Below are 1,130,061 nucleotides of genomic sequence, written 5' to 3' on the forward strand. Positions count from 1 at the left end.
ATATCAAGTTTCTCTTTTTCCATATCTTGGCAATACTTGGTATTTTCTTTTCGACTATTCTAGTGGGTGTGTAATGATGTTGCTTCGTAGTTTTAACTTCCATTTTTTTGATGCCTAATAGTGTTAATAACTCTTTCATGTGCTTATTATCATTTCTATGGCTCTCATGTTGAAATACCAACTCTTTCACCCATTTGTAAATTGGGTTTTAAAATTTCTTATGACTGAGTAGTAAGTGTTCTTTATATATAGTTGGATACACATCCTTTATAAGTATATAATTTGCAAATATTTTCTCACAGTCTGTGGCTTGTTTTCATTTCCTTCATGGGGGTTTTGGAAGATCAAAAGTTTTTAATTTTAATGAAATCCAGTATATCAATTTTTTTCTTTTCTATCTCATGCTTTTGGTATTTCATATGTAAGCACTTTTTGCTTAACTCAAGATTTAAAAGATTTTCTCCTAGAAGTTTTGTAGTTTTAGTTCTTACATTGATGTCTATGGACAATTTGAATTAATTTAGATATACAAAGTAGGTCTAAGTTTTTTGTTTTCAAATAGATTCTGTTATTAGTTTCCGATGGCCTCTGTAACAAATTAGTGCCAACTGGTGGCTTACAACACTAAGACTTGATTTTCTCACTGTTTTGGAGGCCAGAGTCTGAAATCAAGGCATCAGAAAGAGATGCCCCCTTGAGGGCTCCAGGGAAGAATGGGTGCCTTGCCTCCTCTACCTTCTGGTGGCTGTTGGCATTCCTTGGCTTGAAGTTGGTATCTCCTATTTCTGCCTGTTTTCACACTGCCTTCTCCTCTCTGGGTGACCCCATCTATGTCTGTGTCACCTCTTTCTGCCTGTATCTTACAAGGACTCTTTGATGGTATTTAGGGCCTACCAATGTAATTCAGGGTAAGCTCATATCAAAATCCTTAACCATCACACCTACACAGATTCCCTTTTTTCCAGAGAAGGTAACATTTACAAGATCTGGGGATTAGGACTTGATTCTTCAGGTGGCCATCATTTAACCTACTACAATATCAAATTCTCCCAGTGACGTCTGTTAAGAAGACTATCATTTCCTTATTGAATTGTCTTGGCACTTTGTTGAAAGTCAACTGGCCCTAAATATAAGGGTTTATTGATTTCCAGACGCTCGATTCTGTTCCATGGATGTATCCTTGTATTAGTAAAACACACTGTCTTGCTATTGCAGTATTATGGTAAGTTCTGAAATCAGATAACGTAAATTCTCCAACTTTGTTCTTTTTAAAAATTGCCATTGACTACTGTAGGGCCTTGTATTATATTTTCACATACATTTTAGGTCCAGCTTATCAATTTCTGTGCAAAAATTTGCTGGCATCTTGATGGGAACTGAATTGAAACTATAAATTACTTTGGGATATGTTCTAGTCCATGGAATGGCTCTCCATTTATTTAAATCTTAATTCTTTTTCTTTTTTTTTTTTTTTTGAGATGGAGTCTTGCTTTGTTACCCAGGCTGGAGTGCAGTGGCGTGATCTCGGCTCACTGCAACCTCCGTCTCCCAGATTCAAGCAATTCTCCTGCCTCAGCCTCCCAAGTAGCTGTGATTACAGGTGCTTGCCACCATGCCCAATTAAATTTTTTTGCATTTTTAGTAGAGACAGGTTTTCACCATGTTGGCCGGGCTGGTTTCGAACTCCTGACCTCAAATGATTTGCCTGTCTTGGCCTCCCAAAGTGTTAGGATTACAGGCATGAGCCACCACGCCCAGCCAATCTTTTTTTTTTTTTTTTGAGACAGAGTCTTGCTCTGTCTCCCAGGCTGGAGTGCAGTGGCGCCGTCTCGGCTCACTGCAGCCTCTGCCACCCGGGTTCAAGCAATTCTCCTGCCTCAGCCTTCTGAGTAGCTGGGATTAGAGGCGTGCACCATCACACCTGGCTAATTTTTGTACTTTTAGTAGAGACGGGGTTTCATCATGTTGGCTTGGATGGTCTTGATCTCCTCACCTCATGATCTGCCCGCCTCGGCCTCCCAAAATGATGGGATTACAGGTGTAAGCCACCATGCCTGGCCTGCCAATCTTAATTCTTATAGCAATGTTTTGTAGTTTTCAGTGTATAAGCCTTATATATTTTTGTTAAATTAATTATTATTTTATTCTCTTTGACATTATACATAGAATTGTTTTTTAAACTGGATGCTTTCCAATCTGGATGCTTTTAATTTTCTTTTTTAGCTTTATTATATAGGCTAGATTCTTGAACACCGTTTTGAAAAGGAGTTAAAGATATTTGTGTCTATGTTCAGGAGGGAAATTCATATGCAGTTTTCTTGTAATTTGTCTGGCTTTGGAATCAACATAATAATAATCTCATACAATGAATTGTGAGATGTTGCCACCTTCTCAATTTTTCTGAAAGAAATTTGTGAGTGATTAGTACTACTTTTTCTTTAAATATTTGACAGAATTCCCTAGTGTCTACCTGTACATGGATATTTTTGTGAAAATATTTTAAATTATTAATTCAATTTCTTTAGTTGTGATAGTCTATTAGATTTTCTATTTATTTATTTATTTTGAGACAGGGTTTCAATCCTGTTGCCCAGGCTGGAGTGCAGTGGCGCCATCTCAGCTCACTACAAGCTCTGCCCCTCAGGCTCAAAAGTGATTCTCTCTGGAGTTGCTGGGACTACAGGCGCATGCCATGGAGCCCGGCTAATTTTTGTCTTTTTAGTAGAGACAGGGTTTCACCATGTTGGCCAGGCTGTCTTGAACTCCTGACCTCAAGTGATCCACCCACCTCAGCCTCCCAAAGTGCTGAGATTACAGGCGTGAGCCACCACCCTGGCAGATTTTCTTTTTATTCCAGAGTTTGATAATTTGCGTCTTTCTTGGAATACATTCGTGTCATTTAAGTTGTCTAGTTTCTGTGGGATTGGTAGTGATGTTACCTCTTCAGGTCCTAATTTTGGCAATTTATGTCTTCTCTGTTATTTTCTTGGTTAGTCCAGTTAAAGGTTTGTCAGTTTTGTTGATGTCTTTTAAAGAAAGTCTTTTGATTTCATTAATTTTCTTTATTTAAAAAAAGTCCTCTCTTTCTGCCCTCCCTCTCCCACATGCTGGTCTGCAGAGCCCTCCTCCCAAGGGGTAGGGCCCTGGGTGGAGCTCAGCAGAGTCAGCCCACTACCCACGCTGGCCCATACAGGCCTCCAGGAGCCCTGAGAGGGACCAAGACCCCTAGAGTGTGGTGGGTGCCGGCCCTGCCTGAGGACCAGTCGGGGATCTTTATGCAGATCTACCTCTGGTTCAGCGCACGCCCCCTGCCCTGAGAACAGGAAAGGGCCCGGAAGGACTGGCTCACACGGAAATAGGATGCACTTTATTTACTGGTGCAAAGGCAAGTGAGGGTGCCTCCTGTGTGACTGTTGGCCTTCCTGCCTGGTGGCGCTGAAGGGAAGGAGCCAGTGAGCCTGACCCCAGGAAGGGCCGTCCCCGTGTGCCCTGCTTGGCGGGCCCCAGGCGGCTCCCCCAGGCCCGGGTCAGGGGCCCCAGGCTCTCCCCTGCCTCGCGGCCGCGCGTCCTGTGCTTTGGGTTTCTTGGTTTGGGTTTTTTTAATGCTAGTTCTCAGTACATAAGCGCATTTTGAAAGAGGTTCCAGCCATCACTTGTAACCATGTATATATACATATATAGTCTATCTACAAAGTGTTTATTTGCAAGATGTTTCGACGGTGAACTCGGGCCCCGCCCGCCTTGTGACCATCTGTCCCCGGTCCTCGTCCCCGCCCCGTACCCTGGTCCCGAGTAGCCTGGGGACGAGCCATCACTGTATGTATTAAAATGACTGTATCAAATAAATGTTTATTGATATTTTTCCAAAAAAAAAAAAATCCTCTCTAGGCCAGGCACGGTGGCTCACCCCTGTAATCCCAGCACTTTGGGAGGCTGAGGCAGGAGGATCACAAGGTCAGGAGATCGAGACCATCCTGACTAACACGGTGAAACTCCGTCTCTACTAAAAACACAAAAAAATTAGCCGGGCGTGGCGGCGGGCGCCTGTGGTCCCAGCTACTCGGGAGGCTGAGGCAGGAGAATGGCGTGAACCCGGGAGGTGGAGCTTGCAGTGAGCCAAGATCGCGCCACTGCACTCCAGCCTGGGTGACAGAGCGAGACTCCGTCTCAAAAAAAAAAAAAAAAAAAAAAAAAGCCTCTCTAATCTTTATTTCCTTCCTTCTACTTGCTTTGGGGTTTTACTTTAAGGCAGAAGCTTAGGTTATTACTGGGATGTTCCTTTTCTGATACAGGCATTTAAAACCTGTATAAATTTCCTCTTAACCACTGCTTTAGCTGCCTCACATAAACTTTGATTTGTTGGCCTGTGATGGCAGCACGAGAGCAGAATATGAGCTGTGGCTGCTACAGGAGTCATGGCAGGACCAGCATTTGGAAAGTTTCTTCCACTCTTTGGAAGAAAGTATTGGTTGAAAGGCAAATATTGGTTGAAAGGAGTGCAGCAGAAACTGTAACCAAAGGAGACATTAGGCTTCCAGAAAAATCTAAAGGAAAAGTATTGCAAGCAATAGTAGTGGCTGCTGGATGAGGCTATAAGGGAAAAGGTGGAGAGATTCAACCAGTTAGCATGAAAGTCAAAAATAAATTTCCTCCAGAATATGGAGACACCAAAATAGTTCTAGATGACAAGGATTGTATCTTATTAAGAGATGGCAGACATTCTTGAAAAGTATGTAGACTGAAACAAATCACTATTGAAATGGCATCAACATGAAGCTGCCCACTGAAATTCTGTAATCTTTCATCATGCAAATAATGTTTTTTATAATAAAACTAGTAACTACATTTTTTTGATATATTGCATTTAATTCATTCAGTTCGTAACATTTAAAAACCTCCTTTGTGTATTTCTTTGATCTGTGGGTTATTTAGGAGCATACCAGTTAATTTGAGTGTTTTCCAGTTGCCTTTCTACTGTGGATGTCTGATTTAATCATATTGTGGACAGATAATATACTTTTTATGACTTCAATCTTTTTAGATTTACTGAGACTTGTTTTATGGCTCAGCATGTGGTCTATCCTGGAGAATATTTCATGTACACTTGAAAAGACTATGTATTTTGGAATCTCTGGGTGAAGAGTTCTTTCTTACCACACCCAGCTAATTTTTGTATTTTTGGTAGAGACAGGGTTTCTCCACGTTGGTCAGGCTGGTCTTGAACTCCTGACCTCAGGTGATCCACCTGCTTCGGCCTCCCAAAGTGCTGGGATTACAGGCGTGAGCCACTGTGCCCAGCCATGTTTAGCTTTTCTTGTCTCTTGTATATAGCAGAGTTTGTGTTTTGCTTTGTGAACCAATTTGAAAATTTTTTCTTGGAGTAGAAATAAAGTGCATGGGCCAGGTGCAGTGGCTCATGCATGTAATCCTAGCATTTTGGGAGACCGAGGTGGGCACACTGTTTGAGCCCAGCAGTTTGAGATCAGCCTGGGCAACAGAGTAAAACTCTGTCCCTACAAAAATATTTAAAAAATTAGCCAGGCATTGTGGCCCACACCTGTAGTCCGAGCTACTCAGGAGGCTGAGGCAGGAGGACAGCTTGAGCCCAGGAAGTTGAGGCTGCAATGAGCTGTGATTGCACCACTGCACTCCAGCCTAGGAAACAGAGTGAGACCCTGTGTCAAAAAAAAAAAAAAAAAAAAGTAAGTGGATGCCCATTCACTGTATGATTAATATGCTTAGTCTCACCTCATGCTATTTTGTTGTATTTTTAAAAATTTTTTATAGATTCAGGGGGTACAGTGCAGTTTTGATACTTGGGTGTATTTTCTGTGTGTATTGCATTATATTTATTATTTTTCCCCTGTATAGGGTCTAATTTTGCTTTTTTTTGAATTTAGGAAGTTTTATGTTTTTATTCTACTAGTTATCTTTATAATACAACTTCCTATAATGTACCTAATCCCGTTTTTGTACTTCTAGCATTCCATTTGTCTAAATATTTTTCTACTGTACCCCACCTATTTACATAATACACTATAAGTAAATTATTTTTTTTCAACTTTTAGATTTAGGGGTACATATGCAGGTTTCTTACCTGGGTATACTGCATGATGCTGAGGTTTGGGGTACAAATGATCTCATCATCAAGGTGTTGAGCATAGTACCCAATGGTTTTTCAACCCTTGCCCTGCCTCCTTCCTTTCCCACAGTCAGTATGTATTGTTCCCATCTTCACGTCCATGAGTATGCGGTGGTTAGCTCCTAAGTGAGAACATGCTTTATTTGGTTTTGAGTTAATTCGCAAGGTATAATTTACACACATTAAAGTATTTTACTTTTTAAAAACTCCAATCTCATGACAGATTATCATTCTGCTTTTTTTCTTTGAGACACGGTCTCACTCTGTTGCCCAGGCTGGAGTGCAGTGCTGGAATCACAGCTCATGACTGCCTTGACCTCCTAGGCTCACATCATCCTCCTGCCTCAGCCTCTCAAGTATCTAGGACTACGGGTGCACACCACCATGTCTGGCTTTTATTTTTGTAGACATCAGGTCTCGCTATGTTCCCCAAGCTGGTTTCAAACTCCTGATCTCAAGCAGTCCTCCTGCCTTGGCCTTCCAAAATGCTGGGATTACAGGTGTGAACCACCATGCCCGGCCTTGCATTTCTTAATCAGATGCTTTCCCCTAGTGGTTCCCTCAGGAAGGGCTCAAAAAGAAGTATTAAATTCTAATTTTAAATTGTTTTTCTATAACTTTGTTACTTGAAAGACTGCTTTGTGGAAATAAAATCCTTGAATCACATTTCCTTCTTCCTTCAAATCTCTAGAAAATGTTGCTGTCGAGATGAGTTATTTTATCTGTGTTCCATCATCCTTAAGCTTCCTACTCCTCTTCACCAGGAAATAAGTAAGGAAATGAAGTTTAAGCATCCTCCATAGCTTAACCCATACTGTTAGGTGTACGTTATGAATGTTTTTATTTGATGTCATCATAGGGACAGTGTTTTGGAAAGATGCATGGAGATATTCAGATTTACATGTTGGACATCTCTATCTTCTGGGACTAAGGTTTTATGCCCACAAGGAAAGATGGCATGAGGCCCACACATCAGATGATTATTATTTCATAGACTTAAAGATACATCTTCTCTACCCACATTGTAATATCTCTAATATTGGAAGACATCTTACAGCATAATACAGATAGAATTATTTTCTTCTAGTGGTACATAAAAAAAGTACACATGGTACAATTAGTGAAGTACTGAATTTGATGAAATAACTGGTGTATTTTCTGTCCCAACTTGCCCCAAAGCCCTACTTTTCCTGAAGTTAGAATTTAGTCACAGACAATAAAAAGGTGGTGTGGTTCTCTTCTTCCCTGCGGACAGTCCTGCTGAGTGGAAATGGGCTCCCAATGGTCTCTACACTGCTCACCCCAAGCCACTGCCTTTTAAAACACAGATCATTGGTAGAGCACTCTGGAAACTTCTCACTCTGTAAAAGAGGAATTTGTAACTTGGTCCAGATTTGAGATGACTGTACTTTCTCAGCATTTTGCTTCAGTTTGATCCAAATTTTACTGTTTCTAGTAGACATTTCATCGTGGTGTATATTACTGGATTGTGGTCACTCTATAATTTTAACACAAAAATTTTACTTTTGGTTCCTTTCGTTTACAATGTTGGTTTTAAGGACTGAAATAATGTGCCTGATCCGCCATCTTTCCCAGAAACTCCTGATCATATTTTCAAAAAGTTTATTACAAACATTATTTTGATGTTGCTATTTTCACTTAGAAAGTATTCTAAAAGAAGCTGAACAGTTATTTATGAAAATAATGGCCATGATATTTTTGTAGTCCTATGAGGTCAGCAAGAACCTAGGAAACTTCAGATACTATATATTCTTTGGTTGGATGTGAAAAAAGGAACTAAGAAATTTAATTGTTATTTTCTAAAATAAGACCAAACAACAAAGAATACTACCCCAGTGCAAAAAAGTTAAAATTAAGAGACTATTCTGTTGGATATATTACATATGCAAATAGACTAATAATCAGGAATATAGGTTTATTTCATTAAAAAATAAAACAAAACAAACCAGACTCATCCCCCAAAGAGTACTTTATCCTTTAAAGCAGCAGCAATCACAAGGCACATATGTACAAAATACCTCAAGCAAAATAGAAACTGAACATTCAAAAAGTATGTGTTGTTTAAAAAGATGTTGAAGACCATTTGAGTAATAAGCACAGGTTATAAAAATCACAATTTTATTCTTCTACCTTTAACAAGAGAAGGAATGATGGCATAATATTTATATGCTATATTGTGGCACGTATAACAAACCTTTACACCACATAACCTGGTTTGCTAAAGAAAAAACAGGTAAAGTACTGCTTAAAAATGGTATTTTTAGTGCTTTCACATCTTTTGTAGATATCTGGAATTTGTAAGATGAAAAGAAAAATTCTCTTTTTCCTTGGCTTAGTAAAAGCCTGTAGTTACACGTCCCTAGGCAAACCCACCATACAAAAAAGGAATACATTTGAGATATTCTAAAATATAAAGGATATGATTTATATTATGGGATCAACATAATAACCAACTCTCTTCCTAAAACAGATTAGAGGTGAACACATAAGAAATGTAAAGAAAGGTTAATTACATTAAAATAAAATAGCTTCTGATTTAAATTATTGCTCACTTAGGAAGTATAATGAATATTCTCTGGCTAAGGATGCTCAGATTAGAAATGGTGTGACATCAATATTTAGTGTGTACAAAAGTTCTAAGATTCAAATACAATGCAAAGTTTATAATAATCACACAAAAAGTGTTCCTTTTAGCCACCATTTAGCTTCACACAACGAAGACTGGAAAATACGTGGTTTATTTAGATCTTCAATATAAATTTGTACCACATATGTTGAAGTGTTCCTCTTAGCTTTAATGTTGCAGTCATTTTTCTATGAAATACTAAGGAGTTAAGGAGTGCTTACTGAACCATTACTATTAGAGGGAGGGAAGAGACACTGAAGCTCCAGTTTTAAACGACAACAAAAGAATATAAAATACTAGTATAAGAAAACATTTAAATAGTACTAAATGCACAATTTAAACATCAGTTATACACTGTCATTAGTTTTCCTCTTAAAAAAATCAGTTCCTGGGCTTTTAGATGTGTTTTCTTTTTAAAAAAAATAAGCATCCTTCTCATGGTCACACAATTGGTCCATACTGACACCATTTGGTAACAATCCTATCAAAGATCCACATGTTCTTGCTCTCTTTCAGGCCACTCCATGGCCAGCGGGAGTCTTGAGTCCTCTCTGCGTGTTGTGTGGCAGGAGGCCATGGTCCCGGGACTCTGCCTAGAGCAGGACGGCCTGGGCTACCTCCTTGATGGTGGACGCAGCTCTCTCCAGTTCTTCCTCTGTTTGTTCCACCGTGACCACAACCCGAATGCTGAGAACAGTAAAGGACACAAAGAATTATCTTTGTGGGCCAGGCGCAGTGGCTCACGCCTGTAATCCCAGCACTTTGGAGGCCAAGGCAGGTGGATCACGAGGTCAGGAGATCGAGACCATCCTGGCTAACACAGTGAAACCCCATCTCTGCTAAAAATACCAAAAAATTAGCCAGTGTGGTGGCGGGTGCCTGTAGTCCCAGCTACTTGGGAGGCTGAGGCAGGAGAATGGCGTGAACCTGGGAGGCGGAGCTAGCAGTGAGCCGAGATCGCGCCATTGCACTCCAGCCTGGGCAACAGAGTGAGACTCTGTCTCAAAAAAAAAAAAAAACCAAAAACAAACAAACAGAAAAAAGAATTATCTATGTGAGGTGAGGAACTGCACTCACAGTCAACCATATATGGCCTGAGAGCCAAATCCACTGCCTATTTTTGTAAACAAACCTCTCCTGGCAGTCCTCCCAATAGGCCTGTCTATTCATGTACCTGCTGCCCACAGTCACTTTCTCACTACTGTGGCAGGTGGGTTGCTGCGGCAGGGAATCTGCAGCCTGAAGGCCTCGGCCTACACCACACCAGTGCACACCCAGTCAGAGTGAGTTTCCGTGGGCTCTGCCTCAGAAGCTGGGAAATAGCATCCTGTCCATCATGTACTGCTTCAGGCAGTGCCAGGCACAAAGCAGGAATTCCATCCTTCTCAAATCAACGACAGTTTGATTGTTCGTATTTATGTCAATAGCAATGTGAAAGCTCTGTAATACTCTAAGGCATGGCAGAAATTTTCAAGTTTTCAGGAAATCAAAGAAATAATAGCTTGAAAGGACAATGCTACCTCTGTCCCCCAGAGTTCATCTGTAAACATCTGTTTCATGCATTTGACACATATTTATTGAGCTGTACTATGCTGTGCATGGAGTCCTGAGGGCACAAAACCAGCACGGCTCCCGTCCTCATGCACCTACGGTCTTACTAACAAGTAAACGTAGGATGTAGGATTACACCTTTGGATGAGTGCAATAAAAAATGAAGGGGGCAGCCCAGGCTGGAGTGCAATGGAGTGATCTCAGCTCACTGCAGCCTTGACCTCCTGGAACCAGGTGATTTTCCCACCTCAGCCTCCCAAGTAGCTGGGACCACAGGCGTGCACCACTATGCCTGGCTAATTTTTACAGAGATGGGGTTTCACCATGTTGCCCAGGCTGGTCTTGTACTCCTGGGCTCAAGTGATCTGCCCACCTCGGTCTCCCAGGTGTTGAGGTTACAGGTGTGGGCCACTGCACCTGGCTGAAAAGGGCAGGCTCCTTAAGGTGCTTTGAGCTGCTACCAGAGTGATCTTCCAAATCCTGGTCTGGCACTGTGGGCCGGCAGAGCATTCAAACTCCCCAGTGGGCTCTCCTGCAGCCTCCCTGACTTGGCACCTGGCCTCAGGACCCTTCTCTCCAGCTCTTCTGCGGCTTGCACTCTGTACTCCCAGATGAACCTGGAGGTCTCCAAGCCACTGAAAACCCTGAGCAAAGCACACACCACCTCATCTGATGGAAAGCCACGATGCCCACAGGATGCCCGACACACACACTTCTCTAGTTTTGGTGTAGACATCGCCTGCTCTCAAAAGCCTGAGCAATGCCCCAGGGCAGAACTGACCATGTCCATGCCCCCTGCTGTGACTGCCTGGCCCAGTGCTGTGGTGGGATGGCCAACTCCTTGGACTACCTCGTATATGCTTTGTGAACAGAATCCAGTCTCCTTAAAAGTAAGACATTAGTCTTTCACTTTTGGTGTTTTTTCTTGATGCTGTACATTTTCCCCACTGTTGCTTGTTTTTTCTCAAATGTTACTGAGTGTTGCTGACTGAAGGAGCAGCAGAGGCGCATGCCCACCCCCACCCCACACTGCCGATCTTCCCTGCAGGACGGTCCTTGTGGCAGGAACTCCTGGTGTGGCATGTGCCACCTTTCAGATGTGGCAGATATGAGCTGATGGAAACTCAGTTTGCCCAAGTTCATTGCTGGGCTCCCAGACATTTCTCTGAGTTAACTGAGAGGGTACTCAGTGAGTCCTTGGGAGCTTTTCAGTTAAAATTTTAGAAACTTCTAGTTTAAGAGCAGAAGACAGGTAATGTACTATATTTTAATGACAGATATTCTTCCATAGCCTATGATAGTCTTTCAAAATTTTTCAAAAGATAACGTATTTCATAGAGCTCAGAGTAGGGGAAAAAAATAAGGTCATATTTTAACGTCAACTGACCTGGGAGGAGGGAGACACTTCTCTTCTTTCTCCAAGTAGCGCGCCTGAGTTAATGCAATACTTCTGTTCATGCACTGTAGGAAGAAAAAGAAGACATCTGCAACCTGGACTTCAGACATGGTGGTAATTAAACTGGGGGAACGCTGAAATCCTGCAACGGTAGCTTTAATTCACTTTTCCAATTATAATTGCTAGAAGATATCACCAAAATACTACACCACCACCTTGGCAGCACTGTCCACAGAACTTTCTGCAATGACAAATACCTCTGTTGTGTAGTGCCCAGCAGTCGCCATGAGCCCTGTGTGCCTGCTGAGCACACGGAGATATGGCTGGTGCTACTGAGAGGTCACAGTTGCACCTTTTCTTATTTCCACTTAGTTTAAATTCAAACAGCCATAGCTAGCTAGTGACTACCATTTAGACAAAGCAGAGTTAGCACATGAGGAAGTGGTGCGAGCAAAGTCCTGCAGGCTGGACTTATGACCACCACCACCAGTAGAACTGCGTCAGAGAAAAACCACTGCACTTCAGATATTAGCAAAAACGATGTCCACATGTGGCATCTGGGCATGGTGCCACTGGGCACTGCAGAATCTGGCGTTAACAAAGTTTTACCCAGCTTTCCTATATATTAACCATCTGTCAACATTAAGAAAAAATGAAAACAATCTCTACTAAAATAAAGAAAGCACAAACACCAGAGCAAGGTAATAGGCTACAGGGGTTTCTTTCTGGAGTGATGAAAAAGTTTTGGAATGAGATAGTAATGGTTGCACAACCTGCTGAATGTATGATACTAAAAGCCACTTAACGATATACTTCAATAGGGTGAATTTTATGGTATGTGGTATGTGAGTTATATTAAAAAAAAATAGCAACAGAGCAAAGGGCAGTGTAAAGGAAAGAACAATTATTCCATGTCTCTGGCAGTAAAAGTATCTGCCTGAAGAGGGGTCACGTCGTAGGCTGCGAGGAAGAGATGGAAAAACCATACTAGGCAATGACAACAGCCTCCCGCTGACTCTAGGCTCTGGAAGTGTACTTGGAAAAGTGAACTCCTGCAAACATCTGGACTGGCTCTGTTTCTAGCCCTGGCTGGTTAAGAGACATTATAAACAATAGCTCAGTTTGTAAAAACAGTGTCCTGTTGAGCAACTCAACATAAACTTGGCAAAGCCTCTCAGATCTACAAAGCTTAAATAAGAGTTACAGCAGCATGGTTCTTTTCTTTCCTTCAAATATTGAAAAGATGAGGGGAGTGGAACAAAAGATTCGGAAGATTTTAAAAATGGAAGCTGTGATGATGCACAGAAGCGGGAAGATATATGTATTTTTTCTATCAATGAAGTTTCTAGATAGTATTCTGTTCCCTACCCCAGATTGTTCTCTTCTCACTCAACTCTCAAGAGGATTTCCTTAAGAGAGCCAGTATCAAACCAGGCCCACAGACAGGAGTTTGGGATCTGTGAGCTGTCCACAGACTTTTCGTTTCCTCTTTCATTACGTGGCTAATTCCTGTAAGCATGGTATTTTAACACCGAGTTGCTTCATTCGCACGTCCTCCTCTGCGTCTCTTTGGTACAAAGCAGTAGTAAGACTTTAGCTGTTGCTATCTAATGAAAAGAGAACAGAGGTGGATTTACTATGCAATGAATACACTGGCATCTGAAGGAGGCAACTGTCCCTCAACATGAAGCATGTGTGGACAACTGTCCTGATGCAGTTCGAGAAGAGACTCAGTGAGAACGGCGGAGCCATTACTCAGACCCAACACCAGCGCATGCAGCTCATGAGCCTGCTCTGTGAACACAGCTCTCAGCTGTCCCGCTGGGGCAAGTCCATTGAAAAAAACAAATTCACCTGCCTCATGAAGGTAATGAAATGAATGGGAATTTTACTGGCTTGTCCATTTAGTTTGTATTTAATGTATAAATGCGTTTTAGTTTTCCATTTGTATGAGAACTCTAATCACAAAGATGTCATACTTAGTTTTGTGTTTGTCTGTATTTAAGGAACGTTACAATACAAACAATGAGGCAGTAAAGCAGGCAGTGGGATGTTTTTCCCTGTCTAGAGAGTCTTCATGTCCACAGAGTTGTGCCTGAGGGGACATCAGCTGCATTTCCTCACCTCACAAGATAAGTAGCTCCAGCCTGATCATTCATAATCTGACATGTTTCCTTAGGAAGCTCAGATCCTGGGGCTTTTTATTTATTTTTTAATGTAATTGACTCTAGAAGACCACAAATTTTATGAAGTTCTCCACAAATCTGTTATTCCAGATTACGTGGCTCAAACATTTGGGACATAGGACAGCTGAAGCCAGCTAGGCAGCAGAGGCTGCCTGCACACCCGGTCTGTATACTGCACAGCCATGTGGCCTAGAAGAGCCTGCCTGAGAGGCTGTCTAGGCGGATGAGGCTCAGGACAGGGCCTGGCCTAGGAAAGGCACATGACAGGTGGTAGCTGCCATTATGACCCCAGAAACCTAGTAGCATTGCTCATAGCTACAGCCTCTGGACAAGGAAGCAGAATCATGCCCATTTTCATTCTCAAATACATACTAGGTATATGTCAGATTCTTCTCAAAGGAGCAGCAGCAGCCCACATAAAAGTCCAGATTCTTCTGAAAGCAGATGTCCAGCATCCCAGGACTTGGAAGAGGGGTGCAAGGTGGGTGGCATCCCACTGCCCGTCCTGAGTCCTTCCTGCCCAGGTTATTCCGCTGCTCTTCCTCCCCCTTTTAAAGAAACTTCTGTTGGCTCTGAACCACTGTAAACCCGCGTGCCCAGGGCAGGAAGCACTCTGGAGGGGTAGTGCTACTGGATGAAAAGGGGCAAGCAGTTTTCCCTGGTGATGTGTTTCTTAGACAATTAGTAGTAAAATAACTTTTGGAAGATAAAGAAATTTAAATAAATCTCCCCAAATTAGGTATGTTATAAAAAGCGGTCTTCCTTTCCGTTTACAAGAGCATCCTGACTTCAGGGTGACTGTGAGTGGACTGTCCCTGAGCTGTGCTGCGGGGACAGCCAGCCGTCCAGGAATGTGTGCTATGCCCACACACAATGCCTCCCCCAACTACACATAGGAAAGCCTGGCTTTGTAAAATGGTGAGCAAGTGAGTTTTCTGCAAGGCTAATTTTTCAGAGGAGAGGCCAAGTATATTTAAATGCAAAGTGGTACAAAACACAATATCTTTGGAGGGAGCCACACATTGACCCAATGGGAGGGCCTGCTGCCTGTTACCATGGCCAGAAGCTAGGAAGGACCTGGAGGATTAGGATTCCATGTCAAGAGCGGGTCACCAGCATCTTCCTTTCTACCCTCTTCTCTCTCAGGGCAAAGAGACTTTTCTTAAAAATTTAACATTAAAAAATTGCTTGGGGCAAGGGCAGAAGTGGTGTGGGGGGATGCCTCAAGTCAACGGATACTTACTTGATCTACAATTTCCTGAAGCAGTCTGACATCTTGCTCGCGAGACCCAGTGCTCTCTTCCAGTTGTAGGTGAAAGGCTGGAGAAAGGGACTCCCCCACCACTTTTAATCCAGAAATGCTGAAGAAGGGAAACACACACACAGCTGTAAGTCCCTTCCAGGCTTGAAGATCGCTCACGGAGAAATAATGTTAGAAGTCCACAATGTCAAGGCACAGTGAACGTACAGAAGCTTGCGACTGATGGGAAGCATCATTCCAATTCCAACAAAGAAAGGGAAACGAGGCACTCTGGGCAGTGCTTCCTCATCTAAAAAAGTCTGCCTGCAATGTGGCTTCCTGAGTGCAGGACCGGGTCTCATGGCCCCAGCCTCCCACCAGGGAGTCTGTGCCTCCTTACAGGCCCTCTGGGCCCCACCTTGGCCTGTCATTCCCTTGCCATGTGCTCCCTCGCCCCCAATGTTTGTTCTTCCCTGTGTTGGCTGCATGTGCCAGGGCCCAGCTCCAGCACTGCCTGCTGCTGGGGCCTTCTTCATCACCCACTTTAGGGAAGGCTCTGCTCCATCATTTGCTATTTTTCATCCTGTCTGGATCCTTCACAAGCTACTCACTACAGTTTATGTTATGCTTCCTTGCTTATTATCTATGTCTTCAGTTTTTGTCTCTCATAAATTACAGGGATGATTTCTAACATTAACAACATTATACCCCATCTCTACAAATAAAACAAAAACAAAAACAAAAAACAAAAAATTGGCCGAGTGTGGTGGCTTGCGCCTGTAGTCCCAGCTAGTTGGGAAGCTCAGGTGGGAGGATCGCTTGAACTCAGGAGGTCAAGGTTGCAGTGAGCTGAGATTGTGCCACTACACTCCAGCTTGGGTGACAGAGCAAAACTCTGTCTCAAAGAAAAACTCAACAAATACCAAACATACCTTATATTTTGACTAACAGCAATATGTTTAGATAGAAAAACGTCCTTATTTGCATGTTAAGTTTTAGATTTTACTTGGATTAAAATTATTTTCTTTTTACTTAGGATTAATAGCACAAAAATCTGTAGCTTCTCAAGGAGAAAGATAGATCTTTAGGGGCCAAATCCTGTATTTTTAAATTAAATTAAATTTAATCCTGTATTTTTACTACAGCTGCCATGAGATGCTATGTCATACTACTATTATTATTATTATTATTTTTGAGATGGCATCTCGCTCTGTCACTCAGGCTGGCTGCAGTGCAGTGGCACGATCTCGGCTACTATCTAGTCAGGTTCATTTAAAGTCTATTTTATCCTATAACAACAAATATTATTTGACTTTTGACCTACCTCCTAGGACACAAATGTGATATATGTCTATTTGAAACTGAGCTAAACATTTTAGATTCCTTTCATTTAGTTTGTTTCACCTAAAACGATTTGTTTTTCCCTCAGAATGAAATGACAATAAAAAGTACTAGGTAGCACAATGGCATCTTCCCAGTTTAGGACTCAACAAGCCTTTACAGAATGACTACTGTGTGTTACAATAATGTGAATTCTGGAAACTCATCTGACCTGGCCTTCCAATCACCCTTGGAACATTATTAATTAGCGTCTCCTTTCTTTAAATATAAATATATCATGCTAGATCTCTCAATAAAGCAGGCTACAGGTCTGAATCATGGAATCTTGAGCATGTGGAATGTGGGGGAACCTTCTAGATTAGTTCTTTACTAATGTAGAAACTAAGCAATACACTTTGAAAACCCATTTCCTGTGTAAATTCTGACCATGTTAAACGCATATATCAAGTATCTTTTTTTTTTTAAAGGTCATGTATTCTCACAGTATTAAAAAATTGCTTTCAGTCAGGTGTGGTGCCTCACGCCTGTAATCCCAGCACTTTGGGAGGCCAAGGCAGGTAGATCACCTGAGGTCAGGAGTTTGAGACCAGCCTGGCCAACATGGTGAAACCCTGTCTCTACTAAAAATATAAAAATTAGCCAGGTGTGGTGGTGGACACCTATAATCCCAGCTACTCGGGAGGCTGAGGTAGTACAATCGCTTGAACCTGGGAGGCAGAGGTTGCAATGAGCTGAGATCGTGCCACTGCACTCCAGCCTGGGCAACAAAAGCAAGACTCTGTCTCAAAACAAAAACAAAAACAAAAGCAAAAAACAAAAAAAACAACAAAAAAAACTGCTTTCCAAATAGCATTTCATATGAATCAAATGGCCTCAATTTTCCTCAAGAAATACAAGGCGCGATGGCTCACACCTATAATCCCAGCACTTTGGGATGCCAAGGTTGGGGGGATCACGAGGTCAGGAGTTCAAGACCAGCCTGACCAATGTGGTGAAACCCCGTCTCTACTAAAAATACAAAAATTAGCCAGGTGTGGTGGCACGTGCCTGTAATCCCAGCTACTCAGGAGGCTGAGACAGGAAAATCGCTTGAATCTGGGAAGTGGAGGTTGCAGTGAGCTGAGATCGCGCCACTGTGCTCCAGCCTGAGTGACAGAGCAAGACTCTGTCTCAAAAGAAAAAAAAAAAAAAAGAAAAGAAATACAAGGCACCTGAGGTCCAGATCTAACTTGTGCTTTTTGATCAAATGGTCTCATTTCACATGCTAGTGAGAGAAGGAATTAAACAAAATGCCCTGTCTCTGGTTGCCTAGATGCTGAATGTCAGATGAGTTTAATTAAAACCAAACGGACACAGTTATAGCTTGAGTTCAGCGAAGCCGTGTTTCAGAGTCTATTATACTATTCCTTAACAAAAGACTTTGCCAAACATATCATCTTATCCCAGTGGATAAACGAGCACTGGGCTAGCTCCCAGGGACAGAGCAATCACCAAGGTAGCCACGGTCTCCACTGTGTGCTTACAGTCTATAGGGAGAACCTGACACCAATAACTATCTCTATTACAATGAAAACAGAGGCAAACCAGCATAGGATGTTGACTTCCTTTCCCAAACTCAATCTCAGAGATGAGAGAAGTGAGAAATTAGAGAAAAATTGAACAAAAAAATTACTCAGAACTAAACATTGAAGATACTGCCTTTGAAAATATTTATCTTTAATATATTTATTGGAAAATACGAAATAAAACCAAAAGCTAAATGTAAGAAGCTGAAGAAGAGTAAGAACACAGTGCAATGAGACAGTGCATAAAAATAAGAAAACACACTATGATGAAAACACACAAAACCAAATTTACATAAATAAAAAGTTAAAATAATATAGATATATGAGAGATAATCAACAACTATTCCCAAACCAAAGGCCCCAAGCCTAGATGGCTGTAAAGTGGGAGACCTACTCTCAACTTCTGAAGAAACGATCAAGCCTTGTTTTACTCAGTGCTTCCATGAAGCAGAAAGAGTGGAAAATAGCCAAATCATCTACCGAAGCTACCCTAACACTGACTCCTATGTTACGTAAAGTTGGTACAAGGTTATAGATCCATTTAAATTATAAACAGATATAAAAAGTCAAATTAAAATATTAGCTAAATAAATCTAACAGTGTAGAAAAAGATATTATAATGAAGTAACGGTTTTCTCAAGAATGCAAGGATGGTTTAACATCAGAAAATATTTCAATGTAATTCAGCCATAAGACAAATTTATGATTTACCTTAATAGATGTAAAAAAAATGGATAAAGTTCAACGTCTATTTATGATTTTAAAAAAAGGCCTTCAAATTTAGGAATCATTTAGCCAGGTGCAGAGGTACATGCCTGTAGTCCCAACTAGTTGGAAGGTGAAGGCAGGAGGATTGGTTGAGTCCAGGAGTTTGAGGCTATAGTGTGTTGACTATATCTGTGAATAGCCACTGCACTCCAGCCTGGGCAACATAGCACAATCCTGTCTCTTAAAAAAACCACAAAACAAAACAAAACTAGGAATAATTCAATAAAAGCTACTCACCAAAAACCCATAGCATGATGTTTTATACTTAATGAAGAAGTGCTTCTATACTGGGAATAAGGAAGGAATGTTTGCTATTATTGCCACTGTTCAATACAAATTAGGGACTCAGACCAAAGCAATAAAATAAGAAAATGAACTAAGACGCAAAAGCATTAGGAAGGAAAGAGAGAACACCATTATTGCAGATAACAGGACTTCCATGCACATCATCATAACACAATGAAACAATTACTGGAAATACTAAGAGTTTAGAAAGACTCCTGGATATAAGGTCAGTTTAGAGAAAATAATAATATTCTTATGAATCAGCAATAATCAAGTAGAAAATATAACAGAAAAGACAACCCCATTCATAACAGCAACAAAATCTATAGGATGTCTGAAAATTCCCTTTAAAGGTTCCATAAAGGTACAAGGGCTTTATAGGAATTCCATTAAAGGACACAAAGGGAGATTTAAATAGAGAGCTCATGTTCATGGATGACATTTCCCTCCACATTCATCAGAAAATTTAATGCAGTTCCAATTAAGATTCTAGCAATAATTTTGGAGAAACCCATATTCCAAAACAGTGATAAAAACAGACACTAGTGATAAACCTGTATTCCAAAACAGTGATAAAAACAGACAAAATCAAAAGAGTCTGAGGAATGAGCAAATATACCAATGGAATGGAAGAGACAGTTTAAAAACAGATCTAGGTACAAATGGGAACCTGGTATATGATACAGTACTGTCAACCAGTAGGAGAAAGGATGTTTTATACTTAGCCAGATGTTATTCAGAAATTGATCTCAGTAATCTTAAACTGAAATATTCTTCTCTTGACCAATTTCTTTCTCCAGCCACCATCTTGTTTCTTAGTCCCTCTTCAGAGAAAAACTCCTCAAAACAGTCATCTAGGCCGTGTCCACCTGTCTGGAACCTCCTTCAAGCAGGCATTTTACCCCACACTCCCCTGAAACTACTCACCAAGTCATAATACCTCTACATAACGAAGTCAAAGGATCAGTGTTCTGTTATCTGGTCTGGCCTGTCAGCAGCGGCATGTCACAGGCTGACCTCCTACATAAGCAATTTCTTCCCTGGTTTCCAGGACTCTAGGCTCTTCCAGCCTGCCTCTTCCTCACTGGCCACTCTTTCTCAGACTAGTCTTTGCTAGTTTCTGACCTCTTCACACTGAAATGCTTCATATAATATCCATACCCCAAGACTCAAACATTTATCTCTAGCTCAGTACTCTCCCTCACACTTCAGACTTGTATATCCAGCTGCTGCTCTGCACTCCATGTCTGATGGGCACTTTGGGCTTAACATAACCACTGCTGACCTTCCCCAGAAGGTATTTCTCCACAGTTCTGTCCCTCTCACTCATTAGCAACTCTACCTATTTACTCTGACCAAACCCCCTGAGCTCTACCTGGAGTCTTCTCTTTCTCACTCACCCTGCATATGAACTTCTGCTAGATCCAGTGTGCTCTCCCTTCAGAAGATACCCAGAATCCAGACACTTCGCAGGTCATGGCTCCCAACATGGTCAGAGTCACTATCACCTTTCACCTGCGTCAATCTCCTAACTGGTCTCCCTGCTTCTGTTCTTACTGCTGTTCAATGTATTTTTTCACACCATGCAAAAGTAATTTTGCTAGGGTATCAGATAGGCTGTTTCACTTTTTTGCTCAAAACCATGCCAGGGCTTCCTCTGTGTGCCAATGTCCTCATCACGGCTCACAAGTCCCTGTGTGCGGATGGCCCATGACCCAGCCCTCATCTTCCACCAGATTTCCCACTCCTTTCCTCCTGTCACATTGGCCTCTTTGCTATTTTGTTTACTGTTCTCTGTAACCATCTAGATACCAGCACGGTTTGCCCCTGCGACCCTTATGAATGTGTGTTTACTGTGAGGTGCCATGGAGTCTTCCAACTGTGGATACTGAGTAGGCAACTGGGTGTGAGACCTGCAGCTGCAGTGGTCCAGGGTGGTGATACGAAGCTGGGAGCTGTCTCTATACAGGTGTCATGAAACGATGTGGAGCTCCAGGTGTGGGAGAAGGCAATTCTTCAAGAAGGTAATGAGAAGAAAAGAGAAGCACAGACAAAGCCTTGAAGAGCAAGGTGTTGAAAGAAAGCCTTCAGAGGAGACCGAGATGGAGCCATTCAAAGATGTAAAAGGAAATCCAGGCGTGCAGTGTAGCAGAGTCCAAAGAAGGAAAGAGTGGTCACCTGTGCTGAAAACTATGGGGACATCAAGAAGATGAGCTCTGAAGATGGTCCACTGGATTCAGCAGTCAGTGGAGACCTCCACAAAAACAGTCCAGGCGAAGGGCAGTAGCAGAAGCCAGGTCTCAGAGCTGCCAGTGTAAGTGAAGACGTGGAGATGATAGCTACTGAGAGGAGCAAAGACATGGGGAGTTGCAGAGGGAAACGTCAGGTGACAGGCAAGAGGAATTTAAAGTGGACATGACTGCTAATCAAATAACACAAGAAAGGGGACAGGCTGATGACAAAGTAGCAGGGACAAGCAAAGGCACTCAGTCCTTAAAAAAAGGGCCTGTGGTAGTTGGAGCAACATTTACTGGTCTACAGGAGGGAAGACTGGTTCAGATACCCACAGGTGTGTAGATTTGTCAGGAAATATGACAGAGTCCCAAGTGACAGCATAAGGCCAGGCTGTTAGCTAAAAGTGAGGGGAGTGAAGACAGAGGATTAGGAATTTTGGAAAGAAAAAGTGTGATACAGCTGGGGTAAGTGGAGATTAGACTTAGAAAAAGGCAGGTTAACACCATAGAGTGAAAGGCATGTAAGGCTAGCACTGATGCATTTCCAGTGACTCCAATATGCTAGGCTGTGTTGGCATATTAATATTTCACAAACCAATGGAACTGGAACCAATACAAATATATCTCTCTACCATAAATCATGCAAGAACTGCTGTTACTATCACACAGACACACCCAGAACTTTAATGTCTCTGCCCCTTCTTTATCTGGAACAGCTGTGATGTACTCATTTATCAATTGTCCTTTTCTTTCAGTTAAGTCTCCAGTTTCCATATCCGGAACACAGATAGGACTTTCATGACCAAGAAAGCATGTTTAACCTTAGGAAAGGCAAAAAGAAAGACCTCGGGCAATGTGAAATCACTTTATATAAGACCAGAAATGTGCCTGGAGATATCACCAACCTCCATTTTTTTTTTTTTTTAACTACAGAGGAATCTTAAAGAGTGACTCTTCTAGATGACAAGTTAGTGGGTGCAGCACACCAGCATGGCACATGTATACATATGTAACTAACCTCACAATGTGCATATGTACCCTAAAACTTAAAGTATAATAAAAAAAAAAAAAGTGACTCTTGTGTAGTAAAAAAAAAAAAAAAAAAAAAAAAAAAACACTGATAAAATTTCACTTGTTTCTTTTTCTTGTGTTAAAACTTAGTAATTTATTAAAAAGTAACACAGATGGTATGAACCCAGTCATCTAATTACATAATATATAATGGCATCCCTGTGTGTGCAGACATGGAGAGATGCTTCAGTGTTTACCCTGGTTATTTCTGGTGGTAAGATGTTGGGTTGTTATTTTCATCTTTCTATCTTCTGTACTGCTGTAATATTTTATTAATGAGTTTGTTTCATTTTCAGAAAAACAAAGTCACGATTCTTTAAAACAGATGATCTGGTTTTACACAAATAAACCAATGTGAGTGAACTAAGTTTTTGGTTTCTTAGCTGCAATCTGGTCAAACTGACCCAAGCCTAGAAATTTAAAACTTTCCATTAGTTGTTAAGTGTGGTGCAGATAAACTTTATGTTGGTTGAAAATATATAAAACTCACCCTTGTAAAGCTTTATGAATTTGTCCGCACTTTTCCTTCAACACTGCAAAAATACCTAGATGAAAAAAATACGTTTGAGAGTCTATTTGAAACTTATGATAGTACTAACCTAAAAATATTTTTGAAGACCCAGATCAAGTTCATCAATTTAAAATGCTACAAATCCTTCTACATACTAACAGAGCCAAGAACCCATACTCCCCTGAAGGCCCAAGCTTTGTCTCTGGTGCGTGCTAACTGGCCCCTTCTCACCTCAGTATCCCACTTTCAACAAACCTGGAATGATGCTTTCAAGAACAATCAATGCCTCTTGTTCTCATCAAGATCCTAATCTGGCTAAGAATCAAAGGGTACAAATTTATTGCTTATTTCTTTATCCTAAACAATTTGGTAAAAAATCAACTATAGTAAAGTAATTTTTACAATCTTTTCTTGATATTTTCCTTTTTTATTCAAGGAAAATCCCAAAACTAAAGTATCTGATCAGAAGGTAGGCGTGCCAGGCCATCTGAGAAGCAAGCATATGAATGAGCACAGAGACACACATTTTCTGGTTCTCTGAATTAGTATCAGTGATGAAGATTCAGAAATACTGTACCGGGTAGGGCCTGCTGCTCCCTTTCCGTTTTAAGCTTTGCAAAGGTGGCACTGTCATAGCCAAAGGCCACATTTTAAATTCTTAGTAGACTTTTTATTTTTCCCACTGAGTAAGTTCTTTGCTGGTAAACCCGGCTTGGCCTCAGTACCAACTGATGATTCAAAGGCTAAAGGTGAAAACTCACAATATTTATAAAATTGCACAGATAAAAAAGCAGCATGCTTCAGCTGATTTCTCAAAAAACTATTAACCAAATAAAGACTGGCTTATTTACACCAATGGAACGTTTAGGCCCAGAACTGGCTGAGAGCCCCTCGTCCTCCCAGCATCTCCACCCACTATCTGAGCTAGCCTTGCTTTGGCTCTGGCTCTGGCCCCAAGCACAGGAGAAAAGCTCTGACCCCAAGTCCTTGGGGCAGGAATAGCTTCTTCACTGCCATTCTTCCTATGAATGCCATATAATGTAACTGCAAACCAGTTTTGTCTGGCAAATAATTTCTCCAGTAAGTAAATCAGTAACACAACTAACGTAACCTGAAATCTCTTTGATTCCTTGGGTTTTTAAAGGGTTATACCTGGATTCTCTTCCATGATGTTGAGGGCCTCAATTGCTGCAGCAGCTAACAGGGGAGGTAACGAAGCTGAAAAGCAGTATCCCTGGCCGGAAAGTCGCTGAGAAGAAACAAATGAAGACATATACACATTCTCTGTCCTTTCTAGGTAAACATTTGAAAGGCACCAGTTCTCTAGAACAACTACTGAACAGTGTGTACATGTGGTGAGGGGGGTAAGATCCAGCCATAAATAAACATTATACGTGTAACAGCAACAAGACTTTTTGTTAAATGTGAGATCATTTCTAAATAGAAATATTTTGAGTGATTCTTTAAAAATTGACATTTAAATAAAAATTGTGTGATAAACTAAGTAAAATTTCGTATTTCAAAATTATATTTTGAGGTGACCAATGGAGAAATTAGTTTCAGTTTTAGCTCCTGTTTTTAAAAAGAACCCACCTGATGGTCAATTACAAAAGACCTGCCACAGCAGAAACCTCCAATAGAAGCAAGTGCATTCTCCATGTTGGCACTGATAAGATCAATATCATCAATCTGCCGGAAAAGGAGGAGTGACAGTTATTCCACAGTTTAAAGAAAAAAAAGGCCAACTTCAAGCCTAGAGACAAAATTTAACAGCATTAAACTGTCTGTTAATATCTGGATTCAAACTACCTATCTACATGAAAATAAAAAATAAACCATATAACATCTATCGCTGAATGAACTGTAGTCTCATGGCCCATCTGAAACTGTCTCATTTTATACATTTTTACCATTTCATTATACATGACAAATTAACTCACAGCAAAGACAAATAAATTATAAGAAAATAAAACCCAAAGCTGTTCGATATTAAAAGTAGTCACAGGTACAAAATAAGACTATTTCCTCGCTAAAACAGTGGTCTAGCTGGCCTTCCTCATGGGATGCACTGAGATAAATAAAAAGTCTATCGAAGTTTTGAGCACTTTATTCTTGTATTCAGTTTGCCTCTCAGCATTTCATAAGTCAATTTATCCAAACGTCATGGCGATGGAATCTTTGACCAACTGGACAGCAGAAGAACCTAATGTGCTCTAAAATGACCTAATGGGCTTTGAGTCCTACATCTTTCTGACCACTCAGAACTCCTTCGGTCCTCATCTTTGGGTCCAGCCCTCAGCACCAAGTTCCATTCTGGGCACACAGTAGGCATTCAATCATTACTTACTGATGGCCATGTTAATGGATTGTCAGAACACAGCTAGTGTTTTCCTTAGTGTTTCATAGATCCAGCAGAGTTTTGAGAAACTCTGCACTCCTGCCCTTTTTAAAAAGCATGTTTAAACCTTTCATTATGAAAAATTTCAAGCCTGAACAAAGTAGAACAGAACAAAGAATCCCCATCACCCAGATTCAAACATTATCAACTCAAGGACAACCTTGCTTCACCTATATCCCCTACCACCCTCATCATTTCTTTGTAGTGAGTCCCAGACTTCATGGGGTTTCATCTATAAACATTGCACTGTGTATTTCTAAAAGATAAAAACTCTCTCAAAACATAATCACAAAACTAGTATCATACTTAAGACATTAACAATTTTTAAATGTTAAGTTTAAATTTGATGTTAAATATATTCAAATATTCAGTGTTCAGATATCTCTGATTGTCTCACCAAATTTTCTTTTAACAGCATTTGTTTGAATCAGGATCCAAATAAAGCCCGTACATTCTGCTCTCTACTCTCAGGCGCTTGTGAGTATTTCCTCACAGTATTTCCCAAAGTGACAACTGCTGGAAGCATTCACAAAACTACAACAGTGAAGTTCAAGTTTTTTCCTCCATAAAAATTTTCATGCCTTAAAAAAGGCTGTAGTGTACTGCTAAATCTGCTTGAATTACACTTCCATTTATCTTTCCATTTATTCCATTTACCTCCTCGGTGCATGTAACTGCTGAATGTCAGTCTGCCTTGGAGGAGGTGCTTCCATCCAACCTCCCGGGATATTCACTCTGCTTTACATTTTTCTCTGGGACTATATGGTTAGCGGGATGTCGATAATGTAAGGCAATTTTACGTTTTATAGTTCAACTCTGTAACACAGGTTGCACAGCTCTTATGCGCATGTTTTGGAGAAAAAGCTTTCTGTAACTCTTCCCATGGTGGTTGGTAAGACAGCTGTTCAAGACTGGCTGACTTCCTCTGCCCTGAGGCTCCAGGAGCAAAACCCACTAGGCACTGCGGGCAGTCTGGGTCCATTTCCCTCAGAAAAGGAAACATGACACCTCATTCTGTTTGGGACTTTAAGAGGTTTTGCTGAATGCATGCCAGTGGTGTTTCTGACACACACACACATGCACACACACACGCACGCACGCGTAACTGTATCTACCTCCCACAAACACATTATATAGAATACAGATTTTTAAACACCAGAAACAGTATCCTTTCTCTGCCGTCATGAATACTTCTGAAAAGACCACTCAGGAAATTCCTAATGATTTTAAGAAATAATTGGAAGGCAAAATTTAACCATTTCTAGAGAAGAGACACTAAAAGTCTATTCGAATGAAACTTTGCAAACAGAGCACAAACCATGACTACCCACTCCGAGTTTATAAGTGCAGAAGGAAGATGGGGTTCCCTGGTCTGGCTGACTAGACTCATCCTGGGCTCACTGAGGTGACAGACACCAAAGTTTCGTGACCCTTCAAACTGATAAGGAACACTGTCTTGTGCCTATAAAAATATAGGCCTAGCAGAATGGAACTACATGTCTCCTATAAGAGGGGAAACGTTCTTAAAAAAGGGGAACTTACATTGATTCCATAGTGTTCAGTGACTCCTCGGCCATGCTCTCCTAGGACTCCAAATGAAAGGCTTTCCTCCAGGAAGATTCTTGCTTTGTATTTGTATTTTAACTTAACCTAAGTGTTATATAAACGTTAAAATACTAATGATTAGCACCATATAGAACATATTATGGAGAAAAAAATTAAGATTAAAAAGTATGTACAGCTGACTCTCAATACTTGTGAATTCTATATGTGCAAATTCATCTACTTATTAAAACTTATTTGCAACCTCCATATCAATACTTTTTTCCTGTCATCACGGATATGTGCATGTGCAGAGCAGTGAAGAATTTGAATTACCTGACACGTGTTTTCCCAGGTGAGGGTGAACAGGCGACTGTTTCAGCTCTGATCCTGTGAACAACTACCCTTTTCATGGCCTATTTACTGCCACTTTTTTGGACTTCTGTGCTTTTTGTTGGTGATTTTGCTATTTAGAGTCGCCCCCAAGTGTCATGCTAAAGTGCCGTCTATTACTCCTAGTGCTGTGATGTCCCTTATGGAGAAAATTTGTGTGTTAGAGAAGCTTTGTTCAGGCATGAGTGGTAGTGCAATGAATCAACAGACATTAAATAAGACACCTTTAAACAAAAATACACATAAAGCAAGTTTTGTGTCAACTGGTTGATGAAAATGTTGTAACCAGAGGCTCAGAGGAACCTAACCCTATTATTTGCCCTAGCAGCAATAGTTTAGTATTTCTTATTCCAGTGTTCATGGCAACTTTATAGAATATAAGTAGGGTGAATGATGAGAATCAATTGTCCTTTAGATGGTCTAAAATGATTCACTTAACAAAAGACAGCACAATACTGATTTTTTTTTTTTTTTTTTTGAGACAGAGTCTTGCTCTGCCACCCAGGCTAGAGTGCAGTGGTAGGATCATGGCTCACTGCAGCCTTGACCTCCTGGGCTCAAGTGATTCTCCTACCTCCGCCACCCAAAGTGTTGGGATTAAAGGTGTGAGCCACCATGCCCAGCTTCAGTGCTTATCTACACTTGAGCTGTTCCTACACTTCATCTTTAGTTTCGTATCTGTCCATTAGCACTGCTTCATTACTGTAGCCCTATAATATACGTCCTAGTATCTTCTGGTTCACTACCTCCCTCCCATTATTCTATCAACCATTGACACTCTTACAAAAACAAAAAGAAGAAAACAAATACATCTCTTCTATTGATACTTAAAATATATTTAGATTTCCTCAGAAATAGTGAAAACATTTAAAAACAACATATGGAACCCTTATTTTGAATCCTTATTCAATTAATAGACTCCTAGATTAAAATCTCAATGGCCGAATGCAATGGTGGTTCAACATGGAAAAATCAAATATGTATTACATACACATTAGAAGAATGTAGGGGGAAAAACCCCACATGATCATCCCAATAAATGCAGAAAAAAAATTTGACAAAATCCAACAACCTCTCATGATAAAACACTCAATAAATTAAAAATGGGAAGGAACTTCCTCAACCTGATAAAAGGTTATTATAAAAAACTCACAGCTACCATCATACTCAATGGTAGAAGACTGAAAGCTTTCCTTATAAGATCAGGAACAAGACAAAGATGCTCATTTTCGCCACCTGTAGTCAACACTGTAGTCGAGGTCCTAGCCAGGGCAATCAGGCAAGAAAGATAAAGGGCATCCAAATTGAAAAGAAACAAGTAAAATTATCTCTATTCACAGATGGTGTAATCTTATACATAGAATAAGATCCACAAAAGTATTATTTGAGCTAATAAATTCAGCAGAAGTTACATTATGCAAAAGCAATACACAAATATCTGTTGTATTTCTATAAATAGCAGTAAACAATCTAAAAAGGAAATTAAGGAAACAATTCCATTTATAGTAGAATAAAAAAATCAAATACTTAGTGATAAATTTAACCAAAGAGGTGCAGGACGTATATACTAAAAATCACAAAACATTGCTGAAGGAAATATCTAAATAGATGGAAAAATCCCAAGTTCATGGACTGGAAGACTTAATATCATTAAGATGGTAATACTTCCCAATGTGACTACATATTCAATGCAATCCCCACCAAAATCCCAACAATACTTTTTACAGAAATGGAAAAGCTAATCCTAAAATTCAAATGGAATTTCAAGAGACCCCAAATAGCTAAAATAATTTTGAAAAAGAACAAAGTTGAACTCACATGTCCTGATTTCAAAACTCACTACAAAGCTACAATAATTGACACAGTGTGGTACTGGCATAGGACAGATATATAGAAGAATGAAACAGAATAGAGTCTAGAAATAAACCCATACATCTATGGTCAATTAATTTCAACAAGGGTGCCAAGACCAGTCAATGGGGAAACATTAAACAAATGATGCAGGCAAAACTGGATAACCACTTGTGAAAGAATAAAATTGGACCTCTTCATCAACGCATACGCAAAAATGAACTCAAATGAACTACAGACCTAAATGTAAGACTGAAAACTATAAACTCTTAGGGGGAAACATAGCAATAAATCTTGATAATTTTGGATTAAACAAAGATTATTATTATTATTTTTTTTTTTTTGAGACAGAGTCTCGCTCTGTTGCCCAGGCTGGAGTGCACTGGCGTGATCTCGGCTCACTGCAACCTCCACATCCCAGGTTCAAGCAATTCTCCTGCCTCAGCCTCCCGAGTAGCTGGGATTACAGGCGTGTACCACCACACCCGGCTAATTTTTTTGTATTTTTAGTAGAGACGGGGTTTTACCATGTTGGCCAGGCTGGTCTCGAACTCCTGACCTCAAATGATTCACCTGCCTCGGCCTCCCAAAGTGCTGGGATTACAGGCGTGAGCCACCGTGCCCGGCCAGATTAAACAAAGATTTTAAAATAAAACACAAAAGCACAAGCAACAACAAAACACATAAACTGGACATCATCAAAATTTTTAAAAACTGTGTGTCAAAGGACAGTATCAAATAAATGAAACAAACCCCCACAAAATAGGAGAAAATATTTGCAAATCATGTATCTGATAAACATCTAGTATCCAGAATATACAAGGAATTCTTTTAAAAACAAAAAAACAACCCAATTTAAAAAATGGGCAAAGCACCTGAATAGATATGTCTCCAAAGGTATACGCATGGCCAAACAAACAAACAAACAAAAAAAAAAACAAGAAAAGAGGCTCAGCATCATTAGCCATTTGGGGGAAACAGGATCAAAACCACAGTGAGATACTACCTCATGCTCACTAGGGTGGCTAAAACAAACCAACAAAAAACCCTGGAAAATATAAGTGCTGACAAAGATGTAGAGAAACTGTAACCCTGGTATATAGCTGATAGGAATGTAAAATGGTGCAATCGCTGTTGAAAACAGTATGTCAGTTCCTTATTAAGTTAAACACAGAATTACCATATAATCCAGCAATTACCCTGCTAGATATATACATAAAAGAACTGAAAACAGGAATTCAAACAAATACCTGTACACAAATGTTCACAACAGCACTATTTGCAATAGCAAAAAGGTAGAAAGAACCCAAATATCCATCTGTGGATGAACATATAAAACAAAACGTGGTATTATCCATGCAATGGACTATAACTCAGCATTAAAAAGGTATGAAATACTGATACATGGTATACAATGTTAATGAACTTTAAAAACATCAAGTGAATGAAGCCAGAAAGAAAAGGTCATATATTATATGATGCCATTTATAGGAAATAACCAGAAAAGGTAAATCCATAGAGACAGAAAGCAGATTGGTAGTTGCTGGGAGCTAGAGGGAGAAGAAAATGGGGAGTGACTGTTTAATGGGTTTGAGGTCTTCTTCGTGAGTCATGAAAAGGTTTTTGACCTAAAGTTGATGGTTGCACACATGGTAAATGTAATAAATGTCACTGTCCTGTACAATTTAAATTGGTTAATTTTGTGTTATGTGAATTTCACCTCAATAAAGGAAATCTCAATGGTCATGGTTTCTAAAAACAGTTATGCTGCTTTCACTATTAAAAAGCTAAGTTTTGGCCATGCGTGGTGGCTCACGCCTGTAATCTCAGCACTTTGGGAGGCCAAGGAGGGTGGATCACCTGAGGTTGGGAGTTCAAGACCAGCCTGACCAACATGAAGAAACCTTGTCTCTACTAAAAATACAAAATTAGCCGGGCATGGTGGCACATGCTTGTAATCCCAGCTACCTGGGAGGCTGAGGCAGGAGAATCACTTGAACCCAGGAGCCAGAGGTTGCGGTGAGCCGAGATCGTGCCATTGCACTCCAGCCTGGGCAACATAAGTGAAACTCCATCTCAAACAAAAAACAAAACACAAAAAAACAAAAAAGCAAGCTATGCTTTCATTCATATGCAATTCTACAAAAGGTAAAACTAATCTACAGGAATAGAAAGTAGATTAATGGCTGTCTGGGGCCAACATGGGTACTCACTACCAAGAGGCATCAGGAAGCTTTCTGGATAAAGTTTTCTTTCTGGATAAACATTGTCTTACATAAAAATATTCCGTATCTTGACTGTGGTGGTGGATGGCTGCAGTGATACAGATGTATATACATCTGTCAAAACTTATCAAACTTTACCCTTAAAGTAGGTGTATTTTATACGTTGATTTCACCTAAATAAAGCTGGATCTTAAAAGCTACGTATGGCCGACTCAGTGGCTCATGCCTGTAATCCCAGCATTTTGGGAGGCCCAGGCGGGCAGATCATGAGGTCAAGAGATTGAGACCATCCTAGCCGACATGGTGAAACCCCGTCTCTACTAAAAATACAAAAATTAGCTGGGGGTGTCTGCGCACGCCTATAGTTCCAGCTACTCGGGAGGCTGAGGCAGGAGAACTGCTTGAACCTCGGGGAGGAGGTTGCAGTGAGCCAAGATGGCGCCACTGCACTCCAGCCTGACGACAGGGCAAGACTGTCTTGCGGGGGAGAAAAAAAAAGCTAAAGCTAAGTTTTGGCCAGGTGTGGTGGCTCATACCTGTAATACCAGCACTTTGGCAGGCTGAGGCAGGAGGATCGCTTGAGCCCAAGAGTTTGAGAACAGCCTGGGTAACGCAGTGAGACCCCTACTCCACAAAAAAGGGAAAAATCAGCCAGGTGTGGTGGCATGTGCCTGTAGTCCCAGCTAACTCAGAAAGCTAAGGTGGAAGGATCACTTGAGCCCAGGAGGGTAAGGCTGCAGTGAGCTGTGTTCACACCACTGCACTCCAGCCTGGGCAACAGAGCAGTCTTGATTACTCTTTGAAGGCCAGCACTGGCATTCAGTGTTGTTCTTCTTCCCTGATCTGAGCAAAATATGCTTATGAGGCCTAATGCGCAAAGCAACGCAGACGTTATACACTAAAAGCGGTCATAAACAAAAGGCACATCTGTCAAATAGTCCAAATATTAAAATTACAGCTGAACATGGTTGCTTACCAATTCTGGAAGAGGACAAATAGTTCCAGTATTCATATACAATCCTTCTACTACAATGAAACGCCGAGTTACACGAGCCTTGCGAGGATTCTTTAAAAGAGAAAAAGCAGACATCTTACATTTCAGTAACTCTGAAGACAAGATCTGTTACATATTCCCCAGCACTTTCACCTTACAAGATTTATTCCTAAAAAAATATTCTGAATGAATTGAAAGCTCAGTGTTTGTGATGGGTTATTTTGAGATGAACAACAGTACTATCTTCTCTCAGACGTTTTTCAGCTCACAGCATTAGCTAGGTGACCCGCCACACACACAAACTAATTAGGCCCTCTGAGAATATTAAAACACAAACAAAACCCTCCAAACCTCCAACTGGGAAGGGGCCTAAGGGACTTTCTAAAGAAATGGGAATGTTTTACATCATAATGGGGCTGACATTCCTGGGTTACATGGGTATAATCACTGGTCAAAATTGTATGGCTGCATTCATGTGATTCAATGTCTGTCAATTTTACCCAAAACAACTATAATGAAGGTCATCATCATGAAGATGGGGTGAGGAACAGATGGCACAAGAATGATGTAATGCTGATAACAAAGCTGGGAGAAGGGTACAGGGGGCTTCACTATACCACTGTGTTTCCTTCTTATATGTTGGCATTTTTCCATAACAAAAAGTTAAAAAACTCAAACCGTTTTCCTTCACCTCCCAAAAAAAGGGGCAACCCTGTTCCCTCCTCACTCCCCACTGATGTATTATCGGATCAAGTAAAATTTGACTATGAGCTTGTCCAATGATGTTCCCAGGTGGTGGGGTAGAGAGGTCTCCTTTTCTTTTTTTTGAGATGGAGTCTCACTGTCACCCAGGTGGGAGTGCAGTGGCGCCATCTCTGCTCGCTGCAACCTCCGCCTCCAGGGTTCAAGCAATTCTCTGCCTCAGCCTCCCGAGTAGCTGGGATTACAGGCACCCGCCACCACGCTCAGCTGATTTTTGTATTTTTAGTAGAGATGGGGTTTCACCATGTTGGCCAGGCTGGTCTTGAACTCCTGACCTCTTGATTACTGACCTCGGCCTCTCAAACTGCTGGGATTACAGCTTTGAGCCACCACGCCCGGCAGAGATCTTTTCAAAAAACACACACCTTCACACACTCTGCTCAGAGCAAGTCACTAATAAATCTCCCACATGTATGAAACTGTACATGGTTCAGGTGTGTGGGACTGCAAAAAATACTGAGATCCACAGATAGAGTTTGCCATTACCTTCTTACTCAGAGATCTCTTGCCTCTAAGTTTCTGCTCCAATGGACAATTAGAAATGATCAGAATTAGAAAGTATCAGAGCAATGCTTTAAGGGGTATTTTACAACCCACAGCAGTAGCACTAAAAAAAAAGTTTGTTGAGGAATAAAAAGTACATATCACTGATGTTGCTCAATCATCTTTACTCTGTCAACTCACAACTGAAAGCTGGGGAGCTAGCAATATGTTAGAAGTGATGGATGAAGAGATGCCACCCTAATTTCTACACAGGGCATGCTACCTCTGCCTGTCTTTAAGGAAAAACATTTTCTTAGATTTAAAAATATTCAATGTAGGATTCTTGGGAAATGGAAAAGTACAAAAAACAATTAAATAAATCAGCTAATCATACCACACGGTGATAATTTTTGTCTTTCTTGTATAAACATATAAATTACTTTGTTCAGAATCAGGATTTTACTGTAGTTTTAGGACCTGATTTTAAAAACATTATGCTGTGAGCATTTCTAAATTATTTCGGATTACATGATTTTAATGGAGACGTTCTGCCTGTGAGTATACCATAAACTACTTATTTCCCTAATGTTGGATTTAGTTGTTTCCTTCATTTGCTTTTTCATATCACAATATGAATATCCTTCAAAATGTGACATCATTTCTCGTAAGTTTTTAAAGACAGCACCACAGGAATGGGTCAAAGGGCATGGAATTACTTGGATCCTGGAATGTATCTGCCCATTTGCCTTCCAGAAAGGCAGTGCCAATTTAAACTCCTTCCAGTGTCATAGGAACACTCTTTGTCTCACCACATCTGTGTTAGCACTGACTATTACTATTAAAAACATGCCCTAATTTAACAGGCAAAACTCCTAGCCTAATCTCCTTAATTATTAGTGAGGCCAGGCTATTTTTCACTTGTTCATAGTTATGTGTATTCCTTTTATGAACTACTGTTCATATCCACTGACCATTATGGGAACCCTGTAGGAAAGGGGATAAAAAACAATTCATGAACCATGGCGCTTGGAAAATGGACAAAGAAAACATTCAAAGTGTTAACGACCAGATTATTTATGTGAAAATGAAACTGAAAATGAATATTTCTAAAAACCAAAATGTAGAGTTACTTAGAAAGCCTGCTCTCAGCAAGAAAAATATAAATTAGTAAAAAAGTAAAAATTATAAAGTAGAAATAAGTTTCAAGATATTTAATTTTACTTCTTGTTGCTCATTTAAAAAAAAGTTCTATGGCTTACAGATCTTGTAGAAAAAGAGCACATACAAAACTTGAATCTGATGTTTTCCAAATTTATACAATACTAGGCAAAACAAATGGCAGCAGACTGCAGTTCTAGTACTGAAAACAGACTAGCTTTCTATTACTGCATCATCATAAGAAACATCTTTTTATACTTTGTAAAAGAAATTAATCAGTGGAATGGGCTGTTTTCAGATTTTGCCTATAGATTTTTCTAAATTGTGTAAATGTGAAATGTTAGCCTAGAGCAGAGTTAGTATAAAATGGCAAGATCATGCATATTCATCATGAGAATGTGTATATTCATGAAGTGATGCACTTAGGCTGACACCTAAACAAAGATGACAGAATCCTAAATGAATAATGCAAATATTTGGAAAATTGAAAATTAACACAAAATACACAAAATTAAGAAATGTGATGAGCATTTTTATCATTTATTCTAGTTATGACTGAGTTGCACTGGCAAAGTCCACTTGAAACTGTGTCTGAGATGAAGACACACATCATGGTGTCCTGCTCAGAACCACAGACCTGAGCTACTTTACTTACCCATGTCATCAGGGGAAAATAAATTGTAATTTTAACAATGATGCTCTGAACACACTTCCTCTGTTTCACCCTAATCAGAACACCAAGGAGCTACTTCCAAACCACCATCACCTGGGTTATGTTAGGTTCTCGAGAGGAAACAGCTGAAAACAGGGCTGCAAGCTGGAAGGAGACCATGTTAGGGGCAGTCATTTCCCACAGGCAGTAGCTGCTCAGAGCAGGATACAGGTGGGGTGGGGAGAAAGGGCTTCACTTTGTTCATATATTAATATAATAAGCTTGCTGCCATTCTTTCCTCATGTAATTGATACATGATTTATTCTGGTATGAATAAGCCTATTCTGAATTCACTAGGTACATGTCATTAAAGGCCTAGTAAGTTTTGGTGTCATTATGCCCAGCTATGAGTAGACATCTCCCTGCCTCACTAAGCACATGCTGTTTTTCAGCCTCTCTTGATCTCTCAGAAAGCTGCTTGGATTACCTCCCTCCAATTTGCTATATGTAATTACGGCAATGACAAGGCAATTACAATCAGACTTGGCTCTCCAACACCAAGTACATTTAATAAGCAGGAACACCTTAATATCCAAATGTGATCCACAGGCAAGTTTTCATGACAAATTACCATTTCATATATAATTTAGCTGGTTAGAAAGTACAAAAGAACTGTATAATTTTCTTCAAAAGAATCATACCTTTTGATCTTCGATCTCTTGTTCTTTTAGTAGTCGCTCGAGGTCAGCCATGTCATTATGCTTAAATAACTTAATGTCACTACGGGATGCCTGTAATCCTTTCTGAATAGCAAAGCAGGCAGCTCTATCTCTGCAAGGAAAAGAGATCCACCAAATTGGGTTTAAAGGGTCTTGTCAACATTCTCAAAAAGGAATGCTTGTTTTTGTAAGCTGACCAATCACTGATTGTTAACATGAGCATAGCAAATAAATAAAACATGTTTGAATATTTATACATCATTGTTTGCTCTTCATCCATGAGTCCTTTTCACATAACTACCATATTTAATCTATTCCAAGAAGCACACTCTCACTATATATTAATCTCTCTGAAATTAGCATGCATCTTACTATGGATGACATATCAGTTTATTCACATACTTTTCTCTTTCTAAGAAACATAAAATACTGGTGTGCCTCACCATCAGTGGCATCTCTGATATGACTGACACATTACTCTGCCATTATTTTGCCCTGAGAAGTAATACTGGCAGCCCAGCTAGACAGAAAACTTTTAGACAATGACTATTCTACTGTAGCCAAACACCACAGAAAAAAATGAGGGGTACCCAGCCCCATCTATGTCAGCAAAGGCTGAGAAGGGAACTTAGACTTTGACCCTCGAGAGGCTGTAACAAGGCGACACACCTCCTAGGGTGTTGTCAGGGAAGGCCAAGTAGGAAGCTGAGCCTTTTATTCCTATCAGTTGGTAACAAGTGGACCCCCTCCACCCCCACTGTGGTGTCAGCAAAGAACACATGGAGAGCCCTAACTTCCACCTGCACTTGGGAGTAGTGGGCACCCTCCCCATCTCCTCCTGGGCAGTGTCACAGGAGGGCGAGTGGAGAGTCAGGACTATTAGCATCACCCAGCAGCAACAAAGAAACCCCCAACGATGTCAATGGAGGCCGAGTAGGGCCCCTGAATTGTTCCTCCTCCTGGCAGTATGAGGCAGCAGTCCCCTAGCCCCTTCCCCTGTTGGAATCATGTCAGAGAAAGCCAAATAAAAGAGATGGCTTAAACTAGACATGGACTACAGCGGCACAATATGAAAGTGTCTAGGTTTCCATCAAATATCCCTTATATCAAGAACCAGAAGATATCAAGTAGAATGAAACAACAAATGCCAATAGTGAGATGACAGAGATATCAAGATTATCTTACAACAATTTTAGAGCAGCCACGATAAAAATATTTTAATGAGCCACCATGAAGACACCTGAAGCAAATGAAATAATAAAAAGCCTCAGTGATGAAATGGAAGATACAAAGAAGAGTCCTACAGAGATATCAGAACTGAAAAACTAAATTACTAAAATAAGAAGCTTAGTGGATGGGCTCAGCAGCAGAATGGAGGCAGAGGAAGGATCAGTGAACTGAGACAAGCAATAGAAATTATTCACTGACAGCCGGGCGCAGTGGCCCATGCCTGTAATCCCAGCACTTTGGGAGGCCAAGGCGGGTGGATCACGAGGTCAGGAGATCGAGACCATCCTGGCTAACATGGTGAAACCCCATCTCTACTTAAAAAAAAAAAAAAAAAAAATTAGCTTGGCGTGGTGGTGGGTGCCTGTAGTCCGGGTTACTCGGGAGGCTGAGGCAGGAGAATGGTGTGAACCCGAGAGGCGGAGCTTGCAGTGAGTCAAGATGGCGCCACTGCATTCCAGCCTGGGTGACAGAGCGAGACTCTGTCTCAAAAAAAAAAAAAACAAAGAAAAAAGAAATCATTCACTGAGCACAACAGGAAGAAAATAGACTAGAAAGAAATGAACAGAGTCTCAGGGACCCATGGGATTATAATAAAAGACGTAACATTTGTGTCATTGGAATTCCAGAAGAAGAGAAAGAGGTGGGGAGCTAAAAAAGTATTCAAATAAATAATGGCTAAAAACTTCCCAAATTTGTCAAGTGGTTTAAATCTACAGATTAAAGAAGCTGAGCAAAATCCATACGGACTAATGCAAACAAATAGTTGCCAAGGCACATCATAGATGACTTCTGAAAACAAATGACAAAAAAAATCTTGAAAGCAGCCAGAGAAAAATGACACCTTATACATAGAGAAAAACAATTTGAATGACGGGAGATTTTTCATCAGAAACCAGACACCAGAAAAAAAGCATCACAATGTGTTTCTAATGCCGAAAGAAAATAACTGTCAACCCAGAATCCTATAACCAGCAAAAATATCCTTTAGGAATGAAGGTGAAATCAAGACATTCTCAGTTAAGAAAAATGAAGAATATTTGTCACTAGCAGACCTACCCTAAAGAAATGGCCAAAGGAAGCCTTCTAAATAGGAAAAAAGCCATAAAAGAATACTGTTAGATTATCAGGAAGGAGGAAGGAGCACAGTAAGTAAAAAATATGGGCAAATACACTAGGCTTTTTTTCTCCTCTGGAGTCTTCTAAATTATTTTGGACAGTTAAAGCAAAAATTAAAACACTGATGTGGTTCTCACTGTATGTACAGGAAATATTTAAAACAATTATAATGTAAATGAGGCAAATAAAGGAATGTAAAGGAAGGTAAAAGTTTCTACACTTGAATTGGTACAATGACACCAGTAGTCTATTATAATATATGTGTAATGTAACACTCAGAGTAATGACTAAAAAAAGCTATACAAAGAAAAAGTAAATTCTAAAAACATGTTCAATTAGCCCACAGAAAGGCAGAAAAGAGAAAATAGAGAAACACAAAGTAGAGTGAACAAACAAGAAACAAAAAGCAAAATGGCAGACTTTGTTTTAACAGACTTAAACTCTACTATGTCAATAATTACATTAAATGTAAATGTACAAATACATGATTTAAAGACAGGCAGGTAGAATAAATTAAATAACATGACCCAACTATATGCTGTCTGTAAGAAACTCACTACAAATATAATAATATAGGTAGTAAAAAATACAGATTTATACACACAACTATGTAATATAAAAAATAATAAAAAGGGTATCTGACAAAGTAAACTTTGGAAGAAAGAAAATTATCAGAGTGTTTGCTTTGGCAGCACATACACAAAAAGTGGAAAATTATCAGAGACAGAGAAGAACATTATGAAACGCTAAAAGGGTCAATTCATCAAGAAAACTTAGTAATCCTAAATATGAACTAAACAAAAAAGCTAAATTTGAGATGCAACCACTGATAAAACTGAAAGAAATAGACAAACCCACAATTACAGTTGGAAACTTCATTATCCTTCAACAACTGATAGAAGAACTAGACAGAAAATCACCAAGACAGAAGAACCCAAAAACACCATCAACCAAAAAGACTTGACATTTATAGAACACTCCACCAAACAGCAGCAGAATACACATTTTTTAAGTGCCCATATAAGATATTCCAAAATAGACTACCGTATTAGCCATAAACCAAACTACAACAAATTTAAAGTCCCCAAACACCTGAAAAGTAAACAATACACTTCTAAATAATCCATAGGTCAAAGGGAAAGTGTAAGCTGGGCATAGTGGTGTGTTTTTGTAGTCCCAACTACCCAGGAGGCTGAAGCAAAAGAATCCATTGAGCCCAGGAGTTCAAGGCCAACCAGAGCAAAATAATGACACCCTATTTCTTAAAACAAAACAAAAATGAACTAAATACAAATGAAAACACAACACATCAAAATTTGTGAGACACAACTAAAGTAGTGTTGAGAGGGCAATTCATTGCACTAAATGAACATTCAAGAAAAGAGAAAAAGTTTCAAATTAATAATTTAAGCTCTTACCTCCAAATCAAGAAAAAGAACAAAATAAACCAAACGTCAGCAGAAGGCAGGAAATAATAGGAGAAATCAATCAATGGAACTGACAATAAAAATACAATAGAGAAAAACAATGAAACAAAGAGCTGATTCTTTCAAAAGATCAATAAAATTGACAGACCTCTAACAAGACTGACAAAGAAAACAGGAGAAAAGGCACAAATTACCAATACCAGGAGTGAAACAAGGTATATAACTGTGGACTCTGCAGACATCAGAATAATACGGGAATACCATGAACAGCACCACACATGTACATCTGACAACTTTTAAGAAATGGACCAATTCCTTGAAAAACACAAACTACCTCAATTCACTCAATATGACAGATAATTTGAATAGCCTGATAACTACTAAGGAAACTGAATTCAGAATTAAGATACTTGCAAAAAAGAAATCTCTCCAGGCCCAGATGGTTTCATGGGAGAATTCTACCAAACAATTAAATAATTAAAAGTAATTCTATACAAATAGCTCCACAAAATAGAAGATAGAACGCTTCCCAATTGATTCTGTGAAGTGTTATTCTGCTACCAAAACCAAAGTAAGTATCAAAAAAAGTGTATTATAGGACAATCTCCCTCATGAACACAGATTCAAAATCCTTAACAAAAGACTGGCAAATCGAATTTAGCTTTTTATAAAAAAAAAATTATACCCCATAACCAAGTGGTATTTATTTCAGGTATGCAAGGCTGGTTCAATATTTGAAAATAAATCAATGTTATCCACCACATTAAGAGACTAAAAAAGAAAAATCACATGATCATATCAACCAATACAGAAAAAGTAGTTGACCAACCAAATTCACATTGATTTGCAATGAAAATGCTCAGAAAAAAAAGATGAGGTGCAGGAAAGTGAATGTAATAAAGAGCATCTGTAAGAAATCTGCACGTAACATTATACTTATTGGTGAAAGAGTAAACGCTTTCTAATATCAGGAATAGGGCAAGAATGTCTTCTCTTACTACTTTTAACACAGTCCTGGAAGTTCTTGCCAGTGCAATAAGGCAATAAAAGGGAATAAAAAGTAAGTAGATTAGAAAATAAATAAAACTATTTACAGATGACATGACGACTGTCTACATGGAAAATCCTAAGCAATCTAGAAAAACAGTTCCTAGAGCTAATTAAGTGAGTTTGGCAAGGTTGCAGGATACAAGCTCAGCACACAAAAAATCCACTTCATTTCTATATTTTAGCAATGAATACGTGGACATCAAAATTTGTATTTGCAAACCACATATCTGATAAAGAACTATGATCTAGAATGTATAAAGAACTCTCAAAACTCATTAGTATAAAAACAAATCATACAACTAGAAAATGGACATGAAAAGACATTTCACTGAAGAGATGGCAAATATGCACATGAATGGATGTTCAACATCATTAGCCATCAGAAAAATATAAATTTTTCTATACACCTATCAGACTGGCTAAAAAAGTAGTGATAACACCAAATGCTTCTGAAGATGTGGAGAACCTTGATCATTCATATCTTGCTGATGGGAACATAAAATGGTATAGACACTTTGGAAAATAGTTTAGGAGTTCCTTTAAAAACTATGCAATACTATAAACATAGCAACTGCATTCCTTGGCATGTATTCCACAGAAATAAAAACTTATGCTCACATAGCATGAATGTACATGAATGTTTAGAGCAGCTTTTTTTTTATAACAGCACAAAGCTGGCAACAACTCAGATGTCTTTAAAAGGTAACTTCAATAACAGTGGTACCTTCATGCCATGGAGTAATACTCATCAATCAAAAGGAACCAACTCTGGATACAAGCAACAACTTGGATGAACCATCAGAGAATTACGCTAAATGAAAAAAGCCAACCCCAAAGTGTTGCCTACTGGATGATTCCATTTGTATAAAATTCTTAAAATAACAAAATTAACAAACAGAACAGATTAGTGGTTGCCAGGAGTTAAGGAGTGGGCAGATGGGAGGAATGTGGATGTGGCAACATGAAGGATCCCTGTGGCGACAGAAATGTTCTGCATCTTGACAATGACAAAGTCAATATCCTGGCTGTGAAACTGTTCGTTTTGCAAGAGGTCCTCACTGGAAGAGACTTAGTAAAAAGTACAAAGGATTTCTATATTATTTCTTACAAGTGCTTTTGAATCTACAATTATCTGAATGTAAAAAGTTTAATTTTAAAAAGATCTGTGAAGCAGCATGAACACATACTTAGTGGAGTGATAGGACAGACTTAAGTCCATGAATGACCACTGTGCTGAGCCCCACTATTGGCAAAGCATTAACACTGTTTACTGAAAGGAAGGAAATGAAGCATCACACAGTGTCTATGCCTGACAAATTTATCAAAACCAATTTACCAAACACCATGTTTACCTCTAGCACTCCTACATTCAAACACATTTCAGGTAGAGTATTTAAAATTACGTAGCAGAATAAACAGGTTAGCAACTCACTGGAAATGGAAATTTTAAGACACTGGGCATAACACATGGAAGTGAATTTAGCCTATGTTTCCTAGCAGTTAAAAAAAAAAACACAATGTAGTATTTATCAAAGGAAGCATAGGAGTTCACCAGTAACCATCAACTTTTTCTGGACTTTAAAAGAATTTATAGTGGGGTGCTTGTGTATAAAGTGACACTGAATGACACTGCAGCTGTCTGTAACTCTGCTTTTACTAAAAACCTAGAAACACTGTTTAAGTCAATGGCGCTTCAGTTAGTGATGAGTCTTTCACATTATTTTTTAAACTATTTGCCAAAAATTAATAAAAATATTCATTTTTATGGTCACATTAGTATACTACTTAGACCCAGGACATTTGCTGTAGTGCTCCTAGACTGCTGTAGGGCTATAGTGAGGAATGGGTCACATGTACTGCAGAAGCCCCAGGTAGAGTCAGCTCTGTAGTAATTATGATAGAAGGTTCTGTCGCTGCACAAGCGTTCCAACGGTGAGTGGTAAGCAAGAGGCCAGTGCAGGGCTTGAGGGATGCCAGGCTCTGCAACACAGTTATCTGGCCCCTATTCTGAGCTCCAGCTTCCTTTCATTCATTTACTGAACTACTGTTTATTGACCATTACTAAATGATAAATACTATTCTAAGTAATGGGCTCCCAGCAAGAAACAGAAGCAAATAACCACACAGATATAAAATTATAAACTGTTACAAGCTCTACAAAAGAAAAGTACAGTAAGTATGAAGCAAATGAGCAGAGCAGGGTGCGTGTGAGAGAGTGTGTGTGTCTGTGTGTGGGAGGGAGGCTTGAGAAGCAGGGTGACCTTGACAGGCAGTTTGAGTGCTCGTGTGAGCATGGATAAACAAGAACAATAAATTCTCTCTGGCTGTAAGATTTTGTCCACATGCAGCAGGGGTCTTGACCTGCTCTGAGGTGTGGGACGGCCTCCCTGCAGAGGTGACGTATGTGAAGGATGAGAAGGTTAAGTAGGAGAAGGGAGGAGGAACAGTGTTCTAGTCAGAAAGAGCATGTGCGTGGGCCCCAAGGTGAGAGGACACTAGCATACAGGGCTGGCAAGGCTACAGCTTAAACACCTCAGGGAAAATGGTACAAAATCAGCCTGAAAAAGTGATGCAGAGCTCACAAGATCATACAAAGGACTTGGGTCTTTATTTTAGGAACAATAGAAGCTCTAAATTGTATTAAATAAAATGTGACAAAATAGGATTTACATTTTAAAAAGATTACTCTGGCTGTGATGTTAAAAAGGAAAAGAGGAGGCCAGGCACAGTGGCTCACGCCTGTAATCCCAGGAGTTCAAGACCAGCCTGGCCAACATGGTGAAACCCCATCTCTACTAAAAATACAAAAAATTAGCTAGGTTTGGTGGTGGGTGCCTGTGGTCCTAGCTACTTGAGAGGCTGAGGTAAGAGAATTGCTTGAACCCGGGAGGCGGAGCTTGCTGTGAGCCAAGATCACTCCACTGCACTTCAGCCTGGGCGACAAGAGTGAAACTCCATCTCAAAATAAAAAAAATTAAAAAATAAAAATAAAAAAAGGCCAGGTGCGGTGGCTCACGCCTGTAATCCTAGCACTTTGGGAGGCCGAGGCAGGTGGATCACCTGAGGTCAGGAGTTTGAGACCAGCCTGGCCAACACGGTAAAACCCTGTCTCTACTGAAAATACAAAAAATTAGCCAGGCATGGTGGCGCATGCCTGTAATCCCAGCTACTCAGGAGACTGAGGCAGGAGAATTGCTTGAACTTGGGAGGCGGAGGTTGCAGTGAGCCAAGATTGCGCCATTGCACTCCAGCCGTGGTGACAAAGTGAGACTCCATCTCACACACAAAAAAAAAAAAAACAGAGAAGAGGAAATTAAAGTCAATTTGAGACCAAATTTTAGTCCACTCATAGGACGACAGGGCTTGGCTTGGGGCAGCAGATGCTTCTGACTGGTTTAACCAGCTGCCTGGGGCCTGCCAGCCCTTGCTTGGCTGTACCCTGCCCTTCACAGTAAACCTCGGTAGCATGCATTCAGCACAGGCACGCGAGTGTGAAGATCCACTTGTGGGTAGTCAAAGAAGTGTCCAAGTCACGGCTCCTCTATCCTTAATAAGGTAGGAAGCAAGATCAGCTGAGACCAGGTGACGGGGTGAATGGGTGATGAGACATGGAGAGACTTTGCCGGGCAGTCTGACTGACAACGTGAGGTGGTGACCACAGACTAGGATACCACACAGCCACAGAGCTGCACAAAGAAGGCAGATAGCTGTCCTCATCTGGACATCAATAAATAATTACCATGGCAGATAAATGACTATAGACACCGTTAAGCATCTTTTAAGTGAAGGTTTCACAAATTTTGAAACCTTTGGTGAGGTGACTATTTCTTGAAAAACAAAAAGCAGCATTATTTTATGCAGATAACTTCTAATGAAGTATTTCTCTAAGACAGTCAGTATTATTTCAAAGGAACTGCTATTAGAAAACTACGTAAAGTTTACTTACACAAAAACAATGTCCCCTCTTTTAGAGTAAGCAGGAATAGCACTGGCTATGGTGGCAAATCCATATGAGTATATAATGGCTTCTTCTGTCTTCATAAATTTTGCCAGGCGGTCTTCCAAATCCAAATGAACATCTATTTCAGTTAAAAAAGTTAAATGGTTAAACTGCCTTATAATTCTTTTTCTCTACTAAAGAACAAATAAAAGAACACAAGCAGTATAATTATCAATACTTTCACCTTATGGCCAAAATGGAATTGTTTTTAAATGATAGATTATACAAGATCTATTAAAATAATTCTAGGCCCATACAACTTCTAAAATACATGAACTAAATCAGCTACGCATCTATCTGCAAAATGTGTTACTGGGGCAGTTCCAACTTCTGGTTATGCTTTGATATCACTCTACTGTAAGACTTCAAGGCCTACCAAGTTTCCCTGCATTAACTGTCCTTGACCAAAACCATTGAGGTCTCACCAATGTTTGATGTTAACTTATTAATGTCTGTTTGCATTTTAGCAAAAAGAACCCTGTATACTTTGCATCAAGAAGGTGACACTTACTAGAACTCCAGTAACCACTCCTCTAACAATCTGTGTCAGCATTTAGTAGTGGCACCTCCCATCACTTTCTGGGGCTGGGATTCTGTCTGAATTTCTTGTAAGTGTAATGAAGAATTCAAATTTATAGTACAAAAGGAAATATAGTCCTTTTATAGATGCACTGTAAGGAGGATGTTGACATAATAGTGAGGATAAATTATAATTATTAGACTGACATGTTTTATTTTCCTCTTAAATCATGGCTCCTTACAGCCTTTTACCTCTCAGACTGAACCATGAGGCTTCATGCCCTCGGACGGAGGACCAGTGATGCTTAGAATAAATAGGCCACTGGCCAGCTTAGAATCTTAAAACTTTAAAACAGCCTTAAAATGAGACATTATCAAGGAGGGAAAGGGATTTTAAAAAATTCCCTTAGCTCTTTTAACTATGGCAGGACCCAACCCTGGAGGACTAGATAACAGAGTTTCACCACAGGCCCTGTGTGGAGAGCGCTCGAAGAAGCCAGGCCCCTCCAGTCTTAGAGCGCTATGGGAGAAAGGAGGGAAATCAGAGGCCACAGAGTTGGATTTTGAGACCCAGGATGAGTGAGCCGTGATGTGTCTACTGATGAGAACCCAAGCACAGGCAATGGCAGGCGGTCTGGGCATTCCTGAGCTAGGGGCAGCAGAGAGGGCTGACGGCCTGGCAGGAGGCAGTATATTTACAGACTTCCTAAAGAACGTTACAAAACTGTTAAAATGAACTATTAATTCCATTCCTATCAAATAGTGATAAAATATGAGGCATGCTTCTTCCTATTTGTACGTTAACACAGTCAATATCATTTGATTTCCATTACCAATTGGTTATAGTTATTTTATAAAAAGGACACTTTTCATTACACCAACATTAAATAAACGTAGGACTTTACAACAACACACAGAGTTTAGAAGAACGTATCCCAGGTGATCTTCGAGTATAAGACCTCTGACACTACGATCACATGAAATCCAAGGCCGTGATTCCCTGTATCTGACAGCCGCCCTCTAGGAGAGATGCTATCAGAAAAGGTTTCAGGCAAAATCTAGCAAGAAAGAGGAAAACAGCCAAGTAGCTGAGCATGGGTTACTCTTGGGTATGTCTTCCTTCTCATCCTCATTACTGTTCTCTGAGCGCCATCACTTTGCCACCTCTCACGTTCCCAGGTAGGAGGCCTCCTTCAAAGTATAATGGTGCTTCTAATTGAAAGTATCTGCCACAAACCTTCACAGTTCAGCCAGAAGGACAACTCAGGCAACAGTGGTTTGCTTTCATTTGGTATCTCCATTTCAAAAAGAAAAACATGCTATGTATACAAATTATTTTTGCTAACCACAAAAGGGATTTTAAATCATTCTGTAGACTTCTTAGCTCTAAATGACTCCTTTCATCAATGAATGATGAGAATGTAAAACTGAGTATAACCCTGTTTCAGGACTTTAGAGTGAGTTACCCAGTTGATGAAAATCAGCATGTTACAAATCTTCCCATCATTAGGTATACTCGTAACTGTTTATATACAGTTGCCATAAGTGGGAAGAAGAATCTCTCAACAATAAATCAATGACTTACTGGTTCTAGCATAGTCCCAAAAGTTCAAAAAGACTAGTCTTTTCCTTCTATCAGAAGACACTGGGTTTTAGCTGATGTCAGCCTTGCAAAGCAGGTTTTGTGACAGGTAAATATGGGTAACTGAAGAACTTGTTTCTCTTGATGCTCCTTTGTGCAACGAAGAAACTCTCAACCTAAGGGAGGAGAAGGCAGCAAGCAGGAAAACTACAAGGGCACTCACTTTTCTTCAACTTTTGATGTCCATATCTTCTGTGTGTATGATCCATTTCACTAACTGGAGCTGTAGATTTGCATGGAATAAAACTAAAGTACTATATTCTACAATTCACTGTTAGTATTAAACACGGCAGAGAAGTGACCATAGAGGGAGGTGTCCTAGAATGCCTCCGCACACCTCACAGCCCTCAGCACTTTCTTGCACTTGCTTATCTGCCTGTCTGGCTCCCTCACCAGAACCTCAGGGACAGGAGGCCTCACTATCTCGGTCATCACAGAGCTCAGATTGTAGTTAGGTCTGGGGGTTCAGCCCTGGGCAGCCTTGGTGCCTTCCTCTGTCAAATAGGGGGGATAGTCCTACCTTCCTCAAGGGTTAGTAGGATGACTGCACAAGTTAATGCTGATAAAACACTTAGAACACTGCCTGGCATGGAACAAGCAATATGCTATTTAAGAGTTTGTTTAATTACATTAATACTTGTAGAATAAAAGAAAAGGTTTTATTTTAAAAGCAAAAACCTGGTCACACTTAGGCAATCTTCTAATAAAGCTATGTGAATTCTGAATTGTTAAGACTATCTTCCAATAAGAGCCACTTGTTCAGCTTCTCACTTACAAGGAGGAGAGATTACGGCCTTCCTGGTTGTTTTCCAGAGAGAACACCATAAAATAGCTGACTTTAGGACGTTTAGAAACAAACTACATTTTCTCTTAAGGCCTTCATATTTTTGCATACATACTGTCCTTAAAAAAAAAAAAATCCCTAGAGGCCAGGTGTGGCGGCTCACACCTGTAATCCCAGCACTTCGGGAGGCCGAGGCAGGAGGATCACCTGAGGTCAGGAGTTTGGGACCAGCCTGACCAAAACGGAGAAACCCTATCTCTACTAAAAAAAAAAAAAAAAAAAAAAATTAGTTGGGCATGGTGGCGCATGCCTGTAATCCCAGCTACCTGGGAGGCTGAGGCAGGAGAATCGCCTGAACCCAGGAGGCGGAGGTTGCAGTGAGCCAAGATCACGCCATCGCACTCCAGCTTGGGCAACAAGAGTGAAACTCCGTCTCAACCACAACAACACACACACAAAAATATCCCTAGAGACATGCACAATTTTTCTTCTTAAGAGTATAAGTGATAGCCCTTAGGTACTCACTGGAACATACAGAGCCAAATGTTTTTCATGTTTTCACATGCGGTATCTTATGTGATCCTTAGCAAAGTGTTCTAAAGCCATGCAAGCAATGATTGTTCCCACTTACACCTGAGAAAACCATGATCCCATGACTGGTAAGAGGAAGTGGCAGATCTAGGAATTTTATGACCAAATTGTAAGGTCCCCTGACCAAGCTGCGCCATGGTCAAGCCATCGTGACCCCTGTGACCCACACGTACACATCCAGAAGGTGTCCTGCAGCCAGAAAATCTGGGACAACAGGAAAACCACAAAAGAAGAAAAACGGCTAGTACCTGTCTTAGCTGATTAGCCAGCCTTGGGGCATTCTACCATTGTAACAGGCTCTACCCTAACTGATCAATCAACCTCATGACACATGACACTGTGCTCTGTAACCTTGTGATAATGTACCTTGTGACATTCTTCCCCTACCTGCAAAATCCAGCCCCTAACTGTAACTTTCCATTGCCTACCCCTAACCTATAAAACCATCTCCAATCCCACCACCCTCTGCTGACTCCCTTTTCATACTTAGCTCACTTGCACGCGAGTGAATAAACAGCCTTGTTGCTCACACTTAGCCTGTTCAGGTTGTCTCTTCAATTGGACGCATGCATAACATTCGGTGCCGAAAGCCCGGGATAGGGGAACTCTCTCTGGGAGACCTCTCCCCTATCCTCCCCACGCTCTTCCATCAAAGAGACTTCCCTCGACCTCAGGACCTCAGACCAGCCCCCGCGAACACTCCCACCTCTGTCTACGGATCGGGTAAGCTGCCTCGGTCTCTCCTCATCTCTCTCCCTCTTTTTCTCTCCTCAAAATTGAGACAAGGAACCTTCCTCTTATCCATGTTTCCAAAATCCAACGTTGGTCACGGACTCTTCTTGGGAAGACAGTCTTCCCTCAGTGTTTGGTGAATGCCAGGGATGCCAGCCTTGGCCATTCGCCAGCCACACAACCCGGGACCTCCATTGGGGATGCCCACTGAGGATGCTAGTGGTTGCTCTTTTCCTTGTCTCTTTCTTTCCCCTCAAACTTTCCCAGTTCTAACATGGGCAACCTCCCACCCTCCATCTTCCCCACTGGCTTCTGTCCTCAAAAACCTCAAACCTCTTAGCTTTCACCCAATCTAAAGCCTAAACGTCTAATTTTTTTTTTCTGTAACACGGCCTGGCCCCAATATAAATTAGACAATGGCTCTCAGCGGACAGAAAACAGCACTTTCAATTTCTCTATTTTGCGGGACTTAGACAACTTCGGTTGCAAAATGGGCAAATGGTCTGAGGTACCCTACATCCAGGCATTTTTTACTATGATCTCTCCCTAGTCTCTGCTCCCAATGTGGTCCATCCCAAATTTTCCTTATCTCCCTTCCATCTACCTCTCCTTCTTCCACTGGGGATGCTGACTCCTCTTTACCTGTTAACCCCTTCAATCTTTCTCCCCCCAACCCACCTATCCGAACCTGGCCCTAATTCCCCCTCAGAACCGAGTTCTACCCACAAGCCACCCCTTTACGTCCCTCCCATTACCATCCCTCCTCACACCTGCTCTGGCTTACAATTTGACCCTGAAGCCGACCCCCATGCCCCTGCCCAGCAATTTCCCCTTTGAGAGGTGGCAGGAGCCGAAGGAAAAGTCCAGGTTCACATCCCTTTCTCTATATCTGACCTTTCCCAAATCAGTCAGCATTCAGGCTCTTTTCCGTCAGACCCTACTCAAATATATACAAGAATTCCAATACTTAACACAGTCCTATAATCCCACTTGGAATGACTTAAATGTCATCTTCACTTTGGACCCTAGCTCAATCTTATGCTGATGACTGCTGGCGCCTTGAGCCTGGCCTCCAAGGCCAGGCACTAGGGCAGTACCCGTGAAGGCCCCAAAGGACCTACCAGGCAGGGGCCCAAGGCATAGCCAGGCAGGACTACATGATCTCTTGTTTAGTTCAAGGGCTTCAGAAAGCTGCATATAAAGCCGTGAATTATGACAAACTAAAGGAGACCACTGAGAACAAAGGTGAAAACCCAGCTCAGTTTATGGCCCATCTAGCTGCCACCCTCAGGCGATATACAGCACCAAACCCTGAAGGGACAGAAGGCCGCCTTATTCTTAACATGCATTTTATTACCCAGTCAGCTCCTAATATTAGAAAGAAACTTCAAAAATTAGAGTCTGGCCCTCAAACCCTATAACAGGAATTAATCAACCCTGCCTTCAAGGTGTTCAATAATAGGGAAGAGGCTGCCAGGCGGCAGCGCGCCTTTCAGAATGACAAATGCTTGCCTCCACCTTAAAACAAACCCCAGCAGCACCGCCTACCTGCAAAAACTTCAAGGCGTACAAACCGCAGCGTTTAACTGCCCCTCTGGGACCTTGCTTCAAATGTCAAAAACCTGGCCACTGGGCCAAGGAATGCCCACGGCCCGGGATTCCTTCTAAGCCATGCCCCTGTGTGGGCCCTCACTGGAAGTCAGACTGTCTGACTCTCATCACCAATCCTGGAGCTCCTGGAGTACAAACCCGAAATGACCGACTCCTTCCCAGATCTCCTCGGCTTGGCGGCTGAAGACTGACGTTGCCCGAATATCTCGGAGGCCCCCTGGACCATCACAGACGCCAAGCTTCGGGTAACTCTTACAGTGGAGGGTAAGTCCGTCCCCTTCTTAATCGATACGGGGGCTACCCACTCCACGTTACCTTCTTTTCAAGGGCCTGTTTCCCTTGCCCCCACAACTGTTGTGCATATTGACGGCCAAGCTTCTAAACCCCTTAAAACTCCCCAACTCTGGTACCAAATCAGGCAACACTCCTTTATGCGCTCCTTCCTAGTTATCCCCACCTGCCCAGTCCCCTTATTAGACCAAGATATTTTAACTAAATTATCCTCCTCCCTGACTATTCCTGGACTACAGCCACATCTCAGAGCTACCCTTTTATCCAATTCCAAACCTCCCTCGCAACCTCTCCTTTCATCTCCCCACCTTAACCCTAAAGTATGGGATACCTCCACTCCTTCGCCTGCAACTGATCATTCACCCCTTATCATCCCATTGAAACATGGCCACCCTTATCCTGCTCAATGCCAATACCCCATCCCACAACAGACTTTAAGGGGCCTAAAGCCTGTTATTACCTGTCTACTACAGCATGGCCTCTTAGTCCCTACCAACTCCCCTTACAACTCTCCCATCCTACCTATTCAAAAACCAGATAAATCCTACAGGCTAGTCCAAGACCTTCGTTTCATCAATCAGATTGTCCTCCCCATTCATCCTGTCATGCCTAACCCTTATACTCTCCTATCCTCAATACCGCCTTCCACAACTCATTATTCTGTTATTGACCTCAAAGATGCCTTCTTTACCATCCCCTTACATCCCTCTTCCCAGCCCCTTTTTGCCTTTACTTGGACTGACCCTGACACCCACCAGTCCCAACAACTCACCTGGACCGTCCTGCCCTAAGGTTTCAGAGACAGCCCACACTACTTTAGCCAGGCCCTCTCCCGTGACCTGCTTTCTTTTCGTCCATTTGTTTCCCATCTCATTCAATATGTGGATGACCTTCTTCTTTGCAGCCCCTCTTACCAATCCTCCCAGCAAGACACTATCCTGCTTCTTCAACACCTCTACTCCAAGGGGTACAGAGTATCCCCCTCCAAAGCTCAAATTTCTACTTATCTTGGTATAATCCTCCACCAACATAGGTGTGCACTTCCAGCAGACCGTATTCAGCTAATCTCCAAATTCCAATCCCCACCACCAAACAACTACTCCTCTCCTTCTTAGACGTTGTTGGATACTTCTGCCTTTGGATACCAGGTTTTGCCATCCTAACCAAACCACTCTATAAACTCACAAAAGGAAACTTAGCTGAACCCACAGATCCTAAATCCTTCCCTCGCCCCTCCTTTTACTCTAAAAAAGGCCCTAGAGGCAACCCCTACTCAAGCGCTTCCCGACTCCTCCCAACCCTCCTTCCTCTCCACACAGCAAAAACGCAGGGCTGCGCTGTAGGAATTCTTACTCAGGAACCAGGCCTGTGACCAGTAGCCTTTGTATTCAAACAGCTTAATCTTACAGTCCTGGGCTGGCCGTCATGCCTGCATGCCACAGCAGCCACAGCCCTTATACTCTTAGAGTCTCTCAAAATCACAGGCTATGCCCCACTCACCTTTTATAGCACTCACAACCTCCAAGACTTAGTTTCCTCTTCACATATAAAACATACTCTCGGCTCCCCACCTCCTCCAGCTCTATTCACTCTTTATTGAAAATCTCATGGGGACCATTGCCTTTGGACAGGACTTCAACCCGGCCTCTCACTTACTACCCACTACAAATCCTAATCCACACAACTGTATTTCCTTAATCCACATAGCCTCCTCTCCTTTTCCCCATATTTCCCTTTTTCCTGTCCCTGACCCAGACCACACTTGGTTTATTGATGGCAGTTCTTCAAAAACCAGTTGATTAACACCAGGAAAAGCTGGATAGGCCATTGTGTCTCACTCATCTATCACTGAAACTGCTGCACTCTCCCCATTTACAACCTCTCAACAAGCTGAATTAATAGCACTAACTCATGCCCTAACTCTTGGCAAAGGACTGCATGTTAATATCTAATTGACTCTAAATACGCCCTTCACATCCTCCACCGCCACCCTGTCAACTGGGCAGAAAGAGGTTTTCTCACTACACAAGGATCCTCTATTATCAATGCCCCCTTAATAAAGCCCTCCTTAAAGCTGCCCTCCTTCCAGCCAAAGCCAGAGTAATCCACTGCAAAGGACACCAAAAAACCTCTGATCCCATTGCCCAAGGAAACACCTATGCCAATAAAACAGCCAAAGAAACAGCAAACTCCCCAGTATCTGCTCCCAGTGGCCAATATTTCTCCTTCTCATCTATCACTCCTATTACTCTCCTTCTGAAACCTTAAACTACCAGTCACTTCCCACTCAAGGCAACTGGTTTTTAGATCATGGAAAGCTCCTTCTCCCTGCCTCTCAAGCTTACTCTATCCTCTCCTCCTTTGATGACCACTTCCATGTAGGATATAAATCTTTAACCCACCTTTTAGAACCTCTCATTTCTTTTCCAGCCTGGAAATCCATCCTCAAAACAATCACCTCTCAATGGGCTATAATGCCACTCTACTACCCCATCAAGGCTTTCTTAAACCTCCTCCTTTCCTTATGCATCAAGCACGACAATTTATCCCTGCTCAAGATTGGCAAATTGACTCTACTCTTATGCCCCGTGTCTGGAAACTCAAATACCTCCTGGTTTGGGTCGACACCTTCATCAGATGGGTTGAGGCTTTTCCCACGGGGTCTGAAGGCTGAAAAGGCCACTGCAGTTATTTCCTTCTTCTAACAGACATAATTCCCCGGTTTGGTCTCCCTACTTCCATACAGTCTGATAATGGGCTGGTCTTCATCAGCCAAATCACTCAAGCAGTTTCCCAAGCCCTCGGTATTCAATGGAATCTTCATGCCCCATATCACCCTCAGTTCTCTGGAAAAGTAGAAAAAGCCAAGGACCTTTTAAAAACACACCTTACTAAACTTACCCTCCAGCTTAAAAAAGACTGGACCACTCTCCTACCCCTTGCACTCCTCCGAATTCGAGCCACACCCTGGGAACCCACCGGGTACAGTCCATTTGAACTCTTACACGGCCGCACCTTTCTGCTGGGTCCCAACCTTATTTCAGACACCACCCCTCTTGGTGATTATCTTCCAGTCCTTCAACAGGCTAGACAGGAAATCCACTAAGCTGCCAATTTCCTTTTACCTACTCCAGATACCCAGCCATATAAAGACACCCTAGCCGGACGGTCAGTTCTTGTTAAGAACCTGACCCCTCAAACTCTAGAACCTCGGTGGACAGGACCTTACCTGGTCGTCTATAGTACCCCAACCACAGTCGTCTGCAGAATCCTCCCCACTGGGTTCATCGCTCCAGGATAAAACTGTGCCCATCAGACGACCAGCCTAGCTCCTCTGCCTCCTCCTGAAGTCGCAAGTACTCTCCCCCACTTCCCTTAAACTTACCCACATTCCTGAAAAAGAACAATAACCCTGTATACCTTTTATTTACAGTAGGCCTTTACACAGTCACCCCAGTATTTAAACTCTGTCTACTTATGTCCCTACTAACCATTCTCACGTACTTCTAAATGCCCTGCTTTTGTCTATACTACCAGTTCACGCTTTTACTCCAGACCATTGTAGCTGATATCTCGTGGTGTCACCCTCAAGCTGCCACCCTTAACTCTCTCAGAATGGACAGATGACCTTCTGTGGCAAGGTACTCTCCAATTCTTCCACCCTGATGAAGTTCTTTTCTTTTATACTTACTCTTTGTCTCACTCCCATTCCCTTGCCACCCTCTACCCCTCCATCTAATTATCTCCAGCAAACCATCAACCTCACCCACTCCCTCCTCACCATCTCCAATCCTTCCTTAGCCAGAGATTGTTGGCTATGTATTTCCTTCTCTTCCTCCTACTACACAGCTGTCCCTGCCCTGCCAGCTGACTCAGCAACCTCCCCCATCTCCCTACACCTCTGAACCTCTTTCAATGATCCCCACCTTTACCCTCCCAAACAACTTCTTTACTTCCTAGAAAAATACAGCAAAAACTCCCTGATATCTAATACCAACAAGCTGCTGCTCTCCTCCGTACCTACCTACAAAAACAATTCCTTTACCTCAGCAAGCAGTCACAGAAAGCTTTCATCAGATTACAATCAACAACCCCATAAAATGTGCCTTTTCTAGTTTTCTAATACCTGCCAAGAAAATAATTCCCTACCAATCAAAAACCAAGCAAACAACCCATTTGCATTAGACTAGAGGAAAGTGGGAGGCTCTGATATGAGCTTATTTCTTCAAACTTGCCATCAAGAATGGAAGTCAGGATACTTGGTTTATATTATTATTATTACTATTTTTGAGATGGTCTCACTCTGTCATCCAGGCTGAATTGCAGTGGTGTGAACACGGCTCATTACAGCCTCAACCTCCTAGGATCAAGGGATCCTCCTGCCTCCGCCACCTGTGTAGCTGGGACTACAGGTTCACGCTAGTGCCAGGTTTATTTTTATTTCTTGTAAACACGGGGTCTCACTACATTGCCCAGGCTAGTCTCATATGCCTAGGCTCAAGCAATCTTCCCTTCTTGGCCTCCCAAAGTGTTAGGATTACAGGCATGAGCCACTAAACCTGGCCAATTTCTAATTTTAGGGTTAGAACTAAAGATTTTAAAGATCACTTCCAGCTGTAGGATTCCTGGACACTACTTCTCCTTATCTGTTTCCAAGACAAATAATGTAATCACCAAACTAGCTTAGGGATAACATAAGGTGCTCCCTTACATTAAAAAATCACAAAAGTAAAAAACTTAACTGTTAAAGTAAAAAAACACAAAAAGATCCAGAAATGGAAACAAGGATGGAAGATGGAAGATATTTCCCTTGCTCTACTTTCCCCACACTGTGTCATTTTATAAGCCAAAATGCTATTTCCAGCAATAAATTCATTTAAACAATTTTATTTATTTATTTATTTTTGAGACAGTCTTGCTCTGTTGCCCAGGCTGGAGTGCAGTGGCATGATCTCGGCTCACTGCAACCTCTGCCTCCCAGGTTGAAGCAATTCTCCCACCTCAGCCTCCCACGTAGCTGGGATTACAGGTATCCACCACCACGCCCAGCTAATTTTTGTATTTTTAGTAGAGACGAGGTTTCAGCATGTTGGCCAGGCTGGTTTTGAACTCCTGACCTCAGGTGATCTGCCTGCCTCAGCCTTTGAAAGTGCTGGGATTACAGGCATGAGCCACCATGCCCGGCCTAAACAATTATTTAATAACATTTTCAGGAGCAAAGAATATACACTTAATAAAAACAACCATAAAATGCCGGTCTTCTTTGATGACTCCCAGGGAATTCACTGTATTTGAAATCATACATTCATCAAATATTTAGTTGGCCTGTTCCCGGATTATCCATACACAAGGAAATCAATGATCCTTCATCTTCATTCTAGAAAGATAAAAAACTACACTGTTTATCCCCCCTCCCTCCACCCCAGGCAATCTGCTCTCCACTTTCTTCCTAGAGCTGTTTCTCAGCCCCCTGCGTGGCTAGTCATGGCAGGGGTTCCGCTCTCATCAGTGGACTGTGGGCAGAAGTATGAGGCCATCTCCCCTGCATAAAGAGTACTGCTGCTCTGCACTCGTTCCTCACGCTGCAATCCCCACACATGCACACGAGGATGAGCCCACCATGCCCGGCTAATTTTATTATTTTTTGTAGAGACAGGGTCTCCCTATATTGCCCATGCTGGTATCAAATTCCTGGGCTCAAGGAATCCTCCCACCTCAGCCTCCCCAAAGTGCTGGGAGTACAGGTGTGAGCCACCATGCCCAGCCTAAAATTGAATCTTAACTATTGAAAGCAGTAGTCTCAAAGAGAACACAACAAAAACTTACCAAATGTGCCATAAAATCCTCTGGGTCCACAAGTCCCCACGCCATACTTCTTTAGAGATGCTAAAGCTGCTGCCTTTATTGAAGTACAAGAATTATACTTTAATAATTTATCTTTAAGAGTTCAAAACAAACATTTCCTATTCTTTAACCCACAGAGCTCCTTCCTTCCTCCTCCAACTCTAACAGAATATAAAGAAGAGACAGGTGTAAAGACTGAGTATATGACTTAAAATATGGAAAAGTTATACTAGCCTGATTCTCAAAACCTGGTTAACTTTTCTGCATTTGTGGGCCAAGTCTTTCCTGGAAAATGCCTGTTAGCCCACAATCCCAATAGGAGAGAGAGCAATTTCCTAGACCCTTCTCCAACTATTCTCTAGGTCTGGCCTGTTCAGTTCTGTGGTTGCTGCCTAACACTGAGCCACATAAGAGACTCTTGCCTCTCTCTGTCTAGGTCCCGCTCACAACTCTGTCAGACAAAAAGTAATGGGAAAAACTTGCATAGCGCTTTCCAATACTATGATTTTTTTTCTTTTTTTTGGAGATAGAGTCTCGCCCTGTTGCCCAGGCTGGAGTGCAGTGGCACCATCTTGGCTCACTGCAACCTCCACCTCCTGGGCCCAAGAAATTCTCCCACCTCAGCCTCCCAAGTAGCTGGGACTACAGGCATGTGCCACCATGCCCTGCTAATTTTTGTATTTTTTGGTAGAGATGGGGTTTCACCATGTTGGCCAGGCTGGTCTTAAACTCCTGACCTGAAGTGATCCACCACGCCCAGCCTGCCTTTGTCTTTTATGTCTAGTTTCTTAAATCAGTAATGTTATCTGTCCACTTCAGCAATATGTGCTACTCACCTTAACCCTAGGGTTATCCAACAATCCAAGAAAATTAAATGAGGCGAAGTTTATACATTCTTTTCCATTCACCACAGTTTTGTGGCTTGGAGGGCTAGGGAAGAGATAGAGTGGTACATGTCAATTACACATTCATGTTACATGCTATCATATTACCTTGGTGGTAGGCACAACAACATAGTGTTGTCATCCTACCCTATTTGCATACTGGTCTTTGATTTCTTGTTTTTAAGAAGTAATATTAGAGCATGGTACATTAAAAATAAGATATTTTTCCATTAATTTTATTTTTAATAAAATACCTGTACTATGAAAATAAAAAAGAAAAATAAGCTAGAATTCCAAGATGAATGAATGGCAAATCTTAAATGCTTTGGTTTTAAAACTCGCTTAAGAATGAAGCTGCTAAATAAAGTATCTCAGAAAAATCTGGAATAAGCCAAACAGGAAGAAAATATAAAATAAGATCAAAGGCAAGAATAGGCAGAGTGAGTTATGATCTTGCATAGTTAAACGGCTTAAAAAGAAATGTCATGTATAGGAAGCCACTAAAGAGTAAGTGGGATATGTTCCCAATGTCTAAAGTTAACGCTGGAATGCTGTTGAAGAGGAATCCTCACACTCCTGGGGAGCGGGGAGAATGTGGGTGGCAGCTACACTGGAGCCGGATATGAGCCCGGCTGGGACAGGAGAATGGGCTCCTGAAGGTACTTCCGTTAAGCCCTCTGCTGATCTATATTCGAGCCATGAGCCATGTTTCAAAATCATGGGCTCAAATTATGGGTTGCAAACTGTTAAAGGGCTGTGAGACCAAGTTAGTTGGTCACAATCAGCCTATTTTAACCAGAGGAAACAGTAAAACAAAATAGAACGGAAAAGAAAATATCAGAACCATGGCACAGGGTGAGTGATGGGACTATGTATCTGTACTGGTCCATGTACTGGGTTGCTCTATAAAATGCACTGTAGCCAGAAAAAATGGAGAAACACTATTCTCATTGATACCTTTTAACAGCATTGGTCATCCTTGAGAAAACACAGATGCTGGGAAACCAGGAAAAGAAAAGAATGACAACTTGAAGTAAATTCATGAAAGCGAACTAACTTATAAAAAAGGCAAGAAGACTCAGTGAAAAAACCATGGGTTATAGAGTCTGTCAGAGAGATCCCCTCTGTATTATGGCTATTGACGATTCAGAAGCTTAGGGACATCACTGACCTCTGTGATTCTCAGTTTCTTCATCATTAAAGTAGGGGAGAGTCTACCTCTCAGGGAAATTGCTATTATGAAAGTGCCTGGCTCATAAGAGGTGCTCTCCAAATATTTTCTTTCTTCTTCCCTAAGGCTTCAAGGGCTTCTCTATTTTATTTTATTTTATTATTATTATACTCTAAGTTTTAGGGTACATGTGCACAATGTGCAGGTTAGTTACATATCTATACATGTGACATGCTGGTGTGCTGCACCCATTAACTTGTCATTTAGCATTAGGTATATCTCCTAATGCTATCCCTCCCCCTCCCCCCACCCCACAACAGTCCCCAGAGTGTGATGTTCCCCTTCCTGTGTCCATGTGTTCTCAGTGTTCAATTCCCACCTATGAGTGAGAACATGCGGTGTTTGGTTTTTTGTCCTTGCGATAGTTTACTGAGAATGATGATTTCCAATTTCATCCATGTCCCTACAAAGGACATGAACTCATCATTTTTTATGGCTGCATAGTATTCCATGGTGTATATGTGCCACATTTTCTTAATCCAGTCTATCATTGTCGGACATTTGGGTTGGTTCCAAGTCTTTGCTATTGTGAATAGTGCCCCAATAAACATACGTGTGCATGTGTCTTTATAGCAGCATGATTTATACTCATTTGGGTATATACCCAGTAATGGGATGGCTGGGTCAAATGGTATTTCTAGTTCTAGATCCCTGAGGAATCGCCACACTGACTTCCACAATGGTTGAACTAGTTTACAGTCCCACCAACAGTGTAAAAGTGTTCCTATTTCTCCACATCCTCTCCAGCACCTGTTGTTTCCTGACTTTTGAATGACTGCCATTCTAACTGGTGTGAGATGGTATCTCATTATGGTTTTGATTTGCATTTCTCTCATGGCCAGTGATGGTGAGCATTTTTTCATGTGTTTTTTGGCTGCATACATGTCTTCTTTTGAGAAGTGTCTGTTCATGTCCTTTGCCCACTTTTTGATGGGATTGTTTGTTTTTTTCTTGTAAATTTGTTTGAGTTCATTGTAGATTCTGGATATTAGCCCTTTGTCAGATGAGTAGGTTGTGAAAATTTTCTCCCATTTTGTAGGTTGCCTCTTCACTCTGATGGTAGTTTCTTTTGCTGTGCAGAAGCTCTTTAGTTTAATTAGATCCCATTTGTCAATTTTGGCTTTTGTTGCCATTACTTTTGGTGTTTTAGACATGAAGTCCTTGCCCATGCCTATGTCCTGAATAGTAATGCCTAGGTTTTCTTCTAGGGTTTTTATGGTTTTAGGTCTAACGTTTAAGTCTTTAATCCATCTTGAATTAATTTTTGTATAAGGTGTAAGGAAGGGATCCAGTTTCAGCTTTCTACATATGGCTAGCCAGTTTTCCCAGCACCATTTATTAAATAGGGAATCCTTTCCCCAATGCTTGATTTTCTCAGGTTTGTCAAAGATCAGATAGTTGTAGATATGTGGCGTTATTTCTGAGGGCTCTGTTCTGTTCCATTGATCTATATCTCTGTTTTAGTACCAGTACCATGCTGTTTTGGTTACTGTAGCCTTGTAGTATAGTTTGAAGTCAGGTAGCATGATGCCTCCAGCTTTGTTCTTTTGGCTTAGGATTGACTTGGCGATGTGGGCTCTTTTTTGGTTCCATATGAACTTTAAAGTAGTTTTTTCCAATTCTGTGAAGAAAGTCATTGGTAGCTTGATGGGGATGGCATTGAATCTATAAATTACCTGGGGAAGTATGGCCATTTTCACAATATTGATTCTTCCTACCCATGAGCATGGAATGTTCTTCCATTTGTTTGTATCCTCTTTTATTTCCTTGAGCAGTGGTTTGTAGTTCTCCTTGAAGGGGTCCTTCATGTCCCTTGTAAGTTGGATTCCTAGGTATTTCATTCTCTTTGAAGGAATTGTGAATGGGAGTTCACTCATGATTTGGCTCTCTGTTTGTCTGTTATTGGTGTATAAGAATGCTTGTGATTTTTGTACATTGATTTTGTATCCTGAGACTTTGCTGAAGTTGCTTATCAGCTTAAGGAGATTTTGGGCTGAGACAATGGGGTTTTCTAGATATACAATCATGTCATCTGCAAACAGGGACAATTTGACTTCCTCTTTTCCTAATTGAATACCCTTTATTTCCTTCTCCTGCCTAATTGCCCTGGCCAGAACTTCCAACACTATGTTGAATAGGAGTGGTGAGAGAGGGCATCCCTGTCTTGTGCCAGTTTTCAAAGGGAATGCTTCCAGTTTTTGCCCATTCAGCATGATATTGGCTGTGGGTCTGTCATAGATAGCTCTTATTATTTTGAGATACGTCCCATCAATACCTAATTTATTGAGAGTTTTCAGCATGAAGGTTGTTGAATTTTGTCAAAGGCCTTTTCTGCATCTATTGAGATAATCATGTAGTTTTTGTCTTTGGTTCTGTTTATATGCTGGATTACATTTATTGATTTGCATATATTGAACCAGCCTTGCATCCCAGGGATGAAGCCCACTTGATCATGGTGGACAAGCTTTTTGATGTGCTGCTGGATTCGGTTTGCCAGTATTTTATTGAGGATTTTTGCATCAATGTTCATCAAGGATATTGGTCTAAAATTCTCTTTTTTGGTTGTGTCTCTGCCCAGCTTTGGTATCAGGATGATGCTGGCCTCATAAAATGAGTTAGGGAGGATTCTCTCTTTTTCTATTGATTGGAATAGTTTCAGAAGGAATGGTACCAGTTCTTCCTTGTACCTCTGGTAGAATTCGGCTGTGAATCCATCTGGTCCTGGACTCTTTTTGGTTGGTAAGCTATTGATTATTGCCACAATTTCAGAGCTTGTTATTGGTCTATTCAGAGATTCAACTTCTTCCTGGTTTAGTCTTGGAAGGGTGTATGTGTCGAGGAATTTATCCATTTCTTCTAGATTTTCTAGTTTATTTGCGTAGAGGTGTTTGTAGTATTCTCTGATGGTAGTTTGTATTTCTGTGGGATCAGTGGTGATATCCCCTTTATCATTTTTTATTGCATCTATTTGATTCTTCTCTCTTTTTTTCTTTATTAGTCTTGCTAGCGGTCTATCAATTTTGTTGATCCTTTCAAAAAACCAGCTCCTGGATTCATTAATTTTTTGAAGGGTTTTTTGTGTCTCTATTTCCTTCAGTTCTGCTCTGATCTTAGTTATTTCTTGCCTTCTGCTAGCTTTTGAATGTGTTTGCTCTTGCTTTTCTAGTTCTTTTAATTGTGATGTTAGGGTGTCAATTTTGGATCTTTCCTGCTTTCTCTTGTGGGCATTTAGTGCTATAAATTTCCCTCTACACACTGCTTTGAATGTGTCCCAGAGATCCTGGTATGTAGTGTCTTTGTTCTCGTTGGTTTCAAAGAACATCTTTATTTCTGCCTTCATTTCGTTATGTACCCAGTAGTCATTCAGGAGCAGGTTGTTCAGTTTCCATGTAGTTGAGCGGTTTTGAGTGAGTTTCTTAATCCTGAGTTCTAGTTTGATTGCACTGTGGTCTGAGAGACAGTTTGTTATAATTTCTGTTCTTTTACATTTGCTGAGGAGAGCTTTACTTCCAACTATGTGGTCAATTTTGGAATAGGTGTGGTGTGGTGCTGAAAAAAATGTATATTCTGTTGATTTGGGGTGGAGAGTTCTGTAGATGTCTGTTAGGTCCCCTTGGTGCAGAGCTCAGTTCAATTCCTGGGTATCCTTGTTGACTTTCTGTCTCGTTGATCTGTCTAATGTTGACAGTGGGGTGTTAAAGTCTCCCATTATTAATGTGTGGGAGTCTAAGTCTCTTTGTAGGTCACTCAGGACTTGCTTTATGATTCTGGGTGCTCCTGTATTGGGTGCATATATATTTAGGATAGTTAGCTCTTCTTGTTGAATTGATCCCTTTACCATTATGTAATGGCCTTCTTTGTCTCTTTTGGTCTTTGTTGGTTTAAAGTCTGTTTTATCAGAGACTAGGATTGCAACCCCTGCCTTTTTTTGTTTTCCATTTGCTTGGTAGATCTTCCTCCATCCTTTTATTTTGAGCCTATGTGTGTCTCTGCACGTGAGATGGGTTTCCTGAATGCAGCACACTGATGGGTCTTGACTCTTTATCCAATTTGCCAGTCTGTGTCTTTTAATTGGAGCATTTAGTCCATTTACATTTAAAGTTAATATTGTTATGTGTGAATTTGATCCTGTCATTATGATGTTAGCTGGTTATTTTGCTCGTTAGTTGATGCAGTTTCTTCCTAGTCTGGATGGTCTTTACATTTTGGCATGATTTTGCAGTGACTGGTACCGGTTGTTCCTTTCCATGTTTAATGCTTCCTTCAGGAGCTCTTTTAGGGCAGGCCTGGTGGTGACAAAATCTCTCAGCATTTGCTTGTCTGTAAAGTATTTTATTTCTCCTTCACTTACGAAGCTTAGTTTGGCTGGATATGAAATTCTGGGTTGAAAATTCTTTTCTTTAAGAATGTTGAATATTGGTCCCCACTCTCTTCTGGCTTGTAGAGTTTCTGCTGAGAGATCAGCTGTTAGTCTGATGGGCTTCCCTTTGTGGGTAACCCAACCTTTCTCTCTGGCTGCCCTTAACATTTTTTCCTTCATTTCAACTTTGGTGAATCTGACAATTATGTGTCTTGGAGTTGCTCTTCTCAAGGAGTATCTTTGTGGTGTTCTCTGTATTTCCTGAATCTGAATGTTGGCCTGCCTTGCTAGATTGGGGAAGTTCTCCTGGATAATATCCTGCAGAGTGTTTTCCAACTTGGTTCCATTCTCCCCGTCACTTTCAGGTGCACCAATCAGACGTAGATTTGGTCTTTTCACATAGTCCCATATTTCTTGGAGGCTTTGTTTGTTTCTTTTTATTCTTTTTTCTCTAAACTTCCCTTCTCACTTCATTTCATTCATTTCATCTTCCATCGCTGATACCCTTTCTTCCAGTTGATCGCATCAGCTCCTGAGGCTTCTGCATTCTTCACATAGTTCTCGAGCCTTGGCTTTCAGCTCCATCAGCTCCTTTAAGCACTTCTCTGTATTGGTTATTCTAGTTATACATTCGTCTAAATTTTTTTCAAAGTTTTTAACTTCTTTGCCTTTGGTTTGAATTTCCTCCTGTAGCTCAGAGTAGTTTGATCGTCTGAAGCCTTCTTCTCTCAACTCGTCAAAGTCATTCTCCATCCAGCTTTGTTCCATTGCTTGTGAGGAACTGCGTTCCTTTGGAGGAGGAGAGGCTCTCTGCTTTTTAGAGTTTCCAGTTTTTCTGCTCTGTTTTTTCCCCATCTTTGTGGTTTTATCTACTTTTGGTCTTTGATGATGGTGATGTACAGATGGGTTTTTGGTGTGCATGTCCTTTCTGTTTGTTAGTTTTCCTTCTAACAGACAGGACCCTCAGCTGCAGGTCTGTTGGAGTTTGCTAGAGGTCCACTCCAGACCCTATTTGCCTGGCTATCAGCAGCAGTGGCTGCAGAACAGCGGATTTTCGTGAACCGGGAATGCTGCTGTCTGATCGTTCCTCTGGAAGTTTTGTCTCAGAGGAGTACCCAGCCGTGTGAGGTGTCAGTCTGCCCCTACTGGGGGGTGCCTCCCAGTTAGGCTGCTCAGGGGTCAGGGGTCAGGGACCCACTTGAGGAGGCAGTCTGCCCGTTCTCAGATCTCCAGCTGCGTGCTGGGAGAACCACTGCTCTCTTCAAAGCTGTTAGACAGGGACATTTAAGTCTGCAGAGGTTACTGCTGTCTTTTTGTTTGTCTGTGCCCTGCCCCCAGAGGTGGAGCCTACAGAGGCAGGCAGACCTCCTTGAGCTGTGGTGGGCTCCACCCAGTTCGAGCTTCCCGGCTGCTTTGTTTACCTAAGCAAGCCTGGGCAATGGCGGGCGCCCCTCTCCCGGCCTCGCTGCCGCCTTGCAGTTTGATCTCAGATTGCTGTGCTAGCAATCAGCGAGACTGTGTGGGCGTAGGACCCTCCGAGCCAGGTGAGGGATATAATCTCCTGGTGGGCCGTTTTTTAAGCGTGTCGGAAAAGCGCAGTATTAGGGTGGGAGTGACCCAATTTTTCAGGTGCCGTCTGTCACCCCTTTCTTTGACTAGGAAAGGGAACTCCCTGACCCCTTGCGCTTCCCAAGTAAGGCAATGCCTCACCCTGCTTCAGCTCGCACATGGTGCGCTGCACCCACTGTCCTGCGCCCACTGTCTGGCACTCCCTAGTGAGATGAACCCAGTACCTCAGATGGAAATGCAGAAATCACCCGTCTTCTGCGTCGCTCACGCTGGGAGCTGTAGACCGGAGCTGTTCCTATTCGGCTATCTTGGCTGCCCTCCGGGCTTCTCTTTCAAATCCAGTGCCACTCACCTCCTCAACTGTGATTCTGATTTTATCATGTTATTCAGGTTCTTACTTCTCAAGGTTTCCTTAAGTTTCCTAAGTCCTCCCTGATTTCATAGTCAGGTATTGGCAGTCACAAAAAGATTAAAAACAAAAAACAAACAACAAACAAATACCGAGATAGACCACCCATGTACCAAAGGTGCCATAAACGTTGAGACCATTCTATAAAAACTGTAATACACAGAAAACAAATGATTAAGAACAAGTATATCCAAAACACTTAACCACAGCTCAAAAGCTATCAGAAGGCAGCATGATGTGATGTAGGGATACTATTTCTGTCCAGCACTTGGAGTAGCGAAGGAACAAAGTTTCCGGTGAGAAATGGAAGTCTCAGACCTGTGCCCCATGCAGGCTAGCAGGAATAGGTCATAATGGGCACTTGATACAGGAATCCTGGAACCTAAAATCTTATAGGGTATGCTGCAGAAGCAAGTAAAACCAACCAGAAAGACATCTCCACAATCGAGACCTGAGAGGACTCAAAAGAGAGAAAACAACTTTCCCAATCAAAAACCACAACCCCACCATGAGTGAGAGTCAGGATACAAGACATGCAGAAGGGCCACTGCCCAAGAACGCGAGACGCTGGACACTAGAAAGTGCTCCCAAGAGCATAAACATAAGGAAAGGTTAAAAAGTTACTAAGAAAAGGACAGGCTGGGCTGGGCGTGGTGGCTCACACCTGTAATCCCAGCACTTTGGGAGGCCGAGGCGAGCAGATTACCTGAGGTCAGGAGTTCAAGACCAGCCTGACCAACATGGTGAGACCCCATCTCTAGTAATAATACAAAAAAATAAGCTAGGCATGGTGGCGCATGCCTATAATACCAGCTACTGGGGAGGCTAAAGCAGGAGAATCGCTTGAACCCAGGAGGCAGAGGTTGCAGTGAGTCGAGATTGTGCCACTGCACTCCAGCCTGCTCAGGAAGAACAAAATTCTATCTCAAAAACAAAAACAAAAAAGGACAGGCTAACTTGCTAAATAGTCAAATATAACTTCCAGAAATAAAATCTAAGAGCCAATAAAATTAGAAATCTAAAAGATAGATTAAATACCCCATCAGACACTGCAGAAAAATGAAAGACAGAGCTGAGATTACCAAGAGATGCAAAAATATGAAAGAGTACATACTGAACGTAGAGGATATGAAGGTTAAAAGTACACTAAACATTAGCTCTACAGGGAAAAACTGGAGGAAAAAAGTGAGAGACAATGTTTGAACAGATAAAAGCTAAAAAATTCCCAGAATTCATGGGAGACAGAAATCCACAGACTGAAGTACAAAAATGAATCCCAAGTAGGATAAATATGAATAAATTACAAGAAGACACATGACAGTGAAACTGTAGAATTTTAGAGAAAAATAATTGTGAAAGCCACTAGAAAAAACAGAAGATGAACAATAATTAGACTGACACAGTCTCCCCATAACACAGGCCAGGCCATGATGAAGAAATTCTCCAAGGCTGCAGGGCAAATAATGATCCACTTAGAACCTGTTACCCACTAACTGTCATCCAAGGAGGTAAAATAAAAACATTTCTCATTAAGAGATACAGATTACCTTCTCTGAATCTCTACATAACAATCTAATAGAGAATATATTTTAGAAAAAGAAATTTTAAGCGCAAAGAAGCTGCACGGATAAAGAAAGAAATACCTAAAGACTGGCAATAAGAAAGTGGTAAATAGGTAAAGAAGGTGATTCTCAAATATAATAATCCTGGAGGATACAAAATAAGTGGAGGTCAAATATCAGACATCAAGAAAGGGGGAGTGGGGATGGGGAACAACTGAAGTAGGAGTCTAGTAAGTCCCTGTACTGCTCAGTAAGGAAGAGAGGAAGATTAATTAACATTTGGGGCAAGGTGGCTCATGCCCGCAATCCCAGCACTTTGGGACACCAAAGCAGGGGGATCACTTGAGGTCAGGAGTCCGAGACCAGCCTGGCCAACATGGTGAAACCCTGTCTCTACTAAAAATACAAAAAATATTAGCCGGGTGTGGTGGTGCATGCCTGTAATCCCAGCTACTCCAGAGGCGGAGGCAGGAGAATCCCTTGCACCTGGGAGAGAGACACTGCAGTGAGCTGAGACGGTGCCACTGCATTCCAGCCTGGGCAACAGAGTGAGACCCTGTCTCAAAAAACAAACAAAAAAAAATTGGACAGGAATTACTTATGTTAAGCATGAGGAGAAGAAAAGAATAAGGGAAGTCTAATCAAGAAAACCTGATCAAGCAGACTAAAGGCAAGGGAAAAAAAAAAGAAATGAAAAAATTAAGGCCACTGCCCTGGAACAAAAGACCACTTCTGTCAGCTGCTCCTGCAACTAGGTGTGGCCAGCATTGCCGTAACCAAGCTGACAGGCCCAGAAGGAGACTCTTTTCTGCCCATCTGCCTGACATCCTCCCTTAAGGTGACTTATGAATGGAAGTCACACACCTCAAGGACAGAACACAGGATGGTAACCTGGGTCCCTAATCATCTGTGGCGCTAGCTACCTTGCTCCCCACTTGTGAGGGCAAATAAACTTCTACTTTCCCTAAGCCATCTAAGTTTGGGTTTCCTATTATATGCAGCTGTACCCACTACTAATTAGTTACAACTTCAACCAGAATGATCTCTAACAATGCTACCTTTAGGTGTTTTGAAGAAATCAGTTTGTTTTTTATAAAGGGAGGTAAAATAATTTGACACAGATATTGTACTTATTTCCCACACATAATACATATTCCTGGGAGCGGGACTTCACAATGAAACAGTATACAACCAAGTAAGCAAACCTTTTAAAGACCACAACAAAAAGCAACCCTGTAAGGGGTCAAGTGTAGAACCACAAATACTGAATGAGACTTGGGTAAAATTTTGAGGGATAGCAACATACACAGATTCAAAAAGTTATGCATCCAAGTATTCAGACAGACGTGAAAATGACAGACTTTAAACATAAATTTTTCAATGCTTCTAATGATGAATATGGTATCCAAGATGCCTAGGAAGAATTAGAATAAAACTGCTGCATGGGGTAAAGGAAAGAGCAGTATTTTTGAATATATTATTTGCACAATGACATTTTAAATATATATGTGCAATTACATTAATAAATCAAATAACATTATTTTTGGCCATTTCTTATACATCCCTTTAAATTTACATATCAAATTGGCCAAGAAACTCTTTTAAATGCTACTGGGAAAATTGTGAATCACCTCATATTTCAGCAGATATTAGTGTTTACTATACAAATAAGTTAGTAATCAAAATAAATGTAAACAGATTAAACTCCTCAGTTAAAAAATGATACTAGGATTAAAATCCAATTATGTACAAAAGAACTACACACAATGATACAGTAAAATTGAAAACAGAGTCCTATTAATCACAGAATAACTAAATGATAGCTGGTGTAGCTACACTGCTATCAGACAAATGGACTTTAAGGTAAAACATAATTTTTGTTAGAGATAAGGGACATTCAAAACGATGTAAAAATGCTGAGCCCACATACATTTCACACCTTCAAACTAAACAATTTAAAAACGAAACAGAGACAGAGAATGAATCCATACGGTGGGTAATACTGATCTTTATACTGTCTCTTTCTTTCTCATTCATTTACATACCAGACAGAAAACGGCTAAGACTGTCAACTATTTGAATAATAATTAAAGTGCTTGATGTAATGGACACAAGACACCTTGAATAAAAGGAATATATAATATAAATTTTTGTGATAAAGCCGTGGAACATTTGCAAAATTTACAATAAAGTAAGACATAAAGCAAGTGTCAACAAGAGCAGCCAAATCATTCAGAAAAGCTATCATCCAGAACATGTTTTTTAATCACATAGCAATAAATTATAAATTACTGAGAAGACAAAAACTCAAGGAAAACATTATGCTTTAGTCAAAGAAAAAAAAGAAAATTAAAAAATATTTAGGTCTGAATAACACACATTAGAAGTATAGCCTACAGGCCGGGTGCAGTGACTCATGCCTGTAATACCAGCACTTTGGGAGGTTAAGGCGGGTGGATCACCCGAGGTCAAGAGATTGAGACCATCCTGGCCAACATGGTGAAACCCTGTCTCTATTAAAAAATAATAATAATAAATTAGCTGGGCGTGGTGGCACACACCTGTAGTTCCAGCTACTGGGGAGGCTGAGGCAGGAGAATGGCTTGAACCTGGGAGGCAAAGGTTGCAGTGAGCCGAGATTGCGCCACTGCACTCCAGCCTGACAACAGGGCAAGACTCCATCCTCCCTCCCCCCAAAAAAAGTATAGCCTACAGCTGGAATAGTACTTAGAAGGGAATTTATAGGCTTAAACACAGAAAAGTTCATTATGCCTCACACTCAATTTTGAAAGTTTGCAGCAAGTTCATTCAGTAGCAAAACCTGTCCTAAACATATATGAAACTCTTTACTGCTTTTATTTACTCAATGGAATGAAACTATTCTGGGGATGCTGCCCTAGACTGCATGAGAGTGGTTCTGTAATAAGGAATACGTACTTTATTATCTTTCAAAACCTTTTTTTAAGCCTGAATCCTGAATTACACTCAGGGTGTTTTGTAAAGAGAATGTCAATCAATACTAGAAAAGATTAAAAATGTAAATTAAGTGTTCAACTAAGTTAGAAAAAGAACAGAGTACACCTAAGAGATATATTAATAGAAGTTAAATAAGAAGTAAAAATTTCAGAAAATACAACATAATAAAGAAAAGTCATGCAATGATCTTAGATGCAGAAATAACATTTGATGAAGTTCAACATCTATTTATAAAACTCTTAGAAAACTAGATCGGAGGAAATGGTCTCGAATTGATAAGACTATAATACCTAAAACCTACAGATATTAACTGGGAAACAAGAGAGCCATTACTTTTATGAATATGAACAAAACAAGGATGCTTGGTATCTTTTTACTATTCAGCATATTACTAAAGGCCATACCAGTAAAACTGTAAGTCCAAAAATGTGAATAAACAAGTGTGCACACACACACACACGTCTGAGAAGAGTCACACTGTTATCAGCAGGTGATATGATCACCTTACATAAAAAACTCAACGAAATCAACAAACCATTGGAATTAATAGTAAATAAAGGTAACAAAATACAAAGTATTTACAGTATCAAGAAAAATATAAAGACAGTAATAAATGATAAGATATACGATGGTCAGCTGAAGGGATGGCTCAACATTTTAAAGATATTACATTTTGCCAAGATAAACTACAAACTCAATGCAATCACAACTAAAATTCCACCAGGATTTCTAATGGAGCTCTATAAACTTCAATAATTACACAGAAGGATACAAGTTCAGGAATGGCTAACTGAATTTAGAAACCGGGAGGTGCTTTACCAGAAGGAAGCAAATACTGTAATATTTGCAGGTAGGCAGAGACCAATGAAAGAATCTAGAATTCATGAGAACTGTGTACATACAAATACCTGGAAAATGACAGCAGTTACCCCACAAACCACTAGGTTTCACACAAATTTTTCTCTACGGATAAAGTTGAACAGCCAGGTATAAAGTGAATTCCAGCCATATTAAAAATCTAAAAGGTATTTTAGAAAAGATAACAAAATGTGGAAGAATGTCTTTGGGACCTCAGGGTAGGAAATGATTTCTTAACCAAGTCTTTAAGAATACAAACCGTAAGGCCAAGATGGATGCATCTGACCAAGTCAAAATTAAGAAATTTGGTTCAACGAAAGATACCAAAGACAAAGTTAACAGACGGGTGATAGAGAAGAGGTTTATTGTATTTCACTGAATCTAAGATGTCATCAATTGTATTTTATCCATCACTAAGGAAGAGAAACAGTGTCAATTAAAATACAATGATGTTTTCTTGTCATGTGCAGCTTTTTAGTTTATGCTTAATGCAAAGGTCTATTATACATTCTTAGACCCAGATTTTTGTTACACTACATTTGTACTTATGAAAAGGAAAATGTAAGTCAAGACATTCCTAAAACCTCTTTAACTGAGTTCTGTCCCTCTCCTCTAAGTCACTGATACCACAAGTTTTCATACCATGTTCTCCTTGCTCTTGGCAGTGTCTTGGCATTTCTTACCAGCATGCTCCACTATGATTTCTGAGATTATCTGACATGTTAACTGTCACCCATTCTCAAGTTCTGATGCTGCAACTTTCCTATTGAACTAACCTCATAGTTTTATCGTCCTTCCAATTAAATCACATGTTTCTAGAAAGTAAGCTGATACTACCCAAAGGCAACAGGAAGTCTGACAAAGAGATCTTCAAAGCCTTTTGTCATCCTCTGCCTCTGCTCTGCAGGTCTGGCCATTTCTCCGGCTATCAGTTGCCTCATTGACCAGCAGGGCATACACTTCAACTGGAGTGCTGACAGTAAGCCCGCCACCACGAAGTTCACTGGTACATAAGCAATGACAACCATGTCACAAACTACCTTCCTGGCTGACAATGACTCATCAGTGACTCTCAGCAGCTTTAAGATTCATCCCCACTTCAAAGATTTTAAACTAGGGAAAAACAGTATGTGTCTTAGAATCAATGTAACAGAGTACTAACTCAAAAATTGACTAAGGATTAAAATCTACAAGGTATACAGAACCTTCGCTAATCAAAAGAAAGACTGGGAATCCAGTAAAAAAACAGGTAAAAGATATGAAGAGGCATTCAAAGAAGCAGAAGACTCCAGTAGCTAAAAAGTAGATGAAGTGATGCTCAAAGGCTCAAACATTAAGAGAAATCCAAAGCAAACAGTATTGCTAAACAGAGATGTAGGGAAAACTTGAATTCCTATATACTATCTCAGGGGACCATAGATGACACAGAAAAGTCCTACAGGAAAATTAGGCAGGCATATATCAGTATCCTATTCCTGGTTCTATACCCCCAGAGAAATTCAAGGGAATATTAGGTTCATGAGGGAATATTAATCAGAGGATTCTTTGCAGCAGTGGGAAATGGGGGCGGTTTAGGTGTCTATCATGAGGAAAATGGAGAAGTAAAATTTGGTGGCTGTATACACAGAAGAATATGTAGCAGTCAAAAGAAATGAACAAGAAATATATGCAGCAACTCTACCTCTCTTTACTGACCCTGCTTTGATATTTCTTCATACCACTTAATATCAGCTAACATTAAAAAACACCTCAACCCTTGATCTCTTCTGAAAGCACACTCAGAAAGCAAATGCAAAATGCCTACAAAGTTTAAAGGTCTAAACCCACCCAGACCAGAACAAGGAGAAAGGTGACAAAATGTGGGAAACTGGAAAGCAAATGGATAAGTTGTATTTGATAAGTCAAAGAGATCAAAGAGAAAGGCAAGCCTAGGCCAGCAGTGAAAAGCCAAGCAGCAACGCCTGAAACATGCTCCCAAACTGGGGCACCAGCTTCCATTAAACACTGGAAAACGGGAAAGGCCGACAACAGGAGGACTGGCTGGGTGCCTAGACAACAGGCAGTCACTCCCCTCCTCCACCCTGAAGAAGTGCTCTCTGGAGAGGCTGTGTATAAACTGGAAGTCCTAAGAATGAGTGAAGGCAGGGGTGCCGTTCTGAAGACAAAAATTAGGTGTGAGTTACATAATGAATGGTAAGACCCTGGGCCTCTTGCCTTCAACTCAGCTCCCAAATGGTGGAAAGCAGCTTTTTACCTGCAAAGTAATAGACTAGAGGACTCCTCTCCTGGGAAACACAAAGCCAAGAGAATAAAAACTATAAATACTAAGTTTGGGGGTCCCCTCAAATAAACGAACAGGTCCCTGTCTGATTATCCTAGTGCAAGCCCCTCAGTCAAAAAGCCCACCCCATCCTCACCCCTCTAAAACACAAATGGTAACTAAATGTGGTGATGGATATGTTAATTTGATTGTGGTCATTATTTCACAATGTGTGTGTGTGTATATATATATAAATATAAAATCATCTTATTATACATCTTGAATATATACAATTTTTATTTAGCAATTATACCTCAGTAAAACTGAAGAAAAAGCCAAGCCCATTTTAACAGGGCTCTCAATGACCATTTTCATGTGTCATTCTTGAAAATAGACCATCCTTACATTTATGGTCAACTGATTTTCAACAAGACAACTCAGAAGGGAAATAGTCTTTTCAACAAACGGTGCTAGGACAACTTGACATCCACCTGGAAAAAGATAAAGATAGGCCTCTACCTCACACCATATACAAAAATTAACTTGAATTACACACTAAATGTAAGGGCAAAAACTATAAACTGTTAGAAGACAGGAAAGAGTAAATCTTCATAACCTTAGATTAAGCCAAAGTTTTTACAGATGACAAAAAAGTACAAGCAACAAAAGGAAAAACAGGGAAGTCAGACATCATTAAAATAAACTTTTGAATTTCAAAGATCACTATCAAAGAAGTAAAATAAAATCCCACAGAATGAAAAAAAAAATCTGCAAATCATATATCTGACAAGGGACTAGGATTCAAAATATATAAAGAACTTTTACAGTTTTAATGATAGAAAGAACCCCCAATTGAAAACAGCTAAGTGATTAAAGTAGACATTTCTCCAAAGAAAATATACAAATGGCCAATAAGCCGATGAAAAGGTGCTCAACATCATTAGTTATCTGGGAAATGCAAATTAAAACCATAAGATCCCACTTCCCACCTACTAGGATGGCTACAATAAAATAGAAAATAATAAGCATTGCTAAGGATGTGAAGAAATTGTAAACCTCATATGTAGCTAGTGGGAATATAAAATGATGCAACCACTTTGGAAAACAGTTTGGGGGTTCCTCAAAATGTTAAACACAGAGTTATCACATGACACAGCAATCCTACTCCTAGGTATATATCCAAGAAAAATTAAAACATTATGCCCATGCAAAAATGTGTACACATTATTTCATAGCAGTTTTATTATTTTTTATTTTTTCATATACTCTTACGAGGGAAAAAACCCAATTGTGCATCAACTGATTAATGTATAAACAAAATGTGTGTATCCATACACTGAAATATTATTTGGTGATAAAATGAAGTACGGATACATGCTACAATGTGGATGAGTCCTGAAAACATTATGTTAAGTGAAAGAACCCAGAAACAAAGGCTAAGTATTGTTTATTCCTTTTAATGTGAAATGTCCAGAATAGGCAAGTCCATAAAGTAGATAAATGGTTGCTAAGGCCTGGGCAGAGGAAGGAGTGGGAAGTAACTGCTAATGGCTTTGGGATTTCTTTTGGGGTGATAAAAATATTTTGGAATTAGATGGTGGTGATAGTTGTATAACTCTGGGAATATGCTAAAAACCACTTAATTATACACTTCAAAATGACAGATTTTATGGTATATAGATTACGTATCAATACAGCTGCTGTTTAAAGGAAAAAAACCTTACACTTCAAAATGGTAAATTTTATGGTAAATAGATTATATATCAATAAGGCTTCTGTCTAAAGGAAAAAAATCTAAGTTAATTCGCTTACTCTTGTGTCAACTCAGTATTGAATGTAAATAGGTATTGCATAAATTGAAGAAAAGTAACACTGAATGTAATCTGATTGGACTCCGGTGAAGACTCCAAGATGGCGATCGGTAACCATCTTGGCTACCCTGACTCAGCATTCCCGGATTCACCGGTTCCCGCCATCTCGGCAGCCATCTTGGCTACCCTGACTTGGCATTTTCGCTTATTCCCGCCATCCTGACAGCCACATCGGGTACCCTGACTCAGCATTTCCGGGTTCACCTTTCCTGTTCCCGCCACCCGGACCAACGCGCATGCCCACTAGGGCGTGTCACACTCAGAAGCACGAAACTCAACCTATCCCGCCCCTACCCCGCCCACTCCTCACCCAGCATCCATAAAAGCGCTCTGCACCTTTGGCACAGCGCGACTTCCCTGGCCCTCCCCCTGCGGACCAGTGAACCTCGCCCGAGAGCTCAGTAAAGATTTTTGCCCTCTTTGTCTCGCCCCTCAGCCTTATTGATCCACAGTGCCCTTCCATTGCCTTTCACTATCAACAAAACAACCTTCAATTTTCTTGTAGTTTCTGCAAACAATTTACATAATGTTCTTGATGACAATAAAAATATTGTGCATATTGAAAAAAAAGAAGGGATGTTAACAATCACCAGATATTGAGGAAGTGTCTAACAGATCAATAAAACTGATAAAACAATCAGTACAGTGCAAAAGGGTAAAAATAAAAAATTTTAAGATGTGTAGGTTTCAAAAAAAAAAATTCACCTTCCATGACCCTTCTCTGAAATCTATCTATAATCTACTGTAAACCAAGAGACAGGAAATAGCCAATGCAGAACAGAGAAAGGAAATTCTCAAGCTAATGGTGATGGGACACTCCAGGGCCACCCTGTGTAGCAGCTGCATATAACAACCAGTCAGGAGTGGAGCAGGAGAAAGAACAAAGAAAGTGAATCTAATAGATAACTAACGTGTGAACATTCTGAATGGAGTTTTATGCTCCTAGAGGCAAACAACATAAAGACCACTGTAGAACCAATCAAGTAACCAAACAAAAATGATTAACTCTGGGGAAAACAAAAGTATCCAATAAAGAAAATATAGCCTCATAACATTGGCCCAACTAATGAATAATACTAATGAAGTCATAAAAATATAACCACTAAATTATCTAAGGACACATTATCCTATATCTGAACTCTGCCAGAAGAAAGGGCAGAGCAAGGTTGCTGCATGAGCTGGGGTCCTGTTAGGGGCACCCAGGGATCGGCACCACAGCCCAAGGTCTGCACCAGGCTGCTGCACTTGCTGGAGGAAGAGTACCTTCCCCTAATCCACACAAAGGCATGACAGGAGCTATTCCAGGCCTGGGCACAGTGAGTGTAGATGTGTTTTCAGAGAGCCAGTCTCAAATCGCCTACAATTAATGGATATACAGTCGCGTGCCATTTAACATCTCAATTGACAAAATGGACCACATATACAACAGTGGTCCTATAAGAGTAAAATACTGTATTTTTACTGTACTTTTTTTTTTTTTTTTTAAGACAGGGTCTGGCTCTGTTGCCCAGGATGGAGCACAGTGGCACAATCTTGTTTCACTGCAACCTCCACCTCCCAGGCTCAAGCCATCTTCCCACCTCATCCTCCCAAGTAGCTGGGACTATAGGCCTATATTACCACACCCACCTAATTTTTTGGATTCTTTGGTAGAGAAGGGGTTTTGTCATGTTGCCCAGGCTGGTCTCAAATTCCTGGGCTCAAGTGACCTGCCCACCTCAGCCTCCCAAAGTGCTGAGATTGCAGGCATGAGCCATCATGCCTGGCCCTATTGTACCTTCTCTATACTTAAATATATTTAGATACACAAATACCATTTTACTACAACTGCCTAGAGTATTCAGTAGAGTAACATGCTGTATAGTTTGTGACCTAGGAGCAATAGGCTATACCATATAGTCTAGGTGCGTACCAGGTTATAGGTACACACTACACATCTAGGTCTGTGTAAGTCCACTCTATGATGTTTGCATGACAATGGAATTGCCTAACACATTTCTCAGAACGTATCTACGTCATTAAGTGACGCATGACTGTAAGGAAACCTGGGGAAAAAAAAGTCAAGAAGAAAATAAAGAACAACATAAGCAAGTTTCTTAACAAAAAAAAAAAAAAGGTAGGTCAGGTATGGGGGCTCACGCCTGTGATCCCAGCACTTTGGGAGGCCGAGGCGGGCAGATCACCAGAGGTCAGGAGTTTGAGACCAGCCTGACCAACATGGTGAAACCCCATCTCTAGCAGCCTAGTTTAGGAAGCTGCTTGATGCCCACAGGGCTATACTGCCCCAGAGAAGGAGCCCACATATAGCACCATCTAGAAAGCCAAGCCATAGCTGAGTATATTCTGTTCCATGAACTAGTGGTCACTGCCTCCTTCCATCCCAGGGGCTACCCTGTCATTACAACAGCCTTCTCCAGGAAAGCAGCTACTGCTGTCTATATCCTAGAAACAAACTCTCAAAGAGGTTTGCCTTCCACATCCTAGTGACTGCAACACTCTAACTGTGGACCGATTACTGATTTATTGTGCCATCAGTGCGCTCACCAACTGGCCCTGGTGTTTCTAGGTGATCCCCATCTCAAACCTGCAGACCAGCCCCAGTAATCCACAGCTAGGCGAGTGTTTCCAGGGGAGTCCCATCTCAAACTGGTGTACCAACCCCTGTGACTCAGTAACACAGTCACTAGATAGGCATGCAGCTTCCTGACACCGCCGCCTTCTCCCCCAGCCCCCAGTCCTGAGCAGAAAAACAAACTGCACATGCTCCTACAGCCTAGGTCACCAAGACACTCACAGGTATCACCAAAATGGATACTAGCAAAAGAAAAAAAAAAAAAACAGGCAAGAGAAAAGCACAGATATTACACTACTGTGTCCTCCTAGAACTAAAGCAGATGCAGCCCATCCAACTGACACCCTAAGACACATCTCCAGGTGAAAATCTTTCTCTACATAAGCCACTCTATACAATTAGAACAGGTGACCGTGTCAACAGTCTCATAAATATAAACATAGGAGATAAAAAGCATGAAAATGCAATGAAACTTGACACCACCAAAGTTGCACAATAATTCTTCACAAAGTTACCCTAAATAAATGGAAATTTTCAAATTGCCTTAAAAGGAATTTGAAATATTGATCTTAAGAAAATTCAATGAGATACAAAAGAATACAGAGAGAAAACTTAATCGAATAATAAAAAAAAACAAGCCATAGCCTGAATGAGAAATTCAACAAAGACATAGATACCATTAAAGAAAACAAACAGGCCAGGCGTGGTGGCTCACACCTGTAATCCCAGCACTTTGGAAGGCCGAGGTGGGCGGATCACGAGGTCAGGAGATCTAGACCATCCTGGCTAACAGGATGAAACCCTGTCTCTACTAAAAATACAAACAATTAGCCGGGCGTGGTGGCGGGTGCCTGTAGTCCCAGCTACTCCGGAGGCTGAGGCAGGAGAATGGCGTGAACCTGGGAGGCGGAGCTTGCAGTGAGCCGAGATCGTGCCACTGCACTCCAGCCTGGGCGACAGAGCAAGACTCCGTCTCAAAAAAAAAAAAAAAAAAAAAGAGAAAAGAAAAAAGAAAACAAACCAACAGAAACCTTAGGAATGAAGAATTGAATGAATTAAATTAAAAAGTACCACTGACAGCTTCAATGGCACACTAGATCAAACAAAAGAATTTCTGAACTTGCAGACAGGACTTCTGAAATAACCCAGACTGAGGGAAAAAAGGAGAAAAAAAGAGTAAAAAGAATCAAAGAAAGTCTATGAGACTTGTGCCATGATACTAAGATAACAGATTTTGAAAATATAGAAGAGAAACAGAGAAAAGAGACAAAGACACAGAAAACTTATTTAACAAAACAATAGCTGAAAATCTCCCAATTCTTGGGAGAGATACGGACATCCAGTTCCGTGAAGCTTAAAGGGACATATTCAACCCAAAAAGGCCTTTTCTAAGGCACATTATAATCAATTTGTCAAAAGTCAAACACAAAGAAAAACTTCTAAAATTAGCAAGAAAGAAGCATCAGATCACAAATAAGCAAGTCTCCATTAGACTATCAGTTTTCACAGCAGAAACCTTGAAGGCTAGGAAAGATGAGGATGATATATTCAAAGTGCTAATGAGAAATCAGTCAGCAAAGAGTACTGTACTGAGCACAGCTACCCATCAGAAATTAAAGAAATAAAGTCTTTCCCAGACAAGCAAATGCTTATGGAATTCATCACCATAAGACCAGCCTGACAAGAAATGCTTAACAAGTGCTTCAATCGCAAGTGAAAGAATACTAATGCAAAAACAGGACACTATCCACCTAACTGTTAAAAGTAAATTCATATTCAAACTGAGAATTCTACATTACTGAAATTAATGCTTTAGAATCTTTCAAATCACCCTTGAGAAAGCTGAACATCAAAATAGTCAAAAATATTTATATCTACAATGAGTTATTAATAAACACCCAATACAGAACAATATAAATTAAGGCAAAAAAGTACAAATTTTGTGCACTGACAAGGGATGTGGGGGTAGTATAGCAGGTTCGTGTGTGATCAAAATTTTTATCAGCTTTAAATAGTCTATCATAACTATACATTTTTAAATGTAAGCTCCAGAGTAACCAGAGAAAAAAATTACACCAGATATGTCAATGAAATAAAGGAATCAAAGCTTATCAGTACAGAAACTCACCAAACCATAAAGCAAACAATAAAAAAAGAAACAAAAGATCTACAAAACAACCAGAAAACAATTAACAAAATGACAGAAGTTAACTTCTTACCTTTTAATAATATCTTTGAATATAGATAGTTTTGATTCTCCAATAACAAGATGTAGAGTGGCCAAATGGTTTTTCATACATGTTTCCCTAGTCCAGACACCCAAGAGTATGTCCCTCTCTTGGGCATAAGAAAACCTAGAGTTATATTTAGGGCATCATGTGTGGTGAATAGTTGACCGAGCTGGCATGCTCACAATGACCAAATTATGTTTGTCATATTTTAATCCAATATATTGATCTACTATGAACTCGTAAATAATGTATTTGCTTTCTAGACACATTCCAGGAAGACCAGAGAAACTGACTTTTATCCATATGGAATAATCCACTGGCAAATTTCTTTTAGGACAGACCAAAGCTGATCTAGAACATAATCTTTACATACGTGGATCCTTCCCATCAGACGAGAAAGAACATCTGGGGTGAAAGGCTCCATTAGAAGAGCAATGTGGGATGGTGCTGTGCTGACAACTGGTAGTTCCTGCCCTACATCTTTGTAGAAGACTGGAGCCCAGAGCATGCCATGGTCAACTTCTATGCTGAAGTGAAGACCTCCTTCGAGGTGTGCACGTGCTTATTACAGATATGCCACGGTGCTAAGTACCCCAGAACTACAGGAAAAAATAAGAATAGATGCTGTATCCATGATCATGAGGCACACAGGCCAGAACGCCAGCTGTGGAATCGCACAGCCCAGGTTCAAAGCCTGGCTGGGCCATGACCACCTGAATGACCTGAGGAATGGTCTCAGGCAAATTTGTAAAAAGCGGAGACCCTGCCTGCCAGGGAGGCATGTGGTAAGAGGCGCATCCAGTCAGGTCAGGGCACCGCGTCCTCTCTTTGGAAACCTGCGAAGCAAGGCTGGTGGCCCTTGAGGCCACGGCAGCCATGGAGAAGGCGGGCCTTGCTCCAGGCGGCACAGAGGCACTGGAAAGGCCCCGGGGGAGCCTGGCAGGATCTGGCTGGTCCTGTGCTCTGCTTCCAGGTTCTGGCCCTGTAACCCGGGGGACAGGGCCGTCCAAGACAGGGCCACTGGGTGCCAGCCAGCACCTGGGCCAGGCGCCATGGCTCTGGCGGATCAGCCCCGCACCCCCAACAGCCCCACAGGGGGGCCCATCCAGGGCCACACACCTGCCCCCAGGAGCAGGACGTCCCTGAGGCTAGAGTCCAGGGGGACTGGTGGAAGGGTCTCACCCTTTGCCCTTTGACTCCTCTTGTAGGCACCCTCGCTGGGCTCCTAAGCACTCCTTCACACCCTGGCTCTGTCACCAGCCCCATAGTGATGTCATAAACTCCCAGATGCCCAGTGTGCACCCGGCCACAGAGAAGTGGGTGACTTCGGAGTATCCTCTCCGCTTCTGACCCTTAGTTTCGTCTGTGCACAACTCGCTCAAAATGGGCAACTCACTAAGCATATTTTGTTCCTGGTTCCACCGCAGGTCCTGGCCACGCCACCGGCAACCTGCTCGTCTTGTCCGTGAGGCCTTCCCAGCTGGCCGGGCTCACCCCGCGGCTCCTGCACCTGTGCCTGCCCCGGGAATCTGGGGCCGTTTCCCACTCCTCTTCAACCGTCAGCGACATCTTGGGCCTTCTTTTCCAGTCAGGTGGGATGGCGCCCCTGTGAGGCTGTGTCTTATCCCTCGGAACACGGGCACCCCACAGAGGGTCCTGCCTCCTGTGGTCTGGAGCCCCCCCCTCAAGGAAGAAACCCGTGCTGTCTGCTCGCAACTCCAGGATGTTTGGACACCTCAGCCCCGTGAGGATCTCTTGTCTCAGAGGCAAGTTTAACCTTCAACTTCCTTCATTAGATGAGCAGGTGATCCCAGCCAGGCTCCCGAAGATGGAGGTGAGGGCAGAAGAGCCCAAAGAAGCAACGGAGGTGAAAGACCAGGTAGAGACCCAGGGGCAGGAGGACAATAAAAGGGGCCCCTGTAGCAATGGGGAAGCAGCTTCCACCTCTAGGCCCCTGGAGACTCAGGGAAACCTCACTTCCTCCTGGTACAATCCCAGGCCCTTGGAGGGAAATGTCCACCTCAAGAGCTTGACAGAAAACAACCAGACTGACAAGGCCCAGGTGCATGCAGTGAGTTTCTACTCCAAGGGCCATGGAGTCGCCAGTTCACACAGCCCTGTTGGAGGCATCCTTCCCTTTGGGAAGCCTGACCCACTTCCAACAGTGCTCCCTGCCCCAGTTCCGGGCTGCTCCCTGTGGCCAGAGAAGGCGGCCTTGAAGGTGCTGGGTAAAGACCACCTGCCCAGCTCTCCAGGCTTGCTGATGGTGGGGGAGGACATGCAGCCCAAGGATCCTGCAGCTCTTGGATCAAGTAGGTCTTCTCCACCCAGAGCTGCCGGCCACAGGTCCCGCAAAAGAAAACTGTCGGGGCCACCGCTGCAGCTGCAACCGACCCCTCCCCTGCAACTGAGGTGGGAGAGAGATGAGGGGCCCCCACCGGCTAAGCTTCCATGTCTATCTCCTGAGGCACTGTTGGTGGGTCAGGCTTCCCAAAGAGAAGGACGCCTCCAGCAGGGCAACATGCGTAAGAACATGAGGTTGTTAAGTAGAACATCAAAATTCAGGAGACTAAGAGAGCTGCTTAGGAGGAGAAAGAAGAGACAGCAGGGCAGGCGTGGTGGCCCACGCCTGTAATCCAGCACTTTGGGAGGCCCAGGCGGGTGGATCAGGAGGTCAAGAGATTGAGACCTGAGGAGCATCTCTGCCTGTACCATCTGGGAAGTGAGGAGCGCCTCTGCCCGGCTGCTCCACCATCTGGGAAGTGAGGAGCGCCTCTGCCCAGCCGCCCCACCATCTGGGAAGTGAGGAGCGCCTCTGCCTGGCCACCGCACCGTCTGGGCAGTGAGGAGCGCCTCTGCCAGGCCCCCACCCTCTCTGGGAAGTGACGAGTGCCTCTGCCTGGCCGCCTCACAGCCCGGGAAGTGAGGAGTGCCTCTGCCCAGCCGCCGCCCTGTCTGGGAAGTAAGGAGCGCCTCTGCCTTGCCGCCGTCCTGTCTGCGAAGTGAGGAGTGCCTCTGCCCGGCCTCCTCACCGTCTGGGAAATGAGGAGCGCCTCTGCCTTGCCGCCGTCCTGTCTGCGAAGTGAGGAGTGCCTCTGCCCGGCCTCCTCACCATCTGGGAAATGAGAAGCACCTCTGCCTGGCCGCCGTCCCATCTGGGAAGTGAGGAGCACTTCTGCCCAGCCGCCACCCTGTCTGGCAAGTGAGGAGCACCTCTGCCCGGCCCCCTCACCGTTTGTAAGGGAGGAGCGCCTCTGCCCAGCCCCTGCACCGTCTGGGAAGTGAGGAGCGCCTCTGCCCGGCCCCCTCACCATCTGGGAAGTGAGGAGCGTCTCTGCCCGCTGCTGTGCAACCTTCCAAGTGTGAAGTGACAGCCTTGTGTGTGATCTTTCTGCCCTCCCCAAGTCTGCATTTTCGACATTAAAGTTTACTTTTTAATTAAAAAAAAGGAGATTGAGATCATTCTGGCCAACATGGTGAAACTCCGTCTCTACTGAAAATACAAAAATTAGGCAGGCATGGTGGCTTGTGCCTGTAGTCTCAGCTACTCGAGAGGCTGAGGCAGGAGAATGGCTTGAACCCAGGAAGTGGAGGTTGCAGTGAGCCGAGATCGCACCACTGCACTCCAGCCTGGTGACAAAGCAAGACTCCGTCTCAAAAAAAAAAAAAAAAAAAAGTAAGACATGGCAAACTGCAGTGGCACCCAGCCTGCCCCTGCTGTCTCCACACCTGCTGAGACTCCCTGCCCCTGGCCACCTACACTTCACGGATCCCAGCTCCTCGTCTTACTCTGACTCGGCCCACGTGCTGTTGGGCCCCTCATTTTGCCTGTCCCTCCACCTTCTCTCACACCAAGAATTGAGTAAAATTTGATATCCATAATTCCTAACTCTTCCCTGGCTCTTCCCACTGACCTTGCCCCCATTTTGGGGGTTCCACCTAATGAGAAAGGAGGCTGCTCTCATTCAGCTGCAGTTTCAGTGCCTCTGACCTCTGACCCATGCCCCACACATCCTAGCCCCACATCTTTCTCCTTCCAGCCTCCCTTCAGAAGGGAGCCTCCTACACCCATATGTGTGCATTCCTCTCCTCCTCTTTCCTCCCCTCCTCCTCTTCCAGCAACTTTACTATAGAAAACAAAAGACCCAAGTATGCAAGCAATATATACCATGTAAATGGGTAGTGAGATTAAGTATCAGCAAGATACCAAGCCTCCTAAATTAATCCATAAATTCAACACACTTCTAATAAAAAACCCAAATGCATTTTTTTGGTTAAATATGATCACCTAAACCTAAACTCACAGTGAAGAAGGGTCAAGAATAGTCTAGACAATTTTGAAGAACACGGAGATAGAAAAACATTCTAATCAACGTTTATTATAAAGCTGTGGTATACATGAATGAGTCTCTGGTATAAGGAGATACGAATATATCCAATGAATAAAAATAAAAGCCAGAAATAGACCCTTTAGAAGGGAATCTGGCTTACCAAAGAAGGGAAATTTCCAAGCAGTAGGTAAATACTGGATTATTCAACTAATAATGCTGAGACAACTGACCATCATATGGAAAACAATCAAATTAGATCTTTAGGGTAGGAAACGATTCCCTAAGACTTCAAAAGACCAAACTATAAAAGATTGGTAAATTTGGGCCAGGTGCGGCGGCTCACGCCTGTAATCCCAGCACTTTGGGAGGCCGAGGCCGGCGGATCACAAAGTCAGGAAATCGAGACCATCCTGGCTAACACAGTGAAACTCCATCTCTACTAAAAATACAAAAAATTAGCCGGGCATGGCAGCATGCGCCTGTAGTCCCAGCTCCTCGGGAGGCTGAGGCAGGATAATGGCGTGAACCCGGGAGGCGAAGCTTGCAGTGAGCCGAGATTGCGCCACTACACTCCAGACTGGGCGACAGAGCGAGACTCTGTCTCAAAAAAAAAAGATTGGTAGGTTTGATTTCAGAATATATAAAAGTTTTATAAGACTGAAGAGATCTACAGAAGTAAAGAATAGAAGCTCCTGTTTGATCAGATCAGAATCAGAACAATACTACTCAGGAAAATATCTTGTATCACATTTTAAAATAAACCAAGTATTTTTATGGCAACAGGCATATATGGTAAAATTATAAATATAGGCAAAGAAAACACAATCACCAACTTCAAGACAGTAGTTATCCGTATGAGAGGCAAGAGTAAGTGATGGATGTGAAGGAATTTCTTAAGATGCATTTGTAATATTGTATTTACCTGTAAAAGTAAGTTTGAATTAAAAATAGCAAAATGTTAACACCAATTAATTCTGGGTGGTAGGTATATAGGTGTCTGATATCTATATCTATATCTGATAACTTTCTATATTCTTACTGTATTTCTTAATTAATGAAAATACATACAATATAGCAAAGATAGCCAAGAGAATGAAAAGTAAAAAATAGATGAGACACTGGAAGCAAGGAGGAAAGAGGCATAAGTGAGCGGAAGCTCCATAATTCATATTGTGGGGATCAACAGGTGTTGTCTGTAGTTGATGAATCAACAAATGGTAGTTAAGCATACTATACAGTATCTAGAATTATGAGGGTAACGTGCGACAAATTTAAAATCAGAAAATAACCAGATGGGTAAAAAGCAGAAGTCTGTTGCTTTTCATTTTAAGTGTTCGACCATTGGAAATATTAACATGTGTGCATTCTTGGAAAAAAGGGCAAACATTAATGCTTAAATTGGAGATTTTAAAAAATGCCTGTATCATCCCTAGAATAAATTTTTTAAAATCAGGAGCTAAAGCTGTTACTCCTGGGAACTTCAAAATGTTTTGTTTCAGATAAAAAAAGGACTACTACATATAAAGCACTATAGACTGCAGGTTACTACAAGAAGCCAAATACAAGTACTTCAGGTAGCAAAATCAATTTACCCTGAAACGATGTTGTAGTTGAGAGCAGGATGGTCTTTTGGGACAGGAGGAACAAGAGGTTCTGGTTGCCACTCTTCAATCAGTTCTTCTTTTTCCTACAGGAGAAAAAGAATTAAAATACAGTGCAGTGCTAATATTATCAATTATTAGTGTCTCTGCAACTTCAGTATTTCTTATTATTCTAATTCTACTAACTATTCTCAAGTTCGCTGTCACTCTTATTCAAGCTTATGTCTTCACACTATTAGTACGTCTTTGTTCGCATAATACATAATGACCCACCAGACACATGCCTACCATAGAGTTGTACCTAGCCCTTGACCACTAACAGGAGCTCTCTCGGCTCTCCTAATAACATCTGGCCTAACCATAGGATTTCACTTTAATTCTACCACTCTTTTAACTTTAGGCCTACTAACCAACACACTGACTATATATCAATGATGACGTGATATTGTCCGAGAAAGTACATTCCAAGGCCACCACACAGCAATTGTCCAAAAAGGCCTCCGATACAGGATGCTCCTATTATCTCAGAAGTATCCTTCTTCGCCGGTTTTTTCTGGGCATGCTATCACTCCAGTTTAGCACCAACCCCAGAATTAGGAGGACATTGACCCCCAACAGCTATTCTTCCCCTGAACCCTTCAGAAGCACCTCTCCTAAATACGTCTATATTACTTGCATCAGGAGTTTCAGTGACTTGAGCCCATCACAGCCTAACAGAAGGTAACCAAAAACAAACAATTCAAGCACTACTTACCACAATCCTCTTAGGAGTCTATTTCACCCTTCCACAAATCTCAGAATATTTCGAGGCCCCCTTTATTATCTCTGATGGAATCTACAGCTCAACATTCTTTATAGTCACAGGCTTTCATGGACTTCATGTTACTATTGGATCAACAATTCTCACCATCTGCCTTCTCTGCCAATTAAAATTTCATTTTAGGCCGGGCATGGTGGCTCATCCCTGTAATCCCAGCACTTTGGGAGGCCGAGGTGGGCACATCACCTGAGGTCGGGAGTTCGAGACCAGCCTGACCAACATGGAGAAACCCCGTCTCTAATACAAATACAAAATTTGCTGGGCGTGGTGGCACATGCCTATAATCCCAGCTACTCGGGAAGGCTGAGGCAGGAGAATCGCTTGAACCTGGGAGGCGGAGGCTGCGGTGAGGCAAGATTGCGCCATTGCACTCCAGCCTGGGCAACAAGAGCGAAACTCTGTCTCAAAAAAAAAAAATTCATTTTACATCCAACCACCATTTTGGCTTTAAAGACGCCACTTGATATTGACACTTTGTAGATGTCGTATGACTATTCCCATGTGTCTCTATCTACTGGTGAGGGTCCTACTACTCTTTTAGTATAAGCAGTACCACTGACTTCCAATCAACTAGTTTCGACAAAGTCTGAAAAAGAGTAATTAACCTAGCACTAGCCCTAATAACTGACACTTTATTAACTCTATTATTAGTAGTAATTACATTTTGACTTGCATAACTTAATACTTACATAGAAAAATCCAGCCTTTATGAATGTAGATTTGATCCATTAACCTCTACCCACCTCCTCTTCTCCATAAAATTCTTTCTAGTAGCCATCACATTTCTCCTATTCGATTAGAAATCGTCCTATTCCTACCCCTGCCATGAGCCCTTCAAACAAATAACCTTATACTAATAATCAGTACAACCCTTCTACTAATTACCATTCTAATCCTAGGCCTAATTTATGAATGAACCCAAAAAGGATTAGATTGAGTTGAACTGGTAAATAGTTTAAATTAAATGATTTCGACTCATTAGATTATGATAGACCATATTTACCAAATGCCATTTATTTATATTAACATTATATTAGCATATACCATAGCACTGCTGGGAGTACTAATCTATCGATCCCACCTAATACCATCTCTATTATGCCTAGAAGGCATCATACTATCAATATTTATCATAAATACACTCATAATTTTAAACATGCATTTCACTCTAGGATTCATAATACCCATTATCCTCTTAGTATTTGCTGCCTGCAAAGCCGCAGTAGGCCTTGCTTTCCTAGTCTCAATCTCCAACGCATAAGGCCTAGACTATGTACAAAATCTAAATTTACTCCAATGCCAAAAATTATTATTCCAACAATTATACTGTTACAATATAACTCTCCAAAAACTCTATAGTCTGAATATAGCTACTCATAGCCTATTCATCAGCCTCATTACCCTATTATTTTTTAATCAACCAAACAATAATTCATCTAACTTCTCATTAACTTTTTCTTCTGACGCATTAACATCACCTCTTCTAATCCAAACAGCCTGACTACTACCTCTTATAATCCTAGCAGGCCAACATCACCTATCTAATGAATCACCCTTATGGAAAAAAACTCCGTATTTCCAAATTAATTTTCCTACAACTTTTTTAAATTACAGCATTTACAGCCACAGAACTAGTCATACTTTACATTCTTTTCGAAGCTACACTCATCCCTACCCTAATCATTATTACCTGCTGAGGTAACCAACCAGAATGCCTAATGCAAGCTCATACTTATTTTACACACTAGTAGGATCCCTTCCCTTACTTATTACACTCATCCACACCTGAAATAGCTCAGGTTCACTAAATATCCTAATAATAATGTTTACTAATCAAGAACTATTAAACTTCTGATCTAACAACCTTATATGACTAGCATGTATTATGGCTTTTATAGTAAAAATACCCCTATACGAACTTCACCTATGACTCCCTAAAGCCCACATAGAAGTCTCTATTGCCAGCTCAGTAGTTAGGAGGCTACGGTATCATATGACTTACCCTCATCCTCAGCCCCCTAATAGAATATATATCCTACCCCTTCCTCATACTATCCTTATGAGGAATAGTTATAACAAGCTCTATTTGTCTAAGACAAACTGATTTAAAATCACTTATCACTCATTCCTCCGTAAGCCACATAGCACTTGTTATTATAGCTATCCTTATTCAAACCCCCTGAAGCTTTTCAGGCGCAGTCACTTTACTTCAACTTCGGCAATATCAAAATTGTCTGCTGCAATGCAAAAGTCACAGTGAATACACTGCTAGAAATACCATGTCTCGTTGTGGCTAGAATAAAAACAATCACTTGTGAGTTTTGTGCACTAACCACCCTCGCCTCTTTCCTTATCACTAGAGCTAGAGGTTCTTTTCCATGTAGTTTTGTGGGTGACTTGACAATTTATGAAAATTTAACTTCTATGCTCAGAATTCTTTTTTGATTTACCATACACATAAAAATTCAATTTGAGATGGGTATGAGTAGGATTCTTTTCTACTCTGACTCTCCTTTAAGAAGACCACAGGGGAATCTTTATCCCATACTTCAGAAATAGTTGTGCTATTCTGCAGCAACTCACACAACACTTATGAATATTCAAACTCCAGTAGTTGCCCATGCTTCCCTCTAACCATCTATTTGCAAGACTGCTGTTTACTCCTAGCAAAGTATCCAAGACCATAATATGGTCTTCATTTGGGTACTGACTTTATTTCTAGATTTCCCCATATTTTGCCTACCCTAATAATTCATTCCCCTTGATTTCCTTACATTACAGAAAATGCTTTAACACACATGGTTGAGCCACCACAAATCCTTTCTGGAAAGACATAGCAACTATAATCACATACCCAATAATTAAAACAGAGATTTAATTTCGTACCTTGACTGTAAGATCAGATCGTTCTTGTAATTTGTAAGTCTTAGAGAAAAGAAGTCTGATTATCCAGAGGATCAGAATCCCTTCCAAAATAAGATGGTAAGCAGGAGCCTAAGAGTGAGTCAAAAACAAGTAAGATATGAAACATACACTTCTAACACCTGCACATAAAATTTACTACACCTGCATATACTGCCTCCTGTGACTTTTAGCCTATTCTTAACAATTTACTTTCGAAGCTCCCTTAATTTCTATTCATTCCTTTCCCCATTTCTAATAGCAGGCAATTTCTCCCTCACATGAAAAACCCCTAATATTTTTAGCTTTTAAAACTTCTTTGGGAATAAAAATTAAAATTAAAAAAATAAAATCTAGGCCAGGCGTGGTGGCTCATACTTGTAATCCCAGCACTTTGGGAGGCCAAGGTGGGCAGATCACCTGAGGGCGGGAGTTTGAGACCAGCCTGACCAACATGGAGAAACCCTGTCTCTATTAAAAATACAAAATTAGCTGGGTCTGGTGGCGCATACCTGTAATCCCAGCTACTTGGGAGGCTGAGGCAGGAGAATCGCTTGAACCCAGGAGGTGGAGGTTGTGGTGAGCCGAGATCACACCACTGCACTCCAGCCTGGGCAACAGGAGCAAAACTCCGTCTCAAATAAATAAATAAATAAAATCTAACACAGAATCCCAATATTAACCATCGGATTATTTAATTTCAGTGGTTCTTTTTTGGGTACACTATACAAGACTACTCAAATTCTACATTCAACACGCATAGGATTTGGGAGTAAGAAGTTTATGATGAATTTTAAAATTTGCTCATCCCCCTAAATACAATTCATTTATGAATAAGTCTAAATACCCTTTTAGTTTTCTCAATAGTTGGATTCTAGCAAGCAAACATCTGCCCCAGCCACTAGTTAAGAGCCCACTCCAAAAAGAAATCACCCTAAGAAAAGCTGAGAAACTCTCTCTCTAGTGAATTAATAAAAATCACAAACACCACTTCTTTTCCTTCCCAGGAAATGTTACATACAGGAGTTCTCCCAAGTCTCACTGTTGGACAGTTTCGGGGAATGAGAAGTTACACTACTGTCAGTCTTCAAAAAGGGAGCAAACAACATTTAACAGAAAATAATCCATTTCTTTAAAAAATCATTTATAAAAAAGATCATTCAATTTTAGTGGCTCATTTTAGGTCACTACAGTTAACCTAATACTGGGCATCACTTAATACATGAGCATAAGACAGAGCCACATCTGCTGTCTCTGCTGTTTCAAGATAAAATTCCCAGTATGTCCTGCAATGGAAGACACTGTCATTACCCCTACCAGTAGACGGTGATATTAAGTTTGGTGATATTAAATCATCAAAAGTAAAGTGAAATTCACTTGAAATGAATGTAAGCTCTTTAAGCACAGGGACTTCTGCCTATTTGTTCACCGCACTATCCCTAGCATCTAGATCTGTGTGGTCCAATGTGGACAGTCACTAAGTTACACGTGGCTATTTAAGTTAAATTAAAAATTCAGTTGCAGCTGGGTGTGGTAGCTCATGCCTGTAATCCCAGCACTTTGGGAGGCCAAAGCAGGAGGATTACTTGAGGCCAGGAGTTCGAGGCCAGGCTGGGCAACACAGCAAGCCCCCGTCTCTATTAAAAAAAAAAAAAGATTAGTTGGGCATGGTGGTATGTGGTCCCAGCTACTCGGGAGTCTGAGGTGGGAGGATCGCTTGAGTCTGGGAGGTCAACGCAGCAGTGAGCTGATCGCACCACTGCACTCTAGCCTGGGCGACAGAGTGAAACCCTGTCTTTAAAAAATAAAATAAAATAAAATAAGTTCTTCAGTGCCCAATGAATAGCTCTGCAAGACAGCACGGGGACTCTCAGTTATTAAATGAATGAACACTAAGATTGACATTCTGGTTTCTTATTATCTTATGTATCTGAAATAACTAGGCTTCAAAAAACTCTTAACTATTCTTCCTTTAAAAGTCTACGGCCAGGTGCAGTGGCTCAAGCCTATAATCCCAGCACTTTGGGAGGCCAAGGCGGGCGGATCACCTGAGGTCGGGAGTTCGAGACCAGCCTGACCAACATGCAGAAACCCCGTCTCTAATAAAAATACAAAATTGGCCGGGCATGGTGGCACATGCCTGTAATCTCAGCTACCTGGGAAGCTGAGGCAGGAGAATCGCTTAAACCCGGGAGGCGGAGGTTGTAGTGAGCCGAGATCACGCCCTTGCACTCCAGCTTGAGCAACAAGTGCGAAACACCGTCTCAAAAAAAAAAAACAAAAATAAATAAATAAAAATCGACTAAACTAGTTGTATCTTTATAAGACAGAAAACTGATGTACGCAGAAGAATGACAAACTATTTTTTATTCACAAATCCTAAGTCACTTGATTTCTTTTCGACAAAAACAAACTCCAATTTATTACAATTTTATTCCCCAACGAACTGTACCGTAGTTCCAAAGAGCTGACTTCCTTAGGACCTTCCCAGACGAAGGTGTTCCACTCATTTTCACCACTCCGTTTTATCGTCCGTCTAAACTCTGGTTTTTGCAGACCTGTCTCCTGCGTCCCCTTACACGTGTTCCTTTCCGGAGCTTCCAGGGGACCCGGAGCATAAGAATTCAAACCGAGACCCTCAGTCCCAGCCCCCGCCCCCGCCCGTTCCTCCCTACACTCAACCGCTGGGACTAGAAGCTCCCGGCAGTCCTTCCAGCAAGAGGCACCGAGTCTGGGCGTGACCGAGCCAGTCCCGCCGAGGTCTCAGGCCACAAATCCACACGCGTCCTCCCACCCTCCCCGGGCCCGGGTGTGGTCGCGGACCGCTAATGGCGCGGAGCCCACCTCGTAAAGCGCCTGTACCATCTCCACCAGAACCCACTGCTCCGTGGCGGTCGCCATAGTTAGCCGCTTCCTTCCGGAAGGCGGGTCACAAGCGCGTCCCAAAAGTGCGCGTCGCTGCTCAGTGTCGTTATCACCTCCGCAGAGGGCGGGGCGGCGGAGCGCTGGGCACCGCCTACTCGCACTTGCGCACTGGTTGACAGGAGGCTGGACGGGGTCAGGTGGGATGCCGCAGTTTTTCCAAGAATTGTTTACCTTGTGTCCTATTACCCTCCCTGCTGGATTCAGGATGGAGAAAGTAGTAATGAACGGGCCTTACACTTGGTCATCAGCTGGGCGCAGAGAGTTAAAATGATTGCAATACGTTTACTTTATTTTTTTTTTTTTGAGACGGAGTTTCGCTTTTGTTGCCCAGGCTGTAGTGCAATGGCGTGATCTCGGTTCACCGCAACCTCCGCCTCCCGGGTTCAAGCGATTCTCCTGCCCCAGCCTCCCGAGTAGCCGGGATTACAGGCGTGGGCTACCACGCCTGGCTAATTTTGTATTTTTAGTAGAGACGGGGTTTCTCCATGTTGGTCAGGCTGGTCTCAAACTCCTGACCTCAGGTGATCCGCCTGCCTCGGCCTCCCAAAGTGCTGGGATTAGAGGCGTGAGCCACCGCGCCTGGCCAATACGTTTACGTTTAGTAGCATAAGTAATCCAGCAATGCATTATCATTAAGAAATGCATAATTATACACAAAAATAGCCAACCCATATAGCACTTCCTGTTTTGTCAGACATAGGCCAAGGCTTTGCAGGTATTAAATCATATAGCAGTTTGGTAAAGAACCTTTTAGAGCCTTCCAATGCATATGCAAACAGTATGCACGCGCACATACTTAATTGGATTGGATTTCTTAAATATAATTGAGATCATAGGGACAAGACTTTTCTACAACTTTTTTTAAATTTTTTTTCTAGCATTTTTTTCCTAATATATCTCATATTTAATGGCTGAAGACTTCCATGGAATAATTTATGTATATTCATCGTTCCATTTTATGTAAACGTTTCCCTATTGGTGAATACTTATGTTGTTCCCACCTTTCCCCTATTACAAATAATGCTGCCATAACTGTCGATGTTCCTTGTGTGTATATCTTTCTGTGCATGTTGGAGTTTTTCTGACCAGTTTTTTCAACATGGGATATATCTGAAGACTATGCACGTTATTAATTTTGATAAGTACTGCCAAAATGGCTCAACCAATTAAAATAATTTGGAAGTTTTTCTATGCTCTAGTCCATGATGGATATTATCAATCTTTTAAAAAAATTTGCCAGTTTAATGGAGATAAAATGATACCTCACTATCCTTTATTATTGATGCTTCTGGTTACTCATGAGGTTGTGCAGCTTCTTATATGTTTATTGGCATTTATAGACTGTATGAATCGCCAATTCATATTCTTAATCCATTTTTCTATTGGTTATTTTTGCCTTCTTATGGATTTGTAGGAACTCTATACATTCTGAATATCTTATATTTTTCTGTTTCATATGTGAAAAATATTTTTGCTCAGTTGCCGCCTAGTTGTTTCTGCTCTTTCATCATACTTTAATTTTAAATTTTATGTAGTGCTTCAGTCTGTTTTTTGCCTCTGGATCTGCATATTGCTTAGAAAGGCCTTCTTCACCACATCTATGGTTTCCAACCATTCTTGCAGCAGTTTGTTGTTATTTGCAATTAGCTCTTTACTCTGGAAACTATATTTTTGGATAATGAGAGTTAAGGGACTTAATTATGTTTTTTTCTAAAGGAATAACAATTTTTTGAGTGCCATTTATTTGAGTAACCCTGACTTTCCCCAGAATTCTGAAATGGTACCAGTGCTATTGATACAGGAGCCAAAAAGAAATTATTTAGGCAGATAGTGAAGGTAAGAGAGTCCTCAGCAGAGCTTCTTTCTGAACAAAAAGCAACCCCAAAATTATTTCTTTTTTGCAAAGAGCAGCCTGAAAAATTGAGCTACAAACATAGATAAGCAAGCTGGCAGTGCACGGGAGAATGCTGGCAGTTGTGCCGATAGAAAAAGACTACCTGGAAGCCAGGTATGTTCAATATGGAGACTCCATCTTCCATTTTCTTTGTCACCACGTGTACAGTGAAGGAACAGGCAACATGGCATCAGTCAGGTAGAGAAGCCATCTGCAGAATAAAATATTAGGGTGGGAAGGCCAGCTTCTTCATGCACTATGCAAATGGCACACCTGGTCCAACCAGTCTTTCATTCCCTACGTAAATCAAACGCCACTTCCTCAAGCTCATCTATAAAACCCTGTGCGTTTCACCGCAGAACTGGCAACCCATTTTCTCTGGGACCCCTTTCTCTGCACAGATAGCTCTTCTCTTTCGTTTGCCTATTAAACTTCTGCTCTTAACCTCACTGTGGTGTGTCGCGTCCTAGTTTTCCATGGCTGTGGGACAATGAACCTCAGGTATTACCCCAGATAATGATGCCGCTACACTATGTGCTACATTTCCACATAAGCTGGCGATATGGAGTCCGTGTCAGTGCTCTGCTCACAGTCCTGTGCTTGCGTGCATTTCCTCCCCCGGGTGCTTTCCTTCCAGCAGCCACGCCTGCATTTCTCAGAGGACCCCCTTGAAGGCTGCCATTCCCACGTTTCCTGCTCTCCTGGAGAGTTGGAAGTATCTGAGAATGTATCTTCTCCTGGGCAGTACTTACCAGTGTGGATTACTGATGGTAGCTGGGATATAAATATTGCAGCTTCCTTGCCCTACTTAGCAAGACAACTCTGAGGGGTGAACTTCACCATACTCTCTGCAATTCTGAGTCAATGGTACTATCTGCAAATTCTTTTACACACTCATCAAAAGGCATATCTTTGTGGCAGCTTCTATAAGAGAATACAGCTGCCATGTAGAAAGATCATGTGAGAACCACATAGAAGGGGAAAGAGATGACTAAGGGGCCCCAGCTGCCCCAGTCCCTGGCTGTTTGAGTCTTACTAGTCCAGGTACCAGACGTGTGAGGGACGACACCTTCGAGGTGGCTCCAGTTCCAGCCACCATCTGGTTACCACCACTGAGAGACCCTGAGTGAGGTATGCCTAGCTAAGCCCAGATGACACCCAAATGTGTGGGCAAAAATAAACGATTGTTATTGTTCTAAGCCACTGTTTTGGGATTGTTATATTTTGGGATAACTGGAAGGAATACACCGTGGGACTTTGCTTGATTTGGAACTTTTGCTTGGCCTCTGTATCAGTTTCCTAGGGCTGCTGTAACACACGATCACAAACTGGGTGCCTTGAAACAGCAGAAATTTATTCTGTCACATTTCTGGAGGCCAGATGTACAAAATTAAGGTGTTGACAGGGCTATACTCCCTCCAAAGGCTCTGGGGGGAGAAGACTTTTTTTGCCTCTTCCAGCGAGAGCCTTAACTTAGTTACATCTGTAAAGAACCTTTTTCCAAATAGGCCATGTTCCCAGGTTCTATTCCCTGATTCGAATGTTAACATGTCTTTTTGGGCTCTACCATTTAACCTACTATAGTCCAACCTCTGGCCTTCCAAATTCACATCTGCCTCATGTGCAAAATACATTCATTCCGTCTCAACATCTCCAAAAGTCTTAACTCTCACCTAAATATCATAAAAATTAATTCAAAGAGTCTCAAATATTCACATATAAATAATCAGGTGTAGGTGAGTCTATGGGTATGAGCTATGCAAGGGCAAAATTCCTCTGCATCTATTGACTAGTGAGACTAGAAAAGAAGTTACCTGCTTCGAAAACACAAAGGTGGGCCACGTATATGATAGACAATCTCACTGCAAAGCAGAGAAATTAGAAGGAATAAAAGGGTCATCAATCCCAAGCAAGTTAGAAATCCAACAAGGCAAAGTCATTTGGTTTCAAGGTCTGGGAATAATCCTCTGTGGCTTGAAGCTGTGTCTTTTGGGCTCATGGCTTCATAGGCCTCTTTGCTCATGGCAACTTGGTAGGTCTCTGCTCTTGAACATTCAGCCTCTACCCCTGTGCCCATGACCCTGTCCTCATAGTGATTCTTCCTTTTTCTTGAAGGGCAGCACATGCTGATACCTGAGTAGTTCTATCAGTCCTCTTCTTGCCTGAAGAATTGTGCATATCTGACAGCCTCTCTTTCACTTTGTCCTGTCTCAGCCCCTTCAGGCCAAGCTGACAGTGTTTCTTCTGGTACAACCTTCTCAAGAACTTTTGAGGCTCCCATGTATGTCACAGGGATCCATGCCATTAGATAAAAGAACCCCCACAGATCTTTCCTGGATAACGCTGGATCTATCCTTGGATCCGTGAGATAATTGAGGGATCCATCAGTTGTATAGCAGATCTCTTCAGCACAATATTGTCTAGGCACACCCTCGGCCCTGTATCCAGAGTACACTTTCCCAACAGTGAGTTTCCCAATTTTAGCATCTTTTGCAATCTGAATAGGCCGAGAAGCTCCCAATCATCAAGTGTTGTTTCTTTTTGCTTAACAGCTCCTTCCTCAATTTGCTTATTTCCTTTTCTGTTTCATTACAAACAGCATGAAGAAACCAGGCTGCATCTTCAACACTTTGCTTAGAAATCTCCTCAGCTAAATATCCAAGTTCATTGCCTACAAATTCTGCTGTCCACCTAAGGACACAATTCATCCAAGTTATTTGCCACTGTGTCACAAGGATCACTTTGCCTTCAGTTTCCAGTAACATGTTCCTCATTTCCTTCTTAGCCTTCAACATAAACCACTTTTAACATCTGTATTTCTACTAACACTCTGCTCATGATGAGATATACATTTCTAAGATGATGGAAGAATTCTCTACCATGCTCTTCACTTCCTTCTGTTCCCTCACCAGAATTGCCTTTAAAATCCATAACTCCACTAACAGTCTCTTCAAGAAATTCTATGACTTTTCTCTCAAGTACCTCAAAAACCATCCAACCTCTATTTATTACTCAGTTCCAAAGTCACTTCCACAATTTGAGGTATTTATTAAAGTAGCACCCACTTCCTGGTACCAAAATCTGTATTAGTTTTCTAGGGCTCCCATAACAAATTGCCACAAACTATGTGGCTTAAAACAGACAAAATTTTTTTCTCCAAAGTCTGGAGATCAGAAGTCCAACATCATGGTATTGACAGAGCCACTCTCTTTCTGAAGGCTCTAGGAGAGAATCATTCTTTCCCCTTCCAGGTCCTGGTGGCTCCAGGAATTCTTGGCTTGTGGCAGCATCACTGTAATTTCTACCTTAATCTTTTCATGGCCATCTCTTCCTGTATGTGTCTCTCCTCTGTGTCTCTTATAAAGTCACTTCTCATTAGATTTAGGGCCCACCTGGATAATTCAGGATGATCTCATCTTGAGATCCTTCATTACATCTGTTAGGACCCTTCCACCAAATAAGGTCACATTGACATGCTCTGGGGTATAATAGGGCTCTCCAGGGAAACAGGATAAATAAAACATATATAGATCTCTACATAAGAGGAGATTTATTATAATGATTGGCTTGGCCAGGCGCAGTGGCTCATGCCTGTAATCCCAGCACTTTGGGAGGCTGAGGCGGGTGTATCACCTGAGGTCAGGAGTTCGAGACCAGCCTAGCCAACATAGTGAAACCCCGTCTCTACTTAAAATACAAAAAATTAGCTGGGCATGGTGGTACGCACCTGTAATCCCAGCTACTTGGGAGGCTAAGGCAGCAGAATCGCTTGAACCCGGGAGGCGGAAGTTGCAGTGCACCGAGATTATGCCACTGCACCCCAGACTGGGGGACAAGAGCGAGACTTTGTCTCAAAAAAAAAAAAAAAAGGCTCACATGATTATGGAAGTTGAGAAGTCACACAATCTGCCATCTGCAAATTGAAGAACCAGGAACATCAGTGGTGTAATTCAGTCCTCGCCCAAAGGTTTAAGAACCAGGAGGACCAAAGTCCAGGGGCAGGAGAACATGGATGTCCCAGCTTACACAGAATGAAATGTACCCTTCCTCTGCTTTTTTGTTCTACTCAAACTTTCCATGGATTGTATCATGCCCACCCACATTAGTGAAGGCAATCTGCTTTATTTAGTCTATGAATGCAAATGCTAATCTCTTCTGGAAACACCCTTACAGACGCACCCAGAAATAAATATTACCAGCTATGTGAGAATCCCTTAGCCCAGTCAAGTTGACACCTAAAACTAACCATCACATGGAGATTAGGACATAGGCATGCCTTTTTGAGATCCACCATTCAACTCACTCCAGTAGCCTTCCCTTCCTCATCCCAACTCCCCTCTCTTTTATCATTTTTTTCTTGAGAATGCTCACTAATAAATTACTTTTACACAAATCCTTGTTTTGTGGTCTGCTTCTGGGGAAACAAACCTAATAGGATTTATATCTGGAGTCTATATTTGATTCCATTAGTCTATTTGTTTGTACCATACCAATACAATATTGCTTTAAAAATTATTTATTCCGAGATATTTTTAGATTCATATGCAGTTGTAAGAAATAATTCAGAAATAGCACATGTACTCTTTACCTTCAATGTCATCAATATCCAGTTTTCCCCAGTGTTAACATCTTGCAAAACTATAGTACAATATCACAACCAGGATATTGACATTGACAGTCAAGATACAGAATCATTCATTTACCACAAGGATCTCTCGTGTTGTCTTTTTACCACTACACCAAGTTCCCTTCCTCTCCCTGCCTTTATTCGTTGGTCCATGTCATCCACTAACCTTCTCTTCATTTCTATAGTTCTGGGTTTCTAGAATGTTATGTAAATGGAATCATACAATAAGAGACCTTTCGGGATTAACTTTTTTCATTGAGCATAATTCCCTACAGATTCATCCAGGAAGCTGCATGGAATACTAGTTTGTTCCTTTTGATGGCCATGTGGCATTCCATAGTATGAGTGTACCACAGTTTGTTTAGCTATTCATGTGCTGAAGGACATTTGGGTAGTTTGCAGTTTTAGGCTGTCATGAATAAAAGATGCTATCAACATTTGTGTACAGATTTTTGTGTGAACATCAATTTTCATTTTTCTGGGATACTTGCCCAGGATTGCCATTGGTGGATCACAGGGTAGTTTTATAAAAAATGCCCAAACTATTTTCCAGAGTGGCTGCATCATTTTGCATTCCCACCAGCAACATATGAGATGTTGAGATGATGCCAGCCGGGGCCCCAGGTGGACTACAGCTCCTGTTACAGTGGTAACAGGACACACAGGCTTTATACTCAGCACTGCGCCAGCATGCCTCCCATTCCAAGGTGCTGCTTTGAATCCCCTCTTCCCAGCCTAAAGTTTGAAGCTGTTTCTGGAGGTGTAAACTGACTACTTTCCCACTGCTAGCTCGAATACAATCACTTTCCTATCCCTGTACTTCATCCTTGTTACTGGCTGTACAAGCTGCAAGCAGCCAGGCCTGTGCTAGGTTACGGTGAGAACTTAAAGACTCCAGATGAGATCACCTAAGGAAGGAATGGGGAGAGAAGAGGCTCAAGCCTGAGCACCCGGGCACGGCCAGCCAATGGGACTGAATGGGAACATTGGGAAGGTCTGAGGAAAACCAGGAGAGGTGACTGAGGGACAGAGAGCAGGAGAGCCCAACAGCCTGGACGCAGAAGAGGCCAACAGTCCGGACGTGACAGCAGGCTGTGACCCGGCAGGGGTCCACCCACCCCAGTGAGCAGGCCCAAGGCAGCGAGGGCCCACACCCCTCACATGCAAAACTGGCCTCTTCTGGTCACTGGTGTCTGAAACCAAATCCAGAACAGCCTGTGGCCTGTAAAGCATATATTTCTAACGACTGCAGACTGGTGGGATGATAGGAGCCTTCTGAATGACCAGGACTGCTTTCTTGTGGAGCTGATGAAAACGTATTCTTTTAGCATGTTAGAAATCACTCGTTTTACTTTGTTTATTTGGCCAAGCTGGGTCTGGTGTTTCTGTTGCTGGGAATAGACTTTGAAAAGTCATACTTCTATCAAGAAACAAAAGTGTCCTTGCAGAAATTTCAGGTCTCTTGTTAAGCATGTATTGGTCTTAAGGTTCACTGTTTTTTAAATTATTATTTATAGAAAGAATCTATAAATTCTTGGGGAAGTGTGTTATAAGCTTTAATAATTACACTGAGTTGCACCTTAGTGGTGTGACATTAGCATGGAATGGGGTTAATATCTGAGGCCGCAGATGATTTTGTACCTTTTGGAATAAAGGGCAAAATAAACTCTCCCAGAGTAAGAGCTGTATCGTGAATTGTCATACTAATTATTGAGGGGGACTTCTGTGCTTTTATTGAATGGAGTGCTTTACAATTTTTATTTTTGAATGGGGTTGGGATCTTTGGAATATTTAAATAAAGTTATTAATGATTAAAAAAAAGAAAAGAAAAGAAAACGAGGAGAGAGCTCTGGGACAATGGAGTGGCCATCTGGTTGAGCAGTGCTAAAAGGCCAAGAGGTAGACAAAGAACTGACCACGCCTTTAGCAATGCGGGCATCTCAGATGACCTCAGTGAGAGCAGTTTTGGTGGAGTGGTGGAGATGATGACCTGGTTGGGGGGGCAGTAGGAAAACCGGGGGGAGAAAAACTGAATGTAACGCATATAAAACAACATCACTTGCTCCTCTGAGGATGCAATTATACTTACCTCAGTGTTTCCAAGTATTTGATTTATTAACTGTCTTCAGGAGTATTAGTTCTCATTCAGGTATTGATTTTCTATAACTTCTTGGTAATATCTGGGTACACATATTTTTAATTTTTATTTGCATTTATTTTATGCTGAATTTCTTCCCTGGCCATAACCTTCTGTTTCTTTGGTCTCTTCTGAGATATCCTTTCATTCTTTGCAAACTCCTCTTCTGGTTTAGGAACAATTTTTTTTTCAGTAAGCGTCTGTTCAAAGGGACACTCGTGTGTGGGTAATCCCAGCACTTTGGGAGACCAAGGCAGGAGGATCACTTGAATCCAGGAGTTCAAGGCCAGCCTGGGCAACACAGAGAGACCTCATCTTTACAAATAATTTAAAAAATTAGCCAGCTGTGGTGGTGCATGCCTGTTATCCCAGCTACTGGGGAGGCTGAAGCAGGAGAATTGCCTGAGCCCAGGAGTTTGAGGCTGCAGTGAGCTGTGATGAAGCCACTGCACCCCAGCCCAGACCCTGTCTTTAAAAAAAAAAACAAAAAAAACAAAAAAAAAACGGCTGGGTGTGGTGGCTCATGCCTATAATCCCAACACTTTGGGAGGCCGAGGCGGGCAGATCACCTGAGGTCAGGAGTTCGAGACCAGCCTGGCCAACATGGTGAAACCCCGTCTGTACTAAAAATACAAAAATTAGCTGGATGTGGTGGAGGGCGCCTATAATCCCAGCTACTCGGGAGGCTGAGGCAAGAGAATCTCTTGAACCCAGGAGGCGGAGGTTGCAGTGAGCCAAGATTGCACCATTGCACCCCAGCCTTGGGGACAAGAGTGAAACTCTGTCTCAAAAAAAAAAAAAAAAAATCACAAGGCATACCATGAAACAGGGAAACATGGCCCTATCAAAGGAACAAATCTCTAGACATTAACCCTAAAGAAATGGAGATCACCAGGCAAAGTGGCTCAACACCTCTAATCCCAGTAGTTTGGGAGACTGAGGAGGGAGGATCACTTGAGCCTAGGAGTCAAAGACCAGCCTGGGCAACATAGACCCTGTCTCTAGAAAAAATAACAAAATAAATAATAAAATAATAAAATACAATTAGCTGGATGTGGTAGCATGTGCCTGTAGTCCCCACTACTTACTTGCAAGACCAAGGCATTTGGATAACATGAGCCTGGCAGGTCGAGCTGCAATGAGCCATGATTATGCCACTGTACTCCAGCCCGGGTGACACATTAAGACCATGTGTCAAAAAAAAAAAAAAAGGAAAAAAAAAAATGATGGAGATCTATGAGTTGTCTGACAAAGAATTCAAAGTAATCATCTTAAAGATGTTCAGTGAGCTACAAAGAACACACAAAATCAGGAAAACAATATATGCACTAACAAAATGAGATCAATAAACTATAATATGTAAGATGTTAGTGATCAGGTAAACTGCGTGTGAGTATATCAGCTGTATTTGCATTTTTTTTTATAAATCTAAAGATACAAAAGTTTATTTTTAATAAGTGTCAGAAACTGAAATTAAAAACCTATTGTAGGCTGGGCACAGTGGCTCACACCTATAATCCCAGCACTTTGGGAGGTCAAGGCTGGCAGATCATGAGGTCAAGAGATTGAAACCATCCTGGCCAACGTGGTGAAACCCTGTTTCTACTAAAAGTGGATTCTGTATTCCCTCAGCCAGAGACCTGTCAACTTAACCAGGACTCCATAGTGCCACTGGGAATTTTGGTTCATGAGAAGAGCTTATTTACTTCTAGCAGTGTCGCCATCAGCTAAAGATAAAACATGTTCTTGAAGGCAAAGCTCACACAATTTAATACTTTCCCACAACCCACTCCAATTGCCCATCAATTCTTTAGCCCCATAAAGCCCTTCCAGTTCTCCCTGAATGCTGCTCCAGGGTGGGTGCCGTCATAGGGGTCTTCTGGTCCCCTCTTAGATACTCATGTGCAGGTGGCCTGTCTGAGGAGGGCCTGAGTTGCTCAGTCTGTGCTGGAAGCTCCACCTCAGGCCTCTGCTTATGGTCTTAGTTATTTGCTCTCACAAGCCTGTTCTTCTTGCTCATCAGACCTCCCGTGAAAAGCTCTGCTGAATGAGGCAGCACTTTGCTCTATTAAATGAGAATGTAAATGACAGCTACCTCATTAGAAGAAGCGGGGCTGGGTGGCATGGTTTATGCCTGTAATCCCAGCGCTTTGAGAGGCCAAGGGGAGAGGATCACTTGAGCCCAGGAGTTCAAGACCAGCCTGGGCAACGTAGCAAGATCCCATCTCTACAGAAAATTTCAAAAATAAAAAAGACTGTCATGCAGCTCAAGGTCATGATCTGAAATGAAACAAACAAAAGTCTATCCACAAATCTAAAGCCATCTTTTAGAATTTAACACTTTACTATTGTTACACATTGTATATAATCCTTATGTATAAATGTTGGTTGCACTTTTTGCTGTTTTACTTTAGGTTTTTCTCTTGCTGGTTGTATTAGTCTGTTCTCACATTGCTGTAAAGAACTACCTGAGGCTGGGTGCAGTGGCTCACGCCTGTAATCCCACCATTTTGGGAGGCCGAGGCAGGCGGATTGTCTGAGTTCAGGAGTTCGAGACCAGCCTGGGCAGCATGGTGAAACCCTGTCTCTACTAAAATACAAAAAATTAGCTGGATGTGGTGGTGTGTGCCTGTAGTCCCAGCTACTCCGGAGGCTGAGGAATGAGAATCACTTGAACCTAGGAGGCGGAGGTTGCAGTGAGCCGAGATTGCACCACTGCATTCCATCCTGGGCAACAGAGAGAGACCCTGTCTCAAAACAAAAAAACAAAAAACAAAAAACTACCTGAGACTGGACAGTTTATTTAAAAATGTTTAATTGACTCATTTCCACAGGCTGTACAGGAGGCATGGCTGGGGAGGGCTCAGGAAATTTACAATCATGGCCGAAGGTGAAGGGGAAGCAAGCACATCTTCACATGGTGACGGGAGAGAGAAAGCGAAGAGGGAAGTGCTACACACTTTCAAACAACCAGATCTCGTGAGAACTCACTATCACGAGAACAGCAAGGGGGAAATCCACCCCCATGATCCGATGACCTCCCACCACATCCCTCTCCCAACATTAGGGGTTACAATTCAACAAGAGATTTGGATGGGGACACAGAGCCAAACCATATCACTGGTAAAAGGTCATCATATTAGGTCATTTTCTTCTATGTCAGTATTCCTTCTATGTCAGTGGGAGAATTGCAATGCCTTTTCTTATTGGCAATATGTTGTGAGTATTTATCTTGACTTGGGCCATATTATCAACCTCTTACTTCTTGGTATTTTCCTTCCCATTATCTCAACACTATGAACTCCTCCCGTATTCTGTATTGAAGGAAATTTATTTTTTTGTAGTCCAACTAACTTCCTTTATTTTTATTATGGTAAAATATACCTAAAATTTACCATTTTGATTTTTTTTTTTTTTGAGACGAGTCTTGCTTTGTCACCCAGGCTGGAGTACGGTGGCATGATCATAGCTCACTGTAACCTCAAAAATGTCAAACTTCTGGACATAAGCAGTTTTCCCTGTGTCAGACCCCTGAGTATCTCGAACTATAGACATATGTCACCACAGCCAGCTAAATTTTTTTTTTTTTTTTTTGTAGAGACAGGGTCTTGCTATGTTGCCTAGGCTGGTCTCAAACTCCTGACCAAAAGTAATCCTCCTGCCTAAGCCTCCCAAAGTGCTGGAATTACAAGTGCGAACCACTGGGTCAGCCTTTTTGTTGTGTCTTTTTCTGGTTTTGTTATCAGGGTAATATTGGCCTCTTAGAATGAATCTGAAAGCATTCCCTCCTCTTTGATTTTTTGGAATAGTTTGAATAGGACTGGTATTAGATCGTCTTTAAATGTTTGGTAGAATTCAGCAGTGAAGTTATCAGATCCTGGGCTTTCCTTTGATAGGAGACTTTTTTTATTATAGGCTTCAATCTTGTTACTTGTTACGGGTCTATTTGAGTTGTGGATTTCTTCATGGTTCAATCTTTGTAGGTTGTATGTGTCTAAGAATTTATCCATTTTTTATATGCTTCTCAATTTATTGGCATAGAGCTTATGCCTCTAGTGATCGTTGAATTTCTGGGGTTTATTTGTAATGTCTCCTGTTTCTCTCTGATTTTATTTATTTGGTTCTTCTCTCCTTTTTTTCTTAATCTGGCTAAAAGTTTGTAGATTTTGTTTTTCTTTTCAAAACTCCAACTTTTTTATCTTGTATATTATTTGTCTCAATTTTATTTATTTCTGCTTGATCTTTATTATTTCTTTTCTTCTAATTTTGGGTTTGGTTTGCTCTTACTTTTCTAGTTCTTTGACAGGGTTTCACTCTGTCACCCAGCCTGGAGTGCAGTGGCACAATCTCCGTTCACTGCAACCTCCGCCTCCCAGGCTCAAGCAATCCTCCCACCTCAGCCTCCCAAGTAGCTGAGACTACAGGTGTGCACCACCATGCTTGGCTATTTTTTGTAGAGATGGAGTTTCACCATGTTGCCCAGGCTGGTCTCAAACTCCTCAGCTCAAGCAATCCACCCGCCTTGGCCTCCCAAAGTTTTGGAATGACAGGCATGAGCCACCACACCCGGCCATGCTTTTCTAGCTTTTTAGATGCATTGTTAGGTTGTTTAATTGAAGTTTTCTACTTTTTTGATGTAAGCATTTATTCTAATAAACTTTTATCTTAGCACTGCTTTTGTTGTATACCATAGGTTTCGTTCTGTTGTGTTTTCATTTCCATTTCTTTCAAGAAATTTTTAAATTTTCTTCTTAATTTCTTCATTGACCCAGTGGTTGTTCAGAAGCATGTTGTCAAATTTCCATGTGATTCTATTTTTTTTTTTTGTTTTGAGATGGAGTCTCCCTCTGGTGCCCAGGCTGGAGTGCAGGGGGTCAATCTTGGGTCACTGCAACCTCTGCCTCCCAGGTTCAAGCGATTTTCCTGCCTCAGCCTCCTGAGTAGCTGGGATTACAGGCACATGTCACCATGTCCAGCTAATTTTTGTATTTTTAGTAGAGACGAGGTTTCACCATGTTGGCCAGGATGGTCTCAAACTCCTGACCTCAAGTGATGCACCCACCTCACACTCCCAAAGTGCTGGGATTATAGGTGTGAGTGCCCGGCCAATATCTCTACTTTCCAAAGTTCTGCTTGTTATTGATTTTTAGTTGTATTCCATTGTGATCAGAAAAATTACTTGCTATTATTTGAATTTTTAAAACTTTGTTAAGATTTGTGGCATAACATATGGTCTGTCTCTGAAAATATTTCATGTGCTGAGGAGAATAATGTGTATTCTGTGGCTGTTGAATTAACTATTCTGTAAATGTCTATTAGGTCCATTTGGTCTATCATGCAGATTAAGTCTGATAAGGGTTTTTGTTGTTGTTGTTGTTGATGATTGTCTGTCTAGATTTTCTATGCAATGCTGAAAGTGGAGTGTCAAAGTCCCCAGCTGTTATTGTATTGGGAACTCTCTCTCTTTAATCCTAATAGTATTTGCTTTATCTATCTGGGTGTTCCAGCACTGGGTACATTAATGTTTACAATTATTATAACCTCTTGTTGAATTGACCCCTTTATCATCATATAATGACCTTCCTTGTCTCTTTTCACAGGTTTTGACTTAAAAATCTATTTTATCTGAAATACATATAGCTATTCCTGCTCTTTTTGGGGGTGTTTCATTTGCATGGAATGTCTTTTTCCATCCCTGCATTTTCAGTCTATGTGTGTCTTTATAGGTGAAGAGAGTTTCTTGTAGGCAGCATATAATTGTGTCTTTTAAAAATTTATTCAGCCACTCTATGTCTTTTAATTTGTAGAACTTAGTACATTGACATTCAATGTAATTATTGATAGGTAAGAACTTACTGCTGCCATTCTGTTAATTTTTTCTGGTTGTTTTGTTGGTCCTCTTCCTTTCTTACTTCCTTTCTGTCTTCCTTTTAAGTGATTTTCCCTGGTAATATGTTTTAATTTCTTGTTTTTTATTTCTTGTGTATCTATTCTAGGTCTTTGCTTTGTGGTTATTATAAGGGTTGCTAGTAACAGCTTATAACTAGTTATTTTAAACTGATGAAAACTTAACACTGAGTAGAAAAAAGGAAAAAAAGCAAACAAGCAAAGAGAAAACTCAAAAAAAAAAAACTCTACAGTGTTACTCCATCTTCCCTTGCCTCAATGGCTGTTTTTTTGCCTTTTTTTGGGGGGAGGGTTTCTCTAATTATATCTTTTTATATCATCTATCTCTTAAGAAACTGTCGTTTTTATTATTATTAGTTTGAGGTCAAGTCTCACTCTGTCGCTCAGGCTGGAGTTCAGTGGTCTGATCTCAGCTCACCGCAACCTCCGCCTCCTGGGTTCCAGCGATTCTCATGCCTCAGCCTCCTGAGTAGTGGGGATTACAGGTGTGCAACACCATGCCTGGCTAATTTTTGTATTTTTAGTACAGATGGGGTTTTGCCATATTGGGCAGGCTCACCTCAAACTCCTGACCTCAAGTGACCCACCCACCTCGCCTCCCATGTTGTCATTATTATTATCATTTTTTTTTCTTTTTTGAGATGGAGTCTCACTCTGTCACCCAGGCTGGAGTGCAGTGGCATGATCTCGGCTCACTACAGGCTCCACCTCCTGGGTTAACGCCATTCTCCTGCCTCGGCCTCCCATATAGCTGGGACTACAGGCACCCACCACCATGCCCGCCTAATTTTTTGTATTTTTAGTAGAGATGGGGTTTCACCGTGTTAGCCAGGATGGTCTTGATCTCCTGACCTCGTGATCCACCCACCTCAGCCTCCCAGAGTGCTGGGATTACAGGTGTGAGCCACCACACCTGGCCGTCATTATTGTTTTTGATAGATTTGTCTTTTAGTCTTCCTACTAATGATATGAGTGGTTTAAATAATGCAATTACAGTATTAGGCTATTCTGTATTTGTCTGTGTACTTAAGTTTACCAGTGTGTTTTATATCTTCAGTTGCTTTCTTGTTACTCATTAATGCCCTTTTCTTTCATATTGAAGAACTTCTTGTAAAACAGGTCTGGTGTTGACAAAATCCCTTAGCTTTTGTTGTCTGAGAAAGTCTTTATTTCTTCTTATGTTGAAGGATAATTTTGCTGGGTATAATATTCTAGTCCAAAGTTTTTCTTCCTTTGATACTTTGAATGTCATTCTATTTCCTCAGGCTGGTAAGGTTACCACTGAGAAGTCTGCTGCCAAGTGTGTTGGAGCTCCTTTTTATGTTATTTGCTTCTTTTCTCTTGCTGCTTTTAGGATCCTTTCTTTATCTTTGACCTTTGAGAGTTTGCTTATTGTATACTTTGAGGTAATTTTATTTGGCTTGAATATTCTAAGTATTCTTGATCTTCATGTTCCTAGGTATTCATGTCTTTCTCTAAGTTTGGAAGGTTCTCTGTTATTGTTTATTTGAATAAACTTTCTACCCCAGTCTCTCCATCTACGTCCTATTTAAGACCAGTAGTTACTAGACTTGCCCTTTTGAGTTTATTTTCTAGATCTTGTAATAGTGCTTCCTTCTCTTTTATTTATTTTTGCTTTTTTCTCCTTGGACTGTGTGCTTTCATATAACCTGTCTTTTAATCTACTGATTCATTCTGCCACTTGATCAATTCTACTGTTGAGAGATTATGATTCATTTTTCAGATTGTCAATTGAGTTTCTAAGCCCCAGAATTTCTGCTAGATTCTCACTCTGTTGCCCAGGCTGGCGTGCAATGGTGCAATCTCAGCTCACTTCAACCTCTGCCTCCCAGGTTCAAGCAATTCTCCTGTCTCAGCATTCTGAGTAGCTGGGACTACAGGCATGCACCACCACACCCAGCTAATTTTTTGTATTTTTAGTAGAGATAGGGTTTCTACTAAACCCCATGTTGGCCAGGCTGGTGTGGAACTCCTGACCTCAAGTAATCCGCCCACCTTAGCCTCCCAAAGTGATGGGATTACAGGCGTGCACCACTGTGCCTGGCCTCTGCTTGATTTTTAAATGTTAATTCTTCATTAAATTAATCTGATAGAATTCTGAATTCCTAGTCTGTGTTATCTTGAAGTTGTTGGGCTTCCTCAAGATGGGTATTTTGAATTCTCTGTCTGAGTGGTCATATAATTTAATCACTCCAGAATTGGTCACTGGTGCCTTATTTAGTCCATTTGGTGAGATCATGTTTTCCTGGATGCTCTTGATTCTTGTGGATGTTCAATGATATCTGAGCATTGAAGAGTTAGGTATTTATTTCAATCTTTGTAGTCTGGAGTGTTTGTATCCATCCTTTTTGAGAAGGCTTTCAGTAATTGAAATGGGATTGAGTGTTGTTACATAAGCCTGTGGTCGTTGTGGCCTCAGGCAGAACTATGAGGCCAAGAGTGCTCATGCGCACCAGGCTTTCTTTTTGAAATTCGAGGTGAGGCCTTTACCACCCGTGAGCTCAGAGGAGGGAAGACTGGGACCTGTCTGAAGGTCTGGAGGGAACTCCCAGTTGCACACTTGCCCCCACTGCCCCTTTCCTGGCATGGGGTGAGATCGGTCTACTTCAGCAACCAGTGCCTGCCCTTGATCCCTGCAGGAGCTGAAGGAGGTGAGCAAGGAGCAGCCCAGACTGGAGGCTGAGTACCCTGCCAACACCACCAAGAACTGTTAACCACATGTGCTACCCTGTGAGTGCTGGGGGCAGGAAAGGAGGCATGGCAGAGGGCTAGGGCTTGGCATGGGAGCAGGGGGCTTCATGTGCCCAACCCTGAATGCACAGCTTTCACTCTCTGCAGATGACCACTCCAGGGTCAGGCTGACCCAGCTGGAGGGAGAGCCTCATTCTGACTACATCAATGCCAACTTGGTCCCAGTAAGGGCCACCGGTGAGGCTGTCCATGGGATCTGGGATCTGCTCGGGAGATGGGCTGGTTTGCAGGCCACACTTGCCTTCATTAGCTGTAACAGCTCTCTAGGAGATCACCAGCTTGGGCTTCATGAGCTCAATCCAGCAGGTGTCTAGCAAGGGTCTACTGTGTGCTGGGCTCTGTGCTGGGCCTGCAGGAGGCAGAGCTGTTAGCCACATTCCCCACCTTCAAAGGAGCATGTAGGCATGTGTGTGACATTCACCACACACTGTGACAAGGGCTGTAATAGAGGAAAAAACACTACTCAGGGCACATGGAGGAAGGGGAAATTTCATCCACCTGAGGAATCAAGAAAGGCTTCCCAGAGGAGGGGACATTTGATTTATTGAAGGATGAGTAACATTTTGATAAGTGATGAAAGAGGGAAGGACATTCTGTTGACTGGAAGAAGCAGCCAGAGAACAGCCAGGCAGTAACGTTCAGGCAGTGTGTGAGAGTGTGTGTGTGTGTGTGTGTGTGTGTGTGTGTGTGTGTGTGTGTGGTGGGGGGTGCGTAGGGGTGAGGGAGTGGGGAGGTGCTGGGTGGTGGGAGATGTAATGGGAAAGATAGCCTGGGGCTGAATGGGCTGAATGAAGGAGGGCTTGATTGTTAGGCTGAGGGCTTTGGACTCTATTTGGTGGGCAATTGGGAGCCATAGAAGATTTTTGAGCATGGAAGAAACGCAGTTTGGTTTTAGGAAGGTAACTCTGGGTGGGTGAAGAGGGTGGCCTAGATGGGCTATTTAACTCATGTCAGTATCTTGTTTTCATTGGGGTTTTTCTTGTCCCTTTGGGGTGGGACAGGGACGGGGGTGATGTCTCTGAAGTCAGCCCTTCTGGTTTGCATTCTGGGTGCACACGTGTTCTTGTGTGTGCACACATGTAGGTGTGTGCACAGCATCCTCACTCCTGGAGGTCAAATGTTGGAAATCTGCTGTGTGCTTGACACCAAGCATTGCCCGTTAACCATGTTCCTGATCTCTGCCTCCTACACCCCAGGGCTACACCCGCCCACAGGAGTTCATTGCCTCTCAGGGGCCTCTCAAGAAAACACTGGAGAACTTCTGGCGGCTGGTGCGGGAGCAGCAGGTCCGCATCATCATCATGCCGACCATCAGCATGGAGAACGGGAGGGTGAGTGCGCCTTGCAGGCTCCTAGAAAGGCCACCAGGTGGCGCACGTTCTCCTTGTGGGGATGGCCCCGTTGGCATCTTCCCGTGGGAAGGCGGGGCAGACTGGAGTGAGGCCAATCAGGCCTGGAGGGTAGTGGACCCACCTCCCACCCAGACCTGGGATGGGGAGGCAGTGGGAGGAAACAGGTATGTAAACTCCCAGCTTGGCTTTGTTTCTACGGGCTTCTTGCCCTGGGCAGAGAAGGCATCAAGGGGTAGGGACTGCCCAGGGCCGGTGTCAAAGGTACCATCAGGGATCCTTCCTTTCGATAAGCCTGGCAGATGCAGGGCCCTAGGACATGCAGAGAGGCTGCCGAGTCTGTCCTCTTGCTGGAGCAGTGAGCCCAGGGCCGCTGGCCGCGGAATAAGGGCTGTTCTGTTTGGCACAGGAACCTTGTGGCTGACTCAGAATCCTGAGAGTCATGAGAGGTCTGAGGGCAAGGGTGCCGGAGCCCAGGCAAGGGAGAGCAGCTCCTGGAGGAGGAAGCCTTGGAGCTGGGTCATTACAGAGAGCAGAATCCCAGCAGGGTGGCAGGGACCAGAAAGGTGGGCAGGGAGGGGTGGGACTGAGTAAAGCAGGGGGCGGCAGTGATAGGGCTGGGCCCACAGCCGCCCTTCCCCTCTCCAACCTTCTGGTCCCAGGTGCTGTGTGAGCATTACTGGCTGACCGACTCTACCCCGGACACCCATGGTCACATCACCATCCACCTCCTAGCTGAGGAGCCTGAGGATGAGTGGACCAAGCGGGAATTCCAGCTGCAGCACGTGCGTGCCCCAAGGATGAGGGGATGGGACAGGCATTAGAGCTGAGACCCCTGAGAAGGTTGCCTCACTTCCTGGGTCCCTGGAGCCCTCTCTTTCGGAGGACCACAAGTACTCAGTCACCACCCAGGGAAGAGTGTGTTAGGGAAGGGGTAGAGAGGCACAGAGAAGATTAAGGGTTTATCTGAGGCTGCACAGTGAGGGAAAGGAAGAACAGGAGAGACATGATGGTTCCTGACCTCCCCCATGCCAGCTCAGGGCTCTTGCCTCACCCCATGCCCCCTGTGCCCATCTTCCTTCCCAGATTGTGCACCCCTGGGGCAGGAAAGCCAGAGACCCGAATCACTTCTCTGCCCAGGCACCCTCTATATGCAGAGGTTACCCAGGAGGCTAGAGAAGGACCTGAGGGCTCAGGAAGCATCCTGATGGGGGAGACATAGCTGCCACCCTCAAGGAACAGTTGGTCTGCATCATCCCTGCCCTTAGGCAGCTGGGGAAGAAAGTGTGAGATCTGGGCCATGGGAACCTGGAGTTAGGAAGATAAGGAGCAGCAGCAGGGCCCCTCTGCCCCCTTGTCCCCTTCCCACCCCCTTCTTAGGTTGTCCAGCAACATCAACGGAGGGTGGAGCAACTGCAGTTCACCACCTGATCCGACCACAGCATCCTTGAGGCTCCCAGCTCCCTGCTCGCCTTTATGGAGCTGGTACAGTAGCAGGCAAGGGCCACCCAGGGCGTGGGACCCATCCTGGTGCACTGCAGGTGACAGCAGGTGAGTGCATAGGGTGGAGAGCCCCCTGCCTGGCCTGGGGGCATGGAGGGCTCTTGGACTGTGGGGAGAGCTGGGGACATGGGCAGCCTCTTCACCCATTCAGCTCCTCAGGGGCTGTCCCTGCGGTGTGGGCATGGGCCGGACAGGCACCTTCGTGGCCCTGTCGAGGCTGCTGCAGCAGCTGGAGGAGGAGCAGATGGTAGACGTGTTCCATGCTGTGTATGCACTCCGGATGCACCAGCCCCTCATGATCCAGACCCTGGTGAGGGCCCTGCAGGCTGGGCTGGGCAGCTGGGACCCTGAAGGAGTGGGAGGGAGGTGGGTGGCCACAGGGCTACAGGAGGGACCAGGAAAGAGAGCTCATGGGGCACACAGAAGACCTTGGGGAGAGGGTTTCAGACACATCACCATCCTACCTGGGCTGTGCTTTCTATTCTGTGAAAGGGGAGGTGGGACAGGATCCTGTCAGCTTTGACACCATGGGACGGTGGAGGGAAGGTTTCTCAGTGGCTCCCTCTGCCCTCCTACCTGATCCCTGCCTTGCTGGTCAGGGCCTGAAAAATCTCCCTGCAGGCCCCCCTCGCTCCTCGCTGAGCAGCCTGATGCCTTTTCCCCTGGCAGAGCCAGTACGTCTTCCTGCACAGCTGCCTACTGAACAAGATTCTGGAAGGACCCTTCAACATCTCTGAGTAAGTCCCAGCTTCCCTGTGCCTCCCACAGGCAGGCTCCCTGCTCCTGTTCGTGGGCAGAGCTGAGCGGACTAGAACGGGGAGCTGGGGAACCTTGAGTGCCTTCTCCCTCTCCAACCCCCCCACCAGGTCTTGGCCCATCTCTGTGACGGACCTCCCGCAGGCGTGTGCCAAGAGGGCAGCCAGTGCCAATGCTGGCTTCTTGAAGGAGTACGAGGTACACTTCAGGCCGGGAAGTGGGTGACAGCCAAGGGCAGCCTTCCGCTGCTGAGCCAACCCTGCAGTGAGACCTCCCAGCCTCAGGGCACCCATCTCCTTCCCAGCTCTTGCTGTAGGCCATCAAGGACGAGGCTGGCTTTTCCGCACCCCCGCCTGGCTATGAGCAGGACAGCCCCGTCTCCTGTGAGTCTCACTGTGGACCCTGTGGAGGGGCAGGGGGCCAGCGTGGGCTGGGGACCTCTGGCAGCTTCACCCTCACTGTCTTCCCTCAGATGACCGTTCTCAGGGGCAGTTTTCTCCGGTGGAGGAGAGCCCCCCTGACGACATGCCCGAAGCCTGGCTCTTCCCTGTGAGATGATGCTGGTTTTGCCACTGTTTCCTGCCCTCTCTGACCACCTGTACTTCCCGGGCTGGGGCTGCTGGGGGCTCCCAGAGTTGTGGACTGGGCAGGGGGCACCTTCAGTCTCTGGAAGCCAATGATCTGTGCTCTGCAGGGTGGGCCCTCTGGCCGTGATCATACGGTGCTGACTGGCCCCGCAGGGCCAAAGGAGCTCTGGGAGCTGGTGTGGCAGCACAGGGCTCATGTGCTTGTCTCTCTTTGCCCACCCAATGTCATGGAGAAGGTGACAGAGCAGAGGACAGAGGAAGGGAGGCTCAGGAGTTAGGGGTGAGGATGGAGGCGGGTAGTTTGTGGTGCTGTCTGTGACCAGGGCAGGGGCAGAGATCTCAGGAAGTTGCCTGAGCAGCCCTAACTTGGTCCCAGCCATAGGAATTCTGGCCAACGGAGATGCAGCCCGTAGTCACAGACATGGTGACGGTGCACTGGGTGGCTGAGAGCAGCACAGCAGGCTGGTTCTGTACCCTCCTCAGGGTCACACATGTAGGTGCTGGGGCCACAGGGCATGGGGTGGTGCATGGGGAAGAGTCCTGTGTGGGCTTCCTCTGCCCTCTCCAGCACCAATGCTGATCATGTCTTTGCCACAGGGGGAGAGCAGGAAGGAAAGGGAGGTGCAGAGACTGCAATTTCCATACCTGGAGCCTGGGCATGAGCTGCCCGCCACCACCCTGCTGCCCTTCCTGGCTGCTGTGGGCCAGTGCTGCTCTCGGGGCAACAACAAGAAGCCGGGCACACTGCTCAGCCACTCCAAGTGTTGTTGGACAATGGTCTTGGGGGAGTGGACAATGGTCTTGGGGGAGCGGACACTGGAAGCCCCTCCCTGCCCTTCTGGCATAGCCTCAGATCTCCCTGGGCTCTGCTTGGGTTATGGGTCAAAAGGACACAGTCTCACAATGCCCCTGTCTTCTCCACACCCTACCCTGTCCTCAGGAATATGGTGGGAATTTACCGCCTCCCTCCCTAGGTCCAGGCTGGCCGGCTGACCAAGTGTCCGGTGTCCCTTCTCAGTCCCTGCGCCCAGGTTGGGTTTTCCCACATCCGTGGACACCCCCGCCACACCCCCTTTAGGTACCTCATCCACCTCTAGGTCAGTTGCAGCAAGGGTGCAACCCAGCTGGGCACCTTCCTGGCCATGGAGCAGCTGCTGCAGCAGGCAGGGTCTGAGTGCACCGTGGATATCTTTAACGTGGCCCTGCAGCAGTCTCAGGCCTGTGGCCTTATGACCCCAACACTGGTGAGAGGCGACCAGGGGCGACCGGGCTGGCGTGGGGGCTCAGCTGTGGGAAGGGGCGGGGGGATGAGGGAGCTTCTGCCCAGGCCTCTAGGCAGCACCACCCGGGTAGCCACCAGGTGGCGCTGTGGACCGCTGTGCGTTCTCCCAGATGGAGCCCTAGGGGTTGGGGGACACAAGGGAGCCTTTTTCTGTTAGATTGGGGCAGGCGGGGCGAGCCTCCTAACCCTATGTCCATCTCCAGAAGCAGTATGTCTACCTCTACAACTGTCTGAACAGCGCGCTGGCAGACGGGCTGCCCTGAGTCAGCACTGGTCACGGTGCAGGAGAGGTTTGTGCCCTGTGGGATGGGGACAGCATTCCTGACACATCCACGTGGGCCTGGGCTCCCTGGAAGGGCGGCCTCCACTGGGCCCTGTGCTGGGAAGGTACAGGGTCTTGGAATAAAGACCTGTGGCCAAGCCTGAAGCTCAGTGTGTTCTGTCTGTCCATCCTCAGGCCTGGGCCCAGCGTGTGGGTCTCGTGGGCAAACATGGAGCCGGGATGGAAGCTAGGACCTGGAGTCTGGTTGAACTTGGTGACCTATGGCCCCTATGCTGTTGGTTTTTCCCCTGAAGCAATCCTCTCCCTGCTAATCCTCCAGTTTCTAAATTTCCTCAGACTTTGGTCTCTCCACGTCTAGTTTCCTGTGGTGCTAAGCCCTGGATTCAGAATCACAGCTCCAAATTGTTTGTCCTCTGCCTCATCACCCTGTACGCACCATGCTGTATGCAGTAGGGTTTATCCTGTTTCCCACTTCCCTTCTCCTGCCATCCCCAGCCTTCTCTACCTGCCAGAGCCCCCAGGGGCCACCCTCAGCCCCCACCAGGATGGAGGTGCCAGAGCTACCCTGTTACTCGGAAGGCAGGTGCTGGAGGCACCCCTCAGGCGGAGGTGCCAAGTTTTCCCTGCTCCTTCTCTGTCTCCTTCTTCCTCCCCTCTACATAAGAGGTGGGGGAGAAAGCAGGGAAGGCATATGGAGAAAGGAAAAACCAGGAGGAGCAGCAGAGACCAGAAAAGAGGGTGGGGAGGCAGCTGTCTGTCCCACACACTGTAGGACTGCACTGCATACCATGTGCATGATTGCTGGTGGCCACATGAGCTCCTGCCTGCTTCCCTGGTCAGGCTGGGAGTTTCCAGGTGCAGTGCCTGATGCTGGACACTAACTGCCCCTGGTGGAAGGCCCTGGGAGGACACAGAGAAAGCCTGGAAAGATCAGAGCAAGAGTCCCTGAAATGGAGTCGGGTCTCCCCAAGGGGAAGCGGGGAGAGCTCTTTGGCCAACCTGAGTTCCTACTAAGGTGCAACGGGTCAGAAGTCAGGAGGGTCCTTCTCAGGCCTGGTTGAAGAAGGGTACAGAGGTCGTGCTGGCTGCTCAGCCGGGAGCTTTCCCAGAACGAGACTAAAGCACTGGTGCCCTCCCAGGAGGACTAAATGCCGGTGTCCTCCATATGCCATGTTTATCAGGAGCTGAGGGTGGGCCCCCTAATGACCCTCACAAAAGCAGGCTGGAGGCTCTGCTCTGAGCTGCCCAAGTCTGTCTCAAGCAGCTGCTGCTGAGGTTGCAACAGGGCTCAACCATGGCTTTTCCACTCTGGGAAAATCTCACATTGGAGCAGCAGGAGCTGCAAATGAGATGGAGCCAAGGCTATGGTTGAGTGAAGGAAGTGCAGGCTGGCCTGTGGTAGCTTTCTGCCATAGGGCAAAGGTGGCTCTATCTGTGAGTCTTTCTGGTCATGTAGGCCCATCCTCTAGCCTTCTTAGGAGGCTCATCTTCTACTTTCAGCGCCATGGCACCAACGGGAGGCCTAGGGTCAGGGTCTGCTCATTTCTTGGTCCGGCTATGCAGCCCCTCTAGCCCTGGGAGGTTATCGGAGAGTGGAGAGGTGTTGATGAGAGGATTCTGGCATGTGGAAGGACAGGGTGGAAGAAATCCTGGATGCCTCTGAGGTCCCAGGTTTCTGGTATACCCTCTGGCTGGACCATGGGGAGACAGGGCAAAAAAGGAAGGAGGGGTGCCCACAGCCTGCTCTAGCTCTGCACTGGGGCTTGGCTCAGCATGGGAGAGACCAGAGACAGCAAGAGGCTGCGTGAAGGAAGCACAGCCAGCTCACTATGGTCTAAGGAGAGAACAGGGATTGGCCTCAGTTTTAACCACCGTGCCCTTTGCTCACCAGGGCTCTGGGGCCGGCCAGGTCAGCCAGTTGGTGGGATTCCAGCCTCAGGGTGGCCGAGCTGCAGGTGCAGCACCCGGCCTCCAGGTGGCGCCAATCTGCTTACTTTGAGGTGGCCTCTTGACAAGCAGCTGAGCTGCACGCAGTCCCTCAGCCTGCCGAGGTCCTGGGAGCAGGGATCAAGGTGGTCCCCGTAAACCTGACAGTAAACCTGACAGAGGCTGCAGGAGTGCATTTCCACCCAGGGTGCACTCAGCGAGTGGAACTCCACACCCGTTTCTTTGGAGTCAAGGCGCGACCTCTCAGGGAGGAGACTGCTCCTGGTTGCCCACTGCCGGGTCATCCCAGCTTGCAGTGGAACCCTCCGCAGCCTGGCCTCTTCCAGGGTAGCCCCTCACTCCCCTCTCTCTTGTCCTAGGATAAGGCCGAGGAGGGCTGACGAGTTCCAGCTCTGGGGATGCCCTATCAGCTGTGTCACCTTGAACAAATCATTTCTCCTCTTGGGTCTCTGTTTCCTCCAGTGTGAAACGTGGTGAAGGCATGAGGGGCTATGAGAGCCCCAAGGCCTCTTTCAGAGATCTCCTCTGGGTCCCATGTGACCCCGTGGCTATCCCCAAAGGCAAGAGGGTCCCCAGCCCTGCAGCCAAGGCCCTGGGACACCCTTTCTAAACAAGTGCAGGTCTCTGACGGGCTGAGCTTTGCTCGCTTGGGTTTCTTTGCTTTTTTCCTTTTTTTATCTTTCCTGAATGAAATTCCTGCCAGCTCCGAAGGAAGGAGGGAAGGGAGCTAGCCGCAGCGTAGAAAGTTTCCTTGACTCCTCCTCCGGCTGGGTCTCCCTCCCTTGCCAAGCCCAGCCTGTGAAACTGAATAACGAAGATCACTCAACAATGCCTGCTCCTCTCTGACTGCACCGCCCCGCCGCCGACGCCCAGTAGAGCCCCCGGGGCGGTCCCCACCGACGGCGCAGCCCGCCGGGACCGGGAGAAAGCAGCTGCGGACACCGCGCCCGTGCGTCTGCGCGCCTGGCCGCCAGGTGACCCAGCAGCCCGGCCGCCGAGATGCCCAACCCGCCCAGGCTCCGGGCGCTGTGACTTCGCGCCGCTGTGTGCGCCTCCCCGAGCGCCGGCTGCGCCCCCCAGCCCGGCCCGGGGCCTACCGCCTGCCCGGCCCCCTGCCACTGCCAGGAGGACGGCATCATGCTGTCTGCCGACTGCTCTTGAGCTTGGGCTGTCCGCCATACCGGGGGACCTGGATCCCCTGACGGCTTACCTGTGAGTACTGCCCGCCTGTCTCCACCTGGTACTGCGGGCTGCTGGCTTGCACCCAGTCCTGGCCTCAGCAGGACACCTGCTTGCTTGGTGCCCTGGGGCGTGGGCATCCCGGAGAGGGTTCACCCCCTTCCAAGTTGACCGTTGCGGGACTGGGGAGGGGAGAAGAGTCTGAGACTAAATATCAGGCGAGCAGGGAGACCAGGCTTCCCTGACTTGGCTTCCCCATTGGCCTCCGTGCTTGTGGGCTGACTGCGGGAGCCCAGGTTTGGCAAGGTGGGTTCTGGACCCTAAGCGGGAGGGCGCGGGGCTGGCTCCCCCATCTCCTGTTGCTGCATTCTCTTCCAGCAGAGCAGTGCCCAGGATGGTGGCTGAGGGTAAAGCTGACAGAACTGGAGGTGGAGGTGAGGGGAGCGTGCCCCAGTGGGGTGGAAATAATGTCTGTTCTTCTGCCATGGTGAGGACAACAGGGCTGTCACACTGAGGCTGGGTGGCCTTCTTTGGGGGGGGGGTCCCAGAAGCTGGGAGGGGGGCCTTATCCACTCTTGTCTCCTCAGAAAGGGACTCTGCCAGCACCATCTCCCTTTACTGGGGCCTCCCGGCTCCCCCAGGGGCCTCCCTAAAGTCATGTCCCAAGAGGCTGTGTTGGAGACACTAATTTGTGGGCAGGCGCGGAGGCTGAAAAGCGGAGAACCATTTTTAGCGTCTGAGTTGGGGTGAGATGGCCCGTGAAGGGGACCCTATTGGGGGCAGCTGTCCTGTCCGTCTGGCTCACAGGAGCTTCCCCTCAGAGCTGGAGGGCTGGGGGCTCTCGCTGCTTACCACATGGGCAGGAGGAGGGTGAGAGAGCACATTCCAGGCCACCTACCCGCACCCCCAGCCCCGCTCTGGGGAAAGGAGACCTCCTCCAGCCCAGCTCTGCAGGCTCCATCAACTTCCTCAGAGGAGCTGGGAGCAGGTGGGAAAGCCTGGGGCCTTCTGCTGAGGGCTAGGATCCCAGAGCTCCTTCTGGCCTGAGAGAGACCCCTCATGGCTTCTAGCATGTGGGAGTTCTAGCACGTGGGAGCTTAGAGGAAGAGGACGCTGGGCGAATCTTTATAGGGGCCTAGCAAGAATTTGTGGAACTAAAAGGATGCTCAGTGTTGGCAGTGTCCTGGTGGGAGGCAGAGGGTCCCAGATGGCAACTCTTCATGGGGCTCCTCTCCAAATGTCCCTGTCCCTAGGTTGGGATGTCCTCCTCCACTCCAAAAGGCACAGGCTGTGGGCCAGGTAAGGGAGTGAGAAGAGAAAAATAATGCCCATCTTCTAGAAGGACAAATGGAATCCTTCACAGTGCAGCAGGTGACGGCGGAGGCAGTCATGGGAATAAAGCTACCAACTGCACAGAGGCTGGGTGCTCAGCATCTGGCAAAGCAGGGCAGGCTCCGGCCCCAGCCCACACCCAGGCCAGCCCTGCTTTCAGCAGTTTTCTATCCTGGGAGTATGTGACATTGGTTCATTGGAAGACAGGGTCCTGTGGCTAAAGAGTTTAGATATGACTTCTGTGGAGCCTTTCTCTGGGTGAGCTGAAGGAAGGTCCCTTGCCTGGGTTGAAGGGGCAGGGGAGATAAGGCCTTCCAGAGCTTCCTTTCCCAGTGTTAAGTCTTCCTAGACTGATTAATGATCCTTTTTCTAGAAGGACCTGGGGTAGGAGGTACACTGTCACCTTTGGAATTCAAGCATCCTACCATCCATGCTGGCAGAAGATTTTCCCACTAACTTGTCACAATTCCCTGGGAGCTGTGAAGTCTGCATTTGGGTTCAGTGGAGGTGGGGTTTTCTGAGCTGGTCTGTGTCTTCCTGGGGATTGAGAAAGCCCCCCTCTCTCTCAAGACTCAGGGGATGCTTCTGAGAATGGCGGAGAGAAGAGAGGGAGTGGGAGCTAGAAAGAGTACGATGGGTCCTGAGGCAATGTGGGGAATTTAGCAGTGGGGTCTGGAATATTGGAAGGAGGTAGCAGAGGACCGTGTTCCCTGCCCTGGGCTGGGGAGGGGTCCCATCAGGATGGTGCATGAGGGATATCTACAGTTGTCCTGAGGGTGTCTCAGAGGAGGAATTTTCTTTCTTTGCCCTCTCTGGAGAACAGCTCTACCACAAAGGCACCTGAAGGTGGGGTTGAGGGCTGGCATGGAGAAGAGCCAGGGTGGGGAAGTCTTGGGGCTCCTTTCTCTTTTCAGCGATGTTAGGAGGTGCCCACCTTGGCCCTGCCCCATGTATCCCAGCCCTTGCTGAGGACAGCACAGATTCGCATCTGATGATATAACCAGCAGTGCCTCTCTCTGGGCCACTCAAACCTTGGTTCCTTCCTAGCTCTGCCACCTACTGAGAGTCACTCACTGAACACCTCTAAGCCTCAGGTTCTTGATGTGTACATGGAGAGGAGGAAGCATGTTGCTGAGAGGATTAAATGAGATAATATGTTCAGTGAAAGTCCCCACAGTGCCTGACACCCGAGGGTGACTCTGAAATGGTGGCTAGTATTATCATGCCTCCTGTGGGTGCTCCGTGGAGGTGGAGGTAAACTACCAGGCCTCTCCACACCAGAGGGAAATTGAGCCTAGTGGGTGAGTGTAGAATTCAAGGGAATTGTTTGTGGCTGGAGGAAGAGAGCTGTGTGCTTGGGGAGGTGACTGTCAGGGCAACTCTTGATCAATACTTGGCTGGTTCTGGGGACTTGGAGCCCAACCAGTTGGTGCAAATTGGGGGTTGGGGATCGGGAGGGAAGGTGGGGACTTAGATCCTCCTGACACAGAGTTGAGAATGAAAAATGTTAAAACACTTGGATATGCAGGAAGTAGCAGGCCAGAGAGGACTCGAAGATCCTTAGAAGGAGCCATAGACGGAACCATAGGAGGCGCCCAGGAGCTATGGGCTCCAGAAGGTACCCGCAAGTCCTCTTGCACATTCCTTGACCTGGTCTCAATAAAAATGACATCACATCTCTTCCCCCACTCCACGGCTGTGAGATTTTCTCTTTCTAGCCAATACCTTTCATGAAGTAGGTGCTTCCACCTCTCCATCTTTGTTCTAGGGAAGACCAGAAAGGCATCTTTATAGTCAACTGGTATTCTTTGCCTTGATACTCATGTCCAAAAACTATTACCACTTTTGGGCTCAATGCCAGGCCTGTTTGATCAAGGTTGGGAAGACACACTTCAGATACTCACAATCCTTCATATGTCTCTCTTTTTTCAACAGTTTCCTCCTAAACTGTGGTCTCAGCGAGGCTCATTGACACTCACCGGGGTTTCGACATTCTCCCTGGCTAGGGCCTGTTCTGGAAATAGACCAAGGGGGAGATGGAGCCCCTGGCCGTGGGACATCCAATCTGATGGTGATGAGAAGGCATGATGCCTCTTGTTCTATTCTTTTTTGTTTCTTCTTTTTTTTTAAATAAAAAAGACCAGTAATGTGCTGACTTCATAACAAGGTTTGAGGGAGGCACTTCTCACACGTGAGCATGAAAACCCAATCGTCACGCTTCTTAACTGCAAAAGGATCACCTCTTGTTCTATTGTATTGCATGTACACATGATGCACAGACAGGAATACACAGACAGCAAATAACTTGTTGGGCAGATAATCCCCGGAGTTGTTCCTGAGTAGAAAGATCTGGGTAGTTACTCTGGGCCCCCAAGGCTGAGCAGTGTCAGTAAACAGATGGTGCCAGAAAAGGTATCTCACGCAGCTAGTTGTGAAAGACGTCAGGCTCATGCACTTGCAGTCACACCTAAGCACCCATTTTCATAGCCCACTGCCACCAGGGCTGAGGGAGGGGCCGCTACACCATGCAACCCCCACTTCAGACTGCTGTTTGCTTTCTTGGGAATTATAACTTTAAGATTGCCTGTGATAACTGATAACCACTGGACTTGTTTGAAAGGTTAGATGGTGTGTGCATGTGTGTCTGTATGTGCGTGTGTGTCTGTGTGTGTCTGCGTGTTTCTCTGTGTGTGTGTAGATACAGGGTAATTTGCAGGGGATGTCTACAGCCAAAATGATGGAGGCAGGATGCTGGAGGCAGAGAGTAAGGGGTTGTGGCATTTGCCACAACAAAGCAGAGTTCAAACTATCACTTACTAGCTATGTAACCCCCAGCCAGTTGATTAGCCCTTCTGTGACTTAGTTTCCTCACCTGTAAACAGGGTTAAGATCTACCTCATAGGGTTGTTGTGTGGATTCACTTAGATGATGTTTGCAAAGGGTTTGGCATAATGTCTGGTACATGGGAAGAGCTCAATAAATGTTAGCCAGTGCTGTTATTAGGATAACCAGGGCGAAGAAATGTCAGTCATGGAAGTCTTCCTGGAGGAGGAAGTCCTGGAGCTAGCATGGGAGGGAGGGAAGCAGGCCTATTCTATGAAAGGTGTAGGATAGGTGTGTGTGTAGTTGCGGGCTGTGAGAGGTGCAAGAAGCTGCGAAGAAGATGGAATGAGCTCTGCTGGGAACCCAGAGTAATTTTAGGGTTTTTTTTTTTTGTTTTTTTTTTTTTTAGAATACAGTCTGAAAAACCAGGGAGGGGAGGGGAGCACCTGATGGAAGACGCCAGCGTGCTCCCTTACATGGTCTAGACGGGCCCCTGCAGGGGCTACAGATGAGGAGGCAGAGAAACAGGCGGCCTTAACAGGGGAGAGCCAGCCTTGGAGAGGATGTATTGTGAATTGGGGGTGGGGGTGCCAACGTGCCAGGTCTCATTTCTCACTTCCAAGGCCACCCTTCCCTGGCCCAGTCTTAGTCGCCCTTTCTAATAGATTCTAAGAGTTTGACTCCTCCTTCCGGAAACTTGGGGTTTGTGAGTTCTAATCTTCAGTCTCTCAGTTGCTATGAGACCCTGTGCAAGTCCCAAAACTTCCCTGGACCTCAATGTCCAGAGAAGCCATGTTTTGGATGAAAAACTAGAAAGTGGGAGAGGCAGGGCGCAATCCTCTTTGAGTCTCCTGCTCCTGGTGTGGGACAGAGAAAGCTCCCAGGGAGAGCTGCTCAGCTGCAGGCAGTGAGGGAAGGGAAGGAGGGAAGGGGAGGACCCAGGCAGCATCCAGACCAGGGTGGGGAAGAGAACTTATTCTTAAGCAACTTATTCTTAAGCAGCTTCCTGTTCTCTTAGCCTTGAACTTGAAGCCAGGAATAGGGACAGGGATAGAAGAGCCAAGGCTTGGAGCCGCTGGCCTATGCAGATGCACTTGCTTGTCCAGCAACAGTTGGACAGGGCCTGGCCTGGGCAATGTGCTCCGGGGTGCATGGAAAATGTGGTCATTCTTTGTCCGGGGGATTCTTCTTATTCCCTCCCATTTCTCTTTACAGAGAATTTTACACTTCCTTGCAGACACTGAATTATTGTGTTAAATTATTATAACTTAATAGCTTGTGAAATATACAAACAACAAGATTATGCCGACATGGCTGTTAGAAGACAAGACAAATTAGCAGACTCATGCTCATTTCTGTCATTGAACAATTCGTCTCATTCCTTCCTCAAGGCGCTGCCGTTTTCCTGCTCTCCGTCCGTGGGGGTGTTTGTTTACACATCTCTCGCAAGAAAAGCGCTTCTCTCTGGCTTCCCTCTGCCTCCCCCCCTCCTTCCTGCCCTCTCCCCTGCCTTCCCTTCCTCCTTCCTTCTCTCCCTCCCTCCTTTTCTCCCCGTTCCTTTCTTCCCTTCTCTCTGTCCTTCCCCCTTCCTTCCTTTACTGATGTAACAACCTTGGTGTGCCGTGGCTAAGCCACACTCCACCCCTGACCTGCGGGGGATGAGTCAAACGGTCAGACTTGCCTGGGCTTGTTCCACGCTCCCCTGGCTAGACAGGCGTCTACACATTCTCAGTTAGGGGCTGGACAGGGGCAGCTGCTAGACAGGTCCTATTCTGGGCCTCTCTGAGAAAAAGTGTCCCTGAAAAGAAAGGGAGCTCCCACTTCCATGGACCCTTAGCCATGCCAAGGGGCAGTACCGGCTTTCTGCTGGTGCTGATGAGCTGTGGTGTGAACTCACGAAGGTCAGCTGATTCACGGGCCCTGGATCTCTGCTCTCCTTCCGCTAAGTGGGACTCGGGCCAGCCTGCCATGAAGGAGGTAGCTGCTGCAGCTTTCAGGAAGGAACACCAGGTGTCAACCCCACCGGGTGGCCAACCCCACCTGGCTAGGACCCAGTCCCTGGTGGCTGCTCTCCCGAGAGGCGGGCAGGGCTGGGGCTAGGGGCTGTCCAGGAGTGTTCTGGACTGTCCCTTCGCCACAATTCCCACAGGCTGCTCAGGACCGAGGCTGAGACGGGCGACCAGGACGGGATTGTATGGCTGCAGGAGGCTACACAGTCCCAGGAGGCTGCTTCTAAGAGGCCCACGTGGCCTGCATGGGGATGCGCCTGGCTGTCCAGCATGTGGTCATTTGAATTGTACATGTTTCACTGGGATGCCTACAGAAAAGTAGACAGAAGATGTGGAAAAAGTTTTTGAAATGTTGCAAACTTAGCTACTTTTAAAATAAAAAAAATAGCTTTATAATTATAAAAGCAATATGTAAATCTTAAAATAATTTGCTACATTCTAGTAAGCATCTTATGATCTCTATGTGCCCTATAACATTATGTTGTATAGTTTAAATATATACAATAAAATCTATTTTAAAAAATAGCAGGCAATTAAATCTCATTTTAAAAAGAGTCAGTTTAACTCCCTTCTAATTTCTACCCCTCGTTTTCCCTCTGTGTGTGTGTATGTGTGTATGTCATCTTCGTTAAATGGCTCAATGCATTCCGAATATTTTTTCCGTTGTCTTCATGATATATTCATGGGAAGGGGAGTATGTGGCTTATTGCTGTTAGTTTATCAATAGAGAATGCTGGCCAAATGTCTTTAAGAGTAATGACGATCTCAATAGCGGTAATGACAGCTACCACTTTCGGAGCTCCTCCTGCCTACCAGGCACCACTGGGGTCCCTCTCTGCAGCCCCTCACGCCATCCTCCTAGTCACTTTCTGAGGTGTGTGTGGTCATCCTCCCATTTGCAGGAGGGCTCTGAAGCACAGGAAGGTTCGATACTTACCCCATGGCCGGGATAAGATGGGCCAGGGCCAGGCTGTGAACTAAGGCAGAGAAGGGGCTCTCCAGCACCTTTCCTGAGCCCTTGCCTCCTCTGCCTCTGCCCCATGGCCATCTGGTGGGTGGACACAGCTAAGCCATGGCTAGAACCCAGCATTCTCATGACTGCTTTAACCATAGAAAATCACAAGTTGCAAGCAACGGGACACACATTTACTTGTCTACATTAGCACTTGTGATGAAGATAATTCATGCTATTTTTTTCCCCATTCGGAACGTACCTGTCCTTAGAATAGTTAGAGAAGTTTTATGAGGATTGTGTAACTAGCATTAACTTAGGTCACCTAATTCTTGATCAACCAAATCGCAGGTCAAACAAAGGAGGCCTATGCCTTCATAGAAAGCATCAGTTAATGTCCATTTAAAAACTGATGCTGGCCGGGCCCGGTGGCTCATGCCTGTAATCCCAGCACTTTGGGAGGCCGAGGCGGGTGGATCACGAGCTCAGGAGATCGAGACCATCCTGGCTAACACGGTGAAAACCCATCTCTATTAAAAATACAAAAATTAGCTGGGCGTGGTGGCACATGCCTGTAATCCCAGCTACTTGGGAGGCTGAAGCAGGGAGAATTGCTTGAACTCTGGAGGTGAAGGTTACAGTGAACCAAGATCGTGTCATTTCACTACAGCCTGGGTGACAGAGCGAAAGTCTGTCTCAAAAAAAAAAAACAAACAAACTGATGTTGCATCTTCCAGTCTAAAATAAAAATACATTGTTAACCATTTTTATGTTTACAAAACCTACAGTTTTATAGTTCTAAAAGTAGTACATGTTCATTACTTTTTATTTATTTATTTATTTTTTGAGACAGAGTCTCACTCTGTGGCTGGAGTGCAGTGGCGCGATCAAGGCTCACTGCAAGCTCCGCCTCCCGGGTTTACGCCATTCTCCTGCCTCAGTCTCCCGAGTAGCTGAGATTACAGGCATGAGCCACCGCGCCCAGTCCATGTTCATTACTTTTTAAAGATCAGTCAATTAAAGCTAATTTTTAAGAAAGAATTAAGCTTATATATTCTTCCAATGTCTAACATCTATTTTCTTATAAGTGTGTCTTATTTCATGGAAATAATGCCTCATTTATTATTTTAGTAAGTTTTGGCAACCTAGTTAACTCAGTTCACTTGTCCAGTATGTCAAATCTTCATTTTACTCTGGGACCAACTGTGAAGACATCTGGAACCAAGGGGTGTGGTAGGGGTTATATGGCTCTGTTGTTTGTAGTTAGCTTTGCATTTTTGCTTCTTGATCATTAGATCAGAAACTAGACCTCATCTCATGAGTGCTTATGTATTGATTGATTATTTGGGTCAGTCAGGGTTGCTGACATTTGAAATGCATGCAGGGTAGGAATAAAATGGTTGTGATGCATTTGGTTAGCAAATAGCCCACTTTCCCAGGACTGATGAGAGGGACATTTGGAGGCTCATGACAGGCAGCATGATAGAGGGGAGTCAGCCTGGTCTCACCGGCAGGTCTTCAAAGCTCAGACTTTCGTGTCTGTGGAAGGCTGGGTTACACGATTTAACAAAAACAAACCTGAAGAGTCCTCTTGTCATTGGTAAGCTCCCATCCCCAGAAATCATCCAGTATATTTCTCTCTCCACACCTGGGAGACACTTTCGATTCATCTAGAAGTTTCTTGAATTGTTCTTTGGCTAGCAGCAATTTACTTTTCTTTTCCTTGTATTCTTCTTTTATTCTTGTCTTGACAAACTGTTCAAATATCTTAAAACACAGACACAGAAGAAAAACATCTGACATTTTGGTATCTTTCATCTGACCATCCATATCCAATGTTCTCATTTAAACATTACCCAGCATCATTGTTTATAATCAGAAACTCTGGTCCTCCTGTCTGGTGGCACTTAGAGTCTTTTGTGCCATAATGCAGCAGTATGGAGGGAGGATTTTATGGGGAAATGGGGATAGTCTTCATGACCACAAATAAATAAATAAAGGAAAACTAAGCTGCATTGTGGGTTTTGAAAAGGTTATTATACTTCTTAACAATTCTTTTTTTCAGGGACTTTTCTAGCAGTATGACTGTTACTTGACCTTCTTTTAAAAGCATTCCCAAAATGCTCTATTTTAGATAGATTAACATTAACCAACATAATTTTTTTTAGATCGAGTCAGCATAAATTTCTAAGTCAGCCTCTAGTCGTGTTTCATCTCTTTCACCTGCATTTTATTTGCTGTTTGTCTGAAGAAAGGAAAGAGGAAAGCAAATACGAATTGTACTATTTGTACCAAATCTTTGGGATTCATTGGCAAATAATTTCAGTGTGGTGTATTATTAAATAAAAAAAAAACTTTGTTTCCTAGGTTGAAGGTCTAATTGATACGTTTGACTTATGATGACCGTTTATGCACTTTCAAATGAATTTGCTTTCAAAATAAATGAAGAGCAGCTGTCCTTCTTTCCTCTTTTAAGTGTTCAGCTGTGGCATGCTCAGAGGTTCCTGCTGGATTCCAGCTGGAGCAGTGTGATACCCTTCTTTTTCAGCTGTTCGTGCCTTCCTTTCTTGTATCCACCAAAGTGGAGACAAAAACATGATCTCAAAGATACACAGTACCTACTTAATTCCAGCTGATGGGAGACCAAAGAATTTGCAAGTGGATGGTTTGGTATCACTGTAAATAAAAAGAGGGCCTGGGAATTCTTGCGATTCCAAAAAAAAAAAAAAAAGAAAAACATCATGAAATTGCATATTAGAAATGAAATCTTGTATTCCAAGCACAACATGAGAAAGCAGCAAGAATCTATGGCAAAAGCTGTTCTTGTTCACAGCTGCTGGAGTTATGAGCAATAGCCTTTCAGCATAGCTCTCAAGGATCCAAGCGGTCTGAATAATTAAACCTGGGTCCCCACACGGCCCGGCGTTTCTCTACATGCAGGTGCCATTTCTGGGTCAAATGTGAAACAGCCCTGCTGGAGAAACCCGGAGAATGACTTGGCTGCCCTCTCTGCAGGCGTCTGGAACCAAGTGGTGGTTTGGAACCTGTGCTGTAGGCTGCAGTGGTCCTCACTGTGGCCTCTGAGCAGCATCCGTCATGCGCGGCCTCCTCACTTTCTCATCACGGCCAGTGGCACCAGAACATAGTAGAGCACTTAGTTCATGCTAGTCACTTCCTAGGGTGACGTAATTGACATTCTCCCAAAATGAGTCTCCCAAAAATGACCTTAACTTGTGAAAAGAAAGTAAATTCTGCATCTCTGATCCCCACTTGTGAACCTGGGTGTCTGGCACCTTGGGGAGGACTCAGGGCGCATAAGCGGCCTCTTCTGAGGAGGTCACGGGATGCCAGGCTGCCTGGGTCATCAGTGTGGAAACAACTGGCCAGGAGGCCTGACCCTCAGGTACTGGGCACGCCCCTGTCTGACCAGAAATGCATCTCAAATGCTGCCCCAAACAGGAAAACCCTGTTCTTCAGTGGGAAGAACACGCACATCAGCCGGCAGGCAATTCTGGGCAAGTCTCCAGGGCACTTCTCCTGGAACCTGGCAGCCCACATAACGAGATGCAATCTCTTTGTGACAGGCCACAGAACCTCTTCTCTGTCAGAGTAAGATGGATCACTGTTCTAACAACTGAAAAACGGTCATTTATGGACTACAGAGTCAAAGAGGGACAAAGTTCTTTCATTCCTCATGCTACCCCAAACTCAAGAATGTTAAAAATAAACTGAAGATAAGTGCTTATGCAAACATAAATAAAAATATCAAGAGAAAGTCCACATAGGATCCTATAAGGCCAATAAATAGCAACTGTGCACCAATCCAACCAACTGCCAGGCCGATCCTAGAATGTGACCGAGGACCAAGCAGGCAGCTTCTTCTACACTCATGCCAAGTGAGTGGGGATGAGAAAGGAAGGGCAGGCAGGTGAAAGCCTCGACCCCAGCACTGCTCAGCCCCTTCTCCTGAGCAGCTCTCTTCCCACTTTTCTTATTGTTTCAGATTCCATGTCAGTAGTGGCAAACCTTTACAGGATTATGAATACAAAATGCCACTGGTCTCCTGAAGATACAGCAGCAAAATGAAACATCCACAAATATGACTTAAATTGAGAATATGTGCATGTCTATGTAAGTAAGAATATGATTGGCTTCTTTTTTTTTTCCTTTCTTTCTTTTTTTTTTTTTTTGAGGCAGAGTCTTGCTCTATTGCCCAGGCTGGAGTGCAATGGCATGATCTTGGCTTACTGCAACCTCTGCCTCCTGGGTTCAAGCAGTTCTCCTGCCTCAGCCTCCCAAGTTGCTGGGACTATAGGTGTGTGCCACCATGCCCAGCTAATTTTTTTTGTATTTTTAGTAGAGACAGGGTTTCACCATGTTGGCCAGCCTGGTTGCGAACTCCTGACCTCAGGTGATCCACCCGCCTCAGCCTTACAAAGTGCTGGGATTACAGGTGTAAGCCACCATGCCAGGCCATAATTGGCTTCTTATACCTTCAAGGCAAATAGCAATGTAAGTTCTTAGTTATCTTATATTTAACTAATAAAAAATGAATGCAGGGTTATTATCCAAATAAAAGCATGTGGCTCCATCATTAGCTAGAGTTTTGCTCTATTAATTTTAGACCTAGAGAGAAAGCCTGGCTGGCTGTGGGGTCAGGGCTCTTCAGAAATGCCTGCTTCTCTCTCTGCCTAGAACCGTTTCTCCATCTCATCAAATGCTTCTCTCTTTCCTCTCCCTTTGCTCTGTTACTTTATTTTATGCTGCTATAATTTAACATCGCAGGTTTTGTTTTTCATCCTTAACAAATTATACCAGCTTTATCCAAAGTGGAGCATGACTTTTTAAAAGAGATTCCATTGGCTATTATATCATTGCTGTATGTTCTACCGCAATAAAACAAAACACTATTTGTTGCCATAGAAACAGGCCTGATTCACACTGCCTTGACCCTGATTCTGTGTAGGATCACCCTCTTCTCCTGTGCAGCTCATCCAGCAGAGGAAGGGCTGTGATTTTCACACCAGGGGCCTTAGCTTTCCCCATGAAAACGCTGTATGACACTAGGTCCTGTACAGATTCTATGTCTGATACTTCTAACCCAATTTCTTCCTAAATAGGACTGTGGTCTTTGGATGGGGTCCAGCTATGATTTCTTTCCATCCCACTCCTCATACGAGCTGCCATGCTCCCCTTTGATGAGGTTGCAGGCACTTCTTCTGAGCACTCTCTGGACCCTCCAGTGCACTGGCTACGGCGTGGCCTGCTTCCTCCTCTTTCCCACTGGACCTTCTGGGACCAAGTTGCAGGACGTTAGGACAGGCCCACAGTTTCCTCTGGGTGATCTCACGGGGACCTTTAAAGGTTTTCCCCAGGCAATAGGTACTTAGCATGAGCTATATTCTCATCTCATCTATTTGCAGAGGACCCACCCAGGCAAGGCCAGGGCATCCCAGCCCAGGCAGGCCCAACCCCATCAGGGCTGGCATCTGTGGTCTCTGACGATGGCCTGAGGAAGGTCCAGCCTCACAGTGCTCCCTTTGATGAGCCCTGGGTGGGATGCCCACGTCCCCCAGACATCAGGGGACCAGCCCTGCCCTGCCCATGAACCACTTCCAACCAGCAAGCAGACTGGGCCCCTGTGTTCCCAGCTGTTCTAAGAGATGTGCCTTAGCATTTAAACTAGAATATTTGGAAGGGGCTTGATCATAAATTGTAATTTTCTTTTTGTGGTGAGGATGATCTTACTTATTCAATGTTTTTTAAAGGGACTAACAGCCTCAAAAGGTATCTATGGCACAGAGAGAGAACAACTGGCAACAGCAAACAAGTCGGTGGTGGCACACGTGGCACGTGCCACGCACACCACACACAACCCACACACCACACACAGCACACATGCCCCACACACCACACACACCCCAGATGTACTGATGATTTTAGACACTGCCCGGTTTATGGCTCCTGCCTCTGTCCTCCAGTGATTCTGTCACATAAAAACACAGGCTCCTTGTTATGCTTTTTCACAGCCGATTTTTTTTTTTTTTGAGATGGAGTTTTGCTCTTATTGCCCAGGCTGGAGTGCAGTGGCGTGATCTCAGCTCACTGCAACCTGTGCCTCCCGGGTTCAAGTGATTCTCCTGCCTCAGCCTCCTGAGTAACTGGGATTACAAGCAAGCACCACTACACTTGGCTAATTTTTGGCATTTTTAGTAAAGACAGCGTTTTGCCATGTTGTCCAGGCTGGTCTGGAACTCCTGACCTCAGGTGATCCGCCCACCTCGGCCTCCAAAAGGGCTGGGATTACAGGCATGAGCCATCGTGCCCAGCCCATAGCTGAAATTTTTGATTTTTAAAATTGCAAAAAAGGGCGAAATATGACCAGTTATTAATGTCTATGGTTTTCCTTTGCTATAGGAAAAATATATATAACACCCAAACTCAGCTAACTCTATTGTAGCATTATTTTGAGGCTGTGATAACACATTTTGCATATTTTAAAATATTTCTTTATAGAAAATGAAACTCAGCTAGAAGACAATAAAATATTATTAATTCCAAGTTCTTGCAAGGTTCAAGTTCTGTATTCCAAGGCAGTCAATCCTGGGAACACGTCACACTGCCCAGCCTACCCCTGAGCCTGCACCAGCGAGAGGGTACAGTTCCAACGAGCGGAGTGGTGGGTCGAGGGCTCGGAATGGGAGTGAGGACAGAGCGGGAGTTGGTTACAACGAGCAACGCGGGTCCATATGACTGAGACTCTGTGGGTTCGCGCTTCACTGACACCATCTCAGGCATTTGCTTAAAGGGACTTTATGAGCAGAGGACAGAATTGAAAATAAAATGGCAATTCCCATACCCTCCATCTGGGGCTTTATCAGACTCTGCTGGTGTGAGAAATCCAGTGGACACCAACATGGGGGCCCCTGGTCACAGAACCCCTCCTCCCCTAATTAACTCTGGCTCTTCTGTTTTCAGCGGCTCTTCTTGATAGCTCACCTTCCACGTGCATCATTTCTGAACTCAAAGGGCAAAGAGAGGGCAAGATGTGGCCGCACACATGGAGTCTAACTGGGGCAGGGAAGTCCGGACCTTCCAGAGTCTATCTCAGGGCCCTTCTCAGACACGCTCCACGGGCCACACAAACCCAGGCTGTGCCCGCTGATGCTGTCAGACCATCGGTCCCTCTCCCAGCAACAACAGGCCCCTCCTGTGAGCCAACACCATCTGTCCCTCTGTTTGATACGGAAAGCAGTGTTGGCTCAGGGACCTACTTTGTGAAAAGCTAGGGCAGACCCCTGGCAAGTCTCTCCTTAAAATAGCCCCCGGAGAACCCCCTCTAATCAATTCCGTGTTTTGTGGGCGGTGTTTTGTAGAACTCCACCCTTCACTGTGCTGCGGTTGTTCTCTGGACCACTCCTATTTCATCAGTGTTATTGTCAACCTGAAGAACAAGCAGAAAGAGGCTCTCTGAAATGAAATGGATGCTTATTTGGGAAGAGAGCATTGCAACGGGAATACACATGCCATCGTAAATGACAAGAATATTCAGGGAGGTAAAAAAAAAGACAATAATTTTTAAGGAAAAATAAATGAGAGGATTAAATCATTGTTTTGAAATAATTATCTTTGGCTACAGAGATCCATACCAGGACAAAGCCAGTCTGAGGTTGGACAGGCAGTTGTTGGGCAGGTGTCCTTGCAGAAGTGCTTTTTGTGTGTATAAGGTTGTGATGAGCCAGGTGCGGTGGCTCACGCCTATAATCCCAACACTTTCGGAGCCCAAGGTGGAAGGATTGCTTGAGCCCAGGAGTTCAAGATGAGCCTGGGGAATATACAGCAACCAAATCTCTACAAAAAGTACAAAAATTAGCCAGGCGTGGTGGCTGGTGCCTGTAGTCCCAGCTACTCAGGAGGCTGAGGTGGGAGGATGGCTTGAGCCCAGGAAGTGGAGGTTGCAGTGAGCCAAGATTGCACCACTGTACTCCAGCCTGGGCAACAGAGCCAGATCCTGTCTAAAATAAAATGAAATAAAATAAAATAAAATAAAAGGTTTTTACGGCCTTGTGTGCAAGACTGTGGTTCTCGTAGAGTCTTTTTAGTTATCAGGTATACAAGTATGAGAACCCTCTCTTCATGGCCTTCCTCCATTCTATTTGTTAGGGGTTTCTTAACATTAGTGACTTCATTTTGATTCTGACAACTTTCATATTACATAAGACTTTAAGCATATAAAACCTTAAGGTCTTATGTAAGACCACCTATTTCACTATCTTTATATAATACCTGAAGTATTTCGTATTTTTAACATATGATTTATAGTCATTTGGAATGAGGGTTAATGTTCCTAAAATTTACATGTTCATCTTTAAAAGTATTTGTCTTCCAGGGTCATAACCAAATACTGAGGTAAGAATAATGACCAGAATAACCTTCCTCAGTCCCTCTAACTCTGCTTACAAGCTCGCAAGCTACAGTACTGGAGCTGTAACTCCTCCCCACTGGCCAAATTTACAACATGGGTGTCTGTTATTCAGCAATGAAAAGCTCCCCAGATCCAGGATGCAACAGTCGCTTTCATGCTGCGTCTCTGCAGTCAAAGTGCCTTCCCACCCCGTTACCTGCTTTCGTTCCTCAGAGTTGAGCAGGAGATAGCGTGGGTCAAACACGATTTTGTGTAATTCTTTCTCCCAGGTAGAAAATGCTGATACCTAAAGAAAGATATTCAATAGAGTGGCTGTTAGCATCTAATGCTAAGCCTGAAGCTGCACTGAAATGATCCACAGTTAAAAACAAGTGAACAACAAAAACCATCATTAAAGTACAATAGATTCAGTGATGTGGTGCAGTATAAGTGTTAGACATGTCAGACGTTCCAAGAAAATCAATACCTAGAACATCAGAAAATTTAATTTCTAGACTTGTGACTATTTCTTTCTTGGGTATCTTTCAGGGCTGTCTCTCCCGATCTGAAACCCCAATTATACCTGTGAAGGCATGGCATTCTGGAACACCCCATTTCAAAAGGAGAAATTATATTTGTAAAAATTTTCAGAACCCCTACAGACCATAACAAAGAGTAATGTCTTGAAAACAGGCTGAGTTTAGTTGATTTGTAATCAAAGTTTAACCTCTTTTAGGTAGGTCATTTTTAAAATAAATTATTTTGTTTGCAATAGTTTTACATGTACTAAAAATTTGCAAGAATATTACAGAAAGTTATCATATACTCATACCCAATTTCTCACGTTGTTAACATATTAGTAGGCTAGATTCGTCACCACTAACACTGATACATTATTACTAACAATAGTCTGCATTTATTCAGATTTCTTTAGGTTTTACCCAATTTTCTGTTTTTGCCCAGGACCCCATCACATTTGGCTGCCATATCTCCTTGGACTCCTCTTGGCTGTGACAGGGTCTCAGACGGCCCTTGCCGTTGATGACCTTGATGGTTTGAAGAGCCCTAATCAGGTGCATTGCAGGACGCTCCTCAGTTGGGATTTGTCTGAGGCTTTCCTCGTAAATAGCCTGGGGTTATGGGTTTTGGGAGGAAGACCACACAGATAAATGCCATTCTCATCATGTCATAACAAGGGTACACACGCTGCTGACATGACTCTTCACTGACAGTGGTGGCTGTAGTCGGCTGGCTGAGGTCTCCCCACTGTGAAGTCCCCCTCTCCATGCTGTACTCTCTGGAAGGACGTCGCCATGCACAGCCGACACTTAGGGGTATGGGTTGTGCTCCACTTCCGAGGAGGAGAAGTAGCTACATGAGTGACTGGGAAATGTCCTGGGGGGGATACTCATCCATGCCTCCACATTACTTATGTACTCAATCTTTTATTTATATTGCTATGGACTCATGGATACTCAGCCCATGCTCGGGCTGGACTCCAGTGTGACTTTGCTTCTTTTCCTGCTCAGCTTCTTCGAGGTTGGCCTTGGTGAGCTCCCGTGGTGGGTTCCCAGCTCCTGTGTGCCTCTGACAGGTGCTCATCACTTGGCTTTTTGGGCATCTCCTTAATTTCTGCTACTAAAGATGCTCCTGGCTTATCTTCTGCATGTCCTGCCTTTGCCCTTGAATCAGTCAATTCTCCAAGAAGCTCTGGCTCCTTTCCTAGAACAGTGTTAGAAACCAAGATCTGGGCACTGGTGTGTTCATTGCTAGTGAGGTGTTGTTGCTTCTAGACTCTCTCAGCTGATAGAGCAAGGGAATGTTTAAGCCATTTAGAACATAAATGCATTCATTTAAAAACATGGACTATGTATTCACTGTGCCTTGGGCCCCAAGCTGGGTGTTGAGGATCTTGAGAAAATAAATCAAGGAAGCCCATGGTCTAGGGTAGTGCTGGTGAGGAGATAACAGACTCTTGAGATGGCACTAGGGCCATGGCGGAGACAGACCTGGACACTAGTGGGACCCAGCAAAGACCCACAGCAGCCTGGGGAGGCGGCTTCCAGAGTGCTGCGACTTTGGAACATGAATACTCCTGAGGGTTCACAAACGAGCCTGGGGGGTATTCCAGGACCAGCTGGTAGGGGGGCAAAGGTTGGGTCATGAACTATGGGGAATGCAAGAATTGCAAGAGGTTGAACATGCCTGGGGGTGCAGAGACAGAGGCTGAGGTGCAGGGCAGTCTGAGACATGGTTAGGAGCCTGGGCATTCTCTTGAGAGACAGGGGAGAAGAAAATTCAGATGGAGCGTTCATTTCAGGAAGGCCACCCTGGGATCTGGGCAGGAGATGAATACCTGGCAGGGTCAGGGAAGGGAAGGTAATTGAAAGTTTACAAAAACAAAACCCCATTCACATTCTTAAAGTATTCTTCATAGAGGTACTATTTCAATAAACACATGCTTTATTTGTATATTATAACAGATGAATTTTCTTCACTGGCAATTTCTATCTTTAACTGTCAAATTTAAGCCTTTTCTGTAATACCCATGAGCTCTTTTATTGGGTGGGATGACCCAGGGTCCAGCCAGGGATTCTCCTCCACAGAGTGAGAACACGGTGAAGCATAGCTGGGACTCAGGGCGAGGTGGCGATTCAGGGGGGTTTCCAGGCAGAATGGATCCGTTTAGCTTCGACTGAGTGCACCTGCCCCCAGGAGCGGGTCTCCAGGCAGAATGGATCCCTTTAGCTTTGACTAGTGCACCTGCCCCCGGGAGCATCTGGGGCTGTTAGAGAAGCTGTGGGCAGCCTCCACTCAGCCCAATCAGATGGCACACACCCACCTCATGGGGACCTGTGCACAGCTGGATGGTCCCAGCTCTGCAGGGAGAGAGGATTAGACCCTGTGTGGCATAACGACACCAGTTTCTGGAAAATGTTGGAGTTCTAGAAGTATAATAAAATAATTTTTCAATTAATGATGTGTAGTTTTTGCCCCCGAAGGGATTTATAATCTCTATAGAAGGTCAGATAAGCCATCTCTACAATGATTACAACTCATAATGATAAAACCAACTGTGTCATGTCAGGGACAGTTCAGGGAAGGGTGAGAGCACAGTGGCTGGGACCCAGGATGGAGGTGGGGGCTGAAGTGAAGGCTGCACAGCCATGTGTGAAACAGGGTCTTTCCCTGACCTCCAGGTGGGCGCAGGACTTCTCCCAAAGGGTCCTGACAGCTATGGGGACGAGGAGTCCTATGAACTGCTCCTGAGGGAAGCCCGTCGTTCCCGAGCCTGTGTGAAACACTTATGATGCCCAGAGAGTACATTCCATGGGGCCACGATTGCACACGTGTGTGTGACTATACACACACACATAAGCACACACACCACACATACAAACATTCACAGAGGCGCATGTACACATGCAAACACATGAACACACCCAGGACACGCTAAGATATGCATACACAGGCACACATGTACATAGTTGCACAAATGCATACATATGTACAAAGATGCACACATTGATACACACATGCACATGTGTGCCTACACACACACACACACACACACACACACACAGTACCACTACCACCACCAAGGAAGTCCAACATTGTAGAACAACCAGGGGAAGAAAGCCCGTCAACTGAGTAGACAGCAAGCTGCGTATCTCTTTTAAGTCCGTCTATGTCGTGGGACTGTTCTGTAAGTGGCCGTGGACAAACCCAGCTCTCCCTGTTTCTGGCTGGTACCTCTCCAGAATGACTGGAATGCACTGGGAATGCAACAGACTGAGAACAATCAGGCTTTGTTTGGGCCCCGCCCCAGAAACAAGACATCCTTCAAGCTTTAGCCCAGCATTCACAGGACCCCAGGGTATAAAACCCACTGCGGGCTGCTTTCTGGGATCCCTTGGTTACAGCAAAGGGTAGATGCGACTCCGTCCCCTCCTTGCAGCTTTCCTGGGCCTGGGGGACTGGCTTACAAGCACCTTCATCTTCTACCACCCTTGCTTCCTGTCTGCGGGGAATAAACGCACTTCAGATGATTTGCTGCTCATCTTCTACCACCCTTGCTTCCTGTCTGCAGGGAATAAACCCACATTCCCTGCCCTCCAGCACTGAATAGTATCCGTGGAGGACTAGTGGAGAATAAAGAATTTTGCTGTTGCCCAGAGATGACCAGGCCACCCCCACGTCCTGTATTGTCTGTGGAGGTCACATGCGGCCAGTAAGGAGGAATGTCTACCTCTCCCAGGCATCGGGGTATCAATGGGCACCCCAATGGGGAGCCAGGATTGCTATCCTCACCTATGCTGTAATAAAGGCCCCCCTGTGTGTATTGATGGAGCTCAAGTGGAAAGATGGATTATACCCTCACCGAACAGTACCAAAGTGTCTTCTCCTTCACCTGCTGGAGGGATGCCAGCTAAAACCAGCCAGAACAGAAGATTCAGATCATACACAGAATCTCATAATATCCCGAATGACCAGATTGCAATAGAAAAATCACTCATATGAAGAAAGCAGAATACTTCAAAGCAAATTAAAACACAAAATCAGTAGATGTTGAAATTGAGATGACAGTGATGCTAGAATTATCTGACAAAGATTTTAAGTCAGCCATCATCAAAAATGTGTTTCCATTTATGCAATTGTGGACAGATTTAAGCAAATGAAAAAAAAAAAAACCCAGAAAATTGCTGCAAATAAACAGCAGATTTATAAAAGAAACAAAAAGAAATGTTAGGGCTAAAACATACAATAACAAAATGAAACACTAAACCACAGAACAGGGGGGCAGAGGGAATAATCAGATGATACTGCACCTGGAAGACTGTTTGCCACTTGAATATAGAACAATAAAATTACCCAATCTAAATAATAGTCAGAAAATAGACCAAACAAATGAACAGAGCTTCAGGGATGTAGAACAATAAAATTACTCAACCTATAGTCAGAAAATACACACACACACACACACACACACACACACACACACACACACACACACAAAATGAACAGAGCTTCAGGGCCTGTAGGACAATAAGAAAAGTTCTAAAGTTTGTGTCAACAGTCCTGGAAGAGAAGAAGGGAGAGGGTGGGTGCGGAAAGTACACAAAGAAAGAGTGTCTGAACACTTCCCAAATTTGGCAAAGGACAAAACTATAGATTCAAGAAGCTGAGCAAATCTTAAATGGGATAAATGGAAAGAAATCCACATTAAGACACATTATAGTCAAACTTATGAAATGCACATATCATAGTAAAAGTATAAAGACTAGAGACAACAAAAATATTTTAAAAGCAGCGAGAGCCAGACATGGTGGCTCACACCTGTAATCCCAGCACTTTGAGAGGCACAGGCAGGTGGATCACCTGAGGTCAGGGGTTCAAGACCAGCCTGGCCAACATGGTGAAACCCCGTCTCTACTAAAAATACAAAAATTAGCAGATTCTTCATCAGAAGCCATAAGGCCCTAAGGAAATGGTTGGACAGTTTTCAAGTACTGAATGGAAAGAAACATCAACCCAGAATCCTATGCCCAGCAAAATATACCCTTCAGGAATGAAGAGAAAATTAGAACGTTCGAAGACAATAGAAAACTAAGAGAAAGTATTGCCAATAGATTCCTTCAAAAGAATGGTTAAAGGAAGTTCTCTAGACAAACAGTAAGCAATAAAAGAAGGAATCTTGGGACACTAGGAAAGAAGATAAAAACCTTGGTTTTTCCACAACCCTTTACTGTAACCCAGACATTCTTTTCTGTTGATTCCAGCTCTTTAGATAATAACCAATTGCTAATTAGAAAATCTTTGAATCTGCTATGACCAGGAAGCCTCTGCTTCCGGTTGTCCTGCCTTTCCAGACTGAACCAATGTATATCTTACATATATTGTTTGATGTCTTATTTCTTCCTAAAAGACATAGTTTATAAACCAATTTGTAGGCTGACTACCATGGGCACATGTCATCAGGGCCTCCTGAGGCTTGTCACAGGCATGTCCTTAGCTTTGGCAAAATAAACTCCCAAATTAATTGAGACTAGGCTCAGGTACTTTTGGTTTATAGTTTTCTCAGTAGAGGGTGCTTGGAGAACACTGCAAGGAGAAACGGGCTGTCCTGCTGCTTCTGGGGCCATAAAGTTGAGAAGTGGTATGAGGTGGGTGCTCTGCCCAGTCATGTGCCCAGAGGGGAGTCACTCAGTGACCTCAGAGCCTGGCCTGTCTCTTGCCCTCTGGACATAGACACAGCACTCACTATTCCTCCAGTCCCGCTAATGCATTCACTTCCTTTGCTCACCTGCACCCCACCTGCACTGCAGAGGGTTGCCATTGGCACCTTCCTCCCTCTGAAAACCTGCATGCCGGGTTTCCTGCACCCCGAAGTTGCTTCCTGCCTGCCCAACTAGCAACTGAGGGCCAACTCGCCTGGGAAAATCAGCAAATGTCTCTACCTCCCAGTGGGTTGCAACTGTACCTTCTCCAGTGAGGTCTGAACCTCAGACTTGGGGAGGGGTCCCCCTTTCAAGCTTGTCCTTCTTTGAGTACTCTACCTCAGTCCAAAAGTACTACAGAGTTTTATTATATATTATAGTTACTCTTTTCTTTTAAATAAATTTTTAATTTTAGAAAAGCTTTAGATTTACAGAAAAGTTGCAAAGACAGTACAGATTGTTCCAATATACTCTACATCCTATGTCTGCCATTGTTTACATCTTACATTACCAACGTACGTTAGTCATAGCTAATGAACCAACATTGGTATTATTATAGTTTACTATTAGCTAAACTCTGTATCTAATTAAAATTTCATTAGCTTTTCCCCAATGTTCTTTTTCTGTTCCAGGATCCCATTCAAGATACTACATTAAATTTACTCATGTCTGAAAAAAATGTCTGTGTCCTAACTCCCAGAACCTGTCAAAATGTTAGGTTACATGGCAAAAAGGAACTACAATTTCAGATGAAATTAAGGCTGCTAATGCACTGATCTTAAAATAGGAGGGTTAGAGGAGTAATGTCAGCAAGATGGAAGACTAGGAAGCTTCCAGAAATCCCCCATATAAATGTAGAATAAACATCTAAATACTGGCTAAAATAGCCTTATAGGAGCCCTTGAAATCAGTAAAGATTACAGCAACCAAGCAAAAGCCCAATCAAGAAAAAGTTATATTCAAAACAGTAAAAAAAGTTCATGGCATTTTAATTTGCCCTTGCCCTACTCCCTCCCTGGAACTGTACAGTATGATTTGGGGGAAGCAGCAACCCAGTCCCCAGTTACCCTATGGGGCAACTGAGCAGAGAGAGCAGGGTAGGCCAAATTTGCAACATTCTAATCTGTCCAGGGATTGCCTGATTAATCTCTGTGTCACCTAACTGAGAGCTCAGATGGCCAAATGAAGCACACCTCAGACTGGACAAAGCTGTGAAATGTAACTTATGAAAGCTTCAGGGGGATTACAGACCTGCAGATGCCTGGGGCAAGAGGTTAGTGATTGAGAAATACAGTAGAACTGCTAAGACCCTGGGAAGAGGCAGGGGTGACACTCACAGAAATGACGTCATGAAAAGCAGCTGTGTATAAGGTGGACTGGAGAAAGGCATGCACACAGGGAAGACATATGCCCAGAAAAGACCTGAGAAGACTTTAAGTGTTCATGATGAACTGATACTTGAAGATCTTCCCCTATACAGAGCCAGTCTATAAAGACAGAGGTGGCTGTTTTTTCAACTGCCAGTTTTCAACGAAAGGTCACAAGAAACGAGAAAACATGGCCCACTCACAGGCACAAAATAACCCTCTAAAAGTTGTTCCTGAAGATAAAAGGCATCAGGCTTACTAGCAAATACTTTAAAACTACTGTCTTAAATATGCTTAAAGAGCAAAAGAAAAACACAAAGAACCCCCCGCCCAAACCAGGAAAATGATATATGAGCAAAATGAAAATATCAACAAACAGAATTTATATAAAAATAACCAAACAAATTCTGGAGCTGAAAAATCTCACATCTGAATTGAAAAATTCATCAGAATTCATCAACAGATTCAAACAGGCAGAAGAAGGAATCAGTGAACCTGAAGACAGGCCCTACTGAATCTGAGGAGCAAAAAGAAAAAAGAATAAAGAAAAGTGAACAGAGCATAAGGAATTTATGGGGTGCCATCAGGTAGACCAATACATGCATTATGGGGCAGGTGGGTCTTAGTAGGATAAGACATAGAGAAAGGGGAAGGAGATAGGCAGATTATTTCAAGAAATAATGACCCAAAACTTCCCAAATTTGACGAAAGACATAGACACGTAAATCCAAGAAACTTAATAAAATCTGAAGAAATACACAATAAAATACATAAATTGTTGAAAGACAAAAAGAGACTCTTGAAAGCAATAAGGAAAAAGCAACTTATCACATACATGGTGCTACAGTTTGAATGTCTGTCCCCTCTAAAACTCATGTTGAAATTCAGTTGACACTGTAACACTAGTAAGATGTGAAACTTTTGAGATGACTAGGCCATGATGGCTCTACCCTCATTGGTGGGATGAATGTCACCAGAAAATGGGAAGTTCAGGTTCCCTTTGTCTCTCTCTCTCACCCCTGTTGCTCTTCTGCCACGTGATGCTTGTCACCATGGGATCACACAGTAAGAAGGTGACATGGAAGAAGACCCTCACAATATGCCAGCACCTCGATACTGGATTTCTTGGTCTCAACAACTGTTAGCCAGTAAATTTCTGCTCAGTATAAATTGCCCAGTCTCAGGCATTCTGTTAAAGCAGCACAAGATACTTCCTCAAGGAAATTATCAGCATATTTCTCAGCAGAAGTTGTACAGTCCAGAAGTTAGTGGGATGGTATAATTAAAATGCTGAGGAAAAAAAACAACCAAAAATTCTATATCTAACAAAACTGTCCTTCAAAAGTGAGGGAGAAATTAAGATATTCCAGATAAAAGCTGAAGGACCTGCCCTACAAGAAATGCTAAAGGGAATACTTCAAAAGGAATAAAGGATGCTAGACAGTAACTAGAAGCCATGTAAAAATACAGATTTTCCATAAAGGCAAATCTATGGATAAATATAAAAATCAGTTTTTGGCTTATAACTTCACTTTTTATTCTTCTACATAATTTAAAAGACAAAAGCATAAAAATAATTATATAGTAATGGGTACACAATATATAAAGATGTAACTGTAACATCAATAATATAAAATGGTGGGTGGTGTTGTAAAGGAGTAGAGTTTTTAAATTGTGATCGGAATTAGCCGGTACCAATTTAAAATACACTGTTACACATGTAGGATGCTATATGTAATCCCCATAGCAACCACAAATATCAATAGAATGTACACAAAAGGAAATGGGAAGGAAATCAAAATATTTCACTACAAAAATCAACTACACAAAAAGGCAATAATGGAGGAAATGAAGGACAAAAAAAGCAATAGGACTTAAAAGAAAATAAATGGCAATAGTCAGTTCTTCCCTATCAGTAATTACTTTAGTTGTAAATGTATTAAACTCTGCAATTAAAAAACATAAATTGGCAGAATTGATTTTTTAAAAATATGATTCAACTAGAGAATATCTACACAGACTCACTTTAGATCTAAAGACACAAATAGGACGCTGGCCACAGTGGCTCACACCTGTAATCCCAGCACTTTGGGAGGCAGAGAAGAGCAGATCACTTGAGGTCAGGAGTTCGAGACCAGCCTGGTCAACATGGTGAAACCCTGTCTCTGCTAAAAATATAAAAATTAACTGGGCATGGTGGCGTGCATCGGTAATCCCAACTACTTGGGAGGCTGAGGCACAAGAATTGCTTGCAGGAGGCAGAGGTTCCAAGGAGCCAAAATCATGCCACTGCACTCCAGCCTGGACAACAGAGCAAGGCTCCATCTCCAAAAAAAAAAAAAAAAAAAGACACAAACAGGGCCAGGTACAGTGGATCACACCTGTTAACCCAGCACTTTGGGAGGCCAAGGCAGGCAGATCACTTAAGGTCAGGAGTTTAAGACCAGCCTGGCCAACGTGGTGAAACCCCAACTCTACTAAAAATACAAAAATTAGCTGGGCATGGTGGTGCACACCTGTAGTTCCAGCTACATCTACTCAGGAGGATGAGGCAGGAGAATCACTCTAACTTGGGAGGCAGAGGTTGCAGTGAGCCGAGATTGCGCCACTGCACTCTAGCCTGGGTGACAGAACAAGACTCCATTTCAAAAAAAAAAAAAAGATAAAGACACAAATAGGTTGAAAGTAAAATAATATAAAAAGGTACCTCTGATTCTAATGTTGGGTGTGTTAGGCCTTAGGTGTAGGTCTCAGGAAACAGAATCTTTCTGACTCCTCTTGTCTTCCCTTCACCTGTCCCAAGGTAGGATCTAATCTTCCCTCACCTCTTCCATGAAACCAGTCCCTGGTGCCGAAAAGGTTGGGGATGGCTGCTTTAGAATAAACTGGCAAACATTAAGTGCTTTCCTGAGCTCTGTAAGCCACTCCAGCAAATTAATCCATCCCAAAGAGGGAACCCCAACTTGAAGCCTGTCAATCAGAAGTTCTGGAGGCCCAGAGTTGTAACTAGTGGTTGGTGGGGGAGCAGTCTTGGAAACTGAGCCTTCAACCTGTGGGGTCTGACATTATGCCCAGGTAGATAGTGACAGAATTTAATTGGAGGATACCCAGCTAGTGTCTACTGCTTGCTGGTGGGGAGAATCCCATACAGTTTGGTTACAGACATCTTCTATGTTGATGACTGTCTTGGTGGTTTGAAAGCAGAAGAAAAACATGGTTTGATGGCTCCACCCCCGCAAAACAGCACCCTATGCAAATAGTAATAAAAAGAGATTAAGACCAAGCGCGGTGGCTCACGCCTGTAATCCCAGCACTTTGGGAGACCAAGGTGGGCAGATCATGAGGTCAGGAGATCGAGATCATCCTGGCCAACATGGTGAAACCCCATCTCTATTAAAAAATACAAAAATTAGCTGGGCATGGTGGTGTGTGCCTGTAATCCCAGCTACTCGGGAGGCTGAGGCAGGAGAATCACTTGAACCAGGGAGTCAGAGGTTGCAGTGAGCCAAGATCGCGCCACTGCACTCCAGCCTGGTGACAGAGCGAGACTCCATCTCAAACAAAAAAAAAAAAAAAAAGAAAAAAGAGAGAGATTGGGGTGACTATAGCAACATTAGACAAAATAGACTTTAAGTCAAAAACTGGTATAAGGTACATGAACACTGTATAATGATAAAAGCATGAACTCACCAAGAAGATATACACATTTTTCTCAAGTGCACATGGAACATTTTCCAGGACAGACTATGGTAGGCCAAAAAATAGGTCTTAATAGTTTAAAAACATTTAAATCATAGAAAATACCTTTTCTGATAAAAATGTAATCAAACTAGAAATAAACAGCAGAAGAATCCACATATATGTGGAAATCAAACAACCTTTCTCTTTTTTTTTGAGACTGAGTTTTGCTCTTGTTGCCCAGGCTAGAGTGCAATGGCATGATCTCGGCTCACTGCAACCTCTGCCTCCTGTGTTCAAGTGATTCTCCTGTCTCAGCCTCGTGAGTAGCTGGGATTACAGGCCCCCGCCACCAGCCTGGCTAATTTTTGTATTTTTAGTAGAGACAGGGTTTCACCATGTTGGCCAGGCTGGTCTTGAACTCCTGACCTCAGGTGATCTGCCCAACTCAGCCTCACAAAGTGCTGGGATTACAGGCATGAGCCACCACACCTGGCCTCAAACAACATATTCTTAAACAAACAATGGATCGAAGAAGAAATTACAAGGTAAATTAGACAGTATCTTTGAATGAAAATACAATATACCAAAATTTATGGCAGCCAGCAAAAGCAGTTCTAGGGGAAATGTATAACTGTAAACACTTCGATTAGAAAAGAAGAAAGATCTCAAATTAATGATGAAACTTTACATCTTAATAAACTAAAAAAAAAAAACCAAAAAACAAAAAACTAACTAAACCCAAAGCTGGCAGAGAAAAGTAACAATAAAGGTTAGGGCACAGAAATAAAATAGAAAATTTTTTAAAAAATAGGAAATCAGGCCAGGCGCGGTGGCTCACGCCTGTAATCCCAGCACTTTGGGAGGCCAAGGCGGGCAGATCACAAGGTCAGGAGATCGAGACCATCTGGGATAACATGGTGAAACCCCATCTCTACTAAAAATACAAAAAAAAAAAAAATTAGCCAGGCATGGTTGCAGGCACCTGTAGTCCCAGCTACTCGGGAGGCTGAGGCAGGAGAATGCCTGAACCTAGGAGGCAGAGCTTGCAGTGAGCCAAGATCGCACCACTGCACTCCAGCCTGGGTGACTGAGCGAGGCTCCATCTCAAAAAAAAAAAAAAAGGAAATCAACAAAATCATGTGTTCTTTGAAAAAAAACAAAACAAAGAAAAAACAAAACAAAACCAACAAATGAAAAAACAAGGGCTGGGTGCAGTGGCTCATACCTGTAATCCCAGCACTTTGGGAGGCCAAGGTGGGTGGATCATCTAAGGTCAGGAGTTTGAGACCAGCCTGGCCAATATGGCCAATATGGTGAAACCCGTCTCTACTAAAAACACAAAAATTAGCCAGGCATCATGGCATGCACCTGTAGTCTCAGCTATTCAGGAGGCTGAATTGCTTGAACCTGGGAGGCAGAGCTTGCAGTGTGCTGAGATCACGCCACTGCACTCCAGCCTGGGCGGCAGAGCTAGACTCTGTCTCAAAAAAAAAAAAAAAAAAAGAAAACAAAAAAACTAACAAATCTTTAGCTAGGTTACCCAAGACAAAAGAGAGAAGACAACTAAAATTCAAAATGAAAGAGGGGATATTGCTGATTTCACAGAAATAAAAAAGATAAGAGAGAACTATGAATGATTGTATGTCAACAAATGGATGATCTACATGCAATAGACAAATACTACAAAAACACAATCTACCAAGGTTGAATCATGAAGAAATGGAAAATCTGAAGCCTATAACTCATCAGGTGATTGAATCAGTAATCAAAAACTTCCCAACCAAGAAAAGCCCAGGACTAGGTGAATTTACTGGTATATTCTACCAACATTTAGGGAAGAATTAACATCAATCCTTCTCAAACTGTTCCAATAAATTGAAGAGGAGGTAACACTTCCAAACTCACTCTACAAGGCCAGCATTGTCTGATACCAAAGCCAAAGACACTGCAATAAAAGAACACTAGCAAACAATATCCCTTATAATATTGATTCAAAAATTCTCAACAAAATACTAGCAAACCAAACACAACAGTGCATTAAAAGATTATCCACCAGGAATAGGTGGGATATATTCCTGGAGAGCAAAGATGGTTCAACATCAATGGTACTGATAGTTCAACACCATTCAACAAAGATGGTTTCAATGCACAAAATCAATCAGTGCAGTACACCACATTGATAGAATAAAGGAAAAATATCAATTATTTCAGAAAATACATTTGACAAAATTCATAAAACACTTCCCTTAATCAATACCTCTAAACTCTATCACATCATAAACTATGCATATACTTTCAACCCCAAAGCATCCTAAAACAACTCCTATTTAAAAATACACTTATATCCATGCTACTCACAAATATACATCCCAAGTATATGCAAGAACCCTAGAAATAAAGAATTAAAATTTCTGAAACCCACATATACATGATATTATTCTATTCTGCTGAGCAGTCTAGGAAGAAAAGAATAAAAAATAAATAAATAAGAAGGAAATAGCCCTCGTGTGCCCCACTGAGGGGGAGGGGTGGGCCGGAGGTGTGGGTGGAGGGTTTGCAGTTCCATTGCAGCAAGGGCTCCTGTGTCCCTGTGCAGAAATGTCACATGGAGTCCTGTCATGTCACATGAGAGCGCAGCACACAGACACTCACAAAGAGAGGGGAAATACACGGTGCCTGGCTGTCTGCCGCCCCCGGCGCCTCCCCCAGCCGCCCTGGCCAGGCCCTTTGTGCACTGCTCCCACTCCCTGGCCCCATACCCTCCCCACCACTGGGTGCCTAAACTTGGCTCAGGCTGCTCAGTAAAGTACAGAACTCGAGTCCCACTGGAACAGAAGATGAACTCAACTGAATTCAGTGAAGATGTAGAAGAACTTCTAAGAAGTGAGAGTGGAGACAGGCCAAAGTTGCTGCTCTAGGCAGCTCCATGAATTCCAGGACTTCTGAGAAACACCCTCTGGAAAGCATCTTCACTGCCCTCCAGGACTTGACTGGTCAGCAATGGCCAGCCAGAGTCCGTCCCCAGCATAGAGAGGAGGCAGCTGATCCCAGAGGTGCTCCTAGCACGAATGTGGAACCTGAGAAAATCTAGCCCTGCCAAGGCAATGGAGAGCAGGCCAGCAGGGCAGGAGCTCAGGCTCTGTGTGGCCAGGCAAGGAGGAGCTCTGCAACCATGCCACCACCCCTTACTACAAAAAGCCTATGTATGGCACCTCACACAAGTTCATGGAGAAGAAGAACCGTCCCTCAGGGGACCTGCTAAACATATATGAGCTCTTCCAGAAGGTAAATGCCAGCAACAGACCCTCGTCACTTAGGCTCCTGAATGAGCCACAGAAGTGGGACTATGGCAGCACTGGGGTGGCCACCAACAGTGACCCTAACATCTACTTCCTGATCCAGAAGATATTCTACATGTTCAACACCCTCAAGTCTAACAGGTCCCAGCTGCACAGCACAATGGACATACTCTCCCTGAAGGTGAACCCCACTGAGATGGTGGCCAAATTCCAGCTGCCCCCACCACCGCATAGCAGCTCATGGGCCGCAGAGCTCAAGCAGATGGTGGACCAGAGCCTGTCGGGTGGGGTCTTGGCAGGCTGCCCACTGGTGCAGCTCTTCCCCAAGCTCTTCAGCTGCAGTTGACTTCTCCCGAGGCTGCAGTGCCTGTAGCTTTGAGGCCAAGCGTAAGTTGGAGTCACTGCACCTGCAGCTCATCCACAACTACGTGGAGGTCTACTACCCCTCGGTGAAGGACATGGCCGTGTGACAGGCCGAGTGCTTGCCCCAGCTGAATAACTTCTTCAGCCACTTCTGGGCCCAGAGGGAGATGGAGAACAGCCAGCCCGGTGGCCAGGCTGCCAGCTTCTTTGAGGCCGAGCAGTGGACCCCGGCCACTTCCTGGACCACAAAGACGAGGAGGACGGCCTGTCTCTGGACCGGAGCAGCACCATGGCCTCAGACCACGTGGTGGACATGCAGGACCTCACCGAGTTCCTGGATGAAGCCTCTTCGCCCAGCGAATATGCTGTCTTCCTCCTCCACTGGCTCTTCCCTGAGCTCTTTGACCACTGCAAGCTGGGCGAGTACTACAGCTGCTATGGGGATGGCAGCAAGCAGGAGCTGGAGCCGCAGAGGCTGCAGATCATCTGCAACTACACAGAGGTCTACTTCTCCCATATGCAGGAGGAGGAGGCCTGGCTGCAGCAGTGTGCCCAGCGCATCAACGACAAGCTCCAGGGCCTGAGGCTGGATGCGGGCAGTGAAGACGAGCCCCCCACGTGATGACTGCTACAACTCCTCCAGCCTCCCGATGACATCTCAGTAATCAGGGTGGAGGATAGCTCCAAGGGCGAGCAGCGCCGCTCCAAGAAGATCTGGCTGGTACTCATCAACCTGGACAAATTGGAGATCCCCCAGCCCAATTTGGAGGTGCCTGGCACCGACTGCCTGCTCAGCAAGGAGCATCTGCACAGCATCTATGAGAGCAGCCTGTCCATTGGCAACTTCGCCTTGCACCTGCTGGTGCCCCTGTTCCCCAAGCTCTTCACCCATGAGAACCTGCACAAGCAGTACAGCTCCAGCGGTTCCCTGGGCAAGAAGCAGCTGGACCTGTCCTGCATCAAGCTCATTCGCCAGTATGTGTGTCTGCTCTACCTCCATGCCAAAAACGACCGCTTCTGGACCCTGGAGTTCATGGGCAACCTGCGCCGGGACACGAGCAGAGGCGCTCCTACCAGCAGCAGTGCAAGGTCCACGTGCTGGCCCCCAGTGCAGAGACATGAGGAGCTATGCAATCAACCCTGAGAGGTTTGAGGAGGAGTTTGAGGGTCCCCCGCTGCCCCCAAGAGGAGCAGGAAGGACTTTTGCAAGATCCCCTTGGACAAGGTGGTGGTCCCTCGCCCAGCTTCCCGGTGCCCTCTCCCTACCTGCTGTCCGACAAGGAGGTGCGCGAGATCATGCAGCAGAGCCTCTCCGTGGGCAACTTGGCTGCAGGGCTCCTCCACTGCCAAGAACCTCCCGCTGCAGTACAATCATTCCCGGGCTTGCAACAAGAAGCAGCTGGACCCTACGCAGCTGTGGCTCATCTGCAGACTTTTTAGTACACTTTTAGTGTGCTCACTTTTAGTACCTTTTAGTTCCCTTTTTTTGGTTGAAAGTGAGACATGATACACTGGGCAAAAGGAACAGAGGTAAAGAGGTCTTTTGTGTAAGGCTCTTGTGTTTATCTGGCTGGTAGTTAGACTGTCTTCACTGTTTGGTGTTGCTGTAGGTGTCAGAGGCAAAATGTACTCAGGTGTCCTTGTTAGTATCTCCCCGCTTGTCTTTGAGTTTCCCTAGAGACTCCTTCTTAAATAAGTGCTGAGACAGTCAATTCCTTCCATTATAATTCCCTTATTATACAAAAGTCCTACTGATGTGGTGAGGAGGCACTTATGTGGGAGAGGAAATGTTCGATAATCCTGTAATTAGGTTCCAGGCACAGTGCACAGTGAGCCTATGCTCCTAGGCTGTGACCTGCACATGTGCTTCTCAGTAGCCCGTGTCCCTGGTGGGACAGGAAGGCACAGGGAACTGGAGTTTGACACTTCTCTTTCCGCAACTCAGTTAGACTCTGATAAAACCCCAATACATTAGGCTCTGGTAAAAATATTTTCTGTTAAGGATAGGTTTTTGCAAAGTAGAACTAATGTTCTGCTTTTATTTCAAAATGGTTACTTTTCCCATCGTCCTGCCAAAATCAGGAGGGGGTTTTTCTCTGATCTACACCCTGAGAATCTGGTAAGGCTACTGAAGGTAAAACTCCTGAAAGTTGGGGCTCTCCTAAGACTGGACATGGAGTTTTTAACTGTCAAGCTCATCCACATTGAACCCTCAGCACTTTGTCAATTACAGTTTAGGTTTTTCTACCCTGGGATTGGCTCCAATAGCCAGCTTTTACATCTGAGCTTCCCTTCAGATTAACCGTGATTCTCTGTATCTGCCTGTCTCCAGTTTTGAGGGTAGTAATCTGCCCTGTGACCTCAATTCTCTGACAGATCTAAGAAGAGTTGTTGACTTTCAGTTTGTTCAGCTTTTTTTTTTCTTGTTTTGAGAATGGGAGTGATGACTTCCAAGCTTCTTATACTCCAGACTGGAAACTGGAAGTCTTTAATTGATCTTGGTTCATTTCATTTCACTCCCATAGCTTGTCTGGGGATGACTTTGGCAACAAAAGCAGCAGCCCATGCCCGTGCACCATCTGGGAGAACAGGGGGGCCCTGATGATGACTCTAGGGCCCTCCATGCCCTACTCGTCTCTCTCTTCAGGAGTGGATATCTGAGGCTCACTTTGGGGACAGGTCAGAGTAAGCCTCCCTCAGGTGTCTGAGGCTTGGATAAAAGGCATCTTGGGTGCAGTCTGTGGGTGTGGAAAGAACAGTGATTGAGCTCTCTCAAGAGAGATCTCAGTTTGAATTTCTGTTCCACTACATACTACCTATGATATCTTTAAAAAGCCACTCAACCCTGGCCGGGTGTGGTGGCTCACGCCTGTATTCCCAGCACTTTGGGAGGCTGAGGCGGGTGGATCACGAGGTCAGGAGAGTGAGACCATCCTGGCTAACATGGTGAAACCCCGTCTCTACTAAAAATTTAAAAAATTAGCTGGGCATGGTGGCGGGTGCCTGTAGTCCCAGCTACTCGGGAGAATGAGGCGGGAGAATGAGGCAGTAGAACGGTGTGAATCCGGGAGGTGGAGTTTGCGATGAGCGGAGATTGCGCCACTGCACTCCAGCCTGGGCGACAGAGCGAGACTCCATCTAAAAAAAAAAAAAACCTACTCAACCCTAATAGGCTGCAGTTTATCTTTAAAAATAAACTAAACCAGGATAAGGATACTGAGCACTTACATTGGTTTCAAGAAACAGGGAAACTAACTGTGCAGGAACTGAGATTTGTTTGATCTGTCGCGTGGACTAGGTATGTATCCCCACCCTTTGGTTTAGAGGCCTGAGAGCATCCAGGAGGACAGGAAATCACCTAACCCCTGGCATAAGGTGTATAACAGGCAGGCCCTCAGGACACAGCCAGCCTGTGGCTGCCACAAAGGAGAATAGTGGCTCTGGGGACAGTGGAGTGGCTAATACTCTAAACAGAACTGCCCAAGCTCCCCTGACCTTCTGGAGAACATGCGTGGAGCACATGCTGTCTTGGTAACTCACTGACCTCTCAGAGTCCTGAGCAGCCCTGCTCTGAGACCCCATAACTGAGCTTACCACCAGGGGAGGGAACACTTTCTGTGGAGACCGCTGAGCTCTAAGGCTGGACACTAGTAGTGGACATATTACTAGGCATGGCAGTACCTCAGTGGTGGAGCTCTGGTCAGAGGCAGGGACTGCTGGAAATACCCCTACAGGAGTGGATACTGGGAAGACACTTTCTTCAGGCCTCACAATATTATTTTGGGGTGAGAATTCCTGCATGAGTAGTAGAGGGTTTAAGCCAGTGAGGTCCTAGTGTTGACATGCATGTGAGTCTATCTGTGCCCCTTGCCTGTGAGGGTACAGGAAATGTGGCCAATACCAAGACTGGGGACAATGTGCACTGAAACTTTTGGATGGCGCCTTGTCCATACAGACATGTGCTAAATGGGAGCTCTCCCGTTTTCCCGTGGTCTCTGAAGGCTGGGGGTAGGCTGTGCTGAGAGGCCTCTAGGAGTCCTGCTGGCTGCACAGGGCTGTGTCCAGCAGGCTTGCAGGAAGGATGGCCCAGAACACTATTTTGAGGCTTATTGCTGGGGCACTAAATCCTGCATCAGCTAAGTAGATAAGGTAATACCAGGCTCTACCAGCTGGAGGAGTACAGACTTCTTGGGGCAGGGTTGGCCAAGGGCCTTAGACAGGAGGGAGCATGTTTATGCAGGATTGGGGGCTTTGGAGATGGGCAGTGGGTCAAGTGCCTGCAGACTTGGGGAAAGCAGGGCCTACGGGGACAGGTGAGGAGGGGCAGGAATTGTCCCTAGGCGCAGAGCTCTGAGCATGGCTGACCTAAACCTCGGCTTTTGGCTTGGCATCAGGACCCTCCTCCATCTGCTTCTGTCAGTCTTTCCCAGACCCTCATGTTTTGAAAGCACTCTAGCTGCAGGCTGGAACCCTCTTCTCATGGCTGGGATCCTGTTCCCCAGTCCTGCTCAATTACTTTGTGCACCAGCCACTTCCCTTTTTCCGTCTCCACTGGGAGTCGAACCTCCCTCCTCCACGCCCCAGGAGCGCTGTTCCTGTACTTCAGAGAAGCCCTTGCTCCCTGACACTGTGGACACCAGGTGTAGTTTCAGCTCCTCTGAAGGCCTGGGTGCTTCCTGTGGCAGGAGCAACGTTGAGTGCAGACTGACCCCACTCCCTCCCAGCTGGCGGCCTCAGCTCCCTCAGCACCCCTAGTGTCCCCCCTACCCCTGCTTTCCTCCTAGGAGCCCACAGTTGAGATTCTTTGTGTGAGGTCCCAGGTTCCTGCCCTGGGAGTCAGACAATGAATCCTATGGAAAGGGCAAGCACTAAGGAGCAGGAGGGGCCTTGGAGGGCCGTGCGGGGTGGAGGAGGAGCAGATGACTCTTTTGTTGGGTTTGGTTTTGTGTTGCCAAGCTTGGTTTGGGGAATGGCAGTTGATAGGCAGAAAAGCCAGGATTAGGAACCATTTAGAGGGACAGTGGGCTAGGGAGAGGGAGGGTCAAGCATGGACACCTAGGCCGAGCAGAGAGAAGGGGTCGAGGGGCTCTGCGGTCATCACAGGGTCTGCCATGGGGCCCTGAGGGTAAGTGGCAGCAGGAGCCAGGTCTGTGGCAGCACAAGGGCTGCGCAGGGCCCAGGCAGGCCAGCAGCCCTCAGAGGCTTGGGTGGAGAGCAGGTGTGAGGAGCCAGCGCGGGGTCAGAAAGAGGAGTGAGCCTCATGATTTTGTCAATCCAGTTGATGAAGTAGGTGACCCTGGTGAAGATGCTGGGGTAGGCAGGATGCCGGCAGTCCAGGCCCCAGCTGGCCAGCCCCACCAGGACCCAGGCACTGGGGAGGTAGCAGACTAGAGGCCCCCCAGAATCGCCCTGAGAACAAAGAAAGAGGAGTTAGCTTTGGGGGATGAGTGTGTCTGAGACACCAGGTGGCAAGGTCGGACGTTCTGCGCCTCTGCTCTCTGAGTCAGGGTCCCGCTGCAGACCCACCAGATGGAAATCTCCAGGCATCAAGCTCCTGAGCTGACCCTCAGAGTGGACAATCATAGATCTGAATCTACCAACACGTGAACCCACCCTCTGCCCTCTACACCCAGGACAACACACTGCTTGAAGCCTAGAGGGGACAGCTGTATGTACAGGGCCTGAGAGGCGCTGGGCCTGCTAGCAAAGCACAGCCAGCTGAAACCTCTGTGCAGAGCGCAGCTCTTGTGAACCCTAAGCTGCAGCAGAACATCCCCTCTGGGCGCCCCGTCCTTTTTTGTTCATTTAGGCCTTTGGTTTTCTCTCAACTTTTTGGTAAAGTATCTTTAGAAAGTGCCCATGCCCAGGCCCTGTGGAGACAGCCCACATCACTAGGGAAGCAGGCAGGGGTCTCCAGAAAGTTGCTTGGAGTTACTGGAGTCCTGAAATGCTGTCAGGGTGGGATCATGCAGTTGAAAGCCCCCTATATCATGGGCCAAAAAGTGAGACCCAAAGAAAGGGTCTCAGCTGGGCACGGTAACTCACACCTGTAATCACAGCACTTTGGGAGGCTGAGGCAGGCGGATCACGAGGTCAAGAGATTGAGACCATCCTGGCCAACATGGTGAAGCCCTGTCTCTACTAAAAATACAAAAATTAGCTGGGCATGGTGGCGTGTACCTGTACTCCCAGCTACTCGGGAGGCCGAGGCAGGAGAATCGCTTGAACCCAGGAGGCGGAGGTTCCAGTGAGCCAAGATCATGCCACTACACTCCAGCCTGGCAACAGAGCGAGACTCCTTCAAAAAAAAGGAAAGAAGGAAGGAAGGAAGGAAGGGAGGGAAAAAAGAAAGGGTCTCATCTTCAGGGTGGTGGGAGGCAGGGCCCACAGCCGGCTCTTCCGCCCACTAGTCCAGGGTGCACCTGGGGCATCCAGTGCAGGCACTGCTCTTGGGAAACACGGGGAAAAGACAAACCCTGTCCCCCATGGTGCATAGATAAATAAGCCAACTGACCCTATGGAAGCGGGAGGACATTTCGTATCCATGGATCACAACAAGCTTTCCTGACCTTACACTCAAATAGGAAACAGAACCTACTTCTGCGAGGTCCAGAAGAGAGGGCCCAGTTGGCGCAAACCAGGAGAGGATGGGGCAAACCTTGTGGGAGGGAGTGAGGGGGCAGAGGGAGGTCTCAGAGCTGCAGAGGGGCAACTTGGAGAACTGTATGCTGGAGGGTGGGGGACACGTGACCTGTTTAAACCATCAGTCTGGTGCCATGTAGAGAAAGAAGTTGCTGAGCACCAGGTAGAGAGGAGGGACCAGGGAGGAAACTACAGGAGGGAAGAAATGGTCAGATTTGGGATGGTATTTTGAAGGAGGAGCCAAAGGACTTGTGGACTCTGGCCTTTTCTTACCAACCAGGGAAAAGGAGTGGAGACAAAAGGAAGAAGGCTAAGAACTCGGCTCTGGGGTCTCCAGCACTGAGAGGCCGGAAGGGCCCAGCCCCTCTCAGGCCCTGTACATACAGCTGTTCCTTCTAGGCTTCAAGCAGTGTGTTGTCCTGGGTGTGGAAGGCAGAGGGTGGGTCCACGTGTGATAGATTCAGATCCATAATTGTCCACTCTGAGGGTCAGCTCAGGAGCTTTGATACCTGGAGATTTCTATCTGGTGGGTCTGCAGTGGGACCCTGACTCAGAAAGAGGAGGCACAGAGCATCCGACCTTGCCACCTGGTGTCTCAGACATGATCATCGCCCAAAGCTAACTCCTCTTTCTTTGTCCTCAGGGTGATTCTGGGGGGCCTCTAGTCTGCTATCTCCTCAGAGGCAGCTGGTAGCAAAAAGTGGGAGTGGAGTGGCTGGCGACTGGCACCAGCAGCTGAGCGTGAGATGCTGCTGATGTGTCAAGGGAGCAGTGACTCTGGCAAGGCAGAGGCTGTGGACAAAGTGGCTTTGGTGGCATGAGAGGGACAAGGCTGGTTTGGGTGATTCAGTGCAGTCAGGCCTGGGAGGAGTCTTCAGGGAAGAAAGGTGGAGAAATGGGGCAGTAGCTGGAGGAGATTGTTGCCATGCCTTGACGTGGGAGGCATGAGAGGGAGGGCAGGGGACACAGGAGTAGGGGAAAGGCCCTAGCGACCCGGTGCTCAAGGATGGGTTGGCCCAGGGTGAGCCATCGGGGCAAGGGGGAGAGACTAGGCAGATCAGGGTGGGCAGATGTGGGGCCAAGAAGAGCGAGCTTCTCATTGCTTCATCTTCTCAGTTTGATGAGAAGCAAGAGAGCACACTGAGAGGGAGGGGCCTGGGCTGGGGGAGTGGAGGCCAGAGGAGAGAGAAGGGGTGACGTGGTGCGGTCACTAAAGAATACTCCCAAAGACATCCATATCCTCATCCCTGGAACCTGTGAATGTGTTATCTTACATGGCGTAGGGGACTTTGCAACTGGAGTTGAGTGGAGACTCTTGAGATGGGAGATTATTCTGGAGTATCTCAAAAGGCCCAGTGTCATCACAAAGTTTTTTATAAGGGAAGGCAGGAGGCAGAAGGGTCAGAGTCAGAGGAGGAGATATGACAACAGACACAGAGGTCACACTGATAGCTTTGAAGATGGAGAAAGAGACCATGAGCCCAGGAGTGTGGGCGGCCTCTAGAAGTTGGAAAAGGAAATTGAATCTCCTCTAGAGCCTCCAGAAAAAAACCCAGCTCTGATGACACCTTGATTTTAGACTTTTGCCCTCTAGAACTGCAAGATAATAGACATCTGTGGTCTCAGCCGCCCAGTTTGTGGGGATTTGCTCCTGCAGCCCTGGCAAATTCATGCCCGGGGTCTTCTTGGGAGTGGAAAGTGCCTTCGCTGTCTCAGATCCACCCCTCAGTGCTTCCCTACTCGGAGTGCCCACCCAGCTTGTTTGAGGGCAAGAGGAGGCCTGGTCCTCCGGGCAATGGTCCCTGACTACTCCAGGCCTCAGTGATCCATGCAGATGAACCACCTGCTTGCCAACATCACGCTTGATTCTGGGCCAGTCTGGGAGAGACGGGAAGGACTCCAAGGGTCTCCTGGCCCTGACCCTTGGGAGCTCCGAGTACGCAGAGGAAGTCCCAACATTAATGTACCCCATGCAAACTAGGCTGTGGTTTGCACTACTGTGGAGACAGAGGAAGCCACGTGTAACTGGTGGGCCTGGTGGTGAATTCCACATTGGGTGAAAGGGCAGGTCCGAGATAGGCCCAGAAGAATGAGTACAACTCAGATAGAGGAAAACAGACAAGGCCAGGAACATGGAAGCCAACACTTATTAAGCACCTGCTAAATGCCAGGCATGGTGCTACATTTCTACAGGAACCTTATGAAGTGGAGGCTGTTAGCAAGCCCACTGCACGGGTGAGAAAACTTAGCTAAGGTCACAGCACATGCAAGTGACAGAGTGAAGACTGCAACCAGCTGTGTCCTGCTCGCAGTCTGAGCGCTGAGTCACCCTGCAGCTCTCTCTCTCCTCAAAGCTGTTTTTGCGTGCTCCATGCAGGGAAGAGAAGAGAGCCACAGGGTGGAGGCGGGGACCACAGCAGATGGCTCAGCAGGAGATGAATCCAGATGGAATCTCACAGACAGGCAGTGGTGGCTGAAAGGCTCAGGAGATGTCCACCTCAGTGGTGTCCTTGGCCTGGGCAAGGAACTAGAGGAGGGGCAGGGCTGAGGGCACTGTGGAATGTCCAGCAGGTAGGCAAAGTGTGCTGGCCCTGAGGCTCCAGGGGCATGACCTTTGCAAGAGAGGCTGGTGGGGAACAAGGCTGGAAGGGAGCTGGACTAAGGACTTGTTGGCTGAGCCCCACCAGGGCTGGGCATTGGGCAGGCTCCCTGCTCCCCCTGGGGTACAGATGACTCTGTGAGGAGAAGGGGCCAGGCCACAGCCAGAAAGGAGGAACAATGAAGTATGTGGACGTGGACAGGAAACCAAGAAGCCTGGGGCTGGCTCCCGCTGGGCAGGCAGGTGGGCTGAGCTCCCTCCCACTACTCAGTTAGCTTGCCGGGCAATATTGAAAACAGTGCTGCCAATGAGCCCTTCCCACGGGCCAGGGGGACTCAGGGCTCAGACTAGGGGGAAGGAAAGACCTGGTTCTAGTTTTCAATCTATCATTTTGCTAGCATTGTGGTCTTTGCCAAACATATCCATTTCCAAGGGCTTGCCATAACACACTGCCACCACCTTGGTGGCTTAGAAGCAACAGAAATGTATTCTCTCACAGTTCTAGAGGCCACAAAACTGAAATCAGTGTGCTTCCAGGGACACACTACCTCCAAAGGCTCTAGGGGAAGACCCTCCCTTGGCTGTTCCAGCTTCTGGCGGCACAGGCATTCCTTGGCTTGTGGCGGCATCCCTCTCCTCTCCATGTCTTTCTGCACATGGCCATCTTCTCCATGTGTGTCTCTATGGCCTCTCCCCCTCTTTTAAGGACACCAGTCATTGAATTTAGGGCCCACCCTAAATCTAGGATGGGTTCATCTTGAGATTCTTAACTAATTACATCTGTAAAGATCCTACTTCCGAATAAGGTCACACTCTGAGGTTCCAAGTGGACGCCATCCTTCCAACCACCTCATGGAGGAGGCCTTGGAATCCTCACGCAGCTGATGAGGACCCAGGCTCAGGAGGTGAAGAGAACATCCCAGGTCACAGGGCAGGCACATGTGGTGGAGCAATGTCTCTCATTCCAGGGTCCCAGCACTTTCCTCTCTGCCCTACAGTGGTGTCTATGCAAAAGCTCGGCCCACAGATGTCAGCTTAAGAGGCTACCACCTGTGGGAGAGGTTGTGGAGGCAGGGTTGGCCTTGGAGTCGCAACACCTGGGCCCAGGTTGTACTGCCTCACTTAGGCTAGCCACTTTTCCTCTCTGGGCCTCAATTTCCCCACCTATAAGATGGAACATTACAGAAGGTTGAAAAGGATTTTCACACCATGTATCTTACTGTGAACTTATGTCCGGAATACATAAAGAGCTCCTAGAAGAAAAAGACAGACAACCCAACAGAAAAATGAGAGGAGAAAAAGAACTTGAAGGGAAACTTCATAAAGATATCCAATAATAATAAACATACAAAAAATTTTAAGCCAAAAACTACACACTCACCAAAATGGCCAAAATCAGAAAAGATGGAAAGGAATAAAAGTTGGTGAGAAAAGAAGCTCTCATCCTCTGCTAGAGGGAAGGCGGTTTGCTATCCTCTGCCAAAGCTGAACACACAGACACATCTTTTTATCTAGCAATTCTACTCATAGGATTCTATGCAATAAAATATATTCATCTGTGTCCCAAAGACAAATACAAACATGTACATAGCACAGCTACTTATAATACCTCCAACTTGGAACCTACTCAAATACTTATCCAATGTAGAATTCAACTCACACAATAGCGCGCTGTCGAGCAGTGAGAAGAACACACCATAACAACGTGTAATAGTATGGACAAATCTCAGAAATACACTGTTAGGACACAAGAGAGTGCTGACTGTAAATTCCACTTACAGGAATTTCAGAATCTACGGTGTTAAAAGTGAAGGTGTTTGTTACCCTTGGGCGTTAGTGATAAGAAGGAGGCACATGGGTGCTTCTCGGGTGCTGGTAACATGTTGTATCAGTGTGGGAAAGTTCACCAAACTATATACTTATTAATTATGTACTCTTGTGTATATATATTATGCTTTAATAAAAAGTTTAAAATATATTAAAAAATGCTGTTTGAAGATCCTTCCAGCAGATGTTCCTGCTGAGATGCGCTGGGGAAGGGGCTAGTCTAGGGGAGACTTCTGAGGGATGGAGCCCAGGGAGGACACTCAGAGGAGAGGAAACAGGAATTCCAAGGGACACCACAAAGAAAGCAGAGGCAACACAGAGACCCGTCCCAAGGGAAACTGAGGCCAAGAGAATATGCAAAGGAAGAGAGGAAATGACCGTACTCACTTTGCAGATGGACTTTCCTGTCGAGAAGTCCCCCCCCACACAGCATCTCCTCGTGCAAAGCTTAGGTCTCGCCTTTGCCAGTTCTTTGCCCATATAAGGTATTACAGAGTGTGTTCTCAATGAGGCCCACCTTGCCCTCCTGGAGATAGAAGGGTGGTGACAGTTGCACTGAATAGATAAGGGGGAGATCAATGACATGTCCTGTAGGTTAACTAAGAAAGTTCAGGCTACTCTGAGCCCCTACTCTGTCTGACTGCTAACCACAACCCCCCAAACATAGGTTTTCTCAGAACTGCTGAGCTTTAACTGCTGCTTCACTCTACTACCCATCCTTGATAAGCTTCTCTTCTTTTTCTCAAACCTTTGCACATAGTCATCCTATTCCCTCTACCTCTCTCATAGCAATAGATCACACCTCTCTTATTCTACAAGAGGCAAATCCCACCAACACATGACTCATTTATTGGAACTTAGCAACTATTCACTGACCAACTTACTCTTTCATGAACCATCCCATCCATTCTCCCTCCATCTATCACTAACCTTTCTTCTCCACCCATCATCCCATCCACTCACTCACCCATTCCTCCATCTACCTATCTTCCCACACCTACCCATTCATCCACTCACTTTCCAGATATTTGCCCATCCATCCATCCTTGCAGCCATCTCTCCATCGAGCCCTCCATCTCTCACCCACCTATCCTCCTCTCCACCTACTGACACATCCACCCACTGACACATCCACCCACTCCATCTGTCCACCCCTCACCAATCCTTCTATCTACACATCTATCCAAACATCCATCTACCAACTCAAATATCATCCATCAATCCATCCATCCATCCACTCATCCCTCCACTTATCCTTCCATCCATGCAGTCACCCATCATTCTAGCCATCCATTATCCATCCATTTATCCATTCATCCATCCATCCATCCATCCATCCATCCATCCATCCATCCATTCACTAACACAATCACTGATCTATTCACTCATCTATTCAGCTATCCTGGTGCTGTCTTTTACATGCTAATGATATAGATAATTTTTAGTAGAAAGTGACAGATTATATGAAATAATAAATTAAAAAATATTTTAGATTAAGTGATATGAAGAAAATAAAACAGGAAGATGTGATAGAGGGGGTTGCCTATTTTAGCTCACATGATTAAGTAAAACCAAGAAAAAAAACTGAATAGTAAATGTAAAGAAGTGACTCCTGCAAAGATGAGAATGACAAGCAAGCTAAGAAAAAAAAAAAACAGCAGCTAAAGGCCCCGAGATAGAAATAGCCTTGAGATGTTCAAAGAGTACCCAGGAGGCCCAAGAGGATGGGGTGGGGTATGTGAAGGCTGCAGTAAAAGATGGGGTATGTAATGGCTGCAGTGAAATATGAAGAATGGAAAGGGTGCATTGGAAGGTGGGATGTGTCATGACTGGAGCAGGAGATGGGGGATGTGAAGGGTGCGGTGGGAGGTGGGGGATGTGAAGGGTGTGGTGGGAGGTGGGGGATGTGAAGGGTGCGGTGGGAGGTGGGGGATGTGAAGGGTGCGGTGGGAGGTGGGGGATGTGAAGGGTGCGGTGGGAGGTGGGGGATGTGAAGGGTGCTGTGGGAGATGGGGGATGTGAAGGGTGTGGTGGGAGGTGGGGGATGGGAAGGGCGCGGTGGGAGGTGGGGGATGGGAAGGGTGCTGGAATTGCAGGCATGAGCCACCACGCCTGGCCATGTGTCTGGATTTCATTTTGCACAAATGAGAAGTTACTGTAGAATACTGAACCGGGAAGTGACATGACTAATATTTAAAGTAACACTCCGACACCCACATGGAGCCTACAGTGGGGGCACAGAAGAATGGAAGCTGGGTGACCAGTTCCGAAGCTACAGGCAAGAAATGGTGGTCTATCAGTGTCATGCAGCACGGTGGTACCAGCCCAGGAGCACCGTTTGGGATATTAAAACAAGTATATGTTGCCTCTACCCTCAAGGTATAACCAGATGTATGTGTGAATGCTGGGGACCAGCCAGCAGATGATCAGGGAGAATCCCCTCCATCTGGCAGTCAAAGGCCATGGATGCTAGCAGAGCCCCACTCAGTGAAGACATATTCTATCAAAAATACGTACAGCACCTCTGTTGAGAAATGCTAACCCTACACATAATTAAATATATGTTCTTCCTTTTTCCCTTAACATCATACCATAAGCATTTCCCTAAACTGTAAACACTCCTTTCTTCAATAAACACTCTTGTGTATAAATCTTTGCTTACATTTCTTTCCTACTCATCTAACGATGAAAACACACACAACTCTCTCCTCTGTTATTCAGTCACGTAACAAGACTGTGAAGTAGATGAATGACCCAGGTTAGGATAAGAGCAACATGAGGTTCAGAGAAGGTCAAGAGTTCTACGTCGCAATCATTCTAACTGGATCATGCAGCCTCAGACTGCAGAGCCACCATGTGTTTTCTCTCCACTCTTCCCAAGCACCTTCCCAAGCAAGGGACGATCCAAGTGTTTGGTGGTGACCTAGAATGGGCCAGCCCCCAAGCATGTCTTTGGAGTTCAATCGAGTCATCTTAGTCCCATGGCTGACTAAAACCTTAAAATAGTGGCTCACGCCTGTCATCCCAGCACTTTGGGAAGCCAAGGCAGGCAGATCACCTGAGGTCAGGAGTTCAAGACCAGCCTGACCTACATGGAGAAACCCTGTCTCTACTAAAGATACAAAATTAGCCGGGCATGGTGGTGCATGCCTGTAATGCCAGCTACTTGAGAGGCTAAGGCAGGAGAATTGCTTGAACCTGGGAGGCGGAGGTTGCAGTGAGCCGAGATCATGCCACTGTACTCTAGCCTAGGTGACAGAGTGAGACTCCGTCTCAAAAAATAAATAAGTAAATAAATAAATGAATAAATAAATAAAACATTAAAAAGAAGAACCATGAAGACTCAAAGAACCCAGATTCTGGATTCTCAAAAGTTAAAGATTCCCAGACTTTCAGAGCCTGGGACTCAGGGAACTCTAAAGCTATGGGATCACAAACTTTCAGAAGTAGAAAGGCCCCAGCGTGGTGGTCCTCACCTTACCGGTCATGGAAATGAGGCACAGAGGGCCAAGTCCAGTGGCTTCCTCTTTGCCTGGCTAAGCCATCCTTCCTTCTTCCCCTCTGCCTCCCTCTCCTTCCCCTCCCTCATCCTCCCGCCTCTCCCACACCCCTCTTATGGTCTTCGGTGAGCATTCCCCAGCCGGTTATCCAACAGGACACGTTACTGGGCAGCTGCATGTCCCGGGATGGGAGGCAGACAGGGACAATGTAGGAAGTGAAGTTCATAGGCAGGTGCAGCTGCAACATGGCAATGTCACTCCCAAAGGGGTGGAGCTTCTCAAAGTCTGGATGGGTGATGATCCGGTGCACAGACATCTTCTGGGTGTGCTGGGTTTGATGATACAGTTGGATGTTTCCCAACAGAACCTGATAGTTCTTCGGGGCCTGGGATTTGCTGGAGGAGGAAGGGCCCATTTTTACCATTCTCTGAGAGTGCGGGGCAGCACTCTCTTTTTACATCCACTTGTAACTGCCCACACACCTCTGGGTCCTTCTCCCCTGACATGATTCTAGGCAGCTTTGTATCCCCCTTTCTGACAGTCAGGAGCTCTTTTTTTTTTTTTGAGGCTAATGGCTATTCTACTCACAACCTCAGGACATATGGCTTCCCCAGCACACCCTTGAATCAGAGGAGCAGAGAATCCTAGTGCCAGGAAAGTCCTTGACAGAGTCATCAAATCCAGCCCTTTTATTTTACACAAGAGGAGCTCTGGCTTAATTCTGGCTCCAGCCTGATCCTTCCGAAGGCTACCTATGACCTGCTTCCTGGCCTAACCACCTTTCCTGCTCTCCCCAAGGGTGTCTTCCCCACTGTTGTAAGCACTCATAAAGGATTTGTTCAATGCCCAGATGAGTGCATGAAACTGATGCTCTTCTTGTTCCTGAACACAAGTAATGAAACTTCTGACCTTTGTGACTTTGTTCACATGGGTCAGCTGCCAGGAAACCCCTCGCCACACTCCCCATACCAAAGCCTCCCCTCTGGCAATCCCCTGCAGCTCCTCATCCTCCCTCAAGACTACAGCATCTCTCTGGATGACCCTGCCTCGGGTCAGCTCTTCTCACTCACTCTGGGCTTTCTCTCCTGCATCCTGCTTGTTGGAGCTTGTGCCTCGCCTTCCCATAGAGACACCTTCACTTGGGGTCTTGCCACACTCTGTGCCATAGAGGGTCTTGGGTGGTGTGACACCCAGGAGATGCTCACGGTGCCCAATAGTTGGAGTCTCAAAGCCACTAGGTGCCCAAGCTGACTCCATACCTGGACTGTGATGCCTTCCTCTCCCTCTGGGTCCCTCCATGACTGTTCAGAAGCTGGGCACTGAGTCAGGCTCAGGAGGGCCAGAGGAGTAGCACCCCTGACTGTCCATGTCATTCTCCAGGGTCAGGGGGCCCCACTCTTCCCACCAATACATGCAGCCTGGCACAGCTCCTTCCAGGCATACAGTTTTACAGAAAAAAAGCATCGCCTGGCTGCTGGCTACCTGCAGAGTCCCCAGTCCCTGCCTGGAGTCTGACTCACAGGAGCATGGTGCACACTGAAGAGAAGCCCTGCAGGTGGCCAGCACAGACACTGCCAATGCTCTCACGCATGTCTGGGTTGAGCAGACAGACACAGGGGCCAGGGAACTCCCTGCCAGAGCTGAGGATGAAGGATGAGGAGGTTCTGGGCAGATGGAGGGACAGTGGGTGGAGAGTGGGGAGGACAGTCCTGGTGGAGGGGACTACGGGTCAACGGCAGGCACTGCATCAGTTTGGTGGCAGCAGACTTCCCCAGAGCAAAGCCCAGAGGAGAAAGACATAACCCCCCCAGCCCCCTAACCCTCGTCCCTTGCATCTTCCTCCCCATCAGCCCCTCTGCTGGGGCCCAGGGAGGGAGGACTCACTTGAGAAAGCAGTGGGTAGTTGATACCAGCCAGCAGGAGTCGATGAGGACAGCTCCACAGAGGTGCGAGCCCCAGTAGAGCAGGCTGGCCTGCCATGGCCACTGGCCAGCTGCTGCGTCCCGGCCACCATAGATCTTCCCCACCACCTTAGGCTTCCCACACACTGTGGAGACACCCCGGTCCACCTGTTAGAGACACTAGTGGTGCCCATGAATGCCACCCCAGTGAGGCCTCTGCTCTCTTCACAGATGGGAAAACCAAGGCCAAAGAATAGGTGACCTGGCCAAAATGACTGAGGGCTACTCCAGCATCTGCCTTCTATGGCCACTAGCAGGACCAGATGACAGAGTACAATTGAGCAGGCTCTGTGGGAATGAGGGACCAGGGGTCTGGCAGGCAGGGCAAGGCTGACCCAGGGTGGCCACAGCAGCTCATCCGGACCTGCCAAGGACTGGTGGACTGGAATCCAGCCCTGGGACTTTACTTCCCTCCATCAGAACACCTGCATGCCTACTTTGCAGATCAAAGAACTGAAGGTCTCGGGGGTGTCCAAGTGGCTGTGCCCACCCCCGCACCTCACTCCAGTATCCCAGGGAGAGAGATTCTCAGGCAGGAGTCTGTTGTGCTGTGTGACTTGGGGAAACTTGCTCCCTCTCTCTGATTCTTGATCTTCTATTTTTAGAAGGTGAGAGGGGGTGGGGCTGATGTGGACAGCCTTGGTTCTGAGACTCACAGCTGGGAGGGGGAGCTGCGGGCCTGGACCCCTGAGGGGCAGTGTCCTGATCCCTGGCCTACGCTTCCAGGCCTCAACAAGGGGACATGAGACCCCAGGGCCCACCCCACTCCCGGGGCCCAGCAGCAGTCCCGGTGCTGTCTCCCTCCACCCAGCCCCGGCACCAGGCACCAGGCCCTGGCACCCCGTCCAGTTTCGTGGGCCCCACACCCAGTCCTGGGACCAAGAGCGGGAAGCCTGACCCACCTTGCTTGATGTCGTCTCTGGAGCCACCTGGCTGGGAGGGAAGGAGAGAGAGACAACGGATTCGGGTGACTTCCGGCCCTGGCACCAGGCCCAGAGCCCCGGCCTTCTCCCCACCGCCTCTAGCCTGCAGTTCCCCCATCTCTCCGCAGACGCCTGCCTCTCCCGGACACTCCTTACCTCATCTGGTCTTGCCGAGCCCTCGACCCCCTGCCCCCGTGGCCCAGTGGCCCCCTCAAATGCCCCCTGCCCCCTGCCCTCTGCCTCCGAGGCCGGCTCGGCCCCACACCCTCTGCTTCAAACGGACCTTGGGCTCTGGCTGCGGGCTCCCGGCCCTGCTGCGCCCCCAAGCTCTCTCTGGCCTCCCCCGGAGCCTGCGAGGGGCTGGCGGCGCGGGACTGTGGGGCAGGGGCGGCCTCTGGGCTCAGGAGCAGCAGCGGCAGCAGAGACCAGAGCAGGGGCCCCGGCTGGGCTCTGGTCCGCGTTGACCCCACACCCATCATCGCCTGACACGAGGACAGAAGGAAGGGGAACTGGAGCTGACCCTGACCCCCGAAACAGGCGGTGACTCCTGGCCCTGACTCCTGGGAAACAGGTCCTGACCTCGCCCTGACCCCAGCCCCAGACAGGCGCTGAACCCGTCCCTAACCCCCTCCCAAGACAGCCCCTGACCCCGCCCTGACCCTCCCCATGTCCGACCCCTGAGACCCAGGAAGCAGTCTTTTGCCAAAGAATTCCTTAGGCAGCGGCAGGTTCCAGAACAAAGGAGAGGGTGAAAGCTGCGGGGAGCCTGTCAATCCTTCTTTCCACTACAGAGCCAGGTGTCTGGGAGGACCTATGGTGCGCTGCCTAGCCCACCGAATGAGGCAGGGACAGAAGGCGCTATGGCTGTAGGTTGCCGTCACTGGGCCAGTGTAGCCATCACCTGGCCCGGCTGTGAGGCCCCATAGGCAGCTGTCCATCTACAGTGTCTGGCAGGTTTTTGCTGGTCAGCAGCTGAGCTAGTGCCAAGAAGGCCTCTTTCTCCTTGGGGAACATCAGCAGGACAACAGCGACCTGGCTCACACCCTGGCAGTAGCCCATGTCCTGCAAGAGTCAAAGTCACTGCGCTAGAACCTCACCTGGCAGGGCAGAGGTCACCTGGGAGGATAGACCTCACCTGAGAGATCTGAGGTCACCTGGGAGGCCTAAGGTCACCTGAGAGGCCCCCATCTCAGGCCTTGCAGGATTTGACACTAGGCACCCTTCTCCTGACAGAATAAGCCCAAAGCACACAAAATAAAGCCTGCTGCCTAGAAAAGAGACAAAAGAATGTTGTGTTTGTTTTGTGCTAATGCTGTTTAATTTTGTAGCAAACCCTGACAATGCAACTGAGGCCCTTTTAAGATTGTCTGCCAAGTAAGTAGTGAGATCTTCAGGGCACCTCAGTTTCTACATTATTAGGGTAAAATCTACATACAATGAAATGTAAGTATCCCATGTATACGTTTGATGAGTTTTTATTTCCATCCTGGTTGATTTTTTTAGTTTGCACACACGAAAGTTCAGTCTCAGGGCTGTGCAGTTCCATGGATCTGAGCCAATGTGTAGAGTCTCCCATCCACCACTCCAGCAACAAAAGGAGCAGTTCCTACATCCGCAAGGTCTCCCATGCATCCCCTTTGGAGCCAACCTCTCCCCACTCCATCAGCTCCTGGCAACCACGGATCTGTTCTCCATCCCTATGGTTCAGCATTGTCCAAAATGTTCTATGAATGGAATCATATCACGTGTGCCTTTTGCGTCTGGCTTCTTTCACTTAGCAAAATGCATCTAAAATTCATCCATGTGGCTGGGTGCAGTGGCTCACGCCTGTAATCCCAGCACTTTGGGAGGTCGAGGTGGGTGTATCACCTGAGGTCAGGAGTTCAAGACCAGCCTGACCAACACAGGGAAACCCCGTCTCGACTAAAAATACAAAAATTAGCTGGGCTTGGTGGCACATGCCTGTCATCCCAGCTACTCAGGAGGCTGAGGCAGGAGAATCAACTGAACCCGGGAGGAAGAGGTTGCAGTGAGCTGAGATCGCACCATTGCACTCCAGCATGGGCAACAGAGCAAGACTCCATCTCAAAAAGAAGATTCATTCATGTTACTGCATGATCAATAGCTTGTTCCTTTTATCACTAAATTGAATTCTGTTTTATGGATATACCACAGTTTGTCCATTCCCCTGTTGATCATTTTGGCTGCTTCCCGTTTTTAATGACTAGGAACAAAGCAGTGAATGTTGCATGCAGGTTTTATGTGGACATACTTTTCAAATCAGTTGGGTAAATATCTATGAGTGCTTTCGGGTTCCATGGTAGGCGTATACTTAGCTTTGTAAGAAACTGCCAAACTTTCTTCCAGATGCTGTATCATTTTGCATTCCCCCAGCAGTGGATGAGAGTCATTGTTGCTCCACATTCCCCCAGGCCCCGCCTTTTCCCTCCAGGCATCTGTGAAACGCACAGTGCACACCCAGCTGCTCTGGCCTGGCCCCCAGCCTCACCTCAGCACCATTTCCTGCTGCATCACTCTGGCTGCAGCTCAGCGGCTCTTTCCCCCTGGCCCTCTGTCCCCACCCCGCTCACTGTTCACTGGGTGATATGGTTTGGCTGAGACTGGATAATTTAATTCCATCTCAAATTGTAATCCCCATAGTCCCCATGTGTTGAGGGAGGGCCTGGTGAGAGGTGATTGGATTGTGGGAGTGGTGTCCCCCAGGCCTGTTGCCATGTAAGATGTGCCTGCTTCCCCTTCCGCCATGATAGTAAGTTTCCTAAGGCCTCCCCAGCCATGCAGAACTGAGTCAATTAAACCTCTTTCCTTTATAAATTACTCAGTCTCGTGTGGCGACTTTATAGCAGAGTGAAAACTGACTAATACACTGGGCCAGTTCCTTGTCTCTCTGTAGATCTGGGCTTGCATATGCGTACCTAGGAGTCCCTTCTCCTCACACTCTCTGTTTTTTGTGGGTTGTTGTGGCTTTTGTTGTTTTTGAGACAGGGTCTCATTTCGTCGCCCAGGCTGGAGTCCAGAAATGTGATCACCGCTCACTGCAGCCTCAACCTTCCAGGCTCAGGCAATCCTCCTGCCTCAGCCTCCCAAGTAGCTGAGATTCTACAAGTGCATGCCACCATGCCCAGCTAATTTTGTGTGTGTGCGTATTTTTGTAGAGATGGGTTTTACCATGTTACCCAGGCTGGTCTCCAACTCCTGGGCTCAAGCGATCCTCTTATCTTGGCCTCCCAAATGTGGAGTCTTAATTAGGGAAAAGGAGTCAGGCTGGTGGGACCAAATCAAAGCAAAGAGATAAAGCAGATAAGCTGTAAATATGCTTTTCTTCACGGTTCAGGACATATAAACAAAAAGAGAAAGCAGAAGAATTATAGGTCTGTTTTTCCTTATTGCCCAGGACATACAGACCTCCTGAACAAACAACATACATAACTCTCAAATTTCTGCTTAGCATCAAATGCCTCAATTTATCAAACATCCTGGCTGACAGAAGAGTGCAAGTTTGCAAGTTAGTTCCCAAGTTCCATTCTATAAAATCCTCAGCAAGCATTTGTTTCCTGGCAGTTAGCTTCTCTCTTGCAGGCTGCCCATTGCCTTATCACAATGTATTTTCCTACTTTCTTTAATACATCTGCCTTTCTCTACCTACAGCTGTCTTGGTAGTTTCTTTTACCTCCACGCCACCAGCCCAGATAGTCGTTGCTCCCCGGTGACACTTGGGTGGCCCATACGGGGACTCTCTCTCCTATTGGGAAACTCTCTCCCCTCTCTCTTTTCATTTCCCAACTCAGGACCCTTAGCGGACAAAGTCTAAGCACAGAGGCAATTGCAGGTCTCTGGTCGGAGTGACACGCTGGTGAGACTGAAAGGTGTCTGTGTGGAAGCATCTAACCACCACTGCCCATTCAGGTGAGAGACCTAAGGGTTTTTTTGTTGTTGTTGTTTGCTTTTTTTCGGTCTTTCAGAGGCTGGCTTCTAGTATCTCTCTGGCAACTGACAGTAACTGGCTGGAGCTACTCCCCAGTGTTCCCTGAAAGCCAAAGAGTGAACAGGGCTAGCTATACCACCTATAAGGGTGAAAGGCTCTCTCCTATATGTTCTGGCTAGAAGTCCCTAACCCCTATGTGTAACATGACTGACAGCAGAATAGATTTTTAAATCAACTTTATTAAAGCATACTTTATATACTATGAAATCCACTTATTATATTTTAGAGTTTAATGAGATTTGACATAAGTATGTGCCAATGTAACCATCACTACAATCCAGGTATGTCATATTTCTACCACTTGAGAAGGTTCCCTGTGCTTTCTCCAGTCCATCATGGCCCACTTCAACCTCACCACCCACTGGGAAAAAAAAGAAAAAGAAAGGAAGGAAAGAAAAAAAAAGAAATATGGTCCCAGACAAGCATTGATCTGCTTTAGATGTCTTTTTTTTTTTTTTTTTTTGGGATGGAATCTCACTCTGTCGCCCTGGCTGGAGTGCAGTGGTGCGATCTCAGCTCACTGCAACCTCTGCCACCCGGGTTCAAGCGATTCTCCTGCCTCGGCCTCCCAAGTAGCTGAGATTACAGGCGCCTGCCACTGTGCCCAGCTAATTTTTGTATTTTTAGTAGAGACAGGGTCTCACCATCTTGGCCAAGCTGGTCTTGAACTCCTGACCTCGTAATCCACCTGCCTCGGCCTCCCAAAGTGCTGGGATTACAGTCATGAGCCACCATGCCCGGCCTAGATGTCTTTTTCATACAAGTTGAATAGTAACACAGGTATATTTAGGGATCTGGCTTCTCTCAGCATAATGTTTTGGAGATTCATCCATGTTGATGAGCAATAATAATTATTCTTTTTTCCCTCTGAGAAGTAGTACATTGTAAAGATATAACTCAATTTATTAACCTTTTCACAGACATTTGGATAGCTTTAAATTTTTTATTGTTATAAATAAAGCTGCTAGGGGCATTCCTACATAAGCTTTTATATGGACATATGCTTTCATTTTTTTTCCCGGTAACAACCTAGGAGTGCAATTTCTAGGCTGTTTGGTAAATATATATTTGATTTATAAGAAATTGCCAGCTGGGCATGGTGGCTCACACCAGTAATCCCAGTACTTTTGGGAAGGCAAGTTGAGAGGATTGCTTGAGGCCAGGAGTTTGAAACCAGCCTGGGCAACATAGTGAGACCCTGTCTCTACAAAAAATAAATAAATAAATAAATAGTTTTAATTAGCTGGGCATGATGGTGCATACCTCTAGTCCTAGCTACTTAGGACGCTGAGGCAGGGCGATCACTTGAGCCCAAGAGTTTGAGGTTATAGTGAGCTATGATTGCACTACTGCACTCTAGCCTGGGTGACAAAGTGAGACTCTGTCTCTATTTAAAAAAAAAAGAACTTGCCAACCTGTTTTGGAAAAAGATTTTATCCCTTTGCATTCCCACCAGCAGAGTTTTTGTATGCTCTGAATTCTGTCCAACACGCTGTAGTATCAGTCTCTGAAATTTTAGCCATTTGAATGATAGTATAGTAGTATTTGATTGTGGTTTTAATTTGCATTTTCCTGATGACTAATGATGTTGAGCACGTTTTCACATGGTTTTTTTGGCCTATTTCTCTATCTCCTTTTCTGAAGTATCTATTAAAGACATTTACCTTTTTTAATTGGGTTGTTTTTTATTATTGAGTGATAGAAGTTCTTTATATATTCTGGATACAAGTCCTTAGTCAGAAATAAGTTGAATGTTTAGAAATAAAAAATGCATGGCCTGAAATTAATATTTATTATGGGCAATAAATGGCAGAATAAAAGATTAGTGAGCTTGAAGACACAGGATTAGAAATTACCTAAAATGAGAAATGACACAGAGGGAAGAAAAGAGTAGAAAACAGAGAATCAGTGATGTGCATGGGACAATTTAAAGGGGCTTAATATAAATTTAATTGAAAACTCCAAAGGAGGCAGGGGCATACAAAAATATTTGAAGAAATTAAGGCAAAACATCCCCAAATAATGAAATCCATGAACATACATATCCAAAAATCGCAAGAAATGCAAAGAAAACTACACCATGCACATCATAATCAAATTACTTAGGCTGGGATCTGTGGCTTATGCCTATAGTCTCAGCACTTTGGAAGGCCAAGGCAGGAGGATCACTTGAGGCCAGGAGTTGAAGACCAGCGTGGGCAGGTGGTGAGACCCCATCTCTACAATGCAAAATAAAAAAAAAAAAATTACTTAACCAGCTATAAAGAGACAAAAGGAACTAGGAAAAAAAAGGAAAATTTACAGGGAATAAAAAATAAGAATAAGGGCTGGGCATGGTGGCTCACGCCTGTAATCCCAGCACTTTGGGAGGCCAAGGCAGGCAGATCACCTGAGGTCAGGAGTTTCAGACGAGCCTGGCCAACATGGTGAAACCCCATCTCTACTAAAACACATACACACATACACACATACACACACACACACATACACACATGCGCACACACACACACACACACACACACACACACAGAAATTGGCTGGGACCTATAGTCCCAGCTACTCAGGAGGCTGAGGCAGGAGAATCGCTTGAATCCGGGAGGCTGAGGTTGCAGTGAGCCAAGATTGCACCATTGCACTACAGCTTGGGCAACAGAGACAGACTCCGTCTCAGAAAAAAAAAAAAAAAAAAAAAAAAAGAATGAAACAAACTTCTTATCATAAACAATGGAAGACAGAGGGCAATGGAACACTGACCTTTAAACTACTAAAAGTTTCTAAAAAGCTGTCAGCTCTAAAGTAAGGGGGTAGGGAGACAATAAACATAAAAGCAGAAGCCAATGATATATAACACAGAAAAAGAGAGAAAATTGATTTTTTAGGACATTAATGAAATCAATAGAAGAGAGGAGGTGGAGCAAGATGGCCAAATAGAACCTTCCAGTGATGGTCCCCCTACAGGAACATCAAAATGAACAATGATCCACTCAAGAAAGTACCTTCATAAGAATGAAAAAATCAGATGAGTAATTACAGTACCTGGTTTTAACATAATAATGACAGAGGCCTGGAAGAGGGTAGGAAGGACAGTTTCACATTGCCTACAGCATCCTTTTCCTAACCCCAGGCAGTGCAATACAAAGAGAGAATCTATGTTCTTGGGGGAAGGAAAGTGAAGTGAGTGTAGGACTTTGCATTGGAAATCAGTGCTGCCCTGTCACAGTGGCCCATAACACAGGGCAAAATTCTGCTGGTGCCCAAGGAGGGAGTATTTGGACCAGCCCTAGGTCAGAGAGGAATCCCTCATACCAGCGGGAGGAAACTGAGTCCCAGCTGGCTTAACCACCAGCTGACTAAAGTAGCCTTCATCTTGAATAAACATCAGTGGCAGCCAGGTTGTAGTGGCCATGGGCTTTGGATGAGCCTCAGTACTGTGCTGTTCTGGAAAGCTGTGGGCTTCAAGTGCCATTCAACATGGAGCCAGCTATGGTGGCCATGGGAGTGCCTACATCACCCCTCCTTCAACTCCAGGTAGCTCAGTGTAGTGAGAGACTCCTGATTAGGGGAAAGAGAGGGAAGAGAGTGACGAATTTTGCCTGGTAACCCAGGAAATTCTCTCTTATCTTTCCCAAAGCCACCAAGGTCACATGTCTATGAGTCTACAAGAGTTGCAGCATTCCTGGACTTAGGGCACTCACAGTGCTAAAACAGCTAACAATGACCACAGGCTTATGTAACAACACTCAATCCCATTTCAATTACTGAAAGCCTTCTCAAAAAGGATGGATACAAACAAGTCCAGACTACAAAGACTGAAATAAATACCTAACTCTTGAATGCTCAGATATCATTGAACATCCACAAGAATCAAGAGCATCCAGGAAAACATGATCTCACCAAATGGACTAAATAAGGCACCAGTGACCAATTCTGGAGTGATTAAAGATATGATCTCTCAGACAGAGAATTCAAAATACCCATCTTGAGGAAGCCCAACAACTTCAAGATAACACAGAGTAGGAATTCAGAATTCTATCAGATTAATTTAATGAAGAATTAACATTTAAAAATCAAGCAGAGGCCAGGCACAGTGGTGCACGCCTGTAATCCCATCACTTTGGGAGGCTAAGGTGGGTGGATTACTTGAGGTCAGGAGTTCCACACCAGCCTGGCCAACATGGGGTTTAGTAGAAACCCTATCTCTACTAAAAATACAAAAAATTAGCTGGGTGTGGTGGTGCATGCCTGTAGTCCCAGCTACTCAGAATGCTGAGACAGGGGAATCACCTGAACCTGGGAGGCAGAGGTTGAAGTGAGCTGAGATTGCACCATTGCACGCCAGCCTGGGCAATAGAGTGAGAATCTAGCAGAAATTCTGGGGCTTAGAAACTCAATTGACAATCTGAAAAATGAATCATAATCTCTCAACAGTAGAATTGATCAAGTGGCAGAATGAATCAGTAGATTCAAAGACAGGTTATATGAAAGCACACAGTCCAAGGAGAAAAAAGCAAAAATACGTAAAAGAGAAGGAAGCAATATTACAAGATCTAGAAAATAATCTCAAAAGGGCAAGTCTAGTAACTATTGGTCTTAAATAGGAGGTAGATGGAGAGACTGGGGTAGAAAGTTTATTCAAATAAATAATAACAGAGAACCTTCCAAACTTAGAGACATGAATACCTAGGAACATGAAGATCAAGAACACTTAGAATATTCAAGCCAAATAAAATTACCTCAAAGTATACAATAAGCAAACTCTCAAAGGTCAAAGATAAAGAAAGGATCCTAAAAGCAGCAAGAGAAAAGAAGCAAATAACATAAAAAGGAGCTCCAATACACTTGGCAGCAGACTTCTCAGTGGAAACCTTACCAGCCTGAGGAAATAGAATGACATTCAAAGTATTAAAGGAATAAAAACTTTGGACTAGAATATTATACCCAGCAAAATTATCCTTCAACATAAGAAGAAATAAAGACTTTCTCAGACAACAAAAGCTAAGGGATTTTGTCAATACCAGACCTGTTTTACAAGAAGTTCTTCAATATGAAAGAAAAGGACATTAATGAGTAACAAGAAAGCAACTGAAGATATAAAACACACTGGTAAACTTAAGTACACAGACAAATACAGAATAGCCTAATACTGTAATTGCATTATTTAAACCACTCATATCGTTAGTAGGACTAAAAGACAAATCTATCAAAAATAATAATGACGGCCAGGTGTGGTGGCTCACACCTGTAATCCCAGCACTTTGGGGGGCTGAGGTGGGCGGATCACAAGGTCAGGAGATCGAGACCATCCTGGCTAATACGGTGAAAACCATATCTACTAAAAATACAAAAAATTAGCCAGGCGTGGTGGTGGGCACCTGTAGTCCCAGCTACTTGGGAGGCTGAGGCAGGAGAATGGTGTGAACCCAGGAGGCGGAGCCTAGAGTGAGCTGAGATCGTGCCACTGCCCTCCAGCCTGGGCGACAGCAAGACTCCATCTCAAAAAAGAAAATAATAATAATAATAATGATAATAATAATGACAACATAGGAGGCTGAGGTGGGCGGGTCACTTGAGGTCAGGAGTTTGAGGTGAGCCTGGCCAACATGGCAAAACTCTGTCTCTACTAAAAATACAAAAATTAGCCACGCACGGTGTTGCACACCTGTAATCCCCACTACTCACAAGGCTGAGGCATTAGAATCACTGGAACCCAGGAGACGGAGGTTGCGGTGAGCTGAGATCATACCACTGAACTCCAGCCTGGGCGACAGAGTAAGACTTGACCTCAAAATAATTATAATAATAACGACAATTTCTTAAGAGATAGATGATATAAAAAGATATAATTAGAGAAACCCTCCCCCCAAAAAAAGGCAAAAAACAGCCATTGAGGCAAGGGAAGATGGAGTAACATTGTAGAGTTTTTTTTTTTTGAGTTTTCTCTTTGCTTGTTTGCTTTTTTTCCTTTTTTCTACTCAGTGTTAAGTTTTCATCAGTTTAAAATAACTAGTTATAAGCTGTTACTAGCAACCCTTATAATAACCACAAAGCAAAGACCTATCATAGATACACAAGAAATAAAAAAACAAGAAATTAAAACATATTACCAGGGAAAATCACTTACAAAGGAAGACAGAAAGGAAGTAAGAAAGGAAGAGAGGACCAACAAAACAACCAGAAAAAATGAACAGAATGGCAGCAGTAAGTTCTTACCTATCAATAATAACATTGAATGTCAATGTACTAAGTTCTACAAATCAAAAGACATAGAGTGGCTGAACAAATTTTTAAAAGACGCAACTATATGCTGCCTACAAGAAACTCTCTTCACCTATAAAGACACACATAGACTGAAAATGCAGGGATGGAAAAAGACATTCCATGCAAATGAAACACCCCCAAAAAGAGCAGGAATAGCTATATGTATTTCAGATAAAATAGATTTTTAAGTCAAAACCTGTGAAAAGAGACAAAGACGGTCATTATATGATGATAAAGGGGTCAATTCAACAAGAGGTTATAATAATTGTAAACATTAATGTACCCAGTGCTGGAACACCCAGATAGATAAAGCAAATACTATTAGGATTAAAGAGAGAGAGAGAGAGAGTTCCCAATACAATAACAGCTGGGGACTTTGACACTCCACTTTCAGCATTGCATAGAAAATCTAGACAGACAATCATCAACAACAACAACAAAAACCCTTATCAGACTTAATCTGCATGATAGACCAAATGGACCTAATAGACATTTACAGAACAGTTAATTCAACAGCTGCAGAATACACATTATTCTCCTCAGCACATGAAATATTTTCAGAGACAGACCATATGTTATGCCACAAATCTTAACAAAGTTTTAAAAATTCAAATAATAGCAAGTAATTTTTCTGATCACAATGGAATACAACTAAAAATCAATAACAAGTAGAACTTTGGAAACTGGAGATACTGGCTGGGCACTCACACCTATAATCCCAGCACTTTGGGAGTGTGAGGTGGGTGCATCACTTGAGGTCAGGAGTTTGAGACCATCCTGGCCAACATGGTGAAACCTCGTCTCTACTAAAAATACAAAAATTAGCTGGACATGGTGACATGTGCCTGTAATCCCAGCTACTCAGGAGGCTGAGGCAGGAAAATCGCTTGAACCTGGGAGGCAGAGGTTGCAGTGACCCAAGATTGACCCACTGCACTCCAGCCTGGGCACCAGAGGGAGACTCCATCTCAAAAAAAAAAAAAAAAAAAAAAAAGAAAGAAAGAAAGAAAGAAAAGAAAGTATAGAAACACATGAAAATTTGACAACATGCCTCTGAACAACCACTGGGTCAATGAAGAAATTAAGAAGAAAATTTAAAAATTTATTGAAAGAAATGGAAATGAAAACACAACAGAATGAAACCTATGGTATACAACAAAAGCAGTGCTAAGATAAAAGTTTACTAGAATAAATGCTTACATCAAAAAAGTAGAAAAACTTCAATTAAACAACCTAACAATGCATCTTAAAAAGCTAGAAAAGCATGGCCGGGTGTGGTGGCTCATGCCTGTCATTCCAAAACTTTGGGAGGCCAAGGCGGGTGGATTACTTGAGCTGAGGAGTTTGAGACCAGCCTGGGCAACATGGTGAAACTCCATCTCTACAAAAAATAGCCAAGCATGGTGGTGCACACCTGTAGTCTCAGCTACTTGGGAGGCTGAGGTGGGAGGATTGCTGGAGCCTGGGAGGCGGAGGTTGCAGTGAGCGGAGATTGTGCCACTGCACTCCAGGCTGGGTGACAGAGTGAAACCCTGTCAAAGAACTAGAAAAGTAAGAGCAAACCAAACCCAAAATTAGAAGAAAAGAAATAATAAAGATCAAGCAGAAATAAATAAAATTGAGACAAATAATATACAAGATAAAAAAGTTGGAGTTTTGAAAAGAAAAACAAAATCTACAAACTTTTAGCCAGATTAAGAAAAAAAGGAGAGAAGAACCAAATAAATAAAATCAGAGAGAAACAGGAGACATTACAAATAAACCGCAGAAATTCAACGATCACTAGAGGCATAAGCTCTATGCCAATAAATTGAGAAGCATATAAAAAATGGATAAATTCTTAGACACATACAACCTACAAAGATTGAACCATGAAGAAATCCACAACTCAAATAGACCCGTAACAAGTAACAAGATTGAAGCCTATAATAAAAAAAGTCTCCTGTCAAAGGAAAGCCCAGGATCTGATAACTTCACTGCTGAATTCTACCAAACATTTAAAGACAATCTAATACCAGTCCTATTCAAACTATTCCAAAAAATCAAAGAGGAGGGAATGCTTTCAGATTCATTCTAAGAGGCCAATATTACCCTGATAACAAAACCAGAAAAAGACACAACAAAAAGGCTGACCCAGTGGTTCGCACTTGTAATTCCAGCACTTTGGGAGGCTTAGGCAGGAGGATTACTTTTGGTCAGGAGTTTGAGACCAGCCTAGGCAACATAGCAAGACCCTGTCTCTACAAAAAAAAAAAAAAAATTTAGCTGGCTGTGGTGACATATGTCTATAGTTCGAGATACTCAGGGGTCTGAGACAGGGAAAACTGCTTATGTCCAGAAGTTTGATATTTTTGAGGTTACAGTGAGCTATGATCATGCCACTGTACTCTAGCCTGGGTGACAAAGCAAGACTCTTGTCTTAAAGAAAATCAAAATGGTAAATTTTAGGTATATTTTACCATAATAAAAATAAAGGAAGTTAGTTGGACTACAAAAAAATAAATTTCCTTCAATACAGAATATGGGAGGAGTTCACAGTGTTGAGATAATGGGAAGCAAAATACCATGAAGTAAGAGGTTGATAATAGTGCCCAAGTCAAGATAAATACTCACAACATATTGCCAATAAGAAAAGGCATTGCAAATCTCCCACTGACATAGAAGGAAATGACCTAATATGATGACCTTTTACCAGTGATATGGTTTGGCCCTGTGTCCCCATCCAAATCTCTTGTTGAATTGTAACCCCTAATGTTGGAAGAGGGATGTGGTGGGAGGTCATCGGATCATGGGGGTGGATTTCCCCCTTGCTGTTCTCGTGATAGTGAGTTCTCACGAGATCTGGTTGTTTGAAAGTGTGTAGCACTTCCCTCTTCGCTTTCTCTCTCCCGTCACCATGTGAAGATGTGCTTGCTTCCCCTTCACCTTCGGCCATGATTGTAAATTTCCTGAGCCCTCCCCAGCCATGCCTCCTGTACAGCCTGTGGAACTGAGTCAATTAAACATTTTTAAATAAACTGTCCAGTCTCAGGTAGTTTTTTTTGTTTTTTGTTTTGTTTTGTTTTTTTTGAGACAGGGTCTCTCTCTGTTGCCCAGGCTGGAGTGCAGTGGCGCAATCTCGGCTCACTGCAACCTCCGCCTCCTAGGTTCAAGTGATTCTCATTCCTCAGCCTCCGGAGTAGCTAGGACTACAGGCACATACCACCACATCCAGCTAATTTTTTGTATTTTAGTAGAGACAGGGTTTCACCATGCTGCCCAGGCTGGTCTCGAACTCCTGAACTCAGACAATCCGCCTGCCTTGGCCTCCCAAAATGGTAGGATTACAGGCGTGAGCCACTGCACCCAGCCTCAGGTAGTTCTTTACAGCAATGTGAGAACAGACTAATACAACCAGCAAGAGAAAAACCTAAAGTAAAACAGCAAAAAGTGCAACCAACATTTATACATAAGGATTATATACAATGTGTAACAATAGTAAAGTGTTAAATTCTAAAAGATGGCTTTAGAATTGCGGATAGACTTTTGTTTGTTTCATTTCAGATCATGACCTTGAGCTGCATGACAGTCTTTTTTATTTTTGAAATTTTCTGTAGAGATGGGATCTTGCTACGTTGCCCAGGCTGGTCTTGAACTCCTGGGCTCAAGTGATCCTCTCCCCTTGGCCTCTCAAAGTGCTGGGATTACAGGCATAAACCATGCCACCCAGCCCCACTTCTTCTAATGAGGTAGCTGTCATTTACATTCTCATTTAATAGAGCAATGTGCTGTCTCATTCAGCAGAGCTTTTCACGGGAGGTCTGATGAGCAAGAAGAACAGGCTTGTGAGAGCAAATAACTAAGACCATAAGCAGAGGCCTGAGGTGGAGCTTTCAGCACAGACTGAACAACTCAGGCCCTCTCAGACAGGCCACCTGCACATGAGTATCTAAGAGGGGACCAGAAGACCCCTGTGAGGGCACCCACCCTGGAGCAGCATTCAGGGAGAGCTGGAAGGGCTTTATGGGGCTAAAGAATTGATGGGCAATTGGAGTGGGTTGTGGGAAAGTATTAAATTATGTTTGCGTGAGCCTTGCCATCAGGAACATGTTTTATCTTTAGCTGATGGCGACACTGCTAGAAGTAAATAAGCTCTTCTCATGAACCAAAATTCCCAGTGGCACTATGGAGTCCTGGTTAAGTTGACAGGTCTCTGGCTGAGGGAACACAGAATCCACTTTCAGCAGCTGTGTTAAGAGACAGTTAACCATGAGTCCATTATAGCATTACTTTGCTCAGGAACCAATCACAGAAAAGGCCATATGTGGACATAGTGAGAAGATGGCCAGCAGATAATGTCAAGGAGAGAGGCCTCAGGAGAAACCAAACCTGCTGACACCTTGATCTTGGACTTCCAACCTCTAGAAATGTAAAGAAATAAATTTCTGTTGTTTAAGCCACCCAGTCTGTGGTATTTTGTTATGGCAATCTTAGCTAACTAATATAAACATTATTTCTCTCTTCCATTTATATAGGCTTTGTTTTTTTTCTTTTCTTTTTTTTTTTTTTTTGAGACGGAATCTTGCCCTGTCACACAGGCTGGAGTGCAGTGATGCAATCTCGGCTCACTGCAACCTCCGCCTCCTGGGATCAAGCAATTCTCTGCCTCAGCCTCCCGAGTAGCTGGGATTACAGGCACTCGCCACCACGCCTGGCTAATTTTTTTGTATTTTTAGTGGAGACGGGGTTTCACCATGTTGGCCAGGCTGGTCTTGAACTCCTGATCTTGTGATCCACCTGCCTAGGCCTCCCAAAGTGCTGGGATTACAGGTGTGAGCCACTGTGCCCGGCCTACAGGTTTTCTTTATTATCTCTAAGGAATGTTTTGTAGTTTTCAGTATACAAGCACTATACATCTTTGGTCAAATTTATCTCTGAGTATTCCATATTTTAGGATACTATTGCAATAGGGTTTTTGTTTGTTTGTTTGTTTGTTTTTGAGATGGAGTCTCGCTCTGTTGTCAGGCTGGAGTGCAGTGGTGCGATCCTGGCTCAGTGCAACCTCCACCTCCCGGGTTCAAGCAATTCCTGCCTTAGCCTCCCGAGTAGCTGGGACTACAGGCGTGCGCCACCATGCCTGGCTAATTTTTGTATTTTTAGTAGAGACAGGATTTCACCATGTTGGCCAGGATGGTTTTGATCTCTTGACCTCATGATCTGCCCGCCTCGGCCTCCCAAAGTGCTGGAATTATAGACGTGAGCCACTGTGCCCAGCCTACAATAGGTTTTTAATTTCAGTTTCTGACACTTATTAAAAATGAACTTCTATATCTTCAGATTTATAAAAAAGATGCAAATACAGCTGATATACTCACACGCAGTTTACCTGATCACTAACATCTTACATTATTATAGTTTATTGATCTCATTTTGTTTGTGCAGATATTGTTTACCTGATTTTGTGTGTTCTTTGTAGCTCACTGAACATCTTTAAGATGATTACTTTGAATTCTGTCAGACAACTAATAGATCTCCATCGTTTCTGTTTTTTTCTTTTTTCTTTTTTTTGACACATGGTCTTAATGTGTCACCCAGGCTGGAGTGCAGCGGCATAATCATGGCTCATTGCAGCTCGACCTGCCAGGCTCAGGTTATCCACCTGCCTCGGTCTCCCAAGTAAGTAGCGGGGACTACAGGCACATGCTACCACATCTAGCTAATTGTATTTTATTATTTATTATTTATTTTATTATTTTTTCTAGAGACAGGGTCTCTCTATGTTGCCCAGGCTGGTCTTGAACTCCTGGGCTCAAGTGATCCTCCCTCCTCAGTCTCCCAAAGTGCTGGGATTAGAGGTGTTGAGCCACTTTGCCTGGTGATCTCCATTTCTTTAGGGTTAGTTTCTAGAGATTTATTTGTTCCTTTGATAGGGCCATGTTTCCCTGTTTCATGGTATGCCTTGTGATTTTTTTTTTTTTTTGAGACAGAGTTTTGCTCTTGTCCCCAAAGCTGGAGTGCAATGGTGCGATCTTGGCTCACTGCACCCTTCGCCTCCTGGGTTCAAGAGATTCTCTTGCCTCAGTCTCCCGAGTAGCTGGGATTATGGCGCCCTCCACCACGTCCAGCTAATTTTTGTATTTTTAGTACAGATGGGGTTTCACCATGTTGGCCAGGCTGGTCTCGAACTCCTGACCTCAGGTGATCTGCCCGCCTCGGCCTCCCAAAGTGTTGGGATTATAGGCATGAACCACCACACCCAGCCGTTTTTTTTTTTTAAAGACAGGGTCTGGGCTGGGGTACAGTGGCTTGATCACGGCTCACTGCAGCCTCAAACTCCTGGGCGCAGGCAATTCTCCTGCTTCAGCCTCCCCAGTAGCTGGGATAACAGGCATGCACCACCACAGCTGGCTAATTTTTTAAATTATTTGTAAAGATGAGGTCTCTCTGTGTTGCCCAGGCTGGTCTTGAACTCCTGGATTCAAGTGATCCTCCTGCCTTGGTCTCCCAAAGTGCTGGGATTACAGGCATGAGCCATTGTGTCCGGCCACCTGCTAATCTTTTGTTGAGATTTGGGCATCTGAAAAAACAGCCATCTCTCTTAGCCTTTATAGACTGGCTTTGTAAAAAGGAACAGCATTACAAATTAGTTTAGCTGGAGATCTTGGGGACCTCTTGAATCTTTTCTAGCGATGTATCTTCTCTGGGTTTGTCTGTGCAATTTCCTGAAGAGGTTTGCCCCTGTGTCTTTTTAAGGAACTCATAATTTCTTGCTCCCCTTGGTATCTGTTTATGATACTAGTTCCTGCAGTGCTGTAACAAGGCTATAGGTCTCACATTTGTTCTCAGCAGCCCCTAGTCATCCAAAGTATGACACTGTTCCTGTCAGTGCTCTGAGTCACATGAACAGAAATCAGTCCTTTGGTCAGCCCCACTATAAGCCAGAACATGGGACATACATTCCACTCTACTCTTTCCCTCTTGAGAAGGAAGGTGCAAGTGGGAGGTATCTCCAGATTGTGCTGCACTGTGCTTGGTACTGGGAGAACCTATGGTATGCAAATGTAATGGACTTTCTCACCTGCTTCAAATCAGCTCTTCTTGCTTCTACGTTCACCTGGGGTACTGCAACTTTTAAACTGATTTCTGAAAAATTCTCACAAAGGCAGTTTGGTCCGTATATTGTTAAGTCAGTGTCTCTATGGGAGAATGAGGGCCTGGGGCTTATTTATTTTTTTATTTTTTGAGATGGAATCTTGCTCTGTCGCCCAGGCTGGAGTGCAGTGGTGCGACCTTGACTCACTGCAACCTCTGCCTGCCGGGTTCAAGCAATTCTCCTGCCTCAGCCTCCTGAGTAGCTGGGATTACAGGCATGTGCCACCACGCCCGGCTAATTTTTGTATTTTTAGTAGAGATGGGGTTTCACCATGTTGGCCAGGCTAGTCTCAAACTTCTGACCTCATGATCCACCACCTCAGCCTCTCAAAGTGCTGGGATTACAGGTGTGAGCCACCACGCCCAGCAGGGCTTACTATTAATATTTTGCCATCTTGCTGATGTCACTCACCACTGTTTTTTGATCACTTTACTTTCTGTTACTACAAGATGTTTCAGATTCATATCGTACATTCCCAGCTCCAGCTCTAGAAGCAGCCATTTTTTTCCCAGGGAAACCTAGTTCCCTTCATGGGAGAATGGTTTTAGGAACCACGACCTCAGTGGGGTTGCTGCAGCTTGGTAGAGTACACTACCAATAACTCCCTGAGAAAGAGTACATGGGAGATAATTTTTTTTTGAGACCTAACTCATGTCTGAAAATGTCTTTATTCTACCTTCATACTTGTTTGATAATTTGGTTGGGTACAATATAGTTAGAAAACTTTCCCCAAAGAATTGGGGAGATTCTCTTCTTACTGTGTTGCTGAGAAATCAAATCCTTACTAAATTGTTCTGTGCTCCCAGAGGTTGAAAAGAAAAATCCTTACTAACTGCTAATCTTTTGTATATCCCTTTTGCTTTTTTCTTTCTAGAAACTTAGTCTTTTCTTTATGTTCTGAAATTTCTGTTATGTGCCTTGGAAGTGAGTCTATTTTCATGCATTGTGCTAGACATTTGAAGATATCTTTTTTTTTTTTGAGGCGGAGTCACGCTCTGTCACCCAGGCTGGAGTGCAGTGGCACGACCTCAGCTCACTGCAAGCTCCGCCTCCCAGGTTCACGCCAGTCTCCTGCCCCAGCCTCCCGAGTAGCTGGGACTACGGGCGCCTGCCACCACGCCCGGCTAAATGTTTTGTATTTTTAGTAGAGACAAGGTTTCACCATGTTAGCCAGGATGGTCTTGATCTCCTGTCCTCGTGATCCGTCCACCTCGGCCTCCCAAAGTGCTGGGATTACAGGCATGAGCCACCGTGTTCGGCCAAAGATATCTTTCAATCTGGCTGTAGGTTCTGCAAAATTTGTTTACATTAATTATAATTTTCTGACCTTATTTTTCTTCTTTCTGGAATTCCTACAATTTGGATACTGGAACTCCTGGACTCTAACTTATGTATAATATCTCTTTTCTCCCACCTTAAATATTTATTGTTAATCTATCTAGTGTCTGGAAAATTTCACACTATTTTCCAATGATTTTTTTTCTTTTCTATTAAGTCTTATATTAACAGGAACATTTTTTTCTCCTCTTGAGATTTTCATGTTTTGTAGCATCGTTATTTTACAGATGTAGTATCTTATAACTCTAAGGATATTAACACATTTGGCAGGGGGAATTTTCTTCTCACTGCATTGCTTGATTCCTCAAAGTTGTTTTGGTACTCTCTTTTGGTTTTGGATTAGAGGCTTTCACTAGATCTCTCGTAATTCTAGATGGAAGTCTCATGAATAAGAGTTGGGGGCTAAAACACTGACCTGAGTATGGACTTCTCAACTTCAAAGTTAATTGTTCAGAGTGAGCCTTTTTCCCAGCCAATACTTGGTGTCAATCTTTTATATTCTTCTTTGGTATAGTGGACAGTATACATAAAGCCACTTAATCTTGTTTCCAGTACAGTACTCTGTATAAAGGAATTTGGCCTTGCCCTTGGATGTTATGCTACATAGGAATGCCTCTGTTTACCTGGGGATCTTGAATCATACTGAATAGCCTTGACAGTATGATTTATGGCTGGGGTGGGACAAATCTATACAGTCTTATGGTGGGGGGGGTGTACAACACATCAGAAATACCAACAATGTGATTTAGGGTGGAGGTTTTGGGTCATGCACGAGCAGCTGACCTAGAGACTGCGATTAACCACATGGACAATCAATCATGGATATGTAAAGCAGCCTCAGTAAACACTCTGGGTTCCAAGGCTTGGGTGAGCTTCCCTGGCTGGCAATACTCTGTGCATACTGTCACACACTGATGCCAGTAGAGTAATGCTTGCTGACTTCAGAGAGACAGGACAAGAGCTGTGTTTGGTACTTCTCCCGGGCTCTGCCCTCTCCTCTTCCTTTGGCTGATTTTGATCTTTAACATTTCCCTGTCATTAACTGTAACCACGAATACAATAGCTTTCATTGAGTTCTGAGTCTTTCTAGCAAATTATCTAAGCTGAGGGTTGGTTTTAGGAATCCTCCAGGCTTACAAGTACTCTTGTCTTCCATTCACTCCGACTTCTACCAACCAGTCACTTTTTACCTTCCAGATGCCAACTGTGGGGGGAATAAAGTTGCTTAGCAACGTGGAAATGGGAGAAGCTATAAGGCTTCCCAGTGTTCACGCAATCGTCCCTATTTCTGTGCCTCTTCTACCTTTCATCCCAGAGGTTAACTGGTGCTGTGAATTCTGAAATGTAAGTAAGTTTATCAGTTCCTCCATTGATTTAGAATTGGGGTTTCCTGGGTCTACCAAGTTAGTTAACACCGTCTATCTGCTTTCCAATTCCCCAAGTTCTGGTTGTTTCCTCTATTTTCTCCAACTTGTGGGTTTTTGTGTGAATGCATCTGTTGTAGTAGCCATAGGGATGTATCATTCAGATCTCCCTTCAAAAGAATCTGACATGAGGAGTGTAGTTGGTACTTTCAGATCCATCAAGGCATTTGTGCGAAGGCCACGCTCCCCTTGGTCTCCTCCCAGAAACTGACTTGAGGAAGTCAGAGAAACAAAGCCAGGCTATTTCTGCCCAATTCTGAACTCTACTAAAAGGAATCCTTGCTTGGGAACTCTCCATTGGCCTGACCAAGACTTCATCTTAGAGTTGCACTGCAGTCTAAGTTTTTGCTAATCAATCTTCATTTTCTCTTTTTACAGGTGTCAGACCCACACTGCAGTCTGAAGGCTCTCTCGACCTACGCTTGCTCCATCTCCCGTTTATCCTCCATTTATGTTTCCTCTAATAAATTCTTGCACATCTAACTTTGTCATGTCATCTGCTTCTCTGAGGACTCAAATTATCACCTGGGATTTTGGAAAGAAGTTTTATTAGATGTCTAGTCCACTGTCTTAATAAGAAACCACCATGAAGTTTTTATGTTCTTCAAAGTTTACACATTTCAAGTTTCATTTATCTATGGGAGAATGAATTACTTTCAACACATTTATATCTGAGTTTGTTTATTGTTCTGATTTACTGAAACTTAAAATATTCCATCAAATTATCCAGGAAAATCCAGGTGGCAGAAATATATAATATGTCCATTTCATCAAGAGGTCTCAAATAAATTTTAAAAGGCCAGAAAATGATATATATACTATGCCATTTAAATCACTTCTATCTTCTGTACTTAAGAACTCAAGTATAGAAATAAACTGTGGGCTGAAGTAACATTGTAACCTGCTCCCAACATGACTGCATAGGTGTCTAAGGTTAAGTGTGAAGATTACTGTGAGGTCTCAAGTTACTTGACTAATCAATCCCATTTGAATTTCAATCCAAGCAGCATATTTTACACACACCTGAAGGAAATATCTTCAGTGTGTTCATGTGTGTGTCTATGTGCATGTATGTGTAGGGGATAGGTGTAATTAGGGAAGGGCTGACCGAACAACATTGATAAGTACATGCTAGAAGTCTGCTGTTGTTGGTAACACAGAAACATACACAGTCTTCATATTCAAAGTCTTCACGGGGATGTCTTCTGTAATTTCTAGAATGGAAAGAAAAAGTTGAAAAAAAATCAGTATTTTACCTATTGGGGGTGAATATTTAAAAAAATGTTAACTGCTTGTGTAGTAAGGAATTTGGCCTTATCCTAAGAGTTCTGCCTTTTGTCCCAGCTCCTGAGGTGAACCTCTAAATCCTTGGAATTTCCTGGTAGGAATCTTTGTTTCTCATGGTGGGTATGTTCACCAAACCTGACAGTTGTTGCTAATGAGACAATTCAGGGTAGTGCTGGCCAGGACAGAAAGACCAAGTATATGATTTAGGATGGGGACTTTGGGTCACATGGTATATCAGTTGAGAAAGACAGCAATCATGCCTACAGAATGAAACCTCAACAGAAACTGGACACCAAGGCTCGAGTGAGCTTCCCTGGTTGGTAATATAGTCTCTGTGTTGTCAGATGTAAGGGATGAGAGGAAGAAACATTATCCATGACTCCAGGGTCTCTCTCTCTCTCTCACTCTCGCTGGTTCTAACGTGTATCCTTTCCCTACCCTAATTCAAACCATGAGTGTAATACCTTTTAGTGAGTCTGAGTCCTCCTAGCAGGTTACTGAACCTGAGGGTGGTTTAGGAAAATCCCTGGAACTTGCAGTTGGTGCCAGCAGTGATGGGGGTCTTGTGTGGATCTTTCCCTGAGTAGAATCCTCACTCCTTGCAGGTGGAGTTAGATATCGGGCAGACTCCTGGAGCCTTCTGGAGGACTATGCCATCACTTCACAGTTTGGCTAACTCTGGGTACTGCCAAGATGGTTATTTTTCCTCATACACAGATACTTCCTATGTCTACAAAAAAAGCCTAGAGGCTGTGCCAACTCAGTATCCCAGATATGTGGTTTCAAAATATGATTCTCTATAATTTGAAGAACAGCTATTTTCTACGTCTGGAGAAGTAAAAGTACATAATAAGCCTAGGACATGTTGCTACGTGAGAAAGCAAGAATTTACCAAAGACAAAGGATCATGTTAAAGAATACAGGATCCAATATGGCCAATGACGAAAACTCTGAGCATCCAAAAATATAACCCAAATGCAATTGATTGAAATATACTGAATATACAACTCAAAAACAAAAAAAAAGAAAATTTAAAGTTATCTGCCTACTGTGGAGCATTTTGCTTCTAGTCAGATCTGAATTTAAAGCAAACAGATGAGCTTCCTTTAAAAATAGCTCTTGTCCTACCTAGCAGCAATCCTAGATGTGAGAATACTCTCAAAGCTACTTCCTTAATAGATAATTACAGGACCTGGAGATGATGTTTAGAGTTTAGTGGAGCAAGCAAGAAGACATCTAAGGGTTTCTAAAATGGTCAACATTTTGTGGCTCTTCTAATTTACCAAGTTATTGATACTTTATGAAAGACAATTCTGAGAGAAAAGGCATAATGAAAACGAAGCTATAGATACTAGATTGGAAAGATACTGAATTAGAAAAAGTTCCAACTTTGTGGTAATCTTAGATAAATCACTAAACATTTAAAAGTTCTCACCCACTAAACTTTTGCCTAACTAACGTCACAGAGTAAAGAGAATACAGAAAGGCAGCACAGGTTAAGAATGGTTCTGTGAATTGCAGGTAGTATTATAAATACATAATTCATACAGACATGGTTCTACCCCTGACCAGGTTCAATCATGCCACTGCATTTGCTTGCAAGAACAAGTGAGAGATAAATGTCATCTTCAGCTCCACTGCACAACAGTACTTGGTGACCAAAGGATTTGAGGGACAAGAAGAGTTAAGAATTATCTCTAAAGTTTTATATAAGCTTATCAAAATAGAAAGCTACATTATTAGATGATCTTTACTACCATACCACAATGAAAGAGCCAAGTGTGTTCGAGGGAGAGTGAAAAAAGCCTTTGATAGAGTGAAAGACTCATGGACAGAATTAGCAAGACAGGGAAGGCCCAGAGCAGGAAGGATCTTGTGTGGAAGGGAAGATTCTGAGGCATAAGAGAATAAGGAGCTTTGGGGGCTCTAAGCAAGGGAACAAAATCAAGGCAGGAATGTTCATGAAGATAGCTCTGGTGAAGAGTACAGACTGCAGACTGGTGACTTAGATGGATGATGAGGCCCAATGATGAGATGAGAGGGAAAACGACAAAGGAGAGTCACTGAAAATAAACCCAGGGAGGGAAGGAGGAACCCAAGAAGAAATAGAGCTTTAGTATTTAACATCATGACAGAAAATTTAAAAGTACGATATGCAACTAAATTTAAAAAAAAAAGCTGCACAGGAAGAAAACGGGAGAATTACACAGAGGCCAAAAATAATGACTCCCATGGGGTCTGGTGGCTTAATGCTTTTGGCACTAAAGAGCTAGGAAAGCAGGGAAAGAAAAGCCTCCGGTATATACAAACCGGGAAGTCCAACAAATCTCTGCTGAAGAAACTGGAACTTCAAATAAGAAACCCATAGCAAAAGGGTTAATTTGAGTAAGTTCCTTCACCACAAGAGAAAAAGTGAAGAGAATGTAATCGGTTAATAATGGCCTTCCAAAGATATGCCCAGGTTCTAAATTCCCAGGAGCTGTGAATGTTCACTTTATTTGGAAAAAGAGGAAACAGAAGAGAAGGAGGCAATGTGACCACGGAGTCAGAGACTGAAGTGATGTGGCCACAAGTCAAGGGATGCCTGGCGCCACCATAAGCTAGAAGAAGTATATAAGGAATTCTCCCACAGAGCCTTCAGAGAGACTGTGGCCTTTCTGACACCCTAATTTCAGTGTCTGGCCTCCAGAGCTGTGAGATGACTTGAGCCATCCCATTTGTGGAAATTTGTTGCAGCAGCCACAGAAACCAATACAGAGAAAATCACCTCACTTAGCTTTGTTTTGGAGTAGGGATAGACAGATCCTGTCTCCATCACAACTCCTGGCCTTTGTGTATGACTGGGAATGCCATAGATTTTTTTTCTGAGATGGAGTTTAACTCTTGTCGCCCAGGCTGGAGTGCAGTGATGCAATCTCAGCACACTGCAACCTCTGCCTCCCAGGTTCAAGAGATTCTCCTGCCTCAGCCTCCCAAGTAGCTGGGATTACAGGCATGTGCCACCATGTCCAGCTAATTTTAGTAGAGATGGGGTTTCACCATATTGGCCATGCTGGTCTTGAACTCTGCCCACCTCAGCCTCCCAAAGTGCTGGGATTACACGAGTGAGCCACCACGCAGACCCAGTCACAGCTTTCTTAACATTCTCCCTATGGTCCAAAATGATTGAGTTTAAAGTGTGTCTGGGTTGTCAGTGTCTCCAAGGAACTAGACGTATGCTTCTTAAAACTGGGCTTCAACAGAAACATAACAGAACAAGCAGAGCAGACGGGCAATGTAAACAGAAAGACGGAAACTCAAAGAATAGAATGGTCTGGGTGTGGTGGCTCACCCCCGTAATCCCAGCACTTTGGGAGGCCCAAGTGGGTGGATCACCTGAGGTCAGGAGTTTGAGACCAGCCTGGCCAACATGGTGAAACCCTGTCTCTACTAAAATTACAAAAATTGGGGGAGGAGCCAAGATGGCCAAATAGGAACAGCTCCGGTCTACAACTCCCAGGGTGAGCGATGCAGAAGACAGTGATTTCTGAATTTCCATCTGAGGTACCGGGTTCATCTCACTAGGGAGTGCCAGACAGTGGGCGCAGGTCAGTGGGTGCACGCACCGTGCGCGAGCCGAAGCAGGGCGAGGCATTGCCTCACTTGGGAAGTGCAAGGGGTCAGGGAGTTCCCTTTCCGAGTCAAAGAAAGGGGTGACGGACGGCACCTGGAAAATTGGGTCACTCCCACCCGAATACTGCGCTTTTCCGATGGGCTTAAAAAACGGCGCACCACGAGATTATACCCCGCACCTAGCTCGGAGGGTCCTACGCCCACGGAGTCTCGCTGATTGCTAGCATAGCAGTCTGAGATCAAACTGCAAGGCGGCAGCAAGGCTGGGGGAGGGGCGCCCGCCATTGCCCAGGCTTGCTTAGGTAAACAAAGCAGCCGGGAAGCTCGAATTGGGTGGAGCCCACCACAGCTCAAGGAGGCCTGCATGCCTCTGTAGGCTCCACCTCTGGGGGCAGGGCACAGACAAACAAAAAGACAGCAGTAACCTCTGCAGACTTAAATGTCCCTGTCTGACAGCTTTGAAGAGAGCAGTGGTTCTCCCAGCATGCAGCTGGAGATCTGAGAACGGGCAGACTGCCTCCTCAAGTGGGTCCCTGACCCCTGACCCCCGAGCAGCCTATCTGGGAGGCACCCCCCAGCAGGGGCACACTGATACCTCACACGGCAGGGTATTCCAACAGACTTGCAGTTGAGGGTCCTGTCTGTCAGAAGGAAAACTAACAAACAGAAAGGACATCCACACCAAAAACCCATCTGTACGTCACCATCATCAAAGACCAAAAGTAGATAAAACCACAAAGATGGGGAAAAAACAGAACAGAAAAACTGGAAACTCTAAAAAGCAGAGTGCCTCTCCTCCTCCAAAGGAACACAGTTCCTCACCAGCAACGGAACAAAGCTGGATGGAGAATGACTTTGACGAGCTGAGAGAAGAGGGCTTCAGACGATCAAATTACTCTGAGCTATGGGAGGACATACAAACCAAAGGCAAAGAAGTTGAAAACTTTGAAAAAAATTTAGAAGAATGTATAACTAGAATAACCAATACAGAGAAGTGCTTAAAGGAGCTGATGGAGCTGAAAACCAAGGCTCGAGAACTACGTGAAGAATGCAGAAGCCTCAGGAGCCGATGCGATCAACTGGAAGAAAGAATATCAGCGATGGAAGATGAAATGAATGAAATGAAGCGAGAAGGGAAGTTTAGAGAAAAAAGAATAAAACGAAATGAGTAAAGCCTCCAAGAAATATGGGACTATGTGAAAAGACCAAATCTACGTCTGACTGGTGTACCTGAAAGTGATGGGGAGAATGGAACCAAGTTGGAAAACACTCTGCAGGATATTATCCAGGAGAACTTCCCCTATCTAGCGAGGCAGGCCAACGTTCAGATTCAGGAAATACAGAGAACGCCACAAAGATACTCCTCGAGAAGAGCAACTCCAAGACACATAATTGTCAGATTCACCAAAGTTGAAATGAAGGAAAAAATGTTAAGGGCAGCCAGAGAGAAAGGTCGGGTTACCCACAAAGGGAAGCCCATCAGACTAACAGCAGATCTCTCGGCAGAAACCCTACAAGCCAGAAGAGAGTGGGGGCCAATATTCAACATTCTTAAAGAAAAGAATTTTCAACCCAGAATTTCATATCCAGCCAAACTAAGCTTCATAAGAGAAGGAGAAATAAAATACTTTACAGACAAGCAAATGCTGAGAGATTTTGTCACCACCAGGCCTGCCCTAAAAGAGCTCCTGAAGGAAGCGCTAAACATGGAAAGGAACAACCGGTACCAGCTGCTGCAAAATCATGCCAAAATGTAAAGACCATCGAGACTAGGAAGAAACTACATCAACTAACGAGCAAAATAAACAGCTAACATCATAATGACAGGATCAAATTCACACATAACAATATTAACTTTAAATGTAAATGGACTAAATGCTCCAATTAAAAGACACAGACTGGCAAATTGGATAAAGAGTCAAGACCCATCAGTGTGCTGTATTCAGGAAACCCATCTCATGTGCAGAGACACACATAGGCTCAAAATAAAAGGATGGAGGAAGATCTACCAAGCAAATGGAAAACAAAAAAAGGCAGGGGTTGCAATCCTAGTCTCGGATAAAACAGACTTTAAACCAACAAAGATCAAAAGAGACAAAGAAGGCCATTACATAATGGTAAAGGGATCAATTCAACAAGAAGAGCTAACTATCCTAAATATATATGCACCCAATACAGGAGCACCCAGATTCATAAAGCAAGTCCTGAGTGACCTACAAAGAGACTTAGACTCCCACACATTAATAATGGGAGACTTTAACACCCCACTGTCAACATTAGACAGATCAACGAGACAGAAAGTCAACAAGGATACCCAGGAATTGAACTCAGCTCTGCACCAAGCGGACCTAGTAGACATCTACAGAACTCTCCACCCCAAATTAACAGAATATACATTTTTTTCAGCACCACACCACACCTATTCCAAAATTGACCACATACTTGGAAGTAAAGCTCTCCTCAGCAAATGTAAAAGAACAGAAATTATAACAAACTGTCTCTCAGACCACAGTGCAATCAAACTAGAACTCAGGATTAAGAATCTCACTCAAAACCGCTCAACTACATGGAAACTGAACAACCTGCTCCTGAATGACTAATGGGTACATAACAAAATGAAGGCAGAAATAAAGATGTTCTTTGAAACCAATGAGAACAAAGACACAACATACCAGAATCTCTGAGACGCATTCAAAGCAGTGTGTAGAGGGAAATTTATAGCACTAAATGCCCACAAGAGAAAGCAGGAAAGATCCAAAATTGACACCCTAACATCACAATTAAAAGAACTAGAAAAGCAAGAGCAAACACATTCAAAAGCTAGCAGAAGGCAAGAAATAACTAAAATCAGAGCAGAACTGAAGGAAATAGAGACACAAAAAACCCTTCAAAAAATTAATGAATCCAGGAGCTGGTTTTTTGAAAGGATCAACAAAATTGACAGACCACTAGCAAGACTAATAAAGAAAAAAAGAGAGCAGAATCAAATAGACGCAATACAAAATGATAAAGGGGATATCACCACCGATCCCACAGAAATACAAACTACCATCAGAGAATACTACAAACACCTCTACGCAAATAAACTAGAAAATCTAGAAGAAATGGATAAATTCCTCGACACATACATTCTCCCAAGACTAAACCAGGAAGAAGTTGAATCTCTGAATAGACCAATAACAGACTCTGAAATTGTGGCAATAATCAATAGCTTACCAACCAAAAAGAGTCCAGGACCAGATGGATTCACAGCCGAATTCTACCAGAGGTACAAGGAGGAACTGGTACCATTCCTTCTGAAACTATTCCAATCAACAGAAAAAGAGGGAATCCTCCCTAACTCCTTTTATGAGGCCAGCATCATTCTGATACCAAAGCCAGGCAGAGACACAACCAAAAAAGAGAATTTTAGACCAATATCCTTGATGAACATTGATGCAAAAATCCTCAATAAAATACTGGCAAAACGAATCCAGCAGCACATTAAAAAGCTTATCCACCATGATCAAGTGGGCTTCATCCCTGGGATGCAAGGCTGGTTCAATATACGCAAATCAGTAAATGTAATCCAGCATATAAACAGAGCCAAAGACAAAAACCACATGATTATCTCAATAGATGCAGAAAAAGCCTTTGACAAAATTCAACAACCCTTCATGCTAAAAACTCTCAATAAATTAGGTATTGATGGGACATATTTCAAAATAATAAGAGCTATCTATGACAAACCCACAGCCAATATCATACTGAATGGGCAAAAACTGGAAGCATTCCCTTGGAAAACTGGCACAAGACAGGGATGCCCTCTCTCACCACTCCTATTCAACATAGTGTTGGAAGTTCTGGCCAGGGCAATTAGGCAGGAGAAGGAAATAAAGGGTATTCAATTAGGAAAAGAGGAAGTCAAATTGTCCCTGTTTGCAGATGACATGATTGTATATCTAGAAAACCCCATTGTCTCAGCCCAAAATCTCCTTAAGCTGATAAGCAACTTCAGCAAAGTCTCAGGATACAAAATCAATGTACAAAAATCACAAGCATTCTTATACACCAATAACAGACAAACAGCCAAATCATGAGTGAACTCCCATTCACAATTGCTTCAAAGAGAATAAAATACCTAGGAATCCAACTTACAAGGGATGTGAAGGACCTCTTCAAGGAGAACTACAAACCACTGCTCAAGGAAATAAAAGAGGATACAAACAAATGGAAGAACATTCCATGCTCATGGGTAGGAAGAATCAATATCGTGAAAATGGTCATACTGCCCAAGGTAATTTATAGATTCAATGCCATCCCCATCAAGCTACCAATGCCTTTCTTCACAGAATTGGAAAAAACTACTTTAAAGTTCATATGGAACCAAAAAGGAGCCCGCAACGCCAAGTCAATCCTAAGCCAAAAGAACAAGGCTGGAGGCATCACACTACCTGACTTCAAACTATACTACAAGGCTACAGTAACCAAAACAGCATGGTACTGGTACCAAAATAGAGATATAGATCAATGGAACAGAACAGAGCCCCTCAGAAATAACGCCACGTATCTACAACTATCTGATCTTTGACAAACCTGAGAAAAACAAGCAATGGGGAAAGGATTCCCTATTTAATAAATGGTGCTGGGAAAACTGGCTAGCCGTATGTAGAAAGCTGAAACTGGATCCCTTCCTTACACCTTATACAAAAATCAAGATGGATTAAAGACTTAAACATTAGACCTAAAACCATAAAAACCCTAGAAGAAAACCTAGGCATTACCATTCAGGACATAGGCATGGGCAAGGACTTCATGTCTAAAACACCAAAAGCAATGGCAACAAAAGACAAAATTGACAAATGGGATCTAATTAAACTAAAGAGCTTCTGCACAGCAAAAGAAACTACCATCAGAGTGAACAGGCAACCTACAGAATGGGAGAAAATTTTCGCAACCTACTCATCTGACAAAGGGCTAATATCCAGAATCTACAATGAACTCAAACAAATTTACAAGAAAAAACAAACAACCCCATCAAAAAGTGGGCAAAGGACATGAACAGACACTTCTCAAAAGAAGACATGTATGCAGCCAAAAAACACATGAAAAAATGCTCATCATCACTGGCCATCAGAGAAATGCAAATCAAAACCACAATGAGATACCATCTCACACCAGTTAGAATGGCAATCATTCAAAAGTCAGGAAACAACAGGTGCTGGAGAGGATGTGGAGAAATAGGAACACTTTTACACTGTTGGTGGGACTGTAAACTAGTTCAACCATTGTGGAAGTCAGTGTGGCGATTCCTCAGGGATCTAGAACTGGAAATACCATTTGACCTAGCCATCCCATTACTGGGTACATACCCAAAGGACTATAAATCATGCTGCTATAAAGACACATGCACACGTATGTTTATTGCGGCATTATTCACAATAGCAAAGACTTGGAACCAACCCAAATGTCCAACAATGATAGACTGGATTAAGAAAATGTGGCACATATACAACATGGAATACTATGCAGCCATAAAAAATGATGAGTTCATGTCCTTTGTAGGGACATGGATGAAATTGGAAATCATCATTCTCAGTAAACTATCGCAAGAACAAAAAACCAAACACTGCATATTCTCACTCATAGGTGGGAAATGAACAATGAGATCACATGGACACAGGAAGGGGAATATCACACTCTGGGGACTGTTGTGGGGTGGGGGGAGGGGGAGGGATAGCATTGGGAGATATACCTAATGCTAGATGACGAGTTAGTGGGTGCAGCGCACCAGCATGGCACATGTATACATATGTAACTAACCTGCACAATGTGCACATGTACCCTAAAACTTAAAGTATAATAATAATAAAAATAATAATCATAAAAAAATAATAAAATAAAATTACAAAAATTATCTGCACATGGTGGCACATGCCTGTAATTCCAGCTACTCGGGAGGCTGAGGCAGGAGAATCGCTTGAACCCAGGAGGTGGAGGTTGCAACGAGCTGGGATATCGTGCCACTGCACTCCAGCCTGGGCAACAAGAGTGAAACTCTGTCTCAAAACAAACAAACAAACAAACAAACAAACAAAAAACACGAATAGAATGAAAATGGTAGAAATTAGGCAGGGTGTGGTGGTTCTTGCTTGTAATCCCAATGCTTTGGGAGGCCAAGGTGGGAGGATCACTTGAAGGCAGGAGTTCAAGACCAGCCTTGACCTTATAGCAAGACCCTGTCCCTACAAAAAAATTTTAAAATTAGCTGGGCATGGTGGCGCGTGCCTGTAGTCCTAGCTAGGGAGGCTGAGGTGGGAGGATCGCTGGATCCCAGGAGTTTGAGGCTGCAGTGAGCTGTGATTGAGCCACTGCACTGCAGCCTGCGTGACAGAACAAGACCAAGTCTCAAAAACAAAACAAAACAAAACAAAAAAACCAAAACACTGTAACAGAAATAAACACTGCCTTATACCAAAAAATGTACACCTAGGGAAATCATAAACTGCAGAAAGTAAAAGACAAAGGGAAAATCTTCAAGGAAGCAGAGAAAAGCAGCACCTTACCTGCAGAGGAACAAGGGTAAGATAAAAAAGCCAAAATTATCCAGAATGTAGTATATAAGGACAAAAGGAGGGAAAATAGGAAAAGAGAATAAGAGGTAGGATAGAGTGAGAAAGTCCATCTAAAATATGTCTAAACAAGGTGTCAGAAGGAGAGAATACCAGAGAGAATGAATAAGAGGTAAGTTGGACAAGATAATGTCTGGCAATTTTCCACAAGTGCCGAAAGACACAAATACTGACACAGAAAGCCCAATAAATCCCAGGCTATCAGGTGTTACAAATAAAAGGATGGGATGGTAAAAGTCTTGAATTGAGATGTCAAGAATGGGTATAAATAGAAAAAAACAGATCCCACAAAGGGAAGCTGTCTGGGGAAGTGATTGCAGTGGCAGCAATATTAAAGTGAACATGTCTGATGTGTAGCAGGATTACAGAACGAAACTCAGAGGGTAGGGTGAGGATGTCAACAGAGAAGTTGACAGAGCAGCCACAGAAGCTGAAATCTCAGAAGTGAATAGTGCTAAGTGGGAGAACGGGAGGAGGAGAAAATAAGCTGCCTGACACCAGCAAGTAAGTGCAGGTCGCCATCCTTAATTTCTATTTTCTAGATAATAGAATGTGGAATATGTCAACTGATGATCTAGCTCTTCACAGTGTTACGTGTCTCAAGGAAAAAATGCAGGTAAGCATGTTTTATAAACTGTAAAGGGAGGTATAATGTCAGCTGTAAGGCTGTAATGTCAGGCTATTTTACAACCCTGTGATAATTTTGACTTTTGGGGGAAAGAACAATTTTAGGGTCAGCAAATATGCTGATTTACCTAGAAGCATGTATTTTTAATAACATACCAATGTAGTTTTTAGATTTAGCAAAAAGTAATTATACTTTTAATTGCTATTAAAAAATTATATTATTGACCGGGCATCACGGCTCACGCCTGTAATCCCAGCACTTTGGGAGGCCGAGGTGGGCGGATCACCTGAGGTCAGGAGTTTGAGACCAGCCTGGCCAACATGGTGAAACCCCGTCTCTACTAAAATCCAAAAATGAGCCAGCCATGGTGGCAGGCGCCCGTAGTCCCAGCTACTCGGAAGTCTGAGGCAGGAGAATCCTTGTTCCTGGGTTGAAGCCCCAGGCCTGAACCCAGGAGGCGGAGGTTGCAGTAAGCCAAGATCGTGCCACTGCACTCCAGCCTGGGAGACAAAGTGAGACTCAGTCTCAAAAAAAAAAAAAAAAAAAAAAAAAGAAAAGAAAATTATATTATGGTAAATTTCTGGGGAAAGAATAACAAAACAGGATAACAATAGTACTATCTTACATGTATATGCTACAAATGGTTAATGGCATCAAAATCTACTTTCAACAAAAATAAAAAACTTACGGTCCACAATCTCCTTACCCTGCGTTTGGGTCTCATTCAGAAACAGCTTTAGCTTCCTGCTCCGAAGGCCAAACACCTTGGCTGCTTCATACAGAAGACCTTGGTGGGTGAGTCCATTCTGCCCAAGTGGGTTTTCAAGCAGGAGAGTGCCCACTGTCCCCATTAAACACTCTGTGGAAGACAGAACAAACTGGATTAAATCTCGAGAGTTCACCCTCTAGCTCCAAAAGAGGTGGCCACTGCGGACAGCTCTAACAGGCAGTGCTGAGGCCAGCAGTGCGTCCAGGAGCGTGAGTGTGACCGCTGAAGATGCAGTCCATGCAGAAACAGCTCTCAACATTTCATAGAGGTGAAGGGGAAGGGGAAAAAGAAAAAAAAAAAACTTATATAAAAGCCCAGCAGCTTGGGGAGCAGATACTCAGTACACAGTGAAGTGAGGAGCCCGAAGACTTCAGTACAAATGTGCACAATGAGGATCCTAAAATATCAGGAAAAAAATCACTATCAATCTAGTCTGTTGATTAAGGCATGGAGGTATAGAAGTTTTCAGAACATTTTTCCTCAGAAAAGAAAGTAAAATTTGAGATTAAAATGTTTTGGCACTCAAACAATTTAGTTGTAATTTTTACCTAACCAATTTTTTCATTTCCTAACCATGCCAGATGGATGAGGGTCTCTATAACACACCAAAAGAAAAGCCTGTGGTTGCTCCCCAAAGTTGCGTGAGAGCCCACACTTTAAAGCAATACTTTGAAGCCGACTAGAAATACACACATATTTGAATATTAAAGACAACTTCAATGCCCAGCACCCCACAGTCTGCCTGCTGTGGGGAGGCACATACCTTGTGGCTTTGCATTCAGGAGCTGTAGGTTGATATACTGACAAAGAAGAGTACTAGAACTGTTGATCAGAGAGGGAGCCGATCCTGCAGTCACACAAAGTGTTTTTCCACTAAGACTCAGTAAGTCAGTTTGGTTTTGTATTTCTAAAAATAACAACAACAATTCTTTCAGGGTTAACGAACAAATTCAAAACTGAAGTCATTCAATTTTTCCTATTTAACTATCATGTATCTTTTTACGATAATGCTTTCCACTTAATTTCTGTTTATCAAGAGACATTGCCTTTTCTATAAAACCAGCCTTTAATGACATGTAATGGTAGGAAATCTCAATGTTGCAAAACAAACATCATAATATTCATAATCTGAAATATAGGGCTAATTGTTTTCTCTATTTTAGTATTTTCTCTGTATAATACAGCTCCTCTTAAAATTTCCTCCTATATCAGAATCTCAAGCTTCACCATGAAAAACTTACATTAAAAAGTGCTAATTACAGTCAGAAGATGTTATTTGACTCAGGAGCAGATGTGAAAAAAAGCATGATACACAGAACATATGCAGTGTAATTTCATTTAGAGAACATTAAACGTTGCTTGGGGATGCATGCGCAGGCAGATGACTGGTAATGGTTGTGATATAGGACAGGCCCACAGGGCAGCCTCCAAATATTGAGTGGAAATGGTAGGTATGAGACTAGGCTGGGGCACTGGCTCAGGGAACAAGGAAACTGCTGCACCAGTGGCTAGATGCTCATGCTCAGCCTAGGCCCACATGGTCTCTTCTCTCAACCACAGGTGTGGCCTTGTAGGAAGTCTTCCAGGACTGGCTGGCAGAGAAAGAAAACATTTTAGGGCTTGCTGTGTAGGGCTTTACTGCACAATACGCTGTATCATCCAAAGTAGACAATTACAGTCTTAACGGCCCTGTTCTGACTCTGGGTAGCCCTGAAGAATAGTGATGGGTGGAAATCCTCCCAATGGGCACAGCTTCTTTCAGTGCAGCCGGCTGGTCATTTTGCTCAGCAGAAATAGCTAGGAGTAGATCTACACTGATTCATGGACACTGGCCAATAGCTGGACTAAACGAGAACAGCCAGGGACTCAAAGAACAGAATTAGAAAACTGGTGACAAGGAAGTTAGGGCAAGAGGTATGTGGACAGATCTCTACAAATGGGCAGACTATGAATGAGGATCTAAAAATGGGTGAGGCTGGGCACAGTGGCTCACACCTGTAATCCTATCACTCTGGGAGGCAGAAAGGGGAGGACTGCTTGAGGCCAGGAGACTGAGCCTGGGCAATACAGCAAGACCTCCTCTCTACAAAAAAGAAAAGAATTAGCCAGGCATGGTGGCATGTGTCTGTACTCCTAGTTACTTTGGAGGCTGAGGTGGGAGGATTGCTTGAGCCCAGAAGTTTGAGGTTACACTGAACTATGATTGAGCCACTGCACTCCAGCCTGAGTGATCGAGTGAGACCCTGTCTCAAAAAATAAAAAATAAAAAATAAATAATAATAATCAGTGGACATGTTCTATTCTGCCGCCAGCCACTCCTGCCCTTGCCCAATGGATTGATGAACAAAGGGGCCACCCAGACTGGGAGGAAGAATAACCACGGGCTCCACAACATTACTTCCACTCCCTAAGGCTGATTTTGCTACAGCTGCTACTGCGTATCCCACCTACCAACAGCGGGAACCATTACTTGAGCTTTCGATACAGTGTTATTGCCAGGAAAGACAAGCCAGACTCCTGATGGCAGCTTGGTTGTACTGCACTGTTTCCATTATGGGAAAAGGCAGTGCTTTGGTCTTACTGGAACACACACTCCTTTTGGACAAGGATTTGCCACTGTCACCTATAATGCTTCTGGCAAACCCACCATCCATGGAGGTAGAGAATGTCTTATTTACCAACACAGCATTCCACATAGCATCGCTTGACCAGAGAACTCATTTTTCAGCAAATGAAGTGTGGCATTATGTATTAATATATATTAGCCAATTCTTATTTTTCCACTCTCTTATTTCCTTACCATATAACATGAAATATTTTAACGGGTTAACCTTATACCTCAGTGAAGTTAAAGAACAGCAAAAGAGGGATGTATGGCTCAGCTAGAAGAGAAATCAACATCACCCAAAGAAGGATAAGGTAACTTTCTATCTCGTTTTGGGTAATGAAGTTAGCATCTTTGAAGCAGTACAAGAAAGAGTTAAAAGTGTGATTTTTTTTTTTTTTTTAATCTACTAGGGTCTTTATTTGGAAGTTACATATGATTTAAAGAGCCATGTATAGATGTCAAGATCACAATGGGGTGAACTATGGTGGTTTCATCCTGTGTCAATGCAGCTAAGCTAAAACTATTTCCCAGGTTCTCTGTCTGACCTGGTTCTGGGTAATGGCTTGATCACAGACAAATCTACACAGGATTTAGAAGGTAGAAGTTTAGTAACAGTCATTATGCTAAACAGGCTAACATGGGGCCCGTGCCCTTGGCTTTCTCAGGTTGCTGTGAATCTGCCAACTTGTTGGGTTAAGTGGGACAGTGAGCAGCCCACGCTCCTGCCTCTGCTCTTCCAACTTCCAGGCCAGGAATGTGTGCAACTCTCTGGAAAAGTGTACCAGCAGTTTCTTCTGCAAGGCACCTGTCAGTGTGGGATGAGGTCAGATAGATGTGCACTCTAGCCTGTTTTTGCTCGTTTCTACTTCTCATCCTACCGTGACTTTAGGCAGAGATCCAGCTTTCCACTGACTTATCCACCACCTTGGTGGAACCTGGTTAGAGATTTTTCTCAGACCTCTAACTTGCTACCTTCTTGTAGAATTTTACTTGGTTTCTCCCACATTGCTTTTGCTTCTCCTATCCAACCTTTAATGGATACAATAGCAAACAGTTTTCCAGTGGTTCCAACAATTCATAATCCAGCAGTGAATGAGAGTTCCCATTATGCAATATCCCTGACAACATTTGAGTCTGCCAGATTCTTCTAGTTTTTGCCAATCTGGTGGCAGTTAATAGTACCTCACTGTGGTACTATCTTGCAAGTTCCTGATTACCATTAAGATGCACCAGTTGTTCCTTAGTTGGCCATTTGCATTTCTTCTTTTAAGTTATTTAAAAGTTTCTGAAAATGAGCATTCAGATTCATAAAATGAGTATTAGTTTTCTGAGGCTGCCATAGTAAAGTCCCATAAACTGCAGGGGGCTAGGGAATAAAAATAAAAGAAATGTACTGTCTCAAAGTTCTGGAGGTCAGAAGTCCAAAATTAAAGTGTTGGCAGATGTGCTCCCTCTGAAACCTGTAGGCGAATTCTTTTTTGCCTCTTCCTAGCTTCTGGAGGCTCCCGGCAATCTTGGTTGTTTCTTGGCTTGCAGCTGTGTGTAACTCCAATCTCTGCCTTTGTCACCACATGGCATTTTCTCCGTGTGTTTCTATGTCTTCACATGGCCACCTTCTTTTTTTTTTTTTTTTTATTGATCATTCTTGGGTGTTTCTCGCAGAGGGGGATTTGGCAGGGTCACAGGACAATAGTGGAGGGAAGGTCAGCAGATAAACAAGTGAACAAAGGTCTCTGGTTTTCCTAGGCAGAGGACCCTGCGGCCTTCCGCAGTGTTTGTGTCCCTGGGTACTTGAGATTAGGGAGTGGTGATGACTCTTAACGAGCATGCTGCCTTCAAGCATCTGTTTAACAAAGCACATCTTGCACCGCCCTTAATCCATTCAACCCTGAGTGGACACAGCACATGTTTCAGAGAGCACAGGGTTGGGGGTAAGGTCACAGATCAACAGGATCCCAAGGCAGAAGAATTTTTCTTAGTACAGAACAAAATGAAAAGTCTCCCATGTCTACCTCTTTCTACACAGACACGGCAACCATCCGATTTCTCAATCTTTTCCCCACCTTTCCCCCCTTTCTATTCCACAAAACCGCCATTGTCATCATGGCCCGTTCTCAATGAGCTGTTGGGTACACCTCCCAGACGGGGTGGTGGCCGGGCAGAGGTGCTCCTCACTTCCCAGTAGGGGCGGCCGGGCAGAGGCGCCCCTCACCTCCCGGACAGGGCGGCTGGCCGGGCGGGGGGCTGACCCCCCCACCTCCCTCCCGGACGGGGCGGCTGGCCAGGCAGAGAGGCTCCTCACTTCCCAGTAGGGGCAGCCGGGCAGAGGCGCCCCTCACCTCCCGGACGGGGCGGCTGGCCAGGCGGAGGGGCTCCTCACTTCTCAGACGGGGCGGCTGCCGGGCGGAGGGGCTCCTCACTTCTCAGACGGGGCGGTTGCCAGGCAGAGGGTCTCCTCACTTCTCAGACGGGGCGGCCGGGCAGAGACGCTCCTCACATCCTGGACGAGGCAGCAGGGCAGAGGCGCTCCCCACATCTCAGACGATGGGCGGCCGGGCAGAGACGCTCCTCACTTCCTAGATGGGATGGCGGCCGGGAAGAGGCGCTCCTCACTTCCTAGATGGGATGGCGGCCGGGCAGAGACGCTCCTCACTTTCCAGACTGGGCAGCCAGGCAGAGGGGCTCCTCACATCCCAGACGATTGGCAGCCAGGCAGAGATGCTCCTCACTTCCCAGACGGGGTGGCGGCCGGGCAGAGGCTGCAATCTCGGCACTTTGGGAGGCCAAGGCAGGCGGCTGGGAGATGGAGGTTGTAGCGAGCTGAGATCACGCCACTGCACTCCAGCCTGGGCACCATTGAGCACTGAGTGAACGAGACTCCGTCTGCAATCCCGGCACCTCAGGAGGCCAAGGCTGGCGGATCACTGGCGGTTAGGAGCTGGAGACCAGCCCGATGGCCACCTTCTTATAATGACAACAGTCATACTGGATTAGGGGCCCACGCTACTCCAGTATGACCTCATCCTAACTAGTTACATCTGCGATAATCCTATTTCCACAGGTCACATTTAGAGATACAAGGGGTTAGGACATAATCTTTTTTTTTTCAGAGGTCACAATTCAATACGTAACAGCGGGAGAATGCATCTATAATTCTTTAAAAATTTTTCAGGTTTGCTTTATTGAGAATCCAGACTTAGTGAGATCCAGGCATTGTGTTTAATAAAGTTAAAACTCACGGTTGGGTGTGGTAGCTCACACCTGGAATCTCGGCACTTTGGGAGGCCAAGGCAGGGGGACTGCTTAAGGCCCTGGGTTCAAGACCAGACTGGGCAATATACTGACTTGGTCTCTCCAAAAAAATTAAATAAAATTAGCCAAGCATGGTGGTGGCATGCCTGTAGTCCCAGTTACTTGGGAGGTCAAGGCAGGAGGATTACTTGAGCCCAGGAGGCCGAGGGTGCAGTGAGCCATGACTGCATCACTGTACTCCAGCATGGGTGACAGAGTGAGACCCTGTCTCAAAAACAAAAACAACCTCACAACAGAGGACTCTGAAGCCTGAAGTCCACCAGCTAGCTAACAGGTGAGAGGGAAAGATTAGATCCATTAAGCCCAGGGTTTTCAGTCACATGACACAATGAGGAGGCATGAATAGACACTGCAGGCAGGCACTGCTGAAGAGTTGGGCCCTGACTCAAGAGAGTTAGGAAAAATGCAAAAGTTGTATAGTACAACTGACAGCAAATTAAGACCTTCACCAATCCATCTTGAGTCAAAGGACGTAGGCTCCTCTCACTTTCCACATACCTGTTTCATCATGGAAGACAGCCAGCTCTGTATTTTTCACACCAAAAATGCTAGTGACAACACTCTTCAGCTTTAAAAGGTCCAACCTATTGTCACCTTTTGGATTTTCCAGGAGCAATACTCCACCTAAAAAGCCACAAAAATAACACCTCAATCAGACAAATAAAACTAAAAAGAAAATGTTACATTTGGAGGAAAAGGGATACAAAGGGGTTCAAGCCCTAATATTTTTCCTTTTCCCCCAACTATACACTATATATATGTGTATATATAGCTTATTATATACATATAAAAGCATACCAAGGATGGATATATATACATATATATACATATATAGTGTATATGCAATATATACACTACACACACACACACACACACACACACACACATCTCCATCCTTGGCATGTGTTTTGGCAATCCTTGGTAGCTATGGTCCAGGCATAGAACTCTACCAGGCAATCTGTTCTTGTCTTTTTCTAGATTTAAACCTTTGTATTCATGATTCTTATTTATGATTGTCATTTTTCATTTTGTGCCATATGTATATTCCCACAGGTCACGATGGTTAAAAATACTATCTGACCCCTGATGTTGATTTATTCTGCACCTTAGATTCATGTACGGATATTTACTTTATTAATATATTTGAACATTTTGAGTTAATTGTAGAGCCAAATGCACGTAGTGAGATACCACAGGCCCCTTACCCAGTTTCCCCTAATGGTGACATTTTACAAAACTACAGTGTATACCACAACCAGCATATTGACACTGATGCAATCCACTGATCCTATTCAGATTGCCTCAGTTTTACTTTTACTCACTGGGGCATGTGTACACGTGGGTATGTTTAGTTCTATGCAATTTTATCACTCGTGTAAAATCCTGTACCCATCACCATCATTAAGATACAGAGTAGTTCTGCCACCATGAGAATCCTCGTGTTGCCTTTTAATATCCATACCCAATTCCCTCCCAGGCCCATTCCCTCCTTAATCCCTGGCAAACAGTCTCCATTTCTATAATCTTATCATTTAAAACATGTTATGTGAATGCAATCATACAGTATGGAACCTTTTGGGACTTTTTTTATTTGGCAACAATTTCTTTTCTTTTCTTTTTTTTTTTGAGATGGAGTTTAGCTTTGTCGCTCAGGCTAGAATGCAGTAGTGCGATTTCGGCTCACCGCAACCTCTGCCTCCTGGATTCAAGAGATTCTCCTGTTTCAACCTCCCAAGTAGCTGGGATTACAAGCACCCACAACCACGCCTGGCTAATTTTTGTATTTTTTCAGTAGAGACGGGGTTTCACCATGTTGGCCAGGCTGGTCTCAAACTCCTGACCTCAGGTGATCTGCCTGCCTCGGCTTCCCAAAGTGCTGGGATTACAGGCATGAGCAACTGTGCCTGGCCTCAGTTGGCATCAATTTCTAAGGATTAAAATAAGTTACTGTGCTGATAGTTGTTCCTTTTTATTACTGTGTAATGTTCTATGATATGTACCCCAGTTTGCTTAGCCATTTATCTGCTGAAGAATATCTGGGTCATCTATAGTTTGGTGCTATTATGAATATAAGTACTATATACATTCATGTGGTGGTGAACATAGTTTTCAGTTCTCTGGGATAAACACCTAGGAGTGCAACTGCGAGTCATTATAGAAAGCACATATTTAGTTTTCTGATACTGCCGAACTATTTTCCAGAGTGATCATACCATTCTATATTCTCACCAGCAATGTATGAGATACAGCATTTGGTGCTGTCACTACTTGCAATTTTAGTCATTGTGATAGCTGTGTATTAAGACCTCAATGTGATTTCAACTTGAATTTTCCTAACGGCTAATGACGTTAAATGTTGTCATGGACATTTCTGTCATTTGTATATTCCCTTTGGTAAATGTCTGTTCATATCTCTACCCCATTTTCTAACTGGATTTTTCTTTACTGTTGAGATTTAAAAGATCTTTACGTATTCTAGATATGTCTTTTGTCAAATATGTTGTTTTATAAAGATTTTCTCCCAGTCTGTAGCTTGTCTTTCATCCTTTTATAGGATGTTCAAAGCAAAACCTAAATTTTCATTTAGTTCAATATATCACTTTTCCCTTTTAAGGACAGTGTTTTGTGTCAAGGCTTTAAAACTCTTTGTTTAATGTTTAAATGAAAAATCTTAAGACTTTTCCAAAAATACTAGTAGAGCACTTTGGCCACCTAAGTAAGTAACCTTAATTTATTCCATCTGCTGGGAATATACTTTTGATCCAGCTATTGTTTCATAAACTAGTGTGTTTTATATTATAGTACCTAGCACATGGCTACAGTTTTCAAATGAAAGCTAAGAAATCTGCTTATCTGTATGCTTATACATGCCTGTGCATGTAGGTATGTTACGTATATGTGTTATTTTTTTCTTTTTTTTTTTTTTTTGAGACGGAGTTTTGCTCTTGTTGCCCAGGCTGGAGTGCAATGGCATGATCTTGGCTCACAGCAACCTCCACTTCCCGGGTTCAAGTGATTCTCCTACTTCAGCCTCTCGAGTAGCTGGGATTACAGACATGTGCCACCATGCCCAGCTAATTTTGTATTTGTTTTTTTTTTTTTTTTAGTAGAGATGGAGTTTCTCCATGTTAGTCAGGCTGGTCTTGAACTCCTGACCTCAGGTGATCTGCCTGCATCGGCCTCCAAAAGGGCTAGGATTACAGGCGTGAGCCACCGCACCCAGCCATGAGATGTTTTTCTACCTCCAGATGGTATGGTCAAAAATTAATTCATAAAAGATTTCTATTTAATTGATTTAAAGAAAAATAAGCATTTCACATAAATTAAGTATTCTCTCAGCAATATAGAAACCAACACACATGCTTTTCAAGTTCATGTGACTTGGGTAAGAATATATAATGCAGATATACAACTTTTAAATCCTACCAGGATTTATTATCAAATAAGTTTATGTTACCTCCACTACATATTTATAATTATACAACTATGAGTTCAACCTATGAACAATGTGCAAGTGGGTGCCAGTATCCATTACTTCACGTTTTTCGAGTGCAGCAAAAAAACAAAAAATCTCATCTATTAAACTTTTTAGGATTCTTGTTTTTGTGAAGACTGCCGAACATGCACATGCTGTAAAAGTAGCTAACAGAGAAATAACTTAATGATAGCTAGCTTTGTTTGTGTTATGTCTACTCAAAAATAGCTCCCCACTGGTAATTTACAGCCTAGGGGTTTTGTTAATTTAAATGATGAATATTCATTGGATATGTAGATATTTTCCAAATAAAATACTGAAGCATTAATAGTGGAACATAAATTATACTACAAGGAAGCATATGTTTCTACAAATTTGATTCATAGATTTGCCAATCTATAGAATGCTGATGTGACAGTTATAACTAGAATAAGAGAAATGATTCTGTATGTGAGGAAAAGACATGGTTTTGGTAAGGTGAAGCTATGAAGTATGAAGGATGTGTGTTCGTTAAGAGAAAAAGACTAACTTTTGCCTTATAGTAGAATGACTTGTTTCACAGTAAGAGGAAGAATTTAATCCAAAACAGAAGGGTATGAGAAAGTTGTAGTAGGTTTGTGGAAGAGGAATCTTGGAAAAGGAATTTTATGTGTGGTCAACCTGGGTAAGTTCTGAATGAATTTATTTATAAATTATCAAATTAATAAGCCTTAATAATACCAGCACTTTGGGAGGCTGAGGTAGGAGGATTGCTTGAGTCCAGGAGTTCAAGACCAGACTGGGCAGTGTAGTGAGACACTGTCTCTACAGAAAAGAAAACAGAGAAACAGAGTCCTCTCTATTAAAACTGCTCAGGTCTTTTTATAACTTTGTGACTTTCTATATTTGCCTTTGATATTTTTAATTATCACTCTGGTTAAATGAGTGACTGTAGCTTCAGTGACCTGCAATCCTATTAATCAAGTGTTTTAAGCCTTTGATATTTTTTACTAGCTTCCCAAAATCAAACTCTAAACTTAAGTCTTTCTGACCTCAAGCTAACTTTGGGAGCTTTCAGAGGCCCCCTGAAATATCTCAAGAGAATTTTCTTTCATTATGAAGAGAAACAGTAAACAAGTTAGACTTATTTGACTACGTTAGATCTGCATGGGAAGCGCTGTCAAATAAGAAATGTTGTTTAACCTTCTTTAACTTGTACAAATAATGTGTTCCAGAAATTGTGTGAAATTCTTAGAAATCTGATAGCCTGGTCTAATGTTATCAGTCATAATTCTAGTTACCTTAAAATGCTGTATACCACAGAAATAACTAAACTTCCTTGTCAATTGCAACATTAGTATAATGAACTCTCATTAGATATTTAACCATGGCCATTTAAAGTCTTGTCATCCAACGATAGTTAATTGTTTTACTCTGGCACTTTCCTGAAAACTATTGTAAGCAACAGTGAATCTAAAGTGTTTCATCTTTGAGGAGATGCAATGGAAAGGACTCTGACAAGTACAGGTTTCTGATGTTAAGATCACACCATTGGACTGGGTAAGAATTATCATAACTCTTGTGAAGTAATTAACTAATTCATGATGCTGTCACAATGGCAATGACATTTTAACCTGAGTTTTGGAGGACACACTCAAACCACAGCAGGATAGAAGATACATTTTTACTATATTGAATCTTCTAATCCATACACGTCTCTCCACTTACTTAGATTTTGTCTGATTTTTTTCATCACTATTTTGAAGTTTTCAGTATACAAGTCCCAACATGTTTTATTAGGTTTACATCTGAATATTTTTTTGGAGACAAGGTCTCACTGTGTGGCCCAGGCTGGAGTATAGTGGCATGATCATGGCTCACTGCAGCCTCCATCTCCCAGGCTCAAGCAATCCTCCAACCTCAGCCTCCCAAGTAGCTGGGACTAAAGGCGAACACCACCACACTTGCCTAGTTTTTTATTTCTTGTAGAGACGGGGTCTCACTTTGTTGCCGAGGCTGGTCTCGAACTCCCAGGCTAAAGTAATCCTCCTGCCTAAGCCTCCCAAAATGCTGGGAATACATGCGTGAACCACCACGCCTGACCTAGCATCTTTTTTTAAGTGACTGTAAATGATACCACATTTTTAATTTCATTGCCCACTTGTTCATTGCTAGTATAGATTGCTATTATGAAATAAAATTCATTTTTGTATGTTTATCTTACATCCTGTGACTCAAAAGTTTTTTTCTTTTTTATAAGCAATATGATTTCTATTCAATTACTTTGGAAACCCAATTAATGCTTGAATCCAAAGGGTATAGAAAAAGGCCAAACATTTAAAAATAACAGATTTAGCGATGATTTGTATGGTTTTTTCCCTCATAATATGAATGCTTTCAGCAGGACAGTAAATTGCAAAACATATCAAATCATATTAAGGCAGACGACCAAGCTGTGGCTGCATTTAAAGCTATTACTAAGAAAATAATCTTGGAGTTGAGAGCTCTTCTTTCCAGGTGTCTGGTCAACTGACCCAGGAATGGCCAGTCCTGGAGTTGGTAGATGGGAAAATAGGCCCTACCTGTCTTATCACTGCTCATGCTGCTGGCCCTCTGTACAAGAACACTGTTCTTGTTTACATTACTGATGCACACCACTGACCATCCGATTCCTTCTACAGGGTAACCTGAGACAGCCAGGATGTTGGCAGTGATGGACCAGCTCAATGCCATACAACATCACTGAAGTTGCAAAGCAGTTCAGGGAACCATGTACTGTCTGAGACATCATCACAGGTCTAAATAAACACACAACCATCATGGGAGCAGCTGGCATGGGAAGATCAATATGGTGATCCCAGGCCACATCTTAAAACCAGGCAATATGAGCTTTTTTTTTTTTTTTGAGATGGAGTTCGTTCTTGTTGCCCAAACTACAGTACAATGGCGCGATCTCGGCTCACTGCAACCTCCGCTTCCCAGGTTCAAGTGATTCTCCTGCCTCAGCCTCCTGAGTAGCTGGGAGTACAGGTGACCGCCATCACACCTAATTCTTTATATTTTTTCGACAGGGTTTCACCATGTTGGCCGGGCTGGTCTTGAACTCCTGACCTCAGGTGATCTGCCTGCCTTAGCTCCCAAAGTGGGATTACAGGCGTGAGCCACCAAGCCTGGCTTATTTTTTCAGGTGTTTGTATGTATGTTCCTTATGATTTTCTATAGAGTCAGCTTTATTCCTTTCTTTATCTGCATGACTTTTATTTCCTCGTCATGCCGTGGTCCACTGGCTAGAACTTCCAGTACAATGTCGAATATGAGTTGTGATTGCCTTGTTCCTGATTTTAGGTAGAAAGAATTCAGGCTTTCCCCATTAGGTATAATGGTAGCTGTAGGATTTTTGCAAAATGCTCATTATCCAGTCCACAAAGGTCTCATCTCTTCCTATTTTTGTGAGGATTTTCATCATGAATGGGTGTTGAATTTGATCAAATGCTTTTTATGAATCAACTGCTATACTCATGTAATCTTTTAGTCTGACAATACGATAATTACATTGATTTTTTTTTTTTTTTTTTTTTTGAGATGGAGTCTCCCTCTGTCGCCCAGGCTGGAGCACAGTGGTGCGATCTTGGCTCACTGCAACCTCTGCCTCCCAGGTTCAAGCAATTCTCCTGCCTCAATAATCCTACTCTCCTGAGTAGCTGGGATTACAGGCACGCGCCACCATGCCCGGCTAATTTTTGTATTTTTAGTAGAGACAGGGTTTCACCATGTTGGTCAGGCTGGTCTTGAACTCCTGACCTTGTGATCCACCCGCCTCAGCCTCCCAAAGTGCTGGGATTACAGGCGTGACCCACCTCGCCTGGACTAGATTGATTTTTAAATATTGAATCAGCCTTGCATCCCTGGAATAAATCCCACTTGGTGATGGTGCATAATTCTTTGTATACATAGCTGAATTCTATTTAATAATTTATTGGGAAGAATTTTACATTTATATTCATGTGGAATATCTGTTTTCTATCTTTTTTTTTTCTTTTTTGAGACAGAGTCTCGCTGTTGTCGGCCTGGGCTGGAGTGCAATGGCACGATCTCAGCTCACTGCAACCTCTGCCTCCCAGGTTACAGCAATTCTCCTGCCTCAGCCTCCCGAGTAGGCTGAGATTACAGGCGCCCGCCACCAGGCTTGGCTAATTTTTGTATTTTTAGTAGAGATGGTGTTTCACCATGTTGGCCAGGCTGGTCTCCAACTCCTGACCTCAGGTGACCCACCCGCCTTGGCCTCCCAAAGTGCTGAGATTACAGGCATAAGCCACCGTGCCCAGCCTATCTTTTTTGTTAATACTGTCTTTATCTGGTTTTGGTAGCAGGTTAATAACCACATAAAATGAGTGAAATGTTCCTTCCTCTTCTATTTTCTGGAAGAGTCTGTGTACAACTGGTGTTAATTCTGGTAAGAATTCTCCAGTGAAACTGGGCCTGGAGATTAGTTCAGAGATTTTAAATTACAAATTCATCTCCTTAATAATTATAGGGCCATTAAAATTATCTGTTTGATATTGTGTGAGTTGTAGTAGTTTGTGTTTTTTAGAAACAGGGTTCACTTCAGGCCAGGAACAGTGGCTCAAACCTGTAATCCCAGCATTTTGGGAGGCCAAAGAAGGCCAGACCACTTGAGGCCAGGAGTTTGAGACCAGACTGGCCAACAGGGTGAAACCCCGTCTCTACAAAAAAATACAAAAATTCATCAGGCGTGGTGTGGCACACCTGGAATCCCAGCTACTCGGGAGGCTGAGGCATGAGAATCACTTGAACCCAGGAGGTGGAGGTTGCAGTGAGCTGAGTTGGCATCACTGCACTGTCCAGCCTGGGCGACAAGCATCCAAGTTGTCAAACTTACATATGGAGATTTATTCATAGTATTTGCGTTTTTGATTTTGGCAATCTGTATCAATAATTCTTTTTATTCCTGATATGCAACTGTGTCTTCTTTTTCTTTATTAGTCTCACTAGAGGTTTATTAATTTTGCTGAATTTTTGGGTAAGAACCAGATTTCTGTATCATTAATTTTCTCTATCGTTTTTGTTTTCAATTGCACTGATCTCTTATTTTTATGTTTTTCCTTCTTCTTACTTTGCATTTATTCTGCCTTTTTTTCCTATCTAGTTTCTTGAGTTTAGACCTTAGGTTATGACTTGAAACCATCTTTCTTTCAGTTTTTAGTGCAACAGATTTCCGTCTCAGGACTGCTTTAGCCACATTCCACATATTTTGATGTCGTATTTTCCTTTACACTCAGTTCTATGTTTCTTTCCCTCTTGAGACTTCTTCCCTAATCATGGATAATTTAAAAGCATGTTGTTTATTTTTAAGAGTGTGGAGATTTTCATTATTATATTACTAATTAATAGTTTGATTCTACTGTGGTCAGAGAGCACACTCTGGTTTCAACTGTATTAATTGGTTGAGGTTTGTTTTATGGCCCAGGTTATAATGTATCTCAGCAAAGTTCTGTGAGAGCTCAAAAATAATTTATATTCTGCTATTTTTGGCTGAGGTGTTCTAACTGGTCTATTGATTACTGAAAAAGGTACTTTGAAGTCTCCAACTATAGTTGTAGATTTGTCTATTTCTCCTTTAATGTCTGTATCTTTTTATTTCATGTATTTTGTAACTCTTTTGTTAGACGCATATAAATTTAGGATCACTGTTTTCTTTGTGTACTGACACTTCTATCATTATTTAATGCCCCTGGTAATTTTCTTTGCTCTGAAGTCTGTTTCATCTAATACAAACATGACCATTCCTGCTTCTTTTGATTAATGTTTGCATAGTATATATTTTTCTACCCTTTTACTTTCAACTCACCTGTATCATTATATTAGAAGTTTGTTATAGACAGCATATACTTGGCTAATGTGTTTTTAACAATATGCCAATCTTTCATTTGTTCTGCTTGTTTTTTTGAGACAGAGTCTCGCTCTGTCACCCAGTATAGAGTATAGGAGCGTGATCTTGGCTCACTGCAACCTCCGCCTCCCGGGTTCAAGCGATTCTCCTGTCTCAGCCTCCTGAGTAGCTGGGACTATAGGCGCCCGCCACCAAGCCTGGCTAATTTTTGTATTTTTAGTAGAGGTGGGGTTTCATTATGTTGGCCAGGCTGGTCTTGAACTCTTGACCTCAGGTGATCCGCCTGCCTTGGCCTTCCAGTGTTGGGATTACAGGCGTGAGCCACTGTGCCTGGCATATTTGTTCTGATTTTCTCTCCTAGCTTCTTGTGGGTTACTGATATAGTTTGGATATTTGTCTCCTCCAACTCTCATGTTGAAATGTGATCCTCAATGTGGGAAAGTGGGGCTTAGTGGGAGGTGTTTGGGTCACTGGTGCCGATCCCTCATGAATGGCTTGGTACCCTTGTTGCAGTAATGAGTGAGTTCTCACTCTGTTCGTTCATGCGATAGCTGGTTATTTAAAAGAGCCTGGCTTCTATCTTGCTCCCTCTCTTCATCATGTGATACACTTGCTCCCACTTCATCTTCTGTAAAGCAGAGTAAAAGCTTCTTGAGGCCCTCAACAGAAGCAGATGCTTGTGCCGTGCTTCTCATACAGCCTGCAGAGCTGTGAGCCAAATAAACCTTCTTTATAAACTAGCCAGCCTCAGGTATTCCTTTATAGCAATGAAAAATGGACTAATACAGTTACTTAAAACATATTTTAGAGTTCCATTTTTTATTTTTCTAGGGTTTTATATGTATCCTGTGGTATAGTCTTTTCTTAGTGGTAACTCCAAGTAGTACCTAACATAAACATAACTTCCTAAGGTCCACTGGTGTCAATATTTTACCGGTTTGTGACAAATGTAGAAACCTCGCTCCTTTGTAATTGTCTTAACTATTATTTCTTGTTCAGTAAATCCTTAATGTTGCTGGTAGGTTCTTGGAAACTGTGACTTCAAGCAGAATGATGTACTATATAATAAACCAACTTTACCACAGGAGTTAAGTTCCCATGGCACACAGTACATCACTTCACTTAAAGTTGCAGGACCCAAGAACTCACTGATGATGTTGAGGCCTTAGTGTATATACACAGAGAACCACATCGAACAATGATATAGTGCTTGCTGGACCCATGAGAGTAATGAAAGTCTATTGAATTACCCTCCATTTTGATTTTCCATTTTTCTTTTTTCCTTCCTGATGTTTCTGGATTCCCTCTTTCATTATTTCCTTTCTGTGGTAAGAACATCCTTTAGCTACTCTTTTAGGACTGGTCTGCTGGGAACGGATTCTTTTAGTTTTCTTTCACTTGAGAATGTCTTTATTTTCCCATCATCCTGAAGGGTATTTCTGATTGATATGGAATTCTTGGTAGACAATACTTATCTTTCAGCACTTGAAAAATGCTGCCTTTTCATTTTCTGGCCTCTGTAGTTCCTGATGAAAAATCCAATATCATTTGTTCTTCCCCTGTAAGTTAGGTGTTATATCTTTTTCACTGCACACAAGACTTTTTTTGTCTTTGGTTTTCAAAAGTTTGATTATGATATATGTAGATGTGGATTCTTTTGGGTTTATCCTGTTTGGGTTTCACGCATACCTTAACTGACACTACAGAGGAGTTGCTCGTGGTGTGTGGCCTCACTGCTGCCATGCATTTGTAAATGGGAGGGATGCCTTGTTACTGCCCAGAAGGGATGGAAATCTAGGCTTTCCATGTGGCCTCCACTGATGCCACCGGGCAGAGGGGCTCATTACTGCCCCCCACTAGGATGAAAGTCCCAGCTTCCTACTTTGTCTTCTCTGATACCCCTGTGACAGGGGAGGGGTCTTCAGCTTGGCAAGGGTGAAGTCCAGGCTCCCCACTTGGCCTTTGCTAATGTGGGTGGTGGTGGGGCCATAGTTTTTTCTATGGTGTCTGGCTAGAGTAGAGCAGTTACTGTTTCAAAATTTTCTGTCTTGCTAGGCTGCCCATCTCTTGATCCTTTGTCAAGGGAGCAGAATTTTTGTTGAGGCTTTCTTTGGTCTGTACTTGACATTTCCAGGTTGCCAGCTTCTTCAGTTCCAACTTTGGGTATACGAGGCAGAAAAGAAAACCCTGAACTTACTACTTTTAGGTCACTTGGTTACAAGGTCCTTAGGTGGTCTGCTTTCTTCCTTACATCTTTGAGAGTCTTCTTATGCTTGTTTTTACATGTAATATCCAGGGTGTTTAGATGTATTTAGCAGGAGGAATAGGGAAAACTGTATCTGCTTCATGCTTCCACAAGCATAAGTCCAATCATTTACTTTAGTGGATTCATTTTTCTTTTCTTTTTTTTTTTGGTGAGACAGTCTTGCTTTGTCACCCAGGCTGGAGTGCAATGGTGCAATCTCAGCTCACTGCAACCTCCACCTCCCGGGTTCAAGAAATTCTCATGCCTCAGCCTCCTGAGTAGCTGGGATTATAGGTACCTGCCACCATGCCTGGCTAATTTTGGTATTTTTAGTAGAGACAGGGTTTCACCATGTTTATCAGGTCTTGAACTCCTGACCTCAAGTAATCCACCAGCCTCCGCCTTCCAAAGTGCTGGGATTACAGGTGTGAGCTACCATGCCTGGCCCTTTTTTTTTTTTTAATTGAGGCAGGATCTTATTATGTTGGCAAGGTTAGTCTTGAACTCTTGGCCTCAAGCAATCCTCTCACCTTGGCTTCCAAAAGTGGTAGATTTCAGGAATGATCCACTGCATCTCGCCTAGTGAATTCATTTTGATGACAAGAAGAAAAAGTTATCTATTAAACATGATTAAATAATTATTCCAATTCTCTTAAAAACATCCATAAGTTTTTTTGGTTGTTTTTTCACATCCATAAGTATAACTAAAAAAAAGTCACACAAATCATGGAATTTACTCTTACCTTGTTCACTGCCATTTGCACAAATGTTAAGATTGACATATGCACAAGCAGGACCAGGAAGGGAAGATCCTCTGGTGAGTGTAATTTCCAGTTCAGATCCCTTCAACTGAGCACATGAGAACGTATGACTGAGTAACTGTGGCACCTGACTGCAATGTGCCACACCATCGTGTAACACAGTGACTTCTCAGTAACAACAAGAGCTGTACACAATTGATAACATATTCAATCTCATTACTCAAAGTATCAAAAGCTACAATTTATATCCCATTTTTCTTCTCTTCTTATCCTGGTTTCTTAAAAATATATGCTCACTTAAAAAAAGTCAAATAATTACACAATATGCAAAATACAAAATGAAACTACACTGCAACTCGCCTCACTGAAAAAATAAACAGCCATCATCAGCCCCTCCTTGTCTTGTCCTACTTGTCTCATAGAATGAGACCGGAGCAAATGATTAAGCAAGTGACTGAGGTATATTTTAAATGATCAACTTTTTTTTTTTGAGACAGGGTCTTGCTCTGTCGCCCAGGATCGAGTGCAGTGATGCAATCTCGGCTCACTGCAACCTCCACCTCCTGTGTTCAAGCGATTCTTCTGCCTCAGCCTCCCGAGTAGCTGGGATTACAGGCGTGTACCACCATGCCCAGCTAATTTTCGTATTTTTAGTAGAGATGGGGTTTCACCAGCCCAGGCTGGTCTCGCACTCTTGACCTCAAGCGATCTGCTCGCCTTGGCCTCCCAAAGTGCTGGGATTACAGGTGTGAGCCACTGTGCCCAGTCTAAATGATCTACTTCTAAGTTATAAGCCAATATCTTCCCTACCTTAATATCATACTTTCATAAGTATATCTAAAATTCCTAGATGTAACAACAGAAATGCTATTGTAATCTTTCTTTTTTTGTACTGTACTTTTATGGAGAACCCACTACCAGAAGAGTTAAATGTTTTTCAAGCCAATTGCTATTTACTTTTAATGATAATTACCAGAATCCACACACTGCCTTTTCTAGTTTTAGAAAAAACAGGCCATTTTATTTCCGGGCAAAGCTCATGTACCCTCCTGGCTACCTTCCTCAAGAGAACTGTTGTGAAAACAGTTCCATCTTCCCTCCCTGCTCCATCTTTTCTGAGCTTCCACTCTCTGACTCTACCCACTACTGTCCAGAGCAATACTTCAAGACAGAGTGCTGTGCCGATCTCTACTGTGGGACAGAATATCAACACGTGAGTACACAAAGTCAAACCTAATCTGAAACCCTTTAGTAGTAGTTCAGTGGAACTCAGGACTCACCTGTGTTTTTTCTTGAATAAGGACTTTATCCGATGGAGAAACTGGATATGGTTTCAAGGGAGCCTTTATGGTGGTAAATATGAACTCTGTGTGGCTTTCAATAACACTATTCAGATATGTTCCTTCAGACTTTGCTTTATAGTACACTGTGATTTCATCAGTTGGAACCAGATTGCACTGAAAACACACACAGAAAAATTTAAAAGGGAAGTACATTCTATTAATCAGAACTGAAGGAAGGTACTGTTGAACAAGGGCTACAGATCCCATGCTGAATCATCACAGAAGGGCAGTCACCCTTCCCTCCCTGCTGGGTGATCCGTAAGACTAACTGCACTCAGTACATGATTAACTTTGTGTCTTTTTCACCACTCTTTGGGGGATAGGGCATGTTTCTTTTCCTAGAACAATCAGTACCTCATGAATGTTGAAACCAAGAAATTACTTAGAACCCACTTACAAAGCTCTGAACTGATTCAGAGGTCACAAGCACCCACTCATCTGCTGGAACAGCCTCCTCAGACCTTGAACCGTCTGGGAAGAAAGATGTATGTTAGCTGTCACTGCCCTCTACAGGGCAAGAAATTCCTGATTCTCTCACTAGCAGGGGCTTTGCAGCCCCTCTGCGCTCCAGGATGAGCTCCCTGCATATTCCTCAGCTCTCTAATAAGGAAAAACTACCCAACTCTGTCCAAATCCGGGAATCTCCCCTAAGCTAGAAGCCTGTCTATGCTGACTGCACCTCTGCCCTTCTGCAAAGACACTATCAGCTCTGATTACCTTCTGCTCCAGTCACAGGGGATATTCTGTAGAAGCCCAACGGAGCTAAAAAAAAGGATGGGAAAAGGCACAGGCTGGCTGAAAGCTACGACTTGGGAGTGAACACGTGGGGAGAGGAAGAGGAGTGACTTTTCTGCAGAATACATTCCAAATGGACTATGGATTAGTGATTGTTATGCATTGATCACTATGGTTTATATTACCTGCCTCTCCTATCTTCTCCAAACAACCAAAACAAACAAAAAGCCAAAACAGTAGCTTATTCTTAACTGACAAACTAACCTTTTTGCGAAGTTTCTGTATGCGATTGATGACTTCCCGAGCCATTCCTTCATCTACCATTGACTGGTCAGGAGTGACATCTAAGAGGACCAAAGCCTGTGGGAATGAACAGTGCACACCATGACAATCAAATAAGGAGAAACACTTCTTCCCAACTCAGCAAAATGTTATTTAAATCTGGAGAGTCTATAATGCAGCACTATTTTTTCACACAAATGAGCAAAAGCAATAAAATTAATCTAGTTTATCATTCAGGTACTTCTTCATAATCAGCTAGTCCTCTGTCTCTGGAGAAAGGTGTGCAGGTTTTTGTTTCTTGTTTTTTTGTAGGGTGCTGCTCACAGGAGATGCCCTGGGACCACCTCTTATCAGAGTCCCTCACATGACTCTGCTTTTTGGCCATCTAAGAAGTAATATCAACTCTTCTAATAAGTAAGATCAATAATCATGAAGCCCTTGGAGCAGCACAGCTTTTCAGGCCACAACAAGTGGATCAACGGCCTCAGCGCAGTCAACTCCAAGTGACTTTCCTATACCATGACCCCTGTGATCTTCAGGTTTGTCAGAACGACTCAAGACAAATTCTACAATGGACCACAAAACTTTCTGTGACTTAAACTGCCATATTTTTGCTAAGGTTAATGTTTCTATCTCATCTATTCTGAAGGTTGCTGATTATGATGTAGCAATAATGACACTATCGCTTCTGTTACACAGCATGTTGCAGAGTAAAATATACTCTACAAAAGACTTGTACATTAGGCATCATCTCATTTACCTTTGAGTAAACAGAGAAGTTAAGAAATGACTCACTTCATAAAGGCATCAGAGGTAGTGAAATGCATGATAAACTCAAAATTCCAGTCAGTGCAGGGCCACTACAACATGTAAGCCATGTCAAGAAACTCAGAAGCATCACATGACACTTTTGTAAGGTGGACAACTTTTCAGGCCCCTAACATCTGCTGTAATGAGGAAGAACTGCCCACTGTCAGTGTTTAGAAACCTCCTCCCTGCCTTCTTTCCCAGCTACGATACCTCCGACTCCTTGCCACTGTCTTCCCACGTAGAGTTCTGTACACATCTAACTTAAGCGCCTGGGTAAAGGACTGAGGAGGTCGACCTTCCTTTCATGGAGGTGCTGCTCTACCTTCCCCTGCACATGGTATGCTAAGCACAGAGGGACCCCTGCAATATCCCCAAACCCACATGCGAGATCTTACAACTATGCTGACTGGGGATGTCTGGTCAGGACTGCAAAGAGATAGTCTCTTCTCCAATATGGCAAAAAATATTGATCCTGGAATCTAAAACAGTTTGTATATTCTCTTGAAAAGAGTGTTCCCTGACCACTTTTCACCCTACACCTATTTTTGGATAGGAGCCCTCTGTGTACTTATTTCTACCAGATAACTTATCAGGTAGAATACTAAGAACTGGCTTAATTTCAGGTGTCCTTGACTGACTCATTCCTTGAAGGGTTCATTTTTGTGCAACCCCACACTTGGGACAATGACTGACATGTAGAAATCACAAAATGCTTACTTATGTATTCACTAAACAAATGCATATGTTAAGGGCATAATAATATATTAGTTTAATAAAGCCAATCTAAACCAAGTAACTGGTTTATTTTACCCTGAGACAAGCTGTCAACATTATCAGGAAAGGCACAGGCAAATACTTTCTCCTCTTATGCTCTCATCTCTTGGTAAAGAAATGTTCTAGGAAACAGAAAAATACCTGAGCATCTGAGTGTGCTTCAAATTGCGCAGTCCCACCTGTGGCCTGATCAAAGGTGTACATGAGGCGGATGTCTTCATCGTGCAATTCATGGCCTTCCACAACAATGGTCCCTATGGAGAAGCAGCTACACTGTTAATCAGCTTCCCCTCCTCTTCAAGCTGCCCCACTACCCGTGTATTATGCCCCTTCTTGATTAAAATTTCACAATAACAAAGCCACAGAGGCTTCAAGAGATCATTTCCCTCTGACTCATGTCATGGTTGTAGCCAAGACATGACAAACTTTCTTTAGATTACACTATGCTACCTTGAAGACAGTTAAGTCATCACCAGTATCTACTGTTTTATATAAACTCTCAGGTCCAAAGACATGACAAAGCTAAGGGAAGGCACCAAGAGGCAACAAATGCTCACCATAAACACAGAGCAGCAGGATGTCATGAAGAAAATACAGTCTTTAAAGAGAAAGTGAACTTAGGTCCACTATTTGCTGGTTGTATGACATGGTGTTCTGCTACCTGCTGAGCAAGGTGTGGTGAGGCTAAAATGAGACGGGCAGTGTGTAGTACTGAGCATCATGCCTGTTCAGGGGAGGCAGAAATGTGAACAGCTGCTGATGTTAACACCCCCGCTGATAGGGAGGCCCACTGTTGTCACTGATGATGACCTTCTTGGGCTCTGAGCACCCGGGTGTCATTTTTATGTTTACTTTGTCTCTGTGTTCTGAAGATGATCTTGTTTTCCATCAGTGCAGAACAGTACGCTCAGAAACTAGGCTTTCAATTTCAAATAAGGTTTAGCCCAGGAATTTTTTTTTTTTTTTTGAGACAGAGTCTTGCTTTGTCACCCAGGCTGCAGTGCAGTGGCAGGATCTCGGCTCACTGCAAGCTCTGCCTCCTGGGTTCACGCCATTCCCCGGCCTCAGTCTCCTGAGTAGCTGGAACTACAGGCGCCTGCCACCACACCTGGCTAATTTTGTGTGTGTGTGTGTGTTTTTAGCAGAGACGGGGTTTCACCGTGTTAGCCAGGACAGTCTCAATCTCCTGATTTCGTGATCTGCCCGCCTCGGCCTCCCAAAGTGCTGGGATTACAGGCATGAGTCACCACCCCCAGCCATCTCAGGAATTTTTGATGCTTTGGCTATCTGGCGAACAATTTAGATTTGTGGCTTGAAGGCTCGTAACACTTTGTTATTTTAATATTTTGAGTTGATTAGTAATTAGTAATAACTTGAGGTTTAGCTGCTGATGTCTTATGTTTTATTAATTCTATCTAAATATTTGGAGAATCTTAGGGACAGTTCCCCCATCTGATTTATGAATCCTCAAATCTCTCTTCTCAAGACATCTCCTAGCTTATGATTTTCAACTTCAGAGGAAGCCGTAACAATAAACAGCTTGTGCCCCAGGATAGTTACAGGATGTCAGACAGCCACACTCAGACCATGTATGATTCTAATCATGGCAGAGCTGCAAATTTCTGGGCACCCTGAAATGCTCTGTATAGGGGTAGCAAGATGGGGCTGATTTCCCTTTCCTAATCCCATCATTTGGTTAGGTACCCCCACATGTTTTTATGTTACCCTACACCTTCCCTTTATAACACTTATCAAAACCATAATTATTTTCCCAAATCTTCAATGTCAGCAAGCACCATGAAAGTAAGGACAAAATCACCCTAGGCTCCAGGGATCCTCCCACCTCAGCCTCCAGAGTAACTGGGATGGCAGGCACATACCACCACATCTGGCTAAGTGTGGTAGTATGTGCCTGTAGTGATCTCAAGTGATCTATCCAACTGGGCCTCCCAAAATGCTGGGATTACAGATGTGAGCCGCTGGGATTACAGATGTGAGCCTCTGTGCCCAGCTATTTTCTTTCTAAACTGTAAGAATTATTTATAATAAACATTTTTATCAACAGGAAAAAAAGTTTTACTTAAGAAAAGGATGGACCGGTGCAGTGGCACACACCTGTAATCCCAGCAATTTGGGGGACCGAAGGCGGGTGGATCACCTGAGGTCAGGAGTTAGAGACCAGCCTGGCCAACATGGTGAAACCCTGTTTCTACCAAAAATACAAAAATTAGCCAGGCATGGTACTACGTGCCTGTAATCCCAGCTACTTGGGAGGCTGAGGCAGGAGAATCACTTGAACCTGGGAGGCAGAGGTTGCAGTGAGCCAAGATCGCGCCACTGTGCTCCAGGATGGATGACAGAGCGAGATTCTGTCAAGAAAAGAGAAGAGAGAAGAGAGAAAAGAGAAGAGAGTAAGGAAAGGAAAGGAAAGGACAGGACACGACGGGACACGACAGGACAGGAAAGGAAAGGATGTGATATTAAAAGTCAAACAGTAGCCTAAAAAGTATCCCTCAGACTCAGGACATAAATGGTGCCCTTGTCTGTGTAGACACCTACCAGTCTTCTGGAACTGCTCCAGCTCCTCACTGCTCAACTGCTTGATGGACGTCATCACTGCCTTAAAGGCTCCCTTCAGACGCTTCCCCAGGACCATGTGATCTGGTTCTGCCCTTAGCCGAATGCCATACTTGTTTTTATCTGTAGACAGTGTAACTTTTCGAACATTGAGTTCCTACAGTTAATGCACAAGAGGAAACAAAAATGAGAAATGAAAACATATGTTCACACAAAAATGTAGGTCCACAGCAGCATTATTCCTAACTGCCAGAAAGCAAGAACACTTCAAGTGTCCATCAACTGTGAATGGATAAACAAAATGCAGCATACACATGCAATAGAGTATTTGGCAATATGAAGGACTGAAGCACTCATATGTGCTACAACATAAATTAATGTGAAACATTATGCTAGGTGAAACACGCCAGACATAAAGATTACAAATTGTATGATTCCACTTATATGAAATGTCCAGAGAAGGCAAATCCAGAGATAGCAAATAGGTTCGTGGATGCCAGGAAATGGTCAGATATTGAGGGGAAAATGGTTTGTGAATGTTAATGAATACTGGCTTTCTTTCTGGGACGAGGAAAATGTTCTAAAACTATGGTGATAGTTGTACCATTCTATAAATATGCTTAAAAACCAGTGATTTGTATGGTAAGAAGAAAATGCTTGTTATGAAGATCTATCAAGACAGTTGAGCATAACAGAAAAAGGACTCCAGACCCAGAAATATAAACCTCATCCCTCAGAGGTAACCTTTGTGCAAGCAATTGCAGAGTACCACAAGGTTAACTATTAACTAAGCAGAAGATCAGTTAAACAGAACACTTCATGCTTCAGTCATGCTACTGAGGATTACTGATGCGGCAGGGATGGTGATGGCACAGTAGCGGATGGGAAAATGAGAACAGCTTGAAGCAAATAATACGGAATGTTTAGTTTTGCCATTATATTTAGCTACATTAATTAATCTCATTTTAAGTGAAGTAGTTAATTTCAAAATTTTTCAGCTGGGTGTGGTGGCGCAAACTTGTAATCTTAGCACTTCGGGAGATCGAGGTGGGAGGATCACTTGAGCTCAGGAGTTAGAGACCAGCCCGGGCAACATGGCAAAACCCCATCTCTACAAAAGCCTGTACTACTATGCCTAATCTCCGCCACTTGGGAGGCTGAGGTGGGAGGATTGCCCGAGCCCAGGAGATGGAGGCTGTAGTGAGCCAAGATCACATCACTGCACTCCAGCCTGGGTGACAGAGCGAGACCCTGTCACAAAAAAAAAAAAAAAAAAAAAAAAAATTTCTATTTTATGCATAGCCACAGGTACTAATGTCAGAATTTAAAATCTAACTTTTGGTTTCTAATATTTCTCTGCAACTTTCAAGCAACTGAAAACCAAATATAGAAATTAACATTTTCTATAATAATGATTTTAAATATCACCTGTGAAAAGAATAAACAATGAAATTTTAAAAAATATTTGTTTTCTATCATCACAAAGAAGATGAGGTAAAACATATGCGTTTTTAAAACATCATGGAATAAAGATGTTTTAAAATATCATGGAATAAAAATGTTTAGGAAGACAACTGACACTATAAACTTTGACCCCAAAACTCCACTTCTGGAATCTATCCAATATCCATACACTGATATATGCATATATGTACACACAAAGCTTTTGTTTGTAATCAGAAACCTAAATGTCAAACAACGGGACAGTAATTAAATAAATTATGAAGCAGCCAGGAAGTGAGACTCCAGGGAGAAATGGGGTGGAGAGAGGCTCCCTATGCTATTGCTTCGACTTTTTACATGCGAGGGTACTTGTCACTTGCATAATTTGGAGGAACAAAGTTTCTTTGGTAGTTATCAAAAAGTACTTCAGAAGGCCAGGCACAGTGGCTCATGCCTGTAATCCCAGCACTTTGGGAGGCCAAGGCGGGCAGATCACTTGAGGTCAGGAGTTTGAGACCAACCTGGCCAACATGATGAAACCCCATTCTCTACTAAAAATACAAAAGTTAGCTGGGCATGGTGGCGGGTGCCTGTAATCCCAGCTACTCGGGAGGCTGAGACAGGAGAATCGCTTGAACCCAGGAGGTGGAGGTTGTGGTAAGGCACTACTGCACTCTAGCCTGGATGACAGAGTGAGAGACTCTGTCGAAAGAAAAGAAAGAAAAGTAAAGTAAGGGAAAAGGAAAAGGAAAGGACAGGACAGAAAAGAACAGAACTTCAGGGAAGTGAATGAAGATGATAGATGATAGGTAAAGAAATTCATTGATCTTGAAATATTTTTAAAAGAATTACAACAAATTTATGTTGATTCCAAGCACAGTGTAAAATATGGATTATTACATTTGTTATGACTATACTAATAAAAATAAATTATAGAGTCAATATGTACTTTGAGGATTATTCATCAAAATAATGTTCTAAGTCTATCTGTACCAAAAACAGACAAATCATCTACCTTACCTCAATGATATACTTCTCCAAAGACTTGATATCTTTAAGAGCTTCTGGATCTTGATGGATAACCACAATTTCTTTCAAAGGATACTAGGAGGAAAAGGGAGGGGAAAGTTCACTCAGCAGCCAGTCCTCTAAAACTGCAGAAAAATGGAATATTAAATGTTTATTTGAATCTCAAGCTCTAGTCAGGCTGGACTAGTACTAAGTCATTCACACCCTCACTGCAGAAAAGGAAAAAGGCCATTGGTGGAAGCTCTCTATATTAAAAAAGCATTCCAAACACTTAATTAATTTAGGTCTGTGCCATGTAAAATAGAAGTAAAATTTCAAACCTTTATGGGAATAGTTTTTCGGTCTCTGATCACTCTTCCAAGTTCAATCACAGACTGCATCTGAGATACTGCACTCTCTGTTTTCTTGTCAATCAATTCTTCTCTGAGTGGTAGAGGTAGGAATATGAAAGAGTTTAGATTTAAGAGGAGAAAATTGAAGGCACTAGGCATGCATAAGCGAGGAAGAGGGTCAGGCTAGAGAAGTGTGGCTAGGCCCTCCTGGTGAAGCACTGGGGAAGGGCAGCGCAGTGCCTACCACTCAGCACCCGGCATCTCCCCAAGGAGCCCCCATGGGGCATGCCCACACCCCACCTGCCACAGCTCTACAAAGGGGTTCCACACCAAGCATCCTTGCTACCGTGTACCAAAGTGGGCCCCATCCTGCAGCCTGAGGAGTTCATGTCAGCTGGGGCGGGAGGCAAGGCACAGATGGAGCTGGAGCAGGGAAATCCCTCCTCTTCCCCACATGCTTGAGCAACTCTCCCCTCCTTGGCACAGGTGAGGCTTATTTCTATTTGAGTCCTACCGAACACGGGGCAGCATGAGGTAGTGAATGCTGAGTGTGTCCTTGTCCTGAACAGAAACAGGGTCAATCAGCACCTTTAGATTCTGGTACATCAATTCAGTGAGAAAAGGTGTGTAGGGAGCCTGTATGAAGACACAGGACATCATGTCAGTTATATGCAGTCATCAACAACTGATCTCATTTATACTGAGAAACAACTAAACATGTTAGAGAATGACACAGTAATAGGCACCAAAATGAGCATGAGGTTACAAAACATGCCCTGTGAATGAGAAATGGCCTCATATCCCTGAAGCATAGCTGCAGGACTGTAGATAGAAAAACCCAAAGCACCTCTAGAATTCTGAAGGATGTCTAAAATAGAAACAGGAGCACCTAATGATGTATCAGCCAAGTCAATATGCACAGAAGACTGACTGTCCCACACCTCAGAAACCTCATCTGTAAACTGGGGAAAATACCCCCTGCTTCACAGGATGGAGGTGATGAGATCAGGCATGGAGAGCACCAGGCACAGCACCTTGTACAAAGCAGATTTTCCTTCGGTTAAGGAATAAATAGGAGCCTTATAACATATGGAGTAAAGGAAACAGGATAAAAAGAATTAAAGTTGGAGCCGTTCCACTTTTATATTATTTAACTAATATCTGAACTGATAAGAACATATATCAAACAATTACTTGCACGTTTTCCTCTCAATGCTAAGTTAAAGTATTTTTTGTGATATATATATATTTACTCAGACAGGTATTAGCTGAAGAACCTCCCCCATTACTCACAATTATGGCAATCCACATTAAGATGAGGTATGTCTTACTTTGAACTGTAGATCCTCATTCTAGAGCCAAGGGCCCTGACATATATTGTACTGCCAGAGACTGTAAGAAAGAATCTAGTATTTCTTAGTCCTTACTTAACATGTATAAGCTAACAAGATTTCTGATAAGGAACTAGAGCTATAAGGTGTTATAAAACTTCTATATCTATTTTTGGCAGAATAATACAGAATGGATATAAATGGAGGATGCTGCAGCAAGTAGGTGCTGAAGGCAGCCCATAGGCCAAAGGGTACTAGAAAGAAGCCAATCATCTTACCATAAGTCTGCAAAGAGAAAGCAGAACACTAAACAAGGTTTCTAGGGCCATGACACAATCCTCCATCCCATTTTCACCCTAATGAGTAAAAAGGAAACATAAACATTAAACTGTTAAATAAGTGTTTATCATTAAAAAAATAAGTTTATTAAAAAGAGGCAATCTTCAAAGAACATGCAGCATACAGACAAGACATGAGACAGAGAAAGGAGAAAGGGCCACGACCACAGGCCATCCACGGTCAGTGCCACCAGGGTGGCCCTTCAGGGCAGTGCAGGAGGCCTGGCCAGGATGTGCACCTGCTGTCCCACTGACTATCCCCACCTGAGGCGAGCTGACAGGGAAGTAGAGCCTAACTGTAGGACCCGAAGGCTGAAGGTAGAATGGATCTACCCACAACAGACAAAAACAGTTGCTAACCAAAAACTTTAAAGTACCTTTAAATAAGATTTATGTTAAAAAAGTATATAATGTGTATTAAAAAAAATACCAATTCATTGAAATTTTTTCATTATCTTTGTTTTTCCTACAATCATAATTAATTTATCCAGAGACAACTACTGTAAGCATCTTAGCATATGTCCTTCTAGATACGTGTGTGTGAGATACATCTGCACAAAAATGAAATTACAGTTGTGTTGCAGGCTTTTATTATTAATGCCTTTTAAGACATGACTGGCCAGGCACGGTGGTTCACACCTGTAACACCACTGCTTTGAGAGGCTGAGGCCAGTGGATCACCTGAGGTCAGGAGTTTGAGACCAGCCTGGCCAACGTGGTGAAACCCTGTCTCTGCCAAAAATACAAAAATTGGCCAGGCGTGGTGGTGCACACTTGTAATCCCAGCTACTGGGGAGGTTGAGGGAGAACTGCTTGAACCTGGGAGGCAAAGGTTGTAGTGAGCCAAGATCATGCCACTGCACTCCAGCCTGGGTGACAAGAGTGAAACTCCTTCTCAAAAAAAAAAAAAAAAAAAAAAAAAAAAAAAAAGACATGACTAATGGGTAGTGGGAGCCTTCATTGGGCCTGCAGTAAAGAGACCTCGCTCTCTCTATTAAGCATCATTGTTATTTATGTACCTGGCTTAAGTCCTGAGACCAGGACCTATGCTCTGCTCATCCTAAACCCCCAACAGCTACAGAGGAGTTCTGTCCACAGTAAATAATATCTGACTCCCTTGTGGTAGAAGGAAGTACCCCTCTCAATATTAATGCCATATCTACCAGTATTTTTATAAAATATTTGCATGATTTTATTTTGAATTTTAAGAGGTCTGCTCAGTGTAGTCCTGTTTGTGCCTTGACATTCTCCCTCCAATATGACATGTACATAATTGTGTTGTGAAAATAATGCAAAATGACTTTTAGAACTTATAGATCCCTATCCCTCAAATGACAAATATAGTTAAAATGCAATGTAAAAGGAAAAGAAAAACAAAGCTTCAAAAACGGAGAGCAACTGAAAATGTTCCTCTCCCTTCTGGCTATTCTCATATTTCTTCTACTTTCAAACTTCATACACTTTTTGCTTTTCCCAACAGCAGTCTGCACTTACCTTTAATCTTCTGCGGTTCATTCTAACATACCAATTGGTCAGAATATCTACAAACTTGACCAGGCGAGGCACCACAGTATAAAGCCTATAAGCTAAAAGTAAGACAAGTCAATCAGGCAGCAAGTGGGTTACCAGGCATCTGGGGTGGGGAGAGGGTTGGATACAACAAAGAAGGGGCAGCTCCTTCCATCCAAGTGCCTCCACTTACTAAGGAGAAAAGAACCAAAATGAATCAATCACATAATGACTGTTTGTTGAGGATGTGCTACATGGCAGTCAGAGTGTTTAGGGGTGCACACAAAAAAATCACCATGTGAGCCACATGCGAATTCCCATTGGTCAGTGAGAAAAGCCAAAAACTCCAGTATGTGTGGATCAAAGTCCAAGACTGCCCACTACACAACTGTAGGAAGTGCCATTTACACGGAGCTGTGCAATTTGACAGCATCAACAATGCCCAACTTCTTTCCATTGTATTACACTGTACTTCAACTAAAAGACAAAAAGCACAATTCAGATGCTAAGAGGCACAGCATAGGCCAGTGATTCTCAAACAAAAGCAATTTTATCCCATGGGAAACATTTGTCAACGTTTGGAGAAACATTTTGCTTGTCACAACTTGGAGGGTAGCACGGTGCTACTGGAATCTAATGGGTAGACCCAGAGATGCTGCTCAGTTATAAAGCACAGCACAGCCCCACCACAGAGGATGACCTGGCCCAAACTGCCCATAGTGCTGCAGTTAAGAAACTCTGGCACAGGCTATGAATAAAATAGAACTGGCCTTCTAAACATTAAAACAGTCGAGTAAAAACAGCATCAGAGGTAGTGAAGGTCTTGAGGAATTAGGAGGATTTGAAGAGTTCCCTGAGAAACTCAGAGATCAAGTAGGAAAGAAAGGGTGTTTAGCCAATTGTCTGAGGCAAGGCTTATTTTAAGGATTCTCATTCACCTCCCATTTAATTAATACTCTTTGTTACATAAAAACAAACACAAAAAACAAAAAGAATAAGACCGATACTTAGAAACAAATACAATTTATAATAATGAAAAGAGTCCAGGGACTGTTAATGAGGCTTCTGGTCTAAGCTAAGAGACGAGAAGTTGCAACCGGCAGAGCTGCTCTCTGCTGCTTTTCACAAAGACCAGAACTCAGATGTCAGTGGGCTGAGCCCCAGGCCAGAGTCGTTAGCTGGTCACACTTTCTTAGACATGTGATTTCAGTAACTGAGACCTGTCTAAATGATTTCTAGGGTTCACGGCACTTTTTACCTTCCAGGAAGCTCAGGTTTTCTATGTTCTGGTTTCAACTCTGAGGGAGTAAATGAACCCAAATAGAACTCCACATACAATGGATAAACATACAACACACAGGGGCAGCAGCAGCAGCCACTACCCAGGCCACCACCACCCTGTGAGGCAGGTCCTCTCATACCCACAGTGCTCCTGAGGGAGTGGAGGACATGAAGCTGACAGGCCGGCAGAACCGGGACTTAAACACGGCCCACAAAACGTGGCTGCCGATCTCCAGTTTCCAGGCAGACCAGGCTCCAGCCAGAATGCGCATCTCCAGACCCAGCTTCACAGGAGGTCATGGCAGCTGGTGCCCAAATATTGAAGGGGGTCCGGGCAACAATCCCCACGTTTCCCACCCACTTGTATCACTCAGGAGGGAAAAGCAGACACAGGTGTGAGCATGTCTGGGGAGTGTGCTGGGCTCCCAGTGCTGCCCTCGCCAGGGCAGCACTCAGCCTCACACTCACTTCCATCTTCATCTGTGTCTATCTGAGCAACAGCTGGACTGTCGTGATCCTTCTACATGTTTAACAAGGTGGACAAATCCTGTAGCAGTCCTTCTGTGCTAAATGGGGCAGCAGCGCCTACTCCAGGGAGCAGCATGTGCCCGTATCTAGGCTAATGGTGAATCCCAGGTCTGTGGCGGCCGCTGCTCCTGCCCAACAGCAGCAGGAACCGCAGAGCCCTGTGAGGGTGGATTTGCCTTGCCCTCTTTTGCCCTCACTGTGACCCAGGGCCTCTGTCCACCCACTTTAACTGACTGTCTGAGGTGTCCCAGATTTCTCACCTGGACCTACAGTTGTGATTATCTCAAACCTTAAGGAAGCCAACATAATGTACTTTTTGAATCTCTGTAAAATTACCCAACGAACTCACTGTTGTTAGTTAATAGAAATAACAGCAAAATGTCCATTTCATTATTGCTCTTCTGACTTTTCTAATTTTTCTGGAAAAGAAGGGGACTATTTAGTAATGAAAATAGAACTAAAAATAAGTTATAAATGCATTAATAACAAGTATTATTTATTGAGTACCTATCATCTGCCAGCTACTTTATGTAAATCGTCTCTACTTAAGCCTTACAAACACTACTGGGCATTCTGCAGATAAAGAAACTGAAGGTCAAGATAGGCTGAATAAGAGTGGCATCTGATGGCACAATGGGGTGATTTCAGTCAACAATAATTTCTTGTACATTTAAAAACAAGAAAAAGGGTATAACCGAGATGTTTGCAACACAAAGATATGATAAATGCTTGAGGTGATGGATATCCCATTTACCCTGATATGACTATTACACACTGTATGCCTATATAAAAATATCTCCTGTACCCCATAAATATATACATCTACTATGTACCCATAAAAAAAAAAAAGGAAATTGACGGTCAGACTTCAGGCAACTCTCTGGATTGGGAACAAGTGGTAGAGTTGGGCTCTGAACCCATGGCTATCCAGCTCTAAAGCTCTTCTGTGGAGCATTGAGACCACGAGGACACCCCCTAAAGACAGAATTCCCCAGGGCTTTTTTTTTTTTTTTAAGATGGAGTTTCGCTCTTATTGCCCAGGCAGTGGTGCAATCTCAACTTACTGCAGCCTCCGCCTCCCAGGTTCAAGCAATTCTCCTGCCTCAGTCTCCTGAATAGCTGGGATTACAGGCGCCCGCCTCCATGGCCAGCTAACTTTTTTTTTTTTTTTAAATATATTTTTAGTAGAGACAGGGTTTCGCCATGTTGGCCAGGCTGGTCTCGAACTCCTGACCTAAGGTGACCTGCCTGCCTTGGTCTCCCAAAATGCTGGGGATTACAGGCGTGAGCCACCACACCAGGCCAGAAGTCCCCAGGGTCTTGAAACAAAGATATCACGACAATTAACAAGCCTTAACAAAACTATATGAGAGGTAAAAGGAAACAATTATTTAATTTTCTGTATCTCTCAATATTTCCACTATTAAATATCAAAAGGGCAGTTACAAAGAGAATAGTCCTTATTCCTGGGAGGACAGACCAAGAGAGACTCACCTGCCATTTCAGTCTCAAAGAAGCCAATGAGAGACTGCATGAAGGACAGGATCCACCGGTCTGTAATGTTGGGGCTTTCTCTAACCGTGTTCTCATTGTAGAGAAATTCTATTTCTTCCTCCTAGGAAGGAACAATTAATGAAACACTGGCACACTTGGGAAGAAAGTTACTATGAGGAAATAAACTTCTTAAATCACTTAAACAAAAACAAAAAGAAAAAATCCCAGACCCTACTGGCAATGTGAATTTCTGATTTTCAGCAATATTTTCAAGATAAGCACCAACGTGGCACATTAAGTCCTCAATTAATTTATTATGTTTTTGAGTAAACTGAAGAGAGTTTAGGAAAACATTACTTCTCTGCACCAAAGAGTAATTATGAATTGAAAGATATTCTAAAATCTTGTCAGAAAAGTGTAGGGTTTAGTTACTTTAAACCTCAGGAAGGAAGGACAGTAGAACTGTCTAGGATTGAATGATTGTCCACAAACTGAAAATGAGTACTGGGAAATAATTTCCATGCTAAGGCTGTTCATTTTACCCAGAAAGTTCTATCCCACTCTTTTTGCTTTGCAAAATCCTCCTTGATCTTAAGTCCTTGCTCTACAAACAGAACTCATGTCCTGCTTTGTTTCTCTGGCAGCACCACAACCAGGCTAGCGGGGCAGTGATAATGTGACTCTTCCTCTGTGTTTAAGGCCCTGATCATGGAGTCTGTGTCTTGCTGGTATATTCAGATGGGCCCTGGCTGTGGGGAGCTTTGACCCCGCCTGTATTCCTGAGTCCCACACCAGTGGAGACCTGCAGAGTGCACCTGCCCAAGGACTGTTTGCCCTACTTGGCAGAGAACCACATGCAGGACAGGTGGCAGGCTGCAGAGAGGAGGAATGCTGGGAGCCTGGGGAAGATGACTGCCCTTCTCAATTCCTGGGGAAAGGCTACTCTGAGAGCCTCAGGTGAACATGATGTGTCCTCATTAGCAGAACAACCAGAGCCCAAGGGGAGCAGAAGTAATTGACCTGCCTGCTGGAGTGGGATAACAAGAGTTCATTTTTCCAACCAGCTTTTTCATCTGCTCAAGCAGGAATAATATCTCATTTTCATTCAACAGTTATTTACTTACAAGCAATTTTACTTGTAAGGTGCTGGAGATCAGATGTGCAGTATCGGAACTCTGACCCCAAATCAGGTCTTGAAAGCCCATACAGGAACATGTTCAATGAAGGTGATGGACGCTGACAATGGTCAGTTGTGGGGCATGGAAGGTGGCTCTAGAGCAAGGGCTTCTCAGGTGAGAAAGTAACTCCTGGGCGTGGAGGTAACTGCCATTGAAGTACACTTCCACATACATCACAACTATTATATGTGACCCTAACAACCCACTGAAAACTCCATCGAGAACTGCTGTCACTCTCAGATTAGCCCAAATGCCACCCCACTGAGGGGCCTTCTCTGACCACCCATCTCAAGTGGCCAGCCCTAGCTTGCCTGTGACTCCGCCTTCACTGGGTGCTCTCTCTAAAAGTTGCTGACTCTTTACTGTATCTCCCAATTCCCACTCCATTGGTTCCATAAGGGGAGGGGTGTCTCACTCAACATGGTGTTCCTGGTACCAAGAACTGGCTGACGAAGCTGGGTGCCGTGGCTCATGCCTGTAATCCCAGCACTTTTGGGAGGCCAAGAAGGGCGGATCACCTGAGGTCTGGAGTTCAAGATCAGCCTGACCAACATGATGAAACCAAGTCTCCACTAAAAATATAAAACAATTAGCCAGGCATGGTGGTGGGTGCCTGTAATCCCAGCTACTGGGGAGGCTGAGGCAGTGCCTCAACCCAGGAGGCAGAGGTTACAGTGAGCCGAGATCGTGCTATTGCAATCCAGTCTGGGTGACAAGACTGAGACTCCACCTCAAAAACAAAAACAACAACTGGCGACTAAACAACTATATGACATAACTCTTTTGCAGGCTAGGGCCCATGGTCTTGGCATAGCCCGGACCCTAGATACCTTCCGCACCTGCATGTATGGCCTCCCCATGGCTCTAAGTTACCCCAGCATCAGGCAGCAGAGAACAGCAGCCCTAAAGTCTCACACAGAGCTCCACCTCACAGCTTGGTGAAGGGAGCGCTGTGGAGACACGGCAGGTACATGTGCAGCCCCCTACAGCCCATACCTTCTGGAGCCTCAGAACGTTCTGGATTAAGAAGCGATAGGCATTGTACCATGGGAGCAGTACATCCTTAAGGACGTCCCGCACACCCTCTTCTTTAAAGCGGAGGTTTTCTGCTCTCACCACAGGGGAGTTAATCAGATATAATCTGGAAGAGGGAGAAAAATTAGACAGAAAAGGTACTTAGACAGTAAACCAATTATTACTACTCGACATATTGAGAGAGCAAGATGAAAATCAGTCCTATTTTCTACAAAAGGGGGTAATTATGAATACTCTTTGAGTGGTCAATTTAAAACTCACAAAACTCACTCTCACTTTCTATAAGAGACTTAGCAAATTATAAAAGACGTATATAATCTGACACCAAAATATGGCACTGTATAGCACAGAAATGCATCTTATGCCACTCTCACTGCAGGACCAATGGGGTACACCAGCACTAAGAGAAAGGCTGGCCTGGTCCTCGTCAAGAGCCACTGTGTCCTTCCCACGGACACGACCTGCATCTGCTGCTTGCAGAGAGAGGGACTCACAAGGAAGAGCCTTCACAGAGCAGAGTCTTGACATCTGGTGGGCAGAGGTTAGGGATGCTGCTAAACATCCTACAAAGAACTACCACCACAAAGAATTACACAGCCCAAATGGGCAGCAGTGCCAAGGGTGAGTCTAAGAGACAGTGGAGAATTGGGGGAGAGCCCCACTAATGGCTCCTGGTCAACAGAGGTACTGTGTGAAGGTGCTGAGTCACAGGCCTGGGCACTGGTCTCATGCCTAGGACACAGGGATGCTGAACAAGATCTCTAGGTCCCTTTCAACTTGAACACTGTGTGGTTTCATGATTACAGCTACCTCAAGCAGTGGCTCAAATTTCTCCAAAAGCTTTTCAATATGAGTTTTTTTATCACCTCTAGCATAGATATATCTCACATGGCTCTGTAAGTACAAAATTAAAACAAATGATGAAAGAGAATTCTAATACCAACAAGACAGGGAACCTAGAAAGGAAGTAAGGCAGAGGCAATCAGCATCTAGCCTGGGGAGGACTTGGACAGCTCAACAACACCCAACACAGGTCCTCTTCCTCAAACAGACCTCTAGGTTTAAAAATGCCTTTATTATTTAGAAAACTATTTTGGGGGTTTAAAATCAACAACCATACCAACATAACATCCAAATAACAGAGATATGTTGCTAAAAACCTAACTATAAACCAAATCTAAGAATACTGATTAATAGTATAGGAGATGCTTACATAAAAAAACAATAGATACACACAAGGCAAAGCACTGGTTTGTACCTGAGGGCATCAGCACCATACTTCTGGATGATGGAAACTGGATCTGGATAATTCTTTTTCCGTTTGCTCATTTTTTGGCCATCACTTGTAAAACAAAAGGGAGATGCCAATTAAGTAAGTCAATATCACAGATGATCTTGTTTTAAGGATACAAATCATTTGCAAACAGGAATATACAAAATGAAATGGGAAGGAGTAACTTAGATAGAAGTTAGTGCTAATAGGCCGGGCGCGGTGGCTCACTCCTGTAATCCCAGCACTTTGGGAGGCTGAGGCAGGCAGATCACCTGAGGTCAGGAGTTCAAGACCAGCCTGGCCAAAATGGTGAAACCTGTTTCTACTAAAAATACAAAAATTAGCTGGGCGTGGGGGCGCACACTTGTAATCCCCACTACTGGGGAGGCTGAGGCAGGAGAATTGCCTGAACCTGAGAGGCAGAGATTGAAGTGAGCCAAGATCGCGCCACTACACTCTAGCCTGGGCAGCAGAGCAAGACTCTGTCTCAAAAAAGAAACAAACAGTGTTAAGGTACAATGGTAAGATATTTTGTTAATATTTGCAAACTTCTTTTTGAATATCATACTAAGTCCATGAGGAAGCTTCAGGGTAGACTGAAGAAGAAAGATGTGTCAGAATATATCCCAAAGAAATGAAAACTTACATTATCATAAAAACCTATTATCAATTGTTCACAACAGCTTTATTCACAATTGCCAAATGTTAGAAGCAACCCAGATGTCCTTCAAGAGGTGGATGATCAAACAAACCATGGCATACCCATAATACAGAATGCTATTTATCCATGGAAAGGAAGGAACTATTGGTAGGTGCAGTCATCTAAAATCTCAATGGAATTATGTGGATTTAAAAAAAGCCAGCTGGGTGCGGTGGCTCATGCCTGTAATACTAGCACTTTGGGAGGCCGAGGCAGGTGGATCGCCTGAGCTCAGGAGCTCGAGACCAGCCTGTCAACATGGTGAAACCCTGTCTCTACCAAAAATACAAAATATTAGCTGGGTGTGGTGGTTCATGCCTGTGGTCCCAGCTACTCGGGAGGCTGAGATGGGAGAATCGCTTGAGCCCAGGAGGTGGAGGCTGCAGTGAGCCGAGATCACGCCACTACACTCCAGCCTGGGTGATAGAGTGAGACTCTGTCTCAAAAAAAAGAAAAAAAAAGCCAATTCCCCCAAGTTAGTTACTGTATAATTCTATTTATATAACATTCTGGAAACGACAAAATTACAGAGATGGAGAAAAAACCAGTGGTTGCCAGGGATTGGGGATGACAGTGGGAAGGCAGGAGGGGAAGGCAATGCAGGAAGGGAGCCTTTGATGTTGAATTCATTCAGTAACCTGACTGTGCTGCTGGATACAGGATCCTACACACGATAGCCGTATACAGGTAAATGCGTATAAGCAAATAAGTATATGTAAAACTAGAGAAATCTGAATACGATTAGTGGGCTATATCAATATCCTGGTTGTGATATATACTGTAGTTTTGCAAAATGTGACCACTGGGGGAAACTGGGCAAAGAATTTAAGGGATCTCTATTATTTTTCACAATTGCATGCAAATCTACAATGATCTCAATACAATTTCCCCCTTTTTTTTTTTGAGATGGAGCCTCACTCTATTACCCAGGCTGGAGTGCAGTGGCATGATCTTGGCTCACTCCAACCTCTGCCTCCCAGGTTCAAGCGATTCTTGTGCCTCAGCCTCCCAGGTAGCTGGGGTTACAGGTGTGTGCCACTGCACCCACTAATTTTGTATTTTTAGTAGAGACGGGGGTTTTATCAAGTTGGCCAGGCTGGTCTCCAACTCCTGACCTCAGGAGATCCGCCCACCATGGCCTCCCAAATGGCTGGGATTACAAGCATGAGCCATAGCACCCAGCCCTCAATAAAATTTTCAATTAAAAAAAAAAAAAAAGTAGTACACATACTACAGAGGCAGACTGCCTGGGTTCAAAATTTGCATTTACCACTCATTTGCTGTGTGTCCTTTGGCAAGTCACTTTTTCCTGTCCCTCAGATTCCTCAAAGGTCACAAAGGGATTATAGGACCCATCTCAAATGGTTCTGGGGATTAAATGAGTTAAAATGTGAAAATGCACACAGTGGGGCCTGGCAAAAAATAAGGATGCACAAAATGTTAGGTGACATCCTCTTCCTCCTCACACAGCATATAAAGTAGGATTTCTGTGTGGGTACTCAGCACAAATTCTATTTTAAAATATTTCATTTTAAAATTTTCATTTATGTTTATTTTTATTCTTAATGACTAGAGGTAATAAAGTAAAGGAAAAATGAGACTTCCTTATAATAGCAAAATGTGGGAAATAATGCCCATTGGGAGGAAGTTTCAGATGAGGGGAAGAATGGGATCTGGTGGCAGAGTACCTCGGTCAAGCCCAGTGTGGCTGTCACTAGCTTTGATCCTGGGCACCTGTGGTCTCTAGAACCCACAGCTTCCTCGTGTGTTAAAAAAAGGACAACAAAATCTACATGAAAGGACTGATGTACAGATTAAATAAGATCTATAAGCAAAAGTATTTCATAAAGTGCTAAGTTTAGTAAATGCTATTTTATTACTAGTAATATCACTAGTAGCATTATGTTACTAGCAGTAGCACAATCTGAAAGTCCTCCCCTTCCTCCTCCTCCATCAGGCTTAGCTGTCACACACTCCTTCTTGAGAAACAGTGGAGACAAAGCTCCACCTGTCACTACAACAAAGTTGACCGCTCTCACGCACTCCTTCTTAAGAAACAGTGGAGACAAAGTTCCACCCGTCACTACAACAAAGTTGACCTACCTTGCCAGGACAAGCCCATTCACAATTACGTTCTTGAAAGGCGGTTGTCCAAAGAGGGCCGTGGCCAGCACCAGCAGGGTATAAAACCTGAAAAAAAACCCCAAACAGTTCAATAAAAATAGAAATGAAGTCCAAGCATAAGAAAGAAACTGTATTTATTCATTGAATTTCTATTTTTGATAAGTCACACTTCTTGAGAATCACTTAAAGCAATGATTCTTAATCCTGGTTACTGGAGACCAATCAAATTACTGTCTAAGATTTGAAAGAAGCATTGAAATAAACGTCTGGAATGATTTACTGACCATTTCTCTGTTACCAGAGCTCCCAGGAAGTCTGTGTGGAGAGCCACATGGCAGCACTGGGTGGCCTCTCAGGACCACCCAGAAGCACCTAGCTGAAGATGAAGGATGGGTTTTGAATTTGGCACAAGATCATATGGAAAAGACAATTTGATGACAAAAGATGCAAAATGCACTCTCACCCAAAAGTGATAAGGCAGACTAGAAAATGCTTTTATTCTGTAAAATGTTATGTACCTCATTTATGTGCTACCTAGCTTGTTTCCCAAATGAACTCATATCCCTGACCACTGTCCTGGGGGTGATGCTTTCCTGCCTCTCTTACCTAGTCCTGCACTCTGAGAACATCAAGGGACATGAGCTGAGGAGACCAGACCCCATAGTTAACATAAACACTGATCCAGATATCCCTCCCACTTCTAAAGGAGAGTTGGGAGGAGCCCTGGTGCCCAGGAGAGGTAGCCCAGGCCTCAGGAATGGAGAAGGAGGCAGGCACCAAGGACACGGGATCCACATGAGGACTGTTACCAGCTAACAGACTTTGCTACTCCTCAAAGGAACAAGCTCATTGGTAAGGCATCTACCCCTTTCTAAAAACAGAATTTGTGCTGGGTAGCTGTTCCTATAGACAAAAAGGACTGGAATCTGAAGACAGCACATTCCAGAACATGAAGACTTGAATTCAATGATTACCCAAAGCTGTCAAAGAGAGAAAATGACACCAACAATTCCTTTAACACACCCCTGCAGAAACATTACTGTGAATGTATAATTAAAACCTGGGCTGGGCGCAATGGCTCACGCCTGTAATCCCAGCACTTTGGGAGGCTGAGACGGGTGGGTCACTTGAGGTCAGGAGTTCGAGACCAGCCTGGCCAACATGGTGAAACCCAGTCTCTACTAAAACTACAAAAATTAGCTGGGCATGGTGGTGCATGCCTGTAGACCCAGCTACTTAGGAGGGTGAGGCAGAAGAATTGCTTGAACCCAGGAGGCGAAGGGTGCAGTGAGCCGAGATCACACCCCTGCACTCCAGCCTGGGCAGCAGAGTGCAAGATTCTGTCTCAAAAAAAAAAAAAAAAGTAAATAAAGCCTGGGCCAGCAAAGCCAATCCATGGAAAGAAAGTAATTCACCTTCTTCCAATTAAGGAACTGTTTTACATAAGGCACCAGATAAAAATCAATGCCCAAATCCTCTCTCATATGTATATTTTTTAAAAATCTGGATTTTTTTAGAATGTTGATTTATAAGGCTAGCCTCAATATCTGAGCACATTACCAACTATCCCTCAAATTTCTAGCACCCAAACTACTGTCTTTTATGCAAATACTCAAACATTTGAGTAAATGATCTGACGTAAGCTAAGAACACATAACTTTTTTTATCATTTTAACATCCAGTGTAACACATATATTCCAAAATGCCAGTGAGATCATTGAAATTGTAAAACTACAGCCCTATTGTAGTGGGAGAGTCCTACTCAAAAGGCACTTTAATGTCCGTGCTTGGTGGTGGAGGGGAGAGGGCAGGAATGTAGCCTGTCTTATTTGCCACAATCTCTCCATCACCCAGTAGATAAATGGCAGTGACTTAGTAAAATACTCCCTAAATAAAATAAAATCAATAAAACACGTGATGAAAGAACAAGGAGGCATACCATCCTCTGGTTTGGTCGATGCCCTCGGCAATGAAATCTGCAGGAAAAGCATCCTCAAACTCCCTCTTGTTTTCAAACGGGTAATGAACCTGAGCATAGGGCATGCTGCCACTCTCAAACCAACAGTCAAACACTTCAGAGATGCGGTGCAAGGATCCCTTCCCACAGCGTGAAGGAATGGTCAGGTGGTCAACACTAACAAACAGAAAAGTAGTCATTTCTATTAACTGTAAGCATAACAGAACTTGCAGTTTAATTGCTAATAGGAAACACAAAACCCTGACAAGATATTATACACATTTGCAAACAGAAATATCAGCAATTCTCAAAGGCTTTCAGAGAGCACCATGAATCCTCCATCTGAAAGGTTATGCACCATTCACCTCACATTTCACAAGGACAGAGGCCACAATACTGCAATATGACATGAGTCATCAGCAAAGTAATTCAGCAAGCTAGTCACTTCCATGTGTGGCTCTGTAATCTGCTAGAGACCAGGTCTTAATAGGAGAATCGTAAAACTGAAGTGAATCGAACATTTAGAAACTGACCTCTCTCTGTGGAGATCTGAGATCTTTGCTCCTGACAGTTCTTCAAGTTCCGCCACTGACCCAATGCATACCACCTGTCAAAAACAAAGTTCAATAGCAGGAGCTCCTTAGAGCCAAACAGAGCATACTGAGTTAATTTATATAGCATGCATGTTTACTTTGAGAGACTGATGATTTTCTTTTTCCTTTTTTTTTGAGATAGGGTCTCACTACCATTGCCCAGGCTGGAGTGCAGTGGCACAATCACAGCTCACTGCAGCCTCAGCTTCCTGGGCTCAGGTGATCCTCTCACCTAAGCCTCCCAAGTACCTGGGGCTACAGGCAGGCACCACCTCACCCAGCTAATTTTTTGTATTTTTAGTAAAGACAGGGTTTCGCCATGCTGCCCAGGCTGGTCTCAAACTCTTGGACTCGAGCTATCAGCCACCCTCAGCCTCCCAAAGTGCTGCGATTACAGGCGTGAGCCACCCAGCCTGAGACTGATGATTTAAAGGCACATTAACACACCAATCTGGGCCGAAGGATAGTATTTGCTAATGTGGCTTCTCTCTCATGAAAGACACAGCCTACTCTTAGTCTCTGAAGAGGCCAGGGTTGCCACTGCTCCTCTGTTTCCACCCCAGTATCAGAGGGAGTCCCTACCTAGAGAGAATCTTAAACATTCATAGCCATACTCTCAATGGATATTAAGGGTTTATTATGTGCAAATTGTCAAAGTAACTGGCATAAGTGAAACATCTTAGATTATTTCTCTAAGGCATTTTAGTTTCCTCCTGGCACCTGAATCTGGCTCATTAATCTAGAATCTTCCCAAGAAAAAGCTAGAGCTAAATTATAGTCATACAGTGCTTAATGGTGGGAATACATTCTGAGAAATGCATTGTTAGGGTGATTTCCTTAGGCAAACATCACAGACCTAGATGGGATGGCCTAAAACACAGCTAGGCTATATGGTGGAGCCTATTACTTCTAAGCTACAAACCTGTACAGCATGTGGCTGTACTGAATTCTGCAGGCAACTGTAACACAATGGTAAATGCTCTAGTTTTCATATGGTTTGTCCCCAGCAAATCTCAAGTTGAAATTTAATCCCCAGTGTGGCAGTATTGACAGATGGAGCCCGATGGGAGGCATCTGGGTCACAGGGTGGATCCCTCGTGAAGAGACCAATGCTCTCCTTCTGCAGTGAGTTAGTTCTCTCTCTATTAGCTCCTGTGAGAGCTGACTGTTGAAAAGAGCCTGCCCCCACCCCACCGCCCGTTTCTTCTCTTGCCATGTGATTTCTGCATACTCTGGCTCCTGTCCAGCCTTCCATCATAAGTGGATGTAGCCTGAGGTCCTCCCCACATGCAGATGTCTAGTCTTCAACTTTCCAGTCATGCAGAATCATAAGCCAAATAAACTACTTTTCTTTATAAATTATCCAGCCTCAGGTATTCCTTTGTAGCTACACTAAACAGACTAAAACAGGAAGTATTTGAGTTTCTAAACATTACAAAACACAGAAAAGGCACAGTAACCATATGGTATCATAATCTTGTGGGACCACTGTCGTATATGCGGTCTGTCATTGACTGAATGACATTATGTGGTGCATGACTATATTATGCTTGGACCCGATTAAAGCAATCAGACAAAGCCACAGGATGCTAGGATTATATCCAGGTAAAGAGCTGAGAGATGGGGCTAGCTGGGGCACTCAGAATGGAGGGATCATCTGACAAGGGCCACACCAGTAGGAACTGCTGTGCGTTCTCACCCAGGGAGCTTCTGATCCTAGTGAACACTGGTGGCCTCTTTCTCTGCCCTTCCTGTTCAGTCCTGAAAAGTCTTCTGATTCAGCTACTTCACTGTTGCCTTTCAGGTCCCTATGGGAGATTCACCAAGGTCCCCAGGGTGCTGCCGCTCATCACTGCAACAATGCTGTCAGCTTTGGACAGAAGGCCAAACACACAGATCTATCTGTATAGTAAGTCCTCGCCTGATGTCATTGAGAGGTCCCAGTAGCTGGAACTAAGTGGCGTGCACCACCATGCCTGTCTAATTTAACAAACATTTTTGTAGAGATGGAACCTCATTATGTTGCCTAGGCTGGTCTCAAATATCTGGTCTCAAGCGATCCTCCTGCCTTGGCCTCCCTAAGTGCTGCGATTACATGTGGGAGCCATCACACCCGGCCTAAAGTCAGTTATCAAGAACCTCTGTATGACATTAAGTGAGGACATAGTATATCCACATACATCTATATATCTACACACATCCTCTTATTCATTTGATTTTAGAAGTTAAAGGTCTGTAATGCTTTGGTAAATTTCTTTTCAAGTTTTCTTTTTTCATCATCTATAAAGTCAGTTTAACCATAAGCTAATAGTATACCTTAATGTAGGGGGAAGAAAAGACATCGGGGAAACACACAAAAAAAACATTTAAAGTGTGTATTTCCCTGAGAAAACTGTATCCTTTTATTTTTACAGAGGAAAGTTTTATAAATTGTATTTAATTCAAGGAAAAAAAGTTAAAAACCCCAGAAACAGATTATCTTATGTCATGATTCTAGAAAGGAATAAAGAGGAAAAAAGATGAAATAAGAAAGGGGCAAAGAAAAAAACACCCTATTCTTTTAAACCACATTCAGATTTCATGAACAAAATGCTTTAGCAAAAATCAACACAAGGAAATACTGCCATGCCTCACCTCCTCAAAGTCATCGCTGACCCACAGTGGGATGGGGGTGCCCCAGTATCTGTTTCTGGAAATTGTCCAGTCACGTGCATCTTTCAGCCAATTTCCAAATCGTTTTTCTCGTACCAACTCTGGGACCCTGCAATAAACAGATCACATAACCAATCACATAAAAATATGGAAAAATTCAACATGTAAATAATACCCACAGGAGCCTTTGTATAACGCTTTGTGGACCAAACACTCTGGAAACGTGGCGCTCACTGCAAAGAGAATGTCTTCTAAATGGACAGCATAGCACACACAACAGTTTGTGCTGCCATCAATGACCTACATCCAATAGATTACCCCACAGCACACAGGCCTCCCATGTCCTCCTCTTCAACTGGAGTACAGCTGCCACATACCTCTAACCAGTCACCTTAGCTTTAGCCAGCCTCATCCCATACAACTCTAGTCTTCACATTATCCTCACCATAGCAGTTTTTCTGAACTCATTAAGCAAAGGCCAACAGGCCAGGGGATTGGTAGCTGCTCTAGCAGCCCTCTCTATAGTCACCTCTCTGGTCATCCTTGGTCTTGAATTTCAGGCTCTGGCAATGAGGCAAGTTCCCTAGAATCCTTCTCACTTAACTGGCTTTGCCCATGCCTGCCCTCTGACACGCAGCCTGCCTGCCCTCTGACACGCAGCTTCCCTCCCTTCTGCATCCATCCTCTTGCATCCCTCCCACTCCCAGTACTCTTTATTCCTTGAGGTTCAGCTTTGCAGAAATCCTTTTCAAGCACAAGGCTGAGTCAGGGTAGGCTACCAGACCTCCCCTTCTTCTCTTGGGCACTGCAGTTACTGCCCTGTACTTCAAAGATCAGTTTATATGCCTGCACCCCCTCGAGGCTATCTTACTAATATTCTATATCTAGTATCTTACACATTAGGGGAACTAATTAGCTTACTAGCTCTAAAAATGAAAAGCTGTCTTTTGAGAAATCAGGACCACTCTGCTAAGAAATATTAGAAAGCTACAGTTTATAACTATTTCCTTTGCTGCCCTGAGATTCTCCCCATTCTCCTAAACTCAGATACAGTTTTCTAGAGTCTAGTTGGGTCCTTGTGAGAAGTTAAGAGTGGTGATTACTTTTCAAACTTGTAGTGAAAAACATTCATCTGAAATACACAGGTTCAAGCCTTGTTTCATTTTGTACCCAGAGGCTGAAATGATACTTCTTGGGCTATCACCTGCAGGACACATATCAGCTATGGAAAGCAAAGGCTTCTGTGCTTGGAGCTTATCCATACAGCCAAGCACAGGGTACATCATCCACTGCAGGACCAACAAGAGTAAGTACAAATGGCTTTTGCAGGTATATCTGAAAATAATGTTTACTCTGAAAATGACTATTATTGAAGGCTAGCAAACTCTGGCAGTACAGCCATATTTTTCCAAGGTCATTTCATTCCCTAAATCGAATAAATGGTGGTTTATCATTTCCAATGAGTTTAAAAAGAAAAATACTCCCTTACATACTTTATCACAAGAAGGATGTTACTTCTGTTCTGTAACATTATTTGAATTATTTTGTGCTCCTAAACACACAGAAGAAAAGATAGCTATTACAATACCCAATAAAAGATGGGTTATTAAAATTATAACTTGGGGGAAGTGTAAACCATACTTACTAACCACATGACAAAAGACACTATGAAGAAACACATCTTACTGCTCACCAGTAGCACAGGTCATTGTTCCTTAGGAGCTGGTCCACCATGTTCTCCACTCGCACAAACCAGCTGGGCACTGCTTTGTAAATTAGAGGAGTGTCTGATCTGGGGAAGCAGAAACACACACATAGCTGCTCAGGCTGAGACTAGTAGGCACTACGGTAAGACTGACTTTTCATGTCTTATTGACAGCATCATCACTTACTTGGCCTTCTGCTAATATTCATTTTTATTATAGATAAAAACATCTAAGACTTCAAAATTGGTCATATCTTTCCACAATAGTAAGAAAGGCAAAAACTAATACAAGAACAAGAGTAGAAAAAAATAGTTCTGCTAGTGACAATTATCTAAGAAACAATGTCAACTTCAACTTCAACACAGAAGAGGCAATGTGGAAACCAAACACGATGCAACTGAACATTTCATTTTCACCCATACTTTTACAGCATGGTCTTATATTAAAGGTTAAAATCATATTAAATTTTTCAATAAACTCTATTACAAAATTTTAGAGATGCTTCTCATCCTAAAAAAAATGTGGCCACAATACAAAACAGATTTGTACAGGTCTATTTTTCTCTCACAGTTCCTTAGGAAAGCAACATTTTTAGCCATTCATAAAACTCTCCTAGACCAGGCGCTGTGGCTCATGCCTGTAATCTCAGCACTTTGGGAGGACAAGGTGGGAGGATTATTTGAGCCCAGTAGTTTGAGACCAGCCTGGACAACATGGCGAAACCTCATTTCTATAAGAAATGCAAAAATCAGCCGGGTGTGATGGCACCACCTACATAGTTCCAGCTACTCCAGAAGCTGAGGTGGGAGGATTGCTTAAGCCGGGGAGGTGGAGGGTGCAGTGAGCTGTGATTGCACCACTGCATTCCAGCCTGGGCGTCAGAGTGAGACCCTATCTCAAAACAACAACAAAAAAACAAACAAAAAACCCAACTCTCCTAAAAATGAAGTAAGAAGGTGGCTTCCCAAACCAACTCTAAAGGATACAAGTGAGATGAACACCACAAATAAGATGGAATGGGCACATATAGTAAGTGTAAGCACAGACTGGAAGCTCTAGCTACAACACAGTCTTTGTTTCTTCTGACCTCCAGCAAAAAGGGTAGCTGTGAGTGAAGGTGGTGGCAACCAGAAGTCGGCCTTGTTCCTTCAAAGTCCTGATGATACTTTTGTCAGCATCCTATTAAAAAAAATTAAAATTTAGCCATTAAAACATACTATAATACTTAGGAACAATATATTACTAGAATCTGATACCTTGTTATGAATAAAAGGCACAAATAACAAATATTATTTATTATTTTTAGTCACTAACTTTAAGTAATTTTCAAGTACATTCCACAACATTTAAGGTCATAAAGTTTTTCGATCTGAAATGACAACCCCAAGGTCACAAAGGTGCTTCATGAGGCATGAACTGGAGTTTTTCTGATCTTTCCCCATGAAATTTCAGCATGCATCCTCTAAAGATATGAGACCCTCTGAACGTAACTGATAACATCTGTCTTTACGGATTTCATGCGATGACAAAACCAAATAAAAACAACTTCCTAGAAGAATTACAATACAATTATAAATGATGGTAGAGACTAATCAGAAGTAACAGTCACCCTTCTATGCTATATGGATTACAGACCTTCACATACTGTCCTGCGAAATCTGTCACCTCCGTTGTGAAGCAGCCTGAAGCATCCACAGGGCAAACAGGGAGTGAGTCTTTCCGAATAATGTTAAAGTCCATACAGACCCGATAGTCCTCCTGAGAAAAGGCAAAAGAGAGGGAAGAATAAAACAGTCTATGTATGGGTGTGAGCATGAGGTAATAGATTCCCAAGATAATTGTTCTATATTGTAACATATACATTTCATCAACTTTGTCCTGTAAACTGAAGGTAACTCAAGACCATTCGGAGAATCAGACCCTCACAGTTGGACAGGGGTTAGGTCACCCAGTCTAGTCTTCTCAAATATTATTTCCCAGACCTCCATATGTAGCAGAGTATCCACTAAATGAGAAGATAGATGACATACATCAATTTTTTAAGTGAAAGGAATTAAGAAAGTAAAGCAATAAAGAATGGCTACTCCATAAGCAGAGCAGCCACACAGGAATGTTTTAAAACTAAATCAAATTTGATTTATAACAGCAGCACACACATCTGAAAAACCAAAAATTTCCTATTTTACAGATAGGAAAGTCGAGGTACCAAGAAGTAACTCAGCTATGAAGCAGCAATGCTAGGATTCAAAACCAAACAGCCTGGCTCCAGAGTCTATAGTCTTCATCACTGTGTTATGATGCCTAAATATAAAATTAAAGAGATTGCCTTATGTTGGTGAAACCACACTCTGGGTTGACTCCAAGACAAGCTGGAAAGCTGACATGCTTCCACCTGGATCTGTGTTCACCTCTCCCTGTGCTGAGGCTGACTGGTGTGGTGTCATGTGGGTAGACAGGAAAAGCCCCTAAGTGCAGCAATTTGAACCACTGAGTGTGGAGCAAGTAACTTTACCCAGTGCATTAAGCTAAGAGCAGCATTCCTGAATGCATCCAGAACCAGTGATGTTCAACAGGATGACGCACAAGTGCACAGACTCTGCGAAGATCAAACACTACCCTTGCCTGGTGAAGACAAGTGCAACGGAAGGCCTCTCAGAAAATGTTTACCAAGGCCGGGTGCAGTGGCTCACGCCTGTAACCCCAGCACTTTGGGAGGCCAAGGCGGTCAGATCACCTGAGGTCAGAAGTTTGAGACCAGCCTGGCCAACATGGTGAAACCCTGTCTCTACTAAATTTACAAAAAATAAGCCAGGCATGGTGGCAGGTGCCTATAATCCCAGCTACTTGGCAGGCTGAGGCAGGAGAATCGCTTGAACCTGGGAGGCAGAGGTTGCCGTGAGCCAAGATTGCACCATTGCACTACAGCCTGGGCAACAGAGGGAGACTCTGTCTCAAACAAAACAAAACAAAAAAAAAAAAAAAAAAAAAAATTTACCAAATGGTGTTAAAAGCTATAGTTTAAAGAATGAATCTTCTATAACATTAACATGCACAGCATTGAGAATAGATATATGAGATATAACTCTAGAGTTAATGACAAACACCCACATTTAAAAAAGAAAACCTCAGGAGGCTGAGGCAGGAGAATCGCTTGAACCCAGGAGACGGAGATTGCAGTGAGCCGAGATCCTGCCACTGCACTCCAGCCTGGGTGACAGAGCGAGACTCCCATCTCAAAAAAAAAAAAAAAAACCCCTACACTACAATTCAAAACCAAGAAGTTACCTTTTTATTATCTACTAAGAGTGGGGTAACCATACCAGTTAATTGACCCTAAAATGATTATGAACAATATTTGACTAGTTCCTAAAACTCTTAAGTAGTATTATCAAGAATGCTTCCTTCCATCAAAATGGACCAGGTATTAGGTGATTATTAAGGAATTGCTGACTTTATTGGATATTTATACTGAAAATAAAAGTCCTTATCAGTCAGAGATGCAGCTAGAATTACTTAGACACGAAAGACATGAGGATGAGGATTTGCTTTTAAATCCTCCAGCCAAAATAAAAAAGTGTGCTACTGTACAGAGGAAGAAAACGAGAGATTGCCAAAACATTGAGAGTTAATGCAGCTGGATGATGTGAAAAAAAGAATCTATTATCATATTTTCTTCTGTGTATGTTTCAAGATTTCCATAATAAAAATTCAAGTGATGGTTACACTAAAAGCCCAGATTTTACTACTATACAACATATCAATGTAAAAAAATTGCACCCGTACCCTCTACATCTATAAAAGTAAAAAATCCCAGAGATTAAGCATGAAAGCAAAATGGCAGATGAGGGCAGACTACTGCCACTGCCTTTTAGAACAAAGTCACATTTCCAATCCCTCTCACTGACAAAACGATCAAGCCTAGAGGAATGTGTATGTAGGTGCTACACCATGCTACACCATGCTACAGAGGAGGCAAAAGAAGTCCAGATAGGCCAGGCAACTTACCCAGGAACTGCCCGTTAGTGGCAGTGCCATGATTTAAGGTGAGAGGTGGTTTACTGTAAAGCATGTGCCTTTATGTTATTCTGTTTTTATTCATACACAAATTACATAAAAAGGAATGTGTTTTTAGAAAAATTATTCTAGTCAAAATATAAAATTAACTGTAGAGTACTGTTTTGAGGGGAGAGGTCAGATTCCCCCTTCTGAACATTTAATTAAGAACACAGCAGAGGTGATGGGAATGGTCTGTATCTTGGTGGCTGAGGCACCTGCACGTCTCTAGATGCCTGTCAAAACTCACGGAACTGCACACCAAAAAGAGTTTACTGGATTTGGCCCACTCTTTCCAGAAATCAGCTTAGGATGAAAGGGAATTGCAGATGCAAATTTTACAAGCCATCTTGCAGGCAGTGAGCCAGAAAAGAGGCCAACCTGGTAACCCAACATGATGAGACACAGGACTCCGCATCTATGAAAAGTGGCTACCGACATACTCAAATACATTTGCCAGACTTATGCTACTCACAGCACCGAAGTAAGGAGCTTGGTGGACAACCCCTGTGCCTTCTTCTTCCTTCACATAGTTGTCAACAAGCACAGTGAAAGCGCCATTCTCTTTACACTGGAAAGAAAGGACAGCAGGCTTCAGGGATGAAACATTACTGTGTTACAACGTTAACTTTGTAACAGTTTTTCCTAAGAACCTGAAAATGCTTTTAACCGGTAAAATTATTTTCAGAAATAGAAAAGAAAGAATAATGCAGGCTGGGAAGAAACATGCTAATTCAATACATTTTTCCCATAAATAAAAAGTTACCACTTATAAACGAAATAATTATCTGGAGAATGGCAGATAAAAATTTCTAATTTCCTTGGTTACAAACGTGTTTTTCATTAGTTCTCCCTCCCCCAACTTTTTGTCCCTATGCAGTTTAGGATACAGTCTCAGAAAGCATGCTCCCTAAATTGTTCACTTCCTGGTACATTTTCAATCACTGCATATGTTTTGCTTCTCTTTCTCCTTTCAACTCAGCTCAAGTTATTCAGTCATAAAGGCAAATCTTGAAAGGAACAGGTGGGAGCCACGAGTAGTAAGTTCTACTTACAGGTACTCCACCACCTTAATACTCAGGGGAAATGTGTTCAATTTCATTTTCTTTGCAACAGCAATATCATCATGTTAATACATATAATGCTAACAGACCTACTCTACTTTCATCTTTTTACATTTCTTTCCACAAACCCTTGTTTCTGCCAAACTGGCCCTTTGATGTCCTTCCTTTTTGCATTGGTAAAAAGTACTTTCACAAGTGATTTTCACATTTAACTCCTATAATTCTGTGAACAAGCTATTAGTAGTCCCATGTCTTAAAAATATTCTGGCTGTATTTGCATTTCACAGATGAGCAAGCTCAGAACAAAGATTAAACTTAGTCTTATCCAAATCACACAACCAGCAATGATGAAGCCAGGACATGGAACAGGTCTTCTGGTTGCAAATACAATGTTATTTTCAATTACATCACAGCACTCGGTTTCTTTGGAACTTAAAACTAAACTTGAAAAATAACCATAAAATTTTAATTGTTGTAACCTAAATCACCTTGAAACATTTTAGAAGTTATAGTATGATAGGTGCTAAAACTTCGATAGTTTAAACAGAAAGACAGAATACATGGGTCCTTAGAATTACATGTATACTTAGTTACATGTTCTATACTTAGAAGCAGTATAGACAAAGTCACTGCATCTTGTCTCTCAGGGTCTACTTTGGGCCTACCCAGGCCATGGCTGGGCTGCTTCCACCCAGGTCAGTAGATACCAACCACCAGGAGCAGCAGTGCTGCTCCATAGGCAGTGTCCGCTGACTCAGCTTCCCTCGATATTTCACAACAGGTATATTTCAGTGAACATCAGATGATTCCGTCCTGGGTCAAACGATTTATAGTACTTGCCTAAAGTCACCGAAGGTTTCAGGTAGTTTAAGAAGCTTATTTAATGAGTAGGTGTTATTCAACTTAATACCTACCAAGTGCATATTCCAGACAGACCTCTACTTAACCTAAAGTTCCTGTCTAGTGTATCCATGTGCATTCTTTCAGGGGGTTGAGTTTTTGGGTTCTCAATAGGTTTTGTGATTCAGAAAGGTGAGAGTCACTGATCCAGTGGAAGAGATTTCAGATAATAAAAAAAATACAACATAAAACAAAGTATGTTAAGCTATATGATAGGAGAATGGAATGAAGTAATGACATTTTTCCAAGGGAGAAACCAAAGATGCATTTCAGAAAACTTTCAGAGGACATCTGAGTTCAGACCTGAAGGGTGAGTTAACTCAGCAGATATCAACATAAGAAAAAAATAAAGACTTTTAAGACAGTAGGAAAACTTAATTAAAGAAAGGCAGGGAAGCAGGAAAGGGAAGAGCCAGTTTGACTGAATAAAGGATATGTCTAAAGTAATGTGGGAGGATGTGGTCAGGAAGCAGCTCTGCCACATACCGACTGGGGAGGGCACGTCCTAATTGCTGGTAAATAACTAACGCCTGTAGGGAGGAATGGGATGAGGGCAGAACATATGGAAATCCACTGGGCAGCAACGTGGGAGGAGGAAGAAGGCTATCAAGTAGGCAACGAGAAATGTGGGAAAACACTCAAGAGGCACAAAAGTGAAAAGGCAGGTAACAGACACACCATGGATAGGGCCCAAACCACAGAGGTCTCCTTAATCAACCAGACTCTCCCCACACGGAACAGAAACAACTGAGGGTTCAGCGAACATTTTTTTCTGGGATGGGACGTAAGTGATATGTCCAGTTGATTATTATTTCCACATAAGGCCAGGTCTGCTCATTATCTCATTTCAAGACCTTTAAATAAGGACGGAGAAATTCCTCTTTGACACTATTCTTTCGGTGAGAGAGTGTGGGAGTGGGGACAGCAGGGTTTGCAACTGTAGCTGTGGATTCTCCACTGTCAGAAAATAAAACCACATAAAACAACTTTATGACTCTGAAGAAACTAAGGTGCTAAATGTATGAGCTCTGTCGTGGTGCCTAGATTTAAAACACCTGCCTCATTAACCTCCTTGAAATAAAATTGTGTTTACCTTTCCACATGATGTTTTACTGTGATTACTATCTTAACTTTGTCAAAACAAACAAACAAACAAAAACCTCAATAAATACCCTGGGTGATATGTAGACTACATGCAATAAAAATATACACCTAAAAATCCAATCAAATGTAAAATGATTCCTCATACAATTTGAGAAAAATATTCAAATAAAAAATCCCAGCTTGGCCAGGCACGGTGGCTCACAAGGTCAGGAGTTCAAAACCAGCCTGGCCAAGATGGTGAAACCCCATCTCTACTAAAAAGTACAAAAATTACAGCATGCCTGTAATCCCAGCTGCTCGGGAGGCTGAGGCAGGAGAATTGCTTGAACCTGGGGGGCAGAGGTTGCAGTCAGCCAAGATCGCGCTATTGCACGATATTTGCACTCCATCTCAAAAACAACAACAACAAAAAATCCCAGCCAGGTGCAGTGGCTCATGCTTGCAATTCCAGGAGTTCAAGACCAGCCTGGGCAGCATAGCGAGATTCTGTCTCTACAAAAAACTAAAAACTTAGCCCGGTGTGGTGCTGTGTGCCAGTAGTCCCAGCTACTCGGGATGGGGCAGGGGAATCACTTGAGCCCAAGAGGTCGAGGTTGCAGTGAGCTGTGATTGTGCCACTGCACTCCAGCCTGGGGGACAGAGGAAACCCTGTTTTTAAAAAAAAAAAAAAAAATCCTCTAAGACAAGAAAGCTACACAAACAATTTAATTTTGTTGGTACTAAAGCAGACTTTCTGGATTCAGGTACACTCATAAAAGTAATGTCAATTCCACTTCTCACAACACCCCAGCTATCAAATAATCAGATTGTGGAGAGCGCCCACAGTAGCGGTCCCTAAGCTTACCTTCAGGAAATAGTCAAACAGGGGCCTGTACTTCTTGCCTTTAAGATAGGCACCAGGAAATCTAGAAAAGGAGAAAGGCAAACTCACAATTAGATTAAAATCAAATATGAGGCTGCAGCCACATCAAGCTACCACTCCCCTCTGGTTTACTGGCTTCTTAGCCCTAGCCATTCATGCTGTAATGTGTGACTGCAAAGTACTTAGTATAGTATTAGTACTTAAAACTAAATTTGAATAATGCAAGCTTTTGGATAACAAAGTTTATTTCTTTTTAAAACTAAAGACACACATACAGACACATGCACACAAACACAGAGCAACTATTTGAATATTCACCTTTCAAGGATCTCATAGTCACTCTCCAATTTATAGAGGGCTGACAATCTGGCTTCCATTAAAATGAGTAATCGTCCTCTGGCAACATCTACGAGAAAAAGGAAAAACATGGACTTGGGTTATATTCTGAACTTGGCTGATTCCAAAGACATGCATCAAGCATACTTTTGTCCTGAGGAGCTCCTGTACCATGTGCCTCTACTGTACCCAGTACTCACAGAGAAATACTGCAAAGAACACTATGGTATACTGCTTCCCAAACATGAAAATGACAAAAACATCAAATGCACTTAGGCAGTTGGTAGTTATTATTTATCGCTCAGATATCCATTTTAAGTAAATCTTTATTTTTTCCTTCATAAGGTAAACATGTCAATGTTTAAAAATAACATTGACAAAGTAGCTCACAAATTAAGTGCCACATATCACCCCCTCTCAGACATTCTCATTTGGGTGTCTATGGATCCGGATATTTTTCTATGTATATACAAACAAACATATAGGTAAATGTGTAAGTTCTTTTTATTTTTCTAATTGAGGTAATATTCTATCTGATTTTGTAGCTTTTCACTTAATATACTGTCAACATACTTCCATGTATTAGCACATACAGACTTTTCTCATCCTTTTAAAGAGCTCTATGGGACGCTATTTTATAGAGGTACGAATTATTTCTAACAAGTTGACAGACACTTAAATTGCTTTCAAATTTTCACTACTATGAACACTGGCATGATGAATGTCCTTGATGCATCTGTGTACCCTTATTGTAAGTGTTTCTGGAGGATACCTGGGGCATCCTAGGAAAAGAAAAGCTGGAGCAAATGTATGAACAGTTAAAACTTTGATACTGAAAATCTAGGCCAATTTAAACTCTCATCATAAGCTATGATATTACACATCTGAGATTTACTAGAGCCTATGTCATATATTTAGTTCACTATAAGAAAAATGAGTATCTATGGGTCATTGTAAAAGCCTTTCCAATTTATTGAAAAACTGCTATGAATAAGGCTGCCACTCCCTAGCTCTGACCTCACAGGAACTTCATTGTAAGTGGGGACCACAGTTTCTGATAAAGCTCAGATACAAAGTCTGCCAAGCACAAGAGTTATACACAGGTAGATGGGTGATGTGTTTTGAGATCTCAGTCAGGTGGCTGCTGAGATTGTCAAGCTCACCACAGAATGGCTAGTGACCCACCAGTGACATAGGGAAATTGTGCAGATGGGACTGTCCTTGCTCCAGAGAAGCAGCTGCAGACACCTGAGCCAGGCCTCTTTGTGGCCAACAGCTTTCCAGTAGGTCAACTCTTAGTCCTATTTGCTCCCAGGAAAGAACAAATAAAAAACTCCCTCCGTACCTTTTTTCTGGCACCCAATCTTTCCCCATTCCTTTCTCAATATTTTTCCCTTGCCAACACAAGCTATTGTTCAATCAAGTTGACTGTTTTAATACAACTATTTTTAAAAATCATGGTAACCATTCTTACACAGAATTAAATACATCTACAATGTTGTGTAATCATTACCATTATCAATACCCTAAACCTTTTCATTTTCCTATACTGAAACTCTGTACTCATTAAACAATAACTCCCCCTTCCCTCCCAGCCTCTGTCAACCACCATTCTACTAGTCTTTGCTCTCTGAAGTTCACTTCTCGATACCTCATATAAATAGAATCATGTAGTATCTGTCTTTTGGTGACTGGCTCATTTTAATTAGCATAATGTCCTCCAGGTTCATTCAAGGCATAGCCTGTATCAGAATTTCCTTTCTTTTTTAGGCTGAATAATATTCCACTGTACGTAAATACCCTATTTGGTTTATTCATTTATCCAATGATAGACACTTGGGTTGCTTCTATCTTTTGACTACTGTGAATAATGCTCCTATGAACACGGGTGTACAAGTAACTGTTCAAGACTGCTTTCAATTCTTTGGGGAAAACACTCAGAAGTGAAATTGCTGGGCCATAGTGTCATCTCATTCAGCTTTTTGAAGAAATGTCACTGCCTTCCACAGCAGCTGTGCCATAGCTTTTTTCATGGCAATGAGTTTTTCTCTTTTTCTTTTACCGCCACAAAACTACCAAACCTGAAGGTATATTTGTTCACAAAGTACCAATCTTCTTTTTAAATCTCGGAAAGGCCCTCGTTGAGACTGGTAACTCTCTACCAGGGGACATTTGAAAGGCAAAAAGTTCTCAAGTTCTGGTATCAATTGCTAGTAACGACGTGATGCCACATCGCTGAATCTTAGATTCTTCATCTGTCACAGGGGCATGGTGTGGAAAAATGTACTATAAACTGGAAATTATAAGAAAATTTTATGTTCTACTTTTTATATCTCTGTACTATTTTAATTGTTTTGTTAGTTTTCAATTAGAAATGAAAACAAATGTTTAAAGTTATTTTTCTAATTAAGTCAGATTGTTTTCAAATAATTCTATTCTTCATGCAAAAAGAAAGGTAAGCTTTCATATTTTCCAAAATATAAAATTATCTTATCCATATTAATCATAAGTAACCAGCCTCCCACTTACCTTTAATTTTCACATATTGCATTTCTGGATTAACACACACAGCAAGGTTACTAGGTAGAGTCCAGGGAGTGGTTGTCCAAGCAACTAAAGATACAGTTTCATCTTCTTCCAAAGGGAAAGTTACAAATACTGAAGGATCTTGAACATCCTGAAATAAATTGAGGTAAAGTATTGTTTTAGAAATCCACAATAACAGACACCTAAGAAAAAGGAACTACTCCTAAAGAGGAATAAAATAAATCTTCAGGGTAAACCGAAGAAACCACTTACCAGACTTACAAACAGAAAATAGCAAGAAATTCCAAGTAAAAAAATTTTTAAATACTTTAAAAAATGTTTTAATCATCACCTTAGTAGTCTCAAAAATAATGTCTTTTGACACCTGGTGACTTTTTTTTTTTTTTTTTTAGATGGAGTCTCACTGTGTCACTAGGCTGGAGTGCTGTGGTACAATCTTGGCTCACTGCAGCCCCTGCCTCCTGGGTTCAAGTGATTCTTGTGCCTCAGCCTCCCGAGTAGCTGGGATTATAGGTGCGTGTCACCACACGTGGCTAATTTTTGTATTTTTAGTAGAGATGGGGTTATTCCATGTTGGTTAGGCTGGTCTCAAACTCCTGACCGCAGGTGATCCTCCCACCTCAGCCTCCCAAAGTGCTGGGATTACAGGCGTGAGTCACCATGCCTGGCCTCTGGTAACTTTTTAAAGTAATGTCTAAGTAGGAACATATGATGGAGGTTTCAGTATTATGATTATCTATTTTGTAAGTCCATCAAGAGTTAGATCAAAAAGATAACTGTTCTGGAATATGGTTATCTTTTTGCCCAAAATACCAAAAAGATCCTACTGAAGCAACACATACTTGAAATTGTAACAGACCCATATAAATTCAGCTCATTAAATAAGAACAAGATTGTCTCCAACTTTACGGAAATGTTTCAACACAAAAATATCAAGGATTTAAAAATAAATAGCTCTAAGGTAGGAAAAAAAAAATCAATCCCCAACAAAAACCAACTGCAATTTAAATAAAGTGACACGAGAGCCATTAGTCACATGTAAAACATCAGACAAACTTGAAATAAGAGACACTACTATTGGCCTGTACCTCCTCAAATATGTCAGTATTATGAGGCATAAAGAGACTAAAGAGCTCTTTAAGATTAAAGAAGGCTGGAGACATACCACTGCATGAAGCACACAATGTAGGTCTTTTTTGTTTTTCTTTCCTTCTTTTTTTCTTGTTAACTATAAAGGACACTGCTGGGACAAGCAGAACCCAATAAGATCTACACATGAGGTAATACAGCATCAATGTTAATTTTCTAACTCCAGTTATTTCAAACAATGTTACTGATTTTAGGAAATATATAGTTTTTAGAGGAAAAGGGCCATAATTCCTGCAACTTACTCTCAAAGGGTACTGTGCCCCACTCCCATAAAAAGAGAGAAGGATAAAGCAAATGTGGTAAAAGGTTAACATTTAGGGAATCTAGTTGAAGGATATAAAGAACTCTCCGCTTTTCTGTGAGTTTGAAACTACATCAAAATTAATTTTTTTCTTTTCTTTTTTTTTTGAGATGGAATCTCACTCTGTCACCCAAGCTGGAGTGCAGTGACGTGATCTCAGCTCACTGCAACCCCCACCTCCCAGGTTCAAGCATTCTCCTGCCTCGGTTTCCTGAATAGCTGGGACTACAGGTGTGCACCACCATGCCCAGCTAATTTTTGTAAAAAATTAAAATTTTTTAGCACGGTGGCTCATGCCTATAATCCTGGCACTTTGGGAGGCCAAGGCAGGAGGATCGCACAAGCTCTGGAGTTTGAGACCAGCTGGGGCAATATGGTGAGATCCCATCTCTACAAAGATAAAAAAATTTTCTGGGCATGGTGATGCACATCTGTGGTCTCAGCTGCTCAGGAGGGTGAGGCTGGAGGATCACTTGAACCCAGGAGGTCAAGGCTGCAGTGAGCTGTGTTTGCACCATTGCATTCCAGCCTAGGTGACAGACTGAAATCCCTTCTCTAAAAATAAATAAATAAAAGTTTTAAGCCAATACATATATATGTATACTTACATATATACATACACACACATATATATATATATATATATATTTTTTTTTTTTGAGACAGAGTCTAACTCTGTCACCCAGGCTGGAGTGCAGTAGCACACTTTCGGCTCACTGCAACCTCAACTTCCTGGGCTCATGTCATTCTCTTACTTCAGCCTGTGGAGTAGTTGGAACTAAAGGTTCACGCCACCACGCCCAGCTAATTTTTGTAATTTTAGTAGAGATGGGGTTTTGTCATGTTGCCCAGGTCGGCCTCCAAAAGTGCGAGGATTTCAGGTGTGAGCCACTGTGCTTGGTCAAGTCAAAAAAATTTTAAAAACCCTTGGTTAACAATCAATATACAGACCGCGTAGAATAGAGGTCAGCAAACCATGGCCCCTGGGCCAAATCTGGCTCATCACTTGTTTCATACAGTGGGTGAGTTAAGAATGGTGACAAAATTGAGAACACTTTGCCTGAAAAGCCTAAAATATTTAATTTGCAGAGGAAAGTTTCCCAACCTCAGTATTAGAACTAAAAATTAAGTATACTCTGTGACTCACCTGGGCGTGGTGGCTCACGCCTGTAAAAATACCCGCACTTTGGGAGGCTGAGGCAGGTGGATCAACTGAGGTAAGGAGTTCAAGACCAGCCTGGCCAACATGGCGAAACCCTGTCTCTACTAAAAATACAAAACTTAGCTGGGCATGCTGGCGGGCACCCGTAATCCCAGCTACTCGGGAGGCTGAGGCAGGAGAATTGCTTGAACCTGGGAGGAGGGTGCAATGAGCCAAGATCACACCACTGTACTTCAGCCTGGGCATCAGAGTGAGACTCCGTCTCAAAAAAATAAAAATTAAAACAAAGTATACTCTGACTCGATAATTCCACTACTTGTTATATAACCAACTGAAACGTGTACAAGACCTAAAAGACAACAGTCACCATGTGTTTAAGTCTTGGTAGATCCTGATTTAAAAAAATAAATAAATAAAAATAAAATATAACCCCTTGGGAAATGATTAAACCATTAGAAATATGAACTGATGATGTTCAGGAATTACATAATTTGAGAATATTAAAATAAAAACTATTAAAGGTGGCTAGGTGCAGTGGCTGACACCTGTAATCCCAGCACTTTGGGAGGCCAAGGCGGGTGGACTGCTTGAGCCCAAGAGTTCAAGACCAGCCCAGGCAACATGGTGAAACCACTCCTATAGAAACACATAAATTAGCCAGGTATGGTGGTATGTTCCTGTAGTCCCAGCTACTCAGGGGGCTGAAAGGGGAGATCACTTGAGCCCGGGAGGTCAAGGCTGTGGTTAGCCGAGATCGTGCCACTGCACTCTAGCCTGGGTGACATAGCGAGATCCTATCTCAAAAACAACAACAACAACAAAAAGGTAACTGCTGATGACTTTTTAAGGTGTGACAACGAATGCTAACATGGCAATGTTTAAAGAAGATAAAGATTATTTATGAAAGATCTATACTGGATTATTTCTTGATGAAATAATATGATATCTGGAATTTGTTTCAGAATTGGAAGGAAAGTGGGAAAGAATATGTGTATGAATGAGGCAAGATTAGCCAGTCATTGGTGCTGGGGGCCTTAATGGGCCTACAGAAATTAATTATACCATTCTGTTTACTTTTGCATGTCCCTGAAACTGTCCACATTCAAGTGTTTTAAAAAACAACCAAACAGGCCGGGCGCAATGGCTCACAACTGTAATTCCAACACTTTGGGAGGCCAAGGTGGGTGGATCGCAAGGTCAGGAGTTCAAGACCAGCCTGGCCAAAATGGTGAAACCCTGTCTCTACTAAAAATGCGTGGTGGTGGGCACCTGTAAACCCAGCTACTCCAGAGGCTGAGGCAAAGAACTGCTTGAATCGGGTAGGTGGAGGTTGCAGGGAGCCAAGATCGCGCCACTGCACTCTAGCCTGGGCGACAGAGCAAGACTCTGACTCAAACAAACAAACAAACAAAAACCAAATATAGCAATATATTAAGATTTGACAAAGGTAAGCCTTGGAAACCTTGTGTTTACCATATCATTCTCTACATTGTTAAGTGCTTAAAATATTTTACTAAAAAAATACAAACATGAGCACAGAGAGGTGGTAAGGAGATAATAGAAATCATCATACCTGCCTTACAAGGATTTACAAAGATCAATCAAACAGGATATGTGAAAGCATTCTATAAATAAAACGTGCTTTGAAAGGCAAATTTTACTAATGTAATTTTCAAACCTAGGCCATGAAACAAGAATTCCAAACAAGTCAACATCCTTTAAAAACAGAGGGTCAGATAAACTCTCAAAACTGAAAACAACTCAGTATACACACGAGAAGAGATGGTTCACATTTCAGAAGACTTACTAGTATATAATATCTGTCTAGATATGGTATAACAATACACTCTGTAAACATCAAACATGTCTAAACACCTCAATCATAGCAACAACAACAACTGATTCTATCTCATCAGAGGAAAAATAATACCATTTGGCATCTCAAATTAATTTTTTTCCAAATACCGTTAACAAATAAATGATATCATGAGGTCCCAGATAAGGCATAAAATTACTCAACCCTTAAGAAACGATGACTACAGGAAGTATGTCAAAGCTGGACTTGTTAACCCAACAGAGAGGCACAAAAATATGGTCAAAACAAGCAAAACCTATCACATTAAGACACATCATAAATCCAATGTGGAAAAAAAATCCCTCATCTTAACAGAGCCTTAGTATACTAACTGGCAATATTTCCAGCACTCAGTAAGAAGTGGTCAAAGTGGTGGATGTCGTGGGCAACATTCCACACTGGGTCTACTTGGGAATACCTACTGTGATCATAACTACTCAGCTTCCACCTACAAAACTCAATGCTGAATAATGTCTCTACATTTCACGTACCTTATAATTCTGGTGTGACTCGAAGTTGGAAAGTGGAGTGTTACATGCCGTAGAGAAGGGCATGACTTTCACACCTCTATAAACAAGGCCTTTATCATAGAGTTGTTTGAAGACCCACCTGGTAAGAGATGGAGTTTCACAATTACAGAACAAAATTCTATTTCTGAAAATGCAAACATTTATGCCATTTTCTTTTTAGAGTTTCTGTCTGCCAAATAAGTGAAAAAACAATGTCTTTCATTGGGAGACTGGCTGGTAAATTATAACAGATCAATATAGTAAGACATCAGGCAGACATTAAAATGCTAATATCTACTGATATCGAATGATATTTAACACATAATGTTAAGAAAAGCAACTGGCAGGCTGGGCGCAGTGGCTCACGTCTGTAATCGTAGCACTTTGAGAGATCAAGGTGGATGGATCACCTAGGTCAGAAGTTCGAGACCACCCTGGCCAACAAGGTGAAACCCCATCTCTACTAAAAAGACAAAAATTAGCCAAGCATGGTGGCGGGCGCCTGTAATCCCAGCTACTTGGGAGGCTGAAGCAAGAGAATCGCTTGAACCTGAGAGGCGGAGGTTGCAGTGGGCCAAGACTGTGCCACTGCCCTCCAGCCTGGGCAACTGAGCGAGACTCAGTCTCAAAAAAATAAAAATAAAAGTTCTACATTCAAAAACAAACCTGTTCCCAAAGATTTTCAGAGAAATAACGATGGACTCAAAAATAAACTGATTCATGCTAGTGCATTTTTCCAATTATCAATACAACAGAATAGAATATTTACCATATTTACAATTTTAAATAAACCTACCAGACTGATTCCATGAATTGTGGATACAGAGTTTTATAGTCATTGTCAAAGTCAATCCATCGGCCAAGTCTGCTAACAGTAGACTTTAAAATATTAATATTAGAACAGTATTAGACAATGATATTTATAATTGTACATCAATGTGTGTTTATTTCTGTTGTCATCACAAATGAAAATTTTGGGAAAACAGAATAATCAATGGTACAAGTAAATCTATACTGCCAACAACATATTATGTAAGGTTAAGAACCAGTTTTCTCGGCATTCATCCTACATGCACAAAATGTTATTTACAAGTATAAATATTCACTTATAAAAGTCTACCAAAACCACCACTTGGCAAATATCACAGGCATAATTATTACTGGCAAAAACCATCCATGGATGTTAAAATTAATAAGTGAATGTATGACAAAAAAAAGAATATTTGGAAAGAATCTCCCCACAAGATACTTATTAATTACAAAGGAAAAACTACAACTTTACAAAGCAGAAAGCTGACAGCACTTTAACCAAGTGAACAAAGTTATCACCATCAATGTGACATAGCCGCAACACATGCCACCTGATATAATGCATTGAGAAGGGCATAGCATCACTTCTGTGGCATTGTCACCAAAAATGCATAACCTAAATTAAATCAGGAAACCTCACACATTGAGAGACATTATAGAAAATAGCTGTTCTGCAATCTTCAAAAGTGAGAAGGCCATGAAATACAAAGGACTAAATAAATGTTCCATACTTAAGAAGACTAAAAAGACATGACAACCAAATGCAATATGTGATTGGTCAGAAATAAAAATTAATGGGGCAACTGCTTTTGAAAATTCTATTAATATTATGGTTACCGAAGATGTTAGCAGCTGGGAAAGATGGATGAAGGATATAGGGGAACCCATCATACTACTTTTTCAATTGTTTAATAAGTCAAATTATTTCAAAATGAAAAGTTAAAAAAATTGAAAAAAGTATTTGAGAAAAAAAGAAAAGGCCTATATATCATGTTATACTTATTAGAATTTTTCCCTATTGGTGATCATGCAAGAAAGTTAGACCAATTAAGCACACAGAAGTCAGAAGAGAGATGGTTCAGTTTAAGCTAACCGTTTAAGTAATAGGGTTGAAGGTGGAAGCTAACACTTTTTCTACAAAAAATAAATTAATAAAAAAAGCACAAGGGACCATAAACCATTTCAATGCCCATTTAGTAACTACATTTGCTGTTCATTCTACTGAAAAAAACCCAACATACCTTCCACTCAGCAGAATATCTCATCACAATTGCTCGGCACTGATTGTTATACTCTGTAATCCCCATTTTGGCCACATCCTCTGGTCCTCTGATTCCCAGTGTCTTATCAATTTCATATTCCTGAAAATTTGTGATAAGACTGTTACCACGCTGCCCTATGAAAACAACTGCAACTATGCAACTCTAGAAAACAAAACAAATCAAACTACAAATATTATAGAAATGAACTAGAAGGTCTGACAGTCAACGTTCATCATACTTGAACATATTATATGACAAAATCTAATGCTTATAAAAAAAATCAGAAAATTATAAAGCTGGATACTCAAACATACCACAGGTAAGCCATGGCAATCCCATCCAAATCTTCTGTCAACATGAAACCCACTCTGGTGAGCATATCTTGTAACTATATCTTTAATTGTACCCGCAAGTATATGTCCATAGTGAGGCAGTCCAGTTGCAAAAGGAGGACCATCATAGAAGGTAAATCTAACAGGTAATAAAAATATATCAAGCCATTTAAAAACAGCCAAAATTTAAGGCATTTTTCTATAGATAGCTCTTGTCATAGTGGAGTCTTCAAGGAGAAAAGCAGCAAGATCAGGAAACCGACAGACATAATTGATTTGATATTTACTGGTGGTCCTGCCTTCAGAAAGGCTACAATTGTGGTAGAGCTACAGAGACCTCCATTTGATTATCCATTTTTCATTTATTAGTTCCATGACATAAGGCAAATTATTTATCCTGATCTTGAGTTATCTCATCAGTAAAATAGGGCAATAAACCCCTATCTCATAGTTTTTGACCAGAGGAGACATATAATGAAAACACTGATTAAAGGACTAGTCTTTTAGGTGAATGAGGACTAAAGGCAGGTAGTACTATAGTAGCCTTCTATGGGGTACTTAGGTATAAGTGCCTAAACGAGGGTGGTGATGAAAATAAAGGTGGAAAGAGGGTGACACGGAGGATGACACATAAATTTTACTCAGATGACCTTTTAAAGAAACAAAATTTACCCCAATAATTGAGAACTCATTCATTCAATGTATATCTACTACTGAGTACCCACTACATAGGGAGCTGGGGGATTCTGGGAATAGAAAGATTAATAAAGAGTATCTGCTTTAGGCCGCGCGTGATGGCTCACACTTGTAATCCCAGCACTTTGAGAGGCCGAGGTGGGTGGATCACTTGAGGTCAGGAGTCCGAGACCAGCCTGGGCAACATGGTGAAACCCCGTCTCTACTAAAACACAAGAATTAGCTGGTGTGATGGCGGGCACCTGTAATCCCAGCTACTCGGGAGGCTGAGGCAGGAGAATCACTTGCATCCGGGAGGCAGAGGTAGCAGTGAGCAGAGATTGCACCACTGCCCTCCAGCCTGGATGACAGTGCGAGACTCCATCTCAAAAAAAAAAAAAAAAAAAAAGTATCTGCTTTAATGGAATTCAGTCTAAGAAATGACTATTCTTAAGGGAACTTAACCTAAAAAATTCACATACTTTGGTTTATGTTTTGATTGCTTTAAGCATTCCTGAAAACAATTAAATTCAGTCCAAAACTCCAAGATTTTCTCTTCTTCAGCAGGAAAATTTATGTTTTCTGGAACTTGTTGAAGCATTTTGTTGCTGCAAAAGAAATCAAATTTATTACTGTCAAAAGAGAAATCTAGGAATAACAGAGTACCATATTATTAACATGGGTGTACATGACACTATCCATACTTTTAAAAAATTACAGCTTTATTGATGTACAATTTACATAGTGTAATGTAAAAAGTGTACAATTCAGTGGCTTTTTAGTATATTTACAAGGTAGTATAACTAGTAATACCTAATTTCAAAACGTTTTCAACCTCCCCTCCCCACCAAAACACCCCAAAACCATTAGCAGTCACTCCCCATTCTTTCTTCTCCATAGCCAGTGGCAACGATTTATCTTCTTTCTGTCCCTGCAGATTTACCTATTCTGGACATTTCATATAAATGGGAAAATTTATAGGAATCATCTATATGTGGCCTATTGCATCTGGTTTCCTTTCTCTAGCATGTTTTCAAGGCTCATCCATGATGTAATATGTATTCATACTTCATTACTTTTGATAGCTGAATAGTATTCCATTTCATGAATATGCCACATTTTGTTTATCCATTCATCATTTCTTGGATACCTGTATTGTTTCCACTTTTTGGTTATTACGAATAACGCTGCTATGAACATTCACATACAAAATTTTGTGTGGATCTATGTTTTCATTTCTCTTGGGTTTGTAGCTAGAAGTAGAATTTCTGGGTCACATGATAATTCTGTATTTAACTTTTTGAGAAAATGCCAAAATTTTTCCAAAGTGACTGTACTATTTTACATTCCCTCAGCAGTGAATGAGGATTCTAATTTCTTCAGATCTTACCCAACACATCTTATTGTCCATCTTTGAATTACAGTCATTCTAGGAGATGTTAAGTAGTATCTTGTGGTTTTGATTTGCATTTCCCTAAGGACTAATGATGCTGAGCATCTTTCCACATGCTTATTGGCCATTTGCGTATCCACGTTGGATAGATATTTATCCTTTGCCTATTTTCTAATTGGGCTCTTTTTGTGGTTGGGTTTTAAGGGTTATGTATACATCCTGGATACAAATCCTTTATCAGATATATGATTTATAAAAAATTTCTCCTGTTCTGTGGGCCGTCTTTTTATTTTCTTGATGGCATTTTTTGAAGCACAAAGATTTTTCATTTTAATGATGCCCAATTTGTCAATTTTTGGTTTTGCTGCTTGAGCTTTTGGTGTCATCAATAAACCATTACCTAAACAAGGTTATAGATTTTTCGCTTACATTTAGGCCACAAATAATTTTATTTTCGTATATGGTGTGAGGGAGGGGTACATGGCTATTATTTAATATTCAGTAATGGTAGAGACAATGTTTCCAAAAGTAAGCAGGAAAATCTTGGAAATTCTATCTAGTGGTGCAAAAAACTCATTAATAATCTGAAGAAAAATATCTCAAAGTAGTTAAGAATTTTCTTACCTACACTCACATGACAGAAATCAGTTCTCTTGAAGTAACTTCATCTTCTCTTTGAGGAAAACTGGTAAAACTTAAAAAATCTTAAAGCTAAAAAGATGAGAATCTCACATTCAAATATAGATTCCAGTTTTCCATTTTACCCTTTTTATTGCTTATTCATGATTTTTATGAAGGATGAGCCCTATACCTTTCTGGTTTAGTCCCTAATGAGAGAAGTCTTAAAGTGTCTTTTTAAATGTTTTGCTAATAACCTCATGCAGAGATACTTGATCAATCTATGACTTAAGTATCTAGTGAGCCACCCTTGAGACCTTTCCTTCTCAAAGTCTATTTATATTTACTTAACAATTCTAACAAGGTGGGTGACGAGCTTTCCAAGTCAGTATCAGATCAGAAGGGGATAAAATTGCTAATAAGGGAACAACAGAGAAGATAAAAAATCTTAAGTACTCAAGAACCACAACAGACCAGGGTAATCAACTCTACAGGAAAAGACACCTACATACCTCAAACAGTTTTGAAAGCATCAAAAGCATCATAGTCTAATCAAGTTATTGATTCAAGTTATCATTTAAAAAAAAGTCTGTGACAAGTAGTATCTTTCATTTTCTTTTACCCTCATTAATTTTTCAGATGTGTGAGTGCCTCTGAGTTTAATTTAAGAAAAAACAGGACAAGAACAGTTGGGCTGTTTAACTAACTGAAATAGCTATTTCTGATCACAGTATGCCATTAAAAGGTATTAAACAGAAGGTTTAAGGCATTTTAGATCTTCAACTCTTATTATAACCTCTAGCCTTTCAAGGACCAAAATAAGTGTTTGTGCATTTACTGATTTATTTAGGTTCATTGTGTACCTTATCAGAGGCCAACTGAAACTTATGGGATTGTTATCTGAAGACTAACAGACCTTTAGATACCAACACATTCTAATCTCTTCAAGGCTGGTCCTACTATGGCCCACATCTATGGGAGCTTATTAGAGATGCAGACTTACCAGCCTCACCTCGCACCTACGAGTCAGAACCTGCATTTTAACAAGATCCCTAGGGGATGAGCATTCACATCAAAGTCTGAACATCACCACTCTTGCACTGTTCTAACAATTATTCAGGAATATCTATCTGAATTTTTATTTTTGAGAAAATAAGATTTAAGCTTTCTGAGAAGAGGATCATTCCTTTTTTTTTTTTTTTTTTGAGACAGTGGCTCACTCTGTCACCTAGGCTGGAGTGCAGTGGCACAATCATGGCTCACTGCAGCCTTGACCTCCCTGGGTTCAGGTGTTCCTCCCAGTTTAGCCCGCCAAGTAGCTAGGACTACAGGTGTGCACCACCACACTCAGCTTTTTTTTTTTTTTTTTTTGGTGGGGAGGGGGTGGTTTGTAGAGACAGGGTTTTGCCATGTTGCCCTGGCTGGTCTTCAACTCCTAGGCTAAAGCGATCCTCTTGCCCTGGGCTCCCAAAGGGCTGGGATTACAGGCATGAGCCACTATGCCTGGCCAGCTCATTCAGCTTTTACTGTGTTTTTTAGGGAGTCTCTACTTTCCCCAAAGATTAAGAATCACTGCATTATTACGTCAAGCATAAACACTCAGTATAACAGCATTGACTATTCAGGAAGAATCATGTACCAGCGACCGGGCTATGGCAGCTGCTGAGGAGAAGCAGCCTCCATGCATAAATCACAGGATTGCTATGGCCCATCGAATCCACTGGAGAGCTGTCCATGCACAACAGCATCCAGCAACCACAGGGCAGGGACAGAGCAGGTTAACCTTGCACAACAACCTTGTTGTGCAGAGGGATGCCATCCCCTTTGCTTCCCTCTTATTATAATCCAGGCCCTTGACTCTTCGCTGCTCCACAACTCCTTCAGGTCACCTTAACCTCAACTTCCCGTTCAGCAATTTCGAGACCACCCTCCCTGATATTAACTACATATTATTCACATTACTTCATATTATTTTGCCTCAATATATTTTAGAAACGCACACTAAAACCATGTTTTGTTTAAAATTTCATAATTCCTTCCAGAATTGCTTCCCTTTTAAACTACTGTATTAGTGGTTCCAATATTCTTCCCATTACTTAGGCATGACATTTTTGAGTCACCCCTGACACTACTCAGAAGATACACACAACCAATTAATCATCAAGTCATGTGGATCCTACCTATAAGCCTATTTCTGTTCCCCCTTTTCATTCTCCTCTAAATCCATTTCTGTTTCTCCTTTTATTCTCAGGTCTTCATAATCTATTAAGTCAAATGTAACCTGAAAGTGGGACCGTCTCAAACGTTTCCTCAATTTAGTTATATCCTATTAACATAGACTCCACAGGTATACTCATGCAAATGTACAAAATGTGTATACAATGACATTCACCGAATAATTGTTTCTCCAGGCAAATAACTGAAAACAATCTAAATATTCATGGTGACTGAAGTAAATTACGGTACATCAATAAAATAAGTATCTCGCAGCCATTGAAGGTAATAAATTAAGACATATAAAAATACGTATTGCCTATACATAAAGTCACAGCTATATCAATTTATACTATGTATATCATTTTAAAAAGATTTTACTCATTTCAAACACTACCTCATTCAAAAAGGCGACCATAAATTCCTGAGGCTGGAAACGAACGAACGGCAAGCCCCGAAGAAACACGCTCTTTTAAAAATTAAATCTTGTGCTACTGTTTCGGGGTTGTAACGCGTGCGTGACCCTCGTCTTTGAGGGCCGGATCCTGCAGGGAAGAGAGGGCGTACCTGAGGGGCCTCGCGTGCCTGGACAGCCCCGCGGGCCAGCAAGCCTAAAAGCAACTCATCCGGCGTCCACGCTGCAACCGGGCGCACGGAGGTGATGCAACGCGCTGAAAATGCGGGATCCAGTGAAGGAGACAGGCTCCGCACCGGCCAATCAGTGCGCGCTGCCTGACACCTGCCAACAAGCCAGGCGCCGATTGGTCGCGCCGGACATGATTGCGCCCACTGGCTCGGATGGTGCGACAGTGGTGCTTGCTGGTTTTGCGCCTCCACGTGGAAAACGAACCAGCGCTGAGGGCGGCGCTGTGCGTGCTGCTTGTATCCGTTGCAGTAGTGTAGACCGAGGTCTCACTCGGGTTGTGGGCACCTCCGGGTAGGTGACGGCCCACTGGGAAGGGGCGCCGAGGTCGGGGCTCATGTTCTTCATCTTGTTTGCTTTTGTCAGTATTTATCTGACTGGACACTTCGTACCTAAATTGATAACGACAAACAGCAACTTCCGGAGAGGTGGCTTTAATAATTATACTTTTGGGCCCTGAGCCGCCGACCCCAAAGCCGCTTCTCCTATCATAAATGGCTACGTGAAACGATAATAACAAAAGGGAAGGAAGGGTCTGACAACCAGATTTAAAAGTTTTATTGTATTTTACTTAAAATGTTTCCGGTAATGAAAACATTGCACAAACGATTTTTTTTTCTTTTTTTGAGAAGCGGTCTCATTCTGTCGCCCAGGCTGGAGTGCAGTGGCACGGTCATGGCTCACTGCAGCCTCAACCTCCCCGGATCAGATGATCCTCGCACCTCATCCCTGGCCAAGTAGCTGGGACTACAGGCTAGCGCCACCACGCCCGGCTAATTTTTGTATTTTCTGTAGCAACGGGGTCTTGCTATGTTGCCTAGGCTGCTGTCAAACTCGTGGGCTCAAGCGATCTGCTTGCCTTAGCCTCCTTAACTGTTGGGATTACAGGCATGAGCCACTGCACCCGGCCTGCATACTTATTATCATTGCTATGAGTCGGCTTGGTACCTTACTGATCTGCTGGTTAAAATCTGGAGCCTTGCAAAGGGCAGTAGGCCTCGGGCTTTGGCCCCAGAGCCTCTAAAGGAAATTCTGGATCTTGCCAAATTGGGAGTAGTTCCGTAGCTGCCTATTGTATCCGTTAGAGGGATATAAAAAATTTATCTGGCCTAGAATAGGTAGAATGCAGTTTCTTATTAAGTTTAGGAACATTTTGATAGTCTGTTCAGCATATATTTAACTTTACTTACCGTCTTGGCCCTGTGTGAAGGATTAAAGTGGTTTCATGTCCTCCATCATGGGTAACTCAGTGTTCTGACTATACTCACATAACGTACATAATTTAATAGCTGCAAATCTTGTTAATTAACTGAAAGTATTTGGAATGTGTTTGAAGTTTTCACATTCCTCACGTTGCCACCTTGTTCAGTTCATTTTTGTCACCTATCCAGAGAGCCCAGATAGAGCCAGACAGAGGGCTCCTGGACAAAGGTGAGGTAGGCCAAGTCTAATTATTTAAAAATTTGATTGAGAAACATTTATATTAATAGTACTGTTGTGTTGGAAATAATGCTCAAAATCCTAAGGAAATTGAACATTCAAACAAAGGATTTTCAGCAAAGCAATTTTACTTCTGCGCAGAGGGGTGCTTCTCCTTGGCCAGTCACCATGAGAGCACACCAGAACAAAGGGGCACGAGAACCTTTATCCCTGACACAAACCCTGCCCCTGTACCCTTTCTCCATTGGCCGGAGTTGGGCCTCACAATCTAAAATAACCACAGTTGGCTAAACATTTTAACTTTCTTTAGATAAGGTGGGCACGTAAGAGAGAGGGGAAAGGGGGAAGGGCTGTCTGTAATGAGCTAGAGAGCTAGTCTTCTCTTCGGATAAGGAATACGAGCTGGTACTGATAACGCCTGGTACTGTGGCCTGTCTAGGCATGTAACAAAGGCAGAAAGGAAAGAGGAGAAAAAGGGAAGAGGGGGGCACTGTGAATTAAAGAATAAAGGATTGATCAGGCTATTTGAAGAGAAACCTCATCATGTCCCACAGTTGGAAGGTATGGGAAGACTAAGTCTAGAAAAAGTTAAGCAAATGAAAAAATTCCAGCAAAAAAGTTAACTGTAGTCAAAATATATTACTTGGACTGAAGAGGTGAATAATTTTTTCACCTTTTCAGAATATGTAGTGTCTGGAAGTGAAAAACCAAGAAATCAGAGCATAAGCATGTTAGGTAGAAACATGGAGGTAAATACTAGAGAAATTAAATTGCTGAAGGTGGTTTCATCTGGGGAGCAGGAACTGGGGGGTGGGCAAGGCTACTTGATGTTACTTATTTGTCTGCTTGTGAAACATGTGCCGGATTTAAATTACGGCCACACATTCTGACACTCCTCCCACTAAGAAGTGAGGATCTGTGTCCCCTCCCTTTCAGTCTGGTTGGGCTGTGTGTCAGTTTAAACCTGTAGAATACAGTGAAGTGACTGAGCCGGTTTCTGGGCCAGGCCTTAAGAGACAGGCAGCATCTGCTTCCTGCCTCTGAGAACACTTGCTCCTAGAGCTTTTTTGCTATGCTGTAAGGAAGCCCATGAACAGGCACTGAGTGGGCCATCTTAGAAACAGATCCCGTAGCCCTAGCTGAACCACCCCAGTGAAAGCACACAGCACAGATCAGCAGTCCCTAGTGAGTGTTGACCAAATTGCAGTATTTGTGCATAAAATAAATGATTGTTACTGAGATGATTTGCTATGCAGCAATAGAAAATAAGGTACAAATGTGATCTACATCAAGAGAAGGTAGAAAGTGTGAATTATTTATCCTGCTGCTTAGTTGTCCACACTCTCCTTGAAGTCTGAAGTTTTGGAAACCTAGGAATCCAGAATTACTCTTCAAGTTATTTAGTTCCTTGGACCCTTACTAAAAAAACATAGAGCATAAGCCCTAGGGTCATAATGGTTAACACACCAGATGAAATCCCAACAGTTAAGAGTTTATATTCAGCATAGGTAAATCAATAAATACTAATTTTAGGTACACACATCATGGCTTAATGATAGTCCCTTGGAACTATATAATACTATTTCTTTTTTTTTTTTTTTTTAAGATGGAGTCTCACTCTGTTACCCAGGCTGGAGTGCAGCAACATGATCTCAGCACTGCAACCTCTGCCTCCTGGGTTCAAGTGATTCTCCTGTATCAGCCTCCCTAGCAGCTGGGATTACAGGTGTGAGCCACCACACCCAGCTAATTTTTGCATTTTTAGTAGAGATGGGGTTTCACCATGTTGGCCAGGCTGGTCTTGAAATCCTGACCTCCTCATGATCCGCCCGCCTTGGCCTCCCAAAGTACTGAGATTACAGGTGTGCGCCATCACGCCCGGCCTATGTAATACTATTTCATACAGAGCCCATTTTGATAGGAGACGTATGTCTTGAAATCTAGGCAGGTTGGTTTATTTAATGTAATGTTAAATCTGTTTCCCTATTTGGGCTCAGGGTCCTGACTCCTAATTGTGACTACCTATCTTTCAGGCACTTGGTATTTTTCATAAGCTTTTAGTCTAACTAGAATTTTGGGATTGGTGTACATCTAGATGTTGTTCCTTAATTCCTAGAGGCAATGACAAGATAACTGTATTTGGCTTCCTCTCCTGGTCCTCACAGAACTCTTATATGATGTTGGTCTGAAATGTCCTATATTTCAGTTAACCATTCACCAAAACACAAGTATAAAACTCAATGTTGACTTGTAATTTATCAGTTTAAACAAAAATGACAAAATGGAAGGTGTATTTGACATAATCAGAAATAAAATTTCAAATAGCCTATAATTCACACAAAGCCTAGGCTGGAAAATACAAGTGCTTTGACTCATTTATTTAAAAAGGCTTCATATAAACCTTGCATGAGAAGATGTCCATTAGTTACTCAGGATAGAGGGCAAAGAGATTATATACAAAAAGTATTTTCAAGGACTATCTTGTTCTTCCTTTATAAGAAGTTGAATTTAATTTTTGAAGTAATTACTTAGGAAGAAATGCAGAGGAGTTCCACAGAAAAAGATGGCAACCAGAATGATATTCCGTCAGCCAGATTTTTAAAATTCCTTCACTCTGAAATTTCTTCTTTGTCAGCTAAAACTGTTTTCTGGGTCAGTTTCCTTAGGTGAGCCTTGTTCACATTCAGTATCAAAACCAGCTGACATTTATTATTTTGGTTTCATTTTCCTTTTTGCGTCTTTATGTTTCTTTCGACAATCCTAGGAAAAAAAAAAGACTTGGTTAGCAATAAACAAATTGTTTTTAAGATGTTCAGTAGATAGAAGTAAAACAGGTTATTCTCACTGTCAGGGCTGTGGAAACCTATTTTGAAAGTGCTCTTTTGAAATGAAGAGGGGATATTGGCATTTTTGGCATTAACTGTTTATAATGGGAACTATAATTCAGTCTTTAAAAATCTGATGCTTTCGTGTTACTTAATAGGCTTGGCTGGATTCTGAGACCAGTCACTCAATTGAGCCAGTCTGCAGTCTCCTCACCTATACCATTCATGAGTTCCCTTCCAGGACTGTAATTCTAGATAGGTAACATGTCTATTTTAGGAAATAATATGGAGAAACAATTACTCACCATACGCAGGTTGGTTGTTCTGGCCTCCCAAGAGTTCCTGCTCATATTACTTCCTACTCCTCTCCAGAATAAGTCAGAACCTATTAGGGGAAAAAGAAGAAAGATGAGGCAGCAAACTACTACTAAAATTGGTAATATTCTAAGTGTTGGCATTATCAAGGTCTCGAATACCAGTTAAGATCATTCTTTTCCCTCAGTTTCTACCTATTTTCAAAAATTAGTATTTTTTCTTTCCAAATGAAAAATATAATATTGCTTTTACTGTTTATATATATCATTTACTATTATGTAACTTTGTTTATGCTAGGCTTTAAGAAATGAGCTCCCCAACAGCCTGAGTTTTCACATGGAATTTATGGCACTAAAACTTAGGGGTTTTATATGTCTAACATCTAAGGAAGCCCTTGGAACAAAACAACCCTTTGTTGATGAGAATGAGCGGGCAAAGAAAGTGGTGAGTGGGGAGCTCTCAGACCTTGACAGCTTTACAAGTTAACATTCATCAGTGTGAACAAATGGGGTTAAACCACATGACATTACCAACGGTCAAAATTCCTGGATGTGAATTACTGTAGCTGTATTATTACCTGTTCTATGTATGTAATTTGATGAAAAAAATGGACTGACCTTGAAGTCGTTCATCATTCTTAGAGAAAAAGAAAAATCTAGTGGTCTCTTTCTCAAGTAATGATGCTTCTCTGAAAAGAAAGGGACAAAGGAGAGAGAAAAATAGGTATTGGTTGGTTTAATTTCAATATTTAAGAAGAAATATTTACATTCAAAACATAAATACACTATTTCTTAAATATATCTTTTTTCATTTCCCCCTAGAATCCAGGTGAGCGAGACTCTTAAATATATCTGCTTTGTATTTTGTGCATTTTGCCCTGAGTTAAAACAACCCTCCCTCTAACATTCTTCTATCTGAAGCTTTGATAATGAAGACTTGTTTAAGTAGAACCTCTATCTTTCCTGTGTTGGTTGCTGATACTCTCACTCCCACCATTGCTACCCCATTTGCCAGTGCCTCCCATGGGTAGGCACCCAGTCAACTGCAACATCCTGTTTCCAGACCAGTGACTTCACTGTCAGGCCACCTTCCCTTTTCTATGCACAAACTATCTTCCCCTTAGTGCTATCCAAATCTCATGGAAAAGGAAACACACTCTCCATTATAAAAAGGCTAGAGAACACTCTAAAGAAACTGAGATGTCCAGGCTCAGTGGCAGGGCGCCTGTAATCCTAGCACTTTGGGAGGCCAAGGTGGGCAGATTACTTGAGGTCAGGAGTTCGAAACCAGCCTGGCCAACATGGTGAAACCTCGCCTCTACTAAAAATACAAAAATTAGCCAGGTGTGGTTGGCACGTGCCTGTAATCCCAGCTACTTGGGAGGCTGGGACAGGAGAATTGCTTGAATCTGGGAGGCGGAGGTTGCAGTGAGCTGAGATCATGCCATTGCACTACAGCCTGGGCGACAGAGCAACACTCCGTCTCAAAAAAAAAAAATAAAATAAAAAAAGAAGCTAAGACAATTTAGTTGTCATGTGAAGAGAAGCTAAAATATTTCTAAAGTATGTCTAATTCAGATTTTACAAATTATGAACTATGCCTGCAAAGAAACAAATTGTTTACCCAGGACTGGAGTTTCTGTGATCTGTTTCTTCAGTAACATCTTCCTCTTCTGAACTGCTGTCTTGTAAACGAGGGTCTTCCTGCCAGACAATCTTTCCAGGTTTCACTGTTTCAACTCTGTAGGTCTCTATATCGTTATGACAACAAAAGATGATGGGATTGTAACTCCACAGCCAAGTATTTCTGAACACATTCATTTGATTACTTTTACCACGTAGACATATCTAAAGTTCCAATATGTTAATCATTAATTTAAAATAGTATCAAAAAAATAGGTAGTATCATCTTTTTAGATTTTTCAAATATTTTCAGAAGCCACTATCATAATTTTGGCATTGCTAGAATGATCTGATAAGGACAGCAGTAATATAAAAAAGGTTTAAAAAATAAAGGTTTATAAATGAGCTATATAATTTTTAAAAATGACACCTAAAATAACCATGGCATCTGTGCTTGCATGAGAAGCCTAAAATATAATAGGATACAGGGAAATCAGGTTTCCCTCTTGTCTATTTATAAATGAGAAAAGGAATATATCTTTACATTTTCAATACCCAAAACTTTTTGCTAGAACTGCTGGAAAAACTACTGCTATAAGATCAGGACAATCACCTCACAAGTCTTCAAAATTTCCCAAGTACTTAAAAAACATCTTTCAAGTTGCTGATGTCTTTAGGACTCGTTTCAAGGTCAATTTCTCACGTTTTGCTCTCAAAGTTAGAAAAACTATCGTTACTATTTACATCATGCCAACTCTACTCAACAGTTTATATAGACAAGAAAATGAAGTCTTATTTGCAATACTTTTTGAACAACTACTAGATTGTTATACTTCCTTTTAAAGTACCACGGAGTTGGTATTATCTGCTAGTGAACCGAGATTGCACCACTGCACTCCAGCCTGGGTGACAGAGACTCTGTCTCCAAAAAAAAAAAAAAAATTATTTTAATCTACCAAACACATGTATGCTATTTTAACTGCTGATCTTTAAAGTAGAATCATTGTAGTTAGGTATGTGTGTATTCTTCTGTATAGGTATTACCTGCTTTTACAGTGGGAACTTCCAGAAAGCTGGAACCCTGGGTGAGGAACAGGTCAGGTGTTTTTTAACCTGTGGCCCATGTTGGCCTTTAGAGGTAAGCCTCTTGAAATGAAATGCAAAACTGTATGTACTAGTGTTTATACTTCTCTCTAGGTTCTGGCAAATCTTCAAGGATAAACTGTGCAATAACTGGCATATTGATGACATGGCATATTTGTGTAAAACCAAGGTTACCTATATCTTCTTTTATCTTATATATAGCACTAGTTTTCCATAAGTCATAGCATCTTCAGCTTCATTTAAGATACAAAGCTCTTTATGTGATTTACTATACTTCTTCATGACGTTTTACTTAACAGAAAAGATGCTGTACATTATTCTCTGGCTTCCCTTCATATGGCAGCTAGTAGAGATTTGCTTCCTTAAATGCAAAAATAGTTTCTTTCACAGCTTCAGGAACATCGTGTTTATGCTCCTGTGACACTAAATCTCAAATCTTCTAGGTAGAAGAAAGAGTCCTTTCTTCAGCTAACATGAAATCTGTTACACTTAATGCAGATTCAATCAATTAAGTTCAAACTGAATAAAATAAAAAAGTATGGGAAAAAAGAAAAGTACCTTCCTTTATGTCTTTAGTGTCTGAATCAAAAAAAGAGAACGTGAACCCGCTGGGCTGCTCAGCGTCACTGGTCAGAGCTGCAGGGTCCTGGATTTCCTCAGGTTTCTCTTTACCACAGTCCTCATTCCAGGGTGTGCCCTCTTCCTTTTCACTGGTATATTTTGTAGTTTGGAATATTTCTTTCAGATCCATAGCAATATTATAATACATTTCTTTAGACACCTCAGGTAGTTTCTCAGCTTCCTCCCTTTTCTTTTTTCGTTTTGCTTTACTGAAATGACATATGTAGACATGTGCATCACAAAGAAACAAGTTTTGGGAAATTTCCAGAAATCAAGAAAAGAAAAAATCTTGGACAACTTTAATTCTATCCTATCAACAACCAGAATATAAAACTCTACTTATAAATAGAGAAATAAAATAAGTAAAACTCTACATATAGAACTCTACTAATAGAAGCAAAATCTTGATCAATAAGCTTTTTTTACACAAATCTCAAACAGCTGCATGAATCATATTCTATCATTCTCTGAACTACATTTCAGAAATTATGCCTAAACTATACACCTAGGTATAAGTAAGGAAATCACTTAGCTTCACTAGGCCTCAGTTTTCTCATAGGCAAAATGAAAACTGTAAGCCACATGACTTCTAAGATACTGGGAATTTTACCAGTAACTGGTAAAATTGTAAATCAGTTGTAGAAATTAATTATAAATATGTATAGTGTCTTTTGAAATGAAATTTTTATATTACCATAAATCTGCTCTGTATTTAGGAATGAATATGCTTTTCTCTTTGATCTGGGACAAAAAGTTACTTGGCAGTTTCCAATACTGAATTTTGAGCTAAGAAAATATTAAAATCCTTTTTCCTCGAAGACCAGGCCAAAGTTTGTAATGTACTACGTAAAATAATAAGTGAACAGGATATCCTAAATAACCATTCTTAGTGGTAGAGACCATATCAAAGAGAGAAACTTTTAGTATTTCGGTAAATAAACCAACCTCGTTAGGTTTTAAGACAGATATGCCTCTTAGGAAACCAAGCTCTATAAAAAATGGTAGGCAGTTCCAAGTGATTATCATTTAACCACCATGTGGTGGCTTTAAAATTTGTCCAAAAACTCTTTGTTACTTCTTCCTTCAAGGGGTGGAAGTTAATTCCCTCATCCCTTGAGTGTGAGCTGGACTTAGTGACTCTTTTAATGGACAGAGTAAGCCAAATGGGATGACATATAACTTCTGAGACTAAGATCACAGCAAAAGCTAGAAGGACCTTGAAAAAACTGTTAGTAGAAACCATATGGTCTTTGAGAAGGTTGCAGGTAAGGGCTTAAGAGAAAAATAAGGTAAATCCTATTGGAAACTGGAGAAGAGGGAATCCTTGTTACATGGTGGTAGAAAGTTTAGCAACACTGTCAACTGCATTGTGTGTACTGTGGAAAATGGAAAATGTACCTAATTAGCTGGGTGATCTAGCTAAGGAGATGTCCAGCGAAGTGTTAAAGGTATATTCTGGTTTCATCCTACTGATTACAGTGAAATAAGAGAGGAGAGAATGAAACTAAAGGGAGGAATTTTTTTTTTTAAAGGGAGCCAGGAATTCATGGTTTTGAAGACTCCTAATCTCCAGAAGGCAAATGACATGAAATTTAAGAAAGGGCTTCTAAGCAAAGATCAACTCTATGACAGCCTCAGAAAAACATGGTCTAAAGAAGGGGTTGGCAAACTATAGTCCATGGGCCAAGTCCAGGCTACTGCCTACTTATGTCTGAACTGCAAGTTAAGGAATTTTTTTTATCATTTGAAATGATAGGGGGAAAAACAAACATCATTTCATGAAAAAATTATATGAAATGAAAATTTCAGTGTCCTTTAATAGTTTTATCGGCACACAGCCTTGCTCATTTGTTTACATATTGTCTATGGCTGCTTTTCTTTTACAAAGGTAGAGTGGAGTCATCACAGCAGAGATGGTCTGGCCTGCAAAGTCTTATCTATTTACTATCTTGCCTGTCACAGAAAAAGTTATAGACCTCGGTCTAAAAATAAAACAAAATTCTTTGTTAAGACCCTAAAAAGAGATAAGAAGCTTCCAACTGTTACCCAGGAACAGTGGTGCACACCTGTATTTCCAGCTATGTGGGAGGCTGAGGTGGGAGGACCACTTGAGCCCAGGAGTTCAAGGCTACAGTGAGCTATGATTGTGCCACTGCAGTCCAGCCAGGTGACAGAGCAAGACCCTGTCTCTAAGATTATACAAAAAAGAAAATAAACTTCAATTGTTCAAACAATAGGGCTTCTATGGAGGTTAGAGGCATTATCTCTCAGCAGTTTCAGTAGAAGCCCAGGGTTAAAAAAACAACAAAAAAGGCTTATCTCAAAATGATTTGTGTGACTTTCATCTAACAGAGTGAATTCCAAGAAGATTCACAGATAACTTATGAAGATTTTAAGAGAATTATATTATCAGAAATACCACTAGACTGGACTGGTAGGTACAGGAACATTTCAAAATGAACAGGCTTTTGGACTCCCAAATTTCTATAAGCAAAAAGCAGGTTGAAAAAACTACTCAGCTGTAAACCTGTGCCAGCACTTATGAAAAGAGAAGGATGATCCAGAAAGCCAAGTCAACGGTCAGGAAGAATTATTCCTAGGCCCTCAGTCCTAATCAAAGACCTTCCAACATTTGTCTGTCTAGATTTCAGAGTTACTATGGACATGTGACTCCTTTGTGCCTGTTTTCTTTCATTGAACAGTACCTATAGTGGTTATCCAATGCCTGTTCCACCGCTCTATATTGGAGGAAGGGTAGATAACTTGCTTTTTTAGTTCATAGGTCTTATCAAACAGAACTGCACTCAAGGTACTGTACTCAAGGAATAACAGAGAAGCCTCATCTGTACTTAGATCTGATCTGAATGATGACATCCTGGATTTTGAGCTGATGTAAAGGGATGAGACTTCTTAGGGGTATAGGGAGGGGGTAAACATATCCTATTTGTTCAATACGGATTATCTGAAATAACACACATATATCCTACATTGGAGGGAATATTAATATTCTACTTTAGTCTAAAATGTGATTCTTTTTAAAAGAATAATTTTGGAACAATTTTAGGTTTACAGAAAGTAACGAAAATAGTAGAGTTCCTAAATAGCCTTCACTTTGTTTTCCCTAATGTAATTATGTGTGTATGTAACTAGGATATAATTGTCAAAATTAGAAGATTAACATTGGTAGATTACCACTAACTAAACTCAGACATTGTTTTGATTTCACTAGTTTCTCCACAAATTGTCCTGTTGTTTCAAGATTCAATTCAGGATACCACACTGCCTTTTGTGATTTTCGTGGCTATTAGCAGTTGGAAAATGAAGGATTTAAACCAAGCTGCTACTGGTTGCTCCATATATTTGCCATGTTTATCCAACTGACTGCACATCTATAGGAAACAGAAGCTCCTACCACACTAGATGGTTGAATGGTTGCCCCCCAAAAGCTATGTCCATGTCCTAATTCCTGAAACCTGTGAATGTTAACATTATTTAGATAAGGGGTCTTGCAGAGATATTAAGTTAAGGGTCCTAGGATGAGGAGCCCATCCAGGATTATCCAAGTGGGCCCTGAATGCTATCACAAGTGTCCTTATAAGAGGCACAAAGAGGAGAGACAGAAAAGAAGAGGCCATGTGAAGATAGAGGCAGAAATGGGAGTAATGTAGTCTCAAGCCAAGGAACACCAAAGGATTGGTGGCAGTCACTAGAAACTAGGAGAGGCATAAAACAGCTTTGTTTCCCTGAACCTCTAGAAGGAACATAACCTGTTCACTATCTTAATTTGGGACTTCTAGGTTCCAGAACTGTAAAGAAATAATTTTTGTGATTTTAAGTAACTAAGTTTGTGGTAGCTACAGAAGACACAAGAAACTAGTACAAATAAAAGGCATCATTTATACAAATAAAAGGTATAAATGATAGGAGTACATATCATTTATAGATTCCTCTGTTAAAAGGTAAGACCTCCTCCACCACATCAATAATTCCTTTCTAACTCTACCTGCACTACCCCTACCCCACCAATCTTAATACAGTGGGACCAATGAGTAGGATATTGGTTCCTACCTACATTTTTAATTGTCTGAAATGAGATTAATTTACATGATCCTATTGCTAAAAGAAGTAGCTCTACTTACCTTTCTTTTGGCTTATCATCTCTTTTTCTTTCGTAAGTGGCATGGTCTTGCTTCGTTGGATCATAATGTATGATGTCCCTATGTAAAAAAAGGAAGGGAGGTTGGAAGAGATAAAAACAGAACACTAATACAAAAAGTAAGTAGCAAATTATAATTCAGCACTAGGAAGATTCTAATTTTGCAGCAAGAAGAAGCCATATAACATCAGATAAGATAACTAGGATCTTACTAGAAATAACATATACATAGATTTTTCTTGGAGACAGAGTCTCGCTGTGTTGCCCAGGCTGGAGTGCAATGGCGTGATCTTGGCTCACTGCAACCTCCGCCTCCCAAGTTCAAGCGATTCTCCTGCCTCAGCCTCCCAAGTAGCTGGGATTACAGGCATGTGCCACCATGCCCGGCTAATTTTTATATTTTTAGTAGAGACGGGGTTTCACCATGTTGGCCAGGCTGCTCTCCAACTCCTGATCTCAGGTGATCCGCCCACCTTAGCCTCCCAAAGTGCTAGGATCACAGGTGTGAGCCACCATGCCCAGCCGAAAAAATATTTTAAACTACCTACTTTTGAGATTTCCTGGATTTTTTTAGCTTTTAAAATGATTTTAAACATACTAAAATACATACAGATAAAATGATATACTATCTGGGATTTGCATAAAACATTTCATTGTGTAAAGTAGGGGTTGGATAAAGGTATAGAAGAGAACACTGGTCACATGTTGGTGACTGTAAAAGCTAGGTGATGGTGTACAGGGCTTTCATTACCTGGTGTACAGGTAATGATGGTATACAGGGCTTTCATTAGTCTCTCTAAATTTCATGCCTGAAAATTTCCATAACAGTTACGTTTATATAAATACTTTTACAGTTACTATTTAAACTGTTTCCCATTTGTTTCACTAATGAAAGCGATGCTGCTATGACATCTAAGTGTATAAATACAGAAATAATTTAAGATTAGTTCCTTGAAGTGAATCACTGGGTCAAAGGCAAGTATATTTTTAAGGGTCTGATACATATTGCCAGCTGCCTCCCCAGGCCATTAAAAGAGACCTAGTTTTAAATTGAGTTCAAGAAGACATTTATGGCAAAGGATGATATGGTAGAATGGGATGGAACATAAAACATACTTAAATTTCTTAGCAGCTACTGATCCTCTGTTTGTAGAATTGCTTAAGTTGATTTGCAAAACACTTTGTACAACATTCAGGGCTTTCTTTTTTTCTTCAGCAAGCTCTTCTTCCTCAGCAGTTTTCTTTTCATTTACCTCTTTGAGGAAAAGGGATAATTAATACTCTCTTGGAAAACACAGCCTGAGAAGTCTCAATCATCAAATATTTACCAAGTACCTAAACATGTTCAAAATCCATTAAGACAGGAAGAAGAAACTTTAACCTCATTTCACTAACCTCCATAACCAAAGACCCTCAGTCATAGCAAACTCAGAAAGTCTGCGTGACCAGACAATGAAAAGTCCTACTTCTGTTCCTAATTATGAAAGTCTGAATTTAATGGCTTTCAGTAGCAAGTCTAAAACTTTTAAGGTAAAGATCGACAAATGTAATAGAGCAAGATACTAATAACTACAGTGATTATAGACTCTTTGATTTTTTTAACATTCTAAACATAATCTAAATTACGTAAATCTAAAAATGATAAAGAGTGAAAAATGGTAATGGTATATCTGACAATATAAGATATTAGTGGATAGTTGTTTCAGTCTTTGATTCAATAACAAGTATTATGGGAAAAAAACCATATGCCCTACACATACTAAGGCATCATGGACTTTTACAAGCTACTATCCTCAACTACTACAAACAGACAAAATATCACAGAATAAAGTTAAACAGCTAGTTTGGATTACAGAAATACAAAAGTAGTCTAAGCCTGTATGACTCTTTCAACTTACTGCAGGATATAAATAACCAACTAACAGAAACTAGAATAAAATGCTAATTTAAGTACTCTACAGGGATGCCCCCAAAGTTTCTAAGGGTTCAAAGGAAGTTGAGATAGTGTTTAACTGAATCAAAAGATGCTTTATAAACTAGGTAAAGTTATGAGGTAGGAAAGATAGAGTTGAATCCCTAGAGGTGGTAGGAAAGCATGCTAGGTGTTGGAAACAAAACGAACACATATATTGAAATAATAAAGTACAAAAAGTTTACACTGCATTAGGTTGAAACTGCTAATTTCAACAACTTTTGACTATCAAAAACATCAATTTAAATTTTAATCTAATAAGCATTAGGGAAGTAGATTATAATGCTGAAAAAGGCTCAAGGTGATATAGGCTGGCTGTGCTGCTTACTTGAGACAAAACGTTGTGCCTCAAAATTTGGGAAGGGGTCTGGTGCAGTGGTTCCATGCCTATAATCTCAGCACTTTGGGAAGCTGAGGCAGGAGGATCACTTGAGGCCAGGAGTTTGAGACCCGCCTAGGCAACACAGCGAGACCCTGTCTCTATGAAAATACAAAAATTAGCTGGACATGGTGGCACATGCCTGTAGTCCTAGCTACTAGAGAGACTGAGTTTGAGGTTACAGTAAGCTATGACTGTGCCACTGCACTCCAGCCTGAGGAACACAGTGAGATCCTGTCTCCAAAAAAATAAAAATAAAATGTTGAGAAGGAAAGAAAAAAACAACAACAGAGATTCTAAGAATGGACACGCCATCAACGCAGAAAGGTTAAGAAGAGCTGGTTTGGACTTGCTGAGTTTTAACACAAACTCAGGAAAGCCTGTGGAAAATATCCAACAGGCGTTTAAGACCAGTTGGGAGCTCAGCAGAACAGCAAGGAAGAAAGAAGATCCAAATTTGAAAAATACTCATGTGCAAGTGAAGGCTAAAGCTATAGGGACTTACAGAACCCTGGGAAGAACCCATATTTGGAGGCAAAAGAAAAATTAGGAATAAAGAGTTAAGAAAACCAGGAAGTTATGATGCAATTGGAAGCAAAGTGAACATTTCAAGAAGGGATGATCAACAGTGACATATGCTCTAGGTTAGCTGAAGAGGATGTCATTGGAGACAATGCCACTGCACTTGGAGGACAAGTTGTTTACGGCTTTGAGGGAACACACACCCAAAGAGTTGTAAAGAAACAGACAAAATTGGCAGAAGTTAAGAAAATAACCTATGTACCTTCTAAATGAAGGTTAGTCTCCAGGTTCTGTTCATTCTTGTGTTTTCAACATGGAGTTTTGAGTGAGAAAGTCAAGTAGAATACAATGCTGGAAAGGGCTCAAGGTGATGGAGGCTGGCTGTGCTGCTGCTTGCAGGATAGACAAACATTGTGCTTTCAAAAGTTGGAAAAGGGCCAGCTACAGTGGCTCATGCCTGTAATCTCAGCACTGAAACAGAATTTGGGAGGACCCTAGAGAATTCATTTTAAAACTCTCTGAACCTTGGTTTCCTGAAACAGTCCAACACTGTTAATAATCACCTCAAAGAATTGAGAAGATCAAATCACAGATTGTTTTCAGTAAAAAGCCAACTGCTACTGAATTAGATGTAATTTACTTTTTCACTTCAAATTTAGAACTGAAAGAGAGATGGAGTACAAACTTGAAAACTGGCATGGTTAGAGGAATGGCTTTTTTGGGACCACAAGACCTAACTATGTCTGTAGAAAAAGGAAGAAGCTAGAAGGAGAAGAATGAAAATGCAAGTGATGAAAGGAGTAATAGGAAGTAGGAATGGTGAGGATTAAAATGCAGATTAGATTAATTCAGGAAGGAGAAAAAAAAAGAAGGGCAGAGAAGTTCTGAGATTAGGAGAGGGAATTAGGGAGCTCATTCAAGCCAGCGACGTAAGAGGTAAGGTGTTTTTAAAAGGGTAAGAGGAGAAGGTCCTGTAGAAAAAGATTGGAAGTACTGCTGTGAAAAATGCTATAGTAAGTGAAAAGAAGTAGAATTAGGATGCTTCTGATAGCATCATTACTCTTAGATACATTCAAACAGGGATAAATTCAAGTAGAATGGCATTCAGTGATACACAGCTTTAAAAAATAATCTGCACCAGGTATGCACACTGGAGGACGATGAACACTGTTCCTTTTAGAAAGCCAAGAGTGACTTAACTGTCTTCCATGGCTTCACCCAGAACCTGCTGATCCACTGCCAGGTAGGAAACTCAACTTCTTCTCATGCCAAGGATGGGATAGAGGAAAATGGTACCTTTGGTGGATGTTATTTTTTCCTTTCCTTTCTGGCAGCTCTAAGTAATTAAATTTTCCTAAATTACTATGTACAAACAAACTTAGTATTAACTGTACATTTGATTATAAACTCCTCAATCCAATGTCTTGGGATGGAGAGTTTCTTCATGTGTTAAACAAAGGAGGTATACTAGGTGATTTCTCAGTGTCCCCAGATATGACATCAGGACTCTGGACAATGAAGCATTTACCTTCCTGTTCCTCTTCACTGTCAGTTTCTAGAAATCGAGAGTCCATGCGGAATCTGTCATCGGTGCCAAAGTGCGACTGTAAATCCATGAGCTACACAGACAGAAAACATACATAATTGATAGCCACATTCCCAAGAAATTGCTTCTGACGAAGACTGTCAATGTACACCTCCCCACACACTGAAATTCACTACATTAAGATGTTTGCCTACCTCCATCTACTTATGAACCAATCAGAGAGGATCACAGAAGACTCACTCTCCAAATAAACACCCCGATGCTATAATGTAGGTTAAGGTCTGCCTGCATTTACCCAGATTTAAGGACTATGTCAAAAAATAAGGACATGCTGCAAGTCTAATTATTTTCAGTCTTCACTAACCTTCTGTCCAGCTCTGCCCTCAAACTGAGGTTTAATTTTGAACCTATTACTGTCATCTTCAGAATCAGATTCGTCATCATCACTGCTATCAAACAGCTTCCCTGATGTTTTACCCATAGACTCCTGTGAAGAAACACAACATTTATTAATAGCAGAGGCAAACAAGCAGTATTTCCCTTCATAACGTAATCTTCTCCCTCACATTGAAAGCCAGTAACCCAGACTCATCTACCAGGAATGAGTAAATGGCAGGTCAGGTGGAAATTCCTGACTCAGTGAAATCTAACTGGCCTCTGGGATCACTAATCCAGAGGCTCTCCAGTGAAGCCTGGATTTGGGGAGGTAGTTATTACATGCAAGAACAGTTTTTGTAGCGTTTCACTAATATTGATGTCATGCTGCAGATGTTGTGGAGAATATAGGTTCATATATAAAAATCTCCAAGACCCCTGTAGTCTCAATATGAGGTGACCTGGCAAGCCCTGGGTCTCATTGGGGCTCTCAGGAGGGTTTTATGTTGAGATTGCCAGTTGTTTGTGGTGTGGATCTGCAGAAGTAGATGAATGTCCACAGAGACATCCTGAACTTCTTACTTTCACCCATTCCTCTCCTGGATGGCTCTGCTCCTGAGTCGATGTCTCCTCTGTTTCACATTCACTGTCAGAACCGAAGATGATGTGCGTTGGCTTATCCTCTGGATGACCATCCTAGGGAGGCCATCGAAAGCATTGCATCTTAAAAAGATTTATGATGAAGACTCCAAAAGCAATTGCAACAAAATCCAAAATTGACAAGTGGGATCTAATTAAACTAAAGAGCTTCTGCACAGCAAAAGAAAAACTTATCAACAAAGTAAACAGACAACGTACAGAATCGGAGAAAATATTTGCAAACTATGCATCTGACAAAGGTCTAATACCCAGAATCTATAAGGAACTTAAACAAATCAACAAGCAAAAAACAAACAACCCTAGTGAAAAATGGGCAAAGGACACAGCAGACACTTCTCAAAAGACAAACACATGGCCAACAAGCATACAAAAAAAATGCTCAACATCACTGATCATTAGAGGAATGCAAATCAAAACCACAATGAGATACCATCTCACACCAGTCAAAATGGCTATTACTAAAAAGTCAAAATATAACAGATGCTGGCAAGGTTGCAGAGAAAGGGAAATGCTTATATACTGCTGGTGGGAATGTAAATGCATTCACCCACAGTGGAAAGCAGTTTGGCGATTTCTCAAAGAACTTAAAACAAAACTATCATTTGACCTACAACCCCATTAGTGGATATTTGCCCAAAGGAATATAAATCATTCTACCATAAAGACACATGCACACATATGTTTATTGGAGTACTATTCATAATAGCAAAGACACGAAATCAACCTAGATGCCCATCAATGGTGGACTGGATAAAGAAAATGTGGTACACATGCCCCATGAAATATTATGCAGTCATAAAAAAAGAATGCAATCATGTCCCTTACAGCCACATTGATGGTGCTGGAGGCTACTATCCTAAACAAATTAATACAGGAACAGAAAACCAAATACTGCATGCTCTCACTTATAAGTGGGAGCTAAATGTTGAGTACACATGGGGGAGCAATAGGCCAGGTACAGTGGTTGACACCTGAAATCCCAGCACTTTGGGAGGCCAAGGCAGGCTGATTGCTTGAGCTTAGGAGTTCAAGACCAGCCTAGGTGACATGGTGAAACCCCATCTCTACAAAAACACAAAAATTAGCTGGGCATGGTGGCACGTGACTGTAGTCCCAGCTACTCAGCAGGCTGAGGTGGGAGAATTGCTTGAGCCTGGGAGATGGAGGTTGCAGTGAGCTGAGATCATACCACTGCACCCCAGGGTGACAGAGTGAGACCCTGTAAAAAAAAAAAAAAAAAAAAAAAAAAGAACAATCAACACTGGGGTCTACTTGAGGGTGGAGGGTGGAAAGAGAGTAAGGATTGAAAAGCCACCTATTGGGCCGGGCACAGTAGCTCACGCCTGTAATCCCAACACTTTGGGAGGCCAAGACAGGCGGATCACGTGAGGTCAGGAATTTGAGACCAGCCTGGCCAACATGGTGAAACCCCATCTCTACCACAAATATAAAAATTAGCTGGGCGTGGTGGCAGGTGCCTGTAATCCCAGCTACTCAGGAGGCTGAGGCAGGAGAATTGCTTGAACCCAGGAGGCGGAGATTGCAGTGAGCCGAGATCACACCATTGTACTCCAGCCTGGGCAACAAGAGCAAAACTCCATCTCAAAAAAAAAAAAAAAAAAAAAGAAAAGAAAAACCACCTATTGGGTACTATGCTGATTATCTGGGTGACAAAATAATCTGTACACCGAACCTCCAAGACACACAGCTTACCCATGTAACAAACCTGCACATATACCCCCAGAACCTAAAATAAAGGAAGAAAAAAAAAAGCATTGTCTTAAAACAACCCAATCTCAAACTGAACATGTCTAAACCTATCACTCCCTTCCCCTGCCAAGTCTACTTCCTGCCCTTTTTCCTTATCTAGTGAATGCCATCACCATCTGTTTATTTGCCTAAGACAGAAACTTACAATTCCTCTTTCTATCCCTATCCAGTTATCACCAAGTCCTATCAATTAAACTTTTTGGTATCAATTCAGTCAATCTATTCCCATTGCTGTTGTTACGGTTTTGACTTTCCACCTCCCCAAAGGCTCTCCTTGGTTACAGACGGAGCCGTTCGATTTGTTTTCATCATGGTCTGAAGGATCTCTCCCAAACAGAGGTTGACAAACTTTTTCTGTAAAAGGCCAGAGTAAATATGTTAGGCTTTGCAGGCCACATATCGTCTTTGTTCTGTACTCAAAAACTATTTTTAGCTTGAAGGCTGTACATAAATAGGTCATGGGCTGGATGGCCTTTGAGGTGTAGTTTGTCAACTCCTGTTCCAAAATAGACACAATTAATCTTCTCTCCTTTGCTTAAAATTCTTCACTCTCTTTTCATTTTATGAACAAAATGAAACCACTAGCCTCATTTCTTGCCATCTCATGCTGTATAAGTTTTAATTACACTGATTGAAAACATTCACCCTTGTATAAACGGTTCCTTTTTCCTAGAATGAAAGCCTTTCCACTCCCTTTCCACCCTTTCACCTGGGCCTGACCAATTCCCACAAATCTTTTCCTACCACTCAGCTCAGACTACAGAAGCTCCCAACTGACTTAGTGTGTCTCCTGCGTGCTGCCAAGGCACAGGGGCACAACCCCCTCCTGGCCCTGTGTAACTGAACTGTGACTGTCAGCATGCCACACCATGAGCCAAAAACTGTATGAAAGGCAAGATCACCATCCTCATACTATAAATCTGGCACTTACTATAAAGGTGTACTTAACAATTGTTAGAAGAATGAACAAAAGCCCATTACAGTAAATCTTGGCAAGACTTGGCAAGGTATAAATCACTTGACAAGTGATTTTTATGTAAATTCAGACACATTTGAATACATTACTTAACTATACCAGGTATAGCTTCTAAATGAAAGAAAATTATAAAGAAATTTTCAGATAAACCAGATGAAAAAGCTAACTCAAGAACCAAAACATGAAACTGGTGAACACCAAGACAATCAGCTCTATGGGGGCACACCTAACTTCATGGGAAAGAAAAGCTGAACTTTCTGAGTTCTTGTTAAATCCATACATTGAAAATATACTCACCAAATTTGCCAGAGCATTATGCACCAGCTTCTTCTGCACTTCTTTTGCTTTTTGCCTCGCTTCCAAGGCTGCCAAACGCTTCTCATTGTCTTCAGCATGCTTATCTTTAGCACTCACATCTGACGAATTACTAATAGAAAGTGAGAAATCAGTTTTGATTTCCCGAGTGTCCTTGGATGAGACCTTTGGTGATTTCTTGAGAGATGTGAGGCCGCTTGAATCAGACCGCTCTTCCTGTGAAGCTTCTGTCTTTGTGGTACTATGGCAGCTGTCTTTGTCAAAGCCTATGTTGTGAGTCTTTGCACTAAGACTTAAGGACTTCTTACCTTCTAATGGCCTAGAAATAGGATTCTTACTTCTCTTTTCAGAACTGCTAGGGGACACTGCCTTGCGATCCTGGCTTTCAAAAGTGGTCTGTCTTTTTTGAGGCTGAATATAGTTTGGGCCATTCGCCTTCTTTGCATGTTGGCATGGAGTCACTTCACCTAATGAGCCATTAACATATGGGGACCCATCTTCCATGGATATGATACTGGGATCCTCATGTTTCATGGAATTCTGATCTTTATTGTTAGAGGCAACACTGTCTTTCAAGGATTTTTTCATTGACTCCTTTTCATATAGACAGCCTACTCCCTTGAAAGCCTGAAATTTTGGCTTTAAATTGTTTTCCTTTGGTTTCTGTTTGCCACAGGTGTTCTCCTCTCCTTCTAACAGGGAAGCCACAATCTCCGCAGGACGAATACACTGTCGGCCTCTGCGGAGGCCAGTGGGAGTCTTGGGGCTCTTGGAGCCTCTGTCAAACTTGCATTGGGTGGTGGTTTCTGGTCCATCACTCTTAGTATCTTCATTTGGAACCTTCAGATCACTGCCAGCCAATTGTTCCAAATCAGCTAAAGTGAGATTCACACGAAGGCAGTTTTTCATCATGGCATTATACTCCTCACCTCCTTCAGAGTCAGCTAATTCTGATGCAGAATCAGCATCTTCACTGCTACTGGAGTGAGAGGGAGATTTACGATTAAGAGACTTTAATCCATGACTGAGGGCTGACTCTACATTGCTTTTTCTTTTTTGTAGTTTAATACAGTGATCAGAAAGCTCACAGTTTTCTCTATTTTTGAAAGAAGTTTTCTTCGTAGATTTTTCCATTTGTGAAAATTCTGTACTGTTTTTGACCTTAGCAACATTTTTTTTCATCGCAATAATTTCATCTGTATCTCCTGAGTCATACTCACGATCATTTCTCATAATATCATCATCACTATCATGGCAAGAGACACGATTTTTGATACCTAAACCTATTAAAGAATGCAGTTTGTGAACGCCTGATTTGAAATCATCCCTTACAACTTCAAAAGGATCACTTTCAGATTCATTTATTGAGGGTTGTGTAGTTCTCTGTAAGTTTTCCTCTTTCGCAATCATCATTCTCAATTCATCTTCAGAATCAGTATCATCATCAGAAATGCTGTTTCTCTTCTTGGCAGTTTCCAAGCCAGAAGTCTTAAAAGGTAGATTTTTAAGTTTCTGAGTATCAGAAACAGGTACAGGAGATGATTTAGAAGGAGTAATGGAATCACAAGTTCTTTTTTGTGCAGCCTGTTGCTGTGTTAAGGGTGGTCTCTCTATTACCCTCCTGGGCCTTGTACTCATGGCCAGAGACCCAGTGGAACTCTCATCCTTCTGCACTTTTATTATCTTCTTGGGAGGGCCATGAAAGTCAGAGAACTCTCCTCGCCGTTTCTTACTCATAGGGTCATTCCCTCCTTCTAATTCCCAAGTCAGGCTGGATATAGGAATGGTGTTTGAGAAATCCTCCCCTATCTTCTTCAGGTTGTGGCAGTATTTTGAGGGATCATATTTGATGATGTTACGCAAGTCAAGAAACAAAACTAAAGCACTTGGTTTTAGGAAAACTCATCAATCTTTGATACAAAAAATATTGCTTAATCTCAAATAAGTCATTTCCCCCCCCTTTCAGTTTCCTGTAAAAGAAAATGAGGACTTAACTAGGTTACCTTTCAGGGTCTAAGAAACTGAGCTTTCTATGACATTTGCTGAGTTAAAGTCTAGTACCACCACTATTAGTTGGCAGAAATTACTTGGAGTGTATGTGGATATTATAGCAAACCTATTCAGATTATATTATAGGTACACAGGTCTCAGGGCTATTTTCTGTAAATCACAGAAATCCAACCATCGAACTGATACAGTAAAGCAAAGTTCTGGGTTCAGGAGAACCCAGAGGACATGGCCACATGTGTGTCCTTTACTCTCAAATTCTTTTGGCTATTTCTGTTCTCTCAGTTCTTACTCATCCTAACTCTGATTCTCCTAGCTGAATAACATCCACTTCACATGAACTCACTCTCTGCAACATTTTTAGGTCTTTATTAGAAAGCTGGCCTGGGCACGGTGGCTCATGCCTGTAATCCCAGCACTTTGGGAGGCCGAGGTGGGCCGATTACATGAGCCCAGGAGTTCGAGACCAGCCTGGGCAACATGGTGAGAACCTGTCTTAAAAATAAAAATTAAAAATTAAAAAAAATCTAATAAATCTTTACCAGGCCTATGTCGACACTATCCGGGAAAGATTCTAGTTAACATCGATGTGTTGTAATGATGGCTGTCATTTGCTGATTCCCTAAAGCATATGAATAGGCAAGTATTAAGGTGCTTTAAGCTATCACTCTTTTTTGTTTTGAGACAGGGTTTCACTGCTACCCAGGCTGGAGTGCCACGGCATGATCGTGGCTCAATACAGCTTCAACCTTCCAGGCTCAAGTGATCCTCCCAACTCAGCCTCCCCAGTGGCAGGGACCACAGGCATGTGCCACCGGGCCCAGCCTGATTTTTCTTTTATTAATATTTTTTGTAGAGTTACAGTCTCACTATGTTGCCTAGACTGGTCGCAAACACCTGGGCTCAAGTGATCCCCCAGTGGCCTCCCAAAGTGCTGGGATTACAGGTGTGAGCCACTGCACCCCACCTTAAGCGATTACTCTTGAAAGTCCCTTTTTTCAATAACTACTTATATGTGCCAGTTATATGTGAGGTGTGCCAAAAAGTGTCTATTGTCTCTACTGTCCTTCAATATCTTCCTCTTTGCCATCAGCAGCTGCCATTGGTGGAAAGCTGGAAAGTGGAAAAGAAGAAATCAGTACTTTCCTGACTTTGAGCCACTTGTAGGGAGGGCAGAGGTCACAGCTATGTCCGGTGCAACTAGGGCCTGGATTCAGGTAGTAGTGGTTTCAGTGGCACAGTAGCTGTGAGCTCAGAGGACACACGTTTTTGCTTCTCTAGTCCCAGTGGGGTAGTGGTTTACTGCAGTTGTCAATCAGTGGGGAATCTGACCTTTGGCTTTTGCTCCTCCAGCACTTGTTTAACTAACTGCATATATTATAATCCCTCTGTTTCAAATACCTGCTACTGTTCCCCTTACTGACTGACACCAGGGTTACAAGCTAAAGAATACATCAAGACGGTCAGGTGCGGTGGCTCATGCCTGTAATCCCAGCTCTTTGGGAGGCCAAGGTGGGCAGATCACAAGGTTAGGAGATCAAGACCATCCTGGCCAACATGGTGAAACCCCGTCTCTAGTAAAAATACAAAAAAATTAGCCAGGTGTGGTGGCACACACCTGTAGTCCCAGCTACTTGGGAGGCTGAGGCAGGGGAATTGCTTGAACCCAGGAGGCAGAGGCTGCAGTGAGCCAAGATTGTGCCACTGCACTCCAGCCTGGGGACAGAGCAAGACTCCATCTCAAAAAAAAAAAAAAAAAAAAAAAAAGATTAAAAAAAAAGAATACATTAAGACACACTGCTCAGAATTCCATGATACCAGGTCTTCAAGGTCTTAGACAATGTGACCTCACTGAATAGGCATTAGAATTTGCTCACACTCTGCTCCAAACTATTTCTCAACCCACCATCCTCGTGCTTGCCCACATATTTTTATCTACTATTCCTACTCCCAAGACTACTTCCCATCACTTCTTATTAATTCAAAACCTACCTCAATTCTAAAGCCTTCTTTAATGATGGTCTCTGGGTCTCTCACCCCTCTTTAGCTCCTTCAGCAATGGCTTTGAATCCATGTATGACAATATGAATAAATTAATAAACCAACCTGCTTCTTTGGCACTCATCATTTGAATTACTTATTGTATAAAACCTCAATCCATTTTCTCATGCTCTAATTGTTTCATACATGTAGGTGAGTACCAAGAAACTGGGAACACGCAAACAAACACCTAAAGATTCACTGATAAGAGACAGTGAAATGCTAAAGGTATTTTACAAGTATCCGTCACTGTGGTAAATAATTATGTTGAGAGGCCAAAGGATATTTTACGTTTATGTTGATTTTTAAGGTGAAGAACAGGTAAGACTCTTCCAAATTTGCTCACAACCCAATTCTAAAAGAAAAAAAAAGAATTTATTTACTATATGTGACACAAATGGAAAAGATTTAATAACAATATTAGGTAAATACAACAAAAAAATCAGTGGGCTATGATTACTGTTGGGTTTAGTTTTCTGACAATGAAATAAGAGTTACCAAAGAGAAAAATTGTGAGAGGAAAGAAAAAAAAAGGAAGATTTGGAGCAGCTATCAATCCCAAGTAAACCGTGTAAGATGGTTTACAAAAAACACTGGCTGCTAATTTGAACAGGCAAACTTGGGACCTGCCTGTATTCCTTGCTACCTATGTCCCTTGAAAGTCCACCTCTGCTTGAGTTTTGATTTCTTTCTCTGTAAAATGATGGAGAACTATGCTTACCTAAGAGTTGTAAATGCACCTTGAAAATCATAAAGTCCTATCTATGTTAATTGCCTCCAAGAAAGGGGAAAAGAGTAACTGGTTTTAGACATGACACCCACAATCACGTGATCTCAGGCATCAGTTTCCAAGACCATGTAATTGGCTCAGGCTACAGAGGAGACTCACCTTATGCCCTGGCACTTCTGTCCCTGGCACAGCTTTCATATGGAAATCCACTCCTCCTGTCTTTTCTAACAAGTTGGCGTTACCTGTTGTTGATTCTTCTTTCTTAGCTTTTGCTGCTTCTCTCTCTTGGGCCAATCTGAATCAAAAAGAAAATACAAATAAAAGAGTCAAAATAATCAGCCACGTAAAATGGTTATTTCACTTTAGGTGTGCCTAAATGAGCACTATAAACAGCTTTGTAGTATTAAAAACCAAAATAAAACAAAAATGCTTTCTTAGTAGCATAATAGCTTACCTACTTATCTGAACATACAATGTTTTTATTATAGAATACTGGAAGACAGAACCGTTAAGAAAACAAAACATATTCCTTATCCCTCATCTTGTTAATATTTTGTTTACTTAACTTCATCTTTGTTCTGTATGTAAATATACATATTTTATAATGTAATCCAAATATCATAAGCACAGTTGGGTACACTTCATTTATCAACTTATACGTTCTTTGAAAACATCACTATGATTGCTGTACAACATGCCTTTCCATCAATCTACTGTAGTTTATTGACCAGTCCCTTACCACCAGCAACTGAGCTATACGGTTGGACAGCAGTGACAAGCTGTGCTGTCAGGGCTGTCCCACCAGAGCATGAGGGTTCTTTTCTTAGCCCATCCACTACACTACAGTCAGTCTCCCAAATCCCTGACATGCACGCTTATACCTGTGCTCTGCTCCAGTGGATGTCCCAGTTCCCCTTTATGGAAGACCAAGACCATGGATCGCAAGTTCTCTCAATTTTCCCCTTTCAATTTATATACGTTTGGCATTTTATATTATCTTCTCTCCATTCACTCTTCCCCATGACGAAGGTATCTTTCGGAGCCCAATTTGTTAGGTCTTGATTATCCATATCCTCCTAATGAAGAGAATGCCACCTCTTCTGATTCAAATCACCGCCACCTTCTTCAGGCCTGGACAACTGCACAGAGCAGTCCTCACTGGCCTCTTTGCCTCTGGTCTGTCTCCTTTATGTCCCAGAATAACCATCAGACCCATGCTTCTCAGGCATATCCACGCAGATACTCCAAGCAGCAGCACTGTGTGCTCAACCTGCTCAGCATGGGGCTCTAGTGCCTGTACACAGTAGGCTGGCAACTGCTGCTGGAATGAAAGGTATATAACCACCCTGTTCACAGTCCTAGGCTTCAGCTGAAGAACAAAATCAAATTCTCACCTTTTTCATAAGGCCAGTCCCCCAAAACATGCCTCAAAGTAGGTTGCTTGCCACTCGTTTTAGAATATATCTGTTCTTGTTACATTTCATTGGTCTGGAACAAGCTTATCAACTCTCCTGGTCATTCTACCTGTATATTCTTTTTTTTTTTTCCTTTTTTTTTGTTTGAGACAAGAGTTTCACTCCTGTTGCCCAGGCTGGAGTGCAATGGCACAATGTAGGCTCACTGCAACCTCCGCCTCCCAGGTTCAAGTGATTCTCCTGCCTCAGCCTCCCAAGTAGCTGGGATTACAGGAGCCCATGACCACAACCAGCTAATTTTTGTATTTTTAGTAGAGACGGGGTTTCACCACTTTAGCCAGGCTGGTCTTGAACTCCTGACCTCAGGTGATCCACCCGCCTCGGCCTCCCAAAGTGCTGGGATTACAGGCGTGAGCCACCGTGCCCGGCCTCTATCTGTATATTCTTAAATTGTTTCCTATTTTGAAAACTCCCCAACAATACCTTTTCTTCCTGAAAATACCTTTAGGATTTTAAAAGCTCTAATGGTTTTTATAATACATTGTCTTGCTCTTAAATCACTTGCATAATCACTCTTATGCCTGTCATACAGTGATCTCCTATTTCCTTTATATTTTGGTATGACACTAGCATTAACAGTCAAAATCAACATATGCAATTTAGTAGTCTACTAAAATTTAAATGCAGACAATGCTAAGATTCAGCAACTCCATTTTCTGATATAAACTGAGAGAAACACCTGCATATACATAGGATATGTGCTCCAGGATCATCTATGACCATGAAAAAGTAGAAACAGTCATCAGTGGGAAGGGACCACTACATTGTGGTATAACCATTTTCTGAAATACTACTAACAATTGTTATAAAGGGAGAAGATCTACATTGCCACAAAAGGGTGTGTTAACAAAGAGAAAATAAGTACATATATGCTTTTATAGCTCATTAACAGAGAAAATAAGTACATATATACTTTTATAGCTTATTACATACATACGTAAATGCATGAAATTATCCTTTTTGTTCGTCTGGGGTGAAGGGGATTCAGAGTTGAAAGGGATTTCAGCTCTACTTATATGTTTGAATTTGTTAAGAATATAATACTATATTACTTGATAATTTGAAATAATATATAAAACCACTTACAATATAAAAAAAATAGGGCTTAAATCCATGTGGAGCAAAACTTACCTGTGCAGAAAGCTTTCTTTTGCTAGTTGAATTTGTAATGTTCCACCTTTCCATTTTGTTTTATTTAAAACAGACATACCTATAAAGTAAAGAATTATTACAAGTACATGGCAATGTAAAAATATATTTCAGCTTGTGCTTTTTCTAATTATTTAGTATCAAGAAAAGCAGGCTTGTTTATCACAAAGAGATCCAGGGGAAGTGGAAGAAAAGAAATGAGACCTGGAGAGAGGGAGCCTAGGCTCTTGTTTCATCTTGACAACTTACCAAAAGAGTCTTTACACTCCCTATCTCACAGTGTTACTAGATTGGAATGAGGCAAAATGTGTAAAAAGTAAAGCAAAATTTATTTGCAATTTGTTTGTAAACAAATGTCAGGAACCTCTGAATAACTGATATTTAATGTATATTTTATTGTTATTTCCTGTAACTATAAAACATATATTTCCTGTAACTATAAAACAATCATCTTTTCAGGTGAATCAGAGGACACTCTGGAATCCTACAGCACCTTAATTTTATTTATCACCTCATACTAATTATCACTGTAGAACTTGCAGATGAATTAACTATGAGTGACTGAACTGTTTGAATTACTATGCCGTAGTAATTGATTTCTCTGAGCATCTGCCGTCAGCTTCCTTAATAATACCATTAACAGAATTTTGTAGGTGGTAGATACTGTACTAAGTACAAATTTATCTTTTCTTTTTGAGACAGAGTGTCCTTCTGTCGCCCAGGCTGGAGTGCAGTGGCACTATCTTGGCTCACTGCAACCTCTGCCTCCCTGGTGATTCTCCTGTCTCAGCCTCCCAAGTAGCTGGGATTACAGGTGTCTGCCACCACACCCAGCTAATTGTGGTATTTTTAGTAAAGATGGGGTTTCACCATGTTGGCCAGGCTGGTCTCAAACTCCTGACCTCAAGTGATCCACCTGCCTTAGCCTCCCAAAGTATTGCAAATGTATCATTTAATTTAATTCTCACAGAAATATTATGAGGCAAGCACTATCTTTTGTCATTCATCACATAAGCAAACTTGGGCTGAGAAGTTTAAGTAACTTGCCACAGGTCACAAAGCCTAGTTGATGTATTCTTAACCACAACTTCACATTTATCACATATATTCCTCAATGTAAAATAGAATAAAGCAATCTTTTCGCAAATGAAATTACAAAAGACTGATTGCCCTCTTCCTCTATTAGCGTGTTCCCTTTACTTATTTTCCGTGTCTTTTTTCACTTTTTGGCCTCCAAATAACTAGAATATGTTACTGTGTCAGCGGCAGTATGGATTATCTCCCATTCTTCATTGAAGGCCACTGTTTGCCCTTGACTTTACTAAACTTATCAACAAGAGATTTCACAATTTCAAGGATACGGTCTTACAAGGGTGTATTTTAAAGCCCCCTCAAGAGTGTTTAGTGACAAGGATTAGCTGTCAAAGAAATGATCAGACTGAGGGGGAATGTGGCATGATATTCAGTGGGATATATGTAACAGGCAGTTTCTATGAAAGTTTGGTCCCTTGTCCAAAATATTTGAGAATAGCAGTTTTAAGTAAACCCACCAGTAAAGTGCTACCATGTCTGCTGATGCCAAATGGAATGGACCTAAACCTGCTGAGTTATACGATACTGGAATTCTCTTCATCACTGCTGTCCCTCTGGATAACGTGAAAAATGGCTGTGGAGGTTTAGATTTAGAACCAGTTATTCCAAGTTACAGAGTCATACAAACTGGCAAACAGTATAGAAAATATATGATGATCTTACATTTTTTCAGGTCCGCTTCTGCTACACTGATGTTGATATATGCAAAAACTTTCTGTGGGTTTCCTAAAAAACAAACAAACAAACAAACAAAACAATTTATTTAAATTCTTATCCAGAGAGCAATGTAAAAACGGTTGTTTCTAAATTAAAAAAAAAAATAGCTCTTGAAAACTTATTATTTCAAAGATAAACCTTGTTTTTTATTGGCTATAAAAATAAGCATAATTATCAAAATATTCCAAAAAAAAAAAGAAGAAAATGTCCAGTAGTCAGATAAGGAAACATTTTGATTGTATGCTAGTGATAGTCTACTTAACGGGACACTTAATCCATGTTAGAAAATTCTAGTTCTCAAAACTGGAAGTTAATATGTTTCTGAAATCAGATGTTTTAGAATTTGGAATTTTTTCTTATTTCAGAAACAAATTCTGGTCAAGTTCCACATCACACATTATACCTCCACAACATCACTTAAAACTTTTGGTGTTCAGAGCTAACATTTATCTTGGGGTTGTTTTATTTTCTAGCACTTAACCTGAGTTATGTCTGCCTATAACTGCCCAGTGAAGGACCATAAATTACCTTGGTCATCTTTCCGTGTGATGATCTCCACATCCGAAACTTCTCCAAATCTGCTGAACTGATTTTGTAGGTCTGCCTCAGAAATGTCCTGGCTAAGGCCACCCACATAAAGGCGCTTCGTTTCTCTGTTCACTTTCATGAAGGCTGGGCATATACTTGGGTGTGTTTCAGTGGGAAAAGTAATTTTCTGTATACAGAGAAGAGTTCTTTCCCTTAGTTCTTCTAAAATCTAACAAAACAACTACTTCCTCTGAACCTTCTGTATCAAATCCGTCTCCTGGATCTGTATTTCACTTCCTATTGTATTACTTCCAAATTTTAGTCTTCGAGGTTTTGCCCAAGCCCTACATCCACATCTTTCATGAATGCACTTTGGAACAGCAACCCCATACCCATATAGACACAGGTACAGACAGAGTTTTTTTCCTCCAAATGGCCATAATATTACACTCTATCCCTCTTAATTTTATGTATTCATGTTTTTAGATGTTTTTCCTTGACTCACTCATACATTCATTTACTGTCTTTAACAAAGTCTGACAGAAACAGGATGTAACGCACTAAAAGATAAAAAGAGCTAGCCTACCTCTTCCTAATTGTCTCCACCCCCAACCTACCCACCCCAGCCTTCTTCCTCCTAGAAGACCCAAAGAAGTGAATAGAGAGGCTAGGAGCTCCTTATAGTCACAAAAGAATAAAACAAATGGCACAATATTATGTCACAATAAAAGTGCTGCAAAGTGGGGTTCAGACACAAAGATCAAGGGATATAGCGAATACAGACTTGTGTTTTTGCTATGTGCCTGCATTGTACAAAGTAGTTTGCATGTTTCCCATTTTTCAGGAGAGCAGAAGAGGTTAAGTCACTTCCTCAATGCCATACCGAAAATTAGTGAATCCAGGATTATAATGCAGGTCTACCTTCAGAACTTGGAATTCTTAACACTATACTATGAAGGTTGCTGTATCACAGGGGACTCAGGAAAACTTTTCCAGAGGTACTAGGGCCCATCATAGTATCTCTCATTTCGTTTAGCACCCGGCAGGCGCTCAGCTCTCGCCCTTCCCTTCCCCAAGAGCTGACAGACTCTTTCCAGAAGAGACTCCCAACCAGCGTCCACCACATGGCGTGTATTCTGGGCAGAACTTCGGCCTACCTCTTCCCGATAGTCTCCGCCCCCAGCCTACCCACGGCAGCCTTCTTTCTCTGAGAAGACCCAAAGAAGTGAAGAGAGACTAGGAAACGGCCCTGTGACTTCTCATGCCCGAAACCCACTCCTCACCACGTCGTTCACCTAAAGCCAGCGCCGCTGCAGCCCCTAACTTCTGGTCACGTGTCCCAACGGAGCATCCTCTCTTCCTTCCTACTCGATTTCCAACCCAGCCTCCTAAGGTTCCGTTACCACAATTCAGTTCCCAAGAGCTTTTAATTTCCTTTTCCGTCCTCCCACCTTCCCTGACGCCTCCGTCACCTCCCCCTCAACGACTGCAAAAGAGCCTAAACCAAAATCCCCTAGTTTCTATTGAACACTATCGCTGTGTGTACCAATTCCTGGACTAGGTCGGCGTAAGAGAGGAAGTAGGTGAAAAAAATAAAGAGGCGCTCCCCTCCACGTGATCCCAGCCCTGCCTCTTTAGTGAGGCACGCGGCCGGGCGGCTCCAAGGCTGCCGGCTAGGGTGAGCAGCGGAGCGCTTGGGCTTGGAGTAGCAAAGAACGCGCTCTCCAGAGAAAGTATAGCCACTGCTTAGACAGCCAGGGAAACGTGTGCGGGGAAGTGGAGGACTCAGGCTCTCGTGCGAGAGCGGAGTTGGACGTGCAGGGCCGCTGGGGTCACGCGGAGCTCTCCCGCCTCCCCTCCGCGTGAGCTCTGGGATGGTCCGCGCCGGGAGCGCGCGCGAGGCTTGAAGCGCGGGTGAAGCGCGCAGGTCGGAGTGACAGCTGCGCTGCCGGCCCGGCTGCGGTCAGCAACGCGCCATGGACGCAGAGCTGGCAGAGGTGCGCGCCTTGCAAGCTGAGATCGCGGCCCTGCGGCGAGCGTGTGAGGACCCACCGGCGCCCTGGGAAGAGAAGTCCCGAGTCCAGTACGTGACCACCCCAAGTCCCCCAGGGCCCGCTGGCCAGGGTTCCCGGGCCAGGCGGGTGAATCTCCACAGACATCCTCGGTCTCCTACTCCCAGCCCTAGAAAGTGGGCATGAACTGGCATTGATCCTGTCATGACGATGGCCTAGAGTTGGGAGCAGCGCGTACGGCGCCCAGCTGTAAACGCATTGCAGGGTATTAACTCGTTTAATCGCAGTCGTCTGTGTGGATGACTGACAAGGAGGAAGTCTTGACTATATCCCTAGCTAGATAATTCCGCCTCCAGTATGCAGAAGTATCTCTAGTTGGGATTTAATAACTCCGTTTGGTTTCATGGCATTTGTTTTGGTAGGTCAGCTAACCATCTCAACTGATAATGACTTTGTGTTTACGATGACATAAAAATTCCTTTGAAAAATAACTTCGGTAAAAAACTAAGTTGATAAAAGAAAAGTAGTTAATATAGACTGCAGGAGAATTTGACATTCCTCTGAGGTAGGTGCTACTGTTAGCCCTGTTTTATAGTTGAAGAAACTGAGGCTCAGAGAAGTTAGGTAGCTTGTCCAAGGTTCCAGAGAAAGGAATTGTCAGAGATGGATTGGGACCCAAAAATTTTACTCCAAAGTCTGGGCACTTTTGGTTTATTGAAGGAGAGGGAGAGAAAAGCTCTGCAACCGTAATTATGTATTATCATCTCAAACATAGAAGCCTCTCGAAAACATAAACTGTCTTCAATTTTTGAGTCAAGAGTAATTTGACATAGGTGCAGAAAGAATGGGATTTTTCCTGAGCTAACTGGAGAAGAATTGGTAGAAAATGGGAAGGAGGAGATCTACAGAAAATGTCTGCGTGCGGTCATGAAAGTAGAGGAAGCTGTGACTGGTTAAAGGGAGAGGAAAAAGGTGTGCTCCTCCACAAATGAGAGTAAATGTATTAAAGACCCTTGCTATTTGAGGTGTGCTCCACAGATGGGACGCTTTAGCATTACCTGGCGGTTTGTTAGAGCGACATCCTGACCTACTGAATCAGAATCTGCATTTTAAAAAAATACACTGCCCTAACAGAGGATTTGTGTGCACACTTGGAAGTTTAAGAACCAGGGAAAAATAGTTTCTTTACTGGCCACAAGATTTCATTAGTCCCCATAGTAGTGTCAACTGAAAAATCATGAGATCTGCAAATTTAGAGAGACTATTTCTTAAAAAGGGTTACAGTCTGCAAAGTGGCCATCCTGACAGGCTAGGAAGCATAGTCTCAGGCAAAGCAGAAAGGCCCACACTTTGGAGGAGGAGGGGTTGGGGCAGGGATTTATGCTGTATGAGTGGGCTAGGTATACATATTCAACAGGTTATAGGAGGGGCTATGAATATTCACGAAGGGAGATGTGCTCACCTGTACTGAATAAAAATGCATATTACATGCACTCCATATTCATTTTGGGAAGCTGACTTAATATTTAAATGCATTACAATTAGGCCCTGTACGTCAAAAGTTGAAGGAGGGAAGCAAAGGTACTTAAGTACACAGGCCTTGTAAACCTGTTAGAACAAGTCCATGGTTGGTGATCTTATCAAAAGAAAATTTTTGAAATCATTCTCTTGTCCTATCAAAGCCTGTGGAACAGGGGAATCAGTTAGCATCTGGTGGTGGATGAACTGCAATTATTTCAATATTGCTTATCTGGAGGCCAGTGCTAGTGAAAAAAATATTGTGGCAGTTAGAACATAGTTCATTCTTTTAAAGGTAGGGGGTATGTGACTTAACCCTTGCCTGGCATGGCCTTAGGTCTTGTTTATAATTTGGTATCTTATTGCCACAGAGTCCGTTCTGCAACTCTTACGATCTCTATTTTAACATTAATGCTGGTCAGTTGTTGTGTCTACATCCCAAATAGGAAGGGGTATAACGAGGTGTGTCTGACCTCCCATCCTGTCATGGTTAAGAACTGAGTTTTTAAGGTTTCTTTGGGGTCCCCTTGACCAAGAGGGAGTCGGTTCAGGTGATTGTGGGGGTGGGGTAGGATTTTATTTTTAGTTCTTAGTAGATTATTTATATAATCTGGGACTTCTCAGTGGTTAAATTGGAAAGTCAGAAGAGTCCAGATTGTGGGAGACATTAAATGTCAGTCCAGGGTGTTTGGATTTAACCGTGAGGTTTCTTTTCACTATAGTGGAGGAGGAGGATTGGAACCTATGTACCAAGCTATTTTTTTAAGTGATTATAAGTGGTTGGATGGATTGGAGGTAGGAAAATTGGAGCTAAATTATTCAGCTATATCCATATGTCCACACTGTGGAGCCAAATTGCCTGCTTTCAAATCCTGTCTCTGCTATTGGCTGAGTGATCTTGGTTAAGTGAGCTCCCCCTTTCTGTGCTTCAGTTTCCTCCGTGGTAAAATTATACCCAAGTTTTTGGGTTGCTGTGAGGACTAATTGAGTTAATATATGTAGTTCATTTAGAAGAGTACTTGCCTCATAATAGTAACTAACACTCATTAGTAGACCATTGACCTTTAAACTCGTGTACAGATTGATTTTAAAGGAAAAAAAATTCTTGCAAGCTCCTAATTCTGACAAAAAATTTTTATGTTATGAGGACAAACTTACAAATAATAAAACCACAAAGTGAATAAAATTCAAACAAATCCAAAATAGCTCAAACTAACATCATTAGTTGAAATACACAAATATTTTGCTCAAACTAAATAACTGCTATGAATAAGAATATGCAGATTTTCTTTTTGTGGCAAAATATACATAAGATTTACTATTTTAACCATTTTTGAGCGTTCAGCTCAATGGCATTAAACACATGCACATTGTTGTACAGCCATCACCACTGTCCATCTTCAGAACTTTTTCATCACCCCTAAACTGAAACACCATACCTATTAAACACGAACTCCCTACTAGCCACTCTGACAACTGCAGGTTCTTTTTTGAGTTCTGCATATCCAGCCTTTAATGATGACTTGGTTCTCTTACCACTTTGCTCTATCGGAAATACCTTGAAATTTTCCTTCATAGTTTGCTGTGACATTTGGTGTTCACTTGTCAGAAGCTCATTTATATTTATGGCTTTTTTTTTTTTTTTTTTTGAGACGGAGTTTCGCTCTTGTCGCCCAGGCTGGAGTGTGGTGGCGCAACCTCAGCTCACTGCAACCTCCGCCCCCTGGGTTCAAGGGAGTCTCCTGCCTCAGCCTCCCGAGTAACTGGGATTACAGGCACCCGCCACCATGCCCAGCTAATTTTTTGTATTTTTACTAGAGATGGGGTTTCGCCATGTTGGGCAGTCTGGTCTCGAACTCTTGACCTCAGGTGATCTGCCCACCTCGGCATCCCAAACTTCTGGGATTACGTGAGCCACCGTGCCCGGCCGCACATCATTTATATATGAAGATTGTCTCTGTTCTTTTTTCTTTTTCTTTTTCTTTTTTGTTTTGTTTTTTGAGAGAGGGTCTCACTCTGTTGCCCATGCTGAAGTGCAGTGGCATGATTATGACTCACTGCAACCTTCACCCACCTCCCATGCTCAAGCAATCGTCCTGCCTCAGCGACCCTCCACCAGCCAAGTAGTTGGGACTGAAGGCATGGCACCTGCCACTATGCCCAGATAATTTTGTGTGTGTGTGTGTGTGTGTATTTTTTGGTAGACATGGGGTTTTACCATGTTGGCCCGACTGGTCTTGAACTCCTGGGCTGCCTCAGGATTACAGGAGTGAGTCGCTGTGCCCAATCTGTTCTTTTTTCCTTGACTTCTATATTTAATGTAATTTGTAGGGGCATCAGTCTATGATGGCAAATGCAAAAGAAGCTGTGGTAGTTTCATGATACAGAATATACTTATATTAACATTTTAAATTAGCATTAAAACAAAATTTGAGACAAATTTTACAGACTTTATTAAGTCTTGGATTCTCAGTGTGAAGAATATAGAGTTAGATTATTCTGTGTAGAGATGGTATAAGGTCATAAGAGCATTGGTTAATGTAGTAGAATTAGAAATACAAAAGGAAGAATAGTTATGTGAGGGAGCAGAACGGATGGCAGTAAGTCCAGATGTCAGGCAAGTGAAGGAGTCAAGGATAACTTCCAAGGTATAGAGCCTGACATACCAAGGGAAATATTTTATTATTAACAAATGTAGGGTAATTTAGAGGAAAAGCAGATTCCAAGAGAAACGATTTGGTGAGCTATCAAGCTAGATCTACCTTGCAGGAAGAAGAGATACATGGTTAGAGGTATATTTTAAGAGTTACTGGCATAGAGGAGCTAAGGCTAATCATTTAGTGTTCCTGCAGAATGAAAGAATACATATTTAGGATAGCAGAAGTAAGAGTGTTAGGGTTTTCCTCTAATGTTGGAGACAAGAAGCTGACCCTAGATAGCAAATGAGAATTGGGATAATTATGCCCAAGAATCCAAGGAAGAGATGTTTTAAGCTGGCCGGAAAAGTCAACAGTATAGAATGTAGCAGAGTGTTTAAAGGAAATAATGGATGACAAAAAAAAAATACCATCTAATACAATTATTAGCTAAAATTTCTTTTTTTAAAAAAGTTTAAGTTTTTTTTTTCTTTTCTTTGTTTTTTTTTTTTTTTGTTGAGACAGAGTCTTACTTTGTTGCCCAGGCTGGAATACAGTGGCGTGATCTTGGCTCACTGCAACCTCTGCCTCCCATACTCAAGCAATTCTCCTGCCTCAGCCTCCTGGGTAGCCAGGATTACAGGCACCCGCCACCACTCGAGGCTAATTTTTTGTATTTTTAGTAGAGAAGGGGTTTCACCATATTGGCCAGGCTGGTCTCGAACTCCTGACCTCAAGTGATCCACCTGCCTTGGCCTCCCAAAGTGCTGGGATTGCAGGCGTGAGCCACTGCGCCAGGCCAACTAAAATTTCATTCTTTTTCTCAAGGAAAATATATTTATATGTTCTCAATGAAGAATGTCTGGCCATAGTGATGTTTAAAGAGATTTGCTATTTCTTTTTCCGATAAATCTCTTTCTTACTATAAAACGTTCTGTGGTGTTTACTTTTAGAAATTAAAGTTAGCTAATTGATTTTATTTTTTAATTTCTTTCTTTTTTTATTTTTTTGAGAGGGAGTCTCGCTCTGTCGCCCAGGTTGGAGTGCAGTGGCACAATCTCTGCTCACTGCAAGCTCCGCCTCCCAGGTTCACACCATTCTCCTGCCTCAGCCTCCCGAGTAGCTGGGACTACAGGCGCCTGCCACCACGCCTGGCAAATTTTTTGTATATTTAGTAGACATGGGGTTTCACTGTGTTAGCCAGGATGGTCTTGATCTCCTGACCGCGTGATCCACCCGCCTTGGCTTCCCAAAGTGCTGGGATTACAGGCGTGAGCCACGGCGCCTGGCCTATTTTTTAATTTCAAGACATCTTTTAAAATAATTTGAGAGATATATCAGACATTTAGGCTGGAATTTCATGGGTCAGAACACACATTGTAATTTTGCAAAGTAGTCCTGTTATAATTTATTTGAAAGGTGTTTCTAATATGTGGAAATTTGGAAGTATAATTTGGTTACATATGTTTTTTGTTGAAATTAAAGATTGTGGGCTGGGCATGGTGGATCACGCCTGTAATCCAGCACGCTGGGAGACTGAGGCGGGAGGATTGCTTGAAGTCAGGAGTTTAAGACCAGCCTAGGTAATAAAGCCAGACCTTGTCTCTATGAGAAGGAAAAAAAAATTAGCTAGGCACAGTGGCATACCTGTGGTCCCAGCTACTCAGGAGGATCCTTTGAGCCTGGGAGTTCAAGGCTGCAGTGCACTATGATTACACCACTGCACTCCAGGCTGGGTGACAGCGTAAGACCCTCATCTCTTAAAAAGGAAGAAAGAAAAAAAAAGTGGTGGTGTTAGTAACCACACTGGTTTTGAGAAAATTCTTTTTAATTTTTTAATTTTTTTTATTTTAATGGGGGAAGGTGACTTAATTGGAAGAGAGTAAGAGGGACAAAATGGGAATGCTTTGAGGAAAATGGGGTTATTAGATGAAACACGTGTTAGTAATTGGAGTGATTATTTTTGATATTTGCCTTTTAGAAAATCTTTTCAAGCCATACACCAATTCAATTTGGAAGGATGGAAGTCTTCAAAAGATCTGAAAAATCAGCTTGGACATTTAGAATCAGAACTTTCATTTCTAAGTACGCTTACTGGCATCAATATAAGAAATCACTCCAAGCAGACAGAAGACCTAACAAGCACTGAGATGACAGAAAAGAGTAAGCATTTTTTTTAAATCTAGACATAGTATGGAAGCTTACCTTATTATGCATAAGAAATTGGTTGTCATAATATTGAATTAAAATTCTACAAGGTAAGTATTTGAAAGTATGGTTGTGGTAAACTTGTTTACTCACATATCTTTTGAACATCACGGTGTTCAAAAAGCTGCCTGGGCCAGGCCCCGTGATCATGCCTATAATCCCAGCTTTTGGGAGGCCAAGGCATGCAGATCACCTGAGGTCAGGAGTTTGAGACAAGCCTGGCCAACATGGTGCAACTCTGTCTCTACTGAAAATACAAAAATTAGCCGGATGTGTTGGTGGGCACCTGTAATCTAAGCTACTTGGGAAGCTGAGCCAGGAGAATCATTTGAACCCGGGAGGTGGAAGTTGCAGTGAGCTGAGATTGTGCCATTGCACTCCACCCTGGGGGACAGAGCAAGACTCCATTTAAAACAAAAAAAAAAAGGGCTGCCTGAGATAAATATTAAAGAACAGACACAGTTTCTTTTCTTTCTTTCTTTTTTTTTTTTACCTTCTCCTTCCTGATGGAAAAGAACAGACACAGTTTTTATCATTAAGTACCTTAATAGTCAAGTAAATAGTAATAAGCGAATAATGATTATAAGAACAACAGCACCATTAATTTATACATCTTAGGAGTTGTTCAGCACTGACATGAAAGCTGCCAAGATAAATATTTTAGCAGCTGGACCTTTTGCTGGAAGGAAGGTTTCTGGTCCCAATGACTAGATTTTATTGCCAAAGATCTGTGATGCACTAAGAGATAAAGGGAAGCTACTGCAGCTGTGCAACTGGATGTCAAGAACTTTGGTTGGTCAAGAATAACATTCCCAAAAGCAGAAATCATTTTTGGTGTGCTTTCTGACTTTTCCACTGAAAATTACCCTCATGACAGGGGAGAGGGTCTTGGGCAGCCACTGCAGGGAGACTGAATTACATGTAGAAACAGAGTGATGGAATTTGGAGACTTAAATTACTTGAAAGGAAGAGATGGAATGCAGAGAGAATAGAGAATGAGGATAGGCCAGTTATAAGACTTTTACTAGCTTAAAAGCCGCAGCATGAAGATTAGGCGTAGAGTCTTGACAAAGCTAATGTGGTTTGAATGGGAGATTTCAGACAGGGACATCACAAGAGTTGAAATGCTTTTTTCCTGTGAGTAATATGTGCTCATTTTAGCAAACTTGGAAAAATATAGAAATTATGAAGAAGAAATATCATTTTAAAGCCAGAAATCTAAGTAGTTATAGGAGTTTCTTGAAATTAATTGCAAGTAATTCAGCAAGAGTAATGGTACCGGAAGAGAAATATCTTGTTTTTTATTTTTTTGTTCTTTTTCCTTTGTTTTTTGTTTGTTTTATTTTTTCGAGATGGAGTTTTGCACTGTCACCCGGGCTGGAGTGCAGTGGCGTAATCAAAGAGCTTTTTGAAGTCATTATTGTTTTCCATAGCTATTAGTTGGGCAGACACAGTTTCTGTGGTGTGTTAATGAATGTAGCTGAAGCTAGGTAATCAAATGATCTTGATTTCCTTCAAAATAATCATGTGAAGAATGTAGACTTTATTGCAGCTATGCTTTTATTTCTCCAAACATTTTTTAGAACTTTCTTTTGGAATTTCCTTCAGTGCCTATGATGATTCTTTTAAATTCTCCATTTTGATTCTGTAAGAGTCGGTTTACAAACTAAGTAATGGAATTTGGAGTCGAAAATTAAGTGTTACTGCAAAGTAATGAGAGTAGGGTTTTTTTTTTTTTTTTTGAGACAGAGTCTTCCTCTGTCGCCCAGGCTGGAGTGCAGTGGTACAATCTCAGCTTACTGCAGCCTCTGCCTCCTGGGTTCAAGCAATTCTCCTGCCTCAGCCTCCCGCGTAGCTGGGACTACAGGCACGCAGTGCCATGCCCAGCTAATTTTTGTATTTTTAGTAGTGACGGGGTTTCCCTACATTGGCTAGGATGATCTTGATCTCCTGACCTCGTGATACGCCTGCCTCGGTCTCCCAAAGTGCTGGGATTACAGGTGTGAGCCCCTGCGCCTGGCCGAGAGTAGTATTTTAATTTATAATTTTTATTCTTGTCTTTTGATTAGCTTTAAATGTATGTTGTTAAAAATATGTAGATGGGCTTGATGTATGGATGGTTTTGAAGGACTAATCCTCTTCTGCTGTCTGTGAACTTTGTTAAAAATGCACCCTTACTCATTATTTAAAAATAAAAATCAGGCCAGGTGCAGTGGCTCACGCCTGTAATGCTAGCACTTTGGGAGGCCTATGTGGGCAGGTCACTTGAGGTCAGGAGTTTAAGACCAGCCTGGCTAACATGGTAAAACCCCATCTCTACTAAAAATACAACAATTAGCTAGGCATGGTGGAGTGTTCCTGTAGTCCCAGCTGCTCGGGAGGCTGAGGCAGGAGAATGGCTTGAAGCTGGGAGGCGGAGGTTGCAGTGAGCTGAGATTGCACCACTGCGCTTCAGCCTTGGTGACAGTGAGACCCTGTCTCAAAAAAAACCAAAAAAACAAAAAAAAAGGCCGGTTGTGGTGGCTCATACCTGTAGTCCCAGCACTTTGGGAAGCCGAGGCGGGCGAATCACTTGAGGTCAGGAGTTCGAGACCAGCCTGGCCAACATGGTGAAGCCTGTCTCTACCAAAAACACAAAAATTAGCAGGGCGTGGTGGGGCATGCCTGTAGTACCAGCTGCTCGGGAGGCAGAGGTTGCAGTGAGTGGAGATGGTGCCACCGCACTCCAGCCTGGGCGACAGAACGAGACTCCATCTCAAAAATAACATAAAATAAAATAAAACAAAATAAAAATCAGTGTGTTCAAGTTAAAAAGTACTGAACTGAAAATTTATCATGCTATATATTTATATGCAATTTATGTATGCATAGTGTTCATCTATAAAGAAAAAATAAAGCCTGGACATAAAGAAAAAATAAAGCCTAGAGATTGGACAGATTAGTAAGTCTCTCTCTGTCTGATTTCTTATATGCAAAATAAAGTGGTTGCTGTAGATTATTTCCAGGATTCCATCTGCATTTTTTCTTTACCGCATTTTTGGCACATTTATTTTTATGGACAAAGCCCAAGGTCATCTAGATTTTCTCCTATATTCTAGGAGTTTTATAGTTTTGTATTTTATATTTAGATCTGTGATAAATTTTCAGTTAATTTTTGTGAAAGGTATAGTCAGTGTCTAGATTCTTTTTTTTTTTTGTTTTGCATATGGATGTTCAGTTGATCCAGCACCTTTTGTTAAAAAGACTATTCTTTCTCCATTGAACTGCCTTTGCTCCTTTGTCAAAGATCAGTTGACTGTATCTGCGTGAGTCTATTTCTAGACTTTCTCTTCTGTTCTATTGACCTATTTGTATACTCTTTCACTAATACCATACTGTCTTGATTACTGTAGCTTTATAGTAAGTCTCTAAATCAGGTCATTTAAGTTCTTAAACTTTATTTTTCTTGAAGTTTATTCTGGCTCTCCTGAGTTTTTGCCTTTGCGTATAAACTTGATAATCATTTTGTTGATATCCAGAAAGTAACTTGCTGGAATTTTGATTGGATTGCATTGAATGTACTGATCAAAGTTGGGAAGAACTGACATCTTAACCATAGTGAGTCTTCCATAGCTATTTGTTTAAACAATTCCACATCTAATCCACGATTAAGCATTGCATCTATCTGTTATGTCTCTTTAGTCTCCTTAATCTGGTCATTCTTCTCTGTCTCTTACGACATAGACATATTTGAAGACCACTTGTATTATAGATTGTTCTTCAATCTCTTTTTTTTCTGATAGTTTCCTCTTGATGACATTCCTGTGCAATTTTGGCAGGAAAACTATGAAAGTGATGTTTTGTTCTTACCAGTACATCTAATTAGGAAGCAAATTATGTCAATTTGTACCATTCTGTCTTTTTTTCCTAACTACTTATTGAACAAATCTTTAACCAGTCTTCCTATTTTGAGCCCCAGGTTCACCTCCCATAAAGGTACTTGGTGCTGCTGACTCATAATACCCGTCTCGTATTCTGCTATGTAAATGAACTTACTTCTGGGTTTTCCTCATTTGCTGGCTTAGGTTTCAGTTTTCCTGGCTCTACCAGGTCACTTTCATTTGTCCATGTGCTATCTAGTGCATCCATCTGATTTCCAGCTTCCCAAATCTGATTGCTCTTATCTTCCCTGTTCCCTTTATCCTTGTAGAATCTTGCCCTTCTAAAAGTAACGTCATTAGCAAAACTAGATGACTACGTAAAGTCAGGATAGTGCTTACTTACCTCTTGGGGGTAGGGAATAGCCTGGGAAAGGATATGAGGGAACCTTATAGGTTCTGTAAAATTCCTGTAGTATGATCTCAGTGGTAGTTACCTGAACAACCACATGTATAAAAGAAATATTGAGCTGTATACTTAAGAATAGGGCATTTTATGCATTCAAATGTATGCATGTTATATCTCAAAAATATCACTGACATTTTAGTGAAGTTTTGAGAGATGGCAGAGGTGAACGCATGGATTCAATTTACTGCCTTTAAGTACTAGATAGTGTTGAAAAAATAAAAAGCATTGAACAGTTAACATGACTCAAATTTGTCTAGGGTTATACTAGTACATTTCTACTACTTACCATAACTTTTGGTATAGTTGAAAACTTGGCCGGGCGCAGTGGCTCATGCCAGTAATCCCGGCACTTTGGGAGGCCGAGGTGGGTGGATCACCTGAGGTCAGGAGTTTGAGACCAGCCTGACCAGTATGGTGAAACCCTGTCTCTACTAAAAATACAAAAATTAGCCAGGCATGGTGGTGCACACCTGTAATCCCAGCTACTCGGGAGGCTGAGGCAGGAGAATTGCTTGAACCCAGGAGGTAGAGGTTGCAGCGAGTCGAGATCGCACCATTGCACTCCAGCTTGGGCAACAAGAGCGAAACTCCTTCTGGAAAAAAAAAAAAGAAAACTAGAAACACAAGTTATCATTAATTTTATTTTGCAAAGATAATCAATTTGGTTTACGTTCTTCCAGAGTTTTTCAATGTAATTGCTAATGCACACTTTCACACATATACCCACATGTATTGTAGATATTCACACAAAATTAAATAATACACATTTGAAGAAAATGGCTATTTGCAAACAAAATATTTGTTTTTCTGCTTTACAGGTATTAGAAAAGTTCTACAGAGACACAGATTATCAGGAAATTGCCACATGGTTACATTTCAACTTGAATTTCAGATTCTGGAAATTCAGGTAAATTAAGAAGCATGTTGTGATAACAGAGATACTTCTGCTATGAGATAAACAATTCCCACACCCCAGCCTTCAACAGTGATGGAGCTGAAGAGGAGTTCATGAGCCAGGGCCCCCCCATTCATAGCACATTTGTGCAAAGTGGTACATTTTCAAAATTTCAGGTATTAATAGCCCAGCAACTGCATATGGTAGGGTTGTTGTGAAAGCCAAAGGTGCTTTATTGAAGGACAGGTAGCAAGATGCTCCTGGGCTTCCAGTGCAATTCCATGAGGTTGTGGGAATAGTCCTGGGTGTCATCAGTAGTTAGGTGATATGCCAGCCATCTAATATCTATTAGTTATCTATTGCTGCTTAACCAGTCTCCATAATATTTAGCATCTTAAAACAACCCAAAATAGGCCAAACATGGTGGCTCACACCTGTAGTCTCAGCATTTTGCGGGGCCAAGGCAGGAGGATTGCTTGAGCCCAGGAGTTTGAGACCAGCGTGGGCAATGTAGTGAGACCCTGTCTCTACAAAAAAATAAAAAATTAGCCAGGCGTGGTGGTGCGCACCTGTGCTCCCAGCTACTCCGGAGGCTGAGGTAGAAGGATTGCTTGAGCCTAGGAGGTCAAGGCTACCGTGAGCTGTGATTGTGCCACTGTACTCGAGCCTGGGTAGCAGAGTGAGACTCTGTCACACACAAAAAAAAAACCACCAAAAATACAATTATCCCTCAGTATCTGTGAGGGATTGGTTCCAGGACTCCCTGTAGTACCAAAATCCACGGATGCTCAAGTCCCTTCTATAAAATCGTGTAGTGTTTACCTATAATGTACACACATCCTCGTTTATACTTTAAATCATTTCTAGATTACTTCCAATACCCAATACAATGTAAACGCTATGAAATAGTTACTATAGTATATTGTTTAGGGAATCATTATGAGAAAAACAACTTGTACGTGTTCAGTACAGATCCAACCATCTGCATCTGTAGATTTTTTTTTTTCAAATATTTTTGGTCTGCAGTTGGTCAATCTATGGATGTGGAACCACAGATAGGGAGGGCTGACTATATTTATTAATTATCTCACCTATTTTGTGTGGGTCAGGAATTTTGGAGCCACTCAGTTGGGTGTCCTTGCTCAGGGCCTCTCATGAGGTTGTGGTCATCTGGGACCACAGCCATTTGAATGCTCCTTGGGGCTGGATGATCTTGTACCTCGTATTGAACTGCTGAGACACAACAGAGGGAGGAAGACCCCTTTGGCTAAGACCTTCACATAATATCAGGAAGCAGGAAAGCGAAAGCAGACAGAATGATAACAAGTAACCCCACTGGCCAGGGTGCAGCAGAACAGGGCTCAGCCACCTTCAAAGGCTGACTCCAAGAAAAGTTGAAAGCCAGAGAAAGCAGTTGAAAGAGGAGAAAGCAGTTTCAACCAGTTGGTTTTGCCAGTTGGGCCAACAGGGAATGTGTGCAAAGAGGAGGAACAGAACAGGGAAGGGCTGTCAGGCTGCATTGGCCTCAGCTCATCAGATATCTAAAGTGGTGTAGAGTAGTTGTTGTAACTGAGTCCTATGGACAAGCTGCCTGCTTATATTCAGGGTCATGTGCCAGGATTCCTTATCCTTTTCATCAGTGTCCTTAGCCACAAAAACAGTCCCAAGTTTCCCATTTTGTATGAGACAGGACTTGGTTATGGAGTCAGGACTTTTCCTTATTCTTTGTCAGATAGCCACTCCCTAACTAGTCCCAAGGATTTGGTACAGTTACCTGGGTTTGGAAGTTTTGCTTCTCTTTGCAATCCAAGTCTCCATTTGCTATTACTGGCTCTGGCAGGCTGAGGATGGGCTAGGGGTTGTCTAGACCCCCTCATTTGATGGCAAAGCTCCCAGCCTGTACTCGTCTTAGAGTATCACTCTCACACTGCCAAAGTGACCAAGAAAAGGTGTAGTATAGCATTGCCTAGGCCATTTGAGCAGGATACAAAACACATTTCAGCATGTTCAATGTGTCAGGGGCATGGGTGGTAAGTGGCTCTAGGGGACTGACATTGTTCCCATATGGGCAGCAGGCCTTGGGGATGTACAAGGTCACCAAGGAGATATCACATGACCACAAAGATCATTTGCTGAAGACTCAAGCAGAGAATGGACCCAAATGGATTGGTATCATTTAGGCTGGACAACCTGTGCCACCACCCCAGGCTTTTCCTTTAGGTGGCTCAGGGACTCCTGGATGTTGTCCCTTTGTAAAAGGTTTCATAGTCTGACTGACTATATTTTCTTTCTTTGTGGCTGATGTGAACTTGACCTGAGAGTGGTAATCTACTGAATGCTCTTCTGTATGCTGGCATCCATTAATGGGCCAGGCCTGCAACCCATGGCAGGTTGGTGGAATCATAATCCTATGGTCCACTACCATCTCCGAAAACATCTGCACTCTAGTATATATGTCCAGGAAACTGCTCAGGGGAATCCTAGCAGCCTTGCGGTCTTGCAGGCTTTTTCTACTGTAAGAGTTCATCTCTTTCACAGTTGCCTCATAGGTTATGCGGAGAGAAGCTCCGTTGTGGGCAGAATTAGTCTTGTCCTTGAGAGGCTTGTCCACAAATCCAAGTGAAAAGGGAAAGATTATCCTCTGACATTGAGGTGAATGAGCTTCTTAGTGGAGTTATACCTTCCAGGATGGGTTGTACCCTAAGATTGATTGGTATGCTCCTTAGTGGGGCTATGGCCTGAGACATAACATAGGCTATAATATCCAACATAGACTACAATATCTTCACTTTATTTAAGTTGCATACTTCAGTCACCTTAAACCTCTGATGGAAAGTATCAAATAGTAATTTGATGCCTTCCTGAGTCAGATAAGGATGAGGTCACCATGTAAAATGTTGCGGGAAGTCAGGGACCCCAAATGGAGGGACTGGCTGAAGCCATGGCAGAAGAACATGGATTGTGAAGATTTCATGGACATTTATTAGTTCCCCAAATTAATACTTTTATAATTTCTTATGCCTTTCTTTACTGCAGTCTCTAAACATAAATTGTGAAGATTTCATGGACCCTTATCACTTCCCCAATCAATACCCTTGTGATTTCCTATGCCTGTCTTTACTTTAATCTCTTAATCCTGTCAGCTGAGGGGATGTATATCACCTCAGGACCCTGTAATAATTGCATTAACTGCACAAATTGTACAGCATGTGTGTTTGAGCAATATGAAATATGGGAATCTTGGAAAAAGAACAGGATAACAGCAATTGTTCAGGGAATAAGAGAGATAACCTTAAACTCTGACTGCTGGTGAGCCGGGCGGAACAGAGCCATATTTCTCTTCTTTCAAAAGCAAATGGCAGAAATATGGCTGAATTCTTTTTCTCAGCATGGGACATCCTGAGAAAGAGAATACGTGCCTGGAGGTATAGGATTATAAACAGCCCCCCCAGGGGCGCCTGTCTCTTATGGTTGAGACTGCAGAGATGAAATATACTCCAGTCTCCCATAGCGCTCCCAGGCTTATTAGGAAGAGGAAATTCCCACCTAATAAATTTTGTTCAGACCAGTTGATCTCAAAACCCTGTCTCCTGATAAGATGTTATCAATGACAATGGTACCTGAAACTTCATTAGCAATTTTAATTTCGCCTTGGTCCTGTGGTCCTGTGATCTTGCCCTGCCTCCACTTGCCTTGTGATATTCTATTACCCTGTTAAGTACTTGATGTCTGTCACCCACACATATTCGCACACTCCCTCCCCTTTTGAAACTCCCTAATAAAAACTTGCTGGTTTTTGTGGCTCGTGGGGCATCACGGATCCTACCAACGTGTGATGTCTCCCCTGGACGCCCAGCTTTAAAATTTCTCTCTTTTGTACTCTGTCCCTTTATTTCTCAAGCCGGCCGACGCTTAGGAAAAATAGAAATGAACCTATGTGATTATTGGGGTAGGTCCCCCGATAGTAGAAGACATTTCTGATAATGTGATATGCTCCTAAAGAATGACAGCTGCCTGACCAGAGTCATTCCTAGCATGAACTACCACATGGTTTGGCCTGCTGGGCCTGGGCAGCCGCCCCAGGGCAGCACAGACAGGACAGAAGCCAGACAGTGGATGTCCTGCCACTTAGGTCCTGCAACCCCTGCTGCTGTGGCCACACTCTGCCTCCTAACAGACAGTGTTGGCACTGACCCAGACCTCAACAGTATTTTAAGCCAATATTCTCATCCTCATGTCATGAAAGCATGATTGAAAATTTTGTGACCATTTGATAATGGCCTGAGATTATACTGTTAGCTCACATGCTGAATGAATTAGAGTCAGTTGAGCTGTGCCAGACAGAAAACTTAAAAATAAAGGTACTAGAAGTGTATTTCTCTATTACTTAAGTAAACTTGTAAGTTTTCAAGGGCTAATATGGTGGTTTTATGATAATCAGGTTCTACCATCAGCCAACATGGCTTCAAGTCATGGCACAATGATCACATTAGCATTTCAGGTATCAGGAAGAAGTTGGGCAAAGAAAGCCTCGCCTGTTCTTTTAAAGGACACTTTCTGGAAGTTGTACATTCATCATTTTCACTTATATTCTATTGGCCAACAAGTTCATGCAAAGGATGCTGGGAATTTAGTCTTTGTTATGCTTGGCCATATGGCCAGTGAAAAACTGGGGCAAGAAAAAAGTATAAATAGAGGGGACTACTAGCAGTTTCTGTCCTATATGCTTTAGCGGATGCAGGGGGAAAAAAATCTAAGGAGAGGAACTGTAGATATCTTCTTTGAAGGACATAGAACCTAGTAATTGCTGAGTCTCTAAAGAGACATGAGTTGTCATTGTTTAAGTTTTAAAGTATGTATGTGTTTTGGGACTGATTGGTTTTACTAACAAAGTGCTACAGAAAGAGTGTGTTCTCCCTGGCTGTGTTAAGAACTCTCACTTTCTCTCTGAGCCTTTTAGATTTTATGATTCTTCTTGAAGACCAGGACTGGTAAACAAGGTGTTGGAAGAAATTACAGAGAGCTGTGGAATCAACAGGGTTTTTGGAATCAGTTGTGTGAGAGGCACCAAGAGTTCTTACTTGGGGAGGGAAAAACAAAGGACTATCTCGTTTCTCTTTATTGCTTACAATTCTGATATAATAACTTGATGAAAAGTTTTTGAAATGTTTATTACTTAATGGTAAATTCTAGCATATTCTATACCAACTTGTGTATGTATGCCTTTAGAAACATATCTAGTAGAATTGCTGGGTCAAAGGAAACTTACAAATTCTGATTGATAGTGGCAAATTGCCTTCTAAAATAGTTTTACCATTTTACATACTGAGCACATTTTTACATTTTTACTGTGAAGACTGATAGAAAAAGAAATGACACAGCAACCTTGTGTGTTCTAAAACATTTTTTAAAAATAAAATTTCCACTAGAGGGAGAGGTTTAGCTATCTGAAAATTAAAAAGTAATCTAAATAGTAAAACCCTCAATTTACAGAATATTGTTGTAATAAAGTTATATTAATATAATATTTGAACTAAACATGACCTCAAATCATGTTAATAGAATGTTAGAACAAAGTGATGACTTATAGTTTGTCTAGGTCAACCCTATTATTTTATAAGTAAATGGATCCAGAGAGTTTGAATGATTACTCATGTTGGTGCAGCTATTGTTGTCCAAGGTGGTTGGGACATAGAGCTCTGTTGGCCAGATTTACTTTCTGGTGTTCTTAGTACTACATTTGTGAAGAGTTGTAAGGCCATCAGAATTAACGTTTATCAGCCTTCCATAATCCAAGCAATATAGTCAATTAGATTGGTAGGAGTTTGTGGGGAAAGTGGCAGGTTAAGTATGTTTCCATAACTTCTGTCCCAATGAAATGAACAAAATTATTCAAAAAATAAGCAATTTTTTTAAATGGAAGAGAATACAATTCCATTATCACAGGCTCCAAAGAAAATCTGTTTGATATTAATGACATTTGAGTCTAAACACTGAAATCCAATACAGGGTGCTTCATGAGAGATTTGTAAGTTTTACAAAGTTAAGCTGGCCACATTGGCTCACGCCTATAATCTCAGCACTGAGGGAAGCCAAGGCAGGAGGATAGCTTGAGCCCAGGAATTAAAGGCCAGCCTGGGCAACATAGCGAGACCCTGTCTCTAAAAAATATATATTTTTTTAAATAAAAAAGAAATTAGCCAGGCTTGGTTACTTACATATATAGTCCTAGCCACTTGGGAGGCTGAGACAGGAGGATTGCTTGAGCCCACAAATTCAAGGTCACAAAGAACTGTGATTGAACGACTGCATTCCAGCCTGGGCAATAGAGCAAAACCCTGTCTCAAAAAAAAAAAAAAAAAAAAAAAAGGACCAACTTAATGGCACCCTTTTCCTAAAGATCTCTACCCATAATCCTTCAGTTGTAGAGGAGAATGAGAACTGTGGGCTTAAGTGGACCATAGTAGAAAGGAATGTGGTACTGAGACACATGTAGGGGCTTTGAGGTCAGATTGTTTATAAGGTCTCTTCCCTTATTTACCAACTGGGGAGAATTGACCTAGTTAGCAGTACCACAAGCAGGGGAGAGATGGAAAGATGGAAAAACAATATTTTGAAGTCAGCTTTTGAGTTGTTAAACAGGATTCTATAACCCAACAAAAAATTTGTTTTTGCCTATCCTAATGGGTGAAAAGCTGAAATCTAACATGTATCTACACATACTTGACCAAGAGACCAGATGTGCTCCTGAGATTTTTGCTTTCCTTTTCCTTTCTTTGCTTTTTTTTCTGGTAACAGTTCTATTGAGATATAATTCACATACCATATAACTTACCAGTTTAAAGTGTACAGTTCAATACTTTTTTTAAAGATGTAATTTATTTGGAATCCAAGCTTTGTTTCACAAGTTTATTATTTATTTTTATTATTATTATTGTTATTCTTTTTGAGACTGAGTCTCGCTCTGTTGCGCAGGCTGTAGTGCAGTGGCACGATCTTGGCTCGCTGCAACCTCTGCCTCCTGTGCTCAAGCGATTCTCCTGCCTCAGCCTCCCGAGTAGCTGGGATTACAGGCGCCTGCCACGACGCCTAGCTAATTTTTTGTATTTTTAGTAGAGACGGGGTTTCACCGTGTTGGTCAGGATGGTCTCCAACTCCTAACCTCAGGTGATTCACCCGCCTCTGCCTCCCAAAGTGCTGGATTACAGGCGTGAGCCACCGCGCCCGGCCAGTCTTTGCTCATCTTATAGGTAAAAATGGCATCTTATCGGCCAGGCGCGGTGGCTCCCGCCTGTAATCCCAGCACTTCAGGAGGCAGAGACGGGGGGATCAGGAGGTCAAGAGATTGAGACCGCCTGGCACGGTGGCTCACGCCTGTAATCCCAGCACTTTGGGAGGCTGAGGCAGGTGGATCACGAGGTCAGGAGATCGAGACCATTCTGGCTAACACGGTGAAACCCCGTCTCTACTAAAAAATACAAAAAAATTAGCCAGGCATGGTGGCGGGCACCTGTAGTCCCAGCTACTCGGGAGACTGAGGCGGGAGAATGGCGTGAACCCGGGAGGCGGAGTTTGCAGTGAGCCGAGATCGCGCCACCACACTCCAGCCTGGGCGACAGAGCGAGACTGTCTCAAAACAAAAACAAAAACAAAACAAACGAGATTGAGACCATCCTGGCCGACATGGTGAAACCCCATCTCTACTAAAAATACAAAAATTAGCCGGGCGTGGTGGTGGGCACCTGTTGTCCCAGCTCCCCAGCTTTGGGGAGAATGAGGCAGAAGAATCGCTTGAATCCAGGAGGCGGAGGTTGCGGTGAGCCGAGATCGCGCCACTGCACTCCAGCCTGGTGACAGAGCAAGACTCCGTCTCCAAAAAAAAAAAAAAAAGGCATCTTACCTTATTGTTTTAATTTACAATTATTATTAGTGAGATTGAACTTTTTTTGTTTTTGTTTTGTTTCTGTCATGATTACTCTTTCCTTTTATTTGGTGGCATTTCATTTTGCATATTTCAAAAGTATTTTTGTCTTTTTGAAGTTTACTGTGCTTTGATACAGAAATTTTTATCTTTATTTTAGAATAAGGAGAGATTATCTTCTGCTGTTACTGACCTCAACATAATAATGGAGCCCACAGAATGCTCAGAATTAAGTGAATTTGTGTCTAGGTAAGCTATTTTACAAACTTACTTTTTTAGAGAAAAAAAGTAAATTTACACTTTACAGTTTTAAGTTTACCTTTTCCTCTTCTTAGTAAGTAAATAGGTCTTCTCTGAAAGTATAACACCACTGTTGTGCTTATATTTGAGCCCATATTCTCTATATCTATCATTCTTTCATTTAGTTTATATTTATTGCACATTCACTATGTGCTGGGTATTAAAATTAAAATGTGAGCAAAAAAAGACACAATCCTCAGTCCTCATGGAATTGACAGTCTAGTGGAGAAGTTAGATATTGATCAAATAATGGCAGAAGTAAATATAAAATTATGGCTATGTTAAATGCTACAAAGGAGAGTTACATAATGCTGTTGAAGTATATATCAGGAATTTTTGTTTTTTATTATTTTTGTATTTTTTTTTAAATTAGAGATGGGGTCTCACTATATTGCCCAGGCTGTTCTCAAACTCCTAGGCTCAAGCAGTCCTCCTGCCTTAGCCTCCCAAAGTGTTTATCAGGAATTTGACTAGCAGAGAGAACATGAAATCATTTGCTGAAGCTTGAACTGACATCTGAAAAATGAGTAGGTGTGAACTAACAAAGAGGGAATAACTTTGCTGAGCACTGTGCCAGCAGGGAGCATGGTGTCTGTGAGCAATTGACACAGGGCCACAGTGACAGGTGGAGGCAAGAGCCTAGGAGAATGGTGTAAGATGAGGTTAGGAAATTAGGTAAGGTCCATACTACTGGGAATTGGGTATAAAGAGTGTTATCACAGTCCCAGGACCAAGTGAAACTATTGAAAAGTTTTGAGCAGGGCCTGAGGAAAGCAAAAGTGTGGCATCCTAGAAAGAATTATTCTGGATACTATGGGGAAATGGAATGAAGGGGTGCAATCATTGATACAAGTGAGTCAATGACTAGTCTTTTAAAACAGTTCAGGCAAGAGAAGTTTGTAGTTTGGACTGAAATGATGATACTTAGCTAGATGGATTTGGGGGATAATTAGGAAGCAAAAATGAGTGGGCATGGGATTGCTTGAGTAAAAGGGATTAGAGGTCATTCACAGGGGATAACTCTTTGATTATGGTGGTCCCGTCTGCTGTTAAGGGAAGGTTGGAAGAGGACCATTGTCAGGTGACATTATGACTTTATTTTGGACATATGGGACTTGAGTGCCTTTGAAAACACTGAAATAAAAATGAGAAAGAGGCAGCACAGTAGAGGTGGGGGTGGGAGATATAGAACACTGGAATTATCTTCTATTGGGTAGGAATTAAAGCCTTGAGCAGGAATGAGTTTGCCTATGAAGGAATATAGAGTAGAACTAGAAAAGGCCCTAGAACTGAGCCTTGAGGAATTCTAAAATATACTGGCTGAATAGAAGGGAAGGATCCTGCAAAGGAATTAGAAAAGGAACTGTTTGAGAGGTAGGGAGAATACCAAGAATGTGTTGTGTCATGGCAGAGATCACATATTTCCTTTTGTTCAGACCATAGTTTGGAAGTAGCATCTGCTATTTGGAAATTACAAAAGGAAGAGTAGTGAGATATCTCTCTTCCTGTAATAATGAGCATATTATAGTTACTTAATAAATATTTAATCCCAGCTTTTTGGGCAATTTTTTAGACTGGGTTCCCATTTTGTGGAGAGTGACTGGTATTTTAGAAAGGGTGCTGAACATAGGTCAGAAGACCTGGATTTTATTCCAGATTCAACTACGTGTAAGTTACCTCTCCTTTTGGAGTTTCTTTCTTCTTTATCTCTGCTGTTATGCAATTTAAATGTTATATGCCTAATTATGAATTTATTTTTAGTTTTTCATTATAGATCTGTAGTTTTTCAGACAGGATTGGTATCTTTAGGTTTTGAAAAATTTTTAGTCATTATTTTATTGACTCTTGCTTCTACCTTGATCTTCCCTTATCACAGTCTACTTTCACTTTAAATAGTAAGCATTTCACATGTACTATAAGAACAACAGTATACTTTCCATTTATTTTCCCTCAACCATTGTATTATTATTTTCATATAATTGTCATACACTTTTACATGTTCCAAATGTCTCAGGGCATTGTTACTATGTTTGCCTTAGACTGTCAATTATTTTTTAAAGCAATTAAAAATAAGACAAAACTTGTTTTGTTTTGTTTTGTTTTGAGATGGAGTCTTACTCGGTCACCCAGGCTAGAGTGGAATGGCATGATCTTGGCTCACTGCAACCTCTGCCTCCCAAGTTCAGGCAATTCTCCTGCCTCAGCCTCCTGAGTAGCTGGGATTGCAGGCATCCAGCCACCATGCCCAGCTAATTTTCTTTCTTTCTTTCTTTCTTTTTTTTTTTTTTTTGTGCATTTTTGGTAGAGACAGGGTTTTACTACATTGGCCAGGCTGGTCTTGAACTCCCGACCTCAAATGATCCACCCACCACGGCCTCCCAAAGTGCCAGGATTACAGGCATGAGCCACCGTGCCTGGCTGACAAAACGTGTTTTTGTATATTTATCTTCATTTTTTCATTTCCAACATTCTTCATTTCTTTATTTCATTCTTCATTTCATTTGATTCAGATTTCTAACTGCTATGCTCCTTCTTCCTTAAGAACTTCCTATAACTTTTTTTTTTTTTTTTGAGATGGAATTTCGCTCTTTTTGCCCAGGCTGGAGTGCGATGGCACAATCTCAGCTCACTGCAACCTCTGCCTCCCGGGTTCAAGTAAATTTCCTGCCTCAGCCTCCCAAGTAGCTGGGACTACAGGTGTGTACCACCACACCCGGCTAATTTTGTATTTTTAGTAGAGACGGGGTTTCACCATGTTGGTCAGGCTGGTCTCAAACTCCTGATCTCAGGTGATCCACCCGCCTTGGCCTCCCAAAGTGCTGGGAATACAGGCGTGAGCCACCGCACCTGACCCTTTAACATTTCTTACTGTGCTTGTCTGTTGGCCGTAATATCTATCAGCTTTTGTTTCTCTGGAAAGGTCTTAATTTTGCCTTCATTTTTTGAAAGATATTTTTGCTGGCCATAGAATTCTGAGTAGACAGGTTTAAAGATAAAAAACATATATCTTTAAACATACTCTTTCATAATCTGGATTGCATAGGTTGTGACAAAAAGACTGCGATGATTGTTATCTTTATTTTTCTGTATTAGTGTGTCATGTGTGTGTGCTTGGGGCAGCCTTAAATCTTTCTCTTAATTTTGTGTTTCTGTAGTTTGTGCTATGTTTAGGGTATATTTGTGTGAAAATTATCAACCATGTCTTTTAAAGTATTTATTTTGCCCTGTGTCACTCTAATGACACATATGTTAGACTATTTGACATATTGTCCCAGCATTTGGATGCTCTGTTCTATTTCTTTCATGCCTTTTTTCCTTTGTGTTTCAGTTTGGATAATTTCTATTAACCTATCTGCAACTTCGCAGAGTCTTTCCTCTGTTGCAGTACTGTCTGCCAGTGGGCCCATTTAAGGAGTTCTTTATGTCGCTTGTAATGCTTTTTATTTCTTGTGTTTTCATATTCCCTTGTATGAATGTACCATAGTTTGTTTATTCATTTACCCATTGAAGGATATCTGGGTTATTTTCAGTTTTTGGTGAATATAGCATATTATATATACTTTTTTTTTTATTTTTTTTTTTTTGAGACGGAGTCTCGCCCTGTCACCAGGCTGGAGTGCTGTAGTATGATATCAGCTCGCTGCAACCTCTGACTCCCTGGTTCAAGTGATTCTCCTGCCTCAGCCTCCCGAGTAGCTGGGATTATAGGCACGCACCACCACACCCAGCTAGTTTTTGTATTTTTAGGAGAGATGTGGTTTCACCATGTTGGCCAGGATGGTCTCGATCTCCTGACCTAGTGATCCGCCCACCTCAGCCTCCCAAAGTGCTGGGATTACAGGCGTGAGCCACCACGCCTGGCCTATGTATACATTTATGTAGCATATTATAGTGTATAATATAGCATATTATCTTTATATATGTTTGTATGTATACACACACATACACATGCATTCATGCTGCTACAAACATTCATATGCTATAAATATGTATATTACACACACAAACATACATGTATATGCTGCTGTGAACATTCACTAGAGGTTTTTGTGTGAATGTAAGTTTTCTTTTCTCTAGGGTACATAACCAGAAGTGGAATTGCTGAGTCGTATAAGAGTATGTTTAAATTTATAATAAACTGCCAAACCGTTTTCCAGAATGACCATACTGTTTTGTATTCCCACCAGTAATGTGTGAGAATGTCTGTTAATATTTTTGTGAATTAATTTCTGATGGTCACCTAATTTTAGATGTAATAGTCCCAGGAATTTATTGTTAGAATAAAATTTTGGAATCTTTATCCTAAATTTCTCTTTGTGTTCGCTTTATACTTGAGAAGGAGACATTTGGAGTTATTTTTGTTTCCTGACTACTTTAGCTGAAATTGAAATGGGTTACTGCCAACATTTTATGAAAGAAATCCATGACATCTGTTTTACGTTTAGTGAAGTTTGGACTTTGCTTAGGAAAAATAGATAAATTACAGTCATTCTTACAGCTGTGAGAGCCAACACCCACACCCACACACAAAATTTCTTTCTATATGGAAAACTCTTATGTGCTGTAGTACAGTATCCTTTATGAAGATGCAAATGGAAGAATAAAGGAATTGTGAATTTTTTAAAGTTCATTGTAAAAGAACAGTCTTTTCTTCTGTGTGTATGTGTTTAAACTTGAGTCATCATAGCTTTTAAGATTATTTTCATGGCTTACTCCCTCATCACATGATTAAGAGTTTATTTTTTTGCTCACTTGTTTGATGGAGAACGAAATATCGTGTCACTGTGGCCTTTAAGCGTGAATGAACTAATTTCTCCTCTTTGTAGGCCCATACTTTTTGGAAAACAATTTTTTTCAGATGTTTAAATAATTTTTAAAATAGTTATTAGACTGACTTTTAACACATAATCTCCAGTGTTCCCTATAAACTACATGCTTATGCAGCTTTGTGTTAATTCAGCTATTATTTTATGTTCTTTGTTTTCAGTGAATCTACTTGGTTTTTTTGTTCACTATTGCCCAGGCTGGTCTCAAACTCCTAGGCTCAAGCAGTCCTCTTGCCTTAGCCTCCCAAAGTGTTTATCAGGAATTAGACTAGCACAGAGAACATGAAATCATTTCCTGAAGCTTGAGCTGACATCTGAAAAATGAGTAGGTGTGAACTAACACCTACTAACACCCTTTCTTGCCTTCTTTTAGATTATTTAACTTGTTTTCCTATTTTTTTACTGTGGCAAAATACTTACAAAATCTACCAACTCAACCATGTTAAAGAGTACACTTCAATAATAGTAAATACATTCATTATGTTGTACAACCATCACCACTATCTGTCAACATAACTCTTTCCTCTTTTAAAACAGAAACTTTGGCCAGGTGTGGTGGCTCACGCCTATAATCCCAGCACTTTGGGAGGCTGAGGCGGGTGGATCATGAGGTCAGGAGTTCAAATCCAGCATGGTGAAACCCTGTCTCTACTAAAAATACAAAAACTAGCTGGGCATGGTGGCACGTGACTGTAGTCCCAGCTACTTGGGAGGCTGAGGCAGGAGAATCGCTTGAACCTGGGAGGCGGAGGTTGTGGTGAGCCGAGAGCACCACTACACTCCAGCCTGGGTGACAGAGTGAGACTATCTCAAAAAAAAAAAAAAAAAACCAGAAACTTTGTACCCATAAACAATAACTCCCACTTCCTCCCTCTCCTCATCCACCATTCTACTTTTTGTCTGTGTGATTTTGATTAATACTATCTAAGTATTAATCTAAGTACCTCATATAAGTAGAATCATACAGTATTTGCCTTTTTTCTTTAGATGGAGTCTCGCTCTGTCGCCCAGGCAGGCGTGCAGTGGTGTGATCTCTGCTCACTGTAACCTCTACCTCACCAGGGATTCTCCTGCCTCAGCCTCCCAAGTAGCTGGGATTACAGGCACCCGCTACCATGCCCAGCTAATTTTTATATTTTTAGTAGAGAAGGGGTTTTGCCATATTGGCCAGGCTGGTCTTGAATTCCTGACCTCAGGTGATCTAGCCATCTCGGCCTCCCAAAGTGCTGGGATTACAGGCGTGAGCCACTGTGCCTGGCCAGTATTTGCCTTTTTTGACTGGTTTATTTCGCTGAGTGTAATGTTGTCAAGGTTCATCCATGTGGCATAAGTCAGAATTTCTTTTTCTTTTTCTTTTCCTTTTTTTTTTTTTTTTTTAAGCACCACACAAGCTTTATTTGCACCATCTATATAAGATAGTCCTGGCCATGCACAGTGGCTCATACCTGCAATCCCAGCATGTTGGGAGGCCAAGGTGGGCACATCACCTGAGGTCAGGAGTTAGAGACAAGCCTGGCAAACATGGAGAAACCCTGTCTATACTAAAAATACAAAAATTAGCTGAGTGTGGTGGTGGGCGCCTGTATCCCCAGCCACTCGGGAGGCTGAGGCACGAAAATCGCTTGAACCGGGGAGGCGGAGGTTGCAGTGAACCAAGATTGTGCCACTGCACTCCTCTGGGTGACAGAGCAAGACATCATCTGAAAAAACAAAACCAAAACCAAAAAAAACTAAGATAGTTCTGTGAATCTGTCCCATTGAGAGAAGACAGGGCCTTTTCTCTCAAGCCTGTTGCTTAAAGCCTGTGTGTGTGTGTGTGTGTGTGTGTGTGTGTGTGTGTGTATACATATATATATATATATATATATATATATAATATAACGGGGAGTTTATTAAATATTAACTCACATGATCACAAGGTCCCGTAATAGGCCGTCTGCAGGCTGAGGAGCAAGGAGAGCCAGCCTGAGTTCCAAAACTGAAAAACTTGGAATTCAGTGTTCAAGGACAGGAAGCATCCACCACAGGAGAAAAATGTAGGCTGGGAGGCTAGGCCAGTCTAACCTTTTCATGTGTTTCTGCCTGCTCTATATTCACTGGCAGCTGATTAGATAGTGCCCATCCAGATTAAGGGTGAGTCTGCCTTCTCCAGCCCACTGTCTCAAATGTTAATCTCCTTTGGCAATACCCTCACAGACGCACCCAGGATTAATACTTTGTATCCTTCAATCCAATCTAGTTGACACTTAGTATTAACCATGACAAGTCCACCCCTTGTCAACTTGAACCCATACACATCTCCTAAGATCATACATAATCTTCAAATAAAGACAATAATAGTCATAATTGTGCCTAACATACAACTATCCTTCATAAAACCAGAAACTCACCAATCCCCAACCCAAATACTATTACATAAAGTTGATAATACTTAAATGCTGATATGAAGTCAATAAATCATATGTCACATGATAAAGGAAAAAGGAAATAAAATGAAAGTACTTTCTTAGTGCAAGTGTATACATGCACAAACATATTTTTAACGAAAGAAGAAGGAAGTACTCATGACAATTACAGTCCCCGTTTCTGCAGCTGGTCATGTGGTCATAGCTGGTACTGATGACTCCCTTCTTTTACTACCCATTATGTATTCCCTTTGCGTTCAGCAAGCACCTCAGGGGGTCGTGTTTTTTTCCTGATGGAGCGACCCAAACCTTCATTCCTGAAGGATCTGGGCCATTTGTAGTCCTGTTTGGATTGGGCTGTCGTAGTTTCCCATTAACCTTACTTACAGGGCTTGGTAATACTAAGAGAAGCCGTAATGAATCTCTGCTATTCCATGCATATTCTTCCTTACCTCCATTGTGAAGTAGTAGAATGATTTCATCTTGATAGTCTGGGTCAGTCATCCCAGCCAACACTGTAACTCCCTTCTTAGCCTGTTGACTTAAATGTAGGAGGAGCCCAAAGTGTCCAGGTGGCAATCTTAACTTCCAGTTTAATGAGATCTTTGTTGTGTCTCCTGGAGGCAGCGTTCCTCCCTCTGGAACTAAGACCTCTAGGCCAGCAGAATGTAATGTCGCAGGAACAGGAAGCAAAAATTTTGCCAGTAGATCACTAGGGGTGTTGGTGAGTGGTGCCACTTCAACTTCCACCCCTTGATTCCTGGACCCATGAATCTTGGCTATGGAAGAAACAGTACCATATATTGGATGCTGATTCAGAGCATACATGGCCTTCTGGAGAGATTTGCCCCAGCTTTGCAAAGTATTGTCACCTAGTTAGCATTGTAATTGTGACTTCAAAAGGCCATTCTACTGTTCTGTCAATCCAGCTGCTTCAGGATGATTGGGAACATGGTAAGACCAGTGAATTCCATGAGCATGAGCCCACTGCTGCACTTCTTTAGCCGTAAAGTGAGTGCCTTCATCAGAGGCAATGCTGTATGGCATACTGTGATGGTGGATAAGGCATTCTGTGAGTCCACGATGGTAGTCTTGGCAGAAGCATTGCATGCAGTATAGGCAAACCCATATCCGGAGTAAGTGTCTATTCCAGTGAGGACAAACCTCTGCCCTTTCCATTATGGAATAGGCCCAATATAATCAACCTGCCACCAGGTAGCTAGCTGATCACCCCAAGAAATGGTGCCATATCGGGGGTCAGTGTTGATCCCTGCTGCTGGCAAATTGGCCTTGTCAGACGTGGTGAGTGGAAGTCCTTGTTGCTGAGCCATGCGTAACCTCCATCCCTGCCACCATGGCCACTTTACTTTGTTCATGGGCCCATTGAGCAATGATAGGGGTGGCTGGGGAAAGAGGCTGAGTGATGGATTATCCTATCCCTTGATTATCCATCCTATCCACTTAAAAATGCTAAAGGAAGGGGTCTCACTCTGTTGCCCAGGCTGGTCTTGAACTCCTGGACTCTTGCTATCCTCCTGCCTTGTCCTCCCAAAGTTCTGGGATTATAGGCATGAGCCACCACACATGTCCTTGCAATTTCATTTTATGCCACTTTAACTTAAAAAAAGTTTAAAAGACCTGTGTTTCTTTAGAGCTCTGTCCCCTATTGGGGGAACCCACCCCCAATATTTCAGCATAGGTTCTTTCTATTTTCCATAAGTGTCGGCTGGCTGAGAAATAAAGAGAAAGAGTAAAAAGAGAGGAATTTTACAGCTGGGCCGCTGGGGGTGACGTCACATATCAGTAGGACCGTGATGCCTGCCTGAGTCTCAGACCAGCAAGTTTTTATTAAGGGTTTCAAAAGGGGAGGGGGTATAAGAACAGGGAGTAGGTACAAAGATCACATGCTTCCAAGGGCAAAAAGCAGAACTACTAATAAGGGTCCAACAAAGATCACAAGGCAAAGGGCAAAAGCAGAACTACTGATAAGGGTCCATGTTCAGCGGTGCACATATTGTCTTGATAAACATCTTAAACAACAGAAAACAGGGTTTGAGAGCAGAGAACCGGTCTGGCCACAAATTTACCAGGGCGGAGTTTTTCCCCACCCTAGTAAGCCTGTGAGGGTACTGCAGGAGACCAGGGCGTATCTCAGTCCTTATCTCAACTGCATAAGACAGACATTCCCAGAGTGGCTGTTTATAGACCTCCCCCCAGGAATGCATTCCTTTCCCAGGGTATTAACATTAATATTCCTTGCTAGGAAAAGAATTTAGCGATATCTCTCCTACTTGCATGTCTGTTTTTTTTTTTCTTCAAGTAATTCAGCCACTACTTTAATACCACACTCTACATAAAACAAACACATTAAATGCCAAGCTGGCAGAGCCTCCCAGTATGCACTACAGCTGCAAAAATAATGACATGGAAGGTTTCTTTTTGAAGGCTGAATTATTTGAGAGAAAATCAAACCATTTCTTTTAGACCAATCTAGCTGAACAAATAAGACTTCTGTAAAGATTAAGGAGTCTATAGCACAAGAAATGCAGCATATTCATTTGCTATAGCTTCTACTCTTCGAATTTTACACTGGAGACCTAAAAAAAGAATAGCTTAAGTCTAAAATAGCCCATTATGAGACATTTCATATGCATAAATTCTCAATATTTCATAAATACTGTAACTACCAAAAAATCATTCATGCCTTAGATTTAGCAAATGGACCCTTGTGGAACATTGCATTTCTCAACCTGAGCAAACATAAGTTAAATATTTATAAAACAAAATATACTGAAACTATTTCAATTCTTGTAGGGGTAGAATAGACACTTTAAAGGAATCAGCCTGAACTTAGGAGTCTTCTGTGTATTAATAGTGAATATGCATATGCAAAAACTCTACAGAAATATTAAAATTGATAGAGTTTCTAAATTTTCATATCATATCAGAATATATAAACACAGGGGTTAGTCAACTATTTTACTAACTGATTGATATTGTCAGTCAGTATTGATTAGTTTGGTATTTAAAAATATATGGAAGTAAACTAAAAATAACTACTGCTTAGAAAACCTCAGCTGATATGTGGAAGGATTAGATAATTGGAACACTACAGAAAGGAGCAAAATGAAGAGTAGAATTCTCTGTCACTCAACTAACCCCATCTCTTTCTCCAAAGGCAGCCACTATTCAATTTTACTTCTGTTTCCTTCTGGAAAGGGTGAGAAAAAGATTTATTAATGTAGCAACAACTTGCACATCTGTTTATAGGCTCTCTGCAAGAAGAAAAATATGGCTCTTTTTGCCCGACCCCACAGGCAGTCAGACCTTATGGTTGTCTTCCCCTGTTCCCTGAAAATCGCTGCTATTCTGTTCTTTTTCAAGGTGCACTGATTTCATATTGTTCAAACACACATGTTTTACAATCAATTAGTACAGTTAACACAGTTGTCACAGTGGTCCTGAGGTGTCGTACATCCTCAGCTTATGAAGATAACAGGATTAAGAGATTGAAGTAAAGACAGGCATAAGAAATTATAAAAGTATTATTTGGGAACTGATAAATGTCCATATCAAAATGAAATCTTCACAATTTATGTTCAGAGATTAAAGACAGGTGTAAGAAATTATAAAAGTATTGTTTGGGAACTGATAAATGTCCATATTAAAATGAAATCTTCACAATTTATGTTCAGAGATTAAAGACAGGTGTAAGAAATTATAAAAGTATTATTTGGGAACTGATAAATGTCCATTTTAAAATGAAATCTTCACAATTTATGTTCCTCTGCCGCAGCTCCAGCTGGTCCCTCCGTTCGGGGTCCCTGACTTCCTACAACAGTCCCCAGCCTTTTGAATTATTGATGTTATGAACTTGTATATTTATATGTTGTGCACCCCAAAATGTAAACTAATAATTCTTTAAAATGCATTAGTTTTTTAAATTACATAGAAAATAATGTGGAGTCACAAATGAAAATTACATTAATACTAGCTTTTAGTCTAATTTTTAAAAAATGTATTAGTCTGTAAAATCATGTAGGAAACAAAAAGTAGAGTAACAAACTATTGTTGCAAAAATACTAGCTTTTATAATTTCACATGTATTTACCTTTATTGAGTCTTTTTTTTTGTTTTTTTAAACTTTTTACTTCTTTTGCCTTTTTCCATATGTTCTAAGAGTCTATTTCTTAATATGTCTTCAGGTTACTGTCTAGTGTCCTTTCTTTCACTCTACAGAATTCTCTTGACCATTTCTTACAGAGAAAGTTTAATGATAACCAACTCCCTCAACTTTTGTTTGCCTGAGAATGTCTTAATTTCTCCTGCACTTTTTTTATTTTTTGTTTTATTTTTCTTTTCTCCAGCCACATCCCTTTGATCATCTCCCTCATTATTATTATTATTATTATTATTATTATTATTATTATTATTATTATTTTGAGATGGAATTTCACTCTTGTTGCCCAGGCTGGAGTTCAATGGCGCGATCTCAGCTCACCGCAACCTCTGCCTCCCGGGTTCAGGTGATTCTCCTGCCACGGCCTCCCAAGTAGCTGGGATTACAGGCATGCGCCACCACTCCTGGCTCATTTTTTTTGTATTTTTATTAGAGATGGTGTTTCTCCATGTTGGTTAGGCTTATCTCCGATTCCCGACCTCAGGTGATCCTGCCTTGGCCTCTGAAAGTAGTGGGATTACAGGTGTGAGCCACCGCACCCGGCCACTATCTCCCTCACTTTTTAAGGACAGTTTTGCAGAATAGAAAATTCTTGGTTGACAGATTTTTTTTTTTCTTTTAGCACTTTGAATATATGACCTCACTGACTTCTGGCCTCCATACTTTCTGATGAAAAATCTGCTGATCATTTTATTGAACATCCCTTGTATGTGACCAGTCTCTTTTCTCTTGCTGCTTTCAAGATATTCTCTCTTTGTCTTTGTCTTTTGACAGCTTGATTATAATGTTTCTCTATGTGGATCTCTTAGTTCATCTTGGAGTTCTTTGAGTCTCTTGGATGTTTTATATTCATATCTTTCATCAAATTTGGGATGTTTTAACACTTTATTCTGTCTGCTTCTTCCTCTCTTTTTTTTTTTTTCTGAGACTCCTACAGTGCAGAAGTTGGTAGTTTGTTCTCTTGACATGTCCCCATGTCCCACAGTTTCCTTACATTCTTTTTTTTTCTTTTTAATGGAGTTTCCCTCTGTCACCCAGGCTAGAGTACAGTGGCGCAATCTCAGCTCACTGCAACCTCCACCTCATAGGTTCAAGCAATTCTCCTGCCTCAGCCTCCCGAGTAGCTGGGATTACAGGTGCCTGCTGCCACATTCAGCTAATTTTTTGTATTTTTAGTAGAGATGGGGTTTCACCATGTTGGTGTGGCTGGTCTTGAACTCCTGACCTCAAGTGATCCACCCACCTTGGCCTCCCAAAGTGCTAGGATTACAGGCATGAGCCACCACGCTCAGCTAGTTTCCTTACATTCTGTTCACTTTTCCTCATTCTTTTTTCTTTTTATTTCTCAGACTTGACAATTTCTATTGTCCTATCTCCAGGTTTGGTGATTTTTCTTTCTGCCTACTCAAATCTGCCTTTGAATTCCTGTAGTGAATTTTTCATTTTAATTATTGTACTTTTCACTTCCAGAATTTCTTTTGGTTTTCTTTTAGGTTTCTTTCTTTGTATTGATATTTCTATTGTGTTCCTGTATCATTTTCTTAACTTTCTCCAGATCTTTCTTTAGCATTTTTAAGATGGTGGTTGTAAAGTCTGTATGGTAGATCTACCATCAGATTTTTTTTCAGGGATGCTGTCTATTCATTTATTTTTTTTCATTTCACGAGGCCATTCTTTTGTATCTCTTTTTTTTTCTTTCTTTCTTTTTTTTTTTTTTGAGATGGAGTTTCGCTCTTGTTGCCCAGGCTGGAGTGTAATGGCATGATCTGGGTGCACTGCAACCTCTGCCTCCCAGGTTCAAGCGATTCTCCTGCCTCAGCCTCCCAAGTAGCTAGGATTAAAGGCATGTGCCACCACACCCAGCTAATTTTGTATTTTTAGTAGAGAGGGGGTTTTGCCATGTTGGTCAGGCTGGTCTTGAACTCCCGGCCTCAGGTGATCCGCCTGCCTTGGCCTTTCAAAGTGTTGGGATTACAGGCATGAGCCACCGTGCCCAGCCTTCTTTTATATTTCTTTGTATCCCTTGTGTTTTGTTGTTATTGTTGTTGAAAAGGGCTCATTTGAACCTAATAATGTGGTAACCCCCAAAGTCAGATTCTCCCTCTTCCCCAGGGTTTACAGGCTTGTTATTGTTATTATTTATTTTATTTATTTATTTATTCATATTTTTGTAGGCCATCTCTGTGCCAGGGATTAACCTGAGGTATAAACTTAAGGTCTTCTCAGTTTGTTTCTGGGCTTGAAGCTTTCCATGGGTATGTGCAATCTCTTACAGAATCTCCCCTTATATGCAGTTATTTGTCAATGTCCTAGTCTTGATTGTTCGGCTCTTAGAAAGGGGAAATGAAGAAAATGAAGGTGGGAAAAAAGGAGCTCTGGCCTTTTAAGTCCCCTGGAAATCACTTCAACTGGAGGAAGCAGGGTTTTCAAAAGTGTGGGGATGTGTAACTACAATGGCTGCCTGACTCTTTGTCTACACTTCTGTGATAAGAAGCCGCAGTGAACAAAACACAGATCCTTTATGGCTGGAGGACAGGGTCCTTTTTTTTTTTTTGCTTGCTCTGGCTTCTATAAGCTGTGTGTAAGCTGCTCTGGTTATACTCACATGACTGCCTGCCAGGGGGGTGGGGGTGAAGAAATGGGTAGCTGCTGCTATACTAAGAGCTGAAATTTGCTAAAATTAATCACAATTTACCATCCAAGCCCTTCTCCAAGCCTTTGCCTGGATGTTGCCAGCCTTCATTAGACTCAGAGTTTCCAAATGGTTATATCAAACAGATTCTGCCAGTGAAATTGTTATATAAGTGGAGAGATGGAATTCTGGTACTTCCTATTCTGTCATCTTCTCAAAACCCTCTCCTTTAAATATATTTTAATATTCTCTTTTAATTTATTTCATTCACGTTTTGGCTATATTTGTATTATTTTTTATTGGCTGCTGTGGGGATTATAACATACGTAACCTAACTTTTAACAGTCTATTTAGATTTGATACTTTACCACTGCAGTTATAGTCTTGTGGTCCTATAACCACATGGATCACTTCCCCTTCCTGCTTCATGTGGTAGTTTTCATGTGAATTATATTCACATGTATGTGCTGAAAAACTCCATTAGTCCAGTCTGAGCAACAAAGGAAGACCCTATCTCTACAAAAACAACAACAAAATTAGCTTATTGTAGTGGGGTGCACTCGTAGTCCCAGCTACTTGGTAGGCTGAGGTAGGAGAATTACTTGAGCCCAGGAGTTCGACAGTGCAGTGAGCTGTGATTATGCTATTGCACTTTAGCCTGGGAGACTGAGACCCTGTCTCAAAATATAATAATGATAATAATAAAACTCCATTAGATAACATTATAATGTTTTACTTCAACTGTCATACATACTTTAAATAACTTAAGAAAAGGCTAATAGTTTGTCATATTTCTCCAGATTTTTATTTTTTATTTTTATTTATTTATTATTATTATTTTTTGAGATGGAGTCTTGCTGTCGCCCAGGCTGGAGTGCAATGGCGTAATCTCAGCTCACTGCAAGCTCTGCCTCCTGGGTTCACACCATTCTTCTGCCTCAGCCTCCCGAGTAGCTGGGACTACAGGCGCCCACCACCACACCCGGCTAATTATTTTTGTATTTTTTAGTAGAGACAGGGTTTCACTGTGTTAGCCAGGATAGTCTCGATCTCCTGACCTCGTGATCCGCCCGCCTCGGCCTCCCAAAGTGCTGGGATTACAGGCGTGAGCCCCCGCCCCCGGCCATATTTATCTAGATTTTTAATGTTTCTGCTGCTGTTCTTGATATGGAGCCTTTTTAGGACATGTTGCATGTATCATGGCTCATTTCCCATAAATACTTAAGTGTGTATTTTTATTATTTTACTTTATTTATTTATTTATTTATTTATTTATTGAGATGGAGTCACACTCTGTTGCCCAGGCTGGAGTGCAGTGGCAAGATCTTGGTTCACTGCAACCTCTGCCTCCCAGGCTCAAGTGATTCTCCAGCCTCAGCCTCCCTAGTAGCTGGGACTACAGGCACATGCCACCACATCTGGCTAATTTTTGTATTGTTAGCAGAGACGGGGTTTCGCCGTATTGGCCAGGCTGGTCTCGAACCCCTGACCTCAAGTGATCCATGCACCTCAGCCTCCCAAAGTGTTGGGATTACAGGCATGAGCCACCGTACCTGGCCTTATTTTATTTTATTTTATTTTATTTTATTTTATTTTATTTTATTTTATTTTATTTTGAGATGGAGTCTTGCTCTGTCACCCAGGCTGGAGTGCAGTGGCACAATCTTGGCTCACTGCAACCTCCGCTCCCCAGGTTCAAGTGATTCTCCTGCCTCAGCCTCCTGAGTAGCTAGGATTGCAGGCATGCACCACCACGCACAGCTAATTTTTTTGTATTTTTAGTAGAGATGGGGTTTCACCATGCTGGCCAGGCTGGTCTCGAACTCCTGACCTCAAGTGATCCGCCCACCTTGGTCTCCCAAAGTGCTGGGATTACAGGCATGAGCCACTGCACCCGGCTCAAATGTGCAGTTTTAAGTTTAGAGATATTCCCTTATATAATTACAGTGCAGTGATCAACTTCATAAATTGACATTGATATGATACTTTTATCTAATATGCTTTCCATATGCCAGTTTTCTTAGTTGATCTCATAATATCTTACATTGCATTTTCTTTCTCCTTGAACCTGGGGAGTGGAGGTTGCAGTGAGCTGACATTGTGCCACTGCACTCCAGCCTGGGTGACAGAGCAAGACTCCATCATAAAATAAAATAAGATAAGATAAGATAAAATAAATTCAAGTATTGCATTTAGTTGTCATGTCTCTTTAGTTTCCTTTAATCTGGAGTTATTCCCTAGCCTTTCTTTGCCATGTTTCACTTTGTCATCTTTTTAAAAAGCTCTTCCTGCAACCATCCTGAGCAACAGAGCAAGGCTCTATCTCTTCAAAAAGTTAAAAAAAAAAAATTAGCCTGGCATAGTGGTGCATGCCTATAGTTCTAGCTACCTGAGGGGCTGAGGCAAGAGTATCATTTGAGACTGCAGTGAGCTATGATCAAGCTACTGCATTCCAGCCTGGGCCACAGGGCAAGATTTGTCTCTAAAAAAAAAGTTCTTTCCACTTTTTTGTTTGTTTCTTTTTCTTTCTACTTTTTTCCCCCAATAGAATGTTTCTTATTTTGTCTTTGATCATCTATTGTGATCAGTTGATGCTATGCCTTCTTAGGCAAATTCTGCATAGATGATATTTTGTCCTTCTCAGCATAGCTGTCCCTCATAGGTGATATTAAGTTTTTCACTCAATGAAACTGTTGTATTTCTCCACTATATGATAACTAATTTTTTCTCCTTTGGCTCCAATATGCAATCTGTGGGGACAGACTTGATGACCACACAATTACTACTCTTTATTAATATTTCTTCCTCAATTTAGCATCTATGATTATTCCTACCTTATCTACTCTCTACTATGATGTTTGCAAAATGATGATTTTTCAACTCTAGCACTTCCTCCACATTTCTCAGTAGGCATTTGGCATTATGCTTAAGAAATAGATCACCATTCTCTATGTATGTATATGTATCCATATTTATAATATGTATGGATTCATTCATTTCTTTTTTTTCCAACGATTTATAATTTCTTAATCTTATTTTGGTGCTCAAAGTGTCCCGGATTTGATCAGAGGGAATCTCTTTAAGCCGGCTCCTGAATCCATGTGTTAATTCCTTATTATATTTTTGAGCACTTCCTCATATTCTGTCATTAAAAGATTTTCCAGGCTCACAATATACCTGTCCTGCCCTAGGTGTAGATTCAGCAATTTATCTGAGGAACCAGAGTTTCTTTTTGTGGGAAATGGCATTAGAGACTGAGATCTGACACTAGGTCTGTTCATTGCTATTGGAGTGTCTTTGCTTCTTGGTTCTTTCAACAAACAGTACTAGGAAATATGTATTTATACATATATACACACACACACACACACACAAACCTGTATGTAAGAAATCATGATTCATATAATATTCATGTGCACAAATAGTCATGTGCCGCATAACTACTTTTTGATCAGTGACAGACTGCATATACAAAGGTAGTCTCATGATTACATTACTGTATTTTACTGTACCTTTCCTATGTTTAGATATGTTAAATGCACAAATACTTAACATTGTTTTACAATTGCCTACAGTATTTAGTATAGTAATGCTGTATAGGTTTATAGCCTAGGAGCAATAGGCCATACCATATAGCCTCGGTTTGCAGTAGGCTGTACCATTTAGGTTTAAGTACACTGTATGATGTTCCTATAGTGAATAAATCATCTGACAATGCATTTATCAGAATGTATCCCTGTTGTTAAGCTACACATGACTATAAATATTTACAAAATTATGAGTGTACACCAAGGCCTCCAGTTCTACTCTAGCTTATCCCCAGTTTATAGTATGTATGTGTTTATGTGTCTATATACATACTATCATTTCACATTTCTATGTCCTTTCTTCCATATTGAGAAACTTGGCTCCTAGAAATATCAACAAAGTTATTCATTTGCTCAATCCTATTGGGTTTTTTTTTTGTTTTGTTTTTGTTTTTTTTGAGATGAGGTGTCACTCTGTTGCCCAGGCTGGAGTGCAGTGGTGCAAACCCGGCTCACTGCAACCTCCACCTCTCAGGCTCAAGTGGTCCTCCCACCTCAGCCTCCTGAATAGCTGGAACCACAGGCATGCACCACCATGCCCAGCTAATTTTTTGTATTTTTGGTAGAGATGGGTTTTTGCCATGTTGCCCAGGCTGGTCTTGAACTCCTGGGTTCAGGTGATCCATCCACTTTGGCATCCCAAAGTGCTGGGATTATAGGCATGAGCCACTGTACTCAGCCAATCCTGTTGTTTCTTGTAGTGAAGGCCTGCTTTTTTTTTTTCAATTAGAAAAAAAAATTTTTTTAGAAATGGGGGTCTCACTATGTGACCCAGGCTGGTCTCACACTCCTGGGCTCAAGCAGTCATCCTGCCTTGGCCTCCCAAAGTGCTGGGATTACAGATGTGAGCCACTGTGCCTGGCCTAATATTCTGCTTTTAATGGAATTTTTAGCTTTTTCTATGATTTTGGTCTTAAAAGTCTTTATTTCATTTTTGGTTTTGAAAGATATCATTCTGGGTATAGAATCCTTGGTTGACTGTTTTGGTTCTTTGGGTTTTTTCTCCTGAGTACTTTGGAGGCATTTGTCTGTTGTCTTATGGCTTAACAGTAAATTTGCTGTGATTCTTCTTTATGTTCCCCTGTGTGTATGGAACTGGTTGTTGTGTTGGATACACAACTCTATTCATTTGGCCAAAATCATAAAATTAAGAAAAAGAGTGAATTTTACTGTATGTAAATTCTTAAATAAATAAATACATATATGTTAAAAGCATATTATGTACTTTGCATTGTATTAGTCTCTAAGAATACAATGATGAACAAGATAATTTTCAGTTTTATGAAGCTTACAACCTAGTGTATGCACAAAACCAATGATACATGGTAATTGATGGTAGAGTACATGCTATAGGAATATAAATGCATACAATGTCTACTCTAGGGGAGAGGGAGGGATAGTATTAGCCCCAGGTAACCTAGGAGAGTGCCTTGTACATGGTTGGTGTTCAAACAGTTCTTGAGTGAATTGTCTAACAAACCACTTGAAAATATAAGACCTGAAGTTAAGCAGAGATTAGACAGACAAGTCGCTAGTGTTCCTTCATTTATCCAGCAGTTACGTGTTGCCTGTTCTGCAGCCAAGCATTGTCGTTGTGCTTAATATGTAGCAGTGAACAAAAGAAAAGCCCGTCTTCATAAACTCAAGAGATTTATTTTCTAGTAGGGGAAACAGGCAATAAACAAAACAGATATGTAAAATAAATAATATATTAGATATCGATAAGTGGTGGGGAGAAAATAAACAAGGATGGGCTGCACAGGAGGAGGGAAGGTATGCATTTTTAAATAGCTTGACTGGGGAAGGCCTCATTGAGAATGTGACCTAGGAGTACATGGAGGAGGTTGCCTGGCCTAATCATATCAGTTTGTTATCAACCCTAGGTACTCTCTAAAAATGTATCAATGTATCAAATTATGCCTTGTATTATAACTACTCTTTTTTTTTTTTTTTTTTTTTTGAGACAGAGTCTCGTGCTCTCACTCACGCTGGAGTTCAGGGGCATGATCTTGGCTCACTACAACCTCCACCTCCTGGGTTCAAGCGATTCTCCTGCCTCAGCCTCCTGAGCAGCTGGGATTACAGGCATCCACCACCACGCCCTGCTAATTTTTGTATTCTTAGTAGAGATGGGGTTTCACCACGTTGGCCAGGTTGGTCTCGAATTCATGACCTTAGGTGATCCACCCGTCTGGGCCTCACAAAGTGCTGGGATTATAGGCGTGAGCCACTGTGCCCAGCCTATAACTATTCTTATCCTCATGTAAATTATAAATTTGTGATAATAAGGACAATGTACCTTTATGTATTTCATTTCTTTCTTTTTTTTTTCTTAAACTAATGACTAACAGCATTGAATTAGAAAAGGTGTTTAATCTCTGTGGAGTTATCTGCAAAATGAAAGAACTGGAAATAATTATTTCCAGGGTTCGCTGGGCATGGTGGCTCACGCCTGTAATCCCAGCACTTTGGGAGGCCAAGGCGGGCGGATCACGAGGTCAGGAGATCGAGACCATCCTGGCTAACATGGTGAAACCCCGTCTCTACTAAAAATTCAAAAAATTAGCCAGGCGCGGTGGCGGGCACCTGTAGTCCCAGCTACTCAGTAGGCTGAGGCAGGAGAATGGTGTGAACCTGGGAGGCGGAGCTGGCAGTGAGCCAAGACGGCGCCACTGCACTCCAGCCTGGGTGACAGTAAGACTCCGTCTCAAAAAAAAAAAAAAAAAAAAAGAATTATTTCCAGGGTTCTGTCCCATTCTAAAAACTTATATATTTATGAATTGAAGAATAAAATATATCTGAGAAATGATGGAATTTACTGGAATTGGAATGATAGAGCTGTAGAAGAACATCCACAACTTAGATCTCTTCTTTATAACATGAGATGATTACCAATACTTGGGGAATCCTTCTCAGTGAAACCAGATATACAAAACACTGTTTCTTTGGGCCACCCTCTAGACATAAAATTACTTCATTTTACAGATTGTTTATTGTTTGGTATTACTTGTGGCACAGATTCCTAAACTCCTTTAGTAAGTATATGTGCCCACCACTATTTACAGATCACTCAACTGATCTAGTTAAAGTCCTCAGTAATGAATTTTATGTGCCAGATGCTTTCTTCAGTATTTGTGGTCTTTTTCTTTTTAAAAAGGCATTATTTTTAAAATAAAACACAGAAAAGTATAAAAAGTTATACCTGGAAGGGATTTGGGAAGAAATTATTCCTCTGATTAATCATTGTACAGGTAAGCTGAATGATTATTACACACACATGCTCATTTTTTCAAACATCTGAGGCTGTTTTGAGGATATTGTTTGAGAGGATCACGATTCAGTTAGTTCAGTACTGACTTCCCCAAGAGCTCTCATGGAGTTACTGCAGGTTGAACATCCATAATCTGAAATCCAAACTGCTCTAAAATCTGAAATTTTTTGATTGCCGACATGATTCCTTAAGTGGAAAATTCCACACCTGACTTGCGTTTGCAGTCAAAACGCAGGTGTACAACACAGTTCATTCAACATCCTCAAGGGAAAAAGACCCTCCCTGCTCCCTTCAGCTGCGGTAGCAGCACACATTCATAACAGAACAAGAAATCATATCAGATTCTAAAATCAAAGCTAGATTAATAAGACAAAAGTTGTTGTTAATGAGGCAGATAACTGTGGAGGAAACGTTTATTTTATTTTTATGTATTCATTTATTTTTTGAGACAGAGTCTCACTCTGTCTCCCAGGCTGGAGTGCAGTGGCACAATCTCGGCTCACTACAACCTCCACCTCTCGGGTTCAAGCAATTCTCCTGCCTCAGCCTCCCGAGTAGCTGGAATTACAGGGGCACGCCACCACACCCAGCTAATTTTTGTATTTTTAGTAGAGACAGGGTTTTGCCATGTTGGGCAGGCTGGTCTCGAACTCTTGGTCTTAGGTGATCTGTCCACCTCAGCCTCGCAGAGTTCTGGGATTACAGGCGTGAGCCACCATGCCTGGCCTTTGGAGGAAACATTTAAAAATGGTTCTACAGGAGCCATCCAGCAGAATGCCTCCTTATCCCTAGAGAACCCATTTCTTGGTCCCACAACTGTTTCTTATGTTTCTTCTCACCTAAAAAAATAAAATACAGTATACAGTAACATTTTATTTTATTTTATTTATTTTTTGAGATGGAGTTTCACTCTTGTTGCTCAGGCTGTAGTGCAATGGTGCGATCTCGGCTCACTGCAACCTCCGCCTCCTGGGTTCAAGCGATTCTTCTGCCTCAGCCTCCAGAGTAGCTGGGATTACAGGTGCCCGCCATCACGCCCAGCTAGTTTTTGTATTTTTAGTAGAGATGGGGTTTCACCACATTGGACAGTCTGTTCAAACTCCTGACCTCAGGCGATTCACCCGCCTTAGCCGCCCAAAGCACTGGGATTGCAGGCGTGAGACAGCGCACCTGGCCTATAGTAACATTTTAATCAAAACACAGCATCATAGGTGGAGACTGAAAGCCTACCATTGTTAGTTGTTGCTTTTTTTAAAAAGCTGGTAACTGGTATTTTGGTGATACTACACTGCATACATTATTTTTTCACTATTTAATGGCATGTCATGTTTTTTACTGTTAAGTTCTTATGTGTGAATAAGTTAAGAAAATTATTGCTTATTGGTATCATAAATTCAGAATCAGGAATGATGATGATGCTATATAGCCATAGATCATCTACATGGGTGGCTGAGATAGTGACATCTTTGTTTTCTCATGGATCATTGTGCACAAACTTTGTTTCACACACAAAATTATTTAAAATATTGTATAAAATTACCTTCAAGACCTGGACACTGTCCCCAAGATATCTCATTATATACATGCAAATATTCCAAAATCTGAAAAAAATTCAAAATCTGAAACGCTTCTGGTACCAATCATTTTTGGATAAGGGATACTCAGCCTGTATTCTAGCTTCCAATAATTTTATCAAAGTTAGCTTCAAAGCAGCTTCATGGGGCCGTTTATTCAATGATCAAGAGCTACACCAAATTAATCACCTTCATAAAAATATAACTATAGCTGCTGTGAAGAACAATTTCATGAGGTCTCTCTGGGAAGCAGTCCCAATGAGTTCATCGTCTGTTACAGAACCTTTTGAGTGACCAAATATGGAGAAACTAAATCTCACCTCTGGTATTTATATATTGTGGATAGTTTTTTTGGCTACTGACGGGAATCAGCAGCTTATATTTGACATATATCTGTGTTCATATGCACTGCATGATTAATATTTAAAAGTTAAGAATAAATGGCTCAGATGCAGTGGTTCATGCCTGTAATCCTAATGGTTTGGGAGACTGAGATGGGAGGATCGCTTGAGCCCAGGAGTTCATGACCAGTGTTGGCAACATAGTGAGACCCTGTCTCTACAAAAAAAGAAATTGAAAAACATTTTCCAGGTCTGCCTGCCTGCCTGTAGTTATAGCTGCTCAGGAGACTGACATGGGAGGGTCTCTTGAGCTCAGGAGCTCCAGGTTACAGTGAGTTACGATCATGCCACTGCACTCCAGGCTAGGTGACAGAGCAACACACTATCTCTAAAAATAAATAAATGGGAGCCTATTGTAATAGCTTTTATTATTACTAACAACTAATAATATAGTGAGGCTAACAGATGAAGAGACAATTGCCATTAAAAATGTAGTTACAGTTCACAAGAGGGAGAGGCACACCACACCATAGGGGCCACATGAGGAGCACTGGGGTCAGTCAAGAGACAAATAGGAGAGGGGAAATCTATGGGCAAGAGCTTTTATTGTGGTCTCCGTGGGAAGGAATGGTTGAGGCAGTGTAAGCCGGCTTAAGCTTGGCTTGTTTGAATAATTTCAGTGAGCTCTGGGTCAGAGGACCTGTCCCTAGTTAACTCTCTTGTATCTGGCCCTGGGGTGATTACAGCAGGTGGATAGTGGAGAGAACTGGTAAAGAGAGAACCTGGTAAAGGAGGTGGTTGGAGGTGTGGATTCTGGGTTGGTTGTTTTGCATTTGAAAAACTCACTCAAGGGCAAATTGTTGATTATCTCTAGAGATTGGCTAGGATTGCACTGAATTGGTAGATTGCTTTAGACAATATGGTCATTTTAACAGTATTAATTCTTCAAAGCAATGAGCATGGGATGTGCATGAGATGGCACATTTGTTATTGGTGTATAAAAACACTACTGATTTTTGTACATTGATTTTGTCCCGCAACTTAACTAAATTCATTTATCAAATCTAAGAGTTTCTTGGTAGAGTCTGGGTTTTTCTAGATATAAGATCATTTAAGCAAAAAGATACAATTTCACCTTGCTCTTTTCCAATTGGGATGCCTTTTATTTCTTTCCTTTGCCTGATTGCTCTGGCTAGGACTTCTGGTCATATGTTGAATAGGAGTGATAGAAGTCTTATTCTAGTTTCTAGAGGAAAGGCTTTCAACTTTCCCCTGTTCAGTATGATGTTACCTTGGGTTTTTTATATGTAGCCTGTATTATTTTGAGGTATGTGCCCTCCATGCTTAGTTTGTTGAGTGTTTGAATCCTGGGAGGATGTTGAATTTTATCAAATGCTTTTTCTGCATCAATTGAGATTATATGTTTTTTTCCCTATATCTTGTAGATATGATATATTACATTTATTGATTTGTATATGTTGAATCATCCTTGCATCCTTGGTATAAATTACATCTGATCATGGTATATTATCTTTCTCATGTGCTTAAAAGGGTTTGGTTTGCTAGTTACTTTGTTGAAGATTTTGCATCTGTGTTCATCAGGAATATGGGCCTCTAGTTTTCTTATGTATGTGTGTGTCCTTAACTTGTTTTAGTATCAGGGTAATGCTGGCCTCTTGTAGTGAGTTAGGGAGAATTCCCTCCTCTTTGATGATTTAGGAATAGTTTCAGGAGGATAAATATTAGTTCTTCTATGTATGTTTGATAGAATACGGCTGTTACTCCTTCTGGTCCTGGTCTTTTCTATGTTAGACTTTTTATTGTTTTTTTGTTGTTTTTTTGAGATGGAGTCTCAGTCTGTCTCCCAGGCTGGAGTGCAGTAGTGGCATGATCTTGGCTCACTGCAACCTCCGCTTTCCGGGTTCAAGCGATTCTCCTGCCTCAGCCTCCCAAGTAGCTGGGAACACAGTGGCGCATCACCATTCCCGGCTAATTTTTGTATTTTTTTGTAGAGATGTGCTTTCACCATGTTGGCCAAGCTGGTCTTGAACTCCTGTCCTCAGGTGATCCACCTGCCTCAGCCTGCCAAAGTGCTGGGATCACAGGCGTGAGCCACCACACCCAACCTAGACTTCTTGTTGATTCAATCTCACTACTCATTATGTTCAAGTTTTCTATTTATTTCTGATTCAATCTTGGTATGTTGTATGTTTCCATTTCCTCTAGGTTTTACAGCTTGTCCTTATAAGTTGTTGATAATAGTCTCTCATCTTTTTTATTTCTGTGGTCTCATTTGTATTGTCTCCATTTTCATTTAAATTGTTTGGGTCTTCTCTTTTCTTGGTTAGTCTAGCTAGTGGTTTGTCAATTTTGTTTATCTTTTCAAATAACCAACGTTTTGTTTTGTTGGTCCTTTGCATTATTTATTTGCTTATTTATTTTTTGACTATCTATTTCATTTAGTTCTGCTTTGATCTTTTGAAATTCTTTTCTTCTGCTAATTTTCTGTTTGGTTTGTTGTTGCTTTGTTCCTTGAGGTACATTGTTAGATTTATAGTTTATAACTTTTTACCTTCTGGATGTCAGCATTTATTGCTATAAATTTCCCTCCTAGCACCATTTTTGCTGTATCTCACTGATTTTGCTATGGTGTGTTTCCATTTTTACTTATTTCAAGGAATTTTTTTATTTCTATCTTAATTGTTTTGTTGACCCAGTGATCATTCAGGAACATGTTGTTTAATTTCCATGTATGTGTATAGCTTCCAGGGTTCCTTTTGGTGTTGATTTCTAGTTGTATTCCAGTGTGTTCTGAGAAGACACATGCTATGATTTTGATTTTTAAAAATGTTGAGACTTGTTTTGTGTCCTAACATGTGGTCTGTCCTGTAGAACGTTCTACGTTCTGATGAAAAGAATGTACATTCTGCAGTTGTTGGATAGCATGTTCTGTAAATGTCTGTTAGGTCCATTTGGTCTAAAGTCCAATTTAAATCCAATGTTTTTTGTTTGTTTATTATCTGTCTAATGCTGTGAACGGAGTGTTGATGTCCCCCATTATTATTGTATTGCAATCTAGTTCTCTCTTTATATTTGGTAATATTTGCTTTATGAATCTGGATGCTTCTATATTGGGTGTATATATATATTTAGAATTGTTACATGTTTTTTCTGAAATGACTCCTTTATCATTATATAATGACCTATTTGTTGTTGTTTTTTTTTTTTTGAGACGGAGTCTCTCTCTGTTGCCCAGGCTGGAGTGCAGTAGCTCAATCCTGGCTCACTGCAAGCTTCACCTCCCGGGGTCAAGTGATTCTCCTGCCTCAGCTTCCCGAGACTCGTGCCACTGTACTCCAGCCTGGGCAACAGAGTGAGACTCCATCTAAAAAAAAAAAAAAAAAAAGTGCTGGGATTACAGGTGTAAGCCACCATGCCAGCCATCTTTTTTTTTTTTTTTTTTTTTTTTTTTTTTTTAACTGTTCTTGACTTAAAGTTCATTTTAGCTGATATAAGTATAGCCACCACTTGCTTTTGGATTTTGTTTGCATGGGATATCTTTTTCCATCCCTTTAATTGCAGTCTATATTTGTCTTTAGTGTTAAAGTGAGTTTCTTGTAAGCAGTGTCTAGGTGGATAATATGTTTGAATCCATTCAACCTTTCTATATCTTTTAAGAAGAGAATTTAATCTGTTTATGTTCCAGTTTATTATTGATATATGAGGCTTTGTTCCTGTCATACTGTTGTTTTCTGTTGTTTTATATATTCTTTGTTCCTGTCTTTTTCTCTTACAGTTTGTCATTGTGATTTGGTAGATTTTTGTAGTGGTACTGTTTGAATTATTTTCTTGCTTTGTATGTTTTCTTTACCAGTGAGTTTTACACTTTCATGTGATTTCATGATGGTAAATGTCATCCTTTCGCCTCCAAGTTTAGGACTTCCTTGAGCATTTCTTCTAGGGATGGTCTTGTGGTAATGAATTCTTTTAGCATTTGTGTTGGGATGACTTTATTTCTCTTTCATTTATGAATGAGAATTTAGTTGACTACATTTGGTTGCCAGTTATTTTCTTCACACACTGAATATATCATTCCATTCTCTTCTGGCCTGTGAGTTTTCTCCTGAGAAATCCACTGTTAGTCTGATTGAGGTTTTTTCTTTTTCTTTTTTTTTTTGATAGGTGACTAGACTCCTTTCTCTTGCTGTTTATAGGATTTGCTCTTTAAATATGACTTTAGACAGTCTGATTGTAATGTGCTGTGAGGAAGATCTTTTTGCATTGCATTTGCTTTGAGGTCGTTGAACATTTTGTTTCTGAATGTCTAAATCTCTTGATAGACTTGGGAAGTTTTCATCTGTTATTTTATTAAATAAGTTTCCTAATCCTTTCTTTGTTTATTTGCCCTTGAGTATACTGCTAATTTGTAAATTTGGTCACTTCATGTTGTCCCAAATGTCACAAAGCCTTTTTTGTTTTTTAATTTGGCCATGCACAGTAGCTCATGCCTGTAATCCTAACACTTTGGGAGGCTGAGATGGGAGGATGGCTTGAGGCTAGGAGTTTGAAACCAGCCTCTTTAACATAGTGAGACCCCATGTCTTTTTATTTAAAAATATATATATATATTAACGACTGGGCTATACCAACATACCTGTTTTCAGGTTTTGAGATTCTTTCTTCTGCCTGATCTGGTTTATTGTTGAAGCTTTCAAATGTATTTTATATTTCCTTCAGTGATTTCTTCAGTTCCAGAATTTGTTTTGTTCTTTTAAAAATACCAATCTCTTTGATAAATTTATCATTCATATCCTGAATTATTTTCCTGATTGTATTGTTTTTCTGAATTCTCTTGTATCTCACTGAGCTTCTTTAAAAATTAATGTTTTGAGGCCAGGCATGGTGGCTCACGCCTGTAACCCCAGCACTTTGGGAGCCCGAGGTGGGCGGATCATGAGGTCAAGAGATCAAGACCATCCTGGCCAACATGATGAAACACCGTCTCTACTAAAAATACAAAATTTAGCTGGGCGTGGTGGTGCGTGCCTGTACTCCCAGCTACTCGGGAGGCTGAGGCAAGAGAATCACTTGAACCCAGGAGGCGGAGGTTGCAGTGAGCCGAGATCATTCCACTGCACTCCAGCCTGGTGACAGAGTAAGACTCCATCTCAAAAAAGAAAAAAATCAATGTTTTGAATTCTTTATCTGAGATTTCTGAAATTTCTTTTTGACTGTCTATTGCTAAATAATTATTGGGTTTCTTTGTAGGTGTCCTGTTTTCTTGCTTTTCATGTACCTGTTCCCTTATGTTGATATCTGCACATACACTGTAGCAGGCACTTCTTTTTTGGCATTTGCTTTTGTAAGGGAGGACTTTTTTCCTGAAAATGTATCTATGGTGCTGGCTTGGTCTACCCCCAGTTGCTGGATTGCTACTGGCTTGCTTTCCTGTTCCAGCAGTGACCAAAAAAAAAAAAAAAAAAAAATTATTCTGCCAATCTCTGCCATTTGATGGTGAGTTTAATCCATTTACATTTAAACCAATTCCTGATAAGGAAATATTTACTTCTGCTGTTTTGCTGTTTGCTGTGTGTGTGTGTGTGTGTGTGTGTGTGTGTGTGTGTGTGTATGTGAACCCCTCCTGGGTTCAAGTGATTCTCCTGTCTCAGCCTCCCAAGCAGCTGGGATTACAGGCATGTGCCACCACACCCAGCTAATTTTTGTATTTCTAGTAGAGACGGAGGTTTCTCCATGTTGGTCAGGCTGGTCTCGAACTCCCAAACTCAGGTGATCCGCCCACCTCGGCCTCCCAATCTTTAGTTATTTTCTTACTGGTTACCTTGAGAATTACAGGTAATATCTTAAACTTATAACAACCTAGGTTAAATTAATACTAAACTAGATTGGCATTAATAATACCTTTAATAATTTGCAAAAACTCTGCTTCTTATATCTATGTTTCTCCCCCTTATATTGTGATTGTCACAGATTGCATCTTTCTACATTGTTTGGCCATTAACATAGATTAGTAATTTTTGTTTTATGCATTTGTCTTTAAATCATATGGGAAAAAGAGGGCTTATTAATAAAAATACAGTGATACTTTCTTCATTATTTACCTATGTAACCATTGTTCATTATTTCTATATATGGTTTTCAGTTACTGTCCAGTGTTTTTTCCTTTTAGCCTGAAGAATTCCCATGAGCATTTTTTTGTAGGTCAAGTCTACAAGTAACAGACCTCAGCTTTCTTGAATCAGGGAATGTCTTAATTTCTATTGCATTTGTGAGAGAGAGTTTTGCTGGATATCAGTCTCAGGATTCTCTCTCTTTGGAGCTCAACAGATTTACTATAATGTGTCTTGATGTGGATCTCTTTGAGTTTATCCTATTTGCAGTTTATGCACTTCTTGGATGTGTATATTAACTTTTTCATCCAGAGGGATTTGACTGTTATTTCTCAAGATATAATTTCAGCTCCCTTTTTTTTCAACTTTCCTTCTTTGACTTTCATTATGTATATGTTAGTACTTTTTTGGGTGTCCCACAAGTCTCTTAGGCTCCGTTTATTTTTCTTCATTCTTTTTTCTTTCTCTTTCTTAGACTGGATAATTTCACTTGACCTATATTCATTTTTACTGATTCTTTTTTTTTTGGAGAGGGAGACTCACTCTATTGCCCAGGCTGGAGCGCAGTGCCGCAATCTCAGTTCGCTGCAACCTCTGCCTCCTGGGTTCAAGGGATTCTCCTGCCTCAGCCTCCTGAGTAGCTGGGATTACAGGCACACACCACCACGCCCGGCTAATTTTTGTGGTTTTTTTTTAATAGAGATGGGGTTTCACCACATTAGCTAGGCTGGTCTCAAACTCCTGACCTTGAGATCCGCCCACCTCGGCCTCCCAAAGTGCTGGGATTACAGGCGTGAGCCACCGCGCCCGGCCATTTTTACTGATTCTTATGCCCACTCAAATCTGCTGTTGAGCCCCTTTAGTGAATTTTTAATTTCATTTGTTGTACTTTTCAGTTCTAAAATTTCTATTTCTTTTAAAAAAATTTCTCTCTTTATTGCCATTTCCTGTTTGTTGCATACTTTGTTCTCTTGATTTTCTTGAGTTCTCTAAACATATTTAAGACAGTTGATTTAAAATCATAGCCTAGTAATTCCCCTAGTCATTCAACAGGAGAAGTTTCTGTTAATTTCTTTTTTTTTTTTTCCTATGACTGGGCCATATTTTCTTGTTTCTTTGCATGCTTAGTTTTTTGTTATTGTCATTAAATACTGTACATTTTGAATATTATGATGGGCAAAAAGGAAAAAAATAAGAAAAAAAGATATCTTCTCCAGGTCTGTGCATTTTGGTTCTGTATGGGGACACTACTTCAGTGCTTAGCCAGGTCTTTCACAACCCTGCCTTAGTCCTGTCCTTAGCCTAGAGATTAGCCAGAGGTTGAAGTTATGCTCCCCTCAGATCTCTTCTAAGCATGCATTCTGCCCTGAGCATTCAAGTGGCTTTCTAGTTCCCTGGTATACTTGAGCACTTTTTCCAAGACTTTATTCCCCAAAGATTCTCATTCCCTACCTTTTCTTTCCTTGGCTTTCAGCATATCTGTTGTTTGTCTCAACTGTGCTTTTGCCCTACACAGCAGCAACTTGTTAATTTGCCTTTTAGTATTTTTGAAAAACATCCCCTGTGTAGCTATGTCTTCATGGTGAAGCAGCATTGTTGTCTGGGGTAATACCCAAGGTTCATTGTCCCACAGCCACGGAAAACCAGGACATGAACACACCACTGTGAGGTTAAGAGTGGATATTTAATAGGTGAAAGAAGGAGAGGAGCTGTCTGCACAGAGAGGGGTCCCAGAGAAAATGGGTTGCCGCTTCCACAGTCAAATGCAGGTTTTACAGATGAGCTTGAGGAGGCAGTGTCTGATTTACATAGGGCACAAAAAATTGGTCAGACCAGGTGTACCGCTTGCATAGGATGTGAAGAAGCTGGCCGCCCCACCCTAATCTTTTATTATGCAGATGGGTTCTCTACTGGGCCAGCGCCATGTTGCCTGCTTTTTTACTGTACACGTGGTGACAAAGAAAAGGGAAGATGGAGACCAGGTGCAGTGGCTCACGCCTGTAATCCCAGCACTTTGGGAGGCCAAGGTGGGCAGATCACCTGAGGTCAGGAGTTCGAGACCAGCCTGGCCAATATGGTGAAACCCTGTCTGTACTAAAAATACACAAAAAAATTAGCCAGGCATCATGGCGCACGCCTGTAATCCCAGCTGCTTGGGAGGCTGAGGCGGGAGAATCACTTGAACCCAGGAAGCGGAGGTTTTGGTGAGCCGAGATTGCACCACTGCACTCCAGAGTGAGACTTAGTCTCAAAAAAAAAAAAAGAAAGAAAAGGGAAGATGGAGCCTCCATGTTTAACATACTTGGCTTCCAGGTATCCCTTTTCTATTGCAGAGCATTTACCTGTGCAAACTTCTAGCTTGCTTATCTATGTTTGCAGCTCTATTTTTCAGGCTGCTCTTTGTTAGAAAAGAAATGATTTGGGGGCTGCTTTTTATTAAAAGGGAAGCCTTTCTGAGGGCTCCTTAACCCTCACTATCTACCTAAATAATTTCTTTCTAGCTCCTGTATCAATTGCAAGAAAGTTCTGACTTAGCTGAAATGCAGTCAGACCCCTTGAATCAAAACGATTCCTTGGGAATGAGGTCTCTTTTACTTGGGAACCAAGTCAAGACAAACAATTCCTTGAGAATAAGATCCCTTTGACTGTTGTCAGGATTAGGTTCTCAGGCTAGTAAAGTAGCATGCTATCTTTAAGACTGCTACTGTGGCCAGGTAGGGAGTGTGGCAAGGGTATCTTACAGTACTACAAAACGCTCTTAGCCTTTTTCAGTTGCCCTTTTTCTGATTAAGTGTTTTCTCAGTTGTAAGCTTTTTACTCTCTTCCCAAATTCCAGTAAAAGTGATTCTGACAGCTATGCAGTAGTTTTCAGTGTTTCTGAGACAGGATGACCCCAGCACTTCCTATTTTGCCAAAATTTTTTTGTTCTTATTGTTGAATTTCTAATTCAAAAGCACACCCTAGCCCACTTTAGTCTGTAGTTCAATATCCTATTGTGGTCTGCCCTACTTATGTACTATCCTGAGGCCAATGTGAATTCTGGAAATTATTCTATACTATAATTCAGTTCTCAGTATTTTTTTTCTGTGTAGATTCTGGTTCGTTTTATGTAGGGGTTATTTAGGATTTCATAAACAGATGTAAAAGATTCTTGTCTGAAGGCTCCTCTTCTCTGATTCTCCCTTATCTCTTCTTGGGATGACTTAAGTGCAGGGTGTGGAAAGTTAACAGAGCAACCCACTGTGTGTGCAGCTGCCATGCTGGTTGAGATCAGAAATGACATCCTTTCTTTGCTTATGTTTGCTTGGTGTCAGTTGGGGCTAGCTGACAAAGCTTCCTCTCTCAGTCTTTCCAATAGCAGTACCCGATTGGGAGGTGAGGACTCTGCTTTGCCTGCTTTTCTTATTGTTGGCAGTGATGGTTGACAGGCTTCACACCTCAGCCTCTGTGGCTAAAGTGCCTGATTAGGAGTGAAAGGGGCACAGCTCCTTTTTGGCATTGGGGTTCCCTTCTGCCAGGCCTGTTTCTTCTCATTTTGCATGATCTCCGTTGGTTAGAGGGAATGGTCTTTCCTGGGGCCTTTTGGGTTATTGTTGTTGTTAATGTACCCTTTGGTAATTCTGGGTTGCAGTTTGCTCCTGTGTACAGACTGGGATATACAGGAGGCAAAAATAAATCCTAAGGAATTCTTTTCCAGGTCCTCCCTTGATTCCTGAAGACTCTACCTGTCCTGCTTTCTTCATTCCACATTTCAGAGTTTCTGATGTTTGCTTTATGTGCTGTGTTCATGGTTTTAAATTATAGTTAACGGAAGCATTGGGGTGGAATATGCTTACTCTATCATTACTGGTACAGGAACTCAACTCCCGCAATCATTTATCAAATGAGTGATTAAATGATACATGGTTCTTGCCTTCAAGTTACTTGTGGTGTATGTGGCTTACATTATTAACATAGATGTACTATTAAGAGAATTAAGACTCATTCCTGTGAGAGTTCTCCTAGGCAAAGGAGTGAGATTATTTCTAGCTGTTAGGGAATAGGATACGTGGTGTGGTGGTGTGGTAATTGTTCTGACAATGGTTCTCTGTCACCAACTGGATGTCCTGCAGCTCAGTTCAGTTCTCACACTAACAGACCCCACAAGTTATAGGCAGAGGTCTCCACCAGGAGTGCCTCCACTTCACACTCCAGCTGCAAGTATCAAGGTCCACCTGCAGTTAGGACCAACTGGCCATAAATTCTGGAGTTCCCACATATCTCTCAGGTTTAATAATTTGCTAGAACCGCTCACAGAACGTACTGAAAACACTATACTTACAATTAGCATTTTATTATGAAGGATACAACCCAGACACAGCCAAATGGAAGTAATGCATAGACGAAGGTCTGGGGGTTGGGGAGACAGAGATTCCTTGTGGAATCCAGACACATTATCCTCCCAGTACATCAGTGTATTCATCAACCAGGAAGTTCTGCTGTGCTCCTGGTTAGCCCTCAAATGATGTGTTTGGTGATGTGTTTGATGTGTTTTCCTGGTGAACAGCCTCCAGTCTGCAATACGTAGAAGCCACTATGAGACAACTCATTAGCATAACAAAGACACATCTATCACTCAGGAAGTTCCAAGGGTTTTAAAGCGCTGTGCCAGAAACTGGCACTTACATACTGTCTGTTCTTCATTATTCTTTATTATACTACAGTCATCAAATAAAATTTCAGGGAATGTGGCATTTGAGTGATTTAAATAATACGTAGACTTAAACGTTTGAAAATGGGGAAAGGGGTATTCTAGGCTGAGAAAGTAGCATTAGCAGTCATACCAGAGGAACACACACACACAAGTGCAAGAATTGATATGTAGAACTACTTCAAGTTTTTGGTTTTAGTGTAGGATACATGAAAAGGAAAAGAAATAAAGCTAGATTGGGTCTATCATTTAATGATATTTATTAATCAGAGAATCATTTATTCCTACAGAGCAGAAGAGAGAAAAGATCTGTTCATGTTTTTCCGAAGCCTGCATTTTTTTGTGGAGTGGTTTGAATATCGTAAGCGCACGTTTAAACATCTCAAGGTAAAGTCTGAAGTCTTTGAATTTAAACATATATGGAAAACAAAGCTGATATTAATTGAGAATTCATCCCTAACATCCTTTTCTTAAAAGCTTTCAAACAGTAGAAAATATTCTCATTGACTTTTGGAATTTGCAATTATTTGGAATAACTGGAGGAGGATTACTTCTGTACAAATCAGTGAACAATTTATGTTGTGGAATGTCTTGAAAGAAGTGTGGTTATATTCAAATTTATTTAAAATCCGCATTTTGGAAAAACATTCTTTCAAGAGTATTTGAAGTAAAACAACAAATGTTAATAAAGAATATCATCACAGCAGGCTTATCATGTAGTGGTATACTGCTAACTTCCTGAGCCAGACTCTGTGTTTTCAGCTTCTCAATTGTGCATTTCGAGTTTAAATACCAAAGCCTGATTCTTGCGAAGTAATGCTTCCTAAAGCCTGATATGGGTACTTTAAAGTACTTCCTTTTATTCCCTTTCTTTGTTTTCGGGCATAACTGAAATTAAGTTTGGTTGCATCGTAATACCTCAGGTTCTACTCATTTGGATAGCATCAAATTATTGACAGCATTAATCCACACAGCAACCAGTTCTGAAAGTCAACTTAAATAATATTTCAGGGTTCAGATTCTCTCAAAAGCCTAACCAGATCATGAATATTGTTTTTAGGACTTGTACTAACTCTCCTTTATTTGGGGTTCTATTGTTTCTTATTATTATTTATTCTATTTGGTTGAGCTAATAAAATCTGTCAGGCCTAGGATTTTTTTCCACAAAGAAACATGGGCAGTTCTGTACTATAGTACCTTGAGGTGTTCTCATGATTTTGTTATATTCGATCATAGGTAGTCTTAAAATGCCAGAAAAATTAAATATTTCTGCTTCACAAGTGTTATAATACAGTAATGACCAGGGAGTGTGCTGGCAGTTATGGTAATAGATGAATCACCTAATGTTGCTGTTTCCTTATGCATTTGAATGGGTGATGGAAAATGGGAGCACTAGTCTCCATTTCCAAAGCTGATTTGACTCTACGTGCTTTCCAGTCAGGTATGAAGTATAATTGGTGTATTTTTCTTATGGAGGGTAAAGAGCTTCTAGGAGCTGGTCTTTGCTAGTTATAAAATTACTAGGGTGGAAAAAACCTATCACATTGTCCTGTAACCGTCACCAATATCCACATTGTTTTGTAACCATCACCACTGTCCTTCTCCAGAAGTTTTTCATCATCCCAAACTGAAACATACCCATTAAACATTAACTCCTCATTCCTGCCTTCTCTTAGCACTTGCTACCACTGTTGTGTTTTCTGTTTCTATGAATTTGACTATTCTAGGTACCTCATATATGTGGAGTGTCTTTTCACTTAGCATAATGTCCTCAAAGTTTCTCCATGTCATAGCATGTGTCAGATTTCTTTTCTTTTTTTTTTTTTTTTGAGACAGGGTCTCACTCTGTCACCCAGGCTGGAGTCCAGTGGTGCAGTCACGGCTCATGGCAGCTTTGACTGTCCCTGGCTCAGGTGATCCTCCCACCTCAGCCTCCCAAGTAGCTGGGACTACAGGCACACGCCACCATGTCAGCTAATTTATGTATTTTTCGTAGAGATGCAGTTTCGCCGTGTTGCCCATGCTGGTCTTGAACTACTGGGCTCAAGCAATTGACCTATCTTGGCCTCCCAAGCCCAGTGCCCTCCCCCTGCCTTTTTATTAAGGCTGGATCATATTCCATTAAATGTATGTACATTTTGCTTATCCATTCATTTGCTGATGGTCACTGGTTGTTTTTACTTTTGGGCTATTGTGAATAATCCTGCTGTGAACATTAGTGTACTGATATCTGTTTGCACCTCTTTCAATTCTTTTAAGTGTAATGATATACCTGGAAATATAATTGCTGGATCATATGGTAATTCTATGTTTAATTATTTGAAGAACCGCATACTCTTTTCCACAGTGCTTGTACCATTTTACACCAGCAAAGCACGAGTACTTCAATTTCTCTACAACTACTTTAATACTTGTTATTTTCTGCTTTTTTTTTTTTTTTTGGCTATAGCCAACCTAATGGGTAGGAAGTGATATCTCACTGTGGTTTTGATTTACATCCTCCTAATGGTTAGTGATGTTAAATGTATTTTTATATGCTGGTTGGCCATTTGTATATCTTTGAGGAAATGTCTGTGCAAGTCCTTAGCCCATTTTTGAATTGGGTTGTTTTTTGTTGTTGAATTGTAGAGTTCTTTATATATTCTAGATATTAATTTCCTCTTAAATATATGATTTCAAAATACTTTCTCTGGGTTGTCTTTTGACTCTTGATAGTGTCCTTTGATGAGCAGAAATTTTTAATTTTTAAAATTTATTTTTATTTAATTTTTAATCGACTAATAGTAATTTTACATATTCATGGGGTACATAGTGGTGTTTCAATACATATAATGTATAGTGATCAGATCAGGGTAATTAGCATTTCCATCAGCTTAAACATTTATCATTTCTTTGTGTTGGGAACCGTCAGTATCTTCTAGCTATTTGAAACTATATATTATCGTTAATTATAGTCATCTTACAATGGTATAGAACTTATTCCTCCTATCTAGCTGTAATTTTGTATCCTTTAACAAATCTCTCCCAAAAGTTTTAAATTTTGATGGAGACCAGTTTATCTATTTTTTCTTTTTTACCTGTGTTTTTGGTGACAAATCCAAGTAATTCCGTGCCAAATTCAATGTCATAAAGGTTTTCCTCTATATTTTCTCTAAGAATTTTATAATTTAACCCTTAAGTTTAGGTCTTTTAGTTTGTTTTTAAATATTACATAAGGTAGGTGTCCAACTTCATTCTTTTGTATATGGATATCCAGTTTTCCCAGCACCATTGTTGAAGAGACTGGCGTTCTCCACTGAATGGTCTTTGTACTTTTGTTGAAAAGTATCTGACCCTATTTGGAAGGGTTTATTTCTGGGCTGTTTAATTTATTCTGTTGGTCTATATGTCTGTACTTACGCTAGTACCACACTGTTTTCCTTTTTTTTTTTTTTTTTTTTTTTTTAGACAGAGTCTTGCTCTGTCGCCTAGGCTAGAGTGCAGTGATGCGATCTTGGCTCACTGCAACCTCCGCCTCCTGGTCAAGCGATTCTCCTGCCTCAGCCTCCCAGTAGCTGGGATTACAGGCACCCGCCACCACACCCGGCTAATTTTTTGGAATTTTTAATAGAGACAGAGTTTAACCATGTTGGCCAGGCTGGTCTCGAACTCCTGACCTCAAGTAATCCACCCGCCTCAGCCTCACAAAGTGCTGGGATTACAGGTGTGAGCCATTGCGCCCAGCCACACACTGTTTTCATTACTGTATCTTTGTTGTAAATGTTGAAGTTAGGAAATGTGAGTCTTCTATCTTTATTCTTATTTTCAAGATTCTTCTCTTTATTTGGGGGTCTCTTGAAGTTCCATTTTATTTGTGTGAAAGCATCATTGAGATTTTGATGGCAACTGTGTTCAGTCTGCATATCATATTGGATAGTATTGTTGTCTTAACAACATTAAATCTTACCATCCATAAACACAAGACATCTTTCCATTTATGTATGTCTTTAGTTTTTTTCAGCAATGTTAGTAAAAAGTAAATCATTTAAAAATTTAAAGCCTCTAATTATTAGTGTCAAGAATGAAACATTATGAATATAATGGAGACAGCATATTTTTACTTTCTCTAATTATTTCGTCTGATATCTTCTGAATCTTGGTGGTATAATTTGTATTGTTTATTTTGTTTTATTTGTGATTTAAGGTTGTGTATATGAAGGTGTAAGGTATGCATGTTCATATATATCCTCTTATCTAGAAATCCCCAAATTATTTCTTTAATTCTGGAATTCATACCTTTTACCAATGTTCTTTCTCCCTTATCATTATCTTATCTAAAACTACTGACTTTTGAATTTTTTCTTAATTTGAGAGTTATTTGATGGTGTTTTGCTCCATAAGTTTTATCATAAAAATAATATAGGAATACATTATTTTTCTGAAAACTAGAAAGATGACAGTCATTCAAGATTATGATAGTTTAAAGATTCAATTTTTCCAAATAAAACAGAACCCTTCTATTTAGATGGATTTTATTTTGCAATATTTATTATATATTCAATTCAAATGTACTCACTATTGTGCTAGGCAATTGAAAGTAAAAAGTATAAAGCTGCATTTTGCGCTCTCAGTGAGGTTTAAGTCAGGGAAATGAGGCATGCACACAAAATAACGAGAAAGTAGTATAATAGCTGTGATCATTAGTTATCAAAATAAGTGAATGAGCTAATAATCATTGTTAGAATAATAATTGTGTTCTTAGATCTCAGATGCTTTAATGAAAAATGTTATCTTGAGGTCAACTTTGACAAATGGGGAGATAACTGAAAAACATCTGACATTCTAGGTAGGGAAAACAGAAGCAAATGCTTAAAAATGGGAATAAGTATGTATTCTGTACACAGAGACAACTTGATTTCAATACATACTTTATGGTGGAAATAATGTTTGTACTTTTACTTACACAGTCCGGACTCATGTTTCTAAAACACTGATAATTTTGTGTTTAACTTCAATGTAATGTGTAGTCTAATACTTTTAGTGGGGTACAAGTGAGAGGAATGTTATTTTAGAAACTTTACTCTGGCACCACTGAGTCATCATAAATTATTACTCTCAGATAGAAGATTTAATTCTTGCAGTTAGCCATGTCAGTTTATCATGAGTAATCAGAAAGTGTTACTCAGAAGCTTTATTGTGAATATTCAGTTTGTTACAGTGAACATGGATGTGTATGGGTGGGAAGGTAGTGTGCACTGGCACCACAGAATATTCTGTTTTCATCTTATGCTTGAACTAATTTATTGATGAGATTCTCATTTCTGTAGTATAAAAGGAAAATATTTTGCAGTTATCTCGTATTTGAAAGACTTTGCCATAGAGAACTTTATCAGAAATGGATGAACTTTTCATTATTTCTTATAAGCATATTGGTTTTGGCCTGCTTGAGTTTAAAACTTTTTTTGGTAGACTTAGAATGTTAATATTTAGATAAAGAAAATATTTTACTGAAGACATTACCAGAAAGTAAAATAACTTGAACATTTCTGTATTAGCTCTTTATCAGAGAATAACATTTATTTTATTTGGAAAGTTTTCCTAAATATGAGACTATCTGCTATTTCTCAGACTAAGTGAAAAATTTAATAAAATAGCTGCCTTGATAGGAGGAAAACAAAGTTCTTACTTTATAAGGAATAACGTATGAATCATAAAAGAAGAATGAGCGATCATGGGAAACATTTAGCTTTTCAAAGTTTTTGGAACATGTACCTTAAATGCTTTTGGGATCCAGTAAAGGCCAGGAAAGGCAAAGAGTTGAAAGTTTCTTGGATTTATCCTCGTACTTACATCATTAGTAATAGGAATAATGCATCTCAAATTTGGGCATTTATATAAAAACATGATTTTTAAATGGTAGTCTAGTATAAACTAGGATTTTGTAATGCTGTTTAAATATTTTCATATTACTTTGTTTCGAACGTAGACATTCAGTCTTACTTTTTACTTATTATATGTAAGATTTTGAACATCCTTGCTTAAAATATTAAATTCCTTCAAAATGAGATACAAGGTTAATATTAAACCAATACTTAAGTTCCTTTACTCATTGTTGAGACAGACTATTAGTGTAGGTGTACTTTCATTTATATGTTGTACCAATAGAGGTTAAAAGTATGACCCTATCGGTAATCTTTTTAAGCAAATAAAACTGTTTGGATGCTTTCCCAGGACGATTGGATTGCCCTCCAGGCGTATCTCTTCAATGCGGTCCCGGATGTAACTGGTGTCATTAGCCTTGCAGAATGTGTCATCTGTAATTGAAGCTATGTTGTTGAACTGAAAAAAAACGAGGAAAACATTGTTCAGAAATCTGAAATCAACCTTTCATATGCTATATAATGGGTAAAGGAAACCTAAGTCAGAGGTCTGAGTGCCCCCTCACTTCAAATCCTTGTGTCAAATTAATTAGGAAATACTCAAATGTACACCTGGAGACAAATACAATCAAGAGCAGACTTCACACGTACTGTGCTGGTCTACTTGTTATGCTCTGGATGGAATCTGGACTTCTGGGAAGAAAGTTCATGAGCCTAGTATTAATCTTTTTGATAGGCAGACATTTAGCTATCACGCTACTACAGTGATCTAACCAAAATTTGTATGTGAATAAGTGAGGTTCCCAATGAGTCACAAGATTTTGACTCATAGGTAATTAGAGTCAGATATTGTGAAAGGAACTATCATACCTGAAGATGAATTACACGTAGACTTTCTGGTAAATTAAGAGGCACGGATTCCAGGGCATTATGGTCCAAGTAGAGGAAGGTGAGGTTATTCAGTTTCTGTAAGGAAAATTTCATGTGAGTGTTATTGAGGTTCTGTACATTCTTTCACAGGATTCAAGCAATATATATGTGCATATGAGTATATGTCTATATATACAGACTTGCATATTGATATGAATACATCAATTATATCAATTGTTCGTATGGTAGTTTCTTGTTTGGGTTTTTTTTCTGACTTCACGTGTAGTGTATTTTGATCCTTTATGATGGCCAGTGGAGCTCTGCCGCATACCCCACACTTCTGTCCATTCATCTGATCTCTGAATATCCGGCTCTAATGCCAACTTCTGGTACTCTTTGTGTTTGTCTTGATAGGAACTAATGAGGTGAGTCCCTATGTGGGATTGAATTTTGACCCTGGTGCTGCCATAACCTCTCCTGTACCTCTGGAGTTTCCCATCTCAGTTCCACCAATTTCTAGCTAAGTGGTTACTTCTTAGAAATGTGTGTGCTTGTATGTTTTTAGTAGAGACGAGGTTTCACCATGTTGGCTGGTATGGTATCGATTTCCTGACCTCGTGATCTGCCCGCCTCAGCCTCCCAAAGTGCTGGGATTACAGGTGTGAGCCACCATGCCCGGCCTAAAAAAATACAAAAAATTAGACAGGCGTGGTGGTGGGCGCCTGTAGTCCCAGCTACTCGGGAGGCTGAGGCAGGAGAATGCTGTGAACCCAGGAGGCAGAGCTTGCAGTGAGCTGAGATCGCACCACTGTACTACAGCCTGGGCAACAGAGCGAGACTCTGTCTCAAAAAGAAAAAAAAAAAAAAAAAAAAAAGAAATGTGTGTGCTTAGCCGGGCATGGTGGCTCACGCCTGTAATCCCAGTACTTTGAGAGGTCAATGTGGGTGGATCACTTGAGGTCAGGAGTTCGAGACCAGCCTGGCCAACATGGTGAAACCCCATTTCTACTAAAAATACAAAAATTAACTGGTGTGGTAGCACATGCCTGTAATCCCAGCTACTAGGGAGCCTGAGTGAGGCAGGAGAATTGCTTGAACCCAGGGGGTGGAGGTTGCAGTGAGCCGAGATTGTGCCACTGCACTCCAGCCTGGGCCACAGAACGAGACTCCATCTCAAGAAAAAAAAAAAAAAATGTGTTCTTAGCAAGATGTTTCCCAAAGCAGTTTAGCAAACAGTTAGCTTGATGCAGGTTTTTTCCCTAAGGGCTTAATGTTGGATTATTCTTCATGATCAGTAACCCATTATTGTGTATAATTGTAATTTCCCCTGACATTACTCTTTTACCTTATCTTCAATATGTATCCTGTGGTAGATTTTGCTAATTCTTTTCTGTGTTGCTATTTTAATACTTTCTTAAGCACCCTACCCTTCCACCATGTGGGCATCAAGCTCTTGTCTTCCCAGTGAGTCTCATTTACATGAGGTAGAATAACCTAATTCTACTAGTGACTGTAGCAGCTTAGGACATTAAACAAAACTATAGGGCAGCTGAATTTATTATTTTCTTTTCTTTTTTTTTAGAGATGGAGTCTCACTCTGTTGCCCAGGCTGTAGTGCAGTGTCATGATCTGAGCTCACTGCAACCTCCGCCTCCCAGGTTAAAGCAATTCTCCTGCCTCAGCCTCCTGAGTAGCTGGGACGACAGGTGCCCACCACCACGCCCAGCTAATTTTTTGTATTTCAGTAGAGACAGGGTTTCACCATGTTGCCCAGGCTGGTCTCGAACTCTTGAGCTCAGGCAATCTGCCCGCCTTGGCCTCCCAAAGTGCTAGGATTACAGGCATGAGCCACCGTGCCTGGCCAAGTTTATTATTTTCATACCAACTTGTCATAAATCCCTTCTGTAATTCCTGTCTAAACCCCAGAATATTCAAATGTTCTTTTTGTGAAATGTTGATCAGCTCCTTTTTTTTTGGAGACTGAATCTTGCTCTGTGGCCCAGGCTGGAGTGCAGTGGTACAATCTCAGCAGTTCACTGCAACTTCTGCCTCCCAGGTTCAAGCAATTCTTGTGCCTCAGCCTCCTGAGTAGCTGGGACTACAGGCGCCCACCACCACGCCTAGCTAATTTTTGTATTTTTAGTGGAGACAGAGTTTCACCATGTTGGCCAGGCTGGTCCTGACCTCCTGACCTCAAGTGATCCGCCTGCCTCATCCTCCTAAAGTGCTGGGATTATAGGCGTGAGCCACTGAACCTGTCCTGATCAACTTTTATAGGTCTTTAACATGTCTGTTATTCAAAGAGTGACCAACTCAAATTAATATTTTCAAATTACAACTTTAAAACAAAAAAAAAAAGGCCAGGCACGGTGGCTTACGCCTGTAATCCTAGCACTTTGGGAGGCCAAAGTGGGCGGATCACCTGAGGTCAGGAGTTCAAGACCAGCCTGGCCAACACCCATCTCTACTAAAAGTGTAGAAATTAGCCGGGCGTGGTGGTGTGTGCCTGTAGTCCCAGCCACTTGGGAGGCTGAGGCAGGAGAATTGCTCAAACCTGGGAGGCGGAGGTTGCAGTAAGCCAAGATCACGCCACTGCACTCCAGCCTGGGTGACAGAGCAAGACTCCATCTCAAAAAAAAAAAAAAAAAAGGTGTATCTGCTTTTAAAAAGTCCTCTAAGAGTCCCTTAACTTCTGAGTTCCTTATAAGAAACATCAGATGAGCTCTGATGTAACTTTAAAATGTCCCTTAAAGTTGAATAAAGATACCTTAATTGTAATGAAAAATGAAAAAATGGACTATTTGTACACTTTCTAACAGATTGTACATTTTTTGACAGAATTTACCTGTGTGTGATTATCATAAACTTTATGATAATGAATATTTGATAGTTTCTGAAGTTACCTTTAGAAGCAAGAAACCTTGCCTTTTGAATGAGATTATGTCTGTTACCAGCAATGGCATGGTCATCATTTTATCTGGGGAATGATTACATCAGAGCTATGGAAATCCTGGACTAAAGTGATTACTCCTGTAGGTCATGCATTTTGAGACAAATTGTCTACCTAAACCGAAGTAGATTACTTTCCCTTTTTCCTACATAATATTTGCTTGAATTGTTAAGAAATGTATTTAATTCTTACTACATATAAAATTTTATATTACATGCTCTCATGAAATTCAAAGGAAAATCTCCCTATAGAATTTCACAGTCTAATATCTTTAAATATTAAAAGTTAAATTCAGTATTTACTTTTGGATCTTTATTTTTTTCTGGTGTTTATAATTTGCTAACATTGTAAGGAAAAAGAAACACAGGAAATATCCCATTTTGAGCTTTCGTAGACTGTAAGTGTCATGAGAGGGCCAACCATGTCTGTCTAAATAAATATTTGCTGTATGAACAAGTGAAAAAATGAGAAACAAAATAGTCCCATGAAATAAAATAAAGGTTATGTATTTTAACTGAGATATGGGTATAAGCTAGGCTGAATGAGCCTAATAGGATGGTTATTTATTATGTAAATAATGTCTTCATTTATTAAATCAAAATAGTTTTTAAGTGTAATCAAAATACAATTCTAGACCAAAGTTTCTCTTTTATCTATCATATCATCACTCATACTATGCTTAGTTTTACTATAAAATACTTACTTTGAATGCATTTGCTTTGATTCCCCTACTCTTGATTTTGTTGTATTTTGCATTAAATAAAGTGAGCTTGGGAGGAAGAACTGGAAGTTTTAGTAGTTGATTTTCAGCAAGTGAAAGTTCTTCTAACAGAGAAAGTTTTGAAAAAGTACCATCTTCTATATCTTCTATCAAATTTCCTGTAAAATCGAGTCTTCTTAAGTTAGCTAGAGGGAAAAAAATATAAAAAACAACTACGTAAGTAAAATTCTTATTGTATGGACTGAAGAAAAGCATTTGTTTAACAGATCACTCAAGCATCTTTCATTTTTAGTGCCTGGTAGACTGTTTACAATTCATAGCCCAGTAAAGTTTTGTGGAATGATCACTGAACACCTCTTTGTGCCTGAAATTGATTCCCTTTCTGACTGGAGTCCTAGAATCTCAGGTTTGAAAGTGATCTTAAAGTTAATCGAGTCTTTTCATCTTTCTCTGTTCAAATTCCTTGGGATGGTCAGGCAGTTTGAAAGAAATTCTTGTTGCAAATCATGGAAAGGAAGCATTACATTTGATTGGAATCATGTAATTTTTTTTATTTTTTTGCTGGCATGTTGCGTTGTGATTCTGAGTATGTTATCTTAATCTTAATCTCTCTATGCCTTATCGCTTAACAACAACAAAGACAAAGATGTTCCCTGATTTGTTAAAGTGACACAGATTGAGAGAGAAATTCAGTGTGTGTGTGTGTGTGTGTGTGTGCGCGCGCGCGTACTTGCGTGTGCATCACGTATATCTGGGATAATTAGGAAATCAATTGTTTCTTATTCACAGGAATCATGTTCTATAAAATTACCACAAGTGTTGAATTTGTAAATACTGAACCATTATTCCTAGGAGAAATACAGGGTTATGTTCCTGTGAGCCTCTGGCCACACATTTCCATCAACTATTAGTATATAACTTTATGTGTTTTTGCTTAAGGACACTTGGCTGAGTATATATTGTTGAATCATTAATATTGCACTATAACTCATGCCTGAACAAACCTTATCTAACATATTTTCCCTGTAGGCATATCACAGCCTTTTTGTGCTTGGGGATGTTAGACGTCACTTCAGCACCATGTGTTGGGTCATGTTAAACAGCAAAATCAGGCCAGGTGTGGTGGCTTATGCCTGTAATCCTAGCACTTTGGGAGGCCAAGGTGGGCAGATCACTTGAGGTCAGGAGTTCGAGACCAGCCTGGCCAACACAGCGCAACCTCATCTCTATTAAAATTATAATAGGCCAGGCGCGGTGGCTCACACCTGTAATCCCAGCACTTTGGGAGGCCAAGGTGGGCGGATCATGAGGTCAGGAGATCGAGACCATCCTGGCTAACACGGTGAAACCCCATCTCTACTAAAAATACCAAAAAAAAAAAAAAAATTAGCCAGGCGTGGTGGCGAGCACTTGTAGTCCCAGCTACTCGGGAAGCTGAGGCAGGAGAATGGCATGAACCTGGGAGGCGGAGCTAGCAGTGAGCCGAGATGGTGCCACTGCACTCCAGCCTGGGCAACAGAGTAAGACTCCATCTCAAAAAATAAATAAATTAAATTAAATTAAATTACAATAAAACAAGTAACCAGGTGTGGTGGCACATGCCTGTAGTCTCAGCTACTTGCGAGACTGAGGGACAAGAATCCCTTGAACCCAGGAGGCAGAGGCTGCAGTGAGCTGAGATCACACCACTGCACTTCAGCCTGGGCAACAGAGCGAGACCCTGTCTCAAACAAAAAAACCCCCCAAAAAACAAAAATCAATAAACAGCAAAATCATAAACACAAAGCACAAAAATGTGAAAAACATGTCGTTAAATAGACTGTGAACAGGGCATTTATTTACAGTATGAGAACTGGAACCAGAAGACAGTGTTACCTTGTTCAACCTCAGATGGGAATGTGCATGTCAAGTAATTCAAATTTTTTGCCACTCTGAGCATGTCTGAGAAAGCCCATGAAAGCACAATGTGTATTAATTTTGGGGTTATAAATAAATTTTAGCAAGTGGGTATTCACAAATATGGAATCCACAAATAACAAGGATCAACTATACTTCAATCCACATTTGGGAGCTATCAGTGGCAGCATGAACCTGGTTATGGTTAGTCTCATAAATGTGTAGCGGGGCTAGTATGCATTTCTCGGTGTGATTTTTTTCAGAACTCTTGACAATATTAGGAGTCTAGAAAACTGACAAGAAATTAGTGATCTAGGACTGGGATTTGGTACTGCAGAAATGGAGGATTCTGGTGTGCTTATGGCAACACTAACTGAGTTAAGGTTTGCTAGAAGTTCAAGATTGATAATGACCTGGTAAGGAATTAAATACCACTGTTCTCAACAGTATTTCCATATTAGAATCATCCAAGGAGTTTGTTTGTTTTTAATGATGTTGCTTGGGCCCTACCCCAGATCTGAATTACAACCCCTGGGAAGTAGGACCTAGTATCAGTATTTAAAAAATACTTCCCTGCCGGGCATGGTGGCTCACGCCTGTATTCCCAGCACTTTGGGAGGCCGAGGCGGGCGGATCACAAGGTCAGGAGTTCCAGACCAGCCTGGCCAACATGGTGAAACCCCATCTCTACTAAAAATACAAATATTAGCCAGGTGTGGTGGCACACACCTCAGCTACGTGAGAGGCTGAGACAGGAGAGCCACTTAAACCTGGGAGACAGAGGTTGCAGTGAGCCAAGATCACGCCACTCTACTCCAGCCTGGGCAACAGAGCAAGACTCCATGTCGGGTTGGGGGGAGGGGGGAGAAAAAAAAAACACTTCCCAAGATATTTTTAATATGCAGCCAGGTTTAAGAGCCATTAGTTAAAGTAAGAAAAAGCACTTTCTGTGTTTTTATAGTCCAGGTAGAAAATAAAACATTGTGGTTGGAGAAGCATCCCAGTTATATTGGTGTTGCTCAGTGTCTGAAGCAAGGGATCTTGAAGTATTGGAGTTGAGAAGATATAGTTGCCCATATGTTAGATGGGCTGTCATCATAGACAGTGAAGTCACCAGTAAAGAAAGATCACAGGATCTGTCTAAGTGGAAAGATGATTCACCAACAAATGAATGGACTTTTGTGAAACATGTTAGATATTTATGTACTTCAAGTGACAAACCTGAATGTGATAGGCAGCAACTATATAGAAACTTGTGTTTATATGAGTTAAATACTAATACGAGTTAATACTAATATCATATTTCAGCTTAACTTACGTATGTCTGCAAAATCTTTGGCAGTCAGCTTTTTAATTTTGTTGAATCGTGCGTAAAGATAGGCTGATTCCTTTGGTAAGGGTGGTACAGCATCAATGTCAACTTCTTCACAGTATACAGAGCCACTTAAACAAACACACAGCAGACACGTGGGCATTTCTAAATTGGGAATAAAATCATAAAAATATGAACAATCGTTTGAAAATATTTCTCCTCTAGTAGTAAAATTATTGCTATTATGAATGCTATTACTAATTTGAAGAGATGTTTTACAGAATCATAAGAAAGATAGTCATGGTAACTCGTTACCTATATTGTGCTTGATAATTCACCAGAATATTGTTTGAGAATCTCTTTTTATTTTGTTTTACTGGTGATTGCTTAAATGCTGAATTGATTGACAGTTACATTTCCTTATTTGAAAACCAAAAAAATTTACAAAGCAGGAGTTAAGGTAAACATGAGCTTGACTTATTAAGTTTAATGTGTGAGAAACATATTTCAGATTGGTGACAGTAGCTAGACTTTAGTAACCACTAGTTAAGTAAGGAAGCCATTAACTTGAAAATTAGAGTAATCGTAGGCACTGTTTGGATCCTTTAGCACCCCAAGTCATTTATTACATTTACTTGTCATACCTCTTGGAACATTCCTTAGTCTTTGTTTTTTATACCTTTTCCTGTTTTTGAAAAGTGTAGAGCTTTTTTTTTTGTTTAGTTTTCTTTTTCAGGGCATTTATTCTGCAGAATGCCTTTCAGTTGGCAGAGGTTTCTCATTTTTGGCAGGAGTACCATGGATCGTCAGTGCTGTGTGTCCAAAAGCACATGATATCTGTTTATCCCATTCCTGATAATATCTTTGGTCACTTGGTTCAACTAGTATTTGCCATGTTTCTCACTGAGTAAAGTTAATATTTTTCACTTCATAACAAGTAATTCTGGAGAAGTACTTTGAGAATCTAAATGTCTGGTGTGACATTGTACTTTCATATACTAGTTTTAGCATCCATTGATGATTCTTACCCGAATCATTTGTGACTAACCAAATAGTGATTTTCTAATTCCATCATTCCTTCTACATTTGTTAGTTGGCACTCTCTTCTTATTTTTATATCAATATGAACTTGTTTTATATATTTTGATATATTTTATTATTTTATTTACTTACTTATTTTTGAGACAGAGTCTTGCCCTGTTGCTCATGCTGGAGTGTGGTGGTGTGATCTTGGCTCATTGCAACCTCCACCTCCCCATTTCAAGCGATTCTTCTGCCTCAGCCTCCTGAGTAGCTGGGATTACTGGCGTATGCCACCACACATGGCTATTTTTTTTTTTTTTTTGAATTTTTAGTATAGACAAGGTTTCACCATGTTGGCCAGGCTGGTCTCGAACATGACCTCAAGTGATCTGCCTGCCTCGGTCTCCCAAAGTGCCGGGATTACAGACGTGAGCCATCACACCTGACCTATTTTGATATATTTTAAATATATCAAATAAACATGTCAAATTTTATTTTTTGAATTTTTTTTCTTTTTTTTGAGATGAAGTCTCGCTTCGTCACCCAGGTTGGAGTGCAGTGGTGTGATCTCGGCTCACTGCAGTCTCCGCCTCCCGGGTTCAAGCAATTCTCCTGCCTCAGCCTCCCAAGTATCCGGGATTACAGGCATGTGCCACCATGTCCGGCTAATTTTTTTGTATTTTTAGTAGAGACTGGGTTTCACCATGTTGGCCAGGCTGCTTTCGAACTCCTGACCTCAGGTGATCTGCCCGCCTCAGCCTCCCAAAGTGCTAGGATTACAGGTGTGAGCCACCACGCCCGGCCTATTTTTTGAAATTTTAATTGATATTTTCATATCAATATGAATTGTGTCCCATAAGTCATAATCTGTGTTTATTTTAATAGTCAAATTGTCACAGATTAGGCCCTTTCAAGCTTTTTTTTCCTGCTACAGCTTTTTGTGGTTAGCTGACTTACAATTAATTGCGTGTATTTAAATCGTACAACATATACGATTTTTACATATGTACACCCCCATGAAACGTTCACTACAAGTGAGTTAATTAACATACCTGTCACTCCAAAAAGTTTTCTCCTGCCCTTTGGTAATCTCTCCCTCCCACTCTTGTCCTCGAGCAATGACTGACCTGCTTTTGGTCAGTATACATTAGTTTGCATTTAGGAGAATTTTATATTAAAAGAATCATGGAGTATCTACTTCCTTTTCTGGCTTCTTTTACTCAGCATTATTATTTTGATTTTCAATCTTTATCAGTAGTTCATTCTTCTTTATTACTCAGTAGTATTCAATTGTCTCAATATATACAATTTACATGGTCATTTCATATGGACATTGGGTTGTTTCCAGGTTTTCACTATTTCAAAGAAATTTATGTGTAAGTTTGTGTGGACTTAATGCTTTCATTTCTCTTGGGTAAGTACCTAAGGAGTGGAATGGCTGGGTCTTTTTATAAATGTATGTTTTATCTTTTGAAGAAAGTGTCAAACTATTTTCCAAAGGACTGTGCCATTTTACATTCCTACCAGCAGCATATGAGAGTTCCAGCTGCTCCACATCCTTGCCAACATTTGGTATGGTCAGTCTTTTTAATTTTAGCAATTGAAATGTAGGGCATGTTATAGTATCTCATTGTGTTTTAATTTGTATTCTCTGATAACTAATGATGTTAGCATCTTTTCATGTGCTTGTTTGGCATCCATATATTTGATGACTTGTCTTTTTTTTTTTCCCTCTTACTAGTTTTCCTTTTGGAAATGAAACATTTTAAATTTTAATGAAGAACAGTTGGTTCCTTGATAATTCATGGTTTCTGTGTTGTATTTAAGTAATGTTTGCCGACCACCAAGATTTGACACTTTGTTTTCTTCTAGAAGTTGTATAGTTTAAGATCTTTACCTTTAGGTGTGGGGTATACTTTGGGCTAATTTTTATATATGGTGCCAGGAAGGGTTAATTCTTTTTTGAAAAATTTTCCTACAGTTGTCTGGTTCTTTCAGCACCGTTTTTTAAAAGGATTATTCTTTCCCCATTGAATTGTATTGTCACATTGTCAAGAACTAGTTGGTTACTTCATGTTAGCCTGTTTCTGGATTTTATTTTGTTCTGGTGACCCACTTTAACATTTTTATGCCAATACTGCAGTGTCTTGATTCCTGTACCTTTGTAACAGTCTTGTTAGTATAAATCCTGCAACTTTGTTCTTCTTCAATGTTGTTAGACTATTCTAGGTCCTTTATATTTTTATATATATTTTAGAATCAGCTTGTTAATTAAACAAAAAAAAAACCTATTAGGATTTTGATTGGGATTGTGTTGAATCTCTAAATTTGGGGAAAACTGACATCTTAATGATATTGAATCTTCTAGACCTCGAACATAATACATTTCTCCTTATATATAGGTCTTCTTTATTTTCTCTTAGCAGCGTTATTTAGATTTCAGTGTACAGGCCTTACATACCTTTATTTTTTTTTTTTTGAGACAAGATCTCATGCTGTCACTCAGGGTGGGGTACAGTCGCATGATCATGGTTCACTGCAAACCTCGACCTCCTGGGCTCAAGCGATCCTCCTGCCTCAGCCTCTCAAGTAACTGGGACTACAGGTTTGTGCCACCACACCTGGCTTTTTCTTGGTTAAATTTTTTGTAGAGACATGGTGTCACTATGTTGCCCAAGCTGGTCTCAAACTCCTGAGGTCAAGCAGTCCTCTTGCCTCGGCCTTCCCATAAACATCTTTTATATCTATTTCTTTTATATATTTTGATGGATTTAAAAACATTTTGTCAGGAGACTGGGTGCAATGGCTCATATATGTAATCTTGGCACTTTTAGAGGCTGAGGCAGGTGGATCATTTGAGTCTAGGAGTTTGAGACCAACCTGGGCAACATGATGAAACCTCATCTCTACAAAAAAATACAAAAATTAGCCAGGTGTGGTGGCACGTTCCTGTAGTCCCAGCTACTTGGGAGGCTGAGGCAGGAGGATTGCTGGAGCCCAGGAGGTCAAGACTGCAGTGAGCCATGATCATGCCACTATACTCCAGCATGGGTAATAGAGCGAGACCCTGTCTAAAAAAACAAACAAACAAACAAAAAAACACCATTATTCTTTGAGAACTTCCTTATTTCCTAACATAGCAAGATGTCCCAAACTAACCTTGCATTTTTCCTGCCCCAACCCTGAAATCAGCTATCTCTTCAGAAAGCACTGGGGGTTTTTTTGGTTTGTTCATTTGTTTTTAAGACAGAGTCTCGCCCTGTCACCCAGGCTGGAGTGCAGTGGTGCCATCTCGTCTCACTGCAGCTCTGCCTCCTGAGTCCAAGTGATGCTCCCACCTCAGCCTCCCGAGTAGCTGGGATTACAGACATGTGCCACCATGCCCAGCTAATTTTTTTTGTATTTTTAGTAGAGACGGGGTTTCACCATGTTGGCCAGGCTTGTCTCAAATTCCTAACTTCAGGTGGTCCACCCGCCTTGGCCTCCCAGAGTGCTGATATTACAGGCATGAGCCACCACACCCGGCCAGCATTGGTTTCTTTTAGTGGAGAATGGTATTAGAAACCAAGATGCAGGTGCTGGGTGTGCTCATTGCCATTGAGATCACGTTGCTTCTAGGCTCTTTCAGCAGAGAGAGCTAGGAAATAAATGTGTGTGTTTATTTGTCTCTTTCTCCACAGATAATACACATACATGCAACATATACGGATATAAACATATACAATATACATGCATATGTATACCATATACTCATGTATACATACACACACATAGAGATAAACAGAGAGAAACATTTCTATATTTCTGTATCTCTGTATATACAAACCCTGAGTTAATAGTAGTATCTTCTATTCCAAACCAACTCCACAGTGTTCTTTCTAGCCTTCCACCTTTCCGTATTTGTAATGTTTCTCTGACAGTGCGGAACCTGGCTCTCATTATTTACGTATATTTACTTAGTTCTGGCACACATATTAAGTAGTTCCAGTATTGCTAACTCATAACACTGTGCATAACAAACCTACTCACTGGAACTTCATATTTGTTTATAGTTCTTTTTTGTCCTTAGCCTGAAGGTATATAGGAAAATGCTGTGTTTAACAGTTACTTAGAGTTTTTTCTTCCTTTGCTGAGTTATTAATTTGAAGCACAATCAAGTTTATGTTTTTATGTTTGTATTCCAATTTGGGTTCTTTTTACCTTATTCTTGTTGATTTCATTTATATACGTATTTGGTTTTTTGACTATACGAAACAGCATTGTTCTAAAAATTAAATCTACATTAAAAAGTATATACGCAGAGAACTGCCATCCCCTCTCCCCCAATTTCTTTTTAGCCTGTATTTATTTTCACAGAAACAAGCAGATACATATATATTTTCTTATATCCTTTTCTTTCTTACATGAAAGACAGCATATTATAGATATTCTTTTGCACTTTGTTTTTTTTTTCCACATAGTGTATCCTGGAAATCACTCCATGTTAGTTCTTAGAGATCTTCCTCATTCATTTTTACAACTGCATAGTATTCTCTTCTGTTGGATTTACCATTGTTTATTCAACTACTCTTCAGTGTTTGGGCAGTTAAATTATTTCTGATATTTTGCAATTGCATGCAATGCTTTAGTGATTTTGCATTTGTATTTTATTTTGGAGTATATCATCAAGGTAAATTTCTCAAAGTTGGCCGGGAGTGGTGGCTCACGCCTGTAATACCAGCACTTTGGGAGGCTGAGGCACTTGAGGTCAGGAGTTCAAGACCAGCCTGACCAACATGGTGAAACCTGTCTCTACTAAAAATACAATAAATTAGCCTGGCGTGGTGGCGCGTGCCTGTAATCCCAGCTACTCGGAGGCTGAAGCAGGAGAATTGCTTGAGCCCAAATGGCGGAGGTTGCAGTGAGCCAAGATTGTACTGCTGCACACCAGTCTGAGAGCGAGACTCTGTCTCAAAAAAAAAAAAAAATCCTCAAAGTTGGTTCTTATGTCAAAAAGTAAATGCATTTTTTATTTTGTTAGATATTGCCAAGTTCCTGTCCAAAAGCATTGTGTTGATTTGCCTTCCTGCTGCCGTGTATGAGTGTCTTACCCCATAGCCCTTGCTCATGGAATATATTAATGTGTTGTCATACTTCAATTTTTTTCAATCAGATAGGTTAAAAATGGTATCTCAATGTAATTTTAATTTATATGTCTCTGTGTGAGATTGAACACTTATTTGGGTTAAATCATTTAAATCATCTTGTGAACTGTCATTTTTCCAGTGGATTTTTGGTTAATCTCTTTTCCTCGATTTTTAAGAGTGCTTTATAAATTAGAGTTACTAGATCTTTATTTTTAGTTATATTATCTGTGAGCTCTTTATCTAGTGATATTATTTATCTGTAGTATATGTTACAAATATTTTTCCCAGTTTTTAGTTGCCTTCGACTTTACCACAGGTATTTTTAGGGTCAAATTTATTGTTCTGTTCTATTGTTGTCTCTGGATTTTGAGGCACCCTGCACCCAGATTCTTTTCTAGTACTTGTACGATTTCATTTTATACATTCAGATTGCTAATCTATTTGGAGTTTATTTTTTGTGTAAGGTATGGACCTAAATGTACACCTCTTCAAATGGCTGTTTCTCCCAGCACCATTTTTTAAAAAGACCATTTTTGCTTCAGTGATTTAGGTTGGTACCTTTAGTATGTACTGAATTTTCATGTGTATTTTTGTCTGTTTCTGGATTTTCTATTCTATTTCATTGATCTTTTTGTCTATTCATATACCAGTATCGCACTTTTTAAAGTATAGAGTTTTATAATATATTTTAATGTGTAGTACATCTGATTCCTACATATACTTGTTACTGTTTACTGTTTCCCTTGTTATTTGTTACATGTTGTTCCATATGAATTCTAGAATCTGGTTTTCCAGCTTTATAAAAAAATTTATTGGTAATTTTAGTTGGATTGTTTTAAATTTATAAATTTAGAAAGAACTGACATCTTTATGATTTTGAGTCATTCCATCCAAGAACAAGGGATGTCTTTTGTTTTTTGTTTTTGTTTTTGTTTTTTTTGAGACAGAGTCTTGCTCTGCCGCCTAGGCTGGAGTACAATGGCACGACCTCGGCTCACCGCAACCTCCACCTCCCAGGTTCAAGCAATTCTCTGCCTCAGCTTCCCGAGTAGCTGGGATTACAGGCACCTGCCACCACGCCTGGCTAATTTTTTGTATTTTTAGTAGAGACAGGGTTTCACCATCTTGACCAGGCTGGTCTTGAACTCCTGACCTCGTGATCCACCCGCCTCAGCCTCCCAAAGTACTGGGATTACAGGCGTGAGCCACCACGCCCAGCCTGGGATGTCTTTAAATTTATTCAAATCTATTTTTACTATCATACTTCTCGCTTTTTAAGCTTTATTTTCTGTTATGGTTCATTTTCATTTTATTTTAGAAATATAGAAATTAATATGTGGTTTTTGTCATGTTTTCATGTGAAATAATGTTCTGTGATAGAGTAAGAGTAAGCCAAGTACACAGGAATTATTAAGTAGGACTTGTAATTTGTTATTTCATGACAAGTTTTCTATTTTAATTGAAATGTATGTGTAATTATTGATGTATATGTGTGTTTCTGTTCTGTAAGTTTCTTAAAGGCAATAATTATATTTACCGTATACTGAGGCTGCACATTGTATTTTGCAAATAATCCGTGTTTAAGTATTTCTCGAATAGATTTTATATGGATGGAAACCACACTTTGTGGAGGCTAAGCTTGCCTAAGCTTTGGTTGTTCTCACAAGTTCTTGCTCCACATTTCTCACTCATAATGTGGGATGGCAAATGGTGTGCACTCCCAGTTTGAGTTTATCATTGGAAATAAAATTCCACTGTTTGTATTTACTGTATCTTGAGTCAGTTTTTGATTACCACAAGGAATAAAGTCCATTATAGCTATTTTTAAAAGATCCATTTGAAAAATATTTAGATGATACTTACCATCATTTTCTTTCTTGGGAGGTAATGGTGTTATTGCCTCATCTTTTTGTAATTGAAGACTTTTCTCATTGGGTATTATCACAGTTTCTTTTTCCTATTGGAAAAATAAAAGTTTGTTACCTAGCTTCATTAAGTCTGTGTTTCTCTGTAAAATGAAGGGATCACAGACACCTTCTCGTAGTTACAATTAGTGGCATTTCCTTTGTGCTCCATTAGGCTTTCATACATATTTCCATTTTATCATCTATTAAATTACAATAAGTATTTTTTAGCTTGTTTTTATTCTAGACTATGAGCTCCTTGAGTAAAAGAACTGGGTGTTTTTATTTTTATATCGCCAGTAGCTACACTCAGTGCTTAATAAATGTTGAACATCCTGAAATTCCAAATGAAAGCTAGGTGAGAATTCCCTGAATTGGAATGAAAGTTTTTCTGAGGTGAAACTGTTCCTCAGGGGTCTTGTCTGAACTGAGTTTCTCATTCAGATTCTACCATTTTGAGTAAGACTAGAGCTCCAGCCATGTCACAAGTATAAACTACCAATTAAGGTCTTTAGGTCTCTTCTTGGGGTGACCCTTTAATTACCTATATCCCTCCATTAAGCCCTGGCTCTTGGATCCCTTTTATTCCAGCTTACCTTACCTACCCTGCTTGGGCCACTGGGGTAGGCCATTAATTCTGGGGAAATTGGAGTAGATACAATTTAGATCCTGTCTTTCCTGTTCTTGGAGAGTACGTTTTCTGCCATTAGATTACAGTGTATTATGTGGTGTCCTATTCTTTCTGTCCTTTGTAAGCATGTTCCATTTTAGTCTCGGTCTTGACTCCTGACTCTGCCCTTCACCTTCATTCTCCCATCTGTGTGGTGGTTGAACTTCCTCCCTCTACTCTGTGTTTGCACATCAAGTCCTGTTGAATTCTACTCCACTCCACAAATATCTTAGACCCTGCATTTATATTAAGATAGAGAAACTTCTAAAGCCCTGTAAAGAGAAGAAGCAGAGAGAAAAATAATCTCTAAACTCTTTAGGGATCAGGGAATCTTAATAGATTCAAATCATCCAAGTGAGCCAATAGCCTATGTTATGATGGGACTTTTTTTTCTTTAACTTGAAGCTATAATTAGTAATACCTATCCTTTGTGTCTTAGTGATGGGCAAAAATAATGCTATCATATTAAAAGCATTAACTGAAAGAAAGAAACTGTGGTGTTAACATTTGCTCATTGTGTACCCCTGCAAAAAAGAAAAGAGAAAGTAGCAATTATAACTGGTCAATCTTATAAGTCTTTATCCTCCAATTTATAGTGGAGAAGAACTTCTGAAACAATCAGTATTGTTATATATTTGGCTGAATTTCTCATTTTCCAGTGTGTATGTGTATGTGTCATACATAGTGGGCAACAGATACTTAAGTGCTGTATTAACTTTTTCCTTACCCAGCATTCATTTCTGTGTGCCAAGAAAACCACAAGTAATTAGTTTGCCCATAAAGGTGGGGAATGAATGATGTGGTATAACGTCACCCTTGCAGTGTTAACTCAAAGACAGTTACAGTTACTTGGTACCAATTGATAGAGGGTCTAAACTGTTAAAATTGATTTAAAAAGAAAGTCCTATATTGACTAGGTTTTCAGTTTTTGGTACTGTATGTAGATGGCATATATAAATTATTGTGGAATGCTATTGATATCAAAATAACCAGTACTCTTCTATGTATTTTCTTCAAATTGTTTTCTATAATAATAACCTTAAGCTGATAATTCATCTTTATTTCTCCAAATACACATTTCCGCTAATTTATTTTTGAGGCAACACAACATTGCAAGTATAGGGCATTGTGTAACATTACTTAATATATAAATTGCAACTGGTGAGGGATCATCTTAAAGTCTAGTTTTCTTTAAGTTTTATTTTTTGGTTACTATAGATACTGTTTGGTTACCATAGATACCATTTATTAATTTGGAAAGCATACATACTCTAAAAATACAATCTTAGGGACAATTATTATGAATTCGTTTGAATCATTTAAAGTGATTTTCCCTTCCCCTTACCTTATCAGACACATTCAGGAAAAGCAAAAACATGCATTTAAATGGGCAGTATTTTAGAAGCTAAATTTAGAATAGAAATAAAGTACCTTAATATTTTTTCCATCCAGGTATTTATCCTCATAATCTTGGCTAAATATGGATTCTTCAAAATTATCTGTTCCATAATCATAGATAATGCGTGAGTCCTGCTGGGTTGGTGGTGCTGGCTTTATCAGAGGCACAAGCAGTAACAGGAGAAGTGTAGACTGCAGAGTCTTCATTTTAGCAAAAATCAAGGTGACTGGAAGTTAATAAACTAGTGGCCTGCTGACTGTGGGACAAAACTCTCTTTTTCCCTGGAAATAAAAATTCAGACCATCGAAGCAATATTTAAAAGCTTAGAGGATGTTTTGGCAGGGTGTGCGCAGTAAGGGCCAGAGAACAGTATTTAACCCTTAGTGATCTTTAATTAGATGCTAGCAGTTTTTATGTATCAGTGAACATTCTGAAAAATAGTTTTGGAAAATAGTTTTACTTCTCTATCAGAAATTCAAGAAAGATTGATAATTTTAAGTTTCTTAATAATTAAGTGCCTTCAGCAGACATACTAATATTTAATTGAAATATTCTTAGGATACCTGTAGTATAAATAGTTAAAATAAAGTCCCAAGATCCTGTCTCATGTGAGTTAAAAATATCATATTTCCACTTAGCTACTTTATAAGAACTCTTGATTTATATTGGTATGAACAGAAACAAGTTCCAAGAAAAGTTTTAAAACTTAAATTTAACATTATGAAAAGTAGTCATTAACACCTTTAGGTGGTACAGAATATAGGAAAAGCCATACGTTTTTAATTTTCTTAGTTTTGTAATTTTAATAGGTGATCATAATTTTTAGTTAATAGTATTGTATTTTTAATTTAAGCTAAGAAAACTGAAAGAATAGTATTGCAGGCTAGAGGAAATACCGAACTTTAATCAAAGAACTTTGAGGAATGTAATAGAAAGGATTCCTTTAGGCTCATCAATGGATTTTCTCTGGTGGGTACACATTTCAGACTTTTTCTTAAGTAACTTCAAACAGAATCACTCAAGAGTTGCTGATGCTGCATTATAGATGCCAGTTTGTCAAAAATCCAGAGGTTGAAAATGAAGAAGATAATGGATTTGTGACTTCTGCAGCACCCTATTCTTGCCTGCGTGGATGTTAAATTTATGCGATGATATACATAAGTACTTCTTAAAAATTAATTGAGGTAACTGAAACTTAAACCAGAGATGGCCTTTACATTTATTAAGACTATTAGATGAGTCAGTCGCACTTTAACAAACAATATTTAAAATAATATATGAAAAGTAAGCCTACCGTTGTAGCTGTTTTGAAGTTTTTTGTGGTTTTCCTCAATAGATGTTCATGTCTGTGCATTAGCCCCAAGTGGGAGGGTGAATGAGAAAAGCTATGTCTTGATTTCAAACTGCTGAGTAAAATTTCAGGGCCCAGCAGCTTTAAGAACAGTTTCCATGTGGTAGAGATCTTTGCCAGCATTCTTTCTCTAGGGTGAAATGCAGTGTGTTGTACTAGAGAACTGTGCTTAAGTTATTTGTTGTAACTGCTGCACTCAGTCTGCTTCAACTAATTTGACTATAAACTTGTGTGATTTTATTATTGTGTAATAAACATTCATGTTTTGGTGAATATTAGTTTATGAAAAATGATATAGTTTTAAAGTCATCCTTTTCATTTTGGTGATTTCCCAGGAGATCAAACAATCTGCTTTTTGAATGAAATAGGACACCAAATGACAACATAGTCCATGTTGTTAATTTTATGAGGATTAAAAATATTGCCCTAATACCATAATTAATATATAGCCAGTGTAATATATTTTTCCAGTGTAAAAATTAGTTTTAGCACAAATTATTTGATAGTTTTGTCATTTGGATTTTTTCTCCCCTTTATTTTAGTTACATATAAGAAAAACTGATGCATAAAAATTAGCTTTTTAAAAGTAAATTTGATTTATAGTTTTTGAGGTTGATAGTAAAAGATACTTTTGTTTGCTGAATGAAGGAAACTTTATAAAATTACTTTAATATTGAAATTGGCTTTTAAAAATTAAAGTGGCATTGTAGATACCATACAAGCAACTTTGAAGATTTTTTTAAAGAGTCACTTTTAAAAAATTCCTCCTTGGTGCTTTTACCAATCAAATTAACTTTTCTCCTTTAAGCTAAAAATTTAACAAATATGGATATATATTTTATTAAAATAGAAAATGAAAGAATAACAATTTGTTTTCTTTTCTAGACAAAATTGTTTTAGAACCTTTCAAATCAAAGCTTAAATAAACTAAGACTTGAGCACTGAAGTTTTTATTTGAATGTGAATTATCTTAAATTTAATTGTGATATTGTCTGGCTTGAGTTGATATAAATTGTTGGTTTTATGGCTTCAAGGATACAGTAAAACTTTTTTAAATACTTTGAAATATATAATAATGAAACAACAGACATTGATTTGTTTTGTATTGTGTGGCAAGTTAACAAGATATTGAGAAGTAAGCTGGATAGATACCATATGTCCAAATTTAGAGAATCTTAGAGATTCATAGTTTCATTAATGGTACACTTTGATGCTTTGTACTACAGAAAATTATTTTGTGAAGAACAACTTTCCTTGAAAAGTTATGACCAGTGAATACAATGTTATTAGCATTCACTCATTTAATAAAAGTTTATTGAGCGCCAATTCTGTGCCAGGACTTCAGACACGTAAGCTCAGATAAGCAAACTTCAGTTTCTTCCCTCAAGGAAGATTTATAGCCTCTAAGTCAGCAGGAAAAGCAGCAAACAAGCAACTAGAATCCATGGTAGGGCTTGCTACACAGAAATATGCAGAGTTCTGTGATAACCTGGGAGAAGCCACAAACTGACTGGGAGTCAAGGAGACTGCACCCAAACTGACTTCTATAGAGAGGATAGGAGAGGAGGGTAAGCGCAGGTGATGAGGTATTCTAGGCAAGGGGATCATCACGTGCTCCCCTTAGGGAGGGGATGGGGGTAGATCATTCAGAAAATTTATAATTTGTTTTGCATACTGCTGGAGCTTGGAGGGAGAGAGAGAAGAAGTCAGGGGGATGGACCATATTAAGAGATGCGACTAGACAGGGGGAATAGAGGTTGGATTAAAGAAAGTATTTTATATCCTGCTAAAGTATTTGGGCTTTAGTCTGTAGTCAGTGAGAGACCATGTAGAGATTTTTAAGCCAGTGATGGCTTAAATATGATCCTGTTTGCATTTTAGAAACATTCCTCTAATGTTGCATTGCTGAAGAATACCACTGTTCATCTATTGTAGTGGTTATCTATTACTGTGTAAAAAACTACCACAAAGGAATGGCTTAGTTAAAATAACACACATTTATTATCTCACAGTTTCTGTGGGTCAGGAATTTGGCGTGTCTTTGCTTGATGGTCTGCTTCAGGATCTGCATTTGAAGTGCATCTGGCACTGCAGCCTCACTTCAGGGGTTGAGTAGGGAATGATCCAGTTCTAAGCCCATGTGGTTGTTGACAGCATTCAGTTCCTTGCAGAATGTGAAACTGTGGACGTAAGTTTCTTGCTAGCTGTTGACTGACGGCCTCCCTCAGTTCCTTGCCATGTGACTTCCTCAAAAGGGCAGCTCACAACATTGCAGCCTGCTTCTTCACAGCTAGAGGAGGAAATAGTCTTCTGGCAAGATGGGTATTACCCGCACTTCTGATACCAACAGCAATTTCAGGAGATTCCTAGAACCACTCTTATTACATTTGATAATTCCCTAGAAGAACTCTCAGAACTCACTGAAGACCATTATACTCATGATTATGGTTTATATAGAAAAAGGATACACCCTAAAATCAGCCAAAGGGGGAGATGCGTAGGGGCAGTGTCTAGAAGGCTCCAGACTTGAAACTTCCATTGTTCTCTGGATGCATTGCCTTACGTTGATATGTGGCAGTGTATGTGGGGTATTGCCAACCAGGCAAGCTTATTCTCAGTGTTCAGAGTTTTTATTGGGGCTTTATTAATAGGTTTGATTGATTGATTGATTGAATTCAGCCTCCTGGTCCACTGATACTACATAACCCAAATCCCTTATCCTACATCACGTGGTTGGTCTTCCTGGCATAGCCACCTCTACCTCAAGACTATCAGGTGTGGCTGATCTCACCCTAAACAAAAACACTCCTATCAGAAATAACATAGATCACCTCTCAGAAGCCAAGGCAAAGCCCAGACCTCTCTTTAGGCAAAGCCAAAATCTTTACTACACAGTACTCAATATAAAATGCTTGAAACTGAGGTGATTTTCTATTCCAGAAAGAATTGAATGCTGATAGAAAGCTATTTAGCTTTTACTCTACAGGAGTAAAAGATGAAAGCTGTCTCATGCTCAAGAGCAGGCATTGTATCCAAAGATGAAAGAGTCTTCTTTGTGGAATTCTTTTTATGAAGGCAAGGTCTTGCTCTGTCACCCAAGCTGGAGTGCAGTGGCACGATCATGACTCTCTGCAGCCTCAACTTTGTGGGCCCAAATGATCCTCCCACTTCAACCTTCTGAGTAGCTGGGACTACAGGCATGCACCACCATGCCTGGCTAATTAAAAAAATTAAAAGAATTGTAGAGACGGGGTCCTCTTATGTTACCCAGGCTGGTCTCGAACTTTTGACCTAAAGTGATCCACCTTGGCCTCTGTGGAGTTCTTTTAGGTGACCCTATTGTATTATCTTTGGTGCCTTATAGGGGTTTTATTTCCTCAAAAGTGTACCATTTGTCTGTTGGCAACCAAAAAAATGTGTTGAATGGAATGGAATTTTGGAAACAAGAGCTTCCAGGGAAAAAGTATTTTTGGGGAGTGGCTTAATTCTGATAGAGACCATATGACCTCCAAGTGGATTAGCTTTCAATGAATGCTACAAACCAGAAGAGTCTTTCCCCCATCTTCATCTTCATTCTCTAACTTTGTAGGAAATAGTTTGGTTTAGGAGTCAAAACACCTGAGTTCTAGTTTTTGTTTGTTTGTTTGTTTTTGAGACGGAGTCTTGCTCTGTCTCCAGGCTGGAGTGCAGTGGTGCGATCTCAGCTCACTGCAACCTCCGCCTCCCGGGTTTAAGCAATTCTTCTGCCTCAGCCTCCTGAGTAGCTGGGACTACAGGCATGCGCCACCACGCCCAGCTAATTTTTATGTTGTCAGTAGAGACAGGGTTTCACCATGTTAGCCAGGATGGTCTCGATCTCTTGATCTCGTGATTTGCCCGCCTCGGCCTCCCAAAGTACTGGGATTACAGGTGTGAGCCATTGCACCCAGCTGAGTTCTAGTTTTGATTCTTCATGAACCTTCCCCTGACCTTGGCAAGTTCTTTAACGTTTTGGGCCACAGTTTTTTTATCGATTGAACTTTTATCGATTGAATCGGGTTACTACAGAGTTCCTCAGCCTCTGCACTACTGACATTTTGGACCTGATAATTCTCTGTTGTGGGGGCTGTCCTGTGTGCACTTTAGGATGTTTAGCAGCACCTCTGCCTTCTACCCACTAGATGCTAGTAGTTGCACCCCACCCCCACCCCTACTTTGTGATGACCAAAAATGTCTCCAGACATTGCCAGCTGTCCACTGATGGGTGGGGGTTGGGGAAGCAAAATCATTCGTATTGATAACTGCTGAGTTACTAGATACACATAGACCCTTTTTAATCCAGCATTCTGGATTTTGTGGAAAGTCTGTGGTTTGGATCTCCGTCTTAAATCTCATACTTATGCTTGAAGCCTAATTGTTTGTTCAAACAAGAAATATGAGAACCCATGTATTTTACTTCCCAGACTAAAGGGTAAAATTTATATGGAGAGAATTATGACTCAATGTAAGGAAGAGCTCATGGTAAAATTGTATTTTATTTGTTAATTTAGTTTTTCTCAGTAGTACATAAATCTCTGTATAGTGAATTCATAACCTAAACAAGTAAAGTGATGCAAGATGTGTCCATGATGTTATGATATTTACACCTAGGCAGATTTATAACTTGGAATAGTTATATCAATTTAGGAAATTGGAACATATAAGAAACTTCAGATGTGTAGCCATTATGATTTAATTTTGTTTCCAGCTGCTCTTATGCTTTATTTCCAAGATGTAGAAGAAATGGATTTAGAATCAGGAAACCAGGGTTTTAGGTCTAGCCATCCTTGGGGACATATGAATTCTTAAAACAGAAAAATTATGTAGAACAGACAAGGTTTATTTCTTCTATTTTCTTTTTTACATCATGGAGCTGATTAAGTGTGTTATATAATATGCATACATCTGTATTTTACTTTAGTGCTCCCAAGCTTGAGAAATCGAGTGAAAATGTGTAGTGTTTCAGGTAATTCTTAAACACTGGCTAAACATTCTCAACCAGTATTATTGTGAACAAATTTATGAAGTATCCTTCTTAAAATTTCCTTTCTAAAAGTTAAATGTGTGTTCGTTATGCATTTATATTTGTTAATTAAATGGGTTTATGGTGCAACTTGGACTTATTTGTTAATAGTTACAGTTTAACCTATTAGCTAACATAACTAAATACTTGGTAGTATAATGAGAAAAATAATAAATGAATTTTCACATTTTTATTTCCTGCTATAAATATCAAATTAACTGGTTTAGTCTGTAGCTCCGATAGGTAACTGTGCAGTCTTGATGTACTATTTGAAGAAAATACTTTATTCTTCATCGTCTCCCAGGGAATGCATTGAGGTTTTTCTTTGTTTTGTTTTGTTTTTTGTTTGTTTGCTTGTTTTGAGACGGAGTCTTGCTCAGTCACCCAGGCTGGAGCTCAGTGGTTCAATCTCGGCTCACTGCAACCTCTGCCTCCTGGGTTCAAGCAACTCTCCTGCTTCAGCCTCCCAAGTAGCTGGGACTTCAGGTGCGTACCACCGCGCCTGGCTAATTTTTTGTGTTTTTAGTAGAGACAGGGTTTCACCATGTTAGCCAGGGTGGTCTCAATCTCCTGACCTCATGATCTACCCACCTCGGCCTCCTGAAGTGCTGGGATTACAGGCGTGAGCCACCGTGCCCAGCCTCATTGTTTTGTTTTTAATGAGAAGTACTTAAGCAGGTTTGAGTTAAGGCATTTTCAAGTACCAAAAAATGATTGTTAATCTGTCTCCTCCTTGGGCCCTGAGCTAGAGGACGTGGGATGCATTTACTTATATGCACTTTTAGAGGGAGGAGCCAGAGCAGAGTTGAACTGTTCTTGCTAATAAACAGGAGGAGGTTGACCACACTCTGGGGCAGGGAAGCCAGCAACTGAGTGCCTTGTGAGGGGGTGGAGGGAACCCTGCCATCCTCACCCTGGTGGGCCATCCAGATGGTGCTTTGAAAAGCTGCAGTGTCCAATAGTGGTTGTGAACTTGTGAGATATATGATTTAAGCACCCTAATGAAACCCTTAGTAGTCTCTCTTGTCCACTATCTTTTGTATGAGTAAAATGTTGGAAGGAACCCAAAGAGATGCTTACTCTGTTTTGTGTGCCAGGAAAAACAGTGTGAGCACCCAGGAGTGTGCAGCATCTGGATCTGTGGGCTGCTGGGCCAGATGTGCTACAGTGAGCCTTACTGTTTACTTGATACCTCCAACTCATGTGCACTTTATGTGCTTTATTATACCAATTATTTATCTTTATCCTTATGACAACCATATGGAAACCATCTTTTTTAAAAAACAAAGAAAGAGACACTTAAACTAAATAACTCACTCAAAGTCACCTAGCTTAAAAGTGTCATGTCAGGCTTTATACCCACATAGCTCTTATATCAGATTCCTTTTTTTTTCCTTTTGAGACAGAGTCTCGCTCTGTCTCCCAGGCTGGAGTGCAGTGGTGCAATCTCGGCTCACTGCAAGCTCTGCCTCCCCAGTTCACACCTCTCCTGCCTCAGCCTCCTGAGTATCTGGGACTACAGGCGCCTGCCACCACGCCCAGCTACTTTTTTGTATTTTTAGTAGAGACGGGGTTTCACTGTGTTAGCCAGGATGGTCTCAGTCTCCTGACCTCGTGATCTGCCCTCCTCGGCCTCCCAAAGTGCTGGGATTACAGATGTGAGACACCACACCCAGCCAGATTCCTTGTTTTGAATTGCTAAATTTGTTTTTGTTTTTTGAAACAGGATCTCACTCTGACACCCAGGCTGGTGTGCAGTGGCATGATGTCATTTCACTGCAATGTCCACTTGCTAGGCTCAGATGATCCTCCCACCTCATCCTCCCAAGTAGCTGGGACTACAGGCATGCACCACCATGCCCGGTTACTTTTTCTATTTTTAGTGGAGATGGAGTTTCACCATGTTGCCCAGGCTGGTCTAGAACTCCTGGGCTCAAAGGATCAGCCCACCTCAGCCTCCCAAAGTGCTGGTATTACAGGTGTAATCCACCATGCCAGGCCAGAATTGCTAAATTTGAATTGCAATTTTATTATTTGCTAAGGCTGTTCTTTGAGAATTAAAATGTATTTTCTTTTATTCATTTAGGAGGAGATACAAATTGAAACTCCAGAGCTCTGAAAAAGGAAGGGTTTTCAATCTCTTAAACTGTGCAAGAAGTGAAACAAGTAATTACCATGTCTTTATATTAACCCCAGTCAGGAGCTTGTTCTCTCTACTTTTGCCAGTCAGTTCCTGCCACACATTAACTTTTTCCTGGGAGCCTTCAACTACTCCTCCAGGTCCTCACCAGATGTGAAAGTTATGGTATCTGTGCTTATACAGTTTTTCATAGTCACTGCCGCTTTAGCATTTTATTTCTTCCTTGTGTTAGAGTGAGTTGTTTGATCTTCTCTTTATTAAATTCTTCAAATAACTGTTTTATTGAGATAAGTCACATTCAATACAATTCATCTTTTTAAAGTATATAATTTAATTAATGAATTAATTAATTAATTAATTTATTTATTTTTAGAGACGGGGTCTCACTCTATTGCCAGGGTGGAGTGCAGAAGCATGATCATGGCTCACTGCAACCTTGGTCTCCGGGGCTCAAGCAATCTTTCTGCTTCAGCCTCTTGAATAGCTAAGACTGCAGGCATGCACCACCATGCCTGGCTAATTTTTAATTTTTTTGTAGAGACAGGGTTTCACTGTGTTGCCTAGGCCAGTCTTGAACTTCTGGCCTCAAGCAATTCTCCCACCTTGGTCTTCCAGAGCACTAGGATTACAGATATGAGCCACTGCACCCAGCCTAAAGTATACAATTTAATAGTACTTAGTGTTTTTGCATTTGTACAACCATCACCACAGTCAATTTTGGAACATTTTCATTACTCCAAAAAAGAAACCATATACCCATTAGCAGTTACTTCTCACTTTCCCCATTCCCATGATCCCCAGCTCTAGGCAACCAATAGTCTTTGTCTCCATAGATTTCCCAGTTCTGGACATTTCATAAAGATGGAATCATACAATTTGTGTCTTTTTACGACTGACTTCTTTCACTGAGCATAATGTTTTCAAGGTTATCCATGTTGTAGCATATGTCAGTGCTTCGTTACTTTTTATTGCTGAATAATATTCCACTGTATGGATATATCACATTTTGTGTATCCATTGATGGACATTTGCGTGGTTTCTACCTTTGGATATGGCTGAATAATATTCCATGAAATGGATATACCACATTTTGTTTATCCATTGATGGACATGTGGGTGATTTCTACCTTGTGGATAATGCTGCTGTGGACATTTATATGCAAATTTTGGTGTGAACATGTGTGTTCAGTTCTATTGGGTATATAGTTAGGAATGGAATCGCTGGGTTATATGTAACTAAGCTTTTTTTTTTTTTTTTTTTTTTTTTTGATATGGACTTTTGCTCTTGTTGCCCAGGCTGGAGTGCAATGGCATGGTCTTGGCTCACCGCAACTTCTGCCTCTTGGGTTTAGGCAATTCTCCTGCCTCAGCCTCGCAAGTAGCCGGGATTACAGGCATGTGCCACCATGCCTGGCTAATTATTTTGTATTTTTAGTAGAGATGGGGTTTCTCCATGTTGGTCAGGCTGGTCTCAAACTCCCGACCCCAGGTGATCCACCTAACTCGGCCTTCCAAAGTGCTGGGATTACAGGTGTGAGCTAATGCGCCCGACTATATGTAACTAACTTTTTAAGGAACTTCCATACTGCTTTTCTAAGCAGCTGCAGTATTTACACTCCTTCCAAAGGTGTATGAAGGCTCCAATTTTTCCACATCTTGCCAACACTTGTTATTTGTCTGCCTTTTGATTTCAGCTATCCTAGTGAGCACATAGTAATATCTCATTTATTTGCATTTCCCTAATGGCTCATAAATTTTAAATTGCTCTAGGTTAGGAATTGTCTTATCTTTGTTTTCTAAAACACCTATAGTATTTTCCACGTATTAACTCTTAATGTTTGAATTTATATCCTGTATTTAAAAATTGCAAGAAAAGGGAGGTGGGCCTTAAGATTTTTTTTTTAACCTCTGTTGAAAATGTGCTTTGCCCATATTGTGGCATCATAGTTGCACATTGTACTTTGTTTATTGATCCCTTATTGCCAAGCCCTATATAAGAAAGGACTTGATGAATGTTGATTAGACGAATGAATGGAGTTTTCTTCATATTCATCCTGGATTCTTGAGGTTGTCCCTGGGAACAGGTGGGCGTTCTGGTTCTGATAATGCTAATAATTCCTCAAAGATGTAAAGAGCATTAAAGACTTCACTTTAAACTGGTATTTCCAGAAAAAAAGACTTGCAAGCTTGAAAACTATTTCTGAAGTATAGTTTGACTTGTCTGTCTGTTGCATATTGTCAGAATTGTTATCATTTGTATAGGCAGCCCTAGATTGGTATTTGTCCCTTATCTGAGAAATTCTATGAAACATTAGCATGGTATATCAAGAGAGTTCATCACAGCAGTTAGATAATCATCATTGTAAGGCACACTTACAATACTTAAAAATAATACATTAACGAAAAAGTGATTTTTAAGGTTTTAAAGAAGATGTTAAAACCTGTCATTCAAATTATAAAGGAACTGTATTCAATTTTAGCTTATGTAGATATTGGCTGATAAGCATAAAGTGTTTAGTATTATCTTTAGAACTTTATTTTGCCAACACTAATTTAATCTTGCAAACAAAGCAGTTATTTCTTTGCAAATCATTTTGTAACAAAGAGGCCTTTCTATGGTTGTATTTTTACAAAAACATTTATCCCAGTTAAAATGGAACACAATAACATTGTTTAGGATAGTTGCTGAAATCTGCTAAAATACAAATTGCAATGAGATAGTTTGGTGTTTTTTAGTTGTCCAAATACAGCTTTATAATTTTGTTGTTTTGGTATTCTGAGGCAAAAAGATTAGTTAATTTTGTGAATCTGTATGCCTTGGGTCCTTAGTACCTGGATGGCCTCTTACAAATCAAAAATATCATTCTATGTGCTATGTGGTGAGCTAGGGGGATGGATGTCATAATGGTGAGATCACAAATACCAGTGTGAAAGCTTTCCTGAAGAAGAGGTCAGAGAAAATGGTCTATTCCTTAAATGAATGCTTGTTACATTAATATACCTTCCTGTCATTTAAATATTGTCCTCAGAGTGATCAAAAAGGTCATGGCCTGTGGGTCTTTACTGCTAATGCTACTTCCTTCCTCATTTTTAGAAAAATTACTGTTAATAGAAATGATACACTCACTTTCTTTAACATGATATTTCTATATTTAAAAAGAGCATAAGAAACCATTAACGTTTAATTTATGATTCCCACTTGTCATTCTAATTTATATTTTTAAAGATTTACATTATTTTGAGTAAGTTCTAATCCTATGAAATGATGCAGATGTCACCAACAACTTAAATTCAATTCTGATCTTATACTAATACATAATTCTAAATATATTACTTTGAGTAATACATGTTTACTTAGATTTACTATATTAAGTATAGGTTTTGTGAAGTCGTAAGTGTATACCTATATAGTTTCTTGCTATTCTTGATTTTCATAATAATGAAGGTCAAAGTGCCCTTCTGCTCCTTCTTGTTCTGGGCTCTCATGAGCATTGTCAGGATCATCGTGATCTTCACTTTCATCATCATCATCTGGAAATCTCCTGAAAACTTGTGTCTTTAGTTGTATTGTTTGACCATTAGTGCTTCGTTGTTCACCATAATAAATAGTGTGTATATGAGGGAAGCAGAAGAAGATGTATGAGCTTATTGGTTCTTTTAGTTTATTTTGGTCCACACGAATGTATGTTAAATGGTGGTAATGTAGTGGGTCAATAGAAGGACACATCACTGTAAGATTCATCTCTGAAAGAAATAAATTAAAAATTAATCTTGTATTATAGTATAATCCATAGTTATAGCCATAATTCTATGTTAGATTTTATATTGTATGGGATATAATTCTGTTAATTAAAATATTTATAAATTGAATTAGGTTTCCTTTTTATATTAATCAAATAATAAAAAGAAAATTAAATTATGAGTTTTATATTAACAAAATATATATGGCTTCATTGGCTTTTCTGATTAATAAATTCCTAGTAGAACAATCTCAAAAAAAAATTATCTACAATCCCACTACTTAGGATACTCATATTTCTTCATGTACTCTATTATTTCTCTCTTTTATATATATACATATATAAAACTGACAATTTATACATATATATAAAAAAATATATATATATAAAATTATATATTTCTTCTTTTTTTCTTTTTTTTTTTCCTGTTGCAAGGAGAAAAGGAAACATTGTGGAGAAAGTGAGTAAACTCAGAATACGCTCTGTATAAATTGTCAGTTATATATATATGTATAAATTATCAGTTATATATATAAAAGAGAATATATATTTTTTATATATAAATAAATATATTATATATGTGTGTATATATATATATTTATTTATTTATTTATTTATTTATTTATTTTATTTTTTTTTTTTTTAAGACAGAGTTTTGCTCTGTCATCCAGGCCAGAAAGCAGTGGCATGATCTCAGCTCACTGCAACCTCCGATTCCTGGGTTCAAGCAACTCTCATGCCTCGGCCTCTTAAGTAGCTGGGAGTACAGGCACATGCCACCATGCCTGGCTAATTTTTCTATTTTTGGTAGAGATGGGACTTCACTATATTGACCAGGCTGATCTCGAACTCCTGGCCTCAAGTGATCCACCCCACCCGCCTTAGCCTCCCAAAGTGCTCTGATTACAGGCATGAGCCACCACGCCCAGCCTATTTCTCAATATTTAAGGCAATAAAATTTAATAAAAAGGACTATAAACTGAATAGCACACATTTCTCTGGGGCAGATTTCTGCCATTCCCTTAAGCAACTTCAAAACAACTATTTTCAGCAATGTCTAAAGCATAGCTTATTGAATATTTTTTTCTTTAAAAGATCAGGATTCCATTCTTTCTCTCTTCAAAACACAATAAAAGTCTACATACTTTCTATTTCATTATTTTGTAGGTATAGGTGTTCCAAATTTCTTGGAATATAGAATGCTTGCTTCAATTTGTTGTGTCCAACACTGAGTTCTACAATGTTGGGAAGATTAAAAATATTATATGGGATGTCTTGTAGTTTGTTGTGTGACATTCTTAGAGTATGAAGTTTTGGAAGTTTGTCGAAGTATTTTTCGGGTATAGAAGAAATTGAATTATTTTCTAAAGACAGATACATAAGTGAAGAAGGCAAACCAGGAGGCATTGATTCTAATCTGTTACTGCAGAGGTTGAGCTGCATTAGTTTTTCCATTTTGGCAAAGATTTTGTCTTTTAGCAGAGAATCATGAAGATAATTATAACAGAGATCAAGCATGGTCAAGTTTACTAGCCCATCCATAGCATTTGTCTGCAGTTTGGAGATTTCATTGTAACCAAGAAGGAGTCTTTCCAGAGATTTAGGAAGAGGAAATGGAAATTCTTCTAAATTATTATGCTCTAGATGAAGTTGTAGTAGATTTGGAAGCTTAGCAAACACACCATAATCAATCTTTTGAGATTTAATTTTGTTGTGGCTGAGGTTAATTTCTTTAAGATGAGTTGCATTGATGAATGAATTTGCAGTCACAGCCTCAATTTCATTGAACTGAAGGTAGAGTTGCTGAATGTGCATCGGAATATTTGGGATAGTCTTGAGTTTGCGATTATCACAGTACATTGATGATGGAAAGTTAGTTGGACAGAAGCATTCACTGACACAGCCTAAAGTATACTGATGAAAAGGAACTCCGTAGTCTACATTTTGACGAAATGGGAATCCTGTTTGGTAATCATCATCTGGCTCTTGGTCATAGTCTTCATCCCACTGATAAGTTTCATATTGGCAATGTACTTTGACTCCAAAAAAGAAGAAAATAACATATATTGGACTTAAAAAACCCATCTTCTTTTTTTTTTTCCTATTGCAAGGAGAAAAGGAAACATTGTGGAGAAAGTGAGTAAACTCAGAATACGCTTTGTATAAATTCTCAGTTATATGAAATGTATTATACCTATGTCTATATATAAAAGAATATCCAGAAAGAATGGGCAGTGCTCAAACCAAAATTTTTTTCTTTTTTTGTGACAGTGTCTCCTCTGTCACCCAGGCTGGAGTGCAGTGGCACAATCTCGGCTCACTGCAACTTCTGCCTCCCAGGCTCCCAGGTTCAAGCAATTCTCATGCCTCAGCCTCCCAAGTAGCTGGGACTACAGGTGCATGCCACTATGCCCAGCTTATTTTTGTATTTTTTAGTAGAGACAAGGTTTCGTTGTGTTGCCCAAGCTGGTCTCAAACTCCTGACCTCAAGGGATCCTCTGGCCTCGGCCTCCCAAAGTGCTGGGATTACAGGTGTGAGCCACCACGCCTGGCCTCAAACCAAAATTAATGTTTAAGTACAAATGAAGTGAGTTTTTTTTCTTTTTTCTTTTTCTTTTTCTTTTTATTTTTGAGATGGAGTCTTGCCTTGTCACCCAGGGTGGAGTGTAGTGGTGCAGGCTTGGCTCACTGCAGCCTCCACCTCCCCGGTTCAAGTGATTCTCCTGCCTCAGCCTCCCAAGTATCTGGGACTACAGGCGCGTGCCACCACGCTTGGCTAATTTTTGTATTGTTAGTAGAGACGGGGTTTCTCCATCTTGGCCAGGCTGGTCTCTAACTCCTGACCTCAGGTGATCCACCCACCTCAGCCTCTCAAAGTGCTGGGATTACAGGCGTGAGCCACTGCGCCTGGCCGAGATTTTTTTTTTTTTTAAGTCACATATTACACTGAACTTGAGTCAAAAGTCTGGTATACTAGACTTTCTACTAAGTAACCATCTTTTAAGAGTCCCAGTTTCTCTTGCTTACTAGGGTATAGATCTATGATAATAGCATGACATCAGTCAACTACAGTCTGATCCCTCCACTGTAAATGCTGTGTGTTCTTTGGAATTACCTGATCCTTTAATGATGGTCACTGCCTGGGGGAGGAAAGACCTTTATTTTAGTTAGAGAGCTTTTGCCTGGGAGATTCTACAACTTCTATTTGCTGATACCTTTTTCTGCCCTTCAGAAGAACGTGAAATGCTCCCTTTTGTGTGATAACTTCAGATATTTAGAAATAGTATTCATGTTTCCTTTTAATATTTTCTGTCCAAAACTAACAGCACCATCAAATTTTCCTCATGAAACAGTTTCCAGAATCCAATTATTTAGTCTCCGACTCTGCTTGAATAACTACTTTAAATCCTAAAGACATACAGTGTTTACATTCTACAAAGTTCAAGTGTCTTTACATTTTTCTTCCTAGCTTCCTTTTTTCCATTAATATATTTAAGTTTTAGATACAAAAATATTATTAAAAACACACTGTCCTTGTCTCCCAGGTGTTTAAAGTCTTGTGGAGAATCAAATACACGTGCAGTAGAATGCAGGAGGAGGATATTGTGTGGAAAAGAATTGCAAAAGGGCACACTTCACAATGAACACTCAGTGCTGAAACTTGAAGTTCTAGGGAAGGGTCAATTATGTCCCAGATGAGAAGCCTGAAACCTATATTTCATTTCTGTCACTTAACATATCTGCCTCTTGCCTCATCAATAAAATAAGAATTGCAATTATAGCTGAATTATACCTTGGCTGCTTATCTTGTATGTTGCCTTGTGTCTTTTTTTTTTTTTTTTTTTGAGATGGAGTCTTGCTCTGTTGCCCAGACTGGAGTGCAGTGGTGCGATCTCGGCTCACTGCAGCCACCACCTCCTGGGTTTAAGCAATTCTCCTGCCTCAGCCTCCCCAGTAGCTGGGATTACAGGTGCACTCCACCACACCCGGCTAATTTTTGTATTTTTAGTAGAGATGGAGTTTCACCATGTTGACCAGGCTGCTCTCGAACTCCTGACCTCATGATCCACCCACCTTGGGCTCCCAAAGTGCTGGGATTACGGGCGTGAGCCACTGCATCCAGCCTCCTTGTGTCATATCTTGCCTGCTTATCCGCCTGGTCGTTGTTAGCATTGTATGAGCTATGCATGTACAAGTACTTTGCACGTTGAAAACTGCTATCCAGATGAAATGAATGTATCATTTAGGAAAAAGGTTTTAAAAAATCCTACCTCTTTTATTCTGAGACCTTTCTACTTTTCCCACCCAGGGTTTCATGAGAGAATGAGTTTCCAAACAAATCATTGCATATAATGAAATGACTTATCTCCTGTTCATGTAGAATGGTTCTAGCTATTTTTCATCATTGGTATAATTGAGAGAATAGTTACTTAAGTTATTTTCTTTGACAGAACCCCATTTGAGAAAGGTTAAGAAACATCTCAATTTCTTCTTCTTTTCTTGTCAGAAATTATAAATGTAACTATTGTGTGTATTTGGAATTTGAAGTAGTTATTCAGGTAGAGTCAGAGACCCTTGAGCTCTCTTCCTGCAGTGATACTTTCCTTCATTCTTCCTCACCATTTGCTCCCATGCACCCGCATCCTGGGTTTTGTCTTTTCTATTACTGGAACCCTTCATACTCTTCATTTTGAGTATTCCGCACTCAGACCACTATCTCTATGTAGTAACTCCAGCTGCAATAATTCTCCAATTTCCGTGGAACCTCAGCTATATTGATTCTACTGTTTTTCACTGTCCCTCATCCATACCTCCCAACATTGTCAGTTCCTTCTTACCAACTTAGACCCCATAGTTGATCACTATCGTTGCTCTTTTGCACATGCCCTAAACTTTCTGGCTCCTTCAATCTGCCAAACTCCAACTCTGGTTACTCCAATTCTCTACCTACTCACAGCCTGACTGTCACAGCTGAATGTAACTAAAGAAAAACAGGAGCATGGTGACTGGTCTCACTCTCGATTCAAGACCACTAACCTCAAGTGCTGTCCTGCTGCATTTCCTTAGACCATCCTCCTTCCCTCTCTTCTACGCTACTGTTTTGTAACTTTCCTCTCTGAAGCCTCTAATACCTTATTCCCCATTATTGTTTTTGGGTGATGACCTTGCTTCTTTTTTTTAAGTCAAGAAAATAGGATCAAGATATCATTTATTTCTATTTTCTTATATGTATCCCTACCTACAAGAAAATGCCAAAATAGCAATGGTTTGGGTTTTGTTTTTGTTTTTTTTTTAACAATATGTGCTTTTGAAATTCATGATGTTTCTTTGTGCAACTCTATATTACATCCATTTTTCTTTCTTTTCTGTGAGATTCGTGGAAGATGTGGCATTTGACCTAGACTTTGAAGGAGTGTTGAGGTTCTCATAGAGGGAAGTGAGGAAGAAGATCTCTGGCTAGAAGAGATGAGCAAAAACATAGAAGCAACAGATGGTGATGTGTTTGGGAAATGTGGTTGGTTAACTCTTGAAGGAGCAAAATAAGACTATTAAATCCAGATCTGAAGGGATTAGCCTAACTTTTTTTTTCTGAGACAGTCTCACTCTGTCACCCAGGCTGGAGCGCAGTGGTGCACTCTTGGCTCACCCTCCATCTCCTGGGCTCAAGTGACTCTCTTACTTCAGCCTCCTGAGTAGCTGGGATTACAGATGCGTGCCACCACACCTGGCTAATTTTTTAATTTTTTGTAAAGACAGGGTTTTGCCATGTTGCTCAGGCTGGTCATGAACTTCTGGGCTCAACCAGTCTGCCCCCCTCAGCCTCCCAAAGTGCTGGGATTACAGGCATGAGCCACCACCCCCGGCCTTGGAGGGCCTAAATTCTGACCTGAGGAATTTGCACTCTGGGAATGAATGCCTAATTTAATGAATTAACATATTTGGGCTGTGATTTCACACTACAGTCAGTGTTCGTGGGTGAAAAAGTAGAGAATCTTGGAAGGAGGTAGATTTAAGGAGTTATGGTATCATACCAAAGGGCAGTGTTCAGAGCAGGCTCTCCTTGCTGGGCTGGAAGCTCCCAGTGGGTCTGCTTGGAAATGCTTATTCACCTAGTGTACTCTACTACTTTACTGTATGTAAACATGCTTAGTGAAGCACTTTACAAATATTAGTAGTTAGTTTGATTGGGTTACATCAGTTTACCGTTGTCCTGAATTATTTCTAGTGATGAGGCACTATGCTAAGTTGGTGGAGAATACAGAAATGAAGAAGACGTGAAGCCATAGTCCCTTCTGTAAAGAGCAAACAGCTTAGTGGAGGAGAGAGATACAACAAAGTGAACCCTAATCTAAGGCAGAGGGTAATATCCTTTATAGCAGAGATAGGCAATGCTGTGGGGCCAGTGGCTTACCTCAGCCTTACGGAGACAGGAAAGTCTTTTGTAGACATCATTTGACCCAGACTTTGGGAGATTAATAGGAATGGATATAGAATATTCTATACATTTTATACTCATTGATGATATTTTATGTATAATTTTATAATATTTTATTGTACTTATTATAGTATAACATATTAACTTTTTTTTTTTTGGAGACAAGAGTCTCGTGCTGTCACCCAGGCTGGAGTGCAGTGGCACAATCTCGGCTCACTGCAACCTCCGCCTCCCAGGCTCAAGTGATTCTTGTGCCTCAGCCTCCTGAGTAGCTGGGATTACAGGCGTGCACCACCACGACTGGCTACATTTTTTTGTATTTTTAGTTAAGACGGGATTTTGCCATGTTGGCCAGCCTGGTCTCGAACTCCTGACCTCAGGTGATCCGCCCACCTCAGCCTCCCAAAGTGCTGAGATTACAGGTGTGAGCCACCTGCCTGGCTGAAAACTCAGCTTGAATTTTATCCCTTTGTTGAGAACATTAGCTAATCATCAGTTATCAACCTTACATTTGAGAATTAGAGTCTGTTGTTCAACAACTATGAAAAATTGTTGGGAAAAAAGAAGAAGGCCTTGAATCAAGACATGACTGGGGCGTCTCTGAAAATAAAGAGGTTTTTAATATTGTCTGCTTTCCGCCTTTGTGAGCACCTAAGAAGAAAGTCTTTCCTTGAGGAACAATTTCTCTTCTAAACCTGAACTTATCTTAAACATCCTTGTCCTCCTCCCTCCACGTTCCTAACCATGTAGTACAATCTTGTCCCACTCCCTTTGATTAAGTGCAGTTTTCTGTTTTGAAATCCATCCTGTTTTCATCTATATGCTCATTATTTTCTATGCCTCTTGCTCTTTCCCCAGGATAATTTCCCCTGTTACAACAATCTCTTATTTTATCCAAATTTTTCATTCCCCAACTAATCTCTTCTGAGTCATTTGCTAAGCATATTTTTGTTACTTCTGCTTTTCATACTCTACAATGTATGCCTTGTTCTCTATAGGATAACTCACAGCAATATTGTATAATTCATTGTTGATCATCTCATTTCCTAATATCTTTTAACAGAATCTAATACAATGCAGTGTTATAAGTGCTCAAAGGTGTGTTGAATGAATAAGTTAATAAGTTATAGGTTAAGGCTTGCTAGCAAATGCTTCTCTCTACTAATGTTGATTATTCCTAGGCATTTATTTCACTATGATAATTTCTTCAAATGAACATATTCATGAGAGCTTGACTGTTCCTTTTTCTATTGAATATTTCTTCATCACAATATACTGTATTCCTCACTTTCCTAGTACATCGTGTAGCAGGAAAAGAACAAATGTGAAAAAGAATGTTTGGAGCAAAGTAATATATATATATTACCAGTTTTCAATGTGAATTTTTCATATTATAGCAATAAAACCATCTGTGTCATAATATTTCTCTTACTTGGAGAAAAGCACTCGTGTTCATCAAGAAAAGTTTCAATTGAAATTACTAATGAGGTATAATTTACTTGTTCAGGAAAAGTTTAAAGTAAAATCCTCAACATTTTATTATGTTAAAGACATAATTGTTTTTATTTGTATGACATAGAAACTAGCATATAAGAAAGCAAATATTAGCATATAATTTAGATTTTTCCAAAAAAGTTCTAAATTTTAATTTTATAAAATTTTTTTGCTATTAAAAATACAATTACCTCAATTATTTTTAGCCATAATACATTTAAATCGTAATTAACTAAAACCCAAAGTAACTAGATCCTTCAATAGACTAGATAGAGCATCTGTATTTTCCCTTTGAGAAAGAAGTAAATGAAAAGAAAAACATTCTATATCAGGGATTTAGTCAGTAGAGAAATTTGGAGAAAATCTTGAGTGAAATTTGTACAAATGCCCATCAACCCCCCAACCGGAATCACTAGCATTGCTCAGCTGTATGCCTCAAAGGCATTAGCTGGTTCTTTGTTACTTATAATTCATAGAAAAAAAGAGACCTAAGGAAGAGAAAGAGATTGATTCCTTTAACCTGAGAATCTTTCCTTTCATTCAAAGTAAAAAAAAATCTAAACAAAGATTTTTTATTGGGTAAATCTTAAATGAGAAAGTTAAACTCATTATACTACTTTATTTGAACATTTTGCCTAATCAAAAGTTTAACATAACTTTTTTACCAGATTTTGCTTCCAAAAATTGTGCTTTTGTAATAGATGCAGTCTATTTTAATATTAAAAAATCCAATATACTTTTAAATTTTAACAGTAGGAATACATTCTTAAAAAATTGAAAATTATTTTATTATCATACCTGTTCAATTTGCTTTAGTTTTCAGGGGTTGATGAATTTGTAAATCCTTTAAATGAATCAGAAATTCCTAAATTCTTTAACTGAGTCTCTTAAAAATCCACAGTAACTCTGTGTCCAGACAGGGCTGTCTCTTGAATTACTGTAGCAATTTAAGCAAATACAATCTTCTTGGAAAACACTCGGGTTGAATTAAAATTATGTATTTCTTTTCATTACATGAAACTTTGTGGATTCAAATTAAGATGCTTGTGTTCTTGGTCAGATTTATGTGGCTTACTTCTTTCTTTTCCCCTTAATTTTGGTTTGAGGTGTGGCAAGAATTTCCTCTAATGTGAAAGGCAAACAAAACTAAATGAAACAGCATGTACTGATTACTGTTTTTATTTTCATTTTCATGCCAAAGAATTCTTCAAATTAAGGCCCACTGTGACAGGGAACTCCAGAGTCTCAGCAACTTAAGGTGGAACTCAAAATTTCTTTTTTAATTTTTTGAGATGGAGTCTTGCTTTGCTGCCCAGGCCAGAGTATAGTGGTGCAACCTCGGCTCACCACAACCTCCACCTCCCGGGTTCAAGCAATTCTCCTGTCTCAGCCTCCCAAGTAGCTGGGATTACAGGCATGAGCCACCATGCCTGGCTAATTTCTTGTATTTTTAGTAGAGATGGGGTTTCACCATGTTGGCCAGGCTGGTCTTGAACTCCTGACCTCAGGTGATCCTCCCGCCTCCACCTCCCAAATTGCTGGGATTACAGGCATGAGCCACCACGCCTGGCCTGGAACTCAAAATTTCTTGAGTCCCTTGGTTATTCAACACCTAGGTTCATATCAGTACTTCTATTTGTTAAAACAAGAAATCAGGATTAGAAACATAACATTTCGCATTGTTTATTTTTAAAATGCACTTGATTGTCATTGCTTACACAGATTAACTATACGACTTTTCTATACAAAGGCTTACATCTTCATTTTTATCATCATTTTTATCAGCTATCTCATTTCTCCTCTTTTTGGCAGATGTACCCACTAGAATGACTTCTAATATCCTTTCAGATAAAATTAGTCAGTTGGTTGCACTCCAAAGGTGTATCTTCAATTTGCCTGTTTTTACTATTGCACAAAATAATTCTGTAGTATTGAATAAAATGGGATGAAAAGCTTATGTTACTCAATAGCTATTGCCTTTATTTTGTAGATTTAGAAAATTTCTTCATTTCATAGAGCTATCTCTCCTGAATAGTAACAGTTAACTGTTTTTAATGTTTAATTTTTACACTGTTCTCATATTCTAAACAGAGAGTTGACTTGTGTCTTTTGGCAGTAGATTCGGAGTTCATTTTGGGGGGGAATTCTTTTAAGCTTTTACAAACTAATAAGATAAAGTGAATCCTGGAGTTCATTTTGTTTCCTCAAAAAAGTGTTTTCCATTAGCTTTTTACAAAGAACTCACAAGATTTATTTTGTTAAACTTTGCATTAAGAAAAGTATACAGTGTTTCAAGTGATGCTTTGGCAGTTGTAAAAATCTAGTCTATTATTTGAGACATTGGTATGAAAAACGTGGCAGACCACACTTTAGCCAAGATTCCATCTTGTTACTGATCTTTTCCATATGTTTTCTGTTAGTGTCTTTGTTCTTAAAACTCAGGCTTTCACTAAGGAAGAGAGAGCAAATCTGTGTACTTTTTCAAAAAATTGTTTTATAGGCCTTCACAGTCCTTTTGGAAGATTAACTGAAAATCAACAGCCTAATGTTTATATAACTTCTCATTAACTCTGTGATTTGGATTTATGATATTGATTATGTTATTCATGTTTTTAACAAGTGTGAAAGAAAAATCAGTAGATAACTAGAGCAGACAGAATAAAAATGTCTAGAAAATTTAAACTGATTGGCAGTGTCTATCTAGGAGGTTTAAGGTGGCAAGGGATGGGGATGGGGGGAGGTGGTGGTAGTTAGAGTCAGGCCTTAAAGGAAAAAATAGGGGATGTGAGTTTGTAATAGTTCACTGTTTTAGTTAAGTGGTTATAATTGTAGCAATTGGGGAGAAAAGGAGTTGAATTGTTGAAAAGTGTAAATTATATGCTATGATTATACTTTGATTGAAATAGATTCAGTATCTCAAAGCTGAGTGACACAGGACTGGCTAGGAAAGGCCCTCCTGAGACCTGCTTAATTAACATAATAAGCATTACAATTTTCTGCTCATTTGTTCCACTTTATTCACTGGACACCTACTTTGTGCAGATTTTAGATGCTTGGGACTCAGCAGTGAAAGTCTCTGTTATAGAGAAGGAAAACAGAAAATAAACATAAATAAGCATAAAATGCAGAATATAAACAATGTAGAGTGCGATGGAAGAGAATAATGCAAGGTAAAGGGATAAAAATGAATGAGGCATGGGGGTACGGGTCAACAGTTCAGGCACCGCTGTATGTGGGGACTGGAATGGAACAATTAAGTTACTGTATGGCAGATGGTGAGAGCCAGGTGTCTCACCGTTGGAGTGGAAGTTACAAATAAATAAGCGAGGTGAGGTGGTGACAGTGATTCATGTGGTAATAGATTAGAGTTGAAGACATCAGTATGAACTCATATTTAGCTTAATATAGATACAGCTGGTTAAAAGGGAAATGTAATTATGTTATATACACATAGTACACACATAGACCTCCTTGCTCTGTTGGCTGAGAGATCCTACAAGCAGGAGCACTTTAAGCAGCAACAAACACAAAGCCCAGATCTTGGTTTCTAACATCATTTTCCAGTAAAAGGAACCAGGGCTGCTCCTTGGAGAAATGGCTGTTTCCAGGAGGACTGGAGCAAGGAAAGTAGGAGATGGGCCTGGAGCATTGTACAGTACCAGAAAAAGGGCACTCAGCAAAGAAAGGGATCTGGGGAGTCTCTGTTCTTCCACTCAGTTTTGCTGTGAACCTAAAACTGCTCTAAAAAATAAAGTCTATTAATCTTTTTTGTTGTTGTTGAGACAGTCTGGCTCTGTCGCCAAGGCTGGAGTGCAATGGCGCCGTCTTGGCTCACTGCAGCCTCCACCTCCTGGGTTCAAGCGATTCTCCTGCCTCAGCCTCCTGACTAGCTGGGATTACAGGTGTGCACCACCACACCCAGCTAATTTTTGTATTTTTAGTAGAGACTGGGTTTCACCATGTTGGCCAGCCTGGTCTTGAACTCCTGACCTCAGGTGATCCGCCCGCCTCAGCCTCCCAAAGTGCTGGGATTACAGGCATGAGCCACCGCAGCTGGCTATTAATCTTTATTATTTATTTAAGTATTTATTTTTGAGATGGAGTTCCACTCTTGTTGCCCAGGCTGGAGTGCAGTGGTGTGATCTTGGCCCACTGTACCCTCTGCCTCCCGGGTTTAAGCAATTCTTCTGCCTCGGCCTCCCAAGTAGCTGGTATTACAGGCATGTGCCACCATGTCTGGCTAATTTTGTATTTTCAGTAGAGTCGGGGGTTTTCCATGTTGGTCAGGCAGGTCTCGAGCTCCTGACCTCAGGCAGTCCACCCGCCTCAGCCTCCCAAAGTGCTGGGATTACAGGCTTGAGCCACCATGCCCTGACTATTAATTAATCTTTGAAAAAGGGCAGGCAGAAACTATTTTAAGTAGTTTAGATATTTAGAACTAAATATGGTGATGGGGCAAGCCAAGTTGGTATCAGAGTGGTGACAGGCCAGCTTGGCTGATGCCTAGTGATCTAGGAGGAGGGAGTAGGTGGTACTCTCACAGGTAGCCAGTGTCAGCAGGGTCAAGGCAGACATATGCCTGGAAGTAACCACCTCTCAGCATTCTAAATGGAATCAAGTTTGTAAGGCAGATAATGACACTTAGCTGATGAACTACTTCTATCAGAAAGGCCACTTGGGCAGCCCTATAGAAACAGTCCAAACATTAATTGCAGTCAGTCTCTTAGTCTATCTGCTCCCAGGGGGCTATGAGGAGCAGAGGCTCCTGAATTCATGGCCCATACTCACAGGCTTTCTTGGCCATCATCATTCACATTTTCTGTAAATGGTGCCCCCATGCCAACCCTGACCACTCTCTTGTGTAAGCCAGAAGTTTGGGAGTCCTTTAAATTAGTACCTTCTCAAGTGTGGCCGGAGGTCCATCATCATCAGAATTACCAGAGCTGCTTATTAAAAATTCAGGTTCCAGCATCTTTATACTCAAGATCTACAAAATCAGAACCTCTGAGCATGGGCCCAGGAACTTCCATTTTAAACAAGTGTCCCAGGTCCCACCAAACCTTGAGAACCACTGATGTAAATACTTCTCCCTGACTTTCAAATTGAATCTATTGGTGAATCTTTTGTGTTCTACACCCAAGTATCTTTTTGGTCTGTCTGTGTCTCATACCATGACTGCCATCATCTCAAACCCAGGTGTTCTGGGTAGGGTCTTGACTATGTTCATACATCTCCAAGCAATTTTCTTCTTGTCTGCATAAAAATCAGACTGCACACTGTGTCTACTTAAACTTCCTTGTTTCTGCTTGTTACTTGCTTCTACTTGTTACTTCCAGTGATGCTTTATTTAAAAAAGTAAATTCCAAACATTGATCTTCAAGATTGGGGATGATCTGACCTTGGCCTACTACTTGCCCATTCTTGGAATGTTCAGTTTGCAGCACTGCTGGTTTCTGCGCTGTACCCACACTGGCTTCTTTTTGACCCTCACATTGCCATGTTTCTGTCTCACTATGACCTTTGAAGGAGCTTCTCTGTCTCTTGAGGATGCTAGGCCTCTGTACCTCTCAATCTTGTTGTTAGCTAACTCTTATCTTTAAGACATCAGCTTATTCCAGTTGCAATTAATTATGAATGTAATTATTTGTCTGCTTTCTCCTTTCTGATAAGACTCTTTTATGAGCTACCATGTCCCCAAACTGTCTGTCAATAGTGGGTGCTCAATAAATATTGTTTGAATGAATGAATGAATGCACAGTACCCTCCAATGTGCATCTTCTTCTCCATTTTCTGAATGTTTCTATTTTCCTGACTGTTGGAGGAAAGATGCCTCCAGACAATGGCCTCTGTACCAATTCAGGGGAATAATCTTACTCTCACCTCCCAGACCTTACCTGGTGAACTCATCAGCAGGCCTCATATGGCCTATATGTGAAACAAACTTTTATTAACATAAAAGCATGAATACAGAAACACTGAAAACAGAAGACAATCAGTGAATACTTGGCTAAAGTCTACAGAACACAGAGAAGGTAAAGAACAAATGACTGTTATCCTTAACTCAGCATCTGAATTACCTGAATATAATCTTGTCATTTTCAGGCCAAGTGCAGTGGCTCACTCCTGTAATCCCAGGACCTTGGGAGGCTGAGGAGGGCGGATTACCTGAGGTCAGGAGTTCCAGACTAGTCTGGCCAACATGATGAAACCTTGTCTGTACTAAAAATACAAAAATTAGCCGAGCGTGGTGGTAGGCGCCTATAATCCCAGCTACTTGGGAGGTTGAGGCAGGAGAATTCCTTGAACCCAGGAGGCGGAGGTTGCAGTGAGCCGAGATTGCACCATTGCACTCTGACCTGGGTGACAAGAACGAAACTCCGTCTCAAAATCATCATCATCATCATCATCATCATCATCATCTTGTCATTTTCTTGTGAATCCTTCCAGAGATATTTTGTACATATAGAAGCAAATACATATATTTAGAAATCATTATTTCTCAAAAAGCATTCTTGTATGAAATTGGAGATGTTTCTACTCTTTTCCTAATGTAAACAATGGTGCAGCTAATAAACTTTTATAAGGGACTGCATATGTGTGCTAGTGTGTCTGAGGGGTCAATCCTCAGGCACAGATGTGATTGTTCTCCTCAGAGGCCCTTCCAAGTGGCACTCCCAGCTGTTAAATCCTCCGCATACCATTTATCAGGTTTTAATCTTTTAATGATCTGGTGGATTAAAATGGTATCTTATAGTTGAGTTCTTTTTTCTCTTACTATGGATCTGGTTGAAAATCTTTTATATTTTACAGCCCTGTATGCTGCGTTTTCTGGAACTGCTTATATCTTTTATTTCTATTGTATTGTAGATCTTTTGCTTAATGACTTCTAGGAGTTTTTTTATGTATAAGGGAAACTGTGTGCTATGACTTTTAACTATTATTTTCCAATCTGTAATTTGCTTTTGATGGTTTTGCCATGAAGACTTTTTGTTATGTCATTGGGTTTATCCATCTCTTCTCTCTCTTTTTTTTTTTTTAAGATGAAGTCATTCAAGCGATTCTTCTGCTTCAGTCGCCCGAGTAGCTGGGATTACAGGCACCCACAACTACACCTGGCTAATTTTTGTATTGTAGTAGAGACAGGGTTTCATCATGTTGACCACGCTAGTCTCGAACTCCTGAACTCGGGTGATCTGCCCTCTTCGGCCTCCCAAAGTTCTGGGATTACAGGTGTGAGCCACCACGCCTGGACAAGTTTATCCATCTCTTCTTAACAGCCTCCTGGCTTTTGTGTTATAGTTACTTCTGCATTTGCTGAAAAATTCTTCCTTGATTTCCACTGTTCATTTTAGGACTATTATGGTTTCTTTTGTTGTTGTTGTTGTTGTTTTGTTTTTATTTATTTGTTGTTGAGATGGAGTCTCGCTCTGTCACCAGGCTGGAGTGCAGTGGCACGATCTCGGCTCACTGCACCCTCCGCCTCCTGAGTTCAAGTAATTCTCCTGCCTCAGCCTCTCAAGTAGCTGGGACTACAGGTGCACACCACCACTCCCAGCTAATTTTTGTATTTTTAGTAGAGACAGGGTTTCACCATGTCGGCCAGGATGGTCTCGATCTCTTAACCTGGTGATCCGCCTGCTTCAGCCTCCCAATGTGCTGGGATTACAGGCGTGAGCCACTGCGCCTGGCCAGTTTCTTTATTTTTAAATTTAAAAAATTTTTTTGCATTTGAAAATCTGGTGTTTAGTGTTTACAGTGCTTGTTAAGTATGAGATGTGATCCCACTGAATATGTTGCTGGCATTAATTGAATAGTCCACCTTTCCCCTATCAAATTTGAAATGGGACTGTTTCCATACACTAGATTTCTTTAACTATTGAAGGCATTTCTCAACGTTATATTATTTCCCTTTGACATGCCTGTCGATTGATGCACTGTTGGCATTTGATGTGGATAAGGGTACGTTTGTTTAGATCTCATTAATACTTGATACTTGATATTCTCTAAACTTTTTCCAATTTGGTAAGTATTCAGTGGCATTACATTGTGATTTTAACTTCCATTGGCCTGCCTATTAAAGAGATTGAACATCTTTTCGAATGTTTTTCAGCCATTTGGATTTTCTCTTCTGTTGTATGCCTGTTGATGTTTTTTACTCATTTTTCTTTTCTTTTCTTTTCTTTTTTTCCAAGACAGAGTCTAGCTCTGTTTCCCAGGCTGGGGTGCAGTGGCATGATGTTGGCTCACTGCAACCTCTGCCTCCCAGGTTCAAGCAATTCTTCTGCCTCAGCCTCCCGAGTAGCTGGGATTACAGGCGCCTGCCACCACGCCTGGCTAATTTTTGTATTTTTAGTAGAAATGGGGTTTCACCACATTGGCTAGGGTGGTCTCAAACTCCTGACCTCATGATCTGCCCACCTCAGCCTCCCAAACTGCTGGGATTGCAGGCGTTAGCCACCATGCCTGGCCTTTACTCATTTTTCTATTATGTAATTTTTTTAAATTGATTTTTACAAGTTCATTATATCTCATAGATACTAACCTCTTGCTAGTTATACCTATGACTGTGTGTTACAGTTTTTCAGTTGATTCTCTTGAATTTTTTAGGCACATGTGGATCCCATGAAAATGGTAATTTTGGCCGGGCTCAGTGGCTCACGCCTGTAATCCCAACACTTTGGGAAGCTGAGGCGGTTGGATCACCTGAGGTCAGGAGTTCGAGACCAGCCTGACCAACATGGCAAAACCCGGTCTCTACTAAAAATATAAAAATTAGCTGGGCGTGGTGATGGGTGCATGTAATCCCAGCTACTTGGGAGGCTGAGGCAGGAGAATCGCTTGAACCTGGGAGGCAGAGGTTGCAGTGAGTCAAGATGGCGCCATTGCACTCCAGCCTGGGCGACAAGAGCGAAACTCCATCTCAAAAAAAAAAAGGAAAAAAGAAAATGGTAATTTGACCTTCTCTTTAATTGCTTTTAAGGGACTAGCTCTTTGTTTGAAAGACATTTTGTAAATCTTTAGTATCTAGACAGCTGGACTATTTATTGTTCGGTCTTTCTCCCAGTTAGCTCCTATAAACCACGAGATGAAAGTACATTTCAAATCAATAAGCCATGTGACAACAAAACTAGCAGATGTTGTAGAATCCTTGCCAAATAAGGAGGATTGGGTATAAAAGCCAGCACACAACCAATCACAGGCTGCAGAAGAAGCGAGAGAGCACTCATAGGCACGGGGAGCAGCCAGTACTCCACCCTCACAGAAGCAAAGTCCCAAAATTATATACACGATTAAAAAATTATTTTCTACATAATTAATTCAAAGTTTCTTCTACAATGACTGGTAACTTAGTACTTAGCATTTAGCAGTTTTAGAAATCACATTTTCAGGACTAGGAAAGGGTGGAAAGATGCATTTTACTTGGTGAAATCATTGGGAAATATTTTTGTTGTTGAGGAGGTGCATATAGAAGTAGACCCTTTAATTTGGGGAATACATAATCCATTGTATTAGTTAATTGGAGGAAAGGGCAGGAAAAAGATACAAAAAAAATTTTGGATTTGAATCTTTCATGGTATTGATTTATTTTTTCTTCTTTGACTAAATAAAAAACATACCGTGAGATACCACAAAGCAAAAAGGCATTTGGGGAGTGCCTTAGTTCATCTTTTGCTACTATAACAGAATACCACGCAATGAATAATTTATAATGAACAGGAATTTATTTCCTCACAGTTCTGGAGTTATTGGGAAGTCCAAGATCAAGGCACCAGCATTTGGCAAGGGACTTCTTGCTGGGTTAAAGAGAGCAAGAGGGAGTGATTCCACTCCTGTAATAACAGCATCAGATAACCTAAATACTTCTTAAAAGTTCCCACCTCTGAATACTGTTATGATGGCAGTTAGATTTCAACATGATTTTTGGAGGAGACAAACATTAAAACCATAACAAGGAAGGAGGAGTAAATTCCTCCCGCAATCAGTTTTCGGTTTGACTGGTACTTGGTACAGACAGTGAGTCTCCCTAATTACATTTGAGTTTTTGTAAGGCAGCCTGATACCTTTTTTTCTTCTCTAATGTGGGGAAAAGGTACATTAGGCAGAAAGATTACGTTCTACAAGTTAATAAGGGATTATATAATTTGAGATACATTTATAAAACATTATTATTTGTAAAACATCTGAAATGTTTTATAAATGGTTGCTATGAGAACAATGAAAATGTAATTACAAAAATGTACCCTAGGCTGGGTGTGATAGCTCACGGCCTATAATCCCAGCACTTTGGGAGGCCGAAGCAGGCAGATCACTTGAGGTCAGAACTTCGAGACCAGCGTGACCAACATGGCAAAACCCCATCTCTACTAGAACTACAAAAAGTAGCTGGGTACAGTGGTGCTTGCCTGTAATCCCAGCTACTTGGGAGGCTAAGGCAGGAGAATCGCTTGAACCCGGGAGGCAGAGGTTGCAGGTGAGCCAAGATCGCGCCATTGCACTCCAGCCTGGGTGACAGAGCAAGACTTCATCTAAAAAAAAAAGTATACATTTTTTTAAACATCAACTGTTTAAAATACACTTATCTTATACTTTGTGCTCACCTTCCTTTAAATATCATTCCCAAAGCACACTAATTCTAGCTGAGCCAAGATTGAAGTCAGTATACAAAAATCCATTTTATTTCTATATACTAGAATGAATAATTGGAGACTGGGCGCGGTGGCTCACGCCTGTAATCCCAACACTTTGGGAGGCTGAGGTCAGTGGATCACAAAGTCAGGAGTTCCAGACCAGCCTGGCCAATATGGTGAAACCCCGTCTCTACTAAAAATACAAAAATTAGCTGGGTGTGGTGGTGCACACCTGTAGTCCCAGCCACTCGGGAGGCTGAGGCAGAAGAATCGCTTGAACCCAGTAGACCAAGGTTGCAGTGAGCCAAGATTGTGCCCCTGCATTTCAGCCTAGGCAACTGGGCGAGACTCTGTCTCAAAAAAAAAAAAAAAAATAGAATGAGTAATTGGAGATCGAAATATTTAGTTAACATCTAATAAGATTTGTGTAAGAATTGCATGCTGAAAACTGCAAACATTGAGGAAGATCTAAATAAACATAAGTATTGGCAAAAGGATAGACACATGAGCAGTGGAATAGAGAAAGTTCAGATATAAGCTTACAAATTTCTGATTAATTTATTTTTGCCAAAGGTAAGTCAGTGGAGAAGGAATCATCTTTTTAACAAATATTGGGAGAAAATCTCATTCAGAAAAGTAAAACTTTAAAAAAAAGAAATTGTTAAATTTGGAGGAAAACATCCAGAGATGCAAGATGATTCAGACCTTAATTTTTTAAAAAGTTTTCTGGGCAAGATGGGGTGGCTCACACCTGTAATCCCAGCACTTTGGGAGCCTGAAGCGGACGGATCACCTGAGGTCAGGAGTTCAAGAAGTTCAAGACCAGCCGGGCCGACATGGCGAAACCCCATCTCTATTAAAAATACAAAATTTAGTGGGGCGTGGTGGTGCACGCCTGTAATCCCAGCTACTCAGGAGGCTGAGGCAGGAGAATTGCTTGAACCTGGGAGGTGGAGATTGCAGTGAGCCAACATCATGCCACTGCACTCCAGCCTGGACAACAGAGCGAGACTCCATCTCAAAAATAAAATAAAAAGTATACTGTACACTGTGTACAACCTTAGATGTGTTTTGGCAATGCTTGGTAGACATAATCCAGGGATGAAACTCTTATCAGGCAATCTATGGTCATCTTTTTCAAGATTCAGATGTTTGTCTTTATCACCCTTATTTTTCATTTTATTTATAAATCCCCAAGGTTCAGAGTGATTAAAAATACTGTCTGACCATTTTATAAAACCATTCTCAAGTGGGCCCTGGTGTAGATTTCTCCTATTACCTTAGATTCTACTGCAATCATTTACTTTTTAATTAAAAATGTTATTTCAATTTCATTATTGAGTCACATGCAGTTATGAGAACTAATACAGAAAGAAACCGTGTACCCTTTACCCAGTTTCCCCTAATGATAACATCTTGCAAAACTATGGTACAGTATTACAATCAGGATATTGAGGTTGAGATAGTAGAATTACAGAACATTTTTATCCCTGCAAGAGTTTCACATGTTGCCCTTTTATAGGTACATAAATCTCTTGCCCTTCCCCCTTCATCTTTAAACCCTAGCAAAAACTAATCTTTTCTCAATTTTACAGTTTTGTTATTTCAGGAATGTTACAGAAATGGAATCATACAGTATATAACCTTTTGGAAATGTGTCACTAAACATAATTATCTGGGGATTCATTTGAGGTGCTGCATGTATCACTGGTTTATTCCTTTTTATTACTGAGTGATATTCCATGAAATGGATGTACCATAGTTGGTTTAACTGTCCACTGAAAAAACATCTGGGCTGCCTCCAATTTGGGCTAATACTAATAAAGTTGTTCTAAACATTCATGTACAGGTTTTTGTGTCAACATGAGTCTTCATTTCTATGGGGTACATGCCCAGAGTATAATTGCTGGGTCGTATGGTAAGTGCATGTTTAGTTTTTAAAAACCTGGCAAACTATTTTCCAGAACAGCTGCACCATTTTACATTCCCACGAACAGTGTATGAGTGATTCAGTTTCTCGACATCCTCACTAACATTTGATGTTTTAACACATTTTAATTTTAGCCATTCTAATAGGTATGTAGTGATATATTACTGTAGTTTTAATTTGCATTTCCCAAATAGCTAATGATGTTCAGAATCTTTTCATGTGCTTATTTGCTATCTGTGTATTCTTTTTAGTGAAATGTCTGTTCATGTCCTTTGCCTATTTTCCCATTGAATTTTTTATTTGCTCTTGAGTTTTATCAGTTCTAGATACTAGAACAAGGAGTACCTTTGTAGGATATGTAGTTTGCAAAGATTTTCTCCATTCTATTGCATGCCTTTTCATCTTCTTATCAGCATCTTTCACAGAGCAAAAGTTTTAAATTTTGGTGAAGTCCAGTTTATTGATTCTTTTTTCTTTTGTAGATCATGCTTTTGGTGTCATATCTAAGAACTCTTTACAAAGTCCTAGCTCTCAAAGATCTTCATCTATGTTATTTTCTAAAAGTATAGCTTGACATTTTACTTTTATGATTCATTTCGAGTTAATTTTTATATAGGGTTTGAAAGGTTTTTTTTGCTTATGGCTATTCAATTACTCAATTCATTTGTTTAAAAGACTGTCTTTCCTTCAGTAATTGCTTTGGTGCCTATGTCAAAAATCAATTGTCTGCACTTAATGCTATTTCTGGCTTTTCTTTTTCAGTTCTATTTATTTATACGTCTGTCTTCCTGACAACACCACCTAGTCTTGATTACTATAGTTATATTGTAAGTCTTGAAATCAAGTAGAATGACTTTTCTCACTATATTCTTTTTTCAGAATTGTTTTGGCTATTCTAGTTCCTTTGCCTTTCTACATAAATTTTAGAATGATCTTGTCTGTATCTGTAAGAAATCTGCTGGGTGTGGTGGCTCACACTTGTAATCCCAGCACTTTGGGAGGCCAAGGCGGGCAGATCACTTGAGGACAGGAGTTTGAGACCAGCCTGGCCAACATGATGAAACCCCATCTCTGCTAAAAATACAAAAAAATTAGCCGGGCATGGTGGCAGGTGCCTGTAATCCCAGCTACTTAGGAGGCTGTGGCAGGAGAATCGCTCAAACCCAGGGGTCGGAGGTTGCAGTGAGCAGAGCTCACACCATTGCAATCCAGCCTGGGCAACAAGAGCGAAACTCTGTCTCAAAAATAAATAAATAAATCTTGCTGGGATTTTGGTAGGAATTACATTAAAACTGTATATCAATTTGCCTTTTTTTAATTGGGTTTTTGTCTTATTACACATTGTAAGGGTTCTTTGTATATTCTGGATATAAGTCCTTTATCAAATATATAGCTTGTAATATTTTTCTTCTAGTGTATGATTAGTCTTTTTCTTTTGTCTTTTTTTTTGTTTTGTTTTTTTTTTTTGGACAGAGTCTCGCTATGTTGCCCAGGCTGGAGTGCAGTAGTAGGTTCTTGGTTCACTGAAGCTTCTGCCTCCTGGGCTCAAGTAATCCTCCCACCTCAGCTTCCCGAGTAGCTGAGACCACAGGCATATGCCAACACACCCAGCTAATTTTTGTATTTTTTGTAGAGACAGGGTTTCGCCATGTTGCCCAAGCTGATCTTGAATTCCTGGGCTTAAGCGATCCACTCTGCTTCCCAAAGTGTTGGGATTACAGGCATGAGCCATTGTGCCTAGGCTTTTCATCTTCTTAATAGCCTTTTGGCACATAAATATTAATTTTGTAAAGTCCAATTTATAAGTTATTTTTTGGAGACACTGTCTCACTCTGTTGCCCAGGCTGGAGTGCAGTGGCTCAATCACAACTTACTGCAACTTTAACCTTCCAGGCTCAAGTGATCCTCCCACCTCAGCCTCCAGTGATCCTCCCACCTCAGCCTCCAGTGATCCTCCCTCCTCAGCATCTCGAGTAGCTGAGACCACAGGCATGTGCCTCCACACCTGGCTAATTTTTTTATTGTTTGTAGAGATGAGGTCTCCCTGTGTTGCCCAGGCTGGTCTTGAACTCCTAGGCTCAAGTGATCCTCCCACCTCAGCTACCCATAGTGCTGGGATTACAGATGTCAGCCACTGCACTGGGACCAATTTATGATTTTTTATCTTTTATTTTTCATGCTTTTGGTGTCAAGTCTAAGAACTCTTTGCCTCAGGTCTTAAATATTTTTTCCTGTTTCTTCCAGAAGTTTTATAAGTTTTATCTCTTATATTTAGGTCTATGATCTGTTTTGATTTAATTTTTGTGTGTGGTGTGAGGTTAGGATCTAAGTTCACTTTTTTGCATGTGAATATCCAATTGTCTCAGCACCATTTGTTGAAAGGACAGTTATTTCTCCATTGTCAAAAATTAGTTAACCATAAATGTGCAGGTTTGTTTCTGATCCTCAGTTCTGTTCTATTGCTCTATGTGTCTGCCTTATACCAGTGTCATGCCCTCCTTATTAGGGTAGTTTTACAGTAAGTTCTGCCATTGGAGAGTATACATCCTCTAACTTTGTTGTTCTTTTTCCAAATTGTTTTCACTGTTGTAAGTCCTTTGCATTTTCATATAATTTTTGAGATTGGTGTGTCTACATCTACCATTATTAAGATTTCATAATGATTGAGTGCTTAGTATTTAAACATTGCATTTAAACTGCTTCATTTTTGACTGGGTGTGGTGGTTCTTGCCTGGAATCCCAGCACTTTGGGAGGCCAAGGCAGGTGGATCACTTGAGGTCAGGAGTTCGAGGCCAGCCTGGCCAACATGGTGAAACCCCGTCACTACTAAAAATACAAAAATTAACCAGGCATGGTGGCATGTGCCTGTAATCCCAGCTGCTTGGGAGGCTGAGGCAGGAGAATCTCCTGAACCTGGGAGGCAGAGGTTGCAAAGCTGAGGTTGCATTACTGCACTCCAGCCTGTGTGACAGAGCGAGACTCCATCTCAGTCAATCAATCGGTCAATCAATAAACTGCTTCATTTGTTATTGCTACGTGGTATGGCCTTAGTAAATGCTTGGTGCTGTTCTTTTGTTCTTATTAAGATTTTCCAGTATGGGGAAGTGACTTAGATTTTTTTGCATATGAAGCACAATTCTGTTTGTCCGTTTTCAAGTATTTCATCTTTTTGTTTTCCCAAGTATTTTTATTAGATCGTGTGTTATTATTTTTGCTTCTAGTTAGAAGTTATTGGCTAAATTTTAAAAATATAATAATAGTGGCTTAAGACTATTTTAAAGTAGACCTGGCTTTCTTGTCTTTATTTTCAGACTTCCATAGCTTATTAGAATAAGACTGCCCTCCCATGGTGAAAATTAGGTAATTTTTTTCAGTAAATTTAATGGGCTTATTTTTGGAAAAAATAATTTAAAATATATATATTTTTAAAATATGTGGGAAATAAGTGATAAGCTATTCTGTGTTTCCAAATAAACAGAGATTGTAGAATCCTCCCCAGCCCCCACTAGCTATAGAGTCACAGTGGCTGACCAGCATGGGAGGCCCTGGCCACAGCTTTTCATGAGTTGGTGGTCTTAAGTCACCTGTCTCTCTGGAGAATCAGTTTTATAATCTTAAAATGAAGAGGTTTCAATGAGGCTGCTCCACATCTAAACTTGTGTGGCTCCTTTGTCTTTCTATGCCACCTTCTCTTTGTCTTCCTATTATTTTATGGGATATCGCTTTATATCTAGTCCTCTTTCTCAATCCCATGTTAAAATTCTTGGAATGCTCTTGAGTCTTATTGGTCTGATCCCCTCTATATTTTCTGTAGAATTATGTAATATTACTACAAGTACCATTTGGGTGAAAGGAACTCTTTGATCTTCAAAGTAGTGAAATGATTCTAAGTATGGATAAGAGTGGTGAATATAGAGACCTAGGAACCAGAATTTCTGTTACTTATGTTTATTCAAGTTAATATTTACAGTGGCCTCCCCTTATCCACAGTTTTGCTTTCCCCCATTTGAGTTACCCATGGTCAACCATGGTCCAAAAATATTAAATGGAAAATTCCAGAAAGAAATAATTCATGTTTCAAATTACATGCTATTTTGAGTAGCCTGACGAAGTCCTGTGCTGTCCAGCTCTGTCTAGTCCAGGACATGAATCATCCCTGTGTGCAACATATCCACACTATATACACTCACCTCCCATTAGTCACTTAGGGTTATCAGATCACCTGTCATGGTATCCCAGCACTTACGTTGTAGTAAACCTTATGTCAAAGAGAATCTATAACGGGGTGCCTAGTCTTTTGGCTTCCCTGGGCCACATTGGAAGAAAAAGAATTGTCATGGGCCACACATAAAACACACTAACACTAGTGATAGCTGATGAGTTAAAATAAATAAATAAATAAATAAATAAATAAATAAATAAATCACAAGAAAACTCATCATGTTTTAAGAAAGCTTACGAATTTGTGTTGGGCCACATTCAAAGCCATCCTGGGCTACAGTGGGCCATGGCTGTGGGTTGGACAAGCTTGATCTATAAAGTGCTTCCCTTAAGTGAAAACTTTTCCCTTAGTAAAAGTTCTCAACTTAATAAGGAAAGAAAAAGAATGGTATGGTAAGAGTGCTAACATCTGTAGTAAGACCAAATCTCCTATCTGTAAAATTGTGAAGAAGGAAAAAGAAACTAGTTTAGTTTCCTGTTGCACCTCAAACTGCGAAAGTTATGACCACAATTAATGCATTATAAGTATTTAGTTAAGAGGGAAAAGGCATTAAATCTGTGAGTGGAAGACGTGAACAGAAATGTGTTTTGACTGACAACAATCAGGTTTTGTACTTGCTGTGGTTTCAGGCATCTACAGGGGATGTCTTGAAACATATCCCCCAAGGTAAAACCGAGACTATTGTTCAGTAAGTCCTCACTTAACATCGTCAATGGGTTCTTTGAAACTGCGACTTTAAGTGAAATGACATATAATGAAACCAATTTTACCATAGGCTAATTGTTATCAAACAAGTGTTAAGTTCCTGTGGCATATTTCTGGTTATAGAATCATCACCGAACTTCGTAATGAAGACCCAAAACACTTCTAATATTAAACATTGAAATAAATGTGAGCTATCTGTATGTTTAAGAAAACGTTAATAAAAAACAAGTGCATGAATTTTTGTATTTTATTAGTCATACTTTTGGATGTTACTTACATGGTATGTAACTACAGTGTTAAAATTAATCAAGCTACATATTTATCATCTATGTACTTTTCTATACATATATCAAACATCAATAGAAAGTTTATAAGAAGTCGACAGTATGGATTCAACTACTAATTTATAGGAAATGCAGACAGAGGAATATGTTAAAGTACACCACAAGTACGCAGTCAGCAAAATCTAGACTGTGGGAAATGCCTGTGAGACAAACAACTTGGTTTCTCCATCAAATAAAATGTAAGGAAGAAAAAAAGGGATGAAGGGGAAATGTATAGGTTAAAAAAGACTTAAAAGGTATATTGGCCAGGTGCAGTGGCTCACACCTGTAATCCCCACACTTTGGGAGGCTGAGGCAGGCAGATCACTTGAGCCCAGGAGTTCAAGACCAGCCTGAGCAACATAACAAGACTCCACCTCTACAAAAAACACAAAAGTCAGCCTGGCATGATAGCGCGTACCTGTAGTCCCAGCTACTCAGGAGGCTGAGGCACGAGAGTCACTTCAACCGTGGAGGTGGAGGTTGCAGTGAGCCGAGATCGCGCCACTGCACTCCAGCCTAGGTGCCAGAGTGAGACTCTTAGGAAACAAAGCAAAACAAAACAAAGACTTAAAAGATATATCAACTTATGACATCTGTGTGGGCCTTATGTGGATACTGACTCAACAGACAAACGAGTTTAAAAATTGTGGAACAGTTGGCAAGTTGAACATTTGCTGGGTTTGATGATAGTAAGGAAATATTGTCAATTATTTTTTGGTATGGTAATTGTATTGTAGTTAATGTTTTAAAAAGTAGAGAGAGGTATTCTTTCTAAGGCCGAAATAACCCCTACCCCAAAATTTGACAGGTGCATCACAAGAAAATAGAATTACAGTCCAGTAAACACACAAATAGTAAATAAAACATTATAAGTTAAAATTTAGATATATATAAAAACAAGGCCGGGCACAGTGGCTCACACCTGTAATCCCAGAACTGTGGGAGGCCAAGGCGGGCAAATCTCCTGAGGTCAGGAGTTCGAGACCAGCCTGACCAACATGGAGAAACCCCGTCTCTACTAAAAATAAAAAAATTAGCCGAGCGTGGTGGCGCATGCCTGTAATCCCAGCCACTTGGGAGGCTGACGCAGGAGAATCAGTTGAATCCGGGAGGCGGAGGTTGCAGTGAGCCGAGGTCGCGCCATTGCACTCCAGCCTGGACAACAAGAGTGAAACTCTGTCTCAAAAAAAAAAAAAAAAAAGAAAAAACAAAAAAAAACCACTCCATTATGATCAAGTGGGATTTGTATCAGGAACTCCAAATTGGTTTGAAAAAGCCCAGTGTGATTCATAATATTAACAGAATAAAGGAAAATTATATGAACATCTTAGTAAATAAAAAACATTTGATACAGTTGGGCACAGTGGCTCACGCCTGTAATCCTAGCACTTTGGGAAGCCGAGGCAGGTGGATCACGAGGTCAGATCAAGACCATCCTGGCTAAAACAATGAAACCCCGTCTCTACTAAAAATACAAAAAAAAATTAGCCAGGCGTGGTGGTGGGTGCCTGTAGTACCAGCTGCTTGGGAGGCTGAGGCAGGAGAATGGCGTGAACCCGGGAGGCGGAGCTTGCAGTGAGCCGAGATCACGCCACTGCATTCCAGCCTAGGTGACGGTGCAAGACTCCTTCTCAAAAAAAAAAAAAACATTGGATACAATTAAATACACCATTATGATGAAAATTTTTAGGAAGGTGACTTAATTTGATAGAGGGTATCTACAAAAATATCTGCCACTAACATAACATGAGGAAATACTCAACTCTCTTCTCCCCAAAAATTGAGAACAAGGCAAGAATATCTACTTTCATCACTCCTATTCAGTTTTATACTGGAGCTCCTAGCAGTGAGATACAGAAAAGAAGAAATAAAAGGTACAAAAGTAGAGAAAAAAGGAATAAAAACTAACTTTAATTACAGTAGACATAATTATATTTTTGAAATCCCAAAAGAATATACAAGCAAACTATTAGAATTAATAAGTCTAATTCTAATCAGTCTAATTCTAATCAGTGTAATCAGCAGGATTTAGCAAGACTGCTGATTATAATTTCAATATAAAAATATCAATTTTTACCATATATTACCAATACATAATTGGAAAATAAAACTTTAAAAGATCATTTATAATAGCCTCTGAGCTATCAGTAACCTGGGGTAACTCTAAAAAAAATGTGTAAGACTTTTATCAGAATACTACAAAACAATGCCAAGAAGGAAATTGAAGAATAGCTAGCTCGTTAACTGAAAGACTCAGTATTGCTAAGATGCCAGTTCTCTCCAAAATGATCCGAGATTCACTGCAATCTCAATAATAATCTCAGCTTGGTTTTTGTGTGATTTTACATGCTAATTCTGAAATTAATATGGAAATGCAAAGGACCTAGAATAACCAAGACAATCCTGAGATAAAACAACAAAGAGGACTTAGTATGTTACAAAGTTTTTTTTTTTTGTTTTTTGAGACAGAGTTTTGCTCTGTCCCCCAGGCTGGAGTGCAGTGGCGCAATCTCGGCTCACTGCGACCTCCACCTCCCTGGTTCAATCAATTCCCCTGCCTCAGCCTCCCAAGTAGCTGGAATTACAGGTGCACACCACCACGCCCAGCTAATTTTTTTTGTATTTTTAGTAGAGATGGGGTTTCACCATTTTGGCCAGGCTGGTCTCAAACTCCTGACCTCAGGCAGTCCACCCACTTCGGCCTCCCAAAGTGCTGGGCTTACAGGCATGAGCCACTGTGCCCGGCCACAAAATCTTAAGGTATAGACCTATGGGATAAAAATTCAGGCTTAGAAATAGACATTGAACTCAGAAATAAACTCGACATATATGATTGCTTGATTTATGATACATATACACTGCAAGTCAGTGGGGATAAGATCTTTTCAATAAATAAATTATAAATTTTCCTAGCCAGTCCTATATCACTCCGCTTTGAGATACTGAATCTATTTTAATCAAATTATAATCATAGCATATAATTTACATTTCATACAGTGAGTATGAAATGAGATGCCTCACTGTGGTGTGATTTTCCATTTCCCTGATGATTAGTGATGCTATCTTTTCATGTGTTTATTTGGTCATTTCTTTGGAGAAATGTCAATTTAGATCCTTCATGCATTTTTAAATTGGGGTTTTTAAGTATTGAGTGGTAGGAATTTTATTCTAGATACAAGTCCCTTATCGATAGATATGATTTGCAAAATTCTTCCATTCTATGAGCTTTTTTTTTTTTACTTTCTTGATGATGTCTTTTGATGGACAAAACGTTTTAATTTTGCTGATGTCTAATTTATGTCTTTTTTGCTTGTGATTTTGGTGTCACATCTAAGAAATCATTGCATAATCCAAACTCATGAGTATTTATGTCTGTTTTACGAGTTTAATAGTGTTAGCTCTTATGCTTATTATCTCTGTCCCATGTTAAGCTCTGCATATGGTGTGTTGTGAATGTATTGTCCCAGCACCATTTGTTCACTATTAAAGTAATGTTGGGGGTGCCTGTGGGCGAGTACCTGCAGGCAAAGCAGCATGGGGGAGGCTGCAGTGGGGAGAGGGCGTGTGCAAGCTGGTGCATGTCAGCAGTGGCCTCTCTGCTGGAGCACTCTGCCAGTTAGGTGAGCTCAGCCACTACAGGAGCTGACATGGGCCCCTAGGAGTTACCTGGCGGCTGTACTGCAAGCAGGTGTGGCCAGGCTGGGGACCCTGGAGAGACCAACAGACCAAACAGTGGTCCAGTCGGACCAGCCCTGTCTCCTGGAGTTCAGGTCCAGCAGTTCCCCTAGGGCCAACGTCTCCTATGGGAGCAAGTTGAGCCTAGGGGGATGGGCGTCCCTGTTCATGCTCCACTGCAGATGCTTCTGCACTAAACCCTCTGGGCTCCACACCAGCTGGAGTTCTGTGCCTACCACTTCTCTAAGCAGCTTTCTCTGCCAACTTAAATGTTCAAGGTGGTCACAGTGTCTCATCCTGCTGGGCTTCCAGAGGCCTCTGGTGAGAGTGGGTTTCTCCTTTGTCTGTTCAGTCACCCCTTCTTCAAGCATCATTGGGGTCCAGCAATGAGTCCCGGTGCGTGGTAGCCCCATGCAGGGTTCCCAGCTTCCTTCCCCTTGAGCCTAGCATCTCTGTCTTCCCTCATCTGCTCTTAATGCCTTCCCTCTGAAGATCTGCTAGGAGTGAGCTAGTCTTCCTGATGTCGTGGTCCCTCCATTGGAGATGTTCTCCCTGACTGCATCTAGTTGTCCACCTTGGAGCCTGACAAGAGTGTTTTAAAATGGACTGTAGTGATGGTTGTACAACCCTGAGTATAAAAATCAATGAATTGTATACTTTAAAGGATTGAATTATATAGTATATTAATTGTACCTCAATAAAGCTGTTATTGGCCGGGCGTGGTAGCTCACGCCTGTAATCTCAACACTTTGGGAGGCCGAGGTGGGCCAATCACCTGAGGTCAGGAGTTGAAGACCAGCCTGGCCAACATGGTAAAACCCTGTCTCTACTAAAAATACAAAAATTAGCTGGGCGTGTTGGTAGACACCTGTAATCCCAGCTACTTGAGAGGCTGAGCAGGAGAATCACTTGAACCTGAGAGGTGGAGGTTGCAGTGAGCCGAGTTACACCACTGCACTCCAGCCTGGACGACAGAGCAAGATAATGTCTCAAAAAAAAAAAATGCTGTTATTAAGATAATAATAGGGATGGAAGTATATATGAAATGATTGGTTATAAATTAATAATTTTTGAAACTGAGTGAGAAGTATACAGAAGTTTATTATTTTATTCTTTCTACTTTCGCTTCTGTCATAAATTCTCCTTGGTAAAAAGGTAAAGAATAAAAGTTGCTAGCACTGTAAATGTAAAGAAAAAAAAACTCTCCATCACTGGAAGTCTTAATACCAGGACTTTATACAAATGATTGTGCCTTGACTGTAAAGCCAAGGAATGGCATGTGCTTTTGTGCCTTAGCCTGAGTTGTCCCAGTGTTTCTGCCTCTTTAGACCCTCTATAATTTCATTCTTTTTCTATATTTGGGTTCATTTTAAAGCAGCTCCTTAATTTTTTATTATTTCTCCAAGAGAGATATAACTGCTGGAAATGTTTTCTTTGTTATAGCACTGGTCAGAGGTGATTGGGAAAATCGGTTTCAGAGCTCCTCAGAGTCTATAATAGAAACTATAATGAATGCCTCCATTAATAAATACTTAATAAAAGTGCATTGGGGAAAAATGCCGTTTGCCCCTTCCTCTGTGTAATGTAGAATATAACAGTGTATCTCTAAATAGTAACTGTAGTCTGTTGTAGAGCTATAAGGTAAAGTGAGCTACTGGAGTGGAAGAAGATATAGCAGATAAAAACACATTGTGTTCCTAAGGTGTGAATAAATTTTTTTTCTTTTCCTTCACTAATAAGCATCATTCAGTGATTTCATTCAGAAAAGTATATTGAACAAAGGCAGCATGTTAGCTTTGGGGAGGGGAAGAGAGGATGCAAAGATGACTAACACACAGTCCTTGCAACCAAGCTATCTAAAATCCTCTGGAGAATATGAAAGAACAGACCAAGCTGGGCAACAGAGTGGGACTCTGTCTCTTAAAAAAAAAAAAAAATAGAAAAGAAAAGAAAAACAGAAAGAGAGTGAGGGAGGGAGAGAAAGAGAAAAAAAGGAATGAAGAAAAGGAGGGAAAAAGGGAGGGCTGGAAGAATAGTCAACTATGTATTCATCTCAGCTCAGTAAATCAGCACTTTAGGTAAGATAAAGTAAACAGAGTAGCTACCTGTGGGGACATCTGGCCTTCTAAATGTTTCAAAACAAAGGAATGAGTTGCTTGCATGATTCAGCTTCGAGCTTAACTTTTCCTCTTTAACATAGTGTAGCGGACCCCAGACTTTTTGTCACCAGGGACCAGTTTTGTGGAATACAATTTTTCCACGGACAGGCATGAGGGAGGAAGGAATGGTTTCAGGGTGATTCAGTCGCATTACATTTATTGTGTACTTTGTTTCTATTATTATTACATTGTAATATATAATGAAATAATTATACAGATCACCATCATGTAGAATCAGTAGGAACCCTGAGCTTGTTTTCCTGCAACTAGATGGTCCCACCTGGGGGTGATGGGAGACAGTGACAGGTCATCAGACAGTAGATTCTCATAAGGAGCATGCAAGTTAGATCCCTCACATGTGTGGTTCATAATAGGGTTTGCACTCCTATGAGAATCTAATGTCACTGCTGATTTGACAGGAGATGGAGCTCAGGCAGTAACACAAGCAATGGGAAGTGGCTGTAAATACAGATGAAGCTTCACTCACTTGCCCACCTTTCACCTCCTGCTGTGTATTTCAGTTCGTACCAGTTGTGGTCCATGACCCTAGGGTTATAGACCCCTGGCATAGTGAATTTGGGGTCCTGAGATTTTGTTTTCCTTTCACATATTCCAACAAGAATGTGATTGTGATACAGTGACTGAGAATAAAAAGGAAGGAATGGATGCAAGAAGCATGAGAAGGTAGGGCAGGACTTGGCACCTGGTTGTCCGTAGAGATGCAGGAAGGTTAGAAATCAGCTGAGCAACTCCTAGAAGTTTAGAACCTGCACAGCTGGGAGGAAAAACAGAGTCAATAGGGACCTTATGAGTTCGAAGGAAATGGTTTATGATGTTCATTTTGATTGAGTTTTATGCCACCAGATGTTTAAGTTTGCTTCTGAAAGGTTGCTACTTTTGAATGAGGTAAGTGTTTGAGATGTGGATTTTGAAGGACTCACCCTAAAGGTAATGATTACAATGGATGAAATTTTTAGGGAATAAAGAGAAGAGACCAAATGAAGGATATTGGGGAACACTAGCCACTAAAGGACAACCAGAAAAGCATAATGTGTGTTAGCAAAGTTGTAACCACCCAAGGGTTTCTTCCAGCCCACTGCACAAATGAAGACTGCAGCATTGTAGTAAAGAAAGAGTTTAATAGACACAAGGCTGGCCACACCACGTGGGAGATGGAGTTAGTACTCAAATCATCTTGTGGGTTAGGGGTTTTTCTCTTTTTTCTTTTTTTTTTTTTGAGAGAGTCTTGCTCTGTCACCCAGGAGGCTGGTGTGCGGTGGCATGATTTCTGCTGACTGCAGCCTCTGCCTCCCAGGTTCAAGCGATTATCCTGCCTCAGCCTCCCAAGTAGCTGGGATTACAGGTGCCCACCACTATGCCCAGCTAATTTTTTTGTATTTTTGGTAGAGACGGGGTTTCACCATTTTGGCAGGCTGGTCTCGAACTCCTGAGGGTTAGGGGTTTTTCAAAGGCAGTTTTGGAGAAGTGGTCAGGGAGGCAAGGCTTGCTGCTGATTGGTTGGGGCAGAGATGAAATCCTATGATTTCATCTCTAGGGGGGTGTAAGCCGTTCTCCTGTGGGCTGAATTGCTTCTGGATGGGGCCACAGGAATGGGATTGGAAGGTCCAGGTGAAGCCGTAGGTGTCAGCCATGCAAAAAAACCTGAAAAGGTATCCCAAAAAGCCAGTCTACAATAGTTACGTTATTTCCAGGAATGGCTGACAATCTATGTCTACACCTTAGCAGAATCGGGCTCCTCTCTTCACCCAGTTCATGGCCTTCCATTAGCTTTACAAAATAAGCTGAGTTTTGGGCAAGGTCTATTACATTTAAACTATAGCCTAAATGTCTTCCAAAGTTAGCTCAGCCCAAAAGCACAGTGATAATTTAAGGAAAGGGAAGATGGAGGGTAGGTTAGTCAGATCTTTTTTACTGTCATAATATTCTCATTGATATATTTGCAAAGGTGATTTCAAAGTGAACAGAGATTTTCAAGAAAAATAGTGTATCATCATAGTTAAAAGCATGGAGCTAGACTGCTGTATTCAAATCCCAGATCTGCCACAAGTGATTTAATTTCCTTAGCTCCTACACCTAAAAAAACAGATACAGGCTGGGTGTGGTGGCTCAAGCCTGTAATCCCAGCACTTTGGGAGGCCAAGGCGGGCGGACACGAGGTCAGGAGATCGAGACCATCGTGGCTAACACAGTGAAACCCCGTCTCTACTAAAAATACAAAAAATTAGCCGGGCGTGGTGGCGGGCGCCTGTAGTCCCAGCTACTCAGGAGGCTGAGGCAGAATGGCGTGAACCCAGGAGGCAGAGCTTGCAGTGAGCCAAGATTGCACCACTGCACTCCAGCCTGGGTGATGAGCGAGACTCTATCTCCAAAAAAAAAAAAAAAAAAAAAAAAAAAAAAAAAAAAAAAAATACCAGATATAAGTAAAAGTACCTCATAGGGTTATTGTGAGGATTAAAAGTAAGGCATTTAGAAGAATATCTGAAAATGTTCTTTAAACATCAGTGATATGGTTTGGATCTGTGTTCCCACCCAAATCTCATGTCAAATTTTAATCCCCAATGTTGGAGGTTGGGCCTGGTGGGAGGTGATTGGATCATGGGGGCGGATTTTCCCCTTGGAGCAGTTCTCATGATAGTAAGTGAGTTCTCATGAGATCAGGTCATTTAAAAGTGTGTGGCACCTCCCCTTTCTCTAGCCAAGTGAAATGCTGCTCCCCCTTCTCCTTCCGCCATCATTGGATGCTTCCTGAGGCCTCCCCAGAAGCAGACTCTGCCATGCTTCCTATACAGCCTGCAGAACTATGAGCCAATTAAACATTGTTTATAAATTACCCAGTGTCAGGTATTTCTTTATAGCAGTGTGAGAATGGACTAATAAAATCAGCTATTATTGTTTAATGTTATTTGTATAAGATAATTTTGGGAAAATAGATTAAGGAGAATTGTTAGGTCAGCCACAACAGATTAAGGTCCATGTGAATAGAAAGGTAATACAGACTGAGGTAAGGCAATTCTTTCTTTTTATTATTATTATTATTATTATACTTTAAGTTTTACGGTACATGTGCACAATGTGCAGGTAAGTTACATATGTATACATGTGCCATGCTGGTGTGCTGTACCCATTAACTCGTCATTTAGCATTAGGTATATCTCCTAAAGCTATCCCTCCCCCCTCCCCCGACCCCACGACAGTCCCCAGAGTGTGATGTTCCCCTTCCTGTGTCCATGTGTTCTCATTGTTCAATTCCCACCTATGAGTGAGAAGATGCGGTGTTTGGTTTTTTGTTCTTGCGATAGTTTACTGAGAACGATGATTTCCAGTTTCATCCATGTCCCTACAAAGGACATGAACTCATCATTTTTTATGGCTGCATAGTATTCCATGGTGTATATGTGCCACGTTTTCTTAATCCAGTCTATCATTGTTGGACATTAGGGTTGGTTCCAAGTCTTTGCTATTGTGAATAGTGCCACAATAAACATACGTGTGCATGTGTCTTTATAGCAGCATGATTTATAGTCCTTTGGGTATATACTCAGTAATGGGATGTCTGGGTCTAATGGTATTTCTAGTTCCAGATCTCTGGGGAATCGCCACACTGACTTCCACAATGGTTGAACTAGTTTACAGTCCTACCAACAGTGTAAAAGTGTTCCTATTTCTCCACATCCTCTCCAGCACCTGTTGTTTCCTGACTTTTTAATGATTGCCATTCTAACTGGTGTGAGATGGTATCTCATTGTGGTTTTGATTTGCATTTCTCTGATGGTCAGTGATGGTGAGCATTTTTTCATGTGTTTTTTGGCTGCATACATGTCTTCTTTTGAGAAGTGTCTGTTCATGTCGTTCGCCCACTTTTTGATGGGGTTGTTTGTTTTTTTCTTGTAAATTTGTTTGAGTTCATTGTAGATTCTGGATATTAGCTCTTTGTCAGATGAGTAGGTTGCAAAAATTTTCTCCCATTCTGTAGGTTGCCTGTTCACTCTGATGGTAGTTTCTTTTGCTGTGCAGAAGCTCTTTAGTTTAATTAGATCCCATTTGTCAATTTTGTCTTTTGTTGCCATTGCTTTTGGTGTTTTAGACATGAAGTCCTTGCCCATGCCTATGTCCTGAATGGTAATGCCTAGGTTTTCTTCTAGGGTTTTTATGGTTTTAGGTCTAACGTTTAAGTCTTTAATCCATCTTGAATTAATTTTGGTATAAGGTGTAAGGAAGGGATCCAGTTTCAGCTTTCTGCATATGGCTAGCCAGTTTTCCCAGCACCATTTATTAAATAGGGAATCCTTTCCCCATTGCTTGTTTTTCTCAGGTTTGTCAAAGATCAGATAGTTGTAGATATGCGGCGTTATTTCTGAGGGCTCTGTTCTGTTCCATTGATCTATATCTCTGTTTTGGTACCAGTACCATGCTGTTTTGGTTACTGTAGCCTTGTAGTATAGTTTGAAGTCAGGTAGCATGATGCCTCCAGCTTTGTTCTTTTGGCTTGGGATTGACTTGGCGATGCGGGCTCTTTTTTTGGTTCCATATAAACTTTAAAGTAGTTTTTTCCGATTCTGTGAAGAAAGTCATTGGTAGCTTGATGGGGATGGCATTGAATCTATAAATTACCTTGGGCAGTATGGCCATTTTCACGATATTGATTCTTCCTACCCATGAGCATGGAATGTTCTTCCATTTGTTTGTATCCTCTTTTATTTCATTGAGCAGTGGTTTGTAGTTCTCCTTGAAGAGGTCCTTCACATCCCTTGTAAGTTGGATTCCTAGGTATTTTAATCTCTTTGAAGCAATTGTGAATGGGAGTTCACTCATGATTTGGCTCTCTGTTTGTCTGTTATTGGTGTATAAGAATGCTTGTGATTTTTGTACATCGATTTTGTATCCTGAGACTTTGCTGAAGTTGCTTATCAGCTTAAGGAGATTTTGGGCTGAGACAATGGGGTTTTCTAGATATACAATCATGTCATCTGCAAACAGGGACAATTTGACTTCCTCTTTTCCTAATTGAATACCCTTTATTTCCTTCTCCTGCCTAATTGCCCTGGCCAGAACTTCCAACACTATGTTGAATAGGAGTGGTGAGAGAGGGCATCCCTGTCTTGTGCCACTTTTCAAAGGGAATGCTTCCAGTTTTTGCCCATTCAGTATGATATTGGCTGTGGGTCTGTCATAGATAGCTCTTATTATTTTGAGATACGTCCCATCAATACCTAATTTATTGAGAGTTTTTAGCATGAAGGGTTGTTGAATTTTGTCAAAGGCCTTTTCTGCATCTATTGAGATAATCATGTGGTTTTTGTCTTTGGTTGTGTTTATATGCTGGATTACATTTATTGATTTGTGTATATTGAACCAGCCTTGCATCCCAGGGATGAAGCCCACTTGATCATGGTAGATAAGCTTTTTGATGTGCTGCTGGATTCGGTTTGCCAGTATTTTATTGAGGATTTTTGCATCAAAGTTCATCAAGGATATTGGTCTAAAATTCTCCTTTTTTGTGGTGTCTCTGCCAGGCTTTGGTATCAGGATGATGCTGGCCTCATAAAAAGAGTTAGGGAGGATTCCCTCTTTTTCTGTTGATTGGAATAGTTTCAGAAGGAATGGTACCAGTTCCTCCTTGTAGCTCTGGTAGAATTCGGCTGTGAATCCATCTGGTCCTGGACTCTTTTTGGTTGGTAAGCTATTGATTATTGCCACAATTTCAGAGTCTGTTATTGGTCTATTCAGAGATTCAACTTCTTCCTGGTTTAGTCTTGGGAGGGTGTATGTGTCGAGGAATTTATCCATTTCTTCTAGATTTTCTAGTTTATTTGCATAGAGGTGTTTGTAGTATGCTCTGATGGTAGTTTGTATTTCTGTGGGATCGGTGGTGATATCCCCTTTATCATTTTTTATTGCGTCTATTTGAATCTTCTCTCTTTTCTTCTTTATTAGTCTTGCTAGGGGTCTATCAATTTTGTTGATCCTTTCAAAAAACCAGCTCCTGGATTCATTAATTTTTTGAAGGGTTTTTTATGTCTCTATTTCCTTCAGTTCTGCTCTGATTTTAGTTATTTCTTGCCTTCTGCTAGCTTTTGAATGTGTTTGCTCTTGCTTTTCTAGTTCTTTTAATTGTGATGTTAGGGTGTCAATTTTGGATCTTTCCTGCTTTCTCTTGTGGGCATTTAGTGCTATAAATTTCCCTCTACACACTGCTTTGAATGTGTCCCAGGGATTCTGGTATGTTGTGTCTTTGTTCTCATTGGTTTCAAAGAACATCTTTATTTCTGCCTTCATTTCGTTATGTACCCATTAGTCATTCAGGAGCAGGTTGTTCAGTTTCCATGTAGTTGAGCGGTTTTGAGTGAGTTTCTTAATACTGAGTTCTAATTTGATTGCACTGTGGTCTGAGAGACAGTTTGTTATAATTTCTGTTCTTTTACATTTGCTGAGGAGAGCTTCACTTCCAACTATATGGTCAATTTTGGAAAAGGTGTGGTGTGGTGCTGAAAAAAAAGTATATTCTGTTGATTTGGGGTGGAGAGTTCTGTAGATGTCTATTAGAGACTTAGACTCCCACACAATAATAATGGGAGACTTTAACACCCCACTGTCAACATTAGACAGATCAGTGAGACGGAAAGTTAACAAGGATACCCAGGAATTGAACTCAGCTCTGCACCAAGCGGCAATTCTTTCAAAAAGGGATTGAATTGTGAATGAAAGAGAAATAGTATGGTAGCTTAAGGGAAACGAAAATTGAAATTTTTTAAAAAAAGCTTTTGGAATGCTGGGTGTGGTGGCTCACGCCTGTAATCCCATCTACTCTGGAGTCTGAGACAGGAAGATCACTTAAGCCCAAGAGTTTGAGACCAGCCTGGACAATTTGTGGAAAGACCTCATCTCAGGAAAAAAAAGAAAAAAAAAAAGTTTTTGTTTTAGTGACTTCTAAATACCTCATAATAGTTAAAGAAAATCACTTCAGTAATTTAGTCCTTCATAAACCCAATAAATAGTAAGTCACTTGTTTTCAATCTTTAATGGATTTTTCCAGTGGGTAATATTTTGTATTCACCAGAAAATGTGTTTTTGGCAGTAAATGTTAATGCAGTTTTGGTTGTTTATGATTTTTATTAGTGATTTGTTTTTTGCAAACTTAAAACCAAAAATGGCTAACAGCTGGAAGATTGAAAATACAAACATAAACCTCAGTGAATTAATTGCAGGGATTTCAAGAATCATTTCCAGTATTTTAAAATTTTGGTTTTGTCTTTTCTTTTTGTAAAAAGATTAACTTGGCTACTTTAAGCTCCACTATTCAGATCATAGATAAATCTGTCTTTTATTCTAACCTTAGTATTTACCTTATGATTTTAATGATGAATTTCAAGATGTTGGGTTTTTTCAATGTCAGTAAACATTTTTTACTTTTACATATGTTCTTATAAGTGCCATGATATCACAATTTTTTGTTACATTGTAGAAAAATTTATTTTGTTTATTAAAGCAATTGAAACTTTAGAATATTTTAATTTTTGAGTGATTATTATAGTATTGTTTTCTTTTATCTTTAAGGACTTCATGATCTTTTATTTTTCTTTGTAAATGTTTATGGTTTACAAAGCATTGCATATATATTTTTATCATTTATTCTTCATAGCAACCTTGTTCAGTGTTGTCACCCCTACCCTTTATAGGTGAGGAAGCAGGCTCAGAGAGGTGGTAACTTGCCCAAGACTATAAATGGAACTGGATTTCCAAGGCAAAGTTCTGCAACCCGGGACACTGCTGGTTCTAGCACTACTGGTGGTGAACATTTATTATTAAAATCATACTATCATCATCCCTCTACTCATACCATGGTCTTCCCTCTTTTTTTGCTCAAAAAAGTAGCAGTTTTGTTCTAGGTTTCCAGATATGTCATTTTAGAAATTGACTAACTTTCCTGTAAAGCCGTTGTTTGCAACCTGCTGAGATTTTGCCCTACCTTCCACCACTCCCTGCAGGGACATTTGTCAATTTCTGGAGAAATTGTTGTTTGTCAAAACTATAGAGGTAGAGGGGAGGCTGGATGCAGTGGCTCATGCCTGTAATCCTAACACTTTAGGAGGCTAAGGCTTGGAGGATTACTTGAAGCCAGGAGTTCAATATCAGCCTGGGCAACAAAGTGAGACCCTGTCTCCACAAAAAATTAGCTGAGCACAGTGGTATGCACCTGTAGTCCCAGCTACTTGGAAGCCTGAAGCAGGAGGATTGCTTGAGCCTAGGAGTTTGTGGCTACAGTGTGCTATGATCACACTGCTGCACTGAAGCCTGGGCAACAGAGCAAGACTCTGTCTCTTAACAAAATAAAAAACAAACAAAAACCTGTGGAGGGCAGGGGACGCAGGTGTTACTGCCATCTAGTGTGTAGAGACCAGGGTGCAACTAAAAGATGTACAGGGCAGCCCCTGCCGCAAAGAATGACCTGGCCCAAAATGTCAAGGGAGCCAAAGTTGAGTAACTCCACTGTGAAGAATAAGACTTTATTTACCCATTCTTAACCTCGAAATCCAAACCTCCATCTCTTGTATATCTGTAATGTTGTTCTTTCCCCCTCGCCCCCAAGTTATTTAAAATCTTGTTTTTGATGTAGCTTAATATAAAGGTGATTATCTTTCATAGCATAGGAATTACATGGTGTATTGTTATTATTATATGTATTAATAACATGTATTATTGTTATTAAGAATTTACATTAGGCCAGGCTCAGTGGCTCACGCCTGTAATCCCAGCACTTTGGGAGGCAGAGGCGGGCAGATCACGAGGTCAGGAGTTCGAGACTAGCCTGGCCAACATGGTGAAACCCCGTCTCTACTAAAGATACAAAAAATTAGCTGGGCATGGTGGCATGTGCCTGTAATCCCAGCTATTTGGGAGGCTGGAGCAGGAGAATCGCTTGAACCCAGGAGGCGGAGGTTGCAGTGAGCCAAGATCAGGCCACTGCACTCCATCCAGCCTGGGCTACAGGGCGAGATTCCATCTCAAAACAAAACAAAAAGTAATAATAATTGACATTAATACTGCTCTAAACATGTTATATATAGATTAGAGTTTTCTGAAGAATAGTTTATATTGCTGGGTGGGTGAAGAAAAATAACATCAAAGCACAAATATTTTATTTCAAACCAATATTTTTAATGAAAATTTCCCTGTTTTCTGATTTTACATATGTTGAATGCCAATAAGAAATACATAAAGAACTCTGAGCATTTATATAGAGCTTTCGGTTTCTGTCTGTTTAATTTGATGCTCTGCTTATTCAGTTATACTAGATGTGTTTCTCAGAGTTATCCAGTCCATACGTATTTGAAGAGACAATTTGGTGTAGAATTGTTAGTGTCCAGGCTCTTCCAAGCAAGGTCTTCCAAAGGGATATCTCAAAAATATTCCTTAGAGTTGAAGTGGCAATGTTATATAGCCTAACAATTTTCATGCTATTAAAAGCTTATAATAGCGGATCATTAAAATGCGAGTTACAGATTTTATGAAACACTACACGTTTTTACAGAGATTTTTAAATCAGGTAATAATTAAAAAAAAAAAAGCATATGCTATAGCCCCAAACCAGCTCTTATGAGTAGCATTTATCAAGTTGGTAATGAACATTTACTGAAGGCTTTATTTTAAGAAATTAGTTTTAAACATAAAGACGGGCTCTAAGACATGATAAGGTAATTTCAATAAGATTATATCAAATCATACTTTAAGATGATTAAAAATATTACAGTACTACCCAAGTTACTAAAGAATAAGAATAGTGTAATGCACTCTTCACATTACTGTCTTTGTTAATTCTGTTTTTCTAACAGCAAATGAAAGAGCACAAATTTTGCTAAGTCAAGCATTCCATTTACAGTACAGTTCTTTTTAAAATATGCTTGATAACAAAGTGTTAAATACCGAATATCTTACTTTTTTGTTATGAAGAAAGGAATGGTCAAGCATGAGATTTATGTAAGATCATTTGTACGCAAAAAGAAACTGCAATAGATGCTTGTTTCTCTCAACCCTTATGTATCAATAGTTTGGCAAAATTCCGTTGAAATTTCTTGTCATAAAATAAGTCAGTGGACTTACCACTTGAGAATAGATATTTGCTTGTATATATAATACTACCATTATTAATAGAGTTCAAGTATTCCAAATGTAGGGATTTTTGAATCTTATATTAAATGGACATTACCAATTACTAATTATTACATTCCAAAGTTCCCAAGCTGAACGCTCATTCTGCTCAAAACACAACGAAATGTTGCAGGTTGCATTTCCCAGTATTTCACCGGGTTGTTGAATAAACTTATTGCACTGTATAAAGATTTCTTCATCTTTGGCACTGTTGGACAGAAGTCATTTACTCCCACTCTTGCAATTGAATTAGAATGAAGGAAGATTATCTGTTGTAGTAGGAAAAAAGAAAGGATTAAAAATACCCAGTAAATGTAAACGGAAGATACTCTGTAGTCGCCATTTGTTTGTGGGTTTATTCATCTGTTTATTTTACATTGGCTTGAATGTATTTTCAGGTAAAGTAGATGTACTCACTTATGCATGTTAAATACCTATTATAAAAACTCAAGCTCATGTGTTGTACACAAAAGTGTTGGGGAAGGACTCCCGCCAGGGCCCAGAGCATACTGCCTGGTCACATGGGTCGCTGTCTCTCTCTCTCTCCAGATAGATAGATAGATACATACATACGTACATACATACATATATACATAAATACATACATGCGTAATGTTTACTTTTATAAACATACATATTTTTAAATATACATATTTATGTGTATATATATGGTTACTTCAGTGCCATATTTACAATAATGCATTTAAAACATTAGAAATGATCAGAAGAATGAAATTTAATGCTCTAAGAATTAGGCTCACAATTTGATTGTGAAGAATTATTAGCTAGCATTTTCTGTGACCAAAGGAGAATTTTTCTAAGTTGTTTTGTAGAAAGATCTATCAACATCCTAAATGCAGAATTGTAATATAGCATCAATAATTGAAATCACTTGATCTTATGTACACCAGTGGACAAGTCACAATTTTACAGGCCGTGTACATGTCTTTTTAAATTAAATTCTTACTCAAAAAGTATGGTAAATAGAGGAACTTTCCCTCATTCCCTTTAACAGCCCTTCTAATTTCTTCTTTGGCCTTTTTTGGTAACAGTGAGATTTCTGGGAAATAAAAGCAATCTACTTAACTGACAGCATTTTTGTGTACTGAAGAGCAGAAGTCTTTTGCTGGCCAACGTGGGATATCCTCCCTGGCTGTTGTTACCTCTAGATTCTGCCTTTATGTCTTAGTAAGACTGATATGAGACCAATCATGAAAATTCTAGGCATTGCTAAAACATTTAAGTTTGGTGTTCAGTCCCCCAGCTGCTCAATATAAGTGCAAGGTATAGTTTACCATAGTACTGATCTCACTGGGAATGAAAACCTGCTGGACATCAGTGTGTTTACTTTGTGGACATTCATTGAAATATATGCTTATGACATGTGTTCTTCTGTTTGTGTTATAATTCTATTCATTTAATTAATGCTAGCAAGAGTATAGGTAGATTTAAGAGAGACCAGAAGCTGGAAGCAGAGTTGTGGAGCAAATTAAGCAGAAATGACATCAGGGATGGGGCAGCTTGAGAGAGGACGGACTCAAGTTGTAGTCACTGGCTAAACAGACATCCAAATGCAGCATTTGGAAAAGTCAAAGCAAAAGTTGTGATCTTGAGATTAGCACCTGCCTATATTACATTCATTTTGATGGTTTGTATCTCAAAGGAGTACAGTGAACGAAACTTGTTTAAAGATACACCGGAAAGAAAAAGAGAAGAGGCAGAGTGGCTTGTTGCCCAGTTTTGTTCTCAAGCTCCTTGGAAGATGAAAACTTTTGTTCTTGGGAAGATCTAAATCTTTATTAGATTCTCCAAGGAATCTGTGGCCCCTTCCAGCCAGTTAAGAGTTGTCAAATAGAAGGAAAAGATTTCTAATAATGAATAAAAACAAACAACAAAATGGGAACTCATGATGCTCCAGATGGTGACTTTAAATTGGTTATATACTGTATTCTGGTTGGAATGTTTAAAAAAAAATATACATGTCTATCCTAGCACCACACTGAAAGCGAAAATACCAGGAGCCTAATCCTCTTGCTCTGCCTTGAGAAATGTTTCCAGATCAAAAGGACACGTGACACTGCTCCATGTCCTCCTGACCAGTCCTGCCTCTGCGTAGCCACCCCTGCCCTAAAATCTGAAATTAACTGTGCCAGCGGCTTTGCCGCAATGTCCTCAGCAGTTTCAACAGGAGAAACCAAAAGATGGAAATGGATCCTGAGCTTTCTTGTGACGTCGATGTAGAAACCATTCTCCTAAAGCTCTCCTACTTCTTAAAACACCTCATGCAACCTGGAGAGTCATTATGTTTGAATCACCCTTGCTGCTTACTTGGTCTTTGCTTGAGGTGTGCTAAAGTGTGTTATAAAAACTGAAGAAAAATACCAATATCTACTGAACACAAGTAGAATGTTTTACCTGGAGGTATTTCAACTCTGGTAATCCTGAAGGGATTTTTTTTAGTTTATTGTTTTCCAAATGTATTTCTCTCACACGTGGTATGTTAGCAAGACTCCCATTTTCGATATCTGTGATTTTGTTGTTTCCTAGGCCCAGCCTAAAAATGATATAAAATGCATCAAGTCTTACACAGATGGTTAGGTGTGATAGAGTTAGCTGAAAACACCGCAAACTAGTTAGAATATAAGCCTGTCCTATTTATATATATGTTCAAAGATATTTCATTACTTTATTTAATAACCTACTTCAGTATGTAACAACTATCTTCCAGTTTTGTCAGAAAATTCTTTGACCTAAATTTAACAAAAGGGAAATTTGAAAAGTCATTTTCTTCTTTTCACTTGATTCGCCCCTATCAGCAGAGGTGGTAATAACGGTGGTTCTTTTTTTTTTTTTTTTTTTTTTAAGATGGAGTCTCGCTCTGTTGCCCATGCCCAGGCTGGAGTGCAGTGGCACAGTCTTGGCTCACTGCAACCTCAGCCTCCCGAGTAGCTGGGATTACAGGCGCCCTCCACCATGCCTGGCTAATTTTCGTATTTTTTAGTAGAGATGGGGTTTTACCATGTTAGCCAGACTGGTCTCGAACTCCTGACCTCGGGATCTGCCCGCCTTGGCCTCCCAAAGTGCTGGGATTACAGGCGTGAGCCACCACACCCGGCCAATTGTGGTTCTTTCTAGTTTTCCCTTCACACTCTCCAGTTCCAACAGCAACTGGCTAAACAGACAGTGATCTCTACCAGGGTCCCTGTGCACATTCTCCAGGAGGTATCATTCTAAGTTAAAATTTTGGGAACGTTTACCTTTGTAGTTCTTTGTATCGTTTAAAATCCTCAAGTTCCACTGTTGAAATTTTATTATAATCTAAGTGAAGCTCCAATAAAGTTGGTGGTAAGCCTAATAAGAAGAGAAATATATATGTTAAGTCAAGTATCACTAAGCCCAATTGACTATTTGTTTACTTTTCAAGTTTCAGATTATGGATTTAGGCAACTTTTTAGGCACTAACTCTTTTTTTTCTTTGAGACAGAGTTTCACTCTTGTTGCCCAGACTGGAGTGCAGTGCCGTGATATCAGCTTACTGCAACCTCCATCTCCTGGGTTCAAGCAGTTCTTCGGCCTCAGCCTCCTGAGTAGCTGAGATAACAGGTATGCACCACCATACCTGGCTAATTTTTTGTACTTTTTAGTAGAGATGGGGTTTCACCATGTTGGCCAGGTTGGTTTCAAACTTCTGACCTCAGGTGATCCACCCCCCTCGGCCTCCTAAAGTGCTGGGATTACAGGCGTGAGCCACCACACCCAGCCTGGTACCTACTTTTTATTAACTTCTTATTATGGTAAAATTGTAACCATTCATAAAATAGTAACTAGTATTATGAACCACCATGCTCAGCTTCAACAGTTATCTCCATTTTTCCTATCTTGTTTTATCTACTCTTAATTATTTATTGATCTGTTTATCTATTTTTATTTTGCCATATTTCTTTTGCTGGAGTATTTAAAGTCAAATCTTATACATAATGTCATTTCTTCTATAAATTCTTCAATTAGATGTCTCTAACTGATAAGGTCATCTTGTTTTTTGTTTTTTGTTTTTTAACATAACCACCCTGTTAATATCACATCTAACAAGATTAATACATTCTTTACTGTCATCTAATATAGTAAAGTTTCCCCACTTGTCTCAAATACGTCATTTTACAGTTGATTTGTTCAAGTTAGGATTAAATGAAGTTTACAGAATACATTTGGTTCTTATCGCTCTTGAAATCTCTCTTAATGTACAACATACTCCCTCCTTTTTTCTCCCTCTTCTTTTGATTTATTTCCATATTAATTTGTTTGAGACACTCCTTTTGTGGATTTGGCTGACAGCTTCCATGTGATATCATTTATCAGGATCCTTTAACTTCTTCCTATGCCCTGGTAGTCAGATGCAGAGAGACATTCAGATAAAAGCAAATCAGCCTTTCACCTGAGGGTCTTAGCATTCATGCACGATTGTTGCCTAGATCCATTCTGTCATTAGGAATTGGAAAATGGTGACTTCCTGATGTCATTCTTGATGGATTTATTAGCTGGAATTCTTCTCTAAAGAATTTTCTTTCATTAATTATTTAGTTACTTTGTAAGATTGTTTTTATAGAAAAGGCAGCAAAACTTGATTCATTCAAGTAATGAATTCATGCAATGCCCAGAGGTGACCAGTTAAGGTTTTTTGTGTTTTTTTTAAAACACCATTATAAACACGGATTTTTACCCTATTTGATATGTTCAGGTCATTGCAGTATTTATTCTTTCTTTTCTTTTCTTTTCTTTTTTGTGGCAGGGTCTCACTCTGTCACCCAGGCTGGAGTGTAGTAGCGCAGTCTTGGCTCACTGCAGCCTCCGCCTCCCAGGTTCAACTGATTCTCTTGCCTCAGCCTCCCAAGTAGCTGGGACTACAGGTGTGCACCACCATGCCCAGCTAATTTTTGCATTTTTGATAGACATGGGGTTTTACCATATTGGCCAGACTGGTCTTGAACTCCTGACCTCAAGCGATCCGCCTACCTTGGCCTCCCAAAATGCTGGGATTACAGGCATGAGCCACTGTGCCTGGCTCTATTCTTTCAATTAGCAGTAGTTTTTGTGTAAGCTAAGTGTATCTGTAGTACCCCCGCACATGGCAGGTGCCCAGTGAATAATCGTTCTTTCTCTTCTCAACGGGGCATATCCTGACCCCCACTCTCCCCAAATGAACTGAAGCTGGAATGAAAGGGACTGACCAGAAGATTCCATCAAACCTCATTTTGTTAGCCCTATATACAAAGTATTATTTGTCAACCCAAGTATCTGGTTAGCTAGCTGGAAAATGCTCTCCTTTTTTCAAGTCTTGATGAAATATTTCCCTTCTATATTAGCAATAAAGACGGATGAAGATAATTGAAACATCTTTATGAATAGCAATAATAGTTTCCATGACTGAATTTATTTTGATAACAGAATCTATTTTGAATTTTAAAATAAATAAACTAGGGAGCAGAAAAATAATTCTTCTAAACTGAGAAGGTTCTAATTTCTTGAATTTTGATTAATTGAGCTTAATTGTATTTATGGAATGATTATGTGGACCCTCCAGTATGTAAGGTAAAGGTTCTGTCCTCAAAGACATTATTTGCTAATTTAGAGCAGATCCATCATACATACAAAAATCACTAGAAAAATAGCTGGTGCAACGTGCCAGCGAATCTAGAATAGGTTGTACAAAGTTGGAAGAGAATAATCTCTGGGAGAGGACTTGTAGAAGTTGAGGGAACTGTTGTGTCCCTTAGGAAATGGGGAAGGTGGGTAACCAGAGAGAAGATTGAAGTGTAGCCTCTAGGATAAAACGAGCAGAGGTGTGAATTTGGCAGAAGCTCAGTAACTGCTGACAAATGTTAGCACACTTTTGTACCGGAATTTCTGTTCCCACCCTGTCTTCAAACAGGTCTCCCCTCTTCCCCACATAATATTATGCAGTAGAACTTCCTGAACGAATAGGAAAGAAGACATTTTCATCCTGTCCACATGATAACTTGTTGGGTCTGGTAAGGACCCTCAGGATACCTGCATCCTTTCATCTTGCCACAGGGGGTAATACTGACTGGATTATGCCATGCAGGCAGTCAGCTTTCACAGGTTAGTGAATTCTGAATGTCAAGGGGATTTGAAGGAATAGTTATTTAAGTTGAGAGATTTGATTCCAATTTAAATTTCTAAAGATTCCTTTTGGCTTTGAAAGAATCTTGAAAACTCATGAGAAGTTAAACCTTTACTTTTAAGATACACTTTGAAATTTAAATAGAATTTTGCAGTGTAGGAAAGACTTTTGGTGTGAACATAAAGAATGGCCATGTCAGGAGATGTGGCCTGGAACAGCAGCTCCCTCCTCCAGCCCTGTAGGCTGTCCTCCTCTCCTCCCTCTACCTTCCTCTTTTCCTTGTCTTCACTCTCCTTTACTGGATGTTATCTTCCAGCAGATGAAAGGGATTTTATATGTTTAACTTATTGGGTAGCATTTGCATTTTTTGTTGTTTTTCTAAAATGGGAAGGTAAATGTAACATTTTTGGTTTCTTGTAGAAAAACATCCACCTCCTTTAAAGCTACACTGAGGTGTTTTTTTGGATTTGTATAGTTCTGAATTAAACTGTTGTTTTCCTGGATAGAAAAGTTATTTTTCCTCTTTTACTTTAGATGATCTTTAGGTGACCTAAGTGAAAGGTCACCTCTTGATTAATAATAACAGCTTTACTGTGTCTTTTAAATTATCTGTATATGTTTGTTTTATTGATCTTCTGGATCAGGTGAGTAGATTAGAGGGGGTCGTGATGAAGTTGCTGCTTTAACTCATGGATACTGAAAGACGGAGCTGTTGGAAAGTAAAAATATGTTGTTAATCATAGGGGTTATTTTTGGCCCAGTTAGTCATCAAAGCAAAGAGAGCATGTGCCCTTGTTGGGAATAAGGAAAGCAAGACTTTGAGCAAGAGTTCCAAGAAAGGCAATCCTATGCAGCTAATCATCAGACAGGGAGCTTGGAAGTAATGGGTTAGAACACTGGTCATCTGGCAGACTTAAGGAGCATTCTACTTGAGGTGCTAGCCTTGGGTCACACAAAGCCATGATAAAGAGCACAGTGCTCATCTTGGTAATGATTATGTCACAGGTGGTCACTTCCTACGTGCTGGATGTTGTCCTCAGACCTTTCTGTGTATTGGCCCATTAGTCTTCACAGTACACCTGGGAAGAAGCTGGGTACAAAATGCCTTGCCTTGAATGGCATGTCCATTCCTGCCAGAGCCAGGGGCTGCCCAGTCTGGGCTCATAGGCTTCACCTCAAACTGTGGCTAAATGCCTGGGGACAGGGTCTCTTGCCCCATCTATCTTTCTCTGCTTTCTTCTGTATAGAATTCTCTACCTCTAACAGGTACTGCACAGAATGACAGGTATAAATGAGTAAATGTCAGGAAAGAGAAGGAAAACTAAAAGTTCATTGCTTCTTAATGTTTATTCTTAGTGGAGTAAAAAAAATTGTGGCTTAATTCTGTCAGGAAAAAGGCACTACATATGGCATTTTATGTGTGTGTAGACTATATTGACCAGATTTACTGGTGCAAAGATTTCTAGTTGCAGTGTATACTGCACAGTTTACAATATTAGATTGAATCGTTATTGAAAGGTGACAACTTTAAAATACCATATCTTAGATAAAGTAAATACAAACCTTTAGGAACTGAGGTCAGTTTTGCTTCTGCAATTCTGATATGGAACACCGTCACCCCTTCAAATGCCCCTGGCTCTATCCCATTATTATCAAGAGGGTTTGCACTCATTTCTGTCAGGGGAGAATGACATGACTTAGCACACATAGGTTGTATATAAAGGAAACTCACAGTGCAGAGAGACACATCCCAAGAATGAATATCCCAAGAAGCGTGAGCTTCATCCTTTAGGCTCATTTTCACTCGGTATATCTGCTTCTGTCTATCTACTGTCCTTTCTGTCAGCATCAGAAAAATACGGCTTTGTATTATGTAAACTGGAATATATGAGAAGTTCACTATTTTTCACTTTGAATTACCATATCAGTGACATTTTCACTCTCCTCCAACCATGAGCACAATTAAGGTTTTGTTATTGTAATAGTGCATCAAAAAAGATCATCCTTCATATAATCCAAAATGTTTATGTTTTTCTGTGTACATTTTTGTGTCTTAAACTTTTTTTAAATTGTAAGTCAATTAGAAATTGTTGTTTTGTTAGCAGAAATATAACCTTGAAGAAATGCCAGTAAGTGAGGCCAGGCACTTGGTTGAATTAAATGAATAAATGAATTAGTATCTTGGTTATGAATTTTGAATGGATATTATAGGGAGATGGCATGGTTATATGATAGGTGTCAGAAATAAAATCAGGTAGAGTTTTAAATATAAGACAAAAAATTCCTCACATCGATAATCTTAAAGCAGATAACCAAATGTTAGGTGCACATTCCAAATAATATCCAAACTAATTTTGTGTATTATATTTGAGTAGCTTATGCAATACATTAAAAATACTACCTTTAAATTAAATAATAAGTTATATTTTATTAGGGTCTGGTCAGAAACAGAAACCACGCTAAGTGTTTCAAAGGAGGTTCTTTTTTTTTTTTTTGAGATGGAGTTTCATTCTGTCACCCAGGCTGGAGTGCAGTGGCGCAATCTCGGCTCACTGCAACCCCTGCCTCCTGGGTTCAAGCAATTCTCCTGCCTAAGCCTCCCGAGTAGCTGAGATTACAGGCACCTGTCACCACACCCGGCTAATTTTTGTATTTTTAGTAGAGACAGGGTTTTACTATGTTGGCCAGGCTAGTCTCAAACTCCTGACCTTAGGAGATCCGCCCGCCTTGGCCTCCCAAAGTGTTGGGATTACAAGCGTGAGCCACCAGGCCTGGCCTCAAAGGAGGTTCTTCAGGGAGAGAGAGACAGTATTACGAAGATCATATTTTCTTTAAGTGCTAAACATTTTGTTGGACATTTTAATTGGTTTATAAATGGCTTATCTAGGCAAAGATTATTCAAAAATTAATTTTGGAAATTATTCTTAATAGTGACGATAAAGTGTTCTACATCTGCTTGTTTGTTATAATTTCAAGATGTCCCATTCATTTGAAAAACTTACCCAAAACGTGTAAAGCATTCATTCCTTTGAATGTGTCCTTTTGTATTTTCTTAACTTTATTTTCATGAATTCTGAGTTCTGCTAATGATTTGGGAAGATTAAGTGGTATTTCACTTAGTTGATTGTGGGACAGATACAGCCTTCGCAACTTCTTTGTGGTTAGAAAGGCTTTTGGGTGAATCTTCGTTAGCTTGTTGTTGTTCAGGATCAGACCCTTGATCAAGCATAGAAAGTTACACAATATTAGGAAGTGGATTTGATTTACCAGTATTCTACAGTGATTAGCCAATGATGGAAATCAGTACAATTTATATCAGTGGTGTACTAGATCACCCATGTAAAAACTTTCCCAGCCCAATCTAAGCTTTTAAAAAAATTTTACTACTGAGTTAGAAAAGTGCAGAGCTATAATAATTAATGTTGTGCCATTGGTTTAGATAGAAGTGCATCTTTTTAATCTTTGAATAGATAATACTTTCATATGGCTAAGCCTTCAACCTCTACTCAGCCTCCTATTTCCCTTCAGGGAAGTGACCAGTGATATTATCTTTATCTTATCTTAAAATCTATTTACTCTACAAAACTATGTTTAGTGCACACCAAATATACTTTTGCATGATTTTGTCTACTTTGAAAACCTCATTTCTTTCATATTTACTAATGTTTACCATTTCTCCCAGAACAGAGGCCTGTAAGGAAAAAAATCCTACCATGTGCCCTCAGCATTCTGGCATATTTTAGATATTGGGGATATAGTAATGGATCCTGAGAAATGACTCAATCTCTTATCAGTTTTTTGGGTATTTCTCAGGGCAATAAGACAGCATCCTCCAGAGGAGGTCTAATAACTCCAGAGAGTAAAAAGAGCTCGTACCAGTGTGAGTGTGCTCTCTGCACAAGTCTTTTGCAACATGTCCAAGGGTGCATGGCTGCTTGGGTGACCAGCCATCTCAGTCTGCCCAGATCATGAGATTATGGGATGTGGGGATTTCAGAACCCAAACTGGGAATGTCCTAGGCAAACTGGGACATGTTGGTAACTCTGATAAGGATTTTCATTGCAAAATGAGCATAGCTCAGTTCTTTACTCTTTGCCAGATTGTTCAAAGAGAATTTCTGTGTTTACCAAGAATGATGACAGGCCACTAAGCGTCTTCAGGACCTTTTTGTCCCTCTTTACCAATCCAGGTCATCTGATTTTCTCAAGGAGCAGCTCTAGATTCATTCATTTTATGATTTTGTTCTCAAATTCATTTCACAAAAATCTCCCTTTGTTTAATATGCCTCACTGGTATTACTCATATTGTTGTTGTTTTTCCATGGCAGAAATACACATTTTGGTTGCTCAGTAAACTTGTATCTGCACGTTTCCTCATCTCACTCTTGGCCCTTTGTGCTTTCCTTTTCTCACCCTCTGGAAATTCCAGATATATCACTATTGCTAAAAGTTTCACCAAGAAAGGGTAAGCCTAGGAGAAGAGGTGAAACTACATTTTGTTACCAACTGGTAAAATATCCTCGTTTGTGAGTGTGTGATGCCAACTAAAAGTATCTTCTCTTTTCCTTTGGTTACACTGAAAAATGAGGTGAGGGGAATTTAACAACTTGGTGGATCATCAAGATGGTTTGTGAATCCTCTCTTGATTCCAAGAGGTAAATTTAGCAGGAATTATTACTCTCCTTTTAGTGATGAGGAAATGCGTAAAGTGAAGAAAGGTGACTTGCCTATGCCATGCAACAAGTGAGGGTTAGAGAGGCCCCACCACAAAGTGAACCTGTGCGTCAGTGAGATCCAAGTCTAGTGCACTGGGCTTTTATTAGTTTGTTTTTCCTAATTAAAACATGCAGTTGTTGGAACTGCATAAAAGGAAGGAAAAGTAATACAAAACTGTGTAAGAGGTTTTGTGCAGCACTGGTAAGAGCCGCGCCACATGGTGGACTGCCTGCCCTGCATGGTGAGCTGGCTGAGTGATCCAGTTAAACTGCACTCTCAGTGCTGGCTTGATTATCACAGAGCTTCCAATTCATCATTAACAAACAGTGTAAGGACAGAAGATGAGAAGAGCATAGCCATTCAGTAGTAGGACAGTGATTCATGCCACATGTGTCTCATAATGGCTGGAAGTGAGCTGGGAGGGCTGTGATTGTGTTCAGTGATTTTGCTCTGACTGTATCATCCTTTGTGTAAGAACCCAAGTGCCAAACAAGCAGCTAAAACTTAACACAGAGAATTTGTAGAATGTCTAAAAAATAGTTTGATTCTCTTAAAAGACAGGTACCATATAAGGTGATACTATAATTATATAAATGTTTTGTAATTGTGTGGTATACCTACAATTCAAGTATAAAGCATGTACTTTAAAAAGTGATTTACATCAGTACACCTGGTCAGTCTGCTAATAGTAGCTTGGCAGTAATACTACTTAACAGCTGGGGGCTTTCCCTCCATTGCTCTACACCTGACATGCATTTCTCAAAGGAAATCAAGTAGGTCTAAGAAAGCTCCTGATACCATTTAGTTTCTCATTTCCCTGTGAATAACAAGAATAAGTATGGACTAAGTCCCTGGAATGCTCCTAAAATGTAATAAAATAATGATATGATGAATTTAAAACTTTCATAGCCCCAGTATTAAATATGCCATTAGTTATTATTCTTGTGGTTATCTAAGCTGAAAAGGGGTTGAAGAAGTGGTAAACGCATCAACAGGCTATATTTCCAACTTCTGTTGGTGGAATAATGGCCTGCCATTCTCCAAAAGATTCTGTGGCCTAAAGTTAGTGGGGTGGACTGGGTGGATCCTCGGTGGAATCCATTGTGTCATTTCTGACTGTCTTAATGTTTTAGTGAGACCTAACTTATAAATATATGCTCTTCTAGTTGCTCTTTTATATTGATAATGGAGGCTTACCAGATCTGAGCTGCCTGCACACTTTGAAAGTGAAAAGAGCAGACAAGGTGCTGGCTACCTGACCGGGCAGTGTGAGAGCTGGATTTTGTAGGGAGGCTTGATGCAAGGATTGAGCATCCCTCAGTCTGCCTTAAGTATGATCAGCATGCATGTCCTCAATCCCAGGGTGACAGGGAGGAAGAGATGGGCCAGCAGGGTCCACTGCACTGACCCAGGGTGACAGGGAGGCATGGTGACCCCACATCTCTCAGACACAGGAACAGGCCAGGCCTGCATGGTAGCAAGGGGCTAATATTGTTATGGTATTTTCTACCCTGTTCTCTTAGTTTTATCTTATCTAGAGATGACAGACTTTAAATTTGTTTTCTCCAGCACAGCCTGAGAGTGTGGGGAAATGGCCTGGAATAGCCAGGCCTGGCTTACCACCTCAGATGATACAGAACCAGAGCTCTTCCTCTAACACCATGCCAGAGTCAGCGAGGCAGGAGCTGTGCTGAGGGGAGGCGGTGGCGGGGGAAATGAGGTGCTCCTCCAAACCCAATTTCAGACTAAATCAGAAATTTTACTTGCTAAAATCTGGAGACTTCGAAATGATTTTTTTGGTTTGTTTTTGTTTTTAAGACAGGGTCTTACTGTGTCACCCAGGCTAGAGTGCAGTGGCATAGTCACAGCTCACTGCAACCTCTACCTCTTGGCTAAGACTACGTGCACCACCACCATGCCAACTAATTTTGTATTTTTTATAGAGGTGGAGTCTTGTTGTGTTGCCCAGGCTGATCTCGAACTCTTGGGCTCAAGTGATCCGCCCGCCTTGGCCTCCCAAAGTGCTGGGATTATAGGCATGAGCCACCACACCCAGCCCAAAATGTTAAACATGGAAGTAGTAATCTTTTAAATCCTAGAATATTAAAATGATACTAATACAGTAAAGAAAAAATTCTTTTCTTCTTTAAAGATCCAATAAATAAGCCATACATGTATATATTAATCAATCAGATATATTCTGTGTGCTGCTGTTAGAGATTTGTGGTGTCTTAACACGTTTGGGTAGAGATTTCTTACACTGTTTGCTAATGATTGCTGTAAGTAATTGTTTTCTTGTTCATTTTAATGTATAGTGACTGTTACTACCTGAATAGATTGTAAGCTTATTTGAGGACCATTAAACTCAGCCCACTACATTTTACATGGCTATTATTTAATAAACATCCATTGAATTAGACTATTAATTGAATGAAATCTATAATTTTTAATTGACTAGAACGCTGTTGAATGCAGGGATTTTTGTCATTCTTTACAGAAAAGTAAGACTTGTTTATACTAACATAGTATAATTAATCATTATAGCAAAGATACAGAGTTTTCACTTAAATCTTTGAAAGTATGAGGATATATTCTTACATAAAGTGAAGTGAGTCCTTTAAAATCATTTTCTTTGATTTCCTTAATTTTATTGTTTTGAAGATCAAGCATTCGAGTATCAAATGGAATGTTGGTTGGGACTGAGGTCAAACCTTAGAAAGAAACAAACATATTATATAATAGAGAATCATGCTGAAGATGAGATTACTAATATGGTAGAAATATACATTTTTTAAAACCCATGATTATCATCAAGTTACAGATGACTTAACAGTCATAACAGATGACAAAAAAAACATTGTTTTGGGGGAAGACCTCAGGACCTTTTTGAGTAACTTATTAATTTTTACAAGGTGTCTAGATTGGTATAGTTGTCACTACTCATCCCCTCTAAGGTGGAATAAAAGGAGATAAATTGGAGTGGCCTTAGTGGCTGTGAGAAGGTGACCAACCACTGAGGTGCAGCTTCTGTTGATGTACCTTTGGCTGAGGAATGTTAGCTTTCTTTGCAAATTTTCAGGCTGTTATAGTGCTAAATTGGAGCATATGGGTCTTGATAATTTTTCTTTCTTTTTTTTTTTTTTTGAGATGGAGTCTCGCTCTGTTGCCCAGGCTGGAGTGCAGTGGCATGATCTTGGCTCACTGCAACCTCGGCCTCCCGGGTTCCAGCAGTTCTCCTGCCTCAGCCTCCTGAGTAGCTGGGATTACAGGTGTGTGCCACCACGCCTGGCTAATTTTTGTATTTTTAGTAGAGACGAGGTTTCCCCATGTTGGTCAGGCTGGTCTCAGACTCCTGACCTCGTGATTCGCCTGACTGGGCCTCCCAAAGTGCTGGTATTACAGTCGTGAGCCACCGCACCCAGCCGGGTCTTGATCATTTTAAGAAGCCTTAGATAGTTGTGTTTAGAAAATGGAAAAATTAGATTTTTTTCATGTATATTACCAAAAACTTTACCACCCATTTCCTTTAAGTAATTAACTTCTCTAATTAGTTGTAAATTCTTTGATTTCCACATACTGATTCATATATTATTCTTTTTTTTTTTTTTTTTAACTTGAGACAGTCTTGCTCTGTCGCCCCGGCTGGAGTGCAGTGGCGCCATCTCGGCTCACTGCAACCTCCACCTCCTGGGTTCTAGTGATTCTTCTGCCTTAGCCTCCCGAGTAGCTAGGATGTGTACCACCATGCCTGGCTAATTGTTGTATTTTTACTAGACACAGCGTTTCGCCATGTTGGCCAGGCTAGTCTCGAACTCCTGGACTCAAGCGAGATGCCTGCCTTGGCCTAGATGTCAGTACACTTTTGATAGAACCGTCCTCACTCCTGAAGTGTAGTCATACATTTAATAGCCAAAAATTGAAGAATTGAAAATCTAGTATTTGAATATCAACATTCTATCCTACAGCTCTATGTACTTTTCCTTTCTATACTTTAAAATTGGTCAGGCATGGTGCCTTACGCCTGTAATCCCAGCACTTTGGGAGGCCGAGGTGGGTGGGTCACTTAAGGTCAGGAGTTGTAAGACCAGCCTGGCCAACATGGTGAAAGAAACCCCGTCTCTACTAAGAATACAAAAATTAGCTGGGCATTGTTACACGTGCCTGTAGTCCCAGCTACTCGGGAGGCTGAGTCAGGAGAATCGCTTGAACCCAGGAGGCAGAGGTTGCAGTGAGCCAAGATAGTGCCACTGCACTCCAGCCTGGGTGACAGAGTGAGACTCTGTCTCAAAAATAAAAATAAAAAAATAGGCTGGGCGCGGTGGCTCACGCCTATAATCCCAGCACTTTCGGAGGCCGAGTCGGGTGGATCATGAGGTCAGGAGATCAAGACCATCCTGGCCAACATGGTAAAACCTCGTCTCTACTAAAAATATAAAAATTAGCCAGGCATGGTGGTGTGCGCCTTTAATCCCAGCTACTCAGGAGGCTGAAGCAGGAAAATCGCTTGAACCCAGGAGACGGAAGTTGCAGTGAGCCGAGATCGCGCCATTGTACTCCAGCCTGGGTGACAGAGCAAGACTCTGTCTCAAAAAAATAATAATAATACTAAAATAAAATTGATACTTTCTTAAGAAATTTAACCCTATATGGGAAGAAGAAGGGGGGTAACTTGATGAATTAGCAAGGTAGGGTGCAGTTTTGTTTGTTAGAATAGATTAATTTTGCCATTTTTATGAACACAGGATATTATTTTGGTTTTAGAAAATGAAGTGGAAGTCTTATAGGAAGCTGGAGGTTCTGCAGAAGGGATCCTCCTGGTAGCACAGATTTTGACAAACCTACTCCTGCCCTGCCCCTGTTAAAACTGAAGTTCTGAAGAGTTTCATCTCCTGAGGGAGGAAGAGTGATAAGTGCCCAGACCCTTTTTATGGTCACGTTTTGGGGGAGGTAGGATGGGTGCAGCAGCATGCTGATGGCATGTCTGACTGTCACAGATATTCTTAGGTGGATTTTGTTTACTAGAGTTTTTTCAAAGCTAAATGTTTGGGAGACTGTGTGTGATGGGAACACCAGCTTCCTGCCATGAGGTAGCTTGGGCTTCTCAAGTCTTTGGTGACAAGTGTGTTCTGGAGTAGTTTTATGCAATGTCTCATGCAGGGTCTTCATGTTGGAAGCATATGACTGCTCTGCCGTGGCACATATGGAGGCCAGCACGTGGGGGTGGTCTGCACTAAAGATAAATGTGTCCTTATTCACCATCTTACCCAGAACTAACCCAGTTTACATCTGGTGGAGTCATAGCAGATACACATATTTTTATCTGGAATTTTGACTTACAAAGTGCTTTAACATGCACCCACTTTGCAAACTGATGGTAGGTAACGTTTTTTCTTGTCTGAGATGCAGTTTAGTACAATAGTACATTCTCATATTCCCTAACTAACCTCTTCTCACACCCAGCATCTGTCTCAGCTTCTGCATTTCTTGTTCCTGATGCTGTTTCCACAGTCGTTCTACATGAACAAGTTTTCTCAAACAGTACTTGCATCTTAATCTCTTTCTCATGAGAATTCCACAGGTAAAGCTTAAGACCCATTTTTTTTCCTAGCCTATTTCATTAGACTTTACTAGTAAGTCTAGCTCGTATTAGTCTCCCCTTTTTCTGAATGCTTTTTGTTTGCCTCTCATTTTGTCATATAATGACAAACTTCATTAAGGTCTCTAGAGTAGATTATTGTAAGCTTTAACTCTTGCCATGAATGCTATGGCAGTAGGAAGCACGTCTAATGCTTTTCAAGACATCTGCTCATACAGACTCATGAAGTGACCCTGATGGGCCATCAGCCCCTGAGTGGGAGTTGTGTGCCAGACCTTGGCCTCCACAGTGGGGCCAGTCTCAGCTGTCCCCTCTTGGAAATAGCTGAAGGCAACAACTCTTGATATGCATTCCCATTAAGTCCCGTCCTTGAACGGGACATGGCTGTGCTCTTGAGTGCTCCTTCATTAGAAGTATTAAAGAAATAAAATACTCAGCAAAGAATTATAAATTTTAAAAAGACTTTATCCACTTTTTTCTTAGGCAGTTTTAAACCCAAATTGCTAAAAAGCAAATAAAGCATTATCTTTAAAAGGTCTAGATTAGAGATTTCACAAGCTTTCTATAACTCATTTCATTGTTCTAGACATGCAGCTTATTTTGTTATCATGGAGTTTTACTGAAAAGTACAGTCTCAACCTGCTAGCACCCTGAGATAGAACTGCATGTGATGTCCATTCTCTCTGAAGGGAATTAAAATTAAATGCTTTGATTTAACTGGGGAAGAGAAGGAAATGTTCTATGGACAACATTCCCTTAGTTTTCCTTTGATTTTCTTAATTTTAAAAATAAGTTTGGATGTACTTTGGGGTTTGCTGTACTTTCCACCTAAAAACTTAAATGAAAAAAACTTATACACTCAGATTATTTTTGAAATTTCAATGAGACTTTTTCCATCCTTTAAATTGTCAGAATAGCATTACTATTCTTCAAAACAAAATCGACTTATATTCTTACCTAAATCTGAGCAATGTACAACTCGTGAATAGCACTGACATCCAAATGGACACATTGGAAACAGATCAAATGGAAAAAAATGGCTTCTTGGCTCTCTTGTTGGAAAAAGAGAGTTGTCCTCATCATCATCATCATCATCATCATCATCATCATCATCATCATCTGTGTCTTCCATATCCTTCAGCATCATATTCTTCAGTGCGATGTGTGAAGGGCTAAAGAAGGGTTTGGCAGAGCACAAAGCCAGGAATAATAGGAGCACATACTCCTTCATGGTGTCTTAGTGTAGAAGACCAGTCTAGGACTAAACAGACATGGGATATTAAATTTAAATGGATATAATTCCTGCATATATACATTTCTCAGTTCTGGCAAGAGTGCAATGAAATGGCATTTTAATCCATTGCTTAGCTAATCTGAGAGTAAATTTATAAAGATTTTTGGAAAGCAATTCAGCAATGTGCATTGGGAACTCTAAAAATATCTCTTTTTCAGATAGTAATTCTACTTTTTAAAATCTAGTCTCAGGAAACATTTCTAAAGTGCACAAAGATGTTCATCACAGAATTATAATAGCAGAAATATTTGAGACAATTATATAATGGTTAAAGGGGAATAGTAAAATAAAAGAGTATATTTATTCCATGAAATATTTTGGAACCCACAAAATGCTTGCAAAGACACTTTTAAATATGGGATATTATCTTTTGTGAAATAAAAAAAAGCAAATATAAAAAATCCATAAACTGTATACTTACAAACACTCATAAACAAACAAAAACAAACCTGGCAGGAATATACCTGATTGATGATAAACTCTGGGCACTAGAACCATAGATGACTTGTGTTTTCCTTTTTCCTTTAACTTTCATAATGAGCAATGAGTATTACCTTTATAATGAAAAAGCTAATAAACATCGTAAAAACAGAAACAGATTATCTTACCTAACTCTGTATTCCCAAAATCTTTCTATTGCCTTAATGTATTCAGTGTCCCTGAAGGAGGAATATCTTCATTGTCTCCTTAGACAACATCTGGAATTTTTCCTTAACTGATTTCTCTCCACCTTTCCCAACCTCACTCTCATAGTTGGTCACTTTTTCCACAATTGGTATCTTTTTCCTTCTAATCTGTTCCATTGTCTAATATTTGATCCAAACTGTCTGATGTCCAGACTATTCTTTCTTACTCATCTTTCCACTGAGTTCGGTTTGCTTGTTTTGTTTTTGGGGGGCCAGGTTGTTTTCAGTTGCATTTTTAAAATGCACACAAAACAGAACTATACAAATGAGAACCTTCAGAGCATAGATTTATTGCCATATTTACATATCCTAATTTTTAAATTATTACCTGTGAAATGTGTATATTCTTTGAAAATTTCAAAAATTAAAAACATTATGAAATTATTCAAAATAGATGCATCCTAGAGATGCTCACTGGTGAAACTGAGTCCTGGCAGGAGGGCATCCACTCACCACCACAGCAGAGGGCTCCGCAGACCCTAATAGTCCACCAGGCTACAGTCACCTAAATAGTCCTCCAGGCCTGCCATTGCCCGAGTGCCAGAGAGCAGCTGAGCTGCAAAAGACTTCTATAGTCAGCCAGGATTGGCCCAGCCTCGGGAAGACCTACCCCTCCAAATCCCAACTGGTTGCAATTTCCCAGAACCAAAAAATCAGCTTTAACATCTCTCCATGGGCCTGCTTTTTCCTGGATTTAAAAATCAAGAATGAATTCATTAACTTAATAAATATCTTCATTTATATATGGTATGTCTTTTTTAATCACCAGACGAGGGCTAGAATGTCCTACTGTCATTAGTTATTAACCTGATAATTACTTTATTTAATTTCTCATATGCTCCAAAAATCTAAATGGTGGCATGAACATTTGCCCACTGGGTAGCTGGATGGCACTGGTCAGGTATGTGTGATATTCCTGTGATAATCCACACTAACTTATGCTAGGAAGGAGGTTACAGGACAGATCTGAGAATGGCAAGAGTTTTTTATATTTTAATAATCCTATGCTGATTCCAATTTCAAAACTAGCCCTAGCCTCCCATCTGTACACTACTTTGTGGAGGTGTTAATTCAGATGTTATTCTAGACTCATCCCTCATAGGAAATGAGGCGTAAAGAGCTTAAGTGACTTGCCCAAAGTCACCTACCAAATATAAATGGAGCCAGAGCTAGGGCTCATGTGTCCCAACTCCCTGTTCTGTGCTGCCTTCTGCTCCAGCTCATGTGGGGGGACTCAGTTGTTTTATCCAGAAATCTCGTGGCTTCATGGGCATACTCTGTCATTTTTTCTTATCTAACCAGTATACAAATTACTGTTCTGTACACATCTGTACATAAAGAAGCACCTGTGTAGCTTGGATTGGAAGGTAGAGAACAGAATGATTGTGTGATCAGATTTGTGTAGTACTGGGTGAGAGATTGTGCTGGCAACACAGGGTTCAGTGGCTTCTTTTGGAGAGCCCCAGGTGGAAATCACCAACTGTGGCTGACTACTGTTCTGTAGCAGGCATGGGGTGTCCCTGCTGGCAGGCAGGTTGATGTTTCGTATTCCAGTCATCCTGTGAATGCTGTATGGGGTCCTGGTAAAGGTTACTGGGGGCTTCCTTCTCAATATCACTTTGTCCCTGGCACATTGTCTCTGTGCCTTTGCTGTCTGTCTAACTTTGACTCATTATGTGTTTTGACTTAGGGCTGTTGTGTGGCTCCTGACTCCTTAAGGTTTAGTGCCCAGCTTTGCCTCAACCTTCAAAATACTCATTCCCTAGAAAATTCAGCTCTTGGTCCTTAGCTAAATCAAAGTTGGCCCCTGATTCCAGTTTATTCTGTAACATTCTTGCATTACAGCTCTGTCTTCTAGGTGCATAGCTGCCCTTGACCTTGTCTGACCTTGGCAACAAGGAGCTATAGAATTATAATGTCATTTAAGGTCCTGTTTCTGGCTTTCTTTGAGGTTGCTGGAGTTATTCAGTGGGCATTTACCAAGCACCCACTGTACCCCATGCAGTGTCACTCGTCAGAATGCTGAATTTCTTAAAGTAGAGCACACCTTCCTCCCCATCCTCTTCTCTCCCACACTTCCCTACTCAAAAATAAAAAACCCGCAACTCCTAATCAACTACTGTCAGGTAATACGAGATCGTAAAGTTAACACTTGAATGTCAGGTACATTAATAGAAAAACTAAAAAATAAAATGCCTGGATTAGTAAATAGACAATGTAAACTGTATATACTGTGACTTATGGGGTAGGAACAGGGGTGTAGGGCTTTAACACTAGATGTGTGGTACCCAGAGCTTTGAAAGTAAAATTCTTCACCGTGTCTGTCTACGCATAACCCTCAGTTTACTGTTTGAGACCAATAGAACTAAAGACATTTATAAAAACATATATTCACATGAAAAAAAGATTGAAATAGAATGTACAAACCTGGTAAGAGGGATAATGGGATTATAAGCAAAGCATTTTTTTTTTCTTCCCATGCATAGTTTCTTAATTATGTTGCTTTTAAAATATTTTAAATGTCAGTCCGCCAACAGAATTTTCTTTGCTTTATTTCTGCATATACTGCTGTCTTTTCCTACCACTTTTGGTAGGAATTGGTGTAATCAAAGGTTTCTCATACACACTATTCTCATCTATTTCTACCCAAAAGTCAAACAATAGCACCTACTTGGGAAATTGTTTTGGGGTTCACAATTTCTTGAGGCTTAATCCTATTTGTTCTGGTCAATGGGAAATGAAGATTTTGACAAGGTTATTTTTTAAGTTGGTTGATTGTGCTTTTTTGTTTGTTTTTTTGGGGTTTTTTGTTTGTTTGTTTGTTCGAGATGGAGTCTCACTTTGTCGCCCAGGCTGGAGTACAGTTGCGCCATCTTGGCTCACTGCAACCTCCACGTCCCAGGTTCAAGTGATCCTCCCACCTCAGCCTTCAAGTAGCTGGGATTACAGGCATGTGCCATCATGCCTGGCTAATTTTTTATATTTTTGTAGAGATGGGGTTTCACCATGTTGGCCAGGCAGGTCTTGAACTCCTGACCTTAAGCGATCCACCCATCTCGGCCTCCCAAAGTGTGCCACTGTGTGAGCCACTGCACCCAGCCTGAATGTTTTAGTTTAAGTTTTTTCCCATAGAATCTTTGAACCAAATGGGCTTTAGATTCCCAGTCTGGACCGGAAAAACCTATTTAACAGATAATATATCCAAAATGTAGAAACAAAAAAACTATGGAACTTAAAAAAAAAAAGTAAAACACCAGGAATGTGTTAGAGATCCAAAGTGGGGTGCCAAGAACACATCGTGGTGTTCCTTGTGGCCTGGCAGCGGGAGCAAGGACTGGCCTCAGCTCCTTTGCACACCACGTAATGGTTTCCCAGATGCCTTCAGCCTCGTGCCACCGTCAAGAGAGGCTTCCCCAGTACTGAGCTGAGGTTCGAGATGAGGAACTGGATCAGGTATGAGGAGCAGAACTGAGAGTTGAGAGGAGAAGGAGAAGGCACACAGGGCAGGGAAGGCAGGGAGCAGAACAGTAGTGGTCCTGCTTTTTTCCACATCCCTGCCTCAGGGCTGCTGACCAGTCCCCCAGTGGCATCAGGAGAAGCATCAGCCGGGGCCCCTTCCTTTGTCTCTCCTCTTTCTGAGACTGATAAGTTACAGGAGACCCTCCCTGCCTTTAATCAAAACTGCGGTAAAATTAAAATATGAAATGGAGACTTCTGCCTGCAAGTTTTAGGCAGTAGCATTATCTTTAGCTGTTGGGAAGCATTCCAGTTGCTGAGCAGTGGAGGCAGCCACTTTTATATAGTAGTTAGGCCCTTTCCTGGAGAATAAGAGATGAAGACCTTTGAAACAGGAGTTCCTCCTGGTGGTGAAGGTTCCAGAACATTCTGGAACAGGGAGCATATCCACCCTGCTTGAATAGCTCCAGGGAGAGGATACTACCTCAAGGCAGCATCTTCCACAGTTGTCCATCCATGGCTGTTAGGAAAGTCTTTATATGGAAACTCAAAAATGCCTTCTGGAAAATTCATTTCTCTCTGCTAGTTCTGTCTTCTGTTAGCCTTTTACAATTAATCTAATCTTTTGCATTTGTGTATCCTGGTTGCTTGCAAAGAAAAAAGTCAGGCCAACCTTGATACCATGAGGAATTCATTATTTACACTCTTTACCTGAGTCTCTTGCTGGGTCTCTTCCACTGCTTTGTTAATAAGTACAATCAAGTATAGGTCCTAAACCTCCCCCAGTTCAGTGTGCAACTGTTTACCAATAGGAAAATAATGGAATGTCTAGGAGAGAACCCTAGATAGCAGTATTTTTTTCTTATTATTCAGAAAGAATGTAGAGAATATTATATGTCATTTAAAATGATATGACTTTTGGCTGTTTTATTTTGAGTTTATTAATGAGGTACAACCTCTGTTTTATTAGTTTTGGCAGTATTCAGGTTACTCTATTTTTAAACCCTTTAAAAATATTAAATCTTCTTCTCAGGAATACTCAATATTTCCCTGATTTAGACCAGTTTTGCCAGTGTTTTCCACTCATGGAAAGCTTTGGATTTTGGTTTCAAGTCTCTCTTAATCAGAGTAGTGTTTGGAGTATTCTTCCAGTGCTACTGCTATTACTAATAAATCATAGTAGCCTAGAGCTAAGAGAGGTCTTTGAGACTTTCCCCCCATGGCCCTCTTTTACTGAGAAAAAGCAGAGGCAGTGAGCGTCCAGAACTGGCTGGAGGTGGTGGAGCTGAGGGCTGGCTTCCTCACTGCTTGTTGGTTGTGCTTTGCACTAGACTGCATGTCCTCCTAAATGGATTTTAATCTCATAGTTACTTCCAGACAGTAAACAGACTTTCCTCTGGAAAAGCCTAGGTAAGGAGGTTTGGCCAAGTTCTTAAAAGAGTTCATAACATATGGACTGGAAATAAAGCTTAAGAAGCACATAAGCTTTCTTGTTTCCATTTAACTGGTCTACAAACTTAGAAAGTTTATCTAAGTGAAATGGTATTTCCTCTCAGACACTATTATTAGGTAAATAAGTCACTGTGCTTTTAAATCCCATGTTTAAAGGCCCGCTTGGCAACTTTTCCCCTGGGTTTAAACATGCCTATCAGTTCACAGGTACCAGTAGCAGATTTCAGCATATAAATGTGATATAACATACTCCATATATTTCACCGAAGGAATCCAAACCAAATTCAGATGTAATCAAGGCATAGTCTTGTAAGCTAACAAATGAGTTAAAAGTCCAACATGCATTTGGAAACTTATTCACAGTACCATTTGTTCATGGATACTGATAAAGATAGCACTTTCCTTAAAAAGTAGTTAATTTTACCTTAGAAGTATAACTAGCATTCTGACAAAGCATTCTAGCTGTTCTTCCTTTTATACTAATTTTGCCCTTCATTAATTTCTCCACATGTCTAGCAATCAAGCTACTGTCTTAAAAAACAAAATCTACTGCCTCTCCATTTTTATGATGTTTCCCACAGTGCCTCAAGACTTGTGCTTGTAAAGTTAATTGTTTTTGTCTCAAACCTCAGATCAGTTATCAGAATATTTGTTTTTAATTGAGTAGTTAGTTGTAACAGAAGACTATATATCCTCTGTTCTTTCCACTACTACACTATACTCCTTAATGCCAAAAAACAAACTAAAAACATCAGGATCCTTTTATGTGTGTGGGCTTGTGCTCGATTTTTCTTTCTTTTTTCATTTCTTTCTTTTAACAGCTTGATTCTTGGATTTAAACAACTTTATTTTTAGGGAAATACAACCCCCTCAGGTTCTTTATGACTCAGTCCCTACACCATGTGGCCACTGTTTCCTGGGTGCCACACCTCTGAATAGATTAACATGAAAGAATGCTGTGCGCTATTTAGATTACTAGGGAGTAGAATATTGAATACATTGCTTAAATTTTTTAATCTAAAATTTAATCAGAAATTTACTTTGGGAGTAGACAAAGGAAATCTTTGAAAGTGTTAAATTCTGACTGTATACATGCTGTGAAAATTTCCTAATCTTTCATATTGAATATAGTGCTAGCTAAACTATTGCTGATAAGTATTCTTTCTTGGAATTGAATAGATTTCCATTTGAACTTTTCAGTGCCATTTCATTATAATAAGGAAGACATTTATCAAGGAAAAAAATGAATATTCAAATGTATAAGTAAAATTGACATTTCAGTAATTCACACATTTTAAATACACATTAGAAAATATTTTAAATATTGAAAAATATATTTACTGTTTCATTTAATATAGCTGTGATATCCCCAAACTTCATGATCATTATTATAGCAATGTTATTTTCCTAGATAAACATACAAGATGTTTATTTAGATGACTTTTAAAATCAATCATGTTAACATTTATGGTAAGGCATAATGACAGGTTTTCACTTAGCTGAAAAAAAAAGTCACATAATTATATTTAAAATACATTCATTATAGGTAAGACATAAAACTAGAATAATTTTAGGTACAAATTTAGGTTTGTATTTAAATGCTGATTTTTAAGAAATTATAGAGATAAACTTTGGACTTTATCCTATTATTTATAAGCATTTATTAATAACATTAATGTCTCCTTAGTATTGACTGTAAAGTATACATCGATACTTGTAAGATAGACATGAAACATACCTGTCAGAAGAGAGTAGTCCTCCTAAAAGTAGAAGTTATCCACCATGTACTACTTATCTATAATGTAAATGTTCTCAGACACTGTGTAAGAAGAAAAGATGAGGAGGTATTACATTTAAAAGAAAAAAAACACCCTTCAACACAGTCCTGGTGTGGCTGCACCCTGGGTGATACTGGAATAAACTGCTCCCACAGATTAGTCCATGTTAGTACTGAGGAGCAAGATTAAAACTTGTTACTGCTCATGTGTTTTCCATCACTGTTTGTATCGTAGCCAAGACTTCTAGCTAAACTCTAGACGTCTACTGGAAGATTCTGAAGAAGAAAAAAAAAGAAAGTTTAATAATGCATGGCAACTGGCCATTGAAAGTGCAGTCGGAGTCATTCAAGAAATACCTAGTTTTAAAAATATTAGATTCTTAAGTGAATGAATATTTGTAAATTACAATTTCAAAAATTACTCAACCTGTATAGACTAATAAAATATTTATCAATCTGAATAAAGGATACCAACATTACTGAAGTATATACCCAAACTTCAGATGTACCTGAGAAAGAACCATACTTTTTTTTTCTTCTAATGACTGTAGCTATTGCATTATGCATACTTCTCCAGACTTTTTTTTTTTTTTAAGCTTTTAGCACTGCTATAGCATGTCAGGGAAACTATGGATGAGGCTCCATGAACTGCTCCCTGGACTCAACATATGTGATATAACACAGACACACATGCATGTCCAAGTAACACCCTCTTAGGATGCATACAACTTTCCCTTTTCAAGAGAATATTAGCTATGGCCTCACTGACATTTAGGGAGACTTAGAGCAGGGAAGATGCTATTTCCTGAAAATAAATCATTATTTGTACCCCCTTTCCACTCATCCCCAAGAGACTGCCCAATTCTACATCAACTAAGACCTTCAAGAGAGGACAGTTTTCTTTTTTTTTTTTTTGAGACGGAGTCTCACTCTGTCACCCAGGCTGGAGTGCGGTGGCGCAATCTTGGCTTACTGCAAGCTCTGCCTCCCAGGTTCACGCCATTCTCCTGCCTCAGCCTCCCGAGTAGCTGGGACTGCAGGCGCCCGCCACCACGCCTGGCTAATTTTTTGGTTTTTTAATAGAGACAGTGTTTCATTGTGTTAGCCAGGATGGTCTCGATCTCCTGACCTCGTGATCTGCCCGCCTCGGCCTCCCAAAGTGCTGGGATTACAGGCATGAGCCACCATGGCCGGCCTGAGAGGACAGTTTTCTAACCCTAGTGGCAAGGACTTACTGTTGTAAGTGACCCCAATGGTTCTTCCCAACTGTTGTATAGATTTGGAGGCCAGCAAAGAGCTTTTCCAGTGGGTTAGAAGACCTGTTCTCTACTGTCATCAAGAGTCTGACCATCGTTTGTTCCCTCTCTCCAGAGAAATGGCACACATTGTGTTAAGCAAGGCAGCTACAGTCCTAAAGAATACATGTGCCTCAGATGTGCATAGCAGCTGGCTATGTGTTCATCCTCCCCTCACTTAAATAAAGTACTCCTCCTTGGACCTCTAGGCTGACAGTTCCAGGCAGCTCGGTAGTCCCATTAGTGGCCCTCTGTAACTCAGGCCCCATCCTAGCCCTGCAGCACCTTAGGGAATGACGGCCCTCCTGTTTGGTTTAGAATGCTCATATTCTCATTTATTCAAGTATATTTCAGTTGCAAATGTATCTGTTAACTGGATGAATTGGGAACATAATGAAAATATGAACTGGATTTTTAAAATCTTTGTATCCAGAGCATCTAGTGTTTGCCTAAATTCCTTCAGAACACAGTCATAAACAGGAAGCCCTTGGGTCAAATTCAGTTTGTCCTGCACAATGTTTTGTTTCTGAACTGTTTATTGAAGTGTATGTTACCAAAAAAAAACATATCATAATGGTACAACTCAATTAATTTTTACAAAATGACCCCAATCAAGAAATCCCAGCCTCACACTCCATTCTCATACATCCAGAATCCCTCCTCTTACTCCTCAAGTCACAGCCTGAGTTCAGCACCATAGGTTATTTCCTGAACTTTATATAAATGGAATCATACTGTGCATTCTCTTTTGCATCTGGCTTTTTTCATTCAGTGACATGCTTTTGAGATCCATTCGTGTCATTGTGATACACAGTAGTTCATTCTTGTCACTGTATAGTATTCTCATACATGAATAAGCCACAAATTGTTTATATATTCAACTAGATTAATTACCTTTTGGAGAGGTACTATGAACGTTCCTCAGTCTGTCATTTGGGGGTCATGTGTATGTATTTTTGTTAGGTGAAATTGCTGTATTTAAAAATAAGATTTCAACTTCTCTTTAAAAATTAGGCTTTCCCAGTCTGTGATTTCTGGTTTTGCATGGCAACTGTTGTCTCTGGGACTTGTGTTTTTCTCTTCTATACTCACAGGATGTTGTCCACGTCACCCACCCAAGGCACTCCTCAGTCGAGTTGCCTGCATGGCCTTTCTGGGTGCAGTTTTGCCTCCCATATCTAGAGAGTTGAGAGGCAGTTCCTGTAAGATTGTGTTTCTAAAGATATGTTACAGCTACTTTTCCTTCTCCCCACTGTGAGACTTAAGCTAGTCTTCCTCTGATATTTTGCTTCGATCTTTGGTCAGAGGGCCTAGGGAAAGAAATAGGCCCTGGAATAAGATGCTGGGGTTAGGGGTAGTATATTTGGCTTATTCACTCTGTTCTGCAGATAATGTGGTAAAGGTGCAGGCCTCAGGCACAACCCTCCACCATCTTGGGGCTGTGACATGGAAAGCTTTGCCTCACATTTGCCAGAGATGGTGCAGCAGGCACGAACGTGCCATCTGGGAAGAAACTGGAGTTTATCTCCACCCTTTTCCAGGTTATCATTCCAAATGAAACAGTGTACCTCTTCTTCCCTCAAGTATTGTGAAGAGAAAAATCTTCCATTTTTGTTTCCTAAAGGGGTCCTATGGAGGGGACCTAGTTCTTTTCTCCATGCTTTTTAAATTGTTTTATTTTTGCCTCATTGAGCCTTAGTCTAAATATTGAAGAACTAGTTGCATTATAACAGTATATTTAGGAATCACAAGTAATTTACATGTTGCAAACACAAAGATAAATTACAAAATTGAAAAAGTAATATTCTCAGTACTGACAGTTTATGAATAAAAATATTGATTGCCATAAAAGGAACTTTAATGCAAATTTATTTTCCTTTGGCCTTATATATGCTAACCATCGTGAAAATAAAAATAAATTGCCTAATCTAAGCTCTCGTATGATTTCTCACACCCTTTCTAGAACTTCTCCTGGTCTAGACATGGACAACAGTGGTCAAAGTCCAAACACAAATAAGAACAGGGGAGGACCTTGGAAACTGTCTCATGCAAATAAAAGATTGATTGATTGACAGAGTCTCACTCTGTCACCCATGCTGGAGTGCAGTGGTACAATCATACCTCAAACTCCTGGGCTAAAGCAATCCTCCCATCTCGGCCCCCCAAAGTGCTGAGATTACAGGTGGGAACCACCTGCACACAGCCCAAATGAAAAGGTTTGATAGGTGAGGCAGGAGCTATAGGAGCAGCATGTGTCAGGAGTATATTGTGGGGCACACACACACCTGCCAAAAAAGTAGGCAGTTTGAATTTTCTGATGTTCTTTTGCCAGTCTGTGGTGTCCTTCACATTCTAAATGAATTGGAATAGATTGTACAATGTTCTTTTATAGTAGTAGCTACAAGAAAGGCCGTCCACCAATCCATTCATTCAACAAATAGTGTAAGTGCTATGGAGAGAAGCAGGATAGGGGTGGGGGTGTCAAGGGTGCCCTCCCTGTCAGGTGACAGTCACAAGACCTGAGGGCTGTGAGGGAGTTAGCCGTGCCATGCAAACACCCACTTTAAGAATGTTCTAGGCCACTGAATTCTAGGATGTAAATATGCATAACATAGGGTTTTTTGTATAGTAGATGCTTAAAAAAGCTTCTGTGAAGGGATAAGTGATTAAGATTTCATGAGTTTTAATGTTCAAGTGTCCCTCATGGTGGACTAGGCACTTCGGTTTCTAATGAACTTATTTTATACTGTAGGTTGTGACCCAGGGGCAGTATTCAACATGCAGATTGTTTGGAGCATATAGTATTTTTAAAAACCAGGACATTTGATATCGAAGTCCAAATTTACAATGTATTTGGAAAAATATGAGCTGGAAAAACTGACCCTGATGTCCTATGTAGCAGCAATTTGCTGAGCACGTAGGCCCTCCATGGTTCTCTGCTGCCCTGACCTCCTCTTACCCTCTCCTCACAGCTCTTCCTGTTGCAGGGACTGGCTTCTGCTGTGTCATGTGGCTGAGCTCACTCTGTCATCCTACTTGAAGTTTCTAGTTCTGAAAAATGAATTATAATAAATTGTCACTAAATGTTCATTCCGTTGAATTTATGAAAAATGAAGGACTTATACAATTTTGTTTATTATATTTTGCATGTGTCAATTTTTTTTTTTTTTTTTGAGACGGAGTCTTGCTCTGTCACCCAGGCTGGAGGGCAGTGGCACAATCTCAGCTCACTGCAACCTCCACCTCCTGGGTTTAAGCAATTCTCCTGCCTCAGCCTCCTGAGTAGCTGGGATTACAGGTGCAGGCCACCACGCCTGGCTAATTTTTGTATTTTTAGCAGAGATGGGGTTTTGCCATGTTGGCCAGGCTGGTCTGGAGCTCCTGACCTCAGGTGATCTGCTCGCCTCGGCCTCCCAAAGCGCTAGGATTACAGGTGTGCACCACCACACCCAGCTGTGTCAAATATTTTTAATGAATGTCTGAAGTCAGTTTGCTTTGAGGAATCTGTACAAGTAATGGTTTTGTTTTAAATAAATTTCTTACCTCTTTCCACTGAGCAGACCTGAGAGCAGTGAGCACATCTGGTTTCCAGATCTGTGTTTCTAAATACTGTTTCCCACTAAGGGAACCAGGACTCCTTGGAGAAATGGCCCACAACAGGTCTGGGCCAGAGAAGTAAAGGTTTCTGAAAAAGCTTTCTTGTACCAAGAAGTGTGAAAGTTTGCAGAGTTTACCAAGGACTCAGAAAAGGAACATAGAAGCCACCATGAAGGGGCAGTTTGAGCATCTCAAAAAGAATAAAAACTGGATTATAACACATACAATACTAAATCCTTTTTATAATAACAGAGAAAAGAGGGTTAAAAGGATCAGAGTTTTTCCTTACAGAAGAATGTCAACTAATGAATGCAGAAGGAATAACAGAAAATCACCACAGTGAAACCTCCAATATAATAATTGATTTAAGGAAAGATAATCAAGGGAAGCTAAAACAATTAAGTCAGCATCAGCAACACAGTGAGATCCTGTCTCTACAAAAAATAAAATAGAACAGACATGGTGGCACACACCTATATATGGTGGCACACACCTATAGTCCCAGCTACTGGGGAGGCTGAGGTGGGAGAATCACTTTTGGCTGGGAGGTGGAGGCTTCAGCAATCACACCACTGCACTCCAGCCTGGGTGACAAAGCCAGACCCTGTCTCAAAAAATAAATAAACATATAAAACCATTAAGTGAAAGTTTGCTCGATAGCAAGAAACTGTACTTTGAGTACCCATACAACCATTGTGTTTTTCACTTTCAGTACAGCATTCAGTAAATTACTTGAGCTAGTCAGCACTTTATTATAAAATCAGCTTTGTGTTAGATGATTTTGCCAACTGAAGAATAATATAGTATTCTGAGCACATGTATCTAGCTTAGGCCGAGCTATGACATTAGATAAAGTTTAGATGTATTAAATGCGTTTTGACCTATGATATTTTCAACTTACGGTGGGTTTATCAGGGTGTAACCCATCATAAGTCAGGGAACATCTGTATTATTCATTGGTGAATATAAGTGAAGGGTATGTAGATGCTCATTGTGAACTTAAACTTTTCTGTGGCCTTGAAAATATTACCAAATAAAGGGGGAATAAATGCTAAATAATTGGAGCAGATAAGGCAGTTTGCCTTAAATTAACTTTAACTCTTTGATTTATCCTTCACTCTAGTGAAATATTTACCGCCAAATTTATTTTAAGTTAATTAAGATGTTACGTTAGACAGGGATTCTTAACTTGGGTATATGAATACTTAGAGAATTTGTGGAAAGACTTTATGAGTCTTTTGATACATGCCAAGTGTTTTTATCTATGTATTTTTCTGCATAGAGGATCCATTATAGCTTTCACCATATTTTCTAAGGGGTCCATCCTTCAAATAGTTAAGAACTGCTGCCCTAGAATAGATTTACAGTTTATAATGTATTCTTTATTCCTAGTGTCACAATACTAGTTAAATTCACTTTCCAAATGATTCACATATAAATTTGATGTTTGTGAATGTAATTCCCAGTTTAGGCAAAACAATGAACCTTCAGCAGATTACAACTTATAAAAAGATTTGCTTATATCAATTGATAGTTTAATGTAAGTTTATTTGACCACAGAGATTCTGTTACTTAGAAACACACCAGGACATTTTAATAACATGATGTATTCCTTTTCTTTTCCAAACTAATATGTATTTAGTGTAATCACATGTTATTTTTAATACAGTCCTGCTTTCCCTTGTGTGGATTCACATTCTTCACATTTTATACAAAGGAAAAAATATGCTAGACTAAGTTTTGATTTTATCCATTTTCATACAGAAAAGGGAACATAACTTCACAGAAGAAATGGTCATGCCTTTATGATTTAGTTGTATCACCACTAAAGTTTACTTACTGAGTTTAGAACATTTATTCCTTTACAAATAACAGTATGTGACAGACTGAAATCCAGCCGGGCTTACAGTCTCGAATGCTCCTGTTCACCTTGTAGACATGTCATAAGCTGAAGCCTTATTTAAGACATGTAGAATCAAACATGGACTAATTCAGGATTACACAGTTTACAGTAGATTTTCCTCTGAAAACCTTTTACAAATGCCTCTGATTCTGTTGGACTAGTTTCAATTGAGCTGATGGTCGTAGGGCCAGAAATGAATAGGAAAGGAACAAACTTGCTAGGGAAGCCTCTGCCCAAAGTTTGCTATGTGGGCTACAGATGGAAAGGCCTGGGTTTGCCAGTGCAGACTGTCTTGCTATACTGTTGGTGACTCATTCAGCGGTTATTTCTAAGGGAAGAATTCATTTATAGGACAGGCTCATTGATCAGATACTTCTCTAGTTTGGCTGACTGTTTTAAATACAATTTTCCCCCTTTTTAGGTATTATAAGTAATCACAGTGAATCACACAGATCAAACTTAATTGTCTTTCCTATGGTCAGGATTTTTTTTTTTAATCTTATGATGAGATGTCATTTACACTCTTTGAGTTCCAGTTTCCTCACCCACTTGGCTCCCTCAGCCTGGAGATCCTGCTCAGATGTTCGTGTATACCATGGTTCACTCTGTTCCGTGCCATGGACATGATCATACAGTAACACAGAAGAAAGGCAGTCAAACTCAGGTTTTGTTGTTAATTTCCCACCTACTCCTCAGGAGAGCCACGCTGTTGCCAAGGCTGCAGGGTCCCCGCTGGACCCCCACTGGCCCACAGAGTCCAAGGGGTTTACTTCTGGCCCTTTACAGAGCATGTGTGCAGAGCCCTGTCTTAGTGTATTAGACCCACTCCTTTTTCCACTATATTCAATACCAATCTAAGAAATCAGTTATTTTAAATAATTAATATTCACCACACTCAGAGGCCTGGAAGCCTTGAGCGAGTTAAGTAACTTCCTGCTCACCAGTTTCCTGTAGTCTGTCCCTGGAAACATTGACACTCACCTTTATTATGTCTACCCTGTGCCCAGCACCTCCACAGGATATCAACTTGTTTAGTCTTCCCATCAGCCCTGGGAGGCAGATGTTGTTTCCTGATTTTGTGCACGAAGAAACTAGAACTCTAAGTAACTTGGCCAGGTCCATGGCTAGTACTGATTCTAGTTGAGAGCCAAGATACTCATTATTGTTTTTTTAACTACAAGAGATGAATCTCCATGTTTCACAGACTTTGGGGGCTTAAGGCCTGTAATGGTCATTTGGTGTTAAGTTAGAGCTGGGCAGAAACTTCTTTTCATGGGTACTTTTAATATTTTTGAATTTTAAGTCTATCAAGGATCTGAATTTACGTTCAACCATGGATAGATAAATAGTTCAGTCATCTGTCAGTCTGTAAATGTTTCTGCCATGAGGACATTTTCTATCCTTTTTCTAAATAAGGGAAAGAGGTGGAATCAATATCATAAAGGGTTTTACTCCGCCCTTTGGAAGTTTCACTTCAACAGCAGAATTTGAGTATTTCATTCTTTTAAGTCAGCATCTTAGGAACATAGTAATTTATGGTATGTTTAAATGATGGCTTTGGAAGGCATAGTCAGTGTTGCTATTATGCAGAGCAATCAGATTGATTACTAAGTATTACCAGTTGTCAAAGCATAACTTAATTGTTTAAAAAATTTACTTAGCTTTCTGAGGTCCTTGTCAGAAATGTTAATAACATAAATGATTCCCTTTTACTTTTGTGACCCTGTATAAATCTTTTTCTGCTCAGTTTCTAAGTTTTTCTGTGAAAATCCTTAAATTTTGCAGGTTCCTTTCTTTTTTATTTAGGAGTAATGTCAACTTTGGATAATATCAACTCTTTGGGTAATATAACTCATAAGCTGAACCAGTTTTGACTGGGAGATAAAGGAGATGGAACTCTTTATTCAAGAGACGTTTTAGCACCTACTTTGCACAAATTCAGGGGTTTAAGAAATGAGTTGTCTCTGTTAAGTTTTACAGTCTTTTTGGAGAAACAAGCTATACCGCTCAACCCAGCTACTGTACAGCACCCATATACACAAAAAAGTAATCAATACCTAACTAATAATTCCAGATAATCATTATGTAGGACCTAACTAATAACACTAAAGAGATAATCACTACAGACCTACCTAATAATACCAGATCTGTCCTGGGTAGCGGCACAGGCACTGAATAGCGGGGGTTTTGTGGGGCTGGGGGTCCTGAGGAGCTAGGCTTTTAGGTGCAGTTCATCCTGTGCTTGGAAGCTGGCTCTGTAAGGTGAAAGGCTCAAGTCAGATGGACACTGCAGTGAACTTGGCTTCTGTGTCCCTCCCTTGAAGTTGAGGATCGGAGCCCATCAGAGATTGGCTCAACTGCCCTTCTCTTGTAGGCCCCTTCAGGTATACTCCTTGCCTGTGCATTCAGCTTTGACCTCATACCTTCCCGTCTTTACTGTCCTCTCCTTGTCTTGCCTGACCCCCATGGTGACACCCCAAGTTCAGCATTCTCTCACAGATGGCCCCTGGCTCTCAACTTCTTAGCAGCATTATGAGAATCAGAGCAGTTTCTTCTTTGGTCCCTTTTCTGTGTGCCCCTTATCTGACAAGATAACTATTCACTGAATTCCTTTTGATGTCTCTCGTATCTGTGCTGTGAAGGCTCTCACTCTCTAGATTTTTGCAGTGAGTAATTCTTTTTCCTTTCTTAAACTGCTGCTTTCATGGAACACTTCTTGCTTCAGCATTTTTCAGTGGTATGCTGCATTTCTCATCGCCTTGAATCTGGTCTAATTCCTGGCCTGAGGAGCCCTCGTCTTGCCTCTCCTTTCCTGCCATAGTGAGGCTAGACTCCTGACCAATAAGCCCAGACGTGAGTCCCTCCATCTGCTTCCCTCACTGATTCACATTCCTGTTTCAAGGTCCATTGATCTTTCTCCTCTGAACTACGTGTATGTGTTGTATGGTTTAGTGTTAATTATATCCTGTATTATATCACAGTCATCTTCTGTTACTCCCCACCTAAATTAGTAAAATTAGAGAAACCATTTTTGCCTGAAGCACTATGCCTAACACAAATATGCTGCCAAAAATTTGGGGTTTTATCCTTTAGCTATATACCTGTAATTTGTGGCTTAAATTTTCATATACTTATGCCGAGTCTAAAATAATCTTAAAACAAACATTGTCATAATTTGTTAACATTTCCAAGTCACTTTAAAGATTTATACTACATATTATTAAACAGTTACTGGAATAATTATGTGTGAGTGGGAATAATCGTCTTGATGACCCCTGGAGGTGTCCGTGACAACTAGAGGACACTGTGCATATTTCAACTGTACAACATTGTGGGTAGTTTCTTTGTGTTTTAATGAAAGCAGTCATCTTACGGAGTAATTAACTTTGACTTAATGAGAATGGCTTCTAAGGAGATGTACGTGGAGCCATTTGATGATGCCATTTGAAGGAGAGGTGGTTTTGAGTATCTTTCTCCCCTCGTTGGTAACACCTGCCATACCACATGCCCTATACCCTCCGGTTGAGCATCAGCCGCCCAGGTTCGGACCTTTTATTAGGCAGCCTGCCACTCTTGGGTCCCCTAGACTTTCCATCCAAATTCTAAGGGAGAGACAGCTTGGTTCAGCAGGAGGAGCACCAGCCTCAGAGTCAGAAGATGCAGGGGAAGTCCAGACTCAGCCACATATTCCCTGTTGTTCTCATGTGCCACCTGCCCTCACTGAGCCCCAGCATCATCACCTGCCCTGCAAGGAGGTTGGTGAGCTTGCAGCACTGTGCTCGTTCCTACAGAAGCTTGTCGACTAGCCATTTAAGGCGGTCAGGGGCCCAGCAGTCTGCTCAGGGCTAATCTCACCCCACTGCACTGGTGCTCAGAAGGAAAAACAGGCAGCCTCTTCCTAAGGCCAAGCCTCTTCAGCCTGGATGCTCCAGGAATGTAGCTGGAGCTGGAGAAAGGGAAGAGAAGGCTGCATGTTCTTGATGGATTTTAAAACCTAGTGTGTCATTTAGATAGTACCTAGTTTGTTGATTGTAAGAAGAAAAGGGGGATGGGAGTGAACACTTTCTGATGAGAGCAAAGCTGCTTTGTTTGAAGAGAGAGGTCTGTTCACTTCCTTATCAGTGACATGAAACCCCTAATGAACCCTGTCTGAAAACCACTGATCTGTTCCAAACATGTTATTTTATAATTGAATCAAATGAATCCCAAAGAAGTAAAATGACTGCATAATTATTGAAGAACAAGATGGGCTCCCAAGTCTCTTGGTTCCTGGTGTAGTTATTTCATTATACCAGGTTCTGTATGTCTTTCACTAAATAATTTCTTTAGTGCTGCTTATAATATTCTTATTGATAATAAGCCAAATCTCAAAATTATACTGTTCCTTGTATATATATACAAAGACAAGACACACCATTAATATTTTTAGATCATGGCTAGACCAGGACTTCTTTAGTGTATATGTGTGTTAGTAATTATAGTGTAATTTTTGAAGCCAAACAGAACATCTGTTTTTTAGTACATTATATTGTGAAGAGTGTTTGCTATAAGGACATTTATCACTTTTTTATGGAATTAAAACTTCCCATCTAGAACATCATGAAATTTCAGGGCTGAACAAGTTCCATGCTAGCCATATTTTAAAAATTATAAAATCAGTAGAAATAAGTACAACTTCCACTTAAGAAAAAAGCTTCAATCAGTCATTCTGATTTTCATTTTTTTCTTGGGATTCTGCAGCCAGAGCAGAGTTGAGAAGCGACATACACAGCAAGCCCACAGTGCGTCTGCTCCACAGGCACCGGTCTGGATCTGCTGTTAATCCAGGCCGTTGAGGGTGGCCGTAGTCTCCTGGCGGCCCTCAGGCCCCAGTGTGCTCGTCGCATTGTCACCCATTTTTCTGACTGCACAGCACTTGCCTGCTTACTTGTCTGTTTGATTTCCTGCTTATTGCCTCTACCAGAGAGGAAAGGCCACATCTGATCTGTTTGTCACTGTCTCTAGAACAGCATCTGAAACACAGCTGAATAAAGTCAGAGTAAGAAATGAATGAATGAATCGTTTAGTATCTGTCTCTGTGTCATCCCAAGATGCTAGTTCTGCTGACTCACCTTATTCAGTTTGAGCCCCCTTTAATACTAATTTTGTTTACAGCTTAGATTGCCTTAAACCATTTATGTCAATGTGTTTATATTCATACATCAATAAGTGTTGCACAAGGGTTGTTAAATGGATGTGTAACCCTATCTTCTTGTTTTTACCTGTCTCTTAAAGTCAACCTGGCCACTTTAAAATTAGTAATGCACCTTCATTCCTAAACTGATTATGAAGCTCAACTTTTGTTCCATAAAATTCTAGTTTTCTTCCTAACAACCTGCTATAAGTCTTTGACTCTTGAGTCTAACAGTTATCTTCATATTATTATTGTTGTTCATGTTATAATCTCTGAATCCTACCTATTAAGAAAGTAGGCTTAGAAGTAACATTATGGAATAAGTCTTGCCTGGTGCAGTGATTCATGTCTATAATCCCAGCACTTTGGGAGGCCGAGGCGGTCTTATCACAAGGTCAAGAGATTGAGACCATCCTGGCCAACATGGTAAAACCCCATCTCTATTAAAAATACAAACATTAGCGGGGAGTGGTGACGCATGCCTATAGTCCCAGCTACTCAGGAGGCTGAAGCAGGAGAATCGCTTGAACCCAGGAGGCAGAGGTTGCAGTGAGCCGAGATTGCACCACTGCACTCCAGCCTGGCGACAGAGTGACACTCCGTCTAAAAAAATAATAATAATAACATTATGGAATAAGTCAAACTTTTCACACTCATGAAACTGAAAGTCACCCATGAAATTGTCAATTGTGGTTGGCTATGCTGGTTCCTCTCAGTTTTATATGAGATAATAACTGCATTCATCATCCACACCATACTTTCCAAAATGCTTTACATTCTTTTCTAGTTCTTATAATAGCTTTGTGAAGTGGGGATGGAAGGTTCCTAGAGTGGTGAAAGAACTATTAAATGATTAAATAACTAAAGCTTAAAAAATTAGAGAAACCTATGCAATGAGGCCAACACTGGCACTTAAGTTCCTAGCCAAGACATAAAACTGAGAGTAACAAAAGAAGTCAACATAGTTTCTATATGTGTCTTATAAATTACTTTAGCAATACAAAGATAAAAATCATTATGTTAGAAAATTTTAATATATGATTTTGGTAGGGCCAATACATAGTAAAGACATAGCTTTATTTCAATTGAACCGAATAAAATGATGTATTTCAGTAAATTAAGGCAAAGGAGATAGATGCTATGACCAGTGGTGCAAAATTTTTCAAAAATTTATACATTAGATTTACCTTTACAAGGTTATAGTCAAGAATAATTAATTTGTATTTTAAGCAAACTCTACTGCTTTTCAAAAAATGTCTTAATCTTGAGTGAGGAATAGTGAAGGTAATCTTAATATACTGTTTAACTTTAAAAAATAATTTTAGAATTATAGAAAAGTTTCAAAAAGAGTATAGAATTTATGCACACCCTTCTGCCAGCTTTCCTTAATGTTAACAATGTACATAACCATAATATGATTTTCAAAACCAGGAAATTAACATTACAGTAGTGTTTTAATTTTACACATGTAATTAATGGAAGAAATGAAAGCTACCCCAATATTCAGTTATATTTATACCAGTAATTATAGCACAGGACCTTATAAGAAATTAACAAATTATTGTTTTAATAATAAACAACACTTATTCATAAATTCTGCCTGCTTTTTTTGTTGTCATTATGCTTCTTAATCTTGAACCAAAAGATACATAATTTTTAAAGGGACTTACAGAGTTCTCAGCTAACACCAGTATTCAAGTTGATTATAAAGGCTGTGTTTATTTTGTTCCAGACTCTTCTGGTCTAGCTCAGTATGCATAATATCCTATTCTAGTGAGATGGCCTCTTTCTAGAGGTAGGAAACTGAGAGATTTTACCTTTACTATTAATAAAACTCCTAGAGACTATACCTTTTAGGTATATTTTGGTTGTTCATCTGTGTGTTAGTGAATCAGGTTGACTAGCATATAATGATACTGAGTATAACAGGAGGATTATGTCTCTCTTATTAATGACAAATGCAGCTACTACAAATACATGAGTAAAGTTTATAAACAGCAAAGGAAAACTTGGAATTACTTGATGTTTTGTGGTTTAAGAACGATACTTGAGTATGATCTTATGCATGAAAATGTGTAAGATGGTATTTCTCTAATTTTAATATAATTGTTTTCAAGATGAAGATGTTCCAGATTTGAGTCATCATCCTCTTCAGCATTGCAAATTTCTTCTGGAAGAATGTTCCTAAGGAAAAATAGACATGCAAGTCACACATGGTCCCAGTAATAATCTGCCTTTAGGAGTTAAGTTTAACATTTGTTAAAAAAATTTTGTTCTTAAAATAAAGTTGGATCCTTATAGACCAGAATAAATTCCAACTACGTCAGAGATTCAAATGTGAAAGATGAAGCCATAGAAGCACTAGAACAGACTGTGGTCACACCCTCTGACTCGGGAGATTCTTTCTGTATGTGATTTGAAAACCAGAAGCACTGAATGAAAAGATTTAAAATTTACTGCAGGTTTTAAAAAGAAAGTGCAAAGTTAAACAACATGACAAAGAAGGAGAAAGTAACTTATATCGCAGATACAAAGGCTTCCTAAGAATCTAGGAGGAAAATGGAAAATGCTCAGTTTCATTCAGAAGAGAAATGTAAATTGAAACTTTACTGGCATACCACTTTTTATTTATAAGGTTTGCAAAAAAAAAAAAAAATCCAGAAGCTCATTAACATATTCTAATAGTGAGCCTGGACCGATCAAATACCACTGAAGAGAATGCAAAATGGTGCGCCACCTCTGGAGAGGAATTTGGCAATATCTAGTAAAATTACATACACACTTTACCCTTTGCACTCTGCATTCCCACTCCTAGGATTTTATCCCAAAGTTAAACTGGAAAAAAACAAAATGACATTTATACAAACTTATCTTTTGTGGCATTATTTTTAGTAGTAAGAGTGGAAACACATGTCTATCAATACGGAACTGATTGAATAAAATATAGTATATCTGCATAATATTCAGTTGTGAAAAGGAATGAAGAAATTCTCTACATACTGATGGGGAGTGATATACTGATACTTTTAAAAAGTAAAGGGTAGGCTGGGCGTGGTGGCTCACACCTGTCATCCCAGCACTTTGGGAGGCCAAGGTGGGTGGATCACCTGAGGTCAGGAGTTCAAGACCAGCCTGACCAACATGGAGAAACCCCGTCTCTACTGAAAATACAAAATTAGCTGGGCATGGTGGCGTATCCTTGTAATCCCAGCTACTTGGGAGGCTGAGGCAACAGAATTGCTTGAACCTGGGAGGTCGAGGTTGCAGTGAGCTGAGATCACGCCGTTGCACTTCTGCCTGGGCAACAAGAGCAAAACTCTGTCTCAAAAAAAAAAAAAGAAAGAAAGAAAAAAGAAAAAAAGGGTAGAAAAAATACACATACCCCATAAGGTTTGGTTTTTTTGACCCCTCCAAATCTCATGTTGAAATTTGATCCCCAGTGTTGGAGGTGGTGCTTAATGGGAGGTGTTTGGGTCATGGGGGGCAAGTCACTCATGAATAGATTGATATCCTCTCTAGGATCAGGGGAGTGAGTAAGTTCTTGTTCTATTAATTCCCATAAGAGCTGGTTGTTTAAAAAAAAAAAAAAAAAAAGAAGTCTGGCACCTCCCCATTCTTTTTTGCCTCCTCTCTTGCCATGTAATCTCTACACACTCCATCTCCCCTTCCACCATGAGTGGAAGCAGCCTGAAGGCCCTCACCAGATGCAGATGCCAGTGCCGTGCTACTTGCACAGCCTGAAGAACCATGAGCCAAATAAACCTTTTCTCTTTATAAATTACCCAGCCTTGGGCATTACTTTATAGCATCAGAATTGGACTAAGACATATATAGAGAGAAAACTGCCCTTTTGTGTAATAATTTGTATAATAATTATGGATGGGGATGGGGAAATATGTATATGTATGTAGGCTTTTGTTTGCAAAAATAAATACTGGAAGGATAAACTAGAAATTTAAAAATTTAACCTATGGGAAGGATCATATAGTGTATAAAAGACAATCATAGACGTTGGGGGAGGGATAGCATTAGGAGGTATACCTAATATTAAATGAAGAGTTAATGGGTACAGCACACCAACATGGCACATGTATATATATGTAACAAACCTGCACGTTGTGCACATGTACCCTAAAAGTATAGTAAAAAGAAAATATATATATATTAAAAAAAGACAATCATAGAAGTAAGACTTCTCTTAATTCAACTTCTTACACAGTTTTGACTTTGGAATTAAAAATATTTAACACAGTCAAAAATAATATTAATTCAAAAAGAAAAGAGCAATTTCTAAAAACCAAAAATAAACTAAATAACATGTCTGAATATTAAGTTGTTGACATATTACAGAGGAAACCACTGTATTTCAGCTGTACTTCTTTAGTGGAACTTATCCTAAAGACAAATAGAGCTACCAAAAAATAATAAACTTCAAGCTTTTATTATGAGCAGTAATAATGATGTCATTTTGAAACAATTGTTTACATATTGTAAGATCATCCAAGTTAATATTGTTGGGAACCTAGATTTTCAGTGTAAGAGAAACAAGTTTTAATAAAAGGAATTAATATTCAATTATGTTAAATTTGATTTGGGAATGTCAGTCTGAACTTACTTTCTTTTCAAAATACGGAATTTCCTGGCAGTCCACTGAAAGGCCTCAAAACAATAGCAACACAATTGAAAGGACCACGTCTCGTTCCCACTTGGGGCTTCTCAATACTATTCCCCAAAGAAAGAGGCCAAGCTCTTTGGAGGAAGGTCTGCAGTAGGTAATGCAGAAAGTAAGCCTGAGGCCCACGTGTGCCCAAAAGCAAGTGAGCAGACACAAGAGCCAGTTTGAATGGCGACCATTGTCCAGATGACTGCAATTGATTGAAACATAACTGCTTACATGAAAGCCTAAGTATATATTGATTCACCAGAAAAAGAGAGAACCCTAAAACAAAATAAAGCAAAAACATTCAGGCTCCAACTTCTTACTCCCACTGGTGGTTTAAAGGAAAGAACTGAGCTTTTTTCTTTCCTTTCAAAGTGACAAAGCAGCCCTAGTTGATGAGCAAAAAATTTTTTACAGAGGAATTCCAGCTAATGAGCATGAGAAGCATGGCAAAAATAGAAATTCATCATTTTGTTACCTCTAATGAAATAAGAATTCAAACAACATTCATCTGTGAGTGAAACCATTGGTTCAATGATGGAGGAGTAAATTTGTCTTAGGAGATACCAGGCTGTGACCACTTCAATCCAGTGATCAATTTTAGAATCAAAAAAGGTGGGACAAACATTAGACGCCTTCTGATGCAATGCAGTATGAAGCATATGGCACAACCTGTGAAGTATTTTTGCCAAAAAATTTTGAAACTGAATTTTACAAAGTCTTCCCAAACCCCCATCTCTTCCTCCAGTACCTTTAAAAACACGAACTTTTCTGTGTTTTTGTTTTGTCTTTGTAGGCATTTAGTTTATTTGGACTTTTAGAGAAGGGGAAAGACTAAGAGGCATAATTCTCAGGGACAGAACAACAAGGTTATTGTCTCCCTCACTGCCAATGATAAAGACCTTACTAACAAAATATTCTGGATTAATTCTCAAGACACTCATGCCATCTAGGCAGGAGTGATGATTCAGTATATAAGCTGAACACATGCAGAAAAATGTGTTCCCAAAAGTAGGGAAAGTGAGTCTTAATAAATGTATTCAGAAATCTGACTTCAGAAAAAACTAGATAGAAGCAGTTTTAATTTTAGCATATATTTACGTTTTATGCTTTATAGATTAGTTTTATTTATTTATACATGGAGGTAGGAGTAGTAACATAATCTATTGCTTTGAAGACTCATTTGAACCTCTCTCTAAAGTTCTAAGTGTTATATATAATAATCTGTTAATCTTTTTTTTGAGATGGAGTCTCACTCTGTCACCCAGGCTGGAGTGCAGTGGCACCATCCCGGCTCACTGCAACCTCTGCCTCCCAGGTTCAAACAATTCTCCCACCTCAGCCTCCTGAGTAGCTGGCATTACAGACACGCACCACCACGCCCTGCTAAGTTTTGTATTTTTAGTAGAAACGAGGTTTCACCATGTTGGCCAGGCTGGCCTCAGACTCTTGAACTCAGGTGATCCGCCCGCCTTGGCGTCCCAAAGTGCTGGAATTACAGGCGTGAGCCACTGCACCTGACCAAAAGATGTTTTAACTATGGAAATTTATAAACATGTGCAAAAGTAGGAAAAGCTTATAATGAATCCTCACATACCTGTCATCCACCTTTGGTAATTACTAACATTTGCCAATCTTGTTTAATCCAACCCCTTAGCACCATTTTTTTTTCCCTTAACGTAAATCCCAGAGATCATGTCATGGTTGTTTTATCATATATTTTGCCAACCAAAATTTAAACAGATACTTGAAAAAGCCAAAATTTACCGTATCTTGTTGTTGTTCAGCCTCAGAAAATGTAGTGCTTTCATTTCTTGTATCCCAGGTGGTATAGATTTTAAGTCATTGTGATCCAGAAATAATTCTCTCAGAGAATGATATGCCCCATAGAAGGAGACACGGTCCATGCCATCATCAGCAAGTTTGTTAAATGACAGGTACAAGTATTCCAGGCCTGGTTCCATGTGGCCAAACACATAGCCAGGGATCCGTTCAATCTGGTTCCCAAGGAGTACTAGGTGCAGCAAGGACTTGGGTAGATAGGACGGGACGTGATAGAGCTTGTTGTAGGAGAGATCAATGGATTCTAGATTTCTGCAGCAAAGAAAAAAGTAAACAGGGTAGGGACATCAGGATGGTGATCATCAGCTCTAAATTTTGATAAGGCCAGTCTCGATGCTGGTCCATTTTCCTATAAGCACCCAGTTTGTAGTGATGATTCCAAATAGGAACTTTTCCAGGTATAGCCAGCCCTAGTCTCTTGCACCAAGCTGCATGTCCTTACCAGGGTGCCATACTGCCTCCCAGCTATGTGAGTCCATGCGAGAGGAGCATCAAAGACTAGGAGGGAAAAACTCATATCCCTAGAGGCAATACTGAGGCCCAAAGACTAAAATATCTGTACGGTTGATGCGTTGAATCCAAAATGAAATCCCGTGAATCCCAGCATGCATCTAAATGCCTATCTGTAAAGTTGTCTCTGGTTCCAGCAAGGAAGTTTGGTTTGTTTTGGCTTGTTTTGGTTCCCCTTCCCCTACATTTTCATTCCACATTTGATTTGATGACCTGGCACACCTGGGACTTGAGGCGAGCCTGAGGGAATCTAGAAAATGCTGTTAATCATCTAGAAGATCTGGGGAACGTGGTGAACTCACTGGCTTGTTTCAGGAACCCCACCTGAGTCTCCTAAGGCTTCTGCCCCACGCCCTCTTTTCACCTGATGAAGACTTCTCTGCCTACAGTGGGCTCAGTGCCACATGCTGCTGAGCCCAATTGGCCTCTCCATCCTGCTTCTGAATGACACGTGTCCCAGGCTGTGCTACTTAGGCACATAGTTCCAGGACACGCAATCCCAGATCCCAGTTGTCTGCTGGATTTGCTGCAGGGCTTGCTTCTGACTCCCTCCCCCTTCACTGAAAGCTATAGCCAGAGGCTGCTGATTCTTGTCCAGGAAGACAGAGTCTACTTTTGGCCTGCACTGTTAGGCCAAGCATTCTTCAGTCTATTTTGTAAGAGTTGAGGTGAAGAAATAGTTTGGAGAAAAGAAGGCTGTGTAGTGTAGGAGAACAGGCCTGGGCTCTGGAGCCTGGTGCTTCCACCTAATGATGATGAGGAGAAGGAGTATGGCAGATTTCTTTCTCACTGTGTGCAGGGGAATAATCCTTCATTCAAACCTCCTGACAACCTGTGAGGTAGACAGAGCTAGAGTGGCATTTGACCACTAGTGGGCAGACCTCGAAGTCAGACAGCTGGGGCTCAGTTCTTGCTAGCTCAGCACTTGGCATATGATAGGGTGTCCAGTATGCAGTATGGTGACAACAACAGTAGTTACTGCAATAATCCTAACACCAGTCATGCAGCGCACAGGTTGGAAACTGCATGAAGTAGCCCACTTTGGGGATAGGGTAAGGGTTCACTAAGAAACGATTCTGTCTCCGAGCCCTTCAGTATCGTCACCTCCCTCACTTATCCCATTCCCAGTTTCCATACTCTGTTTAATAATAGCGAGAGGAAGAAATAGTTCAATAAAATTTAAATTGTAGCATGTACTTACTCTTGATTTATCCAGGCTAAAGGAGCAATCCTATTTTCTTCAATTTTGTTATAACGTAGTACAATGACATTGATCTTTCTGGTATGATTGAAACAAATTTCAGTTATTTCTTCAATTTGGTTATTTTCTAGGTATAATTCCTATAATTAAGAGAGAAGACTATTATTTTTCTTTTGTGTTAGTTGATACGTTCAATTTCATGGAGACTAAAATAGTGACATAGACTATTATCATTAGTATTATCTAAAGAGTCTTACTGCTCTTTCAAGTAAGCTCATATTTTTAAGTTGTCTTTTTTTTTTTTTTTTTTTTTGAGACAGGGTCTCACTTTGTTACGCAGGATGGAGTGCAGTGGCACAAACATGGCTCACTGCAGCCTTGACCTCCCAGGCTCAAGTGATCCTACCACCTCAGTCCCACAAGTGACTGAGACTACAGGTATGCGCCATGAAGCCTGGCTAATTTTTGTATTTTTTGTAGAGACAGGGTCTCACCATGTTGCTCAGGCTGGTCTCGAACTCCTAAGCTCAAGTGATCTACCCGCCTCGGCCTCCCAAAGTGCTGGAATTACAGGAAAGTTGTCAAATTTTATAACTAATTAGTAAAATAAAACACACTGCCATGGTTATGGAATCAAATGAATTTTATTTAAAATGTATTAGCTATAATATGTTGCAAGAAATGGCATACCAAAATAATTATACAAGGCTCTCTATTTTATAAAACTTATTCACATAAATTATCTCATTTGGGCTTAAAAACTCTGAAAAGTAGACAGATATTTTAATCTCTACTTACCAGTGGAGTTAAGTTGGGCCTGGAGAGACAGGGAAGCCCACCCGTGGTTACATGACTAATGCTGAGAGGGGCTTGTCCTAGCCGAGCCTCCAGCTCCCAGGCTGCCTGTTTCCTACTATTTCATGTGGTCTATAATATTTTAGGCTCATGTTTTTAGATTTGCTTTTGTTATAATTAATTAAAGTTAATTAACAGCCTTAATTTACAACCAAGGAGAAGTTTTCTAGAACTGTTAATAAGTTTTTAATAGCTAGCTGCCTTCAAGTTAAGTTTAGTTGGCATTAGAGGGAGTTTTTCACTAAAGGATCTGCATTATAAAAATTCTCCTTGTTCTCTTGTTAGAATTCAGAGGTAAAACTGGCATATATCTTTAGTGTCACCTTCTATTCCACCTGTGAGAATTTCCCTCTTTGTTAATTTTGGTATTTGTTAGAAATTAGTAAAACAATTTTCAACTTTTTGCTTTTACCTGCATATGTATTTAGGAGGTGAGCTAGATCAGTAAGAGACTAGTCAAATAAATCCTGGCACACCTGTCCATATGTTGAAAACTCTGCAGCTGTAGGAAAGAATGACATGAGACAGCCTTGAGGCTGCATGGTTAAGTGAGGCAGGTGTACAGCAGTGGCTTTAGAAGGATTTGTAGTATGTGCCACGCATTTGTGCGCTTGTATGCCCAGTGCTTTCCAGACTGGTAGGAGTGGATCCCTCTGGAGAGAGAGAAGTCAGTATGGGAAGCTCAGGCTCACAGTGGGGCAGATTGCTCTTTTGTATTATCCTCATTGTGTATGTATGTGTTTTAACATGTGTATGCATTATCTATTTAAATTTTAATTTTTTAATTATTCATTTCTGGCCCTGTCCCACAAAGAATCTGACTTAGCATATCTGGGGTAGGTCCAAGAGTCTGTATTTCTTAAGAACCCAGGAGATTCTGATGGAAAGCCAGCCTACTGATAAATGTCAGTGTTACATAACTCTGTCACTTAATCTGGAAATAGGAAGAAGAGGAAGGGTGGTAGCCATGACAGCCACATAAGATCACAATAGATGACCCTCTTTTCTGGCTTGCTGGGGCTGCAGCCGGAGAATGCTCCATCCTGACTTCTGGCTGGATGATCATGTGGTCTAGGAGAAACGGAGCTTAGTAAGGAAACCTGGGTTCCCACGGGGTCTGCCAGTATGTATAGACTCTCTGGACCTCAGTGTTCTTTTTGGCAGGCAGGGTGGGGTGTGGTTTGTAGAGACAGGGTCTCTCTGTGTTGCCCAGGCTGGAGTGTAGTGGTACGATCCTAGCTTACTGCAGCCTCAAACTCCTGGGCTCAAGTGATCCTCCACCTCAGCCTCCTGAGCAGCTACGACTACAGGTGTGCACCACCATGACTGGCTATTTTTTTTTAATATATCTTTTAGAGACAAGGTCTCACTATGTTGCCCAGGCTACTCTCAAACTCCTGGCCTCAAGCCATCTTCCTGCCTCAGCCTCCCAGAGTGCTGGGATTACTGGCGTGAGCCACTGCACGGTCCACCTCAGTGTTTTTAACGCAGGAAATGAGGGGTGTTGACATTCATCAGCCAAAGACCCCCAGGAGCACATCCTGCAGCAAGGAGACCACACATCTGGGGACCTGTGGGGCATCTCTAGAGGATAATGAAGCAAGGCTGGGGTTTGGGGCCTGGAGTTAGTCACAGGACAGTTTTGGTAGGAACTGGGTGAAAACTTGTAAGCTACAGAGTTGCTGAAACAGTCAGAGGCCTTCTTTGTACAACACTTGTATCCATGCAAGTTACTGTTAGGTCAGAGTGTCTGTGGTTTTGCCTGGAATTTGTGAGTGGACACTCTGTTACGGTTAATACCTGTTTGAGCTTCTGTGATAAGCGTCACATTTCTAGATTGGGGCAGTTTACACTGTCTTGAGAGTCAGAGTACCTCATGGAAGTTGTGGTTTCATTTAAATTCTCAATTCATTTCTCCCATTTCCCCCAAGAGCTATCAGAAGTACCATTTTTCACTGTATCAGGTGTCTCTACTAGTAATTATAATTTCGATTCAGAATTTTGTATTGCTTGAAGAAAAAACAATGCTTAAATTACAGGAAATTCTGTATACAGCATGAAACTAGAGTTTAATTTACATCACAATAGTCTTAAAATATATTTTGTTGTAGTGTACCATATTTCAAATATAATACATTTAAAACACTAAAAAAATATATTGTTACCTCAATAGAACCAGGAAGACCCTGCGGTATAATTCTAAATTTATTTTTTCCCAGACGCAAGTAGGCTAGGCTCTTCAAAGGTTTGAAAGCTAAAGGATTGACATTGGCTTCACTGAGATTGTTTCCTTCCAATTCTAAGGTGACCAACTGATTTAAGTCTATAAAAAATAAAAGTATTAGAATATTAGGATAATTGAAAAACCATGCAAATTTTTGTAGCCTTTTGAAATGTCATGTGAAATGGCCGGTTTATTTGGAGGGCAAATACAGTTTTTTTTAAACCTTTGTATCCTCCTATAAAACCTTTTCTTAAGTACTTTGTACATCCCAGATGCTCAATTCAACCAGAACTAAATGCATGGTCCAGTAGTGAGGCAGACCTGAAAAAAATCATTGAAATGCTAGGTGCTAACAATATGTGTAAGGAACAGAAGCAAGAGAGAAGAGAGGGAGGGAGATAGGAAAGAGAGGCAGAGGAGTTTCCATAGAAATTGTGGTGGCTGAACAGGGATTTGGAATTCAGGTAGGAAAGGAATAGAAAGTTGTGGACAGTCATTGGAAACATTGCAAAGACATAGATGTATGAAGTGGCAGCATAATAGGCAATGGGGTGGGTAGAAGTTTAATGCAATGAATGATTTCTTTTTCTAGGACACAGAAAAGAACACTTTCCCTGGCTCACCCTCAGTCTCTGAACAAGGGAGTCAGAAGTAAACCAGAACAGTGAATTCCCATCATAGTTACTCACTTGTTGGCACAGAGTGCAGCCAAATGGAAGCTTTGAAAGAATGATGATCAAAAATTCTCCATGCATTCAGATTGAACTAGCAAGAAAGGCCTTTATACAAACAAATTTTTTCTACTTTGTTTCTACTAGTCTCAGGAGTGGTATGATCCAGGTCAAATGGAAGTTCTGTGCTGCAAAATGGACAGCTCAGCAATGATAATACCCAAAGGCATCTGAGTCAGAGGCTCAGGGTGTGGCCAAAATTCCCAGATTAGGGGATGTTTTCTATTCAACCCCCTTCATGGGCATTGCACCGAATGCCATGTGGGACTCCGTTCTGCTCTTAGGCAACAGCAAAGACGGTTGCATCAGGAATAGAAATAATAAATGCTGGAAGATTAAAAGAAGAAAAAGCAGTGTAGATGTGAGTGGTATGAAAGTGCCAGGCTCCTACAGACAGAAAGATTTAGATAGAAGTAGGAGGAACTTCCAAGCTGAAATAGCCAGCTGAGCACATGTAGGTGAAAGACCATGTGGGTTTGCTCAGGGAGAGAGGAGACTAGCCCTGGAGTGGCTGTGCACAGTGGAGTGAAGGTTGGTGCTCAGAGAGAAGTACACTGGGAGGGCCTTTTTTTACATTTTTTAAATTTTATTTTATTTTATTTAGAGACAGAGTCTTGCTCTGTCACCCAGGCTGGAGTGCAATAGCGTGGTCTTGGCTCACTGCAACCTCCGCCTCCCGGGTTCAAGCAATTCTCCTGCCTCAGCCTCCCGAGTATCTGGCATTGCAGGCCCCCACCACCACACTCAGCTAATTCTGGGAGGGCCTTTGCACCCTGGACAACAACGTCTGGCTCTCATTCTCTAGGCAGCAAGATGGGGATGGCAGGACAAGGGCCACATTTTACAAAGGTTAACCTGGTGGTGGTGCTCAGGATTAATGGAAGTGCTGAGCAACAGGAAGTAGCCAGGCCAGCCAGTAAATTGGGATAAGTGGTTATATTTCCTCATATTCTCTTTCATTTCCAAAACTAAAGGTACTGAGAATCTGACATCTTTCTCTAGTACATAGGTGAAGTTTTGAAATGCAGTGGAAGTTTTTCATTGAAAAATAGATAACAGAAATGAACTAGTGGCCATTACATGACTGAGAGAAAAAGAGAGAAACAGTGCAAATTCAGGACACTGTGTTTTCTTTTGCAATTATTCTCTGGTATATATAGGAAATAGGAGGTAACAGGAAATAGGATGGAGCTAGAGAACGTTTCTTGTAGGTGAGACTTGAGGTGGATGTTGAAAGGATTCATGGACAGGAAACAGGAAGTCTTCCATGGTGGGTGGTACCATGACAGGCTGTGGACATGGCAGGTGCCTCGATGTTCCTGGCAGGCAGCATCACATGGTCATCCACTAGAGCAGCCTCCAGGGCTCCTGATTTAGTTGTTTCAGTCATTAGTGACAACAAAAATGCTTTTAAAGCGTGCCTGGTTTTCCTCAGCTGTCCCTCCCTCCACCTTTCACACCTCTCTCTCAATTGTAAGTCCTTCCCTTTCTCCATAACACGTGTGCACATCTCAGGTGGACTCTGCTCCTCCTGCAGGTAAATTCCCTGCCCTTCAGCAAGGTGTGTGCAGCCCCTTGTGCTGCTCTTTGCTTGCCTTTCACCTTCACCGTGCCTGCTTGCAGCTCCCACAGTATCCCAAATTGTCTCATTTATTTGCATCTTTGTGCTGTTTTCTCTCCCTGGAGTGCCCTCCTTCCCCCTCTCTGGAGCTATAATCTGAAAGGTCATGAGTGAGGAGCCACCCCAAGAGAGATGACGGGAGAGCAGTGGGCCACCTGCTTCCACACAGAAGCAGGGTGCCCTCACAGCACTCCTGGCAGCCAGCCTGACCATCCACAGCATCAGGACTCCCAGCCAGGGGGAGCCCAGCACCCGAGGGGCCAGTACTGCAGTAGCTCTTAGAACTCAGCCCACCCAGGGAGTGCAGCCGGGGGTATCTGAGCCGGAGGACAGAAGCACTGCCGGCATGGGGCCGAGGCTCCTCGGGTGCTCGGACTGTGGAGAAAGGTGGGCTAAGAAAGGCAGGCAGACAGCCCGTTCACCCTGGCTTCCTGTCAACACTCTGGGAATCTAGAAGCATTTGTGAGTGAGGGAGGAGAAGAGTACTCTGGAAGGCAGTTCCAGGGGTGTGTGAAAGCACGTTCACAATCAGGAGTGCATGTTTTATAACATCTCATTTTGATAACCCAACTAAAAGTGTGACTGACTTATAGTTCATATACAGCCTGTTAGTACAGTTGTTCTAAATTGCTGACACCCTTTGGTCTTCAGCAGTTAGAAACTGAATTTTCTAATGTCTTTCCCATTTGGCAGTCTGCATCAAAATTTGTGTTTATTAATGTTTTTCTGTGTGTCCTGAAATCCATCTGGAAATTGAGTATTTCCATAACTAATCCTCAGATTTGGCAATTCTCATTATTATTGTTCTTTTCTCAATACCAGAAGTGTTTTGTTCCTGTGAAGTTTTTTGGGAGCTACAGGAAATAATTGAATTGTTTTATTCCTTTAAAGGCTTTGTTTAATAAATAACATAATAAATAAAAACATAATATGTTTCAAAGCAAGGAAACAGACAGTGTTGAGCACTGTACCTCAAGAGCTATGCTAGACTATTAGGAAGATAAAAAGAAAAGGTAGGCAGTCCTTGTCTCAAAAAAGTACACAGTACAATCAAAGGCATTAGCTAGAATTCATGAAAAGTAAAATGTGATAAAGCCTCTTCTATACAGAGTCACAATATGACAACTTCAGCTGTCTAGCACAGTCCCGAAACAAGCAGAAGAGGGGCCATTTCCAGCAATGTCGAGTGCACAGAACATGGGGCACGCTCACTAAAGGCTGTCAGAAAGCTAGGCCATGGTGGGAGCCTTGCATCCACATGCCGTGGGGTGTGGAGTTAGCAGGACTTCAGTGACATATGAGTACAGAAGTTCCAGCCCAAGCCCTCTCAGGCAGAAAATTGCCAAAGTCAAAGTTAATACCATGAAGAGCATGTGCTTTCTTTGTAGGACAGCATCTCAGCCGCATATGCAGTGCCCATTTATTCATATTCCATGCATAATTCCCATGTGCTTAGTTTTGTTTTTAGGTTCCAACACATGATAAATGAAAATAGCAAGGTGTATGGAGGCAGCAAGAGTTGTGGGTGGGGTCTGTTGACCATCAGAGTGATAAAGGAGATCCAATCAACAAACATGGCACTGGTTAGTCGCTACAAAGAACCGACAAAATTGTCGATCCATAACACAAAACACATGGCAGTGCAGGGAATATTTAGCGTAATTCTTCAGATATTTTGGATTTGTAGTAAATTTATTGCCTTGTGAATAATAAGAACCTGGAATCATTGAGAAACAATGTTATTCATGGGTAAGGTACAAAGACAATAGGCAGTTTAAAATTCATTTTACGTTTTACCAGTCAATAGTTAAAAGAAGTTTTATCAACTCAAATGGTTAAGTGACCTAAAAATATTTACTATTTATTCATTTGGCAATACAGTAAATAAAATTTCTACAGGACTATATAGGAAAGATTATAAGGAAGCATATCATTGAAAAACAAATATTAAATACCTGATAAACTTTCTTCATCGATAGCCTGAAGATTGTTCTCATTGACTTTAAGTTCTTCTAATGTAGATGGCAATTGTGAAGGAATCTGTATCAAATTATTTCCATCCATATTCAAACGCATTAACTTCTTCAGAAGCTTAAAAAGCAAATCTCAAAGTTACTTTTTTATCTAGTCACAGCTGTGCAGTCACATTTCATATAATGGTCGTGACTAAAAGTCTCACAAACCTATCCTTCCTTAGGCTTAGACAGTAATGTCCAGGCCACACAGCAAACCCCTTATTCCCCCTGCCAGGTTGATATTGATCCTGGTAATAGCATTGATTCTCAGGGATTTTCAGCAGACTACATTTGATTATTTTGTAGCTTACTCACCACGTTTATATTGCAGCTTTAGAAAGTGAGAGAAAGCTGCCATAACTACTGGATTGGTCATTCTTGCTAGATCTTAGGTTTCCACCTTTACAGCAATAGACAGAAATTTTATGAAATCATGCAGTAATCTGAAGCTGTCATGGATGCTAACAATTAAGATAGCAATCAATCCTTTAAACATACTTGTAAACCTCAGTTTTTTATCTACTCCAGAAAGGTCATAAAATAACACTAATTACTGTGGAAATTTTTCAAAACCAAGGACTACAGATATCACAAGCCATTCCAATATGGCATCCAGTTGACTGTCTGGAAAAGTGTCTTTTTCACATTTGTAGTTGTGTGTTCATTGGTCAAACCTAGCCTGTACCCCCACAAGTGGGGACCTGTGGTTGGGTAGGTTTTAGTAAAGTCCCATGGAATGATTCACTTCTCCAGTGATCATATTCAAATTTCAACAGTTTCGGAATGGGACAGAGAATTCCAAAGCAAGAAAAGGAGGTAATCTCTTACAAATTTTTCTCTTGGACAAATAGGAAAAGGACCCCCTAATGCTAGCCATTTTCTAGAAGAAGGATGGATAGCATGAAGTAGATCTAGGGTGTGAATGTAGAACCCTTTTATCTGCCAGACTCCAGATAAGAAACAGGAAATGAGAATAGAAGAGACCAGTGATTTGTCTGAAGAGTGGGTGGAAGACCCAGAAGACTGCCCAAGGGAGTAACAGTTTCACTTAGTGGAATATAGTGTGCTTTATTTTTGGCTTTTCAAACATACACATTTATGAGTTTTTGTTTACAAACATAAACCCCTTTTCTCTTGGCTCTGAAATTCCTTGAATTCTCTCTTCTTTTCTCCTTTTTGTTGTTTGAGACAGGGTCTTCCTCTGTCGCCCAGGCTGGAGTGCAATGGCGCGATCTCGGCTCACTGCAACCTCCGCCTCCCGAATTCAAGCGATTCTCCTGCCTCAGCCTCCCGAGTAGCTGGGACTACAGGTGCATGCCACCACGCTCGGCTAATTTTTTGTATTTTTAGTAGAGACGGGGTTTCACCATGTTGGCCAGGCTGGTCTCAAACTCCTGACCTCATGATCCGCCCATCTTGGCCTCCCAAAGTGCCGGGATTACAGGCATGAGCCACTGTGCCTGGCCTGTTTTTTTTTTTTTTTAAATATATAATTAGTCCAATCTGTATCTTTCAAAGGTTTACTCTGTGCTGTTTCCTGTTCTCTCTCTTTCCCTCTTCTTCCCCAAGCTATCCCTAATTTTTATATGAGCCTATTTGTTTTTCCAGAACCCCCTTCTGCCAAAGTATCCTCCATCAGGTTTTGTTGATTGCACACACAAAAAAAGGAAGCAGTGTCTTGCTGGCCTGAAAAATGTTAACAGAGGTTCCAGATAGGCTCAATTTGTTTCCAGAAAATACTTCAGATGCTAAAAGACCAGATTTTAGCATGTTTTCAGTTACTTGGGAAGAAACTACTCCATAAATTAAAATCATTACTTTTGTCACTGATGCTATTGTTGGTGTCCTTACAGCAAAGCTAAAAGTATGTAAAATAGTAAACTATATTCAAGGGAAAACTTGAATTCAAATTAGGGACATCAGAGAGGAAACTTTCTTAGAAGAAGACTACCAATTAGAAGCATTTTCCTTTTCCTCCCTTCCCCATCTCCAACCAATGCAAGTCATAGTGAAGCCATTCATCCAAATAGACAAATCAGAGCATGTATTTACCTTGAATGCTTTTGGACCTATGCCTGAAGAAGTGATATTATTTTTACTCAGATCAAGCCTTTCCAAATTTGGTAATCCATTAAATGCTTCATCTGGGATGGAGGCGATGGAATTGCCTAGGACACACAGCGGTTATGTTTTAGGCATGTGTGCATATACATACATGTACACACATGTATGGGCATGTGTGCATAGATATCAAGAGAGAGCTTTGTCTGGAGGAGAAAGCAATACTCAGAACAAGGACAGAATATATATTATATAACCAAAGCATGTTCAGAAAAGTAACAAGCTGGAAATAGATGGTTTAACATAGTTGACATTTTCTCTCTAAGGATTCATCAAGCTGTAAATATATCATGGTTTAGATGAAGGTGCTTAACACAGCCAGAATGTGGTCTGCTGGAGAGTACTGGTAACATTGTACATTTACAACAAAGGTGTGGAAGGTTACACAGAAACTGATTTTTATTCTTCATATTTTCCCATAGCCATTTTCCTGGACTAGAAACATGCCTCTGTTTTTGTCCATGAATGCTCATGCCAATCACTCACCTCCTCTGAGCCTGTCTCCATCTCTGCATAAGAAGCTTGGGGAGATCATCTCCCAGACTCTCTCAGATCTAATGTTATGCCTCTACGGCTTCAATCTACAAAGGTTCCTGTATGCTTTAATTTTATAGGTTTTTGTTTTAACATTTAGTTAAGTTCAGTAGTCAATTTTTAAACCCGGAAAGTGAGCATACCAGTAGTACATACCATAAAAGCCACGTGGTGACCTTCTTATAAAACCATAACAGTGTAGCTCAGCATGGGTCATTTATCTTTTCCAAGGCTTTAGACTTTCACAAATGGGGTTTTCTTAGGGCAGAGCATACCTGGTGTATAGGCCACAGGAGGAAGGGACTTTCCTGAGCATGAGAGGAGTTCCTTAGGTGATCATATGAAAGTAGGATGAAATCCTTTGTCAGAGAGGCCATGGAAGCTTCTATTATGTTTGACACTGGCAGTGTGCTGTCACAGATGGCCATCTCTGCACAAATGTGTTGACCTTTTCAGCTTCCCTCACCCCAGCATCTCCAGGGACACCCGTGGCATGGGGGCCTCATTACCCAGACGAATGCTCCTGCTGCTCCCAGCACCCAAAGTGTCCCCACCAGCCAGCCTCTCACACCTGGTCCTGCTGTTGTTCCACTCAGAGCCCTCCCTGGTGGTCCTATGGAAACATGGGCAGAAGGTCTAGATGACCACATTCCCTCTAGAATGTCAAAAAGGAAGGGAGAAAACAACTGACAGTACCAAGTGCGGGCAGGCTGCAGAGAGGCAGGAGCTCCCCAGCATGCAGGTGGGAAAGGAACAGCCACTTTAGAGAACTGTGGGGCATTTTCTTATAAACTTAAACATGTATTTACCATATCCGCAGTCCCACTCCTGGGCATTGCCCTAGAGAAATGAACACTTAGGTCCACACAAACATCTGTACGTGGATATTTATAGCAACTTTATACATAATCACCCCAAACTGGAAACAACTCAGATGACGTTTAACTGATAGGAAACCCTGCCCCATCCACATGATGGAACACTACTTGGCAGAAGAGAGGAATGAACTACTGATACACAAAACAAAATGGGTGGCTTTCAAAAACATTAGAAGCCAGTCTGAAAGGGCTATGTATTGTATGATTCCACTTATGTGACACTCTGGAAAAGGCAAAACTGTAGAGACAGAAAACAGATCAGTGTTCTGTGGTGGCCAGTGACTGGTGGAGGGGGAAACAAGGAATTTTGGGGAGTGATAGAATGTCCTATATCTTAATTTTGGTGGTGGTTACATGACTATGTGCATTTGTCAAAACTCAGAACTATATACTAAAAATAAGTTTTACTACATATAAATTATACCTCATTAAAGCTGATTTTTAAGAAACATCAGTAGGAAATCATCATTTGATTTGGAGGAGTTTGCTTTATACCTAACTGCTATTCTGCAGTAAACAGCTATCTCTTCTGCAAAGTTTATATATTTGAAGATTATGAAATTAGTCTATTCAGGATCAATTTTTAGGATGAAATTAAAATACAGTCTTCACAGAGCAATGAGAATCGTTCACTTTTTTTTTTTTTTTTTTTAAGAGACAGGATCTCGCTCTGTTGCCTAGACTAGTCTGAAACTACTGGGCTGAAGCCATTCCCCCACCTCAGCCTCCTGAGTAGCTGGGACTACAAGTGTATACAACTGCATGTGGCTTAGAGTCATTTACTTTTTTTTTTTTTTTTTTGAGATGGAGTCTCGCTCAAGTGCCCAGGCTAGAGAACAGTGGCTCAATCTCAGCTCACTGCAACCTCCGCCTCCTGGATTCAAACGATTCTCCTGCCTCGGCCTTCTGAGTAGCTGGGATTACAGGCATGCCCCACCACGCCCGGCTAATTTTTGTATTTTTGGTAGAGATGGGGTTTCACCATATTGTCCAGGCTGGTCTCAAACCCCTGACCTCAGGTGATCTGGCCACCTCAGCCTTTCAAAGTGCTGAGATTATAGGCGTGAGCCACCGTGCCCAGCTGCTAAGAGTCATTTACTTTTAAAGCACAAAATAAAGCAGAAGTCAACATCTCTTACCAGTGAGCTCCAGACTTGTTATCTGTGGTGCTGTCAGCGGTGGTATCTGGGTAAGCATGGCGTTGATGCAGCTGATGGTCCTGTAGGACAGAGAGCACCCGCTTGGCAGGCGCAGTGTGCCTCTGGGAGGAGCAGGAAGCGGGGATCGAGAGGGCATTCGGAACATATCTCCTCTTACCGGGTCCTCCTCGTCCTCCTCATCCTCCTCACCCTCCTCACCCTCCTCCTCCTCATCCTCCTCCTCCTCCCTTCCTTGGCGTTGTTGCTGGTGTGCCAGCCTCCTCTCCTCTCCAGGCCTCTGCTTTCTGTCTCCTCCTCTGCTGTCCCCCTCACTGTAAAGTTGCCCCTGATTTCTAGATTCAGGGGTCTCTCTCTTTTGCTCTGTATCTTCTTCTTTCACTTCTTCATCCTCCTCAGATTGAAGTGCTTCTTTTCTTACTATTCGGTCCATTCCCACCTGAGGAGGTGGCAGTTGCTTATGAAGTAAATTGGTAGGTTCTCTTTGTTCTGAAGAATCACCAGAAAATTCATTTCTATCATTTAATGCTATACCACTGAGTAGAGAATAGGAGACTAATGACCACGCAAGGATGAGGTAGCAGAGATAAGTTGATGATATTAATAAAAGAAAAAACCATAATGAAAATGAGGTTAGTAAATATTATTCCCTCCAAGTATTTGAGTGCAATTTAAAGATGAAATGCACCTTGAAATTCTTGCTTAAAAAGTTTTAATAGTCACTTTATTTCTATTTTGTAATATCTGTTACATTTTATTCACCTGTGGGCCTTAATACTAATTTTTATATTAAATAACTTAATGCTTATTTTTGCTAACATATCATGATACCTGGTGACTAAGGAGGGAATAATATTGCCACATGAGGCAAAATGGTAAGCAATCCTGTTGTGAGATTGTGTTATAATCAGTTGTGATACCTTTATAATAGATACTGTTCTGTTCACTGGGGCTATTGCTAATGTGAGAATTTGCAGACTGTTTACCAGACATTAGAAAAGTGAAACAGGTGTATATTTTACTTGCTTATAGCAGTGAAACCAACTTTTGCTTATAGATTTGTCATTATTTTTGTCCATGGCATCATAACATCATCCTCTGAAATTCAGAATTATAGAGAGAGAGTTTTCCTCCTTCTCTGTCCCAGACTCTATACTTAAATCATCTTTACTACCTGAGACTTACAAATGACATTCTGGACTTAAGTGATGTTGCTTTAACTTAGACATATGCCCAGGAGTGCTGTTTATCCTTCCATGATGGTGGGAGTAGAATAGATGATAGTAGACAGTTAATCTACATTTATATTTAGCTGTTAAGTCTTTGGCAGAAAGTGGGGAAGACATGACAAAGACTAGATTCAAATTCACTCTCTGGGTAAACAGTTCTAGGAAGAACTGATTTCACAGTGCATACTTTTTTTTCCCCCCCCCGAGACGGAGTCTTGCTCTGTCGCCCAGGCTGGAATGCAGTGGCATGATCTCGGCTCACTGCACCCTCCGCCTCCCGGGTTCAAGCGATTCTCCTGCCTCAGCCTCCCAAGTAGCTGGGATTACAGGCACCCCACCACCATGCCAGGCTAATTTTTGTATTTTTAGTAGAGATGGGGTTTCACCATGTTGACCAGGCTGGTCTCGAACACCTGACCTTGTGATCCTCCCGCCTCAGCCTCCCAAAGTGCTGGGATTACAGGTGTGAGCTACCGTGCCCAGCCAGAGTGCATACGTTTTCTTCCATCAAGATTTAAAAATTTACTTAATCATCTGCCTACTTTTATTTAACACTATATATAAACTACTCCCAAAAAGAACTCAGGAAATATAATTATTTGGAGAAATTACTTGAGATATCAATTCAGTATGTATTATAAAGTCTGTGAATTATTTTTTCACATCTCTAGCAAAACATGCAGAAGAATAGGAAAAAGTTAGTAAAAGGAAACTAAAGCTATCATATTGAAACATTTAAAATCCTTCCTGTATATCCAAGTTTATTTTTCCAAAATAACTACATTTCAAGAATACTCCAAGTCTTCTGAAAAAATTTCTGAGAATTTGTGACTCTTACTTTGTAAACCTTGTATTTATTTCACTCCAAGGAATCCATTTCATTGAACACTTTTTTCCTAACTCTTTTTAAATATTAGTGAAATATTTGGTAGTATAACGCAAAACACAATTTCTAAATAGTCAAAAGTTTTTCCTGGCAAGGAGACTTTTGTAGACACCTACCCTGTGATCATCTGTGTGCATGGGAGCAATCTACCTTGGTTATAGACAAGAGAAGATGTCCCTATCCCTTCCCAGCCAATTATTTAACAAGTATTTATTTGCTTATTTTCATAAGGTGTTGGTTAGGCTTTTCTCAGAGGAGACTGGGCCTCCCTCCCAAGGGTCCTTCATTCAGTCAGGTATGAGCCTCATTGGAGAAGGGGTCCATGAGCAGCCAACAAAACCCGCGCTGTGATCTCCTGCACACAGAAGTGCCACATGAGAAAATCATGCTTCAGGCTACACTTTTTCTGCATTTTCCTGGGATTATCCAAGCAGTGATGTGGGTTCCTGTGCTGCCTTTGAGTGGTTGGGTATAGCCAGAGGGTTGGGGCTTTGTTCTCTTTAGATGCAAATCACTCTTCCTTTGTTTACCCTGGCTTCAAGATGATAAAGGCACGTTGCACTGGATTAAGTGGGATAATGCACATATAGACCAAAGCAGAGCCCTTAATGCAATAAGAATTCAGGATCTGTTGTAGAAATTCTGTTACCATATCTCTAAAGCTGAGAGTCAAATGTGGAATGTAATCTCATCCAAGTTTACTGAATCTGATAGAGCTAGAACTATAAAGCCACAGTCTATTATTTATATCCCCTACCATACATTTTCCCAGATATTTTCTATGTTAATCAGCATTTTGCCAATATTTTAAGTACTCAGATCTGACTAATGTATCATAATTTTAATCTAAAATTAGTAACAAAAACAAATGGAAGTTAAAGATTAATCACACACTGATATTTTGCTTAGCTAAATCTCTGTACCAGTAGCGGAGCAGACCGGGCAGCATTCCCCTTCAGGTATAACTGTTTGGGGGCACCTCTGGGGATGGCACATGGTTTCATCACAAAGAACTCTTCCATCTGAGCAGAGGCAGGTAGTGCAGGGCTCAGGCGACCACACAGCTTTGTTGTACATGGTTATGCCCTTTACCAAACAGTGTCCCTTCTTTCCTAGAAGAAAACAAAAGCACAAATTTAAATTTCTTATGTGATTATCAGTAACTGTGAATGGAAGTAAACACAATGTGAAGTCAAACTGCTCTAACCACACAAGAATAGAATTCTATGTGCATTCATGTATAGGGTAAAGATGTCGTATAGACATAAGAAATGCTGAAATGCTTTTCACAGGCTCTCCTCTCAGCCCTTTCACGTAGGCTCTAAGAGTGAACTCCTCATGGTAACTTGGGGCTGAACTGCGCTTCCATTTTGTATCCATCAGGATAGATTAAATTATACAACATCAACAAACAATCCCCAAATCTCAGTTATTTTTCATTTATACTTTGTGTCTAATGTGGGGACACAGGGGCTCAGCTCATCATATTCACTCAGGATTCATCTATAAGCAGGCTGTCCTGATCACTGCGGTAGTGGAAATGTGAGGTTACAAATCACACATGAGCTCTTAAAGTGTCTAATTATACTGACCAAAGCAAATCGTATGGCCACACCAGACTTCCCAAGCCGCCAGCCAATCCAGTTCCCTCATGTGACCAGAGAGCTGAGCTAGCACTAATGATGAGCTCACAGCCCACCCTTGATATGCACATGGGAATAGGTGAAACCAGACAGCATGCTTCCGTGGTGCTTCTCAATGAGACACTGAGCTATGTCTTTTATGGTTTATTATGCTATTGAAATATGATTCACATACTATAATATTCACCCTTTTGAAGTGTATAATACTGTCTGGGCACGGTGGCTCATGCCTGTAATCCCAGCACTTTGGGAGTCTGAGGTCACTTGAGACCAAGAGTTTGAGACCAGCCTGGGCAACATGGTGAAACCCCATCTCCTCTAAAAATACAAAAATTAGCCGAGTATGGTGGCACATGCCTGAAGTCCCAGCTACTCAGAAAGCTGAGGCATAAGAATCGCTTGAACCCAGGAGGTGGAGGTTGCAGTGAGCCAAGATCGTTCCACTGTACTCCAGTCTGGATGACAGAGCAAGACTGTCCCTAAATAAATAAATAAACAAATAAAGTTCATGATGCAGTGCATATATTCATTTCCCTACATACAAGATTGTAGATATGTGGATAAGTGTATCAGCTAAGCAGGCCATTAGAAAGCTGAGGAGAATATTAGAGGGGATGTTTTTCTTCCAACCCTGGTGTCATTCCAGATAACTTTCCTCCATCTGAGCCACTGTCCCCAAGTTCCACCCCCAAATGAGCCTCTCACATTAGTCCCCTCCTTTCCCCGACCACTAACTCAGCCCAATTCAGGCCCTACCCATCTCTCATTCGAATACTTGCAATAGGCTAATCCCACCTACCCAATTCCTCCTCTGAACAAAAATACACATATGAGTTTCTTCCAGGTTATCAAAAGCACTACACTCTATCAAAATTTCCATGGCCTTTTTTTGCAGAAATGGAAAAGCTGATCCTTAAATTCAAATGGAAAAGTTGATCCCACATAACCAAAGCAATCTTGAGAAAAAAGAACAAAGTTGGAGATCTCACACTTTCAGATTTCAAAAAGCTCACTATAAAGATATGATAATCAGCTTTTGTCAGTGTGATACTAGTATAAGCATAGACGTATAGGCCAATGGAACACTGAAAGTCAGACATACATTTATGAACAATTGATTTTCAAGAAGGGTGTCAAGACCATTCAGTGGAGGAAAGAACAATCTTCAACAACTAGTGCTGGGACAACACCAGCAAGAGAATGAAGCTGAATCCCTACCTTTCACCAAATACAAACATTAGCTCAAAATGGATCAAAGACCTAATATATCTTATATTTAGACCTTTGCTGTAAATATAAGAGCTAAGACTACAACACTCTTAGAAAAATCCATAGGGGAAAATCTTTATGACCTCATATTTGGCAGTGGATTCTTAGATGTGACACCTAAAGTAAAAGATAAATTAGACTTTATCAAAATTAAAAATTTGTTGCATCAAAGGACATTGTTAAGAAAGTGAAAGGATGGTGTACACAATGGGAGAGAATATGTGAAATCATATATCTGATAAGGTCCTGATATCCAGAATATTCATAAAGAACTCTTACAACTCAACTACAGAAAGGCAATGCAATAAAAAAATGGGCAAAACTTGCCCAATACAGTGGCTCTCGCTTGTAATTCCAGCACTTTGGGAGGCCAAGGAGGGAAGATTTCTTGAGGCCAGGAATTTGAGAACGGCTTGGACAACATAATGGGATGCTGTCTCTACAGAAAAAGTTAAAAAGTTAGCCAGGTGTGGTGGTGCATTCTTGTAGTCCCAGCTACTTGGGAGGCTGAGGCAGAGGATCACTGAAGCCCAGGAGTTCAAGACTGCAGTGAGCTATGATTGTACCACCGTATTCCAGCCTGGACAGCAGAGCAAGACCCCATCTCTTAAAAAAAGAAAGAAATAGGCATAGGGGTTGAATAGATATTTCTCCAAGGAAGATATGCAGATAGACAACATGCACATAAAAAGATGCTTAACATCATTAGTTGTTAGGGAAATGCAAATCAAAAGCACAATGAGATACCACTTCATACAAGAACAGCTATAATTAAAAATAAATAACAATTGTTGGCAGGAATGTAGAGAAACTGGAGTCCTCTTCCATTGCTGGTGGGCATATAACAGCATAGCCACTTTGGAAAACATTTGGCAGTTCATCAATAAATTAAATATAGAATTACCAAATGGCCCAACAGTTCCCCTCCTAAGTATATACCCAAAAGAATTGAAAATAGGTGTTGAAAGAAAACTTATATTAATGTTCATAGCTGTGTTATTCATGATAGCCAAAAGGTGGAAACAGCCCAGATGTTCATCAACTGGTAGACAATATGGATAAACAAATATGGTATAGCCATACAATGGAATATTATTCAGCCATAAAAAGGAATGAAGTTCTGATACAGGCTAATAATAGATGAACTTTAAAAACATTATACTAAGTAAAGAAGTCAAATACACAAGGCCACATATTATGTGATTCCATTTACATGAAATTTCCAGAATAGGCAAATTCATAGAGACAGAACAGATTAGTGGTTGCCAAGGGCTGGGAGTGGGGAGAAATGGGGAGTTTAGGTACAGAGTTTCCTTTTGGTGGGACGAAAATGTGCAGAAACAAGATAGTGGTGATGGTTGCACAATACTGTGAATGTACTAAATGCTATTGAATTGTACACTTTAAAATGGATGAAATGGTAAATTTTGTGTTATGTGTGGTGATACAATCAAAAAGTACTGTAAGATCACTGGAAAATATTTTCGGACAACTTGGAAATACTTAGTATATATCTTCTGTACTTTTATGCATACCACCCTTTAGTACATATAAAAACTTTTTTTTAAACAAGTTTGAGATCACATTATGAATACTTCTTTTTCAGCCTTTTTGTTTTCCATTATTATAGCTTAGCCATCTTTCCACTTAACTAAAAAAATTGACCTCATCTTTCTTTAGCAGTTATGAGTACATTATTATTACAATGTTTTTAAGTTGATTTCTCTTCCTTTCTTTTCCCAATCATGTTGTAAGTGTGGCCTAAATTGCCTATTTTCAGGATAATTGTATATTATTTCTGTTAAATACATGGAAATAATTAACGAAGAAGCATTTAGCTGTATTGAGACAATATATGAAATACTGGCCACAGAACATTATATGGTGATATTTTCTGTTATTCTTTTGAAAGTTTTATTTAGTGGTAACATGTCTATAATATACTTTTTCCTTCCAAATTTGGAAAAATGTAAACCATTTAATACGTTTTTAAAAATGCCTAATTGAAATCTTTAGCAGAATTTTTAGTCTTTTAAATCTTTAAAAAGTCAGTGGTTTAACCTATATAAAATCAATTCAGTGGCTTTAATTCTATTTGTGGTTGAAAATTTTTGGTTGAAAATATGTAATAGCCATATGTTCACAGAATCATCTGAATAATTTATTTCTGTATTCTAGATGATCTATTGTTATAAATGGAAAGGTAGTTTATAAATGTTTATGTATATTATCTATGTTAGGATTACAACTATTTAAAATATATGCATAGTAAACATACTGGAAAGAAACCAAAATGATAACTATGATTTTGTAAATATAGTGGTAGGATAAGTAATTTTTGTCTAATAATTATAAATGTGTTCCTTAAGTTGTTTTTGGTTTTTTGGGGGTTGTTTTGTTTTGTTTTGTTTTGTTTTGTTTTTAATCTCGAGACGGAGTCTTGCTCTGTCGCCCAGGCTGGAGTGCAGTGGTGTGATCTCTGCTCACTGCAACCTCCACCTCCCAGGTTCAAGTGATTCTCCTGCCTCAGCCTCCCGAGTAGCTGGGATTACAGGTACATGCCACCACACCCGGCTAATTTTTTGTATTTTTAGTAGAGACGGGGTTTCAACATGTTGGCCAGGCTGGTCTTAAACTCCTGACCTCGTGATCTGCCCACCTCTGCCTCCCAAAGTGCTGGGATTACAGGTGTGAGCCACCGCGCCTGGCCCTATTTTTTAAATTATTTTAAAATGTATGTTTGTAGATTAAACCAAAAAGTAATATAATAACCTGGATTTTTCTTTAGAAAATTATCTTCATGGAGATGTTCTCCCTCTCTCCCTCTCTCCTTCTCTTTCCCCATACCATCTCTCACCCTCCTCCCTCTTTCTGTCTCTCTCTCATAGTGTTCTCTTACCTGGTAACACATTATAACTTGATTCTACTCCAGGAAAACTTGAAAAGGATTCAAACTTTTCCTCCATGCTATAATCAAAGTTAACAATAGGAAGTCTTGCTACTGGTGTAAAAACTGTTGTTTGCTGAATTCCAAGCTGTCTGTTTGATCTGTGCTTGTGTGAGGTTGAACTTTTCCTCAACCTTCTGTGGTAGATCTTCCTCCTTTGCTTCCTAGGAATTTCTTCATTTTTTCCAAAGTCAGTTTGAAAAATGATAAGCAGAAAAAAACAAAACAAAACTGCAATCTTCATGTTTGATTTTTTTCCACCAGCCAATTTCTAGAATGAAACAATATTTCAAAGTTAGTGGTGACTAAATTTTTACTTCTGAAAATTGGCTTATATATTTGCTTGTATGCCTCAGTAGGCAAGTCTTTGAGAAATTACACTTATGATATATGGACTATATGCTATAGTATTATTGCCAAATCATAATTTGGAATTCTTCTATCAGAATCAAAAAACTTTTTTTTTTTTTTAAATAGAGATGGGGTCTTGCTCCATCGCCCAGGCTGGAGTGCAGTGGTTCAGTCATGACTCACTGCAGCCTTGAACTCCTGGGCTCAAGCAGTCCTCCTGCATTGGCCTCCCAAAGTGCTGGGATTACAGCATGAGTCACCATGCCTGTTCAGAACTTTTTTGTATCTTACCTTTATCTTTAGACCAGGAATTAGAAACCTTTTTCTATAAAGGGCCAGATAGTAAATATTTGAGGCGTCATAGGCTACACCTTCTCTGTCATACCTATTCAGCTCTGTCATTGTAGCATGAAAGCAGCCATAGACAATATGTTGGGGACCAGCCTCAACACCACCCATAGGGTACCCAAAGCCCTGTGGCAACAAAGGAAGAGAAGAGACAGGTTAAGAGTTCATAAAGATGGGAGCCAGGGGGCCAGTTGCACAATGGAGGCTGCAAAAGGCCCAGAGTTCTGGTCTCCACACGATTTATTGAGTACAATCACTTAGATCTAAGAAGCAGATGTTTAGGGCGAAACAGTGAAAGGGAGGCAGCATGTCATAGGCGTAATCTATAGCAGTAGCGGTTTAAATGAATCTCCTTTGTGCTTAAACAGCATATCTTTAACTTATTGGAGAGTAGCTAGTAGGAGCGGGCTTAACTAGGAGCCTGTACGTCTGTCCACATTTCAGTGTTTCAGAGGAGTGTCTTTCTCCTTGAGCACAGTGTTTATAGATAAGAGAGCAGGTTGCACTCAGAGCATGGGAACATAACGGCGATAAGAAGGCTTTCCTCCTCAGAGACCTCTTGTGGCTTTCCACAACTTATTGTCCCATATTTTTATGGCCAGTTTATGCAGGCACTCCATAAGCCTTTTCCCCAACAACAATTTGTAAACAAATGAGCATGGATGTGTTCCAGGGAAACTCATTACCAGTAAAGGTGGTGGATCAGACATGGCCCCCTCTCTGGGCCCTACTGTTCTGCAGGTTTTCAAAGATTACTTGGGAGATTTCTCTCCACCTGTTTGCTAAGACGTTCTGTGACTGATGTAATCCACAACCCATTTTCCCAGCCGTTTTCTGTTTTGTGCTTTTATTCTCTAGCTTTATAATTGTCTGGGGGGAAGGGCGTGATGGTGCCATATAAAAATAACAGTCAATAGCATCAGTTATAAGGAGGTAAGAGTCAGGAAGAGTAACTCTTTAATTAGCTGGTCTCAGGGTTAGTATAGGGCCTTGCACATGGTAAAGCTGAAAAACATTTAAGAAATGAATATTTAGGCACTCTTGGTACAGTAGTAGCATTATGGTCAGACAGACTGGCGCAATCCCTGTGAAGTCTGGTGGCCAGGGACAAGAGAAACCTCCATCAAGGTGTTGCAGCAGCTGTCATCAAAGGATTCACTCAGCCAATCTCTCTTGGCCTAAAGTTAGTCCTACAAAGGAAGGTTGGCAGTTTTGACTGCCTCTCAGAATTCTACAGCTGAGAAACACACACATACTCACATACACACACCTATACCCCTTGCAGCTTTCCTCCTGCTCTTGCCTCAGGTCCACTCACTGTCAGTGTTTCCTGAGATGAAAAGCCTTCCTTACACAGCCAGTATGGAGGAGAAACTAAAACCCCAGGGATCATAAGAACCCAGATCACAACAGATTTGCCGCTGTTATCTTTTTAATGGGAATTTAAGGTATTTGGTGATTCTAGAAGGTTAAAGTAACTAACTTGCTCAGTGATGAAATTTATTTCAATTCTCACAGGCATACCTTGGTCTCCTTTGCCAACCAGAACAAATCTATGATAGGAAGGAATGGTAAAACATTCAAGGTGATGTTACATACAGAGATGAATACCCTAAACTGCAAAGGAGAGGCATTGAAGGATTAAGGGATAAGTGGCCATAGACTGCTAACCCAGTCATCTTGTTGGAACCTCAGAAAATACCTGAGAGGCCAGGCACTGTGGCTCATGCCTGTAATCCCAGCCCTATAGGAGGCCGAAACCAAGGTGGGAGGATTGCTTGAGGCCAGGAGTTTAAGACCAGAGTAAGGAACATAGCAAGACCTTGTCTCAACTAAAACATAAAAAATTAGCTGGGCATGGTGGTGCATACCTGTAGTCCTAGCTACTCAGGAGGCTGAGGCAGGAGGCTCACTTGAGCCCAGAAGTTCAAGGTTGCAGTGAGCAATGATTGCAGCACTGTACTCCAGCCTGGGTAACAGAGCGAGACTCTGTCTCAAAAAAAAAAAAAGAAAAGAAAAAACCTGAAAGACCCTGCAAGCATTTGACTCAATCTTTCTGTCTGACCATTTGACCAAAGAAAGTACAGTCATGTACCACATAATGACTTTTTTGTCAGTGACAAATTGCATATACCATGATGGTCCCATAAAATTATAATGGAGCTGAAAATCTCTTATTGCCTAGAGACGTCACAGCATCATAGCATAACGCATTACTCATAATGTTTGTGGTGATGCTGGTATAAACAAACCTACTGCACTTCCAGTCATATAAAAATACAGCACAGGCTGGGCGCGGTGGCTCAAGCCTATAATCCCAGCACTTTGGGAGGCCAAGGTGGGTGGATCACCTGAGGTCAGGAGTTCGAGACCAGCCTGCCCAACATGGTGAAACCCCATCTCTACTAAAAATATAAAATTAGCTGTGTGTGGTGGTGCACGCCTGTAATCCCAGCAACTCGGGAGGCTGAGACAGAAGAATCGCTTAAACCCGGGAGGCGGAGGTTGCACTGAGTAGCTAGGACTACAGGTATGCACCACCATGCCCAGAGTGCAGAGAGACTCTATCTCCAAAAAAAAAAAAAAAAAAAAAAGCACATACAATTATGTACAGTACAGTACATAATACTTTCATATACAACTATATTACTGGTTTATGTATTTACTATACTATACTTTTTATCATTGTTTTAGAGTACATGCCTTCTATCTATTTAAACAAACATTAACTGCGCAACAGCCTGAGGTGGTTCCTTCAGGAGGTATTTCAGAAGAAGGCATTCTTATCATGAGTGTTATTACCCATGAAGACCTTCCAGTGGGACAAGATATGGAGGGGGAAGACAGTGATATTGATGATCCAGACCCAATGAAGGCCTAGGCTAATGCGTGTTTGTCTCAGTTTTTAACAAAAATGTTTGAAAAGTTAAAAAATAAAAATAGAAAAAAGCTTACAAAATTACGCTATAAAGAAAGAAAATATTTTTGTACAACTGTACAATGTATTTGTGTTTTAAGCCAAGTGTTATTAAGAAGGAATTTTTTTAAATTCTTGAAACAAATGAAGATGAAAACACAGCACACCAAAACCTATGGGATACAGCAAAAGCAGTACTAAGAGGGAAGTTTACAGCAATAAACACCTACATCAACAAGTAGAAAAACTTCATATAAACAACCTAATAATACATCGTAAAGAACTAGAAAAGCAACAGCAAACCAAACCCAAAATTAGTGGAAAAAAAGAAATAATAAAGATCAGAATAGAAACCAAAAAAACTATAGAAAAGAGGAATGAAATGAAAAGTTTTCTGAAACGATTAAAAAAATCAAGAAGCCTTTAGACAAAGAAAAAAAAGAGGAATGCTATTACAAAAGAGTCAAAATTTTTTAAAAAATAAAAAGTATATAAAGTTAAATTACAGTAAGCTAAGGTTAATTCATTATTGAAGAAATAAAAAAACTTTTTTATAAATTTAGTAGACTCTTAGTGTACAGTGTTTATAAAATTTACAGTAGTGTATAGTAATGTCCTAGGCCTTCACACTCACTCACTGACTCACCGGAGTGACTTCCAGTCTTCCAAGCTCCATTCATGGTAAGTACCCTAGATAGTGTACCATTTTTTAAATTATTTTAGACCATATTCTTACCATACCTTTCCTATGTGTAGATATGTTTATTATTTATTTATTTATTTATTTAGAGACAGGGTCTGGCTCTGCCACCCAGGCTGGAGTGCAGTGGCACCATCTCAGCTCACTGCAACCTCCGCTTCCTGGGCTCGAGCCAATCTCACACCTCAGCCTCCCGAGTAGCTGGGACTACAGACCCGTGCCACCATGCCCAGCTGATTTTTATATTTTTTTTGTAGAGACAGGATTTCACTATGTTGCCCAGGCAGGTCTCAAACTCCTGAGCTCAAGTGATTCACCCACCTCAGCCTCACAAAGTGCTAGGATTACAGGCATGAGCCCCCACACCTGGCTTTAGATATGTTTAGATACACAAATACCATTCTGTTCCAGTTGCCTACAGTTTTCAGTACAGTCATGGGCTGTACAGGTTTGTAGCCTAGGAGCAATAGGCTCTACCATATAGCCTAGGTGTATAGTAGGTTGTCCCATCTAGGTTCGTGTAAGTACACTTTATGATGTATGACAACAAAATCATGTAACATCACATTTCTCAGAATGTATCCTTGTCGCTAAGTGACATATGACTGTAATTTGTTGATATCCAGATTCTTAGAAGTCTGCTTCACAACCTAAGACAAGCTGTGGGAAATTCCAAGGGTATCTAAACTGAAAACCATGAGCATGAGCTCAGGGTAATGAATGCCTTCCTCAAGCCACAGTGTCTACCACCCAAATGTTTAGGAAATGCAGGGTGATCAGTGCTAAGTCTTGGCAAATATTGTGATTGTTTCTTAGTAGAAACCTACAATGGTAGTAGCAAACATATGGCTGCCATCCTGGGTCCTTGGCCTAAGTACAGATGTCACTAACTGACCTATTTTTTACATTCTGCATACAGTATATCACCTGAAGGCCAAGAAAATGAGCATGGTTTTGTGGAGATCACCTTCCCTGTATTGCCATAACAACATTCCTACTAGTTTGACAACTAGTAACCAGAGTGGCTCCATGAAGTAGAATGATACTCTAGGAAGCGACCATGATGTAACTTCAGACTTTTGGAGAGTCTGTGAAGTTACATCATGGTCGCTTCCTAGAGAATCATTCAGCCATTACACCAGTATTATGACAAAACTTATCAAATCTGACTCCCAGCCAACATGGAGTAATAGGGACTACGTATACCTTCCCACCTGAAACAACTTAAAAATAGAGCAACATATATCTGAAGCATTTTCCAAACATTAAACAAAGAGCAGTCCAGGCCAGTGATCCCTGAAAGGGGATGCAAATCAAATGCCCGGAGAGACCTGTGATTGACCTGCTTACTCCCTCAAGGGAGTTGCAGTGAGGGGAACACAGGCAGAGTCCAGCAGTCTCCATAAGTTGAAAAGATACAGCTGGAAATCTGAGGACACCAAAGAGACTAGTGTTCCTAGGGCAGAGTACAGAGAGGTGAGAGCTAGCCCAGAGGAACCCTTCCAGAGATGTGAAGTCTTCCACTGAGTACTGGATAGCACATGTATGTAAGTAAACTATTAATACTTGAGACTGGGAAAAGAACTAACCTAAAGGACAAAGGGGAAAACAAAGCAAAACAAAACAAAAAAAACAGGTCTCTGGAGCTTAAAAAAGACCAGGAAGAGTTTGTGTTCCACCAGTCAGAGTGGAAAACCTTACAATTCACAGGGCATCTGGTAGAGTACTCAGAAGAGCATTAGCTCAGTAGAGGAAAATAATTAGCCCTAGGCTAAAGGCTGCTGTGATCCCATTTAATAAAGCTTAAAAGCAAGCCTTTCTGAAAGAATTAAACTGCGTACAATAACTTGACAGTGTCTCAGATAACCCAACAAATGTTTTAGGATCCAATGTAAATTTACCAGGTACACAAAGAAACAGGAAAAGTTGACCCATAATGGGAAAAATCAGTTTATTGAAACCAGTTCAGAAATGACAGTGCTGATATACTAATAAAGTAGGTGTTTAAAAATCATTATACCTATATTCTATATGTTCAAGAAGTGAGAAGAAGGATTAACCATGTAATGTAGAAACATAGAAGATATTTTTAAAAACCCAAATCAAACTTTTAAAGATGAAAACTACAATGTGAGAGAGAAAAAATACATGACAAGGGATGAATAGCAGATTAGACATTACCAAAAATAATTGGTAAACTTGTTTTCAAAAACTGCAAAAAGAAATAGACAAATCCACAATTGTCATCCAAAATTTCAACACTTCAATCCTAAATATTAGTTTCAAAAATAGTAGACAGATTACAAATTAAAATGAGATGCCTCTACATACCTACCAAATGTCTAAAACCCAAAACACTGACAACACCCAGTGCTGGTGAGTGTGTGGAGCAACTGTAAGTCTCATTCGGTGCTGGTGGGAATGCAAAATGGTACAGCCACTTTGGAAGACACTTTGGCAGTTTCTTTTAAAACTTAACATACTGTTGCCATACAACCCAGCAATCGTGCCCCTTGGTATTTACCCAAATAAGATGAAAATCTATGTCCACACAAAAACCTGCACGCAGATATGTATAGGAGCTTTATTCATAATTGCCAAAACTTAGAAGCAACCAACATGTTCTTCAATAGGTGAATGGAAAAAAAACTATGGTATATTCAGACAATGGAATATTATTCAACACCAAAAAGAAATGAGCCATCAAGCCATGAAAATACATGGAAGAACCTTAAATGCATATAATATATAACTAAATGAAATAAGCCAACCTGAGATGGCATATGTATGATTTCAACTCTATGACATTCTAGAAAGGGCAAAACTATGCAAGCTATAAAAGAATAGTGAATTTGGGGCGGAGAGGGATGAATAGGTGGAACACAGAGGATTCTTAGGGCAGTGAAACTCTTCTGATACAGTATAGTCAGCCCTTTATATCACAGGTTCTGCATCTGTGGATTCAACCAACCATGAGCGAAAAATGTAGTTTGGCCTATGTAGCTTTTGTGCTGAACATATGCAGACTTTTTTTTCTTGTCATTGTCCCCTAAATGATACAGTATAACAACTACTTACATAGCCTATACAGTGTATTAGGTGTAAGTAATCTAGAGATTATTTAAAGTATACAGGAGGATATGTGTATTATATGCAAATACTACACCATTTTATATAAGGAACTTGAGCAGCCTCAGATTTTGGTGTCCTTGAGGGATCCTGGAACCAGTCCCCCAAGGGTACCAAGGGACGACAGTACTATAAAGGTGGGTACATGTCATTAAAAATTTGTCAAAACCCAAGAATACAGAGTAACAAGAGTGAACCCTAATGTAAACTATGGACATTGGGTGATAATGATATGTCAGCATAGATTTATCCATGGTGTGAGATTTTGATAGTAGGGGAAAAGCACATATGAGAACTCTGTACTTTCCACTCAGTTTGCTCTGAATCTAAAACTGCTTTGAAAAAAAGTCTGTTAAAAAATTAGTAGTCATTTTATGCCAATAAAAAGTAATTAATATTTTTTAATTAGTAGACAGAATATCAATAAGGATTTTAAAGACTTTAATACTATTAACCTATTTGTTCAAATTGTCCTAATAATTTGCCTTGTTTGTCCTAATGATTGTAGGTATGTACAAATTTAGTCGTTATATCTTTCTGGTGCATTTATCATTAGGTGGATACTTTCAGTGTCTCCGGGAGTGCTTTTGCTATAAGATCTACTTTGTCTAATATTAATGTAGTTGCATTTTTTTTCTTTTTTGACTTTTTAGATTCAGGAGGGTTGTATGCAGGTTTGTTAACTGAGTATATTATGTGGTACTGAAGTTTGGGATATGAATGATCCCATCACCCAGGTACTGAGCATAGTACCCAACAGTTTTCCAATCCTTGTTCCTCTCCCTGCCTTCTTCCCATGTCTATTGTTGCCATCTTTATGCCCATGAGTACCCAATGTTTAGCTCTTACTTATAAGGGAGAACATGTGGTCTTTGGTTTTCTGCTCCTGCATGTAATTGCTTTCTTTTGATTAATGTCTGCAAAATATATGTTTTGCTGTCTTTCTATATTTTTATATTTTCAGTATACTTCCTATTAGTGGCATATTGTGGAGTTTTTTAATGCAGTTTAACAATTTTTGTCTTTTAATTGGAACATTTAGGCTGTTTATATTTAATGTAAAATTTAATGTTTGAATTGAAATATACTTTCTATTTGCTTTTTATTTGTCCTACATGTTCTATGTTCCTTTTTCTGTTTTCTTTCTTTTTAACTTGTTGCTTGGTTTTTATTATTTCATTAGTAATTATACACTTTTTACCATTCTTTTCTTTGTAGAGATTACCACATACATCCTTGACTTATCAAAGTCTTAATATAAATTAGTACCTTTACCTCTTCCTGGACAATACAAGAACCAGGATGAACTTCAACTCCATTTACCCTATCCCAGTATATATTCTGTTTCAGTTCTGTGTTTTAATTATATATGTATTTTTAAACCCTCAAAAGATTATTTTTATTTTGTCAAAGTTTATTTAGATCAGATTTTTCATCCTCATCACTATTAACGTTTTGCGCCAGATAATTCTTTTTTTATGGGGAGATGCCCTGTATATTATAGGCTATTTATCAGCAATCCGTGGCCTCTACCCACTAGATGCCATTAGTACCTTCCTCCTAGTTGTGACAACCAAAGAATGTTTCCAGGCATTACCAAATGTAACCCGCCCCTCAATTGAGAACCACTTGTTTAGGTTTACCTAAACATTTATCATTTTCCTTCGTTCCTTCCTATATCTACTTTCTTCTATTAGGATTATTTTCTTCTTGACTGAAGATCACCTTCTAATAATTCCTTTTGTGCAGATGTGTTGATCAGTTATTTTTGTTTACCTGAAAGGATGTATTTGTTAGATATACATTCTGGGGTTGACAAGTGTTTTCTTTCAGCATTGTGAAGATACGGTTGATTTTTTCCCCCTACACTTTCATTTCCTTCCTAGCTTCCAGTATTTTATTGTTGCCTTCTTCCCACCTACTTTTCTTTTTCTTTTTTTATTTAATGTTTTTTTTTTTTTATTTTATTTTTTTTTTGAGATGAGGTCTCACTATGTTGCCTGGGCTGGCCTTGAATCCCTAGGCTAAAGCGATCCACCTGACTCAACCTTTCGAGTAGCTGGGACTACAGGCACGAACTACCACACCCGGCTCGAAGATACAATTTCTATGTCTTCTTTTTTCCATTGTTTGTTTTGAGAAATCATCTCTCAATCTAATTTTTTCACTTTTAAAAGTAATTTTTTTTCTCTCACTGTTTTTAAGATGTTCTCATTGTCTTTGGTTTTCAGCTGTTTCACTCTGTATACAAAGATATAATTTTCTTGTTTTTATCCTATTTGGCACTTCTTGAATTTGTGGCCTGATGTTATTCATCACATTTGGAAACTTCTCAGCCCTTAACTATACAAATAGTACATTCTCTTTTCCCTTTTTTCATTCTTTCTATAACTACAGGTACTTGCATATCAGCTTTCTCATTGTGTCTTTAATGTCACTTTCCCCTCATTTGTATTTTTTGTTTGTCTATCTCTTCAGTGATTCATCCTGGTTATTCTCTGAACTGATCTTCCAGTTCATTGATACTCTCTTCATCTGTGATTTATCTGCTATTAAATCTATCCATTGACTTCCTTGTTCTTTTATTGTATTTTCTAGTTTTCAGGTTTTCAGTATGTTCTTTTTGTTTCCAATTCTTTGTTAAAAATTTTAATCTCATCTTTTATTTTTTTAAACATATTAAAAATATTTGTTTTAAAGTCTGTGTCTGAAGACTAGGTTTTCTGGATCCTCTATGTGTCTATTTCGGTTGTCTCTTATTTCTTTAGGTTTTTAGCCATGTTTTGTCTCTTCATATACCTGATGACCTTTGATGGAGTGCCAGATATTGTATATGAAAATACTTGAGAATTTGCGTCTGTTTCAGGCATAAGGTTAAGTACATTATGAATAGAATATTGAGTGATTTGAAGCTGGGCTTCACCATATTGAATTAATAATTATGCTTTGGGCTGGGTGCGGTGGCTCAAGTCTGTAATGACAGCACTTTGGGAGGCCAAGGCTAGCGGATCACAAGGTCAGGAGTTTGAGACCAGCCTGGCCAATATGGTGAAACCCCGTCTCTATTAAAAATACAAAAAAAATTAGCTGGGTGTGGTGGCACGCGCGTGTAGTCCCAGATACTCAGGAAGCTGAGGCAGGAGAATCACTTGAACCCGGGAGGTGGAGGTTGCAGTGAGCCGAGATCACACCACTGCACCCCAGCCTGGGCGATAGAGTGAGACTCGGTCTCAAACAAAAAAAAAAAAAAAAAAAAAAAAAATATATATATATATATATATATATATATATGCTTTGGGTCCACTTCACTTTTCCTACCATCCCCCACTGCTTGCTTGCCTCCATTTTGTTTGTTTGTTTGTTTCTCTCTGTCCTCCTGAGGCTGTTTTAAAACTCTATTAATCTTCTCAACCACCTCTTCTGGAATCCAGATGCTTCTAGAAGAAAAACTGTTCTAAACCTCTCTGGGTTTCAGTCCCATCCCAAATATTGGCCCTGTTGTTTTTCTCACCCTTTCTAGTTATTCTCAGCAGGTCTAATGATCTGACTTGCCTTGTCTGCCATTATCAGAAGGAGAAGCTCCCTCAGATTCCTTTTATTTCTTGCAGAAATATATCCTCTTTTTCTCAGAGAATGTTGTAAGTTGTAAAATTCTGTGCTCTTATTAAAGATCTGAAAATGTCATTGTTTAATTGGAAACAGAATTACGGTTTCAAAATCATTCTAATCATTTTTCTTTAATACCTTATAGATATTTGTCCATTATTTCTTATATTTAGTGTTGCCGATGAGAAATTTGACTTGAATCTGATTCTCATCCCTTTGTAAGAAATTTTTTTTCTTTCTATAGAAATTTTTTTCAAATTTTCAACATATCTTTGATATTTGGAAGTTTTACCTTGGTAAAAGAATGGAATGTACCTTGGTATAGGTTGTTTTTGCTGTTTAATGTATCCTTCTTGGGATCTTTTAAACTAAAAACTTCTTTTTTTCCTATACAAGCTCTCTTCACTCTGTTTTCTCCCATGACTGTTCAAGGGTACATTTTTCCTCTTTAAATTCATTTCTGTCTTCTCTTTGTCTGTGAAGGACTCCTCAGAGTGTCTGTCCCACCAGGAGCTCCCCTTTTTATTTCCTAGTGTAGCTGTATATTCGTGCATTTATTTGTCTGTAATATATCTTGTATTATTTCAAGGGAGTTGGTGAGAGGGGAAGAGGGCACAAGGTCAGCTCAGTTTCCCCTCTTGAATCTCAGTACTTCTTTTTATAACTTCATCTGCCAGAATCATCTTCCTCTAGTCAGGTTTCACTTAGTTAGTTCATAGTCTGACTTGCCACATCACCTTTGTTCAACAAACGGCAGTCTCTAAAGTATCTTCATGCCAGCATACAAACCTTTCTTCAGCGTATATATACATTAATTGCCACAGTCATTTGAAAACCATTACTATAGGTTATTGAAATGACCTATATTTCATAGGTTACTGGAACAACTTTTTGAACAACTTTTTGCAATCTACTTTAGTTTTAGAAAAATTAACATGCAGCATGTAAAGAAGGACCAAATCCATTAGCTGATTGGCACCTGAAATCATAAAAGTCAATTCAGAGAGCAAAGTAGTATGTTGGAAGGGAATAACAACAACAGCAGGGGAAAGCAATATGAAAACCTGAACTGAGAGACAAAGTGAAACTAGAATTTGCTGAGTGGCATGGCAAGTGTGCTCTGATGGATATCATAAGTGCTCTGCAATGCATGAAATGTATACATTGAAATTTTCTTGCATTAACAATTGTATGTGCAGACCTTCCATCCTGTTGTGAGGAGTCAGGGCCTAGACCTCGAGGCTCTAGAGTTAAACTCTCATGAGGGTCTCAGGCATCCTGCTGTCCTGAGGCATCCTGAAAGCACTCACTTATGGGGCATTGCCTGATTGAGTGCTTAGGAGTGTGAATGTGCCAGCTGTGGCCATTCTGAGCACACCCCTCTCTCCCAGTATCCTCATTCTGGAAACTACCTCTCTTTCTTTTTTTCCCCCAAATTGACTCACTTTTACTTACCCAGAAATCTAAATAGATAGGCACAGAAATAAACTTACAGAGCTATTTGAATTTTGACAAAATCAGTATCTAAACAGTCTCACTACAGTGTTTAAATACATTTTAGGAAATGGTCTCTCAATACTAATTTTACTATTAATGCTTAGGCCCTCATTATTTTCATTGATATACAGAATTTTGCTTTGCACTTAATATTTGCTTTCATAAACAACTTCGTAATTGAGTGTTTGCCTCCTAGAGGTAAATTTTCTGGGATTCCAATCATAGTATCATTTTTATCAAGTAATTTTTTTCCTTCTAGCACTTACTGTGTTTATCCCAACATTAAATATTATTTATAAACCTTGATTAACTTATTTTTCTTCATTTAAAATTTCTTACCAGTTATCTTAAGTAAACTTTAAAAATATTAATTTAGAATTTTAAAATTCTACATGAAGTCATGAGATGTCTATTATCTATTTTCACTTCATTCAACAGATTTAAAATGAAAAATATTTTGAATTATTTATGTTCTTTTAGGACTTAAAAATTAATAATATTTTCAAACCAATTTATACTTCTATTGAACACATAATTCCACCTAAACATATAAAAATAATTTAATACTAAGTATACAAGGTCTGAAATACTTGGGAAGTACATCGTGAAAAAAACAAACAGAATAATGCATACTTTGAACTTTAAAAATCTATTAGTAACGAGCTAATTTACTCAAGAGTTAAACAGTTGTGAAATAAAATACCCAAATATTAAAACCATTCCACATGCTAAGTAGAAACTTAAAATTTAAAACTTTTTTACCTGGAGATCTAAACTAAGTAGGCTTTGCTTGGTGTCATTTAAGTCTCCAGCTGAAAATGAAACAAAATCAGAGCTTTCTTTAAAAACAAAGAAAGGACAGAAGGGAATGTTGAAAAGTATTTGCTGAACTTCTTAGTAAAATCTAAAATAACTGCCTCCCTTGGGGATAAATGCCTTTCAGTTCTTTGTGCAGAAAATCAGCCAAGAAAGTAACCAGGGAAAATGGTTACCAAGGGAAATATTTTTTTTAATCATAAGAAAAGTAGAAAACAGCAGTGGGTGTGGGGGAAGAGCATTTTGTTTGCAGGCTGAAAAGGCAGAGTTGGAAACACAAAAATGAGCTTGATTAAGAAATCTGTGGTTTTCATAGACTATTCGCATTAAAAATGTTAAAGTTTATACTAGCCAGGATGATGTCACTTGAGCTTTATCAGATTATAGGGATGATATTCTCGTCAGCTAAAGGCTGTGTATATCTGGAATCTATTTTAAATTGGATTAATAATATTTAACTCATCTGCCCACCCACCTCGATCTCACACACAATACTAACAAAACGACAACAACAAAAAAATGGTTACGTATTAATATCAGTGGAAATTATGTAACTTCTAACCATGAAATAATAGAAAGAAAATGTGAAAGGGAGCTGTGTGGCTCCTAATTACCTGTTACGCTGGCAAATTAGTTGTGTACTTTGGCCTCAGTTTCTTTATCTGCAAATGAGAAGTTAGAGACAGATCAGGATTCCAAGCGCAACCCTGCTGTTTATGAGGGACCTTGAGTAAGTTACTTAATGTTTCTGACCAAAGTTCACTCTTCTGTAAAACTAGGGTGATACCTTTCAAATTTTTCTGAAAATAAAAGGAATAACAGATATGAAGGTCCTAACTCAGTGCCTATCCTAGACTAGGTAATTTTAGAACTATTTTTTAAATTTTTTTTTTTTTTTTGAGACGGGAGTTTTTGCTCTGTTGCCCAGGCTAGAGTGCAATGTCGTGATCTCAGCACACTGAAACCTCCGCCTCCCAGGTTCAAGGGATTCTCCTGCCTCAGCTTCCCGAGTAGGTGGGCTTAAAGGCGCCTGCCACCATGCCAGATTAATTTTTGTATTTTTTTTTTTAGTAGAGATGGGGTTTCACCATGTTGGCCAGGCTGGTCTCGAACTCTTGACCTCATGTGATCCACCCACCTCGGCCTTCCAAAGTGCTGGGATTACAGGCATGAGCCACCGCACCTGGCCTGAAATTCTTATATCGTTATTTCAGGGGTCCAAATCATTTGGCAAAGAGGAGCTAAATATTTGTTTAAATGACGTGGTTAGACTGAATCAGGATTTTGTAAAATGACCTAGATAGACTGAATCAAGATAAGGGACTAAATACATAAGCCACTCAACTTCCTAAAAATAAGGAAAATGATATCTATTTTTAAAAATGTAAAACTAGCTGAGTGCAGTGGCTCACACCTGTAATCCCAGCACTTTGGGAGGCAGAGACAGGTGGATCACCTGAGGTTAGGAGTTTGAGACCAGCCTGGCCAACATGTGAAACCCCGTCTCTACTAACAGTACAAAAATTAGCCGAGTATGGTAGCACATGCCTGTAGTCCCAGCTACTCAGGAGGCTGAGGTAGGAGAATCACTTGAACCTAGGAGGCGGAGGTTGCAGTGAGCCAAGATTGTGCCATTGCACTCCAGCCTGGGCAACAGAGCGAGACTACATCTCAAAAAAGAAAAGAAAAGAAAAGAAAAAGATGAGTACAAATGAGCAAACACCATTAAACAGGCAGTTCATAGAAGAGGAAATGTCAGTGGTCAATAAAACAGAAGAGGAAGATTTCTCAATCTCAGTAACAGTCAAGAAAAGTAAATTAAAACAGGAAGGTTATTTTTTCACTACCATAGTGAGATGTTGCTGACAAAACTTTGGGGGTAGAAAAATTACCCAAATAATGCCAATGCTCAATCAAGCTTGAAGACCACTGCTAATCAAAAATCATGGCCTGATTTGAAATACATACATTGTTTTTTGGGGGAAAAAAATGTTGATGATATGCTGTGTTGGCCAGTGTGTAGGGAAAACAGAAACTCTCCTCTTCCTTGAGGACAGCTGAACAGTAGCTATGCTGTCTGTCCTACCATTTCACCTCTAGGAACCCATTGTAGAAACACCTCTTTCTGTACAAAAGTGTGCCTTCAAGGAAGTACTCTGAAGTACTGTAACCATGGATTAGAAAAAAAGTTAACCCAGTTGTGTATAGATAGAGAACAAAGTGGGCTTACCATAAAGCTATTTGGAGAAACAGAAGTAACTCCATTAATACCACCATGCATAGTTGTCCATGCTATACCAGGAATAAAGAGATTTTCAAAACTGTACATGTATTATGATCTTACCTTCTTTTGATGTATGTAATTTAGCATTTTACTAGAGAACAAATTGGAAGGAATAAACAACAAAATATTAACAGTAATTACAGCGAGACTTTTACTATGTTCTTTTATATTTTTATCATGTTTTGAGCTTTGTATAATCAGATAAGAATAACTTAAAAAGAATACAAACAATCAAAAAAGAAGTAACTCTTAAAGTAACAGCACTGAGGAATACCAGTAATTACCACGATGAGATTGAGAAGGTTGCAGAAAACCAAATTTTATAATTTCTGAGGTTCCTGCTCTAAAATTTTGTGGTTTAATGGACTGTTACATGAGTCCTTTTGCAGAAACTATTTTAACCACACTAGCACATGGAAAATGCTGGTATTATGGTTTCTCCTACCCCCTTTATTATTGCAGACATGATTATGTCCCAAAACTTGGTTCTGACAACACTCTGCAGGAATGTGGTATTGGTCACCAAACAACATGAGCAGAGTGAGCATTACCCGTGCCACAGGGCCATCTGCCTATGAAGATTTAGACTCTAGGACATTTCTTTCAGGTGATATTTAAGTAAAATCACCTTTTCAGTATTTTTCCTGATTGTCTAGAGTACCAATAAATTGGGGTTTTTTTTAAGGATGCAATTGTCTACCATATGACAGCTTTGTAGATATTAATACCCAAATAAAGGTAAATTTTGGAAATTTTAAGTAGGGCCATACTCAGAAATTAGTTTTACCTTGTTCAGCCCGAATAAGGAGGCTTAAAGCTGTGCCTACAACCCCTGCCCACGCACTGAATATTAGGTACAATGTTCCGGTATCTTTATGGTTAGTTGAGAATAGTCAACGGTTGGCCAACGTAAGTGGAGTAGGGCGAGGTAAAATGGCTGAGTAAAGCATTAGACTGTAAATCTAAGGACAGAGGCTAAACCTCTTTTTACCAGCCCGGAGGTGACTTTCATGTTGAATTGCAAATTCAAAGAAGCAGCTTCAATCCTGCCAGGTTTCTCCCGCCTTCCCCCGCTCCCCCACCCCCCACCCCAACCCACTGCCTGTGGAAGAAGTAGATTGAAGCCAGTTGATTAGGGTATTTAGCTGTTAACTACATTTTTATGGGTTTGAGTCCCATTTATCTAGTAAGGGCTCAGCTTAATTAAAGTGATTGATTTGCGTTCAGTTGATGCAGAGTAGAGTTTTGCAGTCCTTGGGTTTGCAGAAATTAAGTATAGCCTACTTACTAAGGGCTTTGAAGGCTCTTGGTCTTGTTTAACCTAAATTTCTGGAAGATAAGCAGGGTTAGTGGCTAGATTGGTAGGAGGAAGATGGAGAGGATGCTAAGTGAGGGGAGGAGTAGTATGGACTTTGTTCTAGGACTGACCTCTTGGCCCATAGTTCAAATGCCTTTTAAGCTATACTAAAGTGTTACAGTTGCTTCATTTACTTTAGCTGAACTTACTTTCCCAATGGAATATTACATTTAAGTGGAGTAATGATATATAAGTATCCCACAACTCATTCAACCATTCCCCTATTGATGGACATTTGGGTTGTTTCCCCTTTCCCCCCTCAAATAGAATGGGCTTTTTGAGTTTGTGTACGCATTTCCAGGTTGCTTTCCAAAAAGGTTATAGTAAATAATGTATACTTTCACCAGAAATATATAAAATGCCCATTTCCCTGCCACTTTATTTTTTAAACAGTTTTCACATTTTTGAATGGGTAATACATATAAGTGGCATAAATTTTTAAAGTGCACAGTTAAAATTTCAGTTTTCTATATCCAATACTGATAGTTTGATACCAACCTTCCCATTGAAGTAAGAAAGAAATGAGATCAGCCGGGCGCGGTGCCTCATGCCTGTAATCCCTGCACTTCGGGAGGCCGAAGCTGGTGGATCATGAGGTCAGGAGATTGAGACCATCCTGGCTAACATGATGAAACCCTGTCTCTACTAAAAATACAAAAACTTAGCCAGGCAAGGTGGCATGCGCCAGTAGTCCCAGCTACTTGGGAGGCTGAGGCAGGAGAATCCCTTGAACCCAGGCGGCAAAGGTCGCAGTGAGTCGAGATCATGCCACTGCACTCCAGCCTGGACGACAGAGCGAGACTGTCTCAAAAAAAAAAAAAAAATGAGATCACATATAAAAACATCTTAAAATAATCAATGAAGGCTGGGGGCAGTGGCTCATGCCTGTAATCCCAGCACTCTGGGAGGCCAAGGTGGGTGGATCACAAGGTTAGGAGTTCAAGACCAGCCTGGCCAACATAGTGAAACCCCGTCTCTACTAAAAATACAAAAATTAGCCGAGCATGGTGGCACGCGCCTGTAGTCGCAGCTACTCGGGAGGCTGAGGCAGGAGAATCACTTGAACCTGGGAGGCAGAGGTTGTGGGGAGCCGAGATCACACCACTGCACTCTAGCCTGGGCAACAGAGCACGACTCTGTCTCAAAAAAAAAAAAATCATCAATGAAGTGAGAATATAATAAGGAATCACTGGACCTAGATCAGGAGATAACTGTGAGCAGCCTTTTGCCTTGCGAGTGTTTGCTAAAAATATTAAAGAGCAAAAATATCGATAAAGTAAAAAACAAATATGAAGGAGAAAAGATTTAGAAAGCCAAAAGTTGGGGATTTTTTCTTTTTTAAAAAATGTATTGGCTGGGGGCAGTGGCTCATGCCTGTAATCCCAGCACTTTGGGAGGCCGAGGTGGGCAGATCACAAGGTCAGGAGTTCAAGACCAGCCTGGCCAACATGGTGAAACCCCATCTCTACTAAAAAAACAAAATTAGCCAGGTGCGGTGGCGGGTGCCTATAGTCCCAGCTACTCGGAAGGCTGAGGCAGGACAATCACTTGAACCCAGGAGGCGGAGATTGCAGTGAGCCAAGATTGCGCCACTGCACGCCAGCCTGGGTGACAGAGCGAGACTCCATCTCAAAATAAAATAAAATAAAAATTATCATCTCAAATACTATTTATTCCTCCTGTCTAACTAAAACATTGTACCCTTTGACTAATATCTCCCCATTTCCCCATCACTAGCCTCTGGTAACCACTATTCTACTGCAACCTCCACTGCCACCCCCCTTCCCCCTCCCCACCCCGCCCACACCCCCACACCCCCACCCTCCTGGTTCAAGCGATTCCCCTGCCTCAGCCTCCCGAGTAGCTGGGATTGCAGGTGCCTGCCACTGTGCCTGGCTAATTTGAGTTAGATTTTTTTTTAAGATTCCATATATAAGTGAGATCATGCAGTATCTGTCTTTCTGTGCCTGGCTTATTTCACTTAGCATAATGTCCTCCGGGTTCATCCATGTTGTCATAAATAACAGAATTTGCTTCCTTTCATATATACATTTTCTTTATTCATTCGCTGATGGACACTTAGGTTGATTCCATATCCTGGCTCTGGTGAATAATGCTGCAGTAAACATGGGAGTTCAGTTGTCCCTGCAACATACTGATTTTATTTCCTTTTTTGTTTTTTTTGAGACGGAGTCTTGCTCTGTCACCCAGGCTAGAGTGCAGTGGTGCAATCTCGGCTCACTGCAACCTCCGCCTCCCAGGTTCAAGTGATTCTCCTGCCTCAGCTTCATGAGTAGCTGGGATTACAAGCATCCGCCGCCGCACCCAGCTAATTTTTGTATTTTTAATAGAGATGGGGTTTCATTATCTTGGCCAGGCTGGTCTCAAACTCCTGACCTTGTGATCCACACACCTCAGCCTCCCAAAGTGCTGGGATTATAGGCGTGAGCCACTGCACCCAGCCTGTGATTTTATTTCCTTTGAGATTAGTGGGATTGTTAGATCATCCGGTAGTTCTACTTTTTAAATTTTTGAGGAACCTCCATACAGTATTCTATAATGGCTCCTTTCTTAAAGGGAGATGTATTCTCAAGTCCTTTGCCTATTTTCTTGATTGGGTTATTTGTTTTCTTGCTATCAAGTTCCTTATATATTTTGGATATTATCTCCTTATCAGATATATAGTTTGCAAATATTTTCTCCCATTTTGTATGTTGTCCCTTAACTCTGTTGTTTCGTTTACTGTGTAGATATTTCTTAATTTGATGTAATCTCATTTGTCTATTTTTGCTTTTGTTGCCTGTGCTTTTGGAATTATATTCAAAAAATAATTGCCTACACCAATATCATGGAGCATTTCCCCTATGTTTTCTTTTCTTTCTTTTTTTTTTTTGAGATGGAGTCTCGCTCTGTCTCATATAGCTATAGCTCCAGGCTATAGTGCAGTGGCACGATCATGGCTCACTGCAATCTCTGCCTCCCGGGTTCAAGTAATTCCCCTGCCTCAGCCTCCCCAGTAGCTGGGACTACAGGCATGCACCACCACACCCAGCTAATTTTGTGTATTTTAGTAGAGACAAGGTTTCAGCATGCTGGCCAGGATTGTCTTGATCTGACCTCGTGATCCACCGGCCTCGGCCTCCCAAAGCGCTGGGATTACAGGTGTGAGCCACTGCGCCCGGCCCCCTATGTTTTCTTCTAGTAGTTTCATCATTTATAGATCTTACATTTAATTCATTAATCTATTTTGAGTTGATTTCTGTTTATGGTGTCAGATAAGGATCTAACTTCATTCTTTTACATGTGGATATCCAGTTTTCTCAGCACCATTTATTTATTGAAGAAACTCTTCTTTCCCCATTGTGTCTCTTGGCACTTTTGTCAAAAACCAATTCACTGTAAATGCATGGATTTATTTCTTGGCTCTCTATTCTGTTCCATTGGTCTCTGTCAGTTTTTATGCCAGTACTATGCTGTTTGGATTACTACAGCTTTGTAGTATATTTTGATGTCAGGTGGTATAATGCCTCCAACTTTGTTTTCTTTGATCAAGATGGCATTGGTGCCAGCCTCGTGGCTCACACCTGTAATCCAAGCACTTTGGGAGGCCAAGGCAGGTGGATAACTTGAGGTCAGGAGTTCAAGACCAGCCTGGCCAACATGGTGAAACCCCATCTCTATCAAAAAATACAAAAATTGGCTGGGCATGGTGGTACGTACCTGTAGTCTCAGCTACTCAGGAGGCTGAGGCAGAAGATCACTTGAACCTGGGAGGTGGAGGTTGCAGTGAGCAGAAATCTCACCACTGCTCTCCAGCCTGGGTGACAGAGTGAAACCCTGTCTCAAAAAAAAAAAAAAAAAAAAAAAAAAAAAGATTGCATTAGCTATTCAGGGTCTTTTGTGATTCCTTACGAATTTTATGATCGTTTTTCTGTTTCTGTTAAGAATGACATTGAAAAAAAAAGTTGAAATTTCGATAGGAATTACATAAAATCTGTAGAACACTTTGGGTAGTATAGTCATTCTAACAATATTAATGCTTCTAATCCATGAACAAGAGATATCTTTTCATTTACTTATGTCTTAAGTTTCTTTCATCAGCGATTTATAGGTTTCAGTGTAGAGATCTTTCTCCTCCTTGGTTATGTTTATTCTTAAGTATTTTGTTATTACGTATCTATTGTAAATTTTCTTGATTTCTTTTTCATGTAGTTTAGTTAGTATACAGAAAAGCTACTGATTTTTGTATGTTGATTTTGTATCTTGCAAACTTTATTGAATTCATTTATCAATTCTAGCAGTTTTTTGGTGCAGTCTTTAGAATTTTCTCTATATAAGATGTCATCTGCAAACAGAGAAAATGTACCTTTATCCTTTCCATTTTAGATATTTTTTATTTCTTTCTCTTATCTAATTGCTCTGGCTAGGACTACCAGTTTTATGTTGAATAGAAGTTGCGTGAGTCAGCACTGTTGTCTTATTCCTGATCTTAGAAGAAATGCTTTCAGCTTTTCATCGTTAAGCATGACATATTAACTGTGCACTTGTCATAAATGATCTTTATTGGGCTGGGCGTGGTGGCTCACGCCTATAATCCCAGCACTTTGGGAGGCTGAGGCACGTGGATCACTTGAGGTCAAGAGTTCAAGGCCAGCCTGGCTAACTTGACAAAATCCCGTCTCTACTAAAAATACAAAAATTAGCCGGGTGTGCTGGCACATGCCTGTAAACCCAGCTGTTTGGGAGGCTGAGGCACGAGAATCGCTTGAATCTTGGAGGCAGAGGTTGCAGCGAGCCACGATTGCACCACTGCACTCCAGCCTGGGCAACAGAGCAAGACTCCGTCTCAAAAAAATAAATAAATGGTCTTTATTTATGTTGAGGTACATTCTTTCTATAGTTAATTTGTTGAGGGGTTTTTTTTTTTATCATGAGAGGGTGTTGAATTTTGTCAAATATTCTACATTCCAAAGTTGTTCTTTAAAAAACAAAACTAGTAAAAGCTGTGGCAAGACTGATGCATGAAAAAAGGGAGAAAGCGTGGCTCACCAATGTGAGGACCAGAGAAATTGTTATCACTATAAATTTTTTTTTTTTTTTTTTTTGAGTTGGAGTTTCGCTGTTGTTGCTCAGGCTGATGTGCAGTGGCGCGATCTCAGCTCACTGCAACCTCCGCCTCTCGGGTTCAAGCAATTCTCCTGCCTCAGCCTCCCCAGTAGCTGGGAGTACAGGCGCATGCCACCACACCCAGCTAAATTTTTTTTTGTATTTTTAGTGGAGACGTGGTTTCACCATGTTGGTCAGGCTGGTCTCAAAACTCCTGACCTCAGGTGATCCACCCGCCTCAGCCCGCTCCAGAGTGCTGGGATTACCGGTGTGAGCAACCACGCCCATCTTACAAATTCTTAAAGCATTTAAAAGACAGTAAGAAAATCTTAAGAGGTGACAGCCTGCTGGCAGCCCTCGCAGCCCTCGCTCGCTCTTGGCACCTCCTCAGCCTCAGCGCCCACTCTGGCCGTGCTTGAGGAGTCCTTCAGCCCACGCTGTGCTGTGGGAGCTCCTTCCTGGGATGGCCGAGGCCGGAGCCGGCTCGGACCTGGGATGGCCGAGGCCGGAGCCGCTCAGGTTTAGGGGAGGTGTGGAGAGAGAGGTACGGGCGGGAACCAGGGCTGCGTGTGGCACTTGCAGGCCAGCTAGAGTTCTGGGTGGGCGTGGGCTTGGCGGGCCCCGTACTGGGAGCGGGCAGTGAGGGACTTAGCACCCCGGCCAGCAGCTGCGGAGGGTGCGTCGGGTACCCCAGCAGTGCCGGCCCACCGGCGCTGTGCTTGATTTCTCGTCGGGCCTTAGCTGCCTCCCCGCGGGGCAGGGCTCCGGACCTGCAGCCCGCCAAGACTGAGCCTCCCGCCCCGCCGGGCCCCTTCAAGGCCCGAGCCTCCCCGACGAGCTCTGCCCCCTGCTCCACCGCGTCCAGTCCCACTGACCGCCCAAGGGCTGAGGAGTGCGGGCACAGGGCGCGGGACTGGCAGCCAGCTCCACCTGCAGCCTGGTGCGGGATCCACTGGGTGAATCCAGCTGGGCTCATCCAGCTGGGCTCTTGAGTCTAGTGGGGATTTGGAGAACCTTTATGTCTAGCTAAGGGATTGTAGATATACCAGTCAGCACTCCGTGTCTAGCTCAAGGTTTGTAAATGCACCAATCAGCACACTGTGTCTAGCTCAAGGTTTGGTAAATGCACCAATCAGTGTTCTGTGTCTAGCTGATCTGGTGGGGACTTGGAGAACCTTTATGTCTAGCTAAGGGATTGTGAATGCACCAATCAGCACTCTGTCTAGCTCAGGGTTTGTAAATGCACCAGTCAGCACCTTGTGTCTAGCTCAGGGATTGTGAATGCACCAATCAGCACTCTGTGTCTAGCTCAGGGTTTGCAAATGCACCAATCAGCACCCTGTGTCTAGCTCAGGGTTTGTGAATGCACCAATCAGTGCTCTGTGTCTAGCTAATCTAGTGGGGACTTGGAGAACTTCTGTGTCTAGCTCAGCGATTGTAAACGCACCAGTCAGTACCCTGTCAAAACGGACCAATCAGCTCTCTGTAAAACAGACCAATCAGCTCTCTGTAAAATGGACCAATCAGCAGGATGTGGGTGGGGCCAGATAAGGCAATAAAAGCAGGCTGCCCAAGCTAGCCCTGACAACCCACCAGAGGTCCCCTTCCACTGTGTGGAAGCTTTGTTCTTTTGCTCTTTGCAATAAATCTTGCTGCTGCTCACTCTTTGGGTCCACGCTGACTTTATGAGCTGTAACACTCATGGGGGAAGATCTGCAGCTTCGCTCCTGAAGCCAGCGAGTCCACGAACCCACTGGGAGAAAAGAACAACTCCAGACGCACCGCCTTAAGAGCTGTAATAGTCAACGCCAAGGTCTGCAGCTTCACTCCTGAGCCAGCGAGACCACGAACCCACCAGAAGGAAAAAACTCCGAACACACTGGAACACCAGAAGGAACAAACTCTGGACACGCTGCCTTTAAGAACTGTAACACTCACCGTGAGGGTCCGCGGCTTCATTCTTGAAGTCAGTGAGACCAAGAACCCAGCAGTTCTGCACACAATACTATGAACAATTTTATGCTAGTAAATTGATATATTTAGATTACATGAATAATTTCTTTAAAAAAACAATAAAATTGTCACAAGAAGAATCAGAAAATCTAAATTGTCTATAACTATTGAGGATATTGAGTTCATAATTTCAAATCTTCCCACAAGAGATACCACAGGTCTCTATATTCTTCACGAGTTCTACCAGTTTTTTAAGACCAGCATAACTATATTACAAACTGACAGGGACGTCAGAAGGAAAATTTTGCAGGTCAGTCTCACTAATGAACATAGATTTTAAAATACGTATATATTAGCAGACCAAATCCAACAATATATAAATAATATATTATGATTATACTGGGTTTATTCAAGAACTAGCGGCGTAAGTGTAACAGTCCAAACACTTTGTGATCATCTTAATAGATGCAAAAAAAATTTTTGATAAAATTCAACAGCCATTAGTGTTTTAAAAAGAATAAAGAAAGCAAATGTTTACCATAGTAGGAATATAAGGGAACATCTTTAGTCTGACAGATTATCTACAAGAAAACAACATGCTTCAACTACTAGCTGTATCCCCAAGAGAACTGAAAACACATATGTCCACATGAAAACTTGAGGACAATTGTTCATTGCTACACTATTCATAACAGCTAAAATTTAGAAACAGCCTAAATGTTTGTCAACTGTTGAATGAATGTACAAAATGCTGCATAGCCATACAAGGGAATATTATTTGGTAATAAAAAGGAATGTCATACTGACACATGCTGAAAGTGTCACCACATGGATGAACCTCAAAAACATTACGTGCAGTAAAAGAAGCCAGTCACAAAAGACCACATATTGAATGATTTCATTCGTATGAAATGTCCAAAATAGACGAATCCATTGAGAAAGTACATTAGTGGTTGCCTGAAATGAAGGGGGTAAGAAGATAGGGAATGACTGTTAATGGGTACAGGGTTTCTTTATGGAGTGACTAAAATGTTCTAAAAATAGTAGTGATGGCCCTAACTAGGAATATACTAAAAACCATGGAATTGTATATTTTAAAGTATGCGTTTTATGGTACGTAAATTATATCTCGAGATAGCTGTTATTTTTTTAAATGGTGAAATACTGACAGTTTTCCCTTTCTGGGAACAAAACAGTGATGCCCACTGAAGGCCCTGGCCAGTGTGGTAAAGCAAGAAAAAGAAGAGAAACAGTTTTTCCTTCATTTTCTTATGGGAAAAAAGAAGTAAAGGAAGGAAAAACTGTTACTATTCCCAGATTATGTGGATATGTATGTAAAAAATCCAAAAGAATTTTCAGATAAATTACTAAAATTATCTTTAGAGTTTTCCAGACACACAATTAATATATAAAAATAAATAGTGGTTTGGCATCCCTGAGGTCCAGATTGCTGCTGCATGTGTGTCACTAGGAAGGCTCATGATCCTCCCTTGCTCCTGTGTAATCCACCATGCTGATGGTTCTGCTTTGTGGGGTCTTTCACTGCTGTGGCATCATGAAAGCTCTCTTGCTGGTACTTTCTCTGCTCAATGGAGCTCTACTTCAAAGAAGATCAGACAGTAAATTAATGTGAAAATTGATGCTGTCAAATTCATTAGGATTAAGACAAAACCATTATTTCAGCTCAGCAAAGGGAACAAAAGGATACCTGAAATGTGAGAGTCCCAATTAGGGGGTTGTCCACCCCATACTTGCCAGGATATTAAAGATTTTATTACTGCATATGATCACTAATGTTGGGCAAAACTTTTCTACAACACAAATGTAGTACATCAACTATCAGATTGGAAATATATTTTAATAAAAACAAGTTATACTGCCTAGAAATTAAAAAATAATTGTCTTTATACAGTGAGATAATGAAGTTAAGGAAAAGATATGTAAATATCAAGTATATTTAAAATATATCAAGTAGTTAAGAATGAAGTAACAAAAAATAGGCAAGATATCCTCAGAGAAAATTATAAAATTTTGAGAGAAGTTAAAGCTTATGGGTATTGGGAGATACCATACTCAGGGAGTGGAACATTCAGTGTTGCAAAGATAACATTTGTTCTTACACTGATCTTAGAGTTGATGAAATTCAAATCAAAATCCTAGCAGTTCACTTTTGTGTGTGTGTGTGTGTGTTATCTAGAACTTGACAAATTCTAAACTCTATAGGGAAATGTAAAGGCCAAAGAAAAGCCAAGACATTCCTGAAGAAGAACAAGGCTATAAGACTTTCTATCCCAAATATCAACACTGATTATAAACAAGCTACAGTAATTAAGGCAGTTTGGTAGTGATAGAAGGATAAACAATGGACAGTGGCACAGAAAGACAGCAAAATACTCATCACATGTAGCTACTTGATTTTCTCACGTGGACGGTTTCAAGGAACTGCGGAGGGAGACAGAAGAGACCAAACAGACCCACTCATAGGAAAATGGGCTATGGACTTGTTCTGTTGTGCTCCAGAGACCAGAACTAGAATCAATGGACAGAAACTACAAGCAGGCCGATTTGGACTTAATTAGAAAAAGAACACACTTTCTCATAACCAAAACTGTCCAGCTGAGCTACTTGATGAGGTTCCAGGGGCACAGGACAAGAATGATTTGAGTGAAAACTAGATGAAGCTGGCCCAGTGGCTCAAGCCTGTAATTCCAGCACTTTGGGAGGCCGAGACGGGTGGATCACTTGAGGTTAGGAGTTCGAGACCAGCCTGGCCAATGTGGTGAAACACCGTCTGTACTAAAAATACAAAAATTAGCTGGGCGTTGTGGCACACGCCTGTAGTCCCAGCCACTCGGGAGGCTGAGGCAGGACAATCACTTGAACCTGGGAGGCAAAGGTTACAGTGAGCCAAGATCGCGCCACTGCACTCCAGCCTGAGTGGGAGAGCATGACTCCGTCTCAAAAAAAAAAAACAAAACAAAACAAAACTAGATGACATTCTATTGAGAATTTTGCCAAAGGAATTTCCCAGACACCGGATTAGATATCATTTTATCAATAGCATCTGTGCTTCTTTGATCTGCCTCCCTAAGATAGTGCTGTTAGGCAGTGGAGAACATAGATGTACGTTCTGTCTCTGAGCAGTTCTCTTACTCCCTGAGCAAAGTTTGTTCAGGAGCCAGGCTTAGTAATAATGGCCAATGTGGACAAAGTACAGTACAGTTAGAGGCTGGGTTCTGGGTCTGGTTCTTCCATCCATAGTTCCACCAAGCCACTAGAGTCTGGAGCCTTCCCTTGAAGTCGCAGGTAACTAAAACAGACACTGAATCTCTGTACTCAGCATGATAACAGAGACAGGACACATTGATGGATTCCCCTGCATTCAGTCTAGAAGTGGAAACAAACTCATTTGAACAAATGGTGTCATTGGGCCGGGCGTGGTGGCTCACGCCTACAATCCTAGCACTTTGGGAGGCTGAGGCAGGAGGATCACGAGGTCAGGAGATCGAGACCATCCTGGCCAACATGGCGAAACCCCGTCTCTACTAAAATACACAAAATTAGCTGGGTGTGGTGGTGCGTGCCTGTAGTCCTAGCTACTTGGGAGGCTAAGGCAGGAGAGTCACTTGAACCCAGGAGGTAGAGGTTGCAGTGAGCCGAGATCGTGCCATTGCACTCCAGCCTGGGTGACAGAGTGAGACTCTGTCTCAAAAAAAAAAATGGTGTCATTGGAGGATGCTGGGTGCTGAAGTCTTCGTAAGAGGGAATAATCTAATGAAATAGTTCAGTTTCTTTTGTTTTTGAGAATTAAAATAAACTGTAAGATATGACAATTGATATAACAAGTTTTCTTAGACCTGTTTTTTTTTTGTTTAGACTTTGTTTGATTTCCTGTCCTGCTGTAGTAATATTCAGTCCAGGAGGCTGGAAGTATTTCTAGATAGTTATGCATGTAAAGGGATGTAAGGGTTGAGGCAAGAGTACAAATGAAGTTTCACATATGATATTCTAAATGTGTAAAAGTTACACCTTAAGCCAGCAAGCAGTTAAATAAATTATGTTTGATTCTCTTATCTTGAAATGTGTCCTTCATAACAACCTGGAAAGCCAGGTTCCAATTTAGAATCCTGAACTCCTCAGGATTCACTGACACCAAAACATGGTGGCTCAGGAAGGAGCCAGTACACAGCCCGCCACACTTTTCTACCCTATGCCATGACCTACTTATGCCTCAGGGCTCTTTCCCCAGCTCCATATGAGCAGCTACCCTCTGGCCCTGGGGTTGCTTGCACTAGCAGTGTGGTCTGTCTTCAGGGTGATAGAGCCAGGGAAGAGGAATGCATAAGCCCTGGAAACAAAGTTATTTGGGCAGAGAATTCCAGGCTACCAGATACTCAGAGCATTTCCTGGGGAGGTGGCTGTGGGAGAGCACATAGACATCTTGCTTAGTGGCCAAGCGGAGCCCATGTCACAAACCCCTCTTGTCCAGGTTTAAGTGTGACGCTGGGATTGGAAGCCAGGAATTATCATGAGTGGAAGCCACAGTTTCAGGCAAGAAAATTTGGGTGAGAAATATATAGTACTGTTATATAGTAAGGAGTTAAGTATAGAAGTCTTATTGTGATATAGCATACTTCCCCAAAATGACGTCTGATGCTTTTTGTTTTTTGAGATAGGGTCTTGCTCTGTCACCCAAGCTGGACTGTAGTGGCACAACCATGGCTTACTGTAGCTTCAACCTCCCAGGCTCAAACAATCCTCCCACCTTAGCCTGTCAAATGTCTGGGACTACGGGCACATACCACCACACCTGGCTAATTTATTTTATTTTATTTTATTGTTTTATTTTTCCATAAGTTATTGGGGTACAGATGGTATTTGGTTACATGAGTAAGTTGTTTAGTGGTGATTTGTGAGATTTTGGTGTACCCATCACCCAAGCAGTATACACTGCACCCTATTTGTTGTCTTTTATCCCTCACCCCACTCCCACTCTTCCCTTCAAGTCCCCAAAGTCCATTGTATCATTCTTATGCCCTTGCGTCCTCATAGCTTAGCTCCCACATATCAGTGAGAACATTCGATGTTTGGTTTTCCATTCCTGAGTAACTTCACTTAGAATAATAGTCTCCAATCTCATCCAGGTCATCCATGGTGTGTGTATATATATATAATGGAATACTATGGAGCCATAAAAAGGAATGAGTTAACAGCATTTGTTATATATATGGTGTGTGTGTATATATATATATATATATATATATATGATATATATATGTGTGATATATATGTGTGTGTATATATGTGATATATATGTGTATATATATGATATGATAGATCTATCATATATGTGATATTATAGGTCTATCATATATGTGATATGATAGATCTATCATATATGTGATATGATAGATCTATCATATATATGTGATATGATAGATCTATCATATATATGTGATATGATAGATCTATCATATATATGTGATATGATAGATCTATCATATACACACACACACACACACACACACACCCCACAGTTTCTTTATCCACTTGTTGATTGATGGGCATTTGGGTTGGTTCCATGATTTTGCAACTGTGAATTGTGCTGCTATAAACATGCATGTCTAAGTATCTTTTTCGAATAATGATTTATTTTCCTCTGGGTAGATACCCAGTAGTGGGACTGCTGGATCAACTGGTGGTTCTACTTTTAGTTCTTTAAGGAATCTCTACACTGTTTCCCATAGTGGCTGTACTAGTTTTCATTCCCACCAGCAGTGTAGAAGTGTTCCCTGTTCACCGCATCCATGCCAACATCTACTGTTTTTTGATTTTTTTATTATGGCCATTCTTGTAGGAGTAAGGTGGTATCACATTGTGGTTTTGATTTGCATTTCTCTGATTATTAGTGATGTTGAGCGTTTTTTCATATGTTTGTTGGCCATTTGTGTATCTTCTTTTGAAAATTGTCTATTCGTGTCATTAGCCCACTTTTTGATAGGATTGTTTTTTTCTTACTGATTTGTTTGAGTTCGTTGTAGATTCTGGTTATTAGTGCTTTGTCAGATGTATAGATTGTGAGGATTTTCTCCCACTCTGTGGGTTGTCTGTTTACTCTGCTGACTGTTCCTTTTGCCGTGCAAAAGCTCTTTAATTAGGTCCCAGCTATTGATCTTTGTTTTTATTGCATTTGCTTTTGGGTTCTTGGTCATGAAATCCTTGCCTAGGCCAATGTCTATTTATTTATTTTATTTTTTCCTCTTTTTTTTCTTTTTCTTTTTATTATTTTTCTTTTTTTTAAGCCAATGTCTAGAAGGGTTTTCCCAATGTTATCTTCTAGAATTTTTATAGTTTCACGTCTTAGGTTTAAGTCTTTAATCCATCTTGAGTTGATTTTTGTATAAAATGAGAGATGATGATCCAGTTTTATTCTCCTACACGTGGCTAGCCAATTATCTCAGCACCATTTGTTGAAAAGGTTGTCCTTTCCCCACTTTATGTTTTTGTTTGCTTTGTCGAAGATCAGTTGGCTGTAAGTATTTGGGTTTATTTCTGGGTTGTCTATTCTGTTCCATTGGTCTATATGCCTATTTTTATACCAGTATTATGCTGTTTTGGTGACTGTGGCCTTATAGTTTGAAATTAGGTTGTGTGATGTCTCCAGATTTGTTCTTTTTGCTTAGTCTTGCTTTGGCTATGCGGGCTCTTTTTTGGTTACATATGAATTTTAGAATTGTTTTTTCTAATTCTGTGAAAAAGGATGGTGGTATTTTGGTGGGGATTGCGTTGAATTTGTAGATTGCTTTTGGCAGTATGATCATTTCCACAATATTGATTCTACCCATCCATGAGCATGGGATGTGTTTCCATTTCTTTGTGTCATCTATGATTTCTTTCAGCAGTGTTTTGTAGTTTTCCTTGTAGAGGTCTTTCGACTCCTTGGTTAGGTATATTCCTAAATATTTTATTTATTTATTTATTTTTGCAGTTATTGTAAAAGGGATTGAGTTCTTGATTTAATTCTCCACCTGGTCCCTGTTAGTGTATAGAAGAGCTACTGATTTGTATACATTAATCTTGTTTCTGGAAACTTTGCTAAATTCTTTGATCAGTTCTAGGAGCTTTCTGGAGGAGTCCTTAGGGTTTTCAAGGTAAACGATCATATTGTCAGCAAACAGTGACAGTTTGACTTTCTCTTTACTGATTTGGATGCCCTTTATTTCTCTTGCCTGATTGCTCTGGCTAGGACTTCCAGTACTGTGTTGAAGAGGAGTAGTGAGAGTGGGCATCCTTGTCTCATTCCAGTTCTCAGAATGCTTTCAACTTTTCCCCATTCAGTATTATGTTGGCTGTGGGTTTGTCGTAGATGGCTTTTATTACATTAAGGTATTTCCCTTGTGTGCCGATTTTGTTGAGAGTTTTAATCGTAAAGCGATGCTGGATTTTGTTGAATGTTTATTCTGCATCTATTAAGATTATCATGTGATTTTTGTTTTTAATTCTTTTTTTTTTTTGAGACGGAGTTTCGCTCTTATTGCCCAGGCTGGAGTGCAATGGCACAATCTTGGCTCACTGCAACCTCTGCCTCCCAGGTTCAAGTGATTCTCCTGCCTCAGCTTCCCCAGTAGCTGGGATTACAGGCACGTGCCACCACTCCCAGCTAATTTTTTGTATTTGGTAAAGATGGGGTTTCACCATTTTGGTCAGGCTGGTCTTGAACTCCTGACCTCAGGTGATCCACCCGCATCACCCTCCCAAAGTGCTGGGATTACAGGCGTGAGCCACTGCGCCCTGCTTTTACCTTTAATTCTGCTTATGTGGTGTATCACGTTTATTGACCTGCATATGTTAAACCATCCCTGCATCCCTGGTATGAAACCCACTTGATCATGGTGGATTATCTTTTTGATATGTTGTTGGATTCTATTAGCTAGTACTTTGTGCTTTTTTGTTTTGTTTTGTTTTTTCCGAGATGGAGTCTTGATCTGTCACCCAGGCTGGAGTGCAGTGGCACAATCTCGGTTTACTGCAACCTCCGCTGCCCGGCTTCAAGCAAGTTTCCTGCCTCAGCCTCCCAAATAGCTGAGACTACAGGCGCCTGCCACTGCGCCCGGCTTATTTTTGGTTTTTTAGTAGAAATGGGGTTTCACCATGTTGGCCAGGCTGGTCTCGAACTCCTGACCTCGTGATCCATCCGCCTCGGCCTCCCAAAGTGCTGAGATTACAGGCATGAGCCACTGCGCCTGGCCTTCAGTTAGCTAGTATTTTGTTATGGATTTTAGTATCTATGTCCATCAAGGATATCGGTCTGTATTGTTTGTTGTTGTTGTTGTTGTTGTTGTTGTTGTTGTTGTGTCCTTTCCTGGTTTTGGTATTAAGGTGATGCTGGCTTCATAGAATGAGTTAGGGAGGGTTCCTTCTTTCTCTATCTTACAGAATAGTGTCAAAACGATTGGTATCAATTCTTCTTTGAATGTCTGGTAGAATTCTGCTGTGAATCCGTCTGGTCTTGGACTTTTTTTTGGAAATTTTTTTTTTTTTTTTTTTTTTTTTTTTTTTAGATGGAGTTTCGCTCTTGTTGTCCAAGCTGGAGTACAATGGCGTGATCTCAGCTCACCACACCTCTGCCTCCCAGGTTCAAGCGATTCTCCTGCCTCAACCTCCCGAGTAGCTGGGATTACAGATGCATACCACCATGTCTGGCTGATTTTTTTGTATTTTCAGTAGAAACGGGATTTCACCATGTTAGCCAGGCTGTTCTCGAACTCCTGAACTCAGGTGATCCACCCGTCTCAGCCTCCCAAAGTGCTGGGATTACAGGTATGAACCACTGCGCCTGGCCAGTAATTTTTTAATTACTATTTCAGTCTTGCTGTTTGTTATTGGTCTGTTCAGGTTATCTAATTCTTCCTGATTTATTTACAAGCTAGGAAGATTGTATTTTTCCAGGAACTTATTCATCTCTTCTAGGTTTTCTATTGTATGTGTGTATAGGTGTTCATAGTAGCCTTGAATGATCTTTTGTATTTCAGTGGTGTCAGTTGTAATATCTCCTGTTTTGTTTCTTAGTGAAGTTATTTGGATTTTCTCTCTTCTTTTCATCATTAATCTTGCTAATGGTCTATCAATTTTATTTATCTTTTCAAAGAAGCAGATTTTTGTTTCATTTATCATTTGTATTTTTTTGTTGTTGTTTCAATTTCATTTAATTCTGCTCTAATCTTGGTTATTTCCTTTCTTCTGCTGGGTCTGTGTTTCGTTTGTTCTTGTTTCTCTAGTTCCTTGAGTTGTGACCTTAGATTGTCTGTGCTCTTTCAGACTTTTTGATGTGGGCGTTTAGGGCTATGAACTTTCCTCTTAGCACCACTTTGCTATATCCCAGAGGTTTGATAGGTTGTGTCATTATTGTCATCTGGTTCAAATAATTTTTTAATTTCCATCTTGATTTCATTTTTGACCTAATGCTCATTCAGGAGCAGGTTATTTAATTTCCATGTATTTACATGGTTTTGAAGTTTCCTTTTGGAATTGATTTCCAGTTTTATTCCACTGTGGTCTGAGAGAGTGTTGGATATAATTTCAATTTTTTTAAATTTATTGAGACTCATTTTATGGCCTATCATATGGTCTATCTTGGAGAAAGTTCCATGTGCTCTTGAATAGAATGTGTATTCTGCAGTTGTTGGGTGAAATGTTCTGTATATATATCTGTTAATCCATTTGTTCCAAGGTATTGTAACAAGTATGGAAATTCCCCACTATTATTGTGTTGCTGTCTGTCTCATTTCTTAGGTCTATTAATAATTGTTTTATAAATTTGGGAGCACCAGTGTTAGGTGCAAATATGTTTAGAATTGTGATATTTTCCTGTTGGACAAGGCCTTTTACCATTATATAATGTCCCTCCTTGTCTCTTTTAACTGCTATTGCTTTAAAGTTTGTTTTGTCTGATATAAGAATAGCTACCCCTGCTCACTTTTGGTGTCTATTTGCATGAAATGCCTTTTTCTACCCCTTTACTTTAAGTGTATGTGAGTCCTTATGTGTTAAGTGAGTCTCCTGAAGGCAGCGGATAGTTGGTTAGTGAGTCCTTATCTACTCTGCTGTTGTGTATCTTTTAAGTGGAGCACTTAGGCCATTTACAGTTGCATCCATCCTGCTCTTTGTTGCCTGTGTACTTTGTGGGTTTTTTTGTTTTTTGCTTTTGCTTTTTAGCTTGTATTTTTGTTTTATAGGTCCTGTGTGATTTATGCTTTAAAGAGGTTCTATTGTCATGTATTTCCAGGATTTGTTTCAAGATTTAGAGTTTCTTTTAGCAGTTCTTGTAGTGGTGGCTTAGTAGTGGCGAATTCTCTCAGCATTTGTTTGTCTGAAAACGACTATATCTTTCCTTCACATGATGCTGAGTTTCGCTGAATACAAAATTATTGGCTGATAATTGTTTTGTTTGAGGAGTAGGGTCCCAATCCCTTCTAGCTTATAGGGTTTCTGCTGAGAAATCTGCTGTTAATCTGATAGGTTTTCCTTTGTAGGTTACCTGGTGCTTCTGTCTCACAGCTCTTAGGATTCTTTCCTTCATCTTAACTTTGGATAACCTGATGACAGTGTGCCTAGGCAAAGATCATTTTGCGATGAATTTCCCAGGTGTTCTTTGTGCTTCTTGTATTTGGATGTCTGGCTCTCTAGCTAGGCTGGGGAAGTTTTCCTCAATTATTCCCCCAAATATGTTTTTCAAGCTTTTAGAATTCTCTTCTTCCTCAGGAACACCAATTATTCTTAGGTTTGGTCGTTTAACATAATCCCAGACTTCTTGGAGGCTTTGTTCTTATTTTCTTATTCTTTTTTCTCTGTCTTTGTTGGACTGGGTTAATTCAAAGACCTTGTCTTTGAGCTCTGAATTTCTTTCTTCTACTTGTTCAGTTCTATTGCTGAGACTTTCCAGAGCATTTCGCATTTCTTTGTTTGTTTGTGTTTTGAGACAGAGTCTTGCTCTGTCGCCAGTCTGCAGTGCAGTGGCACGATCTCGTCTCACTGCAACCTCTGCCTCCCAGGTTCAAGTGATTCTCCTGCCTCAGCCTCTCGAGTAGCTGGGACTACAAGTATGCACCACCACGCCCGACTAATTTTTGTATTTTTTTAGTAGAGACGGGATTTCAACATGTTGGCCAGGATGGTCTCGATCTCCTGACCTTGTGATCCACCCACCTAGGCCTCCCAAAGTGCTGGGATTACAGGCGTGAGCCACCGCGCCTGGCCTGCATTTCGCATTTCTAAAAGTGTGTCCAAAGTTTCCTGAGTTTTTTATTGTTTTTTTCTTTAAGCTATCTATTTCATTGAATATTTCTCCCTTCACTTCTTGTATCATTTTTTTGGATTTCCTTGCTTTGGGCTTTGCCTTTCTCTGGTCCCTCCCTGATTAGCTTAATAACTAAGCTCCTGAATTCTTTTTCAGATAAATCACAGATTTCTTCTTAGTTTGGATCCATTGCTGGTGAACTAATGTGATTTTTGGGGGATGCTGAAGAGCCTTGTTTTGTCATATTACCAGGGTTGGTTTTCTGGTTCCTTCTCATTTAGGTAGGTTCTATCAGAGGGAAGGTCTAGGGCTGAAGGCTGTTATTCAGATTCTTTTGTCCCATGGGGTGTTCCCTTGATGTAGTACTCTCCTCCTTTTCCTATGGATGTGGCTTCCTGTGAGCCAAACTACAGTGATTATTGTCTTTCTTCTGGGCCTAGCCACCCAGTGAGTCTGCCCGGCTCTGGGCTGGTACTGGGGTTGTCTGTACAGAGTCTTGTGATGTGAACCATCTATGGGTCTCTCAGCCGTGGATACCAGTGCCTATTCTGGTGGAGGTGGCAGAGGGTGCAATGGACACCATGAGGGTCCTTAGCTTTGGTGATTTAATTATCTATTTTTGTGCTGGTTGGCCTCCTGTCAAGAGGTGATGCTTCCTGGAAGGCATCAGCTGTAGTAGAGTGGAAAGGGACCAGCAGTAGGCGGGGTCCTAGAATTCCCAAGACTATAGGCCCTTTGTCTTCAGCTACCAGGGTGGATAGGAAAGGACCATCAGGTGGGGACAGGGCTAGGTGTGTTTGAGCTCTCCTTGGGTGGGTCTTGCTGCGGCTGCTGTGGGGGATGGGGTGAGATTCCCAGGTCACTGGAGTTGTATACCTAGGAGGATTATGGCTTCCTCTGCTGAGTCATGCAGGTTGTCAGGGAAGTTGGGGAAAGCCGGCAGTCACAGGCCTCACCCAGTTCCCACGCAAACTGCAAACTGAAGGGCAGTTCCCCCGCCACCCAACAGCCCCAAGTCTGTTTCCAAGCAGAGGGCAAGAGGGGCTTGAAAACTTACCCGAGGCTGTCCACCTCCCAGCTGCCAAAGAAAAGGGCTCTTCCCCCGCCTCTGAAGTCTGCACACTGGATTCGCGCCCTCCCCCAGTTCTGGCCAGGAGGCTTCTTGTCCCGTTCAAATTGTTACAAAGTTCGGCTAGAGAATTCATTCTCCCTGTGGAGTTTTACCCCTGCTCCTCTGGCCGCCCTCCCGATGGATCCCTGTGGTGTCAGGCAGGAATGGGCTGCTTGGGGACCCAACGAGCTCCCAGGGCTTTTCTGCTGCTTCCTCTACCCCTGTATTTCACTGGGCTCTCTAACTTGACTCAGCTCCGGGTAAAATCGGAAACTTCTCCCGCAAACAGACCTTCAGCTTCTCCAGTGGGGGTGTGTGTTTAGGAGAGACGGGTCTCCCTTTCCCACTTCCGCAATTGGGGCACTCACAGTAGTTGGGGTGCCTCCCAGGTCCTGCAGGAGCAGTCCATTTCCCTCAGAGGGTCTGTGGGTCCTCTTGGGATTGCCAATTTATTCTTGCAGTCGATCTGGAGCTAGAATTCACAATGCAGGCCTCCAGATGATGGTCTCTCTGGAGCTATAATCTAGTCCTGCCTCCTGTCTGCCATGATCCCCTCCATCTCTTAATTTTCTTTTTTAATTTTTTTTCATAGAGATGGGGTCTCACTATGTTGCCAGGGCTGGTCTCGAACTCCTGGGCTCAAGAGATCCTCCTGCCTTAGCCTCCCAAAGTTTTGGGATTACAGGCATGAGCCACCATGCCTGCTGTCCTATGTTTTTAAATGTATTTTGCTGATGAAATAAGGGAAGCTCTACCTTAGATGTAACACAAATCAAGGAAACCAGTCTGGGCCTGGTGCAATGGCTTATGCCTGTAATCCCAGCACTTTGGAAGGCCAAAGCACAAGGATCGCTTGAGCAACAAAGCAAGACCCCATCTCTGCAAAACATTTAGAAATTAGCTGGGCAAGGTGGCACATAACTATAGTCCCTGCTACTTGGGAGGCTGAGGTGGGAGGATCAATCACTTGAGCCCAGGAGTTCAAGGCTGCAGCGAGCTATGATTGTACCATTGCACTCCAGTCTGGGTGACACAGCCAGACCCTGTCTCTAAAAGAAATGAAACAAAATGCAAGAAAACAGAAAAACGTAATCCGTCATAGTCTAGTTTGGAAGAAACAAAAAACAAACTAGATAAACATGTGAGTGGCTAGTAGGTTCTCATATCATGACTGAAGAAAGCATCATCATGAACTTGTCCATTACAGCAAAAGATCATATATCAGCATTAAAGGATGAGAAACTTAGTCACGAATCCCTTGGTGTTGCATCATGAAGTTTGCCATCTAGTCTTGGGTATGAACCCGTACCTCCCCAGTTTCCATCCTTTTGGACATGACCCAAAGCTGATTGCAAAGTCTTAATTAGACTAAACTATCTAGCATTACATTAGAGCCCAAGTGTTCAGTGGTGGACAGCGACTATGTCCAGGTTGGGTCACAGTGGAGCCTGTCTGACAGCACCCTTGAATCAGGAGCATGGCAGTTTATATAATCTTAATCTGTTCTTAGCCTACTTAAGCATCCATCAGCCAAAAATAATCTTCCTACATCCTGTTTGGCTGTCCTCAAACTGCTTTTATTCCTTCATCCCATTCTCTACTCCATTTCTTTAAAAAGTAATCTACAGGACATGCCTCCATGTATTCACCTTCCATTTATTCCTTATTCTTATTCTACCACCGTTCTGCTTCCGCATTTATGGCTCTCAGAAAACTGCAGTCTCAAAAGTCGCAGTGGCTCCAAACCTATCTATGCAGCCTTCCTTTTTCTTGTCTTTTTTTTTTTTTTTTTTTTTAAATTGGTTACCCAATTCTTGGAAGTCAATCTGCTCTTCTACTTTTCTGACTTTTTTTCTCAGTACCTCTTACTGGTTCCCCTCCACCATGACCTTTGTCCATGTCTTAAAGTTGATACTCACCTAGTTTCCTCCTGGCCCTCTTCTCTTACCATTCTTGCTCTCCCTCATGATCTGCTTCATTCATTAAGTAAGCATAAATTAGCACCTCCATTAATCACATTGCTTTAATATATGCTAATGAGTTACATACCTGTTTTAAGTTCTGAGCTCTTTCCTGAGCTTCATACACAGCTTAAATTGCCAGCTTCCATTTGGTCACCTTGGCTTTGATTTCTCCCAAGCACTGCCTCAGCACATCTATAAGAACAAGACAAACTACCATCCCTGTTCCTCCCGCAATCCCCCAAACTTGTTATTCCTTTAATATCCCTTATTGTAGATAATTCATGGAACTGCAGAAATGGAAGATTTACCTAACAATTGGTTTTAGGTCTTGGTTTTAACATTTAGCTTTTTATAAGTTTGGGCTTGGATGGATATAGTGAGTTTATATTATGTCCCTACAGCAGGAAATTGTTTTTGCATGTCTAAACCAACCTGTTTTAACACTTGTAATATTCTGGCAAGAGTTCAGGAAGAGTTTAAATTACAGCAGAAACTTTGTACAAAGAAAACCACATTTGGCATTTATAGTTTAATTTGTCTTCATAAAAACTACATTGAGTCATTTTTTACCATAAGGGTGTACATTCAAAGCTTATGTTATTCAGCATTGGAGTAGTTTTGTAGAGTTTCAAAGTAACCTAAGAGTAGACATTTTTGGTATGCTTACTGGCAGAATCAAATTCTTACCTGTTCCTGCATACAGTATACCTGACAGATGATAGGGAGAGCCAGATGGGAGAGAAACAAAGAAGCCAATATGAATGAGCACCTACTGGCTGCCAGATGCCTGGTTCTTTGCTAGGCACTGTACACGTGTAATCTCAAGAAATTCTTCAACCCAATGATGTGTGCTATTATCCTCCAGTTTACAGAGGAGGAAAACTGAAGTGTCACAGAAGCTAAATGACTTTTCAGGCTAAGTGAAAAGTCACTGGTCAGCACTTCATTCCTCCACAACAGACACTGAAAGACATGTATTCAGAAGCCTTTAAGACAAAAACTAGATGGCTTCAATGCCTGAATTTGGTAACAGATCACCGTGAAGGAGTGAGAACTGGAGTTCAAATCTCAGCTAGGCCACTTGCCTCACAGTGAGGATTGCATAAGTCACATTTCCCTTCTGGAACTCAGTTTTCTTTTTTTTCTTTTCTTTTTTTTTTTTTTGAGATGGAGTTTTGCTCTTGTTTTCCAGGCTGGAGTGCAATGGCGTGATCTTGGCTCACTGCAACCTCTACCTCCCAGGTTCAAGCGATTCTCCTGCCTCAGCCGCCTGAGTAGCTGAGATTATAGGCGCCCACCACCACGCCCAGCTAATTTTTTGTATTTTTAGTAGAGACAGGGTTTCACCATATTGGCCAGGCTGGTCTTGAACTCCTGACCTCAGGTGATCCACCTGCCTCGGCCTCCCAAAGTGCTGGGATTACAGGTATGAGCCACCGCGCCCTGCCCCAGTTTTCTTATCTTCAAAGTGAGACCATTAGAGATTTCATAGGTTGTTTCTCTTTCATATTGTAGGGTGTGGTGTCCTGGGTTTGGGAAGCAGGCAGCCACAGCCACAGCCTCCAGAACAGTTCTTTTCCCTACAATTTTCCTTCTGCAAACCCTGAAACCCATGCTTAGCGTGAGGTTTGTGAGAAAATTACACAAATGGTAGTTTTACCATTTGCTGGGAATGGGGATTCTTTTCCACTGATATACTGTCTGAAGGAGATGGCTGTAAACCAGAGTGACCACAATATTTACAAAAGTATTTAATGAAAAAGACGACTTTGGCAACCGATGTAACCCATCACTTATGGGGGGGATAAAGAGAAGTTCACTTGAGGTTTAATAAATCAAAACATAGTGTTTGTCCACAGCCTCATTTTTTCCCCATTACTGGAAGATGATATCATCATTTTCATTTCCATTAGAATCTTTTAGTGTCCAGGGGGATGAAAAATTAATATTAGCTGTTTTTATTGTGCTGTTTTTATTTTTAAAGAGAATTTTAGTTTTAATTCTGACAGATATGTGAATGGGGCTTTCAAACTGTACCCAAGGATTCATGGCATTTTTATAAGAATTGTATTGTGGAAATGACTGACTTTTCTTTTATGTGTACAAGGATTATTCTTTTAAAGCCTCAAGTCTCCACTTTTTGGTAGCCTGCTCTTTTCCTCAATCCCTGACTTAAATATCATGCCTTCCAAGAAGCATTCTCCAGCTTCACGGTGCTCCCATAGCACCCCACTTACCCTGCTACACCAGGACTCATTTCTCTCTGCTTTACGTTATGAATGGCAGTTACCATCTGTTTTCCCCAAACAGTACATAAATTCTTTGAGGATTTACACATATGTGTATCAGTGTATCATTTTTATTGAGTGCATCTTGAGTGTAATAATAAAGCATAGCTCTTACAGTCTATTAGAGTCAATAGTCTATACGAAGGGATCAAATTACTGTCTCTGTGTAAAACAGTGTGATCATTTCTGTGATTGCAGAAATGTGAAGTTATTTTGGAAATCTATAGGAGAGTACACATCTAGAGTTTTTAAAGAATTAGCAAATGGTTTAGCAGCATTTAACACAGATGATCTTTCTTCAAACACTCAATTATTTTGTTTTTTACCAAAAGAATTGGTGAGAGTGAGAGAAACTCCCTCTCTCTTGTGTCTCCCTTCTTAATCTCTTTGGCTGGTTCCTCATCCTCCCTCCCCCTCTTCCTCCCCCCTCCCTACCCCTCTTCCTCCTCCTCCTCCTCCTCCCAAAGTGGGGTGGTGTGAACATGATTGTGAGGCTGGAGGGTTGAGTGCAGGAAAGAAGTGGCCAGATCACAACAGGCTTTGGAAATGACAGTGAAGGTCTGGGACCCAAAGGCTACAGGGGAGGAACATAACCAGGTCTGCATGGTGAGGGGGGAATTATTTCTTTGTGTATTTATTTACTTAGCCAGTTACATAGCAACAGGTCTGCATTTTGGAAAAATCACTGATTGTAATGTGGTGTATGAAGTGAATGTAAGGATCAAGTCTACAGGGCATCATTTAAAGGTTACTGCATTTGCCTGGGCATAGTGGCTCACTCCTGTAATCCCAGCACTTTGGGAGGCCGAGGTGGGCAGATGACTTGAAGCCAAGAGTTCAAGACCAGCCTGGCCAACATGGAGATACCCCATCTCTACTAAAAACTACAAAAATTTAGCCAGGTGTGATGGCGCACACCTGTAATCCCAGCTGCTCGGGCGGCTGAGGCACAAGAATCACTTGAGCCTGGGAGGCAGAGGCTGCAGTGAGCCAAGATCACACCACTGCACTCTAGCCTGGGCAACAGAACAAGACTCTGTCTCAAAAAAAAAAAATAAAATAAAGGTTACTGTAGTAATCTAATAGAAAGATATTTCTTTACTAAGGTAGGGGGAATTCAAGATATCATTAGGAGGTAAAATCAACAGGACTTAAGATTTAGTTGGATGTAGGGAAAAGGAAGGAAGAGTAATCAAATATGAAGCCCAGGTTTTTGGCATGAGCAAATGCATGATAGGATAGCTATTTCCTGAGGTAAACACAGGTTTATGGAGAAAGATAATATAATCCATTCTGTGGATCAAAAGAGAAACCTGAGCTAGAGATATAAGATCCCTCAGTATGTGTGAATGGTACTGAAGCCACAAAACTGAATGAGATCATAGACCATGATTTATAACCAGGCCATCTGGCAAGGTTTACAGAAATTACAGGAACCAAAATAAGAGAATTTTAAAACTCTCCAAAATAAGCACTTTCACACATTGTTGATAGAAATGTGAATTGATAGACTCTTTATGTAGGTCATTTTATCAGCCTTTACTAAATGTTAAGCCATTCTACTTCTAGGAATCTGCCCTACGAAAATGTTTGTAGAAATGTACAAAAATCTCTTACATGGGTATTCATTTGTAGTGTATAAAGTAGTTAAAAAAATTACAAATAACCCAAATGATTATCAATAGAAGATTGGTTAAATCACAATATATTAGAGGATTCTGGGGAGATGGCAGAGTAGGCAGCACCAGGAATCTATCTCCCTACCTCAACAACAATTGCATTGGCAGAATCTATCTGATGTAACTATTTTGGAACTCTGGAGTCTATTCAACTCTTGCAGCTTCTACAGTAGGGGTGTCCAGTGTTTTGGCTTCCCTGAGTCACATTGGAAGAAGAACTGTCTTGGGCCACACATAAAATACACTAACACTATGATAGCTGATGAGCTAAAAAAAAAAAAAAAAAAAAAAAAAAAAAATCATAATGTTTTAAGAACGTTTACGAATTTTGTGTTGGGCCTCATTCAAAGTCATCCTGGGCTGCATGCAGCCCACAGGCCATGGGTTAGACAAGCTTGTTCTACAGGAAGACTAGGTCAGTAAATTGTGGTTAATTCTGGTCAATTTCAGCTCTTAACAAAGTAGTAGCTACCCAGCCCCAGGGCAGGCAGCTGTGCACCAGTTCCTGGAGTAAACTGCAGACAATTTTTGGGGGGCCAGCACTATCCTTCAAATATCAGAGATTTGTGCTCTGATTGCTATTTCTGATCACAGAGATACAGACAAAGAGGTAGGTGACTACTGTTGTAACTTCCAGAGGATGTAAACGGCTAGCACCCTGTCTCCACTTTCATTTTTTTATCTTTCCCCTTTTGGGAGCCATGCATTAAAGACTAGGAGGATTCAAAAGCAACTGCATATACAGGGACAATTAAAAAGTGACCACATATGCTCAGGGAAAGGTATTGGTCAAAATACACCTGAGAAAACCTCAAGTTTATACCTCTGGCTGATACTTGGCACAGAGACAACCTTCAACAATCAGTAAAATAAAAATAATAATAATAAAAACAGCAAACCATAGGGAAGGAAAAGAGTCTGATTCTTAGCGTTACCATATTATTAGATTCAAATGTCCAATTTTCAACAATAAAATTGTAAGACATACAAAGAAGCGGCCAAGCGTGGTGGCTCATGCCTGTAATCCCAGCACTTTGGGAGGATGAGGCAGGTGGATCACGAGGTCAGGAGTTTGAGACCAGCCTGGTCATCATGGTGAAACCCCGTCTCTACTAAAAATACAAAAATTAGCCGGGCGTGATGTCGGGTGCCTGTAATCCCAGCTACTCGGGAGGCTGAGGCAGGGAATTGCTTGAACCCAGGAGTCAGAGGTTGCAGTGACCAAAGATTGCGCCATTGCACTCCAGCGTGGGCGACAGAGTGAGTCTCCATCTCAAAAAAAAAAAACAAAAACACAAAAAGACATACAAAGTAACATAAAAATATAGCCTTTCAAAGGAAAAAAATAAATAAACAGAAACTGTCCATGAAGAAGACCTAATGGCAGATCTACTAGTTAAAGAGTTTTAAAAACTGTCTAAAGATGCTCAAAGAACTAAAGATCTGGAGAAAGTCAAGAAAATGATGTATGAACAAAATGGAAATAGCAACAAAGAGATATTAAATCTAAAACCAAAAAGAAATTTTGGAGCTGAGAACTACAATAACTGAAATGAAAAATTCACTAAAGGGATTCGAAGGCAGATTTGAGCAGGTAGAAGAAATAATCAGCAAATTTGGAGATAGGGCAATGGAAATGATCAATTCTTAGGAGCAGAAAGAAGAAAGACTGCAGAAGAATGAACAGAGCATAAGAGACTTGTGGGACACCATGAAGAGGATCAACTTATGCACTGTGGGAGTCTCAGAAGAAGACGAGAAAGAAAAAGGAACACAAAGAATATCTGAAGAATTAATGGCTGAAAACTTCCCACATTTGTTGAACAACGTGAATATAAACATCTGAGTTCAACAAACTCCAAGTAAGAAGAATTCAAAGATACACCTGTGCAAAACAGAGAAACTTGAAAGCAGCAAGAGAGAAAGCAGCACACATAAATTTCTCAGAAACTTTGGAAGGCAGAAGGCACTGGGCTGACATTTTCAAAGTGCTAAAAGGAAACAAAAGAATACAGTACCCAGCAAAAAACTCTTTCAAAAGTGAGGGAGAAATTAAGACATTCTCAGATGAACAAAAGCTGAGGGAGTATGTTACCACTACATCTGTCCTGCAAGAAATATTTAAGGGAGTTCTACAGGGTGAAATGAAAGGACCATAGACAGCAACTCAAAACAACGTGAAGAAATAAAGATCTCAATAAGGCAAATAGAGCAATTATAAAAGCTTGTATTGTAACAACTGTTTGTGATTTCACTTTTCGTTTTCAACATGATTATAAGAGACTAATACTTTTGTATTTTTTAAATTGACAATTATACATTTATGGGGTATACAGTTACATAAGATAGATATATATATATATATATATATAGATATATATATAAAGTGGTTAGTGATTAGATTAATTAGCGTATCCATCATCTCAAACATTTATCATTTCTTTGTGTTAGCAACATTCAGTATCCTTCTAGCCATTTGAAACTAAATATATTAACTATAATCATCCTACAGTAGTATAGAACACTAGAACTTATTACACTTTAAAAATATTATTAGTCTAAAAGCTAATATTATAATTTTGGTTTGTAACTTCAAACACTGCTTTCTACATAATTTAAGAAACTAATGTATTTCAAAGAATTTGTAGCTTGTGTTTTGGGACTCACTATGTATACAGATGTAATTTTGTGACAGAGCTGTTAAAGTAACAGAGATTAGGTGTGTTATTGAAGTTAAAGTGGTATAAATTCCATTTAGACTGTTATAACTTTGGGATCTTAAATGTAATTTCCAAGGTAAGCACAAAGCAAATAGCTACAGAACTTGTACAAAAGGAAACAAGAAAGGAGCTTAAATACCTCACTACAAAAAGCCAAAAAAACACAAAGGAAAAGGTAATACAGGAAATGGACAAAATAGATATAAGGAATATATAAAATAAATTGCAAAATGACAAAAGTAAATCCTTCCCTTATCAGTAATTACTTTAAATGTAACTAGATTAAGCTCTCCAATTAAAAGACAAGATTAGCAGAATGTATTTTTCTTCTTTTTTTTATTATACTTTAAGTTCTAGGATACATGTGCACTAGGGTACATGTGCACAACATGCAGGTTTGTTACATATGTATACATGTGCCATGTTGGTGTGCTGTACTCGTTAACTCAACATTTACATTAGGTATATCTCCTAATGCTATCCTTCCCCCTTCCCCCCACCGCACAACAGGCCCCAGTGTGTGATGTTCCCCACTCTGTGTCCAAGTATTCTCATTGTTCAATTCCCACCTATGAGTGAGAACATGCGGTGTTTGGTTTTCTGTTGTTGCGATAGTTTACTCAGAATGATGGTTTCCAGCTTCATCCATGTCCCTGCAAAGGACATGAACTCGTCATTTTTTATGGCTGCATAGTATTCCATGGTGTATATGTGCCACATTTTCTTAATCCAGTCTATCATTGATGGACATTTGGGTTGGTTCCAAGTCTTTGCTATTGAGAATAGTGCTGCAGTAAACATACGAGTGTATGTGTCTTTATAGCAGCATGATTTATAATCCTTTGGGTATATACACAGTAATGGGATGGCTGGGTCAAATGGTATTTCTAGTTCTAGATCCTGAGGAATCGCCACACTGTCTTCCACAATGGTTGAACTAGTTTACAGTCCCACCAACAGTGTAAAAGTGTTCCTATTTCTCCACATCCTCTCCAGCACCTGCTGTTTCCTGACTTTTTAATGATTGCCATTCTAACTGGTGTGAGATGGTATCTCACTGTGGTTTTGATTTGCATTTCTCTGATGGCCAGTGATGATGAGCATTTTTTCATGTGTCTGTTGGCTGCATAAATGTCTTCTTTTGAGAAGTGTCTGTTCATGTCCTTTGCCCACTTTTTGATGGGGTTGTTTTTTTCTTGTAAATTTGTTTAAGTACTTTGTAGATTCTGGATATTAGCCCTTTGTCAGATGGGTAGATTGTAAAAATTTTCTCCTATTCTGTAGGTTGCCTGTTCACTCTGATGGTAGTTTCTTTTGCTGTGCAGAAGCACTTTAGTTTAGTAGATCCCATTTGTCAATTTTGGCTTTTGTTGCCATTGCTTTTGGTGTTTTAGTCATGAAGTCCTTGCCCATGCCTATGTCCTGAATGGTATTGCCTAGGTTTTCTTCTAGGATTATTATGGTTTTAGGTCTAACATTTAAATCTCTAATTCATCTTGAATTAATTTTTGTATAAGGTGTAAGGAAGGGATCCAGTTTCAGCTTTCTACATATAGCTAGCCAGTTTTCCCAGCACCGTTTATTAAATAGGGAATCCTTTCCCCATTTCTTGTTTTTGTCAGGTTTGTCAAAGATCAGATGGTTGTAGATGTGTGGTATTCTTTCTGAGGGCTCTGTTCTGTTCCATTGGTCTATATCTCTGTTTTAGTACCAGTACCATGCTGTTTGGTTACTGTAGCCTTGTAGTATAGTTTGAAGTCAGGTAGCATGATGCCTCCAGCTTTGTTCTTTTTGCTTAGGATTGTCTTGGAAATGCGGGCTCTTTTTTGGTTCCATATGAACTTTAAAGTAGTTTTTTCCAATTCTGTGAAGAAAGTCATTGGTAACTTGATGGGGATGGCATTGAATCTATAAATTACCTTGGGCAGTATGGCCATCTTCATGGTATTGATTCTTCCTATCCATGAGCATGGAATGTTCTTCCATTTGTTTGTGTCCCTTTTTATTTCGTTGAGCAGTGGTTTGTAGTTCTCCTTGAAGAGGTCCTTCACATCCCTTGTAAGTTGGATTCCTAGGTATTTTATTCTCTTTGAAGCAATTGTGAATGGGAGTTCACTCATGATTTGGCTCTCTGTTTGTCTGTTATTGGTGTATAGGAAGGCCTGTGATTTTTGCACATTGATTTTGTATCCTGAGACTTTGCTGAAGTTGCTTATCAGCTTAAGGAGATTTTGGGCTGAGATGATGGGGTTTTCTAAATATAAAATCATGTCATCTGCAAATGGGACAATTTGATTTCCTTTTTTCCTAATTGAATACCCTTTATTTCTTTCTCCCGCCTGATTGCTCTGGCCAGAGCTTCCAACACTATGTTGAATAGGAGTGGTGAGAGAGGGCATCCCTGTCTTGTGCCAGTTTTCAAAGGGAGTGCTTCTAGTCTGCCCATTCAGTATGATATTGGCTGTGGGTTTGTCATAGATAGCTCTTATTATTTTGAGATATGTCCCATCAATACCTAGTCTATTGAGAGTTTTTGGCATGAAGGGCTGTTGAATTTTGTTGAAGGCCTTTTCTGCATCTATTGAGATAATCATGTGGTTTTTGTCTTTAGTTCTGTTTATATGCTGGATTACATTTATTGATTTGCATATGTTGAACCAGCCTTGCATCCCAGGGATGAAGCCCACTTGATCATGGTGGATAAGCTTTTTGATGTGCTGCTGGATACGGTTTGCCAGTATTTTATTGAGGATTTTTGCATCAATGTTCATCAGGGATATTGGTCTAAAATGCTCTTTTTTTGTGGTGTCTCCACCAGGCTTTGGTATCAGGATGATGCTGGCCTAATAAAATGAGTTAGGGAGGATTCCCTGTTTTTCTGTTGTTTGAAATGGTTCCAGAAGGAATGGTACCAGCTCCTCTTTGTACCTCTGGTAGAATTCGGCTGTGAATCCGTCTGGTCCTGGACTTTTTTTGGTTGGTAGGCTATTAATTATTGCCTCAATTTCAGAGTCTGTTATTGGTCTATTAAGAGATTCAACTTCTTCCTGGTTTAGTCTTGGGAGGGTGTATGTGTCCAGGAATTTATCCATTTCTTCTAGATTTTCTAGTTTATTTGCATAGAGGTGTTTATAGTATTATCTGATAGTAGTTTGTATTTCTGTGGGATTGGTGGTGATATCCCCTTTATCATTTTTTATTGCATCTATTTGATTCTTCTCTCTTTTCTTCTTTATTAGTCTTGCTAGCAGTCTATCAATTTTGTTGATCTTTTCAAAAAACCAGCTCCTGGATTCATTGATTTTTTTGAAGGGTTTTTTGTGTCTCTATCTCCTTCAGTTCTGCTCTGATCTTAGTTATTTCTTGCCTTCTGCTAGCTTTTGAATGTGTTTGCTCTTGCTTCTCTAGTTCTTTTAATTGTGATGTTAGGGTGTCGATTTTAGATCTTTCCTGCTTTCTCTTGTGGGCATTTAGTGCTATAAATTTCGCTCTACACACTGCTTTAAATGTGTCCCAGAGATTCTGGTATGTTGTGTCTTTGTTCTCATTGGTTTCAAAGAACATCTTTATTTCTGCCTTCATTTCGTTATGTACCCATTAGTCATTCAGGAGCAGGTTGTTCAGTTTCCATGTAGTTGAGCGGTTTTGAGTGAGTTTCTTAATCCTGAGTTCTAGTTTGATTGCACTGTGGTCTGAGAGACAGTTTGTTATAATTTCTGTTCTTTTACATTTGCTTAGGAGTGCTTTACTTCCAACTATGTGGTCAATTTTGGAGTAAGTGCAATTTGGTGCTGAGAAGAATGTATATTCTGTTGATTTGGAGTGGAGAGTTCTGTAGATGTCTTTTAGGTCTGCTTGGTGCAGAGCTCAGTTCAATTCCTGGATATCCTTGTTAACTTTCTGTCTGATTGATCTGTCTAATGTTGATAGTGGGGTGTTAAAGTCTCCCATTATTATTCTGTGGGAGTCTAAGTCTCTTTGTAGGTCTCTAAGGGCTTGCTCTATGAATCTGGGTGCTCCTGTATTGGGTGCATATATATTTAGGATAGTTAGCTCTTCTTGTTGAATTGATCCCTTTACCATTATGTAATGGCCTTCTTTGTCTCTTTTGACCTTTGTTGGTTTAAAGTCTGTTTTATCAGCAACTAGGATTGCAACTCCTCTTTTTTTTTTTTTTTTTGTTTTCCATTTGCTTGGTAGATCCTTCTCCATTCCTTTATTTTGAGCCTATGTGTGTCTCTGCACATGAGATGGGTCTCCTGAATACAGCACACAGATGGGTCTTGACTCTTTATCCAATTTGCCAGTCTGTGCCTTTTAATTGGAGCATTTAGCCCATTTACATTTAAGGTTAATACTTTTATGTGTGAATTTGATCCTGTCATTATGATGTTAGCTGGTTATTTTGCTGGTGAGTTGATGCAGTTTCTTCCTAGCATTGATGGTCTTTACAATTTGGCACGTTTTTGCAGTAACTGGTACCGGTTGTTCCTTTCCACATTTAGTGCTTCCTTCAGGAGCTCTTGTAAGGCAGGCCTGGCAGTGACAAAATCTCTCAGCATTTGTTTGTCTGTAAAGGATTTTATTCCTCCTTCACTTATGAAGTTTAGTTTGGCTGGATATGAAATTCTGGGTTGAAAATTCTTTTCTTTAAGAATGTTGAATATCGGCCCCCACTCTCTTCTTGCTTGTAGAGTTTCTGCCGAGAGATCCGCTGTTAGTCTGATGGGCTTCCCTTTGTGGGTAACCCGACCTTTCTCTCTGGCTGCTCTTAACATTTTTTCCTTCATTTCAGCTTTGGTGAATCTGACAATTATGTGTCTTGGAGTTGCTCTTCTCGAGGAGTATCTTTGTGGCGTTCTCTGTATTTCCTGAATTTGAATGTTGGCCTGCCTTGCTATGTTGGGGAAGTTCTCCTGGATAATATCCTGCAGAGTGTTTTCCAACTTGGTTCCATTCTCCCCGTCACTTTCAGGTACACCAATCAGATGTAGATTTGGTCTTTTCACATAGTCCCATATTTCTTGGAGGCTTTGTTCATTTCTTTTTATTCTTTTTTTCTCTAAACTTCTCTTCTCACTTCATTTCATTCATTTGATCTTCAATCACTGATACCCTTTCTTCCACTTGATCAAATCGGCTACTGAGGCTTGTGCATGTGTCATGTAGTTCTTGTGCCATGGTTTTCAGCTCCATCAGGTCATTTAAGGTCTTCTCTATGCTGTTTATTCTAGTTAGCCATTCGTCTAATCTTTTTTTCAAGGTTTTTAGCTTCTTTGCGATGGGTTCGAACATCCTCCTTTAGCTCAGCAAAGTTTGTTATTACCAGTCGTCTGAAGCCTTCTTCTCTCAACTCGTCAAAGTCATTCTCCGTCCAGCTTTGTTCCCTTGCTGGCGAGGAGCTGCGTTCCTTTGGAGGAGAAGAGGCGTTCTGATTTTTAGAATTTTCAGCTTTTCTGCTCTGGTTTCTCCCCATCTTTGTGGTTTTATCCACCTTTGGTCTTTGATGATGGTGACGTACAGATGGGGTTTTGGTGTGGATGTCCTTTCTGTTTGTTAGTTTTCCTTCTAACAGTCAGGACCCTCAGCTGCAGGTCTGTTGGAGTTTGCTGGAGGTCCACTCCAGACCCTTTTTGCCTGGGTATCACCAGCGGATGCTGCAGAACAGCAAATATTGCAGAAGGGCAAATGTTGCTGCCTGATCCTTCCTCTGGAAGCTTTGTCTCAGAGGGGCACTGGGCTGTATGAGGTGTCAGTCGGCCCCTACTTGGAGGTGTCTCCCAGTTAGGCTACTCGGGGGTCAGGGACCCACTTGAGAAGGCGGTCTGTCCGTTCTCAGATCTCAAACTCCGTGCTGGGGGAACCACTGCTCTCTTCAAAGCTGTCAGACAGGGATGTTTAAGTCTGCAGAAGCTTCTGCTGCCTTTTGTTCAGCTATGCCCTGCCCCGAGAGGTGGAGTCTACAGAGGCAGGCAGGCCTACTGAGCTGCAGTGGGCTCCACCCAGTTCGAGCTTCCCGGCTGCTTTGTTTACCTACTCAAGCCTCAGCAATGGCGGATGCCTGTCCCCCAGCCTCGCGGCCGCCTTGCAGTTGGATCTCAGACTGCTGTGCTAGCAGTGAGCGAGGCTTCGTGGGCATGGAACCCTCTGAGCCAGGCGCGGGATGTAATCTCCTGGTGTGCCGTTTGCTAAGACCGTTGGAAAAGCATAGTATTAGAGTGGGAGTGTCCCGATTTTCCAGGTACCATCTGTCACAGCTTCCCTTGGCTAGGAAAGGGAATTCCTTGACCCCTTGCACTTACCAGGTGAGGCGATGCCCCACCCTGCTGCATGGGCTGCACCCACTGTCCGACAAGCCCTAGTGAGATGAACCCGGTACCTCAGTTGGAAATGCAGAAATCACCCGTCTTCTGCATCGCTCACGCTGGGAGCTATAGACTGGAGCTGTTCCTGTTCAGCCATCTTGGAACCTCCCCCCAGAATGTATTTTTTTTAATGATGTAACTATAGGCTGTCTACAAGTTAAATTATGTTTACAGATTATGTGATCTATATGTAAAAAACTAAGGATTCTACCCCCAAAAACCTGTGAAAACAAATAAATTCAGCAAAGTAGCAGAATACAAAGTGAACACACTAAAATTGGTTAGAAAAACAATAACAAAAATGGGTTGGATTTCTATACACTAACAGTGAACAATATCTGGAAAGGAAATTACAAAAACAATTTTGTTACAATAGCATAAAAAAAGAATAAAATACCTAGGAATTAACCAAGAAGGTGAAAGATTTGTACAATGAAAACTTCAAAACATTGCTGAAAGAAAATAAGACATAAATCAGTGGAAACACGTCCCAAATTCATGGATTGGAAGACTCTGTGTTAAGATGTCAGTACTACTCAAAGCAATCTACAGATTCAATGAAATCTCTATCAAAATTCCAGTGATGTTTTTCGCAGAAATAGAAAAACTCATTCTAGAATTCACATGGAATCTCAAGGGACCCTGAGTAGCCAAAACAATCTTCAAAAAGAACAAAGCTGGAGGACTCATTTCTTAATTTCAAAACTTACTACAAAGCTACAATAATCAAAACAATGTAGGACTGATTTAAAGACAGACATTGGCTAATGGAATAGAATACAGAGTCCAAAATGAACCCACCCGTACTTAGTCAAATGAATTTTGACTAATGTGCCAAGACCATTCAATGGGGAAATGACATTCATTTAACACATGGTGCCTGGAAATCTGGATATCCACATGCAAAAGTATGAAGTTGGAACCTTAGCTAACACCATATACAAAAATTAACTCAAAATGGATCAAAGACCTACATGTAAAACCTAAAAGTATAATAGTCTTAGAAAACAGGAAAAGCTTCACTACATTGGATTTGGCAAGTGATTTCTTAGATATGACAGCAAAGGTATAGTCAACTTAAGGAGAAGAGACAGATTGGACTTAGTGAAAATGTAAAAGTTTTGTGTACTAACAGACATTATGAACAGTGAAAAGGCAACTCACAAATAGGACAAAATTTTGCAAATCATGTATCTGATAAGGGATTATAATACAGAATATAAAGAGAACTCCTAAAACTCAACACCAAAACAACTCTGTTCAAAAATGGGCAAAGGACTTGAATAGACATTTCTCCAAGAACATATACACAAATGGCCATTAAGTACATGAAGAGATGCTCAACATCACTAATCATTAGGGAGCTACAAATTAAAATACAGTGAGATACCACCTCACACCCATTAGAATGTCTCCTATCCAGGCTGGGCGCGGTGGCTCACGCCTGTAATCTCAGCACTTTGGGAGGCCAAGGCAGGCAGATCACGAGGTCAGGAGTTCAAGACCAGCCTGGCCAACATGGTGAAACCCCGTGTCTACTGAAAGTACAAAAATTAGCTGGGCATGATGGCGTACACCTGTAATCCCAGCTACTTGTGGGGTTGAGACAGGAGAATTGCGTGAACCTGGGAGGTGGAGGTTGCAGTGAGCCGAGATTGCACCACTGCTCTCCAGCCTGGGTGACAGAGTGAGACTCCATTTCAAAAAAAAAAAGAATGTCTCCTATCCAAAAAACAGAAAATAACAAGCACTGGCAAGAAAGTAGAAAAATTAGAACCGTTGCGCGCTGTTATAGTAGGGATATAAAATGGTACAGCTGCTATAGAAAACAGCATAGCAGTTCCTAAGAAAATTAAAAATAGAATTACCATGTGATCCACTGATTTCACCTGAGGTACATGCCAGAATAACTGAAAGCAGAGTCTTCAGATATTTCTACCCCTATGTTCACAGCAGCATTATTCACCGTAGCTATAACATTGGAAGCAATCCAAGTGTTCATCAAAGGATAAATAGATAAACAAATGCAGTCTGTCCATATAATGGAATATTATTCAGCTTAAAAAGGAAGGAAATTCTGATATGTGCTACAAAATGGATGAAGTTTGTGGACATTATGCTAAGTGATATAGCCAGTCACAAAAAGACAAATACTGTATGATTTCACTTACATGAGGTACTTAGAGTAGTCTAAATAGGAGAGATTTAGGGTGGTTGCTAAAGGCAAAGGGAGGAAGGAATGGGGAGTCAGTGTTTAATAGGTGTCAAGTTTCGATTTTACAACAGGAAAACAGTTATGAAAATGGACAGTGGTGATGGTTGCACAACATTATGAATATATTTAATAGCACTAAACTTAAACCACTTAAAAGTGGTTAAGATGATAAATTTTATGTTATCTGTATTTTACAACAATAATTTTTAAAAATCATAATGCATTGTATGCCTGTTTGTTGATGTGGGATATTTATTATGGGATATGTATATCTATTGATATCTCATATCAATAAATAGGCATACAATGCATTAAGATTTAAATAATAATTGTTATATATAATGTTTATTATTTAAATCATAATGCATTACATGTGTATACATAATGGCTTAAATATGATTTAAATCATATTTTGGCAGTGTCTCAGCCTCTCCCAAAGTGTACAGATTATTACAGGCATGAGCCACCATGCCAGGCCAGAATATATCTTGGAAACAGTAAATAAGTAGTATGTATGGCAGGTAAAGACAGACAACTCAGTATGAAAATAGGTAAGCAATTTGATCAGACCGTTTGCACCAAAAATACTAACAAAATTCAAATGGTGAGTAAACAAATGTAAGTGTTAAATCCATTAATAAAAGAAAAGCAATTTTAAATCATTATGAGATTCCATAGCATACCTACCAGAATGGTGGGTATTAAAAAGAATATTAAAAAGACTAACCCTGCCAATTATTAGGATATGGAACAATAGATATTCTCATATACTGCTGATGGAACTGTAAACTGACAAAAATACTTAGACATTATCTGTAAAATTTGAAGATTCACATATCCCTAGGTGTGTGTGTATATATATATCCAAAGAAACATGTGCACATGTATATCAAGAAACACGCACAGGGGCTGGGTGCAGTGGCTCACGGCTGTAATCCCAGCACTTTAGGAGGCTGAGGCAGGCTGATCACTTGAGGCCAGGAGTTCAAGACCAGCCTGGCCAACATGGCAAAACCCTGTCTCTACTAAAAATACAAAATATTAGCTGGGCATGGTGGCGGGCACCTGTAGTCCTCACTACTCGGGAGGCTGTGATGTATTCTTATTATGAAATACCATTTAGAATTGAGAAGAACAACACCATGGAGCTACATACGACATCATAAATGAATCTCCCAAACAAAATACTGAGCAATATAAGTCAAAATATATGTTTTATGATTCTATATACATGAAGTTTAGAAACAGGCAAAAAAATAAGCTTTCTTGTTTAGGGGTGCATACTTAAGTAAGGAAAAAATCTAAGGGAAAAGAAAAGCAAGGAAGGTATTTGTAGAAAAATCAAGATAGCTGGGCATAATGTTATGCCCCTATAGTCCCAGCTACTTGGAAGCTGAGGTGGGAAGATTGAGCCCAGGAGTTCAAGTCTGGCCCGGGCAACACAGGGAGACCCTATCTTTTATTTATTTATTTATTTATTTATTATTATTATACTTTAAGTTTTAGGGTACATGTGCACAATGTGCAGGTTAGTTACATATGTATACATGTGCCATGCTGGTGCACTGCACCCACTAACTCATCATCTACCATTAGGTATATCTCCCAATGCTATCCCTCCCCCCTCCCCCCACCCCACAACAGTCCCCAGAGTGTGATGTTCCCCTTCCTGTGTCCATGTGTTCTCATTGTTCAGTTCCCACCTATGAGTGAGAATATGCAGTGTTTGGTTTTTTGTTCTTGCAATAGTTTACTGAGAATGATTATTTCCAATTTTATCCATGTCCCTACAAAGGACATGAACTCGTCATTTTTTATGGCTGCATAGTATTCCATGGTGTATATGTGCCACATTTTCTTAATCCAGTCTATCATTGTTGGGCATTTGGGTTGGTTCCAAGTCTTTGCTATTGTGAATAATGCCGCAGTAAACATACGTGTGCATGTGTCTTTATAGCAGCATGATTTATAGTCCTTTGGGTATATACCCAGTAATGCGATGGCTGGGTCTAATGGTATTTCTAGTTCTAGATCCCTGAGGAATTGCCACACTGACTTCCACAATGGTTGAACTAGTTTACAGTCCCACCAACAGTGTAAAAGTGTTCCTATTTCTCCACATCCTCTCCAGCACCTGTTGTTTCCTGACTTTTTAATGACTGCCATTCTAACTGGTGTGAGATGGTATCTCATTGTGGTTTTGATTTGCATTTCTCTGATGGTCAGTGATGGTGAGCATTTTTTCATGTGTCTGTTGGCTGCATAAATGTCTTCTTTTGAGAAGTGTCTGTTCATGTCCTTTGCCCACTTTTTGATGGGGTTGTTTGTTTTTTTCTTGTAAATTTGTTGGAGTTCATTGTAGATTCTGGATATTAGCCCTTTGTCAGATGAGTAGGTTGCGAAAATTTTCTCCCATTCTGTAGGTTGCCTGTTCACTCTGATGGTAGTTTCTTTTGCTGTGCAGAAGCTCTTTAGTTTAATTAGATCCCATTTGTCAATTTTGTCTTTTGTTGCCATTGCTTTTGGTGTTTTAGACATGAAGTTCTTGCCCATGCCTATGTCCTGAATGGTAATATCTAGGTTTTCTTCTAGGGTTATTATGGTTTTAGGTCTAACGTTTCAGTCTTTAATCCATCTTGAATTGATTTTTGTATAAGGTGTAAGGAAGGGATCCAGTTTCAGCTTTCTACATACGGCTAGCCAGTTTTCCCAGCACCATTTATTAAATAGGGAATCCTTTCCCCATTGCTTGTTTTTCTCAGGTTTGTCAAAGATCAGATAGTTGTAGATATGCAGCATTATTTCTGAGGGCTCTGTTCTGTTCCATTGATCTATATCTCTGTTTTGGTACCAGTACCATGCTGTTTTGGTTACTGTAGCCTTGTAGTATAGTTTGAAGTCAGGTAGTGTGATGCCTCCAGCTTTGTTCTTTTGGCTTAGGATTGACTTGGCGATGAGGGCTCTTTTTTGGTTCCATATGAACTTTAAAGTAGTTTTTTCCAATTCTGTGAAGAAAGTCATTGGTAGCTTGATGGGGATGGCATTGAATCTATAAATTACCTTGGGCAGTATGGCCATTTTCACGATATTGATTCTTCCTACCCATGAGCATGGAATGTTCTTCCATTTGTTTGTATCCTCTTTTATTTCGTTGAGCAGTGGTTTGTAGTTCTCCTTGAAGAGGTCCTTCACATCCCTTGTAAGTTGGATTCCAAGGTATTTTATTTTCTTTGAAGCAATTGTGAATGGGAGTTCACTCATGATTTGGCTCTCTGTTTGTCTGTTATTGGTGTATAAGAATGCTTGTGATTTTTGTACATTGATTTTGTATCCTGACACTTTGCTGAAGTTGCTTATCAGCTTAAGGAGATTTTGGGCTGAGACAATGGGGTTTTCTAGATATACAATCATGTCATCTGTAAACAGGGACAATTTGACTTCCTCTTTTCCTAATTGAATACCCTTTATTTCCTTCTCCTGCCTAATTGCCCTGGCCAGAACTTCCAATACTATGTTGAATAGGAGTGGTGAGAGAGGGCATCCCTGTCTTGTGCCAGTTTTCAAAGGGAGTGCTTCCAGTTTTTGCCCATTCAGTATGATATTGGCTGTGGGTTTGTCATAGATAGCTCTTATTATTTTGAGATACGTCCCATCAATACCTAATTTATTGAGAGTTTTTAGCATGAAGGGTTGTTGAATTTTGTCAAAGGCCTTTTCTGCATCTATTGAGATAATCATGTGGTTTTTGTCTTTGGTTCTGTTTATATGCTGGATTACATTTATTGATTTGCTTGTATTGAACCAGCCTTGCATCCCAGGGATGAAGCCCACTTGATCATGGTGGATAAGCTTTTTCATGTGCTGCTGGATTCGGTTTGCCAGTATTTTATTGAGGATTTTTGCATCAATGTTCATCAAGGATATTGGTCTAAAATTCTCTTTTTTGGTTGTGTCTCTGCCCGGCTTTGGTATCAGGATGATGCTAGCCTCATAAAAAGAGTTAGGGAGGATTCCCTCTTTTTCTGTTGATTGGAATAGTTTCAGAAGGAATGGTACCAGTTCCTCCTTGTAGCTCTGGTAGAATTCGGCTGTGAATCCATCTGGTCCTGGACTCTTTTTGGTTGGTAAGCTATTGATTATTGCCACAATTTCAGCTCCTGTTATTGGTCTATTCAGAGATTCAACTTCCTCCTGGTTCAGTCTTGGGAGAGTGTATGTGTCAAGGAATTTATCCATTTCTTCTAGATTTTCTAGTTTATTTGCATAGAGGTGTTTGCAGTATTCTCTGATGGTAGTTTGTATTTCTGTGGGATCGGTGGTGATATCCCCTTTATCATTTTTTATTGCATCTATTTGATTCTTCTCTCTTTTTTTCTTTATTAGTCTTGCTAGCGGTCTATCAATTTTGTTGATCTTTTCAAAAAACCAGCTCCTGGATTCGTTAATTTTTGAAGGGTTTTTTGTGTGTCTATTTCCTTCAGTTCTGCTCTGATTTTAGTTATTTCTTGCCTTCTGCTAGCTTTTGAATGTGTTTGCTCTTGCTTTTCTAGTTCTTTTAATTGTGATGTTAGGGTGTCAATTTTGGATCTTTCCTGCTTTCTCTTGTGGGCATTTAGTGCTATAAATTTCCCTCTACACACTGCTTTGAATGTGTCCCAGAGATTCTGGTATGTTGTGTCTTTATTCTCGTTGGTTTCAAAGAACATCTTTATTTCTGCCTTCATTTCGTTATGTACCCATTAGTCATTCAGGAGCAGGTTGTTCAGTTTCCATGTAGTTGAGCGGTTTTGAGTGAGATTCTTAATCCTGAGTTCTAGTTTGATTGCACTGTGAGAGACCCTGTCTTTTAAAAATAAGTACATAAATATCAAGATACTTACTACTTTAGCAGAAAACGAGAGGTATATGATGGGGAAGAGGAATGCCAGGGTACTTCTGGGGTGTTGGCAAGATTCTGTTAAGCCATATTACATTTTGTGTTTTTTTCTGCATTCTATAAGACATACATTATAGTTTATGCATTATAAAAATCTGTGTCAAGAAACCAAATAAGATCCAAAATATATATATATAAAGAAACTCACACCTAAATATAATTTAATGGAACTGCAGTGACCAAAGATGAAACGAAGATCTTTGAAGCATCCAAAGGAATGGATTGGCTATATTGGCAAACTCTGATCCTTCAACAGCAGCAATGGAAACCAGGAAGCAGTGGTAGCTTCGTTACTCTCAGAGAAAATAATAGCATACTTCCTATACCCAGCAAATACTGTCTTTCAGAATGAAAGTGAAATAAAGAGAATGTTAGATTAAATAGAAACTGAGAGAATTTACCTCCAATAGACACACATTTTAGAATGAAAGGATCATCTCCAAGTAGAAGGAAAATGATCCAAGAAGGAAGGTTTGAGGTGCAAGAAGGAATAAAAAGCAAAGAATAAGGTAAATATGTCAAACAGTGACTGTATAACATAATCATAATGATGTCATATGAGAGGCTTTTTAAGCTAGCATTCAAAAATACACAGTAATACAAGGTTGCTTGAAATTAAAATGTTCTGAATTCTTGTGTTCAAGAGGAGGACTGAGACATCCATTTGTTTAGACTTTGATGAGTATAGATGATAAAATGTCTAAGGTAACCCCTTAACAAAAATAAGGTATGTGACTTTTCAGCTAACACAGGGGAAAAACACTTGGTGGTGTTTTGTTTTGTTTTGTTTTGTTTTGTTTTGTTTTGTTTTGAGACAGGATCTCCCTTTGTCACTCAGGCTGGAGTGCAGTGGCATGATCTTGGCTCACTGAAGCCTCAACCTCCTGGGCTCAAGTAATCCTCCCACCTCCGCCTCCCAAGTAGCTGAGACTACAGGCACATGCCACCATGCCCGGCTAATTTTTTTGTATTTTTTTTGTAAAGTTGGGGTTTTGCCGTGTTGCCCAGGCTGGTCTCGAACTCCTGAGCTCAGGTGACCTGCCTGCCTTGGCCTGCCAAAGTGCTGGCATTACAGGCATGAACTACCACACCTGGCCCAAAGACACAGTTTTAAAAAGCTGATAAAGAAAGCAAAAAGGAAAAAAATAATTTTAAAACAATTTAAAAAGTCAATTGTGGGACATCCAGATAGAACAGAATGAAGAGGTCAGTGATCCTCTTCCCAAGATAACAAGTGTAAAACTGAAAAATTCACTAAAATAATTGCTTAGGGCCCTGGAGATTGACAAAAGGTAAAGAAAAAATAATGTGGAGCCTGATTCTGCCCTCTCTTTTATTATCTGTGTTCAATAACGGTGTCCTTTCTGGAAAAAAAAAAAAGACACCCAACCCCATTCCATATTCCTCATTGTCACTATGTAATGGAATAGAAAAAGGGGACTGTTGTATTGTTAAGATTCTTTTTGGTGGCAAGTAATAGAAACAACACTTCAAATAAGCCCTAGTACGCAAGGGAATGTATTGGAAGGGCACTGAAGAATATCCTGCTCTCAAAGGGCAGGAAGAGTAGAACGACTCCCTAGGGCCTGGGAAGAGGAATGGGGATACTCTTGTGGCCCACCGAGTCTTCAGATTCTCTATCTTGCTTTCTTTTTCTGAGGTCTTGTGTTCTCTTAGCCTCACCACTTTCTGTAAGTCTACTTTACTCTCCTCTCCCAAAAGGTGTTGTCTTCTGCAGAACAGCTTTCACTGTGTTTGACAGGCACATGGCAAAATGATGCATCTATATGTCTTCAGTTTAAGCAACTTCCCAGACTGGTGGTCGGATTCTCAATGTGAAGTTTCTCCAAGACAGTCTGATTGGGTCGTCTTGGGTCATGTGTCCATCCTTGGTCTCATCAATTATTATCTGTGGGATCAAGATCAAATTGTACAAGCATGGCTGGGTGGTGGTGATATACACTAGTATAGAGTTAAACATATTCAGCAGAAGAATATTCATGTAGACTACCCTATAAAAAGCCTTTGTAACAAACAGAAAAGTTAGTGTTTAATATAACTTTATTCAGTCAACATGCATTTATCTTTACTTCCTGAAGAGAACATCCTTTGTATTGTTGGACTGCTTTACTGTGTAACCTAGTGCAAGCTTTGTACCTATTAATCTGTCGGTATGTATTGGTTTGATTATTTTCTGTTTCATTCACTTATAGCATATTTGTAAATGCTTACAGGAATCTTGTAGGTTTTAACTCTATCTCACAAGTATCATTCTTAAACTAATATATGAGGTTCAAAGATTATGGGTGCTTTATTTCATTCTTAGCATTTTTTTCTGAATATGTGCTTAAATTACAGAGGAGTGGGGTTTTTTTTTTCTTCTTTTTTGGAGGGTAGATTAAAACCATTAGCTATACTTAGGCATAGTCCTCAGTGGATAAGAGTTGTTTTGCTTTCAAAATTTTCAAGCAGGCTTTAGTGAAACAAACAATATTTTCACTATGAAATCACCAGCATGCTAGCTGGAAGAGCTGTGCCATCATCTGTTTATGGTGGTATGCCATTTGGTATCTATAATTCAGAACAGCAAAGGTAAAATTTAAATGTTTGCATACTGAAAATTACTTCTCTATGTCTTTGGAAAAGAGTATTAGCAATGGTTGGGCATGTAGCAAAAACCAAGCTTTCTGTCTATGAGTTGATGGCTCTGCTTAGTTCAGTTTCTTGAACCATTACAAGCCCCATGCAAGCATTGTGCTGTCTGTCAAATATAACCAAAGGCTGAATGAAAACACTGGGATTAGTTCCACTTCCTCAGAATGTGTCAGGGACCTGGCCACACCTCACCCCAGCCATCCCCCAGTCCCAGCCTGGCCCATTTCATGAGGTACCATTCAAATGACTCCCATCTGCAGCAATACAAATTACTTTCCAAACAAGTCCCTGGCTGCAGTGACTCCCAGCATGCATTGGCTTTTCCCATTTACTCTTTGCTTCCCAAAATCAGATGAGGGTCTTGCCTAAGTATGTGTTTCACATAGTATTGGCACAGATAGGTGTTCAGTGTTTTGTTTATTTTATTGTTTCTATGTTTGTTTGTTTGTTTGAGACAGGGTCTTACTCTATCACCCAGGCTAGAGTGTAGTGGCACCATCACGGCTCACTGCAGCCTTGACTTCCCAGGCTCAAACAGTCCTCCCACCTTAGCTTTCAGAGTAGCTAGGACTACAGGTATGCGTCACCATGCCTGGCTAAGTTTTACATTTTTTTAAGAGACGGGGTCTCACTATGACTGGTCTTGAACTCTTGGGCTCAAGCCACCCTCCCACCTCAGCCTCCCAAAGTGCTGGGATATGCCTGGCTGTAAGTTCGTTTTAACCAGTTAGTTGTATTGTTCATTCAACAGGCTGTTATGTGTGAGGAACTGCAGTAGTTGCTTCTGTCTTGGGCCAAGTGTCTTCCCTAAAGCTCTAGAGTCTTTAAATTAAAACATCTATATAAAAATTTCCCTATTTTTCCTTTCTTGTTTAAATTTATTTCTCAATTATTCTTCCATAATTCCCAGTTTCATTAATTCCTTTTACATTTTGTTTAGCTTTTTCATTTGTAGGTCATGTACATTCGTACATTCATGAATTCAGCAAATGTTTGTCAAGCACCTATTATGCACCCATGTATTATGCTAGCAGTAACAAATTGCATGTTATATAGTTGTTTCAGTGCTTCAGTATTTAGTTGAAGCAACAAATATATACACCTAACTGTAACCACAAGTGATTGCTATACTATACAGATTATATGGGAATATAGTAGAGGAAGCAGGGAGATTTCCTGAAGAGATGGCATTTGAGTAGAATGACAAGAATGTTTACAGGTGATGCCTGAAGGAAGACTGCTCACTAGGACTGGGCTGTAATATTAGAAGCAAAGGCTAGAAAGTAAGTTTGGAGAAATGTTACAGAGGGCCTTGAGTACCACATTTTAGAAATATAGTCTTCATTCTAGGCTCTTAAAAAATCAGTTTATATTTTTGAGGGGGGATAGTGACATGAAATCACTCATGTTTAAGGAGGATAGTTTTGGAGATTTGTAAATGATAGAGAATCAAAAGTCTGGCTCCATTTTTGATAGTTGACTATCCATTCACCAGTTGATGAGAATTTGAGTGGTTAGAATTTGTTTGTCTGTACCAAATAAAGCTGCTGTGAACGTTCATGTGCAAGTCTTTGTATGGACTTGATTTCATTTCTCATCGTTAGATTTCTAGGAGTGGAATTACTGGTTGTATGGCAAGCTTATGTTTACAGTTTAAGAAACTGCCAAACCAAAGAAAATGGGAGAGTAGGGCTCTCAAAGAATCAGTATCTCCTCTGAAACCACCATAAACTGCCAAAAATTGACAGTATAAACTTTCGGAACTCTGGAATCTAAAATTGACAGAATAAACTTTCAGAACTTTCAGAACACTTGCAACGACTGGGCAAGTGCTTGGTGAGGAGAAGGCCTATGAATTCCAGTGAAAGTATCAATATTATGGTGTTTTCACTAGGCTATCATCTATCCTTCCCTAGCACAGAAGGGGCGGCTGTGACGATAGCAGCCCATGTTCTTGGTGTAGCTTGCTTGGTACAAAGGGATGAATATAGACCTTCTTTAAAAACTGTGGTTGTTCATTCTGACCTGTCTGCTGGTTCCTGAAGGGACTGGTGCAGAGGCTGACCTTTGTCCCACCACCCCCTCATGAGTTGGAGTAGCTTTCTGGGAAGTGGTAGCATCTGTAGAAATTTTTTTTTTCTCTTTTTGAGACAGCGTTTCGCTCTTGTCGCCCAGGCTGGAGCGCAATGGCGCAATCTCGGCTCACTGCAACCTCCGCCTCCCGGTTTCAGACGATTCTCCTGCCTCAGCCTCCCAAGTAGCTGGGACTACAGGCATGCACCACCATGCCCGGCTAATTTTGTACTTTTAGTAGAGACAGGGTTTCGCCATGTTGGCCAGGCTGTTCTCAAACTTGTGACCTAAGGTGATCCGCCAGCCTTGACCTCCCAAAGTGCTGGGATTACAGGCATGAGCCACCGCGCCCAGCCTGTAGAAAGATTTAAAGTCATGTACTACCCCTGCCTGCCTGGGGCAAGGGATGGTGGACAGAGCAAGCAGCAGACAAATCCAAAAACCCTCGAAGGAGGAGGCTGGGGGAAGTTTCTTGGGGAACAGAGGGCTTGGAAGGACCATGCATATACCAGGGGAAAAAAGAGTACAATATACGTGCCCGGTATTGGATACATACTCAGAAAAGACCTAAGAGGAGACTAGCTTTGCACCTCTGCTGGAGCAAGTAAGGGGTGAGGGCTAAGGCAGAGTTGTAGGCAGGCTGCCATAGCTTTAAGGGAGTGCCCCTCTCAGAGCCAAAGTGGAAAGACTGGGAGAATCATTTTTTTTTTTATTTTCTTTGATCTCCAGACATCTAAGGAAATCTCCATCAGGTCACTGGCTTACCAATGAGATATTGTAACAAAGACTTCACTGACCACACACAAGCAGGAATACAGTCTGTGCAAATGGTTTGGAAAAGTTGTTAAGCAGACAACTGCAGCCCTCAGCAATCAACAACAGCAAACCCTGAGGACGGGAGAATTTGGTTCCTAGAATCACTGCATTCTGGTATTCAAAATACCTGGTGTTCAACAACAAGAAAAAGACAGGGCATAGAAAGAAACAGGAAAGAATGTCCCATTTGGTGGGGGCGGGGGCGGGGGCACATGGGAATGACAGAAATCATCTCTGAGGAAACCCAGAATTGGACTTACTAGACAAACACTTTTAATGAACAACTGTCCTAAATATGCTCAGAGAAAAAAGAAAAAAACAGGAAAACAAAGTATGAACAAAATGAGATATCAATAAGGAGACAGAAATTATAAAAAGGGGGCCCAGCCGGACGGTGGCTCACGCCTGTAATCCCAGCACTTTGGGAGGCCGAGGCAGGCGAATCACCTGAGATCAGGAGTTCAAGACCAGCCTGAGCAACATGGAGAAACCCTGTCTCTACTAAAAATACAAAATTAGCCAGGCATGGTGGCGTATACCTGTAATCCCAGCTACTGGGGAGGCTGAGACAGGAGAGTCACTTGAACCTGGGAGGTGGAGGTTGTGGTGAGCCGAGATCATGCCGTTGCACTCCAGCCTGGGCAACAAGAGCGAAATTGCCATCTCAAAAAAAAGGGGGGGGACCAATCAAATTGTGGTATTTGCATATAATGGAATATTATTCAGGCATAAAAAGGAATGAAATACTGATGAACCTTGAAAATTGTATGCTAAATAAGCCAGACACAAAAGGTTACATATTGTATGATTCCATTTATACGAAGTATCCACAACAGATAAATCCATAGAAACAGAGAAATTAGATTGGTGGGTGGTGGTTGTTGGGGCCAAGGGAGGCAGGAATTGGGATTAACTACTTAGTGGGAACCACTTTTATTTTGAAATGATCAGAATGTTTTGGAAATAGAGGTGGTGGTTGCACAACACAGAGAATGGAGTAAATGTCACCTAACTGATCACTTTAAAATGGTTACTTTTGAGCCAGGCACGGTGGCTCACACCTATAATCCCAGCACTTTGGGAAGCCAAGGTGGGCAGATCGCTTGAGGTCAGGAGTTCAAGACCAGACTGGCCAACATGGCGAAACCCGTCTCTACTAAAAATACAAAAATTAGCTGGGCATGTTGGAGCCAGGCATGGTGGTAGGCACCTGTCATCCCAGCTAGTTGGGAGGCTGAGGCAGGAGAATCACTTGAACCCAGGAGGCGGAGGTTGCAGTGAGCCAAGATTGTGCCACTGCACTCCAGCCTGGGTGACATAGCAAGACTCTGTCTCAAAAAATAAAATAAAATAGTTACTTTTATGTCATGTGAATTTCACAAAAGTATAAAAATAAAAATTTAAAGAGAGAAAGAACAGCTGTGAGTTTTTTGTTTGTTTGTTTGTTTGTTTTGGTTTTTTTGAGACAGAGTCTCGCTCTGTCGCCCAGGCTGGAGTGCAGTGGCGCGATCTCGGCTCACTGCAAGCTCTGTCTCCAGGTTCACACCATTCTCCTGCCTCAGTCTCCCGAGTAGCTGGGACTACAGACGCCCGGCACCACACCCGGCTAATTTTTTGTATTTTTTTTTTTAGTAGAGACATGGTTTCACCTTGTTAGCCAGGATGGTCTAGATCTCCTGACCTCGTGATCCGCCCACCTCAGCCTCCCAAAGTGCTGGGATTACAGGCGTGAGCCACTGTGCCCGGCCAGCTGTGAGTTTTAAAAGGTTTTTCTCTGTTGTAACATCTCCCTTCCCATCACCTAACCCCCAGGATATGGGCTCAGGGAAAAGTGTTTTGAAGAGAGAATAGATCTGTATAATGCTTAGTTGAAATCTTCCATAAACCCATAAGAGAATCACTTCACACCCATTAAAATAGCTGTAATCAACAAAACGCAGACAATATCAAGTGCAGGTGAGAATGTAAAGAAGGTGGAACCTTGGCTGGGTGCTTTCCTGGAAGAAGCTCCAATATTGGGCCCCAGAGTTAGGGTTGTAGGAAGATGAGAGATAAAGGCATTCTTCTTGCAAGAGTTAGTAAATCCCTAGTCTGAGACGCCCATGAGAGGTGAATGTATGTGGGGTTATGAATAAATAAAATACCTGCATTACTACGAAATTTAAGGGGACAAATATAGCTCTGCTTAATATGCAAATGTATCATTTCAGAATTTATAAAGGACATTAAAAAATTGAAAGGCACCAGGCACAATGGCCCACACTTGTAATCCCAACAGTTTGGGAGGATGAGGCGGGCAGATCACCTGAGCCCACGAGTTCAAGACCAGCCTGAGCAATATGGTGAAACCCTGTCTCTACCAAAAATACACCAAAAAAAAAAAAATTAGCTGGGCGTGGTAATGCACACCTGTAGTCCCAGTGCACCGTCACTAGGGAAGCTGAGGTGAGAGAATTGCTTGAACCCCAGAGGCGGAGGTTGCAGTGAGCCGAGATTGTGCCACTGCACTCCAGCCTGGGAGACAGCAAGACCCTGTCTCAAAAAAAAAAAAATTTTTTTTTAAGAGAAAAAGGAAACTACCAAATGGTTTTATAAAATGACTGTACCATTTTATAATGCACCAAAAAATTTGTGTAAGATAAGACCTGCAGGGAAAAAAAAAAATCCAAACCATGCTTATTGGAAGATATGCCCTTGTCTGTCAACCCTAACCCAAGAAAAGACATACTGACTTCCCAGAACAGCATTCCCACATTCTTGAAATTACATGGACATTCTCATACATGTTGGCTGTACCAACAGTATGTGAAGTTCCACCTTCTTTACATTTTTACCTGCACTTGATATTGTCTGTTTTGTTGATTACAGCTATTTTAATGGGTGTGAAGTGATTCTCTTATGCGTTTACGAAAGATTTCAACTAAGCATTATACAGACCTATTTTTTATTTAGAGCTCTTTTATTTTGAGCTTTTAATGATAGTTCAAATTGTTGTTGAATGCCTTTTTAAACTACTTTATCTTACAAAGTCTAGTTGTAATTTAAATTGAAGATAATCATATGTTCATATTTCCTGACTCTATCAGTTTTTATTCACCCTTTAATTATGATGTTTTTATTATGTTTAAAATATTGTATTCATCTGAAAAGCTCAAACTACACAGTATCATCCCTGCTCCCCCACACCTACCTCCCAAAAAGAGGTTTCATTGTTTCTTCGCCCCACTTTATAACAACATCAGTCACATTCACATACAAAGGATGTGGAACAGAAAAGACCCAAAGAGCTTTGCAAATGCTCCTGGAGGGCACTGGCAGGCACTGGTTGAGCAAGTTCTCTAATGGTGTGTCAGTGGTGAGGTACAGTTCAACAAAGAGTTTTCAGAGGCTTTAATTATATTAACACAACAAATTGTTAACTACTTGTTCTAAGGTTTTTTTCAAACTTTAACTTTAGTTTCTTCTCAATGCATTCTCTTGCTTTATAAGACACTATAAAACACATCTGGTTAGCATTCAGCACTTATGGCACTTGTAAATAAAGAATCCTCTTTCTATTACAAATGTGTGAATAAATGCTATGCTTAAAGATGTTTGATTTTTAAAACAGTGTAGAATTCGTATTTGTCTGAGGCCGAAGTATGACTTTTAGGAAATTGGAATCTGTCCTTTGGCTATTTTGTCTTTAAGAAAGAAGCTGACAGCTTGACTGTCTTGGCCCACACTCCCTGTTTCCATTTCCTCCTGCGGGCCAGGGCTGCATAATCAAAGTTAGACAGTTGTTATGCAAGCTTCCTGGTCTCAGGGGCCCTTATCCCTGTCCAGCCCTTAAACACAACATCTCTCTGTTTCCAAATAAATCCAAGAACTGTACAATCCCTTTCCATGTGTTTGGTCAGCTTTGGCTTCTGGAAATTAGTATGTTTCTTCAACTGTCATTTAAATGTGCAAGTTAGCTGAATTCTTAATAGAAGGAGATTTTGAAAGATAAATAGAAAGCTCACAAACGTCAAAACAAATGTATATAACTAATATCTGCATGTATCAAAGATTTCTAATCTGCAGCTTTTGACCCGTTTATTCAAACGTGATGCAGCTAATTCTAGTGGAACAAAATAATGTGGACCATAGTTTCAGGATAGAGAAGTATTAAACAATTGAAGTTTTGAATAAATGAGCCAAAAGGGAGTCAACATTAAAGTCTTTATACTTTCAGATAAGTTTAAACATTTCCACTCATTGAAATACCAAGAGAATGGGAATGCACTGAAAACATTATTCAGAGCACACCAAAAAGTAATAAAAAATTGTGCATAAAATAAGACCTGCAGGGGGCCGGGTGCGGTGGCTCACGCCTGTAATCCCAGCACTTTGGGAGGCTGAGGCGGGTGGATCACGAGGTCAGGAGATCAAGACCATCCTGGCTAAAACGGTGAAACCCCGCCTCTACTAAAAATACAAAAAAATTAGCCAGTGTGATGGCGGCCGCCTGTAGTCCCAGCTACTCGGGAGGCTGAGGCAGGAGAATGGCATGAACCCGGGAGGCGGAACTTGCAGTGAGCCGAGATTGCGCCACTGCACTCCAGCCTGGGCGACTGAGCAAGACTCTGTCTCAAAATAAATAAATAAATAAATAAGACCTGCAGGGAAAAAAAAATCCAAACCATACTTGTTGGAAGATATGCCCTTGTGTGTCAATCCTAACTCAAGAAAAGACATACTGACTTCCCAAAACGGCATTCCAGATACCACAGTATTAACAAAGGCTTGCAGATTGCCCATCTTAATCCAGGAAAATCACGGGAAATAAAATAGATGATATGTTCTTTGTAACAAATCCTGGAGAATCTGTCTGCGATGTTTCATTTATGGTCACTGTTCTCTAGGATAAGATAAATGTGACAGAGCTAGAAAAGATCCAAAGAGAGGAAGTAAAGTCACCAAGATGGCTACAGAGCTTCCAGATTAAAAAAAGAAAAAGCATTTTCCAAAGTGGAAGGGTAACAGCAGAGAGGAGGCATCTTGGCACTCATCACAATTTTTAAATTATAAATTTAATTTATTTCGTTATTTATTATCTGTCTTTTCCACCAAATTTTATGCTTCATGAGGTCAGGAATACTGTCTTATTTTTTAACTTTTTGTTGAAATATAGACATACATGGGTGCAGCACACCAACATGGCACATGTATACATATGTAACTAACCTGCACATTGTGCACATGTACCCTAAAACTTAAAGTATAAAAAAAAATAGACATACAGAAAAGAGCATATATAGACACATATACATGTATAAATGTATACACTTATACATGTATAAATATATACATTATATAAATGTATACACTTATACATTTATCATGGATATATTTATACATGATAAATATACAGTTTGATAGTTTTTCACAAAATGAACTTGTATGACCACCACTCCGATCAGGAAACAGCATGAGCAGCCCCAGAGCATGAAGCCCCTTCACTCCTTTCCATTCATTCTCCAGCCCAGGGCGAGCACTGCTGGCTCCTGACAGCAGGGATCCACTAGCCTGCTCTAGAACCTGATGTGTATGAAATCGGGCCATGCCTAGTATTCTGTGCTGGCCTTCTTTTGCTCCCTGTTGTTTTTTATGAAGTTCATCCACATTACAATTTTTGATCACACTGTAATTTTCGATCATTCATCTCATTGCTGTATAGTATTCCATTGTGTGGATATACAACAAAGTCTTTATCCATCATACTGTTCCTGGGTATTCCTCAGTTCTGGCTCTATGAACAGTAGCACCATGAGCATTGGGAACACGTGTGCAGATTTCTGTTGGGTGGAATTGCTGAATCATGTCATATACATATGCTCAGCTTTGGTACCTGTTTCCAAACAGTTTTCCAAAGCAGCTGTACCAGTTCACACTCTCACCAGCAGTGTATGAGGGTTCCATTTGCTCACCTGTTTCAACACTGGTTTTGTTAGTCATTTTTAGCCAGTTGGGTGTGTGTGTCATGGTATACCATTGTGGTATTAGTTTGTATTCCCCTGATGATGCACAGTGCTGATTTTGTTCATCAGTATATACCCAGCATTTAACATCATATCTGTGCTTTTTATTAAGGCTCTTTCTATACAAGTGAGAGAGGATGGGACAGAAACCCAACCTAAGTTGGCTTAAACGAAAAGGAACATTAGTGGCTCCTGTAGCTAGCAGAGAGACTGGAGTAGCTCAGACAACCAGAGCTGCTGGCCCCAGGGCTGGAGGCTTCTCTCCCACTGTGTGAGCCTCCCAGCAGCCCTGGCATCATCTGCCCTAAGCATCCACTTCTCAATCCCAGGTGGCAGGAGAGCTGCCCCCGGGGAGCCACACTGTGTGTAAGATGCTGAGAGTGCTGTGATGAGGTGAGCCAGCTCCTGGGCAAAGGTGAGAAGGATTTGTCACCAGAAGAAGGGAGATGAGAAGGCTCACTGGACAAAGAAAAACAGACTTCTGACAGACCACCGTGGCATCACACACAGGAGATACTCCATAATATCATTTTGAATGAATGAATGAGTCAGCCCAAGCTTATGTTGTGCAGGCCACAGACAGGGTGAACCAGAAATATTTTTACTGAAATTACTCTAGGAAAGCAAAGCCGTTTTAGGACAGCAAAGGATTTTCTTTCCTTCTGCCCTCATTTCCCCTAATTCAAGAGCTATTCTATGTTGAAATATGAATAGCTATAAGATGTTTAGCCAATTCATGGATGATCTGTACAGAAATGAATAAATGAAAGAGTGGTGTTTGCTACTCTTCTGTTATCTGTTTTGAGTTTTAAGTCAAGCCCATAATAAGCTGGTTCCTTCCTCCTGCCTGGGCCAACAATGAAAGCGAACAGTGATTAGAGTTTGGCAGAGCTGGTTTATGTGGTCTGTGGCCAGACTACAAGGCGAGTGTTATTTTGGGACCCAAATAAAAACTATAAGTTTTTTTCTTTAAATTCTTTCGGTAAAAAATGGGAGCCACTTATTAAAATAACCAAGCATAATAGTTAAACTGGTAGCAGTAGATAAAGGGAACCCGGTAGAGAAGCCAAGAATATAGGTACACTTTGCTACCTTTCTCACGAATCTCAAAGGTAATATGATATCCTGGATGGGAATCCTGGAACAGAAGGACATTAAGGCAAAACTGAGGAAATCTGAATGAAATTTGGACTTTAGTTATAGTAGTGATGCAGCAATCTTGGTTCATTAATTATAACAAACATCCCACACTAATGGAAGATGCTAATAACAGAGGAATAACAGGGGAAACTGGGTGTGGGATATGTAAGGACTCTGTATTGTCTTTGCAATTTTCCTGTCAATGTAAACTGTTTTAAAAAGTAGTTTAAGAAAAAACCAGGTGAGGGTCTTGGAGGAGCCTGTGCAGGGAGGCTCCTGGAGCTTCAGCTTTATTAGTTTTAGGGTCAGCCCACCTCTGGTCTCCCTCCATTCTTATCAGTGGGATCACGGGGAACCTAAAATTTTCTTGAGAAAGGCACCTTGAGTAGGTGGCCCCGTGAGCAGGTGGCCCAGCTGCTGCTTCCACTTCTGGCTCTGGGCCACTGGTACAGCACGGCGTGTCTGAGCCTTGTTTTTCTTATTTTAAAAGATGGGCATAATTTTATATCTCTGCCTCATAAAGGTGTTATGAGGTGTTAAAAGATCTTTCAACACTAGAACTACTATGCAAATGGAATAAATTATCATTGTCCTTTGGACTACTTTGCTGAGACTTTTCATCGCCCCTCAAGTTTTAAATCTCTGCCTAGTATTCATTTTATTTCATTTTTCCTTAACCATCAGCTCTTGATGTAATACAAAATTTCAACTTAAAATTTCATTTGTGGCCAGGCATGGTAGCTCACACCTGTAATCCCAGCACTTTGGGAGGCTGGGGTGGAGGGATCACTTGAGGCCAGGAGTTTGAGACCATCCTGGACAACATAGCAAGACCCCATCTCTACAAACATTTTTTAAAAACTTTTAAAAATTAAAAAAAGTTTTCATTTATGTAAGTTATTTGTGCCCTATTTTTCTATGTCCTGGATGTGAGAGGTTGCTCTTCTTTTTTTTTTTTTTTTTTTTTGAGATGGAGTTTAGCTCTTGTTGCCCAGGCTGGAGTGCAGTGACGTGATCTTGGCTCACTGCAACCTCCGCCTCCCAGGTTCAAGCAATTCTCCTGCCTCAGCCTCCCGAGTAGCTGGGATTATAGGCGCAAGCCACCAAGCGCAGCTAATTTTTTGTATTTTTAGTAGAGACAGGGTTTCACTATGTTGGCCAGGCTGGTCTTGAACTCCTGACCTCAGGTGATCCACCCACCTTGGCCTCCCAAAGTGCTGGGATTACAGGCATAAGCCACCATGCCCAGCCATGTTGCTGTTTTTCTAAGAACATGTGTTGACTTCATGGTTTATTTGTTTATTGATTTTTTGGAGATAAGATCTCACTCTCTCATCCAGGCTAGAGTGCATTGGCACAAACATGGCTCACTGCAGTCTCAACCACCTGGGATCAACTGATCCTCCCACCTCAGCCTCCCATGTAGCTGGGACCACAAGCATGCAACACCACACGCAGCTAATTTTTTATTTTTTGTGGAGATGGGGATCTTACCTTGTTGCCCAAGCTGGTCCTGAACTCCTGACCTCAAGCAATCATCCGGCCTTACACTCCCAAGGTGCTGAGATGACAGGCATGAACTCCCAAGTCTGCTCAGTTTTTTGTTTTTTGTTTTTGTTTTGTTTTTTGTTTTTTTTTTCATGGAGTCTCGCTCTGTCGCCCAGGCTGGAGTGCAGTGGCACCATCTCGGCTCACTGCAACCTCCGTCTCCTGGGTTCAAGCGATTCTCCTGCCTCAGCCTCCCAAGTAGCTGGGATGACAGGCGTGCACCACCATGCCTGGGTAATTTATTTTTAGTAGAGACAGGGTTTCACCATGTTGGCCAGGCTGGTCTCAAACTCCTGACCTCAGGCAATCTGCCCACCTCGGCCTCCCAAAGGGCTGGGATTGAAGGCATGAGCCACCGCACCCAGCCTATTTCCTTCCATTTTTAAAAAACTGAAAGCATTTAACGTAAGACTGTGAAGTACAAGTTTGAACATACATCATTGGCTTTATTTATAAAATATAGTATAAATATTATTTAAACTTTAAATTCTATACCCAAACTATTCATCAAGTATGAGGGAAAAATAAACACATTGTTAAACATGAAAGTCCTCAAAAAATGGCAGATTGAAACATACAGCATTTATCAGGCACCCTGCCAAAACCTTTCTAAAATGGCAGTAAAAAAGGTGTTTTGTTTGTTTGGTTGTTTGTTTTGAGACAGAGTCTTGCTCTGTTGCCCAGGCTGGAATGCAGTGGTGTGATTCTAGCTCACTGTAGCCCAGAATTCCTCGGTTCAAGTGATCCTCTTGCCTAAGTCTTCCAAGTAGCTAGGGCTACAGGCACACACCACCATGTCTAATTTTTAAAAATTTTTGTAGAAATGGGGTCTCACTATGTTGCCCAGACCGGTTAGTTTTTAAAAGACATAAATGCACAGATAAATAGGTAGGGCCAAGCCAAGCCCTGGAGTTCAAGGCCAGCCTAGGCAACATAGTAAGACCCTGTGTCAAAAAAAAAAAAAAAAAAAAAAAAAGAAAGAATAGAAAAATAGGTGGGAAGAAGGCAGCAATACAATATTGGAAGCTAGAAAGTGTGGTATTTGATTAAAACGAGAGAAAGCCTTGAGGAAGGCTGATGTGTTTTATAGAATTCCAATTTGCTCAGAAATGGGAGGCATCAAGTACATTGGAAAGTAGGGACAGGATGGAGAAGAGTTAGTCGGAAGTCCATACGGGAGGCAGAAAGGCTCTCCTACACCCCGACTTCTGTCCCCGCCATGACAGCAGCCATCTATTAATAAAAAAAACGATGATAAGAGCCAGAGAGGTTCTGGACTCTGGGCCCCACTGTGGCTTTTTTTTTATAACCTTCCTCTATAATACTTCCTCTAAGTATTTTTAATAAAAAATGAGGCATAGGAAGTTTCCTTTACTAGATCAGGGCTCTTCAAGGTTGAGACTTGGCTATATTCATGTCTAGCACTAGATTGGGAAAAAGTGAGCAAATTTTTAGGGGCAATTATGTTTCCCAACAAAAATGTTTTTTCTGCTACCATCAAAGTCAGTTGCCAGCACTGAATTATGCTGCTACAAATTGATTGTGATAAAACTTGACCTGTATACTGCAACTATATTTGAGCTTAGAGATGTTATCTAGTAGAATGTTTATAAGCTTAGGTTTTGGAATCTGTTTCCCTTAGGTTTTAATCAATTTACTAGTTGTGTAATCTTAAGCAAGTTATGTTAATTATTCTGAGCCTTAGTTTCATTAAAATGAGCAATATACCGCAGATTTCATATGACCACTGTGAGGATTGAATGAGCTATAGTGCAAGTCGACTGCACAGGGCCTGCAAGAATGAAGGGCTCCAAACGGGGTGGGGACAGGAGTGGGAGTGATTTGTCTTGTGAAAAAGAACCTGAAGACCTCAAGAACGCCTGCCAATCTCAGAATCTCCCTTATTCTGTGAAAAAGTTTAAATGGGATCATAACTTTAAATTATAATTAGTTTCAATGTTTTTAGACAGCATTACTTTGAGATTTATGAAATAATGAGAGTTTAAACCTTAATGATAAAATTTTCTGTGTATATCTGGAATATTACTTTCATTATCTGTTATAATTACATATGAATAATTACATAAAGAGAAAATTGTGGAATTATCTCTAAAGAGTTTCTAGTATTTACTGTTACATTGATATGTGTGTGTATATTTAGCTTCTTCATTATCATTTCTGACTATTTTAAAATAAACCAACTTGGCTCACATTTTCACATTAGTGGTCTAGGAGGGAAGTGAATTCCTTTTCAAAGCTTAAAATTACTACATGATTAACTTTCAGTGATAATCTTAAAAAAGAACTACTGCTAGGACTTACATTCCAATCTGAAGCATTCTCTGTTTTCTCTAGTAATCTTAATGGGAAGTCAGTTTTTTATGGGTACATTTGCCTTTAGAGTGATTGCAGGGTGCATGTTTCTAAGGTGTATAAATTACTGACTTTGCTTGAGTAATTTTCCCCTTTCCATTCTAAAGTGGGAAAGTATAGAAAAATCATATTTGTAACTTTTATTCATTTTTAGGATTCCCATATCCGTTTGTTCCTTCTTTTAGTTCCATTTTCTAGACAAAGTGTTTGTGGCCAAACGTTCACATCATGATCTCTCCCAGCACCAATTCTGATTTCCCAAAAAGTGCTAAGGTTTGTTTTCAAACTGGTTTGAGGTGTTCTTTGGGGGTGTGGGTTTTGTGAGTCACAGGGCTCCTCTCTGTCTGGGCTGGCCAAGGGCAGGGGCCAGCTCTCACCCCCCACTGCCATGGGTCCCTCTGAGAAGGAGTGAAGGAGGGGAGAAGGTGGGCATGTGAGGGCGAGTTGGCCTCATCCCCACAACCCCAGCACAGTAGTCCTTGCTCCTCTGAGCTTTCTATAATCACCCTAGCAAAGGGACAGTGATTTCCAGTGAGAAAACCCTCCACAGAGTATCGGGAGTAGTGGGAATCTACTAGAGGATGTGTCAGGAGGGAGAAATTACATGGGGAAATAACTTGTCTTCATTTTCTCTGGGGTTGTGATGTGACATCACATGGGCAGAGGCAGCACTGGGTCTCACCCTGCACTGTGTGCACAAGGGTCCAGTTGGAACAAGGTCAGGAGGCAGGGCATCTCACTGGCCTGTCCACATGGCCAGCTCGGAACACACTGTTTCCTGTCTCCTGAGACAGAAATTTGTATGAGAAGCAAAGATTACAAAGATTACAGATAAATGAAATTTAAATATTCAGTTATAAAACAAATAACTGAAGGGGTTTTTTTTTTTTTTGAGGAATTTTTCCAGCTTAACAGAATTAAAATGAACTATGATGAAACATGGCAAAAACTACAAGGAGGCCAGGCGCAGTGGCTCACACCTGTAATCCCAGCACTTTGGCAGGCCGAGGCAGGTGCATCACTTGAGCTCAGGAGTTCGAGATCAGCCTGGCCAAAATAGTGAAACCCCATCTCTACTAAAAATTAGCCAGGCATTGTGGTATGCACCTGTAATCCCAGCTACTAGGGAGGCTGAGGCAGGAGAATCACTGGAACCCCAGAGGCGGAGGTTGCAGTGAACTGAGATCGCACCACTGCACTCCAGCCTGGGATGGAGTGAATTCCACACCCAGAGTAAGACTCTGTGTCAAAAAAAAAAAGGAAGTGGAAATATGGTTGAGAATAAAGGGATTTCTGTTGGAATTTCATCCCTAGGGGTTTGAAAACCATTTTACTATTCAGAAGCACAGAAATGGCCCAAACCAGGCCCTGAAAGGAGCCCAGGAAACAAAAAGGGTGAAAAGAAAAAGAAAAAAGTCCATCTTAGGCTTAGGGGCTAAGGTCACACAGGACAGACCTCCCCGTCCGACACCAGCCCCTGGCTAGACTATCACTGTGCCATACGGGAGGGATTGTGTGGTCAGTAGTTTTTGTTTTGTTTTGTTTGTTTTTGTTTTTGTTTTTGTTTGAGACAGAGTATCCCTCTGTCACCCAGGCTGGAATGCAGTGGTGCGATCTCGGCTCACTGCAACCTCTGCCTTCCAGGGTCAAGTGATTCTCCTACCTCAACCTCCTGAATAGCTGGGACTACAGGCTCCCACCACCACGCCTGGCTAATTTTTGTATTTTTAGTACAGACGGGGTTTCACCATGTTGGCCAGGCTGGTCTTGAACTCCTGACCTGACGTGGTCCACCTGCCTCGGCCTCCCAGAGTGCTGGGATTACAGGCGTGAGCCACTGCGCCTGGCCCAGTGGTTGTTTTTTTAATCTGCTTTCCTCCTGTTTCTCAGAGTCACTTCCCAAGAGAAAGCACTATTAAAAGTATGGTGTAGCTCCCACTAGATGTTTCTCCATTTACGAGACATGGTCAGATTACTTTCCCCCTAGGCTGTGGCCTCCTCCAGCCTCTCTTTTGGTTTATCTGTGTCTCATGAACATCCAAACTGCCTGGAGCTCCACAGGCTTCCCTGGGGGACCAGTGGGACCCACCTCCCCTGGTCTTTCCTGGTCCGTGTCTTCTGCAAAGGGCCAAGGAGTAACTGTTTTAAGCTTTGCAGCCATGTAGTCTGCTCAGTCACTAAGTTCAGCACAAAAGCAGCCACAGACTGTATATACCTAAGTGAGGGTGGCTGTGTGCCAATCAAACTTTATTACAGACACTGAAGTCTGAAGTTTGCATTTAATGTAATTTTCACATGTCACGAAATCTTTGGAGTTCTTTTCAACCATGTTTAGCTTGAGGTTCCATACAAGAACAGAAGGGCGTGGGATCTGGCTTCTGGCCTGTCATTTGCTGTCTCCTGCCCTGGCTCTCTTCCTGTCCATACAGGCCCATTATTCATGCTTGCATTTGCTGTTTGTTTATTAAAATTCCCCAGCTCTTCGTTTTAAAAATGCCATTGGGATATATTTCCAGTAGAGTGGGTCTCTTTCAACTCTGGGTTTCCCTGGTTCTTCCCAAGTCTGTACAAACAAGAAAAGTTGGGTCAAGGGAGGATGGAGGCTCCCAGCTGGTCTGTTCTGCAAAGGTCTGGAGATGAGGTAAGTGCTGAGGGCTGGGCCACCCCACTGGGGCTGGGGCACATGGAGAATGTTTGGCACAAGCCCTTGCGAGGGTTCTGGGGCATCAGTCACTACCAGAAAGACAGCGCAAGTCATGCCCTGGTCGGCCATCCCTTCTGGTGGGGGTTGTGTTTTTGCTCCTGTGGCAAAGTGCTGCAATGACATTCCAGCTCTCCCAGGTTTATGCCCCACCATGGGTTTGGAATAGAGAGGCTTTTCTGGTTGTTTGTTTTACTAAGCAACATTTAGGACACATTTTTTAACTCCCTGTGGACAAGCAATCCTTCTAACAGAGCTCCTCAGCTGTTCCCAGTTATTTTTGTGGATGGTCTTGTGGATGGTGCAGGTCCCCTGAGGGGTCCTTCCTGGACACCCATGTTCATCCACTGAGGGCGACTGATCTCTGACTTCCGTCCCCACACAGGGTCAGACAAGTGGGTCTGATGCCTCCTGAGCCAGCAAGTTGCTGTGCTCCCTTGTTTTTTACCAACCAGACGACTCTTAGGGGCAGACGTGTGTGTCGCTAGGTCTGTGTTTGCGTGTCCGAGCCTCAGGACCACGTCCAGGAAAGTTAGGCTAATATGGTTTACAGGAGGCAATTCAGCAGCATAGCCACTGCATTCCTTTCTGCTTGTATCACTACATGGACGTATTTACTTCAAAAACACAAATAGAGTCTAGAAAAACTGGTTAAAAATCCACACAATTAGACTTGGAGATACAGTCTTTCCATCCTGTATGTAATCAAAAGATTTAAAAGTCAGGCACCTTTTGTCCAGCCTTGTAGCCTGGGGATTTCTGTTAACATTTCAGTCGGACGCTGTGTCAGTGAGGGACTCTCTTCTGCTAGGTGTGCCAATCAGGAAATTTCCAAAGGGAGCTTCTGGTGCTGCCGGCGGTTAGTTGTTACTTCAAATGATTGTGATGATACAAAGTGCTCGAATATCCAGTCCTTTCCATGTTAGAGCTCTTGAGAATCTGAAAACCCCATCTCGCCTCCCCCGTGGGGGTACCAGCCCTCATTTAAACGCCACGCTGTGACCAAAAGGACAGAGGTGCCTGGCCTGGTATTAGGCCCGGGAAAGTCTCAGTGTCAGATAAATGACTGCGTTGTGTCAGCTCCATGTCACGCTCCATGTGCCCACAGAGGAGTGGGCTGGGAGGGGACAGCAGGCACTCTTGGGAGACTGTAAATCGGCTGATCAAACAAGGGGATACACTGAGGGTGAAGGGACACAGTCTCTCCCCAACAGCAAAGCGACTGACAGATGTCAAAAGAGCTAGACTGAGGTGTCTGGGAGAGCTCGTGCCTGCGTGTTTTGAATATGGGTGTGCACAGACAGGGGTGGAAGTGGCTGCAAGTGGCTCATGCACCTGCACACACCAGTGTGTCCTTCCTAGCTCTTTCCACTGACAGGCCCTAGAAGTAATGAAGCTCCAGGAGCAACGAGCCCAGGTCCTGGTTTGTAAATACTGTCAGCTCCTTTGATTCTAGAGCTGGGCAGGGAAGTACAAAATGAGCCTAGAACAGCTGATGATGCCAGAGAGTAGGAAGACCTCAAAGAATGGTGGGGCTGTGTCAGAAGAACCAGGAGCAGTTTACAGGAGCTCATACTGGCCAGACCTGGGGGCTTGAGCATCACGACCAATAGTGATCTTAAACAGGTTACAGCCTATGGAATAAACAAGTGACTGAGTGGATACTGATACAAATGAATAAGGGAAAAGGAGAAGCTCTTTCTGCTGGTAGAAAGCCAACAGATGCGGGAGGAATGATGGAAACGGAAAGCCACCTTTTGGGACCCTCACTGTCGTTGGTGTTGCCATGAGCCATCATAGGGTCTCAGACTCAGGAGTGGACAGTGGTCTCAGGACATCCCATGGAGCACAGTGGTGGGGCCGCGTCTGAGGCACACAGGCAGCATTTCCATGGGGCTCCAAACCTGGCATCAACTCAGCATGGATATGCAGCGTTAGGCCCAGATTCAGCAATCTGTGGTGCCAGCAGCTGCACCCAGGCTGTCAAGACCAGCCATGCTGGGGCCTGAGGGGACAAGGAAGGAGAGACGCAGTTGGGACAGCTGGGGACATCTGAAGGGGCACGTTCTGGTTTGGAGAAGTATGTTTTGGTCACATAGGAGATCTGCTCAATTGGGGAAAAACCCTGTGTGTGTCCAGGGGCGAGGGGTACCATGTCTCAGCATGGCGCAACACAGAGGGAGGTGACAGGCGGTGTGAACAGGCGGCAGCTTCTCATTCTCCTCGTATACTGTTTCTGTAAATTCAAAATTACATTCAAATTAAACTTTTTTTTTTTTTGGCGCAATTTCGGCTCACTGCAACCTCTGACTCCCTGGTTCAAGTGATTCTCCTGCCTCAACCTCCCGAGTAGCTGGGATTACAGATGGGCGCCACCACGCCCAGCTAATTTTTGTATTTTTAGTAGAGAAGGGGTTTCACCATGTTGGATAGGGTGGTCTCGATCTCTTGACCTCGTGATCCGCTCGCCTTGGCCTCCCAAAGTGCTGGGATTACAGGCATAAGCCACCACACCCAGCCTCAAATTAAACTGTAAAAACACGACTGAGGCTCAGAGAGTTTAAAAGGGATTTCTCAAAGTCATATAGCCAATCAACAGCTAAGTGGGCTGAGGTGGGACAAAGGCCCCTTGTCCCAGGCAGGGCAGTTGTGCAGGCCCCAGGGCCCCGGCAGTACCTGTTCACTCGGTAATGGTTTGATTGTCTAACACACATAAGATCATACGCATGGTAATGTGTGAAGAACCTAGACCAGTGTCTGGCACAGAGGTGCCTTTGTATTTGTCAGTTTTCTTTCTGAAATGAGGGCAGATCATTGTTCTTCCCAGTGCTCCTGCTGTAGGCATTTCTAAACCTTTCTGAAGTTTATCATACTTCTCTCAGAAGTCTTGTGCGTGGAGAGCAGGGGTGTGGTGGTACACTCACCAAGACACCCACAGTGCCAAGTCCAACAGACATGTCTCTGCTACTTTCACCAGATGCTGCAGGAGCTGTTGCCCACTCCCTCCTCAGCGATCCCTGTGCACTTCCCCACCTTCCTGCCTACACTCAGCTCTGATCACCCCCGACACACCTCTCCTGCCTTACCTCACAAAAAGTACCTCATCTGCACCCCTGCCCTGGAGGTCAGAAACTCTCCACACCCCACATCCAGCAAGCCCTGATGCCACACCCCCAGAGCACATCCACGTCACTCCAGTGTCACTCAGCCATGGTCCCCCTGCTTTCTCCCACATCTTGCCCACCTCCCCAGTCCACTCTCCATGCAGCAATCAGTGTGATCCTTTCCAAATGACATCAGGTGGGGTTCTGGGGACCAGTCTGTGTGTTCTGGCCCTGCCCTGCTCCGAACTTCATCCTTGCCCTTCTCCCCACCACCAGCAGGTGGTAATGGGGCTGATGTGCATTCTTAAAGAATCACTTGCTGCTCCCAGTTTTGGCGCTCTTACTAATGATCGTTTGCATGCAGTTTTTTTGTATGGACATGTTTTCCTTTCTCTTGGGTAAATATGTAGGAGAGGGATTGCTGGATCACGTAGTAAGTGTGTTCAATGTGGTAAGAAGCTGCCAAACTTATCCAATTCCTAGCAGCAGTGTATGTTAGTTCCAGTTGTTCCACATCTTCACCAGAACTTAGTATTGTTCTCTTTTTTATTTTAGCCATTCTGATGGGTATGTTGTGGCATCACCGTGTGGTTTTAATTTGCAATTCCCTAATGACTAATGATGTATCTTTTGCACATTTAACCAAATAAGAGATGTGCAAAAGATACGTCACTAGTTTGGTTTAAATCCTTTGCCCATTGTTTAAAATTGGGTTATTTATCTTCTTTTTACTGAGTTGTGTCCTTCATATATTCTGGATACAAGTTTTTGCCAATATTTTCACTCAGTCTGAGGTTGGCCTTTTTCTTTTTCTTCTTCTTTACAATGGCTTTTAAGAGTAGCAGTTTCTAATTATGATGAAGCCAGTCTGTCAATTAGCTAATTTATTTTTCTCTTATGGTCACTGCTTTTTTATTTAGTTAGTTTTATTTATTTTTTGAGATGGAGTTTTGCTCTTGTTGCCTAGGCTGGAGTACAAGAGCGTGATCTCAGCTCGCTGCAACCTCTGCCTCCCAGGTTCAAGCAATTCTCCTGCCTCAGCTTTTGGAGTAGCTGGGATTAAAGGCATGTGACACTATGCCCAGCTAATTTTTGTATTATTAGTAGAGACGGGTTTTACTATGTTGGCCAGGCTGGTCTCAAACTCCTGACCTCAGGTGATCCACCCACCTCAGCCTACCAAGGTGCTGGGATTACAAGCATGAGCCACCACACCCGGCCTGCATTTTTATTTAAGAAATCTTTGGCTAACCCAGAATTACACAGATTTACTCCTATGTTTTCTCTCAGAAGTTTTACAGTTTTAGCCCTTATGTGTCCTTTTTTTGAGACAACAGAATCTCAGTTGCCCAGGCTGGAGTACACTGGTGCAATCCTGGCTCACTGCAACCTCCACCTCCCAGGTTCAAGCAATTCTCGTGCCTCAGCCCCTCAAGTAGCTGGAATTATAGGCACACACCACCACACCTGGCTAATTTTTATATTTTTAGTAGAGAAGGGGTTACACCATGAGACCATGTTGGCAAGGCTGGTCTCGAACTCCTGGCCTCAAGTGATCCACCTGCCTTGGCCGCCCAAAGTGCCGTAATTACAGGTGTGAACCACTGCGCCCAGCCCCTTACATTTCTATGTATGATTCATTAGAGTAAATTTTCGTATATGGTGTACAGTAAGCATTGAAATTCATTTTTTTTTTTTTACATGTGGATATCCAATTGGCCCAGTGCCAGTTACTGAGGAGTCTAGGGTAAATTTTGCCAGCATCTTATGCCACGGTGTGACCTCACAGATGTTATCTCTCTATAAACCAGAGTATCTTTCAAAACAGAAAATGTTACTAAAATACAAATGAAACCAAGATGATTGAATGGGGAAAGCAGGAGTCTTTTCAACAATTGGTTCTCAGACAACTGGATATTCACAGACAAAAGAATGGAGCTGGACCCCTACCTCACACCATATATAAAAATTAACTCAAAATGGATCAAAGACCTAACTTTAAGAGCTAAAACTGTAAAACTCTTAGAATTAAACATAAATGTAAATCTCTGTGACTGTGAATTAGGTCATGGTTTCTTAGCTATGACACCAAAAGCACAAGCAGAAAGCAAAAAGAAAAAACTTAAATTGGATTTCATCAAAATGAAAAACTTTGTACTTCAAGTACATTAAAGAAGTAAAAAGACAACTCACAGACCGAGAGAATATTTTTGATCATATATTGGGTAAGTGACTTGTTCTAGAATATATAAAGAGCTATTACAATTCAATAACTAAAAGATAACCCAATTTAAAAATAGGCAAAGGGGCCAGGCGTAGTGGCTCACACCTGTAATCCCAGCACTATGAAGGCCGAGGCAGGCAGATCCCTTGAGCCCAAGAGTTCAAGACCAGCCTGGGCAACATGGCAAAACCCTGTCCCTATTAAAAAATACAAAAATTAGCCAGGTGTGGTGGCATGTGCCTGTAGTCCCAGCTACTTGGGAGGCTGAGGTGGGAGAATTGCTTGAGCCTGGGAGGTAGAGATTGCAGTGAGCCAAGAATGCACCACCACACTCCAGCCTGTGAGAGAGAGTAAGATTCTGTCTTAAAAAAATAAAAATTGGCAAAACATCTGAATAAACATTTCTCCAAAGAAGGTATACAAATGACCAGTAAGCACATAAGAGAAAAGCAAATCAAAATCACAATGAGATACCAACTCATGGCCAAAGTGTTGATGGGGCTATGGAGAAATCAGAACTCTTGTACACTGCTGATGGAATTATAAAAACAGTGCAGCCACTGTGAAACAGTTTGGCAACTCCCCAATGGTTGGAGAGTTATTATATGACCCAGAAATCCCGCTCCTAGATATATAACCAAGGGAAATGAAAATATGTATGTGCAAAACTTATACACAAATGTTATAAACAGTAATGCTATGAGCATTATTTCAAAAAGCCAAAAAGGGCAAGGCACAGTGGCTCACGCCTGTAATCCCAACACTTTGGGAGGCCAAGGCGGGCAGATCATGAGGTCAGGAGATCAAGACCATCTTGGCCAACATGGTGAAACCCCATCTCTACTAAAAATACAAAAATTAGCCAGGTGTGGTGGCACGCGTCTGTAGTCCCAGCTACTGAGGAGACTGAGGCAGGAGAATCGCTTGAACCCAGGAGGTGCCTATAGTCCCAGCTACTCAGGAAGCTGAGGCAGGCGAATCGCTTGAATCCAGGAGGCAGAGGCTACAGTGAGCCAAGATTGCACCACTGCACTCCAGCCTGGGCGACAGAGCAAGACTCTGTCTCAAAATAATAACAATAATAATAATAATTTTTTAAAAAATCAAATAGCCAAAAAGTAAAAACCACCCAAAAGTCTGTTAGTTGATCATTGGATAAAGAAAATGTGGTACATAAAAGACCATATGTAATTCCATTTGTATGAAATGTCTTGAATAGAGAAGTTTTATAGTTTTAGCACTTACATTTCTATGATTCATTAGAGTAAATTTTTGTATTTGGTGTGCAGTAAGCATTGAAGTTTGTTTTTTTTATCATGTGAATATCCAATTGGCCCAGTGCCAGTTACTGCGGAGTCTAGTGTGAGTTTTGCCAGCATTTTATGCCACGGTGTAACCTCACTGATGTCATCTCTCAATAGACCAGAGTGTCTTTCAAAACAGAAAATGTTACTAAAATACAAATGAAAGCAAGACAGAAAGTAGCCTGGTGGTTGCTTATGGCTGTACTGGGAGGGTGGGTGTTAAGGGGACTAGGGGCAATAGCTAAAGGGTACATTTAGGGGGTGATGAAATGTTGTGGAATTAGAAAGTGGTGATGGTTGCACCACCTTGTGAATATACTAGTACCCATTGAATTATACACTTTAAAGGAATTATGTCTCATATAATTTATATGAATTTATCTCAATTCTTTAAAAGTCACTGAATCGGCCAGACATAATTTTTGGGAAAATATTAGTCAAGATGAGTTAACGTATCTGTGGACACCCAAGGGTAGATTTAAACTCAGGATTCAAGGTTTCCCATTTATTTAAGTGGGAGACATAGCATTCCTCTTTGGTATTGCACTGAAATATAATACAAGGTTGGTTTTCTGTAAAGCTCTGCTAAAAATTCTATTCCCTTTGGACTAGCATCCAGCAGCTATTACAACAGCACAGTGGGTCTCAGGTGTAAAACTGGGGCTGGATATCAAATTGCCAACATTCTTACAGCCATCTTTCTATCATAAACACCAGGAGAGCTCTCAAATGCAGACTCCCCACATATGGCAACCAGCTGAACAAACACCCACTTGAATCACTGCCTCAGCATTTCTAGCTTAAGACGAGCTTTCCTGTGGAAGGCGGGGGCTCCAGAGGGGAAGTGCCAGTGCCTGCCAACCAGTTAGTGTGCTCAGCGAGGTCCCCTCCCAACAGCCACCCCTATATCACCACCTTCCTGACAATATCCATGGAAGCACAGGCATCTCGTTCACTTTCCTTAAGCCAGAAGTCTCAGGGGTGTGCAGGTCCCTAAGGTGCACTAGGGAGAGCCACGGGTCCAAGAATGTCCCACGGGGGCTCAGCCAGGTGCCGTCCTTCTCTTGGCCTCGATTTTAAATGTGACACATCTAAGGAGCTTTCCAGATAAGGCTTGATATTTTTCAATTCACTTTTTTTGTGTGTGTAACTATTTGTCATGGAAAGCATTCGAAAATATACGGTACATACCTCTTCCTCATCAGAGCATGTTTGTCTTAACTCTTTCTTGCCAATTTGGTCATCTTTTATCCACGTCAAATACAGTCATTTATAAAACTCGACTGCTGTTGAGATGTGCTGACCGTAGGCCTAATGATCTCAAGCCCACTCTGTCTTGAGTTGTATTGTATATAACTAACGTACCCCTGTTCACAGCTTTTCCATCTTCTCTCCCCACCTGTACATGTGTGCCAATGAGACCCATCCTTTCTATTTCAAGTTATCAGTGACCGTGACCTTGGCTAAAAGAATGGAGCATTATTAACTTCCACAAAAGAACCTTTGCACACAGTCCCACAAAAGTCCTCCAGAAACATGCACTGAATGCCTGACCTCTTCCTAATGTCAGCGTTTCTACCTTTGACTTTATTTTACAAACTAAAGGGAGTAAGGTACACTTTTTTTACTGAAAGCATCTAATTTAAACCCCTTTTTGCTCACAAGGAGAGGTGAGGAGAGGCCCAGGGAGGCAGAGAGCTGCTCCATCTGCTCCCTTGTGCTTGGAGGCTGAACCTCGGGCCCCACGTTGGAGCTGGCCCAGGCCCCAGCCGTCCCAATGAGTCCCAAGTGCTGCCGCTGAGCCAGCCTGGAAGCTGAGCTGCCACGTTCACAGGCTCTCCCTTACGGTCCTCATGCAGTTGTGATTAATTTGGAAGAGCCTGCGGCTTAAAAATCAACCAACACTTTCCACTTAAATCACTTAGGTATACATTTTCTTATGGAAACTGTTGTGCTGAAGTTAGTAATTGTAAGCTTCCGCCAGGCCCCTCTCAGCCTCTGGCAGGTGCAGCTGGTGCTGCGATGCACCCTTGCCATGCTGGGCCCACATGCACAGGGTGAGGGCCTCCCACACTGGCAAGAGCTCAGCGATGCAGGGGCTGCTTCCTTTAAAAGCTTTGTCATGCCATTGTCCCCACACAACCTCATTCAGCAGAGCTGATCTGGTTCAATCCGGCAAGTCTCTGGAGCAGCAGGAAGGCCCTGTCACTGCAGTTCCAGCCTGCTCCCTTGCCTTGTGTCCTCTGACTAGCTGTCAGGCCAGATGCTTCTCAGGGAAAACGTCCCCTCACTATCCTTCCCTAAGGCCTGGGGAGGCCACAGTGCTTTTTAATCATGGCAGGGCTTGCATGAGACTTAAGCAGCACCCCCAGGCTTCTATATCAGTCGCTGTGAGAGGACAGAAAGGAAAGCACGTCTCTCAGAGACTAGCCCTAGGAGCTCGACATCTCAGGCGGAGCCTACCGTGAAAGTCTCCTGTCACCCCTGACCCTGCAATCTGTTCTCACAAGAGCAGACAAAAAGACATTTTTGTGTGTGTGTGTTTTTGTTTTTGAGATGGAGTTTCACTCTTGTCGCCCAGGCTGGATGGAGTGCAGTGGCACGATCTCGGCTCACTGCAGCCTCCGCCTCCTGGGTTCAAGGGGTTCTCCTGCCTCAGCCTCCCGAGTAGCTGGGATTACAGGCACCCACCACCACGCCCAGCTAATTTTTTTTAGTAGAGACGGGCTTTCACCATGTTTGCCAGGCTGGTCTTGAACTCCTGACCTCAGGTGGTCTGCCCTCCTTGGCCTACCCAAAATGCTGAGATTACAGGCGTGAGCCACCCACCGCACCCAGCCAAAAACACAAGTGTTTGTTTGTTTGTTTGTTTTGAGACGGAGTCTTGCTCTGTCGCCCAGGCTGGAGTGCAGTGGTGCGATCTCAGCTCACTGCAACCTCTGCCTCACAGGTTTAAGCGATTCTTCTGCCTCAGCCTCCTGAGTGGCTGGGACTACTGGCACGTGCCGCCAGGCCCGGCTACTTTTTGTATTTTTACTAGAGACAGGGTTTCACTGTGTTGGCCAGGATGGTCTCAATCTCTTGACCTCGTGATCCACCCACCTCGGCCTCCTAAAGTGCTGGGATTACAGGCATGAGCCACTGCACCTGGCCCAAAAAGACAAGTTTTTAAGAACTGAGAGAACAGGGCCACCATTACTCTTATCAGTTTTGAATATGTATCATCTGTTCAGGTTCCAGTAAGCAAACTGTGTTGTGGTTTGATGATCTAAATTCGCGGGTCGGTTCTGGGATAGCTAGAGGCTACCAGGTCCTGCTGTAACAGAAACAGCAGACGTGTCCAGAATTTTCATAGCGCATGGGGGAAACCAGACTCTCCCAGAACCGCAAGCCTAGAAATCTGTGAGATTCCACTTGATTTCCCTGCTTTTGGGAGGAGGCTTTTGACCATAAAATGCCGTCTCATCATGAAGCTGACTTTCACCAAGGTAGGCCCTTTCCCTTACTGCAGTGGGAGCCGCACCACCACTGGGCACAGTGAGGATACCAGGGTGGGCTCCTGCCCATGCCCAGGACGGTGTGTGGGCTGGACACCACTGGGGTGAGTCCTGAGGACGGACAGGCGAGGGGCGTCCAGGCTCGGCCACAGCCCTCACGGAGCCTCAGCTCAAAGGGCTTTTCAGGTCAGATGCTAAAACCGTGAGAAAACAGCTGCTTTCCAGCAAAGAGCCTGACGCATCCGCTTGGGGAATCCTCTGACCAGTCCTCTCCAGACCGTCTGGGTTGTGACAGACAAGGGCAGACCAAGGAGCCATCCCAGATGGAAAGGGTGTGGGGAAACCTGTGAAATGAGAATACAGCTGTAGGGAGGTTATGTACAATGTTCATGATGGGGAAGCAGCAGTCATGGGAGCCTGGAGGCTGTGGAGAGACCTACAGTGGGGCGGACGTGTGTGACAGCAAGGGCAAGAGGGGCGGTTGGCACCCATGGATGCTGCGCAAACACTCGGACCCTGATTTTCGCCAGACACCTGGAACGGTGCCCCGTGCCCCTCCCATGGCCCCTTTCTCCCCACCAGTGGATCTGTCTACCCGTTTCTTCTCCCCATGCAGGAAAAGTACCCAGATGCCGTGTACCTCTCGGAGGGGCCCTCCTCCTGCTCCATGGGGATCCGCAGCGCCAGCCGGCCAGGGTGAGCCTGCACAGGCCATGGGGCCTCCCATTTCCTGTTCAAACAAGGATTCCAAGTAGGAGACCACCTAAGTAGGATTCTAAGTAGTAAACTACCTAACCAAGAACTAAAGGTCGTCGGTTGGAGGAATCAGTGGTCCCAGCAGATATGCCCAGTATGGGGGTGCGGGGAGCTGGAGCTCTGGAGGATGTGCTGGGCCGCAGGGGGAAAACGCCAGTCCTGGGGCCCACCCCAGGACTTATGGGGTCAAGGAAGGGAGGCTGGGAGAAAGTGGAGATGCTTGTGGATCTGCTGTTACTTCAGAAATCGAAGGGAGGAAGCCAGGGGTGAGTGGAAAACCCCAAAGCAATGAGAAGAAACAGGACAGGCTTAGTGCCCTGATAGCACAGCTGATCCCTCCACCAGCCCCGGCGCCACCCTGGCCCGTGCCGTGTTCTCCATCCTCTTCCCTTGGCTGTGCATGTGTGGACATGTATCCATCTGGGTGTGCTTTTATGACCTGTGTGTGAATGCCTCAACTCAACTGGTTTCCAAGCTTTAAAATCATGTGGTCCTTATGCAGGCTTCTGGGACTTGCCTTTGTCACCGTTCACCTCCTCCAGGGTCATGAGCAGCTGCAGTGCAGTTTCACTGCTCATCCTCCCGGAGGGGATCATACACAGCGTCTTGCTGCGCTCTTCAGCTCTGGAGCACGTGGCTTCTTTGTTCTGGCTCACACCTCCTGGCACACAGTACATAAGCTTCTCCTGGGCTCAACTGCCTAGAAATGAAATTCCTGTGTCATGCATGGATGCATGTTCAGCTTACTGTCAGTGCCAGATTATTTCCAAAGTGGCTTGTCCATGTCTGCTCCCACCAGTAATTTTGAAGTTTCTGTTGCTCCATGTTCTGTACTTCGCTGGTATTGGCCTACTAATGTTTGCCAATGCAGTGGGGACAGAGCAGCACCTTCCTGTGATCCTGGTTCCATTTGCCTGTGCTACTGACTGTGCCTCTTCTTGGCTGTGGATTGGGGTTTCTAGCAGGGGAGCCCAGCATGGGGAAATGGAGACCAGGTGCGACTCATGGTTGCTAATCTTTTCGCCAGATTTCAAAAAGCACATAACGACATGTTTTACTGCTTTTTCAGGTTTGAATTAGTCATTGTTTGGAGGATACAAATAGATGAAGATGGGAAGGTTTTTCCAAAGCTGGATCTTCTCACCAAAGTCCCACAGCGAGGTAGGGCCCTGGGTGTGGCTGCTCTAGGTGACTTCTCAACATGCCCAGCAAAGCCGCCTGCCTGTTTCCTCTGGGTTTCAAAGGGCAAGAATCAAAAATTGGAAATCTCATTAATGTACTTTGTCTATCAATTTTTAAATATTTTTATCAATAATCACTCAAAAAGAACATGAAAAGGGATTGCTGCCCCAAGGCCCTCCCAGGCTGAATGCACAGGGAATATGCCTCCAGCCGTAGGTGAGGCCTCCACTCACTCCATCTCCTCGCCCGCCACTAGCATGTCCCATCCCATGCAGCTAGTCGGGAGGAGTGCGGGGTCTTGGTGAGGTCCATGCCAGCAGAAAACAAAAGACCAAAAGCTGCCACCTTGAAGTTTCTTACCCGGTTTAATGTTTTCTTTATAGCCCTGGAGCTGGACAAGAACAGAGCCATAGAAACTGCTCCTCTCAGCTTCCGAACCCTGGTAGGACTGCTTGGAATCGAAGCTGCTCTGGAAAGCCTGATAAAATCGCTTTGTGCAGAGGAGAACAACTAGTTCCAAAACAGTGAACGTGGAGGATGAAGATGCTGCGTGGAGGAACATGCAATTTTATTCAATATAAACATTTGCTATTTTCTGCTTAGAAACCACACCCTGAAGACGTGCTGTCTATGCAGTTATGGCACATTATATGGAAACTCTCATGACATGAAAAATAAATACAACTAGTTAAGTATAAAATGCCAAATAAAAGTGACACGTACAATGTGGTTTATAAAAATAAGCTTAACATCTGAGAAAATGTACCAAGTGGTTGTGTGTCCTCAGATGTGTGGGGAGGATCCATCCCCCACCCACTGCAGCCTCACACCGAGTCCACCTTGGACATGGTGGCCACATTACTCAGCTGGGAGAAGCCACCCTTATCCTGGTTCCTGCCTCCTGGGGGCTCTGGAGACGGATGCCTATGGCGCCTCATCTTTAAACTGTCCTTAGTAGCCCAGGGGAGCCACACCCTCACTCCCTGCCTCCCCCCGGTCCGCATGGTGGCACCGTGAGGCAGTCTCAGCAAGTCCTCATGCTGTTCTTGGTCTTCCACAAGAAAGTGAAGCTGTCAGCTTAATAACAAGAATGGCCTAAGACAGCAAAGACAGCACTGTTCCTGGGCTGGGACGCAAGGAATGAGGTCCTTTATGAAAGAAAGACCCCCCTGCATAGCCTAAGTGCTATATCGATCGTCCCGGATGTGCCTTAAGAACCGTGACCTCATCAGTCGCCCATTTAGCATTGTTAAGATCTGTGAACGCGTGTTGTCTCAAACCAGTCAGGGCCGTCATGACTACGCAGCAGCAGCAGTTTCCAAGACGGGCCAGAAACGCATCCACAGCAGTGGCACCCGCGGCTCAGGGGCTCCTCACAGCCCGGGCTGGTGGGAGCCAAGACCAGACAGAGTGGGGGTCTCCATCTGTTTTCTCTTCTCCCTCAAATACAGGCTGTTTTCATCGTGTCTAGTCCAGCCCTGTCTGGGCCCTGTGCTAGGCAATAACTCTTGCAGCCCTGAAGGACCTAGGGAGCCCAGCCCACCTTCCCACGGACTGGGGTTCCCTCACATGTGCACTTGAACCCAGGACCCAGCATCCTCCACACACCGTGACAATGGGCAAAATCATCCCAAACCAGGCTGCCCCAGCCCCAGCCCAGCAACAGTGAACTCCCTTGGGTCAAGACAGTACTCAACGGCCACTACCTCCACGCTTCCCAGAGCCTGCGGCTTGTCCGTGAGCTCCGTGCACTTCACCAAAGCCCCCATCCCAGCACACAGGACCCGTGTGTATGAGACGGTGTCATTGGAAGTGAGAAGAAAACAGTAAAAGTGTCCAGTTAGATAAGTATCTTTTTGCACCTCTGAGAGTAGAATTAGAAGTAAATATGACAGAATTGAACAATAAATTCTAGAAGAGTTGCCTTGATTCAAACAAGTATAATTCTCAAGTTATCACAAAATTTCCCACAAAAATTTACAATCAGCAAAATAGTTTCCTTATTTCTCATGTATCATTTTCATATAATTCCATGGTTTCACTAATATTATATGTTACAATAAGCCTCCATTAGTCCCTCAAAACGATGATATAAATAAGTCTGTACAACCTAGCATAGAATAAAAAACTGAAACCAAGATTCCCAACGTTTTTCATAGCAGCCGGGCACACTTTGGTGACCCCAACGAGAACCCTCTCGGCAGCAGCCAGGAGCTGTTCACCTTCCAGAAGCAGGGCCTGTGGCAGCCTAACAGGGAGAGGCCACGGGGCCCAAAAACGCAACACGTCTCAAGGCAAACCCGAGGGAGGAACTTGGTCTGGGAGGAAGAGAGAACTCGCTCCTCAACCACCCCAGACACTGGAGTGTCAGGAAAGCACTGAGCTGTTGGGGCACACTGCCCAGCCCGGCCACAGCAGCTCAGCCAGTCACAGCTCCACCTCCAACTTCTACAGCAGCAATTTTTAGTGGGAAAGAACAGCTCATCTCCCCCTCATGTGAAAGATTAAATTGTAAAGCAAAAAAAAAAAGGTCAATGCTCGCATGAGTGGTGTCCATCCTGACCTGAGCCTTGCGCTCCCTGCTGCCCTGTGTGGAACTGTGGGCTTCAGCACCTCCACAGGGACCCTGAGTCTACACTGCTCAGAATCGGCATCTGCGCGACCACGAGGTCACGCTGTGCAGCAGGGAACCACCTAAAAACCTGTGTTGATATGTGGCTTGCACTGAAAAAGTGACCATGTAACTCAGCTGGGGGAAGTTCCAGTAGTATCCATGTTTTCTTAAAAGTCCAAACTGTAAAATGTATGTGACAATTCAAGTTTTCTATGTTAGGAGTCTGGTGGTAGCAGATCCAAACCTTGGGTCTTAGAATAAGGCTTTTCGCATTAGAGAATCAGACATGAGCCCTGGTTGGGAAAGAAGAACTATCCAGAACGTCTTCCCAGGGCTTAACGGACACTTCCATTTTAAGAGTGTGAGCAGCTTCCTGGGACACAGCACTCACTTCCTACATTCCTTGTCCAGGAAGTTGTTTCTAGTGCTCTTCAATTCCATGTCTCCAAGAGGCAATCCCACCTCAAAAGGGGTTAAAAGCAAAAACATTCACAACCAAAGGTCACCCAACACAACAGAAAATATCTCTATCATTCAGCCTTCACATTATGTTCAAGTTTCAAAGACACTGCAGGGAAAGAGTTAGACCTTGTGGAGAACTAATGTGCAATCTTCGCTTTCCTTGAACCGAGTCGACATCACGGCGTTGTCTTTGGCACGTACAGTCTTTGAATAATAGTTGACGATCTTGCCGTCCAGTTTATACTGATGGGGAATGCTCTCGTAGGGCTTGAGGTCAAGGTCCAGCACAGACACGGAAAAGGCAAACCTGGACCTCGATGAAGGGACGACAGGCCTTTGATCAGAGCTGCAAGTAAAAAGTACCATTTCAGGATACACAAGCCCCCCATTCATTTCCCTCCCTCCCGTTCTCTCTCCCTTTCTTCTTTCAACTAGTATGTTTTTATGTTTTTTCTTTGACTTCTGCAAAGTTAGATAAATCAATCTCTTTTAAAAGAGAAGTGAATGGCCTCACACCCCAGCTCACAAAGAGCACTCGTTCTGTGCACCTGTGATCTGTGCGTGTGACAGCTGTCTGTGCCGGCTGTGTGCACCAGCGTGCAAAGCTTCCTCAGGCCAGTGCACCCCACCATACCAGGCGAGAGAGGGTTAAAGGACTGAAAGATGGAAAAGTAATTATGTGGAACATGTGAGCGATGTTCCCCCAGCCCAGTGGTATAAACGAACGCTGAAAAATCACTTTATCATGAGCCAAGTATTACAAAACCCAACAAAAAGTAAAAAGTAGATCTGGCCATTCCAGCGCCAAATGGATGGAATGTCGACAAGCCTTCTTCTTTGCCTCTCCTGTCTGCTGAGAAACGCAAGCTCCTTTGGTTCACATTTGAAGAGATCTGGTTTCTCATTTTATTCTCAAATTTTATCTTCAGTCCTTTGTATTTTGCTTCTCAGGGCTTAGTTTTGTGGTTTTAACCTCAGAAGTCGTGTGCTTATAACAAGATGTGATTAATTATTTGCCCTGAAAAACACATTTAGGATTACTCCGAGTCCTGAGCTCTGACTGCTGTGTGTCCCGCTTTTCGTCTCCGGGCACTCAGCGCACAGCACTCAAGACACTGGCTAAACAAGTGACCTAAGCTCAGTTCAGTCCAAGAGAAGTATCCTGGGTTCTGGTGTCCCAATGTTTACTACGCTTTGAGATTTAGAAATCAACAAGCCAAACCCCAACTTCAAAAGCTCCTGCCGAGGAGAGGAAATACTGATCAGCACGTCCCTGCTCTGACGCTGCTCACCATGGCCTTGGCGCTCACTGCTGCCCTGCCCCAGAATCCTGTTTGTAGAAAAAACAAATCCCTGACTAAGCTGCTGGGGTAAGTAACTATTCTCATCTGAAGAGTAAACAGCAAATAACTCATTTACAAATTAAGGTCATGAGTCTCGCTCCAGAAGCTGGAGTGTGCCTGCAGCTCATCCCAAGGGGCCACATTTTATTGGGAGAACCTCAGAAGCCCAAGGTACTGCTCAGTTCTGAGGCCTGAGACCCAAGCTGGGTGCACCTGGGCTGGAACAGTCACATCCCCAGCCCATGACTAGGGTTACGTATTTTAAAGGACACCCCAATTTCTCAGAAGCAGCACCTGACAAGACCATGGGTGTAAAGACAGGAAGGATGTTCCAGGCAGCTCCCGGGGAGGGTCTGACTACCTGGGTCAACCACAAGCTAGCTCCATGGGAACCAATGGCAGTGACCAGCGGGCACCAGCTCCTGACACAGAAATGCTCTTCTTCCCCCTCAGTACCCCGGAGGCCAAGACTGGGCAAGAGGCCCCAGGGACACACCTGTCCCTTGTGCCACAAGTGTGCCCTCTAGCAGCCTTGGAGAATGAGGCTCAGGTGGCCTTCTGGCTGCAGGGGGGCAGCCCTTGCCTGGAAGGCCGTTCTCCAGGACACTGACCCGCTGGGGGTTACCGGGGGACCAGCAGCCTCCAAGGGTGCTGGGGATCGGGGTGGAGAAGCCAAGGCCGCACACTGTGTTTCAAATGGGAGGTCGAGAGGAGCATCAGGGTTTAGGCCGGGAAGCTGTGGCAGCTCTCTCCACAGTTCCAAATTCCCAAAGGGACAAAGCTCTGCAGCGACAGGAAGGCAGATCCAACTTGAGACATTTTCCTTTATGACAGGGCAGAAACAGTAGTGCAGAGCTGGAGAAGCCTTTATTTTAGGGGGTGTAAGAAGTTTAAATGTGGTCAATCTATCTGTGAGCTGCAAATTAGTCTAGGGATCTAAATTTAGTCTCAGGTCTACCAGGTATCTCAAGACGCCAAGATGACTCATGATAAATCCCAGCCTTAGTTTGTCCCTAGGCCTCTAGAGCACCACAGTTACTGGAACTTCACAGGTGCGGCCACTGCGCACACCTTCCTGGAAGCAGGCCCAGCCCCACACGCCATGTTCTCGGAGGAGAAGCCTTCTCTGAGATCCTCTCCTTTTGTTGAGAAAGGCCTGGCTAGAGTGCTTTGTGCAGGATGGTTCCAGTGCCTACACCCTAGGTCTGAGAAGCCACATGGCTCAGTGCCTTCAGGACATGCCCTCCCCTCCCCTCCTAGTGTCGTTTCTGCTGAGCAGCTGGTCGTAAGGACCCGGGCCTTCAGCTTTCCCCGCATGCTGGCTTTCCAATTTGACATCACTGACCAGGCACTAAGAGATTCCCAGGTGCTAGACGAGGTGAGTAACATGTCTGTCCTTCAGCGGCCTTTCACAGCCCACCTAAGGGCACCCTGCATCCAAGCACATTTCCATTGCCCAGCTGCATCCTTGGTCGGGGGGCTGCTGAACAGTGGTATCTTCGTGGGTTTTCTCTCATCGAACACCACCAGCTTAATCCAGTTAAGGAATTCCTCATAACTTAGCCCTGTAGGTATTTCCTTAGGGGATAACAGGAGTTTTCAACTAAATAGAACAACCTTTTTTCTACTTCAGTTAGCCCTATAATGTTCCTCAGTATTTCATATTGGAAAGTAAACAATTCTGTGCCTGCCAGGGAACAGGAATCCTGGGAACTGTTTAGTTCAAAAGCACCGGGAAAGTGAGTGGCTGGCAGCCAGCAACCAAGGTCATCTTGACCCAGGAACACATGTTAGAAGAATGTGGAACATTCCGCAAATACTGGGTGCAGGGTTTAGCACCCCTGAAGATCGGTGATGGAGATGCTGTCTAACGACTATGAGATTATCAGTTTCATCCCGAATTCCCAGAAACAGAGGGGACTGGACAAAACTAGTGACATTAGGGAGAGGGGCGGCACATAGGCTGGTTATTCAGAAGAGGAAGCAGAATGAATGCGCGCCTCACAGGCTTTCAAATGACTGTGGTGGTAAAAAGGCAGGTGCGCCATGCTGCCACTGTGGGAGACCGAGGAACAAGGGCCACAGGTACCCACACATCTCAGGGGCTGGCTTTCTTTGAGGGAATGCAATGGGCAGCTCACTGTCCACATTGTTTCTGAGCTCTTGGGAGTATTTTCTTAGAAAACAGTAACTTTCAATGTACTAACAATCCTTTTAAGTTATTCTCCATAAATCTGTCTTTTGACTGAATTACAAGCTTCTAGAGGGCGAGAGTTAGTAAGCCCCATGATGTCACATAGGCCAAGGAAGTTATGTCACTCCGCCATGGAGTCTCTAAATATGGGGAAACCAACTATCCTATTAACAATTCACCAACTGTCCATAAAACCCCGTTAGACCCAGGCTGCATGCCTTGCAGTGGGGGCCTCACCTGGCATCCTGCAGACAGGGAGACAGTGCAATCATGATGGAGCAGTCCTTGGCAGTCATGGCGACGCGGTACTGCTGCACCTGCAGGGGCGGGAAAGATCAGCTCCAGGTCACACAGGAAGCCTCTGCCCCCCCACACAACCTTCCTTCCCAGTAGCCAAGTGTGGGAACTGCTTCCTGCCTCAGAACCTGAGGGTGGGATTAGGAGCGAGGGCCACGGTGAGCACGGGCGTCAGGAGGTCGCCCTGTGAGAGCACCTGGGCCAGCCCTCAGTGCCACGGGGCTGCTCAGAGGCCAGCACCGCCCCCTGACCTCTCACGGCAAGCAGTGTGGGACCCCGACTCCAGACCCTGAGACGGATGATCTGTCTTCAGCAAGGTCACCACAGTCGGCCTTTGGAAGGAAAAGCAGTAAGCCACCTGAGCCCCGCATGTTGGCCACACTCAGAGTATCAAGTGAGTATCACTCGACACCTGCAAGGAGAGCGCAGGGGGTGTTCAGCAAGGCATCGCTTAGAACGACATTCCCTCCGGAACATCATACAGCCACCAGAGACAACGGCAGACGGCCACCCTTCTACAGGCTGTGCATGTGTTAACTTGCTCCACCCTCACAGCAGCCCAACAGGGCAGCACGGCCGGCGTCCCACTTTACAGACAAGCAACAGACACAGACATCACTTGTCTGTCATGCCCTGCTTGTCAATGGCAAGGCAGGGACTCAAACCCGGTACGCTGGCTCTGACATTTACACTCTTCAACACATGCTCCAAGCTATGTGGGTCTGTCCATACTGACCAGGGACAGCTCAACACACACCACACTGTCAGAGTCGACATACGTAAAGCTGTACATGTGCACATGTGTGTGACGCGGGCAGGGAGAAAGGTGAAGGACAGGCACCACAATGCTCACAACTGTCTCCTCTACAGAGCAGAATGTGAGGCACTCTCTCCTCTTCCTTCTTTGGACTTTCATATATGGTTTGCATTGTTTTAGATGGCATAGCTCTCGCTTTCACAAAAATAAACAGTTGTAAAAGAAAAGGAATTGGGCCTCACACATCACTGGCCTCAATATTTGTACTGATGACAGACCATCATCTCCTGTCTCCCTTTTAACCACTCCCCTCAATTGCATATAACCTGGAGGATCTGGCGTTCGAAAACATCCAAGCTGCACTTTCCAAAGGGCAGGACTGGATGGGAGGGAGTGGGGAGAACCTCAAAGCACGGATTTAGCTCAGGCCCACACACTATTCTTGGGGCCTGAGAAAACCTTTCACAGCAGATGGAAATGAGCAGCTCCTATCCTTACACTCTATTCAGTTAGCTAGAGTACAAATGGATCAAAAGTTGATTCTTAGGAAACTAAACTCTTGGTGGGAATGATTAAGGGAGTGTCCTAGCCCCTTCAGGCTGCTATCACGAAATGCCCAAAACTGGTAGCTTATAAACAACAGAAACTTGTTTCTCACAGTTCTAGAGGCTGGGATGTCCAAGACCAGGGCGCCAGCAGATCTGCTATCTGGCGAGAGCCGACTTCCTTATCCACAGCCCTCTTTTCACTGTCACTTCACATGGTGAAAGGGGCTGGCTTGCGCTCTGGGGTTTCTTGTATAAGGGCCTGAATTCAAATCATGAGGGCTCTACCCTCATGACCTAATCACCTCCCAGAGGCCCCACCTCCTAACACCATCACCTTGGGAGTTGGGATTTCAACATATAAATTTGGGGGGGTGGGAGGGTAAAACATTCAGACAGTAGCAGAGAGGGAGAGAAATCAAATATCAGACATCTGGAATAAAAGAGCATACTTCAAATCCTATAAACATGAAAAGATAATAAAAGAACATTACCCAACAACATCATATGCCAAAATTCTGAAAACATAGATAAAACAAAAAATTTCTAGAAAAATACAACTTACTAAAATTTGAAACTTTCCTACAAAGACAACTATGGGGCCTAGCTGATTTCACAGCTGATTCTACAAAGCATTTAAGTCAGAAATAATACCATTCCTTTTTTTTTTTTTTTTTTTTTTTTGAGACAGGGTCTCGTTCTGTTGCCCAGGCTGGAGCACAGTGGTACCATCACAGCTCACTTACAGCCTCGACCTGCAGGGCTCAAGTAATCCTTCCATCTCAGTCTCTCAGGCAGGTAAGACTACAGGTATGCACCACCATACTCGGCTGATTTTTAATTACTTTTATTAGAGACGAGGTCTCGCTATGTTGCCCAGGCTGGTCTTGAACTCCTGAGCTCAAGTGATCCTCCCACCTTGGCCTCCCAAAGTGTTGGGATTACAGGTGTGAGCCACTGAACCCAGCCGTTGTTAATCCACCTCTTCCAGGCAACAGAGAAAGAGTAAACAGACCATCTTTTAAGTGTTTTACGGGCAGGTCTAGGCCTCGACACCAAGGCTGAACACAGACATTACAAAAAGAGAAAGCACAGTTCTTATCACTCATAAACATCTGCCAAAATCCCTAAACAAAATATTAGCAAACCCAATTATCATCATACAGAAAAAGAACACATCACAACAAATTGCATAATTAACCACGTTAACAGAAAATATTTTGGTCATATGATCATCTCAATAGAAATAGAAAAGGCATTGATAAAGTTCAACATCTGCTCCTGATTTTAAAAAATCCTCTTAATAAATCAGGAAAAGAAGGGAACAAACTTCTTTAATCTGATGTCAGCCACTTAAGGAAAAAAAAACCTACATTAAACAATTTACTTGATGGTAAAATGCTTTTGAGATTTGGAACAGGACTAAAATTCATACTATCACAAATTAACTACATAAAGTGAAGTAAAATAAAGAAGTGAAAGGTATAAGGATTGGGAAGGAAAGGGAAAACATCAAATTCACAGACTACGATTACATATAAAGAAAATCCAAAAGAAACTATAATCGTTAGGATTAATACAAGTGAGCAAAGTTGATGTATGCAAAGTCAAAATAGAAAAACCAATCACATTACTGCATAATCAAACACTTTTAAAGTAAGATCTTTTTAAAGATGCCATTTACATCTAAAACCATCAAATATCGTGAAATTAATATAAGACCTCTCTGAAGAGAACCATAAAACATTTTTATCAGAATAATATATATATATATAAAAGTTTAAATGTCCATGTTGGAAGACTCAGTATTGTATAGATTTCAACACTCATCATTTTAACGCTACACCATGAAAATCCCAGTGGCTTTTTTTTTAGTTTTTAATTTTTGTGGGATAGCAGTTTTGTTTGTGCTTTTCCTGCAGAACTGAGTGAGGTGATTCTCAAATTCATGTAGATATGCAAAAGGTCGAGAACAGCCAAGATATGCTTGAAGAAGACAGAAGGATTTGTCAGATATCAAAGCTTGTTATGACTCTGTAGTGTTCACAATTTCTGTGACGACAGGATAATTCCATTTGAAAAGAAAATAAAACCCCACCTCCTGCCATTTCAAAAATCAGTTTCAGACAGTCACCCAACAAAATGTGAAAGACAAAACAATAAATTTTCTAAAGATATGGCAGGAAAATATCTTCAGGACCTTAAGGCAAAGAAAGACTTCTTAAAAGGGAAAAAGACTGGTAAATTAGGCTACCTTAACATTATGAACCGTTCTTATAAGGACTCCATTAAGAATCAAAAGACGGGCCAGGCACAATGACTCACACCTGTAATCGCAGCACTTTGGGAGGCCGAGGCAAGCGGATCACAAGGTCAGGAGATCGAGACCATCCTGGCTAACATGGTGAAACCCCGTCTCTACTAAAAATACAAAAAATTAGCCAGGCATGGTGGCGGGTGCCTGTAATCCCAGCTACTCGGGAGGCTGAGGCAGGAGAATGGTGTGAACCCGGGAGACGGAGCTTGCAGTGAGCCAAGATCGCGCCACTGCACTCCAGCCTGGGCGACAGAGCGAGACTCCGTCTCAAAAAAAAAAAAAAAAGTCAAAAGACAAACTACATAGGCTACATAGTGGGAAAAGATACCTACTGGACACAAAATTGACAAAGGGCTTCTATCCAGAATATACAAAGAATGCCTTCAAATCAATAAGAAAAAGACAACTCTACCAAAAAAAATGAGCAAGAGACTTAAATTGTGACTTAAATAGATCACAAAAGGAAAAATCCAGTAAACATATGAGAAGGTACTTAATCTCATCACAAGATACCACTACACACACACCAGAATGGGTGAAATTCAGAAGACCCACAACTAAGTGTAAGAGATGGTGTGGAGCACAGGTGACTCCTAACCGGTTGCAGGGAACATAATCAGGTAAAACTGTTTTACAGTAGCTACTGAAACTAAGTATACTCATCCCTGTGGCCCAGAAATCCCACTCCTAGGGATATATCCAAGAGAAATGTGTGCACATGTACACAAAATCTGTACAAGAATATTCATAACCGCCAAAAACTAGGAACAACCCAAATGTTCATAAAACAGCAGAACAGATAAATTGTAGTACACTAAGTCCTCACTTAATGTTGTCACTGGGTTCTTGGGAAACTGTGACTTGAAGCCAAACAATGTATAACAAAACTAGGCCAGGCACAGTGGCTCACGCCTGTAATCCCAACACTTTGGGACACCAGGTGGGAGGACTGCTTGAGCCCAGGAGATCGAGACCAGCCTGAGCAACATAATAAGACTGCATCTCTACAAAACATTTAAGAAATTAGCCAGGCATGCCAGGCACAGTGGTTCACACCTGTAATCCAGCACTTTGGGAGGCTCAGGTGGGTGGATCACGAGGTCAGGAGTTCCAGACCAGCCTGGCCAACATGGTGAAACCCCATCTCTACTAAAAAATACAAAAATTAGCAGGTGCCTGTAATCCTAGCTACTCAGGAGGCTGAGTATTACTTGAACCCGGGAGGCGGAGGTTGCAGTGAGCCAAGATCGCACCACTGCACTCCAGCCTGGGTGACAGAGCAAGACTCCATCTCCAAAAAAAAAAAAGGAAGAAATTAGCCAGGTGTGGTGACACATGCCTGTGCTTCCCAGCTACCTGTGAGGCTGAGGTGGGAGGATCACCTACCTGAGCTCAGGAGGTCAAGGCTGCAGTGAGCCATGATCGTGCCAGTGCACTCCAGCCTGGACGATGAAATGAAACTCTGTCTCAAAAAAACAAAAATAAAAACAAAGCCATTTCTTTTCTCATCGTTATGATAAAACAACATTGAACAAAATGATGTTATTTGAGGACCTGCTGTATAGGTCACTTCACTTAAAGTCACAGTTTCCACGAACCTGTCAAGGATGCTGAGAAAGGACTTACTATATATCCATTCATGGATCACTCTAAAGTAAATAGAAATGTGGCAATAAAGTAAATAGAAATGTGGCAATGGGTGCACTAGCAAAGGTGAATCTCATAAATATTACACAGAGCTAAAAAAAAAAAACAAACAGGAGACATGAATATATACAGCATGATCTCGTAAGTCAAGTTCAAAAACAGGACAGACTAAACTACAGGGATGTAAGTCAGTACAACAGTTAACCCTGGGAGGAAGGAGAAAGGTCTGGTTGGATGGGACAACAGGAATTCTGATTGCTGCCAGTGTTCCATGTCCAAATATAAGTGGTGGTTCCATAAGAATTTTTACTTTGTGACAAGTCAGTGGGTTGTATATTTTTTTCTGTGTACCTTTCTGTATTTGCTAGTATTTCACAATGATTAATGAAGCAAAAGTTTAGAAAATTAAAATAAAACATTTAAATATTAGTAATATCTAGTGTTCGCAAGGACATGGGGAAACTGTCTTCAACTGTTGCAAGAAGAAATATAATTAGTAAAATCTTTTGGGGAGGACAATGTGACAGGATCTATCAAAAATAAACCCTGCAATTTTACATCTAAAAATCTGTCTTACAGAAATGCTATGTTAAGTGCACAACGGTAGATGTACAAAAATGTGAATGTCAACGTTATTTTTAATACCAACAAATTAATACCCAAGTAACTAACAGTGGTGTGAACACACTAAAGAGACAGGATTATGGAGGACATCCAACAGCCCTTCTAAAAACAACTAGATCCCTGAAACCGCTCCTTTTAACGTGTTGTTGGGCTTGCATAAGGTAAGGAAAATCCCTAACCCAACCCCCTCTTCTCACCACCCACCCACAAAGAGCTGCAACTAGAGTTTTGAGCATGAAGCAACTGGGAAGGCTGAGCTGTCCTACAGTCCAGTGCCACTATCAGCACTGATTCTAGGAATAAGCCACAGGGTAGAGGATCTATCTAAACCAGAGACTCTTCCCTTTTGCCAAAGATCCCTATCCTCTCTGGAAGAAGGCATCCCCTATTTGGGTCTCCAGGATTCCTATAGATTAAGATCAAACAAATCAACAAGGCAAACAAAATCAAGCAAGGCAACACGGATGAGTCAGCCAAAATAAGAGATTTTTTTTTTTTAACCACCAAGGTTTTATTGTATCTGATATCAGAATATAAAATAACTTCATAAATTGCTTAAAGAAATAAAAGACAGAATTTTGAAATAGACAAGCCACAAGGAACTAGAAAAAAATACCAAGGAGATGTGAAAACAAACCAAATAGAATTTTCAGAAATTAAAGATAGAACTACTGAAATGGGGCCAGGTGTGGTAGCTCACGCCTGTAATCCCAGCACTTTGGGAGGCTGAGGTGGGCGGATCACAAGGTCAGGAGATTGAGACCATCCTGACTAACACGGCGAAACCCCATCTCTACTAAAAATACAAAAAATTAGCTGGGCGTGGTGGCAGGCGCCTGTAGTCCCAGCTACTCGGGAGGCTGAGGCAGGAGAATGGTGTGAACCCAGGAGGCGGAGCTTGCAGTGAGCCAAGATCGCACCACTGCACTCCAGCCCGGGTGACAGAGCGAGACTCCATCTCAAAAACAAAAAAAGAACTACTGAAATGGAAAACTCGATAAACAAGTGAAATGGCAGATTAGACACAGCTGAATGAATCAATGAACTGGAAGATAGAGCTGAAAAAAGAAAAGCACCTGGAATGTAGCACAAGGAGACAAAGATATGAAAAATATGAAAGAGCAGTTAAGATGTGTGGGAGATAAAATAAGGTTTGACATAGGTCAAATTAGAGTCCCAGAAGAAGTGAATATGATAATGGAGAAGAGAAAATATTTGAGAAAATGAGAATTTTCCAGAACTAATAAAAGACATAAATCCACAAATAGAGAAAGCATAACATACACCAAACAGGAAAAATATAAAGCACAGCACACCCAAATCACATTGCACTAAAATGTCAAAAGGACAAGAAAGAGGTAGAGAAGACCTTAAAAGCAGCCAGAGAGAAAAGACAGATCACCTACTGAGCAAGGACAGACTATCAGAAGACATCTTAACAGCAAAAACCAGATGTTGTATGAAATGTTTAAATGCTATTAAGAAAAAAAAAAAACAGAAATGAAGCCCTTCTGTGCACCCAGATAAAAAATTATTTTCAAAACTGTGGACAAAATATGAATATATTCAGATACAGAGGGAATTTACCAAAAACCCTTCACTAAGATAGCTTCTAAAGAATATTCTTCAAGAAGAGGAAGAAAACTATAAATATCTGTAGGCCAATAAATTAGAAAACTTAGATAAACTGAACACTTCCCTAAAAAGACACAAACTACCAAAACTGACTTAAAAGCAGACAATATGATTAGACCTATAACAATTAAAGAGAATGAATTAAAAATAAAAAAACTATCCACAAAGAAAAGCCCACTCAGATGGCTTCACTAGTGAATTCTGTCAAATATTTAAAGAATAATTAATACCAATCCATCTCAACTTCTTCCAAAAAATAGAAGAGGCTGGAACACCAACTCATTCTATGAGGCCAGTGTTACACCCCGATCCCAAAAACAAAGACATCACAAGAAAACGAAACTACACACTATCTTAAGAATATGGATATGAGAATCCTCAATAAAATAATCAAAAACTGAATCCAGCAACATATAAGAAGGACAAGACGCCATGACCAAGTGGGATTTAGCCCAGAAATACAAAGTTGGTTTTAACACCAGAAAATAAATTTATGTAATACACCACATTAACAGAATAAAGGACAAAAACCACATGATAATCTCAAATGATATAGAAAAGGCATCTAACAGAATCCAACACCCTTTCAGAATAAAAACACTCAGCAAATCAGGAAGAGAAGGGAACTTCTTCAATCTGATAAAGGAATCTACAAAAAACAACTAACATCATACATGACGATGAAAGACTGAACACTGTCCCCATAAGACCAAGAACAAATCAGGGATGTCTACTCCTGCCATTTTTATTCAACATTGTACTGGAGGCTCTAGTCAGGAAATTACGCAAGAAAAATAAATCAAAGGCATCCAAATTGGAAACGAAGAAGCAAAACTATTTCTACTCACACATGATCTTAAATAGAGAGAATCCTAAAAAAATCCACTAAAAAACTATTAGAACATACAAACTCGGCAACGATGCAGGCTACAAGATCAATATACAAAATCAAATTGTATTTCTACACCTGAATACACTTGTAATGAGCAATCTGAAAATGGAATTCAGAAAACAATTCCATTTACAACAGCATTAAAAAGAAAATATTTTAGAAATAAGTTTAACAAAGAAGCATAAAACCTTAGTTTACACTCTGAAAACTAAATAACAATGTCAAAAGAAAACCAAGATCTAAATAAATGGAAAAATATCTCATGTTCATAGATCAAAAGACTTACTACCCAAGGTGACTTACAGATTCCTCAAGTCCCTATGAGAATCCCAGCTGGCTTCTTTGTAGACGAAGCTGATTCTAAAATTCATATGGAATTACAAGAGGCTCCAAATAGTCACAACAATCTTGAAAACAAAGACCAAAGTTAGAGAACTCACACTTCTCCATTTCAAAACCTACTAAAAAGCAGTAGTACTCAAGACAGGGTACTGGCATAAGTGCAGACATATAGATCAATGAACAACTGAGCATCCAGAAATAAAGCCATACATCTATGGTCAACTGATTTTCAAGAAGGATGTTAAGATCACTCAACGGGGAAAGAATAGTCTCCTCAACAAATGGTGCTGACCGGGCACGGTGGCTCACAACTGTAATCCCAGTACTTTGGGAGGCTGAGGCAGGCAGATCACTTGAGGCCAGAAGTTCAAGACCAGCCTGGCCAACATGGCAAAACCCTGTCTCTAGTAAAAATACAAAAAATTAGCCGGGCATGGTGGCACATGCCTGTAGTCCCAGCTACTTAGGAGGCTGAGGGAGGAGAATCGCTTGAACCCAGGAGGCAGAGGTTGTTGCAGTGAGCCAAGGTCGTGCCACTGTACTCCATCCTGGGTGACAGAGTGAGACTCTGTCTCAAAAAAAAAACAAAAAAATGGTGCTGGGACAACTGTATATCTACATGCAAAAGAATATTGTTGGAGCTGGGTGTTACGGTGCACACCTATAGTCCCAGCTACAGGGGAGGTTGAGGCAGGATTACTCGAGCCCAGGAGTTTGAAGCTGCAGTGAGCTACGAACACACCACTGCACTTCAGCCTGTGTGACAGAGCAAGACCCGACCCTGTCTCTGAAAAAAAAGAATGATGTCGGACCTCTACCTGAAATCACATACAAAATTAACTCAGAATGGATCAAACACCTAACTATAAGAGCTAAAACTATAAAACTATTAAAAGGGAACATGGGAAATCTTCATGACCTTAGATTTATTTAGCAATGAATTCTTAGATATGACACCAAAAGTATGAACAACCTAAGAAAAACTAAACTGTACTTCAACAAAATTAAAAATGTTTGTGCATCTAAGATATTACCAAGAAAGTAAAAAGGCAACCAACAGAATAGGAGAAAATATTTGCCAATCATGTATCTGATAAGGGTCTAGTAGCCAGAATATACAAAGAATTCTCAAGATAAATGACACTATTAAAAAGTAGGCAAAGGGGGCTGGGCACGGTGGCTCACACCTGTAATCCCAGCATTTTGGGAGGCCGAGGTGGGTGGATCACTTGAGCTCAGGAGTTCAAGACCAGCCTGGGCAACATGGTGAAACCTTGTCGCTAACAAAATACAAAAAATTAGCCAGGGATGGTGGTGTGCACTTATAGTTAGTCCCAGCTACTCAGGAGGCTGAGATTGCACTACTGCACTTCAGCCTGGGTGACAGAGAGAGATTCTATCTCAAAAAAAAAAAAAAAAAAGTAGGCAAAGGATCTGAATAGACATTTCTCTGAAAAAGATATATAAGTGGGCAACAAGCACATGAAAAGATGCTCTTAGTCTTCAGGGAAATACAAATCAAAACTACAAGATACCACTGCACACTCTCGACGACGGCTAAAATCAAAAGGACAAGTAATAACAAGTGTTGCTGAAGATGGGAAAAAAATAAAGACAACTTCATACACTGCTGGTGGGAAGATCGAACCGTACAGCAATTTTGGAAAAGTCTGCCCAGGTCCTCAAAAATTTAAACATAAAAGTGCCACTGGACCTAGCAATTCCACTCCTAGGCATATTACCCCAGAAAAGTGAAAACGCACATCCATGCAAAAAAACCCTGTACCCAAATATTGATAACAGCATTGAGCATAATAGCCAAAAAGAGGAAACAACCCAAATGTCCATCAATGGATGAATGGATATGTCCACCCCATGGACTATTACTGAGCCATGTAAAGGAATGAAGTACTGATGCATGCTACAACATGGATGAACCTTGAAGACATCAGGCTAAGTGAAAGAAGCCAGCCACAAACGACCACACATTCAATGACTCTGTTTATATGCAATATTTGGAAGAGACAAGTCTACAGCGATAGAAAGTAGACAGGTAGTTGCCTAAGGCTGGGGGTCATGGGGAGACAATGGGACGATAGCTAAAGGGTACAGGGTTTTTACTGAAGTGATGAAAATCTAAAATCAACTGTGCTGATGATTGCACGTATCTTTCAATACAGTCAAAACCGCTGCACTGAACACTTTCAGTGGGTAAACTGTATGGTATATAAATTACACCTCAATAAAGTTGTTACAGAAAAGAAGGAAAATGGAGAAATAGCTAAGCTACAAGAATGTTAGGCAGTGATATGGAAAAACACATGGATAAATCTAAACATCTGTGTAAAATAATACTCTAAATTATGACTAAAAAAAAAAATACCAAGACAAACAGAACAATACTGCACATAAGTTTGGAGAGACAACTGGAATTAAGTGTCCCAAGTCCTTATATTGTGTGTGGACTGGGAGTATGAAATAACTGATTAGACTTTAAATATGCAGGATCAAATTGGACAAGACACCACAAAAGGGAGAGAAACAGGAGTAACTTCCAAACACATAGAGCAAAAAATGACATAAAAAAAACTAATAAGTAAAAGTACACAGAGGTCAAAAAACTATGGGCTGGGGGCCAAATGCAGCCCACCACCTCCTGTTTTTGTTTTCCTGGAACTCAGCCCCACTCATGTTTTCTCCATGGCTCCTTTTGAGCTACAGTGGCCAGGCCGGGTACCTGCAACAGGGACCAGACATTACAAATGTCTGCTGACCCCTGCTACCAGATACTACACAACAGACAAAAGCAAGAGTTATTGGGGGCTTCAGTCTCCTGAGCACTGAAATGAAGACAATATTCCCTCTTTTCTTCAGCGGTACACAGTTCAATTTTTTTTTTTTTTTTTTTTGAGATGGACTCTCGCTCTGTCACCCAGGCTGGAGTGCAGTGGTGCAATCTTGGCTCACTGCAGCCTCCACCTCCCGGGTTCAAGCGATTCTCCTGCCTCAGCCTCCCAAGTAGCTGGAACTACAGGCATGCACCACCATGCCTGGCTAATTTTTGTATTTTTAGTAGAGACAGAGTTTTGCCATGTTGGCCAGGCTGGTCTCAACTGATCCACCTGCCTCAGCCTCCCACAGTGTTGGGATTATAGGCGTAAGCTGCCGTACCCGGCCCACAGGGTTCAATTAGATAAACAATATGAGTGCAAGAACTTTTGTGTAGGAAGGAATGTCCTCAGCCTACTCCTCAGCTTCAGCTTCACAACTACCCTCTTCAGGTTCAATTACCAGAAGCTAACTTCCTACAAGAGAAAAAGGGCAGGCCCTTCTATGACAGCACGGAAAGACCTCAAGCCACGTTTCTCCCACCAGTAACATCTTGCAAAGCTACAATATCACAGCAAGGTGAGTGATGCTGACACAATCCACAATCTTATTCAGATATCTCGGGTTTTACATATATGCGAGTGTGTATGAGAGTGTGTGTGTGATCACACGTAGGTTCATGCATCCACCACCACAGTCAAGATACAGAACAGTCTGATCACCACAGGGATCCCCTGGTTTGACCTTTTATAACCACATCTACCTCCCTTGTTCCTCCTTGCCAACCCCTGGCAACCACAAATCTTTGCCATTCAAGGATGTTATACACACAGAATCATTCAGTGTGACCTCTGGAGATTGGTTTTCGTCACCAACAAAGCCCCCTGGAGGTCCACCTGGGCTGTTTAGCAAGAGTCTGTTCCTTTTTGGTGCTGAGCAGAGTTCTGTGGTATGAATGCACAGTCTGTCTGACCCGCTGGAGGTCACCGTGGAAAGACATGTGGGTGGTTTCCAGTTTTTAGCTGTTACAAAAAGGGCTGCTGTGAACATTTCTGTACAGGTTTTTTGGTGAGTGTCAGTCTTCATTTCTCTGGGATAAATGCCCAGGAGCACAAGTACAGGGTAATTGCGTGTTTAGTGTGTAGGAACCTTCCAAACTGTTTTCCGGAGTGACTGTGTCATTTTCCATCCCCATCAGCAACAGATGAGAGATCCAGTTTCTCTGCACCTCCATTTGGTGTTGTTTCAGTGTCTTTATTTTAGCCCTTCTGCTAGTTAAGTAATGTCTGCTTTAGCTGCTTACAACACTACATTTACATATCAGGTTAAAAGATTAAAGTAAAATTAAAAAGTAATCCATACTTATTTTGTGGAAAACTGAAAAATACAGAAATACATAAAAAGGAAATAAAGTCCTGTTTCTTCTCTTAGGAAAAAACCCGCCACACTGCTGTTTATACCTAAATCAACGTACCCAACTGGCAGACAGCACGAGGCAGGTGCCACTGCTTTCTTCTCACCCCAGGGCTCCACTTGGAACTCTCCTCACCAGGATGACAACTCTGCCCTGGGCCTCTGCTAACATCCCTGTGGCCCTTTGCGTCAGAGCCTCACCTGAGGCTTTACCAGACATCCTCAGTTCTCCTCAAAACAGACAGCTGCAGCCCCAGTTAAAGAAAGCACTGAGGGCTCTCTCCCAAATGTGAGCCACAGACATGTCAACGGGACAGGGCAAGTGGGTCCCAGGGCTCCAGGCAGCGGTGCATGCACATGTGGGGAGGAGCGCCAGCTCGCTCCAGAACAGGTTTCCTCACTGCTTATTGTCCTGTAAAGGCTTTGGCAGCCTAGTAAAGCCTATGGGCCTCTCTCAGAATAACTTTTTTTTTTTTTTTTATGAGATGGAGTCTCGCTCTGTCGCCCAGGCTAGAATGCAGTGGTGCAATCTTGGCTCACTGCAATCTCTGCCTCCCAGGTTCAAGTGATTCTCCTACCTCAGCCTCCCAAGTAGTTGGGACTACAGACGCCTGCCACCACGCCTGCTTAATTTTTTTGTATTTTCAGTAGAGGTGGGGTTTGACCATGTTAGCCAGGATGGTCTCAATCTCCTGACCTCATAATCCACCCGCCTCAGCCTCCCAAAGTGCTGGGTTTACAGGCGTGAGCCACCACACCCGGCCCAGGATAACATTTTAAAATGTGTAATATAAAATACAGGTGGCAGAAATGTAAAATACCAAAAAAAAAAAAAAATGTTTTTTTGAGACGGGGCTTGCTCTGTCACCCAGGCTGGAGCACAGCGGTATGATCACAGTTCCCCGCAGCCTTGACTGCATCCTCCTACCTCAGCTTCCCAAGTGGCTGGGACTCTAGGCACACGCCACTACGTCCAGCTAATTTTTTAATTTTTCTTTTGTAGAGATGGGCGTCTCACTATGTTGACCAGGTTGGCTTCCAACTTTTGGTTTTAAGTAATTCTCCCACCTCAGCCTCCCAAAGTGCTGAGCCAAAATATTTTTAAAAACAAATGTATTCCGTAGTAATATGTAACATTTAATGCAGTGATGAATAAACCACATCTCAAAGTGTCTGCAGTTACAGTGTGAGACGGAAAGTCTGTTTTTTTATTCTCTTAGTGGCAAACTCCTGGGTCCTGATGAACCCACAGGCTCATTGCCACATTCGTAATGGAAAGAAATGCTAAATTCCAGGTACAGCTTAGTGAAAATGAAGATGCCATTTTTTTCCTATCCAAGCTCATGGAGCCCTGAATTTCACAGACCCAGGAAGTACAGGGCCAGTCCTCTTCCCTAAGAGACTCCTGCAGGCTGTCCCTTGGCCTCGGTTCTAAGGGAAGGAAGCCGCCCGCATACAGCCAGGGGCAGGGCAGAGGCACAGGTGGGGTCCCAGGACCCTGGCAAGGGCCTTGTAGCAAGGGACAGTTGGCAGAGAGCCTGTTGTGGGCTGCTGAGAAGGCATGCAGATGGGTTGCAGATCGGCCGCCCCTGGGGCCTGACCCCACCAGGAACGGGCCAGGGCAGAACTCAACCAAGGGAAATTCCCCTTAAAACCTCAATGCACCACCACCTGCCCCAGTTCATCTGGGAGAAACTTCAGCCACTTCTTTTTGATCCCAAGTTTTCTGCTTTAAACCTCAGGGGTAGGTAATGGAAAAAAAAATACAAAAAACAAAAAAACAGATTAGTGCTAAGAAGCTAAGGATCACACAGCAAGTTTTTGGATGGGTCTGCCCACCTTCGTTAGCGCGAAGGCCACTGTCCCGTCATCCTCAGTGGAAAGGTCAAGCAGCTTCTGGTAAAATGCTTCATCATAAGGCCCATCTATTTGTAAGGTTTTTCTGAAGAAGAAAGCACAATAAAAACAGGATGACAAAGCCGCACGGAGGTTGTTTCTTAAACTGCTAACAGTCTACAAAGCCCAGCACCACTAAACATCACACATTTTGTTTTGAAAAACACATAACAGATCTATCTCCCTCATGTTAAACATCAAGGTTTTTAACAGAACTCAGCAAGACCAGAACCAGCGAGCCTTGAAGCTGAGCCTTCTCCTGTTCATGACAAGTAGCATCCTGCGTCAGAGATGCAAGGAAGACCAGCGAGGAAGGAAGAGGATCCTGGCCCCGACTGGACACCGCGGGTGTGGACCCCAATGACCCGCAGTGAAAGCCCAGGACAGAGGCTGGGCTGACACAGAACGACCTGCAGGAGCGCTGCTCAGCTGTGGAGCAACACTGCCCTCTGCAGGCTCAGCCCCATCTTGGGGTTTCGAATTAGCAAGGTCACAGACGTGCTTTCTTTTCTAGAAACAAGTGACCCTGTTCCTCCTTTACAAGGCACTACATTCCAGAGCAGGCCTGGGCACCTGGGAGCGGAGGACTGGGGTAGGAAGTGGCCGGCATGCTTCATCCTCCTGGGAAGCTGTGCCTTGGGAGGCGCATTCTTACCCTGCCCACTCCCACAGTCTCCTCTCAGGGCTGCCCAACAGGGGGACCGCCCGACCTCACCTCTCCTCGGGAAACTCTTCCAGGTATCGCTCAACCCGGTTGTACAGAGGGTAGAGGCCTTCGATGTCCAGCAGGTCCAACATCTGCACCTGGAGGGTTTTGTACAGAAGACAGCCCTTCGGTAACCCCGAGCGCTCTGGGGTGTTTTTTCCTACCGAGAACATCAGGGGAAAACGAGAGCATGTTGATTATCAAAGAACGTGGAGGGAGACACAGGCCGGCGCAGACCGCAGGGCTCATCCTGGGCTCCGCCATACGGGCATCACCACAGGCAAGGACTGCACCCTGGACTGGCACTAAGGACAGACGAGATGACGCTCCCGCCTCACAGAGCTGCTGGAGCTGCAGCGTGCCTGGACCACACTGGATGCACCAGGCCAAGCACAAAGGAGGGAGCAAGAAATGCACATGTCCTGCCTCGTGGCTCTCCTCTCCCAACACAACTCTCAGAATGTCCTTTAGATTCCACCACAACAGCCCTGGAAGTCACTTTATGATCTAAGTTTAGACATAATCCTCATTTTAAGTCAGGTCACAAAATTTCTTCTTTTTCTTTTCTTTTTTTTTTTTGAGACAGAGTCTTGCTCTCTGTGGCCCAGCCTGGAGTGCAGTGGCGTGATCTCGACTCATTGCAACTGCAAGGCAAGGAATTTCTAAGATCCTGCTGACATCCTAAATCTGCAAGACCACTAAAGGAGGAAAACCCTGGGACACTGTCTGCAGAGTCCAGAGCCATGAGCCCACACTGAGAGGCAGGTAAGACCTGGGCTGGCGACAGGCACGAGCTCAGAACCAGCCACACAGAGCCACAGACAGGGGTCAAAGCCACTGACAAGGACCTGTTATATCATAGGGACAGAGGCAGAAACAAAACTCCACTTGCCACTCACAGTTGTTTGGCACCTGTGCTGTACAGGGTGCCAAGTGAGCTTGGGAGGTACCAAGTCCCAGATCATCTCCTGCCACTGAAGGGAGCAACCATCTCCCACAAAGAACCAAACTACAGGCAAAGACACAGTAAGAAAGGTGTCCATGCAGGGGGAAAACTGTAGTCAGCTGCAGATTTCACTAGGACCCGGCACGAAAATGCCAACATGCAGGGAAACAGGAGTAAAAGTTCACATGCCCAACTAGAGGGGATTTGTTAAAATTACAGCAGATCCATGCATGGTCAATAAAGAACAAAATGCATGTGATCTCCAGGCGCCGTGGCTTACGCCTGCAATCCTAACTTTCTGGGAGGCCAATGCTGGCAGATTGCTTGAGCCCAGGAGTTCAAGACCAGCCCGGACAACATGGAGAAACCCCATCTCTACAAAAAAAAAATACAAAAATTAACTAGGCGTGGTAGTGCGTGTCGGTAGTCCCAGCTACTCAGGAGGCTGAGGCAGGAAGATCACTTGAGCCCTGGAGGTGGAGGTTGCAGTGAGCCAAGTTCACACCACTGCACTCCAGCCTGGGCAACAGAAACAGACCTTGTCTTTAAAAATAATTAATTTAAAAAAAAAACATATATGTGATGATATAGATACAGATTTATGCTAGTTAAGTAAAGAAAGTCAAGTTACAAAATGACATGTAGAGTATGATCTTATTGTTTTAAACTGCACATCCCAGCAGCCAGGGCCCAGCTCCACTCCCTCCTGTCTGTGTCCATGTCCAAAAAGGTCTGCAGGAGCCCCGGGGTGCTGTGGCGCCTCCTGTTGGTGCCCCCAGACCACCTCAGCAACTGGTGCCATCTGTCGTTGCAGACACAGTTGGCTTCCTTAAAAGCAATTATGTGCCCAGATTATAGGCATAATTTTAACAAAATTTTCTGAAATGATCAGGAATCACTTTCATAACAAGAAAAAAAAAACCCCCACAAAGTTCATTTGTAGTGAGAAAACATGGTGGCTCATGCCTGTAATCCTAGCACTTTGAGAGTCCAAGGCAGGCGGATCACTTGAGGTCAGGAGTTTGAGACCAGCCTGGCCAATATGGCGAAACCCTGTCTTTACTAAAATACAAAAATTAGGTGTAACGGTGCGCACCTGTACTCAGGAGGCTGAGGCAGGAAAATCACCTGAACCTAGGAGGTGGAGGTTGCAGTGAGTCGAGATCACACAACTGCACTCTGGCCTGGGTAAGAGAGTAAGATCCTGTCTTGAAAAAACAAAAGAAAAAATTGGCACAGATAATAAGGCAGGGCTTAGGGTATGGGTTGGTTTCTGGTTGCACACAAGCAGGACTGCTGTCTTCAAACCATCTCAGGCTCCCAGAGACCATGGGGTCTCTATGGGCTGCCAAGAATCACGGGCAGCGTCAGCTCATGAGATGTCAGGACATGTGGCAGCGGCCAGGCCCGGCTCCTGTCTGCAAGGAAGGCGTCCCGCAGTCCAAAGGCCCCATGGGTCTGTGTCTTCACCCCAGACTTGTGAAGACATCCCATTGTGGTAGGACCCAGCCCTGCAGGATTTCTGTGCCTCAATTCTCTCTGTCTAAGGAACAAGCCAAGGAAAACCTGTCCCCCGGGTTGCAATGAGGATCCAACAGGATATATAACATGGTTGAAAACATTCAACAAACCAGAGAGGACCACAACATATGGATGATATTCTGGGGGAAAATCCTACAGCCCAAATGTGTCCTGCAATTTACAGATGCAGATAAAAGGCAAGAAAGGGAGTCTGCATCTGGGGGTGAGAGGCAGCGAGGCCCCGTGCTGGGAGCCCTGGCGTAACCAGGTGGCATCCCCCAGAGCCCCCAGGAGGCTGTGCTGACCGCCTGGCCACCCATGGGGACTGCAGAGTCCCAAGGCCCCTGCGGCCCCCACCGCCTACCTGGGGAAGGCTGGGCCCTACCTTGGCAGCGAAGGCTCCTACTGAAAGGGCTGGCTTCGCAGACTCGCGGGCCCTGAGGCCCGAGCCCCGGACTCAGGGTGCCTGCCCGGCCCTTGTCCGAGCCACTCAGCAGCACCCGTGTGATCACGTGCACCAGCTCCCTGATCACAGCCCTTGTGCAGTGGGGCCCACTGGCCAGGCCGTTGGAAGGGAAGAAGAACGGCTTCAGGTGGTGTGCAAGCTCGCTCCAGTCAGCCACGGGGCTCCGGGCATCTTTGCAGCCGTAAATCAGCTCACCATTCTTCAGACAGGGAAAAGAAAGAGGGAAACGTCAAACCACCAAGCTTGTAGGAAAAGAACTCAGTCCCCACCACCAGCATCCCAGGCAGCGGGTGAAAGCCAAGGGCCCTGATGCTGTCCACCCAATCTGGGGCCGCTGCATACTCCGGCTCCTCCGGGGAAATCCACCCTCACGAGCTGTGCTATCAACCAAGCACCAAACCTCAAGACATGAAAAGGAAGGAAAGTTTCAAAAACTAAAGAGCAGTGCCCTGGCCTGACCAACGCCCCCAGACAATGATCCACAGTATATTCAGAAGCCAAGAGCAAATGCTCACCACAAGTGACAAACTCCCAAAGCCACCAGCCCAGTTACTCAAGAACCTGAGGGCCTTGGCTCTGGCCCTGAGCAGACAAACGTGAGGATGGCAGTCAGCACCAGCACCACAAACGAGTGTGTCCTGGGGTTCAGGCCACGCCCAGGGTGACCCCAGTGCTGGGTGGTACAGCTGAGCCAGATGGTGGGAGAAGCTGCTGGCATCACCAGTATGGTCCATGCTCAAGACGGTTCTGCCTTCTTAAATCAAGCCCAGCAAAGAAACTCCTTACAACATCAACACTTAGATTCACACATTCCCAGGGCACAGGCAGGGACATCTGCTGCCATGCCCAGGGGGAGTCAACACCATGACTCATGGGGGTCTGGATGCTGCCCAGGGGAAAGGCCCCTGACAGCGGCCAACCCCAGGAGAGTAGCAACTCTTTAAACCTTATTTATTTCTTTTTAAAAAAAAATTTTAATGTTTTTGAGACAAGGTCTCACCCTGTTGCCCAGGCTAGAGTGCAGTGGAGCAATCAAAGCTCACTACAGCCTTCAACTCCCAGGCTCAAGCAATCCTTCCACCTCAGGCTCCCAAGTAGCTGAGAACACAGGCGCACACCACCACACCCAGCAATTTTTTTGATTTTTTGTAGAGACAGGGTTTTGCTACGTTGCCCAGGCTGGTCTTGAACTTCTGGCCTCAAGCAATCCATCTACCTCAGCCTCCCAAAGTGCTGGGGTTACAGGTGTGAGCCACTGCACCTGGCCCACACCTGGAACTTCAGAGCTTTCAGGGTTTTCTGTCTTGCTGGCTTTCAATACTGAACCGGACCAGATCGGCGGGAGAGCTGATGGAACGCACAGTAGGTAACATGCCTTGGCGGTGCCCTGTTATCTTAAAATCATTCTGCATCCCTTCTCTTAATCCATTCCCTTTTCAACTCTTTCGAAACAATCCTAATCCTCAGGACTTTTCCAAGCTGATTTTGACAAAAGTAGCAGACAGCCAGAGTTCCAGAGACATTAGGTGCAGGCCAGATGGGGTCAGAAAAGGATCCACCTGGGATAACATGCCAGCCTTATGACAGGCTTCAAACAAATCCCTGATGAAACAGAATGTATCTTCAGGGCTTAAATATCGAGTTTATAAAAATAAATTATATAAATATGAAATAAAAACTGCCTGTGAAATATGTCTTCCTTTCCTGGATTTGGGAAGGTAGAGGCAGACAGGGAATGAAGCCAATTCACTGCCCAGCAGCCAGCGCCATGGGTTTCTAACCAAGACCTGGGGAGGCAGGTCAAGAGCAGGCGCCATCTGCCCACTGCTGAGAGGCAGCCAGCCGGGCAGCAGGACGCCAGCCATGTGCAGCAGCGAGGAGAGGGGCCAGGGCTTCCAGTTCACCAGTCACCTCGTCCAGACCACGGCACATAGGAAGCTGAGAGGCCCATACTCAACAGCCCTGCCTCCTCTGAAGTATCCACCTGCGATGGCTGTCAGCTCCTGCAGGGAGCCCAGGACTCTGTCCCCAGGTGTCACTTATGTGTGATCATGAGGCTACAACTGGGACTGAGGTGATGACAAGGGGGACCCCAGAGGATACATGTCTAACAGGGACCCGGCACCCTGACTGCCACCCAGGCCTGCCCTGCCCTACATCTCATCCCCTCTCTCCCCAGCAGCCTCTCCTCCGCAGATGCCCCAACCCTGCCCAGCCCCACCCCCACCTCCTCTCCCTTGGACACCACTGCCAGCAGCAGGCCAGGTCACACCAGCCCAGATAGTGCCAGAGCCATCCTCACCCACAGTTCACCCATCTGCTTATAAGGGGAGACCAAGGCCCACCCAGCAACTGGTGGGGCTTTGGTCGAGCACCCCAGGGTCATGAGCAACCCAGGGTCACTCAGATGCTATGCTTGTGGAATCGTGCTCAGAAAAAGGTCAGGGAAAGACAGGTCTGGAACTGGAAGGTCCAAGGTGATGACTGAACCAGTCAGGGCATGAGGACCCCAAAGGGGATGTCAGACACACATGACGTGCAGCCCAGCCCAACACCCTCATCTGTGAGGTCACTTGAACCTTTGCCAGCCCCACCCTGAAACCACCATAGAATCAAAGCAGCTCTTACCTTAAATATCTTCAAGTTGTTCTGTGCCTCCTGCAGCAAACTCTTCAAGGCAAAGTGCATTCTCTGTTTGTTTCTAAAAGGGAAAAGCATTAACATGCTTTAAATGCAGCTGGAACTGACCTGTCCCTGCACACACACCTGCTCGTGGCTCAGAGGACATGCTGGGTACTCCCAGGGGCCGCTGGGAAACCCAGAGTCCAACTAGGTCCAAACAGTGACATTCTCCCCTCACTACAGCCCCACCATGGGCTCCCTCCCCGGAGGGTCACAGATGCAGCTCCACAGCCTGACACGCACTCACCAGAGATGTGGGGGTTGGCCCTGACCCCAGACTTTCGGGAGATGTGAGGGACCCAACTGAGGCACAGGAGTGGGAACCCCACCAGCTGCATCACAGCCCAACCCGAGACGGGTTAAGGGCTGCTATGCCTCCCTTGTTCCTCCTGCCGCAACTTCCAAAGGCTCAGGGGCAGCAGGAGACCTCTGATGGGCCACGAAGGGAGTGCTGGGAGCCAAGGAGAGGCTAGAGCCCCAGGGAGCCCTCGTCCTCCAAGCGACGAGCTGCAAGGATGGCCTCCTCCCCTACCCCCAACGGAGGAACCTCTGGAGGCCAAGCTGCCCATGCAAGCACACGAGCCTGACCCTGCCAGTAGGGACAGCCCACAAGCACACATTCAGAAAGGCATCCAGTATCCACGCACTCTAGCTGACTCCCAAAAGCCTGCATTCTACAACATTCCAGGGAGGTTTCCCTACTTATGTTCTGACACGTTAATAAATTCTCAACAATGAATCTTTATTACTGAATGCTTCACAATTCACAGCCTTTAGGTGCACAGGGAAATCCACATGGGACCCACAGGTGAGGGCACCGCCAGACTCGCTGAAGCCATGGAGTGAGCGGTGTTGGTGCCACCTTCTGAATGAGCATTCCCAATGTTTGTGAACTTTTTAACTTCCAAAGACAACTCCGCGTTCGATCTTTGTTCCCGGAAGTTTAAAAGAGCATCTAACCAAAAGCACTGACATGATGACCAGGCACGCACTCAGAGGCAGTGCTGAGCACTGACAAAGGCAGGGGCACGAAATGAATGGCTGGAGGACAGCAGGGGAAGAAAGAGGAAAGAAACTCACACAGTGGAGCGAGAAAAACCGGACTCACCAGAACAGCTCTGCAGTAACAGGGGTCCCAGGGAGGGAAAGGAGATTGGAAAGAGGAGCTGTGCTGATCAAAAAGGACAACAAAGGCACACAAATCTACATCGCTCTGTGGCCAAGGACTCTCTCCTGGGGGTGTGAGGTGGGGGTGCCTGAGTTGGGGCAGGGCACTGCCATGAGTCCCAGGTCCTGCCTCTCTCCACCTGCTCCCACCCTCAGCCCTGCCAGCATCCTCTGCTGCCCCTTCAGCCCCAGGGCCTGCTCGCTGGGCCCCCAGGCCCCACTGCGGACTGACCCTCCCCAGCTCCCAGCCACTACCGCCTTCCTGACCACAAAGGCTCTGGCCAGGACCGGACTCTGGGCTGCCCCAGGAGAGTAATGTGCAGGATGCACAGCAAAGCTCTGAAGGCCGGGGAGCGTGGAGGCAGGCCAAGGTGGGGAGCAGAGCCCAGGCACCTGATCAGAGGCTGCAAGCAGACCTTGCCGGGGCAGAAATAGCCACTGCAGCAGCAGACTTTTTAATATCCACAGAGGAGGGAGAGATCAAAGGCACAAACAACCAAACTATGAGGGCCCAGACGGATGGAGGTCAAGGCTGAGCACCAGTTGATTTCTGACATAAGTAGAAGACAAATCTAGTCACAATTCAGATGAGGAAACAACCAAAAGTGAGCAAGCACGTCAAACTGTGAGCACAGAGACAAGGCACGGAGCACAAAGCCCCAGGTGTCTACAGCGCTGATGGCAAAAGAGAGCCCTGAAGACAGAACAGGGCCTTCCCTGCCTTCCTACCTCACGAAATACCCCCCACCAGGCACTGGCCCCCGCCCTACCCATCTCCAGGGAACCTGACACAAGGGGGCAAAGGAGAAGTGTTCTCTTACCCTGAGTAGAGATCAAGGGGACAGTATTTGCTGATCTGCTTCCACTTCCCAGTTGCTACCTGTGAAAACACCAACAGGAGGGCATGAGGTGACTGGCGCTGGTGACTGCACTGTGCCAACTGAACACACAGAACAGCATCAGTGATGAAGACAATGAAGACGAGCTGCAGCCTTGCCCCGGAAAAGGTGCCACCACCTTTGCAGGTGCACATCACTAAGTGGCGGAGGGAGCCACTTGACTTCCATTCAAGGAAACCTTGGCCCCATCTGTGAGACATGATGTGGCGTGGCCCCCAGGCCAGCCCTTCACAGGAGCAGGGAAGAAAGTGGCAAACACCTTCAAATTACATGGCTAAATTTTGGTAATGAGAGTAACAAACCTTCAGAAGTTATAATATCCAGTAACAGGGAAGGTGTCCTTAACAAGAAATTTCATATTGCCAGTGGGAAGATAAGTTGGCATAACATTTTGAAAGGCAACTTGCTGGTATCCACCAAACTTTAAAATGCTTATGTCCCCTGGCTCAGCAAATCTACAAGGAACCTAGAAGAAGTAGCACAGGGCAAAAAGGTACAGACACAAGAATGTCCACTGCGGCCTTACTGCTAATAGCAAACCCTGAAACCAAGAGAGACACTCATCAGTAGGGAAATGACTAAATAAATCACAGCCCATCCACTAGTGGGACCAGCACATAGCAAACAATTTATTGAATGAAGAAATGCATAAATGATATGCAGCCACTACCAGAAAGAGGTAGAGTTAAAAGTCACCAAAATTTATTCAAGGAAAAAAGCAACTGGCAGAACAATGGATACAGTGTAATGTCAATTTTGCTTAAAAAAAAAAAAAAGCTTATGTGCAAATATCCATGCATATATCCAAATATGCACTGAAAAAGCCCTAAAGAATATATCACAAACAATCCTCAAGGATTAAGTGAAAAAAGCAATTAGACAAAGTACATATGGCATGATCCCATTTTTGCTTTGCAAGGGTGTGTGTATGCACGTACAGGCATGTAAACATTAGAACATGTGGACAGAGATCACTTCATTTCCACCTGAATTACATGCATATTTTTGTGGGCACAGGAAGAAGTCTGGAAAGATATGCAAATATATCTGACAATATGAGTTACCTGGGAAGGCAGGTAATCCAATTCATGCCATGTCATATGTTACCAGTTATATGAGCAGGTAGTGCTTTATAGTAAAATGTATTTCTTAAACATCTGTCACATATGTTGAAAGTGAATGGTGACCATGAAAATTGCATCCCAAGGGGCATGGCTCACATAACCGTCTTTCCCCTAAGAGCTTAGATAGTAATCACACCACAAAGAAAAGAAGGGGTGATGTTGGTGAAATAGTGGAGCAATGACCTCCAGAAATTCTCTCCTCTGTAAAGGCAATCAGAAAACTGGTTAAAAAAAAATGTCAGAATCAAAAAGTTTTGAACTCTGGAAATTGACCATAGACTTGCAACAATCCAGGAAGCATTTATTCAAGAAAAACAGCTAAATCTAAGCAAGATCAGTGAGCTTGTTGGCACTTTAAATGCCCTATTCCCATCCCTGTATCTCTAGCTCCAAGGTTCAGAACCTTGAAAATGAACAGCCGCAATCACAGTGAAAACCAGCTGCCCAGCAGCCACAGAGGACGCAGATGAGGGCAGGACATCTCCAAAGCCTCGTTCTCAGACAATCACTTATTTGACCTGTCTCTGGGTTCCCGGAAAGATCACACTTGCAAGCGTTCCCGGAAAGATCACACTTGCAAGGCTGTCTTCACTGACCTGGCTCAGAACTCACCCGTGCAGGAGGCCTTTTCCCCATGGGCATTTGTCAAAAACATTTAGAGGCAATTGTTTAACTTCATGGTTTCCTTGGAAGGAAACCCACTAGCTGCCCACTAAGCTAACTGAGCAGACTTTATTGGCCACATATGACAAAGAATACAGACTTCACAAAATTAGCGCAGAAAAGTCCCTAAACAAACAGTAACAACTACAAGAAGCAGCAATAAAAAATCCTGGAGAGGGAGTAGAATCTAATTCCAGAGGGGCCACATTATATTATTTCAAATGCCCACTTTCAACCTATCATCACAAAACACGCAAAGAAACAAGAAAGTATTGCCCATATACAACAAAAAAAGCAATCACTAGACTGCCCTGAGGAAGCCCAGACACTGGACTTACCAGACAAAGACTTCAATCAACTATTTTAAATATGCTTAGAGCTAAAGGAAACTAGGGACAAAGAACTAAAAAGAACAAGGAGAATAATGTCTCAACAAATAGAGAATATCAATAGAGAGGTAGAAATTATAAAAAGGAACCAAAAAGAAATTCTGGCTGGGCATGGTGGCTCACACCTATAATCCCAGCATTTTGGGAGGCTGAGGTAGGCAGAGTGCCTGAGCTGAGGCGTTCGAGACCAGCCTGGGCAACATGGTAAAACCCTGTCCTACAAAAAATTCAAAAACTAGCTGGGCATGGTGGGGTGCGCCTGTAGTCCCAGCTACTTGGTGGGGGCTGAAGCAGGAAGATGGCTTGAGTTCAGGGAGTCAAGGCTGCAGTGAGTCATGTTCACGCCACTGCAGTCCACTCTGGGTGACAGAGCAAGACCCTGTCTAAAAAGAAAAAAAAAGAAAGAAAGAAATTCTTTAGTTGAAAAGTACAGTAACTAAAATGAAAAAGTAACTAGAGGGGCTCAAGAACAGGCTTGAGTAGGCAGAAGAGAAAATGATTGAATTTTAGGATAAAGACCAAGAGATCTACACCTAGACACACCATAATCAAACTGTCACAGGACAAAGCCCAAGAGAGAATCTTAAAAAGCAAAAAGAGAGAAGTGGCTCATCCCATACAAAGCACCTTCCCTAAGATTAACAGCTGATTCCTCCATGGTTTCATTAGAAACCATGGAGGCCAGGAGGAGGCAGGATCATGACATATCCTCAGTGCTAAAAGAAAGATTGCCATCCAAGAATTCTATATCTACCAAGACTATCCTTTGAAAATGAAGGAGAAATTAAGACATTGCCAAATAAACCATAACTAAAAGAATTCATTGCTAGAAAACCTACCCTACAAGAATTACTAAAGGGAGTCCTTTTGGCTGAAATAAAGGATACTAGATAGTAACTCAAATCCACAGGAAGAAATAAAGAGTATCAGTAAAGGTAACTACATAGGCAAATATAAAAGAAGGTATAAACACATTTTGTAATTCTTGTTCCTCTATATAATTTAAGAGACAACTGCATAAGGTAATAATTACAAATCTGTATCACCCAGAACATCATGTAGAAACATCTAATTTGTATCCCAATAACAGCACAAAGGTTGGGGGAGGGAGCAAAGCTTTAGAGGAGCAAAACTTTGTCTATGATTGAAATGGAGTTGGTATTAACCTGAACTAGACTGTTCAGGTTATTATCTTAAATTAACACTCAGAGCAACGAGGCAGAAAGTCAACAAGAATGAAGGCTTGAACAACACTATGAACCAACTAGACCGAACACATCTATAGAAAATCCACCCAGCAACAGCAGGTTACACATTCTGCCCAAGCAAACATGGAACAGTCTTGAGGAAGAACCTTATGTTAAACCACAAAACAAGTCTCAATACATTTTAAGAGTGAAATCATGCAAACAATGTTCTCCAAATACAGTGGAATGAAACTAGAAATCAGTAACAAAAGAAAATTTGACTCACAAATGTGTAAAAAGTAAACACTCCTAATTATCAGTTCGTCAAAGAAGAAAGCAAAAGAGAAATCAGAGAATGAATTAAGATAAAATGAAAACACAACATACCAAAATGTATGGGATGAAGAGAAAGCAGTTACTTAAAGATTTATTAGAAGAATGATCTTAAATGAATAACCTAACTTTCTACAATAAAAAGCTAGAGGCCGGGCACGGTGGCTCACACCTGTAATCCCAGCACTTTGGGAGGCCGAGGCAGGTGGATCACGAGGTCAGGAGATTGAAACCATCCTGACTAACATGGTGAAACCCCGTCTCTACTAAAAATACAAAAAATTAGCCAGGCATGATGGCGGGCGCCTATAGTCCCAGCTACTCACTGCACTCCAGCCTGGGTGCAGAACGAGACTCCGTCTCAAAAAAAATAAAAAAATAAAATTAGAAAAAGAATAACACACTAAGCCCAATCCAAGCACAGGGAAGGAAACAGTAAAGATTAAAGTGAAGACAAATGAAATAGAAAATGGGGGAGAGGGGAGCAGAAAACTGAATAAAACCAAAAGTTGTTTCTTTGAAAGATCAACAAATATGACACAATCCTGTGGCTAGACCAAGGAAAAAGAGACAGAAACCAAATTACTAAAGTCAGATATGAAAGAAGGGGACACTACTACTGACCTGTATGCCATCACATTAGATGAAAATGGACAAATTCCTAGTAACACACAACTACCAAAAAAACCCACTCAGGAAATAAGAGAATCTCAACAGATTGGTAACAAGAGACTGAATCAGTAATCAAAAATCTTCTAACAAAGAAAATCCCAGGACCAAATGCCTTCACTAGTGAATTCTACCAAACATTTCAAGAAGAATCAATACCAATACTGAAACTCCTTCAAAAAACTGGAGAGTGAAAAGAAAATAATTCCTAACTCATTCCATGAAGCCAGTTATTACACTAGTACCAAAGCCAGACACCACTAGAAAACTACACACCAACATCCCTTATGATTCAAAAACCCTCAACAAAAAACTAGCAAACTGAATTCAGCAGCATATAAAAGTATTATACACCATGAGCAACTGGGATTTATCCCAGAAATGCAAGGTTGGTCCAACATGCGAAAATCATGTAATATACCATATTCATAGAAAGAGGAAGACACCTTGCTTTGAAGTGATAAAAATGTCAGCAACTAGATAGAAGTGGTGATTGTACAACCTTGTGAAGAGACTAAAACTGAATTATATATTTAAAAGAGTGAATCTGGTGAACACGGGCCGGGCGCAGTGGCTCACACCAGCACTTTGGGAGGCCAAGGCAGGTGGACTGCATGAGTCCAGGAGGTGGAGGCTGCAGTGAGTATGATTGCATCACTGCACTCCAGCCTGACAGGGTGACAGAGACCCTGTCTCTAAATTTAAAAAATAAAAAAGTTGAACATGAATCACTTTGTGAAATAAAATGTCAACTAAAAATATCCATATTTTCTTTTACTCTTCTGAAAACTGTGTGTGTCCATGCCTCAGCCCAGATCCCCAGCGTGCAGCTAGAGTAGCCCACAGCTGGGCATTGGCTCTCACCTTGAGGTGCTGGTGCATGCAGTATCGACAGACCTTATGCTTCATCTCATGCGTGACATCACTCGAGAAAGGAATAAACCCACATTTTGGCTGTAAAATAAACAAATAAGGAGGAAAAATATTTAGGAAGAAATCACATACCTCTAAATAGACATATCACTGACTACAAGATAATGAGTGCAGCAAGATAATTAGGCATAAATGGCCCCAGAAGCTGTTTTCATTTGCACCTCCCAGCGGGAACAACACTTCCTGCATCAGATCACACAAACATCTCCGCTAGAGGACCCACGGCCGGAACTCTCACTGGGGAGGGTCAGTGGTGCCTCTGCACTAGCTCAACACAAGCACAACACACAATAGCTTCATGCTTTCATTCAAGAATGTGACTGCAAGCCTCTAGTAGTAGAGATGGACCCAGGACTCCCAGCTCCAAGAATCGGAACCATTGTTCCCACTGACACTAGCACATGGCCCGACAGAGGCCCATCTGATAGTTGCTAGGCTCCCAGAAGGTCAAGGAAGCCCCAGTGCCCTCTAAAAGCTGCAGCCTCTGAGCATACACCACACGCAGGCCTGTGCTGAGCCTCGGGCACTGGAGATGGTGGCTGGGGAAGCAGAACATCCACCCACAAGTGAGGAGGATCAGGAGGCATGAGCTCAGGCCAGGAGTGTGACCCAGAAATTGCTGCCTTAGAGTTGGAGGAGGGGAACAAAGGCCAGGGCATGTGAGGCAGCTTCCTGAGGGACCCTGACAGCCACCCCCGACATGGGAAGCAGAGAGCTGAAGCAAGGGGGGCCCTGGCCCATCCAGCCCCCACTGCCTGGCACCAGAGAAATTCAGGACTCCTGGCCATGACACACCAGTGCCTCTGAGGGTCACACTGGCCTTTGTGCCTCCAGGAAAATTCGTCCTGAGCAGGACAAAGAGAGCTCCCCAGTCTACAGGGCAACCTGCAGATGGGGCTCCTGCAGCACAGCAAACAGCAGCCAAGCACCAAGCAGGCATGGCCAGCAGGGAGGGGCACAGAGGAAGAACCCAGAGGACCCTGGCAAGCTGTGCCCTCTGAGGAAAACGGGTCAGGGGGACCCAACGCGCTTCCCTCTGGTGACCCTCAACCAGGGCTTGTTTTAGCCCAGGCATGCAGGGTGGGTGGGGTCTTCTATCATGAGCTACCAGGAATGAGCCTAAACCTGGGATCTGGGAGCCATGGCAGGAACCAGAACGCAGGTGGGGGCTGTGGAAGGACAGAAACAAGTGGAGTTTCCAGGAGCCAAGGGTGCCTACCACTCACTTCAGTGGGAACTGGAACCCAAGGCACGTGACTCTTGGACTTACTACCCAAGACTGACCTTTCCCCTTTACCCACACCATCTGCCCCTCGACAGGTCACCTTAATCTCTACACACAGAATCGGCCGGTGCTCTGCAAAGCGGTAGGTTTGGAGTCTGGTTAAATTAGGAAGGCACATAGCGTAACCACTGAGAGTATCCAGGTCCTTGTCACAGCGAGACTCTGGAAAACAGAGCAAGGGTCACACAGAGCAAGGTCAGTGAGAGAGATGAGATGATCCCTGCCCAAAACAGGCCCCGCCTTGTCCCTGGTTCCAGGGGGCATCTCTGTACCTGATGAAAACCTCATGTCTCCCTGGGGATTGTGGGACACACACAGTAACAACGTGGTTTAGGCCAGGTGAGGTGGCTCACACCTGTTATCCCAGCACTTTGGGAGGCCAAGGCAGGTGGATCATGAGGTCAGGAGTTCGAGACTAGCCTGGCCAACATAGTGAAACCCCGTCTCTACTAAAAATACAAAAATTAGCCAGGCATGGTGGCACGTGCCTACAGTCCCAGCTACTCGGGAGGCTGAAGCAGGAGAATTGCTTGAACCCTAGAGACGGAGGTTGTGGTGAGCCGAGATCGTGCTACTGCACTCCAGCCTGGGCAACAGAGCAAGACTCTGTCTCAAAAAAAAAAAAAAAAAGGCGGGCACGGTGGCTCACACCTGTAATCCCAGCACTTTGGGAGGCCTAAGTGGGCAGATCATGAGGTCAAGAGATCAAGACCATCTTGGCCAACATGGTGAAACCCCATCTCTACTAAAAATACAAAAAATTAGCTGGGCGTGGTGGCATGCACCTGTAATCCCAGCTACTCGGGAGGCGTAGGCAGGAGAATTGCTTGAACCAGAGAGGCAGAGGAGGTTGCAGTGAGCCCAGATTGTGCGCCACTGCACTACCGCCTGGCGAAGGAGCAAGACTCCATCTCAAAAAAAAAAACAAAAACAAAAACAAAAAATAACTTGGTTTATGTAGGGGGTAGCTTCACGCCTTATGGTATCGGCTCAAACTCTGGAGAGGCTGGAGACTGCAGTCAGCCACACCGATGGTCAGCCATGTCGATGTGCCTGAGCCCCAGTGAAAACTCTGGACAACAATGCCTGGTGAGCTTCCTGGTGGGCACACTCCATATGGGAGAGTGAATACTGCCCACACCACCCCTGAGGAGAGGACCCAGAAGCTCATGCCAGGTCTCTCCTGGACCCCACCCCTGCACCTCTCCCCTTGGCTGGTCCCATCTTTATCCTTTTCCTGCAATAAAACATAACCATAAGTAAAACAGTGAGTTATGTTGGTCCTTCTAGCGTATTATCAATCCTGAGGGTGGTCTTGGGGATGGTCCCCTAATTCCACAACACCCTTAGCCCAGGAACTTGAAGAGGAGGGGGCTGCAGGCTCTACCTTCTCTCACATCTAGGCCCTTCCCAGTCCCCAGTGCACCAATATTTCCCCAGCACCAGATCTGCTGGAACCCGTGGTGTGGACAGAACCAAACAAGCCTGGGCTCCAGGCACCCCAGGGACAGGCTTTCCTCCTTTAACATAATGAGCCTTACTCCAAGTCTGGTTTTTATCACTGTGGTGTGATAAACCTCCCACGGTTGTTATGAAATGGCAGGCTGAGCAGCAGAGCAGTTGCAGACAGCACCCTGGAGCCGGGCTCAGACTGCATTCACCGAGAGGAAGAACTGGAGCCTAGCCACTGTCCTGTGGCGTTCCCGCCTCCCCAGCCTTTCCTGCAGTGTGAAGCCCATTCCTCCCTGCCCCAGCCAGAGACTGCAGACCCAGAGAATGGTTTGCTTTCATTTTCCAAATCAAATCAGGAAAAAATTTTATACTGGCTAATTCCACACCCTCATTGCCTGGCTGTGCTCCGGGCAGAGGCATTTCCACCCTCAACTCACGAAATTTATCTCTTTGATCACTGACTGAAAAAAAAGGTTTGACCTGATTCCTGTCATAAGGCCACCAGCAAGTGCAGAAAAGGGAGTGGGTGGGGATGGAGGAGAAAGGGAGAGGCGAAGGGATGGGAGGGGATTGGGGAAGGACAACATGAGGATGGGGAAGGTGATGCCACAGAAGGCCCTTGGATTCCCTGTTCCTCAGAAGGACACAGACCTAGCCTAGACTCCGGTTGGGGACAGCTCCCTGGGCTGCAGACCCTCCTGGGCCAGGCCCTCCCTCCTGAAGCTCAGGTCACCTCAGTTTCCTTTTGCCTCTCCCAGGCCTCTGGGAACCCTTCCCGTTCCTAAGTCTGCCCCAGACCCTCCACCTCCAGCTCCTCCCTCATGTTGTTTTCTGTGGTATTAATTTGTTCTTTTTTGTTCGTTTGTTTGAGACGGAGTCTCACTCTGTCACCTGGGGTTGGAGTACAGTGGCGTGATCTCAGCTAACTGAAATCTCTGCCTCCCGGGTTCCAGCGATTCTCCTGCCTCAACTTCCCAAGTAGCTGGGATTACAGGTGCCCGCCACTACGCCCAGCTAATTTTTGTACATATATATATTTTGTTTGTTTGTTTGTTTTAGTAGAGAAGGTGTTTCACCATGTTGGTCACGCTGGTCTCGAACTCCTGACCTCAGGTGACCTGCCTGCCTCAGCTTCCCAAAGTGCTGGGATTACAGGCGAGAGCCACCGCACCTGCCTTTACTGGTTCTTCATCACATATTCTGTGCAGTGCTGTGGTTTTCTGATACAGAGAATTGTATCCATGAGCTCCCAGGATTTCTATCCCTGATAATGAAGTTTCTGGCAAAAGAATTACTGAAAACTGGCTGGGCACGGTGGCTCACGCCTATAATCCCAGCACTTTGGGAGGCCGAGGTGGGTGGATCACGAGGTCAGGAGATCAAGACCATCCTGGCTAACACGGTGAAACCCCATCTCTATTAAAAATACAAAAAAGTAGCCGAGCATGGTGGTAGGCGCCTGTAGTCCCAGCTACTCGGGAGGCTGAGGCAGAAGAATGGTGTGAACCCGGGAGGTGGAGCTTGCAGTGAGCCGAGATCGCACCACTGCACTCCTGCCTGGGCGACAGAGTGAGACTCCGTCTCAAAAAAAAAAAAAAAAAAAGGATTACTGAAAAATGCATATACCTAACATGGGTAATCATTTCAAACACTTTTCAAATGGAATATTTTAAATTACAAACAATATCTGTAAGTTAAACACCCTTACCTGGTCTTTCAGATTGTATCTTTAAACAAAGCTGTTTCACAAACTCTAAAGGTAGCTGAACGACCTCCTGTAAGAAAATACATGAAATTCTCAGTGTGAATTGCACAATGACATGAACACAATGCCACAGAACTGCATGCCTAAAAACAGTTGAGCTGTTGGTTTTTATGTTATGTGTAATTTATAATATTTTTTAAAGTTTATTGCTTAAAAAAAAATCAGTGTGTGGATTTTGGGAATAAAAGCTGCTCTATTATTTTCAGGACATGTCCAGGTTAAATAGAGACACCAACATTTCACTGCAATCAGGGTGGCCAGCTCTCAGAATGGCTGGGCCCACGGTGGTGACCAGCCTCAAAGCCAGCTTCTCTCGCCACAAAGCACCCCTTCCGAGCCCCCTTCTGGTCTCTACAGCATTTATGGACCCAGAGCAGTTCTTAGACCACATGGAAGACCCTTACTGACCACTCAGACAACCTGAGAACCTCACGCTTCCACCTGAGGAGCAGGTCAGCATCTGAAGAATCACTTGTCTCAGGAAGATGGCCTGTGCCTCCTCAGCCCTGAAGGACGTGGTATAACCAATGCCCAGCACTGCCCTCCACATGGCTCTTCTGTGCAGTTTCCCAAATGAAAGGTTTTTATTTAAGCCACATTGCTTACCATCTTCCCTGTCCTCTCGTGTTTCTAGGGTGGCAGAATTGTGACTTCTGAAAAAGTCCCAAACGGACACAGGAGATCTGCTAGGCTAAGAATGCTGGGATCCTGCCCACAGAGATCATGCCTTCCCCACCCTGCGCCGTCACATCCATGCCCCTCCACCACCACCCCTGTCCATTCCCAGTCGGCTGTGCCAGTTTCACTTCTGATTTGTCATTTACCTAAACATGCTATAAATTAACAAAATATGACTTACTATAAACTTAGTACAGAATTAGGTAAGGTGACACAATGGACAAGAGTGGGGAATGTAAACATTCGAAAATTTGTAAATTGAAGCCAAGAGCGTTGGCTCATGCCTGTAATTCCAGCACTTTGGGAGGCCGAGGCTGGTGGATCACAAGGTCAGGATTTCAAGACCAGCCTGACCAACATGGTGAAACCCCGTCTCTACTAAAAATACAAAATTAGCCGGGTGTGGTGGCGCACGCCTGTAGTCCCAGCTACTCAGGAAGCTGAGGCAGGAGAATTGCTTGAACCTGGGAGGCAGAGGTTGCAGTGAGCTGAGATCACGCCACTCCAGCCTGGGCGACAGAGCGAGAATTTGTCTCAAAAACAAAAACAACAAAAAAAGAAAATTCGTAAATTAGATCATCTCAAGAAGTCCAAGTACTGGCTCCACTCCAAAGAAAGCAAAAGCACAAAAGGCACGCATGCCGACTCTGGATGCCTCGCGTGTGAGAACCATCGCCCAAAACCACACAAGGCCGTCACTCTGCCTTGGCCCCCACCCCACAGCACATATGGCTGGGAGACACAGCAGCTACGCAGGTCTCAGGTCCACATACAGGGCAACGACCCTCCACACCGCTGTCTGCCCATGCATGGCCTGAACTCACAGTCACCCAGGTGAAAAGCAGACCTCGGTGGTTTATTTCCAACAGCTGTAAATCACTGATTTTATAATATGCATATCTGTGTTTAAAGTCAAAATAAAACGCTGGCCTGGAGCAGTGGTTCACACCTATAATCCCAGCACTTTAGGAGGACAAGGCGGGCTGATCACTTGAGCCCAAGAGTTCGAGACCAGCCTGCCCAACATGGTGAAACCCCATTTCCACAAGAAAAACTAAAATTAGCTGGGTGCGGTGGTGCGCACCAGTAGTCCCAGCTACTTGGGGGTGGGTGTGAGGCAGGATGATCACTTGAGTCTGGGAGGTTGAGGCTGCAGTGAGCCATGATCGCACCACTGCACTCCAGCCTGGGTGACAGAGCAAGATAAAAAACAAAAACAAACAAATACTGACAGTAAGCATCCTCTTAAAAGTCCAACTACATTGGCGAGTGTGGACCACGCCACCATCCAATCACGTGAGGACGCACCAACCAGCTCTTGCACAAGGTATTCACCTAAGAGGACCAGAGGGAAAGCCCACAGAAATCCCATCCTGGAGCTGTCCCCTGGAATCCCACAGAGCTCCCTGTAACCTGGGAGCTGAGATGTGGGAGGACCTCCAGGCATCACCCTCTAAATGGCAAAGGGACAACTGCTCAGAAGGACAAAGAGCCGCCAGCCTGGCTGTCCCTTCACTCATGTCCCCAGCCTGAAAACTGGGCCACGGCACAGAACTGTCAGCATGCGAGGTTCCAACGGAGCTGAGGCTGGCGCCAGAGAGCGTCCAACCTCACCAGGATTTGGCCCACAGCAGCGAGGTGGAACTCCTGAGCCTTCAGGTTCCTCCAGTATGTAAGGAGCAACAGTGGAAGAACAAGGCAAGCAGCTTCTGCCCCTTCCCCATTTCCTAAACTCTCCAGCTCCCACACCCAGCACTGGAGACAGGCCCAGACCAGCGCCACACCCACCGGGCAGGGCTGGGAGCCAGGGTGTGGCTGTCCCTGGCTCTGTCTCACGGTCTCATCACAGGGCTGGTTGTATCTTGCCCCACAACAAACAGGAGGGAAACTACGCTTTGCCTAACTCACCGACACATCTGTTCTTCCCTCACGTGGCCCTGTGTGGCCCTGCAGATGCAGCGACCCTGAGGGGTGCATCGTCAGCCTGGAATGGGCTCTGCACCTACTTTCCCACTGCGCCAGAGCCCAGCGGCGTCCTACTGGGACACGCTCACCTGCAGGGCAAGCAAGCTCTGCTTCACTTTGTCGGTATCTTAAGGCAGAGGAAATGCGCTCACAGGCGGCCTTGTGGGTTGAGCCCTGTTTGCTGTGGGTTCATTACTGTGACCCTTCCCACTGAGGACAAACCTGGAGCCAGACTGCTCATTGCTGGAAATGCTCCCCTATCCTGTCCCCTCAGAGCAGTCCCTAACGCTCACCCCACCAGGTTGCCAATGGGACCTCGAGTCTAATCCCATGCCCCTGGCCAACAAGGGCCATCACCACACGAGTCCTCCTGCCACAGAGGATTCTGGTGGATCTTGCCTCCAAGAATGTTCCTTCCTCAAGGAGAAAACTTGTCACGGCACAGAGCCATCTAAGGGATATGCCCTAGGGAAAAAACTGCATGAATCTTCCTAACAGGGGAACTGTGACCCCCAAACACTCCCAACATCACAACAGTGCAGTGAACAGGCTAGAGGCAAGTCAACACCCACAGCAGCTGCAGAAGGGTGGGACCCAGGGGCCTGTCCAGGTCTCAAAACTACAGATCTGCTCAGAGAACAGGCCCAGGCAAGAAGTGAGCCAGGGCTGGCAATCTTAGTCCCATTCCCACAGACCCCAGCACAGGCGGCAACACCCAGGGGCTCCCACGGCTTTTCTCTAAACCCCAGCTTTTAACATTCATTGGGCAGCGGAGGCCCTTCCTGGGTGTGATAAGCCGACCCCAGGACAGCCCCAGCAGGTGCCACCACCCTCCCATGTAGGGCCTCCTGTGTTCAAAGGTGCCCAGGGGCAGAGAGCAATGCCATTGCTTGAGGGGCATTGCTCAAGAGCCCTCACCCAGCAGGAGCCTTCAGGAGGGCTGGCAGAGACGGGCCCTGGAGAACAGGGGTTCACGTGGGCCCTCTGAACCCCATGCTTCTCAGCTAGGAAAGAGAAACTGCAGTATCCACTCTGCTGCCACCCAGCACAGCAAATGAGAAACACTTGGAGACTAGCTGGACGCGGGTTATCATTAAGCACAAAGTTCCAAAGATCACCGGGAAATTGGCAGTGTTGATGCAAAACATGCCCAAGAATTCAGATGTGAATAAAAAGCACTTACCCCATAATGAACATAGTTCTCCCCCAAAAACTCCTTCATGACATTTTTCCCAAAGTCCACTATGTTCTGCAGGTGTTGAAATATCTCTTCCGAGGTCTGTAAGAGACAACCACAGGACAGCCTTCGTGATGGGACCTCCCAACAGAGCCTTGCTTGAGGGGAGAGGCAAAAACCACCACGGACCCCACCACAAGCAAGGGGGACATCCCAGCCACAGACAGAACCCGGGTGACAGCCCTCAGACCCAGGGGAAGGTCCCCAGTGCCCTTCCTCACCAGCGTCCCTCCCCAGCCATGCCACCCTCCTCGGCCCAGAGACTTGGGAAGGTAGCAGTCTGAGGACCGCACTGCTGCCGCCTCCCGTCTGCCCTTCTCCCAAAGCGGCCCCTACACATGCCTTCCAAGGAATGTGACTTTGAAAACCTCCGACATCTCACATCTCAATCTCTAAAGAGATTTTACTCTTTAGCCTCTAAATGTAGAATATTCTTTCCCCAGTCAGAGGTTCTTAAAGAGTCAGTAAGGTGATGAAACTGGTTGAGACAGAAATCACCCCCATGTCCCTCAATGGCCCAGTACAGCTGTGGTCACAGCTTCTGACAAAAAAAACCCTGGCCAGGAGCAGTGGCTCATGCCTGTAATCCCAGCACTTTGGGAGGCTGAACCAGGCAGATCACCTGAGGTCAGGAGTTCAAGACCAGCCTGGTCAACATGCTGAAACCCCGTTTCTAATAAAATACAAAAATTAGCCAGGCATGGTGGCGGGCACCTGTAATCCCAGCTACTCAGGAGACTGAGGCGGGAGAATCACTTGAACCTAGGAGGCAGAGGTTGCAGTGAGCCGAGACCGTGCCACTGCACTCCAGCCTGGATGACAGGGCGAGACTCTGTCTCAAAAAAAAAAAAATAAAGCCCCCCTGGTCAACAGAAAAGTTACCACTCAAGTCTCCACTGATCACACAGTGTGCCACATTATGTCATTTACAGAGGAAATGTAGCCAACTGCTGCCTGGCAGACACTGCCCCGGCCACTCCACACAGGAAGATCTGACAGGGGCCACAGATGCCAGGCCTTGGGGGAGTCAAGGTTAGGGTGGTTTGGGCTCTGCAGTCACTGAATGCAGCAAAGAAGGGGACAGAGAAGGCTGGAGGCATGGACTTTGTTTCCATGGGATGCGTTCCACAAACCAAAACCACCTAGGCCTATTTCTCTTCAGCAGCTGAGGCAGAAACCGCAAGACAGTGGGGCCTTCCTATCCTCCGCCTGCCTGCCTCGACCCCACACCCACTGTGGCCCCACCAACGGCAGCTTTCTCCCATGGCTCTCTCCCCTCTTTCTACTGTGCCCACGCGGCAGCTGTCACCTCCACCCACCACCACCCCCCGGCCTCCCTTTCTATGACCTCTACCTCAGATGCTCCAACCTGCCATGTCCCAGGAGCCCTCAAGGGGCAGTGACTCACCAACCCCATACCATTGCCCAAGCCAGCCTCCGCCTGCTCCCACAGTGGAACAGCCACCATCCAGGAGCTCACCCCCAGCTCAGCTGCATGTGTCCCCTCACAGGACCCACGCATCAGATGGGGAGCAGAGAAGGGCCCTGAATGCAGGAAGCCTCCGCGACTCGGTATGCACCCCAGGACCAACAGAGATTTGCACAGAAAGCTGCAACTCAGTGGTCAAAAAAGAGAGGGCAATGCTTTTTCACGGGTGGTCCATGGCATTTTGCTTGGATGACTCAGAGAAGAGAAACCTAACGACCCCCTCCCACCACAATGTTTAACACAGACTGTCTACCACCACACTGGAGACTCTATTTTCATAGACACAATTCCACAGATGGGGAAACTGAGGCAGCAGGTGCTATGGAACTCGGCAACGCAAAGCTTGCCTGATCCTGGGGTCCTCGCCACAAGCAGGGCCCTCTGAGCAGGACCTACAGGCCAGGCCAGGGCAGCTCCTGGCTGAGCGCCACATAGACTACCACAGTGACACATGGGTTAACGTGCTGGACCCAGTCAGTTTTATATCAGGAATGATGGACACACCACTTTCTGCACTGAATGCTTGTATCATCTTTGAATGCTACAACTAGCATCAATGTTTCTACATCGGAAAAAAAAATCAGAGTTTTCTTAAATAATTGTTGTAAGTCTGGGTGCAAACCCACCCATCTTACCTTCTTCCTATTTGGAGGAAACTTCAGAAACCGCAGCACGACGCAGCGCTGTTGGAAAATAAAACAAATCTGATTAGTATTTGCTCAAAGCCAAGGCACAAGGTGTCAGTCAGTTTGGGGGTCCCATCCTCAGTGGACAAAGTCCACAGTGAAGCTCCACAGCAAGGAGGCTGGGAAGCCCCCAGGGCAGGGAGGCCAGGGCTGGGACCCAGCAAGGGCACACTGGGCAGTGGGACAACCAAGAACCTTCAGCCTCTGACCAGCCAGCCCCTCCCAGGACTTTATCTTAAGGAAAGAAATAAAATGGAAATAACCTAAATGCCCAACAATAATGAGATGGTTTAAACACAGTGGCACACATTTCAGTGTGATTTATAAATCACACAGTCAGTGATTTATAAGAAAGATCAGTACTTACGGACACAGATTTGTGGTTATCACATACTGTTAAATGAAAAAAGTTACCGAATGGGGCTTACAGAATGAGCCTATTTTCATAAAAAGAGAAATACACGTGAGCACACACACGTATGGGTGTAATTCTATTTATATAAAGTTCAAAAAACAGGTAACACTGACCCCTTGTGCCCACCCCTTGGGCATGCATGAATAGTTGCTAAGGAAGGTTCTAGAAGGGACTGGTCAGAGGATTATGGGTCCACTTACTTTGTGATAATTAAGCTATACCCACGATCTGAGTACTTTTCTGCAGGTACGTTACACTTCAAGTTTTTAAAATAAAAATGTTTAAATAAAATAAGTATTGATGTGTCTACATCAAAAGGTCTGAAAGGACATTCGGCACAAGTTTAACATCTCCAAGTAGCAATGATTACAATAACTTCTTTTTAATTTATCTTTATTTTGAATATTTCAATTTTTTAAATGTTCAAAAAAATACATTCTAAGAACGTACATTATATGTAGGAGGAGAATGCGCCTGGGAGGGGCTCTAACGGCAGTGCAAAGGTGGGGGGTCCAATGCCCTGGGAAGCGCCCCTGCCGAGGCCACAGGGCAAAGCCTAAGCAGGAGGGAGGAAGCAGGCTGCACTAAAGACGGCTTAGAAAGGGCCATTTTCTAGATCAAAAGATGCCTAAGGAGCAACAAAGGCCCTATGGAGACCAAGCCAGACTCCCCCACCCGCTCCCCGCAGCCCTACTTAGACAATGTACGTCGTTGCTCTTAAATCCCAGGCACCCGGCCCCCTGGGCCCCTCTGACTGAGCTCCAGTTCCCAGCCAATGCCATGCTCCTGGCTCGCTGTGCTGCAGATAGCTGTCCCCTCCTTAAGCCCCAAGCTGAGACCTGGGGAAGCCAAGATCAATGGCATGCATGCTACCGCTGTCCCCTCCCAAGCTGAAGGCAGGCATCAACAATCAATCATGGGAATCGACTGGCTAAGGATCATTTTAATGGAACTATAATTCCACCAAAATTTAAGGAAAGGCAGAAGTTGATCGACAGAAGTCCTAACTCTAGACAGCTCCCCAGAAGTTCGTTCCCCTAAAAGTGCATTTGCTCCTCACCTACACATGATGGTGTGTGCTATTCGAGTGTGCCTGACCCGCCCTCCAACAATTAGGCATCAAACACAGTACAGCTCTCCACTGATGGCAAGCATTCAGTGATGCCCTGCTAGCGATGTGTAAGTGTGACTGAGGGTCATGCTTGAAAATCAACACAATAAGAAAATACATTACATGAAATCCCTGATCAGTGTAAACTGACCCAGGCTGCCATGGTGCAAGCTCTCACCCTGTCCCTCACACAGGGCAAACCCCGCCACCCACAGGGGCCAAGCTTACTCACCTGCCAGACTGCATGCACAGAGCTCTGCGGCATCTACAGGAAAGCAAGGCCTGTCTCGGTTTATCATGGAACTAACTCATAAGCTGCACAATGGACTTTTGTAGCAAAGCAGTCCTGATCAGGGTGATGCCAGGCCAAGACACATGAGCTTTCTCTCCACAGAAATTCCCCACTGTAGCCTCAGAGGAAGGAGTTCAGTGGGCCCATGAACAGAAATACCAACTACAAGAACACAGGACCCCCCTCCCCTGGCAGCATTCACCTGCTAATACAGACTCAGCTTTCTGAAGTTCCCTGCCCCTCTGTTGCCAGGAAAGGCGGGAACAACTGGTCTTTTCTGTTTATTTATAAATGGAAATTATAAATTTCCTATGCATTATTATTACACACAAAACCACTCACATAAAGTATAAGTTAATTCAGAAAGCCATTATCTGGCTTATGAAGAAAAAATTTTTAAAAATAAGTTGCACAGGGCACTATACAAAGAAAAACCATACACAGGTCCCAGGAGAAAAAGATGTCAGAGCCTAAATCATTGAGGACTTAGTCCTCAGTCCTTGTGGATAATAAAATAACATCATTCTTCCTGCTAGCACTTATTAATAATTATTATTGCAATAGCCAGCAGGTGCTAGCACCAGCGCTTCAGGGCCCACGCTACACTCCTAAACTCCATCATCTCCAGCCGTCTCTCCCTCCAAGATGGGCAACTGAGTCCCAGTTTACAGAAATATGGGAAGTGAGACTGCACAAGGGCAGATCAGGTCTCAGAGAACCCAGGTCCAGCCTCGCCTGCTGGCCCAGCCTCAGCCTGGAGAGAAGCCTTGATCAAGATCAAGGTCTTGACCCCAAAGGTCAAGGTCATGTGGGGTGAAGCCAAGTTTAGAGGAGGGCCTGGACCCTGGGAGGTTCTCAGCGTCTTTCTGGTGGCCAGGCTCCTCGCTGCTACTGAGTCACCAGCAGGCTCTGGGGGCATTGGGTACTGTGCTGCCCCCCAGGAGAGGATATGGACACAGGCCTTCCAAGCCTGGGCAGAGAAGCCCAAAGTGGCCCTCCCACTCGGCCCTCCCAGCCCCTTCCTCACATTTCCTCCACCACCACATCCAAACACAGTGGCTTGGCCTCCCTGCTGTCACTCACAGGAAATCTCCTGCTATCCCTTCCCATTATGGAGCCCAAGAGCCACAACCAACCAAGGAAACCTGAATACAGTGATTTGTCCATTTCAAGGGAAACTGCTTTCTCCACCCACCCATTTATCATCCAAAAACTATTACAAGAAACCTACCCCCAGGGGAACCGTAGTCTCAGCCAGTTTTCATCAATACCAAAACTCAGACACACTCAGCTCACCTATTCTCTACAGCCCATGCCAACTGCCCCATGTGAGGGACCTGATCAGGCTGGGCTGGCCGAGGTGGGTGGTCCCCAAGATGTGCCAGGCTGAGGGCTTCGTAATGCATAGGCCACAGGGCCCCATTACCCTCATGCAGGCAGCTGGCAGGAAACAGGTGAAAAAACACTGTAGCAGCTCTCATTAGCAGAAAGACACAATGAGTCCAAGGGGCACCCATGGCTGGGGAAGAGGGGGTCAACACAGCCACCTGGGGGACTTCACATGAAGGAGTGAGCAAGAACCAACACCCCAGCAGGCTCCGAGCTCCTGCCAGCTCACCAGGTCTTAACCAGCTATGGAGATAATGACACTACTCCTCTTAAAAAAAGTATCTGAAACCAGATATTTGAAACTTACCTTCTTCTTAACGTCTAGAATAAAATGTTAAAAGTGAAGAAAAAGGGCCAGGCGCGGTGGCTCATGCCTGTAATCCCAGCACTTTGGGAGGCCCAGGCGCGCAGATCAGCTGAGGTCGGGAGTTCGAGACCAGCCCGACCAACATGGAGAAAACCTGTCTCTACTAAAAAACACAAAATTAGCCCGGCGTGGTGGCACATGACTGTAATCCTAGCTACTCGGGAGGCTGAGGCAGAATCACTTGAACCCAGGAGGCAGAGATTGCGGTGAGCCGAGATTGTACCATTGCACTCCAGCCTGGGCAACAAGAGCGAAACTCCGTCTCAAAAAAAAAAAAAGTGAAGAAAAAGAGTTAAGATTGGAAGGGAAGAACTTGATACTTCTGCAGTCTGAGGGCTGGGGTGTTTCTTAACAAAAGCAACGCTAAACCAAGGCCCAAGCCACACCTTTATGTCTTGGTAACAGGGAAGCTTCCACCTTGGAAAATTAGATGAAAATCAAGGATTCTAACAAGCCAAAAACACCAAACAACAGGAAGAACAAGAGGAGTGATGCATTTATACACACACACTAAATAACCCCAAGATTTAAAAGGTTAAGGGACACAACTCGTCACTTACAAAAGTGGCAAAAAGCATTTCAATAAAAATCCCTTTCTGGGCTGCAGCGGAAGGGTAGGTGGCACAGCCATGTGGAAAGCGATCTGCAACGTGTGCCAAGGGGCCTAATTCACCCAAGAACCCAGCCTGAGCATCAGAAGTCCAAAGAAGTGTGTACGAAGACTTTCGGCAAAGCCCACCCACAAGGATGTCCAACGCAACACTGGGAACACGTGAGCACCCTTCAAGACATGCATGAGGATTTTCTACATATTTGTGCTATAAAATTAAGTGAAAAAAAATCCCAAAACAGAAACAGATACGTAGTGTTGTTAACTACCCAATAAAGACAAAATACAGTCATGCATCACATAACAACACTTGGGTCAGTGATGGACTGCATGAAACAATGGTGTGTCCCATAGGATTATAATACCACAGTTTCTACCTTTAGATAACAAACACTTCCCATTGTGTCCCAATGGCCTGCAGTACTCAGTCCAGAACCATGCTGCGCGGGTCTGAGGACTAGGAGCCATAGGCTGCCCCACACAGCCTGGGCATGGGGCAGGCTCTACCATCTAGGTGTGTTCATATGGCAACAACATCACCTAACAATGCAGCTCTCAAAATGCATCCCTGGTGTTAAGCGATGCTTGACAATAAATAGAAAAAGACTAGAAGAAAGTGCACCAAAGTGTTAACAAAACTTGTTCTCTTCATGGAGAAATATTGGATGTTTTTCACTTCCTTCCTTCTGATATTCTATATTTTCAGAGAGAAGAAGCAACAATTGGTGTTAAATAAAAATAGAAGGCCACAAAAACCCCAATACATTAAAAGGGACACCTGCCAATGGGAAGCCTGAGGGGGCACCTTATGGGTGGAATTAAAGCTACTAACTACAAGAGCCTTTCAGGACAGATGAGGAGAGACTTTCCCGCCACCCACAGAGGACTCACTCTGGAGGGGTATCACCCACAAAATCAGCTGTTCCAGAGATCTGTCAAAAGACAAGGACCAAGGTCAAGTCTTCCATCAGGCTGAGGAGATAACCTGAAGCTGAGATCAGACAACTTTCATGGGAAGGGAAGACAGAAAAAGACAACAGCAGCAGGGGTCACCCCTCAGGATGCCTTCTAGAAGCAATGCTCAGCTCCAGCTTCTTCCGAATTGTGAAGATGACTCCCAGGCAGGGGCCATGGGGGATCCCAAATGTCCAGTCTCAAGAGGCTGCCCTCCCTGTAGACCCTCCTTAGCTTACCCCCGCAGCTCCAGCTCCAGCTCTGTCCCAGCCAGAGAAGGCTGCCCGGGGTCTGTCAGTCACCAGGGGCAGGAGGTGCCGAAGTCCACCTCTGCAACCCAGAAAGGGATGTCCAGGATGCGTAGGACCGTGGAGGGAACAAGAAGCAGGGCTTACGGTACTGGGCTCCAACAGGAAGCGCTCCCAAGGGTGAGCTTCGCTTCACTGGGAATGTATGGCCTCAGATAGAAATACAAAGCACATTTGACACCGGATGAAAAGTGACATCACCAAGATGCCTGTGGAGGATGGGAGCCCAGTACTCTGCAGGCAAGAGCAGGGAGGCCAGACTGGAGACAGCCTGGGGTCAGGGCGCAGTAAGTGCTGGCCCCTTGTCCAACCTGTATGGGGCATGTCCTCAAGCCTCGGCAACTCCGTCCTGACCTCATGGTGTCCTCTGCAGGACTGAAGCAGGCACAGGTGTGGGCCATGGGGGAGGTCACACACCCACACAACTCTCAGAACATGGGGAGGCCTGTGGGGATAGGCACACCTCGTGCATGGGGCTGACCCCTATAGGCATGGAAAGCCTCACTGCCTGTAAAGGGGAAGCAGGGCTGCCTAGAGGCCCACAGTGAGGGCCACAGGGAACTGTGAGCAAGTCCGGGCCCTCAGATCTCCCAACCGCTTGGCAACAAGGCAGGAGTGGCCGGGCCCTAGGCACAGCCTTGCTCTCTGCAGACACAGTAATGATGCTTTTCTCACCCTCCTGGATCGCAGCTCTCAGAAGACACAGGAAGTCACTGGGGAGCTTTGCTCTGACTGAATTCTGATGCAGAAGGAGGCTCAGTCAGGCAGAAGAAAAGTGGCTGTGTGACCTCAGAAGGTGTAAAAGTAGGAGGTGAGCCAAGGCCAAACCAACAAACCCCCGTGCACGAGAGGCACTGTCACAGGCTGCAGTCACCAAACAGCAGACCTCATCACGCAACTGCAGATACAAAGAAAGGAATAAACAAAGAGCGAGCCACAAGCACAGCTCTCCAATGAGCTCAAATGAGACAAGAAGGAACATCACCAGGAAAGAAGCCACATCAGCTGCGTCAGCCTAGAGCGCCACTAAAAATCCCAAATGCAGAATACATCACTAGTTTAAACAAAATGCTAGCAGTAACAGAAAGCTAAGACTATTTCAACTAGGTCCAGCTAAAAATTGTAAAAGGGAGCGACCAAGGGCTTGGGCACATGTTATACAGTCAGAAAAAAACAGAGAACATAAACGTATGTGCTTTCAGCATCCACAGTAGGAAGTATGGCCCAGTTAACAGTCCTGCAGGACTGCACAATGGCTTTCCACTTAACCTGTTCTAAGTGATTCTGTAATGGATATCTTTGTGTATAAGATCTTTATTTACGTTTCTAATTATCTCCTTAGAACGGACTACTAGAACAGAAATTAGTAAATCAAAGAGTATAAACTTTTTAAAAATTAATCTTTTTTCCTGAGTATCATACATATCCATTGTAGGAAATTCAGAAAATATTTAAAAAACAAAAAAAAGTAAAAGTGATTCGTGATACTATCAGTTACAGCCACTTAGAACATTTTCATCTATTTTCTTCTAATCATTTTGTAATTATAACCACATCATGCATCTTCTTTTGTAACCTGCTTTTTCTACGTAACTGTAAACACATCCTCATATAAAGGACTTAATTCATCCACTACAAAATAATCATTTAAATTATTAAAATATACAAAATCATGCTGTATGGCAAAAAAAATACATATATATATGATCTATGAACCAGAAATCTTAAAACACAAGATGAGAAGAGAAACAGTAGAAGGGCACCTGACCGCTTGAGCTTCACACCTTCAATGCCCAGACAAATATCCCAAGCACTAAACAGGTACCAAAGGGACACCAAAACTCCCCAGGCAACAAAACAATTTGCAGAAATGATCTGAAGCTCTCAGACTCTCAGAAAGGTCACGAAACTGGAACAACTGGAAGTGAGCAGCTTTGTCCACACATGTGATCAATTTAGTTGGCTGGTAAGCCAACTAAATGGCAAAGTCTTTCCTGTCACCTCTGTCAGTAAGAAGGAAAACATCATGACAGCTTAGTGTCATGACAGGAGTGGGCCACCTTCTGCCCCTGCTCCCCAAGGCTGAGGTGGTCCGGAAGGGGCTCAGTGCCCCAGACAAGTGCATGATCCAGATCTGAAGACACCTAGGAGATGGAATGACAAACCAAACCTAAAGTGACCTTCATAGGACAGGACACTGAGCCAAAACCAACAAGCTGAAGGCGAAGGAGGCAGGCGCAGGCGTCACACAGGAGAGAAATCCTGCGGCAGTGCATAAAGGGGCAACCTGTGGACTTCACTAACCTGAGATGTGGCCACTGGCCCAAGTACTGCACCTTCAGGCTGCAGCGAGGAAACTGTGCCCAGATGGGAAGTTCCCTCATCAAGGAGCCCCCACAGGGTCAGTGTCTGGAGCTCCAGACACACACCAGGGAACATGCCAGGCTGCCGAGAGCCTCTCAAGCATGCCACAGGGTCCACACCACATGAGGCAGAGAACACCATGGTTACCTGTGCCTGGGAAAGTTCAGGTGCACAACCATCCCAAACAGAGGCAGAATGCAAACTGACAGGCAAAATGAGAATCATCCTGGGCCGTCTCTGAGTGGAAGGGCCTTGGGGAAGCTGACCACCTTCTGTCAGGAACACCTTTAAACGCCTCTCTATGGCTGGCCTGCTATTTACCTTCCTGCCCACCCTGGGCACAACCTCCCACCCTCCTGTAGCCCACACCTAGTTCCTCCATCCCCAGGCCTCATTTCCTACAAGTCCTGCGCTGCACAGAAGGCTCTCTCTCATCCCATGTTTGCATACTGCAGGAAGAACATCACTGTGCTCCTTCTAGTGCTGACAGCCAATGACCATGCAGATCTCCTTACCTAGGCCCTCGGCTCCTGCAGGACGAGCTCAGGCTGGCTGAAGGCGCATCATGTTCTCATGGTAGAGGGGATGGGGGTCAGCACAGGACTCATTAGGGACCTTTCAATTCTGAGAGAAGCTGATGTCCTCTCAGAGAAAGCAACCCTCTCCTTACCTGGAAAAACTTGGCAAAGGCCTCCCTCTCTCTTGGACTGAATGAGGTGGATCTAAGGAGTACAGTAGCAGGGTCCACCTGCTCCCACACCCGGCTGGAAGGAGGCTGGGCGCATGCTCAGCATCCACAAGACCACGGACTCCTCCTATTCTACCTCACCCATCTCTTATCCCACTGACACACACCCTCTGCTCGAACTCAACAGGTCCTAAAAAGCTGCCTTCTGGGAATTGCTCTCTCTCCTCCTCGGTCCACAGCCTGAGCAAACAGGCCACAGGGCAGAGCTGGTGGGCTAGGCTTGGTTCAGGTTACCACATCAGGCACAGGCTCCATCTGACCTTAACTTGATGGGAAACATTTTCTCATGAGACTATGTGCAGTGATAATCTTCAATTTCAAATGATGAGCTAAAAACAACAACCAAGCAGGAATGAGCACAGTAAAGCAAGTTTAGATTTAAAATAAAAAATGAGGCTGAGTACAGTGGCTCACACCTGTAATCCCAGCACTCTGGGAGGCTGAGGCGGGCGGGTCATTTGAGGTCAGGAGTTTGAAACCAGTCTGGCTAACGTGGTGAAATACAAAAAAATTAGCCAGGCATGGTGGCAGGCACCTGTAATTCCAGCTACTTGGGAGGCTGAGGCAGGAGAATTGCTTGAACCCAGGAGGCAGAGGTTGCAGTGAACCAAGATTGCGCCACTGCAGTCCAGCCTGGGAGACAGAGCAAGACTCCGTCTCAAAAAAAAAGAATGAATAGCATAGGTCTAGAACAGCCTGGTGGCTGTAGGTAAATTTGAAAAGGTGAAAGAAAAAATAAACAATCAACCTGGCGTGGTGGCTCACGCCTGTAATCCCAGCACTTTGGGAGGCTGAGGTGGGTGTCACTTGAGGTTAGGAGTTGGAGACCAGCCTGGTCAACACGGTGAAACCTCATCTCTACTAAAAATACAAAAATTAGCTGGGCACGGTAGCGCATGCCTGTGATCCCAGCTACTCGGGAGGCTGAGGCAGGAAAATCGCTTGAACCTGGGAGGCGGAGGTTGCAGTGAGCCGAGATCGCGCCACTGCACTCCAGCCTGGGCAACAGAGTGAGACCCCGTTTCTAAATAAATAAATAAATAAAAATAAACAATCATTACAATCAGAGCTGTGCAACAGGGTAGGGCCAGGCTGCCCTGGAGATGCCTACTCAGGGAAGGGGGTGGACACATACTTGTCTGGAACGTGCAGAGAGATCCAAGTGCCAGAGGCAACTGCGTCAAAGCCTCTGCTCTTTCAACATGGGTGTCCTTTTGCTCCAAGCCTGAAACTTGCTGCTTCATCTGCCACTACTTTTGAAATTTAATGTATCAGCCCTCACTAAAGAAAAGTCTTAGGTTTACCTAAAATGCAGAGATACATCTAATCTTACCAAGGAATTGGAAGATTAGTATTTGTTTTGGGAAAGGATTCAGGGGATCAGCACAGTAACCCAACAACAAAAGGACTCACGCAGAAACATCCCTCACTTTGCCAATAGTGGACTACACAAGAGAAGGACAGCTTTAGGTTAGCCTGGTCCATTATTAATTCACCTAAAGATCTTGAGCAAAGCTTGTAGTCTCTGTTCTTTAGTTCCCTGTGCTAATGAGCAACAAAATCCAAAGGCACAACCTAGGGGCTACCTGGGTGTTTGCAGCTTACACTACAGCTGACCAATGCACCCAGCATAGGAACAACAGAAGCAAGGCAGGACTCCACTGCCTACATCATCCCTGACAAGCTGTTCGACTCGGGCAATGCCCTTAACCTCTCTGATTTTCACTTTATTTATCTGTCCAAGGGATGACAATTATCACTTGCTAAGCATAACTTGATGGGTTCCTGCGTAACTGGTCTTTGCAACAATCCCACAAAGTGAATTCTACTACTAGTTCCACTTCACAAATGTAGACACTGAGATTCCTGTGCCTTTAACACCCATGCTCTAACTCCTCCCTACATGACACCTATCCTCGCCTCCCTCACCCCCCTCCCCCGTTCCAGCCGGCCACATTCCTGCGTGGTTGTACCAGACAGCAAAAGGTCAGAGAGATCTGGGCCCTCACAGAAACCCACACGCTTCACTCTTGGGATTCACCTTTGCGAGATCTTACTGCAGTTTCTAAAACTTTCACCCTCGTTGAATTCAGGTGAAAGCCTTCAAATTCTAAAAGGTTGAGAAGAGGACCTGTGGACAACATCCCCTTACTATTAACAGCACAGCAATTCCGTAGTCTCACGAGGCTGAACTCTTTTGGTGCTGAGAGTAACAGCACTGTGGGCACTCTGCTTCTTCCTCCAGTGCTGGCCGGGCCCTCCGTCCCAACCAAGCCTCCACCCCACTGCGGCCTGGCAGTCCGGCGGGCATCCAGGCGGGAGGCGGCACCGCGTGAGGCTGAGCGCGGCACCGACGGGGCGGGGAGGGGGATGTGGAACTGACTCTGACGGGGAACGGGAATACTGAGGGGACGACAGACCGGCCAGGAGAAGGATCTGGGGCAATGGGAGACTGACCCAGTAGAGAGGGGATACTGGGGTGATGAGGAACCCAAGCGGTAGGGGGGGATGCTGGAGGGTGGGGGAATTCCGGAGACCGGCCGGGGAGGAGGAAGGTACTGGGGGGACGTGGAACCGACCCTGTTGAGGAAACGGATAATGGGGGCGGGGTGATACCGGCCGTCGGAGTGAGGTACCGGACCTGCGCCGCACGTCCACCGCTCACCTGCGCGTGGGCCACCACCAGGCTCTTATTGCCCTCTCCGTGGTACCCCCATTCATTCTCGTCCATCTTCCCCTCTTCCATGCCCAGGCGCAGCCCTGGCGCCTCGCGGGCTAGGACTCGGGGACGCGAGCTGGGGGCCGCCCGCCTCGCTGGGAACCAGCCGCTGCGGTCGGGGGAGGAGCGCCTGTCAGCTGCCGCCCCCGCTCGACCCCGCCGCGGCGACTAGCAAGCTGTGGCCGCCGGAAGCCACGCCCCCGGCGCCTGCCATGACGGAGTCGGGCAATTCCGGGTTCGTGACACTTTCCTCACACCGATCGCGACGGTGGATGGGCCGGCGGCCATCTTAGGTACTGGTAGAGCGACTCATTTCCGGAACGCGGTCTTGGGAGCCGGAAGAGAAGCTTCCGGCCTCGGCGCCGGATGTGTAGCTGGCGGAAGGAGCCGGCGGCTTTTCGGCGCCCGGTAGTGACCGGCAGTCCCCGGGTAGCCAGGGTGTCTGGGTGTTGGGACCGCTTAGTCGCGAGACCCCAGCAAACCTCTTGGCGTCTCTGAGCCTCAGCTTTTGCTTCTGTAGAATAGGGTGTACTCATCGTACATTTCATGGGAATACCTAACGCAGTCATTTGGATGGTCCTGTGAGGTAGAAAACATTGTCCAACGTTCTACGCGAGGAAATGTGGCTGGGCCACAGGACTGGACTCCCCAGTCCCGCTTTTGCCTGAAGACTTCGAGGGACGCAGTTGGAGCGCAAGGCTCCTGCTTGGCGGTGAGGCAGAGGGCTAACGACCTTCCTTCTCCTAAATTCACTGATGCGGCGGCAAGAATGGCACCGCCTCGTAGAGCTACCGCATTTCCCAAACTCGTAGTCTCAGGACCACTTTATACTCATAAAAATGAGGGCCCCAAGCTTTTGCTAATGTGGGTTACAGCTATCGATGTTACCACATTCTAAGTTAAAATGCTTTAAAGTTTTTTGTTGTTTCGTTTAAAAGTAAACAGCCGGGCGCGGTAGCTCACGCCTGTAATCCCAGCACTTTGGGAGGCTGAGGCGGGCGTATCACCTGAGGTCAGGAGTTTGAGACCAGCCTGGCCAACATGGTGAAACCCTGTCTCTACTAAAAATACAAAAATGAGCCAGGTATGGTGGCGCAGGCCTGTAATCCCAGCTACTCCGGAGGCTGAGGCAAGAGAATCATTTGAACCCAGGAGGCGGAGGTTGCGGTAAGCCAAGATCGCGCCATTGCACTCCAGCGTGGACGACAGAGTGAGACTCCATCTCAAAAAAAAAAAAAAAAAAAAAAGTAAACATTACATTCCACGCCCACCACCAAAATAAAGGAGTGGTATTGTTTTACACTTTTGCAAATCTTTTTAAAATCTGACCTAATAGGTTCTCACATGTGCTTCGGCATTCGGTCTGCTGCAATATATTGCATTGGTTGACATACACATTGTGAAGAACATCTGCAGTTATGTAGTTCACAAAGAGAGGACCTGCAGACCCAACTTTGAGAACGGCTGGGCACCTTGCCAGGCCTTGGGAATTGTAGTGAAATCAGGCCAGTGACTCAGGAAAATGAGCTGAAGGCTTTGAGCATCTCTTTCCTCCATTTTAGGCCTCAAAAGGGAGGCTGGGGCAGGGCATGGTGACTCATGCCTGTAATCCCAGCATTCTGGGAGGCCGAGGTGGGCGGATCGCTTGAGCTTAGGAATTCCAAACCAGCCTGGCAACATGGTGAAACCCTGTCTCTACAAAAAATTAGCAGGGTGTGGTATCTGTGCCTGTAGCCCCAGCTACTTGTAGGGCTGAGGGGCTGAGGCGGGAGGATCGCTTGTGCCCGGGAGGTTGAGGCTGCAGTGAGCCGTGATCAAGCCACTGCACTCTAGCCTGGGTGACAAAGCAAGATTCTGTCTCAAAAAAAAAAAGTGGGGGAGGCTGGGTGTGGTGGCTCACGCCTGTAATCCCAGCACTTTGGGAGGCCAAGGCGGTGGATCATGAGGTCAGGAGTTTGAGACCAGCCTGGCCAATATGGTGAAACCCCATCTCTACTAAAAATACAAAAATTAGCTGGGTGTGTGGTGCACGCCTGCAATCCCAGCTACTCGGGAGGCTGAGGCAGGAGAATTACTTGAACCCGGGAGGTAGAGGTTGCAGTGAGCCCAGATCGTGCCACTGCATTCCAGCCTGGGCAACAGAGCAAGACTCCGTCTGAAAGAGAAAAAAGGAGGCGGTGGGGGGGGGGTGGTGGGGAAGCTGGGTGGGAGGTGGCTCAGGACCCTCCACAGGGATGGTTGAGAAATGGGGGCAGAAACAGCCACTCCTGGAGGTAAGTAGCTCCCAACAGAGAGAGAGGACCTTAGGGCTCACAAAATTCAGTCCTTCCCACGCCCCCACAAGGCCAGGGAAGCTTAAACATGACTGCAGTTGAGTTCCTCAGCACCCTGCAAAAAGGAGAGTTGGGGTGAGATTAAATAATATATTAAGCATTAAAATATTTCCTTGAAACCTCTAAGGTGCTAGAAATGTTCTGTATCTTGATTTTTTCCCCCATGGAGGTGTATTATATCCCTGATACTTTAAAATTGCCATTATATGGTGATGATAAAAAGCAGATTCATGCTGGGGATGGTGGCTCACGCCTGTAATTACAACACTTTGGGAGGCCCAGGTGAGTGGATCACTTTGAGTTCAGGAGTTCAAGACCAGCCTGGCCAACATGGTGAAACCCATCTCTACAAAAAATAACAAAAAAATTAGCTGGGCATGGTGGTACACACCTGTAGTTCCAGCTACTCAGGAGACTGAGGTTGGAGGATTGTTTGAGCCCAGGAAGTGGAGGTTGCAGTGAGCTGAGAGCACACCACTGCACTCCAGTCTGGGTGACAGAGCCAGATGTTGTCTGAAAAAAAGGTTTTTTAAATCCAAATTTGGTTTTATCATTCTTTTTAAATTCACAGGCAACAGCACCTGGGCAGACCATGCCATTTCCCCTCCTGAACTCGGGTGCTTTGAAAGAAGTATAGGGGGCCGGTCGCGGTGGCTCCCGCCTGTAATCCCAGCACTTTGGGAGGCCGAGATGGCCGGATCACCTGAGGCTAGAAGTTCAAGACCAGCCTGGCCAACATGGTGAAACCCCGTCTCTACTAAAAATACAAAAATTAGTTGGATGTGGTGGCGTGTGCCTGTAATCTCAGCTACTTGGGAGGCTGAAGCTGGAGAACTGCATCAATCCAGGAGGTGGGGCTGCAGTGAGCTGAGATCCTGCCACTGCACTCCAGCCTGGGTGACAGCAAGACTCCGTCTCAAAAAGAAAAAAGAAACAAATATGGGGACGAACAGTGGGAATGCAGAGGAGAGGGTTCCCATCTGAGGAGGCTGGAAGAAAAGAAGGCTGGAAAAGAACCATGAGAAACACATGTCTGTCGTTTAAGCTATACAGCCTATGGTATTTTGTCATGGCAGTCTGAGCCAAGAGAGGGAGCAATTTAATTAGATGTGTTATGCTCTTCTATCTAGGTCCCATATAGATTGCCAACACTGTTAGTGCTTTCTCCTTTTGTGTTAAAAAGGAAAGATAGAGGAAGGGAGGGAAGAAGGAAGGATGGAGAAGAGAACAGAAAAGTAAAATGAAAATGTCTTCTAACCATATTGAAAAGCTATCCAGGGCCGGGCACGGTGGCTCACGCCTGTAATCCCAGCACTGTGGGAGGATGAGGCGGGCGGATCACAAGGTCAGGAGATCGAGACCATCCTGGCCAATATGGTGAAACCCTGTCTCTACTAAAAATACAAAAATTAGCCGGGCGTGGTGGCAGGCACCTGTAGTCCCAGCTACTTGGGAGGCTGAGGCAGGAGAATAGCTTGAACCCAGGAGGCAGAGGTTACAGTGAGCTGAGATTGTGCCACTGCACTCCAACCTGGGCGATAGAGTGAGACTCCGTCTGGAAAAAAAAGAAAAAGAAAAGTATCCAGAAACAGGGTGGAAAAGCATTGGTAATTGTGGAGTACCAAGTAATGAGTTCTTACTCTACTCTTGCTATTTTTATGTGTGTTCGGAATTTTCCTTACTAAGAAAGTATGTGATACCATGCGTTGCCACGATATGGCATGGCATGATGAGAAGGCACTTCACCTCTGTGGCGTTTCCCCCCAACCCATAAGCCCTTTCTAATCATTAGAAAACATTAAACAAACCCAAATTGAGGGACAATTCACACAGTTCACACAGTTCATACTGAGACACGGACCAGGAGAAGGAAGGATCTGGGGGAACGGGAGACTGACCCAGTCTAACCAGGACTTCAAAACTGCCATGGTCATGGAAGACAAGGATAAACTGAAGAAGTGTCACAGATCAGGGAACCCTAAGGAGACATGATGACTCAATGCAATGTGGGATCTTGGATTGGATCCTGGAACAGAAACAGACATTGATGGGAAAACAGGTAAAATCCAAATAAAACCTAAAGTTTAGTTAATAGTAGTGTACTAATGTAAGTTGTTTTGTTTGGGCATGTGCCAGTTATGTGTATTCACTTTGGGGGCGGCTGGTGAAGAGCACATAGGAACTCTGTACTACCTTTACAACATTTGTGTAAATCTAATCCCAAAATAAAAAGTTCATTTACAGAAAAAGAAGACACTCATTGTTCAGCTCCTTTCATAATTAATTGAAATTCAAATAATGAAGTGTCGGCCAGGCACAGTGGCTCACGCCTGTAATCCCAACACTTTGGGAGGCCCAGGTGAGTGGATCGCTTGAAGTCAGGAGTTCAAGACCAGCCTGGCCAACATGGTGAAACTCCAACTCTACTAAAAATACAAAAACTAGTCAGGCTTGGTGGCGGGCACCTGTAATCCCAGCTACTTGGGAGGCTGAGGCAGGAGAATTGCTTGAACCCAGGAGGCGGAGGTTGCAGTGAGCCGAGATCGCACCACTGCACTCCAGCCTGGGTGATAGCAAGACTCTGTCTCAAAAACAGACAAAAAACAAATAATGAAGTGTCTCATATATCAGTGTGGTGAAACAGTCTTAGGCAGTGTTTGCCATGGGTGATGGGGAGGGGACAGACAGCACACATATGCACTGCTGGTGAGGGTGGGGAGGCATTGCAATGTTAAAGTTCAGTTTGGCCATATTATTAAAATTAATGCCACTAATCTCACTTGACTCATCTCCACAGCTAGAAATTTAATCCTATGGAACTCTCCCTTAAATACTCAGAGATAGGTACAGGGTGTTCATACAGACAGGAGGAGTGATGACAGGACTTGGTTTTCAGCTTGGGACACTTCAGGATGGCCTCCGCATTTCTAACAAGTTCCCAGATGAGTCTCAGAATTGCTGAATGGTGACATACTCAGAAAAACCATACAGCTAGTAAAAATATATGTTAGACCTGTTTTGTACTGACCTGAAAGATGTTGAAAGCCTATGGTTAAGTAAAACAAATGTGTGAGAATGTGTATAAATGAAACGAAAAAGGAAAAGAGATTATTATATTAGCCCCACTGGAAAGAGGAAAGTGGGAAGAACTAGGGGAGGAAATTCACTTTCCTCTTTTTTTTTTTTTTTTTTTTTTTTTTGAGTCAGAGTCTCGCACTGTTGCCTGGGCTGAAGTGCAATGGCGCAATCTCGGCTCACTGCAACCTCCACCTCCCGGGTTCAAGCAATTCTCCTGCCTCAGCCTCCCAAGTAGCTGGGACTACAGGCGCGCGCCACCACACCCGGCTAATTTTTTGTATTTTTAGTAGAGACGGGGTTTCACGGTGTTAGCCAGGCTGGTCTCGAACTCCTGACTTAGTGATCCGCCCGCCTCGGCCTCCCAAAGTGCTGGGATTACAAGCGTGAGCCACCGCACCCAGCCAACTTTCCTCTTACATTTCTATATTGTTGACTGTTTCACAGAGAACATATTCATATACCACTTCTCTAAAATTTCACAAAATGAATAAATCCTCACACATTTCTTTCTTTTTTTTTTTTGAGATAGTCTTCCTATGTTGCCCAGGCTGGAGTGCAGTGGCGCAATCTCAGCTCACTGCAAGCTCCGCCTCCCGGGTTCACACCATTCTCCTGCCTCAGCCTCCCGAGTAGCTGGGTCTACAGGTGCCCACCACTACACCCAGCTAATTTTTTGTATTTTTAGTAGAGACAGGGTTTCACCACATTAGCCAGGATGTTCTCGATCTCCTGACCTCGTGATCCGCCCACCTCAGCCTCCCAAAGTGCTGGGATTACAGGCGTGAGCCACCACGCCCGGCCAATCCTCACACATTTCTTAAATAGGTAGACCTAGCTCTGTGTTTAGAAATGCAAGATGGCCACGATACATTGTTAAACACAGGAACAAATGTGTTTGAATGGAAAAGAGAAGGAATATGTGTCTTATTGTTAACTGAGCTTTTCTTTGGCGATGTGCACTGATGATGCTACATGATTCTGTAACATTTGAATTTTGTGTAAAAGATGTGACTTACCTGTCTGATCAGAAACAAGAACAGAGCCCTGATGCAGCAGCCTCAGGATGCCCAGCCAGATGGAACTGGGGCAGCTTTCCTGAGGGTGGACGCAAGTATTTGGGTCACCTGAACCTGCCATGGGATAAGACCCTGCTGTCCTGAGGCAACCCCACAGATTCTGAGGGGTCCTCCCAGTATGGTGAGTCAGGGGCCTCAGCACACGGCTCCTTCCCACACAGGAATACAAAGATGGGCATGCTGTTACCTGGATTAGCAGTCACTTTCCTGGGGTCTTGTCAGAGTGTCAGCTCTCCATCCTGTGCTGCTATGACAGAATACCACAGACTGGCTAATTTATAATGACCAGAAACTAATTGCTCACGGTTCTGGAGGACAGGAAGTCCAATATCAAGATGTCAGCATCTGGCAAGGGCCTTGCTGTGTCATCGCATGGGAGGCATCACATGGCAGAAGGGTAAAGAGAGAGTAAGAAAGGACAGAACTTGCCCTTTGATTTTTTTATATCTTTTTTTTTTTTGTAGTCCAGTGGTCTTTTATTTTTGTAATACCTATTATGCCGTAAATTCAGAGGGAATGGGTACCAGCAGCTCAGGCTCCTTTCCACTGGCTCTCGCAAAGTGTCCTTCTCTGGGTGGAGCAGGCTGGCGCTTCAGTTGAACCCAAGTACCTTTCTCTGGCTTCCTTCTTTTTCTGATCGTTTTCCTTCACTGTCTTGGCTATCTTGGCTCTTAGAGAGCTTAATGTGCTCAATACACACGTTAATTCTCTTGGCAAGAATCTTGCCCTTGTTTACAACAATGCCAACAGCATGCTGAGTAACACTGTAGACTGCTCCAGTTTTGCCACGGTAACATTTGTGAGCATTCCTTTTTGAACAGTACCTATTCTTTTGATGTCTACAATATCACCTTTCTTATAGATTCGCATGTATGTGAACAAAGGAATAACTTCCTGTTTTCTAAAAGGCTTAGATAACATATACTGGGCCCCTCTTCTCTTCCCTTTGTGTTCATCATTTTGGCAAATTACTGGAAGATGGCGCTTCCAGCCAAAAGGCAGAACTTGCCCATTTATGATGGCATTAATCCCACCTATGAGGACAGAGCCCTTATGACCTAATTACCTCTTTTTTTTTTTTTTTTTTCTAAGATGGAGTCTTGTTCTGTCGCCCAGGCTGGAAGGCAGAGGCACGATCTCGGCTCACTGCAACCTCTGCCTTGCAGGTTCAAGTGATTCTCCTTCCTCAGCCTTCCGAGTAGCTGGGGCTACAGGTGCGCACCATCACACCCGGCTAATTTTTGTATTTTTAATAGAAACGGGGTTTCACCATGTTAGCCAGGCTGGTCTCAAACTTCTGGGCTCAAGTGATCTGCCCACCTCAGCCTCCCAAAGTGCTGGGATTACAGGCATGAACCACGGCACCCAGCCCCTAATTACCTCTTAAATATCCCACCTCTTAATACTGTTACGATGGCAGATAAATTTCAACATGAGTTTTAGAGGGGACAAACATTCAAATCACAGCACCCACCCTCCACCTGCCTCTCTTTTACACTCCAGGAAAATGCTCTCCAAGGTGACAGTCCAATGTTAGAGTTCAATTTGGCCATATTATTAAAATTAATGCAGCTAATCTCACTTGACTCATCATTTCCACAGCTAGAAATTTAATCCAATGAAACTCAGTACTGCAGCATAATCAGGGACACCCCAACTCCACCCCAGTGAGGGCATCCCATGGCATTAGCATCATCTTTGACTTAGACAAGACAAAAAAAAAAGTACAGTCCATCAGAGAAAAGATTGACATCTTTGTCTATATTTAAAATTTTAACCTCAGGCCCAGTGGCTCATGCCCATAATCCCAGCACTTTGTGAGGCTGAGTCAAGAGGATCACTTTAGGCCAGGAGTTCAAGACCAGCCTGGGCAACATAGCAAGACCCTATCGCTCCAAAAAAAATTTTTTTAATTAACTAGGCATGATGGCACACCTGTAGTCGCAACTACTGAGGAGGCTAAGGCAAGGGGATCATTTGAGCCCACGAGTTCAAGGATACAGTAATCTGATTACACTGTTGCACTCCAGCCTGGGCGACAGAGTGAGACCTTGTCACAAAACAGAAGGTAAAATTTCAAGGTAGCAGAATAGTCAAATTCACAGAGACGGGAAGTAGAATGATGGCTGCCAGAGGCTGGGGGAGGGAGGAATGGGGAGCCAGTTTTTAATGGATTCAGAGTTTTGGTTTTACAAGATGAGGAAAGTTCTAGAGATTAATGGTGGTGATGGTTGCACAATATTATGAATGTACTTAATGCCATCGAACTGTATATTTAAAAGTGGTTAAGGCCGGGTGCCATGGCTCACACCTATAATCCCAGCACTTTGGGAGGCTGAGGCAGGCGGATCACCTGAGGCCAGGAGTTTGAGACCAGCTTGGCCAACATGGCGAAACCCCATCTCTACTAAAAATACAAAAATTAGCCGGGCGTGCCCAGCTACTTGGGAGACTGAGGCAGGAGAATCGCTTGAACCTGGGAGGCGGAGGCCACAGTGAGCCAAGATCACACCATTGCACTACAGCCTGGGCAACAAGAGCGAAACTCCCATTTCAAAAAAAAAAAAAAAAAAGTAGTTAAAATGGTAAATTTTATGTTATGAATATTTTATCACAATAAAAAATTAAAATCTCTGCACAACAGAATCTACATAACCACAATGTACATAACTGTCGAAAAAGATAGCAAGTAGATACCTAAATTATCCATGAAAGAGTATGCAGTCATTGGGAAGAATAGAGTGATCTTCAAGATACAGCAAGTGAAAAAGATAAAGCTAGGACACTGTGAATATTGTTACCATTTGTATAAAAATATACAACATACACACATATTTTGACGGGCATGCATAGAATATCTCTGGAAAGATACATAAAGAATTGGTAACAGTTACATACCAGGAGTAGAATGGGTGGAGACAAAGAAAAAAAACACCTCAGCTGTACTCTGTAACCTTTTTTCCTTTTTTAATTTTATACGCACATATGTACATATTTTACGTATTAAAAATAAATATAAGAGGACTCCTGGTTTCCAGTCCAGCCTCAAAAAATAGCAAGTGTCAGAGAAGCGTGAGGAGGGAGAGTTAATGAGGTAGGGGCACAATCAGCAAGACAAAGAAAGGCTAGGAGCATCTGTTCCGGGCAGGACTTTGAAGGTCAGAGACGGACACCATGCTTGCAGGGACAGAGTAGCTCTGCAGGCTAGGGTAGGGTGTTAGGCCTGGAGAGAGCCCTTGGGCCTTGTAACATATTTCGCTGGCTTGGCTAGGGTGGAGGAGAGAAGGGCCACAGCCATCCCCTACTGTGCTCAGCAGGACACCCTTCTCTTCGTGTTCCCTGGACAGAGCCTCTATAGGCAGGTAACTAGCTGAGAGAAGGATCAAGAAACATTATAGCAAGCCTGGAGTTCAACAGGCTTGAAATTGGCCTCAGGGCACCACTGATGAGGCTGGAGTGGGAGCCACTGAAGCAATAAAGATGCGTTCCCACCCCAGGTTTCAGAGAGTAACAGGCAGAGGCTTTGTAGAACACAGGACCGCAGACCTTGGGTGCGGACGGGGGTGTGCAGGAAGAGTGAAGCTCTGAACGGTTGGAAGAGAGGAGGCCAAGAGAGGCCACACGGAGGCACCAGGCAGTTTGCATGGGCACCCCGCTAAAGAAGCAGACACAGGCCAGCCACCTGCTGGGATGGAGGAGGGAGGAGCCCTTGGGAACCTTCCAGAGGACTGACGGGAACAGTGATGGCAGGTCCCAGGCAGACAGAAACTTCTTGAGTCACAGGGTTATGCAAGTGCTGTAGGCAGCAGTGACAAAGAGCTGGATTATGGCGTAGGCAGGCTTGGCCAGCAGGACTCATAGCCCTCTCTGTGCCCGAGAGAGAGACTGTAAAGGAATGTGTCACCATCCATGCATATGAAGCCGATGCCTGCACCCCAAGGCCTCCGGCACCCTGGTGTGGTTTCCAGGCACTGGGTGGGTTGCAGGGGGACCTGCCGGGAAAGGGCTGGGAGACGCCCAAGGGTGGAGACTGGGGCAAGGGCCAGCCCACACCAGGTGCCAAAAACTACGGGATGCTTCCGGGGCAGGGACCATGGGGGCCCATGAGCAAGCAGGGCTGTGGGGAACTAGAACTGACCAGACCTCCCTTGGGGCCCCACTTGGCTCCAGGAAGATGCTCCTGCTAGCAGGACCAAGGAGAAGCAGAGTCCCCCAGGGATGGAAGTTAGAGGAGGTGACAGGCAGGGCTAGGCAGAGGGAAGGAAGGGGGTGCCTGGCTTAGGGCTGCTCCCTGGGGAGGCCTCTCTGCCCAGGGCAGCCTCCGTGAAGATGCCTGGGACCCAGCCCCTTGCTGAGCCTTGCTTCTCTTCCCTCTTGTAAGTTCCCACTCCAGGGGAAGTATGTCTTTCCCCAGCCCAGTGGACAACCCCAGTGAGTTCTGTCCTTGGCCTCTTTCAAGGGGAACCACCTCAAGTTAGCACTGTACAGACCCAGCCAAGCTGCTTACAATCAGCCCCAACACGCAGAAACGACTCTCAGCCCTCAGGAATGTGAACCTGCTTCACCACATTAGCAGCCAGTGAATTGTATTATAAAAATAATTAGAAAACAGCTAAAACTAGTAGGCTACAGAGTCCCTGGATTTGCTGGTCAAAGGCTTGGTTCTACAGCTCTCTGATGAGAAAAAAATGTTCCAAGCATAAACACTTGACAATAACCACTGCTGGAGAGGCCATGAGATAACAAACATCCTTCTTGTACACTGTAGAGTGTAGTCTTACCTAGTGCAATCCTTCCAGGGACAGTTTGGCAATATCTATTAAAATATAAAGTATGCAAACACCCTTTCATAGAAATTTATCCTAGATACGCCTTTGTATCAAGATAAATGCAGCTCCTTCCTCTGCGCCAGGGTTTCTCAATCTCCGCACTACTGACATTTGGACCAAAGAATTACGAGTTGTGGAAGGCATTGTTCTGGGCATTGTAGGATGCTGTGATGGTGAATTTCATGTGTTAACCTGACTGGGTGTGTCTGTGAGGGTGTTTCTGGATGAGATTAATATTTGAATTGGCAGACTGGTTGTTTTAGTCCATTTGGGCTGCTATAATAAAATACTAGACTGAGTGGTTTATAAACTACAGAAATGTGTTTTCATAGTCCTGGAGGCTAGAGAGTCCAAGATCAAGGAGCCGGCGGATTTGGCATGCGGAGAGGGCCCCTACCTCATAGAGAGCACCTTCTCACTGTGTCCCCACATAGTGGAAGGGGCAGGTGGTGGAGGGGGCAAGGTGGCTTTCTGAGGCCTCCTTTATTAGGGCACTGATCCCATTCCTGAGGCTCCTCCCCCATGACCTAATCATCTCCCTAATGCCCCCGTCTCCTAATACCATCACCTTGGGGTTGGCTTCAACATTGAATTTTGGGGGGACACAGACATTCAGACCACAGCACTGAGTGAAGCCGACAGTCCTCTACAAGGCGGACAGGCCTCATCTCTCAGTTCAAAAGCCTGAATGGAACAAAAATGCTGCTCCTCCCCTGAGTAAGAGGAAACTCCTCCTCCCTGAGGCCTTCAAACTGGGACATTGGCTTTTTCCTGTCTTTGGACTCAAAGTGAAACATCTCCTCCTCCTGGGTCTCGAGCCTGCCAGTCTCTGGCCTGGAACACACATCAGTGTCCCTGGGTCTTGCCTGCAGATCTTGGGACTCACCAGCCTCCATAGTTGCATGAGCCAAGTCCTTACAATAGATCTCTTTCTCTATAAATATCTGTAGTACTGGTTCTGTTTCTCTGGACAATCCCAACTAACACAGATGGTGAGCAGAATTCCTGGTATTCACTCACTAGATGCCAATAGCCACCCCCAGCCCCCACTTGCAACAACCAAAAATGTCTCCATACTGTCCTAGATGGCACTTGGGGGAAAATTTCCTGGGTGAGAGCCACCACTGTACACATGTTCCCAGGAGGGAAGATACAACTCCCTTGTCCAGGGCCCACATAGGGAGATCCTGCATCTTACCCTGAGTGAGGAAGATTGGGAGCTCCAATGGGCGTGGGGGCCAGATGGACAGAAGGCAGATGAGAAGTGACACAGAGAAAAGGCCGGGCCAGGCGCGGTGGCTCAAGCCTGTAATCCCAGCACTTTGGGAGGCCGAGGTGGGCGGATCATGAGGTCAGGAGATCGAGACCATCCTGGCTAATACGGTGAAATCCTGTCTCTACTAAAAATACAAAAAATTAGCCGGGCGTGGTGGTGGGCACCTGTAGTCCCAGCTACTCGGGAGGCTGAGGCAGGAGAATGGCGTGAACCCAGGAGGCAGAGCTTGCAGTGAGCCGAGATCACACCACTGCACTCCAGCCTGGGCAACATAGCGAGACTCCATCTCAAAAAAAGAAAAAAGAGAAGGGCAGCCACAGCAAAGCATGACTAGAACACTTCTGACACCCAGAGTTCTGGGGCGAACGCGATACCCACTGCACCTACAGAGAGCTATGCCAAGGCAGCCATAAAAAGGTACCCACTATAGAACTTCCTATGAGCAAAACTGGAAACCACCTCTGTGGCTGTCAGCAGGGACTGACTGGTCACCCTGCAGCGCAAGTGTGTTTCGGGGGGACACTCTGCAGCCATTCATAGAAAAGAGGGAGACCCTCCAGAGCAGTAAGCAAAACCTCCAGGTGCAAGACAACGTGTAGAGTATGGTGCCTTCTGGGCCAGGAGTGGTGGTTCACTCCTGTAATCCCAACACTTTGGGAGGCCGAGGTGGGTGGATGACTTGAGATCAGGAGTTTGAGACCAGCCTGGCCAACACGGTGAAATCCCATCTCTACTAAAAATACAAAATTAGCTGGGAGTGGTGGTGCATGCCTGTAATCCCAGTTACTCGGGAGGCAGAGGCAGGAGAATCACTTGAACCTGGGAGGCAGAGGTTGCAGTGAGCTGAGATCGCACCACTGCACTTCAGCCTGGGTGACAGAGTGAGACTCCGTCTCAAAAAACAGTAAATAAATAAATAAAAGTATGGTGCCTTCTGGCTGCATTTTTAGGAAAGGATGTATAGAAAAAAATATTGCAAAGGTAACCCATGAAACTGTCGACACAGACTTTTTTCAGAGAGGAAATGGACAACGTATTATAACATGTTTAACCATTCTCTTGCATTCCTTTTTCACTTTTTGAGGTTAAGGATGTGATCTTAGCAGTGGCATTATGCACTATTTCTTCCTTATGCTTTTCTGTGCTAAAACCCGACAAACAAAACTTACGGTCCCAGCATTTTTTTAAATTAATTTATTTTTTGAGACAGAATCTTGATCTGTCACCCAGGCTGGAGTGCAGTGCCATGATCTCAGCTCACTGCAACCTCTGCCTCCTGGGTTGAAATGATTCTCTTGCCTCAGCCTCCTGAGTAGCTGGGATTACAGGCGCCCACCACCTCGCCCAGCTAATTTTTTTTGTATTTTTAGTAGAGACGGGGTTTCACCATGTTAGCCAGGCTGGTCTCAAACTCCTGGCCTCAAGTGATCCACTCATCTTGGCCTCCCAAAGTGCTGGGATTACAGGCATAAGCCACCATGCCTGGCCTAGCAAGCTGACTTTGTACAATGATGCAAAGGATAAGGCATGGGAGACACACTTGCAGAACAAACCTGGAGACATGCATGGCCTGATTTCAAAACTCACCACAAAACTTCAGTAATTAAGATAGTATTTTTGGGCCGGGTGCAGTGACTTATGCCTGTAATTCCATCACTTTGAGAGTCTGAGGCAGGAGGGTCACTTGAGCTCAGGAGTTGAAGACCAGCCTGAGCAATATAGTGAGACCCTATTCAAAATAAAAAAGTTAGTCAGGCAGTGGTCCCAGCTACTCAGGAGGCTGAGGTGTGAGGATAACTTGAGCCCAAGAGTTAGAGGTTGCAGTGAGCTATGATCATGCCACTGCACTCCAGTCTGGGTGACAGAGCAAGACCGTGCCTCAAAAAAAAAAAAAAAAATTCTCTTCAACAAAACATACCATTAAGAAGAGGCTGGTCGCAGTGGCTCATGCCTGTGATCCCAGCACTTTGGGAGGCCGAGGCGGGCGGATCACGAGGTCAGGAGATCGAGATCAGCCTGCCCAATATGGTGAAACCCTGTCTCTAATAAAAATACAAAAATTAGCCAGGCGTGGTGGTAGGCGCCTGTAGTCCCAGCATTCATGTGGCTGAGGCAGGAGAAAAGCTTGAACCTGGGAGGCAGAGGTTGCAGTGAGCCAAGATCGCGCCACTGCACTCTAGCCTGGGCAACGGAGCAAGACTCTGTCTCAAAAAAAAGAAAAAGAAATGAAGTCTGGGTGCGGTGGCTCACGCCTCTAATCCCAGCACTTTGGGAGGCTGAGGCAGGTGGATCATGAGGTCAGGAGTTCGAGACAAGCCTGGAGTGAGCTGAGATCGCGCCACTGCACCCCAGCCTGGGCGACAGGGCAAGACTCTGTCTCAAAAAAAAGAAAAAGAAAAGGAAATGAAAAGACAAGCTACAGACTGGGAGAAAATACCCTATGTATCTCTCGCACAACAGGAACTCAAATCCAGAGAAAAACAAACTCTTACAATAATAAGACAAGCAACACACACACAGATTTTCCCACTGAAGGCAAATGGCCTGCCAGTTCACAACTATAAATTACAAATGTCAGCTAACAATTAAAATGTGCTGCACCTTCAGTTAGCAAAGAAATGCAAATCAAAACCACAAGAGAGACTACTACACACCCACCAGAGGAGCCAAAATTAAGAAGACCAATGGGTGGGCCTGGTGGCTCATGCCTGTAATCCCAGCACCGTGGGAGGCCAAAGTGGGCGGATCACCTGAGGTCAGGCGTTTGAGATCAGGCTGGCCAACATGGCGAAACCCCGTCTCTACTAAAAATACAAAAATTATCAGGGCATGGTGGCACATGCCTGTAATTCCAGCTACTTGGGAGGCTGAAGCAGGAGAACTGCTTGAACCCAGGAGGTTGCAGTGACCCAAGATCGTGCCATTGCACTCCAGCCTGGGTGACAGAGCAAGACCCCATTTCAAAAAAAAAAAAGAGGACCAACAATGCCAATGGCTGGAGAAGATACAAAGCCACTAGAGGCCTGCGCGGCCATGGGTAGAGAATCACTGGGAAGTTTCAAAGCTTGACCTACACTACTTAACCCACAACTCTGCAATTCACTTCCACTCCTAGGTATCTACTCAAGGGAAATGAAACCTATGTCCCAACAAATATCTATAACTGAATGTTCACAACATTTTTATTTTTGATAGTCCCCAACTGGAAACTATCTAAATGTCCATCAGTGGATGAGTGAATAAAGTATGCAAAACCCTGTTCTGCAATTGTGAGGCACAGACCACTGGTGTGTACAACACCCACGAATCTCAGAAACATGCTGAGCAAAAGAAACACCAAAAGTCATCCCCAACAGAAGGCAGATCCGTGGTTGCCTGGGACCAAGGGTAGGGACTGACCTCAAAGGGCACCGGTGGGCTTTGTGGAGTTGTGGACATGTTCTATATCTTTATTGAGGTGCTGGTTACACTTATTAAAAGAGAGCAAGCTGAACTTACATGGGTGCATTTTCTTGTATGTATATCTCAATAAAGTTAATTAAAAAAAAATCCGGATTCAGCTGGGTGTGGTGGCTCATGCCTGAATAATCCTAGCACTTTGCGAGGCCAAGGCAGGAGGATCACCTGAGGCCAGGAGTTTGAGACTGGCTTAGGCAATATAGCAAGACCCCACCTCTAAAAAAAAATTTTTTTGTTTTTGAGACAGTGTCTCACTCTCTTGCCCAGGCTGGAGTGCAGTGCCGTGATCTTGGCTCACTGCAGCCTCAGCCTCCTGGGCTCAGGTGATCCTCCCACTTCAGCCTCCCTAGAGCTGGGACTACAGGCATGTACCAGCACATCCAGCTAATTTTTGTACTTTTTTGTAGAGATGGGGTTTTATTATGTTGCCCAGGCTGGTCTTGAACTCCTGGCCTCCAGCAATCCACCCTCCTTGGCCTCGAAAAATGCTGGGATAACAGGCGTGAGCCACCGCACCCAGGCACAATTTTTTTTTTTGAGACGGAGTCTCGCTTTTTTGCCCAGGCTGGAGTGCAGTGGCATGATCTCGGCTCACTGAAGCTCTGCCTCCCGAGTTCACGCCATTCTCCTGCCTCAGCCTCCTGAGTAGCTGGGACTACAGGCACCCGCCACCACGCCTGGCTAATTTTTTTTTTTTTGTATTTTTTTTTTAGTCGAGATGAGGTTGCACCCATGTTAGCCAGGATGGTCTCGATCTCCTGACCTCAGGATCCGCCCACCTCGGCCTCCCAAGTGCTGGGATTATAGGCATGAGCCATCGCGCCCAGCCTTAATTTTTTCTTTTTTTTTTTTTAAATTAGCCAGGTGCGGTGGCATAAGCCTATAGTCCCAGCTACTCAGGAGGCTGAGGCAGGAGGATCACTTGGGCCCAGGAGGTGAAGGCTGCAGTAAGCTATGATGGCACCACTGCACTCCAGCCTGGGCAACAGAGCAAGACTGCATCAAGCAAACAAACAAACAAAACAAAACAAGACAAAACCACGTTGGTAAGTACTTAAAAATCTGAAAAGACCAGTGTTAGTTGGGGAAGATGTGGAGCAAAGGGGACTCCCCCTCTGGTGGCAGTGGGAAGCAGTACAGCCACTGTGAGAGGACATATCCTCCATAAAGGGGACCTGCCCACTCCTACTCCTGGAGCACCTGCTGCACGTGGATGCCTAGGGCCCGTGCACAGTGCTTGTAGCAGCCTTGTTCATGACAGCAAAGCCCAGAAATGACCCAGACAACCAATAACAGGGACACACTCAAAGGAATACTATACAGCTGTAAACACAGACAACAGCTTCAGATGCCCACATGAAACAAACTCACCAATATAATGCTGAATTTAAAAATCAAATTGGAATACAGTACAGGAGATTGATATCATTTATACAAAGTTCAGGCCAGGTACAGTGGCTCATGCCTGTAATCCCAGCACTTTGGGAGGCCGAGGTTGGCAGATCCCGAGGTCAGGAGATTGAGACCCTCCTGGCTAACACAATGAAACCCTGTCTCTACTAAAAATACAAAAAAATTAGCTGGGCATGGTGGCGGGCGCCTGTAGTCCCAGCTACTGGGGAGTCTGAGGCAAGAGAATGGTGTGAACCCAGGAGGCGGAGGTTGCAGTGAGCCAAGATCACACCACTGCACCCCAGCCTGGGTGACAGAGCAAGACTCCATCTCAAAAAAAAAAAAAAAAGTTCAAAACCTGTAAACTAAACAAGATTGTCTGGGGACTACACATTGGTAGTAATCAACCCAAATTGAGGGAAGGGGCATGCACAGTGCACACAGGAGAAGGTGGTAGGTGGTAGGGAGGTAGGGCTACTCCTTCTTAAGCTGGATGGCAGGTGTTTGCTTCACTATGTCATAGTCATTATCTGTGTTATTGTGTACTTATGTGTTATTAACAAAGGGAGAAATAAAGGTCTCAGATGACCCCTCCTCCTTTTTTTGAGACAGAGTCTCACTCTGTCACCCAGGCTGGAGTGCGGTGGCGTGATCTCAGCTCACCGCAACCTCCCACTCCCGGGTTCAAGAGATTCTCCTGCCCCAGCCTCCTGAGCAGCTGGGATTACAGGTGTTCACCACCATACCCGGCTAATTTTTGTATTTTTAGTAGAGACGGGTTTCACCATGTTGGCCAGGCTGGTCTCAAACTCCTGACCACAGGTGATCCACCTGCCTCGGCCTCCCTGAGTGCTGGGATTACAGACACGAGCCACTTCGCCCAGCCTTCAGATGACCCCTTAAACCCACGATGCTGGCAGTGCCCTGAGCCATGACACACACAGGAAGCAGCAGAAGCTTACAGTAGCTCTCTGCACCCCAAGGATGCTTCTGAGGGGTCTGGTTTGTGTCTGGACCTCAGCTGTCTCTTATTACCTTCAGGCTGTCTTGAAATGAGCTTAGACGTCCCACTGCAAAATTCATTTTAATTCACTTCATTTCGGCTCCGTTGTAGGAGGCTGCCCTGAAAGCAAACAGCCAATGCCCTCCCAACAAATGCACACATGGATGCACCCCCAAAAGAAGTGGAAAGTGGGGAGTCTAGTGTTCAAATGAGCTGCAAGTGCCAGCTACCAGATCAAATAACCAGGGGCGACCCAAACAGCCACCACAGAAACTCCCACTGAAGCACCAGGGGAGCTGGAAATCATACGGTCATGTGTGCTCAGGCTATGGATCCGCAGCCTGGGCCTCGGAAGGGCTCCTGAGTGGGAAACTGGGGATGAACATGCCTGGTGGAGGAGGGAGGGAAGTTAGGGTGCATGGCTCCTCCTTTCACAGTGCTGGGGTTAAGTCAGTGGAAATGCATTTCTGGACCTCAGCTTATGCCTCAATAAAAGTTTAATTTATTGTCGGTCAGGCACAGTGGCTCACGCCTGTAATCCCAGCACTTTGGGAGGCCGAGGTGGGTGGATCACGAGGTCAGGAGATCGAGACCAACCTGGCTAACATGGTGAAACCCCGTCTCTACTAAAAATACAAAAAATTAGCTGGGCGTGGTGGCAGGTGCCTGTAGTCCCAGCTACTCGGAAGGCTAAGGCAGGAGAATGGTGTGAATCCAGGAGGCGGAGCTTGCAGTGAGCCAAGATAGCGCCACTGCACTCCAGCCTGGGAGAAAAAGCGAGACTCCATCTCAAAAAGAAAAAAGCCATCCTAATGAGTGTGACACACATCCTTTTACTTTTAATCTATTTGTGTCTATAAGAAACCATTTTAAATATAAAGACACAAACAGATTAAAAGTAAAGGAATGCACTTCACATCCATTAGGATGGCTATCATTAAAATAAAATTCATGGGTAGGGCAAGTACTATGTAATAAAACATTCCCTATTTCTCACTTCCATCCCTTAAAACATTGCTGACATTCATGTTACTTACCCATAAGCTATAATCACCAAATACATTTTTACTATTATTATTTTGAGCAAACTTAGATCCATTAAAAGTAAAAATTATTTTATCTTATCTTCATTTTTCCCCTTTTTTTTTTTTATTTTTGAGACGGAGTCTCACTCTGTTGCCCAGGCTGGAGTGCAGTGGCGTGATCTCAGCTCACTGCAATCTCTGCCTCCCAGTTCATGCCATTCTCCTGCCTCAGCCTCCCAAATAGCTGGGACTACAGGTGCCCGCCACCATGCCTGGCTAATTTTTGTACTTTTAGTAGAGACGGGGTTTCACCGTGTTAGCCAGGATGGTCTTGATCTCCTGACCTCGTGATCCACCCACCTCAGCCTCTCAAAGTGCTGGAATTACAGGCGTGAGCCACCGTGCCCAGCCCATTTTTTCCTTTTCTAATGCTATTGTTTCCTTATGTAGATCCAAATTTTAGACCTGTATCATTTTCCTTCTCTCTGAAGAACTTTAAACATTCTTTGCAAGGCAGGTCTACTGGTGATAAATTCCCTAAGTTTTGGTTTATGTGAGAAAGTATTTATCCTCCACTTTTGAAGGATAGTTTCACTGGATACAAAAGTCTAGGTTTGTAGTTTTGTTTTCCTTTGAAAACTTTCTATCACTCTAATCTCTTCTTGTTTGCAAGGCTTTTGAAGAGAATCTGAGGTAATTCTTACCTCTGTTCCTCTGTAGGTAAGGTGTTTTTTCCCTCTGGCTTCTTTCAATATTTTCTCTTTGTCTTTTGTTTTCTGCTATGTCTAGGTGTAGGTTTTTTGGCACATATCCTGCTTGGTATTCTTTTGAGCTTTCTAGATCTGTGGTTAGGAATCTGTCATCAATTTTTTAAAATTCTCAATTATTATTTCAAGTACTTCCTCTGTTCCCTTTTCTCTTTCTTCTCCTTCTGGTATTCCCATTATGTGTATGCTACACTTTTTGTAATTGTACCAAAGTTCTTGGATATTGGATTCCATTTGTTCATTCCTTTTTCTCTTTGCTTTTCAGTTTGGGAAATTTCTATTGACATATCTTGAAGCTCACTGATTCTTTCCTTGACAATGTCCAGCCTACTAGTAAGCCCATCAAAAGCTTTCTTTACTTCTGTTATAGTGGTTTTTATCCCCTTTTGATTCTTTGGGTTTCCATTCCTTTGCTTACATTACCCATCTGTTCTTGCATATTGTTCACTTTTGCCATTAGAGCCCTTAACATGTTATTCATACTTATTTTAAATTCCCAGTCTAATAATTCCAAAATCTCTGCCATATCTGAGTCTAGTTCTGCTGCTTGCTTTGTCTCTTGAGACTGTGTTTTTTTACCTTTTAGCATGCCTTGTAATTTTTTGTCAAAAGCCAGACATAATATATTGGGTAAAATAAACTGAGGCAAATAGGCCTCTAGTGTGAGGTTTTATGTTTATTTGGCTAGAAGTTAGGCTTTGTTTACTGTTTGGCATAGCTGTAGGTGTCAGAGGCTAAATTTCCCCTCTCTCTCTCTTTTTTTTTTTTTGTTTTGTTTCCCCTGGAGACTTCTTAATAGGGTCTGAGCCTTGCAGTTCCTTCCACTGTAATCCCTAATCCCCTGTGTTGTGCTTTTTGTTTTGTTTTGTTTTGTTTTTTTGTGAGACGGAGTCTCATTCTGTCACCCAGGCTAGAGTGCAGTGGCACTATCTTGGCTCACTGCAACCTCCACCTCCCAGGTTCAAGCGATTCTCCTGCCTCAGCCTCCCAAGTAGCTGGGACTACAGGCACATGCCATCACGCCTGGCTAATTTTTGTATTTTTGGTAGAGACGGGGTTTTGCCATGTTGGCCAGGCTGGTCTCAAACGCCTGACCTTGTGAACTGCCAACCTCAGCCTCCCAAAGTGCTGGGATTACAGGTGTCAGCCACTGCGCCTGGCCATCCCTTGTTATTATTAAACAGGAGCCCAACTGATATGGTGGTAAAATGTCAGGCAATGATAAATGATCTATAACCCCATGGTTATCTCAGTCTTTTGGTGGGTCTGGGCTCCCTGGGATGTTACAGTCACAGGTGCTTTTGGCTTTTTTCCCTCCTTAGATGAGACAGGAGGGCTACATAGAGCTGATGTTAGGAATTTCCATCTTTCCAAGTTAGTGAGGCTCTGGTGAAACAGTTTCCCTTGAGGCCAGGCCTTTGTTAGAGAGAACAGAGAGCTCTGGGCATATTGCAACATAGCTACTTTCCTCTTGCCTGCCAGTAGCAGGACGCTTTTCTTTGTTCTAAGTCTAAGAACTTGGAGGGGCTCCTGAAGGTAAAGCTTACAAAGCACCGATTAATGCAAGTATCCTTGTTTTATCTCCTAGGGAGATAGGCAGTCAGTCTTTCACCATTGAGTATAATGTTAGGTGTGGATTTTTCATAAATGCCCTTATCACACTGAGGAAATTCCCTTCCATTCTTGGTTTTCTGAGTTTTTTTTTTTTTAATCATAAAAGAGTTAGATTTTGTCAAATACTTTTCTTATATCAGCTGAAATAATCATGTGGTTTTCTTTCTCTTCATTCTGTTAATGCGGTGTATTACACTGATTTTCTTATGTTGAACTACCCTTGCATTCCTGTAATAAATCTTGCTTTGTCATACTGTATAATACTTTTAATATTCTGTTACATTGAGTTTGCCATTATTTTATTGAGAATTTTTTACATTTACAGTCATATGGAAATATTGCTTTTTTTTTTTTCTTGTGGTGTCTTTAGGTAGCTTTGGTATACATGTAATAATTGCTCCATAGAATGAGTTAAAAAGTGTTCCTTTTTAGGGAAGAAAACTTTTTTAAAAAGGAGGTTTGGTGTTCATTATTCTTTTCTTTTTTTTTTAGACAGAGTTTTGCTCTTGTTGCCCAGCCTGGAGTGCAATGGCACGATCTCAGCTCACTGCAACCTCCGCCTCCCGGATTCAAGCAATTCTCCTGCCTTAGCCTCCCAGGAGCTGGGATTACAAGCATGCGCCACCATGCCTGGCTAATTTTTTTTGTATTTTTAGTAGAGATAGGGTTTCTCCATGTTGGTCAGGCTGGTCTCAAACTCACAACCTCAGGTGATCCGCCTGCCTCCGCCTCCCAAAGTGCTGGGATTACAGGCATAAGCCACCGTGCCTGGCCAGTGTTCATTATTCTTTAAGCGTTTTGTAGACTTCAATAAGAAAGTCCTGTAGTTTGAGATGTTTTTTTTGCTGGGAGGTTTTAAATTACTGATTTAATCTATTTACATATTATAGGCTTGTTCGTATTTTCTATTTCATCTTGAGTCAGTTTTGATAATTTGTGTGTTTCTAGGAAGTTGTCTTTCATCTAGGTTATCTAATTTGTTGGTGTTCATCGTTTTTTCTCTTACATTTCATTTCTTCTCTTACATTTCATTTCTGTAAGGTTGATAGTAATGTCTCCACTTCTATTGCTGATTCTAGTTATTCACATTTCTTCTTTTTTTCTTTGTCAGTCAAGCTAAAGGTTTGTAGATTTGTTATTTTTATTTATTTTTTTTGGAGACGGAGTCTCACTCTGTTGCCCAAGCTGGAGTGCAGTGGTGTGATCTCAGGTCAACCTCCAACTCCTGGGTTCAAGCGATTCTTGTGCCTCAGCCTCCCAAGTAGCTGGAATTACAGGCACCCACCACCACATCCGGGTACTTTTTTGTATTTTAAGTAGAGACAGGGTTTCACCATTTTGGCCAGGCTGGTCTCAAACTCCTGACCTCAGGTGATGTACCTGCCTTGACCTCTCAAAGTGCTGGGATTACAGGTATGAGCCACCATGCCCAGCCTTATTTATTGACTTTTTAATTGTAGTCATTCTGACTGGTGTGAGACGGTATTTCATTGTGGTTTTGATTTGCATTTCTCTAATGATTAGTGATGTTGAGCACTTTTTCATACAATTGTTGGCAAAGTGTATGTCTTCTTTGAGAAGTATCTGTTCATGTCCTTTGCCCATTTTTTAATGGGGTTGTTTGTTGCTTGTTGATCTGTTTAAGTTCCTTATAGATTCTGGATATTAGATCTTTGTCAGATGCATAGTTTCTGAATATTTTCACTCACTCTTTCTGTAGGCTGTCTGCTTATACTGTTGATTGTTTCTTTTGCTATGCAGAGGCTCTTTAATTTAATTAGATCCCACTTGTCAATTTTTGTTTTCATTGCAACTGCTTTTGGAGTCTGTGTCAGGAAATCTTTGCCAAGGCCTATGTCCAGAATAGTATTTCCTGGGTTTTCTTCTAGGGTTTTTATAAAAAGTTTTAGGTTATTATATTTAAGTCTTTAATTCATGGAGTTTTCTTAATATGGTGAAAGGAAGGGTCCTAGTTTCAATCTTCTACATATGGCTAGCCAGTTATCCTAGCACCATTTACTGAATAGGGAGTCCTTTCCCTATTGCTTGTTATTGTCAGTTTTTCAAAGATCAGATGGCTGTAGGCGTGTGACTTTATTTCTGGGTTCTCTAACCTGTTCCACCGGTGTATGTGGTCTGTTTTTGTACGAGTACTATGTTGTTTTGGTTACTGTAGCCTTGTAGTATAGTTTGAAGTAGGTAGTGTGAAGCCTTGGGCTTTGTTCTTTTTGCTTAGGATTGCTTTGGCTATTCAAGCTCTTTTTTGGTTCCATATGAATTTTAGAATAGTTTTTTTCTAATTCTGTGAAAAATGGTGTTGGTAGTTTGATAAGATAGCATTGAATCTATAAATTGCTTTGGGAAGTATGGCCATTTTAACAATACTGACTCTTCCTATCCATCCATGAGCATGGAATGTTTTTCCATTTGTTTATGTCATCTCTGATTTCTTTCAGCATTTTATAATTCTTGTTGTAGAGATCTCTTACACCCCTGGTTAGCTGTATTCCTAGGTATTTTATTCTTTTTTTTCTTTTTTTTTTCTTTGAGATGGAGTCCCGCTCTGCCGCCCAGTCTAGAGCGCAATGGCACCATCTTGGCTCACTGCAACCTCCACCTCCCAGGTTCCAGCAATTCTCCTGCCTCAGCCTCCCAAGTAGCTGGGATTACAGGCGCCCACCACCACACCCAGTTAATTTTTTTATTTTTAGTAGAGAAGGGGTTTCACCATGTTGGCCAGGCTGGTCTTGAACTCCTGACCTCAGGTGACCCACCCACCTCAGCCTCCCAAAGTGCAGAGATTACAGGCATAAGCCACTGTGCCCAGCTGGCATTTTATTCCTTTTGTGCCAATTATGAATGGGATTGTGTTCTTCATTTAGCTCTCAGGTTGAATGTTATTGGTGTATAGAAATGCTACTGGGTTTTGTACATTGAATTTTGTACCTTGAAACTTAACTGAAGTTGTTTATCAGTTCTAGGGCCCTTTGGGCACAGACATTAGGGTTTTCTAGGTATGGAATCATATCATCTGTGAAGAGAAATAGTTTGACTTCCTCTCTTCCTATTCAGATGCCTTCTATTTCTTTCTCTTGCCCGATTGCTCTGGCTAGGTCTTCCAGTACTATGTTGAATAGGAGTGGTGAGAGTGGGCATCTTTGTCTTGTTCTGGTTCTCATGGGGAATGCTTCCAGCTTTTGCCTGTTCAGTATGATGTTGGCTGTGTGTTTGTGATAGATGGCTCTTATTAATTTGAGGTATGTTCCTTCAATACCTAGTTTGTGGAGGGCTTTTAACATGAAAGGATGTCGAATTTTTTCAAAAGCCTTTTCTGCATCTATTGAGATGATAATGGGGTTTTTGTTTTCAGTTCTGTTTATGTGAGAAATCACATTTATTTAATTGTATATGTTGAACCAACCTTGCATCCCAGGAATAAAGCTTACTTGGTCATAGTGGATTAGCTCTTAAATGTGCTGCTGGATTCAATTTGCTAGTGTTCTGCTGAGGATTTTTGCATCTAATTTTATCAGGGATATTAGCTTAAAGTTTTATTTTTTTCACCAGGTTTTGGTATCAGAATGATTCCGGCCTCATAGAATAAATCAGGGAGGAGGTCTGTCTCCTCAATTTTTTAGAATTGTTTCAGTAGGATTTGTACCAGCTATTCTTTACATGTCTGGTAGAATTCAGCTGTGAATCCATCTGGTCCAGGGCTTTTTCTGGTTGGTAGGTTTTTGTTGTTGTTGTTGTTGTTGTTACTATTGATTCAATTTTGGAACTTGTTATTGGTCTGTTCAAGTATTCAATTTCTTCCTGGTTCAATATTGGTAAGTTGAATGTTTACAGCAATTTATCCATTTCTTCTAGGTTTTCTAGTTTGTGTGCATAGAGATGTTCATAATACTTTCTGAGGGTTTCTTGTATTTCAGTGAGGCCAGTGGTAATGTCACCGTTGTCATTTCTGATTGTGTTTCTTTGGATCTTCTCTCTCTTTTTTTCTTTATCAGTCTAGCTAGAGGTCTATGAGTCTCATTTTTTTTTTCACCATAAACATATATCATTTTTATTTGACAATTAAAATAAGTTAATTAATTGATAATAATAATAAAATTGAGTATAGTAGCTCAGTCATTCACTCCTTGTACTTTTTGACTCTATCTTCTTCAGAGAGGACAAATTCAGCACTGTTCTTGGCTGTGAGATCAATAGCGCTCCACTGCAGGGAAGACCTATGGGTTACATGTCTGTCCACACCTGGGGTTTACTCTCTTTTTTTTTATTATACTTTAAGTTTTAGGGTACATGTGCACAACGTGCAGGTTAGTTACATATGTATACATGTGCCATGTTGGTGTGCTGCACCCATTAACTCGTTATTTAACATTAGGTATATCTCCTAATGCTATCCCTCCCCCCTCCCCCCACCCCACAACAGGCCCGGGTGTGTGATGTTCCCCTTCCTGTGTCCATGTGTTCTCATTGTTCAATTCCCACCTGTGAGTGAGAACATGCGGTGTTTGGTTTTTTGTCCTTGCGATAGTATTTCAAAGAACCAACTTTTGGTTTCATTGATCTTTTGTATGGGTTTTCACATGTCAACTTTGTTCAGTTCAGCTCTCATTTTAGTTATTTTTCTTCTGCTGGCTTTAGGGTTGGTTTGCTCTTGTTTTTCTAGTTCCTCTAAGTGTGATGTTAGGTTGTTAATTTGAGATCTTTCTGACTTTTTGATGTGGGTGCTCACAGCTATAAACTTTCCTCTTACCACTGCTTTAGCTGTGTCCCAGATATTCTGGTATGTTGCATCCTTGTTTTCAATAGTTTCAAAGAGTTTCTTGATTTCTGCTTTAATTTCATTCTTTACCCAAAGTCATTCAGGAGCCAGTGGTTTAATTTCCATATATGGTATTGAGAGATCTTCTTGTTTTTAATTTCTATTTTTATTGCACTGTGGTTGAGAGTGTGGTTGGTTTGTTTTTTTTTTAACTTGTTGAGAATTGCTTTATGGCTGAGTGTGCAGTCAATCTTAAGAGTATGTGCCATGTGTACATAAGAACAGAAAAACGTATATTCTGTTGTTGGGTGGAGCATTCTGTAGATGTCTGTCAGGTGCATTTGGTGAAGTGTTGAGTTTAGGTCCCAAATACCTTTATTAGTTTTCTGTCTCAATGTTCTGTCCAACACTGTCAGTAGGGTGTTGAAGTCCCCTACTATTATTATGTGGTTATTTAAGTCTCTTTGTAGGTCTCTAATAATTTGTTTTATGAATCTGGGTGCTCCAATTTGGGATGCATATATATTTAGGATAGTTGAATTGAACTCTTTATCATTAATGGAATGTCCTTCTTTGTCCTCTTTGAGCATTGTTGGTTTATATTTTGTCTGAAGTAAGAATAGTAACTCTTGTTCTTTTTCGTTTTCTCTTTGCTTCACAGATCTTTCTCCATTGCTTTACTTTGGGCTTATGAGTGTCATGCATATAAGATGGGTCTCTCTCTTTTTAAATTCTTTCACTATGTTGCCTAGGCTGGTCTTCAACTCTTGGGCTCAAGTGATCCTCCTGCTTTGTCCTCCTAAAGTGCTGGGATTAGAGATGTGAGCCACCACTCCTAGCCAAGAGATGGGTCTCTTGAAGACAGCATACAGTTGGGTCTTGCTTCTTTATCCAACTTGCCACTCTGTGCCTTTTAAGTGGGATGTTTTCTCATTTACATTCAAGGTTAATATTGATATGTGAGGATTTGATCCAGTCATGTTGTCAACTGGTTGTTACACAGACTTGATTGTATAGTTGCTTTATAGTGTCAGTGGACTATGTGTTTTTATGGTGGCAGGCAACAGTCTTTTGTTTTGTATTCCATATTTAGCACTCCCTTAAGGACCTCTTGTAAGGCAGTCTGGTAATAATGAATTTCCTTAGTGTTTGCTTGTGTAAAAAGGATTTTATTTATCCTTTGCTTATGAAGCTTAATTTAGCTGGATATGACATTCTTGGTTGGAATTTTGTTTCTTTAAGGATGCTGAATATATTTCCCCAATCTCTTCTTGTTTGTAAGGCTTCTGCTGAAAAGTCTACTATTAGCCTGATGGGGTTCCCGTTGTATGTGACCTGCCCCTTCTCTCTAGCTGCCTTTAACATTTCTTCTTTTGTGTTGACCTCAGAGAATCTACTGAGTATGTGTCTTGGGGATGGTTGCCTGATACAGTATCTTTCTAGGGTGCTCCAAATTTCCTGAATTTGCATGCCAGTCTCTCTACTGAGGTTGAGGAAATTTTGGGGCCAATATCCTCAAATATGTTTTCCAAGTTGCTTGCTCTCTCTTTCTGAGATGCCAATCGATTATAGGTTTGGTCTCTTTACATAATCCCATATTTCTCAGAGGCTTTGCTCATTAAAATTTTTTCTTCATTTTTGTCTGAGTTGATTTGAAGAACTAATCTGTGAGCTCTGAGATTCTTTCCTCAGGTTGGTCTATTCTGCTGTTAATACTTCTGATTGTATTATGAACTTATAGCAAGTTTTTCAGCTCTAGATCAGTTTGATTCTTTCTAAAATGGCTATTTCATCTTTCAGCTCTTGTATGATTTTGTTGGATTCCTTAGATTCCTTGGATTGGCTTTCACCTTCCTCCTGAATCTCAATGATCTTTATTGCCATCCAGATTCTGAATTCTATGTCATTTCAGCTATTTCAGTCTGACTAAGGACCATTGCTGGGGATCTAATATGGTTGTTTGGAGTTAAGAAGACGTTCTGGCTGTTAGAGTTGCCAGAGTTCTTCCACTGGTTCTTTCTCATCTGTGTGGGGTGATGTTCACTTAATGTTTGAAGCTGCTGTCCTTTGAATGGAGCTTTTTGCTTTTATATTCTTTGATGTGCTTGAGGGTTGAACTATGGTATAAGTTGGGTTTAGTCAATTGGCTTTGTTTCTGGATGATTTCATGGGGCCAAGACTCAGCTCTGCACTCCCAGGCTGAGTGCTCTAAACCTGGGGGTGCTGGGACCAGACCTGCAGCCTTTTTCTCTGGCCCCACTAGGTTAAGAATCTGCTGCACTGGTGGGGCTGAGGTTTTCCCAGTCTCCTGCCAAAAACACCCTTATGGAGGGGGGCTGGCAAAAGTGATTCCATGGGGCACTGATGGGGTGACAGGGGTCCCCACATGTGCACACTAGAGGCAGGGCAGTGGTGGGTCTCACACACATGCACCAGTAGCATGTCCCACTTGTGGCATGCATATTTTTCAGGATTTTCCATGTACAGCTGACCCTTGAACAATGCAGAAGTTAGGGATGCCAACCCCTGCCCCTGCAATCAAGTTAAAAATCCACATACAACTTTTGACTCCTCGAAATCTTAACTGGAAGCCTTAATGATAATATAAACAGTTGATTAACACATATTTTCTGTTATATGTGTCATATGCTGTATTCTTACAATAAAGTGATCTAGAGAAAAGAAAATGTTATTAAGGTTATAAAGAAAATACATTTATAGTAATGTATAATATTTATCAATACCATAAGTTTACAATGTCTGTTTGCAAGATGAAGCATTATGGTGGGCAACTGCAATCGCAGACCTCAATCTATAGTACATATTAAGCAATTCAACTTTTTCTTGTAACGTCATGACTTTTCTCTGCTTCTTGGGAGAACTTTCAGCATCATTGGTGGCATTTCATATGGGTCTCAAGGTGTTATTCAAGGTTTATGGTATTGGACCAAACATGATGAAAAATATGTGAAATATGTGAAAACTGTGAAAGACCACTTTTTTCTCTGATACTTTACTGGAGAGATGAACTGCTCACACAGAGGTGATTAGCATCAGATGGCATTTTAAGCAGACAATCAAAACACATAAGTTCACTGCAATAGAAAGGGAGGTGGCTATGAAATTATTACAATAGTACAGTATGCACTACAGTTAATCTTATGCCATTATGATTTAATACTGCATCTTTAAGTTTGTTTATATTTCTCTTGACTGAATGACACCATGTACAGTCTTTGTGTGCATACGTTTTGGTAAAGTTTATGTTTGTGTATATTTTATGGTAGTCAATTATAAAATAAACTAATATCAGCATATATTTTAGGCATTCATGACATATCTTTTACTTAAGTTTTTCAATATTTCTAAACTACATGGTCTGCCTGTGAGATTTTGCAAATTGTCACAAATCACCAAAAAAATTTTCCAATATATTTATTGAAAAACATCCATGTATTGTGGCCAGGCTCAGTGGCTCATGTCGGTAATCCCAACACTTTGGGAGGCTTAGGCAGGTGGATCGCTTAAGCTCAGGAGTTCAAGACCAGCCTGGGCAACATGGTGAAACCCCATCTCTTCAAAAAAATACAAAAACTAGCTGGGCACGGTGGCGTGGGCCTGTAGAGACTCAGGAGGCTGAGGCAGGAGGATGGCTTGAGCCCAGGAGATGGAGGTTGCAGTGAGCCGAGATTGTGCCACTGTACTATAGCCTAGGCGAAAGAGCCAACCCTGTCTCAAAAAAAAAAAAAAAAAAAAGCAAGCCAGGCACAGTGACTCAGGCCTGTAATCCCAGCAGTTTAAGAGTCTGAGGCAGGTGGATCACTTGAGGCCAGGAGTTCGAGGCAAGCTTGGGCAACGTGGTGAAACCCTGCCTCTACAAAAAATACAAAAATTAGCCAGGCATGGTGGCATACACCTGTGGTCCCAACTACTCAGGAGGCTGAGGTGTAAGAATCACTTGAGCCTGGGAGGCAGAGGTTGCAGTGAGCTGTGATTATGCCACTGTACTACAGCCTGCGTGACAAAATGAGACCCTGTCTCAAAAAAAAAAAAAAAAAAAGTCACTGCCATTCCCCAGGTCATTTAGATTTTCTATATTTTCTAAGAGTTGTACAGTTCTGCATTTTGCATTTAGGTCTGTAATCCATGTTGAGTAATTCTTTATGAAGAATATGAGGTCTTTGCCTAAAATCATTTTTTGCATGTGGAAGACCAGTTGTTCCAGCACCATTTGTTAAAAAGATTGTCTTTTCTCTTCTATACTTCCTTTGTTCCTTTCTCAAAGATCAGTTGACTATAGTTGTGTGGGTCTATTTCTAGGCTCTCTATTCTGTTTGTCTATGCTTTTGCCAATACCACACTGACCATTCTATCTTGATTACTGTAGTTTTATAGTCTTTAAGACATGTAGTATCAGGCCTTTAGCTTTGTTCCTCTCCTTCAATATTGAGTTGTCTATTCTCTCCATATGAACTTTAGAATTAGTGCGTCAATATCCACAAAATAACTTGCTCTGATTTTGATTGGGATTATATTGATTGTACAAATCAAGTTAAAGATTGACATTGTGACAATACTGAGTATTCCTACCAATGAATACAAAAGATCTGTATTTTTTTCTGATTTCTTTAATCAGTTTTCTAGTTTTCCTCATATAGATCTTTCCTCATATAGATCTAACATATTTTGTTAGATTTATACCTAATTATTTCATTTGGGGGGATAGTAATGTAAATGGTGTTATGTTTTTAATTGCAAATTCCACTTGTCCATTGCTGGTATATAGGAAAGCAATTGATTTTTATATACCTTGTATCCTACTGTTGGCCTATAATTGCTTATTAGTTCCAGGGGGTTTTTGTTGTTGTTTATTCTTTCAGATTTTCTATATAAACAATTATGTCATCTGCATATGACAGTTTTATTTCTTCCTTCTCAATCTGGATACCATTTATTTACTTATTGTTTATTTATTTGTTGAGACAGGGTCACCCAGGCTGAAGTGCAATGGTGGGACTACAGGTGCGTGCCACCATGCCCAGATAATTTTTGTATCTTTTGTAGAGACAGGGTTTCACTATGCTGCCCAGGCTGGTCTCGAATTCCTGGGTTGAAGCAATCTGCCCAAACTACTGTGATTACAGGCATGAGCCAGTGTCCCCAGCCCCTCTCCCCCTTTTTTGGGTCTTACCACATTAGCTAGGATTTCCAGTAGAATACTGAAAAGAACTGGTGACAGGGGACATCCTTGCCTTTGTTCCTCATCTTAATGGGAAAACTTGAGGTCTCTCACCATTAATTATGATGTTAGTTGTATTTTGCTGATGTTCTTTTTATGAAATTGAAGAAGTTCCCCTCTATTCCTAGTTTGCTGAGAGTTTTTCTTTTTAATCATAAATGGGGTTGGATTTTGTCAAATGCCTTTTCTGCATTTATTGATAGGATAGGGTGATTTTTCTTCTTTACCCTGTTTATGTGATGGATTACATGAATTGATTTTCCAATTTTGATACAGCTTTGCATACCTGGGATAAATTCCCCTTGGTCATAGAGCATAATTCTTTTTACACATTTTTGGATTTGATTTGCTAATATTTTGTTGAGGACTTTTGCATCTTTGTTCATTAGAAATACTGGTTTGTCCTTTTCTTTTCTGTTAATGTCTTTGTCTGGTTTTGGTAATAGGACAATGCTGGCTTCATAGAAAGTGTTAGGAAGTTTCCCCTCTGTTTCTATCTTCTGGAACAGACTGTAGAGGATTGGTATAATTTTTTCCTTAAATGTGTGGTAGATGCCAGGCGTGGTGGCTCACGCCTGTAATCCCAACACTTTGAGAGGCCAAGACGGGCAGATCAGTTGAGGTCAGGAGTTTGAGACCAGCCTGGCCCAACATGGTGAAACGCTGTCTCTACTAAAAATACAAAAATTAGCCGGGCGTGGTGGTGTGTGCCTATAATCCCAGCTACTCAGGAAGCTGAGGCAGGAGAATTACTTGAACCCAGGAGGTGGAGGTTCTAGTGAGCCGAGATCGCGCCACTGCACTCCAGCCTGGGCATAAAGAGCGAAACTCCGTCTCAAAAAAAAAAAAAGTGTGGTAGAATTCACTGGTAAACCCATGTGGGCCTTGCACTTATGTTCTGAAAGTTATTGATTACTGATTTAATTTTTTTAATAGATATAGGCCCATTATCTATTTCTTCTTGTGTTCTGGCAGATTCAGTCTTTCAAAAAATGGGTCTATTTCATGTAGGTTATTGAATTTGTGGGCACAGACTTGTTCATAGTATTCCTTTATTATTCTTTTGATGTCCATGTGATCTGCAGGGATGTCCCCTTGTTCATTTCTGACATTTGTAGTTTGTCTTTTTTCTCAATTAGCTTGAATAGAAGTTTTCCATTTAAAAAAAATTTTTACCAGCCAGGTGCGGTGGCTCACGCCGGTAACCCCAGCACTCTGGGAGGCTGAGGCGGGCGGATCACAAGGTCAGGAGATCGAGACCATCCTGGCTGACACGGTGAAACCCCATCTTTACTAAAAAAAAAAAAAAAAAAAAAAAAAAAAAAATTAGCCAGGCATAGTGGCGGGCGCCTTTAGTCCCAGCTACTGGGTAGGCTGAGGCAGGAAAATGGCATGAACCCAGGAGGCGGAGCTTGCAGTGAGTCGAGATCATGCGACTGCACTCCAGCCTGGTTGACAGAACGAGACTCTCAAAAAAAAAAAATCTTTTCAAAGAGCTAACTTTGGGTCTCATTGATTTTTTTTTCCTGTTTCCAATTTCATTGATTTCTGCTCTACTTTTTCTTTTCTTCTGCTTACCATAGATCTAAAATTGTTCTTTTCCTACCTTCCTAAAGTAGGTGTGTATTCATTTTACATCTTTTTTCTTTTCTTTTCTTTTCTTTTTGTTTTTTTTGAGATGGAGTCTCGCTCTGTCACCCAGGCTGGAGTGCAGTGGCGCAATCTCGGCTCACTGCAAGCTCCAACTCCCAGGTTCACACCATTCTCCTGCCTCAGCCTCCCGAGTAGCTGGGACTACAGGCGCCCACCACCACGCCCGGCTAATTTTTTTGCATTTTTAGTAGAGACGGGGTTTCACCGTGTTAGCCAGGATGGTCTCGATCTCCTGACCTCGTGATCCGCCCGCCTGAGCCTCCCAAAGTGCTGGGATTACAGGCGTGAGCCACTGCGCCCGGCCATCTTTTTTCTTTTCTAATATGTGCAACCCAATAGAATACATTTCCCTCAATGCACTGCTTTAGCCGTATTCTAAACTTTTAAGTTGTACTTTCATCTTCATTTAGTTCAAAGTATTTTAAAATTTATCTTGAGATTTCTTCTGTGATTATGTACTATTCAGATTTATGTTGTTTCACCTCCAAGTATTGGGGGACTTTCCAGCTATCTTTCTGTTGATTTCTAGTTTAATTCTTCTGTGATTCTGGGAGCAGACATTTCATGATTTCTTTCCTTTTCAATTTATGAAGGTGTGTCTTATGGCCCAGATATGGTATATCTTAGTGAATGTCCCACGTGAGCTTGACAAGAAAGTGTATTCAGCTTCTATTGGATCAAGCCGTCTAAGTCAATTATATCAAGTTGATTGATGGTGTTGAGCTCAACGATGTCCTTACTGATTTTTTTTGCTTACCGGATCTGTTCATTTCTGATAGAGCAGTGCTGAAGATTCCACCTATAACAGTTAATTTGTCTGTTTTTCCTTGCAGTTCTAAGAGTTTTTACCTTATGTATTTTGGCACTGTACAGTTAGGTGCGTCCACATAAAGGACTGTTGCCTACTTGAGGAACTGATCCTGTTCTCATTATGTAATGCCCCTCTTTATTGCTGATAACTTTCCTTGCTCTAAGTCTGCTCTAAAATAATATAGCTACTCCCAGTTTCTTTGATTAGCATTAGTATGGTATACCTTTCCCCATCCCTTAACTTTTAATTGATACCTATCTTTATATTTAAAGTAGGTTTCTTGTAGACAACTGCTGTGGTTTGAATGTGGTCTGTTCCTGCCAAAACTCGTGTTGAAATTTGATCCTCAACGTGACACTGTTGGGATGTGGGGACTAGTGGGAGGTAGGTATTTGGGTCATAGGAGTAGACCCATCATAAACAGATTAATGCCCTTCTCTGGGGGTGTGTTCTTGCTTGGGTGGGAATAGATTAGTTTCCTTGAGAGTGGGTTGCTGAAATCTGGCTTCCTTAGTTTCTCTCTCTTGCTTCTCCTCTTAATGTGTAATCCCTTTGTACATGCCAACTCTCTGCCATGAGTTGAAGCAGCCTAAGGCCCCCAACAGATGTGGCTGCCCAATCTTGAACCTTCCAGCCATCAGAATTGTGGGCCAAATACCTGAATACCAGAATACTGAGGCCCAGCCTCAGGCATTCATTGTTATAACAACACAAAATGGACTGAGATAACAACATATAGTCTTGCTTTTTCATCCACTTTGAAATTTTTTTTTTTTTTTTGAGATGGAGACTCACTCTGTTGCCCAGGCTGGAGTGCAGTGGTGCAATCTCAGCTCACTGCAACCTCCACCTCCCAGGTTCAAGTGATTCTCTTGCCTCACCCTCCTGAGTAGCTGGGATTACAGGCACGCACCACCACACCCAGCTGATTTTTGTATTTTTAATAGAGACGGGTTTCACCATATTGCCAGGCTGGTCATGAACTCCTGACTTCAAGTGATCCACTCACCTTGGCCTCCCAAAGTGCTGGGATTATAGGTGTGAGCCACCGTGCCCGGCCAACAATCTTTTTATTATCCTTTTTCTTTCTGTAAGGTCATTATTAATGACCCCACTCTCATTCTTGATTTTAGCATTTACACCATTGATGTTTAAAGTGATAACTGATAAGGCTGGATTAATTTCTACCATTTGTTACTGTCTTCTATTGTTGTCCTTATTCTTTGTTTCTACTTTTATTTTCCACCTTTTCTTTTTTGCTTTTTGTGGTTTTAATTGGGCATTTCATAAGTGTCTTAGTCCATTAGAGCATAAAAACAAAATAGACTGGCTTAGAAACATCAGAAGTTTATTTCTTTCTTTGTTTTTTTTTTGAGATGGAGTCTCGCTCTGTTGCCCAGGCTGGAGTGCAGTGGCGCGATCTCGGCTCACTGCAAGCTCTGCCTCCCGGGTTCACGCCATTCTCCTGTCTCAGCCTCCCCAGTAGCTGGGACTACAGGTGCCCACCACCATGCCCGGCTAATTTTTATATTTTTAGTAGAGACGGGGTTTCACTGTGTTAGCCAGGATGGTCGCGATCTCCTGACCTCGTGATCCGCCCACTTCCGCCTCCCAAAGTGCTGGGATTACAGGCGTGAGCCACTGCACCCGGCCCCGAAGTTTATTTCTAGCATTTCTGGAGGATGGGAAATCCAAAATCAAGGTGCCAGCAGACCTGGCTCACTTCTTGGGGCATAGAAAGTCATCTTTTCACTGTAACTTCAGATGGTGGAAGGGAAGAGCAACCTCTCTAGGTTTTGTTTTGTTTTTGTTGTTGCTGTTGGTTTTAAATAAAGACACTTTTCTCATCACGACAGCTCTGACCTCATGACCTAATCACCACCTAAAGGCTCCACTTTGTAATCCTAGCACTTTTGGGGTTAGAATTTCAACATATGAATTTTGAGGGAACACATTTAGACCCCTAGCATTCCACTCTTGCTCCCCTCAAATTCATGTCTATGTCACAAGCAAAATACATTAATTCCATCCCAATAGCCCCCAAACTCTTAAAACATTCCAGCACCAACTCCAAAATCTCCAGTTCAGAGTTTCATCTAAATCAGATATAGGTGAGACTGAAAGTATGACTCATTCTGAGGTAAACTGCTCTCTAGCAGTGAAACAAACATGTTCTGTGCTTCCAAAATACAATGGTGGGATGGGCATAGGATAGATATTTCCATTTTAAAAGGGAGAAATAGGAAAGAAGAAAACAGTGACTGGTCCCAAGTAAGTCTGAAACCCAACAGAGGAAACAACATGAAATGTTACGGCTTGAGAATAATCATTGGCTCAATGTTCTGCCCTCCAGGCCCACTAAGGTGATAGTGCCACCTTCAGGACACAATGTGGTAGCAGCCCTGCCCCGTGGCTTTGGGTGGCCTTGCCCCTGAGGCAGCCATGTGCTTGTGCCTTGCTCCTGCCTCCACAGTAGCTCTGTGCCTGGGTCATGCATCTGAGGCTCTCCTGGAAACCACCACTGGTGACTCTACTGGTCTGGACTCATGGGCCTAGTGGGGGCCCTCTGTAGTGGCCCTTCCCCAACAGTGATTCTCCGTCTCAGCCCCATGGCTCTCTTGGGGCATCCTTTTAATTCTGGGGGAAGGCAGCCATGCCCCCACATCTTTCTACTCAGGGCCCGTGATGGGATGGGTAGCTGTGATGATCTCAGAAATGCCTTTGGGGTCATTCTTCCATTGCCTTAAAAATTAGGTCCTCGCTTCTGTTTATAGATGGCAGACCAATCTTTCTCTTAACACCTGGCTTTCCCTGAGATGGTCAATCCATACTAATCACCTCATCAAAGAGTTACTTGGCCAGACCCTTTCCTCCTGAACAAGGTTTTTCATTTTTTCCAATATGGATTGGCTGAGTTTTCCAAATTTCTGAGTTCTGCTTCCCTTTTGATCAACAATTCTAAATTATCTTTCTTCTCTCATTTTACTATAAACAATTCAAAGGAACCAGGCTGCCCCTTCAACACTTTGCTCAGAAATAGCTCCAGCTAAAGATCTAAGCTTGCAGTGAGCCAAGATCGTGCCACTGCACTCCAGCCTGGGCGACAGAGCGAGACTCCGTCTAAAAACAAAACAAACAAACAAAAAGACCTAATCACTCACAGGGCTACCTGCCGCAAAACACTAGAACACAAACACAATTCAGCCAATTTCTTTGCTGCTTCATAACAAAGATGGCCTTTCTTACTGCTTCCAGTAATAGGTTCTTCACAGAGTTCTCTGTATCTGTCTTTTCAATTTTTGGTACAGTGATTTGGCCTGTGAGCTCACTTCTCTGATAGATCTTTAAAAAGTTGCTTTTTCTGTTTGTTTAGCTTTTCCCTTGTTAGGATGGAGTAATGAATTCTAAGCACCTTACATACCAGCACAGAAACTGAAATTCCTGTTGGAAGATTTTTGATTACTGAGTCAGTCTTTTGTTATATGCCTATTATTTATTTCCTTTAGAGTCAGTTTTGGGAGTTTGTGTGATTCTAGTGATTTGGCATTTCATCAAGTGTACCTATGTTTTTTAGCATTGTTATATTTTCTCATAATCCTTTTTCTTTCTGTAAGGTCATTATTAATGTCCCCACTCTCATTCCTGATTTAGTAATTTGATCATGTTTTTCTTGAACAGTCTAGATAAAGGTTTGCCATTGGCTGTTTATCTTTTTAAGGAAACAACTTTTGGGTTTGTTGGTTTTCTCTCCTGATTTTCTATTTCATTTATATCCACTCTAATCTTTACTAGTTCCTCCCCTCTGCTTACTTTGGGTTTAGATGATCCGATATTGTTGCTACGTAATTGTTCATTGTATGCTTGTACTCCTTAATACTTCTGTAAAATCAGTAGTAATGTCACAATTTTATTTTTTATTTTAGTAACTTTTTTTCTTGTTCTACCTAAAGGTTTGTCAGTTTTGTTTATCTTTTGCCATTTTCCCCCATCCCTATTTCATTTATCGCTGTTGTAATCTTTACTATTTCCTTCTTGCTGCTTGCTTTGGGCTGTTTCTCTTTTTCTAGTTTTTTAAGGTTGGGAGGTTAGGTTATTTTTCAGATCTCTCTACCTTTTGTATGATATCTTCTTTGACTCCTTGTTTATTAGGAAGTATGTTGTTTTATTTCCACATATTTGTAAATTTCCCAAATCTCCTTGTTATTTCTAACTTTATTCCACTGTCACTGGAGACTATAACTTGTATAATTCCAATCGTCTTACATTTATTGAGACTTGTTTTGTTGCTTAAAACGGGTTCTAGACTGGAGAATGTTACATATGCATTTAATATGTATTCTGTTCGGAGTGTTCTATAGATGTCTATTAGCTCTAACTGTCTTATAGTCCTGTTCAAGTATTGTATTTCTTTTCTGATCTTGTCTTGTTTTTCTAGCCATTATTAAAAGTGGGGTATTGAAACTCCCACCGTTGTTGAACTATTTCTCCCTTTAATTTGGCCAAGTTTTGCTTCACATATTTTGGGGTTCCTGTTTGGTGCATATATGTGTATGGCTGTTGTATCTTCCTGGTGAATTGACTCTTATCATTACATGATGTCCTCCTTTGCCTTGCATAATAATTTCTGCCTTAAAGTCAATTTGGTCCAACATTAGCATAGCCACCACCTGTGCTCTTCTTTGGTTACTGTTGTATGGGGTATCTTTTTCCATCCTTTTACTCTTGTGTCTTTCAATCTAAAATGAGACACCTCTAAACACACAGTTGGATCATGGTGTGCTAAATCAATGCAGTTTTTTGTTAAGAAAATCTATCAAAGCTCCATGTGTCTATTGTATGCTTCCACTTACAAGTACAGAAATAGGCAAAAGTGGCCTGCATTGACAGAGTCAGGGAGTTAGCCCTGGGAGGAGCGGGTGCAGAAAACATCAGGACTTCTGGGGGATATCCTCACTTGCCTTTCCTCTGAGTGCTGGCTACACAGTGTGACAGTATTTAGTTTGCAAAAATCCAGTTGGCCAGTGGACACTTTTATTTGCACTTTAATGTATGTGTGCTAAATTTCACAAAAACTTTGATGAAGCAAACCTGATGTGGCATGTCTGTTCTCCTAGGAGGCTTTGTGGGAAGAAGGCAGCCCAGTGACTCACCAGGACTAGCAGACACCCTATTAATTTGTGCTGATGAAGGATAAATACTCCCCAAAAAGCATACCTGAGGGTAGGGGTGGAGAACTTTGGGGTTACTAGTTACATAGCTGTGTTCACTGTGTGCAAATTTGGCCTGTATACTAGGATGTGCACACTTTCCTGGATGCAAATTACACTCTGTTAATAAGTTGGCTTAAAATTATATTCCCCAAAGGACAAAGACCTAGATACATGGCCTTGTGTCCAAAGCACTGGTGATGATGATGACAGTAAGAACCATATTAGCACCAATCATCAATTGAGTACCTGCTGCATGCTGGTACCAAGGGCTTGATGAAGCTTCACAACCACCTATACAAGAGGCACTATTTTGTCCCCACCTAACAGATAGGGAAGTTGAGGCTCAGAGAGCTAAGGCAGCCAGCTACCAAACGGTGGTGATTCAATCATCAGTCCGGCTCTCAAGTCCATGCTGTTGTTTCCAGCTCTAGTAATCTGCCGGGAAGTAGGGGTGAAAACACTGCGGGGAGATGGAAGATGCAGAAGAAATGCAGACCACCCTCTCCCAGAGGGAAGGCTGAGCAGAAGGCCTTTCAGCATGGACTGTCCCCCTCTGCAAGCTCCTGAGACCCCACCCACTCAAGAGGCTGCCGCTCCATCCTTGAAACTGAAGACTGTGTTCAAGGACCCAGAAGATGAGGATGGGGGAGGGCAGACTCAGTGTCTGGATACCTGTGCCAATCAAATACACCACCAGGCAGAAGTGAGCCAGGCCACACTGGGCCATGCACAAGTGTGGGAGTGGAAGGCACAGACACTGTCCCTGTAAAGAAGCCTGCCCCACAGGGCCCTGACGCTTTACACCTCCCTTCTCCTTGAGGTTCTTCTAGATCAGTTCAGGGCTTTCTTTTCAACCTTTTCCAGGAGTTGGACAACTGCCTCTTTTACTCCATCAGAAAGAATGGTTTAAACTGAAAACAAGTCCCAACAGCTGCTACTAAAGCAGAATAGTATCATCAAAGGCTGGAGGTTCTGCAGTGACAGTGAAACTAGGAAAGGTGGTATGGCAGTGAGACTGCAGTCAGATGGAGGGGTCCTGGGGAAGGGGCATGGCAGCAAGACCCTAGCCTGAGACGGCTTTCCAGAGGGAAGCCCTACATGAGTGAAGCCACACAGGCCTGACTGAGGCTGTCGGACTAGGAGGTGGCAGGAGTGTGTCCTGGTATTTACTGTCCCCTTGACTAGACACTGTCCCCTTTTCTCACACCCACAAGCAACCATATGAACGTGCCCACTGTATATTTGTACATATTCCTACAGACAAATGTGATTCCTGGGTTCAGAGAGTGAGAGTTTAGACAGCAAAGGATTCTACATCATCTGAATCCCTGCCTCCTCATCAGGATAGCATAGGCTACTCCTAGTTTTAGTCTATGTATACACAATGTGTTCTTACCAACATGCTGCTGTGGCTTCAAACCTGATGCTGCACTTCAGAAGACCCTTGAGGACAGAGTTATGAGGCGTCAGGGCCCTGGGGGGCAGGCATCTTTCCAGGGGGGGGCATTGTCTGTGCCCTCCACTCCACTCATGTGCGTGGCCCAGTGTGGCCTGGCTCACTTCTGCCTGGTGGTGTATTTGATTGGCACAAGCACCCAGACACCAACTCTACCCTTTCCCTACCCTCATCTTCTGGGTCCTTGAACACATTCTTGTTTCAGGGATGGAGTGACAGCCTCCCCACATATACATGACCCCTCCCCATTCTCCTGAAGGTGGACCCCAGGCTGCTTCCAGTTCCCACTACCAGGGTTACCTGATAGGCTTGTTGCTGTTGTTGTTTGAGGCAGTGGATTTATTGTGCCTTGCTTAAACCACAGTTATCTGGAGCACGGAGTCAGAACAACCACAGAGAACAAACATGTGCTTTGTCTTTTTATTATTCTTTATTGGTCCTACCAATGTGACTCTTTACCCAGGCCCACTGTTCCTATGCGCACTGGCTTTGTAGGCATTCACATCATATGTCTGTGTCCTGAAAATCTCAATTAATTTCTCCTTCCTATTCCTTTTCCATGCTCTGCCTCATTTTCTCAGAAATTGAAGGCATTTGATTATTATTTTTTTGTTTGGGTCTGTGTAAAGGTTCCTTGGCAGGAGAACATGCATATGACTTTAAAATAAAGACCAACATTCTGACACTAAGGTAATGCACAGAAAAAATACAGTACTCAGACATCATTGCAAATAAATACCCCATACAGATGAAGTTATCTCAAATGTAACAATATTTCTTATGAATCAACACTGTAACGGAAGGTAAAAATAGGAGTCCCTACAACTAGGAATAAGAAATGCTTATTCCAGGAAACAGAATTCTTTTATTTTTGTCATTTATATTATTATAATTTTTCCTTTTTTGGAGAAGGAAGGACAGTTTTTCTTCCTCCAAGAGTACCAATTTGACCACTCCCACTAACCTCACTCAGCAAACAAAACAGGATGTAGACCTGGTTTGCTAAGGAGTTTTAATGAGTTCTGTTTCCTGAAATTAACAGTGATTAGTTACACCAAGCAAGAGAAGATATAATGTCTCGCTTTCACATTTGCAAAGAATACTATGGCTAACCCTCATCCCCTACTGCGCATGCCAACACAGCGTCGGCCCTCCTGATACCCTCAGCTCTTCACAAACGTGGCGTTCATACAGCTTGCTCAGCTTGTCCCAGAAGGTCCATTTGGTTCCCAAAGCACACTCAAGGTTTTGTGTTTGCTTTCATTTTCTAAGCCCCTGAATTTGCAAGTAAAGAATCACTGACTAACAGAATTTTGCACAATGACTGTTTTCTTTCCCTCAATGAAGATGCCCAGGTCTGGGTGTGAGGAGCACCTGCCTCACCTGCTGTCCACGCTGGCCTTCAGCATGCCCACTAGCTCTTCCCTGCTCGCTTTTGAGAATGATCTGTGCTGGGACACCTCCCTTAACTGATGAAGGCACTACTGGCAATGATTACTAACAAAAAGGTGTTGAAAGAGAACACCCTAAAAATCGACGACTGTAGAATTTTCTAAGTGTACCACAATTTGGCACAACAACCAGAGTAACAAAACAATTCCAATTTGGAATTTTATTGGTACAGTTGTATAAAATTCTGTTAATCAGTCATGCTTCACAACGTCCTAAAACCCAGAAAATTCTGGAATTTGTAGGTAATACTACTCATTCAATAATTTATCTTTTTTTTTCAAGTGCCTATTACTGTTTTAACCAGAGCAAAGGTCAAGTTTTCTTCTTGTTACATTGAACTATTCCTAAGAATAATAATAATACAATATGAAAAACCCCAGAATCTGAATACCCTGGATTTCTTAATGAACATGGCATTTAAAATCTGTAATTTCAAACATGAACCACAATGCCGTATGATCTAAAGGCTGCTGAACCACAGCGTGGATACACTTAGCTGAGCTCCTCGCTGGGTCAAAGCACTCATCTCCGAGTCTAAAGCTACACGCTATGGAGCACACAGCTCTGCCTCGTGCTGACACCAGACAAACACGGTGGGAGCTGAGGCGGACAGCTACAGGACCACGAGCATAGACCACGGCACCTGAGACCGTCTCTACGCGAGGAATTAAGGAAGCAAATATAATATCAAAATATCAAAAGTGCACAGGTTGATCGGATAAAAAAAGAACATGTGTAACAAGGAGCCCCCGTGGTGGGCGTTTCCAGTGGGCTCCTGGCGAGCCTGGCAGCCAGGGAAGAAGGGTCTTCGGCCCATACAGAGGCCTTTCCACGCAGCAGCTCGCAGCATGCTCAACATTAAAGCTTTTTTTCCTCCCATTAAAAACCTGGGGAATGCTATTTTGAAAAGAATTGCAGTGGCATATCCAAAAAGTTTCTAAGTGGGCTTTTAGGTTGCCCTTCCTTCCTCCTTGTGGGCCACGAGAGGGAAGGGGAAGGGGCTGCAGTGTGACAGGGCCGGGTGGCCAAGTCCTCCTGGCAGCTACTCTACAGCTGAAAACGGGAGAAAAGAGAGCGTTAGAAAGCGGTCATCTGTCGCTTCCTGTTTATCTGACAATTGAAGCTCTCCACGTGCTGGGAGGGCGCGAGCACGTTAGTTGGCAGAAGAGAAGACCTGCATGTGTTAGCAGGGGTCCCAGTGGCTTGGGTGTCTGCAAAGTCCCTTAGGAGTATGGAGAGAAGCTATGTGCCAGGCTTGCAAGGAGAGGGCAAAGCGCATGCAGGGTGGGCATGCCAGCAGCCATCCCACTGCGAGTCTTGCTGGGGCAGGGGGATCTGGGCCCAGGATGAACACGCAGGGGACATACATGGGCGTGTCCTGGAGTCTGGAGGGGACCGAAACATACTCGGCACCAAAGGGAAGAACGCGCAGGGCAGAGAGCTGTGGGAGGGGGCAACACGGTCTCTCACCAGGTAACTCGAATGCCTCTTCCGCATGAGAGACAAGGCAAGCAGCCTGCAGGAGAGAAGACTGCAGCCTCAGGTCCAGCTGGTCCCACAGGGTGATCGGGAAAAAAGTACTGAGAAAAGTTCTGCTCAGAATGTGGGAAGGCAGGTGTGGATGGAGCCTCTGGAAATGGGAGAACCCTACAGCTACCTTTCCTCTTTCTCTGTTGCCATCCCCCAGATTGCACTAAATAAAGAGACCTAAACATCTCCTACCTGTGAATCCTGACAAGTGGCCCTGGCCCTATGCAAAGCTTTCCCAGCACCGGGCTGGGCTCTGGATACACCTGTGGGTGTCCAACCCAGCCAAGCCCTTGGTGGCTCAGACTTCAGGCTAGGGTTTTCAAAGCCCCATGTCTTTGGGACTGAACCCCCTATGGAAGGCCGGATAATTGGCTGCTGGGGTCACCCCAAGTACAAAAGGACGGGCTCTGCACTAAGGACCAAGGTCTGGCCAGGCACTTGGAAAGCTTTTCTCATGAAAAATGAAAACCTGGGGCCTTGGGCCCTGCCAATCTGTCACCTCACAGGCCACTATACAAGCATCCTGATCTCAGAAATGAGAAACCGAGCTCTGGATTCCTGGGTTATGGTCAGCTGTGTCTGTGCCATGTGTGTCTGGCCAGCAGAATACAGGGGCTCAGGGCTGCTCTTCTCTGGGCTTGGGGAAGAAATTCTGCACTTCTTTCCTGAATATGATTTGCAGTCAGATACTGCATAAACTACAACGTACTCCTTTCCATGAAACTATGCCAAGTGCAAAGCCATCCTCTGAGGTCGTACCTATGCTGCAGGCTGGAACCTCCTAAAACTGCTTTCTAGTGCTGACATTAGACACATGCGAGGAACATGCAAGTCTCAACTCAGGTTCTGCCCCTTTTGGGTGCTGAGGGAGCAGGACCAGGACTCCTCCCTTGGGTTTCCCCACGGGTGCGCAGGGCTTAGAAGATGCTTTCATCACACATCTGCTGCAAGAATGTGCAGCTCTATCCCCACCTCTGACCCCCACCTAAGAGAGCAGCTGAGGACTGGGTGCTCCTGAGGGGGCTTTGAGGAGTGAGAAGCGACACAAAGCTCTCACAAGTGTCCTGCTGATGCAACGCCCCATGGCGCCTCGGCTAGACTCCTACCCTCTGTGCATTAGTCACGTTAAGATTGACCTAGCACCGCCGTCCCGCTGCTGCTGGGTTAGTTGAGGTGAAGCAGATGTTAGCTGCAGCGTGCGGCGCCCCACAGCCCCTAATCACAGTAAATGCTGTGCTTCTCGCTGCAGAACACCTGGTTGGCCAGCCCGGTGCCCTCGGCCCTGTCGCTGGCACAGGCACAGGTGTGACTTACGCTCGGTGTGGCTGGCTTGGTCTTCGGGGCGGCTTTGGCACGGCCACGCCGGGTCTGCTCATGGTCCAGCTCGAGCAGCTCCAGCCGCTGGGTCAGCGCCAGCTTCTGCTGGATGGCCATGCGCAGCAGCGAGTTCAGCGTCTTCTTCTCGTCCTCAGCAGCCGCCAGCTGCCGCTGCATCTCATCCAGCTGTGTAATGTACTCGTCACACCTGTGGGTACCAAAAACATGACTGAGGGGCGGGCAGAGCCGAGCAGAGGAGGGCAGGGCAGGGCAGGGCTAAGCTGCACGGCCCTCTGACAGCCCTATACCAGAGCCATCCTTCAATGTGGCCTCTGGACTGGAGGGTGTGGCTGGGGAAGAATTATTCTGGCTTATTTTAGCACAGGCTTTGCTTGGACAAATCCCTGATAAGGGTGAGAGGGAGGCTTGGGCCCAGGCAGGGCAGCCCTATGAGGCTGGCTTGAGTTTTGTGGTTTTGTGGGGGAGGGGCTGCTTTGCTCTTTCAGCTGCATGTAGTGCTTACAAACAGGCTATGCCCCTCAGCGACTGGGCTTCTTCTAGGAGGCGCTCTCCCCGCTTAAAGGCCTCGAGGTGGCCTGGGGCATCAAGACATGGAGAAGCCATGGCTTCTAGGGTGTGGATGTAAATCTAAGCAGGACTGGGCTTGTTCCCAAGGTCGATGCTTCGTCAGTCTGTGCTGAGCACTGACCAGAGCCAAGGAACCACGTGTGTGGACGCCATCAACAGCTTCATCCTGAAACCCGGGTGCGGAGCTGTGGGAGGGTGTGGTCTGTCCCTGGATGCCCTTCTTCCACATGTCCCATATGGGTGGGGCTTGGTAGAGACAAAGGGCGGGTTAAATCCCAGGGCTCCCAGGGCGGTGAGGCTGTGCAGGCACTGAGCACAGCCCCACCCTGCCCACACGCACCCTACTCTGCCTGTCCCCACCTGCCAGGAGCCGGCCCTTGGATAGCACCCTCTCCAAGGACTCTGCTGCCCACCCTTTTGAGGGCACACAGAGCTGTGATCCCTGCAGATTCAAAATCTTGGCTCCATCTGAAAAGTTTTTAAATAAAACAAATTTTAAAAGGTAGGGTTTACATGCCAGATACTGAGAAACTGTGGGATTTTTTCCCCAAGCCCCAGGAAGACAGGACGCTTCCAGAGAAATCCTGGGACTCTTCCTTGTCTGTACCCTGCTCTGGCACGTCCTGCAGGGATACTGAGAAACTGGGAGTGCACGGCACCAGGCTTGAGAGAAGCAGGCCCTATGTGCATGCAGTTCCCACCCTGTCCAGCTCAGATCCTCAGCTTGCTCACCCATAAAAAGGAAACATCTAGGTTATCTGCTGGGCCCATGGTGGGCCTGGCTGTCCCCCATGCAGGGCTGACCCCATGGTGCTATCCCAACATGACCCAGCAGGTGGCGCTACCCATCTTTGGAAAGTGAAAGACAGCGGTACCTGTCAGGGGGCACCTGGGAAGATGCTGAAACCAGGACCTGCCCCACAGAGGCCTGTGAACACTTAGGGAGCCTCGATTCCCAGCCTTGGGGTCTGAGTCCCAGCCAGGGAGGGGTGTGCACCCACCAGGGGCAGCCCACCTCAGAGCCCATTACTAAGAGCCCTCCACAGAGGAAGAAAGAAAGCTGGTCTCCTCCAAGCCCCGGCCCTCTCCTCACCCTCCCCAGATTGGCAAAGTAGAGGATGGGAGGTGAGTACCCAGCGGTCACAATGACGCAGAGGTACAGGGCTATGCACAGAGGTGGGACCCGAACTGTGGACCCCAGCAGTGACCTGCTCCAGCCAGGAGGATAATCTTCCTTCTGAATCTACAAACATAAATACACACTTGTGCCATATGGCCAAGTTCTTGGGGGCAAATACCTCATGAGAGGAAAGGCCAGGACTCCTCTGTCACCTGTTGGCCCCAAGTTAAGTCCCTGTAAATGTTGGATTCAAGGGGTGGGAGCCCAAGCATCCCCTGAAGCTATGCAACTCTGGCCCATCCACTCCAGGATCTGCTCTCCTCAGCCCTTCTGCCCTCAGTCTCCATATATGCAAAGCAGAGACAAGCCTGGGCCTGCTGCGGTTTCATTCACAGCAAAATGGAACCGGCGCCACAGAACCAGGCTCCTGGGGGCTGGGCTAGGTGCAAAAGGAACATTAAAAGGATCACACACGCTCTGCTATCCCCGGCCACATGTGGGCACCTGCCAGGCATGCCCTATGCTCCAGCAACTGCTTGCGTGACCTCGGAGGAAGCTGAGGTGCAGCAGCTAGGGGCCCCCAACCCCATGTGGCCCCCATATCGCCTCACCCTTTCTTGTCACCAACTTGAGCACCAGTGTGCCAGAGATGTGCCAGGGGCCATGCTTCCCCAACCTCGTACCATGCTGGCCCTGATGGAGCTGGGCACAGCCACTGACTAGTCAGGGCTGCAGGCCTCAGCATGAGGCAGTGAGAGGCTAAGGGTTCCAGAGGCAAGTGCTGAGGACAGCTGGCCTTGTGGAAGGGGAGGGCCCGACAGCAGCACGGTTACCTGGTGGCAAACATAGCACGCAGCGAGGAGAAGGTGGCTGCGTCCTCCTTGAGGGCCTTGAGCTCATTGCGCAGCTTCATCATGGTCTCGGTAACCATGGCCTTCTCATTCTCATACTTGCTCTTCAGGTTGGCAAGGGCCACCTCGGCCGTCTGGGGGACAGATGTGTAGGGTGGAAAAGTGAAAGGCGTGAAGTCAGCCTAGAGGTGCTCTGGGAGCAGGATCGGGAGCCCCGGTCTGAAGTGGTGGCAGTGCCTGGGAAGAAAGCTCCTGGGAGGCCCCTCCCTGTGACAAACCCTGGGGATGGACTCCAGCAGCTACGCCATGGGGAGTCCCACCTGCTGATTCTGACTGGCAGAGGAGGGACTGCCCCTAAACCTGCCAACAGGACCTCCACGAAGCCCCACAATTGCTCTCCACAGCTCAGACTATGGCTCTCACATGTTTTCCCTCCAGTATCAGGAAGCACTACGAGGCAGTCACAGTGAGTCAAGGGCAGCGGCATTTCTCACTGGCTGAGCAGCTCTGCTGAGGGGCCCTCACACCCACCTGCCTGCTCCACCCTCCCAGCTGGGGGCCCTGAGCAGGGGAGGGTAGGCAGTCGAGCTACTATGGGGCTGGCTCTGTCTGGTGGTGACGCAGGCCTGGGGGGGCCCCGTGGCAGGGGGAGGAAGGAGGCCAAGGGGGAAACACCCTTAGGCCAGTAGTAGGTGACATGTGCCCCTGCTGCCTGGCACCTCACCTGCTTGTTGGCCTTGAGCACAGTGCGCAGCGTGGTGATCTGCTCCCGCTTGGTGCTGAGCAGCGACTTCAGCTTGAGGATCTCCTCCATAAGCGCTTCCTTGTCCTTGTCCACGGCGGGGCCCAGCTCCTGAGAGGCAATGCGCTGGCGTGACAGCTCCGTGGTGCGGTCCACGGCTGCCTGCAGGTGCTTGATCTGGTCACGGATGATAGCGATCAGGTTGTAGATGTTCATGGGCTCCCGGCGTGGGTCACTCAGGGGTGATGGCAGTGAGGAGCCAGGCGAGGGGCTGCTGTCCCCCGTCCCACCATCTGCTCGGCCCGCCTCAGGAGCCAGCAGCCCCTTGGGTAGGAGGATGGGTGAGCGCCGGCCACGCGCCTCGGGGCTGGTGCGGCCCCCGGGACTGGTGCGGCCGGCCCCGCCCTGGCCCTCGCGGTAGTAGTCCAGCATGACACGGTTGGGTGTCTCATTGTTGCACATGCACACGTGGTGGTAGAGATTGGCCAGCTCCTCACTGAAGGTCACCAGCTCATCCTGGGCCACACTCAGGCTGCCCTGTGTCTCGCCGGCGACGTCGCTCACCTTCTTTAGCTCCTTCTCCAGCCGGGCCAGCAGCTCGCGGTCCTGGCGGCTGGCCTTCTCTAGCAGGGAGACCTTCTCCGTGAGTGCCTGGCCCTCAGCCTCATAGCGGCCCTTCTCCTCGGCGTGCTGGGCCTCACGAGCCTCGTGCGTGCTGCGCAGTGCCTTGAGCTGCTCGCGGAGCTCGCCAGCCTCAGCCACAGCCACATGGTACTTGCAGGCCAAGATCTCAGGCCCGTTGATGTCCACCTCGTAGTAGTCCCCATCCTCATGGCTGTCACGGTCCTTCTCGTTGTCCAGGGCTGTCTGCCGCTCCTTGCTGGCCTGCAGGCGCCGCAGGGCACTCAGATTCTCTGTGAGGCGGGTCACCTTCTCCTGCTGTTCTGACAGGGAGCCCCGCGTGTGCTCCAGCTGCTTCTGTGTGTCCTGCAGCGTTGCCAGCAGGCCCGCCTTTTCCCGCTCCATCTGCAAAGGCACAGGCAGCAGGACACCATGTCAGTTGCTATGGACCCCGAGAGCTTGGAGGACCCCCAAGATGGCCTAGTGACATCCCACCCCATGTCAGGGCAGGCTGTCAGCCCCAGGTTCCTTGGCCATGCTGTCAGTGAGGTGGACAAAGACACACAGGGTGTGGAAAGAATGGAATTCATGCTGGGCCCTCAGAACACTAACCGTCACCAGTAATGGTGGTCACCCTCAACGCAGGCTCTTTCCCCAACCATGCTACAGGGGATCTGGGCTAAGAAAGTGGAGCTCTAGGCTGGCTGGGTGTGTAGTCGGGAATATTAGCACCCTAGCCCTCTGCTTCGGAGGACAGGACTCTGTTGCCTTGGATCAACAGGGATCCATGTCCCAGGGGATGAGCCCAAGCATGACCATGGTGGGCCCCTGACACCTGGCCTGCGTGCAGGGATCACATGTGGGCCAGTGTCTCATCACTTCACCCTGACACCACGTAGTTAACAGGGGAGCAATGTGGGTGCTGCAGTGCCAGGAAACCACTTCTCTGAGACTCCTCTATGTGTGCTCCTGGAGTTCCATTTACCGTAATGATGCAGGAGATAAAATCAACGTAAGGAAAAGGGAAAGTTAACATCAGCAGAGTGTCAGGTAAGCACTGCTCGGGGAGCCCTGCAGACCTGGAGTGGGGACAGCGTGCCGAAGGCCCCACTGCCTGCTCACCTGCATCAGCTGCTGCTTCAGCTTCTGGATCTCAGAGATGTTGAGCTCACTGAGTAGGTCGGAGACGAGGCTGGGGGAGGGCGGTGCGAGGCCCTCCTTCTTGGGCGTGGAGGTCTTGTTGTCCAGTGGCAGCTTGGCCAGGCCGCCGTGCTCAAAGCCATTGACCAGGGCCTCGGCATCGTTGTTGGGCTCGGCAGCATCGTCACTGAACTTGAGGCCATCCAGCGAGACATGCAGGTGGCTGGTGTAGAAGGAGTCATTGATGCTCATGTAGTGTGACAGCTCCTTGCGCAGGCTGTTCTTCTGTTCGCGCTCCGTCTTCAGGGTCTCCAGCGCCTCCTCCAGCTGCCGCTCTGAGATCTCCTTGAGGCGGATGGCATCCTCCAGCTGGCTGTTGAGGTACTCGGTCTCCTCCTCCAGACGCTTGATCTCATGCTTGAGGCCCTCAAACTCCACCTGGGAAGAGAAGTCAACGCTCTTGCATCAATGCAATGTGGAAGCTCCTTTCAGGCCCCATAAATGAAGAAAACACACCAGCACACCAACTCCGGCCACTATGAAGCAAAAGATGAAGCGCCAGGTGAGGTGCCATCCTGGGAAGGGTGGCAGCCCGTCCAGGCCAAGACTGCTTCCTCTGCTCAGAGATGTGGATGCTAAGAAGGTTCCAGGGCATGAGATGCGAATGCAATGAAATGCTCAGCCCAGCCCACCCACCGCTGGGACCAGCAGACACAGCAAGGGGAGCACAAATGTCTGAGGTGGCCCCAAGCCAGGACTGTACGTGTGGAGATGCACCAAGAACAACACACATCCATCCATAGAAGGCTGCCAACCTTGTATTAAGTCATTCACAAATATTACCAAGTGCATGCTGATTAAAAATTCTATAAAGTTATTTAATTAACATTAACAGTTAACTAAATATCTTAAGATACATAAAAATATATTTCAATGTGTGCTATGATCATGACTTCTAATCATAGTTCAAAATGAAGGAACAGAAACTCCCCGCAAGGCAGAACATCTCAACCACTAAACCTCCACATGCACATGACACCCAGACCTGGAGGAGCTCGAAGGTAGGTGGGAAAAGCAACATCAAAGTCTTGTCTACATGAAAATTGTATCTGCAGGTGGGCAAGGAAAAAGCAGATAGAAACTGATGCCTGATGTGGAGGCTCAGAATTTGTGGGCAATTGCTAAAACTATTTCTTATTTTTCTGTAATATTTGGAGAAAAAAATAAGAAACAAACCAGTAACAGGAAGTGCTGAGCACATCTCTGTGGGTCTTGGGTCGGAAGGGACACCCATTACCACATCCAAGGTGTGCTCACAGGAGGTGGGCATGGAGCCCTCAGTCCCAGCACCACAAATGCGGAGGTGAGGAATCCCAGAGAGGGAGAGAGAGTCAGACTCCACTAAGCGCCAACCTGAGGACAGGGTCGCCTCAAGCCTCAGTTTCCCTTCTCCTAAGGCCACCATGCGCTGGGCTCTGCCAACAGCAGCACCAATGACCAAATGGTACTTACAATGTAGACAGTGGCTAAGACTGTTAATGAGCTCGAGCTGTCACAGAAGGACCAGGCTAGGAGCTCTGCATAAACACATGAGCTTCCTCCTCCGGGCATAAATACCACATTCCCTGATGGTGAGACTCAGAGGATTTTGGTGGTAGAGGATTTGAGGAAAGCAAGGAAGACATCCATGGCATTCTGGGGAAAGTTTTGGGAGAGAAAAGACTCCCATTCCCCACCATGCAGGAGTGTGGCTCTTGCAGAGAGAAGAGCAAGTTCAGGCCTTGAGTGGCAGAACAGCAGAGCACATGACAATTTAGTCACATCACAAAGAGAAGGGACCCTCCTTATTCATCTCTGTCACAGGCAGAGACCCTACTCGTCCCTGTCAGGGGTCCCTCTGAGACCCCATTAGAGACAGAGGGGTTCCTGTTCATCCCCGTCACAGACAGAGAGGACCTTCCTTGTCCCTGTCACAGGCAGAGACACAGGAATATTGCAGGCCTCATGGTCAGCACCTGATGGGGGAGTCTCAAAGTCCAATCTGGGGTTTTCTGGTGTAACCTCTTCATTACCTCTCAGATTTTTGTTTTCATTTTTGTTGGCTGGGACACCTCAGCCTGGCCAATGTCAGCAAACACTGCAGCCAGAGTTTCATCTTTTGGAGAGTCTGGGTCCCACCAAGTATACCCCTGCCTCCACAGTGGTAAAGCTGGCCCTGGGCCTCGGGTGTGTGGAATAAGACAGGAACCCCTTCCCAACAGGGAGAGGGGCTGAGCAAGAGGTCCTCAAGGCCCAGTTAACCCACGTGCCACCTCCACCCCACAGGCCCAAGACTCACCTGGTTCTGTCTGAGCACAGACACTTGCTTCTGCAGGCTGATGTTCTCCTCCTCCAGTTCCGAGTAGTCCTGCAGCAGACGAGCTTCCCGGAATTTGTACTCCTTGATGTCATCCCGCAGGCGGCCACGCTGGATCTCCACATTCTGGTTGATCTGTTGGGGGAGAGGGAAAGGCAGGTATGAGCAGCCTCCACAGGGCACGAGAGGGGCTCAGTGCAGCCAGGCACGCCATGGCCAGCCATACAGCCAGAACTCAAGAGCCCTGGCCTGCAGGTGCCAGTGTGACTGCCTGGAGAGGAGAGGGAGCCCAGAGCAGTATGCCAGAGTGCACAGCGGACTGCAGAGGTTCCAGAGTAAATTCCCTCAGCCCTTCTCACCTGGGAACCCGTGACTGCCTGCTCCGACCCTTGGTTTCTTCATCTTTAAATTAAAATGGGGTTAAAAGTAGTTCCTGCCTTCTATTATTGGGCATGTACACAGTAGTGCGCAGGTGGGCATATAAATGGTATAGTGCTCTGGCAAACAGCCTGCAGGTGCTGCAACTGTTAAACACAGAGGGTCTACCCCAGAGAAATGTACACATGCCCACACAGAAACCGGTCCACACATGTTCACAGCAGCAGCGTTCATTTTGCCAAAAGGTGGAAGCAGCCCAAGTGCCCATTGACTGATGAATGAATAAACAAAATGTGGTCTCTCCACACAATGGAATGTTGTTCAGCCACAATAAGGAATGACGTACTGACACATGCTACAACATGAATGACCCGTGAACACATTCTGCTGAGTGAAAGAAGGCCTGTCACGAGAGGCCATGCATTATATGATTCCATTTCCATGAAATATCCAGAATAGGCAAATTCATAGAGACACAAAGTAGGTTAGTGGCTGCCAGGAGCTGGGGAGGGGGATGGGGAGTGACTGAAATGGGTTTTCTTTTTGGAGCAATGAACTGTTCTAAGATTGTGGAATGGGGCACATATATGTGACTATCATAAAATACACTGAGTTGTACACCTTATGTGGGTGAACTATATGAGATGTAAATCACCTGAATAAAGCTGTTAAAAATTAGTTCAGGCTCTAAGTTGCCCATAAGGAGCCAAGAGATGTCATGGGAGAGGCTAGTGCAGGGTTGGGGCAAACAGGATGCAATCAAGACAGAATTTCCAACTTGCTGCCATGTGCCAGGGACCTGGGCCCCTCAGCCGCAGCCCTAGCAACATTCAGGGACGTTTCTTCTTTGTGGTGGGAGCCGGCCTGTACATCATATGTCTAGCAGCTCCCTGACCTCTGGCCACCAGACACGGCTGCCTCCTCCATTGTGACAACTGAAAAATCTCTCCAGACGTTGCCAATGTCCCCCAGGGGCAAAATCATCCCCTTGACAAACTCTCTATCCCCTCCCTGTACTCTGCTGACCCAGCTGCCTCCCTGTGTATCTGCAAAGGCCTGGCTCCCCAGACCATCACCACCCCTGCTCCAAAGCCCTCTTGGACTCTCGGCCAGAAGCCCTGTCCATCTTGCGGGCCCCATAGCTTCGCCCACCTCTCACACTGTTCTCTTGGCTTATGCTATGGTTTCTCCTGGTCACATGTGTGCACTCATCTGAATGGAACATACTTTATAGACAAGATTCCAAGATCCCATGCAAGTACACACAAAACGATCATACTGGCAAAATGAAATAGGACATCCCTCCCAAAACAAAGGAAAAAAGGAATGCAACAGAGAGGGGAGGAGAGTCAACAATATACAGCAAGTACTACTGACAAATGCTTACTATTTACAATGAAGATTACATTTAAAACCTACAGCAAATGGACGCAGACATGGCCCTCTCATTATAAGTGACCCAAGGAAGTGACAGAAAGCTGACACCAAAAGAAACAGAGATACCACACAGGGAGGAAGAGAAGGCCTGGCAAAGCCTTGTACCAGAGGAGAAAGTGAGCGAGGTGCATGCTGGGACGAAGCGGGAGAAAGCAGCACCAGCACAGCCATCACCAGGGCCGGGCCCCACAGTGGCTACACGGGGGGTGGATAGGGAGTGGGCAGGCTCTCCAGCCTCTCTCCTGCTAGTGAGAGTGCAGCACCCCCCAGGAGTGTGCTTAGGGGAGCTGCACAAGCCAAGTCACACCCAGGCTCTCCACACCCCAGCTGGAGACTTGGGTACCTCTCTGCCAGAAAGGTTTGCCCAGTTCCTGCTTTTTCCTTGCTAACTGGCAAGCAAGTGGTCTGCAGCAGGTGTGCAAACATGTGCCACTTGATTCAACGCGGCCACCCAGCCGGCTCCTCAGGCGGAGTGGAAGCTGAGGGGAAGGTCTGAGTCCCACCAACTCTCCCAGGCCTGCCAGTCAAGATCAACAAACCTAGAAGGTGCTCCAGGCAGTGGGAAGTGAGAGCCCAGAAGCTTCCATGTGCCTGGGCAGGGAGATAGTGACATGCCCAACTAAAGACTGAAGCAGAGAGCCTGGCCAGATGCCTCATACCATTAGGGTCCCCCAGAGGCACACACGAGACTGCTGTTCCCTTGGCAGTGCTCATGTGAGTCCTCAGGGTCCTTCATCACCTGGCCCAGGCAAGGTGTACTAGGAGTTCTGTCCTTGCACCACTGCCAAACCCAGAACACAGAGGCACACCCAGGTCAAATGCTGGCCTGGCCATACCATGTCATGGGTGATGATGGCACCATCTCTGCTGATGCTGTAGTAGGACGCAAACACTGTGCTTCCATGCCCACACTACTGGGCGTAGGCAGCCAGGCTCATGTGGCCTGCCACCTAGCACCTCCATCCAGCACACGGCCAATTGCCAAGGGCTCAAACAGGCTGACTGGTCGCCATGGGGTTTAGTTTTCCCTCAAGTAAGCACCTTCTCCCAGTGAGCCTGTCTGATGTCAGCCCAAAGAAGTACAGGGGACAAGCTCTGCTGCGTGTGACTGGGCAGCCCAAATGAAGGAGGTGGGAGCACAGGCCTGTAGCTGACCACCAGGGTCCCATCTCAACTCCCCTTTGTGGGATCCCCACACCTCAGACTGCTCATCAGCAAGCAGGGTGTGACAATTGCCTGTTTCAAGGAGCCACTGTGCAGGGGGTCGGCTGCCCTCTCTCCTGTCCCCACCAGACAACCTCAACACCAGGAAACTCTCATCTCTGCCTTGATGGCCTAGGCCAGCCCCTTCACCCTACTCCTTCTTGGGGCAAATATGAAGAAAGATCTTGGTGTGTGTATGAGACCCAGCTCTGACCCCAGGCCTCCTGTGGCTCTCTGGGCCTCTGATTCCCCATCTGGGAAATGGAGCCACATCCCCACCAAGGCCCAATCCAGGCCAGTCCTCAGAAGCTTACCCACCTCCCAGGGGCCCAGGCAGGAAAGATGCTCTCACTAGCAGGAGAGAAGCTGGAGGGGCTGCCCACATGTAGGGCCCACACATACACAGCGGTTAGAGTCAGGATCTGAGAAGCACCTCACCCCCTACCAGCCAGGACACCTTAGGCACATGATGGAACCTTGCAAACCTCTGTTTCTTCACATCTGACGAGATACCAGTAGGGTCACCAGAAGGACCAGGTCTGAGGCAATCAGAACTGTCCAACACATGCCAAATATGTTTGTTACTGTAAAGCTTCACAGGTCCTCATGGTGTGTTGGGGTGTGGAGGGGGACAGACAACCAGTTGACCCAAGGGAGGAAAAAAGGGGAGGGGCTGTTGTGGGTAGCAGGGTGGTGGGTCAAAGGATACAATGAAGGCTGTTTTATCGTCAAATGTACCCTTTCTGACCCATGGGGTGTGAGCCTTGGGCAGTGACTGGGGAAAGCCACGCTGGGGGTGGGCACAGAGAAGCTTGGCACAGTGGCTCAGACCAGCAGAACAGCAGGCAGCAGAAGACAAGAGCTATGCATGACTGGGACTGGTGGTGGTGAGACAAGGTCAGTCCTAGAGATGCTCCACCCGAACCAGGTACCCAAGGCGAAGACCTGGGATGGTTCCCACAGCTCTGCAGCAACCCAGGGCAGGGACACAGTCATGGGGGACACAGCAGACCCAGGGACCAAGGTGGGGACCCTCAGGAGAGACAGGGAAGGCTGAGGGGTGTGCAGGGAGTCTCAGGATTTCCTCCTGAAGCACAAACAGGAACCACAGAAATCCTCTCTTCCCCACAAGACCTGCAGCATCTTTAACTTGCTGTGCTCATTTCCAGTCTTACCTGAAGCCAGCAGGGTCACCCAGCCCTCTTTGGCCTCTGCCACCAGAGATAGGCCTCTTGGAAGAGAGAAGGGGCAGAATGTGCTGGGCTGGGGAGACAGCACCTGCACACGCTTTTCAGGAATAGACGGGCCAGACAGATGGCAGCTGGGGCAGCCAAGGATACATCTCTCCATACACACAGCCCCTCCTCCCACCGACCAGAGGGCTCCTTGTGAGAGGAAATGAGATCATGTACTGCCGCTTCAGGATCTGAGACTCCCCACCCTGAGTCTAAGCCAAGCTCCTCCCTGGGCCCCTAGGGCCTCAGCGATCTCTGACCCCTCACTCCGCTGCTGACCCCGAGGGCAGCATCCTTCAGTACTGGAATGCTAAGCCAACAGCAGCAGCCCTAATCACTGCATACCCTCAGGGCCTATGCCCTGCTGACCTCCCGTAAGATTATCTGCTGCAGAGGGTGGTGCTCCTGTGTCAGGAACAAGGGTCCATAAGTGCTCCCACAATGTGGGGTGAAAGACCTGTGGGGCATCCTCTACAACGGGCTTCAGAGACTGCCGGTTTACAGATGGGGAAACTGAGGCCAGGACTAAAGATAAGGCCTTGCCCAGGCCCCAAGGCTCAGTGAAAGGCAAAGCCAGTATCAGCCCATTCTCAACCGACCCATGCTCCACTCCTCCAGCCATTCCCAATGAGAACCTGGGGCTGACCCTCAAAGGCCACGGCCAGGAGGACTGCAGCTCACGTGCCAACTTCCAGCTCCACTTGCAGTCCCCAGGGACCATCCCACCTCCATCTTGGTGATGGGGCCTCATCCTTCCTCAGAAGGCACTGGCCCCTCTTGCCCCCAAGACAGTCGTCTCAGCCTCACTTTTGTCCCCACAGCCCACTCCCCGTGTAGCCACCAAACCCAAGCTGGACCCTGCCTCCTTCAGGGCCCCACCCAGGCCTGCAGGACTCTCCTGACACTCCTCCTGCCCTTGGCTCAGCACCACAGTGAACATGCCCCTGCCCCAGGGACAGGCACGGGGTACTGCTCTCCCCTGATATCTGCCACATGCCTTCTAGGAGAATGAGGCTTTGCTCACACTGTTTCCTCAGGTTCCACAGACACCGAGGCCCTGGCAGGGCTCAATTAAAATATGTGCCAGTCAGTGAGAAAAGACACTCAGGTGCTCACTCAACCTTCCCTGAGCCTCCTGTTCAAGCCAGCGAGACTCTCCTCCCACCTGCCCCAGTGGATGGAGACTCCTGGCTCTCCTCCTCCTGCTGGGCTCAAACTACACAGGTTCCAGGCACCACAGCAACCTTCCCAAATCCTGCTTTGGCCACATCGTTCCCCTGGGCTCCCCAGTCCTCCACAACTCCAGGGCCTTAGTGTCAGGGCCATGAGCAGCTGGTCCTGTGGCCTTTGCCCCTATCAGGGCCCAAGAGCCAAGCTGGTTCCTCTGACTTCATGTTCACAAGTCATGCACGGACTTGGACGGATTCATGGACGGACACCACAGTCCCATTTCCAGATGTAGAGCCTGTGCCATGTACCAATGGCTGTCCATGGGTACCCAGGACTCCAACAGGCTCTGGTGCCAGGGACCACCCACCCAGACCCTCCCTGCGGGCACTCTGCTGTGAACAAGGCAGGGGTGTGGCAGCTGGGGCTACTGGCGGTGGTCTCCACCCCTAATTCTCAGACACGCACACCCTACCTCGAGTCTCCATGGAATATTTGGGGTTTGTGTTCTTATTACAGCTGGGCACAGTGCAGGCCCTGAGTGACACAAAACATTCCCAGGGCAGGGGGGAGTCCAATGACGAGGAGTGCCCCATGGGCATCAGCCCTTAGCCTCCACAAGGGGCTAACTGCACCCCTCCCTGACTGACCACTCCTCTGCTCTGGACTTGCTCATGGGACTCGCTTCATGAGTGAGACAGAAGCAAGCCAGAGGCAGTGGAACTTGTGGGTCCATCTCTCTCCCTTCTGCCACGTGGAGGACAGTGGCAGTGGAGTGCAGTGGAGGATGAGACCAGGAAAGCAAGACAGACCAGCCAGCTGCAGCGTCCCCAGAGGCCAGCCCAGCCCAGCCACCCACCAGGCACACCTGCTATGTGACACTGGTGGCACTGCTGCAGCCACAGACTAGGCCCCTCCTCACCCCCTCACCTCCTTCAGCTCCTGGGCCACAGAGGCCAGGCGCTCATTCTCCGACTGCGTGTTGGTGAGGACATTGCGCAACTGCTTCAGCTCCGTCTGCAGCTCTAGCACCTTCCGCACGTAGTACTGCTCCTTGGAGGCCGACTCCTGGATCAGGCTCTCCTCCCGGCTCTCTCCGTCAGCAGCCACCTTCTTGTGGTTTGTGTGTGCTTGTCCAAAGGCCTGCATCAGAAGACAAGACACTCGTGAGGTGGGCCTCCCAGGGGCGCCGAAGGATAGAGACCCAGCTCACAGGCGACATTCATGCTGCAGAACAACAGCAACAACAACGGGGACTGTGGGCCTGAAGGGAGGCCCCCTGACCTGGGAGGTGCATCTGTGGCGTGCACTGTGGTGTGCACATATGCAAATGCAACAAGCTGCACCCAAGGTTCATCTGCTTCACCAAAATAAGAGAAAGCCTGGTCTCTGAGGAACAGTGTCTGCACTGGCAAGACAAGTGCTGGAGTCAGGGAGCTACAGTGGGCATGTGTGACAGCAGCTGGGGGCCGGCAGAGGGAGCTCCCACACAGCCCCCACCTTCTCCCCACTCCAGATGGCACGCCGGCCACCACATATGAAAGGCAGAGGGAGTCTGTCCATCCTGCTGCCTGATGCTGGCTCATCCTTCACTCCTTCTGGGAGAGACCTGGGCTGAGCAGTCAGAGCCCCAGGCCCGAGGATGGCAGTGATGGTAAGAACTAGACAGAGGCCAGCACAGTGTACCACCCACTCTGCCCAGTTCCTGGCTCAGAAGCCAAGATACCAGCATGTTCCAGAGGGGTGAGGAACAAGGGGCGCGGGGGCTGCACGTGGCAAAGAAGTGCAGGGCCTTGGGGCTCAGGGAGGAGACCTTATGGGTGAGATCAACCAGAAAGGGGTGCTCACCTAGCCCAGGACGCCCACCTGCCCACGCACCTGAGAGTCGACAGCTGTGTCATGTCCATGCCCCAAAATCCAGGCCAGCCAGCCTCCCATCGTGTACACCCCAGGCGAGTGGCCCAGCCTCCAAGCAGGTGCCATCCCTCTCCTTCCCTCCCACTGCCCACTACCCCCACATAGCTGGCGTGGCAGGACAGGGCTTCCATGGGTAGAGGGCAGACGGGCCGCAGTGTGTCACCCCCAGCAGCCCGTCTCACTGGCCACTCCACCACAGAGCTCTTGCAGAAGACCTTATCTTTTTACATTAATCCTGGCTCATGGCAGAAAACAAGATCAAGAGAGAGGTGACTGAAAGCGGATGGCTTTGTTTTCCTAAAAGAGAAAAAGGAGCATTTTTCACTCATTTACTATTTAATATTAAATCTAAGAATTCAGTCCAAGAAAATAGGGAAAATGTAAAAAACCATGAATAAGGATGTTACTGAGCAGGACAGTTTCTAATTTCAAGAAATCAAAACAAAGAGTAACTCATTTCGTCCCAACAGGAGACTGGTAAAAGAAACCAGGGTCTAGTCTGAGTATAGACTCTCATGGGACCAACAGGGGACTCAAGGGGAAGACAGACTGATTGATCTTACAGCACTGTGAGGATCACAGGATCCTGCCTGGAAGAGCACACATGTGCTATGGCAGGTGTGGTGACATGTGCTGTGATGTATGTGTTGTGTGTGTGTGTCTCGTGGTGTTGCGGGGGACACCCCTAAACAAGGCTAACAGGACAACACAGCCCAGCAGGAAGACTGGTGCTGGCAATGGGACTGCACGGGGGGACTCGGGATTGACATGGACACTCCTGCTGCGGATGCACAGATGTCTATGGCACCCACACTCCTGAGGAGGCTGGGTCTTGCTCACCTGCCCCCACCCATCAACACAACACCCACTACGTGGAAGATGTCCGCTTTTCTTCAAGGCAATCGGGTCAGCTCTGTGATTTCTGCTCTGTTCTTCCTTATCCTAGTCCCAAGGAAGGTCCAAATCATAATGTCTACACAGCACCTCATCCACCCTGGCCAGCCACCCCGGGCCACAAGAAGGGAAACCGGACATGGAATTGGCCCCAGCTGCAGGCTCCCCACCCAAGTGGCAGCCAGGCCCCAAGTCCCTCATTGGGTGAAGGGCCCGCCGGCTGCAGGCGGCATGGGCAGCGCCAGACCATCTGGGCCTCCTGACAAGCAGGAGGGACCCAAATGAAGGGTCCAGCACACATGGCTGCTCAGAACACACCCACGAGCCTGGAGCTGGGGATGCAGACATCACCTCAGAAGCTTCCTCCAGGTATGACAGCTAAATGCCATGACACGACATTCAAGTCCTAGCCTCCTGGCCTGAGCCCTGGATCTTTTCCTCTGCTTAAGCTCCCAGCCTGGGGCCCAAAACACTCCTGGGCAGCTTTTCAAACACACTGAGATACAGACTTCCGCGTACAGCCAAGATGAGATTGTTGCAGAAATTAGAACTACCTTCTGTGTGAAAACTTAAAAAAAAAAAAGAAAAAGAAAAAAACCAGGCAATGATAGAATATAAATAAATAATAAGCAGTGGTTTTCACATCATGGGCACTAGATAGTGAGAGACAGGAGGAGGGGAGTTCCAGGAGCCCCCTCCACCAAAAGAACTTCCCAGCCATGGAAAAATGGGAGACTGAGGCAAGGCGTGGCAGACCCTGTCAAGGAGGGACTGGAAGATGGCGGAAGATGGCAGCAGGGCAGCCAAGCTAGGCAGACCTGCACACAGGGCCAGAATCTCCACTGAGGACCAGGGAGCACAGAGCTGAAGAAGTCACTGAAGGACCACTGAGGGGGCAGAGAAAGCAATCCCCACCATTTATACCAGCCAAAAACAGTACCTGCTCCCAACAGCAGAGGAGAGCCCTCCTGATGCACAGGCAGCTGGGGAGCACTCCCAGGGCCTGAAAAAATTAGTCTGGATTAAATCTGCTCTGATACCACAGAGCAAAGCATAAAGACAAAACCTGAAAGGATCAATCTGATTCCAAGTCACTTAACTACATCCCAGAACAAAGCTCAAGAACACATGAAGGAATACAAAAACATCCATCTCCCAACAGGTGAGGTCCACTGGCTGGCATCCCGTCACTTACCACTGAGCAGGCAAAGGCGCACAAATGAGGAAGACAGAAAAAGATCCAGATAGAACTTCTAGAGACGAAAAGTACAGTGGATGGGATTCACAGCAGATAAAACAATGCAGAAGAAAAGATCAGTCAACTTGAAAAACCACAGCAAACTATCCAAAATGAAACACAGAGAAAAAAAGGCTAAAAGACAAAAGCAAGACTCAAACAGAGCATTGGTGAAGTATGAAGTATGACACAATTTCAAGAAGCCTTATGTAAGGAGTAATTGGAGTACCCAAAGGAGAAAAAGGGGAAAATAGAAAAAGTAATTGAAGAAATAAATCATAGCTGAAAATTTTCCAAATTTGATGAAAATTATAAACCCACAGATATCAGCAGCTTGTCAACACCAAGCACAAGAAATATGAAGCAAACTACACCAAGGCATAATATAAAATTGTTTAAAACCAATTATATAATAAAAATATTTAAATCAGCCAGAAGAAAAAGGATACATGACTCAAGAGGAGCAAAGATAAATGACAGCTGATTTCTCTAACAAGCCAGGAGATAGTGGAACAACATCTTTTAAACAACAAAACAAAAAAACTTAACTAGAATGCTATACTCACTGAAAACTGTTCACAAATAGAGGTGAAATACTTTAGAGATACAAAAGCTGAAAGAATTTATCAACAGCAGATATGCATTGGTATTTAAAGATATGCTAAATAAAATCCTTCAGGCAGAAGAAAAATAATACCATATGGAAATCTTTATCTACATGGAAGAAATGATAATTAAATAGGCAAATATAAAGTACTTATTTTTCTTATTTAAATCTCTTTAAAAGATAATTAACTTGAAATTCAATGCAATCCCTACCAAAATTCCAAAGCCTTTTTAGCAGAAATGGAAAAGGTGATTTTCAAATTCATATGGAATTGCAAAGGGCCTAGAAGAGCTAAAACAATATTGAAAGGGAATAACAACGTGAGAGAACTCACAATTTCAAAACTTAATACAAAGCTACAGTGATCAAAACAATGTGGTACTAGTGTAAAGATAGATACAGAGACCAACGGGATAGAATAGAGTCCAGAAATAAAACCTCATATATATGGTCAATTGATTTTTGGCAAGGGTACAAAAATAATTTGATGTCAAAGAATAGTTTTTCGGCCAGGCACGGTGGCTCATGCTTGTAATCCCAGCACTTTGGAAGGTCGAGGCGGGCAGATCACGAGGTCAGGAGTTCGAGACCAGCCTGGCCAACATAGTGAAACCTCGTCTCTACTAAAAATAAAAAAAAATTAGCTGGGCGTGGTGGCGGGTGCCTGTAATCCCAGCTTCTTGGGAGGCTGAGGCAGGAGAATGGTTTGAACCCAGGAGGCAGAGGTTGCAGTGAACCGAGATCACGCCACTGTATTCCAACCTGGACGACAGAGGAAAAAAAAAAAAGTTTTTCAACAAATGATGCTGGGGCAAGTAGATACATATATGCAAAATAATGAAGCTGAACCCCTACCTCACATTATACACAAAAATTAACTCAAAATGAATCAAATACCTAAATATAAGAACTAAAACTATAAAACTTTCAGAAGATAGGCTGGGTGCGGTGGCTCATGCTTGTAATCCCAGCACTTCGGGAGGCCGAGGCGGGCAGATCACGAGGTCAGGAGATCGAGACCATCCTGGCTAACACAGTGAAACCCCGTCTCTACTAAAAATACAAAAAATTAGCCAGGCGTGGCGGCGGGCGCCCGTAGTCCCAGCTACTGGGGAGGCTGAGGCAGGAGAATGGCGTGAACCCGGGAGGCGGAGCTTGCAGTGAGCTGAGATCGTGCCACTGCACTCCAGCCTGGGCAACAGAGCAAGACTCCGTCTTAAAAAAAAAAAAGCTCAAACCAGAGTTCCCAAGTATCTGTCATCAGGAGAAAGATAAACAGTGACTATGTAACTATTTACATAATACTATATAGAAATGAAAAATGAATAAACTACTGCTATACAGATAACAGAGATGAATCTAACAATGTTGAGTGAAAAAAGCCACACACAAAAGAGTATATGTTGTGCGATTCTGTTTATATATAAACTTCCATGAATAAGTGAAGTTAATCTATGCTGTTAGAAGTTAGCATAGTTGGCAGCTGGGCACAGTGGCTCATGCCTGTAATCCCAGCAATGTGGGAGGCCAAGGCAAGCAGATCACTTGAGGCCAGGAGTTCGAGACCATCCTGGCCAACATGGTGAAAACCCGTCTCTACTAAAAATACAAAAATTAGCCAGGTGTGGTGGCATGCACCTGTAATTCCCAAGCTACTTGGGAGGCTGATGCACAAGAATCCTTTGAACCTGGGAAGCGGAGGTTCCAGTGAGTCATGATCGCACCACTGTACTCCAGCCTGGGTGATAGAGCTAGACCCTGTCTCAAAAAAAAAAAAAAAAAAGAGAGAAGACAAAATCCACCTCCCCCACCCCCAACCCAGGACAGCTGGAGTTACTCCCTCCTCCCCCTCCCACAGGCTGTTTGCCCCATCTTGTCTCCTCAGGAGGAAGCACTGGTCCAGGAGTGCAATTAAGCACTAAGAAGAGCACTGGAGTTCACCATCTGATTAAGGGGTCGCCAGCCGTGGGCTTGTCCTTGCAGCTTCCTTCCCCTGCCTCACTGTGGGCCTCCTAGGCTGGTGCCCTGCAGGGTATGATCCCCTGCCCACCCACAGGAGGGCTCTCTGCCCAACCTACCATCAGGATCCAGTCTGGGAAGGGGATCCCAGATGTGCCCTCCATCCCACCCGTGCCCACAACTTCTCCAGCTGCTCTGGGGAACAAAAGGGACACACAGGTGGAAGGCCCAAGTTCCTACCCTCCTGGCCCATAAGACTAGGCTCATCTGGGCTTTGAGGAGGAAGCAGCACCTTGGTGATAACCCCCAAGGGGCTGCCCTGGCTATGGGCGAACACTGTGCTTGACACAAGCTCCCGGCTCACTCTCTACCCACTGCTCTGAAGCTGCCTAGGCCCAGCAGGATCTAACACACTGGGTGAGCCTGGGTGTGAGGTCACCACCAGCCAGGCGCCTTGGGGAGAATCCTTGCTTTTGGCCAACACATGACCGCCAAGAATGCTGTCTTCAGGTTTGTCCACACCCATGTGACTATAGCACAATCATCTGTGCCTAAGGGGAGCCAGGACCAGACACCATTAGGGAGGCCAGGTCCTGCACAGTGGCATGGCCTCGGGACAGGCTGCAGGACAGACGCTGGGTCTATCAAAAGTGGGGATGGGCGGGGTAAGCTCTGGCCAGGAGGGAGAAATCACAGGGGCTCAGGGAAGGGATTTCAAAAACCACATGGGGTGGGAAGGCCAGCCTCATCTGAGGGAATAGCACGAGCAATGACATGGGGGCAGGAGGTCCCAGGGACTCTCTGTGAAGCATTAGGAGCCACCCTGAGGTCAGTGGGGAGTTTGAAGACAATGGAGAGGGCTTGGGGAGGAAGGGCAGCTGCAACCAGACCCCAGGGCTTTGTCAAGCAGAGGACGAAATGGGGAGTTGAGGGCAAGTCGGGGCAGGGAGGGGCAGGCCTGGGGGCCTGTGAAGCAAACAGCACCTGACCTCTGCGAGTGCCTCATCTCTGTTATCTCCCTGTCCTCATCCACGAGCATGGCAGAAACAGTAATGGCCTGCTGTTCACGGGCACACAGCACACTGGGTCTGGAGTCACTGGGACCTTGCTCACTCAGGCCCTAAGTCTCATTCTAAGAGTCCCATGGGGACAAGAGGCTGCCGGTCCCTGTCAGGGCAGTGCAGGCTCTGGGTGGCCCCTCTTCATTCACCGTAAGGGCTCAGGTGAACTGCCCACATCCAGACTCCATCCTTAAAGGACAGCAGCACCCATTAGCTGTGGAACTGATCATGTGACTCTGTCAGAGGCGTTTGAACCAGAACAACTCCATCTTGAATAGGGACTGGGTAAAATGAGGCTGAGATCTACTGGGCTACATTCCAGGAAGACAGGCATTCTTAGTCACAGGATGTGATAGGAGGTTGGCACAAGATACAGGTCATAAAGACATAAAACAGGCTGCAGTAATTACTGATAAAACACTAACTGCTGATAAAACAGGTTGCAGTAATTACTACAAACCCACCAAAACCCAACAAAACCAAGATGGCAAGGAGAGTGATCTCCGGTTGTCCTCACTGCTCATTATATGCTAATTATAATACATTAGCATGTTAAAAGACACTCCCATCAGGACCATGACAGTTTACAGATGCCATGGCCCTGTGATGGCCCCAGTTTACAGATGCCACAGCCCGAGGTACCCACTGTGTAATGTCTGGAAGTTACCTACATGGTCTAAAAAATGGGAGGGACCCTCAGCTCTGGGAACTGTACACCCCTTTCCCAGAAAACTTGTGAATAATCCATCCCTTGTTTAGCATATAATCAAGAAATAACTATAAGTATCCTTAAGCCAGCAGCTCAAGTCACTGTTCTGCCTATGGAGTAGCAATTCTTTATTCCTTTACTTTCTTAATAAACTTGCTTTCGCTTTACTCTATGGACTCGCCTTGAATTCTTTCTTGCGTGAGATTCAAGAACCCTCTCTTGGGATCTGGATCAGCACCACTTTCCAGTAATATCTTCAGCTGCCTCGAACTGAGCACACCCTGTGTGTTAGATTGTTTTAGCAGCTCCATGACCGGAGCCCTGAACATGTTCCCCCTTTACACACACACACAGAGAAACTGAGGCACAACAGAGCTCAATGCTTGCCAAGGGTGCACAGTCTGGCTGTAGCGTGGGATGGTGCAGGGCTGGAGACAGAAGGCTGGCAGAATAGGCCTCAGGATGGAAAACAGGGCAGTAAGGATCCTGTCCAACAGATGAGCCCAGTGCCCCACCCCACCCAAACCCCTAGGAGATAGAGAAGGCAGGCCAGGTCCCAGGGGTACCTGTGAGCACGGGCCCATCTGTGCCCACCACCCCCATCTCAGGGAAGCACAGCCAACATCCCCTGCTAGCACCTCTGAAATAAGCTGCAGGGGCAGGGCTATGTGACTGTGGTGGGCGCCAATCACAATGTGCCTCGATTTCCTCATGTGAAACCTGGGTTAATAATGTCACCAATCTGAGCTTAGTGCTATGGGGATTTAGTCAGTTAACATAATTCACTTACCAGAGCCTATGTGGCCTCCTACTCCACCCACCCCCTGACGATAGGAGCTTTAAAATACAGGTTCAGGGAGTTACTCCTTGTTCTCCTCTCCAGGCATCCCACTGCCTTTCGGATGCCCAAGAAGGAGGCAACTCCTCCAGAGTCAGCATATCTCTGACTCAGGATGTGGTTGAGGCTATTGTCAATGGACCAGTGTTAACATGCTGAGATCCTGACAACCCCAGTGTGGGGCAGCGCGTGGGAGACTGGGTGGCTTTAGAATGAGCCCATACCAGACGCTTAGGCCCTCATCACCCCAAATAGAGGCTGAGATCCAGAAACAGAAGCTGGACGATGAAGGAAGAGTAAAAGATTACGACCAACAACAGGTTACAGTTACCTTTGCGGTTTTCATTCTTTCCTGACGCCAGTACCAGCAAAGCTCCCAGTTATCACCTGGGCACACCCACCACCTTAGAACAACTCTTCAAGTGTTACTTTCTGTGAAAGTAAAACTATACATATAGGCTGGAAGGGCTGAAACCCTGACCTGTGCCTAGTGCAGAGGAGGAAACAGTGGCAGGTGATCAGAGCCTGGGAGGATGGGGAAGTGCGCCAGGTGGAAGGAACAGCAAAGCAAAAGGTAGGACAAGGTGGGGCCAGAAGGAGAACTAGGTCCTCACACCAGGGCCTCTGAACCCCTGGACAAGAATCTCTTTCCCTCCCTCCTCAGCCACATAGGCCTCCTGCTTCGCCGAGGTGCCCCACTGTGCAAGAGGCACCCACTGCCCTGCCCACTTCCCGGCGGCACAGCAGGAGAGCCAACGGGTATGTGCACACCTGAAGCCAGGCTGCCTGGGCCCACGTCCTGGCTCTGCCACTGGTCAGCTATGACTTGGTGAGCTCCGCCCTCACTGTGCCTGTCAATGGGGCTACGGGGCCAAGTTCCCATGGTTGGGCGTGTGTAAGCCCACCCTGATGCTTAGGCAGCATGGGCACCAGGTCAGGGTCATCCACAATCAGCCCATTTATGAGAAGTGGCAGGGCTTGAAGAGCAGCCCCAGGCCAGTGCCTGCACCCTCCCACCTGCTGCCACAAGATTGGTCCCTGATGGTCCCCCCAAGGCTAGGTGCTGGTTCCAAAGTGGCCTCACTGTCCTTCTGCATATGGAAGATGTCCTTACTCTGTAGCCAGCTAGTGGGGCTGCCTGGCTCTGTGGCAACTACCTAATTACAGTTTCCTCAGCTACAAAGGAAAGTCACCCCCCTCCCTCCCCACTCTCAAGAGAGAATGTGGATATCTCCACAATAAGAGCTGGCCATCAGCCCTAGCTAGTAGAGGTTGCCCCTTCAGTCTCCGGACAAACCTGTACAGGGAGTTGAAACAGGTCTGCACAGGAGACTGAGAACCAACCCCACTTGCCGACCTTCCACTGGGCTCTGGCTCCCTGGAGAAGGCCTACACCACCAGGGCAGGGGAACCAGGCCTCCAGGCAGGGCTGTCCCAGGGAATTCTCTTTCATCCTAAACCAGTTTGGCCATCTGATACAACAGGAACAACACTTGCCAAGCCAGGAGAGCCAGCCGCAGCATTCCAATGAGGCAGGACTTGTTCCAGGATGCAGTTTCCACAACAAAACTGGGAGCCTCAATTCCTTCATCTGCTAGGCTGATCCAGCACCACCCACTCATAGCCAGCTGGTCCCACACTTGTCCCTGAAGGGCCATGATGCCTGCCCCAGGGTGGGCCCAGCCTCCTGGGAACGGCGGGCCTGGGCATCCCAGGAATCCCACTAGTCCTAGCCTGGCTGCCTCGGTTGGGCCCTCCCACCACCTGCTAAGGTGGAGACACTGCTGGGCTCCTTGTCAGGGCTGGTCCAAGCAGGGGGAAGGTCTGATCCTCATCCACTCGACGGGCTGTGAATACCTTCTGCTCAGCACCCACCTTTCCACCCAGGCTTGTTGAAAAATCCCAGGGACTGGCTTTACCATCCCCTCAATGTTTACTAACAGCACTTATTAGCGCTTACTGCATGCCTGGTCTCTGGTAGGTACCAATGATACCAGGACAACAGACTATCAGGCCTCCCAAGACCCAAGTCCGAGGGCCTGTAGCCCAGACAGTCAGCTGAGACCACAAATCCTCCCATCCTGGGGAATCACAGGATGATAAAACTCACTTGATTACGGATTGTCAGTATCCCAGGCTCTCTATTCCCCACAACCACAGTGAGGAGCCCGTGAAGGCTCGGTCAACACTTTACTGTTTTGAAGCAGTATTCCTATCAGAAGTTCACACTTGGCAGGCAGGGAGGCAAAGCCTTTGGAGCAAGACCCGACCCCCGACCACGATTTTACTCCTTGAGAGGGGTAATAGGCAAAGAAATCTGCAGAGCCAGGAAACAGCAATTCAAGTCCAGCACCCACCTCCTTCACAATCATGCGGTCAGTAAACACTGATCAAATGGCAGACTTGCCCCCCCAAAACTGCCACAAGCCACAGGGTTTCAACACTTGATGGAGTCAAAGGGAAATCAGGTGTTTCCGAGGCCTTAAAAGGAGCTGGGGTGGTCTGCAGGACAGGAGAGGACCTGGAGGCCTCAGACACCTTGCTCCACTCCGGGAAGGTCTGCATGTGCTGTTCAGGGTCCTGCCCTGCATAGCCAGGACTCCGCAGGAGACCAAGTGGCATCAAGCCTTATTACAGTCACCAGGGTTCTCAGGCCTATTAAGCTGACATAAATACAAGCTCAACAATATTATTATGAGATAAAGAATTTACAGCATTATGACATTAAACTCACTCATAGGTTAATCAAACCTATCGTGACCCAAACAGCCTAGTACAAAATACATCAAAGTGTCAACCACGCAGAGAGAGAGATGGGGGGCTCTGCAATAGCCAGCAAATCAGAACTGGCAGAGACATGAAGTCTCCATACCAGGACTCAGGGCATAAGGAAATGATATCACAAGAGGATGCAGAATGACATCAGAGCAATCTAAAAAAGGAAGAAATTCCATTTATGTGTTGGTGTACCACGGAACAAAGTAAAAGACAGTATTTCACATAAGTTTTCTGTAAATCTGAAACTGTTCTAAAAAATATATGCTGTAAAAATGTTAGCATACACTCAAACATGTGAAAATTGAAAAATGATCTCTTAAATATATCTGTATTAGAGAAGGTATACAGAACAAAACAACGGGAAATCAAATAAACAAAAAATAGAAACAAATCATATCAAAACTTCAGGATCACGGCCAAAGCAGTACTGTGCTGGGGCGGGGAGGGGGGGCGTTGTGGTGGATTGCACTAAAAATAAATAATGATAAAAAGAAACAGTCTCTCTAGACGGGGATTGCAAAAACTGAATAAAGTAACAAGCAGAAGTCTCACAAAGGGGAAGTGATATAACAAAAACCCAGAAACAAAAGAAAAAACAAAGCAACCATGTTTGTGTATTTTTTTAACCAGCTAATGACTGTATTCAGGTTGGCAAGTCTGTGCAAAGTACATACCCCAAAACCAGGGAACTGAACACTTACCAACCTGTCCAGTCCCCACAGGCAACGTGAGGACTGAGCTACTGCATTGCTGGTTCCACCCCACAGCCATTGGCAAGATGGGCATCGGCACCAGCAGGCCTGCCTCACAGGAGAACTGACCCAGGGAGTGCATGCCCAGGAGGGAGTCTGGGTGCTGTGTAGCACAGCAGGTCTTGAGCTCAGGTCTCGGCCTAAAGTGTCCCTGTCCACAACCATATCCACTCAAACAAATAATGAGAAAGGAAAACAGAAAGACATGCCCTATCAGTTCCTGATGTATCTGTTGAACACTCCTGTTCAGTTTGCTGAGTTTGTAATGTCCTCTCTAAGGGAGAAGAAAAGACATTACAAACTCAACGGGAATGTTCAGCAGGTATGTCATGAACTTATCTGCTGGTTTCAACAGATCTTCCCTTCCAAAGGGCAGGGACTCATGGACCAACTCCACGCCCAACACAGATGCAAAAACCTGACAAAATCTCAGCAAACAGAAGTAACCATTTACCTTAAGAGTTATTCACTGTGATCAGAAGACCTTGCCCAGGAACATAAAACCAGGGTAAACCAATTCAATTTTTAAAATCTATATTCAGCATCTGCTATGAAACAAGATAAGCCAACAAGTAAGTAAACCATATAGATTGCCTGAGGCAAACTACCAATATTTCTGCCACAAACTAATATTTTTAAAGGAATTTAAAATGTCATCTATGCTAAGATGCTTTCACCATAATTTAGCCTGAACTCTTCTCAACTGAAGCACTTGAAAAGTGGATGTGGTAATTTTCTTTTTTTTCTTTATGTCATAAAAAGAGCATCAATAGAGTAAATCTTACCTGGATAGATTTAAAACAAAAGCAAACATAACAAATAATGGAATGCATTAATAAATAATGGAGAAGCATTGGTAAATGAAGATGCATTTGAGTTACCCACTCTCCCCTTAAAAGGAGAAGGCAGGACTACACTCTCACCACACTTAAAAGACATCAGAAGAGAAAAAAGCGTACTGCTAAATTCCTATTTTTTGCAGGTGATGATTTTGTCTAGAAAATGCACCAAGAAACATCCTCAAAAAGGTCAGAGATTTCAAATATACCAAGATACCCATAAAATCCTCCCAAATTAAACTGTTGAGTTATGAACACAAAAAAGAGCAATTACATTCATAATCTTGACCTAAAAAATTAACCCCCAGATATTAACTTAACTAGAAACATAAGATTTATCCAAAGAAAATTATAAAAATACTAATGAGAAAATTATAAAAATACTAATGAGAAAGACAGAATGTAAGTTGGAAGGTAAGATTCCTTGAGTTGTCATGTAGATTCATGTGATATGGGTACCACAGCTACAGACCTGGAAGGAAGCTGCCTCAAATCTTCTGGGGATTACTTCAGAATAATAGTGAAATTTATCTCAAAGATTTAGCAAGCAAAAAGACTCTCCTGCTTACCTCCACCAAAAAATGTTAAAAAGACATAATCCACGTCATAATATTCACCCTTTTAAAGTGTACCATTCAGTGGTTTTTAGTACATTCACAGAGTTGGGTGAACATCACCATTAATTCCACATTTCTTTTTTTTTTTTTTCTTTTTTTTTGAGATGGAGTCTCGCTCTGTTGCCCAGCCTGGAGTGCAGTGGCGCGATCTTGGCTCACTGCAAGCTCCACCTCCCAGGTTCACGATATTCTCCTGCCTCGGCCTCCCGAGTAGCTGGGACTACAGGCACCTGCCACCATGCCTGGCTAATTTTTTGTATGTTTAGTAGAGATGGGGTTTCACCATGTTGGCCAGGATGGTCCGATCTCCTGACCTCGTGATCCGCCCACCTCGACCTCCCAAAGTGCTGGGATTACAGGCGTGAGCCACTGTGCCCGGCCTAATTCCACATTTCTATCACCCCCCCCAAAGAAACTCTGTCCCCATTAGCAGTCACTCTTCAGCTCTCCCCACTGCCATCCTGAAAACCAATCTATTTTCCATCTCTATGAATGTGTCTATTCTGGACATTTCAGTCTTTTGTGACTGGCCTCTTCACTAAGCATAATGTTTTCAAGGTTCGCCCATGTTGTAGTATGTATAAGAATTCCCTTCCCTTTCATGGTCAAATAATATTCCATTGTATGAACAGATCACATTTGTTTATCCATTCATCATTTGACAGACACTTGGGTTGTTTCCACTTTTAGGCTATTATAAGTGGAACTGCTAGGTCATGTGGTATCTTCAACTTTTTTTGAGGAACTGCCAAATTTTCCACAAGGGCTATCCCATTTTATATGTTCCCACTTGCAACATAGGAGGATTCCAATTTTCCCACTCCTCTCCAGGACTTCTTATTGTCTATTTTTTGGTTACAGCCATCCCAGTGGATATGAGATCTCTTCCCATTTTCTTTCTTTTTTTGGAAGACAGGGTCTCACTCTGTCACCCAGACTGGAGTGTAGTGGTGAGATCACAGCTCCCTTCAGCCTTAACCTCCTGGGCCCAAGCAATCCTCCTGCCTCAGCCTCCTGAGTGGCTGGGACTACAGGCACGTGCCACCATGCCAGCTTTTTTTTTTTTTTTTTTTTTTAAGAGATGGGGTCTCACTATGTTGCCCATGCTAGTCTTGAACTCCTGGGCTCAAGTGAGCCCCCACTTTGGCCTCCAAAAGTGCTGGGATTATACGCACAAGATACCGTGTTCAGCCTCTTTCCATTTTATTTAAAAAAGTATTAGTAACAATAATAGCCACCACTCTATAAGTCTCCTTAAGTATATTATTTCACTTAACGCCTATCTCAAAGTTCTCAGGAGAACCCATGTTCCCATTTTATGGAGGAAGAAACTAAGGCTCCAAAAGGCCAAAATTGTGACAGGGCAGAAGCACAGATGGAAGAGAGCCATCTCTGCCTGCTCCATGCTGGGTCCTTCTGCTGCATCGCTGGGTCAGAACTACTGCCTGATGGCAAAGGGCTCCATATCCTGAATATATAAAGATCTCCTACACGTACATGAGAAAAAGACAGACACCCAAGAAGAACATTGGAAGAAGGTCTTGAAAAGGCTCTTTATAAAAGAGGCTCTCCAAGTGGCCAGTAAACACAGGAAAAGGTCCATGGGGAATGCAACTTACACCAGAAAGAGCTACTGTGACATACTGATCAGAATGGCTAGTACATAAATCAGTAACACATCAAGTGCCCGTGGTGAGGATGGAGAGGACAGGAGCTCGCCACACACTGCTGTGCTCCTCTAGAAGAAAGCCTGCCCTATGTCACCCTAGCCAGTCCATCCAACAGACACAGGCAACAGCCACCCCATGAGCGTTCTAACAGCTCCAAGCTGAAAACAACCCCAGGGTCGGTCTACCTGACAGTGGGTGAGGAAGGCGTGGTATATCCACACAAATGAATCCCATGTGGCAACGAGTGCCAATAACCTACAAATACAAGCAGCAATGAGGACCAGTCTCACGATGCTGAGTGAACACACAAAAAAAGTACGGTGCAACTCCATCTATAAGAAGTCAAAACCAGGCAAGATATAATCTTTGGTGTCAAAAGCCAGAATGATCACACCTTGACAGGGCTCAGAGAGCAGCTCTGGGAAGCTGACTACATGCAACTTCTTGATCTGTTGGTAGTTACATGGGTGTACTTACTTTGATAATTTATCAAACTATACAATTATGATTTTTATAGTTTCCATATTTACCTTACACTCCAGTAAAAGCTTATTTTTATTAAAAACTAGTGTAATATGAAAACTATTGGGCCAGGCGTGGTGGCTCAAGCCTGTAATCCCAGCACTTTGGGAGGCCGAGGCGGGCGGATCATGAGGTCAAGAGATGAAGACCATCCTGGCTAACATGGTGAAACCCCTCCTCTACTAAAAATACAAAAAATTAGCCAGGTGTGGTGGCACGCGCCTGTAGACCCAGCTACTCAGGAGGCTGAGGCAGGAGAATCACTTGAACCCAGGAGGTGGAGGTAGCAGTGAGCCAAGATTGTGTCACTGCACTCCAGCCTGGATGACAGAGCGAGACTCCGTCTCAGAAAAAAAAAAGAAAAAAAAGGAAAAGCTGCAGAATAGCAAATGTACCCAAGGGATGACATATTTGCCAACATACACACATGCACTTAAAATCTATACATTTTACTATATGTAATTCTAGTTTAAAAGATTAATAAAACCCCAAACCAAACATATCACAGGGAGTTAAATTGCTTGTTATTCATAAAATGGATAATATCAGAAACAAGATGAAAGATCAAATTTTCATAAATGAACTTCAGCAAAAACCTGATATAAGAACACAGGGTCAGGTCAGGAAATGGTGGCAAGAAATGGACTTCAGATTTACACAGGGCCAGATGCTTCAGATCACCCCACAAACAGATGTACAGCCTTGCTAGCAATTCAGGAAAACAACTTACAGTAGCTACAAACACCAGCAGAAACAGAGTCGCAGGGCACACTGGGATGGGGGATGGGAGGGTTCCAGGGCCAGGAGGGAGGTATAGTTGGGAGATGGATGTGAGATGAGCTGGAACCTCTGCCTACTGTTCAGCCCAGTAATGACCCAGATCCAAGAACGGTGTAGAGGCAGTGCGGTGAGGGGAGAAGGGGATCCACCTAACTAAGGGTGGGGACAGGGGAGGGGGGTCCCCTGTCCTGAGGCATCTTCACTGGGCCTGCTCTGTCCAGATGATCCCTCTCCACCCCCAGGTTTTCCCAGCCTTGGGCTGCCGTCAGCACCCCTCCAGCTTTGATGTGGGCCCAGAGGGAGGAAGACAGAGGACAACACAGCTGTTAACAGATAAGCAAGAAGACTCTGGGTGCCCAGGGGAGGGAGGGCAATTACCCCAAGGCATCGCTGCACTTCACAGTTTGCACCAATGTAAGCTCATTAGCTTCTCTCACAGGAGGTATTAGCTCCTCTCACAGGTGAGAAACTGAACTCCGAGAACACACATCTCCATAAACGTTTCCCCAAGAGGGTCTGAAGAGAAAGCAAGAAAGAGAGGCTGATGATCCAGAAGTGGCTGGGCCTGGGCCTAGACCCTGGCCCACAGTGCTCAATTGTCTGACCAGTGCCCCAACCACGCCTGCTCCTCAAAATCACCTGGAGAACTGCAAACTCCCATTCCCAGGTGCATGAACATCTGGGACTCGGCCCTTCCTGGTCTTGGCCTGGAACCTAGAAAGCTTGGACTCAATGTGGGGACTGCCTAACAACTGAGATCTGGCTAAAGCCAGTCATGGTGGTCCCTGGGCCCCACTTCCCACAATTTATGGAGATCATTTCCCTCCTGACACATGGTCCCTCCCTCCCTAGAAGGTTACCTGTGGTGGCAAAGCACGAGTGAAAGGACTGGCCCTCCTGCTCGGACATGTTGATATGTGAATACAGTGGGGAGAGGGGCTTGCTGCAGGCACCACCCAAGAAAGATGGAAGCATTGGCCGGGCATGGTGGCTCACGCCTGTAATCCCAGCACTTTGGGAGGCTGAGGCAGGCAGATCACCTGAGGTCAGGAGTTCAAGACCAGCCTGGCCAACATGGCGAAATCCTGTCTCTACTAAACAATAAAAAATTAGCTGGGCATGGTGGCAGGGGCCTGTAATCTCAACTACTTGGGAGGCTGAGGCAAGAAAAATTGCTTGAACCCGGGAGCAGAGGTTGCAGTGAGCCAAGATCACACCACTGCACTCCAGCCTGGGCGACAGAGTGAGACTCCGTCTCCAAAAAAAAAAAAAAAAAGAAAGAAACATGGAAGCACATGCCACATGTCCACGCCAAGTATGGTACATTCACAATGCCCAGCACCCAACAACAGGTGGACGGCAGTAACTCTAGTATGATGACACAGTGGATGATGCTCAGCAGCAAGAAAACTCACTCCTCATACAAGTAACCGTCGTGATGGCTCTTAGAGAAGCCAGACCCAAAAGACCACACACCAAGTATGAAGAAACCTAATCACTGTAGAAGGCAGGCAGTACGCTGCTGGGTGGACAGGAAGAGTCTGAGCACTTCAGGGTAACCTTCACCATGGGGCAGCCACACGAGAGCACACAACTGCACAACTGCGTGTGGTCTTACAGGCAAATCATACCTCAATTTAAAAATGAGAGCTGCACAAAACAATCAACTAGTCAGCAGCCAGAGCTGCTCCGGAAATGTCTGACTGTTGAGGTCAAAGGCCGCCCTAAAAAATGCAGCCTGGACTGAAATGGGGCTCAGCTCTGTCTCACAGTGAACCACACCAATATGGAAGGTGGGTGGCAGAGGTCTCCCAGCAGCTTCTAGGGAAAGGCCACCAAACTGGTGGCCCACCAAGCTCCCACACAGACCTTCTGGATGACTTCCCTGGTGGGTCCCCAGTAGGCCAAATCTCAGAGCCAGTATGTCACCGGGGGCCAAGAGGGTAAATGGACCTGTCCACCATCTGCACCATCAACAACAGCAGCCACAGGCCTGACCCCCTCTTAGGTGCTGACCCTTGCCATCTCGGCCTAGTGCGAGAGGCTGGGCAGCTCTGTGGAGAAGCACTTTGCCCAGGCCCCTGGCTACACTGGGAAGCAGGTCTGCATGCTGGTATGCTTTCTTCCAAAGTCCCCGCCAGGCTCCTGGGTGAGGTCCTGACCTGCATCTCTTTCATCGCCACAAGTGTAGGCAACAGCTCCAGGGATATGGCTCAGGACAGGGGGGTCACCAGGGAGTCAGTAGGGAGGGCCAGACTCACCGGGCAGGATGGAAAAGTCCAGCAGCTGTCCCAGGACAGCAGAATTCCCTCCAGCCTAACATTACCCTCACTTCAGCCAGCACCCCCATCACTTTAGCTCACTGATGCTGAGAAATAGCTCAGGCAGAAGGCAGGGCCGACCATCCAGATATACACACAGTGTGGGTGGGGCAAGGCCTCTCACACGGGAAGGGTTCAGGCCTGTCCTTGTGGGCAGATGGACGCCCACGTCCACCACACATCTGCACCTCCTTGGTGAGTGCAGGAACGGAGTGAGGAGCCCAAGCCCAGCAAGTGGCAAGGCTCAGGAAGCATCTGTGGCATGAATGGAAGACAGACAGGGGGAACCTATGCACACAGCTGGGAGGTGACAGGCCCCACACCCGAAGTGGGCTGACAGCATGGCAGGTCAAGGGCATAGCCAGATGCTGGGGTGCTGAGAGTGCAGAATATGAATATGGCTGCATATGTATGAATATGTATGCCATATGTATGAATACGGCTGAGTGAGGCTAGGACTGCAGGGAACTCCAGGGGTACAGGGTGGGCAGGCATTGCAGGTTCTTTTGGGACATCTCCTCTTTCATCCCTCTCTCTCCAGCCAGTGGAGGGGACACACCCCCGTGACTCAGCAGCAGGAATGGCTCCCAGGCTTGCCCCTGTCCTGGGTCTTCCCCTTAGCTCATGCACACTCCAGAGAGGTACAGAGAGGCATCCCAGGTTCTCCACTTGGGGGGTTGTACCCCTCTCCAGGGCTGAATCACGCACGATGTGCACAGCAGGGAGGATTCAAACCCCCGGGTGTAAACTGCAATGACAGGATAGTGCTCCCACACTCATCTTTCCCCTGGGATCATTCTGGAAGTGTAAACACTCCTGAGACTGATTTAATAGGTCTGAGTGTGGCCCCTGAGCTTTAGAATTTTTGAAAGTCCCCCAGTGACCCTGGGGTACAAGCAGACTAGTCAGCTCCACATGCTTCTACTGGAACCCAAGTCAGCTAAGAAGCCAGAAATAGACCTGTTGACTACCTGGGCCCCTCACAGACACAATGACCCACCCAGTGGGATCCCATGGGTGTTATATGGGAGACCCTACCTCACCATCCCCTCAGCCAGCTCTTCCCATCCATCCCCAGCTGGGTGGGGATGCTCCAGCATCACTAAACCAACTCCCTCCTCTCTTTATTCAAAAGGTACTTCCTAAGCAGATACAGGCAACAAAGGATGTGGGGTCCAGGGCCCCCAGGAGCGGACAGAGGTGGGTGTGAATCATGTGTCTTCACACAAGCCCTGCAAAGTAAAAACTTTTATTGTTCCCTTTCATGGGTGAACAAACTGAGGATCAACAAGGTGAGATGATTCATCTGAGTGGGACCATAAGGCTTCTCACTCCAAAATCCATTTTTCTTCTTTGCAGCAGGGTGGTTCCCAGAGGAGATGGTACAGGGAGGGGCAAGGGGGTAACAGGAGAGGGGGCAGGAGGTGGAGTTGGTCCCTGAGGAACTCAGACAGCCTCACCTGGCAGGTAGACAGGGAGGAGGGAGGAGGCCCAGGAGCACTCAAGCAGGAGCCTGGGAAGGCTGCAGGAGTCCCTGCAAGACAGGGTGGGGCCTCTTGAGGACTGGGGTCCAGGCCAGGAAAAGAGGGTGGGGCCTCCTGGGAACTGGGGTCCAGGCCAGGAGGCAGCGCCCGCCCACCTCTGCCAGCCTATATCTATCAAGCTGTACGCTGCAGGACCAGCCCAGGCCCAAGCCCCTCTGCAGGCCCATCTGTCCCTCACACCACAGGAGGCTGAGGGGCACTGGCCCACCCTTCCTACTGGGTGGCTTTGGAACTGCATTTCCCCAAGGAGGACTTACACTTGTGGATGCGGGGATCGCTAGGACTCAGGGCTGAGAGGCACCCACACAGGGAACACTGTAGGGCTGTGGTGCTTGTCACCAGCCTCTGCCCACCCATGGCCCCTCCTCTGTGAGGCCCACATCAATCGGAAGCAGCCATCCCATCACCAACCGTGAACCCCAGCTGCCCTGGGCAACGTCCAAATGCTAAGCTGCTTTTAGAAAACTGGGAATTCATCCCTGGGCAGGAGGGATTTAGCCAGAATTGGGTGCCATTTAGAGAAGATTACACCCTAATTGCCCCAGTGTCAGCAGACAGGCTTCTGGCCAGCTGCACCCAGGGCTGGCAAAGGTCCCCACAGACCCTAGCTACCCCGCCCAAGACACAGAAGCCAGTCCTGGGGCCTGGGGACCAGCCCTCATCTTCCATGGCAGCTGGCTGCCCTGACACAAATCTCCATTCAACAGCTTGTAGTCAGGGCAAGAGGGGACAGCTTGGGGGCCCTGCCACGCAGCTGTCCAGACGGCATCTGTTCCAAACGAGGGGAGGATGGCACAGTGGGCACAGCAGTCTGGGCCAGGCTGGGCTGAAAGCCACAGGAGAGCATGGCTGCAGCCCGGGTTTTCTCCTGACTTCATCTCAAACCCTCATCACACTTCTTCACCTTATTAGCACTGTTTTAGAAAGAGACACCAGTAAGGTTCACAGTCAGCAAGTGGCAGGAGAATCTTACGCCATCTCCTCGCAATCCCCAGAGTTCTTCCCACCACAGGATGAACTATGAGGGTGGAGCCTGAGGAGAGGGAACTCTTGTTCAATGCTGGCGGAAATACAAAATGGTATTCGCATTTGGAAGAGTCTGGCAGTTTCTCACAAAGCTAAATACAGTCTTATCATACAATCCAGCGATCAGACTCTTCAGGTAATTACCCAAATGGTAATTACCTGCACTAGAACTTGTACGTGAATGTTTAAAGCAGCTTTATTCATATTTGCCAAAAAGTAGAAGCAACTAAGATGTCTTTCAATAGGTGAACAGATAAATTGTGGTTCACCCATATTATTGTGATTTAAGAAAAAAAAAAAGAGCAATCAAGCCATGAAAAAACATGGATAAATCTTAAGTGCATATTGCTAAGTGAAAGAAGCCAGTCTGAAAAGGGCTACATACTGTATGATTCCAATTATGTGACATTCTGGAAAAGGCAAAACCGTAATGATGGTAAAAAGATCAGTGGTTGCCAGAGGTTGACGGGGGTGGATTTAAACAGGTGAAGCATAGGGTTTTTTTTTTAAGGCAGTGAAACTATTCTGTATGATCCTGTAATGGTAGATAAATGCCACTGCATTTATAAAAACAAAAAGTGAACCTTAATATTAGTATGTGAATTGTTTTAAAAATTCATTTGGGAGATCAAGGGATCCTGGGCTGGAATGTAGAATGTGACAAAATAATCTAATTGTATTACAAATGTATCAAACAACCTCACTGAAGGGGATGGGGGAATAAAGTACTAACTTAAGTAACTTTTTCTTTTTATTTGTTTTTTTTGAGATAGAGTCGCTCTGTTGCCCAGGCTGGAGTGCAGTGGCGAGATCTCAGCTCACTGCAACCTCTGCCTCTTGGGTTCAAGCAATTCTCCTGCCTCAGCCTCCCAAGAAGGTGGGACTACAGGCACACACCACCAAGCCTGGCTAATTTTTGTATTTTTAGTAGAGATGAGGTTTCACCATGTTGGCCAGGGTGGTTGGTTTTTTGTTGTTGTTGTTGTTGTTGTTGTTGTTGTTTTGAGACAGAGTCTTACTCTGTCCCCCAGGTTGGAATGCAGTGGTACAATCTCGGCTCACTGCAACCTCGGCTTCCTGGGTTCAAGTGATTCTCCTGCCTCAGTCTTCCAAGTAGCTGGGACTGCAGACACCTGGGACCACGCCCGGCTAATTTTTGCATTTTTAGTAGAGACGGGTTTTCGTCATGTTGGCCAGGCTGGCTCCTGACCTCAGGTGATCTATCCTCCTTGGCCTCCCAAAGTGCTAGGATTACAGGTGTGAGCCACTGAGCCCAGCCCTAACTTAAGTAACTTTGGAAATAAGTAGAGTCTATAAGACTAAAGGCAAAAGAATTACACAAAAGCACTGTAACTCTAGTTGATAAAATTGTTTCCCATGGGGACCCAGGTTAACAATTCTGTTACTGCTGTACATGTGAACTGGAATGAAACAATTAAGTTACTGGATGGTGGATGGTGGGAGCCAGGTGTCTCACTGTTGGAGTGGGAGGTTACAGATAAGCAAGGGAAGGTGGTAAGAACGATCTACGTGGTAATGGATTACAGTTCTTACATCAGTATGAACTCATGGTTAACTAAATATACATACAGGTGTATTTATTGACATATGTATATACATGGGTTAGTATACACTAACTGCATTTTTTTTTTTTTTTGAGATGGAGTTTTGCTCCTGTCGCCCAGGCTGGAGTGTAATGATGCGATCTTGGCACACTGCAACCTCCGCCTCCTGGGTTCAAGTAATTCTCCTGCCTCAGCCTCCTGGGTAGCTGGGATTACAGGCGCCCACCACCACGAACAGCTAATTTTTGTATTTTTAGTAGAGACGAGGTTTCCCCATGTTGGCCAGGCTGGTCTCGAACTCCTAACCTCACGTGATCCACCCGCCTCGGCCTCCCAAAGTGCTGGGATTACAGGCATGAGCCACTGCGCCCAGCCACTAACTAACTGCATGTTCAAAACAATCTCCTTGTTCTGTTGCTGACAGGCCTTAAATCAAAGACACCCTAATAGCAATGAGCACACATAGCAACCAGATCTTGGTTTCTAACATCTTTCTCAACTAAAGAAACCAGGGCTTCTTGGGGTAAATAGCTGATTCTAGGACTGAGGGAGGAAACAGATAAGCCTGCAACATCTTGTAGTGCCAGAAAGGAAGGAAGCACTTTAAAAAAAAAAAAAGAGGCACCATGATGTGGTATGTTAAAGGGGGTATAAGAGCCATCTGAAAGAGCTCTCAAGAGCCAAAGCTGGAGCAATTTGAGCAACAAAATGAGGTAATGTTGGATTATAACCCAAAGTATAAAATAAACTTTCATGGGCTGGGCACAGTGGCTCATGCCTGGAATCCCAGCACTTTAGAAGGCCAAGATAGGAGAAGTACATAAGCCAAGGAATTAAAGACGAGCCTGGGCAACATAATGAGACCATGTACCTACTAAAAAAATCAAAAAATTAGCTAGGGGTGGTGGCACATGCTACTGGGGAGACTGAGGTGGAAAGATCACTTGAGCCCAGGAGGTCAAAGTTGCAGTGAGTCACGATCACACCACTCCACTCCAGCCTGGGCGACAGAGTGAGACCCTGTCCCAAATAAAATAAATAAAATGAACTTTCATGAGTCTACATTGATATAATAAACAAGAGTGGGAGGGAGGGAAAAGTCTGCCATGCAGAAAAATCGCAAATAATTTATGTAGATAGCACCCTGCCCTCAAAGAGGTGGAGCAAACTCCCTACTCAAGTATGGGTTATGCACAGTAATTTCCTTCCCGAGAATACAGTATGGACAGGAAGAGAAAGAATAACTTTAGAGTGGCGGTCAGGTGATCAAGGTCAACAGCAGCAGTGACAGGTCATGCTGACAATACACACTCTTGATATGTGATGAGAAGGGCATTTACTTCTGTGATCTTCCTCCCCCAAACCCATAATCCCAATCTAACCACGAGAAAAAACATCAGACAAATTCCAAGTGAAAAACATTCTACTAAACACCTGATCAATCTTCTTGAAAACTGTCAAGGTCATCAAGAACAGGGAAGGTCTGAGAAACTGTCACAGTCAACTGGAGCCTAAGGAGACACAACAACTAAATGTAATGTGATATCCTAGACAATACTTGGGACAGAAAAAGGACATCAGGTAAAAACTAAGGCAATCTGAATAAAGTATTCATAATAATGCCATGATATTGGTTCATCCATTGTAACAAATATACCACACTAATGTACAATGTTATAATAAGGAGGCAGCTGGGTGTGGGGTATACAGCAACTCTGTACTATTTTTCAAATTTTTCTATAAATCTAAAAATTTTCTAAAGTAGTTCATTTTTTAAAATTAATGATAAAAGGGCAGCACAGTTTTTTATTTTATTTTATTTTTTTTGAGACGGAGTCTTGCTCTGTCGCCCAGGCTGGAGTGCAGTGGCGCAATCTCAGCTCACCACAAGCTCCGCCTTCCGGGTTCACATCATTCTCCTGCCTCAGCCTCCTGAGTAGCTGGGACTACAGGCACCCGCCACCAAGGCCGGCTAATTTTTTTGTATTTTTAGTAGAGATGGGGTTTCACCGTGTTAGCCAGGATGGTCTCGATCTCCTGACCTCATGATCCGCCTGCCTCGTCCTCCCAAAGTGCTGGGATTACAGGCGTGAGCCACCGTGCCCGGCCGGTAGCACAGTTTTATACACGTTCAATGGCTTAAAGACACATAAGTCTGTAATTCCAGCACCTTGGGAGGCTGAGACAGGCGGATCACGAGGTCAGGAGATCAAGACCATCCCAGCTAACACCGTGAAACCCCGTCACTACTAAAAATACAAAAAAATTAGCCGGGCATGGTGGCGGGTGCCTGTAGTCGGAGCTACTCGGGAGGCTGAGGCAGGAGAATGGCGTGAACCCGGGAGGCGGAGCTTGCAGTAAGCCAAGATCGCGCCACTGCACTCCAGCCTGGGCGAGAGAGCAAGACTACATCTCAAAAAAAAAAAAAAAGACACATAAGTGCTACAATACACATGACACTTTATCTTAAGAAGCCCTGAGGTTTGCCAGTGGGTGTGATGTCACGGCTGGCAACTCATCAGCTACCTGAGGTGGTAGAAGGTGGGTGTTCTGAAATGGAATGGGAAGCTGTAGGTGCGTGTATCCTGTGTATCCTCACATAGCTCAGGTAGGCCGGGTGCAGGGCTCTGTGTACACTAGTGTTTTTTGAGGAGAAAACTGTACGTAGGCAAATACAAAATTCTCATCGTGTTCAAACTGTTCCCTCATATATCAATCAGTCTGGAACAAATTTACATTTTCAAAAGACACGTTATAGCAGAACTGTGCTTCACAGAAGTAATAAAATTGGCCTGATCCAATCAGTGAACAGGGAAGTGCAACTTAAACCACAATGAGATGCCATTATCTGTTATGGGAAGTCAGGGACCCCAAACAGAGAGACCGGCTGAAGCCATGGCAGAAGAACGTGGATTGTGAAGATTTCATGGACATTTATTAGTTCCCCAAATTAATACTTTTGTAATTTCTTATGCCTGTCTTTACTGCAATCTCTAAACATAAATTGTGAAGATTTCATGTACACTTATCACTTCCCCAATCAATACCCTTGTGATTTCCTATGCCTGTCTTTACTTTAATCTCTTAATCCTGTCAGCTGAGAAGGATGTATGTCACCTCAGGACCCTGTAATAATTGCATTAACTGCACAAATTGTACAGCATGTGTGTTTGAGCAATATGAAATGTGGGCACCTTGAAAAAAAGAACAGGATAACAGCAATTGTTCAGGGAACAAGAGAGATAACCTTAAACTCTGACCACTGGTGAGCCGGGCAGAACAGAGCCATATTTCTCTTCTTTCAAAAGCAAATGGGAGAAATATCACTGAATTCTTTTTCTCAGCATGGAACGTCCCTGAGAAAGAGAATGCACACCTAGGGGTAGGTCTCTGAACTGGCCCCCCTGGGGCATACCTGTCTCTTATGGTCGAGATTGCAGAGGTGAGATAGACTCCAGTTTCCCATAGCGCTCCCAGGCTTATTAGGAAGAGGAAATTCCCGCCTAATAAATTTTGGTCAGACCAGTTGATCTCAAAACCCTGTCTCCTGATAAGATGTTATCAATAACAATGGTGCCCGAAACTTCATTAGCAATTTTAATTTCGCCTCGGTCCTGTGGTCCTGTGATCTTGCCCTGCCTCCACTTGCCTCATGATATTCTATTACCTTGTAAAGTACTTGATGTCTGTGACCCACACCTATTCGCACACTCCCTCCCCTTTTGAAACTCCCTAATAAAAACTTGCTGGTTTTTGCGGCTTGTGGGGCATCACGGAACCTACCGACATGTGATGTCTCCCCCGGATGCCCAGCTTTAAAATTTCTCTCTTTTGTACTCTGTCCCTTTATTTCTCAAGCTGGCCGACACTTAAGGAAAATGAAAAGAACTTACGTGAATATCGGGGCATGTTCCCCGATAATTATCTTAGGTCACATTTTAGGACACCCAAGGAATCCCCTAGGCTTATGGACATGCTTGTCATCAACCAGCCCTTACACCCCAGCATGTTGTGAGGGTGGTACTGAGGGAACATGGGTGTGAGGAAGAAGGGCAGAGCAAAGCAGATGGGGAGCCCAGGCAGCAGGCAACACATGCCTGCAAAGCAGCTGCGTCCTGGGCCTGAGCCCGCCATGATGCTGTCACTAGAGGGAGAAATTGATCCACCTCCAAGGGCGTCAGGAATGCACTGGCCTAAAACAAGGAAACTGAGGCCCAGAGAGGGGAGAGACTGGCTCCAGGTCACAGAAGTCAAGCCAAGAATGGCTGAGTCCACTGCCATGCTAGTAAGAGTATGAGTGGTCCTCACTATGACCTCAGCACCCTCAATGGTAGGACAGTGACAATACTAGTTCCTCCCTTCTGGTTTAGAAGGGCTTGGCATCTACACCCACTAGATGACAACATCACCTCAGGTGGGCAGAGCTCCACAGTAAAGGCTGGGGCGACAGATGAACCAGAATAGGTGATGACAATGCAGCAATGCAAGAGCCAAGCCATGATGCATCAGCTGAAGGAGGCACCCTGGCTACTTTTTTTTTTTTTTTGTCTGAGACGGAGTCTCGCTCTGTTGCCCAGGCTGGAGTGCAGTGGCACGATCTCGGCTCACTGCAAGCTCCGCCTCCCGGGTTCATGCCATTCTCCTGCCTCAGCCTCCCAAGTAGCTGGGACTACAGGTGCCTGCCACCAAGCCCGGCTAATTTTTTGTATTTTTAGTAGAGACGGGGTTTCACCGTGTTAGCCAGGATGGTCTCGATCTGCTGACCTCGTGATCCGCCTGCCTCAGCCTCCCAAAGTGCTGGGATTACAGGCGTGAGCCACTGCGCCCGGCCCCTGGCTAATATTTTAAAAAAGAAAAGAGAGGCCAGGCACAGTGGCTCACGCCTGTAATCCCAGCACTTTGGGAGGCCGAGGCAGGCAGATCATGAGGTCAGGAGTTCAAGACCTGCCTAACAGGATGAAACCCTGTCTCTACTAAAAATACAAAAGTTAGCCAGACGTGGTGGTGCACGCCTGTAATCCCAGCTACTCAGGAGGCTCAGGCAGGAGAATCGCTTGAACCCGGGAGGCAGAGGTTGCAGTGAGCAGACATCGCGCCACTGCACTACAGCCTGGGCAACAGAGTGAGACTCCGTCTCAAAAAAAAAAAAAGGAAATAAAAGAGAAAGACAAGAGTAAGGTGTCTGGCAGGGGCAGATAAAGTGGGAATCTCCGCCTACCGGCACCCTCCACAGCATAAAAATAGAGTAGCCAGGGCTAATGCCAGTGCAGTATGAAAGGGGACAGGACAGGCCACACATGGCGCTGTCTTTAAAATGACAAGGTCTGTAATCCTAGCACCTTGCTGGGCCGAGGCAGACTGATTGCCTGAACTCAGGAATTCAAGACCAGCCCGGGCAACATGGTGAAACCCCGCCTCTACTAAAATACAAAAAATTAGCCAGGTGTGGCAGTGTGCACCTATGGTCCCAGCTACTTTGGAGGCTGAGGTAGGAGAGTTGCTTGAACACAGGAGGCAGAGATTGCAGTGAGCCAAGATCACGCCACTGCACTCCAGCCTGGGCGACAGAACGAGACTGTCTCCAAAAAAAAAAAAAAAAAAAAAAAAAAATTGAGAAGGCCTTCAACCAAATGCAACCTGCAGATCCTGCTTGGCTTCTGAAGAAACAAAGTAACTGTAAAATGAAATTTATGAGCCAAACTGGGGAAATCCAAACACTGACTGGACAACAGATGACACTAAAGAATTTTTGTTAGTTTCTTAGGTGTGAAAGTTCAACAATGGTTAAGTTTTGTAAGAAAAGATTCTATTTTCTATTAGCTGGGCATGGTGGCAGGCGCCTATAGTCCCAGCTACTGCGGGGGGGCGGGGGGGAGCTGAGGCAGGAGAATGGTGTGAACCCAGGAGGCGGAGCTTGCAGTAAGCCGAGATCGCGCCATTGTACTCCAGCCTGGGTGACAGAGTGAGACTCCATCTCAAAAAAAAAAAGAAAAGATTCTATTTTCTTAGCAAAACAACTGATATACTTACAGACACAGCTACACAGGATGAACTGCGGTAGAAACAAGACCGGCCACAGCTGCAAACTGCAGGTGCAGGGCAGGAGCATACATGGACTCACTCTATTACTCTCTCCACCTTTGATTATGTGGAAACATCCAACAAAGAAGGTGGCTTTAAAAAATGAGTAAAGGCTGGGCGCGGTGGCTCACGCCTGTAATCCCAGCACTTTGGGAGGCTGAGGCGAGTGGATCATCTGAGGTCAACAGTTTGAGACCAGTCTGACCAACATGGTGAAACCTCATCTCTACTAAAAATACAAAAATTAGCCGGGCGTGGTGGTGGGCTCCTGTAATCCCAGCTACTCGGGAGGCTGAGGCAGGAGAATTGCTTGAACCTGGAAGGCAGAGTTTGCAGTGAGTCGAGATCGTGCCACTGCACTCCACGCTGGGCAACAGAGCTAGACTCTGTCTCAAATAATAATAATAATAATAATAATAATATGAATAAATAAATAAATAAGTAAATAATGAGTAAAGCAGCCAGGCGCAGTGGCTCACGCCTGTAATCCCAGCACTTTGGGAGGCTGAGGCAGGCAGATCACCCGAGGTCAGGAGTTCGAGACCAGCCTGGCTAACATGGAGAAACCTCGTCTCTACTAAAAATACAAAAATTAGCCAGGTGTGGTGGCGCGCACCTGTAATCCCAGCTACTCAGGAGGCTGAGGCATGAGAATCACTTGAACTCGGGAAGCAGAGGTTACAGTGAGCCAAGATCGAGCTACTGTACTCCAGCCTGGGCAACATAACAAGACTCCGTCTCAAAAAAAAAAAAAAAAAGGCTGGGCGTGGTGGCTCATGCCTGTAATCCCAGCACTTTGGGAGGCCAAGGCAGGCGGATCACCTGAGGTCAGGAGTTCGAGACCAGCCTGACCAACATGGAGAAACCCCATCTCTACTAAAAATACAAAAAAAATTAGCCGGGCATGGTGGCACATGCCTATAATCCCAGCTACTAGGGAGGCTGAGGCAGGAGAATCGCTGGAACCTGGGAGGCGGAGGTTGTGGTGAGCCAAGATCGCGCCATTGCACTCCAGCCTGGGCAACAAAAGCGAAACTCCGTCTCAAAAAAAAAAAAGCAAACTATAGATCAGGCGTGGTAGCTCACATCTCTAATCCCAACACTTTGCAGGCCAAGGCGGGAGGATCGCTCAAGCCCAGGAGTTCAAGAGCAGCCTGGGCAACACAGTGAGACCCTGACTCTACCAAAATAAATAAATAATAATAATAATAAATTAAAAAGTAAAAAGCCAACTATAAAAAGCAAACCATGACAATTATTTCATATAGTAACACAACAGTATAAGTTAGAAGTACCACAGAACCTCTGGATCCACAGAAACCTTCCTGTCTTTATCTACTTGAATTAAACCTGCTTTTATGTATCTCAGAGTAGCAACAAACTAACTTTAACAAAAAACAACTATTACAGATGCACAAAGCCTTTCCCCTGTGTTTGATGGTGTCTTGTACACATCACACACTCACAAGGGAAGAAGAGCTGGCAGAGAGAAACACCCAGTGCTCCCCACATTTGTCCTGCGCCATCTACACAGGTCCTATTGACACTGTTCTCTCCACTTTCTGCTGTTCTTAAAGTGAATGTATGATTTTTTAAAACACAGTAGCTTCTAAAAAAGAAGCTGGGCCCCCAGTGACCTCCTCCTAACCCTAACCCTGGCCTGCAATGCTCTGAGGGTGGCAAGGGGAGCCTGCCTGCCACTCAGTCCCCATCTCTCCATCCACCTCCCACAGCAGAGCAGAGCCCAGCTTGGGACAGCAGGGTTTGAGCCCAAGGAGGCAGCTAGGCAGCCACATTGGGCCCTCTCCTGCTCCAGAGTTCGGCTTCAGAGGCCACACTCTGAACACTGGACAACACAGGGTCTAAGGCCAATGCTTTACCTGTCAAAGCCTGCATAGTCCTGGCCAGCCCTGGCCACCAGCCACCACCACCTCAAACAGCTGGTGTACTGTCTGAGAAGAAACCAAATCTTTCTTACCCCCGATGTGTGTAACAGTTTCATCTGGTCCACCTATGTGGGGAAGCAGGTCTGACTGACTGGGGGATGCCCAAAACTGACAAAGAAGAAACTGATCTCCTCCCTCAAAGGAAGGGACTGTGGTCCCTAAGTGACAGGGGAGACCTAGCAGGAATCCTATATGGACCTGGGCCGGATGCTCAGACACAAGGGCACAGGGACACCACTCCCTGACCTTGGGGGCTCACAGAGCACTGGGCCAAGGTAACAGGCATCATCATTAACCTATCACGGCCCAGACAGGCAGCGGCTCATCCAGGGCCGCAAGCTCCTGGGAGACCAGGCAGGGCCCAGACTCCCCCTGTGGAGTCAGTATGGAGTTCACAGGGACAGACATCATATACAGTCGGTCCTGCTCAGGTGGTGCCAGGCACCCCCAGGGGCCCAGGGGCTCCCAGCACTGGGCCTGGCCTTCCTCTGGATCCACCTGCTAAGCCACAAAGCATGCTCGCTTGGCATCCCCAAAGACGAGCTGCTCCATCACAGCTGTGCCTGCCTTGAATCCCATGGAGGGTGGCCAGGTCCACGCCTCCACATGCTGGCAGGGCTGGCCTGGAGCACACCATCCGCATGCCTAGGGCTGGGCAGATTCCCTGGCCAGGTCCCAGGATGATTGAGATACACAAGTGCCCAGTCGCCAGGCCCTACAGGAAGAAACAGCACCAGGGCTCGATGTGGGAGTTTCAGACATTTTTAAAAGTGTAAGGGTCCCTAAAGATTCCTTCATGACCCCCTGCCCCATATTCTAAAAGTGGGGAAAGAGAGGCCCAGCGGGGAGAGAATTGCCCAACAATTAGTGACAACAGTGTAGCCACATGGTCATCATCTTTGGATGCCTATAGCTGCCTCTCCCCAACTGTCAGACCCATCTGTGCTTCAGGTATTCACAGGGCCCCAGCTCCCACCCAAGCCAGGCTTCCTCATACCAACAGCAGACCACTGCCACCACCCAGCCCCCTGAAAGGCCCTTGGGTCTCCCAGAGCCTCCTTGCTCCCAACAGCCTTCTGTTCAGAAATGGACACAACAATGTTCTCAGGGGTTATCAGACGAATGGGAGAATCCCACACTTGCTTTAACCAAGACCAGGACTTTTCCTGCTCTGGAAGCAAACAATCAAAGAGGCTGGGCCTCACCCCCAGTAACTCTGCAGAGGAACCTCCTGGAGGGTCCTCTGCCAATCACCCTATTGCCCCCACTTCCTGCAGCTGCCCAGGTGCTGGGAACAGGGCTCAGCAAGTCCAGAAGGCAGCAGGCAGGGGAATTTTAGAGACACCCAAGCTTGAAGGGCAGGTGGGACTTCTAAGACAAAGGGTGAATGTGGGCACAGGAGAGGTAGGGCAGTCCCAAGCCAGGCTGTAGGGGCCTGAGACAATGCTTAGGGCAGCCCTTGGGAGGTGGCAATGGAAGCCACTTGAGACTGAGCAGGGACAAGGATAAGAACGGGGAGAAGCTGCAGGTGCAGCAGCAAGGAGACAGAGACCTGAGTGAGGCATGAGATTCAGTCCGCAGAAGACCTACGAAGCACTTGCTGCGTGTTGGGTGCTGTGCCCAGTCCAACACCCAATTCCACCCACGTGCACCTCTCAGACAAGGACAATGGTGCTCCAGAGCTTGACACTATGACACCAAGGTGGCACACCAAGGCAGTGAGGGTGTCCAGACCTCCTCTCTGAGCCTGAGCTCAGGTGGAGTCAAGACTGTTCTCAGACCTCCCCCATTACCCTCCCCTGACCATGAGGACCACATGGGCACCTAGCCTTAGCCCACCTAGCTACAGTCCCTGCCTGTGCCCTGAAGGCAGGAGCTGCCACCTCAGCACACCTGTCCTCTTAAAGCTACAGCTAAGAACACAGAACAAAGTGTCTCACGGCCACGCAGGACCAGGAACACCAGGTTGCTGACCAAAGCCCATCTAATTCTCTTCCCCACCATTCCAGGGAGAGGAAGGGAAAGGGCACAGTGGGAACGGGGACAGATATGGTCTTAACTGAGTCAGGCTCAAGAAATCACTAGCAGAATGATTAGGCAAAATCAACCAGGGGGCACCCACCTCACTTGTGGTCTCAGCCAGCACCGTGCTATGTTGTCAGCAGGACACAGACACTTCCCCCATCCCATGAGAAAGGCAACAGGACTGGCACTGTCTCCCATTCATCACCACAAGACCCTCCTCAGCTCTGATCAGAAACCCACACACTGGGACCAGCAGGCCAGCGTCCTTCCCTCAACGATCCTATTATCTACAAATGCAGGGCAGAAGTACAAGCAACTCCATTTGGAGCACAATTTATTAGTAACTAAATGCACTTTAGTTCAAGAAATAAAGTTTTCTAAAGAATTAAGGCGGTACACCGCTCTACAGGAGAAAAAAAACCCCACAATTATTGACTCCTTAAATCTTGTGGTTTTTTTTAAATGAAGAGTTAATATTTTCAACTATAATACTGGCCATAATTAAATAGGTTAGCAAGAGCCTGTGTTGGCATGGGTGTGAGGAACACGCATGCTGTTGATGGGGGGTGAACTGGTACAAACTTTCTGGCAACATCTACTGAAACTGAAACGCTGATGCACATTCCTCTAGACTCTGCTAGAGACCGAGCAGAAACATTCTTATCCCACCTTACAAAGGAGAACTAGATTCAGAACAGAGCAGTAATTTGTCCAAGGCCATGTGGCCAGTACATGGAAGCCAGGTGGTGACAAAAAACAAGCAAGCAGACGCCTAAAGAGTACCCACAGAAACAGGTATACCCTCTTCCTGATTCTGCTAGGGACTCACCCTCCAGATACATGCCACGAAAATGCCAAGATTCTTCACTGTGCCAAAACGTTTGTGTCAGAATAGCAAAGACCTGACAAATGAAGGGCACCAAAGCGGGGACAAGTTAAGTCAGCGACAATTCCTTCTCACAGAGGACACTGCCAAACCCAAGCTGTGGACAGAGACAGGGACTGTAGAGGCTGCCCAGGAGCGGCTCACGATGCACTTGGTAGGAGGAAGAGGGCTGCTTCACTGTGTGCAGAGGGAAAAGCGCCCTAACAGATAGTGCTGCCTGCTGGAGAGGGTGAGCCCCGCTACAGGAGACCAGAAACTGGCCGAGTCCACTCCCACTCCATATTCTCAGAGCCCCCTGCCTCCCTATCACACGCCCCACCCTAAGATGGGGACTCTTGCAAGAGCAGCTGCATCTCACCCCTCTTGTAGCTCCAGCGCCACTGGAGCATGCATTGCAGAAGGTGCCAATACCTGCTGACAGACAACAGAATCGAGTCCTGAGGGCGATGGGGGAGGACCCAGCTCCTGCTGGCCCAGGGTCAGCCATTGACTGGTACTAACTGAGCACCTGCTCTGCCCAGACATCCAAGCATCTGCTTGGATTCATTCTCTGCTCTCCACAGACGGGTCTCCTCAGACACGGGGGAGGCAAGGAAGGCTGCAAATGATTTAGGCACCTGTCTGGGCTGACTGGGAGCAGAGGTGCCAGGTGATAAGCCTGGAAACCAAGAGCCAAGGGCTCACCAGGACACACTCAAGTGGGGGAAGGGAGCACACCACCAAGCTATACTCCTGACCGCACACCAGTCCTTTCCAAATACATGACCCTCACAACAATCCTTTCTGGGCACGCAGTACTGCACTCCCATTTTGCAGAGGGGGAAACTAAGACTCACGGAGGGCCTCTACCCAAAGCCACATCACTAGCAAGGGGCACAGCCTGGATCCAAACCCTGGTGTATCCTCCCAGAAAGCAATTCCTGCAAACAACGCTATGGAGTCAGGGAACGGGAGAAGAGAAGCTGGGGAAGGACTGTCCAAGACTCCCGCTGCCCTGCCGCCTGGAGACCCTCGACCAGCCTGGTGGTCTAACCTACTCTCCCCCCAGTGGGAATGACACAGACCACTGAGGTCTCCGTCCAAGAGGAACACAGCAAGCCACAGCGAGGGGAAGGGCCCGAGAAGCGGGGCTGGACAGGAAGTGGGCCAGGGAAGTCATGCTAGCTGGTGGGAGCGCAATCCCGGCCATGAGGACACAGCGCTGGGCCTGGGGCAAGGGTACTGGGGGACCCATGCCAGGGGCAACCTCCACGTGCAACCCCGAGCCCCTACTCACTTAGGCCGCTGTCCACGACCTTTCCCCACCTCGGAGGCACTCATGAAAGAAGCAGAAACGCTCCGAAAGTAGCTGCGCCCAGAGAGGGGAAGTGCTTTCTCTGAAGGTGACAGAGCCGCAGCCACCCAGACCCAGGCCCACCCTCGGCCTCTCCCAGCGGGTCACCAGCATCCGTGGCCTCAGCTCCCGGCTCAGCCACTGCCCTCCCAACCCCACCCCACACTCAGACACACCCGGAACAGCGACCACCGCAAAGCATCAGCCCTTACGAAGCCCCGCCCCGCCGGGGCCGCCCAGGTCCGCACAGAAGCAGGCGGGCAGCTGCAGGAGGCGACAAGGCGCCCGGACCCCTGCATTAGCGGCGTCTGCAACGGCCGCGGCACCGGCCTGCTAGCCAAGGCCGGGCCCACTCCCACATACTGCCCGTGCCCCCTCCGCCCCGGCGGCCCACCCCTGCCGGCCCCCGCTTGGCAAGCTGACCTTGGCCGCCCTGGTGCCAGGGACGACGCCCACAGGCCCCGGCGCCGGGCGGGGGTCGCAGGGCAGGGCGGCTCGGCTCACCTCCTTGAGCTGCTCCATCTCGCTGCGGATAGCCTCATAGTCCACCTCGAGCTCCTCGAACTGCAGCTTGAGCTGGTGCTTCTCCTCGAGCACCGCCAGCCCGTACTCGGCCGCCTGGATCTTCTCACGCGTGGTCTCGGCCAGCTCGTGGGACAGCCGCTTCACCTCGGCGCGCAGCCACTCCGGCTGCGCCTCCATCACCAGCCGCGCGTACTCCTCCTCCTCCGACGGCGCCGACATGGTGGCCGAGGGCTGAGCCGGCTCCCACTGAGGCTCTCGCAGGCCGGGCCCTCCTCAGCCGCCGCCGCTGCCGCCGCCGCCGCCGCCCTGCCCCGACGGCCGCCCGCCCGCCCGCGCCGCCGCACGGCTCCTCCCCTCCGGCGCGCGGGGCCCGCTGGGGGCTGGAGTCCTGCCTGCGCTCCGACCACAAGGTCCATCATGCCCGGCGCCCGCCCGGCCCCCGGCTATGATTGGCCCATGCTCTGTGAGGGGCGGGCCCTCGGGCGCAGCCACTGACGCCAATGTGGCCCAGGGGGCTGTGGGGACAGTAGTCCCGCTAGCGCACCGACTACAAAACCCGTCCAGCCCCGCGCCCACCCGTCCCCGTCCGTGATTGGCCTGCGCCGCCAGCGTCGAGCCGGATGTACCGGCGCCTTGCAGTCCCCTGGACGGCGGTCGAGTGGGCGCGGCCCCGCGGCCTTCCCCACACTCAGAGCCGGGGACACTGCTCGGTCGCCGGGCCTCGCGCTCCCCTGTGCCTCTGGCAGCCGGCGGCCACGCGGGGTGGCAAGACGGCTGCCGGGAGAACCCCCAGGGGGAGGCGGGTGCGGGGCGGCAGGACTGGGCTCCCGACCGTGGGACGAACAACGCGGACAGAGCCCGGGAGGCCACGAGCTAGAAGCGCATCCGAGAGCGCGGGTGAACGGCTGCTGCTGGAAACCCGTGGACGGTGTGACGCATGCTCTGTGCAGACGTCTGGGGGCGGGAGGAGGACGGGCCAGCAGGGGGCGCCCAGGGGCCAGCGGGAACCTCAGCACCGCCCCTCAGTCCTTCAAGGTCTATTTCTTGGGAATAAAGACATTTCCATTAATACAGGGTCATAAACGTGGTAAATATAATTGTTGTCTCCGCATCTATTTTTAGGCCTGACTTAAGTTGTTTGAAAGCCAGTCGTACCCTTCGCCTTGGCGTAGGTAACACTTCTCCGTATATGGTGGTGTGTGAGATAACTCGTTTATTCTTTATCTCATTGACCTAAAGCGCAACACACCCCACAGCCGCTGACCGCCATAGCACCTAATGGCCAGTATCAGTGCAGATGAGTTCACCCTTCCCTCGTATTTTCTTTAGCCAGTCCACAGGCCCCAAGGGAAATCCTAAAGGATGATTTCCATGGACCCTAGCACAGCCATAGTCCCTTCCTTCCCACCGTCTCTCACTGCCCCTCTCCATCTGCTTGTCCGCCTCTCTTAGGCATCCCTAACCTCTCCGGAACCTAAGAATAATAAATTCCTTCTGTTTTGTACCTTTTAATTTTACTTTCTCATTGTATCTCACCTGAACCCCACACCCATTCGGTTCTCCTAGAGAGTGGCTATCTTGGCTTATGGTCACTCTCCCTCAAGACCAAATTAGAAAGAAGCCATGACAGCAGAAATCACAGCACACAGGGTACTGACACTATCTAATGCACAGTCCACACTCTAATTGCACGAGGGCCCAACACCATACTGGAGAGTTTCAGTATTGTTTTTGTGGTCCAGGATCCAGTTGCATTCAGTCGTCAGGTTTCCTGAGTCTCCTTTGATTGACCTTTCTGAGGAGTGCAGTGCACACTGGTATATGCTCATGGGGTGATGAGGTGATGCGTTTCTGGCAGGACTGTCACTGAGGTGTTGCTGAGTTTTCAGAGCACCAGCCGGGAGGTATGTGATGTCGATTTGCATTTCTCTGATTGATGCTGGGTTTTTCTTTGGTAATTAGTGTCATGAGTGAAGACTTTGCAACCATAGATATAGCCTATGACTCCTCAAACCTTGACCCACTGGTTTTGGCATTCATGACTACTTCTTGCCTGAAATAATTATTACCATACTGTCTGCTTTTTTTTTTTTTTTTTTTTTTTTTTTTTTGAGACAGAGTCTCGCTCTGTCCCCAGGCTGGAGGGCAGAGATGCAATTTCGGCTCACTGCAACCTCTGCTTCCCGGGTTCAAGTGATTCTGCCTCAGCCTCCCGAGTAGCTGGGACTACAGGCGCATGCCACCATGCCCAGCTAATTTTTTTTTTTTTTTTTTTTTTTTTAGTAGAGAGTGGGTTTCACCATGTTGGCCAGGATGGTCTCGATCTCTTGACCTCGTGATCTGCCTGCCTCGGCCTCCCAAAGTGTTAAGATTACAGGCGTGAGCGACCGCGACCAGCCATACTGGCTGCTTTTCTATTTCCATTAGTCCTTCTCCATTTATGAGTTGCCTTTGTACTGTGAGGCACCTATACCTTCTCATCTATTCCCTTCTCTCTCATTCATTAGCAGTATGGATCCATGGATTCTTATTTTACTCCGTGGGTTACAATCCATTACTTTCCTTACTTGCTTTGATGCTCAAATGGTAGCAGATTTGGCCCGTGGGAGCTCCTCCAAGCTGGCTCCATGTCTTCAAAACATCGTAATTTGTTATTATTGTTATTACTTCCTTGATGTCTGATGCAAATTGTTCCAAGATCATCTTGTGCTCTCCATGTCCCAGACCTGAAATCAGTCATTTCCCCAAGGAGCCCTGATTCTTTTTAGTGTTTTGTTTGTCTGAGGAGAATGTGTCATAGATTGGCTTGTGAAATTAACTAATTTTAAGGAGTTCAGTTGTAGTAGGAATAGGAAGACCAACCTTCCTGGCTTACCTGGGACTGTCTTGGGCTGGGCAAATTGTTAACTGTAAGTGGGAGAGCTCCCAGTGTAAAGAAGGAACAAGACTTGTTTGAGTGTGTACTTAGCAAGGGAGGGACTGATGCCCCACAGTGACTTGCCCAAGGTCACACAGCCTCAGGGCAACACCTGCACCTGATCCAGGCTGATCTGACTCGAACCTCCCCACCCCCCGCCATACCTTGCTGTGGGGCAGGTCTGAGGAGGGAGGGAGAAAGACCATGGGAGTCCCACGCAGGGACTGACCATGGCGCTTTGAACTTGGAAACAGGTGGTGGTGGAAGGGAGGCCAGGGAAGGTTTCAGGAACATTCTGTTACAGGTAGGGACTCTCCTAGGTGCTGGGGGCAGAGGGTCTGTCACTACCCTTGTGGTCTTCCTTCTGGCAGGAGGGACAGCTCTGGGTGCGAGTGGCAATGTGTGATGGGGTGGGGTGGATCGGGAAAGGCTTCCCTGAGAAGACACCTGAGGGAGACCCAGAGGATGCACAGGAACTGGCCAGCCCAAGGCTGCAGGAATAGGGGGCTTGCAAAGATAAGAGAAGCAGGGTGATCCTGGCAGCAGATAATGAGCCACCTCTTACTGAGCTCTGCATGTGTTCCCAACATTGCCAGGTACGTGACATACATCTTCTCATTCAATCTTCACAATACCCTGAGGGGTAGAAATGATGCCACCTTCTTCTCCTCAAGTCTCTCTGTCTCTGGCCAGACTCTTCTCCAAAGTTACACCATCAAGCTGTCACTCTGAAGTCAAGCCGCTTCTCTCCAACATCCAGCCATAGTCCCCGACATCCAGCTGCTTCTCCTGTCTGCTGGCTGAGCCTGGGGTCCTTATAGGCAAAGGATGGGGCAGGGCGGGGCCATGGGTAGTTTAGGAAACAGCGACATTTGAGTGGGAAACAGGGATATAAGTTCTTATTTTGGGCTGCGGTTTCAGGCCTTTCAGCTTGACGGTGAGGCTTCACCAGGGACCCGCCCTTTTCTACCTGGAATTTCTCTGCCCCAGTCCCTATCACCTGGACCATTACCGTCACCCTCTCACTGCCTCCTTGCCTCCTCCTTCCCCTAGGCTTCTCTCACAGCAGGGCAGCCAAGAGTTTCCTTAGACCCAAGTCAGGTCCCATTCCCACTCTGCTCAAAACCCAACCAAAGTCAAAGCCCCATCATCACAGCTACCTCCAAGGCCCTGCACGCTCAAGTGTGGCCCTTCCTCAACCTCTTCCTTCCCCTCTCCTCTTGTGTAGCTCTTGTAAACCAAAAAGTATCTGAGACAAATCTTAATCAACTCAGAAAGTTTATTTTGCCAAGGTTAAGGATGCATCCATGACACAGCCTTAGGAGATCCTAATGACATGTGCCCAAGGTGGTCAAGGTACAGCTTGCTTTTATACATTTTTGGGAGACATAATGTCAGAGACATTTGAACCAGAGCAACTCCATCTCAAATAGGGGCTGAGTAAAATAAGGCTGAGACCTACTGGGCAGCATTCCCAGGAAGTTAGGCATTCTAACTCACAGGATGAGATAGGAGGTTGGCACAAGATAAAGGTCACAAAGACCGTGCTGATAAAACAGGTTGCAGTAAAGAAGCCAGACAAGGCTGGGCACGGTGGCTCACGCCTTTAATCCGAGCACTTTGGGAGGCTGAGGCGGGCAGATGACCTGAGGTCAGGAATGCGAGACCAACCTGGCCACCATGGTGAAACCCCGTCTCTACTAAAAAAATACAAAAATTAGCCGGGAGTGGTGGCGGGTGCCTGTAATCCCAGCTACTCGGGAGGCTGAGGCAGGAGAATTGCTTGAACCCGAGAGGCAGAGTTTGCAGTGAGCCAAGATCACGCCACCACACTCCAGCCTGGGTGACAGAACGAGACTCTGCCTCAAAAAAAAAAAAGAAGGCAGACAAAACCCACCAAAACCAAGATGGCAATAAAAGTGACCTCTAGTCATTCTCACTGCTCATAATGTGCTAGTTATAATGCATTAGCATGCTAAGACACTCACACCAGCGCCGTGACAGTTTACAAATGCCATGCCAATGTCAGGAAGTTACCCTATATGGTCTAACAAGGGGATGAACCCTCAGTTCTGCAAAGTGCCTACCACTTCCCCAGAAAACTCATGAATAATCCACCCTTCTTTAGCATATCATCAAGAAATGACTATAAGTATCCTTAGTCAAGCAGCCCATGATGCTGCTCTGCCTATGGAGTAGCCACTCTTTATTCCTTTACTTTCCTAATAAACTTGCTTTCACTTTACTCTATGGAGTCACCCAGAATTCTTTTTTGCACGAAGTCCAGGAACCCTCTTTTGGGGTCTGGATCAGAACCCCTTTCCAGTAACAGTGATACATCAATCAATACATGTAAGATTTACATTGGTTCCATCTAGAAGGGCGGGACAACTTGAAGTGTACAAGGGGTGGGGGGTCTTCCAGGTCTTAGGTAGATTTAAACATATTCTGACTGCAATTGGTTGAAAAAGTTATTTATTATCAGTAGAAAGGAATGTCTGGTTTATCATCAGGGGTTGTAAAGGCTGAGGTTTTATCATGCATATGAAACCTTTAAATAGCAGGCTTTAGATATACTAGACTGTAAATGTTTCTTATCAGACTTAAAGTTTGTGTTGATGTAAAATAAACCCTGGGCATGTCCAACCCCCACTTCATGTCATGGCCTGAACAGGTTAGTCTTTCAAGTTAAATTTTAGAATGCCCTGGCTGAGGAGGAGGTTCATTCAGATGGTTGGGCGTGCCTTCAAATTTTATTTTTGGTTACACCCTCACGGCTGTAGGCTGCAGACTCCCTTCCCTGGTTCTATTTCCCTCCCTCTGTTGCATACTGTATGTTGTGCATATTCACCTTTGTGCACTTATGTCCCCCTAGAATGTTAGCTCTAGGAGGGCAGGAGCTTTGATGAGGCCTAGTGAGTCTTGGGACCCATATCAGGGACACCAACCAAGGTCCCTTAGGGGTCAGGGCTCAGCGGATACAGACCAGGCTGGGCTCACCATGCACCACTTCCTGGACACAAGCGCCCTCCACCAGGAAGGCAGGATACATAAGATAAGGGAGGCGGCCTCAGCAGAGGTGGGAGGGAGAGGGGCTTGAGGGGTGTCAGGGAACAGCTGGGTGGCTCCCTCTAGGAGAACTGGACCGCTTAGCTGGGGCCTGGCAACAAAACAGGAAGTGATGTTCTCCCAACCAAGCTGCTCTGCCTTTGCACATAAACAAAGACTCCCCAGGGGCCCAGGCAAAGGCTGGCAGTGTCCTCACACACAGACATGCCCAGGCTCAAACCTAACCTGGTGTGTAGTCACTCTGGCAGCTCAGCCTCCCCTCCTTCCTCACTGTTCCCTGGAGAGCTCTGCCTACCCACGTAAGCACCTTCCCCTGTCTCCTCTCTGCCCCTCACTGGCTGAGGAGTAAAGCCATCTCCCCAACAGGTGATGGCCTGCCAGGTGTATGTGGCTTGGGCCACCCGCATGGTGAGTCACATGGCAGCCCCCACACTTTCATGCTGTATGACGTCAAAGGATCTTTGGCCCAGGTTGGGCATGGTGGCTCACGCCTGTAATCCCAGCATTTTGAGACACCAAGGCAGGTGAATCACCTGAGGTCAGGGGTTCAAGGCCAGCCTGGCCAACATGGTGAAGCCCTGTCTCTACTAAAATACAAAAATGAGCTGGGCGTGGTGGCGGGCACCTGTAGTCCCAGCTACTCTGGGACTATTCCCAGCTAGGCTGAGGCAGGAGAATCACTTGAACCTGGAAGGCAGAGATTGCAGTGAGCTGAGATCTCGCCAGCACTCCAGCCTGGGCGACAGAGGAAGACTCTGTCTCAAAGAAAAAAAAAAAGATCTTTGGCCCAGATATCACGCATTTGATAAACTCCTCTGTGCTAGGAATTTAGACAGTAATGATGATGTGGCAGGCCAGGTCTCACTAACAGTTGAACAGGTAGGCCTCCATAACAACTGCTTCAGCACTGACTGAATGGTTAGATAGTAAAGGCTGAAAGAGCCAGTGCGCATACACAATGGCTAGAATGTAACAGACGCCCTCCAAGAGTCTTGCCCGGGCCTCTCCTGGGCCTTGAAACATGTCAAGACAATGAAGGAATTCTTACATTCCTCATACCAGGACCTGTTTAGGATTAAGCAAGTTTTATTAGGGGTCTAAAGAAATTCCCCAGACCTCCATACCTTAGCTGGAGACAAGATAAGGGTAATGACTATCTCAGCCTCCAGAGTAGCTGGGACTACAGGCACACGCCACCACGTCTAGCTAATTTTTGTATTTTTAGTAGAGACGGGGTTTCACCATATTGGTCAGGCTGATCTCGAACTCCTGACCTCAGGTGATCCACCCACCTCAGCCTCCCAAAGTGCTGGGATTATAGGCCTAAGCCACTGTGCCCGGTTGACCCACACCTTAGTTATAGATTACATGGAATCCATCACTTGGGTCTTTAGATGAGTGCACACTAGCAAGTAGACATATAGCTTAGAAGGTGTGTAAGCACTGGAAAAGCTTTGTAACTTTGAGTTGGTCTGGTGAATTGCCCCTGCCCTTCTCCCTGTAACTGTTTACAGAAATAAACTCTTCTTTCCCAGGTCATCTGCATCTCATTACTGGACCAGGAGAACAAGCAGCCCCACCCTCGGTTCAGTCCAGGAACAATGATAGTGGTGAAGACCCCAAAATATGTGCTGAGCATTTACCCTGCTCCAAGCCCTATGTCTAGCACATTGCAAATATTCACTATCTTTCTTAAGCCTCACAAACAGGTTACAAAGCAGGTACCACTGTTTTCATTTTATAGACCAGGAAACTGGAGCACAATAAGGTGGATGACTTGTCCAAGATATCATAGGGTATAACTGGAGAAGCCCAGGATCTGAACCCTGGTCCATGTGACTCCAGATCCCAGCTCCCTGCCCACCAGCCTTCCCTGGGTGCAGCAGGACACAGCCCAGCCCTCGGAGGTTCATGTTGCAGATAGAACAGACTTCAGTGGCTGACTCTGCTGCACTCGGGAGGCTGGGAGAGGCAACACTCCATCTGCAGGACTCAGAAGATGGCACAGAATGGGTGACAGTGGGTTGCATCTCGAGAGAGCAGGTTTTTGCCAGTCGTGGAAAATATGCTCCAGAGAGAAGGCCCCAGAGACACAAAGATGTGGAATCATGGATGAGTGTGGCCCGGGGGTAAATTCAGGGAAGAGGAGCAAGACGGAGTGTGTGTGTGAGTGTGTGTGTCTGCACACACACACACATGCACACTTGCATGGAGAGGTGAGAAAGAGCTGCTGGTGTCTCACAGCCCTGCAGCTCCATGCTGTGTGGGGCTGCAGTTGGCTCAGCGCAGACAGGTTCAGGAGAAGCGATTGTTACATCTTAGCATAGTGTTTTCAAGGCTCAGCCATGTTGTATCAGAAATTCATTCCATTTGTGGCTGAATATTGTTCCATTTGTATGAATGTAGCACATTTTCTTAATCCATTTGTCTGTTAGTATAGGCTGGTTGTTTCTACCCCTTCGACTATTTTTTTTTTTTTTTTTTTGAGACAGAGTCACTCTGTCACCCAGGCTGGAGTGCAGTGGCCCAATCTCGGCTCACTGCAAGCTCTGCCTCCCGGGTTCACACCATTCTCCTGCCTCAGCCTCCTGAGTAACTGGGACTACAGGCACCTGCCACCACACCCAGCTAATTTTTTGTATTTTTAGTGGAGACAGGATTTCACAATGTCAGCCAGGATGGTCTCAATCTCCTGACCTCATGATCCCCCCGCCTCGGCCTCCCAAAGTGCTGGGATTACAGGTGTGAGCCACCGCAACTGGCCCCCTTTGACTATTTTGAATGCTATTGTGAAAATGGCTATACAAGTATCTGCTTGAGGCTCTGCTTTCAATTCTTTTGAGGATGTACCTAGAAGTGGAATTGCTGGGTCATGTAGTAATTTTGTTTGGCTTTTTGCAGAATCGCCATGTTTTTTATAGCAGCCGCACCATTTTACATTGCCACCAGCAAGGCACAAGGGTTCCAATTTCTCCAAATTCTCATCAGTACTTGTTACTTCCATTTTTAAAATAACTGTCCCAAGCCAGGCACGGTGGCTTATGCTTGTAATCCCAGCACTTTGGGAGGCCGAGGCGGGTGGATCACGAGGTCAGGAGATCGAGACCATCCTGGCTACCATGGTGAAACCCTGTCTCTACTAAAAATACAAAAAATTAGCCAGGTGTGGTGGTGCATGCCTGTAGTCCCAGCTACTTGGGAGGCTGAGGCAGGAGAATGACGTGAACCTGGGAGGTGGAGCTTGCAGTAAGCGGAGATAGTGCCACTGCACTCCAGCCTGGGCGATAGAGCGAGACTCCGTCTCAAAAAAACAAACAAACAAACAAACAAAAAAACCGTCCCAGTGGGTGAGAAGTGGTATCTCATTATGGTTTTGATTTGTATGGTTTGGAATCATTACATTTCCCTAATGATCAACTGATATTGAGTATCTTTTCAGGTGCTTATTTGCCGTTTGTGTTTCTTCTTTGAAGAAAATGTGTGGGAAACTGGATGAAGGGTACTTTTCACAACCTCTGTCTTTACTGGGGTTTTCTGTTTGTTGATTCATTGCCATAATCCATTCTTTTGCTTATTTAAATAGGGATTTCTTTAACTTTTTGAACTTATTTGTAATAGCTGCTTTGCTTTGAAGCCTCTGTCTGCTAAATCCAATATCTGAGGACAATCAGACACAATTTCTATTGAATTCTCTTTTTCCTGAGGATAGGTCTTTGTGTGTCTTATAATGTTTTATTGAATACTTGACATTTGAGATAATGTATTGAAGCAACTCTGGATTCCAATTCCCCCTCTTGTGCACTATTGTTTTTGTTTTGTTTGTTTGTGAACTCTGTCTCCTCAGCAATATGTGGCTGCTTTCTTCTTATTTTATGTTTAAGCCCTGCTTCCTAGGTTTTGCCACTGTGACTTCATACATTAGCATTCAGCTAATGTAAGCATTAGTCAGACTATGCTTACAGCCAATTAGGCTCCCACACTGTGCTGATGGATCTGCAATTTGGCAGCGGAGCACCTTCTAACCACAGGCCACATTCAAGTCTACTCTAGCTGTTAGATTCCACTAGGATCTCTTGCATCTTCTCTGCATAAATAGTCATATTCAGTTGGCCAGAGATGCATGAGTGGCTTCAGCTCAATCCAATCTTTGTTACAGATGTGCTCATCCTCTGCTCAATGTGGCATATGTGAGAGTTTATCAAGCCCCCTATTGCTGTCTCACCACCTGGGCCTCCTTAGCAAAAGCTTATCTATCATTTTGTTCCATTTCTTGTTCCAAAAAGATCTGAGTTTAGGCCAGGTACAGCGGCTCATGCCTGTAATCCCAGCACTTTGGGATGCTGAGGTGGGCAGGTTACTTAAAGTCAAGAGATCGAGACCAGCCTGGCCAATATGGCAAAACCCTGTCTCTACTAAAAATACAAAAATTAACTGGGTGTGATGGTGCATGCCTGTAATCCCAGCTACTGGAGAGGCTGAGACAGAATTGCTTGAACCTGGGAGGTGGAGGTTGCAGTGAGTAGAGATGGCACCACTGCACTCCAGCCTGGGCAGCAAAGTGAGACTGCGTCTCAAGCAAACAAACAAACAAAACAGAAAAGGTCACACTTCAGGTTAGCAGAGCTGCTGGACATCCCTGATCACTTGTCAGTGAGATCCAACTTAGCTGACAGTATTTAAATCAAGTTGGCCGGGTGCGGTGGCTCACGCCTGTAATCCCAGCACTTTGGGAGGCCAAGGCGGGTGGATCACGAGGTCAGGAGATCGAGACCATCCTGGCTAACATGATGAAACCTGGGCGTGGTGGCGAGCGCCTGTAGTCCCAGCTACTTGGGAGGCTGAGGCAGGAGCATGGCTGGTGAACCCAGGAGGCAGAGCTTGCAGTGAGCCAGTGAGCCAAGATCACGCCACTGCACTCCAGCCTGGGCGACAGAGCAAGACTCCATCTCTAAAAAAAATAAAATTAAAAAAAAATCAACCGACATCCCTCTGGTAGTGTAATCAAAGGTAATAGTTTCTTTATCTGCCCCCACATTCATCAAATTAAACAGTGTTGGGAAGTTATGACAGTTTCCCCAGGTAGGAACATCACAGACTTTCGCTATTTGCACCCACAGTTAAGCAATTCTTCCTTCCTTCCTCCCTCCCTCCCTTCCTTCCTTTTTTCTTGCTTTGCTTTGCGACAGAGTTTCACTCTTTTGCCCAGGCTGGAGTGCAGTGGCATGATATTGGCTGACTGTAACCTCCACCTCCTGGGCTCAAGTGATTCTCCAGCCTCAGTCTCCCAAGTAGCTGCAACTACAGGTACGCACCACCAGACCCGGCTAATTTATGTATTTTTTGTAGAGACAGGGTTTCACCATGCTGCCCCAGCTGGTCTTCAACTCCTGAGCTCAAGCAATCTGCCCACCTAGCCCTCCCAACGTATTGGGATTACAGGCATGAGCCACTGCGTCCAGCCTAAGAAATTTTCATGAATGAACACTTCTCAGTTTTATATACACATTTGGCAAATTTCCAGAGCACTGAAACTTTTTTTTAGCTGCCTTGATGGTTTTCTTTTTTTTTTCTTTTCTTTTTTTTTTTTTGAGACGGAGTCTCCCTCTGTTGCCCAGGCTGGAGTGCAGTGGCGCGATCTTGGCTCACTGCAAGCTCCGCCTCCTGGGTTCACGCCATTCTGCTGCCTCAGCCTCCTGAGTAGCTGGTACTACAGGCACCCGCCACCACGCCCGGCTAATTTTTTGTATTTTTAGTAGAGACAGGGTTTCACCGTGTTAGCCAGGATGGTCTCGATCTCCTGACCTCGTGATCCACCCGCCTTGGCCTCCCAAAGTGCTGGGATTACAGGCGTGAGCCACTGCGCCCGGCCGCCTTGATGGTTTTCTACAGATCATAGGTGCTTTGTGGGGAGATTTGTGGATCTGCTAACTTCATCATGTCAAACTCCAAATAGTATTTTTTTGTACAGACAGGGTTTTACCATGTTGCCCAGACTCCTGGGCTCAAGGGATCCCCCCACCTTGGTCTTCCAAAGTGCTGGGACTACAGGGGTGAACTCCACGCTCCCCACCAGCCCAGCCAATTAAACTTCATTCCATGGCCGGGCGCGGTGGCTCACTCCTGTAATCCCAGCACTTTGGGAGGCCGAAGCGGGTGGGTCACGAAGTCAGGAGATGAAGACCATCCTGGCTAACACGGGGAAATACAAAAAATTAGCCGGCCGCGGTGGCGGGCGCCTGTAGTCGTCCCAGCTACTTGGGAGGCTGAGGCAGGAGAATGGCGTGAACCCGGGAGGCGGAGCTTGCAGTGAGCTGAGATAGCGCCACTGTACTCCGGCATGGGCGAAAGAGCAAGACTCCGTCTCAAAAAAAAAAAAAAAAAAAAACCTTGAAGAAAACAAAAAGACAAAGCATAAAGCATAAATTGGGAGAAAATATTTGCAGATCTTATATTTGATATAGAACTTTTATACAAAATATAAAAAGAAGAGCTCAATAACAAGAGGACAACCCAATTTAAAATTGGGCAAGAGACCTGAATAGACATTTCAACGAAGAAAACATACAAATGGCTCATAATCACATGAAAAAGTGCTCAACATCACAAGTAATTAGGAAAAGCAAATTAAAGCCACCATGCAATACCAATACACACCAATCAGAATGGTTAAAATTAAGACTGATAATTCCAAATGCTGATAAACATGCTTAGCAAGTGGAACCTTCATAAATTGCTGATTGGAGTACAAAAAGGTACATTCTCTTTATTTATTTTGAGAGAAATCCTTGTGATAAATTGCTGATTGGAGTATAAAAAGGTACATTCTCTTTATTTATTTTGAGAGAAATCCTTGTGATAAATTGCTGATTGGAGTATAAAAAGGTACATTCTCTTTACATATCAGTTTGGCAGTTTCTCAAAGGGCTAAATATAAACTTAGCATAAGACTCAGCAATTTTACCTCTATGATTCTACCCAAGAGATATGAAAACACATGTCCATATAAAGATTGGTATGAGAATGTTCATAACAGCATTATTCGAAATAGCCAAAATGTGAACAAATCCAAATGCTTATTAACTACAGAATGGATAAACAAAATGTGGTATGTATGTTCCTATATAGGAGTACTTTGGCAAAAAAAAAAAAAAAGAAAAGAAATTAAATACCGATCATTCCACAATATGTAAAAAACCTAAAAAACATTATGACATGGAAGAAGAAAAGACCATCTCTTTCATAATTCTATTTATATGAAATTCCCAGAAAAGTAAAAATTTTATTTTATTTTATTTATTTATTTATTTTGAGACAGAGTCTCTCTCTGTCGCCCAGGCTGGAGTGCAGTGGCACAATCTCGGCTCACTGCAAGCTCCACCTCCTGGGTTCATGCCATTCTCCTGTCTCAGCCTCCCCAGTAGCTGGGACTACAGGCACCTGCCACCACGCCTGGCTAATTTTTTGTATTTTAAGTAGAGATGGGGTTTCACTGTGTTAGCCAGGATGGTCTTGATCTCCTGACCTTGTGATCCACCCTCCTCAGCCTCCCAAAGTGCTGGGATTACAGGCGGAGCCACCATGCCAGGCCCGTAAAAATTGTAAAGACAGTGGTTGCCTAGGGCTGAGGATGGAAGTGAGGACTTACAGCAAACAGGGCTTAAACAAACTTTTGGAGGTAATGAAAATGTTTTAATTTTTTTTTTTTTTTTTTGAAACGGAGTTTCACTCTTGTTGCCCAGATTGGAGTACAGTGGCTCGATCTCAGCTCACTGCAAACTCCGCCTCCCAGGTTCAAGCCATTCTCCTGCCTCAGCCTCCTGAGTAGCTGGGATTACAGGCATGCACCACCATGCCCAGCTAATTTTGAATTTTTAGTAGAGACAGAGTTTCTCCATGTTGGTCAGGCTGGTCTCGAACTCCCGACCTCAGGTGATCTGACCGCCTCGGCCTCCCAAAGTGCTGGGATTACAGGCATGAGCCACCGCTCCTGGACATAAAAATGTTTTAAAACAGGGAATTGCTGGCCGGGCACGGTGGCTTACACCTGTAATCCCAGCACTTTGGGAGGCCGAGGCGGGCGGATCATGAGGTCAGGAGATCAAGACCATCCTGGCTAACACGGTGAAACCCCATCTCTACTAAAAATACAAAAAATTAGCTGGGTGTGGTGGTGGGTGCCTGTAGTCCCAGCTACTCGGGAGGCTGAGGCAGGAGAATGGCTTGAACCCAGGAGGCGGAGGTTGCAGTGAGCTGAGATCACGCCATTGCACTCCAGCCTGGGTGACAGAGTGAGACCCTGTCAAAAAAAAAAAAAGAAAAGAAAAGCACAAACATATTCCTGAAGATCTGGGAGGCCATGTGCATGCCCAGGGCTGTATGCTGCAGTGTGCATGCTCAGGAAAGACATGAGAAGGTCTCACCTCTGACTGACCGAGAGGATATGCACAAGCAGGAAGTGAAGGCTAAGGCAGAGCTTACGCCACCTGGCTGAGTGGCAAAGGCATTCCCTAGTGCACATATAAAGCCTCCTGGCAAAGACTTGGAGACTTACTGGTTCCAGGCATTTACAGAACAATCTGTCAAATCATTACTTGACCACTGTGATGGTTAGTTTTGTGTGTCAACTTGGCTAGGTTATAGTACCCAGTTATTCAATCAAACACTAATTTAGGTGTTGCTGTGATGGTACTTTGTAGATATGGTTAATACCTACAACCAGTTGACATTAAGTAAAGGAGATTATCCTGCATACTGTGGGTGAGTGTCATCTAACCAACTGAAAGGTCTTAAAAGCAAAATTTGTTTCCGTGAAGAAGAAATTCTGCTATAAGACCACAGCATCAACTCTTGCCCAAGATTTTCCAGGCTGCCCTACAAAATTCAGCCTAAGTCAGTAGCAAAAGCCAATTCTATGAAGTAAATATCTTTATCTATCTTTTTATCTATCTGTCTGTCTATCTGTCTACCGTCTACTTATTTACCTATCTTATCTATCCTACCGGTTCTCTTTCTCTGGAGAATTCTGACTGATATAGATTTTGGTACCAAGAGTGTATCTAGAGGTATCTAGAGGAACAGAATATTAAGGATGAGCTTTCTTTCTTTCCTTTTTTTTTTCTTTTTTTAGATAGAGTCTCACTCTGTCACCCAGGCTGGACTGCAGTGGCACAATCTTGGCTCACTGCAACCTCCACCTCCCAGGTTCAAGTGATTCTCCTGTCTCAGGCTCCCGAGTAGCCGGGACTATATAGGTGCATGCTACCATGCCTGGCTAATTTTTGTATTTTTAGCAGAGACAGGGGTTTCATCATGTTGGCCAGGCTGGTCTCAAACTCCTGACGTTCAGTGATCCACCTGCCTTGGCTTCCCAAAGTGCTGGGATTACAGGCATGAGCCACTGTGCCCGGCCTTAAGGATGAGCTTTCTTAATTAGCTCTAGGGTTTCTGGAATTGGTTCTCAATTTGATTATATTTGAAGACACTGATGACTCTATTTCTGGCAGTAAAGACAACACTGATAATCCATGGCATGATCTGGCAATACATATATAAAAATATCACCCTTTGATACTCCTAATCAAATATTTATTGGAGGTAAGTTTCTGGGTGACCATGTATTTTATATCTTGGAACATTTTAGTCAGACTAACTGCTGCAATTTGATGTATCCCCTATTGTTCATGATTGGAAACTTGATCCCCAATCTGGCATTGTCAGGAGGTAGGGTCTAATGAGAGGTGATTAGGCCATGAGGGCAAAGTGAATGAATTAATGCTGTTATCCCAGGGGAGGATTTGTTGTAAAAGAGGGAGTTCAGCTGTCATTTATTCTCTCTCTTCCTCTTCTGCTTTCTGCCATGAGAAGATGATGCAGCAAGAAGGTCCTTGTCAGATGCCAACTGCTAGATCTGGAACTTCCCAGCTCAGAACCATGAGCCAATACATTTCTGTTATTATAAATTACTCAGTCTCAGGTATTACATTATAGCAGCACAAAATGGACAAAAACACTAGCAAATATAATGACATTGGCTGGTTGCTCCTAATTGCATGGGAAAAGTGGGGAAACAGATAAAGGACCCTAGGGATCTGAATTCCCAACTCAAGCTCTGTATAAATGACCTGAAAGCTTCAATGTCTGCTCTGGCAAAAACCCTTATCTTCGGTAGCCACAGAGATGAGATTGCTAAGAGTCAAACCCAGAGTCTCATCCTATAATCAGCTGAGTTACAAAGCAAACTGATTTTCCAATCCTCCATGGTGTCTGATGCTAAAGTGAAAACATTGATTGGGAAGGAATGGGATCCTGAAAATTGAGATGGTGCTATGGTTTGGATGTTTGTCCCTTCCAAATCTCATGATAAAATTTGACCAAAATGTTGGAAGTGGGGCCTAATGGGAGGTGTTTGGGTCATGGGGGTGAATGTCTCATGAATAGAGTAATGCCCTCCCTTGTGGGTGAGTGAGTTCTCTCTCTATTAGTTCCTGCAAGAGCTGGTTGTTAAAAAGAGACTGAAACCCCTTTGTCCTCTCTTTCCTCTTCTTTTGCCATGTGGTGTCTGCACTCATGGGCTTCCCTTTGCCTTCTGCTATGAGTGGAAGAAGCCTGAGCAGCCTGAGACCCATTGGCAGAAGATGATGCCAAATCTTGAACTTTCCAACCATCAGAACTATGAGCCAAATAAACCTTTTTTCTTTATAAATTACCTAGCTTCAGGTATTCCTTTATAGCAACACTAAATGTTCTAAGACAGATGGAGACACATGGGGAGATCTGGATGAAGCTGGGAACATTAAATTTCTAAATTCAGATGTGTTTTCTTTGCCAGTAGAAGCTGTTCCACCCACATCTGAGGAGATTAATTCTGCTTTGTTTGAGGAAACTGTAATGGCTCCCTGAGAAAATTGTCTTACAAAACATTGCTAATTTTCCTCAGGACCCACTCATCCACCCATCACCACCTGTCTTTGCATCTATACCGACAACTAGAATTACTCTAAGCAGGCCTTGAAAGATGAGGCACAAAGTATGACCCACAAGGAGATGCGTTACACTTCAAACGAACTGCATGATTTTTCCAGTTTATACAGATAGAAATATGGAGAATATGTATTGTCACAAAGCAGAGATTCTAGACTCAGTGTTGTGGCTCAGATGGATGGAAAGAACTCTAACTGTTTGGTTGGTTAGTTGGCTGAAACATGAACCAAAAGGTGGCCTGCACTAAATGAAGTTGAAGTGTCAGAACTGCCTTGGTGTATTCTAGTAGAAGGTATCCAGAGGCTTAGGGAGACTGGAATGGTAGAGTGGATTTCTTATGCAAGACTGGCTTCTCTGCCCCTGGTGGGTTCAGAGAACATACCTTTCACCATGATTGTGAGAAATAAATTTGTGAGGGAGTCCCGGCATCTTTGAAAACCTGTGTGGTTGCTTTTATCTGTAGGTAAAAATTACAGTGAGAACTGCTGCCACTGAGTTGGGAAACCTAAATCCACTTAGGTAATTGGATCCCAAGGTGGCAGAAGCCAAGGGGAGGCACTTAATTGCCAAAGGCAAGGTGGGTGGGGTTGCTATAATGAACAGCAGAATCAAAGCAGCAATCAGAATAGTCTGACTCACTCAGACCTATGAAGTTGACTAGTTGATGATTGTGTTGCTAGAGGTGAAACAGACAGGAAGCCTACTACATTCTTATTTGATCTGCGTAAGCAAAAGAGTTCTAGGTCAGGTAAATGGAAGTCTAACTTGAATTACCAGAGCAGAGTCATGGTCCCTCAACTAATGCCCAGACTCTGAACCCTTTGAATGGAGAATCCAGGTCACCTTGAAGAAGGACTGTGCTACATTGTCAAAAATTTAAAATGGTTTATCTTTCTTACAGCCTTCCCTAAAGGGACCCACAGCTTTTCATCAGGGTGACTGCATTATGGGAAGGGAAATAATCAGACTTTTTGGGGATTGCTGGGCACTAGCTCTGACGTGACATGAATTCCAGGGGAACTAAAATGTCACTGTCACCCATTAGTCTGAGCAGAGTTTTATGGAGGTTAGGTGATCAATGGAGTTTTGGCTCAGGTCCTTCTCATAGTGGGTCCAGCGGGCCACTGAACTCATCCTGTGGTTATTTCTCCAGTTCTAGTATGCATAACATTGGAATAGACATGCACAGCAACTGGCAGATTTCCCATATTGATTCTCTCACCTGTGGAGTGAGGGCCACTATGGTGGGAAAGGCCAGGTGGAAGTCACTAGAATTATCTCTAACTAGGAAAATAGTAAGCCAAAAGTGTACTGTATCCCTGGAGGGATTGCAGAGATTAATGCCACCACTAAGGACTTGAAAGATGCAGGGTTAGTGATTCCCCTATCATCCCCCATTCAAATCACTTCTTTGGCCACTGTAGAAGACAGATGGGGCTTGAAGAATGACAGTGGATTATCTTAAGTTTAACTGGTTATTAACTCTAATTGCAGCTGTTGTTCCGACGTGTTTTTGTTGCTTGAGCAAATTAACACAACCCCTGGTACTTGGTAGGCAGCTATTGATCTGTCAAATGTGTGTTTTTTCCCTCAATAGCTGCTCACAAAGACCACCAGAAGCAGTTTGTTTTCAGTTGGCAAGGCCAGAAATACACCTTCACTATGCTACCTCAGGGCATATTACCTCTCCAGCTCTATGTCCCTCTCTGCTTCTGGTGACGCCTGCCTAGGTCTAAGGGGTCTTGTGCAGAAAGTCTCTAATGGTCATCACTGGGACAGCTTTTCCATACTCTTCTATCATGTGGCCTTGTCTTCCACCCTAAGGGATCTTGGTACATTGTGGGCAGGGCTCTGCTGACAGTAATGTTTTGATAACCAAATGGTACTTATGACTTAGGACAATTGCTATTGTTACAGAAACGCCAGGGTTCAGTCTAGGTCCTGTTGCTCACCACACAGGAAGCCAACCACTGAGACAAGTATTGCCAAGGAAGAAGGCTTTAATTGGGTGCTGCAGCCGAGTAGATGGGCACTCAGTCTCAAATCCATCTTCCTGACTGACTAAAACCAGGGGTTTATATAGCAGGCAAGAAATGTAACAATGTGTAAGAAAACAGAAACTTGGGAAGGGCCAGGAAGTGATCATGGTGAATGAGGCCTCCCTCATCTGGTGTCCCTCACACTCCCAGGCTGGAGTACAGTGGCACGACCCCGGCTCACTGCGACCTCTACCTCCTAGGCTCAAGCAATTGTCCTGCCTCAGCTCCTGAGCAGCTGGGACTATGGGCGCATGCAACCACACCTGGCTAATTTTTTTTATTTTTTTATTTTTAGTAGAGACAGGGTTTCACCATGTTGGTCAGGCTGGTTTTGAACTCCTAACCTCAAGTGATCCGCCTACCTCAGCCTCTTAAAGTGTTGGGATTACAGGCGTGAGCCACAGTGCCCGGCCTATGACCATTTAACAAGCGCAAACTATAACAGAAAGCCTGGGATGGAATGCCAGGGGGCTTTCTAATTTACTTTTATGTAATTCCATGGTGATTAGAGAATACATTTTGTATGATTTAAATTATTTTAAATTTATTAAAACTTGTTTTATGGCTCAGAATATGGTCTATTTTGGTAAATGTTCCATGGTCACTTAAAAATAATGCATTCTGACCTGGTGCGGTGGCTCACGTCTGTAATCCCAGCACTTTGGGAGGCCGAGGCTGGCAGATCATTTGAGGTCAGGAGTTCAAGACCAGCCTGGCCAACATGATGAAACTCTGTATCTACTAAAAAGTACAAAAATTAGCCGGGCATGGTGGTGCACACTTGTAGTTCCAGCTACTTGAGAGGCTGAGGCAGGAGAATCGCTTGAACCCGGGAAGCAGAGGTTGCAGTAAACCGAGATTGCGCCATTGCACTCCAGTCCAGCCTGGGCAACAAGAGCATAACTCCGTCTCAAAAAAAAAAAAAAAAACGCCGGGCATGGTGGCTCACGCCTGTAATCCCAGCACTTTGGAAGGCCAAGGCGGGCGGATCACGAGGTCAGATCCAGACCATCCTGACTAACACGGTGAAACCCCATCTCTACTAAAAATACAAAAAATTAGCCGGGCGTGGTGGCGGGCGCCTGTAGTCTCAGCTACTCAGGAGGCTGAGGCAGCAGAATGGCGGAACCTGGGAGGCGGAGCTTGCAGCGAGCCGAGATCGCGCCACTGCACTCCAACCTGGGCGACAGAGTGAGACTCCGTCTCAAAAAAAAAAAAAAAAAAAAGCATTCCTACTGCTGTTGGGCGGGGTATTTCATTAATGTTAATTAGATCAAGTTGATTGATAATATCATTCAAGTCTTCTATGTCCTTGCTGATTTTTTTCTATCTATTCATTCTTTTAATTGTTGAGAGAGGGATGTTGGAATCTCTGATTATTATTGTGGATTTTTCTATTTCTCCTTGCAGATTTCAAATGATATCATTTTCATCTGCCTGAAGGACTTTTTAAAAAAATTTCTGGTCGGGTGCAGTGGCTCACACTTGTAATCCCAGCACTTTGGGAGGCCGAGGTGGGTGGATCACGAGGTCAGGAGATCAAGACCAACCTGGCTAACATGGTAACACGGTGAAACCCCGTCTCTACTAAAAATACAAAAAATTAGCCGGGCGTGGTGGCAGGTGCCTGTAGTCCCAGCTACTCGGGAGGCTGAGGCAGGAGAATGGGGTGAACCCGGGAGGCGGAGCTTGCAGCGAGCGGAGATCGCACCACTGCACTCCAGCCTGGGCGACAGAGCGAGACTCTGTCTCAACAACAAAAAAAATTTTCCTATACTACAAGTTTGCTGGTGATGAATTTCTTGACTTTCACCATGTCTGAAAAAGTCTTTATTTTGCCTTTTCTTTTTCTTTTTAGGGTCTCCCTCTGTAGCGGTCTCCCTCAGCCACCGCGCCCAGACCATTTTGCCTTATTTTAAATAATATTTTAGTTGCTTATTGAAGGTTGATTGAAGGTTGATAACCCCATCCTTAGCCCCCAGTACATCAAAGATGTTGCTGCACTCTCTTCTGTCTTGCATTGTTTCTGAGGAAAAATTTGCTGTTTCTTATTTTTGTTGTTCTGTAATACTATATCTTTTTCCTCTGGTTGCTCCTTTTTTTTTTTTTTTTTTGAGACAGAGTCTTGTTCTGTTGCCCAGGCTGGAGTGCAGTGGTATGATCTCAGCTCACTACAACCTCCATCTCCCAGGTTCAAGTGATTCTCCTGCCTCAGCCTGTAGCTGAGATTACAGGCACTTGCCACCACACCCGGCTAATTTTTTGTATTTTTAGTAGAGACTGGGTTTCGCCATGTTGGCCAGGCTGGTCTCGAACTCCTGACCTCAGGTGATCCACCTGCCTTGGCTTCCCAAAGAGCTGGGATTACAGGTATGAGCCACCATGCCTGGCCTTCTCTGGCTGCTCTTAAGATTTTTCTCTTTATCACTGGTTTTAAGCAGCAATTTGATTATGATGTGTTTGGTGCTGTTTTCCTCTATTTTATGTTGCACTTGAAGTTGATTGAGCTTCTTGGATTGAGCTTCTTGGTTGATTGAGCTTCTTGGTTGAGCAGGGTTTCTCAACCTCAGCCCTATGGGGCCTGGGGAGACTGTCCTGTGCACTATAGGAAATTTAGTTGCATTCCTGGTCTCTGCCTACAAAAGGCGGGTAGTTGTGACAACCAAAAATGACTCTGGACATTGCCAAATGTTCTCAGGGGGAAAATAACCCCCAGTTGAGAACCACTGGTTTAGAGTTTTTTAGATCAGGTTTGGAAAATTTGGGGCTGTTTCTTCAATAATGTTCCCTTTCTCTATTCTCTCTTGCAGGAGTTCCAACTACATGTGCATTAGTCTGATTGAATTTGTCTAACGACTCACTGATGCTCCATTAATTTTCTTAAGTCTTTTTAGTGTTTCATTTTAGACAGTTTCTATTACTATTTCTTCAAATTCACCAGTCTTTTCTTCTGCATTGTCTAATCTTCTGTTAATCCTATCTAGTGTATTTTTCAGCTCAGACATAATGTTTTCACCTCAAATAGTTTGATGTGGATCTTTTTAAAATTTCCTATATTCCTGCTAACATGTTTGATTTTTGTTGAACATATGGAATACAGTTATGATAATTATTTCAGTGTCTTTATCTGCTAATTCCAATATCTGGGTCATTTCTGGGTCTATTTATATTAATAGATGTTTCTTCTCATTATGAGTCTTAGTTTCCTATTCCTTTGTGTGCCAAACATCATGGATTTTGCCTTGCTGGTGCTGGTTCCTTTTGAATTCCTATGAATATTATTGAACAGTGTTCAAGGATGCAGTTAAGTTACTTGTAAACAGCTTGATCTTCCCAACTGTTATGCTCTTAAGCTATGTAATGTGAGACCAGAGCAATCTTTATTCAGGGACTAATTTCACCACTTCTGAGTACCCTATCTGATGCCCTCTCTGATGAAGTAAGAGGTTTTCTTCTCTGGCTGGTGGGAGCAGCGGGAACTATTCCTGTCCTGTGGATTTCTGACGTTTGTTCTCTCTGTTCCTTTTTTTCTTTTTCTTTTTCTTTTTTTTTTTTTTTTTTTGAGACAGAGTCTCTCTCTGTCACCCAGGCTGGAGTGCAGTGCTGTGATCTTGGCTCACTGCAACCTGCACCTCCCAGGCTCAAGCCATCTTCCCACCTCAGCCTCCCGGGTAGCTGGGATTACATGTGCCCACCACCACACCCGGCTTACTTTTTTTGTATTTTTAGCAGAGCCTGGGTTTCGCGATGTTGGTCAGGTTGGTCTCGAACTCCTGAACTCAGGTGATCCTCCCACCTTGGCCTCCCAAAGTGCTGGAATTACTGGCGTGAGCCACTGAGCGCAGCCTCTCTGCTTCTTTCTGGTGGGTCTTTCCCCAGCCTCAGGTGGTTTCCCTCATACTAAGTACACTGCTTAGCACTCAGCTGAGGACTCAAAAGGGACCCTCTGAAATCGTTCAGAGCTTTCTCTTCATCTGCACAGCTTTCTCCTCTTAGGTACCCTGCCCTGGGAACTCTCTCTCCTTGGCCTCCCCAGGCTCCCAACTCCCTGTTCTCAATGCCAGCGGACCACCAGCTCTCCCTAGAGTCTCTTCCTGGACCCGCACCCTGAATACTGTCTCCAGGCCATGAGCTGGGGGCAGTTGTAAGTCTCCCCTCCCAGGACACTGTTCACCACCCTCCAAGGGCCAGTGTCGGAAAAGAATTGTTTCATAGGCTTCATCTGTTTCTGTTTATTTGTTACAGGCTTAAAGGCAAATCTGATCCCTGTTATTCCATATTGAAAGCATAAAATCATTCTTTAAATGCTTAATTTTCATGTTAACTTTAATTTTTATATCTTTTTAAAAAAGTGTTTTCTGTTTCTATTTTTAAAATGTCTATAGAGGGCTGGGCGCGGTGGCTCACGCCTGTAATCCCAGCACTTTGGGAGGCCGAGGCGGGCGTATCATGAGGTCAGGAGATCGAGACCATCCTGGCTAACATGGTGAAACCCCGTCTCTACTAAAAATACAAAAAAAAAAAAAAAAGAAAAAAAATTAGCCGGGCATGGTGGCGGGTGCCTAGTCCCAGCTACTCGGGAGACTGAGGCAGGAGAATGGCATGAACCCAGGAGGCAGAGCTTGCAGTGAGCCGAGATCGCGCCACTGCACTCCAGCCTGGGCGACAGGGTGAGACTCCATCTGAAAAAAAAAAAAAAAAAGTCTATTGAGATCTAACTCTGAGCACAGTTTAAAAGTTATTTACAGTTTAAAAAATCTGGCAGCTTTAACATTTTTGTTTAAATGCTTAAAAACAGCAAGAAGGGAGTATCTAATTAGGATTTGATGTATCTTAGTATAGGAAATAAATTGTGAGTATTCTTAGGTTGTACAGTTATCTTTCTACAGATTAATATGTCCCATTTTCAACACATAATGTTTATAAAAGAATTATAGGCCAGGCGTGGTGGCTCACGCCTGTAATCCCAGCATTTTGGGAGGCCAAGATGGGTGGATCACGAGGTCAAGAGATCAAGACCATCCTGGCCAACATGGTGAAACCCCGTCTCTACTAAACATACAAAAATTAGCCAGCGTGGTGTTGCATGCCTGTAATCCCAGCTAGTGGGGAGGCTGAGGCAGGAGAATTGCTTGAACCCAGGAGGCAGAGGTTGCAGTGAGCCGAAATCGTGCCACTGCACTCCAGCCTGGAGACAGAGCAAGACTCTGTCTCAAGAAAAATAAAATAAAATAAAATAAAATAAAATAAAATAAAATAAAAAAGAATTACAAATACATTCTGTAAGAGTGTGCACCTGCTTCCTGAGATGCACTTTTAAATGATTTCTAATTTTTAATATTTCCATAAGCATGTTTCATGTAATGCACATATGGCTGACCTCACAGAAGTGGCTGACACATTACAGATGGCTTTGAAGTGGATCATGGTGGGGAAAAGTAAGACTTCATGCTGTATTATTTTAAAAGTCCATATAGTATGCTCACTTTTAAGCTAAAATAAAATGTAATGTTTTTGTGTGGGTGTTAATATGTGTAGCTGAAATATGATCTATTTTTGAAGACCACAGATATTTACAAAGAAAAACTAAAAGGAGCAGTCTTTGTACCATTTTAGGATGGTAGGTAGTGCTCTCTCTGTCTACCAGTGACAAGATTTTAAAATCATTTTTAGATTTTATGAGTTAACTTTCCTGTCTAGATTTTGGAAAGTAGAGAGAAAGTGAAGCTTCTAGATGGAAAGAAGCTGTCAAGTGGGCCACTTGCTGAATACTGAAAACAATGAGAAGGTACCATGTGGGCTAACACAAAATTCAATTCAGACACTGAACATATTAATAGGAAATTTTAGCAGAACTTGTGAGAAAGACAGTGTCTAAGTTGAAAGCTTGCCTAGTCTTTTCATTAAAGCCACTGAATGGCCTTAATGTTTTAAGTAGAAACGGGAGGATCCCTCACCTTCACTACATGTCATTCCATCTCCCAAAATTCAGATGTAAGACAACTTTAGGAGTTTACGTTTTTCCTATTAAGTAATGAAGTAAACTGTTAAGAGTTAAAGTCATCTTAGAATTTAGGTTTCATACTGGACTTTGCTCTCTTCCCTTCTCAGTCCCAGCCAGTCGAATTTGGTCTTCTGGGGTCAACCCAAACCTAGGTCAGATGGTGTAAACATGTGTCATCAGTTGAGGCTGCTATAACAAAATACCACATGCTGCGCTTAAACAAAAGAAATTTACTCCCTTGCAGTTCTGGAGGATGGAAGTTCAAGATCAAGGTGCCAGCAAGGTCGGGTTCTGGTGAGGGCTCTCTGCTTGGCTTGTAGTGGCAGCTTTCTCACTGTGTCTTCACAATGGGTTGAGTGAGAGAGAGCTCGGGCACCAGCATGCTAGCTCTCAGGTGTGTCGCTCTTCTTATAAGGACACTAATCCCCTCGTTTAAAAAAAAATCATTATTTATTTATTTAGTGAGACAGAGTCTCACTCTGTGTCCCGCTGGAGTGCAGTGGCATGATCTCAGCTCACCGCAACCTATGCCTCCTTGGCTCAAGCAATTCTTGTGCCTCAGCCTCCCAAGTAGCTGGAATTACAGGTGTGCACCACCACACCTGGCTAATTTTTGTTTTCTGTTTTTTTTTTGATAGAGTCTCTCTCTGTTGCCCAGGCTGGAGCACAGTGGCATGATCTAGCCTCACTGCAAGCTCCACCTCTGGGGTTCACACCACACTCCTGCCTCAGCCTCCCGAGTAGCTAGGACTACAGGTGCCTGCCACCATGCCCGACTAATTTTTTTGTATTTTTAGTAGAGATGGGGTTTCACTGTGTTAGCCAGGATGGTCTTGATCTCCTGACCTCTTGGTCCACCCACCTGGGCCTCCCAAAGTGCTGGGATTACAGGCTTGAGCCACTGTGCCCGGCCTGTATTTTTAGTAAAGACGGGATTTTGCCATGTTGGCCAGGCTGGTCTCAAACTCCTGGCCTCAAGTGATCCACCCACCTCTGTCTCCCAAAGTGCTGGGATTACAGGTGTGAACCTCCACATCATCATTAAGGCCCTACTCTCACGATCTCAATGGTTGATGGGTTGATGTAATTAAGGTGAAAATATGGAAGAAAATAGGAATTTTGAATGGACTTTATGTGAAGTGGTTGCACCTCCTTTACCTGAATGTGTTAACAGGATGGGTATTATGTCCGACTGGGGAACAGGTCTGTATCTAGTATTGTGAAGCAGAAGGCACGGACGTTTGCCCTTTGGCCCATATTAATTGGACACGCTAAATGGGAACCCACGGGCCTGAGCCCAGACAGGTTGTTAATTTGAAAAAGTGTAAAATGCTTGGTGGGCAAAGAGACTTTCACTTTAATAACCTGTTGGAGGCTGGAATCCTGGTACTGTGGTCTCTGTGCAATAACATTATGCATGAGTGCCACCCAGTGGTGACCACTGGGATTTTGGACCAGGAAATCCCCAGACCTGGTAGGTAGTAGCTTGCGATTGGGCATTAATTGAAACTGCCCCTAAGACTGAAGGACATACTCTCATCTTAAAGCCTGAAATACACATGTTGTCTTGGGGGATGGCAGAGATACAGTTCAATAAGGAAGGCACTGCTCAGAAGAGTTCCATAATAAAACGGAAATGGTTTCTACAGGAGCATGATACAGAGGAATGCAAGGAGGGCTTTTCCCCTCTGGCCGGTTTCGGAACCAGCTGAGGATCTGCCAGGTCTATGGCATCATGGATGGTGCCCCATGAACAGCTCTCAATGGACAACAAAGAGCTATTTGGTTTGTGGTTGGCAGTTTCAAGGTGGATGGACAACATCCAGATCTGAAGGCCACCACATCATGAGCAATAATGGGAAAACTCATATTGAAAAAGGCAAGAACAAATCAGCCCAGCTAGATGAACTGCATGCTGCGTTTCTTGCTGCGATGAAAGAATGGAACAATCATAAGAGCTCGTGTTTGGGTTTTTACTGACTCATGGGCAGTGGCCAATGGCCTGGCCATGTGACCAGGCAGAGGGGCAATGGCAAACTGGGCTGTGAAGGGATGCCAACATGGAGCACAGCACTGCAGGAATTTAAGGGGCACATTAAAGTAGGTCATATCAATGCCCACCTGAAGAATCCCTCCCAGGATCTGTGATCAGATCCGGTAGGTGGATATCCTGGTGAACAAACTTGAGGTGGCCACCTAGGTTCAACAAAGGAGTGGGTGACAGTGCAGGGATGGGCTGCTCAGAAACATGTCCCTCCTGCACCCTCAGAGACACAAATGCCAACAAGAAATGCCTTGACAACAAGAAGATGGAGACCACAGGTGGCTAAGGGGCAGATTCCCCAGAGGGAGAACACCGCACATGCAGCTGGCAGGTGGACTGTACGGGACCCCTGCTGGTAGCCCTGGAGGGAGTTTATAAATGGGTTCTGGCAGGAATAGACACTTACTCTGGACTGAGCTTTACCTACCCAGTGGCAGATGCAAATGCTCAAGATACTATAAAAGTACTGAGCAGAAGTCACTGTATCAATGTGTGTCACTAAGTTACATACCTTCGGACCAAGGAACACACTTTACAACCTACACAGGGCAAGGAGACATCCCATCAAATGGGTATATCATGCTGCACATTATCCTCAGAGTAGTTTGTGAGAGAATTGAAATGGGCAATGGAAATGTTTGTTATCTTACATGGGGAGAGATAAAAGCGTGAAGGCTTACACACCTCCATGCATGTGTGCTCACACTTAACATGTGGTGGTCAAGGAGGATCCCCACTAGATAGATCCCTCCACTCTTGGGGTGATCTGGGGAAGATGGCCGGGAAGGATGCTGCTACGACTATGCAGTTCTTCACAACAGCACCTCAACTTTCTTGTCTCCTACCTGCTGAAAAGAGCCTGAGATCAGGCCCACAGCTGCAAGTGTTGGAAGCATCTGCCACTGGGTAGGTAAAGCTCACACTACCACACCTAGCTAATTTTTGTATTTTTAGTAGAGACAGGGTTTCACCATGTTGGTCAGACTGGTCTCGAACTCCTGATCTTGTGATCCGCCGGCCTTGGCCTCCCAAAGTGCTGGGATTACAGGCATGAGCCACCGCACCCGGCCAGAGGCAGGAATGATTCTTAAGTGAGAAACAGTTGTTATATCTTTTAACATTTGTGTCAGAAATCCTAAAGGTCTGATGGGATAGCTGTGCCTCCACTGCATCTGGCAAATCAGAGGTGGACAGTGAGTGCAGCTGTATCTCCTGGTGGTCAGGGCAGCCTCACAGTTCGTCTCTTTGCAGCCCTACCTTACATGACTGGAAATGGCCCTGCGGGAGGCACCTGCTGAAGTGGTATTGCTGCTGGCCATCTGGGCCTACACTGCTGGCCATCTGGGCCTACACAGTGGATGAACCTAACATCCCTTCATCCTTTCTAAAGGTGTGAAAGTTGGGTGAAAATCAATGACAAATGGAGAGAAGGAGAAATAGTAGCTGAGGGCAAAGGAATGAATAAATGGGTTATGCAATGAGAGAAACCCAACAATATATTGGTGCCTCGAGGTAAGCTCAGAGCAAGGGAATTATATTGTCTCTTAGCACAGTTATACCAGATGCCTGAAAGGGTAAACTTGTGTGTTTGTCAAACCATCCCTGTTTTAGGAATCTGACAAGGTCGAATAGCAACCTGCAAACCTAGTGACATCACTGTCAGAGACACTGTGGTCACACGACGATGACCAAGTGGAACTCTAGCATCTTTCAACTCTGACTTTTCAGGGTACATCTACAACAAAGGGTATCTTTTGGGAAGGGTTTTTTGGGAACTACTCCCTATTGGGGCATCAGACTGTGTAGTGTATGATTGCTGGTTGACTGACTCCTGTGTAACTATAAACCCAGGTGATCAGAGGCTTACAAAGTTCTCCCTGGTTATCTTGGACGACATAGAATGGTGGCCTGTCCAACATGCCACAGTGTGTTGTGCACAGACACAAACCACCCTGTTCTGTGAATGGAAAGCTCTTACACAAACCAGGAAAAACCACTGGGATGGTGATGGAACTAAAGCAGTAGGCATCACCCGGTGGGTCCAAATTCCCCAAGGGAGCAGCCCCTCCATGCACAAGTAAGACAATGGAAACCTCTATGACATATTCAGACTAAATGACAATGAGGTGTGACCACGACTTACAAAATGCAAGTATGGGGAAACCCAATACTTTTGAGTAATGAAACATGTATCCTAACTGCGCTCAGCCACGAGGACACAGTGGCAACAGCATGCATGGTGGCCTGAACACTGGCCCACCAGACAGAAAAGGGCCTTAGGGGAGACGGGTGCTGGCCTCGGCTTCATGGGATGAGCTGAATTTGCTTTTTTTTTTTTTTTTTGAGGGGGAATCTCACTCTTGTTGCCCAGGCTGGAGTGCAGTGGCGCAATCTTGGCTGTCTGCAACCTCTGCCTCCTGGGTTCAAGCTATTCTCCTGCCTCAGCCTCCCGAGTAGCTGGGATTACAGACACCCGCCATCACGCCCAGATAATTTTTGTATTTAGTAGCGATGGGGTTTCACCATGTTGGTCAGGCTGGTCTCAAACTCCTGACCTCAAATGATCCGCCCACCTTGGCCTCCCAAAGTGCTGGGATTCCAAGTGTGAGCCACCGCACCCGGCCTGAATTTGCTTTTGATGAAGAGTAGCACTCAGTGGGGAAAAATTTATTGAAAAAAATAAGCAGATTAAAGGGAGCAAGGGGTGGGAGTCAGCCTGGGAGGACAATGAGGCTTCGGTGAAGTGGGTTGGGTAACGTTGGGTAAAGCTAGCACCCAGTGTTGGGAAAGGGCTTCTCCCTAGATCCAACAGGGTTACTTGACTATTTTGTTACAGATGGAGGCCAAAGTGGCCGTGGGGCAGTGGCCCTCTGTCCTGGTTGCTGAGGCTCAAGGGGCCCACCTGTGGGAATCGTATGGGTCTCCAAACCTATGGAAGCTCTCTGAGAGCTCTTGCAACTTCGACCAATGCACTCTGCTCTGGATAACCCACATCCTGTAGTATAATCAGCAGGAAAAGGAACTAGTCTGAATACCACCTACATCCCTGTAGGAGAGAGTATGTGAGCCCTGCTATATAACAGAAGCCAGTCCTGCAATACAAGCCTGTGAACTAAGACAAGGCGACTGACTTTGAAGCCCAGGAATTACCGAGTCATGGTCAATCGTTTTTTTTTTTTTTTTGAGATGGAGTCTTGCCCTGTCTCCCAGGCTGGAGTGCAGTGGCATGATCTCCGCTCACTGCAGCCTCCACCTCCCAGGTCCAAGAGATTCTTCTGCCTTAGCCTCCCGAGTAGCTGGGACTACAGGCGCTCACCACCATGCCCGGCTAATTTTTGTATTTTTTAGTACAGATGGGGTTTCACCATATTGGCCAGGCTGGTCTTGAACTCCTGACCTCATGATCCGCCCACCTTGGCCTCCCAAAGTGCTGGGATTGCAGGCGTGAGCCACCACGCCTGGCCTGTCATGGCCAGTTGTAATGATGCCTGGTCATAATAATATCTGCCATGTGAACACCGGCGGATTCTATTGGAAAGGCATAGCAAATGGCACTTAAATTATGACTGATTTATTCTGTGATGAAGCTAAATTGTGCCATGACCATACTGCAGTGTGATGCAACACTGCATTTTTAGTAAGATAAGAATGACACATTCCATGTTTCATAGCATAGTATAGGAAAAAGGGAACACATCAACTTTTGCCATCTTCCTGACAAGCCAGGAGTTAAAAATAAGTAAATTAAATAATAATGAAATCTAATCCTGTAATTTCTAAGCAAACATTACTTTGACTTTAATCAATAAGGTTATTTAAAGTTCATTGAAAAATCCATATTCCTGCGTTTAGACTCATAAGTATTAACCAATTACAGAAGAATATAATACAAATAGTTTCTAAATGGACATAGAATTTAAATTCAGATTTTAATGAACTAACTTCTGGCACTGTAGAGCACATAATGTAGTCAGCATTTTGCAAATGTTGGAGTGTATACTTAGTAATGGAGTTGGTTAATAAATGTCAATGCAGTGAGACTGAGAATGGGATAGATTAAAACTTTCTTTTATTCTTCTTGCCAGCTCTGTGGCTACATGGGTGTGAACTGGAACGAGGCAGAAGGGATCTATTTTTCTATTTAGTGCCAATGAGCCCCCATGGATCTACGCAGTGTGCTTTGTGCAGATGAAGGTAAAATCCCTCCCTGAGAGCAGGTCTGTGCTCACGGGTGTCGTTGGTTTCTCCATTCACAAGCGTCAGGTGGAGCTTGGGTGGAAACCACCTTGATTCTTCAGGGCAGCTGCTCTGGTTTGTTCCATTTTTAGAGTTAGATTGTTTCCTTTAAGAGCCCTATACTTCACAGTAACAGACTCTGATTTGGAATTTGCATTCATTGTTTATTTTATTTTGTTTTTGCCCAAATAAGAAATTGCACATTTTTCTTTGCACTCTAAAGTCAAAAAGCCGAAGTGGGAATCATTATAAATGCAACATTTGAGTTCCTGTTATAGCTCCTTGTTCTTGGAAATGTTTCATTTGCATCAGGGTCGTGCCAGACATGGTAATGAAGGCCCTGAACAGAGGGAGAACCATCAGGGACTGCTGTGTGAGGAAAGCGTGGACTTTCATCCTGAAAAATGAATGTATCCATAACAACATCCTCAAACATAGACAGCTCTGATTAGTGCTCCACGAGCCCTCTCTCTAAAAACATCTGAAAATGCATCACTCTTCCTGGGGCTCACATGAATGGGGTAAATCCTTACGAAGGAGGGGCCTTGGTGCTCAGGAGGTGAAGCGCACGCCATTCTCCAGGTGTGCACGTGGGTCCGAGGAATCAGGAGCTCAGGCTGCACAGCCCTGCCGCTGCCAATCACTGCTCACAGCCCCTGAGCCCTGCTCAGAGGCAGCAGCATTTCCTACTAGGGGCAAGGTGCAGCAGTCACCAGGACACCCTGGCTCTTATTTGCAACTGCTGCATTACCTAATAGCCACCCATGGCTTCACGAGGAGGGATGCTCACAGCCCCCTGCAGAGCAGCCTCCAGGTTCCAGCCCCACAGGGAAGCGTCTGCCGTGACTTCCACCCACACAGCCTCTGCTTCCACACAATCACCCTGAATGGCAAAGGCTAAACACTTTGGTAATCCAAAACAGTAAACCCCAATTGTGCTACTCATAGTCCAATTTCTAAAATTTTACACTACAGCTGTTGAAAAATTCTAATGTTTATTTCACTGCCAGAATCAGCAGGGTAATGGACGTTTCAGCAATAAACATCATGAGCAACACATGAAATCTAATTAGCATTATTCCAATTTGCAACAGTTAAGTAAGTTATTACTCTGGGCTTTCTCCCCCCTAGATACCAATGCTTAGATTCTTGTAAAAATGTCAACTCTAGAAAAATCCTCTTTCCACTTCCAATTTTTTCTAATTCAATCTGTTTTCTAGTATTTCTTTAGAAACAAACTAATGAAATTCTCTATCATCCAGCTGTATGTACAACAGAGTGAGCTTTGTGACGCCCTCTGCACAGGAGCAGTATCCGTGAGACAAAAGAGTGGGACTCTGTCACCATGATCACAGATGAAGGATGCCGGGACACTCTGTCAAAGGAGACTCAGAACTCCATATAGGACGCTTGACTAAGATCCCAGGTACTGTCACCATGACTGTCACCCACAATTTTCCCAGGAGGGAGACACCAGTAGGAAAGAGAACAGCCCCTGTGATGTCAGGGCCAACCTGTCTCCAGCCTCCGTTCTGCTAAGTAACTCTAGAAGTTCCTCTCCTGTCTCTGGCCCAACTGACCATGTGTCAGATGCCTGGGAAAAAGGAACACAGACTTGATGATGATTCCTGGTTCTGAGCTCATGTCGCTGTGCTCCCAGGCTGTTGACACAGGCAGGACCCCTGGGCTTCTTGGATTCAAGCACACAGTTAATAACACAAACCCTGACAGCCTAGGCTTGAGCTGGGGTTCGTTGGGGGTGGGTGGCAGTGGTAGGGGAATAACTTAGGAAAGTTATTTAAGCTGCCTGGGTCTGAATTTCCTTGTCATAAAATAGGGGAAATAGTTGTACTTACATGGCACATCTGTGATGTGAATTAAATATCTGGCACCTACAACAGTGCCTGGCCCCCAGGATTTGGTGTGTGAAGAGTCCAGGTATTGGTACGAGTCCATGTCCACTGTCTTCCCTGATCCCCAAACCCAGGTGCACCCATTAGTAACTAAAATGAGGCAGACAAAAGGGATGAGTGATGAGCGGCAGTGGTTGCCAGAGGTAGGTCCAGGGACTATATTTCTTAAGACATTCTGGGTCAGGAATAATTACATAGAATGGAGCCAATAATTCCAAATCCATGTATTTAGTTAATAAGCTTTTATTTAGGGCATGCAGGTGCCAAATTTTGTCCCAGGCACTTACATATATTTAATCATTTAGTCTCCTCACAACCCATGAGAAATAAACATACTGTACTATCATTATCTACAAAGAAACATGGAATAAGACCCTAGAGAGAGCCTCCAGCAAAAGGGTGTCTGTGATCATTGTACATTTTTCAAAACATGTTCAATGACAAAAAAACCAGCTTTATAAAGTGCATGTTGAACTGTGATATAACTAGCAGTGCATCTAAGAGTGAAACAATGAACATTAAAAATGAAAGGATCCTTGGGAAACAATCCAGCCCACCTTTTGTCTCTGTTTTGGTACAATTGTGTTTTTTGTAAGGCATGTTTTTGTTCCTTCACAATGTACTATTTACAGCAAACAGCAATATTTTTACCTTTCCATCTTTCTGTCCTCCCTGAAAGCTAACTCTCTAGAGGGAGAGAAGACAATATGGGGTTTGACGCAAGGCGGTGCCCCAGCGCCAGGGCAGAGGGATGCACAGGCCTTATAGGAGCCCTTAGGGGCAGCGGGCGGGGCAGCTGCACAGACACAGCCTTGGCGTTGTTCAGAAGGAGGGACATTCCAGGTGCTGGGCGAAGCAGAGGAGGTGCAGCCCTGGGGCAGAGCACAGTGAGGCTGGGCATGCGGCGGGCTATGGGCACCTTCCTGCTCGGGGACTTCTGAGCCTCCACTTGTTGAAAAACAGAAAAAAGCCAAGGCTCAAGCCAGTAGGGGAAGGAACCGCAAAGGTGTTTTTGCATGGTTAAAACAAAGAGATGATCGAAATATGATTTCATGGATCTGTGGTTCATCCCCATGCAAAGAGAATTTTTTTCTTAGGTTCAGAACGCTTAAAGAAGATAACATGGTGAACAAATCTCCCAGGGAATCCACTTGAGAGATGAGGCACACTGACCACAGATCAGTGAGGTCCTCAATTATTAAAGTCTAGTTGCTCCGTTAGGATGAAAGTCTCTGTGGGAAGTAACTTCTAATTAAAGCTTGAGGTGTTCCTTTATATTAGCAGTTCTTGAGGGAAACTGGCTTGGCCATCACAGTGGAGACTGGAGAAGGCCGGGGTGGTCCCTGGATACTAGAGGGAAGTTGGGGAGAAGTGGTGGACAGTGCAGCCCTCTCACAGCACAAGCTCCTGGTCATCGGAGAATGGCTGACAGAGTAAACCCTGCCATGACCTAAGCTCTTAAAATGTCTGTCAAACTCTTAGGTTTATTGGACTTGGGAGTCCAGTAGTCGAGCTCAGTAACCCATACGGGGTCTGATAAGCTGTGATGTCACATTCCCGATGAGAGGAGGAGTAGCTCCAAGTTCTCATGTATGAGGTCTTGTTCTCCATGGGAGGGGGAAATACACTTCCAGTCCTTACTGCAGCAAGGCATATGTTATCCAAAGGACCACCAGAATGGCTAGAGAGTAGAAAACAGAGTTTTATTGGCAATATCAGTTTGCAAACCAGGGAGAGATCATCTCTGGTAAGAACCGAAAGTGCTCTCTTTGAAGAACAAAGAGAAGATTAGAGGTTTTATAACAAGGAGAAATGTTATGTATTCCTCTTTGAGTAAGTTCATTGGCACTAGGAAGGGTTTGGGGAGCTGGCAAGCTCTGAATGATGAGCAAAGGTGGTGGGAAAAATTAGTCACAGAGTTGTAGCAAGTTATCTCAGAAGCTAAGGATAAAACTGGTCTCAGGTGGCAACAAGCAGTTCCAGCAGTCAGGCTTGCAGAGAATTACATTTTTGGAGCAATGTTTTGTACCATGAGTGCTTTATCCTCTGGCTTCTCAACTCTGTTTTAGTTGGATGTGATAAGAATGACATGAATATGTACATTTTTGCAGCACTATGTATGATAGCAAAGACTTGGGACCAACCCAAATGCCCACCAATGATAGACTGGATAAAGAAAATGTGGCACATATGCACCATGAAATACTATGCAGCCATAAAAAAATGGGTTCATGTCCTTTGCAGGGACATGGATGTAGCTGGAAACCATCATTCTCAGCAAACTAACACAGGAAGAGAAAACCAAACACCACATGTTCTCACCCATAAGTGGGAGTTGAACAATGAGAACACATGGACACAGGGAGGGGAACGTCACACACTGGGGCCTGTCAGGTGGTGGGGGGCAAGGGAAGGGGGAGCATTAGGACAAATACTTAATGTATACGGGGCTTAAAACCTAGATGATGGGTTGATAGGTGCAGCAAACCACCATGGCACATGTAACAAACCTGCATGTTCTGCACATTTATCCCAGAACTTAAAGTAAAATTAAAAAAGGAGAAAGCTAGTAACTGGTCTCAGAGCATCTAGAAACAAACAAACAAACAAACAAAAAAAGAATAACCCAATTTGTATGATCAACCTTCACAAATGTATCATTCAGGTAGCAAACTATGTAAATGTTCGGAGTAATTTCAAAGCTGCATAACCAAAGGAGAGCAGGGGGACTCAGAAGGGCAGAAGACAGGAGCAGGCAGGGACATGCCCAGGCAAAGCCCTGTGGCAGCTTAACAAGTGTTGAGGAACTGAATCCATGTGTGATACACCTGAAAGAGAAAAGCACTTTCTTTTTTTTCTTTTTTCTTTTTTTTTTCTTTATTTTTTGTGACAGAGTCTCACTCTGTCGCCCAGGCTGGAGTACAGTGGCGCGATCTTGGCTCACTGCAAACTCCACCTCCCAGGTTCAAGTGATTCTCCTACCTCAGCCTCCCAAGTGGCTGGGATTGCAGGTGCACGCCACTACGCCTGGCTGATTTTTTGTATTTTAGTAGAGACGGGGTTTCACCATGTTGGCCAGGATGGTTTCGATCTCCTGACCTGGTGATCCCCCAACCTCAGCTTCCCAAAGTGCTAGGATTACAGGCGTTGAGCCACCGCGCCTGGCTGAGAAACACACTTTCTGAGGCTGCTTAGGTGCTCCTTCATGCACAGGCCCAGGGCACTAGGCTGGAGAAGTAGTTCGACAGTGATTTGTGGGTCCTCTTGTTTATTCACACTCCAGTGACAAAGGCACAGTGGAAAATCTTCTTTATTAAAGTAGCTGTGTTTGTCTGTTGGGCCACCTTAACAAAGTACCACAGAGTGACCTAAACATCAGGAATTTATTCTCACATGATTCTGGAGGCCAGAAGTCTGAGACCATGATGTCAGCAAGGATGGTTTCTCCTGAGGCCTCTCCTTGGCTGGCAGGTGCCATCTTCCCCCTGTGTCTTCACACCAGCTTCCCTCTCAGCATGTCTGTATCCTAATCTTTTCTTAGTAGGACACCAGTCCAATTGGATTAAGGCTCACCACATGACCTCATTTTAACTTAATTACCCCTTGAAAGACCTTATCACCAAATACAGTCATAGTCTAGGGTACTGCAGGTAAGGGTTTCAACAAATGAATTTTGGGGTAGGACACAATTCATCCCATAATAGTGAGATAATTTTATTTATAAAAAGGTAGTTATAGGTCAAGAAATGCACCTGGAAATTAAACTTTTCTTTGGAAATAAGAACCCATTAAGAACCCAATTAGGCCCATACAGGCTAATTGCCTGATAAAGATCCACAAAATCTTGCCTATATAAATGCCTTCACACTTCTCCAATGCTTTACTGCCAAAAGCCAACATTTTGTGAATTTGGAGTGATTGGGTTCAGAGCAAACTTTCCAGCTATATGTGAATTTTTTTGTTACTGATGCCTTATTTAGTAGATCAACCCAGCAGAACTTAATTATTGTTTAAAATGCTTTTTAAAGAAATGATCAAAATGTATGTCGTGGTGTTATGGGGGTAGAGGGGGAATTTCATCATTGTCCTGTTCCCAAGTGTGCATCTTTTTAAAATTATTATTATTTCAGTAGCTTTATGGAGTACAAGTGGGTTTTGGCTACATGGATGAATGGTATAGTGGTGAAGTCTAAGATTTTAGTGCACGAGTCACCCAAGTAGTGTTAATTGTACCCAATATGTAGTTTTTTTAATCCCACATCCCTCTCCCACCGTTCCTGCTTCTGAGTCTCCAATGTCCATCATAACACTTTATGTTTTTGCCTACCCATAGCCAAGCCTGCAGCTTAAAGGAGTTTCCATGAGGTAGGAAAACAGCCTGTTCTGATTATTTCTCCAAGTCCAAGACAGAGGTACAGATGTGGTAAACTGGATCTGGAGAAAAAAATTCCATTAGTTTTGTTCCAGTGGTTTCTGTCCTCTATGTCAGTTAAAATCTAAGAAAAAGCAATTATTCCATCCTAATGAATTAAGAATGCTTATTAGAAAATGCATTAGTGAGCATGGAATTTAGTAAGTATTTGGAGTCTGGAAATTATCTTATATATAAAATGACATTTAAAATACTTTCCTACCAAAAATAAATCACATGGATTTACTAATAATATGGAATGAAAGGTAGTAACACATATTATTTTTCATTTCAACAGATTTGGGTTAACATTTTGGTCACATTTTTCTCTAATTAGCATTTGAGTGTTAATGTGAGCTTTCCATAAATAGGTGCAAGTTACTTTACCTTTTCCATTGGTTCCCCATGAGATATCATTGTTGTTCTTACATACACATGAATCTATTGAGCCCTATTCTGTATGTGATGCTAAATAATCCTCCTAGCCCTGGGTCTCAGACTTCCTGCTCATGTTAAATATTTACTCCTCTTAGTAAGAGGAGTAAACGAAATCACAGACGAAAAGCACTTTGAAGAACTCAGAAGATGTTAGAGCAAACTTTCTTTCCCTGTCCTCCTGTTTTCCATGTGGACGCTTCCCTAGTGTAATCCTGGCTATCCCTTTCCCTCCGATAGGAGTGAATTCTCTGATTAATCAATAGCAAGGATCTGGCATCCATCTGTTTACATACCTTGATTCGGTGCAGTTAATGATTTATTTTTATTTTTATTTTTATTTTTGAGAATAATCAATAGCAAGGATCTGGCATCCATCTGTTCACATACCTTGACTCGGTGCAGTTAAGGATTTATTTTATTTTTATTTATTTTTTTTTGTTTTGAGACGGAGTCTCGCTCTGTCGCCCAGGCTGGAGTGCAGTGGCGCGATCTCGGCTCACTGCAAGCTCCGCCTCCCGGGTTCACGCCATTCTCCTGCCTCAGCCTCCCGAGTAGCTGAGACTACAGGCGCCCGCCACAGCGCCGGCTAATTTTTTGTATTTTTAGTAGAGACGGGGTTCAACCATCTTCGCCAGGATGGTTTCGATCTCCGGACCTCGTGATCCGCCCGCTTCAGCCTCCCAAAGTGCTGGGATTACAGTCGTGAGCCACCGCGTCCGGCCATCTTTGTCCATCTTTGTCCATCTTAATGAAAACATAATTTGCAGCAATGATATTGAGATTCACCTGGTGTATTAATATTTTAACAGAAATTTTATGAACTGAATTACAAGCTATCAGGTAAATCAAGTAGGCCACAGGTTCAGTAAAAAGGAAAGCACCTTCTGAACGTTGATCCTAATACCTGTGAGCATTCATGCTCTGAAATTATAGCTGAGCGCACACTGTGTGCCAGATGCGGTCCTACGTGCAGGGATGTACAATGCCCAAGGAACTGCCGGTGCCAGGATCTGGGCTTGTCAAAAGGTGCCTTCGGTGTATGTGAGGAGACCTATCATGGGGGACACACTGGAAAAACCACCAACATGGTCCAGCGCAATCAGTGAGGCAAATGCATGGGGAGGTGGAGAGCGAGAGCTGCAGAAGGAACAGAGGCTCCATAGGGAGCCCAGAGTGGAGAGAAGCCCCTGGAGGGAGGGGCTATGGAGGTCCTGGTGGAAGAAAGCCCGGGGAGCCCGGTGGGTGTGGATTAGGGTCAGGAGGGGATCAGTGAGTGAAGAGAAGCATTTCAAGGAGTGTGTGTGTGAGTGTGGATGTGGGTGTGTGTTTGTGAGAGTTTGAATTTGTGTGTGTGTGAGTGTGTGAGAGACTGTGGTGTGTGTGATGTGAATGTGGGTGTGGGTGTGTGTGAGCATGAGTTTATGTGTGTGTGTGAGAGTGTGTGAGAGACTGTGGTGTGTGTGATGTGAGTGTGGATATGGGTGGTTTGTGTTTATGTGGCATATGTGAGTATATATGGAGTGTAGTGGGCTTGGTGTGTGAGTGTGGTATCAGTGTATATATGGGGTATCCATGGTGTGTGTGTGGAGTGTATGATGTGTGTGTGGTATGTGGGTGTATGGGGGATGTTTGTGGTGTGTGTGTGTGAAATGTATGTGAGTAGATGGTGAGTGCCATGTGTGGTGTAAGTGTGTGATGTGTGTGTGGTGTATGTGAGTGGTACATGAGATGAGTGTGGTATGAGGATGTGTGGTGTGTGTGTGTGGAAGTTATGTGTGGTGTGTTTGTGGTATGTGAGTGTAAGTGTATGAGGCATGGCGGTGGTGTGTGTGGTGTCTGTGTATGTGGCGTGTGTGTGTGAGTGGTGTGTGTTTGAGAGTTTGTGTGATGTGTGTGGTGTGTGTGATGAGTGTGTGTTCACGGTGTGTGTGTGGAATGTGTGTGTGTTCTATGTGTGGTATGTGAGTGTGAGTTTATGGGGAGTGTTTTTGGTGTGTGTTTTATGCATGTGGTGTGTATGGTTTGTGTGTATGTGGTATGTGTGTGAGTGGAGGTGGTGAGTGTTGTATTTGTGAGAGTATGTGTGATGTGCATGTGGTGTGTGTGGGGGTGGTATGTGTGGTATGTATGGTATGAGTATGTGTCTATTGGGGTGTCTATGGTGTGTGTGTGGAATGTGTCAGTGCATGGTATTGTGTGATACGTGAGTGTGAATGTATGCGGGAGTGTTTGTGGTGTGTGTGTGATGCATGTGGTGTGCATGGATGTAGGAAGTGAGTGTTTACAGTGTGTGAGTTTGTGTGATGTGTGTGGTATGCATGTGGTATGAGTGTGCACGTATTGGGGTGTTCATAGTGTGTGTGTGGAATGTGTGGCGTGTGTGGTATGTATGTTAGTGTAGGTTGTGGGTGTGATGCGTGTGTGGTGTGGGTGTGGTATTTGTGGTATGAATATGTGTGTACTGGGGCGTTCATGTGTGTGATGTGTGTGGAATGTGTGAGTTTTTGGTGTGTGGTGTGTGAGTGTATGGGGGCTGTTTATGGTGTGTGTGTGTGTGTGTGTGTAGATGTGTTGTGAGGGAAAGTGTGAAATGTTTTGCTGGGAAAGGAAGATCATCAGGTAAGAGAACTGTAGCAAGGTTACCGTAGCAGCAGGACAGCAAATAGATCATGAGGTGCATTAGAGACGGGGAGACCAAAGCAGTTATTACTGGCAAGTTGACCCAAGTAACTGAAATCTGCAAAGCTTATGATTGACGGAGGAATTATAGAAAGTCAAAATACACACATGCACAATAAGACTTTCTGATTCTGTACCATAGGCTTCTTTTTTAATATTTTTATTTTGTAACATTATCTTAATAGCACATTATTAATAATATTTTGAATAATGAAAATACCCAGTACAAACATTTTTCCCTAAACTATTGCTTATCTGGTGATGCCACCCAAGGTCAAGGACCAGGGTCACATTTCTGTTTTTATACTTCAGGTCAATAGGAGCAATAACAATGGCTAACATTTACAGAAAATCTATGTTCCAAGTCTTATTTACATATATAAATTAATTTAATCTTCATAACAGTCTATAAGGTAGGTCACTATTATCTGTTTTTAGAGACTAGGAAACTGTGACACAGAGAGGAAAAGTAAGTTACTCACTATCGCATAGCATGAAGCTGTGGAATGAGAATTCCAACCCAGACACTCTGCTTGCAGCCACTCCACCCCAATGTCTACCAGAAAGTGTGGTTCAGTATTTTGAAAGAATGCTGGTGGATTCATCTTCATTTATATACCTCCACTGTGCCTCTTGTATGTAATTCTGAACATAAAATTAGAAAAAACCTTCACCTGAAAACAGAGATATTCCCTCAGCAATAGCATAGGCATGTCATCATGCCCTTGAGCTAGCTAGTCATAAAAATTCTTACAGATCACACAGTAGGTTTTGTAGACAATAATGACCAGCCATGGGCAGACACAGAACTCCCCAGCCCAGACTAGTAGGGTCAAGTCTGCAAGCACAACGGAAGCTCCTTCTTGCTGAGATAGGTGACTGGAAACAAGACCACAGTTCCCACGTCCAGAGGCAGTTGCGACTCAAGTGTGTTTAGTCTCCTGGGCCTGGAGGAGAGTAATGGGCAGCCCGCTGGGCTGTAATGGCCATCTGCCCGCCTGCGGTTTCTGCCCTGATGCGCATGGTCCCTTCCTTCCTAGCCAGACCGTGTTCCAATCACCTAGTTCTAATCGGCCTTGCCCCAAGTGCATCAGATGCTGCTTCAAGTTTCAATTACACTGTATAAACCAGGTTTCTGGAGAATTCCAGCCAGACAGTGATCCGAGGCACTCACCCCGGACCCTGCATATGGAATCTGACTCAGATCTATGTTGTATTCACAGCACCTGCCTAGTGATGGCAATTTTGTCCAACAGCACCTGCCTCCCCTCTCCGGCTCTTTGCTCTTGGGTAGTCTCCCTGACACCTGGCCTTTGTGTCTACCTCAGGAGCTCCCAGCAGCGCTGGTAACAGGCACCAAGCTTCTGAGTAAAGCCTTGGGCCATAAGTCATGTCATTCATTTTACTACTGGTGGAAGATAAAACACCAAAAATCAGCCAAAGAACTGTTCCTTGGAGAAGTGCCTCAACATTTGGAGGGGTGAGGTATACTCACAGGAAATTTTATTTTTATTAGGCTTCCCACAAAATATTAATGAAATACTCATAGTGATTCTCCATCTTCCATTTATATTAAAAATAGTATATTTTAAATGTATCAATTTTGGCTGGGTGCGGTGGCTCACATCTGTGAGTCACATCTGTGACTTCGTTACAATTAAAAACTTTTGCTCTGGGAAAGGAAATATTAAGAGAATGAAGAAACAAGCCACAGACAGGAAGAAAATATTTGTAAAACACCTGTCTTGCATCCAGACCATTAAAAACCACTTACAACTCAACAATAAGAATTCAAGCCACCCAATTAGTAAATGGACAAAAGATCTAAAGAGGCTCCCATCAGAGATGGCATATAGAAGGCGGAAAGCTTATGAAAAGATGTTCGCCCTCCCCGCGCTTTTCCCTCCCTGCGTCCCTCTCTCTCCCACACACCCTCCGCTGCAGCGAGAGTGGGAGCGGGTCAGGGGCGGTAGGCGGTGACGGTGACTTGCTGTCTCTCGTGCGAGGCGTGGGATTTAAGCGCATTATAAGCCGTGGGTCCCGGAGAATCCCGAGAGGCTGCGCTTGGAGCCCAGACTGACGCGCTTCTCTCATGGTTCCGGGCCGCTGCCCTGCAGAGCCCACCTTACTCTTACTCTCCACAGGCCTGTTGGCCGCGGCGGGCCTTGGCTCCCCTGAGCCTGGTGGGCCTGCAAAGAGCTGCGTCCAGGAGCCGCCCCCAGGGAACAAGCTGCCAGCGGGCCTGGGGAGAACCGCCCGTCCGATGAGCTCGGCTGAGCGTGCACGCAGTGCCGAAATCAAGGACGCCTGGATGCTTTTCGTTGCAGAGTGACAAAGGTTCAACAACAGGAAGAGGATCAGGGGCCAAGACAAGAAGCTGAAGTTCGGCCTGCCAGGAACCCCGGGCCCCAGCATCCCACCCAAGGCGCTGCTGCAGGAGTTCCAGCTGCTGCTGAAAGGTGCGGTGCCGCAGGGCCAGAGTGCGGGATCCTGAGCCCTGCATGCCAGTCCTTGCGGGGGCCGATCGCTGTGAGCCTTACTCAGGTCCAGCCGCCTCCAGGGAGGACAATGTAGACGAGGTGCGGGGCGTGAGGGCGGTGCTGGCCGCACCCCTGGTCCTGAGGCCACGGGAGCCGCGCGAGGAGGCCGCCTTCCACTGACGCCTGCACCGGGACCGGTTGCTGCAGCGGTGCCAGCTGCAGGAGCTCCGCGTCTGCTGCTTCTCCGACGCCAGGGCGCCGCCAGGATGACAGGTGCAGGAGACTGTGGCTGTGGGCAGATGTGGTTTCCAGCCCCAGGTCCCCGCGGCCCCTGGCTTCCCAGCGCGCTGTCCTGTGAGCAAGAAGATGAAAAAAGCCACCCGATCAACAGGTCAGCTGCCCCGCCTGGCAGCCCAGCCAGACAAGGCAACCGAAGTTCATCCTCTCTGAGTTGACTTCGTGCGGGCAGCGGGCCGGCGCCCAGGATGCTGGGGAGCCCTGCGCGCCGGAGGCCGACAAGCCGTGGGGCTCAGAGGCGCCTCAGGGCGAGAAGGCACCCGTCTCCCAGCGCTTTCACCCCCTGGCCTGCCCGGCCCGCGTGGTGTCCCAGTGGCTGCGGCCACGCCAGGCATTCTGCCCCGCGGCGGCTGCACAGGGACGAGAACTGAGAACCCCTGCTCAACCCCATCCGGGGTGACTGCCAAATGCCTATGCCAGCGGCCCCGATCTCCCTCCGGTGGAGGAGTGGGGGGAGACACGGCCTGGGGGCCTCAGGCTGGGCGCGCTGGCGATCCCGAGGCCGACCAGGTCATGCACCTCCAGTCCGCCTGGGCACCCAAGCTGCAGCCGCCTTCTGTGCGCAGACAGCAGCCTCCAGGCAATCCCCGAGCCCGCCCGCACTCCCCGCATCTCAAAACCGGGGCTAGAGGTCCCTGTAGCTGCGGCCAAGCCAGGCGGTCTGCCCTGCGGCGGCTGCACAGGGGCAGGAACCGGCCCTCAGACCCAACCCCGGTGGCTGCAGAGGGCCACTGGCTAGAGGTCCCCAGCTCCAGCAGAGGAGGAGCTGGGCGGGGGCAGGGCCTGGCGGGCTCTCAGGCCAGGTGCACTCGCGATCTAGAGGCAGCCCAGGCCATTCTCCACCACCTGGGCGCCCAAGCTGCAGGCGCCCTCTACCTGCTGGCAACAGCTGCCTGGCCACTCCCAAGCTGGCTGGCGCTCCCAAGCCTCGCAGAACCGGGGCTAGATGTCGCCGTGGCTGCGGCCAAGCCCGGCGGTCTGCCCGGCGGCGGCTGCACCGTGGCTGGAACCGACCCCCCAGTCCCATCCCCCATGGCTACGGAGGGCCCCTGTCAGCGGCCCCGATCTCTCTTTGGAGGAGGAGCGGGGCGGGAGTCACGGCCAGGAGGGCCCTCAGGCCGGAAGGGATGCACGTCTGCGATTCCGAGACGTCCCGCGCGAGCCCAGGAGAACCCGCAAGCCAGCAGCGCCTGCGCCCGAGCTGCAGCAGCCCCCTGCAGGCCACGCGGGCTCGGGAGCGGTTTCCGGAGTCCGAGCTGGCGCTGAGCTGCAGGCGCGAGCCTAAAGGCTTAGCCGGGGCCCACGCTGTCTGAGAGATCGGAGCGTTCAGCTACAGGCACGCGCTTAACGGCTTCGTGGAGCTCACTCGGTCTGAGAGGTCGGAGGCTGCGAGTGTCGCTGCTGAAGGCTGTGGTGGACCAGGCTGGATCGCGGATTCTGAGCTACATCGCGGGTTTGGTGGTGGATCTTGGATTTGGGGGTGGATCGCGGGTTTGGGGGTGGATCTTGGATTTGGGGGTGGATCGCGGGTTGTGGGGGGGATGGCGGATTTGGGGCTGGGTGGGGGTGGAAAGGCCACGAGGAGCCGCGGCGGCTCAGGAGCGGGTGGTGGGCGTCTGAAAAGTCGCCACCATGAGGAAGCTCTTCAGCTTCGGGAGACGCCTGGGCCAGGCGCTCCTGGACTCCATGGACCAAGAGTACGCTGGTCGGGGGTACCACATCCGGGACTGGGAACTGCGGAAGATCCACAGGGCTGCCATCAAGGGCGACGCCGCGGAGGTGGAGCACTGCCTGACGCGCAGGTTCCGGGACTTGGACGCCCGCGACAGAAAAGACAGGTATCGGGGGCTCAGCCTGCGGTGGGAGGGGGCCCCAGGCCCGGCTTCCCTGCAGCCCCTGGGGCGGGGGCCTTGGAGGGCCCCGGGCACCCTCGGAGCCGCGGAGCCAAATGGAGCCTCAGACTGCTTTCCATCGCTGGCAATTCCCCGTCTGTAGCACTTGGTGGATAATTTGATTTAACTCACAAAGTTAAGCATATACACGTTTAAAACATGGGGCCATATACATGATAGGGAGGTGCCTAATGAGAACTCATTCCCATGTCAAAAATACCATGAGCCATTTTCAGTAGGCGAAGAGTTCTCAAATTAAACCCTGTGTCAGTTTTAAATCCGAATCCACCTAGGTAGATAGGTTCTTTACTGGGGCTTCTTAGAGGGACACTTGGAAATGGGACGTGGGTTCCTTGAATGAGAAGACTCATTTTTCTCAAAATGTGAGCTCTATGTTTATCAGATTTACATAAACCAAATAAAAATATCAAGGTTTTATCATTTTTGCATGACACTGTCTATCTTACTATTGTGATGATATTTAAAAATGTTCATAATGGAGTGAAAAAAGACTTGCTCCTCTAGATATCAAAATGTGCTATTAATTCTCACAATTAATTATTTACTAACAGCTGAAAACACAGATAAATAAATGCAACAGAATAGGAAATCCAAAAACACTGAAATATATGTAAGATATATACATAGGGATTGATAATGGTAACATTTCAGATGAGTAGGAAAGGATGAGTTATTAATAACATGCCTGCTGTGTGAAGAAAACTAATGGAATTTTATGTCGCAAAAATGAGTTCCTGATGGAATTTAGACTGAAATTTTTACATATGCAAAATGAGAAAAGTACCAGAAGAAAATACAAAGACTTATATATACAGGTACATTTTATGTTAATAAAGGCCTTCCTAAGAATGACCTCGCAAGCAGGCATTCTGAAAGTTGATTTAGCAAACTAAAAATTAAAATCCCCTGTGTATCAGAAAAAAATTAACAAAAGGTAACACACTTGAAAAATATTTACAATATATATTTTTACTAATATATAAAAATATATATTCAGATGAAAAGTGTATCTTCATCCTACAGGGAAGTTATTCTTTATCATATATAATATGATATATATTACTGATTATATATATAACAAATTGTATATATTACTAATATAATATGTTATATGTATATCAGTTATATATATACAGATAAAAAGCACATCTTTATTTTACAGGGAATTCTTTCCAATCAAATCCACAAGAAAAGAACTCTAAAAGTGAGCAAAGTACTTTTTTGCAGATCCACAAGTTACTTATGTACATATGAAAAAATCCTTAGTGTTTCTCATAAGAGAATTTAAGTTAAAAGAGGAATGAGACTGTGTTCTATCCACAGTGTTTGTGAGAATGAAGAGCAGTGGTACTTACACTGCTGCTTGACGTTTAAGTTGCTGATGACTTTTCAAGTAGATAATTTGGAGATAATTACCACATTTTAAAAATGCATATGCCCTTTACCCACCAATTCCATTGTATTAAAATACCTTCAGAAAATAGAGATACATGCACTTTGTTTTTCTCAGCATTTATGTTAACAAGAACCCATAGAATGGATATGTGGCCATTGAAGGTGGCAATAGGTGGAGAAGTATGTTGGTGTGTGAGGATGTATTGTTATAGCCAGTGAGGAAAAAAAATCAATTTGTTTGCACATACACACAAACATACTGTGGTCTTGTGTTAGCCAAAACTATGTACAAAAGAGCATAAAATTAGTAACTTCTGAGCATTTGTATTTTCAAGTCTTTTGTTCTTTTTTCTTACCTTTGATTTCTGAAGTGAGCATTTCTAAAACTTCTAGTAAAAATTTATTATTAATGGAATAATTTTTGGGAAGAGAGAAATATGAATCTTGTACAGATAAAAATAATTTCTCACTTTTTTTATCATTATTATTGAGGGTTGTTATCTCGTTTGAACTTTTAGCTTCTTCAGAAGTAAAAAGGGAATCTTTTTACCTGTGCTTGCAGATTTTATTATGTACATATTATGTATATATGTTTTTCTTATGTATAGATTCATTACATATATGCAATGATAGATTAATCATTTCATTATAGTTGTAGTCTTATAAAAATAACAAATAGCAAATAGTATTACTATCACAAAAATACTGGTTTATAAAAGTTGTATTTAAAAATATTGAGCTCCCCAACTGTATTCTATCAATCCATTTATTCATCAAACATAACCTGAATACCTGTTATGTAGCAAACATTTTACCTGTTATGTAGCAAACATTTTGCACTATCTCTCAGGACCCTTCCATACTTAAAAACTTTGTTTACCTGTTCTGCCTGAGCAAGATGAGAGATTTAAAATGGGAATAGTAGGACTTAATCTCCTTGAAGCTTTTCCTCCCACCTTTCAAGCAAAAGCATTTCTGAAGGTAGAAAACAGTAAGAGATAACCTTTAACTGCCCTTTTGAAAATCTGTCAGTCTTAAATACTAATATGAATAATTGGAAAGTCTGATTTGCATATATTCTGTAAATCTAAGTGTTGACTAAAATGAGCCATACCTGTTCATCTCAATCATTAGTTTCCTTTAGCTTCATATTTTTAAAAATCAAAGAAGTAATTTGTTTAAAAAATATGTTGTTATTTCAGTGCTCTTTCCCCATGGTACTTTTAGGAATTAAAATGTATTTAAGTGTCAATTAGATGCCTAGAACTGCCCTAGACCTGCTGTCTATACCGTATTTGCTTAATGTAAGGCCTCATGGATTGTGTGATACCCTACTGTTTTCTATATTAATAAGATGATTTTTTAAACGCTACCAATTGTAGTTATAAAAAATTATGAATTATAAATGCCATTCCAATATCAGATATACTAAAATGTGACCTAATCTTTAAATCATCCTGCAAAATGGCAATAATTGTATCATTTTACTTAATTAAAATGTTTTTGTTAAGTAGTAGTAATAGTAATAATTGTAACATCTGGCTGGGTGTGTGGCTCACGCCTGTCATTCCAGAACTTTGGAAAGCTGAGGTGGGAAGTTCCCATGATGCTAGGAGTTTGAAACCAGCCTGGGCAACAAAGTGACATTCCTACTCTACAAAAATTTTTTTAAAATTAGCTGATCATGCTGGTGCACTCCTGTGGTCCCAGCTACTCAGGAGGCTGGGGCAGGAGGATTGCTTGAGCCTATGAGTTCCAGGCTGCAATGAAGTATAAACACCATTGCACTCCAGCCTGGGCAACAGAGCAAGACCCTGTCCCAACAAACAAAAATTTAACAGTTATTGAGCTGTTGCTTGTTCTGGAGATGGTTCTAAATGATTTACATAGATTTTCATTTAAGCATCACAGTGGTGTCCCGTGAGCTAGCTGTTGTTGTCATCTTTATTTTATTAATGAGGAAACTGAGGCACAGAAAGGCTAAGCAATAGCTGGTACCTGACCGAGTTCAAAGTAGAACTCAAACCCTAGTTGAACTGAATGTAAACACCAAGCTCATTCTGTCCAAATAGGCTGCTGTTTCATTAAGGTAGGGGGCAATAAGAGCTAATAAATATTGTACTTTCTTCAAAAGAAAATTATTTGTTTTGAAGGCAGAGGAATAACTTGCTATTCACTGTTTACAATTACATGAACCATTGTAGGTTTTGAGATACTGCACTACCATTTCCTGACAACTCCTCTCGCCCTCCTAGGACTGTTCTACATTTGACCTGTGCCCATGGCCGTGTGGAAGTGGTCACCCTCTTGCTGAGCAGAAGATGCCAGATCAACATATATGATAGACTAAACAGGACACCTTTAATGAAGGTATATAGTAGCCAACTTTTTCAGCATGAAATGGATTTGATTTAAATACATAGAATTAAAATGAATTTATCTCATTTAAATATAACTAGTTGGTGAAACCTGTGGAATATGTATTTTGAATTCTTAGAATTTATAGTCTAGTTTTTTCATCTGACACTAATAGGCTGTACACTGCCAGGAAGAGGCTTGTGCCATTATTCTCCTGGAACATGGCGCCAATCCAAACATTAAGGATATCTACAGCAACACTGCTCTCCATTATGCTGTGTATAATAAGGGGACTTCACTGGCAGAAAAACTGCTTTCCCACCATGCAAATATTGAAGCACTAAACGAGGTACAGATCAATCAACTTTCTTTTCAAAATACTTGTTTTAACATTGACATAGGTAAGAGTCAGTTTTTCATATTTGGAACTCAAGTGTTCCCGAATAAAAATATTTTGAAATAAATTAATTGTCTAAAATTTTACCTTAAATATTGATACTTTTAAAGAAGCTTTTTTAGTGCACTTATGGGAAATATTTGTGAATTTGTTAAGCTAAAACTTCTTCAAGTATTTGTTTCCTACCCCAGGTGTAGGAAAATACTAATTATTTTTCTAATTAGTATTAAAAAAAATCACAGGAAAAAAGTTACCCTGGAAATAGGCTTTATCTTAAAACCAGCAATAGCTGGTACGTGACCGAGTCCAAAGTAGAACTCAAGCCCTAGTTTAACTGAATCCAAACATCAAGCTCATTCTATCCAAAACAGCAACTTAAAATAAATGGAAGTCTTGCTGCTGCTGACGGTTTTCTAACAAAAGGGATGTATCTTTCATTGGCAAGGTTTAAGAGGGAAAAATGGGAAGGGAAAAGGGAAGCAATCAAAAACATGCAGGTCAGTTGAAAATTAGGTAATGAGAGAAAATACCAAGAAGAGGTTTTGTTTTTTAGTTTGTTGTTTTTCCAGTTTATGTATTGAGACAAAGCACTCTTCAGCTTTGGGGTAATCATTTTTGGTTTGGTAAAAGAGGGATTGAAACTTGCCTAAAGATTAATTTTTAGAGGACTCTGAGGAAACCAGATTGGCAGTGAATATATGGTGATGAAGTGAGAAACACTTCAGCAAAGGGTGGAACAAATTAGTAACTGACTTATTACCCATCCTGGCAAAAACAGCCACTTAGATAAGAGTCTAAACTCTCCTTTCAAATCTAGAATGTCTTGGTGGGAAGGTGGGAGATAAGGAGCTTATAAATAGCAAAATCAACTGGGATTTTGAGTTTACTTATCCCTGTTATAACCACACCCAGGAAAATTCACTGGCGTTTTAATAAATAACTCTATCTCATACTCTTTTCTCTTTCTGGCCACATCCCAAGCTGATAAAGGATATTGGCCATGTGGGTGAGAGATGAAACTGAAGCGATCGTCTGCCACAGTAATTCTCAGCTAGAATTGTGCATTACAGTGACCTGGGGAAATTTTGTTAAAAGTCTACAAGTGTGGGCTTTCCCCTGAGGATTTTGATGTAATAGATCATAAGTTCTGAACATGTATGGTTAAAAATATTTTCTTGAAGCCATGCACAGTGGCATGTTCCTGTAGTCCCAGCTACTCAGGAGGCTGAGGTGGGAGGATTGCTTGAGCCTAGGAGTTTGAGTCCAGCCTGAGAAACATAGTAAGATTCTTGTCTCTTACAACAACAAGAGCGAAAAATAATAATAATAATAATACCTCAGCATTCGAATACACTCCTGATTAAGAAGCACAGAATAGATAAGTGCAGTATATAAATTCCCATATCTCAAAGACATAAGAAATCTCTGAAAGAGTTGGCATTTGATAGGTACTACTTTCTTCAAAGTTCTCCTTTCCAATAACATTAGCCTGACTTATCTGTCTTTCTCTATATTTGTGACTGGGAAGTGAAAGGAAGTATCATAGGCAATATCTCTCAGCTGACAGAATAACACCTTTTGCTTCCCACCAGGAATCATTCACTGCCATTCAGAAAGTCTTTAGCAATTTACTTGTGGGTAATCTTTCAATAAGTAGAGGCTGACCCTTTCACAATTTCATGTTCCTTTGTCACCATTCAAGTGATTATGTGTCAACAAATGTTCATTACAAGTGAGATTTTCTCAATTACATTAGCAGCAAATCCTGAACCTTTTTTTTTTTTCAGTTGAAGTTGTATTAGGGACTATCTCAGTATGTCTGTTAAGTTTATAGAGCTTTGGCATAATCAGGATGTCAGTTTTAAACACTGAAATCCTTGAAGTCAGTGAGAATACAATAGGAATTCTTTTAGTAATTTAGTTTCAGCATTCCTATGAACTAATTATCTATTTGGTTAACAATCTGGGAAAACTATATAAACATAGATTGCAAACGAATAAATATTGGGAAAATTCTTGAGGTGGATACTATGAGTCTTAACAGCAATTTTTATTATGTATATATCAGAGCCTGAGTTTTTTTATTAAACATATGCTACTACAGAAAGAAAAGGTTCCACATGCAAATACTTGGTTTATACACAATCATTTAGCAACACATTCATAGCAAATATAAAAATACAAGGGCTATAGTCTAAGTGTGGCATATAGATTTGTTCTTTGCCTCTTTAAATTGAGTCAACATGTAAAATTTAGTAGACTCATGCAGATATCTGGACCTCAGGCTTGTCTTAAGAATCAAATCTAGTGTCCCCTGGACCGCATCACTTCTTGGTCTGCTGTGCAGAGGTTGCCCTGTGTAGGAGGCACATATTCTCCAGTATGCTACTGTGCCCACCTGAGTACTTCACTTACTTAGGTAACCTCCTTCATCCTTATAAGTATTGGAGCTTACAACTCCTTTTTTATAGTATGTTTTCATAAAGATTTCAAGGTTTTCAAGACAGCATATATTGGTTCATAATATATAGTCTATAGTTTATATAAATCCCTCAATTATAAAGTTGAATTTTAGAATTCAGAAGTTTTTTTTTTAACTGTTTTTTTATATCTATACCATAAATAGTCATCTGCTTATAGGAATGCCTAGAAGCCTTTTTAGGTTATTCCTGCTGGGAAGTGGATAGATTATGAATATTGCAGGATTATATCTTTCTTCTCAGCAGTTTCCCTTAAAAATGCAAGTGACGGCTGGGCACGGTAGCTCACGCCTGTAATCCCAGCACTTTGGGAGGCTGAGATGGGTGGATCATGAGGTCAGGAGATCGAGACCATCCTGGCTAAGACGGTGAAACCCTGTCTCTACTAAAAATACAAAAATTTAGCCGGGCATGGTGGCAGGCACCTGTAGTCCCAGATACTTGGGAGGCTGAGGCAGGACAACGGCGTGAACCCGGGAGGCGGAGCTTGCCGTGAGCGGAGATCATGCCACTGCACTCCAGCCTGGGAGACAGTGTGAGACTCCGTCTCAAAAAAAAAATTCAAGTGACTTATTGGCTTTTATTATGCTAGAAATAAGCCCTATACATCAGTATTAGAACTTTTATTGATAAGCCATTGTATTTTTATTTCTGATTTATATTTTGCCTGAAGTAAAAAAAAGTTAAATAGCAATTTAAATGGAAACCAATACAAATGGATTTAAAAAGTAAAGTTGCATTAGCATCCCAGGATTATCATTATAATTGAGAATAAAATTTCTTACTGAGCTTTGCTTTTTAATATTTATTTTCAAAAATTTTTAACTGGTCTCTCTTACACAGAACATACTGAACTTTCTAATAGTTAAGATAAAAATCTATCCTCTTGTATTAGGAAAAATCCCATGGACTATTTAATAATAAGGAAAATAAGTGCATTTGAAGCCAATCTCTCTTAATTCACAGCTCATTTCCTTAGTGGCCCCTTTGGACCAGGAGTGCCTGACATTGGCATCCTGACACCATTGATAGAAGTGAATCAAGCAAGTTTGTGCCACCCAGAGGAAACCTCCACTTGTACTGGGAAGCTCTGGCAACAGGATCCCTGAAACTCTAGTTCCTAAAATGTTAATGTTTGCCACAAAAAGTATTGTCAAATTGAGATTAGGCAAAGTTCAAGGGATTTCTAGATTGTTGGCCATGTAATACAGTTTTGTAATACTTCTCAAATGCAGATGATCGTGGAATCTTTTTGTTGGGGTACAGTTCTTCTGGTAAAACAAATATTCTTTGAAATATAGTTTAAGAAACACTGCTCTAAAGATAATAATTTAGATCATTAATTTATTTTAAAAACGTAAAGCATTCGCTACTATGTCTTAAGTTTTAGGGTTATAGAGAAAAAAGATACAGCCCTTGCCCTCAAGAAGTTCTTGGTTTCAGTGGGAAACAATGAAATAATTACAATGTACTGTGCTAAATGCTGAGATAGAAGCAAGGATTTTGGGGATTGGTAAACATAGTGAGTTTTGGAGATGACCGAAGTTAACGTGGGGAGGCAGAGGAGGGGTGTTTCAAGGCAGTGTGTGGGAAAGCACAGAGGAGTGAAAAGGACGGGACTGCTTTGCATTTACTTTCTCTCTATATTGCATGTTTAAGTTCATAGCATCTTATAGAAGATTTTTAGTTCAGTTAAGAAATACGTAATTTTGTGAATTATAAATTGTTTTTGCTTTTTACAGGAGGGAAACACTCCACTTTTGTTTGCTATAAATTCTAGGAGACAGCAAATTGTGGAATTTCTGTTGAAGAACCAGGCAAATTTACATGCCATTGACAATTTCAGAAGGTGCAATAGTTTTTGGTTTTTTTGTTTGTTTGTTTTTTGTTTTTTTTTTTTCCTAAAAACCTGAATGTTCTAGAGTGGTAACAGTCACTCAAGTCAGAAATGTTAATAAGATTAACTTATAACTATTGGCATATAGTAAAAAATAACATGAATAATCAGTTAGGTAGAAAAGCAGTTATTTGGACTGAGAAACATAAAAAACAGTATATAGTAGGATTCATCTTCTCTTATAGACCGTTACTTGTAATCTGATATTTTTGGTCCTGTAATCTTATATTAGCTAAAGGGGTTTTGTATTTTATTAATTTTATAAAGCGTAGACTTTAACTTTCAGTTTACAACTACTACTATTACCATTATTATTATTATTATTACTATTATTATTATTATTATTATTGCTGTTGTTTTAAGCCTGCAGATAGCTCTTACTTATTTGATCCCTAGCTGATTTTGAATTACACTGTATCAGACTAGGAAAGCAATGGGGAAATCTTCATCTAAATCTTTGCCTACTTTAGATAAGTGACCTCAGCACAGTTTCTTGGCCATCAAAGGACTATAAATTAGCAACTTGTATTATGTCATATCCCAATGGAACATGAAGCTTGCTTGTTGTCCCTGCCTTTTAGTCTTGGTGGTAATTTACCCAGATGAACACTTTAGCACCCAAGATGCTTATACACATAAGCTAGTACATGTATATGGTTATTATGTCTATCCTGACAGGCAAGATACGAAATTGGTGAAGTGTATCCAATTTGCTAATGAAATATCTTTATTAAAGTTCTTGAGTGCTGTTATTTCTTTATTATTTTAGAACAGCCCTCATGCTTGCAGTACAGCATAACTCATCAAGTATCGTCAGCCTCCTCCTTCAACAAAATATAAATATCTTTTCTCAAGACCTGTTTGGCCAGACTGCCGAGGATTATGCTGTTTGTTATAATTTCAGAAGGTATGTGCTTATATTAAAAGACCAGTTAATACTAAATTAAGGTTTAAAATAATTACAAATATTGCATCTTATACATTAGGTGACAGTTCATAGTTTGTTTGAGGTAGTTTGGAATGGCAACAAGTTAGTCCACTTTTTAGCCAGAAATCAAACAGAAAGCTAGATTAGTTAGAAGTAGCAATGAATGCAAGATTCTTTCAGGACTTTTAAAGACCTTTATCCCTAGGGATCTCAGTGTTGTTCATTTTATTCCAAGTATAACCCTCATATGTGAGATATAAATAACGTCACATCTTTTACTTTTTTTCTTCTTTCTTTTGTTTTGAAACAAGGTCTCACTATGTTGCCCATGTCCCTGAGCTCAAGTGATTCTCCTGCCTCGGCCTCACAAACTGCTAGCCACCATGCCTGGCCTGACTTTTCTAATTAGTTATTGGGTCTTGAAATATCCAGTTTAGCAGAAAATCTTGTATTGTCCCCTGGGGCTACCTCCTATGCCTTCCTCCTTTGAATTTTTCAAAAAGCTAAGGGGTTCTCTAAGTCCAAGGAAGACAATCTTACTTTACAAGTCAGAAGAAGGGGGGAAAAGGCCATTCTAGTCATTCTGTTGTTTCCATTGATTCACTTGCTGTATTGCTGCCATTGTAACTGGTCCTGCAATCTGGTAATGATTAACTTTTGCCACCAGGATGCTGTTACTGATTCAGATCCCTCACTCTTCATGGTGACTTATACACAGAGTCCACAGCTGCAATGTTTTTTAGTTCATGTACATAGGCTCAGCCATTGTTCCCAGCACCCTGCTCTGGCAGCAAGGCCTCCTGGCTTTACCCACACACATAGTGAGTAAATTGACCTTTCCCCAACACTAAAAACCTTATTTGTAGCCCACGTCTTAGCTAGGCTTACCCTAGTCCTTCATGGTAAGTAATCCTTTGAGGCCAGTGTCCATCTTTTCTCTAGCAAATATTAGTTGGGATTGTACTCAACAGTCAGGGATGTTCAAATAATGTTGCAGGAAGAGAGAAGAGGTCCCTTTGCCTTTTGTTATCACATCTGTACCTTGAGGCTTTTTTCTGTCCTGTGTAGCAGCTTTTGTTAGATAGCAAAAGGTTCCACATTATCCTTCAATAGATAGTGGGCACCAACTTGCCGTTGGCCCCTCAAGTAATGTGTTTCCACAGTAATGAAAATCTCTAAGGCTACTTGCATCTCTACCTCAAGTTTTTTTTTTTAATTATACTTTAAGTTTTAGGGTACATGTGCACAACATGCAGGTTAGTTACATATGTATACATGTGCCATGTTGGTGTGCTGCGCCCATTAACTCATCATTTAACATTAGGTATATCTCCTAATGCTATCCTTCCCCTTTCCCCCCACCCCACAACAGGCCGCGGTGTATGATGTTCCCCTTCCTGTGTCCATGTGTTCTCATTGTTCAATTCCCACCTATGAGTGAGAACATTTTAAAATTCTACTTCACAGGAAGTCATTTGATAGAATTCTCTGTATCTAAAGTAAGTAATTTGTATTTCACAGAGCTAAGCCTCATCCATGACTTATGAGTATCCATGTATAAAACAGGGCTTTATACTTGCCCTAGCAGCACATATTCTAAAATTGGATCAATACAGAACAGATAAGCATGCCTGCTGCCTAACGATGGCACACAAATTCAGAAAGCATTCCACATGTTGCACAGTACCCAGAAGGTCGTTTGACTATTTGTTAACTAGCTTCAAGGAAACAATGTGAGTCAAACCAAAACAGGAGACACCCGATATGGAAATTGTTATTATGATCATTATGAAAGTATTCATATAAGGTGATCTGTGAAATGAGAACAGAGCTGAGTAGCATATGGGATGTCACATGCAAATATGTTGTTAGTCCATGACTTGGAAATGAGGAAACATAAACTTGCATCTCTTTCATGGAACCAAAAAACAATACAAGCAGGGCTTTGTCTTGTATGTCAGTCAGAGAGGACCCAGAAGATGCAGCCTCTAACACAGACCTGCTGGCTCCGAGTTTGAGGAGGTAGAGAAGGAATGGTAGTTGTCCCAGCCGGGTTTTGACACCTATTAGTTTTCTGCCCTTGGTGTGACTGATGTGCTCAGTAATAGGGGACAATTAGGTTATATGTTTTAATGAGATAATAATATATTTATGTATAAATTTGGTTACAAGTTATGAACTAGCTAAAATGCTGTGAACTACAAGCCACAATGAACAGAACTAATAACCAAAATTAGCACTTAGTAACATTCTCTGAAAACTGTGACATCCAAATATTAGAACCTATGAAAAAACACCCATCAGATTTTGTTTGAGATTCCAAAATGGTTTCAGCAATACAGTTCAAGAGTAAATTTTTCCATTGCTTTACGATTTCTCTGAACATTTGAACATGTTATCTCATTACATCCTCCTGACAACCTAGTGAAGTCAAATAGTAAAATCTCTACTTTTTAGAAGAAGCCATGGAGCCTAAGAGAAGCAACTCATCTGAAAACAAAATACCTATTAGTTACAGAGCGAGGACTTACTCTGAGTGCAGGACAGTTTCCAAGCTGTTAAGCTAGCTAACTAGAATTAATTTACTGAGCTATGCTTTTCTCGGTTTATGAGTACTCCCTGTTTTTCTTCTTTAATTAGAAGCTTAATAAGTTTATAGAGCTTAAAATTTTAAAGTGTATGGGACATTAGAGTTCCGATATTAGCTCTGATATTGTCTGAAATGCTTTAAGAATTTAATATGTTTGGTAAATATTTTTCATATCACTATTAAAATACTAATTTTATTTATTACATTTATTATGCATAGCATTCAACAACAAATTTTGGAACATAAAAATAAGATACTTAAAAGTCATCTTTGAAATGATAATCAAGGTAAGACTTCTGATAGTAAATTTCTCATTTCTCTTGGTGATCTTACTGATTTTAAAAGGCAAAATTACAGGCCAGGCATGGTGGCTCACACCTGTAATCCCAGCACTTCGGGAAGGTGAGGCGGGTGGATCACCTGAGGTCAGGATTTTGAGACAAGCCTGGCTAACATGGTGAAACCCCATCTCTACTAAAAATACAAAAATTAGCTGGGCATGGTGGCGGACACCTGTAATCCCAGCTACTCAGGAGGCTGAGGCAGGAGAATCACTTGAACCCAGGTGATTGCAGTGAGCTGAGATGGCACCACTGTACTCCAACCTGGATGAAAGAGCAAGACTCTATCTCCAAAAAAAACAAAAAAAAGTAAGATTACATATTTTTAATCATAAAAGAGCAGTTTAAAATATATATATTTATATATAAATTAATTTTTTTAATTTAATTTCTTTAGAATTCAGTTAAGAAGTTAGTTGTAGCTAATTCTCAATCTCAAACAGTATTGTCTGAAAAAAATTCATTTACCTACTTATGATCCCTGAAATTCTACATGATATTTTTGTATTAATAGAAATAAGAAATTAGATTTTTAAGTTAATATGTTGCATTTTCTTCTATAATTACATTGTTACAAATTGGACTTGTTATTGCAAATGGATCTTCTATTTAATTTTTATAGTAAATGGTTTATATTTAGTAAATAAAGTTAATTACAGTTGATTCTTGAATATCGTGGGGGTTAGGGACTCTGATCCCTGTGCAGTTGAAAATCTGAGTATAACTTTGACTCCTTCCAAACGTAACTACTAATAGCCTACTGTTGACTGGAAACTTTACTGATAATATAAACAGTCGATGAACACATAATTGGTATGTGTTGCATTATTATATACTATGCTTTTAAAATAAAGTAAGCTAGAGAAATGAACTGTTATAAAGAAAATCATCGAAAAGAAAAAATATACTTACTATTCATAAACATAAGTGAATCCTCCCAAAGGTCTTCATCTTTATCATCTTCAGGTTGATTAGGCTGAGGAGGAAGAAAACGGTTGGTTTTGCTGTCTCTGCGTTGCAGAAGCAGAAGAAAAATCTGCATATAAGTGGACCCCTGCAGTTCAAACTCTTGTTGTTCAAGGGTCAACTGTATTACACAGGAATCTGTGTCACTAAGAAAGTAACTGTCTTTAGAACTAGGAATTCAACAATCCCTTTCTGATACCATAAACAAATGGCAATAAGAACCATAAAACTGAGCCAGTGTGCACCCATACAAATAGGAGATTATTTTTGAAGATACCTACTGAATGCAGAAGACAGAAAAGTAATTCCTTCCCAAGAAGCAGAAGTTATGTTATGTATTCCTATACAAACAAGGTCTATTTGTAATTTATTCACCATAAGTTGGAAGCTCATGAGATATATTCACTTCTTAGAACAAGCTGTGTGTTTTTATGTGCTGGATAATTATCATAATAATAGTAATTTTGCTGGAAGAAGATAATCTGTTACCAGGCTGGGTGTGGTGGCTCATGCATGTAATCCCAGCACATGAGAGGCCAAGGAAGGCAGATCACTTGAGGTGAGGTGTTTGAGACCAGCCTGGCCAACATGGTGAAACCCTATCTCTACTAAAAGTACAAAAATTAGCCAGGCATGAGGGTGGTCACCTGTATTCCCAACTACTCGGAAGACTGAGGCAGGGGAATTGCTTGAACCCGCGAGGTGTAGATTGCAGTGAGCCGAGAATGCGCCACTGCACTCCAGCCTGGGTGACAGAGCAAGATTCCATCTCAAAAAAAAAAAAAAAAGATACTCTGTTACCATTAGGCAAGATATGATCATAATAAATATTCTAATAGCCAAACTCTAGGCTCAAAAAATGAAAAAAATTATAATAAAATTATAAAAATGGTTCACAATAACAAAAACATGACACCTAATGCATTGTACAGTCTGAACCGTATAAAGACACCGTTAATTTAGTAAATAATTATCAAACCACTTCTATAAGTTAGGTTTGGCAAATTGTAGGAGACAAAGATGGAATTGACATAGTTTTTGTCTTTAAGATGCTCATAATAGAATATAGATAACTGTTTAATTTTTGTGTTTTTTTCAACAGAATTTTTAAGAAAAATATTTTAATTCATTCATATACTTATCCACTTAAAAAATAACCATCATGTATCTTTTATAGACTAAGCATTTTTCCAATGTTACAAAATACATTTAAAAAATAGTTAGGAGATTGTTATTACCACTGTTATTTATTTTATTTACTACCTTAAGTAGTGCTTACTGTGTGTCCAATGTCATCTGGGAGCTTATAGTTATTATTTATTATGTATGTATCATGTTCAGTATGTGCCAGGCATGTTTACATTTGTGGTAATGAATGCAAGCTTCTAAAATGTGGGTAGGATTTAGGGTAAGCGTGCAGAGTGAGTGGAACTTTGCCAGGTAAGGAGGCAGAGGGATGATGCTTGGCAGAAGGAGTATCTAACAAGCTTGCATGTTTGACAGAAGCAGCAGCCATGAAGAATGAAAATTTTAAAACACAAGGAGCAAGTTCAAAAGATAGGACATCTGAGTGAACTTTGTAGAGTTTATGAGCAGTTCAAATTTGCTAGTGCAAAAAAATATATATGGAGTGCTTGGTAATGAGGTGAAAATAGCTTATAGTTATTATTTATTATGTATTTATTATGTTTAGTATGTGTCAGTGAAGGCAAGCTTAGGAAAGACTTTGTTGTTGTTTTACCTGTTTCTAGAAACAAGTTCAATGAAAGACCTTTAATAGTATAGAAATGAGTAGATCTTATCCTGTAGGCCAGGGGAAACTTCTGAGGTAGAATGCTTTCAGCTGCAAATTCTAGAAGACCTAACAGTGGCCAAAACTATAAGAACCAGACTTGTTTTGGTTGTCCAGCGATATTATTGGATCCCACTTGTTCCTCTTTCAGCTATGCTGTTGGCAGTGTCTTGTTCATGTCTCCTTTCATGGTTGGCTACTTAGCAACAGCTCCAAACATCATGTTATCACAAGACAGTATCTAAAGGCTGGAAGGGCTGCTTTTCTTCACATGTGTCTTTTAAATTGGGAGAAAACTCAGAAGCATGCAGGGGACTTTTTGTAATTTTTTTTTTTTTCCGGGGATGTAGTCTCACTCTATCACCAGTCTGGAGTCCAGTGGCACGATCTTGGCTCACTGTAGCCTCCACCTCCTAAGTTCAAGCAATTCTCCTACCCCAGCCTCCCGAGGAGCTGGGACAACAGGCACTTGCGACCACGCCCAGGTCATTTTTGTATTTTTAGTAGGGACGGGGTTTCACCATGTTGGCCAGGATGGTCTCGGTCTCTTGAGCTCGTGATCTGCCTGCCTCGGCCTCCCAAAGTGCTGGGATTACAGGCATGAGCCACCGTGCTCAACCCTTTTTGTAATATTTTATTAGCTGGGTCACACCACATGCTCCTTCCTAAACCAGGCACTGGGAAAGCAAATGTAGTTATCTGATTAGCTTAGAATAATCACTTATCCTTTGAAGCTGGGGAGGGGTATTGGGATAATAAATACCCAAATAAATTTGTGATTCTCCAGCAAGAAACAACAAGGAACTGCTCTTGGGTAGGGAGCCAGCTGTATTTGCTCTAGAAATTCATTGGAAAATTGTGAGCAGGGGAGGCATTAGATTCGATTTGAGAATTAGGGCATTCTGTTCAGGGTATAAGGCAGGGATTGGCAAGCTTTTTCTGTAAAGGGCCAAATAGGAAATATTTTAGGCCATGTGGTCTCTCTCTCTCTTTCAAAAATGATTTAAGCAGCTGAAGGCCATGCTTAAATGGCCTTAAGTAGCTCTGTCGTAGCTACTCAACCCTGCCATTGTAGTGTGAAAGCAGTCATAGGTGGCAAGTCAGTGAATAGGCATGACTGTACTCTCATAAAACTTCACTGAGAAAAAACATGGTAGGCAGGATTTGGCCTGTGGTCTACAGTGTGCTGACCCATTATGTAGAGGGTAGATGGAGGATAGATGTCACCTGGGAGCATGTAGTTATTATTTACTAGGTGTTTATTATGTTCATTAGATGCCATGCACTTTTAAATTTGTGGTGATGACTGCAAGCTTCTAAAAAAATGGGTAGGATTTAGGGGAAGCACGCAGAGTTAGTGAAGCTTTGCCAGGTAAAGAGGCAGAGGGATGATGTTTTCCAGAAGGAATATCTAACAAGCTTGCATGTTTGACAGAAACAGCAGCTATGAAGCCTTGAATTTTGAAAAAAAGACAAGAAGGTGCAAAAGGTAAGACATTTGAGTGTTTCTACTCTTAACCACGTAAAGAGGCTGGGAGACAAGGGAAGCTTCAGCCATAGTTAATGCTATAGATTCCTTGTCACAAATCCATGGAGTACATGAGTCTATTACAAAGTTTTCACCCATCCATGATAAAATAAAATGATGGCGCTCCAGTTTGTTCATTTGAAAATATTGGTATTGCCGGGGATGGTGGTTCCTGCCTGTAATCTCGTCAGTGTTGGAGGCTGAGATAGAAGCATCCCTTGAGTCTAGGAGGTCCAGCAGCCTGGGCAACATCACCAGACCCCGTGTCTATTTTTTCAAACACTGTAGCTGGGTGTGGTGTTCTGCACCTGTGATCCCAGCTACTTGGGAGGCTGAAGCAGGAGAATTACTTGAGCCTAGAAGTTTGAGCCTGCAGTTAGCTATGATAGCAACATTACAGTGTGGCCTGGGTGGCAGAGTGAGAACCCATCTCTAAGAAAAATCAAGTCAAATAAGACAAGATACAATAAAATAAAATGTTGGTTTTTTTCTTGGAATTATGCTTTTCTAATTTGTTTTGCTTTTTTTTATAAACTTAAGAAATGACAATAATAGTTGGTTTATATAAGGCTTTCAGAAACTGGCTTCTGCCCAAATCTCCATCTGCAGCCCTTTCTCTGTCTGCTCCTTTTTCTGGCATTACTGAGCTGCTGGTGATGCCCCATCATCATCCCTCTCAAGTAGACAAATACATACACTCTGGGAAGGTCAATTAGGTAATAGCACTAAATCAATGTTAATCCCTGCTTTCATAATTTTACATGGTTATATAGGAGAATGTCTTCATTATTAGAAAATACGAAAGGAAGAATCTGAGGTCAAGGAGAATAACGTTTGCAACTCACCCTCAAAGGCTCAGAAAAAAGTAATGTGTGTTTGAGTGTGTGTAAATGCACTTATGTTAATGGGCAGAGAGTGGAAGCAAATGTAGTAAAAATGTTAACATTTGGGGAATCTGTGTGAAGGATATATGGGAATTTTGTAATGTTCTCATAAATTTAAGACTGAAATTATGTCAGAATACAAATTTAAAAGAAAAAATGCACAGTTAAGTAAATCACAACAAAAATCAATAGATAAATGACAGATTCATAAGAAATATGTGTAAGGCACATGACAAAGGGATTATTTCATAAATATATGAAATCAACAAAGAAAAGATAGAACAGTAAAGCAATAGGAAAAGAAAACAAGAAGACAATTCACCATAAACAAAAATGGCTTCTAAAGCACTCACGCAGAAAACTCTACCACAACCATATTAGAATATAGTTAAATATATGTATATATAATTAGTCTTTTCAGTTATCCAGCTGCCAGAAAAGTAAGAGCCCTTTAATGTCTTTGATGTATAAAATTAAAATTTCTCCAATGCAAAAATCCCGGTTATAAATACTATGCACTTTGAAATGTAAGAATACTAGCTAAAAATAAATGGCCATCAGTAGGGGCTTGGGTAAATGATGGCACATCCATTATCAATTCATATAATATATCTACAAATAACACTTACAAAATAAGTGACACAGATATATGTGTACTAATATAGACTAGTTACCAAGGTATGCTAGGTGAAAAAACAAAGATGTATGTGTGTAAATATATATCTACACAACTTCCCATGCCTATTTTCTGCTAATTTTTGAAAGCTTATAATTGACAGAGGAATGTGGGAACTGTCAGATAGTGGTGATAGAAAGATAGCATTTACTGCATATTTCTTTGTAATGCTTTAAATATTTTAATCAAGCATATATATTATCAATAAAAGATGAACCAAACTTTTCACAAAATTTAATGCCTATTTTAAAACCTCCTGTTAACATAGTCTACTTTTAATTATTTACTCTCAATATTTATATTAATACTTGTACCTTTCATAGTACTTTATATACCATATTTTCCAATATTGAGTTAAATAGTTACAGTTCCAATGGGATACTCTAATTACTGATTTAAAAAAAATAAAAAACAGGATCTCACTCTGTCACCCAGGCTAGAATGCAGTGGTGTGATTACAGCTCACCACAACCTTGAACTCCTTGGCTCAAGCAATACTCCCACCTCAGCCTCCTGAGTAGCTGGGACTACAGGTGTGTGCCACCCACACCTGCCTAATTCTTTAAAAAAATGTTTTTGTGATGACAGGGTCTCCCTATGTTGCCCAGGCAGGTCTTGAACTCCTGTCCTCAAGCAATCCTGCCATGTTGGCCTCTCAGAGCATTGGGAGTACAGGCATGAGTCACTGCAGCTAGCTCCTAATTAGTGATCTTAATTATCTTCATTATTTCCATGTAAAATATGTGCTCTTGTGATGAAGGGATTCAAGACGTCTGACTAGAGGCATCTAGCATTTGCCTCCTCCACAAAGAAGAACCAAAATAGTGAGTGATCACACTTCTAATAGATAATCTAAAAAAGAATACTGGAATTCAACAGAGAAGTAACAGGAAACACCTAACGCAAGGAAAGAGAGGGAAGAGAGGCAGCCTGCCTGGCTAGGGTTGGCTGGGAACCTCAAAGAGGCTCCACAATGTGGGAAAAAGGTAAGTAAGAGACCCCCATTGGTCTACACTCCCACCACAAACTCCTGCAATTCTAGCCACAGGAGAGCACCTTGACACTCGTGGGCCCTAAGACTTACACAGGGAGCTGCCTGGAAACTGTGTGATGGCATTGCTCCAGAGAGGGAGCCTATGCTGCATTGCATACATCTCCTGAGCTCTAAGGAGCCATTTTGAGAGTCCAGCCATCACCAGACTGCATCCTGCTCTGGAGCCCAGCAGTCCCTACATTTTCACATCTCTAGAGATCTATTGACTTCCCATATCTACAGCCATTACTACTGCTGGCTACTGCCATCAGAGCTGAAGTGCGAGCCACTGGCAGCAATCCTGACACTCCCAAGCAGCAGGACCACCACACATTTACAAGTGCCCTGCTGGCTACCCCACCTGCAGCCACCACCTAGAGCTGACACATACGTCCCCCAGCCACCTGCTTACAGTTGCTGCCACTGAAAAGAAATGAGGAAGTCAAATTGTCCTTTTTTGCAGATAATATGATCTTATATTTAGAAAAATCTAAAGACTTCACCAAAAATCTCCCATCAGTAAATTTAGTAAAGTTGCAGGAGACAAAATTAACATACAAAAACCAGTTGCCTTTCTATACACCAATAATGAAATAGATGAGAAATAAATCAAGAAGCCAATCCCATTTCAAATAGCTACAAAAAACGAAATACCTAGGAATAAGTTTAACCAACAAGGTTAAAGACTCTACAAGGAAAACTACAAGACACTGATGAAATAAATTGAAGGGACACAAACAAGTGGAAAGACATCCCATGCTCATGGATTGGAAGAACTAATATTATTACAATGACTGTACTGCCCAAAGCAATCTACAAATTCAATGCAATTTCTTTTCTTTTTTTTTTTAATTATTATTATTATTTTTTTTAATTGATCATTCTTGGGTGTTTCTCGCAGAGGGGGATTTGGCAGGGTCACAGGACAATAGTGGAGGGAAGGTCAGCAGATAAACAAGTGAACAAAGGTCTCTGGTTTTCCTAGGCAGAGGACCCTGCGGCCTTCCGCAGTGTTTGTGTCCCTGGGTACTTGAGATTAGGGAGTGGTGATGACTCTTAACGAGCATGCTGCCTTCAAGCATCTGTTTAACAAAGCACATCTTGCACCGCCCTTAATCCATTCAACCCTGAGTGGATACAGCACATGTTTCAGAGAGCACAGGGTTGGGGGTAAGGTCACCGATCAACAGGATCCCAAGGCAGAAGAATTTTTCTTAGTACAGAACAAAATGAAAAGTCTCCCATGTCTACCTCTTTCTACACAGACACGGCAACCATCCGATTTCTCAATCTTTTCCCCGCCTTTCCCCGCTTTCTATTCCACAAAACCGCCATTGTCATCATGGCCCGTTCTCAATGAGCTGTTGGGTACACCTCCCAGACGGGGTGGTGGCCAGGCAGAGGGGCTCCTCACTTCCCAGTAGGCGCGGCCGGGCAGAGGCGCCCCTCACCTCCCAGACGGGGCGGCTGGCCGGACGGGGGGCTGACCCCCCCCACCTCCCTCCTGGACGGGGCGGCTGGCCGGGCAGAGGGGCTCCTCACTTCCCAGTAGGGGCGGCCGGGCAGAGGCGCCCCTCACCTCCCGGACGGGGCGGCTGGCTGGGCGGGGGGCTGACCCCCCCACCTCCCTCCCGGACGGGCGGCTGGCCGGGCAGAGGCGCCCCTCACCTCCCGGACGGGGCGGCTGGCCAGGCGGGGGGCTGACCCCCCCACCTCCCTCCCGGATGGGGCGGCTGGCCGGGCCGGGGGGCTGACCCCCCCACCTCCCTCCCGGACGGGCAGCTGGCCGGGCAGAGGCGCCCCTCACCTCCCGGACGGGGTGGCTGGCCAGGCGGGGGGGCTGACCCCCCCACCTCCCTCCCGGACGGGGCGGCTGGCCGGGCGGGGGGCTGACCCCCCCACCTCCCTCCCGGACGGGCAGCTGGCCGGGCAGAGGCGCCCCTCACCTCCCGGACGGGGTGGCTGGCCAGGCGGGGGGGCTGACCCCCCCACCTCCCTCCCGGACGGGGCGGCTGGCCGGGCGGGGGGCTGACCCCCCCACCTCCCTCCCGGACAGGGCGGCTGGCCGGGCAGAGGGGCTCCTCAGTTCCCAGTAGGGGCGGCCGGGCAGAGGCACCCCTCAACTGCCGGACGGGGCGGCTGGCCGGGCGGGGGGCTGACCCCCCCACCTCCCTCCCGGACGGGGCGGCTGGCCGGGCAGAGGGGCTCCTCAGTTCCCAGTAGGGGCGGCCGGGCAGAGGCACCCCTCAACTGCCGGACGGGGCGGCTGGCCGGGCGGGGGGCTGATCCCCCCACCTCCCTCGCGGATGGGGCGGCTGGCCGGGCCAGGGGCTGATCCCCCCACCTCCCTCCCGGACGGGGTGGCTGGCCGGGCGGGGGGCTGACCCCCCCCACCTCCCTCCCGGACCGGACGAGGTGGCTGCCGGGCGGAGACGCTCCTCACTTCCCAGACGGGGTGGCTGCTGGGCGGAGGGGCTCCTCACTTCTCAGACGGGGCGGCTGCCGGGCGGAGGGGCTCCTCACTTCTCAGACGGGGCGGTTGCCAGGCAGAGGGTCTCCTCACTTCTCAGACGGGGCGTCTGGGCAGAGACGCTCCTCACATCCCGGACGGGGCGGCAGGGCAGAGGTGCTCCCCACATCTCAGACGATGGGCGGCCGGGCAGAGACGCTCCTCACTTCCCAGATGTGATGGCGGCTGGGAAGAGGCGCTCCTCACTTCCTAGATGGGATGGCGGCCGGGCAGAGACGCTCCTCACTTTCCAGACTGGGCAGCCAGGCAGAGGGGCTCCTCACATCCCAGACGGTGGGCAGCCAGGCGGAGACGCACCTCACTTCCCAGACGGGGTGGCGGCCGGGCAGAGGCTGCAATCTCGGCACTTTGGGAGGCCAAGGCAGGCTGCTGGGAGGTGGAGGTTGTAGCGAGCCGAGATCACGCCACTGCACTCCAGCCTGGGCGCCATTGAGCACTGAGTGAACGAGACTCCGTCTGCAATCCCGGCACCTCGGGAGGCCGAGGCTGGCGGATCACTCGCGGTTAGGAGCTGGAGACCAGCCCGGCCAACACAGCGAATCCCTGTCTCCACCAAAAAAATATGAAAACCAGTCAGGCGTGGCGGCGCGCGCCTGCAATCGCAGGCACTCGGCAAGCTGAGGCAGGAGAATCAGGCAGGGAGGTTGCAGTGAGCCAAGATGGCAGCAGTACCGTCCAGTTTCGGCTCGGCATCAGAGGGAGACCGTGGAAAGAGAGGGAGAGGGAGAGGGAGCTCAATGCAATTTCTATAAAAATTTTAATGTCTTTTTTTCACCAAAATAGAAAAATTACTAAAATTTATATGAAACCAATAAAAAGCCCAAATAGCCAAAGCAATTTTGTGCAAAAAGAACAAAGCTGGAGGCATCACACTACTTACCTTCAAAGCATTACAATGCTGTAGTAACCAAAATAGCATGGTATTGATACAAAAGCAGACACAAAGATCAATGGAATAGAATAGAAGAACCCAGAAATAAATCCTCATATTCATAGCCAACTGATTTTCAAGAAACGCTCCAAGAACATACATGGGGGAAAGGAGAGTATCTTCAAAAACTGAATAACTATATGGAGAAGAATGAAACTAGACCCTATCTCTCACCATACACAAAAATCAAATCAAAATGGATTAAAGACTTAAGGGGGTCTAAGAACTGAAACTGTAAAACTACTAGAAAAAACGTAGGAGAAAAACTTCAGGACATTGGCCTAGGCAAATACTTAATGGCAAAGACTTCAAAGTACAGGCAACGAAAACAAAAATAGACAAATGTGATTATATTAAACTAAAACCTTCTCCACAGCAAAGAAAACAATCAACAGAGTAAAGAGACAACCAGTTGAATGGGAGAAAATATTTGCAAACTATTTATCTCATAAGAGACTAATATCCAGAATATACAATGAACTGAAACAGCTCAACAGTAAACAAACAACCCCTGCCCCCAAATAACCTCATTAAAAAGTGGGCAAAGGAAAGGGATATTTAAAAATGCTCCAGGCATGGTGGCTCATGCCTGTAATCCAAGCACTTTGGGAGGTCAAGGCGGGCGAATCACATGAGGTCAGGAGTTTGAGACCAGCCTGGCAAACGTGGTGAAACCCCATCTCTACTAAAAATACAAAAATTAGCCTGGTGTGGTGGTGCATGCCTGTAATTCCAGCTACTCAGGAGGCTGAGGCAGGAGAATCGCTTGAACCCAGGAGGTAGAGGTTGCAGTGAGCTGAGATCGTGCCACTGCACTCCAGCCTGGGTGACAGAGTGAGACTCTGTCTCAAAAAAAAAAAGCTCAACACCATTAATCATCTGGGAAATACAAATCAAAACCACAATAAGGTATCATCTTACCCCAATCAGAATGGCTATTATTAAAAAGACAAAAAATAGCAGATGTGGCAAGGATGTGGAGAAAAAGAATAGTACAGCCACTGTGGAAAACGGTATGATTTCTAAAGCAAACTGAAATAGAATTACCATTCGGTCCTGCTGTAGGGGTTTAGTCAGGATGGTGGGGAAAATTATAAGCCACAAACCTTCTTGGAAGGCCTGAAGGGTTTTGCAAAAGTCTCAGGATAAGGTTATGTCTGAAGGCAACCTAATCCATACCTTGAGTAAATAGCTTAAAGTGGGTACAAAGGAAGGTAGAGTAGTTTACCTGACTAGTTTGTTTACTCATGTGGTCCTAAGACTAACCTTTGATCTACCACAGGTGCTTAATTGCTTTCTACTCAGGAAGTCCGGGAAGTCTGCAATGTCAATTACCCTCTAGTTGTGTTTACTCACAACCTTTGTCAATTAATCTTTACTGAATAAATGCAAGTCTTGCTGACTGATCAAGGCCGTGGCTGTGACTAAGTGGCCTGGACGCTAGGCTGGACTGGCAAAGCAGAACATCTGTGTGTCAGTGTACTTTATTCATCCGTCGTTGGGTCAGGGTCTGGAGGACAGACTCCCACATCCTGCAGTTTCACTAATGGGGTTTTATTCAAAGGAAAAGAAATCAGCATATCAAAAGTATACCTGCATCCTCATGTTTATTGCAGCACTACTCACAGTAGCAAAGTTATGGAATCAACCTAAGTGTCCATTAATGGATAAATGGATAAAGAAAATGTATATATTCACAATGAAATACTATTTGGCCATAAGAAAGAATGAAATCATGCCATTTGCAGCAACATGGATGGAACTAGAGGTCATTATGTTAAGAAAAATGAGCCAGACACAGAAAGACAAATATCACATATACTCACTCATATGTAGGAGCTAAAAAAAGTTGATCTCATGAGGTAGAGAGTGAATTGTAGATACTAGAGGCTGGGAAGGGCATGTGGGTTGGGGGAGGTACGAAGGGAGGTTGTTTAATGAGTGCAAACATATAGTTAAAAGGAATAAGTTCTAACGTTCAATAGCAGAGTAGAGTGACTATATTTAACAACAATTTATTGCATATTTCAAAATTGCTAGAAGAGAACATGTATTAATATGTTCCCAATACATAGAAATGATAAATACTCAAGGTGAGGGATTCCCTAAATACCCTGACTTTATCATTACACAGTCTATGTATTTAACAAAGTATCACATGTACCCCATAAATATGTACAAATGTCATTCATCAATTTAAAAAAATTCAAAAAAAAATTGCTGTTGCATTTAGTTAAATAATTATATTTAGGTAACCTTCTACCAGGCCTATTTTATTAAAAATGCTGAATTAATAAAATACCTTTCAGTGATTACTGCTATAAATATATTACCTTCTCTTTTAATTTATAGTAGTAAATTATTTCAATTTCTTTTTCTTTTTTTTTTTTTTTTTGAGATGGAGTCTCGCTCTGTTGCCCAGGCTGGAGTGCAATGACATGATCTTGGCTCACTGCAAGCTCCACCTCCCAGGTTCACGCCATTCTCCTGCCTCAGCCTCCTGAGTAGCTGGGACTACAGGTGCCCGCCACCACACTCGGCTAATTTTTTGTATTTTTAGTAGAGATGGGGTTTCACCATGTTAGCCAGGATGGTCTCAATCCCCTGGCCTCGTGATCCGCCCACCTCGGCCTCCCAAAGTGCTGGGATTACAGGCGTGAGCCACCACGCCCGGCCAACCTCAATTTCTTGATAGTCTATCACTTTTGAATTTTAGAATTAAAATCATTACTAATTTTCAAATATACTTCAATATTCTATTCACCACAATGTTATTTAGAATTTTTGCATCTGTGGGTATAAATGACCTGAGTCAATAATTTCTTGGTTTTTTTTTTTTCCTGTACTTACTATGATGGTCTAAGAGTGATGATGTATTTTAAAGTTGCAATGAAGCAATTACAAGAAATAAAATATTGGTATATACTTCTCTATAACTTGAAATGATTTCAATTAATAAAATGATCTGATCTTTAAACATGAACTATATTCAGATATGGATCTATCTTCTGTATTTTAAAAAATCAACTTTAGCAAGATATTATTTACATACAATAATTGTATCTATTCAGTGTTCATTTTGACAGTGTGTGCACCCATGAAACCACCAACACAATAAAAATACAGAACATTTTTATCAACTCTAAAAGATTCCTTGTGCCCCTTTGCTGGCCATCCCTGTCTCTGGCCTAGCTTCAGGCAACTGCTAATCTGAATTTTGTTACTTCACTATTAGTTTGCATTTCTAGAATTTTATATGAATACAACCATATGGTACATAATACTCTTTCATGTCTGGCATCTTTTACTCAAAATGACTGAAATTCATCCATGTTGTCACATGTATCATTAGTCTGTTCCTTTTTATTGCTGAGTAGTTTTCTAGTTATGGATACACCACATTATATCTATTCACTTTGATGATAAACATGTAGGTTGCTTCCAGTTTGAGGCTATTGTGAATAAAAGTCTTGTCAACATTCATGTACAAGTCTTTGTTTGGACATAAGTTTTCATTTCACCTGGGTTAAATACTGGAGTGGAATGGCTGGGTTGTATGGTAGCTATGTGTTTAACTTTTTAAGAATTTGCCAAAGTATTTTACAAAGTCTTTGTGCCATTTTACATCCCTACCTGCCACGCATGAGTTCCAGTTGCTCAACATCTTCCAACACTTGGTACTGTTGATCATTTTAATTTCATTAATTTTAATGAGTGTGTAAAAGTGTCTCATTATGGTTTTGATTTGTATTTCCCTGGTGGCTTATGTTGAAATCCTTTCTTGTCCCCATTGACCATTTCATATCTTATTTTATGAATTATCTCTATTGAAGTATATTGTCATTTTTATTGAGTTGTCCTTTTACAATTGGGTTATAAATTTCTTTACATTTTCAGGAAACAAATCTTTTGTCAGAAATTTATTGCAACTATTTCTTCCCCTTCTGAGTCTTTCCTTCTCACCTTCTTAAGTGCTTTCAAAGGACAAGAGTTTTTAATTTTGAAAATTCAAAGTTATGATTTCTGTTTTTATAGTTCATTATTTATGTGTACTAACTTAAAAATCTTTTTTTTTCTTTTTTTTCTTTTTTTTTGCCGGTCTCAGTCTTTAATCCTGGCAGGGATTCACGGGCGCACACACACACACTCAGGATTCAGATCTTGTTGAAAGCTGCGATATCGACACTCTGCACGTGCTCCTCAAACTTGGTGATCTCCTCCAGCAAGTCTGTCCCCACCTTGTCGTCCTCCACCACACACTGAATCTGTAGCTTCCGGATACCGTAGCCCATGGGCACCAGCTTGGAGGCCCCCTAGACCAGCTCTTCCAGCTGGATGGAGCACACACAGGCCTCCAGCTGGGCCATGTCAGTCTCATCGTCCCAAGGCTTGAAATCCAGCAGGATGGAGGACTTGGCCACCAGTTCAGGCTTCTTGGCCTTCTTCTCCGCGTACTGCTGCAGCCGCTCCTCCTGCAGCTGTGCCGCCTTCTTGTCCTCCTCCTCATTGTCGCTGCCAAACAGGTCAGTGTCATCATCGTCGTCATCCTCTGCTGGTGTGAATGGCTTCTTGGCCAGGGGCTCCACTTGGCGCATGGGAGACATGTGCTGGGTCTGTGGGGCCGTGGCCCGGTGGCCAGGCGAGTTCTTCTCCAGCACGTTCAGCCGGGCCTCCAGCTTGGAGATGACCTGCTGCAGCTCCTGTACCACACTGCGCAGGCTCTGGTTCTCCACTTTCAGACTGGTGATCCGGACGACGAGCTCGCTGTGGTCTCCGCTGGGGCCGCTGGAGGCCCCGGGGCCTGAGTTTCCGGCCAGGGATTTCTGGATGTTCTCTCTGGCTCTCGCGATGTCACGGAGGATCACGCTGGCGTCGTTCTCTTGGCGGGAGGCACCGGCCACAGGCCCATTCATCTGCTCGTAGAATCTCCTTTCTGCGTCGTCATATTTGAACTTGTCGAACCAGATCTTCTCATGTACTAGGAAGTTTGTAGCCATTTTTCTGACGCCTGCCAAGGACGCGACGACCAGGGAGGAGGAATCGGCGGACGCGGGACACCTGAGGAAAGGGTACTACCTTAAAAATCTTTTCCTATAGTCTTGGTAAATTTTAAATGATAGCTCTATAAATGATATTTATAAGTTATGGTTATTTTTTTTTTTAGTTTTTCATTAATTTTGATCAATTGTATCTTACTAGGAGATCACCCATTTACTGTAGGTAGTATTCTCTTCCTACTATATTTCATATCTACCTACTACATTTCATATCATTCCTACTACATTTCATATCTACCTACATTTACATGTAGGTAGATATGAAATGATTCAATATCCATGTCTCCTTTTACTCATTACAAATCTTACATAATTTTGCTCTCTCTTATCTCTTTACCTTACTCGGGTTTATGTGAGGTATTTAGTTTACTAAGGTTTTAAAATATTTTCATATTCATTTTAGTAGGAAAAGGACGGATTATTTTATAAATTTCATTGCCTGAATAAGTTTAGGTATGGTTTCGGGTACAATAAGAAAGAGATAAAATGGAATGCTTTATGCCAAACATGTTTATTTTTATCACACAGCTAAAGTCTGTAGTTAAGTTGCTGCTACTTTTGAGTCAATAACATCAAGACCAGTGTTGGTGAATCTTTTGGCCTTTCCCCAATGCTTGAAAGAAGATCACCACTGCTGGAGGCATAATGTACAAGGCAGGAAAAGGGATGGAATTGATGGTGACAGCTAAGTCTGTCTTTTTTCTTAGGAAATAAAGGTTTTCCTAGGATACATTTAAGTGTTTTGCTTCTCTTGGGCTGAGGCAGGTCATTTGGCCACTACCAGTTTCAGAAGATGATGATGTTACAGCACTATTCACAATAGCAAAGACATGGAATCAACCTAAATGCTCATCAATAGTAGACTGCATAAAGAAAATGTGGTACATATACATCATGGAATACTATGCAGCCATTAAAAAGAATGAGATCATGTCCTTTGCAGGGATATGGATGGAGCTGAAGGCCATTATCCTTAGCAAACTAACGCAGGAACAGAAAACCAAACATCACATATTCTCACTTATAACCAAACACCACATGTTCTCACTTATAAATGGAAGCTAAGTGATGAGAACACATGGACACATACAGAGAAACAACACACACAGGGGCCTACTGGAGGGTGAAGAGTGGGAAGAAGGAGAGGATCAGGAAAAATAACTAATGGGTTCTGGGTGATGAAATAATATGTACAACAAGCCCCCATGATATGGGTTTACCTGTGTAACAAACCTGCACAGGTACTACTGAACTTAAAATAAAAGTTAAATTTAAAAAAAGATAAAGTAAGCCGGGCACGGTGGCTCATGCCTGTAATCCCAGCACTTTGGGAGGCCAAGACGGGTGGATCACAAGGTCAAGAGATCAAGACCATCCTGGCCAACATGGTGAAACCCCGTCTCTACTAAAAATACAAAAAATTAGCCGGGCGTGGTGGAGGGTGCCTGTAGTCCCAGCTACTCAGGAGGCTGAGGCAGGAGAATCACTTGAACCCGGGAGGCAGAGGTTGCAGTGTGCCGAGATTGCGCCACTGCACTCCAGCCTGGCGACAGAGTGAGACTCCGTCTCAAAAAAAAAAAAAAAAGATAAAGCAGTGAGAGAGGAGTTTGGGGATTGCACGCTGGTTCAGCAAAGCAACATTTTCCCAAAAGATACACAAACTATACAGAAGACCACTTTAAAATATTATATGTGAAGTTTAAGTTTTAAGATTAAAAATTCAGAAACTGTAAAAGAATACACATTTAAACATGTAGAAAATAAAATTATGTGAATGGGATAATATCACATGCAAAGTCGAGACAAGGAATGGATGTTTTTTAAAAAAGGAGTTACTCCCTTTAACATAAACAGCTGTTTTAAATTAATAAGATAAACAATCCAAAAAGAGAAATGTATAAATAAATGCTTTATAAAGGCAATTTGCAGAATAGCAAATTCAAATGGCCAAGACACATTTGGAGTCATATTTATATACAAATTATAATTAGTTATCACTTGGAACTTGTAAAATTTCTCAAGGTTAGAGTAACAGCAGCTGGGCACGGTGGCTCACGCCTGTAATCCCAGCACTTTGGGAGGCCGAGGCAGGTGAATCATTTGAGGTCAGGAGTTTGAGACCATCCTGGCCAACGTAATGAATCCCTGTCTCTACTAAAAATACAAAAATTAGCTGGGCATGGTGGCAGGCGCCTGTAATCCCAGCCACTTGGGAAGCTGAGGCACGAGAATCGCTTGAACCCAGGAGGGAGAGGATGCAGTGAGCCAAAATTGTGCCTCTGCACTCCAGTCTGGGCGATAGAGCAAGACTCAGTCTCAGAAAAAAAAAAAAAAAAAAGAGTAACAGCTACTTGTAGTGCGGGAGAGGTATATTTATACACTAATATTGGAAACATAAAAAGCTACAGTCTTAGGACAAAGAAATCTGGCAACATCTGTTAAAATAAAATAACACATACCATTTGATCAGTCCCACTCCTACAAGCATATGCTACAGAAAAAAATAATCTCTAGTACTTAAGGGCATGATTGTCCTTGTCCAATTGATTATCTGTTGACAGACTGTTGGAGTGGTTGGAATTGCTATGAATGGAAGTTCAAAAATCAAGAAGACATAAAATACATTATAAAAGTTACAGTTAGGCCAGGTGTGGTGGCTCATGCCTATAATCTCAGCAATTTGGGAGGCTGAGGCAGGAGGACTGCTTGAGGCCAGGAGTTTGAGACTGACCTGGGAAAAATAGCAAGACCCTGTCTCTAAAAAACTAAAAAAATTAGCAGGTGTGGTGGCGTGTGCCTGTAGTCCCAGCTACTCTATAGGCTAGGACAGGAGGATCACTTGAGCCCAGGGGTCGAGGCTGCAGTGAGCCAGGATTGTGCCACTGGACTCCCATCTGGGTGCCTGGGCGACAGATTGAAATCCTGTCTCTAAAGTAAATAAATAAAGTCACATTTATGCCAAGTTATATATGTATGCATGTGTGTGTGTACGTAAATATTTATTTTAATAGAAAGGAAAGTGTTGGATGGTCTGTTTTTCTCCACTGGTTTGAGACATGGGCTTGAAGTTAAATCAGTAAACAAAATGAACTATGTTTATTATGAAATCTGCTTCTATAGGAAGACCTTTTCCAATGTATCAAATAGAGCTTCTTCTCTATTTGAATTTTATGGCATTTAATAAGACGATATATTCTTACAAAACCTATTCTTAACAATTACTTGTCTGGTATACAGTAAGCTGTGACTCACAGATGAAGATTTTTCCATATACAATATATAATGTACAGTAATCACAGGGCTTCTCTGTAGTATGAATAATTTAAAACTGGTTCTGACTTCTGTGAAAAGACTTTCTCACTTTCAAGAAATACAATTTCACTCGTGTAAATACTGAAGAATACTAAAACCTGATTTCTGTGTGAAGCTACTGCCACATTTGCTCTTAACCCTGTCTCCTTCTGGTAGAAACTTTCTGATATATTCCAAGTGAAGTGTTTTCCAGTCACTGTTCTTATAGGCTTTGTTCTCCAAATTGTGTTTTTAGTGTATAATGGGATTTGAATTATTTTTTCTCATGTGTGAATTTACTATGTTCAGGTCATTAACTTTTCAGTGGAAGATTTCCTAGTCATCATATTCATAAAGTTTCTCTCCAGCATGAATTTTCTGATATGTAATGAGGTATGACTTGTAAAGAAAACCCTACCCACATTCAGTACAAACAGAAAATTACTCTCCCTTATGAATTATCTGATGCATACGTAAATGTTTGAGTGTATGTTTTCGTATATTTTCTGAATACACAGTATGATTCACTTTTTAAAAATTAATTTAAAATGCATTTTTGGCTAGGTGCTGTGGCTCACATCTGTAATCCCAGCACTTTGGGAGGCCAAGATGGGAGGACTGCTTGAAACCAGGAGTTTGAGACCAGCCTGGGGAACAAAGTGAGGCCTCATCTCTAACAAAAAAACAAAACAAAACAAAAAGGGCTGGGCACAGTGGCTCACGCCTGTAATCCTAGCACTTTGGGAGGCTGAGGCGGGTGGATCACCTGAAGTCAGGAGTTCGAGACCAGCCTGACCAACATGGTGAAACCCTGTCTCTACTAAAAATACAAAAAAAATTAGCAGGGCGTAGTGGTGTATGCCTGTAGTCCTCACTACTTGGGAGGCTGAGGCAGGAGAATCGCCTGAACCCGGGAGGCAGAGGTTGCAGTGAGCCAAGGTTGCACCATTGCACTCCAGCCTGGGCAACAAGAGCGGAAACTCTGTCTCAAGAAAAAAAAAAGCCAGGTGTAGTGGCACATGCCTGTGGTCCAAGCTACTTGGAAGGATAAGGCAGGAAGGTTGCTTGAGCCAAGGAGTTCAAGGCTACAGTGAACTATGATCATACCACTCCACCCGGGGTGACAGAGTGAGACCCTGTCACTAAAAAAAAAAAATTAAAATTAATAAAATAGAATAAAATGCATTTTTATTAAAATATTTAAACTGTAAAACTGTCTTAAAATAGTTTGCTGTAAATGAACTATAATAGAGTGCTGGCATAAAAAGATATGGCTGGCTGGGCCATGCCTGTAATCCCAGAACTTTGGGAGGATGAGGTGGGTGGATCACTTGAGGCCAGGAGTTCGAGACCAGCCTGGCCAACATGGCGAGACCCTGTCTCTCCTAAAAATACAAAAATTCGCTGGGCGTTGTGGTGCATGCCTGTAATCCCAGCTACTTGGGAGGCTGAGGCATGAGAATCACTTGAACCCAGGAGGTGGAGGTTGCAGTGAGCCAAGATTGCCCGCCATTGCACTCCAGCCTGGGTGACAGAGCAAGACTCTGTCTCAAAAAAAAAAAATAAATAAATAAAAAAGATACGGCTAACCTACAGTGTTTTCCCTAGTAAAGTCTATATTCCACATGCTTCCAATCTATACTGACCTTTGAGTTCTACTTAACATTTAGCTCTCCCAATTCACTTATAGTTTTCCACCATTTATTCCTCAATCAGTTCACAAGTGCCCCTTGAGACGCAAGAAATCTCACAGAAGAAAGTCTTTCTTTCTTCTAGAGATTAATACTGTGTTGACAAAAGGTCAAGTAGCTCTTTTATAGTTTCTTCTTTTTCTTGGGAGTATAACATTCTATTTTTTAAAATGTGCCTGAGAATAAAGGTTGAGAATCACTATCTCAGTTATCCTACTAAGTTAATTTTTCAAACCCTGGGACTCTATACCAGTCTTCATTAACCCCATTTTCTATTAATTGTACAAAGGAAAAGCCATAGTATTAAAAAAGACATCTGAGAAGCTTTTAGTGAATCTCTTCCATTTGCTAAATTTGGCAGCTACCACAATAAAATCTGAAACCACCAGAGGTAATTTTCTCTTACGTATCAAAGTTTGTAAAGGTTTTTTTTTTTTTTTTTTTTTTTTTGAGATGGAGTCTCGCTCTGTCGCCCAGGCTGGAGTGCAGTGCTGCGATTTTGGCTCACTGCAAGCTCCGCCTCCTGGATTAACGCCATTCTCCTGCCTCAGCCTCCCGAGTAGCTGGGACTACAGGTGCCCACCATCACGCCCGGCTGATTTTTTGTATTTTTAGTAGAGACAGGTTTTCACCGTGTTAGCCGGGATGGTCTCGATCTCCTGACCTCATGATCCACCCGCCTCGGCCTCCCAAAGTGCTGGGATTACAGGAGTGAGCCACCGCGCCTGGCTGTAAAGGTTTTAACAAATGGGTGAATGCCTTAAGACTTTTAGCAACAAAAGATTGGAATAAAGTAATGCTGCAAATCTAAGCATTTTCATTTACAAGTCAGTAATTTTGGAAATTAAGAAAATATATTTTTGGTCTTGATACTTCTTAAATACAAGTAGCTATCTCAACGAATTAAAAACATCTGCCAGTGGCAGAGTAGGTGGTACAGACTAGTACTTCCTTTGGGAACTAAAAAAGGTGAATGAAAATATTAAACATATTTAATTTTTTGAAGGCATAAGAAAGCTACCACGGCAGTGAGAAACTGCAGGAATAAAATTGGAGACAAGACATAAAGTCTCATATTTGGGACATAATGTCTGAAACTGTTTATTACTAAGAGGTATTTGCTAATTCTGACAGCAAATACTGGGCAAGAGAGGCTGGAGAGAATTTTTGACAAATTCAAGTGACCGAAGGAGAAATACTAGAATTCAAGTCTTTCCAAAGAGGAGGGGCCTGATGTACCTCCCGAACTCCTAAGTCCTAAAAGTATCCTAGAAATAAGGTTTAGATGTTCACATTCTGAACATATAATAAAATAAGATGAGTCTTCTAGAGACTCAAGCCCAGTTTCAAATTATCTTAATACATGACTGGATAAAGGCAATCAGGGATTACTAGTGATCATAGCCTAAGAAGCTATGTTAGAAGCTATGGCAAATCCTCTCTGGAAGAAGATATTATCCAGACCATCTTATTACCTCTAAAATTTTAATATATATTGTCTGGCAAGTGATATAAAAATCACCATATGAGGAGATAGGACATCAGCAAAATTCAAGAAAAATAACCATTAGAAAACAGGCCAACAGAACTGGGTAATAAGGTTATCCCTAAAAGAAACAGAGAAGGAGAATGAGGCAGATGCATAATTTGAATAGATAATAGCTAGGAATTTCCCCAAATGCACATGTGCACACACGTACACGCACACGTGCACACACACACCCCAAAACCACTAAACCACAGATTTAAAAAACATTATAAACTCCAAGGAGGATAAATACATGGAAAAATTACACCTAGGCATATCAATGTGCAACAGTTAAAAAACAAAGACAAATAGATAAATTTCAAAGGAGACAGAAAAGCAGATTGCCTGCAAAGGTAATTATATAAAGCTTCTCAATAAAACAATAAAAGACAAACCAAAATAAAATATCATCAAAATACTAATAGAAAACAACTTTCAACTTAGAATTCTATATTCAGTAAAAGTATCCTTCAAAAATGAAGGCAAAATAAAACACTGCCAACAAATGAAGAACAATTTGTCACCACCAAACTCACAGTAAAAGAAATACTAAAGGGTGTTCCTCAGTAAGAAGCAAAATAATTCTAGAGGAAAACTTAAAGGACAGGAAGGAATAAAAAAGTAATTAAAATGATAAATATGTGGGTTAATTTAAATGGATATTGACTCAAATAATGATTGGCTATGTTCACCATGTACAGAATCCAAATATACAAAATTAATACCATATAAGAGACAAATAAATGAAATTATAATGTTATAACTTCTCCCCTTGTCCAGAAATGTTAGTACTAATTTACATTAGCTTTTAATCCATATGTATATTAGTATCTGACATAGTACATTTAAGGCAAAAAATTACTAGAGATAAAAAGAAACATCTAATAATGATAATGTGTCAATTAACCAGGAAGATTACAACAATTCTAAATTGTATGTAAAATCAAAGACAAAATATATAAAGCAAAAATTAGTAGCTCTAAAGGAGACAAATTCACAATTATTTGTAAAATTACAACACAGTTCTTTCAGTATTTGATAGAAGAAAAGACAAAAAAGTCTATTCAAATACAGAGAATTTGAAAAACAAAATTAATTAAGATTAGTTTGTAGAGATTGTGAGGAGATAAAAGGAGAAGTCTTCCAAATGTTCAACTACATTTTATCTTCTAAGGACACAAACTAAAATTCAAGATGCTTGTGTCTCATGGTAATCTAGCAAGTAACGAACATGTAGAGAATGTACTAACAAAATTAGTGGGAAAAAATTTTAGGATTTGATATCCATTTTCTTAATTTGTCCTATTTTTCAAACAGGAGTTGGTAACAACAACATCAAAAAAGTGCAGGTTTCTGTGGTGAAAGCTGAGGATCTAAAGTGCTGCTATCTAGACCTGGGTCCCTGTATCTAAGTTCCATGATCGTAGGGCCAGTTCTAAGGTAATAATATAGACTTTTGAGAAATAGGCAAAGAGCAATTTCAGACCTCTTGGCTAACTGCTGCCCCAGCATACGCCAACAGATATAACAATAAATAATGGTGACTTCCCAAAGAAAATTTTAAAAAAAGTAGAGTCCTTTCTTTCTGTCTTTAGTGTTTTCACAAAAACTGCTGATTCACTTTCATTATAGACCTAAATTGCCCTCTCTTTGCCTTGATCTCAGTGTCCTTAGGCTGCTTAGACAATGTAAAATTATCTCATCATACTACTCATTATGAATTTTTGCGGGTCAATATTGAATAGTTGTGGTACCCAGAACATGAAAAACTCAACAGCCATGAATTTATAAAACTGTTTGCCCAAAAAGTGAAACAAGAAAGACTGCCAATCATCTCCTTGCACATTTACTATTATTTGCAGGAGCTTGACAACACCAATATCAAGTAACCAAAGATGGCCACTATACATTGCTTAAACACTCTCAAAAGTGTCTCCCCATATGTGTAACTACACATCAGCTATATGATCCAGATGTTCATAATTCTAACTAGATAGAAGAAAGTTGGCCTTGGTCACCTTCTGAGTCCCCACACCATAATTGTGGCATGGAGCACTCTACTTCCCCATTGTCAGATTTCTGAGGCATACTGAGTTGTGGCTTCCAGTTTAAGGCTTTCCCCAAGTCACTGCACTTATAGGGTTTCTGTTTAGTATGAATTTTCTGGTGTTTAATAAGATTTGATCTGATGGTGAAGGCCTTTCCACACTCAGCACATATATATGGTTTCTCTCCTGTGTGAATTCGATGATGCTCATGGAGTTGTGATTTCTTAATGAAAGACTTGCCACAGTCACTGCATTCATAGGGTTTCTCTCCAGTATGAATTCTCCTGTGTCTATTTAAGTGTGACTTCTGGATGAAGGATTTCCCACATTCATTACAAATATAGGGTTTCTCTCCTGTATGAATTCTCTGATGCATAATTAGTGTTGATTTTCTTGCAAAGGCTTTCCCACATTCACTGCACTCATAATGCCTTTCTCCAGTATGGGATTGCTGATGTATATGGAGACCTGACTTCCTAGTGAAGGCTTTCCCACAGTCACTACATTTATAAGGTTTCTCTCCAGTGTGAATTTTCTGGTGTGTAAAGAGATTTGATCTGTCAGTAAAAGCCTTTCCACATTCAGCACACCTATAGGGTTTCTCTCCTGTGTGAATCTGCTGATGTACGTGGAGCTGTGATTTCTTAGTGAAGGATTTCCCACAAATACTGCATTCATAGGGTTTCTCTCCAGTATGAATTCTCTCATGTGTAATAAAATGGGATTTGTGGAAGAAGGCCTTACCACATTCAGTGCAAACATATGGTTTTTCCCCTCTATGAATTCTCTGGTGCATACTTAATGTTGACTTCTGAATGAATGCTTTCCCACATTCACTGCATTCATAATGTCTCTCTCCAGTATGACACTTCTGATGTATCCTGAGCCGAGACTTCCAGGTGAATGATTTTCCACAGTCGCTGCATTTATAAGGTTTCTCTCCAGTATGAATTTTTTGGTGCTTAATGAGATTTGACCTGTCAGTAAAGGCCTTACCACACACAGTACATATATAGGGTCTTTCTCCTGTATGAATTTTCTGGTGTATAATGAGATTTGTCTTGTGAGTGAAGACCTTCCCACATTCTGAACATATAAAGGGATTCTCTCCTGTGTGAATTCGCTGATGCACATGGAGTTGTGATTTTTTAATAAAGGATTTCCCACAGTCACTGCATTCATAGGGTTTTTCTCCAGTATGAATTCTTTCATGTGTGATAAAATGTGACTTCCGGATAAAGGCCTTCCCACATTCAGTACATACATAAGGTTTTTCTCCTGTATGGATTTTCTGATGCATACTTAGTGTTGATTTCCTTGTGAAAGCTTTTCCACATTCAGTACATTCAAAGTGTTTCCCTCCAGTATGAATTTTTTTATGTATATTAAGGTTTGAATTCTGAGGGAGGTTTTTCTCACATTCACTGTACTCATAAGGTTTTTCTCCAGAATGAATTCTCTGGCATCTGAACAGATCTGACTTCTGGATAAAGGCTCTTCCATAGTCACTGCATTTATAGTAATTCCCCTCATAAGGAGTTTTCTGACGGTTTGACTTGAGGGAAAAATCCTTCTCATATTCAGTGCATATTCCTGCATAAACCCTCTGACTGCCATCAAGCTGGGACTTCTGAGTGAAGACTGCCTCACATTCATGGCATTCATGCTGCTTTTCTTCAGCACAAATACTCTCATGTGCAAAGGCATGTGACTTCGGGGAGAAAACATTTACGTAGTCAGAAAACAAATAGAGGCTCTCTCTAGTATGAATTTTCTGTTGTTGAATGAGAGCTTGCTTATGATGCAGAGGTTTCCCACATTGGTTACATTCACAAGCAGTCACTTCTGTATGAGAATTCAAATGAGTGAAAATATCACCATCTCCAATAGTCTTATCAGAATTTTCTGTTGCATTGTTTCTATTATATAAGGTTATGATAGGCTCCAAATTCTTTCCACACGAGTTACAGTTATGGGGTCTTTTTCTTGAGGAAACCAGGTGTGTGTTTACATGAACTATTTCCCCAATGTCCTTATATTCAAAGATGCTGTCATTAGCTAGTGTTTTCTTGTTAATGAAGACAACACGACTTAAAGGTTTGTTCTGGTTTTCTCCACATTTTCTTGTGTGTTCATCGTCTTTCCACAATTCTTCTAAAATGGAATATGGGTCATCTCTTGTGAAGAGATTAATATTAATCTCAGACTGGAAAGAAACTTCTTCAGACATCCTCTGTTGTAAAGGTCCAAAACCAATGTCCCCATCTAAAAAAGAAAGAAAAGATAAGACTGACAAAAAGAACAATTAACAGAAAATAAGGCCAGGTGCGGTGGCTCATGCCTGTAATCCTAGCACTTTGGGAGGCTGAGGTGGGCAGATCACTTGAGGCCAGGAGTTTGAGACCAGCCTGGCCAGCATAGCAAAACTCTGTCTCTGCTAAAAAACACTCAAAATATTGTCTCTACTAAAAATTAGCCAGGCGTGGTGGTACATGCCTGTAATTCCAGCTACTCAAGTGGCTGAGGCAAGAGAATGGCTTGATGGCTTGAAGGCAGAGGTTGCAGTGAGCTGAAATTGCGCCATTGCACTCTAGTCTGGGTGACAGAGCAAGACTCTGTCTCCAAAATAAATAAATAAATAAATAAATAAATAAATAAATAAATAAATAAAAATACAATAGACCTTTGATTCAGGCCGGGTGTGGTGGCTCACGCCTGTAAGCCCAGCACTTTGGGAGGCTGAGGCAGGCGGATCACCTGAGGTCAGGAGTTGAAGACCAGCCTGGCCAACATGGAGAAACCTCATCTCTACTAAAAATACAAAATTAGCCGGACATGGTGGTGCATGCCTGTAATCCTAGCTACTCAGGAGGCTGAGGCAGGAGAATCACTTGAACCCAGGAGGCAGAGGTTGCGGTGAGCCGAGATCTTGCCATTGCACTCCAGCCTGGGCAACAAGAGCGAAACTCTATCTCCAAAAAAAAAAGAGTTGATTCAAGGCAGACACAGAGATATGAGAGAGACTATATAAATATAACAAATGTACATAAGTATTTTAAATATACATAAATATATAGGTATAATAACTCATTTATATATAATATGTAATACAATGATGTAGAGTAATAATATTAATACTAACATTTATAACATGATAAACAATATCATTTAGATGTGCTGTTCTAAGTTCTATATTAATTCACTTAAACTTTATCACGGCCCGGTGTGGTGGTTCATGCCTGTAATCCCAGCACTGTGGGAGGCTGAGATGAGAGGATTGCTTGAGCCCAGGAGTTTGAGACCAGCCTGGGAAACATAGTGAGACCCCCATCTCTACAGAAAAATGAAAAAACAATTAGCTGGGCCTAGTGGCACATGCCTATAGTCCCAGCTACTTAGGAGGCTGAAGCAGGAGGATCACTTGAGCCCAGGTGTTTGAAGCTGCAGTGAGCTCTGATCGCACCATTACACTCCAGCCTGGGTGACAGAGTGAGACTCTGTCTCTCTCTCTCTCTTTTTTTTTTTTCTTTTTTAAGACAGGGTCTCACTCTGTTGCTCAGGCTAGAGTGTAATGGCATGATCAGAGCTCACTGCAACCTCCACCTCCTGAGTTCAAGGGATTCTTGTGCCTCAGCCTCATGAGTGGCTGGAACTACAGGCATATGCCACCACAACTGGCTAATTTTTGTATTTTTAGTAGAGACGGGGATTCACCATGTTGGCCAGGCTGGTCTCAAACTCCTGACTTCAAGTATCTGTCCGCCTCGGCCTCCCAAAATGTTGGGATTACAGGCGTAAGCCAGCAAGCCCAGCCAAGACCCTGTCTCTTAAAAACAAAAACAAAAAGCACTTTATTGTAACCCTTTGCTGTTGGTATTATTATTGTTTCTAGTTTACAGATGAGGAAACTGAGCCACAGAAGAGTTTAGTTAAATTTGCCCAAATCAAATGTTTAGTAATTGGGGAAGAAGAGATTGCAATTCAGTGCAAATGTAGTAGAACTACATGGTGAGTGAGGTGTCAGAAGAACAAAGTGATAAACTCTGTGAAAAGAAGTATTTCTGAGTCTAGATTCTTTTCCTTAATCTGTAAATCCTCACAATCTTCCTGTTTTCTCTTCTCCCTATGATCCACTGTGCCCTAAATACCAATGTATTTATGTTTACAGTAAAATTACGATATCTTAGTCATCCTAACTTGGCCAAACAGAAAAATTTATATACATTTGTTATATTTATATAGCCTCTCTCATTTATCTGTGTTTTCCTTGAATCAACTCTATGTAACAATTGGTCTATTTTCTTTTGAGATGGAGCCTCACTCTATCACCCAGGCTGGAGTGGCTGGAGTGCAATGGCGCGATCTCGGCTCACTGCAACCTCCGCCTCCCGGGTTCAAGCAATTCTCCTGCCTTAGCCACATGAGCAGGTGGGACTACAGACATGTGCCGCCATACATGTATTTGTAAAAATACAAATTTTTGTATTTTTAGTAGAGATGGGGTTTCACCATGTTGGCCAGGCTGGTCTCAAACTCCTGACCTCAAGTGATCTGCCTGCCTCAGCCTCCCAAAGTGCTGGGATTACAGGTGTGAGCCACCGTGTCTGGCCTATGGTTCAATTCTTCATCCCTGGTTTGGGGTACTGATGTGATAAATGCATCTGGTAGAAGACATAACAGGAAAGAACTAGACATCAGAAGAGAAGACTGAAAGTTGTTCATCAAACCTGTGCCCTTCCTTCACAATATTAAGCTTGTAGCCAAGCACATGGCTGCTTCACAACACTAGGTTTGTTCAGCTTCATTTGTCACTAGGTGGCACTGAGTAACTCTTTTTCACTCATCAGTGGAAGTGATAAGGCCAATGTCTTAAGAAAGTGGGTTTGTCTCCTACAAACCTCTTCTTTTCCCACCAGTATATTCCAACTTGGCAGCACCCAGTTCTATGAAGCTGGCAATGCCCTAGGGCAGGGGTCAGAAAACTGAAGCCCTTGGGCCAAATCCAGGCCTCTATCCAAAAGCTAACAATGTATTTTACATTTTTAAATGGTCAAAAAATTAAAAGAAGAATACTACTTCACGACATATGAAAATTATATGAAATTCAAATTTCAGTGTCCATAAAGTTTTTATTGGAACACAGCCACACCCATACATTGATGTATTGTCTATAGCTGCTTTGGGGCTACAACTGCAGAAATAAGCAGTTGTGACAGTAGCCATATGGTCCACAAAGCCTATTTACTTTTGTGCCTTTACAAAAAATTTGTCAGCCCTTGCCCTAGGGGATGGTGGTACAATGACTTTCTAGAAACTTTGTCCCTGAACGGCCATGGAAACAGAGTTGCCCGGTGTTATGGCCATCGAAAAGGGACTAACACACATCTTTCCATTAGTCACTGCAGTCTATTTTATCAATGAACCCAAACATACAGTCTTTTCATTTTCTCCATTTAAGCTTCCTTTTTCTGATCTTTTGTTTCTATCAAAAATTCATTGTTCTTCATTAATCATTTGGGGTTCTCTGCTTTAAAAGCTAATTTCAAATTTCACCACAACTCTAGAGAGGCTCTCTTTTAACTTAAAAACAAACAACAAAAAGGTACTCTGAACCACTCATATTTATATTTGAATTGGCATAGATGTGCACGTTAACAAAAGTGTAATGCACAAAGACTGAAATTTTCAAGATTTCATGCAGTTATCCTCTTTCCAATTAGTTTTTCTAGCCCTTTGAATTGCTCCTAAAAGAAAAATTTTAAAATCTTTCTGAAATAGAGCAAAACGACCTCCTCTGCTTATAACACAAATTCAGGAATTTAATTTCACTATTTTCTACAGAAACTTTGCATTTTAATGTACAAGAGTAAAAGCCTCAGTTATCATGTAATTTAATGTAGGTTTCTCTGAATTTCTGGAGGTTGTATGCTGCAATAGGTCAAATTCAAGGAGTAAGTGAAAGCTGAGCACAAAATATGTGTATTATTTGGTTTTTTGTTTGTTTTTGTTTTTGTTTTTGTTTTCTGAGATAGAGTCTCACTTTGTTGCCCAGGCTGGAGTGCAGTGGCACGATCTCGGCTCACTGCAAGCTCCGCCTCCTGGGTTCACACCATTCTCCTGCCTCAGCCTCCCAAGTAGCTGGGACTACAGGCGCCTGCCACTATGCCTGGCTAATTGACCTTGTGATCCACCTGCCTCAGCCTAAAGTGCTGGGATTACAGGCGTGAGCCACCACGCCCAGCCTTTTTTTTTTTTTTTTTTTTTTTTGAGACGGAGTGTCGTTCTTGTCACCCAGGCTGGAGTACAGTGGCGCGGTCTCAGCTCACTGCAACCTCCACCTCCTGGGATCAAGTGATTCTCCTGCCTCAGCCTCCTGAGTAGCTGGGATTACAGGCCCCTGCCACCTCGCCTGGCTAATTTTCATACTTTTAGTAGAGATGGGGTTTCGCCATGTTGGCCAGGCTAGTCTCAAACTCCTGACCTCAGGTAATCCACCCACCTCAGCCTCCCAAAGTGGTGGGATTACAGGCGTGAGCCACTGTGCCCAGCCAAAATATGTGTATTATTTGAATACGCAGATAGATAACATAATAATCAAAGGGCTCGATGAAAAGGGAGAATTAAAGAAAATCTTAAAATAGGATAGAAATGGTTATAGAAAACAGGGACAAATGTGAATTGCAAATATGAGGCCATATTCTTTCTCTAGCTTACAAACCTACTGAGAGGAGAATCTGTCACATGTTAGATATTAAGTAGTAACTTTAGTTTTCTTCCATGTAGCTATGACAGGATAAACACAGCACACAATGTTTTAAGTAGTGAAATCTATCAGCAGCATCTGAGATGAAATAGTGAAAAAGAAAGAATGGGATTATCACATACAAATAGGATTAGAATAATCTAGGCATGAGAAAACACAGACATGGTTGTAGGTGATATGACTGGGAGGTAAGAAAGAGGCTTTTGTAAATGAGAAAAATAAGTAGAAAAGCAGAATGAATTATCTGAGAAGATGGATTAGAGGGAAAAGTAAAAAAACTCCAAGAGAAGATGACAACATTTTGAAAGGCAAGCCACCTGCTTTTACATGCTACATTGTATCTTGTCTTCCTTCACACAAACAGCCAGACCCTTAAATGCAAACAGTATTGGTCTTTCCCCTGAGTGCTGTATACAATAGGGCCAATGCCTGACTGAGACACACAAATAACAGTCACAGAGTAAAAGTTGTTCCCATGAGCCAATTATCACTCAGAGCTTATGCTGCAGCTGAGACACATAATCTAAGACACAGATTATGCTGGGCTGAGACACATGGACCTGGGCAACTTTAAGGAGGGCCCAAAGCCCTTACACCTGCCTCTAAATGTCCATGATAACTTCTAATGTAGGTTAGTTATGTATAGGACAGAGGCAAAGTGCATACTTGCCAGCAGGCAGTATAACCAGTTGGGAAGAGGAGAAAGACCCCTGTGGGGGTGGTCATTGCCTTGACATCCTGCTTATTGCCCCAGCTGTAAATGACCTGCAAGGAGAAATGGACCCCACCCCAAACTTGGTTCAGATGTCAAGAGTGACGATGAGACACACACAATAAGAGGGTGTAAAAAGATTTGTTACTCACATAATGAGGCTTTCTGGGGACAGCTCCAAGCAGGTCCAGATGGGGCTAGAGTGAGCAAGGAAAGGACTGTCTTGGGAGTTTATGGCAGGGGCGGGTGGGGCTGGGCTAACTATTCCCTTATGTAGTTGGAATTTCCCAGCAACAATGGAGGGAACTCATGGGCTTTTTTCTCAGTTTGTCCAGGAAAAAAAGAGAGAGAGATGAGGCTTAGAAAACATCAGCAGTTGAACATCAAAAATGAAGGATACAGAATGAGATGTTCAAAGTATTTTATTAGGGAAATACAAATTAAATAATAATTAGAAATTAAAACCCATCAGATTAGCCAAAATATTAAAAATTTGGATAATACTAGGTATGGGTAGGGATGTGGGGAACTAATACCCTTGTACAAAGTTCCAGGGACCGTAGAGTGACACAGCCAATCTGGAAAATAATGTGCTTATACCTCATCATATTCAATATTAGTATGCCCAATGATAAAGCAATCCCACTCCTCTTCCTTAAGAAATTCTCATTTCCGGCTGGGCGTGGTGGCTCCCGCCTATAATCTCAGCACTTTGGGAGTCCAAGGCGGGTGGATCACGAGGTCAGGAGATCGAGACCATCCTGGCTAACATGGTGAAACCCCGTCTCTACTAAACATACAAAAAATTAGCTGGGTGCAGTGGCGGGCGCCTGTAGTCCCAGCTACCGGGGAGGCTGAGGCAGGAGAATGGCGTGAACCTGGGAGGTGGAGCTTGCAGTGAGCTGAGATCATGCCACTGCACTCCAGCCTGGGGGACAGAGCGAAACTCCATCTCAGAAAAAAATAAATAAATAAATTATCATTTCCAGTAAGAATAATTCATGAAGAAATGTATTGCAGTACTGTTTGTAGTAGCTGAAAAACTGGACAAGTAAAATGGGGTATATATGTGCACTACAGAATGATATGTAGAAATTAGAATAATGCACTGCAACATGGACCAATTTGAGAAAAAAAAACTTGAGTAGGATATATAATACAGTACCATTTCTACAAATTAACAATGCCAACAACTCAGATTTTATAAATATCCCAGAAATTCAAGGATAAATGGCATAACATGTCAAATATATTAGAACAGTTGCCTCTTGGAAGGATAAAAATGAGTATGGAGACTGAGGATTAAAAAGAATAAATAAGAGGGGAGCCTTAAACACATTGATGATGATATTGACTAAAAACTAAGGCTATAATTATTAACTCAATCTTCTGTACAGGATATACCTGTACACTAGATAAAAAACTTTGTGTAAGATATGAAAATAAATAAATTAGAAAGATCAAGTCAGTGTTGCGTTGCACTAGCCAAGTAGGAAGAAAATGTCAATGGTACTCTCAAAGTCAACAATCAGAGAAGAGGCATGGGGGGACTTCAGACAAGCCCATCTCTAGATGACAATTGTGAGGCACTAAGGGGAAAGAGACAAAATGAGAAGAAACAGCAGGAGCTGAAGTTGTAATGCATAGTAATGTTTTCAGAAGGTAGATCTATGAGTATTTGAATGCATAAGGAAATGATCTAAGACCTTGATGGAGGTAGAAAGAATAAAACTTTTCTAGGGAAAGAGAGAAAAAAGCAAGAAAACAGGACCCTAGAAAGTAGAGTGTGACATGATCCAAAGAACCAGTAATTGTAGCATATTCCCTCCTAAAAAGCCAAGCAAAGAAGAAGGCATTGATATGAGAAGGGATCTTAAGTGGGGTTAGCATTTAGCTATCCAAGGGTCCTTGTCTAATAACTGCTCTTCCAAGCAGTTCTAAAAGTCATTATTAATGACACATCAAAGTTGGGCAAAGTTGGGCACAGCTTCTCCCAGTACAAATGCAGCTGAGTCATACTGTCTACCATGCTCTTGGTTCCCTTCTCACCTGGACGGCTCTGACTGGGGATCTCACCATCCAACATACATGGCTCTTCTTGTTCCAAGCTGAAGATGACTTCTGGTTTGGGAACTTGACATCCTGTTAACAGGGGATGATAGAGGACTTGATTTCAGAGGCCATACAATGAAGCATTCCATTTTTTTCCCAAAAAAGTTCACTGGGAACAGAGGAATATTCACACTACCCGAAAGAGATTATTAAGAACATGGGACAAAATAAGGACAAAACCATTACACACTTTAGATGTCCTGCAGTCTTTAGAAGTCCCACATACCTCAGAAAACACAGACTTCAGCAATTCTACTGAGAAGAAAAATATACTCAATTAGGTGCAGCCTACTCTATACCCAGCAGAGCCGTGCTTACCCACTGAGATCAAGTTGAAATAGTTTTCCAGCATCACTTCTCTGTACAGGCTTTTCTGAGCAAGGTCTAATTGTTGCCACTCATCCCTACTGAAGTCTACAGTTACGTCCTTGAATGACACTGATTCCTGTTAAAAAAAAAAAACAAACTTTAAAATAATTTTTTAAAGAATATATTTGAATTCAAAAAAAAAAACCTTTCAATGTGAAGGATCGAGATTACAGAATGGAAACAAGATAGGACCTTATTTTTAATGTGATACAATATACTATAAAGAACTTCTACAATTCAACGACAACGAACAAAATAATTTTAAAAATGGGTAAAAAGCTTAAATAGACATTTCTGCAAGGAAGATATACAAATATTTAACAAGCACATGTAAAGATGCTCAACGTCATTAATCACTAGGGAAATGCAAATTAAAACTACAAGATATTACCTCACACCCATCTGGATGATAAAGAAAATGTCTAAAATTGATTATAATGATGGCTGTACAACTGAGTGAATACACTAAAAATCAATACATGGTACACTTTTTTTTTGAGACAGAGTCTCGCTCAGTCGCCCAGGCTGGAGTGCAGTGGCTCGATCTCCACTCACCGCAAGCTCTGCCTCCTGGGTTCACGCCATTCTCCTGCCTCAGCCTCCTGAGTAGCTGGGACTACAGGCGCCCGCCACCACGCCCAGCTAATTTTTAAAAATTTTTTTAGTAGAGACGGGGTTTCACCGTGTTAGCCAGGATGGTCTCGATCTCCTGACCTCGTGATCCGCCCGCCTCAGCCTCCCAAAGTGCTGGGATTACAGGCATGAGCCACGACACCCAGCCTAATATGGTACACTTTAAATGGTAAACTGTGTGGTGTATGAAGGAGAGGGCTCTTTTTCAGCACTGCCATTTCCAGATGAGATGCAGTAGCTTGGCAGTCCAGTGCTTCCTTCAACAATGAACTGTAAATGCCAGACGCAATACTTGAAATCATCTGTTTCAAAGCACTGGAAAGCTGCTGAGGTAGCAAGAAATATAGGGGCTAAGACTGGAGAGGAGAGAATATTAAAGATTGAAGCTGACTTATTCAGTCACTCTGACAGTGGGAGCATTTACCAATTCTGGCTGTGGACAAAAGCTGAGAATCCAGCTTTTGTCCTGGATTCTCATTTTGTCCTGTCTACTGGAGAATGCAGTAGAAGGCTGCAGCTGGGTGACAGAGAAACCAACATAACTCAAACACATGGCCATTTTCCCCTCAGGATATTTGCTGAATTCTAGGGTATATAGGGCAGTAGACTAAAAATGTAAGCAAACAGCCTTTGAAGAACAGAGCAAAAGTCTAGTATCTGTTAAGAAAATAGTTGGGCATCTATCAGGAAGAGGGTCTTTAGAGGACAAAAGGGCTCTCAGCTGAAAATTCTCAGGAGCCAGGGTGATCCAGAGGTAAAGTGAGTCTTAGCAGAGCTTCAACCCGGCCTTATTTCAACATCAACAGTGCCTGACTGGATGTACGTGTTCTCCCTTCCCTCCATTTGCTAACATAAGGAAAGATGAATCCTCTGTGGAGAAAGATTTTTTTTTTCTTTTCTTCTGAGACAGGGTCTTGCTCTGTCATCCAGGCTGGAGTGCAGTGGCACAAACACGACTCACTGCAGCCTCGACCTGGGCTCAAGCAATCCTCCTGTCTCAGCCCCACAAGTAGCTGGGACTACAGGCACATGCTACCATGCCCAGCTAATTTGTCTATCTTTTGTAGAGATGGGTTTTGCCATGTTGCCCAGGCTGGTCTGGGACTCCTGAGCTCAAGTGATCTGTCCCCCTCAGCCTCCCAGGTATGAGCCCTGCCTACAACTTATTATACACAGTGTTTAAAACAAACAAAAAAATCCTACACATCCAAAAAGATAGGACCACATATCCAAAATCAGAGAAGGAAAAAATTCAATAGAAACAGTCACACAGAGAATTGGAGTTAGATGAAAAGAGGACTATCTTTAGAGAGTTGGTTCTTATAATAAAGAATCAAATGAAAGTTCAAAAATTGAAAAATCTAAAATCTAAAATTAAGAAGTCCTTATGCAGGTTTAACAGCAAAATACAGAATTTCTGAAATGGAAGACAAGTAAATAGAAAATATCCAAACTGAAGCAGAGATTTTTTTTTTAAAGAAAAAAACATAGGAGCATTAGGAATATGTGTGACATAGTAAAAAAGGTATAACCTATCAGAGTCTGAGAAGTTAAAGAGGAGAGTGCAGGGAAAAAGCAATATTTGAAGAAGTAATGGCTATGAATGTCATCAACCCTTAGGATTCAAGAAGCTCTTCAAATACCTCTTTACAAAACTGCAAGTATTGACTATGCAAAACAGTAACAGTACTATTCTGGGAGGTTTAAAATGTATGCAAAATTTAAAATAATGGAAATAATAATGCAAAAATGGGAGGCAGTAAATAGAATTAAAGTGTTTTATAAAGTATCCTAGCATTATTAAGGAGATAAAATAGTAAGTTCAAGATGAATGTTTTAATATCTGGGGTAACAAACAGTAAAAGAATTATAACAAGTAAACAAAGGAAAAAATTAAAGAGTAAAAAAATTATGTAATATAAAAAGTCAAGAAAGGAATGAAAAAATAGGTAGTTCAAATAAAAACTAGGCCGGGCGTGGTGGCTCACACCTGTAATCCCAGCACTTTGGGAGGCTGAGGCAGGCGGATCATGAGGTCAGGAGATCGAGACCATCCTGGCTAACACGGTGAAACCCGGTCTCTACTAAAAATATAAAAAAATTAGCTGGGTGTGGTGGTGGGCACCTGTAGTCCCAGCTACTCAGGAGGCTGAGGCAGGAGAATGGTGTGAACCCAGGAGGTGGAGGTTGCAGTGAGCCAAGACTGCACCACTGCACACCAGCCTGGGCAACAGAGCAAGACTCCATCTCAAAAATAAAATAAAATAAAATAAAAACTAATAGTAAGGTGGTATATATAAATTCAAGTATATCAGTAATTACATTAAGTGTAAATGCATTAAACATCCAAGTTAAAAGCAAGGATTGAGACTTCTGGTTCTAAAAAACAAAACAAAAAAAAGAGTGCATTCCACCCAATTCCTCCTGCTAATTACCTAAAAATCTAGAAAAATACATAAAGCATCTGTCAGAAGACTCACTGGTGGAGAAAAGAAAGTAGAACCTAAGGACTTAAAAAACAACACAGTAGTGAGTTAGTTCCCTAGAGGGAACTTAGAGGGAGAGAGGGAGCTCCTACATATTGCAAAATGAGTACTAGAGGAGCTTGCAACCTGGAAGAACCAATGAGCACAGACAAAAAAGGCCTCCCCAAAGCATACATTTTCCAGCCAAATAATTTGAAATAGGGCAGCAATGCAGGATGGGACCTTTTGACTACACATACCTACAAAGTTCAGAAGTACCCAAGAACACCCTCACTTCTGACACCTACTGCAAGCAGAGGGATTTCCCAGGATCACCTGTACTTCTGACACCAATTCCAAGTCAGGGGTCCCCAGGACCACCCTCAGGTTCCACAATTCACAGAAGAACTCACAGAAATTAGAAAAGCCATAATACTCATGGCTATGGTGTTATATAGTGGCTTTACAATGAAAGGATACAGATCAAAATCAGCCAAGGGAAGATGTGCTTAGTGCAGTGTCAATGAGAGTTCCAGGTGTGAGCTTCCAGTGGTTTTCTCCCAGTGGAGTCATATGGACAGCACTTACTTCTCCCAGCAATGATGTGTGATGATAATACGCATGGAGTATTGCCAACTGGGGAAGTTCACTTGAGCCTTGATGTCCAGAGTTTTTACTGAGACTTGATCATGTGGACATGAATGACTCCCACTGTGGCTGATCTTAGTCTCCAGCCCCTCCAGAGCTGATATTGCATGGCCAAAGGTACCCCACTATAAACCACATGTTGGCATAGAATATTCAGTGTGGCCCAAAGCTCCCACCATAAATCACACTGTCATTATATACTATCTTGCATGGCCTAAGCAAGGCCTGCAGGACATTCCAAAGATTTAGAGGTTACCTCCCAGGAGCTGAGTGCAAAGGCCAAACCTCTCTTTGGGCAAAGTTAATCCTTTACTGCACAACAATATACTTGAGGCCAGGCGCGGTGGCTCACGCCTGTAATCCCAGCACTTTGGGAGGCCGAGGCAGGTGGATCACGAGGTCAGGAGATCGAGACCATCCTGGCTAACATGGTGAAACCCCATCTCTACTAAAAAAATACAAAAAATTAGCCGGGCATGGTGGCGGGCGCCTGTAGTCCCAGCTACTTGAGAGGCTGAGGCAGGAGAATGGCGTGAACCCGGGAGGCGGAGCTTGCAGTGAGCTGAGATCACACCAGTGCACTCCAGCCTGGGCGACAGAGCGAGACTCCATCTCAAAAAAAAAAAAAAAACAACAAAACAAAACAAACAAAAAAAAACCAGTATACTTGAGGTGAAAACTACAAAAGATGCATCCTTTGCCTTCTTCACAAACAATGTGACTCCAAAGATGGTGGGGTGGAGCTCTCTCAATCATCCCAACTGCATTAGCTCAAAGAGAGGTAGCACCCCTCTTGCCTCTCCAGCAGGCATTATATAGACTGTATTGGCTAACCCTACCCCAAATTAAGTGAATGACAGCAAAGAAGAAGTAGCTACCTTCTTCCAATAGAGAGTGGAGGATGGATTATGGAGAAAGTTATAAAAAGGGGTTCTTTAAATACATGTATGATGACCTGGGCACACCTACGAGCAGCCCAGATATAAAATGAATCAGAATCAACATAGAAAAAGCTTTCAGGGCTGAACTAGGGTGTGGGATACTGTCCAGGTTTCAAATTAGCTTCTGGGTAGCACAAAAATGAGGGAGACCAAAATAGAACTGCAAAGACTTTCAAAACTAAGTTGAATTTGAAATACAGCCCATAAAAATAGACCAAGACATGCACTCTAAACCTAAATGTGTTGACAACTGCTAAAATAGAGGATTTGAAGAGAAAACAGAATCTCATAACATGATATTCAGAATGTCCTGAATAAAGCCAAAATTATTCATCATCTTAAGAACCAAGAAAATCTGAAATCAAATGAGAAAAGAGCATCAACAGATAGCAACACTCAGATGAATCAGATGTTGGAATTATTTGACAAGGATTTAAAGTAGCTAACTAAAAGTGTTGCAACAAGCAGCTGTAAATAGTGTTGAATCAAGTGGAAATATATAAATTCTCAGCAAAGAAATAGAAGGTATGAGGAGGAACAAAATGAAAATTTTAGAACCAAAAAATACAGTAAGTGAAATTAAAAACCTCACTGGATGATCTCAACAGCAGAATGGAGATCCAAAGGAAAGAATCAGTTACCTCAGTTACCTGTAAGATAGATAAACAGAAATTATCCAGTCTGAACAATAGAAAAAATAATTGATGAAATGATTGTTTCATCAATTCCCTCAGGCTGTATTCAGCCTAAGGGACCCAGCGGGACAATAACAGAACAGCCAACAATCATTTCAGCAGTCCTAGAAGGAATGAAAAAGTAGGACGGGAGACTGGAAAAAGATATGAAGAAATAATAGCTGAAAACCTCCCAAATCTGGTAAAAGGCATAAATGTACAGATTCAAGTCGCTGACCAAATCTCCAAAAGGAAAACCTCAAATAAATCCATGTCTAGATACATTGTAAGATTTATAAAATCCAAATTTAAGAATAGAACCTGAAAACAGTCAGAGAGAAATGACACATTACATGTAGGGAAAGGGCAATTTGAACAAGAATGACTTTCTCATTAAAAACCACAGATGTCAAAAGGAAGTGGGACCATATTTTTCAAGTGCTGAAGAGAAAGAGCTGTCAATATTGAATTCAATATCCAGTGAAAATAAAATAGGCTCTGTTTAAATTCTCTTAAACTTAATTCTGAGGAATTACCTGCCATTGGTAGTTGAGAAAGAAGTCTGAAAAAAAAAATAAAAAAAGAATTAACTGCCATACATTTATTAAGCATAATTACTTAGGTAATTCTTAGGAATTACCTGCCATATATTTACTAAGCAAGATGTTGAGAACTTTATGTTGTGAACATCTTCACAACTTTACACAATATGCTTCAAGACATCAAAGAACTTACAACAACTTTCTAAGATATTATAAAGGGCATAAGAGATGTGCAAAGCATAGCATGACCCCAAATAGAGAGAAGAAAATTCTACATGGAGTGTAAGACTAAGTTCTGTAGAGTTGATGAAACTTAAGCTTAGTCTTGGGAGATGCCATGTTTAATGCAAGCAGAGTAGGGCAAAGTGATTTTTAGAAGGGAGCAGCATGAGCAAAGGTATAAAGACAGGAAAATACATGATAAATTCAGGGAACCACAAATTAGTCTGCATAATGAGAAGTCTGTATGCAGTGAAGGAAAGGTGTTTATGAGGAAATTTCAGTAGAGGTATGCTGGCATGAGATCATGCAACTATTTTTCCTCCAATACATAATGGACTGCCATTAAAGTAATTTATATATAGAGAAAAGATTATTAGATTTATGTTTACAACTGCCAAGAAGATGCTGGCCAGGTTGTGGAGAAATAGGAACGCTTTTACACTGTTAGTGGGAATGTAAATTTGTTCAACCATTGTGGAAGACAGTGTGGTGATTCCTCAAAGATTTAGAAGTGGAAATACCATTTGACCCAGCAATCCCATTACTGGTTATATACCCAAAGGAATATAAATCATTCTGTTATAAAGATACACGCATGCATATGTTCATTGTGGCACTATTCACAATAGCAAAGACATGGAATCAACCCAAATGCCCATCAGTGATAGACTGGCTAAAGAAAATGTGGCACATATACATCATGGAATACTATGCAGCCATAAAAAGGAATGAGATCATATCCTTTGCAGGGACATGCAGGGAGCTGGAAGCCATTATCCTCAGCAAACTAATGCAGGAACAGAAAACCAAACGCTACATGTTCTTACTTATAAGTGGGAGCTGAACAATGTGAACACATGGACACAGGGAAGGGAACAACACTCACTGGGGCCTGTTGGGGAAGGGTGGGGGGTGGGAGAGCATTAGGGAAAAAAGCTAATGCATGCTGGGCTTAATACCTAGGTGATGGCTTGATAGGTGCAGCAAACCATCATGACACACATTTACCTATGCAACAAACCTGCACATCCTGCACATGTACCCTAGAACTTAAAATAAAAAATAAAAAAAGACTATCAAGAAACAGCAGGGAGAATACATTTGAATGAGCAAGAGTGGAAGTCTAGGCAATATTTCATGTGAAAGAATTAAAACACCTTAGTTAGGGAGAAAATATTATTTAACAGGAATATAGAAAAAGAAATTGGTGTAGATAGTAGGTAATTAGAATTGATAGATGGAGTAAGAAAAAGGAGGAACTAAAGTGAAATTCTCAATTATTCGTTTTGTATACTCTGAGATTATAGTGTCATATACTGAAGTAGAGATTGATGAATGGAAAAGGTTGGAGAAAGGGAACCAGATGAAATCACTTATGTTTTGCACATATTGAGATTACAGGGATTAAACATGTAGGCAGGCATATTATAGGACGTTAGGCAGAGGCCTAGAGTGGAGATAAAGATTTGGGAGTCACCAGTAGATAATTAATAACTAAAATCATCTGAGTAAATGAGACTGCTTGAGAGGACACCTGATAAAGGAGAATGTAAAGGAAAGAATCTGAAAAAGTTACCAGCATTGAAGAAGAGGTGTCAGCAATAAAAACTGAGAAATCGGACAGAGCCAGGAGAGAGTAACGTCTTAGAATGTATGTGGGGATTAGTTGATGGGGTTGAATGCCAAGATGGATGAAAAAAGCAAAAGACAGATAAATTCTGGCTTTTGTATTTAGGAGATGTGACAGTGATAGCTAGTTGTCTTCCAACATTCACTCATCCTTTCTTCCCTAATAACAGAACATGAATTCTTAGCTGGCTACTCTGAGTAAGACTTTCTTTTCCCAGCCCACCTTAAATGTAACCAGGAAACTATACTTTGGCCACAGAGATACAGGCGATACTTCTGAGATGTCAGTTTTTAAAGGAGAAGGTGTGAGTGCCCCTTTCCTCCCCAACCTCACCATGCTGCTGGCCTGGAACGCTGACTCAGTTAATGCAACCCCAGCAAATCTCGGGAACTATCAAGTGACGTGAGGTTGAAAATCACAAAATGAGAATGACATAGAGAACAACAACAAAAAAAAAAGGTGTATAAATTTGTGAAGACATCAGGCCCTGAATGAATACTTTCAGACTTCTTTTGCTTCTTTTGTGTTTAAGCCCGTAATTCTTAGATTTCTGTTATACTAAAATGCATTTTGCCAGACAATTCTAATAAAATAGATAGAAACTGGGTTGCAATTACAGACTCTTAAGCTTTTAAGCAAAAAATTCAGTACCACGTAATAGCAAAAAGATCAGTACTTCAGGAAAATATAATTCATATTTTGAATGACAATCTAAAATACATAAAACAAAAGTTGACAAAATTACATGGAGAAATTGATAAACCTACACACGCATGGGAGACTTCCCAACTCCCCCTCCCTACTCTGAGAGATTTTAACCAGATTACATTCATTAATCACTAGATATAGCAACAAAAATTTGGCACATATAGGAAAATTTCTGCAAGAAAATTGACAAGCCAGTTACAAAGGAGATGAGATCTCACACATAAAACAAATATGCAATAGTCAAAAAATAAGGATTATACAGAAGATCTGAACAACACAAATAAGCTGTTTGTGATGTAGACAGAAATCACACACACACACACAGAGAGAGAGAGAAAGAGAGAGAGAGAGAACGAGAGAGAAAGAGTATATTCATCATTATATTAGGGGACCATACATGAATGACAGTGTGATAGTACACAAAATGTAAAAAGAACATAAATGTAACAACAGGCTGGGTGCAGTGGCACATGCCTGTAATCCCAGTACTTTGGGAGGCCAAGGCAGGAGGATTGCTTGAGTCCACGAGTTTGAGACCAGCCTGGGCAACATAGTGAGAACTTGTCTCTATAAAAAATCAAAACAAAAACAACAACAACAAAAAGCAATACAAACTACAGACAACTCAGTTTAAAAAAAAGGGGGAGGAATGAATCAAGCAATTCTCAAAAGAAGTGTACATGACAATGAAATTCTGAAAAACTGTTCAATCACATTAGTAACCAGGGAAATGCTAATTAAATCCAAAATGAGATACCTCTGCAAACTCCCAAGATGGCTAAAATTGTAAAGATTGAAAACACCAAGTACTGGTAAAGATACAAAGTAGTAAACATATCTGCACACTACTGGTAGGAATACAAATTGGCGTAACAAACTTTGCAAAGCTGTATGACATCATATACTAAAGTTGGAGAGGGGCCAGGTGCAGTGGCTCAGGCCTGTAATCCTAGCACTTTAGGAGGCCGAGGCAGGAGGATTGCTTGAGAGCAGGAGTTCAAGACTAGCCTGCGCAACATAGCAAGACGCCGTCTCTACAAAAAGAAAAAAAAAATTAGCCAGGCATGGTGGCATGCGTCTATAGTCCCAGCTACTTGGGAGGCAGGGGAAGCAGGATCACTTGAGCCCTGAAAGTTGAGGCTGTAGTGAGCTGGGATCACAGCATTGCACTCCACTCAGCTTGGGTGACAGAGCAAGACCTTGCCTTTGGATAGAAATAACTTCTGAAAGAAATGTTCACAAGAGCATATTTCGTAATGCATTTTATATTTCTCCATAGTAAAGGCTTAAAAATAAATGAAAATAAAATCATAATGGTACAGAAATGCATATGGTATACCATCTTCTGTGGAAAGAACATAATACTTTTCCTATTTGTTTTTGTCTATATAATGACACTTTGAACACACACTAAAAAAAATTAGTTATCCAGATTGAGGACATGGGCTGATAGGAAAAGAAAGAGGGAGATTTTTCACTATGTACTTATTTTCTTACTTTTAAATCATATGCATGTATTACCTATTCAAAATACTCATCTGACAAAGGTCTAATATCCAGATTCTACAGGGAACTTAAAAACACATTTACAAGAAAAAAACAACCCCATCAAAAAGTGGGTGAAGGATATGAACAGACACTTCTCAAAAGAAGACATTTATGTGGCCAACAATCATACGAAAAAAAGCTCAACATCACTGATCATTAGAGAAATACAAATCAAAACCACAATGAGATACCATCTCATGCCAGTCAGAATGGCTATTATTAAAAAGTCAAGAAACAATAGATGCTGGCGAGGCTGTGGAGAAATAGGAACACCTTTACACTGTTGGTGGGAATGTAAATTAGTTCAACCATTGTGGAAGACAGTGTGGCAATTCCTCAAGGATCTAGAACCAGAAATACCAGTTGACCCAGCCATCCCATTACTGGGTATATACCCAAAGGAATATAAATCATTCTACTATAAAGACACATGCACACGTATGTTTACTGCAGCACTATTTACAATAGCAAAGACACAGAACCAACCCAAATGCCCAGCAATGATAGACTAGATAAAGAAAATGTGGTACATGTACAACATGGAATAGTATGCAGCCATAAAAAGGAATCAGATCACATCCTTTGCAGGGACATGGATGAAGCTGGAAACCATCATTCTCAGCAAACTAACACAGGAACAGAAATCCGAACACTGCATGTTCTCACTCATAAGTGGGAGTTGAACAATGAGAACACACAGACACAGGGCAGGGAACAAGCCACACCAGGGCCTATCAAGGGGTGGGGGGATAAGGGGAGAGAGAGCATTAGGACAAATAGCAAATGCATGCAGGCTTAAAACCTAGATGATGGGGGCCGGGCATGGTGGCTCACACCTGTAATCCCAGCACTTTGGGAGGCCAAGGTGGGTGGATCACCTGAGGTCGGGAGTTCGAGACCAGCCTGACTGGAGAAACCCTGTCTCTACTAGAAATACAAAATTAGCCGGGCACAGTGGCTCAAGCCTGTAATCTCATCACTTTGGGAGGCTGAGGCGGGTGGATCACGAGGTCAGGAGATCGAGAACCTCCTGGCTAACACAGTGAAACCCCGTCTCTACTAAAAAAATTTAAAGAAAATTAGCCAGGCCTGGTGGCAGGCGCCTGTAGTCCCAGCTACTTGGGAGGCTGAGGCAGAAGAATCCCTTGAACCCGGGAGGCGGAGGTTGTGGTGAGCTGAGATTGCGCCATTGCACTCCAGCCTGGGCAACAAGAGCGAAACTCCATCTCAAAAAACAAAGCAAAACAAAACAACAACAACAAAAAAACAAACCTAGATGACAGGTTGATAGATGCAGCAAACCACCATGGCACGCATATACCTATGTAACAAACCTGCACATTCTGCACATGTATCCTGGAACTTAAAGTAAAATTTTAAAAAAAGAAAATATTGCACCCATGAATATTAGAAAGATCATTCAGAAGTGAAGAAAAGAGTCCTTAAAATTAAAAATACAATATTAATGAGAAACTCAGTAACCTGAAACTTTCCATGATACTGCACTGAGCACATCTTCTCTGGCTGATTTTAATCCACGTCCTCTTTCTGTAATGAACTATAAGCATGAGTATAATGGCTTTCCTGAGTTGTGTAAGTCCTTCTCGTGAATTATTGAAACTGAGGGTGGTCTTGGAGACTCCTGAGCTTGCAGTTTCTGTCATAAGTGAGGGTAGTCTTAGAGACGCCTAAATAATTTTACTTGGGCTTGTATCTGAGTGTCAATAGGGCTGTATTCCTTCTGGAGGTTCTAAAGGAATATCAATTTCCTTGATTTTTCTAGCTTCTAGAGGCCACCTGTATTCTTTGGCCTTAAAACAACACAAACTTGTCACTATTCTGGAGGTCATATGTCCAAAATAGGTCCTGCTGGGCTGCACTCCTTCTGGAGACTCTACAGGACAATCCATTTCTATGTCTTACCCAGCTTCTTGAGACTCAAGAGATCTAACATTTGAGAAACATGAGGACAATTCCTAGTATCATGTGGAAGGGACAGCCCATGCCAGTAGCTGAGTATCGGATAGAGAGTAACTATGAGCAGGTCGACAACTCCAAGAGGAGTTTCTTTAAAGAGCTGAAATGAATAGCATGTAATCTAGAGCCAACGGCCTGGGTCTTATTTTCCTGGCTTCATCATTCAGGAGCTGTATGATCTTGGGCAAATTCCTTCTCTGTGTAACAGTTTTCCTCCTCTGTAAAATGAGAATAATGATTATAGATAGCTGTCTTTGTTTACTGTTACTATAAAAGAACACCTGAGCCTGGGTAATTTATAAAGAAAAGACATTTATTTGGCCCATGGTTCTGCAGGCTGTACAAGAAGCATGGCATCAGCATCTGCATCTGGGGAGGGCCTTCAAGCTGCTTCCATTCATGGCAGAAGGGGAAGAGAAGCCGGTGTGTGCAGAGATCATATGGCAAAAGAGGAAGAAAGAGAGAGCGAATGGGAGGTAGCAAGCTCTTCTCAACAACCAACTCTCACGGAACTCATAAGATTGAGAACTCACCACCTCCCCAGAGAGGGCATTAATCTATTCATGAGGGATCTGTCCCCATGACCCAAACACTTCCCATTATGCCCTACCACCTCCTACACTGGGATCAAACTTCTCTTTTATTTTTAAAATTTCTTTTTATTTATTTATTTTTGTAAGAAACAGGGTCTCGCCATATTACCTAGGCTGATCTCAAATTCCTGGCCTCAAGTGATCCTCCTACCTTGGCTTCCTGAATAGCTGGGATTACACACAAGCCACCGCGCCTGGGTTGGGGGATCAAATTTCAGCATGAGATTTGGAGAGGATAAATATCCAAACCATAGCAATAACTCGTAGGGGTTGTGACTGAATTAGTTAATAGAGAATGCTTATAGTGCCTGGTATATAGTAAGCACTATATTAATGTTTATATTATATTACTGTTATTATTTAGTATATTTTAATATATTGAGAAGGTATTTATATACCTGGGAAGACTAGCGATGAATTACTGATATGTATAATATATATTGTACATGTATGTATGGAAAACAAAACAAATGATTAAGCCAGACACTTATAATTTCAGGTAAAACAAAAAGCACTGCATAAAAAGTAAATGGCTCACTTGTGAATATTGTTAAAATAATCATCATAATAAAATGCAGCCTATTGATTTACCCCAAATTATGATATACCCATATTAGGCTGGGCGCAGTGGCTCACGCCTATAATTCCAGCACTTTGGGAGGCTAAGGTGGGCAGATCGCTTGAGCCCAGGAGTTCAAAGATCAGCCTGGGCAACATGGTGAAACCCCATCTCTACTAAATAAATAAATAAATAAACAAAATACCCATATTAGATGGAGGGTACATGAGAAATGTGTACGTGAGTGTCAAGGGCCTGAGTGTCTGAAAGAGAGCTAATTCCTTCTTTCCATTGTGTTGTCTGTAGATAACTGCTTAAAACTGAAAGCCTAGAAATACCAATACAAACATGTTATTTAGACATATGAAAGTAAACAGCAAAAGATAACTAAACTGAGTTCAAAGTGATTACCTTTGAGAAGCTGAAATTTGAAGAGGAATAGAGCAGATGACAACTGTTTTATTCTAAGAAACCACAAAGAACAATTTGACTAAGTAAATATAGGTAAAACTTTCATGACATTCAAAATGAAATACTTATTTTTAAAAGTTCAAATGCAAAGGACAAAGAGGCAGTTATAACTGACCAAAACGTATAAGACTATGCTTAATATATGAAGTCCTCTGTTCAAACTCAATAAACTGGATTCCACTCCTGGAAAGATACAGTAGATGCACTTGTCTCTATTCATCCTGTTAAGTTCATCTACAAACCATAGACATTATCCATCAAACCAACATACAGACTCTGAAAGGTAAAGAAAAATAGGCACCCTGGCTAGGGGCCTCAGGAACCAGGGAAGTAAACAGTAATAAGCTCTCTGTGTCTTTCGGCCTCATATAGATAGCTCTGACCAGGTGTTCGAAAAACCTACAATCCAGAAACATCAACAAGTGCATACAAAAAGGCCTGGAAAAAAGTGTTTTCTCTAGCTAAAAGACCAGGAAAGGGGCAACAGAGAAAAATAAAAAACTTTTAGACAAAACCTACTCCAACCAAATACCACAGATTATAAAACAACAAAAAACTGTGGGCTTGATTCATCTCTCATCAGCAAAGACTCAGTGGGTAGCCTAGACTCCTGTATTTGCCTGGCTGCCTGGGGATGCCCCTCCACTGCAATAGGGTAGTATGAGAAAAGCCAACTGGGGAGCTGGGACTTTCATCTCTGCACAGTGGTAATGGGTAGCTTTCTTGCCATGCCAGTGGGAGCCACCTCAGGGCTGGACTTCCATTCCTACCTAGCAGTAATGCGACACTCTTCCCATCACGACAGGTGTGGTGTGAGAGGATGTCAAATGAAAACCCAAGACCTTCATCACTCTGAGAGGTAATGAGGCCCTATCCAACCTAACAATATCAGAGAAGACAGCATGAAGAGCAGAAACAAGGTACCCTCTCCTTTCAGACAAGGTGATGTCACCAGAGGTCTACTGGGGAGCCTGAACTGCCAACCCCAACTAGCAGTAATGAGGTGTCTCTCTCCCCACAGACTGTCAACAGAGTTCAAGTAGGGAACCTGCAAATTCACATCCACCTGGCAGTAGTACAGCAAGGCCCCCCAATTCCCACACTGGCCCAGAGGACGCCTGCTAAAAAAGAGGACTCAAATAAGATCTAGAGTCTCATAATGCCCAAGGTTTCCACAATACATTACAAAATCATTTGTAAAACCAAGAACCAGGAAAATCTCAACTTGAATAAGGAAACAACCAATCAACCGATACTAAAACTGAAGTGATGTATGTTATCAGAATTATTTCATAAGGATTTTAAAGTAGTCCTCATAAAAATGTTTTAACAAGCATATGAACACACTTGAAACAAAAAAACTTCAACAAAGAAATAGAGAAGAGATGAAAAAACCAAATGAAAATTTTAGAATTAAAAAATAACCAATATTAAAAACTCAATAGATGGGCTCAAAAGAATGGAGGCAACAGAAGAAATATTCTGAGTACCTGAAAATAAAGTAGAAATGATCTAATCTAAAGAATGGAGAGAAAACAGACTGAGAAAAAAAGGAACAGAACCTCAGAGACATGTGGGACAATAACAAAAAATCTAACATTTGTGTCATTGGAGTTCCAGAAAGAGAAAAAGAAGAGAAAGGGATGGGGGCTGAACAAGTATTTGAAGAAATAATGAATGAAAATTTCTGAAACTTCCCGAAAGATATACACTTACAGATAGAAGCTGGGCAAATCTCAAAAAGGATAAAACCAAAGAAATTCACACTAAGGAAGAATTATAGTGAAACTTGTGAAAAATACAGACAAAGAAAGAATGCTGAAAGCATTCAGAGAGAAACTACACATTACCCACAGGAGAAAAACAATTTGAATGACAATGTGAGATACTAAGAACCATGGCTCCCCAAAGATGTTCACATCCTAATTCCCAGAAATTGTGAATATGTTAGGTTGCATGGCAAAAGGGAATTCAGGTTTCAGATCAAATCTAGGTGGCTAAATCGGCTGTCCTTAAAATAGGAAGATTAATTATCTTAGATTATCTGGGTGGGCTGAATATAATCACAAATTTGCTTAAAAGTTAAAGCAGGAGGGCCAGGCGCGGTGGCTCATGCCTGTAATCCCAATACTTTGGGAGGGCCAATGCGGGCGGATCGCCTGAGGTTGGGAGTTTGAGACCAGCCTGACCAACATGGAGAAACCCCGTCTCTACTAAAACATACAAAATTAGCAGGGCGTGGTGGCACATGCCTGTAATACCAGCTACTCGGAAAGGTGAGGCAGGAGAATCGCTGGAACCCGGAAGGCGGAGGTTGCAGTGAGCCAAGATCGCGCCATTGCACTACAGCCTGGGCAACAAGAGCAAATCTCTGCCTCAAAAAAAAAAAAAAAAAAAAAAAAAAGTTAAAGCAGAGGCAATAAAAGAGAGTCAGAGAAAGATGCGACTACAAAAGAGTGGTCAGAGAGATACAATGTTGATGGCTTTGAAGTTGGAGGAAAGGGCCACAAACTGAAATGTGAGCACCCACTAGAAGCTAGAAAAGTCAGAAAATAGAAACAGATTCTTTCAGGTTGCGGTGAGCCGAGATCGCGCCATTGCACTCCAGCCTGGGCAACAAGAGCAAATCTCTGCCTCAAAAAAAAAAAAAAAAAAAAAAGTTAAAGGAGAGGCAATAAAAGAGAGTCAGAGAAAGATGAGACTACAAAAGAGTGGTCAGAGAGATACAATGTTGATGGCTTTGAAGTTGGAGGAAAGGGCTACAAATTGTGAAATGTGGGCACCCACTAGAAGCTAGAAAAGTCATAGAAAATAGAAACAGATTCTTTCTTACAGCCTGTAGAAAGGAATACTGCCCTCTTGACACCTTGGTTTTAGTTCAGTGAGACCCATGTTGGCCTTCTAAAATATAGAACTGTAAAAAAAAAAAAGTTATTTTTAAGCAACTAAATTTTTGAATTTATTTCAGCAGCAATAGAAAATTAACATGCAGTTTTAACTAATATCTCATCAGAAACTTTGGAGGCCAGAAGGAAGTAGCACATTTTTCAAGTGCTAAAAAAAAAAACAAAAGAACTATCAACTTAGAATTTTGGATCAGGCAAAAATATCCTTCAGGAGAATGTGGAAATCAAGACATTCTCAGTCCTCCAAAAATTCGTATGTTTAGGCTGTAACCCCTAATGTAACTGTATTTGGAGATAGGGCTTTTAAGAGGTAATTACGGTTAAACAAGGTAGGGGTCCTAATCTGATAAGACAGGTGGCCTTACAGAGAGAGATTCTCTCTCCATAGGCAGGCAGGCAGGCAGGCAGGCGGTCACTAGGGAATGGCCTGTGAGCACATAGTGAGAATCTGGTTTTCGTCTACAAGCCAAGAAGAGAACCCTCATCAGAACCTGACCATACTTGCACCCTGATCTCTCAGTTCCAGCCTCCCAGAACTGTGAGAAAATAAATTTTTGTTGTTTATTCCACCCAGTCTATGGTACTTTGTTATGGCAGCCTGAGCTGACTAAGACAACTACTAACAGCTCTGCACACATAAATTTGACAACTTAGATGAAAGGGACCAGTTCCTGAAAAACACACAAACTACCACAACCCTCTCAATATTAAATAGACAATGTGAATAGCCCTGTAACACTTAAAGAAACTGAGTTTGTAATCTTAAAACTTCCAAAAAAGAAATCTCTAGGCCCAGACAGTTTCTCTGGAGAATTCTACCAAATATTTGAAGAATTAACATAATTAACATAAATTCTACACAGTTTTTTCCAGAAAACAGAAGAGAAGGGCATACTTCCCAGTTTATTGTGTGAGGCTATGATTTCCCTGACACAAAAACTGGACAAAGTATAGAAAAAGAAAACACAAACTATACACAATCTCTGGCAGAATAATCAATACAAAGGAACACATTCCAACTTATTTTATGAGGTCAGGGTTATCGTGATACCTAAACCAGAAATAGTACCAAAAGAAAAAACAGAAAGAGAGACAGAAAGAAAAAAAAAAGCGATATCCTTCATAAATATGATACAAAAACCCTTAACAAAATATTAGCAAATACAAATAATTTAAAAAGTATATACCACAACCAAGTGGAGTTTATTCCATGGATGCAACGCTGGTTCAATATTAAAAAATCAATCAATGTAATCTACCATACCAACAGACTCAAGAAGTAAAATCACATGATCATGTCAATTGGTACAGAAATAGCATTTAACAAAATTCAACTCCCATTCACGATAAAACCTCAAGGTTGTTTCAGAAGGTGGTCCTTGGACAAGGAGCATTGATGTTCTGTGGAAATTTGTGAGAAATAAAAATTCTCATATCCCATCCCATAGCTACTAAATCAGAATCTGAATTCAAATGCAAGTAAAGTGTCAGAAGCACTGTTCTATAAGACAGCAACAGAAAAACTGTTAGTGCACGTTCTTTCTTTCTTTCTTTTTTTTTTTTTTTTTTGAGACAGAGTTTCGCTCTTGTTGCCCAGGCTGGAGTGCAAAGGCGCAATCTCGGCTTACTGCAACCTCTGCCTCCTGGGTTAAAGCAATTCTCCTGCCTCAGCCTCCTGGGTAGCTGGGATTACAGGCGCCCGCCACCACACCTGGCTAATTTTTGTATTTTTAGTGCAGACGGGGTTTCACCTTGTTGGCCAGGTTGGTCTGGAACTCCTGATCTCATGTGATCCACCTGCCTCGACCTCCCAAAGTGCTGGGACTACAGGTGTGAGCCACCGCGCCTGGCCTGTTAGTGCACTTTCAGTAGGGTTGTTGTTGAAGACTGCTCTGTCATTAACCATCTGAAGATCTATCAAAAAATTCCTCAAACATCAAGAACCATGACATCTTTACTACAGATGAAATAAATTACTTGTTAATTTTATTAATATAAACCATGTATCCAATTTCCATTATTGCTATGTCTTTCAGGAAGATCAGAGACAATTTAACAGTTCAAAGTTCATGACTGTGTAAGACCATATATTCTAAACTTGACTTGGGGCTGACAGTCTCTTCTTCATTTTATCTGATCTTAGTTTTTATTTATTTAGTCTTGTCATCTTACTATAGGGATTGTTAGATGTCTCCTAAAATCCACTAAAAGTAAAAGAAAGCAACAAATAAACAGATGAACAAATAAGAACTCACCAGGGACTTGGTCATTTTTGGCTCTTCGGACAAAGGGGCAGAAATCTGAGAAAACAGATGGGTAGAGGTACCCATGAGAGAAGGAACTGTGCCAATGTCACACATGGACACATACATCATTTAGTGCCCTTGCACCTTACTCAAAAATTTATTTCTGGAACTACCACATTAAAATATCATCCCATCCCATATTGTACAAAGATTTAAGTGCAAAAGTTTTACCATAACATGGTTAATAAAAAAGAAAGATTAGAAATGTTTAGATATTCAATAATTGTGGATTGCTTAAATACTTTATAAAATATCCAAAGGATATACTGTTCTATTACGTTATTATACTATCTGATTTCACAGGCCCTTCAAGTTATCATCAACCCTGGTACCTAACTCCTCACTACCACTCTTCAATCTGCTCTAAGTGTCAATTGGTGCCCAGAGACTACTCCCAGAAGCCATTACTGAAACCTCAGATTCACTGATTTCCATGCCTTGCTGCCCCTGAGCCAGGCCTGCATCACTCATCCTACAATACCTGATCACAGAGTCTTCAATTCCTCTACCCTAATGGTCCTGGCTCTCTACCAATCAATCCCACATCCCCATGACTGGCCTCTATGCCTGTATGACTACCGATCATGCATCTCCATCAGCCATCCCAAGAGTCCCAATCCTAGGCACACCTGTTTCTGCACTGGGGCCTTAGCACACATACACATCTCCCACCACTGACACAACTAGGCTATAAGCTCCTCCACATACACAAACAGGAACTCAATCAATGAACAAATCAGGGGAAATTCTTGCATGTATAGAATAAATTTATAAATAGAAAACACTTCTAAATCTAATTGTGAAAAACCAGACTATTTACAGAGGAAAAATGAAGGAAATAAGAAAACTCTTCATCTGCAGTACTGAAAGCTAAATGATGTCGGAAATAGCATCTAAAAGACCACTTCTCTGTCAGGGCCAGAGAGACATTTTCAGAAATAAAAGCACTTGCAGAGTATCTCTATCTTTGAGAGAAACACTGGAAGAAGTCCAAATAAATGTAAAATGAACCACACAATAAATCTTGAATAGGAAAATATTGTTTAGCAATAATTCTTGCAAAAGATATATAATTATAAAAAAGGACAATGTGACAATGTGATAAAGAGGCCACTAAAGAGAAAATTAATAATACCCTATGATAAAACATTCCTAATAATCTCAGGAAAAAAACAGAAAAAATGGGGTGCAGAATGGAAACAATGAGCAGAAATTTCATCAATCCAATGAAAATATTATGTAAAGAAAAGGCAGAAAATAAAAAGAGCTAAATAGTAAACATCAAATGGAAGGCATAAAATCAGATAAATCATTATCACACTAAACTGAGATGTAAAATTCTATCAACAGAGACTATAAATTGGATTTGAAAAAAGCAAAAGTATCTATTGTAAACAAATAGGTAATCTGACACAGAGACAAATAGGATACAAAATAAAGCTCTGGGCAAAGACATCATCCAAATGCAATGAAAGTAAAAACAAGGGTGGCAATGTGAGTATCAACGTGGAATTCGATGTTAAAAAGTGTTTTTCTTGGAATTCGATGTTAAAAAGTGTTTTTCTTTTTTCTTTTTGGTTGAAAAAAGGGATCCTATAATAATACCACTTAATACATGAAAAAGGATAAAAAATGCACTAACCATTAAGTGTATGTATGCCCATCCCTCAGATGCACAAATAAAATTAGCAAAAAAGCACATATAACTGCAAAATGAACTATTAAAAGTGATTTTTATTGTATCTCCTCCAGAATATGAAACAAGTAGATCAAAATTAGGAAAGATAAAGATTTGAAAAATACCAACAAGCAAGACTTAATTAAAGAGAATTTTGGTCCATACAACAAAATATAATTTTTCTTTTATATCTGTTGAACAAAGTTCATTGAGTAACTTGGCTTCAAGGAAAATCTTGATAAATTGTTAAAAGTTGAGACTTGATAGTCTGCATTTTCTGACAATACAATAAAATAAAAAACAGCTAAAACATACTTTAATAATTTGGGAATGAATAAACTCTCCTAAATAACTAAGATTCAAAGGGAAACATCAAAATGAACTTATGCATTTCATAAAGATGTACTTAAAGAAACTTTACAACCCTAAATGTATCCCGCATAAAACTTAAGAAAATAAGGGAAAGAACAACAAATTACATCAAAAAGTGGGAAAAAGAGAAAGTACCTAAAAAGAAAAAGAGAAAAAAATTAATATTAAAAGAGTAGGGAGTATTTTATTGGACATTTCAAAATGTCCAATGAAACAGATAAACCTTTCAGACGCTTGATTCTTTTTAAATAGAGAAAGAATGAATGATATATAAATATAATAACCGTAATGATAAAGGAGCTACTAGTCTGGATATGAAAGAGAACAAAATGGAAATGGAAACATGCAATTCTATGTAATATATTCTTTAAATCTTTAGCAAAATATATCATTATAATGAAACAGAAACGAAAATATAAACAGATCGGTACGTATAAAAGAGAGGAAACTAATTAAGATGTGCATCATTCACACTCCTCAGATCCCTCCTTAGTTCCCATAGTCATCCTCCCCCACAACCCCACAGTCCGCCCTCACTCCGCCCTCAGATCCACCACCAGACAGAGACCCCCAGTCCGTCCTCACTCCGCCTGCAGATCCACCACCAGAGACCCCTCAGTGCCCCCTCACTCCTCCCTCAGATCCACCATCAGAGATCGCTCCGACTTCCACTATTCCATCCACTGACCGACCCCATCACTGACCGGAAGGCTCAGGACAGACATCAGAGATTCTTCTTGCTCAGTCCACAGATGCTGCCATCCCTCTACTCACCTGCCCCTCACCCACGTCCTCTCAGGACAGTGGTCATTTGCCTCGGGAGGTGACTATAGTCGCAAGAACCAGAACAGGACCCACTTCCTTTTTCTCAATGCCTCCCAGGCCTAGAGGTACTTCTTACAGCGCTGCCTGGGTTTGCGCATGCTCAGCAGTCTTCATGGCCTGAAGGTTGCCAGTAATCAACATGGCGCTTTGCCAAACACGCTCCCGTTTCAGCGGCTTAGGCTGGGCGCCAGTATGGCGGCGCCCATGTAGACACTCTGGCCTGTGGGCGGCCATGTTGAGGTCATGTAGAGACTGAGAGGCTGAGGGTTGTCCAAAGGAAAGGAAGCAAGCAGAGGTGTGTCCCATCATACTAAGCCAGGACACAATCAAAGCCTATCACCTCAGGTTACAGTCTTTCTCCAATGCTTCTGTGGACACAACAACACTGTTAATCAACAGGAACTAATCAGCATTTATGTAACACCGCAAACGCAGCCGAATACACATTTTATTCGTGTCGATGGGACATTTAGCAAGATATGAAGTAACCTGGGTCATAAAACAAATCTCAGCAAATTTGAAACAACTGAAATCATACAGTTTGTTCTCTGAACACAATAGAATTAAACTAGAAATCAATAACAGGAAGATAAAAGGAAAATCTCCAAACACGTGAAAACACATGCTAAATAATCCATTGTTCAGAGAGAAAGTCTCAAATTTTTAAAATACATTGAAATGAATGAAAGTGAAAGTGAATGAATTTTTAAAATACATTGAAATGAATGACAGTGAAACACAACATATCAAAATTTGTGGGATGTGGCTAAATCAGTGGTGAGAGAAAAATGTATATACCACTAAGGGCTTACATTAGAAAAGAAAAAAATTTCAAAGCAATAACCAAGCTCCCTCACATACTAGAAAAAGAAGAGCAAAATAAACCGAAGGCAAGTGAAAGAAAGGAAATAATAAGGATAAGAAGATGACTCAATAAAATGTAAAAAGAAAAATAGAGAAAAACCGATTAAACAAAAGCTGGTTCTGTAAATGTTAATAAAATTGACAAATCTGTAGAGGAGACACAAAATATCAATATCCAGAATGAAACAGGAGATACCACTGTAGACCATGACGAAATCAAAAGAATAAAGAGAATACTACAAACAACTCTACAAACATAAATTTCACAACATAGATGAAATGCACTAATTCTTGAAAAAGCACAAATTCTCTCTTACATGAAATAGTTATGTTGAATAGCCCTAGAACTGAAGTCATAATTTGAAATATCTGAAAAAGAAATCTTAAGGCCTGGATAGCTAGATCAGAGAATTCTAACAAACATTTAAAGGTTAACACGAATTATATCCAGTCTCTTCCAGAATAAAAAAAGAATAGAAAGAAGACAATAGAAAGATATTCCAACTCATGAGGCCAGTGTTACTCTGATATCAGAGCTAAAGACAGAAGAAGAAGAAATCAGTATTCTTCATGAATATAGATGGAAAAATTCTCAACCAAATAATAGCAAAAATAATTCAACAATATATAAAAATAACTACAAACCATGAACAAGTGATATTTATTCCAGGAATAAAAAGCTGTTTTGGTATTCAAAAATCAATTTGTGTAACCCCCCACATTAGCAAGCTAAAGATAAGCATATTACATGATTATATCAATGCAGGAAAAGAATTTGAGAAAATTCAACACCCATTTATAATGAAAAAAAAACTTTCAGGAATTAGGAACAGAGGTAAACTTTCTAACTTTTAAGTTAGAAAAAAATCTACAGCTAATGTCAAACTAAAAGATGAAAAAGACTGAATGCTTTCCTGTTCAGTTTGGGAAGAAGGAAAATATGTCTGTGCTCATCATTTTTATTCTACACAGTTCTGGAAGACCCAGTCAGCTGACAAAAATTCTCTCCATAACCAGACTCTAGCCATGCTCCTTTGAACTCTCTTGTCAACTAAACCCTGGCTTTTGGGCTTTTGTGTTGTCTGTGAATTGCCCAATATTAGTAAGAATCCTAGCAAGGCAATTTAGTCAGAATCCTCCATCTTCGTATCTGATCACCATTGATATCTAATTGGTTTTCTTATTGTCTACTATCCCCAGGTGATATCTGATCACTCTGGCATGGCTTCAGCAAGAATTCTGTGAGGTCAGTTTAGCCAGATTCCCTCCTATTAGTAATTTTCCGTACACTACCACCCCTCCACCCTGCTCTGTGGCTATAAAATTTCTATTCAGAGGGAAACCTGAATATATGGAAACTGGAGATTACTGCAAGACCCTATTGCAGTAATCTCTATATCTATTGCAATAATCCCTCTGAATAAAGTTTGTCTTACTATTTTTTAACAGGTGTCACGAATAGTTTTTTCTATGATACAGCTCAACAAAACAAGTCTGAAATAGAAGAATAAAGTGGGAGGAATTATTCTACCCAATTTTTTAACTTTTTACGTAGCTACAGAAATCAAGACAGTGTGGTATTGGCAGGGGTATAGACAGTTCAATAAAACAGAATTGAGAACTCAGAAATATTTCCATACAAGTACAACCAACTGACTTTTGAAAAAGATGCAATATCAATTCAATGGTACAGTGGTTCTGGAGCAGTTAGATACCATAGACAAAACAATGAACCTCAATCTAACCTCATGTCTTTATTTAAAAAAAAAAGGATCAGCCAGGCGTGGTGGCTCACGCCTGTAATCCCAGCACTTTGGGAGGCCAAGGCGGGTGGATCACGAGGTCAGGAGATCGAGACCATCCTGGCTAACAAGGTGAAACCCCGTCTCTACTAAAAATACAAAAAAATTAACTGGGCGTGGTGGCAGGTGCCTGTAGTCCCAGCTACTGGGGAGGCTGAGAGAGGAGAATGGCGTGAGCCCAGGAGGTGGAGCTTGCAGTGAGCTGAGATGGTGCCACTGCACTCCAGCCTGGGTGACAGAGAGAGACTCCCTCTCAAAAAAAGAAAAAAAAAGATCATAGATCTCAATGTAAAAATATGAAATTTAATGATAAATTCTTCAGGTCCTAGGACTTGATGAATAATTATTAGACATGACACCAGAAAAGCACAATTAATTATAAGAATTTATTAATTGGATGTTATCAAAATTTAAAACTTTTGCCCTGCATAAGAGCCTGTTAATAAAAAGACAAGGTAAAAACTGGGAGAAAACTGCAAACCACACCTGATAAACCATATCTGACAAAGAGGTCATATCTAGAATATTGTTTAAAGTTTTCAAAAGTCAACAACAACAACAAGGAAAAACAATCCAATTAGAAAATGGGCTAAAGGCATGAACAGATATTTCACTGAACAGGATATATTGATGGAAAATGAGAAAATAAAATAACTTTTATCAGAGGAATGTCAGTCCTTTTAAATTATCAAGCCCAGAGAGACGTTAAAATAAGACAGCAGGCCCCATGCGGTGGCTCATGCCTGTAATCTCAGCACTTTAGGAGGCCAAGGCGGGCGGATCACGAGGTCAGGAGATCCAGACCATCCTGGCTAACACGGTGAAACCCCGTTTCTACTAAAAATACAAAAAATTAGCCAGGCACGGTGGCAGATGCCTGTAGTCCCAGCTACTCCGGAGGCTGAGGCAGGAGAATGGCGTGAACCCAGGAGGCAGAGCTTGCAGTGAGCCAAGAGCGCGCCACTGCACTCCAGCCTGGGCGACAGAGTGAGACTCTGTCTCAAAAAAAAAAAAGGAAAACTGCATGTCCTGCACATGTACCCCTGAACTTAAAATAAACACATAAGTACATAAATAGAATTTAAAAAAATCTTAATTGTATGTGGGTAGGTCCCTTTGATTGAAAGTGAGATAGAAGGCTGGGCGCAGTGGCTCACGCCTGTAATCCCAGCACTTTGGGAGGCAGAGGCGGGCGGATCACGAGGTCAGGAGATCAAGACCATCCTGGCTAACACGGGGAAACCCCGTCTCTACTAAAAATACAAAAAGAAATTAGTCAGGCGTGGTGGCGGCGGACGCCTGTAGTCCCAGCTACTCAGAAGGCTGAGACAGGAGAATGGCTTGAACCCGGGATGTGGAGCTTGCAGTGAGCCGAGATCAGGCCACTGCACTCCAGCCTGGGCGACAGAGAGAGACTCCTCAAAAAAAAAAAAAAAAAAAAAAAAAAAGGAAAGTGAGATAGAAATAATTTTTTTAAAACTTACTATTCAAAATTTGCAAAACTAAATAAGAGTAAAAGAACTTTACATTTTGTCCCTGGATTGATATAAGACAAAAACATTGTGTGGGAAAGCTGGAGTTGAGGACAAATGAGATTCTGAGAATAAAAATCCCTGGTACATAGCCAAAATTTCAGAGTCAACTTCAGATTTTCAAGGGCCATAAAATAGGTAACCTCAAGCCACCAACTCCAACAGATAAAAGGAACCAGGTAATATGTGTTCCAGGGAGAAAGAATAGAAAATTGGCTGAGTTCTATCACTGACAAAACTTAGCGGGAAGGAGAGATCTGGAAGGTGGGAAGGTGGAGGGATCCCCGGCTTGGGGGGTGGGGAGGGGCTGTGCTTCGGTCTCCCCCTCCTACTGCCCCTCCCCAACAAAGGAGCCCTTTGTGATGTGAAGGCCCAGCTCTGTGATGCAGGCCTGGGCCCCAGTCCCTAGCCTCCACGGGGATGCCCAGAGCTCAGTTGCTTGAAAGCAATGCACCTATTCACATGGAGAATCTTCCCTTTCCTCTAAAATTACTTAGTCCCTCATCGCTAAACACCCCCAGCTCCACACCATGGGTGTTGGATATCTTCCTCACCTTGGTGTTTGCCCTGGGGTTCTTCTTCCTATTACTCCCCTACTTATCTTACCTCCATTGTGACGATCCACCCTCACCATCGCCTGGGAAGAGAAAGGTAAGGAGCCCTCAGTCCAGACCCACAGAGCTTGATTCTCTCCTTCCTTTTTATTATTAGTTCCACTTTTCCAAATCCAGTGGAGGGACTTCTGCGATGGGAAGTCTCAGGAGAGACCGGAACATCATGCTTCCAGGGAGAGGCAGGGCAGCCAGGGGTTGGTAGGGGTAGATTGTGTACAGGGATTTCCATCCCAAGCCCTCAGTCCATCTGTTGGGGAGCGCAGGAGGCGTGAAGGCAAAATCAAACCCGTGGGCTCAGCGGCCAGGAATGGTCATGAGACGGGGGAGGTCTCTGGTCATGAGACAGGGGAGGTCTCTGTCCGAGGCCAGGCCCTAAGCCCTGGCTCATCAGCCCCTTCCTGGGGCAGGTGGCTTGGGGCCCAACCTCCTCTGTGTGGGGTGATATGGGGCCTGTGCTGGGCCCCCAAGGGCCTCCCACCGGGGCCTGGCATCTCCTCTTGTCTCCTGGGAAGCAGAATCCTACCTGACAGCTCAGTGGTGCCTGTGGGCCTGAGCCTGGGTGTTCCAGGAGCAGAGGAACAGGGACTGATGGCGTCCATGGTGGACCTCATATTGAAAATCCCTCTGTGTGTGTCTGTGTGTGTGTGTGTGTTATTTTTATTTATTTTATTTTATTTTATTTTTTGAGATGGAGTCTCACTCTGTTGCGCAGGCTGCAGTGAAATGGAGCGATATCTGCTCACTGCAACCTTTGCTTCCAGAGTTCAAGCTATTCTCCTGTCTTAGCGTCCTGAGTAGCTGGGGATTACAGGTGCCCGCCACCACACCTGGCTAGTTTTTGTATTTTTAGTAGAGACAGGGTTCCACCATGGCCAGGCTGGTCTCAAACTCCTGACCTCAGGTGATCCACCCACCTCGGCCTCACAAAGTGCTCGGATTATAGGCATGAGCCACCGTGCCTGGCCCCCTCTTCCTGTTTTTCTAAGAAGAAAAGCAGTTTATCATCCATTTAAACATGAATGGGAGGAAGCACACAGAGCTCCCTGAGCAAGACAGAGAGAGCCATGCGGTTCATGAGTGCAGAGTGCTGCGGCTGGGCTGGGGGTGGAGAGGGAGAGCCGGTCCTAGCTCCTCGCCATTTCTTGTCTCCCAGTGTCATCTTGTCTCCTCGCGTCATCTTGTCTCCCAGTGTCCAGTAGGGCAGAGGGGGATGCCCAGAGGCAGGATGAAAAACCACAGTCTTCAGAGGTAAGGCTCTGCCAGGGCACACTAGAGTTAATTTGATCTCGTCTGTCCCTGAGGGAACTGACTCTGAAGAAGTCAGTTGAAGAAGCCTGAGGTGGGGGCTCCTAGGAAGGAAATCAGAACCCCGGGTCCTTCTCAGATTCCATGCCGGAATGAAGCCATGGTGGGCCAGGGACTGAGCGTTACCCAGCAGGGGGCAGTGTGTGTGTTCTGGGGAGACCAATGCCTGCCTGGATGCGGAGGGGGTTGAGGGGGCCTCCCGCTCCCTGGGAACAGCTGTTCAACTCTGCTAAGGCTGATTCCTCTTTGAGACCACCCCAGTCCTTTCTCCACACAGGGCAGTTGTGAGGACTATGGGGGTGGGGGGCCTGTTTGTGGAAGCCCTTTGTGAATGACAAAGCCCTGTCCTCCATGCCTTGCTATTACCATCGGGGCCATGTGGCTTTGGACACAGATGGGTGGGTTCCAGGGTCTAATTCCCCATGGTCTTCCCTGAAGAAACATACACTCAGCCTCCTGTGAGATCCCAGGCCCCTCCCTCACTGCCCTAACCCGGTCTGATTTCCAGCTTGTAGAGAGTGCCTGAGAGGCCTGGAGGAGACTTGGGACCTGCTTTCACAACTGCAGAGGTGAGGCACTTCCCCTTCCCTGCATCCTTCCTACCAGGGCTGGGATGCGACCTCAGGGCCATAGGCAGCCTGGAGCTGACCTGGGATGGGGAGACCAGGGGGACAGAGGATGAGAGTAAAGGCCTGGGGCAAGGGGTAGCAGGAGAATTGGGCAGTCAGGGTGTGGGGTGGTGGAGGGGCTGTGGCCCGAGCGCCCACTCTGACCTCCGAATCCACCTGCTCCTGGCTGCAGCTTGTGCCTCCTGTCTCCTGCAGCCTCCTAGGGCCACACCTTGAAAAAGGTGACTTTGGTCAGCTCTCCGGTCCAGACTCCCCAGGTGAGGTGGGCAAAAGAGCACCTGATGGAGCCTCCCGGTCCTCTCATGAGCCTATAGAAGATGCTGCTCCCATTCTCTCCCTGTTAGCTTCCCCGGATCCTTGAACCAAGCATCCTCAGGATCTGGCCTCCACCCCACCACCAGGCCCAATGACCACCTCAGTCTCCTCCCTAAGTGCCTCCCAGCCACCAGAACCTTCCCTTCTCCTAGAACATCCCTCACCCGAGCCACCTGCACTTTTCCCTCACCCACCACGCACTCCTGATCCTCTGGCCTGCTCTCCGCCTCCTCCAAAAGGCTTCACTGCTCCTCCCCTGTGGGACTCCACTCTGATAACTCCATCTAACTGTGACTCAGTGGCACTTCCACTGGACACTGTCCCTCAAAGCTTGACTCCACGTGAGGATTTGGCAGCTTCTGTCCCAGCCATCTCAGGTCTTGGCGGCTCAAATAGTCAAGTTTCTGCCTTCTCCTGGTGGCAGGAGACTACCAGAACCTGGTGCGTCTTCAATTCGTCAGTCCAGCAAGATCATCTTTCCCGCCACCCACCAGAGACCTGTCAGATGGAAGCTGGTAGACCATTTTTGCTCAGCTCTGATGGCCAGGATGTCGTGGGGATACAAGTCACAGAAATCAACATTTGAGAGGAAAAAGAAAATGATGGACGATTTCCAAAACAGCCCACAAAAGCACTTGAATGCTTTGGGGAATTTGGTTAAATCACTGGATGCTGAGCAGGACACCACAAGCCCAAAACCCTTCTGGAACATGGGAGAGAACTCAAAATAGCTGCCCAGTCCTCAGAAGCTCTCAGATCCTAGGCTCTTGCAGGAAAGTTTTCAGAAGAATTATAGCCAGCTTTTCTGGGGCCTCCCCTCTCTGCACAGTGAATCTCTGGTGGCTAATGCCTGGGTCACTGACTGTATGTAAGGGTCTTACATCCTTACATCAATGAAATGTCCAATGTCTGCCCAATTCAAAGGGAGACTACAATGTCCCCACTGCTTTTCCAGGCCCAGCCCCTGTCCCATCTGGGGCCTGAGTCCCAACCCTTTATTTCATCCACACCCCAATTCCGGCCCACACCTATGGCTCAGGCCCATCTTCAATCCTCTTTCCCAGTCCTATCTCCTGCTTTTCCATCCCCGATGAAGAACACTGGAGTAGCTTGCCCTGCGTCGCAGAATAAAGTGCAAGCTCTCTCCCTACCTGAAACTCAGCACCCTGAATGGCCTTTGTTGAGGAAACAACTATAAGGTGGGTTGGCTTTACCCCCTAGGGTCCAAAAATCTCAGGACATCTTTAGTGTCTCCACTCCTAACCTTCCCCAGGAAAGGGGACACCCATTCTGCCTGAGAACTTTCCAGTCAGTCCTGAACTCCAGAGCAACATATTGAAAAGTGGTTCATTCAACACCAGGGCAAGATTCAAGAGTCTCTGGATCTGATGCAGCTTTGGGATGAATTGCCAGGGAAAAGTCAGGCGAAGGGCAAACCCAGGTCCTGGCAGTCCTCCATGTCCACAGGTGAAAGCAGCAAGGAGGCACAGAAGGTGAAGTTCCAGCTAGAGAGGGACCTGTGCCCACATCTGGGGCAAATTCTGGGTGAGGCCCCGCAAAATCTATCCAGGGGCATAGAAAGCTTCCCAGGGAAGACTCTGGGGGTGACCTCTGAAGAGTCAGAAAGGAACTTGAGGAAGCCCTTGAGGAGTGACTCGGTAGGGATTTATTAAGACTCACGGACAGGAATCATATAGAAAACATCCTGAAAGCCCACATGGGTAAGAGGTTGGGCCAGACCAACGAGGGCTTGATCCCCGTGAGTATGCATCGATCCTGGCTTGCTGTCAACCAGGCTCTTCCCGTGTCCAACACCCACATGAAAACCAGCAATCTAGCACCCCCCAAAAGTGGGAAAGCCTGTGTGAACACAGCCCAGGTGCTTTCCTTCCTTGAGCCATGTACTCAACAGGTGCTGGGAGCCCACATTTTGAGGTTTTGGGCCAAACACAGGTGGGGTCCACCCCTCAGGGTCCTCAAGCCCATTCAGTGCTTTAAACTGGTTTCATCCTTGTGCAATACACAGCTTGCCGGTCCCTCCTCAGCCACCTGTGAATCTGGGGCTGGCTCAAAAGTTGAGGTGGCCACGTTCCTTAGAAAGCCACCAATGGCAAGTCTGAGAAAGCAGGTGCTGACCAAAGCATCTGTTCACATGCCAGAGAGGCTTCAGGCCTCCTCACCTGCATGTAAGCAGTTCCAGAGGGCCCCACGAAGGATCCCATCTTGGAATGATCATGGGTCCTTGAAGGCTCCTACAGCTGGACAGGAGGGCAGGTGGCCATCTAAGCCCCTCACATACAGCCTCACAGGCAGCACCCAGCAGAGCAGGAGCTTAGGAGCCCAATCTTCAAGGGCGGGAGAGACCAGGGAGGCAGTGCCACAACCCAGAGTCCCCTTGGCAACCTGTATGTTGGCAAACATCCAAACCACAAGTGAGGATGTGCGTGGTTTCGAGGCTCCAGGGGCCAGCAAAAGCTCTCTCCTCCCTAGAATGTCTGTCTCCCAAGATCCAAGAAAGCTGTGTCTTAGGGAGGAGGTTGTTAGTGAATTTGAGCCTGGAATGGCCACGAAGTCAGAGACCCAGCCTCAAGTTTCTGCCGCTGTTGTGTTCCTTCCAGATGGGCAAGCATCTGTTGTGCCCCATGCTTCAGAGAATTTGGCTTCTCAAGTGCCCCAGAGCCATCTCCAGAGCACGCCTACTGGGAACATGCGGGCTTCCCAGGAGCTACGTGACCTCATGGCAGCCAGAAGGAGCAACCCGGGGCAGGGGCACAAGGAGCCCAGGAACCCAAACTGTCAAGGTTCATGCCAGAGCCAAAGGCCAATGTTTCCCCCTACTCACAAGAGGGAGAACCCTAGGAAGCCCAACTTAGAAAAACATGAAGAAATGTTTCAAGGACTGAGGACTCCTCAACTTACCCCGGGCAGGAAGACGGAAGACAGAACACACCCATCAGAATGAAGGCATCCAGCTACTGCCATCAAAGAAACAGCCTCCTTCAATAAGCCACTTTGGAGAAAACATCAAGCAATTTTTTCAGAGGTTTTTATCAGAGAAAAAAAGCAAGCCAGCACCAGTCACTGCTGAGAGCCAAAAGCCAGTAAAAAACTGATCATGCATGTACAGCAGCAGTGCTGAAGCTCAGCGGCTCATGACAGCAGTTGGACAGATACTGGAGGAGAAAATACCACTTTGCCATGTGCGCCATGCCTCGAAGGTAAATCAGCACCAACAGCAGTTTCAAGCCCCAGTCTGTGGATTTCCCTGCAACCACAGGCACCCCTTCTACTCAGAACACAGCAGAATGCTGAGCTATGCAGCCAGCAGTCAGCAAGCCACCCTCAAGAGCCAGAGTTGTCCCATCAGAGACAGAGAAATTGATCAACAGACCTTGAAAAGTGTCCGGTGCAACAATGAGGGCCTTCACTGTCCCTCTTTCTGTCAGCATTTTAATCACAACTGTTTAACAAGTCTCTACAATGGTCCAAACTTTCCCTCATCTTCCTGTCTTCTTCCAAGTCCTCCAAACTCTCCACCCTCTGGCTGTTAGCCACTTCTGAACCTGCTTTTATATTTTCAGCTATCTTTGTCACAGCCTGGCAATGTAGAAGGAAAAAAGGCCATTTTCAGAGCAAACTTCAAGAAGACTTCAGATATTTGCATTAAAAAGAAGACCAGTGTTAACAGAGAACACGGTGGGGAAAAGTCATTGAAGGCATTTCATAGCTTCACTTCGCAGTACTAATTTTCTGTATGATCATAACAAAAGGGATTTAGTTGGCTAGGCTAACTAACTCAGGAAGCCTCCCCATCATACCAGAAGGACAAGCAGCAATAAAATGTTTCATATGGCAGGAGTAGGAGCAAGACAGAGAGGAAAGAGATATCATACCCTGTTATACAACCAGATCTCATGAGAACTCAGTATCACAAGGTCAGCATCAAGAAGAAGGTGCTTAACCATTGGTGAATGATCCACCACCCCACTCACCTCCACCCCCAACTGTTTCCAGGCAGAAAACTGATGCAGAGGCAGAGCCACTTGGAATACCTCTACTAGGGCAGTGCAGAAGGAACATATGGGCTTGAAGGCCCCATGCAGCAGGCCATCATCCTAGAGACATAGACCCACCAACAACCCACACCCTCAGTATGGAAAAGGTACAGGCACTTAACACCAGCCCAGCCCATGAAAGCATCCATGAGGGCTAAAGCCGGCAAAGCCACAGGTGCACTGTTCTAGTAGAGGTTTCCCATGAGCCTCTGCCTCTGCAGCAGGTTACTCCCCCTTCCTACTACCCACCAGCCTCCCACCACACTACGGCCAGGCTACTCCTCCCCACCCTCCCCACCCCTTTCTCCTTACACCCCCACCCTCCTCCCATTCATGATTAAATCACCTCCCACCAGGCTTCACCACCCAAATTTGGGATTACAATTTCACATGAGTTTTTCTAGCAAAACACAGCCAAACCATATTATTCCGACCTTGACCCTTCTGAATCTCAGGTTCTTCTCACAGGGTAAAATACAATCATGCCTTTTCAAAAGTTTCCAAAAGCCTTAACTCATTCCAGCACTAACTCAACTATAAAAAGTTCAAAGTCTCATCCGAGACAAGGCTACAGTATCTTCTGCCTATGAGTCCCTGAAGTTAAAACGGAGTTCTTTTCTTTCAAGGTACAACGATGGTACAGACATTGGGTAAGCTTTCTTAATCCAAAGGGAAGAAATTTCCCAGAAAAATAACACAAATGGGACCACAGGCCCAATGCACATCCAAAACCCAGCAGACCAGTATTCAATCTCACAGCTACGAAATTATGACGAGAACTATCAGAAGGACAGCATTAAGGAGATGGTATTTAACCATTTGTGAAGGATCTGCCCCCACCCCTGTCTTTCACCCCCAATGCCACCATAATTCCCCCCAATTCTCCCTGACACCCCCACCTTCCAACCTCCACTCTCCACCATGATTAAATCACCTTCCACCAGCCCCCACCTTTAACATTTCCCGTTATAGTTCCACATTAGTGGGACACAGAGCCAAGTCATATTATTCTGTCCCTGCCCACTCAAATCTCATGTCTTTCTCACATTGCAAAATACAATGGTGCCTTCCCTACAGTCCCCCAAATCTTAACTCATTCCAGCAAATGTCCAAAGCCCAAAGTTTTATCTGAGACAAGGATACAGTCCCTTCTGCCCATAAGCCTCTGAATTATAAAGCAAGTTAACTACTTCCAAGGTACAATGATTGTACAGGCAATGGGTAAGCATTCCCAGCCAATAGAAGAAAAATTGCCTGAAAGAAAAACAAACACTGATGGGACTCACAGGATACATGAACGTCCAAAATGCAGCAGGCCAGTCATTCAATCCTACAGCTCCAAAATCATCCTTTTGGAATCCTTGTCCCACATCCATGGCACAGGGGTGTGAGGGCTGGGTTCCCAAGGCTTTGGGCAGATATGCACCTGTGGGTTTGCAGTGATCAGTCCCCACTGCTGCCCTCATGGACAGCGCTGGTGTTGAGTGCCTGTAGCTTTTCCACAGAGAGGGGGTAAGCTGTTGGTGGGTCTATGAATCTGGGGTTTGGAGGATGGTGCCTCCCTGTGTGAGGGCTTCAATCCAATATGTCCATTCTTTGCTGCCTTAGTAAAACTTTCCATGAGGCTCTACCTCTTGGAAAGGCTTCCGCCTGGACACCCAGGCTTTTCTGTACATCCTCTGGAGTCTAGACGCAGGCTCCCAAGCCTCTAGTCTCTTGCTCTGTGCACTTGCTGGCTTAACACTATGTGGAAGCCATCAAAGCTTGGAGCCACTTCTGAAGCAGTGACCCAAGCTGTACCTGTGCATCTTTCAGCCATGGCTGGAGCTGGAGCTGCACGGATGCAGGCAGCAGTGTCCTGAGGATGCACACAGCAGGGAGGCCATGGAGCTGGCCCAGGAAACCATTTTTCTCTTCTAGGCCGCAGGGCCTGTGACAGCAAGAGTTGCTGCAAAGGTCTCTGAAATGCCTTCAAGGCCTTTTCCCCATTGACTTGGCTATTTGCACTGGGCTCTTTTTTATGCAAATACTCTAAATGTTCCCTAATTTTCCTCCTGAAAATCAGCTTTTCTTTTTGACCATTTGGCTAGGCTGCAAATTTTTTAAATTTTTGAGCTCTGCTTCTCATTTAAATAGAAGTTGCAACTTGAGGTCATTTCTTAGGTCGCACATAAGAACACAGGCTGTTCAACGCGGACAGGACACCTCTGGAGCTATGCTGCCTACATGTTCATTCCATCAGATACATCCTAAATTATCACCCCCAAGTTCATAGTTTCACAGATCTCCAGGGCAGGGTCACCATGCAGCCACGTTCTTTGTTAAGGCCAATCAAATGTAACTGTGGCTCCTGTTCACAGGAAATTCCTCATTTTCATCTGAGACCTTTTAAGTCTGGCCTTCACTGTCCATCTTTCTGTCAGCCTTCTGATCACAAGTATTTAACAATTCTTTTCAGTGGTCCAAACTTTTCCTCATCTTGCTGTTTTCTAAGCGTTCTCAACTCTCCCAACCTCTGTCTTTTACCCACTTCTGAACCTGCTTCTACATTCTCAAGATATCTTTGTCACAGCCTGGTAATGTGGTAAAAGAAGAAAAGTCCATTTTCAGGGGGAAAATTCATGAAGGCTTCAGATATTTGCATGAAAAGAAGCTGAGTGTTGATTGCTAAGACGATGGGGAAAAGGCCTTGAAGGCATTTCATAGCTCCACTTCACAGCACTAATTTTGTGTATAATCATAAAGAAAAGAGGTGTAATTGGCTCACAGTTCTGCAGGCTGTAAAGGAAGCATACTGGCTTCTGCTTCTAGGAGGACTCAGGAAGCCTCCCAATCATACCAGAAGTCCAACGGGCAAGGAGATGCTTCATATGGCAGGAGTAGAAGCAAGACTGAGAAAGGAAAGAGGTCCCACACCCTGTTATACAACCAGATCTCATCAGAACTCTGTATCACAAGGTCAGCATCAAAAAGATGGTGCTTAACCACTGGTGAAGGATCCGCCCCCCCACACCCACCTCCACCTCCCACCGTTTCCAGGCAGAAGCCTGCTGCAGAGGCAGAGCCAGATTCATAGACCCACCAACAGCTTGCACCCTCAGTGTGGAAAAGCTACAGGCACTCAACACTAGCCCAGTCCATGAGAGCAGCCGTGGGGCTAAAACTTGCAAAGCCACAGGTGCACTGCCCTAGTAGAGGTTGTCCATGGGGCTGTGCCTCTGCAGCAGGCGACTCCCCACTCCCAGTGCTTTATCATTCGTGAAGGATCTTCCCGCACCATTTTATGACTAAATTTTTTTCTACCTAGGCCCCACCTCTAATGTTAGGGAGTATAGTTCCACATGAGTTTTGATAGGGACATAGAGACAAACCCTATTATTCTATCCCTGACCCCACAAACATCATGTCCTTCTCACATTGCAAAATACAATCATGCCTTGCCAGCAGGAGTCTTAACTCGTTTCAGCATTAACTAAAAGTTACAAAGTCCAAAGTCTCATCTGAGTCAAGGCTACAGTCTCTTTTTCCTATGAGCCTCTGAAATAAAAAGCAAGTTCACTGCTTCTAAGGTACAATGATGGTACAGGCATTGTGTAAGCTTTCCATATCCAAAAGGAAGACATTTCCCAGAAAGCTTCTTATTTCTATCTGAGACCTCCTCAGCCTGGCCTTCAATGTCCATGTTTCTGTCAGGACTTTTGTCACAACCATTTAACCAATCTAAGATGGTCCAAACATTTTCTCATCTATCTGTCTTCTTTTGAGCCCTACAAACTCTTCCAACCTCTGTCCATTACCTAGTTCCAAAGCTGCTTCCACATTTTCAGGTATCTTTATAGCAATGCTCCAGTCCTCATTTGCCATTTTCTGTATGATTCATTTTGAAAAAGAGGTTTAATTGGCTCATGGTTCTGCAGGGTAGACAGGGTAGACAGAAGCATTGGCTTCTGCTTCTGGGAGTTCTCAGAAATCTTTCAATCTTTGTGCAAGGTGAAGAGAGAGAGAGTTGTCTCACATGGCAAGAGGAAAACACGCAGAGTAGGGAGGTGACATAGAGTTTTCAATGACCAAGTCTCATGAGAAGTCACTCATGATTGTGAGGACAGTAGCAAGAGGATTGTGCTAAACCATTCATGAGAAATTTGCCTTCAGGATTCAATCACCTTAGACCAGGATCCACCTTCCACATTAGGAAATATAATTCAACATGAGATTTGGTGGGGATACATATTCAAATTGCATCATCAATCTTTGAATATAAAGACATCCACAGCAGGCTTTATCCAGCCAGCTTCTTTGAGACTCTTCACAGGGTTTGAGGTCTACAGCATATATACTAAAATATTCATCCTTCAAAAAGCAATAAAATAAGTGGTATCATTCTTCCAAAAGTTACAATGGTAGTGTAGGCATTCATAGCATGATTTAGTTCATGTTTGCTACTCTTTCTATTCTATCACCATATTAACTGTTTCCTACACAATTCTACATTCAGCTGAGTTTCAGTTGAGAGCAAAACCATCCTTGTCCTACCACCAATAGCTAGCACTAGCTCTTTGCTAGTGTTATTATTCTGCTGCAGAAAGTATCCTTGAACTGGAAATAGTCCACAGGGGAGTATCTATTCATTCAACACTATCAATTCCTGGGTGACTTTTTGAAAAAATAGTATCTCTAGTTGCAAGAAATCCTGCATCTGTGAGTTCATATCTCTCACTCAAATTGGATGGAAGTGGTGAATTTCAGCCAAAGTGTCCCAAAAAATCCTGTTCCTGTGATTCTGACGTTATCAGCCTCTGCACCTCTGTCCTCCCTTCTGCCACATGTTGCCTACTCTCCATGACTTTGGTAAGAGCTTCCTTGTGTATGTGGATGATGTCCAGGATGTTGGTCTGGTGTCCCTGAGACAGCACTAACAGGTCCATGACTGAGTCCACTTCCTGGCTGGGTTCATTGGCAAAGAGCTCACAGACGGTGTTGAAGGCATCTCTGGTGAAGTGATGGCCTGTTCCAGATCCAAGACCTGGCTAAGGCGGAAGAAGAACTGGCTGCCTTCTGCTGCTCTTTCTTAAAGCCTCTGACCATCATCAACTTGCATGTCAACTCATTGGCTGTGAAGTTGAGCTGAGTGCCCTGTTGTCCATCTTCTTGATGAAGCACTCGAAGCCTTCAATTTTGCTCTCCCACTTCTAAAGGTTGAGGGCCACCCTGGGGGTGGGCTCAGAGTCAGGAAGAAGCTGGAACTCACCACCTCATCCTTCTCAGCCTTCCTCTTGCCCTGTCTCCAGGCTGTCTTTTCAGCGCTGGTGGGGCACATCAGGAAGTGACAGAAGATGTGGCACTGTGCCTGCACCCAGAAGCTGGCCGTGTGGTTCATCCACCAGATTGGGCCCTTTCTGCACTTGAACATAGAGTCCTCCTCAAGATGGCCTGTGGTCTGCCTCTTGGCACCCAAGAAGCCCACAGTGCTGTAGGAGCCCTGATGCATGGACTGGAACCCCAAAGGCAGCGCACACCCTGCTCCTGAGCCTGCTGCTCATTTCCTCTATGTGGCTCCATTTGTAGCACAGTTGTTGCACTGAGGCCTGTGCATGCCAGGCAAGGCCAAGCTGGCTCAAAGAACAAACAGCCACCTCTGCAAGGGTGTGCCAGGAGCAGGTGGACCAGCCACGAACCTCACTCGCTGCCAGTCAGGGTAAATTAGTTATTCTGCCCTGGAGGTAGGTCCCCAGTGCCATCTGCTTTTCCTTAGGCCTCCTCTCCATCAGTCATCAGGTGGCAGCCACTCAGGCTGTGGGAACCTGGCCACCCCTGTTTCCTTGAGTGGGTGAGGCTCGTGGCTGGTCCACCTGCTCCAGGCACACCCTTGCAGAGGTGGCTTGTTGCTCTTTGAGCCAGCATGGCCTTGCCTGGCATGCACAGGCTCTGGGTACTGACATGCTGCTCTGAGCGAGCTTGTCCTGTCTTGGGCCAAATTCTAAGTCTGGCCAGAGCCACAGAAGGCTGAGTCCCCTGGGTGGTAATCCTGACTGCTGCTGGAGGGCCCATGGTGCCCCTCCCCTCCTAGGGCCCAGGATGAGGCCCAGCTGGGCCAGGACACTTTAGGTATGGATCTTGTTTCCCAGGAGGGGGCCTCTGTCCCACAGGTTGGGTGAGAAGATGTATGCCATGCTGCTGGCTGCCAGGGTTGTCAGGATGCCACGTTCACCCTCCCCTCCAGGGACATCAAAGTTTCCAGCTTCCCCTTTGAGAATGACTTCCCAAGGCCCAGGAGCCATGTGGGGCTGCCGGGCAGCTGGCCACATGCTGCCCTGGCTTCTTCCATGTTGTGTTCATCACTACCCACCAAGGGGGGTCAGATGCAGGCACCAAGTAGGGCAGTTGTCTCTGGACCTGCATCTTGGTTATCATGAAGCCAGACTGGGCCTGGTGACAGGGCCATGATGGGGTGGGCCTGGTGACAGGGCCATGATGGGGTTGTCCTGGTGGTCCTGTGGGTGTCCAGAGGAGATGCAGAATGGAATTGCTGCCAGGATGAATCAGATGACTGTCAGCACAGAACAGGCACCTGGTGAGTGCTCAGGGTTTACCCTCAGTAGCTGCCCAGAGGCCAAAACCACCCACCTGATAGCGACTGTCCCTAAACCAGGAGGAAGAGAAGACAGCAGGTTCCACTCACTTAAGTCTGATCAGTGAGCTGTGCTGAGATGTGCCTCTCACCTAGAAAACGGTCCTTCATGCAGAGCCACTCACAGACACTGCTGTGTGTCTCTAACTGCTCCACAACACAAAGGCGATGGGGGCTCAGCAACAGTGACATCGTGGGGTGACACAATGCACCACAACAGGAGCCTGCTTGGGTCAAGAGGGCCCAGAATCAGTATCCTGTATCCCCTGAACTCACATGTGTGCATGCAATGTGTTTATGCATGCATGTGTGTATGTGTGTGTGTATGCACATATGGGTGTGTTTGTCTTGCTTCTCTGGCCTGACCTAGCTGCTCACTCACAGGTGCACCCAGGTCCTCATCACTATCACCACCAGGGCCCAGGGCCAGGATTAGAGCCTCCACAGGTGCTTCCCCAATCTCTGCCCTCCCCACAGGGGGTGGTCCTGGGGATGCAGACAGAGGAGGGGCGCTGAGCAGAGCAGAGAGGGCTGGCACCCTCTCCAGGTGGAACCCAGGTCATGTGTAAAGTTGGAGGTCTGCCAAGCAGTGCTGGATTCAACACATCTTCTCACTTTCCCTTTCCAGCAACCCTCCAGGGTGCCCTGACTCACCTTCCCTACAGATGGAGGCAGGGAGGCTCCACAGACAAACCCCCTGCCTAAGGTCACATAGCAGCCAACTGGCCAGGTTCCTACTGACCAGGCATCCCCCAACCAGGTCCCACTGACAAGGCCCCTAATGACCACTCCTCCATTGACCAGGTCCCACTGGCCAAGTCCCCACTGACCATATCTCCATAACCAGGAAGAGGCCCCTATTAATAGGCCTCATGGACCAGACCCCACTGACTGGGTTCCCACTGACAAGACCACAATTTACCAGGTTGCCCCTCACCTCACCCCCACTGAACAATTCTCCATGGATCAGTCCCCAGCTGACTGAGCCCCCTCTGACCAGGCCATCACTGACCAGGCTCCAAGCCACTAAGGCCCCACACTGACCAGACCCCTAATATACTGAATAGACCCCACCGACCAGTTTTTTATTGTTTATGTTCCAACCGATCAGGCCCCACTAATAAGGCCACCACTGACCAGGTCCCCACTGACTAGGCTTCCAATGACTAGGTCACCAGGTCCCCATTGGTGAGGCCTTCACTGAGGAGGCCACCCTCTAGCCAGGTCCCTGCTGATCAAGTCCCAACTGACCAGGTCCTGCTAACTAGGTCATCTCTGACCATGGTCCACTGATGAGGCCCCTGTGCAGCGGTGCTCAACGTCTCATTACAATGCCCCAATCAGCCCACAGACCCTCCCTCCCTGCATGTGTGCCCAGAGATCAGGCCCTGGGGGTTTTCTTGGGCCCCAAGGCCTCTCCTCCAAGACACAGGGAGGGACAGTCAGCCTCAGGCTTCAGGTACCCAGCTTCACACTCACCCCCCAAGGCCCTCTGGGCCCATCTCAAAGGAGACAATGAGGTGGCCTGGCACTGCCTGGACATGCCATCTACCCTATTCCTGAGTGTCAGAGTGGGAGGAAGGGAGGGACATTTGGTAGACGAGACACCCTGTGCTGCTGGGTCTCCCAGGGCCCTTCCCGCAGAGCCCCGATCCAGAGACACAGCACAGAGGCTGCAGGGAAACTAATCCAGAACCCTTGAGGCTGAGCCAGGGACCACAAGAGGACTGTCCCCAGACAGCTAGAAGGCCCTTTGCTAGTTTCTTGGTACCTCAGTGGATGCAGCAACAGTTCTTCTGTTGGGGACTAGTGAGTGTGTGCTGGGGAAGGCTCACCTCTGCTTCCTCGGTGGTTCCAACTCTGCTTCTAAGAAAAATTACTCATTCTAGGACTGGGACAGAGAAAATACAAGATTAGTTTAGAACATCTTGTGCCAGAAAGTAAAAAGGTGCTGACAAGAGTAACAGAGACAAATAAAAAAGACATAAAGTCAGACACAAAGAAATGTCTACCACTGGCCTGATCTTGGGGAATTGGAGCACCAGAATCATGAGCTTTCCCTTCTCCTTTATTTATTGGTTTTATTTCTCCATGTAGAACAAAGAAGAGAATATGAAAATAATCATCTGGCAACCATCACAGTAATACTTGTTCAAAGACAAGATATCAATGAAATGCTAAATCTAGTGGGTTTTTAGGAGTAACCAGATATTTACAGAGCCTCAAAGTATCTCCACACAAAATACGGTTAACCTACAAAAAGAAATTCATAACATTAGTATGGACAAACCTGGCAGGTACTCCTTAAGTATCCTACTATATATAGTAATAAAACCTGCAAAATGCAAAGAAGCCTTCGACGACCTTTACTAAAGTATCAAGGATGACTTGGTTGTTTGGCTTATTAAACAGCTGACATTCGGGCAATTTGAGTATGTCAAACTCCATAATACTGGTGTTCATTTGCAAGATCCACTTAAAACTTAAGGAGGCTAAAAAACATCATTTAAAATACCATATAAATTTTCATCATACATATGATATGAAAATATTCTACTTTAGTAAAGATTGTGATGTTATATATTTTATAAGAAATAATTAAAACTTCATGTAAATAGCCCAGTAATAAAGTTTTATGACCTTTTAAATCACACAACTTTTCCTTAAGATTTTATGGTTAAATATTCTCTTTATTAGATGTGGCTTACCAGTGGATTCTAGAGAAGAAAGTAGACAGGAGCAAGTGCCCAACACAGCAAAAGCTGGAAAGAAAAAGAAAGGATTATGTTCTCTACCCAAAACATTTCAGTTAACTAAGTGTGAGTTTAAAATCTAAAGAGAACGTTATCAGAGTTATTAAGAATGAGAAATATGTACGTACAATTACAATACAAAATTACTATTAAATAATTAACACATGGCATTAATTCTAATTGTGGTTAAATATCGCAGCTTTTTCATTCTTCATTCGCGTACTCAACACCCACGTGCTAAGGCACTAGGATCAGTACTGGAATTACAAGATGAAGATGGCATTGTCCACCTCTCAACAGTCATATGCTATAACCTAAAACAACAGACAGGCAGGCAATGTCTATATAGAGTCATAGACACTATGACAGGTATAAAGCAGGGCACTACTGGAACACACAGAAGGGACATCTCTCCCACTTTTGTGTCAATATCATGGGCTTTGTGGTGGAGGAGATACATAGGTTGATACCTGAAGGACAAAGAAAAGCTTGCCAGATAGAGAGACGAGGCGAAGGCAAAGAACCTGAGGTGAGGAAGAGCCCTACAGAGTTCTACTCCATCCACTTTTGTGCTAGAGCAAAGGGCAGAGTGAGGTAAGTGGCAAGAGATAAGGCTGAGTAACTTGACAAGAATTACATTGACATGGGTGTTTTTATTTCATGGTGAAAATTTTGGAACTTTTCCTGAGAACAGATGTAAGCCAATGACACAGTAAATGACAGGAGATTTAAAATGTCACCTGTCAAGTGACTGCTTATGAAGGGTTATTCCTCAACTAAATATTTCTAAATGAGTCTGAGGTCTGTTGGCCTTCAATCTCTACCAAAACCCAGAGAACTTGATGATGCCTTTGTTTTCAGAGAATCCTTCCAGTGTGCTGGCTGACAGTTCCATGAGGATGGCAAAAGTGAAGAAATTGTAGCGCCAGTAAAAAAGAGATGGATACACTTCTTGGGAATTTTTTAAGCTATGGGACATGATGAATTAATGGTGCATGAGTATACTCTTCACTGTGAAAGTTTTTGTTTTCACATCTTTCATTAGATGTGTGTAAGAAAAAGATACTGAACGTAGTATCTACTAACCCAATAATGAAAAGGAATGCCATTTGCTATTTACACTTTATTACTAAAATAAACCTAAATTTAATTAATAAATTTTGGAAACATACTTTTCTTTGTTTCTGTAATTATTTGTTCTACACAGTCTGGCTCCATCTAAAATACATTAAAAAAATAATGTTCAAGTTAAACAAGAGACATTATCATGAGAATAATACACCACTTACAAAATGTGGCCTTTAGTATTTTTAGGGACTAGACATAACATGAAGTTTGCTTAAAAACAAAAATAATCACATAAATAAAGTAAAATTCCTACTTATTTTAAGTTTAGATAATAGAGGATGTATCTGTGTAATGCTATTTAGAGTAATCTGATAAAAATAGATAATATTGGTCCATTGGATATACATAATTTTAGAAAAGTGGTGTTTTATTGGTACAAAGGTTAAACAATGGCTGGGCACAGTGGCTCATGCCTGTAATCCCATGACTTTGGGAGGCCAAGGTGGGCAGATCATGAGTTCAAGAGATCAAGACCATCCTGACCAACATGGTGAAACCTTGACTCTACTAAAACTACAAAAATTAGCTAATTTTCAGTCCCCAGAGTGTGATGTTTCCCTTCCTGTGTCCATGTGTTCTCAATGTTCAATTCCCACCTATGAGTGAGAATATACAGTGTTTGGTTTTTTGTTCTTGTGATAGTTTACTGAGAATGATGATTTCCAATTTCATCCATGTCCCTACAAAGGACATGAACTCATCACTTTTTATGGCTGCATAGTATTCCATGGTGTATATGTGCCACATTTTCTTAATCCAGTCTATCATTGTTGGACATTTGGGTTGGTTCCAAGTCTTTGCTATTGTGAATAGTGCTGCAATAAACATACGTGTGCATGTGTCTTTATAGCAGCATAATTTATAGTCCTTTGGGTATATACCCAGTAATGGGATGGCTGGGTCAATGGTATTTCTAGTTCTAGATCCCTGAGGAATCGCCGCACTGACTTCCACAATGGTTGAACTAGTTTACAGTCCCACCAACAGTGTAAAAGTGTTCCTATTTCTCCACATCCTCTCCAGCACCTGTTGTTTCCTGACTTTTTGATGATTGCCATTCTAACTGGTGTGAGATGGTATCTCATTGTGGTTTTGATTTGCATTTCTCTGATGACCAGTGATGCTGAGCATTTTTTCATGTGTTTTTTGGCTGCATAAATGTCTTCTTTTGAGAAGTGTCTGTTCATGTCCTTTGCCCACTTTTTGATGGGGTTGTTTTTTCTTGGAAATTTGTTTGAGTTCATTGTAGATTCTGGATATTAGCCCTTTGTCAGATGAGTAGGTTGCAAAAATTTTCTCCCATTTTGTAGGTTGCCTGTTCACTCTGATGGCAGTTTCTTTTGCTGTGCAGAAGCTCTTTAGTTTAATTAGATCCCATTTGTCAATTTTGGCATTTGTTGCCATTACTTTTGGGGTTTTAGACATGAAGTCCTTGCCCATGCCTATGTCCTGAATGGTAATGCCTAGGTTTTCTTCTAGGGTTTTTATGGCTTGAGTTCTAACGTTTAAGTCTTTAATCCATCTTGAATTAATTTTTGTATAAGGTGTAAGGAAGGGATCCAGTTTCAGCTTTCTACATATGGCTAGCCAGTTTTCCCAGCACCATTTATTAAATAGGGAATCCTTTCCCCATTGCTTGTTTTTCTCAGGTTTGTCAAAGATCAGATAGTTGTAGATATGTGGCGTTATTTCTGAGGGCTCTGTTCTGTTCCATTGATCTATATCTCTGTTTTGGTACCAGTACCATGCTGTTTTGGTTACTGTAGCCTTGTAGTATAGTTTGAAGTCAGGTAGCGTGATGCCTCCAGCTTTGTTCTTTTGGCTTAGGATTGACTTGGTGATGTGGGCTCTTTTTTGGTTCCATATGAACTTTAAAGTAGTTTTTTCCAATTCTGTGAAGAAAGTCATTGGTAGCTTGATGGGGATGGCATTGAATCTACAAATTACCTTGGGCAGTATGGCCATTTTCATGATATTGATTCTTCCTACCCATGAGCGTGGAATGTTCTTCCATTTCTTTGTATCCTCTTTTATTTCATTGAGCAGTGGTTTGTAGTTCTCCTTGAAGAGGTCCTTCACATCCCTTGTAAGTTGGATTCCTAGGTATTTTATTCTCTTTGAAGCAATTGTGAATGGGAGTTCACTCATGATTTGGCTCTCTGTTTGTCTGTTATTGGTGTATAAGAATGCTTGTGATTTTTGTACATTGATTTTGTATCCTGACACTTTGCTGAAGTTGCTTATCAGCTTAAGGAGATTTTGGCTGAGACAATGGGGTTTTCTAGATATACAATCATGTCATCTGCAAACAGGGACAATTTGACTTCCTCTTTTCCTAATTGAATACCCTTTATTTCCTTCTCCTGCCTAATTGCCCTGGCCAGAACTTCCAACACTATGTTGAATAGGAGCGGTGAGAGAGGGCATCCCTGTCTTGTGCCACTTTTCAAAGGGAATGCTTCCAGTTTTTGCCCATTCAGTATGATATTGGCTGTGGGTTTGTCATAGATAGCTCTTATTATTGAGATATGTCCCATCAATACCTAATTTATTGAGAGTTTTTAGCATGAAGGGTTGTTGAATTTTGTCAAAGGCCTTTTCTGCATCTATTGAGATAATCATGTGGTTTTTGTCTTTGGTTCTGTTTATATGCTGGATTACATTTATTGATTTGCGTATATTGAACCAGCCTTGCATCCCAGGGATGAAGCCCACTTGATCATGGTGGATAAGCTTTTTAATGTGCTGCTGGATTCGGTTTGCCAGTATTTTATTGAGGATTTTTGCATCAATGTTCATCAAGGATATTGGTCTAAAATTCTCTTTTTTGGTTGTGTCTCTGCCAGGCTTTGGTATCAGGATGATGCTGGCCTCATAAAATGAGTTAGGGAGGATTCCCTCTTTTTCTATTGATTGGAATAGTTTTAGAAGGAATGGTACCAGTTCCTCCTTGTACCTCTGGTAGAATTCGGCTGTGAATCCATCTGGTCCTGGACTCTTTTTGGTTGGTAAGCTATTGATTATTGCCACAATTTCAGAGCCTGTTATTGTTCTATTCAGAGTCAACTACTTCCTGGTTTAGTCTTGGGAGGGTGTATATGTCAAGGAATTTATCCATTTCTTCTAGATTTTCTAGTTTATTTGCATAGAGGTGTTTGTAGTATTCTCTGATGGTAGTTTGTATTTCTGTGGGATCGGTGGTGATATTCCCTTTATCATTTTTTATTGCGTCTATTTGATTCTTCTCTCTTTTCTTCTTTATTAGTCTTGCTAGCGGTCTATCAATTTTGTTGATCCTTTCAAAAAACCAGCTCCTGGATTCATTAATTTTTTGAATGGTTTTTTGTGTCTCTATTTCCTTCAGTTCTGCTCTGATTTTAGTTATTTCTTGCCTTCTGCTAGCTTTTGAATGTGTTTGCTCTTGCTTTTCTAGTTCTTTTAATTGTGATGTTAGGGTGTCAATTTTGGATCTTTCCTGCTTTCTCTTGTGGGCATTTAGTGCTATAAATTTCCCTCTACACACTGCTTTGAATGCATCCCAGAGATTCTGGTATGTTGTGTCTTTGTTCTCATTGGTTTCAAAGAACATCTTTATTTCGGCCTTCATTTCGTTATGTACCCATTAGTCATTCAGGAGCAGGTTGTTCAGTTTCCATGTAGTTGAGCAGTTCTGAGTGAGTTTCTTAATCCTGAGTTCTAGTTTGATTGCACTGTGGTCTGAGAGACAGTTTGTTATAATTTCTGATCTTTTACATTTGCTGAGGAGAGCTTTACTTCCAACTATGTGGTCAATTTTGGAATAGGTGTGGTGTGGTGCTGAAAAAAATGTATATTCTGTTGCTTTGGGGTGGAGAGTTCTGTAGATGTCTATTACGTCCACTTGATGCAGAGCTGAGTCCAATTCCTGGGTATCCTTGTTAACTTTCTGTCTCATTGATCTGTCTAATGTTGACAGTGGGGTGTTAAAGTCTCCCATTATTATTGTGTGGGAGTCTAAGTCTCTTTGCAGGTCACTCAGGACTTGCTTTATGAATCTGGGTGCTCCTGTATTGGGTGCATATATATTTAGGATAGTTAGCTCTTCTTGTTGAATTGATCCCTTTACCATTATGTAATGGCCTTGTCTTTTTTGATCTTTGTTGGTTTAAAGTCTGTTTTATCAGAGACTAGGATTGCAACCCCTGCCTTTTTTTGTTTTCCATTTGCTTGGTAGATCTTCCTCCATCTTTTTATTTTGAGCCTATGTGTGTCTCTGCATGTGAGATGGGTTTCCTGAATACAGCACACTGATGGGTCTTGACTCTTTATCCAATTTGCCAGTCTGTGTCTTTTAATTGGAGCATTTAGTCCATTTACATTTAAAGTTAATATTGTTATGTGTGAATTTGATCCTGTCATTATGATGTTAGCTGGTTATTTTGCTCATTAGTTGACGCAGTTTCTTCCTAGCCTCGATGGTCTTTACAATTTGGCATGATTTGGCTGGTACCGGTTGTTCCTTTCCATGTTTAGTGCTTCCTGCAGGAGCTCTTTTAGGGCAGGCCTGGTGGTGACAAAATCTCTCAGCATTTGCTTGTCTGTAAAGTATTTTATTTCTCTTTCACTTATGAAGCTTAGTTTGGCTGGATATGAAATTCTGGGTTGAAAATTCTTTTCTTTATGAATGTCGAATATCGGCCCCCACTCTCTTCTGGCTTGTAGAGTTTCTGCTGAGAGATCCGCTGTTAGTCTGATGGGCTTCCCTTTGTGGGTAACCCGTCCTTTCTCTCTGGCTGCCCTTAACATTTTTTCCTTCATTTCAACTTTGGTGAATCTGACAATTATGTGTCTTGGAGTTGCTCTTCTCGAGGAGTATCTTTGTGGCGTTTTCTGTATTTCCTGAATCTGAATGTTGGCCTGCCTCGCTAGATTGGGGAAGTTCTCCTGGATAATGTCCTGCAGAGTGTTTTCCAACTTGGTTCCATTCTCCCCGTCACTTTCAGGTACACCAATCAGACGTAGATTTGGTCTTTTCACATAGCCCCATATTTCTTGGAGGCTTTGTTCGTTTCTTTTTATTCTTTTTTCTCTAAACTTCCCTTCTTGCTTCATTTCATTCATTTCATCTTCCATCACTGATACCCTTTCTTCCAGTTGATCGCATTGGCTCCTGAGGCTTCTGCATTCTTCACATAGTTCTCGAGCCTTGGCTTTCAGCTCCATCAGCTCCTTTAAGCACTTCTCTGTATTGGTTATTCTAGTTATACATCCGTCTAAATTTTTTTCAAAGTTTTTAACTTCTTTGCCTTTGGTTTGAATTTCCTCCTGTAGCTCGGAGTAGTTTGATCGTCTGAAGCCTTCTTCTCTCAACTCGTCAAAGTCATTCTCCATCCAGCTTTGTTCTGTTGCTGGTGAGGAGCTGCATTCCTTTGGAGGAGGAGAGGCACTCTGCTTTTTAGAGTTTCCAGTTTTTCTGCTCTGTTTTTTCCCCATCTTTGTGGTTTTATCTACTTTTGGTCTTTGATGATGGTGATATACAGATGGGTTTTTGGTGTGGATGTCCTTTCTGTTTGTTAGTTTTCCTTCTAACAGACAGGACCCTCAGCTGCAGGTCTGTTGGAGTTTGCTACAGGTCCACTCCAGACCCTGTTTGCCTGGGTACCAGCAGCAGTGGCTGCAGAACAGCGGATTTTTGTGAACCGCGAATGCTGCTGTCTGATCGTTTCTCTGGATGTTTTGTCTCAGAGGAGTACCCGGCCGTGTGAGGTGTTAGTCTGCCCCTACTGGGGGGTGCCTCCCAGTTAGGCTGTTCAGGGGTCAGGGGTCAGGGACCCACTTGAGGAGGCAGTCTGCTGGTTCTCAGATCTCCAGCTGCATGCTGGGAGAACCACTGCTCTCTTCAAAGCTGTCAGACAGGGACATTTAAGTCTGCAGAGGTTACTGCTGTCTTTTTGTTTGTCTGTGCCCTGCCCCCAGAGGTGGATCCTACAGAGGCAGACAGGCCTCCTTGAGCTGTGGTGGGCTCCACCCAGTTCAAGCTTCCCAGCTGCTTTGTTTACCTAAGCAAGCCTGGGCAATGGCGGGCGCCCCTCCCCCAGCCTCGCTGCCGCCTTGCAGTTTGATCTCAGACTGCTGTGCTAGCAATCAGCGAGACTCCGTGGGCGTAGGACCCTCCGAGCCAGGTGCGGGATATAATCTCGTGGTGCACCGTTTTTTAAGCCCATCGGAAAAGTGCAGTATTGGGGTGGGAGTGACCCGATTTTCCAGATGCCGTCTGTCACCCCTTTCTTTGACTAGGAAAGGGAACTCCCTGACCCCTTGTGCTTCCCGAGTGAGGCAATGCCTCGCCCTGCTTTGGCTCACACACGGTGTGCTGCACCCACTGTCCTGCGCCCACTGACTGGCACTCCCTAGTGAGATGAACCCAGTACCTCAGATGGAAATGCAGAAATCACCCGTCTTCTGCGTCGCTCACGCTGGGAGCTGTAGACCAGAGCTGTTCCTATTTGGCCATCTTGGCTCAAGATTTTTTTATTTGCGAGTTTTTAAGTTTCTCTTTAAAGCATGCAGTTTCTATGGTTTAATAAGCAGGGCAACTGGCAGGCAAAACAGATCCACCAAAATTAAAGGTTTCATTTTTTTGGGTGTTTGTTTTTTGAGATTGAGTCTTACTCTGTTGCCCAGGCTGGAGTGCAGTGGCGCCATCTCGGCTCACCACAACCTCTGCCTCCCAGATTCAAGCAATTCTTCTGCCTCAGCCTCCTGAGTAGCTGGGATTGATTATAGGCGTCCACCACCATGCTCGGATAATTTTTTTTTTTTTTTTTAGGAGAGACAGGGTTTCACCATGTTGGCCAGGCTGGTCTCGAACTCCTGACCTCAGGTGATCCATCCACCTCGGCCTCCCAAAGTGCTGGGATTACAGGCGTGAGCCACTGTGCCTGGCCAAGGGTTCCATTTTTATACTGAATCCTGGGTCCCCAAAAAAAGGGGGTATCAGCTCATCTCCCATGGGAGTTTATCTCTCAGTGGGGGTGGGTCATTTCCATACTTTCTAGATGGCCAAGAGCATGCCCCTGTGATCCAAACATGCAAAGAGCTGAGTATCTCCCCATAACTGCCATTATCTAGCTCCAAAACTCTATTTCCTACCTAGTTATTATACGCCAAAGCTCTATCATAATGCGAAGTAATTTCTGATACCCCGGAAAGTAAAAAATGTCAGATAATGCAATGCAAAACAGAAAAGAGCCTTAGATTTTGAGAGGGATCTATTCACTTTCAATTCCCGGAGTTCCATAAGGAAAATGGAGGTTTTTCCCTAAATGGGGCCTGTGGCGCCTCCTCTGTTTTTCCCAAGGTGTCCCAGGCTGTTAGAGCTTGAATATCTGCTTTCAATTAAGCTGACTTTTAACCATAGTGGTCTTTAAAAAAAAAAAAAATCCCTCTAAATCTCTTATTATTCTTCTTTACCCAGGCCAAATGGCAGATATTTCTGCCTTTTAAACGTTAATAAAATTACCCTCACAGGTGAAACCAATAAGCCTTACCTCCTAAGCTAATGCATTGGGCAGTCTCCATAGCTCTCCCCAGAAGGAGCCTAGGGCAGCTAATTTTGAGCTTGTAAAGGCTTTTAATGGCTCAAGATAATTTTTAGGGCTATGACATGAACCCCAAAATTTCTGTTCCCTGGAAGGCAAAGACCAAAAGGAAGTACCAGCACGTGGTTACAAGGTCAAGCTCCCAAGGACATAAAACAAGATGAGAGGAAAACTTCATCCAGTTTTTTTTGTTGTTGTTTCAGGGACCTGTAGCAAAGTTTGTTACTGACCAGCTTGCTGGGCCATCTTGAACAGAGGGCTTATAGGATCCTAGGCCTGTATTCTATCCTAAGGTACCGTTCTCCCTTATAGAACAACACAGAAATACAATTCATAGCACGAAGTACATCAGATTTTCTACAGCCTCAGACTAGTCTCATGAATCCTTTTTCCCACTAATCAAAACCCACAAAACATAGGCATTAGCCACTCTGCTTAGCACCCATTGTCAACCTGGCAAGGCTCAAACTTGCCTCCAGTTGGACCCTGTCATCTCTGATCCACTCAAAGTGGATTGAAGGAGTTCCAATATGTGGTCTCTGGGCAAGGTAGTCGCCCTAAGTAACAGAAAGGATAAGTAAGGGAAAGGAGGCCAGGCGCAGTGGCTCACGCCTGTAATACCAGCACTTTGGGAGGCCAAGGCAGGCAGCTCACTTGAAATCAGGAGTTCATACCAGCCTGGCCAACATGGTGAAACCCCATCTTACTAAAAATACAAAAATTAGCCGGATGTGGTGGCACACACATGTAATCCAGCTACCTGGGAGGTTGAGGCTGGAGAATTGCTTGAACCTGGGAGGCGGAGGTTGCAGTGAGCAGAAATCACAGCACTGCACTCCAGCCTGGGTGACAGAGGAAGACTCTGTCGAAAGATAAAGAAAGAGAGAAAGACAGAAAGAGAGAGAGAGAGAGAAAGGCAGGAAGGCAGGAAAGAGGGAGGGAGGGAAGGAAGGAGAGAGAAAGGGAGAAAAGCATTGCCTACAGCAGGGAAGGGAAGGTGAGGAGCTCAGGGAGGCCAGAGAAAGACCTATCCATTGCAGAGACCCTGAATCAAAAGCTCAGGCGGTTGCTGGTCGGTAGTGAGGGGATCTTTCCAGCAGTCCTATCAGCATTCAGGTTTCCCCTTTTAGGGATAAAAAAAAAAAAGGTTCCCGTGTCCAGTGATCCTGTACATGCCTAATCCTGTCACCCATAGCAGTCAACAAAGAGTACAAGACAGATTAATCAAAAAAGAATAGTGGTTAATATCCCATAATGCCAAATCCATTTTTAACCAAGAGGGACTTTACTGAGAGGGGCCTCTAACCCCCTAAATCTTAGGAAGGACTCTAACCCTCCTAAGTTGGGCTTCGAACCCAAGTTTGGCCAAGCGCCCTTGCCTTTTATTAAGAGGGGTCTTTTACCCACTCTGTCTTAGGAGAGAATTTGTCCTAAATCGAGCCTGTAACCCAATCCCATCCTTTACCCAGGTACCCCACCACTTACCCAAAGTCATCCAATCAGTGCTGCAGTCTATTTCCTTTGGGTGAGGTGTCTCCACAGTATCATCCCTTCATGGTTGCCAGGAAGATGTTACCAGAAAGGGGTCCTGATCCAGACCCCAAGAGAGGGTTCTTGGATCTCTCACAAGAAGTAATTCAGGGTGAGTTCATGGAGTAAAGTGAAAACAAGTTTATTAAGAAAGTAAAGAGATAAAGAATGGCTACTTTATAGACAGAGCAAAAAAATATATATACTGATTATCAAATACATTTCTGTTACATTCGAATTAGAGACAAGTTCTGTTTAGAAATAACCCCATCTGCCTCAACCTCCCGAGTAGCTGCCACTAGGCACGTGCCACCACGCCCAGCTAATTTTTTTATTTTTAGTAGAGACAGAGTTTCACCATGTTGGCCAGGCTGGTCTCAAATTCCTGACCTCAAATGATCCACCTGCCTCAGCCTCCCAAAGTGCTGGGATTACAGGCATTAGCCACCATGCCTGGCCCCTGAGGTGGAACAGTTTCATCCCAAAACCATCCCCATCTGCCAGCCCCCTCCCCACCTCCCACCTCTCACTCCCATCAGTGGAGTGCCAAAGCACAAGTTACTGTGAATTACTTTTGGAGGTCTTCCCAACTCTTCAATCACATTTTTAATCTGTAAGAAAATTATTGGGTTTGTGCCGTTTCTATAGAAGATGAATTTTATACATTACATTTTGATTTTTCTGAATTTCATTTATAAAAGAAAACTTGCACTTGAATGTTGGGGCTTCCCATATAACCACACTTGATTATAGTGAATGTTTTCATAATAGCATTTATAGCCTTGTATTTTATTCAAGATAAAGTTTTTGAGATTACCCAAATAAGTCATGCTTCTTTAAAAATGTTTTAAAATTCCAAAATATATCAAACATGAAAATCCCTTCCATACTTCCTCTCCACTCTCTAGAGATAATCATTGCTAATACTTGAGTGTACACATTTTCAAGTATTTACCTATCCTTATTGTTGACAGAGATCATGCTCACTGTTGAAAAAGTTTTTAATGTTTGAGGATATTTTTGTCTATGGAGAGAACACCCCACAAATATTCATGTTTTGTTTAATGCTCAATTTATTAAACATATACTGTATACAACATTTTGAAACTTTTTTAATATTCAAAGATTGATTACAAACTTCATTAAATTCCTTTCCATTTAAACTGTAATTACAAATTTAATATGATTCTTTTGAATGTACTTTTTTTTTTTGTTTTTGAGACGGAGTCTTGCTCAGTCGCCCAGGCTGGAGTGCAGTGGTGCGATCTCGGCTTACTGCAAGCTCCACCTTCCGGGTTCATGCCATTCTCCTGCCTCAGCCTCCCAAGTAGTCGGGACTACAGGTGTCTGCCACCATGCCTGGCTAATTTTTTGTATTTTCAGTAGAGACGGGGTTTCACCGTGTTAGCCAGGATGGTCTCCATCTCCTGACCTCGTGATCCGCCCGCCTTATTCTCCCAAAGTGCTGGGATTACAGGCGTGAGCCACCGCGCCCAGCCTGAATATACTTTTTAAAGTACACAAAATAAACACAAATGCAATGATTACAGGACTTACTATAATTATCCTTATATCTATCTTAAAACACCAACATGATGGATTTATTACTTCATTGGTTTTTATTTGTGTTTTTCCCTAGGTATAAGATACTTTCTTATTTGCTAAACTATTTCTTTTGATGTTTCCTTGTGTTACTAAAATCTTATCAGACCCTACCCCCACCCAAATCACCTAATATCCTCAATCCTCAGATCAACCAAGGCTATAGACTTGGGCTTCTCAGCAGATTACTTCGGGGTTGGGGCTCTGATGCTTGTAGTTTCTCTCAAAGAGCTATCTTTTTTTATAAGATTGTGCTACCTCAGCACCCTTACTTTTTAGCAACATCGGTATGTTCCGGGCTTATCTTGTGTTTTACCTGCCCCCAAACACAGAATCAGCCACCCTCCAAGAGCCCAGGTTTTTTTTTTTAGTGGAGAATTATATTATAGACCAAAATCTAGGCTCTAAGGAATTGACGATGATAAAAAGGACCTTGTTGCTATTGGGCACCTCTTAGTAGTGATAGAGCTGTAAGAGGGCTAATGTTCCTACTATATAAATAGTTCCTACAAATAAATAAGAAGATGACCAAGGCCGGATGTGGTGGCCCATACCTGTAATTCCAGTGCTTTGGGAGGCTGAGGCAGGAGGATTGTTTAAGGTCAGGGATTCAAGACCATCCTGCTCAACAGAGCAAGACCCTGTCTCTACTAAAAAAAAATTTTGTAATTAGCTAGGTATGGTGGCATATACATCTGTAGTCCTTGCTACTTGGGAGGCTGAAGGAGGAGGATCACTTGAACCCAGGAGTTTGAGCTATAATTGTACCCCTGCACTCCAGTGACACGGCAAGATCTTGTCTCAAAAAAAAAGAAGAAAAAGAAAAAGAAAATGCCCAAAGCCCAATGGATAAATGGAATAGCCAGTTCACACAGAAGGAAATACAAATTTCCTACAATATAAAAAGATGCTCAATCTTACTTATAATAAGGGCAGTGCAAATTAAAATTAAAACCAGGGTACCACTTTTCACCTATTTGATTGGCTAAGGTAATAATGGTTATTAACACACCATTGGCAAGAGTGAGAAAGAACAGGCATTCTCATACACAGTCCACTACTGAAGTATAAACTGGTACAACTTCCTGTGGAGGGCAATTTCTGCCAAAATTAGATATGCTTTTGGTCCAGAAATTCCATCTCTAGGATTTTGTTCTACAGATATGCTTTCATATGAGAAATGCTGTATACACTGGTTTATTTCTTTCAGCATTTTTTCATAGTTACAAAAGATTGCTAAGAACGTAAGTGTCCACTTACAACAGATTAGTAGAATTTATTACGCTACAGCAAAACGATGGCAGCCTTAACGAAGAACAAGGAAGCTCTTTATGTGCGGGTATGGAATGACCTGACTTATGTTGCAATATGGAAAAAGTAAGGTGCAGAAGAATGTGTAAGGAATATGCTAAAATGTGCAGGAAAAGGACCAAAAATAGGCAGTGTTTGCTCAGTAATAGTAGTGCACAGAGAAGACTGGTAACAGTGATTGCTAGGGGTGGAGAAACTGGGTGGCTTGGGGCCAAGAGGAGGGAGAAACTAGTGAATACCACGTTGTATCTTCTGAATTTTGAATCATGTGATGTACTTCCTACTAAAAAAATTATGCAAACCAGAAAAAGTGCATCAGACACATATTTTCATAAACTTTATTTGTCTTACCAGGCTGACTGCAGTCCATGCCTTGGAGTTTATTTTACTATTCCCCTATTGTTTACATTGCCGGAGAGTTATTTGTTTAGCTGTGTCTCTCCCAAGGGAAGGATTTATTTATCATGAAGTTTTCAGCTCAATGTGTTTTGGCAAACACTGATTGACACCCACAAGCCCTGATACTGTGCTAAATCCAGGGGAAACAAAAGTGAGAGTCCTGCTGGGTGTGTAGTCCCTGCCTAGGACAAACTCGCATTAGTGGGGGATACAGACATACAAACAAAAGATCACAGCGCAGGATTAAGTGTGCAACAATAGAAGTGTGCACAAAGAGAAAAGTGGTAGAAAGGAAAGCTGACCAGCTCTGGTGAGGTGACAGGGGTGGAATAACCAGGAAAGACTTAGCTGAAAAACTGGAATCAGGGTTTAGAAGGATGAATAGGCTTACCCAGGAGCAGGTTCTTTGAGGGAAAGACGCGTGGGTTCCAGGGAACACATGGCTCCAGCCCAAAGTGAAGCAGCAGAAGATGCCCTGGTGCAGTGGGATGAGGGGCAAGGAGGTCTGGTCGGGTTAGCAAGGGCATTGAATGCCCCCAAATTTGGATTTTTATTCCGCAGGCAATAGGGAGGCAGAGGCGTTTACATTCAAAAGGAATGAATCCCAGAGCCTGGCACAGGGAAGGCAAGTAAGCAAAGTTGGTCCAATGAATTCAGTGGCCTTAATGTGTCTTCCTCAAATGTCACTGAAGACTGGGTCTCCTCTCCCACTTCACCCCCTCCTGTAGCCCAACTTGTGAGACGCGCGCGCACACGCGCACGTTTAGATGGAGGGGGATTTCCTAGCCATCCAGGCTTGCCTGAAACTCCATCTTACACTGGTGCATAACTCCTGCCCCCACCTCACCTGCCTCCTGTACGAGGCGTTGATTCCTTCTTCCTGCGTATTTTCTGTCCAAATCCTTTTCTGCTTCTCCCACCAATCAAAGTAATGGTTTCCACTCCCTGCTTCCGCCGGGACTCCTTTTTGGCATGGGGCTGAGTTCTGCTCCTTGGAGCTCCAGCGGGTAGCTCCTGGAAGCCCCAGCGGGTAGCCAGGCGGAGTTGGTTGGAGACCTGCCACCCACTTTCTGACCCCAAGCGAATTCTGAGAGGGCAGGGTCTCAGGCTCAGCGAGTTAGCTCGTCCACCCTTCTTCCCCACCAGAAGGAGCGAAACGTCTTTGAGCAAGATTGGTCTCTACTGCGTCCGGGTGTCCACCGGGGCCTCACCCTGTGCCAGCTCCAACAACTAGGTGCAGCTGTGGCCCCACGGTGGCTGAGCCTCCTCTGTCTCCCGCGGGAAGTAGAATTCAAGGTTCAAGTACCGGAGCACCTGGGGCCGCTGCTGTTTGGGAAACTGCGCAAACGGCATCTCCTTCTGGACGCCTCCTGGTTCTGCAACTGGATCTCCGTGCAGGGCCCCGGATCCGGTGAGGAAGTGAAGTTCCCTTGTTACCTCTGGGTGGAGGGCAACGGCGTCCTGAGCGTACCGGAAGGCACTGGTGAGAGCGGGGCTGAAAGCGTGAAAGTGTGAAGAGGCGTCTGGAGTGCAAGAGAAGCTGGGGTGCATGCGGATGTGGAGGATGGGGGTGCTGGAACCTGGAGCGCAGGGGTCTTTGGAGGTTGTTGAAGAAGCGGTTGCGGGAGCTGGCACAGAGTGGCGTGGAGGCTGGGGGTGGGGCGTGGTGCCGAAGGGGCAGGGGCCACACAGAAGGACAGGGTGATGAAGCTCTCTTGGCAGGGACGAGAAGAGGCTCTCAGAAAAAGCCATTGCCCAATCCCTCCTCTCTACTGCACTCTACTCTAGGCTGCACTGTGGCCGAGGACTCTCAAGGCCTGTTCAAGAAACACAGGGAAGGCCGGGCGCGGTGGCTCACAACTGTAATCCCAGCACTTTGGGAGGCCCAGACGAGCGGATCAAAAGGTCAGGAGATCGAGACCATCTTGGCTAACACAGTGAAACCCCGTCTCTACTAAAAATACAAAAAAATTAGCCGGGTGCGGTGGCGGGCACCTGTAGTCCCAGCTACTTGGGAGGCTGAGGCAGGAGAATGGTGTGAACCCAGGAGGCAGAGCTTGCAGTGAGCCGAGATCGTGCCACTGCACCCTAGCCTGGGCGACTGAGCAAGACTCCATCTCAAAAAAAAAAAAAGAAAAGAAAAGAAAATAAAGAAAGAAACACAGGGAAGAGGAGCTGGAAGAGAGAAGGAAGCTGTACCGGTGACCCCCTACTCCCCAGACCCCATGTGAACTGCTGCTTCCAGCACCCGTGTCTGATTTCATTCTTCCCCACTGGTGGGGAAACTGGAAGGATGGGTTAATTCTGAATGTGGCTGGGGCCAAACTATGTGATCTCCTGTGCATGAGCGATTTCTGGAAGACAAGAGAGTTGACTTTGAGGCTTTGCTGGCCAATGGGTGACAGCAAGGGGAGGCTGGGTGGGAGGGGGGTGCTCTGGTCTAGTGGAAGCCAAGGGGCTTATAGGCTGCACTGTGCTGGATCAGCCCAAGATAGGTGCCTGTGGTTGTAATGTTGGAGTCTCAAAATATGCTCAAACCCTTTGCCCCAACCTTCCTTGAAGCCTGGCCGACCTCGCTATCAAAGACTCTAAATGTTCTGACTTGTTGGAACAATCTGGATGACTTCAACCGGATTTTCTAGTGTGGCCAGGGCAAGCTAGCTGATCAGACCCCCTACCCCAATACTCCTCCCAGGACTCTTACTCCAGCTCCCACCCAATCCAGGGGAATTGAAAGAACCAGGGTGGGGAGACCAGAGACTTGGGTCCCTCTGGTGGGCTAGAGTCAAGTGGGCATGGTTGGTGGGGGTTGGAAGGACCAAGAACTCAGATCCCACAACTTGCTCAACAACTGCCTTCCCCAGAGAATGTGTGGGACTTCTGAAAGGAGGATGCCTTATTTGGGTACCAGTTTCTTAATGGTGCCAACCCCATGGGGCTGAGGCTCTCCATTCACCTTCCTACCCACCTCGTGTTCCCTCCAGGGATGGAGGAACTGCAGGCCCAGCTGGAGAAGGAGCTGGAGGTATGGACATCAGAGCCCCAGGGAGGCCCAACAGTGAAATGAGTTGGGCTAGCCTCACCGGTACTGCTGCGGGACCCACTGTGGGCCTGGCTTGCTGCCAGTCAACAAGGAGGGATTCTGCAGAAGTCCTGGGGGATCCTGGAGAAGCTCAGCTGCACAGCCTCCTCCCCACATGCTGTGGAGGGAGGGTGTGCAAGGTGGAATGGTTGATAGGACAGGGTCAAATGAAGAAACATGACTGGGCCTTGATGCTAGGGATTCAGGGAGTGTGCAGAGTAAGGGAATCAAGGTCAGAGTGCTGTGGCTGTTAATCAGGAGTCAATATAGAACAACAGACAGGAAGTGCATGGGATTACAGGGCAGATAGGCTTGGATGTGAACCCTGGTTCTGCTATTTGTAAGCTCTGTGACCTCAGGCAAAATACCCAACCTCTCCGATTATCTGTTTCCTCCTCTGTGAAACTGAGGCTCATTCAACTATGTATAAGAATTATAAGCCCAGGCACAGTGGCTCATGCCTGTAATCCCAGCACTTTGGGAGGCTGAGGTGAGATGATCGCCTGAGGCCAGGAGTTCAAGACCAGCCTGGTCAACACGGTGGAACCCTATTTCCATAAAAAATGCAAAAATTAGTGTCTGTAAGTTTTGGTGTGGTGGCATACACCTATAGTCCCAGCTAGGCTGAGGTGCGAAGATCATCTGGGCCCAAGGAAGTCAAGGCTGCAGTGAGCCATGGTGATCCTGCTGCTGCACTCCAGCCTGGGCAATAGAGTAAGATATATATATATATACATATCTCAGTATATAGAGTAAGATATAGATATATATATATATATCTCAGTATATAGAGTAAGATATATATATATGTATATATATATCTCAATAATCACATGATTCCCTACTTGGTACAAAGTCGGTGATGGAGACAAGTTAGTTCCCTTCTCTCTCTTCTCCCCTGGAAGAATCAGAGTAAGAAAGAAGATGCCTTATGCTGATAGCAGCCCTTTACCTCTTCTCCCATCCAGGGGAGCACACTGTTTGAAGCTGACTTCTCCTTGCTAGATGGGATCAAGGCCAACATCATTCTGTGTAGCCAGCAGCATCTGGCTGCCCCTCTAGTCATGCTGAAGCTGCAGTCTGTTGGGAAACTCTTGCCCATGGTCATCCAGGTGAGAGGACTTGAGATTTCTGCTCCCAGTATCCAGCCTTCTCAGCTCAGCCCTTATCGAAATTCACTGGGCACCCACTATCTGCATCTTAAAGGAGGAAATGGGCAAAGTCTGTGATTCGAACACCTTGAAGTATAGCTGGAGAGACAGACTGGGCCAGTCTGAAGAAGCTCTGGTACTGAGGAAGTCCCTGAGGACAGGACAGCCCAGGAGGGATCAGGGGAGGTGGGGTATCATGAGCCTTGAAGGAGGGCCAGGGCTCAGACAAGCAGGAGGGAAGGAAAGGACCTGTCCTCAGGGGCAAGACGGTCTGGGCAGAGAGGCTGAGGCAGAGGAGTCAGGAGATTCCTAGGGGACAGTTGGACTGGGGGCCAGACTACGCCAGGCTAAGGAGTGTGATGTGGGAAGCTGGAGAAGGCTGTGATGAAATGTGCTGTGGACTTTGGGAGGCCGAGGCGGATGGATCACCTGAGGTCAGGAGTTCAAGTCCAGCCTGGTCAACATGGTGAAACCCCGTCTCTACCAAAAATACAAAATTAGCCAGGTGTGGTGGCACATGCCTGTAATTCCAGCTACTCGGAAGGCTGAGGCAGGAGAACCTGGGAGGTGGAGGTTGCAGTGAGCCAAGATTGTGCTACTGCACTCCAGCCTGGGCAACAGAACAAAAACTACATCTCAGAAAAAAAAAAAAAGACAGAAATATGCTGTGGGCACACTGTATAGGCGGTTGTGTTTAGGATGGGTTGGAGAGGGGAGATGCTAGAAACAGGTATTAGGGTGACATGCTCCAGCACTTGCCCCAGGAGGAGGTGGGCTCAGATGTGGGTAGTGACCATCAGGATGAAGAGGACAGATGGATGTGAGGTTAGAAGGAGATCAAGGAGGAAGGAAAGGGAAGCCAGGCCAGGTGCCTGCAGAAATAGCATGAATAAAGAGGACAGGGTGCTCACATAGGCTTCCGCCTGGCCAATGTTGAGATTACCGGAAGACATTTAAATTGTCTGGCAGGCAACTGAGAACTAGAGATTTAGTCATTTGGGTAAAGATGGGGCTGAAAGATGAGATTTTGAAAAAGGAGTGTGGGATGAAGGAAGCAGGCAGTTTGAATCTTGTCCACACTGCAGGGACTGAAAGGGGAAGTGGAGGCTGGAGAAGGCACTAGAAGAGCAGTTTCTACAGAATGTTGGAGGCAGAGCAGCTTGCAGGGTGCTAATGCACCAAGTGGATAGGAAAGGGAGGGGTAGCTGTAGGGAGTGGCAGCAGTGACATGGAGCAAGTGAAACACATTTGGAGGATGAAGGGAGAGGTTAAACATGCAAGGGAGGGGGGTTGCTGAGCACCTGGCACTCACCCCTTCTCTCCCTACACCTTGTTCCTGCTCCAGCTCCAACGTAGGATCCCAGCCACTTCCCCTTTTCTTGCCCATGGATCCTGCAATGGTCTGGCTTCTGGCCAAATGCTGGGTCCATAGCTCTGACTTCCAGCTCCGTGAGCTGCAGCCTCATCCTCTGAGGGGACACTTGATGGCTGAGGTCACTTTTGTGGCCACCATGAGGTGCTTTCAATACATCCTGTCTTCAAGGTAACACCTTATTCCCTTCCCTCCTGCAGGCCTCTATCTCTGCCCCAGGCCACATTCCCACCTCTGGAGGCTCCCTCTCTGTGGAGTTTCAGAGTTTGGAGAGAATCAAGGAATAGAAGATGTGAGAGCAAAAGAGTGCAAGCATGGCTGGCCGTGCATAGCACCTTTCTTGAGGGGAGGGGTAAAATCATTCTTGGGGAAAGTAGGGAAAAAAATCTTACTCTTTTTATGTGCAAAGCACAGATATTGGTACAGTACATAAACAGTACATGCAAATGACCAAGGATTCCATCCAATAAGAAGAAACTATGCAAATAATATACAAAGACTTTTTTCCAGCCAGTCATTTATCAGTTCTAAAATAGTGATACTGGCCAGTTAGAGGGGCTCAGAAAACAACAGTCACCTGGTTTATTACAGACCATTAGAGCGAAGTATTTACTTATTAAAAATATGTATTGGGAGCCTCCTGTGTGACAAGAACCATTCTAGACGCTAGCAGTAAGCAAGATAGTCAAAGTCCTGATCTTTTGAGACTTTCATTTCCAGCAAGGGCAAACAGGCAACACAGACTGTATTGTAACATATCAGCTGTGGTAGGTACGATGCAGAGAATCAAAGCAGAGTGACGTGATGGCAAGTTTAGATTGGGTGGTCAGAAAAGGCTCCCTTGAAGGAGATGACATCGAGAATGCGACTGTCAGAAGCTAACCTTGAAATGATCAAAGGGGCACAGTGTTCCAAGCAGAGGCAACAGCTTGTGCAGGATCGAGGTGGGAATGAACTCGGCTTCTTTTGGTTCTTTGAAGGATGGGTAAGGTCAGGCAAATCAACCTGCCCTGCCTCCACAGTCAGAAAGAAGAGTGACGCAGAATCTCCCTTACTCTCCCCATACCTCATCGAAAACTTCTGTGTTGGAGACCAGCGGCTGAAGAAGGTGAGGATAACTTGAAACCAGGAGGTGGAAGTTGCAGTGAGCTGAGATCGTACCTTTGCACTCCAGCCTGGGCAACAACAGCGAGACTCCATCTAAAAAAAAAAAAAAAAAGACTACTTACAGAATGATAATGAAAAAAAAGTTGAGAAACTTTGGTCTAGACCTGTGGAAAAAAATATGAAAAGCAAAGGAGAATGATTTCTTTCAATTATCATAAAGCACTAAGTCAGTGGTTTGTGGAACACGTTAGTCAGTGCAAATCAACTGAAAACTTGGTCGTTTATTTTTATTTATATTTATGTACTTATTTTTAACTTTTAGGTTCGGGGTACATGTGCAGTTTGTTATATCAGTAAATTATGTGTCACAGGAGTTTGGTGTACAGATTATTTTGTTACGCAGGTAATAAGCATGGTACCCGATAGGTAGTTTTGGGATCCTTCCCTCCTCCCACCCTCCACCTTCAGATAGATGCTAGTGTCTGTTGTTCCCTTCTTTATGTCCATGTGTATTCAATGTTTAGCTCCCACTTATAAGTGAGAACATGCCATATTTGGCTTTCTGTTCCTGTGTCAGTCCATTTAGGATGATGGCCTCCACCTCCATCCATATTGCTTGTTCTTTTCTATGGCTGCATAGTGTTCCATGGTGTATACGCACCACATTTTCTTTACGCAGTCTATTGTAGATAGGCATTTAGATTTGATTCCATGTCTTTGCTGTTGTGAATAGTGCTGTGATGAACATACACATGCATGTGTCTTTATGGTAGAACAATTTCTATTCATTTGGGTATATATCCAGTAGTGGGATTGCTGGGTCAAATGGTACTTCTGAAAACTCACTGTTGAGAGGTCACTGAACTTTAAGTCTGTGATTTTTCTGAAGACCTGGTATCTTTCCTGTTTGTCAGCCCCTATTTCCTGCAGGGACCTGTGCAGCTGTCTTCTGACTTTGCCCTTCCCTGCTTTTTTTGCCTCTAGCTTATAATTCCCCACCTGCAATACACCATGGAAATTAACATCTGGGCCAGAACTGGGCTGGTCTCCAACAGGAAGTTTTCAACCAGGTATGGGGAGAGAAAGGGAGATTCTGGGTCACTCTTCTTTCTGACTCTGGACTCAGGGCTGGTCAATTCGCCTGACCCTGCCCATCCTTGCTTCTCAGGTGGTGAGCACTGGTGGGGAAGCCATGTGGAGCTGCTCAAGCGAGCTGGAGCCTTTCTAACCTATAGCTCCTTCTGTTCCCCTGATGACTTGGCTGTCCAGGGCCTCCTGGGAGTCAAGTCTTCCTTCTTTGCCAAGATGCACTGCAGCTCCGGGAAATCATCTCTCGGTGAGGCAAGCGGGAAGGCCAGTGGGGGTGGAGAAGAAATCTAGGAGAGCAGGAGGTCTGTGTCTGGTTGTGGGCCTGGGGCCCTGACATGGCCATGTGAACAGGGGCAGAGCTGGCTTCAACACCCTGGCCCTGCCCCATTGGCTGGCCAGTATGTGGAAGGAATCGTGAGTCTCCACTGTAAGACAGACGTGGCTGTGAACAGTGACCCAGAGCTGCAGACCTGGTGTCGAGAGATCATTGAAATCCGGCTGCCCAGGACCGAGGTAAGAGGAGCTCCTGCCCTGAAATCTCAGACACAAAACTGCAAGAGACCTCCCCAGAATCCTCTGTGCTTCTATGAAATCTTCCAGAAGCATTTCCAATACCTATGAAAACTCCAAAGGCCTTCTCAGATTCTATTCCCTCCCAGCTGGAGACAGGTCCCCATCCTATGCATTGAGAACCCCTTAGATGCCAGATGCAGCGGAACCAGTGGTTGCTCATAAATGTTTAATAACTGACTCTCAGGGAAAAAAAAGGTCCCAATTTGTAACATTTGCACATTTCCATGGCACAAATATTCCTACTGTGGCTACCAAGGTGATGTTGGCCAGCTCACTAAAAACCTTAACATCATTGACTGACTCTTGTGAGCCAGTATGAGTCAGCACCAGTGCCCCACTGAGTGGGACCCTCCCAGTCAGCTCCCCACTCCCCCACCCAAGCCTGCTGTCATGGTAATTCCCACAAGAGTTACTGAGCATTCCTTCTGCTCTTTCTCACCCTTCTTGTTCTCCTCTCTTGGCCTTGGCCTCTGAGCTCTGCTCTACTCCTGGCCTCACAGCTTCTAACTCTCCTCACCCCTTGAAGGGTTTCCTGTCTCTTTACAGTCTCAGGACCAGATTTGCCACTTTGTCACCACATGTATCTTTGCCTGCACTGGCCGACACTCCTTCGTCCACCTGGACCAGGTAGTTACCAGAAATGGGCAGCTGGGAATTTGGGGCCTGGGTGACGGAGGAGTCTGTATGCAGGTGGGTCACAGGGTTTTCATGCTTAGCAGACATTGACTATAGATTCCTGACTTTCCTTAGCTGGATTGGTACATTTGGGTCCCTAATGCACCCTGCACGATGTGGCTGCCAACCACCAAGGATGCAACGCTGGAGACAGTGATGGCAACACTGCCCAACTTTCCAGATGTCCTCTCCAGATGTCCATCAGTTGGCAGCTGAGCAGACACCAGCCCATTATGGTGACAGCAAAGTGCCCAGGGCCCTAAGGAAGGAGGCAGCTGTGGGGACATGTGGCACCCCAAACTGGGGGTCATAAGGCTCTCAGCTGTTTTTTCCTCTCCATCCCAGGTGGCTGTGAGCCAGCATAAGAAGGAGTATTTTTCGGGCCCTCGGCCTAAGGCTGTGCTGAAGAAGTTCAGGGAGGAGCTGGCTGCCCTGGATGAGGAACTGAGATCTGGAATGCTACACGGGACATGCCCTATGAATACCTGCGGCCCAGCCTGGTGGAAAACAGTGTGGCTATCTGAGTGTCACCAGCCTTTGGTTATTTCAGTCGCCCTCCACCCAAGCCACAGTTCTACCCCCAGGTGGTTTCAGTCCTACCCTCCCAAGCCCCACACTTTTCTCATGTCCCACCCTCCCTAAAGGGACACCTTTTCATGGTCTCTGCACCCAGTGAACACATTTTACTCTAGAGGCAGCACCTGGGGCCTTATTCCTCCCTCCTCCCTCCCTCCTTTCCTATATATTCCTTCCTCCCTGTCTTCCTCCTTCTTCAGATCTATAGGGCAAATAACAGCCACAATTATATAAACCATTTCAAGGATCGAATAGGGAGATAATACATATTATTCCACACCTTTTATGAATCATATGTGATTTTTTTTGAGACAGGGTGTCACTCTGTTGTCCAGGCTGGAGTGCAGTGGTGCCATCACCTTAGCTCACTACAGCCTCAACCTCCTGGGCTCAAGTGATCCTCCCACCTCAGCCTCAACCTCCTGAGTAGCTGGGACTACAGGCTCATGCCACCATGCCCAGCTAATATTTTTTTTGTAGAGACAGGTCTCACTATGTTGCCTGGGCTGGAAATATGATTTTGAACCCAAATTCAGTTTAACAATAACAAAAAGATATTTTAGACTAATGATAGAAAAGAACTAGAACTGAATTATTTTAGATAAAATATTGGCAAAAGAATATAGAGCATCAAAAACATTTATCTGGGTTCACATGCTTGATGTGGTAAAGAATACAAAAGTTTTTAAAAATTAAAAAAAAATTGGCTGGGTGCGGTGGCTCACGCCTGTAATCCCAGCACTTTGGGAGGCCAAGGCGGGTGGATCACGAGATCAGGAGATCGAGACCATCTTGGCTAACACGGTGGAACCCCGTCTCTACTAAAAATACCAAAAGTTAGCTGGGCATGGTGGCAGGCACCTGTAGTCTCAGCTACTCGGGAGGCTGAGGCAGGAGAATGGCATGAACCCAGGAGGCGGAGCTTGCAGTAAACCAAGATCACACCACTGCACTCCAGCCTGGGTGACAGAGTGAGACTCTGTCTCAAATAAATAAATACATAAATAAATAAATACAAATAAAAAAATTCTCTTTCTAACTATATAGGATCTAACTTGTGTCCTGAAGCCAGACACACTACAAAGCAAACCATTAAGACAGTGAGTCCCAAGAATTTTTGACTCAAGATTTTCATGTAATGGCTCACTTAGAAAATACTGAAGGAAAGTCAGCTGGTTGAACTGAAGAAGCTGCTCCTGGCTGGAGATACTCGGCATCAGAACTTCAGCCTCATGCATCCATACCTTAACCCCTCTGCAGTTCACCAGCTGGGAAGCTCCCAATTAATAACATTAAGTGGAAAAAGACTAAAAATTTCATTATTACCAAAATGAGTACAACAAGGCATTCAATGAACTCTAACTTCTGTATTTCATTAAGATTTTGGGAAAATAAACTTGGAAGTTTTATTTCTTAATATGATAATCTGTGGGTATTTTAAAACAGAAACTAAGAGTACACACAAACCAAAAGTGTTCCCTTTATAATACAATAAAGATGCTTCTTGCCTCTGATTCTATTTAATTCCACAGAAGACATACTGGTGATGCTTGGTCTGCTTTTTTTTTTTTTCTAAAAAGAAACAGTCTCACTTAGTCACCCCGGCTGGAGTGCTGTGGCCCAATCATAGTTCACGGCAGCCTGGAACTCCTGGGCTCAAGCAATCCTCCTGCCTTGGCCTTCCAAAGTGCTGGGATTGCAGGAATGTTGGTCTTATTATTTTGTTTGTTTGTTTGTTTGAGACAAGGTCTTGCTCTGTTGCCCAGGCTGGGGTACAGGCATGACCATGGCTCGCTGCAGCCTTAACCTCCCAGGCTCAGGCGATCCTCTCACCTCAGCCTCCCAAGTAGCTAGAACCACAGGCACATGCCATCATACCTGGCTAATTTTTTTTAATTAAATGTTTGTAGAGATGGGGTCTCCCCAGGCTGGTCTCAAACTCCTGGGCTCAAGCGATCCTCCTGTCTTGGCATCCCAAAGTGCTGGCACTGTAGGCATGAGCCACTGTGCCTGTCTGGTCTGATTCTTGAAGGAGGAATTGGAAATGAATAGTAGAGAGGTGGGGGCAGAGTTTAACACTGGAATCTAGGAGAATCTGCAGAGAGGCAAGAGAGTGTGGTAGGATCTCCACACCAGAAACGAAACAGTAATCCAGCCTGGGGAGTGATGCGGTGGGGCGCAGGGCCTACGAGAGGTCTTGTGGCAAAGCGGGGAAGAGTTTGTTTCATGATGTCAGGTGATTAGACTTGACCTTTGGGAAACAGCCATGGAAAGGTTTTAAGTAAGAGCATGTTTAGGGTCCTGGAAGACAAACTCGCAGAGGCACCTCCTTCTTCTTGGAGCCCACACCCTTTTTACAGGCCACGCACCTCTCTTCGGGGTCACACCCTCTTTTCCTTGGGGGCCACAACCTCTTTCCTGGTTCCTTGTTCAGTACATTCATTGCAACAGACTTTCTCCTCAGTCCCTGACAGAGAAAATTTCAACTCTCATTGTTTTCTGGAAACAAATCTTTTAGAGCCTCAGGTTTATTACAGACAGACTTGCACGGGGAAAACTAAGACACATGCTCTTCAGGTTCTCTAACACATGAAGCCATGGCCCTTCCCTTCCAGTGAAGTTCCAGAATAAAAAGTCAGGTGACAGATAGTGAGCTACATGATTTTTGATGAGTACATTCAATTTCTTTTTTTTTTTCTCTTTGAGATAGAGTCCCACTCTGTCACCTACGCTGGAGTGCAGTGGTGCGACATTGGCTCACTGCAACCTCCACCTCCCAGGTTCAAACAATTCTCCCTGCCCCAGCCTCCTGAATAGCTGGGATTACAGGCACCCACCACTACGCCTGGCTAATTTTTGTATTTTTAGTAGAGACGGCGTTTCACCATGTTGGCCAGGCTGGTCTTGAATTCCTGACCTCAGGTGATCCACCCGCCTCGGCCTCCCAAAGTGCTGGGATTACAGGCATAAGCCACCGTGCCCGGCCTCAATTTCTTACAATAGACTTATTCTAACAAATATATTTTCTTATGACAAATAGGTAGCCAATAAATGGAAATTATAGTAAGTTATTGAAAACCATAGGAAGCATAGCCTCAAGGTGATGGGTGGTAGAACATGGAAGATAACAATAAACTTTTGTCAGAATCGCTTAAGGGAAATTCTTGCAAACAAGCCTCCAGTACACAATTTCAAGAAGGAGCCTTCATCCCAGCCTGGTTAGTGTTTATATTCTCAGTGTTTTCAAGGTAAAAGTTTGCAAATATTCTTTAGATTTTACTTTTATCTAGCAAAGCATAATTGCTGGTCGGTGCATAGTTCTCTCAAAGTCCTTTTGTTAAGCCCTTGCATTCTTTCCAAGGTTCCTCTTTATCTGCCTATTGGGAATGGGCACCTCTGTCTTTGGTTACAATTTCCAGCCAAGGCTGAATGACAGAGTGTAGGATTTTTACCTTCCTGTTCCCATGCATCAGAACTGCTGGATCACTGCCTGCTCTTTTGCCATGGACAGAGGAATGGGGTGCAGGCCTGAGTGAGCCCAGCTGCCTGGATTCTGCTCTGTGACCTATTTCTCAGCCATACTTACCCTGTCCTTTAAAGATGAGTTTGGGCCAGGTGCGGTGGCTCACGCCTGTAATCCCAGCACTTTGGGAGGCCTAGGCCGGCAGATCACAAGTTCAGGAGTTCGAGACCAGCCTGGCCAATATGGCGAAACCCCATCTCTACTAAAAATACAAAAATTAGCTGGGCATGGTGGCACGCACCTATAGTCCCAGCTACTCAAAATACAAAAATTAGCTGGGCATGGTGGCATGTTCCTGTAATCCCAGCTACTCAGGAGGCTGAGGCAGGAGAATCACTTGAACCCAGGAGGCAGAGGTTGCAGTGAGCCAAGACCCTGCCACTGTACTCCAGTCTGGACGACAGAGTGAGGTTTCATCTAAAAAAAAAAAAAGAAAAAAAAGATGAGTTTGGTGTAAATACGTGGAGGGTATTCTTGGCGGGGAACCCAAAGTGAGCAGCGAGGCTTGGAGGTGGGAATGGGAACAGGGATGGGAATAGCTGAAGCCAGATACTGGTAAATGCTGTTTAAGTCATACTGTAGGTTGTTCGTGGATAGTATATTCAGGGAAACAGAAAGGTGTGTCCTTGTGCCCGAGGTTAAAGGGAATCGTGCATTGGAGAGGTCATGGCTGGAAAAGTGTTGACATCAGTTTTTTAAAGCCCAGAGCAGGCCTGACCTCCAGGAGCCTTCTCAAACTCTAACCACTCCATGCCATAGAGCACCCTTCCTCCTTGAACCACCTGTTCCTTTCCATGTGGATCTCGGTCATGAGTTATTGAGAATGTGACCTTGCGGGCAGGGGGTGTCTATGAGAATGGAGAGAAAAGATATGAGAAATACTATAAAGACAGAATAAAGGACTTGGTCACCCTTTAGATATCAGAGGCTGGGCGCGGTGGCTCAGGCCTGTAATCCCAGCACTTTGGGAGTCCACGGTGGGCGGATCACGAGGTCAGGAGATGGAGACCATCTCAGGAGGCGGAGCTTGCAGTGAGCCGAGATGTCGCCACTGCACTCCAGCCTGGGCGACAGAGTGAGACTCCGTCTCAAAAAAAAAAAAAAAAAGATATCAGAAAGATTAGGTGTGGAGGAGCAGGAAAGGATGATTCCTTGGATGTAGGCAGTTGTGGGCAAAAGATTTTTTTATCCTAAAGTTTAAAAATTCACACGCACACACATAAAATGTAATGTACTGCTCAAAAGGTCATCACCAAGAGGACAATCATGTAGCAACAGCCTAGGGCAAGAAAGAAAACATTACCAGCACCCCAGAAGCACTTACGTGTCTCCCAGCATTTCCTTTAATTTAAAAAAAGACATTATTAATTTTTAAAAACATAGACTAAAGCAGCTCTTCTCATCCTTTACTCTGCTTGCAAGTAATTCTGACACTCAGTTAAAAAAATGTTTTTTACTCTAAAGGAACCCCTTTCAGGTCTCAGAGAAGCTCTGCTGAACAGTTTTGATATCTAACAGCTCATGGTACATTAATGTGACACTCAATCATAGATACAGTAATCCAGTGATAACTACCAGGGCTTTTTAAAGTAGACATCTATATTCTTCTGTAGATATGTCTATTTTGGCCTTCATAGCCTACTATTTCTCTGTGGCTGGCTCTCTCCCAAAGGACATCAACTATAATGCAAGGTATTATTACATTGCATGTTATTACATGTTAAGATACATTTAACTATACGTCAGGAGTGTAGGTAGAGGCAGCTTTAGTTTCTCTTCTTTGGAACTTCTTCCTTCTTTAGGTATAACTTTATTGAATTAAAGTACAATAAACTGCACATAATTAAAATATGTAGTTTTATTATTTTTGGACATATGTCTATGCCCATGAAACCATTACCACAATCAAGATAATAAACATTTCCAGCATCCCTGGAAGATTCTTTGTGTCCTTTGGCAATTCATTACTCTCTTTACCCTGATTCCCAGACTACCAATCACCTGCTTTCTATGATAAATTAATTTGCACACTACAGTATTTTGTAGGAATGGAATGATACAATGTCTACTCTTTGGTCTGGCTGCTGTCACTTAGCACCATGAGCTTGAGAGTCATCCATTTCATTGCACATTGCGGTTTCTTTTTATTGCTGAGTAGTATTCCTTTGCACAGAAATCCCACAATCTGTGTATCTGTTCACTGTACGATAACCCAATTTAAAAATGGAACATAGTTGGGTTATTTTCTAGATTTTAGCTATTACAGATAAAGCTAATACATACAAATTAAGCTTCATATACAAATTTTTACGTGGATATATATTTTTTCATTTCTTTTGGGTAAATACCTAGAAGTGGAATGGTTGGGTTGTATGGCAGTAGATGCTTAACTTTTTAAGAAACTGCCAGTTTTCCAAAGTGGTTGTACCATTTTATATTCCCACCTGCAGTGTATGAGAGTTCCCGTTGTTGCCGGGAGCGGATGCTCACACCTGTAATCCCAGCACTTTGGGAGGCCAAGCGGGGCAGATCACCTGAAGTCAAGAGTTTGAGACCAGCCTGGCCAACATGGTGAAACCCTGTCTCTACTAAAAATACAAAAAAATTAGCCAGGTGTGGTGGTGGGCACCTGTAATCCCAGCTAACTGGGAAGCTGAGGCAGGAGAATCGCTTGAACCTGGGAGGCGGAGGTTGCAGTGAGCCGAGACTGCACCATTGCACTCCAGCCGAGGCAACAAGAACGTGACTCCGTCTCAAAAACAAACAAACAAAAAAGAGAGTTCCAGTTGTTCCACACCCTTGCCTATGCTTGGGATGGTGAATCTTTTTAGTTTTGGCCAATTATGGCTGTGTAAGGACTAATGATGTTGAGCATCTTTGCATGTGTTTATTACCATTATAATATATTCTTGTGTAAAATATCCGTTCAAATCTTTTTCCTATTTTAAATTGGGTAACTTATCTCATTTTTAATTCAGTAGTAAGAGTTCTTTATATATTCTATATACAAATCCCTTGACTGACACGTGTGTTGCAAATATTATCTTCAAATTTGCCTTTTCTTTTTCTTAATGTCTTCTGAAGAGCAAAAGTTTTAAATTTTGATGAAATCCAATTTAACAATTTTAAAAATTGTTTCATGCTTTTTCGGTTCTGTATAATAAATCTTCGTCTACTCCAAGCAAAAGATTGTCTCCTGTATTTCCTTATAGAAATTTTATAGTTTTAGGATTTACATTTAGGTCTGTAATCCATTTTGAGTTATTTTTGTTTCATATGTGGTACATTTTAATCTTTATTACATGGTACATAATGTATCTTTTCTTTGAGTGATTTTAAGGTTCATTTCTATCACTGGTTTGCTACAATTTGATTTTGATGTGCCTTTGTGTCAGGGGTGTGTGTGTGTGTGTGTGTGTGTGTGTGTGTGTGTGTGTTTATCCTGCCTTGGGTTTATTGAGCTCTATGGATCTGTGAATTTTTAGTCTTCATCAAACTTGGAAATTTTTCAAGTATTATGTTTTCAAAAATTTCTGTCCCACTTCCCTGTTCTTCTGAGACTCACATTATATCTGTGTTAGGCTGTTTGATATTGTTCTGCAGGCCATCAAGGTTCTGTGTAGGACTTTCTTCTGTATGATTCATTTGAAAAGACTTTGTTGCTATGTCTTTAAGCTTACTCATCCTTTTTTTTGCAATGTCTAATCTGCTATTAATCACGTTCAGTAGAATTTTTATTTCAGATTTTTTTTGCAACTATGACAGATGAAACAAATATTGTTTTAATAAAATCTCTAGGTATTTCATTTGCCCCTTTTTTTAGTATCTTCCACTCTCCCCTCATTATGTTTTCCTATAAATACTTCAATATGGTTATAATGTCTGTTTTAATCTCGTAAATTTTAATTAGATGCCTAATATTGGGAATATTATGTTGTGGACTGCTTGAATTTTGTTGTTTGTTTGTCTTCCTCTAAATTGGTGCAAGCATGGTAAGGAGTTAAGTTGTTGGTAAATCACTTTCATCTTTCAGCCTGTTTTTAAGTATTGTTGGAATGGCATTAACAAATGCTTTCAATAAGGGGATAGGTCAGCACTACTGCCAACGTGCAACTGTTCTGTGCTCTCTACTGAAAGACTGATCACTGAGCACTTTTTTACTTAGGGTGATTAGAACTCAAATATCTTCCTGCTTTGGGAGGTCTGAGACTTGTTCAGCTCTCCAGTGCCTGCCTGTCCTCATGGAGTTTCACCCTGTTTCCCTTGCCTCCAGCCAGTACTCTTCAATGACTCAAGGACATCCATATGCAGATTTTTTTTTTTTTTTTTTTGAGACAGAGTCTCGCTCTGTCACCCAGGCTGGAGTGCAGTGGCACAATCTTGGCTCACTGCGACCTCTGCCTCCCGGGTTCAAGAGATTATCCTGTCTCAGCCTCCCAAGTGAATGGGATTACAGGCGCCTGCCACCATGCCTGGCTAATTTTTGTATTTTTAGAAAAGATGGGGTTTCACCATGTTGGACAGGCTGGTCTCAAACTCCTGACCTTGTCAAGTGATCCGCCTGCCTCAGCCTCTCAAAGTGATGGGATTACAGATGTGAACCACCTCGCACAGCCCATATGCAGATTACTTGAAATATTTTTTCTGCACTGGTCCCACCTCTCTAGAACTCTGTGCAGTAACTTGTAGCTGTCTCAGCCTCCCTATATCCTGATTTCTGTCTCCTCAATTCAGAGAGTCCACTGGGGGCTATTTGGGTCCCTTGTTCCTGGGCTCCCAGTTGCCTTCAGGCAGAAACCTTATCATAAACTTATCTAATTTATTTTCTTTTCCTCCATGATTACAGCCCTAATTTGCCTGCTATTAAATGTCTTAAAACAATTGTCTCATATATTTGTCCTGTTTTTCTGGTTGTTTATAGTGGGAGGATAAGTCATTCTATTATGGATGCAAACATAACTATTTATTATTTAATAAATAAGTAAAAAGTATATATACTTTTAACTATTTTAAAGTCCTTATATATAAATCCCATTATCTTTATCATTTCTGAGGCTGTTTTGCTGAGTATTTTTTTCTACAAGTTATGGGTCACTTTTTTTTTTGCTCTGTCATGTCTAGTAATTTTTAACTGGACACTAGACATTATGGATGTATCTTGTTGAGTAGGATTTTTTGGTCTTCTTTAAAGAATATCAGGTATTGTCCGGGCATGGTGGCTCACGCCTGTAATCCCAACACTTTGGGAGGCCAAGGCAGGCAGATCACAAGGTCAGGAGATCGAGACCATCCTGGCTAACATGGTGAAACCGTCTCTACTAAAAATGCAAAAAATTAGTCAGGCATGGTGGTGGGCACCTGTAGTCCCAGCTATTTGGGAGGCTGAGGCAGGAGAATGGTGTGAACTCAGGAGGCAGAGCTTGCTGTGAGCCAAGATCGTGCCACTGCACTCCAGCCTGTGTGACAGAGCAAGACTCCGTCTCAAAAAAAAAAAAAAAGTCAGGTATTGTTCTGTTATGCAGCTTCAGCCTTTCAAGGTTCGTTTAGGGCTTGCTTCATCATATTCCTCAGGTGTTGCCTTTCTGGGGTTTCTGCTAAATTGCCTAGGTATTCAACAAGGTTTCTTCACTCTGGCTAATGGGAACTAGATTGTCTCTAAAGTCCTGTGAGAGCTTGGTTCACTTTATAAGCTTATAGTTTGCCATAAACTGCACTTTTCTTTGATTCCTTGAGTCTTACCTTGTGCTGTGGAGCTTAGTATTCAGACAGAGACTCAAGGAACCCTGCAGAGGACAGAATAATGGTTCCTGAAAGATATTCACATCTTAATCCCCAGAACTTTTGAATATATTACTTTACATAGCAAAAGCAACTTTGCAGAAGTTATTAAGAATCTTAAAATGGCCAGGTGCGGTGGCTCAGGCCTGTAATCCCAGCACTTTGGGAGGCTGAGGTGGGCAGATCACTTGAGGTCAGGAGTTCAAGGTCAGCCTGGCCAACATGGTGAAACCCCGTCTCTACTAAAAATACAAAAATTAGCCAGGCATGGTGGCACGTGCCTGTAATCCGAGCTACTAGGGAGGCTGAGGCAGGAGAATCACTTGAACCCGGGAAGCAGAGGTTGCAGTGAGCCGAGATCATGCCATTGCACTCCAGCCTGGGTGACAGAGCAAGACTCTGTCTCAAAAAAAAAAAAGAATCTTAAAATGGGGAGATGATCTTAGATCATCTGGATGGGCTCAATGTAATCACAAGCTCCTTGTGATAAGAGACAAGAAGGTCAAAGCTGGAGAAAGCAATGTGGTAACAGGAATAGAGGTTTTAGTGATGCAGTCATGAGCCAAGGAATGCCAGAAGCTGCTAGAAGCTGAAGAGGCAAGGAATAGATGAACCCCCAAAGCCTCCAGAAGGAACCAGTCCTGCTGAGACTTTTACTTTAGTCCATGGAGGTTGGACTTCTGACCTCCGGAACTATGATATAATAAACTTATGTTGTTATTGAGTTTGTGGTGACTTGACACAGCAGCAATAGGAAACATGTACAAATCCCCTATGCACATTTCTGGAGCCTTTGCTCCGCATGCTGCCTTCTCTCTCACACTTCTTCCTGTATATTTCAGTCCCCTTCCCTTTCCTGGACTTGGTTTTGTTTCTCCCAAGCACAATGAAGTCACTGTGCTCTGCTCGTGTCCCCTCTTCTGCTCTGCGGTCTAGAAACTGCCTCTGGGAAGAAGGCTGGGGTGGTTGTAGGGCTCATTTCACTGGCTTACCCCTTTTCAGGGGCCACAGTCCTCTGATGGCTGTGATACAATGTCTGAACACAGTCCTTCCATATTTTGTTTCATTTTTTAAGTTGTTTATAGCAGGAGGGCTGGTCTGATAATAGTTACTTTGTCACGGCCAGAAGTGGAATTCTATTCAATTTTTATATCTAAAAGTTCTGTTGAGTTCTTTTTGAAACTTCTTGGGAATTAAATCTCTTGTTCTTTATTGATTTTTTTGGATTCCATCTTTCATTTTTTTTAAGCTTTGACAGATAGTTATTTTGATTTCCGTATCTAAGTCCAGTATATGAAATCCCCGGGTAACTAAATCTGCAGTCATTCTTTCTGCTGGTTCTCACTCATGGTGTGTTTGTTTTCTTCTGAGTGAAATGGTTTCTGATTGTGAACTTATACCTGATGGAAGTTAATCTGTGGGAACTTTGAGGGCCTCAACTGGGATGGCTGTTCCCCATAGATAATTTGTAGTTTGCTTATTCCAGGAGTCAAGGTGGGTGCGTCTCACCTAAGATGACCTTAGCTCTAGCTAAAGGGACCCTAGCCAATGCCAAGTCTGGAGTTCGATGCCTCAGTCTAGCAGATGGTCCTGGGCTTAGTCTGTATGTTCTAGCTCTAGAACAGGCATTTATTTGGTCCATGAAAGGTCTTCTTGATCATTGGCTTACTGGGACCATTCACACTTAGTTCCTTATACTTAGTTCCTTACTTACTTTGTCACCAATACTTACTGACTTCCCTTACTTTTTGGTATTGCAGATGGTATTGTAGTAGCAACATGTTTGTTTACTGTAGTGGAGAGTACTTCGAAGTACCTAGTTTGTTGTACTGCTGGAAGTATAAAAGTGGTACCTTTATATTTTCTTGTAATAATTTACTCTCTTTTGATGTTTTTAAAATTCACATGGAATTTACTTTGGGGTATGGCGTTAGGTAGGAACTAACCTTATGAAAATAGTGGATTGCCAAATGTCCCAAGTTCTCTTATTTTATGGTTCACTCATTCTCCACAAATTTGAAACTTCCTGTATCATAGTCTAAATTTCTCTCTTTTTTCCTATATTCTATTGCTTTACTGATGTTTGCCTCTTATGTCAATAGTGCTCTGCATTTATCTATATTTTGATATCAATTTTTCATAATTTCCCCAAATATATATATATATTTTTTTGATGGAGTTTTGTTCTTGTTGCCCAGGCTGGAGTGCAATGGCGCGATCTCGGCTCACTGCAACCTCTGCCTCCCAGGTTCAAGTGATTCTCCTGCCTCAGCCTCCCAAGTAGCTGGGATTACAGGTGCCCACCACCACGCCCGGCTAATTTTGTATTTTTAGTAGAGACAGGGTTTCACAGTGTTGGCCGGGCTGGTCTTGAACTCCTGACCTCGTGATCCGCCCGCCTTGGCCTCCCAAAGTGCTGGGATTACAGGTGTGAGCCACTGCGCCTGGCCTTTTCCCTGAATATTTCTTCTCTTTCATGTAATCCTTATAACGAGTTTCCTTTCAAATCCATCCTGTAGTAGCAACCCTATATCAACTATTGATAAATAGATGTAAAATATTACATGCTATGTATTCCACTTGCTAATAATCCTATTCTGTCTTATCTATTGTAAATTTTGGTCTCCCCAGGCCAAGTTTACTAATGGAACTTTACTGCATGACTTTGAAACTCTAGGCTCTTCTAACTGTTGGTACAAAAAGTCTCTATAACATAAGAGAAAATATTCCTCCTTCCCTTATTGTTGTAGAGAAAGGCAGATGGAATCCTGCATGATAAAACTGTTTCTGTATATGTTCTGTTTAACTAGGTAGTCTGAAAAGTCACTAGAACTTAGATACTATTGCTATATCCTGTGAAAGTGTTCCTTAACCTCTAGAAGATTTGTAAGTTCTGATTGGTTGATTTAATTAATAGCATATTGTTCTGGCAAAAATATTTAAATGGACATTTGTGTTTTTCAAAACGTATAAATACTTGTGAATACAAAAAGGGTCATGGACACTTCTCCCTTCTCCTCCATGCGTGAAGTAAGAAAAAATAAGACTTGGGCTAGATTTCTTATTTAATCAAAGATTTACAGTCTTGCCTCATTGAAATGAACAGCTGAGGCTGTGATGTGATTTGGATAAACTGAGCTGAAAGTAGAGCACTAAGGATAGTATGAGCCAATGTATGAGGCAATGAAAGGAATTAAGTTTTACTACGATTGATTATCAGTCAGGAGTCTCACCTGCCTCTGCCACGTGTTTCTAACCAGCAGGGAACACTGTTAAAGCTCTATCTTGCTGAGAAAAATCTAACATTAGGGCTTAGAGTAGGTTAAACTGCCATGATGGAGAGCTCCCAAACATGAAGTAGCTAGAACAGAAGTCAGTGAAGAACTCTACTCCACAATTCAAGAGCCCAGGTTCTTTTCATCTTGTCTTTCTTCCCCTCTAGTGTATTATACTCATCTTTTTTATTAAAACTGGGTTGTAACCAGCAGGAATGAGGAAGAGCAAATGGAGGGGACACAGTCTGGTCTTAGGGTGTTGAACTACAAGTGGCAGACATCACATCTGCTTGCATTTTACTGAAAAGACCAAGTCACGTGGCCATATCTAACTGCAAAGGATGCTGGGAAATATGGTGTAGCTGGCTAGTCATGTGACAGGCTATACTTTCAGTTGTATGGGATAAGGATAGAATGGATAGTGAAGGACAGATAGCAGTTTCTGTTACCCCTTTCCTTTCCATGAAAGAAGAGATTCCATATTATCTCCAACTTGCCACCAAATTTAATATTTTTTCATTGTTTGAATATATTTTTTTCTTAAGTCCAAACCCATATGAATTGAGAATTGAAATTCTAAGAGAATTCAAAGACCCTAGTAGAGACTCCAGCCTTTCTAGTAATGAATAGTATGCTTGCCAAAGTTGTTAATTCCCCCAAGGATTAGTGCTATGTATACTCCATGGATGACAAAGAAAAATAATTTCCTTCAGACAGCATCTTTGAATTGGAGGTGTTAGAAAATAAAGGTTGTAAGATATTTCAAATTAGATAGTTTCTATTTTGTTTAAATCCAAGAAATTGGTAAGTGCTTATAAAAACCTAAAATAAAAAATATCAAAGACTGCTTTATGGGTGTAGGGAGAAGTTAAGTAAAATTAAAAACAAAACTGATAATGTTTTACATATAATGATCTTTAAGAAAGATTCTCTCTACGCCAGGTGAAAAGGTAATAATTGTCAGAAAAAAAAAATGACGTCTTGGCCGGGCCTGGTGGCTCACGCCTGTAATCCCAGCACTTTGGGAGGCCGAGGTGGGCGGATCATGAGGTCAGGAAATCGAGACCATCCTGGCTAACACGGTAAAACCCTGTCTCTACTAAAAATACAACAACAAAATTAGCCGGCCGTGGTGGCGGGCGCATGTAGTCCCAGCTTCTCGGGAGGCTGAGGCAGGAGAATGGCGTGAACCCGGAAGGCGGAGCTTCTTGCAGTGAGCCAAGATCGCGCCACTGCACTCCAGCCTGGGCGGCAGAGGAGACGCCATCTCAAAAAAAAAAAGACATCTTAAAACTTCAGTGTTTGAAAAGAGAGCCAAGTCACTAATTATACTTATTATCTTTCAGAAATATATTACATAGCTTAATTGAATTAGTCTTGAAGGGACAGAATCTTATGGTTTTCATGTTGAAAAAGGATATTTTTAAGTGAAAAAATATCACTGAATTAAGTTATATGACATTTAATTAAAAGATAAATATTACGTTCTGATAAGGAAAAATGAAATCCATATAACTATGCAAAACAAATTAATACAAATTTATTAATAAAAATGTAATCAGTATTCTTATTTATTTATTTGTTTATTTTTTGAAATGGAGACTTGCTCTGTCGCCCAGGCTGAGTGCAGTGGCGCAATCTCGGCTCACTGCAAGCTCCGCCTCAGGGGTTCAAGCCGTTCTTCTGCCTCAGCCTCCCGAGTAGCTGGGACTATAGGCGCCCACCACCATGCCCCGCTAATTTTTTTGTATTTTTAAGTAGAGACGCGGTTTTACCGTGTTAGCCAGGATAGTCCCGATCTCCTGACCTCGTGATCTGCGCACCTCGGCCTCCCAAAGTGCTGGGATTACAGGCGTGAGCCACCGCGCCTGGCCGCAGTATTCTTATTTTTAAAAACATTCTATCTCTCAAAAGCTTTTGGATGAGTGAAAGGAAAATTCTAATCATTTCTGCTGAATTATAAGCTAAAGAACAAACATGTGAATTTATATCATGCCAACAATTAGTGGTCATAAAAACTCTTATTTTTTAAATTTTATTTTTTTAAGATGGGATCCTTCCATGTTGCCCAGGCTGGTCTTAAACTCCTGGGCTCAAGCGATCTGCCTGCCTTGGTCTCATAAAGTGCTAAGATTAGAGGTGTGAGCCACAATACCTAGCCATAAAAAATCTTAAAATGTTTTTATTTATTTATTTATTTACTTATTAGGAGACAGTGTCTCACTCGGTCGCCCAGATTGGAGTGCAGTGGTGGAATCCCAGCTCAGTGCACCCTCAAACTCCTGGGCTCAAGGGATCCCCCTGCCTCAGCTTCCCGAGCAGCTAAGACTACAGGTGTGCCTCAACAAATCTGTATTTTACTTTTTGTAGAGATAGGAGACTCACTTTGTTGCATAGGCTGGTCTGGAACTCCTGGTTTCAAGTGATCTTCCCACCTCAGTCTCCCATAGCCTTTGGATTGCAGGCATGAGTTATTGTGCTCAGCCAAAAATCTTTAAAGAACACTTTATATTTAGACTTTTTTTTTTCTTTTGAGACGGAGTCTCCCTTTGTCACCCAGGCTGGAATGCAGTGGTGTGATCTCGGCTCACTGCAAGCTCCGCCTCCCAGGTTCACACCATTCTCCTGCCTCAGCCTCCCAAGTAGCTAGGACTACAGGCGCCCACCACCATGCCCGACTAATTTTTTGTATTTTTAGTAGAGATGGGGTTTCACCGTGTTAGCCAGGATGGTCTTGATCTCCTGCCCTGGTGATCCGCCTGCCTCAGGCTCCCAAAGTACTGGGATTACAGGTGTGAGCCACTGCGCCTGGCCTGTATTTTAGACTTTTAATCAAGATATAGATGAGTGTAATAGTACTCAGTAAGAGAAAAATGAGAGAAGTATATTTTAATAACTCTGTATTCCAAATCAAGGCAAACTCTCCGATTGATTAAATTTGGGGGGTACATTTTGGGTAAAAGATGGCTCTTTGTGGTGTGAAAATCTGGAGATTTTCCCCAGTGAGAAATAGAAATGCAAAATGATATTTTAGCTCATGCAAGGATATAGATTTTTTTAAACGGCAAAGTAATTGTAACTTCCTAAATTTGCTTTATAAACTGGTTCTTGTATCAGATAAAATGGAAAAATATTTGTATCTACAGAGTTAAGATAAAAAGTTTCAAGATGTCATATTTTTCTGACAAATGCTTATTTTCTCTTTTTCTTTCCTTTTTTTTTTGTTGTTGTTGTTTGTTTTTTGTATTGAGACAGTCTCACTCTGTTGCCCACACTGGAGTGCAGTGTCACAATCAGTGCTTATTTTCAATAGTGATTGTGTTCTATGGTATTAACATAGGGCACTTTCTAAATTTCTTAATTGTTTAGGGACCATAATCTAAATCAAAATTCAGATAATTGAGTGAGTAATTTTACTGTATGCAGAGGCCACTAGTGAAATTAAAAAATCACTGAACACAGAAAATAAAACCCATGGTCATTGTGCAACCCTCATTTGTCTTCTTGTGTAACATATTTAATTTCTTAGAAGAGCTGGTAAAACTCATTTAAAAGAACTGCTGCTTCTCATATCGATATGTTTCTCAAGCCTGGTGAGCAGCGGTCCCCAGCCCCCAGGCACCTCTGGTTGATGGCCTGTTAGGAAGCAGGCAGCACAGCAGAAGTTGAGCGCTGGTGAAGCAGCTTTACTGCCTGAGCTCCACCTCCGTCAGGTCAGCAGCGACATTAGAGTCTCATAGGAGCACAAACCCTATTGCAAACTATGCATGGGAGGGATCTATGTTGCGTGTTCCTTATGAAAATCTAACTTATTGCCTGATGATCTGAGGTGGAAAAATTTCACCCTGAAACCAGCCTCCTCATCCCCTCCCCATCCATGGAAAAACTGTCTTCCATGAAAACTCTCCCAGGTGCCAAAAAGATTGGGGACCACTCCTGGTGCAGGCTGAATCTTCCCAGTACTCTTAAGGGACACAGGGTGTGGATGGGGCATACGTGATGCACAGTCCAGCATTCTTATGTTTCCAAGTCTGTGCAAGATGTCAAGAGCTTTATGGCATCTAAACTTCTTTTGCATCATCTAAAACTCTATTGGGTAATTTATTGTCCAATTCAGTAAACTAGTAGAATCACATCCAGATGTACAAAACAATACTCTGAATGCATAATCTCTGTTAAATCTACCCATGTGGAGAAATTCAGCCTAAGGTAAAATAATGTTCCTCCCACTTGGTGGATCACCCTCAAAATCCACTTTCCAAAAGAGTCCTCGGAATTGTGTTGACGTTAATAAACAAATATCTCAAATGCTGTCAATATGCAAACTTCCACTTTCAGAATCTGATTTTACATTTTACCCCATGAATGTTGAAATCCCATTCTGATTATTGCCTCATGGTAAGGAGGAGGACTGGAGGGAAGTTATTCCTTCTTTTTCTTGTATAGGGTCTCCCTCTAGAGAAGCAGTAACAGTTTGTCCAAGCCATGGAGAAGAGACTTTTCAGGAAAGGAGAGGGAGAGGCTCATCTCTGTTTGGGCGTCAGGAGCAGGACTCTTCTTTGGCAAGCCCACTTGCCTGTGGGATTGCACCTAATGGGGAAAGTCAGAAGATAACGTTCCTGTCAACTTTATCTCCAGGCAGCAACCCTGGAGTGACAAAACATGTCACTCCTCATTCCCCTTTGTCTGTACCCCTTTCCCCTTCTTCCTCTTGCTCACTCATCTCTAGCATTATTTATTTATATTTGTGTGAATTTGTAGGGTACTAGTGCAATTTTGTTACGTGCATAGATTACATAGTGGTTAAGTCAGGGATTTTAGAGTATCCATCACCTGTATAAAGTACATTGCACTCATTAAGTAAGTTCTCATCATCCACTCCCTTCCACTCTCTCATGCTTCCAACTCTCTATTGTCCATCAGTCCACACTCTACGTCTATGTGTATGCATTTTTTTTTTTTTTTGAGACGGAGTCTCACTCTGTCGCCCAGGCTGGAGTGCAGTGGCGCGATCTCGTCTCACTGCAAGCTCCACCTCCCAGGTTCATGCAATTCCTCTGCCTCAGCCTCCCGAGTAGCTGGGACTACAGCTGCCTGCCACCACACCCGGCTAATTTTTTTGTAGTTTTAAGTAGAGACAGGGTTTTACCGTGTTAGCCAGGATGGTCTTGATCTGAATACCACGGAAACGATATGCCCTTTTTGGTGCATCCTACTGAGAGGCCCAGAATGTCTGTGTGTCTGATACTCGCCATGTGAACCTTGACCACTGGGTTAAGTTGATGAAATTTCTACACTGTACACTTTGATGAAATTTCTCCACTTTATAGTTACCGTCTTTCTTGTTGTAGTTCAGTATCTTGGGGGAGACTATGTACATTCCATTCCCCCCAAAATTTCACCCACTAATTTTTGCCTCTACTGTGGGATTGTGTCTGCAGCCTTTATTCCTGGTGTTTGCCTGTTGGCAATGTTTCTATCTTCATTTCTTCATTGGAATTCTGTGAAGAAGCATCATCTCTTCTCCATTTGTTTATTGATTTTTGCCATTACTAATATCAGCATGATGGATATTCTATTCTGTGGGTTAAAATCTAATATCATCCTTTATTTTGTTGCTCAAATTATTCCATCCTTGGCAATTAGGAGCTCCTTCAGGTTGGGTCCTGTTTGGACAAATTCCTTCCTTCCTTCCTTCCTCCCTCCCTTCCTTCTTTCCTTCCTTCTTTTCTCCTTCCTCCCTTCCTTCCTTTCTTCCTTCCTCCCTCCCTCCCTTCCTTCCTCCCTCCCTTCCTCCCTCCCTCCCCTCCTTTCCTTCTTTCTGTTACTACCTCTTCACTTTCTGGTATACAAGATGCTCCAGGCTCGTCTTCTATGTTCTCTGCCCCAGCCCTGGAGTCAGTCACTTCCCCTGAGAACCCTGATTTCTATTACTGGAAATTGGAGCTTAGGGACCAAGCTCTGGGCACAAAGCATGCTCATTGTTATAGGGTGTCATTGTTTGGCTGCTCTGATGAGCAGAGCCCATTTAAATTTTGTCAGTTGTCTGAGATCTCCTGTGTGCAGGGTCCTGTGTGGCCCTGGTGCAGCAATGATATTCTACCTGGTGTCTTGCTAATGGAAGCTGCTGGGTTGCAGATGAAGGAAGCCCCAACCAAGCCCCAACCAGGCTGGTTGGTTGAAGGAAGCCCACTAAGCAAGAGTGGCAGTGGCACCCCCTCAGTGAGGGTGGCAGAGGGACCTGGACCTGACCCACCACACAGTGTGGGGAACCTGGAAGTTTTTCTGGGCCCCAATTCCCTCTTGGATGGAACTTGAGCTTGTGCTAGATGAATGTGGAGGGCAGGATCCTTGAGGTCTTCCAGGCCCAAGACGTAGCACATAGCAAGATCCAGTGGTCCAGTGTGCTGTCACCACCATCACCCTCCACTGGGCCCTTGGCCAGGCCTGTGGTCTCCCTAAGGTGCAGGAGCAATGGCAGCAGCCCCTCGAAGAGCTACTGTAGGGCTGATGCCAGCATGCACGCCAGACTCTTGGGAGAGGGTTGGAGCATGGAGTTCACACAGCACAGGGAACTGTGGTGGGGACCTTCACTCTGGCCAGTACCTGAATGTGAACATCAGAGCATCCTCCAGGACAAGGAGGGGTGAGGTCCATGTTGTCCCCAGGGTCAAAGAGGGGGTAGTTGTGGAGATCCACACTGGGTTAGGGTAGTGTTGGGCTGCAGAGGTGGAGCAGAGAGCTGGAGGATGTTGGGATCAGCTGTGTTAAAGAAAAAATATTCCTGGTGCTTTTTAAAACCCCATAAGGCCAACTTTGTTCAGGCCCATTGAGATAGGTACAGGGTCTTGTAGTGGGAGAGAGATATTTGGCTCAGTTCCAAACACAGCATGGACAACTGGGGATTGAGAGCCAAGAGCAGGTTGGGGGTTGCCGGATGGAGAATGACGGAGGGAAAACAGCAGGGGGAAGGGCCATTCTGGCTCAAGCCGCCTAACAGGATTGTTGCTGAAAGCTGGCCACAGCGACCAGACAGCACCCAGGGTGTGGTAGGGGATGGGGAGTCTGGCCAGTTAGTGAAGGTGACCAGATGACTGAGGATGGGGTATTCTGGCTAAATTGATTTAGTAGGATCCTTGATAAAATTGGACAATGGAGGCCAGGTGCTGTGGCTCACGCCTGTAATCCCAGCACTTTGGGAGGCTGAGGCGGGCGGATCACCTGAGATCAGGAGTTCGAGACCAGCCTGGCCAACATGGTGAAACCCCCTCTCTACTAAAAATACAAAAATTAGCCAGGCATGGTGGCAGGTGCCTGTAATCCCAGCTACTTGGGAGGCTGAGGCAGGATAATTGCTTGAACCCTGGAGGTGGAGGTTGCAGTGAGCCGAGATCGCACCACTGCACTCCAGTCTGGGCAACAGAGGGAAACTCCATCTCAAAAAAAAAAAAAAAAAAATTGGACAACGCAGAGACAAACATAGAAATCCCCAAATCAGGGCTTGGTTGAAAGAGAGTTCAGTGGAGCCTGAGTAGAGTCTAGTTAAGGAGAGAACCTTGTCAGCTGCCCTCATGGCTTGGGGCCTGGAGTCTTCTCTCCCACAAAGTCCAGATGTCAAAGCTAAGAGGACACCAGGCCGGGGACTTGACTGGGCTTCTGGGTCCCCTGATGCAAAGTGGAAAAAGTGTCTAAGTTGAGGTTTTGTAACACGCCATTTACCAAGGCTGAGTTGGCACTGGTCTTAAACAGCATATTCCCAGAACATTGACAGGCGGATGCTGCCCTTACCATCATTCTGCCATGGGCCTATACACAGACCAGCAGCTGTGGGCAGGCAGCCTGCCTCAGCCGGGTGGAAACACTGTGTGTTTCCCTGTGTTTAGTTCCCGTGGGTTTGCACAGCTGGTAATGATAGGATTGGGGATCTGGGATGCATCATCCCGGAGTGCTGGAGCCTTGGGTGGAGCTGGAAAGTGGAGCTGCAGGGACAGAGTAGGGAGGCAGTGAGGCCCTGACAGGGAGGGCCCTGGTGGCAAGGAGACATCATTTCATCATTTTGCAAGTGAGGTCCCCCCGAGGGAGTTTCTGGAGCAGCGCAGGTGTCAGTAAAGCATCTTTCCCACATTCTGGATGCCTGGCAGGTCTACCCTCCCTGGTGTCCCTTACCTGGCTGTGGCGGCCACCAGCACTCTGACCTGCCAGCATCTTCAGGTCTCAGTGCTGTATTCCAAGAGCCATCGCCACTGAAAATTAAAACTGCCATCCCCTCCAGATGCAGTCCAGAGGGCAGGAGGGGCAAACTGGACTAGGTAGCGGGGTGCTTCTTGAGGCCACCTGGGGAAGAGCATTCTCTTTCAGGGACCCTGGTGTCCCCAGGGGCTGACAGGGCTCCACCGATTCAGCTCCAGAGCCTACCAGGGCTGGCACTGAGGTCAGAGAGCCCAGGAGTCCAGGAAGGAGAATCTTGGAGCTCCCATGTCCAGGGACACTCACTGCCCACCCTCACCCAGAACTGCTGCTCCCGAAGGATTTTACACATCGCTGACGGAGATGAGCCAAGTGGGACAAGCAGTCTCCATGACTGGAATAGAAGGGCTGCTGTGGGGCGCCCCTGATGGCCAGCTGTGGGGCCTTGTCTGAGCCACACCCTCCTCTGAGTCTCAGTTTCCTCTTCTGTGGAACAGAATTAATGATGGACCACCCAGGAGCAAATGATATCCTTGTGTGAGGGCCTGGCACGTACAAAGTATTTAGAACTATGTATTCATCATATATTCCATGTACAGATGGATATGCAGTTATTTCATAAAGAGTTCTTATTTAATTCCAATTTAATATGTAATACTTTACTCCTTCCTTTTGACCAGTTGCTACAGAAAGCAAATTCTGTTTTGTGGTGGGCTTTCACCTCAGGCCACTGATTGGTGTGTTATATGTTATATAACATATAACACAGCACAGTGTGTTATATGTCTATGTAGGCTCTCAGAGGGAGGCTGCCATTCCTAGGCTGCTGGGCCCTGGCAGGTCAAACACAGCCAGTGCCCTGTGGCCACGTGCCCAGATGCTGAAGCTTGTTCCTGGCTCAGCAGTTTGGAAACAGTTGGTGCCACCACCTGTTCCTTCTCCTCCAGAATCAGACCGGAGGGTGGAGGCTAGCAGGAGCGGGTGTGAGACCATCCGCTGGAGTGACAGGAAGCTGCAATTGATGCTTCTCCTGTGAAATGTCACAAGCTCATGGCTGAAAGTTGCAAAGAATGGAGAGCATGTCCAGCCCTCTGGGATGAGGCACTCACACCTTTGTGCTCCTAGGTAGCAAAGGAGGACTATCTTATTGGTGTGGGCAGCCGCTTGGATATTTAAAAACCCAACAAATAAAGCTTGGAATTGAAGTGTTTCTTCATTTTTCTGGGGGAAATCCACATTGCTCAAACCTCAAGTGAAGACACCTTTTCTTTGGTGAGGCTTTTTTTTTTTTTTGAGATGGAGTCTCACTCTGTTGCGCAGGCTGGAGTGCAATGGCGCGATCTCAGCCCACTGCAACCTCTGTCTCCCAGGTTCAAGTGATTATCCTGCCTCAGCCTCCCCAGTAGCTGGGATTACAGGTGTGAGCCACCACACTGGGCTAATTTTTGTATTTTTAGTAGAGACGGGGTTTCACCATGTTGGCCAGGCTGGGCTCAAGTTCCTGACCTCAAGTGATTTGCCCACCTCGGCCTCCCAAAGTGCTGGGATTACAGTCATAAACCACCACGCCTGTCCTTGCTGAGGCTTTTGAACACAAAAGTTGCCATGGGCTCAGGCCATTTAGGGCTGAGTTCCATGGTAACACGTGGCCAACACTTTCCGGGCAGGCCAGGGACCACGTTGTGGGGCAGGACTTGGGGCTGACCCTGGACATATTGCAGCTGTCACTCTCCTTAGTGTTTTAGGAGTCATGAAACAGCTGTTCTCTGAGAGGTGTGTGAGTTTTGGGTGAGAAGACCCAGATTTGGATAATTAAATGACACTGCCTAGGGAAAGTACCTGGAACATAATGGATACTTAGAAAACAAAGGAAATTCCTTTTTTTCCCCCCCGGTTTTAGTTTATTATATATTACTTTTTTTTTTTTTTTTTGAGACAGAGTCTTGCTCTGTTGCCCAGGCTGGAGTGCAGTGGCACAATCTCGGCTCACTGCCAGCTCCGCCTCCTGGGTTCACGCCATTCTCCTGCCTCAGCCTCCTGAGTAGCTGGGACTACAGGCGCCCACCACCATGCCCAGCTAATTTTTTGTATTTTTAGTAGAGACGGGGTTTCACCGTGTTAGCCAGGATGGTCTCAATTTCCTGACCATGTGATCTGCCTGCCTCGGCCTCCCAAAGTGCTGGGATTACAGGCGTGAGCCACTGCACCCGGCCTATTATACATTTCTCATCACAACAAAAGAAAACAAGAAGAATATTTGCACAGAGTCCCACCATGTACTCTGTCCCCTCCACATGTGCAGAAATAGTTTTGACCAGGTGGTAATTGCAGCTTTCATGATTCTGTTTTCATTGTTTGCAGTGTTTTCCCATGTTGCCACATAACACTCCTGATTATTTTAACAGCCACATGGTATTTTGTGCATCAGCTCTTCAGGAGCAAAAAACCATTTAGTGAGACAACAGCATTTTTCCTAGACCACGAGTCTATGTTTTTATTTGTGGGATTTTTCCCGGCATAGCGAAGGCCAGATCAGGACAGCTAGAGTGTGGAACCCAGAGCTGTCTCCACAGGAAGGGATGAGAAGCACAGGATTACCTGGGTCCCGAGAGCTATCCCCGGGCATTGCCTTTTGGTCCAGACACTGCGTGGGAAGTCACCTGCCATGTGGGAATGTAGTGACCAATTGGCAGCCCCGTGAGGCTGACCCTGTGGGACTGGGGTGCAGGCTGCCTGCCACACTGCTGGTTCTTGCCCAACACAAGTCCCAAGAACAAACCAGAAATGCGGACCCACAGGAGGTCCTCAGCTTGACAGACCTGCGCTCCCCTTGTAAGAACAAGGGGTCTGGGCCGGGTGTGGTGGCTTACGCCTATAATCCCAGCTACTCTGGAGGCTGAGGCAGGAGAATCATTTGAACCTGGGAGGCAGAGATGGCAGTGAGCCAAGATCACGCCATTGCACTCCAGCCTGGGCGACAGAGTGAGACTCCATCTCAAGAATAATAATAATAAAAAAAAAAGAACAATGGGTCTGGAGGGTCTTGGGTCCACATGCTCTGGGTGGTATGTGGTGTCCTGGGTTTGCAGGAATTTCTCTGTCCCTCTGTAAGATAGGCGTGTGAGAGTGTAAAAATGAGCCATTGTTCATGGTGCCTTGAGACTATCTGGGCAGAGTAGGGTCTGTGGCTCAGGGCTTGGTGAGAGAGAGGCCCCCATCGGAGAAGGGAAAAAGCGCTCGATTGCTGATTTCCACCCATGTCTACCTCCTGTCAGGGACCGCAAGGGCAAAGAGTAGAGAAGCACCAGCAAAGAACTGGCTGGGACCCAGGAAGGACAGGGTGGGAAGAATCCCATGGCCATAGGAGAACATTTATTAAAAGCAAAAATGTTGCAATATGTTTCAGGGTGAGAAAAACACACCTAAAATAACAGGCCTGGTAGAGTCTGATTAAAAAATAAAAAGCACATGTAAATACTGGAGTAGTAGAATGGTACCAGCTGGCATGAACAGAGCAATGAGCGGGAGCTGGGCTGTGTGTGCATTTGTGTCCCATGGAATTCTCTGGCAATGCTGAAGGAGGCCCGGCTAGATGTAGATGTCCACTTTACAGCTGAGGGTAACAAGGCCCCTCGCTTGAGGTGTGGGCCGAGGCTCGGACCTCGGTTTTGGCACTTAGGGACATCCTTTTCCTTCAAAATGTTTTCTCTTCATTGCTTTTTTTTTTTTTTTTTTTTTTGAGGCAGAGTCTCTCTGTCACCCAGGCTGGATGGAGTGCGGTGGTACAATCTCGGCTCACTCCAACCTCTGCCTCCTGGGTTCAAGCGATTTGAACATCATACACATACTGCTGAGACCAGCTCTGTCCGGGAGACCCTAACCCAGCGGCACTGGAGGAATTAAAGACACACACACAGAAATATAGAGTGTGGAGTGGGAAATCAGGGGGTCTCACAGCCTTCAGAGCTGAAAGCCTCGAACAGAGATTTACCCACATATTTATTGACAGCAAGCCAGTGATAAGCATTGTTTCCATAGATTATAGATTAACTAAAAGTATTCCTTATGGGAAATAAAGGAATGGATAGTTATCTGCAGCAGCAGCATGTCCTTAAGGCACAGATCGCTCATGCTATTGTTTGTGGTTTAAGAACGCCTTTAAGCGGTTTTCTGCCCTGGGTGGGCCAGGTGTTACTTGCCCTCATTCTGGTAAACCCACAACCTTCAGCATGGGCGTCGTGGCCATCATGAACATGTCACAGTGCTGCAGAGATTTTGTTTATGGCTAGTCTTGGGGCCAGTTTATGGCCCAATTTGGGGGCCTAGTCCCAATACATACCACAACACAACATGCACACATAAACCATACACGCACCATGCATACAACACACACTACACATTGCACACACACCCCCATATCACACACACAACACACAACATACCACATATACAACACAACACATACCACACCACACAAAAACCACAAAACATACCATACACACATCACATCCCACATACAACACATACACACAACACACATACACCACAAAGCGCATTACACACACCATACATCAGATACACTATACACAGCCTACCACACATACACACACCACATATACATGCCACACGCTGCACACACACCGCACACACAAGCATGCACAGCACACACACACACACGGCACACACACGCACATGCACGCACAGCCTCTGCACCAACACCTCTTTAAGCAAGTGCCTATTTTCCACTCCACCCTCTCTAAGCCTGGAGGAAAGTGCACACACCTAAAAAGGGGTTTCCTTGTGGTGAAGGAGCAAAGAAAGTTACTGCTGCCCCAGGACCCTCTAGAAAGTCTGGCAGAGGTAATGGCTCCGGGCAGAGGTGTCAGGAAAAATAAACAGCATTTCCCCCTTGGCCTAAGGGACCCGCTCCGCCCTCAGCCCCCAGCCCTTGTTGTCATGGAGAGCGGCCTGTGCACCCGAGCCGGCGCCCCTAGCCCTCCCACTGGCTCTCCGCAGGCGGCTTTGTCAGGGCTCAGCGTCCCTGCAGCTGCCGGGAGAGGAGGAGACAGGGCGGCTGCCTGTGGGTGCCGCGGACCTTCGGGGCGGGCCAGGGAGGCGGGACCGCTCCTCAGAACCCCAGGGGCTTCAGTCCTGGGCTGATTGGCGCGGGAAGCACAGCCCGGCCCTCCAGGTCCCCAAGGAGACCCCAGCCTCCTGCTGCCCACTGTGAGCGACCTCCCCGGGGCTCCTCTGGAAGCGGCTCCGGCAAGTATCGAGTTTGCCTGTGCGGAGCTGGGGGAGCCTCCGGCTTTCCTGTTTGCTTTGTTAATTATTTTCGTCCCCAGAGGAAGGCGGTGAGTAGGTTACATTGGAAAAGGTGGCAATTTTCGCTTGTTTCAGGTGGCTTTGAGATCCTGTGTGGGCTCATTTTTCTGGGTGTCTGCGGCTGAGCAGGGCTTCTCCAGGGGGCGGGCTGGTGAGACCCTTCTGCAGAAGGAGGAGGTGACTGCCTGGTGTATACTTTGAAGAGGGGTTTTAATCAGCTTTCTGCCCCCTCCTGAGCACAGCCCAGTGGAGACTGAGCTGAAGAAAACCACCTTGGCAGTCCTCGCGGTGGGTCCTGGGACCCCCGGCTCGGGAACAGGATTCTCCAGGATACCTACTGAATGATTAAGTGCTGGGCTGGACTGTGATGAGACCTGTTTTATTTCTGGACTTCTCCACCCTTCCCCATTCTTCCCATTTCTTTTCAAATGGATGGGAAAGGAAAATAGTCTGCTTGAAAAAAAGAACACATATCATTGCCTGGGCGATTGCCATGGCAACGGGGACCCCATGTCGGATGCTGAGATTGTCTTTTCTTTTTGTTACCTTATTCTTGCCACTCGGCATTTCCCCTAAGTGTCACTTCTCATAAGGGAGAATATAAAACCAGGGCGAAAGCGGGTGCTTTGGAGCTGCTAGGCAGAAGTTTGAGGTTCATTAAGACCTCCAGTTCTTCGGATAGACATGGGCCGAAAGAGGCCGCAAGGCTGGCCGTGTCCCTTTTTGTAGTTCGTGCCTCTGGTCCTTGGGGATCCATGTTGTCCCGGCTCTTTGACTGCATGTTTCCTATGCTCTGTGTCTGTGAATTAGGGCAGTTAGAATGTTGTCATTTTCTGGGATGGCTGGGAAATACAGGTATCATTGCCTAAAATCAGTTTGAAGTGTAAACAATGAGTGCGTGTGTGTGTGTTACATCTATGTATGTGTGTGCACAGGATTTAATGTTGTGAACTATTAGGATGACAGCAAACTCCAGCCCCAGTGAGGTTGACCCTCTTTTTCATATTGTGCAGAAAGGTTAAACATTTCTCAACAGCAGGGAAACCTGGCTGCTTTCTGGCCACTGTCCATAGCTCTTCTTCCCAGGCCCTTGTGTTGGGGCAGGGGTGGTCAGCTGAAGGCCAGCTGGCTTTGGACACAACGCCTTCTCTGTGTTGTGCCCAGGGTCCCAGCTCATTCACTGAGAGTTAGCAGCTCACACCATCTGTTCTGGGATTGGGCTGTGTCCCAAGTATCCCTCCTCATCCTCAAACCTCAGGACTCACTGGGCAGAGGTTGGGCTGGGACTGGAGGCCTCAGTTTCCTTATCCGCAAAATGAGGGTTATGACAGCTCATCCCTTGGGCCTTTAGTTGGGCTCCTAGGGGACTGCAGGCTTCTTCAAGCCCATCGTGGTACTGGCTTTTCTCTGGACACCCCAGAGAGGGGGTCACACATGATCTGGGGGAGGTCAGAGCAGGATGCATCCTCCTGTCACCATGAAGCACATGTGCTGAGGGACTGGTGCCTGGAAAGGGGAGCAGTGTGGAAGGAAATCTGGCCTCATCCCGTGGACCAGTGCCTCAGTTTCTCCATTTGTAAATGGGGCTATGTGTCACCCACTGGTGGCTTGCTGTTGGGTGAAAGAGCTGAGGACTGCATTTTTGCTGTGTGTGACCTATATGGAAGCCTGTCATCCATGACAGTGTCTGACAAGCGCCTGCCAGTCTGCAGCGGGGCGTCCGTCCACTCTGGCTATGGGGACATGTGGGCCCATTTCCTCATCATCCCTGCGTGTCCCTTCCCAAGCTCATGAGCAACAGTGCTGACTCAGTCCTGCAGCATCAGTTCAGTCTTGGGGTGTCGTCATTCTCCAGGACATCCCAACGAGGGATATCCAGCAGCCTTCCTTGAGGGTCCCACCCTCAGGGACAGGATGGGTTTGGGTGGTAGCCATAGCTCCACAGTCTCAGGTTGCCCAGGGCCACCAGGCAGCGGCTCTTGGCCCTGAGTGTATCTGTGTGGTCCAAGAAGAGGCGAGGTGCTTGTGTGTGCAGAAATGTGCCAGGAAGGACAGGGGAGACTCAGGCTTCCTCCACAACACCCCTGTTCGAGTGTGCCAGTGAGGGGTGGGGCTCCCTTCTCCCACCACAACCCTCTGAGGAGCTCTCCCTGTCCTGCTGGCCAAGGAGCCCTGTGCCTACCGGCAGAGGCTCAACTAACCAACCAACTAACCAACAGCTGACCAACTAACCAACCAGCTAATTCATCAACTCCCTTTCTCTTCTCTGTTTTCTCCTTTTCCTCCTACTCCCTCCTTTTCCTCCCTTCCTTCCCCCCTCCCTTCTTTCCTTCCTCTTTTTTTTTTTCTTTTTCTCCTCCCTTCATCTGTTCACCTGTTATTCCAGGAAGGATCTGGTTCAGCATAGAGTGCAAAGGATAAAAAGAAGCAGGTGGGGCCAGGCACAGTGGCTTACGCCTGTAATCCCAGCACTTTGGGAGGCTGAGGCAGGTGGATCACGAGGTCAGGAGATCGAGACCATCCTGGCTAAGACGGTGAAAACCCGCCTCTACTAAAAATACAAAAAATTAGCCGGGCATGGTGGCGGGTGCTTGTAGTCCCAGCTACTCAGGAGGCTGAGGCAGGAGAATGGCTTGAACCCGGGAGGCAGAGGTTGCAGTGAGCTGAGATCGGGCCACTACACACTCCAGCCTGGGCGACAGAGCAAGATTCCATCTCAAAAAAAAAAAAAAGCAAATGGGTAAAAAGTAAGAGCAGGAAGAGCAGGTTGGATTTGCCAGACAGAACTTGTCATGGGGATGACGAAGTCTGAGGACACTGGGGAGGCTCCAGCCCCACGCAGCTTGGCAGTCCTTGCTCACAGAGGCCAGGACTGTTCCGTGCGGATTCTGGACTTGGACCAAAACTCCTGGGTCCCTGACTGATGGTGGGGAAAGAAGGGGGCAGGAGGGGTTCATTCAAGGCTGGCAAATGTAGCCCGAGTCCCTTCTGACCCCTGGTAGGGCCCTCATGAACTGTGGAGGCTGTGGTAGTCTGTGGCTAGGGTGCCTGGTGACATTTGGTCTAAAGAATTAAATCCAGTGCAGATGAGTCCACCCAGGAGGAATCTGTGGACGACAGCCCCTAAGTGACCTGGGGACGGCTCAGGGACAGTGCTGCCCTTTCTGCCTAGGCAGATGGAAATGGAGCCAGGGTCCTTGTTGTGCCACGTCCCCTGCGTCCAGCACTGGAGATTGGCTTCTCCCCAAGATCTGGCTGCCCCTGGCCTGCTTGGGCCCTGAAGAGAATGAGGAGAGGCAAGGGTGCCTAGGAGAAAGGTGGTAGAGGTGGTGGGAGCCCTGCAGGCTGAGGGTTGTGGCCAGGGGCTGCTGAGACACCAAGTTGCTCTGGGGGTCCCGCTCTAGGTCTAGTGTGTTCATGAGGGAATTCCAACCGGCCTTTAAGGAATGTGGGGCTTTTAGAAGGAAAATGGTATATAGCATACTAATATGTGCTTGTTGAATGAATACATGAAGAAGGCCTTTTATTTTTCTAGTTACTGATATCCAGTAATTCTAAGTATTCCTAGCTTGTCTTCTCTGGGTAAATTACTTTGCTTCTCAGAATATGCCAGCTAGACACAACCCATAAGGTAGAATTTTTCATTGAAATGTGTCTTACGTGGAACTTGTAACTTCCTAAAATAAAGTTGTGTAGCCAAACAGGATGGCTCATGCCTATAATCCCAACACTTTGAGAGGCCGAGATGGGTGGATGGCTTGAGTCCAGGAGTTCAAGACCAGGCTGGGCAACATTGTGAAATCCTTGTCTGCAAAAAATACACAAATAAGCCAGGTGTGGTGGCATGCGCCTGTAGTCCCAGCTACTCGGGAGACTGAGGTGGGAGGATTGCTTGAACCCAGAGGTTGAGGCTGCAGTGAGCTGTGATTGTGCCACTGCACTCTAGCCTGGGTGACAGAGCGAGACCCTGTCTCAAAAAAATTAATTAATTAATGAAAGTTGTGTAGATTTTGCCAGATGTAGGGTTGTGTCTGAGCACACTCATGTTCTTGGTCCTTGAAACACTGGTGCCTGAAGGATTCATGTAGCTGCGGAGGTGGTAAACTGAATGAATAAAACTGCTGGTCTTTGACCATGCAAAATAGGTGTAAAGTAGGCTTGGGGGGATCTCAGTCAGAAGACCCTGACTTTACGGCTGCAGAGAGGATGCCTCTGTCCCCCAGCTCCAGGGCAGACAAAATCTGAGGGTCTAAGATCTTCAGTGGCAAAAGGGGCATCTGGTTTTTTGACCCTCTCCCTGATCTTGCTTTTAAACAAGTTCCAAAATATTTTGTCTGCAAAACAAACTATGCTGCATAAGGAATAATTCGTGGCCCTAATTCATCCATTAGAGACCACACTTGACTCCCCAAGGGCTTCTTAATATCCCTGGTTTCCAACTCATGTGAGTCAATGCAGGGGGTGACCAGAGCACATCTCTGTTTATTTTCAAGTATGCAAAGGATATATACACATATCATTGTTGAAAGTCAATTTTTTTTTTTTTTTTTTTTGGAGATAGAGTCTTGCTCTGTCGCCCGGGCTGGAGTGCAGTGGCACGATCTCGGCTCACTGCAAGCTCCGCTTCCTGGCTTCACCCCATTCTCCTGCCTCAACCTCCCAAGTAGCTGGGACTACAGGCACCCGCCACCACGCCCGGCTAATTTTTTGTATTTTTTAGTAGAGACGGGGTTTCACCGTGTTAGCCAGGATGGTCTTGATCTCCTGACCTCGTGATCCGCCTGCCTCGCCCTTCCAAAGTGCTGGGATTACAGGTGTGAGCCACCGCGCCCGGCCCGAAAATCAAACTGTTTTAAAGCTGAAGGCCCCCCCATCCCATCCTCTACCCTCCAATCCTAAGGCCCTCCTTAACATTATGAAGGTTGAGCAAGTGTGGCTCAAATCTCTCCCTCCTTCCCCCTCTTTCTCCTTCTCTTCCTTCCTCACTCCCTCCCTTCTTTCTCTCTTTCCTTCTTTCTCTCCTTCCTTCCTTTTCTCTTTCCTTCCCTTTTTTCCTCCTTCCTTCATTCTTTCCCTTTTTTCTTCTTTAGAATAGTGCTGCTGTGATCACCCTTAGGTGCCTCCAGTTCTAAGCTTTCTGATTACTTCTTCCCCCGAGGTCCTCCAGCTCAGCATCTGCCCTTAAAGGAAACCTAAATAAACATGTGTTGTTGCATTCTGAATAGCCTCTGGTTGATCAGGAGCTTAGACTAAGGATTGAATAGTAAACGGTGGATCCAAGTGATTGTGAGAATACCACTTGGCAGAATGTGATGTCTGGATTGGACATGGAGTGCATAGGAAAGGACCCGCACCTCCCTGGGCATATGAGTGTTTCTGGTTGACGCTGTGCAGCTGCCGCATAACAATGCTGGAATTATCCTTTATTCAGGGCCTGATTGAGTGGGGGCGTGGCCACCCCTTTATTGCCTTATTTTTTAATGTATATCATTCTCTATTTACACATTGATAATTTTTTCCTACAGGGTAAAAAAAAAATGCACCAGATGCAGCACTTTTGTGTAAGTATAGACACATCAGGGCTCTTTGTTAAGGATAAGAAACAATCGCTTCCACTTCAGGCTCTAATGTTATCATAGCCAACTGCCAGAGCCGCTCTGTAATTACGTCTCCTGAGTGGAAAGCTCTCAAAATGCCACTTGGTCTAAGAGTTTGAAGCTGGGCTTGCCTCTCCACTTTGGCCAAGATGACTAAAGCATCACATATTTTTAAAGCAACTTTTAAGAAATGAGGTATAGTGAGTGATGACTAGCCAGCTTCTCGCTGCTCACACTGTAGCATTTTACACACATTTTCCCAGGGAGCCCCCAGGAACTTGGTGTCCAGGGATATTTTCCCCATGTTGGGGTGAAGGGGCTCACACAATGTCACCTGCACACGGGCCTCACAGTTCCAGATCTGGGCTTGTCCACTCTCCCAGCTGCCTGCCTGGGAGGAAGGCAGGTAAAGTTAAGGGCAGTGCCAAGGTTTAGGAAATATTGTCTGCCTTTGGACCAAATGTAATTTCAATTTAAAGTAACCTAGAAAATGTTTTGCAAAAAATGTGTTTTCAGAAAGCAGAATTACACTCAGTATCCCTTCTTTTTTTGGTTTCTCAACCACATCTTTCATTAGAGAGATTTAGGACAGCTAAGTAGAAATTAAATTTTCCATATGTAAACAGACATGGAGACAGCTGGCTTTCACTGGGCAATAGTTCCCGGCTGGGAATCTCCAATGAACAACTTCGATTCTTGTATTTTTAAACAGGTTGGCTTTCCTCCCAAATGCAAATATAATGTTCTACGTAGAAATTTATATGTTACTGAGAAGCATCAAGAAGCAAATGAAAATTCCCGGAAGCTCACCACCCAGAGACGGTCACTCTCAGGGTTTCACACAGCCTCTCTGCCAGGAGCTTTCATTTCCTTGGGTCTTGTCTATTGTTAGGTCACATGTTGAGTAGGATTTGTCTTGGAGCCTGAACGCTGACAAAGGTGCACCACCCTTGGACCCCATCCAAAGCCACACAGGAATGACTACTCTGGTCCCACCCACTTCCTGCCCTAGCTAGTGTGGTATTTTTGTGGCTTTCCCCTGTCTTGTCAGAAGAATGAGAGTAACTCAACATGGGCACTTTGTCCAATCCTTGGGTCTCAAGGGTTCTGGGAAGGATCCAAGAGCTGTGGTTCTCGGTTCCCAAAAGCAGGCAGGTGATTGGAGAAGCAGCCGGGCTCTGAGTCCTGTGCCCGTGTGGCCCAAGTGACTGGCTGTGACCCTAATAAGTGAGCAGAAGGGCAGGGGCCGGGGTCACCTTGCACAGGAAGTGGCAGCCATGAGGGTCTCTGCAGGCCAGAGCTGCTCCTTCCTCAGGGGCCATCTCCCAAGGATTCTTGTGTCCTAGGAGCCGCTCAGCAAATGGTTGTTGACTGACTGAGTGACCGCACTTTGGCCTCTCTGAACCTCAGTGTCCTGGTCATTGAATGGGACTCTTACTTCCAAGCTCTTTACTCCCCTGAGCCCTGGCCTCCTGGTTCCCCTTTGTCCTGCACCTTGGGCTGTGTCCTAGAGACCAGCCACCTCAGCTGCATCTTGCTAGGCTCTGAGTATCGTGGCCTTGACATTTCCTCCACCTCTCTGAACCACAGCTTTGTCTTCTGGAAAAGGAGAAATTAGAGGATGCTTGGAGCATCGTTGCCTGCATTCATGGAACTCACGGTCTGCCTGGAGAGTGATGGCGATATGGTGTCTATGTGTCCGAGAGCCAGCTGCACCCAGAGGGAAGCTCTAAAGCTGGTGTGGTCAGGTGGCCAAGGAGCAGAGGGAACAGACGTGAGAGGCAAGGCCCGTGAGGGTAGGGAGAGGTGCTCCCAATCATTGTAGAGGCCAGGAATGAGGCTGGGAGGCTGCAAGGGCCAGGTTCCAGCCGGGCCAACTCTGAGATGACGCTGAGGATTCCAGCTTTACTGTGAGTCACTTGTAGGCTCACTGCTTCTCTTAAGAGGCAAGGGATGGCCAGGCACGGTGGCTCACACCTGTAATCCCAGCACTTTGGGAGGCTGAGGTGGGCGGATCACCTGAGGTCAGGAGTTCGAGACCAGCCTGACCAACATGGAGAAACCCCATCTCTACTAAAAAAATACAAAATTAGCCAGGCATGGTGGTGCATGCCTGTAATCCCAGCTACCCGGGAGGCTGAGGCAGCCTGGGCAAAGAGAGCAAAACTCCCTCTCAAAAATAAAAATAAAAATAAATAGAGCCAAGGGATGCCACTAGCTAGTTGTTTAATTAAACTTTTTATTTTGAAATGACTGTATAGACACATAAGAGATAATGCAGAGATACTGTGGGCCTTTACCCGGGATTTCCCAGTGGTAACAGCTTGCAAAACGATATAGGACCATATCATAGCTCGGACCTTGACACTGGTACAGTCAAGACACAGAGCAGCACCAGCACAGGGAGCCTCCTGTGGCCCTTTGATGTCCACCTGCTCCCTGCCTGCCCCTGACAGCAGCCAATCTGTTCTCTGTTTCTACAATTTTGTCATTTTGAGAATGTTATATAAACGGAGTCATATAGCATGTAATCTTTTGAAATTATCTTTCTTCCACCAGCATAATCCCTTGGGATTCCTCTAAGGGAATTCATGCAGGGGAATCATCACACATCTAGGCTGCTGTGTGTGTCAATAGTGTTTCCTTGTTATTGCTGAGTGCTGTTGTGTGGCATGGATGTACCACAGTTAATGTGTAAATGACAACATAGTTTTCATTTCCATGTCTGCATGTTCATTGCCAGTATATACAAATTAAAGTGATTTTTGTGACTTGATTTTGTATCCCTGACCTTGCTAAATTCACATACTAGTTCTGGGAGTTTTGTTTGTTTGTTTGTTTGTTTGTTTTCGCTTCTTGGCATTTTCTTTGTAGACAGTCATGTCATTTGCAAACATGGACAATTTTATTTCTTCCTTTCTGCTCAGCATGCATTTTCGTTTCTGTTCTTGTTTTATTGCACTGGCTAGAACCTTCTCCACTGTGTTGAATAAGAGTGGTGACAGCAGGCATCCTTGCCTTGTTCTCACTTTGGGGGACTATTATGGGCCTGACTATGTCCCTGCAAAATACATGTTGAAGCCCTAATCCCCAGTACCTCCGAATGTAACTGTGTTGGAGACAGGGCCTTTAAAGAGGTAACAAAGTTAAAATGAGGTGCTGAGAGTGGGTGCTGATCTGTCATGACTGGTGTCCAAAAAGAAGAGCTGAGGACTCACAGAGGGACAACCACGTGAGGACACAAGGATATGATGGCTGCCTACAAGCCAGGGAGAGAGGCCTCAGGAGAAACCAACCCTGCCAACACCTTGATCTCAGAGTTCCAGCCTCCTGGAATGTGAGAAAGTAAATTTTTGACTTTTCAGCCACCTAGCCAGTGGGACTTTGTTATAATAACCAGGATAAACTAAGACACTGCCTTCCAGAGTACCACAGGGCACCTCTGTTCTGACTTCAGAAACTAGTTCTGCCTGTCTTTGAACTTCATCTAACAGTCTTTTGTGTCTGGCTTTGAGATCCATCCATATAATTGCTTTCTTTCTTTTTTTTTTTTTTTTTGAAGACAGAGCCTTGCTCTGTCTCCCAGTCTGGAGTGCAGTGGTGCAATGATAGCTCACTGCAACCTTGACCTCCGGGGCTCAAGCAGTCTCCTGCCTCAGCCTCTGAGTAGTTGGGACTACAGGCACATGCCACCATACCCAGCTCTACATCATTGTTATATCAGTGGCTTACTCCTTTTTATTGCTGGATCCTGTTCCATCCATATTATGGCTGCACCACACTTTGCTTATTACGCATTCTCCAGTTGTCAGACACTTGAAATTGTTTCCAGCTTTGAGTTATGAATACAGCTGTTCTGCACATTTGTGTACAGGTCTTTGTGTGGACAGATGTTTTCTTTCCTCTTGGGTAGATACCTAGAAGTGCAATTGCTGGGTCATAGAGAAGGTGTATATTTAACTTTGTGAGAAAATGCCAAACAGTTTTCCAAAGTGGTTGTACAATTTTCTGCTTCCACCAGCATGAGAGTTTCACACTGAGAGTTACGTTTGCTCCACATCCTTGCCAGCAGGTGGCATTGTCAGTCTTTTTCACTGTAGCGGTTCAGATGGGGCTGTAATCATTCCTCAGTGTGGTTTTTAGTTTCCCTGATGGCAGGCAGTGTTGCCCACCAGCTCATATACTTATTGTCTATTTAGGTAACTTAAGTCAAGTATATGTTCCAGTTTTTTTTTCTCATTTTAAAAATGGAATCGTTTGTCTTTTTTTTTCATTGATTTGTAGGAATCTTTTTGTATTCTGGACACAAATCTTTTATCAGATATATGTATTGCAAATGTTTTCTCCCAATCTGTGATTTGTCTTTGAAATTTTCTTTTCTTTTTTTTTTTTTTTTTTTGAGACAGAGTCTCGCTCTGTTGCCCAGGCTGGAGTGCAGCAGTAGCATGATCTCTGCTCACTGCAGCCTCCACTTCCCAGGTTCAAGTGATTCTCCTGCCTCAGCCTCCAGAGTAGTTGGGAGTACAGGCGTGCACCACTATGCCCAGCTAATTTTTGTATTTTTGTAGAGATGAAGTTTCACTATGTAGGCCAGCCTGGTCTTGAACTCCCGACCTCAGGTGATCTGCCCACCTCAGCCTCCCAAAGTAGTGGGAATACAGGCCACTGCACCCGGCCGCCTTTGAAATTTTTAAAAAATATTTAATTTTTTTTTTTTTTGAGACAGGGTCTCATTCTGCCACCCAGGCTGGAGTGCAGTGGCATGATCTCGGCTCACTGCAACCTCCACCTCCCAGGTTCAAGTGATTCTCCTGTCTCAGTCTCCCGAGTAGCTGGGATTACAGGTGCGCACCACCATGCCCAGGTAATTTTTGTATTTTTAGTAGAGACAGGGTTTCTCTATATTGGCCAGGCTGGTCTCCAACTCCTGACTTCAGGTGACCCACCCTCCTTGGCCTTCCAAAGTGCTGAGATTACAGGCATGAGCCACCTTGCCCGGCCTTAAAGACTTAATTTTTTTATAGCAGTTTTACATTCACAGGAAAATTGAGAGAAAAGTACAGAGATTTCCCATATATTCCCTGACCCCACATATTCAGAGACACTCTCTTTATCAACATCCTCCCCAGAGGAGACATTTGTTACAATTGATGAACCTGCACTGACACATCATTATCACTTGGAGTCTATATGTGGCTGGCCTTTTCACGTTCCTAATGGTGCCTTTTGATAAGCAGAAGTTTTCTATGTTGATGAAACATATTTTCAGGTTGAAGAAGTTGTTTATAAAGTTTTTTTTGTGTGTGGCTTAGTGCCTTTTATACTCTAAGAAATCATTACCAACCACAAATTCATGAATATTTTCACCTATGTGTTTTTAGAAGCTTTACAGTTTTAGCATTCACAATTAAGGTTTGGATTCATTTCTAGCTATTTTCTGTGTATAGTGTGAGTAAGCAGTCAAGGTTTGTATTTTGGTACGGCTATCTAAATGTTCCATTACTATTTGTTGAAAGGACGTATCTTTCCCTATTGATATGTACTGGCACCTTCATTGAAAATCAATTGAACAAATGAATGAAAATCTATTAGTTCATTGATTTCCATTGATTTATCCTTATGTCAATACCACATTGTCTTGCTTTTGAAATTTATTTTATTTTATTATTTATTTAGTTTTGAAATGGAGTCTCGCTCTGTCGCCCAGGCTGGAGTGCAGTGGCATGATCTTGGCTCACTGCAACCTCCACCTCCCAGGTTCAAGCAATTCTCCTGCCTTAGCCTCTCCAGTAGCTGGGACTACAGGTGCCTGCCGCCATGCCTGGCTAATTTTTTGTATTTTTAGTGGAGACGGGGTTTCACCGTGCTGCCCAGGCTGGTCGTGAACTCCTGACCTCAGGCAATCCGCCCACCTTGGCCTCCCAAAGTGCTGGGATTATATGCGTGAACCACTGCGCCCAGTCAAAATTTATTGTATTATAGTAATTATTTTATTAATGAAAATAATTACTATAATAAAATTATTTTAGTTAATAAAATATAATTACTATAGTAAGTCTTGAAATAGGGTAATTGGTTGAACTAGTTCTCTGTTGTTGGACCTTCAGCACATCTCTGACATTGGGCAAGGCTCGGTGGGTGGCTCATGCCTGTAAATCCCAGCACTTTGCAGGGCTGAGGTAGAAGGATCGCTTGAGCCTGGGAGTTCAAGGTCAGCCTGGGAAACATAGCCAGAGTCCGTCTCTGCAAATAATAAAAACTTAGCCAGGCATAGTGCCACACACCTGTGGTCCCAGATACTCAGGAGGCTGAGATGGGAGGATCCCTCGAGCACAGGAGGTCGAGGCTACAGTGAGTCATGATCGGTCCAGTGCATTTCAGCCTGGGCAACAGAGGGAAACTCAGTCTCAAAAAAAAAAAAAAAAAAAAAATCAGCCCTAATAAGACTGTATAAAATGTCCTTGCTCATTTGTGTGGGTGTTTTGGAAGGTCGATGGCTGAAGCGAGTGTCCCTTATGTCTGCATGTCCCATGTCCTTGTGTCCCCATGCCCCCATGTTTCCAAGACCACACGTCCCCACGTCCCCTGTACCCCCATGCCCTCATTTCTCTATGTCCATGTGGCTCCACATTCCTCATGTCTGCGTGTTCTCATTCCTCATGTCCCCATAACCTCCACATCTCCATATTCTTCATGTCCCCGTATCCCTCACGTCCCCGAGTCCCTGTGTTCCCATGTCTCCATATCCCCATGTCTCCATGTCCTCATGCCCCATATCTCCATATTCTTCATGTTTCCATGTCCTCTTTCCCCATTTTCTCATGTCATGTCCCTGTGTCTTCATGTCTTCATGTCCCTATGTCTTCAGGTTCCCATGTCCACTTATCCTCACATCCCCATGTCTCCATGACCTCCACTTCCCATGCTCTCATGTCCCAAAATGCCCATATCCTCATGTCCTCTACGTCCTGTTGTCATGTCTGCATGTCTGCATGTCTCCATATCCCTCGTGTCCCCAAGTCCCCCATCCCCATGTCCTCATTCCCCCATGAGGACCCCTCCTATCCCCACGTCCTCATGTCACCCATAAACCAGCCCAGAGCAGAGTTTGCCTTATGCTGTGTGCTTGGTAAATATGAGCTGCCTTCCTCCTTAAACCTTCCATTCAAAGGCTGCAGAATAACCATGGGTAAGATGGCTTCCCTGAAAAAATGCACCCCAGGTGTCACTACTAGACGTCAGATGGACACTTTCCCCCACAGCGGATAAACTGGTAGCAACCCTGGGAAGGAATGGGGTGTAACAGCCAGGGCCAGCTGGGTGCCGTAACAGTCCCAGGCTTAGTCATAGTGCAGTGCTGGCAATGGGAGAGTTGTGGGGGCTCTGTTCCTTGTAGTCAGATGGGGAGCACTCACCCACCAGGACAGAGGCCCAGGGAGAGCACTCATCCACCAGGGAAGAGCCCCTAGGCCAGCTGAGAGAAATTAGGCCAGGGGCTGCTGAACAGGGTAGAGCCCCTGGGCTTCCCTCCTGGTAAGTGGGTGTTCCCCCTTGGCCTCTCTCCCAGTGGGTGATCCCCCCGGGCCTCTCTCCTGGTGGGTGGGCCCTCCACCCAGGCCTCTCTCCTGGTGATTGGGTGCTCCCCCTGGGGCTCTCTCCTGGTGAGTGGGTGCTCTTCCAGGCCTCTCTCCTAGTGGGGTGCTCCCCCTGGGCCTCTCTCCTGGTGGGCGGGCACTCCCCCTGGCTGACAGTTCTCTGCCCATAGGCTCTCTCCATCCTGGCCTCTGTGGTCCCACACAGGCCCCTCTGGGTCCTGGACTTCAGAGCTCCTCTCCCTGGCCATGGCCAGCTTTCCTGGAAGACAGGACTGGGGGTCCCTGGGACAAAGCAGGAGTCCTGGGGAAACCCCCTTTCTCATCAGAGGCACCCACCCCTCATGAAGTGAGCCACCTGGGGGAGGATGAGCAGCACCCTTGAGGGACAGGCTAAGGGACACTGGAGGCACAGGGCCTTCTCTGCAGAGCCTCTGACTCCACAAAGTTATTCAAGGGCTTTGAGATTGAATAGCACCAATGGATTGTCACTGTGGTCCCCAGGAGCCCTCCATGGTCACCAGGAGTCCTCCGGGGTAGAGGACTCATTTGAGCCATTGGAACATGAGTGAAATAATTGGTCAGAGAAATTGGAATATGTGTTGATACTTCCTGGTGGTTGCTTCTCCACTGTGGGCTGATCCCACCATTCCCCAACTTCAGGTCACCCTTGCCCTTTTTCATGATGAAAATACTACATCACTTTAAAACAATAGGAAACACTTAACTCTTTAGTTTTGATGGGTCAGTATTGGGGTGTGGCTTGGCTATGGCTTGGGGACCTCTCATGAGGCTACAGATGGTGGCTGGGGCTGCAGTGTCATCTGAAGGCCTGACTGAAACTGAGGATCATTTTCAAGGTGACTCATTCACACATCACAAGTTGTTGCTGGCTGTTGGCCTGGGGCCTTAGTTCCTCTCCGCATGGGCCTCTCTGCAGGGCTGCTTGAGCATCCTCATAACATGGCAGCCAGCTCCCCCACAGTGAGTGATTCAGCAAGGAAAGGCAAAAGCTGCAGTGTTATGTATGGCCTGGCCTTGGAAGTCACCTTCATCATTTCTGTAATGTCCTATTGTACAGTAGTGTCCACAGGTCAGCTCTATTCACAGTGGGAGAGGCAGATAACCAGCATTTGATGATCACTGGGCCATTGGGGGGCAGGCTGCCAAAAACATGTTTCTTTTTGAATGATGTCACTCCCAGGTGGAGGCACCACTTCCTCCCACTCACCCCAACCAGGGACGACAGGACACTTGGCCTCAGTTCTACTTTCAAGCCACAAACCCCTCCCCATCCTCTTTTTGTTCCTTACCTACCACAACCCCTCACCTTTCAGGTCACCACAGCCAGCCTGCTGCTGTGCTGCCAGAATTTATCATGACCCTCTTAGGACGACAGTTGTGTATTCCTAGTGTACCTGGGTTTGTGTCCCTGGTCCTAATGGGACCCCACTGCTGGCCTTCTGGCACAGGGGACCTCTGTAGAGGAGAAGGCTGAACCAGGTGGTGGTGGCAGGCACTGCTGTCCTTCCTGGCCTGGGCTGGAAGCATCTGGATGGTCCAGGGCTGCCTCCTCAGGGGGCAGGAGCCAAGACTCCAGGGCCCCGGCATTGACAGCACAGCAACGGTGATTCAGATGTTGGTGGCTGGGATCCCTTGAGTACCTACCATAGGCAAAGCCCTCATTTCTCACAAAAACTCCACCACATGCATCCCACATTTTCTCCATTTCATGGAGGAAGAATGGAGTCTTCAAGAAGTTCATCAGTGTCCGGGCATGGTGGCTCATGCCTGTAATCCCAGCACTTTAGGAGGCCGAGGCAGACAGATCACCTGAGGTCAGGAGTTGAGACCAGCCTGGCTAACATGGTGAAACCCAGTCTCTATTAAAAATACAAAAAATTAGCTGGGCATTGTGGTGGGCACCTATAATCCCAGCTACTTGGAAGGATGAGGCAGGAGAATCTTTGAAACCAGAAGGTGGAGGTTGAAGTGAGCTGACTTTGCGCCACTGCACTCCAGCCTGGGCAACAGAGTGAGGCTCCGTCTCAAAAAAAAAAAAAAAAAGAAAAGAAAAGATTAAGTTCAGCAATATGGCTGAGGCCACAGCACCCATGCGTCCGAGCTCAGGTGACACTGTCCACCCCATCCTTGTCACGGCTGGGTGTAGCTCTGCATCCTCACACAGGCAGGGAACTTAGGGACAAACTCCACATCACCTCAGCCTTTAGCTTTTGGGAGGGAGGGGCACACCACTGTGTCCTGAGCCTCAGTTTCCCTGTTGTCAGACGGGGATAACCATACTTCACAGGGGCATGAAGGGGCCCAATGAGTAACCATTCACAGGGCACCTGCGGCAGCACCTGGCACAGGGAAACTGAGGCCCAGAGAAATTGCTTTTATTTATTTATTTATTATTTTATTTTTATTGAGACAGTCTCTTTCTGTCCCCCAGGCTGGAGTGCAGTGGCGCAATCTCAGTTCACTGCAACCTCCACCTCTGGGGTTCGAGCGGTCCTCCCACCTCAGCCTCCTTAGTAGCTGGGATTACAAGCATGCGTCACAATGCCCAGCTGATTTTTGTATTTTTAGTAGAGACAGGGTTTCACCAAGTTGGCCAGACTGGTCTCAAACTCCTGACCTCAAGTGATCCTCCCTCCTTGGCCTCCCAAAGTGCTGGGATTTCAGGCATGAGCCACCATGCCCAGGTGAGAAATTGCTTTAAAAAAAATGAATATAAGCCTGGATTAACAAGCATTATTAAAATTGAGTCAGACTTTGCACTCTAAGCCCTTCAGGACCTGGTGTTATTATTTATTGATTCTCTCCCTAAAACAATGAGGGTGCCCTCCTGGTGGGGCTGCTCAGCGGGGCAGGTGCTGGGCCTGCTGGAGCAGCCCTCGTGGGTCAGGTCTCCCAGGAAGCATCTTGAAATATCTGTTTGCAGGGGGCCTCTTCACCTTCTAACTTGTGGCCATTTCATTGTTCCCAACCAAGAGGGTCTGAGGAAGCCTCTGATGGTGTGTTTCTGGGCTCACTCTGGGCTTGTCTGGTCTAGGGCCGGCCCCCTCATTCCCTGCTGGGCCCCTCCTCCCTGAAGATCTACACAGCAGATCTACTCACAAAAGTCCACCCAGCAGAAGCAGGAGGATGGTGGTTGTGGGTCCTCTGTGAGCAGCCCTGTTAACCTTTAAACCAGCACGGCCGCCGCAGCTGTGAGCCTAGCACCTGATCAGTGGAGAGCTGTGGATTGCATGTTTGTTTGCCATTGCCCCCGCCACCCTGCAAGTTGCACCTTCTAGAATCAGCAAGCCAAGCTCCTCTCACCCAGCGTAATGATGCGGAAATGCAAATGCACCATCATGTTGTGACCCATATTGCGAAAATTAGAAAAAAGGAAGTTGTGTTTCGCTATTGCACGAAGTTCAGCCCAGAGGAGAAACTCGCTCGCCTTCAGAAGACAGGTGAGTGGGCTTGGTCCTGAGGTGTTGGCCGAGCCCTGAGATCCTAACTGCTTTTGTGGAACTTTGGGGTGGTAGGAACATTCAGGGCAGGAGCCATTTGAGGGAGACGGATGTTTTCAAGGCAGGAAGTGGCTGTGGTGGCACGGAATGGTGTCTTGTTTTTGTTCTGTTGTCTTTCTCTGGGTTCCTGTAGCATGATGTGTAAAAATTCAGAGTTATTGTGGGCCTCGAATGGCAAGTGTGAAAAGCCTTTGTAAACTGCTGAGTGCTGGGACAGTGTTGCCTATCGTCTGGGGGTGGCTTAGGCTCTCACAAGATGAACGGTGCCTGCCCGTGTCCCCATCGAAGGCTGGCAGGGGCCTGGGTCCGAGGCTGACCAGATGCAGGGAGCCTTTTTCCATCGGCTGGCAGCGCACCAGCCAGGGCATCGAGACCACGGCCAGCCCCTCTCATGTCACCCAGGCCTGGGGGGCGGGGGGTAGCGCGAGCCTTCCTCTGCCTGAACAGAGGAGGGTGGTCCCAGACGTGTCCTGGGGGCTAGGCTTTCCCACACAGTGTGTCTCCAGAAGCTTCCTCTGCACTCTGCAGGTTAGATATTAGCAGATGCGGGCCTGTGTAGCATGGGGCTGTGAGGAAGGAGTGCTGCGCCCACCAAAGCCTCCTCAGCACCCCGTGCTGTGCCTGGCAGTGTGGGACAGTGGCGGGGCCACCTCAAGAGGTGCATGGACTGATGGCAGGGTCCCAGCGGCAGTGGCGGCACAACCCGATGCCACCGTGATTGTGCCCACTGTGCAGAGGGGGCCCGAGGGGCAGAGGCATGTTCGGGTCACACAGCATGGCCACACTCATCTGTAAAGTGGTGACTGAGTCGTGCCAGGCTCACTGTAGTTCGGGGCTGGACGTGCTTAGCAGGTGCCACTGCCATTCAGATCGGTGCTTGCCAACACCCAGGGCGGATGCTGGTCAGCCATTCTTGCAGGGGAGGAAACCAAGGCACACAGCTGACTTGCCCTGGGCCCCCCAGCCTGCAAAGTGTCTGACTGAGCCCCAGTACAAATCTTCACAACTTGCTCAGTGGCCCCAGAGCCGGGTGGGGCTGACCAGCTGGGTGTGAAAGGGAGGAAGTGGTTTGTCCCCAGCTGGGCTGTTACAGGAGGCCAGAGGAGGCCCCGGTTCCACTCCTCAGGGGGCGGAGGTCCACGTCTACACAAAAACCAGCACCATGCAGTGTGCAAGACCCCTTGGAATGACACGAGGCCGAGTGCCCTGCACACAGAGGCCTGCAGCCGTGTTGTACAGAGGTTAGAGCTGAAATGACCTTTTCCTGAGAAGCCTCACCACTGTCCGAGGATGGGCCTGACCTTCCTGGCCTGTGCCCCTTGAGGACTCCCAGGTTAGTCCCTGGGCTAGAAGAGTGACCTGGGAGTCACTGGTGCATGTGCTGGGAGCTCCCAAAGCATCCTCCCCACCTGCCCCGATAGGTCTATCAGGAGCCTGGTTTACAGATAAGGAAACTGAGGCCCCTCAGTAAGGGCAGTGCTGGGCAGGTGTGAAACCTAGACAAGGATGAGACTGGGCTTGTGGAACAAGGAGGCTCGGAGGCAAGCATGTGCCGAAAACAATGAACAAGGACAGGAGGAAGAGCAGAGCCGGGCACTGTGGTGCCTGCCTGTCCCTAGGCGGGACGACCGTCAGCTGTCGGGGCTGAGCCGGTCGGGAAGGAAACAGGATATGAGGACCTTCATTCATCCCTTACATTTCTCCCCGTGTCCTGCCTTCTTCTCTGCAGATATTGTGGGTCCTTGTAGGTGACAAGGGGCCCATTGTCTGAGGAGGGAGACAGGGACATGAGCCTGCCACGGTTTCATCTGGCTAGCTGCAAGGACAGTGCAGGGCAGGCCCTGTGTGAAATGGGGGCAGCCACATCTGGGTCTGGGGACAAGCTGCCTGCTGCCTAGTGACACGAACCTGTGCCCGTGGTGCCTCCGTCCCCACACGTGAGCTTCCCCACTCCCTCCTTCTGAGCTTGCTGCCTGCCGGTGAGTGTCCCTGGTCTCAGGAAAGTAACCCACAGGCAAATGGTTGCTGCATTTTCCCAAAAGCAAGTATTGAACCCCTAACAATAATCTCAGCCCTCCAGGACCCCCTGCTCTGTGCCACAAGGTGTGCTGTCCCCCAGCCCCACCCTCCAGGTGGGGGCACCGCAGACTCAGGCCTGGAGGCTGCACCTGTGGGCCCTGCCCGGGGCCCACCCCACCTGGGAGTCTGTATGAGGCCTCTGCCCAGGGTGCCAGTCTTCTGAGGAGCAGCGGTGGCTGTGCATGTGGACCAAGGAAGGAGGGCAAGAGTGTGTGAATGAGGGCTGAGCTCCGCAGCCTCAGAAAGGGACACTAAGGATCCCGCCTCCCCTGGACACCCCCAGCTGGGCAGGGAGGTTGACAAGGAGGCTGGCCTGGTACAGGGCCTTGCCCTTCGCACCTTGTCATTTTGGTGCAAATTCAAAAAACTTCTCATGAGAATCTTCTGCATATGTTTAAAAAAAGTTTTCTTTTTAAAAATGGCAGTAAAATACACATAACCTAAAACATAGCACTTTCATCTTTTTTCTTTTTTTTTTTTTTGGGGGGGGATGGAGTCTCACTCTGTCTCCCAGGCTGGAGTGCAATGGAGCCATCTCGGTTCACTGCAACCTCCATCTCCCAGGTTCAAGCGATTCTCCTGCTTCAGCCTCCCAAGTAGCTGGGATTACAGGCGCCCACCACCAAGCCCAGCTAATTTCTTGTATTTTTAGTAGAGAGGGGGTTTTACCATATTGGTCAGGCTGGTCTTGAACTCCTGACCTCAGGTGATCCATCTGCCTTGGCCTCCCAAAGTGCTGGAATTACAGGCGTGAGCCACCGTGCCCAGCCTCCTTCATCGTTTTTAAGTGATCAGTACAGTGCCCTCAGCACATTCATATTGCTGTGCAACCATCACTGCCATCCATCTCCAGAGCGTCTTCACCTTCCCAATCTGAAACTCTGTCCCTGTTAAACCCTCTCCATTCCCTCCCCTGGCCCTGGCAGCCACCATTCTGGTTTCTGTCTCTGTGAATTTGACTCCTCTAGGACCTAACGTAGGTGGAATCACACAGGATTTGTCCCTTTGTGACTAGCTTATTTCACTTAGCATAATGTCCTCAGGGTCCACCCCTGTTGTGGCATGGGTCAGAATTTCCTTCCGGTTTATTTATTTACTTATGAGATGGAGTCTCACTCTGTCACCAGGCTGGAGTGCAGTGGCGCGATCTCAGCTCACTGCTACCTCTGCCTTCCAGGTTCAAGCTATTCTCCTGCCTCAGCCTCCCAAGTAGCTGAGACTACAGGCATGCACCACCATGCCCAGCTAATTTTTGTATTTTTAGTAGAGACAGGGTTTCATCATGTTGACCAGGCTGGTCTCAATCTCTTGACCTCGTGATCCGCCCGCCTCGGCCTCCCAAGATGCTGGGATTACAGGCATGAGCCACTGCGCCCGGCCTCCTTCTGTTTAAGGCTGAACATGATTCTGTTCTATGGAGAGGCCACCTTTTCTTTATCCAGGTTTCTAGGGATGGACACTTGAGGGGCTTCCACCCTTTGGCTGTTGTAGGGAATGCTGCTATGTATGTGGGTGTACAAGTACCTGTTTAAGACCCTGCTTTCAAACCTTTTGGGAGAAACATTCTTGACTAGATGGACTCACATGGGAAACTGGTGTTGGTTTAAATGTGGCTGCCCTAAGAAAAGCTGCCGCATCCTTGGGAGAGGTAGATACCCCCCGCCCACCAGCCCCCGATTCCAGGCTGTCCAGCCTCTTCTCCCAGTCCACAGTCACAGCGTCATGCCAGGGCTATGGGTCATGAAGACTCATACAGTCTTAAACAGTAGAAGTAACTTGTTAAGGTGGCGGTGTGAGCCATATTTGTGAGTGTCTGCTCATGGCATGACTACAAACGGGGAGGTGCTGCGTTGATCTGCCTCCTCTTCTCCCTGCTCAGCTTGCCCTCACTTCCTGCCCTCTCCGAGGCCCCTCTGACCCCCATCCCAATTCAGGAGCATGTAGCACCTCACTGAGTTCTCAGCAGAGATGATGGAGACCCCTCCTCCATCCACTCCCACAGCAGACAGGGCATTTCCCAGGCTGAGACCCCAAGGTAATTACTCTGGGCTTCCAGGCACCGCTAGGTCACAAGGTGGCTTTAATTTTTGTTTTCTTTTCTTTTTTCTTTCTTTCTTTTTTTTTTTTTTGACACGGAGTCTCACTCTGTGGCCCAGGCTGGAGTGCAGTGGTGTGATCTCCTCACTGCAACCTCCGCCTCATGGGTACAAGCAATTCTCCTGTCTCAGCCTCCAGAATAGCTGGGACTACAGATGCAAGCCATCACGCCTGGCTAATTTTTGTATTTTTAGTAGAGATGGGGTTTCACCATATTCATCAGGCTGGTCTCGAACTCCTGACCTCAGGTGGAGGTCTGCCAAAGTGCCTTAGCCTCCCAAAGTGCTGGGATTGCAGGTGTAAGCCACTGCGCCCAGCCTGGTGGCTTTAATTGACTGCCATTGGGCATTACATCTGGGCATGGCCAGGGTGCCCTGGGCCTTGCTCACTGTGGGTGGCCTCAGTGGGTTTGGGACCTCAAGGCACCAAAGTTAAGCCAGTGAGAAGCCATATGGGGACCAGCGGATATAGGCAGTTCACATGGTTTATTGTATCACCTAGAGGCACTTACAGTATTGCCTGGATTCTCTATCACAGGGTAACCCACAAGGGAGATCTTGTCGTCATCATCCCTCATGATTCTGGGCCACCCGGGTGCAGCGGGCGGCTCTTGCCCACAGGGCTGGGACCCATTGCATAAGGCTTCCCCCAAAGGCTTCAGGCCTGGCTGCCACCTGCTGTCGGCGGGGATGCCCCCGCATGCCTCTCTGAGTGGCTAAGCCTCCCTCACAGTGAGGTGCTGGCTTCCAAGTGTGAGAGCCCAGAGCTGTCTTCCCTCCTGACCTGGCCTCCCACATGCTGCCCTCTCTAGTTACAGCGAGTCTCTTAGGGGCTCTGTATTTAGGGGAGGGATGTCAGAGTCCGCTTTTAGATTGAAGTGGCATCAAAGAATATACGGGCAGTTTAAAAACCACCACTAACGCGTTTGTTGCTCCCCCTACATAACATGCCATTGTTATGGAGCCTCCTGTGTGCCGGGGGCCACTGGGCCACTCCAGCGACAGGACAAGGGAGGTCCCTGCCTACTAGGTTCCAGGCAGCACAGTGGACAGGTGCCGTGGTGGGTTTCTTTCAGATGGGGGGGGACTCCCGCACGGCCTCCCGGGAAGGGACATCTGGTGGCAGATAGAGCTGGGTGGTAGGCAGACTGGTGGCCCATCTGTGGGACCAGCCCTGCCTATCTGGGGGACCGCTGCACTGTGGAGGGACACGGGGCGGGGGCCAGAGCACTTCATCCCCCTGCTCACTGGCTGCTGTGATGGAGACACATGAACAGTTCTAGGACACCCTGGATTCTGGGGCATTCTAAATTTCTTCAGGTTTGTGGATTTCCTCGTGCTACAAGGTGGCAGCCCTGAGTGTCTGGGACCTGTTCCCTGGCTGAGTCCACAGTGGGCACGGCTCATCTGGGTCAGCAGCTCCAGCCTTGCTCACCTCAGGCGGCTCAGGGCTTCTTAAAGGGAAAGCTGAGGTGGCTGCATACAGAGAACTGACCTCGGCTTCCTCAATGCCCCTGTGGAAACATAGGCATAGCCCTGGGCGGACCAGAGTGACCCAAGCCCGGGGGCTTCCAGCACCTGTGTCCCAGGGCCAGCCTCTCTGAGCCTCGGCGTCCTCATATGAAGGACAGAAACGTCCCCTGCGAATGTGAGAAAGGGCTCAGCACTGACCCTGGGCATGGGTGTGCATGGGTGTACTTGCCTTATATGTGTGTATGCATTGTCAACCTAAAATAATCAAGAGAATCAGAATATAGTCTAAAGAGAGTTTATTCAAGCACAAGGTTGAGGACTGCAGCCAGGGAGACACTTCCAAGTTGCCTCAAGGAATGTCTGGAGAACAAAAGAGAGGCTCAAGTGTTTAAAGAAAAGAAAGGATGAATCAGGAGAGGGGGTGGTGACCATTGTTCATCAGGAACTCTCATTGGTTCACAGAAATAACACTGGCTAGTGATTGGCCAGCCACTGTTGAACTACAGGGAATGTGGCATTTTAGGGCTACTTGGCATCTGTTAGTCTCAAGCCTGCATAGCAAGTGGTTTCAGGAGGGACCTATTTTGCTCGATGGGGAGTGACACATGACTGTGTTGCATTCCAGTGCCTCTCAATGCCTGATTATATAAAGGGGCTGGCATTCCTCAGACACAGGCCTTTTTATTTTTCAGCATACGTGTGCACACATGTGTATGTATGTGCACATGTGCGTTTGTTTATGCATGTGTGCATGCACCTGTGCCTTGAAGGCCAGGCAGTGGCCACACCAGCCCAGGAGGGTTGCTGCTGGCAAAAGCCTTTGGCCGCAGAGGGGCTCTGCCCGGCTACACTTCCCAAAGTAGCTCATCCCTCTCCTGCCCCTCTATCCAGCTCTCTTTGTTTTCTGTTCTCATTACCTTTTTTATTTTAAAACAACGCATACTCTGTAAAAAGTCCTTGCAACAGAATAGAAGGAAGTGAAGTGACAATTAGGGGCTCCTCAACCCAGGTTGCCCCCACCAAGGGCACCCTAAAAACCTCACTTTTAATTTGATTGCCTTTGTAAAGACCCTGTCTCCAAACATGCCTTCATTTTGAGGTACTGGGGGCTAGGACTTCAGTGTGTGAATTGGGGGGTACCGACAGGATCCATAACACAGGTGTTTGCAATACAGAGTTGCAAACGCAAAGCTGGAGGTGAGTGTCCTTCATTTGTTTTGGTTCATCTGCTCTTGGACAAAAGCCCTTCCAAGATGGGAGTGATTTGAGGGCCTCCGATGAGCACAGTGCATCCCTCTCCTCTGGACAGGATGTCTGGGGACCCGGGCTGCTTGGGCCTCCTAGGCTGCAACCACACACCTCCTCACCTCTCCTCATGATCCATCATGATCCATCCTCCCTTCTGTGGTAAGGAAAATGATGCTTAGGAATGTCTGAAACTCACGAAGTTTGTACAGTTCAAAGGCGATAAGGGTGGGATTTTTCTTTTCTTTTCTTTTCTTTTCTTTTTTTTTTTTTTTTTTTTTTTTTTTGAGACAGAATCTGGCTCTTTCCCCTAGGCTGGAGTGCAGTGGTGATATCTCTGCTCACTGCAACCTCCGCCTCCAGGGTTCAAGCATTTCTCCTGCCTCAGCCTTTCGAGTAGCTGGGATTACAGGAGCCCACCACCACACCTGGCTAGGGTGGGATTTTTCTTGATCAGCCCTGTGAGGTATACTTGGCGTACCATTGATGCATAATGTTTAAAGTGTACAGTTGGATAAACTTTGACATGGGGTGTGCTCATGAAATTATCACCACAATCAAGGTAATGAATATGTGTGCAACATCCCACAAAGCTCTTGTGCTCCTTTGTAAGCACTCCCCACCTCCCCAGCCCCCTCCACCCATCCACCCCCCTCCCCCACACCAACCCCACAGCCCCTCCCATTCCTTCCAGGCACCCAGCTGATCTGCTTCCTAGCACCATAGGCTACTTTGCACTTCCTAGAATTCTGTAGTAATGAGAAAACACAGTAGGTCTTCTGTGGCTCCTTTTGTTCAGCATAATTATTTCTAGATTCATCTGTATTCTATTCCCTTTTTAAAAATGGTCTGAAAGATCTGGCTGGATGTGGTAGCTCATGCCTGTAATCCCAGCACTTTGGGAGGCTGAGGTGGGAGGATCACTTGAGGTCAGGAGTTCGAGACCAGTCTGGCCAACATGGTGAAAACCCATCTCTACTAAAAAAAATACAAAAATTAGCCAGGCGTGGTGGTGGGTGCCTGTAATCCCAGCTACTCAGGAGGCTGAGGTGGGAGAATCACTTGAACCCAGGAGGCGGAGGTTGCAGTGAACCTAGATTGTGGCCACTGAACTCCAGTCTGTGTGACAGAGCGAGACTCCATCTCAAAAAAAAAAAAAAAAAAAGGTCTGAAAGATCATTAGATGTAGGTATAGAATTAGCATCATTATTTTCCTGAAATGTTTGTAGAATTCACCAGTGAAGATCTCTGTGCCTGAAGTTCTCCATGTGGGAAAAGTTTTAACTACAAGGATTTCTTGTGCTTGTTTTACATTGAGCTTCTTAGATGTGTAGATTTATAGTTTCCATCAAATCTAGAAAACTTGTCATTATTTCCTCAAATATTTTTTTTGTCCACCCCTTTTTGAGACTCTGATCACACATGTATTACACTACTTGAAGTTTTCCCACATTTCACTGTTGCTCAGTTTCTCTGTGTGTGTGTGTGTGTTTCATTTTGGGTAGTTTCTGTTCCTGTCTCTTCAAATTCACTAGTTTTTCTTCTGCAATGTCTAATTGGTTGTTAATTCCTTCCAGTGTGTTTTTGGTCTCACACTTCGTAGTTTTCATCTCTGGAAGTTTAATGTGGGCCTTCTTACATTCTCCACGTCTCTACTGGATTTTAGAACATAGGATGACACAGACATGATAGTAGTTTTTAATGTCCCTTTTTGCTAATTCCAACATCTGTGTTAGTTATGGGTCAGTTTATATTGAATTTTTTCTCTTCATTAGTTATAGTCCCTTTTATGCCTGGTAATTTTTTTTTTTTTTTTTTTTTTTTTTGAGACAGAGTTTTGCTCTGTCGCCCAGGCTGGAGTGCAGTTGTGCAATTTCAGCTCACCGCAACATCCGCCTCCTGAGTTCAAGCAGTTCTCCTGCCTCAGCCTCCTAAGCAGCTGGGATTACAGGCACGCACCACCATGCCTGGCTAATTTTTGTATTTTTAGTAGAGATAGGGTTTCTCCATGTTGGCCAGGCTGGTCTCGAACTCCTGCCCTCAAGTGATCCATCTGCCTTGGCCTCCTAAAGTGCTGGGATTACAGGCGTGAGCCACTGTGCCCGGCCTCTGCCTGGTGATTTTTGATTGGATGCCAGACTATGGGAATTTTACCTTGCCATGCACTAGATATTTTTGTAGTTCTATAAATATTTTTTAGCTTTGTTCAAGGATGCAGTTGGGTAAACATATGGACTTCTTCCTGTTAAGTTTTGTTAATATTTGCTAGGTGGGACCAGAGCAGTGATCACTGCAGGGCTAATTATCCATCATTCCTGAAGCAAGACCCTCTGAGTATTCAACGCAATGCCCCGTGACCTGTGGGGCTTTTAGGGCTGGCTGGTGGGCATAGGCGTGTCCCTGCCCTGTGAAAGCTCCCTGTGGTCCTCACAGGTGGTTCTTTCTCTGGCCTCATGTGCTCTCCCCACCGCACACATGCTGAACGGTCCTCGAGGAGCCCCTCTGAGATCTCTGGGTTCTCTCTCTCTCTGCAGCTCTCTCATCTTCAGGGCTCCATGCTGTGGACTCTGGCCACCTTAGTCTTCTGGGCCTCCCAGTTTTGTCTTCTCAACTTAGAGAGTCCACTGGGCCCCACAGGGCTTCCCTTCCCTGATCCATGGCCCAGAAATGGTCTCTGGGCAGTGAGCTGGGGCAATAGGAGGGCTCACCTCATTCATTCCCGTCTCTCAGGGACCACAGTGTTTTACCGCTTGGTGTAGAGCCTTGCAAACTTGTTTCGTAGGTTTTGTCCATTTTTGTTGTTGTTCCAGGTGAGAGTAAATCTGGTTTCTATTACTCCATCCTGACCAGAAGCATAATTCCCCCGAGATGGGGTTGAACCAGGCTCTGTCTTGCCAGACAGCTACCTTTGAACACACCGAGGCTGAGCACAGCTCACATTCCATCTGGTGTATTTTTATTGCTCTGCCATGTTTGACCTCTGGAAACCTGAGTTTATCTCTTGTGCTATGAGAAGAATGCAGCAAAACATGTATTTTCTGTTTAGAAATCTTAATATTGCCCCCCATTGAACTCGTTAGGAATGCGGCAGTAGCCAATCATAAATGCCCACCTGAGCGATTCTGGAGTCATTTAAAGAAACGTCCACTCAAAAGGGGTTTTGCCCCAAGACAGTGAGCACTCAGGAGACTGTGTGTGGTGGGGGTGCTCCACCATAGAGCTGGTCGGCATCCACAGCCACCAGGACGCTGCCAGAGCCCAGGCCTGCGCCACGCCCTGCCCAGAGGCACACCTGCCTGCTCAAGGCAACCAGGGCAGGCTCAAGGCAGCCAGGGCCAGCTCACTGTGTGCCTGTCACTGTGTGAAGCCTGCTTCTTCTTTATTTCGCTTAGCAAGTGAGGCAGGAGCATGTAAAGCTGCTGGCAGAGGAATATCTAATTGTGAGTGTGAGTGCGTGTGTGACTGTGAGTGTGAGCCAGCCCGTCAGTGTGAATGTTTGAGAGAGCCTCTCTGTATGTGCCTGGGGGAGGGTGTGAGGTGTGGGCTAGGGAGGGGCCTGGCGATGCCCACCGGCTCACCTCACACTGGACAGTGCCTGCATGTTCAAGATGACCCTTCCCCTGGGCCGCAGGATGCTGCATGGCAAGGGACAAGCTCAGCCCTGGCCCCAGAGTTTCCAGCCGAGCAAGACACTGCCCACCCTACAGTGCATGGCTGCTGGTGCAGGCCCCACCCTTTTGGAGGCATTGTGTGCCAGCCTGGGGGCTGAGGATATGACTGTGCAGATGGCCATGCCCCAATCCTGGAGTCCACCATGCTGGGTGGTGGCATGGAGCTTCCCTCCTCCGCACCCCCGCAGAGCCGGGGCCTCTGGCTGCTCCAAATGCCAGTTGGAGAAGGTGGTTTTCTTTCTCTACTAATGTCTTTTCAGTACCTCCTAAATGGCTCTACTTTGAACCTGCTGGGCAAGGAAGAGATTTTCAAGGAAACCATCTACCGTGTGCAAGCTCCTGCCGGCCAACCCCAGACCCCAGCACGGAGCCAGGCGCCTGTGCCCGCCGACCCTCAGCATCCTCCTCAGAAAGGCTGGTGGCATCAGGTATGGGGATAAGTGACCGCCACTTGCAGCCCCTAGGCTCCTCGGCAGCTGCGTCTTCGGTTCAAGAGGATGATTTTGAGGGATGACAGTCTCCCTCTAGGCCCGTCTCACCTTTGCTCCTCCTCAGAGGCGCCCGGTGAATTTTCTGTGCACTTATAATTGACACTTGAATTTGGTCCATGAGAGGCATGGTGGGCCAGTGTGAGGTGGCTCCAGTGCACAGGAGGGAGGAGGAGTTTTGGGGCAAAGACCTTGGTCCACATCCTCTGGCAAGACGCACCTCCTGCCCCAGCCCTCCCCTGAGGGAGATAGTAGAGACAGCTGGGACCCTGGACCCCTGGGGGCTGTTTTCTGACCTGTCCAGCAGGCAGTGGTGAGGAGGAGGAGGAGGAGGACACCGGCCTCATGTCCTGGGAGTATCAGAGGATTGAAAAAGCACCACGGATGCGCTATAAACAGAAGCCACTGTGTTCCTTTTGGTTATGGTCACTACCTTGAGCATCTATTTTGAATTTATTGAACAGCAGATAGCTTCACACCACAGGGTTAATTTTTTTTATGCGGAACAAACAATTTTAAAACAAAACATTTTCCATTTTCTGTTCTTTAAAAGCCTGTCTGTACAAGACCCAGCTGAAGCTGACCAGGGCATTCACACTTCACACACAACCCCCAGCCCACCTGCTCCAGGCTTTCGGTGGGGGGCGGAGGGTACTGCCTGGGAGCTGCATTTGGGGGTTGCACCTGAGGGTGCTGGTCCATGCCTGGCTAGCACTGACTCTGGCTTGTTTCTCCCCTACAGGAAGCCCCTGGCCAGCCTCCACCTGAGCCCAGTGAGCTCAGCTTTAAGGATGGAGTCAGGCAGGGGGTCCTCAACCCCTCCAGGACCCATTGCTGCCCTAGGGATGCCAGACACTGGGCCTGGCAGTTCCTCCCTAGGGAAGCTTCAGGCGCTCCCTGTTGGGCCCAGAGCCCACTGTGGGGACCCTGTCAGCCTGGCTGCAGCAGGGGACGGCTCTCCAGACATAGGCCCCACGGGAGAGCTGAGTGGTAGCTTAAAGATCCCCAACCGGGACAGCGGGATCGACAGTCCCTCCTCCAGTGTGGCTGGAGAGAACTTTCCCTGCGAGGAGGGCTTGGAGGCTGGCCCAAGCCCCACTGTACTGGGGGCGCACGCAGAGATGGCCCTGGACAGCCAGGTCCCGAAGGTCACCCCCCAGGAGGAGGCGGACAGCGACGTGGGTGAGGAACCTGACTCTGAGAACACCCCCCAGAAGGCTGACAAGGATGCCGGCCTGGCCCAGGTAGGCTTCCCCTTCTCTGTCCCCGCTGCGGGCTGCAGGCCTTTCCTTAGGAGGGGTTTGAGATTTTCAGTGGGCGTCATCCCACACCTTGTTTCCAGGAATGTGGCACACAGGCTCGTGCTGTGTGCAAGGGGAGGTCCTGGGATGCAGTCTGCCCTAGAAAAGCCTGAGGGAAAAATCCATGCAGGCCAGGCCAAGCCCACCTGACACCTTGAGCAGTGACCTCAGTCCTGAGTCTCAGTTTCCACAACTGCACAGTGGGCACCTCCCGACCCTGGGAAGGTATGATGGTCAGTCCTACTGGTGGTGCTGCCAAAGCTGCCCTTTGCACAGTGCTCACTGCTGACTTTATGAAACTCCTGGGAGGAGACGATGTGAGTGGGGAAACTGTTTTCCTCAATGGGAAACTGAGGCACAGAGGGCATGGTACCTGGCCAGCGTCACCTATGGGGTGTGGCACAGGCTGGGTGCCCTGTGCTCTTCAGGACATGGTGGGGCAGGACCTGTGAGGCCCGCAGTGCAGTGTGGAGACCAGAGCAGACAGTTCCCACAACACGATGGGGCTGCATGGAGGGAGTTTGTTTGCGTTCTCATTAGCGTTTATGGGGCTCTTGGCTCGGTGCTGGGATCTTGGGGAGATGGAGAGGCAGCAGATGGCCTCAGCCTCAGAGAAACTGTGGGTATGGGGGGCACAGCTTGGGTAAGTTGCCAAGTGACCAGGTCCTGGGAGCGCTTTGCGGGTCAGGCTTGCTGGCTCCTAGGTGGGGACGTTGCTGGCTGACACGGGGACCATCGGGAGACGGGCTGGGCAGGTGAAGGGCAGTCCGGTGCCTGGACCACTGTGAGCTGGCTTGGCGGAGACGAGGCCAGGGCTGTGTTCAATGGAGGCTTTATTATCACTCAGGTGTAGGAAGGATCAGACCACTGCCATTGACAAGATGGTTTGTCATCCTCAGTTTCCAAGAGAAAGGGGCATGTCACACCACACCGTGAGGCCACAGGGAAGCCCAGGGTCAGTCAGAAGGCAGAGGGTTCGAGGGGGAACTGTGGGCCTGAGACGGTAATGTGGTTTCTGCGGGAAACTTGAGTTCCCAGCCATGATGGGAATGGGAGGTCAGACACACCTGATTCTACTCCCTCACTTTTGTAGTTTACACACAACTGACCAGCATTAATCTTAAAATAGAGATCAGAAGACTGACAGAATAGACTCTGTGGCAATAAGATACCAAATTATAAACAGGACCAGGCAAGTGTACACACCATACACTTAAAGAATAAACTATATTCTGGCTGGGCGCGGTGGCTCACGCCTATAATCCTAGCACTTTGGGAGGCCGAGGTGGGTGGATCACCTGAGGTCGGGAGTTTGAGACCAGCCTGACCAACACGGAGAAAACCTGTCTCTACTAAAAATACAAAATTAGCTGGGTGTGGTGGCACATGCCTGTAATCCCAGCTAATTGGGAGGCTGAGGCAGGAGAATCACTTGAACCCAGGAGGCGGAGGTTGCGGTGAGCCGATATCACACCATTGCACTCCAGCCTGGGCAGCAAGAAAGAAACTCCATCTCAAAAAAAAAAAAAAAAAGAATAAACTATATTCTAATAGCCACATTCTTTTTCTTTAGCAGCTAAACAAGCAATAAGCAATATTAAAACAACTATAGCTCCACCAGATGCTGACTGACACTCCCACCGCCCACCCCCCCACCCCACCCCCATTCCACCAGCCATAACTGCAGCTTTGATTGGACAAGAGACTGATTAACTTTCTTTCAATGAGAAGATCACTGACTCTGTATGGACTGGCTCTGGCCAGTTTGCAGAGGCTGCACACTTGCGTGCATTTGTGTCCTGAAAAGACCTTTTGGCATACAGAGCCTGACTGTAATACATTTAAATGTTAAGGCTCCACCCCAAGGTGAACATGAATTGCATGTTACACGCACCCTCCCCTCCCCTCCCCCCTCTTCCTTCCCCTCCCCTCCCTTCCCCCATTCGCCTTCCTCCACCCCCCTCCCCTCCCCTCCCCCATCCCCCCTCCACTCCTCTCTGCCCCTCCCCTCCCCTCCCCTCCCCTCCCCTCTCCTTCCCTTCCCTTTCCTTGAGACAGAATCTCATTATATTGCCCAGGCTCATCTCAAACTTCTGGCCTCAAGTGATCCTCCTGCCTTGGCTTCCCAAGTTGTCAGGATTATAGCTGTGAGCCACCATGCCAAGCACCAACTGATTTTTTTGTGTTCATTTTGTATTCTGTAACCTTACTGAACTGGTTCGTTAGTCCTAACAGTTTTTAATGGAATCTTAAGGATTTTTTAGTATAAAATCATGTCATCTGTGAACAGAACTAATTTTACTTTTTCCTTTCCAATTTGGATGACTTTTCTTCCTTTTTCTCTCCTAATTGCTCTGGCTAGGACTTCCCATACTATATTGAATAGAAGTGGTGAGAGTGGGCATCCTTGTCTTATTTCTAATCTTAGAGGAAAAGTTTTAGTCTTTCACCATTGAATATGATGTTAGCTGTGGGCTTCTCATATATGAGCTTTATTATATTGAGGTAGTTTCATTCTGTTCCTAGTTTGTTGAGTGTTTTTTATCATGAAAGGATGTTGAATCCTTTCAAATGCTTTTTCTGCATCAATTGAGATGATCATGTGGCTTTTGTCCCTCATTCTGTTAATGTGGTGTATTACATTAATTGATTTTTGTTATGTTGAACCAGAGTTGCATTCCAGGAATAAACTTGGTCATGGTGATTAATCCTTTCAATGTACTGTTGAATTTCATTTCCTAGTATTTTGTTGAGGTCTTTTGCATCAATAGTCATCAGGGATATTGGCCCGTAGTTTTATTTTCCTGTATCGTCTTTATATGGCCTTGGTATCAGGATAATGCTGGCCTTATTGAATGAGCTGGAAGTATGCCCTCCTCTTCAATTGTTTTGGAAGAATTTCAGGAGGATTGGTTTTATTTCTTTTTAAAATGTTTATAGAATCCATCAGTGAAGCCATCTGGTCCTGGACATTTGTTTGTTTGGAGGATCTTTATTACTAATTCAATCTGCATACTCATTATTGCTCTTTCAAATTTTCTATTTCTTCATGATTCAGTCTTCCCAGGTTGTGTGTTTCTAGGAATTTACCCATTACTGTTCATAGTATTCTCTTTTAGTCTTTTTATTTCTGTGGCACCTCTTGTAATGTCCCCTCTTTCATTTTAGTTGAGTCTTCTCTCTCTCTCTTTTTTTTTTTGAGGCAGTCTATTTAAAAATCACAACATTTAGAAAAAAATCTATACATTTAGACAATAGAATAGATTTTTTTTTTTTTTAGATGGAGTCTCACTCACTCTGTTGCCCAAGGTGGAGTATAGTGGTGCTAACTGCAACCTCCACCTCCTGGGTTCAAGCAATTCTCCCGCCCCAGCCTCCCGAGTAGCTGAGACTACAGGCGTGTGCCACCACGCCCAGCTAATTTTTGTATTTCTAGTAGAGATGAAGTTTCACCGTTTTGGCCAGGGTGATCTCAAATTCCTGGCCTCAAGTGACTCACCTGCCTTGGCCTCCCAAGTGCTGGGATTACAGGTGTGAGTCACCATTCCCAGCCTCCTTTTTTCTTAGTTAACCTAGCTAAATGTTTGTCAATTTTTTTGCTCTTTTCAAAAAACCAACTTTTCATGTTGTTGGTTTTCCTATTGTCTTTCTATTCTCTATTGCAGATACCTAATGTATATAGATATCTCTATAGGTCTGATCTTTATTACTTCCTTCCTCCTGCTAGCTTCAGTTTCAGTTTACTCTTCTCTTTTGAGTTTCTTGATGTGCAGAGTTAGGTTGTTGATTCAAGATTTTTTTTTTTTAATGTACGTATTTATAGCTGTAAAATTCCCTCTTAGCACTGCTTTTACTGCATTCCATAAGTATGATGATTTCATTTTTTTCTTTTATCCATTGGTTGTTTAAGAATGTGTTGTTTAGGCCAGGTGCGGTGGCTCACTCCTGTAATTCCAGCACTTTGGGAGGCTGAGGCAGGTGGATTGCCTGAGTCAGGAGTTTGAGACTAGCCTGACCAACATGGTGAAACCCTGTCTCTACTAAAAATACAAAAATTAGCCAGGCGTGGTGGTGGGCACTTGTAATCCCAGCTACTCGGGAGGCTGAGGCAGGAGAATTGCTTGAACTGGGGAAGTGGAGGTTGCAGTGAGCCTAGATCCCGCCACTGTGCTCTAGGCTGGGCGACAGAGCAAGACTCCATCTCAAAAAAAAAAAAGAAAAAAGAAAAAAAATGTGTTGTTTAATTTGCACATGTCTGTGGATTTTCATTGTGTTATTGAATTCTAGTTTCATTCCATTGTGATTGAAAAAGATGGTTTGGGCCAGGCATGGTGGCTCACGCCTGTAATCCCAGCACTTTGGGAGGCCGAGGCAGTCGGATCATGAGGTCAGGAGATCGAGACCATCCTGGCTAACATGGTGAAAACCTGTCTCTATTAAAAATACAAAAAATTAGCCAGGCGTGGTGGTGGGCACCTGTAGTCCCAGCTACTCGGGAGGCTGAGGCAAGAGAATGGCATGAACCTGGGAGGCGGAGCTTGCAGTGACCTGATATCGCGCCACTGCACTCCAGCCTGGGTGACAGAGCGAGATTCCATCTCCAAAAAAAAAAAAAAAAGAAAAAAAAGAAAGAAAAAGTTTGTATAATTTCAGTCTTTGTGTGTTTGTTGAGACTTGTTTTATGCCTAATATATGGTCTATCCTGGAGAATGTTTCATGTACACTTGAGAAGAACATATATTGTGCTGTTTTTGGGCAGCGTGTTCTGTAATTGTCTGTTTGGTTCAACTGTCTGTAGAGTTGTTCAAGTTCTCTATTTCCTTATTGATCTTCTGTCTGTTTATTTTATTGGTTTATTGAAAGTGAGATATTAAAGTCTCCTAATATTATTTTGCCGATCTCTATTTTTTCCTTCAATTTTGCCAAAGTTTCCTTCATATATTTAGGAGCGCTGAGGTTTGGTGCATAAATATTTATAACTGTCACATCTTTTTGGTGACTTGACCTTTTTATAACTATATAATGTCATTCTTTGCTTCTTGTAACAGTTATTTTTTTTCCAGTTGGCAGCAGTGATTCTTTTTTTTTAAAGTGACAGATACTAGCTGTACATATACCTGAGTTACATAGTGATGTTTTGATACATAGAATATATAGTGATTAGATCATGGCAATTAACATAGCCATCATTTGAAACATTTATCATTTCTTTGTGTTGGGAACACTCAATACCCTCCTTCTAGCTATTGAAACTATATACTATACGATTGTTAACAATAGTCCTTCTACAGTGTCATAGAACACTGGAAATTACTCCTTTTATCTATCTGCAATTTTATATCCTTTAACAAATCTCTCCCTATCCCTCTCTTCCTCCTACGCTTCCTAGTCTCTAGTATTCTCTGCTGTACTTTTTACTTCTGTGAGATCAACTTTTTTTAGCTTCCATGTATGAGTAAGAATATGTGGTGTTTAACTTTCTGTTCCTGGCTTATTTTGCTTAACTAAATGTTGTCTAGTTCCATCCATGTTGCCACAAATGACAGGATTTCATATTTTTATGACTCAGTAGTATGACATTGTCTATATATACCACATTTTCCTTATTCACTCATCTGTTGTTGGACACCCAGGTTGATTCCATATCTTGGCTGCTGTGAATAGTGCTGCAATAAACATGGAGGTGCAGCTGTCCCTTCAATATACTGAGTTCCCTTCCTTTGGATAAATGTCCAGTCGTGTGATTGCTGGATCATATGGTAGTTCTATGGTTTTTCTTTTTAAAAAGAATGTATTCATTCATTTTTTTTTTTTGGAGACAGAGTCTTGCTCTGTCACCCAGGCTAGAGTGCAACGGCAAGATCACCGTTCATGCAGTTCGCTCCTGTTCTGCTTGATATTCATGAACATTTCAGCTCTCCATAAGAGTCCTGAAAGTTTTTCCTCTATTCTAATATCACAATCTCCAACGTTATCAGAAACCTGCATTTAGGAGCACCTGTTAGAGTCCTATAGCTGACTATAAAAACCACCTTTTGGCCAGGGACGGTGGCTCATGCCTGTAATCCCAGCACTTTGAGAGGCTGAGGCAAATGGATCACCTGAGGTCAGGAGTTCAAGACCAGCCTGGCCAACATGGCCAAACCCTGTCTCTACTAAAAATACAAAAATTAGCTGGGCATGGTGGTGCTTGCCTATAATCCCAGCTACTTGGGAGGCTGAGGCAGGAGAATTGCTTGAACCTGGGAGGCAGAGGTCACAGTGAGCTGAGATCGTACCACTGTACCCCAACCTGAGCAACAGAGTGAGACTCTGTCTAAAAAAAAAAAATTCACCTTTTAAAAAGGATTAAAACAAGTCAACAATTGTCTGTGGATGACAAAAAGTCTTATGGTGCCACAGTCAAAGACACAATTGAAAAAGAAATTTGTTATCTCTGTGGCACACTAATTTAACATAACAATTATCATTATTGGTTGGGCATGGTGGCTCACTCCTGTAATCCCAGCACTTTGGGAGGCTGAGGCGGGTGGATCATGAGGTCAGGAGATCAAGACCATCCTGACTAATATGGTGAAACCCCGTCTCTACTAAAAATACAAAAAAAAATTAGCCAGGCGAGGTGGCGGGCACCTGTAGTCCCAGCTACTCGGGAGGCTGAGGCAGGAGAACGGCGTGCACCCGGGAGGCAGAGCTTTCAGTGAGCCGAGATCACACCACTGCACTCCAGCCTGGGCAACAGAGCGAGACTCCATCTCAAAAAAACCAAAAAACGAAAAACAGTTATCATTATTAGTGATAACATAGTAAGTTATGTCATAATTATAGAAGTTTTGCATAATTTTGGAACATGTACCAATAACACATTTATAAGGAGCAGAATAATGCTTTAATAAAACTCTGTTGTGCTTTTATTCCAATGTTCAATTTATGGAAAAACTGAATACTCCTTTAACTCTAGCCAATATGGTCACATACAGAATTTCTTTTACAAGATTAATTTTTACAAACCTTCCACAACTTGCTTTAACCTTTATCTTTATCATATATAATTTAAAACAATCCTTTAACCCTCTAAACTAGGCAAAAATATCCACATTTCCATGCCTTCTTATAATCTTTTACCAAAAGCACATTCTGCTTTCCCTACACATCTTGCATGTAAACTGTTTTTCCAGTAGTGTCAAGTACACGTTACACTGTTAACTCTTAGCAACTTTTACTTTTGGTGAAAAACCTGGTAAGTAAGCAATTCTAATTATGCACTAGGTTTGGAGCCTAGGACATCCAACAGAAATGCAGATAAGATTTGACTCTTTCCAGCATAGATGAGGGGATACAGCTAGCTCTGTATGTCCCCAGGCCTTACCTAGCTGTAAAGCAGGCAAATTGTACAGTTAAGAGTCATGATCGCAGTTTATAAAGCATTTTACAACTTGCACTGACCATCTACGGCATGCTTGGACTTTCTGACTTGACCTAAACATCCCTCTTTTAAACAACCAGTTATTTTACTTTGGGACAAGAATTTACCATACAAAATCCTTTTCATGCAAAATCACTTTTCTTTATAACCTTCCTTACCAACAATACCTTTACCTTTATAACTTTTGAATTAGACAAATTAATTTTCCTTCTGTTAGGAAGTTATGGTTTATACTACATGTTGCTGTATGGGTCCTGTGAAGGGGGAGCAGACAAAGAGGTTATCTACATACTGTAGAAGTTATCCCCCCTTGAGAGATGCCTTGGTTAGATTTTTGCTAGGGTTTGTCCAAATAAGTGTGGGCTATTTCTAAATCCCTGAGGTTAGCCTGTCCAGGTTAAAGTTATTGGTTAAAGATTTAGGTGGCTTTCCCAGGAGAAATAGAGCTCTTAGAGATAAAGATGAATTCAGAGGTCAGGTAAATATTAAGCAAACACCCATCTAGGAAAGTATATTTTTGCCCCAAAGAGGTGTAGGGTATTTAGACACTACCAGGGACTGGTGGGAAAGTGGTAATTGGTCTCTTAAATAATGTAAAGGGGTGTGAATCTTTTTTTTCTTTTTTTTTTTTTTGGAGGGAGGGAGTGCTATTTGCCCACATTACCTGACTGCATTTGGAGAAGAATTGCTCAGAGGAGATTAGCACAGAGTAGGCAGCTCTTGAACCCAAAGGGAAATTTATAATTTTATTTGCTGCCTCCAGAGTCACCCTTGGCTTTGTCCTGCTAGTGCCAATGTCTGATTTGGAAGCCAGCTAGAGCAGAGAGCTCTCCAGCTCAAGGCCATCAGGGGTTGGGATTCTGTCCTGGGGGCCCTTCAGCCTTCAAAGCAGTCCCGTTTCCAGTGGCCAAGCTTTTGGCAGAGAGGGGAAACCATGTGAGGTTTCCTCCCGTTTGTCCCACTGGGGCAGTTTGCCTTCCAGTGGCCTGGCTTCCCACGCCAATGGCAGTTACCTGGAGGAGTGTCCTTAGGGAAACCTGGAGGAGGCTGGTGGGCTTGCAGAGCAGCCAGTAGTTAAGCCTGCCTCTGGTCCCTGCACTTCTCTTTTTCCTTAGCCCTGTCCTCCTGATTCTACTCCCAGTTATAAAAGACTGAGGAGGTGACTTTGAGGATTTCCTGCATAGAGGCACTGGGTTCTGAGGCTGACTTTTGTTATTTCTTCCCAGTTAATTTTGAGGAAAAACAGTATTACAAAGAAAACCTAGTTTTTCTATTTTTGTTTGTTTGTTTATTTGTTTGTTTTTTGACAGAGTTTTGCTCTTGTTGCCCAGGCTGGAGTGCAGTGGCACAATCTTAGCTCACTGTAACCTCTGCCTCCCGAGTTCAAGTGATTCTCCTGCCTCAGCCTCCCAAGTATCTGGGATTACGGGTGTCAGCCATCATTCCTGGCTAATTTTTTGTATTTAGTAGAGATGGGGTTTCACCATGTTGGTCAGGCTGGTCTCAAACTCCTCACCTCAGGTGATCCACCCACCTCAACCTCCCAAAGTGCTAGGATTACAAGCATGAACCACCGCACCTGGCCCATTTTTCTGTTTTAAGGTTTAGGGGATCAAACTTTTCCCACTTTTTGGGAATACATCTGAGGGGTGTGTCCTGTGGTATGGAGATGTGATTACCCATCTGTGAAGAAAGAACAGTGGAGAAAAAAAGGAAAAAGGTAAAATGTGTCCCTTCTTACTTTCCTATTATCTTGAATAGGGCATCCCCCATTCATCCTTAGGGTTCCAGAATGAACCAGTCTTACTGTGTACCCTTAACCTTGGTCCCATTTCATCACAATTACCCACTTGACAACAGAGGAAATACCAGAGTGAACAGTGGGCCCCCTGCTCATCCTTGGGGTTCTGGAATGAACCAGTCTTACCATGTACCCTTAACCTTGCCTTCATCTCTGTTTTAATGATAATCTATCAGCCTTTATCTCTGTCCTATGGGTCTCTTGTGCCTATGGACTTCAGCCAGCCTATATCCTTATCTCCATGACCTTATAGTGACTTGCTCGGAGCATTCTGAGCAACAAAATGATGATCTCTTTTCTCAGAGTCCCATCTCTCATGTTCTTTAAGTAGATGAGAAGCCTGTTTTTCAGCTAACTGCCACAAGGGGGCTGACTCCCCTGCCTTTGAATATGACCTTGAAGGTCTTGATGCATGTTGAGAGGGGTGTGGAAGTGATTAGAGAAATGGAGGCTACAGGAGGAAGTGGGAGGAGGTGAGAGGAATATTCATGGAAAGCCTTTATATGCTTACAAAAATAGCAGCCCTTCCATTTGAGAGGGCGATGTTTATTTTCCCTCTTGACATAAAAGAAGAACCTCTGGAGGACTTGGGGCTTGGGGTAAGAACTTGCAATGGCAAAGGAAGAATGTTCCCTTATCCCAAAAAGGTACTAACTCAAAAAAGCAAGTAGGCAGGGTCCTTAAAGGACCACAGAGTGAGGCCCTGTGCCCGCAGACAAACTGCTTCAAAAGCCACTGGAAAACTTGGCCCTGGGGCATAACAGGAATGAAAAGCACATGGTAAGTCAGAAGGAGCTGGCAGAGCCAGGGTTCCAATTAGTGTCTGTCCTGGCCATGTGCCAGTAGTCAGGGGAAGGGTTAGAGGTCATCCGAGCTGGTAGGGTAAAAACAAGTATAAATCTCATGGCGTATCCCCAAGGGAGCCTGTGTCTTTGCTGCCACACAAATTCAGCAAGAGCCATGAGTGCATGAATAACAGGGAGTGTGTGTTTAAGAAGTCAAGTGACATACAAAGTGAAAACAAAGAGGCAGACTTGCCTCCGAGGTAGACAGTCCAGTGAGTGCACAAGCCATTTCAGAACACACACAGAGAAAACAGGAGAATAGGCAGTATGGGTTTTTGGAAAACAACCAATTTTAGTTGAAAAAGCAGAGGAGGCTGTGTGCAGTGGCTCACGCCTGTAATGCCAGCACTTTGGGAGGCTGAGGTGGGCAGATCATGAGGTCAGGAGATCGAGACCATCCTGGCTAACACGGTAAAACCCCATCTCTACTAAAAATACAAAAAAATAGCTAAGTGTGGTGGTGGGTGCCTGTAATCCCAGCTACTTGGGAGGCTGAGGCAGAAGAATGGTGTGAACCCAGGAGGCGGAGCTTGCAGAGAGCCGAGATAGTGCCACTGCACTCCAGCCTGGACGACAGAGCGAGACTCTGTCTCAAAAAAAAAAAAAAGAAAGAAAGAAAAAAAAGAAAAAGCAGAGGAAACAACAGACATTGCATGGTGTTAGGTTTTAGCCCTACCACTCTCATGAGCCTCCTGTCTAGGAGGGCCATGGGTGCCTCAGTTCTACTCAGTGCAGACTCCAAGGTCCCTCCTCTCTGACTTGAGAGATTCATGTGCTCCGTTTATCCTTTGACTTGGGGTATTCTGCACTGGCATGCTTCCAGGGAGTTACATCCCTTCGCCCCTGATTCTTTCGTGTGGTGGGCTGTCTGCATGCCCAGTGGCCCACCAGCACTTGGGAGGGGCCGTATGTGTAGTGTGTTTACTGGAGTTGTGAGCATGCTCACTTGAGCCATTCTTCCTGTACCTGTCAAGTGTTCCTAGACGGTCATATACCAATTACACTTCACCATTTCGCCCCTTAGCGCGCATGCATGAGTCCATTTATCCAACTCTTGAGATCTTATCAGGAAGCTGATTATCTGTTTCAGGTTTTTCTATCTATTGGGAGACTGCATTTCCCTGGTGCTGGCTGCAACCAGTTATTATTTTAAAGAGGCTGTTTAGCAACCACCTGACCAATGCAGGATTTTTTGCTCCTTAGTTCAGCTAAAATCCGGGTTCTTGTCTCATTACCAGGAAAAATTAGGCACAAGGACACATTGAAGGGTGAGGAGGGCGGATTTATTAGACAAAAAGAAAGCTCTCAGCAAAGAAAGAGGGGTCCTGCCAACAGGCTCCCACCTCACAGATTGAATACCAGGCCACCACACACTAGTTGAAGAGGCCAGGCTTCTCCCCTGCATAAGGCTCCACCCTGCATAAGGCTCCAAGCTACCACCATTCCTGGTAGCTCCACCCCATTTCCCCAGTACCTGTGGGCCTCCAGTCCATTGTGGGCATGCCCAGGCAAGACCCTGCACAGGTTCCCTTACCTACACAAAAACATCTGGCATAAATGCTTGTGGGGCAGGCTGGAGATTCTCCAGGGACCCTTTCTTATCTGCCTCCTGCATCTATCAAGACCATCACCTGATGATGGTCACCTGATATTCCTGGTGTGGCGGGGCCCCTGCTCCCCTGCTCATGTCTGCCTGGCTACCTACCTTACACTAATCTGCCATGTTGACTTCTGATTAATCATAGTTCCAGGAATGCCTCTAAGATTTCTATCTTATTACTGTTCCTTATATAAGAGCAAGTACTTACTGTAAATCTTAATCTTAGGTCATGACAACCTTGATGTTACCATAAACACATATTTACCATAAAACCTGCCCTTAGGCTATGATAAATACAACATTCTTGCCTTTCCCTGAGGGGTTGATTTCAATGTCCTACACACTCCTTCTGAAGCACTGTATACCCTTTCCCTATGGCATGTAAGTCCTGGGTTTGGGGGTTGACAGCATGAAGATCTACCTGTTTTGTGGCCACCCAAGACCATGCTCTTGTCTGTAAGTTCCCCAATAAATCACCCTCTGCTGAGAAACTACATTAGTCTGCCTTGTTCTTTGGTTCCTCAACTCCTTCAGCATTTAGGGGTCTCTGCAAGCACAGCCCTTTCATGAAACATTATCCTCTTCAATTTCTTTCATCAGTGTTTTTTTGTTTTGTTTTGTTTTGTTTTTGAGATGGAGTCTTGCTCTGTCACCCAGGCTGGAGTGCAATGGCGCAGTCTAGGCTCACTGCAACCTCTGCCTCCCAGGTTCAAGTGATTCTCCTGCCTCAGCCTCCTGAGTAGCTGGGACTACAGATGCGTGCCACCACACCTGGATAATTTTTGTGTTTTTAGTAGAGACGGGGTTTCACCATGTTAGCCAGGATGGTCTTGATCTCCTGACCTCGAGATCCACCCGCCTCAGCCTCCCAAAGTGCTGGGATTACAGGCGTGATCCACCGCGCCTGGCCAACCCCTGACCTCTTCATCCGCCCACCTTGGCCTCCCAAAGTGATGGAATTACAGGCGTGAGCCACCGCACCTGGCCTCATCAGTGTTTTTTAGTTTTCTTTTGTAAACCAAAAAGTATCTGATACTGGTTTCAATCAATTTAGAAGTTTATTTTGCCAAGGTTGAGGTCATGCTTGGAAGAAATAAACATGGAATCATAGAAAAACAGTCTGTGGCCTGTGCCTTTCTCCAAAGAGGACTTTGAAGTCTTCAGTATTTAAAGGGGAAAAGTGGGCTGGAGGGGAGAAAGGGAAGGTATGTTAATCCACATGTTGCAAGAGAAAAGGAGCCGGTAGGCGAATAGTCAATTATGTATTCATCTGGTTCTCAGTAAATCGGCACTTTACATAAGATGAGGTAAACATAGGGCAGCCACCTGTGGAGATATTTAACCTTTCATCTATAGCTGTCTGCTTAGGAACAAAAGGAAAGGCAGTTTCTTGCATGACTCAGCTTTCAGCTTAATTTTTTTCTTTTGGCATTATGAATTGGGGTCCTGTGTTTTTTTTTTCCTTTCACACCTTGTAGAGGTTTTTTTTTTTTTTTTTTACCTTTTTCATTAAATGTATTCCTAGGTATTTATTTTGCAGTTATTGTATATGAGATTGCCTTCTTGATTTCTTTTTCAGCTAGTTTGTTGTTTGTGTATAGAAACACTACTGTTGTTCGTATATTGATTTTGTGCCCTTCAACTTTATGAAATTTTTTTTTATCAGTTCTAAGAGTTTTGTGATACAATATAGGTTTTCTATATATAAGATCACATCAGCTAGGTTTAGTGGCTCACACCTGTAATCCCAGAACTTTGGGAGGCTGAGGTGGGAGGACTGCTTGAGCCAAGGAATTCAAGACCAGCTTGAGCAACATAGTGAGACCTTGTCTATACAAAAAAATTAAAAAGTTAGCTGGGTATGGTGGTGCGGGCAACAAGTGAGATCCTGTATCAAAAAAACAAAAAAGATTATATAATCTGCAAACAGGGACAATTTGACTTCCTCTATTCCCATTTGGATGCCTTTTATTTCTTTCTCTTGCCTAACTCTTCTGGCTAAAACTTCCAGTACTATGTTGAATAATAGTGGGGAAAGTGGGCATCCTTGTCTTGTTCCAATTCTTAGAGGAGAAGCTTTCAGCTTTTCTGCATTCAGTAAGATGTTAGCTGTGGGTTTCTCACATATGGGCTTTATTATTTTGAGGTATATTCCTTCTATACCTAGTTTGTTGAGGGCGTTTATAATAAAGGGATGCTGAATTTTATCAAATGCTGTCTCAGCATATATTAAAATGATCATATGGTTTTTGTTCTTAGTTCTGTGAATGTGATGTATCACATTTATTGATTTGTGTATATGGAACAATCCTTGCATCCTGGGATAAATCCCACTCGATTGTGGTTTGTTATCTTTTTCATGTGCTGTTGGATTTGGTTTGCGGGTATTTTGTTGAGGATTTTTTCATCTATGTTCATCAGGGATATTGGCCTGTAGTTTTCTTTTTTGTTGTGTCTTTTCCTGGTTTTGGTATCAAGGTTATGATGACCTTGTAAAATGAGTTAGGAAGAATTTCCTCCGATTCAATTTTTTGGAATAGTTTGATAATTGGTATCAATTGTTCTTTATAGGTTCAGTAGAATTCAGTGGTGAACCCACTGGGTCCTGGACTTTTTTTGTTTGGAGATTTGTTTGTTTGTTTGTTTGTTTGTTTGTTTTTGAGAGAGTCTCACCCTGTCACCCAGGCTGGAGTGCAGTGGCGCAATCTTGGCTCCCTGCAACCTCTGCCTCCCTAGCTCAAGCTATTCTCTTGCCTCAGCCTCCTGAGGAGCTGGGATTACAGTCACCCACCACCACACCCAGCTAATTTTTATATTTTTTTGTAGAGATGGGTTTCACCATGTTTCCCAGGCTGGTTTCAAACTCCTAGGCTCAAGCAGTATGCCAGCCTTGGCCTCACAAAGTGCTGGGATTACAGGTGTGAGCCATTGCACCCGGCCCTTAAATTTCATTCTTAATTTCTTCCTTCATCCATTCATCATTCAGGAGCATGTTATTTAATTTCCATATATTGATATAGCTTTGAATGTTTCTCTTGTTGTTGATGTCTAGTTTTATTCCATTGTGGTAAGATAAGATACCTAATATAATTTTGATTTAAAAAAAATTCTGAGGCTTGTTTTGTGTCCTAACATATTGTCAGTCCTGGAGAATATTCCATGGGTACATGAGAAGAATGTGTATTCTGCAGCCGTTGGGTGAAATGTTCTGTAAATGTCTGTTAGGTCCATTTGTTCTATGGTGTAGTTTAAATCTGATGTGTCTTTGATTTTCTGTCTAGATGATCTATCTAATACTGAGAGTGGGGTGTTGAAGTCTCCAACCACTATTGTATTGGAGGTCTATCTTTCCCTTTATATTTAATAATATTTGCTTTCTATATCTAGGTGCTCTAGTATTTGGTGCATATATATTTGCAATTATATTCTCCTCCTGAATTAATCCCTTTATTATTATGTAATGTCTTTCTTTGTTTCTTTTTATAGTTTTTGACTTGAAGTCTTCTTCGTCTGATATAAGTATAGCTACTCCTCCTTGTTTTGGGTTTCTGTTTACATGGACTATCTTTTTTCATCCTTAACTTTCAGTTTATGTGTGTCTTTACAGGTAAGGGGAGTTTCTTGTGGACAGCATATAGTTGGGTCTTGGTTTGTTAATCCATTCAGCTAGTTTATCTTTTAAACAGGGGAATTTAATCTATTTACATTCAAGATTATTATTGATTGGTGAGAACTTACTCCTATCATTTTATTGATTGTGTTCTGGTTGTTTTGTATATCCTTTGTTACTTCTTCTCATTATTTATTTTTGTAGTTGGGTGGTTTTCTGCAGTGATAAGGTTTGATTCATTTCTTTTATCATTTGTGTATCAGCTTTACCAGTGAGTTTTATAGTTTTACATGTTTTCAAGATGGTGTTTATTGTCTTTTCACTTCCAGATATAAGACTGTCTTGAGCATTTCTTATAAGACTGGTCTAGTGGTGATGAATTCCCTTAGATTTTGCTTGTTGGTTAAAGATTTTATTCCTCATTCCTTTCTGAAGAATAGCTGGGAGGATTGCTTGAGCTCCTGGGTTGGAGTGGCAGACTGTTCTTTTAGCTGAAAGTGTGGCAGTGAGGGTTGGTTTCCCTGCTGTGCAGGAACAGAATCACAGCTGATCCTGGGCCCAAGCTCTATGCATCTGGGGTTGTGGCATTCAAGCACTCATGTGGTCTTGGTGGAATGCAGACGGAGCCCAGTGCTAGAGAGGTACAGTAGCTACTGCCTGGAGCATTCTGGAGGTTGCTCTGGTCTCAGGATGGTGCCATGCCACAGCAGCCTCGTTCACAGTGGGTGGTTGGGGGGTGGGGTGTGTACACTTTGTGATCCTAATCCGGGTGATGTAGCTATGCAAATTCTCACAACTCTCCAAACTGGGCTTGGGGCTTGCGAGGACTGTGGGATTCTCTTGTGTTATACTTTTTCCCTGAAAAGGGAAGTCCCTCCTGACTCTGGATAGATGCTATCTGGTTGGAGGGAGATGGGACCACTAGAGGCTGGGTGCCTCCACACTGCTCTCTCAATCATCACAGGTGCATCTCTACTCCACCACTCACTCCACCGCCAGCCAAATCTTAGTTGTTTGTGCCTTAGTCTTTTCTTGGGATGAGGGGAGGAATGCCAGGTGTTTCTAGTCAGCCATCTTACTGATATCACTCTCCTTCTTTTTTTTGGTACAAGGTCTCACTATGTTGCCCAGGATAGCCTCAAACTCCTGGGCTTAAGTGACCTACCTCAACCTCCTGAGTAGGGGGGACTGTAGGTGTACACCATTGCATCCAGCCTTGTAACAGTTTTTGCTATAAAGTCTATTTTATCTAACTATGGCCACTCCTGCTGTCTTCTGGTTACCATTTGAATGAAGTATCTTTTTCCATCCTGTCACTTTCAGCCTATGTGTGTCCTTATATCTAAAGTGAGTCTCTTCTCAACAGCATATAGTTGGATGCTGTTATTTTTAATCCATTCAGCCAATATGTCTTTTTCTTTTTTATTATTATTATACTTCAAGTTCTAAGGTACATGTGCACAATGTGCAGGTTTGTTACATATGTATACATGTGCCATGTTGGTGTGCTGCACCCGTTAACTCATCATTTACATTAGGTAAATCTCCTAATGCTATCCCTCCTCCCTCCCCTTACCCCATGACAGGCCCTAGTTTGTGATATTCCTCACTCTGTGTCCAAGTGTTCTCATTGTTCAATTCCCATCTATGAGTGAGAACATGCGGTGTTTGGTTTTCCGTCCTTGCGATAGTTTGCTCAGAATGATGGTTTCCAGCTTCATCCATGTCCCTACAAAGGACATGAACTCATCATTTTTTATGGCTGCATAGTATTCCATGGTGTATATGTGCCACATTTTCTTAATCCAGTCTATTATTGATGGACATTTGGGTTGGTTCCAAGTCTTTGCTATTGTGAATAGTGCTGCAATAAACATACATGTGCATGTGTCTTTATAGCAGCGTGATTTATAATCCTTTGGGTATATGCCCAGTAATGGGATGGCTGGGTCAAATAATATTTCTAGTTCTAGATCCTTGAGGAATCGCCACACTGTCTTCCACAATGGTTGAACTAGTTTACAGTCCCACCAACAGTGTAAAAGCGTTCCTATTTCTCCACATCCTCTCCAGCACCTGTTCTTTCCTGACTTTTTAATGATTGCCATTCTAACTGGTGTTAGATGGTATCTCACGGTGGTTTTGATTTGCATTTCTCTGATGGCCAGTGATGATGAGCATTTTTTCATGTGTATGTTGGCTGCATGAATGTCTTCTTTTGAGAAGTGTCTGTTCATATCCTTTGCCCACTTTTTGATGGGGTTGTTTGATTTTTTTCTTGTAAATTTGTTTAAGTTCATTGTAGATTCTGGATATTAGCCCTTTGTCAGATGGGTAGATTGCAAAAATTTTCTCCCATTCTGTAGGTTGCCTGTTCACTCTGATGGTAGTTTCTTTTGCTGTGCAGAAGCTCTTTAGTTTAATTAGATCCCATTTGTCAATTTTGGCTTTTGTTGCCATTGCAATTGCTTTTGGTGTTTTAGTCATGAAGTCCTTGCCCATGCTTATGGCCTGAATGGTATTGCCTAGCTTTTCTTCCAGGGTTTTTATGGTTTTAGGTCTAACGTTTAAGTCTTTAATCCATCTTGAATTAATTTTTGTATAAGATGTAAGGAAGGGGTCCAGTTTCAGCTTTCTACATATGGCTAGCCAGTTTTCCCAGTACCATTTATTAAATAGGGAATCCTTTCCCCATTGCTTGTTTTAGTCAGGTGTGTCAAAGATCAGATTGTTGTAGATGTGTGGTATTATTTCCGGGGGCTCTATTCTGTTCCATTGGTCTATATCTCTGTTTTGGTACCAGTACCATGCTGTTTTGGTTACTGTAGCCTTGTAATATAGTTTGAAGTCGGGTAGCATGATGCCTCCAGCTTTGTTCTTTTGGCTTAGGATTGTCTTGGCAATGCGGGCTCTTTTTTGGTTCCATATGAACTTTAAAGTAGTTTTTTCCAATTCTGTGAAGAAAGTCATTGGTAGCTTGATGGGGATGGCATTGAATCTATAAATTACCTTGGTCAGTATGGCCATTTTCACAATATTGATTCTTCCTATCCATGAACATGGAATGTTCTTCCATTTGTTTGTGTCCTCTTTTATTTCGTTGAGCAGTGGTTTGTAGTTCTCCTTGAAGAGGTCCTTCACATCCCTTGTAAGTTGGATTCCTAGGTATTTTATTCCCTTTGAAGCAATTGTGAATGGGAGTTCACTCATGATTTGGCTCTCTGTTTGTCTGTTATTGGTGTAAAGGAATGCTTGTGATTTTTGCAAATTGATTTCGTATCCTGAGACTTTGGTGAAGTTGCTTATCAGCTTAAGGAGATTTTGGGCTGAGATGATGGGGTTTTCTAAATATACAATCATGTCATCTGCAAACAGGGACAATTTGACTTCCTCTTTTCCTAATTGAATATGCTTTATTTCTTTCTCTTGCCTGATTGCCCTGGCCAGAACTTCCAACACTACGTTGAATAGGAGTGGTGAGAGAGGGCATCCCTGTTTTATGCCAGTTTTCAAAGGGAATGCTTCCAGTTTTTGCTCATTCAGTATGATATTGGCTGTGGGTTTGTCATAAATAGCTCTTATTATTTTGAGATATGTCCCATCAATATCTAGTTTATCAAGAGTTTTTAGCATGAAAGGCTGTTGAATTTTGTTGAAGGCCTTTTCTGCATCTATTGAGATAATCATGTGGTTTTTGTCTTTGGTTCTGTTTATATGATGGATTACATTTATTGATTTGTGTATGTTGAACCAGCCTTGCATCCCAGGGATGAGGCCAACTTGATGGTGATGGATAAGCCTTTTGATGTGCTGCTGGATTCAGTTTGCCAGTATTTTATTGAGGATTTTGGTATCGATGTTCATCAGGGATATTGGTCTAAAATTCTCTTTTTTTTTGTTGTGTCTCTGCCAGGCTTTGGTATCAGGATGTTGTTGGCCTCATAAAATGAAATAGGGAAGATAACCTCTTTTTCTATTGATTGGAATAGTTTCAGAAGGAATGGTACCAGCTCCTCTTTGTACCTCTGGTAGAATTCGGCTGTGAATCCTTCTGGTCCTGGACTTTTTTTGGTTGGTAGGCTATTAATTATTGCCTCAATTTCAGAACCTGTTATTGGTCTATTCAGGGATTCAACTTCTTCCTGGTTTAGTCTTGGGAGGGTGTTATGTGTCCAGGAATTTATCCATTTCTTCTAGATTTTCTAGTTTATTTGCATAAAGGTGTTTATAGTATTTGCTGATGGTAGTTTGTATTTCTGTGGGATCGGTGGTGATATCCTCTTTATCATTTTTTATTGCTATTTGATTTTTCTCTCTTTTCTTCTTTATTAGTCTTGCTAATGGTCTATCCATTTTGTTGATCTTTTCAAAAAACCAGCTCCTGGATTCATTGATTTTTTTGAAGGGTTTTTTGTGTCTCTGTCTCCTTCAGTTCTGCTCTGATCTTAGTTATTTCTTGCCTTCTGCTAGCTTTTGAATGTGTTTGCTCTTGCTTCTCTAGTTCTTTTAATTGTGATGTTAGGGTGTCCATTTTAGATCTTTCCTGCTTTCTCTTGTGAGCATTTAGTGCTATAAATTTCGCTCTACACCCTGCTTTAAATGTGTCCCAGAGATTCTGGTATGTTGTGTCTTTGTTCTCATTGGTTTCAAAGAACATCTTTATTTCTTCCTTCATTTCGTTATGTACCCAGTAGTCATTCAGGAGCAGGTTGTTCAGTTTCCATGTAGTTGAGCGGTTTTGAGTGAGTTTCTTAATCCTGAGTTCTAGTTTGATTGCACTGTGGTCTGAGAGACAGTTTGTTATAGTTTTTGTTCTTTTACCTTTGCTGAAGAGTGCTTTACTTCCAACTATGTGGTCCATTTTGGAATAAGTGTGATGTGGTGCTGAGAAGAATTTATATTCTGTTGATCTGGGGTGTAGAGTTCTGTAGATGTCTATTAGGTCCACTTGGTGCAGAGCTGAGTTCAATTCCTGGATATCCTTGTTAACTTTGTCTTGTTGATCTGTCTAATGTTGACAGTGGGGTGTTAAAGTCTCCCATTATTTTTGTGTGGGAGTCTAAGTCTCTTTGTAGGTCTCTAAGGACTTGCTTTATGAATATGGGTGCTCCTGTATTGGGTGCATATATATTTAGGATAGTTAGCTCTTCTTGTTGAATTGGTCCCTTTACCATTATGCAATGGCCTTCTTTGTCTCTTTTGATCTTTGTTGGTTTAAAGACTGTTTTATCAGAGACTAGGATTGCAACCCCTGCTTTTTTGTTTTCCATTTGCTTGATAGATCTTCCTCCATCCCTTTATTTTGAGCCTATGTGTGTCTCTGCACGTGAGACGGGTCTCTTGAATACAGCACATTGATGGGTCTTGACTCTTTATCCAATTTGCCAGTCTGTGTCTTTTAATTGGAGCATTTAGCCCATTTACATTTAAGTTTAATATTCTTATGTGTGAATTTGATCCTGTCATTATGATGTTAGCTGGTTATTTTGCTCGTTAGTTGATGCAGTTTCTTCCTAGCATTGATGGTCTTTATAATTTGGCACGTTTTTGCAGTGGCTGGTACCGGTTGTTCCTTTCCATATTTAGTGCTTCCTTCAGGACCTCTTGTAAGGCAGGCCTGGTGGTAACAAAACCTCTCAGCATTTGTTTGTCTGTAAAGGATTTTATTTCTCCTTCACTTGTGAAGCTTAGTTTGGCTGGATATGAAATTCTGGGTTGAAAATACTTTAAGAATGTTGAATATTGGCCCCCACTCTCTTCTGGCTTGTAGAGTTTCTGCCGAGAGATCCACTGTTAGTCTGATGGGCTTCCCTTTGTGGATAACCCAACCTTTCTCTCTGGCTGCCCTTAACATTTTTTCCTTCATTTCAACTTTGGTGAATCTGACAATTATGTGTCTTGGAGTTGCTCTTCTCAAGGAGTATCTTTGTGGCATTCTCTGTATTTCCTGAATTTGAATGTTGGCCTGCCTCACTAGGTTGGCGAAGTTCTCCTGGATAATATCCTGCAGAGTGTTTTCCAACTTGGTTCCATTCTCCCCGTCACTTTCAGGTACACCAATCAGACAGAGGTTTGGTCTTTTCACATAGTCTCATATTTCTTGGAGGCTTTGTTTGTTTCTTTTTACTCTTTTTTCTCTAAACTTCTCTTCTCACTTCATTTCATTCATTTGATCTTCAATCACTGATACCCTTTCTTCCACTTGATCAAATCAGCTACTGAAGCTTGTGCATGCGTCACGTAGTTCTCCTGCCATGGTTTTCAGCTCCATCAGGTCATTTAAGGACTTCTCTACACTGGTTATTCTAGTTAGCTATTCGTCTAACCTTTTTTCAAGGTTTTTAGCTTCTTTGCGATGGGTTCAAACATCCTCCTTTAGCTTGGAGAAGTTTGTTATTACCAATCATCTGAAGCTTACTTTCGTCAACTCACCAAAGTCATTCTCCTTCCAGCTTTGTTCCGTTGCTGGCAAGGAGCTGTGTTCCTTTGGAGGAGAAGAGGTGCTCTGATTTTTAGAATTTTCAGCTTTTCTGCTCTGGTTTCTCCCCATCTTTGTGGTTTTATCTACCTTTGGTCGTTGATGATGGTGACATACAGATGGGATTTTGGTGTGGATGTCCTTTCTGTTTGTTAGTTTTCTGTCTAACAGTCAGGACCCTCAGCTGCAGGTCTGTTGGAGTTTGCTGGAGGTCCACTCCCTGTTTGCCTGGGTATCACAAGTGGAGGCTGCAGAACAGCAAATATTGCAGAACAGCAAATGTTGCTGTCTGATCCTTCTTCTGGAAGCTTTGTCTCAGAGGGGCACCCGGCTGTATGGGGTGTCAGTCGGCCCCTACTGGGAAGTGTCTCCCAGTTAGGCTACTCGGGGGTCAGGGACCCACTTGAGGAGGCAGTCTGTCCATTCTCAGATCTCAAACTCTGTGCTGGGAGAAGCACTACTCTCTTCAAAGCTGTCAGACAGGGACGTTTAACTCTGCAGAAGTTTCTGCTGCCTTTTGTTCAGCTATGCCCTACCCCCAGAGGTGGAGTCTACAGAGGCAGGCAGGCTTCCTTGAGCTGTGGTGGGCTCCACTCAGTTCGAGTTTCCCGGCGGCTTTGTTTACCTACTCAAGCCTCAGCAATGGTGGACGCCCCTCCCCCAGCCTCGCTGCTGCCTTGCAGTTCAATCTCAGACTGCTGTGCAAGCAGTGAGCAAGGCTCCGTGGGCGTGGGACCCTCTGAGCCAGGCGAGGGATATAATCTCCTGGTGTGCCGTTTGCTAAGGCCATTGGAAAAGCACAGTATTAGGGTGGGAGTGTCTCGATTTTCCAGGTACCGTCTGTCACGGCTTCCCTTTGCTAGGAAAGGGAATTCCCCAACCCCTTGTGCTTCCCGGGTGTGGCAATGCCCCACCCTGCTCCATGGGCTGCACCCACTGTCTGACAAGCCCCAGTGAGATCAACCTGGTACCTCAATCGGAAATGCAGAAATCATCCGTCTAATGCGTCGCTTATGCTGGGAGCTGCAGACTGGAGCTTTTCCTATTCAGCCATCTTGGAACCTTTTTTTTTTTTTTTTTTTTTAAAGACAGAGTCTTGGTCTGTTTCCCAGGCTGGAGTGCAGTGGCACAATCTCAGCTCGCTGTAACCTCCGCCTCCCGGGTTCAAGCGATTCTCCTGCCTCAGCCTCCTGAGTAGCTGGGATTACAGGTGCCTACTATCACGCCCAGCTAATTTTTGTATTTTTAGTTGAGATGGGGTTTTACCATGTTGGTCAGGCTCGTTTCAAACTCCTGACTTCATGATCTCCCTGCCTTGTCCTCTCAAAGTGCTGGGATTACAGGTGTGAGCCACCACGCCTGGCTGCCAATATGTCTTTTGATTGGGAAGTTTAATCCATTTACATTTAAAGTAGTTACTGATAGGAAAGGACCTACTACTGCCATTTGGTTGTTTTCTGGATGTCTTATAGGTTTTTTGTGTCCCTCCTTTACTCTCTTACTATCTTTCTTTGTGTTTAATTGATTTTTTTTTGTAGTGATATGCTTTTATTTCTTTCTCATTTCCTTTTTTATCTATAGATATTTTATTTGTGGTTACCATTGCAATTACATAAAACATTTTAAAGTTATAGCATTCTATTTTAAACTAATAACAACTTCAATCACATGCAAAAACTCTACTCTTTTACAATTCCACCTCCCTCTCCCTGCTCTGATTGATGTCATGAATTCATCTTTATTTATTCATATAGATTTAAATGTTTAAATGTTTTTGTGATTTGAATTCTATGCACCAAAAGGATAATAGTACAAATTATTGTATTTATCCATGTGTTCACCTTCACTGAAGAACTTTATATTATCCTGTGGTTTTGTGTTGCTTTTTACTATCCTTTTGTTTTAACATAAAGTACTCCTTAATCTTTTTTATTTTAGAGCACATTTAATGGCAAAGAACTCCCTCAGTTTTTGTTTAACTGGAAAAGTGTTTATTTCTCCATTTTTGAATAACAGTTTTATCAAATACAATATTCTTTGTTGACAGTTTTTTTTTCTTTCAGCACTTTGAATGTATCCTCCCTCTGCCTTCTGGTCTGCAAAGTTACCACTGACAGATCCTCTCATAATCTTATGGAAGACCCCTTACATGAGACAAATTATTTTTCTCTCGCTGCTTTCAAGATTTTCTTTGTATTTGACTTTAGACAGTTATATAATTATAATATGTCTTGGTATGGTTCTCTGTTGATTTACCCCAGTTGGAGGTCTTTGAGATTCTTGAATTTTTAAGTCCATTGCTTTCCTCAAATTTGGGAAATGTTCAGCCATTATTTCTGTAAATAAACTCTTTGCCCCTTTCTCTCTCTTCTCTTTTGGAACTTACAAGTGCATATATTGATCTACTTGATAGTGGCCCATACATCCCTTAGGCTCTCCTTGCTCTTCTTTCTTTTTTTTTTCTTATCTGACTCTATGATTTCAAATGACCTCTCTTCAGGTTTGCCCAGTTTTTCTTCTGCCTGATCAAGTCTGCTGTCAAACCCCTCTTAAAAATTTGTCGGTTCAATTAAAGTGTATTTCAGCTCCAGAATGTCTGGTTTGTCCTTTTTAATAGTTTCTATCTCTTTGTTGATATTCTCACTTTGTTCATGCATCATTTCCTGATTTTTTTTTAAAGTCATCTATCTGTTCTCTTTTATCTCATTGAGCATCTTTATGACAACTATTTCGATGTTTTTTCTCAAGCAGCTCATAGATCTGTGTTTCCTTAAGATCAGTTTTGAAGTTTTTTATTTTGTTCCTTTGATTGGGCTACATTTTTCTGTTTCTTTGTAGCTAATTTTGTTTCATCTAGAAGGTCAGAAGCAAAAAATGCTTGCTAAGTCTGATTAAAAGAGCCCCAGTACCTTCAAGGCCTGTCTACTGTGGTACTGGAGTGATTATTTCTATCTTATCTTCTTTACAGCTTGGTCTGGAGAGCTGCCTTAGACTCTCCAATGAATCTATTCAAATAGCTGCCTCTGTTACCTTGACTTGTCTCAGATTCCGTTGACCCAAGATGGGTCCTGGCACTAGGAATATAAGACTGCTTCCATTATTTTGACTTGCTCCAGGTTAGGGAGAAGATTATGCAAGGCTCCTACTGACTGTGTTTTATTTCTAGCTTTGATGTCTGGGCACTGATTTCCCTAGGTTTAACTACTTGCTCCATGTTAAGGCCATGCTGTGGAAATCTGTCTGTGTGACTGTCATGCAGGCCTGTCTATGTGATTGTCAGGGAGAATTGGCCTGCCACAATAGGGCCTTCAGGAGGTGATTAAGTAATGAAGTCAGAGCCATCATGAATAGCATTAGGGCCTTTATAAAAGAGAAAGTTCATGGGTTTGCTCTCTGCTCTTCCACCATGTGAAGACACAGCCTTCATCTCCCTTTTTCTCTTCTACTGCTTCCACTATGTGAGGGGATAGTGTTCAGGCCACCATCTTGGAAGCAGAGATCAACCCTCAGAAGTGTGAGAAATAAACTTCTTTTGTTTAGAAATTACCCAGTCTCAGGCATTTTCAGTGAAAACTTCCATAGTGATGATTTCCAGCTTTAATTAGCTCATACTCTGTGCCCTGTCCTGCATGAAGTGTTTCATATGTGTTGTTCCACTCCATCCTCATAACATCCCTGTGATGTAGGTACTAGGTGGTGACGCTGCTGCTTTGCATTTGGGGTCACTGAAACTTACAGAGGTTTGTTAGCCTGCCCAATGTCAAAAACAGGAGGAGGCCAGGCACGGTGGCTCACACCTGTAATCCCAGCATTTTGGGAGGCTGAGGCGGGCAGATAGGTTGAGTCCAGGAGTTCAAGACCAGCCTGGGCAACATGGCAAAACCTCATCTCTACAAAACGAAAATAGAAAAAAACTAGCTGGACATGGTGGTACGCATGTAGAGCAGGTAAAATGGACTAAGACAAGCTTGCCAAACATCACCAATTTCCCTACACCTTTTACTGAAATCTTTTCTTGGCTTTATAATGGCTTGGGTGCTGTAGCTTCTCGGCTGGTCTCTGGAATTCTCACACAGGTGCTCTGGCCCATATATTGTTGTTAACCTTATGTCTCTGAGCAGAAGGAGGGCCGAGAGCTGTTTAGTCCATCATCTTGCTGACATCACTGTGCAATATATTTTGACGTGGTCGCTGCAACTGCTCTGTAGTCAAAGGCCCATCTATGAGAACTGAGCACCACATCGCCATCACAGTGGCCCCTCCTGCCCCTTCTCTTGCCCCAGTGGCCTCCTGCCACCCCTGTGGCCCCTGGTTCTCCTGCACACAGTGGCAGCCCGTTAGGTGCCGATTCCCCAAGGCTCATCTTCCCCAGGTGAGCTGCATCTCTTCTCTCCGCAGCACTCTGGCCCCCAGAAGCTTCTCCACATTGCCCAGGAGCTCCTGCACACCGAGGAGACCTATGTGAAGCGGCTGCACCTGCTGGACCAGGTAGCCCACATGGCTTGGGGGCAGTTTCAGTATCTCTTAGCATTGGCTGGGCATTATAGGTGCAGTGTGAATGACTTAAATACTAAAACTCAGACAAATTTAAGTCTGGTCTACAAACTTTTTTTTTTTTTTGAGACAAAGTCTCACTCTGTCACCCAAGCTGGAGTGCAGTGGCGCGATCTTGGCTCACTGCAACCTCCGCCTCTCCAGTTCAAGCAATTCTCCTGTCTCAGCCTCCCGAGTAGCTGGGACTACAGGCACATGCCACCACGCCCAGCTAATTTTTGTATTTATAGTAGAGACGGGGTTTCACCATATTTGTCAGGCTGGTCTTGAACTCCTGACCTCAGGTGATCCACCAGCCTCGGCCTCCCAAAGTCCTGGGATTACAGGCGTGAGCCACCACGCCCGTCCTAGAAACTTATTTTTTGTTTTCAGTGCTTGTAGCTCTGAGGAGAAGGCTTTGCCAAGTCACCTGTGGGACATTTCTTCTTGGCAGCTGCATGATCTGAGCATGTAAATGGCTTCTGGATGTTTTTCTGCATAAGTACTTGGGACAGGGTTTGCCACTCATCTCTATCCACATGACAACGTGGGGTTTATGAGCACAGGAAATAAAGCACCCATGGAAGCTGGGGTTTTGACAGACAGTGCTGCTGCTGTTTTTATCTCACGAGAAAGAAAAGGAAGTCTGAACCTTCCATTTCGCATGAGAGGTGGCTGAGGAAAGATGTCATTCCCTGTCCTCAGGCGACTGTCCCTGCCTCACCCACATTCGTAAGTCATAAGTGAGCTTGCATTAAGACCATGAGGTTGTCTGAACCAGTTGGATGAAAAGGGAGGACAATAATTCTGAAATTCATTAAGAAAACACAAGGTGGCAGCAGCGGCCCCTCCCGAGCGCCCTCACCTGTGGCCGAAGCGGGGCGGCAACTGTGCTCAGTGGAAGAGGCTCACTGGCCACACGTGGGCTTCTCTATGCTCAGGTTTTCTGCACCAGGCTGACGGATGCGGGGATCCCTCCAGAAGTCATCATGGGCATATTCTCTAACATCTCCTCCATCCACCGCTTCCACGGGCAGTTCCTGCTGCCGGAGCTGAAGACGCGGATCACGGAGGAGTGGTGAGTACCATCTGCGCATGCCCATGGGGCCCCTCAAGTGTTCTCTAGACCAGGGTTCATGTGCCTGAGAGCGAGGCAAGTGCTGGGGGACTGTCTCATGGTGGCTGGGCGCCTCCCTTCTCTGCACGGTCCTGGGTCCGATCCAGACTCCACCCCTTCCTGGTTGGTGACCTTGACCAGCCACTTACGGTCTCCAAGGCTTAGTTCCTGAGAAAGCAGATGATGCGGAATGAAGGGCTTTTAACGCCCCACTTGGGGCTCTGAAACTAAAATGAGGTTTGACATCTGGAAACACCACACAGTGGATAGTGCTAGTTGGTTTTCTTTTCCCTCCTAGCTTATACTCCACCTTTGTTTTAAAAATGCTGTTTTTCCCTCTCAACAGTGGACCTCAGATCCTCCTCCTGCTGTCCCTGTGGCCTGTCCCTCTGTCCCACTGCTGCTTCTGTTCATTAGCAGAGGGACAGCTCAGTGCAAGTCACAATTCATGAAACATCCCAGGCTGGCCCCCAGACTCATCAGTTCCCCACGTTGCGTGTTGCGTTTCCCCTCATTCTGGGTGCCGCTGCTGTTTGACTTAGGGTCTCTACTGCCTGTGCCCTTCGCAGGCCCGGCTTCCCTCTGCATCAGGAGCCTGGCCCTTCTGTGTCCCACCAGCCCGTTCTCCAAGCTGCAACCCAGGAGACCACAGAGGCTTGACTGGAATGGGAGGCCAGGGGGAGTCCCTTCACCTGTTGCTCAGGGAGGGGCTATGTCAATTTATAAATCTGTACAAGGACATGGTCCAGCTGCCGAACAGGTTTACATTGTGTCCCCGAGGCAGTCAGGACTGGATGCAGCCTTCTGGCTGACAAAAATCCATGCTTGGTAGAGACAGGTTTTCTCCTGCAAGGCCCTGGAGACTGCTAACTCATGAGTGCATGTGTGACCTCCTCTGCAACTTTTATAACAGCACAGGGGTCCAATGACTTAGCCACCCTGCCCTTTGGACATTTTTTTTTTTTAAACAGAGTCTCACTCTGTTGCCCAGGCTGGAGTGCAGTGGCGTGATCTCAGCTCACTGCAAGCTCTGCCTCCTGGGTTCACACCATTCCCCTGCCTCAGCCTCCCAAGTAGCTGGGACTGCAGGCGCCCGCCACCACACCCGGCTAATTATTTGTATTTTTTTTTAAGTAGAGACGGGGTTTCACCGTGTTGGCCAGGATGGTCTCGATCTCCTGACCTTGTGATCTGCCCATCTCAGCCTCCCAAGTGCTGGATTACAGGCATGAGCCACCACACCCAGCCTGGACCTTTAAATTAAATGTATAAGTGCAGTTCACAGTCATGCCTTAGTGATGGCTTTGTGCCTGTGGCTTTTTTCTTTCTTTTTGAAACAGTCCTAAGGTCAAAGACGATTAGTATATTTTTCTGTTTCTTGAAAATTATTTGCAAATCTCTGTCCAAAGCAGCTTTTTTCATTATCAGTACTACAAAGAGCTACTTTCCCCAGGACTTCACCAGCATTGGATAGAACCATTGTTTCTAATCTTTGCCCATTTAAAAGGAGCATAATGGTATTTTGTTGGTTCTCTTTGATAACTGTGGTTCATCATTCAAGCGATTCTGCTACTACTGCTATCTCCTGTGTCTGGGTCACTGGTTCTAAGCTTGCAGCTTGGACTTTTAACTGTTTTACAGGCATCTTTCATTTAATTGCCCAGTTACTATTTTCTACTCTACATGACATAGGGGAGGAAGCTAAGGCTCAGAGAGGGTGACCAATTTGCTCACCATCACACAGAGCTGGCCTCCACCCCACACCCCCCTGGTGGAGTTCATGTCCACTAACCTCAGAGTCCCCATTGCACCCAGCTATTTCTCTGATGATTCATTTCTCCACGAAGGGACACAAACCCACGGCTCGGGGACATCCTGCAGAAGCTGGCCCCATTCCTGAAGATGTACGGCGAGTATGTCAAGAACTTTGACCGAGCCGTAGGGCTGGTGAGCACGTGGACCCAGCGCTCCCCACTGTTTAAAGACGTCGTCCACAGCATCCAGGTAAGGCCGGCAGTGGGAGTGTGGACACAGATGTTCTCAAGATGCACAGAGCCTGGTGTTTTATTTTTTAAAAACATATGTATATATGTATATTTTACTCCAAAAAGTAACATGACATTACTAAAATTTTGGAACATAGAGAAAATTAGGAAAATTATGGGATGTGCCCAGATGTTCTGTTGATGCTTTGAGCCTTACAATAACTCCCAGAGATGAATCAGCATTCCCATCGGAAAATCGTGGCTCAAGAGGCTGTGCAAGCTACAGCATCACGAGCTATTATCTGATGGAACCTGAATTCAAAGGACAGTCTCTGATTGCACAGTGTCCCTCGATATCTAGTGCAGGCATTTTTGTTTAAATGTTACATTGCTTTTTTGTTTTTCGCTTTCTGCTAAGAGCCTCCTCACAGCCCTGGCTTCTCTTGTCTCCTATAGGGCTGGTCTCTTTCTTCTTGATTCACAAGGCTTTTATATGCTAAGAACATCAACTTCTTTCTGTCATGCATGTCACAGATTATTTTCCCCCATTGATCTTTTATTTTTTTATTTTATTTTTTTTTTTGAGACAGAGTCTCACTCTGTTGCCCAGGCTGGAGTGTAGTGGCACGATCTCGGCTCACTGCAACCTCTGCCTCCAGGGTTTACACCATTCTCCTGCCTCAGCCTCCCGAGTAGCTGGGAATACAGGCGCCCACCACCACGCCCAGCTAATTTTTTTGTATTTTTAGGAGAGATGGGGTTTCACTGTGTTAGCCAGGATGGTCTCGATCTCCTGACCTCATGATCCGCCCTCCTTGGCCTCTCAAAGTGCTGGGATTACAGGCGTGAGCCACCGCGCCCCGCCTGATCTTTTAACTTTATGGTGGTGTTTGCCATACAGAATTTTTTATTTTTTATTTTTATTCATTTATTTTTTAATTTTTTTTGAAACAGAGTCTCACTCTGTAGCCCAGGCTGGAGTGCAGTGGCGCGATCTCAGTTCACTGTAAGCTCCGCCTCCCAGGTTCACGCCATTCTCCTGCCTCAGCCTCCTGAGTAGCTGGGACTACAGGCGCCCGCCACCACGCCCGGCTAATTTTTTATATTTTTTAGTAGAGACGGGGTTTCACCATGTTAGCCAGGATGTCTCGATTTCCTGACCTTGTGATCCACCCACCTCGGCCTCCCAAAGTGCTAGGATTACAGGCGTGAGCCACCGCGCCTGGCCCAGAATTTTTTATTTTTAAGTAACTCCATTCACCACTTCTTAAAATGTAAAGCTTATTTTCAAATGCATTTCCCACTACCCAAGACTATATAACCCCATCTCTACTAAAAATACAAAAATTAGCTGGGCGTGACATGCCTATAGTCCCAGTTACTCTGAAGGCTGATTCAGGAGAATTGCTTGAACCGAGAGGCAGAGGTTGCAGTGAGCTGAGATCGCGCCTGCCATGTCCTGGATGACATCTGCCTGGGGACACTCGAGGCAGACACAGCCCCGGTTGCAGGCTAGCCACTGGTCTGTGCATCCCCTCATCCTAGGCAGATTGGGCACAGGGCCAGGCAGGCTGTGGGGAGGGCTCTCCGCCTGGACTCAGTACCATCCAGCCATTCCCTGAAGGTGACTTTGCCCCCCGGGGATCCCAGGCCATATCTTCACACATTGGGTGCACCCAGCATCTGGTGGGTGGGGTCTGGGGATGCTGCAAAACACGTTGCAGCAGACAGCATGGCCCACCGCAGAGAATTCTCCAACCCGAAGGTCCATAGTGCCCAGGCTGAGAAGACCTGGTGTGGAAAAAACAGGATCGCATGACAGTCAAGTTGCCCATGGCCTTTTGCAGGTTTCCTTCCTTTAATCAAAGGATATTTTAAACGTTAAACTTTTATTTTGAAATAACTTTAAACCTTTACAGGAAAGTTGCAAAAATGACATTGTTATGCATTATTAACATTTTGTCTGGCTTACTTTATTATTCCCTCTAAACTCATACAGATGATGATGACTTTTGAGCGTTTTGAAACTAAGTTGCAGACACCGTAACCCTTTATCACTAAACATGTGAACAAGGATATTCTCTTGCGTACTCCCAGCACAGTGATCAAAATCGGGGATTTTACACTGATGTCCTGGTGCTATCTACTCCGCAGCCCACACTCAGATGTCACCGATTGTCCCAATAACATTCTTGTTTTCTGATCCATAACCCAACCCAGGGCCACACATTGCGCTCATTATTGTATTTGTCCTCTTGGGTCTGGAACAGGCCTCTGTCCTTGTCTTTTTGAGGGGTGCAGCCTAGTTACTTGTAGACTGCCTGCTTGGGTTTTTCTGCTGTTTGTCCACAGTTTGATTGAGGCTGTGCCTTTTCCTGGAGTGAGGCTGTGCTCTTCTCCCTGCGTCCTGCCCGGTGACGCAGTCTCTGCATCCCATTCCTGGGGATATTCACTTGATAAAGGGCGTGTCTGTCAGGACTCTTCAGGTGAAGTTGGGTTTTTTCCCCTATTAAGTTTCTTGGCCGCTTGTGGTAGCTCACGCCTCTAATCCCAGCACTTTGGGAGGCCCAGGTGGGCGGATCACCTGAGGTCAGAAGTGCGAGACCAGTCTGGGCAACATAGTGAAACCCTATCTCTACTAAAAATACAAAAATTAGCTGGGTGTGGTGGCACACTCATACCTGTAATCCCAGCTACTTGGGAGGCTGAGACAGAATTGCTTGAGCCGGGGAGGCGGAGGCTGTAGTGAGCCAAGATCACTCCACTACACTCCAGGCTGGGCAACAGAGCAAGACTCCATCAAAAAAAAAAAAAAAGTTTTGGCCAGGCGCGATGGCTCACGCTTGTAATCCTAGCACTTTGGGAGACCGAGGTAGGCAGATCACAAGGTCAGGAGTTCGAGACCAGCCTGACCAATATAGTGAAACCCCATCTCTACTAAAAATACAAAAATTAGCCAGGTGTGGTGGTGTGCACCTGTAATCCCAGTTACTTAGGAGGCTGAGGCAGGAGAATTGCTTGAACCTGGGAGGCGGAGGTTGCAGTGAGCCGAGATCGCGCCATTGCACTCCAGCCCAGGCAACAGAGCGAGACTCCGTCTCAAAAAAAAAAAAGTTTCTTGTAGGGAGATACTTGGAGATTATGTGAATATCTTGACAGAAACAGTTGTTTTTATGAAGATTGTCGACTTGGGTTTCTCTCACCCTGTTGTATCCCAGGCATTTTTGAGCTCATCTGAGCTGGAAGCCGTTCTGTTCTGGGCCCTGAGCCAGGTGAGGGTGGTTGAGGCCCTTGAGTTGCTGGCAGGTGGGTGGGGAAGCTGGTGGACAGGACGACAAAGTCAGCAGGCCCTCACAGGCTGCCCAGTGGGCATCATCAGGGGAGGCAGAGGCAAAGTGGCCTGGGCAGGAGGACCCGATTGGGGAGCACAGAGGCGACAGGTGGGCAGCATTCAGCACACGTGTCTGGGGTTCAGATGCCAGATGGAGACATGGCAGCAAGGAGGTGCTGCAGGGTGCGAGGGGAGGCACAGGGAGCCGGTGAGCAGAGCTGGGTACACGTGGAGCGCGAGGGTCTCAGCACCTGATTGGAATACTGGTGCGTTTATATCGAGAGCGATCTGCAGAAGGACTCCCCGAGCTGCTTCTAGGCATAAGGACAAGCCCTGGCCCGATACCCAGTGGGGATGGTTGGGCGAAGCTCTGCCTGATTTCTCAGCAGAGGGGTCGAAGGAGCCCTGCTTAGGCCCACGGGTGGGTGAGAGTGGGGAAAAGCCACTCTTGACAGGAGGAGACAGTCCTGTCCAGGCATTTATTTTCTCCACCGAGGATGCGTATAAGAGAGCCAGCTCTGGGCCAAGGGCCAGCCTGCCTGGGGTTCCAGTTCTTGCTCCATTGGTCAGTCTCTCTGAGCCTCAGTTTCCCTCGTTGTAAAGTGTGGTCTGTGTCAGCCATGTCTTGAAGGACAGTCAGTTCTGGGCAGCCAGTTCCGGGCAGCTTCCTGGGGCTGTGGTGGCCAGAAGCCGGTGGGGCTGGCATCCACACACGTGTCCTTGGAGTGCCCAATGCTCCCTCTGTCCCCACAGAAGCAGGAGGTATGCGGGAACCTGACGCTGCAGCACCACATGCTGGAGCCCGTGCAGAGGGTCCCCCGGTACGAGCTGCTGCTCAAGGACTATCTGAAGAGGCTCCCGCAGGACGCCCCAGACCGGAAGGATGCGGAGAGTGAGCTGGGGCCAAGGGCTCCCAGGAGGGTGCAGGGGCACCTGCCAAGAACTCTGGGGGTGGGGAGAGAGGGAGAGAGAGAGTCGTGGGGTCATGGGGGTAGGGGAGAGAGAAACAGAGAGACCAGAGGGAAAGAGACAGAGACAGAGGCAGGGGAGGGAGAGAGATGGAGACAGGGAGAGAGATAGGGAGATGTCAGGGAAAGAGAGGGAGAGGGAGGGAGAAACAGAGGGGAGGAGAGAGAGACACACAGAGACAGAGGAAGGAGGGGGAGAGAGAGGGATGGAGAAACAGACAGAGGGGAGGAGAGAGAGACACACAGAGACAGAGGAAGGAGGGGGAGAGAGAGAGAAAGAGAGAGAACAAGTGAGCCCCCTAGCAGCCCAGGAAGGGACTTAGCATCTTTGAGGGCAGAGAAAAATCTCCCCTGCTTGAAGTATGCGGGTGGACATTGGTCTGGGGAAGGTGCTACTAAATGCTGGCCCTGTTCAGAGCTTAGGCCCCAGGAATGGGCCTCATAGGGCTGGTGGGGGCTGCTCCTGGTCCAAGGGCAGCAACTGGTGTGGCTGGCAGGCAGCCCGGACAGGCGTCTGTGCAGAATCGTGGGAGCCCCCTGCCTGGTATTGGCCCCAGAAGGGATGTGTCTGCAGGGTCAGAGGCAGGGTCACCCCCTTCCTCTGGGCCAGTCCTCTAGAGTAGCCCAGGCACCCTGGGAAAGGCTGAGGGCAGAGACAGATCCTCTCTCTGGAGGCAGCTGCCCTGGAGCCCCTCAGGCAAGCAAAAACGGAGCCACCGTGGCCCCAGGCTGAACACAGTCTTCTTCCTGCAGGGTCCTTGGAGCTCATCTCCACAGCCGCCAACCACTCCAATGCTGCCATTCGGAAAGTGGTGAGTGTGGGGCTCCAGTGGCGACCGGCAGGGTGGTGCAGCAAGAGTGAGGGCCAGGGGCCCTTGTGGGCCAGCCCCTTTGCCGCTATCCTTTGGGGGGCTCCACAAGTGACTCTTTTATACCTCCTTCCACCCCCATCCCCAGGGGGGTCAGCTGGACAGCCCCGCCCCTTGCTATAATAGACCTGTGTCCTTGGTGAGTTATTTAGCACTCTATGCCTTAGTTTCCCCATCTATAAAATGGGAGCCCCGACAGAGCCTGTCTCACTGGGCATCTGTGGAGAGTAAAAGAATCACTCTATGGGCCGGGCGCGGTTGCTCATTCCTATAATCCCAGCACTTTGGGAGGCCGAGGCGGGCGGATCATGAGGTCAGGAGTTGGAGACCAGCCTGGCCAATATGGTGAAACCCCGTCTCTACTAAAAATACAAAAATTAGCTGGGCGTAGTGGTGTATGCCTGTAGTCCCAGTTACTTGGGAGGCTGAGGCAGAAGAATCGCTTGAACCTAGGAGGCAGAGGTTGCAGTGAGCCGAGATCGTGCCACTGCACTCCAGCCTGTGCAACAGAGTGAGACTCCGTCTCAAAAAAAAAAGAATCACTCTAGGCCAGGCGCGGTGGCTCACGCCTGTAATCCCAGCAATTTGGGAGGCCGAGGCGGGTGGATCATGAGGTCAGGAGATGGAGACCATCCTGGCTAATATGGTGAAACCCCATCTCTACTAAAAATACAAAAAATTGGGCATGGTGGCAGGCGACTGTAGTCCCAGCTACTCAGGAGGCTGAGGCAGGAGAATGGCATGAACCTGGGAGGCGGAGCTTGCAGTGAGCCGAGATCGCGCCACTGCACTCCAGCCTGGGCAACAGAGCAAGACTCTGTCTCAAAAAAAAAAAAAAAAAATGTATAACAAAAACCAGGGGGAAAAAAAGGAATTTCCTTTGTTTTCTAAGTATCCATTATGTTCCAGGTACTTTCCCTAGGCAGTTTCATTTAATTATACAAATCCAAGTCTTTTCACCCAAAACTCACACACCTCTCAGAGAACAGCTGTTTCATGACTCCTAAAACACTAAGGAGAGTGAGAGCTGCAACATGTCCAGGGTCAGCCCCAAGTCCTGCCCCACAAAGTGGTCCCCGGCCTGCCCCGGAAAGTGTCAGCCATGTGTTACCATGGAACTCAGCCCTAAATGGCCTGAGCCCATGGCAACTTTGTGTTCAAAAGCCTCAGCAAGGCCAGGCGTGGTGGCTCATGGCTGTAATCCCAGCACTTTGGAAGGCCGAGGTGGGCGAATTACTTGAGGTCAGGAGTTCAAGACCAGCATGGCCAACATGGTGAAACCCTGTCTCTACTAAAAATACAAAAATTAGCCAGGTGTGGTGGCTCACACCTGTGAGCCACCAGGTGTGGGCGGTGGCGGGGTGTGGGGGGGGGAAGAATCAATCTACATAGAATGCTCAGAACAGGACCTGCCTGGTGCAGGAAGTGTCAATGCTCAGTGTTATTGTCATTCATTCACTCACTAAAGCTGCATTAGTCCCTTCATGGACTGGCTCTGTGCTCACCCAGCCCCCTGGGACATGACAGGTGCACACCCAGCCCTCTTAGTGCACACCAGGTGCTTGCCCAGCCCTCCCAGTACATTCCAGGTGCATGCATTTCTCCACTATTAGACACCAGCTGCACACGCAGCTCCCCAGTACATACCAGGTTCACACCCAGCCCCCCTGGTACACACCAACTGCACACCCAGCCCCCAGTAGTGGGCAGGTGCACACCCAGCTCCCCTGTGTATATACCAGGTACCTGCCCATTCCCCCAGTTCTCAAAAGACCCTCACCCCTACCCTAGTCTGCTCCTCTAAGCTCTCTGCTGCTGGCTCCTCTGGTGCCCCCCACACCCTGTGCCCACTTGCACCTACCTGCATTGGTGCCAGAGACGGAAGGGTCAGCCAAACCCAGCCGCCTCCAGGATGTACAGGCTGAGATCACTCAGGTCCAAGGACGGGGCTTCCAAGGCACAGCAGGTACAGACTCAGACATGTGGCTGTTGTCGAGGTTGCCGCAGGCTCACCTCTGCGTTCTGCTACACTGGCGTCTGGCTCAGAGCTGAAGCATGAGCTTTGACGCTGTCCCATCGCACTTCTGGGTGCTGGTTACCCATGTGACCACCCCACCAGTCACCATGGTCAGGGGAAGGTGACATATGGATTGTCCGAGTCTGGGTCTCAGATACTCAACTGACCGCTCTGTGCCTCAGTTTCCTTGTCTGTAAAATGAAGATAACAATGGCACTCACCTCACTAGGTGAGTTAAAACATGTATCATGTAGAACAGCACATGGCTCACAGCAATGGTTAGCTCTGTTCCTGTTTATCGTTGTTTTTATGCTCTGCATGGTGAACTCCTATTCATCCTTCAATACCCAACTCAAACATCACTCTGTTTTCCCTCCCACCCTTGTCAGTAGCTCATTGCCCTCTCTGGATTCTGGGCCACGGTTGCAGGGAAGGACTCCGTGCATCTCTAGGTCACCAGCCACTCTCACAGACCTTTGGTGCCTGAGTCCCATGTCTCTTGCAGGAGAAAATGCACAAGCTCTTGGAGGTGTACGAGCAGCTGGGTGGGGAAGAAGACATTGTCAACCCGGCCAATGAACTGATCAAGGAGGGCCAAATCCAGAAACTGTCAGCCAAGAACGGCACCCCCCAGGACCGCCACCTCTTCCTGGTGAGCCTGGCCCCTGCCAGCCCAGCCGCAGAGCCTCCCTTGCCATTTGCCTCAAGCCCAGGGCAGTGCCAGGAGGGCTCTGGCTGCCCAAGGACATGGCTCTTCTGTGGCCTCTCCTACTGGGACTGTGGCTCCCTCTGAGACCCTCAGCATCCCTCCCCCAGCCATAGGGAGCCTCCCTCCTCCACATCCAGACACCAAACTTTTGCCAGTGGCTCTTCCCCATTTGCTGCAAATATCTCATTTTTTAATCCCTCGTAGCCCATACCTCTTTCGTCCCCAGAACTGAGCAGACTTCAGCTTGTAGCAACCAGGACAGCACAGAGAACTGTAGCAGTGAATCACAGTTTCAACTATTCCTGAGCCAAACCCTGGCCGGGAGGGAGGGGGAAGGTGGGATGGAAGTGTAATTCGAGACCCCCCCGGGTGCCATGGCGCGGTAGAAACAGATGTGGTTCTTCTTTCCTCCTCCATTTTCCTCTAGCTTCTGATTCTCCTTGAATAAACAATTATTTCTTTGAAAGGTTTTTTTTTAAGTTTTTAAAAATTACGTTAACTAAAACTCATTTTTGCTTTACAGTTCTGAGTTTTGACTAATACAGTTGTGACCACAATCAAGTTACAGAACAAGTTTTTTTTGTTTGTTTTTGTTTTTGTTTTTAAGACAGAGTCTCGCTCTGTCACCCAGGCTGGAGTACAGTGGCTCAATCTCGGCTCACTGTAACCTCCACCTCCCAGGTTCAAGCAATTGTCCTGCCTCAGCCTCCTGAGTAGCTGGGATTACAGGCGTGCGCCACCACGCCCGGCTAATTTTTGTATTTTTAGTAGAGATGGGGTTTCACCATGTTTATCAGTCTGGTCTCGAGCTCCTGACCTCAGGTGATCCACCCACCCAAAGTGCTGGGATTACAGGCGTGAGCCACCTCACCTGGCCAAGTTACAATTTGATCACTGCCCCCGCCCACCCCCCCAGTTCCCTTGTCCCACCCCTTTGTGAGCAAGCGCTCGCCTGCCCTGGCAACCATGGATCTCTTCTCTGTTTCTAGAATTTTGCCTTTCCCAAATGTCACATCAATGCCATGAGATGAGTCTGGCTCCTTTAGCTCACCATGTGGGTTTGAGAGATTCATCCATGTTGGTGAATGTATCAGTAGCTCATTCAAAAGATTTGGTTTGGCTGGACGTGGTGGCTCATACCTGTAATCCCAGCACTTTGGGAGGCTGAGGTGGGCGGATCACCTGAGGTCAGGACTTTGAGACCAGCCTGGCCAACATGGCGAAACCCCATCTCTACTAAAAATGCAAAAATTAGCTGGGCGTGGTAGCACCCGCCTGTAATTCCAGCTACTCGGGAGGCTGAGGCAGGAGAAGCTCTTAAACACGGGAGACGGAGTTTGCAGTGAGCCAAGATTGCGCCATTGCACTTCAGACTGGGCAACGAGAGCAAGACTCCATCTCAAAAAAATAAAAAAAGGTTTTTTTTTAAATTATACAATTAGCTCATGTTCATGGTTTAAAAATTTAAAAATAGAAATGAACAAAAATAAAGCTAGCGACTAGAGTCTCCTCACTCAAAGATGTAACCATAGTTAAAATTACTGCACATATCTTTTAAAAATATTTTTCACTTTATAACATTAAAAAAAAATGAAAAGGATCCCATGTGAGAAGCTCACTGGGGCCCCTGGGGGGACCTGCGGGCAGCTCTCGTTCCTCACCTGTGCCATCCCTCTTGCAGTTCAACAGCATGATCCTTTACTGTGTGCCCAAGCTGCGGCTCATGGGCCAGAAGTTCAGCGTCCGGGAGAAGATGGACATCTCAGGCCTCCAGGTGGGTGAGCTCCTCCATCTCAAACCTGTCCCCCTGGAAGGGGCACTGAGCAGGACTGGGGACACCAGGCTCTGGCCGCTGAGGCACTCACCTCTGTGCAGCCTGGCACCCCTACCTGCTTTTCCAAGCCATAGACCCTATCTGTGACCAAGGCATTGTCTCAGTCCTGGTGCCCCAGGCTGGAAGGGCAGGATTCCACCCTTCTCTGCTTGGCCCACCTGCCACGTTGCTGCCAACTCCCCTTTCTGCAGAGCCTTGGAGGATGCAGGGGGCAGTAGGGATGGCACCAGGACCTGGACTGAATCCTGTCACCTGTGAGACTGGGACTCGGGGCCCTATTTACAAACCCAAACATGAAGCCCAGGGTTGCAGGGAGCAATCCTGGCTGGGGCGGGGGCCGGCTTCCCTTGTCTGGTTCCTGGGTCCTGAGCTCTTTCCTGTCCTCCTGCACCGGAGCCGGGGGGAGGGTTCCAGGCAGATCTGTAGCATGGTCCAGAATGACCTTCTTTTTTTTTTTTTTTTTTTTTTGAGACGGAGTCTCGCTGTCACCCAGGCTGGAGTGCAATGGCATGATCGTGGCTCACTGCAACCTCCACCTCCTGGGTTCAAGGGATTCTCCTGCCTCACCCTCCTGTGTAGCTGCGATTACAGGTGTGTGCCACCACACCCAGCTAATTTTTGTATTTTTAGTAGAGAAGGGGTTTTGCCATGTTTGCCAGGCTGGTCTCGAACTCCTGACTTCGTGATCCACCCGCCTTGGCCTCCCAAAGTGCTGGGATTACAGGCATGAGCCACCGCACCCAGCCTAGTCAGTCATTATTTTTAATGGTATTTCTTAACCTGGAGTGCAATGGTGTGATCTCGGCTCACTGCGACCTCCACCTCCTAGGTTCAAGGGATTCTCCTGCTTCACCCTCCAGAATAGCTGTGATTACAGGTGCGCGCCACCACGCCCAGCTAATTTTTGTATTTTTAGTAGAGACGGGGTTTCACCATGTGGTCAGGCTGGTCTCAAACTCCTGACCTCGTGATCCACCTGCCTCGGCCTCCCAAAGTGCTGGGATTACAGGCATCAGCCACCGTGCCCAGCCATGACCGATTTTTTGTAGAGAAACACTAGAAAAGTGGTTTCTTCTAACTACTATAAAAAGCTGGGCACGTAGTTTCGCTGGCTCACGCCTACAATCCTAGTACTTTGGGAGGCTGAGGTAGGAGGATCACTTGAACCCAGGAGTTCGGGACCAGCCTGGGCAATGTAGTGAAACCGTGTCTCTATAAAAAATAAAAAATTAGCCAGGCATGGTGGCGCACATCTCTATTCCCAGCTACTTGGGAGGCTGAGGTGGGAGAATTGCTTGAGCCCAGGAGGTCAAGGCTGCAGTGAGCTATGATTGTGCCACTCACAGTGCTCCAGCTTGGCTGACAGGACAAGACCCTGTCTCAAAAATAATTTTAAAAATAATAATGAAACAACCTTAAAAAAAGGTATTTTCTCTAGTTAGTGTTTTTTTTCTTAACCTGAATTCAGAGAATTTCAAGGTAAGAAGGGATTTTTGGTGGCATTAAGCAAATGATTACATATTTTGATTTAGCAAATATTTTTGGAGCACCCATTAATTCAAAGCCCTCCCGACAGGGGACAGGGACCCATTCCAGTCCCCCAACTACCCCACTGCAATGAGACATGGAACAGGCGTGAGCTACTGCGCCCGGCCATGGTCTCTGTGGTCTTATCCTGATGGAAGAGGATGGAATCTGTGGCTGCGGTTCTATGAAGAAGTGACCCCATTTTCATTAGTTCTGGGCACACATTGTCCTATTTACATGTCTAATCTCAGGGCGCACCTGCTCAGGGGCTCAGACTCTGCAGGGTGGCTAAGGCCATCCTTGCTCTTCTCATCAGATCCCTTTCCATCCTAAGGGGACGTGGCTGCTGTGGCGGGCAGTGCCCAGTGGTGCCTGTGGGGAATGGCTTGGCTTTAAGGAGGATGGATGGGGCGACATGGGGAGGATGCCTGACGGGCTGGGTGTCGGGGGGGTGGGTTTGGTCAGCAGAGTTCCAAGCACAGAAGATGAGCGGTCATAGCTGTGTCTGAGCAGGATGGGAGGCCCGCTGTCCCTGATGGACCAGCTCATGTAGCAGCCACGCTGACCTAAGCCTCTGCACCCCTCTCCCTGCAGAACTGTGGGGCTGCAGGCTCACCTCTGTTACCTCCTTGGGGAAACACTTCTAAGTCAGAAAACATGAGGCTGGAGCTAAAATGACCAGCTTGGGTTTGCTTTGTTCTTTGTTCTTGCCCCTTCAGGTGCAGGATATCGTCAAGCCAAACACAGCACATACATTCATCATAACAGGAAGAAAAAGGTCCCTGGAGCTGCAGACGCGGTATGGAACGGGCTGTTTCTAGTGAATGTCTTTGACCTCATGTCTTCTTTTTCTAAACTGGTTAACCTTGTAATATATTTTTATTTATGCATGGCTTAAAATTTAAAAGTACTGTTACTGAAGCACCAGGGTTCCGTCTATGTCCTGCGCTTGCTGCACAGAAAGCCAATCACTGAGATGATTATTGCCAAGGAAGAAGCTTTAATTGGCCGAGGAGATGGGAACTCAGTCTCAAATCCATCTCCCTGACCAACTAAAACTAGGGGCATACACAGCAGGGAATAAATGTAACAATGTGTAAGAAAACAGGAACTAGGGAGGGGCAAGGAAGCAATCATGATGAATAAAGGGTCTGGGCATCTCATTGTCTGGATGTGGTGACCTGGTGAGTTTCAGTCCCTTGATGGTTTTTTTGAGAGGCCTGAAGGTGTTTTCTGAGGAAGGAACTCAGATAAAACAAATGTTAACTTTCAAGCTTTAAGACCAGAAGGGTCAATTTGTATGTTTATCAGATAAACTATCTATGGGACTCGGGGCGGTTTTAGTACCAAGGGAAGTTGATGAAAATTAAGCCTCTGCCCACCTCCTGTTCAGCAGGCCCAGCACGTTCTTAGTCCTCTCTTGAGTATCCTACGATTTTCTTTTCTTTTTTTTGAGACGGAGTTTCGCTCCCAGGCTGGAGTGCAGTGGCACAATCTCGGCTCACTGCAACCTCCACCTCCCAGGTTCAAGTGATTCTCCTGCCTCAGCCTCCTGGGTAGTTGGGATTACAGGCACCCGCCACCACGCCAGGCTAATTTTTTGTTTGAGTGAAAACCCAACGGGGTTTCACCATGTTGCCCAGGCTGGTCTCGAACTCTTGACCTCAGGTGATCCACACCCCCTCGGCCTCCCAAAGTGCTGGGATTACAGGTGTGAGCCACCGTGCCCAGCCCCTTCTAGGATTTTCTATGCACATGCACATATATCTATGTTTTAAATCACAGATGGCTGTTTACTGTATAACCTGTCCTGCACCTTGCTTTTTCACTTAATTTGTCAAGAATCATCCCATATCTGCACACCATTCCTAAAGCAACACAATTTTCCATTATGATCATTAGCTAGTTCCCACTGACGAGGACCTGCGCTCCTCCCGAACCTGGCCATCACAAATGCGGCTGCAAGCAGTGTCCTTGTTTTTAGGTGTTTCTGCATATGTGTAATTGTAGCCGTCAGATTGCTGACATAGATTTGCTGGTCACAGGGTAGTGCATCTGTTTGAAATGTTGGTGGCTGTTGTCACACTACCCTTTAAGGTGATGTCAGGCTGTGCTCTGACTAGCCATACATGGGAGTTCTGTTCTCCCACACCCCACCAACAGTGGGATCTTCATAATGACCCATTATGGTCCAAGGAGGCATTGAATTACAGCCACTGCAGAGGGCTCCACATGGCTCACCTGGCCCCACCAGGCCACGAGTGTTTTGAGGCCCTTGGGGCCAATCTTCCAATCCTTGAGCTGCGTTGACAAGCCAGTGCGTGGCTCGGGTGTGCTGCAGGGTTGAGAGAGGGCTGGTCATTTAGAGTCAGTATCCAAGACTGGATTAATACAAGACCGTTTTGGTTTTTTAGGACAGAGGAAGAGAAGAAAGAATGGATTCAGGTGAAGCTTCTAAAGTTGTAAAGTAACCAAATGACCAAGTGATTGAGCAGTAAGGCCATTCATGTTGGTTCAGAGGGTGGGGGCCCTGGCCTCCGGGACTGCTGGCCCTGTGCTGTACCCTGCAGGGATGCAGTGACCACACTGTGCCTTCATAAGCAGCTTCAGATGCCACAAGCCCTTCAACCCATTCATTTCTTTGAGGGCCCCCAAATAAACATGAGCGGGCCTGGTGGAGTCACAGGCCAGGTTCCCCGCTCAGGGTGGATCTCCTCAATCTGGACAGCTCCAAGGGGAGACCACATCATTGGTAGGGGGGAAGGGAGATGGCCAGTGGCCTGGGCATTGTTCTGGGAACGCCAAGGCCCGTCCTCGGGACAGAGGCAGGCGCGTCCCTCCTGTGGGTAGCATCCTCCCATGCCCCTTTATAGTCCTCACTGTTGTGTTGCTGTGTCCAGATCATCCAGGCCACCATCGAGAAGCACAAACAGAACAGCGAAACCTTCAAGGCTTTTGGTGGCGCCTTCAGCCAGGATGAGGACCCCAGCCTCTCTCCAGACATGCCTGTGAGTCAGTGGCCCGGGGTGCAGAGAGACCTCCAGGGGACGGGCTACCTGTGGAGAGCAGAAGGCACTGGCGTCTGGGTGGGCAGCTTGACCTCCAGGCTTTCCTCCTGCTACACCAGGGACCAGGACAGCGGGCACTCCCTTGTGTTAAAATAAAAACTTAAGACAAATTAAATTTAACAATTTAATTGAGCAAACAACTATTTGTGGATGGGATAACACCCACCCCCTACAACCCCTGAGACCAGAATAGGTCCAGAGAGCCTCCTGTGCTGCTGTGTGGTTGGAGAGGATTTATGGACAGAAAAAGGAAAGTGAGGCACAGAAACAGCTGGGTTGGTTACAGTTCCGCGTTTGCCTTATTTGAACATGGTTTGAACAGTCGGCCACCTTTCCATGGCAGCTTTAGGCTGAACTTAATTTCACCCCTACCCACCCTCCACTAAGTGCCGCTGCAGCCTGCTGGGCCCCAGGCCCGTGGTCAGCGCCCAGCTGGGCGGGAAAGCAGGATGTGGGCGTGGAGGAAGCGCTCCTTCATGACCTGTTTGGTTGTCTGGTGCCTTCTGCACAGCATCCTACACACAAAGGTATGTTACATCATCCCCACAGAAACTGAGTCTGAGGAGCTCTGTGACGTCCCCAGGCCATGGGTGGTGGAACTGGCATCACAGGGCTGTGGTGCGCTGCCCGCGTACCACTCTGTCTGGTCTAGCACAGCCTATGACTGCAGACACCTTTCTGTGTTTGTATTTCCCTCCCAGTGCCCCCGTGCCCTGGGAGATGGTGGCTCAGAGCCCCTTGAGGGAAGCAATAGGAGCATCTCACTCCCCATCCTCACGTGGAGCTGCCCCAAGGGCCCAGGGGGATTTCACATGGAGACTTAGGCTGGGAAAGAGGCGGGGCTGCAGGGTCCTTGCCGAGAAGCCTGGCCAGGGAGTCAGGGCTGCAGCCCCAGGGCCAATCCCCGGCCATTTCTCCTCCCGGGGCTTCCCTGGAGTCAGGGAGAGAGGATTGGGTGAGGAGGCCGATCTCTGCCCGCTGCGAGGAAGGCCCTGGAGTCACTGGCCCTGGACAAGGCATAGGGGTTGGAAGTGTAGCAAGGACATATCCAGGGAGGCACCCAGGAGAGACGGTGCCCTGAACCCTATGCCAGGCCCTCTGCTCCAGCCTTCACGGGGGCACCAGGCATGACTCAGAGTGAGGGTGCCCCAACTCTCGCCGCCTGACCCAGACCCCGCAGGCCTGAATCCCAACTCCAGGCTGGTTCTGCCCTCCCTACCACCTCCAGGGGTCTGCCTGGCACAGCCCACCTCCCCCATATCCACTTCATATTTGTATCAAGTCCGCTAGGTTTTTTCTGCTTTCTGCATTTACTTTGCAAGAACTTTGCACCATCCAGAAAGAAAGAGTCCTGGGACTGCCTTGAGTGGAGGTGACCTGGGAATGTGAGACACTGAGCCTGGCTGTCCTTAAGTCTGGCCAAGCCCTTTCTGTTCAGAGGCTGAGCCCGGAGCCTCACTGTGCTGAGAAAGTCGGGGAGCTGCAGAGACTCCACAAGGAACCCTGGAGGATGAGAGAGAACCCAAAGGGACCCTCCTTACTCACTGGGTGACTTGGTGTAAATTAGAGCCCCTGAATAGGGCGGGCCAGAGGGAGGCATCACCCACCAGCCACCCACCTCACTGGGAGATGCTCCTTCTAGGAGAGGCCTCCAGCTCAGGCCAGGCCCAGGGAGGGAGCAGCTTCCCCAGAGGCACAGCAAATCCTAGGCCTGGGAAATCCTGCTCCCGAGCCTGCCCTCAATGCACAGAGGTGCTGGGGGCTTCAGGAACTGTCCCCCCGCTGCACAGTGGCTGCGTGGCCCTGGAATCTCCTCTCACTCGGCCTCTGTGTCCCTTCTAGATCACGAGCACCAGCCCTGTGGAGCCTGTGGTGACCACCGAAGGCAGTTCGGGTGCAGCAGGGGTAAGTGCCCCATGCTCAGCGGTCAGCAGGGGTGAAAGGCAGAGCAGGGGGTCAGACCAGGATGACCTATAGGGAAGATGGAGAGGGAGGGTCAGACCAGGGCCTCCTGGAGGCGGAGGGCTGAGGGGCCAGTCTGCCCTGCTCACTGTGACTGGGGGCCTGGGTGTGCGGAGGTGAAGCTATGTCTGAGTCCAGGCACTGATGAATTGTGTGGTCACTGCAGGGGACTCTGTAAGGTGGGCACGCAGAGGCCTGTCAGTGTGGGGATGTCCATTACCTGGTTGGAGGTGGTCACACAGCTGGGCACACATGTGAGAATCTTCTGAGCTCCAAGTGAACATTTATGCTCTTAACATGTGTGAATCGTCCCATAAAGCATGTATTAACAGTGCAAGGTCCTTAGGAGGCTCGGTAATGCAGAGGACTGCTTAGTTCTTCACCCCAAGCAGCGGCCAGGGAGGCCTAAGCCTCCCTGCCTCTCCCCGTCTGTGTTCTCGTGTGCCTTATGGCAGCCAGCCCACAAGGGTGCTGCTCCGGCCAGGCAGACTGTGTCCACGCGCCCGCCTGCCAGGGGATAGGGAACTGGGATAAGGCCTGCCTCCCTCCGTTTAATCTGGGAAGTTAAAGAGGATGAGGGCCAAGAGCATCTGTACCTGGAGCCATCATCATTGGTGCCCAGGCCTGGCACTCACCAACGCTGACAGCAACATCACCGTGGAGCACCCCGATGTGGCTGCTGTGCCCAGATGCAGGAGGGTGATTCTCCAGGTGCCTCGCCTCACCCCATGCTGTGCAGGCCCAGGAATGACATGGCCCCAGATGGCTGCCCTAGCCCCATCCAAGACGGGTCTTTCCAGGTGGGCTGGCCGCTGGCTGCCCCCTCCCATGACCTGAGCTTTACCAGGCCCCACCCATCATGATCTGGGCTGGCCGGGCACTGGGAAACCATGAAGAAACTCAGGAGGCCTCGGGAAAGATGTAGTGCTTCAGGGGCACGACGGAGTGTGGAGGCGTGGGGGGCTTGCACATACATCCCAACGGGCAAGAGGAGAGACCCCAGATTCACAAAGCGCAGCCACCTGGCCTCTGCAGAGCAGACAGGCACCCTGCAGGGACATCTTATTAACACTGAAACGAGGAAGTCTGACACGGGGTGGGCAGCTTGGGGGAAAGTGGTGCCCTGGCCTCCTAGGAGAGAATCTCCTCTCACTTGTCTCTTCTTGTGTCTGGCCTCACCCAGCTTCCTGGCCACCCTCCCCTGAGATGCCCTGGGTTCCCCTTGCCCTGCTAGGCCCCAGGGCCTTGACACCTGCTGTTTGCTCTGTCCAAGTCTATGAAGCCCTGTAGCCTGCCCCGGGGGACCCTGATAAAAATGTCTCAATGACAGGAACCCGCCCATCAGCAACTTTTTTTTTTTTTTTTTTTTTTTTTTGAGACGGAGTCGCTCTGTCGCCCAGGCCGGAGTGCGGTGGCACAATCTCAGCTCACTGCAACCTCCACTTCCCAGGTTCAAGTGATCCTCCTGCCTCAGCCTCCCCAGTAGCTGGGACTACAGGCACGTGCAACCATGCCCAGCTAATTTTTTGTATTTTTAGTAGAGACGGGGTTTCACCATGTTGGCCAGGATGGTCTCAATCTCTTGACCTTGTGATCCGCCCGCCTCAGCTGGGATTACAGGCGTGAGCCACCATGCCCAGCCTATGATGGGAATCCGCCCGTCAGCAACTTTTTGTATTGCCAAACAGTAAGTGTGAGGCTGGCTGTGCCCCAGACTCACAGAGCTCTTTAGGCCCTTTTCTGGAGCATTTAGGAAAGTTATGAAAAGCAATGTGTACTCATAGTGTGAGTGCAGCCACAGAAGCTTGAGCTGCCCACAGTGGACACACAATCGCAGGGTCACAGTGGGGACGTGACAGCCCACACCCATGCATATGAGGCACTGCCTGATCAGCCCCACTGCCTGGAATCCCACAGCCAGGGCAGACATCCCTGACAGTTTCCATGGTGATGCCCTGGCACAGAGCACTGCCTCCCACACACACAGCTCACATAAGGTATGAACTTGGCTGGCCTCTGCCTGATGACCCTCCATGTCCAGCCCCGGGCCCTGGGCCAGGCTTATGGAGACATCCGTGGTCACAGTCCTGCCGCAGAGGCATCAAGGCTCAGTGAGAGCCACCTGTCGTTTGTGAATGCGTCTGTCCTTGGTGTGAGCCCATACGACATGGAGAGGCACCTTCAGTGTCTTGGGTAGGCAAGGAAGCAGAAGTGGGTGGAGGCCACGTGCTGAGGGATGCCCTGGGTGGGCAGGACCTGGGCGGGTTGTAGGAACAGCAGGAGCCCAGGCCTGGCTGAGGGGATCCACACAGGGCGTCTGAGTGTGGGACAGGGTCCTGGGGAGTCTAACCCCCGGGTTGGTGCCCTGACAGGAGAATGTTCTAGCTGGAAGAACCTGCAAGGCCATTGTTTAAAATGTTTTAACTTGTGGGAAGACACAGCTTGGAGATGGCCTTGGAGCAGGGCTTTGAGCAAATGCCGCCTCTTGAGCCTCACTTGGCTCTGGGCAGAGAGATCAGAGAAGCTGTCAGGCGCTGCTGGCCACACAGGCAATGCCCCTATTGGCCGCCTGCCTCCGTCACAGGCGAGAAGGTAATTGGGGCTCAGGGCCTCAGTCAGTGTCCGGGCATCTGCTGGACCAGGCTGTGGCCAGCAGACCCGCTGTGCCTCGATGGGTGCGCCCAGCTGGGTGGACAGCACCGCCTGCCCCACTCCCTTTACTTCCCCTGGCCCAGGGTTCAGCTGCCTCAGGTTCTGCAGCAGCCTGGGGAGCCAGGTACTCAGGGTCACAATTCCAGTTCTGGTCTCTTGTCTCTGTCCCTTACCCACACCAAGCCAGAGCTGGGCCCACGACAGACCACCAAACAACCACAGACCTCAGCTCCAGCCCAGGGCCTCCCTACGAACAGTGGATGTGGCCTGGCCTGGCCCTGTGTTCCTCACTGGTGTCTTCCTGTGAGCAAAAACAGCAGAGTTGAGACTAGGGTAGGAGCTGGGACAGCTCAGTGTCTGTGTCAAGCTGCACAGGGTGAATGTGGTGTGATGGAGGTGAGCTCAGTGTGCGTTTTACAAAGCACTCAAAAGCAAGTTCATTCTCTCATCAACAACAGTGATTTTTGCTACAGTATACCAAACTTCAACTTACTTCCTGAGCCCAATTTCTTCAGTGGTATAGTCCCTGTAAGCCCCTTTCCTAGGAGAAGCTACACCCAAGCCAGGAAGTTTTGCAAGGGGCCTTGCAGAATTCAAAGCCTTCCCTGATGGGCAAGCGTGGAGTTGCTCTTAACAGAAACACAAAATGTCAGAATCCAAAAGGTCTCTTAGGGCCTCAGACCCACCATGGGTGACACACGAACCCCTCCAAGGAGCCAGCGAGGCATCTAAGGGCACCCTTGACAGGCCAGTGCCAGGGCCTCTTCTCAGGCACTGCCCCTCCTGGGACGAGGCCACGCCCTGTGTCCACCCTCGGGGCTCCAGGGCAGGGCTGGAGCAGAGGCATCAGGCCTCAGCCTGGCCACCCTCCTGTTGGAATAGCCCCAGGCAGTGCCTGCGCCTCACAGCCTGTGTCCCCTGCTGGGTCATTTCAAGCAGCTGATGAAACTGACTCGGTTTCATCAGGGCCTCTTACTGGGCTCCAATTCTGTGTAACTCAGCTGTGCCCCCCGTTCCTGGATGTGCAGCTCAATTTGCTCAAGAAAAAATGCTGGAGGGGGCAGCCCCGTTGGCCCTTGGTGGAGACCACTTTCTGGGTCAACGCTGGTGTGTTTTGGGCGCTTTGGGGGTGAAGTCACTCGGTCAGATACTGAGGAAGCCACAGTTCTCCATGTTCCTGGAGAGACTTGGGCCCAGCTTTTCTGATATCCCGACATCCACAACGAAAACCTGAGCTCCCTTTTTTGGGTCAACCTGCGTGGTAACTTCATTCACAAAGGGGCGTGTGCATGGCCGAGAGAGCATCCCTCGCTACTCAGGTGGGCCTCTTGCCTCTCAGCTACTGCGTCATGCCTACAAATTCAGCCACACCTTGATGATGGGAGCTGGAGGGTTGGCCTCGACGGGCTGCGGACCTCAGCTCCATGGGAGCTGGTGCAGGGCCAGGACCCACCCCAAGTGCTCAGCTCAGTTCCATAGCTGGGAAGATTTGCCAGATAAAGGAAGCCAGTGGGACTCCCGGCACTGCCTCAGCCCTGAGCCACACTCACTGCTTCCAGAATTGTCCTCTGTCCCTTCACTGGGACCCGGTCCCACTGGTCCTCAGAGGCCAAGCTCTTGCTGTGCACCCAGCCCCGCAGGTACCTGTCCTCCCACATGGTTGTTCTTTGCTCCTTCAGCCCCTGCTGCCCCCTGCCCCATGGGCACGCCCTGTGTTGTTCTCAGCTACCATGCAGTGCTGCCCCTGGGTGCCGTGGCCAGGGTCCCCCTTCCGGGGTCAAGAGCAGGCAGTTCTGGGCTGAGGTGCACATCGGGGCTGCCCTTCCACTAATCACTCCCACTTCCCAGCCTCTCTGGGTGCCCACCTGGAGAAGAGGTTTTTGCCGCCAGGTCAGTGATGCCCATTCCCCACCTAGTGTGCTTGGAGCCCCCACTGTGGTCTTGGGTGTGAGAGAAACTGCAGAGGGAGCCCAGGCCGCCTCACCTGTGTCTTTGGAGCAAGGCCCATTCAACAGAGGTGCCGGGGGCTGCAGCACAGCGAGTGAGAGTCCCTGTCACCCTCAAGCCAGCCCTGCCCTTGGGCTCCTGTGCCAAGCAGGACAGGTGCTGGGGGGACCTGCAGGTGGGCCAATGAACGGGGACCACAAACCAGGCCACACAGCTGGAAGTGCCCGGCCAGAATTTGCACAGAGGCACTGGTGTCAGTTTGTTGGGGCTGCCAGAACAAAATACTACCTGAGGCTGAAGTCTGAGATCAAGGTGTGGGTAGGGTTGGTTTATCCTGAGGCCTCACCTTGGCTTGGAGATGTCAGTTTCCTCCTTGTTTCCACACATGGTCTTCCCTCTGTGTCTCTGTGTCCTCATCTCTTCTTATAAAGACACCAGTAAGATTGAATCAGGGCCCAACCTGAGACCTCATTTTAACTTAATGTCTCTTTAAAGGCCCTGTCTCCAAATATAGTCACATTCAGAGTTACTGGGAATTATATTTTCAACATACGAATTTGGGGGGACATAGTTCAGCCCATCACAGCCTCCAATGCTTATGCCCAATCTGAGCCACCCCTTTCTTGCTTCTTCACCCCCAACCAGTTCAGTTCATCTTTTTCTTTCTTTCTTTTTTTTTTTTTTTTTTTTTTGAGTTGGGATCTTGCTGTGCTCTCCAGGCTGGAGTGCAATGGTGTGATCACAACTCACTGTAGCCTTGACCTCCCAGGCTCAAGCGATCCTCCTACCTAAGCCCCCCAAATATCTGGGACTACAGGCACGTGCCACCACATCAGCTAATTTTTTGGATTTTTGTTGAGACGGGGTCTCACTATGTCGCCCAGATTGGTCTCGAACTTCTGGCCTCAAGCAACCCTCCCGCCTCAGCCTCCCAAAGTGCTGGAATTACATGTGCGAGCCACTGCGCCTGGGCCTCCTTCTCCTTAAACCTGAAGAGTTTATGTTAAACTTTTTTTAAGCGTATGTTGTTTAGCATTTTCCTAAGGCAGTTTTGGACCCATACAAGTGGGGATAACCGCAATGAGTATCCCTCCCCAGCTCCAGAAACCTCAGCCTGGTGCTGTTCTTATGGCCCCTCAGCCCCTAGCCCCGACACACACACACACACACACGCACACACACACACACACACCCCAATTTTCTGTAATATTTTAAAGCATATCCCAGACCTCTTTTTATTCTGCTCAGCTACAGTAATGGTAAGCTTATTTTAGGTAGTTTTCTTTTAAACAGGAAAAAAAAAAAAAAAGAAAGAAAAACACCTGCAGGCTTCAGTTTCCCTGACTGGAGAGGTTGAGATAAACATTTCTAGTGGCAGTTCCAGCTCTGACATCCTGGGGAACTCGATACATATCTTTGCCTTTTCCTAAAGTCTTCTTAACAGTGGTTTCGGCACCCATAACAAAGTGTCTCAAGGGAGGCACCTCCTCCCCAGAGAGGAAATGCTGGGTGTGGACCAAGCTTCAAAAGCCCAGGAAGTTATTTCATCAAATGATGGGGCCTTTCCAGGGGTTGCAGGCTATTGTAACAGGAAACGGTAATTAGCAACTTGCCAAACGCAGTCGGGGTTTTATGTACTGTGATGAGGCTTACGACCCAGGGACCAGTCACCCATCCCATTTTACAGGTGAGGAAACTGAGGCTCAGAAAGGAGAGGTGAGTCATCCAGGGTTGCAGGGCTGACAGGAGGCAGGAGACTGGGGTCTCTCCACCTGGCACTGTTCATAATCAGACAGGGAAACCAAGGCTGGACTGGGCAGCCCCAGGCTACACCTGCTCCAGCCTCCACACCACCCTCCTCTGTAGGCAGTTCAGGCACAGGAGACAGAGGAGGGTACAGCCCCTGACCCTGGCCTCAGCTCTTCATGGCTTCCTCACATGTCCTCACAGTTTTTTTTTTTTTTTTTTTTTTTTTTTTTTTTTTTTTTTTTTGAGACAGAATCTCGCTCTATAGCCCAGGCTGGGGTGCAATGGCGGGATCTCAGTTCACTGCATCACTGCAACCAACCTCCGCCTCCTGGGTTGAAGCAATTCTCCTGCCTCAGCCTCCCGAGTAGCTGGGATTACAGGCACCCACTACCACTACCATGCCCGGCTATTTTTTGTATATTTTTTAGTAGAGGTGGAGTTTCACCATGTTGGCCAGGCTGGTCTCAAACTCCTGACCTCAAGTGATCTGCCCACCTCAGCCTCCCAAAGTGCTGGGATTACAGGCATGAGCCACTGCGTCCAGCCTCCCCCTAAAATGTTGCCATGCTTGTCTGCACACTCAGGCATGTGGGTGCACACCTATATTCATCCATGTGGCGTGCCTGGAGGGTGTGGCCCGCGGTGCCCAGTATAGAGCAGGCGCATGGCCACACGGCTCCAGTTGCAGACAGGGATGCCCCCGTCCCCAGGGCTGCAGGCCATGGCTGTGCTGCCCACTGCCCACCCTAGTAAGTGCTGTGTTCCTCCAGCTGTGGCTCCTTTCAATAGTTTCTCAGATGCACCAGATAAAGTCATTGGCCAAGTTGTTCCAAACATGAAGATCTTGATCCACTTAAAATCTTTACTCGGTGCCATGGGCACAGGCAGCCGCTGGGAGGTGAGGGAGGGAAGAGAGACGTGGCTGACTTGGCTCTTCACTTCATTCCCTTCTGCATGTTCCACTTTTTGCCTTGAGCCTGTGTGGCTTTTACAGTCACGAGAGCTGCCACTCCACTGCCGTGTGGGGTAGGGTGCACACATGATTCAGAAGCTGATGGCATCTATTTGCCTCCTTATAGCTCGAGCCCAGAAAACTATCCTCTAAGACCAGACGTGACAAGGAGAAGCAGAGCTGTAAGAGCTGTGGTGAGACCTTCAACTCCATCACCAAGAGGAGGCATCACTGCAAGCTGTGTGGGGCGGTGAGTCCCGGGAGAGGGGGACAGGGACAGGAGGCCACCCTGTCCTCTGCTCTGACAGAGCAGCTGAGTCCTCACCAGCAGCACACCAGCCATGCACACCAGCCCTGCACGGAAGGGCTTCCTGATCCTGGCTCATGGATATAGATACCCTTGAGTGCAAAACTGTCCTGTCCGAAGTAGAATCAAATCACTTTTCTCTGGTCAGCTCTGGTGTTCAACAAACACTACTTGTGGTTGAAAAAGTGCTGGATTTGGAACCAGAGAACCCCTAGCTGGGTGACCTTGAGAACAAGGAGATGATAGTCCTCATTCCTTGCAAGGTGTATTGGAGACGGGTGAAGGGTGTGGCTGTGCTGGAAGCTCCTACTGCTGGCCTTTGCCCCAGCGCTCCAGTGGTGCTGAAGGCCTGGTGGGCCCATGTGATGAGGCAATGCCTCCGACTGGCGCCCCAGCTGCACACCATCTCCATTCCCCTCACTCCAAAGCCCTTTCTCCTGAGAATGGAGAAAATTCAATGCTTAATGTTGAATGTAAAAGTATCCCTGAGGAAGGAACTGATCATTTAAGTATCTTTAGGTTAAGAGATTAAAGTTGAATCTGTGTTAGCAACTGGATCTCAGCACAGAATGCTTTGGAGGTGTTTTTCCAAAGGGCACCAGCAACCTGTGCCTGAAGCGGTTGATGTTGCTTGTCATACCTTTGCCACATGGCGGGGGGGCAGCAGGGGGGGGGGAATAAGTAGATGAGTCCTTGGAAGGATGGATGATGGATGGGTGGGTGGGTAGAAGGATGGATGAATGGATGAGTGGTTGGAGAGGTGGGTGTATCAATAGGTAGATGGATGCGTGGATGGATGGATGAGGGGATGGATGGATAGGTGGGTAGTTAGATAAATGGCATATGGAAGTATGAATGGAAGTGGATATATAGGAAGTATAAATGGATGACTGGAGAATTGATGGATGGATGGATGGATGAACAGACGAATAGTTGGATGGCATACGGAAGTATGGGTGGATAGATGAATGGTTGGATGGATGGATGAATGAATGAGTGGATAATGAATGGGTGGATGGATGGATGGATGGGTGGATGAAGGGATGATGGATGGATGGATGATGGATGGATGAATGTATGGTAGAGGATGGATGGGCAGGCAAGTGGGAAATGTGATCTGTGCCTCTTAAAGAACTCTCAGTTTGGGACCCAGTTTGTACTCTAGAATTGGGGGATTTAACTCAAACCTGGTTTCCCCATCAGACCTGAGGAGAGAATCTGTTGCTTTAAGAGCCATCCTCAGAATACATGCCCAGGTCCCTGCTCAGCTCCAGGCTTCAGGCTTTGTGACTACTCAGGATCAGAAGCTGCAGCCTCCATTAATCTTCCTTGGAGTGAGCGTCCTCATGGCCAACCTGGACTTCCCCAGCAGAGGTGGCTCGGTGCCCTCAGTGACATCACTGCATCTCCGTGTCAGCCTGCTGGGGCTTAGCTTGGCTTTCATTGCCTTGGTTTGCCCGGTATTCCTGCTTCCTCACACAAGAAGTGATAGAGAAAAGAGAAATTCCAAAAATAAAATGCTCATAAAAGGAGGACTCCAGAAGAGGGTGCCTTCCATCTACTTGAAAAGAGCAATCTCCCCTCTGCTGTGGCTCCTGAGACCTGCGATATGAGCTCAGTGTTTGAGTGCCATGGTCCCTTAGCAGCCAGTGCCTGCAGGTTTAGGTTCAAACTAGAATTTCCCAAGGTTTGAACAAGGACCTCCAAGTCCTCTGCAACATTCAGTACGTGGGGCAGGATGGAACAGGAGAAGCAGATGCAGAAGTGGGTGTGGGTGGCCCTGAGACAGCAGGAGCCTCTTTGTGCTGGGAAAAGGATCCAGCAGAGGGAGGGAGACCGAGGCAGAGAGAGACAGGACCACCGATGGGATGCAGCTGCAGGGGCCAGAGGAGGGGGCACAAAGGGGCCTGCTGGGAGTGTCCAGGGTAGGAAAAGCTCTGGAAAAGTCACTGAGGAGCACTCCTTGGCTAAATTCCCATGCTCCACCCATGCATCTGAATCACATTCCACTGTACAGACAGACCATGACAACTTCATCCATTCATCTGCCGATGGACACGGGTTGCTTCCAGCTTTTGGCTATTGTGAATAACGCTGCTATGGACATGAATGTACAAACATCCCTTCAGATCCTCCTTTCAGTTCTTGTGGGTACATACCCCGAGTGGAACTGTGGCATCATATGGTAACTCTGTGTTTAACATTTTGAGGAACCACCCTACTGCTTCCCACAGAGGCTGTACCAGTTTACTTCCCACCAACAGTGCAAGGATTCCAATTTCTCCACATCCGTGCCAACACTATTTTCTTTTTGTCGCTGTTGTCATTGTTTGTCTGGAAAATAGCCATGCTGAGGGGTGAGAGGTGGTTTCTGGTTATGAATTTGATTTGCGTTTCCCTGATGGCCAGTGATGGGGCATCTTCCCCTGTGCTTGGTGGCTCTTCACACTCTTCCTCCCACGCACACAAGACTCCTGGACTCTGGACCCTCCAGGACAGAAGGGTGGGTACCAGACGCCCAGCAGGGCCAGCCTTGCTCTCTGCCCTCAGACAGGGCTCCCCTCAAGGAGAAGCTCTTATCCCTCGCCACACGCCACACTGTGTTAAGTCTCCTCCCGCCCACTCCACCTCCCGCCCACTCTACCTCCTCTGGCATCTTCCTGGATAATCCTCTGTCCCAGGGTGCTGGGGTCACACGTGCCCTCTGTTTGGCAGGTCATCTGTGGGAAGTGCTCCGAGTTCAAGGCCGAGAACAGCCGGCAGAGCCGTGTCTGCAGAGATTGTTTCCTGACACAGCCAGTGGCCCCTGAGAGCACAGAGGTGGGTGCTCCCAGCTCCTGCTCCCCTCCTGGTGGCGCGGCAGAGCCTCCAGACACCTGCTCCTGTGCCCCAGCAGCTCCAGCTGCCTCTGCTTTCGGAGTGTCCCTGGGACCAGGATAGATGTGGGTGTGTCTCAGTGGGGCCCCCAGGCTGGGAACACACTCGGAAGATCCCGTGTGTGCACGCTGGCTTCTCGGGACCAGCCAGGGCCAAGGCTTGGGAACCATTTGCATCCAGGAGTTAGATGGGAACAAGTGTCACTCCTGGTCACCTGGTTGGAGGGCATGGATTGAAGCTGCCCTCAAGTCCAGGCCTTGAGGCCCACCTGAGGGGAGATACTGCCCTTCTCTCTGCCTGCCTCACCTCCAGCTGTCAGAGGGTGAGCAGGGCCCTGGAGGCAGGCACCCCCTCCTCCTCCTCCCCGTCCCCTTCTCCTCCTCCTCCCCGTCCCCTTCTCCTCCTCCTCCCCGTCCCCTTCTCCTCTTCCTCTCCCTCCTTCCTCTCCCTCCGCCTCGCTGTCTTTCTCCTTCTCCTCTCCCTCCTCCTCCTGCTCCTTCTCCTCCCCGTACCCTTTTTCTACTCTTCCCTCTCCTTCTCCTCCTCCTTTCTCTCCCTCCTCCTCCCCCTCCCCTTCTCCTCCTCTCTTTCTCTTCCTCTTTTCCTCCTCCACTCCTCTTTCTGAGAGTAGCTGCTGCTTTCCCTGACTTCCTTCCTCAAGAATACAGTCTATTCTGGGGGGTTGCAGGACAGCTGAAAAAGAAAACGTGAGTTTCCAGAAAAGCACATCGCCCTTTCTCTCCACTCGACACAGCCTGCGGTTTGCAGTGCCAGCTGCACGTTGGAGTCTCCTGGGAAGCTTCTAGTGTTGATCTCCCTCCTAGAGGCTCAGTGAGGTGATCGGGGGGTCAGTGTGTTTTCAGAGTCCCAGCTGCTCTGACTTACAGCTGTGGTTGGAGCCCTGACCTAGGTCCTTGGTCTAAGAAGTCAAGGATGTAAGTCTATTAGGACTGAGTGTTGAATGGTCTTGATGGTGAAGAAGGACCTTGCACTGCCTACCGAGCTCCCTCATGCCTGCAATTTAAATACCGAGGTGTGTTCTGAGAGCCCCAGGTCCTTGGGGCACGGGCCTCCAGGGCCCTGTAAGGTGGACTCTGGCCTCGAAGGGGGGCCCAGGTCTGAGGGGTCCAGCTCTGGCAGGGGGTGTCTAAGCCACGTCCAAATGGTGGACAGTAGCTCCAACAGTGACATGACAGAGGGAGGGCCTGTGTGTGTGGTGTGTGTGTGTGTGCTGTGTGTGCACGCACGTGCATGTATATGGTGTGTGTAGAACTGACACGCTTGAAGTCCCTGTCCCGTGACCCACCCTCAGGTACTTGCTGTTGGGTTTTCCTATGATTTTGATGTGTCCTGACCCAGCATATGGATGCCCTCCCCTTGGAGGGCCCAGCCTGCAAACCCCATCTGATACCACACATGCCTATGTCCTGCAGGCTTCTAGTGACCCTTGCAAGCCGGGTGAGGCTGGTCCCAGTCTCTGTGCAGATCTTGGCCATGTCTCCACAGCCAGCTCCCCCCAAGCAGTGGCCCTGGCCCTACCCCAGCCTCCTCAGAACAGGGGTGACCACTGCAGGGGAGACTGCCCCTAACCTGTGTCTTTGTGTCCCCAGAAGACACCCACTGCAGACCCCCAGCCCAGCCTGCTCTGCGGCCCCCTGCGGCTGTCAGAGAGCGGTGAGACCTGGAGCGAGGTGTGGGCCGCCATCCCCATGTCAGATCCCCAGGTGCTGCACCTGCAGGGAGGCAGCCAGGTACGTGTCCCCACCCCACCAGGCCCTCAGGCCAGCAGCCCAGAGCCTCAGGCCTGAGGCACCCACAGCAGGCCTGTGCCACCAGCTGGGGTCCACCTGCTTGAGCAGTGTTACCTGGGGCCTCAGTTTCCCCGGCAGCGCAGGATTCCCTCTGCTTGCCAGTCACAGGAGACAGAACCTACTGGCACCTGGGTGGACCCCAGAGCCAGCCAGGGTGCAAGGAGGGGTGGGCCAAGGGGGCACAAAGGGTGGCCAGGAGCCACAGAACCTGTCAGGGGAGACTCAGGAACCCACACAGCCCTGGCCCGGCCCCTTGGAGCCCCAGTTGCTACTCTGTCACAGGGGCTGGCCTGTCCTGCCTCGCCTCCCCAGGGGCCAGACAGCCCAAAGAAGGCCATGGAGTCTGGGGGTCTGGTGAGGTGGGCAAGGCATCCCCCTCCCTATATCTCCCTCGGGAAGAACCAGTGGATGCCCCCACCGACCGTCCTCCTGTTGACAAAAGGCAGTGCAGGCACAGCCACCAGACCCCTCGGGCTCAGCACCTGCCTTGCGTTGCAAGGGTCTGGGAGTGGCCTCCTGGGAGAGGCCCCCATCACTGAGGTGAGCCCGAGGCCGGGAAGCTGTGGCCCCGCTGACCATCTGCTCCTCTGCTGCAGGACGGCCGGCTGCCCCGCACCATCCCTCTCCCCAGCTGCAAACTGAGTGTGCCGGACCCTGAGGAGAGGCTGGACTCGGGGCATGTGTGGAAGCTGCAGTGGGCCAAGCAGTCCTGGTACCTGAGCGCCTCCTCCGCAGAGCTGCAGCAGCAGTGGCTGGAAACCCTAAGCACTGCTGCCCATGGGGACACGGCCCAGGACAGCCCGGGGGCCCTGCAGCTTCAGGTCCCTATGGGCGCAGCTGCTCCGTGAGCTGAGTCTCCCACTGCCCTGCACACCACCACATTGGACCTGTGCTGTCCTGGGAGGTGGTGTTGGAGGCCCCATGAAGAGCGCCCTGGACTGCTGAGGGTGGGCCAACAGCCCAGAGCTCAGGACACTTGGCTTTGGGGGGAAGGAAACTGAGGCCCAGAGAGGGGCAACCACTGGCCAAGGGTCACCCAGCAAGTTTTGGCTAAGAGCCTGGCCTCCAGCCCCAGCAGTGTGGCCCAGAGCAGGGGCCGACTGCCAAAGTAACCATCATCCATATGGGCCGTGTGGTGATGCTGGCCCGGAAGGCAGAAAGAGGCAGCATGGGCACTGCCAGGGACAGCCACATCCTGCTGGTCTGCAGCGTGGTCCACCCCGCCTCTGCCCAGCCTGTCTACACCGTGTGAGCTGAATCGTGACTTGCTTCCCACCTCCTTTCTCTGTCCTCTCCTGAGGTTCTGCCTGCAGCCCCCAGGAGGTGGGCCTGCCCCATCCTAGCTGGACTCATGGTTCCTAAATAACCACGCTCAGAAGCTCTGCTAGGACTTACCCCAGCCACTGAGTGGCAGGCGCATGAGATTTGTGGCTGTTCCTGATGCTAGTGGCACACAGTGCTTATCTGCATAAATAAACACTGGCCACCAGCAGTGGGCGCAGCCTCGGTGATCTCTCCCCAGCCCCTCAGCAGCGTCCCCCCACAAGGTGGGCTGGCTGATAAAGGGTTGAGGGACAAGGGTGATGGAATCACATCGGCCACACACCACCTGGAAAGCAGTTCTGCATCTGTTGTCCTGCCAGGGGGTGGGCAGGTGGCAGGTGAAGATGGCCAGGCTCAGAGATGGGGAGGGTGGGGTGCAGGGCACTCAAGATGGTGCCAGTGGGGACCTTGCAAAGGCTACTTGGGGTGGGGGTGCTGTTTGCATCAGAGCCCTGAGGGCCTCTGGGAGAGAGTGGGGGAATTTAGGGACCAGTGATTGGGGGTGCTCACTGGTCAGGACCCCCGCCCCTCTAATATCCATATAGCACCATGTGGAGACACCTGGGAAGACAAGCAGGGCACCTACCTGGGGGACTGAGAGGGCAGGAGGAAGAGCCAGAAATGGGAGACTGGTCACAGGTGATGGGGGGGACAGGTGAGATGAGAACACAGGTGAGGCGGAGACAGCTGAGATGGGGGCACAGGTGAGGGCACAGGTGAGCTCCCACGAGCTCTAGCTGGGCCACGCTTGGGATGCTGCTGCAGCCACTGCACACGGAGCCCCTGCTGGCTACCTGGGCCTCTGCCACAGCTTCCCATGCTATGCTGGATGTTCTGGTCCCACTTCACACTAAGGAAACTGAGGCTCAGGGATGCTAAACAACCTGCATACTTCCACATTGGACAGTGCCCACCAGGGGGAGATGGAATCAGACCCTTTCAGCTGCACAGCAGCGTCTCAATCGGCTCCAGCTGCTGCCCAAGGAAGCAGCAAAGCCCCTCACCCAGCTCAGGCTGGAGCAGGGACGGGGTGGAGGAGGCCTCGAGGGGACCCCAGCCCGTTGGCCCTGCCTTCTCCCCTGCAGAGCTGAGCTCTGACTCACATTCATCCCCTACAGAGCAGTGCCGGAGCCGCTCCCTCACACACGTCTACTAAGCATCGGCTGCAGCCCTAATGAGGCCCTTCTTTGAAGGGTCAGGACTCCGTCCTCTGCCTGCTTCAGTAGTTCTATTTCTGCCATCTCACCACAACCCCAGGAAATCCCCACTTGACAGCTGAGGAAACTGAGTCATAGAGAGGCCACCCCCAGAGCCCCACAGCTCCGGAACCGAGCAGGCACCTGGAATTGGCCTGCCGGCCATGGTGAATCCAGCAGGGCAGGTGTCTGCTGGGGCCAAAGACTGTGCTGTGGGGTCGCCATGGAGAGTCCCCTAGCCTCGAGCCCTCTCTCTTGCACCCACCAACCTGGCTAGTCCGCTGGGAGGCAGAGACAAGGTCTGTCACCGCAGGCCTGGGGGCAGGGCGTGCCCCCAGACTCTGCCGCCTGCTGCGAGGCCAGTGCTGATGGGAGCTTGTTTGCTGTCATACTGGTGGCTGTAGTCTGTTCCCACTTTTTCCAAAAGAGGAAGCTGAGGCTCAGACAGGGGCAGTGAGAGGCCTCCAGCATGCAGAGCCTGCGTGCTGTGCCCTTACAGAGCTGGCCTTCCTAGGGTCTGTTCCCAGAGACCCCTCCTGCGGGACACCCCAGCAAGGATGCTGCTGGGGAGCTGGCTGCCTGGGCCTGGCCTCTCGCCACACACTGCCCCGCCCCCAGCTCCAGCCCTCCCATCCCACAGCCCAGGGCCTGGGCACACTCCACTGCCCGTCCATGGAGTGGCAGAGCCTGGACACATGCTGGCTGGTCGCATGCTGGCTTTTGGCCTCTTTACCATCCTCCCTCCCCTTTCTCCCCAAGGCCACCCCCCTCCAGAGGCATAGGAGACCACCCCCTGGGTGGGGGGAAGGGAGGCCTGTGGCTGAGTAGGAGGTGGCTCCCGGGGTCTCGGGCCTGAAGAACGTCGAATGGGGCAGCACAGAGTCTGGGGTGTGGGATTACCACACCTGGGATTACCATGGGTGTCAGGGAGGGACTGGGCTGGGGGCCCTTCCGAGGCTCCCCTGCACCACAGCCTGCAGGATGGGGGCTCCTGGTACCAGCCTAGGGCCTGAGGTTGGAGCACACTGGACACCAGAGCAGAAAGGCTTTCACAGGTGCAAGAGCGGGGGCGGGGAGGAGAGAGCAAACCAGGGCGGAGGGGAGGGAGTGTGCTTCTGCCATGGGCAGGTTCCCCACCCGGCACACCCCACCTCTCTAGGCCCAGAGCAGGGTGCTGGCTGCAGCCTGGCAGACCTGGAGAAGATGAATGAGCCTCCAGGAGGGCCTGCTGCAAGCCCAGTACTCCCCAGCTGCCTGAGAGGAGAATTATGACTGAGAAGGCGTCTTGGCAATAGTGAAACAGACCCAGAGAAGGAAGTGCACTTTCCCAAGGTCATACAGTGAGTTGGGGACTGTTCAGGATTCCCTCGTTCACTTTTTTTTTTTTTTTTGAGACGGAGTCTCACTCTGTCACCCAGCCTTGGAGTGCAGTGGTGCGATCTCAGCTCAGTGCACCCTCCGCCTCAGCCTCCTGAGTAATTGGGATTACAGGTGTGCACCACCACACCACACCTAGCTAATTTTTGTATTTTTAGTAGAGACGGGGTTTCACCATGTTGGCCAGGCTGGTCCGGAACTCCTGACCTCAGGTGATCTACCCACTTCAGCCTCCCAAAGTGCTAGGATTACAGGCATGAACCACTGCGTCCAGCCCCTAATTTACTTTTCTTCCGTTTGCTCATGCACCAGGTGCTGCTAGCAGACTCTCTGGGGGCTCAGCCTGGGCCACCACATAGGGGAGGTGGGCCTCCCAAGTGTCCATCCCATAGGGAAGCAAGTGCACTGAGCATCATTTGGATTTCTGGGACGGGACAAAACACCACCTGTAGCCCCAGCCAGAGTCACACTTTCAGCCCCATCACCAGGCTGCAGCTACCTGGCCTTCAGAACCGCCAGCCTCCTTTCCCCCTGGGGCCTTGGCACATGCTGTTCCCTGGGCCCGGGGGCTCTTCCTGCAGGGCTTTGTGGGCCACCTCCTCAACGCTTACTGTGCTCAGACACCGCCTCTGCAGACAGCCCTCCAGCCTTTCCACTTTTTTGTTTATCCATTTGCTCTCTTGTTTAACCTCTCTTTTCCCACATAGAATAGAAGCTCCGAGAGGGCAGGAAGCAGCCCCTTTAGCAGTGCCTGGCCCACAGTAGGTGCTCAGTGAATACCTGTCCATAGCCTTGGAAAGGCTCAGTGACTCCTGCCTTGCCATAGGGGCCCTGAGCACTTTGGGTCTGGAATCCTCATTTTATAGATGGGAAAGTAGAGGCTGCCTGAGGTCATAAAGGCTCAGTGCTCCCTTGCCTCACTCACCATCCTGGGTCTCGGGGACATCAGAGTCAGCTCCTTCTCAGATAGTTGGTCCTGTTGTAAAGATGGGCACACTAAGACCCAGACAAGCTTCCATGCCCCCAGGACATGGGCAGAGGGAGACTGGGATGCAGGTCAGTCCAATTCCCGCTGTGCCTGCCTCCCACCGTCCCACGGAGGCAGCAGGATCTGCAGTAGGACAGGGCCTCTGAAAAGCCACTAGCCCCCACAAGCCCCAGCCTAAGAGGGCGACTTACCCCAGAGGCCAGAGCCCAGGCCTTCGGGTGGTCCCAGCCCTGCCCTCCCTGCAGCCATGGGGGCCTCCAGAACTCTGTCTTATCACCAGCTGCCCCAGGAGCATCTCCCACTTCCCAGAATCCAAGCCCCTCTGAGCAGCCAGTTCTGGCAGTGAGTGTGCAGGAAGAAGGGTGGGCTCACCTCCCCTCGGGGTTGCTTGCTCTGTTTCTGCCAACAAACTCCCTCTGGACGATCCCTCCAGGGACATCCAGGGAGAGCTTTGGGCCCAGCCGGTGCCTGGGGGTGGCTGCATCATGACCCCACAGCCCATTCCTTCAGGCACCCACCCCAAGACACCGTACTTTCTGGGCCTCAGTAGGCAGGGCCAGCGGCGGTTGGCTCTGAAGCTGAAACACTATGTCCATGCAGGCAGCGCCTGGCACTGGGCAGGTATGGTCCAGGCCCCTCCACCCTTCCCCTCAGGACCTCCCTCTCGCGCCAGATTGAAGCAGTCATGGTTCCCCAGGGGCACCTGGTGGTCCCTGCAGCAGCTGGCTGCGACAAGAGGCCAGGCTGCTCCCTGCCCACAACATCATTCACATCGTTACTATGGGTGAAGGATTCCTCTCCATTTACTGGGGAGAAAACTGAGGTTGGGGAAAGGGAGCCACTGGAAGCCACGGGCTCCAGTGTACCTCCAGTCTACCTCCAGGGTTCCTCCCTCAGTTCCAGGGTTGTTAGATAAACCTGGAGGTCTGGGTGGGCCAAAAAGGGAGGCAGGGCAGGCCGTCGGGGAGCAGCCAGGCCCGCACCCCACATTCTATACATTCTATCCTGGAAAGCAGCCGCTTGGGCCGCCCAGCCCCAGGGCCTACCCTGCTCTCCTCACACTGCCTTGGTGGATTTCTGGGCTTGGTGCCCTGCTCCTAGGTGGGAAGCTCTGACAGAGGCTCCCACAAGCCTCCAGAAGGCTGCAGCTTAGCCAGGATGACAACTGTGTGGTCGGACAGCAGCTACATGCCATCTCCCAGCTGTCAGGCTCCATGGCCCTTGAACCCCTTGTGTACTAAGGCCCCTTCCAGCTGGGCCACAGGAGGTGCAGGCCTTAGTGCTGCCTTGGACGTGAGTGTTCCCGGGGTCCCTGACGGCAGCAGCCTGCCCACTTCCACGCGTCTGTCCTTGCTCCCTTGGGGCCTCCTCCCACCCTGGTTGACGGATGCCCAGTACTGGCCCCAGGCTGGACTCAACCCTCCCTGTCTAGCCAGGGTGGGGCAAACACAAGGCTGTGCCCTGGAGGCTTGGGGACAGCAATGGGTATCATCACCTAAGAGAGAAAGAGCTAGAGGCTGGGTGTGTGTCAGCTGAGCCCCGAATTTCTGGAAAGTCAAGGTGTTTCAGGAAGCAGACTCCACCTCTTGGGATCCCGTGACTTGACCCAAGCCAATCAGCATCCTCATTCCCTTGGCCACAGTGATTGGTCTGCATGGTCACATGACCCAAGATGGCCTCCCCACCCCTTGATGGCAGGAGGGAGCCTGGCTGCTGAGCTTGGGCAGCCATCTTGGAACTGGAAGAGCCTCCCAATGAGGCCCAAACAGAGGTTGGAGGAAGTCAGATCTCTGGTTTCATCTAGAGTAGTTACATGAGTCAATAAATTTCACGTGGAGTCAGGTTTTCTGCCAACTGCTGTCCTTGTCCACCCAGCCACTGTGTTGCAGGGATCAGCCTCTGCTCTCCAAAATTCCTGCCTTGGCCATATTTCCCCCACCCAGCATCCAGGCTTATAGCATCTCTTCCTCTTTTCTGCCGGGGCCAGGCCTGGCCCCCTTGGAGAGCTCAGTCTTCAGTGCCCCAGTGCTGTCCACTATAAATTCTACACAAAACTTCCTCATGAATCTCCATCTCAGAAAGGAAGCTTGGCTTTCCCTTTACCTTATCAAAACTCACGTAAATTATTCACCCCCAGCCAGGCATGGTGGCTCACGCCTGTAATCCCAGCACTTTGGGAGGCCAAGGCAGGCGGATCACCTGAGGTCAGGAGTTTGAGACCAGCCTGGCCAACGTGGTGAAATCTCATCTCTACTAAAAACACAAAAACATCATCCAGGCGTGGTGGTGGATGCCTATAATCCCAGCTACTCAGGAGGCCGAGGCAGGAGAATTGCTTGAACACAGGAGGTGGAGGTTGCAGTGAGCCGAGATTGCACCACTGCACTCCAGTCTGGGCAACAAAGCAAGACTCCATCTCAGAAAAAAAAAAAAAAAAGATCCACCCCTTCCAACAACATCTGTCCCAAAGAGACATTGAAAAACTGCTGACACCTGAATAGCCCATTCACATTTAAGAAAAATCATGGCCGGGTGCGGTGGCTCACGCCTGTAAAGCACTTTGGGAGGCCAAGGCAGGCGGATCATGAGGTCAAGAAATCAACACCATTCTGGCCAACATGGTGAAACAACCTCATCTCTACTAAAAATACAAAAATTAGCTGGGTATGATGGCATGCGCCTGTAGTCCCAGCTACTCAAGAGGCTGAGGCAGGAGAATCACTTGAACCTGGGAGGCAGAGGTTGCAGTTAGCCGAGATCACACCACTGCACTCCAGCCTGGCGACAGAGTAAGACTCCGTCTCAAAAAAAAAAAAAAACAAACAAAAAAAAAAAAACAAGAAAAGAAAAATTATATTGGGGTATAGTCTCAAAGCACCCCTCTTCCCGGAGTCATGAAATGAATATTTTGCTCTGTGAGACAACAGGATTCTCTCCTCTGCCCTCAACAAAACCTCACAGGAAAGGGCTACTGCCCTCACCTGCATGGAGAGAAGGACCGTGCAGCTCAGCATGGGGAGGCCATGCCTTAGGCGTGTTCTCCTAGTAGCAGGCCCTGCTATGTAGATTTCAATGCAAGGAGTTTATTTGGGAAGTGATCTAGGAAACCGAATAGGGGAGTGGAGATTGAGGCAGAGAAAGGCTGAAAGCCTTTCAAGGTACAGTGTGTTGAATAATGTCACCTCCAAATTCATGTCCATCCAGAACCTCAGCACATGGCCTGATTTGGAAATAAGATGCAATTCATTAAATTAAGATGAGGTCACTGTTTGTGACTTAAGTGAGGCATTTAGGTTAGGTTCGGTTTAGTCAGTGGGGGACCTCAGACCAAAATGGCAAAAGGATTGAGTTTCTAATTCACAAAGCCCAGGGAGCAGAGGGCAGCATGGTTCACAAGGCCCATGGGAAGGGGAGGGGACGTCTGGGACATATGTGCTCAGCAGCAGGTAAGGAGAAAAAGAGAGGGATCTGGGGGCCAAAGTCTTTACTGGGGTCCAGGGTGTTACCTACGTGCGTTTCCCGAGTCAGGGGCTCATTGGTTGATTTAAAGGGAGTGTGAGGGTAAGCACTGGAACTTGGCTACACTGTCAAGTTCACCAGACTTAAAGCAGAAGTAAGGTGACCCTGCAGTACAAAGTATGAGACCTTATCTATCCAAAATGCAAAAACAGGAACTGCATGGAGACTGTGTCAAAATATGTACGTCAGGTGTGACAAGCCAGGGACAGGACAAGATGGATGCTGAGGCAGCATTAATATGAATGAGAGTTATAACAGCCATATTGGATTAGGAAAGGCCCTAAATCCAATGATTTTTGCCCCTATAAGAAGAGGAGAGGGCCGGGTGCAGTGGTTCACACCTGTAATCCCAGCACTTTGGGAGGCCGGGGGGGGTGGGGTGGATCATGAGGTCAGGAGATCGAGACCAGCCTGCCCAGCATGGTGAAACCCCATCTGTACTAAAAATACAAAAATTAACTGGTGTGGTGGTGCATGGCTGTAGTCCCAGCTACTCGGGAGGCTGAGGCAAGAGAATCGTTTGAACCCAGGAAGTGGAGGTTGCAATGAGCCAAGATTGCACCACTGCACTCCAGCCTGGGCAACAGAGCAAGACTCTGTCTCAAAAAAAAAAAAAAAAAAAAAGAAGAGGAGAGATACACTCAGGGAAGAAGGCCATGGGACAGCAGAGGCAGAGAGTAGAGTGATGCCTCTACAAGCCAAAGAATATCAAGGATTTCTGGGAGTCACCAGAGACTAGGAAGAGGCAAGGAAGGATCCTCCTCCCCTAGAGCATTCAAAACGGTCTTGGCCCTACCAACACCTTGATTTTAGACTCCTGGCCTCCAGAACTGTGAGAGAATTAATTTGTACAGTAGCCCTAGAAAACTAATACAGATTTTGTACCAGGAAGTGAGGTGCTGCTGTGACAAATTTTTGAAAATACAAAAGTAGCTTTCAAGTTGAATAATGGGTAGAACCTGGAAGAGTTTTGAGGTGCTTGATAGAAAAAGCCTAGATGGCCTTCAAGTGCTTGTTGGTAGAAAAGTGGACATTTATTTAAGGTGTTCCTCATGAGGCTTAAAATCAAAGAAAAACGTAGAGAAATCTATCGTTTTTTTTTTGAGACAGAGTCTCACTCTTGTTGCCCAGGGTGGAGTGCAAATGACGTGATCTCAGCTCACTGCAACCTTTGCCTCCTGGGTTCAAACAATTCTCCTGCCTAAGCCTCCCGAGTAGCTGGGATTACAGGCACCTGCCACCACGCCTGGCTAATTTTTTGTATTTTTAGTAGAGATGGGGGTTTCACCATGTTAGTCAGGCTGGTCTCAAACTTCTGACCTCAGGTGATCCACCTGCCTTGGCCTCCCAAAGTGCTGGAATTAGAGGCATAAGACACCATGCCCAACCGAAATCTGTCATCTTAAAGAATATATATATCATCAAGAACAGGCCAGGTGCGGTGGCTCACACCTGCAATCCCAGCACTTTGGGAGGCTGAGGCAGGCGGATCATGAGGTCAGGAGATCGAGACCATCCTGGCTAACGCGGTGAAACCCTGTCTTTACTAAAAATACAAAAAATTAGCTGGGCATGGTGGCGGGCGTCTGTAGTCTCAGCTACTCGGGAGGCTGAGGCAGGAGAATGGTGTGAACCCAGGAGGCGGAGCTTGCAGTGAGCCGAGATCGTGCCACTGCACTCCAGCCTGGGCGACAGAGTGAGACTCCATCTCAAAAAATAATAATAATAAATTAAAAAAAAAAAAAAGACTAGCTTGACCAATATGGTGAAACCCTGTCTCTACTAAAAATACAAAAATTAGTTGGGTGTGGTGGCACACGCCTGTAGTCCCAGCTACTGGGGAGGCTGAGGCAGGAGAATCACTTAAACCCAGGAGATGGAGGTTGCAGTGAGCTGAGGTCGCACCACTGCACTCTAGCCTGGGCGGCAGAACGAGACTTCATCTCAAAAAAAGAAAAAAAAAAAAGAACAGAATGTTGGTAGAAATAGGAACATCACAGGTGCTTCTGGTGAGGCCTTAGAAGAGAGTAAGGAACATGCTATTGGAAAGAGGAGGAAAAGTGATCTTTGTTATAGAGTGGTAGAGAAGTTGGCTGAACTACATTCTAGTGTTGGGTAGAAAGTAGGAGACTTCCAGCTGGGCGTGTTGGCTCACGCCTGTAATCCTGGCACTTTGGGAGGCCGAGGCGGGCAGATCACGAGGTCAGGAGATCGAGACCATCCTGGCTAACACGGTGAAACCCCATCTCTACTAAAAATACAAAAAAAAATTAGCCGGGCATGGTGGCAGGCGCCTGTAGTCTCAGCTACTCAGGAGGCTGAGGGAGGAGAATGGCATGAACCCAGGAGGCGGAGCTTGCAGTGAGCCGAGATCGCACCACTGCACTCCAGCCTGGGTGACAGAACAAGACTCCGTCTCAAAAAAAAAAAAAAAAAAGAAAGTAGATTTCCAAACAGTGTAGAAGGTATGGCCTGGTTTGTCTTTGCTGCTTGTAGCAATTTATCTCTTTTAAGAGAAAAGAGATAAATTGAGGAAGGAACTGTTAAGCAAAAAGGAACTGTACTTGGTAATCTAGGAAGCCCTTAGCCTGTCCAGATTGCTAAATTAGCAAATTCACTATTGAGAAAATGTGGAGAGAAAGTGTGAAGAGAACACCAAGGGTGTTGTTGGACATTTTGTTGAAGACATTATGAATGTGACTCGTGGATCCAATCAACCATCTCAGTGGAATTGAGGAATAGAGATGAGGTTATCCAGGAATGATCTGTGGATAGAGCCTCTTGTCTGATGGCATGGGTCCCTGTAAACTACACAGGAGACCAACAAGATTTCTGAGAATGTTACACCAGCAGAAATGCTGCCAGCCTGGATTGAAAGGCATGGGGGTGCTAGGCATGGTGGCTCATGCCTGCAATCTCAGCACTTTGGGAGGCCGAGGTGGGTGGATCACGAGGTCAGGAGATGGAGACCATCCTGGATAACACGGTGAAAACCCCGTCTATACTAAAAAAAAAATACAAAAAAAATTAGCCAGGTGTGGTGGCAGGCGCCTGTAGTCCCAGTTACTTGGGAGGCTGAGGCAGGAGAATGGCGTGAACCTGGGAGGCAGAGCTTGCAGTGAGCTGAGACCGCACCACTGCACTCCAGCCTGGGCAACAGAGCGAGACTCCGTCTAAAAAAAAAAAAGAAAAAGAAAAAGGCGTGGGGATGGGATGAAATGAAGGAAGAATGTCTTGGAGGACAGCAGACATGGGTGCAGAGACAGGCTAGGGGTGGGGTGGGGGGGTGTGGCAGGAGGGTGGCTGCCTGCTGGGCCTCAGACTTGCTTAGGACCAAGTGATCCTTTCGTTTCTTCCCTTTTCTCCCTTTTGTTTTTTGTTGTGGTTGTTTGTTTGTTTTTTGAGATGGAGTCTCGTTCTGTTGCCCAGGCTGGAGTGCAGTGGTGCGATCTCCGCTCACTGCAAACTCTGGCTCCCAGGTTCATGCCATTCTCTTGCCTCAGCCTCCTGAGTAGCTGGGACTACAGGCACCCGCCACCATGCCTGGCTAATTTTTTGTATTTTTAGTAAAGATAGAGTTTCGTTAGCCAGGGTGGTCTCAATCTCCTGACCTTGTGATCCACCCGCCTCAGCCTCCCAAAGTGCTGGGATTACAGGCATGAGCCACCGTGCCTGGCCCCTTTTCTCCCTTTTGGAAGGCGCTCAGACTTTGGAGGATATTGGGATGAGGTGAATGTGTTTTGAACATGGGACCACAGTAACCTTTGGGAGTTCCAACTGTAGTGGGTTCAATAGTGTACCTGCAAATTTATGTCTGCCTGGAACGTCAGAATGTGATCTTATTTGGAAATAAGATCTTTGCAGATATAGTTAGATATAGAAGTCATACTGGATTAGGATGGGCCATAAATCCAATAACTAGTGTCCCAATAAGAAGAAAAGACACAGAGATGTGGTGGTGGAGGTAGAGATTGGAGTGGTGCAGCTACAAGCCAAGGAGTACCAAGAATGCCTTTGTTTTGAGGCCCCGATTTGTGGTACTTTGTTGCAGTGACCGTGGGACACTAACACACAGGGTGGGTAATTAAGCTATTAGGTCTGGAGGCAACTGGAACTTAGTCTGCTGGGGAGTCTGGTAGCTACTACTCCATCCTCCAGTTAAGAGCCCCAGAACACATCTGCTGATGAACAAAGTTGGATTTGCAGACTTGCTGCAATGAGCGGGAGCACATGTGTTGGGAAAGCCTAGGGCATTGCAATGGGATGCTTGTAGGGAGGACGTAGAGTAGGATTTGGGCTGTGTTAGGTGGTTTTGAAGGGGGTTCAAAAGCCAGTCTGCACTGGATGCTATCGGGAGCAATTCTATGCTTGGGTATTTTAATACATTCCATCAGAAAGCAGAGGAATGAAATGAGGCTCAAGCTGCAATTGGTATGAAACAGCAGCCACTCGTATCACCCAGGATATTGGTATTGTCTTTCCAGGGACTTTTTTCCTTTTTTTTTTTTTTTTTTTTTTTTTGAGACTGAGTCTTTCTCTGTCACCCAGGTGGAGTGCAATGGCATGATCTCGGCTCACTGCAACCTCTGCCTCCCGGGTTCAAACGATTCTCCTGCCTCAGCCTCTCACGTAGCTGGGATTACAGGTGCCTACTACCATGCCCAGCTAATTTTTGTATTTTTTTAGTAGAGATTGAGTTTCGCCATGTTAGCCAGGCTGGTCTTGAACTCCTGGGCTCAAGGTTATCCATCTGCGTCAGCCTCCCAAAGTGGTGGGATTACAGGCGTGAGCCTCCACACTTGGCCTGTGACTTTGCTTTTTCTGTGCCAAGACAAGATGTTGAAGTGGTCTTGTCTGATATTGATGCCCTGTGAGACTGTTTATGTTCAACGGGAGCTGTGAATGCCAGCTCAGTTCTGGCTTCTCACAGGGTAGACAGTCACCCCGGTACCATCCAGCTGGGCATTTACCCTCCAACACCTGGGAGACACCAGGAGACACTTGGAGACACTGGTTGAGGGCTGCTCTTGGGACCACTAATTCATTCCCCTACATTTCTGGCCTGCCCTGCATGAGCAGAGGGGCTTTGGACTTGTTTTGTTTTGTTTTTTTTTGTTGTTGTTGTTTTTGAGATGGAGTCTCACTGTCCCCCAGGCTGGAGTGCAATGGCGTGATCTTGGCTCACTGCAAGCTCTGCCTCCCGGGTTCACGCCATTCTCCTGCCTCAGCCTCCCAAGTAGCTGGGACTACAGGCACCCGCCACCATGTCCGGCTAATTTTTTGTATTTTTAGTAGAGATGGGGTTTCACTGTGTTAGCCAGGATGGTCTCGATCTCCTGACCTCGTGATCCGCCCACCTCGGCCTCCCAAAGTGCTGGGATCACAGGCGTGAGCCACCGCGCCTGGCCTGGACCTGTCTGACAATGATTCCGGCTTGATTATTATTCAGGTATGGTGAGGCCAGCAGATCAGTAGACAACTACCATTGAGAAGATAGCTTGCTATCACAGATCCCAAGTGGAAGAGGCCTCCACCCTTGAAGGGCCACACAGGGAAGCACCAGGGTTGGTCAGGAGGCAGAGGGAATGGGGGAAGTGTGGGCCGGAGCCTTTACTGTGGTTTTGAAGGAAGGCATGGGCAAGCAGGGCAAGCAGGCTGAGTACTGGCTGGTGTGAATCATTTCAGTGGGCTCTGGGGCACAGAGGCTCTTGCTGAGTGTCTGGTACCTGCCTCAGGGTGAGGAGTGCAGGGGGATGGTGGCCCAGAGTGTGGTAGCCCTGGAGAGGAGGTGTAGGATGTGGGCTCTGGGTTGGTTGGTTTGCACTTGAAAGGCATGATCACAGGCAAGTCCTTTACTCTCTAGGGACTGGCTATCCCTGGGAGGGGCTGTCACTCCAGGTCAGCAAGTCCCCAAGATGTCAAAGCATCAGAATACAGAAAATAAAAAAATATGATTAATATGGGCCCCCAGAGGGAGTCTCCAGCCGCTAGAAGTTGGGCTGAGGCCCCCGAGTGGGCATGGCTGAGGAGACATGGCAGGCACAGACGGCATCTGCTACAGGTGACCAGACCAAAGTCAGCTGGCTCAGGACCAGGGTTTCAGCTCAGGGCAGCCTGATGCCAAATTCCACATTCTGAACTATAGCTCGGTTTGGTGAGAGGAGAGAAAAGAACAACAGGTGTTTTCCAGCGTCATTGACCACATTACCTATTCGGACTGTGTCTCACTTGCATGTTCTGCAGACCATCACCAGTGCCTGCTCTGTGCCTGGCCCCATGCTGGGCTCTGGGGCCACAGAGATGAGCCAGGCATGGTTCCTGCCCTTGAGGTATGATTTGTCTGCAGGGGATTTGAGGAGGGAGCAAACCTGTGGTCCAGCCCAACCCTGGATGGCTAGAGAATCCTTGCTGAAGAAGGTGGTGCCCGAGCTGAGTGCTGAAGCACCAGCAGGGCCACAGAGCTGAGCAGAGCGGGCAGGAAAGTCACTGCAGCTGGAACACAGTGGGGACAGGGCTGGGGCAGGGAAGTCACTGTAGCTGGAACACTGTACGGACAGGCTGGGGGAGGAAAGTCACTGCAGCTGGAACACTGTAGGGACAGGCTGGGGGAGGGTGTCTCCTGCTCCACTGGGGAGTGAGGACTTTGCTCCTGGGCCCTGTGGATTTGGGAGATCTCCAGGGCCAGCAGCGTGGAGCACAGAGACAGGCAGAGCCTGTCAGTATTAATGAGTGGATGGAATAAAATTGGGAAGCAGCTGGGCGCAGTGGCTCATGCCTGTAATCCCAGCACTTTGGGAGGCCAAGGCAGGTGGATTACGAGGTCAAGAGATCCAGACCATCCTCGCCAACATGGTGAGGTCTCTACTAAAAATACAAAAATTAGCTGGGCATGGTGGTGCGCACCTGTAGTCCCAGCTACTCGGGAGGCTGAGGCAGGAGAATTGCTTGAACCCGGGAGGCAGCGGTTGCAGTGAGCCGAGATCACGTCACTGCACTCAAGCCTGGCAACAGAGCGAGACTCCATCTCAAAAAAAAAAAAAAAAAAAAAAACGGGAAGCAAGGGGAAGGACTTTTGACTCCATGGAAGAGCCGGGCAGGGGCCTGTTTGCATAACCATTTCTTGAAGTCTGGCTTCCAGAGGCAGTGGCCATTTGCACTACAGAAAGTGGTCTGTAGTGCAGGACCAGTGAGCTCTTAGCCCCCTGAAGGCTGCAGTGACATGATCCCCACCTAGGATCGCCATGTTCAGTTAAGCAGGTCATCCACTGCACAGAGGCACTAATGAATATGTACATACACTGAGATCCAGCCCATGTACCACCCTCAGGGATGTGGCCTCCTCCAAATTTGTACAAAGTCACCAAATGGGCTAGCTTTGGCCCTCTCCTTGCCCTCTGTAATTCTCTCTGAGGAGCCGAGAATGAGGTGGTTTCCAGGAGGGCTCAGGACCATGGGGGTTCAAGGAGACAATAAAGAAAAGAGCGCAGGGGGCTGGGGGCGGTGGCTGACGCCTGTAATCTCAGCACTTTGGGAAGCTGAGGCAGGCGGATCACTTGAGGTCAGGAGTTTGAGACCAGCCTGGCCAACATGGTGAAAGCCTGTTTCTACTAAAATACAAAAATTAGCTGGGTGTGGTGGTACGTGCCTGTAATCCCAGCTACCGGGGAGGCTGAGCCAGGAGAATCGCTTGAACCTGGGAGGCAGAGATTGCAGTGAGCTGAGATCGTGCCTCTGCACTCCAGCCTCGGCAACAGAGTAAGACTCTGTCTCAAAAAAATAGAGAAGAAAAAAGCGCAGGGAGACCCTGGATGGCCCCGTGAGCTTGGACCCACCTGGGTTAAGCCAGGCCTAAGGGAAAAAACAAACTGCACACCATCATCAGATTCATATGCGCTCATGACTGACTACGAAAGATGGTCTTGTCTCTGGTAATGGGCTGCACCCGCCTGCCTCCTAAGACAGCATCCTTACAGCTCAGAAGTACAGACAAATGAAATGGGACATTCCGCTAAACAGTTTAGCAAATACGGGTAGGCACTAAGAACAAGCACCTCACCTGTATCTCCACCCGGTATTACCACCACACACTTAGCACCCTCCAGCCACTCCCTGTGTTTGGATCTGTCTGTATATGTGTGTGTCTGTGTTTTATCAAAAAAAAATGGGGGCTGGGTGCGGTGGCTCACGCCTGTAATCCCAGCACTTTGGGAGGCCGAGGCGGGCGGATCATGAGGTCAGGAGATCGAGACCATCCTGACTAACACGGTGAAACCCTGTATCTACTAAAAATACAAAAAAATAGCCAGGCGTGGTGGTGGGCGCCTGTAGTCCCAGCTACTCGGGAGGCTGAGGCAGAAGAATGGTGTGAACCTGGGAGGCGGAGCTTGCAGTGAGCCGAGATCGTGCCACTGCACTCCAGCCTGGGCAACAGAGCGAGACTCCATCTCAAAAAAAAAAAAAAAAGGGAAAAAAATAAAAGTCATGGGATCATGCTTACATTTTGGGTCTCAGCTTGATCTTGGTGTTCTAATGTGGAGCAGGCTTCTGGAGCTCAGGTGCACAGCAGATACTCAAGAAGTGGTTGAGAACAACCTGGTCTGGTGCTCGTATCCAAAGCACAGTGGCACTTCAATTTGTTGACACTCCCATTGAAAGTGAGGTCTTTGACTCTGAGCTCTATTTTTGGTGAAAATAATATAACAGCAGTGTCGTTTCTGGGCTGAGGCCTTGAGAAACTGGCAGCTTCCACTTCCTGTCCTCTGGAATGCTTGCTCCTGGAAAGCCAGCCAGTAGGCTGTGAGAAAGCTCAAGCCGCCCTAGGGAGAGTAGTCAACAGCCTGCACCAGAGTGTCGGCCTGTGATGAGCCGGCCTGGGAATGGATCTGTGCTCCAGCTGAACCTCCCCGTGGAGCAGAGACCAGATGCTGGGTCCTGCCTAAATTGTAGGTTTGTGAGCAAAGGAAAGGATTATTGCCATTCTAAGAAGTATCTGTGGTTATCCAGTGACAGGTACAGAGGTACTGGAACCCTTGCCCAGCCAAGTGCCTCTACCTGGCCACAGTGATGAGGGTGATCCATCCTGGGATGAGATGTTAGGATCCTGGGAGAGAGCCTTGCTCTGCCTCTAGGACTGTGAGCTGCGAGGTCTTTGCTCAGAACCCCAAAGCTGCAGCATCCATGGTGGGGTGGAATAAGGCCGATAGACAGAGAAATGCATGCTGAGCGATGGAGAGACAGATGGAGCCCTGCAGACACATTTCCCCATCACCCACAACCTGCCTCCTTATTCATCCATGGGTTTAACTTGGGTTTTTGTCCTTTGCAACTAAGGCAGCCACTTAGCAAATATGTGACTCACAAGCTTAAGCCTCAGTTTCCCATCTGTAAAATGGGGATGGTGAAGCCCTCATCAACGTAACTGGGTGATTATTAGAAAACTGGAGCTGCCAGCGCAGGCAGAGGGAGAGGCAAGTGTAGACAGGGAGCCGCCAGCAGCCCTTCCTGCTCTCCACTTTCCTCCAAAGATGCAGCAAAGCTCCATCTATCACAGGCTCCACCCTTGGCCCTGGGACAGGAGTCCTAGCATGCCCATTTTGTGTGGGGGAGTGGGAGGAAACTGAGGCAAGGAGAGCCCAAGTCACATGCCCAGGTCCCACAGGCTGACCCCAGACAGGCTCCAAAGCCTGGTTTGTAGGGAGACTCTCCCCTCGCCGCAGGCCTCAGTCTCCCCATCTGTAAAACAGGAGACTTCCAAGGAGCTTCCTAAGGCTGAGTCTCTCTGATGTCTCTGTATGGATGAGTCTCAGCCAGCCTTACAGGCCACTGAGAGGCCACCCGAGGGCCATATCCAGATGTAACCCCCATACCCCCTGGCGGGGGGGCGGGCAGGAATGCCTTCTCCAAAGGTATAAGCCAGGGAACCTCAGCAGCCTGAGCAGAGACTCTGAGATTCAGCGGCATGGCTGCCAGACACACTGCACCTGCCCCAGGCTGTCAGGACCCTCTGATTCAGCCCTTTTTGAGAGGAGGTGGGGAAACTGGAGCCCAGGGGGTGTGGGCTTACCTGAGGCCACCAGAGGGCTGGTGAAGAGGCAGGATGAAAACACGCTGAGCCTGGGGGCTGGTGAGGGCAGAGCAGCCACTGCTCTTTCGGGGGCAGGGTGGGAGCTGGCAGGAAGCCTGTGGGGAGGGAGGAGGCGAGGCTCTCACCCTTCTCCAGTGACCAGGCACTTGGCGGCCCACGCTGCTCGCTACGCAGGTGCCGGGCATCAAAGAAGCTTAACTGGCTCTTCAGCATTAAGCCTCGGGCTGCCCTTGACCCACCTGTGCACCCCCTGACCTGCCAGCTTAACTGGGAACAGCTCCAGGCCAATGAAAGCACAACCCCCCACCTGAAATCCTATGCTTGGTTGTAACTCCTTAGAGCATGGTAATGCCGTGTAATCCTAGCAGCCGAGGACCCAGGTCAGTCCACATCTTTCCCGACAAGTGAACATCAGAATGGCCGTGGGAAATTTTGCAATAGTTTACATTTACAAAGCATTTAAAATCCTTGTTTCTTATCAGAGAATAGATACATGCTCATTGTGGAAAATTCAGAAAGTACAAAAAGAGTTGAGGGGTGGGAAAAAAGATGACCTGCTATCTGCCAGCCCAGTGGTGGCCAGGTAAAGGCCTTGGTGTGCAGGATGAGCATGGGGGGAGCAGCCCCTGGCCAGAGTTTGTCCCTCCTAGGCCCAGCTGTATCCCAGCTTCTAAACTGGCCTGGCATGCAGTAGGTGTTTGGTAGTAGCTGTTCCATGAATCTGTCATTCCTTCTGCCCTCTGGGCGCCTTGCTTTGTGTCTCTGCATCACCATTTCTGAACCTGAGGGCGGCAGCTCGATGTCATGTCACCCAGGCTGACTGATCTGCTTGTGCAGGCTGCAGCCAGGTAGGACAGTCTGGTGGTCACAGCTCAGGCCCCAGCAGGGGAGTACCCCCGGGGAGGGGCCTTTGTCGCTCTGCACAGTGGGGACAGGGCTCTTGCCTTGCTTTAGGAGGATAAGTGGTGGGTGTTGAGGGCTCCAGATGGCCCAGCAGAAAACATTTTTGGGAAAATTGTTTTCTCTGCAAACATCTGGCCTGCTAGAGCTTCAAGGTCAGGTTACTTTTTTTTTTTCTTTTTTTGCTTTTAGTTTTTAAAAGGTAATACAGTTTTTAAAAAGAGAGGACACCCATGAGGCCACCAATGCTTCCCTGACTCTTACCTTTTGCAAAAGAACTTTCTGGACGTGGTCTATTGTGAGAGGTTTTCAGAACAAAAATCTCATTTTTCTATTGAGTAAAAACTAAAATCAAGAATAAAGCAAAACAGGCTGGGCGCAGTGGCTCACACTTGTAATCCCAGCACTTTGAGAGGCCAGGGAGGGTGCATCACCTGAGGTCAGGAGCTCAAGACCACTCTGACCAACATGGTGAAACCCTGTTTCTACTAAAAATACAAAAATTAACTGGGCGTGGTGGTGCATGCCTGTAATCCCAGCTACTTGGAAGTCTGAGGCAGGAGAATTGCATGTACCCAGGAGGTGGAGGTTGCAGTGAGCTGAACTCATGCCACTGCAATCCAGCCTGGGTGACAGAGCAAGACTTTGTCAAAAAAAAAAAAAAAAGGCAAAACAAACTGTTTTAGATTTCCACAATTATTATCTAATTTTAGAAAAACTCACCAAGCCAAGAACTCTGCCACCACCAGACTTCTGCATGGGTCCCCTCCCAGGCCACCATGGCCCATGGGTGCTGAGTCAGGCAAATCAAGGGTTGAGGAAGGCTTCCTGGGGGTGGCAACACCTCAGCTAAGGTCTGAGGAAAGAGGAAACTCCCAAGCCAGACCCTCACCTTCCTCTGGAAACCTCTGGCAGCGCACAAGACCCCCATGTTACAGAGTGGAACACTGAGCCCCAGGGCTGGCAGGCCTCCCCTGCCTCCCAGGTTCCATCCAACAAGTGTCCACTGACAGTGCACTGTGTGCTCCCAGTTGCAAATGGAGCTGGGAAGAGGCTGTGGCTTTGGTCAGTTCCTCAGGCTGTGCCTGACTCTGCTTCCTTCTCCCGGCCTGCCTCACCAGCAGCCAGCAGCCCATCCGTTCCTCCTAGCCTCCTCCCCTGCCTCCTCCAGCAGGGAAGCCCATATGTTTTGCGTTTTTTTTTTTTTTTTTTTTTTTTTTGAGACACAGTTTCCCTTTGTCACCCAGGCTGGAGTGCAGTGGTGCAATCTCAGATCACTGCAACCTCCGCCTCCTAGGTTCAAGCAATTCTCGTGCCTCGGCCTCCCAAGTAGCTGGGATTACAGGTGTGTCTGACCTCAAGTGATCCTCTCGGCCATATCCGGCCACATGTCCATAGCTCCACACCTGGCCACATGTCCTCTTCATTTCAGAGACGTGACACAGGCTGAGCAGGCCTTAAGGACAGGCAGCACGAAATGGCTCTGACAGGGAGTGCCATCAGGGAGGGCTCCATGGAGAAGGAGGGTGAGGAAGGCAAGGAGACACACCCAAGCAGGCAGAGCCTAAGCACTGCTCCCAGTTTGTGCCTAGACTTGGAGAGTCTGGGAAACCAGGCAACTAGGACAGCTGAGCGGGTGGGCCAAGCTCAAAAGCTGACGGGCCTTCACAGTCCAGCTTAGAGGCCACCACTCCATCCTGAGCACATCACAGTCTCTCACTTGCCTTGAGAGGGTGGCAGGACAATGTCCACCCCTCAGATGAGAACACGAAGACTCAGTGCAAGGGTGCCCACCCCTGCCCCAGGGATCAGGGAAGCCTGTCAGAGAGCCATGGTTCTCACCATGGAAGGGGGCACCCCAGGCGGTTGTCCCTAGTGGGCCAGTGCCGTTCTTTTCACATGCCTCAGTTTCGCCCACGTGCATGGCTAGAATAGCTGGGCTTTCTAGGAGCAAACCATTCCAAGGGCCTGGGAAAAGGTGGACAAGATGGCCCTGATCAGTGTTCAAATAGGTGACAGGCCCACCTCCAGAACCAGCCTCAGATCCCTCCCATAGCTCCTGAAGATGGCCTTTTGGCAGCAAATGGGTGTTCTGAGCCACAGCAAGGCATACAGTTCCCTGTGGAAACGACATGACAGAGGTCCTTAGGCCACCTCCAGGTCCCCTAACAGTACAAATGGAGGCCCAGCGCCACAAGCCTGAATGTCCACAACCCAACCAAGCGACAGACTGCTCAGAAAAACATGCTCTTTCCTCCTTGATCCCACCTGTCAGGGGCTGAACTGTGTCCCCCAAAATCTATATGTTTAAGTCCTAACCCTCAGTACCTCCAAATATGACCTTATTTGGAGACAAGGTCTTTACAGACTCTTCTTTTTTTTTTTTTTTTTCTTGAGATGGTGTCTTGCTCTGTTGCCCAGGCTGGAGTGCAGTGGCACAATCTCAGCTCACCACAACCTCCGCCTCCCGGGTTCAAGTGATTCTCCTGCCTCAGCTTCCCAAGTAACTGGGACTACAGGCACGCGCCACCATGCCCAGCTAATTTTTGTATTTTTAGTAGAGACAGGGTTTCACCATGTTGGCCAGGCTGGTCGCAAACTCCTGACCTTATGATCCACCTGCCTCTGCCTCCCAATGTGCTGGGATTACAGGCGTGAGCCACTGAGCCTGGCCGGTCTTTACAGACTCTTTATAGGGTCTTAAGTTAAGATGAGGACATTACGGTGGGCTCTAATCTAATATGACTGGTGTCCTTAGAAGAGAGATTTGAACACAGAGAGACACAGGGAGAGCACCATGTGTAGACAGGAGTTAAGTTGCCACCGGCCAAGGAACTGCCAGAAGCTGGATGATACAAGGAAGGCTGTTCTCCTGGAGTTTTTGGAGGGACTGCAGGCCTGCCGACACCCTGATCTCAGACTTCTGGCCTCCTGAACCATAAGACAATAAATTTCTGTTGTTCTCAGGCACCCAGTCTGGGGTACTATGTTACACAGCTCTAGGAAACACACTTCCTAAATGGCCAGGTGTTTAGCATTTGAAGGCTCCTGAAGGCCTGGGTCACAGCGTGGTGGCTTAGGGAGCTGCAGGCAGCCTGGTGTTTTCCATCCCCACCTAGCTCCACCCAGCTATTGGAGGGCTGCCCCAGACCTCCCTCCCAGCCCTGTCCATGCACCTACAGGCAGTGGCCTTCTGCCTGGTGGTGCATGGTGGGCAAAACCAGGGAAGGGACCACACAGGCCTGAGAGGTGGGCTAGGGGCCACTTGGCAAGACATTCTGGGGTCCCAGAGTGTGGTCTGGAGTGGGCACTGCTGATGGCCCTGCCCTTCCCGACATGGCAGAAAGAATACACATGCTTGATTTTGAATAAAGGAGATTGAAGTAAGCCATCGTGTGTGACCCACAAGTCCAAGTGGGAAGAACATATCAGGGGTGACGCCAACCCTGATGGCGAAAGGGGGAGGGCCCCTCACGTTTCACACTGAACCTCAGCTTTGGAGGGCTCGGAAAGCAGAGACGGGGAGGGGCTGCCCTGCTGGAACCCTGCTTCATGGTCCACCTGAACATCCACACTCTTCACGGTCACCTGCCAGGCACTCTAGAGCCAGCCTGGCCCACCTGGGCCACCTTCTGCGCTCCTGGAGGCATGCCTAAGCCAGCCGCACTGGGCTTCTGCTGCCACACATTGCCAAACCAGGGCCTTTGCACCTGCTGTTCCCTCTGCCAGGATTGCCTTTGCCAGCTCCACAGGAATAGGCATGGCTCAGGTGGTCTCCCACAAGCAGCCCAAGATCCAGGATGTCTGAGGCCTGACACCACACCCAACCCTTTGGTGGCTGCCTGGGCAGGGGGCTAAGCCTGGGTTGGGTGGGGTCAGAGGGAGAGAAAGAGCCCGGATCACAGCTCTGGGCCTGCTGCAAGTGGAGCTGGGTGGGAAGGGGAAGCCAGGAGAAGGGAGGCCTCCAGGTGTGGTGGGCCCTGCAGACAGACCCCAGGGCTTTCCATCCTGTTTCCCCCAGCCGGGGGCCCCTCAGTGAGAACCGAAGACAACAAGGGCACCCAGACCTCAGTGTGCCTCAGACGGCCTGGCCCAGTGAGAGACAGGGAAAGAAGGCTGGGTCCACACAGGACTCTGGGGGTGAGTGGGTTACGGGAGGGGCGGGCCGGGGAGGCGTTTTGCTGTTTGCCCTTTGGTACCGGCCGAATCCGGCACCCTGAGAAGGCAAAATCCTGCTCAAAAAATAAAAACACAGAAGCACATGGAAAAACCACACTAGGAGTGAAGGTGAGAACAGGAAGGGATGGGGGAAGGGTGTTGGGCAGAGGTAGCCACGCGTGCAACGCCCCGGAGTAGCAACACTTTCCGCTCAGCCGGCTGCCTTGGCCCGCTGGGTATTTGGTCTCCCCAAGGGCCCCCGCCCACAGCCCCCGGCCGGACCTCGGCCCCAGTCCAACGTGTGGGCGTGGTCTGTAAGTTGCATGGAACCGCCCCTGGGCGGGCGTGGAGGGCGGGGCCTCCCCGCCCCTCACCCAGGCCCAGGCCCAGGCCCCGCCCCCACAAGCCGGGCTCACTCCCCTGGCAGACCCCGCCAAGCGCCTCGGAGCGCGCAGGATGCGCTGGGCGGCCGCCACCCTCCGTGGCAAGGCGAGGCCCCGGGGGCGGGCCGGGGTCACCACGCCTGCCCCAGGGAACCGCACAGGTGAGGGCTGGGGCCGAGTGGCCGCGTGCGGGGCTCTGCGCCCATTTCACAGACGGGAAAGCCGAGGGGAGGGGGTCGCGGGGCCGCACAGCCGTGGGTGGGGGCCACAGCAACGATCTGCCCCGAGGACGAACCTCCTCGACCCTCCGCCGGCCCAGCAGGCGCCCTAGCGGAGCCGAAGCCTGGCAGCGAGCAGTTCGAAACCAGGCGGCTGCACGCAGCAGCCCGCGCGCCCGTTCCCGAGTGGCCGCAGCGCCTTGGTCCCGGGCGTCTGCGGACAGCGCGGCCGGCCAAGCCTCTCCACGCCGCAGGCTCCGGGCCCCTCCGCGCCCCTCCCGGGGAAGTCGAAACCGGCCTCACCTGGCGGGCGGGTGGCGCGGGGGCGGGAGGGGGGAGCCGGGAGCCCTCTCTGCGCCTGAGGGAGGTGTCATCTTCACGATTCCTTGGTGACCAGCGCAGCTCCACTTTACAGATGGAGAAACTGAGCCTGCGAGAGGGGAGTGGCTGTCCGAGGTCACCCTGTAGCCAGGCTTGGGATCGCCTCGGCTGTCTCGGAGGAGGCTCAGAGGCCTTTGGAAGGAAGAGAAGCTGCTTTTTATTTTACTTTTAAGTGTTTGAATTCAAGAATGTGCTTAAAGAGTTGTCTGCTCCCGTGCCCAAGGCTCCGGGGTTCGAATGCTGGCCTTGCTCCTTGAATGATTCTAAAGTCTAACCCTTTTAGAAACGGAACCAAACCGGAACTCTGGGTCTCAGATATCCCAAAAGCTTACTTCCGCGGCCACTGCCCACGAACGTTAGGCCTGAGGGTTCTGGGCGTCTCAGGCGTTGCGGGGCTAAGGCTCTGCGCAGGAGGAAGCTGAGGCCCGGAGTGGGGTGGGCTGGACCAGGTCACACTGTCAGCCTGCAGCCCCAGGGAACTGGCAGGAAGGTGGCAGGAGAATGGCTTCCTCTCACAGTTGGGGAAACTGCGGCTCAGGGAGCTAATTCACCGAGCAGAGGTCCGCAGCTCAGCAAAGTGGGCGCTGAGACTTGTTCCTGGCGCTGGTGGATTTGGTTTATTTAGTTTGACTCTGGCAGCCTAATGTCCAGAGTCCCTAATTTGGTGTTGGGGTGATGAGCACTTTTGCTCCTGTGTTTGAGCAAGGCCTGCCCAGGGCCTGGTACTACCTGAGGAGCCCCTTCTACTGGCACAACAGCCTGGGGGCGTGGGTGCCAGTGCCCTTTGGATAGCCTTGACTTGCCCAAGGTCAGCCCAAGGCCAGGGAGTATCTGGAGGCTCTGGCATATTTGCATACAAAAGGCTGTTTGCCTTGGAATTTGTGCTGGGAATGGAGCTTAGTCTGGCACCCTGTGCTCTTGTTCATCCTGCCTGGCCCTGGCTCTGCCTCTGACCACCATGACCACTTCCCAGGCACTGGCCCCCTTGTTGGAGTTTTGGGTTAGGATCCCCCCTGTGACCTGGGGTGAGTCGCTGTACCTCTGTGCCTCAGTTTCCCCATGTGCCCCAGTTTCCCCACTGTATACCTGCCCCCAAGCTTGTGGACAGGCCCAGTGGAGCCCAGGGAGGGTACTTGTTCTGGTGCAGGGATGATGCCATCATCTGGACTCCATCACTCCCCTGCCATGTGACCTCAGTTTCTTGCTCTGTGAAATGTGCTGTGAAGTTAGAGGCTGGGGGGTTGGGAGCCTTTGGAGAGGATTTGACACTAAAACACCACTGACCAGGAGTGGTGGCTCATGCCTCTAATCCCACACTTTGGGAGGCTGAGGTGGGCGGATTGCTTGAGTCCAGGAGCTCGAAACCAACCTGGGTAACATAGCAAGACCCCGTATCTACAAAAAATGCAAAAAAAAAATTAGCTGAGCATGGTGGCATGCGCCTGTAGTCCCAGCTATTCGGGAGGCTGAAAGGTGGAAGGATTGCTTTCGTCCAGAGTTCGAGGCTACAGTGAGCTGTGATCACCTCACTGCACTCCACCCTGGGCAACAGAGCGAGATTCTGTCTCAAAACAAAACAAAAACCAAAAACATAGCACGGGGATGTGTGTTTTTCCCACCATCTTTAAAATGGGGCCATTACCACTGGTTTTCCTAGAGTAGATATGAAGAGCACAGTAGTGTGGACAGACTGATCTTCCTGAGAGGCAGGAAGTGGTCTTCCCTCATCTCCCATGAGCGCCCTGGGAGAAGGGCAGGGCGCGGGGGAGACTAGCTCAGAGTAGGAGTTTATCATGTTTGTTGTATGACTGGCCCCTGGCCCTGCTCCCAGGTCAGCCCCAGCACTCCCTGATCTGGGAGATTGTCCAGGAAAGCAGGGTTCCAGTGGCTGTAGGTAACCCCCCTGGCATCCGTGGAAGGGCCTTGGAGGAAGGGCCTGGAGAGGGGGTAGCAGGAGGCATGCTCTGCTGGTGCCTTCTTGGCTTCACCCCTGAACTCCTGCCCCAGAACTGGACTGTGTCCATTTTACAGAGGAGAAACTGAGACCCCGTGAATGCATGTGTAAATCAAAGCAAGGCAGACACACCCTGTGATGCCTGGCTATGGCCTCCTGCCACCCATTGGCATCGAAAGAGCTGCTGGTAGAAGGCATAGGTTCCCGGACCCTCGGTTTTCCACCAGGGATGTGGGAGTACATGTTCCTCATTTGGAATTAGCCCAGCTCTTTTATGGAGGATTGTGTGCTTTCCACATCCTGAGGCCACCCTGCTGCTCAGCCTGGAGATGGAAGGCAGAAGTGGCTCTGAAGCCTGTGCTCACCCTCCATGTGGAGATGGGCTCAGAGAGGGCAAGTGACTTACCTGAAGACACACAGCCAGGGCTGTGGGACACCCACATGTAGTGTTGGGGCCAGGCCTGTCCCCACTGCCAGGGTCTTGGGGGTCCTGTTCTCAAAGCACCTCTGTGTGCAAAAGTCACCCCCTTTAAACTCTGAGAAATTCCTCCTGAAGGTTCCTGTTTCACATTTGGGGGAACTGAGACCCAGATTGAGGTCACACAGGGACTCACTGGCAGGTGGGGATCGAGTCTAGGTGAGACTGGGTTCAGCAGCCTGCCTCTGTCACTCTCTCCCACAGCCTCAGCCAGCATAAAAGGGAACATAGTTACTTAATCCCACAGCAGGCGAGGTCAGGTTATAGGGGCTGTGTGGCGAATCCCAGGAGGGAGGATGGAGGGGCCGACCTGAGGTCCAAGGTTCCAGATAAAAGATTAACAAGTACGGATTGTTCTCAGACGCCCGGCTGGCCTCACAGGCTGGGAGGATGAGAATCCACCCGGTCAGGCTTGGCCCCCTCCGTACATAAGGCCAGGGAGGGAGGAAGCGCAGCTGCAGCAGGTGGCCAGGCAGAGGCGCAGGCGCGGCATGTGGGCTGAGGGCCGCTCAGGCATCACACAGGTGTGGCCCTGAGGTACCCATTGGTCCTCTCCACCTGCCCCTGAGCCGTGGGAGGGCCAGGCAGGGCCTCGTGTGTTTTTATTTTGTATCTTGTTTGCATCAAATCCGTTTTCTGTTGTTTTTCCCTCTTCTTTAAGATTTACATGCAAAGGGATCTAAAGGGTGCCAGGTAAGAAATGCCCCAGCACTAGGCTGGCAGACCAAGGGCAGCCACAACCATGGGCTGGGGAACAGCAGGTGGGTAGGATGGGGCTGGAGGGCAGGACGGATCCAGAGAGGCAAGGCCTCTGCCTCCAGCTTTAGGGAACAGACATCCTCAAAGACAGCTGGGGTGTGGGGTCCTCTGCAGGGGTGAGGCACAGGAGGGCCATCTGCAGGCAGCTGGGAGTTCATGAGTATTTGAAGCAGGGGAGGGGACAGGGGACAGATGGGATCTGCCTCTCATGCATCAGGCATGGGGAGGGGCTCAGGAGGTCAGTGAGGGGTGGCCCTGGGTCCCCTGGGAGTCCGGGAGTCTCTGTGTGAGCAGGACTTGGCTGTGCGGTGGTTAGAGACAAGGGTGATCCACCAGCTCCATCCTCATGCCTTGGTGATTTCTTGGAATGTCCCTGGGAGTTGGGTGCAGGTAGAGACTTTGTAGACCATAGCTCCTGGCACTGTGCTGCCTGCCTGCCCCATCCTGGCTGTGAGTTCGCTGTGAATCCTACGGAATCCTGGCTGTGAGTTCGCTGTGAATCCTATGGAAAGGGCTACCCCAAGGGGACAGGAGTCCAGCCTCCTACTCTTGGCACTGCCATCATGCAGCCAGGGGCCTTGGGCAGGTTTGTGGGCCTCAGTTTCCTCATCTGGAAAATGGAGCCAGCCCAGAGAAAGTGTTTCCTGGCCTCCCAGGCTCAGGAAAGGAGTACAGGAGACCCCACTGGGGCCTGGAGGGTTGAAGGTCCCCTGTATGCTGCAGACCTTGGGGATCAAGGGCTAAGGGCTGAAGTTTCCCTGTGTTCCATGGACCTTGGGGATTGAGGCCCAGGGCCCCAGTAGGGCTCATGTCCTGGGCTGCTCAAGCCCTGACCTAGGGAGTGATCCTGTGCACCAGATCCTGCTCCAAGATCTCCATAGGGCAGTCCTGCTCTTCCCAGACCCCAGGCGGGCAAGTCACCAGTTTTGCAGACGGGGAAGTTGAGGCTGAGCCAGGTGAGAAATTCAGGTCCAAGACCTGCTGCTGGGATGGGTCTTGTCAGGATCAGACCCCAGGAACCTACTGGTTAGCCCTCCAGGAAGCCTGCCCACCCAACTGGGGGCTAAGAGGGGGCATTGCCGGTCAGTGGCTTCTCTTTCTGTGGCCCCTGCAGCAAGAGAGGCCACAGGAACATGACTTTGCCTCCCTGTGCCCCCTTGGCTGAGGGCTTAAAGGAGGTTGGACCTCTTGGCCACCCTGAGGAGGCAGGTCAGGGCTGTGAGCCTTGAGCAAGGACTCACCCTACCCTCCCTCCTACCAGTTACTTCCCCCAGACCCTCTGCTTGACTTATAAAGGAAAGCCATTCCAGCAGTGCACTTACATTAGGACCTGGGCATGAGACCCTTCTTCTGGTCAGCTGGCTACAAATGCAGGGTCTGAGGCCAGGACTGCGTTTAAGGCCCCCCAGCCCCACCAGGCACCATCCTTCTCTGCTCATGGACAGTTGGGCTGGCATCAGTTTTACTGGGCTTGTATTCCAAATCGTTCTATACTTTTATTTGAGTTTTTAATTTGACGGCGCATCCCGGACTTCTTGTAGGTCAGTGTTACCTCGCTGGCTGGTCCCCTTTCTTTGGTTGTGGGTGGTGACTTCACCTTTTTTTTTGAGACAGAGTCTCACTTTGTCAACCAGGCTAGAGTACAGTGCCGTGATCTTGGCTCACTGCGGCTTCTGCCTCCTGGTTCAAGCAATTCTCCTGCCTCAGCCTCCTAAGTAGCTGGGACTACAGGTGCACACCGCCACGCCTAGCTACTTTTTGTATTTTTAATAGAGACAGGGTTTCACCATGTTGGCCAGGATGGTCTTGATCTCCTGACCTTGTGATCTGCCCACCTTGGCCTCCCAAAGTGCTGGGAGTACAGGCGTGAGCCACCGCACCCAGCCGACTTCACCCTTTATCCCCCACGTCTGTGAGGCTCAATGATGCAGGCAGGACAGGCTCTGGGGATGCTGGGAAGGGGATGCTGGGAACAGCTTGCCTGCTGTTGATGCCTGTCACTGTGACATGTAATCCACCACCTGCAGTTGCTGTCTGAGGACAAGAGCCCTCACTATAGCAGAACCTGGCGGCTGAGAACACAGGATGTGGCTTTTGGCAGATGAAGTGTGAACCAAGACAAGACCTTGGTCGACCTCAGACATAGCTAGGTGAGAGCCGACTGGTCAACCTCAGACATGGCTAGTCATGAGCTCCCCACAGGGCTCAGCACAACACACGGGCGGGCAGGGGGAGGAGCTGCTCCTTCTAAAACACACTTAGAGGAAGTCAGCTGTGGAGGTGGCCTTGCTGGGATGATCATCATTTCATCCAGTCCTCGCCCCACCCTGCCTGTTGTGGTATTTGTAGGTGGAGACACAGGCCCAGGGTGGAGAAGTGACTGGGGTCTTCTGGAAAGGCCGGGCCTACCCTCAAACCCAGGTCCTCTGGCTCCAGAGCTGGTCCTGGCTGCCTTGAGTGCATGGGAGGCCCTGGCGGTCACATCCGTCTTGTTTGAGAGAAAGCTATGTCCCCGCGGTGACACACAGTCTCAGTAGAATAAGTCCTAGGGATCAGCCCAGTGCCCAGACCGCTCAGCAGTGGTTAAATGTCTGGGTCCTGGATGGGGAGTGGTATGGCCACCCCTTCCCTGGGACCCTGGTGGGTGGGAAGGGGATGTGCCCAGGGGATCAGTTACATGTCAGCAGTGGGGATGCTCAAGGTCTTCCGCCAGCATTTTTCTTTTGAACGTGCAGCAGAGTTGAAAGAATTTTATGCCTGGACACGCACCAGCTTGATTCCACCCTTCGCATTTCGCTGTGCCTGCTTTCTCACATCTGTCTCCATCCCTTGGTCCACCCCTCCAGGCATCTCATTATTCTAATGAAGTTCTAGTTTTATTTTTAAAGAATGAATTCACGTTCATCCATTCATCCTCTCACTGGGCAGACACTCAACCAGGCGCTGTTGTGGGTGCTGGACACACTCACCCTCGCCAACCTCTCCTCCCATCCGCCAACGGCTACTCCCAAACCTCTGGCTGGTGGGGCCTCCTCTCTGCAAGGGCCGCAGTGGGCTGGGAAGCCACAGAGGAATGCAGAAGTCGCAGCTCTAAATTAAGGACTGGGAAGTGTTGGCTGCCTGGCGGCCCTGGGGAGGGGGCCACGTGGCCAGCCCGTGGCTGCCCTGCTGTGTCTGCCAGGGCTCCAGAATCCCATAGCCACCTCCTTGGCCAGAAGGACAGTGCATATACAGATCCCAAGATCCTGAAAAAGCAAAGTGGTCCCTGGCCCTTGGGGAGTGCTGATCACGACTCTTGCCTGTGAGGTGAGGCTGCCAGTCCTCCATTCCTTTGTTCTTGCATTCATTCATTCACTCATTCCTGCACTGATGTCTCCAGATATGGAGCTTGGTAGTTGACGGAGAGCCCAACCCTGGAGACAGAATTCAAGTCCTAGCTGTGCCACTGGGAGCTAGGTGACCCAAGGCCAGCGAGAGTCAGCCCAGGGTTATAGGAAATAGCCCAGGCCAGGGGTTAGAGCTGTACCTGGCACACAGGTATGCTCAGCGTCAGCTGTCATCCGCCCAGCATCCCTGGGAGGTTCTGCCTCCTGCTGATCTCAGTCCTGCCCACCATGCCCTCCATCCCCCTGAAGGGCAGGGCAGCTCCTCAGGCCCTCCCCACTCTGTGTACCGCCCCTAGAAATTGTGCACCCCTCCTCTGCAGCCTCCTCAATCTGAAGGGCTGATCTTTTTAACCCTGACAGAGATAAGAAGCAAAAAAAGTATCTTCAGTTGCTTTTTCTTTTTTTGGAGATGGAGTCTCCCTCTGTCGCCCATGTTGGAGTGCAGTGGCATGATCTCAGTTCACTGCAACCTCCACCTCCCAGGTTCAAGGGATTCTTCTGTCTCAGCCTCTTGAGTAGCTGGAACTACAGGCGCACGCCACCACGCCCAGCTAATTTTTGTATTTTTAGTAGAGACAGGTTTTCACCATATTGGTCAGGCGGGTCTCAAACTGCTGACCTCATGATCCGCCTGCCTCAGCCTCCCAAAGTGCTGGGATTACAGGTATGAGCCACCGTGCTCGGCCAAGTATCTTCAGTTTTAAATGTGTATTTCTTTAATTGACATATTTTCCCCCTGATTTTTTAAACAGCTTTACTGGGCCATAATTCACATACCATACAATTTACCTTTTTAAATCATAGAACTCAGTAGCTTTTGTACATTCACAGATATGTGCTACCATCACTCCAGTCAATTTTATTTTATTTTATTTTATTTTTTGAGACGGAGTCACTCTGTTGCCCTGGCTGGAGTGCAGTGGCACAATCTTGGCTCACTGCAACCTCCGCCTCCCGGGTTCAAGCGATTCCCCTGCCTCAGCCTCCTGAGTAGCTGGATTACAGGCGTGCACCACCACACCCAGCTAATTTTTGTATTCTTAGTAGAGATGGGGTTTCACCGTGTTGGCCAGGCTGGTCTGGAACTCCTGACCTCAGGTGATCTGACCGCCTTGGCCTCCCAAAGTGCTGGGATTACAGGTGTGAGCCACCATACCCAGCCACTCCAGTCAATTTTATAATGTTTTTAATCACTGCATAAGAAGATCCCATACCCCTTAGCAGCCATCTCCCAGTTTTCCCTTTCCCCCAGCTTCTGACAGCCACTAATCTGCTTTCTGTCTCTGGATTTGCCTGTTCTGGACATTTCATATGAGTGTCATCATATGACATGTGACCTTTTGTGTCTGACTTCTTTCACTTAACACAGTGTTTTCAAGGTTTATCCATGTTGTAACATGGATCAGCACTTCATGCCTTTTGATGATTTAATAGTACTCTGTGGTGTGGATAAACCACATTTTGTTTATTCACTTATTGGTTGACAGACATTTAGGTGTTTCAGCTCTCTGGCCATTACAAATAATGCTGCTGTGAACATTCGTGTACCCATTTTTGTGTAGACAGGTATTTTCATTTCTCTTGGCTGATTACCTAGCAGTGGAATTACTGGATCATGTGGTAATTCTGTGCTTAACTGTGTGAAAAACCACCGGACAGTTTTCCAAAGCTGTTGCACCATTCTGTTCCCAAACTAGTAGCTTCTGAGGTGCCAGTTTCTCCACATTTTTCCTAACACTTCGTATTGTCTGTCTTTTTTTTTTTTTTTTCTTGAAACGAAGTCTTGCTCTGTCCCAGGCTGGAGTGCGGTAGCCTGATCTCGGCTGACTGCAACCTCCGCCTCCCAGGTTCAAGTGATACTCCTGCCTCAGCCTCTCAAGTAGCTGGGATTACAGGGGCCCACCACTACGCCTGGCTAATTTTTGTAGTTTTAGTCGAGACAGAGTTTCACCCTGTTGGCCAGGGTGGTCTCAAACTCCTAACCTCAAGTGATCCAGCCACCTCGGCCTCCCAAAGTCCTGGGATTACAGGCGTGAGCCACTGCGCCCAGCCAGCTATTGGTATTGCCTATCTTTTTGACAGACTTCCTTGTGGTTTTGATTTGTATTTCCCTGAAGGTTAATAATTTTGAGAATCTTCTTGTGCTTATTGGCTGCTAACTTATCTTTTTCAGAGAAATGTCTGTTCAGATCCTTTGGCCATTTTTCAATTTTGTTGTCTTCTAATTGAATTGTAATAATTCTTTATATGTTCTAGACACATGCCTCTTATCAGATACATGATTTGCAAGTATTTTCTCCCTATTGGTAAGTTGTCTTTTCACTTTATTGAATGTCCTTTAAAGCACAAACATTTTTCATTTTGATGAAGTCCTGTTTTTATTTTTCTTTTGGTGTTTGTCTTTGGTGTTAGATCTAAGAAACCATTGCCTAAGTTTACAAAGATTTTCCCTATGTTTTCTTCTAAGAGTTTCATAGTTTTAGCTCTTACTTTTAGGTCTTTGATTCATGTTAATTTTAGCATATGGTATGAGCTAGGGGTCCAGCTTCAGTTGTCCCAGCATCAGTTTGTTGAAAAACTATTCCTTTCCCATTGAATTGTCTTGGTACCCTTGTTGAAAATCATTTGACTATAAATGTAAGGGTTTACCTCTGCACTCTCAGTTCTATTCTGTTGGCCTTTATGTCTGTCCTCATGATAGTACCACACTGTTTTGATTACTCTAGCTTTGTAATACATTTTGAAATTGGCAAGTGTGAACTCTCCAACTTTGTTCTTTTTCAAGAGTGTTTTGGCTATTCTAGGTCTTTTGCATTTCCATATGAGCTTTAAGATCAGCTTGTTGATTTCTGGAAAGAAAGCAGCTGGATTCTGATAGAGATTTTGTTGAATCTGTATATCAGTTTGGAGAATACAGTAGATTCAATGAATACAGTAGATACAGTGAATATAGTAGATACAATGTATCCAAGGGGGATACATTCCAGGACCCCTCAGTGCATGCCTGAAACTTCAGATACTATATATGTTGTTTTTTCCCTAAACACATGTACCTATGATAAGTTTAATTTATAAATTGAACAGAGTGAAAGATTAATGATAACCAGTAATAAGTTATACCAATTATAACAATATATTATAATAAGAGTAATGTGAATGTGGTCTCTCTCTCTCTAAATATCTTAATAGACGGTACTCACCCTTCTTGCGATGATGTGAGATGATAAAATGCCTACATGATGAGATGAAGTGAGATGAAAAACATAGGCCTTGTGATGGAATGGGAAATTCCAGAGATAATTTGTAAGTTTTACACTGTGAGCCACTCTGAGTGTTGTGATGAAATCTCACCCATCCCGCTCCACCCCGCCTGGGATTGCTGTCAGTCACTTAGTAGCCCTCTGGGTTATCAGACCCCCTGATACTGCAGTGCTTGTGTTCAGGCAACTCTCATTTCACTTAATAATGGCCCAAAACACAACTGTTGTGAGGTACTATTTTCTGATTGTGGAACCACCGGTAACTGAAACCATGGAAAGTGAAAACAAGGATAAGGACGGACTACCATAATATGTTGCCATCGTAACAATATTAAGTCTTCTGATCCATGAGCATAGGATGTTTTCCCATTTATTTAGGTCTTTAATTTCTTTCAACAACGTTTTGTAGTTTTCAGAGTATGTGTTTTGCACTTCTGTTATTAAATTTATAACTAATTTATTCTTTTTGATGCTGTTGTATAAAATGTTTTTCTTAATTTTCAATTTGCTCACTGCTACTGTACAGAAATACATTGACTTCTGTATGTTGACCTGGTATTCTACAACCTTGCTGAACTAATTTCTATTTATAATAGCTTTTAGTGGATTTCTGAGGCTTTTCTACATATATACGAAATCATGTCATCTAATGGAGATTGTTTTACTTCTTCCTTTTTTTTTTCTTTTTTTTTGAGATGGAGTCTCACTTTGTTGCCCAGGCTGGAGTGCAGTGGTACGATTTTGGCTCACTGCAACCTCTGCTTCCTGGGATCAGGCGATTCTCCTGCCTCAGCCTCCCAAGTAGCTGGGATTACAGACATGTGCCACCCACACCCGGTTAATTTTTGATTTTAGTACAGATAGGGTTTCACCATGTTGGCCAGGCTGGTCTTGAACTCCTGACCTCAAGTGATCCACCTGCCTCGGCCTCCCAAAGTGCTGGGATTACAGGCATGAGCCACCATGCCTGGCCGAGCCATTTGTTTTTCTTTTCTAACTTACACATTTTGCTGTGATTTTTGTCATTGGCTTATTAATATATAAGTGCTGTTTATGTAGAGAAGATACAAATCTCCTATTACATATATGTTACAAATATAAGAATCTTAGACACCGCATCTAGTGGTGGCTCCCTCCCTGCTATCAGTGGGCATTTGGGCAGGTGAATCCACCTCTCTGAGCCTTATCTGTAATAATACAGATAAAGAATGTGGGGTGCTCTTGAACAGAATATTCTATCCATACATGCATTGTTATTGTTAGTGGCTGTGCAAATGCTGAGGATCCATAGACAGGGAGCAGTCAGAATGGCCCTGCCCAGGCCAGAGGCTGGCCTTCCCCAGATACTGAAGGGGCAGAAAGGATGGGGGCAGCCCGGGGATAAAGAGCCAGGTGCCTGCGGTTGACCCTGGCGGAACCACAAACTGGCTGTGTGACCTCAGTGTCCCTGAGCCATGGTTTCTGGGGCTGCAGAATGGGGGAGACAGTTCTTCCAAGGACATCATGGCTCCTGCCCTCATGTGTACCAGGCACAACCACCTTCCAGATGCCTTGGCATTACACCTCATTTCCTCAGCACCCCAGTCCAAGGTGGGCACAACAGCTGTGCTGACTTTGAGGCCGGGGCAGGCTCCCTTGCCTGGGCCCCCAAATGTGTGTGGTGGAGGTGGACTAGGAGCCCCACAGGCTGGAACCCGTGTGTTCGTTTCTGTACTGTCACCCAACAGCTGCTGAAGCGCTCAGCACAGAGTAGAGCCTGGGCATTATTCTTCCTTCTATTATTATTGTTGCTGATATTCCTACTTTTGTTATTGTCACCTTGGGGCCCCAAGTGGACCAGCCAGAATCCCAAGCGCTAAATAGGGCACTGGGCTGAGACGTGTTGCTGAAGCTTTGTATCAGATTTGAGCCAGTCCACTTAACAAATCCACAAGAAAACAGTGGCCTAACTCCAGCTGGAGTTTATTGCTGTCTCTTCTTAGGATCCGAGAGGTTGGTCTGTCCTTTCACATGTCTACCATCTTTGCTCCCTGTATTAGTCAGGGTTCTCTAGAGGGACTGGACTAATAGCATAGATGTATATATAAAGGGGAGTTTATTAAGGAGTATTGACTCACACGATAACAAGGTGAAGTCCCACAATAGGCTGCCTGCAAGCTAAGGAGCAAGGAAGCCAGTCTGAGTCCTAAAACCTCAAAAGTAGGGAAGACAGTGCAGCCTTCAGTCTGTGGCAGAAGGCCCGACAGCCGTTGGCAAGCCACTGGTGTAAGTCCAAGAATCCAAAAGCTGAAGAACTTGGAGTCTGATGTTCAAAGGCAGGAAGCATCCAGCATGGGAGAAAGATGAAGGTCAGAAGATTCAGCCAATCTAGTCCTTCCACGTTCCTCTGCCTGCTTTTATTCTAGCCTCACTGGCAGCTGATTAGATGGTGCCCACCAGATTAAGGGTGGGTCTGCTTCTCCCAGTCCACCGACGCAAATGTTAATCTCCTTTGGCAACACCCTCACAGACACACCCAGTGACGATACATTGCGTCCTTCAATTCAATCAAGTTGACACTCAATATTAACCATCACACTCCCCAATGCAGAAGTGACACAGCATCTATGCTCACACCTCATTGGCCAGGTTCAGTCACGTGACTGCTCCCTGGAGGGCAGGTTGGGAAATGTAGTTTTCAGTGGTGATCACATTTCCAGCTGCAACTCTGGGATGGGGAGAAGGGATACTAGAGGCAACCGCAGCCAGGGGTGGGAACTAGAGTTGCAGCTGCCCAGGATGAGGTGAGATGGGGCAGATTCCACCCACTGGGCTTGGCCATCAGGTGGGGCTCCCGAAACAGTGTGCTGGGTCTCAGTTCCATCCCTACCACCTTCCCACTGAGTGACCTTGGGCATGCCATTGAGCTTTGCTGTGCCTCAGTTTCCCCATCTGTAAGGTAGGGGTAGACCACCCTCCTCATAGGGCTATAATGCAGTACAGCACCCATTAGGCCCCCAGTGTTGTCTGTGTTAGATCAGTCCCTCCCCCATCCCTCCCAGAAAAGTACACAAACCATAAGCCCCTCCCACCCCTCTTCCCTTGCTAGCAAGTATCCTCAAGGCAGAAGCAGTGTAGCCTGACCCTCCCAAAGCGGTGGGGCATGTCTGCCTCAACCCCTCCTGAGGGCCACCCCTGCCTCTGCACTCTCGCCCTCAGCATCTCAGCTTGTTAAGGCCCTGGGGTCCTCAGTCATGCAGAGGCCAGGGGCAGGGGGACCACTGGGTGCTGCTGGGGAGTGGGTCAATGTGACCTGGCCAGCTGCAGCCAAATGCCATCCTTCACTGTCACTACCATGGCACAGAGCCTCTGGTAGCCTCCACTTTTGCCAGATCCCAGACCAGACTTCGGAGCCTGGCCTGAAGCCCAGCTCTGCTGATGCCCATTAATAGCCGTGGCACACATGGCTGGGGCAAGGGGTGGTGTGACCTCTCTGAGCCTCAGTTTCCCCCCAGATGGGCTTGTGAATTGAGATGTGGGGTAAGAAATGGAGTGATATGTCTCGCAGATAAAGACCTTGCCTGGGCACACAGCCAGCCCACGTGACTGCTCCTGGGCAGATGTGAATAAATCTGGGGGATGGTATGCAGCCTACCGCAGATGTCTTTGGTAAACATTTTAAAATTAGAGTCCACAGAGTTTGCTGGCCAATTGGTTGTGGATTGAGAAAGTAGGTTTCAAGGTTTAGGGCCCAAGCAACTGAAGGATGGAGGGACTGCTGATTTAAATTAAAGTTATAAGAGGAGAAGCTACATGGTGAGCAGGTTTGGGGAGCTCAGAAGCTTGGCTATGTCTCATCTCAGGCTCGGTGGGCAGTAGGACTTCCATTCCTGGCACCCAGGGCATGGTCCTGGCTGGAGATGTAGCACACAGAGGACAGAGGAAGGTCGTAGCAGGTCAGTGTGGAATAATGGGGTCCCTCAGACTCTGCATGCCCCAGTTTTTGTCCCTGCCATCACCCCCATCTCTGGGTGTCAGTCCCTGCCTGTGCCGAGGGAGACAGGCACAGAGATGCTCAGGTGGCCCTTCACCACTGCTGCCTCCGGTCAGTCTCTGCCTCTGCACACACCATGCATCAGCACGGCCTGCTGTCCCTGTTCTTTTTTTTTTTTTTTTTTTTGAGACGGAGTCTCGCTCTGTCGCCCAGGCTGGAGTGCAGTGGTGCAATCTCGGCTCACTGCAAGCTCTGCCTCCTGGGTTCACACCATTCTCCTGCCTCAGCCTCCCAAGTAGCTGGGACTTCAGGCGCCCGCCACCACACCTGGCTAATTATTTTTCTATTTTTAGTAAAGACGGGGTTTCACCGTGTTAGCCAGGATGGTCTCAATCTCCTGCCCTCGTGATCCGCCCGCCTCGGCCTCCCAAAGTGCTGGGATTACAGGCGTGAGCCACCGTGCCCGTCCTGTCCCTGTTCTTTACCTGTGATGCACCAGCGGTCCACTGTCAATGCCCAAAAATCAGGAAATACCAGATAAGCAGGAGGAAGAGCCTCCTGGATTTGGACACCAGGAGACCTGCTTGGGGATGTCCTTAGCAGTTTCACTGAACGTCCTTGAACCCCAGAGACAACTCAGATGCAGGGAACAGGGACACACACTGAGGCCCATCTGCACAATGGAACACTTCACTGCTGTGAAAAGTAACCAGCTGCTGATATATGCATAGCACAACGACTCAGATGCATTTTGTGTGTGTGTCTGTGTGTGTATGAACGTGTGTGAAGTTAGACCAGAGCCTCCTTGTCTGGTTCTGAGTCTTCCCTGCAGCATAAGAGCCGTGTGACTGCAAAAAGTGTGGTAAGACCCTCTGCCCAGTTTGCTCATCTGTCGATGGGGATAATGATGGTTCTCCCTGGGTAGGCTGCTATGCCGATAGATGATGGCACATGTAAGGCAGGTGCAATGGCATCCAGCCACAGTAATCTTCTCAGTCCCAGCTGTTGTCGTTATAATTTTATAAAAATTCTTGATTGCTGTTGCATCCAGAGCATCTCTGTGTCCTTATTTAAGAACATCACTGGCCGGGTGTGGTGGCTCACGTCTGTAATCCCAGCACTTTGGGAGGCCAAGGCGGCCGGATCACGAGGTCATCATGGCCAACATGGTGAAACCCCGTCTCTACTAAAAATACAAAAAATCAGCCAGGTGTGGTCGCACATGCCTGTAATCCCAGCTACTCGGGAGGGTGAGGCAGGAGAATTGCTTGAACCCAGGAGGTGGAGGTTGCTGTGAGCTGAGATCACGCCATTGCACACTCCAGCCTGGGCGACAGGGCAAGACTCTGACTCAAAAAAAAAAAAAAAAAAAAAAAAAAAGAACATCACTGTAAGTGCTCTCTGGTATTTTAATGTCTGGATGGCCCTGGGTAAGGGAATCATTCCCTCCTGCTGGAGGCGTGGGTTGTTTCAGCCTTTCACTATTATGTATGGTTCTGAGGTGGGCTTCCCCATAGAGAAATCTTGGCAGCAGATTCTTTTTTTTTTTTTTTTTTTTTTGAGATGCAGTCTCACTCTGTTGCCAGGCTGGAGTGCAGTGATCTTGGCTCACTGCAACCTCTGACTCCCTGGTTCAATCGATTCTCCTGCCTCAGCCTCCTGAGTAGCTGGAATTACAGGCACATGCCACCATGCCCAGCTAATTTTTGTATTTTTAGTAGAGATGGGGTTTCACCATGTTGGCCAGGATGGTCTCAATCCCCGACCTCATGATCCACCTGCCTCGGCCTCCCAAAGTGCTGGGATTACAAGCATGAGCCACCATGCCTGGCCAGCAGATTCTTATTTCCTGTGGCTAAAGGTTCATATGCAACATAGGGTGCTTATTGCATTTACCAAATGCTCTGCAGAAAGGTTGGATCTGTACCCCAGCCCGGGTACAGGGCTTCCCAGGCCCTGCCAACTTGCACATTGTTTTCTTTTTGCCTTTACCTCACCGACGCAGGAAAAATGAGCTCTCCCTTGAATCAACATTTCCTCAATTGCCTGTGGGTCTGCATTTTTCATGACTGTGGGCCACTGGTATCCTTGTGAATTGCTTGTTCACACATTAGAACTTGTTGGTTTTTTTTAAACTGAATATTCAGTTTTCATTGATGTGTAAGACCTCTTCATAGATTAAGACTACCGAACCAACCTTTGACCTATGCTTTCCAAATATCCTTTCCCGAATTTTTCACCTGAGTTGGTTGTTTTCCATTATTAGGGAGCCTCAGAAGCTTTTGCTTTCTGCTTTGTATGCAGTCAAATCTGCTGATCTCTCTCTGTCCCTCTTTTTTTTTTTTTTTTTTTTTTTGTTCTGATTTCTGCCTTTGGAGCCGTGTTTAGGTCATAATCAAAGGCCATGCCTCAGTGTCTCAGGGAAGGTATGTTTGCTTTTATTGTCTTCTAACACTTATTTCTTTTTTTAATGCTCCAATCCTCAACATCTAGAGTGTACTTCATGGAGGGATCCAGCTCTGCGTTGTCCCCCGGTCTGGATGACCCCATGTGACCTCTAGAGCATCCAATGGCCTTTGGAGCTGCACCCCACCCCTGTGCTCCCCAATGCTGTGCCAGCTCCTCACTCCAGGGTCCTGCCCAGCCCTGCCCTGCGTGCCCACCCCCCCCCCCCCGCCATGCCTCATACCTGCCTGTCTCCCCAGGCACGTGCGCTAAGCTGCGGCTACCCCCGCAAGCAACCTTCCAAGTCCTTCGTGGCAATGGTGCTTCCGTGGGGACCGTGCTCATGTTCCGCTGCCCCTCCAACCACCAGATGGTGGGGTCTGGGCTCCTCACCTGCACCTGGAAGGGGAGCATCGCTGAGTGGTCTTCAGGGTCCCCAGTGTGCAAACGTAAGGACCCCTCTCTCAGCTCGGTGGCTCTGGGGGTGGGGGATGGCCCCAAATCCTGTCATGGGGATGGTGTGGGTGGGGATGGCGTGGGTGTCTACTCACAAGCAGCTAGGCCAGTGTGTAGGGTCCCATTCCCAACACTGACAGCTTGCTTACATGTCAGCAGCCGGCTGTAGGCCCTCAGCCCTCCCAGTGCCATGTTGGCAGCACGGACCGAAAACCTAGTAGCGGGCCTCCAATCCTGGCTCTGCTACCGACTCAGCCCCTCACCGCCAAGAGGCTGTGCATGCTCTCTGAGCCAGCACGTTTTCATCTGTTAAGCAGGAAACTATGTTTGTTCATTCATTCATTCATTCATTCATTCATTCATGTACAGGTGCACATGGCCAACTTTAATAGGATATTTCACGTATCAGGAATCTTAAGTACTGGCAACACGGAAGGTCATAACGTGCCTGGCCCTGGAGCTCCCAGTCTGTGGGAGGCAATGGTTTTCTGGTTGTATTTCTTGTACAGGTGTTGAAAGGTCCACAAGATAGTCCCTTTTCAGTGCCCAGCATGACATTTCCAAAATGAAGCTATGTGTGTTATGTTCATGTGTTTTGTGCATAAAAAGGGCTCAGAGTCAAAATAGTTTGGCAGATTCTGGGTTTTTATGCTGCAGAACTTCTCAGAGCCTTTAAAATGTTCACGTGCTAGGTGATTCTCTGAGGATGCGAGTGTTAGGATTAGATTCTGAAAGGCAGAAAACCCAAAATACTAGGATTAACTATGATGGAGCTCAACCTTCAGGGTGGGCAGGCAGATCTGTATAGGCTCCATGGCAGTGGGAGCCAGGCCCCTTCCCTGGCATGGCTCTGCTGGGCATGGCCTCAGCCTCATGATTCAAGATGGCAGCAGCTATGTTCCAGGCAGCTGTTATGGGGTGAGGGGCCCTGGGGCCAAAGAGCAGGCCCCAGTGTCTCAGGGAAGGTTCTTAGAAGTTGCCCCACATCACTTCTTATCTTCCACTGGCCAGAACATGGTCCTGTGACCACTGGGAAATGTAGTCTCCATTTTGGGTGGCCAGGATCCACTAGGGAGCATGGGAAATGGGGCAGGGGACAGGGCCATGTTCTCTACGTGGGGGAGTAAACGGTGTTGCTCAAATTAGGATTCCGAGGCCTTTTTTAGCCAGAACATCCAGTAGAATCTGATGGAACTAGTTTTTGGAGCATAGCTGAGGTCACACAGCAGATACATAGTATTTTGGACCTTCCTGGAAAGTGACCTGAGAAGGCATGTAGGCCCCCTGAAGAATGTTGCCACCTTGGGGCATTGTGAAAACCCAGACCATGGGCTGGGCAAGGCCTCCTCAGTACTGTCTATTGTCACCTCCTCTCTGTGGCCCACCCTTCCTTCATTCCTCAGGCAGGACTTCAGTGGGTAGGAGCCAAGGAGGCCATCACTCTGAACTCCCTGCCAGAACTTCTGTAATTGACCACTCTGCAGACTTCTACATACCCTACAAAACCCTGCTCAAATACCCTCTTCAGTTAGCCACTCTGCACACTCCTACACACCCTGGAAAACCCTGCTTAAATACCCCCTTTAAATAGCCACTCTGCATACTCCTACACACCCTGCTCAAATAACCTGCTTCTTGGGGAGAGTCTTCTCTGATAGTCCCACCTCCAAATATAGTTTGCACAGATCTTTGCCTCAGCCCCCAGCACCTCACTGCCCCCTTACCATGCAAACAGGGCTCACTGAGGGCTGCCCAGGCCCTGTCTACACCCAGGCCCTACCCGTACCACCCCTGAGACCCCCAACCCCTGGGCCAAGCAAATCTGGGCAAACCTCGCCCAGGAGCTGGTGGTTGTCTCCCACACAGTGGTGCCACCACACGAGACCTTTGGCTTCAAGGTGGCCGTGATCGCCTCCATTGTGAGCTGTGCCATCATCCTGCTCATGTCCATGGCCTTCCTCACCTGCTGCCTCCTCAAGTGCGTGAAGAAGAGCAAGCGGCGGCGCTCCAACAGGTACGGTGGCCTCATGATCTCAGGGTCCTCCCGGGAGGCGCCTCTTGGCACCATGGGAGGAGGAAAGGACAGAGTGTTTCAAGGGAACCCCGGCACTGCCCTCAGGGCACCCGTTCCTACCACTGCTGCTCTGGGCCTGCGTCTCCCCCCCAAGTGCTGCTCCCGGCCCACGCAGCAGCCAGGGGCAGCATCACAGCTGGGGGACATGTGGGCCCCCAAGGCCCTGCTCTTAGGCCAGGCTATGGGTTCACGGGGGATTATTTTATTTATTTATTTTTTTTGAGACGGAGTCTTGCTCTGTCACCCAGGCGACAGAGTACAGTAGCGTGATCTCAGCTCACTGCAACCTCCGCCTCCTGGGTTAAAGCAATTCTCCTGCCTCAGCCTTCCTAGAAGCTGGGATTATAGGTATGTACCACCACACTCGGCTAATTTTTTGTATTTTTAGTGGAGATGGGGTTTCACCATATTGGCCAGGCTGGTCTCAAACTCCTGACCTCTGGTGATCCGCCCAGTGATCTGCCTCCCAAAGTGCTGGGATTACAGGCGTGAGCCACCGCGCCCGGCCCGTTTTATTCTTAAACCTGCACACATATGCAGTATGTACTCTGCTGTGTTAACGGCCTGCAGGGCTGCCACACACGCCCCCTAAACCTTGAGAGGGAGTCACTGTCACTGCAGATGGAGGGCTGGTTAACCACAGCCCACCAGCGAAGTCCGGCTGTCTGTCAGGTTTTTTCCCCATGGTAATTTATTATTATTTTTTGTTTTTATTTTTTATTGTGGTAAAATATCAATACATAAAACTTAACCTTTTTTTTTTTGAGACGGAGTCTCACTCTGTCGCCCAGGCTGGAGTGCAGTGGCTCCATCTCAGCTCACTGCAAGCTCCACCTCCTGGGATCACGCCATTCTCCTGCCTCAGCCTCCCGAGTAGCTGGGACTACAAGCGCCCGCCACCATGCTCAGCTAATTTTTTTTTGTATTTTTAGTACAGACGGGGTTTCACCGTGTTAGCCAGGATGGTCTCGAGCTCCTGACCTCATGATCCACCTGCCACGGCCTCCCAAAGTGCTGGGATTACAGGCATGAGCCACTGCGCCTGGCCAAAACTTAACCTTTTTAACGTCTACAGTTCAGTAGCATTAAGTATGTTCACGATGTAGTGCAGCCATTAGCACTGTCCAGCCCTAGAACTTTCCACCACCTGTATTTGTAAGTAAAGTTTTATTGGAACACAGCCATGTTCATTGTCTACTGGTGTGTGGCTACTTTTGGGCTGCAATTGCAGAGTTTAGCTGTGGGAGAAATCATGTGTCTCACCACACCAAAAACATCCACTGCCCAGCTCTTTGAGAGGTTTGCCAGCCTGCACTGGTCCTGCAGACGGTGCCCTGGGCCTACATGGAGCCTGTTTCCACCACCGTCAGGGATACACCTGCATGCTCAGAGTCCTTCCTCCCAAACTCTCCTCCAGGTCAGCCCAGCTGTGGTCCCAGCTGAAAGATGAGGACTTGGAGACGGTGCAGGCCGCATACCTTGGCCTCAAGCACTTCAACAAACCCGTGAGCGGGCCCAGCCAGGCGCACGACAACCACAGCTTCACCACGTGAGCCCGGGTCTGGGTAGGGGACATGCTGGGGGACAAGGGGTCCAGCTTGGTCAGGCCCCGGGCCACCTGCTGCTCCCACACGCTGAGAGCCTGCTGCTCCCACACGCCTAGCCCACCCAGAACCTTAACTCCCATCTCTAAAACAAGAGGCTGGTGGTCCTTGTAGCACTCTGTCCTGACTCTGACATTCTAGGACTCAGAACTGCCCCCAGCAGTGTTTTCATCTGGAGGGTCCACCCTCCAGGGAAGCTGAAGCTTCTACACACCTGTGTTCCCTCCACCTACACCCAGCAGGGCTCTGCACTGAGCTGCAGTCACTTGCTCTCCCTCCCGTGCTCTGTCCCTCTCCTTTCTCTCTCTCTTAATACACACATACATTTTTTTGCCCTGAACCAATATAAGGACATTCTTTTTCTGAGTCCAGAAATTTAATACTGATTGGCCAGGCTTGGTGGCTCACACCTGTAATCCCAGCAGTTTGGGAGGCTGAGGTGGGAGGATCACCTGAGGTCAGGAGTTCGAGGCCAACATGGTGAAATCCCGTCTCTACTAAAAACACAAACATTACCTGGGTGTGGCGGAGTGTGCCTTTAATCCCAGCTACTTGGGAGGCAGAGACAGGAGAATCACTTGAACCCAGGAGGCGGAGCTTGTAGTGAGCCAAGGTTGTGCCACCGCACTCCAGCCTGGGCGACAGAGCGAGACTCCGTCTCAAAAAAAAAAAAAAAAAAAAAACAAAACTAACAGAAATCTAATATTGATTGCACGTGGCCTGTTGAGTGGAGAATGTCCATAATCACACGCAGCACTCAGCCACCAGGTCTCTGGGCTCCTTAAACTGGTATGGGCCTTCAGTTTTTCATGGCATAGTCTTCTGAGGGTTCCAGGCCAGTGGTCGCATGCAGAGGCTCCTGTCTGCGTCTGTCTGGTGTTTCTGTGTGACCAGGCCCGGCTCTGCATTTCTGGTGCAGGGCTACATGTGCAGATCACAGACATGGGCCAGGCTGCCCCCACGGGCCACATGGAATGGGGTCTCTTGGCTGAGGCGAAGCCCCCCAGGTCCCTCCACTGTCAGAGCCTGAGGAAGGGGCTCTGCAAGTGTCCCTCCACTGTCTCAGCGGCCTCTGACTTGTGGTCTCAGCGTGCAAGGCTGATCCTGCCAGATCCGCTCTTGCCTTGGGCATTACAGAATGGTGACTTTGTTAATTCTGTTGCACTTCTGACATTCCTTCTATCAGGGATGAGGATGAGCTGTTTTTTTCTTTCCTTTCTTTTGATTTTGTTTTGTTGTTTTAGCATCACATGAACTCATGAATATTCTTTTCTGAAACTTTTATTTTGGGAAAAGTTCACAAATACACAAAAGTAGAATATTGTCACAGATCTCCTGTCCCTGCCTCCCATTCTCATGGTCACCAGCTAAGCCAGGCAACCTCATTCATGCCCCTTCCCCCACATTATTTTCAAGCACACTTTTTGTGGGCTCCAGTTCTTGGCAGTAGGAGCTCTGCCAAGCCATGGCCTGTGTCCTTCTGATCCATCCCCATCAGTCTGTGAGTGCTTCCTGCCTTGCACAAGATGTTCCAGGCCCATCTCATGCTTTCTGTGCCCATCTCTGCGGTTGGCCACTGCTCTGGGAGCCCTGTTTCTGTGGGTGGAGAACAGCGCTTAGACACCGGGGTCTGGGCGGGCATCCAGACGACATCATTGAGCTTGTGTTCCCTTCCTTCAGGCCCTCCTGCTGGAGTCTTTCGAGGCTGCAGTGCACTTGGTCCCAGCCCTCATGGCCTCACTGTATGACTAACAGCTCCATGCCTCGGTTTCCTCACCTGTAAAGTGAGGATTGCAGTAGCGCTCACCCTTTCAAGTTGTTGAGGTTACCTGAGTCCGGGTGTGTGCCTCTCTCGCCAGGCCCAGGGTGAGAGCTCATTGAATACTGGCTGTTACTGTCGTTGCCACTCTTACGACCTTATGCAGATGGGGAAACTGAGGCACAGGAGATGGTGGTCTCTGTGGCCCTGGGTTACACACACCGTGCTGGGTCTGGCCAACACCTGCAGGGAAGGAATTCACCTTTCTGTCTCCTTTCCTGACGCTTCAAGTGTGTATTACATCAACAAGGATGTAGCCGAAATGCTGCCATTGATACTTCTGCACTTAGCAACACGTTCCAGGTCACCATGGTGGTCTGAGGCCTCCAGGCTATCATTCCTTACAGCAGCCCATTATTCCAAAGCTTCCAATATCTGCTAGACCCTCCCCTGTTGAGTGGTCAGGCGTGGTCAGTGTCTTTTTGCTTAGTGCTGTTTTTCTTTTTCAAGACCACAACTCTTGGGGCTGATCCTAGGAATCGATTGTTTAGGCCCAACAGTCTGAATATTTTATGACCACATTCTTTCCCTGGGAGCTCTGGTACAAGTGAATGTGGCCATATTTTTCTGGTAACTGCATCATCACTGAGTGCTGACCATTTGTTTATCATTTGTTTCTTACAGTAGCTACAAGTTGTGTGGGTAGTTTCCGTCAGCATTTCTTTGATGAATGTCGAGGAAGAATGTTTTCTCCAGCCTTGGCTCACCAGTGCCATTGCTGGCATGAGTCATTTTCTGTTTTCTCTGCTGAATTACCTCCAAATGTTTTGCTCCATGTGTTGTGGGAGGGCACCTGACCCATCAATTGGCTGTACATTTTTTAGGCCTCTTTCCTTTTTTTTTTTTTTTTTTTTTTTTTGAGGCGGAGTCTTGCTCTGTCGTCCAGGCTGGAGTTCAGTGGCGCGATCTCGGCTCACTGCAAGCTCCGCCTCCCGGGTTCACACCATTCTCCTGCCTCAGCCTCCCAAGTAGCTGGGACCACAGGTGTCCGCCACCATGCCCAGCTAATTTTTTGTATTTTTAGTAGAGACAGGGTTTCACTGTGTTAGCCAGGATGGTCTCGATCTCCTCACCTCGTGATCTGCCCACCTCGGCCTCCCAAAGTGCTGGGATTACAGGCGTGAGCCACCGTGCCTGACCCCCTTTCCTTTTTATTTTAGTTTTGTTGGGGCCATGGTGGCTAATGCCTTTCCTTTTGGGTAGTGAGATATCCAAAGCCACTTTCAGAGCTCCTCCATTGCCCCACCTGTGATCCCCACTCCCCATTACAGCACTGGGACCAGATCATCCTGTGTCATAACTGGGAAAGTGCCCATGGAATGGGGGAAGGAACAATTGCCTCTCAAGGCAACATGGTGTCCAGGATGATGGCAGCCACAGCTGCTGCCGCTGCCGCAGGGGCTTTGCTGGCCAGAGCATGATGCCGAGGGGCTCCCAGGGGTGCTGTTTGGGGCCACACTTCTGCCTGGTCCCAGCGCCACAGACCCTGCCTCTTACACTGCGGGAACTTGTGCAGTGTGTGGTCGGACGTGTGCGTCCCGTCCAAGAGTGGCCACAGATCTGTGTACAGGGCTGTGTTCACCCCCTCTGGGGAGTGAGAGAGCCAGGGCGGGAGGGAGGCACCCTGACAGGGCCGTGAGAGGCTGGAGGAGGCCGGCTTAGGGGCCACTCTGACAGTCAGCTCAAGAGGCAGGAAGTGGTGGTGAGGCTGAGGGGGATTGGGAGGGGGACCCTTAGGGCAGAGCCCCTTCCCGGAGCTCTCTCACACATGGAGACCTCGAGCACTCAGCCCAGCTTCATGGGGACTCAGAGAAGGCGGGTCCTGCCCAGGGCTACAAAGCCGATGGAGGCAGAGTTCCCTGAGTCCCCAGCCCTGGGCCCCGGGCTCCCAGGCAGGATCCTCGGGATATGCCTGTGCTGGGGCTGCCCACCCCTCAGGCAGGGCCCAGGCTGCCTCCATAGGTGGTAAATTGCCTTTAGCAAGGTGAGGTTTGCCTCTTGACCTTGTTTTTATTTCATAAGTACTTCTCAGCACTTGCAATGTGCCAGGCACTGTTCTGAACTCTTCCAAATATTAACTCTTTTCACCTAGGGGTGGGTACTACTTTTATCCCGTTTTCCAGGTGAAGAACTAGGCAGGTTAAGAAACTTGTGTAGACTCCCACACAACCAGTAAGTGAGGCTGGGTGGAGTCAGTCTGGCTCCTGCCTCCCCGAAGCTGCCTTTCGTCTCCACCAGTTATTGATGCTTTCACTTACTCATTGCATAAGCAGATCATTTCTTAATTCCTACTACTTACTAGAGTTTTTCTGAGAATTAGTTGTGGGTGGGAGCCGTGATCCAGGAAGGCTTCCTGGAAGAGGTGATGCCGGAAGTGAAAGGACTAAGAGAGCCTGCTTTGGGAGGGGAGAGAGACAGCCTCTGAGGGGAGGAGAGGACATGCAAAGGGCTGGAGGTGGGAGCCGCCAGGCAGCCCACATGGAGCAGAGGCCAGTGTGTGTGTGGAGGCTGGAGATGGGACAGGGCCAGGGTCTGGTCAGCCTGGGGAATGGCTTGGTTTGTATCTGGGGGAGTAGAGAGCCACAAGAGTACTGAGGGTGGAGCAGGTGGGTGATCCAGCTCCTGGCTACCAAAGAGGCAGGCCTGGCAGGAGGGAAGATGTCCTCCCCTTGACCTCCTGCTCCCCAGCATCCCTTCTCTGCCTGGGACATCCCAGGCCCTGGCCAGACAGCTGGGTTCCTGGTGGTTTCTGCACACTCTGAATGAGCCCCAGGAAGTCCCTTCCCACACCTTAGGGGGGCAAGTGTCTGACTCCTGGGCCACGCCCTGGTTGTGTAGATGAAGGACCCACTTGCCAACAGGGCCCGGCAGGGAGATGGAGTGACCTCTGTGCACCTTAGGGTGCAGGGCAGCTCCCAGCAGGAGGAAACGGGCTCCCCAGTGCTCAGGGCAGCAGTTGCCCCAGGCCCACTGGAGGGCCTGGGTACCTGGGAAGGTATGGAGTTGGGGATTAAACCCTATCCACACTCTTTTGCCAACTCATGCCTCCTCTCTCCACAGAGACCATGGTGAGAGCACCAGCAAGCTGGCCAGTGTGACCCGCAGCGTGGACAAGGACCCTGGGATCCCCAGAGCTCTAAGCCTCAGTGGCTCCTCCAGCTCACCCCAAGCCCAGGTGATGGTGCACATGGCAAACCCCAGACAGCCCCTGCCTGCCTCTGGGCTGGCCACAGGAATGCCACAACAGCCCGCAGCATATGCCCTAGGGTGACCACGCAGTGAGGCTGGTGCCCATGCTCCACACTGGGAGGCCAGGCTGACCCCACCAGCCAGTCAGCTACAACTCCACATCAACTCCACATGCGCCCAGCTCGAGACTGATGAGTGGAATCAGCTTCCAGGTGTAGGGACCCCTTGAGGGGCCGAGCTGACATCCAAGGCTGAGGACCCCAGTGGGGAGTGTTCTGTTCCGGCATATCCTGGCCGTAACGATTTTTATAGTTATGGACTACTTGAAACCACTACTGAGGGTAATTTACTAGCTGTGGCCTCCCACTAACTAGCATTCCTTTAAAGAGACTGGGAAATGTTTTAAGCAAATCTAGTTTTGTATAATAAAATAAGAAAATAGCAATAAACTTCTTTTCAGCAACTACAGAAAACTACCTCAGCATCTTCCTCCACAGGATGTACTGCTTCCAAGCAAGGACCCATGGAGGGTTCTGCATCTGTTGTCTGTAAAAGTGCAGTTGAGGGGTATGAAGTAAAACTAAATAATTATTTCTTTTTTTTTTGAGACAGAGTCTCACTCTGTCGCCCAGGTTGGAGTGCAGTGGTGCAATCTCTGCTCACTGCAAGCTCCGCTTCCAGGTTCAAGCGATTCTCCTGCCTCAGCCTCCTGAGTAGCTGGGACTACAGGTGCCCACCACCACGCCCACCTAATTTTTTGTATTTTTAGTAGAGATGGGGTTTCACCGTGTTAGCCAGGATGTCTCGATCTCCTGACCTTGTGATCCACCTGCTTCGGCCTCCCAAAGTGCAGGGATTACAGGCGTGAGCCACCGTGCCCAGCTAAATAATTATTTCTAATACTGAAAAATACAAAGGTAACAGTGGTTGGTTGATGTTAGAGTCAGCAGAGGAGACTTCCCTTTTTTTGTTTGTTTGTTTGTTTGTTTTCAGAGCTAGTTTCTGTTTAACTCTGAAGAAAAAAATCTGGTATTGGTTAGCAAGGAAGGAGTGTACTGAGGCATGACTGACCTGTCTTAGTCATGGGCAGTTCTCCTTGGCCAAGACAGGTCCATTCAGTCAGTCAGTGGGGCTTAAGATTTTATTTCACAGCCATAGCACCCCCACATGGCAGCCTCATGTGGCCTGGGCTTCCTCACAACATGGCAGCCGGCGTTCAAGGTGGAGTTGCAATGTGAGCACCAGGTGGAGGCCATTTTGCCTTTCAGATCCCAGCCTCGGAAGTCATGCTGTGTCTGTTCACTGGGAGTCAAGGCTGCCTTCTAATCAAGGGGCAGAGAGTTGGACTCCACTGCTAGGTGGGAAGAGTGTTGACTGGTGAGAAGAGAATTGGCAGACACACTTTACGACCATCACAGTCACCTTTTTTTTTTTTTTCTGAGACAAGGTCTTACTCTATCGCCCAGGCTGGAGTGCAGTGGTGCGATCTGGGCTCACTGCAACCTCCGCCTCCTGGGTTCAAGCATCACAGTCACCTTTAACCCAATCACTTGTCAAAGCAATTTTATAAAAGGTGACTAATTTTGGTCGGGCACAGTGGCTCACGCCTGTAATCCCAGCGCTTTGGGAGGCCAAGGCAGGCTGATCACCTGAGGTAAGGAGTGTGAAACCAGCCTGACCAATGATGAAACCATGTCTCTACTAAAAGTACAAAGATTAGCTGGGCATGGAGGCATGCACCTGTAATCCCAGCTTCTTGGGAGGCTGAAACAGGAGAATCGCTTGAACCCGGGAGGCGGAGGTTGCAGTGAGCTGAGATGGCGCCATTGCACTCCAGCCTGGGCAACAAGAATGAAACTCTGTCTCAAAAAAAAAAAAAAAAAGACTAATTTCTTATTCTCCCAGCTTCACTCCCAGAGGGGTTATTTGTACTGCAGGCCTGTGTGTACATAGCCATGCCTACTGCAGGTGTGGTTTTAGACATTTCTACCTGCTGCTGTACCTCTTGTTTGCTTCTACTTAAAATGAACTCGGAGCTCATTCTGTAGCTCTCTGCCCTACCCTCTCTTTCAACTCTGAGCCCCACATTTGTCCTGGGCCAGTTAAAACTACACCTTCAGCCTCCCATAATTTGGGGTGTGACCTGTCTCTGGCCATTGAGAAAAGCCACTGGGTTTGCCCTTTGACCTCCCCTGCTTCCTGCCTGGAGCCCAGCAGCCATGTTGGGGCCATGAGGAAGAGAAGCCGAAGGTCAGGAGGAAGAAGCCCTTACACTATATGGCTCCTTGTGGGCTGAAGCCACACTTGTCATGTCCCTTAGAACCAGATACTTTCGTGATTCACGCTACTCAGAGTCGTCCATCTGACAGGTGTCCCATGATTTATGTGACACATCCCCAGCCAAGGGATGCTTGGGTGGTTTCACATTTCTGGCCTTCACATTTCTAGACACCTTGATACTGGGATGCCATTTCCTTTGGGTGGATTTCTGGAGTGGGACTGTGAGGCCAGAGAGTGTGCCTGGTGGTTTCCTGTCAAGTGCTGGAGTATCTCAGGGCTTCTGTGGGCACACAGGGACACTGAGGCAGGGGAAGTGCAGATCCAGCCCTCACCAGGCCAGTGCAGCTTTCCTCTGCTGGGGCTCCTGACAGGCTCAGGAGAGCTCTCCTTGGCTTTTTTTTTGTTTTGTTTTGTTTTGTTTTTTGAGATGGAGTCGCTCTGTCGCCCAAGCTGGAGTGCAGTGGTGTGATCTCAGCTCACTACAAGCTCCGCCTCCCGGGTTCACGCCATTCCCCTGCCTCAGCCTCCCGAATAGCTGGGACTACAGGCGCCCGCCACCACGCCCGGCTAATTTTTTTGTATTTTTATTAGAGACTGGGTTTCACCATGTTAGCCAGGATGGTCTCGATCTCCTGACCTCGTGATCCGCCCACCTCAGCCTCCCAAAGTGCTGGGATTACAGGCGTGAGCCACCCCGCCTGGCCTTTCCTTGGCTTTTATGGGAGTGGGACGTGGTGTCCCTTGGCTGCATGCCTCAGGGGACCTGTAGGCTAAGCAGCAGGTCAGGGTCAGGGCCTGGGGTGGCATGCTTGCCCACAAGCCCAGCGTGCCACTGCTTATCTGGATACCAGGGATATTGAATCACTTCTAGCTCCTTATAGGACTTAAGCAGCACCAAGGTTTGGTGCTGTTGACAAAAGGCTCCGGGCTCTCCTGTTCTAAGTTCTAGTCCCCATTCAGCCCTTTCTACCACTAACCCCCATTGTGAAGCGGGACCAGGTAGGTGGAGGCTGTAGATCACCACCATGCAGGACGGGACAGGCCAGGTGGCTGGAGCTAAGGGGAGCCCAGAGGCCCCCTTGAAATTTGAAGGGCCTGCAAAGGAAATGGGTGTTTTGTGCCCAGGTGGCTGACCCTGGGCTACTGGAGCACAGAACAGGAGAACTGGGGTGAAGGGCTCCAGCTCCCAGTAGCTGACAGTTACAGAAATGGGTGTCCGGATGGCCATGGAGGGGCTGCACTGGGCAGGGGGGCCAGAGGGGAGGAAATGATATGGGGCGTGGCAGGGCACAGCCATTGCCCAGGAGAGCTGTGGGGCATAAGCCCCTCACAGTGCAGCATGCTGGATCCCCCCACGTCTGCGCCATGGCCTAGGGGTCTCAGCTGGACCAAGAGATGGTACAGCTAGGGAGCAGAGAGCCGAGTAGTCCCGCAGGCATGGTCTGACAATGCGTGTAAGAGGACTCGGCTCTCTGGGCCTCTAGGATTTTTCTGGGGAGATTTGGGGCCAGCTCCCCCTTCACCTTGCTCCCAAGGCAAGGAGCTGGCCCCAAATCTCCCCAAAAAACCCTAGAGGCCCAATTCCCACTAGTACTGGGAACAAAGAAAAGGGACCACCAACCGCTCTGAATTTCCCGGACACACCCAGCTCACTCCCACTGAAGGCCTTAGCACACGCTGTTCCCTCTGCCTGGAATGCTTGGCCCTTGCTGGCCACATGGCACATTCCCACACTCACCTTCTCAGCTCAAAAACCAGTAACTTCTGTCCATCAGGACTAGTGAGGTTATGCTACTGAAACGAACAATCCCCTGAATCTCGGGGGTCAGACCACCAAGTTTATTTCCTTGGTCACCAGGGACCCCGGCTGGTGGAGAAGCCCCCATTCCAGCATGGGAGTCCACAGTCTCGTGGCAGGGGAAGAGGATACAATCCACAGTCTCATGGCCTCTGTGCTAGGCCCAGGATGGAAGAGGATACAAGGGTAGGGGGTGCTTGCACCAGCAATAAAATGCTCTGGCCTGGAGGGAGCACACATCACTTCTGTTCATAATGTGTTGATCAGACTAAACCACACCACAAAGTCACCAGGGGTTCACTCTCCAGGGGTGGTAAAGGAGTGGGGAAACAGCCATGAGCAACATCCAGACTACGATGGCATCCTTCTTGTCGCTTCAAGACCACTGAAGCCTGGTTCAGCTGTCTTTCAAATTCGGTGTTGGTGAGACCCATGTTTTCCAGTTGAGATGAAAGCTAAGTTATCAAAGAAACATGAGTCAGCCTTAAATACAGGAATAGTGCCATTCTGATAACCAGAAGTGGCTGAAAAGTTAGAGAATTGGCTTAAGGTGTCAAAAGGAGACATCTTTATTCAGTAGAATGTAAGTGATTGGGGAAAAAAATCGTGTCTCCTGAACCAATTCCTGAGCAACTTGGTTACCTATGTGTTTCATTTTTCTATCGCTGTATAGTGAATCACTACAAAACTCTGGCTTAAAGCGGCAGCCGCCGCCATGTTATCCTGCTTGCTCCCGATTCTGTGGGCTTGCTTTCTCCTTAGTAGGTGGTTCTGGCTTGTGCCTCTCACATGCGGTTGCAGTCAGAAAGTGGCCAAGGCAGAATCTCCCAGACGCGTGTTCACTCACTGGGTTTCAAGAGTAAGCACCCCAAGAGACAGCAAGTAGGAGCTGCCGGCTCCTTAAGGCCTGGGCCTAACACGATGTTCTATTGGTCAGGCACTCCCAGAGCTCAGATTTGGATGCCCCTAGACATCTCACACTCAGCATGGACAGAGGAGAACTCAGTTTTCCTCCCTCCTTCCCTGCCCCCAGGCCAGAGCCCTTCCCTTTCTCAGGCCCCACAGCCAATCCTCCGGCAAGTCCTTTGGCGCATCCTCAAACTTCATCCAGAATCCGCACCTCCTCCCTACCTCAGAGCTGTGGGAGGGAGAAGCACCCTCGCCCCGGTTCAGGCCTCTCACCTGGACCGTGAAAGTAGCCTCCTCATGGTCTCCCTCCAGTCAAGCCCCCGACCAGAGTCAACTTACACACAGCTGCCAGAAGGTTTGTTTTGTAAATTATGGCAAAATACACAAAAAGTTCACCTTTTCCTTTGAGACAGTCTTGCTCTGTCACTCAGGCTGGAGTACAGTAGCATGATCATAGCTCACTGCCACCTTGACCTCCATGGCTCAAGGGATCCCACCTCAGCCTCCCAAGTAGCTAGGACTACAGACAAGTGCCACCACGCCCAGCTAACTTTTTTACTTTTTTTTTTTTTTTTGGTACAGACAGGGTCTCACTATGTTGCCCAGGCTGATCTTGAACTCCTGGCCTCAAGTGAACCTCCTGCTTTGACCTTGCACAGTGCTGAGGTTACAGGTTTGATTATCATTGTAATCATTTTAGGTAAACAGGTCAGCGGCATTAAGTGCATTCGCGTTGCTATGCAACTGTCACCACCGTCGATCTCTAGAACTTTTTCATCTTCCCAGACTGAAACTCTGTCCCCATGGAACACTAATTCCCCATTCCCTCCTCCCTCCAGTGCCTGGCAGCCACCATCCAGCCTTCTGTTTCTATGAATTTGACTAATTTAGATACCTCACATAGGTGGAGTCCCGCGGTATTTGTCTTTTTGTAACTAGACTATTTCACTTTGCATGATGTCCTCAGGGTTCACCCTTGTTGTAGAATGGGTCAGAATTTCCTTCCTTTTTAAGGCTGATTAAGGCCACATTTTGTGTATCCTTTCACCTGTTTTTTTTTTTTTTTTTGAGATGGAGTCTCACTCCATCGCCCAGGCTTGAGTGCAGTGGCATGATCTTGGCTCACTGCAACCTCTGCCTCCCAGGTTCAAGTGATCCTCCTTCCTCAGCCTCCTGAATAGCTGGGACTACAGGCACCTGCCACCACGCCTGGCTAGTTTTTGTATTTTTACTAGAGATGGGGTTTCACCATGTTGGCCAGGCTGGTCTCAAACTCCTGACCTCAAGCGATCCACTCACCTCGGCCTCCCAAAGTGCTGGGATTACAGACATGAGCCACTTCACCCAGCCTATCCATTCATCTCTTGATGGACACTTGGGTTGTATCCACCTCTTGGCTACTGTGAATCAGTGTACAGATAACCTCTTTTGAGACCTTGCTTTTAGTTATTTTGTGTATATAGAGGGTTGTTAAAATATGTAAATCAGAGCAAATCACCATGCCCTTCCCCCAGCTTACAGCCCCCAAACCATGGGCTCCCAGCCACCTGGCCTGCATGACCCTGCCTAATACGCCCAGTCACTCCCTGTTACTGTTCCCCTTACTCCACTCCAGCCACAATATCACAATGGTTGTCTCTCAGGCACAGCAAGTTCATTTCTGCCTCGGGGCTCCTGCCTGCCCTGTTTCATCTGGAACACTTCCCCAGCTATCATCTAGCTTCCGCAGTGCAGCAAGGCCTCTGCTCAGATGTCTAGTACATTAGTTATTTATTGCCGTGGAACTGATTACCCAAAAACATGGGAGTTCAAACACAACAATCGTCATTTATTCTCTTTCACTTGGTGGGTCAAGAATTTGGGCTTTGCAGGGTGATTCTGACATAAGGGTTTCTTATGCCACTGCAGTCAGATGTCAGCCAGGGTTGCAGTTTCATCTGAAGTCTCTATTGGGGCTTAGGATCCACTTCCAAGATGATTCACTCTCTCACAGTGAGTCACTGCTGGTTGTTGGCTGGGGGCCTAGTTCCTCTCCACACAGGGCTCTCTGCAAGGCAGGTTGAGCATCCTTACAATATAGTAGCTGATTCGCCCCAGAACAAGCTATCTGAAGATGCAAAGGCTGAAGCCATGATGCCTCTGTGACCCAGCCTCAGAAGTCACACTGTCACCCCTGCCACACTTCACTGGCCACACAGACCAGCCTGATTGACTGTGGGAGGAGACTACACAAGGGCATGACCTGGAATGTGAGGATTGCTGGGGCCACCTTGGAGGCTGGCAACCTCATAGGCATCCTCCGCCTCTTTCTTTGCCTGACTCATCTCCCTAGCTCTTACCAGATCAACATGCAGATGTGTGTTTGTGTCCTCTGGTAACAGGGAAGCTCCATGGGGGAGTGGAGCTTCCAGTCTTCCTTGTGATCCAGCTCTGGGTTGGGCCTATGTTTAGGAGATATTTGTTGAATGAATTAATGAGTGACTGAATGGATAAATGATGCTCCCTGGCCATGTGAGAATGTGGGAGGAGAATGTCCTTGCTCCTTGGTGTTCAGGCCCTTCATCACCTACCATCACCTCTTGGCCTGGTTACAGTCAGCTTCAGCCATGAAGGTCTCCCACAGCCCATGGGGGCCTCATGCCTCCTGCCCTGGCCTAGGAACACCCGTTCTTCAGCATCAGCCTCTCGGGGAGGCCACCCTGTCATCTTTATAGCATCTGTCCTTGCCCTCCTATCCTTAACCCTAATCATCAACAGAACTATCTGTGTGCATTCATTAAGTGCCTCCTGCATGCCAGCCTTTGTGGAGTGAACACTGCAGCACAGATGATGGTCAGTGGAGAAGCCATCATAGGGCAAGACTAGTGCTCTGAAGAACAGAGATGGGGGGTGGGGTGCAGTGGCGAGTGACGTGGTCCAGAAGGGCCAGACTCCAAGTGGGGGTGAGGATGCTAGACACAGAGCTGGGAAGAGCATTCTGGGTGGTCACAGCACACATGAAGATTTGTAAATGGCAGAGGTGGCTGCTGGAGGAACTGGAAGGCTGTGAGCCCGGGTGAGGGAGGAGGATGGTCAGACTCAGTGTTATGACCCCTGTGGCCACTATGTGGGTACTGGGCCATGGGGACAAGGATGGGGCAGGGAACCAGTGAGATGTGAGAAGGCGGCTGCCACCTTCCAGGCAAGACATAACAGGGATGGCGGTCACTGAGGTGGGAGCAGGGCTGGGCTTGGAAGGCAGAGCCCACAGGGTCAGGGTGCAGGTGAGCAGAGGCCTGAGGAATGGCTGGCCCTATGAAAACCAGGGGGAGTGCCCCCACCCAACCCAGTGCAAAGAACCCCTGTGGAAATTAGCTTTGCCTGTATAATTTTAAAATTGTGCCTGCTTTCTAATGAGATCAAGCATGTGATGGCAAGAAAATCTGAAAGAAGCAAATAGTAAGGTGGAGGCCGTTCAGAGGAGTGGGGGTGTGTGTGTGTCAGGGCTCTGGCTTCTGTGACGTTGACAAAGATTCTGTGCTTGACAAACTTTAGCCAGGGTCCTGAACTTTCTCCTTGGCCCATCTGTGAACTTCCTTGTAAAATCCAGTTTCAACAAAGAATCCTCCTAATGAGTTTGGCAAGAACTCCCCACCCTGGATACTTGATCACCCTTGATACCCAATCAGGGTGCTTACCCCCACCATCCCCTGGGTGAGGTCTCGTAAGCCCAGGCTGTCTTTGCAAGAATTCTGTCAGCCGGAATCCCCTTCACCCTGATGTTTCCTCTTCCTAATTTTCCATCCTCAAAGTCCCCTCCTGTCCCAAGTGTCCTTGCTGTATTTGGAATTGAGCCCAGTTCTCTGCTGATGTCTCTCTTCCCCTATCACAAGAGTCCCGAATAAAAATCTGTTTCTACATCTGTAACCACAGTCCAGCTCTGGTTTTTCTTTGACAGTGTCCAAGGGCGGGGCTTCCTGTCACACCTCACTTCACTCCTTCTAAGGGGCCCCTCCACCTTCCCAAGAACTCACTTTCCATTTGGGGTCCAGGCAGCCACAGCTGGCAAGAGCTAGCCCGGAGGGAGGATGCGTGTGCTATGCCTGGGGGAGGGGGAATGCCCAGGATCTGCCATTTGACCATGGGGTGCCCGTGCCTGCTTGCAGCCCCCGTGGTGGGCATCCAGGCTGTACACCCCTGGCTGCACCAGCAGCTGTCCTGCTTTCTGCCGCGGCCTTCCATCTCATAGGGTTGGAGGGCACATCCCAGAGGGCACAGGGCTTTCAGTCCCTGCATGCAGGCTTGGGTTCCTTTAAGTAAATCCTTTTCAAACCCTCAGGTGGCTGAGGAACAGCGACCTGTACTTGGGAGGCCACATCTGGCTGCTAGATTTTGGGCAAGGGGCTTCATGCTCCAAACCTCAGTTTCCCTGTTCATCACATGGCCAGGGGCAGTCCTGAGGGCGCAGAAGTGGATGTGAAGGTGGGATGCTACCTTTCCCAAAAGGGGCTGGGGTCAAGGTTCCCTGAAGGTGGGCAGTGCCTGGAGCCCCTGCAGTCCCCACTGTGTCCCCCTTCCACTCCGTCGCCACCCTTATGGCTCTGACATCACTCAGGGGCAGGAGTGTGTGCAAAATAAACCCAGAGAAGTAAGTACTACACGTCATAACAGTGTGATGGATGCAGAAGAATTGGGGTCAGGCTGCATCCCACTGGGGCAAAAGAGGCCCTCTGGGGAAGCCCCCTCTGGGTCCTCCAGGGGAGCACCTGGAGGCCAGAGCCAGCCTGGACTCACCCAGGCACACAAGCAGATGAGAGGCCTGCAGGGACCCACAGGCTGGTCCACTACCCTCCTGCCCTGGGACGGCCCTGTACATGGGCCTGGGGCAGGCTGGGTCTGATGGCAGCCTGGCCTCCTGGGGAGCATGGACGGGGCTCACCTTCAGTGTTTGGGGACAGGGGTGGCTGCTGTATAGTGACCATGACTGGGCCCCAAGAATTTTGAGGTTTCCAGGTGACAACTGCACCCATTCTCCTGATGCCCCCTATGCCGGCCCTGATGGGAGGTCATGGCACAGGGGAGAACTGAGGCAAAGAGACAGATGGCGCATGGACTGCAGGGACCACTGTGCTGTCCGAGAAGGGGACACTGAGTTGGGCCCCCATTCCGGGTCAGGCTCTGGCATCTCAAATTAGAGCTGCTATGGGGGAACGGCCCACACAGGCAGGGAAGGAAAGAGGAAGGGAAACTGCTGCTGCTGGCTGGGAGAGTGCTGCTATTCCTTCCTTCACGGGTCTCCACTTCCTGGCTGGGGCCCAGTGCATTCACATCATGTGGGGCTAGGAGCTTCTTGTGGCGGGCTCCGGAGCTGGAAATGCCAGGCCTACGAGAGGGAAAGCAGGAAGGAAAGCGGGAGGGAAGTGGAGTTGGCCCAAGGTCACTCATTTTACAGTCCAGGAAACTGAGGCTCAGGCAGGTTAAGTGACCTCTCTAGTTCGGGTCACACTGTCAAGCTAGTGTCTTCTTTTGAAGGTGGGGGACTGGGGTCCCCCAAGAAGGTGTCCCCCCCCCACCCCGCCGAGCGAGGTCACACCGTTGAGTCCTTCTCCCCTGGATTTGGGAAAGCATCACTGGGCACTGCCTCCTTTGGCTGGTCCCTGTGGCGTACTGGACGCCCACCGGCCTTTTGCCCCAGGCCTGGCCCTGTACTCCCCAGGGCCTGACTTTCTGTATGACGTTGGATCAGTCACGTCCCCTCTCAGTTTCAGTTTTCTCATCCAAGGGGTGGGGCGCGAGGCCGGGAGCGGGGAGGTGGACTGAGCCGGCCGGCGGGCCACCTGGATCCCGACTCCGCCACTCAACGCGGCAGGGCCCGGAAGGGCGGGCCCAAGACGGGCAGGGCTCCGGGCAGGAGCGGGCGCCTCCAGGGAGGCGCGCGGCGGTCGTAGCTGAGGCCGCCTTGAGGGCGGGACTTGGACGCGGGCAGGGCTCGAGTGAGAGGCGGGGTTAAAGGCCGCTGCGACGGCGTTATAGACGCCGGCGGGACCGGGGCCCAGCGAGGGGAGGGACTCTGGGCCCCTCGCGGCGTCTTAACTGACGCTGGGAGGGGCGGGAGTCCGGTGGCGCCCGCCCACGCCCGCAGTCGCCCGCCCACGCCCGCAGTCGCATGGCAGAGCAGGAAGGGGCGGGGCTCAGGGCCCCTGGAGGCGCGGAGGCCGACGACGGAGGGGGGCGGGGCTCGAGTAAGGGGCGGGGCCCGGTGGGGGGTTCCTTGAGGCTCGGAAGCCGTCGTCGGAGGGGGCGGGGTTCAGGTGCAGGGCGGGGCTCAGAACTCCGGGAGAGGCGGAAGCCGACGCCGGAGGGGGCGGGGCTCGAGTGAGGGGCAAGGCTCCAGGATCCTCGCAGCGGCCTATCCCAGGACGGCAAGGGGGCGGGACTCGAGTGAGAGGGGCGGAGTTTAGAGCCCTGGGGGAGCCGTAGCGGGCGCGGAAGGGGCGGGGCCTAACGGTAGGGGGCGGGGCTCGTCAAAGGGCGGGGTTTAGAGTCCCCGAGGCTACACAGCCAAAGCCGGGGGGCTGGCCTAGCCAAAAGGGGCGGGCGAGCACGGCCCGCGGGCGGCGTTCGCTGGAGCTGGTGGACCGGGCGGCTGACCGAGGGGCGGACGCGCGGCGGGGCAGACCGCTGGGGACTGCGGGCGGCGCTGTGTCCGTCGCCATGACAGGTGGGCACGGGGTCGGCTGGGCGGCAGGGATGCGGGCGCCCTGGATGGGTGGCCCGGCCCGGGGGTCCGGCTGCCTTGCGAGTCGCCTGCAGGCCGCGCCTGGGCAGCGGGGGCCGAGTGACCTTGGCCCGTCAGCTGTCGGTGGTGCGCGAGTGCACCCCCGCGAAGTGGTGGGTGTCCCGGGGCTTCTACCCGGCGGGGCCGTGCCAGCCGAGGCGGTGCCGGGCATGATGGGTGGTGGCCAGGTGCGGGGCCCGAAGAGGGCGGGGGCTACAAGGCAGCTCCAGGGTGGGGCTGCACAGCCGCGGTCTGGGCTCAGCCACTGCCAATGTGTGTGTGTCCCGTGGTGGGGAATTTGGTCTGAAAGAGTAGGAGGTGGTAGAAATGACACCGGAGAGAATTCACAGCGGTCCTGCTGTGATTCTGGCCACGGAAACAACGCTCCATCCTTACAACCACCCCAGCGAGGTCGCGGGACAGGCGATGCGTTCCTCGGCGGCATGTGATTCCTGTGGGACTCTTGGAGTCTCCCAGACTCCTTCGGTGGTCCACGACGCTCTTGCCCCTGTTTAGTTCTAAGAGAATCGGGGACAGCGACTGGACCCCCCAAGGTTGTTGTGCTCCACGCTAGTGGCCCCAGCCCAGCCTTCCTCCCCAGGGCCTCTCTGGTCTGGGGACCTGCCCACCATCCTCCTGATCCCAAACAGGGTGACTCTGCCCTGTGGACCTTCCCCTGTTGGAGAAGCCCCATGAGGGTGATGGGCTGGTAAGGGACCCCATGGCAGCCCGGCCAGGGAGTATGGGGGTTCCCAGAAGCTACACTTCATTCTTACTGTTCTGTTTCATGGAGCAGAATTGGCTCAGGGGCTCAGGGTAGCCCCAGAAGTCCCTAGTCCTCTCTCGGTGCTCGCTCTCTTGAGTCTCAGCCTAGGTCCTGCCCACAAATAGGATCTCATGGGCTGGAAACTGATGACTTCCAGGACACCAGGCCAGAAGAGACTTCCAGCCTAGGCCACAAGAGACCCCAGCTGCCACCTGCTCCCCTTTGTCCTCCCTTCTAACTCTTCTTATTTGTGGCTCTCATTTCTGAGCACTTACTGTGCATTGGACCCTGTGTTGGGTGATTCCTGTTTGAAAATGATCAGATGGGGACACCTGGAATATCTCGTCTGTGTACAGATGGGGAAACAAAGTCTTAAATTGTGCCCTGCCCAGGCTGGGATTCCGTAATTCCCTTAGTGAGTTCATCAGAATGCGTGGGACACAACTCAGAGCTGTGTTGGTCTCCAGGGAGCCCTGTCCCAGGGACTGGGTGTTGGCAGAGCCTGAGGCCTTGCTGTCCATTAAGGAGCCTTCCTGCACAAAGGGACTTTGTCCCTTTCTGCCTGTCAGGGAAGCTTCCTTGCATAAGGGGACCCTGGAGCTGGGAAACCACATCAGGCAGGGGTCCCTGAAGGCTCTGACTATAGGCCTCACCTTGTCCAGTGTATGCTTCCTACCTGCTATGTCTACTCACTGGGCCTGGAGACATTCCCTCACAACCCTTAGTTTTTGGGATGGGGAACCAAGGCCCATGGAGCACAGCTCTGGGAGGGTCATATGGACAGCCCTGCGAGGCTGCAGACCCATAGTCCCAGGCTCACTGCCTCCATGCACCAACTGGGGTCCTGCCTTGCGCCAGCCCTCGCTGTGAGCAGCGCATGTGAGCCAGTGCCTGCAGAACGCTGAGGAGGTGTCTGCGTGGGGCAGGTGCTTGACAAGTTACCCCCTGGGCTGTGCCGGGGAGTGAGCAGTTTTAGTTGGGCTGAGCACTGAGAGAAGGGGTTTCCTGGAAGAAATTCGGGAGAGGAGGTTGATGCCCAAGTGTCTGGACTCCAGTTGGTTGGGGATGACAGGAACTCAGGAAGGCCTTTTGCACGTAGAACAGCAAGGTGAACATGAATTAACCAGGTGGAAACCAAGGAACAGGTATTCTCAGCCTGGGCTGAGATGTCTTGTGGGCCTAGAGGGCCCGGTGAGAGTGGGTGGGGCCAGCTCCCACGGGGCCTTGAATGCCAGGCTGAGGGCATCAGTCTGGGCTGATAAGAAGGTTCATATTGGGGTGTTTGAATGGGGGTCCATAGTCCTGGTGCCAGCCTGGCAAGAAGGAAGGGGATGTAGGGCGTGGTGAAGGCTTGCCAGGTCTGTGCCAGAGCGAGCCATCTTCCTTTGTCCTGTAAAAACAGTTCAGGGACTTGTTTATCGGGAGCTGGCACTGAGATGGTTTCCCTTCTTGTGCCTTTTCTGGCTTCCAAGTGCTGCCTGTTTGTGTGCACAACTCGCAACCACAGGAAGCACAGGACCCCCAAGCCGCAGAGCCTGGCTTCAGCCTCCGGACCGTGCGGCCTGTGCCAGCTGACTCACGGCTCATGGTGACTCATGGCTCTGCAGCAGCGGAGGCTCTGCCTGGTTAGCGGCTTGCAGGGCAGGAGGAAGCCACTACAGGATGCTGGCCACGGTCCACCTACAGCCCTTGCCCCTGGGTCTTGGACCATACATTGCAGAACTCTTTTTTTTTTTTTTTTTTTGAGACAGAGTCTCATTCTGTCACCCAAGCTGGAGTGCAGTGGTGCAATCTTGGCTCACTGCAACCTCTGCCTCCTGGGTTCAAGGAATTCTTCTGCCTTAGCCTCCTGAGTAGCTGGCTCAGCCTTCTGAGTAGCTGGGAATACAGGCGTGTGCCAGCATGACCAGCTAATTTTTTTTGTATTTTTAGTAGAGATGGGGTTTCACCATGTTGCCCAGGCTGGTCTTGAACTCCTGACCTCATGATCCATCTGCCTCGGCCTCCCAAAGTGCTGGGATTATAGGCGTGAGCCACCGCGTCCGGCCTGCAGAACTCTTTAGTGAGCACCTACTGGGTGCTCAGCCAAGTGGGCAATGCTGGAGAGGACAGCCTTGGGCGTGCTTTTGGACTGGCAGGGAGTAGACTGCTGTAGCTGATTACAGTGAATTTCCATGTTAATTAGAGAGGCAGAACGTCTGAATATCAAGAGGTGGTCCTCAACATGGCTGTGCCTGGGCCTGGATCTTGATCTGTCACTTCATATCTGGTTGCAGTCTTGGGCAGGTACCTTATCTTCTCACTGTGCCTTAGTTTCCCTACCTGAAAATGGGGCTGGTGGTTGTCCTTATGTTGCAAAGCTGTTGGAAGGATGAAGGTTGTAGGTGACGTAGGGCTCACAGAGTGCCAGACATATGGGATTGCTCTGTGAATTTTGGCTAATTCATCTTAGTTCTTTAACGAGAGGGCTGCAGGCGCTGGACCCAGACTGCCCAGCTGGGCCTGTCCATGTGGCCTTGGCAGGTCACTTGACGTCCCTGTGCTCAGCTTCCTCACCATGATGGGGCTGCTGGCAAGTCCGCATAGGCTGCTGTGGGACTCAGTGCAGGTGAGGGCTGAGCCAGCCTTTCCAGCCCCCAGCCATCTGCCTCCCTGCGCGGCCCACGGTGAGTGGCTTCAGCCAGATGATGGAGTGGCTGATGGCCTCAATGTGGGCATCATCAGGGGCCCTGTGAACCAGGATGGCCCCCCTATTGTTCTCTGGAGGGCAGGTATCTCTGGGGTTAAGGATACGTTTGTGGGTTTGCTTGGTGAATGCCAGCCCGCACCCCTACACTGTGAGCCCCTGGAGGATGGATCTGCCCATCACCGTGGTCCCCAGCCCCGCACAGGGCGAGCGTACTGAGACGGGCTGTTCTCACCTGGGCCTCAGTCTGTAGGGTCTGCACAGGGCCCCACGGAGCATGGCTGCTTTTGGGGTGGGTCCACATTCTGGGGTACAGAAAGACCAGCCAGGAGGAAGTGGCAACTGGAAAGAGACATGACAAAGTAAAACAGTCTGTTGAGTCTGTGCCTCAAGGAGTGAACCCAAGAGGGGGCCCCACTGTGTTCAACATGATGACACTGTTTTTGTTTTTGTTTTTGGTTTTTTCTTTGAGACAGAGTCTCACTGTTGCCTGGGCTGGAGTGCAGTGGCGCACTCTCGGCTCACTGCAACCTCCGCCTCCCAGGTTAAACGATTCACCTGCCTTGGCCTCCCAAAGTGCTGGGATGACAGGCGTGAGCCACCGCGCCCAGCCTTCATTTCTTTTTAGCACTGAATAATATTCGTTGTATGGATAAACCAGAGTTTATTTATCCATTTACATTTTTTGTGAGAAAATATATGGAAACATAACATTTACCTTCTTACCCATTTTTTCAGTGTACACTTCAGTGATACTAAATACACTCACAGTGTTGTGTAGTCATCACCACTGGCCATTTCCAGAACTTCTTTATCATCCCAAACAGAAATTTTGTACCCGTTAAACAATAACTCCCCTTTCTCCTTCTGCCCACACCTCCTGGTAATCTGTATTCTATTTTCTGTCTCTATGAATTTGACCCCTCTAAGTACTTCATATAATTGGAATCATATAATATTTGTCCGTTTGTGCCTTGTTTATTGCACTTAGCATAATGTTTTCAAGGTTCGTCCATGTTGTAACATCCACGTATCATAATTTCCTTCCTTTTTAGGGCTGAGTAATATTCCATTGTACATAGGTATATACCACATTTTGATAATTCATTCGTCTTTTGGTGAACATTTGCACTATTTCCATCTTTTGGCTATTTTGAATAGTGCTGCTATGAAAACCAGTGTGCAAGTATCCATTTGAGTTCCTGCATTTATTTATTTATTTATTTATTTATTTGAGACAGAGTCTCACTTTGTTGCCCAGGCTGGAGTACAGTGGTGTGATCTTGGCTTAGTGCAACCTCCGCCTCCTGGGTTCAAGTGATTCTCGTGCCTCAGCCCCCTGAGTAGCTGGCACTACAGGCGAGTGCCACCACGCCTGGCTAGCTTTTTGTATTTTTAGTAGAGACGGGGCTTCGCCATGTTGGCCATGCTGGTCTTGAGCTTCTGACCCCAAGCGATCTGCCCACCTCAGCCTCCCAAAGTGCTGGGATGACAGGTGTGAGCCACCACCCTCGACTGAGTTCCTGCTTTTTGTTTTCTAGGGTACATACCTAGAAGTAGAATTTCTGGATCACACGGTAATTCTTTTTTTTTTTTTTGAGACGGAGTCTCACTGTCGCCCAGGCTGGAGTGCAGTGGCATGATCTTGGCTCACTGCAACCTCTACCGTCCGGGTTGAAGCGATTCTCCTGCCTCAGCCTCCCAAGTAGCTGGGATTACAGGTACCCGCCATCACACCCAGCTAATTTTTGTATTTTTAGTAGAGACTGTGTTTCACCATGTTAGTCAGGATGGTCTCGATCTCCTGACTGCATGATCTGCCTGCCTCTGCCTCCCAAAGTGCTGGGATTACAGGTGTGAGCCACCGTGCCGGCCATCACAGGATAATTCTATGTTTAGATTTTTGAGGACCTGCCATACTGTTTTTTTCCACAGTGGCTGCACTATTTTACATTTTCACCACTAATGCCAAAGAGTTTGAATTTCTCCATATCCTCACCAACATTTGTTATATTAATATATAGCTATCCTAATGAGTACGAAGTGATATCTCATTGTGGTTTTTATTTGAATTTCCTTAATGACTAATGATGAGCATTTTTTTTTTTTTTTTAATTTGAGACCAAGTCTCGCTCTGTTTCCCAGACTGGAGTGCAGTGGCGCCATCTCGGCTAACTGCAACTTCCACCTCCTGGGTTCAAGCAATTCTCCTGCCTCAGCCTCCCAAGTAGTTGGGATTACAGGCACGCACCACCATGCCCGACTAATTTTTGTATTTTTAGTAGAGACAGGGTTTCTCCATGTTGGCCAGGCTGGTCTCGAACCCCTGACCTTAGGTGACCTCAGGTCATCTGCTCCCCTTAGCCTCCCAAAGTGCTGGGATTACAGGTGTGAGCCACTGCACCTGGCCTGATGAGCATTTTTTTGTGTGCTTGATGGCTAGTTGTATATTTTCTTTAGAGAAATGTCTATTCAAGTTCTTTGCCTATTTTTGAATTGGGTTCTCTGTGTCTTTTGCTGTTCAGTTGTAGGAGTTCTTTATGGAGTAAGGATACTAATCCCTTATGAGATATATGCATTGCAAATATTTCTTCCATTTATGTGAACTGTTTTTTCACTTTCTTTTTTTCCACTCTTTTAATTAAAAATAGGGTTTAATTCTAGACTCTCTTATTCTATGCCAGTGACCCATATGTGTGTCTTTATGATAGTACCACATTGTTTTCATTATTGTATATTTTTACACTAAGTTTGGAAAGCAGGAAATATGAATCCTCCAACCCTGTTGTTGTTTTTTTTTTTTTTTAAGATTTTTGTTGTTGGCTATACAGGTATCTTGAAATTCTATATGAGTTTTGGGGTGGGTTTTTCTATTTCTGCAAAAAACACTTAAGATTTTGATAGGGATTGCATCGAATCTGTAGATTGCTCTGGGTAGTGCTTGCAGCAATGTTTTGTGGCTTTCAGTGTACAAGATTTTTGCCTTCTTGATTAAATTTTTTCCTAAGTATTTTATTCTTTTCAATGCTATTATAAATTGAGTTGTTTTCTTAATTTTTGGATTGTTCATTGTTAGTATGTAGAGATGAAATATTTTTGTGTGTTGATTTTATATCTTGCAACCTTGCTGCATGCTTTTAATTAGCTCTAACTTTAAAGAAAAAGATTTTAGGGTTTTCTATATATAAAATCATGTCATCTGTGAACAGAGAAAATTTTACTTCTTCCTTTACAATTTGGATGCCTTTTATTCCCTTTTCCTTTTTTTGCCTAATTGCTCTAGTTAGGACTGCTAGTACTATGTTGAATAGAAGTGGTAAGAGCAGACATCTTTATCTTGTTCCTGATCTTAAGAAGCTTTCGGTCTTTCACCGTTAAGGTATGATGTTAGCTGTGGGCTTTTCATATAAAAATGTCCTTCAATATATGAGGTGGGATGGTTCCAGGAATCCCCTCAAAATAATCTGAGGATGTTCAAATCCCTTATATAAAGTGCTATAATATTTGCACCTATACACATCCTTCCATATATTTTAAATTATCTCTAGGTTACTTATAATACCTAACACAATGTAAATGCTATGTAAATCGTTGTTGTACTGTATTTTTAAAACTTGTATTTTTTTGGTTGTATTGTTATTTTGTATTGCTTTTCCCCAAATATTTTATATCTGCTGTTGATTTAATCCCTGGATATGGAAACTGCAGAGATAGAGTGCCAACTCTATGGCCTTTATCATGTTGATGAAATTTCCTTCTGTATTAGTCCATTTTGTGCTGCTATAACAGAACACTTGAAACTGGGGAATTTATAATGAGCAGAAATTTATAGGCTCATGCTTCTAGAGTTTTGGAAGTCCAAGATCAGGGAGCTAGCATCTGGTGAGGGTCTTCTTGCTGTGTTATCCCATGGTGGAAGGCAGAAGGGCTAGAGAGAATGAGAGGGAGCAAGAGAGGAAGAAAACAAATTTGAAACTTCAAGCCCTTTTATAATTGGCATTAATCCCTTCAAGACAGTAGAGCCCTCATGACCTACATACCTCCCATTAGGTTCTATCTCTCAGTACTGTTACTTTGAGGATTAGGTTTCCAATACATGCTTGTTGACACATTCAAACCATAGCATCTTCTAGACCTAATTAATTGAATATTTATATCAAGAAAGAATGATGACATTTATCAAATGCTTTTTCTATGTCAACTGAAATGGCCATGTATTTTTTCCTTCATTCTATTAATGTGGTATATTTCATTGATTGATTTTTGATTTGTACATGTTAAACCATCCTTGTATTCCAGGAATAAATCAATGTATACTTCTTTTAATATGCTGCTGAATTTGATTTGCTGGATTTTATTAATTTTTCCATCAATATTCATAAAGAGTATTGGTCTGTAGTGTTCTTTTCCATTTTTCTTTTTTCACAGAGACAAGGTCTTGCTGTATTGCCCAAGTGTGGTCTTGAATTCCTGGCATCAAGTGACTCTTCTGCCTCTGTCTCCCAAAGTGGTTTTCTTTTCTTGAAGTGACTTTGTCTGATTTTGGTATCAGGGTAAAGCTGACCTCATAGAATTAGTTATGAAGTGTTCTCTCGTCTTCAGTTTTTTTTGTAAGTTTGAGAAGGATTGGTATTAGTTCTTCTTTAAATGTATGGTAGAATTAACCAGCAAAGCTATATTAGTTCTTCTTTAAATATATGGTAGAATTAACCAGCAAAGCTATCTGGTCCTGAGCTTTTCTTTCTTGGGACATTTTTGATTACTGATTTAATCTTACTAGTTATTGGTCAGATTTTCTATTTCTTCACAGTTCCGTTTTGGTAGATTGTGTTTTTAGGAATGTTTTCATTTTATTTACGTTATCCAATTTATTGGTATACAAATGTTCATAGTATTCTCTTATATTCCTTTTTATTTCTGTAAAGTTCATGGTAATGTCCTACTTTTATTCCTGATACTAGTAATTTGAGTCTTCTTTTTCTTTGTCAGTCTAGCTAGTTTTGTCAGTTTTATTGATGTTATCAAAGAATCAACTTTGGTTTTCTTGATTTTTCTCCACTGTTTTTCGATTCTCTATTTCATTTGTCTTCACTCTAATCTTGATTATATCCTTCCTTCTGTGAGCTTTGGGTTTAGTTTGCTCTTCAAGCTCTCTGGTCTTTACTTTTTCCTTTTCTCATTCCTTAAGGTGTAATGTTAGGTTACTGATTTAAGATTTTTTTAATATATGCATTTGCAACTATAATTTTCCCTCTCAGCATTGTTTTTGCTGCATCCCTTAGGTTTTAGCGCGGTGTAAGGTGTGTGTGTGTGTGTGCACGCGCGTGTGTGTGTGCGTGTGTGTGTGTGTGTGTGTGTGTTTCTGCCTTTCTCATGTTACCTCCTAATTTACCTCATGATTTCTCTTTTGACCCATTGGTTTTTTGTTTGTTTGTTTGAGACAGAGTCTTGCTCTGTCACCCATGCTGGAGTGCAGTGGCACAAATTCAGCTCACTACAACCTCCACCTCCCAGGTTCAAGGATTTCTCGTGCCTCAGCCTCCCAGGTAGCTGGGATTACAAGCGTGCGCCAACATGCCCGGCTAAGTTTTGTATTTTTAGTAGAGATGGGGTTTTGCCATGTTGGCCAGGCTGGTCTCAAACTTCTGGCCTCAAGTGATCTGCCTGCCTTAGCTTCCCAAAGTGCTGTGATTACAGGTGTGAGCCACCATGCCTGGCCCCATTGGCTGTTTAATTTTCACATATTTGTGAGTTTTTTTAGTTTTCTATTATTGATTTCTGGTTTCATTCTATGTGATCAGAAAATATTTTTTATATGATTTCAACCTTTTTGAATATATTAAAGCTTATTTTGTGGCTACAAACTTGTTTTGTGGCCTATCTTGGGGAATGTTTCATGTGCACTTGATAAAAATATCTCTTCTTTATTGTGGTATGGAGTGTTCTGTGTATGTCTGCCAGGTATAATTGGCTTACGGTGTTGTTGAAGTCCTGTTTCCTCATTTATCTTCTGTCTAGTGGTTCTGTCTCTTACTGAAAGTGGTGTTTTGAAGTCTCCAAATATTATTATAGAGATATCTATTTCTCCCTTCAATTCTGCCAGTGTTTGCTTCATATATTTTGAAGCTCTGATATTTGGTGCATATATGTTTATAACTGTTACATATTATTGATGAATTTATCCTTTTATTAATACATAATGTACTTTTTAATCTCTTCTAATCGTTTTTGACTTATAGTCTATTTTGTCTGATATTAGTATAGTTACCTCATCTCTCTTTTGTTTACTATTTGTATGGGTTTTTTTTACATCCTTTCATTTTCAACTTCTTTGTGTCTTTAGATCTAAAGTGAGTCTTTTGTAGACAGCACTTAGTTGTATCATATTTTAAAAATCCACTCTGCCAATCTATGCCTTTTGATAGGAAAATTTGGCTGGGTGTGGTGGCTTACACCTGTATTCCCAGCACTTTGGGAGGCTGAGGTAGGCAGATCACCTGAGGTCAGGAGTTTGACACCAGCCTGGCCAACATGGTGAAACCCTGTCTCTACTAAAAAAAAAAAAAAAATACAAAAACCAGCTGGGTGTTGTGGCACATGCCTGTAATCCCAGGAAGAATTGCTTGAACCCAGGAGGCAGAGGTTGCAGTGAGCCGAGATTGGGCCACTGCACTCCAGCTTGGGTGACAGAGCAAGACTCTATCTCAAAAAAAAACAAAAAAAAAAAAACAAAGTTTAACCTATTTGCATTTGAAGTAATTGCTGATAAGGAATGTATTACTACTGCCATTTTGCTATTTGTTTCCTGTATGTCTTGTAGCTTTTTTGACCCTCATTTATTCTATTACTGCCTTCTTTTGTGTTTTGTTGATATTTTATAGTAACACATTTAGAGTCCCTTCTCAGTTTCTTTTGTGTTATATTCTATAAATATTTTCTTTGTGTACATGGGGAAACAGGACAAGCTGCCACAAGTATGTAGGGTGATGCACTTGTTCAGTCCCTGTGGGGGTCCTGTGCCCCATCCTCTCCATGCCCTTCCGTCATCACTCCACCGCTCAGCCTTAAACATCTGCCATTCTAAGAAACATTCTTAATGGAAAAGGTGGTAAAATGATATTTTAATGGTGATTCTGGAAAAAAAAAAGGCAAATGAAAAGCATTTCTAGCCCTCTGGGAGAACTCACTGGTTTATTGTTGGTAGAAGCTTCTTAAGGCCTTGCAGACACACTGTGTCCCATGGTGATCCCAGCACAGGCCACCCTGAGCCCTGTGTCCCTGTATCTGTGCCACTGTGAAGATCTGCAGAGCGCACATCTGGGCATTCTTGATCTCGAACTCCTGAGCTCAAGTGATCCACCCACCTCAGCCTCCCAAAATGTTGGTATTACGGGTGTGAGCCATCACAACTGGTCTGAGCCACCGTGCCTGGCCCTGGGCATTCTGAGCCACCTGTGCCACCTGTACCTTCCCCAGAACTGAGCTATTTCCTGATGGCCCTGCAGGTGGCCCATGAAAAGTAGATTCTTCGCCCCTCTGAGTTTGTTTTCTGTGATAAGCTCTGTGAAAGTGGGTTTCCACCGCAACCCCTCACTTCCATCTTCTGGAGAGGCAGGTTGGCAGGCCAGGGGCAGCTCTCAGCTGGGCAATGCGCACCACACAGGCTGGGATGGCTGTGATTCTGCAGGTTCACCCTCCTGGTGGGAACCCACCTTGGGGGTGATGCCTTCCTGTGGTCAGTGTCAGTACGAGGCTGTCGTCTCTGGTCCCCTTGGGCTGTGCTGGCTCATGACCCTGTGCTATCTGTTTTAGATCAGACCTATTGTGACCGCCTGGTGCAGGACACGCCTTTCCTGACAGGCCATGGGCGCTTGAGTGAGCAGCAGGTGGACAGGATCATCCTCCAGCTGAACCGTTACTACCCACAGATCCTTACCAACAAGGAGGCGGAAAAGGTGCTGAGGAGGTGAGGGGGGTACCCGAGACACTGCTCAGTTTCCCTTCCTTTCTGGGCTGGGAGAAGCTGGTGACCAGCCCTGGGTCATTCTCTCATGGGATGACACACTAGGTATGTCAGGATTCAGAGGTGACACATCTGGACCTGGCTACTAAGGCTGCCTGAGCTACAAACTGGCCCTTTGGGGTGAGCCCAACCAGGCTCGGAACATCAGCTCTCTGTGCCTCGGTTTCTTCATATGTCATTGGGTCTGCTGTCCCCTTCCCGAGTTGCTGGGAGGTTACAGGAGATAACATGTGACAATACATGAAGCACACAACAGTATAAGATACGGAGGGAGGCGAGAAAGAGGGCAGGAGGGAGGGGTGAGGAGGGAGGAGGCAGAGGGAGAGCCGAAGTGGGATGGGGAACAGATAATGGGCCCGGCCCACCCCAGTGCCACAGGGCTTTGCACTCTGCATCTTCCGAAGGTTCAAAGCGGGCAAACAATTGCTTCCTTTTCTCTAATTTCTATATTACTGTACGAGGCTGGAAAGCCCAGCATGTCACAGGTAGGCAGCTGAGCTTCTAGGAAGGCAGATGCTGACTCACCCCACAGCCGCGCCCCAGTCTGCCCCTCTCAGCAGTGCTGAGCGGGCTGGTCCCCTCAGAACCCCAGCCTCCCCCATGTGTGGAGTGGACACCGAGAGCCCCTGCCTGGCAGGTGTGGTGAGGACTGACTGAGCTGAGCCGGGTAAACGCCTGCCCGAGAGCCCTTGTCGCCAGATGGCCCTGCAGCCCTGTGGGCAGCCACGCTCATCACCCCATCTCACAGAGGTGGTCCGAAGGCTCAAGAGGCAGCCACTTGCCCAGGGCCACTCATTTCAGGAGTGTCAGGCCACATCTTGAGTTCATCCTATTATTTGGGAAAGTGCCCAGGGCCAGTGGCTGTCACTCTGTCACATGGCCCTGGCCTCTCAGAGCTGCAGAGCTGGGCACACCAGGGTGGCTCTGCTGGAGATGGCATTTAAGATGCAATTCCTGGGCTCTGTCTTGGGAGGTCTGTTCTGCTCCATCACCCCAGTGCCAGGTGGCCCTGAGGGGACATTGGATGAGAGAGTTAGCCACACCCTGCCGACCCTACCCACATCTGTGGCTCTGGCGCCCCCACTGAGCCACCTGTTCCTTGACAGGTGCCACGTGCAGGGCTATCCTGAGGGTTGGGGCATCTCCTGGAACAATGAGGTTGGCCCACAACAGAACAGGAGTCAACACGGGCCCTGCTACTGGCTCAGGTGCTTCTTCCGTTTTGAAGGTGGTACAGTAATTTTAAAAGTTAGGAGCTCAAATCCAAATCTCTTATTATTGCAATTGAAGTCTAATGCATGTTCACTTTTAAAAAGTTTAGAAAGTTTAAGACGTTTATACAAGAAAAAGCACATATTCCTTCCTCACAGACACCACAGCTCCTGCCACCCATCTGCCTGCCATTTTCACACTGCCATGGTTTAACTCCAGTTCCCTGTGGCCATGTAGAATGATATGCTGCCACCAGGTGGCAGCACCAGGCCACAGACTCCAGGTCCTGGAGGTCAAGGCCCAGTGGCCTGTCCACTGACCTTGAGAACCACACATTTCTCTGTCATACACATCAAAAGAGCCAATACTTCTGTCTTTTTTTTTTTTTCTTTGAGATGGAGTCTCTGTCGCCCAGGCTGGAGTGCAGTGGCATGATCTCGGCTCAGTGCAACCTCTGCCTCCCAGTTTCAAGCAATCCTCTGGCCTCAGCCTCCCAAGAAGCTGGGATTAAACATGCACCATCATGCCCAGTCAATTTTTTGTACTTTTAGTAGAGATGGGGTTTCACCGTGTTGGCCAGGCTGGTGTCAAACTCCTGACCTGGAACTCCTGATCCGCCTGCCTCAGCCTCCCAAAGTGCTGGGATTATAGGCATGAGCCATTGTGCCTGGCTTCAACTTACTTTTTTAAAACTTGAATCACATTCTGTAGACTGAAAAATAACAGAAGTTAGCACTTATACCATCACTTCATTAATTCCCTGTCACAGCCTACCATGAGGGTTCATTATCCCTTTTTTACAAATGAAGAAACCAAGTCTCTGAGGGGTGGAGTAGCTGGCTAAGGTCACACAGGAAGCCACACTATGTCCCAACACTTGGAATGATGTCACCAGCCCTGTGCTTTCTTTTTTTCGAGATGGAGTCTTGCTCTGTCGCCCAGGCTGGAGTGCAGTGGCACGATCTTAGCTCACTGCAAGCTCCGCCTCCCGGGTTCACACCATTCTCCTGCCTCAGCCTCCCGAGTAGCTGGGACTACAGGTGCCCACCACCACACCCGGCTAAGTTTTTTGTATTTTTAATAGAGTCGGGGGTTTCACCGTATTAGCCAGGATGGTCTCGATCTCCTGACCTCGTGATCTGCCTGCCTCAGCCTCCCAAAGTGCTGGGATTACAGGCATGAGCCACCGCACCTTGCCAGCCCCATGCTTTCTTTGTGACCACTCCCAGCCTGTTTCCCAACCTCCCACCCCACAGGGAGTATGAGGAGTAGCAGTGATGCCTGTGACAGAGGCAATGCCAGGCACTATGTGGTGTGGGTAAGGGGCAGGTTGTCACAGGAGCTGCCATCCAGCAGGTGTCCTGACACCCAACAGGGAAGCTGAGGCTGGGGGCCTGACCTTGGTGCCCTGCCCTGACCCACAGCCAGCCCCCCTGGCCTGATCTTCCCTGGCACCCCCTTGTACCCTCAGTTCCGGAACCCCAAGGCATCCTTGCGTGTGCGGCTCTGTGACCTCCTGAGCCACCTGCAGCGGAGCGGTGAGCGGGACTGCCAGGAGTTCTACCGAGCCCTGTATATCCATGCCCAGCCCCTGCACAGCCGCCTGCCCAGCCGCCACGCTCTGCGTAAGTTCCACATCACCAACCATGCATGCTTGGTGCTGGCCCGGGGAGGGCACCCCAGCCTGCCGTTGATGGCATGGATGTCCTCCATGACCACCCAAGTCTGCTGCAGCCCAGGCCTGGCATCCCCTCTCGCCTCAGCCCCTCCCCAGAGGCCACCCTCTGGCCCCGAGGGGAGAGTGTGGCAGGCACAGGCAGTGCAGATGTTGGTCTCTGTCTCCCACTTTCTCCCCCTTCCTCCGTCTCTCTCTCATGGCAGTTTTCACACAGCATGGGGCATCTTATACGTCCACTCTTGCCCTTCCTTTTCTAACCTCATTCCACGGGGATCCCTTCATGTCTGTGTGGACAGCAACCTTGTTCCCACAGCTGCATGGCGCTCCTAGGCGGTCCCAGCTGGAATTACCCAACCCCATGACGGACCCTTTCATTGCAGCGATCTGCACACGTGTGGGTGTTTCCATAGGACATTGTCAGGCACGGATGGCTGGTCCGAAGCACGTGCATTTCAGTTTTGAGGCTCCTGTCCTCAGGCAGTGTGGACTCAGGCCCTGGGAGTCATGTGGATGCCAGTAGCCTGGGCCCACAGAGCTGCTGGGATGTGGGGGGCATATCAAGTTGAAGATGGCAACTCTGATCTGACGCCTCTGTGCTCAGGGCCCCTGGAGGAGGGGCTACTGCCCCTTGGCCCTTAGACAACAGGACAGAGACCAGAGGGACTGGGCGGCTTGTCCCAGGCTACTGGGCTGTGGTCTCTGACCCCCTGGAGGCCTCCCCACGCCTCACAGAACACAGTGCAGACGGTGGGCGGGGAGAGCTCGAGGGGAGGCCCAGCCCTGCAGGTGGGACTGGCTCTCCCTCCCCAGCCACGAGTATGCCACAGGGGGCTTTCAAAACCAGGCAGGGCCAAGCCTTGGCCCCACTGGAGGTAGAGCACCTTCTGTGGCTCCCGGGTGCCTTTAGGCCCGTCCAGGAGTTGGAGCAGAGGAGAAGACCCAGACTGTGCATAGTTCCCTGAGGAGGGCTAGCCTCAGGTGCCACAGCCTGGTTCGGCCTGGCGGCCCCAGGAGGCAGCAGCAACCTTGGGCTTCCTGCGGGGTGACTACCTTGCCCTCCGGCCCTGCCCGTTGACTAACTATGCTCTGTGGTTTTGTTTCCAGAGAACTCAGATTGCACAGAGCTAGACTCGGGCAGCCAGAGCGGCGAGCTGAGTAACAGGGGTAACACCTCCCTGCTGCCCCTCCCTCTCTCTCCCTCTCTCTCCCTCTCTCTTTACCCTCCCCAGGGCTCCATCTCCGCCTCAGGGGCTTCTCCACCCCAAGTCTGGCTCCATTCCTGGCCTTCTGTTGGTGACAGACCCCCCCCCTAAGGTGCTCGTTTGGGGGCTCTTCAGGCAGCACCTCAGCCTGGCACCCCCACTCCCCTGCGCAGCCCCCAGGCCTCAGGACCCCACCCCTCTGAGGCCCAGGGGAGCCCTGTTCACGCTGGTTTCTCCCCAGGACCCATGAGCTTCCTGGCTGGCCTGGGCCTTGCTGTGGGACTGGCCCTGCTCCTGTACTGCTATCCGCCAGGTGGGTGCAAGCGGATCCTCATGGGGCTGGGCCTGCCTCCCCTCTGCCACCAAGCCAGGGCCCCAGACCCTGCCCAATTTGGGACCCCTTGGCCTCTTCGTACCTCGGTGTCCACACTTGTGCAGTGGGATGGTGTCACCTCGCAGGGCTCCTGAGAAAGGGGATGTGAGGAGGCTCCCAGCGTCCACTGGCCCCTGCCACCCTTGGGAACCAGAGAATGATGACCTCTAGCGGGAGGAGGGGTGCAGCCAGGACTCTGGGTGTTACAAAGCCCTGCCACATCTGTGACCTTGAACCATGTGGGGCCCTTGAGCAGGTCACGTGCCCCAGGGCCTTGGGTCTCTCCAGCAGCCACAGGCCTGATGCACAGGAACCTTCCAGGGCCCCTCTACTGGCACCCAGCCTGGCCTGCCCCGTCTCCCTTTTCTGTGATGCCTGAGTTTGTCGTGCTGGGAGGCTTACTGGGTGAGGGGACACAGGCACACATGGCAGGACTCAAAGGCCCGTGGGTCACTCGGGTGGGAGCTGGGGGCTCTGGAATCTGCCCTAATTCTTGTCTTTTCAACTCAAGCCGAGACCATGACCGGGAGGGAGCACCCTGTCCCAGTGCCTGTTCCCACCCACCCCCGCAGGAGGGATGGAAACACAGAATTCACCTCTGGGACTGGTTCTTGAGCTTTTGCCTCCCCTTTTGTCTTCTAGACCCCAAGGGCCTGCCAGGGACCCGGCGCGTCCTCGGTTTCTCGCCTGTCATCATCGACAGACATGTCAGCCGCTACCTGCTGGCCTTCCTGGCAGATGACCTAGGGGGGCTCTGACAGACCCTGGACCCAGGGCCTCACCTGCCACTCAACCAAAGAGTCCTCGAGCCGGCCCGCCAAGGGGACTGCTGCTTCTTTTTCTAAATGCATATTTTTCATTATTTATAATTTGTGTAAAAAACACACCTTCACCTTACAAGGTGCTGACCATATTAAATGTTCAGGTTCTCTCAGCCTGCCTCGTTCCTCAGTCTCAGGGGTGTTTCAGAGATGACTGCAGCTATGGCTGCTCCAGCTGGGGCTGGCCCTGGTATTCCCAGCATCCCCACATCCAGCTGCTGGCACAGACCCCCCAGACAGGACGCCCTCCACATGGACTCACCTGCCTCGGATAAGCCGCCAGGCACTGCCTCCCCACCTCAGATGTTCCCCACACTGCCCCCTCCTCACACCTCATGTGCCACACACACACACACACACACACACACACACACACACACACACACCCACTCCCCCCACCCCAGCTGCTGAGCCTGGACCGGACACCTGATTCCCTCCCCTTGTCAGCTCCTCCCCCAAGCCTTTTTGTGGGGAAACGAGAATATTTGTCAACCCACAGAATCATCATGAGTTTGCATTTTCCAGGGGGTTTCTGGAGGCACCCAGGCTTTGCCCCAGAAGGTGCTGGGAACCCCTAATGCTGGGGCGATGCCACTGGCAGGGCGAGGCTATGGGCGCAGCTCCTGGAGGGACCCTGCTCAGTCGCAGGGTCCCAGCGCACATGACAGTGGGAACCAGGCTGCCGGTGGAGTATGGAGCTCCAGGACATGACATCCCATTACCATGCAGCCCTGCTGCTTGGGTCATCACAGTGCCTGCCCCTTCAGGGAACTGAGGGCCAGGGGCAAGGAAAGCCAGTGCCTCAGAGCCCTCCCACCTGCCAGGCTGCCATGCGCCCACTGAGTGGGGTGGCCGGGGGACAGCCCTAGCTGCCCTCTCCCTCCTCCACCCTGAGCCATGGGGCCAGGGCCTGTGCTCCAGTCTCAGCCCCTTTGCCCACCTGTGAAATGGGATCCCTCCCTCGGGACTCCTCCTTGAGCCTGCGCTCTGTCACAGCACCCCCTCCCCCTCAGAAATCCTTTTAGGAATTTACCACCTTGCTACAGATGCCTTTAATGCCTGGGTAAAGGAGACACACTTAGTGAAGGTGACAGGTGTCTGGGTGAAGGGTGTAGACAGGTGTGACTTGCCCCTGGAGGGTGAAGGAGGGGTCTCCAGGGACAGTAACATTCTATGACTGCGTCAGCTGAAGGTAGGAAACCTCCGAGGCAGGCAGGGCACAGGCCAGTGTGTGGCCTGGGCAAGTCCTAGGTGGCCCCACCTGAGGCCGTGGAGGACACACGCACCTCCTCAGGGCTGCCTGACATGACCTGAGGCCCTGACTCCCCAGGCCGCTTGGGCAGGGTGTCATTCCTCAGTGAGGGGCTGCCTGGCCCGAGGACTGCTGACTCCCCTGTCCATCTGTGTGCACCCACCGCCCTCCCCCGAGGCCCATGTCAGCCAGGTCCTGAGCCCCACTGTCCTTGGACTGCCCTCCCAGCGCCCAGCTACCCCCAGCTCCATCCCTGACCAACTGGACTCAAGCCTGGGGCTGAGTCTGTGACATCCTCGACCACCAGCCAGGCCTACTCTTGCATCTGCCGCCTCCCGCCTGGTGGTTGCCCCACCCTTTGAGGCTGGAACCTGGAGGAGGGAGAATGATAAGCGCCCATGTCTGTGCCTCAGCCGCCCATCAGGCCCAGCTCTGCTAACCACCGGGCCAACCAGTTCCTGTGACCAGCAGTGAACTAGGTCCCCAGGGGAGGGGAAGGCACCCTTGGGCACGTGAGGCCCTCCTGGCTGCCCTGAGTCCCCGCTTCCACACTACACCCACAGATGGCCGTGTCCTGCGCCTCCACACCTGTGCTGCAGGTGTTCAGGCAAAAACCGTGCTGCTCCCTCGGCTTGGGACTCCTTACCAGCCCCTCTCATCAACTCATCCTTCAGGAATGCCACTTCCTCCAGGAAGCCCTCATGATACCCCAGTAAGAAGAGCAGTTTCCTCCAAGCTACCACACCTGAACATGGGATGCTGTTCTGACATCCAGAACTGTGCAGGAGCTGGTAGGAGATGCTGGGGTCGAGGGAACTCCCATTACCAAAGCTTTGGTGTGAGGGAGGGGTTGTGGGAGAGCTGGAGGTGAAATGCAGAGGGTTGTGAGGGAGAGTGAGTGAAGGAAAGAGGGGTAGTGAGGAAGGGGGTGTGGATGAGGGAGGGAGATGAAGGAAGGGGAATGAGGGGGTGTGTGAGGTAGGTGAGGAAGGAGATGAGGGAGGGGGTGAGGTAGGGGTGAGGGAGGGGGGTGAATGAGGGGTGAGGGAGGGGTGAGGGAGGGGTGAGGGAGAGGTGAGGGAGGGGTGAGGGGGGTGAAGGAGGTAGGTGAAAGGGTGTGAGGGAGAGGTGAGGGAAGGAGTTGGGGGGAGGGAGGGGTGAGAGAGGGAGTGAGGGAGAAGGTGAGGAGGGGTGAGAGAGGGTTAGGGAGAGGTAAGGGAGGGGTAAGGGAGGGGGTGAGGGAGGAGGTAAGGGAGGTGATGAGGGAGGAGTGAGGGAGGGGATGAGGGAGGAGTGAGGGAGGGGATAAGGGAGGGGTGAGAGAGGGGGTGAAGGAGGAGTGAGGGAGGGGTGAGGGAGGGGGTGAGGGAGGGTTGAGGGGGTGAGAGACGGGTGAAGGAGGGAGGGGGTGAGGGAGGGGTGGGGGTGAGAGACGGGTGAAGGAGGGAGGTGGAAGTGGGTGAGGGAGAGGTGAGGGAAGGAGTTGAGGGAGGAGAGAGAGAGTGAAGGAGAGGGTGAAGGAGAGTGAAGGAGGGCATGGGGGGGTGAGGGAGGGGTGAAGGAGGGAGGTGACGGGGTGAGGGAGAGGTGAGGGAAGGAATTGAGGGAGGAGGGAGGGAGGGAGGGGTGAGGGTGGGGGTGAGGAAGGGGTGAGGGAGGGGTGTTGGGGGACCTAGTATGGAACCCAGGAGTATATTTGTCACAGGTCAGCAAGGACACAGGGCACTTGAGCTCAGAGGCCGGAAGTATAGCTGGTCTTGCACAATCCACGGTACCGGTCTGGGAGAAATGACCCTGCTGACTACAAACACAGGCTGGGTTTTGGGGGTGCTGACGCAGCTTTGTTGTGCTGCTGCTTCCAGTTCTGCCGGCTCAGTGCCTTGTGACCGGGGCCGGTGGCTCCTCCATAGAGGGCTCACAGGGGTCCTGCCCACTCAGTGCCTCTCACACCTCTGCACAAACCCTGGGTCTCAGCAGCCACAGGGTTCTGGCCTTCCTTGGGTGAGCCTGGACACCCACCCTCATGCAGACAGGTTCAGAATCTGGGAGGGGGTCCAGCCTCTTGTGCGCCCTACTGTCCCCCACACCTGAGGGGCACTCGGGAGACAGAGTACTGGGGGCATGCTGTTGTCACCACGGCCTGCTGGGGTCATGTCACAGCTCAGAGCCTTGGTCCCCCCAGCTGTAACGTTAGCATGAGAATGGGGACTCTGGCAGTCGAGGAACACCCACCCTCCCGCAGCCTGGCTGGGCAAGTGCTGGATGGGGGTTGCAGTGGGACCCCAAATCTTGATCAGATCTGGGGAGGGGACCCTAGCACTACCTTGCAGGGGGGTGAGGGACCAGGGGTGGGTCTCCACAGACCCTACTGCAGCCACAGGTTTGGAGGGAGTGGGCTACACTGGCCTAAAACTGGCCTGAAGACAGCTGGTGGGAGAACCCGGCTGTTCACTGGCTGGAAGGACGAGGACGTGCTGGGCTGGGGGCCACAGAGGCTGCAGCTGGTGGGGCAGCTTCCTGCGGTCACAACAGGTCAACAGCACCTGGAGTTAGTGTTTCCTCTAAAGTAAAGTATTTGAGAGAAAGAGAAGAAAAATATGAAAGCATTCAGACCTCTAATTTATTATTATTATTTTTTGAGACGGAGTCTGGCTCTTGTCGCCCAGGCTGGAGTACAGTGGGGCGATCTTGGCTCATGCAAGCTCCGCCTCCCAGGTTCACGCCATTCTCCTGCCTCAGCCTCCCGAGTAGCTGGGACTACAGGCACCTGCCACCACGGCCAGCTAATTTTTTTTTTTTTTGTATTTTTAGTAAAGAAGGGGTTTCACTGTGTTAGCCAGGATGGTCTCGATCTCCTGACCTAGTGATCCGCGCGTCTCAGCCTCCCAAAATGGTGGGATTACAGGCATGAGCCACTGCACCCGGCCCCTTTTTTTTTTTGAGTCTTGCCCTGTCTCCCAGGCTGGAGTGCAGTGGTGCGATCTTGGCTCACTGCAACCTTCACCTCCCAGGTTCAAATGATTCTCCTGCCTCCGCTTCCTGAGTAGCTGGGATTACAGGCGCCCACCACCACACCCGGCTTATTTTTGTATTTTAATAGAGACAGGGGTTTCACCATGTTGGCGAGGCTGGTCTCGAACTCCTGACCTCGTGATCTGCCCACTTTGGCGTCCCAAAGTGCTGGGATTACAGGCATGAGCCACCGTGCCTGACCTTTTTTTTTTTTTTTTTGATACAGAAATCTCTCACTCTGTTGCCAAGGCTGCAGTGCAGTGGTGCGATCTCAGTTTGCTGCAACCTGCACCTCCCGGGTTCAAGCAATTCTCGTGCCTCAGCCTCCTGAGTAGCTGGGATTACAGGCATGTGCCACCGTGCCCAGCTAATTTTTTTGTAGTTTTAGTAGAGACAGGGTTTTGCCATGTTGTCCAGGCTGGTCATGAACTCCTGAGCTCAGGTGATCCACCTGTCTAGGCATCCCAAAGTGCTAGGATTACAGGCGTGAGCCACCATGCTGGGCCCAGTCCTATGATTGTTAAGAATAATGCAGTGCCAAAAAAAAAAAAAAAAAAAGAATAATGCAGTGAAGAAACAGGCACTCCACTCTGATTGAACACAGGTGGAAGAGGAGGCCCTAGGAAATGGAGGGGAGGGCTGGGCGTAGGGTGTGGCGTGGGTTCTGTCACAAATGGCCAATACACCCAGAATCAGGTGCTCCTCCCTGCCTGGCCGTACCAGGCCTGGGCCCAGCACCTTGAATGGAGGTCCAGTTGCCTCCCCACTCATCTGACATGAGCTGCCCTCATCCTTACTCTGCACATGGGAATGAATGGGCCAGGTCCTTCAAGGATGAACCAGATAGAAAGCACTGCCCTGGGAGAGGGAGCCTGTAGATCCAACAAGACTTAGAAGACACTTCCAGTGCTTTTAGGTGGGCAGGAATAAGCAGTGTCAAGGACACGCACAGGGCACCTAAGCCATGAAGAGACCTGAGCAAGGGATCCCTGTAAGGGAGTGAGGGGCCGAGACTGGGCTTCGGGCTGGCACAGCGGTACCTCTTCACCTTGGAACAACCCACTGAGATCTATGCCTGCCTTCACATCTATCTTCTATCCGTCATCTATCAAGCTATCCATATGTCATCTATTTCTCATCTATCAGTCAATCTTTTCATCTTTTACTCTTTTCCATCAAATACAACAGCTTCTATCAATCATCTCTATCTAATCATCCATCTGACCATCCAGCATCTATCATCTATTATCTATCTAATCTATCTAATCATCTAATCTATCTGACCATCCATCCATCATCCGTCCGTCCGTCTGTTCATCCATCCATCCATCCACCCACGTATCTACCATCTATCAATCTATCTAATAATCTCTCTGTTATAGGAAAGAGGTTAGGAAACCCTCCCATCACACTCTGCCCAGTTGGTCATCTCCAGCTCTATGCGACTGCCCCTACCTGCCCCCGCACCTCACTGCTTCCCCAACACCAGCCCAGCTCACAGGACTTGTGCAAAGGCTTCCTTGCCCTCAAACCTTCTTCCCAGACTTCTGCATGGCCCCTCGCCATCATCCCAGGTCACCTACTGACCTCCCTGCCCATTCCTCCTGAGCTCCCTGTGTGTCCCTCCATGTCCCCCCCCACCACCCAACTTCGTGGGTGCATCTTGTTCACTTTCCAGGTCCCCCGTGAGAACAGAGCTGAATCCACGGGCAGGACTGGCTGGAGTGGATACATCAGGTCCCAGGACCCCATAGGCGCTGTCAAACCTTCCCAGAAGGTAGCTTGGCTCTGAGCAGCTCCTGGGCCTGTTTTTTGTCTGTCCCTTGGCTGCTGTGACACATGCACAGGGCCTAGCACATACAGGCAAGTGAGTGGGTTCTGCCCCAGACATTTACTGAGCACCTACTATATGCTGGACAGTGCTGAGGACACAGGCTGCAGATAGGTGATGGCATCTGGTAGGAGAGCCAGGTCAGACAAAGGATCCTTAAGTAGGAGAAGCACAGACAGGGATGCGGGTGCCAAGCCATGCCCCCAGCTCCAGCAGAGCCCCTTGGCCCTCAGGAGACCCAGCAGGCAGAACACTCATTCTCGGAGTGCCTGCCCTGGACTTGGGCTGGACTCAGACTCCAGCTCCAGGGGAGAGTCCACCTGGCCGCACTGTCTCTGGCAACATGGACAGTGACTCCATCCCAAGGCACCAGAGCATAAATTGTAATGGGGCCAAGACAGTGATCAGGGAGGGGCGGCATCAGACTGGTCAGGACGGCCTCTGGAGTAACCTTAGAGCTAAGCCCCGGCCAGCCGACGGGGGCCTGGAAGGATGCTCTTCAGGGGGCAGCAGCACAGGCTGAGGACTGAGATGGGAACCCCAGAAGTCAGGGTCAGAGCTGGTGGAGTGGTTGGTGAATAAGCCTGGGAGTTGGTGGGCAGGGAGGTTGGGGGCGGCCAGCATGGGCGTCTGAGTAGGGGAGGCCACCTGGGCATTGGGACTGCAGGGGGTCAGGGCACACACATCCAACTGGGGATGGCCCAGGGCCCAGCACAGTCATCTGGGTTCACCCCTCCGACTCGGTCCCAGTGAACTTCCTCTCCTGGCCAAAGGAGGAGCTAAGACATGTGTTGGCCAACATCCGGCTGCTGGTGTGTGAGGCCAGGCACACAGGGGGCCCTCCCTCCTGCCTGGCTGCCAGCCAGCCCACACTGCAGGCCATGGCCAAATCAGGGACCAAGCGCTGGGCGGCATGCATCTGAGTCAGCGCTGGCCACGCAACCTGCGGCCAATGCTACATTGCCTCCTGTCAGGAGCACATTTCGCACCCACCGTATACCTTCGCAGCTTCCTTTTCAACTCAGCACATCTCAGAACTCATTCCCATATCAACTACTTTTCAAACCCTCTATGGGACAAACACAAAAGTGGAGAGAGCAGTGCCACGAGCTCAGCTTCTCGGCATCCACGCGGTCCACCTACTCAGTAGTTGCTGTTGTTTTCCCCCGGGAGTGCTTTAGAGCAGAGCCCAGTTAGACCCCCTCACTCAGGAGTGCTTCTGCTTTCTGTCACTTCAGCAATGGGGCTATGCAGACCTGATGTCAGCCCAGACACAGGACTGCAGGTGGGGGCCACTCATCCATCCGAGGAACGGGAGCTGGAGCCACCCCAAGTCACGGGGCTCAGCCCAGGTGGGGACAGAAGAAAAGTGATGAGGAAGTAAGTGGGGGCCTCAGTAGTGCTGGAGGCCTTGCCCCCTCCCCTGTGCCCCTGGAAGGCTGCTTGGAGGAGGAAAGGGCAGAGGCTGGCAGGAGATGCACAGGTACCTCAGCTGGAGGGGCCAGGTCGGGGGACCCACAGCGGGGACACAGAGGCAGTGCGGGATGGAGGACGGGGCAGGCTGACCCCACTCCCACCTCAGGCCACCAGATGCTCCACATCCAGGGAGATGAGGGGCTGGGGCTGGGAGGGGCGGTGGGGAGAACAGAATGGGTAGTGGGGGGTTGGGGAAGGATGGGGGACCAAGGAGAAGAGAGTGAAACGCCAGACACTGGCGGCCCGGGAGCCAGGTTTCCACTGGGTGAGGGGTCCTGTGGGGCAGGTGGGCCCTGAGAGTCCAGGGCCTGGTCCCGGCATGGCTCCCAGCTCCCCTGTGCCCAGAGAATGTCCCCGCTGACCACAGGCATCACTGGACACCACTGCGGGGAAGCAGCAACTTCAAACTTGGTAGAGGAGAGACTCAGGGGCAGCACCTCAAGGCCTGTCCACAGGCGGGGGCAGGAAAACAGTGCTGGAAACATGTGAGGGGGAAAACGACGCCGCTCCCCACCTGACCCTGCCTGGGTCAGAGGTCACTAGGGGCTGCTGATGCCAGTGACCTCAGACTTCCACCTCTGTGCCTCCAAACCTCACCCCAGGAGATGTCAGGAGCCAAAGAGCTCCCCAAGCCAAGATTCTGGAGAAGGCGGCCCTGGCCAGAACCGTGTGCTTCTGACGCCCCTGCAGGGCAGCTGGAAAGGGGACAGGGAAGCCAAGGCCGGTCCAGCCCCGGGAACAGGGAGATGGCATGTGGAGCCTGACAAAGAGCGTGGGCTTTATTGTTCATTCATGATTAGAAAAGTGGGTGCTGGGACCCCCGTGGAGGGGGTTGGGCTCTGCCCGGTCACTGCTGGTGCAGGGTATATACAAGGTCTACGGCCCTCACAGGCCTGACTGGCTCCCTCTTGATGGCCACCAAGCCCAGGCACTTAAGACCAGAGCCAGTGGCCATCCGTAGGGCCAAAGGCAGTTCTGGCTGTGCAGGGTCCCTGGGTTAGGAAGTGGACAGAGGCTGGGGTCACCAGGGCAACCCGGACAGGGCCCACGGGAGGCAGGGACGCTGGTGCTTTGGGAGAGGGAGAGACATCTCCTTGTCCTTCTGGAATGTCCTGAGACAGAGGCTGGCCCTGGTCACTCATCCAGCCCATCCACGGACCTGCTGTGTGTCCTTGAGTGGGTCGAGACCCTTCTCTGGGCACAGGTCTCTGCAGCTGTCCAGTTCTGACCCTCTGGGCTATTGTGGCCAGCCCCCATGTGCCAGGAGGGAGCTGCCTCCTGGGAACAGCTGCTGAGAGACAAGAGTGGCCTCCTGCGTGGTGCTTGGCCGCAGTCAGAGCAAGGGCTGGTCCGGGGACATGGTGCAGATGAGGCCAGCCTGGGCTCTGGCAGTCTGGGTAGTGCCATGTGCAGGGAGGTGGACACCTCACAGGTATGGCGACTCCTGGGGTCGGGCAGCTGAGTTGCAGGGCAGGCAACATCCAGGGTCCTGGAAAGGAGACAGAGGAGAGGCTCTGAGCCTGGAAGGAGGGAGAGGAGAGGCTCTGAGCCTGGAAGGAGGGAGAGGAGAGGGTCTGAGCCTGGAAGGAGGGAGAGGAGAGGGTCTGAGCCTGGAAGGAGGGAGAGGAGAGGGTCTGAGCCTGGAAGGAGGAAGAGGAGAGGGTCTGAGCCTGGGAAGGGGGGAGAGGAGAGGCTCTGAGCCTGGAAGGAGGGAGAGGAGAGGCTCTGAGCCTGGAAGGAGGGAGAGGAGAGGCTCTGAGCCAGGCTGTGACAAGCCCCGAGTGTCAGGGCCATTTGCACACCCGGACTCAGGAAGGAGAAGAGCCTGATTCTGACATGAGAGGTGTCAAAGTACTCCATGCCTCAGTTTCCCCTCTGAAAATGGAATGAATATAGCATGGCTGGGTTACTGCCAGGACTTAGAGGCCTGGCCCAGCATGGGGGGCTCGGGTTGGGCAGCTGTGACCATAGCCACCCACGAAGCCTGAGACCTCTCTGACTGCTCCACGCAGGACACACAGCAGCTTTGGCCTCCGAGCCTCTGAGGACAGCTTTAAGGTCCACTGCTGGGTCCCCACGTGGCCCACAGACGCAGCACCCTCTTCCCGGCAGGCAGATAACTCATGCTTGGGAGAGTTAGGGACTGCATTCAGCACACACAGCAGGTGATTAATAAATGGCCTGGCCACATGCCCAAGCCAGGGAGCAGCTGACATCTAGGTGTTCTGGAAGAGGACAACTTAACTACAAACTGGAGGCAGCATCTGGACAGTGACTCGGACCCCACATGGGGCCGCCCAGATCCAGGTCCTTTCAGGAGGGTGACTTCAGGCTCCACGGCCGGGACATTGGGGGCTGGCGTGATCCCACTGGGGGAATGGCCTTGGGTGTGGTAGGGGAGCTTGAGAGGCCATGGGCCACTACGAGCAGCGGTCACTCGTTGGCCCCCGTGTGGGGAGGGGTGAGGCCAGGTGGATGCAGGGTGCTCCCAACCCAGCTGCTGGCCCCAGCGCCCCACCTCATCCTCACTATGCCCTCTTGGGGAATTTTTTTTTTTTCCCGAGATGGAGTCTCATACTGTTGCCCAGGCTGGAGTGCAATGGCGTGATCTCAGTTCACTGCAATCTCCACCTTCCAGGTTCAAGCGATTCTCCTGCCTCACCCTCCTGAGTAGCTGGGATTACAGGCATGCGCCATCACGCCTGGCTAATTTTGTATTTTTAGCAGAGACACGGTATCTCCATGTTGGTCAGGCTGGTCTCAAGCTCCCGACCTCAGGTGATCCGCTTGCCTCAGCCACCCAAAGTGCTGGGATTACAGGTGTGAGCCACCGTGCCTGGCCTGGGGAAATTTTTATATATCCTTGACACACAGGCGCTCTGCCCCAAGAGCACTGCTCCTGTCTACTCTGCCATGGGCCACCACTGGTGGAGAGATGGCCACCTGCCAGGAGTGCCCACCCCTCCCTTAGCAACTCACCTCCACCTCTGCTACAAACCGGAGGGGTGACCCCTAGGCCTAAGGTCGCGGGGACTGTGGTGTGTGGCCCTGGCCTGGCTGCATGGACTGTAGTGTGTGCACCATGTGGCCCTGGCCATGGCTGCATCCCAGGCCTTCCTGTGGATCCTGCTCCCAGGCTGTGTCACTGGGCAGACGCTCACCCTCTCTGAGCAAGGACACAGGGAGAGGCTGTATGTGGTGTGAGAAGTCTTCCTACACTGGGTGCCTCGTCCTGTAGAGACAGCCTCAGTCTGCATCCTGCACACAGCCAGGGTCCAGCCTAAGGCAGGCAGCTAACAGATTCTGCGAGGCCCGGCAAGGGGCAGACTTGAAGAGTCACAAGGGCTCCACGTGACAAGATCCTGAATCCCACCGTCCTGGTCAGAGTGGCACAGTGAGGTGGGCATGTCAGGCAGGCGGTCATACCAAGGTCCCTTTTTCTCAGACGAGGGCTGGGAGGAAGCTTCACCTGCTAAGTGGAGCTGATAAGGGGTGCAGAGCCCCTGACTTATCAAGAGAAGCCGGAAATCTTTGGGTTTTGGGTGTTTTTTGAGACAGAGTCTCACTCTGTCGCTCAGGCTGGAGTGCAGTAGTACGATCTTAGCTCACTGCAACCTCTGCCTCCTGGGTTCAAGCGATTCTCCTGCCTCAGCCTCCTGAGTAGCTGGGACTACAGGGATGTGCCACCATGCCTGGCCACTTTTTGTATTTTTAGTAGAGACGGGGTTTCACCCTGTTGGCGAGGCTGGTCTCGAACTCCTGACCTCAAGTGATCTGCCCGCCTCAGCCTCCCAAAGTGCTGGGATTACCGGCATGAGCCACCGCGCCTGACCCAGAAATCTTTTTTTTTTTATCGGACAGACATTCTGAATGTATAGAAATCTTACGTTTAAGTGAGTTCTCCAGGATGTTCAAATGGTGGCTCCTACACACATTCCATCTAAACACTGTGACCACAGGACCCCAGGTGGCCAGCACCAGTGGCAGGGCTGGCCTCAAGGCAGTGGCCAGGCATTGGCCTTGTAGGTGTGGACGAGGATGCCCATGGCCTAGGAAGGTGTCCAAGGCTGGCCGGCCAGGGACTCACCACACTGCAAGAGCCTCCAACAGCGAGCAACCCCAGGACTGCAGGCCTCGCGCCCCATCTCCCAGCTCACCTGGGTGTCCTACTGCTGGGGTGCCATGTCCATCAAGGGCTTCTGGACCCCGAAGGCCGTGATGAAGATGTTGACTACCACGATGATGAACACCAGGCCCGTGGCCAGGTTGTTGAGGAAGTCCAGCTTGGCGTGCTTGGCCGGGTTGTTAAGGTCGTACTTGACTGTGGGCGAGAGAGGAGTGGATGGTGCCAAGGGCAGCCCAGACGCAGCGCCCCAGCCTGGGACAGTGGAAGGGGACCCACCCCAGCGGTCAAGCTGTCCTGGGACATTACAGGGCTCTCAGTCGCATTTAGGATGAGTTTTGTCGCCCAGAGAAAAATACATCTGTTTTGCTGAAACATGGACAACAGCGCCCCTGGCTTGGGCAACCCCACGGTCTATGACCCCACCTTCTGTAGCCCCCATATTTTCCTTATACGAATTGAAGCTATGGACGTCAACCAAAGGCCAGGTTTGGGCAAATGCACTGAGCCCTTTGCGTGCCTTAATCTAGTGATTCCTGCCACAAGCTGCAGTTCTATTATGATGCCTGTTTTATAAGTGAGGCCCGGGAGGTTCAGCCACTTGCCCAAGGTTACGCAGCCATGAAGGGGACCCTGGGCCCAGAAGGTAGGACTGGCATGACTGAGGCCATCTCATGGCATGGGTCAACAAGAACCCGGTGAAACACCTGCCCTAATGCCCACAGGCCAGGCCCTGACCCCACTCTGTGCTCTTTCAAAGTGCAGGGTGGGGCCAGGCACAGTGGTTCATACCTGTAATCCCAGCACTTTGGGAGGCCGAGACAGGAGGATCACGTGAGCCCAGGAGTTTGAGACCAGCCTGGGCAGCATAGCAAGACCCCGTGTCTACCAAAAATAAAAAAATTAGCTGGCATGATGGCATATAGCTGTGGTCCAGCCTACCTGGGAGGCTGAGGCAGAAGGCTCGCTTGAGCCTGGGAGGTTGAGACTGCAGTGAGCTGTGATCAAGACACAGCAAGACCCGGTTTCAAAAACAAAACAAAACAAAACAAAACAAGGCTGAGCGTGGTGACTCATGCCTGTAATCCCAGTATTTTGGGAGACTGAGGCTGTTGGATCACTTGAGCTCAAAAATTCGACTGGGCAACATGGCGTAACCTCATCTCTACAAAAAATACAAAAATTAGCCGGGCATGGTGATGAGCGCCTGTAATCCCAGTTACTTTGGGGGCTGAGGTGGGAGGATCGCTTGAGCCCAGGAGATGCAGCTTGCAGTGAGCCGAGACTGCGCCACTGCATTCCAGCCTGGGTGACAGAGGGGGACCTTGTTTCAAAAAACAAAACAAAACAAAACAAAAACCAAAGTGCAGGGTGGGGGGAGGGGGGGTGCCACTTCCTGGACTGCATGTCTGGGTGATGAGGGCCAGGAACTCGGCAGCTCCTTGAGAGCCAAGTGTGCAAGGTGGTGGGCACCTGTCCCAGGCGATGCGAGCAGATGCCAGCAAGGTGAGCAGGTGGCCTGGCTGCCCCCACCTGGGGACCTACCAAGGAAGATGAGCAGCACCCCCACGCCGATCTGCAGCACAAGGGAGATGGAGATGAGGACCACCAGGGGCACATAGAAGGCGAAGCTGGGGCCCTGTTCCACGACGGCCTTCAGCTGGGACGCGTTGGCCATCAGCAGCGCGATGTCCAGCATGCTCTCGGCTGCGCTCTTCTTGCTGGCGTAATGGTTCACGTTGATGGGCCCGTGCCTCCAGCCCCAGCGGGCCGGCTGCAGGGAGGGGAATGGTCAGCAAGGCGGGTGGGGGAGGGGGGCAAGGGCTGTGCCTGAGTCGGGCTCTGGGGGTCACCGGGCCCTGCAGGTGAGGGCTTCCCTTGCCCCCACCCCTGGTAAGTGCTCAGACAGAAGTGCTTATTACCCTAAGGAGAGGCTGCGAGCATGTGCTCAGCCTTTATAAAACCTCCCCTAGGAATACGGTCCTGGAGAGAAAGGAAACGACATAGCAACCTTAGCACACGCACTCTGATTTTCCACTGGAAAGCATTGCCCGATCCTCCCACTCCTGCCATAGGCGGGGCTGCTCCTCCCTGCCTGCCCCTACCGGTCTGTGCCCCCGGCCTCCTCTCCCCCTCCCCTCAGAGTCTGAGCTCCTGATGCCAGGAAAGGAAGTGACGTGTGGGCGGACAGATCTGTGCACACCGGCCCAGGCAAGAAGCAAGTCCTCCTGGGCCGGACCTAAGGGCAGAGATCGCCCCTGCCACCTCCCAACCTCCCAGCCTTGGGGCCCAACAGGCCACTCGCCTCCAGGCCTCAGCACAGGCCTTGCAGAACTATTCGGCCATTAGCAGCAAGACTTCACTGAGGTGGGCCACCCAGAGCCCGGCCCCGACACAGCAGAGGCTCAACAGATGCCTCAGCATACGACATACAGTGGAGCTTAGCTTCCACATTACTTCCCAGAGTAATAAAATGGGAATGCGAGTTCTGATGGAATCCTCTTTGCCTTAGGGGCCTATCTGGTCAGGGCCCCCTGCAGTTCTCTCGAAGCCCCCAATGCCTTTCCCTGGTGCCAGACACTCTCAAGCTCCAAGGCCCCACACAGAGGCCACTGCTTCCAGGAAGCCTCCCAGGACTTCCCCTGGCAGGACATGGCCCTCTCTCCTGCCACAGGAAGGTCCTCTCTAGGGCTGGCCCTTCATTCCAAGCTAAGTACCAAACTTCCTCTTTCTCTGGAGCAAGAGTCTGCCCCTCTCAAGCTGCCCTGGTGGGGCCCTCTTCAGTCACTCAGGACAAACCTGCCAGCCCCTTGGCCCGGCCCTTTGTCCACAGGCGCCCCTGAGTTGCCAGGCCCTAGACCACAGCCTCCCAGGACTGGTCACCTGCTTGGAGGCAGCTGTGAGAACCCACTGCTGGCAGCCAACCTCCTGGGGCCCTCTCTGGGAGATCCTGTTTCCAGACTCATGAAAGATGCAGGCCGGGAGGCCGGGGTGCCGCAGGGCCACAGGGAGGGGCGGACATGGTATCCATCCAGGCCTCGACTTTCTGCAGGCTGGAAAAATACACGAGGCAGCCAATACAGAACCAGCAGAGGGCAGGGGCCTTGCTTTCATGCTGCGTGTTTTTCAGTTTCATCTAAAATTATGTGCCCAGGAGGAAGAGAGTGGGCGTCAGGGGACACTGGTGGGCTCTGCTGCTTACACCTGGGCCTGGGAATTCCAACAACCTGCCTTCAGCATCAGCTGCTCTCTAAGTAGCAAGTTCACGTGGACACATGTGCGCACAGGGACAGCCGCCTTTACCTGGGCCACCCAGCAGCGCTGTCCCTGGGGCCCTGGTGTGCTCTCGGGTCACTCCATGCATACCCCGAAGCCTCTATGGGGTGTCTACTTTGCCTCTCCCACCCTGGGCCTGACGCTGCACTCCCTGGGATTCCCCCAGGCCCCAGCACAGCCAGGGCACTCACCAAGTGAGAGGCTGTGTTCCTCTCCCATTCTACAGACCAGCAGATTGCAGCTTGGAGGAGGTTTGCCCAGAGCCACCTCCCAGGACTGTGTGTCCCTGTCCCACCACTGTCCACTTAGGGGCTTCCTCCCAGGCTGCCCAGGGTCTGGGTGAGGACAGCCCGGACACAAGGGCCTGTGCCTGGCACTGAGGTCGTCTCCAGTTCTGCTCTTGCGAAGCTGCCCAGTGGGCCACACCCCATCACACGTGTGCTCCGCAAGGTGCAGTGTCCCAGGGGCTGCTGGCCACAGTGGGCATGTGCTCCTAAGTTTCACAAACCTCAAGTGCCAAAGTGCCTTCCTTCAAGGCCACCCTTATGCTCATTCGGGTCTCCATCCCAGGACTTGGTGCTGGGAGAAGGCCAAGTGCAGACCCCGTGAGGATTTCCACCTTCTGGGGGCATCTACACATATATGTGCGTGTTCCTAGTCACAAAAGCACAGAAACACACATCCCCCAGAAAGACACACATAGACGTGAGACACACATGTGCACACAATACGCACACACAAATACACATGCACATACATACATATGCACACGTACATAAACAGACACACAAGCCCAGGCTAACTGTGTTGGCCTCTGGGCAGGAGGAAGAATTCCCTTTTTTTCTGAGCTCTGCAGAACCATTTAAATATTTCACAGCCATGCAGTCACGAGGAACACTCAGATCCATTAAAAAGCACCATCCGCGCAGAGCCTCCAGCTCCCCAAGCCTCAGCTCTCAGCACCCCCAGCCACGAGGAGCCTGTGCCCCTGCTGTCCTCATGCCCACTTAAGGTGGGTAAACTGAAGCCCAGCAAAGGCGGTTCCTTACCCAAAGCCACATAGCAAGTGAGGGCTTGGCTAGGATTTGAACCCAGGCCCCGGGGCTCAGAAGCTCTGGTAGCTGATGCCATTGTCCCTTAGGGGCTGAACTCTCAATGGCTCCCTGCTTCAGGCTCCAGCTGTGTCCGGACAACTAGCCCCACTTTGTGCCTCAGTCTTCCATGTGTACCACGAGGCTGTGGAGCAGATGCCCCAGGATGGCCTCTGAGCCCCGAGTGGCCAGCAAATGCCCTGACCATGCACCCCTGCTGGTGAAGGGCACTTCCAGCCCATCCGGCCATCTGCTTCCTGTCCAACCTGCAGCTAGGGAAGCTTCTGCATGCAGGTCAAGCCCTGGCTCACCACAGCCCAGCCCGTGGCCCTGACGCAAGCTCCCCCTCCGTTGGCCTCAGTCTCCCCCTCCGTATATCTAGGGTTGCACCTGGGAAACTCCTGCTTACCAAGGGAGAGGCTGTGTTCCTCTCCCATTCTACAGACCAGCAGATTGCAGCTCAGAGGAGGTTTTCCCAGAGCCATCTCCCAGGACTGTGTGTCCCAAAGCATAGGGCTGCCCCAGGATACAGCATAGCTGGCAACCACCCCAGGCAGCAGGCCACATTGGGAGCATCATGTGGAGGGGAGGGCAGCAGGGACAGTCTGCTTCCCTGTCCCTAACCTTGGTACTCTGGGCCTTGGAGCCCTGAGCTGACCACCACACAGGAGGGTCCCAGGGAGGACGATCCCACTCTCCCCCAGTCCTGGGCACTTGCCTCTATCTTGGGATGGGCCTGAGGGTGGCCGGGGGACCCAGCTACCACAGGTGAGGGAGCCCTGTGGTCCTGACCAGCCAGCAGGAGCTGCCAGGAGCTAAGCCCTGCTGAGACCAGTGCCCATGGCTTGGGCAGGGCAGGGAATAAACACCCTGGTTAATAGATTCCCAGAACCTCAGCAGCACTCGGGGCCTGGGGCCAGGCCAGATATATTTCCTCTGAAAGCTAGGAGGGAGGCTTGGTGAGGAGGTCAGCTCTGTGTAGGGGCGTGGCTGGCTCCTCATGCAACCTTCTGTGGACGGTCGGCCTCCCCACTGCAGGCTGCACATGTTGGGGCTGGGCCACACGGTCGGTCCTAGGGCCACTTCAGTGAGCATCCTCAGCTCAGGCAGGAGGGGCTGGCACAGAAGTGGGATATGAACCAGGCTTGCTGCATCCACCGGCCTGGCTCTGGCCATAGCATAATGGGTGTTCTGGCTCACCCAGGGCTTGGATGGGAGGAGACAGGGTCGGGGCTGTGGGCCCACAAATGTGGTGATGCATATCAGTCGCCCTTTCCAGGGGCCTGTGAGGAGTAGGGCTGGAAGCTGCCACAGCACCTCCTTTACCCCCCGAGTCCTGCCTCAACACTGACCACTCTATGCCTCAGTTTCCTCATTTGTAAAATGGGTAGACAAGGATGTGGAGGGGACTGAATGGGGTGGTCTCAGATGCCCCGTGGCTGGTGGAGCGCATGGCAGTGGGTGGCAGGGCTGTTTTCCTTGATGCCTGGCTCTCACTGTTTTGAAAGACTCTGCCTCCCCGACCAACTCCACTGACTCAAAAGCAGCTGAACAGGCTCACAAAACAGTCACACAGCAAAGAAAGGACAGCCTGGGGCACAGGTTCTCCTGTGCTGAGCAGGACCCAGGGGGACAACAGGGACGAGGTGCCTGCCCTGGGTGCCTGGGGGGTCCCAGTCTACACCTTGGCTGCTCGCAGCCTGTCCTGCTCACTGGCCCTAACCCTTGGACTCAGCAGGCATTGGCAGATGGTGGGGCGACCTGAAAATCAGGCACCCCTCTTCTACCCCACCATATGCTAGGACCTGCCTGGGGCTTCCGGCATCCCTTGTCTGACCCACCAGTGTGGGCATGAGCTGCTGTGCCCATTCCCCAGATGCCACACAGACAGGCAGGGCCTGGCACTGGAGCCCTGCACCGTCTCCTACCGGCCAGCCCAGGAAGCAGGCCCTGAGAGGGTCTCCCAGCTCCATGTCTGTGTTCCTGGCAGGAAACCCCAGCAAGACAGCAGGAAGTGCTGGAAGGCGGGGTTCCCACCACAGCTGGGCCAGGCAGACCCACTTCCCGCGGACTCAGCACTGGCCACGAGTGGCCCTGAGACCATGTTAGGGTTGCCTTTTAGAACTTGGCCCAGACCCTGCCGGCCTCAGGATCTGCCAGGAAAGCGGAAATGAGGAAACGAGCAAACCTCCTCCTGGGCAGCTGAGGCCATGCACGGCCCAGACGGCAGGTATACAGGGCACAGCTACCTACCTCCAAGGACCATGCCTCTCGGCCCAGATGTGGCCCCAGGAACCTTCAACCTGCGGGCTGTGAGGGGCAGGAAGGTGTGGCTGGCACCAGATGGCCGTGTCCTAACCCCATCCCCACCACCTCCCTGCCTTGAGACACCCTGGGGATAACAGATTCAGGCCATTTTCACATTAACATTGTTGTTTACTATTCCTTCTGCTGACAGCCACAAGTGAGCTGACTCAATCCCTGGACACTGATGGGGGCCCTCACATGAAGGGCCACAGGGGCGCAGGGCACACGGGGTAGGGGAGACCTGAGAGCTTCCCACGGCCGTGGCCCAACAGAGCCCACCCAGGTTGGAGTTCCACGTGTGGCTCCTCCCTGAGCCTTGTCCACCCTGGGAGGTGAGCAGTTGTGCCCCATTTTACAGAAAAGGAAACTGAGACTCTCCATTTTACAGAAAAGGAAACTGAGGGAGCTGGGCAAAGCGCTGCCCTCTCCAAACCACTGCCAGGGGTCACCAGTGGGAGAGGGTCTCCGTGGCAGGCAGAAGGATGAGGGCGCTGAGTGCTGGCCTGGCTCTAAGCACTTCATATACATCAGCTACTGAGTCCTCACCACTCTCTATGGCAGGCACCGCGACCACACCCATTTCACAGATGAGAAACTGAGGCACAGAGTGCTGACATGATGTGCCCAAGAAACGGAGAAGCAAGGTCTTGAGGTTGGGAAGAGGAACAGGTGTGTTGGGTGGTCCTGGGCCCCCAGGCTGGGTGAGCAGAGCGGCCCTCGAAGTTTTCTACCCCTCAAGGGGAAATGTGCTCATCCTCACACTGGCTCATAGCCTTTCCACAGCTCCCTGGACACCAGACCGTGATCAGGCCTGCAAGGCCCCTCCCATCGGCCTGGCTTCCCATCCCCCCACCTCCTACCTGGCCCTCATGTGCTCTGTGGTCCAGCCTCTGAGCCTTTGCTCCCACTGTTCCCTCTGCCTAGATGCCCTTCCACACATCTCAGAGAGCCAGATCTGCTCACCCACCTTCCCTGCCCTCCAGGGCTCAGAGCCAATGTCCCCACCTCCACAGAAAGCCTTCCCTGACCACCATGCCCCGCCCCCCACGATGGGCTCCCAGCCCCCAGGGAACCCCCTGCTTTGCCCTGGCCTCTCCTGCCCTGTCTGGGCTGGGCTGCTCTCCAACCGCGGCTTGGTGGGGCGGGGCTGTGTCTCTCTCCCTCTGGTGCCCAGAGCCAAGACAGTGATCCGGGAACAAATCCAACCCAATCTCCTCTGGGCTTGAGATGCACCCATCTCAGGAGGCACAGCCTATCCTGCCGCCCGCAGAAGTGAGCAGAGACTGCTCTGAGTGGAGGGCATTGCCCGGGCAAGGTCAGGGTTGGGGGAGGAGCAGTATCCCTTCCTTTCCAAGGCGCTTCCAAGCCACTGACCTGTTTATTACCTGACTTGCTTTCCCCACTTCCCTGAAGGCAGGAGAGACCCTTTGTTCTCTCTTTATAAGACCATGTCTAAAAGGCCCAGCGAGGTGTGGCAACTTCCCAAGGACACACAGCCGGAGGAGCCCCCTGCCTATTGCTCCAAAGTGCTCACACACTGGGGCAGGGCCAGGTCGCTGGGGTCCCGCACACCGGTCAAGTCCTGCAGTGCGACAGCTCCTCTCTAACCTAGGAACAAGTGTCCATGCAGCCCCAGGGCCATCCTATCCCGTGGCTCATGGGGCCCCGCCTCCCCGAACATGTCCTGTCCCCACAGCACCGGCCTAGGACTGTTCACCAGCGAGTGGGCAGAGTGTCTTTGCCCCAGTCTGGTCCACGCCATGGAGAGGCCTGGAAAAACCCAACAGGCTGCTGTTCCCTGCCCCCATCCCTGAGGGGGTTAGAAAAGGAAAGAATGTTCAAAGTAAACAAGTCACCAGAGGGCCATGCCAGGACCTTGCAACAAACACAAGGTGCTCAGTAAGTGCTGAGTCCTGGGATGAAGAATTCTGAAGCGGGACCACTACCAGGGCCTGCCCCCTGCCCACAGCCCTCCCAGGCCGGGCAGGGCAAGTTCTGGAGGGCCGGTGGCGGCATACACTGAAGGCTGTGTGACGTTTCTATTTCTCAAGGCAGGTGAGTGGAATAGGGACCACAGCGGGCCCCAAGTTCCCCCATCAAGGCACGCATCAGATTGTGTGGTCAGCGTGGGGTGACGTAACTGTCTGCATGCAGCTGGTCTGGAGCCCGGAGGCTGTGACTCCCCTCCGCCCGCCTCCGGGCAAAGTGCGCGGAGGAGCCGGCACGGCGAGGCTGAAGTTAGAGAGGCCCGCGCGAGAGTGGGGGGGAGGTCGGGAAAGCCGGGCGCCGGCAGTCCTTAGCCCGAGGAGCTGCGCCGAGGCCCCCTCCGCCGTGCAGCCAAGCGCGGGCGCTGCTTAGTGGGGCTGGGGACGCCAGCCCGCCCTGCGCCCCCACGCCCCCTCGTCCCGCCCACTTGCCGGGGGTGGCTGGAGCTCCCGGGGGCATCGTTCTGACCCTGATGGGGCGGGAAGGACTTGGCCTAGAGCGGGACGTCCCCCAACACTCTGCAGTGCGGACGCGGCGCACACAGGTGCCCGGGGAGCCGCGGCGCCCCGAAAGGACAGGGCCTGGCAAGATCATGCAGCGGTGGGGGGAAGGTCTTACCGAGGCGTCCGGGGAGCCGGGTGTGCCCGGAGGCAGGCCGCCGTTGAGCTCGTACTCCTCGGTTCCCGAGTCCATGGTGCGGCCGCCCAGGCCGCCAGGATCCGGGCCTGAGCGCGCCCGAGCCTCAGCCGCAGGCTCCAGCTGCGCGCCCGCCCCCGGCCCGCCCCCGGCCCGCCCGGCGGCGAGCTGCTGCCCCAGACTCCGCCTCCACCCGGGGCGGGCCCGGGGCCTGGAGGCTGTACGCTGAGAGCGCGCAGTTTGGGGCGACCCCAACCCCTCGGGCCTGAGACGGTCCCGCGGGGCCCCACAAGGGAGGGGGCGCGACGCCGATGGCCCCAGAGGACCCTGCGCTGCGTCTTGCTCTGAACCTCCGTCGCGGACACTTTTAATCCACAAAATGAGGCCAAGAACGACCTTTCCCTGGCCACCAGGCAAACTGCATGAAAGCGAGCGGGCGTTGCCGCTGGCGCCCACGCTGGGTTTTTCCCAGGCGGGGTTCGCCCTGGGAACCGCAGATCGCTCCAGCACAGCGCCTGCTGCGCCCCTAGTAACAGCGTCAGAGAGTCCGGGGTTCCCCTGATTGCGGGCCACGCTGACACAGGGCTTCCCACTCCCTGACCTTAGGTTTTCCTGCCTGGGAAATGGGGGTTATGAGGGCACAGACTGCTGGAGGGGCTGGGGGAGGCACAAAGGGGATGAACGTGCGCTGACTCATGGGCCCATCTGTGCCACCTGTGGCAGGGGGTGGGCTGGGGGCAGCACAGTGCCCAGAGCCCTGGCCAGATGCTAGGCGGGCCCCCACCTGTTGTATGATTGAAGTGGTTGTTTGGTCTCTGTTTCTCCATATGTTCATTCCTCAGCACTTTGCCCATCTGGGGGCCTGGGGGTCGAGAGCATGTGGCGGCCACCCTGGGAGGCCAGGGGAGTTCATCCTGACCACAGCATAGTCAGCTTGCGGCAGTATGGCCACTCTATTTCCAGAAGGGCAGTGGAAGGAAGGCCAGCTCAGACCCCAGGCTCTGTCCAGTCAGGCTGCCACCGGGACAGGAGGTAGGAGTGAGTGGGCATGGGCAGGGCAGCAGGATTGCGCTTGCCCTGATCCTCCAAACGGGGTCATCCCATGAAGGAGGAGCTGTCGTGGGCCCACTTCACAGCAGAGAAACTGAGGCTCAGGCTGTCACTGCCCCAGCTCTGCCTCAGAGGGGATCTGCAGGACAGGGTCTGGCACGGTGGCCCACGACGGGGATGGTTGCTGTTGTCCTCGCATAATCAGGGCACTGTTGGCACACCTGAGTGTTCACCAGCAGCTGGAAATCCAGCACCATTCACACAAAAAACTCTCTCACAGTATGGGACAAATCCCTATTCTGGGGGATAGTGCCTGCCCACGAGGGCTCAATTCCTGGAGGGGCAGGAGGTGTGGGACCACAGAGAAAATACGTCACACCCAGAAAGGGCCCTGGGAGCTGCAGGGGAGCCCTGAGACCTTGGAAGGCCAAGGGCGTGTAGAGAGGCCCCGAAGTAGGAGGGCTTGGCAGGTGGAGACCCCGTCCTGAGAGTATTCTTTCCTTTGTGCCATGTGGGAGCTCCTGCAGTGTGGTTCATCATTCCCATCCTTTTTTTTTTTTTTTTTTGAGATGGAGTCTTGCTCTGTCGCCCATGCTAGAGTGTAGTGGTGCGATCTTGGCTCACTGCAAGCTCCACCTCCCGGGTTCACACCGTTCTCCTGCCTCAGCCTCCTGAGTAGCTGGGACTACAGGTGTGCGCCACCACGCCCGGCTAATTTTTGTATTTTTGGTAGAGACAGAATTTCACCATGTTGGCCAGATCACCTCCTGACCTCAGGTGATCTGCCCGCCTCAGCCTCCTAAAGTGCTAGGATTACAGGCATGAGCCACTGCGCCTGGCCCCATTCCCACCTTCTAAGAGGAAGCCGGGAGGGTCGCAGCACCAGTGACAGTTGGGACATCAGCCTCGGGGTTTGTAAACCTGCTCTGTGCTGGCCGTCTGAGACCCTCTCCCAGCCTCAGTTTCCTCAGCTCCTGGGGCTGCTGGCAGGACGTGTGGGTGTCAGGGCTCAGGCAGGCTGCAGCGCTGGAGTTCCCTCGTCTGCTCCGTCATCCTCATTTGAGTATGTAGTGTCTGTTTTCCCCACTGTGCTCAATGCTGTTTACCCAACTGTTCTCTGCTGGATCCAACCCAGGACAAGTCTTAAAGGCACAGTGTACCCCGTGTCACCTCCATCTACCTTTTTTTTTTCTTTTTTTTGAGATGGAGTCTCGTTCTATTGCTCAGGCTGGAGTGCAGTGGCGCGATTTTGGCTCACTGCAAGCTCCGCCTCCCAGGTTCAAGCGATTCTCCTGCCTCAGGCTCTCGAGTAGCTGGGACTACAGGCGCCCGCCACCACGCCTGGCTAATTTTTTGTATTTTTAGTAGAGACGGGGTTTCACCATGTTAGCCAGGATGGTCTCGATCTCCTGACCTTGTGATCTGCCTACCTCAGCCTCCCAAAGTGAAAGGATTACAGGCGTGAGCCACTGCACCGGGCCCAACCACCTACTTTCAAGTTCTCCTGGAGACCATGAGTGCATGAGCTGTCCAAGACCAGTTTCTAGACGCTGACCCTGAGCTGAGGGACATGTCCCCAGGAGAGACACAGAGGAGGGGTGTGGCTGGGAGGAACGGGCTGGCAGATGCCCCAGCAGAGCAGCCCTATGTGTGGGTGGGTGTGCACACACAAACACTGTATATGTACGAGGGCCCCAGGCCTCTGTGGAGGAGCCCACAGGGTATCTCAGGATGCCTCTCTGGTGCCCAGGGAGGCTTGGTGCATCCCTCTCCCCCATCAAAGACTCTAGTGGATTCTTCTGGGGCTGGCGTTGTGTTGAGTTCAGATCTGCCCCTTCTGGCTTGGGATGTGCTTCCTCATATGTAAAGTGGGTATAAGGCAAGATGGCATGTGAGGACCATGGAGGTGTCACCCCAGCGTGCTCCTCACAGTGCCACCTCAAGCAGGTGGCTCCATCCCGCTGACCAAGAATGAGACCCCAGTGGGGCAGAGAACAGGCACACCGGAGGCTTGGACCTTCTACTCACCCACTGTCCTAGGAGCTGGGACTAAGCACGGTCTAAGCGACCCCCACCGCGTACTATGGGGAGTACAGTTGTGTCTCTCAGACCTGGGGGAACATGCGGTGAAAGCACCAAGCTGTTGAAAGGTCCATGGGTCAGATGGACCATGTTTTCACCTACAGAAAGCCTTCAGAAGCAGCCAGTCCCTGGCCTCCTCCACCTCGGAGAGGCTTGCAGGCAGGTATGCCGTTTCCACATCACCAAGGGAGAAAGCGAGTCTGGCAAGGTGGCGCAGCATGCCCGAGGTGACCCAGCTCTGCATGCCCACCTGCCCGCCTGCACATGCTCTTGCTAACATGAGCGGGAGGAGGACGGGGCTGGCAGTCGGCCCAGGGCAATGGCAACTCCCTGGAAGCCTGTGGTATTGCCAGCACCAGGCGTGGCCCATCCATTCCCCACCCACCTGAAGGAGCTGTTACCTGGCATCAGGGTGGGCCCAGGAGTCTGCATTTCTATCAGGCGGTCCCCAGGGACCACAGCTCTCACTGGGTCAGTGTACAGAGCAGGGAGGTAAGGGAGGCGGGTGTGTAGCGTGGCCACCCCATTTCCAGAAGGACAGAGGAAGGAAGCCCAGGCCTGTGAGGAGGTGCCATGCCATCATCCCCACACTAAAGATGGGATGGCAGAGGCTCAGAGAGCCGAGGGACTTGCCAAGGTCACCAGGCAGGGCTCAGTGGGAGGGGAGGCACAGCCAGGTCAAGGATGATAAGGGGCGAGGTGATGGGAGATGAGCACCACGCAGGTATGAGAGCCTCTCATGCTGTCCACCACAGAGAAGCAATGTGTCCAGGCTGCACAGCGAGGCACAGCTGGCCCTAGAAGGCCACAGAACAACAGAAACAAAGTGGACGTCCACCACAAGGGAGTGGCTAAGTGGATTATGGCCATCTGCATTCGGGAGTGGGATGCCATCGTCTACAGAGCAAGCGAGGCCAGGCCAGCGGATGTGGAGGGGTCCAGCTGCACTGCGGGCAGAGAACAGGCAGGAGCAGGAGGCTGGCCCCTGCTTCCTCTGCTGCACCCTGACACACTGCTCTGTTCCTTCCTGTTTGTGCATCCGTCTCTCCCACTGGGGCTCCCAGGGGCCAGGCTGGGGCTGATGCCACTTTGCATTTATGGACATCTGTGCCTAGCAAAGCTCTTGTCCCCAGCTGCCACAGCAAAGTGGCAGAGAGAGTAGTCATCCCCCACTATCTGTTCTCTTCTTCCTGCTCAGTCACAGGCTGCTGACTTTGAGCTGCACCAGTGGCTTCCCAGAATCAGAGCTGCATTTCTCTCTCCCCTGCAGCTAGAGGTACCCTTATGGCTACATTCTGGCAATGAAAATGTTGTGTGCAACATCAGGGAAGGAACCCTAAACAGAAGGGGTGTGCCATTCTTTATTACTTCCTCTATCTTGCTGGCTGGAAAGTGGATGTAATGGCTGGAGCTCCAACAGCCGTATTGGACCGTGAGGAGACCTTGGCCATGGGAGCCTCAAATAGTGGAGCTGAAGACAGAAGCAACCTGCATCCACAATGCCTGCAGCACAGGCCTCCCTGGGCTGCCCACCTCCAGACTTCTTAGGTGTGAGTAAGGAAAAACAAACAAACAAACAAAAAAACAACTATCCTGTTCAGAGGCTGCTATAATTTAGTTTTTTACTTTTTTTTTTTTTTTTGAGACAGAGTCTCACTCTGTCGCCCAGGCTGGAGTGCAGTGGCGTGATCTCGGCTCACTGCAAGCTCCGCCTCCTGGGTTCACGCCATTCTCCTGCCTCAGCCTCCCAAGTAGCTGGGACTACAGGTGCCCACCACCTCGCCCAGCTAATTTTTTGTATTTTTAGTAGAGACGGGGTTTCACCATGTTAGCCAGGATGGTCTTGATCTTCTGACCTTGTGATCCGCCCGCCTTGGCCTCCCAAAGTACTAGGATTACAGGCGTGAGCCACCGCGCCCGGCCAATTTAGTTTTTTTCTAATAGAGCTGATGTCAATTCTACTTTGGAAAAGTGAGTTAGATTATGTCACTGAACAGCTTAAATCTCCCTGAAGACTCCCCGTGACCATCCTCACTCCTGGCCCCTGCATACCTGAGCCCCCACATCGCCCCACTCCTTGCCCTCCCCTCACCCACTCCATGCTGGCCATCCCCTTCTTTTGTTCTGTCGACTTTTCTCTACCTCAGGGTCTTTGTCCTCCCCATTTCCTCCACCTGAATATCCTGCACCAGATAGCCACATGACTGGCTCCTTCCCATCGTCACCTGAGTGCAGACCACGTGTCTGCACTGGGTCAGTGCCAGTGTTTGTGTGAGTGTTGTCTGCCCTTCTCCCCAAAAGGCCAGCATCTCAGTGGCGGTGGACCCAGAGGGAGGGAAATCTACCTCAAAGCCCCCAGGTGCTGCTGACTGTCTGCCCACCACCCAGGTGGTTGCCCGGGGCATGGCCTGGCCACGTTCTCTTTGCCAGCCTCCAGACGCAGTTCCCAGGCGTCCTTCTGTCCAGCCTGCTCGGCCTAGCCCATGCCCAGCAAACCACTAATGACAGGGGCCACCCAGGCTTCTTATTCTTGGTCCTGACATCAACCGCTGACTCAGGCCACAAAGCCATGGGGCCAGAGAGGGTGGGAGCAAGGATGGGCCTCTGGCGGGGCAGGTGGTCTGTGGTTTGGCGAACAGACATCCACCTGCGAGTCAGATTCAGCCTGGGTGCCTCCCCCTTCCTCTCCCAAGATCCCAGGCCGAGCTCCCAGCGCAGCCTCATCTGCTGGCCTTGGCCCATCCAGGGAGCCAGCTGGGCTGAAGGCCCAACCCTGGGGCTACAATTAGGTAACATCTCCTTAGTCAACTGGGTCTCAAAGCTCAGTACCTGGCCCAGGGCTCAGTGCACAGCCATTAACGGGCCAGTGTGAGCTTGCATCAGATGGTGGTGGGGCTTGTGCACCCAGCCAGCAGGCCCTGTCTCTCCTGCCTCCTCTGCCCGGGACCAAAGTCCTCCTTCTCCAAGTCTGGGGCACCTCCTCCAAGAAACCCCCAGATGCCCCTGAAGGCATCCTCTCTGCACAAACATGCCTCCTCACTAGGTCCACTGGGGCCCACAGGCTTCCCCTTCCCACCCTCAGCCCCCTCGATGGAACCCAGGAAGTTCAGAGGGCTGAACGGGAGCTGTTTCCCTCTGTTAGCACCTGACAGCCTCGAAGACATTTTCCCACCCATCCCAGGCTGTTGGGGTGTCCAGAGCTATGAGTTATGGCTGTTTTCCTAAAAAATTTGAGGGCCGGGCACGGTGGCTCATGCCTGTAATCCCAGCACTTTGGGAGGCCGAGGTAGGCGAATCACTTGAGGTCAGGAGTTGGAGACCAGCCTGGCCAACATGGCGAAACCCTGTCTCTACTAAAAATACAAAAACTAGCTAGGCATAGTGGCTGGTGCCTGTAATTCCAGCTACTTGGGAGGCTGAGGCAGGATAATCGCCTGAACCCGGGAGGCAGAGGTTGCAGTGAGGCAAGATCGTGCCACTACACGCCAGCCTGGGCAACAGAGTGAGACTCCATCTCAAAAAAAATTTTTTTTTTGAAAACGTGGTGACACCACCACCACTGAGAGGCTGAGTATGGAATTGTTACCAAAACACCAGAGTTCTGTCTAGGTCCTGCTTCTCACCGCATACAAAGCTAGTCACTGAGACAAGCATTGCCAAGGAAGAAGCTTTAATCAGGTGCTGCAGCTGAGGAGACCGGAGCTCAGTCTCAAGTCCATCTCCCTGACTGACTAGAACTAGGGGTTTATAGAGCAGGGAAAAAAAGTAACAATGTGTAAGAAAACAGGAACTAGAGAGGGGCAAGAAAGGGTCATGGTGAATCAGGGGTCAGCCATCTCATTGTCTGGTTGCGGTGATTTATTCAAAAAAATAAAAAGAAGGTGGGGGCAGTGGCTCACACCTGTAATCCCAGCACTTTGGGAGGCCGAGGCAGGTGGATCACTTGAGGTCAGGAGTTCGAGACCAGCCTGGAGAACACGGTGAAACCCCATCTCTACTAAAAAAATTAAAATAGGTCAGGGTGTGGTGGCTCATGCCTGTAATCTCAGCACTTTAGGAAGCCAAGGCGGGCAGATTACCTGAGGTCAGGAATTTGAGACCAGCCTGACCAACATGGTAAAACCCATCTCTACTAAAAATACAAAATTAGCCGGGCGTGTTGGTGCATGTCTGTAATCCCAGCTACTCAGGAGGCTGGGGTAGGAGAATCGCTTGAACCTGGAGGTTGAGGTTGCAGTGAGCTGAGATTGTGCCATTGCACTCCAGCCTGGGCAACGAGAGTGAAACTCCATCTCAAAAAAAAAAAAAAAAAAAAAAATTAGCTGGGCGTGGTGGCGGGCGCTGGTAGTCCCAGCTACTTGGGAGGCTGAGGCAGTAAAATTGTTTGAACCTGGGAGGCAGAGGTTGCAGTGGGCCAAGAACTCACCATTGCACTCCAGCCTGGATGACAGAGGAAGACTCCATCTCAAGAAAAAAAAATATATATGTATAGAAAAGAAAAGAAAGACTGTCTATGGGACTATTGGTTGGATTTCAACAGCAGTCACTGCTGAGCACACTGTAGCCCAGGTGGGGTGTGCATGATCTCATTATGGTGTTGTTGTGTCCTTTCTACAGACGGGGAAACTGGGGCTCTGAGAGCTGAGATTCAAACCCAGATTGCCTGAGTCCACACTGCACCCTCTGCCTACTGTGGCTGGGTGCCAGGAGCTACCTCGCAGCCAAGCCAAAGCCCTTTCCTGTCCTGCCTAGGGAATCTCAGCCCACCTCAGGCCCAAGGCTACCCGTAGCTTCCTTGGGGGAGACCTCTGTGAATGTCACAAGAGCCTGCAGTGGGGTGGGGGCTTCAGGCTCAGGCTGTGGAAGCCTCCTGTCCCCACTCCCTCCCTGTCCTGTGGCAGGGAGGGGACAGGGGTCAGCCTGCGACTTCTGAGCATGAGCTCACACCAGTAGAACACCATCACTCCCGGCCTAGAGGGAGTTGTCTGGTCCTGTTTCTGGTTGGGCCTGCGGTTTTCAAACTTGGACATGCATCAGAACTCTGTGAGAACACAGCTCACTGGGACCAGCCCAGAGGGGCTGATGCTGCTGGCCCAGGAACCCTACTCCAAGCCACCGGGCACAGCTGTCCCTGCAAGTTCTGAGGCAGGGATGTGGGCCAAGCTGAGGATTGACGCAGGGGCACAGGTAGGGGAGAGCCTGCTTCTGAGAAGCTGCCCCCTGTAAGTCTGGGGCCCAGTGCCTCCCACAAGCCCTCCCACTGTCCCTCAGCATGAGGCAGGTGTCCCTCCACTGTGGAAAAGTCAGGAGTCATCAGTGTGGCATGTTGGAAACAAACATACTATAAACATACCATTTTTAGTTATTTTCCTTGCATAAATCCGTGAAGGGACGAGGCCTAAAGAGGACTCCGTCCCAAGCCCGAGAGAGTCAGCCCACATGTTTTCATGCTGGTTGGGATCATTGTGTTCAGGCTGGGGATGTCCTCACTGGGTCAAGTAGAGGGTTGGTGAGCACATTCAGGCCAGCAGGTAAGCGAGTGTCGCCTTCATTTTGGTCAAGGATATGTCATCAGGGGCCAGGTGTGGTGGCTCACACCTGTAATCCCAGCACTTTGGGAGGCCAAGGCAGGCGGATCACTTGAGGTCAGGAGTTCGAGACCAGCCTGGCCAACATGACAACACCCCATGTCTACTGAAAATACAAAAATTAGCTAGCGTGGTGGTGCATGCCTGTAATCCCAGCTACTCGGGAGGCTGAGGCACGAGAATTGCCTGAACCAGGGGTTGGAGGTTGCAGCGGGTGGAAATTTTGCCACTGCACTCCAGCCTGGGTGACAGAGTGAGACCCTGTCTCAAAGAAAAAAAAAAAAAGATACATCATCTGGGACAATAACCTTGAAAAGCAGGGGTCCCAGACGACCTTATTTGCAGAGAATGCGACTGCAGACGGCAAGCAGGGGGGCATGCCCTTCGCTCTCTGTCCTCTGCTCTTTGCCCCGGCCACTGTCGGCCTCATCTGAAGGCCACCTGTGCCTCACGGTCTGAAAACGCTGGTTTCCACAGCTGCTTCTCCTTCCAAATTTCCCTGGAGTCTTGCTTTGGTGGCGAACCTCTGGTTCTATTCCTTCCTTTTAACTGAAGCCTATAGGAAAAATTTGGAAGTTGAAATATGCCAGTCCAAGGAAGGTGGACGTGGAGTTCTGAGGGTGGGGGTGCTGCCAGGGAAGTGGCACTGTGCAGGGGACCGCCCCTGGGACCCCCTGGTTCCTGTCAAGAGCAGGTAGGGGCTGGGCGCGGTGGCTCACGCCTATAATCCCAGCACTTTGGGAGGTCAAGGAGAGTGGATCACCTAAGGTCAGGAGTTCAAGACCAGCTGACCAACATGGTGAAACCCCGTCTCTACTAAAAATACAAAAATTAGCTGGGCGTGGTGGCAGGCGCCTATAATCCCAGGTATTCAGGAGGCTGAGGCAGGAGAATAGCTTGAACCCAGGAGGCAGAGGTTGCAGTGAGCTGAGATCGCACCACTGCACTCCAGCCTGGGCGACAGAGCGAGACTCTGTCTACACACACACACACACACACACAGACACACACACACACACAGATCAGGTAGGATGTGAGGTGTGTCCTCATGGCCGGACATGGGGTGGGTGGGGCCAAACAACCACAGGGACTCGTCCTGTGGCCACTGCTGCTCAGGAAGTGGATCCCAAGGAGCAGAGTCGCCAGACCCCTCAGTTCCCAGCTCCACATTTAAGGCAGGTCTGGCCATGAGCCAGGCCTCTGCATGTGACCTGGGGCCTCACTGTGGCATGGCTGCCTGTCCCACCTGTGGATGTTGCCTGTGCTGTGTAGAAGCCACATAGCCTCCGGGGCGGCTCCCCAGAATGCCACATTTCCTGTCTCTGGCTCTGATGGCGTCTAGGCTGGCAGGGGTCCCGGCCCCAGCAGTACTGTTGCCGGGCAGAGCTCAGGGCCACGTGCAGTTGGGTCTGGCTGAGAGCATCTCATGGGTTTATGAGAACCCTTCCAGCACAAAGGGGCATTTATCAGGCAGGGATGGCATGTCTTGGTCTGAACACAGGAAACACAGAAATAGCCTTTCACAGAGTGCCAGCAGGGCTGGGCTCGCCTGCTGTGGAGGGTGTCGGCTTTCCAACTCCTTCTCCAAGCTGTGCGACCCGTCCATGTTCCCCTGTGAGTTGTTCTGTCCCAGACAGGGCATTCCCTGAGAACGCTCCTGCTGCAACTGGAGGGAGAGAGGCAGGGAGGGGAAAGGGGAAGACTTGCAGGGAGAAGGAAGAAGGGAGACAGATGGAGACAGACAGAAGGAGGGATGGAAGAAATGAGAGAGAGAGAGGGAGGGAGATGGAAACATAGATTGTCTCCACTGTGACACCCTGCCTCCATGGTTCTCCATGATGGGAATGGAATTCATGTCTCACCTGGCAGCAAGGGTCTCCACAATATGACTTCACCTTCTTTCTCTTAGTAAGGCGAGAGCAGACAGGCAGACACTCCAGGAAGTAACTGATGTGTCCCTGAAAATGCCTGTCTTTCCCAGCTTGTACAACTTTGCTTGTGTTATTTCTTCTGCCTATAATGACTCTCAAAATATCCAGATTGCAAAAGAATTAAGCCCCTTTTGATACCTATAAATAATTTCTATCATTGTAATATACTAAAAACCAATGATAGTAAGGTTTTGGAGAGGTAAAAAGCAGTCTCGTTGCCAGTACAGAGATTGAAGATTCAAAGGCTTCACTAATTAGGATGTGTTTTTCTCTCACATGAAAAAAGCCTGGATATAGGCAATCTAAGGCCAGCATGGTACCCCCGTAATTTTTTTTTTTTTGAGATGGAGTTTCACTCAGGCTGGAGTGCAATGGTGCAATCTCAGCTCACTGCAACCTCTGCCCCCGGGTTCAAGTGATTCTCCTTTCTCAGCCTCCCAGGTAGTTGGGATTACAGGTGCCTGCTGCCCCACCCAGCTATTTTTTTTTTTTTTGTATTTTTAGTAAAGACAGGTTTCCATCATGTTGGCCAGGTTGGTCTCGACCTCCTGACCTCAAGTGATCCAGCCACCTTGGCCTCCCATAGTGCTGGGATTACAGGCCTGAGCCACCGTGCCTGGCCTGTTTCTTTTTTTTTTTTTTTTTTTGAGACGGAGTCTCACTCTGTCGCCCAGTCTGGAGTGCAGTGGTGTGATCTTGGCTCACTGTAAGCTCCGCCTTCCGGGTTCACACCATTCTCCTGCCTCAGCCTCCTGAGTAGCTGGGACTACAGGTGCCCGCCACCACACCCAGCTAATTTTTTGTATTTTTTAGTAGAGAACGGGGTTTCACCGTATTAGCCAGAATGGTCTCGATCCCCTGACCTCATGATCCACCCGCCTCGACCTCCCAAAGTGCTGGGATTACAGGCGTGAGCCACCATGCCCAGCCGTGTGGCCTGTTTCTTTTGTTTCTGTTTTTGTGTTTTGAGACAGAGTCTTGCTCTGTCTCCCAGGCTGGAGTGCAGTGGGGCAATCTCGGCTCACTGCAACCTCTGCCTCCTGGGTTCAAGCAATTCTCTTGCTTCAGCCTCCTGAGTAGCTGGGATTACAGGTGCCCACTACCATGCCTGGCTAATTTTTGTATTTTTAGTAGACGGGGTTTCACCCTGTGGGTGAGGCTGGTCTCGAACTCCTGACCTCAAGTGATTTGCCCTCCTTGGCCACCCAAAGTGCTGGGATTACAGGCGTGAGCCACCATGCTTGGCCCCCATAATGTTACTGGGGATCTTTCTTTTCTGCTTTGCAAAGTGTATAAATTCCATCCTCAAAGTAGCCTCATGGTCCATGAGGGCTGCTGGCTAGCCAACCATCACAGCAGGAAGCAGATGTTGGGAGCACAGCAGGGCTCATTTCCAGTTGTCCCCTCTTATGGAGCTTTCCAGATGACCCACTCAATTAATTCTTCTTACATTTCATTGCTACCACTATTTACAAGGTAGGCTAGGTACAGTGTCCCTCAGAATAAAATCAGAGCTCATTTCCTGCGGAACACAGCTGGGTTATCTGCATTGTCTGCCTCAGGCCAGCACCTGTAAATACAGCTGGTGGAGAGGGGCAGTGGCTGATTCTTCTGGGTGGCAAATTTTAAAATATATGCCAAGAGTGATTCAAATATTCATTTCCTCTCATGTAGTCTCAAGTGTGTGACTTTATGTTTGGGAAACCCAAAGAAAGGTGGAGAAGCACATGCATGAAGATATCCATTGCCCCCTGATTGTTAAGCATGACAAGTCAGAAACAACTGAAATTTCCAACAGTGGGAAAAACACAAGCATGCTATGTTCTGAAATTCACTTGGTGGAATGTTCCGTCAGTCACTGTGATATGGTTTGGCTGTGTCCCCACCCAAATCTCATCTTGAATTGTAGCTCCCATAATTCCCTTGTGTTGTGGGAGGGACCCAGTGGGAGATAAATGAATCATGGGGGCGGTTTCCCCCATACTGTTCTCGTGGTAGTGAATAAGGATCATGAGATCTGATGGTTTAATATGGGGAAACCCCTGTCTCTTCGCTGTCATTCTTCTCATGTCTGCCACCATGTGAGACGTGCCTTTCGCCTTCCATCATGATTGTGAGGCCTCCCCAGCCACATGGAACTGTGAGTCGGTTAAATCTCTTTCTTTTGTAAATTGCCCAGTCTCCAGTATGTCTTTATAGCAGCATGAAAACTGACTAATACACACTACACACTGTAAATGTTAGTCATGGAGGATGTGTACCAACATGGAAGAGTGTTTACAATGTATCTTTAGAGAAAAGATGGACTATCCAAGTATGCATACTGGAATTATCATTAGATTACCATACATCTGGGTGAGGAGCAGAACAGAGACATAAGGTGAGTTTGTGGGCAAGGTTTTCTTTTTAAACTTCCCAAAAGCTTGCTTTACATACATGTAGGCTTAAATAATTTTTTTTTGAGAGATAGTTTCACTCTTATTGCCCAGGCTGGAGTGCAGTGGCACAATCTCAGCTCACTGCAACCTCCGCCTCCCGGGTTCAAGTGATTCTCCTGCCTCAGCCTCCTGAATAGCTGGGATTACAGGCACCCGCCTCCAAGCCCAGCTAACTTTTTGTATTTTTAATAGAGATGGGGTTTCATCATGTTGGCCAGGCTGGTCTTGAACATCTGACCTCAAGTGATCCACCTGCCTCGGCCTCCCAAAGTGCTGGGATTACAGACATGAGCCACCATGCCCAGCCAAATAACATTTTTCTTATTTTAAAAAGTAAGTTCATTGTAAAAAGTTTAGAAAACAAAGGTAAGAAAAAAAATAATTCTGTTGCCCAGAAATAAAAACTGTCCATGTTTTGATATTGTATCCTCAGTAACAGCAACCGTGAACCTCAGAGGCAGCCAAGGGTGAGTATTTATGTCTTGCTCTTGCACCTGTGGGTTGGTTGGCATTTGGCTGATCTTGGTGGACTTGGTCCCAACTGTGGCCTTGCTCTGTGTGTCTCTCATTCTCCTGGGCCCACCTGGTTCTCAGGAAATGTTCCTCCCATATGGAAAGTCAGAAGCTGCCAGAGAGGCAAGTGGAGCATGCAAGACAACTGATGGCATAGTCTCAGAACTGACCATGAATACTGCTCTCCACTTTCCATTGACCAAAGCAAGTCCAACGTTGTGGGAAAGGGTCCCTCACCCACAGTGGGAGGTGAGGGGTGTGGACACTTGCCACTTGCTGATTGATGACCAAAATATCCCAGGTATATACCCTTTCACACTTTTCCTATGCTTTTTTAAATAAAGACACTCTTTACCAATCAGAATCACTCTACATATTGTTTTGCCACTCAGTTATATGTATGACTACATCTTTTTATGTCATAAAAATTCTTCTGCAACATGTGACTGCTTGCAATTCTATTTTGTGGTCATATCATGATTTATTCAACCTGATGGACATTTATCTTTTCCTTTATTTATTTATTTATTTAGTTATTTACTAAGATGGATTTTCCCTCTTGTCACCCAGGCTGGAGTGCAATGGCACCATCGCGGCTCACTGCAACCTCCACCTCCTGGGTTCAAGCGATTCTCCTGCCTCAGCCTCCCGAGTAGCTGGGATTACAGGTGCCCACCACCACGCCCAGCTAATTTGTGTATTTTTAGTAGAGACGGGTTTCACCATGCTGGCCTCGAACTCCTGACTTCAGGTGATCCACCTGCCTCGGCCTCCCAAAGTGCCGGGATTACAGGTGTGAGCCACTGTGCCTGGCATCCTTCTTTTTTTCTTCTGAAAACAACACTATAATGGCCATCCTCTCCTGGTATATAAATCTCTGCACACATACTTGAGTGATTTAAGAATTAATTGCCAGCCTCAGGATGGCCCCCAATGATCCTTGCTTCCGTATTCATAACCAGCATAGTCTCCCTTCCCAGTAAATCAGGGAGACTGCATGTGGCCAGTAAATTCCAGCAGAGGTAGATGGTGTGTGACGTCTAAGGCTGGGTCATAAAGCACACTGTGGCTTCAGACTTTCCCTTCTGGACTGCTCATTTTAGGGGAAGCCAGCCACCATGTCATAAGGACAAAGCAGCCCTGAGGAGAACCAATCCCTTGGGGAGGAACTCGGCCCCCAGTCAGCAGCCAATACCAACTTGCCCATGTGTGAGTTAGTCACCTTGAAAGTGGATCTGCTGTCCCAGCCAAGCCTTCAGATGAGACCACAGCTCTGGCCAACACCTGACTGCAGCCTCATGAGAGACCCAGAGAACCATCCTGTTGAGTCTCTCTTGAATTCTTGGCCCATAGAAATTGCTAGTGATAGTAAATTATTCTTGTTTTTTAAACCACTAAGTTTTAGGTTAATTTATTACACAGCAGGAATGATAACTTAAATGGTGACTATTTTGGTCAAAAGAGGCCAGGCTCTGCTACAGTATCAAATAAACCACACTTGATGGCTAATACAATAAGGTTTATTTCATACTCACTTACACCTGATGTGGGTAGGAGGGCTCTCCTGCTTGGCACGCAAGTCCCAGGGATGCAGAGTATTTTCACCTAGAAGCAGGTCACTTCTTCTCACATTCAGGTGGTGAGAAAGCTGTGTTATCACACCCAGGAGCATGGAGCCAAGAAACATAGTTTAGTTGTATGCCCCAGAATATAACTAAATAAACGTTTAGTATTGCCTCTGCCACAGTGAATCAAGAGAAATGAAAGTGACTACTATGTATTTGAAAAGTAAAAATTCCCAGAAGTACAGAAATGCATATTGAAACTGATTCATGATTTTTCACTTCCTGTGGAATAAACAAAACTCCCTTTTTGAAATCTGAGAATATCCAAACTTCCACAATTGCTACAGGATAAACACTTCCATATACAGCTGGTAGGAATAAGAATAGGCTTGACTTTTCCAGATGATAAAGTTGCAAGATTTATCCACAGCCTTTAAAATATTTATATTCCTTGACCCAAATAATTTTGCTTCTGGGAATCTATTATAGGGAGATATATATATATATATATATATATATATTTTTTTTTTTTTTTTTTTTTTTGAGACGGAGTCTTGCATGTCACCCAGGCTGGAATGCAGTGGTGCAATCTCGGCTTGCTGCAAGCTCCGCCTCCCAGGTTCACACCATTCTCCTGCCTCAGCCTCTTGAGTAGCTGGGACTACAGGCGCCCGCCACCACGCCTGGCTAATTTTTTGTATTTTTAGTAGAGATGAGGTTTCACTGTGTTAGCCAGGATGGTCTCTATCTCCTGACCTCGTGATCCCCCTGCCTCGGCCTCCCAAAGTGTTGGGATTACAGGCGTGAGCCACTGCGCCCAGCCAGGGAGATATTTTTTAATAAGATAAAAGCTTTATGCATAATTCACCATGGCATTATATGTAATAAGGAAAAGTTGTAGGCAACTTAGATGTATGCCAGAGAAAAGATAAATTACGGTACCGCCATATGATAGAATATGTGCAAGCATTACAGGAAGTACAGTGGAGCCCGTCAAAGCTGACTCTACAGCCTTTCTTGGAAAAGACTGCAGAGCTGAATAATCAGCAATGATGTAAATGCAGATACATAGGAAATAAACATTGAAATGTTACCAGTGGTGTCCTCTGGGTGATGGGATGAGATTTGCTTCCTCTGTGCCCTTGCCGTCCTTTCCCAGTTCCCCCAGGGGGCACATGGCACATTTGTAGCCCTGCTGGTCTTTCCCTGTCCATCTGTTTATTTGTTAGATAACAAAAATGCCCTTCTTCAGAGGACTTGCCTCTGGTGCAGTGCCATGTGTACTTCCTACATTATTATCATTATTATTATTTTGAGATGAGTCTCACTCTGTTGCCCAGGCTGGAGTGCAGTGGTGCGATCTCGGCTCACTGCAACCTCCACCTCCTGGGCTCAAGTGAGTCTCCTGCCTCAGCCTCCCAAGTAGCTGGGACTACAGACACCCGCCACCACGCCCGGCTAATTTTGTAGAGACGGGGTTTCACCATGTTGGTGAGGTTGAACTCCTGACCTCAGGTGATCCACCTGCCTCAGCCTCCCAAAGTGCTGGGATTACAGGCATGAGCCACTGCGCCCAGCACAGAGGTTCCTTTTGACTCAGTGTCCTGGATTGCAAATGAAGCAGGTGAGGCAGTAATAGTGGGGCCTCACAGTTGTGCCATGATGGGTCAGGACCGTGGGGTCTGAGTACGGAAAAGACTGAAGAACATAGAGTTCTTGGAAAGCTTCACAGAGGAGGACAAAAATAAGAGAGAGTGTGGAGAGAGAGAAAGAAGGGAGTAGGGAGAGGGAGGGAGGAAAAGGGGTGATGGGGACCGAGCCTCTCCCATTGCTCCCCGACCCCAGCACACCTGCATGGTCTGGTTGTCCCCTGAGGCCGCTGCCCACCTTCTTGCTGACTTTGCTAGGGCTACGGTGACCATGAGCTCCCTCTAGCAAGTAGAGCTGTCCACGACCAGTGCGCCCCCATCTGCAGTGATTGGCTTGGGCCCTTGTGACATGAGGGCTTGCTTCCCGCAGCCTTGCAACAGGTATCCTTGGCCAGGATTGGCCCCTTTCCACTCTCCCAGTGGCCGTTGGACATGAGTGTCCAGCTCCCCAACTAGGGTGGCAGTTCTGGCTTTGGTATAGGACACATCATCACCAAAGGCCAGTAACCACAACCATCACCCATCCCTGCACTCAGAGTTTGAGGTGGGGGCCACCCCTGGGGTGAGGCACCAGCTCGCAGAGGCCTTGGGGTCAGGTGGCAATGCTTGCCCCAGCGGGTTCTAACAGCTGCCCTCACTCCCTGGGACTCATTGCTGTCCTTGGGGTGTGGTGAAAGACAGGGAGCAATTACTGTCACTAGGATCTGCTTACAGTGTCTGCCCTTAACCCTGGTGTCCACAAGACTGTAGGACAGAGGAGTCAGAAGCTCTTTTCTCTGTTAAAAATTCTAAACATAGTAGAAAATAGCAGCATTTATTTCCCTCCTTTTTTCCCCTTGTTTCTGTGAATTTGCTTTAAACATAAATGTCAATTAAAGTGGACTCCGATTATCATTTTTCTTCCTTCTCTCCATACTGGGCTCATGTGCTGGCCCGCTTGGGAATGAGGGAGGCACCCATTCTTCCCAAGATGGATTCCAGAAGCAACATGAGGCCTCTGGTCGTGGAGATACGGAGGTAGGTGAAATGCTTGTACTTCATCTCCAGGTCAGGTGAGAGTGAATGTTTTAAAGGCAGCATCACAACTTATCACCAAATGTGTGTCCTCCCTCTGGTGTCCAGCCTGACCTTGGGAGATGGTGGCCAGAGAATTCATCCTTGGGCACGCTGCCAGAGTTGGGCCTCATCTCTGGGATGCTGTTGGCCTTCTCCTCAGGGTTGCTGCCTCCTGGTCACAATAGGGCTGCTTGAGGTCCAGACAGCATGTCTGTGTGAAGTCCAGGGAGAAACAGGGAGGAGATCACAAGCCACATGGGCCCCCTTTTCTCTTAAAAGCAAAGGCCCTAAATTTCCCCGGTAGACTGCACCTTAAGTTTCAGGGCCACCCTTATCTTTGAGGAAGGCTGGGAAATACGGAACTGAATTGGCCACATCTTGACCTGTCACCTGGACTGAATATGCTGTCCCCTGGGGCAGAGAATGGATATATCCAGTATCCATTCTTTCATTCTTTTTTTTCTTTTTGAGATGGAGTTTTGCTCTTGTTGCCCAGGCTGGAGTGCAATAGCACGATCTCAGCTCACCGCAACCTCTGCATCCCAGGTTCAAGCGATTCTCCTGCCTCAGCCTCCTGAGTAGCTGGGATTACAGGCGCCCACCATGACGCCTAGCTAATTTTTGTATTTTTAGTAAAGACTGTATTTTTAGTAGTTTCACCATGTTGGCCAGGCTGGTCTCGAACTCCTGACTGCAGGTAGCAGTGCTACCTGAAGTCCTACCCAGAGTGCTGGGATTACAGGCATGAGCCACCTTGCCCCACCACAAAATGTTTTTGAGGCTCATCCATATTGCTACCTGGATCAGCAATTCTGAAGTCCTTCTCCCTGCTAACCAGCACGCCACTGTTGGGATGCACCCCAGTGTGTTTATCCATGTACCTGGGGAATAGACGTTTGGGTTGTTCAGCTTTAGTTGTTACAAATAAATCTATTCCTTAAGACACTGGTGTGTAAGTACTTGTTTACTCAAACAAGTACTTCTCCTGAGTAAACAGAATTAAATTTCCACATTATATAGTAAATGTATGTTTAGTTTTATAAGAAACTGACAGACCATTTTCCAGAGTGGCTGTGTGTTCCATTTGCTCCGTGTCCTAACACTTGATATT

At 44.5% G+C, this 1,130,061-nt stretch overlaps 16 protein-coding genes, 9 long non-coding RNA genes, 4 other non-coding genes and 19 pseudogenes across 136 annotated transcripts, besides 123 other annotated features; 24 read left to right on the top strand and 24 right to left on the bottom strand.

Annotated features, from left to right (window-relative positions):
• HSPE1P22 (heat shock protein family E (Hsp10) member 1 pseudogene 22) lies at nt 4,416–4,739 on the top strand (annotated as a pseudogene).
• On the bottom strand, nt 8,065–92,331 carry SPTLC1 (serine palmitoyltransferase long chain base subunit 1). Of its 9 annotated transcripts, none has more exons than NM_001368272.1 (16): nt 92,232–92,331; nt 89,373–89,480; nt 85,658–85,752; nt 57,788–57,881; nt 56,934–57,006; nt 56,352–56,484; nt 44,884–45,016; nt 36,097–36,226; nt 32,323–32,412; nt 26,878–26,985; nt 24,531–24,626; nt 24,090–24,186; nt 22,917–22,971; nt 15,166–15,283; nt 11,728–11,801; nt 8,065–9,476 (listed from the first exon to the last, which is right to left on the bottom strand). In NM_001368272.1, exons 6-16 carry the CDS (start codon nt 56,410–56,412, stop codon nt 9,383–9,385), a joined length of 1,056 nt encoding a protein of 351 aa, NP_001355201.1. In that variant the 5' UTR covers nt 56,413–56,484; nt 56,934–57,006; nt 57,788–57,881; nt 85,658–85,752; nt 89,373–89,480; nt 92,232–92,331; the 3' UTR covers nt 8,065–9,382. The 9 variants fall into 9 exon arrangements, with proteins under 9 accessions (NP_001355201.1, NP_001355202.1, NP_001268232.1 ...); NM_001368273.1 differs by lacking the exon at nt 56,352–56,484 and adding an exon at nt 91,840–91,984; NM_001281303.2 differs by lacking the exon at nt 56,352–56,484 and having other exon boundaries at nt 8,065–9,444.
• Nucleotides 32,627–33,247: an enhancer, noted in NCBI's record as "OCT4-NANOG-H3K27ac hESC enhancer chr9:94817991-94818611 (GRCh37/hg19 assembly coordinates)". NCBI's record gives its function as "activates a minimal SCP1, AML or CMV promoter by ChIP-STARR-seq in naive and primed H9 embryonic stem cells {active_cell/tissue: H9 hESC(naive and primed)}" and the evidence as "EXISTENCE:reporter gene assay evidence [ECO:0000049][PMID:30033119]".
• Nucleotides 35,612–36,466: an enhancer, noted in NCBI's record as "NANOG hESC enhancer chr9:94820976-94821830 (GRCh37/hg19 assembly coordinates)". NCBI's record gives its function as "activates a minimal SCP1, AML or CMV promoter by ChIP-STARR-seq in naive H9 embryonic stem cells {active_cell/tissue: H9 hESC(naive)}" and the evidence as "EXISTENCE:reporter gene assay evidence [ECO:0000049][PMID:30033119]".
• Nucleotides 80,182–80,682: an enhancer, noted in NCBI's record as "H3K4me1 hESC enhancer chr9:94865546-94866046 (GRCh37/hg19 assembly coordinates)". NCBI's record gives its function as "activates a minimal SCP1, AML or CMV promoter by ChIP-STARR-seq in naive H9 embryonic stem cells {active_cell/tissue: H9 hESC(naive)}" and the evidence as "EXISTENCE:reporter gene assay evidence [ECO:0000049][PMID:30033119]".
• LOC100420896 (putative UPF0607 protein FLJ37424 pseudogene) lies at nt 81,043–82,569 on the top strand (annotated as a pseudogene).
• Nucleotides 85,776–85,907, top strand: MTATP6P29 (MT-ATP6 pseudogene 29; annotated as a pseudogene).
• Nucleotides 85,931–87,013, top strand: MTCO3P29 (MT-CO3 pseudogene 29; annotated as a pseudogene).
• Nucleotides 87,086–87,432, top strand: MTND3P23 (MT-ND3 pseudogene 23; annotated as a pseudogene).
• On the top strand, nt 87,493–87,786 carry MTND4LP7 (MT-ND4L pseudogene 7; annotated as a pseudogene).
• MTND4P15 (MT-ND4 pseudogene 15) lies at nt 87,783–88,750 on the top strand (annotated as a pseudogene).
• Nucleotides 92,834–92,893: an enhancer, noted in NCBI's record as "active region_28589". NCBI's record gives its function as "activates an Ori minimal core promoter by ATAC-STARR-seq in GM12878 lymphoblastoid cells {active_cell/tissue: GM12878}" and the evidence as "EXISTENCE:reporter gene assay evidence [ECO:0000049][PMID:35858748]".
• On the top strand, nt 109,752–115,547 carry LOC100128076 (protein tyrosine phosphatase receptor type H pseudogene; annotated as a pseudogene). The gene is given in 13 exon segments (NR_015444.1): nt 109,752–109,826; nt 110,846–110,980; nt 111,661–111,783; nt 112,379–112,483; nt 112,661–112,811; nt 113,171–113,238; nt 113,368–113,455; nt 113,562–113,640; nt 113,730–113,806; nt 113,952–114,080; nt 114,221–114,337; nt 114,442–115,088; nt 115,330–115,547. The product of NR_015444.1 is annotated as a protein tyrosine phosphatase receptor type H pseudogene (transcript).
• Nucleotides 110,821–111,452: an enhancer, noted in NCBI's record as "H3K27ac-H3K4me1 hESC enhancer chr9:94896185-94896816 (GRCh37/hg19 assembly coordinates)". NCBI's record gives its function as "activates a minimal SCP1, AML or CMV promoter by ChIP-STARR-seq in naive H9 embryonic stem cells {active_cell/tissue: H9 hESC(naive)}" and the evidence as "EXISTENCE:reporter gene assay evidence [ECO:0000049][PMID:30033119]".
• Nucleotides 111,057–111,296: an enhancer, noted in NCBI's record as "active region_28590". NCBI's record gives its function as "activates an Ori minimal core promoter by ATAC-STARR-seq in GM12878 lymphoblastoid cells {active_cell/tissue: GM12878}" and the evidence as "EXISTENCE:reporter gene assay evidence [ECO:0000049][PMID:35858748]".
• Nucleotides 116,932–117,511: an enhancer, noted in NCBI's record as "H3K4me1 hESC enhancer chr9:94902296-94902875 (GRCh37/hg19 assembly coordinates)". NCBI's record gives its function as "activates a minimal SCP1, AML or CMV promoter by ChIP-STARR-seq in naive H9 embryonic stem cells {active_cell/tissue: H9 hESC(naive)}" and the evidence as "EXISTENCE:reporter gene assay evidence [ECO:0000049][PMID:30033119]".
• Nucleotides 118,091–118,670: an enhancer, noted in NCBI's record as "H3K27ac-H3K4me1 hESC enhancer chr9:94903455-94904034 (GRCh37/hg19 assembly coordinates)". NCBI's record gives its function as "activates a minimal SCP1, AML or CMV promoter by ChIP-STARR-seq in naive H9 embryonic stem cells {active_cell/tissue: H9 hESC(naive)}" and the evidence as "EXISTENCE:reporter gene assay evidence [ECO:0000049][PMID:30033119]".
• Nucleotides 118,235–118,414: a silencer, noted in NCBI's record as "silent region_20029". NCBI's record gives its function as "represses an Ori minimal core promoter by ATAC-STARR-seq in GM12878 lymphoblastoid cells {active_cell/tissue: GM12878}" and the evidence as "EXISTENCE:reporter gene assay evidence [ECO:0000049][PMID:35858748]".
• LINC00475 (long intergenic non-protein coding RNA 475) lies at nt 118,385–136,526 on the top strand. The gene is made up of 4 exons (NR_027341.1): nt 118,385–118,568; nt 129,655–129,782; nt 133,028–133,207; nt 135,019–136,526. It is a non-coding gene; the product is annotated as a long intergenic non-protein coding RNA 475 (long non-coding RNA).
• Nucleotides 118,671–119,249: an enhancer, noted in NCBI's record as "H3K27ac-H3K4me1 hESC enhancer chr9:94904035-94904613 (GRCh37/hg19 assembly coordinates)". NCBI's record gives its function as "activates a minimal SCP1, AML or CMV promoter by ChIP-STARR-seq in naive H9 embryonic stem cells {active_cell/tissue: H9 hESC(naive)}" and the evidence as "EXISTENCE:reporter gene assay evidence [ECO:0000049][PMID:30033119]".
• LOC124902345 (small nucleolar RNA U13) lies at nt 122,001–122,104 on the bottom strand. The gene has a single exon (XR_007061921.1). It is a non-coding gene; the product is annotated as a small nucleolar RNA U13 (small nucleolar RNA).
• Nucleotides 123,992–125,191: an enhancer, noted in NCBI's record as "MED14-independent group 3 enhancer chr9:94909356-94910555 (GRCh37/hg19 assembly coordinates)". NCBI's record gives its function as "activates an origin of replication core promoter dependent on BRD2, BRD4, P300/CBP and CDK7 cofactors, and independent of MED14, by STARR-seq in HCT116 cells {active_cell/tissue: HCT116}" and the evidence as "EXISTENCE:reporter gene assay evidence [ECO:0000049][PMID:35650434]".
• Nucleotides 124,185–124,479: an enhancer, noted in NCBI's record as "tiled region #423; HepG2 Activating non-DNase unmatched - State 22:ReprW, and K562 Activating DNase unmatched - State 1:Tss". NCBI's record gives its function as "activates a minimal TATA promoter and a strong SV40 promoter by Sharpr-MPRA in HepG2 and K562 cells {active_cell/tissue: HepG2 | K562}" and the evidence as "EXISTENCE:reporter gene assay evidence [ECO:0000049][PMID:27701403]".
• Nucleotides 124,284–124,483: an enhancer, noted in NCBI's record as "active region_28591". NCBI's record gives its function as "activates an Ori minimal core promoter by ATAC-STARR-seq in GM12878 lymphoblastoid cells {active_cell/tissue: GM12878}" and the evidence as "EXISTENCE:reporter gene assay evidence [ECO:0000049][PMID:35858748]".
• On the top strand, nt 148,149–150,412 carry BEND3P2 (BEN domain containing 3 pseudogene 2; annotated as a pseudogene).
• Nucleotides 150,399–150,498: a silencer, noted in NCBI's record as "silent region_20030". NCBI's record gives its function as "represses an Ori minimal core promoter by ATAC-STARR-seq in GM12878 lymphoblastoid cells {active_cell/tissue: GM12878}" and the evidence as "EXISTENCE:reporter gene assay evidence [ECO:0000049][PMID:35858748]".
• Nucleotides 154,081–168,074, bottom strand: PRSS47P (serine protease 47, pseudogene; annotated as a pseudogene).
• Nucleotides 164,394–164,593: an enhancer, noted in NCBI's record as "active region_28592". NCBI's record gives its function as "activates an Ori minimal core promoter by ATAC-STARR-seq in GM12878 lymphoblastoid cells {active_cell/tissue: GM12878}" and the evidence as "EXISTENCE:reporter gene assay evidence [ECO:0000049][PMID:35858748]".
• Nucleotides 165,639–166,382: an enhancer, noted in NCBI's record as "H3K27ac-H3K4me1 hESC enhancer chr9:94951003-94951746 (GRCh37/hg19 assembly coordinates)". NCBI's record gives its function as "activates a minimal SCP1, AML or CMV promoter by ChIP-STARR-seq in primed H9 embryonic stem cells {active_cell/tissue: H9 hESC(primed)}" and the evidence as "EXISTENCE:reporter gene assay evidence [ECO:0000049][PMID:30033119]".
• LOC112268048 (uncharacterized) lies at nt 186,367–187,076 on the top strand. Its single transcript, XR_002956919.2, has 2 exons — nt 186,367–186,513; nt 186,972–187,076. It is a non-coding gene; the product is annotated as an uncharacterized LOC112268048 (long non-coding RNA).
• On the bottom strand, nt 187,125–270,615 carry IARS1 (isoleucyl-tRNA synthetase 1). Of its 22 annotated transcripts, none has more exons than NM_001378574.1 (35): nt 270,529–270,615; nt 267,754–267,800; nt 266,219–266,344; nt 265,044–265,200; nt 264,709–264,828; nt 263,454–263,536; nt 262,640–262,757; nt 257,664–257,811; nt 255,117–255,204; nt 254,781–254,841; nt 251,344–251,439; nt 248,451–248,573; nt 247,903–247,994; nt 246,803–246,901; nt 245,092–245,218; nt 242,398–242,471; nt 241,847–242,041; nt 239,887–239,973; nt 237,069–237,152; nt 235,772–235,916; nt 233,598–233,718; nt 230,280–230,371; nt 228,726–228,803; nt 227,631–227,752; nt 227,105–227,207; nt 226,776–226,859; nt 224,295–224,469; nt 221,877–221,989; nt 220,134–220,229; nt 219,072–219,248; nt 217,774–217,879; nt 205,919–206,044; nt 200,264–200,407; nt 199,438–199,590; nt 187,125–187,807 (listed from the first exon to the last, which is right to left on the bottom strand). In NM_001378574.1, exons 3-35 carry the CDS (start codon nt 266,335–266,337, stop codon nt 187,725–187,727), a joined length of 3,789 nt encoding a protein of 1,262 aa, NP_001365503.1. In that variant the 5' UTR covers nt 266,338–266,344; nt 267,754–267,800; nt 270,529–270,615; the 3' UTR covers nt 187,125–187,724. The 22 variants fall into 22 exon arrangements, 21 of the variants coding, with proteins under 21 accessions (NP_001365503.1, NP_001365509.1, NP_001365505.1 ...); NM_001378580.1 differs by having other exon boundaries at nt 200,264–200,347; nt 267,754–267,833; NM_001378576.1 differs by having other exon boundaries at nt 267,754–267,833.
• Nucleotides 191,293–192,189: an enhancer, noted in NCBI's record as "NANOG-H3K27ac-H3K4me1 hESC enhancer chr9:94976657-94977553 (GRCh37/hg19 assembly coordinates)". NCBI's record gives its function as "activates a minimal SCP1, AML or CMV promoter by ChIP-STARR-seq in primed H9 embryonic stem cells {active_cell/tissue: H9 hESC(primed)}" and the evidence as "EXISTENCE:reporter gene assay evidence [ECO:0000049][PMID:30033119]".
• Nucleotides 227,405–227,905: an enhancer, noted in NCBI's record as "H3K4me1 hESC enhancer chr9:95012769-95013269 (GRCh37/hg19 assembly coordinates)". NCBI's record gives its function as "activates a minimal SCP1, AML or CMV promoter by ChIP-STARR-seq in primed H9 embryonic stem cells {active_cell/tissue: H9 hESC(primed)}" and the evidence as "EXISTENCE:reporter gene assay evidence [ECO:0000049][PMID:30033119]".
• Nucleotides 269,376–269,465, bottom strand: MIR3651 (microRNA 3651). Its single transcript, NR_037424.1, has one exon. It is a non-coding gene; the product is annotated as a microRNA 3651 (primary transcript).
• Nucleotides 269,379–269,511, bottom strand: SNORA84 (small nucleolar RNA, H/ACA box 84). The gene has a single exon (NR_003704.2). It is a non-coding gene; the product is annotated as a small nucleolar RNA, H/ACA box 84 (small nucleolar RNA).
• Nucleotides 270,997–271,046: an enhancer, noted in NCBI's record as "active region_28593". NCBI's record gives its function as "activates an Ori minimal core promoter by ATAC-STARR-seq in GM12878 lymphoblastoid cells {active_cell/tissue: GM12878}" and the evidence as "EXISTENCE:reporter gene assay evidence [ECO:0000049][PMID:35858748]".
• On the bottom strand, nt 274,276–302,268 carry NOL8 (nucleolar protein 8). Of its 12 annotated transcripts, NM_001256394.2 has the most exons (18): nt 302,236–302,268; nt 300,941–301,127; nt 300,359–300,421; nt 300,154–300,269; nt 298,586–298,664; nt 296,139–296,274; nt 295,536–295,604; nt 291,185–293,056; nt 288,064–288,177; nt 287,471–287,593; nt 287,089–287,179; nt 283,804–283,942; nt 282,671–282,748; nt 278,469–278,740; nt 276,808–276,934; nt 275,802–275,872; nt 275,175–275,254; nt 274,276–274,804 (listed from the first exon to the last, which is right to left on the bottom strand). In NM_001256394.2, the coding sequence occupies exons 5-18, from the start codon at nt 298,660–298,662 to the stop codon at nt 274,754–274,756; spliced, it is 3,300 nt and encodes a 1,099-aa protein (NP_001243323.1). In that variant the 5' UTR covers nt 298,663–298,664; nt 300,154–300,269; nt 300,359–300,421; nt 300,941–301,127; nt 302,236–302,268; the 3' UTR covers nt 274,276–274,753. The 12 variants fall into 12 exon arrangements, 11 of the variants coding, with proteins under 11 accessions (NP_001243323.1, NP_001425110.1, XP_024303362.1 ...); NR_046106.2 differs by lacking the exon at nt 300,154–300,269 and having other exon boundaries at nt 276,808–277,728; nt 302,224–302,268; NM_001438181.1 differs by lacking the exon at nt 300,154–300,269.
• Nucleotides 301,550–302,438: an enhancer, noted in NCBI's record as "H3K27ac hESC enhancer chr9:95086914-95087802 (GRCh37/hg19 assembly coordinates)". NCBI's record gives its function as "activates a minimal SCP1, AML or CMV promoter by ChIP-STARR-seq in primed H9 embryonic stem cells {active_cell/tissue: H9 hESC(primed)}" and the evidence as "EXISTENCE:reporter gene assay evidence [ECO:0000049][PMID:30033119]".
• Nucleotides 301,550–302,476: a biological region, named in NCBI's record as "H3K27ac hESC enhancer GRCh37_chr9:95086914-95087802".
• Nucleotides 302,217–302,336: an enhancer, noted in NCBI's record as "active region_28594". NCBI's record gives its function as "activates an Ori minimal core promoter by ATAC-STARR-seq in GM12878 lymphoblastoid cells {active_cell/tissue: GM12878}" and the evidence as "EXISTENCE:reporter gene assay evidence [ECO:0000049][PMID:35858748]".
• Nucleotides 302,367–302,476: an enhancer, noted in NCBI's record as "active region_28595". NCBI's record gives its function as "activates an Ori minimal core promoter by ATAC-STARR-seq in GM12878 lymphoblastoid cells {active_cell/tissue: GM12878}" and the evidence as "EXISTENCE:reporter gene assay evidence [ECO:0000049][PMID:35858748]".
• CENPP (centromere protein P) lies at nt 302,386–597,447 on the top strand. 8 transcript variants are annotated; one of them, NM_001012267.3, is made up of 8 exons: nt 302,871–303,023; nt 309,088–309,269; nt 314,459–314,547; nt 322,617–322,705; nt 356,681–356,777; nt 588,232–588,311; nt 589,441–589,532; nt 589,937–597,447. In NM_001012267.3, the coding sequence occupies exons 1-8, from the start codon at nt 302,917–302,919 to the stop codon at nt 590,065–590,067; spliced, it is 867 nt and encodes a 288-aa protein (NP_001012267.1). In that variant the 5' UTR covers nt 302,871–302,916; the 3' UTR covers nt 590,068–597,447. The 8 variants fall into 8 exon arrangements, with proteins under 8 accessions (NP_001273898.1, NP_001012267.1, XP_011516991.1 ...); XM_024447543.2 differs by lacking the exon at nt 302,871–303,023 and adding an exon at nt 303,243–303,370; NM_001286969.1 differs by lacking the exon at nt 309,088–309,269 and having other exon boundaries at nt 302,386–303,023; nt 589,937–592,082.
• LOC100420779 (phagophore assembly factor 1 pseudogene) lies at nt 316,588–317,428 on the bottom strand (annotated as a pseudogene).
• Nucleotides 349,896–350,065: an enhancer, noted in NCBI's record as "experimental_109628 CRE fragment used in MPRA reporter constructs". NCBI's record gives its function as "activates a minimal promoter by MPRAs in K562 erythroleukemia cells, with activity observed for the non-introgressed 9:95135345 variant allele {active_cell/tissue: K562}" and the evidence as "EXISTENCE:reporter gene assay evidence [ECO:0000049][PMID:34662402]".
• On the bottom strand, nt 360,186–381,617 carry OGN (osteoglycin). 3 transcript variants are annotated; one of them, NM_014057.5, is made up of 7 exons: nt 381,414–381,496; nt 380,152–380,400; nt 378,010–378,103; nt 370,004–370,162; nt 366,772–366,974; nt 363,119–363,214; nt 360,186–362,708 (listed from the first exon to the last, which is right to left on the bottom strand). In NM_014057.5, exons 2-7 carry the CDS (start codon nt 380,323–380,325, stop codon nt 362,538–362,540), a joined length of 897 nt encoding a protein of 298 aa, NP_054776.1. In that variant the 5' UTR covers nt 380,326–380,400; nt 381,414–381,496; the 3' UTR covers nt 360,186–362,537. The 3 variants fall into 3 exon arrangements, with proteins under 3 accessions (NP_054776.1, NP_148935.1, NP_077727.3); NM_033014.4 differs by having other exon boundaries at nt 380,152–380,682; NM_024416.4 differs by having other exon boundaries at nt 360,189–362,708; nt 380,152–380,319; nt 381,414–381,617.
• Nucleotides 365,621–365,790: an enhancer, noted in NCBI's record as "experimental_109638 CRE fragment used in MPRA reporter constructs". NCBI's record gives its function as "activates a minimal promoter by MPRAs in K562 erythroleukemia cells, with activity observed for the non-introgressed 9:95151070 variant allele {active_cell/tissue: K562}" and the evidence as "EXISTENCE:reporter gene assay evidence [ECO:0000049][PMID:34662402]".
• OMD (osteomodulin) lies at nt 389,298–401,389 on the bottom strand. Its single transcript, NM_005014.3, has 3 exons — nt 401,120–401,389; nt 393,537–394,492; nt 389,298–392,395 (listed from the first exon to the last, which is right to left on the bottom strand). The coding sequence occupies exons 2-3, from the start codon at nt 394,474–394,476 to the stop codon at nt 392,070–392,072; spliced, it is 1,266 nt and encodes a 421-aa protein (NP_005005.1). The 5' UTR covers nt 394,477–394,492; nt 401,120–401,389; the 3' UTR covers nt 389,298–392,069.
• On the bottom strand, nt 433,123–459,424 carry ASPN (asporin). Of its 2 annotated transcripts, NM_017680.6 has the most exon segments (8): nt 433,123–434,403; nt 436,550–436,688; nt 437,392–437,485; nt 441,837–441,947; nt 443,276–443,489; nt 447,587–447,699; nt 451,542–451,845; nt 459,211–459,424. In NM_017680.6, coding segments are annotated over 7 exon segments (1,143 nt in total). In that variant the 5' UTR covers nt 451,816–451,845; nt 459,211–459,424; the 3' UTR covers nt 433,123–434,205.
• ECM2 (extracellular matrix protein 2) lies at nt 470,465–536,024 on the bottom strand. 8 transcript variants are annotated; one of them, XM_047422899.1, is made up of 12 exons: nt 535,958–536,024; nt 513,519–513,566; nt 512,851–512,900; nt 499,493–499,811; nt 494,605–494,793; nt 491,549–492,121; nt 488,929–489,044; nt 486,817–486,952; nt 482,451–482,608; nt 479,431–479,570; nt 477,645–477,971; nt 472,233–473,401 (listed from the first exon to the last, which is right to left on the bottom strand). In XM_047422899.1, exons 4-12 carry the CDS (start codon nt 499,782–499,784, stop codon nt 473,233–473,235), a joined length of 2,100 nt encoding a protein of 699 aa, XP_047278855.1. In that variant the 5' UTR covers nt 499,785–499,811; nt 512,851–512,900; nt 513,519–513,566; nt 535,958–536,024; the 3' UTR covers nt 472,233–473,232. The 8 variants fall into 8 exon arrangements, 7 of the variants coding, with proteins under 7 accessions (NP_001184225.1, XP_047278855.1, XP_024303203.1 ...); XM_024447435.2 differs by lacking the exon at nt 535,958–536,024 and having other exon boundaries at nt 513,519–513,622; NM_001197296.2 differs by lacking the exons at nt 472,233–473,401; nt 513,519–513,566; nt 535,958–536,024 and adding an exon at nt 470,465–471,067 and having other exon boundaries at nt 491,549–492,055; nt 512,851–512,908.
• On the bottom strand, nt 504,902–504,976 carry MIR4670 (microRNA 4670). Its single transcript, NR_039817.1, has one exon. It is a non-coding gene; the product is annotated as a microRNA 4670 (primary transcript).
• Nucleotides 516,185–516,479: a silencer, noted in NCBI's record as "tiled region #3268; HepG2 Repressive DNase matched - State 9:DNaseU, and K562 Repressive non-DNase unmatched - State 24:Quies". NCBI's record gives its function as "represses a minimal TATA promoter and a strong SV40 promoter by Sharpr-MPRA in HepG2 and K562 cells {active_cell/tissue: HepG2 | K562}" and the evidence as "EXISTENCE:reporter gene assay evidence [ECO:0000049][PMID:27701403]".
• Nucleotides 534,932–536,131: an enhancer, noted in NCBI's record as "MED14-independent group 3 enhancer chr9:95320296-95321495 (GRCh37/hg19 assembly coordinates)". NCBI's record gives its function as "activates an origin of replication core promoter dependent on BRD2, BRD4, P300/CBP and CDK7 cofactors, and independent of MED14, by STARR-seq in HCT116 cells {active_cell/tissue: HCT116}" and the evidence as "EXISTENCE:reporter gene assay evidence [ECO:0000049][PMID:35650434]".
• Nucleotides 590,101–647,049, bottom strand: IPPK (inositol-pentakisphosphate 2-kinase). Of its 3 annotated transcripts, XM_017015041.2 has the most exons (14): nt 646,826–647,049; nt 635,552–635,599; nt 633,374–633,469; nt 629,491–629,557; nt 626,371–626,492; nt 624,977–625,066; nt 619,670–619,728; nt 617,628–617,700; nt 614,919–615,198; nt 612,076–612,226; nt 611,304–611,406; nt 601,469–601,544; nt 596,404–596,483; nt 590,101–592,975 (listed from the first exon to the last, which is right to left on the bottom strand). In XM_017015041.2, exons 1-14 carry the CDS (start codon nt 646,904–646,906, stop codon nt 592,970–592,972), a joined length of 1,332 nt encoding a protein of 443 aa, XP_016870530.1. In that variant the 5' UTR covers nt 646,907–647,049; the 3' UTR covers nt 590,101–592,969. The 3 variants fall into 3 exon arrangements, with proteins under 3 accessions (XP_016870530.1, NP_073592.1, XP_047279688.1); NM_022755.6 differs by lacking the exon at nt 601,469–601,544; XM_047423732.1 differs by lacking the exons at nt 590,101–592,975; nt 596,404–596,483; nt 601,469–601,544; nt 611,304–611,406 and having other exon boundaries at nt 612,076–612,164.
• LOC100128361 (uncharacterized) lies at nt 594,968–597,451 on the top strand. The gene has a single exon (NR_036505.1). It is a non-coding gene; the product is annotated as an uncharacterized LOC100128361 (long non-coding RNA).
• Nucleotides 597,699–597,969: a silencer, noted in NCBI's record as "fragment chr9:95383063-95383333 (GRCh37/hg19 assembly coordinates)". NCBI's record gives its function as "represses an EF-1alpha promoter that drives an FKBP-Casp9 reporter gene in an ReSE screen in HepG2 liver carcinoma cells {active_cell/tissue: HepG2}" and the evidence as "EXISTENCE:reporter gene assay evidence [ECO:0000049][PMID:32094911]".
• Nucleotides 646,151–646,320: an enhancer, noted in NCBI's record as "active region_28596". NCBI's record gives its function as "activates an Ori minimal core promoter by ATAC-STARR-seq in GM12878 lymphoblastoid cells {active_cell/tissue: GM12878}" and the evidence as "EXISTENCE:reporter gene assay evidence [ECO:0000049][PMID:35858748]".
• Nucleotides 646,841–647,020: a silencer, noted in NCBI's record as "silent region_20031". NCBI's record gives its function as "represses an Ori minimal core promoter by ATAC-STARR-seq in GM12878 lymphoblastoid cells {active_cell/tissue: GM12878}" and the evidence as "EXISTENCE:reporter gene assay evidence [ECO:0000049][PMID:35858748]".
• Nucleotides 647,061–647,510: an enhancer, noted in NCBI's record as "active region_28597". NCBI's record gives its function as "activates an Ori minimal core promoter by ATAC-STARR-seq in GM12878 lymphoblastoid cells {active_cell/tissue: GM12878}" and the evidence as "EXISTENCE:reporter gene assay evidence [ECO:0000049][PMID:35858748]".
• LOC107987095 (uncharacterized) lies at nt 647,280–651,464 on the top strand. The gene is made up of 2 exons (XR_001746837.2): nt 647,280–647,591; nt 649,784–651,464. It is a non-coding gene; the product is annotated as an uncharacterized LOC107987095 (long non-coding RNA).
• Nucleotides 647,521–647,570: an enhancer, noted in NCBI's record as "active region_28598". NCBI's record gives its function as "activates an Ori minimal core promoter by ATAC-STARR-seq in GM12878 lymphoblastoid cells {active_cell/tissue: GM12878}" and the evidence as "EXISTENCE:reporter gene assay evidence [ECO:0000049][PMID:35858748]".
• Nucleotides 648,325–648,619: an enhancer, noted in NCBI's record as "tiled region #2132; HepG2 Activating DNase matched - State 4:PromP, and K562 Activating non-DNase unmatched - State 2:TssF". NCBI's record gives its function as "activates a minimal TATA promoter and a strong SV40 promoter by Sharpr-MPRA in HepG2 and K562 cells {active_cell/tissue: HepG2 | K562}" and the evidence as "EXISTENCE:reporter gene assay evidence [ECO:0000049][PMID:27701403]".
• Nucleotides 648,877–649,046: an enhancer, noted in NCBI's record as "experimental_109781 CRE fragment used in MPRA reporter constructs". NCBI's record gives its function as "activates a minimal promoter by MPRAs in K562 erythroleukemia cells, with activity observed for both the introgressed and non-introgressed 9:95434326 variant alleles {active_cell/tissue: K562}" and the evidence as "EXISTENCE:reporter gene assay evidence [ECO:0000049][PMID:34662402]".
• Nucleotides 653,815–654,365, bottom strand: RPL21P86 (ribosomal protein L21 pseudogene 86; annotated as a pseudogene).
• Nucleotides 662,775–662,944: an enhancer, noted in NCBI's record as "experimental_109803 CRE fragment used in MPRA reporter constructs". NCBI's record gives its function as "activates a minimal promoter by MPRAs in K562 erythroleukemia cells, with activity observed for the non-introgressed 9:95448224 variant allele {active_cell/tissue: K562}" and the evidence as "EXISTENCE:reporter gene assay evidence [ECO:0000049][PMID:34662402]".
• Nucleotides 675,081–675,250: an enhancer, noted in NCBI's record as "experimental_109806 CRE fragment used in MPRA reporter constructs". NCBI's record gives its function as "activates a minimal promoter by MPRAs in K562 erythroleukemia cells, with activity observed for the introgressed 9:95460530 variant allele {active_cell/tissue: K562}" and the evidence as "EXISTENCE:reporter gene assay evidence [ECO:0000049][PMID:34662402]".
• BICD2 (BICD cargo adaptor 2) lies at nt 688,281–741,751 on the bottom strand. Of its 3 annotated transcripts, none has more exons than NM_015250.4 (8): nt 741,423–741,751; nt 705,942–706,154; nt 699,574–699,726; nt 697,218–697,673; nt 695,457–696,500; nt 694,715–694,866; nt 692,171–692,381; nt 688,281–690,379 (listed from the first exon to the last, which is right to left on the bottom strand). In NM_015250.4, exons 1-8 carry the CDS (start codon nt 741,660–741,662, stop codon nt 690,374–690,376), a joined length of 2,475 nt encoding a protein of 824 aa, NP_056065.1. In that variant the 5' UTR covers nt 741,663–741,751; the 3' UTR covers nt 688,281–690,373. The 3 variants fall into 3 exon arrangements, with proteins under 3 accessions (NP_056065.1, XP_016870040.1, NP_001003800.1); XM_017014551.2 differs by having other exon boundaries at nt 741,342–741,751; NM_001003800.2 differs by having other exon boundaries at nt 688,281–692,381.
• Nucleotides 694,181–694,560: an enhancer, noted in NCBI's record as "active region_28599". NCBI's record gives its function as "activates an Ori minimal core promoter by ATAC-STARR-seq in GM12878 lymphoblastoid cells {active_cell/tissue: GM12878}" and the evidence as "EXISTENCE:reporter gene assay evidence [ECO:0000049][PMID:35858748]".
• Nucleotides 701,145–702,001: an enhancer, noted in NCBI's record as "H3K4me1 hESC enhancer chr9:95486509-95487365 (GRCh37/hg19 assembly coordinates)". NCBI's record gives its function as "activates a minimal SCP1, AML or CMV promoter by ChIP-STARR-seq in primed H9 embryonic stem cells {active_cell/tissue: H9 hESC(primed)}" and the evidence as "EXISTENCE:reporter gene assay evidence [ECO:0000049][PMID:30033119]".
• Nucleotides 702,002–702,857: an enhancer, noted in NCBI's record as "H3K4me1 hESC enhancer chr9:95487366-95488221 (GRCh37/hg19 assembly coordinates)". NCBI's record gives its function as "activates a minimal SCP1, AML or CMV promoter by ChIP-STARR-seq in primed H9 embryonic stem cells {active_cell/tissue: H9 hESC(primed)}" and the evidence as "EXISTENCE:reporter gene assay evidence [ECO:0000049][PMID:30033119]".
• Nucleotides 705,507–706,346: an enhancer, noted in NCBI's record as "H3K4me1 hESC enhancer chr9:95490871-95491710 (GRCh37/hg19 assembly coordinates)". NCBI's record gives its function as "activates a minimal SCP1, AML or CMV promoter by ChIP-STARR-seq in naive H9 embryonic stem cells {active_cell/tissue: H9 hESC(naive)}" and the evidence as "EXISTENCE:reporter gene assay evidence [ECO:0000049][PMID:30033119]".
• Nucleotides 706,016–706,255: an enhancer, noted in NCBI's record as "active region_28600". NCBI's record gives its function as "activates an Ori minimal core promoter by ATAC-STARR-seq in GM12878 lymphoblastoid cells {active_cell/tissue: GM12878}" and the evidence as "EXISTENCE:reporter gene assay evidence [ECO:0000049][PMID:35858748]".
• Nucleotides 711,666–712,265: an enhancer, noted in NCBI's record as "H3K4me1 hESC enhancer chr9:95497030-95497629 (GRCh37/hg19 assembly coordinates)". NCBI's record gives its function as "activates a minimal SCP1, AML or CMV promoter by ChIP-STARR-seq in naive H9 embryonic stem cells {active_cell/tissue: H9 hESC(naive)}" and the evidence as "EXISTENCE:reporter gene assay evidence [ECO:0000049][PMID:30033119]".
• Nucleotides 717,856–717,935: an enhancer, noted in NCBI's record as "active region_28601". NCBI's record gives its function as "activates an Ori minimal core promoter by ATAC-STARR-seq in GM12878 lymphoblastoid cells {active_cell/tissue: GM12878}" and the evidence as "EXISTENCE:reporter gene assay evidence [ECO:0000049][PMID:35858748]".
• Nucleotides 724,385–725,136: an enhancer, noted in NCBI's record as "H3K4me1 hESC enhancer chr9:95509749-95510500 (GRCh37/hg19 assembly coordinates)". NCBI's record gives its function as "activates a minimal SCP1, AML or CMV promoter by ChIP-STARR-seq in naive H9 embryonic stem cells {active_cell/tissue: H9 hESC(naive)}" and the evidence as "EXISTENCE:reporter gene assay evidence [ECO:0000049][PMID:30033119]".
• Nucleotides 725,888–726,570: an enhancer, noted in NCBI's record as "H3K27ac-H3K4me1 hESC enhancer chr9:95511252-95511934 (GRCh37/hg19 assembly coordinates)". NCBI's record gives its function as "activates a minimal SCP1, AML or CMV promoter by ChIP-STARR-seq in primed H9 embryonic stem cells {active_cell/tissue: H9 hESC(primed)}" and the evidence as "EXISTENCE:reporter gene assay evidence [ECO:0000049][PMID:30033119]".
• Nucleotides 729,928–729,977: an enhancer, noted in NCBI's record as "active region_28602". NCBI's record gives its function as "activates an Ori minimal core promoter by ATAC-STARR-seq in GM12878 lymphoblastoid cells {active_cell/tissue: GM12878}" and the evidence as "EXISTENCE:reporter gene assay evidence [ECO:0000049][PMID:35858748]".
• Nucleotides 731,311–731,511: a silencer, noted in NCBI's record as "peak7293 fragment used in MPRA reporter construct". NCBI's record gives its function as "represses an SCP1 promoter by STARR-seq MPRAs in K562 erythroleukemia cells {active_cell/tissue: K562}" and the evidence as "EXISTENCE:reporter gene assay evidence [ECO:0000049][PMID:32103011]".
• Nucleotides 739,719–739,878: an enhancer, noted in NCBI's record as "active region_28603". NCBI's record gives its function as "activates an Ori minimal core promoter by ATAC-STARR-seq in GM12878 lymphoblastoid cells {active_cell/tissue: GM12878}" and the evidence as "EXISTENCE:reporter gene assay evidence [ECO:0000049][PMID:35858748]".
• Nucleotides 741,702–742,441: a silencer, noted in NCBI's record as "silent region_20032". NCBI's record gives its function as "represses an Ori minimal core promoter by ATAC-STARR-seq in GM12878 lymphoblastoid cells {active_cell/tissue: GM12878}" and the evidence as "EXISTENCE:reporter gene assay evidence [ECO:0000049][PMID:35858748]".
• Nucleotides 743,294–743,343: a silencer, noted in NCBI's record as "silent region_20033". NCBI's record gives its function as "represses an Ori minimal core promoter by ATAC-STARR-seq in GM12878 lymphoblastoid cells {active_cell/tissue: GM12878}" and the evidence as "EXISTENCE:reporter gene assay evidence [ECO:0000049][PMID:35858748]".
• Nucleotides 774,984–775,484: an enhancer, noted in NCBI's record as "H3K4me1 hESC enhancer chr9:95560348-95560848 (GRCh37/hg19 assembly coordinates)". NCBI's record gives its function as "activates a minimal SCP1, AML or CMV promoter by ChIP-STARR-seq in naive H9 embryonic stem cells {active_cell/tissue: H9 hESC(naive)}" and the evidence as "EXISTENCE:reporter gene assay evidence [ECO:0000049][PMID:30033119]".
• Nucleotides 775,485–775,985: an enhancer, noted in NCBI's record as "H3K4me1 hESC enhancer chr9:95560849-95561349 (GRCh37/hg19 assembly coordinates)". NCBI's record gives its function as "activates a minimal SCP1, AML or CMV promoter by ChIP-STARR-seq in naive H9 embryonic stem cells {active_cell/tissue: H9 hESC(naive)}" and the evidence as "EXISTENCE:reporter gene assay evidence [ECO:0000049][PMID:30033119]".
• Nucleotides 777,352–777,601: an enhancer, noted in NCBI's record as "active region_28604". NCBI's record gives its function as "activates an Ori minimal core promoter by ATAC-STARR-seq in GM12878 lymphoblastoid cells {active_cell/tissue: GM12878}" and the evidence as "EXISTENCE:reporter gene assay evidence [ECO:0000049][PMID:35858748]".
• Nucleotides 777,767–778,267: an enhancer, noted in NCBI's record as "H3K27ac hESC enhancer chr9:95563131-95563631 (GRCh37/hg19 assembly coordinates)". NCBI's record gives its function as "activates a minimal SCP1, AML or CMV promoter by ChIP-STARR-seq in primed H9 embryonic stem cells {active_cell/tissue: H9 hESC(primed)}" and the evidence as "EXISTENCE:reporter gene assay evidence [ECO:0000049][PMID:30033119]".
• LOC101929748 (uncharacterized) lies at nt 782,303–785,005 on the bottom strand. The gene has a single exon (NR_136301.1). It is a non-coding gene; the product is annotated as an uncharacterized LOC101929748 (long non-coding RNA).
• Nucleotides 784,226–786,374, top strand: LOC124902211 (translation initiation factor IF-2-like). Its single transcript, XM_047424309.1, has one exon. It carries the CDS (start codon nt 785,464–785,466, stop codon nt 786,214–786,216), a length of 753 nt encoding a protein of 250 aa, XP_047280265.1. The 5' UTR covers nt 784,226–785,463; the 3' UTR covers nt 786,217–786,374.
• Nucleotides 784,618–785,508: an enhancer, noted in NCBI's record as "H3K27ac-H3K4me1 hESC enhancer chr9:95569982-95570872 (GRCh37/hg19 assembly coordinates)". NCBI's record gives its function as "activates a minimal SCP1, AML or CMV promoter by ChIP-STARR-seq in primed H9 embryonic stem cells {active_cell/tissue: H9 hESC(primed)}" and the evidence as "EXISTENCE:reporter gene assay evidence [ECO:0000049][PMID:30033119]".
• Nucleotides 785,867–785,936: a silencer, noted in NCBI's record as "silent region_20034". NCBI's record gives its function as "represses an Ori minimal core promoter by ATAC-STARR-seq in GM12878 lymphoblastoid cells {active_cell/tissue: GM12878}" and the evidence as "EXISTENCE:reporter gene assay evidence [ECO:0000049][PMID:35858748]".
• Nucleotides 786,375–786,528: 154 nt separating the features above from the next.
• Nucleotides 786,529–815,375, top strand: ANKRD19P (ankyrin repeat domain 19, pseudogene; annotated as a pseudogene). The gene is made up of 10 exons (NR_026868.1): nt 786,529–786,788; nt 790,514–790,628; nt 790,792–790,965; nt 795,236–795,342; nt 796,160–796,297; nt 799,128–799,195; nt 803,443–803,496; nt 805,856–806,081; nt 813,695–814,658; nt 815,175–815,375. The product of NR_026868.1 is annotated as an ankyrin repeat domain 19, pseudogene (transcript).
• Nucleotides 797,895–797,997, top strand: RNU6-714P (RNA, U6 small nuclear 714, pseudogene; annotated as a pseudogene).
• Nucleotides 813,684–814,659, bottom strand: EEF1DP2 (eukaryotic translation elongation factor 1 delta pseudogene 2; annotated as a pseudogene).
• LOC100419515 (zinc finger protein 41 pseudogene) lies at nt 817,873–818,606 on the bottom strand (annotated as a pseudogene).
• Nucleotides 821,100–854,956, bottom strand: ZNF484 (zinc finger protein 484). 14 transcript variants are annotated; one of them, XM_017015178.2, is made up of 7 exons: nt 854,808–854,956; nt 851,933–851,977; nt 839,058–839,083; nt 833,110–833,236; nt 832,729–832,821; nt 830,832–830,876; nt 821,100–825,469 (listed from the first exon to the last, which is right to left on the bottom strand). In XM_017015178.2, the coding sequence occupies exons 4-7, from the start codon at nt 833,141–833,143 to the stop codon at nt 823,146–823,148; spliced, it is 2,496 nt and encodes an 831-aa protein (XP_016870667.1). In that variant the 5' UTR covers nt 833,144–833,236; nt 839,058–839,083; nt 851,933–851,977; nt 854,808–854,956; the 3' UTR covers nt 821,100–823,145. The 14 variants fall into 14 exon arrangements, with proteins under 14 accessions (XP_016870667.1, XP_016870668.1, XP_011517377.1 ...); XM_017015179.2 differs by having other exon boundaries at nt 854,738–854,956; XM_011519075.3 differs by lacking the exon at nt 839,058–839,083.
• Nucleotides 854,711–855,246: an enhancer, noted in NCBI's record as "H3K27ac hESC enhancer chr9:95640075-95640610 (GRCh37/hg19 assembly coordinates)". NCBI's record gives its function as "activates a minimal SCP1, AML or CMV promoter by ChIP-STARR-seq in naive H9 embryonic stem cells {active_cell/tissue: H9 hESC(naive)}" and the evidence as "EXISTENCE:reporter gene assay evidence [ECO:0000049][PMID:30033119]".
• Nucleotides 854,760–855,199: an enhancer, noted in NCBI's record as "active region_28605". NCBI's record gives its function as "activates an Ori minimal core promoter by ATAC-STARR-seq in GM12878 lymphoblastoid cells {active_cell/tissue: GM12878}" and the evidence as "EXISTENCE:reporter gene assay evidence [ECO:0000049][PMID:35858748]".
• Nucleotides 859,485–866,473, top strand: SPATA31B2P (SPATA31 subfamily B member 2, pseudogene; annotated as a pseudogene). The gene is made up of 4 exons (NR_111003.1): nt 859,485–859,707; nt 860,824–860,918; nt 861,484–861,544; nt 861,800–866,473. The product of NR_111003.1 is annotated as an SPATA31 subfamily B member 2, pseudogene (transcript).
• Nucleotides 859,535–860,052: an enhancer, noted in NCBI's record as "H3K4me1 hESC enhancer chr9:95644899-95645416 (GRCh37/hg19 assembly coordinates)". NCBI's record gives its function as "activates a minimal SCP1, AML or CMV promoter by ChIP-STARR-seq in naive H9 embryonic stem cells {active_cell/tissue: H9 hESC(naive)}" and the evidence as "EXISTENCE:reporter gene assay evidence [ECO:0000049][PMID:30033119]".
• Nucleotides 860,053–860,569: an enhancer, noted in NCBI's record as "H3K4me1 hESC enhancer chr9:95645417-95645933 (GRCh37/hg19 assembly coordinates)". NCBI's record gives its function as "activates a minimal SCP1, AML or CMV promoter by ChIP-STARR-seq in naive H9 embryonic stem cells {active_cell/tissue: H9 hESC(naive)}" and the evidence as "EXISTENCE:reporter gene assay evidence [ECO:0000049][PMID:30033119]".
• Nucleotides 868,039–868,539: an enhancer, noted in NCBI's record as "H3K4me1 hESC enhancer chr9:95653403-95653903 (GRCh37/hg19 assembly coordinates)". NCBI's record gives its function as "activates a minimal SCP1, AML or CMV promoter by ChIP-STARR-seq in primed H9 embryonic stem cells {active_cell/tissue: H9 hESC(primed)}" and the evidence as "EXISTENCE:reporter gene assay evidence [ECO:0000049][PMID:30033119]".
• Nucleotides 870,586–871,423, bottom strand: SNX18P2 (sorting nexin 18 pseudogene 2; annotated as a pseudogene).
• Nucleotides 871,541–872,041: an enhancer, noted in NCBI's record as "H3K4me1 hESC enhancer chr9:95656905-95657405 (GRCh37/hg19 assembly coordinates)". NCBI's record gives its function as "activates a minimal SCP1, AML or CMV promoter by ChIP-STARR-seq in naive H9 embryonic stem cells {active_cell/tissue: H9 hESC(naive)}" and the evidence as "EXISTENCE:reporter gene assay evidence [ECO:0000049][PMID:30033119]".
• Nucleotides 882,060–882,701: an enhancer, noted in NCBI's record as "NANOG-H3K27ac-H3K4me1 hESC enhancer chr9:95667424-95668065 (GRCh37/hg19 assembly coordinates)". NCBI's record gives its function as "activates a minimal SCP1, AML or CMV promoter by ChIP-STARR-seq in naive H9 embryonic stem cells {active_cell/tissue: H9 hESC(naive)}" and the evidence as "EXISTENCE:reporter gene assay evidence [ECO:0000049][PMID:30033119]".
• Nucleotides 889,357–889,858: an enhancer, noted in NCBI's record as "H3K4me1 hESC enhancer chr9:95674721-95675222 (GRCh37/hg19 assembly coordinates)". NCBI's record gives its function as "activates a minimal SCP1, AML or CMV promoter by ChIP-STARR-seq in primed H9 embryonic stem cells {active_cell/tissue: H9 hESC(primed)}" and the evidence as "EXISTENCE:reporter gene assay evidence [ECO:0000049][PMID:30033119]".
• ALOX15P2 (arachidonate 15-lipoxygenase pseudogene 2) lies at nt 890,050–898,772 on the top strand (annotated as a pseudogene).
• Nucleotides 919,098–919,267: an enhancer, noted in NCBI's record as "experimental_109845 CRE fragment used in MPRA reporter constructs". NCBI's record gives its function as "activates a minimal promoter by MPRAs in K562 erythroleukemia cells, with activity observed for both the introgressed and non-introgressed 9:95704547 or rs80268057 variant alleles {active_cell/tissue: K562}" and the evidence as "EXISTENCE:reporter gene assay evidence [ECO:0000049][PMID:34662402]".
• Nucleotide 919,183: a transcriptional cis regulatory region, noted in NCBI's record as "Neanderthal adaptively introgressed variant 9:95704547 (GRCh37/hg19 assembly coordinates) or rs80268057 in the experimental_109845 CRE". NCBI's record gives its function as "modulates activity of the experimental_109845 enhancer by MPRAs in K562 erythroleukemia cells {active_cell/tissue: K562}" and the evidence as "EXISTENCE:reporter gene assay evidence [ECO:0000049][PMID:34662402]".
• FGD3 (FYVE, RhoGEF and PH domain containing 3) lies at nt 924,441–1,013,151 on the top strand. Of its 5 annotated transcripts, none has more exons than NM_001083536.2 (18): nt 924,441–924,647; nt 952,156–952,323; nt 953,126–953,627; nt 979,843–979,932; nt 980,919–981,055; nt 982,942–983,098; nt 987,164–987,302; nt 988,132–988,190; nt 990,770–990,916; nt 992,655–992,747; nt 995,054–995,133; nt 996,749–996,779; nt 997,235–997,342; nt 999,245–999,307; nt 1,006,792–1,006,914; nt 1,009,687–1,009,791; nt 1,011,459–1,011,599; nt 1,012,256–1,013,151. In NM_001083536.2, the coding sequence occupies exons 3-18, from the start codon at nt 953,175–953,177 to the stop codon at nt 1,012,505–1,012,507; spliced, it is 2,178 nt and encodes a 725-aa protein (NP_001077005.1). In that variant the 5' UTR covers nt 924,441–924,647; nt 952,156–952,323; nt 953,126–953,174; the 3' UTR covers nt 1,012,508–1,013,151. The 5 variants fall into 5 exon arrangements, with proteins under 5 accessions (NP_001077005.1, NP_001356880.1, NP_001273922.1 ...); NM_001369951.1 differs by lacking the exon at nt 924,441–924,647 and adding an exon at nt 940,925–941,271; NM_001286993.2 differs by lacking the exon at nt 924,441–924,647 and adding an exon at nt 941,211–941,271 and having other exon boundaries at nt 1,011,462–1,011,599.
• Nucleotides 930,998–931,097: an enhancer, noted in NCBI's record as "active region_28606". NCBI's record gives its function as "activates an Ori minimal core promoter by ATAC-STARR-seq in GM12878 lymphoblastoid cells {active_cell/tissue: GM12878}" and the evidence as "EXISTENCE:reporter gene assay evidence [ECO:0000049][PMID:35858748]".
• Nucleotides 940,911–941,030: an enhancer, noted in NCBI's record as "active region_28607". NCBI's record gives its function as "activates an Ori minimal core promoter by ATAC-STARR-seq in GM12878 lymphoblastoid cells {active_cell/tissue: GM12878}" and the evidence as "EXISTENCE:reporter gene assay evidence [ECO:0000049][PMID:35858748]".
• Nucleotides 941,311–941,420: an enhancer, noted in NCBI's record as "active region_28608". NCBI's record gives its function as "activates an Ori minimal core promoter by ATAC-STARR-seq in GM12878 lymphoblastoid cells {active_cell/tissue: GM12878}" and the evidence as "EXISTENCE:reporter gene assay evidence [ECO:0000049][PMID:35858748]".
• Nucleotides 942,057–942,688: an enhancer, noted in NCBI's record as "H3K4me1 hESC enhancer chr9:95727421-95728052 (GRCh37/hg19 assembly coordinates)". NCBI's record gives its function as "activates a minimal SCP1, AML or CMV promoter by ChIP-STARR-seq in primed H9 embryonic stem cells {active_cell/tissue: H9 hESC(primed)}" and the evidence as "EXISTENCE:reporter gene assay evidence [ECO:0000049][PMID:30033119]".
• Nucleotides 947,123–947,814: an enhancer, noted in NCBI's record as "OCT4-NANOG-H3K27ac-H3K4me1 hESC enhancer chr9:95732487-95733178 (GRCh37/hg19 assembly coordinates)". NCBI's record gives its function as "activates a minimal SCP1, AML or CMV promoter by ChIP-STARR-seq in primed H9 embryonic stem cells {active_cell/tissue: H9 hESC(primed)}" and the evidence as "EXISTENCE:reporter gene assay evidence [ECO:0000049][PMID:30033119]".
• Nucleotides 964,852–965,550: an enhancer, noted in NCBI's record as "H3K27ac hESC enhancer chr9:95750216-95750914 (GRCh37/hg19 assembly coordinates)". NCBI's record gives its function as "activates a minimal SCP1, AML or CMV promoter by ChIP-STARR-seq in naive and primed H9 embryonic stem cells {active_cell/tissue: H9 hESC(naive and primed)}" and the evidence as "EXISTENCE:reporter gene assay evidence [ECO:0000049][PMID:30033119]".
• Nucleotides 980,685–980,979: a silencer, noted in NCBI's record as "tiled region #11306; HepG2 Repressive DNase matched - State 12:CtcfO". NCBI's record gives its function as "represses a minimal TATA promoter and a strong SV40 promoter by Sharpr-MPRA in HepG2 cells {active_cell/tissue: HepG2}" and the evidence as "EXISTENCE:reporter gene assay evidence [ECO:0000049][PMID:27701403]".
• Nucleotides 985,033–991,862, bottom strand: LOC101927954 (uncharacterized). Its single transcript, NR_121565.1, has 3 exons — nt 991,845–991,862; nt 990,109–991,412; nt 985,033–987,355 (listed from the first exon to the last, which is right to left on the bottom strand). It is a non-coding gene; the product is annotated as an uncharacterized LOC101927954 (long non-coding RNA).
• Nucleotides 992,254–992,490: a silencer, noted in NCBI's record as "fragment chr9:95777618-95777854 (GRCh37/hg19 assembly coordinates)". NCBI's record gives its function as "represses an EF-1alpha promoter that drives an FKBP-Casp9 reporter gene in an ReSE screen in K562 erythroleukemia cells {active_cell/tissue: K562}" and the evidence as "EXISTENCE:reporter gene assay evidence [ECO:0000049][PMID:32094911]".
• Nucleotides 998,788–999,688: an enhancer, noted in NCBI's record as "H3K4me1 hESC enhancer chr9:95784152-95785052 (GRCh37/hg19 assembly coordinates)". NCBI's record gives its function as "activates a minimal SCP1, AML or CMV promoter by ChIP-STARR-seq in primed H9 embryonic stem cells {active_cell/tissue: H9 hESC(primed)}" and the evidence as "EXISTENCE:reporter gene assay evidence [ECO:0000049][PMID:30033119]".
• Nucleotides 1,001,252–1,002,044: an enhancer, noted in NCBI's record as "H3K4me1 hESC enhancer chr9:95786616-95787408 (GRCh37/hg19 assembly coordinates)". NCBI's record gives its function as "activates a minimal SCP1, AML or CMV promoter by ChIP-STARR-seq in naive H9 embryonic stem cells {active_cell/tissue: H9 hESC(naive)}" and the evidence as "EXISTENCE:reporter gene assay evidence [ECO:0000049][PMID:30033119]".
• Nucleotides 1,002,045–1,002,836: an enhancer, noted in NCBI's record as "H3K27ac-H3K4me1 hESC enhancer chr9:95787409-95788200 (GRCh37/hg19 assembly coordinates)". NCBI's record gives its function as "activates a minimal SCP1, AML or CMV promoter by ChIP-STARR-seq in naive H9 embryonic stem cells {active_cell/tissue: H9 hESC(naive)}" and the evidence as "EXISTENCE:reporter gene assay evidence [ECO:0000049][PMID:30033119]".
• Nucleotides 1,005,943–1,006,444: an enhancer, noted in NCBI's record as "H3K4me1 hESC enhancer chr9:95791307-95791808 (GRCh37/hg19 assembly coordinates)". NCBI's record gives its function as "activates a minimal SCP1, AML or CMV promoter by ChIP-STARR-seq in naive H9 embryonic stem cells {active_cell/tissue: H9 hESC(naive)}" and the evidence as "EXISTENCE:reporter gene assay evidence [ECO:0000049][PMID:30033119]".
• Nucleotides 1,006,445–1,006,944: an enhancer, noted in NCBI's record as "H3K4me1 hESC enhancer chr9:95791809-95792308 (GRCh37/hg19 assembly coordinates)". NCBI's record gives its function as "activates a minimal SCP1, AML or CMV promoter by ChIP-STARR-seq in naive H9 embryonic stem cells {active_cell/tissue: H9 hESC(naive)}" and the evidence as "EXISTENCE:reporter gene assay evidence [ECO:0000049][PMID:30033119]".
• Nucleotides 1,011,885–1,012,678: an enhancer, noted in NCBI's record as "H3K4me1 hESC enhancer chr9:95797249-95798042 (GRCh37/hg19 assembly coordinates)". NCBI's record gives its function as "activates a minimal SCP1, AML or CMV promoter by ChIP-STARR-seq in naive H9 embryonic stem cells {active_cell/tissue: H9 hESC(naive)}" and the evidence as "EXISTENCE:reporter gene assay evidence [ECO:0000049][PMID:30033119]".
• Nucleotides 1,013,505–1,014,398: an enhancer, noted in NCBI's record as "H3K4me1 hESC enhancer chr9:95798869-95799762 (GRCh37/hg19 assembly coordinates)". NCBI's record gives its function as "activates a minimal SCP1, AML or CMV promoter by ChIP-STARR-seq in primed H9 embryonic stem cells {active_cell/tissue: H9 hESC(primed)}" and the evidence as "EXISTENCE:reporter gene assay evidence [ECO:0000049][PMID:30033119]".
• Nucleotides 1,026,582–1,027,239: an enhancer, noted in NCBI's record as "H3K4me1 hESC enhancer chr9:95811946-95812603 (GRCh37/hg19 assembly coordinates)". NCBI's record gives its function as "activates a minimal SCP1, AML or CMV promoter by ChIP-STARR-seq in primed H9 embryonic stem cells {active_cell/tissue: H9 hESC(primed)}" and the evidence as "EXISTENCE:reporter gene assay evidence [ECO:0000049][PMID:30033119]".
• Nucleotides 1,035,334–1,035,783: a silencer, noted in NCBI's record as "silent region_20035". NCBI's record gives its function as "represses an Ori minimal core promoter by ATAC-STARR-seq in GM12878 lymphoblastoid cells {active_cell/tissue: GM12878}" and the evidence as "EXISTENCE:reporter gene assay evidence [ECO:0000049][PMID:35858748]".
• Nucleotides 1,035,334–1,036,694: a biological region, named in NCBI's record as "H3K27ac-H3K4me1 hESC enhancer GRCh37_chr9:95821078-95822058".
• SUSD3 (sushi domain containing 3) lies at nt 1,035,619–1,062,051 on the top strand. 13 transcript variants are annotated; one of them, XM_011518358.2, is made up of 8 exons: nt 1,039,279–1,040,333; nt 1,041,405–1,041,527; nt 1,045,020–1,045,069; nt 1,045,953–1,046,066; nt 1,052,702–1,052,890; nt 1,054,764–1,054,911; nt 1,056,389–1,056,520; nt 1,061,455–1,062,051. In XM_011518358.2, exons 4-8 carry the CDS (start codon nt 1,046,018–1,046,020, stop codon nt 1,061,663–1,061,665), a joined length of 729 nt encoding a protein of 242 aa, XP_011516660.1. In that variant the 5' UTR covers nt 1,039,279–1,040,333; nt 1,041,405–1,041,527; nt 1,045,020–1,045,069; nt 1,045,953–1,046,017; the 3' UTR covers nt 1,061,666–1,062,051. The 13 variants fall into 13 exon arrangements, with proteins under 13 accessions (XP_016869939.1, NP_001273934.1, NP_659443.1 ...); XM_047422942.1 differs by having other exon boundaries at nt 1,039,279–1,039,861; XM_047422941.1 differs by having other exon boundaries at nt 1,039,279–1,039,311.
• Nucleotides 1,035,714–1,036,694: an enhancer, noted in NCBI's record as "H3K27ac-H3K4me1 hESC enhancer chr9:95821078-95822058 (GRCh37/hg19 assembly coordinates)". NCBI's record gives its function as "activates a minimal SCP1, AML or CMV promoter by ChIP-STARR-seq in naive H9 embryonic stem cells {active_cell/tissue: H9 hESC(naive)}" and the evidence as "EXISTENCE:reporter gene assay evidence [ECO:0000049][PMID:30033119]".
• Nucleotides 1,035,794–1,036,203: a silencer, noted in NCBI's record as "silent region_20036". NCBI's record gives its function as "represses an Ori minimal core promoter by ATAC-STARR-seq in GM12878 lymphoblastoid cells {active_cell/tissue: GM12878}" and the evidence as "EXISTENCE:reporter gene assay evidence [ECO:0000049][PMID:35858748]".
• Nucleotides 1,036,695–1,037,675: an enhancer, noted in NCBI's record as "H3K4me1 hESC enhancer chr9:95822059-95823039 (GRCh37/hg19 assembly coordinates)". NCBI's record gives its function as "activates a minimal SCP1, AML or CMV promoter by ChIP-STARR-seq in naive H9 embryonic stem cells {active_cell/tissue: H9 hESC(naive)}" and the evidence as "EXISTENCE:reporter gene assay evidence [ECO:0000049][PMID:30033119]".
• Nucleotides 1,037,744–1,037,793: an enhancer, noted in NCBI's record as "active region_28609". NCBI's record gives its function as "activates an Ori minimal core promoter by ATAC-STARR-seq in GM12878 lymphoblastoid cells {active_cell/tissue: GM12878}" and the evidence as "EXISTENCE:reporter gene assay evidence [ECO:0000049][PMID:35858748]".
• Nucleotides 1,039,184–1,039,751: an enhancer, noted in NCBI's record as "H3K4me1 hESC enhancer chr9:95824548-95825115 (GRCh37/hg19 assembly coordinates)". NCBI's record gives its function as "activates a minimal SCP1, AML or CMV promoter by ChIP-STARR-seq in naive H9 embryonic stem cells {active_cell/tissue: H9 hESC(naive)}" and the evidence as "EXISTENCE:reporter gene assay evidence [ECO:0000049][PMID:30033119]".
• Nucleotides 1,041,298–1,041,507: an enhancer, noted in NCBI's record as "active region_28610". NCBI's record gives its function as "activates an Ori minimal core promoter by ATAC-STARR-seq in GM12878 lymphoblastoid cells {active_cell/tissue: GM12878}" and the evidence as "EXISTENCE:reporter gene assay evidence [ECO:0000049][PMID:35858748]".
• Nucleotides 1,041,538–1,041,607: an enhancer, noted in NCBI's record as "active region_28611". NCBI's record gives its function as "activates an Ori minimal core promoter by ATAC-STARR-seq in GM12878 lymphoblastoid cells {active_cell/tissue: GM12878}" and the evidence as "EXISTENCE:reporter gene assay evidence [ECO:0000049][PMID:35858748]".
• Nucleotides 1,048,485–1,048,779: an enhancer, noted in NCBI's record as "tiled region #12079; HepG2 Activating non-DNase unmatched - State 13:Ctcf, and K562 Activating DNase matched - State 5:Enh". NCBI's record gives its function as "activates a minimal TATA promoter and a strong SV40 promoter by Sharpr-MPRA in HepG2 and K562 cells {active_cell/tissue: HepG2 | K562}" and the evidence as "EXISTENCE:reporter gene assay evidence [ECO:0000049][PMID:27701403]".
• Nucleotides 1,059,445–1,060,073: an enhancer, noted in NCBI's record as "H3K27ac-H3K4me1 hESC enhancer chr9:95844809-95845437 (GRCh37/hg19 assembly coordinates)". NCBI's record gives its function as "activates a minimal SCP1, AML or CMV promoter by ChIP-STARR-seq in naive H9 embryonic stem cells {active_cell/tissue: H9 hESC(naive)}" and the evidence as "EXISTENCE:reporter gene assay evidence [ECO:0000049][PMID:30033119]".
• Nucleotides 1,066,687–1,067,187: an enhancer, noted in NCBI's record as "H3K4me1 hESC enhancer chr9:95852051-95852551 (GRCh37/hg19 assembly coordinates)". NCBI's record gives its function as "activates a minimal SCP1, AML or CMV promoter by ChIP-STARR-seq in naive H9 embryonic stem cells {active_cell/tissue: H9 hESC(naive)}" and the evidence as "EXISTENCE:reporter gene assay evidence [ECO:0000049][PMID:30033119]".
• LOC101927993 (uncharacterized) lies at nt 1,068,378–1,072,428 on the bottom strand. Its single transcript, NR_188444.1, has 4 exons — nt 1,072,286–1,072,428; nt 1,071,489–1,071,932; nt 1,068,910–1,069,011; nt 1,068,378–1,068,617 (listed from the first exon to the last, which is right to left on the bottom strand). It is a non-coding gene; the product is annotated as an uncharacterized LOC101927993 (long non-coding RNA).
• Nucleotides 1,072,123–1,072,172: an enhancer, noted in NCBI's record as "active region_28612". NCBI's record gives its function as "activates an Ori minimal core promoter by ATAC-STARR-seq in GM12878 lymphoblastoid cells {active_cell/tissue: GM12878}" and the evidence as "EXISTENCE:reporter gene assay evidence [ECO:0000049][PMID:35858748]".
• Nucleotides 1,072,283–1,072,592: a silencer, noted in NCBI's record as "silent region_20037". NCBI's record gives its function as "represses an Ori minimal core promoter by ATAC-STARR-seq in GM12878 lymphoblastoid cells {active_cell/tissue: GM12878}" and the evidence as "EXISTENCE:reporter gene assay evidence [ECO:0000049][PMID:35858748]".
• Nucleotides 1,072,613–1,073,362: a silencer, noted in NCBI's record as "silent region_20038". NCBI's record gives its function as "represses an Ori minimal core promoter by ATAC-STARR-seq in GM12878 lymphoblastoid cells {active_cell/tissue: GM12878}" and the evidence as "EXISTENCE:reporter gene assay evidence [ECO:0000049][PMID:35858748]".
• CARD19 (caspase recruitment domain family member 19) lies at nt 1,073,135–1,090,201 on the top strand. 12 transcript variants are annotated; one of them, NR_160513.1, is made up of 7 exons: nt 1,073,135–1,073,270; nt 1,084,592–1,084,745; nt 1,085,909–1,086,010; nt 1,087,486–1,087,639; nt 1,088,797–1,088,856; nt 1,089,136–1,089,207; nt 1,089,910–1,090,201. NR_160513.1 is itself a non-coding variant. In NM_032310.5 (6 exons), the coding sequence occupies exons 1-6, from the start codon at nt 1,073,264–1,073,266 to the stop codon at nt 1,090,023–1,090,025; spliced, it is 552 nt and encodes a 183-aa protein (NP_115686.3). In that variant the 5' UTR covers nt 1,073,135–1,073,263; the 3' UTR covers nt 1,090,026–1,090,201. The 12 variants fall into 12 exon arrangements, 3 of the variants coding, with proteins under 3 accessions (NP_115686.3, NP_001304940.1, NP_001304939.1); NR_134467.2 differs by having other exon boundaries at nt 1,084,592–1,084,734; NR_134466.2 differs by lacking the exon at nt 1,085,909–1,086,010.
• Nucleotides 1,073,383–1,073,492: a silencer, noted in NCBI's record as "silent region_20039". NCBI's record gives its function as "represses an Ori minimal core promoter by ATAC-STARR-seq in GM12878 lymphoblastoid cells {active_cell/tissue: GM12878}" and the evidence as "EXISTENCE:reporter gene assay evidence [ECO:0000049][PMID:35858748]".
• Nucleotides 1,075,366–1,075,435: an enhancer, noted in NCBI's record as "active region_28613". NCBI's record gives its function as "activates an Ori minimal core promoter by ATAC-STARR-seq in GM12878 lymphoblastoid cells {active_cell/tissue: GM12878}" and the evidence as "EXISTENCE:reporter gene assay evidence [ECO:0000049][PMID:35858748]".
• Nucleotides 1,084,423–1,084,923: an enhancer, noted in NCBI's record as "H3K4me1 hESC enhancer chr9:95869787-95870287 (GRCh37/hg19 assembly coordinates)". NCBI's record gives its function as "activates a minimal SCP1, AML or CMV promoter by ChIP-STARR-seq in primed H9 embryonic stem cells {active_cell/tissue: H9 hESC(primed)}" and the evidence as "EXISTENCE:reporter gene assay evidence [ECO:0000049][PMID:30033119]".
• Nucleotides 1,085,351–1,085,500: an enhancer, noted in NCBI's record as "active region_28614". NCBI's record gives its function as "activates an Ori minimal core promoter by ATAC-STARR-seq in GM12878 lymphoblastoid cells {active_cell/tissue: GM12878}" and the evidence as "EXISTENCE:reporter gene assay evidence [ECO:0000049][PMID:35858748]".
• Nucleotides 1,090,319–1,091,267: an enhancer, noted in NCBI's record as "H3K4me1 hESC enhancer chr9:95875683-95876631 (GRCh37/hg19 assembly coordinates)". NCBI's record gives its function as "activates a minimal SCP1, AML or CMV promoter by ChIP-STARR-seq in primed H9 embryonic stem cells {active_cell/tissue: H9 hESC(primed)}" and the evidence as "EXISTENCE:reporter gene assay evidence [ECO:0000049][PMID:30033119]".
• Nucleotides 1,091,268–1,092,215: an enhancer, noted in NCBI's record as "H3K4me1 hESC enhancer chr9:95876632-95877579 (GRCh37/hg19 assembly coordinates)". NCBI's record gives its function as "activates a minimal SCP1, AML or CMV promoter by ChIP-STARR-seq in naive and primed H9 embryonic stem cells {active_cell/tissue: H9 hESC(naive and primed)}" and the evidence as "EXISTENCE:reporter gene assay evidence [ECO:0000049][PMID:30033119]".
• Nucleotides 1,096,301–1,097,117: an enhancer, noted in NCBI's record as "H3K4me1 hESC enhancer chr9:95881665-95882481 (GRCh37/hg19 assembly coordinates)". NCBI's record gives its function as "activates a minimal SCP1, AML or CMV promoter by ChIP-STARR-seq in naive H9 embryonic stem cells {active_cell/tissue: H9 hESC(naive)}" and the evidence as "EXISTENCE:reporter gene assay evidence [ECO:0000049][PMID:30033119]".
• Nucleotides 1,097,035–1,097,264: an enhancer, noted in NCBI's record as "active region_28615". NCBI's record gives its function as "activates an Ori minimal core promoter by ATAC-STARR-seq in GM12878 lymphoblastoid cells {active_cell/tissue: GM12878}" and the evidence as "EXISTENCE:reporter gene assay evidence [ECO:0000049][PMID:35858748]".
• Nucleotides 1,097,035–1,097,933: a biological region, named in NCBI's record as "H3K4me1 hESC enhancer GRCh37_chr9:95882482-95883297".
• Nucleotides 1,097,118–1,097,933: an enhancer, noted in NCBI's record as "H3K4me1 hESC enhancer chr9:95882482-95883297 (GRCh37/hg19 assembly coordinates)". NCBI's record gives its function as "activates a minimal SCP1, AML or CMV promoter by ChIP-STARR-seq in naive and primed H9 embryonic stem cells {active_cell/tissue: H9 hESC(naive and primed)}" and the evidence as "EXISTENCE:reporter gene assay evidence [ECO:0000049][PMID:30033119]".
• NINJ1 (ninjurin 1) lies at nt 1,098,414–1,111,169 on the bottom strand. 2 transcript variants are annotated; one of them, XM_011518716.2, is made up of 5 exons: nt 1,111,061–1,111,169; nt 1,108,403–1,108,459; nt 1,103,328–1,103,556; nt 1,101,817–1,101,980; nt 1,098,414–1,099,148 (listed from the first exon to the last, which is right to left on the bottom strand). In XM_011518716.2, exons 3-4 carry the CDS (start codon nt 1,103,479–1,103,481, stop codon nt 1,101,826–1,101,828), a joined length of 309 nt encoding a protein of 102 aa, XP_011517018.1. In that variant the 5' UTR covers nt 1,103,482–1,103,556; nt 1,108,403–1,108,459; nt 1,111,061–1,111,169; the 3' UTR covers nt 1,098,414–1,099,148; nt 1,101,817–1,101,825. The 2 variants fall into 2 exon arrangements, with proteins under 2 accessions (XP_011517018.1, NP_004139.2); NM_004148.4 differs by lacking the exon at nt 1,108,403–1,108,459.
• Nucleotides 1,101,832–1,101,996: a silencer, noted in NCBI's record as "fragment chr9:95887196-95887360 (GRCh37/hg19 assembly coordinates)". NCBI's record gives its function as "represses an EF-1alpha promoter that drives an FKBP-Casp9 reporter gene in an ReSE screen in phorbol 12-myristate 13-acetate-treated (for megakaryocytic differentiation) K562 erythroleukemia cells {active_cell/tissue: K562(+PMA)}" and the evidence as "EXISTENCE:reporter gene assay evidence [ECO:0000049][PMID:32094911]".
• Nucleotides 1,103,601–1,104,252: an enhancer, noted in NCBI's record as "H3K27ac-H3K4me1 hESC enhancer chr9:95888965-95889616 (GRCh37/hg19 assembly coordinates)". NCBI's record gives its function as "activates a minimal SCP1, AML or CMV promoter by ChIP-STARR-seq in naive and primed H9 embryonic stem cells {active_cell/tissue: H9 hESC(naive and primed)}" and the evidence as "EXISTENCE:reporter gene assay evidence [ECO:0000049][PMID:30033119]".
• Nucleotides 1,105,010–1,105,069: an enhancer, noted in NCBI's record as "active region_28616". NCBI's record gives its function as "activates an Ori minimal core promoter by ATAC-STARR-seq in GM12878 lymphoblastoid cells {active_cell/tissue: GM12878}" and the evidence as "EXISTENCE:reporter gene assay evidence [ECO:0000049][PMID:35858748]".
• Nucleotides 1,107,696–1,108,294: an enhancer, noted in NCBI's record as "H3K4me1 hESC enhancer chr9:95893060-95893658 (GRCh37/hg19 assembly coordinates)". NCBI's record gives its function as "activates a minimal SCP1, AML or CMV promoter by ChIP-STARR-seq in primed H9 embryonic stem cells {active_cell/tissue: H9 hESC(primed)}" and the evidence as "EXISTENCE:reporter gene assay evidence [ECO:0000049][PMID:30033119]".
• Nucleotides 1,108,295–1,108,892: an enhancer, noted in NCBI's record as "H3K4me1 hESC enhancer chr9:95893659-95894256 (GRCh37/hg19 assembly coordinates)". NCBI's record gives its function as "activates a minimal SCP1, AML or CMV promoter by ChIP-STARR-seq in primed H9 embryonic stem cells {active_cell/tissue: H9 hESC(primed)}" and the evidence as "EXISTENCE:reporter gene assay evidence [ECO:0000049][PMID:30033119]".
• Nucleotides 1,109,930–1,125,287, top strand: LOC124902212 (uncharacterized). Of its 3 annotated transcripts, none has more exons than XR_007061665.1 (3): nt 1,109,930–1,110,511; nt 1,124,601–1,124,981; nt 1,125,251–1,125,287. It is a non-coding gene; the product is annotated as an uncharacterized LOC124902212 (long non-coding RNA). The 3 variants fall into 3 exon arrangements; XR_007061666.1 differs by lacking the exon at nt 1,125,251–1,125,287 and having other exon boundaries at nt 1,124,601–1,124,634; nt 1,124,762–1,125,044; XR_007061664.1 differs by lacking the exon at nt 1,125,251–1,125,287 and having other exon boundaries at nt 1,124,601–1,125,044.
• Nucleotides 1,110,374–1,110,423: an enhancer, noted in NCBI's record as "active region_28617". NCBI's record gives its function as "activates an Ori minimal core promoter by ATAC-STARR-seq in GM12878 lymphoblastoid cells {active_cell/tissue: GM12878}" and the evidence as "EXISTENCE:reporter gene assay evidence [ECO:0000049][PMID:35858748]".
• Nucleotides 1,110,714–1,110,963: a silencer, noted in NCBI's record as "silent region_20040". NCBI's record gives its function as "represses an Ori minimal core promoter by ATAC-STARR-seq in GM12878 lymphoblastoid cells {active_cell/tissue: GM12878}" and the evidence as "EXISTENCE:reporter gene assay evidence [ECO:0000049][PMID:35858748]".
• Nucleotides 1,111,134–1,111,363: a silencer, noted in NCBI's record as "silent region_20041". NCBI's record gives its function as "represses an Ori minimal core promoter by ATAC-STARR-seq in GM12878 lymphoblastoid cells {active_cell/tissue: GM12878}" and the evidence as "EXISTENCE:reporter gene assay evidence [ECO:0000049][PMID:35858748]".
• Nucleotides 1,111,864–1,111,913: a silencer, noted in NCBI's record as "silent region_20042". NCBI's record gives its function as "represses an Ori minimal core promoter by ATAC-STARR-seq in GM12878 lymphoblastoid cells {active_cell/tissue: GM12878}" and the evidence as "EXISTENCE:reporter gene assay evidence [ECO:0000049][PMID:35858748]".
• Nucleotides 1,111,864–1,112,479: a biological region, named in NCBI's record as "H3K27ac-H3K4me1 hESC enhancer GRCh37_chr9:95897247-95897843".
• Nucleotides 1,111,883–1,112,479: an enhancer, noted in NCBI's record as "H3K27ac-H3K4me1 hESC enhancer chr9:95897247-95897843 (GRCh37/hg19 assembly coordinates)". NCBI's record gives its function as "activates a minimal SCP1, AML or CMV promoter by ChIP-STARR-seq in naive H9 embryonic stem cells {active_cell/tissue: H9 hESC(naive)}" and the evidence as "EXISTENCE:reporter gene assay evidence [ECO:0000049][PMID:30033119]".
• Nucleotides 1,119,870–1,120,742: an enhancer, noted in NCBI's record as "H3K4me1 hESC enhancer chr9:95905234-95906106 (GRCh37/hg19 assembly coordinates)". NCBI's record gives its function as "activates a minimal SCP1, AML or CMV promoter by ChIP-STARR-seq in primed H9 embryonic stem cells {active_cell/tissue: H9 hESC(primed)}" and the evidence as "EXISTENCE:reporter gene assay evidence [ECO:0000049][PMID:30033119]".
• Nucleotides 1,120,743–1,121,615: an enhancer, noted in NCBI's record as "H3K4me1 hESC enhancer chr9:95906107-95906979 (GRCh37/hg19 assembly coordinates)". NCBI's record gives its function as "activates a minimal SCP1, AML or CMV promoter by ChIP-STARR-seq in naive H9 embryonic stem cells {active_cell/tissue: H9 hESC(naive)}" and the evidence as "EXISTENCE:reporter gene assay evidence [ECO:0000049][PMID:30033119]".
• Nucleotides 1,121,203–1,121,342: an enhancer, noted in NCBI's record as "active region_28618". NCBI's record gives its function as "activates an Ori minimal core promoter by ATAC-STARR-seq in GM12878 lymphoblastoid cells {active_cell/tissue: GM12878}" and the evidence as "EXISTENCE:reporter gene assay evidence [ECO:0000049][PMID:35858748]".
• Nucleotides 1,123,365–1,123,659: a silencer, noted in NCBI's record as "tiled region #13679; HepG2 Repressive non-DNase unmatched - State 23:Low". NCBI's record gives its function as "represses a minimal TATA promoter and a strong SV40 promoter by Sharpr-MPRA in HepG2 cells {active_cell/tissue: HepG2}" and the evidence as "EXISTENCE:reporter gene assay evidence [ECO:0000049][PMID:27701403]".
• A 31-nt stretch (nt 1,125,288–1,125,318) lies between the features above and the next one.
• On the top strand, nt 1,125,319–1,126,194 carry LOC124902213 (uncharacterized). Its single transcript, XR_007061667.1, has 2 exons — nt 1,125,319–1,125,348; nt 1,125,784–1,126,194. It is a non-coding gene; the product is annotated as an uncharacterized LOC124902213 (long non-coding RNA).
• Nucleotides 1,128,301–1,128,801: an enhancer, noted in NCBI's record as "H3K4me1 hESC enhancer chr9:95913665-95914165 (GRCh37/hg19 assembly coordinates)". NCBI's record gives its function as "activates a minimal SCP1, AML or CMV promoter by ChIP-STARR-seq in primed H9 embryonic stem cells {active_cell/tissue: H9 hESC(primed)}" and the evidence as "EXISTENCE:reporter gene assay evidence [ECO:0000049][PMID:30033119]".

This window comes from Homo sapiens, chromosome 9 (genome assembly GCF_000001405.40).
Source record: "Homo sapiens chromosome 9, GRCh38.p14 Primary Assembly".
NCBI classification, from domain to species: domain Eukaryota; kingdom Metazoa; phylum Chordata; class Mammalia; order Primates; family Hominidae; genus Homo; species Homo sapiens.

Excerpts from the sequence above, each read along its gene's own strand:
- BICD2 (NM_001003800.2), bottom strand. The coding sequence starts at position 741,662 with ATGTCGGCGCCGTCGGAGGAGGAGGAGTACGCGCGGCTGGTGATGGAG. Across the intron at positions 706,155-741,422 it reads AGATGGAGCAGCTCAAGGAG|GCCTTTGGACAAGCACACAC; the intron begins GTGAGCCGAGCC and ends CTTCTGATGCAG. Across the intron at positions 692,382-694,714 it reads CGTGCTATGTTTGCCACCAG|GTGTGACGAGTACATTACAC; the intron begins GTAACCGTGCTG and ends TGGTACCCACAG.
- SUSD3 (NM_145006.4), top strand. The coding sequence starts at position 1,035,661 with ATGCGCTGGGCGGCCGCCACCCTCCGTGGCAAGGCGAGGCCCCGGGGG. Across the intron at positions 1,052,891-1,054,763 it reads AGGGTCCCCAGTGTGCAAAC|TGGTGCCACCACACGAGACC; the intron begins GTAAGGACCCCT and ends TCTCCCACACAG. Across the intron at positions 1,054,912-1,056,388 it reads AAGCGGCGGCGCTCCAACAG|GTCAGCCCAGCTGTGGTCCC; the intron begins GTACGGTGGCCT and ends ACTCTCCTCCAG.
- CARD19 (NM_032310.5), top strand. Across the intron at positions 1,084,735-1,087,485 it reads CCAACAAGGAGGCGGAAAAG|TTCCGGAACCCCAAGGCATC; the intron begins GTGCTGAGGAGG and ends TTGTACCCTCAG. Across the intron at positions 1,089,208-1,089,909 it reads CCTGTACTGCTATCCGCCAG|ACCCCAAGGGCCTGCCAGGG; the intron begins GTGGGTGCAAGC and ends TTTGTCTTCTAG.
- NINJ1 (NM_004148.4), bottom strand. The coding sequence starts at position 1,111,135 with ATGGACTCGGGAACCGAGGAGTACGAGCTCAACGGCGGCCTGCCTCCG. Across the intron at positions 1,103,557-1,111,060 it reads CCGGCTCCCCGGACGCCTCG|CCGGCCCGCTGGGGCTGGAG; the intron begins GTAAGACCTTCC and ends CCCTCCCTGCAG. Across the intron at positions 1,101,981-1,103,327 it reads GGTGCTGCTCATCTTCCTTG|TCAAGTACGACCTTAACAAC; the intron begins GTAGGTCCCCAG and ends TCTCGCCCACAG.
- OGN (NM_024416.4), bottom strand. The coding sequence starts at position 381,593 with ATGCTGGCAAAGATCTCTACCACATGGAAACTGTTCTTAAAGCTGCTG. Across the intron at positions 378,104-380,151 it reads TGGATGGAAAAAATATTAAG|GAAAAAGAAACTGTGATAAT; the intron begins GTACTTTATTTC and ends TTTTTCCAATAG. Across the intron at positions 366,975-370,003 it reads CAAAGATTTTGCAGACATAC|CTAACTTAAGAAGACTCGAT; the intron begins GTAAGTTAAGCT and ends TTTTCCCTCTAG.
- IARS1 (NM_001378569.1), bottom strand. The coding sequence starts at position 266,337 with ATGCTTCAACAAGTTCCAGAAAACATAAATTTTCCTGCTGAAGAAGAG. Across the intron at positions 245,219-246,802 it reads AACAATGACCTGTGCTACTG|GGTCCCAGAGTTGGTACGAG; the intron begins GTGAGCAGTAAG and ends TGTTTATTGCAG. Across the intron at positions 217,880-219,071 it reads TTATTCAAGAAAAAACACAG|TTGAAGGGATCTGAACTGGA; the intron begins GTGAGTCCTGAG and ends TCATGTGCTCAG.
- IPPK (NM_022755.6), bottom strand. The coding sequence starts at position 646,906 with ATGGAAGAGGGGAAGATGGACGAGAATGAATGGGGGTACCACGGAGAG. Across the intron at positions 629,558-633,373 it reads AGAACTATGTTCATTATGGG|GAGGTCGTTCAGCTACCTTT; the intron begins GTAAGTGCTTTT and ends ATTTTCTTACAG. Across the intron at positions 626,493-629,490 it reads GATACAATCTGAAAGACCAG|AGTCTCGCTGTGACAAGGAC; the intron begins GTAAGGGTGTTT and ends TCTGTTTTCCAG.
- ECM2 (XM_047422899.1), bottom strand. The coding sequence starts at position 499,784 with ATGAAGATTGCAGTTTTGTTTTGTTTTTTTCTGCTTATCATTTTTCAA. Across the intron at positions 489,045-491,548 it reads AACAAGTCTGGAGCTCACTG|GCAATTCCATCGCCTCCATC; the intron begins GTAAGAGATGTT and ends TGTGTGTCCTAG. Across the intron at positions 473,402-477,644 it reads CTGAACAACAACAAGATACG|GAACATTCTTCCAGAAGAAA; the intron begins GTAAATTTTGGC and ends ATTTTTCCTTAG.
- LOC124902211 (XM_047424309.1), top strand. The coding sequence starts at position 785,464 with ATGCACCTCCAGTCCGCCTGGGCACCCAAGCTGCAGCCGCCTTCTGTG.
- NOL8 (NM_001438181.1), bottom strand. The coding sequence starts at position 301,079 with ATGAAAGTGAACAGAGAAACGAAGCGCCTTTATGTGGGTGGCCTTAGC. Across the intron at positions 282,749-283,803 it reads GTAGCTGCTAAGAAATTTAA|GGACATCATACATTATGATC; the intron begins GTATGTTTTATG and ends TTTTTTACATAG. Across the intron at positions 276,935-278,468 it reads CACTAAAGACATAAAGGAAG|AGACCTACAGAGTTGAAACA; the intron begins GTACTTTTCTTT and ends ATAACGATATAG.
- SPTLC1 (NM_001281303.2), bottom strand. The coding sequence starts at position 92,288 with ATGGCGACCGCCACGGAGCAGTGGGTTCTGGTGGAGATGGTACAGGCG. Across the intron at positions 57,882-85,657 it reads AACTACAACATCGTTTCAGG|CCCTCCAAGCCACAAAACTG; the intron begins GTAAATTGATTT and ends TCTCTTCCCTAG. Across the intron at positions 15,284-22,916 it reads ATTCATAAAGCTTTACAAGG|CATTTCTGGATTAAAAGTGG; the intron begins GTGAGTTTTATA and ends TCCCTTCTTCAG.
- FGD3 (NM_001083536.2), top strand. The coding sequence starts at position 953,175 with ATGGAGTCAGGCAGGGGGTCCTCAACCCCTCCAGGACCCATTGCTGCC. Across the intron at positions 953,628-979,842 it reads AGGATGCCGGCCTGGCCCAG|CACTCTGGCCCCCAGAAGCT; the intron begins GTAGGCTTCCCC and ends TTCTCTCCGCAG. Across the intron at positions 996,780-997,234 it reads AGAAGAAAGAATGGATTCAG|ATCATCCAGGCCACCATCGA; the intron begins GTGAAGCTTCTA and ends TGCTGTGTCCAG.
- ZNF484 (XM_011519073.3), bottom strand. The coding sequence starts at position 854,758 with ATGTCTGTCCTGAGCCTTCCG. Across the intron at positions 851,978-854,737 it reads TGTCTGTCCTGAGCCTTCCG|ATTTCTGCCCCTTTGTCCGA; the intron begins GTCAGTGATGGG and ends CTGTTTTCTCAG. Across the intron at positions 830,877-832,728 it reads CCCCAGTCAGAGCCGTCCAG|CCCCATCTGGACCTGCTTGG; the intron begins GTGAGAAGGGAA and ends TGCTCACTCTAG.
- OMD (NM_005014.3), bottom strand. The coding sequence starts at position 394,476 with ATGGGTTTTTTAAGTCCAATATATGTTATTTTCTTCTTTTTTGGAGTC. Across the intron at positions 392,396-393,536 it reads ACAAAATAATGAAATAGAAA|AGATGAATCTTACAGTGATG; the intron begins GTATGTAGACTT and ends TATTTCTTTCAG.
- CENPP (NM_001012267.3), top strand. The coding sequence starts at position 302,917 with ATGGACGCAGAGCTGGCAGAGGTGCGCGCCTTGCAAGCTGAGATCGCG. Across the intron at positions 303,024-309,087 it reads GAAGAGAAGTCCCGAGTCCA|AAAATCTTTTCAAGCCATAC; the intron begins GTACGTGACCAC and ends TTTGCCTTTTAG. Across the intron at positions 356,778-588,231 it reads GCACGTTTAAACATCTCAAG|GAAAAGTACCCAGATGCCGT; the intron begins GTAAAGTCTGAA and ends CTCCCCATGCAG.